The following is a 1,153,433-nucleotide window of genomic DNA, read 5'->3' as shown; positions in this document are numbered from 1 at the left end:
CGTAAAAGAAAACAAAAATGATGAGATAAAGGGAAAAATTAAAGGGAAAGGGAAAGGAAAGGAAAGGAAAAGCAGGGTAGAGGAAGAGAAGGGAAAAAAGTCATGGTTATTATTTGTTTTTCTTTTGTCTGCTTTGCTCTATTTTTTAATTCCCTGCACATATTACCTTTATTATTCTAAAAATATGTAATTTATTTTTAAAACAAAGAAAGGAAAGAAGGAAGGGAAGGAAAAGATAATCAACCACTAGTGAATAATTCCACTTGTTCCTTAACACTCAAGGCCACTTCATTTTTAAGCTTTTCTTAAATGACTCCCAGGCAAGACACCCTGAGGCACTGACAAAACATTCCTCTGTGATGAAACACTTTCTCATTTATTTGAATTATTTTTACAAAGATGTTTCTTCCATTAGACTTCAATTTGTTTGAGGAAGGGATCATGGCTTGGTCATTGCTGTGCACCCACAACTGAGAAAGGGTCTTGAATATCTTAGGGTTTAACAGGTGTGCTGCAGGTAGGCTGGAGGAAGAAGCCATGGCTGTCAAAAAAAGAAAGGAATCAAATAAATAAGTGAATATATATATATATGTATATATATATGAAACAAATTTAATAAATTCTTTGGAAATCTTACATACAGAATATTAAATATTTTTTAAAAAACAGTGCATCAAATGACAAGGATTGTGAAATTAAGATGGCTGATGAAAATTCTTTTAATTGAGGAAAAAAGACCTTGTTTTTCAGTTATGTCTTATGAGAATAGTATAGTCCTTTGCTTAAAGACTTTTAAGAAACATGATTAGTTAAGAAATAGATATTCCATCGTATTAATGAAGAGGTGAATTTTTATCTGTATGGCTTTGCTTTCCATCTTAGGAGGGATGAGAGACAGCCTCATTGAGTCCATCTTTACCAGATGATACTGCTGATGGTGTTGGTGGTGCTGCTGCTGCTGGTGATAATGATAAACAATTACCACAGCCATTTATGAGCTTCTAACAGTGGCAGTGTGACAGAAACTTTGATAGGGATTTGTCTCATGTAATAGTCATCTCAACCCTTGTGAAGCTAGTGTTAGAATTTCCAATGGAAATGGAGTCTTGAGACATGTCCAGTCTCATCCATCTAGCAATTAATGGAGCTAGGATGGAAACCTGTATCTGTCTGATGCAGAGATTATGTTTGTCCAGTTTCTCACACTGTCTACTGAGGGGTGCTCCCCCTTGTATGACTAACCTCCTTCTGTGGACTTTTTTTTTTTTTAACCTAAATGCTACTTTGATTCCCAATTTTCTGTGTCAAGTTACAAACAATTTTTCATTCCTGCAGTCACACTTTTATCTCCTGTCAGCTCTGTTAAAGAGTCATAGCATCAGTATGGTTTTCCACTCCCTAAGCAACTTGTGGATTTCATATTCCCATGAAGCAATTTGTCACACCTTCAGTTTTCTCACGTTTCAATTCAAAAGCAATCCTAGTTCTGCTTTTATTTAATTCTTCTCTTCGTTGAAAATGCCCAGACCATCAGAGCTTTAGTATCCAAACTCCCGTCATTACATCATACCTCTGCTTTGATATAAAAGATATCTCAGAAAAATCAATTACCCTTTTTCAGAACTTCCACAACAAATTTCCTTTTGACTTATGTATCAGAGGGATACTGTAACTGCTGCTTGAGTCACTATGTCCTTGGTACTGTAAATGAAGACTTTCTCCCTTTTTTCCCATTGTATTCCAATGTCAAAGGAGTAAGAAAGAATAGTAAAATGGAAAAGCCTACTAAACCAAGAAAGGTGATGGGTTTGATCTCTGACTTTCTCCTCACCCTAACCCTCCCACAGCCTTTCACTGTGCAGCTTTAGATGAACTACTCAGTTTATCTGAATCCCAGATTCCTCTTCCATGGAGATGATAATGTATGTCCCACCTGCCTCATGAGATAGATTTAAAAAAAAAAAATACTGTGAATTCTATTTTTGAACTAAAATTTCATACAAATGAGTCACTAAACTGAATTCTCTGCTTTAAAAATGATTAAATTTTATACAAAAATGCATGTTTACTTTTCATTGTAATTTGTAATTTGTTTAAGCAGTGTATTTTCTGATTGTCAGAATTCTTTAAACTGAAATCCACTTGGACCAACATTCTAAATCTGTAGGTTTTATCTTTATCCAATTTTTCAAGCAGATGCCAGTTGCATAAGCAGTATCTACAGACATTGCTCAGCAAATTCTTCCTCAGTTTTATAGCCTGGAGTACTTTCCATGTGTCTTACTTATGGTCAATTTTGCAGGAACCATAATGTTAAATTTAGTCTCTAAGAATGTTCATCCCCTCTCCCCCTTTGTATGTCTGTGCTTGAAGAAAACTTGTAACAGTGATATATTGCCCGTATGTTGGAATCTCTTCTGGAAGGAAGGATACAGATAACTTTATTGGAAACAAAGCTTCATTGAGTTCCCTCCCTAAGAGAGAACAGCAATATCCTTTTCCTGAGACAATTGGATACACCCCACTTATAATCCGTCTTCACATAATGTTAGAAAAAGGAAGCTTAACCAAGAAAAATATTGTCAATAAATATTAGACCTACTTATTTTTGGTTGAGACTAATCGTCCTAGACCCTTGAGGTATCTCATGAATTTTACCACATATAATGTATCTTAGAGTTGTCTATAAAAAAGGGGCTAAAGAATGGTGAGTGTTGCATTGTCTTCCATCAGTCCCAAAACTACTGATTCTCTCCTATGATAGGCAAAGATACTTTATTGAACCTACTCTTTGAATCAACAGTTGAATCCAATCTTAAGTCATATTCCATCATACTCTTGATATCCCAGCATCAACTTTCATTGTTATTCTGTTTCTGCCTTTCACTTGTATGTTGGCTCTTCCTTTATCCTTATTTTTAGCATGATAACCCCCTGATGTATTGGTTGAGCTCTTTTTTACTATTTACTTATTGGGAAAGCTTCCCCAAAACTTTGTTTGTTTGAATGTTCATGCCTGTGTGTGTGTGTGTGTGTGTGTTCCTAGAGTGGTGAGGAACACCAGTGGCAAGTAGGTGAGGTATAAAAATTATATAAAATTTCTTTCCAGAGATTTTCCTCTATTTTTTTCTTTATAACAAACTTTTATTGATAACCCTATCTCCATGGACACAGCCATGATTGAAGATGTGGAGTATTACAAGAAGGGTTATTTTCAGTATCATATTATGCAGAGAGTTAGAGAAAACTTTACTCCCAGCTCTTTGGGAGGAAAAAGCACAGGGTAAAGTGCTTTGATGACATCTAGTCAGAGTGTTCTTTAATATTCTTTCATCTTCTGCCATAAACTATTCATAAATACAGTTTTTTATGTATCAGTGAAGTTTCCATGGGAGGCAAGAGTGTATTGATCAAATATTATTTGATCACTTCCTATTACCTGAATAACCAACTTTGGTTTCAAAATATGACGAGCTATACTGGCCAATATATAGTTGCCCAATAAAATTCAGGACACCTCATCAAATTTGAATTTCAGGTAACAAAAATTAATATTTTCAGTATAAATATATACTACCCATATTTGCATGGGATATACTAAAATGTCACTTGTCATTTATCTGAAATTCAAACTTAATTGGGTATTTTGTATTTTTATTTGCTAAATCTGGCAACTCATAATACCTTCACTTGTTCTAATCTTTTTATCTTCAGAATACAAACTGGGGAAACTGAGGCAATTGAGACAATGTAGAAAATAATTTCCAACTCCCATTATTTTATATCTAAATAATTCACAATGGCCTCCTTTTTTGAACGTGTGTGTGTATGTGACATTAGTGTCAATAGGTCATTATATATGGTTTTTTGGCTATTAGTAACAAACAAGCCAAAAAAGAATTTCTTATGAGAATAAAGAGAAATTTAATATAAAGAAACTGAAGTTACTTACAAAGTCAAAAGTATGGCTATAAAAGCAACTTTTAGAAAGAAAAGTTACTAGGACAGCACTGAGAATCTCCAAGTTCTACAATTACTTCTTCAGTTGCTAAGCCCTAACTGCATTCAAACCCTGTGAGTTGTGAGTTGTTTTTCCAGTTGCAAGTTCCTGAGAGTACATAATTGGCCCACTTGGGGTCATATTTCTGTCCCTGTGGACAGTGCAGCAAATCTGTCTGACAGAGAAGAAAGTCAGGGAAGTATGGTGGGCAAATAAGTACAGAACATACCATGACATAGATTAAATGTAAGGGGAAATCCGTTCTCCTCATCTGAAGGGAGCTAGTAGAAGCTAACTCATCTAAACTCATCGCTAATGGAAAATGAAAATAACAACATCCTAACTGTTGTCTCATTCTCAGTATATTTTGGAAGGTTTAACATTTAATGCAGAAGAATAAACATAAGCATTTCATACTCTTAGCAGTTAGACTTGGATGAACAGTGGGGAAACCATTCAGTGGAAATACAAATCTTTTATACCACCCTTATCTAGTAAAGATCATCTGACAATTAAGAGGGGGAAAACATGAATGCAATACAACAAATTCATAAAAACACAAGATTAATTCAAGGATTTACTTTTGTTTTGTTTTTGTTGTTGTTTCTGAATAATTTGCCCTAACATCAGAGCAGAGCACCTTATCTATGGAGCTTAGCTTAACCCTGAAATGGCAGAAGCCTAATCAGTAGACTGACAGGTTATGTGATGGAGGCTCCATGATTACAAGACAACTGTCAGCCAGAGTTGGATTTGAATTGTTCCTGCCTCTTATGTTCTATGAAACTTTGGCTAGTATTTTTGTTCTTTCTGATCCTCAGTTTTTTAATCTGTAAATTGAATACAGTAAAACTGAACTAGAGATTGTAAGAATTAAGAAAGATTATTTTTGTAGAAGATTTTGATGTTTGTAGAAGAGTCTAGCACAGGGCCCTCGCAAAGAGAAAACAAAACAATGAAATGAAACACCAAAGAACTATTATTCAGTGTTTCTACTTCTGTTAATATCCAAACGGCTTCCATCAAGCCAACCTTCCTTCAAATAACAGTAACCTCTGGGCAAAATAAACAATGCCAATTCAGTGAAGGCACTGAAGCACAAACAGAAGCAGGAAGATAATGAAGGAGAGTCGATACTTCAAAAAAGAGAATAGCACTTAATTAGTTTTTCATTTTTATGACTTTTACTACTGACAGCATACCTAAGTCTGCAACCTGCTGGGTGAGCAAAAGTTTACCAGAAAAGCTGAAGATAAATGTCTAGATGGGGCTTCCCTGGTGGCGCAGTGGTTGAGAGTCTGCCTGCCGATGCAGGGGACACAGGTTCGTGCCCCAGTCCGGGAAGATCCCACATGCCGCGGAGCGGCTGGGCCCGTGAGCCATGGCCGCAGAGCCTGCACGTCCGGAACCTGTGCTCCACAGTGGGAGAGGCCACAACAGTGAGAGGCCTGCGTACCGCAAAAAAAAAAAATGTTTAGATGACCCCAAAGGTATGCTTAAAAGAACTAAACTAAAACTTTAACTGTCCCCCTGTTGCAGGAAAGATAAGTTTGTCAGTTTGAGTTAATTCAAATTAATTATCTACTAAAAAATATAAAGCAGTACTCTTCAGAGTCTTCTACAAAATACCATTCACAATGTCCAGAATGCAATTCCAAGTCACTCAACACACAAAGAAATAAAAAACAAACAGAAAAACCCAAAAACCTTTTCAAGAGAAAATAATGTAGACTGAACCTGAGATGATCTAGATGTTAGAATTAGCAGACGAGGATTTTATAGTAACTATTATAACTAGGCTGAAGAAAATAAAGGAAAACTTGTCTATAGTGAGTGAAAAGATAGGAAATCTTTGCCAAAAATATAAATGATAAAAAAGAAGAACTGAACAAATATTCCAGAACTATGCCCATCCTAGATTTTGATTATCAAGTAAATCTTCTTTAAGAAGACTCCCATATGCTCAAATGCCAATAGGAACCAGGTTGGGAATATAAATGAATGACACACTCAGGGTGCACCCTGCTAGGTATTGATTGGGCTTATGGTGAACTAGAAAACACTGTCTCCAAACACTGTCTCAACTGAATACTTGCTGTTTTATTTCAACCAATTTTTGCCTTAAGTAGAGATTGATAAACACTTTCTATAAAGGGCTAGATACTAAATATTACAGGCTTTGTGGGTCATGTGGCATCTATTACAACTACTCAACTCTGCTGTTATACCATAAAAGTAGCCATAGATAATACATAAATGAATGGTTGTGGCTATGTTCCAATAATACTTTATTGACAGAACATGTGGTGGGTCAGATTTGGTCTGTGAGATGTTCTTCAAGAACCTTGTCTTTACATACAGGGTTCAAGTTTGCATGATATTTCAAGGAAAGCTGGGCCACTATATCTGGACTTGTCCTAGAACAGACATGCATATATTTCTGAAGGATAAATAATTGTTTTCAAGTCCACAGAAAGGAGAATGGGATGTCAATCTATGCAAAGGAACAAGGTTATGAAATATTAGAATATATGGACAAGTTGCAAGTATTTTGGTTTAGTTACAGAAGAGAAATTGTGTGGGGTAAAGTTAAAAAAGTCAGATGGGGTTTGATGCAACCAATAGATGACACCCTTCTTTCCCACCTGAAATAGACAACAACTAAGATATTAGAAAACATCTGGTTAGACAACAACAACAATTAAGATGGGCAAAGAATACATTTAGATGAATCCCTACATATCAGCTTTATATATCCAATAAATGCTAGATTGGCAGACTTAAGTTTTAAATTCAGCATTGGGCATTTTAATATTTCTTCCACTTTTATCATCACCCAGACACCCCACCTCACACCACACACACACACACACACACACACACACATTAATCCAGGTTTCCACAGTGTTTGGAATACATAGCAGAAAACTCTGGATCTCTTGCCTCCCACTTGTCAGGAGAAGAGCATAGCTGTAAACCAAATTCCCTGACTTGGTGATTTGGGATTGATTATCTCCACCCAACAGAGAAAGGTGAACCAGTGACTGCACCTACCAACAGGGTGATCCCTTGTCTCCTTAGGGAGGAATAACAGATAGAGCAAGAGTATAGGGATGTTTAGGGAAAATCTTTCTTTCACACTAGAGGAGAGAAAATAAGCATTCCTCACCCCCAACAGCATACAGATTCCACATATAAAATCCCTCAAGTGTATTGGAGAAATTATTCCTTGTTATGTTCAACATAAAAATTATCCTGAGTTTAAGATCAGTTATGTTAAAATGATTTATATTTCTGACTCCTCATAGCAAGGACATCATGACTTTGTTTTAAATCTATTAATGCAATCCATGTTACTAAATATCTATTCAAACTGTATGATAATTAAAAAATTCCATGCAAAAATTCCACCCCATCTAAAATGATTTAAAAGCAAGCAAAATCATCATAAAAGATCTGAGAGTTACTATTCTCTTAGACATCCAGTTAAAGTACCCCAGGGAAGCTTTTAATTTAATGTTTCACATTAAAAACTAGCCTTGAGTTGTTCATTTACCTCTGCGTCCCTGCAAATAAATAAAAAAGTGTGCCATACATCTTAGTCAAATATTCTCCATTACCAAATGGACCCAATACCTCAGCCTTGTTGCTTGTCCCCTGGACTCCAGAAGCATTTGTTACATCTACTCCCACCAGTATGTGATTTAAATTCTGGAGCACTGCAGTTAAGTATACATCATAAATGATTTTTCTTTACTAGATTAAAATTTCATTCTGTCCTTTAACAAATTCTATTAATGAGGCTCCTTCAAACTGCTAAGCTTTCCAAATCCATACCTTCATGTTACCTGATACAAAATAATCAGAAAAGCTAACAGCTCTCCATGGCAAAAATACATTAGAGAAATCATGTCTCTGGCATTTGCAGTAGGCAACAAAGGTGTTTATTATAAAGTGATGTTCTGTTGCACAGAAAGTGTGAGCATAAGTATACTAGTGCCTGTACATATACTTGTCCATTTATTCATTTCATCAAACAATTTTTTGGTGCTTAAAAAGTAACAGAAGATACACATCTGCATGGTGATATAGACATGCAAACAAACAAAAATATAACACAAATGCTAAGCATTAAAATATTACCCAGAAAATAATGATTTTCTAATAATGATATTTTCAGGTAATATTTGTAGGTAGCATTAGAAAATAATGTTCTCTGGAAATAATTGTTTCTTCCATTTATTCAGTTACTTATCAATATTTATTACGCATTTTAAATGTGCCGGGAATGCTGCTAAACTCTTGAGATGAACCAATGATTAAGACATTAAGGATTTTTGCCATCATGAAGCTTATAATCTAACACAGTGGTTCTAATATTTTACTTTTAATCATGCACTGAAAAGCAAGATTGTTTAAATGCTAACACAAACACATGTATATTTATTGATTTATGAAGAATATATATATATATATACTTACATGCTATAATATAAAATACAGTATAAAACATAATCCAAAATGCAATCAGATAAGTGATAAAATTAAATAGTCTTTAAAATATTATTTAATTAACACTATAAAAGTTTTGGTCTCAATAAAATATTAACATAATATGATAAATATATCTATATAGGTAATTATGTAATACCACTTCCACAGTAACATTTTTGGTGAGAACAAATGTGTTTCTATATGTTTAATTACTATTAAGGTATGTTTTATTAATCAAGAAAAATCAATCAATAGTTGATTTAAAACAAGTTTTGGAAATATTTATTAAAATAAAATTATATTTCCTAGGTTCATTCCTTTTTTTTTCCTATCTCTTTTTTGTAACGTGTACCTATATAAGCTTTTAGCAGATAATGCATACTGTTTAGAGGATCAAAATCTGGTAACTGTAAGAGCACTTTTAAACATTTGGCTTTAATTCCCTTTCCTCAGCCTGAATTTCTTTCTAAAAGCATTGGATTTTACACTTAATGTTGAAAATACCACCTTTATTTGAAGAGATCTTGAAATCCTCCAAGGAGGCCCCCAGGATGCCCTATCATGGCCTCTGCAACTCTATAACATTTTATAGGGCTATAATACCCATACCCCAGGGAAAGGGGAGAGGGGTCATGCAATCTAGAACAGAGGAATAACAGAGTCTTTGAGGAAAGCTGTAAAAATGGAAAAGGAGAAGATCTGGGACAAAGTACAGTGCAAAGAGAAAGAATTGTCTGCGATGATGTGGGAAACCAGTCTCCAGATGCTTGAGCTTCATGGTGGAGTTTTGAACTGGGCTCTAAACACACAGGATGGGTTTGGAACAATCCTGGGACCCTGAGATTCTCAAGAAGAAGAACATTTCCCCCTGGAAGCTTTCAGGCAGCTGGTGTCCTGCATGCTGAAATGGTGAAGCAGGTCCTCAGGTTGTACCCCCACCCAAAAGTGGATTTCTGTCCCCAGAAACAAAGCTAAGTCATAATTCCCCCAGTATATCTTCAGCATCCACAGGCTTGCTGAATTGTCCCACCTCTCTGCTCTCATGGCATCTACTACCTCTGCTCTCATTGCCTTAGGTTGCAATTATCTAATTTCCTTCTCCAGACAAATGAAGTCTTTTTTGAGAGCGAGATCTCTGTATAACTGTCACCAATTACAATCCCTAAGCAAGAAGGAATTCTAAAAATAAATATATTTTCACTGATAGTTTGTATTCTGAATGGTTGAACATAAAATATTCTTAGAGACGGTCAACTTTGAGAGTATTACATCAGTTATGACTCTTTTATTCAGAAGTGACCAAAAAACCCAAAAAAACCCCTCACATAGCACTGTTGGCTCACATAGCAGTTAAGCTCAGGTTGAGGAGGTGACTAGGTGCAGGGCTTTCTATCACATCATCAAATCCAGTTTCTTTTCATCTCCCATTTACTATTTTTCAAGTTGGCTCTATTCTCCTTTCATTGTGAAAAGATCACTAGAGAAGTTTCAATCTTACGTTCTGGCAACGGGAAATCTGGAGAAGAAAGACTTCGGGGAGTGCCAACCTGGCACTTGATGAATTTATGTCACGGTTTCCCCCTGAACCAATCACTGTGAGGATCTATAGTTACACCAGTAGGAGAATGAATGCTGATGAGGAAGCCAGAATAATATCCCCATAGGCATAGAAAAGATAGCACCATTTCCAAATGGCATATACCATCAGAGACCTCAAGTTTCTTTGTAATTTTCACAATTCTTTCAACTTTGCAGTTGTGGGTGTTTTTCACTAATGATGTTTTACTGCCAAATTTGGCATATGTTGAACTTCTTTAACAGCCACTCTTAAGGAAAGGAGGGCAACAGAAGTGATTTAAGCCCACTTACACTGAAACTGGATTCTTTATTGCCACACAGCTGACACTGATATATGTTGTAGAATTCCTTTCTGAAATGAATGAATCGTTTTGACAAGTCTTCAATTTAGTGTAATTTTTACAACTCCACTGGATATTATTCCCAGAACCCATTATGTGCACCTATCTGTATCTCTTTTGACAAAATAAAAGAAAAAACCCAAACTACAAAAAAACCCCACTTTTTATCTGTCTCTATCTCAAACTTTATAGACTTAACATTCTGACACCCTTTTATTAACTCCAATCTTAAAATACATCTCAAGCTTTAATAATTCTTCAATATAATCAGTTTTAGCATAGGTATTATAATCCCTTATTCCTGTTAAGTACTTTCATTTTCTTTCTCCCTTCTCAGTTACACATGGTCCATGCAGTGGCTCCTCATGTTAAAATAGCTCTACTCTTTGCTTTCAGCTCACATCGTTTTCATTTTTTTCCATTGACATCTAGGTCTTCATTTATTCACTGTGTCCATCTCTGGGTTCTTATATCTGCAATACTTGCAGATGGCTCTTATAATCATGGTAGGGAAATCATTGTATCTGGTGTCAGATAGACTTGGGTTTTACCTCCCTCTCTGTGACATATTGAACCTTTTTGCTGAACCCTCAATTTCCAAAATATGAGATGAGAATAATGATATATATTAAACAGTAAAAATAGGATCAGTTTTGTTGCAGTAACAAACAATTCCAAAATCCTCAGTGGCTTAAGATAACAAAAGTTAATCACTTGTTCGTATTATATGCCCATCATAGGTTGGCTGGGAATCTGTTCCATGTTGTCTTCATTCTGAAAGTCAGGCTGGTGGAACAGCCTCCATCTAGATTTATTAGAGGGAAATAGAACAAGACAGATAATATGCTTGCTCTTAAAGCTTCAACCCAGAAATGGCAGGTGGCTTTTATGCTTCTATTTCCTTGGCCAAAGCAAAGCACAGAACTAAATGTAGCATTAAGAAGAAAGTGCCCCAATTATGCTTGGGAGAATGATAAGTATTAGGTGAACAACACTGCTGAAGCAACTATCTCTCTTAAAAGTTTTTTTTTTTTTTTCTTAAATATAAATTTAATTTTAACTAAAAGGACTGCCGGGGGCCTCCCTGGTGGCGCAGTGGTTGAGAGTCCGCCTGCCGATGCAGGGGATACGGGTTCGTGCCCCGGTCTGGGAGGATCCCATATGCCGCGGAGCGGCTGGGCCCGTGAGCCATGGCCGCTGGGCCTGCGCGTCCGGAGCCTGTGCTCCGCGGCGGGAGGGGCCACAGCAGTGAGAAGCCCGCATACCGCAAAAAGAAAAAAAAAAAAAAAAAAAAAAAGGACTGCCAAGTGGAGGACACTCAGATTTATGAACCCTTAGAACATATTTTTCTAAGGACCAATTTCCTTTTCTTTGAGATAAGATTAATAATTCTTAGTTTGGTAGTATCAGAAGCCACTTTTGTAGGTTCTGCTTCAAAAATAAATATCAGTTTTTCTTTATCTCTGTCCTCATATCACAGTTATCTGCTGGGGGAGTTTCTACGCTGGCTTTCTAACAGGGCATCCATGTCTGCTCTTGACAACTCCCTTTAATCTATCCTTCATACAGTGGTCAGAGGAACCATTTAGAAAATGCAAACCTGATGACATAATTTTTTGGCTTACAAGCCATTAATGTCTTCTCATTGCTTTGAGAACAAAGTTTAAAATCATTAATTTGGGTTATATAGCTGTGAATAACCTGGGTCCTACTTTTCCCACCAGCATCTCTTGTAGTTACCTGACTGTCCCGCACCGTATGCCACCTGTGCTGGCCTTCCTTTTGTTTCTCAAAGTGGACAAAGTTATTTATACTTCTGAGGCATTAATTTTCCATTCCTTCAGCATGGGGGGCTTTAATCATATCCTTAATCTGGATTACTCCTTACCATCATTTGAGTTTCAGCTGAAAGAGTGTGAATGTACAGAGACCTTCCTTAGTGTTTCATTGCACCCTGAACTTCCCTTCTATAGCACTCATACAACCATGATGACATTTATTTATGTAATCTTGCATGTTTACTCCCTGCCACAGCCCTTACCCCTGTCTTTACGGATACATTTAACTGGTACATTTTGAATCCCCCAGTCACTAATAGAATCCCCAGCATTTATTATGCTCAATAGTTAATTTTTGTCTAAATGAGTGAATTAAAATGAAAGAGCAAATGTAATAGTAAATTTGTAAAGACTTTCTAATGTAAGAGAAAATGTGGAAATATAGGGAAGAACTATAATTATGTGAGAAATAACTATAAGATAAAACAGGTTGTGCTCCACATAAGACTTTTTAAATTCATTTTATTTTCTAAAAGTGTTTGCATCTTTCTAAAGATAGGGGGAAGATAACTAGAGAGCACAGTTTCAGATTTTTCTCATGAATTAAGATGTTGAAATGTTTTTTCAGAAGAAGAAATAGAAGCCTTATTTCCATGAGAGTGTCCTAAATGTAAGAAAGGGTTCATGAAGTTATATTTTTCCTTCCCCAAACAATAGTATATAGTTGACTTATTAAAATTGTTTATTGAGTATCTGCTATGTTCTAGGTGCTAAACGAGGGTCTTCCAAAAGAATGGTAAACAGCATGTGACAAAGTGCAGATGTGATAGAGAGGGCTATGCAGGATTTGGACCCAAGACAGTTTCCCTGTAGCAGGAGAATAGAGTACAGGACTCTCTAACAATCGGTCAGTGAACCACAAGCCTCTTAAGAACATGAAGGAGAATAAAGGGGGCTGGGGGTGTTTCAGAGCTTTGTGAACTGAGTTGCCCTATGTGATTACAAATTGACCTAAATGGGCAACCTACTTGTGCTTTGCATGGTGAGGGTCATCCATACAAGGCTTAAATGCACACCCTTGGATCTAGTAGAGTATTGACTAGATACTCTGATTATTCTGATTGTGACTGACATCCTGGTGAGCTGGCAGCTAGTCTGTGTGCATTCATGCTTTCGTATATTCATTCACTCATTCAACAGATATTTGTTGAGCATCTATCAAATTCCTGATTCTGCCATAGACTTTAGAGATAACCAGTGAATAAAATGTGCTGGTATCTTCCCCTTGTGCAAATTGTAGTGGAGAATGGAAGAGCACATAAGGGTGGAGACTTTGAAGAAGGACATTCCATTGACTGGGACCGGGGGTGGGGTGGGGGGGAGAATGGAGGACTCCAGAAGAGAGAATTCTCTTGGCTAAAATTCTCTTCCTAAAAGTGTTTCAGTGTTTGCACAGAACTCAGAGGACCTTTGTACTCCAGAAGACAGAGGGCCTAGTTTGCTACCTAAGAGTCTTGCAGCTTTGTAGCCAACAAGGAGTTAGTTCCTAAGAGAGGCAGTTCTCTCTTGGAAAGGTACACACAGCAGCAGCAATGTCAAGGATGATTCTTTGATTCTTTTGGTAGGCAGCCAAGGTCATCCAGAAAGAGGAAAAAAATGCCTCTACTTTGCAGAGAATTTGTGTGGCACTCTGGATATTTCCCAGAATGCCAGGGGAGGTCTTTGAGAGGTGGGCCAAACTACTGAAGTGGGAATGACTTAGAGGATTTGCACTGCATTTATTGACATTGTTAGAAATTTGAAGAGACAGTGAGAGAGAGAAAAAAGACATTCACTTGTAATCCCCAGATCTTTAGTCTTTGCATTTATAAATATTTCTTCTAATGTTTTTCAGCATAAAAACATGTTTAACATCGTGATAATTTTGCATTCTGCCTTTTGGGTTTACCATTATACAAAAAGAATTGTTCATGGTTTTCCTGCCTTCACAATTACCATAGTGAATAACTATATTTTTTCTCTTTTGAAGACAAATAGTAATTTATTTGAGTCCTCTACTATTAGGCATTTTAGCCATTTCTATTTTTCATGATTCTAATTAGTCATGCAGAGTAAAAATTTAATGTGCATATTGTATTACTTCTTTTGCAATTATATTTAGTATCCTTTCCAAGAACTTAGTTCATGAGGTCAAGATATTTTTTTATTTTGTAAACCAAATTGCTTGCCAATAAGGTAAGTTATTTTTAATATAGCATCTTCACCAGTTAGATGTTACTTGTTTAAAGTTTGACAATGGAATAGATGTTAAATGGAATTTGATTATTGTTAAAACTTTTATTGTATGGATTAACTAGTGGCTTATGAAATATAATCCATCATCCTCTTAAACTTTTGGAACCTGATGTATCTCAGAGAAATCCCAATTTCTCCTTTTCCTAGAATTACTGATCTGACCAAATGTAACTTTTTTCCCATAGTAGACTGTCTAGCATTTCAACTCTCATTATTTTATCTCTGAGTTTATTTCAACTGTCATTATTTTACCTGAGAGATCAACCCCCTCCCACTCCAAATAAATGGAAGGATATCCAGTGAGGATGAATTCCTGGTATATTTGTCTCTGGATTGGTTTTCTCTTTTGGCACATGATACGTGATTCTTTCACAAATCACAAATCTTTCACAGAATCACAAATACGTGATTCTTTCTCTTTCTCTTCATTTGGCACATTCACTTATACTTGCTCAGCAGATAGTCGTGGTAGAAAGACCCAACTGAGAATTAAATAAGCTATTTCTGTTGTAGGTTTTCCTGCATTGCTGTGTCATATTTGGTAACCTCTTTGAATGTACCTGGATCTCAGTTCATCTAAGAAATTAGATGGTGAGTCTATATGGTTTTAATGTCTTTTTTTTTCTGCTTTGAAAATCTACATTTGCTGATTGTTTTGATTCTGATACATTTTTTTCTGTTTAATACCTTTGAAATGATGGTAAGCTTTCCACAGATGTCAAAAGCCAACACTGAGGAGTAAGGAGTTGATGTTGACAGCACACAAACAAGCTTAGTGTTGTATATGAGATTATTACATTATATAATCATCTGCATGACTGAGGCGAAATGAGGCATTTGAGTAGTGGTGCCCCATGGGGATGAATTTTAATTTGAACTTAATTTTTAAATTGTCACTTAAAATGTTTTTTACCAGATTATATCATGATGCAAGATTGAAGTGACAGTCATTGTGGGAATAGAGCATTTCCAGTCACATGTTGGGCATGTGATGTGAGAAAATAGAGACTGTCAAAACCCTTAGTATAATAGGTCACAGACTTTAAAGCTAAGAGAAGTTGGCTTGAGAAACCTTTGTACCATCAAGATCTAACACTCATACTGCTTTAAAAGCATCCAGCTGACCTTAGAGATAAAATTATTTAATTTTAAATGGCATATAATTCAACCAAAGAAGAGAATAAAATCATAGATTTAGTCACAAGTGAAAAGAGACAAAAACCCTGGATTCTTCCATATTTCTTAAAATGATACTGTTAATGTAAGAGTTTTTGAAGATATAGGAAACAAAAATGCAGTTATCACAAAAAGTGTATCAGCATACACATTAGTTTATAATATAACCAAAAGTGAAAGAGAAAAATTTACAAATAAATGACTGAACTAAAGGAGGTTTAAATATGATACTTAAAAGTCATGGGCAATTTATGAATTAATCCATTTGCAGTTAGTAACAACAATGAAAGTTCATGATCAAAACAGTATTCTTTCTGTTTTTTCAGAAAACTTTTACTTAAAAGAAATATGTGATTCTGTCTCCTCAGGAATTATAACCACATATAATTCCTTCAAATTTAAATTCTTTTAACTTTTCAAGAATCTGAACTTATTTTTTGTTGTTAAATATAATATGCTTCTATATTATTTAAATTCTTGCATTTCATTTCCTTTAAAAAGAATGTTCATCTATTCCCTGAACATACTAAGAGATTAAGAAATTTGGAATTAATCAGGAGACAACCAGTTATAATGTTATCTGGAAGTGATGGTCAATAAGACCAAGGGAAAAGGTAATATAGTGAAAGTTCCTAAATAAAGATGAGTTACTCCCAAGTGAACTTGTCTATAAAAGACCAATGGTAAATGGATTTAATAAAAGAATATCACTGAATTATTTAACGACTTGGAAAGGGAAATCGGGAAGCACGTGGAAAATCTGATAGTCATTATGCTTTCCATCGCACCTCATTTTTCTCTGAAACAGAAAATGTTAAAATGAGTCTAAAAACATCACTCAGTTGTTATTATTATGATTTTCCCAGATTCTCTGATCTTTTGACACTATGCCCAGTGCTCTCACCATGGCTGCCTCAGAAGTTTCTCAGTCTTCTGCCTACCTACAATAGCTTACAGATTTCTTCTCCACTAATTTCTGGGTAATAAACTTAGTCTTCTCTTCATTTGGCTCTTAGTGTGGGAACCCCTCTCCAAGTTTCTCCAAGGAGATTCTCTGTGCTATGGTAATTAGAAAAGTAAATGTGCTAAGTATATTTTTGGCAGCAAAGGACTCTGCCAGGTAAATAAAACAGCCCAGGTGTAAAAGGAAAAAGGGAAGTAGATACTGTAAGAAGCACTGCTGGCTTTGTCTCCCCAGTAAAATTTCAAATCTGTTCCAAACCTTTTCCTATACCTGGACAGTGACACTCAAAGTGCTTTGGAGAATTTAATTGGAACAATCCCATTAAACTGAGAATGGTTCAGAAAAGTCACAAAAAGTAGTAAGTTTAGATGGGAGGAGTGAAAGCATGCCGATGCAACTCAATTACTTAAAAAATATGTTAAAGACTAATTTGATTTTACATTTCCCCACAAGTATGGCTGTTAAGAAATTTAGATTAAGTGTAACTACCCAAAAATGCTAAAATTGGGATTAATATTCAAAATGTAAAATCACAAATTAATGCAAAAAAGCCATAAAAAAGTTAAGATTAGATCAAATATCTTACTGAATATGAAAATGTCTTTAAATGTATCCAGAGAGAAGCATCGCATCTGTTCATCCTATCCTGACCTCCTAGAATCAGGATTTGGTTTTCCACATCTTTTTAACCCTCTGGAGTGGGCACCTACGATATTATGTGCCCAGAGCGCTTCATTTCCTAGGAGCAGCCTCTTCCCCTACCATGCTGGTCCAAGTAGCCCCAACCCTTGGCTCAGAGGTCAGTAAATAAACCAAGTTGAACTAATCAGATACCTTCCTGGGTATTTGGAATGTATAAAAATACCAACTCAGTTTGCCCACACTACTCTGAACCGGGGAACTGTAATCTTGGGAACTTTGTTTGCCATGTCCTATCATGTGGATTGAGTAAGGAGGAAATAAAGGCTTCACTCATCAGTAGATGAGTGAAAAATCACACAGAAGGCATATGTGTAAAATAGTAAAATAGTGAGGAGAAGAGACCTGATGGTGTTTTTGTCTGATGATCCAGGTTTTCCTGAAATTAAACTGTGATCTTATTATTAGGCTATCTGAGACACTTAAGTACCTTTACAGAAAACATTTAAATTTATTTTACAAATATTCTGCATCTTCTATTGAAATTCTAGTCCACCATGGTGGTGAACAGTTCAAAAGCATCGAAATATATAATTTACTCTCTTCCTCATTGCAATTTAATTACATGGTCTAAATAAATACTTCTCTTAAAGGAGTTATGTTGAGTTTCTCTTATCTGAACCCCAAAGAGGACTAATTAGTATATACTGACAGAAAATATATATTCATTTAGTATTTGAAAAAGATTGAAAGAATAAATAAAAACAAGTAAAGTATTAACATGCTGAAACTACATGTTCTGAGTTTTAAAGGAGATAACGAGTACAATTTTTTAAAATAGGAATAGTAAGAAGATTATTTCAGGTAAAAGAAATCCCATCAGAAAGGAGAAGAAGGACTTAGGCTGTGGTGGAAAGAGGCGGTTAAAATGGAGGATAAGATTCAAATGAAAACGTGATGGGATATAAGAATGTCTTTTGGGGTTATGTTCAAGGGGAAAGGGAAAACAAGTATGGTTTAGGGGCTTGAGAGTGATGGAGTCAGAGCTGTACTTTAGGATTATTCTGGAATCTACATCCAAAATGGTAACATGAACAGAGAGTAAATGTGCCAAAAATAGTTAAGATGCCCTTTGAATAGTTCAGTTATAACCTGCTCAGGCTCTGAGCTAGCAACAAGAAATTAGATAAATAAATATCTTTGGAAGAAGCAATCAGAGAAATTTGGTGACAGAGGTGGAGAGAAAGGGAGAGTGTATATTTGTAGAGAATTTCAGGGTCTTATGGACAAGGTGACAGTCCATAAAGAAAATCTCAAAAGTCATAGCAAATGCATTTTTTGAAGAAATGCATGTAATTTGTAAGATCTGTTTTAGACATGTTGAGTTTCAGATGTCAGAGTGAAGGTGACTATTAGGTAGCAGGAACCCATAAATGATGTTTGATAAGAGGCTGTTGAATTATAGATTGATAACTAAAATTCTAATATTGAATAAATTAGAGCCATTAATCACTCCATTCTTTTCCAAGATAATATAAACCTTGTACCTTTTTACAGGATATATAGAAATTCAGAATTCAGAATTATATACATAGATTTCTGAAACTCAGAAATATATACATGTTTCATTTACATTTATTTTTACTGAAATATGATTTGTCAAATCCAAAATTTCCCTCACTGTAACAATGTTATTCATCTCTGAAATGATAAAGAGCCCTAATTCCTATTCTATAGGCGGTATACGTATGCCTTTGGAACGAGGATATTTCTAGAAAGCTCTCTATAAACACTTGAATGAACAAAAGATCAGAAATATAGGAGAGGAGAGGCAGGTAACACATCATGTAACTCAAAGTCTAACATACAGTTGACGTTTAGGAAGTGCTTATTGTTAAATTTATTCTCCCACCAAACTCAGTCTTAGGCTCACCTAGGGCCAGAACAGGACAAGTAAGTGTCCTGATACGTTAATAATTTCATAGCTGAGTTGGAAAACACACATACACACAAGCACATACACACATAAATACTTATTTTCTATTTATAGAACTTTACCTCTTTCAGTATGCTTGTAATTCAGTCACCTTCTTCTTCAATCACCTCTCCCCAGATGTCCTTTGCCCAAGAATACTTAGGAGGAAGACATCATTACAAAATAGGATTACAAAAAAATGAAGATGAAGGCAGAGTTCATATTCCACAATGTATAGCATTTCACTTAAAAAAAACGAAACAACAACAACAGCAAAAATCCCTCTTAGCCACATCTGTCTTCTCTGTATGTCCCTTCTTCCAAGCCACTATGTCCCTCCCCCTGTGTATTGTCTTCCAGGACTTAGCATTCCTTGCTTCTGTTCCTCATTGGGAGATTCCCCACCTCCTCCCATCCTTCTCTCATGCAGGAGTTAGCTCTGTCCCCATTTCTATTGCCAAACTTGCCTGCTTCCACCCACAATTTTAAAAGTCTTCTAGTGTGACATAAACCATTACCCAGAAGATAATGACTTTGCAAAGCAAAGACTCTTTAGCTTCCAAAATCTGCGTTTCTTAAAAATGGGAATTAAAAATGACAAATACCTTTTTTTCTTGACTAATCTTCAGAATATTTTAAGGGACTTATTTTATACACTGAAAGAGATAGAGCCAATTTATTTTTCATCAGTTATATTGGAGTTGTGTATAGAAACCTGAATCAGTTTATGCCATATTTCATATTTATTCCAACAGTGTTTTATTTGTCTTACTAATCTATCCCTCAGTCTCACTCCAGGTTCAGTCAATAGGCAATACCGAATGGCAGAATGTGTGATTGAGAAATCTGTGGTGTCAAATGAAGCCAATGTTGTTCCGAATCCTGAGTTTTTAATAAATGGCATGTGTTTATTTTAATGTACGTATCTTCTAGATCAAGACCAAGCCAACAACTTTATAAAATAGAATAGGATTTATCAAACAGGTAGCAACATATTTCTATACTGACAAACTCTCTTATCAAATTAGGAAAAATATTTCTCACAAAGTGTCAAAGCACAATCTGATCTTAAAAATTGTGTCACAGAAAAGACATAGATGGATTCTTGGAGAATACAGGCTTCTGGCAATTGGCATCTTCCCTTCCTTTCTTCCCTTTTTTCTTATTTCTTTCACGTAAAGGTATTTGCAGAAAATGCAAAGATGTGCTTCCATATACTAATTAGGTCAATAGAGGAGGATGTGAGAATATCACTGTGAGAATATCTGGGCTTTAAGATTAAAAAATATATCTTTGGTTATATAATCATCCTAGGTACTTCATATCTGCAGATGCTGAAGGAAGAAAGAGTCCTTTTTTTAAATTAATTAATTTATTTATTGGCTGCATTGGATCTTCATTGCTGTGCAGGGGCTTTCTCTAGTTGCGACGAGTGGGGCTACTCTTTGTTGCGGTGTGCGGGCTTCTCATTGTGATGGCTTCTCCTTGTGTGGAGCACAAGCTCTAGGCACGTGGGCTCAATAGTTCTGGCTCACGGGCTCTAGAGCATAGGCTCAGTAGTTGTGGCCCACGGGCTTAGTTGCTCCGTGGCATGTGGGATCTTCCCAGACCAGGGCTCGAACCCGTGTCCCCTGCATTGGCAGGCGGATTCTTTTTTTTTTTTTTCTTTTTTTTTGTGGTACGCAGGCCTCTCACTGTTGTGGCCTCTCTCGTTGTGGAGCACAGGCTCCGGATGCGCAAGCTCAGCGGCCATGGCTCACGGGCCCAGCTGCTCCGCAGCATGTGGGATCTTCCCGGACCAGGGCACGAGCCCGTGTACCCTGCATCGGCAGGTGGACTCTCAACCACTGCGCCACCAGGGAAGCCCGGCAGGCGGATTCTTAACCACTGCACCACCAGGGAAGTCCAAGAAAGAGTCCTTTTTATGTGGCATTTTATTCATTCTTTCCTTCAACTCTCATCAGTTAAGGATCTAGTATACGCCAGGTATTGACTAGTCATTGGAGAATAAATTAATTCACAATCTAGTAAGAGAAAGAAATTTTAAAAATCATAAATTAATAATGAGACATCCTAATGGGCACTGTAATGAGGAAGTTCCAGTGTAGGCACCAGGTTCACCCCTAAAGTTTGTGGGGCCTGAAGCAAGAGTACACGTGGAGGCCCATGTACCTTATTATTTAAATATTTAAGATCTAAATCTAAATGTTTAAATATTTAGTAAATCTGGCTAGCAACCATTTAATAAGATATTGAAACTTGACAAGTATATAATCATAACAAAAATAGAATAAATACTTGCCGACTTGCTCATTTTTTGCTCTTTCAATCTTCTCTTCTAATCAGTCAGGAAATTCATAGGACAAAATTCCACTTTTCCTCTTTTTCCTGTGGAGGGGGAGGGGAGGCTCATTTAACCCTGTCCAAGGTTAGCTACTGGACACCTAACAATGCCATCTCCCCTATTCTTGCTGGGTTTCTTCTCCTTGACCATGTCTAAGCCAGGATATATCTGACCATAAGGGCCTTACTCCTGCATGCCTTTTAGGAACCTGATGCATGAAACAGGTTCAGATTTTAAATTCTCATTAGTGGCCCAAGGAGAGGTAATTCATTGACTCTCCATTCTGTGTGAAGCAACCTTCTAAGTATTATCGGTTTAAGCAGGCAACAGAAGCCCTGTGTCATGGAATTTAGCTTCCAGTGGGATTAGAGGAATGTCCATGGGAGCAAGTGGAGGACTCCACATGCAGCGCAATGGGATTTTGGGGTGTCACAAAGCAAGAGGTAGATGATGCTCTAGGACGTGTACCTTCCTGGTGACTCTGACCCTAAATTTGGCTCTGGAATGCAGAATGGCCTAGCTCCCCATAAATACTAGGAATACTGAGTAAAACAAAAGGCTCTGGTGCAGCAGTAATTTCTGTTTCTCTGATTCCATAAGACCCACCACAATAAGACAAAGTTGCCAGCAGCTGAATGATGGCATTAAGCACTCTGCCAACCAGGGGAAGACACACGTAGCTCTGCTGTGTGGGCTCCTGCTCCGTGTAGCAAAAACTGAAATTTAGCCCAATATTAAAATGAATATGTGCACATTACATACAAGAAAACATTAAACAAGCACTACTCTGCTGGGTGTAGGATCTAACCCACATCATCACAAAATGTCACATATATTAGAGCATCCATTTTGCATCTAAACAGGAAGCTGTAGTAAGCTTCACTATATGTGGTATTTATTCCTTTACCTACCCATGCAATGAAAAATTGTATCCCTAATGCAGATTTAAAAACTTAGTAGATTCTTATGAATTTGCAAAGAAAGTTTAAATAATGCCTCATTTTTTTAATTTGCAAAAGGATGTAATAATGCTCACTTCATAGAAACATGATAAGGATTAGAATGAGAAAATGTAGGTTTTATTAGTATTATCATAATTTTCAATATCCCTAAGGGTATTCCAATTTCTTAAAAATATATATGCCCTTAAAATATAACTAACATGTTAACTCTTCACTATATCTCAATATAGTATGTATAATTTAGGTCAGAATGACTTTCACAAGGAACTATCCAGAAGACTTAAACTCATTTTCTATCATATCACAAATGTGTCTCCCATGTACTTATCCTTACATATCTTTTGTGTCACATCCCTGATTCAAAACCAAAACCGAAGAACAAAAATCCACCTTCTGCAGCCCGTTACTTCAATGATATGTAAAGTGATTTAGTGATTTTTGTTAACAAATCCAAGTAGACTCCAGTAAGATGTGTTCGCATTCACATTCCAGCCAGATTTACAACTTTTCAATAAATGCAAAATTTTCTATGGTCTATTTCAATTCTCCAGATGGATTAAAAAATTACTACTGTAAAAAGTGTTATTGAAATATATTTGAAACTCCCTAATGCCATTAATATAATCTAACATACCACAAATAAGAGCTAGGCTCCTTTAATAAAAATATAAGTACTATGGACAGTTACTCTAGCAATAATCCTAGCAAGAAAGATATTTAATTATATTAACAAAGAGTATTCATTTTTCCTGTTCCCCCCTTTTCTAGACAGCATCACCATTTTGTTCACAAAAGTTGTTTGTTTCCTCTCGCCCTGCCTTGGAAATCATTATTATTAACTGCTATAGGTCAGCTTGGCGGGATCCACTCAGCTATTCTTATGCTCTGGTTTCTCTTTCATAGCCTAGAGAACTGACCTTTATTGAATTTTAATTTTAGCTAAAACTTTTAATGCTTTTCATGGCTCAAGAAACGAATTCAGTAAGTGAGCAAGTCAGAACAGCAGTTTTATTGCAGTTTTCTACTTTTCAAAGCCATCAAAGAAAATAAACCACCATCTGGGAGCTATATGATGCTCATTCTGAGTCTGTGTATTCTAACTTGAAAATGTCAGAACCCTTTCTGTCCATTCAGTGTCTTCTGTCAGGGCCCTGAGTGGTCAGCATGTGCCAATGAGGTATTGTGATGCTGAAAAGTGGGGTTTTTTTTACTGAGAAGGATATTATCTTAGATATACAAAGCCCTGTGTGTTTATTTATTTATTTATTTACATTTTGTAATCATGGTTGTTTTCAAACATCATATAAATGTATAAAAGCCAGAGGCTCCATCCAGGGCAAATGCACCATTTTTTTTTTCCTGGGTTTCTACTCCACCACTGTTCCAGAAGGAAAAAAGGCTTCCAGGGTAAGTGATACAGCAGAGGACTTTCTGAGGGGTGTTTGCATGCTTATCCTCAGCTTAGTTTTGCCTAAATACCAGGCCATCCTTGTATAAATGGAATCTGCCAGCAACTGAATGATGCAGGTGCCAGTGAGAATATTCACACCCCCTCCCAAGCACATGCGCAGACTGGCTGGATCTCAAAGCAGAGAATCCTGAAAGGCTAGGTCGAACATTTCATTCACAGCGAAGTTTAAATTCCCACTGTGAGCCCCAAGACTAAGAAAGCAGACAGCTGATAAGTAATAAAGGTAAGATTGCCTCTAAGAAAACTATTTCTGGGCCTGATATTTGAACTGCTGACACTGATGAAGTCCAGGGGGAGAAAAGATTATGTGTGCATCGTCTTTCTAACAAAAGTGTTAGTATTTTAGTGTTTAAATCCTCAGGAAGAAATGACTGCTTTTTTTTTTCAATGTTTCCACACACAAGTTTTTCCACAGGGATTATTTTGACAAAAATCATGTACCATGGTCAAATCTTGAGGAAATCTTCCTTAATATTGTCCTTCTCTTGGAGAGTAGCTATGTGCATCATCACATTAAATACTGAAAGAAGCTTGTTGTCACACCTGTCTCCTTAACTTTAAGAGGCATTTTCTAAACTTAATTATCCACTGAACACTATTTTCCAGGAAAACCTATTAACATTCTATGAAATGTATTCTGGTGCTTGCATTCCAGCGATAAAAGTTCGTGTAGTTTATTAGTTGCAGTGACTAATTCTAGCCCATCCATGTGATTAAAACTGATGCATGCCATTTGGGAGCCAGGGTGGCAACACCTCATGCACAAATCTCCAGTATCTCTCCTTCTTTGCTGCTATGGGGGGCTGATTTTTAGGTATAGGGAAAAAGTAGTTTCCAGTGCCCATTTCTAAAATGTGCCTTCATCTATTCTCAACAGACCCAGTACACATTCATAAAGTCCTATATTAAGGAATCCTCAAGATTGTATTAAAGATTCCTCACCTTAAAGACCCCTCCTGACCATTAAAGTCAACACTTTACTACCTAGATTGGCTCAAATGAGGGAAGCAACAAACACCCCCTCTCTCTTAAATAATTCAGTCACAGGAAGCCTTATTGCAGACATTTTATCTTTCAATAGAATGATACAAGTAGAAATGGAATCCTAAAATACATGTTCTGATTTCTCAGTAGGAAAATTTGCTAAAGCAATTTCTAATTCCCTTATGATTTTACTTACTATAGCCATATTCTAATATACTCTTCCGCAAAAAGATAGAAAAAGCCAAAAATATATTTTATCTATGTTGTAGTTAATAATGATATAAAAAATAAATTACAATTTTATTCCATCTTCCACTATTAAATACTTTAAGTAAATTTGTTCTATATAGAAAATGTAAAAATTTTTAAAAACAATACAGAACACATTAGCTTAGTTTTGCCATGCTACTATCATGACTCAGCTCTTAAGGGAAAAAAAAATCCCTTGCCCCCTATTTTGACAAGAGCAAGTAGAGTGTAGGTGGACACAAAGCGGGGTAGAAAAGACATATAAATAACAATCTTTCAAAATTCTATTCACGAATATTGTTTTTTGTTGTTGCAATTGCACAATGAAATATGAAAGTTCAATTTCCTCTTCATTTCCTTTTAATAAAACTTCTGTTCATTTCATTTTTGAGAGAAGATTGAATCTAAATTACTTTGACTTCTCTTGGCCTAGCTTTGGCAAATGCTACCAGACATGAAAACAGAGGCCTTCTTAAGCATCAGCCATGGAAATAAAGAGGCACAGCCTCCATCGCTGTGTGCAGCTCTGGATCTTCCTCTCCTGCATTAGCAGTGAGTGCCAACTGCAGATTATATTGTAATCCTTGCTCCTTCTCTTAACCAGGCCATTTGCAGAAAGAGAAAATCTACAAAGGTAGCCCTGTTGGGTTTTTTCTTATCCATCCCATAGCAAACTTATTTCCTAATGGTAGGAGAAAATAGGGTCCTTTTTGGTGAGGTAACATTTGAACTTCCATATCATATCAAAAATGTTTTTGACAAACATCCATGTTATGGGTTGAGTTTTGTCCCTCAAAAGTCATATGTTTAAATCCCTATCCTACTACCTCAGAACACGACCTTATTTAGAAATAGGATTGCAAATGTAATTAGTTAAGGCGGTTTCATAATGGGGTAACGTGAGCCCCTAGTCCAATATGATCGGTGTCATTATAAAAGGGGAAATTTGAAGACAGTGACACATACACTAGGAAAGTATTATGTGAAAATTGGAGTTATGCTGTCATAAATTAAGGAGCTACCAGACACTAGGAAAGAGTCTTTGAACAGATCCCTGCCTTGTATTTGCAGAGGGAGCATGGTCCCGCCAACACCTTGATCTTAGACCTCTATACACTAGAACAGTGAGACAAAATAATGTCTATTGTTTAAGCCACTCAGTTTGTGATACTTTGTTACAGCAGCCCTAGCAAACTAAGACAACCCAGAATACCACAAACAACTCATCAACTTTCCATGGTATCTTATTGCCTAAGAAAAACAAAAAAACAAGTTCTTTGGCATGGCTTTGAAAGGGCTCTTGTTACCTGGCCTCTGTGTACTTGTTGAGCCTAGCACTTCTTCCACATGGTTTGACCTTTAAAATATCAATCCTTGTTCTCCTAAAAGTGTTTCCTTCTTCTACCTCAGGCCTTTGAATATAGAATTACCTCTAAAATGGTGGGTAATGTATGTTCTCACCGTCATACAATTTTTTTACTCTATTCCAGCAATGGCATATTCAAGGGAGTGAACTAATGATGGGCTATGTTTTCATAATTAATTAAGGACAATAATAAAAATATGAAGGTATATGCAGTGAAAAAATATTGTAGCGAATGGACTGGAGGTCTCAATAAGATCAAAGAACTTTTAAATGTGGGGTAATAGAATAGTGAGATAGAAAGATGGTTAGAGGAGAGTGCTGTACTTGAACTCAAGATTTTGCAAATGATGCAGTTATTAGTGATGTCTCAGATAAGACCATGAGAATGTGTCCCTGAGGTGGGAAACAGTAGGCTAATATAAGAATGAGTTCAGGGACTGAGATCAGGGTGTTGAATATATAGTTTATGTGGATGCTGAATTTTCTAAGAATAATAAGGAACAGTGGTGAATAGTGTATAGGAATCTAATGGTTATAATCTCTAGTGAATGAGAAGTGACCAAAAAGCTAACGAAGGGGCAGTGAGTAGAACGATCTGATCTTACGTGTTTCAAAGAAACTCAGGTTATAGGGTAGGAAAGCAAATGGTTTAGATTAGCAAAGAAAAACAAGGAGTCCCATAAAGTCCATATGGGAATCATGGGGTGGAAGAAAATGAAATAGGTTCAGACTCCAAATACCACATAAAAACAGACAGAACGAGATTACAAAACCAAAATTGATAGATAAGATTTACAACAAAACCAGGTGACAAAGTATGATCACAAACACTAAAATTCAAGTGAGTGGGGAAAACCAACGGCTACAACACCTGCATGACATCTGGTTTGGGCAAAGGAAGGGGGAACCCAGAGGCAACACTGACCAAAAATAGCCAATAGCTCAAGAGCTGCCAAGTGAAGTGTGGAAGGAAGGAAGGGAAAAAAATACCCAGACACCTCCTCACTAAACAGGAAAGGTACCCCGCACCGAAGCAAAAGCGTTTCAATGCAGTCAAAAGCACAAGCCCTCGACCTGCAACTCCAGCGGATTAGCTGTTCACTGGAGAACAGCACCTGAAACTGGGAGACACTTTGATTTTTGTAATAGTAGGACTTCTGCCTAAGAAAGTTTAAAGGGGCCCAAGGGGTGCGAGCAGTCTATCCCCTGTGAACTTCCAAACCTGACCTCCCAGGCTCCTTGCTTAGAGCCATACACTCATTTTTTATTCAATCTATTCTATTCACACCACAACCTCTCATACATTGTGTGCTCTGCAACATTGCAAAAGACCACCCAGAACCTTGGAACACAATCCTCTTTCTCTATGCTCTTTTTTTTTTCCCTCCCAGATCTATTTTAACTTTGACATTTTCTGTGATTAGATTGATTTGGAAGAGAAAGTTTTGTACACTGGGGAATGGAATTTAAGCAATGCCTCCAAGTTTAATTGTGTTTTGCTTACTAAAAGGAAAACAGACCAAAGCCAGTAAACACTAAGGAAAGAACAAATCACTGTCAAAGGATGCATATCAGATGGGAATCAATTCAGAGCTTATTGCTGGTGTCAAATTATCAATAAGATTTATCCTTAGGGACAGGAGGAGAGCTGATCCACAGTAGGAATAACGAGGGAGAAAGCCCCAAAACATCATGCGTTCTGATTTTTGGGAAAACTTTCAGCAAATGAGATATTCCCCTGGATGGCAGGGATCTTTTAAAACCAACCTTAATGGATGTCCTTGTACTTATACGTACGTCTGTCTATCTATCTGTTTATCTATTAGCAGCCTGGCATGGTAGGAAGGGCACAGACTATGACATAACACAGATTGAGATTTAGAAACTGACTGTAACACTTCCTGGCTTTGGGCAAGTTATTATCGTGAGTCACAGTTTCCTTAACTTAAAATAGCACCAATAGCACATATGGATTGCCATGAGGATCAAATTAGGGAATACAGATAGAGTGCTTTCCTATGTTTCAGCAATCCGTAAATACTAGCTATTAGTAATATTATTAGATAAGCTGTTGTAGTGTACACATTTGTTACAATGCTGGTGTTTTTCAAATCATATTTTATCCTTATGTTCTGACTTGCATGAGGGTCCTCATGGAGAAGATGGGATAAAAGGATAATTAAGATCAAAAATATTTCAGGAAACTTGAGAGCGAGGCCCCTGTGGCTTTGGTCCTTGACCCACCATCACCGGCTTCAGGACTTGGTGCCTGCCTCAGACATTTGCTGTAATTAGTACTGAAAGCATCCCTGGGGGCTTGAAAGGAGGCTTCTTCCCCTGAATCCACATTTCCTGTGTGGCTGGATTCCATGGGTTTAGGCCACTGGCCAAAGAAGGCAGATCTGGAGGGGCACATGCTTTTCTCAGGATGAAGTGAACAGATAGAAAGGAGAGGAAGGGAGTGTCAAAGGATGTCCTAATGAGATCTCTCCTAGTTGTGAGACCTCTGGGCTGACGCATTAGTGTGCAGATCATTTGCCTAATGAGCACGACCACAGTTATAGAAGGACCTTTAAATGTGCTAAGAAATGTGGAAAAATTCTACTGACTGCCTTCCTAAACTGGGTGTGCTGAGAAATAAGATGATCCATTTAAAAATGCAAGTCCTAAAAAAGGCAATGGTAATAAGCACAAATTCTAGCGGACATGTATTATTAATAAACACTGTGGGATCGCACCCTTCATATGTGCCAGTAGGTTTAAGGGAGATAGCTCTTACTCAAAATCCGTGATGGGCAGCAGTCCAACTCAGGTCTAATTGCCTCTTTCTTTGCGCCACCCCCAGAAGTCTAACAATGAGGAGGAGCTTTCTCCTTAATTCATGGGAGCTCAATAAACACTTCCTGGTACTGAGGACTCATATTTTGCTCCCTCCCTCCACCTTCCTCCTGTTTTTCATTTCTTCCTTCGTTTGAATTACATACAACCTGTAGGCAACAAACACATAGTGTGGGTATGACATTCTTACTTTTAGGTAGTGCATGATTGGAAGCATTAAAAAGTACTGAGTAGATCTCTAAAAGCTTGTCCTGATATTGACTAATTTCTTATTAGAATTAGGTATCTTGGCATCTTATTTCTAATTACTTTTTTATTAAACACACACACACCCACACTCCTACACTTTGACCTTTTCCACTCAGCCTCTTTGGGAAAAGGGAAGGCATTTTTCATGGTTCCCCAAGGGCTTACAAGTTTATCAGCAAACCATGCATATTCAATCACACTCCCCTAATGAACTGCTGCTGTTAGTTTAGTTCTCATAAAAACACAAGTGAGGCAATATAGAGAATGGTGATTCCTGAGCCCAGGTCTGTGATACCCCAGGGTGTCTCCAGTTATTTCCAGGTGGGGGTTGAGGGTTTCATGAAATTCTCTGACAAAACTAATTTTAATCCACTTCAATTTGCAAAATTGTAGGCCATGCAGCACTTTGATTAAGAAGGACATTTCAGAAAATCAAGTGAGTCACAGTAGGGTATTGTAAATGGGAAAACAAACAAACAAAAATCTTTGGTATAAAAATTCATAACCAGTTACATTTTTCCTTCTTTTGTCCACATAGCCAGTGGCAGCTCCTACTGTGATCCCAATATTTGGGTAGATGCTAAGGTGTTAAGGAGAAGAAAATAGAGAATCTAATATTTATTAAGACTTTGAAATGTGCATATCATTGTAAGAGAAGTTTTTGCATATTGCATTTCATATCATGCCTACAACATCCTTATGAGGTAGAAACAATATACACTATTTTACAAGGAAACTGAGGGCTTAGAGGCACTAAATAATTAGCCCAAAGTCCAAAACTGGTAAAGCATGGAACTGGAAGCTGAATTTAGATCTCTCTAATTCCAAAGCCTATATTTTTCTTATTAATATGTTTTCATAATTAGGGCATGAGAACACAGAAAGAGGGTATGGTCTGGCTGGGAAGAAAAACCACTTGAGAACTCAAGGATAATTCATTAGACGTAGACAATATAGGAGTGTCAAATTTTATGGTAAAGAAATAAAATCAGGTGAGATATCAATGTGGGCTAGGGGAAGTAAAGGGTTTTATGAACCAGCATGCTTAAGACCCTAAAAAATGGGTGAAATTGGAAGACATGGAGAAGAGCAGAAATAGGATTTTAAGTAAAAAAAGGTAGGAGAATTTAGTTGGATGTGAGAAAGGTCACCGTGATCACAAGAAGATTCGATTGCCCAGAGTGGCCAGTTTGGGTAGGGCAATAGTGGGGAATCCGTTTGGTTAAGCAGTGTATGGCTAGATTCGATGAGAACTGTTACACTCTGGCAGACAGCTGCTCTTTGCCTTATCTAGTTTAAAAAAAAAAAAATTATTAACTACCTACTCTGTGTTAAGCACAGGAGGAGACCAGTCAAGAGCTCCTCACTAGTTGGAAGTTAATTGTCTAGGGACTAGTTCTAACACCATCACATGTTTGTGACTGGACAAATTACTGAGCCTCACTTAATTCAAAATGTCCTCATAACCTGAAATGAAACCATAACACAATACCTGTATGATTGCTAAAACTGACAGATTTCCAGACATTTGAATTCAACTATTTGACAGCTTCACTTAGATGTCTAATTAAACAATTTAAACCTAATATGCCTAAATAGAACTCTTGATTTTACCACTTCATAAGACAAAACAATGTAAGACATAAAACAAAACTTGACTTTTTTTTTTTGCCTTGCACTGCTGTCTTGGCCACATATCTTTGATTTCTTCTTCCAATCTTGACTATTTCTGACCAATTCTCCAAAACATAGCCAAAGTGCTTTTTAAGAAAGTGTTGTCACCATCTAAGTCTTCAGTATCTTTCCATCGCTCTTAAAATGGAATCTAAATCTTGTTTCCTTGGGTTCAAGGCCTTAAACGGTTTTCTCTCAATCTTCAGTGTCATTTCTTCAATATCATTCATCAACAAACTTCTTTTTTCTCTCCATGTTCCAGCCACACTGGCCTTGTCGAAGTCATTCCTGCCATCTCATGGCCTCTGAACCAGTTGTTCTCCCTACCTAAAATGTTCATCTTTATATGTTTAGTACAGTTTTTTGCCTAGAATGTTCTTCTCACTGATCTTTGCATGTTTGTCACTTCCTTACCATTCAGGTATTAACTCAAATGTCAACTCTTCAGAAAAGCCTTAGTGGCACTCATTCTAAAGGGAACACCCAGTTGTGGCCTGTCACATCATTACCTTCTTTTCACTGCATTGTACTTATCATTAAGATTTTTCTTAGATATTTCTCAGATCATTTTTATGTTTCTTTTCTCTCTGACTCCACTATCATGAAGCTTCAAGAGAGCCAAGAGACCTTCCCTCCTTGTTCACTATTTTATCTCTGCACATGGCAGTGTATGTGGCACTTAGGATGGCTCCATAGATATTTGCTGTGTTAATGAAATGGTCAGCCAATGTTTGGCAGGGTTTGACATGAAGAAAGTCACTTTAGTGGGAAAGTGGACATGATATGCAGTCTTATTTGAGTAAGGACTGACTTGAATTTGAGTGGCTATACCAGAAAGCGGGAATGAGGGACAGCTGGAATGGAGCATAAAAGGAGAAACTGAAGAGGAATATCATAGGGAAATTTGAAAACATTTGGTGACTGATTGCTATGAACAGTTTGAAGTATATAAAGCTTTCTGCTTCCTAACCTGAAAGGTCATGTAAAGTATGGAAACCATGAAGTGAAGAGAGTCCTTTGGCAGGAGTATGGGAAGTGATGCCCTTAGAAAGGATGTGGTACATTCAGGGAAAGATATCCAGTAGGCAGTGTATTGACCTAACACGTTAGCAAAACCATGAAACTTCACATACTGATTTTGGCAAATGTGGTAGATAGAACTATTGTTGAGAAATAGTCACCACCTCTCCATTCTGTGTAGGGAATGGACTTCTCTGCCCCTTAATTTTGAGCCCGCTCATGAGCCTTTTTAAGATAATATTAGGATGCAAGGAGTCTTGGAACGTGCTTGAAGGGTAGGGCTTTGTCTCCTGTGTCTCTGCTGTGAGAATCTTAGCTGCTGTTCTGAAAGGAGGTTGAGAGACCCATGAGAAAAATCTGCATTCAACCTGTAGCCCAAAGCCAAGCCCTGATGAGACTAGTCTAGGTCAACTGAACCCCAGCCAGTGTGAGGTCGTGTGAGCAAAAATGTGTTGTAATTATTGTTTTAAGACACTGAGTGGTTTCTGAGTTTTGGAGTAGTTTGGAGTGGTTTGTGACAATTTGTGACTGATAGAGAATTTTCAGAAAAGTCGAATTGAAACTGTTAAAAAAATTAAACTTGCTGAATGAGTGAATATAGAAAATTACAAGTGGATAGGTAGTAAATTATGTTATCCAATGTAACTCCTTCTCTCTCTAATAACATTACTTCAGTTCATTTGCTCATTCATTCAGATATTCAGAAATACATATTGAGTGATATGGTCATTTATGTGCCAGGATTATAGCAGAAAACAAGATAAAATGTATGTTACAACTTTGATATCCAAAGTTCCTACGGAACTTTTCTGCAAACTCTTCCAAAATGTGTAACTATCTCCTCAGACTGTCTTCCATACTCCAGATATATATTTCAAGATGTCAGCATGACCTCTTAGTCCCCAAGGTATATTAAACTCAACATATCCAAATACTAGTTTCTTAACTTTCTCACCTTTCAACCAACAATCTTCTCCTCTTCCTGTCTTTCCCATCTGTAAATCTGTCATCAGTTCACTCAAGCCAGGAAACCTGGAATGATTTCTTCCTTCTTTTCCTCTTCCATTCCCAATCAACCTTCTCCCACCATCACATCTATCTCCTAAATGTCTTTCCGGGCAATGCTTTCTTCTCTATCACATGCCGTCACTACTCTTAGGAAAGTCTTTAATTCCATTACAGTAGTCATTCTTTTGTGAGAAATAAATAATAGAAAAAATATGTAAGGAGCTTATACAGTTTCCAATACAAATATATCATTAGTTTGTCTCTGGCTAGAAAATTTATATTCATCTGCTGAAGGCCGGCAGAAATGCCATCTCTATATTGAGAATGAGTCTAGCAAGGCATTTGAGATGGTGAGTACTCAGGTCTAAGGAAAAGTAGAAATATGTCTCCCAGCAGTTTATCCTATGAGCCAAAAAAAGGGGGGAAGGAAGGAGAGACTCAAACAAAATACTTAGACCTAGACCAGTTCTCATTTCAAACTTTAATGAATAACTCAGAAATTAGAACATTACATTTATTTTTTCTTAATTCCAACCAAATATTTTAAAAAGAATCACCTGACAGACTAGTTTATTTGAAAAGAGAAACACCAGACCTTCAGAACCTCAATTTCCCTTATTAAAATAAATGAGTTTGGCTTTGTTTGTGCTTAATCTTGGCTGGAAATTTACATTACCCAATAAGAAGTTAACAAGCCCCGCAGGGGAAATCAAGTGTCACATTAGAAATTCCACAGGAAATCCACCAATAAATTAGAGCAGGCAAGGCTATATATATGGAGACTTCCTAGCCCTTCTCAAGTCTATTAAAAACCTTTAAGTCCTGCTTTAGACAAAGCATAAAGGAGGGTTGGGATCTCTGTCATTCCTGAGAGGCCCTTCAATTTCTACATACTAATATTTAATCATTGAAAATGTCTATATATCCAAAATTAAGTCATTTAGTCTTGGTATATATAACACATTAATTTTATATAAACTCTTATTCTGACATGAAGTGGTTTACATAAGAGGGAAATAAAATCCTCTGGAGCTGAGTACAGAACATTCCTCTTTTACCCATCCTTTATCAAAAGAGAGTTGTGATGATAGTTTAAAATGGCATTTGGAAAGCAGCTCTTGATGGCATCTTTCCCACCTCTCTGCCAACACACCTATGAAGACACCAACAGAGGTGAGAAATCACTTCTCTGAAAAATGGGCATGACTGTCAATTTTACTACAAGAATTTGAGAGAAATTTCTGTTCTTGAGGTGAATTTACGTCAACTCTGAAGGCAAGAGATGGAAAAAGCATGAGAACTAGCGTATGCTTGTTTCCCCAGAAAGTAAGTAGGACAATAGCTATTTGCTCCCCCCACTCTTTGGTCCTTATTTCACAAGTTTGTATTCTGTAATATATTGATATTGGACTAGCTGTAACCCACCTCAACCCCAACATTGAATGCCAATTTGTCATCATTCGGTTCTGTGTGTATGATTTCCCAAATGCTGATACTTTTAATCTCCCTCTGCCATAGAAATTTTCCTTTTTAACATCCCAGTGTAAAATTCCAAGAAGACAATTGGGCAGGAACTAAAAGAAAATGGCTGGCAATTGCACTCCTGGAGATAGAAACAATTCGTAATTAGTAAAAGCTGTGTCAGGGTCTTGGTGAAAAGAGCTCTTGCAGCAGGTTATCCAGCTGTAATGTCCAGCCCCTTCAACCAGTCAGAGCATTGGAGAACCAGGCACTGGAGACAGGAAATAATCACTTCTTGTACAGCAAAGTTAAACCCTGCAACAGGCAGAGAGTCCCATTGACTTTGAAAGAGAGGCTGACCAGCACCCAAGTGAATAACGAGATCAAAATAAATACACATACTCTGTTTACTGTCAAGGGTCAAAAACAAAAAAAAACGAACAAACATAAAACATTCTGGGGCATCTGCACAGATATACAAGAATGAAGAAAACAGAATGGTATCCTGAAGAACAAATGCGAGGATGAACAGGACTTCCCTTTATAAAATAACTTACTGGAACAAATAGAGTATATCTATTATGTGTACATTTACACTGAGAACAGCAATGGACAGGAATAGGCAGCCTCACTCATATGATTTTAAAATATGATACTTCTTAGCCCCTTGACCATTTTTACAAATGACTTAGAGCATATTAAATTATCCTATGTTTTGTGGCAAGGAATAGAAAATGAGGCTATCTTAATTCTCCATAGTAATGGAAGTTATCTGTACTGAGACTTAGAAGGTCAGAACAAATGTGACCTTGCTTCCTTTCCTAAAATTCTGAAGTTACTGCACAATTGTGTGATTCCCAGGCTTCTACCTTCTTTCCACTAATAATGGTACTTTAATTTTCATCTTCAAAGTTCTCAAATTGGAAACTAAACTACACAGACTTGACTTGGCTGTTACATAAGTAAATCCCTCATTTTGGGCTGGTCCATTAACTTCTCTGTCTCTGTATCCACCATCAACTTTAAAAGGAAGTGATGAGAATTAATCGGTAGTTTTAACCTGTAATCTATGGAATTGAGGGGCTTCTAGGGTTGGATTTGGGAGAGAGGTTGGATTGGGCAGGTCTCCAATCCCCATTCTTGCTTCAAACATGGGACTTTGGTATTCATCTGTTTTACATTGTGGTCGTTTGCATGCGAATGTCTTCAACTAGTCAGAGCTCTCTAGAGAAACAGAAACAAGAGGATATATACATGAAGAGATTTATTACAAGAAATCAGATCACATAATTATGGAACCTAGAAGTCCCACAATCTGCTGTTTACAAACTGGAGACCCAGGAAAGCCAGTGGTGTAATTTGATCCAAGTCTGAAGGCCTGAGAACCAGGAGCACCATGGGCAGGAAATATGGATGTCCTAGCTCAAGCAGTCAGGAAGGAAAAAATTAACTTTTCCTTCCTCCAACTTTTTGTTCCATTCAGGCCCTCAAGGGATTGGATGATGCCCACCCACACTGGGATAGAAAAATGCTTTACTAAATCTATCACTTCAAATGCTAATCTCATTCAGGAAAAAATGACCACGCCATTGACGATATTCAATAGTAAAATATATCAATTCTGAGTCAACTCTTACAGTTTGATTCCTTTCAATATATTCTCCATATTTACAATAAAAGATAGGAATAGTTTGCTGGACCATATCTAACCCACCAGTGTCAAAGATGTAATCCAGATCAAATTCCTAATAGAGCCTTGGTGATGATAAATTAAATTCTTATTCCTTTTTCCTAATTTCAAAGTTTCAAATGTACTAAAATGAGTGTGCTGAAATGAAGAATACTGATAACAAGATTTTTTTGTTGTTTATTTGTTTCTCTTGCTAGTTATGCAGGAAATGTTCCTTGTCTTAGACTTGACAGAATAAAGTATGGAAAATCCACTTCTAATTTTCTGATTTATAAAAATATTTTAATAAGAAGATTAATGGGAAAAATCAACTGTTGAACAATTTTCTCATCTAGTGTTTTATTCAAACCAATGGAATTCAAGGACTTTAGGCTTTTCTATTTTTATCGTAAATTTTACTTTAAGGTCTGTATATAGCTGATTAGGAAATGTAGAGTGTAGTTCAAAAGAAATACAGCAGCAGCAAGGGTCTGTCAAAAGATCTCCTTGAGATGTATTACCTAAAGCTCTATCTAGACCACTCATATATTTTTGGAGGGAAATTGATTTTGTTTTCTCTTCACTGCAGCATTAAATAATTTTATAGCTTGGAAACAATTCCTATGCAAACTCTTCAGTATATATTTAAAGAGAATAGATTTTGCCTCTTACAGAGATATGATGTCACTCACACAACTGTAATACTATATCTTCAATTAAAATAAAAGCCCCTGTTAGCCATTTGGGATGATAAATATATTATAATGGAATTTTATACTGAGAGGTGCTATATAACTAAAATAGAAAGCAAAATAAGAGAATAGACAATACCGTGTGATCAAATTGCATCCATCCATCCATCCATCCATCCATCAAACATTTATTGTTATTATATCTAATCTGTGTCCAGCCTTGTGCTGACTGATGAAGGTACAAACATTAATTCTACATGATTCCTCAAAGAGGTCATGAGATCATAAGTGGGAGTGTGCATGAATAACACGCACTCACAGTATAATACATGATACATAAGTGATGCATAAAAATATACATATGTTGAAGTGTGGATGTCTAGGGCAGTCTGAGCTGGCAAGCAGACTGTAAAGTTACTAAAATTAGAAGCAAAATAGTATTGAATATAAGAAATGGGCTTTGGCTTAAGACAGATCCACATTATAAAATCCCATTTTGGCCACTTGCCAGTTGTGTGACATTGGGCAGATTCTTAACATCTCACAATTTTAGACATGACATATCTGATGTTAAAATGGGGAGAAATTTCCACTCAAAAATTTTATGAGGTTAAAAAGATACAAGAATGATTATGAATTTTGTCAGGATACAGATATTCCTTCCTCTCCTTTATAAATTTACCAGTTGAAGAGGAGGCATGAGTGAGTATAAATGCATCAAGGTGTGAATTAAAGGATGCAAGAGGATCAAGGGTCAGCTGGATGTTCCCTGTACTCAATGAATATGTTTTCTAGGTGCAATTAGCCAACAGAGGGGAGTGGGGTGCAGATCAGAGAAGGGAGCTAGGGCTGAATTTTGCAGGACCTTGGGTACCATGTTGAGCTTTTATATTATGTCTAGTAATCTACTTTAAATATAGTAATAAGATGGCATATACATTATGAAAAAAATTCAAAATTATTTCTATGTACCAAATATTTTCTGAATACCAATATTAAAAATCAATATTCTTTGTATCAGAATATATATCAGATTACTTCCAACTAAATTATTAAATATAAAATTCAAAAAGACATTTTAAATATAAGAAGAAAGCATAGGTAACTAATAAATCATGGAGGGGTAGGATTCTTCTACCCACTAAGCAACAAAATAACAGAAGAAAGGATTGAGAGATTTGACTCCAGAAAACTGAAACATTTTCAAATATTGAAAAACTAAAATTAACTCAAAGACAAATTTAGTTGAAAAATTATAGATCCACATGTATTAATATATCACTAAAGAACTGTTTTCTTTTTTAAAATTGGGCTATAGTTGCTTTACAATGTTCTGTTAGTTTCTGCTGTACAACAAAGTGAATCAGCTGTAGGTATACATATGGTCACCTACTCTATGACAAAGGAGGCAAGAATATACAATGGAGAAAAGACAGCCTCTTCAATAAGTGATGCTGGGAAAACTGGACAACTACATGTAAAAGAATGAAATTGGAACACTTCCTAACACCATACACAAAAAATAAACTCAAAATGGATTAAAGACCTAAATGTAAGACCAGACACTATAAAACTCTTAGAGGAAAACATAGGAAGAACACTCTTTGACATAAATCACAGCAAGATCTTTTTTGACCCACCTCCTAGAGTAATGAAAATAAAAACAAAAATAAAAATGGGACCTAATGAAACTTAAAAGCTTTTGCACAGCAAAGAAAACCATAAACAAGATGAAAAGACAACCCTCAGAATGGGAGAAAATATTTGCAAATGAAGCAACTGACAGGGGATTAATCTCCAAAATATACAAATAGCTCATGCAGCTCAATATCCAAAAACAAATAACACAATCCAAAAATGGGCAGAAAACCTAAATAGACATTTCTCCAAAGAAGACATACAGATGGCTAAGAGGCACATGAAAAGATGCTTAACATCACTAATTATTAGAGAAATGCAGATCAAAACTATAATGAGTTATCACCTCACACCAGTCAGAATGGCCATCATCAAAAAATCTACAAACAATAAATGCTGGAGAGGGTGTGGAGAAAAGGGAACCCTCATGCATTGTTGGTGGGAATATAAATTGATACAGCCACTATGGAGAACAGTATGGAGGTTCCTTAAAATACTAAAAATAGGAACTGTTTTCTTAACCTTTCTAGATTGTGCATATATTCAGCCAGCATTGTGCCTGTCTTCAAATTTGTATTAAATGTAAAAAGGAAGATCACTAATGTCTTTCCTAGTAATTCAAAGTCATGAGGAGCCATTGAGAAACTCTTAGTTTTTTAGACTGAATGATGCCAATGTTTCCATGAAAAAAGGCAAAGAAAGAAATAATCAATGAATTTCTCTGATAATATTTGGTAGGGTAGAGTGATATGTTACATATTTGTCAAAATATATTGCTACAATTTCAGGGTTCTAATTAAAAGCAAGTATTCTACTTACTTTCTTCCTTGGTTAATTTTGAAGCATATCAATGGTGCTTATACAAAAATTTTTTAAAGACGTATTGGAATTAATGATCCAGCATCAACTACCATTTATTGAGCACTGACTTTGTACCTAAAACTGTGTAAAGTTTTGATTTGTATTTTATTCTTTAAATCTTGCAGAAGTCTACAACACTAGTATTTTTATTGGAATGAAAATAAAGAAATTGAAGGTTAGACAGATGGAGTTCAATAAATTGCACTAAATAATGAGCTAAGAGGAATTAGTTGCTGCGTTCTTATCCAAATTCTACATTCTTACATGCATTTATATCCCACATGATTGCTTTTGGAAGACTTAATTTATAACTAAGATTATGAAACAACATAGGAGATGGGATAAAACCAGAGAACCCTCTTTTCAAAGAGAGCCATGACCCTGAATGCGCTGACTCATTATTAAGCAGTGCCTTTACCTTCTGGCTCAAAACAAGTAACTCCATCTCTATGAAGATCTGTATCTCACCTGTATGATTTAACCAGGGGTTGAGAGTCTCAACCTCTGTTGTAAATGAGAATAATCTGGAGAGTCTTACAAAAATATTGGAGGCCTATCTCAGAGATTCAGACTTAAATATGAGGATGAAGCTTAAGCATTGTCATTTTCTTTTTCAAGCTCTTCAGGTAATTAATGTGCAAAGCTGAGAACCAGTGCTCTAGATCCTTGGCTATTTCAACAGCAGTAATTGGGGTTTGTGAGCTATTTTCCACCTTAAAAAAAAAAATCCTACTCCTAATTAAACTTGGCAGTTTAAATACAATAAAATGTTTTTCTTTTTTTTTTTTTTTTTTGGTTAAAACGTTATAAAGTCACTGTGGTTAACTGATGCTGGTAAGGCACTCTGATTGAAAAGTATGTCTCTGATTAATAATCCTAAGAAAACAAATGAGCTACGAATAAATGAAGTTTGTTTGGTAAGCAAACTCAGACCATGGGGTTGATAGAAAAATAATAAAAACAATAATTTGATAATGAAAAACTTGGAAATCACCTCACACAAAATTATAATTTATATCCCAATTATTAGATCCAAGCAGACCAGGGATTTTATTTTTTTGGTTACAAAATTTGCAGAAAATATTATACAAAAATAAAACACATTCATGAAGAGACCCTGTAAATTTGTAACTGTAGAGTTGATAAACTGAAGAACTCTGAGATATTTAGAGCAGATTTCCCAATGCCTCTCTGCATTGCCTTTCACACTCACTCCTGTATATTGGTGGGTATTATTTTAAAAAATTCTGTCTTCAAATAAATTTGACATTCTGAGCTAAAGAAAGATAAATGTTTCTTGGCTCTAGGACTTGTCAGAGATTTTAAGATGTTAATATGTGTGTGACTCTCTAAGAGAAATACGTTTCCCAAGTGTATTACACCATGGGATTTTTTTTTCCTACCACACTGTAGGACAAATAACTATAGATCCCCACATTCTCCTATAGAGCAACAATGATATCAACAAACCCCACAAAATATACCAAGCGTCTATTATATGCCAAGGCTGCATTTGAAATATATCATGACCTGAATCCAGCTTTAATGTGATTTTAACTTCTATATTTCATAACAGAATGAAATGGACTATTAAAAAAAAAGTGGGGGGGGGGACAGGGAATTGACAGATTCCGTTATAGCAGATGATGCTAACACAGCTATTCAAAGTCTGGAAACGACTTAATACAGCACATTAGGCTCTCAATCTTAAGGGGTAGAATAGGATGAATATATCCTTGAAGGTTTAATAGAGGTGTGATAAAGAGAGAGAGAAAGAGAAGGAGGAAAGAAGGAAGGAAGGAAGAGAAAGAGAGGAAGGAAGGAAAGGAGGGAGGGAGAAAGGAAGGAAGGGAGAAAGAAAGGAAGAGAGAAAAAGAGAGGGAAGGAAGGAGAAGAAAGGAAGGAAGGAAAGAGAAGAGAAAGAAAAAAGAGGCAAATACCCATGTTTTCTGGTGGAAATATGGAAGGCAAAATCACTATGACAGGTACAGTTGCCTGTGTGCCAATAATTCACAGTTCTTAAGTTTTGTTTGCACCATTTTAAAAGAATGCCTCAAGATCATTGTATCTGAGGTGACTGTTATCCCCTCTTCTTCTTCATGCTCTTTTGTGGAAAGCAGTGGCAGGAATGAATGTGAAGAGAACAGCAGATTTCAAAACTAAAAGATAAAAGAGATAGCTGATAGGAGATCTGATGACCCTCCTCAAATTCACATAGTAAAATCCTATGATAGTTTTGCCACCAGAGAGCCCAAAGATGGAATTCACCTTAATAGTTATTGATAAAAATTAAACTAACTAGTATGTATATAAATACCTCTAGTAGACCAAGTTTACCCTGTATCTTTCCTTGACCATTGTTTGGCAAGCAAACTTAGATCATTGGGTTGAAAGAAAAATAATAAAAACAGTACTTTCATAATGAAAAACTTGGAAACCACCTCCCACAAAATCACAATTCATGTCCCAACTGAACCCTTGCACCATTTTATGTGAAAGTAACACTGTTCTTTCCATTCTATAGATCATATGAAACCACTTGCTCAGTGTACTCAGCAGGGCTGGAAATGACAGGCCGGTGTTCTGACTCCAAATTCTGGGCATTTTCCTCCATGTCCTATTATGCTTTGTGGGCTTTCCCTCACTTTCCTTATTTTTCTGTGGTCTCAGAGGGCATGACATACATACCATTTATCTGGCCCTCTCTCACATTGCCCCAAAATTTCCCAAAATGTATTCCATAGAGCATTTCTTCTTTAAAGTGTTCAATGAAAAAAGTGATCTGTAATCAAATCCATTTAGGAATTCTTCACAATATATTTATTATTTTGAAAACAACAATGCACATTAGCATATTAAAAGCTGTGAGAAGTCCCACAAGTCTAAGGAGTAAGGGAAGTTGCTTGAGTAAGTTTCCCCCAGTGTTTTCCAAACTTCTGTGACCTCAGGAAGCTTTTTGTACTTATGTCCCCATAGCCATTATTCAAACCCCACACAACCAAGTTTCTCCTTTGGTATTCTACCTCTACATCTAATCATCTTTCACCTACTCTCTGAATAAGATTAGGCACTGAAAAGAGTTGTATATGATTGCAGTTTGGTGTTTGCTGAACACTTCCATTAATCAGTGTGTGGTAGATTATCTCCAAAGAAGACTGCACATAATACAGAAGGCTGTAGGTGCTTGCAGCTTCTGCCATCAAGTGACTGAGTGTTTATCCCTGCCTTATGTAAGTAATAACATGTGGCAGAAATAGCATTGTTTCAGATCTGAGACTAACCCTTATGAGGTCTGGACAGTATCAACTTTTGCTTTCTCATAAAACAACTTGGATCTAAGCTACTGAATAAGGAGGGACCAAAAGATAGCCACATGGAGGAAAATGAGGTCCTCCACCAACGGTCAGAACCAAGGACCCAGTCCAGAATGCTCCAGCCCTATAAGCTCCCAGCTGAATGAACCATATGAGTAACCTGTGCCAACATCACATGGAGAACCACCCAGCCAAATGGCATCATCATAAGAAATAATGAATTGTTGTTTTTAAGCCACTACATTTTTGGGTTGTTCATTATATAGCAATAGGTAAACAAAACACACAGCATCTCACACAACAGGGAAGAATCCAGGGCAGGCCATGCATTTGTAACTTTCTACTGCCTTTCAGTTTAGACTGTACATGGATGAAGGAAAACTACATGCCCTCAGGGTTAAAAATTTCACAGCCATGAGAGGAGATTCCTCTCTCTCCTAAGCTGACACACACAACATTTGGCATATGCTTACTTTTCTGTCATGGTTAAACAATCTCCTGTCTTAACCATAAGTTTTCCTAAATGTACACTCACCAGGATAGATAGCTGCAGCTTCTGCAGGCCCTGTTCTTGTCCCTTGTTCACTTGTCTCTTCCCAGTCAGTCCCCCATTCCTCCTATTAGACATTTCTCTTACTTTCCTGTGAGCTATTTACTACTAAAGAAACCAAAGTGAGAACTGTTCAGCCCATTGCGCACTTAGACAAAAAGAAAGCAATATTTGTTAGTAGTATTCTTGATTTGCCTGTGAAGTCTGAATTGCCCAATATTTTAGGCAAGGTAGATACCCAGCCTGACAGTGGTTTTTGAAAAATAATTTGTTTTAATAGCTGTCTTAGATGAGGGATGCCCAAATTATGAATGTACAAAAGTAGTTTACAGAAAAACCTATTTATGAACTTCAGAAAAAATCTTCTCGTTATTCCTAGGCCCCACAAGAATGGGCACACAGCCAGCATTTAGAAAAATTCTCATTTCTTTATAGTAGACTTGTACTTGTCTTCCCAGCCTAACCCAACCAACAAAATCAGTAAATCTTCAGTCTAAGCCAGAGGTTTGTGGCCTCTTTATCTTCTCTTTTGCCTCTTAACATATATCCAGGGTGTTGTAAAGATAAATTTTGTTGGTATATGGAGTTATAGACAATAAGAGCTGGAAGGAACCATAAAACTACCTACGTCACTCCAAAACTGGCAGAAATGACATATTCTGAAACCTGCTCCACTCTGGAAAATGTTAAATCAAATGTAAAATCAACTAAACTTGAGCCTCCCTGTCCCCCCTTTCCATTCCTAACCGGGTCCCAGATGCCTGTGTAAATAATCCCAATTAGAAATACATTCATCACATAAAAACTCACCAAATGAATGCCTACAGGAAATAACACGCCAATAAATCTTGCAAAATGTCTGCTATTCACCATTCTAGAAGTTATGAGCATATGGAAATGAACATAATGTTTGCAATTAAAAGATTTACTTTACTTCAGGTACAGTAAAAACATGCCTGAACCTTTAAAACGTATTCCAAAACTATGAATAAGGTTCTATAAAAGTTGTAGTATGCTTTATGATACAGAGATTTATCATTTACTTATCAAAAATTATATTATTTCAGTGACTTGCTTCAATATGCTTTGTATGCATACATTACAGAGATGAAATCTCAAATTCTTCCATGTATTTCAAAAAGAACTAGATAATAATATTTTGTTGATGATCATGAAAATGACTTTGCAGTAGCTATTATGAACTGTTAAACTTGGAATATTAATGCCTCCCACTCATGATTATTTTAATGAGGTAATCCATAAATTCTCCATCAGGCTATAATTCCCTTTATAGTACTTATTTATAAGGGTGTGTTTTTACAAAATATTTTTGGACGTTAAATCATTTTCTTCTCCATTGCTTCCAAATAGAGATTTATCTCTTTTAAAAAGTCAGCAAGACAAAGTCAGAAATTTTAACCTCTCAGGGTCTCAGTTCATACACTTGAATTTCTTCCCTGGTGGGGTCAGCACATTTTTTCTTTAAAGAGCCAGATAGTAAATATTTTAGATTGTTTGGGCCATACAGTCTCTATTACAGCCATTCAACTCTGCTTTGTAGAGGTAAAGCAGGCATAAAAAATCAGTAACTAGGGCTTCCCTGGTGGCGCAGTGGTTGAGAGTTCGCCTGCCGATGCAGGGGACTATGGGTTCGTGCCCCGGTCCAGGAGAATCCCACATGCCGCGGAGTGGCTGGGCCCGTGAGCCATGGCCGCTGAGGCTGTGCATCCGGAGCCTGTGCTCTGCAGCGGGAGAGACCACAACGGTGAGAGGACCGTGTACCGCAAAAAAAAAAAAAAAAAAAAAAAATCCGTAACTAAATGGATGAGCTGACTCCCAATAAAAATAGAGCAGGTTGCACTTGGCCCAGGGCCCTTAATTCACTGAGTTCCTTTTTTACAACATCCTATTCAGATAATTTTCCAAGACCTCCTTGGACCCTCTGTTGACCCACTATGTCCTATAAAGCTTTTTTTTTTTTTTTTGGTTTCTATTGATACTTTTTTTTAATACATCTTTATTGGAGTATAATTGCTTCCCAATACCATGTTACTTTCTGTTGCACAACAAAGTGAATCAGCCACTGATTCAAAGTGAATCAAATGTCCCCATATCCCCTCTCTCTTGAGCCTCCCTCCCATCATCCCTATCTCACCCCTCTAGGTCATCGCAAAGCACCCAGCCAATCTCCCTGTGTTATGCTGCTACTTCCCATCAGCCAACAATTTTACATTCGGTAGTGTATATATGTCGATGCTACTCTCACTTTGCCCCAGCTTCACCCTCCCACCCCATGTCATCAAGTCTATTCTCTATGTCTACCTCTTTATTCCTGCCCTGCAACTAAGTTCATCAGTACCATTTTTTTTCTTTAGATTCCATATATATGTGTTAGCATACGGTATTTGTCTTTCTCTTTCTGACTTACTTCACTCTATATGACAGACTCTAGGTCCATCCACCTCACTACAAATAACTCAATTTCGTTTCTTTTTATGGCTGAGTGATACTCCATTGTATATATATGCCACATCTTTTTTATCCATTCATCTGTCAATGGACATTTAGGTTGGTTCCATGTCCTGGCTATTGTAAGTAGTACTTCAGTGAATATTGTGGTGCATGTCTCTTTTTGAATTATGGTTTTCTCAGGGTATATGCCCAGTAGTGGGATTGCTGGGTCATATGGTAGTTTTAGTTTTAGTTTTTTAGGGAACCTCATACTGTTTTCCATAGTGGTTGTATCAATTTACATTCCCACCAACAGTGTAGGAGGGTTCCCTTTTCACCACACCCTCTCCAGCATTTACTGTTTCTAGATTTTTTTGATAATGGCCATTCTGACCAGCATGAGGTGATACCTCATTGTAGTTCTGATTTGCATTTCTCTAATAATTAGTGATGTTGAGCATCTTTTCATGTGCCTCTTGGCCATCTGTATGTCTTCCTTGGTGAAATATCTATTTAGATCTTCCACCCATTTTTTAACTGCATTGTTTGTTTTTTGGATATTGAGCTCCATAAGCTGTTTGTATATTTTGGAGATTAATCCTTTGTCTCTTGTTTCATTTGTAAATATTTTCTCCCATTCTGAGGGTTGTCTTTTTGTCCTGTTTATGTTTTCTTTGCTGTGCAAAAGCTTTTAAGTTTAATTAGGTCCCATTTGTTTATTTTTGTTTTTATTTCTGTTACTGTAGGAGGTGGGTCAAAAAAGATCTTGCTGTGGTTTATGTCAAAGAGAATTTTTCCTATATTTTCCTCTAAAAGTTTTATAGTGTCTGGTCTTACATTTAAGTCTTTAATCCATTTGGATTTTATTTTTGTGTATGATGTTAGGTAGTGTTCTGATTTCATTCTTTTACATGTAGCTGTCTAGTTTTCCCAGCACCACTTATTGAAGAGGCTGTCTTTTCTCCATTGTATGTGTTTGCCTCCTTTGTCGTAAATTAGGTGCCTATATGTGAGTGGGTTTATCTCTGGGCTTTCTATCCTGTACCACTTATCTATATTTCTGTTTTTGTGCCAGTATCATACTGTCTTGATTACTGTAGCTTTGTGGTATAATTTGAATCAGGGAGCCCAATTCCTCCAACTCCTTTTTTTTTTTTTTTCCTCAAGATTGCTTTGGCTATTCGGGGTCTTTTGTGTTTCCATACATATTGTAAGATTTTTTTGTTCTAATTCTGTGAAGAATGCCATTGGTAGTTTGATAGGGATTGCATTGAATCTGTAGATTGCTTTGGGCAGCACAGTCATTTTCACAATACTGATTCTTCCAATCCAAGCACATGGTATATTTCTCCATCTGTTAATGTCATCTTTGATTTCTTTCATCAGTGTTTTATAGTTTTATGGGTACAAATCTTTTGCCTCCTTAGGCAGGTTTATTCCCAGGTATTTTATTCTTTGTGTTGCAGTGGTAAATGGGAGCGTTTCCTTAATTTCTCTTTCTGATTTTTTGTTGTTGGTGTATAGGAATGCCAGAGATTTCTGTGCATTAATTTTGTATTATGCAACCTTACCAAATTCATTGATGAGTTCTAGTAGTTTTCTGGTGGCATCTTTAGGATTTTCTATGTATAGTATCATGTCATCGGCAAATAGTGACAGTTTTACTTCTTCTTTTCCAATTTGTATTCCTTTTATTTCTTTTTGTTCCCTGATTGCCGTGGTTAGAACTTCCAAAACTGTGTTGAATAAGAGTTGCAAGAGTGGACATCCTTGTCTTGTTCCTGATGCTAGTGGAAATGCTTTCAGTTTTTCACCATTGAGTATGATGCTCGCTGTGAGTTTGTCATATATGGCCTTTATTATGTTGAGGTAGGTTCCCTCTATGCCCATTTTCTGGAGAGTGTTTATCATAAATAGGTGTTGAATTTTGTCAAAAGCTTTTTCTGCATCTATTGAGATGATCATATGGTTTTTATTCCTTAATTTGTTAATGTGGTGTATCACATTGATTGATTTGCGTATATTGAAGAATCCTTGCATCCCTGGGATACATCCCACTTGATCATGATGTATGATCCTTTTAATGTGCTGTTGGATTCTATAAACTTCCCTCTTAGGACTGCTTTTGCTGCATCCCGTAGGTTTTGGCTCATCATGTTTTCGCTGTCATTTGTTTCTATATATTTTTTTATTTCTTCTTTGAGTTTTTCCATGATCTCTTGGTTATTTAGTAGCACACTGTTTAGCCTCCATGTATCTGTGTTTTTTACAGTTTTTTTCCTGTAACTGATTTGCAACCTCGTAGCGTTGTGGTTAGAAACGATGCTTGATATGATTTCAATTTTCTTAAATTTTCCGAGGCTTCATTTGTGACTCAAGATGTGATCTATCCTGGAGAATGTTTCATGTGCACTTGAGAAGAAAGTGTATTCTGCCACTTCTGGGTGCAATGTTCTATAAATATCAATTAGATCTATCTGGTCTACTGTGTCTTTTAAAGCTTGTGTTTCCTTATTTATTTTCTGTTTGGATGATCTGTCCATTGGTGTAAGTGGGGTGTTAAAGTCCCCTACTATTATTGTGTTACTGTCAATTTCTTCTTTTATGGTTGTTAGCATTTGCCTTATGTATTGAGGTGCTCCATGATGGGTGCATAAACATTTATAATTGTTATATCTTCTTCTTGGATTGATCCTTTGATCATTATGTAATGTCCCTCCTTATCTCTTGTAACAGTCTTTATTTTAAAGTCTATTTTATCTGATATGAGTATTGCTACTCCAGCTTTCTTTTGATTTCCATTTACATGGAATATCTTTTTCCATCCTTCACTTTCAGTCTGTATGTGTCTCTAGGTCTGAAGTGGGTTTCTTGTAGACAACATATATATGGGTCTTGTTTTTGTATCCATCCAGCCAGTCTGTGTCTTCTTGTTGGGGCATTTAATCCATTTACATTCAAGGTTATTATCTATATGTATGTTCCTATTACCATTTTCTTAATTGTTTTGGGCTATTTTTGTGGGTCTTTTTCTTCTCTTTCCTGCTTAGAGAAGTTTCTTCAGCATTTGTTGTAAAGCTGGTTTGGTGGTGCTGAATTCTCTTAGCTTTTGTTTGTCTGAAAAGCTTTTCACTTCTCCATCAAATCTGAATGAGATACTTGCTGGGTAGAGTAATCTTGGTTGTAGGTTTTTCTCTTTCATCACTTTAAGTATATCCTGCCACTCCCTTCTGGCCTGCAGAGTTTCCACTGAAAAATCAGCTGATAACCTTAGGGGGGGTTCCTTTGTATATTTATTTTTTTCTTCCCTTTCTGCTTTTAATATTTTTTCTTTGTATTTAATTTTTGTTAGTTTGATTAATATGTGTCTTGGTGTGTTTTTCCTAGGGTTTATCCTGTATGGACTCTCTGTGCTTCCTGGACTTAGGTGACTATTTCCTTTCCTATATTAGGGAAGTTTTCCACTATAATCTCTTCAAATATTTTCTCAGACCCTTACTTTTTCTCTTTTTATTCTGGTACCCCTATAATTCGAATGTTGGTGTGTTTAGTGTTGTCCCAGAAGTCTCTGAGATTGTCTTCAATTCTTTCATTCTTTTTTCTTTATTCTGCTCCTCGGCACTTATTTCAACCATTTTGTCTTCCAGCTCACTTATTCATTCTTCTGCATCGTTATTCTGTTATTGATTCCTTTTAGTGTATTTTTCATTTCAGTTATTGTGTTGTTCATCTCTGTTTGTTTGTTCTTTAGTTCTTCTAGATCTTTGTTAAACATTTCTTGTATTTTCTCAATCCGTGCTTCCATTCTATTTCCGAGATTGTGGATCATCTTTAGTATCATTACTCTGAATTCTTTTTTCAGGTAAATTGCCTATTTCCTCTTCATTTATTTGCTCTTGTAGGCTTTTTACCTTGCTCCTTCATCTGTGACATATTTTTTTGCCGTCTCTTTTTTTTTTTTTAATGATTGGGATTGTGTTCCTGTCTTACTGGTTTTTTGGCCTGAGGCTTCCAACACTGAAGTTTGTATGCTATTGGGTAGAGCTGGGTCTTGGTGCTGAAATGAGGAACTCTGTGAGACCTCACTCCGGTGAATATTCCTTGGGGTCTGAGGTTCTCTGTTAGTCCAGTGGTTCGGACTCGGAGCTCCCACTGCAGGAGCTTCTGCCTGACCCCAGGCTTGCGAATCAAGATCCCGCAAGCCACATGGGGCAGTTCACTCTGGGGTTCCTCCCATCTCCTTGGGGGTCGGAGATCCCCACCAGTGGATGGCAAGCACCCTAGTTGTGGGGAGATACTAACTCTGCGTCTTCCCACACCACCGTCTTGACTCCTCCCTAAAGCATGTTTTTAAATTTGAGGATGAATCTGATCTTTACAAAGTAATCTTAATTTATTGAACTAAATACGTATTCAAATTTTTGGAATTACTAAAAAGTTAAAAGCTTCTAGTTTCAGAGGATGCTTCCTCAGGTACCTAAATCCTATCCTTATGTTCTCTTATTCCTTTCCTTCTCTGGGCTCCAGTTCCTCAATTTTTCCATAAATTGTATATGTTTAGCCCCTTTCTCCTTCCTGCCAATTCCCTCTCAACACCATTCACTTGTCAAAGTTCATTTAGTGTAGTACCCAGAATGAAAATTAACATTCCAAGTGTGGGGTGGCCACTGCAGAGGAGAAACATTGTCTCCCCACTTCAAACATCATTTTTCTCGTAGCACCATTCGCAAAGCTATTGTCTGACCAACCATGAGCTGGCCATCCATTATGCTTTTGAGGAATTATTAAAAATGAGAGATTTGGCAGGTGAAAAGAGAAATGCCATGTGAAATGAATAGCACAACAGAAAGACATGTGTTTTTTGCAGTGCAGTCTTGAGAAAGAGGATTAAATTAAACCCTAATGCAATGAGGCCAAAGAAGCATCTCCTGGAGTTTCATTGTAGAAGGAGCTGAGACTAAGAGGAGCTGATGCACCCTTGTCTGTACACTAGCATGATATTTTTATGAGCAAACTAAGGCCATATCTTGTCCATTGGGGTTGTAGGTTTTGTATTGCCCATGAGAAGAATGGAGAAAAAAAAAAGTTCTGAAGAACCTAGGGGCAGGACAGGAATAAAGATGCAGACATAGAGAATGGACTTGAGGACACAGGGAGGGGGAAGGGTAAGCTGGGACGAAGTGAGAGAGTAGCATGGACTTGTAAATACTACCAAATGTAAATAGATAGCTAGTGGGAAGCAGCCGCATAGCACAGGGAGATCAGCTCGGTGCTTTGTGTCCACCTAGGGGGGTGGGATACGGAGGGTAGGAGGGAGACGCAAGAGGGAAGAGATATGGGGATATATGTATATGTATAGTTGATTCACTTTGTTATAAAGCAGAAACTAACACATCATTGTAAAGCAATTATATTCCAATAAAGATGTTACCAAAAAAAAAAAAAGAATGGAGCAATAGCTTGGATGCACATAAGATTTCTCCTCAGCTGTAGTTGGCTGAAGTTAATATTCCTCTGTCTCTAGGGCTAAGATGGGACTATTAGGTTGGAGTTAACAAATACTTGCAATCTTTTTTTTTTTTTTTCTGAAATTGCATGCTTTTCCATCCTGACTTGATGCTCTCCATCTCCTGCTCTCTTTGAGAGCTTCACTCTCAAATGTAAATGCACTGTTCATGGCTGCTGCCTGGCTTCCTTGGCACCAGGGTTAACTGAGGTTTCGGCACAGCAAGAAGACAAGAGCAATGAACAGAGCAGAGGCTAAATGTAGAGTCTCCTACTACCTTCAGATAAACTCTGCAAGGTCAGAGGCTATACGAAAGGATTGCATGATGTAACTTGGGAGTCTTTCTCTTTCTGACACCTTCTGTGCAGTTTAGACCACTATGCTGGCTTAGTACTACAACAGTGATACTTAATTTCACTGCAGCCTTCCCCAGACCCCTGCCTTTTGTTCTGAAAATCTATCCTCATGCTTCTTATTAAAAACCATGAGAGGTTAGTTATTAAAAGTTTAGATATATCATGAGCAAGCAATGAAAGGCTGATCATTATATTTTACTTTTATTTTCAAAAGAATCCTAAGAGTATATAAAACAGTGTCAAACTTACTACTTCTTGTTTATTCTTTTATTATTATTATTTTTATTTTTGCTAGGTCAGTCACTCCTCTGTTAGAACTTTTGTCTATGACTTTGGAAAAAATGAGGAACCTTGCTGAAATAGACATGTGCATGTCATCACTCACATTTTAGTGGTTCTAGGTCTTTGCTTGGATGTGCAAAGTGATGATAACACTGTCTGGTGCCCAGGTCTGCAGCACTGTATTTGCAAGTTGTGGGAAAAGATGACACTTGAGCACATCATACAGTTTCAGACTTCGATAAAATTCCCTTCATTTGCAACAACTGGCTCTTCCTTTATCCTTTTTTTTTTTTTTTTTTTTTTTGCAAAATATTTTTGAGCTCCTACTACATGCCAGGCACTGTTCCAGATGTTAACACTTGGGACACAACAGTGTAAAACTTGCACTTACTTCCATCATATCAATATTGGGAAGGGGTCCAGCACTTATTTTTTCCCACACTAATGTCTCCAGAGTGAAAATATCTATGGAAAGGAGACTTCCAGTGTGGCAAATGCATTGTCACTTCACACATGGGGGTCATTCCTTCTTTTTCCATAACAACTCTTTCTTTAAAAAAAAAATGATAGTGAAGTAATTATGCTATCCAAGTCCTTTGAACCACACAGCATTTCCTAATAAAAGGATGTAACTTCACTCTAGCCATTATTGTGTTTAACTTGGTTTTGACTAATGTGTATTTAGTACATTTAAGTATTTGAGTGTATCTGCTACATACAATTATTTCTAAGTCAACTAAACTATTGTTTCAGTTGTAAAGAAGCATTTTTATTTTGCACATTTGAAAAAAATACAAGTAATTATCTAGCTACCAAAAAAGTCACCTCACTTCTTCAAGGAAAAGAAAGGCAGTGCTCTTTATCAATTTATTAACAAAAGAAATAGAATCAATGATAATTGAGATCCTCCCTTGAAGTTGACTATGTTCGCTGCAGTAAGCAAAGCATCCTTTGATTATGATGAATGGGTTTCACAGCCTTTTCATGATTGTGCATCATACAATCTGTAATGAAGCTGTGAGGTACTCTTTTCTTAGGGAACCATTCTGGAATTTACCCAAGCTTAGCAGGGGCATCATCGGTGTAGATCAATCCACATGTGGCTGTGTGTTTTTATGCTTCTAACAGAAGTCTTTGATAAGCTTGAACACATCATTGTCTTTTCTTTTTAAATGCAGTGGTTCATAACACAAGCTGTGTTTGTCTGTGACCACTTTCTATTTTATGGACTCCACAAACACTGATGGCTGAATACAGTTACAGCTGTCATTCACTCGTTGGGCTGAATACCCACCTACAAGGGACAAATCTTGGCATTTCTAAAACCTGTTACAAGAGATACTAACTCCTTTTATTAATTCTAAAACATTTCACTTGACAGTGGAACAAAGTGAAGGGTTTTTTTATTTGTTCTTGATGTAGTTACAGTACTATTTTTGCCATTTACCAGTTTAATTTTTCAACTATAATAAAACTCATATATATATATATCCAGGATGAAAACATCTATGAAAATTTTTCATGAAACTTCAAATGTGCCAGTTTTTATATACATAAAACTTGGTACTAATGTAGCTTCTTATATTTGCATGAAAGGAACCCAGCTCAAACTGGAATAAAGAAAAAAGTGACTTAATCAACTGACATAATTAAGTAATCCAAATATAAGTATGATTTCAGACTTGGCTGGATCCAGGGGCTCACTCCATGTATTTTGAATAGGTTTTTCTTCATTATTCTACTTTCTCTTTTTTGCTTCTATGTTATTTTCATCATAAGAAAGATTATCTTTATGTATTGTCTACCTCTCTGCCCCCCAGCAGCTGAAGACTGATCTTTAAGTTCAACAGAAAATTTTATCTTCTCTTAAAATTAAAAAAAAAAGAAAGGTTGTCAGGCAGTATTGACTCAGATTGGTTTGGTCCAGGCCATCTCACTATCTCTGAATCAAGCTTTAAGGCTGAGAGATGTGAGACTCTGGTTGACCAAACCCGGTTACATAGTCACCTCCTGGCACTAAAAACAGAGTCAACTTCACTATACCCAGAAAGACTAAAGATGATGTCTCCAGAACCTGAGAGATCTTACTAAAAGGAAGAGGGTTGACAGCTGAGCAGGTAGAAACATCAATATTCTATATAATATTAACCATATGCTTCCCTCTAAGGACTTCCCTACTGCTCAAGTCCCAGTGTCCTCAACGTTCTGCTGCCATCACATCATGATCTGGTAGATGTCAGTGTGTCAGAGTCATATGCAGCTTTACTTCCACATCCCATTTCATTTCAGGTAGCATCTATAGTTTGAGATTGACATTTAAAAACAATGTGTTGCACAGGATCCATTGCAGTCATGGAGTTCTGTCCATTTTATGTCATCTAAGTATATCCACTATAAGCAAACATAGTCTTTACACTTGTATTTCTTCAATGTCTTGTGGACAAGAACCCATAGGTAGTAGCAGAAATGGCATGGGGTTTTGTTGTAGGAGTACTCTCTTTTCAACACATACAGTTCAGGTCAAACTGAATTCAGAGGAAGAATTTGCACACCAAATCATCATATTGGTGCACATCAAAAAAAGTCACAGAAAATGTGGAAGATGGGATTTGACTCTATAATTTAACTCAGGCAACTTCCTTCTACTTAGCTCATTACAAACTCCTCACTAGAGTCACCAAGGTACTAGAAATGCCAGCACAAATTTGTCTTGATATACCTAGTGCTGGTGAGTTGCATGTCTCATATTGCTGCCTTAACTTAATTTATATCTTTAATGATTTGACTTTTAAACAAATCACATGTGTCACCCATTCCCAGAAAGAGCAGCTTCCACTCTTGTTCCATAGGTTGACATGCAAGTATATTCATGTCTCTTGCTTGTGTGAATAGAAAGCTATGGACTGGGAAGTTAAGTATATAACAATCTCCATCAGAAATAGCCAACACCTACCATGGCAACGCAGCAATGTAATCAGAAAGACCAAAATGCCACTTTCTGTTTCTCATGTCTTTCATCCTGCTCTCCTCCATTTCAATTTACCCAAACTGGGCATTCCTTACCTACTTGCACATCAATTTTCTGCTGGGCACTCACAAGCCCAAGACATGCATCCCACTTTACTCTTTCATGGAATTAAAGAATCTCTCCATTGGATGGGACCTTTAAGGATCACCTGGTTCTGTACTTAAGTTACTACTATAATATTCGCAACAAATAATTCATCTATAAGTCTCTGCTTTGTAGAAGGAGAGGTATTTGGAGTGGTTCAAATCATGGGTGTTGGGGGGCGGCTAACATTTAGGGTTCCAATCCTAGCTTTCTAACAGGCATCAGTAATCTTGGTAACTTACTTCCCTCTCTAAGATCCAATTTCATCATGTGGAAATAATTGCACCTACTCCCTGGCGTTCTAGCAGGAAATTTATGAGGTAATGCCTATATAATGAGTGTAACACAAGGTCAGCTATGAGCTCAGTAAATGATAATATCTACAATAAATAATAACATCTATAAACCCATATTTATCTATATGTCTATATTCAATGTAGTTTCATTTAAATACATAATTAATACATGCTCAAAAAGAAAATCTGGATAATATGGAATTAAAGAACAACAACAACAAAAATATTGCACAGAATCTCTCTGATGAGAGCCAAAGTTTGTTAAATTTGTTGCTTTTCCCTCCAAGCTTTTTTCCTCTGAATATTTCTCTTTTACATAGTTGATATCATACTATGTATATACTTTGGAACATATTTTTAATATTGTAATGTAAGTCATTCTCCATGTTATTAAAATGCTATACAGACATCATTTTTAATGGTTGATTAACTCTCCATCATGCACTCTTTCCCCCATTTACTTAACCATGCCCCTGTTTTTGAAGACTGAGGACAAATATTTTTTAAGCTGTATTTGCATTTTGACAGAGGGCTTATTGGAAAGGAAATAGGGTAATATATGCCCGACATGACCAGAAGAAAAGGGATGTGGGAAAAGATACCAAGAATAGTTTTTCTTCTTCTAATTCTTCATTATTCTGACACTAATATTAATACTTATACCACTAATAACATTTATTGAGTGCCCACTATGTGCCAGAAATGCTGCATTATTTAATTCAGTTGTCTCAAAAGACTTGTGAGGTAGCTGCTAATATCTGGTTTTATAGAGAGGAAATGAAGCATAAGAGATGTGAGCATCTTTCAAAATTCAAGTCACTAGTGGTTGAGTCAGGATTTTAATCTAAATCTGACTGCCTACAATGCCCTTTTTCTTTTTTTTTTTTTTTTTTTTTTTTTTTTTTTGCGGTACGCGGGCCTCTCACTGTTGTGGCCTCTCCCGTTGCGGGGCACAGGCTCCGGATGCGCAGGCTCAGCGGCCATGGCTCACGGGCCCAGCCGCTCCGCGGCATATGGGATCCTCCCAGACCGGGGCACGAACCCGTATCCCCTGCATCGGCAGGCGGACTCTCAACCACTGCGCCACCAGGGAGGCCCATACAATGCCCTTTTTCTTTCACAAGGCCAGGTGGCCAGCCCAATCTTGGTCTATCTGAGATTTTCACTTTGGTGTCAAGTAGGATCCCTTGACAACTATAGCAGAGCTAAGATTCTTTGTTAGATTCCAAGAGAACACAATGCAGTTGCTATCAGAAAAAAGAAACCTTTCTTCAAGAAGGAAATACTGCTCTAGGAATTGAACACAAAGTAAGCCTAGATATTCTGTTTGATTCCTTAACATCCTAAATTTGATGCAACATGATCAATCCGATTATGGCAATTCTATTTCATTTGCCAACTATTAATTTAGGGATAGGCAGGGAAATTTCTGCTAGGAAGGAATGGAGGGAAAGGTCAAATTTATGTAAATGTTTCTTCAGGCTGAAGAAAGAGAACAAATGAATAATGATCCTTCTTGCTTTTAACTGTTTTGTCTGGGTATGACACCTGGAGCTGCCACAGTCTCCTTGTTAATCCACTGAGGATGAAAGTAGCATGAAGAATATTAACGTGGAGACACGACACAAACTTGAATCACTAAAGATCTGCCATATTTACCTCTTCCTGGACTTGCCATTATGGAGGATAATGAGTGTCCTTATTGTTCAATCCTATTTTAGGTCAGGTCATCTGTTACTTGCTACTGAAAGCATTCTATCTGACTTCAAGAGGGTCTACAGGGACCTAAGATCTAGCACCAACTCAATCGATCTATCAGTATGTTACCTGTCGGAAGCCATCCTGGAGCCATTGCACCATGACAAAGTCATGTGCAACGGAAGGCGAAACTGCAAGGCAGCGCCGTGCCAGGAAGGTAGACTACAGCTCCGTTGTTATGTTTTATGATAATAAATTTACATACAGGGGCAATTTTGGGGGGATGTTGCTCCACGTGAAAGAAAAATTCCTCTAGGACTGCCCCTTCTGAAACTACCATAGAATGGGAAGTACCCACTAAAGCCCCGGGGAAATGGGTAAAGAATTAAGAGCCTGGAACTAAGGGGATGTTTTTATGAAAAACACCCTCTAGTATGGAGTTATGGCCATGGGCCGGAGTTCCTGATGACATAGGAAATTTATGGTTCTATTATAAAGGAAGATTAATTATAGAAAAGCAAATGACTAGAGCAGAATTGGTTGCCAGGATAGGGAGAAAACACTGTCTCAGTTGAAGGAAACAACGAGAAAGAACATGCAGGTACATTGTAAATATTTTCATAGAACCATTGTAAAAGGTTGCCCATGCAAGAAGAGAAATAGGAACAAGTAGCTCCAACTTTTACAATTGAAATAATCATATAACTGCTTGGCTTGGTTAGTAAGAAACAACCTGTGATTAATGGCAAATTGGGGAAATATTTTAATAGGACATGTAGAAACTAGGGGATATTGTTTTTAAAAAATCTTTATAGAACATTTTGAGGTTTGATTGTGCTAAGATTGTTTGGCCACATACCTGGTAATGTAATCAACTACAATATATAAACCTGTGATTGTAAACAATAGAGGAAGAATGAAGAATAAAGACTTGAGAAAGAGAAACATGCAATGCTGATACTTTAAGAAGTGTAATAGAATTATTTCCTTCGTCGACGCTATCCATCCCTTGGGTATCGCTGGACTCGCTGGAGCTGGTTTCCGGCAGTTACCCTTATTAAGTATATAACATTTTGACCACGCTTCCACACCTATCATCTAAAAAGACTCATAACTCACCTCTGATAGTTTTAGGGCAAATATCATTCAATTTAAATAATGGGAAATCAGAAACAAAAAATTGAGTAACTTGACAAAAAGTAGTTTAAATAAGTGTCTGTATCAGAATTTGAACAAAGATACAATGGCAACAGGACCCATAATCTTCATGGCATATAACAACTCATCTTTGGATGCTTCTTTATGGCAGGCTCAACACTTTCTTGGTCATCATTCCACTTGATCTTTGACACAATCCTCCCACTTGAAAAAAGATTTTTATGTGTTCACTTTTGAGTATACTGTAGTCCAAGAGGGGATGCAAGTTCTTTTCAAGGTCATGCATCAAGGTAAGAGACGTAGGGAAGATTCACCCTTGTGGATAAAAGAAATCTGCTATATAGCAAAATAATATTGTTCACAATGCAGCCTTCCTATTTCAGTCTCTCTCATGTAAAGTTAGGGCCATGTGGCTTGTTCTGGGCAATGGGCTATGAGCAGAATTGGCAAGTGTTATTCTTAGTCCAAGGTAAATAGGAAAGGATGTGAGTCTTTTATGCTTCCTTATCTCTTTCCCTCATTTGCACGGCTGGACGTAAAGAGCACCAAGATTTTGAGGTCACTAGAGGGAAGCAGCCAAGATCCAGCCTGGGTCTTTGAGTTGATGTGGATTAGAGTTACAAACCTCAAATCCTCATAGGACTTAACACGAGTATTAAATTACATTTGATGGGTTAAGTCACTGAAACTTTGGAAGTGTGCATTACTGTAGCACACACATCCTATTCTATTTCAGCTGCTATAAAATTGTCAACGGCTAGCTGGCTTACCCACTACCTAAAAAGAGGGTCGGTTTAACTTTTAAGTACCTAGTAGACCATTTCTGCATATAATACCTTTCTAGTTCTGCTTTAAAATCCTCAGATACAAAATGCTTGTGCTTTTTAAAGCTCCTTCATTCCTTTGGTTTACATAGGTGAATAGTTGCTTTATTTATTATACAGTTGATGGTGGTTATGGAGAATTTTTCTTCACTATGCTTGAGATTTATAGAGCTGGGCTGCCTTTTTATTAGGTAATATATTCAGTTTGGCGTTCTTAGGTGCCTAGAGAATTTGGCATAGATATACTTTTATCATAAAAAAGTCCTCATAATGATTATTATTAGCATGCACTGTTGTTTATCAAGCCTCAGTGCAAAAAAAAGAAAAATCACACGTAATTTTGAGAAGCTAAGTCTTTTGGTCTTTGAGTAGAACAAAGAATGGCATAAATATTTCTGAGTCTTGGTGAATGTACTGATCAAGAAATGCACGAGCTACTAAAATTACAAACATGGCATTGCTGCTGGCATCCTTTAAGGTTTCCCCACTGTATAATGGATTTAACACACCTGAAGTTCCTCCATTGTACCTCCAGGGCACAGCTACAATTTATATGAATTTTGAAACCATCAAATCCCTACCAACTATTCCTGGGAAGAGAAAAGCTCAGTCTCTCACCCCTAACATTGGTAAGCCTGAAGAAACATTGACAATACCTAACTGACACTGCTTGAATGACAGACAAGAAAAAGAGAGGCCGAGAAATAGGAAATGGTTTTCAAAAAGTCACAAAGCAGTTCAGGCCCAGCCAAAGGTGTTTCTGTGTTTATTGTATGTCTTTTTCAAGACCTCAGAATAAGGAACTCCTGGGCCACACCATGTGTCCTTCAACATAAGTCCTGTGGCCATAGTCATCTTGCTCTGCATCTAGGACTTAATAAAACTATAGACCACTAGGCTGGGTGTCATCTCAAGGAATTAACTACTACTACCATCTGTTGAATACCCACTAAGTGCCAGAAACTAAGCTACAGTCCTTTAATTCTCACAAAAACCCCATGAGGTAGGAATCGTCATCTTAAGGATGTTCAGAAAAGTTAAGGGATTTACCACTACACCTAATAAGGGACAAGTCAGGTCCATCCCATTTAGTGCTTCTATGTAACAGTGTTCTCAGGAACAAAGCAAAGAATCCTTATCTCCATTTTACACAAAGGTAGATGTGGCAAAGGAATATTCAACAAATTATTTAAAATATCACATTAAATCAGTGATGGAGCTGGAACCAACTATAACCAAAGTCCCAAGGATCAGAGATTGTTTTTCTCTTACCTAAACTTTCGTTTTCTGTATTGAAGTTAATGTCATATGAAGTTAAGAATGGAATGAATATAGACTGAAAAACTTTTTTTTTCTCTCTTTTCAAACCTTTGTTTTCCCTAGAAAGCTAAGTGTCTATGTAGCATGTGCATTTCATGCCTTAAAATGTATCTGAGAGTATAGTTTCATTTTTTGGAAGGAAAGAGAATAGGTAATTTGACCATAACAGCACTCAGCTGATGCTATGTTGTCATAGTGGAAAGAGGACTATGGCCAAGAGCCAGGCAAGATCCAGACACAAGGACAGATTTAGGAAGATGCTCTGCATCCTCATGCCTCGTGACAAACGTCATGAGCTTCATTACTTCAGGAATGAGGGTGGCTGCCAAAGGCATGGAATTTAGACACTTAAGGGTCTTAGAAATCAGTGAGCCTGCTACCTCATTTTGCAGATGAGAAAGCTGTGGTCCAGAGAGGGGTCGTGGCTCGCCAAAGGCCATACAGCTAGATTTGTCACAAAGTCTAAACCAAAAGGAAGGTTATTATGAATCTCACATCATAGCCAGTCAAATGCCTGGAAACCTGGATATATAATCTGTAAACAAAGTCATGATGACCTGGAGGTAAAGAAAGCTGAGAAGCAGAAAAAAAAAAAGTGTTTGTGATGGTGACTCTAAGCCAAAGGCAAAGGAGGGAAAAGAAATTGCTCTATGTGCAGTTAACATTTATTATTCCCTCCACCATAGAAAAGCATAATCCTGGAGCTAAGGGCAGTGAGGGGGGAAAATGATTACACTGACCCTGTCTTAAAGGGACTCATATTCTATTATGGGAGAGTAGACCTTAGTCACAAAGATTGGAAAAGATGCATTTTGAAAGAGCAGTGCAGATAAATTGGTTTTGAGAGTCAGAGAAGGAACAGATTTCAGAGATGATCAATCATCTTCAGCTTACTTAACTTGAAAGAAATTTGCTCATAATTTGGAGAATCTCACATTGTTAGAGCTCATACAGTGCCTCCAGCTTAAGAATCCTTATGAAAATGTATAGAAAGGCTGGTTAAAATAAAAAAGAAGTAAAGGTGTTATGCCTTCTCTCCTCCACTTCCCTCCAGCCACATCTACTCAGACTGCCCTCGCATGCTCTCTTTGCTTTTAAGCCTGCCTTGTGTGTTCACCATGACTTAATTTCTCATTTATTGATGTTTACTCTATGCTGACCACTGAGGATACCACTAGATGTACATTCCATCAACTACCAGCCTACATGATAAACACATCATGCAATTAACTTTGTTTTTAGGTGGGAAATACAGTGTAGAGACATTAAGATTCTTTGCCAAAAAAGTCACACAGCTAGAAAGCACTGGAGCCTGGATTCTAATCCTGAAACCAAAGCTCTAACCATAATGGAAAAAAATTAACTGGGCTATAATAAAATTAAAAATATATATTCATAAAAGACATCATAAATCTATGTATAGATCTATCCAAACAATAAATATAGATATATCTAAAATAATCATCTATTATCTCTACATCTGTTTACCTGGATGAGGTAGAGAAAGAGAGAGAGAAAGAATTTGTGTCTTAATTTATATTTTTTCCTCCCCATACTGGATACTGATGATATAGGACACTATTCTCACAAAGTTCTGCCATATTAGGCAAGTCAATTACCCTTCCTTGGGCTTCAGGAAAAGCAAAAGCTGATTAAACTGAAGAGGCATGTAATGAATGAAATGAAGTATGCAGATGTCAGCTTCAGAACTTTCTGGTTGCAAATTCCAGGTTCAGTGTATCACTTGTTTGTAGACTAGCTATATCATCTTTCTGTAACTTAGTTTTATCATCTGTAAAATACTTAGCTGATTGTGCAGACATTAAAGGAGATTATGTATTTTAAATGCTCAGTACAGTGCCTAGCACCAGACAGTCAAAATAGACAATAGTGAGGTTTTCGATACTTTGCAAACATGAAAATTTCCAGTTATAGAGAGTAAGAATATTATTAGCTTCCACTTGGCTGTGAATTTAAGAAAGAAGAGAGCGTCTAAGAGTTTTATAGAAGTAAAAGCCTCAGCTACCACCAGTGAAAGAAGAAAACGGGATTTAAAATGTATCAGGAATAATATCCAGTTGCATATGTGCTGGCTGTGCAAATAAACACACATAGGTGAATGAGAAAAAGAAACATAAAAAGCAACTGGTTTAAATTTTGTCTTTGATTCTGACTAGCTTGGAAACCTGAAACTAACTTCTGCTTAGAGTGGCTCTCCCTTTCAATGTTGCTTCTTCAGAGAAGGCTTCCTGAACTCCTTAAATAGATTGCAGGCAGACCTCAGAGATATTGTGGGTACAGTTCCAGACTGCAATTAAAGCAGATATCACAGTAAAGCAAGTCACAAGAATTTTTTGGTTTCCCATTGAATATAAAATTTATGTTTACACTGTACACTATATTGTATATTATAAGTATGCAATAGCATTATGTCTAAAAACAATGTACATATCTTAATTAAAAATACTTCATTGCTAAAAAATGCTAACCATCATTTTGAGCTTTTGCTGGTGGAGGTTTAGAATATAGCAAGACTTACCAGAATGTGACACAGAGACACAAAGTTTGCAAATGCTGTTGAAAAAATGGTGCTGGTAGACTTGCTTGACGCAGGGTTGCCACAAACCTTCAATTTGTAAAAAACGCAATATCTGAGAAGTACAGTAAAGTGAGGTATGCCTGCAGTCCTCTTGTTATGTGGATTTCTAAAACCCCATACTTCTCCTTCATATCATTGGTTTTTTAAGACTCCATGCTTCTCTCTCAGATCATCTGTCATCTTGATTATCATGTGATCATTTCTATCAGCCTCATTACTTGCTGTCTCCACAGCTAAAAGATAAATCCTATGGAAGCAGGAACACATCACTCTTGTTTCCCACCTTCCCTCACTTTGCCTGTGGCAGGACCTGGCACAAGTAACAGATAAAATAATAGGAGAATAAACATGAGTGTGCGAGTGAGGGAAGTGAAAGGGGAGAGGAGACAGAAATGTGGTAGAAAGAAGTGATGCTGGGATTTGATGTACATCTTCTATAACCAAGTTCAGAGCTTTTCCCTTTATTGCACCAGACTCCTTCCTCCCCTCCTCTTTCCTTCCATCTTTTTCACTTTCTTTAAAATATAATTTTAAAGTATAGTTATAAATATATATAATTATAAAATATAATTTAAAATATAATTCAGATCATTATGTGGTTGGATGTTGGACTTGCATTTCAGAAGGTCTAGGGGAGGCTTTTCTTATCTGTGGACTTGACACTTTCACCAACACTATTAAACACGGACAGTGGAGACGCTGACCTTGGGCACTGCAATCATCAGCTCACTTTTAGTGGAGCCCAAATTAGGCACAACTGGGGAATGAAGGTGATTAGTTTGCCAACAGCTGATGTCAGCCAGCTTGATGAGATTAGCACATCTACAACACTGCATCATGAGTGCGTACAGGTGCCTTTAACCAACAGCACTCTGTGTCTAAATCTGCTTCAGTCATGAGTCAGCTTGACCCTCCCCTAGGTTCAGGTGCCAATCTTTTAATTTTTGGTTTCTGGACCAAGCACTCTTTACAGACTATTGAAAATAAAATTACCTTCATCAGTGAGTCTTGCTCAAGGGACATCCTTTTATACCAGCATTTTCTCTGGGTCTTGTTCTTGACATGGACCAGTCTGGATAGTAGACACAATCCTGGTTCAGCCATTACCATTGTTATCAGGGGCCCAGATTCTTCTGGAGGCTTATATTATTACCTGGGACATGGTTGGAAGGAACCTCAGAGACAAAAGTCATCATCCTTCCTCTCCACTTTTTTTTTTTTTTTTTAGAAAAAACACATGACTTTATTATCCCCAGCACAAAGGGCAGGTCTTTGCAAAACAAGGGGGCAAGTTCTGGTGGCAGGGAGGAGGCCCCTGCTTGCCGGCAATGAGCGGGCTCCACAGGACCACAGTGGCCGAGTCCCTGTGCAGGAACATTTTTGAGACATAGTGGTCCTTGTTGACTGGCTTGGACTTCTTCTTGCCCTTGCCACTCTTGGGGACTTCGGTCCACATCTCCTTCACGTTCTACAGCACCATGTTGCAGTGCTTATTGAAGGCTTTCACACGGCCCCGGAGCTTCTTGTTGCGGCAGTTGATGAGCACTTGGGTGTTGTTCTTGACCGACTGGGTGAGCACGGAGAGTGGCCCTGTGTTAAACTCCTCCTCCTCCGCTTCTGCAGCTCCTCTGGTGTCACATCTCACTCTGGGGCTTGTTGAGGAGGCTCAAGTTGGTGATGGTGGTGGCTGCGCTCTCAAGTCACTACCGTCTCCTCCGCGTTGCTTCGACCTTCCGCAGAGAGCCCTCCCCACTTTTTAATAAATGATTGAACTAAGGCCCAGAGAGCAGAAGTAATTTGACTAAGGCTTCACATTATGATACATTGTGACAGTTAGATTTAGATCCAGGTATCCTTGACCTGAGTGCTAAGTACAACTCTGGGGAGATACCAACATTTTTTCTTTCTTTTTTCCTTCTGTCCTTTCTCTCTCTCTCTGTTGCTTTTGTTTTTGTTTTGTTTCGTTTTAATACATTGTAGGTACTGGGACAAACCCAAGTAGCAACGCAGTTTCCATGGCCAAATATCCAGGCCCTCATTATGCATTCCACTGACTCTCCTCCTACCTCTCACTCTTCCATTAAGTCAACAAGAAAGAGAAGAGGCTGCTTCTTCCCTCTTCCTATTTTTACCACCAGATTTAAGCTCAGAGTCTGTAAAATACCCACCCCACCATACCCCCACCACACAAACACATATGTCTTGATTTAGAATAAGACTGGATAACAACTGAATAGCCCACTAAATACATGCACACACAGGATGGAGCCTGTTTAAATCTTATTACCATTCATTTTCATGTAAATTTAGTGATCACTAAGGGCTGCCCCAAAGGCAGTGACTCTGCTCCCCTGGTGCAACTCCCCTCCCCAAACATCTTGGAAAAATAAACAGAAAGAAACAAGATCCACATTTTTCACGTCTGTTAACTTTGCAACATGTGCTAACCAAGTAGGTTACTGTAATAGGAGACTGTTATAATTAAGCCCTTTTCTCCCCATGCCATGCTGGAGTTGAGAGTCTGCTGAGAGCGATAAGAAAGTTCTGTTCTACTGAACGTTTTGACATTGTCTTTTGAAATTTGCAGCTATAGGGTATAAAACCTTTTTTATTTGGGTTGTGGGAGACTGTAAACCGTACAAACAATCACACGTGAACTGGAAATACAATATTAAATGTTGAACAAAGGGTATATTTTCTCCTAATTCCAATGAAGCTGTATATTTTCTAATGGAGTCCCATGATTCAAACATATTTAAATTGGGGGAAAAAAAAAAAAACCTTCAATCTTCCAGTCAGTTATAAAACCATTGTGTGCACAGAAACTTTATAACAGCATGGGAGTTTATAATCCCCCAGCAGGAGGATTAGAAATTTGCAATGAGAGAGGTCCTTAATCTTGCACTTACATAACTGCACATTTCTTAGATTTAAATTGTACAAATCAAAAAAAATGAAGATCATTTTGTTCTTTTCTAAAGGGTACTTGTAGATAAATGATGACTGGTTAGAGCCTATTGAACGTTTGAAACATTTGTAGAATATAATTTATTCATACCAAATACATCAGAAAAGTAACTCTAGTGTTAAATTACAATGTGAAGAAATTAAAAGGCAAAAGTGAGCCGTTGAGTTTAAATGGATGCTCTGAGATTTGTAGAAAATGTCAAAAGAGTTCAAATGTACATAATGTGAAAGTAAATATTTGGGCATACTGTAGGAAGGCTTTATCCTGATGTAAGATAATACAGTTCTTCATGCAATATGTTATAAAGAGAAGACTGTTTAGTCTAGCTCATTTAATTTCCATGTGTTTTATTAATAAACAATTATACCAAAAAGGTATGTTCTTGCTCCCCATCTTCCTCATTCAAGTCTGTCTAGTTCTCCCATAAAGTTCATTCCTGAGTGAGTCAAACCAGCTATAATTTTACTTTTTCTTACTGATTTTTCTTCATTTATCAGAAAATTTGCTGGATCAGTAAAACATCTGTGAGGACTTGAGGGTAGGAGACTAATAATGGTACTTGGTCCATAGGATGTAGAAATAGCTAAGCCCTGTAGTCATCTGGCCATAATGCCTCCCCAACATGTGAGGGGAGATACAGACACAAAGAAGTCAAAGGCAGGCAAAATGTTGCTTTACACATGGCTGGCTTTCGCCTTAAACTTGGGAAGCTGAGCTGGGTTACATGGAGAATTCTTTTGCTATTGTTTGATATTTTAAATGGTACTTTTCTTTAAACTTAACTTGCATCTTGGAACTTACCACTTTAGGAAATCTAAAATAACAATATTAAACTACAAAAAGAACCAAAAAATACTAAAACAAAATGAATGCATAGAGCCAAAGAATAGAATAAAAGACGAGTGTTTAACCCTGAAGGGAATAATGAATATGCCCATAACTCTATCCATGTATTTACCTAATATCCACATTGCCACCTATTAAATGTCCAGGAATCTAAACAGCAGGGTCAGTACACTTCTTCCCTTTAACTGATGCAGAATAAAGATAAGCCGGATATATCCAGGGCTTTGAGGGCAATGTTTTCTTAAACAGGACACCAGACTCTCTAACCATATAGGCCCAAAACAAAAGAAAACCTCGTTATCCACCTATATGGGTGGGTGGAGGCTGAGGGAAGACAAGTGTATGTAGTAAAGCATTAATATTTGAGGAATCTGGGTAGCATGTAACCAGTAAGATTTTTTTCTTCAGTAGTTTGAAATGCATATATCTAATCTAACAAATGACTTATTTACAGTATATAAAGAATGCCTACAAATCAATAAGAAAAAAGCAAAGAATATTTTTAAATGTCAAAACATATGAACAGATACTCAAATTCACTAGTAATCAAAGAAGCAAAGTTAAAACAACAGTGTAATAACACAACACACCCAAAACAATAGGAAAGAAACAGAGAGAGGGAGAGTGGGAGAGAGGTGAAGGGAGGGAGAGAAAGAAGCAAGGAAGGAAGAAAAGGAGGAAAGAGGAAGAAAAATGAATAGATAATAGCAAGTATTGACACAGATTTGGATTAACCAGGAATGTAATATGGTACGATCACTTTGAAAAACTGCTTGGCTGAACTTCTCATACCTTATTACCCTAAAGTTCTACCATTAGCAATTTGACCCTTATGTACTATAAGAATATCCACGTGTTTACCAAAATACATGTACAAAATATGTATTTTCAAAAATGTTCACAGCAACACTACTTTTAATAGTAAAAAGCTGAAAATAATCTAAATGTCCATCTTCAATACAGTAGATAAATAAATTATGCTGTATCCACATAATTGTTAAAAAATATATATTTTTTAAAATATTTATTTATTTATTTGGCTGCACCAGGTCTTTAGTTGTGGCATGCAGAATCTTTAGTTGTGGTATGCAGGATATTTTCTTTTTCTTTTTTTTTTTTTTAGTTGCGGCATGCAGGCTCTTAGTTGTGGCATGAGGGATCTAGTTCCCTGACCAGGGATCAAACCCAGGCTCCCTGCATTGGGAGCATGGAGTCTTAACCACTGGACCACCAGGGAAGTCCCTGTATTACACTATATTTAACTTCAGCTACACAACACAAGATGAATGAATCTTACAAAGATTGAGCAAAAGTGGTTCAAGCACCAAAGAGTAGATACAATATGATGCCATTTATATAAAGTTCAAAAATAAGCAAAGCTAATCTATTTGAAGTCCTAGTAGGGGTTAATATTGATCTTGGACAGAGAGGATATCAATTGAAAGGGGGTAAAAAAGAGGCATTTGTGGAGAGAGGATGCTGAAAATTTTGTTTCTTGATCTTGATGAGCCGGTTGTGCATATTTTATAAAAATTCACTGACCTTTATGATTAGTGCAATTTTCTGCATTATATACTTATATTTCATTGAAATATACCTTAAAATAGAATTAAAGATTGTTACAAAAGCCCTTTTCACCCAGAAGAGTATTTCTTGAATTTAGGTGTTTGGTGGATTATTTTAGAAAAGGAAAAATATTTCTATTTAAAATAAAGATCCAAGGACTCACTCTGTCCAGAAAACCAGTGTGAATAATATTTAGTCCAAGAATATAATATTCTAAGTGTATTAAACCCATTTTCAGGGAATTCCCTTGTGGTCCAGTGGTTAGGATTTGGCACTTTCATTGCCATGGGCCCAAATTCGATCCCTGGTCGGGGAACTAAGACTCCACAAGCCACACGTCGCAGCCAAAAAACAAACAAACAACCACCTGTTTTCAACTGCTGTAACCACAGCAAATGAGAAATTTTATCATCCTAAATTGTAAAATGAATTCTTTATATTACTAATTTTTTTTTTCTTAATCTTATGAATCTCATGGTCCCCAGTTTGAGAAGCACTAAATGTTGCAGTCAGGACAGACTAGGATCTTTCCTTGCTTTCCTATGGAAACTAAAAAAACTCAAGGTGTTAAAATAACAAGTTTTATTTCTCATTCAGAACTCATGTTCATCACAGGTCACCTGACTCTGCTCTATATCCTATTCTAGGACCTGGGTCATTAGAGGAGCCACCAGTGCTGCTGGTTGCTTTGGCAGAGGAAAAGAGAGTGTGTGGTGGATCACATACCACTTTTTAATGTTTTCCTCTGAAGAAGTGATACCCATCAGTACTGCTTACATTTCACTCTCCAAAACAAGTCAAACAGCCATACCTACCACCAGCGAGGGAGGAACCTACAATCCTACCCTTCGCATGGAAGAAAACTGCAGTTGTTGGAGGAACTGCACTGAGTTTTCAATTAGTTCTCACATCTATAAATGTAATCTGAGTACTTTAGCAGTGATGTGATCAATGACACCAGGAACACATCCCAGACACATGTAGGTCAACTGCAATCATTTACTACTAAGGTCCTAGTGCTTGGCAGAGTGCCTGACTTATGGCTTTGCTCCCTGACTATTTGTTGAGTGAATGAAGACAACTGAGTGTATAATCAATTCTGTGCAAAGGCTATAAGTACCAGAAAAAGATACAAAAGAAAAAAAAGAGGTAACCTTTGGAAAAAAGAGGTAACCTGAGAAAGCATTCATCAGAGAGGAAAACATCAGAAAAGCAGGAAGGAGGGTCAAAGACAAGGAAGTGGAGAAGTACCTGATGGGCAAATTCAAATGTCTATAATGACCAAGTATATATAGTAAGTGAGCAAAAAACCTAGAAATAGGACAATAGGGAAGAGTAGGGACTGGGGCAAACAAGAAAATTCCTTCCTCATGTACACATTTCAGCCAATTACTTAGTTCTAACTAATTATTGCCATGCAGAAATATGAACCCACTGTTTCCAGACCTTTCCAGTTTTTTTTAGAGTATTTCCAAAGTTTTAGCTTTTTCAGCAAAATATCCCAATTTGCAAACACCAAATAGGTCAAACAAAACACTTCTACTCATCAGATTTAGACTGTGTGCTGTTGATGTGTAACTATCTCACTGTTGTTACAAATGAAATTTAGGGAATGGTGATTGTGGAAAACAGTGATTACACTGGAACTGAAGGTTGAAATCTGGTTGTGGAGGACTTCATATGAAAAGCCTTAACTATTTTCTTCTGCAATTTACAGAGAGGTTAATAAAATATTTACGTGGCTTGAAAACTTTTGTAAAAATTGATTTTAATTATTCCAAAATTTACCCTGGTTTCAAAAGTTTCCAAGCAGTCACTGTTGCTTCTCTATTGGACAAAGAAAAAGATTGTTTTCTTTTTTTTTTTTTTTTTTGCGGTACATGGGCCTCTCACCGTTGTGGCCCCTCCCGCCGCGGAGCACAGGCTCCGGACGCTCAGGCCCAGCGGCCATGGCTCACGGGCCCAGCCGCTCCGCAGCATGTGGGATCTTCCCGGACTGGGGCACGAACCCGTGTCCCCTGCATCAGCAGGCGGACCCTCAACCACTGCGCCACCAGGGAAGCCCAAGATTGTTTTCTTAGTATTGCTGATTTTGTGGGATAATATTTCAAGGGTATGGACAATAAAAACTGGACTGTGCACAAGTGTTTTGTTGGTGGTGGTTGTTGCTGTTGTTAAAATACTCAAAACTATTTGGCTTTCATCATGATACAACATTTATTGAGCAAATGTAGAGCAAGAAGTTTCAGCCTAAGTTAAGCAGATACAGTTAGGTCAAAATGTTCCCATAACCTAAACATTTCAGAACCAACACTCCCCCCCAAAAAAAACCAGAATGACTCTCATTAAGTATTTAATTTAATTATTCTCCAGTGCTTGGGGCTACTAGTGCCTGAGCACATAGTTCTTCTTAATTTCATCAGCAGGCATTTATGAGTCCCTGCTGAGGGTGGATATGGAAGAAATATAAACTTTAAGGTATTTTTCTTTCTTATTAAGATAAAATGCAAAACAATTCATTGTAATTTTCAGAGTCAAAATAGAGCAGTCTTTTGTAGCTGCTTCTGGGGTGCATTTGTCACCTTCCCCCATTCAACAGAAGAAGGCGTTAGTCCAAATTTCTAAAACTAAAATTCATTTAGGACACATACTTTAATTTGAACACACAGTCAAACATTTCTGGGATATTAACTCCTCGGTTCTAATGAGAGCTCAAATTGACCACTTAAGCCTAAATTTAGAATTCATTTCTGTTGGTTCCGTATTTTCCATCATCTCCACTAACAGTCGAAGATGTTGAAAATGATAGAAAGAAGTCAGCAAGGAGAGAAATCTAATTTTCTGTGCAGGACTCATATAGTCTGAACAGAATAGTGCATTCCTGTCCAATTGCACACATCTGGAGTTTCATTTGACTGGAAAAGCACATCCTGACTATGAATGGAGGGTCCAACCCTAATGTCTCCTTCTCAACTTTTAAGCCTCTCAACAGCCTGCAAGGCACTTAGCCAGGCAAAGGCAAATCCCTTTTCCAGCACAGAATCTGTGGAAATTACACCTGCAGAAAAATTCAGAAAAACCTCACTCTGATAAACAAGGAGGGAGGAGGGATACTAATCACAAATGGCGTGATAGTACCCTGGAGTGATCAGCATTTACTTAATCAACAGTCTACTCACATCCAGATGTTCCACACACATGTTCAGTGTGGTTTAATGAGCATGGATAGATGTGCCCCACAGATAAGAAGATGAGACAGAATAAACCACTGAAGGGCAGTATTTTCCTCAAAAAATCCTGCCTATCCTGTCCTTACAGGGAGTAGAAAAATCAGAAGAATGCTCCTGATATGTGCTTCATTATGTTCTCAGTTCATCTGGGCTCTGAGATCAGACTGAAGTGGATGGAAACCCAGCTTCATCATGCATTATTTTAAGTGACATTGTGTGAATCACTTAACTGTACCTTAATTTCCCCGTCAGTAAAAAGGGATTGTAATAGTGCCTGCTCTGTGTGATAGTGTTTATTAAGTGCATCACATAATACTTGATACAAAATAAGAACTCAGGGCTTCCCTGGTGACGCAGTGGTTGAGAGTCTGCCTGCTGATGCAGGAGACACGGGTTCGTGCCCCGGTCCGGGAGGATCCCACATGCCATGTAGCGGCTGGGCCCGTGAGCCATGGCCGCTGAGCCTGTGCGTCCAGAGCCTGTGCTCTGCAACGGGAAAGGCCACAACAGTGAGAGGCCCGCGTACCGCAAACAAACAAACAAGCAAACAAAATAACTCAATAACTGCTGTCATTATCATTTTTTAATAGTTTTTGGTGGTATTGTTAACATTATTTTTTTTCTATTTCCAGAATAGGGACCGATTCACCATAACTGTGAATTAAACTTGGGGTTTCCCTAAATGTTTATACTTTCCCTCTTTTTGTTCAAATACTAGAGCCTTGTTTATTCCAACTTTCAGATATTTACACAACTAAAGGAGGCCATTCCAGGTCCTTCTGGTTTCTATAGGTTTTAGGACATTGCTTCTGTAAGGTATAAATGTTCATGCACGCGCGCGCACATACACACACTCACACACAGAGCTGTAGAACCATGGCTCTTTTTGTTCCCAGTCATTCATGCATTTATTCCACCAACGCATATTTGTATACAATAGCTCTGTACTATATCTCAAGATTGCCTTGGCTGCAATCTATAGCATCTATAAGAATTAAAATGTTTATATATCTTAGGTGCAGGTTGTGTGTGGGGGTCAAGGGACATTAAGGGGACATAATTTTTTATAAGATTGTTTATCTTTCAGCTGGGGAACTGTGACAAAGCAAAGTTAAGTGAGTGGTATGAAGGCTTTTGAAAGTTTGCCTTCAGGGAAGAACCTCAGGCTTTTCAGCAGGAGCTTTCTGCAAACAGCCACCTTCCCCAAACATCACTCCCTCTAATCATCCCAACACCCTGGCTGTCAGTTCACTACTTTGGCTTTGTGCCAGTGGTCTGGTCCAAGTTTAGCCATGCATCGCCATGTAGCTTGATGATGGGCCACTAGCCTTTCCTCAGTTTACTCCTGCCACACTGATTGGCATCTGGTCTCCTTCCTGAGATTTTGACTGACAACCCATTCCTGAGTGAAGCTTCAAACGTTTCTCTCAAGCAGCATAAGAGCTCACCTCAGCCCCACTTACCTTCATGGGCTGTTTTCTCTTCACACAAGTAACTGCAAGTCAGGGACCACTTTGCCATTATGGGTCTTCAGATCTGTGTGTCTGAAAATCCTCTATTGGACAGCAAGAAGCTCTGATTCCTCCTTCTTCGTTGCCCCTCCTTCCCTCTGTAGATCACCCTAGAACAATTTGGATCTCTAATTAAAGGAATTATGTTATTCCACAGTTACTGGCCTACTGGATGCACTAGCCTCCTCTAGAGCTTACGTCCAGAAGGCTGTTAGCTAAGTTTAGTGTCTCAACATTTAATTGATCAAATTCCATGAATTTTCATTTTCCATAACTCACTTTTATTCAGCGGTGATGCATTTTTTAAAATGTGATGTGATTATCATTTAACAGTTGTTATTCAAACCATTTACAAAGAATTGTTTTCAGTTTTCTTTATCAAACCATGACCCTGCCATATGATCCCTTCCCATCAACTCTCTGAACCTTGATATATCAGGAAGACTTGTTATTGACTACACTCCCCCCAACACATGCATACAACAAGCAGGCAGGGCAGTGCAAAAAACATGGGGCATATGGGCAAACAGGTCTGGGTTCAAATTCTAGTTCAGCTCCTTGTATGTAATAGAAACTGAGGCAAGTCTCATAGCTTCTAGGAGTCTCACATCACTCATCTACAAATCTGGGAGGTTGCCAACATTGCAGAGTTTCACTGAATATTAAATTTATATATAAATACACACACACATACATATATATGCCATTAGATTGTAGTATGTATGTATGGAATCTGATCCCCAGTAAATACCTGATGAAAAGAATAGCTATTGTCATTATTCTTCATTGTGGAAAAGGAAAAGGTGAAATTTCCTTGGGCCAGAGGTAATGTGACCTTAGGTGTAAGGCAGCTCTTCTAGCTGGTGTTAAAAAATTAAAAAAAAAAAAGTAGGTAGATAAGTAAGTAGATAAAATTAATTTTAAAAATTCTTGAGACTGATATATACAAGCTAAACCCATAAAATGCCCACCAACTCCAAGATTTCCTGGGTCTACCATCTGGGATCTTCTGTGCCTACAAAATTGACTTAAATTCCATGCTGTCCCTTGAACCTGAGCATCCAAATCAGAAAGGAATCAGTCCTAGAGCTTGGTTATCTCCCTCTTCTCCCTTCCTTCTATTTATATAGAGTCTTCTAGCTGCAGCACTTGAAAGTACAGTCCCTGAGGATTTTGGTCGGATCTTGTTTGTCGCTGTAATGTTGCTGCCAATCTCCTGCCCCGGCCAGCTCTGTGGGGCTATACCATCAAGGCTCTCACTTAAGTTTACCTCCAGCCCCACCAATGCACTAATGTACTCTATCACTCACCCTCAGCCAGGGGACTAAAAATAGCCTCTGGCTTCAGTTGCTTGTTTTAAAAGGAAAAACAAAATAGAGAGAGTGAGAACAGAAATGATGACAGCTCTCCATTTCATCCTGCTGTACCGAAGACCTTCTCCAAGGGAAATGCAGTTCTTTCAATTATCTCACCTGATCTATATCACCTAGGCTCCACTGAGAGTTTCCACATGTTGGTGGGTAGCCTGGCTTCTGCCAAGCTTCTCCTCTCTCCTACTTGATGTCCTTCTATGCCCCAGAATCTTTTCCTGTCAGATGTGAGAGTCTAATTCACTGCCTTTCAGGGAAGTGGCAAGAGAAGCTTTCTAACAAGAGCTTATTAGAGGGAGCTCTGGTGAGACCATGCAGTTCAGAGAAACACAGTGAATGACGGATTGGGTTTCAAGTTACTTTCTACACATGTTCTGGGGCATCTGTATACTTCAGATTGTGTAACATTCATGGGGACTATCATGTAAAAATCTCATTCAAGGACCTAAGTAACTGTGCCCAAATCCACATTGCACCTTTTTGCTCCACCCCTGCTTCAGCCCTCCATTCCTTATACAATACTGTGTTCTGGCTGTACCAAATTTTCTTGCCTAACTCCCCCAAGTGTTTTTTTAACAATTCTTGAAGTGCCCAGATGTCTTTCCTGCCTTCATTTTTCCACTTGTATAATACATGAAAATCATTCTAAAATAGCATCTACTTCCAAAGTTTTTCCCTGAATTTTGTGCCCCACACAATGCTAAAATTAAAAACACAAACAAAAACCCAAAGCCCTGAATCTGTTCATTTCTTGTGACACACTACCCAATAACATATATTAATACTATGGTAATGATGATGATGAAGATGGTGATATTGATGATAATGATAATTTAGGTGAATGTCTTGTTTCAATATTAAAAGGTGAAATTGTTAGAGAATGAACTGAGTATATCTTAATGTTCCTGCCTCTTCAGCATGCTGAATGGCACATAATGGGAACTCAACAATTTTGGTTGAATTGGATTGAGTAACGCGTAGAGAAAACTCAAACAAAGCAATCTATGTTCTTGATTTAGTGTTTGAAACTTCAGAGTTGTTTTCATTGCAGTGACTTTTCTTTAGACCTTTTCTCCATCTTTCAAAAATAGATTATATCTTTGGAAAGTACCAGGGTAAGGGTAATTGAAGGCTTGCAAATGCAAAAGATATAGGCCTTATATTTTGAACAGTTTCTTTACATCAATTTTCTTGTACTGTTTTATGGCCGGATTTCTTATCTAAGCCAAAGCTAAGAGCATATTAAGCTGAGATTATTCATAGGTATTTTGAATCCCATTTGGCATTCAGGATTCTGATTATTTCTATTCTATCTGTCACACTATTTCTTTCTTTTAGAAAAGTAAAATAAATGTAGCAAGATGTACTCTTAGAATAAAAAAGAAAGACAGTGGAAGTCTACTGATAATAACTGTGGTCGTTAAGATGAGCATTGTGCTACATCATTTGGAACTTCATTGAATTTTGACCCCTAGAAAATTAAAGTACAAGGAAGCAAGGAAAGTGGTTTATTATTCCTCTGTACACGAGAGCATCCCATTTCCAATAGTGAGTGGGATAAAGAAGCCAACTATGATGTCATAGGGAAGTAAAGAAGGAAGAGTGGCTTTGGAAACAGTCATGATATGATCCATAAAGTGTACAGTTTCAATGGTAGGAGAGATGTGCATGTGTAAACCTGCAAAACAAAGCAGTGATTTGTTTTGTTTTGTTTTTTAATATATAAGACTTTACTAAATATACTAAGAAATGCTTTCTGGGGTCTTAGCTCTGATAACTTTTAAACTGATTATGTGTCATTTTGTATTATTGGAATAGACATTTCAGAGGTTTTGGTGGGGGAGGTGGATGTTGTTTGCTTGTTTTGAAGCCTTTGTAAAGGAATACTTATCCCCACCCTTATCTCTCTTCCTCCACCATACTCCTTAAGGGTACCTACTACTGCTGGGGCCCAAATGGTTAAGAACCCACAGACCAGGTGCCATGTTTTGTCATCGTAAAGGAAATAAACTAATACTTAAGCAGCTCAAGCAAAACACACGTGGCACACTCACTTTGGCTTTTTGAACCAAGATTGTGATACAGTCATAACAATGAAATATTATTTTGTATAATATTTGATCTAATCTACTATTTAGTAATGTGACCTGAGATCCACCATGGCACCTCCTGGGTTTCTCAGCCTTTTGGAGCTGTGTCTAAAAGATTTAGACAAATAATTCTCAACCAAGATTGGTTTCCCCATCAAGTGACTTTTGGCAATGCCTGGGAACATTTTTGTCACATCTTGGGGGATGCAATTAGCATCTAGTGGATATTGCCAGGAATGCTGGTTAACATCTTACAATGCATAAGACAGTCCCTTACAACAAAGAATTATCTGATCCAAAATGTCAGCAATGCCCAGGTGGAGAAATCTGATCTAGAGCCCTTCTACTCAAATTCTGGTCCATGGACCAGCAGCATCAGCATCACCAGGAAGCTGAATAGAAGTGTAGTATGTCACCTTGTCCCCAAGATTGAATCAAAACCTTAACATAGACAAGACTCCAAAGGATTCATATGCTCATAGTTTAAGAGGCATTAGGCTAGAGTGGTAGTTCTTCACACTTAAGGGTCACAGAGTCAACTGGGTAGCTCTTAGATAAAAACAAAAATTACCCATACTTGCCACACCCTTGAAAAGCATGATTCATTGGTCTGAGGTGGTACTCCTGGCAGCAGTAGCTTTTAGAAGCTTCTTAGAAAATTTTAATGTTCTACTAAGGTTGAGACTCCCTGGTCTGGTACAGCTCAGAGTGGGGAGAACATGCTTAGAATGTACAGATATCTCGGAATTCTTGGGACAATCTGGTTTGTGTCATTTGTCCTAAAATATTATAGCACCCTTTTTCACTCTCAAATGTGTCCTGAGCTTGGAGTAAGCAACAATTTCTTAAAAACAAACAAAAATGTACTAATCATAAAGGATCAAACAAGATAAATTAGATTTTTTAAAATTAAGAACTTCCGTTTATCAAAAGATACCATTAAGATTGTGAAAAGGCTATCTACAGAGTGGGATAAAGATATTTTCAATGTATATATCCAACAAATAATTTGTGTACACTGCATATATAAAGAACTCCAACAAATCAATAAGAAAGAGACAAGACAACCCACTAGGGCAAAAGACTTGAATGTGTGCTTCATAAAGGAAGCTGTGCAAATGGATAATTGACATAAGAAGACCTGCTCAACTTCATCCACCTTCATGGAAATGCAAATTTAGACCACGATAAGCTATCAATACAAACAAGTTACAATGACTAAAATGATAAAAATTGATGATTCCAAGTATTGCTAGGATGTGGAGCAAGAAGAACCTTCAGCCTTGCTAATGGAAGAATAAATTGATAAAACCACTTCAAAACGTGTTTTTCCAGTTACCTACCAAAGTTCAGCATATGCATATATATGTATATACCCATGATGAATACTCCTACTCTTAGATATATACCCAAAAGAAATAGATACATATGCTCACCAAAATACATGTATTAAATTTCCCATAGTAACACTATTAGTAATAGTCCAAGATTGGAAACTACCCAAATGCCCAGCAGTGGAATGAATAAATAAGTTGTAATATGTTCACAACGATGAAATATACAGCAACAAGCATGGATGATGTTCAACTAAACACAATGATATGGGTGAATCTCTCAAACATAATACTGAGTGAATGCAACTAGACAAAAGAGCACATACTCTATGAGTTCATTTATAAAAATAGGCAAAAGTAATCCATCCACTTACAAGTCCAAGCAGCAGTTACCCTTGAAACAGAGTCTGGGAGAGAGTGAGGGGAATTCTGGTTTGTTGCAATGATTTCTTTCTACCTTTGGGTTGGTGTTGTTATACATGTATTGTGACATTCAATGAATGGTATATTGTGTGCATTCTTGAAAGTGTATACAACAATTGAATTATTTTTTAAAGTGTCCTCTATTGGATGATAATGTTCACAGCCAGCTTAGTGTGATGGAATAGGCTCAGGTCAGCAACGTTGGGCCTGAAGAGCAGTCGTTCAAAGTCTACCCAAGGTGGTAGCACTCCCTCTATTAGTTTCTGTAGGTGCCCAGGGAGAACTGAGATCATTTCACACCGATCCTCTTTAGAATAGCCATTCTCTACTGAAGCTGAACATAAGAATCATCTGGTGAGTTTCTAAAACTCCTGGCAATTCAATCAGTAACTTTTTTTACCTCCCCTGGTAATGACAGTGTGCCCAGGGCTGGGAACCACTATCTTAGCCTCACATCTCTGCAGTCATCCATATGGCTGCTTCAGCACAGTTATTCTGATGGTGCTCATGGGAATTAGATGGATGCCCTCAGTTCCCTTACGACATTCATTCATTTGTTCGCTGTCTCAATAAGCGTGCAATATTTACTAGGTCCTGTGTTAAGTGCTAGGTGCTAGGCCAGGGTCATAAAATTAGATTGTAAGCCTCTGGGAGCAGAGACCAAATCTTTTTAGTTCTGAGTACAATCTCAGTGTCAAGCTCTGGTGCTACACACAATGAGCCTCAGATGAACGCTGGAGAACTTTTAGGGAAATAAGGGTGGGGAAATTATTTTAGGTGAAAGAAGCAACATAGTGAAGGTGGGGAGCCATTTCTTGTCATCAAAGTGAAGTGACCATTTTCTAATTTCAGGGTATCAGGAACCTCAACAATTCTAGAAGTGGAAACTGTAACTCCAATAATAATAATAATAATAATAATAATAATAATAATAACTGTGTCACAAATAACTAGATTTTACCTTTATTTTTCTCTCTCTCATCATTTTATCCTCAGTGCTCAGCACAGTGCCTGACATCCTAGAATTGGTCAGTAAATATTTGTTGAATAAATTAACAATTCAACAAGTGAAAGAAAATATTCTCTCAGGAAAGGAAGGATGAATTAACATTTATTGAATACCAAACACGCTCCGTGCACATGCCAGACACCTCCTGTCCTTAGAGCCGTTTAATAGTCTTGGCACATTGTAAACGGGTGGCATGATTATCCTCCTCTCAAAGCTTAAATAAAATATGAAGCCCAGAGAGTATAAGGAATGTCCCAAGATCACAGGGCTAATTGGCAGCGCCCAGATTCAAATCGCAGGGTTGCGATTTGGCACCCCTGCTCTGGGCATCACACTCCACAGCGCAGCAGGACAGTGATGAGCCTGGGACATGATCCATCCAGGCCCATCTGGCCCCTGCTCTCCTCTGAGGCCAAATACTTTACCTCATGTATCTACCACCACCAAGCCTGCATTCCTCTCATCGCTCCTATTTATAATTCAGCATCAAATTATCTTATTAACAACATGCTGATTAAGTTATGATAGAGGTGCCACTACGGAATCAGAGGTATTTCCATGGAAACTAAGTGGCAACTCCCTCTCCCCAACCCTGCAGTTTTATTTGAGTCTCCTGAGGAAGGAAAGGAAAAGTACAGAATTTTGAGACTAGCCAGTTCTTGTTGAAACATAAACTCCAAAGCTGCCAGGAGAAAAGTGAGTAGAAAACCCTTTGGCGCTGGCTGGATCTTCCCTCCCTCTCCACTTCCTTTCTCCCTCTTTTTTCTCCTCGCCTTTTTCTTCTTCCTTCGCACTCTCTGGGCTCTCCCCTCTCTCATAAGTATTTCCCCTTTGACTGTAAATCCAGAGCATAGCACTGAAACCACAGCCCTCAAAAGTCACTTCCATCTGGCCTGAGAAGTAGTGGGCTCCAGAGTCTTTATGGAAATTTTCAACTTCTAACTAGTTACAGATCTAAATAAAGTCTTTACTTAGAACTGTAGGTTCATCAAGGAACTGTCTGGATTCCTGTGTGCTATATTTTCTTCTTTGCTTAACTTTTTTATTAGTCTAGGTTCTCCAGAGGAACAAAACCAATAAGATAGATGGATAGATAGGTAGATAGATAGAGTTTATATATATATATATATATATATATATATATATATATATATAAACAGGATATATTATTTCTATATCTCTATATCTATATGCATCTGTATCTATCTAGAGAGAGATAAATTTACTAAAAGGAATTGGCTCATGTGATAAAGAAAGCTAATAAGTTCCAAAATCTGTAGTCAGCAAGCTGGAGACCCAGGAGAGCCAATGGTGTAGTTCCAGTCGAAACCCAAGTTTGAAAGAAGGAGAAAACTGTCCTAGCTCAAAGACAGTCATGGAAAGAGAAAGAAGTCTTGCTTATCAGCCTTTTATTCTAGTCAGGTTTTCAAGGGATTGGACGAGCCCCATCCATATTGTGGTGGGCAGTCTGCTTTACTCAGGCTACTGATTCAAATGTTAATTTCACCCAGAAATGCTCTCACAGACATATCCAGAAATAATGTTTAGCCAAATATCTGGGCACCCCATAATCCAATCAAGTTGACACATAAAACTAACCATCACAACTTCCATTTTAGCAATTTAACCATTGTTCCCTTCCATAATCTTATAGCCTGCCTTCTGAGAGTGTGTTCATTGACTTCAACCAGATTTTCCGTTGGTATCTCTCTAAATCTCAGAGTCCAGAGTCCCCACAACCCACCAGTTCTAGACTGTCACTGAGACAGACCTGCAGACCACTTCCATTCCCTTCCAATCTGACTCATTACCGGCTCCAAAGTAGGGAGAGTTCTCCCTTGGTATCTGTTGAACAGTAATTCCCAGAGTGTGTTCAGAACATGATAGTCTTCATGGCAAGTTGGTAGGAACATGATAGGTAAATAGGTGCTGAAGAGATGCATAAATGTGAAATATCTATAAAATAGTTCCAAGTGCAAAATGTTGAGAAGCACCAAGTATCATATCCTTCTCTTAGATTTTTATGATTTACTTTTTATTTTTTATAATGCATATTACAGGGTAAGGGCTCTGAAAGGCATTTATTCATTTCCTCATTGAGTATCTATTGAGTACCAACCATGTGTAAGGCACTGTTGTAAGTGCTGGAAAGATAGTTATGTAAGAAATAGGTCCTGCTCTCAGGAAGCTTGTGTATTGATTGAGGGAAAACAGATAGTAAATAAATAAGTACTATAAAGACAAATAAAATGGGCAAGGAGCTAAATCATTGGGGAACATGCTATTCTATAAAGGGCCATCAGAGAAGCACCTCTGAAAAACTGATATTTGAACAAAACCCTAAATGAAGAGAGGGAGTAATGTGTGGGCATATTATAAAGGAGCCATACAGCCATCCTGAATAGCAGTATTGTTCATAGCTTTAAAAAGTGACAAAAGCTGCGTGGCTAGAGCTTGGTGAGAAGGCAGGTTGGAGAGGAGGCTGGTAACGTAGCAAGAGGCCAGATTATTATCTACTGTTTTACAGGCGATGTAAGGATTGTCGGGACTTATTATGTGACTCAGGAGGTGGTGGGTGGAGGGATCTGAGAAAAAGAGTGACATAACCTGGCTAGCATTTTCAGGGATCAATGAATGTGGCTTACACATTGCAGGGAGGCACGAGGTGAGTTCGGAAGTTACCACACTTGTCCAGATGTGACACAACTGGGCTTTGGGCTAAATGTGCAATAGTGGAGGTGAGGAGAAGTGGGTAGATTCTGAAAGTACTTCATTCTCCAGTGAGAAATTTGATTAATTCCATATAATCAAGGGTCTCTCAAATTTACTTGACCATTGGCCTCTTATCCAGTTGACTCTCCAATTATTTTTTGACTAAACAGTTCAAATACAAATTATAGTTAGTATATTAGTATGTTAGCCTCTGATTAGTAAATATTATACAGTTTATTTTTATGTCTAGTATATTTCAATTTCAGGTTATTCTTTTGTGTTTCCTGCGTGTATACAAGTATCCCTAAGACTGGTAACATAAATCTACCACTAATAGATTTAAGTGGATTTGTTTTTCCCTTTCTGTATGTGAAAATCTATGAGTGTGGTTCCCCCTAATATGGACTAGAGGCTTCCTTGTGAGTGGCTACATTGTTACTTCTGCCCAAAGTAAGGGTCTGTCTGTGTTCCACCTTCAAATTCCTATTCATCCTTCATGGTTCCTTCCTCTGTGAAGCCCTTCATGAACATACATGAACAGGCAGGTGCTCCCTGCTGGGTAACTTCAGGGTGGCCTGAGCCTATGTCCATTTTAGCATTGCTTCCTGACATCAGCGTGCTCTGAATATGTAGACAGACTTACCCGCTGCACTGTGAGCTTTTTTAAAATTTTTTTAAATTTACTTATTTAATTTATTTATTTTTGGCTGCGTTGGGTTTTTGTTGTGTGGGCTTTCTCTAGTTGAGGCGAGCGGGGGCTACTCTTTGTTTTCAGTGAGCTGATTTCTCATTGCAGTGGCTTCTCTTGTTGAGGAGCACAGGCTCTGGGCACGTGGGCTTCAGTAGTTGTGGCATGCGGGCTCAGTAGTTGTGGCTCATGGGCTCTAGAGCACAGACTCAGTAGCTGTGGCACACGGGCTTAGTTGCTCTGCGGCATGTGGGATCTTCCTGGACCAGGCAGGGCTCGAACCTGTGTCCCCTGCATTGACAGGCGGATTCTTAATCACTGCACCACCCCAGGAAGTCCCAGCACTGTGAGCTTCTTGAGGCAGGGATTGTGTGTATCCCTCCCTGTATCTGCAGACCCTCCCACCACGCATGGCACAGAGCAGTTAGGAACAAATGCCTGATGAGTGACTGAAAAGGTTTTATTATTTATTTGTTTAAGAAATAAGAATTTGTTGATTTAAGAAATATTTATTTAGTGCTTTCTAGACTCAAGGGATCTGCTGCTACATGTACACACACATATACATACATTCTTACATTATATATATATACACATATATTTCTATGCATATGTATATATTCATCTATTGAAAGAGATGACCAAGTCAGTAGAGTTTTTCAAGGCATGATGCATACTATAAAAATTACAAGGTGTTGATTGAGCATAGAAAAACTTTAGGCAATGGTAATTCTTTCAATGGAAATTCTCCCGAAAGTAAGCAGGAGGAAAATCTCGAAGGCAGGGAATGTCATATGTTTTCAGAAGATAATTAGTTCAGAATGATTGGAAGTCCTACAGGGGGGATGGTAATAAATAAAAGCAAAGGGGTAGATTAGAGCTTGGACACTATCCAGTGGATACAATGGGTGCTATTGTTGTAGCTTGAAAAAAAAAGTTACTTTGTGAAATGGTTGAATTCAGTTTATTTGGGCTTTCTCCCCAGTTTTTCCTACAGTTGTTATTGAGTCTGAAGTCAACATTTTCTTCAACCAGCACATGGAAAAGTTTCAGAAGATAAATATATTGAACAAAAGGCTCAGGGCACTTAATCAGAGAACATGGAAACCTGGGAACATTATATCTATCTCATAAAGATAATACAAACAAAGGGACTGATGAATTGGTGTGGTGATGTCATTCAGTGGTAGATGGGATTGGACTGATTTAATGCTGGGAAATGTTATTTATGTTCCCAGATTTCTCTCAGTTGGTTTACCTGAAGTTCTTGTGTTATTGTGAGGAAAAAAATTGATACTGGATACAAGTGGCAAAAAAGGCAGCTACAATTTGCGTGAGGATAAATCATAATTATCTTTATCATAATTATCATCAGTATTTCTTTGCTCAGCCAATTAAATATATTTCACATTTTCTTTTTCTCTTTAGACCTAAAATTCAATACAACAATAGCAGTGAGCCTGTGCTTTTAGGGGATATATTAAATATAATAAAAATGATTTATATTCAAGTTAGTATCTAATAGCAGTAGTAAGCTTCTTTTGTCTTATAAGAAATGCCTTTTGTGAATGGTATTTTCAGGTTATATTTCCCTCTTTTTAAGCAGTCCTAAAAAAAAATTCTGCTTTATATGGCCAATAATTTTTGAGGACAGAGTATGTTCTCTTGTTAATGTCTCCTTGAAACATTCATTAAATAATTGAACATCAGAAAAAAGGTTTATCTCCATATGAACTTATACGTGCTAATAATGTTATTGAAAAATAAAGGAGCAAGTATGTTTCTTAAAAAGACTTTTTTTAAAAAGACCAACCATATTTTCTGTTGTTCAGAGTGAATGTAGCCTTGTCAAGGAAAGACGAATGCTTGTGATGGTTTTAAAAATGCCCTAGACTAGGCATTTTGTCTGAATGAAAGCACACAGCATGAACCTGGGATAAATCTCACAGTCTTCCCTGTTAAGTCTCTTTCTCTTTCTTTTGTATTCTCATCCTCTCTCTCTCCCCCTCTCTCCCTCCCTCCCTCCCATCTCCTCCTCCTCCTTTCCTCCTTCTCTCCCACCCCTGTGCCCCAATTTATATTTCAAAACTCTTGCAGTTTTACAACTGCATGGGCCTTGAAATATTTAATACCCTCTGTTTTATAGGAGAAAAATAAGATCTATGGGAAAAGGAAACATCTCAGCCACTACAAACAAGTAATTGATAGAATATAGTTGTCTACCAAGTACCTACTGACCACTTATATATGTATTAAGATAGGAATGTGTATGTATGTTTGTGTGTGTGTACAATGCACACACACACACACACATACACACACACATAGGGTTGGCCAGAAATTTCATTCTGGTTTTTCATATTACGGAAAAACCAAGTCGAGCTTTTTGGCCAACCCTATCTATCTATCTATCTATCTATCTATCTATCTATCTATATTTCACTGATTGAAACACTTGGCAATTTTCCAGTATCTGGGAATTTGGAGAGTGTATTACCCATCCCCTTCCTTTCCTCAATTTCAATAAAGTTAAAGGGTAAGAATTCCCATAAAGCAGTTAGTCAAAGGAAAATGCCTGCGTCAATTTAATCAACATTATTCCACAGACCAAGGGCTTTGAAAGCAGAAAAACATGACATCCAAGTCCAATTCCTTCACTTATCTACCCCTAGATACTCAGTTTTCTGAGCACTAAAATAGTGACATCCAACATGTGGAGTTATTGAGCTGTTTAACGAAATGGACTGTATATTAAAGGACAGTTAATGCACTTATCCTGAGATTCTTAACCTAGAAACAAAAACCCTCCTGGGAGGGGCTTTGGGAGTCCTTAGATGAACTTCAGTCATGCCTAACCCTTTGATAGTCTGAGGATTTTTCTGCATATAAGCATTCTTTTCTTTGGGGAAAAAAATCCCTCACTATTATTAGATTTTCAAAGATGTGTTCCCAATTATTTTAAGAAAACTGACATAAATAGAAGCTGTAATTGCTGGTGTTAATAATAATTATTATAACCACAATAACATTACTAATATTTCACTACAAACAAATAATATTATTATGATTATTAAGACTCAATTCCTTGCATATGAGCCAAAACTGGTGGATGAATTACATTTAAATCATCGGGTGCTTTGCTTTTACCAGGTAGAATGTTCCAATTTCTTCTTATTACATGAGCCCTTGAGGTCTTGTTTCACTCTGATCCACAGAGGAACTCATTTCCCCAGAAAGGCAGGCTAATGAGGTCTGCTTAATTTATAGCTGAGTACATTTATGTGCTCTCTTCGTTAACGGGGATGCCTGTTTAATTCAATAGAATCCTGCATGTGGTACACGTAGAAGACACCAGGACCCTGTCCACTCTACATCCATTTATTACCCTCATGCCTCCAACATACACAAACAAACCATGTTTTACAAACTGCTTAGAGATTTAAGTTGCATTGTACATTCTGTTGTAACAAAAAGGGTGATTTAAAATCATTACGCCTAAAATTTAGGCCTTGGTATGCTTTGAAGTCAAGAGGAACAATTTGTCAGCTGGTTGATCTTTTGCTTCTAAAGCTAGTTAACCGATCAATCTAATGTCAAAGGAGCAGAGACAAATGGGAGACAGGGCTTCCCTGGTGGCGCAGTGGTTGAGAGTCCATCTGCCGATGCAGGGAACACGGGTTCGTGTCCCGGTCCGGGAAGATCCCACATGCCGCGGAGCGGCTGGGCCCATGAGCCATGGCTGCTGAGCCTGCGCGTCCGGAGCCTGTGCTCCGCAGCGGGAGAGGACACAGCAGTGAGAGGCCCGCGTACAGCAAAAAAAAAAAAAAAAAAGGGAGACATTTTAACATGTGGGAAACTACACATGAAGATAAATCCAACATCCTGTTTCATTTCGTCTGCAGTTATCTTTGCAGTAATTGCTTTGGAACACTCATGGTGCTCTTTGCATAAAGGATGTGTTGGAATCTTTAAGTTCTTTAAATTCTTGCATTGAGTCTTGCTTTGTTCCATTTTGGGGTAGAGAAGGCCATAATTTCTCACTTTATTTTTTATTTATTTATGTTTGGCTGCGTTGGGTCTTCCTTGCTGCATGCAGGATTTATCTAGTTGCTGTGAGCGGGGGCTACTCTTCCTTGCGGTGCGCGGGCTTCTCATTGTGATGATCTCTCTTGTTGTGGAGCACGAGCTCTAGGCGCACAGGCTTCATTAGTTGTGGCATGCAGGCTCAGTAGTTGTGGCTCTCGGGCTAACTTGCTCCGCGGCATGTGGGATCTTCCCAGACCAGGGCTCAAACCCATGTCCCCTGCACTGGCAGGCAGATTCTTAACCACTGCACCACCAGGGAAGCCCCCATAATCTCTCACTTTAAATGCACATTTGGCAATGAACAAAGTTGGGATTCTTGATTGGTTGTTTACTGTGTAATTAATTCACACATTTCTGAAATTTCCTGACATGTTTGCAAAGTAAATCTTTGGTGAATTTGTTGTATTCCTTGGTGAATTTGTTTGATTTTTTTAATAGATCTTTATTGGAGTATAATTGCTTCACAATACTGTGTTAGTTTCTGTTGTACACCAAAGTGAATCAGCCATATGCATACACATGTCCCCATATCCCCTCCCTCTTTAGCCTCCCTCCCATCCTTCCTATCCCACCCCTCTAGGTATGCAAAGCACCGGAGCTGATCTCCCTGTGTTATGCTGCTGCTTCCCACTAGCTAACTAAATTGATACAACCACTATGGAAAACAGTATGAAGTTTCCTTAAAAAACTAAAAATAGAACTACCATATGACCAGCAATCCCTCTACTGGGCATATACCCTGAGAAAACCACAATTCAAAAAGAGACATGTACCACATTGTTCATTGCAGCACTATTTCCAATAGCCAGGACATGGAATTTATTTGATTTTTGCTATGAACATAATGGTGAAACTGGATCTAGAGTAACAGCTTCCCCATGAATAGATTTAGTTATACCAGCTGTTCTAGTTACCTACTGCTGCATAAAAAATTACTCCCAAACTAGTTGGCTTAAAACAACAGCCATGTGATTATATTCATAACTTTGTGGATCAGGAATTGAAACTGGGTAGGAACAGCCAAGGTCACTTCCTGGTATTCAGCTAGCAAATGGACCTTAGGGTCCAATACACCTTCACTCGAGGGGCTGGTGCCCTGGGTGGGGTGGAGGAGGGGTTGGGACAGGAAGGCTGGGCTCCTCTGAGACTGTCAACCAGAGCACCTATATGTGGCCTCTCCAGCAGGCAGTATTAGGCAATCAAACTTCTTATTTGGCTGCTCAGGGCTCTTAGGGAGGAGCAGAAAGGTGTCTCCATCCATCTTTAATCTACCACACCAGCACATATCAATTCTTTACAAGCTTCATCAACAAATTGTTTTACTGCCATCACCTCAAGCTTCTATGATATGTGCTAGAATTTTCATCAAGATGGGTGGTGGGGAGAGAGGAACGGTGATTGATTAGATAGCTATTATTCCAAAAGCAATGGCAGGTTGCATTTGCTTAACTCTTAGCAATAATGCTGCTCTAGGAAAATCAATAAGTAAACTTCTTGCCTAAAAAAAGAGATTACAAACTTTCATAGGGGAAATTTATTGTAGTTTTCCTCCCCTTCTTTGGCATCCCCTCCTCCATTTTTAGATTGAGAGATTGCTTTGGAAAATAACTATTTTTTTTTCATGACTCTGTAAACAGAAACTTGTTTTGGTGATTTTTACTGATTTTGAAGGCAATCTTTTTTTTCAAAGTGTTAGTCTCACATTGATTTTTTTAATTTAATTTTTTATTTTATGTTGGAGTATAGTTGATTTACAATGTTGTGTTAGTTTCAGGTGTACCACAAAGTGATTCAGTTTTACATATACATGTATCCATTCTTTTTCAGATTCTTTTCCCATATAGGTTATTACAGAATATTGAGTAGAGTTCCCTGTGCTATACAGTAGGTCCTTGTTGATTATCTATTTTATATGTAGTAGTGTATATATGTTAATCCTAAACTCCTAATTTATCCCTCCCCCCTGACCTTTCCCCTTTGGTAACCATAAATTTGCTTTCAAAGTCTGTGAGTCTGTTTCTGTTTTGTAAATAAGTTCATTTATATCATTTTTTTTAAGTTTCCACATATAAGTGGTATCATATGATATTTGTCTTTCTCTGTCTCACATTCATTTTAGATTTCAAGCCATCGTTTGTCCATCATCCTAGGAGATTGGGATATATTTTACAGAGCACTAGACACAGAACAGCCTCTCCACAAATAAACTCTTAATCCATCAACACTTTATTAAGCATCCGTTAGGCACTCTACACAAATGAGAAAAGCAAGCGAGAACAAATGAAACACAATCTCAAGAATCTTGTTGTTCGTTTTAGTTTACTGATGAATATACAATATATATAATATATAAAAATATATTGCAAAGCAAAGAAAAAAAGAATTTAGTTTTGTTTTTAGAGGAACTTGAATGATTTAAGTTAGAATTGCATTTTCCCAGTTGACTAGCAGGACAGTTTTGGACAGTTCTTATAGCTTCTATTTTCCTGCCTCTGAAGTGAGAGCAACAACTGGTAGAATTGTAGTCTTAAATGATAGTGATGCAAAGCTTTGATTCTCAACCAGTCTTTCATGTGCTTAAAAATCACCTAAAATCTGGTACAAAGGCACTGTGGTCCAAAGAAGGAGGGCCTGTGATTCTGCATTTCTAACAAGCTCCCAGATGAGGCAGATGCCACAGGCCCACAGACCACAGCTTGAATACCGAGGCTGCAGAGCATCTAATATTGATAAATATGAATATGCACTCAGAAATGTTGTTTCCTCGTCTCCACTTCCTTCGTCTCCTTTTAGAAATTTCTACAAGACAGGAATGGATTTTTGTATTTGTCCCCCATCTCCAATTTGTTGAGTACTCAGTTGTATTCCTTATTTAAAATATTATGGCTCCTGCACTTTGTTTAACTCTGCTTGACATTCAGTGATTTGTGATTCTTCTCTTTCCTGAGCATGCTTATAAGAGGACGGCCTTGGGATTGAAACTCTCACTGTCTAGACACAGGGACAGACTTTCTGTGGAAGAACTGTGAATGGCCATTTTATACTCAGTTTTTTTTTCTTTCATCCTTTTTTCCCTTTTTTTCTTTGTTGCTTTGTGTTCATATGCTAATAGAATCAACATCCTCGTTTGCCATTTTAATGTTTCTTAGGAAGCTTTATCTCAGAATTTCCTATAGTTTTTATGATCATTAGCATTAGTCTTCTGGGTGAATCAGAGATTTCCTGTTATAATACCACGAGGTTTCTCAATAGACCCTCCTGGCTCCTCGTTGAGTTTTTTGAACGACTTTATTATAACAAAGTTGACTTGGAGCCAGAAGAGGTAGAACTCCAGTGTGGGGCTTTCGAGTTTTATGGGTTTTTCTCAGAAGTCTAATGCCAGTTTAATGAAGTTTTATAGCTATTAATACTCCACCACTCTTGCTGCAGTAAGAAATATGTAACTAAACAATAACTTGGAATAGGTAAATTGATGATTAAGTTACACTAAAAGATAATGTCTCTGGGTCATAGTTCATAATTTCCAAATGCACATCATTTAGAATGATTGGTAACTTCAGCCTTGTAACTCTTTCAAGGAGAAAGGCTATGAGTTTAAATCACTACAGTAAGCTGACAGTGAGACTCATATTTTCTGAGCTAAAGATATATTTTTACGGCCACACAGTGGGCTCTGTTTATCACTCATCATAAACCATAGGAAACCATTTTTGTTTTAAATTACGTACTCAGGCTTTTGTCATGTAATCTGTATCTTTATTTCCCCTTTCCACTTTTGTTGGTCCATTTTCAACAGCTCCCAATTGTCTTCCATTTCCTGAAAATGGCTCGTATTTTATATTTCAGCTTCTTTAAAGGTATTTCATCCTAGTTGAGGTCACCTTAATATACACCTTAAATTATGATTCCAAAGCCAACTTCAATGCTACTGATACTGAATAATCCTGCTAAAGAGTCCAATTTTAAAATAATGAACAGTCTTATCCTGAAATGCCAGGCATAAGAAACCCAAGAATTTTGCATATCTCTTTAGTACTTTTACTTATTGAATTACATGTCTTCCCTTCCTTTGAGCCACTTACTCACTTATGCTTCATTTTACTGCCTACTCTGGTTCTAGAGTCTGTCCCTTCTTAAAGATCATAAGTCAGTCACTTTTTCCCAGACTACCAACAACCCCAAATTATTTGAAAGTTAAATGACTGTGGAATTTGGGGCTTAATGGTTTTAAAGCCATCTCAATTATGCTTATTAATATGGAAGATCTTGTCAAAATAAATTTCTTCCTTTCTCTCTCTTTCTCTCTCTCTCTCCCCCACCCCCTTCTCCCCATCAGTCAATCTTCCTGCTCACCGAGACCCATATTTTTGTTGCCTGATTTTACACAGTCTGTTCAGGGATACACACTGGGGAGTGAGAGGCCACAGCCCCATAGACAGGGGAGGGAAGGTAATGGGCACAGAAGTCTCTGTGATGAAAAACACTGCACCTTTAATTCATATGCATTTATTAAAATGCACTTTGCAATCTATAAATGGCAAAAAAAAGCAAATAAACATAGTGTTACATCATAATTAAAATGTTTTTTTTTTCCTCATAATTTCTAGGGCAATGAAAGAAAGCTTTGGTTCAGTCTTCTTATATAAGTAAAAAAGGAAAGTGGGCCTATTCTTAAGTATCATAAGAGATAAAAATCTGCATATTTTTCTTCTGAGTGCTCTTGAAAGGTGGGTTTGATTCCTTTTACCTTTGTTTTCTCATTCAGCTCTATCTACCTTTCTGTTGCTCTTATCTGTTTACAGGCTTGTCTTATCTTTCTAAACCTGAACAGTTTAATACCATAGCTATTAGCTACACATTACAGTGGAGCATTAGAACTACAGCTAGTCCAAATTGAGATGTGGACACTGGATTTCAAAGACTTAGTACAAAAAGAACAGGATGCAGAATACATTAATAACACATTAGTTACATGTTGAAATGATACTATTTTGGATATATTGGGTTAACTAAAATATATTAGAATTCACATCATCTCTTTCTTTTTAACTTCCTAGAAATTTTAAAAATTATATATGTGGCTCTCATTTTAAGCTTGCATTTTACTTCTATTGGACAGGGCTATTCTAAATCGTAAGTGCTTCTAAAGCAGGAATTGGATCTTATTCTTTACCAAATAACCAGTGAGTAGATCAGAAGGCACTTAGGGTTATTAAATGACTCAATGGTTATATTGATTAAATTATTATTTATTCCAATTTATACCTCGCTCCTAAATATAGCTACATTCTTCAGATTATAAACGTGTGAAAATCATGTTTTATGTCTTAGCTCAGTTTCTGGTCTCTGGTGTTCTTGAGTGAGTTGCAATTAGGCCAAAAGATTGATTCTGTCTGCCCTAGGGGGTGCCACAAGGGCTGTCTGGGCCCTCAAGTCTATTCCTTTCCATTGCAAGCAACCTCATCAATTTAATCCAGAATATTGTGCAAACATAATTACATCCTCTGTTTATCATAGTACAGAAATGACTGGGAAATACAGTCTATATTTTATATGGTAGAATTGAACTTCTTTATATTTAGAAGAAAGAACTCAAAAATTAATTTAACCATGAACTCTACTACAATCTTTTTTTTTCTTTCTTTTTTAAAACCATTAGAATTGGTGGACATCAGTCTGAGGGTTAATCTCACTTTAGAATGTTATAGACTGAGTATTTCAAATTGGTATTAAGTTTCCTTTCAAACCTCTCTGAATGTGGTAGGTATAAATAGCATTATTTCTCTGGAGTATATTTTCTTTCTGGTTTGATTAAGCACATCCTAGGCCGTGAAGATCCAATTTATTGGGTACTCTGAGACAGTGCAGTGTTAGAACTTTGGGCATAATCCTTATGCCAACCTGAAGTGGTGACTATGATTAGACTTATTTTGCAATAGAGAAAACCAATTCATACAGCTCTTCTGTTATGTTTTGGGACATTGAATCTGAGCCTGTATGTATCCAGTGCCTTTGCCATATTTCATAACTGTGCTTCTTAGGGGAAAACAAGCAAACTAAAAGAATATTAATTGCTGTTATAATTTATTGAGGTACAAATTTGAGTCTGTCTTCCCTGTAGTTTTTCTTCCCTTTTAATTTTCTTGCCTTGGAAATTTTGTAAGACAGAAAACAATTGCTTGAGTCCAAAGTTTAGTCCTAAGTACTGAAAAGAAAATGCTGTGTGTTTTACAGGGAAAGCAGGGAGGAAAGAGAGCAGAGATTACCCAAATCAGAAGGAGGCAGGACTGTTCCCCAACACACAGGGTCCTTGGCTTTCATGGGAGGCTCTTGCCTCATAGTCAATAAGGAGGGAGCAGAATGCTGGATCTAAAAGGAAGTACACTGTTCTTTCAGGCAGGGGAAAGAACATGGATACCATGGCCCGTGGGGTTGTCACCAGTGCTGAGTGTGATATGTGATTTATAACAGGAAATATATATTTGGTCTTTGTTCCCTTTTCTGTCACAGAGTTCCCAAAACCCTTGGAATTTCCTAAGTGATGAGAGCAACAAAGGTGTCTTTTGTTGTATGAGAGAGGTGGCTTTTGGATCCCACCTAAGAAAGAGGATTGGTTGCCAGGAGAACCAACCAAGTGATTAGAAGGTTGGAAATTTCAATCCCACTCCCTGACCTCTGGGGAAGGGAGAGGGAGGTTGAATCACTCCCTAAGGGCTGATGATTTAATCAATCATGCCAGTGTAATGAAGCCTCCTTAGAACCTAAAAGGATTAGGTTCGGAGAGCTTCCAGGTTGGTGAACACTTGGAGATGTGGGGAGAGTGACATGCCCGGAGAGAACATGGAGGCTCCTCGACCCATACCTTGCTCTATACATCCTTCCATCTAGCTGTTCCTGAGTTATATCCTTTTATAGTAAACCAATAATCTAGTAAGTAAAATGTTTCTCTGAGTCCCATGAGCCATTCTAGCCAATTAATCAAACTCAAGGAGGAGGTTATTAGAACCTTCAATCTATAGCCGGTCTGTCAGAAGCACAGGTGACAATTTGGACTTCGGATTGGTATCTAAAGTTGGGGGCGGGGAGGACAGCCTTACAGGACTGAACCCTTAACCTGTGAGATCTGGCACTATGTCCAAGGAGACAGTGTCAGAATTGTTTTGAATTGTAGGGCACCCAGCTGATGTTGGAGAATTGCTTGTTGGTGGGGGAAAACCCTCACACACTGGAATTAATGTCAGAATTATACTGGGATATGGCAGGGCACTAGTAGGATAGAGGTGAGACAGCACTGGCAAAAACACTTCCCTTATCCCATAAAAGCTTTGTGCATCCCCTGTCTCCTTTTGCACAAACTTCAAACCCATCTAGGACGAGTCTCGGAATGCAATGGGGATCACAGTGGGAGCCACATGATGCAAGTGGCTGCTCTTCCACCCAGCAGGCTCCATAGCTTCGTTAACTGTCCCCTCCATTGACATTCTAGCAGAACTCTGCGATTGCTTGCTCTCTCTCTGAAAGAACAGTATTTCCTCTTTGGAAGCAAAGGGATAGAGGGAGGATGGGCTATCCTCAGAGAGAGGAAACACAGTCCTTTTCAAGTCAGCTACATCTCTCTTTGTGCCCTCTGATCTACCCCCAGTGCTTAGCACTGTTTATCAACCTTAATCAACATGAATGACAGAAAACCTGATAATAGACCAGGGCTGGTACTGCTGGTGGGGGTGACCTCTTTTGAAACGTCGGGCCTGAATAAGCTGTATTTACATTTCTTTGGGCTCCAACTTTTCAAAGATTGTCATCTTCCACATAGGAGGGATGAAAGTAAAAGTTATTTTGGTATCCATCCAAAATTACATCTTAGGACAGCATTGCAAACCTTCCCTATGCCTCCTCCAAGCTGAGGACTCCTGTGTCAGGATAAGGAGACACCAGTGAAGCAGCTGTTGTAAGCATCACACACCTTCAGTCTCGGAAATATTAAAATCCATTAAAAAACAAACAAGGACTCAAGGTACGTTTTAATTAGTTCAAAGATGCCACCTTTACTATGCTGTAATATAAACCACAGGTAGGATTCTAGGTCAGAAGAACTGGGTCAGACCCCTGTTCTGTTACTTTTGTGGGTTTCCTTGGGGAAGCCCCCTGATGTCTCTGAGGATATTTCGTGGTGGATATAAAAGAGAAAATGATACTTTGTTTCAGTGAGAATTGAGTGATATAATGGACAAACATATGTCAGCCACAGTACAATTGTAGGGGTTCAGAACAAGCCTCACCAAAGTGTACCACTTTCGCATGAGGATTATTTTGATCTAAAACCAATTGAGACTGTGCTTTCAAGAGAAACTACTGCCCTTCCCTTAACTATCTAGAAGAATTCAAAATGGGGATTTTTCCCAGAAGAGAGTTATTAGCGTAGATAAATTTTATCTAAGTTGTCTCATCTGTATGGCAGGAAAAACATCTAGTTTCCAAATGTCTGCTCCTCTTCTTTTCATCCTGTGAATGACTCTTCTGTTCTTTGGCAGCCCCGGTCCCATTCCTTAGCTCGAGATGGCATACAGACCTCATTTTACCTGTCTCTGACCCTCTCATGTACGTGAGAGTCCCATATGTATGAAATTAAATTCGGTTTTCTCCTGTTAACCTGTCTCACATCTGTTTAATGCTTAGACCAGCCAGAAGAGCCTCAAAGGGCAGAGGAAAGTTTTCTTCCTCCCCAACACAACACTTGGCACGTATTAAGTACTTCAGAAACCTTATTTTCCTCCCATTTCTTTATTTTCTCCTTACCTTAATTAGAACTCTCTCACCAGAAGAAAGAAAAATTATCCTGGAAAAAAGCTAGCGCACTGCAGCATGTTCAGGCCAAAGTATGATTAAGTAATGTGCTCTGGCTGGCTACTGTGATTTAATACTTAGCTTCTCAAAGTGTGCTGCATGGTCCAGCAGCATCAGAGCTTCTTAGATATACAGACTCTCAGGCCTCACTCTAGACCTGCTTAACCAGAATCAGCATTTAAGCAAGACCCCCATGTGATTCCTATGCATATTAGTGTTTACGAAGCGCTGTTTAATGGAAAGAGCACTAATTTAGGAGTCGGGAGATTGGCCTTTTAGTTTACTTTTCTTACAAACAAGTAAGGACTCTAAATTCTGTGGTTTTGTTTCCTCTCCTTTAAAGGGGGTGTGTTTTCATGTGCTGCTGCTGGAAAGGTCAGCTGTGATCTGGAAGAACAAAAGCAAACCCTTGCCTTAAATATGTATTACAAATAATGTGTATATAATGCTTTTTGGAGGTATACGCATTTGGATGAAACTGCAAAAACGAAACCAAACACACACACTGGTAGTGTCAGCAACTGTGTCATCCAAGTGAGATGAGAAAGCAGTAAACCTCTCTCCCTTGCACACTTCCTGTAACATTCATCACTTTGCAGATGTGTTGCTTCTATTTTCCTGCCCAAGAGAAAAGTATTTGCAATTCTGTGGAGCTGCCCTTTATCCAGTGCTGCAAGGACAGGGATGTAGGAGAAAGGGCGTCAAGTTTAGTTGCTGCATACCACACTAGGTCGAATCTGTAATCAAGTCATGTAATTGGGACCTATTTGCAAACACTGCTGCTGTTCAGGGATGGGTGTTATTGTAGAGGACACTTTTGAAAACGGATCCCGGGAGGCCGGACTTTTATCATCTTAGGATTTGAGATGCTATTTTGCTTCTCATCTTTCCTTATTCAATTCACTTTCACTCTTCATACTTTCAGGGGTTTACATTATATATTTCCCTCTGTGGTCAAAATAGCCTCACTCCTCCTAATTTAAAGATGTTTCATCATTAAAAATTGTATTAAACAGTCAACCAGCCTCAGGGAAGACTTAATTTCCACTTTCTGCTGCAGTCAGCATGGTTGAGGTTCACTCTTCCCATAAACTTGGAATCTATTTAAAGCTATTTCCATAAACCTGGAGTCATTTGATACCTTTTCATGCTCTTGCTAACCAACTACCTACCTATTTTTAAGAGCCAATAAAATTGACCTGATTTTGGCTAAAAGAGAGAAACACATTTTAAATTCTGCGGAACCGAGAAATTATAGAAACTGAGTTTATTGGGTGAAAGCAATAAAATTGCAAAGGCAAATATTTAGGAGTGTTAGACTATTGATGTTAGATTTTGAAAGGAACTTGGGGGATGGGTGAGTGTAGCTACTCTGCTCTTCCCCCAAAGTCATCTTCACAGTTGTTTTTAAGCCAAACCCACTTGTGACTAGCATCAGCATTTTTTTCTGAAGGAAAACATATTATTATTACTAATGTTATTTTGCTGTTTATTAAAGTAACATGTACTCAGTAGAGAAAACACCTAAAATCTATGAAGAAGGGAAAAAAGAATCCCTCTTTGATTAGAAGCAACACTCATGTCTCTGACACGTTTCTCTTAGGTATCTAAAAGGTGTCACATTAATGTTGTCCTTCCTGGGTTACCTAAAGGTCTCTTAGGCAGTATAAGCGGTTGGCCTGACCTATTTCCACTCTCAGGAAGGAAGAGTTCTGGTGTTTCTTCTCCCTGTTGACTCTACTCCTGTGGTTGATCCTCGTTACAGAATGGTGTCGGGCCTGTGATGAAGAGGATTCTGTGACAGAGAGAAATGAGGATGGACTTTAGATGAGGTGGTTGGAGAAGTTTACCTTACAGATAGCAAATATTAATTGAGACCTGAAAGATGATATAGCTCCTGAAACGCACTTTTAACAACCATGCCAAGAACACGCCTCTTTAACACTTGCATGGTTAAGCTAAGCAAATGCAGACCTGCACATCCCTCCATTTCCCCTTGAGAAGTGTGCACAGATAGTGGTGGCTCAGAATCACATCCTTCCCTGCAGGAGAGCGGATCTCAACTCTGACTGCCAGGGAGCTTTAAAAGATTGGCAGCTGCTTCTACTCCCTAGTCAATTATATCACAAAACATAAGGTTGGGGAGAGACTGGGCATCAGTATTTTTCAAATCTCTCCAGACAAAGCTAATATGCAAGCAACGTTGAGAAGCACCTCTGCAATGGTCCACCAGCCAGTGGACTTAAGACAGTAAACAACTCAGTGAGTAAAGAGTTATGTATGGAGTAATAGATATGTTGATGGGATTCGTGAGGAGAAAAAGAAAAACAATTTTTAGTCCAACTTTCTGTATTTCATAGAAGATGAAAATAAGGACATGGTAGAGTAAATGAATTTGGCTAAGGTCCTCCAAAATTAGGATCATCTGTATTACTTTATTTGTACTCTTTTCTCTTGAAAATCATTATCATCATCATCATCATCATCTCAAGGCAAAGCCTAAGGCAGGCATTTCCACTTCTAATAGCCAGGAAACAGATCTAGGTTTCTATTTTGGTGAAATTCAAATAGGTGAATTCCTCATCTCATGAGGGTTATGCCCCCAAATGGTTCAATTATACAAATAACATTAGGACAACACTAAAAGAAATAGAAGAAAAAATCCACAATATTACCCACCTAATTCCCTCACTTTGGCATGTGAAGTTTCTATCTTTCCATATTTCATTTGAGCCCTTCACTATATCCATGCACATTTTGCATAGTTGAATTCATAATGTGGGTATAATTTTGTTTTTTATGCCCAAAATACATTATAAATATTTTCAGCCTTGCCACATAGTTTGTCACAACAGTCCTAAGAAACTACTATACCTGTTAAAGGATTTGCACTTTCTCTTGAGTTGCAACAAGCAATCATTGACATGCTTAAAATAAAACAGAACATAGTCATATTGTGAAGATAACTCTGGGTGGAAAGCCAGTGTGGAAATGGAAAGATGAGAGTACTGAGGGCAGAGAGATTTCATTCATTTGTTCCTTTATATATTCATTAATTCATCCAGTCTCCAAATAGTTATCATGTACTGATGAACTATGTACATGGCTCTGTGCATGGTTCTAAGGATAGAGAATGAAATAGACTCTGCACTCGTGAAACTTGGAATTTAGTGAAGAGATTGACAAGAACAGAGAGCAAGTGAATAATCACTATTTGCATGCACTGCAAAGAAGAGGATGGTGAAGGATGGGAGTCGGGTAGGAGCAGGGAGTTGGTGGTTTGATGGAGACATGGAGTTAGAGTCTCTGCTGAAGGAAGGACAGGCATGCAAGATCTCAAGGATGAGGAGAAGGCAGCCTGGCCAGGAAAAGAGAGAACAGCATCCATGGTAGAGGGAACAGCATGTTCAAAGGAGATCTTGCAGCTGGAAAGAAAATAGAAAGAGGACAGAGTGACAAGGCAATGTGAGGGAAGAAGAGCAGCAGGAAATGAGGCTGAAGACCAAGGAGAGCCAGATTATGCTGCAGCTCGTGGGTCTCAACTAAGAGTATGAAACTGATTCTAGATACAATAAGAAGCCAATGGAGCCCAGAAGAATAACTTAGTGCAGTTTGTGTTTTATAGTGATCCTGCTGTCTTCAGGGTACAGAATAAGGAGGAGTCAAAATAGGGTGGTCAGAGAGGATGCTTACACAGTCTTCCAAACAAGAGTTGATGTGGCTTAAAGCTAAGGCAATGGAAGGAGAAATGGAGAGAATTGGCCAGATCCAAGATATATTTTGGAAGCAGAATTAACAGTGCCTTAAGAATGTAAGCCATAGGTCAGGTGAAAGAGGGTAATGGTTAATGGGTCTTGTCAAATGGCTTTTCAATTACACCGAAACCACCACATTTTAAGTATAGATATTTCACAGTAATGTTGCCCTGGTTTCTATTAATATATACAGATTATGCATTTAAAGGCTTTATTATACATTTCTATGATGATCTGAACAGAATGTGTCTGTTAAACCTAAATGTATTTCCTCTCACGTGAATTTTACCTTTTCTTTCTATTTCTGTTGGGGATATGATATTTTTCATCATCAAATTGTGTGAGCTAGTTCTTCATGAGATAGAAAGGTCATACTATGTCAGTTATATTTGGTGTCAGAGTTTTTTTATGGCTTTGTATTTTTAAATTTTCTATCATATTATTTTCCAATACAAGAATATGAAAAATTTGTACAATATTGAATTCATCTCTTCCTTTCTGATTTTCCCTATTGATTTAAAGCTTAGGGTGTTCTTATGCTTCGTAAGATCTAACTAGTTCTATTTTATTTTATTACATATATATGAGCATGTGTGTATACATACATATATTTACAAATCCATTTATTGTTCGTTTTGGCATATGCTATAAAATGTGGGTATAAATTAATTTTTATTTTTTTTGTTTTGTTTTTATTTTTATTTTTATGTTTTTAAAATTTTTTCTTTATTTTTTTTTTTGCTTTATAACAAATTTAATCAGTTATACATGTGCATATGTTAACATATCCCCTCCCTTTTGCGTCTCCCTCCCACCCTCCCTATCCCACCCCTCCAGGCGGTCACAAAGCACCGAGCTGATCTCCCTGTGCTATGCGGCTGCTTCCCACTAGCTATCTACCTTACGTTTGGTAGTGTATATATGTCCATGCCGCTCTTTCGCTTTGTCACAGCTTACCCTTTCCCCTCCCCATATCCTCAAGTCCATTCTCTAGTAGGTCTATGTCTTTATTCCTGTCTTACCCCTATGTTCTTCATGACATTTTTTTTCTTAAATTCCATATATATGTGTCAGCATACAGTATTTGTCTTTCTCTTTCTGACTTACTTCACTCTGTATGACAGACTCTAGGTCCATCCACCTCATTACAAATAGCTCAATTTCGTTTCTTTTTATGGCTGAGTAATATTCCATTGTATATATGTGCCACATCTTCTTTATCCATTCATCCGATGATGGACACTTAGGTTGTTTCCATCTCCGGGCTATTGTAAATAGGGCTGCTATGAACATTTTGGTACATGTCTCTTTTTGAATTATGGTTTTCTCAGGGTATATGCCCAGTAGTGGGATTGCTGGGTCATATGGTAGTTTTATTTGTAGTTTTTTAAGGAACCTCCATACCGTTCTCCATAGTGGCTGTACCAATTCACATTCCCACCAGAAGTGCAAGAGTGATCCCTTTTCTCCACACCCTCTCCAGCATTTATTGTTTCTAGATTTCTTGATGATGGCCATTCTGACTGGTGTGAGATGATATCTCATTGTAGTTTTGATTTGCATTTCTCTAATGAGTAAAGATGTTGAGCATCCTTTCATGTGTTTGTTGGCAGTCTGTATATCTTCTGTGGAGAAATGTCTATTTAGGTCTTCTGCCCATTTTTGGATTGGGTTGTTTGTTTTTTTGCTATTGAGCTGCATGAGCTGCTTATAAATTTTGGAGATTAATCCTTTGTCAGTTGCTTCATTTGCAAATATTTTCTCCCATTCTGAGGGTTGTCTTTTGGTCTTGTTTATGATTTCCTTTGCTGTGCAAAAGCTTTTAAGTTTCATTAGGTCCCATGTGTTTATTTTTGTCTTTATTTCCATTTCTCTAGGAGGTGGGTCAAAAAGGATCTTGCTGTGGTTTATGTCATAGAGTGTTCTGCCTATGTTTTCCTCTAAGAGTTTGATAGTGTCTGGCCTTACATTTAGGTCTTTAATCCATTTTGAGCTTATTTCTGTGTATGGTGTTAGGGAGTGATCTAATCTCATACTTTTACATGTCCCTGTCCAGTTTTCCCAGCACCACTTATTGAAGAGACTGTCCTTTCTCCACTGTACATTCCTGCCTCCTTTATCAAAGATAAGGTGACCATATGTCCGTGTGTTTATCTCTGGGCTTTCTATCCTGTTCCATTGATCTATCTTTCTGTTTTTGTGCCAGTACCATACTGTCTTGATTACTGTAGCTTTGTAGTATAGTCTGAAGTCAGGGAGCCTGATTCCTCCAGCTCCATTTTTCGTTCTCAAGATTGCTTTGGCTATTCGGGGTCTTTTGTGTTTCCATACAAATTGTGAAATTTTTTGTTCTAGTTCTGTGAAAAATGCCAGTGGTAGTTTGATAGGGATTGCATTGAATCTGTAGATTGCTTTGGGTAGTAGAGTCATTTTCACAATGTTGATTCTTCCAATCCAAGAACATGGTACATCTCTCCATCTATTTGTATCATCTTTAATTTCTTTCATCAGTGTCTTATAATTTTCTGCATACAGGTCTTTTGTCTCCTTAGGTAGGTTTATTCCTAGATATTTTATTCTTTTTGTTGCAATGGTAAATGGGAGTGTTTCCTTGATTTCACTTTCAGATTTTTCATCATTAGTATATAGGAATGCCAGAGATTTCTGTGCATTAATTTTGTATCCTGCAACTTTACCAAATTCATTGATTAGCTCTAGTAGTTTTCTGGTAGCATCTTTAGGATTCTCTATGTATAGTATCATGTCATCTGCAAACAGTGACAGCTTTACTTCTTCTTTTCCAATTTGGATTCCTTTTATTTCCTTTTCTTCTCTGATTGCTGTGGCTAAAACTTCCAAAACTATGTTGAATAAGAGTGGTGAGAGTGGGCAACCTTGTCTTGTTCCTGATCTTAGTGGAAATGGTTTCAGTTTTTCACCATTGAGGACGATGCTGGCTGTGGGTTTGTCATATATGGCCTTTATTATGTTGAGGAAATTTCCCTCTATGCCTACTTTCTGCAGGGTTTTTATCATAAATGGGTGTTGAATTTTGTCGAAAGCTTTCTCTGCATCTATTGAGATGATCATATGGTTTTTCTCCTTCAATTTGTTAATATGGTGTATCACGTTGATTGATTTGCGTATAATGAAGAATCCTTGCATTCCTGGAATAAACCCCACTTGATCAAGGTGTATGATCCTTTTAATGTGCTTGTTGGATTCTGTTTGCTAGTATTTTGTTGAGAATTTTTGCATCTATGTTCATCAGTGATAATGGCCTGTAGTTTTCTTTCTTTGTGACATCCTTGTCTGGTTTTGGTATCAAGGTGATGATGGCCTCGTAGAATGAGTTTGGGAGTGTTCCTCCCTCTGCTATATTTTGGAAGAGTTTCAGAAGGATAGGTGTTAGCTGTTCTCTAAATGTTTGATAGAATTCGCCTGTGAAGCCATCTGGTCCTGGGCTTTTGTTTGTTGGAAGATTTTTTATCACAGTTTCAATTTCAGTGCTTGTGATTGGTCTGTTCATATTTTCTATTTCTTCCTGGTTCAGTCTCGGCAGGTTGTGCATTTCTAAGAATTTGTCCATTTCTTCCAGGTTGTCCATTTTATTGGCATAGAGTTGCTTATAGTAATCTCTCATGATCTCTTGTATTTCTGCAGTGTCAGTTGTTACCTCTCCTTTTTCATTTCTAATTCTATTGATTTGAGTCTTCTCCCTTTTTTTCTTGATGAGTCTGGCTAATGGTTTCTCAATTTTGTTTATCTTCTCAAAGAACCAGCTTTTAGTTTTATTGACCTTTGCTATCGTTTCCTTCATTTCTTTTTCATTTATTTCTGATCTGATTTTTATGATTTCTTTCCTTCTGCTAACTTTGGGATGTTTTTGTTCTTCTTTCTCTAATTGCTTTAGGTGCAAGGTTAGGTTGTTTATTCGAGATGTTTCCTGTTTCTTAAGGTGGGATTGTATTGCTATAAACTTCCCTGTTAGAACTGCTTTTGCTGCATCCCATAGGTTTTGGGTCGTCGTGTCTCCATTGTCATTTGTTTCTAGGTATTTTTTAATTTCCTCTTTGATTTCTTCAGTGATCACTTCGTTATTAAGTAGTGTATTGTTTAGCCTCCATGTGTTTGTATTTTTTACAGCTCTTTTCCTGTAATTGATATCTAGTCTCATAGCATTGTGGTCGGAAAAGATACTTGATACAATTTCAATTTTCTTAAATTTACCAAGGCTTGATTTGTGACCCAAGATATGATCTATCCTGGAGAATGTTCCATGAGCACTTGAGAAAAATGTGTATTCTGTTGTTTTTGGATGGAATGTCCTGTAAATATCAATTAAGTCCATCTTGTTTAATGTATCATTTAAAGCTTGTGTTTCCTTATTTATTTTCATTTTGGATGATCTGTCCATTGGTGAAAGTGGGGTGTTAAAGTCCCCTACTATGATTGTGTTACTGTCGATTTCTCCTTTTATGGCTGTTAGTATTTGCCTTATGTATTGAGGTGGTCCTATGTTGGGTGAATAAATATTTACAATTGTTATATCTTCTTCTTGGATTGATCCCTTGATCATTATGTAGTGTCCTTCTTTGTCTCTTCTAGTAGTCTTTATTTTAAAGTCTATTTTGTCTGATATGAGAATTGCTACTCCAGCTTTCTTTTGGTTTCCATTTGCATGGAATATCTTTTTCCATCCCCTTACTTTCAGTCTGTATGTGTCTCTAGGTTTGAAGTGGGTCTCTTGTAGACAGCATATATGTGGGTCTTGTTTTTGTATCCATTCAGCCAATCTGTGTCTTTTGGTGGGAGCATTTAGTCCATTTACATTTAAGGTAATTATCGATATGTATGTTCCTGTTCCCGTTTTCTTAATTGTTTTGGGTTCGTTATTGTAGGTCTTTTACTTCTGTTGTGTTTCTTGCCTAGAGAAGTTCCTTTAGCATTTGTTGTAAAGCTGGTTTGGTGGTGCTGAACTCTCTCAGCTTTTGCTTGTCTGTAAACGTTTTAATTTCTCCATCAAATCTGAATGAGGTCCTTGCTGGGTAGAGTAATCTTGGTTGCAGGTTTTTCTCCTTCATCACTTTAATTATGTCCTGCCACTCCCTTCTGGCTTGTAGAGTTTCTGCTGAGAGATCAGCTGTTATCCTGATGGGGATTCCCTTGTGTGTTATTTGTTGTTTTTGCCTTGCTGCTTTTAATATGATTTCTTTGTGTTTAATTTTTGACAGTTTGATTAATATGTGTCTTGGCGTATTTCTCCTTGGATTTATTTTGTATGGGACTTTCTGTGCCTCCTGGACTTGATTAACTATTTCCTTTCCCATATTAGGGAAGTTTTCAACTATAATCTCTTCAAATATTTTCTCAGTCCCTTTCTTTTTCTCTTCTTCTTCTGGAACCCCTATAATTCGAATGTTGTTGCGTTTAGTGTTGTCCCAGACGTCTCTGAGACTGTCCTCTGTTCTTTTCATTCTTTTTTCTTTATTTTGCTCTGCAGCAGTTATTTCCACTATTTTATCTTCCACCTCACTTATCCGTTCTTCTGCCTCAGTTATTCTGCTATTGATCCCATCTAGAGTATTTTTCATTTCATTTATTGTGTTTTTAATTGATGCTTGATTCATCTTTAGTTCTTCTAGGTCCTTGTTAACTGTTTCTTGCATTTTGTCTATTCTATTTCCAAGATTTTGGATCTGGGAAATAGAATCTTGGATCATCTTTACTATCATTATTCTGAATTCTTTTTTCAGGTAGACTGCCTATTACCTCTTCATTTGTTAGATCTGGTGGGTTTTTATCTTGCTCCTTCTCCTGCTGTGTGTTTTTCTGTCTTCTCATTTTGCTTATGTTACTGTGTTTGGGGTCTCCTTTTTGCAGGCTGCCGGTTCGTAGTTCCTGTTGTTTTTGGTGTCTGTCCCCAATGGCTAAAGTTGGTTTAGTGGGTTGTGTAGGCTTCCTGGTGGAGGGGACTAGTGCTTGTGTTCTGGTGGATGAGGCTGGATCTTGCCTTTCTGGTGGGCAGGTCCACGTCTGGTGGTGTGTTTTGGGGTGTCTGCGGACTTTTTATGATTTTAGGCAGCCTCTCTGCTAATGGGTGGTGTTGTGTTCCTGTCTTGCTAGTTGTTTGGCATAGGGTGTCCAGCACTGTAGCTTGCTGGTCGTTGAGTGAAGCTGGGTGCTGGTGTTGAGATGGAGATCTCTGGAAGATTTTCACCGTTTGATATTATGTGGAGCTGGGAGGTCTCTTGTGGACCAGTGTCCTGAAGTTGGCTCTCCCACCTCAGAGGCACAGCACTGACTCCTGGCTCCTCAATTTGGGATGATTTGTTGTCTATTCATGTATTCCACAGGTGCAGGGTACATCTAGTTGATTGTGGATCTTTAATCCGCTGCTTCTGAGGCTGCTGGGAGAGATTTCCCTTTCTCTTCTTTGTTCTCACAGCTCCCGGGGCTCAGCTTTGGATTTGGCCCCGCCTCTGTGTGTAGGTCGCCGGAGGGCGTCTGTTCTTTGCTCAGACAGGACAGGGTTAAAGGAGCAGCCTCTTCGGGGACTCTGGCTCACTCAGGCCGGGGGGGAGGGAGGGGCACGGATTGCGGGGTGAGCCTGCAGCGGCAGAGGCCGATGTGACGTTGCACCAGCCCGAGGCACGCTGTGCGTTCTCCCAGGGAAGCCGTCCCTGGATGCCGGGACCCCGGCAGTGGCGGGCTGCACAGGCTCCCGGAAGGGCGGTGTGGACAGTGACCTGCGCTCGTACACAGGCCTCTTGGCGGCGGCAGCAGCAGCCCCAGCATCCCACGCCCGTCTCTGGGCTCCGCGCTTTCAGCCGCGACTCGCACCTGTCTGTGGAGTTCCTTTAAGCAGCGCTCTTAATCCCCTCTCCTCGCGCACCAGGAAACCAAGAGGGAAGAAAAAGTCTCTTGCCTCTTCGGCAGCTCCAGAGTTTTCCCGGACACCCTCCCGGCTAGCTGTGGCGCATTAGCCTCCTTCACGCTGAGTTCTCGCCGCCAGCCCCAGTCCTCTCCCTGCGCTCTGACCGAAGCCTGAGCCTCAGCTTCCAGCGCCACCCGCCCCGGCGGGCGAGCAGACAAGCCTCTCTGGCTGGTGAGTGCCGCTCGGCACCGATCCTCTGTGCGGGAATCTCTCCACTTTGCCCTACCCAGGTACGTGGGGGAGTTTCTTGCCTTTTGGGAGGTCTGGGGTCTTCTGCCAGCATTCAGTAGGTGTTCTGTAGGAGTTGTTCCACGTGTAGCTGTATTTCTGGTGTATCTGTGGGGAGGAAGGTGATCTCTGCGTCTTACTCTTCTGCCATCTTCCCCGGAAGTCCCCGAATTTTTATTTTTCAATAGCTAACCAGTTTTCCCTGCATCATTTGTTAAATGGTTATTCTCTACCCTATTACTATGAAATTCCATATATGTTACCAGATGTTTTCCTTGGACTTCTATTCTGTAACTTTGGTCTAGATTCTCATGTTTGTTGAAAGGAGAAGCATACCTTTACTTTTTATTGCTATCAGCAAAGACTTTCTGCTGGAGAATTCTTTATCAAAATAATACTTGATAGACATACTTGTTGACTCTTCCAGGAGAATAAGCCTCTTGTATTTTTGTTATTATTTAGTTAAATGTATAAGTATTTGAAAATTATATGTATTCATCTATTTCATAATTTTTATATTAAAGATTCCAGATTTTAAACTCTGTGGGGACCCACCTGGATTTCTCCCATTGAATCCTCAGCACTCAGCATAGAATACGGCATCTATTAAGGGCTCAAAAATATTTTATGAATGGATAAAGGAATTACTACGTTTTAGTCAGCCACATCTACATCTCAAATTAACCTGGAAAAGCAATTTTTATATTGTTCCATTTTCTCATGCAGAAACGTAGAGTTTTTCTCTTTTATACGAGGCTCCTTTTATATATTATATTCCAAATAGATCACAAATATTTTGTGTTATATTTACTGTAAAAGTATTTTGTTTTCAGTATTGAAAATGGGATTTAACTTTTTGTTTTTATCATCTAACAGATTACTGCTCTTTACAGAAAAGCAATTGATTTTATTTATATTGCAGTCAGCCAATATAATAAGCATTTACTGACTTGAGTGACATTTTACTAAAACCTAAGATAGCTTACATTGTAAAATACACCACTGATTTAATAACAACTTAAAATATAACCACATTAAATAGACACATGATAGTAAGACTCATTTCAATTTCAGATTTTAAAAAAATTGAGACCTAATATTAATGTCATTCAGTAGGTTCTATTTAATTATTTGGACTGTGTGCAAATAATCTATAAGACATGACATCTGTAACGCATGACATTTTCCTTCTTTGTACTATATTTATGCATCGTATTTGTTATTCTCACCAAAATTTCAAAAACTGTGTTAATTAATACATTGTTTTTCTTATTAAGTATGACAGAAATGCTACTTTTTTACTTAGCAAGTATTCATGGTGTCCCCACCATGGAGACACAGCAGGCAACGCATGCTGATGGGCACTGAAAACAGTGCAGGGACGAGGGTCATATTAAGCCACAGCAGTGAGAGCAGAGCTGTCCAGGCTGTTACTTCCGGGTGAATTTAATGGGGGAAATCCCTGTGCCAAACTCCATTAACGTTGAGAAGAGGTTTTTCACCCTAGCTGCACACATGAGTCACCTGGGTTCCTCTCTCAGAGATTCTAGTTTATTTGTTCTGAGAGGGGCCCAGACACAGCTATGTTCCTCGGGCTTCCCAGGTGTTCAGAAATCAAGTCAGAGCTGAGTTCCACATTGCAGGTGGATGCGCTGTGCTGGTGGAGACGTGTAAGGAATACTTGCATCCCAGGGATTCTCAGCGCCTTTAGTGGGCTAGATTACATTTTAAAAGCCAAAGAGAGATAAAAGAATTACTAGAGCACATCTGCTTGTATCTTTTCATAGCCTCACAGTTACAATTTAATATTTAATATTAATTTATTGCAATTTAATATTTTTTGTGCAAGAACGGTAGACTAATTTTGTCTTCCCTACAAGATTCTAAGCACCATATGAGGGAGGGTCCCGTCTGATTTTATTCTACGTCACACCCTAGTAGCTACAGTTTCCCAAACGGAATGGACCGTGGCTTTTCTTTTTTTTTTTTTTAATATCTCACATGACTCTTATTCCACATGTTCAGAAAATGCTGCTTTAAAGGGAATTATTTCGAGGGTTGCCACCCTTTATATTTCCCAAGGTCCTTTCATTTGATGGAGATGTGCAGCTCCTCAAAGATGCAAATAAACAGAAAGAAGAGAAACCACACTAGTCTTAGAAGTTGAGATTTTTCAAGGAGATGATGAATGCAGAATTGGCAGGAGACAATTTCCAACTCCTAAAATAATTGACTACTTCTTCACTTAAACAACGAAAAATCATTTATGATATGCCAGGCACTGTGCTTGGTGCTCGGTATCAAATAAAAATAAACATTTATTGAGGGTTCGTCCCATGTAAGAAATTATGCTAGGTTCTAGAAAAGCATGGGTAAGTGAACAATGCATGGGTTGGTCCTGACCCTCTGGAGTTTGTACACCTTCAAGGAGTTCACATTCTTATGAAAAAGGTGCAATACAGCGTTGGATGCCATTAACCATCCCCGATTCCTTCGATCTCTTCTCCTATCTTTCTTTTTCTTCTTTTAATTCTCTGGCCACTTTTTTGTATTTTTCCAAGCAAGATACTACCCCCTTAAGATGATATCCCCCAGGGCCCTATTTTCTTTTTTTTGTTTCACTTTCTTTCCTTATCCCTTCCTTAATTTTCTCTCCCTAGATATTTGTATTCATTCTTCTGACTTAGCATATATATGCTAATGACACTAAAATTCTTTTATTATATGTTTAATGAATCTTTATAGTTCATAAACTCATGTCAAGCATTTATTGAGTCATCCAATTGCTTATCAATTGGCCTGACACATAGAAGATACTAAATGTTTTGTAAGAAATGAGTTTACTAAATGCTCGTTTACTGAAATGTGCATAATATCAGAATTGTGCTCTAGATAGATGAAGAATGAATCTTCGCCCCAAAGAGTTCACATTCTGAAGAGGGGTGAGGGGATTCAACACAAAATTGGAATAGCTAAGGCAGCTTTAAAGCATAGGTTGTATAGGGAAATAGAGATGAGACTAAAATGCAATGTTGAGAATAGATTATAAAAAGCACTGGAAATTCACCCACTTTAATACTATCTACATCCAGGAACAAGTTAAGAAAATCATTGTTCTTTCCCTATAGTAATTTGGTTTCATTTGGCTAATTGCTTCTGGAGGTGGGTGGGGAGAGTAAAGTACCTGGAATACCCAGACCCTCATTTTCCCTGCCTAGGGTCCCACCAGGTAGAACTTTTTTCTGGAGTCAGAGCGGAGGAGGGGGCTGTCTGCCTAGAAGTGATGAAGCCAGAATCAGGGCCAGCAGACACCTTTTATTTCCAGAGCCTATTTCCCATTGACAGGTCTTGATGGCAGCTCCTTGCTTCAGGGTAAATATATGCTCTTGTTCATTAATACCACTTGCAATGACAACAAATAGTAAATGAATCTTCTCCACAGACAGTACCCCAAACTCCCAAGCATGCAGTCCCCATTAACTCATTGATGCACAACGTGGACTTTTCCCCTCAAGACTGCACACATCGTACATTGCTGCCCAATTACCTCCAAAATCCCTCCTTCAACACCCTCTTCACATGGAGCAAGACAGACCAAGAATGGCTTCCATTCTGTTATAGTTTCCATCACAGACACATGGTGTTTTTTTATCATTATATCATTAGCATAATAGAGGAGGGTGGCTGTTGTCTGGGAAACCAGGAGGGGTGCAGCTCTGCTTGGTTTTTGCTGAGAATTCAGTGCCACATGAATAGACTCCAACTATGTTTTTATCTCAGCTCTTGCTCATGATGGCAAGAATGCAAGTACTAGTAAGTTCTCTTTGCTTTTTCTTCTTCTCCTCTCCTCCTCCCCTTCCCTATCCCTCCTCCTCTTCCTCCCCCTCTAAATTCTTCTTATTATTTTGTTATTACTTCCAAAGCTCTCTCTGAACTCTAAACTTAATAACTTAACTCTTTTATATCTAACCAACATTGATTTCTTTGCCTCCTTAAAGATGATAGATTACACTTTAGGCCAACACAATTTGGATTACCCACCCGATAGTTTCAATAATTTTATCTCAATCAACTCTTATTCTTACTTTAATGGCTTTATTGTTCTAAACAATAATTTTTATAAAATTTCAGGTTTTGTGCTGCTTTATATTGTTTTAATATACATTTAATAAATATACTAAAATTAAAACCTGCTAGTCTAATTCATCTAGTATATACTTTCCTAAATTCATCTTGTAAAAATTCCTCTTCTCACGCTATCTCTTCTTTCACACACTGATGAAGTTGGGAAAATGTCCTTCTTTTATTTAGGGAGTAGAAATTTCAGACTTGTGTAATTCACCCCAGTCACACTGAACCACCTATGGGTCTCTAAATACAAAAGGCTATTTCATTGTATAAGGTTCTTATTTATTCTGTTCCTTCTCCTGTAATACCTGTCCTAACTTTGTACTTTGTAATCTTTCAAACTGGATCTCAGTTAATATCAGAAAGCCATCCAGAGCCTCTAGTTTGATTTAGGGACCCAATCTGTGTTCTCAGAACACCTTGACACCTGTCTATGACAATAATTATTGAATTAATAAATAAATTATTAAATTATTACGTGTAAATACAACTTCGTACAAATCAAAGAGTACCTTAGGAGTCCAGAACTTCCCTAAATTCTCCCTGTGCCCCCAGAGCCTATTGTAGCATCTGGCACAGAGAAGCCACCCAGCAAATACAAACTGAACTCAGTTGTATTTTCTTCCCTATCCTTACAGTGTTTTCCCAGATGTAAACTGCAGGTATCCCCCTTAACAATTCCTAGACTATTTCCAAGTACAACCATCACATCCCCAATAGCATAACTTTTACTGTCTTGCCTTACAATTTTCTTGAGTCTTCAACATTGAACTATTTGGACTTGGATACTTGGAGGATGAATGAATTGAGGAAAGAGATAAAAACCCAAAGTATCCTTTCTTTGGTTGTTGTTTTCCAAACAGATGGCAAATCGGGAAGATTCACTTTCAGTATACTAAGAAATACTTCCTCCTCAGTGAGGACGTAGGTTTTGTAATAGTCACTGTATATTAGTACTTTCAAGAAGAATGAAGCAGTCTCTGTTTCTTCAAAAATTTGCTGGCAGTGAAAGCAAGTGAGAAGCCATGGGGACTAGGGTGATACAGCTATCACCCACAGAGGACCCTCTGGCATGATTTTCTGACATCAGCTGTTTGAGCCAGCAGAGGTCTACACTGGCTCCGATCTTTTTAATATGTGCCCAAAGGTCCAGCCTAAACATATCTCCTCCTCTCTTGCTTGCAACGATGTCCATATAACATAGCTCAGCAAGCGATGCCTTTGCCTTATGCCAAAGGCCTTGAACATGCTACCATTTCTCAGATACATGCTAGCAATGCAGGCACTAGTGCCTGAAGTACCCTTCCCTGCCCCTGCTCACTTTCCTTGTTGGTCCCAAACTCCTTGCTCAACCCAAGAGCAGGAGTCTAACTGTGTGATTATATGCAGGGACGGCAGAGTGAGACAACCTGAATTCAAACCCCAACTTGGCCACTTTTAGCTGTAATTTAACTTCTCTATCCCTCAGTTTCCATATATGTCAAATAGAGTGATAATGCCGAATTCAGAATACTTATTTGAAAATGAAGCTATGTTCATTTATGGACAATGCTCAGTTATTTTTTTTTATCTTTCTATATGTTGGTTACAAAAAAAGATAGAAAATAAAAACACCCAGCATTTATTGTCAGCTACTTTCAGATTTATTGAAGCCTCATTATACTGCAATGAGGTAAGTTTATTATTCTCAGTTCTACAGATGAAGAAAATGAGGCTCAGAGAAGTTAAGAATTTTGCCAAAGTCCACATTGTTAGTAAAAGTCACAAGTCATGATTAAAACCCAGGTGTTTCTGAATCCAAAGCTGGGTTACTTTTATTTATGCATGTCTCTCTTCCAGTTCCTTTGTATGGCCCAGAAGTTATCCATCTGTCTGTTTCTGTAGCAAAACCTTGAGTGTGTGAAGGGCAGGGATCCCCAGATCACCTTCATCTGCTGGGCCTCCCACAGTGCCTGTTACAAGAGAGCAACCCTGAATAATCATTCATAAGTCAGTCAGTCGACAAACTCCTCCCCTTCTCACCCCTCCTCACAAAGCACTGTGGCACTTTCTGTCTTCAGGACCATTCCCCCATACTCTTTCCTGAGACTTCACTTGCAGGAATGCTATTTTCCAGTGAGAAATTGGGAAACAAACAGAACAAAAATTAAGCAAGAATTAAATGTGCTGACCTTTGCTTTAGCTTCCTGTGACCTGCCCCCTTCCAAAGGGAAGAACAGAGATGCCCAACACACAGCTGAATTAGAACTCTGCCTTTGCCACTCACAGCCTGTGTGGTCTTGGAAACCACAGTTTCCTCATCTGTAAAATGGACTATTAATCCCCATTCCAGATTTGTTATGAGCACATGAGAGATTCCAGCCCACAGCAGGCACTCCATGAATATCTATTCCCTTAATGATGCCTTCTCTACCACTTTATCTACAACCGCACAAGGAGGTTCAAGCTGGGCCAATCCTCAATCAAATGAGTGCTCCAAGATTGGACCTGTTCCTCTATATAACAGCCCTTGGGATCCACCCCCCATTTCCCCAGGGTGAAGTTCTCTGTCACATGCCTTCTACAATGTTAAATCCCTTTTTACACCATCCTTTGGTGGGGTCCAGTGATCGTAGCCTAAAAAGACAGACAGACTTAGGGTTACACAACACACCAGTATCTTGCTTTAAAAAAAAGTTCTTGCTGATAAAATTTAACTCATCATATGCCTGGCCCTCCATTAACCCTCTTCAGGTACATGAACTCATTTAATGTTCAAGATGACCAGAGTAGTTGGGATATAATTATCTCTGTTTTATAAATGAGACCATAAAGATTCAGAGAAGTTCAGATTTACGCATTAATGGTACACCTATTTACTGAAGACCTCCCATACAGCCAGGAGTCATGTGACATAAAGGCAACTCAAAGATGGGTTGGGAATAAAGCACCTTACCTGAGTTCACATCCTAGTCATGTGACCCTGAGCAAGTACTTAACCTCTCTGAGCCTCTGTTTTCTCATCTCTAAAGTCGGGATAGAGTTTTTATGAGATGTGAAAGCATGAGATACAGAATGAAAAACATTTAGCAAGTTCTGCCCTATAGTAAGTGCTCAGAATGTGTTTGCTATTACTAATAAATAATAAGAAACAGCCCTGCAGTGGGAGGGTAGGAAACAAACAAATGGTTCATTTCAGTTTCACAATGTAGGAATTAACAAGGGTCAGCCCATGCACAAAGAAAGTGATAATCAATCGCCCCAGGAAGGGGAAGCTCCAGATCGAAGTGACTCCTCAAATAGCAGGCATGCAGATTAGCTGGACTCCTCTCTCAGTGATACATGCGACCTTCAAGAGAGGCATAACTTCCAACACAGCTCAATCAATGACCCCCAATCACTCTTTGCAGAATCAAATGAATATGCAGTCTGTGTCCAAAATTGTCTCCAGTGAAAGTGTAAAAATGTATTAAATAAATCTGTAGTGTTTTCATAAAAGTTCAGAAAACCACTTTCTGAAGAAAATAATTTAAATGTGTGTGAAAGTTAGTGCACTATAGATAATCACAGAGAGCTATCTCCTACTCAAAAGTCCAGGAATGCCTAGCCGTCTGAAAATCTCACCCAACATTATATAAACAGGGAAGACAAGTCTAATCATCAGAAATATCACCTCAGAACTCTGAATTCATCCTTCAGTTGTTTTTCCTCCCAAATAATGTTCTTTGGGGAGTATTTGTAAGAATTATTTCTCCTGAGAAAATATCACTGACTGACATTTCAAAATAATACAGTTTCCAGGTATAAACCATCCTTTGCATTGCCTCCATTTTAACAAGAGAGAGAGAGAGACAAAGGAGGTAGGGAAGGGAGTGATAAGTCGTCTTCAGTTACAAGGAGAAGAGAAGACAAAAAGTTTACTCCTGAAAAATAAAATAAGCCTACTCAGCTACTATTGATAAGAAATATCAAGTGTGGGAATTTTGCAACATATCAGCACTATGCTGAGTGCCCTATGTGTTTTGTTTTTTCATTAACTTCTTACCCTGCGTGAGATAGGTATAATTTTCCCTATTTTTCAGATGTGAAAGCTAGAGCTCATATGTGGGAAGTAACTTGCCCAAGATCACATAGAGAGTAAGAGGCAAAGCCATAAATCAAATTCAAGTCCCTGGATTCTGCAAGTCACATTTTAAATCATTACGGTGTTCCCAACTGACTCAGATTCTCTTGCAATGTATCAGGCTTCAGGGCTGATAAGAACCTACTTGGAAATCCCAGTATGGAAAGGGTGAAGATCCACAGGCTCCTCCTATGATGTAAACCTTGGTTCTATTTAGTGTTTGCAGGAGTTGCAAGTTCTAGTTTGTCTTCCTCACATGTAATGGAAAAGAGGGGAAAGGAGGAGGTAACTTTCAATTTGGTTTGGATAGAATTTTTCTTCTGTCACTGTTGGACAGACAATTGTCAGTGTCCTGGCATGCAAAGTGCTATTCTCTTATTGTCGGAATGTCTTAAGTGTGATTAAACTGTCTTGTCTGTCAAATCATCTTCAGGGAGGTAGCAGGCCATGGTCATCACTGTAGTAAACTTCCAGTCGGAGGACTTGACAGAGAAATATAATAAATAAAAGGGATGATAATTACATCCCAGGGCACTTGGAGGAACAATGCAATCATGTTCTCAAAGACCTTGGTAGAGTGTCTGGCACATAGTAGGAGTTTGTAAATATTCTCTCCTTTTTATCTGTTAAAGCAGGATAATGATTATTATAGGCTTTATTGGAGAAGAGAAATGAAATAGACTGTGCTGCTGAACACTATATTTAATTAAAAAAAAAAACTCTGTTCAGGAAATGAATGGAAAATGTTTCTGCATTTGCAGTAGAGCAGAAAACAAGGCAATTAAGGATATCAAGAATTGACTGTAATCACCAGTCAGAGATGAAGAATTACAACTCCAGCTCCTAAAAGGAAGCGTGAGGGAAAAGTTTGGATTAGAGTTCATACATTTGAGGAGAAGAGAGAAAGAATATGAAAACTGTTCTGTGGTTACTTCAATAGGATAATTGAATATGGGAAAGAGGAAAGAGAAGTTACATAAACTTTCCTGAAACAGACTGTGGAAAAGTTAATGATAATTTCAGGGACTATTTTATCATCAACACTGCTGTCATTGTTGTCAACATCAGTATAAACCATCTATTGAGTTTTTCCCCCAAATATATAAAACTACTCAAATAACAATTAGCATGTACTTACTGTGTGTTAGACACTGCTAACATACCATTCTATTTAATCTTCATAGGACCCATTTAAGGTAAATATTATCCACATGCTATAGATAATAAGATGAGTGTCAGAAATGAGTGCCCATCTTCAAGTACTTACAGTTTAAACATGAAAGGTATAGAGATTACTTGATCTATACTGAGAAACTAATAAGTGCTGGTTATTTCATATGCATTGTCTCATGTGATCATCAAATCAACCCATGACTTAACTGTCATCGTGTTTATTTTGCACATTAGGAAATTGAATTTCACAGAGTTTGAGAAACTTGCCACAATTCACTGTTACAAATGACAGAGGAATCCAATGCCAGTTTGTCTGATTCTGCCAAGGCACTGCATGGAGGAAACCAAGCAAACACCCCATAATCATGTAAAGATACGCTTAGTTTAAGACTGTCAGTCTCAGGGGAAAATCAGTGATTAAAGTCATGCCTAATGGTCCAGTCCTTTTCTTTCAACAAACCCTGAATTTATTCATTTATGGTCATTAGTCGTAGATAGTCCCGGTCAACCTGCCAGGTAAACAGCTAATCATTTTGCATGTGTTATAAGCAAATAAACTTGCCTGTCTGCAAAATGGCAAATGAGACCTGATCAACAGAGAAACAATTGTTCCAGGGTTGCAAACTCCCAGGAGTCTAATGAACAATGGTTTACTGAATGAGCAATTGCAAAACAAAGAGCTTACAGTAGTGTGGTTGCTTTAGAAACACAGAACAATCTATTGCCTTTAATGCTTTTTCAATAAAGAACTTTGGTAGATGTGAGTTGGGCAGCTGAGAAAGCAAGCACACTGGGAATGTTCATGCCTTTGGCACAACTGTCCAGGACACTCCAGCACTCCCTAGGCCTCCTTCACACACCACCTCCAGGACTGCTTGAATCCCAGAACTTCCACTGAACTACTGACCCAGCCAGTGGTAATACCTCCTGTGCCAAGACAAAGGCTTTCTTTGGGAACACTTAAAACACTAAAACACACCTGTACTTTGTGAATGACTGGGACACTCAGGCCATGTATGTCCTTGTTAAAGCAGGAGGCAGTGTGCCTAATGGCCAAAAAAGATGAACTTTGGACTCAGTTAGACCTGGATTTGAATCCAGCCTCTTCCATTTATTAGCTCTATCCTTTTATACAGTGGCTTAACTCTTGCAGCTAAGGCATTTTGTCTATAAAATGGGGAGCAATAATTTCTCACTTTCTCTCAGGATCCTTGCAAGTGTGAACTAAAAATAATGACAAAGCATCAAGCTGGAACACCAAACTGATGACTGCCTGTGAGTGTGTGTGTGTGTCTGACTCTGACATTCAGAAAAGACAAATCAAGTTGAGTAGCTTTGAGTGGGATCTCCCAGCAAGACATGCCCCATTCAGGACCGAGTTTTTGGGCTTTGTAATTTACCTGAACTTTTTACAAGGTGAGGAACTGGGGAAGCAGGATCAACCAAAGAGCAGAGTAAATACAGTTAAACAGCTTTGAACAGATTCAGCTTATGCTCTTGTAAGTAGCTTATTCACTCCAGTTTCAGGAAAACAGGAAGTAATAAGATTAAGGATCCAAAGCTCAAATGAAAACATAATGTCAAACCTAGTCCAAGTAGGATTTGGGTTCAGGAAAGAGACTGAAATACTCCATAAAATTAAAGGAAGATGAATAGGCTTACAATAAGCCTGATGCACATACTCCCTCTGTATTTTGTAAATTCCTAATGGAACACTACATGGAAAATAATAAATTGAGAGGGTCTATTAAGGAAGTCCGATGCTAAGCAGGAAATATGGGCCAGGCATTTTCAGGATATGTAGGCTGAAGAGTCATATGCAGCATTTACCACTAGGAACTTAGCAAAGAGTGGAGAAGTAGCCTGCAAACATTTTGACCACAGTGCACGCAGTAGGGCAAAATAACCCTAACCCTACTTACCCAACTCACCCCTATTTGAAAGATCTTGGTTACAACAAACAGTTGGAGAGAAATACCCCTACATTGCCTATAATTTCTATCATAAGATATATATATATATATATATATATATATATATATATATATATATAGTTGTCTATATTAAGATTTTAAACCATAAGTTAAAGTGATTGAACCTTCAAAGTAACCAATTTGCTTTATCAACCATATGACAAATTATTTAAATAGTAAAAGTTCAGATGTAGTCCATTAGCAATCAAAAATCACTGTATTAGAATATTTGAGGTAACTATATGTATCTGTTTTAGAAATGGGTATAGATAATAATATATTTAAACAGCAGTTCTTACAAATTTTAAAGTCCAGTTAAAAGAATGTTATAAGAATGTTTTACAAATATGCATTCACTCCCTCTAAGGACAATTGAACACAATAAACTTAATTGCTAATGAGGAAATTAAACTTATAGTAATTTGCAGTGAAAAGCAAAAACAGCATATATACCATCACTGATTCAAGGCAAAACTGATGTTACATCAGTGATAAAGCTTTTTTTTTTTTTTTTTTTTTTTTTTGTGGTACGATGGCCTCTCACCATTGTGGCCTCTCCTGTTATGGCCTCTCCCGTTGCATAGCACAGGCTCCGGACACGCAGGCTCAGCAGCCATGGCTCACGGGCCCAGCCGCTCCACGGCATGTGGGATCCTCCCAGACCAGGGCACGAACCCGTGTCCCCCGTATCGGCAGGCGGACTCCCAACCACTGCGCCACCAGGGAAGCCCTGGGATAAAGCTTTTTTGATCAGGTTGTAAAATTCCCAAAATCTGTTTCTGTGTGCACAATGGGAGCTTTTGAACTTGCAAAGAACTGCATGTAAATCAAACTTCTTCAAAAATTACTGAATAGTCCTCAGGAAATTCTAACTTTTATGAGGCATTCCTACTTTTATCAACCATTAATAATACATTGAGTGGGTTACTAGAAAGTAACATTCAATCGTATTTAAAAATTTTTTTTAATAAAATAAAGATCAGTGATTAGCACGTTAGGTGAATGCACTCATAGACTCAAGACTATAAAAATAATTTTAAAAAGATAAATGGCTTCTTCTTATTTAGCATTGATTATCTGCCAGGGGCCTTTCTAAGTGCTTTTATTAACTATCACTTAATCCTTCAAATTTCTCACCAGTATCAATGGAATAGATACTAATATCAACTCATTTAAAGATAAGGAAACTAAGAGATTATGTAGCTTAACCTGGTTGGAAAAGTTCCTGGTTCCAAATCCTGTCTCTTCCACCTATTTTCTGCCCTTCACCAGTCAAACAATTTCTCTGGCCTCTGTTTCCACTTCTGTAAAGTGTATAGGTTTTAAACAAATAATACACGTATAATTGATTATTTAGAGCCAAGTACATAGCAGGTACCGAGTAAATGTTAATCTGAATCTGAAATTGAATTTGGCAAGAAAGAAAAAGAGATATTCATATCCTTTAGTCTGTGGCGTTTATATCTAACTAAATCTAAATACATTTTTCTCATGGGTGTTCCTTGAGACATTTTACATTATGCTTTGCAATATCTTTATTTCTCTAGCAAGCACTTAATATACACATAGACATGTATCTTCTAAAGTATATACTTTAAATGTAAGGAAAGTATTTTTTCTTTTTGGAGACATAAGGAAACTGGATAGAATTCTGTATTGATTCACTTAAAGAAGAAAGTATTGAAAGAATTGAGTATTTAATTTTACATTCACCATGGGATATCCAAGGGAGATATTTATAGATGTCTGCATATGATTTGAATAGTATTAACTGTCACTCTGAAATGTGGATACTGTTCATGATGTTGCCTTGAAAGGAAGGGGCAACATAAAAACCATCTGGAACAGGTTGGCCACTAAGACAGGACCCCAGGTAGGGATATTGGTGAAGGCAATGTAAGTCTAATGTCATTTTCTCATTCTGAAGTTGGCAAAACCCCGTCTTAGCAGTGCACTTAAATATAATCAGACTCGGGGAATGTTTCTCATTAACTAAGCACCAACAACGCTGACAGATAAAAATATTTCATTGTATTAACTAAAAGGGAGAATTATAACTGCCAAGGAGCCTTAAATGCAAGCATTTGGGTCAGTAAATTCTCTGATTATGGTAATTTTTCCAAATAATAGGTGTATTAATTAATATACTTATTCATTCATTCAAGGCACTGACCTATGTACTTGGCATACAATTTTAGCAAAAATAGATATCGTCCTTGGTTCTTGTCTTCCTGAGTAGTGGAAGAGATAAATGTCCCTAAAAAAATACACAAATAATTGCAAAATTGCATCTTTGCAGATGGACAAAAAGTGGTACCTGACATAATACTGTGTGAGCCACACGCTTACACTCAAGCAGGGTAAGTTGACTTACCTGTAAGTTAAGTTGACTTACTTAGCCGTTAGTTGACTTTTCTTCAACTATGAAAGGCTTGTGAACTCATGCCTCCATTTTCATAGAGATAAAAGAAAGTACTCTAGTCAGGCCTCCTCCTACCTGGAAGAGGAACAATACTCCCAATTCTAAAAATATTAAGCCCATATTTCTCTGTTTTCTGCACTGACCCTCCCACTTCTCTTGTCATGCTGCTAATTGAGATGTGAATAAAATCAATTAAGCTAGAGTTGAGAGTTACTCTCCTGCTGCTCCTGCCAGATCAGTGTGTGTTTTTAAGGAGTTTTCTACAGATAACTGAACTCATCCATCAGGTGGTGGTTTTACCAATGTTGGAGATGCCATGCTCTTTTGGCTGTTTTACCACCTGTGTACATCTGTATATGATGGCGAATATGACATCGGGGTGGAGAACCATGACTGATAGCCCTTCAGTTTCCTTTAATTGTGCAGGAAGCATGCTGGTCACAAGGTTTTCCAGGGATTATTTAACAGAAACTTAGAAGCAGGTGTTCACAGTCTGATTCCAAGAACTGTTTGCTGGTATGGAGCACAATACCTGAACAGTCAAGGACAGGAGAACGAACAACACAGGAGAGCCCTCTGGGAAAAGACAGGTAGCTAAAATTCAGTAGAATTTTCAGAAGATAGAACCTGACTTCCTTTTCTAAACTTTTGCCACTGTTGTCTGATCTGAAAAGTAGTTGAAGTAGAATCAAGAATGACAGAGGTTGATGTCCATGAATTTGTTCTCCCGCCAGTTGAAATGTTTACAAAAGCTAACCATAGCTTTGAAGAGGTGGGGGGTAGGGTACATGACTTGTTACCTAGACCACACTCCTAAAGCTATCATTACGGAGCCAGCTGGCACACTTCTTATTTCCATTGTTTTAAAACTATTTTAGACCTCAAAATTAAAGAGACTAAGCAGTTGCTGGCTTTGGGGAAATCAGTTCATAATTTGGAGTCTAGTTGACCATGTGGCATATACAAGAGAGAAAAAAAAAGAAGTTATGTCTTCTTTTTCAAGGATCTAGATACTTGAAAACTATCCCTTGCTGAAATTCATCATGGAAACAGCCATACCATTCTAATTAAGTTTACAATGTCTATTGTTAAAAGGAATAGTTCTTACTGTGTGGAAGAAATTATACCCAGCAATTCTAGCCTATAATTGTCTGCAAAAATAACTCTTTAGTTGACTTAGTAATGATAACATGATTTAAAACATAACGTTGGCACCAGAAAATTTAATGCAGAAGACCAATCTGAGTGTTGAGCTGTAGCATCAGTAAAGCAGCGCATTGAATTTTTTTAAGCTAATTTAAATGAAAACGCTAATATTAAAAGTGGTAGCAGTGCAAATGACATAGGAATTTCTGCAAAATTAGATCACAGTCTTCTTTTGGCCATAAAAACTGTATTATCCTTGACACTACTAAATCAGTCACTGCAAGAAAATTATCTTCACAAATTCAACTAGTACTTCTTGTTTGAACCTGAAGAGTTTGGTCTGTTTTCCTTCTATTTAAGAAACAGAAAGGGTGCTTTTTAACACATTTCTTGTCTGAAGAGGGATGAATTCTTCACAACCAGCTTTGTGACAAAGAATTCATACCATTTGCTTGTAGTATCACCAAAGATATTTAATTTAAAAGGGGAAAAAAAAGTTTGCAAAGTATTGAATTGTGAGATGCAATAACTTTTACAACTTGTCATTTAGCCACTTATTAACATCCAGTCACGACTTATTTAAACATAAGTATATCTTTGTGTTTGTGCAACACAGGTAACCATTTCCTGATACTTCTCTTCATTTTTCAGCAATTTCAGACATCTTTGATGAATACTTTTCATTTAGGATACTGTTTCTCCTGTTCAGTGAGAGTTTATTTATTGAGAACTGGTGTTCCTGGTCTGATTCTTCAGTAGAACAACAGAGGACAATAGAAAACTCTTGCACTGATACAAAAAGAAAATCAAATTCCACAAAACAAATTTAAGGCCATGACACCCTGAACATTGTCTCCCCCGGAGCAAATGTATATGAAAGAGCACAGATTTAGAATTTAGAGGGACCTAAGGTTGAATTCCAGCTACATTACATAGTACTTACGTGAGCTTGGGAAAGCCATGTAACCTCTCTGCCCTGAGTTCCTTATTGATAAAAATGATATAATAGTTTTTGTAGGGATGGTATGAGAATTAACCTAAGTACAGACTATGATGCTTGACCCATAGAAAGCACTTGACGTATTGCATTATTATTATCATTAACATCTTCACCAGTAGTATTTGTACATCCAAATTATATCCATGGAAGTAATAATTATTAAAATATACTGTCTTATTTTCAGTCTTGACTCTTAGAGCATACTGTTTTCTCTGTCTGAAAGACCTTCAGATATTTATTAACTTTGAAGATTTCTTTTAAATATTTAAGAAGTGGTAGATGAGTGAAAATGATTAACAAATAATCTTCACTTATTCCGTCAGACTGATTGATGCCACTGATTGCTGTCACTGCTAGCAACCTTATAAGAACATACAGTACTGGACTTTGACTTGGTGTGGTAACCAGTGGTTGGCTTTTTTTTTTTTTTTTAACCTAACAGAGTTTGAATTCCTTGAGGATAAAGATATAGTCTAATTCGTATTTGTCTACTAGTCTCATGTAACTTGAGTCTGGCATATAGTAGGTGTTCAGGTGTTCAATGTTTGCTAAAGAAGGGACAGTTTCTATGACATTTTATTATTTTTTTAAATAAACAATTTTTTAGAACAATTGTAGGTTCACAGCAAAATTGAGTAGAAAGTGCAGAGAGTTTCCATATAGTCACTTCCCCCACTATCAACATGCAGCATCAGAATGGTATTGCTGTGACTGATGAACCTACACTGACCCATGATGATCCCCCTAAGTCCATAATTTGCATTAGGGATAACTCTTGGTGTAGTACATTCTGTGGGTTTTGACAGATGTATAATGACATGCATCCGCCATTATAATACCATACAGAATAGTTTCACTGTCCCAAATCCTTAGTGCTCCACCTATTTATTACTCCTTCTCCCCTAACCCCTGACATCCACTGATCTTTTTACTGTCTCCATAGGTTTTCCTTTTCCAGACTATAGTTGGAATCATACAACGTGTAACCTTTTCAGATTGGTATAATTCACTTAGTAATATGCATTTAGGATTCCTGGATGTCTTTTCATGGCTTGATAGCCCATTTCTATAAGCACTGAGTAATATTCCATTGTCTAGGTGTGACACAGTTATTTGTCCATTCACTTAGTGAAGGACATCTTGATTACTTCTCAGTTTTGGCAATTAGGAATTAAGCTGCTACATCTGTGTGTACATTTTTGTGTGGATATAAGTTTTGAACTCATTTTGGTAAGTAAATACCAAGGAGGACAACTGCTGGATCATATTGTAAGAGTATGTTTAGGTTTGTAGGAAGTCACCAAACTATCATCTAAAGTGGCTGTACCATTTTGCAATCCCACCAGCAATGAATGAGAGTTCCTGTTGCTCCACAGCCTGTCAGCATTTTGTATTGTCAGTGTTTTGTACTTTTAGCCATTCTAATAGGTGTGTAATGGCATCTAATTGATGTTTTAATTTGAAACTCTCTAATGACATGTAATATTGAGAATATTTTCATATGCTATTCACTATATATATATCTTCTTTGGCGAGGTGTCTCTTCAGTTCCTTTGTCCATTTTCTTACTGTTGCTAATTTTCTTACTGTTAAGTTTTAAGACTTGTTTATTTTGAATATCAGTTCTTTTTCAGATACATCTTTTGCAAGTATTTTTCTAAGTCTGTGGCTTGTCTCATTCTCTTCTCTTGACATTGTTTTTGTAGAGCAGATTTTTTTTCATTTTAATGAAGTCCAGCTTATCAGTTATTCCTTTTATAAACATACCTTGGGTGTTATATCTAAAAAGTCATTTTCATACCCAAAGTCATCTAAATTTTCTCCTGTTATCTTCTAGAAGTTTTATAGTTTTGCATTAAATTTAGGTCAATGATCCATTTTGAGTTAATTTTTGTAAAGGGTGTGTTATGGAGTGAATTGTGTCTTTCCCAAATTTATAGGTTGAAACCCTAACCCTCAAGGTGGCTGTATTTAGATAGAGGGTCTTCAAGGACATAATTAAGGTTAAATGAAGTCATAAGGATGGGGCCCTAATCCAACAGAAATGGTACCCTTATAAGAAAAGATGTGCACTAACAGATAAAAGGCCATATGAAGACACAACAAGAAGGTAGTGCTCAGCAAGCCCAGGAGAGAGGCCTTCAGAGAACTTAAATCTGCCAACACTTTGATCTTGGACTAGCAGCCACCCAGTCTGTGAAATTCAGTTATGACAGCCCAGATGACAAATACAGATTTTAAAGTCTGTGTCTAGATTCATTTTTTTGCATGTGTTCCAGTACCATTTGTTGAAAAGTCCATCTTCTTCATTGTATTGCCTTTGATTCTTTGTCAAAGATCAGATGATTATATTCATGGTCTCTATTTATGGGCTCTCTGTTCTGTTCCAGTGATCTATATATGTGTGTATTCTTTTGTCAATTCCACATTGTCTTGATTACTGTAACTTTACAGTAAGTCTTGAAGTCAAGTAGTGTCAGTCCTCCTTCAATACTGTCTATTCTTTTACCTCCCATATAAGAGGTCTTTTACTTCTTCATATAAACTTTAGAATCAATTCATCAATATCTGCAAAATACCTTGCTAGGACTTTGGTTGAGACTGCATTGAATCTATTGATTAAATTGAGAAGAATTGACATCTTGATGATATTGACTCTTCTTAATGATTATGGAATATCTCATTTATTCAGTTCTCCTTTAATTTCTTTCATCAGAGTTTTGTAGTTTTCCTCACATGGATATTGAGCATATTTTATTAGATTTATTCATAAGCATGTCATTTTTGGGGGGGTGCTAATATAAATGGTTTTGTGTTTTTATTTCAGATTTCACTTGTTCATTGCTGGTATATAGGAAAGCAATTGACTTTTGTATGTTAACCTTGTATCCTACTACCTTGCTATTCTTGCTTGCTAGTTACAGTTTTTTGTTTTGTTTTGTTTTGCTGTGGATTCTTTTGGATTGTCTACGTAGACAATTATGTCTTTTGCCAAGACAGTTTTATTTCTTTTTTCCCAATCTGTATACCTTTTATTTCTTTATCTTGTCACATTAGCTAGGATTTCCAGCAAGATGGTGAAAAGGTGTGCTAAGTGGAGACATCCTTACCTTGTTCCTGACCTTAGCAAGAAAACTTCCGGTTTCCCACCACATTTTAATTTTTATAATGATTTTACATATGAGAATCATACTCTACCATAGAAAAGATTTCAAATTGAGTTCATTGCTAGTGTTTCATGGGCCTATTTTCAGTCATAGATTATACTACATTTTCCTACCTGTCACACACTTAGAAAAAAACACCTTTGTCTTGGTATGGTCTCTTTCCTAACCCAATTAAAATTCATTCCAGAAGCGGGACATGTCATATTATTCTTTACCACTTAGTGTCATAAATTCTTGGCTTTAAGAATTTGATCACTGGGGGCTTCCCTGGTGGCACAGTGGTTGAGAGTCCGCCTGCCGATGCAGGGGACACAAGTTTGTGCTCCCGTCTGGGAGGATCCCACATGCCGCGGAGCGGCTGAGCCCGTGGGCCATGGCCGCTGAGCCTGTGCGTCTGGAGCCTGTGCTCCACAGTGGGAGAGGCCACAACAGTGAGAGGCCCACGTACCACAAAAAAAAAAAAAAAAAAAAAAAAGAATTTGATCACTGTATTTATATTTTATTTAACCTCTCCATTTAGTCCTATTCATTCTTCAAAAAGGAGGATAAAACACACGGTCTAATAATACCCACCCCATTTAATTCTGCCTTTCTTAAAATGGAAAGCAGCACTACATTAAATTGTAAATTTACAACTAAAACTCTGATTTAACATGTCCTTTTGCAGACAAATTGATGATTTGGTTGAACATTAACAAAGCTATTTTAGTGCTACACCTTGGGAAGGAGTACTCTAAGATTAGGGAACAACAAATAAGAGAGAGCAAGATAGAAAAGTTATTTGTATTTAAACCCCAAGGTAGCAAAAATAACCTAAAAATCAGAAATTACTGTTGAGTTCCACACATTACGTTCAACATTTAATCTCAATTTGTTGTATGAAGGTCACCATTTGGAAGCTGCACTTTGTGTTACTTATATTCATAAAGGGATTGATCATGTGTTCTATCTGTGGTAACTAAAAGATTGTGATAAATGTTGCAAGACATTTTATTTTTTTAAAGTAATTAGGGACTTCACTGGTGGCGCAGTGCTTAAGAATCCACCTGCCAATGCAGGGGACATGAGTTCAAGTCCTGGTCCAGGAAGATCCCACATGCCGTGGAGCAACTAAGCCCGTGCACCACAACTCCTGAGCCTGTGCTCTAGAGCCCACGAGCCACAACTGCTGAGTCTGCATGCCACAACTACTGAAGCCCACAGGCCTAGATCCAGTGCTCCGCAACAAGAGAAGCCACCGCAGTGAGAATCCCACGTGCCGCAACTAGAGAAAGCCCACTCACAGCAACGAAGACCCAATGCAGCCAAAAATAAATAAATAAATTAATTAATTGATTTTAAAAAATACTAATAAATAAAGTACAATTAATGATAGTACTATATAGCAACTTGGTTACAATACTGAAAGTCACCCAAAAGATTTCACACTAATACAACTCAGATAAAGATACCACATTAGAAATCTAGAAATGTCTTTCATAACTCTAATTTGGTTGATTATATGAGATAGAGAACGTGTGCAGAAGTTGCAAAATGTGAATATAGTCCCCAATTTTAATTTTAGAAAAAAAAATAGCCTGTAAGAAAATTAGTATGTTTTATTTTATTTTTTATCCCAGTTTTCAAGTATGATTTTAAGCCTTCTTAATTTTTGAAATAATGGTATCTATTTCTCATTTGTGTACATATCAGGAAAACACAAGAAAGTAGGCCCACAGTGGTTAAAAATATTAAAGATATTGTTCATTTGAATGTTTCCTTGTGTTCACTAAACTTTACTAGACAGTGTAACCTTGAGTACTGCCAGCATTAGATTGCTTAGAATTCCAAATCTGATCTTTAAATACACCTCCAGTGTGTGACTGTGTTTACTATGTAATTTTTCTTTTCAAATATGCCATTATTGTAGTCTTCCACCTAAACCCTAAGAATACTGTTATTAACTAGCTTTTAAGTTCCTCAATAAAACAATGTTTAGGATGTACATAAAAACACTGCATTTTTATTAAACAGCCCTAGAGGAATGAGGGGTTATTAACAGTTACATCAACAGTATAGTTCTATGGCTCTTTTCAATTAGCATTAGCTTGCCAACCTCCTTAAGTACTGGCACCATGTCCAAGTATTCTTATTAATAGATTTTTCCCTTTTTACATTTTAACCAATATCATAGAACTCTTTTAAGAACATGTCCTAGATTTTTCAAGCTAAATAACAACCCTCTCCTTTCTCTTCTCTCCCCCTCCCCTTCTCTTCATTCCATCTCTATCTCTCTCTTTACCCTTAAACACCTGTTTTCTAAGGATAAGCCACATGCAGAGAGAAAGAGATATAGATAGGTAGGTAGATAGATAGATAGATTAGATGAAACCACAAAAAAGACATGAACTAGGGCTATGTTAATGGTGACACAGAAAGGGAATAGATTTGAAAACATTTAAATTTAAAGTTTATAGAACTGGATGATTGATTGTCATGGAGGTGAACAAACATGAGAAATAGGTTTGTAATTTAGAAGAATTATCAGTTTCCAAATAAATATGGTTAATTATAGCTAAGTTTTATTTAAAGCTTTGTGTGTGCCATATACTTGCAAAATTCTTTTTCGTATGCTGTTCCATTTAATCCTCGAAACTTTTTAGAGCCAAGGAAACTAAGATCCAGGGACGTTAAGAAACTTGCCAAAGGTCATATCTATAATACGTGCTGAGTGGGGAATTATGGCCAGACATTCTGATGCCAGAGACCATTCTGTTAATGAATACCACCTTTCCTTTTGGTATGCCGATTTTGAGATGCTTATGCTCATCTAGGTGAAGATATCCAGCAATGTATTGGATATTGGATTCTGAAATTCAGGAGGGATGGATTTTGGCATTTGGTAGACTTCCCCGAGGAGCAAGAGCATGTTTAAAGCAGTGTCCACAGATAGAATGCCAGGAGGTACCAACATGTACAGGGAGGGCTGAGGAGAGAGAATACACTAATGAGATAGAGAAAAAACATTCACAGAAGGGGAATAGGAGTCAGAAGATGCAGAGTAACCAATGTCAAGGGTGGTAGATAGTTTCAAGAAATAGAAAATGACCAGCATCAATGCATACATTAGCACAGCATACAGCAGATGAGTCAGTTGTAAGGAAAGAATGTCATGTCCATTGGGTAGACTATTAGATCATTTCAAATCTTCTCTAAGAGCAATTCTAGTAGAGAACTGGGGAAAGATGAGATTGCAGTAGGTGGGGAATAGGTTGGCAGGGAAGAATTGTGGGGTTTTAATGGGCTAAAATTATAAGACTGTCCAACAGATACTTTTACATGTAGTGTTTTCACCATAAGCATTATTATGTTTATACATATTTCTTTTTGCAGTGGAGCCTGTGCCTAGAGTAGCATACAGAAATTTCATGCAGAGATGCCACTAGAAATAACCTAAACTGTGACCTCTAACTTTTTAGCAGTGGGGGCAGATTTTGATGGAACAATATTTTGAAGATTTTTCATGTAAGCCTCAGAAAATGCAAGAGATATATTTAAGTCCACCAAAAGAGGTTCATTTGATAAAGCAAAAATGCCACAATCTTTTAAAATCAGTACTTTTTCTAAAACTGAAAACTTCACACATTTTGCATTTCATTTGCTAACTTTCACAGCAGGCTTCCCAAAATCCAACTTCCTACTGAAGTGTGTTTCCAAGCAATTTTATTTGGAAACTGAGAGCTGTCGTGACCTTTTCATGGGTTTTAACTCTATATCCTAAAAGACTTCAGAGACAACACTTGACAGGTGACCAAACATTCCAGAATAATAGGATTCCTATTTTTAGATAGCATTTCCTGTAACTAAATAATAATAGATTATTCAATCAGTTTTCTTTTGAAAGGCCTTCTGGAGAAGCAGTTTTTACATTTGAGTTTGCATGACATTTACCACTTTGTATGTTCCATTAAATATCATTACACGACGCCTTTTACATCTAGCAATATATGGCTCTAAAACAGAAAACTCCAGTTGTTTCTGGGCTCAGGACTCTGAATCAAGATTCACAAAACTATAGAAAGATAGCACTTTAAGATCAAGTGCTGCAAGGAAACTTAGCCCTTCTCAGAGGTTTGCTGAGGCTCCACTCGGAATGAAACACGTTTAATCAGAGAGGAAAGATTTGAACTGGGAAAACCATTCATCCCTTTCATTCATTTTACTTATTCAAGTTTCCTGCAACCCATTATTTTTAATAAAAAGTCTTGGGGGCCTCCCTGGTGGCGCAGTGGTTGAGAGTCCACCTGCCGATGCAGGGGATACGGGTTCGTGCCCCGGTCTGGGAGGATCCCATATGCCGCGGAGCGGCTGGGCCCGTGAGCCATGGCCGATGGGCCTGCGCATCCGGAGCCTGTGCTCCGCAACGGGAGAGGCCACAACAGTGAGAGGCCCGCATACCGCAAAAAGAAAAAAAAAAAAAAAAAAAAAAAAAAAAAAAAGTCTTGGGGCTTCCGTGGTAGTACAGTGGTAAAGATCTGCCTCCCAATGCGGGGGACATGGGTTCGAGCCCTGGTCTGGGAAGATCTCACATGCCATGGAGCAACTAAGCCCGTGCACCACAACTACTGAGCCTGCGCTCTAGAGCCCGCGTGCTACAACTACTGAAGTCCGTGTGCCTAGAGCCTGTGCTCCGCAACAAGAGAAGCCACCGCAATGAGAAGCCTGCACACCACAATGAAGAGTAGCCCCCACTCGCTGCAACTAGACAAAGCCCATACACAGCAACGAAGACCCAACGCAGCCAAAAATAAATAAATTTTAAAAAAAAAAGGAAAAGGAAAACGTCTTGTTTTATAGGTGGTTAAAAATGTGTGTCTGGATCACTAGCCTCACTTTACAGTTGAAGCAAACCGAGACCTAAAGATGCAAGAGGACTTGCCCAAGGTCACATCATCAATTAGTGGCAGAATGTGTTAATGCAAGTTCTTTGGGCTGCAAGCTAAAGAAACCAAATTTAACTTACCCAAGAAGAAATGAGGACTCATTGGAAGGATACTAGAGTATCCCACAGAATCCAAAGAAAAGTGTAACAGCCAAAACTTAGGTGGGAAGAAACCAGTGTAGCTATAGGAACAGTAGTTGTCAGGGCTTCTCTGCAGAACACGGCTTTAAGGAGACCCTGCTGCCACAGCAGGAGCTGATGTGGTCAACTCCCTCAAAGGAACATCTGCTTGGATGAGCTTGATTGGCAGGTGACTCTGCTTCTGAGTCTAAAGACTATGGGATTAGCAGAGCCATGGCCTCTGACCAAATTCTTGTAAGTCTCATACTCAACTGTGGCTCACACATGGCATGGTGTACACATTGCCTGGTCTTCTACTTACATTCTCTTTGCTGACATTAGCATCACTTGGGGAGATTTTTAAAATACCAATACTTAGGCTCTATCCCTCAGCCATGATTTACTCACTGTGAGCAGGGCTGGGACCTGTTCATTTGTTTGAGATGATGCTGCCTCCAGCAGAAGTTAAGGGGGAAGGAAGGGAGTAATGATCTCCAATGATTGAAAGAGGACAACATCTCTTGACTGACAAGGAGCTTAGAGACCATCCAGACCCTTTATTCCTATACTTGTGCAGGTTGGATTAACCAAGGGAATCTGTTCTAAAATCCAGATTACAGGGCTTCCCTGGTGGCACAGTGGTCGAGAATCTGCCTGCCAATGCAGGGGACACGGGTTCGAGCCCTGGTCTGGGAAGATCCCACATGCCGCGGAGCAACTAGGCTCGTGAGCCACAATTACTGAGCCTGAGCGTCTGGAGCCTGTGCTCCGCAACAAGAGAGGCCCGCGCACCGCGATGAAGAGTGGCCCCCACTTGCCACAACTAGAGAAAGCCCTCGCACAGAAACGAAGACCCAACACAGCCATAAATAAATAAATAAATAAATAAATAAATAATTTAAAATCCAGATTACAAAGCCCCATTCTAAACCCACTGAATGAGTGAATAAGTAAGAGAGGATTCCCCAGAACCTGTATTTTTTTTTTTTTAAACTCTCTTCAGGTGTTTCTCATCTAGACATACCAGCACTGTCACTGTCGTGGCCTCTCCCCCTGCGGAGCACAGGCTCTGGATGCGCAGGCCCAGTGGCCACAGCTCACGGGCCTAGCCACTCTGCGGCATGTGGGATCTTCCCGGACCGGGGCACAAACCCATGTCCCCTGCATCGGCAGGCAGACTCCCAACCACTGCGCCACCAGGGAAGCCCTGGACCTGCAATTCTGAGCACCAGATCATTGACTGTGGTCATTTTAGGCCAGTGGTTCTTAAACTTGAGCATACATCAGCATTACCTGGAGGGCTTGTTAAACTACAGCTTGCTGGGGCCCACCCTAGGGGTTTCTGATTCAGAATATCTGAGTTGGGGTCTGAGAATTTTCATTTCTAGTACGTTCCCTGGTGATGCTGGTGCTGCTGGTCCATGCACCACAGTTTAAGAATCATACCCTTAAGAGATTAGTGCTGATTCTCTCATGGAACCCAGTTGTAAAAGGCTTCTAAAGTCAAATCCATGACAATGATTCTGGAGGTAAGCAATGATAGCTGCTTCAGAGGAGGAAAAAGAAGCAAGGTCAGCAAAAAAGGAAATGACTCATGAATGTTAAAAATACAGTTCTACTGCACAATGTGAGGCATTACTGAACATACAGTCTTCTAATCTCGCGTGTCTTAAATTGACCTAACATGGTTGGGGTTGCTAATACTTGGCATATTTCTTTGAAATGAGTCCTAATACCCCATTCTACATCTTTCCAAGAGATAACCAGTGCTTTTGAGCATTCATCATACGATGTCTTTCCAAATACCTATCTAGAGTTTTTCTCATTATCTGAATGGGCGTTCGTTAAATTATTCTAAATCATCAAGTTAAATTATAAATATGAATTATCATAAATATTTTTTAATTATCCACTTATCAAAATGTTTAGAATGTTGATTGTGTACTGTGCTGAGCACTGATAAAACAAACATGAAAGTGAGAGATTTGGTTTTTAAAGATATATCACCCATATAAATACACACTCAGGTGGTATACACTACAAACCAGATACAAATTGATCAAGACATTGTCTTCCTGTATTCCAGGCCTGGTCACCTCCCCAGAGCGATCATCTAATACCAAGGTCCCAAGCAACATGTTATAGAATTTTCCTTCCAGTTTAAAACCAGTTATATTTTCAATGGCAAATAACCAAGCACTTTTGGCAAAGAGAGCTTTTACATAAAAGTGAAGCTACTAGAGTGACTTTTTTTCCTTTTTATTTTAAATTACATCTACATCTGGGAAAAAATGGCAGGTAAAGTCCTTTCTGAAATTCAATACATGGTTTAATACCTTCATTCGTTAAAATGTCAGCTGCCAAACACCCAGCACAAGCCAACATTGTTTCTAGCGAGTAGGGATCTTGCCAACTTGGAAGATAATGACTCTAAAGGGAGTTCTAAGTATCCAAGAGTGAACAAAGTTCTCCTTTTCTGTAAATTGATGCCTACTAAGGTAAAGGTATAGGAAAAAACAGGATGGGCCTATGTTGTAATTGCGACTTTGACATTGCAAAAATGGACCGTGATTTTCCCGCTTTCCAGGATGATACTTTTTTTTTTTTTTTTTTTTTTTTTTTTTTTTTGCTGTACGCGGGCCTCTCACTGCCGTGGCCCCTCCCGTTGCGGAGCACAGGCTCCGGACACACAGGCTCCGCGGCCATGGCTCGCGGGCCCAGCCGCTCCTGCGGCATGTGGGATCCTCCGGGATAGGGGCACGAACCCGTGTCCCCTGCATCGGCAGGCGGACTCTCAACCACTGCGCCACCAGGGAAGCCCCAGGATGATACTTTTAATGACCTTTTTTTTCCAGGGGCGATGAGTTTAAGTAGTCATACATGAAATTTAATTCTGATATTGTAGTAAAGCTGTCAGCTTTCACCCTCACAACAAACTCATGAAGTAGACAGAAGAGATTGTTGTCTTTTTTGAATGATGAAAAGACTTTGGCTTATCTAGCCAGCATCACAAAGCTGGGAGCCAAGAACCAAACCACAGGTTTCAGATTCTAATTTAGTCTTTTCTCCACCTGCCCCTTCACCTTCACCATTAAAGTTATCAGTAGCTTGTCTTTGCCCATGTGGGCTATATTACAAAATCCTACCAACTGGGTGGCTTATGCACAATAGACATGTATATCTCACAGTTCTGGAGGCTGGAAGTCTGAGATCAGGGATCCAGCCTGGTCTGATGAGCATCCTCTTCTGGGTGGCAGACTTATCATATCTTCACATAGTGGAGGGGGCAAGGGAGTTCTCTGGGGTCTCTTTTATAAGAGCATTATTCTGATTCATGAGGTCTCTGCCCTCATGACCTAAACACATCCCAAATGCCCCACCTCCTAACACCATTACTTTGGGCACTAGGATTTCAACATAAGATTTTGGTGGGGACACAAACATTCAGACCATAGTATGTCCATGTGGGGAAAGTTCAGCTTTGAAATCAGAGAGATGAGATTAAAACAGGACTCCCCCATCAGTGTGAACTTGCCTTCTTTACCTCTCTGAGCCTCAGTCTCCTCACTTTTAAATTTGGATAAAGATACAGACATCACAAGATACTTTTGAACACAGAATAAGATATCTGGCGTTACATTCCTACACACACACACACACACACACACACACACACACACACTCATCACTTACAAAATTGTGAGAGAACAGGGATTTTGCTTTGCTTCCTGTTGCATCTGCCATGTCTAGAAAGGACCTCTTCAATGATGGAAGAGATGAATCTGTAAGACTTACCAAATACCTGAAAACTGGTATTGTTATTTACTTCCTCTTCTACATTTTTGACGTCTACATGCTTAATTGTAGAATTTTCTAAGGACCTGATTTTATAGTCTACTTTGTCTGACAGACACAAAATTCTCTCGCAACCTCAGCAGAAATCAAACTCATGGGATGACTGCACATCCATGGGGGATAGCTTGTATCTGAGACAGGACGTAAATAACAAATTTAGTGTTTGAAAATTGCACATAGGTCTTCTGATTTTATTAACCTAGACAACTTATAATAATTATGATAAACAGACATTGTCATTAAATATAGCAGCCAGTTGATAAGATTAAGCGTAATGCAATACATCTTCCTTTCCACCCAATTCAGTATAATAAATTACCCTTAGGCTTCTAAATGAAGCATTTTATAATTGAGCAAAACAAACCGATTTTTAGGGGTCCTTATTTATATGCAAAACTGACTTTCTGAGAATGGTAAACTTGATTAAAATCTCTCTAAGTGCAAATCACAAATACCTTCTTCTCACAAGCCATAACCATCCTATTAATGTATAATTTATTGCATACAAGGATAGTAAAATTCTAATGTGCTTATGATCCAGATGGAAGAAAGAGTTAAATAGAGAAAACAATAAACCATATAAAATGGGAAGAAAATGGAATTGAAATTTGACAAATATTGTACAAGATAGTATCCCAGCTGGTATAGATGCTATAGGAAAACAGAGATTGGGTTAGAGTATCATAGTGAGATCAATCTCAGGAGAATTTTAAAAGAGGTAAATTTTCATGGAAGTTCTAGATGTAGAGAGGAAAAAATTACTAGTTCAGAAAAAGCATGAACAATATATTAGATGTGGAAAACAACTTTGCAAATGTGGCCCCTATGAGTCTGTTTGCATTACTCAGAATCACAGGTCCCTTTTGGCTCCCACCCAACAACTAAGAGATGATGTCGTAGGTGAGTAGACTTCTTCCCAACTGTATGTCATTTATAAAAAAAGAAACATGCAACTTTTAAACGAAAGGACACATGAGTGACAGGATTAACCTAGGTATCATTAAAAGGCAAGGCCCAGTTTATCTCAATCATGGCCTCTGCAAATAACCACATTTCACATGGCTCTTCTGGGTCCCACTTTAGAAGTGAATCCAGCAGAGATGTTCTCCTGGGAAGAAGACTTAAGGATTCAAAATCCTTGACTTATGGCCTCCAACCAGCCTCTTCATGAGCATACATGTTATACACACATAAAATTAGCTTTATTCCCTATTTAGAAATAGAGACTGCTACGAAGAAGGTTACCTATTTTTTTTTTTTTTTTTTGCGGTACACGGGCCTCTCACTGTTGTGGCCTTTCCCGTTGCGGAGCACAGGCTCTGGACGTGCAGGCTCAGCGGCCATGGCTTACGGGCCCAGCCACTCCGCGGCATATGGGATCTTCCCGGACTGGGGCACGAACCCGTGTCCCCTGCATCGGCAGGCGGACTCTCAACCACTGCGCCACCAGGGAAGCCCAAGGTTACCTATTATTGAGTCAGAGCACATGATACTATTTCTTCTCTAGTAAAGGTAAGCATTGGATAAGGGCCTCCAGATTCGCCCATGCTTGTAGGAAGTTGTTCACATAGTGGAATGGCTTTGAACATTGGTTTGCCTGCATCTAGGCTTGAAACTCTTGTACTCTTCTCAGTATAACATTTACTCATTCACTCAAAATTGCTTACCTGTCACCAATATGTGTGATCTCTGGTGCTTTGTGCTAAGATAATTTTAAGTTATTTTAAGTACTTTAAAATTATGAAATATTTCAATTGTTTACAAAGAACAAAAAAATAATACCCATGGTTTATACAAATATATTTTATTTAAAATATATTTATAGGACATGAACAATGGTGGGACTCTGCCCCGGGGTTGCAGTGATGAGCAAGATGGACACAGCCCCACCCTTAAGACAGATAATTAAAGAAGACAGGCAATAGATTCTTATAAATGACATGATAGCCAAAGCCCAGGATGATGGTACCATATGGCAGAGTGAAGGAAAGCTTCCTGGTGGGTGAAATATATCTTTCCTCTGAACTCAGCATAATAAATCACCCTTAAGTTGCAGAATGAGGCATTTTACAATGGAGCAAAACAAACCAATTTATAGTCTATATTCATAAGGAAAGCAGGGTTTTTGAGGCTTATAACACTGACTTGGAGCTATAAAGATTGCTCCAGGAAGGGGAATGAGGTGTGAAAAGACCAGGTCACTATTCCTCTCACCAGTCAGGTGATGGAGTACGTGCTTAATAATGTTCAGTCTGGACAAGGAGCCCCTGCACAGAGAGGGTGCAATACAAGTACAGGTGCTATCAGCCTAAAGACAGTTGGTTCTTTTCAAATGAAAACATCTTAATAACAGTTCACCTACCGACAAACCCAGAACATGATATTTTGATAATATGTATCAGTTTAACTTTCAGTTCCCAGAGCACTCATTTTTCTGGCTAAGCAGGATTGGTAGACTGACTGCTATGGTTTTGATTGAAAGCAACAGAGAAAAGAGATGCTGATATTACACGCCTCTGAGTACTTTCAGGTTTGGGCAGCTTTCTGCAAAGGGCAGGTTGTGAGGGCGTCAACAGGCAGATGTGGGAGGCAGAGAGAGAACTAGACCTGCAGTCAGGGTGCTAGGATTCAAATTCTTCTTGGCCACGTATTCTATGTGATCTTGCACAGTTACCATTATGGAAGCTCAGTTTCCTCACATGTAAGATGGACACAGAAATATATTGTTTGTCACAGGATTTATAGGACACCAAACAAGGCAAGACCTGTAAAATGTCCATGCTCTAAAAGTAGTACAAAATTTGGGATCATTGGGTACAAGTCAGAGTTCCTGAGGGAGCAGGATTTTCCAAGCTAATTAATTGTCCTGTAAATTCACACTCTAAACAACTGCCAGTTGGGGCCATTCTGCAAATCCCTAACCAGTACTCCTCAAAATTATCAAGGTCATCAAAAACAAGGAAAGTCTGACAAATTGTCACAGCCAACAGGAGGCTAAGGAGACATTTTGACTGAGTGTTATGTGGTATCCTGGATGGGATCCTGGAACACGAAAAGGACATAAGATGAAAAACAAGGAAATCTAAGCACAGACTTTAGTTAATAATAATGTATCAATGTTGGTTAATTCATTTTAGCACATGTACAATGTAAGATATTAATAAAAAGGGACACTGGTTGTGGAGTATATGGGAACTATATTTTCACAGTTTTTCTGTAAAACTATTCTAAAGTTAAGAGTTCATTGCAAATTTTTAAAATGGCATTATGAAAAATTCCCATTCATTGATTTAGCCAACAAAGCAGTATTGGCCAAACACACTGTTCTAGGAACAGGTGATGGAGGGATGAACAAAATGAAGCCCTAGTCCTCCCTCAAAGAGTTTGCACACCAGTGGGGGAAGGGAAACAAATGAAATGTAAATATACTTAAAATTCTATCATGTGGTGATAAGTGCTATGAAAAAAACACAGCATAAGAGTGATGGGGGGGAGAGATTGACAAGGTGGTCAGGACAGGCCTTTTGGGTTCAGCCCTTTTGGTCAGGAAGGACCGATGAGCAGATGAGAATAAATGGGTGGAGAGGGACAGATAGTCATGCAAAAACCTGTGATGAGCGCATGCTATGCAGAGGTAACAATAAGAGCACTGAAACCAGAATAGGCTAGGGGAGATCTAGGAATAGTAAGGAACCCTCTGTCATTGGACAAAAGACAGAAAGGGCCAGAGCATGAGCAGATGAAATCAGCAAGGTAGCCAGCCAGGCACCATATTGTAAAGAGCCTTGTAATCCAAAGTAACTACTCTGGATTTTATTCTAAGTGTGCTGGGAAGCCTTTGGAGGATTTTGTGCAGGAGAGAGAAATGATGATATTTCTCCATTTCTCAATATTTTACTATGAAAAGTGTCAGTCATGCCAAAAAGTTGAATAAATTTTACAGTGACTACACATGTACCCATCACTTAGATTCCAAAATTGTTTTGCTAGAGTTGTTTTAGCATATATCTATCTATCCGTCTATTCATCCATCAACCTATATTATTTTTTAATACACTTCAAATTAAGTTTTAGACATCAGTACAGTTCCTCCCAAACACTTTTAGCATAATATTAACTAAAGTTCAATATTTATTTATGTTTTTTTATATTTGGGATAAAATTTACATATATTGAAATACATAAACATTAAGTGTATCCATTTCATGATCTCTGACAAATGTATACACTTGTGTAATCAAACCCATTTTAAGATATAGAAAGAATATAACATCACCCCAGAAAGTTCTATTCCTCTTCCCAGTCCATCCTCATCCGTACTTTTTCCCCCAGTTTTATTTATGTATAATTGACAAATAAAATTGTAAGATATATAAAGTGTACAACATGATTTGATATACATATACATTATAAAAGGATTCCCTCATCAAGTTAATGAACACGTCACCTCACATATTTACCTGTTCTTTTTTTTTCTTTTTTTTTTGTTAAGAACATTTAATTTCTACTCTCTTAGCAAATTTCAAGTATACAATGTTATTGTCACCATGCCATACATTAGATCCTCAGACCTTATTCATCTTATAACTAAAAAGTCTGTACCATTTTACCAATATATCCTAATTCCCTACCTCCCAACTCCTGGCAACCACTTTTCTACTCTATTTCTATCAGTTATTTTTTTTTATTCTACATATAAGTGATAGCATGTGGTATTTGTCTTTCTCTGGCTCATTTCACTTAGCATAATACCCTCAAGTTTCATCCATGTGGTTGCAAACGATAAGATGTCCTTATTTTTTAAGGCTGAATAATATTTCACATATATTATATATTTCATATATTTCATATATTCACATATATATATATATACACCAAATTTGCTTCATCCATTCATCCATCAACAGACACTTAGACTGTTTCCATACTTTGGCTATTGTGAATAATGCTGCTATGAATGTAGGAGTATAGATATCTCTTTGAGATAATTTTATTTCCTTTGGATATATACCTAGACACATGGGATTGCTGGATTATATGGTAGTTCTCTTTTTTAATTTCTTGAGAACTTCTGTAATGTTTGCTGTAGTGGCTATACCAGTTTACATTCTCACTAACAGTGTATAAGGGTTCTCTTTCCTCTACACCCTAACCAGCATTTGTCATCTCTTGTCTTTTTGTCATCTCTTGTAATCTGGACAGGTGTGAGGTGATAGCTTATTGTGGTTTTGATTTACATTTCCCTGATTAGTAATGTTGAACACCTTTTCATGCACCTGTTAGCCATTTGTATATCTTTTTCTGGAAAATATCTGTTCAGGTCCTTTGCCCATCTTTTAACTGAGTTATTTGGTGAGTTTTTGCTATTGAGTTTCCCCACCCACATTTAGAGGCAACCTGTGATACAGCAATTCTAGTTCTAGGTATTTATCCAAGAGAAATGAAAACATATCCACAAAAATATGTGTTCAGGAGAGCTTATAGCAGCTTTTTTGTTTTTTGTTTTTTTTGGCTGTGCCACATGGCATGAAATATCTTAGTTCCCAGACCATGGATCAAACTGTGCCCCATGCAGTAGAAGCATGGAGTCCTAACTACTGGACCACCAGGGAATTCCCTATAGCAGCTTTTTTTAATTATATATATATATATATATATATATATATATATAGAGAGAGAGAGAGAGAGAGAGAGAGAGAGAGAGAGAGTGAGTTAGTTAGTTAGTTTGTTTTGGCTGAGTTGGGTCTTCGTTGCTGTGCGCGGGCTTTGTCTAGTTGTGGCGAGCGGAGGCTGCTCCTCGTTGCAGTGCTGAGGCTTCTCATTGTGGTGGCTTCTCTTGTTGCGGAGCTCGGGCTCTAGGCACACGGGCTGCAGTAGTTGTGGCTTGAGGGCTTAGTTGCTCCGCGGCATGTGGGATCTTCCCGGATCAGGGCTTGAACCCATGTTCCCTGCATTGGCAGGTGGATTCTTAACCGCTGCACCACCAGGGAAGCCCTATCTATAGCAGCTTTTTTGATCATACTCCAAACTGGAAACATCCAAGTTATCTATCAACAAGTGAATCAATAGAAAAAGAAAGTGGTATATTCATACAGTGAAATGCACACAGCATTAAAAAGCAACAAACTACTAAATTACAGAATAATGTAGATAAATCTTAAACATATTTTACTCAGTAAGATAACTTCAGACACAAAAGCACACTGTGCACACACTGTGCAATTCCATTTAAATGAAGTTCATAAGTGGGAAAAGCTAACCCATAGTAATCCATCAATCTATTGACCTATCTATCATAATTCAACTTTTAAAGGACTCCTTTACTTGCTTTTGACAGAAAGCCTTCATTCCAGATGAATGAAAACAAGAGACAGCTTCCCACTTTTGACCCAACTTCCTTGATCCTAAAGTACAGTACTCAATAATTGTAGACTGAGTGAACTGAGAGTTAAATAAAGTGACTTAGAAACTAAAGCATCCTTCTCTGAATATGGGACTTTCGGGGGTGAGCCTACCCCTCTATCCTTAGGTAGAAATTCTCCAATCTGAAACCCTTGAGGCAGCACCTACACGTGCTCCACCATCTTGTTTTTTCTTTTCTTTCTTTTTCTTCTCAAACCTTTATCCAACACCTTTGTTCATTCACCTGAAACACACATGCTAATTTCAAGACAGCATTTTTTGAGGCATCTTGTTCATTTCTGTCCCAGGCACCAACTAGATTACAATAATTGTATGTCACAGCACTTACTGGGTTCTTACTATACACTGAGACCTTAACCTAGGTGTCAGAGACAGAAGTAAATCATACATTATTACTCCTAGAGAAATTCATATAGGGAGAGGCATAAAAATAATAGTGATAAGGACCTCAGTGGAAGTAGAAACAGAAGATTCTAAACCAGACTGGGGTGGGAGCATGGAGATAATCAGATAAGCTTTCATATATTTAATTTGGGGACCAGCACAAAATGTATTAACATTGGTTTAAAAAAATAGTGTTACTATGTAAGAGTTTGACAAGCAAGCATTCAAGTCCCTTCTGTCACAAGTATCATGAGAACTTAATTAGAATTATCCTTTGTGCATCTAATATACCTAAGAGAAAGATTACATGCTAAATCCGAGCTCAATTAGATCATCCTTTGTTCTTAGGGTAGGTAGAAGAGTTTTATTTTTTTAAAAAAACTCCTCATTTATGTAAACAAAAAAACACATATAGGTTTACCACTGTCAACATTCAATATGCATATATGCATTTTTGTCATGCATATGAGATTATATTCTATAAGGTATTTTGGAATCTACTTTTGAACATAATTAATATCACCTACACTTTTCCAAGCCAGTTAATATATGTCTACACCATCACATGGATTATTATCCATGGCATGAATATAACATGAATTATACAATCAATCCCCTATTGGTGGACATTTAGGTTGTTTCCAGTTTTTCACTTTTATGACATGAATGACCTAATTTTGCCTGAAAATGAGGCTTAGCCAGGTGGTTGTCCCGTGTTACTTTCAGAATTCCATTTAAACAGTTTTCTCCTGTTCCCTTCTAATGGGAGGTTATAAATGGCACTATTTAGTGAACAGAAAGGATTTCTAAAAGCTCAGGTGCTACCTAGCAGCTGATGCTTGCAGGATTTCAGCTCACCTAATGCAAGGCTCGTTATCAAGGCATAGGACTCAGCCTAAGAAGAAGTTGAGGGCAAGAGGGAGGGAAGACACCTGGCTTTGAGTACAGATAACCAGTTATTAGCTCTGTGACCTTGAGTAAGTTATTTAGCCTTTCCAAAGCTTATTTCCACACTTTCCAAAATGAAATATTCTCTATTCTCATGGGGTTGTTGAGGAAATCATGAAATAAGGACTGGGGGTAAGATTAAATTAATTTTCCAAAGCTATTTGTTTATTTATGGCTTTGGCCACATATCCTAATATTCCTGAGGATATCTAACAAATACAAGTAAAACTTTTGACAAACATTAAATTGTTTAATAAACAAAAACCCCTCAAACTATATGACATAATTCTACTGTTAACAGGTTTCATATAGGTATTAAGATTTTTCAAGGGAACTTCACCCACAAAGGCTGTTGTACACAAACAGGAAGTTTTGCTGAGCCTCACTCTTCTCCCAGTGTAGGTATCCAATAAGTTAGGCTTAAATCCAAGTCTTGAAGGAAGGGCCAGACTTTGAGGCAGGGAAGTCTGAGTAAAAACACTGTGCTATGGTGTACCTGAGACAGAGAACTTTCATGTCATCCTTTCTTTCTCTTTTTTGGCATTTGTTATCATGGTGATAAAACCACCTATGCTTAATCAATGATCAAATTGGATCTCCCAAACTATAAGGGCTGCCAGACAGAAACTGAGTCTCTTCTGTTCACCTCCTTAAACTTAGCACCTCACTGAGAAGAATAATAGTCAAATGACCATGTTTGGTGAAGCCTCCTACAACCATGGTGTTCAGAACAGTAAAAAGTTCTAGTTACTGATTAATTCTAGTTTTCTTAGAGCTGGCCTCCCAGGTTGGCAAAATAGTGCTTTAAAATTTAGAAAAAGTGGGCTTCCCTGGTGGCGCAGTGGTTGAGAGTCCGCCTGCCGATGCAGGGGACACGGGTTCGTGCCCCGGTCTGGGAGGATCCCACGTGCCGCGGAGCGGCTAGGCCCGTGAGCCATGGCTGCTGAGCCTGCGCGTCCGGAGCCTGTGCTCTGCAGGGGGAGAGGCCACAACAGTGAGAGGCCCGCCTACCGCAAAAAAAAAAAAAAAAAAAAAAAAAAAAAAATTTAGAAAAAGTATTTCAGACATTATCTCATTTAGTCCTCACGTTGTGCAATGTGTGATCTTGGATTCATTTTACACACTACAATATACAGCCCAGAGTACATACAGCAGCTGGATCTGGTCTCTGGATCGTAGCCTAGCACCACTAGTAACTAACTGTTCACACCATGGATATGGAGGAGTATGATGCAATGATCCTGCAGGGGAGGAAAATTAATTTTCTCAATACTCTTCTAGGTTCTTGGCTGAGAGCCCTCTGTAACAAAAAGATTAAAAGGAGAAAAAAAGCAATTTTAATTACATACATAGTACTTACAGGAGCCCCACAAATATATGAGAGTCAAAATGCAGCCGCATGATTGAGGCTTGAGCTCAGGAAAGGGATAAGGATCTTGGGCTTCAAAGAGGCAATTCTCAGGATGGTAAGAAGAAGAAATGCTTGTAAACAAAGGTTGCCCTGCTTGCAGATAGGTCTCTCAGGTTAAAAAGTGATCTCTGGAAATAGCTCTCTTCCTGACACAAACCCCATTTCTAATGTTAACTTTCCTTACAAAAGGGTAACTTCTACTCTGTTTTTTAGAGCTTCTCCTGTGTCTGCAAGTTTCTCAAAATAATCCTTACACAGAAGAGGCGCATCTTGAGGTGGCATATTCTACCCTTCAATCCTCTGGATTCTAAATGAACAGATAGTCATCAGGGAGCCATACTAAGCAAAGCACTGTCCCAGGCACTGGGAAAGAAGTAGCAGACCAGGCCTAGTTTTTACTTTCACTGGGGAAATGTCCCTCCTCAAGGCTTCCTTAAATTAGGGGCAGTCCTGTCTAGGCCATGTCCTCAGGACTGTCCTTCCTTTCCTTTTGGTGGACACCTAACAAAAAGAGAACATGGGCCAGAGGCACATGACATGGCCTGAAGATAAACACACACACAAACACACACACACACACATGCTCACACACACCCAGGACAATCAAATTTTGCCTTAGGAAATCTAACCTAAAAAATGCAGGAATCAAGTAGCTGTCACAAAGAGCTGACTCTGAAAGACCAAGATCCGGACAGTTGAGGCCACAGGGTGTGAACAGCAGCTGTTTGGGGAGAGAAGCATGGGAGAAAGGAAGCCATTGGGAGGAGATTGGGCGGAAGAAAAGCCCCAAGGGGAAGGTCTACAAATTCCAGCTCCTGAGGTCCCATGAGCAGATTTCACGCCAGAATTAATTGTCCTAGAAGAGAGTCCCTGCACTTTCTGGAACCTGATTGTTCAGCTCTTATCGGGTTCCTTGACACGTGTACTGAACTTAACTCCTCCACCTATTATAAGAAATAATTTGACTGAACTTCAGTGTCTTACAAGCACAATAACCTGCTAAATTATCTACTCGTGTGCTGATTGCAGCATTATTTGTAACATTGTTTGGAAACAATCTGAATGGCCATCATTAGTGGGCTGGTCCTATAAACTCTGGTATTTACTTTCTTTTGAATATAATATAGCAGGAAAAGAAATTGTGGTATGTTCCATATAGTATCTACCATATTTTCTTTTACTGCTATAGTGTCTTGTATTCCATAGGAATTATATGTGTAGTAATATATAAATGTCTGTTATATATGTATTACTGTATAATATACAGATATTTCATTTTGTATATATTTGTGTATAAATATATGCAATTTAATATGTATCATATTCCATAAGAACATAATTATTATAATACATATCTCATAGTATTGTTAAAGAAAACAAAAAGTTTCAGTGCACACATAAAACAAAACTTTACATATATATGTATATATATATATATGTATGGTATATAAATAGATTGGAAGGACACATATTAGGTTGAAAATAGAAGTTACCTTTTGAGACAGGGTTAGAATTATAAAGAAAAGATTGAAGGGAATGAACTGTACATGTATTTCTTTCTTAGTTTCTTTTTATAATTAAAACTGATTTTTAAAACATTTTAAAAGAAAATCAAGTAAGTAAACCACAAGTTTCCTGGTTTATATTTTGTTTCATATCATTTTGTTTTTCCTCCTCCCATCCACACTGCTCAGTGCGTAATGAATAAGGCCATTTTGTCGTGAGTTCTCACCTCACTGTTCTAAAATAAGGGACTAAAAGGAGAATATTAAGTTACTCTGAGGTCTGCATCTGCTAAGGTTTTTTTTTTTTTTAATTTCAACAATATGGACATGGACAAAAATAAAACCTAAAGCTTGAGCATTTGAGTTTTCCATTAAATAAAACCAATTACAGGACACTTTTCAAGCCATTTAACACAATGACCCAGAAGGTGCTTATTTTGTCTTTTAAATATTAAAGTACTTTAAAAAATAGTCTTTTAATAACTCAAAAAATAATGGAGGTATTAAATCCATTTTGTTCTGTACTGTGTATCTTTGTCGTAAGAGTGTGTGTACCAGAGTCCTCTTATGGATGAAAATATGAACATATTTTAGTTAGCAATGGAGAAATCCTCTGGGTCCAGAATGTGCCAATTTAACAGACATTAAATTTAACAATTTAACTATGTTTATACTGGTATATATGCACATGGACATCAGGCTTTTAAAAACTCATCCTATATACATGGGAGAGGAGTTCAGAAATTCAAATAGTTGTGCAAAGAGGCCTCTTTATTTATTTTTTCAGTAGAGTTCGTAACTCATTTATTAAAATAAGCACTGTATATCCCTGTGCACAGTCAAGGAAATTCAAACTTGAGCCTCCCTATGACTTAGCAAGATGATTGATGGTATTCAGGAGAGGAGATGTGAAATCTAGAAGTCAGGGCTGGGGAAAAGACCTACTCCTCCCCAAGAATGGAGTCTGGATAGAGCTATTGAGACATTCAGTGTCTAGCACCCAATATGAGAAAGTCAAGGAAATGTAGCACAGATGTACAACTTGGAAGAAGGAGCTCATCATGAGGACATTGTAGATATCCTGGACCACTCCCAAATTCAACTGTGAAAAATTAGAGTGCGCATTGAGTTGTCCAAGATCAGGGTCCAGACTAGGGCCAGGGAACTAGCAGGAAATAGGTGAAGGGCTGAGGTTCTGGCAAAACAAAAGCAGAAGGCAGGATTTGTCAATGGAATAGGAAGAACTCAGTTGGTGATCCAAGGGTTATATTGACTGGGTCAATGTAGTAGAGAGTAGGAGCCAACATCTTGGGGAGCCACAAGAGTGGTCTAAGCTCACCATTATCTTATCTATCTCAGGTCCATTGGGAAAAAAAGCAAAGAAACAAAAAGCACTGATATTCACTAATGGGATAGAAATTGATCACATACCTCCTGCCCTGATCAGTAATGTTTTAATAACTGGCATGAGACAGTTATTATATATAATATATTATATATTATAGGGCTTGCTTGTGGATCCCAAAGTGGGAACTCAATAGAAAAACTACCTACCAGTTTTGGAGATGTATTTAATATTTCTTGTATAGGTGTAATATCTGCTATTGCCTTAGTACATTTTTATATTCACTGAGAAGGCCCATAGTCTAGTTGGTAATAAAAGTAAAACTCGGGCTTCCCTGGTGGCGCAGTGGTTGAGAGTCTGCCTGCCGATGCAGGGGACACGGGTTCGTGCCCCGGTCTGGGAAGATCCCACATGCCGCGGAGCAACTGGGCCCGTGAGCCAAAATTACTGAGCCTGCGCGTCTGGAGCCTGTGCTCCGCAACAAGAGAGGCCGCGATAGTGAGAGGCACGTGCACCGCGATGAAGAGTGGCCCCCGCTCTCCACAACTAGAGAAAGCCCTCGCACAGAAACGAAGACCCAACACAGCCAAACATAAATAAATAAATAAAGCAAACTGTCAACAAGTAAAAATAAACACTATTATATTTAAAAAAAAAAAAAGTAAAACTCAATCCAATGCTACATCATCATCATCATAGTGATTTTACTCCTCTCCCACCTCAGAGTCCTCCCCAACTTGTAAGATCATAATCACCATTTTGCAGAAACTCCAAGGCGCTAGCTGGCATAATCTCCTACTATTAAAATGAATAACTAAATTCCAGAGCAGTGGAGTGACATGGTCTGGGTCCCATAACCAGTAATGCTAAACCCAGAACTTAAATGCCGACCTCAGGTCCCAAGATAAACTTCCTTCCACTGTACCCCATCAACTTTCTGTGGAATTTCTTCTGTTTACCACCCCCCTCATTCAGTTTAATTATGTTTACACAATGTTAGTAGACTCAGCTCACTGTTGACACCTAATTATTTTTCTAAGGGAGAAAAATGATCACCCAAAACAGAGAATCCACTGACTGAAGCCCCATCAAAGTGATCTGCATCCATTGTGATATCTGCAAAAGCTGCCACAGTATATAAGGTCACCAAAAAATCCAGCTTAGTTCCCCTTGTGGAGATAGGCATGCCCCCAGACAAAGGCCCAGCACTTGTGTCTTGATTTTAAAAGGCACTTAGCAGCAAGCCCCTCGTTGACCTACATGTTTTCATAACTACAGGCTCATACACACTTGAGAGCATTCTTTTTGAGTCACCTCTCTCTATATACTGAATTTTTTTTTACAGCTTCCTGGATACCTAATGAACCTGCTTGGGGACCAGGTGAAATATATTTTTGGAACAGGATCACCCTGTACTTTGCAGGTCATGAATTTCTTTATTATTTGTCATGGCAGGCATTGCTACCCCAAAAGTTATTATCTATTCAATCCCAGTTCTAACCTGCAAGCAGATCTGTCTGAGGAGCCAATTTATTACTGATGTAACAGCACCAGGGAAGATGAGTTTGCTTGTTTAAAGAGATGAGCGGCATTGGCAACGCAATCAGTTTTCACATACTGAAATCCCGTACATGGGATTTTTTTGTAGTTATTAAAAAATCAGGCATAGCAATGTTTCTATCCTTCACTGTGCATTTGCTGGGATTGCACATCCATCATGGCTTGTTCCTCTCTAAATGGGCTTGTCTTTCAGAAATTCGTAGCCTTGAGGGTTTTTGCCAAGCACTAAGTTGTCAGACCAGAAAGATCATGATGCCGTCTATACTTGGCTTTATGTTTTACCATGAATGGCCCATATGATGCTCTTTGCATGTAACTTAGCCTCTCTGGTTATCAGTTTCATGTCATCAGTCAATTCACTCACAAATTTAATTGCATTAGGCATATCCCCAGGGTCTCCAAACTGTGAGAGGGTGTGGGGTACAGGACAGCATTGTGGAATATAGATCACAGTAACGTTGGCAAAAAGTTACACACACACATACACATATACACACACGATTAAGCATACAACTTATTGAGTAAGAGATCTAGATTCTAACCCTGCTTTCTGCTCACTTGCTGAAAGAACTTGGGTAAATCATTTACCTTCCTTGAATCCGTTTTTTTTTTATTTTTTATTTTTATTAGAGTATAGTTGATTTACAATGTTGTGTTACTTTCTGCTGTACAGAAAACTGAATCAGTTATACATATACATATATCCACTCTTTTTTAGATTCTTTTCCCATATAGGTCATTACAGAGTATTGGGTAGAGTTCACTGTGCTATACAGTAGGTCCTTATTACTGAATCTGTTTTGTTTAATCTATAAAATGGAATAATAAAACCTACCTAATAGCAATATTTTAATAATTAAATAAGATAGCACATATAAACCATTAGCACACGTTCCAGCACATAATAGTTCCTATTAGTTAATACTAAATTATTTTTAATTACAGCAATATATATATATATATATATTTTTTTTTTTTTTTTTTTTTTGCGGTACGTGGGCCTCTCACTGTTGTGGCCTCTCCCGTTGCGGAGCACAGGCTCCGGATGCGCAGGCTCAGCGGCCATGGCTCACGGGCCCAGCCGCTCCGCGGCATATGGGATCCTCCCGGACCGGGGCACGAACCCGTATCCCCTGCATCGGCAGGCGGACTCTCAACCACTGCGCCACCAGGGAGGCCCTAATTACAGCAATATTGATGATAAATATTTAAAATGACTTCCTTTGAAAATAGATGATCTAATACTGGACATGAGGAGGGTATAGACACACATGTAATTAGCCATAAAACCAGTCAGTAATAGAGAAAATCTCAATAGAAGGCAAAGAAAATATACTCTGCTGGTGACATCTGGTGAAGGAGATCAAAGAGATGACATGAGAAAGTATAAATTGAGGCAGACTTTGAAGGATGGAGTGTTCAGGGCAAGTGAGAAAAACTGAACTCCAACTAACCTAACCAGAAAGAGAATATGTTGGCTAACAGAACTGGAAGTCTAGGGCCTGGCTTTAGGCACAGTGGGATCCAGTTGCCCAAATGAAGTTTTAAGGGCTCTGACATCTTCGTTCCTGAGTTCTAAATTCCTCTGTGTGTGAGGAAAACCATGGCATACTCAATATCCAAAAGAAAAGAGAGTCTTTCTCTGCCAGAATTCACATAGTAAATCTTAGAGAAGGCTGTGCTTGGGTCAGGTTTCTTCCCTGGACAAATTGCTATGGCAAGAAAGGATAAGTACTCGAATTGGACGGCCTCGGTCATTTTCCTAGCTCCATAGTAAGGATTGGATGCTGTGATTGACAGCTTCACCAGGGACACTTGGAATAATGGCAGAATGGTTTATCAAAGAAAAGTGGGGTTCTTAGAAGAAGAAAAAGGAGGAGGAGGAGGAGGGTATAAGACTAGGAATGCTACATGATAGATTTCTATTATAAAGGATACCATAGGACATGCGCAGATCCAGGGCAAGGAGTAGGTATGAGGGAACATTACAAGGAAAGCTACTGAGGAAGGAAAACTTTACTATAAAGCACAGCCAGTAATTTATCAAATATTCTACTCAGCTTGACAAGCTCATATACCTTCCCTCATTTGATCAAACAATGGTTCAGAAACCTGCCATAGTACTTAATTTTGCTCAATGAGTGAATGCATGAATGGGTAGTTGGCTAAAGGAACATACACACTGTTCACCTTACAAGTGTGTTATTCCCATTTTATTGATAATGAAACTGACTTGGAGATGTTTAGTGGCTTTCTCGAGGCTAGGCAGCTAAGAGTTTAGAGAATTTGGGTTTTGTCTCCATCAGCCCTGGCTCCTAGTTGAGTTTTCTTGCCACCCCCGCCAACCTTTCCCCCATCCCACAACTTTTTCTTCAAACTGTTGCTTTTTCCCAGGCTGACTCACAGAAACCTGAACCCTTGGTCAAATTTCATTTCCAACCTATTTCCAGTGTTCCTCAGTCTCTTTGAACTAAATTACATTTATATCCCAGTAACTCACAGATTTCTAGACACTTTAGAGTTGGAAGGGAAGGGACCTGGAAGCCATCTAGTCCAAAGGACATCACACAGTCAACGGTGCTTAAGTGACCATTTCTGTCAGAGAATGAAGGACGGGAATCCAGGTCCTCTCTTCTGTTTTCAAGTGACTGAGTTACAGCTCTGACTATTCGAGTGATCTCTCCAAACGTGACTCAAACAAATTCTCAACAGGCTCTCCCTTGAACAGAGTTGCAGGAGTTCGGAGAAATAATGAAGGCTCAGCAAGCCTCATACTGGTGCAAAGACTAGAACAGTTCCCCTGGGTACAGAGAAGCTGCCACCCACTAGGATCCAACATATGGAACACCCACATTTAAAAATAACAAGATTGGAGATTGCTGTATTGCTTTTACTGCCCACATCCCAGCCACCTCTTCACATCCCTAAATCCCCTTATCATTTAATAAAGACAGCCACCTGTTTGGCTTAATGAAGTAAGCCAGCTGGGCTGAAGGGGGACAGGAAAACTGCCTGTGTGTGGTCTCTCCCACTCTGCTTTCAGATTATGCTGAAGACGGAAGCAACTATCTTCTCCCTCCCCATCCTCAACACTCAGTTTTAAGGAAATCTTCACATTTTTGCTGCTGGCCAGGAATGTCACGATTCCCCACCTCCAGCTTCCAATGGAGTTTAGGGTAACCTTGTGCTCTGTTAGTGGTAGTGTTTACCCAAGCATTGTATGCCCCGCCCCTCTCATCAAAAACCCCTGGCTGCTTGTTAAACACTCAAACTCCAGAACCCCTGCCAAGCCTACTGAAATACAATCTTGGAACACTCTAAAATATTTTTGAACTCCCTGAGAGATACTTACACAAACTGAAGTGTGAGAACCTCAGCCTCTCATTCTGCTGCAGTTTCATTTTGGATGAGTCCCCTCACATATCAAAACAGGTGGGAAGAAACACTTTGGGAAGCAGAGTGAAAATCAGAGGTGTGTCCAGGGGATAGAGGATATGGAAAGCTCCTTCCATCGACTCTGGTATAAGTCTGGGACCATAAGAGAACTAAAAAGTCAGTGTGGTACAGTCTTGTTCATTAGGGTGAGAGACTCTACAGGGATTTAGGACCAAAGCTCTGCTTGGATGTAATGGACATTGACCTGGAATGCATTTTGCACCATATATTGATCTATGATAACGTTTTTCAATCTGCAGGTCAAAACTCATCGATAGGCATGAAACCAGTTTAGTGGATCATGGCCATGCTAATGAAAAATATGAGAATGTGTTGTGCATTGTAAGAATAAGGTCGTCTTTCAGAAACTTTTGTTGCAGGTGTAGGTGTGGGTGAGTGTGTCCTGGGTTAGATGTTCAATATATTTCTTACCATGGACTGTAGTCAAAAAATGTCTGAGAATCATTGAACTAGGGACCCGAGAGTGCCAGACAATTTGATAAAAGTTTACATGTATTAACTTATTAGGCCCATTATACAGATGGGAATACCAAGGCTGAGATACAGTAGTACAGTCAAGATTCAAAAGTATTTGAACCACAGAGCCCAACTAAAAACAGAGAACCAGGAAGAAAATAATATCTCATTATCATAGGTCCACCTAAGTCCTTATCAACCATCTCCCTTTGCAATTTAAATAGCCTGACCCTCTAACCTTGTACTCTTCCCATTGTGTCCTAACTATATCATCGGTAAGTAGTACTACACTCTAAAAGATCTTAACATCAATTGCTATGCAATGCTGTGCTTTTAATGCTTTTTGACAGGAACTTGTGAGGAGTTGATAAGAGTCTTGTTTGTTTGGCTTTTACTGAAGGTCAGACCAAGATTTACTGTCCTCACGAGAGAACTGGAATTAATATTCAGATCTTCTCTCCAGTATCAAAGGCTCCTTGTTAAGGGCTCTTCCACGGGCCATCAATGGCAGCTTTGTTTACTGCCTGAAGAATCGCTTCAAGAAATTTACCGATACCTACTTAATACATAAGACTCATTGGTGGCAAGTGACAGAAAACTAGTCTTAAACTGGTTTAATCAGAGAGAAGAGCTCTATTTTTTCAAGTAAATTAAGCATAAGGAGGAGGGTTGGATAGGTTCAGGCTGGGATCTAACTGGGCACAAATGATATAATCAAGATGGGATGCCTTTCCCTTGGTGTTTTAGCTCTGGTTCTCTGGTATTGAATCCATGCAAGAAGATGATCTCCCCTATTAGTTACAAGAGAATTATCATCACATCCCATGTTAAGGCATGAGAATCTTTGATTCTCTCTGGGAATCACTGACGTTGGCTGAGTGACTGCTTATTCCTGAATCAATCACATAATCACTGTAACTATGCAACGTGATATGCGGAGTAATGGAACCCCACATAAAGACATTGGAGTGAACCAAGGGTGGATTCCCATCCTCACCTCAAAGGAATGAGCTGAAGTAGTTTCAAAGCTAAATGGATCCTAGGTATAAAAAGTTCAGGCCTTGCGCCATATATGACAAACCCACAGCTGACATCATCCTCAATGGTGAAAAACTGAAACCATTTCCACTAGGATCAGGAACAAGACAAGGCTGCCCACTCTCACCACTCTTATTCAAAATAGTTTTGGAAGTTTTAGCCACAGCAATCAGAGAAGAAAAAGAAATAAAAGGAATCCAAATCGGAAAACAAGAAGTGAAGCTGTCACTGCTTGCAGATGACATGATACTATACATAGAGAATCCTAAAGATGCTACCAGAAAACTACTAGAGCTAATCAATGAATTTGGTAAAATTGCAGGATGCAAAATTAATGCACAGAAATCTCTTGCATTCCTATACACTAATGATGAAAAATCTGAAAGAAAAATTAAGGAAACACTCCCATTTACCATTGCAACAAAAAGAATAAAATATCTAGGAATAAACCTACCTAAGGAGACAAAAGACCTGTATGCAGAAAATAATAAGACACTGATGAAAGGAATTAAAGATGATACAAATAGATGGAAAGATATACCATGTTCTTGGATTGGAAGACTCAACGTTGTGAAAATGACTATACTACCCAAAGCAATCTACAGATTCAATGCAATCCCTATCAAACTACCACTGGCATTTTTCACAGAACTAGAGCAAAAAATTTCACAATTTGTATGGAAACACAAAAGACCCCGAATAGCCAAAGCAATGTTGAGAAAGAAAAACGGAGCTGGAGGAATCAGGCTCCCTGACTTCAGACTATACTACAAAGCTACAGTAATGAAGACAGTATGGTACTGGCACAAAAACAGAAATATAGATCAATGGAACAGGATAGAAAGCCCAGAGATAAATCCACACACATATGGTCACCTTATCTTTGATAAAGGAGGCAAGAATATACAGTGGAGAAAAGACAGTCTCTTCAATAAGTTGTGCTGGGAAAACTGGACAGCTACGTGTAAAAGAATGAAATTAGAACACTTCCTAACACCATACACAAAAATAAACTCAAAATGGATTAAAGACCTAAATGTAAGACCAGACACTATCAAATTCTTAGCGGAAAACATAGGCAGAACACTTTATGACATAAATCACAGCAAGATCCTTTTTGACCTACCTCCTAGAGAAATCAAAATAAAAACAAAAATAAACAAATGGGACCTAATGAAATGTAAAAGCTTTTGCACAGCAAAGGAAACCATAAACAAGATGAAAAGACAACCCTCAGAATGGGGGAAAATATTTGCAAATGAAGCAACTGACAAAGGATTAATTTCAAAAATTTACAAGCAGCTCATGCAACTCAATATCAAAAAAACAAACAACCCAATCCAAAAATGGGCAGAAGACCTAAACAGACATTTCTCCAAAGAAGTTATACAGATTGCCAACAAACCCATGAAAGAATGCTCAACATCATTAATCATTAGAGAAATGCACATCAAAACTACAATGAGGGGCTTCCCTGGTGGCACGGTGGTTGAGACTCAGCCTGCCTATGCAGGGGACACGGGTTCGTGCCCTGGTCCGGGAAGATCCCACATGCCGCGGAGCGGCTAGGCCCGTGAGCCATGGCCACTGAGCCTGCGCGTCTGGAGCCTGTGCTCCGCAACGGGAGAGGCCACAACAGTGAGAGGCCTATGTACTGCAAAAAAAAAAAAAAAAAAACTACAATGAGATATCATCTCAAACCGGTCAGAATGGCCATCATCAAAAAATCTACAAATAATGAATGCTGGAGAGGATGTGGAGAAAAGGGAACACTCTTGCACTGTTGGTAGGAATGTAAATTGATACAGCCACTATGGAGAACAGTATGGAGGTTCCTTAAAAAACTAAAAGTAGAACTACCATATGACCCAGCAATCCCACTACTGGGCATATACCCTGAGAAAACCATAATTCAAAATGAGTCATGTACCAAAATGTTCATTGCAGCTCTATTTACAATAGCCAGGTCATGGAAGCAACCTAAGTGTCCATCAATGGATGAATGGATAAAGAAGATGTGACACATATATACAATGGAATATTACTCAGCCACAAAAAGAAACGAAATTGAGTTATTTGTCGTGAGGTGGATGAGCCTAGAGTCTGTCATACAGAGTGAAGTAAGTCAGAAAGAGAAAAACAAATACCGTACGCTAACACATATATATGGAATCTAAAAAAAAAAAAAAATGGTCATGAAGAACCTAGGGGCAAGACGGGAATAAAGACACAGACCTACTAGAGAATGGACTTGAGGACACGGGGAGGGGGAAGGGTAAGCTGGGACAAAGTGAGAGAGTGGCATGGACATATATACACTACCAAATGTAAAATAGATAGCTAGTGGGAAGCAGCGTCATAGCACAGGGAGATCAGCTCGGTGGTTTGTTACCACCTAGAGGGGTGGGATAGGGAGGGTGGGAGGGAGGGAGACGCAAGAGGGAAGAGATATGGGGACATATGTATATGTATAACTAATTCACTTTGTTATACAGCAGAAACTAACACACCATTGTAAAGCAATTATACTCCAATAAAGATGTTTAAAAAAAAAAAACAAAAAAGGAAACCCCATAACCACTAGCAGCCACTCCCCATCCCCCTTCTACCCCTTGGCAAATACCCATTTACTTTCTGTCAATAAATTTGCTTATTCTGGACGTTTCCTATTAAAAAAAAAAAGGTCAGGCCTTGTGCTAGGAACTCTGGAACAGGAATCCTTGCCCTTAAAGAGCTTACAGTCATGGATTCAATCATTCAGGGATGTGTGTGTGTGTCCAATGTGTACTTTCAGGTGCTGAGCAACATGATAGATCTCTGGAGAAATGGCAAGCATTCTTCATAAGAGAACTTGTAGTCTAACAAGAAAGAAAAATATGTACATCATTAATATCTTTAAGGATGAAGAATGATAAACTATCATTCATTCTACTATTTGAGGGAAGCGTAGAAGGCAGAACATACAAAGTTCAAGCCAAGCCATTAGCCCAGGTAGGATTTAGATATTATGGGAAGACATATCTACATCAATTGAACAAGTTTGGTGAGTGGAGGGGGGAATAGGAGGCTGTGATATTTGGTACATGCAGGTAAGGAAGAAGGAAGACTGGATAAGGGAGGGGCCAGAGTACAGAATGCCAGGTCTTTGGGTTTAGGTTTTGGAATCATTGTGAAGTAAGTCAAGCTTTACAAGAAGGGACACACCAGCTCTGTATTACAGAAGCCATCCTGACAGTAGTGATAATGAGGGTCTTGAGGGGAGAACATTGACAGTAGGGGGTATTATTAATTCATACTAGAGATTATATGAGCATGAATTTAATAGCTGTGACAGATATTAAAAGGGGAAATGCTTAAAAATGTGACAGCAGAGAAAGATGTAATAAGCACCTTGCAATCCTTTAGATCTTTTATGATGTTAAAAGCTTGTCTGACTGGGTCTGAGTGGTATCCTCTCAAGGGGATGGCATTTGGGAATAAACATTTCTTGGTTTATAACCAGTTATCCCAGTTTGCTTGAGATTGATTTCCAGTCATGGAGGAAGGCAGGAGGGAATTTCCAGGCATCACTGAAGAACTGTTATATATGCATGTCAATGCTTTGGATTGGAAAGTTTATGAAATTTAGAGCCACTGAGACCCAAGTTCAATCCTAATTCTTTTGAGCCCGTCATCTAATTTCAGTTTCCTTTCTTGAAAATGGGTTTCATAAAACCAATACCCTCATATTATTGTGAGGTTTGAATGATAAATGTGTAAGCAATTCCCACTCATTAAATATTAGCTCAGGATTATTTAATTCTTTGAGCAATACCAAAATGAGGCATTGAAGTATCTTCATTTTATAATATATAAGGAGACCAGTGAGAGGATAAGAAAAAGAGAATGAGACTTATTCAAAATCTTTGCAGCTAGCAAGTAACAACGCTAGGGTTCAAACCCATGTGGGTCTGTGATAAAGTCTGAGTTCTTTCTGTTGCTCTCTCGTTTGGAGTCCTGACTTCTTAAATTTTATAGTGAAATATTTTACAAATGACTATAAATTGTCACTTAAATATTAACATATGACATCAGTGTTATGGTCAGTGAATTATGTATTCTACATATCTCTTAGGCTGTTCAGTTTTTTTTTTTAACATGACATAGGCATTAGCAATATTACTTGATTACCTTGGTAGATGTATTATTGGAATAGCAAGTCTTTCAGTATATGTCAATTAATATCTTTGTTACACAGATGTTCCAGGATTGAAGAATAAATATACTGATTAATAACTCCCTCAAATCCTGGGATAGAGATGAAAGTATATTATCCACTTGCTGGCCAGCACAATAAATTAGATTAAAGAAGGAATGAGAAGCCATCCCTCCAGGCTTAATGAAATATGGGTTTAGCAGAGGAAGCTGGTTAGAGTTGAGCCTCCTCATACAGACATCTGTCACCAAAAAATGTTTTTGTTTTGTTTTGTCTTATTATTATTATTATTAACCTTGATGGTGACCCAACATTTTTGCTGCTGCCTTTGGGTTCTAAAGATGTAAAACAACAAATATAAAGTAGATGTGATCCCAATGGCTGAACTGTGAGAAGAGAGAGCAAAAGAAGCTGAGCCAAATTATGGATAAGGGTATGAAATAGTTGCAGTCTCTTAGTGCAATAGGGGAGCATGACGAGAACACCTATAACCTGGGGGACAATGGCAGTACATAGCACAACCACTCTCCTGTGAAATAGGAGGTTGGGAGGCTTCCGGCTGGCTTACAAGTGGCTGAAAATTTTCTCTGCAAAGACAGTTCACAGCCACAATTGTAGCTCTACTAGGACTTGAAAGACATTCATGGTGTTGGTGTTAAAAATGCAATCTTTTATCTGCTACAAATATGTATAATAAATGCAGTTTTAAGCATCTCCTATGTATTTCATCTAAAACCCGTTCTTATTTAACAGGGTAATATTATTCCCTCACTAGGTAAAATCCAATCAACAATCCTTTTTGATGGTCCATAAGGCCCTGAGTAATCTGGCCTCAGCCCACTTTTTTCTACTAATGTTGCCCCACTTTCTTGTTCATTTACTCCCCCTCAGCAATACTGACCTCCTTTCACTTCCTTTCACTGCAGGGCCTTTGTACAGGCTGTTCCCTGTGTCTGAAGGTTCCTTTCCCCCATTGTTTGCCTGACTCAAAGACATCTTCCTTAACCATCTTCTCTAGATCACCTTTCTCCCAGCCCCCAGCCCCCACCCCATGGACAATTATTCTCTATCACACAAGCCTGTGCATCTCCTCTGTATAAATATCACTAGGTATGCTTAACTAATCTGTTTGCTTTTAAAACTAGCTAAAATTAACCAATATGTGTCAGCCAATTTCTATGTATTTACAGTTCTCATAAACTTTGATCTTTATCACACTGACATGAAGTAGGTGGCATAATTAACCCCCCTTTCTTAGGTCAAGAAACTGAAATTTACTGAAGTTGGTTTACTTACCAATGCTTCAAAACTAAATAGAGAGTCAGAATTTAGACCCAGAAAGCCTTGATCCAGAGTCCATGCTCTTAATTGCAATCCTTTATGCCTCCCAGCCCTCCCATATCATTTATCTCTCACAATTGAAAATAAAAATTTCAGGGATTATTGTACCCACTTGCATCATTTTATTGTGTGTGTGTTTTTTTTTTTTTTTTATGTTGGCTGTACTGCGTGGCTTGCAGGATCTTAGTTCCCTGACCAGGGATTGAACCCGCGTCCTTGACAGTGAAAGCGCCGAGTCCTAACCACTGGACCACTAGGGAAGTCCCTCATTGTATCCTTATTTAAAACACATACAATGATTCACAAACTTGGCTTTTCCCAATAACTAAGATATAGCTAGCTAGCTATAGATAGATAGATACACACACATATACACATAACTAAATATATGTTTATATAAAATATACCTATATATCAGGCACAGTTCTGTTTACATTAATATTCATAATCTAGAACTCAAAGTTATGTTAAAAAAACAAAAAAAGGAACAAAATTCACTAAGAAGCTACAAATGACTATAAACCCATAAGTAAATGTTCAGCCTTACTATTCATTAATGAAATAAGATACCATTTCCTACTCTCTAATTAGCAAGGATTAAAAATGAATAATATCCACTGTTGGCAGGAGTACAGGGAAGGGACTTTGTCATACGTTGCTGGTGGGAGGGAAAAAAAGGTTTACAGCTTCAGGGCAATACAAATTTGGCAACGTGTATCAAAGGACTGCAAGTTTACCTTGGACTTGGATCCAAAAAAATCCAGTATTAGTTAATTAACTTTAAAAAAAGTAGAGTCAGACTAAGACTTGGGTTGAGAAATTTTCACTAGAGTTGTGTGTGTATATAAGCAAAAATAAAATGATGATTATGTAAATATCCAACTGTGTCAGTCAGCAAACGTTTACTGGGTACCTACTGTGTGCAAGACCCTGGGTGAGGTGCTGGGGATATGATGGTGAATGAGTAGATGAGGGTGTTGTCCTTACATTCTTAGAATGCTGTGCCTCATGGGACTGATTAAGGACATACTGTTAAATCCACACTGGGGGATGTTAATTAAGTACAGTAATAACATAATAATGAGGACATCTGAAAGCATGGTTTTGGAAAATATTTAAATAATGATGATTAAAGACCTGTGAACAAGAATGGTGGCAAAGTTAGATAGCAAATGAGTCTGATTTTGTATAAAGCGGATGGCTTGTAGTGTATATCGATATGTGAACAAATGTGTATAGAAGGAAAACCATAGATTTAAAAAAATCACCAGAATGTTATTGGTGGCTGTTACTAGGAAGTGGAATTAAGAAATGTTTCATTATTTTCCATACAAATATTTTATTGAGGGAAATAATAATATTAATACCAAATGCTCCAGCATAAAAAAGTGGTTACAATTCTGTAATTATGTATGGTGACAGTTGTTAACTAGACTTGTTTCTTCCCTTGCTCATTGGCTGACAACTCATCCCTGTCTGAATGTCACAAAAAGCACCTCTTCCTAAAACCACACCAGAGCCCCACTTCCCAGACACAATGAGGTCATCTCACCTGTCTGCTCCCCAGCATTACAGTATTTATAGTGTCATGTCTCGACTTGAGTCAGTTTATTCTTTTTTAAAAAAAAAAATTATTTATTTTATTTATTTATTTTTGGCTGCGTCGGATCTTCATTGCTGCGGGAGGGCTTTCTCTAGTTGCAGCGACCCGGGGCTACTCTTCATTGTGGTGTGCGGGCTTCCCATTGCGGTGGCTTCTCTTGCTGCGGAGCTTGGGCTTTAGGCACGTGGGCTTCAGTAGTTGTGGCACATGGGCTCTAGAGAGCAGATTTTTAACTTCTGAGTTAATTCTTTGGTACCATTTGATAGATTTTTTTAAGTCTGTGTCTCAGAAAGTCAGTGTTCTAGACTGACTTTCAAACTGCAAAAGAGCAAACTTGATTTTGGAAGAAGTGTGTGTGTGTGTGTGTGTGTGTGTGATTTCATTTGTTTATACCACAGACTTTATTGTCAAGAAATATTCAGCTGGAACCAGGCTTCTTTGTTTATAGACAAGGAAACAGAGGGAGAAGGAATAATATAGAGAATTTACTTTTAATTACAAAACAGTGTTACAGACACTCTACTAGGCACTTTCCATACAGTATTTAAATTCTTGCAGCAATCTCACATGGAATGCATTGTCCTTCCTCATTTTTTGCATAAGAGAAAATCCTGAAAGCTTGGACAGGCTCAGAGGCATGGCCAAGGTTCTGAATTAGCCAATATTAGCTGGATTCAAATTCAGGTCTGAGTCAAAAATCAATGTTGAGAGAGGTGAAGCGAGCTTTGATCTACATGTCCTAACTTACAAGCTTCTTCTGGTCCTGGGCCTCCTTTACATACCTTTGCAGCAGAGAAAAGAGTAGCCTGTGACCCCACTCTCCACCCATCTACTAACAATCCTGTTTGGAGACATCACTTCCATCTGTAACTCATTGTGAAGGCATGTCATTAATGAGACCCTGAGAACAAACGGGAACCGTGCTTCTTCTTTTGGCTCTGCCACAAGCTGCCTAATTGGGATTTATGGGTGCCCGTGATAAGATCTCTGCATAGCAAAACCCTGAGATTTCTCTTGAACTCTTAAATAATGGCCCACCAAAGCCTTAATGACTGAAGTGATAGGTCAAATATACCTCTACATGGCAGATGTCTGTGTGTGTGTGTGTGTGTGTGAGCTCACGCATGCATATGTGTATTAGGGGCAAGAAAGGCAGGTGGTTTACACAAATTAGGCTAATATGAAAGTCTACAGCTTCAAACAATGTCGGCTTTTTATTAATTCAGACCTGAAGTGCATTAAGTTCAGGCTATCCTCCCAGTATCATTGAAGAGCCATTCACAGTGTGCAGAGCTTGGTGGTTTGTTTTCTCTAGGTGCCATCCTCATTCTGATTGCTGAGTCTGATGTATTGCTTTCGGATCCCAGCAAAAATGCCACAATCGCAGTTGAATGCCATCACTCTCTCCTCTCTGGTGAGAATGTTCAATAACAATGATGATAGCTACAACAATGCAGCAGCAACCAACCATCTTTGACTAGTGCTAAATAGGTATGAAAAAGGCTTGTATTAATTAGCTCTAATATCATCCAACCACCCAGTAAGGTAGCTAGAATGACCTCATTTTGTAGCTGAGAGAAGAAATGCTCAGAGTGGGAGTTACTCACCAACACAGTTGGTCAGAGAGCTAATACATGGCAGAGCCAGGATGTGACATGACAGAGTTGTTTTCTATAACAAGTCTTTCACCATTACTTAAAGTTTTTAACCACATGCATTTATTAAGATTTTTTAAAAAATTAGATAGAGACAGAAACATCATGAACTATTAAATGGAGAATCTAGAAGACCACAAAGAAAGAGAAAGCATGTGAGCATGGCCTAGATTGCCAAGGAGAATTTAAGTGGTGGTGTGGGCAATGGTGGAAGTGATGATTGAAGGCAAGAAGGTCCATGACATAAGTAGAAAGGCCTGTGTTGATGAGCTTGTAATTATTATTGACATCCCTCTCCCCAAACCACCCTCCTTGGTCCATGAATGTCACAAAACTCTACCCAGTCACTCAGACCAAAACCACAAGAGTCATGTTTAATTCCTCATTTCCTTTCCAGCCCATATCTAAGCCATCACCACCCACCACTAACACCCTGGCTAGTCCACAATCATTCCTGACCTCTAAGACTACACAGCCTCCTGACTGGTCTCCCCATCTCCATGTCTGCCCTCTTGCCTCACACTCTGCCCTCCACAGGAGTCCAAGGTGAGATTCCTAACAGCTAAACCAGACAAACTTATTCTCCTGCTTAAAAATCCTGCAATATATTTAATGGTATTATATAATTTTTCTTCCTTTTAGGTTTAATAATGACATTAATATTATGCCTAAAAAGGAGTTGTTGTTTTTATAATATTTAAAATAGGATGATTTAGAGATGACATTTTCTTATGCCTGGGATTTGCTTCAAAGTAATCTGGGGATGAAGACAGTGGCTGGAGATATTCATAGATAAGATTGGCCTTGAAAAGCTGGGTGATTAATTACATTAACAACTTAACTTTGAAAGTGTCACAAAAAATGTTAAAAAAAAAGAAAAAAACTACTGATGGATTGCCATTGACACCAGAATTACATAAAGATACCCACCCATAGCCTACAATGTCATGTTTGATCTGACCCTGACTTGCTTCTCATGCCTCTTTATGCTCCTTTCTCCTTATTGTTCACTCTGCTCCAGATCAACTGACCTTTCTGGCCTTTGAAAACGCCAAGCCCTCCCTGTCTCAAAGGGCTTTGAACTTGCTCATCCTTCTGCTTGGGATTTTTTTTCCTTAACCTTGAGGCGGCTGCTCCCTTTCATTATGTCTCAACTCAGTAGAACCTCCAAAGAGATGTCTTTTCTGATCCCTCCAGAAAAGGTATATACTTTACCTCTTGCCTTGCCACCGTATTATCCTGTTTTTTCTTCTACAGCATTTTGAACTGCTAAACTAAAAGTGTTTTTTTACACATTCCTTTTCTTAATGTATCACATTACCATGTAACTCCCTTCAAGGCAGGTACTCTTTTATCCACTCAAATTGTCCAGTATTACGAGACTTCCTGGTGCTTAGTAGTTGTTCAAAACATACTGGTTGAATATTTACATATTGCTTACAGTGATGCTCTAACTTAATATTCCCTGGGGGTTTTATTTATCGTTGTCACAATAAATGGGCAATGCCACTAGTATTTAGGACCGAAGGAGTCAAGGATGTGAAAAGTCTTGCAACGCATGGGGCAATGTCCTGTCCAATGAGGAACTTCCTGCCCCAAATTCCACTGATGCTCCCATTCAAAAAGCCTGGGCTAGAGAAAGGCCATCAGAGGTGGTGATATTGGGGGAAGTTTGACATTGCAGAGAGTAGTATGGAATGAAGGGCTAGAGGAAAACCAGGACTAGACTAGGACAGGCCTAGTATTGGTTGGCCAAAAAGTTCATTTGGATTTTTCGTAAGATGTTACTGAAAACCCAAACGAACTTTTTGGCCAACCCAAATAATTTAAATGTTATTATATTTTTAGAAGTTGTATTAGTTTTCTATTGGAGTAATAACAAATTATCTCAAACTTAGTTGGTTAGAACAACCCACATCTATCATCCCACAGTTCTGTAGGGCAGGAGTCCACGTGGGCTCAGTAGGGTCCTCTACTTAGGGTTTTGCACGGCCAAAACAAGGTGCAGCCTGGGCTGGGTTCTAACCGGAAGGCTCTGGAGAGTGATCTATTTCCAAGCTCCTTCAGGTTATTGGCTGGATCCAATTCTTTGTGGTTGTAGAACTGAGATCCCTGTTTCCTTGGTGCTGTCATCTGGGGGCTTGTCTCTGCTCCTCGATGATGCCAGCCTGTTTTCTCCTTCCTTCCAAGTGACCACCTCCAGCAACAGAGGGTTGAGTCCCTCCCAGACTTTGAGTCACTCTGGTTTCTCCTTCAGGTACAACCCTCTAGCTCCACCTGGTGAAAGTTCTCTGCTTTTAAAGACTTATGTAGTTAGGTTGGGGCCACCGGGCTAATCCAGGTTACCTCACTGTTTTAAAGTCTGTAATCTTAATTATATCAGCAAAGTCCTTTTGTAAGGGAAGTCCAAAGTAACATATTCACAGGTTCCAGAGATTAGGTCATGGACACCTTTGGTACGCCATTCTGCCTACCACAGGAATTATTGAACATTTCTAAAGAGGCAAATTAAATTACCCAAACCTGTTTAAACCAGCATTCCTTTCTCTGTGGCTATTTTTTTTAGCAATAGGCTTCCTTCTCCTTCAGGAACTATGGCAGAGACACCTGCAGGGATTCTTCTGGGAAAGCCATTATAAGCCAGCAGCTACACGTCAGACCAAGTGCTGTGGCCCCAGCTCCAAACAGAAAAAGCAGAGAGGAAGGGAGTGTGCCTTCTTCCACAGATGGTGGGGCTCAGCTGCATCTCCATTTCTTGGAAAATTTATGAGTGGAGCACATGCCAGGGCTTATGGAGAGCTTCTGTCCCAGAAGCAGATGCTGCTGATCCCTACACAGAAGCCACCTCACTCTCCAGCACTCCCAGACATTGCCTGCCAGATGGCCACAGCTGAATCCACAGCTGAATAGATATTTACTGTTGGCACCAAATACACCTCTGTGGGCCTGGTTAAGGACCAGAAGTGGTATGGCAGGGCATCAAATACACAACAGTATAAATGCTTAGGATGTGCCAGGGACTGTGCTAAGCACTTTGCAGATGTTAACCTACACAACATTCTCAGGTGGATGGTGTGATTCTTATACCTATTTTATACAAGGAGAAACCAAGGCTCAGAGAGGTTGGGTAGTATGCCAAAGGTAATAGAATGCATAACCGGCAGAGATGGAATTTAAATGGAGGCAAATAGTATGTGATCACAGTCTATGATCTTAGACACTGCACTAGCTGTATCTGATGTCCACAGCTCTTTAGCCCTCTGCCCCAGACTCCACAGCATCCAACCTCACTTTGCTCCAGCTCAGATATGCCCAAATCCTAGCAGTTTCAATCTGATGAACCACCCTCATTTATAGGTCAGTGGCCCAGAATATTTGCCTCCTGTGGAATAGTGTGTAAAGCTGGGGAGAGGAAAATTGAAGCTAACACCAAAAAGGATAACTGTCACCATAAAAGCTTAGAAAGCTGAAGCCAAGTATAGGAATAACACCAGAAGAGGGGTGAAAAATGGGAGAAAGTGATGTCTGACTCAAGACTCACCTTTGGAATACTGAGTACCCTGTGTGAAGTTACACATGAAGGGCAGATGTCATCATCCTGAACATGTATTGAGTGCTTAATATAGACTAGGAATTAAATTATACCCATTGCACGATGATCTCATTTAATTCTTACACCACCTTTATGAGAAAAGCTATTACCTCTAGTTTATGGATGGAAAACTGAGGCTGAACAATGTCAAGTAACTGTTTCAGATATCATGGCTGATAAAGGCAGTTATGAGATTTGAACCCATGAAGTCTGACATGAAAAGTAGTAGGTTAAGTTCCATGTTTTCAGCCCACCAGAGCAACACCCAGCTCGACCCACCACCAATCCCTCCCATCAGGAAGCTTGCACAAGCCTCTTCAATAGCCTCATCCTCCAGAGGGCAGACAGCAGAAACAAGAAGAAATACAATCCTGCAGCCCGTGGAATGAAAACCACATTCGCGGGAAGATAGATGAAAAGGCAGAGCACTGTGTACCAGATGAAGGAACAAGAAAAAGCCCAGAAAAACAACTAAATGAAGTGGAGATAGGCAACCTGCCAGAAAAAGAATTCAGAATAATGATAGTGAAGATGATCCAGGACCTCGGGAAAAAAATGAAGGCAAGATCTAGAAGATGCAAGAAATGTTTAACAAAGACCTAGAAGAATTAAAGAACAAACAAACAGAGATGAACAATACAATAACTGAAATGAAAAATACACTAGAAGGAATCAGTATCAGAATAACTGAGGCAGAAGAACGGATCAAAGTGACCTGGAAGATAGAATGGTGGAATTCACTGCGCCGTGGAACAGAATAAACAAAAAAGAATGAAAAGAAATGAAGACAGCCTAAGAGACCTCTGGGACAACATTAAACGGAACAACATTCTCATTATAGGGGTCCTAGCAGGAGAAGAGAGAGAGAAAGGACCCGAGAAAATATTTGAAGAGATTATAGTCAAAAACTTCCCTAACATGGGAAAGAAAATAGCCAACCAAGCCAGGAAGTGCAGAGAGTCCCAGGCAGGATAAACCGAAGGAGAAGCATGCTGTGACACATAGTAATCTAATTGACAACAATTAAGGACAAAGAAAAATTATTAAAGGCAACGAGGGGAAAACGGCAAATAACATACAAGAGAACTCCCATGAGATTAACAGCTGATTTCTCAGCAGAAACTCTATAGGCCAGAAGGGAGTGGCACGGTATATTTAAAGTGATGAAAGGGAAGAACCTACAACCAAGGTTACTCTACCCAGCAAGGTCTCATTCAGATTCAGCTGAGAAATCAAAAGCTTTACAGACAAGCAAATGCTAAGAGAATTCAGGACCACCAGGCCAGCTCTACAACAAATGCTAAAGGAACTTCTCTAAGTGGGAAACACATGAGAAGAAAAGGACCTACAAAAACAAACCCAAAACAATTAAGAAAATGGTAATAGGAACAAACATATTGACAATTACCTTAAATGTGAATGGATTAAATGTTCCAACTAAAGGACATAGGCTCGCTGAATGGATACAAAAACAAGAGCCATATATATGCTGTCTACAAGAGACCCACTTCAGACCTAGGGACACATACAGACTGAAAGTGAGGGTATGGAAAAAGATATTCCATGCAAATGAAAATCAAAAGAAAGCTGGAGTAGCAATACTCATATCAGATAGACTTTAAAATAAAGAATATTACAAGAGACAAGGGAGGACATTACATAATGATCAAGGGATCAATCCAAGAAGAAGATATAACAATTACAAGTATATATGTACCCAACATAGGAGCACCTCAATACATAAGGCAACTGCTAACAGCAGTTAGAGGAAATTGACAGTAACACACTAACAGTGGGGGACTTTAACACCTCACTTACACCAATGGACAGATCATCCAAACATAAAATTAATAAGGAAACACAAGCTTTAAATGACACAATAGACCAGATAGATTTAATTGATATTTATAGGACATTCCATCCAAAACAGCAGATTACACTTTCTTCTCAAGTGCACACGGAATATTCTCCAGGATAGATCACATCTTGGGTCACAAATCAAGCTTCAGTAAATTTAAGAAAATTGAAATCATATCAAGCATCTTTTCTGACCACAGCACTATGAGATTAGAAATCAATTACAGGGAAAAAAACGTAAAAAGTACAAATACATGGAGGGTAAACTATACGTTACTAAATAACCAAGAGATCACTGAAGAAATCAACGAGGAAATAAAAAAATACCTAGAGACAAATGACAACAAAACACAACGATCCAAAACCTAAGGGATGCAGCACAAGCAGTGCTGAGAGGGAAGTTTATAGCAATACAATCCAACCTCAAGAAACAATAAACCTCAAATAAACAATCTAACCTTATACCTAAAGGAACTAGAGAAAGAAGAACAAACAAAACCCAAGGTTAGCAGAAGGAAAGAAATCATAAAGATCAGAGCAGAAATAAATGAAATAGAAACAAAGAAAACAATAGCAGAGACCAATAAAACTAAAAGCTGGTTCTTTGAGGAGATAAACAAAATTGATAAACCTTTAGCCAGACTCATCAAGAAAAAGAGGGAGCGCACTCAAATCAATAAAATTAGAAATGAAAAAGGGGAAGTTACAACAGACACCACAGAAATACAAAGCATGCTACAAGGCTACTACAAGCAACTCTATGCCAATAAAATGGACAATCTGGAAGAAATGGACAAATTCTTACAAAGGTATAACCTTCCAAGATTGAAACAGGAAAAAATAGAAAATAGGAACAGACCAATCACAAGCAATGAAATTGAAACTGTGATTAAAATTCTTCCAACAAACAGAAGTCCAGAACCAGATGGCTTCACAGGTGAATTCTATCAAACACTTAGAGAAGAGCTAACACCCATCCTTCTCAAACTCTTCCAAAAAATTGCAGAGGAAGGAACACTCCCAAACTCATTCTATGAGGCCACCATTGCTCTGATACCAAAACCAGACAAAGATACTGCAAAAAGAGAAAATTAGAGAGCAATGTCACTGATGAATATAGATGTAAAAATCCTCAACAAAATACTAGCAAACAGAATCCATCAACACATTAAAAGGATCATACACCAGAATCAACTGGGAATTATCCCAGGGATGCACAGATTCTTTGATATTTGCTAATCAAGCAATGTGATACACCATATTAACAAATTGAAGAAGAAAAACTATATGATCATCTCAAAAGATGCAGAAAAAGCTTTTGGCAAAATTCAACACCCAATTATAATAAATGCTCTCCAGAAAGTGGGCATATAGGGACCCTACCTCAACATAACAAAGGCCATATATGAGAAAGCCACAGCAAACATCATTCTCAATGGTGAAAAACTGAAAACATTTCCTCTAAGATCAGGAACAAGACAAGGATGTCCACTCTCGCCACTGTTATTCAACATAGTTTTGGAAGTCCTAGCCACGACAATCAGAGAAGGAAAAGAAATAAAAGGAATACAAATTAGAAAAGAAGAAGTAAAACAGTGTTTGCAGATGACATGATACTATACATAGAGAATCCTAAAGATGCCACCAGAAAACTACTAGAATTAATTATGAATTTGGTAAAGTTTCAGGATGCAAAATTAATGCACAGAAATCTCTTGCATTCCTGTACACTAACAATGGAAGATCAGAAGGAGAAATTAAGGAAACAATCCCATCCACCATTGCAACAAAAAGAATAAAATACCTAGGAATAAAAGTACCTAATGTGGTAAAAGACCTGTACTCAGAAAACTATAAGACACTAATGAAAGAAATTGAGGATGACACAAACAGATGCAGAGATATACCATGTTCTTGGATTGGAAGAATCAATATTGTGAAAATAATTGTACTACCCAAAGCAATCTACAGATTCAATGCAATCCCTATCAACTTACCAGTGGCATTTTTTACAGAACTAGAAAAAAAAATCTTAAAATTTGTATGGAGACACAAAAGACCCCGAGTATCCAAAGAAATCTTGAGGGGGAAAAAATGGATCTGAAGGAATCAGACTCCCTGCCTTCAGACTATACTACAAAGCTACACTAATCAAGACAATATGCTACTGGCACAAAACAGAGATATAGATCAATGGAACAGGATAGAAAGCCCAGAGGTAAACTCACGCACCTATGGTCAACTAATCTGTGACAGAGGAGGCAAGGATATACAGTGGAGAAAAGACAGTCTTCAATAAGTGGTGCTTGGAAAACTGGACAGCTACACGTAAAATGATGAAATTAGAACACTCCCTAACAGCATACACAAAAGTAAACTCAAAATGGATTAAAGACCTAAATGTAAGAGCAGAGAGTATCAAACTCTTAGAGGAAAACAGGAAGAACACTCTTTGACATAAATCACAGCAAGATCTTTTCTGACCCACCTCCTAGAGTAATGAAAATAAAAGCAAAAATAAACAAATGGGACCTAATGAAACTTAAACGCTTTTACACAGCAAAGGAGACCATAAACAAGACGAAAAACAGCCCTCAGAATGGGAGAAAATATTTTCAAATGAATCAACAGACAAAGATAATCTTTGTCTGTTGATAATCTCCAAAATATATAAACAGCTCATGCAGCTCAGTATTAAAAAAAGAAGCAACCCAATCCAAAAATGGGCAGAAGGCCTAAATAGACACTTCTCCAAAGAAGACATACACATGGCCAAGAGGCACATGAAATGCTGCTCAACATCACTAATAGAGAAATGCACATCAAAACTACAATGGGGTATCACCTCACACTGGTTTGAATGGCCATCATCAGAAAATCTACAAACAACAAATGCTGGAGAGGGTGTTGGAGAAAAGGGAACCCTCTTGCACTGTTGGTGGGAATGTAAATTGATACAGCCACTATGGAGAACAGTATGGAGGGTCCTTAAAAAACTAAAAATAGAACTACCATATGACCCAGCAATCCCACTACTGGGCATATACCCTGAGAAAACCATAATTCAAGAAGAGACATGCACCACAATATTCATTGCAGCACTATTTACAATAGCAAGGACATGGAAGCAACCTAAATGCCCATCAACAGACGAATGGATAAAGACAGTGGTACATATATACAATGGAATATTACTCAGCCATAAAAAGGAACGAAATTGGGTCATTTGTTGAGACGTGGATGGATCTAGAGACTGTCATACAGAGTGAAGTAAGTCAGAAAGAGAAACACAAATATCGTATATTAATGCATATATGTGGAATCTAGAAAAATGGTTCATACAAGGCAGAAATAAAGACACAGATGTAGAGAACAAACGTATGGACACCAAGGGGGGAAAGCAGTGGGGGGTGGGGCGGGTGATGGTGGTGGGATGAATTGGGAGATTGGGATTGACACATATACACTAATGTGTATAAAATAGATAAGTAATAAGAACCCACTGTATAAGTAAATAAAGAAAGAAAGAAACAAATAAATAAAATTAAAAAGAAAAAGTTCCATGTTTTCTGTTCCAACATGTCACAAGACATTTTTAAAGTTAGTTCTTTGGGTGTTGGGTTGACTCAGTCTGTCTTAGCACCACACTGCAACTGGCATAAATCAGGTGAGCATAACCTTCACAGAATTATGCCCACAGTTTGAGAAGTTCTACTTTCTACCAATGCACCAGACATAGGATGCATATCATAAGTGATTATTTAATGAATGAGTTGAATCAAACTGAAAGAGTAAAAGCATGGGAGAGGTATTCTATTGTGGGATTGCCAAATCAGGAAGAGAAAGTCATGGTAAGCATACGGAACATAATCCAGAGGGAAAGGTGAGGTTATATATTGAGATTAAGTTCTTAATCAGATCCAGGATACTATTTGGTGGTACCATGCAGGCATGAAATATGGCTGTAATTTGGATCACTTTTTCCATGTGCTATTAAGTGTATACTGCAGATGCCAGTGTGGTACCAACTCTGGCTGGACCCTATAATCATCATCTCTCAGGTTGGGTCAGGACATGTTCAGGAAGTTAAAAGGAAGAGAAACCTAGTGACTACTCTAATGTGCAGATTACAGAGACACTTCTGACCAGGATACATAACAATTACTGCCAACCGAATGGGAATTTTTAAAAAATCCACCATTTGTATAAGTGGCCAAGGAACATGGGCTTTCTCCTTATATATATATTGGGCACTAAACTTCTACCAAGACTGGCAAATTAAGGTCACGTGTTTAAACTTCCTTATGTGAAAAATGAAGATAATGCACTATCTCCATAGATTGAGATAGTTAAATAAAATACACTTAGAAACATGCCTGACAAGAAGGAAGTAGTACATATATAATTTGAATGAGTTAATAAAGCACAGGTATCTTCAAAAGAACATGATAGGGATGCATTAAAAGTTTATTTTCCTCTCTCCCTTTTCCTTTTCAAGTTATCACCTGTTCTAGTTGCTATGGCTACTTTGTAAAACTAAGGGGCATAAAGCAACCATTTATCATACTCATAGATAAGTGTTTCACAGACTAGGATAGGTCACAGCTGGATAGGTTGTTTCTACTAAACAACCAGAACCTCAAAGTCTAGGGCTGGAATCCTCTAAAGGCTTCATCACATATCTATCTGATATGATATCTATATCACATATGATATCCAGGGCTGTATAATGCCTGTATCACATATGATACCTAGTACTATATAACAGTATTGACTGTGGCTGCGACTTTACATGAAACTATCAAAACGATCAGCCAGAACATCTACACATCGACTCTTCATGTGGCCTGGGCTTCCTCACAGTATGGTGGTTGGGTTCCATGGTCAAGCATCCCGAGAGAAAGATAGGTTGAAGCTGTACTCTGCTGGTGAGAGCAGTCTGTTCTCACTCAGATTCAAGAGAAAAGGAAATTGTCTCAGGCTCCTCATAGGGAATGTCAAGGCTCTATAAGAATATGCAGAACTGCAAATATTGCTATGGCCATTTTTGGAAAACATAATCTACCATGCCCTTTGACATCTACACCCCCATTGAGTATCATCCATCTGATTTATTATAAAAAGGATTTTTAGGAAAAGAACTTTTTTATTGGAGAATAGTTGATTTACAATATTATGTTAGTTTCAGGCATACATACAAAATATTCAGTATTGTTCTCTGTGCTATACAGTAGGTCCTTGTTGGTTATCTGTTTTATATATCGTAATGTGTATATGTTAAATCCCAAACTCCTAATTTATCAGGAAATTTTTTTGCATTAACCTCATGTTGACATTCTAGCACATCTAAATCTTGACAAAATTATGTTCTGAAGTTCTAAAGAGAGTTTGGCTTAGGAATATGTCTTTATTGCTTCCCATTTCAATGTCATATACATGTCCAAGCTTAAAAATTAAAAACTAAAAGCATAGATTTTTATTAAGCAAACACAATAAATCCTCAATGAATCAGTAATGTTTTCACATGATATGCACTTTCTCATTCTCCCATTGTTTGGATATTCACAGCTATATATTTCTTTTTAATTTAAACGTAACATTTAAGGAAAATTTATAACTGGACCTTTCTTTGGTTCAGTTCCCTCATCTGTCAGATGGGAAAGAATGGGATGCATAAACAATTCACAAAGTATACTTATTGGCATTATAGTTTTGATAACATAGAAAGGGTACTATAATCAAGCATTTTAAACAGAGTGGGACGTGATATTTGTTGTAAGATTTCTCAGAGCCTTTAGTATTTTCCTCAAACCCTTTTTTGACCATGGACTTTATTTTGCAAGATCACTTTAAAGGGCCAGAGGTCCCTGGACTATACTTTGAGGAATGCCGAGATGGGCCAATACTTCTTAATTTGTGTTTCCAGGGAACACAGTGTAACAGAGACAAGTAGTCTTTTCCCAGAAAAACAGGAAAAACAAAGAATATGTTACATGTCAGTCTCCTTATTTATTTCTAACCATTTTGGCATCTATTACATGTTCCTCTTCTAAGATATATTTTGAGAAGTCATCTTCCCAGTCTTGCTTTTTAGTAGTAACAATTTACCATTTATTAAGCTCATATCATGGGTTAGTACCAGGTCAAATACTTTGCATGAATGGCTTCATTTAATTCTCTAAATGACCCTAAAATGTCAAACTGTTACTATACCTATTTTCCAGATGATCAAACTGAGACTCAAAATTTAAACAAACTCATCCAAAGTCATAGGTAAGGAGCAGAGGCAGGTTTTAAAACAAGGTCTTGAGAAGTCCAGTGAACTATATTAATACCCAGCAGTCTGGCATTTTTACTTCATAGCCATCTCTATAAAAATAATGAGTGAGCCTTCACATCCACAGATTACTCATTAATTAATTAATGAGTGATTAATCTCATGTTCCAGCTCATCCTCCACACCAATTCCTGACCCATTTTCAACCTTCTCATTGTGGACCTTAAAACTGGATGATGATGGAACTGATGATGTTTGTGCTGCTACTGCTGCTGATAATGTTGAGAGTTTATTCTTTTATTGTTATTTATTTGTTCATATTATTTTATCATTGGCTATAGAACCTGACTTTTGACATTTTTTTCTAGCTTCAGTTATGGCTTTCTTCCTCATCTAAAATTCAAACTCATTCCCTTGTTCTGTGACTTTTGGCAATTCTGGGATAATACCTCATATGATCCATCACAGCCCCAGGATATTTCCTCTCAGTGTTGGTTCTGTACTGTGGTGTCATTGGTGTTCAGATCCAACTTAGCATATGTGCACTGTTTTGGTTCAAGTCCCCATGGGGTGACTGCAGGGTGGTTCCACAAACAGTACCATGGCATCTAGGTACGCTCCCTTGAAAACAAGGTTGAGTGTTGGTGCCAAGTGATGGACTTAACAAGTATTTATTGAGACCTCCTATGGGGTGAATGCTGTGCTGGGGGTACATTGGTGAGCAAGAACAGGACCAGTCTCTGCCCTCATGGAATTGGCCATCCAGTAGGGGAGACAGATACTAGTGCCATATTCATGCAAGTGGATTTATAAAAAGAAACTGAGGTATGTCATCTGAAGTAAAGGAACCAGTCCAGGAGCCAGTAAACCAAACAAACCTAATTTTCTTTAAGGAGTCACAGAAATTGCATTTGAGAGAGTGATCCTGTAGTTGAGATCTGAGGGACAAGTAAGATAAATGAGGTGGAGGTGTGAGATAACCCAAAAGAGGGAGGAGGCAGCATGTGCAAGGACCCATGGGGCAATGAAGCATGGACTTTGAGGTCTGACCTGTACCTCCTTTTGCATTTAGAGCCTTGTAGGCTAAGAAAAGGATTTAATTGTCAGAGCAGTGAGATGCCACTGAAATTCCCAAGCAAGAAACTGAAATTAACTTATTTGCATTTTTCCAAAATCACATTGACTGCAACCACAAGAGAGAACGGGGCGGGGTGGGGGGGCGTCCCGGCTGTATTTAGGGAGACCAGTGAGGAGACTGTAGTCCAACAGGTTGTTGACAGCTGATCTCTAAGGGCTTATTCTGCTCTTAAATTAGATGATTTTATGTTTATACAGCAGAAATTATAGACATTATTGGCCTACATTTATTTGAAACAAATACTAAATTTTATTGAATTTTTATACTATTCTTTAGGCAATATATCTTATTTTAAATTGGACTGCCTACACTGTCAAATTGTCTCTAAAGGTAGGGGACATTTCATTGATTGTGAGTGTTAAAAAAGCAGCCTAGGGGCTTCCCTGTTGGCGCAGTGGCTGAGAGTCCGCCTGCCGATGCAGGGGGCACGGGTTCGTGCCCTGGTCCGGGAAGGATCCCACATGTCGCGGAGCGGCTGGGCCCGTGAGCCGTGGCCGCTGGGCCAGTGCGTCCGGAGCCTGTGCTCCGCAACGGGAGAAGCCACAACACTGAGAGGCCCATGTACCACAAAAAAAAAAAAAAGCAGCCTAACTAATCAATTTTTTTAAATGTCAAACTATCTGGTGTGTGTGTGTGTGTGTGTGTGTGTGTGTGTGTGTGTGTGCGTGTTCTGGTTAATGAAAAGAAATGTCCTTAAGGAGAGATATACAGTTTTGGAGCCAGTGTCATCTACTCCTTCACTGAATAACTATTTATTGAAAGTATTTATTGAGCCCTTACTATATGCTCAAAACTGGTCTATCCCCTAGGATGAAGTAGAATGAAACAAACCAGAACTCTCTCTCTCTAGGTCTCTCTCTCTGCCTCCTTAATTCTGTTTGAAAAAATGCAGGGTTTCTGACTTTTGATTGCAGCCCCACAGCTGTGTGTCTTGAACTAGTCACCTTTCTGACATTGATTTCCCTTCCCTCTAATTCAAGTAGAATATATCGAAGGATTTTAAGAATAATATCTAAGGATTTTCTAAGCATTGAGATAATATATTTCAATCACCTGACACAGTATCTGGCACATATTTTCAAGATCAACCTAAGTTTCCCAAATTAAGATCTACCCATAACGGCTTTTGGCACTCATGTTTGTGTTTGGCAATAATTTTAATGACCTTACCAAAACACTATACCTACCAGTTTAGGATGTTTTATGACTTTAAAAAGTCCCATAGCTGGGAAAATTTCAACTTATGATTCCAAGTTATGATGCAAAATGCCTTAATTTACACCAATATTGGGCACTTTCCCTCACTGTAATCTTAAGGACTATAATCTAAAGTATATGCGTATGAATACATATGCAAACATACAGAGAAATGTGTATATATATATATATATATATATATGTATATACACACATCAGCAGGGTGGGGGACACCTATGATATATGCTGTGGTTTACATTTTGAATGTATTATCAAAGTACTGAAATAATTTCTGAAGTTTTGAAACAGTGGTGCTGCTGGCAGCTTAATTCCCCTTTATCTACTACTTCTGTCCCAGGCTGTGAAAACAACAGCATTGTTCGTGGGTAATTTCCCACTCTTTCCTGCTGCTAACAAAATGGATACTTTCTTTAAGCTAGGAAACACACAGTCTGGCATTGCTCACTTCAATTGGCCATGGATTCCACATGATCAAAGTCACAGCCTGTGGACAAACAGCTCCTATCTCTTTGAAAAAAGACTCAGTGGTCTCTAATTCACAGGCTTATATCTACTGAGGTTTTAATACATTTAATTTCACTAGAGTAGGGGCAGCAAATATAGTATATGCCCAAATATAAGTCGACCTTCTGTTTTCCCACAGTGAAAATCCAAAAAGTTGTCAAGCATCAACCTAAGTTATTGAATTATTAATTAGGTTTAGATTACTTTATCATTCAAATGAAACCTCAAACTCTCCACGTCCTTCTTCAAGATCAGTGTCTGTGTGTCGTTTAACATGGATCTTTAGAGCACATAATTTTCATTTCCATCAGTCATCTAAATGTCAGAGATTTTGAGCTCCTATAGGATGATGTCACTTGCTCCCAGTAACCACTCCTATAGTATGCTTTTGTGTTGCTTGTGCTTTTCCATTCTTCCTATTAGCAAGAATTTCTGACCTCCATAAAGTAACTGCTACTTTATTTCTTTTTTTTTTACATCTTTATTGGAGTATAATTGCTTAACAATGGTGTGTTAGTTTCTGCTTTATAACAAAGTGCATCAGTTATACATATACATATGTTCCCATATCCCCTCCCTCTTGCGTCTCCCTCCCACCCTCCCTATCCCACCCCTCCAGGCAGTCACAAAGCACCGAGTGTCATCTTTAAGAGGCTTGTTTACAATAGCATGTAAGCTTGTAATTGTGAGGAAAGAGCTCCAGGAATAACTGCTAAATTGTGTTAAATTCCCTTGCCTTTTTTTCTAATTTTTAACTGATTCCGCCAGTGACCTCTTTAAGCAATCCAAACTAGTACTGATGAGATCCTTTCCGGCTAGTGTGCAGTACTTTGTTCAAGCTACAGTAATTGAGAAAGTGCTCTATGATGTGAGATGTTTTATTAGGATGCAAATATGAATCCTCCAGTGAGGTGATGGTGATGTTTCTTGAGGGGAAAGAAAGCCTTGCCTCATAAGTAAACACTGTTTTCATTGCATAAATGCCAGTACCCCCCCTCCCCCTTTGCCTTTGAAGAAGAAAAAAAGTTTTTAATGTTTCATGCCATTCTTTTCCTTTGAGGTTGGCCTTTATCTTTCTCAACACTGTTCTATAGACAACTCATTTTGTAAGCCACTCTTAAGACTTACTCTACTGTGTATATTTATCTGTTTAGCATTTACTCTATGGTAAGCACTGGGATAAATGTTTTTCATTTATTTTTCAAATCTTACTATGTAGGTGCTCACAATAAACTATGAAGCAGGTATTTCTGTTCTCTCCATTTTGCAGAAGAGAAAAACTGAGGCTTAGAAAAATTAAGAAACTTGCCAAATATCACACCTAATCAGTGGCAGAGTTGAGCCTCAAATTCAAAATTCTGTGCTTGTATTGAATATAGTATACATAGGCAGTCCTATCACATGTCTACAGAAAAAGTAGTTTTAAACATCACTAGGAAAGAGAAAGATTGTTTAGGAAAGATAGTTAGAAAAGGTGTAATTTAATGACCCCTCGTTTCTGTATTTCAAAAATCAAAGGATGACCCTGCAATTTCACTCCTAGGTATTTAAATAAGAGAAATACAAACATACACTGACACAAAAACTTATACATAAATGCTCATAACAGCTTTATTCATAATAGCCTCAAACTGGAAATCACCCAAATATCTGCAAATATCCACTAATGTGTGAATTATTTAGCAAATTGTGTTACAATTCAACGGAGTACTATTCAGAAATAAAAAGGAGAGAACTACTGAAACATGTAACAGCATAGATGAATCTGAGAAACATATTGAACACAAGAAGCAAAGCACAAGAGTATACAATGAATGATTGATTCCTTTTATATGAAGTTCAAGCATAGGCAAAACTCACCTATAAGAACAGAAACCAGAGCAGTCGTTACCTTGGCTAGAGGTTAGGGTTGACTGCAAAGGGTCCTAAGGGAACCTCTCAGGATGTTCGGAATATTCTATATTTTTTTTGACATCTTCCTAAATTCTTATTTTTTTTAATTGGGGTATAGTTGCTTAAGAATGCTGTGTTAGTTTCTGCTGCCCAACGAAGTGAATCAGATATATGTATACATATATCCCCTCCCTCTTGGACCTCCCTTCCAACCCCGCCCCCCATCCCACCCATCTAGGTCACCACAGAACTCCCTGCACTATACAGAAGGTTCCCACTAGCTGTCTGTTTTACACATGGAAGTGCACATACATCAGTCCCAATCTCCCAGTTCATCCCTCCCCCTGCCTATGTCCACACATCCATTCTCTACATCTGTGTCTCTATTCCAGCCCTGCAAATAGGTTCATCTGTACCATTTTTCTAGATTCCACATATATGCGTTAATATACGATATTTGTTTTTCTCTTTCTGACTTACTATGTATGACAGACTCTAGGTCCATCCACGCCTCTACAAATGACTCAATTTCATTCATTTTTATAGCTAAGTAATAGTCCATTGTATATATGTACCACATCTACTTTGTCCATTCATCTATCAATGGACATTTAAGTTGCTTCCATGTCCTCGCTAGTGTAAATAGTGCTGCAATGAATATTGGGGTGCATGTGTCTTTTTGAACTATGGTTTTCTCAGGGTATATGCCTAGTAGTGGGATTGCTAGCTCATATGGTAGTTCTATTTTTAGTTTTTTAAGGAACCTCCATACTGTTCTCCATAGTGGCTGTATCAATTTACATTCCCACCAACAGTGCAAGAGGGTTCCCTTTTCTCCACACCCTCTCCAGCATTTATTGTTTGTAGATTTTTTGATAATGGCCATTGTGACTGGTGTGAGGTGATACCTCACTGCAGTTTTGATCTGCATTTCTCTAATAACTAGTGATGCTGAACATCTTCTCATGTGCCTCTTGGCCATCTGTATGTCTTCTTTGGAGAAATGTCTATTTAGGTCTTCCACCCGTTTTTTGATTGGTTTGTTTGTTTTTTTGATATTGAGCTGCATGAGCTGTTTGTATATTTTAGAGATTAATCCCTTGTCAGTTGCTTCATTTGCAAATATTTTCTCCCATTCCATTCTGAGAGTTGTCTTTCATCTCATTTATGGTTTCCTTTGCTGTGCAAAAGCTTTTAAGTTTCATTAGGTCCCATTTGTTTATTTTTGCTCACTGTAACACACATTTAAATGAGGACCTTTTATGTAAAATATGTCTCAATAAAATTGATTAAAAATTAAAGAAGGGGATTTATGATTAAAACTAGGAACATTTGGTCATGAAAAAATAAAGACTGGCTAATTTGAGGACAAAAGTGTTGAGAATTGGAAGTCAATTAACAAAGGCAATAATGAAGAAATGAGAGATATTTGACCTTGAAAATAGATGATTCAAGGGAAGAGTTGGACAGCCTTCAAATATTGGTCACAGGGTTATTTGTAAGAGGGAAGAGGTTTGAACAAGCATTAAACATGGCAGGAGATGGAGGTCTTGGTTCACTATGAGGAAACCTTTGTAACAGTTATATTTGTCCAGTGAAATAAGCTGTCCTGTGTGGTGGCAAATTCCAATAGAAGTGCTCAATAGAATTTGGGTAAACAATTATAAACAATGATGTTCAGAGATCCTTAAAATGGATGAAAGGGCAAATTAGAAAACCTTTAAATAAATATCATTCCACCTATAAGATGAAAACCAATTTATTTCCAGGTGTCTGAAAGTCCAGTTCAATTTAATAAGCATATGTGAGCACATCTAATTGAGGGGCAGCTGTCCATGTGCCAACATTTGGAATGGTTCATTAAGTTAAAATGCATGGAAAATTGACCTTAATTCTAAGAAGGCATTTGGGCCTCCTTATAAATGAAATATGTTTATTTCTTTCTCCCCCCTTCTATGAAGTGCTTCATTTCATCACATTTTATGAAGTTCCTATTAAAGGATGAGAAATGTGTTCCAAGTCATGGGAATACACTTATATATACACCAGAACATCAGTGCTAACTTAATTGTGGGGCAGAGGACCACACATATTACAACTACAGCAAGTGTGTACCCAAGGATATCACACACAAATTGCTCTGGAGGGTCAAAGGCCTGCAAGAACCAAGCCATACATATACGCTGCCCATTGGCTATCTCTACCAAGATATAACAGGGGCCCCTCAAAATCAACATGATGAAACCCAACTGAATAGCTGCTCCAGTCAGCCTTCTCTTCTTGGAGATCTTTAAGGATGGCACTAATCTCTGTGATCTATCATAGCCCCTCCTTGCCAAAAAATACTTTGATTGGATTTCATATCCTGGCTGGATCAAGTGCTATTTCAGTCTTTCACTTGAAATTCTGCACTATGATAGCTCTTATATGACAGGCTGAGGCCATGATGTGTGGGTTGCGGAAACTTGCAAGAATGTCACTCTCATTATACATTAGAGGACTGGGAAAATGACCACAGGGTGGGTCCAAAATCAATGGACCCACTGCCTACTGTAAGCCACACTTTGGACAAGACTCCATTTGTTACTCGATCCCAAAGGACCTCACTTTTAAAAGAAGAAGCTGTGAGAGAGATTGGTTCACGATGGTGGAGTAGAAGGACGTGCGCTCACTCCCTCATGCGAGAGCACTGGAATCACAACGAACTGCTGAACAATCGTCGACAGGAAGACACTGGAACTCACCAAAAAAGATACCCCACATCCAGAGACAAAGGAGAAGCCACAATGAGACAGTAGGAGGGGCACAATCACAATAAAATCAAATCCCATAACTGCTGGGTGGGTGACTCACAAACTGGAAAAAACACTTATACCACAGAAGTCCACCCACTGGAGTGAAGGTTCTGAGCCCCACGTCAGTCTTCCCAACCTATGGATCTGGCAACGTGAGGAGGAATTCCTAGGGAATCAGACTTTAAAGTCTAGCAGAATTTGATTGCAGGACTTCGACAGGACTGGGGGAAACAGAGACTCCACTCTTGGAGGGCATACACAAAGTAGTGTGCGCATCAGGACCCAGGGGAAGGAGCAGTGACCCCATAGGAGACTGAACCAGACCTACCTGCTAGTGTTGGACAGTCTTCTGCAGAGACGGGGGGTGCCTGTGGCTCACTGTGAGGACAAGGACACTGGCAGCAGAAGTTCTGGGAAGTACTCCTTGGCATGAGCCCTCTCAGAGTCTGCCATTAGCCCCATCATAGAGCTGCGTAGGCTCCAGTGTTGGGTCGCCTCAGACCAAACAACCAACAGGGAGGGAACCCAGCCCCACACATCAACAGAGAAGTGGATTAAAGTTTTATTGAGCTCTGCCCAGCAGAGCAACACCCAGCTCTACCCACCACGACTCCCTCCTATCAGGAAACTTTCACAAGTCCCTTAGATAGCCTCATCCACCAGAGGGCAGACAGCAGAAACAAGAAAAACTACAATCCTGCAGCCTCTGAAACAAAAACCACTTCACAGAAAGATAGACAAGATGAAAAGGCAGAGGGCTATGTACGAGATGAAGGAATAAGATAAAACCCCAGAAAAACAACTAAATGAAATGGAGATAGGCAACATTCCAGAAAAAAAATACAGAATAATGATAGTGAAGATGATCCAGGATCTCAAAAATAGAATGGATGCAAAGATCGAGAAGATGCAAGAAATGTTTAACAAAGACCTAGAAGAATTAAAGAACAAACACCTAGAAGGATTAAAGAACAAACAAACAGGGATGAACAATACAATAACTGAAATGAAAAATACATTAGGAGTAATCAATAGCAGAATAACAGAGGCAGAAGAAAGGATAAGTGACCTGGAAGACAGAATGGTAGAATTCACTGCTGTGGAACAGAATAAAGAAAAAAGAATGAAAAGAAATGAAGACAGCCTAGGAGACTTCTGGGACAACATTAAATGCAACAACATTCACATTATAGGGATCCCAGAAGGAGAAGACAGAGAGAAATGACCCGAGAAAATATTTGAAGAGATTATAGTCTAAAACTTTCCTAACATGGGAAAGGAAATAGCCACCCAAGTCAAGAAAGAGCAGAGAGTCCCAGGCACGATAAACCCAAGGAGAAACACACTGAGGCATATAGTAATCAAACTGACAAAAATTAAAGACAAAGAAAAATTATTGAAAGCAACAAGGGGAAAACAACAAATAATATACAAGGAAACTCCGGTTAACAGCTTATTCCTCAGCAAAAACTCTACAAGTCACGAGGGAGTGACATGATATACTTAAAGTGATGAAAGGGAAGAACCTACAACCAAGATTACTCTACCAGTCAATGATCTCATTCAGATTTGATGGAGAAATCAAAAGATTTACAGACAAGCAAAAGCTAAGAGATTTCAGCACCACCAAACCAGCTCTACAACAAATACTAAAGGAACTTCTGTAAGTGGGAAACACAAGACAAGAAAAGGACCTACAAAAACAAACCCCAAACAATTAAGAAAATGGTAATAGGAACATACATATCGATAAGTACCTTAAATGTGAATGGATTAAATGCTCCAAGCAAAAGACACAGGCTTGCTGAATGGATACAAAAACAAGATCCATATATATGCTGTCTACAAGAGACCCAGTTCAGACCTAGGGACGCATACAGACTGAAAGTGAGGGGATGGAAAAAGATATTCCATGCAAATGGAAATCAAAAGAAAGCTGGAGTAGCTATACTCATATCAGATAAAATAGACTTTAAAATAAAGAATATTACAAGAGACAAGGGAGGACATTACATAATGATCAAGGGATCAATCCAAGAAGAAGATATAGCAATTATAAATATATATGCACCCAACATAGGAACACCTCAATACATAAGGCAACTGCTAACAGCTATAAAAGAGGAAATCGACAGTAACACAATAATAGTGGGGGACTTTAACACCTCACTTACACCAATGGACAGATCATCCAAACAAAATAAATAAGGAAACACAGCTTTAAATGACACAATAGACCAGATAGATTTAACTGATATTTATAGGATATTCCATCCAAAAACAGCAGATTACACTTTCTTCTCAAGTGTGCATGGAACATTCTCCAGGATAGATCACATCTTTTGTCACAAATCAAGCCTCAGTAAATTTAAGAAAATTGAAATCATATCAAGCATCTTTTCTGACCACAGCACTATGAGATTAGAAATCAATTACAGGGAAGAAAACGTAAAAAGGACAAATACATGGAGGGTAAACTATACATTACTAAATAACCAAGAGATCACTGAAGAAATCAAAGAGGAAATAAAAAAATACCTAGAGACAAATGACAACAAAAACACAATGATCCAAAACCTATGGGATGCAGCACAAGCAGTTCTAAGAGGGAAGTTTATAGCAATACAATTCAACCTCAAGAAACAACAAACATCTCAAATAAACAATCTAACCTTACACCTAAAGGAACTAGAGAAAGAAGAACAAACAAAACCCAAAGTTAGCAGAAGGAAAGAAATCATAAAGATCAGAGCAGAAATAAATGAAATAGAAACAAAGAAAACAATAGCAGAGACCAATAAAACTAAAAGTTGGTTCTTTGAGAAGATAAACAAAACTGATAAACCTTTAGCCAGACTCATCAAGAAAAAGAGGGAGCACACTCAAATCAATAAAATTAGAAATGAAAAAGGAGAGGTTACAACAGATACCTCAGAAATACAAAGCATGCTACAAGACTACTACAAGCAACTCTATGCCAATAAAATGGACAACCTGGAAGAAATGAACAAATTCTTACAAAGGTATAACCTTCCAAGACTGAAACAGGAAAAAATAGAAAATACGAGCAGACTAATCACAAGTAATGAAATTGAAACTGTGATTAAAAATCTCCCAACAAACAGAAGTCCAGGACCAGATGACTTCACAGGTAAATTCTATCAAACATTTAGAGAACAGCTAACACCCATCCTTCTCAAACTCTTCCAAGAAACTGCAGAGGAAGGAACACTCCCAAACTCATTCTATGAGGCCATCATCACCCTGATACCAAAACCAGACAAAGATACTACAAAAAAAGAAAATTACAGACCAACATCACTGATGAATATAGATGCAAAAATCCTCAACAAAATATTAGCAAACAGAATGCAAAAACACATTAAAAGGATCATACACCATGATCAAGTGGGATATATCCCAGGGATTCAAGGATTCTTCAATTTACACAAATTAATCAATGTGATATACCATATTAACAAATTGAAGAAGAAAACTCATATGATCATCTCAATAGATGCAGAAAAAGCTTTTGACAAATTCAACACCCACTTATGGTAAAAACTCTCCAGGAAGTGGCCATAGAGGGAACCTATCTCAACATAATAAAGGCCGTATATGACAAACCCACAGCAAACGTCATTCTCAATGGTGAAAAACTGAAAGCATTTCCTCTAAGATCAGGAACAAGACAAGGATGTCCACTCTCACCACTCTTATTCAACATAGTTTTGGAAGTCCTAGCAACGGCAATCAGAGAAGATAAAGAAATAAAAGGAATTCAGTTTGGAAAAGAACAAGTAAAACTGTCACTGTTTGCAGATGACATGATACTATACATAGAGAATCCTAAAGATGCCACCAGAAAACTACTAGAGCTAATCAATGAATTTGGTAAAGTAGCAGGATACAAAATTAATGCACAGAAATCTCTTGCATTCCTATACACTAATGATGAAAAATCTGAACGAGAAATTAAGGAATCACTCCCAGTTACCATTGCAACAAAAACAATAAAATACCTAGGAATAACCTACCTAGGGAGACAAAAGACATGTACTCAGAAAAGTATAAGACACTGATGAAAGAAATTAAAGATGATACCAGCAGATGGAGCGATACACCATGTTCTTGGATTGGAAGCATCAATATTGTGAAAATGACTATACTACCCAAAGCAGTCTACAAATTCAATGCAATCCCTATGAAATTGCCAATGGCATTTTTTACAGAACTAGAACAAAAAATCTTAAAATTTGTATGGAGACACAAAAGAACCCAAATAGCCAATGCAATCTTGAGGGGAAATAAACAGAGCTGGAGGAATCAGACTCCCTGACTTCAGACTATACTACAAAGCTACAGTAATCAAGACAATATGGTAAAGGCACAAAAACAGAAATACAGATCAGTGGAACAGGAGAGGAAGCCCAGAGATAAACCCACGCACCTATGATCGACTAATACATGACAAAGGAGGCAAGGATATACAGTGGAGAAAAGACAGTCTCTTCAATAAGTGGTGCTGGGAAAATTGGACAGCTACACGTAAAATGATGAAATTAGAACACTCCCTAACACCATAACCAAAAATAAACTCAAAATGGATTAGAGACCTAAATGTAAGACCAGGCACTATAAAACTCTTAGAAGAAAACATAGGAAGAACACTCTTTGACATAAATCACAGCAAGATCTTTTTTGATCCACCTCCTAGAGTAATGGAAATAAAAACAAAAAATAAACAAATGGAACCTAATGAAACTTAAAATCTTTTGCAAAGGAAAAGAAACTACAAATAAGATGAAAAGACAGCCGTCAGAATGGGAGAAAATATTTGCAAACGAATGAACGGACAAAGGATTAATCTCCAAAATATATAAACTGCTCTTGCAGCTCAATATTAAAAAAACAAACAACCCAGTGAAAAAATGGGCAGAAGACCTAAATAGACATTTCTCCAAAGAAGACATACAGATGGCCAAGAAGCACATGAAAAGCTGCTCAACTTCACTAATTATTAGAGAAATACAAATCAAAATGACAATGAGGTATCACCTCACACCAGTTAGAATGGGCATCATCAGAAAATCTACAAACAACAAATGCTGGAGAGGGTGTGGAGAAAAGGGAACCCTCTCGTACTGTTGGTGGGAATGTAAATTGATACAGCTACTATGGAGAACAGTATGGAAGTTCCTTAAAAAACTAAAAATAGAACTACCATATGACCCAGCAATCCCACTACTGGGCATATACCCTGAGAAAACCGTAATTCAAAAAGGTACGTGCACCCCAATGTTCATTGCAGCACTATGTACAATAGCCAGGTCATGGAAGCAACGTAAATGCCCATCAACAGAGAAATGGATAAAGACGGTGTGGTACATATATACAATGGTATATTATTCAGCCATAAAGAGGAATGAAACTGGGTCATTTTTAGAGACATGGATGGATCTAGAGACTGTCATATGGGGTGAAGTATGTCAGAAAGAGAAAAACAAATATAGTATATTAACCCAAGTATGTGAGACCTAGGAAAATGGTACAGATGAACTGGTTTGCAGGGCAGAAATAGAGACACAGATGTAGAGAACAAATGTATGGATACCAAGGGGGGAAAGTGGCGGGTGGGTGGTGGTGGTGGTATGAATTTGGAGATTGGGATTGATATATATACACTAATATGTATAATATGGTTAAGTAATAAAAACCTACTGTATAAAAAAATAAATAAAATTAAATTTAAAAAAAACAACAACATGACACATGAGAAGTCCTCACTAAATGATTGTTATTATTTGTATCTAGAAAAAAAAATAAAAGAAGAAACTATGATGATTCTTTGGTCATAGGTTTCTTTGGAAAGTCTTTAGACCTAGAACCCATTGACTGAAGAAATGACCAGGTCTCCAGAAGCAAGTACCCTGTAAGGTGACAAGTATATACTGTAATAATGTCCCCCAAAGAAGCCAATGAGCATTTACTCAGGTGACAGTAGACTGAGGGAAAGGGACTGCCCAGACATTTCAAGGACAGATGAGCAAAGGCTGTAAATTGATAATGATACTCAGAGATTCAAATAATACCCGCCTCCATCCACTTCATGGAAAGAGATTCCTAATTCATCCCCAGTCTTCAGCACCTCCTTCTGTACTGCTTCTTCTAAAATACAAGGCAAACAAAAATGTGTCTCCTTCATCTGTGTTCAATTCTCAAACCACAATATTGAAATTACTGATATGTGAGTTTTCATACTAAAAGGCAAGTTCCTCATCCCAGGGAGATCAGTTCATTCTTTCCTCATCCTGAACACCCTTCTTGAATGAATCAAATTGTGAAAAACATGACAGTCTCCAGAGAAAGTAGAACTGAAAAAAGGATTTTGAAACAAAAGTCAAGTAAAAATGACTTTAATTCCAACATAATATATTTTAACCAATTTTTACCCAAAATAGCAATATAATACATAGGTTATACTATATTTTTTTAAATGACAGTGCATGATCCTGCTACTCTTGATATAAGACCGTGGATAAGTAACTTAAGTTCTCCATGAAATTGTTTCCTCATCTGCTAAAAAAAAAAAAAAGATGAGGGGGAAGGGTAGACAGACTCAATTACATGAAAGTTCCCTCCCTCCTCCAAAACACACAACTCTATTTCTCTAAGATGTTAAAGGACTTTCTTGTGAAATATTCAAAAATTTGTGAAGTCTCCAAAACAGTGTGATTTTAATGAGTTTTCTTGCACATGGTGTACATCTATATACTTTATTCCCTTATAGTTACATGGTGCAGTGAATTTTGTATTACTTTTGAATGTCTTCACATTTGAAACAACCTCTATGTGAAATCTTGGCTTTTTCAAGTTATCTTGCCATTATGATTCAAAGCAAAGTAATTTTCCTGCCAAGATTTCTCTCTTTGTTATCTCATCTTTTCATCAGAGGCTCCATTCAGTCTGTTATAGAACTGGGGCAGTGCTTAGGGTTACCCCCTTGCATGGAGTATGAAATCATTAGCCATCTTTTCCAACATATTTGCTCACAAAGGCTTGGTATAAAGGTTAAGAATCCATATTGATATTATCACTTGGGTGATCAAAGAAGTAATTACAAAAATGCTCTTGGAAGACAGGCAGCATGATTCAGCCTTGGAAAAGCAATTTATTTGCCTTTTTTATTAAAAAAAAAGCGGATTTGGCATGGGTCCATGATTAATTTAACATTTACTCAACATAGCAATGAAAGGGGGCCTCTTTTATTATACACAAGTTATTACAATCAAGTTGAGAAGTGATTGCATATTTAAACATGTGATTATATCATAGTTCATATGCTGAATGTATGAATTACTAATTAAGAGAACTCTAATGCTTAGGGCGTAGTAAATACACTCCAGTAATATCTTTTTGTTTCAAATCCTTCAGATGACTTGCTTCCCACTAAATCATAAATCCACAAAATCATTTGACTGGAAGGAAGCACTCCAGCAATTTTCAAAGTGTGCTCTCTGGAACTGTAGGGTTCCCTAAGAATGACTCAAGGGGGCCACAGGAAGGAAAAATAAGGCCAAGTAAGTGACGTTTCAAGGCCTTTGACCTGCTTCAACTTAAGTAGTTCCTTTTTATAGAGTTTGAAAGCTAGTTGTGCTACTAAAGGAGCTCTATTTGTTTAATTTAGTTGTCTAAATATAAATTCTTGTGTCACATTCCTTCCACATGGTTATCTCATCTCTGCATGAATCATTCAAGTGATAGGACTCCCTCTACTTTTGAGGCTATCAATGCTATTTTCAGACAGATCTCAGGAGTCTTTTCTGATTTGAACAATGATATGTATCCCTACAGTGTACATTCTGTACTTGAGTGAGTTGTTTGGAGATTCACATTGTGTGTAACAGGTTATGTTCTCTAAGGAATTTGCTTAGAGATGGAGGTTAGTATGCAGGATGTTTTTTAGGGTATGTCCTTGGAATTAACACCTATGGAAGAGTAGGAGAGAATAGGGAAGAGGGAGAAATCAAGGTGTGATGCAGGTACAAAACTCACCTTACAAAGGGCTCTGGAGCTAAGGTGAACAACCTCTTTGATCAAGCAAACTCAGAATCCAATTCTACACATTCTACCCCGACACTTGGTATTATTCCATGCTTGAAGTTTTTTAGGGAATGGTCTTTTGCTTCTCTTATCAGCTTCAGCACATCTAAAGCTGTGCTATGATGCAACTTAACCCCAGTTACAGGTCTAGCGTCAAGGAGGAGATTGAAGAAACATCCTGAAGGACAGTTGTCTTTTGGAGGTGAGGTCTCTGAATTGCCTTCAAGGAAGGAGAATGTGCTATCTTTTAAATAGGGAGAGTTGTGTCACTTTTGCAGGCTCAGATGGTTCAGGGAAATGTGGGAAGTCAAGATTTTCAGATTCTTCAACTTAGATGTCTCCATCTGATTTCTTTTTCCAACCAGGGATCTGACCTGTGCATAGAAGATTTGCCTTATAATTTTTTCAAAGAATTTATATATTTTAGAGCAGTTTTAGTTTCACAGAAAAATTAAGAAGAAGGTACAGAGATTTTCCACATACCTCTTACCCCAAGACATGCATATTTCCTCCCCATCAACATTTCCCACCAGAGTGGTGCATTTGTTACAACTGATGAAGCTATATTGACACATCATTATCACTCTAAGTCCATTGCTTACATTAGGGTTCATCTTGGTACTGTACATTCTATGGGTTTGGAGAAGTGTACAGTGACATGTATCCCTCATTATAGTATTGTACAGAATAATTTCACTGTCTTAAAAATCCTCTGTTCCCTGCCTATTTATCTCTCCTTATCCTTGGCCCCTGGCAACCACTGATCTTTCTACCATCTCCATAGTTTTGCACCAACCAATTAATGAGAGTTCTGTTGCTCCACATCCCTGTCAGCATATAGTATCGACAGTGTTTTATACTACTAGCCATTCTAATAGGTGTGTAGTAGTATCTCTTTGTTTTAATTTTCAATTTCTTAATATATATGATGTGGAGCATTTTTTCATATCTTCTTTGGTGAGGTATCTCTTAAGGGATCTTTGGCCCATTTTTTAATCAGGTTGTTTGTTTTCTTATTGTTGAGTTTTTTGGGTATATTTTGGATAGCGGTCCTTTATCACATGTATCTTCTGCAAAAATATTTTCTCTAATCTGTGTCTTATCTTCTCATTTTCTTGACATTGGCATTTGCAGAGCAGAAAATTTTATTTTAATGAAGTTCAGCTTATCAACTATTTCTTTCAAGGATCATGTATTTAGTATTGTATCTAAAAAAATCAACACCATACCCAAGGTCATCTAGGTTTTCTCTTATCTTCTAGGAGTTTTACCATTTTGTATCTTACATTTAGGTCTATGATTCATTTTGAGTTAATTTTTATGAAGGATGTGAGTTCTGTGTCTAAATTTTTTTTTTTTTTTTTTTTGCATGTGGATGTCCAGTTGTTCCAGCACTGTTGAAAGACTGTCTTTGCTCCATTGGGCTGATTTTAAGTAAACCTGCTGAATAAATCCTGGTCCCCTTTTGTGTTGCCTAGCTCTGCTGTTTTACTACAGCAGATGAAGACCTCTTTGTACATTGCCAAGGATGCCTTCTGGCTTTCACACAGACTTTCAGTTACCCATTGATCACTCTCAGCCTTTGCTGTATTTGTTTAGAAAGAGAAAGGATCCTACCTTCTTCTATTGTCCTTGTAGTTATTATATCCCCCATTTTAATCAAAGGGCCAACACACTGCAGGAGCTAATGCATTCTTTTCTACCAGTATACAATCCCAATTCACCATTTGTAGAAGTTTAACAATTGGTCCATCACTTTGTGCCAGGTGCTATCCGTGTTCTGCTTACTACCAGTAAGTGCTTATTGCCAAACAGGAAGCTAAGGAACTACATCCAAAATACCGCCTTATCAACTGCCATCTCAGACCACTACTGGCACCAGCTTTGCAGGGTTGCTTCTCTGGGAAGCTGATTTTGTGTTCAGGAGTGCTCTTGGCATCAACACCTGTGAAAGGGAGAGGAAGGAAACAGGTTTGGGCAGAGGGAGAAGTCAGTGAATGATTTGTATAAAAGATGAGTAAGAGGGATTTCCAGGATCCTGGATAGCACAAATGAGAGGATGTGGGCACCATTCATTAAGATAACCAATAAAGGAAAAGAAACAAATTACAGAGCAAGATGCTTTCTATTGGAGATGTATTGAGTTGAATGTACCAGCTTTTCCTGCAAGTGAGATATTTTGGAAAGAAGTTAATCAGACAGTTGAAGTTATAGAGCTGAAATTCAGGAGATAGATCAAAGCTGGGCATATAGATATTGGAAGTCAGCTTAGAATGACAATTGAACTACTAAGGAGAGGCTTGGTTATGTCAATATTTAGGTAGAAGGAGAAGTAGCAGGTCACTCATTGAAAATTGACAAGAAGTTGTTGAAGTTTGGAGTGTAGTTGACTCACCTTTTGACCTTTCCAGGTTATTACCAGTAGAGAAAAGATACAAGAAGCCTTCTGGGGATTAACATTATTTTTGTCCCAATAACGCTTAAAACATACTTCTCCTAAGAAAAGTTGGATTTTCATAAAACCCTACCAATGAATGTATCTTGCAAGCTATATTGCCCATGCTCCCATGCTAATGGACTTCAGATTGTATTTGGTCAATGGATAATACTGGTGGAAGATTGAGGGGGTGGGATGAAAGAAAGAAGTAGAATTTTCTTCCTCCTTCTCTATGCTTGGGGGAATTTTAAGATAATGCTGAGTATCCTCAATGGTCTAGCTCATGAGTAGCCCTTTTTCCATGGAGTGAAGCAGCCCTCTCACTGATTCTAGCTCCCACCAAATAGGCACAGCTCCTGGGTTCTATTAACACTTTTCAGCTCTTCATCACTGTGTAACCCACTAAGTCTGTATGTATTAACCTATATTAAATTTTGAATTACCTAGTGTAGTTATCTTAACTTGATGTGATGCTGACTCATATGTTTGAAAAATATATCTGCAAACTAAAGACAAAAATGTAAAGGCCTCCTGCCATCTCTCTGTCTCACACAGTAATCCCCAAATAACAAAGGGGCACATTTTGACTATTTTCCAGCCCTGATCTGACATACGTATCAGTAGAAAAGTGAGAAACTGGGAGAAGGCTGTGGAGAGAACAGGTCTATTTCCCACCTGAAGACTAGGGGCATAAGTTGAGTCAATCATATCTGTGGACAGAGAAAGACACAAACTTTTTTTTTTTTTTTTGACTTTATTTTTTTATACAGCAGGTTCTTATTAGTCATCAATTTTATACACATCAGTGTATACATGTCAATCCCAATCATGCAATTCATCACACCACCACCCCCACTACCCTGCGGCTTTCCCTCCTTGGTGTCCATACATTTGTTCTCTACATCTGTGTCTCAACTTCTGCCCTGCAAACCGGTTCATCAGTACCATTTTTCTGGGTTCCACATACATGCATTAATATATGATATTTGTTTTTCTCTTTCTGACTTACTTCACTCTGTATGACAGTCTCTAGATCCATCCACGTCTCAACAAATGACCCAATTTTGTTCCTTTTTATGGCTGAGTAATATTCCATTGTATATATGTACCACCGTCTTTATCCATTCGTCTGTTGATGGGCATTTAGGTTGCTTCCATGACCTGGCTATTGTAAATACTGCTGCAATGAATATTGAGGTGCATGTGTCTTTTTGAATTATGGTTTTCTCAGGGTATATGCCCAGTAGTGGGATTGCTGGGTGATACGCTAATTCTATTTTTAGTTTTTTAAGGACCCTCCATACTGTTCTCCATAGTGGCTGTATCAATTTACATTCCCACCAGCAGTGCGAGAGGGTTCCCTTTTCTCCACACCCTCTCCAGCATTTGTTGTTTGTAGATTTTCTGATGATGCCCATTCTAACTGGTGTGAGGTGATACCTCATTGTCATTTTGATTTGCATTTCTCTAATAATTAGTGAAGTTGAGCAGCTTTTCATGTGCTTCTTGGCCATCTGTATGTCTTTTTTGGAGAAATGTCTATTTTGGTCTTTGGCCCATTTTTTGATTGGGTTGTTTGTTTTTTTAATATTGAGCTGCATGAGCTTTTTATATATTTTGGAGATTCATCCTTTGTCTGCTAATTTGTTGCAAATATTTTCTCCCATTCTAAGCGTTGTCCTTTCATCTTGTTTATGGTTTCCTTTGCTGTGCAAAAGCTTTGAAGTTTCATTAGGTCCCATTTGTTTATTTTTGTTTTTATTTCCATTACTCTAGGAGGTGGATCAAAAAACATCTTGCTGTGATTTATGCCTAAGAATGTTCTTCTTATGTTTTCCTCTAAGAGTTTTATAGTGCCTGGTCTTACATTTAGGTCTCTAATCCATTTTGAGTTTATTTTTGTGTATGGAGTTAGGGAGTGTTCTAATTTCATTCTTTTACACATAGCTGTCCAGTTTTCCTATCACGCTTATTGAAGAGACTGTCTTTTTTCCATTGAATATCCTTGCCTCCTTTGTCATAGATTAGTTGACCATAGGTGTGTGCCTTTATCGCTGGGCTTTCTATCTTGTTCCATTGATCTATGTTTCTGTCTTTGTTCCAGTACCATATTTTATTGTCTTGATTACTGTAGCTTTGTACTATAGTCTGAAGTCAGGGAGTCTGATTCCTCCAACTCCATTTTTTTCCCTCAAGATTGCTTTGGCTGTTTGGGTTCTTTTGTGTCTCCATACAAATTTTAAGATGTTTTGTTCTAGTTCCATAAAAAATGTCATCAGTAATTTGATAAGGATTGCATTGAATCTGTAGAGTGCTTTGCGTAGTATAATCATTTTCACAATATTGATTCTTCAATCCAAGAACATAGTATATCTCTCCATCTGTTGGTATCATCTTTCATTTCTTTCATCAATGTCTTATACTTTTCTGCATACAGGTCTTTTGTCTCACTAGGTGGGTTTACTCCTAGGTATTTTATTCTTTTTGTTGCAATGGTGAATGGGAGTGTTTCCTTAATTTCTCGTTCAGATTTTTCATCATTAGTGTATAGGAATGCAAGAGATTTCTGTGCATTAATTTTGTATCCTGCTACTTTACCAAATTCATTGATTAGCTCTAGTAGTTTCCTGGTGGCATCTTTAGGATTCTCTATGTATAGTATCATGTCATCTGCAAACAGTGACAGTTTTACTTGTTCTTTTCCAAACTGAATTCCTTTTATTTCTTTATCTTCTCTGATTGCCGTGGCTAGGACTTCCAAAACTATGTTGAATAAGAGTGGTGAGAGTGGACATCCTTGTCTTGTTCCTGACCTTAGAGGAAATGCTTTCAGTTTTTCACCATTGAGAATGACATTTGCTGTGGGTTTGTCATATATGGCCTTTATTATGTTGAGGTAGGTTCCCTCTATGCCCACGTTCTGGAGAGTTTTTATCATAAATTGGTGTTGAATTTTGTCAAATGCTTTTTCTGCATCTATTGAGATGATCATATGGTTTTTCTTCTTTAATTTGTTAATATGGTGTATTACATTGATTGATCTGCGTATATTGAAGAATCCTTGCATCCCTGGGATATATCCCATTTGATCATGGTGAATGATCCTTTTAATGTGTTGTTGGATTCTGTTTGCTAGTATTTTGTTGAGGATTTTTGCATCTATATTCATCAGTGATATTGGTCTGTAATTTTCTTTTTTTGTAGTATCTTTGTCTGGTTTTGGTATCAGGGTGATGATGGCCTCATAGAATGAGTTTGGGAGTGTTCCTTCCTCTGCAATTTTTTGGAAGAGTTTGAGAAGGATGGGTGTTAGCTGTTCTCTAAATGTTTGATAGAATTCACCTGTGAAGTCATCTGGTCCTGTACTTTTGTTTGTTGGAAGATTTTTAATCACAGTTTCAATTTCATGATTGTTCTGTTCATATTTTCTGTTTCTTCCTGGTTCAGTCTTGGAAGGTTATACCTTTCTAAGAATTTGTCCATTTCTTCCAGGTTGTCCATTTTATTGGCATAGAGTTGCTTGTAGTAGTCTCTTAGGATGCTTTGTATTTCTGCAATGTCTGTTTTAACTTCTCCTCTTTCATTTCTAATTTTATTGATTTGAGTCCCTCCTATAAATATCAATTAAATCTATCTGGTCTATTGTGTCATTGAAACCTTCTGTTTCCTTATTAATTTTCTGTATGGATGATCTGTCCATTGGTGTAAGTGAGGTGTTAAAGTCCCCCACTATTATTGTGTTACTGTCGATTTCCCCTTTTATAGCTGTTAGCAGTTGCCTTATGTATTGAGGTGCTCCTATGTTGGGTGCATATATATTTATAATTGTTATATCTTCTTCTTGCTTTGATCCCCTGATCATTATGTAGTGTTCTTCCTTGTCTCTTGTAACATTCTGTATTTTAAAGTCTATTTTACCTGATATGAGTATAGCTACTCCAGCTTTCTTTTGATTTCCATTTGCATGGAATATCTTTGTCCATCCCCTCACTTTCAGTCTGTATGTGTCCCTAGGTCTGAAGTTGGTCTCTTGTATACAGCATACATACGGGTGTTGTTTTTGTATCCATTCAGCCAGTCTGTGTCTTTTGGTTGGAGCATTAAATCCATTTACATTTAAGGTACTTATCGACGTGTCTGTTCCTATTACCATTTTCTTAATTGTTTTGGGTTTGTTATTTTAGGTCTTTTCCTTCTCTTGTGTTTCCTGCCTGGAGAAGTCTTTAGCATTTGTTGTAAAGCTGGTTTGGTGGTGCTGAATTCTCTTAGCTTTTACTTGTCTGTAAATCTTTTGATTTCTCCATCAAAGCTGAATGAGATCCTTGCTGGGTAGAGTAATCTTGGGTGTAGGTTCTTCCCTTTCATCACTTTAAGTATATCATGCCACTTCCTTCTGGCTTGTAGAGTTTCTGCTGAGAAATAAGCTGTTAACCTTATGGGAGTCCCCTTGTATGTTATTTGTCAGTTTTTCCTTGCTGCTTTTAATAATTTTTCTTTGTCTTTAATTTTTCCCAATTTGATTACTATGTGTCTCAGCATGTTTCTCCTTGGGTTTATCCTGCCTGGGACTCGCTGCACTTCCTGTACTTGGGTGGCTATTTCCTTTCCTATGTTAGGGTAGTTTTTGACTATAATCTCTTCAAATATTTTCTCGGGTCCTTTCTCTCTCTCTTCTCCTTCTGGAACCCCTATAATACAAATGTTGTTGCGTTTATTATTGTTCCAGAGGTCCCTTAGGCTCTCTTCATTTCTTTTCATTCTTTTTTCTTTATTCTGTTCCACAGCAGTGAATTCCACCATTCTGTCTTCCAGGTCACTTATCCGTTCTTTTGCCTCAGTTATTGTGCTATTGATTCCTTCTAGTGTAGTTTTCATTTCAGTTATTGTATTGTTCATCTCTGTTTGTTTGTTCTTTAATTCTTCTAGGTCTTTGTTAAACATTTCTTGCATCTTCTCGATCTTTGCCTCCATTCTTTTTCTGAGGTCCTGGATCATCTTCACTATCATTATTCTGAAATCTTTTTCTGGAAGGTTGCCTATCTCCACTTCATTTAGTTTTTTGTCTGGGGTTTTATAGTGTTCCTTCACCTGGTACATTTCTCTCTGCCTTTTCATCTTGTCTCTCTTTCTGTGAATGTGGTTTTTGTTCCACAGGCTGCAGGATTGTAGTTCTTCTTGCTTCTTCTGTCTGCCCTCTGGTGGTCCACAAAATTTTTATAGGCCGAGAAATTACCCTCTGGTAAACAAAATCCAGGGTCTCAGCCATCTCACCAATCACATAAGGCAACCCCAATGTAAGTAGATTAGTGTGAAGGACTAAATCATAGGGAAAAGGGAGCACTTGTATGCTCACTCTCACCACACCATCTTCGAAGTAATAGAGGGGCTAGCACCTTCCCTCTATTGAAAGGTGTGGTCTGGAAAATTAATTCCTTCCCGCAAGTAACCAGGGAGCCAGGGAAACTGGTGTGGTTGAGTTCAAAGAAAAAGTAAACTTCAATAAGAGGGAAAGATCAATAAGATTAAATGTTCCAGAAGCCTCAAATTATGATAGCAATTGAAAATTAGTTATTAGATTCACCAACTAGGAGGGCTTTGATGAGTTTTAATGAGCAGCTTCAGCAATGTAATGGAGGCATTGACCAGACTTCAGTGACTTCGGGTTTGAGTAGTGAGGAAGTGATGCCAATGTGACTGGACAGTTCTTTTAAGAAGTTTAACAGGGAGGGTATACAAGGGTGAACAAACAAATGGAACGAAGAATAGGGTTTTTTTTAATTAAAAATACTTGTATATGTTTATATGCTGATAAGAAAGAACCCACAAGGAGAAAAATATTGAAAATAGAGGAAAAAGAGAATTTATTAATGAAACAAGATCACTCAAGGGCCAAGAGAAAATAGGATGGAAAATATAGTGGATAGATGAATCATGGAAGAAAGAAACTTCTTTCTTGTCTTGAAACGATACAATGAGAAGTAGAGATAAGTATAGATGCCCATAAATTTGTTGAATTCATTTAAATATCTTAATCATTTTCCTTTTAAAATTAATTCAGTACCTATTATTGCTAGTCAAAAATCTTGATTAGTATACACAATCAAAATAAAAAACAAAAAGGCACCATTAATAATGTTTTCTCACTAATTTGACATAATTATAGCCAAAGGACAGATATTCCCAATGTCCTCTGGTGGATGAAGCCATGTCCCGTTATTGCTTCCCTTACCTTTCATGTCTCCATCATTTCTGCCAATGATGGTTGTCCTCTAACAATGTAGAACAAAGAAATTGTTTCATTGGCACATATATTAAACCAGCAGTTTCCATGATATGCATATTATGGAATTACATGAAAAAACGATTTCATGAGATAAACAATATTAAATATTTTACTGCAAAATACATTGCATTTCTTATTATTGATTGTGTCAGGTGCAATGTTCTCCACCACTATCACTGCACTGTAGAAGATTCTTATTAGTGGCAATCACACAGGAAAGGAAGCATGTCTCTGTAGTGAAGTCATGCACATTGTCCCACTTCTATGCGGTCTTTCTATGTGAAAACAATCCCAGTGATGTGAGCAACCCCAGCTGTATTCCACTGGGTCTTAAACTCATTTCTAGGGATGCTGTAAAAGTGCTTACATGCAATGACTCTGGTCATTTGGTCCAGTCTTGTTAACCACCAAATTGGAAGGGATGACCTGAGCATAAGGGTTCTGCACCCATTATCAGAACCCCTTCTCTTCCCTATGCTCTATTTCTAGTATATCAATAAAGCTACTTATTAAATGGAAAACATCCCAAGAAGGATGACACTCTTGGAAACAGCAAACACTGAAGCTGTGACAATGTATTTTCATGCTAACTTCTTCCATCATAAATCTTAGTGAAGATACTGTCATAACTTTATGACTAGTTTGATCTGCTAGTTGGCCACATGGCTTTAAAATATCAATATTGAAAGGCTCCTTTTTATAACATTTCTCAAAAGATGGTCCACAAACTCACTTAAGTTAGAATAACTTAGGTAGTTTATTTTAAAATAAGCCCTTCTCTGGTCTTAAGAGTAATGTTCTCTGGAAATAGAGCCTTGAAATCTGTTGTTTTAGCAAACTCCCCAGGATTATTTTTGTAATTAGTTTATTTATTAGGCTTTAGTAATTTTTTTTTTTTTTTTTTTTTGTGGTACGCGGGCCTCTCACTGTTGTGGCCCCTCCCGTTGCGGAGCACAGGCTCCAGACGTGCAGGGTCAGCGGCCATGGCTCACGGGCCCAGCCGCTCCATGGCATGTGGGATCTTCCCGGACCAGGGCATGAACCCGTGTCCCCTGCATCGGCAGGCAGACTCTCAACCACTGCACCACCAGGGAAGCCCTTTAGTAATTTTTTAATCAGTTTATTTTTTAGGCTTTAGTAGACTAATAAATATTGTCTCAGAAGTTCTGTACTCTGACACCCTCATTTGGTTTTTCAAATTTTATTAAGAAATAAAATATACAGAAAAGATCACAAGTTCATGAATTTTTAAAAAGTGAATACATCTGCATAGCCAGCGTTTATATCAGGAAGCAGTAACAGAACCCCAGAAGGCCCTGTGTACCCCTTTCTAGCCACTACCCCCATAGAAGATAACCACTCTCCTAACTTGTCACATCATCAATTTGTTTCACCTATTTTTGAACTCTATGTAAATGAAATCAAATAATGTGTATTTTGGAGTGACTGGCTTCTTTCACTCAACATTGTTTGGTGAGGTTCATTCACACTATTGTGTTTCACTGTAATTTGTTGCTGATCTTTGCTGTGCAATGTTCTATTGCATGAATATACAATTTAACTATCTTTTCTATTGTACGTAAACATTTGAGTTGGTTTGGGCTAGTCCAAATATTGCTTCTATGAACATTTTCATACATGTCTTTTAGCCCACATATGTACACATTCCTATAAGCCTAGGGATAAAAATTGCTAAATCATAAGCCTTTTTTTTTAGCTTTACAGTTATTTTTGTTGGGTTTTTTTGGTTTCTTTTTTGTTTGTTTGTTTGTTTTGCATTTCTTTCAAAATGATTGCACCAAGTTAAACACCAACCAGTAGGATACAAGTTTCCAGTTGCTCCACATCCTTCACCCCCTCACTTGATGCCATGTGTCTTTTTCATTTTACCCCTTGTTGTTGGGTGTACCAGTATTACATCGTGGTTTTAATTGGATTTCCCTAATGATAGTTAAGCACTGTTGCCTATGTTTATTGGCTATTTTGATGTCCACTTTTTATTTATTTATTTATTTATTTATTTATTTATTTATTTTTGCGGTACGCGGGCCTCTCACTGTTGTGGCCTCTCCCGTTGCGGAGCACAGGCTCCGGACGCGCAGGCTCAGTGGCCATGGCTCATGGGCCTAGCCACTCCGCGGCATGTGGGATATTCCCGGACCGGGGCACGAACCCGTGTCCCCTGCATCGGCAGGCAGACTCTCAACCACTGCGCCACCAGGGAAGCCCTGACGTCCACTTTTATGAAGTGCTTGTTCAAATCTTTTACCCATTTTTAAAATTGGGTCATCATCTGCCTTTTGCTTATGGTAGCAGTGATTTCTAAATTCTGGATTCAAGTCCATTGTTGGATATATGTATTGTTAATATAGTCTCCAATCCTGTGGATTGTTTCTTCAATCTCTAAAGGGTTATTTTTTTAACAAAAATTCCTAATTTTAATGTGGACTAATTTATCACTTATCATTTTCTATGTCTTTTCTAAGAATTATTTGCCTTCCTCAAATTCATGAAGATATACTCCCACATTTTTTTTCCAAAAGCTTTATTGTTTAATTGTTTAGTCTTTTACATTCAGATGGGCTATCTGAATAGAAATGATTTTTTCTTTGGTGTGGTATGCCCTCTATAGATGGATAGATACAAAGATAGATACATAGATAGATAGATAGATAGATAGATAAATATAAAATGAAACCTGAAGAAAGACAAAGATGGCCCCAAGATTTCCCATCTAGTACAAAAGCAGCCAAATATAGTGTTAAAACCCACTTTGCTACCTGCTTCCTTTTATTGGTATGATTATAGTTCTCAGCACTGATTTCTCCAAGCAAAACAGCCTCACCAACTTATGGTTTCATTTAAGGTCTTATTTCCTGACCACTGTTCTGATCTAAACCACCTCCAATTACCCTAGTCTTTAACCTTCTTATCGCATTCAGGGAAAAACAGAGATGTCAAAAGAAGCTCAGTCCCCTAACCCCAGGCCACCTATCTGGTACATGTAGTACCATTTCTCCAACATGACTTTAATTCATGATCCCCAAATACCCTGGTTCCATGCTAGTCGTTGTCATTATTTAATTATCTAGAAGTTCACCATGTGTAAAATGGAGTAGGATGACTACATTGGTTGGCTCCAAATTTCTTTTATTTCTATTAAGGAAAAAAAACAATGATCCCATTACTTTACTTTATGTTCAAAATAGCCAGTCTCTCTGTAATTATGGCAATGTATGACACATTTTCTCCTTAATCTTTCACTGCAAAATAAGAATGTCTGGATATTATTAAAACTTAAGGGCATTCTGTGAAAGCAACTCAAAGTATTTAAATTCTTGCAATCCATAAAAAGCATCTTATCTCCTTACTGCAGTTTGCCAAAGGATTTCCATTTTAAAACACAACTTCAGTCTGACACCTTCATTAAACACACAGATGTGTTGTTTGATGTGTTATTCCCTTCTAAAAAATCCTGGTTTCCAACCAGGCAGGAAAGACAGATTGAGAATGAGACCAAAGAATGAGTTTTATTAACGATTGCTGCCTGTTTTTGTATACATATCTCAGTTCATATCCTGAGAAATTCTTTTTCACTCAATCCATTTCTATTACAGTCCTGCATTGTGTTACCACCTCATTATCTGTCTGAGAGACTGATTCAAAGTGAGGTTTAACATGCTGAGCATTTGGACAGCAAAGAGCAAGATTTTTTTTTTTTTCTAGCAGGAAATTCCTGGGAGGTCTCTGGCCACTTTCTTTTTATCGCTGACAAGTTGGTTTTGATATTTGAGAATGTAGAGATCAATACTGACTTAGCCGTCAAAATGACTTGATAGGAAAAACTCTCTAATACTCTGCCAGGAATAATACCTCACTCATATCTTTGAGACTCATGCTATAAACTTTGCAACAATTCCGAGTACCCCCACAGGGGGTTCCCCTGGAGTAACTTCAAAGGAGTTAAGAAAAGTATTTTTACCTAGTTCTAGACCAGACCCACTCATAACCCTCAAACCTGAGTCTAGACTTCATTGAAGGTAGTATTAGGGATCCATGAGTTACTTCCTTTATTTTAAAAGGGCTGAAGAAGAATAATACTTTTGGGCAATCAGGCTGTACAAGGCGATTAAAATTCTATGTCCCTTTACTCTTGGATAATTTTTATCAAATTATTTTAATTACACTGGATCTCTCACCCAGATCAGAAGCTGTGATTGGAAGATAAGTACTAGAAATTTAAAAAAATAAGGAATGAATTAAATATCACTGAACAAATAGAGTTAGTTTAAAAATGCGTCCTCACATAAATCACAGCAAGATCTTTTTTGATCCACCTACTAGGGTAATGGAAATAAAAACAAAAATAAACAAATGGGACGTAAAAGCTTTTGTGCAGCAAAGGAAACAAGACAAAATGACAACACTCAGAATGGGAGAAAATATTTGCAAATGAAGCAACTGACAAAGGATTAATCTCCAAATTATACAAACAGCTCATGCAGCTCAATATAAAAAAAAAACGAACAACCCAATCAAAAAATGGGTGGAAGACCTAAATAGGCATTTCTCCAAAGAAGACATACAGATGGCCAAGAGGTACATGAAAGGATGTGCAGCATCACTAATCATTAGAGAAATGCAAATCAAAATAACAATGAGGTATCGCCTCACACCAGTTAAAATGGGCATCATCAGAAAATCTACAAATAATAAATGCTGGAGAGGATATGGAGAAAAAGGAACCCTCCTGCACTGTTGGTGGGAATGTAAATTGATACAGCCACTATGGAGAACAGTATGGAAGTTCCTTAAAAAACTAAAAATAGAATTACCATATGACCCAGTAATCCCACTACTGGGCATATACCCTGAGAAAACCATAGTTCAGAAAGACATGTGAACCCCAAAGTTCATTGCAGCAGTATTTACAATAGCCAGGTCATGGAAGCAACCTAAATGCCCATCAACAGATGAATGGATATAGAGGATGTGGTACATATAGAAAATGGAATATTACTCAGTCATAAAAGGGAACGAAATTGGGTCATTTATACAGATGTGGATGGACCTAGAGACTGTCATACAGAGTAAAGTAAGTCAGAAAGAGAAAAACAAATATTGTATATTAACACATATTTGTGGAATCTAGAAAAATGGTACAGATGAACCGGTTTGCAAGGCAGAAATAGAGACACAGATGTAGAGAACAAATGCATGGACACCAAGGGGGGAAAGGGGAGGTGGGATGAATTGGGAGATTGGGACTAACATATATACACTAATATGTATAAAATAGATAACTAATGAGAACCTACTGTATAGCACAGGGAACTCCACTTCACTTCGCTGTATGGTAGAAACTAGCACAACATTGTAAAGCAACTATACACCCCCCCTCAAAAAAAGCCTCAAAAAAAAATGAGTCCTCAGTGTGCTTTTTTGATGGTGGTAGCAGTTACATGTATCTGTGCATTTGTCAAAGCACATTGAGCTGTACATCCAAAAGAGTCCATTTTACTATACATAAATGTAAAAATATATTTTTAAGTGAGTCCTTTCAAAACAAAGCAGGGGTAAGGAATCATTCTCTTAGATGGAAGACAGAGTGTTTTCTTCTAAGGTGACATGGTGGAGAGAGAGAATGTCTTGATTGGGACTCAGGGAGCCAAGGGCCTTGATGGAGAGAGATGCACAGATGCATTAGGGTCACCCCACTGGGGAGATACATTGACCATCATCAGTCCTCGGGGAAGCCAAGAGAGACAGATAAGAAGCCAGGAAGCAGAGGTGGAAACCTGAAGTGTCACAGCTGATCCTTCAAGCAAAGGGGGTAGGGTAGAGGTGGCACAAGACAACAGGGGCACCAAGAACACAGTCAGGTGGAAGCAGGAGACCTAAGATGTAGAACCTAGAGCTAAGCTCATAATGGGAAGCTCGGGCAGATTTTATGTTATTCTATTTTTTTTAACAACTTATTCAAGTCAAGAAGTTTTAGCCCCCGGCTCTCCATTAATAGCAGTATGAACTGGTTCCTTCCCTCTGGACTTCAGTGTTCTCACTCACTGCCAAAATGGTAAGACTGAGATGGGTCATCCTCCTGGTCCTTTCTACCTGAGAATATTATGTGAATGAAAAGTTTAAGTCGGGGTCTCTCTTCTGTAAGCTTTGTCTCATATGTACATGACACACAAATACTGTTAATACAGGCATAAACGTCTCCTTTGTGATAGAAATAATAGCTCTCCACTTGGTTTTTACCCTTTGGCCCCTTTAATTTCTCTCTCTGAATCAAGTATAGAGTGTAGAAAACTAGGTAGGTTTAACACAAATCAGTTGTGATTAGTTCTCAGCCTTTCACCCACGCCATTTTACTTGGTTAATCTTGGAAGTGGTGGATAAGAAGTATGGACTCAGATGGGCTTTAGATATGTTGGACCAAGCTGACTATGCATTTATTAGAATTAGGCAGTAGTGTGGTCAGCTGCACAAACAGATATATGTAGAAACCAACTAACTGAGAAGGAAGGAAGCAATTGGTTGAGCAGCTGCTTCTGTTGATCTTTGTCCCAAGGAACTTTGTATACCAGCTATTTTATTCAATTCTCATAGGTGCTCTTTGGGGTAGGTAGCATCAGTGTGATTGTACAAACAAGGAAGTGGAAGCTCAGAGTCTTGAAGTTATTACTTCAAAATCTCTCTGTGTCCAGTACGACTAATAGAGGGCTCAGGACACATGAGAAGGATGTAGAGGCTCTCCTTGGAAGGCCCATAGGCAGGAGTTGAGTCTAAAGGGTTCAAAACAAGAATCCCAATACTGGTCCTCAAACTTTCATGTTTTTAAGAATCACAGGCGAGCTTGTGAACTATGCAAATTCAAAGGCCTTTCTCAGGATATTTGGGGAAGTAAGAATGGAGTGAAGCCCAGGTTTCTGCATAATTCTAATGTGAGATTTACTGTTTCTGATGAGAATGAAGAGGCCATTCATCCAGGTCACTGGTAATAACTGTGGCTCATTGAAGAAAATGATAAGGTAGTCATTCAAAGTCACAGTGGATGACACCAAGAGAAAACCTTGAGTAAAAAGTTCAGACTGCTACACACCTATCAAAACAGTAAAATCCAAAACACTGATAGCACCAAATACTGGGAGAATGTGCAGCAAAAGGAACTTTCATTCATTGCTGGTGGGGATGCAAAATGGTACAGCGACTTTGGAAGATAGTTTGGCAGTTTCGAATAAAACTAAACATAGCCTCACCATATGATTCAACCATTGTGCTCCCAGGTATTTACTCAAATGAGATGAAAACGTATATCAACACAAAAGGCTGTGTATGAACGTTTACAACTTCCTTCATAAGTTCCAAAATGTAGAAGCAACCAAGATGTCCTTCAATAGGTGAATGGATAAACAAACTGTGGCACAATCTGAAAGCCAATCTGAAAAGGCTACAAACTACTTTATTTCTATTATATGACATTTTGGAAAAGACAAAACTAGGGCAACAGTAAAAAAAAAAAAAAACAGTGATTGCCACGGGCTTTGGGGGAAGGAGGAAATGATGAATACATGGAACACAGAGGATTTTTTAGGGCAGTGAAACTCTTTTCTATGATACTGTAAAAGTAGATACATGTCATTAGATATGTATATACATATATATATATATATATATATATATATATATCTCCAAACCCATAGAATACACAACAAAAAGAGTGAACCCTAATGTAAACTATGAACTTTAGTTAATAATATTGTATCTATATTGGCTCATTGATCCTATGAAATGAACCACATGATGCAAGAGGTTAATAATAAGGAAACTGTGTGGGAGGGTCTGCAGTGGTATACGGGCACTTGCTCTACTTTCCTCTGAATTTTTCTGTAAACTTAAAACTGTACTAAAAAATAAAGTCTATTAATTTAAAATTTTAAAATATGCACATATAAAGATTACAAAGAAAAAAAGTCTCAGGCTTTCTTTGAGCACTCCCTAGGCACACCCTCCTCTTCTAGGGGCCCAGCCCAGGAGTGCTTTTTGATTTTGTTGGAGCAGAAGTGTGTCTCAAAGGATCTCAAACTGTTGAAGCTCTGAGTTCCTCAGGTACCATGGATATGGTTGGCCTGTAGATAGGGTTGCCTCACCCAGGACACTGAGCTTTCTCATTGGTTAGTGGACGTGTGCTAAATGTAATATCTCTCCAGTACCCTCTTGATATTGTGGGATGCTGATAGAGCTGCCTACTATGGAGCTTTTGATGACCCTGGCTGCACATTTGGACCCTCGATCCTGGCCTGGCCAATCATGGTGTTCCATCCTTTCTTTCCTTATGCACAGATATTGGTCCAGGGAGTAGACGTTGACCTAAGCAAGGATAATCCATACAATTATCTTCTGTAAGATTTAATATAGAAAACTGAGAAGAAGAGGGAGAGGAGGAGCAAAAATGGAAGAAAGAAGAGGGGGAAGAGAAAGAGAGGAAATGAGGAGGGAGCTCTTTTTCTGATATGAAAAGCTGAAAGAACATTGAATGCAAGGAGCCACCAGATCCATTTTTCTGTCCATACAGTCTGAAGGAGAATAAAGCTAATAAGAACAGACCGAGGATGCAGAGGAATAGAGAGAGGGAGAAGAGAAAGAAATCAGACAATTGTTATCACTCTGAATTTTTAATTACATTAGCTAATATACCTTTTTTTGTTCTGTTAGTTTCTAGATTTTCTGTCATTTACAGTAATCCTACCAATGCAGTAGATGACACTTAATGCCGTGCGTGCATCATTATCCAAATCATTCCCCTACCTGAGATTTCTGCATGACGGGGTGCCTGATTTCCTTCCAGAATTCTACAATGAGAACACTCACCAGCTTCTGTTTCCAGCAAAGTGGAAGAAACCTGTTCATTATGCCCACTGGGAAGATGTGTGCAGAAGAAATTTTAACACATACAGGTTCAACAAATGAAACAATAATGTTACTATGTACGAAGCGAGTCACAGGGATCATAAGAAAGTCAAAATAGAGAATATTCAGTCAAAACAGTGTCATGAAGTGATAGCCTGGCATAGAAAATAAGCTAGCCTGGTGGTTGGCTGCACATTCAAAGAGGACTTTGTAGGGAGATTATTTGGAGATTGTAGGAATAATTTTATTTTTAAATTGTTACTTTTATGGATAGTGTAATCCCTGTTTCACATATGATAAACTGTAGGCTTAGGAATGGTAAATAACTTGCTTAGCTAATAAGTGGCTAGATCCATAATTTAAATCAGATTTATCTGAATTTTAGCCAGTATATTCTTTACTGTATCATTGCAGAGTAGAGGAAGATAAGTAGGTGGTCAGAAAATGGTATCCCCTGTTTATGGCCCTCAGTCTCATGAGGTAGATAGAATCACCCTGGGCATATTACCTCTTGAACAACTCCTGCTCTTTCCCTCAAGTTGTATCCCCTTCTATATCCATGCCTACAATGAGCTCTTGCATATTCAATAAGGGATTGAAGATACACAAGAAGAAGAGGAACATACAGACTGGCCCTCCTCTGAGGAATGTAAGATCTACTGGGGAAGACAACAGTGAACAAACAATTGCAGTAGGACATAATTGTGCAAGGATGGAAGCACAATCAGGAGGTGGGGAACACAGGTGCAAGTGACTCACGCTTCCTGGGGGCTTCAGGAGAGATTTCACAGAGGAAGTTCTATCTGAGATGGGCCTTGAAGACACATGGAGAAAAGGGGAACTCTTATAGACTTACAGTGTTAAAGATCTTTTTTGGTTAACCTCTCTGTGGTGGGCAACTATTTTTTTGTTTGTCCAACCTACCATCTCTCTCTCTCTCTCTCTCTCTCTCTCTCTCTCTCCCTCTCTCTCACACATTCCTATTTTAATAAAAATTCCCCTTTAGAAAACCATCCCCTTCTTCTTTCAGTCCAGAGGTTTTATTTGTCATTGACCTCTGCCTAGTAAATCAGAGTTAAGACATTGATTCATTTAGAGATTGAGGCCTGACCTACATTTGACCAAGTAAGAATCACACCCATAATTTTTGCATTCATTAGTTATCAGAACATAAGGATTTTCTCAGGGCTTGTTATTTAGGAGGATGTAAGTCTACAGGGGCCATTGCTCATGTGTACCACCACGTGGGGAGGGCTTGCCTGAGAATGAAGTCAATTAGAGCAGATACAGAAGAAAGTGTTTTGATGACGTTTTAAGTACCCATGTCTACCTATGCCTGAAGCCAGTAACACCTCTATATTCCATAGGTAAATTACCCAATAAAATTCAAACTTGAGAGATACTTCACACTAATACAGTAAATGCTACTTAAGTAACATTTGCATATTACCTGGGACCTTCTAGAGGCATCTTTTTATGCATATTAATGGTGGGAATTTTCTACACACAGCAGCCATTCAAAAAGCACTTGTAAATCAACTATACTCCAATAAAAAATTTTTTTAAAGGTACAAAAAGCATTTGTCAATCACATCATCAATCATCAGCTATGCACCTGCTCTGTATGAAATACTACTCTTGGCCTGGGGATATAGATAAATAACAGAGTTCTTCAAGAAGTCCAGTGGTAAAGATAGGCACAAAGCAATCAATTACAATGTGACATGATAAGATAATATGAAGTTTAGTCACAGTTGTTTTTTTTTTTTTAGACAAAAAAAGGAGAGATAATATTTCTGGGGAGGAGAGGGAAAGCTTCCTGGAGGAAACCATATCTCTAACAATGGAAAATGAAGCAAGAGTTCACAAGACAGGAAAATAGTGTTAGAGCTTTCCAAAGACAGAATCAGCTTGTTCTTTAGGCAAGGCATAACTAATAGTGTGTTCAAGGAAGAGCAGGTTTTTCTGTAGTAGAAAAGCAAAGCATGGATGGCGAGATTGGTCTGAAATTCATCTGAGAAGCATACTGAGATTCAATGATAAATGTGTTTAGCTGTACCAATCAATTTTGCCCTGTGAAAAATAGGAGGCCAAAAAAAGAAACCATTTTTTAAAAAGAACCAAATTGCTCAGATTTGAATTTTGGAAGATGCATCTGGTTGTAAGAGGGGATATTTGATATTGTGTGGGGCAGAAATAGAATAGAGATAGGGATGGAAACATGAATGTTACTATAATAGACTAAGAGAGATGGTAGGGCAGATCGAAGGCAGTTGTAGTTAGGATGAGAAGAAGGGGTAAGAGAAGGAAGAAGAGGGATAAGAAAAGACACAATGCTTGATGAACAACTGGGGAGAAGTAATTTTACCTTCTTAACTCTCATTGCAAGTGCAGATCACTGTGCCAGGAAGTAGAGGGGGTCTAGGTGAACTTGACCCAGATACATCCAAGTGGCAGGCATTACTTCTAGAATCACCTACATTTTGGGGATCCTGCATCCATCGCAAGCAGAAGTCTTTCCAGCAAGCACTGGCCAGCTACAGTTCTTTCACTGAAATAACATACCCAGAGCCCATCTAGCAGCCAGACTCCACTGAGGTTTTCAAAATGCAATTAACATCATCCTCAGTCAACGTACACCTGTTACAGGCAAAATACTGGATGAGACTGGCCTCCTAAGCATTTTGGAGTTCTTACAACTATCCAATGAGATGGGCAGTATCATTATCTCCATTTTCCAAATGAGGAAAATAAGGCTTGGAATAAGTGCACATTCTGTTGTTTTTTGTTTTCTTCTGTTTAAATCATCTTGCATGTATACATTAGACTCATTATTTTAAAATCTTGAATATGTTTCCACAGCCTTATATAATATTTGTAACAGGATTATCAGGCTCAAATAATATTCAGTCAAATGGCTGTAACATCATTTATTCTGGAGGTATTTAAGTCATTCCTTTTTTTTTCTGGTATTGTGAATATTGCTATGATAAACATCCTTATTTACAGAAGAATAGATCTCTGGTTATCTTCTGCAATGAATTCCTAGAATTAGATTTACTATCATGAACATTCTTAGTCATAACGTCTTTATCCAAATTTTGGAAAGGGTTTCTAAAAATGATATTGTGGATTATCAGAGTTTTGAAACAAGGTTTGGAGGAAGAGTTGCTTGGTTAATGAAGGAAGAGCTAGTAATACAGTCAATTACATTTCTTACTAATTCAATTGGCCTTTTCTCCCCATCATCACCTAATCATAATGCTGTCTTAGACAAGCAAATTCAAGAAACAGAAAAATCCAAGGCCATAAATCACTTATTACTGATTTATCACTTACTCTTTTTTTCTTATGCAGTGAATCTCTATTTATTTTAATGTATTTTACCTACTGACAATATATGTTTTAACTGTGAATGTTTGATAGATTTGTAAATCATTTTTAGCAAGAAAACCACATAGCAATAGAAACAATCTCAAAATGTTCTCTCCATAGCATAAGCTACTTTCAAAAATGTTATTTCTATTTCTTCATGAATAGATTACATACTTAGAATGAGGTTTATCACAGATTTAAGGGATGAGGATTTGTCTTTAAAATCATTTTCTTAAAAAGTTGAACTAGGGCTTCCCTGGTGGCGCAGTGGTTGAGAGTCCGCCTGCCGATGCAGGGGACACGGGTTCGTGCCCCGGTCCGGGAAGATCCCACATGCCGCGGAGCGGCTGGGCCCGTGAGCCATGGCCGCTGAGCCTGCGTGTCCGGAACCTGTGCTCCGCAAGGGGAGAGACCACAGCAGTGAGAGGCCCACGTACCGCAAAAAAAAAAAAAAAAAAAAAAAAAAAGTTGAACTCACAGAAACAGAGAGTAAAAAAGTGGTTGCCAGGGGTTAGGGGTGGAGGAAATAGAGAGAGGTTGGTAAAAGGGTACATTTCAAATGTAAGAAGAATAAGGTCTGAGTCTGATGTATAGCATGGTGACTTTGTTTATAACACTATATTGTATAATTGACATTTGAAATTTGCTAAAAGGGTGGAGCTTAAATGTTCTCACACACACAAAAAAGTAAATATGTGAGATGATGGATGTGTTAATTTGATGGGGGGAAGTTCTTTCACACTGTGTAAGTATATCAAGTCATCATTTTGTGCACTTTAAATACTTTATAAAATACAATTATAATTGTATTGGTCAACTTGATAAAGCTGGAAAAAATAAAGTAAATCTAAAATATTTTGTCAAAGATATCTATGAGTATATAATGAAGATCTTTAACAGAAGAAAAAAAATTAGTAAAAATGTACAAATTAAATAAATAAATAAAATCCTAGTCTTTAGTTACAATTTCAAATGTCTTTATAGTTAATTGGCATTTTTTCTCATTTCCAAGCTTTTAAATTTATTTTATAATTACTCATCATCAGTTCACCTTGAGTTGTTTTAATAAGGTTTCTATTTGGAATGATTTGAATTTACAGAAAATTTGCAGAGGTAGTACAGACTCTTCATGTCATATCGTTTACCCAGTTACTCTTAATGTTAATTGTGTTTACAACCATTTATCAAAACTAAGAAATTAACATTGATACAATACTCTTAATCAAGCTATACACTTTATTTAGATTTCACCAGTTTTTCCACTGAAGTCTTTTTTCTGTTTCAGAATTCAATTACTATAGAATCCAAATACTACATTGCATTTAGTCTATCTTTTGGTTTGTCAAATTCTTCATTGATCTGACTAGAGTGTTATTATGTTAATTTGAAATGTGGCTGATGAACGCTTATCCTCAGAGTAGAAATTTCTTCTCTTGTCCTGAAATCTACTTCTGCTTGTCTTATTAGTATTATCTTCAATCAATATTCTCTTTTCAGGAATTTTAAAAATCCACTTCTTTTTAAATGGGTTAATTTAGTCAAACCCAGGTTAAATAATCCATAAATCTACTTAACTCAGCCATGCTAAACTTCAGGACTTCACAACACAAGGGCAGTAGAATAATTGCCAATCTTGTTAATTTATGGAATTCTCACTCTTTCACAGGATATGTTGAACATTGTTCAGGACTTGGACCCTCTGAAAGATGGAGAAGCTAATAGCACCAGCTTCAATCAATGTGTGAGTATCAGGAAAAAAAATTTTTCTCACTTTTTGATAAATGGATATAAATTCTATTTAAATACAAGCATACCTTGAAGATATTGCGGGTTCAGTTCCAGACCAGCGCAATAAAACAAATATCACAGTAAAAGGAGGCATATAAGCTCTTTTGGTTTCCCAGTATATATAAAAGTATGTTTACACTATACTGTTATGTTCACACTATGTATAGTGTAAGTGTGCAGTAGCATTTTGTCTAAAAAATCCTAATCATCATCTGAGCAAGTTGTAGTAGGAACATCAAAGATCACTGATCACAAATCACTGTCACAAATACAATAATAATAATGAAAAAATTGAAATGTTGTAAGAACTTCCAGAATGTGACACAGAGAAACGAATTGAGCAAATGCTATTGGAAAAATGGTGCTGATGACAGACTTGCTCAATGCAAGGTTGCCACAAAACTTCAATTTGTAAAAAGCGCAGTATCTGCAACACGCAATAAAGTGAAATGCAATAAAATGAGGTATGCCTGTATATGAATATTAAAATAGGTTTCAGTATTTTCTTCCCATATGGCCATAGATATGCTTGACCCACTTAAGGGATTCTGCCCCCATAGGAGGCTTCCCGGCTTCTGTAGGCTTTAACAATGCTGGGAGGAAGTAATAGTGCCACTGGGGCTGGTGCAGCCCCACCCATAGCCTTCCTTTCTAGACCTCACTGCTCAGGAATGCATCCTTATTAAACCAGGCTCAGAAGCTCAATGTGTCTGCTCTGAGTCACTGAAAACGCTCCTGAAATATGACATCTGCAGTGTTAGGGAGAACAGAACTTTGTTGTGTGGCATTTAAACTTTCAGCAGGATCACAGAATGTCTGTTATTTCAAGTTGGACTTGATTATTTTTTTTTAACCGCCAGACTTTCAGACCATACAATACCAGCTTTCTTCAAATGTAACTCTTAAGTTCCTTTTATGGTAAAGTTTAATACTGTGAACATATGGAAGGTCTGAACGTCTGCCAAATGTTTTAAAAGACAAGGTTATAAATACCCCGGCAACAAGCTTTGTTCCTTAATGTATGGCTCTGTTACTCGGAGTCAATGTGGAAGATAAATCAGAACATAGAGCTGGCTTGGGCATTAACTTGATATTTCTGGCAAGTATTCATAGTATCTCATTCGAGAGAGAGAAAGAGAAGTGTTCTGAGGTAACATTAACAGAATGCAAAAAAAAAAAAAAAGAATTTTATAAAAAGCAGAGAACGGAATTACAGCTTAGCTAAAACATCTAAAATGTGAATACACAGTCCAATTCTCTCACCAGAAAGTTAAAGCATGAAAAGTCATCATAAAGCCCATGGGACTGGAGATTATACTCTTTGCCTCATTCCTCTAGATTTGGAAGAGATACCTCTTAATTTCCTGGGTAATGGATCTCCCCATCCCACCTCAAGCTCAGCTCTTCACTAATCCCTAGGGCAGTATTCTCAAGTGTCCCTCTGCCCAAAGTTGGGCTCGTCCCCGTCTGACTCAGCTCAGGACCCACCATGATCATTTCTCTGATTCTGCTCTTTCCCTAGAAACAGGGATTGGCTGACCTGCCCTTGCTCTCCACAGCTTCTGGCACAGCTGGAGCCATTTGTGGCTGGGCTGACAGTCAAAAGGGACTTCCTCAACATAGGATGCACTGTTTCAAGGCTGGGCCTAACACATCTTTAAGATGAGGCTTCTTGGCTGAATAAACCTCAGCATGGCATAAGGAAGGCTCTTTGCCTGAACTTTTCAGGACACTAGGATAATGTTTACTGACTCATGTCCTCCTCACAGTAAGTGCACTTAGTATCCTGAATGGCTTAATGTAGCTTCCAGTGACTCCAGAAACATCCTGGACTGAGCTCATTTATGTGGCAGGATGTGATTAAGGGCAGAAAGCTATAAAAGATATCAAGAGAACTAAGGCTAAGAACTAAGACTATTTTTTCCTCTTCCTAGATAAGAATTTTTTGTTCTTTTTCACATACCATCTAAACCCGAACTTCCACATCTCTAAAATGGGAATAATAGCAAACCTGACTTACTTAGAGTATTGATGAGACTCATATGACATAGGGCATGAGGAAGCTCATAAGAGCCTGAAAAGTGCTTTTGCTTTTTGTATTAATGAGCTGGGGTTTGCTGGTATAACAAAGAACCTTCAACTCAAAATGGATTACAAACACAGTTTGATCTCTCACACATGATACATGTTGTCTGTGGGTTTCTTGCCACTCTGCTCCACTTGGACACTTTCTGCTTCACTCCAGGATTCAGGGTAACCCCCTATCTGGGAACTGTTTTCGGTAGTGTAGGGGGAAAACAATAGTAGAACCCTATGGTGGTTCTGGAACCTTCTGCTCCAATGTGTCATGTGTCAAATCTCATATTTCATTAGCCAAAGCAAGTCATATTAATAGTCCTGACCTCAGTTGGTGGAAAAGTATACATATCTCATAGGAAAACAAAACAAAACCTGTCAAAGTTCTCTCTTCTCTGCCTTACTTGTAGCCCTTGGACAACTATTATGAAGTAGCCTAGAAAGAAGGAATTCATCTGAAATTAAATAGACAGGGAGGGCATAGAGGATGAAAGATTTTATGGAGACAGTTAGAGGGGGAAAAAAGGCAATAAGGAATGAAAAGCGAAAAAAAAAAGAACAAAACATCATACACAACACTTCTGTCCCAAAATTTGTGAAGGAGATGTTGTAACTCATAGTGCAAGATTAGAGCTGAATTCTTAGTGAAAACCAGGGTTCACACACACTGTCACATCAATGACAGTGTACAACTTACATTAGATTCTGGGTCTTAGAGCCTTGGTTACCTGGCTGTAAAATGAGAAGAATGAAGGCAAGCGCATCTCATAAGTTTCAATGAGATAAATAGATATGAAAGTGTAAGTCATAGAACTATCAGGCAGAAATAAATACTAAAGCAACATTTTGGGGGAGGTTGTCTATTTGGTTTTGCTTACTCTAGCAATAATCATGATAGAAGGACCCAGTAACAATTAATCACTCCCTCCTTCCACCTACCTAGCCATCAGCCACCAAGTCATCCACACACATATCCAACCTATATTTCCCTACATCAACGATTTAGAAAATTTAGGGTTCCATAAAGATAACAAAAGCATTTGCTGAAGATAGCTGGAAAGTCCCATAGTCATATTCATAATTACATACATCTAATTGTGAATAATATTCAGTATATGCACATTTCCATCTGCAGAGTTGATGAGAGGAGGAAAACTCAGAAAACTGGTTGCACAAAGCTTGGAGTGGTCCCTTTCCCTGAATACACTCCCTGCTCGGTATGCCCGAGGCCTTGCTCAGGACTCATGTCTGTTCCCTCTGCCTGGAAAACTCCTCCTCTGTGGGTCAGCACAACCAGCTTCCCACATCCTTCAGATCTCTGCTCGGGAGTTACCTCATTAGAGATGTTTTCTTGACCATTTTATAGAAAATAACAATCCAGCAGCATGAGAGAGAGAGAGAGTCTTCCAAAAGGACAGAGACATTTTGTTGTTGTTGTTCACTGATCTAACTCTTAGTATAAATAGTGTCTGGCACAGAGGAGGCACATATGAAAACACTTTGAATGAAGCCAGTTGTGTTTTGTGCAGTCTCTGGTTCCAGTCAACCCAGATAACCAGCTCACTTAATTAAGACTGAACCTTCAGGATCACCTTAAGCCATACAGTCATTCATCTCTACCTGGTTTGCCTTAACTTACCACTAGGATATTGGGCAGCTATCAAAACTTTCTTTTATAGGCCATTGGGTACATGAAATCACCAAATTTACATCCATAAAAAATGCACTGCAGGAGTGTCCAAGCAATAAACCTGACCAAGGAGGTGAAAGACTTAGATGCTGAGAACTATAAAACATTAATAAAGGAAATTAAAGAAGATTCAAAGAAATGGAAAGATATCCCATGCTCTTGGATTGGAAGAATTATTATTGTTAAAATGGCAATACTACCCAAAGCAATTTACAGATTTAATGCAATCCCTATCAAATTACCCATGACATTTTTCACAAAACTAGAGCAAATAATCCATAAATTTATATGGAACCATAAAAGACCCAGAATTGCCAAAGCAATCCTGAGGGAGGAAAAAAAAATGAAGCAGGAAGCATAACTCTCCCAGACTTCAGACAATACTACAAAGTTACAGTAATCAAAACAGTGTGGTGTTGGTACAAAAATAGACATACGGATCAATGGAACAGAATAGAGAGCCCAGAAATAAATCCACACACCTACGGTCAATTAATCTTTAACAAAGGAGGCAAGAATATAAAATGGGAAAAAGTCTCTTCAGCAGGTGGTGCTGGGAAAGTTGGACAGCTGCATGTAAATCAGTGAAGTTAGAACACACACCATGCACAAAAATAAACTCAAAATGGCTTAAAGACTTAAACATAAGACATGGCACCATAAAACTCCTAAAGAGAGCATAGGCAAAACATTCTCTGACATAAATTGAACAAGGTTTTCTTAGGTCAGTCTCCCGAGGCAATAGAAATAAAAACAAAAATAAACAAATGGGGGGACTTAATCAAACTTACAAGCTTTTGCACAGCAAAGGAAACCATTAAAAAAAAAAAGACAACCTATGGAATGGGAGAAAATATTCGCAAATGATGTGACTGACAAGGGCTTAATCTCCAAAATATGCAAACAGCTCATACAATCAACAACAAGAAAAAACAAGCAACCCAATCAAAAAATGAGCAGAGGATGTTAACAGAAATTTCTCCAAAGAAGACATACAGATGGCCAATAGGCACATGAAAATATTCTCAACACCACTAATTATTAGAGAAATACAAATCAAAACTACAATGAGGTACCACCTCACACTGGTCAGAATGGCCATCGTTAAAAAGTCTACAAATGACAAATGCTGGAGAGGGTGTGGAGAAAAGGGAACTCTCCTACACTGTTGATGGAAATGTAAGTTGATGCAGCCATTATAGAAAACAGTATGGAGGCTCCTCAGAAAACTAAAAATAGAATTACCATATGATCCAGCAATCCCACTCTTGGGTATATACCTGGACAAAACTATAATTCAAAAGATACATGTACCCCTATGTTCATAGCAGCACAATAGCCAAAACATGTAAACAACCTGAATGTCCATTGACAGATGACTGGATAAAGAAGCTGTGCTATACATATACAATAGAATACTACTCAGCCATTAAAAAGAACTAAATAATGCCATTTGCAGCAACATGGATGCAACTAGAGATTATCATACTAAGTGAAGTAAGTCAGAAAGAGAAAGACAAATACCATATGATATCATTTATATGTGGAATCTAAAATATGACACAAATGAACCTATCTACAGAAACAGAAACAGCCTCACAGACATAGAGATCAGACGTGTGGTTGCCAAGGGGGAGGGGAGAAGGAGAGGGATGGACTTACCAGTCTGGGGTTGGCAGGTGCAAACTATTGCATTCAGCATGGATAAACAACAGGTCCTACTGCATAGCACAGGGAACTATATCCAGTCTCCTGGGATAAACCATAATGGAAAAGAATATTTTAAAAAAGAATGTCTCTGTGTGTATAACTGAGTCACTTTGCTGTACAGCAGAGATTGGCACAGCGTTGTAAATCAACTACACTTCAATAAAAAATAAAATAAGATAAAATGCACTGCAATCCCTCCCCAAACATAACTTCTATTTGAATAAAAATTCTAGCATAAGAAAACCAGAGTTTGGGAATATAAAAGTGTAAAAAAATAGAAAATTCAACAAATTTTAGCTTTAAAAGCCTCAGTGGGAGATAAAAAGGGAAAGTGATGTGATATCAGAACTCCATCAGCTGGCACATAAAGCCAGGAATGAATTAATGTTTGAATAGAGAACCATATCCCAAAATGCTTTTTAGTGGATATATTACCTGTGACAACACAAGATACATTTAGGTATATTTAATTGGGGCCAAGGAGAAAGAAGATCTTAAAAGTCTTCAATGAGCATAGGACAGAAGAAAGAAATTTATAGTATAGCATTAAATGTTATTATTAATCCAATGTTTGTAAAATGTATATATAATGTATTTATTTAAATTATTTCACCTCAACTTTGTTTATTTGGTTTTCCTATTATGTTTTAAGTTCTGAGACTTATTCTCTCAGAGTTGTGAAGAGCCTCTTGACTGGGGTGTTACTGCTATAAGTCAAAGTTGCAGGAGCACAGCCCAGCACTCGGGTTTTGCTTACCCATGTGAGCTCAAGTTCTGACAATCTATTGCTTGATATCTGAATGCTTCTGGACAAATCACTTCACCATTCTATGCCTCTGCTTTCTCATCTACAACATGGTGATGACAGTAAATAGTTCTAATGCATGTGATATGAAATAATTAAATGAATTAAACTTGGTTTCTCAGTACCTGACACTGAGTTTGGTATTATTTTTTATTAATAATAGTATTATATAGTAATGCTTTTTCTATTTAAAATCATTGAAGTCTGTATTAATTGGGATTTTTGGTTGTAAGCAATGGAAACAGAAGTTAAGCTTAAACAAGAGAGGTAGTTATTGGCTTCCATAATCGGGGAAGGTTGTAGGTATATAAGAATTGAGTCACAGGAGATGCAAAAATGCTGTCATGCTCATCATGATCTTCATCACTCTCACCATCTTCTCATGTTATTTTCCTCTCCCTCCTTTTCTCTCTCTCCCACTCCTTCTTCTCCCTCTCTCCCCTCCCAATTCCCTTCCTGCATTTCTTTTCTCTCTGTATCTCCACTTCTATTTACCTATCAGTCTGATTCTCTCCTGTTTCAGGTATGGTTTCTTCCTAGAGCTGGGAAAGTGGTTCTTGCTAGCAATGAAACCATATCCTCAAGTTTATAATACAGAAGGAAAAGAAACCCTTGTATCCCCATAGAGGTTCCTAATTTCATGAAAGAAGCTGCCTGAGTCCAATGTTCACCATTTGTATACAACTCTGTGGACAGACAAATGATGTAAGACAACGGGCTTGTGAGAAGGAGCATGCAAGATAATCCCTGGACAAACAAATGGGGTGATCAGGCACAGCTCTCAATGGAACGGGACAGACACAACAACAGAAACCCCCTGAAAGCGCCTACTATATGCAGCTGTCGTTACTACTATGCTCCCTATGACCAATAAGAATGTCTACCCCTAACAATCTTTAATGACTTAGGAGCAGCAACTGTTCACCTGTCCTACACTAATCAATTAATATGAGCCTCCCACCCCAAATCCTCAGATATCTCAGGCTTTGAAGAACCCCAGATTACATTTGTCACCACAAAGTTAGGAAGAGCCTGGGATACAGTTTGTACTGCTCTTTCATTGTCAGCATGACCCCTATAGAGCATTACTCCTTAAGACTAATAGAATATAGAATATCACTTCAGTTTTGATTTTTTTTTTCATTTCCCTCTGCCTTGGCCACCACTGAAATTTCAAAAACTTAACTATTACAATTTTCTATCTACATTAAAAAATTAAATGCAAAGTAAGTTAGGTTAGAGTACAAGTGTTATGGTGAAAATGTTATTTTTAAAATGCATCAGTGGTTCCCACACAGTGGGGCCTTAATAAATGTTTAATAATGGCTATATTAGTTTACTTCCTATAATTGTTTCTGCCATTAAAATGCACTTCTATCTTCTGGAGGAAAATGGCAAGTGAGAAGTGTTAAAACAATATGCCATTAAGATGGTAAAAAGGACATTTTTTTTCTAGCCAGAACAAATAGCTCAGGGATTTGTACTTTTTATTTTCTTATTTAATCACACATAAGTTGTATATGTAGAGACTGAAGGATTCATCCAGGGGCATCCAACACCATTTTATTCCTATCTCTCCTAGTGTTGCGATTTTGGAATAATTCATGAGGAAATCAGTTCACCAAGCACTTTCAGAGTGCCCCCAGTGAACAAATAAAGGTGTCAGGTGATGTGGGCAACACAGAAATGAAAGTGTTGAAAGTTCCTGAGAGTTGGGAAGGAAAGATTTTTGTTGAATGTAAAGCAGGTTATAAAATTTTCTGATGTGATTACTCTGTGTGTGTGTGTGTGTGTGTGTGTGTTGCTTTTATAAAGACTCACATTCATACAACATACATAAACCATGTTTTTAGAGACACACTAGCAAGCATCCATTCAAATTAATTAATGCTCCATTCTAAACTTAATCACTTGGTAAGAACAACAAATTCTTATACAATGTATTAGATAACCCATTAAATTCCTCATTCCAAAATATCGAATGTGTCACTGTACTTTTGTACTAACCTGCATAGACAAGTAGTCAGCTAGCTTCTCTTTTTCTGGTTCCTATTTTTTTAAATAGCAACATAACTGACGTTCTGAAAAACAGTAAGCACTAGGACTTATGAATGACCAAAGAAACAAGGAAAACTGGACAGATCTATCACATCTTATCAAGCATTATTTACTACCACCTATCCTTGCAGGTTTGTTTCTTTCCCCCCACCCCCCACTAATCACAGATGTGTGATGTACCCTTCTGTTTCATTTTATTTTATTGCAATCCCTAGAGTAACGCACTCCTCACTTTACTGGCAATTAAACTTTCTGAGATACTATGCAGAAGATATGAAAACAGGCCTGATCTTCCAATAGGGAAGATCCTTTGTTTGAAATATTTCATGTGTTTGAAGAACCCGAAATAGTTCTTTGTATCTGGTCACATAGATGTATATGTAGATATCTGAGGCAAAAAATGACAGATAGCAGCTGGGGTCAGGGGTTTTCCACACATCATTTCATAATGTTAGCTATAGGTAAACAATGGAAGGTTCTAAGCATTGATCTGATTCAATATGTGTCTTAGAAATATCACTCTGGTGATTAACCAGTGGACAACATGGATTAGATAAGATTGCTTACAGGGTAGAAAGAATGAATGTAGAAAGCTCAGTATAGAGAAATTTTGAAAAAGCCCACACCAGACAGTAGTAGAGAAGACAGGGAATTTGAAATTTATCAAGGAGCAAACACTATTGAACTTATAGGAAAATGGAACATGGGGCTGGAGAATTCAAGCATGCGAAAAAAACAATTAGGTAGAGGGCAGACAGCAGAAGCAAGAAGAACTACAGTCCTACAGCCTGTGGAACAAAAACCACATTCACAGAAAGATAGACAAGACGAAAAGGCAGAGGGCTATGTACGAGATGAAGGAAAAAAGATAAAACCTCAGAAAAACAACTAAATGAAATGGAGATAGGCAACATTACAGAAAAAGAATGCAGAATAATGATACTGAAGATGATGCAGGACCTCAGAAAAAGAATGGAGGCAAAGATCGAGAAGATGTAAGAAATGTTTAACAAAGACCTAGAAGAATTAAAGAACAAACACCTAGAAGAATTAAAGAACTGTTTAAACAAACAGAGATGAACAATACAATAACTGAAATGAAAAATAAACTAGAAGGAATCAATAGCAGAATAACTGAGGCAGAAGAACGGATAAGTGACCTGGAAGACAGACTGGTGGAATTCACTGCCACAGAACAGAATAAAGAAAAAAAGAATGAAAAGAAATGAAGACAGTCTGAGACCTCTGGGACAACACTAAATGTAACAACATTCTCATTATAGGGGTCCCAAAAGGAGAACAGAGAGAGAAAGGACCCAAGAAAATATTTGAAGAGAATATAGTCAAAAACTTCCCTAACATGGGAAAGGAAATAGCCACCCAAGTCCAGGAAGCACAGAGAGTCCCAGGCAGGATGAACACAAGGAGAAACACACCGAGACACATAGTAATCAAATTGACAAAAATCAAAGACAAAGAAAAATTATTGAAAGCAACAAGGGAAAAATGACAACACACAAGGGAACTCCCATAAGGTTAACAGCTTATTTCTCAGCAGAAACTCTACAAGCCAGAAGGGAGTGGCATGATATACTTAAAGTGATGAAAGGGAAGAACCTAAAACCAAGATTACTCTCCCTGGCAAGGATCTCATTCAGATTCCATGGAGAAATCAAAAGCTTTACAGACAAGCAAATGCTAAGAGAATTCAGCACCACCAAACCATCTCTACAACAAATGCTAAAAGAACTTCTCCAAGTGGGAAACACAAGAGAAGTAAAGGACCTACAAAAACAAACCCAAAACAATTAAGAAAATGGTCATAGGAACATACATATCGATAATTACCTTAAACGTGAATGGATTAAACGCTCCAGCCAAAAGACACAGGCTTGCTGAATGGATACAAAAACAAGACCTATATATATGCTGCTACAAGAGACCCAGTTCAGACCTAGGGACACATACAGACTGAAAGTGAGGGGATGGAAAAAGATATTCCATGCAAATGGAAATCAAAAGAAAGCTGGAGTAGCAATACTCATATCAGATAAAATAGACTTTAAAATAAAGAATGCTACAAGAGACCAGGAAGGACACTACATAATGATCAAGGGATCCATCCAAGAAGAAGATATAATAATTATAAATATATATGCACCCAACATAGAAGAACATCAATACATAATACAACTGCTAACAGCTATAGAAAAGGAAATCGACAGTAAAACAATAATAGTGGGGGACTTTAACACCTCACTTACACCAATGGACAGATCATCCATACAGAAAATTAATAAGAAAACAGAAGCTTTAAATGACAGAATAGCCCAGATAGATTTAACTGGTATTTATAGGACATTCCATCCAAAAACAGCAGATTACACTTTCTTCTCAAGTGCTCATGGAGTATTTTGAAGGATCGATCATATCTTGGGTCACAAATCAAGCCTTGGTAAATTTAAGAAAACTGAAATCGTATCACATATCTTTTCTGACCACAATGCTGTGAGATTAGAAATCAATTACAGGGGGAAAAAAAACATAAAAAACACAAACACATGCAGGCTAAACAGTACGTTACCAAATAACCAAGAGATCACTGAGGAAATCAAAGAGAAAATCAAAAAATACCTAGAGACAAATTACAACAGAAACATGATGATCCAAAACCTACGGGATGCAGCAAAAGCAGTTCTAAGAGGGAAGTTTATAGCAATATAAGCCTATGTCAAGAAACAAGAAAAATCTCAAATAAACAATCTAACCTTATACCTAAAGGAACTAGAGAAAGAAGAACAAACAAAACCCAAAGTTAATAGAAGGAAAGCAATCATAAAGATCAGAGCAGAAATAAATGAAATAGAAACAAAACAATAGCAGAAATCAATAAAACTAAAAGGTGGTTCTTTGAGAAGCTAAACACAATTGCTAAACCATTAGACTCATCAAGAAAAATAGGGCTTCCCTGGTGGCGCAGTGGTTGAGAGTCTGCCTGCCAATGCAGGGAACACGGGTTCGTGCCCCGGTCCAGGAGGATCCCACATGCCGCGGAGCGGCTGGGCCCGTGAGCCATGGCCGCTGGGCCTGCGCGTCCAGAGCCTGTGCTCCGCAACGGGAGAGGCCACAACAGTGAGAGGCCCGCGTAACGCCAAAAAAAAAAAAAAAAAGAAAAAGAGAGAGAGGACTCAAATCAATAAAATTAGAAATGAAAAAGAAGAGGTTACAACAGACCACAGAAATACAAAACAGGCTACAAAACTACTACAAGCAACTCAATGCCAATAAAATGGCAACCTGGAAGAAATGGACAAATTCTTAGAAAGGTATAACCTTCCAAGACTGAACCAGGAAGAAATAGAAAATATGAACAGACCAATCACAAGCAATGAAATTGAAACAGTGATTTAAAAATTTCCAGCAAACAAAAGTGCAGGACCAGATGGCTTCACAGGTGAATTCTATCAAACATTTAGAGAAGAGCTAACACCCATCCTTCTCAAACTCTTCCAAAAAATTACAGAGGAAGGAACACTCCCAAACTCATTCTATGAAGCCACCATCACCCTGATACCAAAACCAGACAAAGATACTACAAAAAAAGGAAATTACAGACCAATATCACTGATGAATATAGATGCAAAAATCCTCAACAAAATACTAGCAAACAGAATCCAACAACACATTAAAAGGATCATTCACCATGATCAAGTGGGATGCAAGGATTCTTCAATATATGCAAAACAGTCAGTGTGATACACCATATTCACAAATTGAAGAATAAAAACCACATGATAATCTCAGTAGATACAGAAAAAGCTTTTGACAAAATTCAACATCCATGTATGATAAAAACTCTCCAGAAATTGGACATAGAGGGATCCTACCTCAACATAATAAAGGCCATATATGACACCCACAGCAAATATCATTCTCAATGGTAAAAAGCTGAAAGCATTTCCTCTAGGAGCAGGAACAAAACAAGGATGTCGACTCTCACCACTATTATTCAACATAGATTTGGCAGTCCTAACCACAGCAATCAGAGAAGAAAAAGAAATAAAAGGAATACAAATTCGAAAAGAAGAAGTAAAACTGTGAGTGTTTGCACATGACATGATACTATACATAGAGAATCCCAAAGACGCCACCAAAAAATTACTAGAGCTAATCAATGAATTTGGTAAAATTGCAGGATGCAAAATTAATGCACAGAAATCTCTTGCATTCCTATACACTAATGATGAAAAATCTGAAAGTGAAATTCAGGAAACACTCCCATTTACCATTGCAACAAAAAGAATAAAATACCTAGGAATAAACCTACCTAGCAAGACAAAAACCTGTATGCAGAAAACTATAAGACACTGATGAAAGAAATTAAAGATGATACCAACATGGAGAGATATACCATGTTCTTGGATCGGAAGAATCAACATTGTGAAAATGACTATAGTACCCAAAGTAATCTACAGATTCAATGCAATCCCTATCAAATTACCAGTGGCATTTTTTACAGAACTAGAACAAAAAATCTTAAAATTTGTATGGAGACACAAAAGACCCCAAACAGCCAAAGCAATCTTGAGGGGAAAAAACAGAGCTGGAGGAATCAGACTCCCTGACTTCAGACTATACCACAAAGCTACAGTAATCAAGACAATATGGTACTGGCACAAAAACAGAAATATAGATCAATGGAACAGGCTAGAAAGCCGACAGTTAAACTCACACACCTATGGTCAACTAGTCTATGACAAAGGAGACAAGGATATACAATGGAGAAAAGACAGTCTCTTCAATAAGTGGTGCTGGGAAAACTGGACAGCTACCTGTAAAAGAATGAAATTAGAACACTCCCTAACACCATCCACAAAAATAAAATGGATTAGAGACCTAAATGTAAGACTGGACAGTATAAAACTCTTAGAGGAAAACATAAGAAGAACACTCTTTGACATAAATCACAGCAAGATCTTTTTTGATCCACCTCCTAGAGTAATGGAAATAAATACATAAATAAACAAATGGAACCTAATGAAACTTAAAAGCTTTTGCAAAGGAAAAGAAACTACAAACAAGATGAAAATACAGCCCTCAAAAAGGGAGAAAATATTTGCAAACAAATCAACAGACAAAGGATGAATCTCCAAAATATATAAACTGCTCATGCATCTCAATAGTAAAAAAACAAACAACCCAGTGAAAAAATGGGCCAAAGACCAAAATAGACATTTCTCCAAAGATGACATACAGATGGCCAAGAAGCACATGAAAAGCTGCTCAACTTCTCTAATTATTAGAGAAATGGAAATCAAAATGACAATGAGGTATCACCTCACACCAGTTAGAATGGGCATCATCAGAAAATCTACAAACAACAAATGCTGGAGAGGGTGTGGAGAAAAGGGAACCCTCTCGCACTGTTGGTGGGAATGTAAATTGATAAAGCCACAATGGAGAACAGTATGGAGATTCCTTAAAAAACTAAAAATAGAACTACCATATGACCCAGCAATCCCACTACTGGGCATATACCCTGAGAAAACCATAATTCAAAAAGGCCCATGCACCCCAATGTTCATTGAAGCATTATTTACAATAGCCAGGTCATGGAAGCAACCTAAATGCCCATCGACAGACAATTGGATAAAGACAGTGTGGTATATATATACAATGGAATATTACTCAGCCATAAAGAGGAACGAAATTGGGTCATTGGTAGAGATGTGGATGGATCTAGAGACTGTCCTACAGAGTGAAGTAAGTCAGAAAGAGAAAAACAAATATCATACATTAACGCATATCTATGGAACCTAGAAAAATGGTACAGATGAACTGGTTTGCAGGGCAGAAATAGAGACAGAGGTGTAGAGAACAAACATATGGACACCAAGGGGGGAAAGTCACCAGGGGGTGTGGTGGTGTGATGAATTGGGAGATTGGGATTGATATATATACACTAATATGTATAAAATGGATAACTAATAAGAACCTGCTGTATAAATTAATTAAATTTTTTAAAAATTGATATTACACACACACACAAGAAAAAAAAATTAGGTAGATAGAGTACTTGAATGTCTTGTTTTCCCATCTCTTATCAGGAATTCTTAAATGTGGTGTGATCCCTGAGAAAACATATTCATGTGGAAGTTAAGAGAAGCTCACTGAAACCACAGTGTTCATAGGAAACCAGGCCACCCTCATTCTTATTAATGGCAAAAGATGCGACCTGACCATAGGTTAAAAAAAAGAAAGGAAGGGATGAAGATTCTGCCTTATTGTTCAAGAAATATTTGCTTATTGGCCTAAATAGAACTACCACTTTAGATTGGGGGTTGTGTTAGTTACCTGTATATTACACTTATAGTCAAAAAGCCAGAACTTAATTTTGAACAATAGTTATGATGCTATAGCCAAAACTTTAGGTGGTATAACTGTTATAGTGCTTTCCATGGGTTTACATATTTAATCTTTGCAACAAGTTTTTGAGGTGAATACTATTATTAGCATTACTATTAGGGATAAAACCAACTAATTTCACATAAAAAATGTTGCATCAAAAAAATAGTTGTGAAGGAATAATTTATCATTGTAAACTCAGACTTAGGGTATGACTGAAAATGAGTTTGCTAAACCTTAGGAGATGTGAGAATAGAGGGGAAGAAAGTGAGGAAGGGTGGATGTTAATTTTATTTCTACTTCAAGCTTCCAATTTGAAAATAGTGATTCAAGAATTTGGGACCTTGGGTTTCTGATATGAGAAATTAAGAAATTATGCAAAATACTCTTTAAGATCATTTTTATTTTAACAATCCTATCATTTTTTCTTCCAAATAGCAAGTTGTTTATGGAATCGTTTCTTGTTATTAATATTTATAATAATTGATCAATGATTCTTTAGTTTATAAACACCATATAAAGCATCTGGGAGGACTAAATGCTACATTTAATTGAATAAGTTTTCATGAAGAGCTGTTTTTACATATTATTTAGATCTTATATCTATAATATATGTGATAATTGAAAGCTGGTTGTTTACAAAACCATACAAAGAGCATGGCAAACTCAACAGACAAAAGGGTGAAGACTATAATTTAATGAAATTATATTTGCTAACACAGGCTAGCCATTTGTGAAACTCCGCATATCTATATTAATTTCACACTGCCCTGATTATGTGTAGCACTTTGTTCCACTGAACCAAAATTTAGCCTCAGGATCCTTCTCAACACAAGGCTTTAGTAGCCATTACTAACGAGGTAGAGGTTTGCCACATAAGATGAAACTTCATTTCCATCTAAGGGGTACAATATCTATCCTGTTGAAACTGAAACAAACATGCTTCTATACAGGTGTCTCACTTAGGTACATCTGAAACTGTAAATGTTTCTGCAAACTTTTAAGGAGAACAGCTGCCCCACACTATGAAGAGGTGCTTAGAAAATTGAGTATTTTAGGGTGTGGAGAAAAGGGAACACTCTTGCACTGCTGGTGGGAATGTGAATTGGTACAGCCACTATGGAGAACAGTATGGAGGTTCCTTAAAAAACGAAAAATAGAGCTACCATATGACCCAGCAATCCCACTACTAGGCATATACCCTGAGAAAACCATAATTCAAAAAGAGACATGTACCAAAATGTTCATTGCAGCTCTATTCACAATAGCCCGGAGATGGAAACAACCTAAGTGTCCATCATCGGATGAATGGATAAAGAAGATGTGGCACATATATACAATGGAATATTACTCAGCCATAAAAAGAAACGAAATTGAGCTATTTGTAATGAGGTGGATAGACCTAGAGTCTGTCACACAGAGTGAAGTAAGTCAGAAAGAGAAAGACAAATACCGTATGCTAACACATATATACGGAGTTAAAAAAAAAATGTCATGAAGAACCTAGGGGTAAAACGGGAATAAAGACACAGACCTACTTGAGAATGGACTTGAGGATATGGGGAGGGGGAAGGGTAAGCTGTGACAAAGCGAAAGAGAGGCATGGACATATATACACTACCAAACGTAAGGTAGATAGCTAGTGGGAAGCAGCCGCAGAGCACAGGGAGATCAGCTCGGTGCTTTGTGACCACCTGGAGGGGTGGGATGGGGAGGGTGGGAGGGAGGAAGATGCATGAGGGAAGGGATGTGGGAACAGATGTATATGTATGACTGATTCACTTTGTTATAAAGCAGAAACTAATAAAAAAAAATGGTAGGAGGAAATTTTGGTGATGGATATTTTCACTATCTTGATTGTGGTGGTTGTTTCAAAGGTGCTTACATACATGAAAACTTTTAAATTGCACACGTTAAATATGTGCAGTTTATTGCATGTCAATTATATTATACCTCAATAAGGAATGTTTTTTTAAAAAGCAGTAGTTCTCAGTTTCAACTGGGATCTCAACAATGGGCTATAATCTTGGTTTCCCTAATTCTTCCATTCCCCCAAACTCTTATTTCAAACTATTTTTACTATCCTTAAGCCTCTTATCCTATATTCTTTCTTTCTCTTACTCTCTTTTTCTGGAGATTATCCCTCAAGTTGCCTCTAGTCTCAGCCTTTTATAATCTGTTCTCCACCCCTGGAGCCAAAATAAGCTTTATACAAGAACATTTGAAAAAAAAAAAAAAGAAAATTGAGTATTTTCTTCAATTCTCTCACCACATATAACTCTCTTAAGAGCCTTTGTCCTGACTGTTAAAAGATAAAGACCTGAGAAAACTCTCTGCTGAGAGCATCTCATTCAGAGGCTGAATATCTGTTTACAGGCTGAGGGAATTAATAATAATATTACCTAGGCAGTAAGTGTTAGATTAAAAAAGGAAGCCAGTGTTCGCTTGTGTTAATGGGTCAACAGACAGACTTTAGGACCCACCACCTGGCACATCTGGCCCTACTGCTTCTCACACAGGCCCCATGATGCATTGGAAAGTCAGGAAAAGAAGCATCACACCTTTATTTGTCTCTGAGCTCAAAAGAGGTGGTGTTGGGCCTGAAAAGAGCTTGGAAATTACAGCCAGGTAAATAAGGACTCATAAATTAGTTACAATGTTTGTTACTAGCTCTTGGGGATTATATAGAGGTGCTCCCCAAGCCAGCAAATAAATTAAATGAGCTGGTGTTCTAAGAAGGAAGCTAAACATGCCTCTCTGAAGGGATCATGGTGTCCTGAAGCTCCCTGGACACCATGACTTGATAGTAAAGTTGATAGGAATAACTTATCCAGAGTCGGAACACGTCCATCCAAAAGGTGGGAGGAAGTGGTCTGCCATGGAGACCTAGTAAAGGAGAGTCACAGAAACACATGCTGGCAACGTGTAAAAATGCCCGTGTAAAGGCATCTAGATGAGGGGGAGCCTTAATTGGCGACTGTTTTTTTAAGATAGGAGAGGGGTTGGAATAGCAATTCTAGAATTCAGTGGCCTTCTTCAAATACATTCAGATAACATCTTTCAAGGAAATGGCAATGTCCCTAAATCACTAAACTATCTTTTTTTTAAAGTCCAACCCTTATTTTTCAAAGCAGGAACTTTGAAACTAAAACATCTAATCATGAATAAAAGGCTACGTCTCGAAGAATTGCCCCGACTGGATTGTTCTAGCAGTAAGAACAAATTCTTTTCATCAATACTGTTTTGTAAAAGCCAGCATTTTATGCTGAGGAGGGCAGGAGCACTTTAAATCCCAGGAGAAATTTTTCTGATTTTAATTTTTAATTAAATTGTTTCTTGCCAGCAATAAAGTAGTTTAGGGAAAGGTCATCCACAAAAAACAAAACAAAAAAAAAATCATGATTTTAAGTGGAGCCAAGAGAATGAGAATAGAAAGTGTTTAAAATCTTCTCTAATCTCCCACAATACTTTTAGAGAGTGAGGCAATGTTTAGTTGAAGGGAATCAGCGTTTATCAAGTGCCTACTGTGTCCCAAACTCTGTGCCAGGTGGTTAACTGGCTACTGTCTCAGAACACCCATGAGGTTTGATCCTAACTATCCTGATTTTTCAGGTGAGGGAACTAAATTTGGGTGGCTTTAAGTAATGTGCCCCTGATTGTAGACCTGAACATGGGAAGGTCTAAGACTTAAACCTCAGGTTTCGGAATTCAGTACCCACTTTCTTAGGCATAATCCTTCTCAGTGAAGGCACACACAAAAGAAACTTGAACACAAACACTTATTAATATGCACAGCCAGAATCTGATAGAAAGAAATTCAATTCCCTAAACAATTTCCTATAAAATATAACAATCAGTCCTGCCTCTTTTCTTAAATAGGAAACTACAATCCATTGGATTAATAATATTCTTCTTTTACTGATGCTTGATATATCTTTTTCTCAGTAAATTTATTATGTTTGAGCATGTATGCATATGTGGGTGTATAATGTTTGCTTCTAAAACAAGAGGGCCTGATATTCTTCTTCTTAGATGCCCGTTTAAATTAGCCGCGGGGGAAAATTATAAAGTGATAAATTCATGCATTCATGCATACATTCTTTTAATGTCAATAGTAGTGTGATCAGTTAACAAGGTAACACTGGTAAAATCTTTGTTTTGATGTGAAATAGAATTACATCTCACTATTCTTTTGAAATGCAGAGAAACTTCACATTCCTATGGATGCCATTTTTAGGTTTCTAAGTACGTGGCAGCCAATCATCCATTTATAAAGGAAATTATTTTTTCTCTGGGGCAGAACTTCATTGTACACTAGAAACTTATAAATGAAATTCCAAAAGAAATTAAAACACTTACGGAACTTGGTATGGATCATACTATGATCTATGGATCATCATTTTCTCTACTCTAACAGGGTGCTCTGTGTGAATTGCTCTTATAAGCCAATCAGGATCACACTTATCCTTAGGAAATAAAGAATAGTAGCAATGCCTGTGATGCCTATAGTGCGTTCATATTTCTAAGAGTCCACTGTTTCATTAGTCTTCACAAAAACCCCAGGAACAGTGATAATTTTTCCTCTCCAGAGAAGAAAACAGAGGACCAGAGACTTACACTGACTGCCTAATTTGACTCTGATATTCAGTGGAAGAGCTTTGACTTATGCCATGCTCATCTTCTAAGTCTAGAGCCACAACTTCATACCACAGCTACCCACAAAGAGCTCCAACAGTTTGATCACTTGACCTACTGCTGGACGACATTGCTGTATGTCGCTTATTCATTTAGTGAGCCAACACGTAAGTGCCTGCTGTGTGCCCAGGACAGTGCCGGGCACTGGGAATGCTGTATTTAGCAAGCACTGTCACAATCTGAAGGGGCAGGTGAATATTAAGCAACACGAAGCCTGATTAAAGAAATATGGTCAGGTGAGAAGCTGACCAAAAGTTCGGAGAAGACATGTCTAAGGAATAAATAAATACAATTTAGTGGGAATCTGAAGAATGAATAGGCATTAACCAGACAACGTATATATATACTGTGTATGGATCAGCATGTTCTAGGCCAAAGAGGCAGAAGGAGCAAAGGCTCTGTGATATGAGTAATATGAGCTAAAGATGGAGAAGTAGGTGGGGATCAGACTATAACAGGTCCTCTAAGCCATTAGGATTTACCATATCTCTAAAAAATCAGTGCGACGTGACTAAAGGGTTATAACAGCTTGGGCAGAGAAAGGGTGATGTAACTACATGGTAGACTGGCAACCTCAAGAAGACTCTACCTAGTTGGGATCCTCTGAAGGTAGCAAATGATATCTCCACTTTATTCTCAACTAAAATAAGCAATATCAGATCAAAAAAATCAAACTTTTTTTTTCTAACAAGGGCTTAGTCTCATGTTACAAAAAGGCTGGGTAAGGCTGCAATACTTATTATCAGTCCCCAAATATTCAGGATATAAAAGATTGCATATAATTTCAGGAGTGGAAATAATCTGAGAAAAGCTTGAGTCATAGCCCTTCCCCTTAACTGGCAAGGAAACCAAGGATCAGGGAGTGAGTTATCAGAATTCATGGAGCAAGTGAGAGTCAGGAGCGGGGTTTTCTCTGGCTGCCTTAGCATTTTCCATTTCTAGGGAGATGTGAGCAAATTTCCAGGGGGATTAATCTCCCCTCTTCATTCTGCACTATATGCAACCCAGATGATATGGTACCTTTAGATAGCAAAGAGTAACAGCCCTCAGTTGACTGTCAAATACCCATTTCAGAAGCAGTGGGTAAATTAAATGTAGGAGGCATGTACACATTTATGTATTTTCCATATCAGAAAATGACCTTGTTAACCGTCATCTTCCCATTGAGGCATCTCCCTCAGCACAACATATACTAAATTTATGGATACAAGGTATAAATATAGTCACTAGCCATTCATTCAGCCAGCATGTATTAATCACTGTGTGTACAGCACCATAATTCAATTAAATTCAGTTCACTTTTATAAGTATTTGAAAGGCAGCAAGAGGAAAGAACACCAGATGCAATTTTTTTTTTTTTTTTTTTGTGGTACGCGGGCCTCTCGCTGCTGGGGCCTCTCCCGTTGCGGAGCCCAGGCTCCGGATGCACAGGCTCAGCAGCCATGGCTCATGGGCCTAGCCACTCCGCGGCATGTGGGATCTTCCCAGACCGGGGCACGAACCCGTGTCCCCTGCATCAGCAGGCGGACTCTCAACCACTGCACCACCAGGGAAGCCCCAGATGCAGTTTTGAATCATGGTTTCAGTACTTCCTGAGTGTAATGTTAGGTGAAACATATAACTTCTGCAAGTCTCAGTTTCCTCATCAGGAAAAGGAGGATAATAAATAATGACCTCATTGTGTACGGAAACTAGTAAATGAAGTCATACTGCACCTAGTCCCTGGCACATAGTACCTAATACATGTTTCCTAAGTGCACAGTGACTTAAAAACACTCTGGGATTTTTCACTTTTCTTTTGGTGATTCTCTGTTTCTGCACAGATACTTTGGTATTTCTCTACTTGCAGACCTGCTTAAAACAGAGCCCATCTATTCCTTGGGTGCAGCAAAATGAACCCATTACTATAAAACCGCCTCAAGGATTATGAAGTGGAATTGGAAGGCTGGGCTCTGTTTTGCCCGGTGTTGGAACACCATCCCAAACAGGGAGGAAATACCACTCCTTTCTTGGGCACTGGAAGATTCTTCTAGACCCATTATATTTCCACCATAAAATGAAATTGACTAGAAGCCTTTGCTGAATTCTTTCCTGCCACACTGTGGTTTGGCCCATGAGTGAACTGCTAACTGACCGCTCAGTGCCCTGGACTGTTCTGCGAACCCAGAGCTCAGCTCAGCTGGGGAAGCAGCAATGTCTAATTACATTACTCTTGAGTGCCAAGGACAGAGTGGAAGAATTCATGAACTGCTGGGAGAACCATTTGTGTATCACATTTCTTTGACTATGTAGCTGTTTTCCCTATGTGTCAATTTCTAGTTAGAGTTTGGGATGTGCCTGACCGTGCTCACCTTCAGAATGGGAGAGATGCTCATATTTGAAAACTGCACTTGCCATTTGATCAAATAGACAACCTCTTTATGTGTTTAAATATGAAGAATTCTACTGCATCGTGGTACACACACACACACACACACACACACATATACGTGTGCTGTCTATTTATACTGCACTTTTTAAAATATACAGACGGATATAAATAAAAAGACAAGGGGTTCAGATCAATTGAATTTGGAATTGATCCTAAACTCAATCTCTTGCCAGCTCCATGACTTTGAGCAAGTTACTTCACCTCTCTGAGCAGGGCCAGGATGAAGGTGGTGTCAAAGAGGCACCTAGGGTGTAAAATTTAAGGAGGCACACATGACCCTGAGAATCTACTTAAATTTTGCACCCCAGGAGTCTTGCTTGTCTCACCATCATGCTGACCCTGTCTTAGAGCTTCAGAATCTTAAGAATCAAGACATTTAAAGCACCTACTGCACTGCTCAGCACAGACAGCAAGTAAATGTTGGCCTTTAACCAGAAACCTTCACATATATGGGAGCGAGTGTGCCAGTTGCAGCCAAAACCACATCCAGATGTTACGTGTGTCTCCCTTCCTCGCTGGGGCAGGGTAGGTGTCCATGACCACCCAGGGGTCCACCAGGAAGCAGCTACTGATGACATGGCAGGGATGTCGAGATCCAGATTAAATAGCAACATGTGGGTTTTCTGGAGCAGTCCTGGTAACCCAGTCCACGCACACTCCTCAGGGAGCCACCAAACTAAAGCAAAGGAATACCAGCGTAACATTAGAAATACTTTTCCTGCTCATTTGAGTTAATTTTAGGGAACGAATAAAATACAAATAAAATAAAATAAAACCAACATTCTGCAACAGAGCCACTGTTCATTTCTGAGGTAGTTTTTTCCTCTATAATGCACACTTGTACATACTTTGGGTTGTGTTTCATATAAAGATTTCTTTTTTGTTTCTTACTTAAGATTGTGTCACGACTATTACTCCATGTCATTAAATGTTTTTACACTGTAGTGATTAATGCCTGAAAAGAAGGCCATTTCATAGATGTAGCATGACTAATGAATTTTATGTTGTTGGGTTTTGAACTTAGGTCTGGAATACATAATATTTTGATGAATATCTTGTCCTCATTTATCAGTCCACTTTTGTTTGTATATTAATATTTGTCAATGGAATTACTCATCAAATGTTATGAACATTTTTAAGGCTTCTGATGCATATTGGCAAATGTCTTTCCAAGAAAGTTGTACCAATTTACATTACCCACAGCTGGTGCTACAGTGTGTCACAAGAGGACATTTTCACTGTTCCATGCTTGGCAGTTGAGGGAACAGACCAGGTCTTAAGCTGTTTAACCAGGGACAAACCTTCTCCTGCCTGTGATGGCTCTTCTCCACTCAGCTATCAACCTGTTTTCTTAGCCGCTCTACTTGTGTCCCATCCCCATGGCTATAATCCCCGTGGATCTGACCGAAAAGCAGGGCATTCTTCATAGCTTTGCTTCCCAACTCTTCTGTAAAAGCAAACAACGGTATCAAAGAGTGAGTAGGCTGTGCTGGGCACAAAACAAGGGGAAAAGCCCTGCATAAAATTGGCCTTATGTGCAAAGGTACAGCTGGATAAAAGGACAAAAAGTTTCCAGGAATTAGTTAAATATGTAAACAAACATTCAGCATCTCAAAGAGTGATGAGAAAAATGGCGGAAAGGTTGATCTGAGTCCTTTATTTAAATTACTCTTACTAAGCACAGTGTATTTTACTTTTCAAATTCTTGTTGAAGTCTTATGGGCAAGCGTTATTATTCTCATATTAGATGAGAAAATATGTTTGAAGAAGTTCGGAGAAATTCAATTCCGGCCCCCCCGAGAACAATCAACTAGTGAACCACTAAGCTTGGATTCAAACCAGCCTGACCTCTATGATCATCCTCTTTGTCTCACAATGTACTTTGGCACCAGGCAAACTAATTTGGAGAGTTGGACTTAGCAAGTCAATATTTTTAATCCTTCTGATCTCGACATTGTTTGAAGTGGTTTAGCTGGTCCAACTCTCTCTGGAAACAATAACTGGTAACTCAGTATTTATGCTCTTCCAGGCATTTTTCCAAGAACATTACTTCTAAGAAGTCATTTAAACCTCAAACATCCCCGCAAGGTAGGTACCATTATTAATCTCATCTTACAGTGAGGAGGCAGAGGCCCACAAAGGTTAAGAAATTGGTCTGTAGCTGTGAAGTAATTGCATGCGGTAATTGAGTTTATCACCCAGATCTTCATAATTATGTCCTGCTTCAGAGGTGTTCCTGGCAACACCTTATGTCCCATTGCGGACACAGTGGTGGAATCCACAAGAGCCACATGGACTGCACTGGTAGCATAAAAGCAATAGGTGAAACACCATAGGCCGGTTGTTTTAGACCTTGGACTTATCAAAGGTTATCAAATAAGAATAAAAAGTCAGCTGCCTCTATATCACTTGCAACTAAAATATATTCGAAGTTACTGATCTTGGTCATGCCTTACCATCTTTCCTGTGCTGGATTTCACAAGTCTGACCTTTAGACACATAACACTGCCTGCATCCCCATGCCCTACATCTGGCCCCTATTAGAGTGAGCACATGCTGAACATTAATTGCCTGAATAACTCCAACTGAAGAATGGCAGATGAATTTAAGCAGCGAACCATCCAACAAAGAAATTTTCATTAATATTCACAGACCTTGGAGTTCAGTAGAGCAAAGATTCAAACTGATGTTGGTTTTAATCTGGTGGTGAATACGTTCCTACACTTCTTGGCGGGGTGCGGGGACAGATGGGGACAATTCTTTCATGCAACCAAAATATAGTGATTTCCCATGCTCTGGTGTGGACACAGCCAAGTTCCATCTCCAACATGACCTTCAGATTCAGGTAAAAAGGTTTTAACTCCTTTAAAGACCTGCTGCAACATTTGAGTGGAAAGTAAAAAATATGGTGCTTGTTACAGATATTTTTTCCTTATTGAGCATATAGATGTTTCAATGTCTTTAAGTATTTGGCACCAAATAGCAAAAGAAAAATCCAGGTGATAGATTACATTTTTCCCTTTACATCTACACATTTCTGTGGGGCATATGAAATGGTGTGCTGCAGGGATCTATTTCTGGTTTGAGTGTTTTTCTATTTTCTCCAGCAAACAATCTGGAGCCACACACCACACAATCTCAGGGCTTGATATTATATCTCACGTTGCCATAAAAAAGCTAGGTATATTATTTGGCAGAAAGAATAGAGTTATTTATAGGGTGGGGAAGGGGAGGGACAGTGTTGTTTCTTCATAATATGTAGAAGATCTTTGGAAATATTTGAGAAAAGGAATAGATCATTTGGAAAGAACAAGGCTGAGGAGTCACACTGATCTTCCATTTACTAGCTATGTGATGTTGAGAAAATTGCAAAACCTCTCTGATCTTTGATTGGAGGTCAGAGAGAGCAAAATTCTCTCAATTGCTGTAAGGCCTAATGAGATGGCATTTGTAAAGTCCCTAGCTAGCTTATACTGACACCTCATTTCATAACACTGTTCTAACCTCTTTATATAAATCAGTTCACTTTAGCCACAAAGTAACCCTATGAGATAGGAACTGTCATTTTACAAATGAGGAAACTAACCTCAGAGAGGTCAAGATAGTTGGTTTGTAAATGACAGAACTGGAATTTGATCCCAGGCAACTTTACCTTGAAATCAATGTTTTTAACCAGTATACCGTACCACTTCTAATGTATCATAAATGATTTATAAATGCCTGCCATTTTAGGATTATCTATTGCAGAGTTAGCCAAGTTCTCTAAACAAGTTCCTCACAATCAGAATACTCATAGGTGTAATCCCTAATAGTGGCCCAAGAGGTTTCAGACTTGTGTTCCAAACATTTGATGTACCTCAAGCATGATTCACCTGAACATGAGGGAGAATACAGTATAGAAGTAGAGAACGTGGGCTTTGGAGTCTGGTTGTATTTAGGTCTGAAGCCCATTTTGCCACCTAGTAGATGAGTGGCCCAAGCTAAGCTAAGAGGCTTAGCTTGCTTATCTGCTTGTTATGAGGACTAATTAGTACCATAAAAATAACACCTTTGAAGTTCAACAAATATTACTAATTGTGATGATGGGGTCACAGTAGTGGTTGTAGAGTAGTAGTAATAATTATAGTTGCAATGGTAATCATAGTAGTAGTAGAAAAGTAGGGTATTAAGTTGCAAGGGCCACAATAACAAAGCACCATAGTCTGGGTGGCTTTAACAACAGAAGTTAATTTTCTCACAATGCTGGATACTACAGATGTCTGAGATCAGGTGTTGGAAGGGTTGGTTTCTTCTGAGACCTCTCTCTTTGCCTTGCAGATGGCCTTCTTCTCTTTGTATCTTCACATGGTCTATCCTCTGTATGTATCTGTGTCCTAATCTCTTCATATAAGGACGCCAGTCCTATTGGGTTAGGGTCCACCCATATCACCTCAATTTATTTTAATTACCTCTTTAATGACCTTTTCTCCAAACACAGTCACAATTTGAGGTACTGGAGGTTAGAACTGCAATACAGAAATTCTGGGGGGCACAATTCAGTCCATAATAGCAGGTCTTAACACAAACCAATTTCCTGTGAGTCAAGAATCCTTCAGCATCCTTAATATTATGGAATTTAGGACACTCAACCTCAGAAGTAATTATATAAGTAATGTAAGACATTGGACCTTGGATACTCAACCAAGAGAGCACCACAAAGTGTGTATTTTAATGATGATGAGGATGGTGGGGGGCAATACTGGTATTTGAATGGGTGGGGGTCAGGGATGCAACGCAAGAACTGTCCTGTATAATTAAAAATTATCGTGCATTCTATATGACTTTTGAAAGTCCACCAGGTACTTAGGTAGATTAAAACCTCTTTATAATTATATGTACCTAGATTCAAGTCCATTTTACATATAAACATGTGGTTTTTATCTCATTGCTTTAAAATGAACTGAATTTTTCAGAAATACACCTTCTCTGTAAATTGGGGAAGGTAGATTTTTAAAATCTTACCAAGTCAATTATACTTCAGTTAAAATAAAAATATTACAAAGAGTTATTAGTTACAGAAATACCCCCTACTGGTGTGGTGTTTGTTTGTTTGTTTGTTTGTTTTTTTTTTGGCTGCATTGGGTCTTTGTTGCTGCGTGCGGGCTTTCTCTAGTTGTGGCAAGTGGGGGCTGCTCTTCATTGAGGTGCGCGGGCTTCTCTCATTGTGGTGGCTTCACTTGTTGCAGAGTACAGGCTCTAGGCACACGGGCTTCAGTAGTTGTGGCTCACGAGCTCAGTAGTTGTGACTCTCAGGCTCCAGAGCACAGGCTCAGTAGTTGTAGCACACGGGCTTAGTTGCTCTGCAGCATGTGGGATCTTCCCAGACCAGGGGTCGTACCCATGTCCGCTGCATTGGCAGGTGGATTCTTAACCACTGCGCCACCAGGGAAGTCCCCCTACTGGTGTTTATACTGCCAGTAAAATATATCTGTTTCAGCCTGTATTTTTGGCTGTTCCATTCATGGTGATTTTATGTATGGACATAGGTATCTTACTACTTCATTATATCTTCTTATAATGTCATGTCAGACATTATAACTTAATTATGGGAAATAGTTATTAATATTATCACAGTAGTACTTGTGCATAATAGTTATTACTTTATTGTAATCTATTATCTTTAGTTTCTCTTCTGTATCACGATTAGGGCATTGCACTGATTTTATAAAAAATATGTTTGTAGATAATTTATATTATTTATGAATTTCATTTCAGGATGATAAAGGGAATATTATAAAATATGTGTTATAAAAAGAGGCACTGGATCAATAGGATTTAAAATAACTACTGTCATCAGTGCTTCTGGGATTAGAAAGTCTACAGTGGCTAATGGGTTGAATGTTGGACCCTAGAATTGAATCCAAGGTCACAGAGCAAGAATTAGAATGTTTGTATTGTAGAAATGTTGACTGCATTAGAACTCTGACTCTGAGCAGGGTTTCCCCGCACTAGCTTTTCTGGTAACCCATGAGCACATATAAAGAGCCTTTGGGTTTGGGAAGGAAAACTGAGGTTAACTTGCAAAGTTTGAGTACCCTAATATGTCACTTCTATTGGTGGTTTTGTTTGTTCATAGCCCTAAATTAATTTCTTAAGTTTGTTCATTCAGCTTGGAGCTCTGTGAAGGAAGAAGATAAAACACAGTAATTAGCTTATTGCCCTGCAATTATTGAAAGCCTGTGATGGCAGTCCCTAGAGGTATCTTCCCTTTGTGTAACACTCTAGGAAGAAAATGTTACTTTATACATAGCTTAATTTTGCTTGTTTTATGGCATGCCACATGATTCTGCCACCAAACTGTGAGTTAGGACAGGCAGTGGCACCCTCCCCTTAGCTTTAGATGAGTGAATTGAGTCTCTTAGCTTCACCATGATCACCATGGTTCAGAAAAATGTCTCAGTAAATTTAAGCCATTGATTGACAAAGCAAATTCCATCAAAATCTGCAACGATCCTCCAACACATAGATGATAAAATTCAGATTCTCTAGAATGGCACTTGAGCCCTGTCCTTATGATTCCCCCTTTGATTTAGCCTCATCTCCCATCCCATCTCCTCCAGGTCCAATCCAGCCACACAAACTATAGGAGATGCATTACCCAACATGACCTCCCATCTAAACTGTTTCCAACACTGGGTTTCCTAGACTTCTCGATATTAAATTTACCCTCAATATTACCCTCAATATTAAAGACCCAGCTCAAATGAAAAGCATTCCTATTTCATCACCTTTCTTACCTTTCCCCTCCATATTCCAATGTCTCCCCACCATATCATTTGTTACTTTAGAGTGTCATTAGTGATGAGCCTGTTTCTGTGGACCCCACCCAATCAAGTAGTTTTTCAAACGAAAATAGTTTTCATACTTACCTTGTATTTCTAGAGTTGAGAACAGAGTTTGGGACATTGCAGGTTGGTCCTATTCAGTGACTAGAGTAACTGATGACTACCCACTACAGAGTGTTTTGCCTCTTATATTTTAGAGTAAGGAGAGAGAAGTAATATTGAAGAACTGGGAGCAGTTAATCAGAGTTACTGGTAGAATCCTGTAAAAAGTGGTATTTCCTTAAAAAATATAGGCTGGTAAGTCAACCTGGGTTGGGGTAACAGTTTTTGAGTCTTGGGCAGAAGGCTTGAGTTGAGACTTCTGGTGAGGCCATTGGTCTTTTACCAGTGGCTAGGGTGCTAGAATGGCCCTCCCTCTTCCTGCTGAAGGCAACAAGGCAGCCAGAGCGCCAAGAGGACAGGAACCCTCTAATGCACAGCTGGCAAGAGGAGAAGTTGGTGCAAACTTTCTAGAGAGGAACTTGTACGTCTGTGTGTAGAAAATTTTATTAATAAAGATATTAGCATATTCCTTCTAGAATTACTGATATGAGAAACTACTGAAGAAATTAAATGTTTAAAAGTAGAGACTAATTCTAGTAAATTATGAAATATCTACATGATGAAATATTGTGAAACATTAAACACTTATTCCAAATAATAATAATACCAACTGCACAGCTAGACAATTTTTAAACATTAGCCATTTTCATCCTATTATCAAGTTTAAGATATAGTCCTTGTCATCCCCAGTTTATAGACAGAGAATCTACACTAAAAAAAAAAAAAAATGTAGTCTTGCTTAACATTACGTGATTAGGTAAAGCTGGGATTCAGACCAGATGTGCCAAATGAAAAAGTCCATATTCTTCCCACTTTACTGAATTGCTTGTAATACTTTCAGTGACATGGGAAAGATGTTCAGGCTACAGTGCTACATGACAAAGATGATTATAGATACAGGTGCTACGTTAAGACCATGAAGGAAAAATAGAAGAAAAAAAAAGAGGGAAATAATAAATTTGTGGTTTGGTTACACATCTTTTGTTTTCCTTGTACTTTTGTGTTCTTCCTAGTTGTTCTATAATGAGCAGGCATTACTTACATAATGCAAATATTAAAATAATATAGGACAAGGAAATATTCCCGTTTTATTGTAGATATCAAATAAGATGGCATTCATTTATTTTCAGGCAGATCCTAGTGTACCTACTGAGCAAAACTAGGCAAGAAAGAGCCTTCACTATTGCTTGTTCCCAGCAGGTCCTGCTGCATTTAAAACAGCATCACAGAACTAAATAAAGCAGCGTGGGTCAGGAGGGACAGGGTGGTCAAGGTGACAAATGATCCAATCTGGTTGAGGTAGCAGCAACCAAGAAAAGCCATTAGATTTGGTGATTAGAAGGATATTGGCAGCACATGCCAAAGTCGGTGGGCTATCAGGTCCAGAGCCACACCACAGGGTGTGAAATAAGACAGAGAAATGAGGAAAATGTCAGCAGGTACATACCACTTTCAATCAATGGGTGAGTAATAGCATATCAATTGAAGTGTGCCCAAGTTTATATGAAGGTTGCCCATTGTGATTCAACAATCATTTTGAATTTCTCAACCGCAAATATTCATACACATTTGACAGGAGGTAGAAATTGGTGTCAGTTTTTTCTAAAGAAAGGTCTAAGACTGAGCCATTTTTGGATTGCCATCTTAATACTCTGCTAATATGTGGAATACAGTGAATTTTTTAGTCTTTCAATGACCTCATCTTGAAAATGGGGTTGTCAATGCAATAGGAGACTTGGTGTGGATCAACTACTGATTTAAATCCTTGTTAACTAAACATTCTTGCTCCATGTAGCTTTCTAAGAAAAGAATACTACAGGAAAAGCAATTGCCATTAGCTCAGCCTGCCCTGGGAGAATTTAATGAAAAGAAGGAACCTGGAGAGAAAACAGTACTTTTTAGATACAACCGGATACCTCATTTCCACGGGCTTCCCCATCCTAATTTGTTTAAGCAGGATCCCTTTTTCTCCTGAGCCCAGCAAGGTTTGCCAATCTGCCTTCCTTTCTTTAAGTGTCTGCCTCCAATTTAATGTATTTATTGGCATCCTCAAGTGAGCCTTCAACAGAACTGAGCCATTTAAGGGTTTGCCCTCATCTTATTATAAATTAGTTTTTAATATCTCTCAGTATGCACAACATTCCTCAGCTACCCAAGTTAGAACTCCTTATTAGACTAGGAAGAATTTGTGTTTTAATTAGTTTTACCTCTGGTGTACAAAGCCCACTGAGATTACTACACTTAGTAAAATTTAATTAACTTGACAAAAGATCCTAATTGTTTTCGTACCACTGGTCCTTTGCAGGGCTAAAATTAATGCCCTCCAAATTAAACGGCCACAACAAAGCTTCATTCTGACTGCCCTGTATTGAAAAAAAATGCAAATTATAATTCACAGGAAGTTTTTCTTCGTCAGACACCAGGATTTGGGTGCATAGGCAGAGATTTACAAACCCCTCAGGAAGAGCTGTCCAGGGGCAGGGATGGGAAGAGGGCAGGGATTAGCCCCCTACCCCCAGCACACACACTATCTCTCTCTCAACTTCATTCTTCTGGAAAGCTTTGTGGAAATGAGTTGAGGAACATATTGATTTGTTCAACTCCTCAAAGACCCAAGCAGACATAATATATCATGTGAATTAATAATGAAGGTTTATAAGTAAAAATGCTGAATGAATAAATATTCATTCATTCATTTATCTTTCATTTACTCCTTTAATGTGCATTTCCCAAATACCTTTGGGGTCAGGTGTTCACAATGGAATATCTGATCTTTAAGAACCCTGAGCCTTTGCAAAGTCATTCCCAATGTGCAGCTTTCCTTTTTGTCTGCTCACTCCATCTAATATTCTGTAGCCTTCAAGACCAGCAGCATTTTTGTGCTCACTCCTTTGTGTTCCTGGAGCGTTTTTGTCTTCCTATTCTAGTAATGCTAACTGCATTGGAAAGATATATCCTGACATCATGTGCCCCTGCTGCTGGCTTTTGTTTCTTTGTGGCAAAGTAGGTTTTAACCTGGTCATTCTTGGACCTTGTACAAGAAAATCTTTGTATTTTGGTCTTCTCTTCAGAAGTGGTAATAGCCTCTTGGTGGAAGTTCTGAAGGATTGAATGAGAGCTTCATATAAAAAGAAATGGACGAGGTTTGGCATAGAGCTGATGCTCAGTATTTTATTTTTTTATCTTTTATTTTTATTTTAAGAACCAAGTCAGTTCCCTCAACCCTGATCCTACCAGGCCTAATTTCCATCTCCTTCCACTGGCCACCATGTAGTTTGAGAATGCATAGCCCTTATGATTAAGCCCATCTGACTTATGGTATATTTTTGACCTGAGGCTATCATCATCATCATCAATATTACTATTTATGTAATGAACACAAGACTATGCCTGTTGCAAAAGCTGTATCCATTAAGTATGGCTGAAGTTTTAAAAAGAGTTAACATTGAGTATGGGCTGCAACATTTCAAGAGGTCCTAGTTTCTTTGTTGCAGAATCAGGCTACTCTGCCACATACTGGAATATTGTGGCTATGCCCAGAGCTTTGCTTTATTTGCTCTGTTTCTAACTGACTACCCTTATCAAACTAGTGAGGACTCTGAAAAAGTTTTTTACTTCACCAGTCAGTGTGGTCAACTGCCTAAAAAAGTCTTTCCTCTATTTCTGAAATGTCAGGTTCCTTCTCTTGTGTTTAGTAACAGCCTCCCACTCCAGACATCCCTTTTGAAACATGTTGTTCTTCTGCTTTGGCTGCCAATCACAGTATCCCATCCTCCTGAGTGTGCACATCTGGCCCAGGTCTGGACACTCAGGGTGCCCCATCCCCGTGGCCACAGTGACTACACAATGACGAGTCTGTTACCAGCCTGGATTGCATATAGATGAAGTAAGCTCTCCATTTCCTTCAGGTTCAGAAAACTAAGCTGGTGGAAGCCTGGAGCTGGGTATGCCTGTGTCTCTTTTTTCCAGGATAACTGACTATGGGATGGAGGACAACTTACTGAGAGAATTAAAGCTAAGACATGTAGAAACAGAGAGGAAGAAGGAGAAGAGACCTGGAGGGGAAGAGAGGGAGATGACAATATTCCTGAAGTCACTGGAGACATTTGGCTCCAACCTCAGACTTTCTCATTATGTGAGAAAGTAAATACTCCCCACCCCTCCCTGCCCATCCTCCTCCTTCCCAACCCCTCACCCCTTGCCCTAGGTTAGTTTGAGTCAGATTTCTCTTACTTGCTACTGAAAAATTTTTTTCCATTCCTTTGTACCTTCAACCCCTTTATCATGCCTTCTTTCAAATTCTTTTCTTCAACAAGGACATGACCAGCTCCAAAGATGGTGCTGCGACCAGTGCACAGTTTTAAGGGAATGTAGGTCAAATGCTGAGTGCCCGTGAGAGTGCCGCCCTTCACGCTGCCTCCATGCTGTGTATATCCTGAGCACCCCAGATGGGGTATTGTTTCAGGAGCTTACTCTGTGCTATACATCCTGAGCACACCAGACGGGGTATGGTTTCAGGGGCTTGCTCCGTGCTCGCTGATGAATTCTGATGAGGTCAGCCTTAGAGAATCTCAGCCGCTTTCAGCACCAGGCCTTTACAAATTTGAAGGACAGCCAGAAATAAAAGAAGACTCTTCCAAACCACTGTGCTTCAAACCACACATCAGACTTACAGCTCAGAAAGGGGCTTTTTCCTGCTGAAGCAGATAGACCTTGGCAATTTCCCCTCTGCAATGAAAAATCGAACTTTGGACCACATTTTAAATGAAATGAAGTAATCTTTGTTTTTCAAATACTACATATTTCTAAGGTCAACCATTAGCACAATATTTATGAACTTTGACAAGCACACATTGTTTTTCAAATACTATATATTTTAAGGTCAACCATTAACACAATATTTATGAACTTTGACAAGCACACATTTTAGCACAGGAGGAGAAATGTATATGTGATTGATATCCATAGTTATATATATCTGTATCTATATATATGATTATATATATATAATCATATCTATATCTATATCCATTAGCCATAGCCATAGTCATATCCATTACCTTTATCTCCCTTCTTGCTCTAAATTTCCCAGGGATCCAGATCTATAACATTTATGTTATTATAAAAATAATAAAAATAATAATAATAATAATTGTCCCCAACCGTTTTTAGTCTATCCACAACTACTCTCACTCAACAAAACTTTAATGAGCACCTACTACGTGCTGCTGAAAGGTGCCAGGAAATGAAGATAAGGGAGAAAAGTCGCTGCTCTCAGTTTATACTGAACCTCATCTGCCCACTATTTCGTAGTCACATTTTGCACTTATGCCTTTTCTTCTCTCTTCAATACCTTCTGCTTCCTGATGTGCATTTGTCCATGTTCTTCCCAAACTTTACAATCTATACAGTCATCTCTGATATAGCCAATGTGGAAATGGTTTCTTTTCTAGATTTTCATAATTCATTTGCTGTCTCTCCCTTTGGACTTATAATATATTTGGTCATTCAGTAGTTATTTATGTGCATGTCATCTCTGCAAATCAGAGATTCTATCATACAAGTATAGATATATATTCATACATATGTGTGAATATGCACATAATATACATAAGTGTGTAGGCGTGTGTGTACATCCTAGGTAGCACCGACTATAGTTACTGTGGTTAGTACCGAGTCTGACGCATCGTAGATGGTTAAAGTAATAAAAGAATGTTCAGTGACCATACAAATGACTGACTCAAATTCCCCATTGAGTGTAGAATCCTCCCCACTAAGAAATGCTCTTTAGAGAAAGTGATTCCCTGAGACTGTTGTATTTCCCAACAAAAATGCTGAGGTGTGTTTGCACTGGACAGAATGAATTGCTTCCCTGTGACTCAAGCATCCATTTGAGGGGTGACATTACAAGTTCCTGTAATGACCACCGAAAAGGATGGTATTGATCTCTGAAATTGGCAGGTACATGTCCTGCAGATGGAATATTCATTTAAGAAAATTAAAAGGATCAATACCTCAAAGGTCATCAAGAGAGATGACAGGTTCTAATTTCAACATATGGCCTGCCACAAGCTAATGAAAAGGGAAAGGGCCCATTTGTCACATCTGGGTGATAAATCCTCCATGTGCCTCTTTATTAAACATAAAGTCATGCAAGCTCTCGGCAGCTGTGGCCTGGGCATCCTAATCTGAGAAATGGGGTAAGGTTTACTTTATCAAAAGTACTGTCCAAAGGGAAAGAAGTGAAAGCAACATTTGTTAAAAGCATGAAGCACGTGCCAAGCTTGGCAAAACACACTTTCACAAATGCAATCAAACCTCATACTCCCAAAAGCCTCATGGGGCAAACTATGTCATTTCTGCTTTTCAGGTGGAAAAACTGAAGTCCCCAGGGCTGGCAGGGCTTAGCACACTCTCAGCATCTAATTGATTCTGGGGCCCAGAATCTTAGCGCCAAGCTTTATGGAGTCAAGACTCCTGAGGAGAGCAATTGTCACATGGACTGAATTTCAGAAAGATTATCTTGATCCCTAGCTGGATTTACCACTTTCCTTCTGGCTGACATTTGTTCTCTCAGCCTCGGTTCCCTCATCTATGAAGTGGGAATAAGATGTGTTAGAAAGGTATTTAAACACTGGAGGATTCTTGAAGCTTCTGCACATCACACTTTTAAATGTCAGGGCATTTTATTTATATGTTCAGATAGGGGAATATTTTTACCATAAAGGTGAGGGTAATGCCACATATAGGAGAGAGGGCTTTGAAATTTTTTTAGTTTGTTATTCACCTATCTAATTCATTTATGATTCAGTCCATTAACTTTAACACCAGCACTGGGAATATTACCCTTCCTCCACCTCTTGGAGATAGCAGAATTCATTTTGGATTCTTGGTTTCCCCCAAAATCCATGCTTAGTGTCCCTTCCCTTCCACGCACTATGAAATATACAGGCAAATCCCAGATCTGATCCCTGGGAAGTTTAGAACAAGAAAGAGAGATGGTATAAATATAGATATAGACATAGTTATAGATATAGATATAAATATGAATATTAATCACATACACATTTCTCCCCCATGCTAAATCGTGTGCTTGTCAAAGTTCATAAGGGCACAGAGCTACGTGCCTCCTGCATCAAAACCCTTAAGATTTAGGCAAAAGAAACCAATCTCCCTTGCCAAAGACGTGTTGATGGCACCAACAAATTGTCTGGGGCTGTAGAACATTAAAAAGTTGGCAGACAAGAGATAAGATCCCGGGAGATACTTTGGAGGAAGGGGAGAAGAAGGAAGTAACACATTGGGTCCTTGCTTTGTGGCAGGTGCTGTGCCAAGAATGTCGCACACAGTGCATGGTTGACATGTCCAGACAACATGAGGCAGGCCTATGGTTTTGCAAATGAGGCCACTGAAGCACAGGGGCAGTAAGGTCTTCTCCAAATGCATGCCTGGGAGGATGGGAACCCAGGCTGTCTGACACCACCGATGTGCTTCTTGGGGCTGCAGATTTCTTCTTGGGGAGGGGATGCCCTTGAACTCCAGGACTTGGCCCAAGCAGACTGCACTGGTTTTGTTTTGTTTTGTTTTTTGGCTGCGTTGGGTCTTTGTTGCTGCACGCAGGCTTTTCTCTAGTTGTGGTGAGCAGGGGCTACTCTTCGTTGCGGTGCGCGGGCTTCTCACTGTGGTGGCTTCCCTTGTTGCGGAGCATGTGCTCTAGGCAGGCAGTCTTCAGTAGTTGCAGCACGCGGGCTCAGTAGTTGCGCCACGTGGGCCCTAGAGCATGCAGGCCTCAGTAGTTGCAGCATGCAGGCTCTAGGGTGTGCAGGCTTCAGTAGTTGTGGCACACGGGCTTAGTTGCTCTGTGGCATGTGGGATCTTCTGAGACCAGGGCTCGAACCCATGTCCCCTGCACTGGCAGGCGGATTCTTAACCACTGTGCCACCAGGGAAGTCCTGCACTGGTTTTTAATTCCTTGGAGATTTGGGAAGTGACCAGAGACAATAACCAACCACACTAGGTTCTGCTGAAAAGACAAGAGGTGGGCATGGGGCATAGCCTGAGGTCCTTGGGTGTGCATTTCTGGGCAGAGAGCCTGGAAGGAGGAGGGGTCAGTGAGAGGCTAAGGCAGCCTTACAGCCATCTAGGAAGGGGAAATGGGCTCTGCATCAGGCCTTGCACTATAGCTCCTGCCTCCTGGGGCCAATGCCACAGACAGTGCTCTAGGAGCAGGGCAATGCCTAAAAAAGTCCTTCTCCTCTGACCTCCTCTGTTATTTCTGGATCCTCCACCACTTTTGATCTCTCTGGCTAGACTGGGAAGTCCCTCTCCGATAGCAACCTACGAAGGTTATTGCTCATCTTCCCTTCCCTGTCTTTGCCCTCTGTGTTAGCCCTCCTGCACTTTAAAGATATTAAAATATTGTATGTCACAGCATTTTCTTTAAATAATAAATTTACTGCAGCAAAATTGGAATAGCTTTCGAAGCACATTCTTTGAGATGAACCTTGATGTGATGTATTACAACATTTAAAGCAGGAATTCCATACACAAAGGACTCATTGGGACCTGAAATGATTAGATACATATGAAAAAGAGCAGTAGTGGGAAAGGCAGGCCCCTCTCTGACCTTTGCTTCCCACAGTCAATACTAATCATGTTCTTTTTTAATGACACCCACAGCTCTTGCCTAATGAAAATTTTCCCACTATGAGCTTCTGTCGGGAGAAGAATGCACCAGAATGATGCACGTATCCACATCTGGGTACATACAGGGGTGTATTAGCAAATCTGAAAGAAGGACAGGTCTTCATAATAGCACATGCTTCTTTTCCAAAAGCTGATGGTAGCTGTTCCCAATTTGTGTTTATCTCAAGGGCAGTAAAAATTCTGGCAAGTTGGCATAAAGAATATGATTCTTGGGCACTGGTTTAATAATATGGGGGCAACTTCAGAGACATATTTCTAAACTGCCCTTTTAATTTATTTTAATACATTAGTCAGACATGGGAAGGGAGTGGACATAATTACCACACTTTTTGGGAGATCATACACTGTTTGCCAGCTAACACTTCAAAATAAAGGTGGCCCTCTTGAGCAAATTATGGTCTCTTAATTTTGTGCTATTACATTTTAAGTCACCTTTGAGATTTTGTAATAACCTATAATTGATTGTTTTAGTGAGTTGCATCTTAATTGAAAAGTATAATGTCTAAAAGCTATTTTAATTAGCAGTTATACCAGCATTTTGCTGCTGTAGAACAAAAGAAAATAAAGAAATGAGTAAATAAGTACATAAATGATTTGCCAGCTCTGTCTCAAGGCAGTGTTCTGTTTCAGAACACAGAGCTGTGAACTGGGGATACAAGGGTAGTTATAGAAAGACTAAAATCGGCACCTCTTAAATGACTTAAATTTCAGTCCAGGAAAAAGTAGCTGATTTTTCACCCTAGCCATCATACCCCATTGAATTTCCTTCCGTCACTTACCCAACTGCTGTTTCAAAAATCAGGTCTTCTGGACAAGGCTAGTTTTAGATCTAGAATCATGGATTCTTTACAAAGAATTAAAGGAGTATGCTTCACAAGGGATTTTTCCTATATCATTCAGGGGTGGGGAGCATGAAAACCTACAAAACTAATGCCTCAAAGTGTACTTTTTTCTTAATTTATTTATTTATTTTTGGCTGCATTGGGTCTTCATTGCTGCACACAGACTTTCTCTAGTTGTGGCGAGTGGGGGCTATTCTTTGTTGCGGTGCGCGGACTTCTCATTGCAGTGGCTTCTCTTGTTGTGGAGCATGGTCTCTAGGCACGCAGGCTTCAGTAGTTGTGGCACATGGGTTTAGTTGCTCCGTGGCATGTGGGATCTTCCCAGGCCGGGGCTTGAACCCCTGTCCCCTGCATTGGCAGGCGGAGTCTTAACCACTGCACCACCAGGGAAGTCCCTCAAAGTCTACTTTTAAAAAATCTGATTTCCTTCAATATAGCAATATTGAGTGGTCAAAAGTCACTCAACTCTACATTATAATGTGTGTATTTACTATATGTAAATTATGCTGCAATGTAAAATACACAAGTATTAGGAATATAAAAGCCCAGTTTACCTAGATTCCTGGCCTGCTTGGCTAATTTAATGTGGCATCTACTGATTAAGAGAACCACTCGTTGCTAGTGAGGCAACAAGACTTAAGGTTTTGTGCCACTGCATGTTTACAAAGATGATTATCATACAGTACCTTCTATATTCGTGGCGTGCATTTTTTAATGAACCAAACAAAAATGTTTCAAATTTTTAGAAAAAATGTTAAATCTTTGCAAAGCCAAGGGACATGAAATTGTATAACTTTAAGCCTTGGGGGAACAAAAAAGAAAGAAAGTAAAAAGAGAGAGGGGTGGGAGTATAAGCTGAACCTGTTTATAATATATTTAACTGGCCAATTACACTGTTAGCCCACAATGGCAAATTTCTCTCCAAGTACTGCTTAGCTATTCCTCATTCGTGGCACTAATTTTCTTCCAATTTGCCACTGTTTCACAAAGTTTTGTTAATCATAAGCATTTTTTTTAGAAGATTGAAATGGCAAGTTAATGGTTTACTCTAAAAGAGACAAACACCGGGGGGAATAAACAGCTGCAGCATTAAACATCGATGGAGAAGGTCAATGTAATGAAGGAGCTAGCATGCAGTTAAAAGGAAGGAAGTGCTCTTGGAATGAAATTCTAATGTGGGGAGTTCTCTGATTTGTAAATCTATTGAGGATTGTTTAAACATATTCCCTTTGATCAGTAAAAATCCTGGTGGCCATTTGCATTCCCTCAGAATGTCCCCAAACTGGTATCTGCAAGCTTAGCAAAGTTGGAACACAAATTAAGTCAAGGCAAACCCAGAACATCCATGTGTGTGCTGTTCCTGCAAAATTTTGAACTCAAGAGCAAAAATGGTGTGAACCTTAATAATGGTGAATTGAAAAGATAAAAGAAAGTTAAAAGTGTCTTAGAAGTGGGCAAAAAAGTGTCTTAGAAGGAGAATATATATGTATTTTAGAAGAATTCTAGTCCAGAATTTCCACATTGTCTTCTTTTTTTTCTTTGAAATCTAAAGGATGGAGTGGGATATGAAAGCTGAACACCAATATTTAAGTCTCTGCATTAGAAAGCTTGGCATATCTGAAATAGTTTTAGGGAGAGGGGTGTGTCTGCCACAAAGCATTTGCCACAAAAGGCCTTCCTTGCACTTAACTCTTTTTGTTTATTCCAATTTTAAGTTATCAAGTCTGTCACTGACAGCATCCAATAAAAGACCTCCTCTGGTACATGCTGCATATTTTTGTTCTAAATGACTTATCTTTGCTTAACCCACACAACATTTTCAAACCTTTCTCATTCTTCCCATCATTTGATAGTGTGTGTGTGTGTGTGTGTGTGTGTGTTCTTACTAACAATTTTCTTCTTAAATTTGCTATATTCTGCTATAACCTCTTGCTGCACTTTTGGTCTACGATCCGAATCCCACTGAGTTCCACTGTCATTAGCTGCCCTGGGTAAAAAAAACCCTGCCCTTGTTTTGCTCCTACCTTCACACGTCTCTTTGAAGGGACTTTTCCTGGTTTGTTAATCAGATAATAAATTTGCCCAAATACTAGTTACAATAATGTCCATTCACTTCCTCTTTGGAAATGGGAGATGGATCAAATGAGTGGGTAAGGAAGAGCCTTATCAGACAGCTAGGAAAAGGTTCAGTTGGGCAAGACCAAGACCGCTATAAATGCTGAAACTCGATGACGTGGGGTTCCAGTGACCCACTCATCACAAGTGGGAAGCAAAGGGAAAATGTGGTACCCTTTGCCCCAGAGAGCTGGGACCTCCAGCTCTGTCCTCTGTGTTGGCATAGAAATAGCAAAGCTTATTCTCTGTGATGGGGGGGTAGATGGGAACTCAGGACTATGGATGATTTCTGTTTATTTGTTTTAAGAAGAAACTTCAAAAGTAAAAGATTATCAGATGAGCAAAAGTTTCCTACCAACTACAGACTAGTGAATGAAAAACTTTTATCTGGCATTTTACAGCTGGGAAAACTGAGGAGAGATGCATCTAAATGACTAGGCTTCTACTACACATAACATTGTATATGCACACATCCATTATTAACACAAACAAAACCTTTTCCTTTTGAAAATACACCCTATGCCAGTCCCTGTACTAAGTGCTGGGATAAAGTGATAGAAAGGCATGACCATGGCCCTCATGGAGTTTACAGTTTAGTAGAGGAGACAGTCATTAGAAACTAATATAATGGGGAATTTGGTTTTGTTTTGGCCAGTGTGGGGAAAGGAGTTTATTTTGATTTTCAAATTTAAATAGTTAAATTATTTTTTCTGATTATGGAAAAAACCTGTGCTCATTCATAAACATGGCATCACACCATGCGTGCCGCTCCCCACACTGCTTGTATCACTCAGTAACTCAAAACATGCAGAGCACATCTTCCAACATCAAAATAGGCTTCGTCTATTTTTTTTGAATGGCTGCATGGTACTTCATTGCCTGAATGAACCGTTTCCCCTAGTTTTCAGTTATTTCTCTTTAAATCATAATATTCCTGTTTATATCAGACTTTAAATATGGTTCTTTGTGATTTTGCTACATGCTTTGGAAGCATGTTAGACAAAACGTTTGAGAGCATTTTATAAACAATAAGCACAATGCAAACTGTTATTTTTCTGTTTCTTTTCTATTTCAAGAATAGGTTAGTATTTTGCTTCACATAAACGGTGATCAAATCCTGGTTCTACCAATCAAAAGGGATTTTTGTCTTGTTTTGTTTTTTCTCTCTCTGAAACATAGGCTCCTCATTTTCAAAATAGGGATACCTACACCTCAGGGTCTCCCAAGGACTAAGGGTGTCAATTCAGATAAAATGCTTGGCTCTGTACCTGGAATGTAAAACTGCCAATACATGTTAGGCGTTTTCATTGCTGTCATTGCTCCACTCTGAACTCTCGTTACCTCTATTACAGTTTACTCCTACCTGACCTCTCTGTATCCAGTCAGCCTCTTCGTATTGTAGATAGGCTTGAAGTGCTCATAAGTACCTTGTGTGCACGAATTCAACTAGTCTTCCAACAACCCATGGATGGGTACCATGATCACTGCCACCTTACAGGCAAGGAGGCTCAGAGAAGTTAAGTAAATTGTCTAAGATCATTCTGTCTATAGGTACTTCTCTAGGGTGGTATACAAACTAGGAGAAGGGAAAAGTTATAGTTGACACTGAAGAGATAGGCAAAAGCCATATGATATAAAGCACTTTGTGCATTGCAATATAGAACATGAGTTCAAAGAGCTCAGCTCCACTAAAACAGCAGATAATAAGATCCAAGTAGAAGAAATCATCTCTGAGGGGCCAGCATGTAAGACAGGACTAGTATGGAGTGCCTGAGACTCGTGGCCATGTCACCAAGCCTTGAACTGGCCTGACAACAGTGATAGTATCACTTATTACTTATTAAACATATTATATACAAGTCATTGTTAGGATTGGAGGTAGAGTCAAGATCAAATACCAGGACTGATCAGGACTGCAAAGCTTTCTGAATTATCCCTGCATTAATAGGACCACATTTGTGATTCTATAACAGAAATGTCCAATGTGGTCTATTTGATTAGACATTCCAGCAAGAGAAGAGAAGAAACCAAACTCCTGGTCATTCCTGTTATCCACATTTAAATTCAGAGACGTTTTCCAAAAAAGAGGAAAAATATTTCTCTTCCAAATGCATCCTTTATCTCAGAACTCTTTAAGAAAGACAAATGCTGATGTAATGCAGTCATATGTATCTGAGTAGCTTGATATGTAGTAGAGGAAAGACTATATATTATGACAGACAGCAGCATGTGGAGGAAAATTCCATTGCCGCATGATAACTTCTGCTTCGATAATACATTAAAACTCAATAAGAAATCTCTAAAGAGTGTGGTTTGATGGGTTGGAATAGAGGAAAGCCCAGCATAAATAGCCATTTATGTATGAGATCACACATCAAAGAGCTGTTTTCGCTAAGACTGAAATAGCTAACTAGGAGCCCATCTGACAGCAGGATGGAGTAGACCCTCCATAATGCATGTGTGTGAATAGGGCTGATATCTCAAGGGGACCCTCATAATAATGATGATGATGTAGTTTCCGAGAAGGGTGATACTACTTTATCCTGGAGAAAGCCTGAGTTACAGAAACCCAGTTTTCCCATATCACCCACACTCATTATCATCAAGAAATGCCTTCGTGTTTGATTGCTTTGAAAATGACTGGTTAGTGCTGGAATGAAAATTTTATAAATTATTCTGATTTCTTTTATGATTTATACAAGTTGGCAGAAAAGCATTCCATTAATCTGAAATTGCTTCCTTAAAAGAAGATTCTAAAACAAAACAAAAGGATCATCTTACCCTGGTGTGGAATGATGGACCTTGTAATCCTGTTATTCTTCACCCAGTACTACCTATGCCTGACACTAAAGATCATCTTTGCTGAGACGATCCAAAAAAAAGTTAAAATTCAATTATAAATTCATCCATTCAACAATTTGAATACATCCTCTGTATAACAACTATGCTAAGAGCTGGGGATACAAAGATGATTGAGACCTTGTTTGTACTCTCAGGAAATGGAAAGACATAAATCGACAGTTACAATGCAGTGTGATTAGTTCTATAATGTGTGTGTTTGTGCACATAATCTGATAAGAATGATAAAGTCTATCTTAAAATGCAAAGGATTGGGCTTCCCTGGTGGCGCAGTGGTTGAGAGTCCGCCTGCTGATGCAGGGGACATGGGTTCGTGCCCCGGTCCGGGAAGATCCCACATGCCGCCGAGCGGCTAGGCCCGTGAGCCATGGCTGCTGAGCCTGCGCGTCCGGAGCCTGTGCTCCGCAACGGGAGAGGCCACAACAGTAAGAGGCCCGCGTACCGCAAAAAAAAAAAAAAAAAAAAAAAAAAAAGCAAAGGATAAAAGAAGATAAAGATCACTCAGACTATGGAGTCACTGCAGCTTTGGCTAGAATGAACCAAACTTCAGTAGATCAAGGCAAGGATACTCAATGGAAGCATTTTAGGGCAGATGAAAGCATGGTACATGTCACAAAACAGCTAGCAATTTTGAGAACATTCTTTGCTCTAAAATACCATGCTTCCTGAAAATAGAAAAAGCTTCACAAAAATAGCATCTGCTTCTCAAGTTGTTGTAAAGGTACAAGGAAACACATATAAGACCCAAGCAGAGTGCCTAGTGTATAGTGTATGACCACTATGACTTTCTTCACCTGCTCACCCAGGATCCCTCAACCTATTAGGCCATCTGGCCACATCGTGAAGCTAAGCCCATAAGAGTAGATCTTTATCCAGAGAGAGCTAAGCTCTTTAGTGTCTTCCAACCCCTCTGACATTTTAAATATGTAAAAATCACATTCTACCAGCAAGAATCCCTTTCAACCTTGTAGTTTAGACCTAATTATGTCACCAGCTCACCATGTCCACCACTGAGAATTACTGGGCTTCAAAAACTGCTCTACCTAAACATGTGACTCCTTTCTACTTCTTCTCTATATATGTCAGTTCCATAAGTTCAGTTCCTATGAAATAGCTCACCCCTCTATCAAATTTATAAAACCAATGGACCCTTTAGTTGAAAAAAAATCATCTGTGGTTTTTCGTCTTATGATAGTTATTATCTTAATAATTAATACTAAATCAGTACTTATAGTCTGCTACTAAGTTTTAATTCTGGTTTGACCTCTATAGCTCTGAATCTGAATTAATGAATACCTCATTAATAAAATGGAATTAATAATACCTATTGCTTCCAACAGGTCAATACTGATAAATACCGGTAGATTCTACAATAATTTCAATAGATCCTTGAGACAGGATCTATTGGTATTTATCTAAAAAATCCTGTGCTCAAGCACCGTGTGGCTCCAAATCCAAAATGCTTCCCCAATAACTTGCCTATTCTCTGATTGGTTCCTCCCATAGTATCCTGGGCTGTACAAGGTACTCACGACATCTGCACTTGTATCACATATTCCGGGGAATGATACAGTTTAACAGAGAGAAAGAGAGATAGACAGACTGACAGAAACAGTGAGAAAAAGAGGTAGAAGATAGGGGCACCTGGGGATCTGAAGGTATCCTCACTCTCTACCAGTATACTAAGAATGCTGGCATTTCATTAGAAAAGTTCTTCTCACACTTAAGAACTCTCCAATCATAAAAAGTAGGCAACTTACTTCTCTACTTAGAACAATGCAGCTACTTAAGTTTGCAGTTAACTTTTCTAAACCACTTTAGAAACATGAAGAATTAGGTATCTGATCCCATAGACCTACTTTGGGACTTCATTTGAGGAATGGAAGCAAAAACAGTGTTCTACATTACAGAATAATCGTGTCCCCAATGGGGCCCTTGGTCAAGATTCTGTGAAGAAAACATGTGCCATCATTGTAAGAGATTTGAGCCTAAAATATAGAATATTTATTCTAAAATATTATGGGGAGAAAGCTGGGAAGCGTGAAAAGTGCAGAAGAAACTCCTAGCATCTTAGATTTTGAAGAGCCCTTAAAAGCACATGGCTCCATACCATAACCTTGAATCCTCCATTGTTGTTAAGACAGCTGTCTAACGTTTTCTGAAAACCTTCAAATATAGGAAATCCCATTACCTGCCAAGACAGTGCATTTGATTTGTTTCTGACATTGTTAGAAGTTCTTGCCCCTATTTAGATGAATTTTGCTTCTCCGGTTCCAACCTCACCCAGCATGAGTGTGGCCCCTTTTGATCACGACACATATTCGATAAGACAAAGGGGATATCATCCTCCCTCCCCTAACCCCCAGAGTATTCTCTGAAGTGTGGTGGCTGGGTCTCAACTATTTCTGGGAGTAGAGATTCATTGCAGAGTTGGGGTGGGAGAAGTTGTCAGGAAACAAAGTGAAAAGTATAGTACTTCAACACATCTTAAAGGAAGAGAAAGAGATCCCAGGTCTTTTGCAATTATTTGGATGGAGAAGCAGCTCAAGTTCCTAATATGATTTGACAAACCAGGACTGATGTTACATTGGGGTGATTTTTCCTTACAGGTGAGTAATCATGAGAGGAAATGGGCGTTATTCAGAGAAACCACCGTGCTGATACGGATAATGTTCCTCCAGCAAGCACGTGCACTTAAACTCCTTTCTTTCTGTGCCTTTCTGGTCTTCCACACATAAATGTTTAATTCTCCATTTTGCCATCAATCAGCTCACTGCTCTGGGAAGGGTCTGTGGATAAAATCTGTTGGGTGAGGTCTGCCTAGACCTCCAGATGCACTCAAGGCACCAAGAGCTTCTAAAGAGCTGATGTCAGGATGGGGCCCTTGATTAATGATTCCCTGGGACATTCTGACTCCCCTCCAGGGACAGGAAAGATAAGAGCCTAGACAAGGCTGCCAGAAAGCCCTGCTTCAGAGGAGTAAAGTCAAGGTCAAAAACATTGGCAGGTCTACCGCAAAACCAAGGCCAGAGTTTCCTCTGGGGCAGTGTGTTTTCCTGCAAAGGCCAGAAGAGAGCAAAATGTCATCCTATGGCACTCAGAGGCAAACAACAGACAAGACAGATGGAGTTAAAGGGGAGAGCAGAGACAAGAGCAAAACTCCACAGATAAGTGAGGCAGAAGGCGCCTGGGGATTTGTTCCAGAATGCATGATTCCATTTGTCAGAGGAAGGACTGTTTTGTGTCACCAGCCTTTGGGTCTTCTTACTTGGGGCGGGGGGAGGAGGGGTCATCTGCTCAATGCAGGAACACCTCAAATTCTGGGACTTTTTGATAAATTGCAGCTCTAAGTTTTCAAGAGATGGAAACAATAGTCTCCCTGGTATGTGTCCTCACCAAGGAAGGCCCCTCTAGTCTTTCACTTAAAAAGAACATCTCAGGCCAGGAACAGTGCTATCACAGACAAACTCAAGGCACGATCCACTCCCAGAACAGGAGGAACAAGAATGTTGTCTCCTTGATTTTATCTCCTGAATAGTCACCCCCTGCTGGCTGCACCCCAATCAGAGCCCTTCTCTCCATGCCACCTGAGCCTAGGGATTTGTCCCTCTCAGCTTGGATTATCACAGTGGGCCTCTGTTTGGCTCCATGGCATCTGTCCTAGTATCTTCAAGCTAGTCTCTCAAATCAGTGATCCTCAGAAGTTCGTACAGTGGGGGGGGGGGATGCGAGGGGTGAGGAAGGTTAGCATCCAGTGAGTATTCTTTAAAAGTGAGCCAGGGCCTCCCTGGTGGCGCAGTGGTTGAGAGTCCGCCTGCCGATGCAGGGGATACGGGTTCGTGCCCTGGTCTGGGAGGATCCCATATGCCGCGGAGCGGCTGGGCCCGTGGGCCATGGCCGCTGGGCCTGCGCATCCGGAGCCTGTGCTCCGCAACGGGAGAGGCCACAACAGTGAGAGGCCCGCATACCGCAAAAAAAAAAAAAAAAAAAAAAGTGAGCCAGTTTAGGGCTTCCCTGGTGGCGCAGTGGTTAGGAATCCACCCGTCAATGCAGGGGACACGGGTTTGAGCCCTGGTCCAGGAGGATCCCACATGCTGCGGAGCAGCTAAGCCCGTGCGCCACAACTACTGAGCCTGATCTCTATAGCCTGCGAGCCACAGCTACTGAGCCTGTGTGCTGCAACTACTGAAGCCCATACACCTAGAGCCCATGCTCCGCAACAAGAGAGGCCACCGCAATGAGAAGCCTACGCACGGCAATGAGGAGTGGCCCCCGCTCGCCGCAGCTAGAGAGAACCCGTGTGCAGCAACAAAGACCCAACACAGCCAAAAATAAAAATAAAATAAAATAAATAAATTTATAAAAAAAAATAAGTGAGCCAGTTTAAAAATATATATTTTTGTATGTGTGTGTATACACATATATATGTGCACATGAACACATAGATATGTATAAACAGGTATGTTTAGATTTATAGATATGTGTGTTGATATAGATATATAGAGCATAGTATCTATCTATCTAGCTGCCTAACTATTGCTTGAATGCACCCTGTGACTTTAGACCATTTTTGCCATAATTCTTAGACATCTAGGGAAAAAAAAATGTCCAGATCATAGGATTTCGTAAAGGTCCCCCCTTAGCTATAAATTTCTCTGATATTTTGTCTGTTTGAGATTACATATTTGTCAGAGGGAGAAAAAGCTGACCCTTAACTTTATTGCCAGAGGACTGGAACTCAAAGCAATATCTACACATTCATTCATTCACTCATTCATCATTCAGTAATTATTTATGTACAGATTGGGCACTGCATGAGAAGCTGGAGTTACAAAGATCAAAACAATTTAGTGTCTGCCTGAGAGGCTCAAAGTTTATTGGAAGAGACAGGCAAGTAGAGGGACAGGTTTCAATACAATGGGATAATTTTGGTAGCAGAAAGGTACTCAGAATACTTATTATCCACCCCCCCCAAAAACAGAACATACTATCTTGTGTATGCCATATAAGATACAGAAAAGCAGAGACTGATATTAGGATGTGGTTTTGCTCAAAGAAAACAGGCACTTGACAAATTATAGTAGCAGATAGTTTAAACCAAACAACTAAATGTGTCTTGATCTTGTTTTTGAATAATTCTTTTATTTTTGGCTGAGTGGTCACCATCCCTGCTGACCCTCCCTTAGTGCTAGACAATCTTGTGAAGGTAGCAAAGTTAGCTGCATTTTGAGTGTTCTGAGCTCCCTGATCAAAGACCAAGAGACAGTAAGAAAACTTCTTAAGAAGACACAAGGGGTGATACAAAAGCTTAAGGGAACAAGTGTATAATTTTTTACTGTACCATCGAGCCCCACTGCACAGGAAGGTAGTGAGCGTACTTCTGATACATCCTCTGGGAGAAACGGCACAGACCACAGCCAAGCCATCCTGTGATCCTGCTGCTTCTGGCTTGAGAATAACCCCTGGCTCACGCCCCCATGGGGTGAAAGCGTGGGTGGGGAGGCAGGTGCTATCTCACACATGAGAGGAAGATGCCAGTGAATTCCGCATAGGACTCTAAATCTGCTAGGATTTGGAGAGGAAAGATGGTTAAAAGCCAGATGGAACCAGAATCATGATAAGAAGAAATAGCTGAAACTGAAGGCTTAGTTTCATGATCTATAAATGGTGACTATAATACAGACCTCTTGCCAACCAGGTACAAAGGCAAAATGATGACATTTATAAAGCCCAGCATCACCTACTTGGTAACCCAGCATCCTCTCTGTTAGCATGCTGTCTTATCCTGCCTGTCTTAAATGGTCTTGATGACTTTCTCCCCCATTCACCCTCGATGAGTGATGGAGGCCCAGACTCATTCCTTCTGATGCACCTTGTCTGACCAAAGCAGAAGGCACCCCCATTCTTCCCATCCCAGCCTCTCCTCCCTTAAAAGTGGTAACCAGCTAAGAAAGGAGGAGCCCTGATCCCTGGGGAGTTCTGCAGGAAGCTGAGCCAACACCCAGACAGGAAGCACAGCAGACAAGCTTTCTCTTCCCAGGGGACTGCGGCTTACCAGCAAAAGGGATTCCAAGGCTGGAAATGCAAAGCCACGAATCAGACACTTGGCTACCTCAGGCATCCTCACTGCCTTGCAGTATACTTAGATACTTGTCACTCCTTCCAAAGGTACAACTGAGAGCCTTCTGCTGTTGTTGTCATTATGAATACAGAGTCTGAAGATTCTGGTGGCAACACAGCAATGGAAATGAGAAATTAAGATTTTGAAAAGCAGCATGGTATGGTTAGGAGAAACACAGATACTCTGAACATAAAAGAAAAAAACACATTGTCCAATAAGCCTGTAAATTAGTCTCAGGTTCCCTGCAATCAAATGCATGAAAATTTACAATATATAATTTGACTATTAGTTTGGCAAATATGAATGAATGAATGAATGAATGAATAAGAGACATAATACCCAGTGCCAGTAAGAGTCTTGGAAACTGGAACCCTCATGTACTATATAGGAACAAAACCTAGCACCACCTTACTCATTAATGACATGTTTGAAAATTTTTAAACATGTTCTGTGCCTATCACCCTTAGGAATTTATACTAAATGAATCATTGGATAAATATCCTGAAGAAGAAAGAACTCTGTTTCTTCTTTACTCTCACATTCTACTTCCAGAACATTTCTGACCCTGCTGGTCACTAAATGTGTGCGGGATGCCCCACACCAAGTAATTCTCAGATGTCAGCAGGGTGTCCTACACTTTTACTCAAATTGGACGCTCTCTACCTAGAGGTAGCATCCGATCCCACAGGTCAAGGACTCAGTCCCACAAGACTGACCCCACTGCAGATGCCAGTTGCAAGTCCAGGTTGTAACCTGTGCTTCTGACCCACTGGCTATTAATCCAAGTTTCCCACAACCCCCTTTTAGGGTTTGATAATTTGCTAGCATAGCTCACAGCATTCAGGAAGACAGTTTACTTACTAAGTTATGGGTTCATTATAAAAGGATACAACTCAGGAACAGCCCGAGGATTAGATACATAGGGCAAGGTATGTGGGAAAGGACACAGAGCTCCCATGCTGTCATCTTCCAAACACTTCCACGTGTTCACCAACCTTAAAGCTCTCTGAATCTGTACATAAGGGGCTTACATGGAGGCTTCATTTTGTATTGTACATATGATTTAAGTACCATTGGCCATTGGTGGTTGAATCAGTCTTCAGCCCCTCTCCCCTCGCAGAAGGTCCAGACTGGACTAAAAGTTCCAATCCTTTAATCACCTGGTTGGTTCCCCTGGCAACCAGCTCCCATCCTGTAGTTATCTAGGGGCTTTCCAAAAATCACCTTATTAACATAAACTCAGGTATAGTTGAAGGGGGATTGTTATGAATAACACAAAACACCCATTTCACCTTTCTGGATCTGAAGTTATTTTAGGAACCCAGGACTAAAACCAAATAATAGAACAAAAGATGCTCTATCACTCTAATCACTTATTTACCTGCTACTAAATGACAGAGATTGTACTAAGGAATTTACATGCTTCATCTCATTTGAGCCTCACAACTTCTCCGAGGGCAGATATGATTAAATATTGTTATTATAATTCATATGGAACCATATACAAGCCAGGCAACTTCATTATATTTCCTCACACAATTAAAATTTTTCTAATTAAAAATATCTAGGGACTTCCCTGGTGGTCCAGTGCATAAGACTCCTCACTCCCAATGCAGAGGGCCTGGGTTCAATCCATGGTCGGAAAACTAGATCCCACATGCATGCCGCAACTAAGAGTCCGCATGCCGCAACTCAGAGGTCCGCCTGCCACAACTAAATATCCCACATGCCACAGCTAAGAACCGGTGCAGCGGAAGGAAGGAAGGAAGGAAAGAAAGAAAAAAAGAAAAGAGAGAGAAAGAAAGAGAAAGAAAGAAAGACAGACAGAAAGAAAGAAAAAAAAGAAGGAAAGAAAAAGAAAATCTAGCAAGCAAATAATTAGAAACAATTCAAATGATATCCTGGGATTTTTTATTAATATGGGAAAAACAAAATATACAGGACTTGATAGGAAAGCATACCATTAAAACTTTATACATAGTATAATCTTAACTGTAAAAAATTCATACAAACTCATGCATAAGGAGAGTGGGGAAAAAAATCCAGCAAAAAACTTGTAGTTGTTTCTTTGAGCTGTAAATTAAGGTGGTATTGAGTTTTATGTTCATGTTCCTTTAAAACTTCAATATGAACCTAAATTAATTTTATAATGAGAACATTTTATAACCATAAATCATATACTCAGATAAAATATTAATTTTAAAAGAGTGTAAACACATGTATGTAAATAAATACATTAAATATATAAGTAAACACAGTAGTAAATATTTTCTCTTACTCAATTTTACTGAGGCCTGAGGTAGTCTGGCTTTGTCTCTATGCTTGTTTAGGATAGAAACAGAAAAAAAAAGAAAAAAGGAAAGGAAAGAAATAATGCTGGAATGCTATAAGAGAGCTGATGTTAAAATGCTTTTTTGACATAAGGATCTTAATCTTGTCTCCACATTATAATGACTTGGTGAACTTTAAAGGTAACAGAAGCCTGGTCTTCAACTCCAAGAAATTCTGACTTAATTGTTGGGGTGTTGGACCTAGGAGTCAGTATTTTTTTTTTAAACTTTCCTAGTTGCTTCTGCTGTGTAGCCGTGGCTGAAAATCATTAGACTGTATCCTTTATATTCCAAAGGCTCTTTCCAAAAACTGTGGCAAGCATTTCAGAGTGTTGGTGATGGAAATGCTTCCCCTCACACCCTCCCCCCATACACATATACTCAGTGGCTTGACCTAAGCCTACTTCTAAACTGGACACTATTGTAAATTTTCTTCTATCTTCTCCCTCATTTTTCTTTTCAAGCTTCAGACAATGCTCCAAAGGATATCTTGAGATTAAAAATTTTTTTTATCCTTTATAACATACTCTTTTTTATTTTATTTTATTGAGATATAATTGACACATAACATTGTGTAAGTTTAAGGTGTGCAGTATGTTGATGTGATACATTTATATATTGTAATATGATTAGCACAGTAGCCTTAGCTAGTTAGCTAACATCTCTGTCATGGCATAATTATCATTGCATTTTGTGGTGAAAACATTTAAGATCTAGTCTCTTAGCAACTTTGAAGTATATAATACAGTATTGTTGACCATAATCCCAATGCTCTGCATTATATCTATAGAACTTATTCATCTTCTAATGGTATTTTTATACCCTTTGGTCAACAGCTCCCCAATTCCCCCACCCCCAGCCCCTGGAAACCACCATTCTACTTTCTGTTTCTGCAAGCTTAGCTTTTTTAGATTCCGAATATAAGTGATACAGTATTTGTCTTTCTCTGTCTGACTTATCTCACTTAGCATAGTGTCCTCAAGGTCTATCCATAAATGGCAGGATTTCTGTCTTTCTCATGGTTGAATAATATCCTATTGCATGTGTGTGTGTGTGTGTGTGTATTTCACATCTTCTTTGTTCATTCATCCATTGACAAACATTTAGGTAGTTTCCATACCTTGGCTATTGTGAATAATGCTGTAATAAATTTTGGGTGAAAATAGATTTTTGATATCCTGTTTCTATTACCTTTGGGATTACTGGGTTATGTAGTAATTCTACTTTTAATTTTGGGGGGAACCTCCATACTGTTTTTCATAGTGTGTGAACCGATTTTCATTCCCACCAACAGTGCACAAGTGTTCTCTTTTCTTCACATCCTCGACAACACTACTTATTATCTCATGTATTCTTGATGATAACCATTCTGACAGGTGTGAGGTTATAGCTCATTGGGGTTTTGACTTGCATTTCCTTGATAATTAGTGATGTTGAACATCTTTTCATATTCCTGTTGGCCATTTATATGTCTTCTTTGGAGAAATGTCTATTCAGTTTCTCTGCCCATTTTTTAATCAGATTGTTTGTTTTTTGTTATTGAGTTGTATGAGTTCTTTATATATTTTGGATATTAACCCTTTATCAGACAGATGGTTTGCCACTGAATAACTTCCCTAATATTTATTCTTTGGTTAGTGCTTTCAAAGGGCTTGAATATTTTCATGATTCTGGATGTTTTGTATGTTAATGTCCAAAAGGTTTCTAACAATCTTCATTGCCCCCCACATAGCATAACAATTTGCTAGTTCACCACAAAAGTAAAATGCCAAATTACTCCATTTTTCTGTTTTTGATTATACAGCAGATGAAAACATTCCATCTGTATCCTCATTTCTGATTACAATTTGTTCTTCCTTACTTGAGAATTTTTCTGTACTAATATATATTATAATCTGGAATTGTTTTATTATCAATATGTGTAAATTCAACAGGTATTTTAGATATCATCACCACTGCTGATGATTTTAGCCTTTTTTCCTAAATCTGACTTAAGTTTGTTTGTTTGTTTGTTTTACTTTACTGTAGAGAACATTTTCATTTTATGGGAGATAGAACTGTTGGATTCTTCCTTTAAGATTATATTACTTCAAAATGTATAAGTATTTTCTCATAAAGTGTTGATTTTATTTTCATTGTCTGTCCTTAGATTATATGTAAGTCCTTTATCCATTAGGAATTTATACTAGTATATAAATGCAAAGGATTTATTGAAATTTTCATTCCCTCAAAAATTAGCTAATTTTACAAACATCATTTATAAAATGGTCGCTTCTTTCCAATTATATAATGCTACAATTTTATAAGTCATATGGGTACCTACACATACAGGTTTTCCCTTCTGTCTCATTGATCCATTTGTCTGATTTTGTACAAGCACCATGCTGTGTTATTTTTGCTGCTGTATAAGATAGTTTTATACCCAAAAGAGCTAGCATCTGCTAATTCATTAAGCCATTATTTGACATGTATATGCCCAAATATATTTTATAATAATTTTACTTTGTTGCAGAGAATTTCCTTTTTATGTTTTATTTCAGACTAGATTAAATATGTACATTAACTTATGGACTAAAGACATGTTAAGCAAATGGCTTTTTTGAACACTTAGTGAAATTTCCTAATACTCACAGCCGCCTATTAGGAATCAAAGAAAAAAAGGTGATTACCTTGTGTATCTACTGAGGACATAATTTTGATACTGCTCCTTTTGGACTGAGTTTCTTACCTCCCAGAGGTCTGGGTATGAGTGTTTTGGAGAAAAATCACGAGATTTTCATTTCCACTTTCTGACAGCGACATTAAACAAGCAGGGCAATAGCAAATCAATGACTGGCATTGGATTTAGATTTCACCTGCAAACAAAGCGTGCAGTGCTACACTGAGCTTGGGTGCATAATCATGCCTCATAACAAGAAAAGGGTCGAGGCAATTACGCAAGGCAGTCACGTTGGGGTGCCAGCCTTTTTCCTTGCTCAGTTCAAATATTATTGCTTTTAAATGTCAGCATATCACCATTGTAAGCATGTGTACTTATTAAAACTTCTTCCTGAGACATTTCAGGTGGACACCTTGGAGCATGATACGTATTTAAAATGTTAATCACAACTCCAGGAACAGCGAAGCTTGGGTTGGAGCTGAATTGTCTAGGAGAGAACCAAATTTAATTAAGGTCCTGCCATAGGTGTGCAGTGTTAGGCATGTTCAGTTCTCATGAGCTCTCTATGAGGGCGCATGTTTCTAAATTCCCACTTTACAGGTGATAAAATGAAGTTTCAGACTCTGGGGATCAAAGTGAGCCTTAAAGGACACCCAAGACACTGCCCCATCCATTCCTTGCTCACGGGCGTCTTTGATATCTTGCTAACATTGCAGAGAAGTCTTTCTGAATACACATGTCTGGACACCTCTGAGGATATGAGCTCATGCCTCTTCCTCCAAAGGGAGCTCAGTCCATTCTGGTCTGACCGTTTAAAAGCAAACAAACAAAACAACACTCTTGAGATCTAACTACATCCAGTTTCCTGACCCTTTCTGACCTTAGGCTCTATTTGTGTCTTCTAAAGTCAAGGAGAAAAGTTCTTATCTCTCTGTTCAGATACGACTCAAAGGCATCACAGGGACCAGTCATTCCCACTGAGTGACAAACTCAGCATTTATGAGACAGAGAAACTGGCACCTGTTCTGATATCCTCCCTGTTAGGAACTCAAAGTGCACTGTCTCTTTTTCAAAAGACCACATCCTTCATCCTAAGGGTATTGAGGAAAACTGGTTTCCCCCCAAATGTCAAGGCTTTCACTGAAAAATCCCTGGACCTCACCTTGAGCCCAGGGAAAACTGTGTCCTCAGCATCCATTTCTAAGATCTCTCTCTTCCAGGAACAGATCACCTTTCCTCTTCCTAGAAAGTGGAGGGAAGCCAGAATTTTACATTATTGTTCTTTTCTCCTTTGAAACCTCTCAGGTGATAGCTTTTCAATGTCTTGTTTGATCCACCCTGGAGTCCCTCAGAGAATGTATGGGTGGCTTGTCCCTTGGCCAGTCTTCCTGAAATCTCATTTCTCTTGGCTCTGCTTCAGAGAGGAGCTGGAGGCCAGACCATTCCATGTTATGCCCTCTAATGAGGGCCTAGAGTAACAGCATCAGGGTAGGGGATTTGATGTCAGGAATGATCAACATCCAATCACTGCGAAATTATTTTCTGACTCCAGCTGACCACGCACTTTTCTTTGCAGCTGCAACTTCATTAAATGGAGGAGTGAGTTTCCAGCAAGAAAAGGTCAACATTTCCATTCGGGCATTCAAACATCTCCAAGATGGGTTTGAGGCTTTAGTGTTCTATTGATTCAGCCATCCCCATGCTGAGCACAGAACTTTGCCCAGAATAGATGGGCTGTGTCAATCAAAGCTCACCAGTGGGGCTATTTATTTTCCCTTTGATTCATGGGCCTATCAAATATTGAAGTTGAAGGGGGACTGAGGTAATTCTACTTTAGTATAAATGTGCAAATAGGACTTTACTTTCACAACTGTTATATTACTGAAACTAAAATTCATAAAGAACACTGAGGGCTTCCCTGGTGGCGCAGTGGTTGAGTCCGCCTGCCGATGCAGGGGACATGGGTTCGTGCCCCTATCCTGGAAGATCCCACATGCCGCGGAGCGGCTGGGCCCGCGAGCCATGGCCGCGGAGCCTGTGTGTCCGGAGCCTGTGCTCCGCAATGGGAGAGGCCACAGCAGTGAGAGGCCCGCGTACAGCAAAAAAAAAAAAAAAAAAAAAAAAAAAAAGAACACTGAAATGACAAGGTTTTCTCCTGCATGCATTTAGCAAATATCCACTAAACATAAAATCTCCAAAGTAGGGATCTCTAGAGGAGGCACTAAACCTGTCTAAAAGAAACTATCATAATAGAGTGACATAGAAATATAAAGCACTGTTGATCAGGGAAGAGGCAGTCTTTGATTTGGAATATAACAGAGATTGGTGGCATTTGTACATGCAGAGATGAAGGATGCTCTCCCGATGGAAGGATTTGTAGTAGTTTACCTAAATGATGTTAATAATGATAGCAACTTCTCTAATTTTATACTTTTTGTGTACTTTTATGACATTTAGTTGCATCCTGTAATGTTTTTATTTAAAAAAGCTATTTTCACGTTACACATGTAAGTTTCTTCTCTCAATAATGTAAACTATACGATAGATGATGTTTATCAAATTTTTTATGAACCCTGTATTTTGGGAACTTTTTTTTTTTCAGGTTTTCTCCTTCTAATCTCCCTAAGGTGGGATTTTCACTCTGAGTGGATCACCTCCACTCCCCCCCCACACTCACACTTAAAAGATTCAGTTTTTCTGGTACCTTGGAAATTCTTTGTTCTCCAAGTTTGCCTTTGTCTTTCCATTCCTAGCTAACCCGCTTTAATTTCAAACATATTTAAGTAGCAGTGAATGTATCAAATAAACACTAAAGAAAATGATTCAATCACTTATAATCATATCCCCATACCCAAAGGCTATTTATAAGCTTTCTAATAAAATGCCTGCCCTTTACTTTGTAAGTGTGTTCGGATCTCCAGTATCTTTACATCTCCAGCACCTTGGCTAACTGATTTCATAGGTTTTACGTTTTACTTTTTTTTTTTGTAAAGGAAAGGATCAATTTTTCCCTCTTTAAGCTTTTTATTATTTTTTCCTTTGAACTTTTCTTTATAGATGTCCAGATTCTGACTTTCCTGAACCAGAATTTAATACCTATGTTTAATATAAATTATATATATCATCTCTTGAAAAATGTATGAATAACCATTGACTATATAGGGTGACTGAGAAATTACTAAGTCTACATATGTGTAAGTTCTGTAGCAGGAGGAGAAGAAAAACCCGAGCAGAGTAAGTCATCTTGTCCCTGTTTTGTTGCTGTGTGACATGAGTTAGAATGGACATAGCTCCTTCCACCTTTTGTGTTTGGAAACTGGCCGTGCAGAATGCAATCATGAGCTCATCTTGACTGGTTCCCAAGGTGATGCTTCAATTGTGCTTAGGAGCAGGTCCTCTGATCTTTTCTGCACCTCCTCATTTAGCTGACCTCAGCTCACTCTCTGGCAATGACCCTGAAGAAGTCCCCATTTGCCTGGGAAAAGCTGTGCATTGGATGGTGACTCTATGCATGCCCCCACTCTGTGTTCTTCTACCTTCCTGTCCTCCGGTCCTAGGATAAGCCCCTTCCCTGAAATCCACATAGGGCTGCATAGACATGGCCAGCAAGGTGCATGAAGGTTGTGTTGAAGATCTGATTATAGCAGAAAGAAGTACAGTCTATTCGTCCCCTCCTTTGGACACAGGCCACACTGAGCGCCTCTACAGAAATGAGATTTTCTCACCCTGGTTCTTTCCTACTCAAGATGACTTCCTCCCAGGGCGATTGATAGCTGGAGTCCCCATTCCCTTTAAGAAACACTCTCCCCACCTCTGTCCCTAACACTCCCTACAGGAGACCCCCATGAGACCCTATCACAGTACACAGACACCAGCACATTTCTCAAGATATGAGTTACTCAATCTCTTATATCCCCACATGTGGGATGACCTCAGCCTATACCAGTTCTCTGTAGTCTCTCCTCCACAAAGGCTTCAGAAAATCTTGATACCAGTAGTTTCCTCATCATGACCAAAGAGAAAGCCAACCTTGCACAATAAACTGATTCATTAACTTCATCCTGTCTCTCTCCATAGTTATGTGCAGCTCATCTTTCTTCTTGATTCCATTCTTTTCATATTCCCGTGGACTTTGGACATAGAAATTAAACTCAGCAAACATTTCCTGAGGCCCTTTGATGAACCTGAACTTGAGTCAGCACTGTGGTTAGGACTAATTTTAAGAAGAGCAGTCAGAGGAAAGGTTCTGAAGGAATATCTGCAAGGAGAAAAGTAACCTAGTTTGGCTAGAGTATGTGGGAGGATGTCATGGAGGTAGTATCATAGAAGTTGGCTCTTGAATAAAGGTGATTATCCAAGAACAAGCACCCACTTATTACTCAGGTATATGCCAGGAATATTCTCTATTTGTAAATGATTGATGTGATGATATTTCCTTTCATCTCTTGGGTGATACCCAGCAGCTCATTCCATTATTCTTACCTAGAGACTCTGGCATACATACTCTCTCTGTGTCTTAATATTTATCTTTCTAAGAACTCTCATACACTGCATGGAAATGTAAATTGATGTGGAAGTCTTGCAAAGCAATTTGACATTAATGGATCAAGAGTCTTAAAAATGTTCATACATCACACCACCGGATTCCACATATATGCGTTAATATATGATATTTGTTTTTCTCTTTCTGACTTGCTTCACTCTGTATGACAGTCTCTAGATCCATCCACATCTCTACAAATGACCCAATTTCGTTCCTTTTTATGGATGAGTAATATTCCATTGTATATATGTACCACATCTTCTTTATCCATTAATCTGTCGATGGGCATTTAGGTTGCTTCCATTACCTGGCTATTGTAAATAGTCCTGCAATGAACATTGGGGTGCATGTGTCTTTTTGAATTATGGTTTTCTCTGGGTATATGCCCAGTAGTGGGATTGTAGGTCATATGGTAATTCTATTTTTAGTTTTTTAAGGAACCTCCATACTGTTCTCCATAGTGGCTGTATCAATACATTCCCACCAACAGTGTGAGAGGGTTCCCTTTTCTCCACACTCTCTCCAGCATTTGTTGTATGTAGATTTTCTGATGATGCCCATTCTAACACGTGTGAGGTGATACCTCATTGTAGTTTTGATTTCCATTTCTCTAATAATTAGTGATGTTGAACAGCTTTTCATGTCCCTCTTGGCCATCTGTATTTCTTCTTTGGAGAAATGTCTATTTAGTTCTTCTGCCCATTTTTGGATTGGGTTGTTTGTTTTTTTAATATTGAGCTGCATGAGCTTTTTATATATTTTGGAGATTAATCCTTTGTCCATTGATTCATTTGCAAATATTTTCTCCCATCCTGAGGGTTCTCTTTTCGTCTTGTTTATGGTTTCCTTTGCTGTGCAAAAGCTTTGAAGTTTCGTTAGGTCCCATTTATTTATTTTTGTTTTTATTTCCATTACTCTAGGAGGTGGGTCAAAAAAGATCTTGCTGTGATTTATGTCAAAGAGTGTTCTTCCTATGTTTTCCTCTAAGAGTTTAATAGTGTCCGGTCTTACATTTAGGTCTCTAATCCATTTTGAGTTTATTTTTGTGGATGGTGTTAGGGAGTGTTCTAATTTCACTCTTTTACATGTAGCTGTCCAGTTTTCCCAGCACCACTTATTGAAGAGGCTGTCTTTTCTCCATTGTATATCCTTGCCTCCTTTGTCATAGATTAGTTGACCATAGGTGCGTGGGTTTATCTCTGGGCTTTCTATCCTGTTCCTCTGATCTATATTTCTGTTTTTGTGCCAGTACCATATTGTCTTGATTACTGTAGCTTTGTAGAATAGTCTGAAGTCAGGGAGTCTGATTTCTTCAGCTCCATTTTTTTCCCTCAAGACTGCTTTGGCTATTCAGGGTCTTTTGTGTCTCCATACAAATTTTAAGATTTTTTATTCTAGTTCTGTAACAAATGCCACTGGTAATTTGATAGGGATTGCATTGAATCTGTAGATTGCTTTGGGTAGCATAGTCGTTTTCACAATATTTATTCTTCCAATCCAAGAACATGGTATACAGGCTTCTTTTTTTTAATGTATAATATTTGCAGTCAATTTTTAAAAGGCACCTTTTTATCAAAAAGTTTTTCTTGTCCTTGCCAGGGCAATGCTTTGTGCACACACACAGAGCCCATATGTCTCCATTTGCCTCCCTTCATTATCAGACTCGGGTGCTCATAAATTTCACATTTGAGGCTTCTCAGCCCACACACACAACATCAGACACAGAGGCCAACTTGCTCCCTCCCTGGTCAGGGTCATTTCTATCCAGCCCACCCACAGAGCACAGAGAGTCTGGCTAGTTTAATATACAATAAACATACATCCCTCTGTGACTTGTCTGGTGTTCCTGAACCCTGCATTGTGCTAAAGAGAAAATTCCAACTTGTTTGATGCAAACTTTGGTCTTGATTCAGCTGTTACTCTTATGCCTCTCTCATTTGGCATGAGTTTGGTGTCCCACAAATGTTAATATCAGCTCTTTTTGGAAGGTCTCTACACCTGGCACTGCCAGGCGTCTGTTATCTTAGCAAAGTTTTGCCGCAAGATTTCCATAAACACCTGGACTTCATGTTTAGCAACGCCAGTGCATTCTTCCCACATTGGATGGACTCTTTCTCACATTTTGTGATGACATGCTCATTGTTGCCCCAGGTTTTCCACTGCCTACAGCTGTCATGTACCCCTGATCATCCAGCCTGAGATTTAGTCCAGGTAAGGAAGTGAGACTGCTAGTCGCCTCCTCCACAGTTTGGTCTGCTACTGAAACATGCATAATCTGATGCTGGTCATTGTCTTGTCACTTTCTCTCTACCTTTCCTTTTTCCAGAAGAACTCCAGCATGGGCAATTTTGCTGAGTATAATTAACCAATAAACAGACATGTATTGAGTGTCTGCCACTTGAAAAGTATAGTACCAGCTTCATAGGAAAGTTAGGGAAAGAAAAATGGGCATCCTTACCCTCAGAGATTGAATAGTCTAGTGAGGGAGATAAGACAGGTTTGGTTAGCATCTAAACCTAAGGCATAACAGTTAAGTGATGCAGAGGAAGGAAGGAAGGAAGGGATGAAGGGAGGAAGGAAACTAATATTTATTAAGCCCCTTCCATATGCTAAGCATATACAAATGTGGTACAGAGAAATAAAGTCAATGATTTGAAAGAAGTCAATAAATACTCACAATTGTATTTATTGTCATAGAAAGAACAGAAAGATAAATGAAAACTCAGTGCGTGGGGGGAGGGGTGAATTTGGAGCAGAATTTCAAAAATCCAGGCTTAAGCGATATGTTTGTATAGATAAAATTAAAGTGACAAGGTAAACAAATAGAGATCATGTGTGGACAAAACATCACTCATTCCCTGATTTGGTATATTATACACTTGTTGTGGGAAGAAAATAATTCCAAGACTTCTAAAATGGTGGAGTAAGGAGGTTGGTGGACCCTTTCCCTAGCAAAAAAAAAAAAAAAAAAAATTTAACTGGTGGAAATTATAAAAAATAAAACAAAACAAAAAAGATTACTTAAGGTATCTGGAAATGGTTTCAAGGACATACTCAAATGAAGAAATATGTATTCAAGAAAATTTACTAAATTTCAATATGAAAAGCAAGAGCCTGTGGCATCTGGGCCAGGACCTGCTCCCTTTCCTGCTAGCTCCATGTTACAAACAACTCTACCCTGGGCACTCTACTCTGGACCCAAGAAGAGAGAGGCTCCCCCTTCCCCAGCTCACAGTGTGGGGTTACTGGTCCACCTGGGAGAGGCAGGCTGTTTGCGGGGGTTTTTATCCCCCACCCCTATGTCACAGAGTCTCTATTCTTATTTCAGTCAATAGACTAAAAGTTGTGAGGCTCTTTTCCTTCCATCCATCCCTTACTCCTAGGGGAAGAGAATGCTTCCAGCCCCACCCCTCCATCAACTCCTCCCCATCACCTCCACCCCAGTTCATTCGTAGAGAGGAGGTTCTATTCTGGGAGAGGCAAATTGAGAAGACCATGGACTTCTGCTTCCACACAGTGTCCAATAATGGAGCATTGGTGTCACTCTTGGAAAACTGGGTCCCATCCCCAGTTCTGTGCAGTGCCCAGGGGAAAGGCAGGTCATAAAGACAAGAGCTGCACACTCTGCTTCCTTACCTATGAGTGCTATGGTCTGAATGTTTTTGTTTCCCTCAAATTCATATGTTAAAGTTCTTACCCTCAAAGATGATGGTTTTAGTAGATGGGGCCTTTGAGAGGTACTTAAGTCACGAAGGTATAAAAAGAGGCTCCAGAGAGATGCCTACCCCCTTCCACAATGTGAGAACACAGTGAGAAGGTGCTGGCTGTGAAACAGGAAGATGGTCTTCATCCAACCATGCTGGCACCCAGACCTCAGACTTTCAGCCTCCAGAACCGTGAGAAATAAATGTTGTTGTTGATAAGATAACCAGTCTGTTTTGTTACAGCTGCCCAAAAGGACTAAGACAATAGATGTTGTGGAGAACAAATGAGATCTTGGTGGAGAGCAATTAAGAGGCTGGTAGATCCATTGTAGAAACAAAATGGCAGAGCCAACATAAGTTCAATAGAGAGAACCATGTAAACAGACAGAAAAGAACATAGGCAAAACATTCTCTGACATAAACCGTAGCAGTGTTTTCTTAGGTCAGTCTCCCAAGGCAATAGAAAGAAAAGGAAAAATAAACAAATGGAACTAATCAAGCTTACAAGCTTCTGCACGGCAAAGGAAATCATAAACAACACAAAACAATCTACAGAATAAGGGAAAATATTTGCAAATGATGCGACCGACAAGGGATTAATTTTCAAAATATACAAACAGCTCATACAACTCAATATCAAAAAAAACAACCCAATCAAAAACGATGGGCAGAAGATCTAAATAGATGTTTCTGCAAAGAAGACATATAGATGGCCAACAGGCACATGAAAAGATGCTCAACAGTGCTGATTATTAGAGAAATGCAAATCAAAACTGCAATGAGGTACTACCTCACACCAGTCAGAATGGCCATCATTAAAAAGTCTACATGGGCTTCCCTGGTGGTGCAGTGGTTGAGAGTCCGCCTGCCGATGCAGGGGACACGGGTTCGTGCCCCGGTCCAGGAAGATCCCACGTGCCGCGGAGCGGCTGGGCCCATGAGCCATGGCCGCTGAGCCTGCGCGTCCAGAGCCTGTGCTCTGCAACGGGAGAGGCCACAGCAGTGAGAGGCCCGCGTACCACAAAAAAAAAAAAAAAAAAAAAAAAAGTCTACAAATAAATGCTGGAGAGGGTGTGGAGAAAAGGGAACCCTCCTACACTGTTGGTGAGAATGTATACTGGTGCAGCCACTATGGAGAACGGTATGGAGGTTCCTTAAAAAACTCAGAAAAGGGGCTTCCCTGGTGGTGCAGTGGTTGAGAGTCTGCCTGCCGATGCAGGGGACACGGGTTCGTGCCCCGGTCCAGGAAGATACCACATGCCGCGGAGCGGCTGGGCCCATGAGCCATGGCCACTGAACCTGCATGTCCGGAGCCCGTGCTCCAAAATGGGAGAGGCCACAACAGTGAGAGGCCTGTGTACCGCAAAAAAAAAAAAAAAAAAAACTCAGAAAAGAGTTACCATATGATCCAGCGATCCCACTCCTGGGAATATATACGGAGAAAACTCTTAATTGAAAAAGATACATGCACTGCAGTGCTCATAGCAGCACTATTTACAATAGCCAAGACATGGAAGCAACCTAGGACAGAATCTATTTACCTGTGGTAATCACTTCAATTGTTTGTTTCATCACACATGTTTTTGGACTTCAGACTTCAGCTGTATCCTCTCCCCTGGAACTATTCTGTATTGATAAGGCTCTAAAAATCCTTCTCTGGTCACAGGGTAAAGTCTCCAGCCCTACCAGAAAATTTTATTTTCTTAAATTTAAGTAAAGTAGCAACTAAGAAGTGAGAATTTAGGCACAGATTGGAAAACCTTCCTTTCTGCCCACATCAGGAATGAGCAGGACTGCTTGGGGCAGGTCTGCTAGCCTGAAATGGAAGTGCACAAACAGATGATGGAAATGTACTCATACAGCTGTATGAACAGATGCACTGAACTTTCTGCACCCCCACAAATGCCAGATGGGCCTAAAAGTGATGAATAGGGACATATCAAGAAAATATCCCTTCTCACACTCAAACTGAAGGAGGGCTCCCTAATCACCAGAGGTTGGGCAACAACATATTCAGCTGCCCAATTCCCCTATTCGAGCATTTAAGTGAATTCCTCTCCAAGAAGTGTTGGCCTATCGTTGCTTAGACTACGAAACAGATGGAGTGTAGTTCATAGTTCAATCAGGAATCCAAATTAAAGCCATTGGCTTGTTCTTAATGGGATTAATGGGAGTCGATGAATACATCCTGGCAGCAAGCCCACCCTATGTTAAGTACACATAGGTATGCCAAGTGGCTAGGTCCCCACCTTCTGGGATTTCAGATCTGGACCAGGAAGCCTGCTGGGAGGATGGCACAGGATGAAGATGCTCTTGTTTATTAAGGCCTCAAAGTTTTGTATCCTAATACTTTTTTTTTCCATTTCTTTTATTGAGGTGTAGGTTATATGCAGTAAAATCCACACTTTTAAGAGCAGAGTTCTGCCAGTCTTGACAAATATAGACAGTTACATAACTACCACCATAATTAAGATATAGAAGAAAATTCCCCCACCTCTCTTTGTAGTTGACTTCCCCCCTACCCCCAACTCTTGGCAAACACTGGTCTGCTTACTGTTCCTATAGTTTTCTTTTTGTAAAAGGGTCATATAAATGGAAGCATGCAGTATGCAGCCTTTGAAGCTGGATTCTTTCACTGAGCATAAATGCTTTTGAATCTCATCCATGGTGTTAACTGTATGAATAGTTCATTCTTTTTATTGGATGTACCACAGTTTATCCATTCCCAGTTGTTTTTATTTCACCTGGTTAAATACTTCAGAGTAGGTATGCCTCACTTAATGAAAAATTGCTGAAAGGTTTTCCAAATAGGTTGTAATATTTTGCACACAACCAGAAACGTATGAGAATTCCAGTTGGTCCATGTTCTCGCCAACACTTGGTATTTTTGTTGTTGTTTTTGTTTATTTGTTTTATGTTACCAATTCTGAGAGGTGTCTAGTGGTGGTTTTCATTGTGGCTTCAATTTGCATTTCCTTAATGACTAATATGTTAAACACCTTTTCATGTGTTTATTTGCCATCCATACATCTTCTTTAGTTTTAAAAAAAAGCTAGATTTTCTTAAAATGGGGCTGTGTCAAAATATTCATTGTGACATTGAGAAGTATAGGTGTTTAGACCTATAATACCCACACCCAACCCTAACATTCCTGGGTTTGGTAAGAGTATTTAGAAATTGAAAAAAAAAATGAATGAAGGACCCTTAGATTGTAGATTTAAATCCCCGACAATCAATGTATAAGAAATACCCCTAATCAGTGATTCTATAGTATCTCCTTAAATACCACCAGTAATGGGGAGCTTATTCTTTTCCAAAGCATAAATTCCATAGTCCTTCCTTACACTGAGAATAATTTTTTAAATTATTATTCCCACCCACTATACTACCTGGAGGAAGCCTAACCCCATCCCACAGGATAATCCTTGGGATTATTGTCAGTCCTAAACACATCCAGAAAGGTCTGTTCTCTAGACTACCAGGACTGTACCTTTGGCCTTTATCCTTGTGAAATGGTTTCAAGATCCTTTATCATTTAAATGTCAATTTGTTAGGGCTTTTTGACCACTGGGGTTTTCATATCTAGAAACGATTCTATAGTTGTGATGTGACTAGGGCAGACAGACATCTATTATCTTCCCCTTTATTCTGTTGAACAAATAAAGGAATGTACCTGGAAAATAAAATGATTATTTAGAGAAGGTATTAATGCCATACTGAAAGCTCTGAGCGGGTTGGCTAGGATAATGCCTGCAGTAAACTCTAGTCAGAACTTCTGTCTGCTCAAGATAGCTAACTTGTCCTCCTTCCTCTTGTATCTCTTTTCTCCAAGAAATCTATTTCATATGGTACAACGGAGGCTGTTCTCTTCCTGCCCACTCCTGTGTAACAACATGTCATAAGCATTTACCATGTCACCATGTTACTTAGTCATTTTTGAATCATCACTTTTGATAGCTACATATTAATCTATTGAGAGACTGTGCCATAATTCCTTAGCTCATATCACGTTGCTGGACATTTAATTTGCTTCTGATACCACTGACCACTCTGATGAATATACACATGCATGTATTTTTCCGTATTTGGGTGACATCCCTGGATAGATTCTCAGTAGTAGAATGACTGCTCCTGTGACATTTTGGCTTATGATACAGATTACCAAATTGATATTCCAAAGTAGTATACCAATTTACATTTCTGCCATCAGAACACTAATGTGTTTGCTTCTATGAATTCTTGCCAGGACAAGCATTATAATTTTAGCTGTTTTTATTTGTTTTTATCTTGGTTTCATTGAAATACAGCAGTTTAAATGCTACTTTAGTTTAGTATATATTTGTTTGATTACTAGTCGGTGACGGTATATACATGATTTTTCTGGGGTGTTGCTAGTCAGTGCAGTTACTCTTTTGCAGTCTGTTCATAATCTTTACTCATCTGTCTGTTAGTACTTTATTGACTTATTTGAGCCATCTGGGTGTTAAAGATAGGATCCCTTTACCTGCTGTATTTCACATACGTATTTTCCCATCTCTCTCTTTGCCTTTCTAGTTCAGTTGTCTTTGCTTTAGCTGTTCCCACTGCTTGAAATACCCTTACACCAAATGTCTGTGTGATTAGCTGCTCCTCCCCTTCAGGGCTGTACTCAAATACCAGCTTCTCACCGAGGACTTCTCTGGCCAGACGATATAGAATTTGAGTAACTTCTCCTCCACTTGACAATTCTTTTCCACTTTCTTTATTTTTTTTTCTCCTTACCACTTTTCACTGTACAACTATATATAACTTTAACTTTAATTATAATTATAACTGTATATACTGTATTATCTATTACTGATTTGTCGTGCTTACTGTCTGTCCTCTCCCATCACCAGAATGAAATAGCAGAATACTTTTGCTAAATATTAATCAAAGCTGATTCTTCTTATATTCTCTACCCCACTCTATTCTATTAAAAAAAAAAAAGCTGCCAAAATGTTCTGAGCTTCTAGCCTCAAGGATATTTGACCTGGAGAAAGCAGACATAGCCTGAAGTCAAATAGCTTTTCAAAGTGTTTTGTAAAACATGAAACCCAATGAAGAAATAATAGCAGTGAGAGGGGAGACATTTAAGTTTCCACCTTCACCCTCAACTGAGGCAAAAAGGTGTGATGTCCATCTTACTGGGCTGCCCCACAAGACCCACAAGGTGTCTGCTGAGACTGCACTGAGGTGGAGATTAAAGGTCTTTCCTCCATTTTCCAGAAGGTTCCCGGATTCCAGTGCAACCCTGAATAGGAAATTGAGGGGCAATAAAGGCTGGGGTGCAATTCCTCCAGTTTGGCAGAATGAACATGCCCCTGGAGAGTAAATAGACTTAAAAAGAAAAAGGACAGTGGTGTTCTTTGCAGTACCAATGTTGCTGTCTGAGGTACACAATCTATACAATTTCCCTAGTCAGAGAGCTGTTGGTCACAGCCCGACCCACCTTGAGCTGAACTCATCAAACCAAAGCAACAGAATTTGGTACATACTCCAGGTAGGAGGTTTTGCCCACTGACAGCTGACCTGAGAGGGACTTTTTCATCCAAACGTGGCAGGCTTGACTGGGGACCTGAAGGACATATTTTAATGGGATATAAAGGAAGATAAGCAGCCAGTGGTGATCTCCAAGAAATTGTGTTTGGGGGTTTCTTCTGGCAGAATCAAGGTCATGCCCTGGTCAACATTAATGGCTAGAGGAGTCTCAGACCTATTGCTACTTGTTTTTCAAATCTCCATTTACTTAATGGGGAGTCCTGTGAGTTATGAAATGATTTACTTCAGATGGTTTTGTCACTGTCAGTCACATTCTGCAGCACATGGATCCCCATCCGTTCTATCTTTACTCCACGTGGACAGGGGACTGTTTGCAGGGGGATAGCATTCACTTTGGTTCCACGTACATATGAGGAATGTTTTACCTCATACCTTTCAGATTAGCTCAGAACTGTGTTCTGTAGACCAGAGGCATCAGCATCACTTAGGAACTTGTTAAAAATGTATAATCCCAGGCTCCATTCCAGACCTGCTGAGTCAGTTTTCAACAAGATCCCAAATTGGTTCACATGCACGTTCAATTTTGATATGTGTTGGCCTAGACTAGTCACTGGAGAAGGCTTCTCAGCCCTCAGTGTACATGCATTAGAATCCCAGGGGGGAGGAATTGCCCCTGAGACACTGGCCTTGGCTGCAAAGTACAAGGGAGCTCTGAAAATTCAATTATCAAGGCAAACAAAATTTAATGCAAACTTTTTTTGAAAGTCAGAATTAATGCAAAAAATACATGACGAAGAAAATGTCGACTCTTTAAATAAAGGCAGAATTAGTATTACTAATTTTTCCTTTTTTTTCTGGCTCCAATATTTCTAGATAAGGCACTGCTTAAAAAAATACAGATGTGTTAAGTACCATCTCATTCTGAATCAATCAGTCTGGGATGAGGGCAAGACATTGTTGTGGAGGAAGAAAATTTCCTTTACCCTTCTAGGTTCTTCTGGCTGGTCTGACTTAAATTGACATGAGACAAATTAACAGGAGAAAATCAAACAAAATTTAATAACATGTATATGTGGGAGAGACCCAGGAAAACTGAGTAACTTGCCAAAATGGCTGAAATCCTCAACCTCAAATAGTATCTTTAGCTAAAGACAAAAGAGGATGTTGGGGCTAGTGGTGTGGTCCTTCAGTGGGTAGGACGGCAATTCACATGGAGCTGGAAAACCAAATGTTTGGTAAACAAATGTTTGCTGGGCCCTGCAGAGACAGTGGGGCACACAGAGGAATTTTAACAAACGGACCTTGCTAGGTTCCTCCTGTCTACACACCTGGTTCATACCTTAGTTATCTATGGTGATGGCTCCCTTCTTTTAAGTGGTTAAGAAGAAGGCCAAAGGTTCTTTCTGAGTCTTTTGGGCCTTAAAAATAATCAGCCTAAATTGATTTTTATGCCAACGAGACATATTTGGGGATGGCAAATTTTGCTCCCCTACATTATCAAGAACAGCAACAACAGTAAAGCCACGTGAACATTTTCTTTATTTTTTATTATGGAAAATGTAAAACAAAAGTAGAAAGAAGAGTAGAGTGAGCCCACCTGTATCCATCAGATAGCTTCAGCAGCTACCAACACACGGACCATCTTATTTCACCCATATACCTTACTATACCCCACCTCATCCCCAGTCCCAATTTATATGAAGTAAATTTCAGACATCATAATATATGTATTCTGGTATGTATTGTAAAAAGAAAAAAAAACTCTTTAAAAAAATGAATCACACCAGCAATAACATAATGACAAATTATTATCAAATATTAAATAATATCAAATATCCAATCAGTGTCCCAGTGTCCCAAGTTTTCTTTTTCTTCTTCTTTTTTTTTTCTTTTTAACATTTTGTTTGTTAGAATAAAGATCTAAGTAAGACTGAATAAGGATCCAAGATATTTTTTTTGGTTGCTATATCCCCTAAGTCTTACTTAATCTCTAGGTTTCTCCTCCATTTGAACAGCCCCAGCAGGCACTTGGTCTATTTTGCTATTGTTTTCCCTGGGCAGTGATGAGTGTCCAGCTTATAATTAGGTGTTTAATAAATATTTGCTAATTTAATGAAAACATAAGTGGGGATTCATCCACACTATATAATATTTTTAAGTAATGTAATATAATTTAAGTAAGGGTTAAAAAAAACTTTTTTGATATTGAATACTGCTCTTATGTTAAGTGAAGCATGCAGAACATCAAACTGTGTAAACCCAATATTCTTTTTTTTATTTTCAGTATTTCTGTATCCTGGGGAAGAGGGTTAAGTTTGCTTTTTAAAGATCAGTCTTAAAATTAAAGCCTGCAAAGATGGGAGAAGTTTATGTGGAGTATTGCTTTAAGATTAATGAGACTGAGTCTCAGGTCTCTTTCCTTTTCTTTCCTTCCTACAGTAGGCTGATCACCTTTCTGCGGTTGTGGCAAAAGTCTCTATGAGCCACTGAAAACCTGTTACACTGTCAACATACTGTGGGATAAAATTATTGGTAGGATGACCATATAAGTTATTATCCATAATGGGCCATTTTGGAGAATGAAAGGGGCACTCTTAAAAAAATTGCTCTAGAACCACAAACAAAAACTGGGACTGTCTCAGGGAGAACTAGCATACCCATAAGAAGTACCCTGCCCCTACTTGTTTCTAATAAACAAACAAACAAATGAAAATTTTGGCTATGGGATATTTGGATTTGGGGGACTTAAATCATCTTGCTGGAGAGTTAAAAAAAAAATCCCACACAGTGAGTGGTATCTAGAATATATTCTATTTCATTTGGAGTTTTACCCATAATGCTGAACAATTGAAAGGGAAGGACTATGAATATTAAATGGGTCTAATTTCTAGAACAGAGCAGGCTGCCATTAAATTGTCCATTTGATTTTTGAGCCTGGGAATCACGTTCATGTTGCGTTCATTACAGGTAAGATGTAAGAGCAGGTGTTTAACATTAGCAGAATGACTAGCAACTACTTTAGTTCCTTTTCTACCACCCTGTCTGGGTATAATAATGCATCATAGTTTAAACAAAAATGTATCTCATTAACTAGAAACTCACTTCATAGCAAAGCTTTATACATCCTTGTGGGTCATTAAAATGAGATTTTGAAGCTTTCTTTTTTTAAAAAAATTTTATTTATTTATTTATTTATTTATTTATTTATTTATTTATTTGTGTTTTTGGCTGCATTGGGTATTTGTTGCTGAGAGTGGGTTTTCTCTAGTTGCGGCGAGCGGGGGCTACTCTTTGTTGCAGTGCTCAGGCTTCTCATTGTGGTGGTTTCTCTTGTGTAGCACGGGCTCTAGGCGCATGGGCTTCATTAGTTGCGGCACTCAGGCTCAGTAGTTGTGGCGCACAGGCTTAGTTGCTCCACGGCATGTGGGATCTCCCCAGACTAGGGCTCGAACCCATGTCCCTGCATTGGCATGTGAACTCTTAACGACTGCACCACCAGGGAAGCCCCTTGAAGCTTTCTTTCACTTAAACATTGGGAACCCTCAAAAGGGAGTCCTCAAAAGAGCTCATCTGGCCTCAAAAATGGCCAGATGAGCTCTTTGTGCACTCACGTAGGGCTGTATTCACTTCATCTAGAGTCGCTTCTTTAGCACTGGGGATGCCAAGCTGTTCAGTGCTGTAACTTTTTGGATGCTGGGAAAGCTAGAGGGAAAACCCCAATTAGGGGTTAACAATTGCTGATCAATCACCGCTCTGAGTATCTGAAATGCCTGTATTCAAGGAGTGAATGCAGTTACACTGTCTTCTCTAATCCTCATTTGGTTGACAACATCATTGCTATTAATAATTGGAACTGAAAGAAGAAGTTGAATGAAGTCTCACTCGATTAAAACTATACATTAAAAACCTAGGGTTGATAATGCTTATTGCTATGCATTCATTAGTTCAACAATTATTTACTGAGCTCTTTTATATGTCAGGCACTGTTCTAAATTCTGTGTGTACAAAGATAAACAACACAAAACCACTGTTTTCATGGAATTTTCATCCTGGTGGGATGGGGGACACAAATAATAAACAATACATAGATATCAATTATAATGTCAAGTAGTGCTAATTGCAGTGAAAGAAAAAATGAGATAAGGGGCTTGGAAAGAGACTCAGAGAGAAGGGATATTATTTTACATAATGTGGTCAATGGAGGCCTTTCTGAGGAGGTGACATTTAAGTAGAGCAATGGTGGATATAAGGAGAAAGTCAATGTATCTGGGCAGGATAAAAACACCTGGCAGTAAAAAACTGACTCAATGGCTGGTAACTCTGGAGTTCAGGTTTCTTAGAACTGAGAGTAAGGTCATAAGCAGAAGATCCATATGTTCTTTTCAGATCCTCTTCTTGGTCCTCTGATTCTTGAAGCAAGGTAACAACTTCTAGGACCTCAGTTCTTTTATCCATAAATGGACTGGTTGGACATCATCAGTGTTGCCCAAACTCTCAGGATACCGTTGAATTCAACATCACCCTTCTCCCCCCACCCTCTTCCCAGTCAACATATTTGAATAACTGTTTAAATAATACACATTTATCTTTAAATAGCTCATTTTTTATCTAAACAGATGTATTTTTAAAGGTTTTGGCACCCAATTCCAGTGGAGGGTGGAATTTCCCCACCAACAAGCAATCACTGACACAAACTGGATATCCTACAAGTCAATTCAATTTTGAAACTATTCTGGAGATGGTGTTGTTACCGAACCACAGGTTGAAGGCTCTGGCCTACAAGACTATTGCCCCTCACCCTGACCTATTTCAGATGCCAATCACAAGTTCAAATTGTCACCTGTGCTTCTCACTGATTGGCTATAAATTGGTGGTTCCAACAACCCCTTCCTTGGGTTTGATTAATTTGCTAGAGCAGCTCAGGGAACTCAGAGAAACATTTTACTTACTAGGTAACTGCTTAATTATAAAAGGTTATAACTCAGGAACAACCATATGGAAGAGGTGCATAGGGCAAGGTAAGGGGAAGGGGCATGGAGCTTCTAAGCTCTCCAGGTACACCACTCTCCCCTAATCTAACATATTCACTGACCTGGAAGCTCTCAGAACCCTCTGCTTTTGGGTTTATGGGAGACTTCATTACATAGGTATGGTTGACTAAATCATTGGCAATTAAATCATTGGTGGTTAGATTCAAACTCCAGCCTCTCTCCCCTCCCTGGATGGTCAGCAACCAGCCCCCATATCCTTAGGTGTGTTCAAAAGGTCACCTAATTAACATAACAAAAGATACCTCTCTCTCTCTCTACTTAGGGAATTCTTTTTTTTTTTTTTTTGAAATACATCCTTATTGGAGTATAATTGCTTCACAATGCTGTTTTAGTTTCTGTTGTACAACAAAGTGACTCATCCATATGCATACATATGTCCCCATATCCCCTCCCTCTTGAGCCTCCCTCCCACTCTCCCTATCCCACCCCTCTATGTTGTCTCAAAACACAGTGCTGATCTCCCTGTGCTATGCAGCTGCTTCCCACCAGCTATTTTACATTCGGTCGTGTATGTGTGTCTATGCTACTCTCACTTCGCCCCCGCTTCCCCCTCCCACCCCGTGTCCTCAAGTCCATTCTCTGTCTCTACGTCTGTATTGCTGCCCTGCCACTAGGTTCATCAGTAGCATTTTTTTTTTAGATTCCATATATATATATATATATATATATGGAATATATATATTATATTAGCATGTGTTAGCATGCAGTATTTGTTTTTCTCTTTCTGACTTACTTCACTCTGTATGATAGACTCTAAGATCATCCACCTCACTACAGAGCTCTGTGCCAGAAATGGGAGGGAGACCAAATATATATTTCTTATTATAAGTCACAATGTCACAATTTTAAAAGAAAACGTTGTATTATTGCTATGAGTGGAAAACTCTCCATGGTATGGAAGGTAACTGCACAAATATATACACGGAAAGAAAACCATGCTATTAAATTCTATCTTGACATTTGCCACTGAGGACTTTAGGCTTGAGGTTTTATCTCCTTTTCTAAAATGGGATTTGCAGTGGTTAGACATGCAGCCCCATACTAGGCCTTACCCCATCAGAAGAAGCAATGTAAGTTTTACCAACACCCCTAAAGGGCCAACAATTGTTTATTGAACATCTACAGTACAGCAGGCTCTGGTCTAGGATTGGAGATACATGGAGAAAAATATGAAGTCTTTGTTTCCCAAAAGGCTTACAGTCTAGACAGTAAATAGATTTACTGAAAATAAACAAAGCAATGAAAAGAGAAAAAAAATTAAAAAGTGATACATGTATTCTTGTTAAAGAAAAAATTATTCATGATATCTCTTAAAGACTGTAAGGCACACTTTCTTCAAGTTGGGCTACTATGTGAGGTCTTGTAGTAGGGGAGAGAGATCAAACTCAGTTCCAGTAGGACAAGTGGAGATGTGTATCCAAGGAGCAGGTCAGTGGATAGAACATTACTAAGAGGAAACCTCAAAGGTAAGGGGGATTCTTGGTAGACCAACCCAACAGAATTCTTGCTGAGGACAGGCCATGGTGATTAAGACATGGAGGGTGGAGAATTTTCCCTCAGGAGATTTAGCAAGATTCTTACTCAAACTGGATTCTACAAAGACAAAGAAGGCCAAGTTTGGGCCTAATCCAGCGGCTGGGTCAGAGGAGCCTGATTAAAGTTCAGTCAAAGGAGAGAGTCTTTGTCATTCTGCAAAGAATGACAGAAGGGCAATAGGAAATAGGTGATAGGCAATAGGGAATAGAAGGAAACATTAGATTGGGTGGTTTGGGAAAGGACCAACTAGGGAGGAAGTGGATTCCAATCAGAGGGAGAATTGTGTGTATATTATCACTTTAGTAATATAAAAGAGGACACTATTCTCTCTTTAGTATTGTTAATGCCATGTAAACCTTTTCTTCCAACCACCAGAGATGCAGAAATGCACATTCCAAACTTGGAAAACAATGGACTAGAAGGATCAAGGTTCCTCATAGCCTAGACCTAAAAATCACTATAGTGGACCCTCCACATAGGTGGGTTCTGTGTCCACAGATTCAACCAAAGACGGATGGGAAAAATTGTTTTGTTAATTCCAGAAAGCTCCAAAAAGTAAAAGTTGAATTTGCTGCAGGCCAGCAACTATTTACATAACATTTACATTGCATTTACAACTATTTACATAACATTGACATTGTATTGGGTATTATAAATAATCAGGAGATGATTTTTTTTTCGAATTTTATTTTATTTTTTTATACAGCACATTCTTATTAGTCATCAATTTTACACACATTAGTGTATACATGTCAATCCCAATTGCCCAGTTCATCACACCACCACCACCACCCCCATTGCTTTCCCCACTTGGTGTCCATACATTTGTTCTGTACATCTGTGTCTCAAATTCTGCCCTGCAAAATGGTTCACCTGTACCATTTTTCTAGGTTCAACATATATGCGTTAATATACGATATTTGTTTTTCTCTTTCTGACTTACTTCACTCTGCATGAGTCTCTAGATCCATCCACGTCTCTACAAATGACGCAATTCCGTTCCTTTTTATGGCTGAGTAATATTCCATTGTATATATGTACCACTTCTTTATCCATTCGTCTGACATTGGGCATTTAGGTTGCTTCCATGACCTGGCTATTGTAAATAGTGCTGCAATGAACACTGGGGTGCATGTGTCTTTTTTTTTTTTTTTTTTTTTTTTTGCGGTAGGCGGGCCTCTCACTGTTGTGGCCTCTCCCCTTGCAGAGCACAGGCTCCGGACGCGCAGGCTCAGCAGCCATGGCTCACGGGCCTAGCCGCTCTGCGGCATGTGGGATCTTCCCAGACCGGGGCACGAACCCGTGTCCCCTGCATCGGCAGGCGGACTCTCAACCACTGCGCCACCAGGGAAGCCCGCATGTGTCTTTTTGAATTATTTTTTTGTCAGGGTATATGCCCACTAGTGGGATTCTGGAACATATGGTAATTCTATTTTTAGTTTTTTAAGGAACCTCCATAATGTTCCCCATAGTGGCTGTATCAATTTACATTCCCACCAGCAGTGCGAGAGGGTTTGCTTTTCTCCACACCCTCTCCATCATTTGTTGTTTGTAGATTTTCTGATGATGCCCATTCTTACTGGTGTGATGTGATACCTCATTGTAGTTTTGATTTGCATTTCTCTAGTAATTAGTGATGTTGAGCAGCTTTCCATGTACTTCTTGGCCATCTGTATGTCTTCTTTGGAGAAGTGTCTGTCTAGGGCTTCTGCCCATTTTTGGATTGGGTTGTTTCTTTTTTTAATATTGAGCTACATGAACTGTTTACATATTTTGGAGATTAATCCTTTATCTGTTGATTCATTTGCAAATATTTTCTCCCATACTGAGGGTTCTCTTTTCGTCTTGTTTATGGTTTTCTTTGCTGTGCAAAAGCTTTGAAGTTTCATTAGGTCACATTTGTTTATTTTTGTTTTTATTTCCATTACTCTAGGAGGTGGATCACAAAAGATCTTGCTGTGATTTATGTCAAAGAGTGTTCTTCCTTTGTTTTCCTCTAAGAGTTTTATAGTGTTCAGTCTTACATTTATGTCTCTAAACCATTTTGAGTTTATTTTTGTGTTTGGTGTTAGGGAGTGTTCTAATTTCATTCTTTTACATGTAGCTGTCCAGTTGTACCAGCACCACTTATTGAAGAGACTGTCTTTTCTCCATTGTATATCCTTGCCTCCTTCATCATACTTTATGTAGACGATAGGTGCATGGGTTTATCTCTGGGCTTTCTATCTTGTTCCATTGATCTATATTTCTGTTTCTGTGCCAGTACCATATTGTCTTGATTACTGTAGCTTTGTAGTATAGTCTGAAGTCAGGGAGTCTGACTCCTCCAGTTCCACTTTTTTGGCTATCCGGGGTCTTTTGTGTCTCCATACAAATTTTAAGATTTTTTCTTCTAGTTCTGTAAAAAATGCCTTTGGTAATTTCATAGGTATTGCATTGAATCTGTAGATAGCTTTGGGTAGTATAGTCATTTTCACAATATTGATTCTTCAATCCAAGAACGTGGTATATCTCTCCATCTGCTGGTATTATCTTTAATTTCTTTCATCAGTGTCTTATAGTTTTCTGCATACAGGTCTTTTGGCTCCCTAGGTAGGTGTATTCCTAGGTATTTTATTCTTTTTGTTGCAATGGTAAATGGAAGTGTTTCCTTAATTTCTCTTTCAGATTTTTCATCATTAGTATATAGGAATGCAAGGGATTTCTGTGCATTAATTTTGTATCCTGCTACTTTACCAAATTCATTGATTAGCTCTAGTAGTTATCTGTGGCATCTTTAGGATTCTCTATGTGTAGTATCATGTCATCTGCAAACAGTGACAGTTTTACTTCTTCTTTTCCAATTTGTATTCCTTTTATTTCTTTTACCTCTCTGATTGCCATGGCTAGGACTTCCAAAACTATGTTGAATAAGAGTGGTGAGAGTGGACATCCTTGTCTTGTTCCTGATCTTAGAGGAAATGCTTTCAGTTTTTCACCATTGAGAATGATGTTGGCTGTGGGTTTGTCATATATGGCCTTTATTATGTTGAGGTAGGTTCCCTCTATGCCCACTGTCTGGAGAGTTTTTATCATAAGTGGGTGTTGAATTTGTCAAAAGCTTTTTCTGCATCTATTGAGATGATCATATGAGTTTTCTTCTTCAATTTGTTAATATGGTATATCACATTGATTAATTTGTGTAAATTGAAGAATCCTTGAATCCCTGGGATATATCCCACTTGATCATGGTGTATGATCCTTTTAATGTGTTTTTGCATTCTGTTTGCTAGTATTTTGTTGAGGATTTTTGTATCTATATTTATCAGTGATATTGGTCTGTAATTTTCTTTTTTTGTCGTATCTTTGTCTGGTTTTAGTATCAGGGTCATGGTGGCCTCATAGAATGAGTTTGTGAGTGTTCCTTCCTCTGCAGTTTTTTGGAACAGTCTGAGAAGGATGGGTGTTAACTCTTCTCTAAATGTTTGATAGAATTTACCTGTGAAACCATCTGGTCCTGGACTTTTGTTTGTTGGAAGATTTTTAATCACAGTTTCAATTTCATTACATGTGATTGGTCTGTTCATGTTTTCTATTTCTTCCTGGTTCAGTCTTAGAAAGTTATACGTTTCTAAGGATTTGTCCACTTCTTCCAGGTTGTACATTTTACTGGCATAGAGTCGCTTGTAGTAGTCTCTTAGGATGCTTTGTATTTCTGCGGTGTCTGTTGTAACTTCTCCTTTTACATTTCTAATTTTATTGATTTGAGTCCTCTCCCTCTTCTTCTTGATGAGACTGGCTAAAGCTTTATCAATTTTGTTTATCTTCTCAAAGAACCAGCTTTTAGTTTTATTGATCTTTGCTATTTTTTTCTTTGTTTCTGTTTCATTTATTTCTGCTCTGATCTTTATGATTTCTTTCCTTATGCTAACTTTGGGTTTTGTTGGTTCTCCTTTATCTAGTTCCTTTAGGTGTAAGGTTAGATTGTTTATTTGAGATGTTTCTTGTTTCTTGAGTTAGGCTTGTATAGCTATAAACTTCCCTCTTGGAACTGCTTTTGCTGCATCCCATAGGTTTTGGATTGTCGTGTTTTCATTTTCATTTGTCTCTAGGTATTTTTTTATTTCCTCTTTGATTTCTTCAGTGATCTCTTTGTTATTTAGTAACATATTGTTTAGCCTCCATGTGTTTTTGTTTTTTATGTTTTTTCCCTGTAATTGATTTCTAATATCATAGCATTGTGGTCAGAAAAGATGCTAGATATGATTTCAGTTTTCTTAAATTTACTGAGGCTTGGTTTGTGACCTAAGATGTGATCTGTCCTGGAGCTTGTTCCGTGTGCAGTTGAGACGAAAGTGTAATCTGCTGTTTTCGGATGGAGTGTCCTATAAATATCAGTTAAATCTATCTGGTCTATTCTGTCATTTAAAGCTTGTGTTTCCTTATTAGTTTTCTGTCTGGATGATCTGTCCATTGGTGTAAGTGAGGTGTTAAAGTCACCCACTATTATTGTGTTACTGTTGAGTTCCACTTTTATAGCTGTTAGCAGTTGCCTTATGTATTTAGGTGCTCCTATGTTGGGTGTATATATATTTATAATTGTTATATCTTCTTCTTGGATGGATCCCTTGATCATTATGTAGTGTCCTTCCTGGTCTCTTGTAGCATTCTTTATTTTAAAGTCTATTTTATCTGCTATGAGTATTGCTACTCCAGCTTTCTTTTGATTTCCATTTGCATGGAATATCTTTTTCCATCCCCTCACTTTCAGTCTGTATTGTCCCTAGGTCTGAACTGGGTCTCTTGTAGCAGCATATATATAGGTCTTGTTTTTGTATCCATTCAGCAAGCCTGTGTCTTTTGGCTGGAGCATTTAATCCATTTACGTTTAAGGTAATTATTGATATGTATGTTCCTATGACCATTTTCTTAATTGTTTTGGGTTTGTTTTTATAGGTCCTTTTCTTCTGTGTTTCCCACTTAGAGGAGTTCCTTTAGCATTTGTTGTAGAGATGGTTTGGTGGTGCTGAATTCTCTTAGCTTTTGCTTGTCTGTAAAACTTTTGATTTCTCCATGGAATCTGAATGAGATCCTTGCCAGGTAGAATAATCTTGGTTGTAGTTTTTTCTCTTTCATCACTTTAAGTATATCATGCCACTCCCTTCTGGCTTATAGAGTTTCTGCTGAGAAATCAGCTGTTAACCTTATGGGAGTTCCCTTGTATGTTATTTGTTGGTTTTCCCTTGCTGCTTTCAATAATTTTTCTTTGTCTTTAATTTTTGCCAATTTGATTACTGTGTGTCTCAGCATATTTCTCCTTGTGTTTATCCTGCCTGGGACTTGCTGCACTTCCTGTACTTGGGTGGCTATTTCCTTCCCCATGTTAGGGATGTTTTCTACCAGAATTTCTTCAAATATTTTCTCAGGTCCTTTCTCTCTCTCTTCTACTTCTGGGACCACTATAATGCGAATGTTGTTACATTTAATGTTGTCCCAGAGGTCTCTTAGGCTGTCTTCATTTCTCTTCATTCTTTTTTCTTTATTCTGTTCTGTGGCAGTGAATTCCACCATTCTGTCTTCCAGGTCACTTATCCGTTCTTTTGCCTCAGTTATTGTGCTATTGATTCCTTCTCGTGTAGTTTTCATTTCAGTTATTGTATTGTTCATCACTGTTTGTTTGTTCTTCTAGGTCTTTCTTAAACATTTCTTGCTTCTTCTCGATCTTTGCCTCCATTCTTTTTCCGAGGTCCTGGATCATCTTCACTATCATTATTCTGAAATCTTTTTGTGGAAGGTTGCCTATCTCCACTTCATTTAGTTGTTTTTCTGGGGTTTTTTTTTTTTTTTTTTTTTTTTTTTTTTTGCAGTACGCGGGCCTCTCACTCTTGTGGCCTCTCCCGTTGCGGAGCACAGGCTCCCGAAGCGCAGGCTCAGTGGCCATGGCTCATGGGCCTAGCCGCTCCGCGGCATGTGGGATCTTCCCGGACCAGGGCACGAACCCGTGTCCCCTGCATCGGCAGGCGGACTCTCAACCACTGCGCCACCAGGGAAGCCCCTTTCTGGGGTTTTATCTTATTCCTTCATCTGGTACATAGCCCTCTGCCTTTTCATCTTGTCTATCTTTCTGTGAATGTGGTTTTTGTTTCAGAGGCTGCAGGATTGTAGTTTTTCTTGCTTCTGCTGTCTGCCCTCTGGTGGATGAGGCTATCTAAGGGACTTGTGAAAGTTTCCTGATAGGAGGGACTGGTGGTGGGTAGAGCTGGGTGTTGCTCTGCTGGGCAGAGCTCAATAAAACTTCAATCCACTTTTCTTCTGACGTGTGGGGGGGCTGGGTTCCCTCCCTGTTGGTTGTTTGGTCTGAGGCAGTGCAACACTGGAGCATACCCAGCTCTTTGATGGGGCTAATGGCAGACTCTGGGAGGACTCATGCCAAAGAGTACTTCCCAGAACTTCTGCTGCCAGTGTCCTTGTCCTCACGGTGAGCCACAGCCACCCCCAGCCTCTGCAGGAGACCGTCCAACACTAGCAGGTAGGTCTGGTTCAGTCTCCCCTGGGGTCACTGCTCCTTCCCCTGGGTCCTGATGCACACACTACTATGTGTATGCCCTCCAAGAGTGCAGTCTCTGTTTCCCCCAGTCCTGTCAAAGTCCTGCAGTCAAATCCCGCTAGCCTTCAAAGTCTGATTCTCTCGGAATTCCTCCTCCCGTTGCCGGACCCCCAGGTTGGGAAGCCTGACGTGGGGCACAGAACCTTCACTCCAGTGGGTTGACCTCTGTGGTATAAGTGTTCTCCAGTTTGTGAGTCACCCATCCTGCAGTTATTGGATTTGATTTTACTGTGATTGCACCCCTCCTACCATCTCATTATGGCTTCTCCTTTGTCTTTGGATGTGGGGTATCTTTTTTGGTGAGTTCCAGTGTCTTCCTGTCGATGATTGTTCAGCAGTTAGTTGTGATTCTGGTGTTCTCGCAAGAGGGACTGAGAGCACGTTCTTGTAATCCACCATCTTGAACCAATCCCCCAGGAGATGATTTAAAGTAGACAGGAGGTTGTGCTTACATTATAAGCAAATGCTATGCCATTTTATATAAGGGACTTGAGTACCTGCAGCAAAGTTGAGAGGCATCTGGGAGAACCCCTGGGGCCACAGTCCTTACATGGCAAAATGCAATAGCCATGTCTTCGAAGCAGTTTAAAGCCTGCCCTGAGGCTATTGGATCAAAGTCCTCAAAAGAGAAGCCCAATCTCCCTTGTCTTCACTTTTGGATCTGAAGTTATCTCTTGCAGATGCTAGAAATATCTGGTTTATGGTAGGAAACAGCCCAAATAACAGCAAAAACAACAATAAAATCATTCATTTGTGCTGCAATTATACATTTAATTATTTTCCTATTCTAGGTCCATCTTTCCTAGAGTTCTTGGAGGAATGCCAGACAGAGATTATATATCTCCACTGTATAAAGTCAATGAGACCCACAGACATTAAGTGGACTTTCCAGGGCTAGCAAGTCACATAGATTATCAGATGGCACTTCACTGATCTGCTCAGTGCATCCAGGCCCAATTTGATCTGACTATGTGTTGGGTGAATATCCAGTCATGACAAATCTAAATCCAAAGCATTATAATGGTACTATCAAAACATGGGGGCGGGAAGTGAGGGAAGATACCCAGAGGAATTCTCACATATACATTTCCAGTAGTTTTAAAATGCTATAATACCTAGACCATAAAATGAAGAATTTATTTTCCTTTACCCATTCATCCCTATATTTCTGCCCCAAATATTTACTCAGCACCTATTCTGTGCTACTAATCCAAACAGAAAAAAAGAAAAGGTGGGTGCCTCACTGATCTAGTTTGCTAGGTCACCATCATCAAACTGACCACCTCTTTACTGATTTATAAGAGAAAGTAATTTGAAAATTATGTTTCCAAGCACTACTGTTTCATTCACATCCCAGTTAGTGTTTGGAAAAAAAAGAAGAAAAAAATTACTGTAGCATAAAATAATTTCCAATTTCCTGAGTGCTAAATGAAGTAAAAATTGTGGTTAAATTAAACTCATCAGGATGGTTATTTTAAAAAGACGTATGCTAATGAAATTATATGTCTTCAAATCTAAATATTTTCAGAGTTATGTCTATTAAAAAGGAGTTCCATTTTTTGAACAAATGAGCACAAATATATCAAATATGAAATTCCCCGTATTAAATGTCAGTTTGTGCAGTTCTTGACCAGCTCATCCAAATTCCATGTATCACCTGATACACAGTTTCTACTCAATTAAATATAATTCATAATCATGTGAATTTATTTATTGTCTTCTAATGGAACGTTTAAAACCTATTTTACCTGGATCTTTGCCAATATCATTGCTATCCATTGTAGTCAAACAGGCGAATTTGTTCATCAGGTCATTAGCCTTATTTAAAAAAATTTTTTTTTTTTTTGCTGGTAGGAAACTTAATCAGTTCTCTGCCTGTCCTAAACTATGGTGTGTCAAGCTATGTTCTATTGTTGGCTCAGGACAGAGAGATGAGACAGTGAATTTATTTTGAAGAGGAAAATGTAGGCATAAGGAAATGAAATTCTTCCCTTACATTGCTCTGCAACCTGGGATTGGGAAAAGGATGACACTAACAGTATAATTATTACCTTATTTTAAGGGTTTGCCCTGTTCTAGGAACTGTTAGTGGCTCTAGAAACATGAGCTCATTTATTCTTTACCACCACTGGCCATGTTATTTGCATTGCATGTTTGTGGAAAATGAAGTTCAGAGAGGTCAAGGTACCTGGCCAAAGTCACACAGCTAGTAAGTGTTGGAGCCAGGCTTTACACACAGTGATGCAATGAATGCCACACCCAACAAGGGGTAGTGTATTGCTTTTACTCTTGAGCTGAAGATTTGAGGTTCATGAGGTTTGAGCCTTAGACTAGTGTCGCCTCTGTGAGCCTGTGACAGATGACCATGTGCTGGCGTTCAGCTGATTAAAGTGGCAAGAGCTATAAAATCACATGTAAAAATGTATTAAAACACCTTGAATGAAGAAGGCCCTTTTATGAAGACAGTAGCCTCTGATCATAAAAATCATTAGCTGAGTTAGACGGCAAGATGAAAATTCAGTTCTTACTCCCAGTCTACTGGGGCCTGACAAAGGCTCCAGATTGGCACTTTTCCCCCCACACAATTTTAGTGCAGTGAAGAGGATGGAATATCAAACTTCTCTGTAAAACATATTATAAAGAGCTATGACATGCCTAGTCAGTTTCTTTTATATTTGATTTGCAACATACTATAAAAAGACTGCAAACCCCAGCAAAAAGAATTCACAGTCCTGCCTCAGGTATCACTTTGGACTTGGAAGGCAGGCTAGGCATTCAGAGGTGTGACTAGATCCTGTTGTCCAGCTCTGTGGTGAATGGCAGCTTGAAGGAGCGTCCATCCCAAGTTCTACTGCCAAGCTTGAGCTAAGTCACTGATTATGAGGAATAGTCATCGCTGTTAGCTCTTCAAGTTTAAAGGATAAAACCCTTGACCAAGGTGGGAGAAATGAGATCTATTCCCATCCACCTTTGACAATCACCTCCTGTGTATGAGTTGGAGAGACACTTAACCTCTCTGGTCTAGTAAGGTGGGGATTGTAGCACATACTTTGTCTTCTCATAGGAATGAGATCAGTGTCGTATCTAGTACACGTTCTCCCACACAGTACAGGCTCAAAAAAAGCCTCATTAATTGAAGAAAAGAATTAGTGCATTAATTAATACTCCCTTCTTATTTTTCAAAGCATTTGACATACAAGGATAAGGTTTATGCTTACTAATTATCCTTATTAATAAAACTAAAGTCAGCATTACTCTTCAACACCAGAGGGGCTTACTTTACCATCAAAATACTCCTTTAAAGTTGGGAGAGAGCAGTGAAACCCAGTTAGAAATACAGTCACTCCTGAGACTTCACCACCTGACGACCCGTACTCCACATGCCCGGCCCTACTTCTGTAGTGAGCTAAGTGGCAAATCCATGTTTCTGATCACCTAGTTCCACCTAGCTGCCACACAAGCATCTCTAATTTACAACTCCAACCCAAACTTAATTCAACTTCTTTCCCCCTAAACCACTTTTCCTTTTGGATTTACAATCCCAGATACCAAGAGCACAATCCCCTCAATTTCTCAAGTAAGGAAGCTTAGTATCTCACTGGCATTCTCTAATCAGTCATCAAATCTTGACCAGTCTGCCTTATCAGTGTACCATCATTCATTCAAGTATTTTTAAAAAATATTTATTTATTTTCCTTATTTATTTTGGCTGCATCGGGTCTTAGTTGCAGCATGGGGTATCTTCGTTGAGGCAAGCGGGATCTTTTGTTGTGGCATGTGGGCTTCTCTCCAGTTGTAGCATGCAGCTTTTCTTTCTCTAGTTGTGGCACGCAGGCTCCACAGCTTGTGGGCTCAGTAGTTTGCGACATGCGGGCTCTCTCGTTGAGGCGCATGAGCTCAGTAGTTGTGGTGTGTGGGCTTAGTTGCCCTGTGGCGTGTGGGATCTTAGTTCCCCGACCAGGGATCGAACCCGCGTCCCCTGCATTGGAAGGCAGATTCTTTACCACTGGACCACCAGGGAAGCCCCTTATTCAAGTACTGACTGATATGTTTCAGACAAAATGCAAAGAACTGGGAATACAAGAAGACAAGATCCCTGCCCTCTTGGGGCTTGCATTCTGGTGGGGTGGTCAGACTCACAGATACAGGAAAAGCCAATAAGCAAAATAAGTTTACAGAGTTGTAACTGATACAAAGGAAACCAACAGAGAGTGAGCTACTTTAGATGGAAAAGGGGGCACATTTTGTCTGTATGAGGAACTAAAAGGTGGCCAAGGTGGTTGGATCACAGTGCACGGATAGGAGAATGGAGTAAGATGAAGTTGGAGAGATTTTCAGGGCGCTGATCATGTAAAACAATAAAGTAAGGGAATTGATATATGTTTAAGACTTTGGGAAACCAGTGAAGAGTTTTAAGTTATGGAGTCATGTGGTCTGAGGTGGGAGTTCTTATCCCTCTGGCTTCTTTGTGGAGAAGTTGGGAGCAGGAGATCAGCTAAGAGGCTGTGTTCATCCTTCAGGTCAGAGATGATGATGGGTTAGACCAGGCTGGTGGCAGTGCAGAAACAGCAAAGCCTTGCCTCTTTTCCATCACCAATTTACTGAATTATTTTAGGATACTTCTATCACATGTTGACATTCATAATAACCCTCCTGACATGCCTCTAGGTTTATATGCTCCTAATCTGTCCTCCACACTGCCTGGCAGCTAGATTTGGCCACTCTTCTGCTCAGAGATGCCAACTCACCCCGCATTGTCCTACAGAGGCTCTCAAAAAGAGGTGAAGGCTGTTGCATAATTACCCAGGAGCAATTTCAAATACTATTGACCAGGTGTCACCCTATACACAGGGTTATACTCTCTGGGCAACTTGAATGTGTATTTTTTAATGAGTTCTCCAAGTGATATAGATAATCTGCTCTCTTATTTTCTCCATCATGCCAGGAACAGTGGCGTATAAAATGCAACTTAGCTAAACACAAGATCTGTCCAGAAAGGCCATGATTGGCGTACCTTCCATTCACAGTTAACATCTCACCATATCCTGTTATGTCTTTTGTTTATTTTCTTCCCTCAACTCTGAAGGAGAGGAAATAACCTAATGCATTGTCTGGGTAAGTGGGTGAGCATAGAGGTAAATAGCTGATTACAAGGCAAAAGGATAGATATTTTGGAAAGGGTTGGAAAGCCTGAAACACATCAGGAAGCAAGATTCATTCTGCAAGCTTGAGAAACTAGCACAGGGTCTACAAAATAAGATTTTGATGAGTGAATGAAAGAGTGAATGAATGATGATTGAAACAATACCTACTACTGAAGGACAAGAATAACAAAGCAGAGTCCTTTCTTTAGCTGAATCCATGTCATAAAGCAGTGATTACTTTATACTGAAATAAGGAAGGACCACTTAAACTAAGATTGCTTTTAAGGTAATATGTTCCAAATGAAAAAAGGACTCCACTAGTCGGGAAAGACATTTTATTCCCAAGCTTCTAAGAGGGTTCTACAAACAATAGAGGCTTAAAGTAAAAAAGAGAAGATAAAAAGAAAAACAAGTATTTTTAGCTATTGAAAAGTAGACAGCCTTTTAAAAAAAATTAAACATAAAAAATGTGAAACTGTAGTTGTCAAATCTAATCCAAATACATTCCTAGGAAAAAGGATCATCCACGGTGACAGGCTTACTTACAGCTGTATACTTGTTTAAGTGCTATTCATTTTCTTTTTTTTTTTTAATTAATTTATTTTTGGCTGCGTTGGGTCTTCGTTGCTGCATGTGGGCTTTCTCTAGTTGTGGCGAGCAGGGGCTACTCTTACTTGCGGTGTGCGGGCTTCTCATTGTGGTGGCTTCTCTTGTTGCAGAGCACGGGCTCTAGGCGCGCAGGCTTCAGTAATTGTGGCTCACGGGTTTAGTTGCTCCGCAGCATGTGGGATCTTCCCGGACCAGGGCTTGAACCTGTGTCCCCTGCATTGGCAGGCAGATTCTTAGTCACTGCGCCACCAGAGAAGCCCCAGTGCCATTCATTTTCCTTTTGAGTTATTTCTTCACTTCAAATTCAACTGGAGATCTGTGCAAATCTAGCAAAATATTCTTTGGATTACAAAAAACATATAAAAAAATGAACAAAACCTGCAATTATGGAAGTCTTGAGAGTGTGCAATCCTTCACTGAAATGAAAGATTCCAAAGTGACATTGTCCACAGAATTTATTCCGTTGCAGTGTTCAGACAATTTGATTTAAATGCAAAGGAATATGGAAGTGAGCACTTCATCAAAACATTTCTCTTTGTATGCATTTTGACTGAGTCATAAAAATAGTATATAGCAGGATATCAAGAAATTGCTTGAAACAAACTCCCACAATAAAGTTAAAAAAAAAGAAGGTAATCTAAAAATTATCTGCAATCCAAGAGAAAGCGTGTGCCCTCTGTCTAGGGGAAAGAGGAAAAGCACTTACAGCATAGCATAACCTGTGTGTTCTTTCCCCGAGTATTGCTATGTTTTGACCTTTGGCCCTACGGAGCAGGTGAAGTGTCCTTCACAGGAGTCCCAACCCCCAGGCAGCAAGATGGGACTGCAGGAGACTGCAGGCATACTCACAGATCAAATGGCATTGACCCTCAGAAGCCACCATGGTGCCTGTCCTCATTCTGAGCTTATGGCCCAAAGCATATTTTAAAACAAGGTTTGGAAATGAATTGCTCTTTCTTTGATCAAACTTTAGAATGCCACATTGTTTTAAGAGGAGTTAAAATTATAAAAGGAAAAATAAGCAGTTTCAACTGGCAGAGTCATTATGATAGCCTGGCAAGATCAAAGTAAGGAAAAATAGAATAACATTGGAGGTCTGATCTGATAACTACACGTGGCAAATGTATATTTTTGACTGTTCACCCTGCCAACCGTCAAATGCTCGGTATGGGGCATAAAATCTACATCTTGAACTTCAGAGTTCTGATAGTTTCATTCCCTCATGGACTCGTTTCTCATAACCATCAAATTACTGATACACAAGATAAACGCATATTATATAACAAGTATTGCAAAATCATAGACTGACCTAGATCTTTAGCATCCTTCTTTTATAGAAGATGCGTGTGAAGAGAAGTCAGGAAGCTAACATCGAGAATGTACAAAAAAGCTTTACACAATGCTACAGAATCTTGTCTGAAAAAACATTTGTAAAACATATTTGATTTTAAATAAACAATAAAAGCAGCAGACTACAACAGATCATAAATAGAGTTATTAAAAGATCACAAATATCTTAAATTAGAATTATAAATGGGTCATTAGAAATAATTTTTTTCAATGTTAAGAATCAAACCCAGAATTAAAAAAGAATCTTTTTTTATTTCAAAGGTTGCTTCTTATATTGAAGCTCATATTAAAGCAACAGTACAATGTTCATAAAATATAAGTGTGATGCCGTAACATTTCTTACATGTCAGAATACTGATATTTGTATGTATACTAAAATAAGAACTTTAAAATTGTACAAATAGATACATTAAAAATGACATAGAAATAGGGCGCCTCTCACTGAAACAAGACAGTTATATCTGGCACGTATTAGTTTAAGATGAAAGTAGAAGCAAAAAGATTTACAAGAATCAGCAGTAACAAGATTGATACTCAAGAGACATAATTGTACATTGTATTGTACATACATTGTATGGGTTTAAGCTGGCTGAATATTATATATTTCAAGTTTAAAAATGCACTACATATAGAGTGTCCATAGTTTAAGGCGAAATTACAGCTCAGAACTGTTGTCCTTTCTAATTTTGTGGAAGCTTCTTTGACAAATTTAAAAAAAAAAGAAGAAGAAAAAAAGACTTAGATGTTCATAACACATAAACAATTTCCCTTCATTGTGAGTTCACCATTAGACTTCCCCTTCTCTTAAATATTTTGTATGCCAAGTGGTTTTCCTCTAGCCAAGTTGATAAACTTCAATATTTGCCTTTTTGTGAGAAAAGGTACTTCACAGTATTTACCACTTTGATGTCCTTGCAGTTTTATTAAATGTATCCTCTCTGTAAAACTTTGCTTGTTTTAAATGAGCCTTTCCTTGTTTTAAAAAAATACCTGTTTACATATCTTCTAGATTCTTCAGAACACCAGACACAGTTCTTAAGGCCAAATTTGTATCGTTTTTGTTAAGAGTCGTCATCAAAAGTGTCTTTGGAACCGTACAAGTCCGCTAGTTTCTTAAATCGAGGTCCCCAGTTCTGTAGGTAGTCATAGTCCAAGTCTGAATCTGTAGTGGCCGACTCTAAGGAACTCAGGGACCCAGCCACAGAGCCCCTTCCTTCATAACCATAGATTTGGATGGAGTCATAAGGAGGGGCGGTTGGGTCATTATCCGCCTCCTGTATTCTCGTGTTGATGAAGTCATCCACATCCACACTGTTGGGTGCTGGCCGGAGCCCAGGTCTAGGCATGTACTGATATTCAGGTTTTATGTCTTTGCGAGGGATAAATCCATTGATACCGTCAGGGTTCTGGAGGGTGGCGATATCAAAGGCTTCTGTGTCTTCTTCCCCACCCCCCTCATCATCATAGGTAATGATGTTCTCACGGACATCTTCTTCCTCGAAGACAATGAGTGGTTCTTTCTTTTGCCTTCTCAGTGTCACAAACAACACTACGATGACTACAGGGAAAAAAAAAAAAAAAGAAAGGAAGCATAGGTTAAGCCCAGTCTTCTGGGTTCTTTTCCCAGGGAAACTCTGCTTACCTTAAAGCATGGTGTACACATGCTTCAGAACTGGGACCAGTCTATGAAATGAGAGCTTTACCTGGAATCCCCAAAGATGTGCAAAGTTTCCCTCTACCTGGCTCTTCATCTGCAAAATGCTTCCAGGAAAATATTATATCCAAACAAACTGGCAAGTTGGAACTATTTTGAGTTTTTACAAATGAATCTGACACTATTTAGAAGTCATCTTCAGAAGAATTAGGAAGATTCTAAATATGTCCGTCTGCAGGCTCTTAAAAGTGGGTTATGCCTGTTTCTTTTTGCAAAGGAAGACAGCTGCCTCTCCAAAGTTTACAAATGAGGACATCCAGAGACTTGAGGTCCTAACTTTCTACAGGAGGTGCTGAGCCCCTGCCCAGAGTTCTGAGCTGGGGTCAGCATTGACCTTACTCTACCTTTATAAGAAATCTTATAAGCATGGCTAGACTCTCTTCAGACCACTGTATAGAAGAGGGGTAGCTTATAAAGACCCCCAAGAGACAAATGACAAATTTTCTCTATTTATCTGAACACAGGGAAACAGCGTCAGCTGAAACTCCAGATGAAACCACTGTAACTGTCTCTTCCCTGGGAGAGGGGATTCCACTAAACTCAGGGCATCTAGGATGAATAAGCAGAGTTGCTTATAAGGAAAGCTCTGACACTGTTTCATTCTCTGTCAACTCCCCCACCTCCCCACAATGTTCCATTGGAACACTCACCCACACACTCAGCAAGATTGAAGAAAATGTTTGTGGCTGAATTTGGCAAGTGACTTGAGAGCCCCTCTGGGTCCACCCATCACTCTGAGATGCAGGGATGAGGGTCTGCACTTGACCAGACTGTGAACCGCTTCCAGTGCTCACCAGGCAGTGTCTTTGCCCTGTGCCTTCTTTAACAGCACCTTCACCAGGACCATTCTTTTTCACTTTCTTTGCTTGGCTGACTCTATCTTTCATCGCAGAAATCCTTCCTGATATCCCATTCTGATACCAGACAGGGCTATTGGTGTCCACTCTATGTACCCACCTGGCCATCACCGTGACACGTGTCACACTGTTCACACATCTGCCTCCACCACTAGATTATGAACTTCTCAGAGCTTTTCTGTTTTCTGCTCCCTCTGCTTGGACTATCCATCCATCCCAGCCCCTTTCCCCAGCTGGAAAGCTCTTTCAGCATCTGATAAGTACGTTACATCCTCCAGGAAGTTGTCTCTGACCTTCCCAGTCAATGTCAGGTACTTTCTACTCTTGTGCCCCCACTGCCTTAGGTTCGTGTGTCTATCATGGTGCTCACCATGTGCCTCTGCAATTTATCTGCTCATGCCTATTTTCCTCAATAGACTATGAACTTTTTGATCACTGAGATCTTGTATGATTCTTCTCTTTATCCCCCAGGGCTGAACACAGGGCCTGGTACCCAGAAAATACTCATTAACTATTGGTTGAACTAAACTTGCTGGCTCTTCCCTATGTATCAGGGACACATTAATTCATTCAGTGAAGAACTAACCATCATGGAACAAGTATAAATTTGATGTCAGACATACTTAGATTTGAATCCTGATTTTTTTGTCATACATGAGTTCAGAGACTTTGGGACAACTGATCAAATCTTCCTGAGGCCCGGCACTGGTAGATGTTACCTGCATCAGCACATTCTTGCTATTACAGAGTAAACCACAGATGGGACCATGTGCAGAAGAGGGGCACCTAACTCAGCAGACAAGTGCAGGAAAAGCTGCTCTGGGGTCCCCATGAGCTGATGCATGCACCCAGATATTACATATGACATCTAGAGGTGGAGCCCAGATCCAGCTTCAGCCAGGCCAGTCTTCATCCAGTTCCTTGAGTCCTTCATAGACCGTCTTTGACATCACGATTATTCTTTCTACCTCTAACTCTTCTCATTCCTCTTGTAAGGCACACCATTGTTCATATACTAGGTCTCTGCCTAAATTCCTCTCTTGCAAAATCTCTGATGTTCAACCCCGTCCCCTGCTGATGCCCCCAGATATCTTCTGTTACACAGTCCTGTGATACCCGGCATTTGCTCATCACAACCATCCCCCAACTCGGCTCTAATGCTTGTTAAGTTGCCTGTTCCCCCACCATACCCTAAAATACATGAGCAGGCAGACATCACCTCTTTTTTTGTCTCAAATTGCCTCCACGGTATATAGCCCGAGTCCCAGTAACTTGAGAAATATATGTGTTTCAAGGATGGGCATCTGGTTGAAAGGCCCTTCCTACAGGTAGCCTGGGAGGTCCCTTACCCAGGAGAATGACGATGCAGGCAAGGATGGCGATCAGCGCCCCAGTGCTCAGGCCGGCGTTCAGGATGTAGGCCTCTGCGTTGCAGGACAGCAGTGCCCCGTTCACATCACACCCACAGACCTTGATGGTGAGGGTGTTGGTGCTACTCATGGGAGGGATTCCACCATCACTGATCACAATGGGCAGGAGGTACAAATCCTGCTTCTGCCGACTGAACCCTCCGCGCCGGGCATACACCCCTGCAGTGTTATCTGTTGGAAGAGGGGAGACAAGGCATACTCGCAGAGCAAGACCCGAGCAAGAATCACAGACTTCACATTTTTGCATTCAGCTTGGCTGATCTGAATGTGCTCTTCTCACCACCAAGGCTACAACCAGAATCCTCCCCACTTTTTTTTTTTTTAGCGATACGCGGGCCTCTCACTGTTGTGGCCTCTCCCGTTGTGGAGCACAGGCTCTGGACGTGCAGCCTCAGCGGCCATGGCTCATGGGCCCAGCCGCTCCGCGGCATGTGGGATCTTCCCGGACCGGGGCACGAACCCGCGTCCCCTGCATCAGCAGGCGGACTCCCAACCATTGCGCCACCAGGGAAGCCCCCCACTTGTTCTTTAATCTAGACATCTATAGAAGCCACAGTCGTTTGGCATGACAAGGATCCCTGAGTTTTGCCCCATCTCGAAACGGAACGCAGAAATCAGCTCTTTTTTATTTCATCGATATGAATGCCTTCAGTGGCCAGGTAACCACACCATTTTCTGTTTGGGTGTTGTCCCCTTCCTCAAATACAAGAAAGTATGGGCTTCAATCCCACACTCTATGTTAATATACGATAAAATTAAATATATAGGCGAGTGTGAGAAAAAACACAAAAAACCCTTCTTTTTCATGTTTGTACTTTCCCTACTTCATGACAAGCCTTTGGCCGGTTTTTGTTAGTTTTCTGAGAGATTTCTAATCCACCCTCAAATCTTGCCCAAACTATGAACCCACTTATAAGTCCTAAAGGAAAATATTATCTTTAAAGTGGAAATATTTTATAAACCCAGCAGCAGGTTTACAGTTTCTCTGAAATTCAGCCACCCAGTTAAACATGTCACTCCTGCTTAAAAAGATGACATTTTCTCTGCTGCTCACACAGCACAGCCCACATCTACACGGTGGATCACCAGATAGTTCCCTGATCTAGATTTTACCTTGCCTTCTAGGCTCATGCCCGCCCCTTCCCACACGCCCCAGTTCAGCCTGCTGTGCAGAACTCATGTCTGTTCCCCAGAACACTACACTCTTTGTACTCCTTGGCTTTGACCCTTTGCTTTAATGCCCCCAAAAGCTGTTCCTTTGATCATGACAAGTCAGCTTCTCAAGCCTCAAAACTGAATCCAAAAGTCACTTTCTAGGAGCCGTTTCTAGTCCTCTCCCCTCTTCTCCTTTGTGACCCATCCCACTCTACGTTCCTACAGAAATCAGCCTCCCACTCTTCTGTCATTATTTGGTGGCATAACTACAGTCTCCTAGACTGTGAATGTCTAGACAATAGGGGCTTTTATCTGATTCATCTCAGTCTCTCCAGTGCTGGACACACAGCAGACATTCAATAAATATTTGTTGAACAAATGTCATAACCTTGTTCTGGGAAAAGTTTCACCCAAGTTCCAGATGTTGGTTTTCATGTATTTCCCAATCGTTTGTAACCTATTCCCCCAAATGCTTCCTCATCGTGTTTTCTGCATTATCTCTACCAGCCAAAAAGAATTTTTCCAGGCCATATGCTCTGCGTTTGGAAAACATCGCTATTATAAAACTGTGGAAGTTTTGAATATACTCCATCAAATTACACACACACACACACACACACATCCTCAATATGGCACACATTTTTTTGTGTGAGTAGGAATCATTCACTTATAGCAATAAGAATGTTATGACCAACATGATGGCCTAATAGCCAGCATGCTTTGAATGGATTGACAGGACCATGAATTAGCTCTTGTGGTAGGAAAAATTATCTTAGAATCTAAAAATTGAATTCATATATTTTAGGTTAAAGGAAATGTAATATATTCTGTGTGAGATAAAAAATATATACAAATGGCAGATTCAGTCTCATTTAGGACTGAGCAGATATTCTGAGTATTGCAGAAGGTAAGGTGTGTGTACCTGCTGGCTTTTGGCAAGACTTATTAATGACGGATCCTCTGCCCTTAGCTGCCAATCTCTCAATAAAAACAGGGCAGAACAGCTAGCCCTCATTTCTGTATTTTTGGAAGTTTGTGTGATTGGTATATATTGCTCTTACCACTGGAGGAAAATTATATGTACTATGAAAAATCATGAAAAAATAAAAATAAGCTGGACAAATAGAATGTTAACATTCAGTTTCCTGACTGTTCTTTCCTATTCTAGGCTATAACATTGTTGTATGCTTAACAAATACAAAAAAATTACATATCTACATAACTAATTCAAATGTTATTTTTTCCATCTCATAAATTTCTTTTGAATTCAAGTAACACTTTCACAAATGAAATGTTAAAATATCGGGGCTTCCCTGGTGGCGCAGTGGTTGAGAGTCCGCCTGCTGATGCAGGGGACATGGGTTTGTGCCCCAGTCCGGGAAGATCCCACATGCAGTGGAGCGGCTGGGCCCATGAGCCATGGCCGCTGAGCCTGCGCGGCCGGAGCCTGTGCTCCGCAACAGGAGAGGCCACAACAGTGAGAGGCCCGCGTACCGCAAAAAAAAAAAAAAAAAAAAAAAAAAAAAAAAGTTAAAATATCTACCACATTTTAATGATCTGAAATGTCACAAATGCCATCGTAAATAAAAATGAATATGAAAAATTTACAAAGAAAAGCAAATTAATTGCTCGGTCAAATATACCTCTCTGATACAAATGACATCCCCAAGAGGGCATTCACTTAGTTTATCTATTGGGTCCCACCCTGTTACCCATGGTGTAGTTTGGAGGGAATGTGACCTGAGTGTTTTTATTTTTTTAAACCTGTGGAAGCCATAATTTAAAATCTATTTTTCAATGTGCCATCCATGCAAGACTGTACCTCCGGATCATAGCAGGCTGGCTTACACATGAAGGTAATTGAAAATCAAACACTAATGGAAAACATGTTTCTGAGCAGGACACCAGCCTGCGAATTCAAGATGTTTCACATTCTGAACAGCTGAGTCCTCTCAGACACACTGTAACTACGAAATGAAAGCTCATCAAAGTACCCTGCTGACTGAACCATTTACTGTCTCTGAGTGAATCATCAGTAGAATCTTGAGAACTTTAAAAAAATGTCTTCTAGTCAAACATGTTTCACATATGGATTTTAAGATTAGTTTGAGAGGTGGAAAATAAATGGAGTAAAGGTCTCTTCCTGGGCATATTCTAAATCCATGCTTTAGAATGAGTCACTTGTCCTGTCAGAGCCTCACTTATTCATCGTTTTTTTTTTGTTTTTTTTGGTTTTTGCGGTACACGGGCCTCTCACTGTTGTGGCCTCTCCCGTTGCGGTGCACAGGCTCCGGACGTGCAGGCTCAGCAGCCATGGCTCACAGGCCCAGCCGCTCCGTGGCATGTGGGATCTTCCCAGACCAGGGCACGAACCCGTGTCCCCTGCATCGGCAAGCGGACTCTCAACCACTGCGCCACCAGGGAAGCCCTCACTTATTCATCTTTAAAATGAGGACACTGGTTGTTATTAAGCATGCCTCACAGGGTTGCTATTGGAACCAAATAATATAATAAAAGCCCATGGTTGTCCTCTGGGCTGTGCTTCCAGAGGGCTCAGGAATCATTCTATCAGAAAACCTAGCACCAGTATTGAGATCCTCCAGGGATGGTGAACTGGTGAAGGGTAGATATGGTTAGACAAGAAGCATGTCTAACCAGACTAGTTTGGCACTTAGGTGGTTAGTGTGGTACTTAAGTGGTTGCTGTGGCATGAATGCATAAAATATCCCCCCTCTAGATCTAAGTGGCCCCAGTACCAATGGGGGGATGAGCTTTTCTGGGTTTGAATCTCAGCTCTTCTACGTATCAATTGCCTGACTTTTATTTAGACATGTTAGGTAAAAGTCTTGATTTACTATATTCTCATCCAGAAAACTAATAATTTTTAGGGTTAAATTTGACTCCATTCATAAAGGGACTTAGCATAGTGCCAGGCTGTTGGAGATGCTCAGTAAGTATTAATTCTTTTCTGGAAGCTCTCCTCTTGGTGCAGTAGACTAATGAGGAAGAGAAACATATTGACAGAGAGGCAAGTGAATTCTTGGAAATGTCATCGCAGTTTTGAATGCAGTTGCCTACATAGAAGGGCTCATCCTCCAGAGGTAGGAAGATAGTTCATGCTCTTCAATCCTGGGTGATATATTTCCCATGGTAAGAAACTGTTTTTCAAGCACCTCGGTGTTTCATCTTGACACCCAGTGTTCTCCTCCCTGGCCACAAAGTTGGAAGCAGTTAGCAGTTCCTTTTTCTTACCCCTACTTAGGCAAAAACTTGTAAATGAGGCTATAAATTACTAGTATATGTGGTGTACAAATTGTAGTATTTCTATCAATGGAAAATAAATTCAGGTTTCAAATTTTTATGGCTACAACCTGGACTCCTAATCATATGCTGTTTTTATCTGCACACTTTGTCATTACACTAACAAAATGTAAAAGTTCCTGATAGTGATGTCTCCATGGTACCAGTTTAGAGATGCAAATGTATGGGCTATGATGATGATGTCACCCAAGGGAGGAATATATACAACTGATATTAAAAGGGAAAATTATGATAGGGGAGCAGCCTTTGATACATAGACTGCACAGAGTGCCAACCTTGTATTAGGTAAAAAAAATAATGGGAACAGGGCAAAATGGGCAGTATATGGGCATAGCCCCTGCGTATTAACAACTTGAAAAGAGGAATCACTGAAGCAAAGGATTAGTACTTTCTGCTCTCACCATGATGTCAGGAGAGAGGCTTGGCCTAAGGCGAGAGAATGTTGCCCCAGTAGCTTTCCTAAAGAGCATCTTAAGATGCTCTTCTTACCACTTCTTTTCCTCTGTCCCTCTCTGTTCCAAAGCTAAAAATTCCCCCACTGATCAACTTGATCAGAGGTACTTTAGCCTGTGAAGATAGGTGCTGTCTGCATCAGACTGGAGCCCATCTCCTGAGACTGTTAAAGAAAAAAAGAAGAAAAGATATGGAGAATCTAGGCCAAGCCTTAAGCCTTGCTCTTATTTAATTCACTTCTGACCTAAATCTACCCACTCTACCCTTTCTGCTCAAACCTCAGAGACAAAGTAGATCTATCTACCACATTAAAAGCTTCCACACACTTGAAAACAGTTACGCAGTCACTAGTAGAATAATCATTATTTGATTACTTTCGTCTGGGTCCTCTCTACTTTCCTTAGAAATGTAGCAATAGCTGTATAAGAATAATGAAAAAATATATATATATACATATTATATATATATATATATATAGTGTGTCCCAAAAGTCTCAGTGGAGTTTCAAGTTTAATCATTTCAGAAGTACACATGCTATACAATTACAAAAGACATCATTGAAAAGTCTAATTATTTAGATTTTTTAATACTCATTTAGAGATGTGATTTTTGAAAAATTAATTTCAATTTTTGAAGCCAGTATTCAAGCCACCTTGAATCTGAGGGAGGGACTGTAATAATAGAAATTTCAAATAACATTTTTAAAGTTTGTAGTATTAATTTTCTGATATGAGTAATGCTTAAAGGTGAACTTAACAGCTTGCGTATATATCTTTTCTTGTCTTTCTGAACACTGTATAAGCCGTCTATCTACCCACAGTCACTGCTCATATTTCATATTTCACAGTCTATGGTAACTGTTTGAATGTCTGTCCTCTCCATCAGACAGTAACCTCCCTGAAGGCAAGAACCTTGCTCACTCATCATTGTTCGGTTAGCAGTATTTTGTGTGTTAGAGGAATAAACAGTTGAAGGATGTTTCTTTCACTATATCTCAGCATCCATCTGGCTTTCCCACACAGTCAGATTTTACTGATTAGCTTGCCATCAATTTCCAAACTCCATCGTCTCACACTTTGTACGTTTGAACCCAACTTGATCAGCGCTGCCTCTATCAATATTATGGATCTTGTTCCCGGTAAATATCTTCATCTCTTTGTCTCATTATTCTTTTCTCATTATTTAGGGTGAGTCAGATCCAACTAAGTAACATTTATTGAGCTGCTAATATGTGCAAACCTTATTCCTTGTTACTTCCACCTACCTTATCCCAAAGAATTTTTAAATTATATGCAGAAAGTATAATTACCTTTATTTTATATGAAAAGAAACGGAGAAACAAAGAGGGAAGCAACTGATCACAATAACATGGAAAATACAAACAAAACTAGGAATCAAACTCCTCTAGGTTTCACTATATTTTTCCCAGTGCACAGCAGACCCTAGAATCCTGATATTATTGCATGCCAATTACATTGGTTCTTTTTTTTAACCAAATTTCCCCAGATGGACCCCATCACAGCCTATAGCTAAATCCAGATAGACTCAGGTCCCAGATAAAAGAGCTGCTCTTAGAAACCTAAGATGTTTATGTCAGAGAGACCTACAAAGAATTAAGGGCACTCATTCAACACCTCTCTTCCCATAGCACTTCCAGAAACACACACACACCTTCAGAAACAAACCAACATGCAAGGGGCAAAAAGAAATCTATTATTTTCTCAATATTTTGGAATAAAGGAAATGCTACAATGAGGTAAATTCCATGAGGCTAGCCTTAAAATATTAATGCAAAAAATTGTTTGATCCAAGATTCTGATGGCTGTAATGTTTCCCCTCTAAATCAAGGAGCTACATACTACAGGGGAAGGGGGAGGATCATGATCTTTTACTTAACACCTTTGATACTGAGGGATCGGCAAAATACAAAATGCAACAAATAACACTGTGGAATAATTGCCTATGTGCATGTGTGTATGAGGCATCTAAGTGTGCCCTGTTTGTGGTATCAATAGACTTCATTGTTATAAATTATCACATCCCTTAGAATCAACTCTCCTTCCACTTTTGTTAGAGGACAATTTTCTCCTTGGTGATAGGGAGGGAGAAAGGAATATATTTCTTGGTTTAAGACAAGGAAAACTACCAAGGAATTCAGCGGTATATAAACATTTAGGGTCTTTTAGTGAGTTGAGAAATCCCAAGAGTAGTTAAGTCAGTGACCAGAGGGAACCTTGAAAGAATAATCTGTCTGATCCACCAAGAAGACCTATTTCTCTTTCTCTTGAGTTGAGGAGGGGGTGGATTTCCAGATAAATTGTATTCTGTGTTGGACAATCTGAAGCAATGAATTTCAGGCAGAAAAGAGAACATAATTATTTATACAGTGAAAATGGAAGGGCATTAAAAGCCATCTGCCATTTTGATCTGCCAACAGAGCATCTTCCATATTGAAGCAATTAAGGGGGGGAAAGTTCTACAGAAATCTGTTTGGATATCTTTGAATCATAAAAGTGAAAAACCAGAAGCATATTTAGATGATTTTTGGTGCTGCTCATCAAAAAAAGAACTGTCCTTAGTTTAGACCAAAAAGCGGGGGTGGGGTGGGGGAAAGAGGAAAGAAAGAAAGATGTTTGTCAATTGGTCTAATCAGGGTCAATCTGGCTTGGCTATCTTTCCTTATCCAGCCCCAAGCCTGCTTTCCATACAAACTCTTTTTTTTTTTTTTTTTTTTTTAGCAGTTCAAACTTAACTCTGAATGTATCAGGTATCAGAGCTCATTTGATCTATAACTTGGCCCATATTAGATAATACACTTGCAAAATAAATACATTTGAAAGTCACCTCTTGCTGGATCCAAACCTTACATGTCCAATATAACTTTGTGGAATAATAAATAATGAAAGGATGGATGCATGGATGATGTGGTATTGGCTCCTACAGAACATTCCAACACCAAAAGATGGGTTGTCTTTTTCAGCCTGAAGCTTATCTCATAACATAATCATTTTTCCACAGTAATAACTAATCCCTGAAATGTCTGAAGCACATTACATGTCTTTCCATCTACTCTTTCACTTTAATTCATGCATTCAGTTAACCCACTTTTCTTAAGTTTTGGGGTACTGCCCCCACAGAGCTCATATTCTAATGGGAGACAGACAGGGAAATGTATGCTTAGAATGCAGAGTGATAAGAAAAATACTAGAGGCTAGTGCAGTGTTCCTGGCGCACAGAGGACGTAGCATCCAAATGGGCTGGGGATGTCCAGCAAAGCTTCCCCTAAGAGACTTCATTTATGGTGAGACTTGAAAGAGGTGGTATAGTAGGCAGTGGGGGTACATTATCCACAGAACAAAAGCATGGACATGTGAGAGCATGGCATATTTGGGAAACTAAAGGTGGTTTGAAGTTTCTGGAGCCTACGTTTTAAGGTAGCAAGAGAAAGGAGATAATAGATGCAACGTTTATGGGAGGTGTATCATATCATTTCTTGCTCACTAGGCTATAAAGTTTCAGTTAAATCCACTGGAGACCCATAGAAGAATTTTAAGAAGAAAGACATTATCACTAAGGGCTGAGTTAACGGGGGGCAAGACTAGAGTCAGACAGCCTGTTTGGAGGCCATCATGATAGCTACAGCTCCTCTGCAGGTAGGTCATGAAATAGTCACTATCAAAATTAGCTGTGCTTTCACAATATAACTAACTTTGCTGCATGTGCTTTTGGGAATTTCCGACATCTGGGACTATCTGCTAAAGCCAATATTTAATCTTTAACTCTTGCTCTTTTCTCTATATTTTATCATTGTTTAGAATAAGAGGTTTGGAACTTTAAAATATGAGGTTCAGTATCAGGATATGTCAACTTAATTTATCAAGTCATTAGGTCAAGGGTCAAAATCATACTATCTCTTTGTTAGAATCCAAAACTTGTGATTAAAAACTGAACATCCATTTTTAAAAAATGGAAAGGAAACTTCCTAAAATATACACACACACCATAACACAAATCTTAATTTTAATCTTCTTAATTTTAACCTAACAACCAATATTATGCTTAATGATGAAACTCTAGAAGTAATATCCCCATTAAAGTAACAAGTAAAGCCATTATTATTGCTATTATTTAACATATAAAATGCAAATCTGTGCAATTTGTAAAAGAAACCCAAATATTAAAAAAGAATGAAGCAAATTATTATTTAATTTTTATGTAGCTGTCTCCCTAGAAAACCTAAGAAAATAAGCTTAGAAATTATATCACTTTAGAACAATGTCCAATAATAAATGAACTAACTAAAAGAGCTATAGTTTATGCTAAAAATTGTCACTTAGAAAATATACATAATTTAAAAATCTACCTCATAATAGTATCTAAAATATAAAGTAGCTAGCCATAAACTTAGTAAGAAATGCATAGAACAAAAATGAAGAAAACTATAAAACATTCCTGATGGTAATAAAAAGAGAACTGAATCAGTGGAAAGTCAGATCATGCTTCTTGATAGGAAGAATATTTTTAAATTCTTTGTTGTTAAATTAATCCATAAATTTAAGGTAAACTCAATAAAATTCATGAAGATACTTGTCAGGCACCTGAAAAATAATTCTAAATTATACCTGGAGGAACAAAGAAACCAAAAGCTAAGAAAGAGTAATAAAATGAAAATAATGTAGACAAAACCCTTGTCAGATTTTAACACACATATTATACGTGTGCAACCGTTAAAGAAAAATATGATACTATCATGAGAATAAATAGAATAGGGAGAGTTGATAGTCCAAAAAAAAATCTAATAGTATGTAATGTGGGTGAAAATAAGGATGGCGTTGCAAAGCAATTGGAAATGCCCATTTCTTAAATGATATTTAGGAAATGGCCAACAAAGGGAGCCTGTGTATTTATTTCACATTGGATAAATGATTGAAATGGGAAACATGATATATAAGAAAGAAGATAAGCTAGGTGAATATTGATATCACTTTTCCATGAGGAAAGTCTTGCTAAGAATAATTTTAAGCAGAAAAACTGATACAGAAAGCACAATGTCTATATTTTAGAACATAGCATAATCAGGATTGAAAGGACATTGAAACATTGGAGAAATCTATGCAATAGGTATGATGTCACAAGTTAACAGCATTAAAATACGAAGAGACTTTATAAATCAATTGCAAATTGATGAATATACAATTCAAAAACTGGGTAAAGGACACGAGTAGCCGATTTATAAAGCAAAAAGAAGAATCAGGGAATTCCCTGGTGGTCCAGTGGTTAGGGCTCTGGGCTTTGACTGCAAGGGGCATGGGTTCGATCCCTGGTCAGGGAACTAAAATCCCACATGCCACATGGCTGAAAAAAAGAAAAAAAAAAAAAAGAATTTTGGACTTCCCTGATGGCGCAGTGGTTAAGAATCCGCCTGCAAATGTGGGGGACATGGGTTTAATCCTTGGTCCCGGAAGGTCCCACATGCCACGGAGCAACTAAGCCCATGTGCCACAGCTCCTGAGCTTGTGCTCCAGAGCCCTCGAGCCACAACTACTGAGCCCGTGTGCTGCAACTACTGAAGCCCATGGCCTAGAGCCCATGTTCTGCAACAAGAGAGGCCACTGCAATGAGAAGCCCACGTGCTCCAATGAAGAGTAGCCCCTGCTCGCTGCAACTAGGGAAAGCTCATGCACAGTAATGAAGACCCAACGCAGCCAAAAATAATAAAAATAAATAAATAAATAAATAGAAGCAAAAAATTAAAAAGAGCTTCAATTAAAAAAAGAATCTATACTTATTTAAAAAATTCTAACTTTACTAGTAATGAAAGGAATTGAAAATTTAAAATGTGATATGTGATTATAATTCACTTATCAATTTGTGAATCATTTAAAAAGAATAATAGTATCTAGAGTTGGCTTGAATGTGAGGAAATGGGAGCTTACCTATTTTACTGATGCTATTATAAATTGGTATAATATTTCTGATAGGCAATTTGTCAATTAAGTATTAAAAGCTTCTGATACAGTAATTCCACTCTAGGAATCTATCCTAAAAGAATAATTAGGTATTTGGCAAAGGTGTGTGAAAACAACGTAGTTACACAACAATAGTCAACTGATATCATATACCCTTGTAATGAAGTTAGGAGGATATTTAGGGGAAAAAAATGTTGACATAAGTATACTGATGCTGAAAAATGCATATCATGTATTATTATGTAGGGAAAAAAGCAGACATTATTTTATGGTTGCCTTTTTTTTGCGGTACGCGGGCCTCTCACTGTTGTGGCCTCTCCCGTTGCGGAGCACAGGCTCCAGACGCGCAGGCTCAGAGGCCATGGCTCACAGGCCCAGCCGCTCTGCGGCACGTGGGATCTTCCCGGACTGGGGCACGAACCCGTGTCCCCTGCATTGGCAGGCGGACTCTCAACCACTGTGCCACCAGGGAAGCCCTATGGTTGCCTTTTTTAAAGATCAAAATATATGCCAAGAAAAAGTCTGGAAGGCTATAAAAACTAGCAGTGATTATTTCTGGATAGTATATTATCAAGTTATTTTATTATTTCTAATTTTATTTCTGCTTGTTTGTATTTTATAATTTTCCTACAAGGGATATGTATTAATTATGCAGTAGAATAAACTTATAAAATTCTTTGCAAATATATTTTACAACAATTACTAGGGCTGTGATTAAAATTAAACTTGAAGTACAGTTTGTCCTTTTCTATTCACACTTCCCCTGGAATACTAGATTGATGAATTTATTTTAGAGTTTTTCTCTTCTGAAGATTGTTGTTATTTCATTATGGGGTAAACAAAGATTTTTAAAGAAAATAATTAATTAGAAAAGACACAAGCTCTATATTCATAATATATAAAGTGTTACTACATGAGACAGAACCCTTTAAACACTCAGACATTTTAGTTCAATTCACTTATTGCTAGAGTGACCTTGGGCAAGTCTCTGAATCTTCTGATGTTTCATATTCTTTCCTCATCTATGAAATGGGGATAAAAAGATCCAACATGCCTACCCCCTAGAGCTGTTTAGGAACTAAGTGGAACAATGGCCATTAGCAGGTTTTATAATCCAATGAAGAACTACATAAATGAGATGGGCTATTCTGAGTATTTTTTTCTTTGCACTTTTCTTATTCATTACATGTTCCTTGTGTTTTTTAAAGATGCCATAAGTCTAATATTTGCAAAGTAAATGCATCTCAAAGCCTGGGTGGATCAGCTCTTCATTTCCCCAAACAGCACCACTCTTGATATTATTAGCCCCAGATGGACTCAAATGTTGAAGAGTTATCCAGTGTTCTACTTTCCTGCTGCCTGCTGAGTTGTCTTTGAAGCTTGGACTGTAGAATGGAGTAAGATAAAAATGAAATAAAAGGCTTGTGTATATTAAGATGGCTTCCCCTCTTATATTTTTAAAGAGGCCGAACGCTTATGCTGAGTTTAGGCAAACACAATCCTGATTATTTACGTGGCATAATGGAAGTAAGCACTCAAGGAGAGAGAAATCTGATGCTTTTACTCAGCATGCTGTAAACCATTATCTCATGTTTTCTATGGAAAACAGTCTCAGCTGGGAAATTTGGTAACTCAGTAGGCTATTAATAGGTTGTGGAATGTGATTACTCTTTTTGGATCACTTCAATATGTAATTACTTTTAGGATCTGGTAGAAAGAAACTCTATTAAATGATGATTATAGGACTGTATTTGCTTTAAAGTTCTGTAATAGCTCTAAACATGGGAGTTTTCATTAACTGTTTGCCATAGTTAATAAAGTCATTTTTCTTAAAAAGTAGCAGTTCCCTGCAAAAGTGGTAGCTCCACAAAAGATTAGTTTCTTATAGGAAAGGGCAGGGGAAACAAATTGTGCAGTAGGTTGGCTTCTCCATGGTAATATAATCTCCTTGAAAATATAGATGGTGTTCCCGAAGTACTGTGACAAAGTGAAATATTTATAAGTCCCTAGAGAACAATAGGTCTTAGTATAATGTTTTCAGAGGGTAAACAGCAACTAAATATTATTGCACATATAAAAAGAAGACAAGGTAGGTGATGGAGGCAAAGTTGGCAAAGAAAAGCCTAGAAACACCAGCTGTTTCAGGAGGTGTCCAGCGATAAACAGGGATATTGCCAGGAATACATCCAGCAATTAGACCTCAAATGTAAATTGGGGATTATATGAACACACAGATATAAGGATCATAATGAAAAGCTCAAATCAGTCCAAGAAATAATAATAAAGTATGCCAGGTCATATCCCCCCAAATCCAAGGAGCATGGGGCACAGTGGTTTAGGATGCAACCTCTAGCCTCTGAATGTCCAGGTTTAAAATCTAGGTCTCACTCCCACATGGCTGATTTACTTAATGGCCTGTCCCTCATTTTCCTCATCTTCAAAATGGGAATGATAATAATAATCCTTACCTATGATGCTGTTTAGAAAATTAAATAAAGTATGGGAAGGATCTTGGCACGGTGTTTAGAACATAGTTACTGGTATGTGTAACATAGATAACACTGATAATGGTGATGGTTAAAGTAACATTACTTATTAGATTAATTTAAGATCCTATAAACCCGATCTCAGTCATCAGGAAAGCAATGTATCTATAATCTCGTACATAGCTAGCATGTGTCTAATGAAAACGTGTTCAGAAGGACCACATTTTATTCCTATGTCAAACCATGGCATTTGTCTTCCTGTTTTTACAGACCTGCATTGTCACAGGCTTATAGGAACAGGTGTAGGCCAAAATAGTCTTGCCAGGAGTCAAGAAATTTATATTTTGATCTTGGCTCTGCTATACACTTTGTCAAGGGACTGCATCAGTTTGGGCCTATACTACAACAACAACAAAAAACAACTACTTCGAATAATTCCAAGTCTAGAACCTCCTTGACTAATGAAATGAGAAATAGAAATCGCATCAAAGTTTGCATGTTTACAGTGGAGAAACAATGCTTTATTCATGCGCTTCAGGCAGTAATTCCATAACTACCTTTAGGTATCAAGCTCTGTACCCAACCACGTTGCATTAAAACTATGCTGGAAAGGGAAGGACAGCTGAAAGATTACATTACTTTACAAGGTTGAACTAATCTCTTTTAATGCTTTACTTAATATCAATATTCATAAAGCCATGCTTCCCCCTAAGGATGTATCAACCTCTTAAAAAAAAGATAAATGAAGTTGTTTGTGTATTGACCCTGTAAGCCTCCCCACTTGGTTTTTGCACTGTTTTGTGAATATCAAAGCCAACAACAACAAAAAACGTAAAATAAAATAAGATTCACTTATTCCTATGCACCAAGAGAGCCCATATCTCAAAATAAAGTCGGCATTATTATTTTTTGTTTGTTCTTCAACAGAAAGGCATTATTAAGATTGGGGGAAATACTTGTGCTCTGCAATATAAAAGCCATTTATTTTCCATTTCTACTTCTCTGAATGCACAGGAACCTTGGTACGAACCTCTGTTGTCTCTGACTGTGAAATTTGGATTGTGAATGATTTCAGGGGGTAGACTGAAGATAAATCTTGGTCCATTGGCTGTGTCATCCTTGTCATCTGCACTAATTGTAACAATTGGCTGAAAGAGAAAGGTGGCCCATAAATAAATCATGCTGACATTGGCACATCATTCATTCAAAAATTTCTGGCTGGCTGAGAAACCTGATTTTAATTAGAGAACATAGCTCCAGAGCTAAACCAGGGCTCTGAAGCCTTCTTGGGCAGTGGGAAGTATCTCCAGGTGATGCTCTCAAAACCAAACTCTGTTTCTAAATGCTTATTCATAGCCAAGGCAGAGCAGCGTTACCTGGTTAGAAAGTGGCTTGGTCTGGTCACTCTCACAGATGAAGCCTTCGTAAGGGGCAGCAAACTTGGGAGCATTGTCGTTGACGTCAAGGACCCTAATGGCCACAGGGACTTTGGCTTCCTGATGCCGGTTGTCTGAAAGGAGAGAATTGAGACAGTAAACATGTTCAAGGGAGGAATCCATGTTGGTCCAAGGTTACTCTTGGGAAAAAGTGAGCTCCAGCCACTCATTCAGGCCCTGCAGGGAAAGGCACTGTTGGCACAAAAATCACCTAAAATCCAAAGTATGCCAAATCCAATGTGAGGGGGATGTCCTAGAATAAAGGTCAACATTAGACAAGTAAGAAATAAACCACTTTTCCCTTTCTGTTGAGGTTTAATTCTAAATGCTTATAATGGAGACTGGCCCCCTCAGAGTGTAGTCCACAACAGCAGTTCTCAAAGTGGGATCCCCAGAGGAGCATCAAATAATTTGGGAATTCGTTGGAAGTGAAAATTCTCAAACCCAACCCAAGACCTGAGTTAGAGGCTCTGAGGGTGGGATCCGGAAATCTTTGTTACAACAAGCCTTTCATGATAATCCATTGCGTGATCAAGTTTGCAAACCACCGGTCTACAGGTAAAAAAGAACCCACAATCTTGGCTCTAAGGATTCTGCTGCTCTGGGTTTAAACAAAACTGAGGATAAAGTGGGGAATCTTTCAGCCATGGTTAAGAGTTTCAAGCTGCTACAGGCTATCAGCTCATGTGCCAAGTCTGTACCCAGTTCTGCCAAAGAAAATGAAAACATCTCTATTTGCTTATATGTCTCCCGAGATAGACGACCAAAAATAAATTTTAAAGATTGAAAAATATGTTTAAGACTAAAAAAAAAATTTGTTCTATCTCAGCTGTCTGTTATTTTCCAGAATATATAGAAATTCTCAGGAATAATATTTGGTAAAGTAGAATCAAAACCCTTAGTATAATACTTACGGATTTCTGCTGCAAAAACTGATATGTTGAGCCAGGCAGTTTCTTCTCTATCCAAAGGTTTTGTAGTTTTAATAAAACCATCCTCTGGATTAATAGTGAAAAACCTGTCCAGGTCAGTGTGACGATCGATTGAATACCTAAGCAGAATGCAAATGAGTCAATTAGACCAAGACATTCCAAGCAGCTTAATATTTGAATATTTTCTCCATGCTATATTTAAAGCAACTTTTTCAATGAATTGCTTGAGCTAGGTTTTCTTTTTAATCAAATTTACTTTTCAAACTTCGTACATGAATCTTTTATAGAAATCATTTTGCCACATTGGAATTCTTTATTCAGGACAATGAATGAAAGAGCTGTTTAGCATATTTGATTGAGAAATGGAATAATATGTTGCATATCTGATTGAGAAATGGAATAACATGCTGCATATTTCTTCATATTTACTATAATCACCCACCATCTGAATATTTATGAACCTGCATTTGGGAAGTGGGTTTGCCTTGCTTCCAAACTACTCAGAAAGTCACAAGTGTATGGAACATTTGCCAGATTTTGGCATATGAAATATTAAATAGTCTTAAGTTATCATCAAAGATCATTTACAGTACTAAAAAATCAGTTTTCTCCTTACTTAAAGGAAAATGCTAGATATATTTTGAGTAAATTTATTCAATTTATTTGGTTTTAGGGGTTCTCAGGTAGCTTGGTTCTGAATTCCATTGTGATATATGCAAAGAGGGCTTGGCCATTCATTTGTAGAGCATTCTCCCCACACTTTAATGACCCCAGGCTGAGCCTAACAGCATAGTTGGAAGGTTTCAGCTACTCCTGTCCACTAGAAAATTTGCTTTTTTCTAACAAAAGACAAAATAATTTCCAGAATATTATGGGGCAAGGTGAAGTAGAAGATGGGTCAAGAGGAGTGGTGTAGTAAGGTAAAATAACTTGCCCAGGATAAAGTTCTGGAGACCTGGCTTTAATAAGTGTTGACAGTTGTCCCATGGCATCCATGGGGGATTGGATCCAAGCCACCTGAGGATACCAAAACCCATGGATACTCAAGTCTCATATAAAATGGCATAATATTTGCATATAACTACACATATCCTCCTGTACACTTTATTTTTTTTATTACTATTATTTTTTTGTGGTACGTGGGCCTCTCACTGTTGTGGCCTCTCCCTTTGCAGAGCACAGGCTCCAGACGCGCAGGCTCAGCGGCCATGGCTCACGGGCCTAGCCGCTCCATGGCATGTGGGATCCTCCTGGACCGGGGCACGAACCCGTGTCCTGTGCATTGGCAGGCGGACTCTCCACCACTGCGCCACCAGTGAAGCCCCCTCCTGTACACTTTAGATCATCTATAGATTACTAAAATACTTAATGCAATGTAAAATGCCATGTAAATAGTTGCTGGTGTGCCACAAATTGAAGTTTTGCTTTTTGGAACTTTCTGGACTTTTTTTCCCCCAATATTTTGGACCTGTGGTTGGTTGAATCCATCGACATGGAACCCATCAATGCAGAATGCATGGATACAGAAGGCCAACTGTACATGTGTCTGAAGGCATTCATTGAGGGCCATAAAACCAAAGAATATTAGAGAATATTAGCAAAGACCATGGATGTCACAGAGTTTAATCTCTTCAATTTACAAATGGTGGGATTTGCAAATGGTCTATTATCTCGCTTCTGGGGGAGCCAATATTAGAACCTGGATCTTCCAGTTCTAGATCATGTTCTTTCCAAGGGAGAGGAATTTAGTGCAGAGGAGCACTTTGCAATATAGAAAACATGAGCTCATCCATGATACCGTTGACTTCACAGCTCCCTATGAGAATGGAATGATGAGTCCCCTTCCCAGTGAGGAAAGATCAACTATCCCACACCTCATAAATGTCAGTAGAGGCTCGGTGACTAAACCCTCAGCAGAGCTCTATGTGAAAATAAAGAGAAAATAATAGAATATTTTTTCCCTGCCACTAGGGAGTTTACTATCTAGTTGACATGACCAGACAGGCTCACAGGAAGAAAGATAATTAACAAGTATTATTCTATAGAAGTGAAGCGCATGGATTTTGGTTTTTAAAGCCCTAGGTACAAGTTCATGCTTGGCTACATATACTCTGAGTGATACTGGAAAAGCCACTTAAGTTCTTTGAATTTCAGCTTACTTATCACTTAAACTAGAATATTAATAGTAACCTAACTTTTAGGTTATCTGTGAGAATTACATAAAATGATAGATGTTGAAGATGCATAACCTAGTGCCTCACACATAGTAAACAGAACAACAAATACAGCTGCTCTGATTTTTGTGGTTCTCGCTGCTATTACACACCGTGGATAGATCAGATGTCAGTCTACAGAGTATGACTTTCATACTATAGCCAGTGAAAAATCATGAAAGGCTTTTGATCAGAGGAACAAATAAATGAATTCAGACTATCAGGGTGATGAATAAGATAGGGTGGGCAAGGTGGTCTGAGCTAGTGAGAGTGGAGGAAGGAACAGAGGAAACTTAAGGGGGTGATGTACGGATAGTTTTTAAGGAGTGAGGTGATAAGAGAGTGAGGTATAGAAGCGACAGAGGGAATGGAAGACTATGTGATAAAGACAGAACCAGTAGGACTCAGTTGATATTTGGAGATCTGTGGGAAGCTGGGAGAGTCCTTGAGAGTTTCTAGCCTGAGTGTCACAGAGAGGGAGACATTGGGAAATACAAAGTCAACTTACCAGGAAGGAGAGGTTGAATTTCCACTAGGGCTATGTTGCCACACCAGGAGAGCAAGATTCAACTTTATCAGAGGTTTCACAGAGTCAGGGGTATAGTCGGTCTTTTTTTTTTTTTAAGTATGTCACAAGAAGTATAGGCTCAAAAATATGTTTTTAATGAATGAGCCAGTGAAGGAAAAAGGAAGTGGGTAAGAATGCAGAGCAGACAGCAGAACAAGTACAGAATTAGAATCAGGGAGAAAGATCAGCCTAGAGGCAGAAAATTTAGAGCATTAACTCAATTCAATTAGTAGCATGGACGGAAACTCTATAGATAAGTGGACACAGAGAGAGAGAAAGTCTGAAGTGAAAGGCTGAGTGTCAGGGAGCCCCCAGTGCCTGGACTGGGATCTCAGACTAGTGAAGACACCAGGTATGTCTGAGGCATGAAGAGGTTACTGCCAATGAAGCTAAGAGGAAAGAATATTTCAGGAAGGCAGTGGTAAACGAAAAGGTCTCTAATGCTAGAGTCTGAGAAGAAAGCTGCAAACATTTCAAAGCAGCTAAGAGTTTGGCTGACACTATAAGGCCCTCCTACCCATATGTTTAAGGACACAAATGTCCTTCAAGGTGAAGATAAGCACTCAGGAAAGTAGGTAGTCTGGCTAGGAGACCCACTGAATAAAAACCTTTAAATGTTGTTCTATGAATTGTTTGGCAATTCTAAGAATGAGGACCTGGGGCTTCCCTGGTGGCGCAGTGGTTGAGAATCCGCCTGCCGATGCAGGGGACACGGGTTTGTGCCCCTATCCCGGAAGATCCCACATGCCGCGCAGCGGCTGGGCCCGCGAGCCATGGCCGTGGAGCCTGTGTGTCCGGAGCCTGTGCTCCGCAACGGGAGAGGCCACAGCAGTGAGAGGCCCGCGTACAGCAAAAAAAAAAAAAAAAAAAAAAAAAGAATGAGGACCTGAGTGGGTGAGGGGAGTTGGTTCAAGGGCCATAGTGAGCATCTTTGGATAATTATAGACATGAAAAATAGCTCCATGCACAGAATAGCTTCCACTGAAAATATGACCCAAATAACCAATCACAGATGTGGACCCTTGGAGATAGTGAGGTGCCAAGGTAATGAGCAGCTGTTCCATGTGTTTTTACATCATCACTCTTCTAAAAAGCTGCTAATGCACCTTGATATTCTAGGCTAAATTCACACCATGAACATTTTTGAGTAGTTTAAAGGTGTTACCAAGCTCCTCAGCCGTTACCTGATGTGTCTTCTTGCACAGAGAGCACAGTACTCAAACCTTCCTGGGAAATCTTTCCATCAGTGGCTGCCCAGCGAGAGTAAACTGCTCATAGTGGACTCAAGGCAGCTCTTGACTAAAATCCAGTCTCCAATACTGACTGGTCATGTGACTTTGGGTAATTCACATCATCTCTTTGAGCCTCAGTATTTCCATCTATTGGACCCTAAAGTGATCACAGCCTCAAGGGTGTCTGAGGATTAACTTAAATAACTTAGTGCGGGGTTTTCTGGGGCCAAGAAGATGCTCAAAAAAGGGTAATTTCCTTCCTTTCTCCCCAAAGGGGCAATGTTCATAGACTTAAAGGCAACTGAACAGCATTTACATTTGGGACTTCCTTCTGCTCTGTCAGCATTTTCTTTGGTATAAATAGAAAAACTCCATTGTCCGTGGCAATTATTTTTCATACTCGGATCTATTTACTTTTCTTCCCAGCTTTATTGAAATATGATTGACAATAAAAAAGTCTGTATTTAATGTGAACAATGTGATGTTTTAATATAAGTATACTTTGTGTAATGATTACCGCAGTCAAGCTAATTAACATAGCCACTGCCTCACACAGCAAACCATTTCCTGTATGTGTGTGTGTGTGTGTGTGTGTGTGGTGAGAACACTTAAGATCTACTCTCTTTGCAAATTTCAAGTCTACAATACATTATTATTAACTATAGTTACCATGCTGACCAACATCTCCTCATTTTCCCCACTCCCTAGCCCCTGGCAACCAGTGTTCTACTCTCTGTTTCTGTAAGTCAGACTTTTTTAGATTCCACATATGAGTGATATGCTATATTTGTCTTTCTGAGTCTGGCTTATTTCATTTAGCACAGTATCCTCCAAATTCACATATGTTATCACCAATGGCAGGATTTTCTTTTTTCAGGCTAAATAATAGTCTGTTTTATATATATAATATACACATATATATGTGTGTATATATATATATATATATATATATATATATATATATCTCACTATTTCTTAATCCATTCATCTGTTGACGAACATTTAGATTGTTTCCATATCTTGGCTATTGTGAATAATGCTGCATTGAACACGAGAATGCAGATACCTGTTCAGGATGCAGCCATTATGGAAAGCAGTATAGAGATTCCTTAAAATGTAGATGGAGGCTGGATTTGTTCTGTGGGCTGTAGCTTATTAATCCCTGACCTAGACAGACACATCCCTGGCCCTCTTTGACTGTACCAGGGACAACACAGTGTAAGCTGTCATTGTGATGTATGGTGAGAGCTGTGAGGTGGAAGCTGCATTTGATCCATCTTAGGGTGCCCTGGAAGAATTCCTAGAGGAAGTGACACCTAAGTGGAGGTGGGAAAAATGAGTACCATGTAGCAAGTTGGAAAGGATGAGAGTGAGATCTCCAACCAGAAGGAAGAACACACGAAGGTCAGGAATTAGAAGAGGACAGGAAGTACCCAGTCTAGCTGCAACTGAGAGTCTGATGAGAAGGGAGAGTAAGACAGAAAGCAGGAGAGACCAGCAGGACACAGCAGGAATTGCGGGGGAGGGGCTCGAAGAAGAGCCTTAAGCCAAGTAAGAGAATTGAGACTATTTTGGAGTAGGGGACAATGGGAAACAATTTGATCCATGATTTTTTTTGTCGTTGTTGCTGTTTAACTGAAGTATGATGTGATGTTTAGATGTGCATTTTAAAACAATCAGTCTGGCTACAGGATGATGGAAAGGTAGGTGGGAGATCGGGGGCAGGGGGACCATGAGGAGGCAGAGGAAGGAATCTAGGCAAGAAGGGAATTAGGGGAGTGGCCATGGAAAAATAAACACCTGCTAGAATCCAGGATAGGGCAGGTTTCGGCCAACTTTACATTTCTGGCCTATATGGACATGCCTTGAATCTGTGACTCAAGCCTCCTTCTCAGCCTCTTTCTCATCACCCTCTCATCTTCGTCATCAGTCTCATTGGTCATTAGCTCAGGTTGGGGAGCGGGGGAGGCAGGGTTCTGAATAGCTTTTCTAGCTTTCTTGTCTAAGTCACAAAAGTATATTTGTGATAATAAAAGCATCCTAAATTTGAGGGGCACTTTGTTATCTCTTCAAAGTGCTCAGCAGTTAGATAGATAGACAGAGCTTGCCTTCTGAGCCTCATGTTCACTGTCTGTGTCGCTTTGGTTAAGTCACTTTGCCCTGCAGAGCCCCAATTTCCTCCTAATTTAAGAGATAATAATTCCTAGAAAATAACGTTGAGGGGATAAATTGGATTATATATCCGACACCCCTAGTACAGTAACTGGAGTATAGGAAAGTGTTCAATAAATTAGAATTACTGTTATTATTTCACAATCGTTATTTATACTTCACCACAGTTCTCTGAGATAGGCAAAGCTTAGGGTTACATCACCTAGTATACATTGGGAAATCTGCTCCAGAAATTCTGGAGCTTGAACAAGTCTATCCAAAGAGTTGGTGCAGAGGTGGAGTAGAACTCATGTCTTCTAAGTCTTCATCTTGTTTACATTGAATGATATCTTGGACCCTTTTTGAGACTGAAGGACCTGGTTCCTATAGGGATTTCCTAAAACCTCTTGCCTCTGGAATTCCCCATCCAGGCTTTAAAAATAAATTTCTCTGTACCTTATCGGGCTATTGGCAGCATCAGGGTCTTTGGCATGCACTCTCCCCACCACAGTGCCAGCAGCTGCATTTTCTTGGACTTCATGGATATAACTTGGGGCCAAGAACATGGGGGGCTCATCAGCATCTTCCACTGCAATCTTGACTGTCACGGTGTCTTTGAAAGGCCCGTTGCTGATGAACTTTGGGTCGATGTGCACGTTGGCTGCCTCTACCTTCAAGCTGTATGCTCTTTTGGTTTCAAAATCTACAGGCTGGCAAGAAAGAAGAGAAGATTGACAACCAATTCCTTGAAAGAATAATGGAAAAGAAAAACCTGATTGTTTTATAGGGCACCATGAATAGTTGTTCAAAGAGAGAAGAAAATCAGTGTTTATTCAATATCCAATTAATTACCTGAGCCATTTGGTTAGAAAATCAGACAAATCAATTGCTGAAACTTGGAATGTGCTTAATGGGTAATTCTAGGAGTATGACAGACACAGAAGGACCACATCATTGAAAGTGAACCACATTCCATGAACACACTAAGGCTGCCCAATTCAGTCACTAAAATCATTTAAGGAAAGGAATTAAGACATTACAAAAATAAATGTTATAGCCCATTCTGAAAAGTACTAAGAATCTTGGTAATAAAAATAGTCAATGAATTTCAGGCAAAGAAAAAAGCAATGTCTTGTTAGATGACTGCTCCCCTCCACACATACACACTTCTGGCTTAATCATATTGATAGTCTCATTTTTAAAGTTTCTGACCATGTAACATTTCTCAAAGTCTGGGACCCTTACCAGCAGTGGCCCATACACTGACTTAAGGTGGTTTATGGGTAATTTTGTGTGGGTGGGTTTTTTGAATGACATTATCCTAATTACTGATCCTATTATTCCTTTTCCAATTCTTCCATTCCCAAACACATCAAGGACATCTCGGTATACTGCTAACTTTTAACATTCCTGTTATGCTTCCTGATCTCCCTTTCAAGAGACTGTGAGATAACTCTCTAGCTAGAATGTAATGACATTGTTTTGTTTCGCCTGCATTCATTTTTAGGTTACCTCCTACTTATGGCAAGTGATATAGTACAGTGTGAATACTTCCCTGTTAAAAGAATACATATATGTAAAAAAAGTCCATTCAAAGAAAAACAATTATAAACAATATAGATTTTACACAGACGTGAAAAAATATTAAGAAGCAGCATTTGAATGGCTGTCATTATTAAGAAATTGATGGTAAGCACTCCCTAAATCTGAAGGAGACAAGGTTCTGTGAATCAATCAGTAAAGGGTGAAAAGTAAAATTATAGAAGAGAAACAAGCCTTCCTGCCTAGGAAACAGAACTTCCTAATTAGCACTCTGGATGATACTGAACTCCCAAATGTTTGGAAAGAGTTGGGTCTTTTAAGGCTAGCATCTGCCTACCATGTTGTCATCATCTGCCTGGTATTATTTTGAATGGGCATATAATCATAGGGCTTAGTCCTAACCTAATTCTCCAGCACTCTAAACTGAGAATGATTCCAGTTTCAGGAAGGTTAAACGCATTCAACACCCTTGACACTTTTTCCATCATTTTTCCACCCCCATCTCCCCAGAGTCAGAGAACACTCCCTTTTCCTGAAGCAAAATCTGTCACCAGCTGCTCCGTCATTCCGGACTCAGCAGCATCTTTGTCCTTCACTGGGTTACTGAGCAGCAGAAAAAAATGATATTTAGAGGCTGAAGGTATGAGACTGCTGCAATTCCTCAAAAATCTCTGTGATTGTTAGACAAAATTAAAACGTGAATATGATATTCTGAGACCAGGTAAGAAGAAATTTCCTGATCTCAGGTAGCCTGTTAATTCTCCTAGAACAGAAAGTTTTGAACTTGGTTTAGACATATACCTAAGGACCCAGAGCATTGTTTCCACTGGAAAACCTTGTTGTTGTTGAAGCCAGTATAGTCATGCTGCAGTTTGACTGATACTTTTTGAATCTCAAGTGAAGCTCCCCAGATCTTTGCAGGTGTTTGTCTGGGATGCCCTTTCCTAGTTTGGTGAGATTTTACTGTCTTCTGGTGCTCATCCCAGGCTTGTGAAGTCCTCCCCATCTCCCCCAGACAGATATGTGTGGCCCCTTAGTTGCCCATCTGCAGTCCCACATCCCCCACCCCAGCTAGGTGAGGAGCATCCCAAAGGACTCTACTGAGTCTTGTTGATCTTTGCTGATCTTTGCCTCCCCAATGCCCAGTAATGACCATGCCAAGTGATCACGTGTACCAATCATTGCGACTGAATGGGAAACAGAGTTGATGGATGGACAACATTTAAGCATTTGCCTACAATTTATTCCCTGCCTCCTTCCAAAAGGGATTTAAGGTAGTTTCCCATGTGAACCTTTTTTTTTTTTTTTTTTTTTTTTTTTTGCGGTATGCGGGCCTCTCACTGTTGTGGCCTCTCCTGTTGCGGAGCACAGGCTTTGGACGCTCAGGCTCAGCGGCCATGGCTCACGGGCCCAGCCACTCAGCAGCATGTGGATCCTCCTAGACAGGGGCACGAACCCGCATCCCCTGCATTGGCAGGCAGACTCTCAACCACTGCGCCACAAGGGAGGCCCCCATGTGAACCTTTATATCCATGTTATGAGTAGTTGAAATAAAGCTAAATGAGGCAACATACTACATAAGCCATAAAAATCTCAATACCCCTGAGTTTACTAATCCCACTTCTAAAAATTCTCCCTGGGGGATTAATTCAACAGAAAACCCAAACAAACAATATTCAAAAATGCATGATGGAGCTTCCCTGGTGGCGCAGTGGTTGAGAGTCCGCCTGCCTATGCAGGGGACACGGGTTCGTGCCCCAGTCCGGGAAGATCCCACATGCCGCGGAGCGGCTGGGCCCGTGAGCCATGGCCGCTGAGCCTGCGCGTCCGGAGCCCGTGCTCCGCAATGGGAGAGGCCACAACAGTGAGAGACCTGCATACCGCAAAAAAAAAAAAAAAAAAAAAAAAAAGCATGATGTTTAGATATCATAGAGGGGTTATATTTAATCATAGGAAACATACACACAAAACACCAAATCCAACTGTGAGATTTTATTAAGGAAATAATGGTCCATCAGTAGGATGGGATGTTATGTAGTCATTAAAAATAATTATGTATATTATACAGCAGCATGTAAAATGTTTATGATGTGCCATTAAGTTAACAAATCAGATCACCCTATGACTGCAACTGTTTTAAATGTTACATATCCACATCTATATACATGTGGACAGAGAATATAAAGAAATAATCAGGCATAAAAGTGGCTTTATTAAAATTATTATTTAAAAAATATTTTAAATGCCTTCTAATGCTGCTCTCACACTGCTTTACAGGCAGTTTATTTGTTTGAAAGTAAATACCTCAGAAACTGTGCCGGGATCTCTCAGTGATAAATTGGAGTCCCACTCAGTCAAAGGTGCTGCACGATTGGATTTTCCTCCCCAAGTCTACCAAGCCACCAACAAGTCTCATCTTTATTTTGCTAACCACACAGAGATTGTCTCAATATCCTGAAGGCAGCTTCTCTCTCTCATGCACCATTATAATCCTGACACCTACTGTGTCTGACACAGAGTACTCAAGAAATATTTATTGCTTTCTAAGCTATTCAATAAATGAATGACTCTAGCTCCTAAATAACTCTTGAATTCTTCACCTTTACCTCTTCTGCCTTCTTCAGGTCTTTGTAATTCCTCCCTTGAATTCCAACAAGATTTCTTCAACTGGTCCCACTGTATCCATCTCAGGACCCTCAAGACTCAACTTATTCAAGTTTCTTAACTGTGTCCTATTTCCCTCAACACCAGTCCTTCATGAGCCTATTTTCTCTGACCTTCCTCTCCTTATCTGTCTGGTAATTTCCTATTCATCTATGAAGGCTCAGCTCTAGAACTGCCCCCTGTAAGCAGTCATTCATGACCCATAGTCACAGATCTTATCATACTTTATCACAGTTGCTTCTCAGCTGGGGAGTGATTTTGCTGTACCTCACCCCAGGTATGTTATGCAATGTCTAGAGCTATTTTTAGTATCACAACTGGTGGGGCTGGATGTGTGCTTACTGACATCTAGTGAGGAGAGGCCAGGAATGTTGCTAATCACCATACAATGCACAGCCCTGCCCCTACAGCAAAGAATTCTCTGTCCTGAAATGTTAATAGTGTCAAGGCTGGGAAAAACCCCTCTATGTTAATTGTCTCTTCGCTTTTAACTGTCCTGTTAAATTGTGATCTTCTTGTGACGAGGACTCTGTTTCTTCAGTTTTAGATGTCCAGCCTCTCACAAAGGGTGTGCCTGACAAATAATAATAACTCAATAACTCTTGGTAGAAAAAGGTTGAATGAATTAAGGAATAAGTGAAAAAACTATATTAAAAATATTTTTTAATACAAAAATATTTTCACGGATCTCTCTATATCTTTTTATATTATTAAATCATATATATAATGATTTCTATAAGGATCCATCATTTTACTCTGTTAAATTCACCTCAATATTTTTTTCCTGCTGGACAATTGGAACTTTGTATTATAAGCTTAAGCAAACGTTCTTTTACAAATTAAAGAACATCTTACTCTGTTTTAAACTTAAACGTCAGTGCTTTATAGAAGATTATTCCTTTGCCCGAAAGAAACACATTGAATTGGGGGAAAATGTGCAAATTAATCATATGCAGAGAGCTCACGTGCGATGTGTTAGTTCCATGGGGTGATTTACATATTTCAGATTTTAGAGACACAGTGTGTGTTTATACCCTGAATACATTGAAAACAGGTGACAACCTAAGCATAACCAACTACCCAATTACTTGAACAGCAAAGGATGGGAGGCAGGAATCGCTGATGTCACTGTTCGTATGTCAGTGGCAAGCAGAAGGGATAGAAATGTTAACTAACAAAGCCAGTTGACAGCTCTATGCTACACATAGTCACACAGCTACTTTTCCAGAGGAGAAACCAGAAGTGATTACCCCAGCCCCTTGTGGCTGGTGATTAGGCTTCTGTGGCTACACCATTCATCATCACTAATGTTGACTTTTCCAAGTATCCAGAGTTCACCCCGACTTCCATATTCTTTTATGACAGAGTCACTTCTACTTTCTCTTTGTTTGGGTCCCCTCATATTTCCCCCAAACCTTACAATGCTTCCTTATGTTGTAAAAAGTCGGCTTCCTAGAACACCTCTCTCCCTGCTCTCCTTACTGAAAGATTCCTCCCAGGCATCTCCCTCTACCCCACCCTTGCCTCCTCTCCAGCTACTGGCCTCTTTCTTGATTCTTCAAATTAATTTTTTTATTAGTGTTCCAGGCCAATCTTTTCCATCACACCAAGGAGCTTAATATTCATGTTACAAAACCAAGTTGAAAATGAATACTTGATTAAAACCAAGGTAATCCCATCACATCCAATTCAGATTTAATACTCCATATACTTTGATGATGGAGAAGTATTGATTTCTCAAGTCGTAAATCAGGGGTAAAACCGTTTTAGAATATACTGTAACTGTTTCTTTACCTGAAAGTGAATCAAATCTGGCTCTCTTCTATAACCCCTTTCTGGTCCGTCTATTTGCAAAACGTCTTGAGTGGGAAGATGTTCTAGAATACACTAAGTTTGAATTCCATGTCTTTAAATTGCTAGCTGTGTGATTACAACAGGGTCAAATTATTTAATCTGTCTGAGCCCCAATCTCCTCACAATTAAACTGAGGTATCATTGCTGCCTGGGATAATAACATCTACTTTATATGATTTTTATCATGTAAAATAAATGAATGCTTATAAGAGGCTCAGGCTTTGGCCAATATTTAGAATTGAGTAAATGTTAGATTTTTTTTAAACAAAACAAGAACAAGCAATAATCTCATTTTTGTAGTGAATTAATCTCAGGGACACATTTTTAGCAACAATTTAGCTGACTATGAGGGAAGGCACATTATTATTGCTTCTCAGGTTCAATTTTGAGGGAAAATCAAGCAGAGATTTGGTTTAAGTTTCATAGAAGGCCCAGCAATGTAATGGACCTTGGATGTTTGAGATAAGAAAAGTTCCAAAGAGCCTATATTAACAGACTCAGCTTGGCAGAGCTAAAGAGGGAACTTCATGTATGCTCAGGGCTGTCTCTCCAAAATCTAGATTTATCTAGCTATCTTTCTTTCCATGGGGAAACTGTGCCAAGTCATATAAGAACTAACCAGCAATCTCAGGGCAGGTATTATCACTCCCCCTTTTTTTTCCAGTTTTATTGAGGTATAATTTACATACAGTACTATCTAAGGTGTATAGCATAACAATTTGACTTTCATACATCAGGAAATTACTACCACAATAAGTTTAGTGAACATTCATCATCTCATATAGATACAAAAGAAAAAGAAAAAGCATTTCCTTTTGATGAGCTCTCTAAGGATTCACTCTCTGAACAACTTTCATATATAACATACAGCAGTGTTAATTATATTAATCACAGTGTACATTGCATCCCTAGGACTTATTTATCTTATAACTGGAAGTCTGTGCCTTTTGACCCCCTTCATCCAACTTCCCCTCCCCCCACCCCCCACTTCTGGCAACCACATATCTGATCTCTTTTTCCATGAGTCTATTTTTTTCTTGTTTTTGAAGTATAATTGACCTACAATACCATCTTAGTTCCTGGTGCACAACATAGTGATTTGATATTTCTATATATTTCAAAATGGTAAGTCTAGTTGTCATCTGTCACCATACCAAGATATTACATTACTATTGACTATACTCCCCAAATCATACAAAAACTAACCATCAAACTCAGGCAGGCATCATCGGCCCCTTCTGCCAGCTTCCTCTGGAATACAGTTCTGTTATCTCCCCAAAGCTCAGAGCTCAACTGCTAAGTCAGGTCCGGCCCTCAGTTGTCCATATTCTCCTTTCTTTAGTCTTCAACTCCCTGTTTCCAGCAGCGGTGCCTCGGCAAGGCAGGCCACAGCACTGCCACGTCTGATTCCTCACCCTAACTCACCTTTTTCAGTTTCACCACGCCCTCCTGTGTTTCATAGTCCGTTGTGATTTCAAACAATTCCATCCCATCTCCATCAACAATATTGTATGTGACTAAGCCATTTTCTCCAATGTCTGGGTCTTTAGCCTTCACTCTTCCCACTTCCTCCCCGGGGACAGCTGCTTCTGACACAGACATCTGGTATACGCCTAGAAGAAGAAGACATCTATTTTTATTTTCCCTTTTATTTGGCAGCTGTAAGACTTTAGATTTCATTGAATCTCAATAAATTTCTCAAAGGGTTTGACACTGAACTTTCTATTGACTGAAAACATGAAAGAAGTGAATGGATGGGAGGAAGATCCCACATGGCTTGCTTGTCAAAGAAATGTTTTCTGCAAAGGATGATAAAACTATATCAGGGTCCAGGGTGGTAGGGTGGGGTCACCCGTCACATGTGAGAAAGGAAAACAATGCCCAGTTACATTTCCCATCAGGAACTGATGGAGGGCCATGTATATCTTCACACATTCAAAAAAATCAAAACTTCTTTTTATGTCTTTGGAATAGTCTGTAAGTTAATTCTAAGCCTCACATATGGCACTGCCAGGTGCCCAGAAAAAGAACACCCTTCCCTGTTTATAAGCCTTCCATAGCTCCATATTTATTTTAAAATCAAATGCAAGTTGTATCCTTCATGGTCATGATCCTTCCAGCTGTATATCTGACTTTCTTCTTACTTTACCTCCTTCACCATTTGATTAACTGATACCTTATATGGAAAAGCTTCTCATAGTGTGACATTTCCATTTAGATTTGTTTAATATGTATCAGGAACCTAATATATGCTAGGCACTGTCCTAGCCTTTGGTGACTCAGTAGTAAATGAAAGAGTCAAGATTCTTTCCTCATTCTAAAGAGAAAAAACCCCAAACGTATACATACACTGATATCATTGCTAAGAAGGAGAAAAATAAAGTGCAGTGAGGGACAGAGGATAATGAAAGAGTGTAAGTGTGACTGTGTATAAATGTATGTTGTGAGTGTGTTTGTTCATGTGAGTGTGTGTGAATGTCCCCTGAAAGGACTGGGCCAGACAAATCATGTGAATACCTGGGGATAAAAATTATAAACAAAGCAAACAGCAAACTGCAAAAACCCTGATGTGGGAACACAGTGAATACATACAGAACAGCAAGACCACAAGTGTGACTGCAGCCTTCTGGTAGGAGGTAAGGGTATATAGGGAGGCTGGGGCCCAACTGTGCACAAAGGGCATTGCAGGAGATGGAAAAGACTTCAGGTTTTCTTTAAACTTGGTGGGAAGCCACTGAAAGGTTTTCAGTAGAGAAGTGAGATTTGAGATAATCTTATTTGCATTATCACAATTCAAAAATATTCTCTGCAAAACAACGTAGAGAAGCAAGGGTTGGAAACCTGGCCTCTACCACTTTCAAGCCAAGTGGTCTTGGGCAAGTTACGTAAGCTCTTTAAGCTTTAGTTTCCCCTTATGTGGATTTTATCAGTTCTAATACTCTGTCTACATTTATCTGTTGGGTTGGCCAGAAAGTTTGTTTGGGTTTTTCCATAACATCTTTTAGAAAAACCTGAATGAACTTTTTGGCCAGCCCAATATATTGTTTGGCTGTGAATACTTTCAGTTCAGACCCATATTTAACTTAAACACACCATGCCCTCCATGATAAAGGACAAGTAGGAGGTGGGAGTCTCTGCAGATAATTACCAATTTACATGAAGGTTTAGAAAAACCTACTCCCCAGTTGATTTTCTCTAAGTCTTCGTCAAGTTCATAGCTGTAAAACTGGTATCTTCACAGTAGTGATGTAACTTTACTCTATGACTGTATGTGAACAAGGGCATTAATCACTACCTGCTAATAGTCCTGCATGGCCTTTTCCATCCAGCATACCTGCCAGCTTTAGAGTGGATAACGGAGCATGCAGTTTCTTAGAGTGCTCTATGAGGCTTAAGCTTATTGGGGATGCTGAAACTTGTGGCTGACCAGGCAAGGCAGTCTTCCTCTCTTTGGTGACTTTATGAGAACTGGCTGTTGCCTTGTAATCCTCTATCTCAATGTCTCCCTTGCATAGATTGTTGTCTTTGGATTCCTTTGAGTGACCATGCATGGTGCCTTCCTGGGGCCATACTTGGTGGCCTTCCCTGTTCTCTCATTTATAAAAAGTGCCATCTCTCTGGCAATAAACTCACAGTCTCTACCAGCTACTCTCCTCATTAATGAAGAAGACACTTTCATGGTGAACTCCCCGTGAACTAGCAGCGGCACATCACAACGATCACACTGTACTTATAATGTATACATAACCAGATTTGTGTACAAAATCTGGCTTTGCCATATCCTTCAGGCAAGTTACTGCACCCTTCATGGAACTCAGTTTTATCTGTAAAATGGAGGCTCTCGTAGAGATCTGTAATAGTAGTAACTATTCATTAAAGGATGGTAGTTGTTGTAATTATGATTATTAATAATGACCTTTCAAATCATTTTTTCTTTTATTTCCTGCTGCAAGCCTATCAATTTTGTAGAAGGACCATAATCCCCTAGATAATATTGATAATAATGGCTAACATTTGTTGACAACTTATGCCAGATAACATTGTAAGATTTTACACTAGCTCATTTAGTTCTAACAACATCCTATTAATTGAGCCCTGTGGAAGATTGTATTTTGCAAAAATAGTCCAAACAGTATCTCCAAGCCCACATGCTTTTCTTTCAACGCGACTTTAACAGTCCTTCCCTTGAAAGGTAGGGTCTACAAGAACTCCACTTACATTTGGGCACTCTTATGACTACAGTAGAAATGATGCTATGTGATTTCTGAAGCTAGGTCACAATAGGCAATACAGTTTCTGCTTGGTGTCCCTGGGGCTCTCCTCACTTTTAGAACCTATCCAAGCCACTCCTGTGAGGCTGATATGAAGGGGAACCAACAGCCAACATTAACTTGCCAGCCATGTGACTGAGCCATCTTGGAAGTAGATCTTCCAGCCCCAGACTGTGCCAGTTGATGCTATGGAAACAGAAACAAGCTGCCTCCTTCAGGTTTTGCCCAAATTGCAAACTCATGACAAAAATAAACGATTATAATTATTTTAAGCCACAAGATTTGGGGCAGTTTGTTAGGTAGCAATAGATAACTGATTCAGGTACTATTACATATCCAGGTTAGAAATGAGAACACTGAGACAAAGAAAGGTTAATTAATTACTACATCACATCATGAGCACCTAGCAAAATTGATTTTCTGTTCCCAGGGTTGTAGAACATTTTATGTCTCCACTTTCTCCCACTATCTCTCCTCCACTTAAGTTTTTTGTTGTCATTGCTCCACTTAAGTTCTTTGTTGTCCTCCACTTAAGTTTTTTGTTGTCTTGTTTTTTGCAAGAATGATATAAAGAGCCTCCATTTTTCTAGATTTCTTCTGGAAAGTTGAGTACAGCAGGAATGGGTCAGAGAAGAGTTGGCTGTGGCACCATTGGAAAGTGAAAGCCAAGCCCACCTACTTACTCTGTGGAAACTTTGGTGGGTTGTCATTGACATCAGTCAGTGTGATCGTCACTTTGGTTGTCCCTGAGAGTCCACCCATGTGTCCACCCATGTCCTTGGCCTGGATCACCACGTGGTACTCCTCCTTAGCTTCCCTGTCCATGTTGGGAAGGGCTGTTCTGATGATACCTGGACAGGTGAGCAGGGAACATCACAGATATTCATTGATAACATTATAACAAAAAAGATCTAGGCACAGGGGAAGCAAAGATGAATAGAACAGCACCTTCCCCCATAGAAGAGTCACTCCAACATGTCAATTATCATCAAAAGTAGCCATACCTGGAGCATCATATAGATATATTTTCTAGCAAATTGTCATAATTATTAATATAACATTAAAAGTGTATGTTTTATATGTTGTACTGTAAATGCAAGTAATAACCTCATCCTTCTCAGGTGTGACACTTAAAGATCCTAAAGACTGATATATTTGAGGACGCACTGCATGAACATCAGTAACATAAACCCATGCTTTTGGACTGCCAGCAGAATCTTTTGACTATCTATGCCTGCATGCAATTCTTAGAAACATTTCTATGGTCCATATTAAGTTAAAAGTAGAAGGTGATATATTAAAATGTTAAAATTAATTTCTTTAAGTGTATACCAAATGGGTTAAAAATATATACAATGCTTATACAAACACTTACTGTCTACTGTCTGCTATCAGTGGAAACAATGATATGTTAATAATTGGATTCTACATCATCTCTGGATATTAGCACATTATTGGTGTGGAAACCATGCTCACTTAAATCTTTTGGGAACATAGTCAAGCTTTTCCTGTCTGTAGATACGGTAACATTTATACTGGAAATACAAGAGGGTGCTGTGGAAGCTTTAAGCCCTTATCCTTTTCTGACCCGGACGTTTGTATGTTTCTCAGCAACATCCTTGAACTCACTGAGCCCCGTTTTTCTTGTCTGTTAAATAATTTGGTAGGTTCAAATTGGTGGTTCTTAACTATGAGTCCCTGAGACACGAAAGTTACAACTGGAGTCCTTCCAGCGATTTTTTTTTTTTTGCGGTATGTGGGTCTCTCACTGTTGTGGCCTCTCCCGTTGCGGAGCACAGGCTCCAGACGCACAGGCTCAGCGGCCATGGCTCACGGGCCCAGCCGCTCCGTGGCATGTGGGATCTTCCCGGACCGGGGCACGAACCCATGTCCCCTGCATTGGCAGGCGGACTCTCAACCACTGCGCCACCAGGGAAGCCCCCTTCCAGCGATTTTAACATCTCAAAAATCCATATGAAATCCCACATTTATCCTTGGTTAATCTGAAAATTAATTGGCAAAATTAATTGGTAAATGCCTTTGATGAAATCATAGCAAGTAGCCCCATAAATTGTGATCTGAAGCAAAGAGGCTACAAATAAATGACTACATAGGTACGTGGAAATTATATTCAATAAGTGGGCAAAGTATCTGATTGGCAGGCTATGTACGTACATATAAACATATATATTTGATAAATTTTAACTATAATAGTAAAAGCGGATTGTTTGTAAACATCTTTCAAACACATGGGGGTATATTGTGGAAAAAAGAAATGAGTTTGGGGTATAATATTGTGGACTAGCAGTTTCACAGGACTTTAGTGTTTATTCTTTTTTTTTTCTTTTGCGGTACGCGGGCCTCACACTGTTGTGGCCTCTCCGGTTGCGGAGCACAGGCTCTGGACGCGCAGGCTCAGCGGCCATGGCTCACAGGCCTAGCCGCTCCGCGGCATGTGGGATCTTCACAAACCGGGGCACAAACCCGTGACCCCTGCATCGGCAGGCGGACTCTCAACCACTGCGCCACCACAGAAGCCCAGTGTTTATTCTAATAAAAGGATCCTAGAATCAAATTTGGTACAAATGGAGTGAAACATTTTGGCGTGGGTTTTGGTTGTTTGTGTTTGTTCACTCTTTCCGTTTGCTATTTGTTTTCTGTACGGAATTTGCAGAGCCTCCTTCTTGGATGCTAACGCCCGCTGGGAATCTAAGCACAGTGGAGGAGGTTGGGGATATGCCTCCTCCCAGACACATGTTAGCATCAGTTCCCACCCCCACCATCCCCAGCCCTGGCTTTGAGAGCTGCCAGTTTTCATACCAGTCTTCAAGTCCTGTGGTCTCTTAATTTGGATCCACAGTTGAATTTATGATAAAACATATTTTAGGATAAATTCTTAAGTTTAAGTTGAATTTTAAGATATGATTTTAAGAGAAAAGTTGCATCTAAGATTATATTTATTACTGTGACATGGTGCAATACAGACAGTATCTAATCCTCACAATAGTCTTGTTAGGTGGCCCTTTGTATATTTTAGAAACCTAAGACTCAAATAGGTTTTAGTGAGCAGGCCTGGACTCCTTATTCACAATGTGTCACAAATCACAACTCCATTCCACGGTACCTGTCTGTGCTTCTACTGAAAAGTAGGGTTGTCCTTCCAGGATACTGTACACTAACTTGGCACTGTTTCCATAGGTGGGGTCATCTGCGTCTGAAGCTGTCACCTGGATTACTGACGTTCCTTAAAAGTGAAATACAGTCATTAGCAACAGTCCCTCAGCTTTTCAAATTATATTCTAGTTTGCAAAGTTTTATCTTAAGATTAAAAAGTGAGGAGAGCCCCAAAATTATTCAACATGCTTTCATTTTCCGGGGTTGAGATGCAAAAATAACCTCCTTCCCTCCCTCTCTCCCTTCCTTTCTGTTTAATTCCCATAGCTTAAAAATGAACCTTCTATATTCACAGTGCATCCTGCTATACTTAGTAGTTAAAATAATAATATGAACATTATTGCAAAAACATTCTAAGACCCATGCAACTGGAATGTTCAGTATATCAAATAATTAAATAAAAATCTTCCCAAATAGTATAATAAAGGATAATTAATGATGAATTGCTTTTCATGAAAGGACAGAGTGCAGTCCTCCATCTGTAGCAGAGCAATAAATACATCATTTTATTGTTGCTTTGCATGTAATAAAATGGCTGCTAATACTACATTTTAATTAATTGATGGCTATAAATATTGTACAGAATGTTGTTCCCTACTGGCATGAAAATTGCATCTTCCCATCTCTAACAGGTCTGGTAGTCATATAATAGAAACCAGTAGACATCTGGTGAGATCTAAGGCAAGCATTTGTGGGTCACAGTGGAAGGAAACCAGCGAATTGAAGGAAGATGGGATTCTGTTTTTCCTAGAAAAAAACCTCTGTTCCCTGATGGTCACAAGTATCTGAGGGCATGAAATGCTGGGCTTCAGAATGGGGCAGGGGAGATGCTCAAGGGAGAGAGCTGGTTATTATAGAATTCCTCTGTGCCAGGCATTGTTTGGGGCATGTTCCATGTATTCTGCCCCTCTGCTGGGTGTTTTTACATTCACTGTGCTTGTGAGGTACTTAGTATGACAGGTAGGAAGTTTTGCAACCTATTTTTCAGAGTGGGTTATTGCCAGAGTCAGGAGTCTAACCTCTACCCAGCAAACAACCAAACACAAGTTCTTTCTGAGACAGTTTCAGCAGAGGGGCCAGGTTCTATGTGAAAGGCAAGGGAGTCCATTTACATAGCCTCTGATGACCCTTTAATTTACAAGGCTGTCAGTGATTTTCACATGGCATAAAAATAAATCTCACTTTTTTTTTCTGTAATTCATTATTTCGTACAAATAACTTTTTTCTGAGCTATTCCGACATAACTAGGCACTATTCTAAGTAGTGGAGATTTATAAGGGAGTTAATAAGCTCTATTCTCTACCTTCATGGTAGAGCTAGGGAAAGTATTATTTTTTATGCTTAATTTGCTTCGAGGAATCCACTAAGTTCATTACAACTCTTTGTATTTTACATCTATGTTGTTTAACTCTCATTAGAGTTTACATTATCCTCATTGTATAGATGACAAAACAAAAACTGAGAAAGATGTAAGATGTTGTCTGGGTTGACCTGGCTGGTCAGAGGCACAGCCATGATTCCAACCCAGTACTGTCTGGCAGCAGACTCTACTCTCATAGGCCACGATGCAAAGTCTGATGTTACTCCTTAAGCACCAAGCTTCCCCAAGAGGTGGGATCAATGAAAATTCCCCTAGAGCATCATGTTTGATGGCTGGCCTTTGTCCCCTGGCTCAGCTGCTGACACTGCTGTCCTCTATTTACTGATTTATTTGATGTCTGCTATTTCTCATTAAAGTCCCCAAGTGAATACTGAGAAACTAAAGAATTGGGCAGGGCAAAGGGAAGAGAAGAAGGCAGAAGAGGCTCAGCTGGGTTTTCATAAAGTAGGAGAAGGGTTTGACTTTAGCTGGAGGAGAAGGGGACATTTTTTTTTAGCATCAGAAGTTCTATATGCAGAATGGAAGGAGCTTAGAGTTGTAGAGTTACTTCTGTATCTAACACTCTTGAGCAAACTGATTCCCAATCTTGATGCTTAGTTTTCTCATCTGTAAAATGGCCCTGATGATCCTTACATTCATGGGAACTTTATTATTTTTTTAATTAATTTATTTATTTTTGGTTGCATTGGGTCTTCGTTGCTGTGCGCGGGCTTTCTCTAGTTGCGGCGAGCGGGGACTACTCTTCATTGTGGTGTGCAGGCTTCTCATTGCGGTGGCTTCTCTTGTTGTGGAGCACGGGCTTTAGGCACACGGGCTTCAGTAGCTGTGGCACATGAGCTCAGTAGTTGTGGCTCACGGGCTCTAGAGCACAGGCTCAGTAGTTGTGGTGCACGGGCTTAGTTGCTCTGCGGTATGTGGGATCTTCCCTGACCAGGGCTCAAACCTGTGTCCCCTGCATGGGCAGGCGGATTCTCAACCACTGAGCCACCAGGGAAGTCCTCATGGGAACTTTAAATCTCTGATTCGCATAAGCATACTCACTCCCTGATTAGTACAGCTCTGATCACTGTCTGAAAAACAAATCCTTCTTAATATGAGGCATGCTTCTCAGAAGACCATAACTGCATGCATTCTATAAAGCCAAACAAAGGTTATTGCCAGGAGAAGGTAGCTAGTTGAATAAATCTTTCACAGAATTGTCCTCTAACAATGTGATGTGTCTTTATGCAAGATAAAAGACATAGCTGCTTCTGAATTATTCTAACAGATGATGACATAGTGTCATGGTTAGATATATATTCTGGATTGACTTAATAGCTCAGATGACCTTGAATAAATTCATTAACCTGTTTCTAGCTTGGATTTCCCATCTGCAAAATATGTCAAATAGGACCTACCTCCTTGCAAAGATGAGTCACTGCAAAGATTAAATGCAATACTGCATGTAAATCATTAATTAGCATGGTGCCTACATGGTACAAATACTGCTATTACTTATTGAACACCAGCATGCACTAGTGACCAGATGTATATTATTTCTAATCCTGCATGACTAGTAACTTTTATCCCCATTTTACAGAGGAGAAACTCAGGCTAAGAGAACAGATGCAACTGATTCCCAGTCACAAGGTTAATAAGCACCAGGGCCAGGATGACATGGATTTGATTACGTTTTTCCTACTCTTCCACACCTCCTCATATTTTGTAAGCTTAGAGTTTAAAACCTCAGGGCAATTAAAATATTTGAAACTTCAGCTACATATATGAAATTTTTTTGTTTGTTATTCTGCCATAGAAGATACAGCATAAATTCTACTTCCTGATTTGGGAGAATAGGCACCAGCCTGCCCACCCACAGACACCAGGCCTGCAGGTGGAGTGGGTCTGCCCTCCCCTGCCCTTACGTACCCACATTGGACCTCTCGGGCACATTGGCATGATAGGTCTCGTGTAAGAACTCGGGAGGGTTGTCATTAATGTCCTGGACCTTGACGATGAATTCTGATGGCGGTTCCAGGGGCCGGTTGGTGTCCCTGTCCACCGCCTGAGCCATCAGCGTGTACTGGGCTCTCTCCTCTCGGTCCAATGTCTTGGTAGCATGAATGTTCCCTGATTTGTCATCAATCACAAAAATGGTTCCGGCTCCTTCACCTGAGAGAATGTATTTAATGTTCCCATCACCAGAGTCAATATCGGAATGAAGCTAGGAAAAGAGAAATCGAGATTTGTAATTCCATGACGGATGCACTGGGGAGGTAGAGACACACTTACATGCTGCTGAGACAATACGCTGTTTACACACACACACACACACACACACACACACACACACACACACACACACACTGAGAGGGAGATGTTCTCACCCCATTTTACAAATGAAGAAATGTAATCTTAGAGAAGATAATTGTCTTGGCCAAGGTCACACAGCTGGGGAGCAGTGAAGCCAGGATCCAAACATTTTTAGATTTTAAAATTCATGTTCTCCCTCCCCCTCTCCCATTACATATGCACATATACAAAATATATGTAATATACATTAGTTCAGTTATTTTGAAAGAAATATGCACATACTATAGAAAATAAAAAACCACACATTTGTGCAATAAGTAAATCTTATAAGTTCTGATTCCCATTCCTTCTTTTTCCCTGCTCAGAGACAGCTCTTATGACCAGTTTCTTGTGAATCCTCTAAGACATATTCTATGCATATGCAAGAATATCTCTACAGATACACATGCTTTGGTTTATTTTTACACAATAAAGTGCATAGTGCACATACCACTCTTCACCTCTGCTTTCCTACCACAATAAATTCAGAGGACCCTTCCACACTGGTACATATAAATTGAGCTCATCAATTGTATGGATGTTATTATAATTTCAGTCCTCTTCCAAAGGACACTAAGATTCCAAAGGACACCAGGCTTTTGTTACCTCAAACAAGCCATTGGTCAGACTTTCTGAAAGACCTGCTGTGTGGCACGGGACGTATGAGGAGCTGAGGATGGAACCTGCCTGAACAAGCCCCCATTCCCATCGTAAGCGTGGGGTGAGTGGGGTGGGTTGATATATATGCAGCTCTTACGACTATAGCAAGACTGTATATCCTTGGGATTTTCCCCCCTCTGTTGACAAAGCCCAGAGAAATGATGGAACTTGCCTAAATCCACAGTTGGCAGGGCCAGAAAGTCATCCAGGTCTCCTAACTACCCACCTGTGCCTTCTGCCTTGACTCTGCTCTGTGTGTTGTAACATGGAACTCCCCCACAAAGACCATGTCCAATTTTCCTGTAGCAATAAACTCTTCATTGTACCTTGTTACCCAACCTCAATTTCTGCAGCTATCATCTTGATGAGTTCCTCTGCCCTCATTTTACCCTTTGTGGGAAAAGATAAGTATTACTTTCACCATTCTCATAGGCTTCAAGAGTAACCAAGTGGATTAAAAAGCCCTTGGTTCTACCTACTACGTAAGAAAATCTAGTATAAACTAAAAAGCTTTATTCAAATGACATTCAAATATAATAATGCTTACTACTTATAATTATTATCTTATTATTTATTATCATTCCATTTTAATATTATTAATGTGATTTTAATTATTATTATTATGAAACCAAGACTTAGAAAGCTTGTCCAGAATCACAAGGCAGGATTGAACACATTGCTTTAAAAAATTTTTTGTATTGTTTCAGTTTCCCCCAAAATATCTAACTGATTTACAGTGCCTCAGTGAAACACCAAATATTTCAGCTCAGGGGGGTACCTGTAGGTACAAATTACGTGTTGATTTTAGTCTATAGTGCTTCTCAGGAAAAGAAAAAGAGCATACTTTCCTTCAGAACTTGTTATTCATAACAAGCTATGTGCTGTCATGAAATTATGACTACACATTTCTTATGAATAAGGCAGTTTGCGAGTAATATACAAAGCTCTTTGAATATATGAAGCTACAGAGGATGACCCAAATTGCCCCAGTCTTCATACAAGTTTCCACAGTGAGGGCAGGATCCCTGCCCCCATTCCTCTGGCTCCCCACCTAACCCCCAATAATAGTTTATGTTCATTTGTTTTTCCTGCCTCAGACCTGGCAAAAGTCAGGGGCTCAGCCATCTGAATGTGCAACAAGGAAATCAATGCAACACTTACTTTAATGGGAGTATTTAGACAAGGAATGTTTCTAGGGACCCTCATATATTACATATTAATTCGGCAAGACTCTTGGGAATTAAACGAATTTCATGATCAACCAAATAACTGAAAAACATTTAAATATACTGCTCATTATTTTTATCTTGTTTTCAGAGTTCAAAGTTGGATATAAATTCCTTTTTTCCCCTCTCCAACAAAGATGATCCATACAACCAACAATGATATTTATTAGTTTCCACACAAAAAGCAGTTTGGCAAACCATTCAGTGCTATCAAGGGATCAGTTGCTGAGGTGGACACAGCCAATTCCTAACTCCCAAGACTGATGGCATCCCCTCTGCAGAGCACAGCCTGATGCAGACTGTGCTTCCCGCAGGAAATCTAAAAGTCCATGGTTTGCCAAATTCCACTTTTTGAGAGCATCTTCTATCACTCAACCTTGAATGTCATCAAATCAAAGGTTTTTAGGGAACAAGTCATCTAGTCTAATCCTCCTATTCATGGGGGAACTACAGATCAGCATTGTCTCAAAAGGAAGTTCCATAGGATCCAACCACTTTATTTCTTTTTACCCCCATCCAATCCGACATCAGGCTCATTTTCGTGTGTCTAGATTTTCCATCCTCTTCCATCTGCTGCCTTTTAGGAGGCATGACATCTGCTTGCTCCACAGAGATGCTGAAATGGCCCTCTAGGTCCTGTCTCTTCTGCACTCCCCACCCTAATACACACCCTGCTCCCCACTGAGAAAGTCCCTGTGGCAGATGTTCTATTTTCTCAGAAAAGTTCATGCACAGCTCTCCACGTTGTTCCAGCCACACAGCTCCTGCTGTGTGTGGCTCAAGTCTCTTCTTCCTCTCTGGGCATACAGCCCATCTCCTTGATGGAGGGAATTCTATGTGCCAATTATTTCCCTGTGCTCCATTTCTCAAGGATACTTCTACTTTGGGTGTAATCTTTCCATTTTGGATATAAATGATGAAATTGCTCGAGTACATCTCTTCAAAAAGGCACTTTTCCAACCCTTAACAATATTATTGAGATGCTAATATGAACGTCCTCCAAAGATGCCAATTCCATAAACATGGAATGCTATTCTCAAGTTAAGCAGCAACTAAGATAACTTCATTGGAATCTATGAGGCTCAGAAATGAGCACCCCACAAATCTTCTCTTGTCCCTTTCCCCCTTGGCAGGATAACTTTTACTCATCCTTCAGGTCACAAGTTATTACCACTGTCTCCATGAAACTTCCCTTCATCCCTCCCAAACTTTACCATGCAAATTGAGTTGCTAGTGAATTTCTTCATTATTCTACTCCTTGTTTTAGTTTTTTAATTGCTTAGGTAAGTGTCTCTTTTCCACTAGTCCCTGAACTCTTGGAGACCAAGGACTATTTTACCCTAGTTTACCATTTGCCTCGCTCTGTACCTTCCCATAGCAGGCTTTATGTTCTTATGTGTGTGAACACGTATCTCCTCGCAGTTAAGGTCACTGTTCTCTAAAAGATGGCCGTATGTTTTACCATAATTGATATAGCAGACAGTCAGTTTTTCAAACATATTTTGTGTGTTTGTTTTTGATTTTTAATTTTGGCTGTGCTGTGCGGCTTGCAGGATCTCAGTTCCCCGACCAGGGAGTGAACCCGGGCCTCCTCAGTGCAAGTGCCAAATCCTAACCACTAGACCACCAGGGAACTCCCTCAAACATATTTTGAACTCTCTACCCTTGCACTTTTTGGAGGGGGTACACAGAGAATGCAGGATTTCTCAGTAGTACTAAGACTCTCAAGCTTTCTGAAATGGGTTTTGCCATCCCTAAGCCAAAGTGGATAAAATTCCACCCATTCTTTTGACACATCCATTCATCTTGTCAAATATTCACAGAGGCATCCCCAAAGCTGGACTTTGGTACAGGACCTGGGGATACAAAAATGATGCTGTTCCGGATGGAAAGTAGCTTAGGGTCCAGTGAGGGAGACAGATGAATACGTAGACATGTGTACTACAGAAAGGAAAGCTATGATGAAAGGAGTCCAGAGCATCATAAGAACACAAACAATGCCATCCACGTTTGGGTTTGGATGTGGTAGGGGAAATGCCCCCAGTTGGAGAATGGTTAAATACATAATCATCATTTCTATTCAGTAGACTACTGTGTAACCATTAAAGAACAGAGTTTTGAGGGCATGACATCAAGTGGAAAACTGAAGTGTTCTTAACATGGATAAGTCTATGAACTAAAAAAAAAAAAATGGCTAGAAGGATGTATGAACAATGATTTTGCGGTTTTACTGATGGCCAGACCATTATTATTTTCCCTCCTGTATTTCTGTTTCGACCATACCCTAGTACAGGGATGGTGGAGAGTGAGACGTAAAGGTGGGGTGACAGCAGCCTTACCCTGCCCACGAGCACGGGGTCAGGCCCGGTGTACTCCTCGATCACGAAGAACTGGTTCCAGACCCAGCCTCTCTTGGAGCGCTGCAGCACCTGGCCCTCCTTGCCCTTCTCGTGGTGCCCGTGGAACGAGGGTCGCAGGTGGCTCCTACGCTCCGTGGCGAAGGCCTGGCTATGGCACAGCATGCCCAGGCACACCAGGGCGGCTTGTAAACAGTAGTTCTCCTTCATTTTTGGTTACGTGGTAGGCACAGGAGAATGCGGCTGTCACCCCTTCCAGCGACTGTGCTGCGGCCTGGCCACTGGTGGCCTCCCACGCGTCACGCCGAGCTCTCTCGGACTGGAATGTTTCTCCTCGCTGAGCACATCACGTCAGGGCTGCCCACTTCCCCGGTCGGCCTCTGCAGGCAGAAAGAGAGGTCAGACTCGTCGCAGGCTCCATCCCCACTTCATTTCAATTCCATTCTGTAAACACTGACCCACCTTGGACCCTGTTAGGGCTTTGCTCTGGATACTGAGGATGCAGAAGCCAGTGAGAAATCGTCCCTGCTCTCTGGCCGTTTACCACGCGGTGCGTAAGATAAACACATACACGAAGAAACCCCTCAGGGTCTATATGAGGATAAAACGTGTGCGCTGTGGAATCCAGCTGCCCAGGTCTGAGTGTCACTTTTACCATTTACTAGCTCTGGGTCTGGTTTAAGCCGACACTGAGCTCAGCTTGCTCATTTATGAAATGGGCTCGTGAATCGAACTCACTGCAAGATCTACACAGGGATACACGAGTAATACCCCTAAATCTCTTAGCACAAGGCCTGCTATACAGTAAATGCTTCATATTTATCTGTTATTATTATGATCATAACTGCTTGGGTATGTTTTTGTAATAGGGAAACTTAGGGCATTATGGGCAGCCAGGAGAGGAACACATAATTGATGGGGGTTGAGGATGGAGATGGCAGAGAGTGGGGACTGTTAAGGAGGACTTCCTGGAGGATGGGACGGATGGGCACAGCCATCAGACGAGTTACTGTGATAAGAAGGGAATGGATGGGACGTGCAGGTAGAAGGAACAGCGTGCCCCAAAGCCCAGAGCTGGTCACAAGCACAGCACGTCCCAAGACTGTTCGGCTTACTGGATGGTATAAGAAAGGAGGAAGCCAGCAATGAATCCTTCTAGATATGGGAGGTCGGGGCAGACCCTAAGATGGTCACTGATGGCCACTAAAACATTTGTCAGTGAAATAAGGGGTCAAATTCTCATTGTTGGATCAATATAGTGTCAATTCAGTAAGCAAGATTTGCTCTTCTCCGGTCCAGTGTCCACCCAAGAACCTGAAGATCCTACCTTAACCTGACAGTCTTTCCAAGGATACTTTATAAGCTCTCTCCAACAAGGAAAAGCAAAATAAAACAGCATCCCCACCAGCTGGTCCAAAGGTCTTGTTCCTGGCACCCAGCCATGACTCAGCTACTCATCGATAGTAAAGATGAGCTGCTAACGCCTTTCCATGCCTCTTGTGGTTTCTCACCTACAGTCACTCCAATCTTCTCTCTAGCACTCTGGTTCATATATATATATATATATATATATATATATATATATATATAGCTCACATCTTCTTTATTTATTCCTCTGTTGATGGACATTTAGGTTGCTTCCATGTATTGGCTATTGTAAATAGTGCTGCAGTGAACATTGGGGTGCGTGTATCTTTTCGAATTATGGTTTTCTCGGGATATATGCCCAGTAGTGGGATTGTAGGATCATATGGTAACTCTATTTTTAGTTTTTTAAGGAATTTCCATACTGTTCTCCATAGTGGCTGTACCAGTGAAATTGGTGAGATTCTTGAGTGTTGTAGGAATAAAAACCATCACCTAATTCTTTGCTATATGATTTGGATGAAGTGGTTAGATGGGAGAGGGGGAATAGGAAAGAGAGAGAATGCATCTTGGCAGAGTGGAATGTACCTAGATTTGGAGGTCAGGTAAACGTGAATTGGAACACCACTTCTGTATATTTCAATCAGGGTGGCCTTCGACATGTCAGTCAGGCACTCTTAGCCCCCTCAGTCTCATCTGAACAATAGGGATGACAAGAATTGGTACACACATGCAGGGCTGAAGACAGAGAGGGAACTGGGCACACACTGGATCTCTTCCTCTCTTTCTAGAGCACCATAGTCCAAGCATGCAGCCCTCACTCAGCAGAAGGAAGCACTCTTGCCTTGCAGGTGGAGATGCCCAGAAGACAGGGGTGAGGTGCTTTCTCTAAGAGGGGAATTGAGGAATAAGAGTTACATGAAGGTACCACAGCCATCTGGCCTTAGAGGTCTCAAAAATAAGGGAACTGGTGGCATTCTAATTTGCTGGTGCAGAACCCCTTTTCTTCTGAGGCTCTTTGATTTCATCAACCCAAGCCTTTCTGCTCCTTTGTAATATGGCAAAATGTTATCTGGGGAGGCCACAGATGTGCATTCATTTCAGGTGTCCATCATGGTCCTCAAGACCATTTTATGATGTGTTATGCAAGTCTCTTTTCAGAGAATAGGGAGTTTAGTGTTTGTTGTAGACAGACTCTGGGATATGTAAAAGGCTGTGTGCAAGAAGAGAGAGAAAGATTCAAAAGGCAGTGTCATCACTTAACAGCTTCACCCTGAGACTCAGGCATATCAATACTACAGCAAATGCTGTTTCTTACAAGGCAAACTGACTGCATAGAAAGAGCACAGGGAGGGACCAGAAGGAGTTTGATCCTACACGGAGGCAATGTGAAGCCATAGGAAGATACCTGCATTTAAGTCAAAAAGCCAAAGATATGATTAAGAATCTGCCACTTAGCTGGTACTGGGACCTCCCTCAGCTCCAAGAGGGTGGCTCTGCCTCATTCCCTGTGAAGTGAAGCCATTGGGTGACATTTTCCACAAGTGGTTTCCAGGTTCATGTTCTTGTTTGGAGTTGGGGTGAGATATCTTGGGGGCACTTCTGATTCATACACCAGCTCCTTACTATACTGGTTTCCTCTTAATGGTTGGGATGATATCTTATTCACAATTAGATGGCCAATGCCTGAGCTCAAAGCAGGACACCAATTAAAGCAGAATGTATGATTTGAACCCCATACTTCAAGTTCAAACTTGATATTGCCACCATAGAATCTCAAGAAGAAGAAATAGAAAAGAAAAAGCATATGGTGCAACAAGACCTCTGCCCATTTTATACCATGCCAATTAGTAAGTGTTCATTCACACGGTGATAAATTATTCTTGCATATAAACTGTGAAGTGTATTTGAAAGAAAGGGTTAATTAAAGTTGATATTTCTGGGGCTTCCCTGGTGGCACAGTGGTTGAGAGTCCGCCTGCCGACGCAGGGGACATGGGTTCATGCCCCGGTCCGGGAGGATCCCACATGCCGTGGAGTGGCCGGGCCCGTGAGCCATGGCCGCTGAGCCTGCATGTCCGGAGCCTGTGCTCTGCAACGGGAGAGGCCACAGCAGTGAGAGGCCCGCGAACCGCAAAAAAAAAAAAAAAAGTTGATATTTCTGCACCTCTTTCTTCTGGCTGCCATTTTGCTGTAAAGCACAATTATTTCTGACACTAAACGTGTTGAAACTAGATGACAACTTTCTTTTTCCTTTACAGAAGAAAAATTCTAGCCTAATACTAATGAATTTAAGAGTTTCTACATGACCAATAAACAATAAATTTCACTCTTTGTTAAAAAGGTGAAATTATCTATTTTCTTCTGTTGGAGAGAATAGCAAAATCAACTTGCTTTTAAAAGTAATTCCTTGAAACCGTTATTTATAAGTGCTTATATGGCTGTATGTACTATATAAAGTTATTTTAATGGCTAATCTCAGGTATGTTAAGACGAATTTTAAGACATTATTTTTTAATTCAATTTCAGAATGAAAATTTACTTAGCAAAAGCTTTTTCTAGCTATTGCTCTAAAAACTTTACAAATAGTAACTCATCCATTAATTTCTATAACAAACTTATGAATAGGTACTGTGAATATTCTTATTTTAAAGGATGGAAACTGAGGCCCGGATAGATTAAGCAACTTGTGCAAAGTTATGCTTCAGATAAATCGTAGGGCTGAATCTGAGCCCATGACGTTTGGCTCTAGAGTCTGTGTCCTTAACCAGTGAGCAATACCAGCTATCACCACTTGTTGGTTTCTGAGATTCATAAGGAGACGATATGGACACTGTGATAAAAACAGTAACCTAGATGCCACGTGCAGTAAACCAGTATGAGAACCTAGTATATACTCATAATATGACTATGATGAAAATGTCAATAACCGTAAACATTTGTCCAGTGTTCTTGTCTGCCTAACATTCTTCTAAGTGCTTTCAATGAGTTGAGTCATAAATTTTCACAGTAACTGTACAATGGTGTTACTGTTATCCCCATTTTACAGATAAGTAGTCTGAGGCATAGCAAGATTAAGTAACTTGCTCATAGTTACAGAGCCAGCAAGTGGAGGAGCTGAGATATAAACACTGGATGCTTGGTTCCAAGACCTGCATTGTTATCCCCTATAATCCCATGTGATATTGCCTCTCTAAGAGAAGGCTGAAGATCAAATATGGACACATATCATAAGACATAGCATAATAGTCTAATGATGAAAATAATTTAAGTTTTGGTGGCACTCTGGTGGGGGGTAATACTGTAACTAAAATATTAAACCAAACTAGAAAGAGGAAGATAAAGCATTTTATAGCAATGATCAAAGTGAAGAGGAACAGGAAGTGATTATATCAGTTCATCAACAACACAGTACACCAGGTCCTTGAACAGCACTAGTACACAAAAATAAGCCTTTGCTTTTTATTTTTAAACACCCTGTTTCAGAATTTCGATATGTATAGGTTAAAAAAGATGTGTTCAGAAAGATTATTATTATTATTATTTGGAAATGCTTCTAGAATCTAGAGATCTGGTTGATGTATGCAGTGGTACAGAGTCTGCAGGAATCACTCATGAAAATGAACAGGAGACCGCCCTCCTAAGAAGACCTTCACGTTGTTAACAACTAAGGAAATATATCAGTGTTCTAACTGTTTTTAATGAAGACCCCCAAGGCAGTTCTTGAACAATCCTTCCATTTAAGCACTTTCTAGCAGTATGCCAGAATGTCTAAGCATTGAGGTTCCACTAAAACATACAGGAGGACTTTATTTTATGATGGGAGCATATTGCTTGCAAGGAAATATAAATGTTGTTGAAAGTCACAGGAGTAATAACATGACAGGAAAATGGATTTGCAAAACCACCAGCTCTAAGTGGAAGGCTCGCCCCTCTATCTTGAGAGCAGATAGCCCGTCATAAGCTACTGCGCCTTGAGCATAAAACTCACTGTGCTTGCTTTTGTCTCCGTTAAAGAAAATGACATACGCATGTTTAAGTATATTTGGACTCCTGCTGGAAATTGTTATCGGGTAGAGAAAAAAAGACGAAAACGCTTGGCAAAAATCAAGCAGCTTTGTTTTTTTAGCTTTCTCCTCCCCCACAGAGCTGGAAGGATCAGACAGGCTGACCTGTTCTTTTCATTTCCAGGGAGTTAATTTACAGTAAAAGACAGGTTATCATTACATTAAGAATATTACCGAGCCCACCAGAACTCAAAACCTTATTCTGCAAGTGCAGTGTCCTCTTGTCAGGAGCTCAGGGGCTCGGGTCCCCACTGCAACAAACACAGCTTTGTGACCAATCGGATTCCATTATGCAAATTAATTCAAGCATATTTTATTCCCCGTTCAGATCTCATCACTCAGCACTGAGCTGGTCTCTAGTTTCAAATCAAATCACAGGAATTATGCCATGTCTGTGGAAATCACAGAGAATGGAGAGAGGAAGTATTACAAGAACTACTGAATCACATTTATTCCCCGATTTCTACGCTTGGAGCAAAGCATAAGCTTGCGGTAAGTCACTTCTGCTCAGGTGCAGAATACACAGCAGAGACTGCCAAGCAGGCATTGTATATGTTACTCCACTCTCTGATACCAAATTCAAATGTTAAAGTAGGTAGCAATGGGCTTCCCTGGTGGCGCAGTGGTTGAGAGTCCACCTGCCGATGCAGGGGACACGGGTTCGTGCCCCCCTCCGGGAAGATCCCACATGCCGTGGAGCAGCTGGGCCCGTGAGCCATGGCCGCTGAGCCTGCACGTCCGGAGCCTGTGCTCCGCAACGGGAGAGGCCACAACAGTGAGAGGCCCGCGTACCGCAAAAAAAAAAAAAAAAAATTAGGTAGCAAAGAGGGCTCCTTATCAATGACCATGATGTGCTTTAAGGGCAATTGGAATGTTTAAAACTGTTCCATGTAAGTTTCATTCTCTGCTTCTAGAGAAATAGAGAACCACAGGAGTGTCAGCTTTGGAAGTGAAAAGATCAGTCCCTGCCTGGTGTTGGGAAGGCCTGGGTCCAAATCCTAGTTCCATCACTTATGGGCTATATAAAATTAGGTAATGATAGTTGAAATTATCCTTGACGAGGTGCTTGATTTTTCTAGTACTCGGCAATATACTCACGGCTTGATATACACCATTTAACTGTATTTTCACCACAACTGTATGTAAATATCACCCACAATATTATCTACAAGGAAACTGAGGTTGTGAGTGATTGAGTAAATCACTCAAGGATACACTCTGAAACACTGGCAAGGCTGCAATTCAAATTCAAATTTATGTGACTGCAAAACCCATGCTTCCCCAAACACTAAGAGTCGATGTTCCTGATCTTCAACACAAGGACATGGTTTAGACCATCTCCAAGGATGGTCTAAACTCCATACTGTATTTGACATTGAAAAAAATCTTTGTTAGTTGTGAATTTCATTTAAGTATGTACAATCAGCCTTTATATTCTTAGGCTTTTGTGGCCAAAGAGTATTCTAGAAATCCATCTTAAGTCCCCAGATCCCAAACATATAGAATCATTCACTGATTATTTATTAATCTTTTCAAGTAATTAAATCATCTTCAAATGATAAGATGACTAAACACAATCTATGATATGAAGGACTTATTATTTTTGCTCTACTCAATCCTTAAGATAGTCTTTTTCTCACTGTAATATTTTAAAATGTTAATCATTAAGATGAATAAAATATATCAACACATACAGTTAATAACACTGTCACCAGTATCATCTCGGGCTATGAATACACACCCTATATGAATGTGTGGGAAGAGAGAGATCTTATTTTCCATTTTTCTTCGCATGAGTGAAAGTACCTGAGGGAAGATTAGGGCAAAAACGGTAATGATAAACAGATGCTCAACATAATGTAATGTCACTTGTAGTATCAAAGGCCTGTATGTAAATCTCTCTTTGTCTCAGAGCAGTGAATATCTATAAAGCTTTCTTTATTTCCTGGTTCCTTCATTCAGCAGTAACTTTTCACAGTGCCAGACCTGGGTTGGACCCTGGAGGCTACAATGCCTCTCTGATCTGTAGAATCGACTCAAACAATGGTGAGACAGTTGTCTAAGCAGATAAATGATGGTATGATGTGATAAGTGCAAACAGGACTGGGTAAAAGAACACAGAGGAATCAGTGACCACATCTCTGCAGATGAATTTGTAACATATCACTCCTGCCTTCTGGTACTTGCCTACTCCAGCCCCTTCCAAGCAAATACCTATATTAACAGTCTCCCACATCTGGAGTTTCCACTGTCACCCAGAGCCATGGATGATTGAACCACATATAGTCCAGTGATAACCAAACCATAAACCAACCCCTGATTTTATCAAACTGTGTAACCTCGTTCAAAATGATAACCTGGGTGAATCAGATTCACTGGGGAACTTTAATGAAAGAAAACAGGACCATTTGCCAGTTAGTAAGGGAGCTGAAACAGAAGGTTATGAGGCACCTGGGGGATGGAGTAGCCACAAAGTGACACCTTATGGCCAGTGTTTCAGTGAAATCAAGGTATGAGCAAGTCAGTTAGAAACCAAACAGAAACAGACATGGCCTCTGTCCCTGAGCCACATAAATGGCAGAGTACATGGCCCTGTTATCTGAAGATCTTGGCAATCAAGGACTTCCCTCCAGCTGTTGTCTCCATGGGGCCCAGCCCTACTGATATTCTGTTTCTGAATTTCTATGAGGTTGTTTGCACTGCCCTCCCTATACATCAGATGACAATAAGCCCCTTGTACATGAGCTAACTTGAGTGCTTTCTTTTATCATCAAACAGCAAACCTAGTAAACTATCAATACAATAATCAAGAGGAAAAGTTAGGTGGTTCTCCCCCTGGTCAAGGGTGAAGTACTATAGCTGTGGAGATCCTTTGTTCAGATGTAGAAGATGCCTATTTCTTCTCTAAATTTCCAAGGAATACTGGGCAGTAGGGAGAGGTGTAGAACAAAAGTCAAGACACTTGTGTTGTAGCAAAGGTTCTGCCACTAAACAGTTGTGTAACCTTAGAAAAGACACTCTTCCTTTGGGACTAAGTTTCTCCTTCTATAAAATAGAAGACTGGCAATAGCCTGTTAAGGAGCTGTCTACAGGAGCCTGTGAGTCTGTGCTGGGCTGAGACACAGCAACTTTCCCTGGATGGAGAGAGATGAAAATTCATTTAGAAAGAAGGTCTGGATCCCGCTGCACTGGCAGGGCTGCTCCATGCACAACTCCAGGAGTCCCACTTACATCAGATATAATGTGAATGGGGCTCTCTGGGACTAGGCAATGCAAGACCTGCTAACGTGACAGGTATTAAAACCCAGCATTAGGAATCAGGACTTTCCCTGATGGACAGTGGGAATCCATTAAGTTCTCTGGTCAGGAGATTGATGGAGTCCGAGCTATCAGGGGTATACAGGATAAACCAACATGAGAAATGGCAGTTCCGACAAAATTGTTGAGAGCATGGGCTCAGGAGTCAGATGGGGTTAGAGGATTACAGCTCAAGAGTTACTACTCACTACATGTGTGACTCAACCTCTGTAGGTCTCCACACTGCAATACTGAAAATGTGGAGAACACCAGGACCGGCCTTAACGGGGGAGTTCTAAAATGAAACAAGATGGTGCATGAAGAGAACTCCATGTAGCACTTGACATGGGTTGGCACACAGCAGGTGATAAAAACGATAAATTAGGAGTTTTGTTCCTTCAACAAGAATACATAAATATGTACTATAAGCCCTGGATGCACACATATGGCATATAATACACATACAACATGCAATACGGTGCAAGCCTCACAAAGGTCTCCAGGAGGCTGGCCATTAAGGAGATACAGACACACCGATATTTATAATAGGGATTGCTAAATGCAATGATACTAATATATGAGTCCAGGGAGACTCCTGGAGTCATTGCAGTAGTTCAGGTGAGAGATAGTATGGTTCTGAACTAGAAAAATAAGGCTTCTATGGAGGAAAGAAGGCTTTTCTAGAGATCATGCGACGTGAAGGGCCTTGGGAACTGGACAGATTGAGGACAGAGGAGGAGACTGCAGTCTGGGGGGAGTGAGAAGACAGTGGTGCTGCTCCTGGCCTCAAAAGAAGACGACACTGGTTTGGGGATAAAGAGCGGGAGTTTGGTTTCAAACATATTAAGCTTGTAAAGCCAATGGATTGATGTTCAAGTGGAAAGCTCAGAGTAAGTCAGTTCCCAACTTCTTCCAGTAGTAGGTATTGTCAATGTCAGCATTTGTTTCAAGTTCGGACATTTTGTTGCATTAATCAATCTTAGAATCTCAGAACTGGGGGAAATCCTAGCTTAGATTTTCCACTCTTCGTCCTTCTTCAACAGACAGATGGGAAAACAGATACAGAAATGCTAAGTAACTTGCAAAATAAAAGACAGCATGAACAAAACCTAAAGACCTCACTGTATAGAGCGAAAATATAGGGGCAGGAACAAGTATCAACAGTGAGAGATAATTTTTATAACATCTACCCTGCCCTTTCCCCTCAAAACCTGGATTAAAAGCAGTCCTCCTTTTCAAATGATTTCTATGGAAACGGCCAGTCCAGGTTCAAGAAAGGAACAGACAATCAGAAATAAGGACCTGGGAGCTCTTTAAAGATGATCAGTGGAGAACTGGAAGAGGAAAAGCAATCTACATATTCTCTCTAGAATGTGACATCCTGCAGAGAACCACTTTCCACAAAGTCTGTTTTTTAAAGCATAAACAATAAGAGGACGAGTTATCCCAGGGTGGCCTTAATAACTGACAAGGGCTTGATATGGTTTTTTGAAATAATTACTAAGGCGAGGAGAGAGAATGCCTCCAATCACCACCTCCGAGAGCCTTTAGAATTCTGAGAAGGCCAGCCTGTGACCTCAATCCACTGGGGTCCCCGTGCATCCGTCCAGCTTAATCCACCGCTGAACAGGAGTGAGGAATGGAGAGTCAAGCTGCTTCCAATTATGAGAAGCTTGATTTTTACCCGAGTGTGGGTGGGCTGTTCTGGAGGTCGGACCTCCCCAAACTACGCTATCATGCTAAGAGTAGACTAAACTCTGCCATATTTTAAATGGCTTTTTTTGGGTATCTTTACATACCCCACAGAGAGTCCCTGCCCCTCCTTGTTTTCAGAAACCAGACACCAACAATAGCTTCATAATGATCGCATTGTGGTTTCAAATAATCCAATCTTTGAAGCCCCATTCTTTCTTTTCAAATGCATTAACACGATTTATCAAAAGTAAGGGTTTTTTTGAAAAAAGTTAAGCACAAAAGAAAAGTAATGGGATACAGCAAACTAGTCAAGTGCCTTGTACGTGTGCAGAGCATTTTCTGAAGCATATGCCAAACACTCTCAGACAGACAGGACTTTCAAAGGCAACACTAAGTGTCTTTTGTGGGTCTCAGATGATATGGTTCACTTAATTAGATTTTCTATAATCCCAGGTTAATCCTATTGTGAATTACAGATGTGAGTTCACTTGCTTGGCAAAAACATCTACTGCTACAAATGCATTTCTGGAAAAAATACATACCTTACTTATAATGCATTACCAGAGTCATTATCACAAAGAGACCTACTTCATCCTCTCCCTCTGCCAGGAAGAAGGACCATTTCCATTCGTTTGATCACACTGTCCTTTTAAGCAATTTAATAAGGGCACTTTTAACCCTTCCTTTTCCCTAAGATTTGGAAACATAGCTAATTTCTCACTGAATTCTTTGCCCCTGACTACAGTGATGTATATGCCGACATGGCCTCTGCCCCTCATAGGGCTTAAAATTTAGACTATAGTGTCTCAAGAACTTTTCTGCATATTAGAATTAACCAGGGGGGAGCGAGGTTATTTGAAAAATCCCATTGCCAAGGCCTTACTCTAAACCACTTGAAAGCAAAGAAACCGGGATTCAGTATATTTGAAGTTCCCCGGGTGGTTGCAGTGTACATTCAAGCTGAGAATCACTGATCTAGAGCTATACCCGCCAATATGGTAGCAACCTAGACACATGTAGCTTTTAAAATTTAAATTCATCTAAATTAAATGAAATTTAAAATGTACTTCCTGCACATGCTAGTCCCATTTCAAGTGCTCAATGGTGATTTCAATCATCGAAAAACAACTTCTGTTATTAGTCAGCGTTGGTCTTGGGCACTAAAACATTCTCATCTTAAGCAGAAATGTCTGTTCAGGGAATGAAGGTAGACAAAGAACACTGTTCTAGGCATTCAAAACCTGCCATGAACTCATTGCTTACGGCCAATCACCTAGACCTCAGTTTTCCTATCTGTGAAATAAAGGGCTGGGTAACACAGTGACTCTCCACATGACATTAGCAGAATGCCTGGAAAAATCAAGGGATAGGGCTACAACGGGTGGGGGATGGCTGAACCAATGGGCCCCATACTCCACGGCAAACAGGACACGCAGCTAGACTGGGCAAAATGCTTCCTTGAAAAGCCTTTCAGCCGCATTAGAAAAAATAAAGGAAAAAAGAAACCGCTTCTGAGATCTTGATACCTAACAGACTTGCTGTCTCAATCCAGCAACAGTAAGTTCCTGCTTCAGTGCCTATAATCTCCTGGTTTACGGAGGAGGTCCGGGCTCAGGAAACCGTGGGACCACTGACAACCAACAGCTCACTTCACCTCTGTGGATCTGTTTTCTCTTATGAAAAGAAGGGCAAATGATGCATGACCTCCCTGGCTCCCAAGTTAAGTTGAGGGTCGAATAAGATAATGGTTTGGGAAGCTCTTTGTAAAAGCATAATGTGGGCTACACAGGTGAGGGGATGCATGATGAAATGCTGACAGCAGTGGCAACTTCCATTTCTTTGAGTAATTTTTAAAGTTTTGGCTTTTAACCTTTAGTGGTGTGGATTGTAGATAAATGTAAATGACCTGTTATTGTTACAGAAAGGAGATGTGATTTCACTCGTTTTCTCTGATAAGGTTATAAAATCTGCCAGATGCTGCAAATGTACACGGGCATCCATTTTGTTTGCTCCAGGACCAGAGGGGATTCTGTAGTGGTGACTTGTGAAGACACTGACCTTGCCTAGGGGATGGTGTGTGTGTTGGGGAGAGGGGGATGGCTGATTCCAACAAGGACCCAGACTCGATAGGGATAAAGGCCAGAAGTTTCTCTGCAGAGACTAAGGGTCTTTCAGTTATCCTTGATATGGGATGAGAATGGAGCAATGATAAGGAGTATGGACAAAGCTGCCAAGTACTTGTCACATGAGAGGGTGGGCTCTCCTGACCGGATGAGTTAGGAGAGGCCATCTTGGCAAATCACTCATTCTCCATTCAGCCTCCTTTTGAAACAGCCCAGTCCATGGGGAAGAAGGGGGTGGCATAACTGTTAGTGAGTTATCATCTACAAACTAGGTTTTGTTTTCTTGAGCACCTACTGTGTGGTAGGCACCTTGCTAGGTGCTAGGTGCTTTATATAGGTTCTTTATAGCCTCTCTCCCTCCAGCATCTTTGAGAGTTTTGCATTATTGCCTCCTTTGTCCAGATAAGGAAACAAGGGCCAGAGGAACTTCACTTTCAGAGCATTCGGTTTAGTTGGCACCTGAAATGAAATTTGAAGCCATATATGGCCCATTCGGAAGCTCTTATCTTTCCACCTTTGATGATGAACTTCTCTGTAATTGTCCTCTGAAGGTCTTAATTTTTCCTTCTGGGGATGCTCAGAGCTCAGCAGGATCTTATTTCACATCACAACCACTTAATAAGTATTTGTAGGATTTCTGCAATTGTTAAATGCTACAAACTTAGGTGAAACATATTCTTTGCTCTCAAAAACTCAGGTTACTAGCATTTTTAGAGAGTGCGGATTTCCTCCAAGAGTCTTGCAATTAATTCTCCACTTCAAACAAAACCAGTCCCTTAACATTTCCTTAGAGGAATTGCCCCAACCCTTCCCTAGGTGTTCTCCAGCAGCCGCACTCTTCCAAACAGTCCTTGAAGGAATGAATCACGATTTCCAAACCTCTCTCTCACAACATTTTCCACTTTAGAACAAAATTTTCCTCTATATCCTTCACTGCCTCAGCCTCAAAGAAAGTGCTAATGAGTAATAATATGCAAGTGGTGCAGGGAACTATAGGAAGGCAGCCAGACAATAAATGTCTTCCAACAATAGGAACCAGCCCAACGTGAGATAGCTCTGTGAGATCTCATGAGCTAATCATCATTGAAAAGATTAGGTATGTGCTCATGGAAGGAAGGATTATGCCTTAATGGAGGCAAGTCCCACACATCAACAGTTCATCTGAGGGCATCCAAGGTGAGGCCCAGAAGTATTCTCTGACAGGAAGACCACTGGTTGCTTCAATACCCACACTGCAAAGGAGATTCAATCCTATTTTTAACAGCAAATGGAGAGGAGGTGACAATAACCTTTTTTTTAACAAAATTACGTAAACAAACAAAAAATATAAAACTTTAATCACTGTATAGAGCACCAAGGTGACAAAGTACAATGGGATATTTCCCAGGTACACCATGATGTCTCCCCAGGAGAAGCATGTGCAGCAGGGGATGGGTTCTGCCCTTGCTCTCAAGAATCTTACATCCTTTAATCAAGTACCTCTTTCCAAAAAGATTTTATCAGAAGGGCAGACTTTTGCAATCCATGGTACTGCTGGTAAAGTGGAATGGGCTCTCTAGCATCACCCACTAAGGGGAAGTCCCTTGGACCAGAGTTGCCCCAGTCACACAAGGAGCAGAGGAAGACTGAACAACAAGGTAGTTATTGTATAAGTCATGAACTTTATCATCAAGGACTTACTTAGCCTTCCTGGTAAGACATCCATGACAGAGATGCCCACTCTTGCGTCTCAAGGATGGCTGCCCTCAGGGACATAGAAACATGACTTGGTCTCCTCATTCAGTCTCTTCCTGCTTCTGAATACAACCTCTTCACTGGGTATCCCAGGCTGGGACCCTCTGCATCCCCAAGGTCTAAATTCCCATCCTCCATCTCTTCTATGCATAGACATTTTAAGATCTAAACTCCAGCAACCTAGTAAATCCCACCCAGAACTCACAAGGTCGGGGCGGGTTGGGGAGGGGAGATTCAGAATTTGAAAGCTAGTTGATTTGACAAATATACACATTCAAAAAATACTAACAACCCCAGATTAAGTAGCTCATTAAAATGAACAGTAAAGATGAACATTCAGAGAGGTCAAAATATACTCAGGATGGCATAGCCACTTCACCCAGAAAGGAAATAGGACCTAGATCTGGACACAGATGGGTAGAATTTTGGAATATAGAAGTGGAAGGACAGTACTAAAGCCCCCTTCTTATTCCTCCTCTGAAGCCATGCCCTCCGCATCATGAGTTGATGCCTTGTTTCTTGGGAAACCCACTACCTCATCCTCACCATGACTGCTTCTCTGGTGATAAGCCCAGTTGGACTGCCTAGGACTTTGAGGTTGTACCTAGGCCATGCCAGGTTTTTCTCCCCGGGGTCTGCCCCTGACTCTGGCATTTTTACCTACTTCTCGGGGTCTCCCTTCTATCTGGGCAGAGCAGACAGTACATGATGCTGCCTCCTGCCTGTATCTGCTGTGTAACTCTGGCGATGACTCTTCTTCTCCCTCAGATGTATTCCCTTTGGACCAACCCAGAGCAAGGACTCTGGGATTCTGGGATCTTAATATTTTCTACTGCATTAGAGTTATTCTAGCTACCCGCTCCAACCAAACACACACACGCACACACACAACACACGCCTGTGTCTCACCTTCCTGCCCTTCCCACTCTGCAGCTGAGATGTCCCAACAGGCCCTATGGCAGAGTCTCTGCACCTTGCTGCTGAATCATGTTTTATCCAGCAGGGAGTGAACTGAACCCTCGGCTGCTACAGAAGTTAAATTCTTATTTTATGTCAGTATTTCACCAGCTTGTACACCCTCTTCAACAGATGCCCAGCCTTCAGTTCTTAGGTAACCATTAAGATCTTCCTACAGAAGAGGAAGGATTTAAGTGTTACCCAGGATACATCCTGGGAACAGGATGGAATGGCTTTTCAGATTGTATCCAGATTGAAAAGTGACTCTTAGCATAAGTGAGTATAGAGTATAGGTTTCTTGACATGAGGAGGGGATGGAGATTTCACTTTGAGAACGCTCAGAGCGAAACACCAGTGATATCTAAGCCAAAATCCAAAAAAATCTTCCTGGGGTCATAAGAGAAAGCAAGCAGACATTTTGTTGAACATATTTAAAAGGAGCAGCGTCTCCTTCAAATCATTACAAGTCACAAACTTGGCACTGAGATTGCACTTTGAGCAGGTAGATGAGAAAAGATACATTTTTTTTTTCTGCAAAGAGTAATGAATTGTTATACAGCAGAAACTAACACAACATTGTAAAGCAATTATACTTCAATAAAGATGTTAAAAAAAAAAAAAGAGTAATGAAGACCTTAAGACAAGGAGGTGATTTTTTTTTTTTTTCCGGTGAAGCCATCTTGGAACAAGAGAGCATGATAAAGAGGAGAAATTCAGATTATAGCAGAATAGTGAAAATTCTTTTACTTATAACTGGCTAAAGAATTTTAAGTCAGTTCCTTAGTGAGCATGGAGAATCGGAGTTTATTTTGGAGACAACTAGACATCATGCATACTGGATAAATGGATGGCTTCAGAGTAAACTGTTTGCCCATATTCTGTTGTATGGCTCTGGTAATCCTCAATACAGTTCCTTTTGCCAATGTCCTACACAACAGAAAACAGCAATTTTTTTAGAGAGAACCTGGCGTCAGTGGGCACACACCGGCATTTGCAGTCAGGCTTGTGGTGTGCTGAACTGACAAAACTATGTTGCAATTACCCATGATAAAACTGTTTTAATATGGCTCACTTTTCTTGAGTTGGGTTGTGTGTTGAAGCAACTCTTGCTTTGCTAAGATGGGGCAGATTTCTAGGATCACAAACTTGCCAAAAGCCCTTTGTGTTACAGTAGAAAAATTTCCACTCCCAATCATATGATTTAGGAATGAATACTGGTTTGGGTCTCAGAAAGCCTGCATGTTTCCAACCCTATCATGCCTGATATCAAGCCTATCAAATCATAGCGGGCAGGTCATTAACTTTAGTGGAAAGCAGGGGTGCTAGACTTAGCAAATCAAAGTACAGGACATCCAAATAAATCTGAGTTTCAAAGAAACAGCAGTTATTTTTAGTACAAGTATGTCTTACAAAATTTGGGGGACATATTTATACTAAAACACTTTGTTGTTTATCTGAAATTCAAATTTAACTGGAAGTCCTGTATTTTGTCTGACAAAGTAGAAACATTTGTACAAATAAAGAACCGGACTAGGTAAGCCAATCTTCAAGCTCCAAATTATTTTTATCCTAATTTCCAGAATCATTTTGTTTTCAAATATCTTCTCTGTGAACTCAGAATTCTCTTGCCTATTGCTTCACAGAAGCAACATCACTGGGCAGAAGAGATCACATTTGGGTAAATGTTGACAGTTTGGGAACTTTTAAAATCAGTGTAACTGAGGTCAGAGAAAACCACGGAAGGATTTTAGATTCCCCAGGAGAAGGTAGAACAGGCCACTGGATATTGACAGGTGACCTACAATGTAAAAGGCCTAAGGATGAAAGGATTTTCTATAGTGCTAATTGATTGAGGAATTAGGAATAATGTTCTCTTTCATCCTCTGACTTGACACTGGTTCTGAGAAAATAACCAATACCCAAGTCTGAGAGTCAGGATCATTCATATTAGGAGCATGTACCATGCTGGACTAGCAGGCAACTTCCAAGGTCATTTCAGAAGGCAGCATTCGTGGATCTTTATTCACACACACACACACACACACACACACAAATTAATAAAAATGCATTTGCCAAACGTGCCCTCAGCATGAAGTGGGAACCTGGTGTTAAGCAGAGGGAATAACACGAGGATGTTGTCATGGTCCTCAAGTCACCGAGTGTCTCATGGCGGTGGCGGCAGGCTGGGCAGCAGCCTGGAAAATTGGGAAACAATGTGGAAGGTGCTTTGATGGGGAAATGAGAGAGCTGAGAGAACTCATAGGAGACTCACACAAATGAGGGCACGAGGATGTGGTTGGTCAGAGAAGACTTACTTGATAAGCCAGAATTAAGTCTTAAAATATATGAATGAATCAGATGTTCAGGGTCAGACCAGCGGGAACAAACATCTAAGGCATGGAATTAGATGCTGTGTTCGGGTAACAATGGGAATGTGGGACTGTGAAAGCACAGGAACTGCTCAAGAGGAGGAAGTGGGTGAGGCAGGAAAGGTAGGCACAAGGCAGACCACAAGCAGAAATAATAAATAATAAATATAATACTGATAGCGTTTACTCTTTGGCCAATGCAGGTGAAGGCAATGCTTGGATTCATACCTGTACTGCAGCAAGCAAAGACGGAAAGTCAGCAGCAAGTCAGTTGACCATGCAAAAATAGCCAAATGTCCATCACTGGGGTTCTCCTCTGTCAAAATAAATGGACGTCTGCTTCAATTAGTCATTTTTCATCGTTAGATGTGTTAATACCTTAGAACTCAGAAGCAGCAGAGTGCCTACGACTCAGATTTACGGTGAGTGTGTTACGGCTGTGGGGGAAAAACAAAACCCAAAACCAACCACATCTTTCCCACCTTCAAGGATTGGTGGTTGGGGGAAGGGACAGAGAACAAAGGGAGAGGCAGATACTATATTGTACTGCATGCCTGCAATACTAGACCTTGAGCTAGGAGCATGAATGGTACCTGAACTCCTTACAGTCTTGTGATGTCGGGATAATTATTCCTACTGGACAGATGAAACGGAGAATCAAAGAACTTAAGTTCCCCAAGTTCTGACCCCAGATAAAATGACATAACCTAAATTTGACCCCAGCTACAGGAAATAAGCTCAAATACACGTGCCAAGCATTCTCCAAATCCCTAACAAACTCAGCCAAAGAAAAGTGGCTCTTGGGTATAACAGAGGTGGTGCCTATGCAAAGAAGGAAATTAATTTTATTCTGGTTTCCCCTGATCTGTACTGTATGTACCAAATCAGAGCCCTCTTTGCAAAATTAAGGGGATTAGTTATCTTTCCATTCAGTCAGAGTGGCATTATACTTGCATGCAGACATTCCTAGCTAAGCAGAGGAATATCAAGTTTTTACAAAATCATTCAAGAGGTGAGACCTAACCCTGATTAGCGTTTCAATAAGAAGCCTAAGACTAAATAGAGACTAAGCACAGGATCACAGAGGCAATTAGGCATCTTCTAGACAGCCAAGCTTTTCCTCAGACCAATCGACTTGGAGCAAGTGAGAATTTTTTTTCCTATCACTTTCTTTTCCCCCTGCTGTGAAATGAACTGCCTTAAATAACTGAGGAGGTGACAGCAAGCCCGTCAAAGGAAACGTTTGCCCATTAAGTGAGGCGTAATTAAACAGAGCACAGGCTAATAGCTCTTCCATCTAATAAGCGGTACACTGGTTAAAATCATTCTGTTTGCAGTGTTTGGGCTGGGAGGCCTGTGATGACACCCTACCAGTAAACTAGGGGAAAAAACACACATGGAGACTTTAAGAAATCACGTGCCACCTTGCAAAGCAATGGATGAACTGGAGAAGTGTACATGCAAATGAAGTTAATCAAATATTAATATTTATGTCCGGTTACTCTCTCTTTAGATTTACTCAGAACGATGAAGCTACATTCACTTATCCCTTTAGATGAGGCATTTGGAATTACTGATAAAAGGCTTAGCTGTAGTACTGTGAGAGTCTAGTGACTGAAATTCTCCAAGAGTGCATCATCGATGCTCCATGACAATGGGGGTCATGTGTGTTTTGTTCATCATCTTACTTCCAGTGGGTAGCTTGATATATTGAGCATGTGGGAAGCATTCAATGAATACTTGTTGATTGAATCTGTGGGAAAAGACTTATAGTGGACACATTTGTGTCTAAAGTGGTAATCCTAGAAATGAGCTTGGAGGGTATTATAGCCTGAATTGTGTTTCCCTAAAAGATGCTGAACTCCTAACTCCCAGTACCTGTGAAGGTGACCTTATGTGCAAATAGGGTCTTTGCAGATGATCAAGTTAAGATGATGATGAAGTCATTAGGGTAGACTCTCATCCAATATGACTGTTGTCCTTATTAAAAGGGGACATTTGGTCACTGGGGAACACCATCTATAAGTCAAAAACTGCCTGAGGCCCCCAGAAGCTAGGAGGAAGGCGGGGCACAGACTCTCCCTCACAGCCCTCAAGAAGAAGCCCACTCTGCCAACACCTCAATTTTGGACTTCTGGCCTCCCGAACTGTGAGACAAATTTCTGTTGTTTAAGCCACCCAGTTTGTGGTACCTGGTTACTATGGCAGCCCCAGGACACTGACACAGCAGGAGAAGGGCAGAGTGCAGGCTGAGCAAGGTGGGAAAATAGCCCATTGTGATTGTCAGTTCTTCCCAGTCACCCGCCCCCAGGCCATGAGCCTCCACCCCCCACCCCATGAGCCACGGGCACTGCTGTGGCCAAGAGCATGGGGTTTAAAGCCTACCTCTGCTCTTCCTCATCACATGCCTTCAATTGAAAAGCGGGGGAATGTATAGCACATTTCTCCTTGGGTGGTTGTGAGCATTAAATGAGATAATTCTTGTGAGGTGCTGGACACGGTATGTGGCATGTAGTAAGTGCTCAATAAATACTATTTCTTATCATTGTCAGCATGAAAGCCTCGGCCCCTAGAAGTTAATAGCGTTGAGGTCAATTTTACATTTCTTTGGTTTGTCATCGAATCAGTGTGCACATGGCTGTGTCTGGACTGTCCAAATGGATCTGGCTGGTAATGTACAGTGCTTGGAGTCCAGGTGGGCCCCTCACCATTGGAGGGTTGTGGCCAAGAATTCAGGCTGTTCACACTGGCTTTAATAGGTGGTCTTCTGCTCTATGTCACGCCCCACCCCACTGAGCACACACACAGATTTATCAGTAGGAGGCATTGGAATCTGCAAAGGCCTGGCCATACTGGAACTGACCTTGGAGGCCTGAACAGCAGCAGGGCAAGCCAGGTGCTGGGCTGCCGAGTGAGCATGGCAGTGGCCTCGGTGAGGCTGCTGGGAGCCCAGGTGATAGCGAGGGCTCTAACTCTGACTAGCGTTTCAGTGGGAATCCTCAGGTGAAAGAGAGCACACCTGTCAGTCAGAAGGCAAGGGGGCTGCAGTGAGGAGGTTTCTAGGTCCTCCAGATCACCATACTGTGTAATGTGTCCAGAGCTTGATGATTATTATCTTACTTACCCCTCACAGCAACTCAGTGAGGTAAGAATTACTATCTTTACTTTACAAATTAGGAAAGTGAGGTTCAGAAGTCCTTTGGTAATTCTCGGCAAAGTCACAAAGTACATCAGTGGCTGGTATTCAAACCTGGTGGAATCACAGAGCTGCCCCAGCTAACCATGATGCTCCACTGCCTGCTGGCACTGTCCCTGCTAGAACGTTGCCCTCAGTGGGCAATATTTAAGCCAGATTGAAGACTGCAGTATCAAGTCCATCTGCTGATAGTTTATAGTCACACACTTAAAAAGGGCATAAATGCTTTTTGAATACCAGTAGTACTCATCCTTAATTTTCTGCATTGTTTATGAGATGCCTAGAATGGAGCAATCACAATAATAATTCATACTTTATAGCACTTTGTAATTTACAAAGGACTTTCACACACATTAGCTCATGTTACACATCAGCCAACAAAAGCGAGGGTTATTATTATCCTCGTTTTATTGATGGAGAGTGAAAGAATAAGTCAGACTAATGTTCAGAGATACTAGTGAAGGTGAAGGCTGCTATTTGAGAATAGGGCTTAGGCTGAAAATCCTGCCCCAAGAAAGGAAAAAATTTCCTTGAGGGGGAACAGGGTTTCCAAAATCATCCAGGAGGACACAGCTGATTAACAGCAGCCGATGGTAGGAGGCGCTCACGATCATGGGGTGCTTATTCCATGCTGAATACTGCACCTAGCACTCCACGTGCTTTATTTCATTAATCTGCACACAGCCCTATGGGGTTTTTTTTTTACTACTGTTATCCCCATTTTATAGGTGAAAAATTGAAACTCTGAGAGGTTAAATAACTCACCGAAGGTCACACAACTAATACCACCCCTGACCATCTGATCTTAGAGGTTCTACTTTTAGCAATTTGACTTTAAGGATTGCCCAATTAGTACAGCCTTTCTCATAGAGAAAAAAAATACTCTATAGTACCTGTTTTCTTTTTTCTGCCCCTAGAGCCTCCTGACTTTCACTGCACCTTGCACCAGGTCAGATTCAAGGCTTGATTTGTGTTCGATTCAAGGCTTGGCATCATTCTGCTCAGGACTCTTAGAGGTGCTGGATCTGATACTGCACCTGCTTGGAAGGTGCCTGCTGTGTTCCTCCTCTGTAGGGACTGTGGTTTGCAATTAAAGAGATTAATTTTGTGCCAACACCTGAATCCATGCATCCAAATATCCTGTTGGAGGCAGCTTCCAAGTCACAGAAGACATGCAGACCCATCTCATCAGAGTCACAAGTCACTGCTCACCACAACCCACGTTAAGTGGCAGGACCTCCTCATGGCCTGCAGCCATCTTGTCTCTGGGTGGCTCTGGCGAACTTCCAATATTCTCCCAAGACAGTGCTCTTGCCACTTCTAAAATGGCTCAAAACACAGATCCCCCGAAAGAGTCCCAAAGAGATCATCAGTGAAGATGGTGCCACAGGCAATGAGTGTCCAGCTTCCAATGGGAGGTGAACTCTGAAGGCGAGAGGGATCACTGGGATGCTAGGGTTTCAACTTGTTTGCGAACATCCATCACTCGACTTTGCCTGAAATGACTTGGAAAAAGAGGGATTTGAGATGGGAAGACAGAGGACTGTAAAGGAGACGACAGGGCAGCTGGAGATTTTTTTTGCAAGAACTTGGGTAAAAGAGGAAATGATGAAGTATACCGTGGCCTTGGCTTTCTGTCCACTGGAGAGGGAGAGTGGAGACATTCAGGGGGCTGACCAAGTCACTTCACAGTGGCCTGCCATGTACCAGAGAAATCCAGATCGCCCAGACTGAGGAAGGCTCACTGCTGTAGCTGATAAGCTCCGTTTTGGATTTGAAGTATTAATTCAACTTCCTTCTTCTCGAGTCACTTACCAGCTGTGAGGCATCAGTCAAATTAGTCAATCTTTCTCACACTCTGTTTTCTCATTTGAAAAATGGAGATAAAATGCTCCCCAGCCCAGGCAAAGTGGTGGGAATTAAATGATACAAAGACAGCATCCCTACATGTCTGACACATAGTAGGCTTCTTCCTCTTTTTGCTTTTTTCCTCTCCAGTCCTGGATCCATGAACGATGTATCTTCTAAATAGAAGAATTCAGCCCCCCCACACCTTAATTTTGGAAACCTGAGCTCACATCTTCACTTATCTGGGATCCACACATTACAGAAAGCACCCAGTGCCAGCCTCCTGTCTACGTCATCACATGGCCCAGCCTGAGCCAGAAGCACCTGCAGTTAGAAACCCTGATGAAGGCTCATGGAAAGCAAGAGAAGATGATAGCTGTTTCTATTGTTGTTGTTTTGCAATGGGCTGTTTTCCCTGAGAAGCCAGTAAGCATACCGTAACACCAACCTGCACTTTTTTTGGTTCACCTGTGATAATTTCTTATAGCTCATAGATTTTCAACAGAAGAACTGCTGAACCCCGGGGCCCCAGAGTCAAGCTCCTCCCCCTAACCTCAGTTTACAAATAAGAAAGCTGAAGCTTAGAGAAGAGGCAAAACTTGGTCAGGCTAACTCTGTTGGAGGGAGCATTATTCAGACACAAGTATCTCTGCAGACTGGCTTCCTTACAGGGCTAAGATGAGTGGAAGCCTCCAGCCACGGCCAAACAAGGCCACTGTTCCTGCCAGTGTGCAGAGCTGGGCAATTACAACTGTGGCAATCCCTAGCTGTCTCCTGGAGGTATGCAAGCAAATGTCATTGTTAGTGATTCTAAGGAGGAGAATAAACATTTATTGAGTTATTACTATGTGCTGGGAACCGTGCTAAGTATTTTACATGCGTTGTCTCATTTGATCCTTGCAGCAGTCCTATGAGTACAAACAATGCCCCAGCACAAAGATGTCCATGTATTAATTCCCAGAACCTATAAATGTATTAAACTGTAAGGCAAAGAGGACTTTGTGAATGTGGTTTAATTAAGGGTCTTGAAATGGGCAGATTATTCTGGATTATTCATTCAGGTGGAGTCAGTGTGATCACAGGGTCCTTATAAAAGGGAGGCAGGAGGGACAGAGAGAGAGAATGGATGAGAGAAGCAGAGGATGAGGTGATGAACTTTGAAGGCAGAAGAAGAGGCCATGAGCCGAGGACCCCAGGAGACACCTAGAATGTGAAGAAGACAAGTAATAAGATTCTCCCCTAGGACCTCCAGAAGGAACAGAGCCCTATGGATAACTTGATTTTAGCCCATGGGGCCCATTTTAGGCTGCTGATCTCCACAACTGTAAGATAATAAAGTTGTGTTGTTTTAAAGCCACTAGGTTTGTGGCAGTTTGTTGCAGAAGCAACAGGAAACTAATACGCCCATTTAACAGATGAGAAAGCAGAAGCGTCACGAGGTTAAAGCATTCAGCAGAAGTCACACGTAGCGGTTCACAAAGAAGCTGAGATGATGCACAGAGGGGGACGCCATAGCTCCTTCTCCTCTGTGCTGAGCTACATCGCGCTGGGGAAGGAGAAAGAAAGTACACTTTCACGATTTAAAACATGCAAGTCCTCCTTCCACCCTGGGAGACAGTCAAGACAGTCACTGCTTCCTGCTCCACTAAAAACAAAAACAAAAAAACACGAGCACAAGAGAGAGTTACTGTTCTGTTCAAAGTCACAGTTAGAGGAAGACCTGAAATTCCAACCCAGGTCATTTTGTGTGACGCCACTCCCACCCCATGCACTGTGCTTCTTCTGTATTTTGTGGGACACTTTAGTTGGCACCACCATTCTGCAAAGAGGAGCACCCTGTTCATGGAAACCAGCACATGGCGCCAACAGAGCCCAACGGAGGCCGTGCCTGTTGCCACCTTCACAGGCTAACACTCAGGCCAGCTTGAGGGGAGGCCGGCCCTCCAGGGCAAACCTGCGTGCCTGTGCTGTACAAACCTGGCTATGACCTGTGTTCTGTCATTCACCGAGAACTTCTGTCTACAGGAACCTGAATTTGGAAACACCTGGATGTTTGGAATTGTATAGACTCAGGCATTGCCATCACCACCACCCTGAGCCCTGTTCAGGAAGCCGTCTCTATGTGACAGGCATTGTTCTAAGTACATTAGAGGCAATAGCTCCGTCAACTGTCACAAAATCCCTATAGAGTGGACACTGATTATTGGGCGATTACAATAATCACCCCACTGTTGACCACATTTGACAAATTAGCAAAGAGGAGCACAGAGCAGTCACTTTCCAGCAAGAAACAAGATTAGAGCCTGGCCATTCCCACCCCTGAGTCAGGCCACTAGTCCAGACCCTTCAATGAAGGGAAGAAAGCAAACACTCTGAAATAGGCAGGGATATATTTCAGGAAGTATTAATCTTTTATTATTAATTTTTATTCTTTTAACTTCTTTAAAAGCTAAGAAAACTGTATTGAAATTGGGAAAGAGGATGTCTGCTGCTTGAGAAAGACTCCCATTTCCTAAATCTCCGCTCCTTTTTACTCTACAAAGATCTAATTTTATTTACGCTTCCTGAATGCAGCCAAACAGTGGGGACTGCCGGGATTTGGGCTCTGGCGGGAGATCGCAAACAGAGCTGCTGTTTTGATCTCACTGCTTAGGTTAATGCGTTGCGATTCCTCCACGGGCTGTTTCCCAGGATGCTGTTATTTCACTGTCTGCTGGGGAAGAAAATGTCCCCGTGAAAATAAATGAAATGCAGCAGTATTTACAAATCCTGAGTCAGATTTCCATCCTGTCCAACAGGATGAGAACTTGACCCATTATTTACACTAGTAAGCTGAGAATGACATCAAAAGCTCTCTTATGAACTGCAGGAGAGATAATGATTTAAGTGACTTCAATCTAGTCGTGTACTTTACAACAGAAATGTGTATCTGCTCCTTCTACAGAGGAAAAGAGAAACATCATTGACTTCTATATTTAACGGACAGGACACCCAATTCCAAGCCTTGTTTCTAAATATCCGTGGATTCCACATCTCTATGGTTTCACTTAGAAATTGTGCTTGCCCTGGAGAAATAGGATGCATGTAAAGGTCCAGGGAGAGACAGAGCCCTAAGTGGAGGTGGAAACACCCTGAATGCCTGAAGAAGAGAACTCAGCGTTCTTTATGCAGCCTGGAAAGCAGATGTGATCGCCTTTCTCCCGGTCCTCCTTTTCTCCTAAGACACACCCCACCTCCACAGATGCAGGCACACTCATACTGGTCACTCGTCACAGGGGTGCCCTAAGAACAAATGAGAGAAAAAAGAGGCGAGGGTGCTCTACAGAGGGAAGTCACTGTCATCGTTGTCATTCGTGTTATTGTTGTATTCCAGGGTCTGTTTTCTCTGGGCATCAGGAGCGTGGTACGGGAAGCATCTAAGCGCTGGAGCCAAGAAGGGCTAGAGGTGAAGTCTCAGCCCCACTATTCACTGTGGCTTCATGGGTAAAGCAGGAGCTGATCTGACCCTTCACTTCCTCATCTGTAAAATGGGTATGAGCTTCCTTCCTGTCAATGTCAGTCTGTCCCATCCCTTTTTTCTATTGGAACTAAGCTCAACTCCCTGAACAAGATTTACTCTGAATAAGATTTACTGTAATTTAGCCTTTTAAAAAAATAACAGCTTTCTTGAGATATAATTCACATAAAGTCCACCCTTTTAAAGTGTACAATTCCATGTTTTCAGTAAATCTGCAAAGTTGTACATCAATCCACTGCTATCTAATTCTAGAACATTTCACCAATTCCCCAAATCAAAATCATAGCCATTAGCAGCTACTATATTTAGAGTATAGTTTACTAATCAACATCCTGTTCTTCTTCAAGGTCTAAGAAATCTTCTCCAAAGTCCACATGAATTACTCCTGAACTTACAGTCAGCACCAAAGTGTCAGGCATTTGATGTACACCCCTCTGGGGCTTCCAGATTGACAGCTGAAATCTCCCCAGCCTTCCCAAATAGATGGTATGCTCTTGGAGTGCAAAGGCCGTGTTGCCTGCATTTTCTTTCCCCCAGCACCTCAGCTCAGGGCTGAACACACAAGTTGGCGCTCAAGTAAATGCGTGGCTCCTGACCGACTGGCCAATCACCACTTCTTCCGAAAACCAGCACGTTTGTCATCTGTCTGCTTCTCTGAATGCCAGTGCCTCCACAAGCTGTCATGTTCCATGATTATTCTCCCCAAAGCATGTGCTGTTAATTTTTCATCTTAATGAACTGTCCAGTTGAGTTTAGCAACGGGAATAGTGATAGAGGCACAGTAAAAATGGCTTATGTCCTGCTATCATCAGAAGCCTTCTCCCCACAACAATGGCACATAAGTGGAATAAAATATCTCAATGGCTACAAACATCATTTGTCAAGAATAAAGTGGGGTAAGTGCTATTTCAAAAATTCATACTCACGGGCTTTATAAACATGGATTATTGGAACGTTCCTCCAATTGATATCTGCTCAAGCATTTAAGTGCATGGCTATTATTCTCTGTGTTTGCTTGAGTGAAACCACTTTGGGTACCAAGCTACATGTCATCCCCAATTTTCCAGAGTATTACAGATGCACATTCTTCCCCGGTGGGATTAGGGTCAGGCAAGCCAGAGCAGGCCCGAGAGGCCTGTGTTAATGCGCAGATGCACACGCGGGAAAGCCATGATGCAGCTGTTGGCATCCCCAGAGTGGAGTGCTCCGGGAACCGATGCCACTCCAATCTGAATGGTGGCCCAGGAGGAACTCAGAGCGAGAGCGAGAGCAAGAGAGAGAGAGGGAGGGAGAAAATGAGGAATAGAGAGAGAGGCGTCTGAAAATTCTGAGCAACCCAGCAGCACGGAGGAGCTCACGCTCCAGCCCTCGGCCCCCCACAATTTTCTAAGACAGGCAACCAACCATCATATTCCTGTCGACCCGTAAGAGAAACATTCAAGAATTAGGTATTGGTTTAGTCATTCATTCAAGAAATATTTACTGAGCTACTACTAGTGTGGACCACATTGCTCTGGATGTTGAGAATATAGGGGTGGGCAAGGCAAACCATGTCTCTGAACCTCAAGGGGTTTAGACTCTTATGGGGGAAACAAATAATAAAAAAAGTAAACCATGAAAGGGAATAGACATGATATTCACACATTATGATGACTCCTGTGAAGGATAAGACAGAATGATGAAATACTGAATAACCGAGTGGTGGGTGTGCCTTTACAGGTTGTGACATCAGGAAAGGCCTTAAATAATGGAGAGCCGGGCATGTGAAGGGACCCAGACTGAGGGAACAGAAAGTGCCAAGCCCCTGAGGCTTCTCCATTAGGTAGAAGTATTGTGCCTGGGGTCCACAATACCTTTATGGGCTCACAGGAATGTTTCAGTTTCTTTTAAGGTCAGAAAGAAAATTGACCTTTGAGGGTAAAGATTATATTCATCTTCATACCAAAGCAGCCATAAAATATAACATTTAATTCTTTTAATAGAAAAAGGAGCCCATAAAGGCAAAGATGCCCAGGGCCCATGAAGACATATCAAGACCCCCAAGGAACCAAGGCACTCAGGAGTCAGGAACCCCACCTGGAAGAGAGGATCCTTCTCAGCACCTTCAGACACATGGAGACTGAGAAGGAAAATTGATGCAAGAGGATGGAGTGTTAAGCATCATGAAGCACAGGTACCCTCAGCAGTACGGTATGGATGGAGAGTTAACTGGGAGGGTGGAATAGGGGCTTCAAGAGATGAGAGGGGCTGGGGATGGGATCATGTCAGTCTTAGGAGCCAGGCGGAGGAACCTGCAGTTTATCCTGTGAAAGACCACAAACTTCTGAAGCTTGGAGTTTTAGACTGAAGGAACTTGATACAATTTAGACTGTAGAAAAATCTATCCTGCTGCAGCTCCGTGGAGGAGGACTCGGGAGGAGATCAGGGAGCTGGAGGTGCTCCCGTGAACCTGGTCACCAGCGACCCTGGCCCTTCCCACGTGAGCACAGGCTGCTCCCTGCCACTGTGTGGTCCAGCGCAAACCCTGGACAAGAATGCAACTACACAAGCGACAAAGGCTTTTCCTTTGCCCAAAGCATGATGCAAATGGTTTAGGGGCGTTGAGTAACAATGCTCCTGGGTCCATTTTTCAAGTGGAAATTCTGAAAAGAGATTGGGAATGTTGAGAGGTCCAAAATAGCATCTGTTATGGACAGAAATGTGATACTTAAGGGAACTTGCTAGAAATTCATTTAGAGAGGTTCCTTCTAGCTCTTGCAGGTATGTGGCCAAACTCTTAAACATTTGTTTTCTTTAAAAAAAAAAGTATAAGAACTGTTGCTATGGAAACTAACATCATTTCAAATGGTGCTTAGATTCTAAAATTCAGAGCCCCTTGAAAAGATGAACTCACTGGCCCCTCCACAATTTTTCTAAAGCCTCCAAATGGAGGCATTTGCCAGGTGTCTGGTTGCAGTCTTCTAGATTCTCAGCAGACACAGTTAATTGGTGGCTGATTTTAATGTCTTGTTACCCTTCCTTCTCTGCTCTCTCAAACTGCTTTGAGCTCTGCATGCCCCACAGGGCACAGGGTAATTTGGGTTAGTAGCCTCTGGAGGAAATGCTGAGTCTCTGGCTTGGAACTCACATGGGGCTGGGAGAGCTGATGGGCAATGGCCTGATTTTTTCCTGAATTGTCCTGGGAGCAGCTGAACCTTCCTGATGGGCCCAACTGAAGAAAACAGGTAGACTTAGAAGGGGGTCAGGGGAGCCCCCTTCACTGGCATTATGAGTTCCATGAGAACAGGAACTGCAGTAATCTTAGTCACAGGTGAATGTGTGGATTTAGCACAGTATAAGCAGTCAGTAAATGTGTTTGATATATGAATAAATCAATTACTGAATGGCCAGGAAGTCATTCCCTGGTGATTCCACCTGACCCCTCTCAGGTTCACCTACTTTCTTCAGCCCAGATATGTTTATCACCCCACAGACACTGAGCACCCAGCCTGCAAAGAGCATGCACAGGTCTTGGCACAAAGCATGAAAGAATGTCCCGGTGTCTTTCAGGAATTATTTGATGAGTGAATGAGTGAATGAATGAATACCTGAAAACAATCCTCCTGGGCCCAGAGCACTTGACGGCAAAACCATATCACACTGTCTTCTTGGGTTACTTCCTGCCTGTCACCGTATTCAAAGTCCCTCTCACGTTGAGAACAAACTATTCCTTGCCATGTAATGCACGGAGGAAATGCACAGATAAACGAGCAGTGTTCAAGTGCTTTGATCTTTAAAAGGAGGGAACCCTACACCAGCCTTTGAGATGCCGTGTTGACTCTGACAAGCAGAACAGAAAAGTCACACTATCTACATGGCTGGTTGCCAGAAATGAAGTGAGTAGATTTCAGCGGGACTGTCTGTTCCCATCCTGGACCACTGGGTCCAGAAGGCAAGTGTGCAGAGAGGGTGATCACCTGCTGGAGACTCCCCTACTTGATGAGACAGGGGAAGATCCTTTCCCAAAGATGAGCATCAAGTGGGTAGCAAGTGGCCCAAAGAGGGGCCCCTCCTGCCATCTCCATCCTGGGGGTACATTTGCTGCCTCTGGCATCTTAGGGAAACTGACAAAGAGAGGAACGTATTCTTGATTTCAAGTACATCTTGGTTATCTTGCTAAGTAAGTGCTGGGGAGAGAGAAGAAGCTCACCTAAGTGTCTGGGTAACTGACGTCCAAGCTGTACCTCGATTAGGCATTACGTTCATACAGCTGTTGCATGGAACATGCGGGAAATGATTTAAAAAAATCAGTGACTCAAGATGAAGGGTTTATAAGAATTAATTTTACTATTTTTGCAGCTTTTCTGTAGGTTTGAAATGTTTTAAAATTTAAAGAAAGCTTAAAATCAGAGAACAAGCAACAAAAACAAGGGGGAAAACTTAATAAAGTTTTCTTTTTAAAATCAAGCTATAGAACAGTGTATGTACGAGTGTTTATAGTTGGATACCACCTACGTATACAAACATGGAAGAAGCGAGTACATGGGTGTGTGGTTGTAGCTTCGTAACTGCCTGGAAACTCTCTGGAGGGTCACATAGAAAACTGAAAATAGTAGCTGCCTCCAGGGAAGGAAATTGAGAGACTAGAAGATAGGGATTGAAGGATACTTAATTTTCTGTAGACCTTGTAACTGTCTTACCTATTTATATAAACAAACAAACAAACCACCTAGTCATGAATATTTTGGCTCAAGAACCTCTGCACTTTTCTCTTTGCTTGAAAAATCCTTCCTGATTGTCTCCTGGTAAATTCTGACTCATACATCACATCTAAACCCAAAGGTCACCTCCTCACTGAAGCCTTCCCCGATTTTCTCTATCAGAGTCAGTCCCTCTGTGCTCCTAGGAACCCATGGAGCTGTCTCTAAGAAACTCTAAGCCATGGTTATTTTCTGCTGACCTGGCTGCACCACAAGAAGGGGTGCTCTTTAAAGATATGACTTTGGTACAATTGTTGTGTTGATACATGTGCATCTCGTTCATTGTTGTATTGGCACCTAGTCCAAGGCCTAAAGTAGGAATGGTTCTCAAGAGATGATTGATGATTTTCCTGTCCCCATGGGTTACCTCTCACTCAGTGCCTACATTCAGCAGCACACTGCTACATTAGCCAGCAGCACCTAGGTCTGTCTCCTTTATAACCCACATGGAGATTTATGATATGACCACCAAAAGAATTGTAATATAACCACCATCCAACTTGGTTAAGACCAGAAGGCAAGACACCAAAGAATTGGAAGAGACACACTGGAAGCACTACGGTACCGTACTGGGGCGTGGAGGCCCAGCTCTACACGTCGCTCATCGCTTGGCCCTCAGGAAGTTCCTTCACCTCTCTGAACCTCCGTGTCCTCATCATAAAAGAATCAGGACAACGGCCCATACCAAAGTGTTGGTGACGTCAAACAAGACAATGAACAGAAAGCACGTAGCACAGTGTCTGCACGTGGGCGTTGCATTAAACATCAGCTCTCACTGTCCTGATCAGGAGGGTCTGTGCACTTTGTTCACCATTCCTTAAATAAAGCAAGATTAGAGAACCATGGCTTCGGTTGAAGTTTGTCCTTTAGTATTGATTCTGGCAAAGGTGGGATATTTACATTACCTGGCCCATGAGAGCTTCCTGTATCCCTTAGTTGATTGCATTAGTGACAGTCACACTGTACACACTGGAGATCTGCAATGGAGTCAGCAAGTGAACTGAGTGTTTATGATTCTCAGGGCATCAGCTACAGGCAGATACTTGGCCTCTTTCTCCACAGTGGCCTATATCCCAAAATAGGAAATGTGCCTTCACAGACAGACCCAGCAGGCAGAGGGGGTTAGGAGGCAGGCTGCCGACATTTCACACTGTCAGGGACAATGCAGAGCCTGGTGGCTGCTCCAGCACAGGTGAGCTGCCCCCCCCAAGGGGCTTTTTGGGATTGATTTTTATGCAAATGTTTATGCAAATGAAAGATAATTGGGTGGCCTGTGATGAGCAGCCCCTGCTGATTATCAGTCAGGAGGGTCTCAGTGTGTGTATACTTTTCATGAGTATAACAGCAAATACTTTTCACTTCAAGACATTCGAATCTGTGCCCCAGTGCCCTCCTAAAAGCTCAGTGAGGTAGGAGGGCCAGGAAGCTCTGTCCTGTAGCTACTCAGGTCATTCCTCTCCTGCTCTGAGGTGCCGAAGTAAGAAAAATGTACCAGGAACAGAAGTTCAAGTGGATTTCCCTAGAAGTCAGCCAGAGAGTTGATCCCTAAGTCCAAACCACTTCACAACCATTTGTGAAAAGTCTTTCTCTCTACCTCCCATCCCCCTCTCTTCCGTTCCCACAGGATTCTGAGTGCTTTATACAGAGCTCCTTGACTGTAAGCTCCTTGAAGAAAGGGAAAGAGCCTTTCATCCCTGCCTGTATCCTGGCACATCACAGGCACTTGTTCAAGGAACACTGCCATCCTGAATGGATTGGGGATCAAGAATCTGAGTCCTGAGCCAAAGTTGTAGGTAAGTTTCATTTTGCCCTTCCAAAACCTTATAGTATGATCCAAGTCCTTTCCTGCCTCTAGGCAAAAAAAAAAAAATCCTATGTCTAAAACAGGAAGATTAGCCTGAAAGATCAAAGGACTGTTCCATCTGTACCATGCTGTGTTTTTTTAAGGGTGCTACAAACATTAGAATAGTTTACCTTCCTCTCCTTGGAATAAAAGCTTTGCAGAACTCTTCGAAACAGGCTGTTCTTAATTTCTAAGTGGAAAAAAAAAAAAAAACAACTAAACGATTTCCTAGAAGAGAAATTAAATTGAAGTACTTTCTATTTAACTTCTGACTCTGTTTCATTGATACCTCATTCTAATTGCCCCTATTACCAAGAAAAAAAGGAAATGTCAGCCGCAAGTCCTACTGAAGAATTCAAAGATCGGATGAAATGAAGAGACCCATTTGGCTTGGCAGAAATGAGATGATCATCATTCACAGGCATTTCCAGAGGAGGGATGCGTTTCCTCTGCTGAGCCAGGCTTCAGAGCAAATGAGTGCAAAGTATGCTAATGTGAGAGCAGTCGGCCACATAATTTCCAAGTCATATTGGTACATTTGCAGGAAAGCATGGCTCTGTCTTCACTAAGAGTGTTTTCATTCATTGGTTTATTCCCATGACAAACGTTGACCAGAACATGGGAGAAAGAGTTGGGAGTGCTCCCCAAATTGAAATTTTGTCCCAGAACAAACCTACATTAAAATATGAGTGTAAAACACCTGGAAAGTCACCAAAGATTTACATGCCCATCACAGGGGCTGACCACCTAAGTAAAAATAGCTTGTGTGGGCTGCAGGAAATGTCTTAAGCCTTATGTGGAGGAAATGTTTTTTGTCCATAATGGACCAGATTAATTCTGAGGAAGACCAAAGAAAAGAGTAGTCAAAGATAAAAGCTCTAGCTAAAGTCAGACCTCCAAGGATAAAAACGTCCAAGGATAAAACTATGGCAATATGGCCATAGGCAAGTTACTTATCTTTTCTAAAACCCGGTTGTCTCATTTGTAATATCTTGGATATTTATAGAATCTATCACAGTAAGTTTTTGCAAGGATTAAGGGAGGTGATACCTTTAAAGACCTTATGTGCCTGACATATCGTAAGCACTCAATACCTGTTAGCTGTCAACATTGTGACTTTTCTCTCTGTGGTAACGTCAGGTCCCCTTCTTCATCTTCTATTCAAACTATACTTAAAGTCTCTATTCATACGTTTAGTAAATATTTATTGAGAACCTACTTTGTGCCAGATACAGTGCTTGCAACTGGGAGCCTGGTGGTTCCAAAATAAGGCCAATCCTCAAGAACCTTCAGGTCTAGCTGGGAAGACTGACAACTAAACAGGCAAATACAACCCAATGTGGGAATCACAGTAAATGGTGTAATCTCGATGACTAAAGCCTAGGAGACACCCAAAGCCCAGTCTTCAGGGATCAGAAAGAACTCCTTAGAGATAGTGAGGTCCAAGTGAAGGTATAAAATGAGTAAAACTTAGCTTGTGAAGAGAGGGAGATTACTGGGCTTTGGGGAAATAAGGGTTGTGCCTTATAGTAGATCCTAGAGTGGACGTGTACAGTGAGGGCTGGGTGTGCAGAGAGCAGCTGAGAGTGACTCTGGACAAGAGAACAGGGGCCCCATCAACGAAGGGTCCTAGAAGCCTGAGAAGGAGTTCAGATCTGTAACATCGAAAGTGATTAAGTAGCAAAGTAACATAATTTCTGGATTTAGGGACACTGTTCAGGATATGTATGAAAGATGGATCATGCTGGAGCTGATGGTGGGGAGAAGTAACACTGGAGGCAAAAAGATCTGTTAGGTGGCAACTGTGGCAAAATCTTGGAGAAAGGGGATCTGGCTTGCATTTGGTTGGTGGCAGTGGGGATAGAGAAAAATAAAAATGTTTCAGAGATAGAGAGTAAATCAACAGGAATCAATTGCTATTGGAGTTAGGGGTTGGGAGGCATATGGGAGCCCTCCCATGTTTTGGGTGTGAGTGAATTTTGGTGCTATGGCTGAAATGTGGCACACAGGACAAGGTAAAGCTTTAGAGGAGAAAATCATGACTTGTATTTGGCCCCTGCATTTAAGGCACTTGGTGGACACGCACGTGGAGATGAGCCACCGACACATGGAAGGATGGGTCTAGGACACTAAAGTGTGGAAAGTCATGCTGGTAGAATTAATTCTTAAAAGCAGATAAAGGAGGTAAATACATTCATAGAATCCTAAGACTTAAGGACTGCTAGAGACTCTGGACGCAACCACCCTTGTGTCCCAGAGAAGAGCTCCTTAACCTAGGGGCACACAGACAATGAACAGCAGAGCCAGGTCTTGGAGTTGAAGTCATCCTCCTGGCTTATGATCTAGTGCTCTGTCTTTTGAGATCTAAAAGGTTCAGCTTCCTAGTGATCTCTTTTCCTTGTGGGATGTAAGCCACCTTGTACATATTTAGAGAATTCTTTTCAAAAGAAGAAAAGGGGATAAAAAACAACATGTCAGTTGCCTTAGTCAGTCTATCCAGCCGAGCTCTTGCTAAGGCATTATAACCCCCTTTAGTTCCTTCTTCCTCCTCTGAACCTTCTATAGTCAAAAAAAACCCCAAAACAAAAAACTACCATCATCCTTGTACGGGAACATAATAGGTGCTCCATAGAGATAACCCAATAGCAACAGTGAATAATCACATTCCTCAAAGCCCAGGCCTACTTCCCTGTCAGATTCTACTCTGGATTTGTGAAGGTTCAAACCACAGCAGGTTTATGCGATGGGCCTGGAAGCCATCATTTCCATCTCCACAAATATAGTTACATTTGAAACACTCAGTAACGCTGGTCCATCTTACCTTCTTCACCCATTGGATACTTGCTGCCAATTTCTATAACGCAAAACTCCACCCATCTGATTGGTCATTCAACAAATGGCAACAGGAATGATCGTCAGGAGGCCACTGAGCCGAATATACAGTGATTTCTGCAAAAAGTGAAAGGATCGTTAGTAACCTAGAGGTGACATGAATCAATAAAGTGATACACTACTAGACACTGGGGTACACAGTTGCATAGGACACACTTTTCTCAGACAATAACGGTTCAGGTGTAGAAAGATGTAAACAAATTATCACAATTGTGTGCAAAGTGGGAAAAACTTGTCATGGATTTAGAGGTACCCACAGGATGGTTTGATGAACCATTTGTGCATCTGGAACTTTGATAACAAAGATAAAAGCAGTCATACATCCAACTTCTTATAATACGCTACATACTTTACACGCATCTGCTCTAGCACTAACAACAAACCTGTAGGGGAGACAGGAAGTCTTAGAGCTGGTTGCTGATAGAATCCACATTTTACTGGCGTCCAAAGCAAGTTCCTTCCCTCCTAAAGGGAGAAGCACTGTTCTGGTGCTGTCGAATCCTCATGGAATGACAGACTCAAGGGCAAAGAGTGACAGTGGTGGCAGCTGTGATAGGAGATGTCATCCCCATGCTGGCAAAGCAGAGCACTGGGCTGACAGAGCTGCAATTCTTTGTCAAGACGACGTTCCTCTCCGCCCCCCTCCTGCTCTGCACCACATTCTGGAGTTTCTTTGTGGGGCTGTGTTCTGCCTGGATTCGGGTCTGATTCATCTTCACGTCTCCTGAAGTGTCTAACACGTTTCCTAGCCCAGAGCAGCTGTTCAATGTATATTTGCTGAATGAATGAAGAGAGGAATATGGAGTGTCTGAACAGCTGTCGTCTTCCAAAACCCAGGCACTGAACCAAGGAAGGTGCGGCTGGCATAGCCTCCCTAACACAACAGCATAAAGGAGTTCTTGAATGTCCTTCCTCTCCAGAACTTCTACCTTCTAGGGCCAACTCGGGCTGCATTAAGGGCTTAAATAGCTTCTTACTTTGACTTTATTATCCTTCATTTTTCCTAAATCCACTTTTCCTGCCTCATCTTGGTTCCACCTAACAGCTCCTCACACACAATGCCTTATCCAAAACAAACAAGGACAACAACATGTGAAAAACCCTCTGGTGAAGGGCTGAGGATGCACTGTACATCTACTGAAATCTGTTCATGGCTCCTTGATTTGGTGACTGTATCAAGAACAGGAAAACCGTCCTAATGTGTGCTATTTCCAGGATGTCACAGATAGAGTAGCAGATGCACATGGAGTCATAAAAAGATGCACATGGAGTCACAGGGGGCAGTTCATTCAGCACATAACTGATAAGGAAGGACCCAACTTGCAACCACGTTGTAGCCAGTTTCCAGCAGCCCTCCCCCAATGAATCACACGCCCAGACATTCATGCCCTTATGTGGTCCCCTTCCATGTGACTCCGAGTTGCCCCTGGGTAACCAATGCAACACTGCAAAAGTGATACTATATGATTTCAGAAGCTGAGTCATAAAAACCTGTCTTGTGTTCTTGGAAAGCTTGCTCTGGGAGAAGTCAGCTGCCATGTCTGAAGTCTGAATGCTCTAGACCTCCATGCTGTGAGGAAGCTCCAGCTAGCCATGTGGAGAAGCTGCCATCTCTAGCTGTTCCAGGCATCCAAGGTGAAGAGCCAGATGGTAAGTCAAGGTGTCATCTTGGACATCCAACCCACTCAAACCTTCATGGGACTCCAGCCATCTGACTACACAGCATGACAGCCCAAGTAACAACTGCCCAGATGAGTTCACTCAACTCAACTGTAAGAGGTAATGATAAATAGTTGTTATAAGACACTAAACTTGGGGGTGGTATGCTACCCAGAAATGGATGAATAGGAGACCATAAACAGGGATGGAACGGGCATTTGTTGCAGTCCTTACCAATGTATTCTCTTTAAATGCATATATCCACTCTGGGTATCATGAACTCATCAGGGTATCTCACCCCACCACTCAAAAAGGTCAAACTCTTGCCCGAGGTGTACAGCCCATAACACCCAAGGTGGGATCAGAATCCAGCAGTGCAGATTTCATAGCCTGTGTTTCTTCTCTGGTCTCCAATCAGTTCATGATACAGCATTGTGCTTTTAAAAGTTTACTTCTCAAATCTATAAAAACGAATTGAACTCCCACTTGGCCTTGCATTCTTTACCTCCCTGCAAAATATCTCCTTTAAAACTCCTTTCACCAAAAGCTTGCACTGACAATTAAGAGACTTGGAAGGAAAGCAAAAATAAATGAGTGAATTGTCTATGAATTCTGATCAGTGCAAACATTTGGGAAAGAGGGTCTTTGGGTTCTGTGGACAATGTCTCTAGTATACAATTATACCATCTTTCTTAGAAAAAAATGAACAGAAGAAACCTAAGTTGTTTTTGGCTTTTAACAGAATTGATGGGAAAAAAGAGTTCATTAGGTTTGAGAGGGCTGGGCAGGTATAGTGCAGATGTTCTCTTTCTGCTTTGGTGTTCTTGGCTGGAATGTTCACTTTCCCTCTCCCCCCAGACCTGCCCCACATCTAATGACTACCCTGAGGCCTGGAATCATGTGGTCCCTTTTGAGACAGAAAAATACAACGCAGCCCTGCTGCACCCACTCCTACCCACTCTCAGGGCATCTTCCCTTCATTTCCCAAGGCTTGCGTGCCATCACGGGCCCTCTTCAAGGGCAGGAACCACTGCTCTCTACCAGCCCCTTCCACTGCTGTGCTCGGCTACCCACAGCACTGAACCTCTTAGAGGCGAAGACACTCCATGCCATATATTAGTTCAGAGACTGAGAAATCAGGAAGAGGAACACCATGAAGCCAAGGGTGTAAAGTGGGATGGAGAAAATACTTGGCAAGCATATCAAAATCAAGGAGGAAACTCAGGGACAGATGGGGTTGTGATTGTGGCAAATCTCTTTTGCTGAGCTCTGATTGTATTGAAGACTCAGTACATGCAGAGCCATATCCTTCCCTTTGACCCACGAGTCATGCTGCCATCCCTCTCTCAGGATTTCTCCTCCAAATCAAATACCCTGGCTTATAGCTCTCCATGTGTGGGTCTTCTTCTGGAATGTGGGCTCAGCCCGGCCAGGTGTGTGCCAGGATCATTGTCAACAGCACTCCAGCAACAAAAACACCAACATATAGTGCTGTGGGGGAGGGTAAGGGCTGAAAGTATATGTGAATTAGATTAAAATAGTCCCCACCCCACTTAGTCCATCAGTGCATGCTTCAGGATCCTCAGGCCACTAACTGTGTATATATAGGTATGACACAGGGGTGATGGGTATAAAAGGAAAAGAATTGCCATTGAGTGGAGCAGGGTAGCCCAAGGAGAGAGTGACAGCTCCATTTTACAGGTGAAAAAAACTGAGGCTAAGTGGTAAATATCCAAATTCATAGAGCAAGGAAGCAGCAGACCAAATCACTAAAAAAATCTACTCCTTTCCTGCCAGCTTTAAGAACCCACAACGAGACCTACTTCCCCGGGTAAATTATGCCCGTTTCTCTAGGATGTGATAACATAATTTCTACTTTTTGGTATAACAACACAACAGGGAATTTGAGATATTTTGGTATGGAGCTGAGTAATACAAGCTATGATTAAATACATTACTATTAAACAATAAAATATCAGGTTTTTGAAACTTTTATTGGGCACAGAAGTCAAGCAAAGGCCATATACTTTTCTGTTGGTCTAGAAACACCAAGTTGTTTTGTTGATACTGCTGTGTGTTTTTCTTGCTCCACAGACAGGAGAAGGGGCACAGGCAGTGGAGCCTGGGTTCCCTGCAGATGGGGGCTTCTTCCTTTTATGGGTGTCACATGTGCCTGACATTGTTGAAGGGATGAATAAACCCAATTAAATACTCACCACTGGGTGTTTTTCTTTCCTGTTATCGCCCAAGTTCCAAAACCATATGGTGAAGCATATTTTGTAAGATAAATTTGTAGATTATGATTAAAAAATAAAAATGAGGGAAGAAGCTATTAAGTGTGAGGGGACAGGACTTAAAATCCAGGCTTTGCCTCTTCCAAGCTAATTTGACTTTGGCAAGAACTCTTTGAGCCTCAGTTTCTTCACTATAAAATGGGGCTATTAATAACTCTTTTGTAGGATTATTGTAAAGAATAGTGATAATAAATACAATACCTCACTTAGAGTAGGCACTCAATGATTAGTAGCTGTGATTATGAAAAGGTATAGATTGTGCTTTTTCAGTTGTGCATGATTAAAAAATTAGTTTTACCTTTTATTGTATATTTGCTGTTCACAAAGCCCTATGGTAGATGGATAAGCTTTCATATATTGATTAATAATCATATATTTGCATATATTAATATACATTCACGGAATATATAATTAATATTAATCTATAAGCATTCTTCCACGCCATTCCTTTTCAGATGAGGAAACTGAGTTTTTAAAGAAGTTCAGGGATCCCTCAAAGTACAATGGCTCAGCTTAGACCTCTGCTCCCATAGGACTTTAAGGGGTGCCAGCTGCCCACAGCTCAGGGCTCCCGCAAAATCTCGAAGGCCGGCTACTCACTGCTTGTGCAGGGATGACGCCCAGCGTCTGGCTGTAATTACGGGAAAACATCCATAAAGAGTTCCTGGGTTACAAATGGATTTGACACAGTGGCCCTTTAAATCAAACTCTTAGCATGATTATCTTTCTTTCTCTTTAGTAGTTTTTCTAAGTAAGCCATGCCTTTAGAGGCGCCTAATACAAAGTGACAACCTTTGCCGTTTTCCAAAGCACCGATGGACTGGTGTAGAGAGAGTCCATTGTCACCATGGTAATTACCGCACAATACCTGATGGCCAATGGACAGTCAGGAGGCGCAGGCAGCAGCTGAATCCGGCATTGTCCGGGCCCGATAAAAAGATTAGAAGCCCTGAAAAGCCGGGGAGCGGGATCTCACAGCTCTTTTGCTGGGCCCTGAAAGGCCCATTGTGCTGTCACCATAAATTCTGGGTTCCCCGGGGCACTTGACAACTGAAGCCAGTGACAATAGAATTCTTGTGTCCAACAAAACACTCCTTGTCCAGTGTCAGTCTTATCAGCCGCATTTACAAATGTCTTTCGTTGTACCCAAATAATTCCCTATTAGAAGGGCTATTGGGAGCAGAACTAAATAAATATTCACAGCCTTTGTAATATCTTTGGGAAATGAATAAACAAACAGTCATCTAGCATATGAGCAAACCTCCTGCTACTCTACATTTTATCCCTATTTCTCGCCTAAATGATGGAGTTTCGCTTTCTCCCCTTTAACATATTAACAACTGCAATACTGGGAGCTCCAGTTTTATTTGTCACCCACTACATATCTCCAATATATATAGCCTTGGTGCCTGTACGTGCATTTTTCTTTTAATTAATCTTCCCAGCAGCACTGGGCGGGGCTTGTTTTATTCCGTTCCTACCTCCTAAAAGAGAAGGGAATTAAACCTCAGAGAAGTTAAATAACTTGTCCAAGATAACAAAGCTAATTAGCAGCAGAATGGGAATGCAAATCTAAATTACCCATGCTCCCAAAGATCTGCCTTCCTACTTTGCCGTGATGATTTCTCTACTGAATAATAAAGGAATTCAACATCAGAAAAGGGGGAAAAGCTAAACACATCCACTATAAAAATCATACACACACTTAAGTCTATTTATATTGTTATAGAACCCGGGAACACTTAGAATCGAAGGAAAATAAAAAGTCTTTCTCCAAGAGAGTATATTTTATTTTTGCCCTAAAACAGCAGCACTTTTACTTTTTATTTATTTAGTTTTTTGGTGGGAGGGGGGTAAGGAGGGAGTGGCAAGCAAATAATAATAAATATAACCCAACTTCAGGAGAATTTCTGGGATATCTACTGGGAAATTTGGAAAACTTTCAGAAAGAATTGCTGGAGTAAACAAAGCAAGTAGGGCACACACAATCACATCTGTTCTGGAACAGTATTTACCTCTTCCATAGTTTATTTAGCTTATTTGTCTCCTTGCTGTGAATGAACAAAGAGCTCAACATTTGACAGTAATGCACAGGACAAGACAGAAGCTTCCTTCTGGGTAGGAGCCACCTACTTCTTAGAAGGACAGCAATCTTTACGTAAAGAATTCGAGAATATTTAAACTCTAAATGGTTCCCTACCAGGTCAGGAAATGCCCGCACTGGACGACAGAGCTTACGCATTGCTCGCTCGTCTGTCCTGGCCTCACCTCCTGCCCAGGTGAGCCCGGCAGGCTAAGCACCTCTGCTCCTCCCTGCACGTACTGTTCCCTCAGCTGAATTCCCCTCCCCTTCACGGTTGGTGTAACTGTGGTGGCACTTTACCCTGCTCCCTGTGCTGGACTCGGAGGGCTTCCAGATTCCGTCAGAACTCCATATTCCGTCTTGATTGCTCCCACGGGTAGAGTTCTTTGTTATTATGGCTGTCTGCCCCTTCCAACATTGCATCCAAGGAAGCTTTGAGCTCCTTGAAGACAGAAATCACATCTTATACTCATTTTTGTCTGGCCTGGGTCAACCTGCTAACCCTCTAAAGGGCTTGGCCTATTGGAGAAATAGAGAAATGGTAGAGGTGAACCAGAGAACCACCATAAAACTGTATTTTTAAAATTTTGAAACACTGAAAATCTATTGCCTTTTTATCCACTTGATGTCAAATGTCAGATAAAATTCATAATTTTTCCAAAGGACTATAATAATATACTCACTTGGCCCATATTATTCAGCCTTGATAAAAGTAATATGGAGCTGTCCACTTTGTTTTTTAAAATAGTTAAGATCGGTAAAATAGACTATCATTTTGTAAGCAACTGGCTATTAACAAGACTGGGTAACCAATAGGTACTTCCTGAGTGACTGACAGTAAATCCATGTGTTGGTACATGTACTGAGTTTGAAAAAGTGTGATCAATATTTCTCAAATACCTCTGATGCCAAGTGAAGCATTTAATCATCTTTGAGGACTTAAGGGCATGATTATAGTCACGTACATGTGATGCTAACTCTTTCAGCTCTTCAACACCCCCAGGAGCTGCATGTCATGTAGACACAACTTAATCCAAACAGGTGAGATGATTTCTAACATTTACTGAGAGTTTGCAATGTGCCAGGTCCTGGGCTAAGTCCTTTCCTATAATATATAATTTAATCCTATAACAGTCTGATACATCAGGTACTATGATTATATTTCATAACTAGGAAATTGAGGCACAGAAATGTTGAATAAAGTTGCCCTCATTCACAAAGCCACTAAACAGCAAAGTCAGGACACAGGCAGTTTGAATCTATAGCAATTCATCCAACAGCTACACTCAACTATTTTCTCCAGACATCAATTAGGGCACTAATTTAGGGAAATAGTCCAATAATTAAAAAAAAAAAATCAAGGAATGCATCACTTTACCAGGCCAGAGAGAGACAGAGAGGGAGGGAGAGAGGGAGAGAGGAAGAGAGAGAGAGAGAGAGAGAGAGAGAGAGAGAGAGCAAACATTGATGAAGCACCACCCCCAAATGAAATGATAACAGCAAAGACCTCTGACTATGACCCAAGGCCTGAAACAGTATCTCTAACGTTTCATCAAATCTGAGCAACTTCCATACAACCAAGAAAGCACTTATTTGCAACTGTTGATTTTCACAAAGTCAGGGAAGTATTTACACACACACACACACACACGCGCACACACACTGCAGACTTTCTGCTATGTGCTAGAAATAGTCACGGCCTCCTACTATCTTCTCATAGTAAAAAGAGAAAACTGCACTGGCCATAGCAATGAGACTGATTTATGATATAATAGGAGAGGGTTCTCTCTGAGGCCATTACACTCAGAAAGCAACAGGCTTCTCAAAATTAGGTGGGGCTGTCCTTTTGCAATGTGAAATTAAATTAAGAAGAAGAAAATGTCACTTTGTTATTTATCTCTTCTTAGACACTTACTCTGAAGATACAAGCTGTACAAATTCAAATTGTCTACAAGCTCCACAAGGGCAAGAAGCATGAATGTTTTCTTGCTTAATGTAAATCAGGTGGAGAGAGGCACAAACTAATGCTCCCAAATAGCTTCTGAACAAATGATCCCGTATGAGTCTTTAATACCAAAGTCCCACCTGTGTACAGGTGCCAATGAAGGCCCACACTAGGTGGTAACTTGAAATTTTCTTCAGCAACAAATATGAATTTGGCCATAGAGAGGCTGATGCGAGCCAGCAAGCGAGTCTAGCAGGCGCTCTGCATCCTTATCACACCTCATTAAGTATACTGGATTCATTCAGGTTCAGCAGGGGAAGTGGGCCATTAAAATGTTTCAGCTATAGTTTGCTGCATTTTATTGGTGGAATAGTATTCTCTACTTGTGTGCACCAATTTTGACATTCTTAAAGATCTTGGGAAAAATCACATGCCAATGTCAAGAATCTAATATCCTCGTAGGAAGCTTTATCTAGGCTGTTCCCCCTGGACTCTCCTCCCAGGCAGATGTACACACCCACACACACCTACACACACCCACACCCACACACACCCACACACACACACATACCATCATCCCTTTCTTTCTTTTCATCTTTTAAAAAATTTTTCAAATGATTACAAGTGAAGTCCATTTTTACCAATTTCAATGATAAGAACGGAAAATGAAGAGAAAAATGGCATTGTCCACAGCTGTGTAGAGTTGGGTCATCTTATTAGACTGGGTTTGGATCATTAGTGTGGAAGTGACAGGCAAATGGTCCTATCTGTACTCAAATCAGAGGCTCTGTGAGGTCCTCCACTGCAATATCCACTTATTAAATCTCTGTCTTAAGACTTCAGCCAAGAAAACCAGGCTGAATTTTGAAACAGGTTTTCAAAATTCAGCCTGGGCTGGATATCTGGCTTTGATATCTGGGCTTTGATATCTGTAGCTGTGTGAAACTGTAAGTGTGTAAGTTACACACACACACTATTAACATGTTGATCACTTGTTTCTTAAAATATTTAAACCATATTCCTTATCCAGCAGCTTATACAAAATTTTGACCCTGGGGACTGGGCTGGACTTGATGGTCAGTAAGGTCCTTTCCTATTCTGAGTCTACAAAATTCTGTAATTGAAAGAGTCAGTTCCCCAGCTAAAAGCAGCCCAACTCCTTCCAGCAGAGTTCTGACCACAGTTGGGAAAATAGTGAGCTAGAAGATCTCTAGGATCTTTCCCTCTCTAATAGTCATTATGAGTTTGTGTTTTCATGGGGCAAACCTGGTATCATGATGAAGCCATCTTTAAGAGGACACTGCATGTGCAGGGGATCATGAGGGCAAGCAAAGTCTTCCTTTAGCTCTTGGGGAGGCATGTAAACACAGCCAGGTTTCACAGTCCCTGACAAGATAGTCTGGTCACCTTGCAGAAAGCCGGAAGACCCTGTCCGGGAGCCAAACCAAGTGGGCGTGTCACCCAGCAAGCAGGAAGAGAGCAGGGGGTCCACACTGTGGATTAGACAGATCCTGGCAGGAAGCACAGCCTCTGCTGGGGTGTGAACTCAGAGTCCTGCCTGTTCCCGATATGGGGTTTGACTCCTCACCGGCTGCATGACTTAGGACTGTTTCCTTACCTGTAACACGGGCACTACAACACCCCACAGAGCCCCTGATGGTGAGGACAAATGAGATAATACATGTAAAGTATACTACTGTTTCTGGCACAAATTAATTGTTCACTAAATATTCATCAACATCATCATGATCAAAAATTTATCACTTTTCTGTTATACAGACTCTGTATAAAGACATACAAAAAATAGTGCAATGCCTGACACCATAGGGGCCCAACAAATTACTATTATTATTATTGGCATTAAATGACAATGAATCAGGAAGCAGAGAAGTACCTTTTCAATTACCTTTCAATCCTGATCTCAGCAAAGGGAATGTCTCCATTTGCAGTGATTCCTGAGCAAATCTCTTTTAACAGAAGAGGCAGTCTCAGGCTCAGAGTAGACTCAACTGTATTATAGTTTGCTTTTAATTTTATCTATTTGGGGGTTGCCTTCTATTTATGATAAGAGGTACTAGTTTGCCATCAATGATAATGATATAATGCTCTTTAAAAATATTTAAGGGAAGCAGAATAAGTCAAAAGAAAATATTAAGTAAATAACAGTGTGGGTGGTACCCAGATATTGTGAAGACAAACATGAACGACTGAAGGAGGGGGACGCTGATCCGTCACGCTGCCATTATTTTATGGAAGAGAGACTGAGGCCCCGAGTGGGAAGTGGGTGAGGCGCAGGGCCCACAGAGACCCCGCCCCAGACATCCCACAGTTTCTCTGCAGGATCCTCATCCATACCCAGTGTCAGATCCTATGTGTGAGGGGAATGACCTTGGTTCTCTTCCAAGGGCAGAGACAGAATGACAGGAAGAGACAAATGTCAGTCCCCACCTGGTGGTGGAGGTGAGAGCAGAGTCTAGAAATCTCCAGGAATCTAGGTCTTCCTGGAGAAGAAACTAGGTTGAAAACTCACTGGGTACAGAACCCACCCTGCCTCTCCCTACAATTCATGTCATGCAGTTTAAGCACATCCCATTTTATTCCAAAGGGAAGTTAAGGCTGCCTGCAAAGATGCATATAGCACAGAAAACATATAGTACTGCTTTACATAACTAAAGTGAGAAAAGGAGAGATGACAGAGCATAAAATAATTCGAACCAAGGTTCGCAGGCAGAGCTCGGGCTGAGAAGTCATACACTTGCCAGGGCTGCGTCACACAAAGGGACAGGAAAACACCATCAGGTGCAGGACCACGTGCCCATGAAGGGAGGACTGGTCCTCAGTGAGATCACAGCTACTCCAGATACTGGTGCCAGACAGTCATTTATCCCATTGGTTCTCACACAGATGACCCTGCCTTAGGCAACGAGCAATATCCTGAGAGTAAACATAATGGAACCAGAATTATTTGGCAGTGCCGGCACATGGAGGACACTCAGAGTCTCTAGCAGGTAAGGGAAGGAAGGGGTTGGGGGGGGATGCAGGCAGCATCTTTCTCCCAGGAGGACTTGAGAGCCAGTCCATCCTCCACATGCTGCTACATGCTCACTCTACACCATGAGTCTGCTTGTGCCACTCCTGATTTCAAAGCATCGAATGTCTCCTTGGGTTGGCCTCTTCTGTTTTTAACAACAAGCAAGCCTGTTTTATTCTAGGTCCTGTGCTTACATGGATCATCACATTAATTTGAAAATGGAGAAACATAAAACAGAGAGGCTGAGTTAATGTACCCCAGTCTCCCAGCTTATAAGGCTTCAAACCCAGGCAATCTGACTCCAGGGCTTCCATACTCACCTCACCCTGACCCCCAGGGAAGGCCCTTCATGAGCGAGCTCAGCTGGCCTTCAGCTTCACCTAGGGCAGCTCCTTCCAGGAACTGATCTTTTCTTGCTCAACTTCCCATACGATCTCACTCTTCCCTACCATTGCTCCCGCTTTTGCCTTACACAGAATGCATTTTCATCTTTTCATCTTTATAAACTTCTTGTCCTCCAAGGCCCTAACAAAATGATTACCTTCTGATAATTCACCTTCCTTTCCCAACTTTACACACACAGCTCATCACAGCATCATCCCTACCAACCCTTCAACCTGTCCATCAGTGTTTCTTGAGTATCTACTATGTGCCAGATCCTGCTCAAGACCCTAGAGTACAAACATCACGGCTGCTATTTCTGCAGAGCTTTCATCCAGTGGCAGAGTTAGGACGTGAACAGAAAAATAAACAGCAAACCATTAGTGACGAATGACACAGAAAATTTAAAATGGTTTTAATCTTAGGATCCCTTTAAATCAGCTGTGATGCTCAATCAGTATTTGATGGAATGAGAGGCAATACCTACTGCTTACAATCTTTATCAGCCATTCTGGCCTTAAGTCCTAGGATACCTCATTGTTTTAGGGAATAATTACATTTGTCTGCCATCCCCAATCCCTGTGAGCTTATGAAGAGCGGAAGCTCTGTTGTCTGCGTTAATTTTAGCTCCTATAGCACCCACTGCATGATTATCTGCATTTGCTACAAACCTTAAACACAGAGACACAGACTTGAAGTTTGAGGGACATCACAAATCACGGGATGTAAGGGCAAAATGGAAACTCAGTGGTGATCTAATCCAGTGATTCTATTAATTGTGTTTAGCAGAGACTCGGTAATTCCCAGATACCCCAAAGGCTACTGCAGGCTATGGTGGGTGAGGGCAGTATGGGTGGAGGGTTCTGGGATCCCCACAGCTTCCTCCTTTCTTCTATTTAATTCACACAGGCTCTGTTTTGTCCATTTTATACATAGCAGGGTTGGGAGTAAGATTTTATTCACAAAAATCTGCATGAAATTCACAGAATCAAGAGGGGAAAAATAGAAATAATGAATCCAGGAGTTAAATGACTCCTTGGAATTTTTACAGAACCTCATGCTGAGTGGATGTGCATGTTTAGATAGGGACAGATGTACACAACAACAGACAGATGACTAGACAGAACACATACATGAACAGGTGACATATTACATAGGAAGTGGGGGTGGGCACAAGAGAGTGGAAAGAGGAGGGTATTACAACAGTGATGGGATGTACACTGAAGGGACGGAGAGATCCTTCTAGCCCCACTGTTCCCTCACTAGAACACTGCCTTCTCCACAGCTCTCACCATTCATTCATTCATTCTTTCCTCCACTGATTCAATAATTACATATTGAGTAGTTCTATGTGCCAGTTTCTTTGCAGAGATAAACACATAGAATTGGGGGCCAAGTTAAGGTGAGACAGAAAGGTAGGGGGAGGGAAGGAGGCTGGAAGGAAGGATGGATCTGATAACTGCAAGGTGAGTGGGGGTCCTGACATTCCCTGCCTTCCCTCTCATGCCCGACACACGGGGACAAGTGGCTTCTCCAAGGCAAGCGCAGAGTTACAGAGGAGGCAGGCGGGTGAGAAGAATGAAGAGAGCTCCCAAAATAAGACACGACGAAAGGAAAGGAGAGGAGAGGTGACAGCATGCTTGGATCTATGAGACTCTGACTGTTTTTAGTGGCCTAAGGGCCAGTGACCTCGCCGAATTACGACACAAACAGAATTAATGAAAGCTCTCCCAGCCTTCTCTTCCAAGTCAGCTCGTCACCAGATCCCTTCTGCAGCCACATCCCCTAAAACCCCATAACTTCCTTTAAGGACTAATCCTTACAGGTGGGTTTTTTTGGTTTTTTTTTTTTAAGTTTAATTTTATTTTTTTTCTGCTTTATAACACATTTAATCAGTTATACATATACATATGTTCCCATATCTCTTCCCTCTTGCGTCTCCCTCCCACCGTCCCCATCCCACCCCTCTAGGTGGTCACAAAGCACCGAGCTGATCTCCCTGTGCTCTGCGGCTGCTTCCCACTAGCCATCTACCTTACGTTTGGTAGTGTAGATATGTCCATGTCTCTCTCTCACTTCGTCCCAGCTTACCCTTCCCCCTCCCCATATCCTCAAGTCCATTCTCTAGTAGGTCTGTGTCTTTATTCCTCCTTACAGGTTTTTGACCTGAACGTGAGCAGATGGATTTACTTCAACTGTTTTCTGCCTTTCTGATTGTTTTTCCTGAAGAAGTTTAAAGACCAGGTTAGCTTTCCTAAGTACTTAGCTTTCAATGTTTATTGCTTTGGCTGTTTTGCCTGCCAGTTAAATGCTACCCATTTTCAGAAATGAGGAAAATGCTCCTGGCAATTAGGAAAGATGCTTGCTTTTAAAGGCATCTTAACTATCTGAATTATTAAAAATAGAAAAAGGACCAAAAAACTTCTGGTATTGACCAATTCTAGGCTTCTCTATGCATGTTTCAAGTGTTCTTTTTTTTTCATTAAGGAAACAGAGCATTTGAGCTTTAACAAGCTGATGGATATGGAATAACTGACTTGAAGTACAGGACCTTCTAGGTATTGCAAATCTTTTCTAATCGCCTTTTATTTCACCCAGATTCCCAGTAAGAATTACATCTTTCCATTCACATAAAGCCCAAATTGCCTTCTTGTAATAGGACAGCTTTTAAGTAAGACACAGTATACACCCTGCATGAAATAGCAGTCCTTCCCCAAAGCTGAAATTATGTGAATTGTAAAGCAATGTGGAAGAACATGTTGGGATATTTCAGTGTGGTTCATTATGAAACACAGTCTTTACTCCAATTATGATGATGTAAAAATATTCCTGACTAAGTTGAGTACTGGAAGGGAGGAAAAAAATAAGGACAATTTATGAGTCAGAGTGAATGAACCATGGGTGTTTTTTTTCCTCTCCTCCTCATTTCTTTATAATTTTTAAAAATATTATCTGTCCTAGACATAAATTTGTAATTTTATAGTCTCATCATGCAACTCGAAGTGTCTCTCTCGCAAGGAAGGTATGTGAGCTGGCCACACCCAAAGCGAACTAGTGGTCTAATAACTGAGATCCCTCTATCAATTTCCCGTACAGCCAAAAAAAAAAAAAACCCCAAAAAACAAAAAACAAACAAAAAAACCCTATTCTGTCAAGAGGTACCAAAAGAAGCAGCCAATTTATTCCAAAATAGAAACAGGAAAATAGTTTTTGATACTAAATGACTGAATCATCGAAGTGTCAAATTAAATACCGATACCATCAATTTGATTCTAAAGTACCCTGTGGTATGGAAGAATCCAAGAAGGGAGGTCAGCAACTACCAAAAAGATAGCACAAGAGGATTATCCCTGGAGGCCCCCCTTCATTTCATCCAGTTCATTCATCCAACACACACCTGCTGACCTCCTAGGGTGGACGTGGGGATATGCTGGAGACTGGGGACAAAGGGGTGGACAAAATAGACCTTGCACTTAATGAGCTTGCATCATCATCTAATTTTGGCTGCTCTAACCTCATGCCTGGATAGAATTACCCAGAAGATATCTTGAGATGTGCCTCCTAGCTCGGAATCAATTAGCCAGTAACAAGGAAACGTGCTGTGATCAACACAACTGGCCTGCACATCAGGGGTGCTGAGTTCAAGCTCAGACTCTGACACTGTGTGACCATGGGCAAGCCCCTTTGCTACTCAGTTTCCCCATCTAAGCAATCAGGAGGTGAGTAAGTTGAATGTCTTAGGAAACTTGAAGCTCCATTTATTCTATGAGGCAACAGACTCATTTGTACTTAGGGTTTTCAGAGACTTCAAACTAAACTATAAACAGAGACTTCAAACAATCATGTATTATATATTCGAAAGTTGTGAAGAGAGTAGATCTTAAAAGTTCTCATCACAAGAACAAAAATTTGTAACTGTGTGAGGTGATTGATGTTAATTAAGTGTGGTAATCATTTTGCAATGTATACTTATATCAAATCATTATATTGTACACCTTGGGACTAGTACAATGTTATATGTCAATTATATCTCAGTAAAACTGAGGGGAAAACCCTAAACTAGAAGCAGTAGAACATGGAGAAAACATAGGGCACTCTCCTGCCCACAAAAGCAAACACCTACCCAGTAGAAAAGAAAAGGAAGGAATTCAGGGAGTTGGTGACTGTAATATCCATGGGAAAGTTTTAGAGTATTATAATCCTGAGTTCAAATCCTCTGCCTTATAATTAAATGTGTGACCTGGAGCGAGTGACTCAACTCTGTAACTCTTGTCAGTTTCCTCACGTGAAAAGTGGTGTGTCTCTAATGCCTAACTCACCGGGCCGCTCTGAGCAGGTAAAGAGGTGATACACTCGAGGCACTCGGCACCACTCCAAACACACAGAGGGTGCTCAATAAATTTTACCCAAATTAAAATGATGAGTTAACAGGAATATTATATATTGGAAACTCCCACTAAGACTCCCACTAATCTTGTTCACTTTTCTATCCCCAGCACCTGGCAGAGGTCAGCCTTATAGAAGGTGCTTGGTAAATAAATAAATGTTAACTCTGATTATGTTAACTCATACTGATTGGAAACTCTTATTGACAATTATGTATATATGATTAATTAAAAATGAGAACACAGATTGGTTATTACTTTATAAATGCAGTTTGTTAGGGGAAAGTATCTTTCAAAATACATGATAAAATGGTGTTGAAAAGGTCAGACACCGAGATACACCGACAAAACCAACATCCCATGTGGCTTCTGAGATGAGCAGAGGCAGAAGCCAAAAGGCATGAGTCAGGGACCAGTTGGAAGCATGTGCTGTCCCAGTAACTGTCCCGAATGAGCTCTTCATTCATTGAACAAACAGTTCAAAAGGTCCTTTGAGTAACTCCGTGGTGCCCTTTGGCAGAAGAGAGGCAAACAGAGCTGACACCAAGAGCAGAAAATGCGAGCACCCGGGCTTGAGAGAAAGTGCTCCAAGTGGAAAATGAAAGGAGATGGACGCAGGGAAAACAGCAAGCCCTTTAACTATTCTTCGATACAAAGCAACGGGACTGCTGTCCAAAAGCAAAATCCCAACATAGCAATGGAAAACGCCAGCCTTCATTCAGGCAGCTGCACAACACACACACACACACACACACGCACGCACACACACACACACCTGGATGTACATGCATCCACACACATGAATACATATATGTATCCACATGCAGAAATACACACCCCAAGGAGGTAGAAAGGACTCTAAAATTAAAGAGTCTACTTTGAATCACAGTGAACCAGACGTTATGATCCATTTACTATGATGAGTAAAGGGGGACGTAGTGGCTCCCTGTAAGTAGGTCAGGCACCAATTGGTAGTCAACTCCACAGACCCAGGAAGATTTAATGAGGAGGAGACCAGACAAAGACAGAGATGGGAAGAGTGCCCCAAGTGCATGTCCCCAGGCACCACCATCTGGCAACGGGGCCCAGCCCACGCCAGTTCTCTCACAGCTGGGCCAAAACAAACTTTTGGAAACTCCTAACATAGGATCAGCAGTCCAGGCTGAGCCTTGAGCCTTGGCTCTGGCAGCAGCAACGCCCAAGCCAGAATTAAAAACAAACCCTGAATCATATGGAGGTCAGGACGTGAGTAGCAGGTACAGAAATAGTGCACAGCATACAGAGAGGTATGGAGGGGACAGCTGCAACAGCTGGGCAAGGCATAAATAAAACGGCACTGAGCTTGTGCCCACAAAAGCCAGTTCCCTTTACTGGGATCTCTGTGCCACTACTCCTGTCCCTCATCCAGGCTGGCCAGTGTCGCTGGCACCTTCCCCCCCGGGCTGGCAGATGGAGAGGCCAGGCGCATTAAATCCAGTGCCTACTCACTCCACCACCACGAAGGTCACCGAGCAGCAGCTGGCCACCTAGAGTCTTCCTTGAGAGTCAGGATCCGGTGGTGACAATGCCATCTCCAAGGCACGTTTCCTCCTCGATCTTAGGGCACCTCCTGTGGGGACACCAAAGTCTGCAGGGCCATGAGAGGGTGCAGCCCAGCTTTGTACTGGACAGCCCAGAGAGGCAGCCTCCCAGGACAGCCAGAGGGGCGGCCCCGACCCCTGGCACTGCTGGCAGCCCTGAGAATGAGCCACTGTGGCGAGACACACACCCACTGCTAATGAGTTCCACACAGACACCAGCTGGAGAGGCAAGAGCAGGGGCTGCAGCAGAAGCAAAGACGGGGCGGGGCAGGGTCACATGGGGCCCACTTGGGCTCATGGGTGCTGCCAGCATAGCAAGGAGGACCCTGAAATATTTGTCTTCCCTCCAACTAAAAAGCGTCTTCTCCCCAACCCACTCCTGGCTTAATTAAAAATAAAATGGCAGCCAAAATTTTATGGACATTTTTAAAAGGCAACTACTATCATCTATTACTCTCATTTCATTGTTTTATTAAAGAGCATTTTAACATAAAAAAATGTAAAAAGGGACATTTTCAAAATAAAAAGACACTTGGCAACCTAATACTTGCACACTGAAGGAATAAAAGCGTGCATAAATTTGCTTTAGAACTTTGAATACCATATAAATTCATTTTTCACTATTTTATTTGTAGATTTGTAAAGCAGTAAAGAGACCAGTCTCTGGAGCGAGTTGCCTGGATCTGAATTCGTCCTCCTGTAGTTACTACTAACTGGACAACCTCAGACAAGCTCCCTAACTTCTGTATCCCTTCATCTCCTCATCTCTAAAGTGGAGATAAAAATGGTACCTCCCTCATAGGGTTCTTGTAAAAATTAAGTAAGTTCATTCATGTAACGCACTTAGCATACAGCAAGGCCTCGATAAACGTTACCTACTTACTTTGATCATTTTCATCATCATTAGTATGATCTATGTTCGGCAGTCGAACTGAACTTGGAACTTAAATGTTCAGGTTATAATGGTACATTCTTTGTGTATAATTACAGTTATGGAAAATCCAATAATATAGAGGTATGCAGACCAAAATAGAAACAACTCAATGCAATTTCTCTTGCTGAAAATTTCAGACTATCTAGAGAAAACAAGAAATCAAAACTCCCAGACCTTCTCTAGCCTTTTCTCCTGCCTTCTCCCCCAGGGATCCAGAAAGGAGAATACTGCAGATATTCAGGTACCTTTAAAATTTTTTTTTAATATTAAAAAAATACTACATTAAATAATTGCTCATGTTGATCACTGCATTTTTGGGCACTCAAATTTTAGACCCTGTTGAGTGACTCCCTCACTTCATCGCTGGGAGGTACTGGGCAAGTCACCTGGGGACAGTAGTAGAATGTAGTTCTGCTCCAGCAGGTGTGGGCGAGGGGGCTGAGGCCCTGCATATCTAATAAGAGCCCAGGTGATGGATATGATGCTGCTGAGGCTTGGGTCACTTGGGAAAGGAAGTAAACACCTGAGCTTCATTTTGGTGTGTCTCTTTGATGTCATGGTCATTTTCAGACAACTTGGAAATTCTTTCATTATTCATGGGAACCTCTGTTGTTAAATCTGCTGCTAAGTCCTTGGACCCAGAGGCAGGGAACATTCGTTGTTTTGTTTTGTTCTAAATCAAACAAATAGAATAAAGCAAATACGCATTGACTTCTGGTGACTGCCCTTTGGGGAGTTCATTTAACTTTCTATTTCCCTTGTTCCTCTGCCTGGCTGTGGAAGCAGGGACAGGAATGTCACAAAGGACAGGATGGGGGTGTGCATCAGTTAGCACTGCAAAAACACCCAGGCTCCATAGGGAATAAGTTGCTGATGACAGTAATAAAGCAGCACTAGTTCTACATGTCCGATAATTAACTCTTTCACTGCCCTTCAGTAAAATTCCAGGGAGGAGCAAGAACACAGGTGCTTTGGACTTAGTAACCTGGGGTCCAGGTGATGGTTCCTTCACATATTAGCTGTGTGACCTCAGGCATGTGACTTTACCTCTCTGAACCTTCTTTTTTTAAAATTTGGAATGTGATCCTAATGGTGTCTACCTTATAGGATTGTTGCTGTGAGATAATTCACATAGATTTATGTGCGATGCATGAAAAATAATGTTACTTTTCCTGAAGTCCAAAAAAAGCACCCAAGCGGTTGAACATTAATAAGAAGCTCCCATGGATGTACCCTTGTGAGTAATTTTCACCTCTGTTTCCAAGTCCAACCCTGTCTCAGAATGTGTGTGTTCAAAATAGTATTTTTCTGTATAAGCCTTTCCTAATTGTTATACAGAATAATGCAAAACTTATTATGGTGATATTAAAGCATCTTCCATCCTTGGGTGGAAGAAATGGTTAATATATTTTTTTATTAAAATGCATGTACCTGGAAATATCCTTTTAACACGCCTAAACACACACACACACACACACACACACACACACACTCACGCACAAAGTTTACCGTTCTCCTCCCTCGTATCCCACACTCTCTAGCACAGAGCACTGTGTCCTACACATGGTGGATCCTGGCAAACATGAGCAGACTGATTTCACAGAAGGAAAAGCTTGTGTGTCTGGTGATCTGCTCATCTTTCCACCATTTGGGGGGTGTGTACTGCCAGACTGGTCTGCCAGCCTCACTAGACTAAAAGGATAGAGAAAAGAAGACTGGAAGAAATGGCTGTCAGCCATGCCTTTAATTTTCACCAAGGTCTGGGACAGAATATGAGACAAGCTTGCTTGTCTCTGAATGAGACATAGCAACTCAGGCCGAGGATTATAAGAATCCACATGTGACAGTGGCCGCTCAGCAGCACTGTCCAAAAACCCTTACCCACTCTCCTGTGGGGGGAGGGGAACTCTTCATCAAATCCTACTTATGGGACCATCTGTGCCCCTGCCCATGTAAACAAGCCCCTTGGCTCTCATTCAAGCATTGTTGCAAATTTCCCTCTTCTGGACACTATTGCTCCAGGCTGTGGGCCACTGCAAAGAACCTTTCTTCCTTCAGGGATTTCTCTTTATAAACAGGATTTATGATGATCCTTTGGCAAGGATATTTGAATCACTGGCTTTCACAGTATAGCTAAAAGGGTATTTCAGGAGAATCTACCCCTAACAAGCAATACAGCCCTGCAGATTTATCTCTTTTGATGAAACGGGCACAGCCCGATGCTCCCAGGATACTGTCCCTGGACAAGGTGCTACTGCAAAGCCGGTGTAGACCACATGGCACTGAATGGACCAGCTGTGTCCCAAATATCTGTGTGACCTTGAGGCAGCTGTTTAACCTCTCTGAACAAGCAGTCTCATCTGCAAAATGGACATGATTAGGGGACTGTCACGAAGGTTAAATTGTTGCTGTGAGATAATTCATATATATGTACTTTTGTATGATACACAAACAATAACATTACCTTTCCCAAAGTCCAAAAAAAGCACCCAAGAAGTTGAACATTAATAAGAAGCTCCATGGATATACACTTGTTTGTAATTTTCCCCTGTTGTAGTCAAGCGTCCGGTTTGTGGTGGGGCTCAGTACACAGTACCTAATATTTTTGGTAAGGGAGGTGTGTCGGGAAAGAAGGGGCATTGACTGACTGCCTAGAGCTCTGCCTTTGAGAAAGGCTATGAGTCCCTGATCCCAGGCAGGATGAGACTAGTACTGCTGTGCCTCTGAGAATTTGCCAACAAGCTGCCTTCCCCCCTGGATGTACAGTACTTGCGTTTCAGCTAGAGGAGCACAAATCCTGCCTCACCACTCCAGCAGTTGTTAAGCTCAAATTTCGTTTGTACCAATTCTAGACTATTTTCTTTGATTTATTGCCTACAAACCCCTCTTCCAATTCCTGTATCCCAGCTTGAAAGGCATGGCTGTCTTTGCTGCTGCTTCTCTCTTTTACAGGGTGATGCCGACAGACCGAAAAAGAAAACCCTCCTTCTCTGGGGCTCACTGAACTGCTTTTCCACCTGGAGAAGCCATCAATAACCTCCATCAATGGCTCACAGACTGAAAACAACAGAGGATGGGTGGAGGAAAAAAAAAAAAAGAGAGAGAGAGAGAGAAGAATAGCTCCCTCGGATCCAGCCCATCCTGGGAGAGTGTGGTATTTCTAATCCTGCAGACACTTGGAAAGAGAGCTCTGGTCAACCCCATTTTTTAAGGCGCAACTAAGACTCAAGAGAGTCTAACCAATCTCCAACAGGCATCTAGGGAGAATCAGGAGCATAAATGGGACCCAGACCTGCCTGACTGCACATTCCGTACACTTTCCATAACACCACGTTATTTCTAAGTGGAAAAAAATATCCCATAGGCTCTTATTCCTCAGCAAACACTCTATGCAAAGGTCACGAAGAAGTAAAGCCACTGGCAGGTGTAACTTCTGACTCTACCATTCCAACATATGAACACCTGAAAATCACTTAATCTCTTTAAATGTCAGTTTTCTTATCTGAGGAAAAAATGGGTATAAGCATCTTTATTGATGATTACACAGGGGTAAAATGAGATAATGGAGCAAAGAGCCTGGCACGATACAGAAGCTCATTACATGTGTGTACTTCCTTTCTTGGCTCCAGAAGAAAATGTTTTTTTTTTTTTTACCATAAGGCGCCTGTGGCAGAAAAGTGAAAATTTAATGTAAAGAGGATAATTAATAACAATGAAACTGAAGCTATTGCATAGGTTAATTATACATGTGGTACTCAAATGCAAAAACACAATGGCAACTGAGAAAAGAAAGGAAAAATAAAATTAGTAAATGCTACATCTTACCCACACAGTATCCTAACAAGTTTCTTGCAGTCAAGACAATGAAAAAAGTGAATTATGAGGTACCTTAAAAGGAACTGTACAGGTTTTTACAATCAACACAACAAGCTTAAAGGAGGAAATCCTTTTAAATTAAATATTAAGTCATTAGACAGCTATAGAACTCAGCAATATCAAGCTTCCTAAATATTTGATGGGACAGATAAAACAGCTTTAACATTATATAGTTCACTCTTCTATTCATCTTCAAGACTTTGCTGCACCTTACCTCTTCCTATCAAGGATAAAGCCTACTCTTCTCAAATATTTTCACTTCAATTTATGTTGGCCAGAAATGCATCTGTACGTTCTCTGTGTGCTTAACACCCACGTCCACATCATTCACAGGTATGGAAACACAGAAACATATAGTTCAAGTGTTTCTGAAGCAGAAGGTGGCAATTATGTTGATCCTCTGATTCTCGGAATATAATCACTTGCTTGAGAAACCCCCACCACCAGGAGATGCATTATCATTAAAAGCAAATTATGGCATCGTCTGTTCATTCTTCTGGAAATCTCTTTAATGTCTATCCCTAGATATAGATATATATTCTGACAATATATAAAAGTCAAAGGAATCTCCCCAACACTGAGAGTGAAATCAAGGGAGCTAAATCTGTGATGGTGTTTGTCTACAAGACTTCACAGTTTCTTGCCCTCACTCTGCTGTTTCCGTGTGTAGAAAAACAATTCACAGACCCCTGCTATGGAGTAAATATGAATATATTTATTGAGCTCAAAACCTCCGCCTTCTGCTTGAGATGTGATACATCAGTGTTCCTGGTGGCAGCAGGAGCACTTAATATATCAGTGGGGATAGAATACCTTCAGTATTAGCATCAGCAAAAACACTGCAGTTGTCCCTTGGTATCTGAGGGGGACTGGTTCCAGGAACCCCACCTGTGGATACCAAAATCCATGGATGCTCAAGTCCCTTATATAAAATGGTGCAGATTTTGCATATAATCTACAGACACCCTTCTATATGCTTTAAACCATCTCTAGATTACTTATAATACCTAATATAATGTAAATGCTATGTAAATAGTGGCTGGCATGCAGCAAATTCAAGCTTTGCTTTCTGGAACTTTCTGGAATCTTTTTCCCAAGTATTTTTTATCTGCAGTTGTTTGAATCCATGAATGCAGTGGATACAGAGGGCTAACTGTTCCATATTATGCTGTTACCCTAATAAAGGGATAGAGTCCCCAGAGGAAACCATGGACTCTCCCATTGAAGTACAGTTGTAAAAAATCCCCTGTCACACTGGAAGAAACAGATATTTTCTTCAAGAACTTCCCAGAAACTTTATAGGATGGTGTTATCAGTCTCAAAACGTAAAGAATTCTAATCTAACAGACATTTTGATGAACAAGCCATCAAGCATTTATCAGCTGCTGCTTCCTGCTGTACTTTGCACTAGAGGTCGTGAGGTAGGTAAGCAGTGAATGCTCCTGTGGTGGGATCCTAGAATCAGCCACTCAGAGGGAGTTCAGAGCCTCTTAGCACAGGGGAGAAAACTGAAGGAACAAAGCAAAACTATCAATAATACCATTTGGGGAATCTGTGGCAGAGTCTAAATGAGAAGCCTCTGTGGCAGAAGCCCAGGGCTTCTGACTGCCTAACCACAAGCAAAGTGTTATCCAGCCGCTCTTTGTCTCCAAGCTTAAAAACAATTTCAAAATGAACACCCATATGTGTATAAAAAGTGATATCACCCCATTCCAGCACGCCTGCATTTATTCCTAAACTAGGAGTGGTCTGAGTCATGAGAAGTTACAGAAGTAGCCAGCCTCATGAATTCTGATAAAGCCTTTCACCTGCAGGGGCATGGTGAATTCATTCAGGTAGGCAATATGACTGAGCATGTGCTGTTTTGGTTTTTGTTTAAATCTTGAGAAAGATTATATTTCAAAGTTACAGTAATCAAAATAGTATTACTCTATTTTTGAGTAAATTTAAATTTAGACTTACCCTAACTAGTCACTAACCTTTCTTTTCTTAGTTCTGCGTTTTGTTTTACTTTTTATTTTTTTTTTAACATCTTTATTGGAGTATAAGCATGCTCTGTTTACTAGGTGCTGGGGATACAATGGCATGTACGATAGGTCTCTTCACTGTCTGTACGAAGTCTACAATCTAAGTAGTGATCACTAATAGATAACCAGGAGGAAGGAACAGCTGCTATAGGAAGAGTTGCTCAGGAATAGCCTCTTCAACAGACTTATTGAAGGCTGGGAAGCCTTGAAGGACAGGCAAGAGTTAACGATGGGGAAAAAACAGTATTTTTAAGTATGGTAATTTTTTTCCTACAGTGGTTTTCTTTGAATTTTATCATAGAGAAAACACTGATTTTTTTACCCCCTCCCCAAGATGTTTTCTGAAAAGCATTTGTACATATATTTATATATATGCTTTTACTTTGATTTGTGTTATGAAATTTATCTTACTCTGTGTATGTATGTGTCTTTCCCAATCAGCATTCAGCTGTGAGTCTTCCAGACTCTGTGATTAGGTTTTGATGCTTAAACTCCTTACCATGGCCTGAAAATGGAAAACCTTTTACAGCCTGGCATCTCTTACATCTCCTGATTCAACTGAGCCCTGTGCCTTGCAGAGTGCATGGTCCAGTCACACCAGATCAATTTCATCCCTTCAACATGCCAGGTATGTTTATGCTTCTGTCATTTGCACAACACATGCTCCTGGAGGTCCCAAAATGAACTTCTTTCCCTTTCCCACAGGGTAAATTATGTCTCAGTCTTTAAAATCCATCTCTTTTCTCCAGCTTTCTCTGCCTGACTCATCAAGTGGAATTAACTGATCAATCTCCTAGAAACCTTTCTTTCCTTTGTATAATTCTTGACTCATATTGCATTATGATTATCAATTCAGTTCTTGGTTTTACTTATTGATATTTTTAAATTACCAGATAATGCATACTCAGTGTCAAAATTTTGAGAAATGTATAAATGAGAAAATAAACATTTCTTTCCGCTATTTTCCCCTATTTTTAAACACAATTGAGATCTTTCTTCTACTGCACCTGACCTCACCACTGCTAAACATTCTTCGGGAACCCTCTTTTATTTATTTATTATTATTATTATTTTTGCAGTATGTGGGCCTCTCACTGTTGTGGCCTCTCCCGTTGCGGAGCACAGGCTCCGGACACACAGGCTCAGCGGCCATGGCTCACGGGCCTAGCCGCTCCACAGCATGTGGGATCTTCCCAGACCGGGGCACGAACCTGTGTCCCCTGCATCGGCAGGCGGACCCTCAACCACTGCGCCACCAGGGAAACCCAGGGAACCCTCTTTTAACAGTAGTGTAATTGCCTGTCAGGATGGACAACAGATTATATAACCATTCAACCTCCTACTGTTGGGCTATTCAGTAGTTTTTTTTTTCTTATTATAAGGAACAATGCAGCAAACTTAATTGTGCATTAATCTCTGTCCATATAGCTGTGTATTCTCTTAGGAGGGATGCTTACAAGTAAAACTGCTGGGACAAAAGAGGTGATATTTTAAAGCTCTATGTACATATTGCAGATTATTCTCCAGAAAATATGTTTTAATTAACACACCCACCAGTAGGGTGGAAATGGCTATTACATTCCTCTGTCCCGTCATGGTAGCAACTGCTCCACCCATTTATTTTTGTAAAAGGTGTAAATGCATAGTTGCTTCAATTTCTCTTTCTTTGAATAGCAACACAGTTGAATTTTTCATATGTTTGTGTGTATGTGTGTGTGTGTGTGTGTACAGTCACACATACAATTCTGGGAACTGTATGATTAGGTCTTTCCCCTCTTTTCCATTGGGGTGATGGTATTTTTTTCTTATCCACTTGCAAGAACTCTTTATTCAAATATTAAAATACTTCTTTAGATCATATTAGTTTTGAGTATGTCCCAGATTTGCTCTTTAGTCATAATTTTGCTTATGATTTTTTTAAAAATAAATTTATTTATTTATTTATTATTTATTTTTGGCTGCGTTGGGTCTTTGTTGCTGCGCGCAGGCTTTCTGTAGTTGTGGCGAGCAGGGGCTACTCTTCGTTGCCGTGCACGGGCTTCTCATTGCGGTGGCTTCTCTTGTTGCGGAGCACGGGCTCTAGGAGCACAGGCTTCCGTAGTTGTGGCACACGGGCTCAGTAGTTGTGGCTTGTGGGCTCTAGAGCGCAGGCTCAGTAGCTGTGGCACACGGGCTTAGTTGCTTTGTGGCATGTGGGATCTCTCTGGACCAGGGCTCGAACCCGTGTCCCCTGCATTGGCAGGAGGATTCTTAACCACTGTGCCACCAGGGAAGTCTGCTTATGATATTTTTTTTTTTTTTTTTGAATTTTTATTTTATTTATTGCTGTGTTGGGTCTTCGTTTCTGTGTGAGGGCTTTCTCTAGTTGTGGCAAGCGGGGGCCACTCTTCATCGCGGTGCGCGGGCCTCTCACTGTCACGGCCTCTCTTGTTGCGGAGCACAGGCTCCAGATGCGCAGGCTCAGTAGTTGTGGCTCACGGGGCCAGTTGCTCCGCGGCATGTGGGATCTTCCCAGACCAGGGCTCGAACCCGTGTCCCCTGCATTGGCAGGCAGATTCTCAACCACTGCGCCACCGGGAAGCCCTGCTTATGATATTTTTGATGTACAAAAGTTGGCAGTTTAATTTGTCCATTCTTTACTTTGTGATCTTTTTTTTTTCCTTTATGGTTGTTTCTTCACATGCCTGGCTCCCGGATGTACCATGACCTCTATTAGGACAGGTGTCCTACTTTATTCATATTTGTATCTCCAGCACTTTATGGAATGGCAGGGCCCGGGATATAATCATTCCTCCATAAATCCTTGCCAGATAGAATTGTATTGTATTTTCTTAGTAAAACTCATCTCTCAAATGATTTGCTTTTATATACGAAAATGCACATATATATAATTTTTATATATTGAATATATTTCATATTGGATAATACTGCAAATACGCACCTCTCTGTATTCACTATTCTATTATTTCTCTTAAATACTTAAATTGATCCATCAAACTACATATCCTAAAAATTGATATGAAAATTTAATGGTATTGCAAAGATGAGCCACTCAGTATAATAGTAATGCTAGGATGGGTCACACAAGATAGGTAGGAAGAGTATCTGCTATCGATTGCAATACAATAGAGCCGATCAAAATGGTGGATGACTTTGTCTATCAGAGTAGAATGTTACCTGCTAGATCAAAACCCAGAACATCCCAAAGGGAGCCTGGGCACTTTTTTTTTTTTTTTTTTTTTGTATTCTCCAAACCATAAAGGCATCGTATCACTCAAAAATCTTCACTCTGAATATATTCTGAAATAAAAATTGATTTCAAATAGCTGTATAGTTTACTAATGTGTTCTGAAATCAATTTGTGTTAAAAACATAGATGTGACTTGTAGTGTGAACACAGAATAGGTTCAAGAAAATGTCACACAAAGTCCATGTAGCATTCCCGACAGGGAGGGGAACAAAGAAGAGAGAGGTGCTGATGACCCGCTCTGGTCCACACACCACGCCCAGCACTTGCCCAGTGCTGCTGCTTCTCATTTCAGTGGGAGTTCACCTAACAGTCTCTCCCCTTCCCACTTGGATGAGGTCCCACTCAGAGGTTGTGAACAGGAGATCCCCACCCCCTGGAGGAAACCACAGGGCTGCTTGTCCACCCACATCCTTTTCAAGAAGGTTCACCTTCCTGGGCCATGCCAGCTTAAATTCCTTCTAGTGGCACCCTGACATCTGGCCAGGTTCCCAGCTCCACTGTCTGCCCAGGTGACAGCTAGGAAACTCACCCTTTAACAGGTAATAGCTGTGTAGAAAGGAAGAGGCAGGGACATAGGCCTCACCCAGGGCGCTATGTTGCCAATAGGACTGTGTAGACCAGTGAGCCCCTCATCATAAGAGGGGGAAAAGTTGGTTAGAAAAAAGTGCTAGGCAGTGTCTGAGCACAGGGGAGGAGCATGCAAACCATCCCACCAGACAGTCACAGGAGCCAGACTGCACCTGACACTCCACTTTCCCCCACATCCACACCCAGATCAGGGCTCTGCTTCTTGCCTCAACCTCAATGTGGAATGAAAAGCCCGCTGAATTTCAGGAAAAAGAGGCCCTCTGGGGAGAAAGAATTATTTGATAGTAAACTTCTAGCATCATCTTCTTATATCCATTCCTTTAGTCATTTATTCATCCATCCATTCATTCAAAGCTTAACACCCAGTTAAAGGCAGGATGCACAGTGGATAACAGAATGGATTTTAGCATCAGGGAGGTCTGAGTTTAGTCTAGAGTCAACCCACCATCAGCTTGGAAGTTTTGGACAGGCCACTTCACTGTGGTAAACCTCATTTTCTTCACCTACCACACAGGATAGGGGCACTGCAGGGGGATCAAATGAGAAGGCACACAAGGGGCACATGTAGTAGAGCATGGCCCATAGTAAGTGTTCCTTAAACAGGAGATACTTTTTCAATAGGAAAGCACGCCGTATATTTGTAGTGAATGTGTCTCCCATGAGCACTGTTCCAAGTGACTTGATCCTGAAAAACAGCTCTGTGAGATCTTACTTTTAATATTTTGACAAGTAATATACTGAAGCCCCAAAACTTTGAGTGTCTCGCTTGCATTACCCAGCAGCTACTTTTCAGATTTGGAGTTTGTGTCCAGTTTTGTCTCACTGCCGAGCCTGTGCTTTTTCCAAGGTACCAGGCTGCTTGGTTCAAATCTAGGCAGTGAGATGAAGGAAGAGTGAGTGACAGTCTTTCCTCACTTCCTAGTGAGAGAGGACATGGGAACCAATCACAACCAATGATTATGCCCAGCATGACAAGTTTCATACTGAGCCTGAGCAGCACAGGAGCACTGGCTGACCTTATGAGGTGATTGATGTCAGGGGGTCACACTGGTCCCGACTCATTTGATAAGCTGGGTCTTAAAAGCTGAGAACAGTGTGTCTAAATGGCAAGAATGGTAAAGGCTGGCTGTTGGGTGAAAGGCATTCCAGGAGAATGGAAAACCTGTATCATACCTTTCCCATTCAGACCATACTGGCACCCAAATTGCAGCTGAGGCAGGCTTCTCTTTATACAGATGTTCTCACAAATCAATGGCTAGGGGATGATAGAATTGGCATATCAACATCCTGCAACCCCTTACAAAGGATCTAGGCACTGGCTTCAATGGTGGCTAGCATCACAAAAAGAGAAATTACAGACATTATGTGCCTCCTGGGGGAAGTACACACCACCACCTAGGAAGTAGTCTTAACAATGAATAAAATAAACACAAAAATTGAATCTGAATCTGGTTAGGACTCTCATCCAAGATCCAATTTTCAGAAGATTAAGAGGACTGAAGTAAACTCTACAGCAATGGTTCTCAATTGGAGGCAATTTTAGCCCCAAGGTGCATTTGGCAGTATCTGGAGATGTTTTTGGTTGTCCCAACTGGCAAGGGGATCCTATTGGCATCTAGTGAGTAGAGCCCAGGGATGCTGCTAAACATCCTATAACGCTTAAGACAACCCCCACAAGAAAAATTATCCTGCTCAAAATGTCAGTAATGCTGAGGCTGAGAAACCCTGTATTATAGGATTATTCCATTTCTTCAACGACAGGCAGTGATGGAAGCACTTACAGATTAAAATAAACCGGAAAGGACTATGTAAAGATAAAGAAAAACAGGGAAAATTGAATTATAGTGTCTGGGGATGCTCACATTGGCAATGAGAAGGTGATCACCATACAAGTCAGAAAAGTGGTCACGCTTATGTGGAGGGCATGTCCTGCATGTTTCTCCCTCCTCACAGGGATGGTGGCTTAGAGGTGCTCACCTTGGAACAAGGCAGTTAGCTGTACAATTGTCTTTGTGTTTTCTGTATTATATCTAACAAGAACAGAGTTTAACATTATATTAACAACAAAATAAAAAGCCTTTATTTTCTCACTTCGGCTAGGAGTTGATTAGCTTATAGCTTTAAAAAAAATCACTGATTCATCCAAGTGCATAATTTCTTTTTCCATGTTTCCATAATTTCTTTTTCCATGTTTCCCACAGGTACTTAAAAAGTTATTTCTAACCTTGTCCACCCCTGTTGCTTATTTTTAGAGAATACCAGCTAAAGTCACCCAGAGTGTTAAAGCAGCAAGCGGAATAATTAAGCATAGGTGCCCTGAGGTCAGATAACCTAAACTGTCACTCCGTTCCACCGTAGTCAGTTTACCCAAGCTCTCTGACTTGGGTTCCTTCTCTGTAAAACGAGATAAGTACCTTCTACCTTCCTCATGGGGTTGTTGGGAGTATCAGACAAAGAATTTTGCTCATACTAATAAGCATAATTATCACAAACAATATTATCATAAAGATTATCATAAGCAAAATAAGATATCTAGATTATCTTAAGAATACAGTATATAACTTGATTCTGAAAATAGCTCCTTTTGTAAAATTTAGCTCTTGATTAATTGCACACGTGTCTATTCAGCAAGCACTGAACATGTGCTGAAACCAGTCCTGGAGGCTGGGGATGCAGACAGGTCCAGTCTCTGTCCTCTCATCTTTCATAGGAAGATCTGAGATTCTATTGCTGTGTAGATTTTTTTTATTACTGAAACTCACCACTTTTAGGCACTACAATTACTTCCAATTTAAAATGAGGGAACTAAAGATCAGAAAACTGCAATGCATATCCATGGTTACAGGTCTTCTGACATTCTTTGGGCACTTGCTGATTACCGGGCCCTCAGCAAAGCCCTTTTCACTTGCTGCCTCAAAATCGCCATGTGAAAGAAAGGAACTCTCATTATATCTGTTTCAGATATGAAAAGTAAGGCTGCCAGATAACCTTGAGCGTTCCTAAAAGCTGCACAGCTGGTACATGTCAATACTAAGATTCAGCTGAACCAGCTTCAACTTAGGAGCCTGTCTTCTAATTTAAAACCCAGGGGGTCTTGTCAGACTAGCTGGAGGCTGCTTTTAAGAGACCAAACTATTCCCTTTTCCTGGTAGGGCCGCTATCTGTTTTAAAGGCATCATCTGCCTATGACATTGATTCTAAAACCTCTTCTGGATCTTTAGGTCTGTGAGCTTCTCTAAAAAGAATTGTGGTCTGAAGGAAAGCACTGTCTCATCCATTACCGAAATCAGAAAGGTGAACACCTTGCATAAATGAAGGCATGCAGCTAGCACTGGGAGACTGGTCATCTATACTGTAGACCATTGGTTCTCAAACTTTATAAATCATCAGAAGCACCCTATGACTTCTTCAAACCACTCCAAGTGTTTCTGACTCAGAAAGTCACTGGATGGACCACCTAAATGCATTTCTAACACAACCCCAGGTGATATGGATGCTGCTGGTCCAGGGAGCACATTTTGAAAGTCAAGTCCTGGACTCATGCTCTGTTGGTTCTGGGATATTAGAATGTTTATTCCCCCTTTCTGAGTATCCATGTGCCTCTGTCAAGAAAGCTGTTAAGAAGTAAAGAATGGGGCAGTAGGGGTGGACGCTTTCTGAAAATGGACAAGAGCTAACCCAGCACTTAAACTTTACAGAGCTTCCCCATCACCTGGAGACTTGTTATAAATGGAGCTTCTCAGAACCCACCCCCCATCCGGCTGCACAAGGCTGGGTTTAGGGTCCTAGAAGCTTCCTTTGCAACAGGGTCCCCAGGAACATGGAAGCAGACGGTGTGCAGAACACCTCCTATAAAACCCTTGGAAAACAAAGACGACAAATCCCAGAGCTTGTAAGGAAATAGGTCCTAAGACCCTTTGCTCTGAAGGCCAGGGTTTGGCCTAGAGATTGGACATTGCACAGAACTGAATGCTCTGATGTTCCATAACAGAGAGTAAGAGAAAGTGCATCTAATTTTTGTGTGTGTGTGTGTGTGTGAAAACATCTAAGTCAAATATTCGACTTCAAGACCTTCAGAGTGAATTTTAAATGAGAAAAAAAAATGATGTCATTTGAGAGGAAAGGAAGCTCTAGACCAGCACACCCTGGAATCTTTCAATTGAGAGCAGGCTTCAGAGTCAGGTGTGAATTGGAAATGTCCCAGAAGATAGGTACGGGGTAGTCAGAGCTACTGCATTTTGCACCTGACACAGGATTGCTCCCTCCAGCAATGACAGCAACACGGCCTGAGCAGTTTCAGTGTCTTAATCACTTTCCCTTTCTTTCAGAATCCAGGGAATTTAGTCTAATTCTTCATGCCTTCCCGTAGGAATTATCAAGTGTCAGCTACCATAGAGGCTCTGCAAGTCGCTTTGTATAAAAAATGTTTGCAGCAATTCAGAGGACTGTGTAATTGAGTTAACAAGTTGCAGGAAATGCATTTACATCCTGGACTGGAACCGACGACCTGTCCATGAGAACGTATCGAGCAGCGAGGGCTGGCTTATTAATGCCAATCATTCACCATACACTGCTGTAGTGAGCAGATCCTGAATTCCAGGCTCTTAACACTTTGATTACAGTTGATACAAATGATGGAAATTAAAAACCCCACTGTTGGCTAAATGTCAAAGGGAGGATTTATGTACATTGATTGCATTAGGTGAATTGTTTGTGATGTAACATGTTCCACGTGATGTCTCAAGGCTGATACACGATAACTATGATTGAGAAAGTGAAGTGATAATGGATTTTGCCAATCCTATTTAATTGGGTCCTCCTCCCAGGTAAGGACTATCTTTGGACTATAGCTGAATCTTCTCTAAAATATGCCACATGTGGTCATCCTTTGATATCATCAAGATGCCGCTAAAAGACAACGACTCACTTTAATATTTGAAAATTCCCTTCTCCTGGGGCTTCCCTGGTGGCGCAGTGGTTGAGAGTCCGCCTGCCGATGCAGGGGACACAGGTTTGTGCCCCGGTCCGGGAAGATCCCACATGCCGCAGAGCGGCTAGGCCTGTGAGCCATGGCCACTGAGCCCGCACGTCCGGAGCCTGTGCTCCGCAACTGGAGAGGCCACAACGGTGAGAGGCCTGCGTACCGCAAAAAAAAAAAAAAAAAAAAAAAAATCCCTTCTTCTAATTTTTAACAGTAATTCATTTTCATGGAAGAACATTTTGAAAATGCAGAGGTTTAAAACAAATTCAAGTTGTTTATTTGAATAAATAAATGACTGCAAAAAAATATATATATATATAAAATAAATGACTGCAAAATGAACTACTGATAATCTTATCACCCAATGATAACCATCATTAGTTACCATCTGAGTTTATTACCTTCTAATTATTTTAACCATGCTTTTTAAAATTTATTTTTCAAAGTAGAGATTGTAGTTTGCATGCAATTCTTTTTATGTATCTTCTGATAAAACTATACCACATTTTCCCATATTATTAAAAATATCTTCATAAATCTAACTAATGACTTCTCAAATCTAAGTTGTATGAATGAACTGTTACTATTTAAAGATTTCCTCTAAGGGCTAGTCATTTAGCATGTTTTCACTTTTAACTCCAGTAAAAAAATGTGATGAGCAATTTTTAACAGCTTTATTAAAGTATGATTTATATACCGTAGAAATCACCTGGAAGAACATTTTTTTGTGTGACTCAATCTTTGTGTTTCAGGTGTTTTCTAAGGCTAGATATCCAGAAGTAAAACAATTAAGATGAAGGGTCTGTATATGTTTAATCTCAAGAAAAACTTTGACAAATGCCCTCCGGTATTGATTTATACTGCCATCAGCAAAGTATTAGAGTACTCATCTTATTCCACACTGGTCAGCATGAGTAGTAGTAGAAGTATTTAAGGTCCTGTCACTTGTAATGAAGAAGTCAAGATGTCACCATACAGTTCAAAAATGGAAACTGCATTTAGGAATTTTCATTTTCACTTTCGATGCACTTTGCTTTTGTCCTTCCATCCTGCTTAGTTTTTTTTTTTTTTTTTTTTTTTTTTTTTTTTGCGGTAGGCGGGCCTCTCACTGTTGTGGCCTCTCCCCTTGCGGAGCACAGGCTCCGGACGCACAGGCTCAGCGGCCATGGCTCACGGGCCCAGCTGCTCCGCGGCATGTGGGATCTTCCCAGACCGGGGCATGAACCCGTGTCCCCTGCATCGGCAGGCGGACTCTCAACCACTGCGCCACCAGGGAAGCCCATCCTGCTTAGTTTTAAGGTAACATGGTATTCACATGGGCTTCCCTTATTGAACTTCTCGCTAATAATTAAGGTTGAGTGACAATATGAGTAAGTTGCATGCAAACCAAATAACAGCCTTACCTAAACAAAGAGACATAAGCTCCAACTCTGGGTTCCCAGTCATGAGCTATATTACCCTCTCTAAGGACTTAACCTTATCATTTTCCTTATCACTAGAAAAAGAGTTGAAGTAGAAGATGATCAAACAAAAGTTGCAGTCACTTAACCAGACGACTAATATATCTCCAGGCCACTGTTTGAGACAAGGGGTTTCATTTTTAAGAAGGTATGTTACATTTATTTAATAGATATCTAGGATCAAATTCTTTACAAAAGTCATAGTTTGCTTTCAAAGAAGTGTCTGTCTGGGCATGCCAAACAATTTAATAACACTCTGTGTTTGAAGAATACAAAATGATTTCTAAATATTCTTCTACCCTCTAGTTCCAGTAGCCCTTCTAAAAACTTGTTCTTAAAACTATCAAAGGGGCTTCCCTGGTGGCGCAGTGGTTAAGAATCCACCTGCCAATGCAGGGGACATGGGTTCGAGCCCTGGTCCGGGAATATCCCACACGCCACGGAGCAACTAAGCCCGTGAGCCACAACTACTGAAGCCCATACACCTAGAGCCCGTGCTCCGCAACAAGAGAAGCCACTGCAATGAGAAGCCCGAGCACAGCAACGAAGAGTAGCCCCCGCTAGCCGCAACTAGGGAAAGCTGTGGGCAGCAGCAAAGAACCAATGCAGCCAAAAATAAATAAATAAATTTATATTAGAAAAAACTATCAAAGAATGGCAAAATAACTAATTATGCTTGAACTACTCTCATGACTTATTCCATTCTCTTGAGGCATGCTGTGATTTAAAAATATGAAGGATTTGTAACTGTTAGTTATCAGCACTTCATGTAACTTTTGATTCAAGTAACAAACAGCATTTCAGCTCTATGTATTCATTATGCCACTAAATTGCAAAGGAAAGAAGCCAATTCTAATGAATTGTAACCATAGTTTCTTTTGCGTATTACATATTAGAAGTGGGTAGCACTTTAAATTATGGTACACAAAACAGCATATAATTAATTTTGAATAAAAGATAATGTATTCTTGCTAAATACGAGTTATTTTAAAATCTCTTAATGAAGAACTAAGCATATGCTGTGCTGCACTGTGAAAATGTTTAGCATATGTCATTAGAGCCAACATTTTGCATTTATTATTATATTTATTTTCAATAATAATATATTATTTTAAGTGAACACAAAAAAAATGTAATCACTAGCGTTCCAAATGTGGAAAATATATGCAAATTACAGGAAACTTTTTGGTTCCCCAGAAGTTGTCACTAAATAACTTTTTGATGGCATGGTGCGACTGCAATTTGCAATAGAATGAGAAAAATGGAAAAGACTGTTACTTTTAAATCACAGAACATATGCACAATGAATTTTAAAATTCAGATATGGAGATAAACATTTCTATTCTGAAAATTGACATGTTCTGAGTTTTCATGGAATAGCAATGCTTAAATCTAGACCTTAAGTTCTATCTGATTTAGTATTGGCTCTATTTCTGACATTGTGCTTCTGGTTTTAAAAGGATGTATTCTGAAGGTTCTACACTCTTAGGACGACTGCATTGAACTTCTAACTGAGCATGATCCCTAGTCTTCATTCTGCCTCTAAATACCATGATCATCATTATCACCAATACCTCTACAAACAGCACTACCATCACCACCAAAACAACACTGAATCTTGGGCCATATCCTTCCTAGCCTTCCTCTCCACATCTGTACCATGATGATGCCTAATGACCCTATAAACTAGCCACGTGACCATAGGCAAACCACCCGTCATCTTTAAGCCTTACCGCTCTTAGCTATAAAATGGCTATGCTAAGGTCCTTTTTATTTCTAATAGGTCTGCCCTTTTCCTCAGTTCTTCCTGACTGCCAACAGAAACACACAATAAAACCAGATTTTCTAAACTCACATATGCTTTCTACTCTTGCTTCATTTAAATTTGGAGAGAGGAAAAAATAATGTGGACAGTAGAAATGAATTGTGATATTGCAAAAGCCTAGAATTAAAAACAAAATGTAAAGTTTATTTTTAAATTCAAGGTTCAGCTTCTGTTCCAGAGGAATAATGACTAATTCATCAGAAACAGACTGAACTAGAAGGAACCACTATTTCATTCTTCTCCAAATACCCTAGGTTTGGAGTTACGTTCAAGATGTTTCTTTCTCAAGTACTAATGTGCAGTAATGAAAAATTGAAAAATGATACAATTTTAAAAGGAAACAAAATAATTCATCATACCCTCACTACATAATTGCCACTGGTATTTCAGAATGACTCCTTTCCATGACTCCTTTCCATCTCTGGTGTGTGTATGTAGAAAGTTGAAATCACACTGAACAGATAATTCAGTGGCCTACTTTGCACCTCTTAACATTTGACTCTAAGCATATGTCCGTGTAGTTACATCTTCTTTGTGAATACTTCCAGTGACAATTACAGCCCACCATAAAAATATACCATAATTTATTTAACTGATCTACTCTTGATAGATACTTGAGCATTCTTTTCTTTTTCTTTTTGCTATGATGAATATTTTGTGCATCTGATTTTTTTAACATTTCAAGCTACTTCTTTAGTATTAATTCCCAAAAATGTGAGATGAATATTGTAAAACCTCAGCAGAAATAATATTACTTTAAAATAACTTCAGGGTTTATTTTTTGCACTGAAACACTCATCCTTAGTGTTTTCTGTGAACTGTTTTGATCATACCTCAGCAAACCAGCCCTGGTTACCAATGTCCCTGAGTGTCCCATATCCCTTCCCACCACCACTGTTACAGTGGGAGAGATATTTATTTTTATATACTGCTTCTCTCTCTAGACTAGGCTTTTCTGCAGGAAGTTTCTAGATGAGTAAACATCCTAGCCTCAGTTCTCTGCTTAAAGTCAGGCACATTGTAGGTGCTCAATAAACATTCTCTGAATTGATTAATGCATCTTGAAAATTATTTATGGAGCCCCATCCCTGTCCCAGAGATATAAATGCATCTCTTGCTCAAGATGTAAAGATCTTCTCTATTTATTTTCCTTTATTTATATCCTGGCACATTTCACAAAGAATTTAGTGCAGGAGACCTCTTTGTAAATCAGTTCTGTCATCTAATGCTATTGCTGAGATGAATTTGCAAAGGACAAAGCTATTCTTTCAGATGTCATTTTAACTGTTTAGTTTGCAAGGATGAAGAGGAACATCAAATTATGTCACTTCTTCAGAGACGTCTTCTTGGGTCTCCTTAGCTTGAATGAGCCATTTCAGCTCTTTCTATTACATGACTCTATTTATGTGCTTTATGACAACTACCCCAATCTGAGATGGTCCTATCATGGATGTTCTGCCTCTTCCAACAGAAGTCTCATAGAGGGCAGGGTCTGTCTGGTTCACTCACATAGCTCCATCTTGTAGAACTGTAATTAGTACATGGTATACTCTCAGACCTGGAAAGGTTCTTAGAGGTCACCAAGTTTAGCTCCATTATTTAAAAAGAAAATGTAGGGCCTCCCTGGTGGCGCAGTGGTTGAGAGTCCGCCTGCCGATGCAGGGGATACGGGTTCGTGCCCCGGTCTGGGAGGATCCCATATGCCGCGGAGCGGCTGGGCCCGTGAGCCATGGCCGATGGGCCTGCGCATCCGGAGCCTGTGCTCCGCAACGGGAGAGGCCACAACAGTGAGAGGCCCGCATACCGCAAAAAGAAAAAAAAAAAAAAAAAAAAAAAAAAGAAAATGTAAACAGATGCCCCAAGAGGGAAAGTTAATTGCCCGAGGTATAACTAAAAAATCACAGAATCTGGGTGAGAATCTGGAATTCCTGACTCCCAGGGCAGTGTTCTTCCATAGCTCCTTGGTGATGCTATCTCTAAGCCTGGAGCAGAGGAAAGAGATGCTCACTCACACTGAGTGAAGGGAAATGGAAGTCCTTTGGACCAAAGCAATAGGAATCCCAGATTTCCCTGGTGGCGCAGTGGTTAAGAATCCCCCTGCCAATGCAGGGGACACAGGTTCGGGCCCTGGTCTGGGAAAATCCCACATGCCATGGAGCAACTAAGCCCGTGCGTGCGCCACAACTACTGAAGCCCGCGCTCCTAGAGCCCACGCTCCGCAACAAGAGAAGCCACCACAATGAGAAACCCATGCAATGCAACAAAGAGTAGACTCCACTCACCACAACTAGAGAAAGCCCACATGCAGCAAAAAAGACCCAATGCAGCCAAAAATAAATAAATAAAATAAATAAATAAACAAATAAAAATTTTAAAAAGTGGTAGGAATCCCTTTCCTTGGTGTCTCTGGCACTATCAAATCCCTAAGTATAATTCTCTCTTTATATAGCCATTTGCACATCAACCATAATATAGATGGCAGCTGTCACTATCTTCCAATTATTGGTAGGGACTCCTGGGACACAGAGGAGCTGTGGGACATGGCTACAGCTGTGTGACCAAGCCCAGGCGCCAGGTGGCCATTTACCTGGTCCACAGACACATCTCCCCAGTTCTCTTATAACTCAGCTCAAGTCGTAGGCTCATTGTCCCATTCCTGCACAAAACCATTAACCATGACTCTACAGCAGACACTGTGGTTTCTCCTCATCCTGAGAGGCTTTTCCTTGCAGGAAAATACAGGCATACCTTATTTTCTTGTGTTTGCCGTATTGTGCTTTGCAGATATTGTTTTTTTTTTTTTGCAAATTGAAGGTCTGTGACAACCCTGTGCTGAGCGAGCCTATTGGTGCCATTTTCCCAAAGCATTTGCTCACTTCGTGTCTCTGTGTCACATTTTGGAAATTCTCACAATATTTCAAACTTTTCCATTATTGTTATATTTGTTATGGTGATCTGTGATCAGGGATATTTGATGTGACTATTACAAAAAGATTATGACTTGCTAAAGGCTCAGATGATGATTAGCATTTTTTAGCAATAAATATCTTTAATTAAGGTATGTACATGTTTCTAGACATAATGCTATTGCTCACTTGACTATAGTATAGAGTAGACTACCGTGTAACTTTTACACACACTGGAAAACCAAAAAAATTGTGTGACTTGCTTTTTGCAGTGGTCTGGAACCAAACCTGCACTATCTCCAAGGTATGTCTGTATATAAATAAAAAGAACCCTGTGTTAATGTAGTGATGTAGTGATGTGATATACTAAACAGATTCATTAAACTTCTAGTAATGAGAAAAAAAATCTCTTTTCTCAGGAGTTCATGGGAGGCCAAAGGCTAAAACCCACCTTGGATGCTGTACCTGTTCACTATTTATTTCTGAGACCCAAAGACTTTTAGGAGTCCAGTGACCTACTCATAGACAGGTAAACTCTGGGGCCACAAAGGGAAAAGCCTTGTATGAAGCTAGTAGAGGAGACTAGAGACAGAGATGCCCAGAACTCAGGGCTCTCAGTGGCTCAGAGCCCAATACTCTGAAGAGTGGTATGGTTCTAGAGCAATCAGCTGCTCTGGTTTACCTGGTTATATTCCTCTGTTTCTAGTCCATGTCCTCTTGGCTCCTTCTGGGAGGAAGCTATGGAGCAGTGTGTTAAAGGAACGGGGAGAGGACTGGGGAGATGCTGGACTGAGACAGGATCTTCTAAATTCCATGGAAGTGTCACTACCTAAGAATCTTGATTACTAAGCTGGTCTAGTATGCTTGGGCCCCCACTTGAATTAAGCAACCCTAGAGATATGTGTGTATACATACATATACACACATACATCTATACATATATATACATCTCTCTCTATATATATTGATATATATGTACATCTATACATCTATATGTAAATACATATGTACTATGTGTGCAGTTTTCTGGGCTTATTGTTATACTGTCAAAGGCACTGGTCTCTTTATAAGGCTCTTTGAAAGAAATTCTACTGGCATCAGTGCCAAGAAATGTTTTGTATCACCTGGAAACGAATGCATTTTTCATTTGTGGTGGTTGTCTAACTCTTGGTGTTTCTCCAGCTGCTTAGGTTACTAGGAAATAGTGCTGTACGTCATAAATTATGGTGTGCTTTTCAGTGAAGTTTCTTGCTCGACCTTACAACCTTCCTCTTGCTTCCCCCACCTTAATTTCTTTTTAACTTTATTTTGTTGAAATCATAGTGCAGAGCTGGTATTTATGAAGGCCATTTCAACTTCTCTTAAGAACAGAAACAGCCATAAATAAATGGGCAAGTAAATAAACCATACTGTCTAAGCTCTTCACCTGGCCCACCTCTGGGAATGCAATCACCTTTCTCCTGGCAGCCTGTCCAGAGCTTTAGTTAAACCCTAACACATAGTAATTCCTTATTAAGGCAGAGTTGGTCCTCATGGTCATCCAAGGAGCATATACTCAAAGAATAGACTTCTAGCTAATTAATTTTGCTTTCAGTTATTCAACATTTAAGAGGCCGTTTTATGGTTCTAAATGTGTGCATTACAGCATGGATCAGAACATACTGAAATTACCAATTTAATTATATCCTCCTCCTCCAGACTATTAGCACTTTAAGGGAAGGACTGTGATAGTTTTACCTCAGTGTGTCTAGTACCTAGCACTGTCGCTATTACCTAGTAGATGCTTTGTGTATAAATGGATGCTTGCTAAAATAGCTTCTGTGTGTGTGCATGTGTGTGTGTTTGCATACATACATACACATATCTCTGCATGTATGTATCTATATTGCCTTCCACTGCATAAGCCTCTCTCAAGTCTCAGGCGAATCTCACCAGAACTTACGAGGCAGTGTATTATTCTCTCGTGCAGTTAAGTCACAGACGCACTCACATGGCTCTTACCTAGCACAGCCAGGCTTTGAGTCCAGGCTGGCCTCACTCCTAGCTCTGTCCAGTCTGCTGCATTGCCTCTCAGTGTGACATCATAGTGAGTTTCAAGACAGAATCACAACTAATTGGTTGTATGCAAAGATGTCTCCAAACATCTTTGGAAGAGATGAGCTCTAGATAGCTGGGTATGGCCGACCATATTCTCACACTGTTAAGAGAAATACCATATTTTACATTCCTTCATACTCATTATACCCTTTGATTACTATACTACACCATATAAAATATAGTTTTTAGAAAATGTAGTTACGACATGTGATGGTCAGCTTTATGTGTCAACTTGGCTAGGTTACAGTCTCTAGTTATATAGTCAAATACTAATCGAGGTGTTGCTGCAAAGGTATTTTGTTGATGTAATTAAACTCTAGACTCAATTTTCTTTTTTTTTTTTTTTTTTTTTTCCTGCTGTACGCGGGCCTCTCACTGTTGTGGCCCCCCCTGCCGCGGAGCACAGGCTCCGGACGCGCAGGCCCAGCGGCCATGGCTCACGGGCCCAGCCGCTCCGTGGCATATGGGATCCTCCCGGACCAGGGCATGAACCCGTGTCTCCTGCATCGGCAGGCGGACTCTCAACCACTGCGCCACCAGGGAAGCCCTCAATTTTCTTAAAGAAGATTATCCTAGATAATCTGGGTGGGCTTGATTCAACCAGTTGAAAGGCCTTAAGAAGAGAATGGAAGCTTCTTTAGTGAAGAGGAAATTCCACCTGAGGACTGAAGCACCAGCTCACACCCTACAGCTCCCATCTACCCTTCCTGCCCATCTGCCCTTTGGGTTTCAGACATGCTTCGCCAACCCGCACAATCGCTTAAGCCAATTCCTCTCAATAAATCTCTTAATATATGTATATCCTCTTGATTCCATTTCCCTCATAGAATCCTGGATGAGGCACTATGTGTACATCAATATTTACAAATGGGAAACTACAGAAAATTTCCTACTCAAAAGAAATGGAAGGGGTTATACAATCTCCTGACAGCAGTCAGGGACACATTCTATCTCCCCTGAATGACAGTTGTCTCCTTACCTGCATCCAAAAGTAAAATTTCAAATTTGTTAAGAAAACCTAAGAGACAGTGAATTTAAGGAAGTTGGATTAAGGGGCCACCAGGGTATCTCCACCAGCATGGCATTTATTGGTGATATGCAAGATGGGCAGACAATTGCTATGTTTAATGCCCTCTGAGAAAACAATTCTCTGTTCTTCCACTATTAGTTAATGAAGGCAGAAGTTCAGATTTAATGTAAATGTTTCTTCCTGATATGGACATTTAGTTGCTTTTTTTTAATACTGTCAGAAGTGAAAATCTAATAACTTTCTCCCTCAAAGCAATCCCTCCAGTATGCGTGGGCTGTATTCTTCCAGGCATCATCTCAAAGCTTCTTTTCATTACTCAGAGGAACTATATTCTAATAAATCTATCCATTTCAACCATTTACTTACACGAACTTGTTGTACACATTCATCCACCTCTCAGAAGCCCCAAGAGATGCATACCACTACCCCAATACATCACTGCTAAGACAGACCGTCCCTGGCATAAGGGCAATGAACACCCATGAGCAGACATGGGCATGAACACACATGCCGTGACCAAGAGGCCCAAATTCTGCCCTTGGCAGAGCCCTGACCTCACCTGTGTTGCTGGTCAAGTTCCTTTCCCTCTCTGGGGCTGTCCTTCAACATGAGGGGACCTGACTCTCAGAACAAATGCTGGGATTCCCTGTAATCATTTATGAAAAATGTCAGCCATGACACTGATATCCTGTCCTCCTTTTCTCCCTCCCTCCATTCCTCCCTTCCTTCTTTTTCACTTTTCTTCTTTTTTCTATTTTCCTTCTTCCTTCCTTCTTCTCCTCTACTCATCACTTTGTAGGCCCCCAATAATGGTACATAACATCACAATCATCTTCCTCATCTTCATCAGCTGTACTCCTCAGCTGGGATGGGCAAAGAGAGTGGCTGTCATTCTCAAATGTCAGTCATTTCCTAACACATCACATTGCCATGTTCTACTGATCACACTCATCATTACTGAAAAAATATTTTGTTCATTTGTTTATATTTTATTGGCTTTCCCCTCAAACTAAAATATAAGGTCCATAAGAGTAGAAACTATGTCTGTCTTTTCCACCCTTTTATCTCCAGCCTAACTGATTATCAGTGTATCATGAAAACTTGCTAAATGTATGGATTGATGGATGACGCATTTCTAATCTAATGTATTTTGCTTTGTACTCAGGTAGCCCACACTGCAAGGTCTGAAGCTTGTGTCAACGTTAGCTCACTCATACTTCTAGAAGCCATGATTACCTCTGGGTGTAGGTAAGAATGACTCTATCTTGGCCATCCCCTTTCTATGGATCCCTCTGTTAGACCCAGCTTTGGGGTGGAGACTTGGGAGAGCTGCAGTGGAGCTAAGAAGTGTTAAAGAAGGGGGCTAAGGAAGCTGTGGTTCAAAAGGTGCCAAGACTGACATGTGGCCGTGAACCTGTCTCCTGTGCCTTCCTTGTCTCCCCCTGTCCAGGTCTTACCACAAGCATGTTCACACACGTGTGTACCCACATGGCCCAAGCACCACACTGCATCTTCCTACTGTTCATACTTTATTTGTTCCATTGAAACTCTCTCTAACCTTCACATGAATCTGATTTCCTGGATAAACCTGGCATTGGAAGCAGCTAGGTTCACTGAGTTATCACATCTTCTTGGTTTGCTTTGGACCTTTCTATCTGCAAACTGCTCAGGGCTCATTTAGGATGTAAGTACTTATTTTAAAGGATTGTGTATCATATGTGAATAAACACAACCTTAAGTGAGACAATGTAAGAGAAAGTGTTATAAATTCACCAATACCAGGGGTTAATAGAATTATTATGCTAATATTACTAATGTTTCATCATCGTGGCATCAGCATCATCATCATCATCAGGTGGTTATAGTATTGTAGGAAGAGCCCTGGAAAGGGAGACAAAATTTGTGAAATCTAAATTCTATTTTTTTTTTTTTTTTTGGCTGTGCCACACGGCTTGTGGGATCTTAGTTCCCTGACCAGGGGTTGAACTTGTATCCCCTGCAGTGGAAGTGCGGAGTCCTAACCACTGGACTGCCAGGGAATTCCCTGTGAAATCTAAATTCAAGCTCTGCATCTTGCCAGCTGCATAATGATAAGCATGTTACATAACCTGAGGCTTAAGTTTCTTTGTCTGAAAAATAAGGGTGAAAGTACAGGGTTGTTTTGAGAATAAAATTAGATAACATAATAATGTGTCTTACAGAGCATCTTCCTCACCAATAGTTGTTTAAAATTTTTTTGTTGTATATAAAGCAGGTCTTTGAAAAATTAAGACCTGCTCTATCTACACAGTATCTACTAGCTACAGGTGGCTACTGAGCTCTTAAAATGTGTCTAGTTCCAACTGAGATGTGTTTTACGTGTATAATACACACTAGATTTCAAAGACTTAGTATGAAAGAAAGAATGAGAAATATCACATCAATCATTTTATATTAACTATGCATCATAATATTTTGGATATATTGGCTTAAAATGCATTATTAAAATTGTCACATATTTCGTTTTTACTTTTTTAATTGTACTACTAGAAAAATTTAAATTACATGTGTGGCTCACATTGGTAGCTTGCGTTACATGTCTATTGGACAGCACTGGCTTAGAGAGCTATCATCCTCGTCCTGATATTTCAGTTATAAACATACAGAAGCTCAAAAACAGGATTTAGTGGAGAAAATTGAGTTCTTAACATCCTCAGAGCTATGCAAATATGAGTCATGCTGGGAAAGAGAGCATTATTTATGTCAGTTTTTTAAAAAGTACAGCATGAAACCTTCATAAGCAATGGAAAACTAGCCCTCATCAAATCCAGATGAGAGTTTGGGGTGGAAGAGAGAAACAATAGCTGAGTAAACTTTAGTAGAGGGAACAGAAAGGAACAAATGAATTTGGAGTCCTTGAACTTGGATACAATATCCACAGTGTCACTCGCCATATAACCCAGGGCAAGAGTGTCTAAACTCACTGCATCTCCACTGCCTCTCTGCGGAACAGAAATAACAATACACTTCTCACTCACAGATTATTAGCTAACATTTACTAAGTACTCAGATCTTTGTAGATGCCATTGTCTTCCCAACGGTGCAGATGAGAAAACTGATACAAAAAAATGGATAAGTTATATACACATGGCCACACATGCTGAAAAATGGTCGCAGTGAAATCTCAACCTTCCTAGTCGGAACCTTCTTCACAGTGAGCTTTTAATCATTGCTCTATACTCAGATCAAACTTTCCCTGCTGTCCACAGAACTAGAGATAATGAACTTAAAGCACGTTATCAAGATCATCCAGGAATGGTACACATTTTTAGTGTTGTTATGAAGGCACGACAGAGCATTGAGAGGATATTGAATTTATATCACTCTGTGCTGCATTAGCTCAAAAGAGAAACCCCAAAAGATGAGGAGGAACCCACACTGACTTTGGAAACTCAGAAGTATTAGCAGTGTCCTGGATCCTGCAAAACTTACTGAGTGCTTTGGGGAAATAACATTCAAAAGTTAGCCTATGAAATATGAAGCCAAAAGACTTCTGGCCTCACAGATAATAGACTTAAACTCTGTTTCTAGGGCTTCCTTGGTGGCGCAGTGGTTGGGAGTCCGCCTGTCGATGCAGGGGACACGGGTTCGTGCCCCGGTCCGGGAGGATCCCACATGCCACGGAGCGGCTGGGCCCGTGAGCCATGGCCGCTGAGCCTGCGCATCCGGAACCTGTGCTCCGTGACGGGAGAGGCCACGGCAGTGAGAGGCCCGTGTACCGCAAAAAAAAAAAAAAAAATTCTGTTTCTACGTGTTCGATATACTGAGTGACAGAAGTCTTTCCCAAACTACATTGCATCCCCAGGGTCACCTTTGTAGACACAGCATCAAGTCACAATGTCTTTATTTAAGGTCAAGCATAAATGTCACAGAAATCAAACTATTTACATAAAGGGTTGTTTTGGTTTGTTTTGTCTTGTTTTTGCACAGGGCCCAGCAGGGCACTGGGAATGAGGCCGAAGGGGAGCCACATACGGTGGGAGATGAGGGAATCTTCCTAGCTGGGATGAGCTTCTGCCAGGAGTGGCCCCTAGGAATTCCCCAGGGGGTGTAACCGGGTCCAGCACGCTGGATGACCTCCATCTACACACCCGCCCAACACAAATGTCACCTCACGAAGTAACAGTCACGTTTCAGTAACTAGCCAACCTGGCACCTCTGCAAGAGCCAAGATTATTTCCGACAAACTAATTTCTTAGTTAGTTAGTTTTCTTAAGTTAGTTCGTTGTGTTCAATTTGGTACAAAAATTAAAGTTGTATTAGCACCATTTCTCACATTCAAGAGCATGTGAATGGCATTCTCAATGCTCTCCAGTAGCGAGCCCAACTGAGCCCTGAAAGGAGGTGCAACAAAGCAGGTGAAGTTACTGTTTCTAAAACAGCTCCCTTTTGCATCCAAATCAGCCCTGCATGGGGAGGCATGATCAGTGGGCCAAACCGATATAGTCAATATAACCTTCTCAGAGGAAGAAAACAATCTTCAGAAAAAAATGTTAGTGGAGTCATTTCCCATGCAAATGTAAAAACAGGGGAAACAATACTAGAGATAGTATCAATATTTTCAACATTAAGCAAAGGCAGGCAATCTTTGAGGAGTGATGCTATTTCCATAAATTTAATCAATTGACATTCTTACCCACAAAGCTTGTCTCACTTGCTTTGTTTTTATAACCGTTGATTTAAACGAGTTAGGGAACAGGTTCTGGAGGCTCTTGGCCAGAGCTGAGGACTAAGTTCTGAGTTTCTAAGAGCCTACCACCCATTTGGTTTTCACGGTCCAAATGAAAATCTGAAGTCCAGGAGCTGGGTTAAGAGGAGAATAATACAGGTATTCTCTGGGTCAAGCAGGGTGACTGACTCTTCTTTTTGGACTTTCAGCTGTTCTTCCTGAGGGAGGCAGTTTTCCATTGGAACCTTCTTATTCTACGAAAGAGGAAACAAATCCAGACAAGGGAAGTGAGTTCCCTCTTGTCCCACGGTGAGTTGATTAACAAATTAGGGATGGGGAAATGGATGGATCAAGGGGAATACAGATGGAAATGCTCAAAGAATATGAGAGCAGACAAAGAAATACTAAGCACAGAGACCCTGTGGACTTCATCTCTTTGAACAAGACTTTGCCAGGTTGGTGTTTGCAATTGCGTTTGTTTTTGAGTCCTAGGTTGTAGTGTCAAATCTGTTGCCTCTTGATGTCCTCTTCAAATCCAGTGTAGATGATTTTTTTATCTCTCAGAAACCTGGGTCCTTATTAATATGCATCAGAGCTGCTGCAATGGGACTCTCTTCTCCCACCTTTGCTGCAGAAGTAGAGAGTGCCCACTGAAGGACAAAGACTGGGTTTACATGTCTTCTCTCAACATCCCCTAGAAACACATTTTGAACCCTGGGTGCCAAATAAATGTTCTTCTGTGACACTGTTGATAGCATCTTCCCTTCACCTATGCCAGGGCTGGACAGGAACCAAAGTATCAAGAGAGAACATGGATCATGGAATCACAACTTCTTTTCTGCCTAACACATCTTTTAAAATAGTTAAGTCATATGAGCACATGACAGAAAACAATATTTGGGGTCATCTATAAATCATGCCAGGTGGGGAGAAAGCCAAGAATCCGGCAATTTGGGATGCATTAGAAGGGTCACAGGAAAAGCTTTCTGGTTCTTTCAGGTCCTGAGTTCCAATCCTTTGCAACTGTCTATCAATGTGATATTGGGGTTTATTGGGAAGATGCAAAGAGATAATCTCTGGAAGGCTCAGTAGCAGGCACTCAGTAAGCGCTTGGCAAAGTACCCATTCCCATTCCTTATCGACAATCAGTAGCAAGTCTCATGAACCTATCCTGGAAGCCTCTTAAGTCTGTCTTGCTGTAACAGAGCAGTGAAGAACATAAGTTCTCTCTGTTCAAATCCCTGATTGTCCAATTACCAGAGACATAACACTGGGGAAAATTGTTTAACTACCCTGAGTCTTGGTTTCCATGTTTTATAAATGGGGATAATTATAGCTTCCACCTCATTAAGGTTGTAGTGAGGATGGATTGAGATAATTTATGGAAAGCGCTGAGCTCTGTGTGTGCACATAGTAAATGCTCAGTACACATCAGTGATTGTAATAATGTTGCCCTCTAGTCCCGGCTTCCTGTCAGTTTCCCTGTTTAGAGTCTTTGCCCCTTGGTCAGTTCTTCTCAATGCTGGTCCAGAAATCATTTAATAAAGCATTGAACACATCACTCCCCTGCTCCAAACTCGCAAAGGCTCCCTAGAACCTGGGGAATGAAGTCCAAAGCCCTAAATTTGACATGCAACATACTTCACAGAGAGTACCAAACTCACCACCCTGCATGCCTCCACTATCACCAGCAGGCAAAACAAAGCTGTGCATTTACATCCTGGTGTTTTTGTCTGCATGGCTCCTTCTCCAGAATGCTAAGATGTGATGGTCAGAAGGCACCATGCCAAGTGATTTGTGGAAGAAGATTTGAGAGCCAGACCATTTTAGAGCTGGAAAGGACCCAAAAGGCCACTTTACAGATGAGGAAACTGAGGTTAATTGGCTTGCCCAAGGCCACACAGCTATTTATCAGAACGCCAGGGTTTCACTAGGCTGGCCTGCCTAGAAGGAGGAAACCACAGGGCAGCCTATTAGGGAAAATCTGTCAGCAATTGGCTGCAAACTTGCTGACAGGTTATCTTTCTCCATTCATGAGAAATGAGACAGAAGAAAAGCACCCAATAAGGAAAGAACATGAGACCTGCCTCTGTGTAAGTGAAAACTGGGTCCCTCTCTGGCTTGCAATGCGGGGCACGGCAGGAGGGCACTCATGGGGAGAGAGCAGCTGAAATAATTCCGCAGGATCCATCCCTCACTTCAGAGACATATCCTCTCAGGCTGCATTAGTCTCCTGACTAACGCTCCCAAACGCACTGTGGAGGTTTGCTGAAGTTGAAGATTCTCTGTAAGGTTTGCAGCAGGAACAGTGATGAATAAAACACAAGAATCGCCAATGCATTGCTTTGAAGGCGAGTGTGCCCAGTTCTAACGGCTAAATTGCAATTTTTACTCTAAGATAATAATACTAATAGTGATGCTTCATTTATATAGTGCTTCTTAAGTTCCCTAGAATAATAATAAAAATGAAAACTACACCTTGCACTACAGCTGTGTCTATATATGAAGTATATAGTGGAGTGAGACAGTTCAAGAGCAAGCTCCCTTCGCTATTGGGATATTTTAGGGCAAAGTGTTGTGAATTGGAGTTGTTTGCATAAAGTACGCCGGATTTTCAATTTGGATTTGGAATTTAAACACAGTTTTGCTGCTATTGTCAATGAAATATTTTATAAAACCTTTAAATATGTTGTTAACTATTTAAAACCTTTAAATATGCATGCTTTAAAAAGTTAGACAATGGAAAGATAACTATTGATGTAGCTGCCCAACCAGCCTCACCTATGTTTAGTTGGCCATTCTTGGTCTGTGATCTGGATTTGTGTCCACGGTGACCCGTCAGGGAGTACCACATAGAAGCTGTAATGCATGGCTCCAAGACTTCTGTGCATCTTGGTGACGACTGGGTCAGGTCTGGGCAAGGGGTGCCATCAACCACAAAATCAAAACCATTCAATGGCTTAATTCCCTTGCCCAGCAGACGGGCTAGCAAGTCTCAGAAGCTTTGAAACTCTGAGCTTCCCTGAAAGCTCCACTCTCTGGAAGGATGATGCTGATTCCTTTCAGCAGTGGGTTAGGCTGTCCTGGGATGATAAGGGACCAGCTGCAGAGGGAGCTTTCCTCTGTCTTTCCTTGCTGCCCTAATTTAAGCACTGACAACTTCCACCTGATCATCCAATCCTTGGGCCAGCAAAGAGGCCAGGATGCTGGGAGGGTGTGGGAGCTGTTCCCTCCAGAAGCTGGGATGTGGTGAGGTCATTTGCCCGTTCTTATGAGGGCATCCTTTGTGCTCGTATCAATGCCTAGAGAGCTCCTATGTATTCCATCCTGCCTTCTCCAAGATTTTGGCTCTGAATTCAGAATGCTCCTTTCTATCTGGCTGCCCTTAGATTAGGAATACAATTTGGACTCTTGTCCCTGAATCTGGCCTTAGTTTTCTCTAGATAATATTTTTGGGAATTTTGCACTGGTTCCAGAGCCAGCATCCATGGGCCACTTGACCATACAACCTGCCCTGTTCTTTCCAAGAGACCATTTGCCATTCAGATGCCTAGCAGTTATGCTGTCCGCCATAGCTGCCTATGGAAAAACCACTTCATCTTCTGAGCTCCTGAGCCTATCACTAGGCTTCTGCTTAGGTCCTGACATCCTGCCCAATTCTTGCTCAACCCACATTGGACCATTCAGTGTTTAATAAAGGCTTTCTCTGCTCAGTCCTCACACCTTAACATCTAACTGTCTATCAACATTCTATTAAGCATTTGAGAGGAACTCAAAAGCCAGATACCCCACTCAGTATTGCAGGGGATAAGTTTTCTTACAACAGTCTTGCAAGGATATGCAGGGAAATGAAGCCTTTTGGGTTTCTTAGTTCAAAGCAACAGATACAGACTCTGGGTAACACAGTGCTTGCAGGAAGACTAGAGAAGCAGGGTCAGAAAATGGTCAGGAATGTAGGAGCCTGGGCAGTCAGAACCACAGACCAAACCCTGCCACAGAGCCAGGTGGGTGAGGGCACTGTGGCTGTGCCCGCTGAACGTGGGTAGCGATAGCTTGCGCCACCACCCTGGTTACCCTTGGAAATTGGATGATACAGCAGTCACTGCCACAATGACCAGAGGGAGTTCTTCATGGCCAGTGATTGTGTGTGCATGTGTGTGTGCATGTGTGCACATGCTCACGTGCACAAGCGTTAAGTGTAAGATACTGAATCCAAATTTAAAGCACACTGGGAAGTTGAATCAGCGTTTTAGCTTCCAGGAGAGCTAGGGAAGCAACTCTATGGCCCTTCAAGGCTGTGAAGTAGAAGGAGGGCTTTCTTTCTGTAGAGTCTTATTGTGGGTTAGTCTCCAAACACAGGAAGGGGGTTTGGGTGCTATTCAGTCAAACAGACACACAAAGAAGCAAACAAAATGGCAGTTATGCATTACAAGAGATGAGTAACATGAAGAATATTGTATTCCAGGGTGTGGAATCACTCAAAAGGAGTGTCTTCTGTAGTTTAACAAGATTCTGTCCCTGCTTCTCTTCTGGTTTTTTTTATTGTTGTGTTGTGTTTTGTTTCTAATAAGAAAGGTAGGTGTCTGAGTAAACCAACCTATTGCATGGGGCTAGGAGGGATGACAGATACTCTGGACAATAGACTAAAGGTTTAAATTTTAAAAACATTTTGGAAGACTGGATCAATAGACCCAGACTATAGATATGAAGTATAACAGAGATAATAATAACAGCAACCTCACTCCATGCACTCTTTAAACACTTTTATATATTAATATCATTTAATATCAGAACCATCCTATAAGGTAGATATCATTAACCCAGTGTTACAGTTGAGGACATTGAGAAATAGATATAGTGACTTGCACAGCTGGGAAGCGGCAAGCTTTGAAGCAAGGCAGCCTGACTCCCTAGCACTGCTGAAGATGCCTTATCATGTCTTATGTGCACAGGAACAGGTGGGGAAATGTGACTTAACAGCAGCACATAAGGAAAAACAAATAAACAAGTAAACTGTGGAGCGTAAGTCCTCTGGGTGATGTGGCTGGCAATGAAAGCTAATGTAATGTAGCCTCGGGCTGCAACAAAAGAAGTGTGTGGAAGGGAGTTGATAGTCTAGAGTCTAGCTGCCTCTGGGTTTCTGTCTTCAGTCTTTTCCTCCGAGGAGGGCTGGAGCAAAAATGAATGGGGTGTTCATTCTAGAGATGTTAAGACCAGGGGGAAGGCATCCTGGAAGACAACTTAGATCCTGAATAACTGCAATGGGGAGGAAGAATTATATCTATTCTGCATGACATCAAAGGCTTGTACCAAAGAATACCACCTCTGGGGAAACAGAGTTTGGCTCAACCTAAGGAAGTATTTCTAAAAGTGAAGGTTCCCAATGTCTCAGTGGTTTGCGTCCAGGGGTAATGAGCTCCATATGACTCGTGATGCTCCAGCCATCACCAGCACATGGTAGCCGGGAATGGCATAATGTGTTGGTCTGGGTGGCCTCTAGGGTCCCCTCCTACCATGCAGGAGTGCAACGCTGTTTTTCCTTCCCCAAACCATCCCTGATCACTGAACTGCATGTGGCTTGTCCTTACTGTGGTCCTCTTTGTTTAAACTTCCTTTGCAGCACGGACAGTATAAGCCTTGAGATATTACAGACAGACCTAGTATGTTCTGCACCATTGATATTGTCAGCTCTCTGCGGGAAGGCCCTGTGATTTGACCATTTCATTGTGCCCAGCCCAGGCCTTTCAATAAAGTATGGGACAAAGAAATGAGTTTGAGATGGAGTTCAAACCAAACCCTGCCAGAGGGCCCTGTGAAAGCTTAGGGGTGGCAAGGTGAGGATGCCATTCCTACTCTGTTATCTCTGGAAACTTGGAATGGAGGTATTAGTGGTAGATGTCTTTCAGATAGGACAGAGCTGAAGGGTGAAGTCAAATGGTACATATTGCAAAATAGTATCAAATGGCACTGCATTGGCTGACCATGACTTCCAAATAGTAGATTCATGCAAAGCCCCATAGATGTTACGATTTAACTGCCAAATGATGTTACAGGGTGAATATATATATATATACACACACACACACACACACACACACACACACACACACACACACACATCTATATACTTGAACCAATGATCTGTTTAAATAAGAATCAGACCACAGCTATATAGACTCTAAGGAAAAAATAAAAAGGCTTCTGCTTTTAGATAGTGGTGAACAATCGGGTTAAGAGCCAAGACCCCCACTCCCCAGTTCTTGCTCCCCTCTGCTCCTACATCACCAAGTGACCTCAGGCAAGTCATGGTTCTTCTCTGGGTCCCTGGACCCTGATCTCTAAAAGAAGATTGACTGGAATAGCTGATAGTTCAGTTAATGACTTCAAACATCTGATTCCTGACAGTTCTACTTGGTAAAGTGGGATGTCCAGTCCTTGTTACAGGAAGTAGGAGGTCCAATCACCGTATGGTGGTTAGACTGCAAAAGAGACTCTGATGTAAGATGTCACGTGTTAATGGGGACATTGACAAAATGGAGTGGAAGTAGATGGGAGAGATGAGGACGGTGAGAGGTCTGTGAACTGTATCTCGCCAGATTAGCTGAAGCACTGAATGGCAGGGCACACTGACATAGGGGTTAAGTTCGGTGTCAGATACCCGAGTTTGAATCCCAGCTTTGCCAGTTACCTGCTGTGGAACACTGGGAATGTCTGGGCTTTTTCCTCTGTAAGGTGCTAGCAATAATTTTACCAGCTCATAGGGTCACTGTGGGTAAGTCTCATATTATAGAATGTTCTTAGCACAGTGCCCGAAACTAGCTAAGTGCTCAATAAATACTTTTTATTGGATTTTAACTGTCATTGGATGCCATTTTCAAATATTTGTAGGGCTGTCAGAGAAGGAAAAAGTGACGGGGAGCGGGGGCAAAGTGACTGTTGGGAGAAAGTTACAGCAGAGGGGTATTTTAGCTCCTCATATGAGGGGGCATTCTAATGAGCAGAGGTAATGAATCACCTCTCATGTCATGGGTTTCCAGAGAGGTCGCTAGCATGCTGTCATCAGGACATTTAAGCAGCCGCAGGATTAGTGGCAAGCAGAAAACCTGCTGAGAGGGAGAGTTAGACCATAAGATCTCAGAGGCTCCTTTTATGGTCAAGATTTGGGATCCTATAGGGGCACAGGGTCAAGCCGTCAGCTCAGTTCCCTGTCCAGCTGCTCTTCTCCAGGAAGCTGAGGAGGCCCAGGATTGCCACACGTGTCACACATAGCAGAAGACTGCTGGGCATGTGGAGTCAGACAGGCTCGGACACCCAGCTTTCCTTCCTTCAGCCTGGTGAGCTTGGACAAGTGTCTGGAATCCTCCTGGGGGTCACTTCCCTACTTGTAAGATGGAGCGGACAGTACCCTCCTCATGGGGTGACTGCATAGAATTAAGGAGGTAGTGGGTGCAGCACCTTTCACAGAGTAGCATCTCATAAAGTTGGCTCTCTCCCCTGCCCTTTTCCCAGCAAACACAGGCAGAGCCTTCCTTTCATCGCACCCTGCACTCAGGAGGGAATGCATAGGGCCTGGGGTGGGAACAGATGACACAAGGAGGCCACAGATGGGACACAGCAGGACAATCTGGAAGAACCAGGAGCCTTGGAAAGCCCAGCCTGACTGTGATACTGGGTGTGAAAACAGAGCACCGTCAACAGCTGCGTGGGGGTGAGGGTTCCTGCTATTTTTAACGTGATGCCAAATCCCTGGGCTTTTGCTTGGGCCCGAGGAAGACCGCAGACAGGGCAAGAGCTTCTTCAAGCTGCAGTCTTTCCACGAGTCAGACTGTCACTGCTCACCCTCCTGAAAACCCCAAACTACATTTACCTGAAAATCAAACAGGCATATTCTGGAAATGGCGACAATTTATCAAGAGACTAATTATCATTTAAGCTAGTCTGGAATAGTAATGCATCCCTTTTAAAGGGAAGCAACCCTTGTGAGGAATATCTCAACATCACATGCTTAGCAAGCTTTCCCAGTAAGATATTACTTCAGGGCAACTTTTCCACAGCAACCCATATGTAAAAACAAGCGGGGAGAAAATGCAAAGGTAGGAAGGAGGCAGGCACTTTTCAAAAGCGATACTTATCTCTAAAATCTCGACTGCCTCTTGAATATTTTAAATGGAAGAGGGATGGGTCACTTAAACTTATGAAATGATTTTTTAAAAAAGGCAGGTACTAATAAACAATTCATCACTAATTCGGAGAGGCCTCAAGCCAAAGGGAAAGTTTAGTGAAGGATTTTGGCCTAAAAATTGTGAGGAAGAACTTCTACCTGCCACCATTAGTCTATAAAAGTGAAGCTCAGGTCTCTTTCTGAGAGGACAACAAGGCCCGAGCAGTCACTGCGTGCTTGTTGTGAAGCAGGCATTGCACCCAATCCTTATGTTACCTTACAACAATCCTAGGACGTGGGTATTGTGAGGGGCTCCATTTTCACAGGTGAGGTAGCTGAGTCTCACAGAAGTAAGGTAGCTCATTTTTGGTTAGTACTTTGTAAACAGTGGAGCTGGAATGGAGAAGAATCAAACTGCTGGGCAGGGCTGGAACGAGGGTGAGTCAGGTGGAGCTCTGTCCTTGTGCACAGAATATAAGGGGATGCCAAAAAACTCAGTAATCAAATAATATTTTAAGGAAATATTTAAACAATCAAGATCACTAGAAAAATCCACAATGAGCAAAATATCAACATTTTAAATAAAGACAGGATTGGAACTTCCCTGGCGGTCCAGTGGTTAAGACTCCACACTTCCACTGCAGGGGGTGCGGGTTCGATCCCTGGTCGGGGAACTAAGATCCTGCGTGCCTTGTGGTGTGGCCAATAAATAAATAAATACAGACAGGATCTAACTCTGCACTTGTATGTCTTAGCCTCACTCTCCTCACCCTGATCTTGGCCCTGCCGCTCGGCAATACTGCCTTTAAGTCTGAATAGGTGGTCCAGGCCTGGGGGATGATGGTAATAGGCCGGAGTGTTCGGTATGTGATCATCAGTAACATATACCCAGAGATCATGGTGGGGGTGAATGTACCATAATTAGAGGATATGTCTATCCCTGCCTTCATCCATGCTTGTTCTTACTGAGAATAAAACAGCATCCATGGCAGGGATGCTGCTCTAAATTCTCACTGTTTGATCTCACTGGCGGAGCCTAACAATGGCTGAAAAGGGATCTCTGTGTGTCTTAAACTAAATTCAGGTAGGGGCCTCCACTGCTATGGTTGCTATGTTAGGTGATCATCATGGTGGCCATTTTCTTCAAGAAAAGTGAATGTGGAGAAGTAATCTTAATTTGTGAAATCATGCCAGTGCAGAGGACCGTGTCAGGAGGATTTCCAGAAAATAAGGAGGTTCATGGAGTAAATGAAGGTTTTTCTTCAACTGGAATAACCAGAAAAATTCGAGAAAAAGGCAATGCTTATTCACAATATCCTTTGATGAGTACTCAGTGCCAGATGGCAATAGAATAAGGCTCTGGCCACTGTTTGCTGTGGCCTGTAAGGCTGTGTATGCCAGCTTTCTGGATTCAGCACCTCACATGGTCTAAATGAGTAGAAAGAGAGAGGAAAGGGGAGAGAGACACCAGTCCTTGGCCTGCCATGAGAAACAGCATCATTAGTCTCTCCCACACTCTTTTTTTCCCCCTCCTCTTTCTTCCTTTCCTCTCTTCTTCTCTCTCAGACTCCCATCTCATTTAACATCCTGTGTACTAGGTTCTCTGCCTGAGCAGAAACCCTGACCACAGAGACTCTGAGAACAATGCTTTATCTCTATAAGCATCTTGGAACTCTGTGACTGTCTGACGGCTAATTAAACCAAATAACAGTGAAAATTTCCCTCCAGTTCTAATGAGCGTGCATTATTCACAAGCACTTACAATTTAAAAGTGCCTTCGTTTTAAAAGTTAAATAAACTGTCCAGCGGTAAGTGAGCTTCAGTTTACAAAACACTTTGTCTTACTTTCCACTGAGTTACTTAATACTCCCTCCCATAATCCATTTGCATTGATCCCTCCTTCATCAACTGCCCATGCATTCCAACACACTCAGAGCTGCAAAGAACTCCACTGCTGATTCACCAGGGAGGCAACTGGACTCAGTTAAAAAAAAAAAAAAAAAAAAAGATACAAATAAGAATCTACTTAAGACAGTACTTATTTTTTTTAAATAGAGCTTTCCTCTTAATTATAATATAGCATTAGTTTTTTGTTTCATTCTTGTGAATCTCATAATGACACTATCAAACAGTAACAAATATAAATTTGTGCAGCCTGGAATACACAATTTAATCATAAGCAGTAATTTCCATATCACTGAGGAGGAAAAAAAAGTCAAATGATTAAACTCCAGGGCATGAGGACCAATCTTGAATTAGATTTTACACTCTGCTAAAGTTAGGTTTTGTACAGCAATATCAAGAATGGTTTAAAGGTAGTAGTAAAACATTTACTGTTTTATTAAAACCCCAGGCCCCAAAGTGTTTACCAAAGATCAAAGTGCTATTCTTTTTTGCAAATTAAAAATGTCTTGCAGACGTCTTCAAAAACCTCTTGAAAGAATAGGCAATGATATCACAGCAATCTCACTAATATTTCTCTTCTTCATTCATTCCCTTCCCCTCGGAGTCTGAAATGATGCTTTTTTTGCAGGGAAGAAAAAAAAAAAAAAAAAAAAAGAGCCAGAAAATCCTCCCAGATCACTGACTCAGTGAGAACTGACCTTGTTTCTCATTCAGCCCAGCCCCCATCCATCTCCTGCTCAGACATCTCAAGATTCAGATTTTGCAACTTTCTAGTAAACTCCAAGGTGGGAAGAGAGTGAAGGTAACGGGATCCACCGACTAGAAAGATGTTAATCCTGACAAACTGCTCAAGCAGTAGCCTGAACCACAGCTAGATTGAATTCGGTCTCTCCTGAGAGGTCCAGACAAGGCTGCTGGTAACAAAACCGCTTTTCATGGTGCCCTCAAAAGCAGATGGGCCTCACGCACAAAGTTGGAGAAGGGTGCCATTGCCCTCTAGTGGCCAGAAGTGCAATCTTCCGCGAAGGAGCCCATTTCCAGAGATGCACAAGGCTCTCAATGTCAGCGTAAAATTATAGCAGAAAGATGTTTAATTATACTCCTCGAGTGTCTTCTTTAGTCCTTCTTTGCCCATAGAGGAGGCTGTGGATGGCTATCATCGTAATCCTGATGGAAAAGCTCACTCCTACTGGTGCACCAGAATTTGTCCAACTTTCTCCAGCTTTATTTATTTATTTTTTTTTTACCAGACCTGTTGATGTTTTTCCCCTAGTCCCTTAAATAACACACACGCACATATCTATAAATAGAGAGACAGAGAGAGACCAAAGATATTTACATATTTCAGGGGCAATAACTTTGGACTGGAAAGGCTGACAACTACGATGTTTTGGTAAATCTAGAACAGGGGTTCTTGACAAATCAGGTAACTTTTTATGGAACAAGGACCAATTGCATAAGTGGGAAAAACATCCCAAACATATTTCAATCCCTTAAACCATTGGCTGGTGAATTTACACAACGGTGAGATTTTCTAGGGAAGAAAAAAACTTAGGAATTTATAGTTATTCTGCAAATTTGACAGTTCAAGAAAAAAAGATTTGCTACCTACTTTCAAACTCTATAAACCACTGTCTTATCATTACTATTTAATGATAAGGTATTCCTGTGATCAAAGTGAAAAAAATCAATGTTGAAAATAAACTTAAACGAAATGATCATATGTCTGGAACATCTGCCTACAAAAATGTGTGGAAAACGAAGGCAGACTAAAATCAGATTTGCAGATCTTTAGATGGTTCTGATAATAGCTTTGAATATCACAGATCAAAGTTTACATGAACTGTCAACTTCATAAGTCACAGACATTCACAGGCAAGGTTCTGGGACACACTATGCTCATGGGACTGTAGCTCTGGCATTGTAAATCAAGCCTTGAGGTCAAAGTCATGGCGTTTCCCATATGAGGGTCCCCAAACCAGAATCTTTACAAAGCAGCCATGTAATTCTATTCAAAGTGGAAGAAAAACCATGAATTATGAAGACAAGTGCATTAAAGGAGCATGAAATTGATCTGTATTCCCCCAAATCACAGCATGGCTCTCCAACCCTGCCCCTCCTCTTCACACGAATAAACAAACAAACATACACATCCACAGCCACCACTGCAAAGAGGAAACATGAGTTCTGGGTCGTAAAAAAACAGATGTAACTTTTAAAAAAATTCTCAAATTAACAAAATATTGCATCTTAATTGAAAACAGAATTTAGGTTTCTAGTAATTTTACTGTCTGGTGTTTCGATAAGAATGCTGAACGTAATGAAAGTTCTGAAGTGCTATCAAGATGGTCCAGTGCTTCAATTAGAGCTATTTCAAAAGCCTATTTTTCTAGTAAGCAATAAGCTCAGTTTGAGTAAATCTACATGTCTGGGCCTCAACAGATTATCCTGTCTCAGTCCGTTCAATGCGGCTCTTCATTTTCCCTCCCCCAGGGGTGGGGAGGCTTATTTATTTCTTTTCTGACAATGTAATAAAATGACCAGCTTATACAGACTCTGAAATAACAAGGAAAATAATGGTAATAATAATCATTAATAATAAAGTGCAGCTGCAAGACCTTTTAAATGTATTAATTTGCAGTGTTTCAAAAGCAAGATGTAAAGATAATTCTCACTCAAGGAAAGTTTCCTGGCCCCTCAGATGCCTTTTCCTGGTCTGTACTTGAAAACTACTCACATTCCTTTGTACTAGGCAGGATTTCAGTCTTGCACAGAGGTTTGAATTCTAGGGCCCACTGGCCAACTCTAAAACTTTGAATTAGAGCTCATGACTAAGGAACTTTAGTGATCAGGAGCTTCAGGGTCCCTCTGGCATTGGCCCCGACCCTCTGTCTCTTTGTTTTGCAACTTTGATTCCTTTCTTCTACTGGAAGAAGACCAGGCTCCCTGCAGCTGGGGTTGGGCAGTGATTACTTCTGGGTTCTGATGGTTGCATCTCTGTGTTTGTAGGGAAAATAATTCCAGGATTACTGAAACGAAGGTCAGCCTCTTCTCTTCTCTCTCAGGGTATTAGGCTCTAGCGCTCAGAGCCCAGCGTGGCAAATGCGCTCATGCGATGCTGGCAGATCCTCGCTCCTGAGAACACTTCTACACCTCGGTCCCCGGGAAATCCAGACACCCCGCAAAACCATCGATGTTTGCCGCAAGCCCAAGTGATAAATCGATCCATCCTCTCACCAGGTTAATTATCGTGGCTTCCCTGTGATTAAATCGAAAACTTACTCTGCCTCGTATGAAACTGATAGGAATGATAGGAAGAGGAAAACCGGGAAAGATTGCAGAGCCATCCGAAAAAGATTTCTTTAGAGGGAAACGGGAGGGAAGACTTTATAGGCAGATGTATACCTTCATGCAGCAGGATTTTAGAAACAACCTTCCACCCCACCCCTTAGGGACGACCCATCGTCATGCAGGGATGGCATTATTAAATAATTAAAAGATGCAATTTCTTAATAGCAGTGCTTTGGCCCGTGAAATTCCTGCTGCATTATCAGCAAAAGCAACAGGGCTTTCTTTTTCTAGCATTTCGAAACCTTTCACCCGGGAAAAGGAGGCGTGTGGACACAACCGCCCCCGCCCCCGCCCCCCCCCCCGCCCAGAAAGCAAGGAGCAAGGCCTTGGCAAGAAAGGGATGAAGAAGCGCGACCCGGGGGCCTCCCTGACCCCAATTTCTCTGGGGACTCTTTTCTTCACAGCACCAGGCAGGCCTCCTACAGCTGTACCCGGGTGTAGGGGGAGAGGGGTGCTCTCCTCGCCGGACCCCACATTCTGCGGGGTTCTCGAAGCTCCTCACCCCCGGCTCCCGTTCCGGGGCAAAGATGAGGGAGGGAGGCCGTGCGTGCGGAGCTGGAGAGGCTCGGCGCGTTCCGGGAGGAGGCGCAGGCTGCGGGGAAGGCTTGCTTCGCAAAGTTAACGTTGACCCCGGCAAGCTCCGCCAAGCCCCAGCCAGAGCCGAGCCCGAGTCTGAGCCGCTCACGGGTCACCCCTTGAGCTGGCGGGTGCTGACAAACGGCTCCCCGAGCCCCCGAAGAGACTCCGGCTTGAGGGCTGGCGCGCGCACCGCAGTCGGCAGCCCCAGCCGCAGTCAGCGGACCCAAACCCACGCTATAAAAGTGCGGGGGGAATCGCCGACCCGAGCTGGGTTCCTTCCGTTTTCCGGGGCTTCCCCGGCGGTCTCGCTGGAGGAATTGAGTCCCCGGGAGCGCTCGGCGGGGATGGGGAGGAAGGGGTAGGGACACTGCAGAGCGCGGTCATGTCGTCGCTTTCGCAAAGAGTCGCAGCGCGGGCGGGCGGGCACCGCGCCGGGGGCGACTTTCCCTGGAGACCTGACCGGGGGGCAGTCGGCGCGTCCGGAGCGCAGCTTTGCAGCCTCTAGCTCCAGCCGGGTGCAAAGCCCCTGTCTCGCGGCCTCGGCGCAGACCCCATAAAAGGCCGGAGCTGGGGGAGAGACTGGAGCGCACATCTGGCGCCTCTGCCCCCTAAGCTGCCCGCGCCGCAGCTGGCTCCCTTCTTCCTTTTCGATTTTTAAACAAATCTCTTACCTCCGTCCTCCCCCCGGTTCTGCTTTGCATTAGTGAAACCTTCTCGAGTCAGTCCTCCCCCGTCCCCAAACATTCTCATCCAGAGACACCCCCCACCCCACCCGAAGAAGCCCCATCCAGGCGAGAGGAAGGCACTGGAGGCGCGCCTCACCTGGGGCCCTGGAGGGTGGGCGCGAGGTGCGGGCCGTCGGTCGCTGGCGCAGGGCGAGCGCAGCGGTGTCAGCCCCGGCCCTAGTCCGGGTCCCATTCACAAGTCGGCGGCGGCTGCGAGCAGCCCCCGCGGCATCTGCTCGCGACGCTCCCCTCGTCTGGCGGCGGCCGCGGAATGAGCCGCCGAGCGCGCTGGTGGCAGGAATGAGAAACCGGGGGGAGGTGGCGGGCGGGGTGGGGGGCGGAGGAGGAGGGAGGCCGCCGCTGGGAGGGAAGAAAAGGGCGGGGGGCGGAGAGGAGCGGAGGCCGCTAGTCGCGGCGAGCTGGGCCTCGCAGAGGCTGCGGGGGCCGGCCCGTTCGCGTCCCTCCCCTCAGGGGCCCCCGGGATGTCAGCCCCCGGGATTCGTGGCCGCCCCCTTCCCGCCCTGGGTCGCCGCACTCCGGCTCCCCTAGGGCTCAGACGGAGTCCAGAGGCGACTGAAGTTGGGCTCCAGGGACGCACAGCCAATCAGGGAGGGCGGCACAGGGAGACTGGGGAGGGCTCCGGGGCCCCTCTTTCCTCCTTCGCCCAAATCCGCTCCAGCTGGTCAGGCTGGGCCCTTGGCCCAGGAGGCCTGGGTGGTGGGTAGGGGGAAAGCGTCGGCCAAGTGGGGGAGGCAATCCGGCATCGTGCTTCCTCACCCCATCGCCCCACGTTCCAAAGATCCCTCCACGTCGGTGGCTTCTGCCCTATTCACTCTCCCCATGCCTAGCAAACTCTGCTTGGGGCGCGGGTGGTGAAACCTGGGGGAGGGAGACTTTGGACTTGGGAAGAACCACGTCTCTGTTCTCTCCCAGTTCTCCCTCCCCACCCATCCCCAAAGCCTAGTGTGGGGAAGGCGGGTGCCGGGATCGCTTAGCCAGGGTCGGCCCGGCCCCCGCGCCAGGCAGGTACAGTGGCCCCCGCCCGCACACAGCGTCACTTGTTGCCTCAGGCCCCCTCGCCGCACGCCCGCCCCGGCTCGGTGGAGAGTGCGGTTCGGCGGGAGACCGGGCCTGAGGGCGCAGTGCCTGCATCCTCCTTGGGTGGGCCCCGTAGCCCTCCAGGAGGACTCGTTGGAGGAGGGGGCCCCGGGCCTGCTTCCTGCCCTCGCGCAGTCGCCGGGAGAATAGGCTGGCGGGGCCTGGGCTTCGGAATCACGCCAGGGACTGGGCGGGGCGCTCGTGCTTCGGGAGCGGTGCTGGGACCCGCACATGCCGCCGTCTCTAGGGTGGAGGGGGACGACTGTGACCCGGTGGGGACCCCTGGCCGGAACAAGTTCCTTTGGTGGGAGGCGGCGGACAAAGCAGAGACGGAGGGAAGATGAAGCAGCAAACGGATAATAGGGAAAAGGAATCCCAGGAGGGACGGGGATGAGGACGGAAAAGGAGTGATGGGCCCGCGAAGAAGGGGAAGGAGGAAGCGGAGGGAAAGCCGGGCGAGAGGGGCGGAGAGGAGTGGAGGAATTAACACTAATGAGGTCGAAGAATGAAGAGAAAGCCTCGGAGTGTGCGCGAAGGGGGAAGGGACTGTAGTAGTGGGAGGGGAGTGGGGGCGGCCAAAGCCGGCTCTCGGGCTGCCAGCCCTGGCCGCCGGAGTCCCAGCGGCCCGCAGAACCCTCACGTTTGCACGCGGCACGGGACTGCGCGGAGCTGCGCGCGTGGGCGACGGGCGGGGCGGGGCCATCCGGCTACCACGCCCCCGCCCCTCCGTGCGCCCGCGGGCTTCTCGGCAACTCCGGGATCCCTGAGGCGTCGGCCGCCGCCCCAGTCGGCGTCCTGAGCCAAGCTGCCGCGTCCTTCGCCCTCCGTGTGGCCGTGGCCTTTAAACCGCCGTTTCCTCGGCGGGTGGCGGGGGCGCTGGGTTTCCCGCCGGGAGGTAAAGTGGCCCCCCTCTACTTCCCAAGTGCGGCAAGGAGACAGGCCTCTGGGCGCTAGGTACCCGCCCCCCACCCTCGCCCTACACGTGCCGGTGCGAGGCCCTCGCGAGGCCGAGGAGGCGGAGCGCTTTCCCCGAGAGCGCAGTGAGTGGGACGCGGTGCCTGTCTCTTCTCTCTCCACAGGTTGGTCCCTTCCACACTCTGCCTGCTGCCTTTATCATCCTCTCTGGTCCTGTCTTTTCATCTGCCACTTCTGTCTGCTCTAAGCCCTAAAACTTTGTATGGGCTTAGTATGTCCTACGCCACCGCCCAGGTCCCCGCACTCTAAAGGGGCAGAACATGGTGATGGGGTGCTCTGACCTCAACGGTTCCACTTATAAATGAAGTTACAGAGGAGAGGAGGGAAGAGGGCCCCACTCTCCCTCAGAGATACTCGGAGTTTGCTCTTGTTTGTCTACTAACGCTTGTCTGAATTTTCTCATGCTTTCCACGTAAGTGAAAGTGGAAACAGGAAGGGAACGTGAAGGGCTCATCAGTCTAATTGCAGGTATACAATGATGTCGGGAATTGGTGATGGTTAGGACAGCGCTTGATCCGTGAGAAAAGTTTAATTAATTCCATTTTGGAGACAGGACCAAGGATGAGCCTTGTCACATTTGACCTGACATTATCCGGAATGTGTTCTTTGCTTTTTGGTTCAGAATTCGTTAAGTGACAGCAGTTGTTTTTTGGTGGTGGTCGGGTTTTTTTAGACCATCCCTTCCGTGAATGATAGCATCAGCGGATTTTCAAAAGTATGTTAAAAATTGCTTGGTAGATTTCTACTGACATTGCACATCTGAATCAGATGGAACCCAGTGTATAGCAGCAGTCAATATTCCTTTGCACAACCCAGCAATTTTATTCCTGGGAGTCTACTTAAGACAGCTGGAAACTTATGTCCGCACAGGCACATGTGCCTGAATGTGCATAGCAGCGTTAGTCATTATAGCCAAAAACTGGAAACAGTTAACATGTGCATCAACGGGTGAGTGGATAAACAAAATGTGGTATATCCATATAACGGAATAGTATTCAGCATTAAAAAGAAAAGAAATACTGATGCATGTTACAGTATGAATGACCCTTAAAACATGCTAAAAGCCAGATGCAGAAACCAGATATTTTCTGATTCCATTTATATAAAATATTCAAAAAAGGCAAATTTATAGAGACAGAAAACAGATCAGTGGTTGTCTCGGTATGAATGGGAATTAATGGCAAATGGGCATGAAGGAACTGTGTTGGGAGATGAAAATGTTCGAAAATTGGATAATGATGATGGTTGCACAAATCTGTACATTTATTAAAATTCATTGAATTATAACCAAAAAGAAAGGCAAAAATTTCTTTTACATCTTTATTCCCAGAGTATCTATGACCTACAGCTGAGCCCCAGGGGGAAAACTTTTTGCAAGGCAGTTTTATAGAGAGATCAATGTTAAAAAAAAAAAAAAATAGAGTTCTAGTTCTTATGGAAAGATAACCATACTTCTATTCAGCAAGTTCTATTTTGGCGACTGCTTTGGAGAGTCTTATAAGTGTTAAAGCAAGTTAATTCCCCCCTTTCACTCTTCTAAGTGATTAATTCCTGGGAACTAGAGTTAGGCATTCCAGTTCGTGACATTTTAAACACACCTACACATAGACACAGTACAAAGTGCACATTTCCGAGGGGATTTTTTTTTTATGACTATGTTAGGATCTGTCTTAGAAATCCATATCAAGCACTTGGGTGGAGTACTGTGTGATTACAGTTTGGATTAAAAAAGGAAAAGAAAAAAAAAAAGAACCCACTGACAGTTTAAATTAAAAGATTCAGTTCATCCAGCAGCCAAAAGTTTGGGTGTTTATCTTAACTTGCCTCACCTTTCCTTCACCTTGTTCTTCAAGGGAGGAAGCCAGGGTTCAGGGTTGCTCTGGAGGCAGGATTGAACAGTCCCTTCTGCTTCCTGACTCTTCCAGTTCAGACAGAGATGAGGCTCAAATGGGCCTTTTCTTGTCTTTGTCCTTGTCAGCAAGAGGCTGGTAATTTCCTGTTGGTTCCTTCATCAAAGTTACCAGGCTCTCATCCCTTTGATGCGTCTGTCCTCACACTCTGAAGATAGCCAGGCCCTGCTGAGTCAGTTCCTTGTTTTCACTTAGAAGCCCCAGGCTACCTCAGGCCTTCTCAAAGTTTCCTGTTCTAGAGGCATCCTTTGGTAAATGGTATAAAAAGTGAGGCAGGATCCAAAGAGGGAGATGGTTTTATCACATTGCAGTAGGCCAGCATCATGCCTTCCCTAGGCAGAGGGAGAACACTGAGAAAGATTGAACAGGTATGCCTTTTCTGAACCAGGCATTTCAGATAGAGATTCCCGCAGCTGAGGCCACAGAGATAAGTGGGGAGACCACAGGCCTTTGATCTGAGTCTGATTCCTGGTTCTGCTGCTTACTAGCAAAGACTTTAATCTCTGTGAGATTCAGTTTCCAATTCTGTAAAATGGGGCTTGTTATCTGTGCCTAGATTGTTGCAGGGATTAAATGTGCCCATGTACCTAGAGCAGTAAGCACTGTGCTTAAAGCAGAGCCTCAATAAATGAAAGTTATTAATTACTATTATTAATTATGAGGTCTGATTATTGTCACACCTTAAATCACCTGAGCAAGAAAGGAGTCATGTTACAGCATGAATTATAATAATGATGGAGATTAATCTTATTATAAATGATATTAGTAATAAAACTTCTGGTCAAGAATATTTTAGCAGTTCAAAATTTACTGACACTGGGGCTTCCCTGGTGGCGCAGTGGTTGAGAGTCCGCCTGCCGATGCAGGGGACACGGGTTCGTGCCCCGGTCCGGGAGGGTCCCACATGCCGCGGAGCGGCTGGGTCCGTGAGCCATGGCCACTGAGCCTGCGCGTCCGGAGCCTGTGCTCTGCAACGGGAGAGGCCACAACAGTGAGAGGCCCGCGTACCACACACACACACACAAAATTTACTGACACTGTAAGGCCTGTCATGAGTCATATAGAATTAGATGTGCCAACCTTGGGAGCAGGGGCCCTGGGTTCATGTCCTAGATCTGCAAATTCACTGAATCACCTTGGGTAAGTAATTTTCTTTCTGTGAGCCTCAGTTCCCATGGCTGTAAATGAGAGCTTACTCAACATAAGTTCTGAGGAGGATACTTCCAGAGCTGAAATTCTGGAGTTTTTAAGTCAGACTCTGTTTAATTGAAAACATCTCTTAGATGCATTTCCTCTTTCCACCACTAGGAGCAGTCAGGCAATCATCTCAGGCTAAGCCCTGACTCCAAGAATCCCCCCTCTCTCAAACATAACCCACTTTAACTCTATCTGTAGTGTTTCTCTGTCTTTCCCTCTCACCTAGACTCTAAGTTCCCAAGGGCAGGGATGATACCTTTTTTGGCTTTTGTCTGTATCTCCAGCATTAGAAGTCCAATCAATATATTTGATTAACTGATAATGTTAATTAAGAAATATTTTTATTAAATTAAGGCCAGTATATCAGTCAGATATCACCACAGTAATACTAGGGTATGAATAACCGCAGCACTCAGTGACTTAAAATAACAGTTATTTACTCTCATACATCTGTGGGTTGGCTGGGGCTGGGCTGGGGTAACTCCACCCAGCTTCCTGTATTTCTCATCCTCCTCCTTAGGGCTAGCTTGGGCATATTGTCATGGTGATGGCCACTGCACAAGATGCCAAGCAGAAGTATGCGCGGTGTCTTGAGGTGTAGGCTGAGAACTGGAAACTATCTTTTCTATCTCATTTTGTTGGCCAGAGCACACCATATGGCCAGATTGAAAGTTAAGGGGTGGAGAAATAAAATCTGCTTTCTTAGTGGAAGAAGCTTCAGAAGTTGCATGGCAAAGAGTCTGAATACAGAGATGTGTAAAGAGTTGGAGCCATTAATGCACTCTCCCACAAGCAGAAACAGATTTCCATCATGCCACCATTCTGGGTCATCTTGGGTTGTCAGGTCCCATGGGTTATATCCTATAATCATGAATACAATATTCTACAACATTAGAGGAGACAAGATCAGAAGGCGATTTCAGTGTCTTACCAAATTGTAACCATGTCCTTCCTTTACTTTGAAGTTCCAGTTGTAAAGGAAGAAAGCAAGCAGAAATAATTAATAATATTAATCACCAACTTATATATAAAACTAGAAATTCTCAAAACATTCCTGCAAAGTATGTATTATTATCCTTATTTTACAGATGAGAGAATTGAGACAAGGAAATTATATGCCCTGCTCAATATAAATACAACTGGTAAGTACTGGAACTGGGATTCCAGCCTATGTATGTTTGAGTCACAAGTCATCCCACTAGCTTGCCCTTTCAGTGGAGAAACTCATGCAACAGATTCTAGTCTTGATATGTTTGGGGATGTGTGGGGAAGAGAGAGGAACTTTCCTCTACACCCAAGGCAGAGGGCATCTATCGGATCCCTAGGCACAGTGCCTGCAACACAGTAGGGACACAAAAAAGTTTTCATGAAAGGGTAAAAGGTGAAAGGGTGAAAGGAGGTAAGGGAGAGAGGAAGGGGAAGTCAGCAGAAGTGGAGAAAGTAAGAGAGGAAGAAGGAGGATATAAGCGAAAAGATATAAGGATGTTGATCTATATGGAAAAACCATGCCTTTCCATGATGGGCAGAGATCTGTGGATTTGAGGGTCACTCATCCCTTGCCCCTACTGCTGCTGAGAACAGTTGTCTCTGCATGCCTCCATTCCACAGTGTAGATGCTACAACTTGAGCCAGCCCCTGACTAGCTTGCTGATCTTCCAATCTCTCCCTTGATCACTCAAGCCACACTTATTTTCTTGTTGTTGTTCAAATGCACGTGTACTCCAGATTCAAGACATTTGCATTTATTCTGCCCTCTGCCTGAAGCACCCTGCCCCTATTTCCTGGTCTGCTCCCTCATTTTGCCTATTTAATCAGGATTTACCTGGCTCTCTCACCAGCAGAATCACCCATTCGATGCTCGAATCCCCCATAGTCTACCACTTTCTATCCCTTTAGTCTGCTTTATTCTTGTTTATAACATATATGTACTTGACATCATATTACATATTTTAATTTACATGTTTTTATTGGTCATCTTGCTCCATCAGGCTATAAACTTCAGGAGGGCAAAGCACAGCATCTCTCTCATTCACTCCTGTGTCTCGAGCATCCAGTACTGTGCCAGGCATATGGTAAGCACTCAGTAAATATTTGCAGAATGAATACATGAATAATATATGCATGAAAAATGCTAACTGAATGAATGAATCCCCAAACCAAGAGCAGATGAATCATCTGCTTGAATCTAAATGTGGTGCAAGTGTCCCTTGTTTACCAAGTGAATTTAATGATGCTGGTTATTCACACTACAAAATGATTCTGCATTTTACCAAAGGTTTTATTCGAAAGCTAATTAAAATAGCTACCTTGTTTAGTGCTTTTAAAAATATAATCGAATTTACAAAGTGGTGGTGTGCAGACAGCTTTTCTAGAACATATGAATTTCTTAAAATGAATTACAGGTATGCATAATGACAGTTCTGATTCTGATTTCTGATTCTTGTTTGTTTGTTGTATGGATGAAGAAATTGGTTTAATAAAATGCCTCACAGAGGGCTATTTCAATGTTCGAATGTGCATACATTTACGTTACTTTTTAAACTTGTGAATAGGTGCATTTAAATATGTTTGTGCTCCTGGAGAACCACTGGAAGTATTTTCAAGATTGGTACCGGCTTGCTTTGCAAATAGTCTACAATTTAGACTACAGGATTTGAGAGCTCTGTGTTCCAATTTTCATGAATGTTGAAACATTGACTATCAGTGCTGAGAAGGGAAGGCAGAAATGTTCCTTAGCTGATGGAGAAGGCTTAAAAAAAATCTTTCTTTAGTGTCCTCAGCTTAAGATAGATGAACTTACACAGCATAGACTATTTCAGTGCTTTATCTAGTGGTTGTGTGTTTCCCTTTCCCTATTCAGTTGTCTTTTTGGTGACTAAGAGGTAATAGTGATGTTTCCATAGAGTAAAGGTAGGTCAAAATGGAATGCAGTATTTTACACAGGTGGCCCAAGAGCTTTCTCCTTGGAAACAATATTCCAGAAAAGTCTCTCTATTCTGATTGACAGTCACTTTAGTTCTGGGTCTTAAGCAATGATTGATTCCCCATTGCAAAGAGTATTGTTCTGGGCACAGGGGGAATTAAAGAATCACACTTTTAACAGCTGTTCATTTAATGCCTATGAAGTACTTTAATTTCAATCGTTACAACTATTCTACAGAGCAAGTATTCTTAGGCCCATTTTATAGGTAAGAACAGGGAAGCTCAGAAAATTGGACAGCTTACTCGAATAGTTTGCTAATAAATGAATAATTAAATGTGACTTAATTGCTCAGAGTCTACAAGGGAATATAACTAGGAACTAATTTATATGGGAGAGGTGGTAAGGAGAGGTGAGTGGAGGTCTCCTTAAAGGTATGAATCAAAGCTGAGAATTAAAAGATGCAGACGGGCTAGTTAGGGTAAGTGTAGGGAGAGAATATGAACATTCATGGAAGAAATAGACTACATAAGGGCATTGAGGCAAGATGGAATTTGGAACTTTTGAGGAGCTAAAAAATATCCGTAAGACTGATGCTTAATGAGCTTTGAGGAAACACAGAGACAGATAACCCAGGGCTTTGTAGGACAAGGAAAGAATCGTGAATCATATCTTGAATGCAATGGGCAGTTGTTGAATTTTTTTTTGTCTTAAGCAGAAGTGACCTGATTGTATTTGTTGATGAAGAGCATAGTGGCTTCAAGTGGATGAGAGAAAGAAGGGATGCATGGATCTTTTAAAATTAATGTTTTCATTTTCTTTGGATATATACCCAGGAGTGGAATTGCTAGATCATATGGTAGTCCTACTTTTAATATTTTGAGGAACCTCCATGCTGTTCTCCATAGTGGCTGCACCAATTTACATTCCCAGCAACAGTGCACAGGGGTTCCCTTTTCTCCACATCCTTGCTAATAACACTTACGTCTTATCTTTTTGTTGATAGTCATTCTGACAGATGTGAGGTGATACCTCATTTGCATTTCCCTGATGATTAGTGATGTTGAGGGTCTTTTCTTGTGCACCCCAATGTTCACAGCATTATTATTTACCATAGTCAAGGTATGGAAGCAACCTAAGTGTCCATCAACAGATGAATGAATAAAGAAGATGTGAGATACACACACACACACACACACACACAAAGAGACACACACACACAAAATGGAATCCTGTATCATCATTCACATCATAAACATTGCATTCCTGAAGACCCATAGTGGGAGATACGGGATAGAAGGTCTCAAGAACATGATTCTTAGTAGCTTCTACTTCCTCCTGGCGTTGGGGGTGGGGGCAGAGGATCCTTGGCATTCAGTTGGGCTCCACTGGAACCATGGACCTGAATAAGAGCAGACTCTCAATTCCGGGTGGTGGATAATGTGTTGCTTTGGGCACAGATCTGCCTGGCCAGAGAAGGATGCTTGAGAATCTGGGATTTACACAGCTGTATCAGACTGTCCACAGTGACTGGGCAGTAGGTCTCTCTCTTGGGGATGTCGTCGTTAGAGTGCCAGAGACAAGCATGAGAGATCACATTCAGAACACGTTCATCCTGGTTCTCTATGTGGTTCCTTGGATCGTCAGCAAGGCGAAGCACTTTCTCAGGAAGGCCTTCTATTAACTTGGTCTTGGTAAGCCAGAGGGCCTGCTTTACGCCCTCGAGGCAGCGGCAATGCTGGTGGAAGATGTAGCAGGCCTGGTCCTTGTACAGCGGGTGCTCGTGAAGCGGGGGCAAGTGGCAGAACTTCGGGTGCTTCCAGCCGGGGTCCCAGGGTGGGAAGACTCGCCACGCCAGACCAGGCATAAAGTGTATCTTCCCCACGTAGGTGATGGGCTCCAGTCCAGGAATCTCGTACACCCTGTCTGGGGGAGGAGGCTCGGGCTTCCGTGTGGAGCGCATGCCCCACTCTTACGCCCCACGTCTTGGGGCCCCGCAGCTCCCAAGACCGAGCCACCTAGGGTGAGCAAGTGCTAGCCTTGCTGGCCCCGATGCCAATGCCATACCGATCCGATCTCTTCAAGACCTCCACCAGGACGCTGCCATCTTCCCGCGCGCAAGGCCTGCTGGGAACCCAACCTGCAGTTTCATGAAATCATTTTGGGCACTAGGCTGCTCTCCTTTCCTGTGCCCTCACATACCCTCCTGGGTCAGGAAGACAGTGTCACCTGATGTTTAATTAGTTAAAAAGAGAAATCCCTCAGCTCTGAGCAGACTCTGACTCTGGACAAATACTTTCCTCTCTCTGAGCCACTTCTTGCCTAAAATGAGGAGTTTGGCTGAAAGATTTCTACATTTCTGTTTCCCTCTGAAAGCCCATGGTTACTGATTACCTTCACTCCAGGCACAATTTTTCAAAAGTATGTCCAAAGGACACATTTATATTGATTCTGTGTCAGTCGTAGTCCTGCCCTGAAACACAAGTGGTAGGACCCGGAGGGCATTCCGTTTACCCCAGAGGTCAGTGCGAAGGTCAGCCAGGTCCCCTGATGTTGCCACTCAGGGCCATTTGTCAACAATTCCTTGCTGTTCATGGCCTCCAAAGATTTTTACCTGTCCACTTTCTTACCTAAAGTGTCCATACCATTGCTCATCTTATTTTCTCCTTCTGTGCTCCTATCAGGGGAGGGAGCAGGATTCCATGACACAGACGATGGACTTGGAAATTGAGCTGCCCAAGTTTGAATTCTGGTTATGGCCCTTACTTGCTGTTGGCAGATACTTTGCCTCTGTGATCCTCATTTTCCACATCTAATAACATTGGTACCTCCTTCAGAGAATTGCCGTAAGTTAGAAAGGTGATACATCGTAGTGCCTAGAATATAGTAAATACTCAGTGAAGGTGTTTTTCTTCCCCTCTCCTCCTCACTCATCTCACTCCTACTTCTCATTAGCTTTCATTTCTCAAAATTGAACTAAGGCATCAAACGTTTCAGAAAAATATTTCCTGACCTTTCCCTTCCGACAGTCTTGTCTACAATTTGATTTTGCTACAGTGTATTATTATTATCCCCTATGTATTATTATATTATCCCCAGTGCTTGTCTGTCCCACCACTGTCCCTCTGCAGGAGACATTTAGAGACCAATAATTACTGATACATCATCACTGTCTCTCAAGCATACAGGCATACGGTAGGTGTTCAATAAACGTTTGCTAACGTTTACTGCCAAAGAGGATGTTTAAAGAAGGCATCCTCGAAGAGGGATGATGACCAAAGAGGAGGGGAAAAGAAATCATGTATGTCAGGCCAGCTTCTGTAAAGAGATTTGGTATAGAATATGAAGGGAAAATAGAGGAAAAGCAGAATCCATTAACTGGCCCAAATTACATTAGTAGTTCTCTACTATGTGACATATAATCATCATTTAGTCTTTAGTACAAGCAATTCTTTTATATATATATATTTTTTTTAAATAAATTTATTCATTTATTTATTTTTGGCTGCGTTGGGTCTCCGTTGCTGTGCGCAGGCTTTCTCTAGTTGCAATGAGCGGGGGCTACCCTTCATTGCAGTGCGCAGGCTTCTCACTGAGGTGGCTTCTCTTTGTTGCGGAGCACGGGCTCTAGGTGCGCAGGCTCAGTAGTTGCGGCTCGTGGGCTCAGTAGTTGTGGCACACAGGCTCAGTAGTTGTGGCTCACGGGCTCTAGAGCACAGGCTCAGTAGTTGTGGCACATGGGCTTAGTTGCTCCGTGGCATGTGGGATCTTCCCAGACCAGGGATCGAACCCGTGTCCCCTGCATTGGCAGGCAGATTCTTAACCACTGTGCCACCAGGGAAGTCCCCAGTACAAGCAATTCTTGATTGACTATGAAAGGTTTATCAACAGAAGCAAAATTTATCATGTGTATTTACAGTCTGATTTGCTCTCCTCCTATTGCTTTTCTTATATCTATGGAAGGGGAAAATGCACCCAGACAGTCTATTTTCTTTATGTCAGTTGAGTCACAGAAGCAAACGTTGGAAGATGTGCTATAAAATAATCAATCATCAGATAAAACTGTTTTGGATGTGGCAGATGTATAAAATGAAGTAAGATTATTTTTCCAGCTAAAAGTTTGTGTAGTTACAAAAGATTCTGGTGGAACAAATAGATTTATCCAGATCAACGCTTGTAAGGAGGTATGATTTCAAAGCAGAAAGGCAGCTGAAAATAGCAGCTAGTCCTTTCCAGCCTTTTCCTCCTAACCCTATTTCTCACCCTCATGCCCAGCACCCAGTAATTGCTTTTCCACGATAAACATCTTTTACTTTCCTTTTGTTAACAGCATGACTTCTAGAATACTTATACATTTTATTTGGCCAGTGTCTGTTTTAAATATCATGTCACAAGTGAGCAGCAGTAGTAGCAGCAGCATCCTAAGCAGTTACTAGAAAGGAGGTGCTTTCTCTATATTATTGCTGAGTGTAATTACACTGATTTTGCTGATGAAGAAACTGTAATGCCAGGTGATAAGCTGTATGTCCAGGTTGGTACAGCTTAGACATTGTGGAGCTTGGGTGTCTCCCTAGAGCCTTCTCATTCCAATATGCGCTGGTATTTCTCAGATGTAAACTGACAAGCATTCAGTCTGCTGGGGTGGTAACTTCCTATAAACTGGACATTTAACATCTCATAATGCATCTATATCCTGAAGCCAAATGCATGGAAACCTATTCAACTCTGCCCATGTTCAGATGCCCATAGCATCATCCTCTTTGCATATATTCCTCCCCCTGCTTAAAACAAGTTTGCTCCTTTATGCTCTGGCTAATTCCAATTTATTCTTTGAAAATTCCATGCTCAGGTGTCCTATCCTCCAGAAATATTTTCCTGATACTCCTTGCCCATCTCTCTCCCCTGCTGCCAGTATGAACTTAGTATCCTTCCTTTGTGTTCTGTGCACCCCACCACGTGCCTAATTCCAGAGGTCTTCCTTGTCTTACAGTGGGGTTATGTCTCCATAAACCCATCGTAACTTGAAAATATTGTTAAGTCGAAAATGCGTTTAATAACCTAACCTACAGAACATCATAACTGAGCCTAGCCTACCTTAAATGTGCTCAGAACACTTACATTAGCCTGAAGTTGGGTAAACTCATTTAACACAAAGCTTATTTTATAATAAAGTGTTGAATATCTCATGTAATTTATTGAATACTATGCTGAAAGTGAAAAACAGAACGGTTGTCTGGGTACAGAATGGTTGTAGTGTATTGGTTGTTTACCCTTGTTTTGGGGTGGCTGACCTGGAGCGTCAGGCTCGCTGCCTTGCCCAGCATGAGGGATTATCAGACCATATATCACTAGCCCCAGAAAAGATCAAAATCCAAAATTCCAAGTACAGTTTCTACTGAACATGTATCACTTTTGCACCATTGTGAAGTTGAAACATCCTAAGTCAGGAACAGTGTACAGTACTTGACCCATCATGTAAAAAATTTTTTTTCTCCCAGGGCTCTTATTTCTTTAAGGGCAGAGGCCATATTTTAAACATAATTTAGGGATACATATTCCCAGATATATCAATATCTCTAGAACCTGTCGCAGACCTTGGCAAATAGACCATATTAATGCATGTGAAGACAAAATAAGAATAGGTAGCATTATAGTCATCTGATCCATGTAAGCAGTTTACATGTAGACTCATTTAAATCTCATAACTTGCAGGTGAGATTAAAGCTGTTAACAAGGATCATTTCTAGTGAGAGAGAGAGAGAGGACAAGAAATATGCACACAAATATATGTGTACATACATATACATAAATACACATACACATATACAACTTACCTGTACAAACACACACACATCATAGATCTGGATGTTTTACTTAATCATACACTTGATAAGTTTTCCACACAAAGTTTTCAACACAAAGAGATTGACAACTTATTTAGCCACACTGTTAAACACACAGTGCAGATCACAGGTGGCTCTCTGCCCTCTGTATTCTTCCATAGACGGTGTTAGAGTTTTCAGTCCTGGGTGTCACACTGACAGTCAGGACATTGAAGAGCCTGGCATGTAAGCCACGTGGAGAAATGATCTGAGGCTGTATCGTTTGTAGAAGAGAATGCTCTGGAGGCACATGATCACTTCGTTCAAATATCTAAAGCACTGTCATGAAGAAGAGTGATTGGATTCATCTTGCTTGGCCCTGGGAGGGTACAAAACTGGGACTGATGGATAGAAACTTCAGGGAGGGAGAGAAAATGCTGTTCAGTCTAAGGACAGATATCTGGCCCGAAGGGTCTCTGCCACTAGATCTTGTGCTCCTCAGAACAGAGGCTTTGGTTCACGTCAGGCACAGGAACTCAGACTGGCCGTACCCCTGACAGGTATTATCATATTTCACAGGGGTCTTCTGCTGTGGGTAGGAGAAGATACTACAGGACCACCATGATCTCATCTAAATATAAATTTTAAAGAAATTGTAGAAAGTCTAGTTGGAGTACCATATGCCTCGGAAAGAATTTTATTTCTACTAATGGTAAAACTACTACTACCACCACTACTATGATTACTATTACTATTACTATTTGCAGGGTAGCTACTGTGTAAAAGGTACATATTCCCTCTGCTAGACACTCTGCATGTTGCATGCACTATGTCATTTAACCTGCACAGCAATCCTGAATGGTCCATGCTTTCAACCCCATTTTGCAGTTGTGGGGGACGGAAGCTCTGGGCGGTGAAACTGTCAGCTCCTGGTTGGCCAGATAGTAACGCTCAAGCCCATGTATGTCTCACCACAAAATCAGTTACCTGTCTGTTTTACAGAGAGGGTGGGGGAGAAGAGAAGAGAGGAAAGAAGAGGCGAGGACAGGAAATCAAAGGAGAGGAATAACATATGATAATCCTAGGCTTACATCAGATTTAATTTGGGGAAAAGTGGTACTCTGTTCCTGAAATGTTCTTTCTTGAGCATCTAGGTGTACATTTCTGGTTGTGTAAATTGCAGTTATCAAAGACAGATTGTTGAATTCTTTCTATGATGAATCCACTTAATTCTGTGGCCACTGCATCCTTCATAGGAAGAGCTGCCTCACAATTGCACGAGAACAGGTCAATTTATGTGTATGGCTCACACACATCTTCTCCAAAGGAGAAATCAAAAGGGACCTATGTAGGGTAAGTGGAAGAACTTGAATAGGAATTGGAAAATCAAAGTTGGTGAGAAGATTTGGAGATATTGTCAGTGCATCAAGAATAATAAAATAAAAGATATCTGAAAACAAATGATTGTAAGCAATTTCAATAGAGATAGTCTCCTCCCCCCAAGGGACTTAAAAACCCAAGTTGGAGGAGCTGACTCAGATAATTATGCTAGCCTCAGTGGAATAATTTATGGAAATATATAAGAAGTACACGCACCTTCTTTTTTTTATGCATACGATGTTCTCTTTATGTGTCATACATTCTCCAGCCATCTTTCAGGACCTGCACCCCAACAAAGTCTTTATTCACTTCTCTGATTCATGGTGTTTTCTCTCAAGATCCTGTAGATGTTATCCTCTGCATCACAAAATTAGATTCCGGATCATGTGCTGTCTTGTACTACTGGGTTTTTTTCCCTCTTGAGTCTGTGTTCCTTTCCTGTGCAAGTGGCAAGAGATGCATATAGCAAGTTACAGTATCACTAGGGAAATGCCAGCTGGAGGTCTTAAGCAGCTTTACAGGGTATTCTAACTGTGAAGAATGCACTGAATCTGGACAAAACAGAAGCACGCAATCTCATTGTAAGGCAGGGAAGAAACTTCATTCACCAGTGTTTTTCTTAAGAGGGGGCCCCATATGTGTTTTGAAGAAATAAATAATATGTGGTATGGGTGGTGAGCAGCAAGAAGACACTCAATGTGGCTCCCAAATTGCCTTCTCAAGGACACTATAGCTCCAGGAGAATTTTTTTGCTGTGACTGAGCACCTTGACTGGTGGAGAGATGAAAAATCAGGAGTCAGAGTCTAAATTGTACCAGGCTGCTACATCACACCACTTCAGGTGACACCACTGGCATCAAAGCTAGGAGGCGACTGTGGAGCAGAGGAATGTCTGACGGAGTTTTTTTTCTATGTAGATGCCGTGTTCAGTCCTCATCTTCATTTTCCTGCCAAACACCTTCCGTCAGTTCTGTCATGTTTGGTAATGCTTTTATGACACTGAATTGTTTGGGAGGGGTAGGATATTAAAGAGGAGTTGATATCAGTGAGAAAGCAGCTTATAAACTAAAGGTGGAGGGGACATTTGGATTACACATAACAATGGAATACTAATATCAAGCTTTTAGGGTTTTTAAGAGTATTAAACCAAAAGAAAATGTAAACTATATGGAAATAGTAAATACTCAACATGTGCTTACTATCTTCTTATGGGAAAGCCAACTTATATCCACTAGTCATAAGAAACTAAACACATTAGTGAAGTTGGTAACAATGAAAAGTCTAAGAAGTGAGAGTGTGTGTGTGTGTGCGTGTGTGTGTGTGTGTTGGGAATTGCATGAAAAGACCTGTTATAATTAGATTTTGGGGAGCCTCACAAATGACGGAGGAGAGCACAGGGATGATCCACGTTGTCAGTGCTTCAGACACTGTGCACCACCCCTGCAATAGGATCAGCCCCGTCAAAGGGAGAGGGGTCCACGTGGGCATGTCTGGCCTCTGTTTCACCCCCCAAACATTGCTGGGACACATTGTAAATCTGTCTATCATTTCCTGTTCCTCTCTCTTTTGATAGCCGCACTTTTCTTCAAATATGTTAATATAAGCAGTTCTGCTACAGCCAAATCTTTCTGTTGCCTAAGAGTCATTTACCTCTTTGTGACGATCATACTCATCACTTATTTTATTTTAAGGCTTTTAATCTTGAGCTTGTTGTGTGTGTTGTTGCTACTGTTTTGAGTTCTAGAGACAGGAGACTGGCAATTTATCAAAACCCCAACTATGGGTAACATTCCCAATGTGAAGTGTAAGTTTCTTAGGAAAGGAATCTTGCCTTCCTCACACAGAACAAGGCACAGAAGAGAAGCTCAGTAAACACTCAGATATTCCCTGGGGTCTGCCTGAAGGAAGAATCTATATTCCATTTCACACATTTCTTACTCAAAAACTTTTGCCTTATTCTTAAAGTCTTTTATTGTTAAGTGCATTTTTTTTGTGTTCCAGTAAATTAAAATTTGTAGGAACTTAATCTGTCTCTCTCCAAACACATTTGTAATGCTTGGTATTTTTTATCCTGTTGTTCTCTGGGTGTCACATATCATTATACTACGTAGCATTTCTTAAAGAGAAAACCTACGGAAAGTGTATTTTAAAAAAATCCCTTATTAATATGGCCTATAGCAATTAAAGCTTGAAATTAGAATTAAGGATTGTGCATTTTGATGCAGGCGATCATATAGATACATTAACATTGTGGCAAAGGTTTTTCTTTGCAGGCACAAAGTCGTCATTAGGAAATATAATACTCATTTTTTGCTTGATTAATTATAGCAGAGGCACAACAAAATATATATTGTGTGTTGGAGCATGCACCATTTGCAAAATTATAAGTCATGGATAAGCTGAGGTATGAATTCAAAGCATTCTGTAAGACACAGAGTAAGTATGAAATTTGCTTTTTGAAATACTTTTGGTGAAGAGAATTTACGCACTTAAAACATGAAGAAATACATCTTGAGAACACAATTCAGTCTAAAATAGTCTTAAGTTTTCCTCCCACCTTCTCAAATCTATGGCTTTCGATATGTGTAACTTTGGAGGATATTCTGATAATGATACATAATAAATAATCCATAACACATAGCATATAATATAAATGTAATAATAGCTACTATTTTCTAATAATAGCCAGACTTCAAAAAAATGCCAGACATCAGGCTAAGTGTTCTCCATGGTTATCTGATTTAATCCTCACTGTTCTGCCTAGTAGGTACTGGTGTATTATTATTATTATTATAAAACTTTAATTCGGGCTTCCCTGGTGGTGCAGTAGTTGAGAGTCCGCCTGCCGATGCAGGGGACACGGGTTCGTGCCCCGGTCCGGGAAGATCCCACATGCCACGGAGCAGCTAGGCCCGTGAGCCATGGCCACTGAGCCTGCACGTCCGGAGCCTGTGCTCCGCAACGGGAGAGGCCACAACAGTGAGAGGCCCGCGTACCGCAAAAGACAAAACGAAACAAAACAAAACAAAAACTTTAATTCAATGAGATGCATCTATATTAGCTGTATAACTTCATAAGTTTTGGCAAATATATATATATATTTGTGTATCTGATACTCTAATCAAGAAAGGAATATTTCCATCACCCCAGAAGTAGATGCTGTTTTTATCTCTAATTCCCAGATGAGAAAAAGTGGGCTCAGTAGAGTTATATAATTTGCCCAATAAATAGGCCAGTAATAAATAGCAAAGCTGGTAGCCAAATCCATGCTCTTCCTTATACTGTACTAGAATACCCAAGGCTTAGCTCCAACATATGTGGACTTTCGTGTGTGTGTGTTTCAATCATGGTAGGGTTTGGAGAGGAAGCAGGAAGCTGACATCTAACAGTATTTTTTTTAAAGTGCTAATCATTAGAATATCCTAGCTGTGTAAAGACAGAGATTCATGCTCCATCCTTGATTTAGTAGACTGATGTGTGGGCCTAAAACCTGTATTTTTTTGTGTGCTCCCTACGTGATCCTGATACCATGTATTTATCAGGATAGGCTATGTAATGCTGTGGTAACAAATTAAACATGAAATATCAGAAACATATCACATTAAATTTTATTCTTACTCAACAAATCCACTGCTTGGATGACTCTCTAAAGAAGATGTCCTCTTTTTCATTTTTTCCTTTATTTTTTCGAGCTTTACTGAGATATAATTGATGTATAACAGTGTGTCATTTTAAGGTGTACAACATGTTGATTGATACACTTAGGTTTTGCAATAAGATTATCACCACAGGTTAGCTAACGTCTCCATCATGTCACATAATTAATTTCCATTTCTTTTTTGTGGTGAGAACATTTAAGATCTACTCTCTTAGCAACTTTCAAATACATAATACAGTATTATTAACTCTAATCACCATGCTGTACATTAGATCCTCAGAACTTACTCATCTTTGAACTGGAAGTCTGTTTCCTTTGACCAGCATCTCCCCATTTCCCCCCAGTCTCTGGTAACCACCGTTGCACTTTCTATTTCTACGAGTATGGCTTTTTTAGATTCCAAGAGGATGTAGAAAAAAGGAAACCCTTCTGCACTGTTAGTTGGAATGTAAATTGGTACAGCCACTTTGGAAACGAGTATGGAAGTTCCTCAAAAAATTAATAATAGAGCTACCATATGATCCAGGAATCCCCCTTCTGGGTGTATATCCAAAGGAAATGAAAACAGAATCTTGAAGAGATTTTTGCATGCCCCATGTTAATTGCAGCATTATTTACAATAGCCAAGATACAGCAACAATTTAAGTGTCCATCAGTGGATGGAAGGTTAAAGAAGACGTGGTACACACATACGATGCAATATTATTCAGAAGGTGTCGTCTTTGCAGAAACATCCAAGATACTCCTTCTTTGACTCTGCCATTTATGTTCCTGCAAGAGGCAAAGAGAAGAGCTGAAAGGTCATGCAGTAGTAGTTCTTAAATCTTTGACAAATACCTTGGTGAGAACTCACCCCATGGCCCTCTTGGAAGGGAGCTGAGAAACGAGGAGTGGGACATAGGTTTTGGGAGGAGAGTGAATGTCTTTACCACAGTCAGGTTTTGAGAATCATTTACCTCTAACTTTCTTTCCTTCTCTGGAAGTTTGTGGCTGTGATGTGGTATAGATAGATTTAATCTTCTGTTTTCGTAGGAAGTAATGCCCTTACTGTGACAACTCCACTGTGGCATGGGGTGCTTGTTCTTGTTTTCTCTTCGGCTATTGTGCGCATGAAAAAATGTGAACCTATTGGATTGCTGCTGACAGTCCTGCCACCAGTTCCCTTTGTTACTCTTTAATTCTTTCAAGATAGCATTATTTAAGTTGTTCCTAGCCAGATGGTTTGTATTCCCAGATAGATGCCAACTTAATGCTTGCTGATACTTAGTACGCAAAGGTTTTAAGGTTCTAGCCTCTAGAGGTTATGAGGCAAAGTGAGTCAGACTGCCTCGCTTCTGCTCCAGGCTCCACCGTTTACTAGGTTTGTGAGTTAGGTAAGTGACTTAACCTCTCTGAACCCAATTTCCTCTTGAGTAAAATGGGGTAATTATAATTTCTACCTCATGGGACCGTCATATGTATTAAAAATGATAATCCACGTAAGTGCTTAGCACAGGAGCTGGCATATGGAGAGCAACCAATAAACTTTGTCTACTCTATAATGGGATGTCTTTAAGACCACTGATCTGCCAATATCTAATAAAAAGAAACGCCTGTGCATTGTCTCACCCAGTGAAATGGATTTCGCCATTATTATGCTGAGAGAGAAGCCTTTTCCCATGCCTTAAAATTAATCAATTTCATTTCCCTACCTTTTTGTAAAGCCAGCTTTGACCCTGTCTTTCAACTCTAAATGATGATTTTATGAAAGTTAAAAGGAGATCAGCAAAATGGTACTTTTCTGTCAATGAAAAGTCTATCAGCCAAAAACGGGTTGTGAACAATAACTCACATTTGTCCTGCTCTCTCCTACGTGAAGCTGTGTGTTATCTAACAACAGGAGGATGTTAAATCACCCAATGTAAACTTCCTTTCCCTGGAGTAGCAAGTGAGCTATTTTCAACTTTCTGTTGTGACACCATTTTTTAGGTTGTATCAGCATGCCTATTATCAATTTACCTTTTCACAAGCTGTGTGCATTTACTTCGAGTTTATTGAGATCTCTTCCCCAAGATTGTCTGGGCATTTCTCTGGATGTCCAAGCTGGATTTGTGCTTCAAAATGTGCTTTCTTGCTCAAATATGAATATAATACAGCCTCCACCTACCTAAAAGACTCGTATATTGGCACATAAGTATATAGTAGCACATTCAGCATATATTCCTGGACCTTCTCAAGTAATATCTGTTTAGCTGTGTTTAGCTGATCACTTACAAAACCAATTTGGCCATGAAAAATTTATTTTCACAAAAAGGGGTGTTTCAAAGAATGATGTATTTGGCAGGGTCATGGGCAAGATTGATGATGACTTAAGCTATAGTACTTGGCCTGTTTCTCAGTCTAGAAAGATAATAATAAAGAAGCTATTGCTTGGTCTGATCTGACTTTATAAAACCAGTGGGGACCATAAGCACCTAATTCTAATCTGTTCCACAGGGCTGGGACTAGGGCGAGGAAAGGGAGGCTCTTGTCATGGGTGTCACACCATTTATGAAGGTACCAAAAAGGTCACTAATCCAGATAATATTTTAATGCAGTATTTAAAAAAATAATGCAAAAAATCCATGAGGAACAAAATGACAAATTTTAAATAAAGGCAAGATCAATATTACTAATGTTTTTCTTTTGCTTTTGGTGCTAATATGGCTCTGTACAGTAGTTACTGTTATTGTCTCTACATAAAATTTTGATAGTTTGTCTACCATGGATTTTTTGCATGAATTTTGGTATTTTAAAAGAGTGCATTGAAATACTATGGGCCTTGATTGCTGAGTTTTTTGGAGCCCTTTTGACTTTATGCCCAAGGCAAGTGCCTCATCACCTCACTCCATTACCAGCTCCAATGTTTGATCCCTACCCAGACCACCTGGGGAGGGAAGAGCAAACTCATTTTATCTTGTGCTGAGGTTCTGCACAAAGTCAGCATTAAGAAGGGATGGCACATCCATGTACACAGCAGCATTAATTACAATAGGCAGAAGGTGAAAGAAACCCGCATGTCTATCAACTGATGAATGGATAAGCAGAATGTCATATATACACACAATGGGACATTATTCAGCTTTAAAAAGGAAGGGAATTCTGACACATGCTATAACACGGAGGACACTTGAGCACATTATACTGAGTAAAATAGTCACAAAAAAGACAAATACTGTGTGATTTCACTTCCGTGCAGTATCAAGGGTAGTCAAACTCATAGAAACAGAAGCTAAGAATGGTAATTGTTGGCACTGGGGAGAGAGAAATTGGAAGTTGTTATTTAATGGGTATGGAGTTTCAGTTTTGCAAGATGAAAAAGTTCTGGGGATTGATTGGACAACAGTACTGATCTGTGCACCTAAAAATGGTTAAGATAGTAAATTTAATATTATGTGTATTTTATCACAATTGAACATTTAAACAAAAGAAGAAGAAATGGCAAAGATCAGGGACAGAGAAGCACATCATCAAAAGCAGAACTTGAGAGTGGAGACAAGGAACCATAATGCCAGGAAAGGGGGGAGAGAAAATAGAGCTTGGGCGAGTGGCCTGGGTGAACACTAGCCGCAGAGCTTCTGTCTGCTGTTGGGAACAGGTGCATCAAACAGATGCATCAAAACACATTCACTTCAGGTGTCTTTTCTGGCTCTTCTTCTTTGGCTACTTTCTTGGGGAAAAAGTCTTGAAATATAAGATATCTTTTGATTAGAGATCCTATCTGTTAATGTGCACCTTCGCAGTGCTGATGGACTGGCCAGGATGTGCAGTGCATTTTGGATGCTTTTATAGAATAGCTAAGACTTATTTTCCTAATAACTCTTTCATCTGCAGCATCTAGTTTTTCCATTAGGAAAACTAAAATAGCTTGTGGAATTGCTTTTTGTCCTTGTACAATAACAGACACTGCAGTGAGCTCGTTGCTTTGGGATATATGTAGGGTATGATGTAGATACAATGAGAAAAAAAAATTCTCTTCACTCCACACCCTTTTGGCAGAAGGACCTTTGTTGACATCTCCTTCAAGTTTCCAGGTCAGAGAGCATCTTCCCTTGTGTGAACAGAAAAGAGATAATTTATAACAACATATGCTGAAATAATGGATTGTGATCTCTTTGAGGGCAAATAACATCTATAAATAATTTTAATAACTCACAAAGAACCTTGGCCATACTTAGCATGGCTTTTTGTGTGTGTGTTTTAGTTTGCTTTACATTTTTTTCACCTGGATACTCTAGATGCTTCTTTTTTGTTACTGAAGTGGGGAGCCACGCTAGATGCTTCTTTTATTGTAGGGGTTGGTTGTCAGGTTAGGCTAAAATTAAACTGTGATAATAAATGCCCCCAATCCTAGTGACTCAGAAAATGGAGGTTCTGCTTTCTTGGATGCTGCATGTCCATTGAGGGTCAGCTATAGCTCTGTCCTCTGTCATCTTTAGTCTGGGACTCAGGCTAATAGAGCAGTCTTCCTTTGGTTGTCATTACCTAGAGTACAGCAAGGCGTGATTGACCAAGCTTCTGCTCAGAAGTGACACATTGCTTTGCCCGTGTTTCATTGGCCAGAGCAATTCACATGGCCCTTAGAGTTTAACAGTGTAAGTCTGTGTAATCTTCCTTTAGGGAGGACCCCTGTAGCAACAACAACAACAACAAAAGAATAATCTACAGTTGGTTGAACAAAGGGAAAGAGAGCTAACAACTCTATAATTTTCCAAGAACTTTATATACTGTTCTCATTCAGTTGTCATTCAGTTTTGACCACAGCCCTATCAGTTCCTGCTACTGTTCCTATAGGTGAAGAAGCTGAGTTCAGGTTGACTCAGCAACCTGTCTAAGGTCACAGAGTTAGAATGTGTTAGAGCTGGTGTTCGAATCCACACCCAACTAACTCAAAGGCCATGTTCTTCCCAAGACAACATAGTGATGTCCACACTGGTGTGTGGACAAAGTGAGGCCTAAAACCCTATTGTGAAAACCATTTTTTCAATAATGCAACCCAATATGAATACTCATATTAATTGATTAGGCAGGCGGAAAGCATAGCATGTAAAGATTGGTGGAAAAGGTTAAAGTTCTGGAAGCAGAGTGGTACTAAAAATAGCCAAGTTACTCCATGTCATGCACTTTCCATATGAAAAAGCGTGAGCCTCACTGACCATCAAGGTAAGGGTGATCCAACTCCTTTAAGAAAACTGATTTTAAAAAAATCACTGTATTTCTGGAGCATTGGAAATAGGACTAAGACATGTATTTCTAGAAATGGCTAGGAGTGGAGAATTAATAAGACTAAATACATTAATAATATAAGAAAAGAGTTTACCAAGGCTATACATTCATATCAGCATAAAGTCAAGGCTGGCCAAGGAAATCCAGTATTGGAGTACAAGTAGGTTTAACCCTTCTGGGAGGCTATATAAACAATCTCTTAAAACTCAGAGAATTCATCACCCTCCCACCCATTCTGTTTTCACCCGATCCTAAGGACATTATTTGAAATAGTAAAAAATTATTTGGTAAAAATGCTTATTATCCTGTTAATAAGAAGAGTGAAGTAAAAAATGGAGAGAACCTAAATGTCCAGTAATGGGCAGATGGATAAGTAAAATCTGACTCATCTCTTTGAAGAAAGGTTACCTCACCATTGAAAGACTCATATATGAAAAGTTTAATGTGTGAAAATGGTTTGCTTTTCATGTTAAGTGAAACAATTAGAATATAAAATGGAATGAATATATATACATATATATATATATATATATATATATATATATATATATATATATATATAAGATATCCACTCTATAAGACAAAAGAATAGAAAAACAAACAAGGTATGTGTATAGGTAGGAAAAGATACGAAGGAAATATACACAAATGCTAAATCTAGTCACGTGTGATGTTAGTATTTGTGTATATAGTCTGTATGACCATAGATGATTAGTACATTTATTTGTTTATTCTTCCAGTGGGCATTGATGGAGAGGTTATGACATTGTAGACACAGTTCCACGCGCAGTAGTGAATAAAGTTGACCAAACTGCTGTCTCGTGCTGCTTATATTATAAAGAGGGGAGGATGTATGAGAAAGAAACAAACTTATAGTATGTTAGTTGATCAAACTCCTTTGGAGAAAACGAACTAGAATAAGGGACTAGAGTGCTATTGGGGTTATTTTATATGGGTTGGTCTTAGAAGCCTCATAGAAAAGATGATGTTTGACTAGAGGTCTGAAGGAAGTGGGGCAGCTATCCAGGTAGGTAACTGGAGACAAGCTTTCAGGCAGAGAGAACCCTAGATGCAAAGGCCCTGGAGGTACTTGGAGTCTTCAGGGAGAAAAGGAAGCAAATGTGACTTGAAAGAAGTGAGGGAGTCCATTCTCTACGTCTGCATCTTTATTCCTGTCCTGCCCCTAGGTTCTTCAGAACCTTTTGTTTGTTTGTTTGTTTGTTTAGATTCCATGTATATATGTTAGCAAACAACTCAATTTTGTTGCTTTTTATGGCTGAGTAATAGGAAAAGGGAAGCTGGGGCGAAGTGAGAGAGTGGCATGGACATACATACACTACCAAATGTAAAATAGATAGCTAGTGGGAAGCAGCCGCATAGCACAGGGAGATCAGCTCGGTGCTTTGTGACCACCTAGAGGGGTGGCATAGGGAGGGCGGGAGGGAGGGGATATGGGGATATATGTATATGTATAGCTGATTCACTTTGTTATAAAGCAGAAACTAACTCACCATTGTAAAGCAATTATACTCCAATAAAGATGTAAAATAAATAAATAGATAAAGTTAAGGAATATTACATGATGAAAATATGAAAAAAATTATATAATAAACATAATATTTGAACCCTGCAAAAAAAAAAAAGTGAGGGGGGTAGGTCGTAGGAGAGGAGGTCACGGGGTCGGTTGGTGGCAGGGGAGTCACATCAGCCTTGTAGGCAATTTTCAGGACTCTGGCTTTTTTACTGAAAAAGATAAAAAGCATTTGGAGGATTCTGAGCTTAAAGTGTGGCATGATCGATCTTAAAAGGGTCATTCGGGCTGCTGTGAGGGGAAGAGATTGGGAGCAGCGTAGGCAAAACAGAATCAGGTAAGAAATGAGTAGCTTGGACTCGAAGATCGCAGCAGGGAACATGAAGAATGCTTGGATTTAAAATATTTCAGGGATGGGGCTTCCCTGGTGGCGCAGTGGTTAAGAATCTGCCTGCCAGTGCAGGGGGACATGGGTTCGAGCCCTGGTCCGGGAAGATCCCACATGCCACGGGACAGCTAAGCCTGTGTGCCACAGCTACTGAGCCTGCACTCTAGAGCCCACGAGCCACAACTACTGAAGCCTGTGCACCTAGAGCCCATGCTCCACAATGAGAGAAGCCATGCAATGAGAAGCCTGCACACGGCAACGAAGAGTAGCCCCCGCTCGCCGCAACTAGAGAAAGGCCGCGCATAGCAACGAAGACCCAATGCAGCCAATAAATAAATAAATAAATATTTTTTTTTAAAAAAAGGGGGCTTCCCTGGTGGTGCAGTGGTTGAGAATCTGCCTGCCAATGCAGGGCACACGGGTTCGAGCCCTGGTCTGGGAAGATCCCACATGCCGTGGAGCAGCTGGGCCCGTGAGCCACAATTACTGAGCCTGCGCATCTGGAGCCTGTGCTTCACGACAGTGAGAGAGGCCCATGCACCACGATGAAGAGTGGCCCCCGCTTGCCACAACTAGAGAAAGCCCTCGCACAGAAACGAAGACCCAACACAGCCATAAATAAATAAATAAATAAATTTAAAATATTTCAGGGATGGATCTGTTGGTATTTGCTTATGAATTTGAAGTGGGGTGTGAGGCGAGAAGAGGACTCGGCCCTGACACCCAGGTTTGTGCACTGAGATAAAGACAGATAAAGATAGTAAGATGAAGGTGCCAGTTACCAAGAAAAAGCTGTAGACGGAACCAATTTCAGGGTGGGATGGGAAAAAACGAGGAATTTGGCTTGGGATGGAATAATTTGGAGATGTTTAATCAAATAAGCAGATAAACACATGAGTTCAACATTCAAAGGGTTGAATGAGATAACCTAGGTATTAGGTAGAGCTAGATAAATAAAAGGAGGACTCGGTCCTGGGATTCTTCATTATTTAAAGAAAATGAAGGAAAACACGAAAAAGAAACTGACAAGTGATGACCAGTGATGTAAGAAGAGAACCGAGTGGTGTCCCAGAAGCCAAATTATGTATTTATTTATTTAAAAAATCCTTTATTGAAGTATAGTTGATTTACAATGTTGTGTTAGTTTCAGGTGTACAGCAAAGTGATTCAGTTATACATATACATATATATATATATATATACATATATACATATATATACACATATATATATATATATATTCTTTTTCAGATTCTTTTCCCTTGTAGGTTATTACAAAATGTTGAGTATAGTTCCCTGTGCTATTCAGTAGATCCATGTTGGTTATCTGTTTTATATATAGTAGTATGTATATGTTAATTCCAAACTCCTAATTTATCCCTCCCTCCCCTTTCCCCTTTGGTAACCATAAGTTTGTTCTCTGTGTCTATGGGTCTATTTCTATTTTGTATATATGTTCACTTGTATCTTTTTTTTAGATCCCACATATAACTGGTATCGTATGATATTTGTCTTTCTCTGTCTGACTTAATTTACCTAGTATGATAATCTCTAGGGCCATGCATGTTGCTGATGGCATTATTTTATTCTTTTTTATGGCTGAGTAATATTCCATTGTGTTCCAGTGTGTGTGTGTGTGTGTGTGTGTGTGTGTATCTTCTATCCATTCATCTGTTGATGGACATTTAGGTTGCTTTCATGTGTTGGCTTTTGTAAATAGTGCTGCAGTGAACATTGGGGTACATGTATCTTTTTGAATTACGTTTTTTTCTCTAAAACCAAGTTATGTATTTAAAGATGAAGGGAGTTTATGTCAATTGCTGCTGATGTGATAAGTGAAGTGAGGATTAATAAATGACCATTGTATTAGGTGACAGAAATAATTGACAGGAGTGGTTCCAGGGGCATGGTCACATTAAAAACTTAATTGGAATGGGTACAAGGAAGGGGAAAAGTCAAGACAGTGAAGGTACATCTTGTTCTAGGAGTTCTCTTGTAAAGGGGAACATAGATATTAGGCAGTAGTTTAAGGCGGTTCTGGGATAAAGGGAGAGCTTTTGGTGAAGTGGGAAATATTACAGTGGTTTTGTATGATGACAATGCAGTCAATAGGGGAAACTTGATAATGCAAAAAAGAGAGAAGATAACAGCAAAAGAGGGATCCTTGGTTAGGTCAGAGAGGGCCCAGGGCATGCTGGAGAAATGGGCCTGCAAAGCATGATGAGTTCACTCATCATAACAGGAGCAAAGACACACCTTTGCAGATAATGATAGAGACGTTAGTATATTTGCTGATGGGAGCAGGTGGAACTTCTTTTCTGAAAATAGTTTCTATTTTCTCAGTGAATCAAGAGAAATTATGTTCTTTCCCCAAGTCACATAGCAATAAATCATATAGCTGTCTGCATCCCAGATTCCAAACTGTGTTCTTTCCATGACACCACAATGGTATTACCTCACCTTCTTCAGGGTAAGGAGCTAAAACTTAGCTACATCTTAGACATCCTCATTTAGCATTAATATTCTGAAGAGGGGTCTTTGTTTAATTACCAAAGCTCGTATTGGATCCATTTTTATCAGCCAAAGGCATCCATTGAACTTTTCCACTTATACAATAATAATCCCTTAGCTGATTGCCTACAGTTACCAAAGCTCAAGAATAATAATAATAATAACCTGTTCTCCATAGCCAGATTATGAGGTCAGTATTAGTAGCACCACTTTGCAAATTTGTAAGTTAAGGCTCAGCAGGATTAAGAAACCTTATCATCATTGAACCTTTCACTCCTAGAATGGTTCTTAGGACTCACTAAATATTTGGTGGATGGAAGGAGATCACTTGTCTTGTGAATTTCATTGCTTAGCTGGCTTTCAGTTGAGGTGCAACAAACAGAAAACCCATCTGAAAGTGGCTTAAATGATACTACTGCTCTTTCAAGTCCAAGACAGTTTAATTCCGTGACTCAACATCGTCCCAGTGGGTCAGGTTTCCAACAGCTTCACATTTTGCCACCCTTAATTTAGCTTGTCCAAATAAGGCAGCTGGCATTCTCTAGAGGCTGAACTAAGGGAACATTTCTGTCTTGTGTCTCTTTAAGATCAAAGAAAGCTTTTCCAGAAGCTCTCCCAGAGCCTTACTGTAGATTTATATAGAGTTTGTACCTACATACACCAAATCTTTCAATTAGCAAGGTAAATGAGACCACCACCATATGACCTTAGACCAAGAAAGATTCAGATCATGAAGTTGAGGTGGGCTTAGTCTTCCTGGTGACATTGCCATTTAGAGGATAATAAAGACAAGACCAAGGTGATCAAGGAAGAAGGGAAATGGGATGTCTGCAGGTTGGCAGCCAGCCTTCTCTCATGTCCAAGTGGAAGAGTTGGGATTTGAACCCAGATTTGACTGATTCGACTGTCCAGTTTTCTGTCCTTGAGAAATTACTTATCATTTTTTCCTCTTTTCCTTCTTCTCTTCCTCCTTCACCTCCTTTCTTCTCTGTCTTTTTCTCCTTCTTTGCCTCCTCCTCCTTTTTCTCTCTCATTCCTCTCCTTCTCGCCCCCCCCCGCCCCCAATCCACTTTTGCTCTGAGTATTCCAACAGCCAGTGCTAAATAGGTAACTAAATCCCTCACATAACACCTTAAATTATCCTCTAAATGGCCAGATTCTTTAAAAAAAAAAAAACATGGTCTTGAGCACAGTATAGTTACCTAGCATTAGTCTAAGGTCATCTCTTGGTTTTTTGATCTTGGACATTGCTGGTCTTGGTTGCAAATTATTTTATCAAGTCATTAAAGAGTAGACCTTATACTGATATGATTACATGTGAAACTTAAAATCAGAGTTGCAGAGGTCAAGGAATCAATTACCAACCCTATTATTTATCTGGTAATGATTCTGCATCAGTGAGACAATGAGTGACCTGGTCAAGGTCAGGTCAAGTTTTTTTTTTTTTTTTTTGAAAAACAATTAAAACCTTTTGAATGGGAACCATTCTGTATACATAAACTAAAGGATTTAAATGGTCTCAGGCTCTATCTGATGGGTCCCTCCCTCATCTTGCTGCTTCTCTGACCTCACCTTCTACCACCTGTTCTTGTTGGTGTTTCTTTTACACAGTTCATATAGTCATGCTTCATGGCCTTTGCAATAACTGATCTGGAATTAGTACCACCTCAGTTTGAAGCCTTCCTTGATTACCATTTATATATTAGCTCTCCTGCCTTCTAAATACTTACATTCCCTATTCTACTTTCTGGGTTATTTTTCTCCATAAGGACTTTACAGCACCAGGCACACTATCTATTTATAAAGTTGTATTTGTCTTTCTTCCCCCTCCAGAAAGTAAACTCCAATAGACTGTGGTGTTTTTTTCTATTTTATTCCTTGTTATATCCCAATTACCCAGAACAGTGTCTAGTTTGTGGTAGAAAATCAGTGCTTCAGGAATAAATAAGTAAATTGTAATCCTTATTGTCAAGAAGCTCCCTGTTAATTGGGAAAGGCATACAAACCAGTCAAACAGATGACCAGCCAACTAACTGACCAACCCAGCAGCCATCCAACCATCCACCAAATGGGTCCCACTGCTTGAGACTTAAGAACATCCTGCAAAGCTCGGCTGCCTGAGATCCCTTCCAGCTCCACCAGTTCAGCCTGATGTTTCAGGGAGGATTATTAAACTCTCTAATCCTCAATTTTCCATCAACGAATGGATTATTTTTGAGGAATTAGGTAATCTCTGTAAAATCCTTGACACAGTGCCTGACATAGAATAAGTGCTCAGCACGTGTGCAGTTTTATTATATATAAATATAAAAAAAGAGCTAGGTTCTGTGGGGGCACAGTTGAGCTCTACTTGGGCAGTTCAGGAAAACAGGAGGATATGAACCTAAAACTCAGGTGCTATGTAGAAATGTATGCCTCATTTTTAAAAAAGTGAGAGTATGGTAGGTTTTTAGTCTCTTAAAACTTTTTAGTATAGGGAGACACACAGTTATTCCTTTATGTCTGATCATCAATCCATGTTAAACTTGGAGTGATTGCTATAGGAACAGAATCACTTCCCAGGTGGTAAAGAACTGGCAAGTAGAATACGCCTAAAGAAGCACATTTCGATTTATTTTTTACTAAAATTTTCTTCTTGTTTCACATGCTAGAAGGCAAAAACAGGGAAGTTCAGAATTATAATTCAACATAATATTATGTAATCAAATATAACTGTTACCTTTGTCATCACACATTATGAAGGTGATTTCTGTAATATCAAAATTTCTATACCATTTTAATGTCTTTTTTTGCTTTCAAAGTAGAAGGTATGATGCTTTCTTCTGCTTAGTTGTACATGCATAATATAGAGACTATTAGACCATGATTTGCATGGAGTAGGTGCACAAAGAACATTAGAGTTCAAAACTATAAACTGCCATGGTAATTTGTTTTTGCCAGTAATACACAACTTGTGTCAAGGGAAGAAAAAAGCTCACACATTATTTCACTGAATAACAATTATCTAGGAAATGTTGAGTTGTTATTATTCTGTGTTAGTTCTACTTGCCTTCTTGTTAAATGATGAAAGCTGAATTAAAAGGTGACATTTGGGCTATTTCCTAAAAAAATGTGATTTCTCAGTCTTTAAATACATTTCCTTAGCTTGTGTTTTCACTAGGCAACTTCACTACTTTAATGTTATTTAAAATTAAATGTGTTCTTTAGTTCTTACAATGATTAGCAACTTAATAAGTTTATAAATCATAATTAACTACTACTCTCTGTTCTATTACCCTTTTGAATTGCCTTTTTTTGGACTTTTGTTTTTTTCTTTTCCCATGTAATTTGCCACATGTGTAATTTATTTCAAAGATGGGTAAACCTCATTTTCAAGGGGTGGGGGGTTGGCTTTGCTAGAAATGTGTGACCATATCATGTGTGATACACATGTGAGTGGGTGGGTACATATGCTTGCACACGTGTAAACATACATGTTTGTGTAAATGCTTAATTGACTTACAGGGAGCATCATTTTTTTAAAGATTCTCCTCTACTTTGCTGGGTGCAGTATCTGTAATGTTGATTCCAAAATTCCATCAGGGACTTCTTATTTCTGTACAATAAAAGGAGGTCAAATAAAGTATAATGAATTTTCAAACACTTCAGCAAAGCTTTAAAATGTTGAAAGAGAGAGTCAAAGGCCTCAGTCATTAGGATTCTACTTAGGAAATGTGGGTGAGTATCACTAGAATGCGAACTACAGGGGCCAGAAAGGATCCCTGCCAGTGCCTCTTCATTGTATCACATCACACAGATATTCCCTAGTGGCTTATCTAGAAAGAGCTCTGATTTTAGCAAGAGGGGATGCAGGGGCAAGCGGTTATAATGAACAAGTCATAGGCCTAAGTGTACTAAAATATTTGCAAATCCTTTCTCTTCCTCTGGCAAACTCCACCCTCACAAGCATTCTTGTCTATCTGTATGCCAACTTACACACATGCTTGTCCATGTTGTTCTTACACCTAAGACATTTATATTTTCTTCCTAAACCGCTACCTTTCTCTCTTCTGGTCGTTACAGGTTTCCTTTTTTTTTTTTTCTTTTCATTCTTGTTGAAATCGTTTAAGTTTTATACTGATGCCAAAACAATTTAACAGTGATTTATATTGTACAATATACATAGTTGATCTCAGGCATTCTTTGCAGTTGTCTCATGTTTTCCACAAGTATTGTTTTTCCCTCTGTAAGATGTGAGGACAGATGCTGCTTATGTCTTCTGGCCTTTTCTCCACTCTCAAATGTATGGTGATGAGTTGTTGATACATCTTACGCTCATTTCTTGGTTTATTTTGCAACCTTCTCTGAGGCATGTCAATTGCATGAGACCATCTTCTATAGTGGCTTTTTAATTGATGCCACTATAAATTCACAGGATCTAGCACTTATTTGCCCCTGAATTGCTGAAAGGAACATTCCCCACCTCTGGATATCCAGGCCAGGTTAGCACCTGGAGCAGCTCCATCAGTGTCCACATTCACAGATCAGAATCTTTTAAGAAAATACACTCTGATAACCCTCTTCACTGTCAGGGAACTCCACCAGATTTTACCTTCCACCTTTGTTCTCTGGTCTAGTGTATTTGGTTTCCATCCTAGTAGCTCTACATGTAGATAGTGATCTTCATAGATACTCTTACTAAACTGAGAACTTACTTGAATGTTGTCCCAAACTTTTCTACTCCACATTTACCTTGAGATGCTGGGCCCCTTCTTGTCTACATATCATACAGTGGGTCTATAATTTAAGCCCTGATGATACCAATCATGAACCTGATTCACAATTAAAATTTTATGCAAAGCAGGAGTAATTCAACCTTCTAGACTGGGGGGGACTCTAGATAAATGTTGTTAAATAGATGAAAGGGAAAGAACACAAATCCAACACTTCTCAAGAAAATCCTTTCTTCTGAGGTAGTCAATTATGCTAACACTGATGTCGAGAGTACTGGGTTATAGTACTGCCTCTCTCACAAACCTTAACTGAGAAATACTGAATATGTCTCTTCCTTTCTTTGAGATTTAATTTTCACATTTTTTAAAAAAGGAAATGTGTTGTTGTTCTTGTTGTTATTGTTTTAACATTTCCTAGCTCTTACACTACATGGAGGGCCTGCTGTGTTACATTACTAAGGTGTGGTACAGGAAGGGAAAGAATTTGTTAACGTTTCTACAGTCTACCACACAACAACTCAGGGTTGATGTGAGAGAGTTCGAGAAAATGAGGTATAAAATGCTTAAAAACATAATAGATATTCAGTAAGTTTTATCACACACAGGTATTTAATTTATCTGTATTAATGTATCAAATTAAGAGTCTACATAATACATTCAATATCTATTTTTACTAGATGGATTTTTTAGAATAAATTTATTTATTTATTGGCTGTGTTGGGTATTTGTTGCTGCATGTGGGCTTTCTCTAGTTGCAGCAAGCGGGAGCTACTGTTAGTTCTGGTGCGTGGACTTCTCATTGCAGTGGCTTCTCTTGTTGCAGAGCACAGGCTTTAGGCACACAGGCTTCAGTAGTTGTGGCACTTGGACTCAGTAGTTGTGGCTCGTGGGCTCTAGAGCACAGGCGCAATAGTTGTGGCGCACGGGCTTAGTTGCTCTGCAGCATGTGGGATCTTCCCAGATCAGGGCTCTAACCCATGTCCCCTGCATTGGCAGGCGGATTCTTAACCACTGCGCCACCAGGGAAGTCCCTATATTGATTTTTGGAAAACAATAAAACCTTCCCTCCAGAGGCTGGATAGAGAAGATAACTTCTTGAAGTCTATATTAGTCAGGTAGCTTATATTATGTTATGCTAAGGAAGTGCCCTCAAATCTCAATAGTTTACAACCAAGGATTATTCTCATCCACTTTTACATGACCATCATATGTTGGATGTGGCCTGCAATGTGCCACTTTTATGCCAGAACTCAAGCTGAAAGAAAAGTTTCTGTTGGGAATATTACCAGTCTTATGCCAGAGGGACTATGCATGTTGGGACCACATGATGATGTATAGGTTTCTGCTTAAACATAAACATGTTATTTCCACTCACATTGCATTCATCATGCAAGTCATGTGGCCAAACCAGAAAACACTGAAGCCAAAGTATTTAACCCTTGCCAAGGTAGATACAGTAGATATTTGACAGTTCCATATCGAAGGAAGTAAAACACATGCAGACATCCACTAGATGAAAAGCATTTGGCACAAAATACCAATACACTGGTCCCTAATCTGTCATTGATTTGCTGTGTGATCCTAAACAGTCCACTTAATCTTTCTACAAATGAGGACATTTTAAAATTTAAAGTAGCATACTAGCTTCTTTGCTTACTTTCTGGAATTGATGATAGGAAAAGATCAGGTAATGAAAGTGTCAAAGTGTTTTGCAAATCAAGCAAAACCTAAATAAAATTCCAGTGGGATCCAGGTATCAGATGCCACTGTGTTTATTCATGCTACAGATCAGGGATGGTCTTAGACAGGGAGATCCACTATACTATAGCCTGGCAATATCTGTAACATGGAGCAAGAAAATAAGTGAAGATTTGCTTCATCTTGGAAGAGTTCTAATCTATAGTATTGATTTCAAAGTGATGTCAAAATATTAAAGAGGGTACAATTTTAAATGTAAAGGAATTCTGCTCTTTCATGATCAGTCTTCAGACATGGGTGTGAACTGGACATATTCTAGAAGAGAAATCTGACCTCTAGGTCTGAAATCAAGGCACGTCCACAGGGCCATGCTCCCTCCGAAGGTGCTGGAGAAGGATCCACAGCAGGCCTTTCTCCTAGATTCTGGTAGCTCCCTGACTTGGGGCAGCATTCCAGTCTTTACATGGTGTTTTCTCTGTGTGCATTTCTATCTCTGTGTCTGAAATTTCTCCCTTTTTATAAGGACACCAGTCGTATTGTATTAGTGCCCACCCTAATGAACTCATCTTAACTAATTATATCTACAATGACCCTGTTTCCAGATGAGGTGACATCCTGAGGTACTGAGAATTAGGACCTCAATATATGAATTTCTGGGGACACAATTCAAGCCATAACAAGGCTTAACTTACTATGTGATTTTTAATTAAATCATTTCACTCTTCTGTCCTTCAACACTGGTTTCCTTAACGTGACATCTCTTTGCCAGAAAATGTCTAGAAGTACCCTCTGTTTCAAGTTGCTAAGATTTTGAGATACCAGACTCATAGAGGATAAAACCAACCTAGGTGACCCCCAAGTATTTGACCTGCTGATTTAAGAATCCACAAGAGCTATTGTTTTCTCTCAGGAGCCTCTGACCTACGGGGAGAATCATAAAATAACCAAGTTGAGAGACCCTTTCATGGTCATCTAAAGGAAACCGCCTTCCTTATCAAGTGGTTTTCTTGCCTTTGCATAAGTACTTCCAGTAGCAGGAAACACATTAGCTCTGAGGCTGTATTCTTTATATTGTGATACTTTGGGCTGATCAGACATTCTTTCTAAAGTTGGACCAATTACACTCACACATAGTTTCCAGTTTAATTATTTGTGACTAGACTGAACTAATGTCATCTACTTAGAGCCAGTGTCAGCCCCCTTCCCTGCTGATGATCCTTATTTTTGACACCCTCAGGATAAATATTTGAAGGTACGGTATCCAGGAGAGAAGACAGCTTGGATGTTCCTGGTTCTTTTTCTTTCCGTCTACATTCCAAGTTCCTCAGCTCTGTCTAAACCACACAAAAGCAAAAATAGTGACCCAGCCTATATCAGTATCTGAAGTCATTGAAACAAGAGGAAAGCCACAGTTAGGATATTCTCTCCGGTAAACATAAGCTGTGGTATTTTTGCTGTTTCTATTAAAGTGAAGAGAAAATTACCTTTGCACTACATTGAGGAGGACGTATTAATTATAATATGCTTAGAAACCATTAGTATGTGTGGATTCCTATCAAGTAATTGTTCAAACCCACACATTCACCACAAAAATAAGAAGAAATAGAAAGATTCTTGCTAGAAATTTACATATACACATTTGAAAAGTTCATTTCTAAACTCTGCTATGATTTATTACACCCACATTTTGATCATTTGAATTATGTATTAAACACATACTTTAAAAATACTTGTCATTATAATATGCTTTATACAACAATGTGTTATATTTCTTGCTAGGAATTCATTATTAATATATATTTATAGGACACATTCAAATGTAGCAAGGAATCTAGATGCATTTATTGTTAACATGAAATTAATGAAGCATCTGTGAATGAGATTTTAATTTACTGTTACCTGAAACTTAATACCTTAAAGCCTGATTTATAAATTCATCAAGATGCTAAAAAGTGAGATTTATTTTTTTTAAGGATAGAAGAGAAGGAAAATTAACGTTTCTACTTTTTTCCTAGCACAAATCACAGTTTACTAAAGACTTCAATATGAATATGACATTGCAGTGACCTACAAAATAAAAGCAGTCAGAATCTAGCCTAGGCAACCTACCAGAAAAATTATATATATATATATATATATATATATATATATACACACAATATGAAATCATATATATATACATACACATATGAAATTGACTATGATAGCTGTAAGGCAGCACACAGAGGTGAGACAAGAGAGCTTACCAGAGAATGAAAACACAAAGCACAAAGAATGTTAATTGCAGTATTATTTAAAATAGCATATTATAAAATCTCAATGAATCCTAATGAATCAGAGGATTTATTTGAGCCTAACAACAGCTAAGAACTTCTTAAAATGAAATCAAGAGAGATCAGAAAAAGAAAAAAGTTTTAAAGGGTCCATCTTTAGCTTAAAAGTCCGGGAACAAAGAAGCGTTGCGCATAAGGTCAGTGGAGAACTTGAAAATTCATTCTGATTTCACCAACATATTTAATTCGCTGGGTCTTTGCTTCATAGTCAAGTTGTGAGACTCCACCCTTGGCAATATTTTCTCAGCCCCTAGCTCTGCCTTCTGTTATTTATTTCCCCTTCCACCACATGGAAATGGTGACCTAATAAAAGCCTATTTTATTTCTTATCTGCTATTTCATGGATCTTGCTCTGATAATCATTACTTCCTTTTATTGTAGGAAAAAAATTCTTTTTTTTCTCTTATACTTTAATTCTTTTTTTTTTAACATCTTTATTGGAGTATAATTGCTTTACAGTGCTGTGTTAGTTGCTGCTGTATAACAAAGTGAATCAGCTATATGTATACATATATCCCCATATCCCCTCCCTCTGCGTCTCCCTCCCACCCTCCCTATCCCACCCCTCTAGGGGCAGGACAGGAATAAAGACGCAGAAGTAGAGAATGGACTTGATGCCATGGGGAGGGGGAAGGGTAAGCTGGGACGAAGTGAGAGAGTGGCATGGACATACATGCTCTACCAAATGTAAAATAGATAGCTAGTGGGAAGCAGCTGCATCGCACGGGGAGATCAGCTGTGTGCTTTGTGAAAAATTCTTTTTTAAAAGGCATGCATCTTGAATGACCGTATTTATGTGCTGGCTATTCCATAAATAATAGCAAACTTCCCTTTAGCTGCTCCAGCTCTTCTCAGTGGGTTGGGGACAAGGATGGACTGAATGATTGACAGCCTTCATTGGTGAGCAAGGCTCCTGGTTTGACTCCCTCAGGCCAGAGCTGAACAGCCTAAGCAAAGTGGAGGGTTGATAAATTACTTAAATATTTTTACCCAAGTTACCCTTGAAGCCCCACAACCCTAAACAGGTCTGAGAACAGAGGAAAAATGGTGACATGATTCCAAGGAACTCAAATCAAGTTCATAGTCTTGCTACCCTCTGAAGCAGAGGGTAGGCGATCTCCTTTACGATCTCCTATGGAAAATGCTTGTGGTAACTATCCCGTTACTTGGAATCAAGCCCAGGCTCCACTATGAACCCCCCGTAACCTCTCTTTGCATCTTAGTTCCCTCGCCTGTAAAATGTGAATTTATCCTTTCATTTAAGCACTGCCAAATACATGACAATTGTGGTTGCCCTGCCTCCATGAATGAATGAATATATAAATGTGAATAAACATCAGAGAGATTCAGCAGTTTTTCCCCAGGTCACATACAGAGCAACTGAGCCAGAGTTCCAGCCCATTTTGGGGCGTTTTAGTAACATAAGACCACCTCTCTGGGGATTTGGTCTAAGGGATGTTACATCAAAAGGTTGGAAGTGAAAAGAGGAAGATCTCTGCCTGTCCAGGGCTTTATATTCTCTTCTCTAAATGTTTGCTTTTTCACAATTCCTGGAACAATCCCTATTTTCCACTGTCTGCACACATAGAACTTGTTTACAATTTGTTTGTCCTGGTGCACCCTTAGCTGGCCATCCAGTGACATCTTATCTCTGTTGTCAGTGCTGTTTCCTTGAACTCTTCTGCCAAGGCATTTGATACAGATGGAACAAAAAGGGACAGACAAAATAGGAACAGAACCCCATCTCAAGGATTACCCATGGGAAGAAGATGGAAGTCACCTCAGGTCGCCCTGGAGTTAGATTTTATTCTCCTATAATTTTTATTCCTGTGTAACTAAACACACAAACATGGGCTTGGAACCCAGCTTGAGAAAAGCCATGAATTTCTATACTTTTCCTCACCTCTAGCCGGATATCCTTACCCTGTGAATCAGGTAGGAGTCTCTCTCCCTTTCTACAGCAGGCAATGAATCCCAAAGCAAGAACAACTACCACAAAAATTACCATGACTGTTGTTTCCCCTTATACTCCATTGGCAAGGCTAAAGCGTAAAGCATTCCACATTGCTTAGCGTTAAAATAACTAGAGGGTTGAGAGAGCTTGGATCCTTACTTGGAAATGTCAAATACTTTATCACATCTAGTTAAGAATATATCTCTAATGAATGAAAAACACCTCTAGTTCAGATCTCTGTGAACTTTTTTTTTTTTTTGATCTATCCTACCCATCAAACTTTGTCTCTTTCTGAGTTCCCTACCTCCGTGAGTGACCTCACTCTTTACCCCACACCCAGTACCCTTACTCAGAAATCTGAGGGTCACCTTACCTTTACTGCATCCAACTGCGATTTTGGATCCCAGCATTGCCTCCCCCTCTTTACCATATTGTTTCTCAAAAGGCCTCATGGGGCCAGTTTTAGCCATCTTCAGGCCTTCATGTTGACACCAGAATGGTCTCTTTAACATGTGACCTTGATCATTTTCCTTGCTTGTTTGCAAACCTCCAATGGACAGTTCACCTCCCTGGCCTCATCCTTGCCATTCACCTATTGGTACCCTCTACGCCACAGTCAAGCTCCTGGAAGGGGCCTCTAAGCATAATGCTGCCTTTGCTCAGGCTGGTTCAACTATCGGGTACTTCTTCCCTGCCCTTGTCCACCCAGGAAGCCCTTACTCATCTCTACAACTTCAGCTTGTGTCCTCTTGTGTGGGAGGTGATGTGCGTTTGTTTGTTTAGCACATCAAATAAAGTTGCACATTTGAGAGTCCTCTCGGAGCCCTATTGTGGTACCTCTGTCACTGCACTGAATTTATTTGTGTAGGATTTGGTTTCCTCCATTGTATTGTAATCTTCTTAGGGCAGGAATCACGTCTCTTCTAACTTTGTATCTCCTGTGGCCAACACAAGGTTTGATATTTAGAAAGTACCAAATAAATATTTGTGGAATAAATAAACAGAAGCACAATTCGTTTTCCCAATCTCCTGTCATCTACCTGAGAACAACCCTTTCAGATACCCTAGAAGATTGCTTTCATTGTCTCAGATTTTGCAGTAATTCAGACATCCTGTCTATAACACTTATTAATCATAATAACTTTGAAATAATTTCTCTGTGTACATACTCAGGGTCTCATCCATAACTAAGTGAAATATAGTCTAAAATAATCAATCATTATTTTCTAAACCAAAGACCCTGTAATTAACGAGTCTGTCAATGTGCCAACAACGTGTGGGTCTGGAAATTAATTTTTGTTTGTTAAAGGACCTTAAAGATAATGTAATAGGTGCCTATTGTGAAATGGATTAATAAATTGCTTGTCTCATTTCACTTGTTCTTTTCTATTTAAATTCTGTGGGAAAGTAGGAAAGTCGTGCAGTTTTATTCCTTTAAATATTTGCCATAACGCATACTTTTTTCAAATCCAGAGGAAACATTATTCCTGCCATCATCCTATTTACTTGCATTTGACCGTAAAATGCGTGGAAGGAGGAAATGGACACCTGAACACTTATGTCAGGTAATACAGATGGGTTATTTCATCTAGTTTTCTGTTGAGTTCATTCACTCAACAAATATGTACTGAGTGCCTTCTGTGTGTCACGCACATATTGCTGTTTCTCTTTTGAGGATGATGAAAGCCAAGACCCAGAGAATGGGTCTGAATTGACCCTGGGATTCACAATTAGTAGCTGGCAGCACCAGGATCAGAACGCAGAACTGTCTGACTCCAGGGTCCAAGTCCATTATGTCATACATTTTGGTCCATAAGCATTTGATTCTAAGCCCCTTGATTTACTGTTTGATGTCTTTCTTCCTTTCTTCCTTTCTTTTCTCTTTTCTTTTCTTTCTTTGTTTATGGCTGCGTTGGATTTTCATTGCTGCACGTGGGCTTTCTCTAGTTGTGGCGAGCGGGGGCTACTCTTCGTTGCGGTGTGTGGGCTTCTCGTTGTGGTGGCTTCTCTTGTTGCGGAGCACGGGGTCTAGACACACGGGCTTCAGTAGTTGTGGCACTCGGGCTCAGTAGTTTTGTCTCGTGGGCTCTAGGGTGCAGGCTCAGTAGTTGTGGCACATGGGCTTAGTTGCTCCACGGCATGTGGGATCTTCCAAGACCAGGGATCGAACCCGTGTCCCCTGCATTGGCAGACAGATTCTTAACCATTGTGCCACTAGGGAAATTCCTGTTTGATGTCTTTTATTTGAGGCAGTTGAAGGCAAGTTGAAGAAAAGCCCAAAGAGGCCAATATTCTTATGAAAAGATCTATTTGACACATAACTAAAAGCATTTCTGGGCTGAAACAGGACTTGGTGAGCATCTCTTCCAGCCCTTTAATTTGAAAGATGAATGGACATTCATCTTCAACAGTCCATTCTCTTATTTATTTATCCAACCAGTATTCATAAAACACCTACTATGTGAGAAGCAGTGCTAAAAACTTTTGTTAAAACACGAACAAGACAGATTTGCTCTTCAGCTCTAATGGAAGTCAGAATTTTGCTTAGACTAACAGACTGAGAAGAAGTTAAACAGAAGCTCCCTGAGCTGTTGTAAACGTAGGGCTTATTTGATGACGTTACATTGATGTGTTATGTCGATCATACGTTAGGAGACTATACTTGTCCCAGAAATAACAGAAGAATGAAATGCAGCACCAGTTGGCATTCCATTTAGAAAAGTGGAACAGAGGTAATAAACAGTTTCCCCTCGTTAAGAAATTCACCCTGACTCACCCCCTCTGGATCAGGTGCTTCCTTATACATGCCCATCAGCACCCTATGGAGGCATGCATCCACTCCCTTGTGGAGGTAAAGGGAAATGTTTCTTGTCTCCACTAGACTTCAGCTTTCAAGGTCTGGAACTATGTCTTGCTCATCAGGGCACATCAGGAACATAGTACGTTCCCAGTACTCATTTGTTGACAAAACAGATGAATGAATGAATGAGTAAATGAATGAATGAAAACATTTGACATACATTTTGGAGGGAAGCGAGTTTTCTTTGCCATGTTAAGTTACATAAAGTGAACATTCATGAGAACATCAGCAGAAGCCAGGGATTTTATGCATAGGGTAACAAGAGCTCTAATACAAGAGAGTGGAATGCAGGTAAATGTGAAAAGGAGCAGAGAGGACTGAATAGAAGCACATCAGCAGAATGTGGGCAGCACCGGGAAAAAAGTCCAGAAGAAACTTCAGCTGATACACTGGCCCCATGACAGTGGTTGTTAACAGGGTTGAATAGTTCCCCGATGAATACGGAATTAAAGGTTTATATCAGGAATACAATCAGCAACTCTTATGGGTTGTTTTAAAATATTACACTTGAGACAGTGATACAGTAAGCTGTATGTAGTTCTTATCCCAATAGTTTTTATCTGTTCAATCAATAAATATTTTTAAATTGTTTACTACCTATTAAACACTGATATATAGCAGTTCTTATGACTGATAATTTAAGTCATTTTTGATTAAACATTTTATCACTGTTGCACATACATGTGATTAAAAGAATTTCTTTAGATATTGGTGGAGATGTGTGTTGCCAGGACCCCAGATCACAACGGGAGCCCAGATTGGATAAAACTAGTGAAGTCACCTTGCTTTCGGAATATTACCTTTGGACAAAGCTAATATCTTGTCTGGCTGTGCCAGATGTTACCATTTCTCATTTAATCTGCACATCATTTCTCCCTATGACAGCCAGATTTATCTTCCAAAACTCATTTGCATTTTAAAATCAAGGTTTTATTTCTGATTATAAAAGTGAGATATGTTCACAGTAGAAAATTTTGAAGGTACAGAAAACTTCACAACTAAGAGAAAACCAGTCTTTACATGTTGCTTCTATTTCTAGGATTTTCCTATTTAAAAAAAAATATACACCAAACATCCCAATATAGACCTTATTATCTTTTTATTATTTACCGTATATTTTTACATAGAAACATCATTTTTCAATGGCTTTGTATAATAATGATACTAGGCTGTGCATAATAATGATACTATACTTTTTTAGCACTTCCTACTTAGCTATAAACTAATCCACTGAAATTTACTAATTCTTTAATCCCACAGCCAAGCTATGAAATGGGTCCTTCATTTTTTAAAAAAATATCTTTATTGGAGTATCCTTGTTTTACAATGTTGTGTTAGTTTCTGCTGTACAGCAAAGTGAATCAGCTATATGTATATGTATATCCCCATATCCCCTCCCTCCTGAGCTTCCCTCCCACCCTCCCTATCCCACCCCTCTAGGTGGTCACAAAGCACTGAGCTGATCTCCCTGTGCTATGCAGCAGCCTCCCATTAGCCATCCATTTTACATTTGGTCGTGTATATGTGTCCGTGCTACTCTCTCACTTCGTCCCAGCTTCCCCTTCACCCACTATGTCCTCAAGTTCGTTCTCTATGTCTGCGTCTTTATTCCTGCCCTGCCACTAGGTTCATCAGTACCATTTTTTTTGGCTCATATATGTGCGTTAGCATACGGTATTTGTTTTTGTCTTTCTGACTTACTTCACTCTGTATGACAGACTCTGGGTCCATCCACCTCATTACAAATAACTCAATTTCGTTCCTTTTTATGGCTGAATAATATTCCATTGTATGTATGTGCCACATCTTCTTTATCCATTCATCTGGTCCTTCATTTTCTTTATGAAATTGTCTTCAATTTACAGATAGGAGAATTGAGGCAATCAGAGCATAAATAAGTTTCCCAGGGCCATACAACTTGTAAGGCTATGGAGCCAGAGGAAGACCACAGACAACCTAGCTCAGAGCTTACATCTTAACCACTAGGACCCACTGCCTACTATGTGCAGCGGCGTATGTTACCCTAGCGCTATGTTAACTAGTTTTTTGTAAAGGTACAGTATGGGCATAGTTTTTTAAAAATCACATTATTCTATAACATAGGTAACAAAAATCAGCAGTTTCTTGCCCAAATTTTCCCCAGCCTTATACCTTCTACCCAGAAACAACTGCTCTCAAATCCTTTGGTTGTCTTCACCAAGTATATACCTTCACATTTCTAATTAATATGCCCAAGGTCATATTGGTTTTTTTTTCATTTTTAGATACAATATAATGACTTCCTAGCATGAAGATTCAGTTCTTTTATATCCACTTCCTCTTGTCAAACATTCTGTCTTTCTCTCCCTCTCTTTTTATTTCTAAAAAAAGCTTTATATATTTCTTTCACTTTCTCTCTCGCCATCCATTTATCCATCCATCTATCCATCTATCTATTAATATATTTTTTTTTCCATTTATGTTGAGCTGGTCAGTTTCTCCAGTAATGAATCCTCACATTTCCTGCAATTCTAAGACTGCTTACCAGAATTCCAGGAGCCAGACAAGGAAAGGGTTTGAGGTGGAGTCTCATCTTTCAGTCTGTAACCATTCACTTAATCTCTCTTTTTTGGGTATGTTGTCTCACTTAAACTTTCATCTGTACCTCATGGCCTGGGGCTAGAGTTTCTGGTTCTCTTTCTCTAAGTATTAAGTTCAGTCTTCTACTGAAGTTGGAAGATGGTGGTGACTTGGTCCCACAGCATGGAGAAACTGACCTGAGCATCCTAGCAACCTTATATAAAGACAGTGAAGAAGCCCTCCTGAGTACAGTCTTTTTTTTTTTTAATTTATATTTGGCTTTGTTGGGTCTTCATTGCTGTGCACATGCTTTCTCTAGTTGTGGCAAGCGGGGGCTACTCTTCGTTGCGATGTGCAGGCTTCTCATTGCGGTGGCTTCTCTTGTTGTGGAGCATGGGCTCCAGAACGCAGGCTCAGTAGTTGTGGCACACAAGCTTAGCTGCTCCGTGGCATGTGGGATCTTCCCGGACCAGGGCTCGAACCTGTGTTCCCTGCATTGGCAGGCAGATTCCTAACTGCTGCGCCACCAGGGAAGTCACCTGAGTTCAGTCTTACAGCGCGTTCTGCCTTCGGAGACAACAGGAGTGTCTGATTTCAGAGCTTTCCTCAAAACAAAGTGGCCTGCCTTGTTGATGCTCCTAACTGTGTCCCTTCTACTAAGTCAGTGTTCTCGTTCATGTGCTTCCTATGTTTTCATTCATTTTCTTCTTGGATTTCCTTTTTTGTTCTCCTTGTGCTTTTAGACTTGGGCCCCTTTAGTCTTATAGTGTCATTTTAGTTAGCTCTTAGGAGGGATCAGAGACAAACTAATGTGTTCAGTCCACGAAGTTTAGCAGGAAATTCAGGTAGAGACTCTTGCTCCATTTTACAGATGAGGCGATAAAGGTGTGGAGAGTTTGGAGAATACTTAAGGTATAAAGTGAGTGAACTAATTTGTGAATTAGCTTGTGAGGTAGGTGCTCATCCCAAGGGACTAGCTAACCTGGTTCCCCATTACTGCAGTGTTTTATTCACCTTCCTTAGATCTAACCAACCAGGCTCCAGCCTTTATTTATTAGTCTGCTCTAAACTCTAAGACAGATATATGTGATTTACAAAGCTTCATTCTCCCCCCTCAAATGTGTCCTTAATTTATTTCCTTGAAATCCAAACAAATAAAATTTTGTATATGAGTGATGTAATAGCTTCAGGCCAGAGCTCCCTGTGATCCTGCTACAAATCTTAGGTTGGCTGTTTCCATAAAATGTCTCTGCCCTTACCTCAGAAACACATATATACCATCATTAATCTCTGAACTTATGAGTTGTGTTTTCATCTCAGATTGATGGATAAATTTTGGGGTAAGTATGCATAAAGGAAGTGACCACCTGGGTGACCTTTAGTGGTTTCCTTCTCCCATGGAAATACTTTGCAAAGGTTCCTTCTTACCTATTTTATAGCACAACATTGTTATGTGAACCATAGTGGGTACTTAAAAATAAGTTAATGAGAAAAAAATTGAGGTAATGCTGATTGTCAGAGTTAAAAGGGGTCATATTGATTACTTTGTTTGCATTTATCCATTCCTTGGTAAATCTTTCCTTTTCACCTTTTTTCCCCACAGCATTTTATTATAAAATTTTTCAAACATACAGCAAAGTTGAAAGAATTTTACAGTAAGCATGCACATACCTATCACGTAAATTCTACCATGTACATCTTACTTGTTTTGCAAATCACATATCTGTTCATCTGTCTATCCCTCTATCCATCATTGATCCATCTATTTTTTACACATTTCCAAGTAAATGGTAGATACCTGTACACTTCTTCTAACTACTTCAGTATGCACATTACTAACTAAAGTTAATATTTATTTACAGCATTTTTTCTTTAAATATAATTGTTTATATCCAATGAAATGCAGAAATCTGAATTGTATGTTCATTGAGATTTTACAAATGCATTTCTTTCTTAGTCTTTTATTTTCTCTTGTGGTCCCTGCATTTATCTAATTCAGGAGATGTTTATCAAACACAGCTTTTGTGCCAAACATCAATAATGACACATATTAATATGATGTAGACAAGACAGAGAAGACAGTGGCTAATTCTCACAGTGGAAATCTGGGAGTTAAGCAACAGGGAGTTACAGGGACATTTACCACTGAAGAAACCCATGAACAAAAACACGAAGAATAAAAAAACAGTGTTGGGGGGGTAAAAATCGTTTTTTTTTATAGCTTGAGCCTAGTGAGTGTATGCATGTGTGGCAGGGGTTTGGGTAAGAGACGTAATTTTTTTAAGTCTGAAATTCAAAACTACGAGTATTAAAAATCAGCAATAAATGAGGTGCTTTGTACTATAGCACTGAGCTTAGGAGAAAGCCTGCACCTCCTCATTTGGTCACTCCCGAACCCAAAATGACGATTTGACAACTCAGATTTCAGTCTGTTTTATTTCATTGGTAAACTGCTATAGTTTGGCTTTATTATACGTTTGATGGCTGTCAGACTACAGATTTGCTCCCAAAAAGTCTTAATATAAATATGTTTGGGAAAAACAACCGGGTGATTATTCTAAATGTGAAAAGATCACTATGTTAGATGCTCCATTACTTAAATTGAACTATAAATGAATTTGCTACAAACTGGTGAAAAAGGAGAAATGTGAAGTTGCAAGAAAAGACTTAAAATTGTAAGAAAAAGAAAATAAACTCTTTTTAAGTTTGTGAATTTATTATTTTGGATGTGACAGGGTGCAAACCTCGTCACCATTCATTCATTGACCCAACATGCTGTGCTGATAAATCCCTGAGAGAAGCTGTGTGTGTGTCCCTGAGCAGGGCAACGTTTTCTCAACTATCTGGTTAATTCTCTGACCTCTCTGCCACTGTCCTCTTTCAGGATCTCATTTCAGGCAACACCCTCTACCTGGCCTTCCTGCATCATAACTATCTATGCGACCTGAATGATTGCTAAAATGCAAATCTGTTCATTCATTCATTCATTTAAAAAAATTAATGAGCATTTACCATACACCTTCTGTTCTCAACACGTCTTGCATCTTCTGTGGTAAAGACTACCATGTTATACTACTATGAAATATGTATAAAAGGAAAACAAACTTCTTGAAAGAAGAACCAAGTTTAGGCCATTTTTCTTTAATCTTGAAGTCATAACTCAGTCCTCACACAGAATAGGTGATCTATGAATTTTTCTTACCTTGAGTTCCGTTATTCAGGCAGCGAGTATTAAATTGGTTCAGAGAACAAGATAAATTGTTGAAGGCAGAGATGTCTAGGGGAATTCTTTTGGATCAGGAAGGATGGATGAAATGAGAATGAAGACCAGGAAAATCACAGATGGTGAGAACTGTGCACAGGCAAGAAACAGAGACAGACCTGAGCCTGGTGCATTTGAGATCAGCAAGATTGATTCCCTTTGGCACTGGTGTACTTTATTTTACTTTCTTTCTTTCTTTCCAACCAAAGTTCCAGTTTGAGCTTCATTCCTTCTCTTCTGATATTGCAACAAAAGGAACAGAGGGAGGAATTTAAGATAAACTGGCCAAAGGGGACTCTTTTTCCATCAAATATACCCATCCACTCATCCATAAATCCATCCGTTTTCCACAAATTTCCATCAAATTCCTTACTCATCAAGTCAGCCTTATATGAAGGAACCTGTTCCAAGCAATCCATCCAGAAGAACAATGGAGACCTATCAGAAGGGAGTGAAAATGAAGTCTTCTGGCCAGGAGGTGAATTGAGAATGGGAGAATAAAATTAGCCAGGCAACAAAATATTGGGAGAAAGAGGGCAGGCCAGGCAGTATATGACTCTACTAGTGTCAATGACAGTGAGCCTATTGAGGAATTTGTAGGTAGCTATAACTAGTAACAGATCATTCTCCACGCAGTGAGAAAGACACAAGAATTCCAACCATTCTCTAAGACACCTCTGCCAACACAAAGCCTTCCTACTTCTTCCCCAGGCATTACTGATTTCTGGACACCTGGGAACAGAATGCATCATTATCATGGTCCACCCAGGCCCATTATAGGAATAAAGAGCCTATTGTTCAGCTACTGAGAGTGCCCCTGGCAGGTAGCCCCCAGGCAGTCAGTCCCCTTTGGGAAGTGCCTTGGCTAAAGAGAACTGCCTTGCTCAAACTGGGGGAGCCTATATCCAAAGTCTAGTTGACATAGGGATATAAAGGCTCATCTCTCCACTATAACTGGAGACAACTCTAAAAGGCCATCCAGGTTTCAGCGCTCCTCTTGAAGTCATTTGAATCCCTTTTTGAGACCACACTGCACTTGACTTTTCTGTCTAGCCAATTCTGCTTCTACCCCTATCCTTCCACAGGTATTGATCCCAAGAATATTCCATAATAAAGTTCCTGCAGCATTCATCTTCATCTCAGGGAACCAAGCCTGCAATGGAAATGAAGATAGATAGATGGGTTATCCAGGGAAGTTCAGACAGAGGCAGGTGATCTACTGAGACCCCATAGTCCCAACCTGCTCATGCAGGAAGTGACTCATGGTTCTCTGAGGCCATTATAGTGGAAGCCACACTAGGAAAGAGCTTAACTCATGGCTGATTCACAAGGCATGATTAAGGAGAGGGTTATCTTACCTCATTATTTTATCCAGTGTCTTCAATTTACTGATGAGAAAACTCACGTCCATTGGAAGTCCACTGATCAGGCAGGACAACATATCCTGCCATTCATTTTATGGTCTTTCAATGTATCTTTTCATTTCATGTGGGGTAACTAGGTAGGAGTTACTCCTAGGATGGCAGGAAAAAGGTGGAGTCTGAGAATTGGGTAACGCTAGCGTCTTCATGCTTTCATCTGTAGGGGATTAGCAAAGCCAGTTCTCCCTGTTTGGTGTCTTAGGCTGAGCAATGTAGGAAGTTAGCTGGTTTTTTCCCCACATATTTAAATCTTATTCTGTAACACACACTGTGATCTGCTACCTTTTCATCCATGTATGCTTATATTCGTGCATCCATTCTTCCACTAATCCCTTTGCAACTCATTCCCTACGATGTTACGGAAAAACCCGAATGAACTTTTGGGCCAACCCAATAGCTATGATGGTGGGCAATGGCTTGAATTCACATCAATCTCTTCTTGTTATCACATTATTTCCCGTATGGTTTCCTCCTCACATATGTTCTTAAAAGTCCTTTAGGTTATTTTATACAAGTTGCTAAAAGATATTAAGCAAGATAGAGACTGGACCCAGAGTTTCCAATCCAGAGGTTCTGATACCAGTAAATAAATGGATAAGCCAAAGACATAGATATAAATAAGTAGTTAAAAAGAGGAGGGTTTGATTTTTAAAAATAGTACAGTTTTATATATACAGATGGAGGTAGAGGGTGGGACATATTGTAAGTCATTTTGATTTGGGGATTAAAAATTGTAAACTTAGTTCAGTATCCAGTGGAAGGTGATAATTGTTACTGAAGGTCATGAAAATGTAATGGTGCTGTGAAGTATTAAATAGAGAAGGGAAAGATTGGAGGTGAAAAGTTAACTGAGGAGACTGTCACAGGTGTTTAGGAAAGAAGCCATGGGGAACTGCAGAGATGGTGGAAAGGGGAGAATGAATATTAATGGTTGTTGAAATATTGAATTTAAAGGAGGTAGAATGGTTAAGTGAAAAGACTCTGGATTTTGATGTCTGGAAAATAGAGGTTTATGACATAGGTGCATTACTTTTGTTTTGGTATGAACTTAACATCTAAATCACAGTTTCCTTAAGGGAATCGGTATATATGACCTAATTCATATGGTAAGTACTGGTACCCTGTAACTGGTGACTCTGGTACTGTGATTTGGAGGGAGAGGTGGTAGAACCACCTCCAAGTTTCTCGCTTAGATGATTGGGTTTGTGGAGGTGGCTTTTCCTGAAATGAGGAAACTAAGAAGAAGACCAGTGTCTTAGTGAGCTCAGGCTGCTCTAACAAAATACCATAGCAGTCTTAAACAACAGATGTTTATTTATCACGGTTCCGGAGGCAAGGAAGTTCTAGATCAAGGTGCCTGCAGATTCAGTTCTTGGTGAGGTCCCTCTTCCTGGCTTGAAGGTGGCTGTTTCCTTGTTGTGTCCTTCCTCCCATGGCAGAGAAAGTGAGAGCTCCAGTGTCTCTTCCTTGTCTTAAATGACACTATCCCATCATGGGGACCCCACCTTCATGACCTCATCTAAACGAATTACTTCCCATAGGCCCCACCTCTAAATACCACCACATTGAGGATTATGGCTTCAACATATGAATTTTAGGGGGAGACAAACATTCAGTCCATAACAGTCAGGATTGGGAAATTGCAATTCAGCTTTGGACAAGTTGGTTTGGAGTTGCTTTCACAGCACCCACGTGGAGATGCCAGTTGTTGATTGGATACATGAGTGAATTAGAGAGGCAACATCTGACTAATGAGACAGATTTAGAAGATGCCCCATAGAGATAAAGGAAACCATGAAAATTGACGCGGAGTGTGGGGAGGCAGAATAAAAAGGTATGTGTCCTGGATACGGACTGTCGTGAGACAATAAACATTACCGTTTGGGAAACAGGATGGGAAGTTGCAAGAAAGGAATATAATGAGCCTTTAGGGATACATTAATAGAACAGGCAACACGAATCACAAAGAAACACACAGGTCAGAGAAAGAATATAAAAAGGATGGTGTGTAAGTGCATGTGGGTGTATAGGGGTGTGGGGCTATGTACTGCGTAGCAGAATTGCCAAAAGTGGTCTCATGTGGAACACAAGTCCCATGAATTAGCTCCCTGAATGAAAGCGTATGTGGAAAGATACTTAGGGGATTGTTTCAAGCTCTGACAGATTCTTAGAAGTACATAAGGTAAATCACCTCATTAAAGGCTCTCAGCAATTTGGCAGGAAAGCAAGTTGTTTTGCTCAACATTTTAGAAATGCGTTTGAATAACAGACTCAGCTAACATTTTCCTACTCAGATATCTTTAATCAAATCAGTGTTCTTCAGGACAGAGTTTGGTGAATATTCACCCCATGATCAAATCCCTCCAAAAGACTGAGAAGAGACCAGAGCATTGCCAGGGACCTCAAGGAAAATAATTGGAATGAATCGGTAGGAGGTTCAATGAGATTGTGAGTGATAGAATCAGTGAAAGAGAAGCATGAGAGGCAGATGTAGGTGGGCTCTTCTTTATGGGAGGAAAAAAATGGGGATCATTTGTTGACATACTGTGCTCAAGGAAATGTTTATTTTTTTTTTTACTTTTTATTTTGAAATAATCATCCACTTGCAGGAAGTTTAAAAGAATGTTTGGAAGTTCCCGTGTATCCTTTGCCCAGTTTACCCCAGTGATGACATCTTCTATAACTATGTAAAATATTGATATTAGGAAATTGACACTGGTACAATTCACAAGGCTTATTCAGGTTTGCTAATTTTATGCACTTATTTGTATGCATATATAGTTATGTACAGTTTTGTCACATGTGTTGATTTTATTACCACCACCACAATTAAATCAAGATGTAGAATTTTTCCATCATCACAAGGCTTCTTTTCATTATCCCATTATAGCTACACCCACCAATTCCCCACCCCAGTCGTAAGGCCTGGCAACTATTAACTGTTCTCTGTCTCTCCAATTTGGTTATTTCAAGAATGATATATAAATGGAATTGTACAGCATTTAATGTTTTGAGATTATCTTTTTTCACTCAGCATAATTCCCTTGAGATCCACTGAAGTTGTTACTTATAACAATAGTTCATTTCTTTTTTATTGCTGCATAGTATTTAACAGTATAGATGTGCCACAGGTGGCTTAACGATTCACCTGTTGGAGAACGTTTGGGTTGTTTATAGGTTTTGCCTATTGTGAATAAAGCTTCTGATAACACTCATGTACAGGCTTGTGTGTGAACGTCAGTCTTCATTTCTTTAGGATAAATGCCAGAGTGTGATTGCTGGGTTATATAATAGTTGCAGATTCAGTTTTATAGGAGACTGCCAAACTCTTTTCCAGAGTGGTGGTACTGTTTTACATTTCCACCAGAAATGTATGAGTGGTTCAGTTGCTCTTCATTGTTACCAGTATTTGGTGTTTTCTCTATTTTTTATTTTGTCATTTTGACAGACGTACTGTAATGATATCACAATGTGGCTTTAATTTGCATTTCCCTAATAGCTAATAATTTTGAGCATTTTTTTATGTATTTATTTGCCATCAGTATATCCTCTTTGGTGAAATATCTCTCCATGTCTTTTGAACATTTTCTAATTGAATACTTTCTGTTAGTTTCTTTTTTTCTCTTGAGTTTCAAGAGTTCTCTTTATATTCTAGAAATTAATCCTTTGCCAGATACATGGTTTGCATATATTTTCTCCCAGTCTGTAGCTTGTCTTTTCATCCCCTTATCAGGATCTTTCATAGGGCAAATTTAAAAAATCTTGATGAGGTCCGATTTATTGCATTTTCCTTTTGTGGTTCATAGTTTTAGTGTCAAGTCTAAAGGTGTTTTGTCTAGCCCTAGATTCTGATGATTTTATCCTGTTTTTATTTTTTTCTAGAAGTTTTATAGTTTTACATTTTTTATTTAAGTTTGCAATTTATTTTGAGTTAATTTTTGTACAAGATTTGAGTTGAGTTTTAGGTCAAGATTCCTTTTTTTTTGCCTATGGATGTCCGGTTGCTCCAGTACCATTTTTTGAAAAGGCTATCCTTTTGTGCCTTTGTCAAAAATCAGTTGGGTATATTTATATGTGTCTATATCTAGGTTCTCTATTCTGTTCACGGCTCTGTATCTTTCCCTCTGCCAGTACCACACTGTCTCAACTAATGTAGCTATATGATAACCGTTAACATCAGATAGAGTGACTCCTTCGTTCTTGTTTTTCGGAATTGTTTTACTTGTTCTAAACCCTTTGCTTTTTCATATAAATATTAGAATAAGTTTGTCTATGTCTACAAAGAAATCTTTCTGGGAGTTTGATAGGAATTGCATAGGAGGTACTTAGAGATAAATATGGAGAGAAATTGACCTCTTTGCTTTTAAATATTGTCTTTTGAATGGGGAATTTTCAGCAGTTTTAGAGCAAGGAATTAAAAAGGGGTATGTGTCATATTGAAGTGGCGTCATTGAGGAAAAAGAGAGTTGAGAATCAGGGCTCAGATAGGAGAACGGCTCAACTGCAAACCTCAGACCCCAAAACCAACATAAATTGGGAGAAAGAGAATCCCAGGGAGTTAACTGACCAGCAGTGAGAAAGAGGAAACCACACCTCTGACCTTGAAGCCAGTCCTCTAGATCCAACGGGTGATATAACCGCATCTGGAAGACCACATCCAGTTCTCACCTCCAACCCAGCAAGAAGAGGTGATGAGGATTATGCTGGGGACCCATGTGAACCAGGCTGTGCAATAAAGAAGCAGCATCTCTGAGAGACAGAATGTTACAGAGAAAGAGAGGAAGCAATAGGGAAGCCTCCTAATTGAGGAATAAAAGCTTTGGGTGTGGCCTCAGGAGCTGCTCAGTATCCCTTCTCCTCTAGGATTCTGCCTGAAGCCCTCTCTGATGCAGGAGATTAGAACCGTCTGTCCTTGGGTCTCTCCTGCTGCCTGTCTTTCCTGCCCAAGTTGATCTCCCCCTAATGCTGAGTGATCATGTGTCAGGCATGACCTCTCCTCAATCTTGTAAATATTCTTCCTAACTAATGTTTCCCATCTATACTAACCCAGTCTAGCCCTACACGAGCTGCTGAGTTTGTTGGCTAAATTACTGATACCTGGATAAGAGTGTAGAATACATTCATTCATCAGAGTAACATGCTGAAGAGTTCTGCAGAGACATGACTGAAATAGCAAGATGTGGATCCAACATACAGTAGGCCCTCTGTATCTACGGGTTCTGCATTGGCAGATTCAATCAACTGAGGATCAAAAGTAGTCTAGAAAAAAATTCCAGAAAGTTCCAAAAAGTAAAACTTGAATTTGCCACACAAGGCAGCTATTAACATAGCATTTACATTGTGTTTACATCTGTTTACATAGTATTTACATCCATCGTATTATGTATCGTAAGTAATCTAGAGATGATTTAAAGTCGGAGGATGTGTCTAGGTCATTTGCCATTTTATATAAGGGACTTGAGCATCCGCGGATCCATGGGGGCGTTCCTGGAACCAATCCTCCGAAGATACCGAGGGACAACCTATGTGTTGACTTTCTGGTGGGAACACATACTTCTATTGTTGTATTATTTGTTTTTTCAATTATACCCTGTGCTGTATTGACGTGCAAGTCAAACCCCACCAGGCCCCACTGTAACTTACAGATTGCAGTCTCCTGCTACCTCTCTAATTTTTCCCTGATAGTTTTTTTTTTTTTTTGCGGTACGCGGGCCTCTCACTGTCGTGGCCTCCCCCGTCGCGGAGCACAGGCTCCGGACGCGCACGCCCACCGGCCATGGCTCACGGGCCCAGCCGCTCTGCGGCACGTGGGATCCTCCCGGACCGGGGCACGAACCTGTGTCCCCTGCATCGGCAGGCGGGCTCCCAACCACTGTGCCACCAGGGAAGCCCCCCGATAGGTTTTTAAACTCGATGCCACCAACTGTTTCTCCTCCACCTGATTTTCTGGGTTTCTTATGAGAAGTAAATCACTTGTTTTTAGTGGCACTTAAATGTCTCCATGTATCGAGAAACCTTACTATGAGCAGCCCCTGGTGCACAGGCTCTGCTGAGTCTGGAAAGGAGGCGCTCTGGTATGTGCATCCCAGTTCCAGCACTCCACACCTTTACAACCCTTGTCACTTCAAGTGTCTGAGACTCCATTTCCCCATCTGTAAAGTGCCAACAAGAACACCTCCTTCATGGTATTGGATGGGGTTCAGTGAGATGATGTGATGGGAATATTCTGAAATTAGATAGTGGTGATGGTTGCACAACATTGCGAGTGTTCTGGAAACCACTGCACTGTATATGCTTTAAAATGGTTAAAATGGTGAATTTTATCTCAATAAAGAAGTTTTGTTTGTTTGTTTTTTAAGTGCATAATGCAACATTGTAATACACTTGGAATGTATCCAGTAGATCTCATTTCCTTCTGATCTGGTGAAAAGTTGCAGCTCCTGACAGAAAGCTTGGGGCCTTTTGCTTTAGACCAAATAAAAATCACTTGGAAACAAGTCCTGAAATCCACAAAAAGGACCAGTAGGGAAATAAACAGGAGCAGTGCTGGAAGGACTTTCCACGTCTGCTGATCATCCCAACAGCCAGCCCCCCTCAGCCACTGAGGGTCCAGAGGCATCTTTGGCTTGGATTTCCCCTGGCTTGTGCTCCCTCCCAGCCTCGCCCCTGCCCTAGAGTTCTTCCCGCAAAGAGGGAAGACTATGGCTTTTGGACCTTGGTCTCCAAAGAGCTTCAGAAGCAGCTGGAAGATTTCACGTGGATGGTGATTGTTCACACTTAAACCCATTAAAAAAAAAAAAACACTAAACCTAGGGAGAGGAAGGGTCAGTGAAAAGAAGCATCTTCTCTGGAAGACATCCTACAGCTGTGTGCTGATGCAGCACAGTGCCAAGGTTTGGGAGCTTCCAAAATGTATAGCTGTGGGTAGGAAGGAGAAAAAGCAATTGCCTACCCATATGTCCCCACCCCTTCATGGTGGCCACAACCCAGAAATTAGAGAGGAATTTCCTTAGCATTCAGATTTGTCAAAGGAGCTCCTTTCAAAGGTGGGAAGTTACTAAAGCAAGTCTATGGTTTGGGCATGGAAGCTGGAATTGGATAACACGTTGAGGTTTTTAGGTCGGGAAGGTCTGTGTCTGAGTCATGGTTCTACCACTCACTGAAGACCATGGTCAAATCACATGACCTCTCAAATCCTCAGTATCCCAGTCTCTGAAATGGGGTTTAATAAAGTTTACCTTGATGTTATCTTGAGAAGATGAGAGATTCTGAATATGAAGAAAGTAATAGTGTCTGCCCCATGTCAGACCCACGGCAATGATGGGCTTGCTGACATCATTCAGTCCCCCAGCGTTCAGTCATCTTTTGCCACTTTGCGTCATGTAAATGTTCATAGAACAGCAGACGTATTTCCAGTTGATGTTTATAGGCATTATTAACCAAGACAGAGGGAGGGACACCTGGTATCTGGCAGGAAACCAGATAAAAATACTTGCCATTTAAAGTTTGCAAATAAGCCTCTGTGGGATAATAACAATGATAATAATAATTACGTTGTTGTCAGTAGGAAGGTGGTATTTCACAATACTTGTCATACTGCCCAGAGCTTTCATTTTCAAAGAGAGATGGTCAGAATAGATTTGCCAATAGTGATTATAACGTACTTAAAAATAAGCCAGCTCCTGCCTCAGTGCTTCCATCAACAGCTCCCTAGACTGTATCTCTGCGCTTCACCTTGAAAAGACAGGTGGAATCCAAGGATTAAAACCACAGGCTATAATCACCTTCAGTTCTATCCATCCTAACTTGGGGACGATTGTACAGGCTCAGCATTACTCTGGAAATAAAAATTCCCCCACCACAAAAAGGGGGAATAAGCTGAATTCTGATATTCAGGAATCGTTAAGAAGAACCCTAAATCTTAGAAGAGGTAAAATTGAACAGAGCTAGGGAAGGTAGGTACAAGAACTGCCAGACAGAAAGGTCAGAGAGGCGGGAAGTGGTGAGGAATCATGCCTGGGAGCTCGTGAGCCCACATGAGATCTGTAGGAGTATGATTGTGATAAACCAGTCCTGAAGGGGTGAGTCCTTTTGGAAGGTCTTTACCCCAGACATCGGGGCTCACAGAGTAACACTATGAGCCTGCTACTGGACCCGGAGCATAAAGAGACATGTCCCCTCTCATGTCTCTACCCTCTAACTAGGGCTTAAAGGCATCAGCCAGTTAGGCAATGAGAACAAACACCATGTGCTCAGATGGGGATACAGAGATATATCCCTGGGAATCTGGTACTTCCTTCCAAGGTTAAGTGAAATGAACAATTTAACATATATTCTTCAAGCCCTACGATAAAGTCTAAAATTCAGAAGAACTACCTAAGGCATTAAAATTCCTGGGTTAGATCTTGGCTCTACACTAACAGGGTGATTTTGGGCAAATGGCCTTACCTTCCTGTGTCCTGAATTCCTCATCCGTAATAGGGGGTAATACTGCAACCCCTTAATGATTTTGTGAAGAGTTAATGAATGAATTAATCAATCCAGGCAAATAGCAATGAGGCATTCAATAAATTATATAGACAAAGTGGCTCTCTTCCTATGTAAGTATATAGATGACTCCATTTTTAAAACCACTTCAAAATATTATATTTTATGGAGGGAGCTTGGTCATTTAGCCAGTCTTATATTTATGGATATTGCCATTACTCCCATATTTGTCTTTCCAAACAATACTAAAATAATCATTCTTGTACTCATACCTTTATACCTTTAACAAAATATTTCTGATTAATTCCTTCAAGTGTAGCACACTTAATGTCTGTAATCCATTTGTTCTATAATGGCTCTTTGAGTCTTAGTAGGTGAATGTAATTTGCCTAAGTGGAGCAAGATGTGTTTATGAGCGGAAGGATTGCCTTGAGGAAGAGAATTTTTAGATCCTAGAAGCAATATATGTAGAAGCGTGGAGACCTGCAAGAGTAAAGGAAAGCTTCACCCTGTGTCTGAACCCTGGAATGGAGAATATGAGGCAGGGTTGATGGGCAGGAAGGAGATCAAGAAAGAATCTAAACTTCATCCACTCCCAGGTGCTAATGACTCATAAGCTCTTAAAAAGTTGTGCATTACCAAGTGATAAGGCTTCTATATAGAGCAGCAGCTGTCCACTAGAGAAGGATTTCCCAAGGCATGAAATACGAACCACAGATGCTATTATAGATGATTGTTCATGGTAGTGTGAGCACATGACAATAAATATTACACAGTGTAAATGTATAACTTTTTCAGTAGTCAGTCAGTCCATGCAATGACTTTATTGGTAATTTATCTTTAACATCTATTAAAACTTGCTAACTTCCCTTTAAAAAACAATCATCACCAAAGAGTAGGCATCAGACCGAGAGTCTTCAGGGAGCAACCATTTCTAGGACTATTTTATTTTCATTGTATTTATTTGTACATAACCTTCTGCTTGTGGCAGTTGATATTGGTTTCCCATATATGAGAAAGGCATACTTGTGCTTTTCAAATAGATGAAATGTGTAAGTCAGTTTTAATAATGGAGTTGTGAGAAACACCTAGCTAGATTGGGAGGAGTGTGGGAAATAGACTTTGCTTAATTTCTCCTGCATCAGCCAACCCTGATGATTGCAACTTTGGTTTTGCTGTTAAAATCATTGAGTATAGCCAACTCTATGCCTTGGTCTTATTCAGATGATTCCAAAAATTAAATCAACTTAAAGCACATGTGATTCTTGAGTTGCGGTATGGAGCTCATTACATAAAAGTGGTTTTCCTCAAACCCTCTCTCACCAGTGTACTCCTGACAGCGACCACAGTCTCCAGTGAATTCAGCCTGAGTTCTGGCCGTTTATTTTATTTAATTCATTAATTTATTTTTTTGCTTGCCTTTTTATTTATTTATTTATATTTATATATTTTAACATCTTTATTGGAGTATAATTGCTTTACAATGGTGTGTTAGTTTCTGCTTTATAACAAAGCGAATCAGCTATACACATACATATATCCCCATATCTCTTCCCTCTTGCATCTCCCTCCCTGCCACCCTCCCTATCCCACCCCTCTAGGTGGTCACAAAGCACCGAGTTGATCTCCCTGTGCTATGCGCTGGCCATTTTTTTTTAAAGCCATTGCTGGACTAGGAAGAAATAACTAGAGACATTTTAATCATTGCTGTCCTGTAAATCCAATTTAGGGATTAGTTTACCAGATTCAAAGTGTTTTACCCAGCCTCAATAAAAAGGTTTAAAAATTCAAGTTTATCAGTGCCCTTTGGAACATAAACCCAAGAATAGCCTTATTGCAACTACAGCACACTCCCAGCACAAACATGTGGCAGAGGCTTGAAATTTGGAGATCAAATCCAAAATTTCAGAAGCACATCTTTTTCTGTATTTCAGGAAGGAGAAAGTAAGCCCAGAATTGGCCTGATTTGACTGGTTAATTTTTTTTCTGAATTCCATAAAGGGAACTGCATATTTAGGAATTTTATGCCCCACATAGTATTTATAGGTTATCTATGATGCCTTGAGATTTTGGAGAGTTATAACTCTGTACTAGGCTTTCCAAGATTTTTTTTTTTTTTCTTTTAAGTGCCAAAGAGGCTGAAATCTATCCTGGGAAACTGGTGGGGATTAGATATTTTTTAGGTCACAAGTCAAAAGATTCCTAATACTCAACAGACATTCTATGTCTAGGAATGTTTGTTAATTTGAGACCCTTTCTCTCTCCATGTATATCTTTAATCTCCCAACCAGCTGTCTTCCATAAAAAGATATTTCTGTTTTTAGTTACAAATCTGTTTAGAGATAAAACTCGCTCATAAATACACAACCACATGCAAAGATTTTTTTTTCTGCTGACAGTATAGAAATAACTCCAGATGAAAAATGTTAAGTTTGTTTAGAAATAGAAAATGTATTCTGCTTCCCTCGATGAGGGCCCATGTTTTATAGATGTTCAAGGTCTTTTCATGTCTCTGTGTGAGCCTCTCTTAGAGAGCACAGTCTTCTGTTAGCTTTGTGATTTAGTCCTTCAAGTAGTCAAAATTGTTGGGTGCATTCCTAACTGAGGAATTAACTCCTTGCAAAGGCACGTATTGGTCACCTAAGGAAAAGAAAGCAAGCTAAGAAATAGGTCTGTGAATTGCTACATATGTGCATACTCTTAACTAAAAGACTGATTCAGTGCCCTACTCTTATTTGCTTGTGGATCACTTTCCCTGGGAAGCAGGTGAGATCTTGTATTTTCTTTCTTCTTTTCTTATTACTTTCGAAACCAAGTACTGTGTCTGCCACATAGTATTTGATCAGTGCTCAAATGTGTTGTTTGCTGTTAATTGAATTGTTATAATCTTGTTATATAATAAATTGTGCAGAAAAGAATAGTATTTAGACATCACTTCTTTCTCAGAGACTTACTTAGAGCTGAGGTCTCCATCTTTCCCACATATTCATCACCAGTAAACTTAGTTAAAAAAGAAGTGTTGGGCCTCCCTGGTGGCGCAGTGGTTGAGAGTCCGCCTGCCGATGCAGGGGATACGGGTTCGTGCCCCGGTCCGGGAGGATCCCATGTGCCGTGGAGCGGCTGGGCCCGTGAGCCATGGCCGCTGAGCCTGCGCGTCCGGAGCCTGTGCTCCGCAACGGGAGAGGCCACAACAGTGAGAGGCCCGCGTACCACAAAAAAAAAAAAAAAAAAAAAAGTGTTCCAGTTCTTTCCTGGATTGGCTGTAATTGTCTGAGCAGACCTCTCATAACCACACCCTGCTTTTGTTGAAGCTCGTTCAGTAACAGCTGATACAATTTATTACTACCACACACTGAACAATGTTAAATTGGCTATATTTCATCAACCATGTAAAGCAGCTACTCCCATCTCCATTTTACAGAGGAGAGAGTTGAGACTCAGGGAACTTAAATTACTCAAGTTCATAAGACAGTCTCTAGGTTTATTTGATTCCAAATCATCAGATATTCCTTTACATGAGGCTGCATCCTCTAAACAGAAGGATGGAATGATTAACTTCAAGTGAGCCCTTCTGTATATCAAACTGTATGGTGGTCATTTTACTCACTTTCTCTCATTCTGGTTCACTGAAGTCCGATGAGATCAGTATTAATTACCCCTTTTAGAGTTAAGGAAATGAAGGCTGAGACAACTTATGTAAATTATCTAAGGATATAGAACCTGCTCATGGATGACTGTTGCAGAGAACTCAAATTTTGAGAAATGTTGTCTTTGGTTGGATTTTCAATGAAATAGCCCAGGCCCACTGAGAAGCCACATTTATCTATCTGTTATCTATCTCATGTTATGGAATTATTTCATCAAGCACAAGTTCTCATCCTAGTATTCAAAGATGCAACATGTCCTGAAACATTAACCCTTTTTTAAATATTTACATGTGGAGCTTCATGCTGCAGATTCAAACCACAAACTTCTTTCCAAAAATAGAGCTGCTGCTTGCTGACCAGAAGACCACCTTGGGCACGATAGTGGTTGCAACAGAGATCACTCATTTTCCCTCTATTTCAGTAAAGTTCTGTCTTCCAATCTGCTAATCTTACAAATGGCAAAACCAAAACCTAGAGGGAAAGGCATTTGTTTAGAGCTTTCCTCATGATAACTTCTTTTATCCACCCAGACAGGTTAAGCCAGCAAACTGAAAACCTGCTCTTTCCCCCATTTCTTCTTAAATCCAGTTGATTTTTCCTGAGGATCACCTCCTCAATTTAATAACTATTATTTATCCTCACTGTAATTTCTCTATTTAAGCTGTGTGTGTGTGTGTTCGTGCATGGTTAGGAGGTGGTTAAGATGTTCACATAAGGAAAAGATATATATACTTTATATAAATATATTATATAAATATAATATGTATATTATATAAATATAATATGTATATTATATGTGTGTATATATATATATATATATAATTTAGAAATCTGGATTACTTCAACAGCTTCCCAACTGGTGTTTTGTTACCTTGTGTCTACATTATCTTTCCATCCTTCACAAAGCCTGCCAGAGTGAGACTGACATTTCATAATCACAATCTGATTGCGCCCACACCTCCATGTCTACCCTACATGAGCTGATTTCTTGTGGCTCATGAGAGTAAGAAGAACTCTGGAACAACAGGGGCCCTTTAATGACTCTTCCCAACATCCTTGCCTGTCCTTATTCTCCATCACCACCCCAGGAACCCAAAGGCTACAGCTACACTGAGTTTCCAAATTCTTTCTACATACCCCAGGTTATTTGGTTGTCTCTGCAACTTTGCACATGCCATTCCCTCTCCTTGGATGCCCTTTTATGGGCAGAGTCAGGTCCAAACTATGTCTCCTGATGCCAAGTGAGTGCTGCTTGACTGTGGTACTCCAGGCAATATTAAAAATGGAAAATTCTGTTAAGAAGTGCTCCATATGCTAATCAGAGTTTGGGGGCAGCCCAAGCCCATTTGCCATTTCCCGAGTTAGATGCTGCAAGTGAAAAATGAGCTGACAAACTTAAAACTCTTTGCAGAAACCACTGGGGAGAGATCTGGCAGCTGAGCACACCAGGTTAATACCTGAATTACAAGGTGTTCATGAGCACCCTTGGTTGCAGGACTCAGCTGTGAACAAAAGCCTCTGAGGTGGGCCCCAGGTGCCTTTCCCTGCCACCACCTGGCTGAGAGCAATAGGCAGCCTGATTCTTTCAGGCTCTGTCATCCACTAGGCCCTGGGGAGTCACTTTTTTCTATTTTAGTGTTTTAAAAAAGCATCCACTGCATCTTTCTCAAGGCGTTAGAGGGAACAAGAACAAAGGCTGATAGCCCAGCTCAGCCTGACCTCAAATCTGCTTTGCTTCACAAATGAAAATTCCTGTGACATCACTTTGTGGTGGTATGTCAAGCTTTGGGTTTCTTAAAATAATAGCTGATTAAAATCGTGAGTCATGGAAGACAAAACAAAAACAAACAAACCTAGCATTTATTATACTTCATAAGCTGGACACTTTACATACATTATCTTATCCCTAATCTCTTAAAAACACATTTAACATTTCCAGTTGAGGAAACTGGTGGTTAGAGAAGGTTTACATAATTTACTCCAAGAGATATAGCTGGCCATTGTCGCAGGCAGGATTTGAACTCAGGTTGCTGTGATCCATGCTTCCACTGCACGAATCTTTGTGCCTCCACTGCAGTTTCCTGTAACAGATTTGGAGCCTGAAAGCTTTAGGCTTACAGATCAGGGAGGCCAGAATATGAGTATTAAAATGATCATAGATGTGACCCTGGCTATCCCAGGAGGCCCCGGGCAGCTTGTCTAAGGTTCAGATTCCTCATCTAGATTGGCTTGTAAAGCATAAGGTTTCACTCTTTAATGGAACCCACCCAGACTATCCTTGCCAGGGATTGAAATCTTAAACACACTGGTGATATCCAAGTTTTCAAAGGTTTTGCCGAGAGAAACAATATTCTTGGACTATGGCCTGGAGTATGTAGAATCCACCTATTCCTCTGAGGGCTCTAAGTCAACTCCGGATTAAACCAGAGCATCAGCCATCAGCAGTGTACCTGCAGAATATCACATTGTGTCTACCCCTCAGCACCATGGCGTGCTCTGGAAGTCTTCCCCCAGCCCACGCCGGGCACTGAGCGAGAGGCAGGAGCCAAGACCCTGATTACTGGGTTTGCAGTTGGAATGACATCAATGCATGTTCTGTTGCTTTAGACCAGCAGGTTTGGGTTACATGCAACCCCACCCCAGTGTAAGAATCAGAGAATCAGAGATGGTTGTAATAGTTCCGAACAATTGATTTCCTTGAAACTTATGGGTAACATAGACTGTGAATAGCATTTTTTTTTTTTTTTTTTTTTTTACATTGTGGCTAGAAAGTTAGAGCTAAATGTGAGGTCAACTTTATCAAGTATATGCAGTCTTATGCCACTAAAAGTAAATGGCTTTCCTCTGTCCCAAGTAGTGTGCTAGTGAAACAGTGGGTAATCATCAGTTAAATCCATTTAACCTGCCCTCACTAATCAAGGTCATTTTAAATGTTGCTACAAAAGATTTGCATGTCCTCCAGGCAGCAGGTAGCCTAAACAGTGAGATGATTGCCCAAGTTGTTTTCCAGGAACTTGGAGTCCTCTGTGTCTAGTTGGAGCTGAGCTGGTTAAGACTGGACAGGACCACCAACCCTCTTTCTGAGGCTGCCAGTGTCCACTATGTGACATTTTGATGCCAGAGGCCGAAAACTCCACTCTCAGGTCATGCTAAGCACATCCATTTTTGAATGTGCAGAGGCCTATAGCTTAGTTGCACCAGAGAAGAATGATGATTACCACACCTTTTTCCAGCCACCTTTTCCCACACTCCCCATGCCTCAGACCATGATGCTTCTTTATTCTTTATCCCAGAAATACCCTGAGCCCATTGCCTTTGGGGAGGCAGATCTGAGACTTGTTCTCGCATCTCCTCGCTTGGCTGCCTTGTGAATAAGCCCTCTCTTTGCTGTAAACCTTGGTGTTTTGGCCTGCTGCACATGGGGCTAGAAAAACCTAGTTCAGTAATACCAGGACCTCAGTATAAATCAGTGCACAAAACCAAGCACATCTCCCATTCTCATGGGGCTTGGAGTGTAGAGGAGGAGAAGGACATTAATCCACAGGTCACACTGATGAATGAATAGTTATCGGTTGAGATGAGTATTGTAGAGGAAAGGAATAGGCTTGTGTGGGAGTATAGAAGAAAACCCGATTTAAACGAAGGGCTTCCCTGTGGAAATGACACATGCGTTAACTAGACAAAGAGAGCATTGGAGATGGGGGTGGGCAGGGGTTGGGAGACGAGGTTAGTGGTGAGAGGGAACTGCACGTGTGGGAGAAGGAAGAATGGCTTGCTTAAGAAACTGGGTGAAGGGCATTGTAGTAGGAGCTTAGAGTCTCAGGAGAGAATCTTGCTAAACAGACCTAAAGAAGAAGGGAGAAGCCAGAACTGCATGGCCTTGCAAGTCAGAGGAGATACATTGTCCTGATCCAAAGAGTGCGTGTTGTATTGGAAACCGTAAGAGGACTGGGTCTCAAAGTGTGGTCCCCAGACCCACAGCTTCAGCATCACCTGGAAACTTGTGGGAAAGGCACCTTCTCAGGCTCCACTGCAGACCTGCTGAATGAAAAACTCAGGAAGAGGTGCCCAGCAATCTGGGTTTTTAACAGGCTCTCCAGGAGATTCCTGGGCATACCAAAGCTGGAGGAACACTGCCAGGGCAGAAATGCTAGGCTGGGAACAGGGTGCAGTGAGTCAGTGGGAAGGGGTGGGATCAGCATGATGAAATCAGCATCAGAAGACCATGCAGGCTGATAGTACTGGGGAGACTGGGGAGACCCTGGGAGCCTCGTGGAGTCCTGGGGAGAGAAGATCGTGACATAGACTCATACTTGGCTTCATTCTGTGGGTGTGCCCTTGCTTCTCTTTGTTTCATTGTCTTCACCTACTTCCAATGTATGTTTCTCTTATATATATAGAATTACATTTAAGAATTTTTCTTAATCTGTTTTGGAGCATAGGCAATATATAAAGCACATACTTTTTTTTTTTTTTTTTTTAACTCAGAAAGGGAGGTATGTATTTGGAAGTGAGCCTCTCTCACCTGAGGATACCAGCTCAGCCAGCGGGGTCATTTCAAGGGCAGGCTAGTAAGACAGTGGTCATGTACTGGATTTGCAAAACCTTCTCCTCTTCCCAAATTCAAGCTGCACGGCAATGAAACATACCATGGCCTTTCCAACTAAATTATTAAATAAAAGTAAATGACATGAAACTACAATTTCAAAGATGGATTCTTTCCCAGTTTATTTCTGCTCTGGTTCATTTTAATGCAGGGAGCTTTTCCCTTGATTTTAACCAGAATTCAGGATATAAAATGTTTTGAGTCCAGCATATTTCAGAGAATAAAACAACCAGTGGTGAGGAGGGAGTTAAGAGAGGTTATGTGAAATTTTACTGAGTGTGGTACAGGTGCCGAAGAGGCAGGCTCTTCCGGCTGGTTATGTTGAGGACACCCATCCTACCTACTGATCCCTGAGCCCTGTCTTCAGATTTGTGAATTTGCTGGCTTATGATATGCCTCAGGCCTCTGTCTTTTTAAAATCCCTCCATCCAGTGGCTCTAATGTTGATCTAGGACTGAGAACAACTGTACTAACCAATATCTTGGAAAAGGTGGGACACAGAAATCTCTGAACATACAGTGTAGTTTGAAGTGTAACTTGTTTGCAGAATTATCTATTCAGCCAATGGCCTAGCAAATTTAGCATTACAGAGGCAGTCTTGAACTGGAAATCAAAGCTCTGGTTTTGATACTGAGCTATTAAACTGTTTGCATCAGAATGTCATATGGCATGTCTAGTGCCTCTTTGGGCACCTGGAAATAACTTTATAAAGAATTGGTTGGGGTTTCTCAGTGTGGCTCACCTGTATCTGAGTCATCTAGGGATAGTTCATTGAAGAAGTAAATATCTTGGACCCACCGCATACACACAGAATCAGAATTTTTAGAAATGGAGGCTTCGTGCGTACCCCACAAGTGATTCTCATCCACTTTAAAGTCTTAGCACAATTGCTGCAATCACCTTCTCATTCATTCATTCAGCAATATTTATTCAGTACCCATTGGGTGTCAGGCATTGTACTTGGTGCTGGGCATATAGACACGAATAAGATAGGCTTGGTTCCTGCCCTCACAGATTTTTCGATCTAGTCTTTCGCTGTTTTTCTCTTTCCTTTCCCAATTTCACAGTATGCATGTAGGTACATTTGATTTGCCTGCTTTTCATTAGCTTTACAGTTCTTCATACACTTGTTAGAACCCTTAGGTTTAATGGAGCTTCTGGCATGTTAAAAATGTAATTACATTATTCACCAAATTCAAAGTGATTGGGTCTGTCAAACCCTTATTCACTCACTCTTTCACTTATAATTCACTTATTTTTTCACTTATGTATTAATCCATCCATCAGCACTGACAAAGCCTTCATAATAAGATAATAAGGTAAAAAGTCATATTAATTTGTTTGATTAATTTCCAGTCAATTAAATAAATGAAATCAAGTGTGTCTTCCTCATTGTTAGATTATTACACTGGATCTGTCTGTCTTGAGTTTATATCTCTTGGATCTCATGTTACTTGACACACATCCCAGGGACTAAAATGCAAACCCCAGCATGCCTTTTTATTTTGGTGAGAGTATTGTTATGGGCCCCTGATGGGAACATGCTGCTGAGAGCATCCGCTTCTAGGAAGACACACGGTTTGCCTGCCGTCTTGGGTGTGATTGACTTTCTCCTGCTTAATGATGCTTCCACCGTTCCTGCCGACCGGTACCCTGCCCAGCTCTGCTAAGAGTGTCAATTTCCTTGAAAACAAGGCTCAGGTTTTATTGCCATTTATGTCTCCCGAACTCCTTCAGTTAATGATACCAGTCCTAATGAGGATTAAACGGTCTGACCCTTGGCAGCGGGGACTATCAGAACCTTAATGGTGCTACAGCCATTTCATGCATGTCTTAGTTGCTAATGTTGCCATTTTTGTGTTTGAGATAATTTCACAAAAGTGCAATGTGCAATATGGGAGGCTTTGTACAGTGAGCTTTCCATTGAGAGAGAAAGAGAGCTCAAACATACTTATACTAGGTGTTTCATAGTTCACAGGGAGCTTTTACATCCATGATCTGATTCATAACAGCCAGGGGAGGAAAGTAGAATGAGGTTGGGGGCAGGGGGCAGGGCACGTGTTTCTCAGATAGCATGTGATTCTTGAAGGTCACATGAGAGAGAGAAATGGTAAAGCAGAAAATCCAGTTCACCTGGATCCAGGCACAGTGCTCTTTACAGCCTGGCCATTCTAAGTTTGTGGTCCATGGCTCAGCAGCCCTGGCATCACTTGGGAGCTTGCTGGGAATGGAGAATTTCAAGCTACATTCCAGATCCACTGAATCAGAATCTACATTTTAACTAACAGGATCTGCAGGCCAGTCTTATCTGAGAATGTGAGAAACATTGTGTTTAGCATATAGCACCGTTTCCTACTCTGTGCCCTTGGAATGACCACATGGCTGATATTCATCCTTGAAAACTAGTGAAAAATCCCACGTATATCTATTCCTTAAGAAATACTCTACTGTGTGGAAGGTGTTTTATAAATTGAGACTCTAAATACTTTAAATATACAGTAATAGAGATTGAGTAAATTATGGTACCTCCATACATAATTTTTGCTGCAATTGCAATGATTTAAATAAAAGGTTTTTTATAATGAGGGAAAATGCCTATGTCTAAAATAGTTGAAAAAAAACCCCAGATTATATAAGTACAAACAAAATCAATTTAAATGTATATAAAATAAATAGGAAAACACTCTTTTTTTTTTTTTTTTTTTGGTGGTACGCGGGCCTCTCACTGTTGTGGCCTCTCCCGTTGCGGGGCACAGGCTCCGGACGCTCAGGCTCATCGGCCATGGCTCACGGGTCCAGCCACTCCGCGGCATGTGGGATCCTCCCAGACCGGGGCACGAACCCGCGTCCCCTGCATCGGCAGGCGGACTCTCAACCACTGCGCCACCAGGGAAGCCCAGAAAAACACTCTTGAAGGGAATATATAATGACTTTAATCATTGTTCTCTTTATAAATAACTTTCATTTTAGAACAGTTTTAAATTTACCCAAATTTTGTTAAGATGGTATTGAGTTATATACCCCACACCAAGTTTCCCGTAATGTGCATTGGTATTGTACATTTGTGACAATTCATGAAGCAATATCAATACATTGTTATTAACTAAAATCCGTATTTTATTCAGATTTCCTTATTTTCTTCTTACCTAATGTCTTTTATATGTCCCAGGGTCACTAAGGATACCACATTATGTCTACTTATTGTTTCTCCTTAGGCTCCTCTTGGCTGTGACAGTTTTTCAGGATTTCCTTGTTTTTGATGATCTTAATATCTTTGAGAAGTCCTGTTGAGATGCTTTCAAAAATGTTCCTTAACTGAGAGTTTTCTGATATTTTTCTCATGATTACACTGGTGTTCTATGTTTGGGGGAGGAAGACTGCAGAGGCAAAGTACCATTTTTCTCACATCACATCAAGACCACAAGTTCTCAAGATGACATCACTGTTGGTATTAACTTTGGTCACCTGGCAGAGACCCTGTTCACTAGCTTTTCCTACGATAAAGTTATTTTGTGTGTCCTTCTCTCCAAACTGCAATCTTCTGATGGAAGTCACTGTGCGCAGACTGCAGTTAAGGAGCGGGGAGTTACACTCTACCTGCTTGGGTATGGATTACCTACGTAAAAAAATTTGGAATTCTTTCGTATGGGGAGATTTGTCTGTTTTCCCACATTGATTTATTTATAGGTATCAGTATCACTATGGACTCATTGATGTTTACTTCATACTCAGAATTTTAATCCAATGTTATTTTATTTTGTGGCTCAAACTGTTTCAGCTTAGGTCATTGGGAGCTCTTTCAGTTGACCCCTGTGTCCCTTTGACATACCCGCATTATAGTTATTTATTTTTAGCACTTTCTTACTTTCTAATGCTCCTAGTGCATCTTGAATATTTATTACCCCAGTCCTAGAATAATCCATTTTACCAAGAACCCCTGTTTCCTTTCACTGCAGAATTGTATCAGAAACCAAGATCTGGGGGCTTGGTGCACTCATTGTCACTGGGGTGTCATTGCTTCTAGGCCAGCAGAACAGGGGAAAATATGCATGTTTCCTAAAACTGTGTATATACATGTATCTATACATATTTCTCTGTATAACTACCTGTATCTATATTAAGCTAAGCATGAATTCTCACTGATATCTCCAGCTATAATTCATCACTACATAGATCATTCTGGCCTCTTCCCTTTGCTTCTGTGTAGCCTCCCATCCAACAGTGAGAAACCTGACTGCCATTCGCCATCATTTACTTAACTATTCAATTCACAGGTATAGTGGTATGAGATCAGTCAACCCCTCCCCCATGAAAAATAGCTTTATTGATGAGAGTACAATGCTTATGTACAGGTCCTTTTACCTTTTTCTTATGGGCTACACTCATTTTCAGTTACTTAGGTCTCCCTCTTTTCTCTCCACCCCCTTCAAATGAGGTTATTTCATATATTTGTAAAATGGTCAGATTCTTTTAGCACATTATGCATTTCATTCTAGGATCCCATGAACTCCTGAGTGATATTTTAAAAATTTACATGTGCTACGGTTCACTCTGTGCTGTAAAGTTCTCTTGGTTTTGACAAATACATAGTGTCGTATATCCACCCTTACAATATCACACAGAAGAATTTTACCACTTTAGAAGGTCTCGTTCTTCACCTACTCAGCACTACCCCTTTCACCCACACCCCTGGCGACCACAGATTTTGTATTTTCTCTATGGTATTGCCTTTTACAGAATATTATATAATTGGGCTCATACAGTGTGTAGCCCTTTCAGACTGACTTCTTTCATCTAGCAATATGTATTTAGATTCAACTCTGTATTTTTGTGGCTTGATAGTTCATTTCCTTTTAATGCTGGATAATATTACATCGTATGGATTTACCATAGTTTATTTATCCATTTATCTATTAAGGGACATATTAGTTTTGGGGAAATGGCACACACTCTAGCTCCTACTAATTTATTTTTATATGTGCATGGGCCGTGGTTTCTTGTATCTTTACATGCCTCATAATTTTTTGTTACTGGCTGGACATCTTGAGTAATATAATGTGGCAATTCTAGAATTCAGATACTCCCCCTCCAATAGTTTGTTGTAGCTGCTTTGTTGTGGATGGTGGTGGTTTGTTTTGTGATTTTCTAGACTTTTTATGTGAATTCTGTGTTATTTCTCATGTGGGCACACCGAAGTCTGTGTTCCATTTGCTTACTGGTCAGCTAGTGTTTTGACAGAGTTTCTTTAAACGCCTGGAACCACAGAAAAGAAAAAAAAAGGAAAAGAAAGACAAAGACACATTGGCAGCCTCTGCGTAGGGACTTTGCTGGGGCGCTCCTTCAGTGCTCAGACAGTCCACTTACAGCCCTGCCCCAGCCTCCACTCCCTGCTGTGCAGAGTCTGAAGGTCAGCTAGAGGTGAAAGTTTAGGTCTTCTTGGACTTTTTCTGAGCATGTTTCCAGCCCTGGACATGTGCTTGGCCTTCTCGATTACCTGATATATGAGGACATTTTAAAAAGCCCTTCCTCTCCCATGCGTCTCTTTCCCCAGCCTTTTCCTTCCCAGGAATTTTGGTTTCTGCTCTCCTGCAGCAGCAGACCTTGCATTCCCACTTGCTTTTTAGTCAGAACAAGCCCAGTGCATCCTCCATATCATTGCATCTCATCTAAGGCCACAATTCCTTCTGTGGCCAGAGCTATTCATAGTGCCTTGCCCTATCCTTCCCCATTTTCCAGTTCTGGTAGGAGTTGACAGGTTGGCACATTTATTACGGTACAGACCTTCTCCTGTATCTGTTTTAGTGCAGCATAAGTTATAACAGGAAAATAAACCCTGGGAAGATCATGGAGCAAGTTATCTTTTTTGTTAGTTTAACACTTAGATAAGTCTTAACCCTGTTCAGATGTTTCCCACTTGATGCCAGAAGGAAGCAACATATGCAAATATGTGACATTTTACCTGGTCCTTGAGAGGGGATTGAGACAACCACCACCACCAGCTTTCTGCTGTGCTCCACATTCCACTGCCACCATCCCCTGTCAGCACCTGGTTAACATGTTACCCTACCCTCTGTGTTTCTGTTAATCTCACCACCTCCATTTTAGCTCTGCCTTCTCCACTGTCTGGCAGTGATCCCTGAAGGGAAAGGCCTCAGAGCTCCCGGTCAGGGTCTTGCTGACCTGTCTCTTTCTTGGTTGTATTGTGTTGCCCTGAGTCACTGTTTTAGTGCTGAGGTGCTTTCACCATTTTCCCCCATGTATAGAGCTGCTCCTAGCTAGCTCCCAAGCCACTGTATTCAGAAGTGTTGACATCTTTGCTGGCCCATTTGCCTCTGCCAACATCATCATCAACGCCACTGCCCTTCTCTCCCAAAGATGGTAGTGATGTTTCCATCTCAACCTTTGGAGAAAGATAAAAATGTAGCCCCAAGAGGGACACTCCAGAAATTCCTATCATTCCTTCTCAGTGTCTTGGCTAGTAAAGAGAGCTTGGGAATCTCCATCTTTTTATTTCCACTTGAGGGCATTTATAGTGTCCCCTAACTAGAGTCGGGTCAGGGATAGGGTAAGAAATGAGTCACTTGAGTTTCCTTTTGTGTCCTGGACCGAATCTTTACTCTTTTATTTCCGCCTTGCTTAAGAGTGGGAATTTATTCAACCTCAAGTAGATTCCAGGCAAATGCTCTATTGGTGCTCTTTCCAGGGATCATGCAGCCTTATTTCTTTTAACCTCTTAAAGGCCAGCCCCTAAAAGAAAGGAAGCCATACCTGGCCCATGGGTGTGGCCTCTGAAGACAGGTATAGATTCCTCTACATGGACTAATTATTCCTGAATTGCTGGGTTAGTGCTTATAAAATTGGCTGCAGTTTTTCTGTGATATCTTTTTGTTCACCCTTGCTTTCCAACAACCTGTTCTTCACACAGCAATTACAGTAATCTTTGCAAAATGTCAGATTACGTTGCTCCCCTCCTTAAACCCCTCTACTAGCTTCCCCTTTCACTTCAAGGAAAAGCTAAAGTCTTCGTCACCACCTACAAAGTCCTACGTAATGTTGACCCCATTAACTCTTTGAAATTACCTCTTGCTGCTGTTTTTTTTTTTTAGGATGGTAAAGGGCTTTATTTTTATTTTTAATTAATTTTTATTGGAGTATAGCTGATTTACAATGTTGTGTTGGTTTCTGCTGTACAGCAAAGTGAATCAGTTATACATATACATATATCCACTGTTTTTTAGATTCTTTTCCCATATAGGCCATTACAGTTTATTGAGTAGAGTTCTCTGTGCTCTATAGTAGGCCCTTATTAGTCATCTATTTTGTATATAGTAGTGTGTATATGTCAGTCCCAATCTCCCAGTTTATCCCCCCACCTTCCCCCTTGGTAACCACACCTGCATTGTTTCTTATGTCCACTTCGCTCTTTGTTGCTCTTTGACCACGCTGAGTGTGCCCTTATGTTAGGTTTTTCTTTCATCCAGGAATATCCTTTCTCCATTTGTCTACCTAGCTCATTCCTTCACTTCCTTTAGGTCTTTCTCACATGCTTCCTTAATATAGAAGCCTTCCATTACCAATGTATATAAAATAGTGACTACTACTCTCCCTACCCCCAGCCTAGCACTCTCTTTCCAGATTACCCTGATTTAACATTTTCCACAGCACTGATCATCATCTGATATGTTACATGTTTCTTTCCTTATTGAATGATGAGGTCAAGGAATTGGTCTGTTTTAATCACTGCTTGTTGCTCAGAGCCTGGAATATACTAGGTACTCAATGTTTAATGGGCTTATGAATGAATGGATGAATGCAAGTATATGTGAATTCATGTATGAATGCATGAATGGTTTCCTCCACCTGGCTCAGTACTTGATGGACAGTGCCTCAGTCTTACTCATTTCTGTACCTGCTAACACAGTGAACGCAGCAATGAGTAATGGCTGTTTGCTGAATGTCACATGGTCGCCCAAACACTGTTGGGAAAAAAAAAAGGAGCTACACCTATTGTCTTCCAGCTTAAGGCCTGATGAATAACTTTCTACGTAAAAAAGAAAAAAAAATTGGAGTTATTCAGTACTCATGATGTGCTGAAATGAGAGTGTTAACACTGAAGGTGATGATCAGATGTCAGACGGGGTGTCTCTGGGCTATAAGCCTGGGTATAACCGTTTTGACTCAGGGTGTTACCTCAGCATCGTGGGCTCAAAATCAATGTCAGGGCACTCAAAGGTAAGTGGCTACTTGGGACTGACTTAACACTGGCCAAAATCACAAGAGATCAAAGTAGAATTCAGAGGCCAACATATTAGTTCACAATTATGTATTTGCAGGTTATACCTTGCAAATAATTGAAATATATACATCTGTAATTCCAGGTAATCCACATCAGACTTTTAAATTGTTTCATTGGGAAGTGCAATTAGGGCAAAAAGCAATGAATAATAGTGAGAAATATATTCTTTAGGCACGGAGGTAGCTCTTGGACTCTCCAGAATATGGGTATGTTCTATATTTAGTCTCTCTTTCCTTGGACAGTTCTGTCAACACTGATGAAGTGTCATTCTACCGTTATTCTTCTTGGGTGCAGAAATACCCTCCTCCCTCTCCTTTATTTTTAAAAAATATACTCTCTCAGATTTAATACCACCAGTGGCCAGGCTACAGGATTTTTTTGCATCCTTTCAAACCTTGGCTGAATTTCTAAGCACACCTATTCTTGCCTTTGAATTGGGATAAATCTGGTCCATTAAAAAAACTGCTTCAGTGACTAATCTCATGAGTTTTGTGAGTTGACCTGTCAAAGGACAACGAAGCCTCCTTTTCTGGGTCTCTGATCCTCAACCACACATTGCTTAGTTACCTTGAGTCTTGCCCTGAATCCATATTTCTTATAATGTCTACCAACCAACCCAATTATTTTGCAATTCATGGATAGTTCTAGATGATGTAACCATTTTAATATGCTCATTAACCACCATAATGATTTCAAGATCATGTCCTATGTTCCTGCTCAAAGTCAAACTGTATACTCATGCCCTTTAGAAGTCCACTGCCTATGGTCCTGGTAGATTATGTCCCATACTGGGATCAGGCAAAAATCAACAGATAAAAATAACTTGAATGCTAGACCCAAACAGACCTCACTTTCTTTGGTAAATTACTCTGCCTGGGTAAATCCAGTTTCTTTTGGACCTTTGGTAATAATAGTACATTGTACTTGCATGACACTGAATCAATTTATTGAATTGTTTCCACCTTCCTGATCTTACTTTTCCCCCACAAGGAAAACTGTGACCTATATATGACTAGTGAGAAGCATCATAGTAGGGTAGGAAAAAGAACATTTGAATCAATAAGACCTGGGGGTACACATACTGCATTATCTTTTACTGATTGCATGATCTTGCTCAAGTGAGTTAGACCCTCTAAATCTTCGTTTCCTCAACTTTAGAATGGAGTGCAGACACATCTCCTTCACAGAATGGTTGGAAAGATCAAGTGAGATGATGTTTAATGTACCTGGTCTACTGCCTGGCCCCTAGTGGGTTCCCTGTAGGTGCTATTTTTCTTGTCCCCTGCCCCTATTTAGCGTGGCACTCATATGCAGCTGTGGGTGTCCCCTCTGGGTAGGCATCTGTGATTGCAGAATGACAAAGCATTATGTTTACAATGGAGCCAGCGCTCTAGAGGTCTGGTTGCCTACTTGGCAGACATTCTTCCCAGGACTCAGACCTGACTGCATTCCCACAGACCCCACACGCTTCACGTGTATCTGCCCCACGGCACTCACTGAAGTCTCCGGTCTTCGAGTCACATGCCTACTTCTCTGTTTTCTCATGAAACTGCCTCTCCCCTCACGCCCCCAGACAGGGAAACTGCTTTTCACTTCTCCACAGCCCACAGTGTGATACCTGGAACATAGCAGATATTAATAAAGGGCAATTAAGTGGGACTCAGGCCAGAATTGGGCAGCTGTTTTTGTTTGCCTTCAGACCCAGTCAGTTTTTCAGCCCTCTCTTGCCATTGTCAATTTGTCGATATCTCAGTCTGAGGGGTTTCTGATTCACAACCTACTTCAGAATGCCAGGAACTGTGAGTTATCTCCTTTCATCCTTTTCCCTAACTCTTGGAAGTAGGCATTGTTACTGCCTCCGATTTGCAAGTGAGAAAACAACAGACTGCAAGAGGTGATGTGCCTTATCCCCAGCCAAGTCATTCATGTGTGGTAGAACTGGGATCAAGCCTGGTCAGCCTGACCCCTGTAGGGGAGGAAAAATAATACCCTTCTAGGTTCTCAGCTGAGACACTCTCCCCACCCCCCACCCCCATAATAAAAAGACAGATTAACAGGAGAAAAACAGAGGTTTAATAACATGTATACCTCCTGGATACATGGGAGATGCCCAGGAAAATTGAGCAACACTTCCAAATGGCCCAAGCCATCACCTTAAATACCTTCTTAAGATTAAGACAAAGGAAAGAATTTAGTGGGGATCCAGTTATGGGAAGTTGCCTGGAAAAGCACAGTAAACAAGGGTATGGTTGTTATGCAGATTTGAGTCCCTGTCTTTTCCATTGACAAGAGTTTCTAGAGTTTTAGTCAACCGCCTCTTCCTGGTACAGAGCAGACCTACTCTGATAAATGGAGACCTCCCTTATAAATGTAAATGTCTCTTACAAAAGGGTAACATCTGCTCAGTTTTCAGAGCTTCTCCTGTGTGGACCATTTCTTAAAAATAACCAGTTTAAGATAATCCTTATGCCAAAGAGGCATATTTGGGGGTTGCAAATTCTGCTCCCCTTTACCATACACCTAATGGCCTTTACAGTGGGATATTACCATTGAATAAAGGCTGTCCTTTATTAAGTACCCACTTCATGCCCTACACTGCACTCAGTTACACACATGCATTATCTTATCTGATTCACTTGACTGTAAGGTTCTCTAACAGGTCTAGGACCTTGTGTCTCTCTTGTTCTCTGTTGCATCCCCAGCACCTAAACATTGCCAGACACAGTGTAGCTGCCAATAAGTATGTGTAGAATGAATGAAACATTATGCCACATTTGAGACAGATGCTTTTATTATCTCTGTTTTGCATCTATTAGATGAAAAACTGGAAACTGAGAGAGGTTAGTAACTTACTCATAGTCACATAGTTAGTAAGTAGCAGATCTGGTATTTTAGATGAAGTCTATTTTAGCAAGTACTTCACCTCTGTTATCCTGCCTAAAGAAAGACAGGTAAATATTTATGAGCAAAAATAAAAGTAAACTTAGCATTATCATTCTCCATCAGCTCTGAGTATGGTTACAAATTCTTTAGCAGGCCAAAGAAGTAATGGGCCGAGTCTCTCACCTTTCTTTGTTTGTATATTGCTACTTTCAAAATCCTTAAGCCTGTGACTGTTCATAGGGTAATTCTGAGCATATGACAATTGCCCCTGAGTCAAAAGCTGTATCCCAACAGCTTAAATATAACAATGGTAGGTTCTTTTCAAAGGGTACATTTTCCCTCACAGCTGCCAGCTCTGCTTTCTGTACAAACCTAAAAATAATGATCTTTCCATTATGGAGGCACTAGTATTGTTGCTTTCCCTCTTAGCTTATATTAGTGCTTAAGTTATACACCCCTGACCTCCAGTGGTTTAAACTTGGCCGGGAAACTTTTCCTGAGGCCAAATAGTGGAGTTAGCTCTGAGGCTTCTACTGGAGACTCCTGCAGAGCCTGGGGCAGAGTTACAGTATCCAAATTGTCTCTGATATCATTGTTGGTCAGCTACAAAAGGTTACTGATAGAGCCTTTGTGGTCAACCCCACCACACTTGGCAATGGCAAACCCTTTCCTGTCTCTGTCTGTCCCACTCATTAAAACAAGGCACAAAGTGACCTCTTCTCGCTTGGCAAGGCTACAAAGGAAATCTTTATTCAAATGCTTAAATGGAGGATTTATTTTTAAAGGTGATTTATTTTACCCAGAGCAACCTTGCTCTAGTGCATTCTGATTCTCGGTGGGCTAGTGGGCCACAGTGATCAGGTGAGCAAACCACGCTATAAGGCAGTGGGTTATGGAGTGAGTGGGAGGTGAGGAATGGAAAGTGAAGAAGTGGAAAGGAGTGTGGAATAATAGAGCAGTGGAGAGGAGAGGGAGGAAGCCATAACTTGAAGGGCTGGAGAAAGGTATTTTGGTAATCTAGAAAGTTGTCTCCAAATGATCAGGTCACATAACGCTGAGGTCCTGGGATCTGAGAACTAGTATAGAGTGACAGTGATTTTTTTTTTCCCCCTGCAAAATTATCAGGAAAAATAATTTATTTATTTTTCTTGTCCCCTTCTTTTTTTTTTTTTTCCTTAAACATTTGAACCTGCCATTGCGTATCTACTGGCAGTGTATTATTGTGTTATTACACATTTAGGAAGGAGATGCCAAACATTTTGTCACTGTGGGGCTCACCGGTTTGCACACGGGAATCTTGACTTTGATGGTCAGTGAAGGTCCACTGCACCTAACTCCCTGTCTATGATCATCTCTGGAGGAATTCTTTAATTCAAGACTCATAGAGATGGCAGGATTAGCTGAGGATGATTGAACCACACTGTGGAATGAGAACCAGACACTATATAGCACACTGTTAACTGAAGCATAATTAAATTCAACTCCCTCTTCACCCTGGAATTGCTTAGAACAGAAGTCTGAAGATTGAGTTCCAGATGTTGTCCATCTTCAGAGGATTCCCTCCTGTGTATTCCAGGCAATCCTCCCATGTTAGTTGGAGCTGCAGTGGTTGACTTCTTCAATCAACTTTTTTTAAAGCCCCGTTTAAGAGCTCATTTTAGAACACCTCTTTGTCAGTTACATTGCTAAGGAGTCTTTGTTTCACATGCTCTGCCGAGAGACTGCGGCCATCTAGTTGTCTTGGGAAATGTCTGTTCTCTCTTCTTTTGGTCTTAGGACTTCTTTCTCACATTGGAGAACTCTGGATTCTCTGGTCTCTGGGTTCATCTTCCAGCAGCAGCTCCAAAACTTTGACACAAAGAGTTATTTTGGATCCAAGCTGAAAATATATCTTCCAGTGGACACATGTGTGGACACGTGGCTTTTCTTTCTTTGGGGGGGTGGGAGTGGGGAGGACATTAAACAGTGCAATTTATTCAGCGAACTAGAGAGAAAGTAATTCTTTATTGAGAAACATAATTTGAAAAAGAGTGGCTTAGGGTGACAGGTAATAGACAGATGAAACTTAAGCAGAAAGAACATTGTTTTTTGCTGTGTTCCACAGAAACCAAAGAATCCATGGACATGGCTTTTCTTTTGACATATAAATAACCCGTCCAACTGCGACCTTTCAAGATATTCTTAGATTCCACCATCCATTGTCCCATGAGCTCCTAAAAATTATCCAAATAAATGCACATTAAGGAAACAAATATTATTGTAAAGATTCAGAAACTAGGCTTACTTTAGCGCCTTTTTTTTTCCCCCTTTGCTGAATGCATTGTAGGCTAAGAGGACAATTGTGTCTTTTGCTGGAGTATTCAGTTTATGGGAGGGCATAACTATGGGACTATGACTCGAGGTTCTACAAACACTGCAATGAGTCCCCGATTTTATGACTCTCGAACAACTTTGAGAATCTTAGATTTATATATTTATATTCTATTTATGAGAATTTCAAAATTTGAATTATGTTCCTGGGTGTCCTGTTTACCTATTATAAGACCTTTGTTCTCTCTTAACTCTTTAGTTTCCTAATCTCTACGATGGGAGATACCCTCCCAGTCATTCCAGCCATGGTTCTATAATACAAGCTGCCACATCTATTGTTACCATCACTCCTGTTCTTACTGTTAGCTGCTGTCAGGACTGTTACTACTACTATTGCTGCTGCTCTTTCTACTACTGCAAACACCACTATAGCTACTTCATACTTGCATACATGTTTCATTTACAAAGAGTGTTTCTCTATATTTTCTGGTTTAAACTGCAAATCAGATGCAACCTCTGTCCTGGAGAAGGAGGTGAACTCTTTCTTAAATACAAGAAAGACCCTACATTTTCTTATCAGTAATATGTTTATTCCTCAATCAGCTACCACCTCAAGAAACTTTCCTTTAGCTGAGTCAACCCCTACATTCCTACAGCTTGATTCATCTTGATTAAAAATAAAGTTAATTTGATTCTGTTGGATTTCTGTGTGTCCAACAGTGAGAGGATTGGCTCAGAATTCTTGGCTACCACCACTCTAGCAAAGTACCATATTATTTTAAAACGTTGTTGTTGTTTTACCAAATCCAAATGTTTCGACCTGGAAATTGTTATATTTGAATATTTCCTCTGAGGGACAGATATAATGGATGTTATTTGCTGTCTTGAGTATTAATGGAAATTTTCCAATGAGCCCTCCATTCATCAGAGACAGATGACAGGCTTCATAAGCAAGTTTCCATGTTGTTCTATTTCCCCAAAGTAACCTATGCCTCAGTGTCTTTAAGAAGAAAATGACTCTCATTTCTGTTGAGATCCAGATTTATTGTAAGCAAAAGTCTGTTGTGTATTAGGTGTGTTATTTAAGATCAAATAATCATTTATCACTCTAATGGATTTATTTTTTTATTTCAGCCACAGTAGTTCTGGAAATTATTAAAAAGCATCAATAACAATAATTAAACACATTTTTGGTTTGAAATGAGGATGTGTTTGGCTCATAGAATCTCAGACACATTTAAGGCCCTGTAGCTCCCTAACCTTGGCTCAAAGGAGTACACTTTTCTAAAGTTCAATATCCTTTGTCCCAAAGCAAGATTTTCATAACATTTCTCTGATTTTGGCTCTCTTTCAGTACATAACATTCTCAGTTTTGTGCCAAGGAGTCAGACCACTCCTGAGACAAATAGGAGAGGTACACAATGCAGCTTTCATTCACAATTTTGAGGTCTCAATCTTCAGTGATTTTATTTATCTTCTTGTTGTGGCATAATTAATTCACGAATCTTGTGACTAGTACAACACTGACCCATAAGCACTGAAATACTTTCAGGTAGATGCAGGCATTCCTGATACTCTGGCTCCAAGGATGATGGTGCTTGAATCCCTGTTGTCCTACGGGCTTCACTTCCCCCTGGCCAGCATCAATTGAACAAAACAACTTTTTTGGTTGTATAATTTCCACATAAAATGGAGGAAAGGGAAAAGCAAACTATTCTAAGACAGAAGAGAATGACAGTTATCATAGGTGGTCCTTCCTTTCACCGATCAGGAAATGGAAGAAATTAAAATTATACGAGATCCTGACTTGAAGATCAGTAGGACAAAGAAATACTTGCCTGGGTATATTAGCCTGTGACCTTACCTCAGGGAAGTAGGAACCCACTGTAGTTCCATACCAGTTTTGCTAAATGTATCCTTTTTAGCCTGCCTCCACAAAAACTGCCATGTCACAGGGTCATTGTGAGAGAAGAGAATTGCCGACTGCAGTGGATGTCACATAGAAAATGCTGGAAAAGTGGCTGCTCTCTTGCACAGTTTCCATACTCGGATCTGGGTGGACACTGCCATCACTACAGATGGAAGCAGCACTCCTTTCTTTCCCTTTCGTGAGGGAGGGTGACACAGTTCTGAATGGCATTTGGCCCATGGAGCTTTTAAATTTGTGTTTGAGGGAAGTTATGGCAAGGAGTGTTCGTCGATGGTCCACAGTGGGTTGAGGAGGGGGAGTAGAAAGTGAGAGACGGTACAATGAAAACATCTCGCAGCTGTGAGCAAGCTCTGATGCTGGCAGGCTGTGGAGAGTTTGACAAAGCTTTTCAGAAATGAAACATTTGAACTTTATGTGAACACCTGGAGTTGTCTTTGTTTGATGTGTCCCGGGGAGAAATCTCATACACACTGTTTCTTCACATGTGAGCTGAACACTGTAATCACGTAAGGCTGACACAGCTCTATGGTCTACGCCAGGACTCCACCTCTGAAGATGGAGGGGATAAAGACTGTGATAGGATTATAGGTAGATGTCCCCAAGACCGCACAGAATGCTGATAGCAGATTTCATTTTGAACAGGGAAATGGCAAATCCTCATTCAGAGCTCCTATTCCAGAGTCCTTCTGCTTCGTTCCCTATGAAACAGTCATGTTCTTTCTCAGTAAGACCTTATCCCAGGGCTTCCCTGGTGGCGCAGTGGTTAAGAATCCGCCTGCCAATGCAGGGAACGCAGGTTCGAGCCCTGGTCTGGCAAGATCCCACATGCTGTGGAGCAACTAAGCCTGTGAGCCACAGCTACTGAAACCTGTGTGCCTAGAGCCTGTGCTCTGCAACAAGAGAAGCTACCGCAAAGAGAAGCCCGCGCACCGCAACAAAGAGTAGCTCCCGCTCGCCACAACTAGGGAAAGTCCGCACGCAGCAACGAAGACCCAACGCAGCCAAAAATAAATAAATAAATTTATTTAAAAAAATAAGCCCTTTTATTTAAAAAAATAATAATAATAAGCCCTTATCCTTTCCCTGCCCAGTGAGCACTGCATTCCTGGCCCCCTTTGGTACTTATTTAATGATCACAAGCATCATTCTCTCTCACACAGTTCTCTCTCTTCTTAAAAAAATGCCAGATAAGACTATTGAGGTTCTGGAGTCCCTAATATCTTTAGAGTCAGATATGGAGTGAAAAGCATGTAAAATAGTACAAAACAAACATGCATAATGATAAGGGAATAAAGGAATTGGGAAAGAATTTTCCAAGTAGGAACTCCGTGCACGCGCGCGTGTGTGTGTGACTTACCTGAGTGGTGTCAAGTCAAGGCGTGAACATCAAAGTGACCACATCTAAAATACGATTCTTGGATTTCCCTCCTCAAGCTCCTCAGTTTAGTAAGTGACCCTGAAATCCACCCATTTGCTCTGCCCAGAAATGTGTGAGTCTCTCACCCTTGCATTCCATTTACCAACAAGCCCCCATGAGCTCTGCTTCCCCAAATGTGTCCCATTTTTGTCCATAGCTCCTCACCTCCCTTCTACCACTTTATTCCAAGCCACTACTGTCTCGTGTGGATTGCTACAAAAAGCACCTAACTAGTCTCCCATTCATTCTTGCCTCCCTGCAGTTGATTCTGTATGAAGCAACCAGCTCCTCCCAGAGGCCTTCCTTAACTCCCCTTTATAAAATAGCACCTCATCACTCTCTAGTGCCTTCACTAGCTTTATTTGTTTTCTTAGCCTTTACTGTCACTTGGCACTATTCATTTTTCTACTTCTTTATTATCCCTCACCTCCACTAGAATGAAGGTCCCTTGAAGACAGACTTTATCTTTTGTGTTCAAGATTGTATCCCTGGAGTTTATGATAGTTCTGACACTCAATACTAGGTACTCAGTAAACATTTAACAAGTAAATAAATGAATGGATATGAACATTTTTGTGTGGTCGCCACACAGAGAATTTTAATGTTTTATCATGGTCCAAACATATTTTATGATATATTTGATATTTTAATCTGTGCATTTTAGAAATGATATTAATTATAATCATTAAAAATAAATCTGGCAATAGTATCCTTTTTCTGGTTGGAATGAGAGATTTGCTCTTTAGTTTTTGGTCAAATAGACCCCAGCAGATAAGAGTTTTTGAGGCCACTTGAGCTTCTCTGAGTTATGTTTTTGTTTTTTTTTTTTTCCTGAAAATTGCAGGTCCATGTTGAAACCTGAATCTTTTTACATTTGAAAGGATCAAAATGTTGATAACTTACTAGCTTACAACTAGTATTTCCATGTTTTAAATATGCTATTTTAATATCTTTTTCTTTGTGACTGAGTGAGGAAGAAAAAACACAGGGTACTTGTTAGGAGACAAAGCTCTGAGACCATCTGCTAGAAATAGGGACTGTCTCTCTGTTTTTAAAATTTTTATTATTTTTTTAACTGAAGTTTAGTTGATTTACAATGTTGTGCCAGTCTCTGCTGTACAGCAAAGTGACTCAGTTGTACACGTATGGACATTCTTTTTTTTATATGCTTTTCCATTATGGTTTATCACAGGATATTGAATATTGTTCCCTGTGCTATACAGTAGGACTTTGTTGTTTATCCATCCTACAGATACTAGGTTACATCTGCTAATTCCACACTCCTAGTCCTTTCCTCCCCCACCCACCCAGAACTGTGTCTCCATCTCCCTGGATGCAGCTTTCTCATTAGTAAGTTGGGGACTTTATGGCTGGGGCTTTCAGGAAATATAGGTCTATATTATTTTCATATGTGGTGTTTTAGGAGGAGGGTCTTCCTAATTCTCACCAGTGTCTGTCTCTGAAGGGCCCAGTTCTGCCTGCAGCTTCTCAAACAGACCAACATCAATCAATCACCAGTCACTCAGTCAAAAAAACAAACAAACAGAAAACCATTCCGATGACCAGTTGGTGTCTGGGCTTTCCCCAGTCCATGTCTCTGCTTCTCAGGAAGCACTGAGTGAGGGCACGGGGCTGCAGGTCCATGAAGTTCTCTGCAGCAAGCCAGGAACTTCCAGAGCTGGTATTCAGAACAAGCTTGTTGACTTAAGAGGATTGTCCTGTGTCTTGAGATTCTCACTATCCTCTGCCAGCTGGATGGGTATATGCAACAAGAAACAGGAGAGCAGAGAGACCCAGGAAGAATTTTTACAGTGGGCCTGAAACGGGGGATGAATGAGGTGATGCATGGAAGTGAAGAGGCAAAGGACAGACTGTAGGTTATCTTATATTTAAAGGATGGTAGAAAAAGAGGAGTAAAACAGAGGACCCTGAAATGGGTTGGAAAGAACACTGGAGTTGGAAGGAAAAGACCAAGTAGAGTAAAACTGTCTACTCTGGCCTCCAGACCACTATCACATCTGCTTGGTTTGCTCCACCTGGGCTCAACCTTAACCTCTTGGGCTGTCCCCTGTCTTTTCCTCGGTCACTCCCTTGGTCATGGCACCCATTGACACAGTGACTCATGTTTCAGCCTTGCTGTCCCTTGGGCAAATACTGCTCATGATTCCTAGCACTATACACAAAATCCCAAAGCCATCGTATGCTCTTATAATTATTTCTCAGATAAAATACACCCTCTAAATTGCTGTTTCTCCATGTGTAGTCTGTAGACAGAATCCCCTGGGATGCTTTTTTTTTTTAAACATCTTTATTGGAGTACAGTTGCTTTACAGTGTTATGTTAGTTTATCCCCATATCCCCCCTCTCTTGCGTCTCCCTCCCACCCTCCTTATCCCACCCCTCGAGGTGTTCGCAAAGCACCGAGCTGATCTCCCCGTGCCATGCAGCAGCTTCCCGCTAGCTATCTGTTTTACGTTTGGTAGTGTATGTATGTCCGTGCTACTCTCTCACTTCATCGCAGCTTCCCCTTTCCCCTCCCCGTGTCCTCAAGTCCATTCTCTACGTCTGCGTCTTTATTCCTGTCCTGCCCCTAGGTTCTTCAGAACATTTTTTTTTAGATGCCATATATATGTGTTAGCATACGGTATTTGTTTTTCTCTTTCTGACTTACTTCACTCTGTAGGACAGACTCTAGGTCCATCCACCTCACTACAAATAACTCAATTTCGTTTCTTTTTATGGCTGAGTAATATTCCATTGTATATATATACCACATCTTCTTTATCCATTCATCTGTTGATGGACACTAAGGTTGCTTCCATGTCCTGGCTATTGTAAATAGAGCTGCAATGAACATTGTGGTACATGACTCTTTTTGAATTATGGATTTCTCAGGGTATATGCCGAGCAGTGGGATTGCTGGATCATTTGGTAGTTCTATTTTTAGTTTTTTAAGGAGCCTCCATACTGTTGGCTGTATCAATGTACATTCCCACCAACAGTGCAAGAGGGTTCCCTTTTCTCCACACCCTCTTCAGCATTTATTGTTTGTAGATTTTTTTATGATGACCATTCTGACTGGTGTGAGGTGATACCTCATTGTAGTTTTGATTTGCATTTCATGTGCATCACACATGAAAGTGATGTTGAGCATCCTTTCATGTGTTTGTTGGCAATCTATATATCTTCTTTGGACAAATATCTATTTAGGTCTTCTGCCCATTTTTGGATTGGGCTGTTTGGTTTTTTTGGTATTGAACTACATGAGCTGCTTGTGTATTTTGGAAATTAATCTTTTGTCAGTTGATTCGTTTGCAAATATTTTCTCCCATTCTGAGGGTTGTCTTTTTGTCTTGTTTATGGTTTCCTTTGCTGTGCAAAAGCTTTTAAATTTCATTAGGTCCCATTTATTTATTTTTGCTTTTATTTCCATTTCTCTAGGAGTTGGGTCAAAAAGGATCTTGCTGTGATTTATGTCATAGAGTGTTCTGCCTAAGTTTTCCTCTAAGAGTTTTATACTGTCTGGACTTACATTTAGGTCTTTAACACATTTTGAGTTTATTTTTGTGTATGGTGTTAGGAAGTGTTCTAATTTCATTCTTTTACATGTAGCTGTCCAGTTTTCCCAGCACCACTTATTGAAGAGGCTGTCTTTTTTTTTTTTTTTTTTTTTTTTTGCGGTACGCGGGCCTCTCACTGTTGTGGCCTCTCCTGTTGCGGAGCAGTAGGCTCCGGACGCGCAGGCTCAGTGGCCATGGCTCACGGGCCCAGCCGCTCCGCGGCATATGGGATCCTCCCGGACCGGGGCACGAACCCGTATCCCCTGCATCGGCAGGCGGACTCTCAACCACTGCGCCACCAGGGAGGCCCGAGGCTGTCTTTTCTTCATTGTATACTCTTGCCTCCTGTATCAAAGATAAGGTGACCATATGTGTGTGGGTTTACCTCTGGGCTTTCTATCCTATTCCATTGATCTATATTTCTGTTTTTGTGCCAGTACCATACTGGCTTGATTATTGTAGCTTTGTAGTATAGTCTGAAGTCTGGGAGCCTGATTTCTCCAGCTCCGTTTTTCTTTCTCAAGATTGTTTTGTCTATCCGCAGTCTTTTGTGTTTCCATACAAACTGTAAAATTTTTTGTTCTAGTTCTGTGAAAAAATGCCATTGGTAGTTTGATAGGGATTGCATTGAATCTGTAGATTGCTTGGGGTAGTATATTCATTTTCACAACATTGATTCTTCCAATCCAAGAACATGGTATATCTCTCTATCTGTTTGTGTCATCTTTGATTTCTTTCATCACTGTCTTATACTTTGTTGAGTAAATGACTTTTGTCTCCTTAGGTAGTTTAATTCCTAGGTATTTTATTCTTTTTGTTGCAGTGGTAAATGGGAGTGTTTCCTAATTTCTGTTTCAGATTTTTCATCCTTACAGGTACTCTCTGTATAGGAATGCAAGAGATTTCTGTGCATTAATTTTGTATCCTGCTACTCTTCCAAATTCACTGATTAGCTCTAGTAGTTTTCTGGTAGTATCTTTAGGGTTCTCTATGTATAGTATCATGTCATCTGCAAACAGTGACAGCTTTACTTCTTTTCCCATGTGGATTCCTTTTATTTCTTTTTCTTCTCTGATTGCTGTGGCTAAAACTTCTAAAACTCTGTTGAATAATAGTGGTGAGAGTGGGCAACCTTGTCTTGTTCATGATCATAGAGGAAATGGTTTCAGTTTTTCACCATTAAGAACAATGTTGGCTGTGGGTTTGTCATATATGGCCTTTATTATGTTGAGGTAGGTTCCCTCTATGCCTACTTTGTGGAGATTTTTTAATTATAAATGGGTGTTGAATTTTGTCAAAAGCTTTTTCTGCATCTATTGAGATGATCATATGGTTTTTATCCTTCAATTTGTTAATATGGTGTATCACATTGATTGATATGCATATATTGAAGAATCCTTGCATTCCTGGGATGAACCCCACTTGATCATGGTGTGTGATCCTTTTAACGTGCTGTTGGATTCTGTTTGCTGGTATTTTGTTGAGGATTTTTGCATCTATGTTCATCAGAGATATTGGCCTGTAGTTTTTCTTTTTTTTATAACATCTTTGTCTGGTTTTGGTATCACAATGATATTGGCCTTGTAGAATGAGTTTGGGAGTGTTCCTCCCTCTGCTATATTTTGGAAGAGTTTGAGAAGGATAGGTGTTAGCTCTTCATTAAATGTTTGGTAGAATTCGCCTGTGAAGCCATCTGGTCCTGGGCTTTTGTTTGTTGGAAGATTTTTAATCACAGTTTCGATTTCAGTGCTTGTGATTGGTCTGTTTATATTTTCTATTTCCTCCTGGTTCAGTCTCGGAAGGCTGTGCTTTTCTAAGAATTTGTCCATTTCTTCCAGGTTGTCCATTTTATTGGCATATAGTTTCTTCCAGTAATCTCTCATGATCCTTTGTATTTCTGCAGTGTCTGTTGTTACTTTTCCTTTTTCTTTTCTAATTCTGTTGATCTGAGTCATCTCCCTTTTTTTCTTGATGAGTCTGGCTAATGGTTTATCAATTTTGTTTATCTTCTCAAAGAACCAGCTTTTAGTTTTATTGATCTTTGCTATCGTTTCCTTCATTTCTTTTTCATTGATTTCTGATCTGATCTTTATGATTTCTTTCCTTCTGCTAATGTTGGGTTTTTTGTTTGTTTGCTTTTCTTCCTCTCATTGGTTTAGGTGTAGGGTTAGGTTGTTTATTTGAGATGTTTCTTGTTTCTTGAGGTAAGATTGTATTGCTATAAACTTCCCTCTTATAACTTCTTCTGCTGCATCCCATAGGTTTTGGGTCATCGTGTTTTCATTGTCATTTGTTTCTAGGTATCTTTTGATTTCCTCTTTGATTTCTTCACTGACCTCTTGGTTGTTTAGTAGTGTATTGTTTAACCTCCATGTGTTTGTATTTTTTACAGATTTTTTCCTGTAATTGTTATCTAGTCTCATAGCATTGTGGGCTGAAAAGATACTTGATACGATTTCAATTTTCTTAAATTTACCAAGGATTGCTTTGTGACCCAAGATATGATCTGACCTGGAGAATGTTCCATGAGCACTTGAGAAGAAATTGTATTCTGTTGTTTTTAGATGGTATGTCCTATAAGTATCAAGTAAGTCCATCTTGTTTAATGTGTCATTTAAAGCTTGTGTTTTCTTATTTATTTTCATTTTGGATGATCTGTCCATTGGTGAAAGTGGGGTGTTAAAGTCCCCTACTATGATTGTGTTACCGTTGATTTCCCCTTTTTTTAGGCTGTTAGCATTTGCCTTATGTACTCAGGTGCTCCTATGTTGGGTGCATAAATATTTACAATTCTTATATCTTCTTCTTGGATCGATTCCTTGATCATTATGTAGTTTCCTTCTTTGTCTCTTATAGTAGTCTTTATTTTAAAGTCTATTTTGTCTGATATGAAAATTGCTACTCCAGCTTTCTTTTGATTTCCATTTGCATGGAATATCTTTTTCCATCCCCTCACTTTCAGTCTGTATGTGTCCCTAGGTCTGAAGAGGGTTTCTTGTAGACAGCATATATACAGGTCTCATTTTTGTATCCATTCAGCCAGTCTATATCTTTTGATTGGAGCATTTAATCCATTTCCATTTAAGGTAATTATCAATATGCATGTTCCTATTACCATTTTCTTAATTGTTTTGGGTTTGTTTTTTAGGTCTTTTCCTTCTGTTGTGTTTCCTGCCTAGAGAAGTTTCTTTAGCATTTGTTGTAAAGCTTGTTTTGTGCTGCTGAATTCTCTTAACTGTTACTTGTCTGTAAAGGTTTTAATTTCTCTTTCAAATCTGAATGAGATCCTTGCTGGGTAGAGTACTCTTGGTTGTAGGTTTTTCCCTTTCATCACTTTAAATATGTCCTGACACTCCTTTCTGGCTTGCAGAGTTTCTGCTGAAAAATCAGCTGTTAACCTTATGGGGATTCCCTTGTATGTTATTTGTTGCTTTTCCCTTGCTGCTTTTAGTATTTTTTTCTTTCTATTTAATTTTTGATAGTTTGATTACTATGCGTCTTGGCATGTTTCTCTCTGGGTTTACCCTGTATGGTACTCTCTGTGCTTCCTGGACTTGATTGACTATTTCCTTTCCCATGTTAGGGAATTTTTTGACTATAAACTCTTCAAATATTTTCTCAGACCCTTTCTTTTTCTCTTCTTCTTCTGGGCCCCCTAAAATTCTAATGTTGGTGCCTTTAATGTTGTCCCAGAGGTCTCTGAGACTGTCTTCTATTGTTTTCATTATTTTTTCTTTATTCTGCTCCCTGGCATTTATTTCCCCCATTTTATCTTCCAGCTCACTTATCCGTTCTTCTGCCTTAGTTATTCTGTTATTGATTCCTTCTAGAGTATTTTTAATTCCAATAATTGTGTTGTTCATCACTGTTTGCTCTTTATTTCTTCTAAATCATTGTTAAATGTTTCTTATATTTTCTCCATTCTGTTTCCAAGATTTTGGATCATCTTTATTATCATTACTCTGAATTCTTTTTCAGGTAGGTTGCCTATTTTGTCTTCATTGATTTGGTCTTGTAGGTTTTTACCTTGCTTCTTCATCTGTAACATATTTTTTTGTCGTTTCTTTTTGTTTTTGTTTTTGTTTTTTGATGGGTGGTGCTGTATTCCTGTCTTACTGGTTGTTTGGCCTGAGACGTCCATCACTGGAGTTTGCAGGCAGTTAGATAGTGCGGGGTCTTGGTGCTGAGATGAGGACCTCTGGGAGGCCTCACTCCAATTGATATTCCCTGGGGTCTGAGGTTCTCTGTTAGTCCAGTGGTTTGGACTCAGGGCTCCCACCACGGGAGCTTGGGCCCGACCTCCAGCCTGGGTACCAAGATCCTGCAAGTTTCGTGGCATGGTAAAAAAAAGAAAAAAAAAAAAAAGGAAGAAAGAAAAAAAGAGCAGTACAGTATCACAGAATAAAAAGCAAAATAAAATTAGAAAGATAAAAAATAAAGTAGGAAAAATAAAAGTATAATTGAAACAACTGCAACAAGGTAAAATAAAACCACAGCAGAAAAAATAAAAAATAAAAAGAAAACGGGGGTGGGCAACAAGCCAAGAGGAGAGATCACTAACAAAGTATAAAGAATAAAATAAAATTAGAGAAATAAAAGATTTATTCAGAAAAATAAAAATATGAAAGAGTTAACAACAGTGGCTCAACAAGGTAAAACAGAACCCCAGTCTAAAAGAGGAAAAAAGAAAAGAAAAAAAAAAAGCCTTGGCTATGGGGGAGGAGTTTAGGTGGGGGGTGGCACTTAGGCAGGGGCGGGGTTTAGGGTGGGATGGGACCTAGGCGGATGGGGGGGTGATGTTTGAGTGTGGGGTGGGGCCAGGTTGAACCATGGGGCGGGGCCTCTGCTTAGGACCTGTGTGGAAGGGGAGAGGAAGCACGTAGAAAGGAGGGCCTCTGGATGTGGGGTTCCGGAGTTTGGAGGTAGAGTCCTGAGTGAGGATGTGTGGGTGGGGTTTAGGCCCAGCGCGTTGGAGGGGGTCTCCAAGTGTAGACGTGGGGCCCTGGGTGGGGATGTATTGGTGGGGCTTGGGCTCTGCGGGTCAGGAGGGAGGCTCGGAGGGCAGAGGATTAGGCCTGGGAGCCCAGCAGGGTTCCCGGTACCTAAGTGGGCAGGGAAAGCGCTGGCCACGTTCTCTTCCATTCCTCCACACCCCTCCCCCACTGTCTCCCCGAGGGTCTCCCCTGTTGCCTCTGGGCCCCTAACCATGGGTGGGTCCCGCTGGGTGTAGGAACTCCTTCCCTTCCCCAGCCACCCCTCAGGGGTGCCGTCCTGGGGGTCCAGCCTTTACTTTTGCTCCCCCTTCCCTCCCTCCCACTCCCTCAGGACCTGCGCGGCTGGAGAGGGCCTTGGTGGGCAGAGGGTCAGGCCCGGGATCTCAACAGGTTCCTGGGGGTCCAAGTGGGCAGGGGAAACCTGGCCACGCTCCCTTTTGATCCTCTGCCATCCCAGTGGTTCCCCAGTTTCCCCCTTCAGGTGTGGGATCCCTTCCACTCCCCCAGCTGCCCCTCAGGGATGCCAGTCCCGTCCCGCCTCCAGTTCTCCTCCCCCTCCACTTCCCCTGTGCCCTACCCAGTTGCTGGGGGTTCCTCCCGTCCCCTTAGGTGCCCGTGGTCCCCCACAGGTGCCTGGTAGGTGCCCTAGTTGTGAGGAGACTCGAATTCTGAGTCCTCCTAGTACGCCATCTTGACTCTGCGCCCCCGCCCTGTGCTTTTTAAAATGCAAATTTCTGGGCCCTACCTCAGACCTCCTGAGCCAGAATTTCTTGGGTCAGGTCCTTTCCTGTTTAAGAAGTTCCCCAGGTGATTTTTAGGGCTCTTGTTTACTCCTGCTTCCCAAGCTATGGACATTATCCTGGGTGTCCTTGAAGTTCCTGAGTTGGGGGTTAGAGAAGGAAGAGAGGAAATGACCATTTATCTGTGTGCATGAGGATCACAGGTGATATAATTAGATAAGGAATACTTAAAGGCCTCAGATTCAGTTCATTAATTGAAAGATAATAATCACTACCATGTTTGTGAGCTTCTAAGGCTGGGACTGTGGGAGTGTGCCTGGCACAGCAGGTAGTCAACCGGGCTTTGACCAGTGGAAACTAAACCAAATATGACTTCATCATCTCTTGCAAATATAACTTGGATGCTCTCAATGGTGGAAAAATACGTAAAAGTCAATAAGGCAATTCTTGATAATTTCAAAAAACACCAAATTATGTGGAATGATGATGATGCCACCACCATCAATGACAAGAGTTTAATCTAACGTTTATTGAATGCAAATAGCCAATTTAAAATTTACTATTAATGGGCTTCCCTGGTGGCACAGTGGTTAAGAATCCGCCTGCCAATGCAGGGGACACGGGTTCGAGCCCTGGTCTGGGAAGATCCCACATACCCTGGAGCAACTAAGCCCGTGCGCCAACTACTGAGCCTGTGCTCTAGAGCCCACAAGCCACAACTACTGAGCCTGCAAGCCACAACTACTGAAGCCTACATGCCTAGAGCCTGTGCTCTGCAACAAGAGAAGCCACTGCAATGAGAAGCCTGCACATCACAAATAAGAGTAGCCCCTGCTCGCCACAACTAGAGAAAGCCTGCACACAACAACGAAGACCCAACGTGACGAAAAACAAAATAAATTAAATAAATAGATTAAAAAACAAATAAAATTTACTATTAATATATTTAATCAATAGCTATTTATTGAGTGCCTACTGCATGCCACAAAACGTTCTGACCATTTTGGATAAGCATCAGTCAAAGCAAAGAGCTCTGCCCTCATAAATGTCATATTTTTGGGGATGGTAGAGAAATAAATAAGCCTAGAAACAATAAATAAGTGCATTGTATAGTCCATTAGAAGGTGATAAGTGTCATGGTCAAAACAAAACAAAAAACCTTGAGCTGGGTGAAAGAATCAAATTGAAGGAGGTAGGGTATAATAAATAGGGAAGTAAGTATCTTATTTTCTAGTCACCAAGTGATATAGGTATTATTGTTATTATTCCTACTATCAAAGTAGTGGATTGAGTTTTATACAGGTCTGTGAGTTTTCCCAGGATCATATTCCTAGTAAGTGTTGAAGCTGGATTGAAACTCAGGTAGTCTCATTGCAGAGCCTGGACTTCTGAAAGTTCTAATTTATATATCCCATTGCCAAATGATGTATGTACTGTTTGCATTTAGGATCAGCTGTGGTGGTCTTCCAGGAGCTCTAGGGCAGGAGTTAGTGATTCCAACGTTCATAAGCCCAGGCTTTAATTACCCAGTGGGCACCAGGAGCCCTCAGTCACCTCAGAGTCTTCTGTTCAAATAAGACACATTATTTTAATAAAGAATCAATAACAGAAAGACGATTGCAGATTTTCTTATATGCTGAAATGGGGAGGGGCTCACTGGGGTTATCACACTAGGTTGCCAGACAAGGGGAACGTGAGGAGGGTCACATGTTTATTTTTAGTTTCAATTAATAATTTTTGCTGAGCCATCAAGTTTGGGGAGACTTTCTAAAAACTTGCAGTATAATTACTTTCTAATTGCTGGAGATGAGTAGCCATCTGAGTGCAATATTCCTGTATTTTTTAATTATGAAATTATTGGGCATTGTTTTACATACTCTGAAATTTTTGTTATTACCCAAGAGAAAAAAAATGGTCTTAGGACCGTGGATTGTATGTATGAAAGGAGACCTCAGAGATGGCCTTGTCCAAATTCCTCATTTTAAGGGTGATGAAATTTAGAAGCCCCCAGAAGGAAAGTAACCATACCTGCAGTCCCTCAGACAGTGTCAAAGAAAGAGAGATCACATTTAGAAACTCATAAACTACTAGCACTGGGAATCATATGTTCCTTTCCTCTCATTCTCCAAGTAAGGAAAATGAACCCCAGTGCAAGCTGACTACCTTTCTCATTGGAGTCTCACTCTAACACATTCTCCCTGCAACCCACTGAGTTTCTTTCACGCAAATGTAAGCATGTCATTCACTTAAAACACTTCAGTGATTCTCTGTCTTCAGAATAAAGCTGATTTTGTTTTCATACGCAAGAGCTTCTCCATTATTTGTCCTTACTTTTGCAGATACATCTCTTGAGGCTCTCCTGTTGTACTTATTCTGTTGCCATACACTCTGCTCTCCTCCCTACTCACCTCTACCTTGGCCTGTGTCTTCTCTTTCTGCAGGTTTCATTTCAGGTATCATGTCATCCAGGATGCCCTTTCTGCCCCTCACTTTTTTCTGGGTAGATACCCTTTTTCTGTGCATGCCTCTATCTTTCAGTTATTAGTGTTGCTGATATTCTGTTTATGTCAGTCTTTGCCATCACTGGAAGCCCATTTAGGATAGAGATGGTGATTTTATCAATCTGTGTATATTCATCTTGCACATGGTTAGCCTGCAGTGAACACTTATTGAAAAAATAGAATAAATAAATAGGTAAATGACTTGTGGATTGATAAATGTTATGGATCTCTAATAAGATTTCTAAAAGTGTTTTTCAGGATGAAAGCAAAACAAAAAGTGAAAATAGAATTTTGGCCTCTTACTGAGGTGTCTCAAGAGAAATATATCCTTGTAAACTTTCATAATATAGATATGGAATTATAGATGATTGATAAAGAAAGAAAAACATTTCTCAAAGACACTTTGTTGCTGTTCTGTAAGTCTTAGTTTTACCCTAGGTTAGTCTTAGTTCAGTGGATCCCCACCATTCCACAGAGTTGCGACAGGCTTTATCAAAATATTCCATATTGTATTGTGAATTCTTTATTCATTTCTTTAAGACAGTAATTGAACATATGCTAACTTTGTCAGTATGCTCCAGGGAAAGGTGAACAGATGAATAAAGTTAAAGGAGCTCATAGTCTAGTAAGAGAGATAAGCACACAGAATTATTTCATATCCAAAAATACTATACCTAATGGCCAAATGGATATGCAAAGGACCAGGGGAGTTCAGAAGAGGTAAAAGCTTATTCCTATTTGGGGAATTAGGGAAGACTTTGTGAAAAGGAACCATTTGAGTGGAACCCTACAGAATATTGACAGGAAAGGAGTGTATGGATCATGTTAATAGTAGAAATTTTCAAAGATGTCCTGGAGTTTTCTTCATTCAGGATAATTCCATGCACTCTCCTTGGAGCTAGTCTTATTATTTTACGGTGGAACTATTTGGGCTTGATGACCTCAGGAGTAATAAGGATAAGTATTATTTAACCTGAGTTGTTAGTCTTTCAACAGATTACTTTAGAATCAAGATGGTCACTCGGTGCTAACAAGGTAAATCTGTTTGGGATCACAGGACCCAAAGGGTAATGAGAGTTAATAAAAGCATTGAATTCATTCATTCACACTTCATTCATTCAATAAGTATTTACCAAAGATGTACTTTGTAGCAGGGATATGCTATTTGCTGAGAACTTCAAGTCTAGTGAGGAGTCAGCCATGGTAACAGACAATAATATGGTCATAATGTAATTATTTTTCTAAAAGTATGCTTGACTGTGGGTGTCATAGGAAGCTCCCCAGAGTAGGTGTTAATTGAGCTGATCCTTGAGAGATGAGGAGGAGTTTGCCACATATTCTGGAGCAGAAATAAACAGGGACAGCACATATTAATAGACACAGAAACAGGGAGAACACGGTGTGTTACTGAATTATTTTTTAAAGGTTCAAATGATCTCCTTTATTTGCTTATTGACAATAGCACTTTTCATTTTCTCTTTTGTGGTTGCTTTAGTGTTTATAGCAGTTGTCTTTTACCTTACAAAAGTATTCTACCATTTTCCCTCCCCTGGCCTTTGTCTTTTGGTTGTCATACCTTTCTATATGTTTATAGACCACATAATAATTTTTAAGATTTTGCTTTAAAAAATAAAAAAAATTAAGGAGATTTTTTTAAATACAAAAAATTTTATACTTACTTATATATACACATATATATAAAACCATTTCAGAGGTTATTTGATTCCTTGTGTATGTATATATAAATATGTAAATATATATGTAATTATATATATTTATATATAAAAAACCATTTCAGAAGTTCTTTGATTCCTTGTGTAAATTTCACTTTCCCTCTGATATCACGTTCCTTCTGTTTGAAGGAATTCCTTTAACATTTCATCTAATGCAGATCCACTGTTGATGGATTATTTCAGATCTTTGTTCATCTGAAAAAGGCTTCATTCTGGCTTCATTTTTTGAAAGATACATTCACTGGGTATAGCATTCTTGGTTGACATAGCCCTCCTTCACCCCAAATAATTTAACAATGTTGCTCCAATATCTTCTAGCTTGCACTGTTTGAATGTCATTCTTATCTTGAATCCTCTCTATGTATATGCCCTTTTCTCCCTCTGTGGATGATTTAAGATTTTCTCTTGGGACTTCCCTGGTGGCGCAGTGGTTAAGAATCTGCCTGCCAGTGCAGGGGACACGGGTTCGAAGCCCTGGTCCGGGAAGATCCCACATACCACGGAGCAACTAAGCCCATGCGCCACAACTACTGAGCCTGCACTCTAGAGCCCGCGAGCCACAACTACTGAGCCCACATGCCACAACTACTGAAGTCTGTGTGCCCAGAGCCCATACTTGGCAACAAAAGAAGCCACCACATTGAGAAGCCTGTGCACCACAACACAGAGTAGCCCCCGCTCGCCACAACTACAGAAGGCCTGTGTGCAGCAACAAAGACCCAATGCAGCCAAAAATAAATAAAATAAATTTATTTAAAAAGAAAAAGATTTTCTCTTTAAGCAATTTTTTTTTTTTTTTGGCTGCGTTGGGTCTTCGTTGCTGTGTGTGGGTTTTCTCTAGTTGCGGTGAACAGGGGCTACTCTTCATTGCAGTACGCGGGCTTCTCATTGTAGTGGCTTCTCTTGTTGTGGAGCATGGACTCTAGGCACACGGGCTTCAGTAGTTGTGGCACACGAGCCTAGTTGCTTCGCAGCATGTGGGATCTTCCTGGACCAGGGCTCGAACCCATGTCCCCTGCATTGGCAGGCTGATTCCTAACCACTGCACCACCAGGGAAGCCCTATCTTTAAGCAATTTGATTATAATGGCCTTAGTGTAATCATGATTCTTATACTTGGGGTTTGTTGAGCTTCTTAAATTTGTAGTTTTAAAATATTCATCAAATTTGGAAAAATTTTAGCCATTATTTCTTCAGATATGACCCTCCCCCACTTTTTAGAGACTCCAATTACATGTGTATTATGCCACTTAAAGTAGTACCATGGCTCTGTTTTTTTTTGTTTTTTGTTTTTTCTTTACTCTGTTGTTTCAGTATTTTTTCTCTTTATTTTGTTCTGGATAGTATCTTTTGCTACATCTTCAAGCTCACTAATCTTCTTAAGTATCTAATTGATGTTCATCTCATTCAGTGTATCTTTAATATGGTTTTTAAAATTTTTTCGCCTCTATGAATTCAATTTGGTTCTTCTTTTTATATCTTCCACATCTTTCCTTAACATGTTCATACTCTCCTCTAGCTTCTTGAACATGTGGAATATATCTATCATATCTGTTTTAATGACCTTATCTACTAATTATGTCATCTAGGTCTATTTCTGTTCATTGAGTTTGCTAATCATTTTGGGTGGTACTTTCCTGCTTCTTTGCATGTCTAGTAATATTTATTGGAAGGATGACACTTAATTTTACCTTTTTGGGTGCTGGCTATTTTTGTATTCCTTTAAATATATTTAAGCTTTGTTCTGGGATACAGATAGTTTACTTGAAAACAATTTCATACTTTCAAGACTTGCTTTTTAGCTTTGTTAGGCAGGCTCAGAGCAGTGTTTAGACTAAGGGGCTAATTTTACCGCAATATAGAGGCAATATCCTTTCTATGTACTCTACCTGATGTCACATCTATTCTCAACGTTTTATTTATTTATTTATTTTACTCTGGCTGGTGGGGGCACAAACTATTTCTGGCCCAGTGTGAACTCCAGGGATTTTTCCAAATGTTCCTTTCAGAGGGTACTTTACCCTGCCTCCTGCAGTTTCCTCACTTGCATGCACTGATCAGTACTCAGGTGGAGACTCTAGGAGAACCCTCTGCATGTCTCCAGACCTCTGTGTGCAGCTGTTTCCTCTCCATACATTCATTCCCCTATTTAGTGCTCTTTGGTAAAGCCTGGTGAATCCTGGCTGTCCTGGCCTCCCTGCACTCCTCCACTCAGGGAGGCCAGGGCTCCATTTGAGTTTCCCCTCCATTCACTGTGGCCTGAAAACCCTTCAGGCAGTAAGCTCCAGGCAGTTGTAGGGCTTACATCTTTGTTTTCTTTTTCTCAGAGATCACTTCCCTGAGCTACCTTTTGTCCAGTGTCTGAGAAACATTGTTTGATATATTTTGTCTGGTTAACTGCTAAAAGTAAACTGGAAGTACAGGTTATCCATAGGGTGTTAATTGGAATTCATGTAGTTCAGGATTTCTCACTGGTAAAATGAAAAGGATGGAGGAACAAGAGGTAAGTCTGGATAGTTGAAGAGAAGTTGTACAGCAAAGGCTTTTTTTTTTTTTTTTTTTTTGTGGTACGCGGGCCTCTCACTGTTGTGGTCTCTCCCGTTGCGGAGCACAGGCTCCGGACGCGCAGGCTCAGCAGCCGTGGCTCACGGGCCCAGCCGCTCCGCGGCACGTGGGATCTTCCCGAATCGGGGCATGAACCCGTGTCCCCTGCATCGGCAGGCGGACTGTCAACCGCTGCACCACCAGGGAAGCCCAGAGGCTTTTTTATCATGATGTTAACTAAGATACTTTGATGAGTTGTGAGCATATTCATAATTAAGAAGTATGGTATACTGGTATGGTCGAGGCTAGATTGGCTTTGGGGAAACCAGATATTGTAAATATAAAATAGAGATTCTGGAAATAGACTAGATGAGACTCTATGAGGATATAAGCCTAGACAGTGATGGTAACTAGAGTTGAGTGGACTAATCTAAGAGATCCTTGGATCTCAGCAGTGACAAAACTCAATGCCACAATCCATGTGTTTAGGTAGGGGGTAGCAGTTGGAGTGGAAAAAGATGTTAAGAAGCCATTTAGGTTTAAGCCTTGGGTGAACTGATAGATGTGATGCCAGAGAGCCAAGAGAAGAGGGACCACAGGATAGGGGATACAGATTGTGGAGAAGATGATTAATTCAGTTTGAGGCTTGTTGAGTTGAAGAACCTGTGGAATACTCAAGTGTGTAATATCTATTGGATGCTCATGTATAGAGAGCTAAAAAGAGAGGCATTAATTAGAAACAAAGTTTCAGGATTATTAGCATTAAAGTGTCAGATGAGGCCATACACTGGGTAATACCCCTCACCATGTAGCTCTCAGGAACTATTTCACTGTTCCTTTTCAGTAGCAGTCACTATTGGCTGTTCACCCACAGCTGTTTCTCTACTTCCATTTTTCCTCATTGGCAGAACCTCACTTTTGTTTGAGTGCATCATCTGAGTCCTGTGCTCAGAGGGGCAGGAAACAACTCCAGACCAGGGTGTGGATCTTGTTTGATATAAACTGGTCATGGAGGTCAGTGATGGGCTTAGGCAGAGGAGGGGAGGGGTTAGACAAAACCAGATTCAAATCCCAGCTCTCATACTGACAAGCTGTGTGACTTGTCAAGTTACATAAACTCATTAAGCATCAGAGAACTGATTTGTATGATGGAGTAATAATGATATTATAATTCACGAATTACTCAAAATGATGGGCATTTACTGTGTCTCACACACACTGCTAGATGCTAAAGAGAGTGGAGACAAAGATAGATCCAGTTTTTGCCTTCACTGAATTGATCACTTCTCAATGAATACAGTAAAAAATGTAATGACAATAGAGTGAGAGAAACAAATAAATAAATAGATAAGTTGAGCACAGTTGTCTATTAGAATTTGTTTATTCCAAAGATTTAAGGATCAAACCAATTATGTGTGGACATCTCTAAATGAACTGCCTGGCACACTAATGTTGCTCAATAAATGACCAACACATGTGTTGAGCAGTAATAAATGGTTGAAAGCATCACTGTTGAAGGAAAGGGCATTAGTAATAGTCTCTAACTTTGTGGGATATGCGGGAGTGTTGGTCATCAAGAAATTTGATTGAAGCATTGGATATACATTAACAAACAATTTAGCTGATTTGGCTATAGAGCTTGGCATTGGATCATAGAGACCTTTCAATGACAAGTAAGGAAGTTTTGTGCACCACACACACCTACATTACATACATATATATATATTTATACATATGAAACTTTTGCCACCTTCCCCTTAGCTTGATAACTTTTACAAAGTAGCTTTGATCAGTCTCTAACCAGAAGTGTCATCGGTGAATAATGTCATGAGAGTCATATGAAACATGTCCTGCACAAGTATATCCGGAGCAAAGATAAAGTGTCGACAGGATGATTGAGTTCAGCTTGCAAAATTGATTATTTTACTTCCCAACCGTCTAGGCTTTAATTGAAATGGATAGGTTTGACGGAGCACCCTTGGCCTTGGCCACGGTGTCTAGCAGAGCCTGAAAACTAACACCCTGACTTCTGAGGGCACCAAGCCAAAGGTTTCCATTGGTCAGTCTGCCTCCCCACTCCATCCCGTTGATGAGGGCGGCATCAATGGGAAACCGGCCAGGTCGACACCCTGACGCCTTCCATCCTCTGTGCAGGGAAAGGGAGCTTACATTACCCCAACAGCAGGAAGTGAAATTAGATTTCAGTGCACACGTAAATGTCCAGCCACCCATCAAAATCACCCCTGCCAGGGGAATAAAATATCCTTGCCGGAAAAAAAAGAAAAATCTGGGAATTGTTTCTCTGAGATAATTAACTGGTTCCACTCTGGCTAAATTGGAGTTAGTGGGCGAGGGATCCTGACCTCAAAGTTTGGTGCCACATTTTCCATAAAAAACACCAGGTCAATGATGCAGAATGACCTAAGGAACTGTGTGGTATTTATCAAAGATGCAGAGGTTGAAAAGGCCGATGCTTCCATGGTAAGATATGGGACATGCCCAAGAACCAGAGAGCGAATTGGACAGGTTTCACCTGCTTGAAAAGCCAACTTGGTGACTGCTGTGCAGAATTTTAAGCCAGTGTGCCTTTCCCGTGAGGTTTGTTTGTGCACTTCTTTACGAGTGTCAGCTTGGTTTGGCCTGGTCTTTGAAACAAGCATACATTACTGGCAGGATTAGCCAAATTGCTACACTTGTGTAGTAGACAAAGGAACTCTCCTGTTTTTACTGAAGTCCTATTAGAAGTTTATTGAGGAAGAAATATGCCTTAGGGGAGAATACGTGCATGTGTACATACAACACACATATGAATGATTGCATTCTGATACCGTAAGTATCACAGAATCTCCATTATCATTGTGTATATACTGTATTCTTAGCAACATTAAAAAAACAAATCAAAGGTATGAAGGAGCCTGTTGTTTGGGGACTGATTACTCCTGCCCTTTCTTTAGTCTGTTTTCCGTTGTTAGAGGACCTTCAAGACTGTTAATAGGCGAAAGGTGCCAGTTGCCTTCATCAGCCCTCTACATGCTGTCATGTTTTTTTTTACTATAATGAATGCCTGTGGCCTGATCCCTTCTAATGATTTTGTTTGATTATTGCTTTTCTTCCCTGTGTTCTGGCAGAAAAGCGGTGATTTTTAGTTTTGATCCTCTTGAAATTTTCTCCCTCCAACAATTTAAAGAAAACTCTCTTCCCCAGCATCAAAACAAATTTCTGTGTTGCATCAACAGTAAACATAGGTATGGAAACACTGTTCTCTTGCTCTTTTAATTCTCTTATAATGACTTGGAAAAATCACCAATTAACCCATATGTTTTCTTCTAAAATTCCCACATTCCTGAAGGGACTGAATATTATATTTACTGAAGTCTTATATGCCAGTTTTACATCAATTTTATTTATAGTGGCAAAAACATGGAGATGTGTGTGCAACATAACATCTCCAAATATAGAGCAGTGAGTATATTACAGTGCATGTAATAGATGGAATATTATGTAGCCATTAAAATGATATATATGAAGACTTTCTGATGATGTGGGGAAATGTTTATAATTCTAAAGCTAAATCGATACACAGAACTACATATTTACCAACCCACAATACACACTATATACTTACTGCATATTTGTGTAAACAGAAACATAAAAATCATAACATAAAACAACACTTCATCAAAAGTTTAATAGTGGTTATTTCTAAACTGAGAAATTGTGAGTACTTTTTATTCATATGTTTCAATATTTTTTAAATGGCTATGCATTGAATTTTAAAATGAAAAAAAAACCCAAAGCCATTTAAAAATAAAAAACATGTCTGAAGAAAAAGAATGCTAGGTGGTCCCTTTAGTCATCAAATTCGCTGACCTTTTTTCCTAAACCCCAAGAGTTTATTATTGTTATCCCAGTATCTACTGAAAATGAATCCAGATTCCCTAGATGCTGAAATGACTTGCTAGAATGAAACAGTGTCTTAGTAATGAGGTCAGTTCTGGACCAGGCCACAGACACTGACATCTGCTGTGAATAGTTTGGGATCTTCTGCTTCTGTCATTCAACCAGCTGTTTTATGTTTTGTGACCTGTGGCTCAACAACTTTTGTAAATATCTGCCTCCCTCTCCCTGAGAGATTTTTATTGGAAGCATTAAGAGCCCTACTGATATAGCTTACCTCATGACATTTCCCAAAGTCACAAGGAATATGACATGACATTTTACAGGGTTGTGATTTTGCAAACATTTCTGTAAAACATCATGAAAGTTTCTCATTAAACTAGACCAATTTGACCAGGACAAATGGTGGTTTGGAAGATTTCTTCTTGCATCAAAACTAGGTGCTCCAACTTTCGATTCATTCATTTATTGTTTGCAGATCCTTTGCTAAACCACGGAGGTAGCTCTGCCTCAGAAGCCAAATCCTTCAGATTTCTCATTACCTTTGAGGAAAGACACTTACCTGTGCCAAGACGTACTTCCATTAAAGGAAAAAATAAGGAGAAATATGAAATACTTCAATCTAGAAAGTCCTTTAAAAACTTGAGAATTTGCTGAAAAAATCTAGATTTACTAATAGTGAGGTTATTTGAACTGTAGATGGAGCATTGATGAAATCATGTAAGTTTACAACTAGGCATTTATCAAAGTGTACTGATAGGTATTCACAAACAAAAGTATGTGGTTAACAGCTTTGGGTAACTACTGGATTAAATGAAGATTTACACGTTTATCCACTGCAGGATTTCTCAAAATTCTTGTTATTTATTTTTTATTTTTAAAAATTTTTTTATTGGATTATAATTGATTTACAAGGTTATGTTAGTTTCAGGTGTACAGTAAAGTGATTCAGTTATACATATACATATATTCATTCTTCTTCAGGTTCTTTTCTCATATAGGTTATCACAGAATATTGCCTAGAGTTCCCTGTGTTATATAGTAGGTCCTTGTTGGTTTTCTATCTTATATATAGTAGTGTGTGTATATTAATCCCAAGCTCCTGATTTATCCCTCCCCACCATGTTACCCCTTTGGTAACCATAAGTTTGTTTTTAATATCTGTAAGTCTGTTCTGTTTTGTAAATAAGATCATTTGTACCATTTTAAAAAATTAGATTCTGCACACGATTGACATCATATGATATTTGTCTTTGTCTGACTGACTTACATCACTTAGTATGGTAATCTCTGGGGTCCATCCATGTTGCTGCAAATGTCATTATTTTGTTCTTTTTTATGGCTGAGTAATATTCCATGGTGTATAGGTACCACATCTTCTTTATCCAGTCTTCTGTCGATGGACATTTAGGTTGATTCCATATCTTGGCTATTGTAAATAGTGCTGCAACGAACATTAATTCATAAAAAAAGTTTGGTCTTCCAGGTCTTCTATGGCCTATGATAGCAGTTGATGTTGTCTTCTTGTCTTCCTCCTCCTTTGGAAGCCACTTCTGACTCCTGATCCGTAGCAGTGCAGACATGACCATTCCTGGACAATCACAGATTCGATGCAGTTTCTTCAACAGCAGTTAGTCCAAGGGGTGGGCCTATGAACCATGTCAGCCAATCAGAGCCTTCTCTGGGATTCTATAGAAATGATGAGAGAAAGAAATATCCCCTTCTTCTCACTCCCTCCTTTGCAACCCCTTTCCTTGCTATATGTTTCTCCATAGCATTTACCAGCATCTAGCCTATTATGTTTTGTTGTTTATTTTGTTTATTGTCTGTCTCCCCTCAGTAACATATAAACTTCACGAGGGCAGGAATTTATGTTTCTTCTGTTCACTGGTGTATCCAGTGTGTGACACATGGTATATGCTCAATAAATGTTTGTTGTTGAATCTTAACTAGATCAGGAAGCGTAGCGTGTGTGGTGTTCCTCAAGCTTATTTTGAAATAGAACCCTTTATCTATAAGGCAGTGGAAGGATTAGTTCTCTGTGGAACATATGTTGTGAAAGAAACACTGTGTTTATCACTATCCTAATAAAATATTAATTTAAACATGGGTATTTTTTAAATGAGGAAACTGAGACCCAGAGAGGTTAAGTAATTGACCCAAAATTCCACAGTGCACATGAAGTTGTAGGCATTTGAGCCCTTGGTGCTCCCACATCAATCTGTGCCACCGTGCAGAGAATGCCCACTACCAAATGCCAGGCTCACTGATGAGTCTGCCTCCTCTGGCACATTGTCTCACTGAAACATCAGTGTGATCAGAGGGCTTGGGATGAAATCTCTCTTTTGCTCACAAAGCTGAGGATGTGACTTCTCCAGGGCTGCACAGCCAGGCACCCAGATGGGACTTGGGCTGTTCCCCAGTTTGCATTTCTAGTGAAGAGGAAAGACTGCCACTAACTCCATGTTACCTCTTCATCTTTTGAAAGGCCCCAGTTTCCCTAAAAGGTATAAAATGTTTGCCTAATAAAGCAAAACATGCCCTGAAACTCTCTGTAAAGCAGGTGTTTCATGTTGCACCTTCAGCATCCATTCAGCAGGTATTTGAGTGCCTGTTTTTTGCCAGGTGCTATGTTAGGCACAAGAGATGCAAAACAGAAATGTCACCTGTGTGGAATATGAACTCTAGTTGGAGGAGACAAAGAACAATTACACACACAGGCTCTGATGGTTGTGCTATGTTCTGTAAAGAGGAAAACACAATAGAAGATTTCTAAGGGACTCAATTTTAGATGGACCTCTCTGAGAAGCTTTGCTGCTCTGCCCTTCAAAAACAGGTACATGTTGGATGTCATGCTCTGAAAGACAAAGAGAAGCTTCATTCATACTAACCTAGCCCTTTGGCCTTTTAGAAACCGACATTGCTATTGATTCTAGAGTTGAATTATTTCCTTTTTCCATTGAGTAACTTGGCAGCATCAAAGAGCCCTCCAAAAGGACCTGGCCTTACCACCAAACAGACTTTATGCTGAACTGGACCTCAGATTAGATGGAAAGTGCTGTCTTAGAGGCAGATGCCAAGTGCTTTATGCATGTAATAGCACTGTTCTTCATTATCCATTATTTATCAGCCTGGGGAGATTGGAGGAGAGAGAGCAAGACCCCTTAGCTTAATGTGAGGTCTTTATCTTTCAGCTTTTTGAGTTCAAATATGCCAAGAAAAGCTGCTGAATTGTTGTCAGCAAGCACACAAATCATTGACCAGCCAGCTCTCAGTTTGAAATGCCTGGGACCTCAGAGATGAAGCCATGTGAAAAGTTTCTTAGGGAGTTGGTGTTGGCAGGGAATTTAATTGTAGAGCCATGGGGAAGGGGTGAGTAGTGGGGTTTAGGACATTTTCCCTCTGAATTGTTCTAGTCCTTTTTCCATAAAAACAGCAGTTCCCAACCTTGGCAACACATTGGTATCACTTGGAAAGTTAAAGGAAAATGCTGATGCCTGAATCCCACCCCTAGAGACTGTGATTTATGGGATCCAGTGGGAGGCAGGAGCATGGGGACTTATCAGAGCTTCCCAGGTGATCCTAATGTCCTGTCATACTGAGAACCACCTCTCTCAAGGGAGGCATCATCGTGATGAACAACTTAGGTACAGGGCAAAGGTCAAATATTTTAGCACTGTGTGTCAATGAATTCAGTCAGTCAATGGGCAGATCTTATTTAATCTGTTCTCATGCCACCATTTTGACCATTTTAGACCAAGTGGTCCATTTATCTATATTTAAATCACAGAAATGGTAAGGTTTCCCAGGTTACTTACCTCATAGGTGGATTTTTCTAGGGAAAAATCTAGGGAGGCAGGATGGCTAACCCAGTTTCAGGAGGAGGTGATAGAGCTGCCTCATGTCTAACTTGGGTTTAGCTCTGCAGAACAGAAGCATGGCCAGAGGAACTGGGGCCAGAGGAACTGGGGCCAGAGGAACTGGAGTCGGGGACATGGGAAGAGCAGAAGGACACTGATCTGTGATGACTGTGAAGAAGATGAGAAATCTCCAGTGCAGAAGAAGTTCACAAAAGTTTTCACCAGGAATCTTTTTTCTTTTTCCTACTGTGTGCCCCATACATTTGATGTTGGAAAATTTTTCTTACAAAATGAATGCATTTTCATGTCAAAATATTTCATCAGAAGCCTTTCTGTCTGCTAAGTGGAGTTTCTCTTCAGCAGGATAGAACCACTGATAATTCCAACCCAAGGCAAGAACCTCAACTTTGAGTTTGATCTCCCACAGGTGTTTGCGCGAGTGCATGCTTTCTGCCAAGTCTCTGGGAAAATGGAAGGTGGAGGATGGACTTGTGGATACATTCAGAGACCCCAGGGATTTAGGCCCCCCAGAAGGAGAGCAAGGAGCCAACAGATACGAATCACCAGTAATGGGCCAGGCACTTTGCTGAAAGATAGGTGTCACCATCCTCATTTCACAGGTCAGGAAATTCGGGCTGTGAGAGGTCAAGTTATTGGCTCACCGTCCCAAGGCAGTGAATGGAGCTGAGATTCAAATTGAGTCCTCCATCTCTCTATGCCGCTTCTCCTACATCTCGCCAACCCCTGCGGGAACTTCTGAATTTAGACTTTCATCAGCAAGAGAGAATGCTTCTTGGCCCCAAAGGAAGCCACTTTTATTGAGTCTTGAAGATTTCCTCCATCTGTCTTCCACAATGATAGGCTGAGCTAATAGGCCCAATTAGGAAGCTCCTCCGGCTTCGACCCTGGATGCATTAGAGTATGTTGATCAAGAGAGAAGCTCTGACCTCAGCTAATCTGGAATTTAATACAGCTCCATCACTCACCAGTTGTGCTACCTTAGGCAACCCACTAAGCCCTCAGAGTCTCAGTTTCCATCATCTGTCAGGTGGGGGCAATGACAGTACCAATCACATAAGGATTTCGTGAGGATTGAATGAGATAATCATGTCAGAGACTTAGCACAGCAAGTGGTAAGTGCCCAGTAGATGTTAACAATTACCATTATCACAATCCCCATTAGCCAGGGCCTGTGCCACTTTGCCTTATACCAACAGGCAGGGAAACAGATCACCGACTGCCCCTCTGATCTTCCCTTGATGCTAGGACTCAGCAGCTCGGCCTGAGCAGTGCACCGCATCCACTGCTGTTGCCGCTTCTGCCTTCCTTCTAACTGTGTATTGATCCCATCTCCTTGCATCCCCAGCCTCCATTCATATGGAGGTAATGCAATTGCTTATTTCAGAATGAGAGGGAAGAAAACTGACTCCTTCTCTGTGAAGAATAGCTGAAAACCCCTCAATTTTATACTGTGTTAATCAGGCCTGAAAGAAGTGACAGAAAGCCAATAGCCAGGCTTGGAAATCTGCAAGAAGAACACCCCGGGAAGGCTCATTGGTTTCTTGTGCATTAAGTGAGAGGCAAGTGGGTTCTGGAGAGCTTCAGGAGCTGCCATTTTGATCCCTGCCCAAACCAGAGTGAGGTAGATGGAGGCAGGGGTCCCAGCTCAAACCCCAGGTCTCCACCTCATTGCTAGAGGACAGCTGGCTTATCATAGCCTCAGGTGACTGGAGCCTGTGTCCTGGGGTGGCTTCTCTAGAGCCATGCCTACACACATTCACACCCCCGACTCATACCCCAGCATCAGAATGAGTCTCAGAATGCCATGGTGGTTAAATTCTAATTAGGATACTGGGAGACCAAGTCAAGGTCACAAACATCCACTCTTTTAATTATAGGTTCTGTATAGTAGCAATATCTGCACTGCCCATTCCACGTATAAAGTGCACCCCTATTTAATATCTCATTAGTAGAAACAGCAGTGCTGAGAGAGACATGTCTTTTACTCACATAACTGTCACCCAGTTATTTTTACTTGATTTGATTTATGAAACAGGAATAATAATCACTATTTCACAGGACTGTTGTAAGGATCGAATGGAGACATTTGTAATGTATAGTAGCTATTAAATTATATGTCCGTGGAGTCTGAACCCTGGAAAACCAACCTGCATTGAAATCTCACATTCCAAATAGTGGCAAAATCCAGATTTGAATCCAAGTCTTCAGAGTTCTGCTTTTCCAATCAGAGTTTGAAACGCCTGTTGGGATTTCTCAGAGCTAATTTGTATGTTGTTTCTACAAGGCAGCAGGGACAGGAGGGAAAGAAATGCCTTACAGAATGTCTCAGGGAGATGACGGTCTCAGGAGTCAACATGTCCTGATTTGAATCAGGTTTCATTTGGCACGAGTTGTGTTACCTTGGGCAGCTGAGTTTTATCTGAGCCTCCATTTCCAAGTATATAAAGTGTCACGGTAATATTTGCGTTGTAGGATTTTTGCAAGGTTTAAGTGTGACAGTGTGTATAAAGATACACTTAGCGTTTGGCACGTGTAGAACAACAGTGTGTCCAACTCAACAGTTGGGAGAAATAATGGGAAATGTTAAGTAGGGGGAGGAAGTGGAAAGGTATAGGTGTGAGCTACCCTCAGAGAGAAGAAAGCAATAGCCTGGAGTCATGTTGCTCAGTACAACCAAGTTCAGGTCTTCTTGAGCCCCATTCTCAACTAGAGGTGACAGTGAACGTCAGAAAGCAGGCAGGTTGCTTCCTGGTTGATCCAGGTCACACGGCTACAAGGCGAGTCCTATGGTGATCTGACTCCTCAAGGCAAGGGCAGTCTTAGTGCCATGGGAAGAATTCTGAACCCCAGTCTCATCATTGGTAAGGTAAGGGCAATCTCCACACCTACTGCAAGGGTTGAAGGAGATAATCCGTGTAGAGCAGATCAAGCTGACCTCAGTGCTAGTCTAGCATGTACCGGTAAACATATATTTTTACCTGCTCTGGGTATGTCCTCTGCTTACTGCAGACAGGTCTGCAACAGGCTGTGCTCAGGGAATGCTTGTCCTAGAGAGGAGGCAGACCTGACCGTGTGACTCATGAGGGGTGGTCAGCCAAGGGGCCGTGGAAGCACAAAGAGCGAGAGCCCTTCCCTGGGGGCCTTGTGTAACGTGAGGTCAGTGTTCATTTTCAGAGTATCTAAGAATAGGATGTTGTATTGGACCCAGGTTTGTTTCCAAGCACTGCCATTTAATAACCCTGGGGGTTTCTCCAACTCACTTTCTGTCTGAATATCAGTTTCCTTCTCTGTAAAACGGGTTTATTCACCGTTACTTTTAGGACTTGGGTGAGGATTAAAGGAGATACAATATGCGGAGAGTGGCTAACACACTGAGAACACGAGAGACTTGCCAGTTATGTGTTCATGTTAATATACATTGTTGTCTCCAGATAAAATGCACTGTTCGAGAAGCTATTAAGTTTCCTATCATGGGGCTATTTAAGCAGAGACTAGAGTTAAGTCATAGGGAAGATCCTTAATGATATTTCCCAATCCATTTTAGACTCCATACAATCTGAGAGTCATTGATTTTACCTGGGAAGGGGAACTGCTGCTCCCGCACTCCCAGAAGGGTTAGTTCTCATGTTGGTGAGCAAGGCGTGGTGAGATGAGCAGAGAGTAGAGAGGGGAGATCTCCTGAAGCAGGGCTGAGGACCAGGGATCTTGTGAGTGACTATAGTCCCGTAGAGGAGAATCACACATGCGTTAAAGAGGATGTTCCTTAATGCTCACAGGTATGATTGGGAAGCATCGTTTAGAATCAACAGTTTGAAGCTGGAACAAACCTTTGAGGAAACACAGGAGACTGGATAGGAGGAAAGGGGAGACCGCTTAGGGGTATGACAATAGTCTAGTTGGGATGTCATAGTGGCCTAGAGTGGCAGTGGAAAAAGTAAAAACAATGGGAATGGATTGCTGTTAAGATAAAAAATAATTAATTAGAAATCATCCAGGGCTTGGGTTCATCTGTTGTTTTTATTAGGTATGTAGCCTTGGGCGAGTCACTGTATCTCCTTAAGCCTCAGATTCCTCATTTCAAAAATGGGATTAACAATGATACACGTGTCATGGGGCTGCTGGGAGCCTTAGGAAATAACTCCAAGCTAATTATTTAACAACCAGTAAACATCAACATTTATACTTCTAATTATACCTAACAGACCTAATATAGTATATATACATATATATTTATATATTTATATATCTATAGAAATAGTATTATGCTATATTACTGTATATATATAATACGGTACTATACTGTGGTATACCTAATATACCTAATATAAGTATATCTAATATAATATCATTAGATATAATGCATCAGGGATATAATAGTTGATAGTTTTATTTCTAAAACAGTTTGAACCAGAGAGGTTTGAAGTTACCCCTCAGAGGTGTACGGTCAACCAGACTGTGCACCTAATTGGAAACTCCCAGTCCTAGCAACCAAAACACAGGGGCAAAAGGAATCTCTTGAGGCATCTAGAAAAGGAGATAAAGACATGTACCCTTGACTCATTAGATGTCAAAGAGAATCGGGTTAAGATCTGGAGGAAAGAGAGAGGGTAATTGGTGTGGGATTTAGATCCCCAGAAATCAACTAATAATTGCAACCCTATTGACAGTGGAGGTCACAGGAGTTTTCCCTGATCATCTCTAGTACCCTGAAATGGCAGTGGGGCTGCAGAGGACCCTGTTACCTGGCTGCAGAGTCTTGCATGGAGCAAGCTCATCTGGGCCACAGGAAATCCTTCAGCAATTTCAGAGAGTTCAAGGCTGCGCACCCAGGGGAGCAGGGCTCTCTGAGCATGTGCAGAGCCCCTGCAGGGTCTTACCACTCATCAGTTCTGCGGGTAAAACATATTTAATTGGCTCTTCTCAACTTTTCCATTCACTTTCCCTTAAGATTCAAAGAAGCTCCTGCGTATTTCAAAGAATCATAGGTGTTGAAAGATAAAATATGGCTTAACCTTCCCACTTTACAGAGAATAACATTTTTACAAAGCTTCACAGTTTGCAAACCTCTTGACATATATAACATCTCATTTTTTTCTTATATGGCACGTGTTGTCAGGCAAGAAGGAGAGGAGGGACCTTGAATGATTCTGATGTGTGTCCCCGTTGCAGTGCCACCACTTTCAAGGCGTGTGCCCTCAGGCGAATTAATTCACCACTGCCACCCCCAACCCCGCCCTGACCTCAGCTTCCATATCGCTAGCCTCTGCAGTGGCTGTATGATGGAGAATGAAACAGATGTGCTTTTTCCCCACATGAAGCTTACAGACCCAGGAGGGCAAAAGAGCCATAAATAAACAAATGCATACATATGTACCTATAAATTGTCAGAGTACTAAAAAGATAATAACCAGGTTGCTATGTGGAATGTAAAGGAGAAAGGATTTATACTGTTAAGGTCTCCCAGCATAGAGGGCAATATTAAAACTGAGACTTGAGGAAGGAAACAGAGCCTGCCAGGGAGTGCTGGATGATTCTGGCTGGCTGGTGGGCCTGGGGGAGATGGCCCTCCATGCAGTCGTATCGAACAATCTCTAGCACCCTCCCTGACACGTGGGGCCTGCTGGATAAATGGGGGCTTGAATCTGGAATTTATTTTACAGCTGATCCAACTGAGACTCAGAATCAATTGAGAAAATTGTCCGGGTTTAATAGTTCATAGAGGGGTTGGAGAAAGGGTTCCAACCCAGTTCTTTTAAAGCCAAATCCTACCTTCTTGCCACTAGAGGCAGTTGCCCGGGAAAGTGTCACACAGAGTGACATAGGCAGAGTTGCGAAGGGGCTGGGAGGACTGGGACCCCACCCCAGCTTCATTTTTCCACCTGCTGTCTCCCAGGGATTACCATTCTGCAAGGCAGCTCACCTTCTCAGAGCAGATACAACTCCCCCCGACCCCCTTTAAAATAAAGGCTTCTTTTTATTTCTGCTCTTTGCCTCTTTCAACCTAAACTGAATTTGACTTGACTAAGTCCAGGCTGCCCTGAAGGCCCCTGAGCTGGGTGTGGTTTGGGACCTGTGCAGGTATGTGGGAGAGGAAAGCCGTCCTGTGTGGACTGAGGAGGTCTCCAGGGTGCTGGGCCTGGGGGTCATGGGAATACGGGTTGGGGGGGAGCAGCCACCTAGCAGGTGTCTGGGTGCTGAGCACGGTGCTGACTCAACCAGAAAGAAGTCACTGCTAGAATGAAATATGTGTCTGTGATTCCACGAAGGCACCGTAAACCAAACAACACCCAGTGGTATTATGGAGTCCCTTTAAATTTACAACTTGCTCTCTGTGGAGGGGTCCACCAGGTCAGGATGCAGGAAGGGAAAGAGTGAGGGGTGTGTGTGTGTGTGTGTGTGTGTGTGTGTGTTTTCTGAGAGGGGAGAGACAGTGAGGCATGGTAAAACCATGAGAAACATGAGGAATGAGAGAGGCAGGGGAAGAGAGAAAAAGAAAACTACACAGTGAGCAAGCGATGAAGAGAGAGAAAGAGACTGAAGAAGAAAAAGGTCTGAAACAAAGACAGAAATAGAAACACAGAAAGAGGAGGGTGGAGAGAGTGAGCCAGACATTGTGAGAGATGCAGGCAGAGAGGCAGAGACTGAGAGAGAAAGAACAGATAGATGGGGGACATCCCCTAAAAGTACAGTTAAAGAGAAAATGAGGCAGAGAAAGAATGGGGGAAAGAAAACAGGAGTAAAAAGAAAGAAGGGCAGATAGCACCCCAGAGAGAAGCAGAGAAACAAAGCTAGTAACAGAAACAAAATTACAGGCAGAGATACAGAGACCGAGGCAGAGACAGAGAGACTGGGATGGAAGGAAAGAAGCAGAGGCAGGCAGCGGCAGAGAGGGAGACAGGAGGGGAGACGTGGACAGCAGGGGAGAGAGAGACGAACAGAAAAGTCAGAGACAAAGAGAGGCAGGCAGATGCAGGGAGAGAGAGATACGCACTCAGAGAGACCCCGGATCACCCCTGCAGTGAACGGGGAACCAGGGATGACAGCAGGTGCTCCGGGTGGGCAGCCACTGAGACCCTGCGTTCTCGGGGCTAGGAATAGCCCAATGTGGGTTTGCAGTAACAGGATTCATTTAATGAAAAATCTCCAACTCTTAAATGGTATCTGCTCAAAGGGCCTCTTTTGCTTTCTTGGAAATGGAAGTGGGAGTTACTTAATACTGCTTTTCTGAGAAACAGGTATATATGTCAAAAAACGTCCCTTTCTATTCTCTAAAAGAAAACCCCAAACACTTCCAACCTCAGATGGTGGTTTTTTATTACAACTTGTTACTCTCTGAGTGGACGTGTTCCTAATGTCAGCAGTAATCCTTTTCCCGTTAGATTTTTGGATAACCCTTACCGCCAGGGAAATACAATTTCTTGGTCTGTGAATTGTTTACATCCTCATCAAAATATATCTCTAATGACACCCTGGGAGATGATTTTCGAAAGAACTTTCCAGTTTGCAGAGTTTCAAAAAATCCCCTTCTACACTTTCCACAGTCGGAGGAGGGACAAAATAGCACTGAATCTGCAGTATTTAGCTTACAGCATTTGTGCTTTGTTTAATAGTTGCAATAATATTGACTTTTTAAAAAAATGTATTTGGCTGTGTCAGGTCTTAATTGTAGCACACGGGATCTTCGTTGTGGCGTGCGGGCTCTTAGTTGCAGCATGTGCGATCTAGTTCCCTGACCAGGGATTGAACCCGGGCCCCCTGCATGGGGAGTGGAGTCTTAACCGCTGGTCCACCAGGGAAGTCCCTAATATTGACTGTTTATTGAATTCCGGTGCTGGCTAGGTGCTTTACAAACAGTATCCAATTTAATTCTTCTCATAGCACTGCAGAGGGTATTATCCCCACTTCACAGATAAGGAGACTGAGGTTCAGAAAGGTTAAATAACTTGCTTGAGGCTCTGTCATTAATAATAATAACATCCCTAATTTGTGCAGTGCATTCTACCTCGCATCTGTTGTGCATGAGCTTGCTCCCTAGATCATCTCATGTGCATTTCATAGTAGCCCTTTGTGAGAGCTCTGAGAATTAAGGTAAATTTTCCCAAGACCAATGAACAAATAATTGGCAGATACAGAACGCAAACCATGTCTAACTCCAAAGCCTGTCCCTCAGTCAGGATGGTTATCTCTCTTTGCTCTTGTCAGACATCTCAACATCTCTCAGGCTTGAGCCACTAGGATATTTCCCCACAATATAAGTTCTGTGAGAGCTAGGACCTCTGTTTCCAGTGCAGGTATGGATGTCTGACATTTGGTAGAGGGTCGATAAGCAGGCGCTGAATCACTGAGTCTCAATGAACCCAGCACCTCTCGTGCTTGGCACACGGTCAGTACTTCTTGCCTGTCAGCCCACCATCCTTCAGCAGAATCCCGGTGCTTTGAAGCTCAGTGGTCCTCAGTGTGCTGACGTCTGCAGTATTTTTTTACTGTTCGAGGAAAAGAAAGAATTTCAAAGTCCAGCACATTTGCCCTAAAGATTCAAATCGAGTGCCTTTCTGGAGCAATGGCCAAGACAGGGGCTCTTAGGAAAACCCTCACGTGAGTAACACTTGATTTGAAAAAGTGGCCCTGTGCCTCCTCATCCATTCCTTTGGCCTGCTTAGATTTCAGCATCATTTTTAAGCTTCAGACTGAAAGAAAAGACTTTGATTCATGTTCACCGCTACATAAAGGAGGCAGGGATACAACTGTTGCTTTCATTAGAAGGCTGCTCTGATCAAGCCCGATGTACACCTCGACCTCGTTCTGACTTTAATTTGCAGGGCAAAAGCAAATCTAATTTAGTTACACGGGGCCTTTTGCAAACTGGTACCTAAGAACTTGATGGTGAATGTTGGTTCATATTAAATAAGAACACTGAGCCTATAGGCTCCAGGAGCAGAGTGTGATGAAGTAAACTCCTTGAGCCACGGCTGCTTTCTCCTGAGTCTGATTCTATTTCTACCCTAGCTGGATGCCAGATTCAAGTTGTCCTCTATTTATAATAAAGCATAAGTTCAGCAAGAGATACAGTTATTGATTAATATTTCCACACAATGGTGGTTCTTGGATATATGCCTTCTAGATAAGAGGCCTCTGCAGACAGGCGGCTACAGCTCCCTCCTTTAGCTGTTTTAGCCACATGCGTTATAGCAAACCAGCCAAAGGCTTGGCTTGACCCAGCCAGGAGCTGTCCTTGGCTCTCTGTCTCCCATACATAGCCTGATATGGATGGTGATGAGTCTTTCCCATGTTTCACCTAAGTTTCCTTGGACATCATCCCTTTTTCTCATTTCCCACCACCCTGGCTCTATCATATCTCTTGGAAAATTGACATATGTCTCCTAACTGGTCATCTGTACCTAGAGTCTCCAACACCAGGTCCATGGAGAAGTGGATTCTTCCAGTAACTGAGGCTGCAGGCATCCTATGGTGTGATGCATCAGTAGTAACTACCAGTTATTAGCATTTAATCTGTGCCAGGACCTTTACTTAGTGTGCTGCATATATTACCTCATTTAATAATTACAGAACTCTGTGGGAAGGTGCTTTCATTATCTTGGTTTTACAAATGAGAGAATTAAGCCTTGGAGAGGTTGAGTAAATTGCCTAACATCAATGAAGTAGTACTTGGTAGCCTGAAGATTCAACCTTGGTTAGGTATCCAAGACACTTGACCACTCTCCTGTTGTGCCTCACCATACTTTTGAGTTAAATCAGCCCGGTCTAGAAGCCCAGCTCTAAAAGATATTGACTCTTCCCTGGTGGCGCAGTGGTTGAGAGTCCGCCTGCCGATGCAGGGGATACGGGTTCGTGCCCCGGTCTGGGAGGATCCCATATGCCGCGGAGCGGCTGGGCCCGTGAGCCGTGGCCGCTGGGCCTGCGCGTCCGGAGCCTGTGCTCCGCAACGGGAGAGGCCACAACGGTGAGAGGCCCGCATACCACAAAAAGAAAAAAAAAAAAAAAAAAAAAAAGATATTGACTCTATGACCAGTGCAAACAATATCAGCTTCTGAGCCTCAGTTTTCTAATTTATAAAATGGGCATTATAGTATTTATTTTGGGAATTATTTTCTAGAATTAGATGAGCTAACGGCTGTAAAGCCCATAGCACTGGCTCATGCACATAACATGGCTAAAAATACAGAAATCATTGGAGATACATTACCTCTCTGCTAAAAGGAAGATTTGACTTCAACTTATCAGGTAGAGAAAAGATCATTTCTTAAATATCAATATGCATTACACATTATCATATACATGCAGAAAGGTTCTGTATGGGGGTAAATGCTGCATTCATCAAAGGAAATTGGGATTTAAAGCCACATTTCTTGACTCTTTGCTCTTCTCCCCACAAAATATGACCTTTCTACCTTAAAAAGAAAAATCACCAACAAAAGCAGTCTATGAAAAATATCTCTTTCTACCATCTCTCCAGTCATCCCGTTTATCCTAATGCCTTAGCTCAAATTTTCCTGTCCACTGCCTACAATGCAACGTAACCAGCCCTCTGTGTTCTTAACACCGCATCTGGATGTCGGGGTTTCTTCTGGGCAATTTGAAGATGGCACATGATGATGGAATGTTCAATCACACACTCAACTGCCCTCCTGCAGTGAAATATACCACCCAGTGCTTAACTGTTTCCCTGCTGGTGTTTACTGAGGAAGCATTATTACCTCAGGTACGGAACAAGCAATAGAAGGCAGGCTGCGAAGACTAAGGTTTCCTGATGCCTCAGGGAGCAGTGTGATCAGTTTACTTTTTGATGGGTTGTTTTGTGCATCAATTAACCAGGTCCCTATAAACCGCTTCAACCCAGAGCAATCAGCCAGCTGTTGTAGTGGAAAGAAAAGCGAGGACGATATGGGCTCCTGGCTCCCCTGGATCAGGTCCATCTTCCCCTTCGGAGAACTGGAAATGAGTGCTGGGGGGAAAGGGGAGGGAGGCTCAGATATGAGCCCTGTTGCCTCACAGAATTCCTGGCAAGGGAGTACGATTGCAGCCACCCTGAATGCCACCAGCAGCCAAGAGGCCTTGAGCCTCTTAATTCTGACCTTCTTGGCCTTGCATCTGTTCTCCCAAATCTCCCATCTGTTCACTTGTGAGACCCTCAATCTGTTATTCCTCCCCAAAGGATGACACTCAGCGGTCCCCCTGAAGCTGAGCAGACCATTCTAGCAGAGACTGTGTATGCATGCATTTACTTGTGGTTTATTCATTTGTTCACCCATTCATTTATCTACAGTGAGTGTGTTGTTCTTGTGGGGAAAAGGTCATCACCAGGGATGAAGCCCTCATTAGAGCTCTTAATATTGTAGGCAACCTGTGAACAGTCAGATAACAACCAAATGGGCAAGATTTTTCAGTCATCTCAGGCCCTCTTAAGAACAGATTATCAGGTCAGCATACAGAGGCAGCCAGCCCCCTTCCCAAAGAGATTGGTGAGCCCAAGGGAAAATGAGGAACCAGAACCCCAGTGTGTCATGGGCACTGTCCTTGGTGCTGGGGATGCAGTGATGAACTCATCACATTCCTGTCCTCAAGTAGTTCACCATCCAACCCATGCTGCTCTGTGAACAATGATGTCTGCAGGAAGGAGGAAGAGACTAGATCCTTGTAGACACTCTTCATACATCAGTGCACTTGGCCCTCCCATATCAAATCAACTTTTGAATATGGAAGAGGAGCGAAGTGGTGCGACCCAGAAAAGACAGCATGGAGGGACTGACCCAGAGGCCAAGTATAGATGCATCTCCTCAGAGCAGAAGGTTATTTCCACCAACATGAAAATGACAAAGTAAGGGGTGGGGGGCACCCTGGGCAATGAAATCTTGCAAAATCGGGCTGGGTGAGGAGGACATGGATGTGGAGCACAGGGGCACATCTTGAAACAGGAAAAAGGAAGCCAGATGAGGACTAGATAGAGGAAAATCAGACCTCAGAAAGGAGTGAATTTCCTGTCATTTGATAAGTGTTAACTCTTCTTATCTAAATCTGAATAACGTAGAGAGGAAGTAAGTGGTTTTTTTTTAAATATTTATTTATTTATTTAATTTATTTTTGGCTGCGTTGGGTCTTTGTTGCTGCGCTCAGGCTTTCTCTAGTTGTGGCGAGCGGGGGCTACTCTTCATTGCGGCGTGCAGGCTTCTCACTGTGGTGACTTCTGTTCCGGAGCACGGGCTCTAGGCATGCAGGCTTCAGTAGATGTGGCACATGGGCTCAGTAGTTGTGGCCCGCGGTCTCTAGAGCATAGGCTCAGTAGTTGTGGTGCACGGGCTTAGTTGCTCCGCAGCATGTGGGAGCTTCCAGGACCAGGGCTTGAACCCATGGTCCCTGTGTTGGCAGGCGGATTCTTAACCACTGCACCACCAGGAGAGCCTGAAGTAAGTGTTTTATTGGGGGCTGGATTGGCTTGGAAGTCTGAAGCCATAGAATGAGGGGCAATGATAGGCCTTATTCATGGTGGTCCATGATGCATGGTGACCTCAGGCTCTACCAGTCCATTCCACCGTCCAGGGGCTCCAGGGCAAGGTCTCAGGCATGCATGTAAGGGCAAGTAGCAAGATAGATGGCAGTGTCATAATTGCAGACAATTGGGAATAGGATCCCAGGCAGAAATTTGGCTTTGATATGTAAGGTCAAGATACATAGGGTCTTAGTGAGAGGCTAAGATTTGGACAGGTCTGGATAGGAACAGACTGCTAAGAGGGGAAACAGAGGCAGAAGGCTAGAGATGATGCTGGCTCAGAGGAGCAAGGGTAAAGACAAGGATTTGATACCCAGAGTTTTTCCAAGGCCTTGGAAGGCTGGGGCCCATGGCAGCAAGACATGTGCTGGTGTGGCTGGGACAGTGGGACAATGGGTCTGGTTAGCATTATCTCAAAAGAAGAGCAGATTTGAGGCCTCAGGTCAATATCATCAGTGGTGGCAGTTGAGGGGGCCCAGCAGGGACATGGTAGAAAGCAGGCCAGCATGAGAGACTGCAGTCGTACTTCTCTCGTGTCTCAACGTTGAAGTAAGTGGAAGTCTCGAAGTGGGCAGCAAAGATGACTGTGGGAGAAGGAACAAACACAGGCTTTGACGTCAGTCCGACGTGGGTTTGATTTCCACCTCTCATGATGATGATGATGATGGTAATGATGGTGGTGGTGAGGTCTTTCTCATTGGTTACTGTGAGGGTTAAGTGAGATAATGAATGACAAATCCTTTGAGCGTGATAAGCAGTCAATACATGTCAGCTGTGACTACGAAGAAGACCTGGACTCTTCCCTGTATCAACCACATACCTACCTCTTCACATGGCAGCTGTTGTCGAGCACTTCAGTTCTAAGCCCCAACTTCCTCTAAAATCACCACCACCACCACAATGACAACAATGAAAATGGTAGCTGACACTTACAGAGCGCTTATGAAATGTCAGTCATTCTGAGGGCTCTTAAAAAATATTATCTCATTAAATTCTCAGAAACAGTCCTGTGAGGCAGGTATTATCTCTATTTTATGGGTTTGGAAATCCGAGGAACAGAGAGGTTCATTGACTCATCCCAAGTCACAAATCTAGCTCCTTACCATGTCTGCGGCTTCCTCTGAGAAAGTTTTGTCCTCCAGGCTGTCACTGTTTGAGGCCCCCAGTAGCCCCTCTCTGTGGCCCCAGCAAGCTGCAGGATCCAGTTTGATGGCTCTGCTTTCAGAACGGGGTGGAGGGCATTGTTTGGGAAGAGGCTGCATAAACCTCGCCCTTACAAGCAGCCGGGGCCTCTGCTCTAAAGCCATAACTCTGCTTTCGTCAGGCTGAAGCCTCCGAGTGGTATTAGAGAAGGCACTGCGGATAATTCCTTCCAGGAAAGGGCTCTTTGCTCTGTGATTCATTAAGACTCCCCTCTCAGAGCTGCCTCTTGCTGAGGTGCACAGCAGCTCATTTTCACAGCCAGTGGGAGGATATTTCTTTGTCCTCCAGCCGTAGGGGGTTCCAATGAAGACATTTGATTTCCATTTTCCCCTCTAAGAGGAAGACTCAGAAGCAGAATTCTCATTAAATATTTATTGCCTTCTCCCCACCCCTTCCTCAGTACGTTAGGGCCCAACAAACCTCCTTAATCACAGGGCAATCAAACCCTTAAGAGCTGGAAGTGCTGAGTGGGAAGGAGGGGTGCCAGACATACAGAGGATCAGTGTGGAAGACCAGGAGGTCTCCCCTAGAGTGGGAGGGGGTCACACACTGGCCTAGTGACCACGAGTATGGCTTGGAATCCAGCAGATGGCAAATTTGGGGGAATAGAACAAGCTTGCCCTTCTGTGGCTGGAGCTCACCAACACCACGTTGACGCTTAAACCCATCTCTCCCCGTCCTCTCAAATTGTTCCTCGCAAGTCAAATGCAGATTTTATTCTCTGGTTCTGCTTGATCACATCTCTCGTGGGGTTTTCCAGGTTTCAGTTATTGAGTGTCCCAGACAGTCCGACCAGAGTCTCTCCCATATTAGGTGCTGGGAACTCAATGACCCGTGTACTTCTGCTACATTGTGACTATGACAGAAACAATATCACCAGCCTACATGAATGTTCTGAAGGCTGCTCCCTCCTGGAAGGAATGGGAATGACCACTCTCTCCACCTTGGACATTTTAGCTCTGGACCTTTGAGATCTACACTTTATTTTAGCCTTTTTGGTTGTGATGGTCTGTGTAAAAGCCTGGTCTTTGAATTATTTGATTCCAGCTTCCCAATCAAACCTAAGACCTGGATCCTCTTGACCTCCCACAGTTTCAGGGTACAAACTTCTGCCAGTCAACCTTACTGAATTCCTCCACCATGGCTGTACCTGAAGAGAAATGAGGTGTGAGCCCAACCTGGTCTGTAAAAAGACTGAGTTTTGCTGAGGTAGCTAGAGGCCTAGAGCCGTATCCCCAAGTTGAGGGGGCAGTGCCTAGACCAGGAAGCCCACTCCCTTGATTCAGATCTTCACCATCTCTTATTCTTCCTCAGCTGAGATTGGATCCTAGTCCCCAGTGCCACATCTCTACTTTGAGCCCCTGCCAGGAGTGAACTGGTCTTCACCTACTGCTGACAACTCTCACTCCCCCAGCCTCTCAGGACACATTTTGCCCAGATACTCTGGCATTAGATTGATGAAACTGACTTCCAGGATTATGTTTTAATTTTGGGTAGTGGAGTTTAACATTCTTTTTAGCTCTGAAGATGAATTATTTTAATCTTAACAAAAGCCTGTCAAGAATCTTCATGGTAGATGGAGAAATGGAAAACTCAGAGAGGCTAATGTTTTTACCCACTGAAATCACCAGTCAATACAAACCTGGAAATGGACTCAAGCCTTCTGCAGCCCAGCAAAGGCTTTAAAAATTATTTTATTGATATTTTGTGTTTCTCTTCTACTTCCTGTGTTTTGGTCTCCTATCAACACTTTTGGAAAGAGTGTCTAGGAGAAGCTGTTTCAAGTTGTGAGGGCCATCATCATTACAGTGGCCTTGGTCAGATGGGGATGGAGAGGGCTCAGAGGAAAGAAGAAACCTGGACAACAATCTGTCAGTTGCCCTGGACTCAGGGCTACTAGAGCTCCAGTGATTTAGGAATCACTGGAAAAGCATCACCAGGCAAAGCTACTTTAATGTGAAATAAATAAATTTTGCAGGTCAAATTCTCACCTGTGACATCTCTCATTCTGTGTATGTGTTTTTAAACTAGTCTTGACCATAACTAGGCAAATGAAGGATGCATACCTATAGCAGTTGGTATATAGCACTAACATTTGCAGTCCTGGAATTTGAAGCAGCAGCAACAAGAACAGCAGCAGAGAACATCGCCAAAGGGCCTCTTTAGTGTGGGTCGCACTGGCTGGGAGGCCCTACTGTGTTCCAGTCTGATACATCACACCAGACTAGATGTGTAGGCTGGCAAAAGTCTGCCCCAAAGGGTTGGGTAATGAGAACCTTGGTAGGCTGCTGGGGCCATCCCATTCCAGATGGTGCTCACACAGGCTTAGGGATAAAGGATGGAACAATGGTTATAATCTTTAATGGCTAACTCTTATTTCAAAGGGTTATGATAAGGGGTGATAATACTCTTAAACCAAAACTCTTAAACCAAGAGAAAATAACAGTAAACAGTGTAACTACATCTTAGGAGACCAGTGAAGATTCTCTCTTTACCAAGACGGTTAGACAAAAAGACAGAATCACCCTAGATCTATCACAGGCTCACTGTGCGCCCTTGAGGAACTCACTTTCTTATTTTGGAACCCTTGTCCACCTCTGAATAATGTGGAGACTTTAATAATAGTGTTCTCTCAGCCCTTCCAATTCTAAAATTCTATCAGTTTGTGAGCGTGTAGACTAAACTGTGTTGACAAGTATGGTCAAGTTTTCTGTCCTTGGAGTATCTTCTAAGTTACTCTGAGTTATGCAGCTAGTGAGGTTTTCCAGATTATGCTGAAAATGAAAATTCCCACAGTCAGCAACACTAAGTCAAGACACCAGAAACTGGAAAGCTCCTGAAACTTGAATCATGCTAGAAGCTATTTCGGAAGAGACCCATTTAGTGGTATCCCTGAGGCAGACCTGGGGCTCCCCAGGGACTGACTCCATTCTTAACCATGCTAGCTGCCTGAAAACGCCTGGCTCTTGCCAAAGACGTAAGGAAAATACTGGGCTTCCCTTTGAAACTCTGTCTTCAGGTCAAGATGAGTCCATAAAGGAAGACATTCTGAATTAGCTTCTGAGCAGGTGAAGGAATTTCTATTTTTTATTAAGAAAACTTTCTGATTACAAAAAATGCAAAAAATTCAAAATATTGCATTTCCATTAATTGCAGTATATATAGTACATTTTCTGGGTGCACAGAATCTTCAGTAGTGACCCCTCTGCAGTGTAGATAACAGAAGTAAATTCCCATACAACTATTGATCTTTTTTTAAATAAGTTTATTTATTTTATTTATTTTTATTTTTGGCTGTGTTGAGTCTTCTTAGCTGCGCGCTGGCTTTCTCTGGTTGCGGCGAGTGGGGGCTGCTCTTCGCTGCGGTGTGCGAGCTTCTCACTGCGGTGGCTTCTCTTGTTGTGGAGCATAGACTCTAGGCACGCGGGCTTCAGTAGATGCGGCATGCGGGCTCAGTAGTTGTGGTACATGGGCTTCATTTCTCCCTGGCATGTGGGATCTTCCTGGTCCAGGGATCGAACCCATGTCTCCTGCATTGGCAGGCGGATTCTTTTTTTTAAATTTCTATTTATTTATTGATTGATTGATTGGCTGTGTTGGGTCTTCATTTCTGTGCGACGGCTTTCTCTAGTTGCGGCAAGCGGGGGCCGCTCTTCATCGCGGTGCGCGGGCCTCTCACTGTCGCAGCCTCTCTTGTTGCGGAGCACAGGCTCCAGACGCGCAGGCTCAGCAGTTGTGGCTCACGGGCCCAATTGCTCTGTGGCATGTGGGATCTTCCCAGGCCAGGGCTCGAACCCATGTCCCCTGCACCGGCAGGTAGACTCTCAACCACTGCACCACCAGGGAAGCCTGGCAGGTGGATTCTTAACCACTGAGCCACCAGGGAAGTCCAGCTATGAAGGTATTTTTTTAGATGAGATTAACATTTAAATCAGTAGACCTTTGAGTAAAGCAGATTGCCCTCTGTAATGTGGGTGGGCCTCATCCAATCAGTTGAAGGCTTTAAGAGAAAAGACTGAGGTCCCCTGAGGAAGAGGTAATTCTTCCTCCAGACTACCTTTGATCTTAAGCTGCAATATCAGTTCTTTTCTGGGTCTCCAGCCTGTCAGCCTGCCGTTCAGATTTCAGAATTGCCAGCCCTCACAATCTCGTGAGTCATTTCCTTTACATATGTTTCTTTATCTCACATGTCCAATTAGTTGTTTCTCTGAAAAACCCTAATACATGCCCATACTCCAGGAAGAGGTTTTTCATTTTGTTATTTATTCCTGACCTCTATGACTGTCTCAGACTTCCATACTGCACTCTGTTAAAACACTTTTACCTCCCCGGCATAGCAATAATGCAGGCATTTATATGACTATTGACAAATGCCTTTCTCCTCCACTGGGACATATTTTCAGCTTACCATAGTAGATGCTCACTAAATATTTACCTTGTGAATGAAAGAACCCTGTATGCGTTATGCTGTGTGTCTTGGGGGGAATAAACACTGAGAAACACTGATCTATTCCATGTCTTTTATTTCATGGATGGGGAAATTGAGGTCCATAAACTCAAGAGTGTGCTGAGACTTTATCTATTGGTTTTGCAATTATATCCAATTATTACTTTTGTGAATTTTTTTGAAAAATACACAGTGCCTTAGATAATCAATAGTTGTCAATCTTAACTGCTAAGCAATGTGAAAAATATAATTATCCAAACTCATTCAGAATCACTGTCTTATCTGCATTCTCTCTTCTAGTTAAAAAAAAAAAAGAGTGTGGTCTACAAAGGAAAAGAGAAAATAAGCCTGATTAGTAATTTTTTTCTAGACTCAATCCTTGGAATACATATGAGCTTAAAAATCTATGTGATTGTCTCTTTGTGTTTGAAAAATGAATGCAGAAGTCTATTGCCCACTTACCCATAATATATACTCATTCCTTCACCCAGGCATTAAAACCAGTAATTACAGGATACCTACTATGTGGCAGGTGCTTTACCCGGCACCGAGTGGGAAAGGGCAGAAATCAATTAAGCACTTGTCACCTCCAAGTTGCTTATAATCTCTTGAAAGTGGTAATATGTGTGTGTTAAAGATGACATGTAGCACGTTCCAATTAGGAATCCAAGTTGTGTAGAGAAGAGGAAATTCACTTCTTGCTGGGTGATTTGGAAAGGCATGGTGCAGGAGAAGGGTGTGGAATTAGGCTTTGAAAGATGAGTGGGGTTTTGAAATGCAGATATGGAAGAGGCTATTGTTGAAACACAGAACAGCAACGATAGATAACAAGGACGACAAGAACACTAGATCTGATCAGGTTTTGTTTTATGGCCTGGAGTATAGAGGAATTCTTTCCTTTCCTTATTCGTTCATTTATCCATTCATTCATCCATTCATTCATACAGTATATACCTGTTGAGTGCTCCCTCTGTGCTAGTCACTGAATTAGGTCCTGATCACAGACAGAGGGAATCACAATTTTTATGGTCCCTGCTTCTGGAAGTTTCCAGTCTGGTGGGCAAGGTGGACTTCAGTATTTTACCCTCCTACTTGTACAACTACAGTTTGAGGTGAGGGCTGTGGAGTAACGAAAGAAGCTTTTTGAGGGCAGATGACAAAGGAACTTGATTTGGTGGTCTCCATAGGGGTAGAGGCCCTGAGATGAGAGTTAGCAGGGTAAGGAGTTAATTAAATGGGGAAGGATGGGTGGAAATGTGGAACGATGATTGAACCAGAAGGAAAAGCATATGCAAAGGCCCTGTGGGGAGAGAGGTGATCAAACAATAGCCATTACCTACCTCATTTATCTCAGGGATTTTTTTTTTACATCTTTATTGGAGTATAATTTCTTTATAATAGTGTGTTAGTTTCTGCTTTATAACAGAGTGAATCAGTTATACATATACATATGTTCCCATATCTCTTCCCTCTTGCATCTCCCTCCCTCCCACCCTCCCTATCCCACCCCTCTAGGTGGTCACAAAGCACCGAGCTGATCTCCCTGTGCTATGCGGTTGCTTCCCACTAGCTATCTGTTTTACATTTGGTAGTGTATATATGTCCATGCTATTCTCTCGCTTTGTCACAGCTTATCCTTCCCCCTCCCCATATCCTCAAGTCAGGGATTGTTTTAAAGGCCAGTCTGTCACTTTAGTGCCACCAAAACTGTTTTTTTCCCCAAACAGCAGTGGCTTCCCCAACTGGCTGCAGATTAGAATCCCAGTAAGGGGTGTGTGTGTCCTTTCTAAAGCTACCAACTCATGACTTCTCTCCCAGTGATTCTGATTTAATTGTTCTTAAATGTGACCCAGGTATTGGTATATTTTAAAATCCTCCCAGGGGCTTCCAGTGAGCAGCTGGGCTTGAGAACCACTAGCCACTAGCTGATCAGATCACCCAGTTCTTGAATAGTTTAGCTGCTCAGGATCTTGAAAGTGTAGAGGTTGCCAACAGTCAGTCTTGTTAAAACTTACCAGTTGGATCCTGTTTTGTACTTCCTGACTTACCAGGACTTGGTTATTATTCTGAAGTTAAACCTCCAGAAGTTGGTTCTCAACAAACAAGCAATCATGACAGGATTCACCTCTCTGACCTCCCTAGAAAGAGTGAGTCACTTCCTTTTCTGTTCCCCACAGTGCTTGGAGTATCATTCTAGGCATTTCTGCCTTTTAATTGCACACTCTCTCTCTCTCTCTTTTCACCTTCCCTCCCTCCCCCTTATATGCAGAACTGTCGGCCCTTTAGCAATGAGAGTCTTTCTTGGTCCTTCTCCATCTCCCTCATATCTCTTTCTAGAGCTCAGCACCAATTTCAGCACTTAGTTGATATTCAGTAACTGTTAGAAAGAGAGAGATTTTGTTGAAATCTGGGAATTACTATTTTTCAACACCTAGAGCACATATTCAAAGCAAGCCATTGCTAGACTGGGAGGTGCAGAGTTAGTCAAAGGCAGGCCTGGGCCCACAGTCTGACTCTACCCCTCACTATCTTGGGAAGGGGGGACTTTATCACTACTTACCTGCTTGGAGCCTCAGTCTCCTGTTAAATGGGGACAATCAAACTTAACTTTAGGAGAAACTGGGGGATTTAAAAAGGCTATGTTTGTAAATCACTCTATACAGACCTGGCAGTTAGTAGATCCTATCAAATGGGTAGGGAGAACTATTAATAAAAATAGCCATTACTAAACCCAGGAGGAGCCACACTGATCCAAGTTGTGAATCCCCCCAATTCTAGCCTGGATCTCCCTCCAGGAAACTTAGACTGTCCAGCTCCAGGTTTAGTGTCCCTCCTTCATACACTCTGTGCTTTTGTTTATTCATCTGTCTGCCCTCCTTCCCAGACTGTAAACACTGGAGTGCAGGCACCCTGTCTGTCTTGTTTCCCACTGGGTCCCCAGCTCCAATATAGAGCCTGACCCATCCTAAATACTCAGTCCTAAACTTGCGGCATCACCACCACTCTGACTGATAGAAAGGGGCCTGATGCCCACTTGAAAATCTTCACCCCTGAGATGAATGGTTATTGGTGAGTCACCTGAACCTCAGTTTCCCATGTGGACCTTGTAGAGTTGAGTTGGATCATCTCTGTGGATCCTCCACCTAGCCTCTGAATCAAGGCGATTCAAGAACTATTCTTGCTATACCTGATAACATGGATCAGGCCCACAGAAGAGATGTGAAAGATAAATTATTTCTGGCTCCAGCTACTAGACCAAGGTTTGTTTTTATGAAATTAATTCGAGCTCATCAGTTTATTCCTTTATACATTCATATATTCATTCATGCAGTATTTATTGAGAATCTGCAAGTAATGTTTATTTTACTACATCTTATAAACACGAAGAGGAATACAAGACAGTCCCTGCTCTCCAAAAGGCAGCAGTTTATGGAGGAAGACAGAAACATGAACCTGCAACTTTACTGTAATATAGGGTGTGTTCTGAGATGATATTCCCGAGGGATAATGATTGCCCTCAAGAGAGGAACTAAATTATTCTCATTTGAATGATGGGGGTGTTATGGATCATGGAATATGGAGGACTTCCCAGATAAGGTACCATATTGAATCAATCTTGGAGAATGAATAGATATTCTCAAATTTAAAAAGGAAGGAGAAAGGAAGTGTCAGAAGGAAGCATATCCAATACCCCAGAGCTAAGAAATAGCATGGAGTATTCTGGCACCTACAAATACATTTCTTTGTGGCTGACAACTAGGATGGAGGTATTGTAGGAGTGAGACGTCCTACAGTGAGAGAGTTAGCCAGGGGCCAAATCCAAAAGGGACCCGGCTCCTCCCAATCCTGAGTGATTGGCTTTACAAAGACCAAGCTTCAGCCAGGAAATCAGGAGCCGTTTTGGAAAGGGAAACACAGTTTGCACCCTGGGATCCGTGCCTGTTCTTCCACGATGCGTGAGTTCCAGGGCTGATTCTGGTCTGTGTCCACAGGCTGATTTGGGTGTAGCCTTCTTTGTAACAGATTTTCCCAGCTCCTTATCACAGCTCCTGCTCTTGTTATGGCAACGCTGTGAATGTCTCAGTGGGGTGGGTCATGCCCCTAGATTAGTTATCTCTGCTCCATTTCTCAATGTTGTTTCAGTTGGCTGGAGGGTGCTCTCATCACAGGGAGGAGAGGATGGGAATGCTACTGAGTATCAGCTAACCTTCTTCCCCTCTCACCAAGACGTCAGGAGCAAACATTAACCTGCTTTAAGCTGAGGTCTAAGACTTGTGTTTGATTCCTTGTGATTCTGGATGCCCAGGACGAACCAACTGGCAGTCCATCAGAGCAGACTACAAGGTCACGATGTATAATGCCTGATTATGGGCTTTGAGCCTCATGCAGACCTGGGTTCATATCCTGCCTCTGCCACTTCCTAGCTCTGTGTTTTCGCAAAGTAATTAATTTATTTGGTCTTTAGTTTCCTCATTTGTAAAATGAGGACCATAACACCTACCTTCTAAGCTTATTTTTTAGATTCAACAGTGCAAGCCCTTAAAGCACCTTGACAGTATTCTGACATAGACAAGCACTTAATACACAGCCATCATCATCATCATCATCATCATCATCATCATCATCATCATCATCATCACCACCACCACCATCTAAAATAAAACATGTTAAACCAAGTTGACATTATACAAGTCTGACAGACACAATCACCTCATTCTAGGCTTGGCTCCAAAAAATCACATTGGGACTTTGGACAAGTTACTGGACCTCCCTAGGCCTCAGTTTCTCACCATATACAACAGGGGAGTTGATTTGATGATCTATCTATGAACATATTGAGTTCTGATAACCTGTGGTTTCTTGGATAAGATTGATGCCCACATATACAGTACTCTTTGTATGGATAACCACTCAATGATAGTTCTGTGTAACAACATAGTAGCGATCAATGTTATTATATACCTAGAGGGTTTCAGATTAGATAACAAATGCTTTTTCTTAACTTTCTAAAGCTTTCCCTCTAGCAACTTTTCTCTCGATCTGGCAGAGTGTGTATATGTAGGTTTTCAGCTCTCAGAGCACTTGTCGCACTCAAGGATCCCCATGACCTGTTTAAGGGAGAGAGAGTGCTTCGTTTTCTTTCTCTGTTTTCTCAGCCCCTGTCACATGGCATGGCCCATGGTGATTTATGTGCACATACTTATTAGTCGAATAAATAAAAGAATGAGTGAAGGAGTCAACAAATGAATGAACACACACCTCTGATTGCTCCTAATGTTTACATGGACTCAAGGGATATGCAGATAAAATTTTTCAGGGCACGGTAGGACCTTAGAGACAAAAGGGATTTATAGTCTATTTCTCTTGTGATGCTGGGAATCTTTCTACAGTATTCTAACAATGCTTGTCTATGTCAAGGGATGGAGAACCCAGTGCCTCCCAAGGCAGTGCTTTTCACTTTCAGGCAGCTATGACTGTAAGAGAGTCCTTTCTTCTGTTACTGAGCCTGCATCTGTCTTCTCTGCTGCAATTTGAAGAGGTAACAGGCATATAGACCTCTCATCTATAGGCTATACAATTGGCCATACAGACAAAGCTACTGTGTGTGTGTGTGTGTGTGTGTGTGTGTGTTTAGGGGGAGATGTCATATGATGGGGTCAGCAAGGTCCAAGGAACAGTGTTTGACCTTGTGATGGCATTCAGAGCCAACCAGACCTAGGAAAGTAATTCACGCCAACAAAGTTTACAGGATACCAGTACATAAACTTGATCACAATTTATTCATTTTAACTGTAGAACCCTCTTTTTACATCACCAAAGTACACCTGTGTGCTATTCCAGGCATGTGAGAAGTTAACGTGAACTTCAGAAGGTAGCTTAGTCTGGTGATTCTGAGACCTTGAGAGGTGGATGAGATAACATCTGTCACTTCAGAGGCTGTCTCTTAGGGGATGGAATAAGGAGGGTCCTCCAGGTCAGATTCACTTTCACGAAAGAGATCCACTACATAAGCTGCCCGTAGCTTCCCTTTTCGGCCGTTGGTATAGACCATATTCTGTCTATTGCAGGATATGAGAGTTTTGTATATTCTGTGCAATGTGGAATAAACCAGATCAGCGTTTTCTGCCCCTTTTCATTGTCAGTGATTGAGTTAGGCATCTGTTTCCAGTGATTGAATCACCATGTAGCTAGTATTAAGGTTCTGGATATGCCAACACAGTTATGTCATTCTCAGATACACCCTGGTCATCTTGATAAACTCATGCCTTCCCACATTCCCTTAGCCTCCCATTTCCTGGCTTTTCTTGGGTTGGGCGTGTTTACACATGCACGATATCATTCATTATTTGAGGATTTTATCAGGATAACGGTCAGAGAGAGGGGCAGGAATGATAGGCTGGTTTCCTCAATATTCCTTCTGGTCCCCTTCTCCCTGTTGACTTCATCTAGTGTAGAGAGATTTTCTAGCCTCCACTGGAGCTAGATATGGCCACGTAACACCGCTCTGCCCAGTAAGCTGCAAGTGGAAATCCTTCACGCTCCCTCCTTCTTCTCCCCTGAACTGCATAGACTGATAAGGTCCTGTACCCATTAGTAAATCAAGCCTATAGGATTTGGATCCATGTTGTGAGTTGGAGTGTTCCAGGCTCATTCCTTCTGCCTTTGGGATCCTCTTGGACTCTTAGCTACACCTTAGCCTCCTGAAGGTCTGAGCTCCTGTCTTACCAGCTGCTAAAGTTGTCATGCTGTGTGGCCTGACCCCAAACTCTTGAGAGAGTAACATGGCAACTATTTCTTTTGCATGATTACCAGTGGAAGAGACAGATATATGAACTCACAGGACAGGAAATGTGATGGCTTACCAACTTGACCAAAGCAAATGGAAGGACTCAATAGATAATTTCATTCCAACAAACCAAAGGCAAACCAAAGAGGAGAGTGCCTTTTAATCCTAAAGGCATGAAACTTTTAAGGTAGTTTAAACGGCAGAGTGGTTTAGAGCAGTCTCTGGAGTCAGGTCAATTTAAGTTTGAATATTGGCTCCAGCACCTCCTAGTTGTATTACTCTGGGCTGATTACTTAACCTCTCTCAGCCTTAGTTTCCTCATATGTTAAATGGGGATCATAGAAGAACCTAATTCATAAGGTTGAAAGGGACTCCATAAAACAATACATGTAAAGCACTTGACAAAGCATCTGGTATCTAGTAAAGTGGTTAGTAAATTACAGCTATTATTATGATAACTGAGTTATTAATGATTGTCAAGCTATATTGATTATTAAGATATTGATGTTTATTAAGCTTTAATTTTTTATTTAGTAGAGAAAGGTGAAATTTTATATCTAAAATTGGCAAATAATGGTATCAGTGCCCAATAAGGTTAGACTGGGAAGGTTGATTTATTCATCAGTGGGTCATTGTTACAAAGTCACAGTGGGTAACTTCATCATTATTGTAAGCTTGTTAAACAAGAATGTCAGGGGCTGATTTCTTCTCCACCTCTGGTGCAGAACCCTTAGCTGTGTCCCTTAGGCTAGAGGGACAGCACATGGTTTGGGTAAAGGAGGAAAGGGTAATATTCTAGAAATGCAGTTGTCAGGCCCTTCATTCTCAGAGCTACCCAGGGTCCATGACCATCTAGGTTCCTGGCTGCCCCCACCAAGCTGCCATGCGGCTCTTCCTTTCCTGTTCTCAGTCATAGACAGGATTGAAGATGGCCAGAGCCAGAAGGATCCTTAAAGATCATCTATTCACACTTCCCCTTGTTCCAGATGAGCGAATTGACACCCAGAGAGGAGACATGATAAATAGAGGTTATACATCCAATTGCTAAATTATTATTTTTTACTTTTTATTTCCTGATTTTTTTTCTGCTGCACACTAAATGCTTACCTACTGATGTGACCAATCTCTGCTATCAAATGAGAAAATAGCTCTCCCAATTAGGAGGTGATTAATCTTAAGCCCAACATCCCGATAAAAGAACCAGAACAGTATAGGGAACTGGGTGTCGACACCAAAAATAACTCACACATATGCTATAACAAGAGATCCTGGAGTTCTCCATATGGCATCTCAGTACCAAAGGGGTCAAAAGGTACCTTTGCATGAGGAGAAAATCTATGGCAACAATAAATGTGATCTGTCTCCACTCTAAGAAGGCCAGAGATGTCAGCCAGACATTCTCACAGCATTCATTGTTAGGAAGAAGATGTATCACAGTAAGAACACGGATTTTAGAGTCAGAATGACAAGGGTTTGAATATCTTTTCCTGATTGTGTGAGCTGGATATGTTATCTGAACTTCTTGTGCCTTAATTTTCTCATTTGATAAGTGAGTGTGTAGTTGCAGCTGCTCTCCAAGATAACTTGTTGCTCATAGAATCTGATTCTAGTTTTTGCCTTTTTGTTTTTATTTTAGTTAGTGATCCCTTTTTTTTTGCTTTTTTGACCAGCCATGCCTATTGTGATTTCAAAGGGCAGCCGTGTTCATAAAAAGGGAGGGAATCTGGCCCCAACTTCCTACCCGCATGGCCACAACCTCCTGGGTAGATCCTGGCTCAGTCTGGGTGGGAAGAGGTGTATCTGAGGCCTGGTTTCCATCCCCTTTGTTCCTGAAGAAAATCCAGCTCTCATTTTTTGCATCCCTTGGGCAAGTGTAGAGAAAACTCAGAGGGTGGGGAAAAACCCAAGTTTTTTAATCACAGGTTTCTGAGGCACTGCATCCACATCTACATTTTTCAGTACCAGTGTTTCTTTCAAATTGTCCATTGCATGTTGTTTTCTTCTGTCTCTAGTTCACCTTGAGATCTTCCTATTTCTTCTCAACAACATGGCATGTGATTTTGTAATTATTTGTGGAACATGAAAGGGTCACAGAGTTCAGTACCCAAAACCTAAAATTTTACAGATGAAGCATCCAAGTTATGGAGGCCTGGCTTATCTGAAAACTCACTGTTCAGTTCGTAGCAGAGGCAGGACTTGATCTCTGGGAAGCCTGTTCCCTCCACGCCTAGATGAAGAGATATCTGTTTGGTACATCACTGCTAGAGTAAACCAGGCTTCCTGGGAAGCCACTTGGTGTGACAGAAAAAGGACAGCCTGTGGATTTGTGACTGAGCCATGATTTGTGTTGCAGCTTTGGCGAAATTAACTTATTTGCCCATTGTCTCTATCTGGGCATTATTTAGGGTTAGAGTGAGAGCCAGTAACGTTTCATGGGTCATGATCCTAACATTTATCCAGTGGGGGAGCCCATGAAGGGTTTTAAAGGGAATTGGTCTGTTCTTTCTGCTATGGTGGAAAATGCACTAGAGCAGACAAGGAGAGAAGGTATACAGAGAGATGCTGAACTAATCCACGTGAGAGATAATGGTCTGGACCATAGCAGGCACCCTGGGCATGGATAACAGTAGAGAGGCCTGAATGGGAACAGAGGGAGAAGGATAGTATGGGTTGATGAGCTCCTTCAGGGCTGATCTAACTGAAAAAACTCCCTTTTGTGCCTTAAATTCAAATCTTGGCATAATCTTTGATCTTCCTTCTAATGTATACCAATTCCCATCTATTCCATTGCTAAGCATATCAGTTCTACCTCCACGAAGTTAATAATTTCTTATTGAGTGTCTCTTGTATCAGGTACTCTGTAAGAAGATGAAGTCAAATAAACAAGATTGCATGATGGATTAGATTTGAAGGATGAGGCAGTGTTTGGTTAAAAATGATTCTTCAGTTTCTGGCTTATAAATCAGGATGTTTGTCGGAGAGAATATTGGATGGGAAAACTGGGCCTGGTGATTGAACCTTGAGTTTGGTTTTAGTCGTATTCAGACGTTCAAGGGGAGGTTTCAAGTAGGCACTGATTAGAGCCAACATGACCTCAAATAGGTTCCTTAATATTTCTGAAACTCAGTTTCTCCATCTATAAAATACGTAAACTAATCACACCTCTTGAGACCGCCATTGGACTTAAATGCTCTCACTATAAAAGCATGTATATAGTGACTAGAATCCTGTAAGTTCTCAATCATTGGTAGCTACTGTATTAGTTTGCTAGAGCTGCCATAACAGCATGCCACAGACTGGGTTTAAAAAACAGAAATTTATTTTCTCACGGTCCCGGGGGCTAGGAATCTGAGATTGAGGTGTCGGCAAGTTTAGTTTCTTCTGAGGCCTCTCTTCTTGGCTTGCAGATGACTGCCTTCTCCCTGTCTTCACATGGTCCTTTCTCTGTGTGCACATGCCCATGGTGTCCCTTTTTTGTTTCCAAATATCCAGTTCTTCTAAGGATACTAGTCAGATCGCATTAGGGCATACTCTAATGGCCTCATTTTAACTTGTCTGTCTAAAGGCTTTATCTCCAAATACAGTCACGTTCTGAGGTACTGGGGCTTAGGTCTTCAACATATTAATTTTTGGGGGGTGGGGAGGGAACACAATTCAGCCCATAACAGCTACGTTTCATTATTTTACATTTTATTAAGTCACAGGAATATGAATTTGTGCTCATTTTAGTTTGTCTCCTAAACCTTTAGTCACATCACAGAATTTGTGCTTCTCTAACCAGAGAAGTTTGTGAAACACAATATTATGTGGTCAGGGTGAGATGACATTGAATTCAGAGTTAAAAGGTATTGGGCCTCCCTGGTGGCGCAGTGGTTGAGAGTCCGCCTGCCGATGCAGGGGATGCGGGTTCGTGCCCCGGTCTGGGAGGATCCCATATGCCGCGGAGCAGCTGGGCCCGTGAGCCATAGCCGCTGGGCCTGCGCATCCAGAGCCTGTGCTCCGCAATGGGAGAGGCCACAACAGTGAGAGGCCCGCATACCGCAAAAAGAAAAAAAAAAAAAAAAAAAAAAAAAAAGGTATCACCAGGGAGAAGTCAGCCCCATGCCTCCTGTCATTTCTTCATGTTCCTCCATTTCTCCCTTCTTTGCATTAAGCAATAAGGCTAAATAATTTTGTCATCAGTAGAACCTGCTGTGCCCACCATCTGTTTTATCTTCTTCTAGTTACCGAGATCCTTTTTGCCATTTGGAACACTCTTCTCCCCTATTCTTAGTCTATGTGATTTCTGTGGGTCTGACATCACTGCAGTCTCCTGGAGTTGAGACATGATCCAGTCATGGCCTAAAATGTAGTACATCTCCCTGGATTCAGTATTTCACTCAGGGTTTCTCCCTATAAGTCAAGATGTTGCTAAAACAGAGAAGAGAGACTCTGCCCTCTACAGATTCTGGGCACTTAAACCACAGGCCATCTTGGCTACTTTAGAGAGTTCAGCTGGAAATAGAGCTGACAGGATATCAGAACCAAGAGCTGAGTAGGAAACAACATAATTTGAAGCCCTATCTGAAGCCATATGAAACCCCTTGACTTCCTGGGTATGGGAGTAAATAAATCCCCTTTTTTAGTTGAAAATACTTTGAGTTGTGTGGCAGTCATTTGCAGTAGAAAGATACCTGACTCTAGAGATTGGACTGTAATCTAAGTGTGTTTGACCCAAAGGTTCAAGCTTTCTCAGGTGAACTACAGGTGAAGAGCTAGTGCTTCTGCCTCTAGATGTATATTCTCTTAGGTTAGTCACTTCAGAAACAAACCCTGATGTAAAGTTCTGGTTACAGTCAGTGGTGGGCAACATGTTTGACACAGACTCACAGATGTTTATGTGTCCCTAAGATCTCCTTCTGGATCACCCCTTCCTGGCCACCTGGGTCACTACCACAGTGCACAGGCTCATCAAAGACACCGCTGCCCTCTGGGTCTCACCAGAGCCTGGGAGCTCCTTGGCTCCAAGACCTTGGCTTTGGAAAATTGTACCATCGATAATCTCTGTTGCCCAAAGAAGAGCCCCTTGGAGCTCTGGAAACCTGCTTTGGGTCCCTGGGTGAGACTGGAAAGGGTCAGCCTTGGCTTTCTCATTTTGCTATTGCCAGCCTCTGGTCAATAACTACCCTGGCAGTTAAGTCTAGTCTTACACTGTCTCTCCCAGGGGGTCAATTTAGGATGATTCAGGAAGCACTGTTAGAGGAGAGGGGAAATAAGTCAGGGAAGGGAAGGAATACACTAGTGTTACTCCCCAGTTTGCTGCTGAGAGAAATCAGGATTCATTCTCCCTGGAGAACTTTCAGGTACAATGTAAAAGAGCCTTTTGTGTTATGTTCCTAAGGAGCAAGAAAGTGGGGATGTTTTCCAGCAACTCCTGTCAGCTCTTGGTTTAGGGTTTCTCCCTTGGGTGGTTAATTCCCTGGCACCTCTGGCTTACTAAGCAGGCTCTGGTGGCTGGAGAAAATCTTTGGGCAAAGAGTTGCAGCTGCTTGTAGTTGGAAGCCATCAACATGGAGATGGTGAGTGTTGAGGGGATATAGGCAGGGTATAGGGAGTATTAAAGTTAGAGTCTGGTGGTGACAGTTGCCTTAGGCCTTGGTAGACTTGTGGGATTATTATGGGCATAGAGAGGGAGCGGGGAATCTAAGACATACTAAAAGAACAAGAATGAAGAATAAAAGAATAAGAAAAAAGATGTAGGAACACAAAAGTACCTAATGGGGCTGCTTATAAAGTTGGCTGGTCATAGGAGCTGGGAATCATCATGTAAAAGTGGCCCAAACCACATTGTAAAGGGCACAGCTCAAAAAAAAAAAAAAAAAAAATGCTCAAAACATAGTCTGATTTATACCCAAGGCATAACCACCTTAAAAGAGGTATCATTCTCCACACTGATTTGGAGAAGGTTTTCCTTTGCAAATAGTCAAAGTAAAATCTCCCCAAAATTTGTCCATAAGTTTGGTGTAAAATATATTATGTTTCAATGTAATCGTATGGTGGCAGTTGTAGACTCTGAAGACAGTGATCCTGACCAAATTCACTTCTGTATACATAGAACCTAACTCAATATCTGGTATGCAGACAGTGCTTGAAGAATGTTTGTGAGATAAGGGAAATTTGCATAGATGATTCATAGGACCCACAACTGTATCAAAGCTGTCATTTATGCTGAGAAACTCCTTTAGACCATCAGTATTGTGTCTCTGTCCACTCACCTGGAGAGGGCTAAGAGTGATTCTATGCAGGGCTCATCATTCTCAACTACAAATCTCTTACACCATGAATAATCACACTCAGAGTAGCTTATAGTAGATGCAGATTTTCCGTAGACATGTGATGTCCTAAATGCGGAAAAATTTTAAGGTTGTGATACTGAACAAAACAACAGCAACGACACCTAAGACTTGGAAACAGGTTTCCAAACATTTTATCTCTTGTGATACTCCTTGTCTTGAAGTTCACTTGGTATTAACACAACCAATCCAACATTTTTATGATTAGTGCTTCTTTCACATATCGTCTTTTCATCTTTTTATTTTCAACCTATCTGGGTTTACCAGGCCACACAATTCATAGTTGGTGGGGCTCATATTTGAACCCAGGTGTGTTGGATCCTGAAAGACAGGCCCTTTATTTCCACACCCTTTGTTTTCCGTAACTACCACATGGACTTGTGGGATCACGTCAGGTCATATAGAAGAACGCACCCTTCCAGGGGTGAACTCACCCCCTTCCTGTGCTGTTCATTCCTTTCTTCCCAGATCTGCAGGGTTTAGTACAAGAAGAAGGCCAAACACTGAAGTTGTGTATGTCACTCTTGATAATGAATCAGACCTTCAGATGATGGCTTTTGGTCCATTATTACTTTCTCTAATAATGTCTAATTTATACATTTCTCACAGGGCCTGTAGGTTAATTTACCGGGGGGGGGGAAGTGAGTAAAAACCTATTAGTCTTTTTTTTTTTCTGCCTCAGAAATTATAGAGTTGGATGTTTCTGTGAAGCAACATTAATAATGCATTTATCATTTCAAGCCCTTAACCTCTTAAGTTCTTCAAACAGAATTAAAAGAATCCTGAACTACCAAATAATTGCATTATGCGGCTGAATGGAGAGAGCGAACACCTCTGAAATGACACTAATCTATTTATTCTCCTCTTCCCAGCCTCACCACTCAGAGTGGGGTGGATGCCGTCACTACACTTTGTTTCTGCCTCACAGCTTCTTTGGAACTTCTCACCAGTTAGGTAATGAGGCTTCTTCCCCTAGTGATCTCTAGACTACCAGCCAATTTCCCCTCTCTAAGCAGAAGGCCCTACAAATGAAGTGCAGGCATGGTTAATTGCACAGCTTCCCTTTGTAAACACATCACTCTGGTTTGTTTGTTCTGTTTTTTCCCTCTTTCTGGTAGTTGTTTGGAGGCATGAGGACATAGTCATAGGGCTTATGCTTCAATGTACATCATTTTGTCAGTGACTTCATGGTCCAGCCAAGGCTAGCCTAGGTTAAATGGCTAAAGACTGTCACCTTGGGGTCCTGTCCCACCCACCTTTTAGACCAATGCCAATCAATGCTGAGACTATCCTGTGAAACTGATTGCCACCTTCGAAGGGAATCTGGAAGTAGTCTTGCTGCCCTCAAGTGTGTATCCAGGGCAGGGTAGGAGGGCACCTCAGCCCTCATCCACATCTACTCTTTCACAAACAACTGGATTTTTTTTCCTTGATCTTGGTGACAGCTTCTAATACCAGTCTCCTCTCTCCCTGAATGCAGGTCTGCTGTGTTGGTGCTCCAACTGCTAAGCAGTTACCATGCCCTGACATACCTTCCATCCATCTCACATCCTGGCTAATTGTAGGCACTCTATTTCATTCATTAGAAAATGGAGTAAGTGATTAATAGATACATGCATGAATAGATGCCACCCTGTCCAGATTTCCTACCCAATGATGGCTGTTATACTACTATAACTTCTGATTACTAGCACAGCTCTTCTTGGAGACCCCTCTCAGAGAACAGGGACCTTCCCCACCACCAATATTTCATTTTATTCTGCTGATCACCTTCTAAGGAGTCTGCCTTACCATTGACTCAGTTCTGCCCACCTGCCCTCTCCCCTCCCCCAGCTGCCTACCTGTTTGGTGTCTGAGCCACCAGCTATCAGGATAAATTCTGATGAATCTATTCATGATGCCCAAACCTTTGGGTGGACATTGCTGCTATGTTTGATTAGCAGAGTGAAAGTCTCAGTAACAGCTAAAGTATATTTTTCATCCACAAATGATCCAAAGAATATTGATAAAATATGTACTTTCATATTTCCCATAAATTAACTTTTCAGTCCACACAGATCCACCTAGACATCTATTCCAAACCCCTTTGCATCCTCTGATTTCCCTCCCTCTCCTACTCTCCCGTGGTTAGTCTGGGTCTTATTCTATGTCTGTATCCCAGGGTCCTGACTCACTCTTGAAGGGCCCTTGAAGGGTTAAGTCTTTACAGGAACTTCCGACTAGGGTAGCAATGAGTACACTCATCTTTCTCTTTTTAATGGGGTTGGCCTCTTTGCTTTTATCCTAACAAAGTCTCTGTCACTTGATTTTTCCTCCCCAAAGAGTGTCTCAACACAAAGCTTGGAAGAGGAAGGATGAAGATGTGGGAGAGGGGTCTAGATCATCCTAGTTTGCCTCCTTGAATTCCTCACCAGGTACTTTAAGAAATTTGCTTTGAAAAGTATTCAAGATTCATAATGCTTTCTGTACATTTTTTCTCACCTTTTCTAGGCTGGCTAAAGTGGATATTTGGACAGTTGGGAAGGACACAGGGAGATTCTTAAGATTTTTATGAAATGGATACAAAAGGCCAACTAAAGTTAGACAGTTCATCTCTGGTCCCATAAGAACTGTGTAATTTAAGAACATGAGGATTTCTCCCTTTTCTGGATTTCTTTTTCTTTTTCTCTCTGCCTGTTGCAACAGTGGAGTCCAATATTATCTGTTCAAGTACAGTACTTCCTCTGTGGTAGACTCAAATGCATGCATACACACTTACACACACACACACACACAGAACTCTCCTCTGTTTCAGTCTCTGGAAGAGTGTTTTATGACCACAGAGTTGAGGTTTGTTCCACCCTTGCTAATCCTGATGCTTAAAAAACGGAATGAGAAGTTCAAAAATACATGTCGTTCAGTCCCCAAGATCTTACAATGTGAAAATGAACTTTATTTTAGTTCAGTTTCACCCTGTCCTGGTGCCATGTCATTCTGTTTAACTGAAGGATAGTGAAGGCAGTATATTCCCTTAGGGATTCACTAACAGTTCCTATCATGTTTGTGATCTTGTTCATTCATTACTTCAATTGTCCTTGCCCAGACTCTTTTAAGTATCTTCATTTGACACACAAGGACACCAAGCTTTAGGTACATTTACAGACTAGGTCAAAGACACACGGCTAATAAATAACAAATTAAGAATTTAGAATCCATGATGACTATCTGACCCCAAAGCTAACATGCTTCACTGAGCTTCCTTAGAAAGTACTGTTTTCATTTTCACATTTTGCTGTTTTCGCAGTCTACCTTAATTTTATGTCTTCCTTATGCTTTAAAGAAAATATAGAAAAAATCGAGGGAAGAAGAAAAAAGAAGAAAAAAAAAACAGAGAGAGAGAGAGCGCTTCCCGTAGTGTCAACTTCCAAACCAAACCACATTATTACTCTTAGGATAAATTAGAGCTGCATGATCAGTGCTAAGTGAGACCACTTCCATTAGAAACCCAAGAGCAGTGATTACAGGTGACTGGAGAGCATTCTCATTGGCTGCTGTGTTTGGATTCCTCTTCTGTCTTAATCGTAAAAGATCTGACCATGGAGTGGTTAAATTCTACTCCTAATAGGAGCCGAATACCTCTCATATTGGCATATCTTGTGAAGTGAATTAGCCATCTAATAGCTCACACGATGACATGAAGAGAAGTCAAATGTAGCATTGATTTCCCAGGAGGCTTCCAAGTAGATCAAGTAACACTAAAATAAAATTGTCAAACTAGAAAATGGTTCTCATCAGAATATTTTTTCTCCCCTATAAATAAATGGTGTAGACCAGTTCAAGAACTTCACAGGCTGTGGAAGACACAGCTTCATGTGGTTTCACGAAGTGCTTGTTACCATTTTTTATACTTGTCTGTAATATGAGATCAGTCCTTTGACGACTAGAAATTTGTTGAAGCTTGAGAATTCTCCCCAATCCCTGGCTTTTGCCCTTTCCCTTTGAGAAAGACAAAATAACAGTGATAAAACTGGCTGGCTCCCAGCTTCCTGCAATTCTACTGCCTGGACAATGTTTAAGGAACTTGTCTCAGAACATGCAAGGTTCTTTTTGCTTGACTGCTTACCATCTGGTACAGGGGATTCCCAATCATAACGATATGGGAAGAAGAACAATTGTAGTAATTATTAAGAATACATGCTCCCCATTTCCTATGAGAGAACTAGTGCAAAACATGTGTTAGCCTGGAAAGTACTGCACTTGGAGTAAGAGAGACCAGGCCTTGAATGCTAGCTGTGTGTCTTTGGGTCAGCCACTTCTCCTTCTTGAGCATCAGTATCCTCATCCATATGATGAAGTCACAAATTCTTAGTTTTATTATTAAATATATCGATAAGATTTAAAAGCCAGCATTTATTAAGCATTTACTCGGTGCCGAGAGTGATGTTCAGTACTTTTATGGATATTATCTGATTTAATCGTCACAGAACCTTCTTTTACAGTATGTTTATCCGTCCTTTGTTTTTGTTGTTGTTTTGTTTGCAGATGAAAAACTGAGGCTTAGAGATGTTAAGTCCGTTATCTAAGGCTACTGTGTTATTATGTAGCAGAGCCAAGACTTAAATTCTCATATTCTTGCCCAGAAATTCTTACTTTAAACAATTTTACAATGAGTTTAATGTCATTATTTTATACATGAGTGGGGGAAATTTTAGACAATTTAGGAGAGGTGTAAGAGATTAGCTAGTAAGTGACAGAGTCATGAATTCTGTGAAAACTGAGGCCAACTAGGAGGTCTGACCCATGTGGATCCCTAAAACTAAGTTCTTTCAGTCTCAAAATAATTGCATACCGTCGTGACAGACAGGAGTCTTGTGTCATTAACTGGAATGCTGAGCTTTTTCAATTTGGGAAAGAAGGATCTGCACTCTGAATTTTCTAAGACGGTTGGAACATCTGGTCTAAATGCATGTTGACATCACAAGGAATAAAACCTGAAACACAACAGAAATTATTCCCTTTGCAAAATGCATGCTAGAGGGAGAAATCACAGAGTCACTCCGCCAGATTTCTTAGCAATTCTCACAAGATTGTTCATGTTAATTGCTTGTAGCTGTAGGTTAGTACCGCTAGTTCCTGTGTGGCAGCTAAATACCAAATGGCAGGCCCTTCAGTCACAGAATTACAGACATTAGGGGCTGGAGATGCCCACCAGGTCATTCTGCCTATTCTCCACCCACATGGGCTGTTCTTGAGGACCAGTCTTCATGTCTTTTTGCCTAGTTGAGTTTGAAGTGACTGAGTGATTGGGTTTCCCCAGGGAAGTCATTATAACATTGTAGATTTAACTGTGGGGCAATGTTTTATTTGGTTCAAACTATCATGTTATTTGCTTGGTTACACTCATTAATTCTAGTTCCCCTCTGTAATGCTCGGTCTCTAATCACACATGTTAAGCTCTTGGCCTGTTGTCCCAAGTTCACCATTGATTTTAGGGGTGACCTTGGAACTTTATTTCTCCTCTCTAGTCCTGTCTCCCTTTCCGCAAAGTGGAAGAATTGGAAGGGATGATATCTAAGATCGGTGTTTTTCCCTTTTCTTTTCCTTTCTGTTCTTTCCTTCCTTCTTTCTTTTATTTCTTTTTGTTTGTTCATTTGTGCCCTGTCTCTGCTCTTCCCTACTTCCTGCCTTCCCCTGTAACTATCTTCAAATGATCAAATCCTCATCCTGGGATCCCTTGGTATACAGAAGCTAGCCCTCACCAGCTTGGAAAAGCCAATTTTGCTCATTTCTTCTCAACTCTGTGATCAGTGACATCTCCTTGGTAGCTTGAAATTGGCCATGGTGGGAGTATTTACACTATGGAATTCAGAAAAGGTGACACACTACCCCCAAGGAGAGTCAGTTGTCAAACAATTGCCAGCACGCCACTGATGTGACCACCTTCTAAACAGAGCATTGGCATAAATAACCTTCTCTCCATTAAGGTAACCATGAGGAAAAAAAAAGTCCGACCATCCAGCTTGGAAAGAGCTCAGCTAAACTCAATACTTGGACAAAACTCATATTCAAGGAAGGTGTATGTATGGTGAGGGTGGGATTAGTGGATAGGTTTCCAGCATCTTCTATGTACCAGGAATATGTTTTCTTATGTTTTTTGGGGTAGAGTTGCTTTACAATCGTGTGTTAGTTTCTGCTGTACAACGAAGTGAATCAGCTGTATGTGTACATATACCCCCTCCCTCTTGGACCTCCCCCCACCCCCGTCTAGGTCACCACAGAGCACCAAGTTGAGCTCCCTGTGCTGTACAGCAGCTTCCCACTAGCTGGTTTACACATGGTAGTTAGTGCACATATGTCAGTCTCAGTCTCCCAATAGGAATATGTTTTCTTAAGCAATCCTTGCCACAGCTTTAAAGGAAGGTGTTATCCCCATTTTACATGTAAGGAAACAGCGGCTCAGCAAGATGAAGTAACTTGCCCAAACTCGTGGAAATGTCAGTGGCAAAAGCTCACTGCTCAAAAACATTCTGAAAGGTCGGCACCATTTATGTTTTTGCCCCGTTCAGCAAATGCCACAGGTATAGAATGAAACCAAATAAACCATAGAATGAAACCACTTTGATTTCATACAAAGTCCACCCAGAACCATTCCATGGATACCATAGACACAGATTCAGAGAGGAGTTCAGGTGAGCCACACTGGGATTTTAGAGGCAGTCATTTTACAGATGAATGTAAAGATTAAAAAAAAAAAAAGACATTAACTTGTGTGCTTCACGTTGGAAGTGCTTGAGCCCATATGTCTAGAATGGTCAGTTGATTTTAATATCTTAGAGTATACTGGACTAGTTAAGTTCTCTTAATTGTTTGTGCTTCTAAAAATAATAGAGCAATTTCAGGCAGAGATCTTTCTTGAACTCCTCTGTAGACCTTTCTGTAACTTCTCCACCTGGCCTCAGGCTCAGAGTCACTGTGATTTAATAGAGCTTGAATTCAAGCCCCAGTGTTTAATTCTAAACCACATGGTTTTCATCCATCACGCCAGCCTGCTCTGTACTGATTGGCGAGAAATGAGTGCCATTTTGGATGCAAACTCAGTTAATATCTGTGTCCAAGACACTCGCGGCTGCAGCAGCCTCCTCCATACTGGCATTTTTCAGCACATCTCAGAACGGGACATCCAAATGCTTCCTCCTTTTAACATATTGATGCTTTCCCCACTGCTAATGGAGAACAGAGGTGCTGGCCACAATGGGAGACCTCCAGGCAGAACGTGGACACACTCTTCAAAGGCCAGGAGAAGGGGGGCCTCCGGAACCCAGCTGACTCACAGATGGGGCTCGTTATCCACACCACTTTCCCACATTGAAGGGAGGCCAGCAGAGAGCCACAGAAAATTAGAGACTTGTGCTGGAGAGCCAGATGTAGAGACAACAGGGACATCCTGTCTCCACTGGCTGGGCTGGCGGCTCTGAGTGCTCATTGCTGTGGTGGGCAATGTGGGCTTTTTCCTTCATAGGGTGAAACTCATGTTAAGAAGTACTGTTAAGTCAAAAGTCAGGGGAAGTGGTTGTGAACTGCAGTAATAGCATCGTTTCCTTGAGTCCCACCCGTGCAGGGGTGGAGGGCTACAAAGAAACTAGAGGGATCTAGCAAGGCTTGAAGCTCTACTATGTCTACCACTGGGCTTGGGCACCCATTATCTTATTGATTCCTAGGTACAATATATTGACCTCGGGACTGTTGAACATTTTGCAAACAGAAGCAGCAGCACAGCAGTAGCAGCAATAGCAACAGTAATCCCCTGTAGCTCAGAGAGGTGAAGTGAGTTTGCCAGGGCCACCTGGTAGGGCTTGAGTTTATATAATCTTGACTCTGAACCTTTTCTTCCTTTTTACATTAGTGCTTGCTTCTCAGTATGGTCCCTGGGACCAGCGGTACCAGCATCACCTGAGAATTTTTTACAATTGCAGATCCCCAGGCCTCACTCCAGATGTACTAAATACACAGAGTTGGAGCTTCACAAGCCTTGTAGGGGATTTGGATGCACACTAAAGTTTGAGAACCATGGCCCTAACACCACCATGCTACTGTTTTTTTGAAGGAGCCCCTGATACTGGTCTCTAGAGATTTTGTAGTCTCTTCCATTCCCTTTCAATTAAAGCTCTAGATTTTAGAAACAGAGAAACAACCCTGCAGGAGTCTTCTAGACTAGGCATTGTGAGATTTGGCTGTCTTTAATGAAAATTAATCCTGGTGAAATAATTTTTCGCATGGCTCAGTTTGACTTCCTTTGGTTCAGTGGCTGCAGGTGGTGGGATGCAAAGAGGCAAGGGAGTGGAACCTGACAAAATGCTTTGAGGCAACCGACATCCTGTCTTGGCTTCCTGAGTTCTTTACCCGCTGAGTCGGACTCACATGCTGGCTTCTCAGCAGGCGTCAAGGATGACTGTAGGGCTTGGATCTCAAAGAAACCAAACCACCAATGATCTTTTGTCATCTAAGTGCATGCTCTCCCTCCTGGGCCAGGATCAGTGAACAGGCACATTGACCAATGGTCTGGGTCATTCTTACCACTCTGATGGGCCCAGCTAAAGCCAGGAAGTACACTTCAGATTAGTAACTTATTTACTTTCTTATACCTGTTTCAGCCCTTCATTCAAATCCCAACTCTAAGGAATTCCCCAGCGGTCCAATGGTTAGGACTTGGCGCTTCCACTGTCATGGGTCCGGGTTCCATCCCTGGTTGGGGAACTAAGATCCCGCAAGCCGCGTGGCACAGCTAACGGCCAAAAAATAAATGAATAAATTTAATTTAAAAAAAACCCCAGGGGGCTTCCCTGGTGGCGCAGTGGTTGAGAGTCTGCCTGCTGATGCAGGGGACACGGGTTCGTGCCCCAGTCCGGGAAGATCCCACATGCCGCGGAGCGGTTGGGCCCGTGTGCCATGGCCGCTGAGCCTGCACGTCCGGAGCCTGTGCTCCACAACGGGAGAGGCCACAACAGTGAGAGGCCCGCATACCGCAAAAAAAAAAAAAAAAAAAAAAAAAAACCCAACTCTAAGACATGGAAGCTGGCAGTTTTCATAACCAAACATGGCACATTTATTGTTTAAAAGTTTAAAATCTCTTCCAGAGTGTTGCAAAAACAAAAAAACAAACAAAAAACCCCCATCAAATTAAGAAACTAGAAATTTGAGTTAAAAACAGCTCAGGCAGTCCCAGGATACTAGCTGGTATCCAAGCAATGGCCAGGACCAAGTCCTATGAGAAAATGAAAGTTATGCAATCACTGTACAGGCTGGGCTATAGGGAGATGCTATAGGAAGCTGTGCCATGAGGACAGTGGGGCCTTGTGGGGACAGTCACAAGAGATGAAGTTATTGTTGTGCCATAGGCAAGGTTCCCGGAGTGGTGGTTAAAACAGAGGCTGTGTACTGTTTTCACAAGTTGTCATTTATCTACCAGTGCAACCCATTAGAATTGCAGGGTGAGGATGTTGGGTTGGGATAATGACTCTTTCCCATGTCCCCTGGACTTAGTGCAAGGTAGATAGAAAAATAAATAAAGTGATAACCCTGGCCAGCTTACTATTGTGTTCATTCTGAATTCCATGTTTTAAAAAGATGGTGATAAGCTGGATGTAATCCAGAGATGGAAATTATATCTCATGAGAGACAATGGCAGGACTTGGAGATGTTTTAACTGAGAAATAAACAGCTTAAGAAAGATGGGGTGCAAAATCTCCTATCTTCAAATGCTTCCATCTTAAAGTATTTCTGTCATTATGAAGCATAAGACACATTTTGACCAAGTTTGAGAACGTTTGAAAAGAGATATGGCGAGTCTTTATGGGTTCAGCATCCCAACATGAGGCCTATTTATGTCTTTTGCATATTCCCTTTTAGTAGTCCGGTACATGTGGTTTGCTTCATTGCAACCACATGTACTTCCTTCATTGTAGCTCCAACACTCAATCTGAGGACCAGTGGTGAGAACCGCTGGAAGGCCACGTGTAGCACATTACTAATAAGAGGGTCCATGTGTGTAGCATGTTGCAATTAAGAGGTCCTCACAATCAAAGCCATCTGCCAATGGAGCCAGACACCATGCTGGGGAAGAGCTCTTCTCCCCTGGGGTTATTCAAGCATGAACTGGAAGGGTGTCTTAATAAGGCTGCCAGGGGGCTTTCTAGATCAAGTCTGCAGGTGGTCAGGAGAGCTTTCATGCTCTGTTCCTGTTCTTAAATGTGCACGGGTCTGTGCTTTCAATATATTTCCTTTCTTGATAATTGACTTTGAATCATTATTTCAGAATGTAAATGGCAAGAATGAACAAACATTTTTTTCTGTGCCTACTGTGTGTCCGATCTATGCTTTTGGCCCCTTTACATTAGCTCTCATCAGGGCACACTTTGTTAAGTATGTATCAGTTATCTTTGTACTACAGATGGAAGTACAGTATTAGGACACATTTACTCCTACAAAGTAAAAATAGAACCAGACTGGTCCAAAATGCAAAAGATGAAAAAACTGACGAAAAACTGAACTACAGAAGTCCTAAGCATGGGTGGGAGCTGGTGTGCCTTCAGGGACCTCAGAATCAAGATTGACTAGGTCCTTACACTTCTGTCCCCCATTAAGAGGATTCAGCCCAACTCTCAGGATACCCCCTGAGTGCAAGTTTTTGTGAGAGAGAAACTGATTGGTTTAAGTTCATCCAATGGAATGATTTGCCTTGGGTCAAGTCTAGTGAGCTATGATGAGGGGTGTGCAAAGTGATTCCTGTGAGGTACCTTGTTCTGCGGCATGTGCGAGTTGTGGGTCGTGGCATGGGGGGAGGGCTGGAGTTATCTTAGAAAGGCGTGAGCAGGGGGCAATGGCCAACACCTCTAGGAGAGTGTGACAGTTGCTTAAGATCTCACAGCTATAGATCCCAGAGCCGACAGTCAGATCAAGGTTTGTCTGGATAGAGTCACTGATTTTCCCAACACACGTGATAGTAAAGGATAACGCTGGCTCTGCAAGAAGCTAGTCTCTTGTCCAAGGTCATAAGTTTAGTGGGAAGAAGACAAGAGTGTTGCTCACCATAGATAACGCTGCCCGACTTTGGAACATGCTGGAGAAGGGTCCATCCAGGCATTCATTTCACTTAGTATTAACAGGGTCAGTAGAAACCAGTGGGCAATGATAAGAGGTGTTTTTTTTTGTTTGTTTGTTTGTTTTTTGCGGTACGTGGGCCTCTCACTGTTGTGGCCTCTCCTGTTGCAGGGCACAGGCTCCAGACGCACAGGCTCAGCGGCCATGGCTCACGGGCCCAGCCACTCCACGGCATGTGGGATCTTCCCAGACCGGGGCACGAACCTGTGTCCCCTGCATCAGCAGGCGCACTCCCAACCACTGCGCCACCAGGGAAGCCCAAGAGTTTCATAGTTAGACTGATGTTGGTTCAAGTGCAGAATCTGCCTCTTGCCAACTGTGAGATCTTGGGCACGTGTATTAGTAAATGAACAAAATACTGGTTCTGAGATCTCAAGCCCTGGAGTCTAGGTACCTCAATGTATGAATCTGTAAATGAGGGTATTGACGTATATTCTCTCTCAAAACCCCTGCATGTCTCAGTTTCTGATGATGGCCTAGAGTCGGAATGGGCAAACCACACCCCATGGGTCAAATCCATCTGTTTCTGTAGGTAAACACTTAGTGGAGCACAGCCTCACTCATTCAATTATGTTTCATCCACGGCTGCTTTGGCGTGACAACCGTGGCGCTGAATAGTTGCAACAGAGACTGTATTACCTGCAAAACCTAGAATGTTTCCTACCTGACCCTTTGCAAAACCGGGTTGCCTACCCCTAGCCTAGAGGGAAGGAATTTGTTCTGCCTCCAGCACCCATGCTCTTTTGCCCAGTTCTCACCTTCCTTTGGTATTGTTCGTCTTCAGTTCCTTTTACGAGAACTTAGAGACCAGTCTATGAATATATTCTGCCCAGGATCAGATCCTGGGTCTAGCATTCACTAACCGTGTGAGCTTGGGCATGTTCCATAAATTATCCAAGGTTCGGTTTTCTTCTCTGGAAAATGAGATTGGATAGAATTACCTCTCAGTGTTCTCCTTGGACTTTAATGGGATACTCCATGGAAATTGCTTAGAAAGTGCCCAGTGGATGTTTGTTAGCTACTGTTACAGTGACTGTTATTTTCTTCATTCATTCCTCTGGGCAAATGTCCATCTCCATGTTTCTTCATTTAGGAGTTTGGCTCTTAAGAGCTGGTAGCTCATGGTGCAATCATTGATCTGGTCAACAGCAAATACATCACAGGACAGGAAGTTGTCTGGGAAGTGAGAGGGTTGGCAGAACTTTACTTGTAGCCCACCCCGTCTTTCCATGGTGAAAACCAGCCATGTATTTCACCCTGCCTGAGGCAGGAGCCTGATGGCTAGAAATGCCAAGGAAGACTTGTGGGATGCTTCTATCCATTCTTTTCTCATGACAGTGAGATCCAGACAGCCCACAGAGGTCCAGATTCCTGAGACAGCCCAGCCCAGGCAGGGAGTCAGGTCTCCGAGCTGTGTCCTATTTATGTTAACCAGAAGCAGGCACGCTGGCTGGGCTGCGCAGGCTGCTCAGGAGGGAATACAAATGCCTGAGCCTGGGGCTTGGAGCGTGGTGCTCCACCCAAATCACACATTCCCTCCTCTTCCTCTCCCCCATCACAGGATACTTCAGGCCAAAGACCTATGAGCCTATAGTGCATCCAAACCCAGCATCTCCACCCACTTCCCCAGCCATGGGGTCTAAGTTTCATTACGTATCTCAGGAGGGGTTTTCATTCTTTCTCAGCGAACATCTGGCCTCAGTGACCTCCTAATTAAACTCCCAAACTAATTACCGTCACCTACTCTTTCCACTTATTGTTTATGATCTCCGTGTACCCCTCCACCCTGCCCCCAACACACATGGATCCTTCAGGAATGGCTAGTCTCTCGTAGTTTTCTTTTTCCTTTAATGAATCTTATGTCCTAGCTATGTTTCTTAGTGGAGTTGGAGTTTTGGGACCCTGATTACTACCAGTGTTTCCAATTGCCTACTCTCCCCCTGGCCTTTCTGAAAGGATCCATTGAGAAAGAGGTCATGATTAAAGCCCTTGGAACAGGCAAAGTGTAATTGAAGCAGTGCCTGGCGCCTCTTGGCTTCATCTCCCTCCCCATAAACCACAGCCAAGCACAGCAGGCTGCAGACCCTTTCCTGTGTCTCTGGAGGGAAACGTGAAGTGGGGACTGGGGACATGGGACGTCTAGGGAGGCCAAAAACTGCAGGGTGCTAAGAGGAAACATGCCTGACATGGCGATGAAGATGTTTAAGAAAAGTCACACAGAAAGAATGTCAGAAATGTCGCAAAAAGAGTGATAAATGTGTTTATATTGCATACAGTACAGTACAGGTTCATACGTGCAACTCAGACATGAAAGATTTGTTACGAGTGGGAGAAGGACAGGGGGCTTCTGCTGTGAGATCTGTGTTTAAAGCCAGCTCAACATTTCCTGACTGTATACTCTTGGAGCAGTCGCTTCCTGCTGAGCTCTAGTTTCTTCTAAAGGTCTTCCTTGCAAGACAATGGTGAGAAGTCACAAAGTTGATGTGCACAGAACATCTGGGACAGAGGCTGTGCACAAAGGGTGCTTACTCACTGCAAATGTCTATCTTTTCTCTCAAGTACTCGGAGAAGAAGGATGGAGAGTTGGAGCCTTTCTGTGTAACTTCCTTCGCCATGATCGGCATTGTTACTCCAGCAGCTAACAATATACAGTTTTACAGTGTGTCAAATACACATACAGATGCACGCAGACACGCAGACACACACACACATGCACATTCATGCCCCAACAACTATAAAACATATAAGCTAGGTACTATTATCTTCCTTGGTTGAGGAAACAGTTGCTAAGGTGTGGTTTTTACTAAGGAGGGAATTGGGTCTTGCCTGAAAGCCAGTTTAAGAAATTTAACTTGTTACTCCTTTTGAACTCTAAGTGAACTATGTTGCACATAGAAAGATGCTCATGGCCTGCATTATTTATAGTCCTGATGTGATAAATACAATGAGGGAAATAACCCAAACGTATACCCACAGCTTTATTGGTGTGAATAAATTAGGATATACATGTCTGTACTATTTATCAGTGCTATGCAGACTATGAAATCATTTATGGTTATGGTTACCAAGAGTTTCTGATACGAATATATTCATGATATTACAGCAAGATGCAAAATTATACCCATGCACGAACAAACAGGAACTATGGTAAAAACAACAACAACAACAAAAAAAAACTAGGCAAAAAGAAAAAGACTCGAAAGAAATGCATCACTATGTTAAGAGTTAAACCTCTGGGTTATTTCTTAATGTCTGTCTTTATAAACCTTGACATTTCAGTGTAGTGTAGAGCATTGCTTTAGACTTGGGGTTGAATCTGGGTTCTGATATTCACAGGCTTGGGATCTTGGGTAAGATACTCACTTCTCTAGCTCTGATTTTCCTCTTGTGTAACATAAGTAGAGGAATAATGTCTCCAACACAGGAATGCTGTGAGGGTTGAAACAGAAAATGCATGTAACTCATTCAGTACAGTGCATAGTATTTTAGTTTATTGTGTCTTGTTATTAAAATAAAAAGTAATGTCAGGGAGGCAAAAGCCCAGAACACCCAAAGGGAGTTGGGCTCTATTGACAGAAGGTGGGGTTGAATCCAGACCTGTCTGGTGCTGACTGGGGGTATGGCAGTCGTGGCCTGCCCCTATCTCTTTTCACAAACAAACAGAGCAGCCTGGAGCGAATCTCCACACTGACCATCTGTGTTCATTCAGCACCCTGTTTGCCCTTTTTACCCCACTAGGTTCCATTTTCAGCTTTTCCTCTTTGATGGTGATAACAATCTGGCTGGAGCAAACAAATGTTTTTAAGTGTGAGATTTAGACAACAGGCTCCCCACCTGTGATGGAGAAAACTCCCAGCCAGGTTGAGGAGGAGATCAGTGTGAAGTCACTGACACCTGGACCAAGGAGCTTGGGTTCTGCCCTGTGCTAAGCAAATAGCTAAGCAGCGCCCAGCCCGGAAAATTTGTGTTGGAAATAGGGGCTTTACTGAAGTTCATGTTCTCTTTCCCTCCCTGTCTCTCTCCTTTCTGATCCTTTCTTCAGCCCCAGCTAATCCCAAGAACTCTCGTTACCCATTCCCACAGTACCATGTATTTCTCTAATGCAAAAGGGATCTTATTTCAAAATGCCTGGAATAATATTGGCTTTCCCAACTTGGTGAAAATGTCACCAGGACAAGGGCTTTATCTGACTTATTTGACATTGTATCTCCAGCACAAGGTCTGACATGGTAGTTTAATGTCCAGATGAATAAAATTAGTAAATATACCAGTATGGAAACCCTAACCGAATATAGGAGTCCCTACCAGATAGAGTTTTGAGAGTTACAGGTGATAAAGTGGCAGTGAAAGCAATGCCATTGGATGGGACAAGACTGGCTGAGAGATTTAGCGGCCTATGTGCTCCATATTCTTTCCAGCTTGATAAGAGGTGTGCAGACTCAGGGCCCTGACTCTTCATGATCTTTGCACGTGTATGCCTGTGTGCTGAGAGAGACTTTGAGCTATAATGAGGATGATAGTAGCTCTAACAATGCTCTCATTAAAGCTGCCCGCCCCCCAGCAAGTAATGTGCATTTCTGCAGTGTTCTGTCCAATGTCTGGCATGCAGTATGTGCTCAGTTAATGCTTGCCACTTCTTAAGATATCAGAGCACACAAAGAAGACTTGGAAACTAAAAACTGAAAGCTTCAGAACTTAGTTTAATTCACTTTCTGGTTTGATGACTGACAACTTTGGATGCCTCATATAAATGGAATTGTATCAGGAGCTGGGGGGACAGGGAAATGGGGAGTTGTTTTTCAATGGGTATAAAGTCTCAGTTATGCAAGATGAAAAGGCTCCAGAGATCTGCCACACAACGCTGTGCTTATAGTTAACAACACCATACTGTACGCGTAAAAATTGGCTAAGCTGTTAAGTGGGTAGATCTCATGTTATATGTTATTAATTAAAAGAAAATCCCTTTTTTGTGTGTGTGAGTCAAACCCTGCCACTAAACCAGGTCTTCCCAGTGAGGACCAGATGGCTACCTGGTGTCTTTCGAGAATGCCAGACGACCTCTCAGGACTCTTCCTGGGGGTTACCATCGTCTTTGTGGAGATTAGCCTCACTGCCCTCCACGCCTGGTCTGTCACTAAGAAACCACTCAGCATCTCCAAAGGTGCTCCTGCAACCTCCAGACACAGCTCTGGACTCCAGTCACAGCTATGTAACATGAATGCACATGCCTTTCCTTTGCCCCTATGGCTTTCATTCTCCAGTTTCAAGCTAGGAATGAAGTGGAATTTTTGTGGCGCTGACTCTGGTTTTTCAGAGACTCCTTAGCTTGGCGGTAATACCCTGGGATTCTCTTGGCTGTGTCTGTAATCAGAGTTACACCATCAAGGAAAAAGCAAGTGGAGGGGCTGTCATTTCATATGAAAGAATAGGAAAGTATTGGCTTGTAGCCGAGAAGTGACACGGAGCCCTCTGAAAGGGCAGTGGCTGCTCTGCCCCTCCTTCTCTTCCTCTGCCGAGTTCCCTTTGGGTTTCCCGTAGAAGCAGCCGCTGTCATCCGCGACTCCCCCAGAATCTCTGTCCCCGTCATCATACATCCAGCTCACCTATACTTAGCGCCCTGTGGAGATGCACTAGGCTCCCCTCGAGGTAACCTGGAAGTCAGGGAGGGGTGAGGGGTGGCAATGGTCTGCAGCCACCGAGATCTGTTGCTCTCTGCCTTTAAAGAGCCCTAGCCTGATGGCACAGGAGATTCTTAATGGTTGGTGATCTTGCACATACTAGAGGAGCAGATGAGAGCACACACTAAGCAGCAATGCCTGCGTTGACCACTCCGAACGCCTCACTCTCATTCCGCCCACCCTCCTCTATTTATCTTCCTAACTCATCCTCTTAACCGAACCCACATCTTTCCTGGTTGCCTGTCTCCTGCCACTCTAAAGTTTAAGGCACTGCTTTCTCTCTTGTTTCCTGCTGTATTCCCAGTGCCAGGAACCTCACCCAGTGTATAGCAGCCCCTCAATAAATATTTATTGAATGGATGGACTGGACTTGATGACACTGTGGGTTTGAGATTAAGCAGACCACAGGGACAATTCCGGTGCTAATAACAGAAGGTGATCTGTTCCGGCTCCAACTCCTCCCGTCTAAGAGCCTCAGTTTCCACATCTATACAAGGAGGGTTGTAGATACCCAGACCTCCCAGAAATCTTGTGAAGACTAAGTGGGAGGATGCAGGTGAAAGTGTTCATTAAACAACAATATACCTGCAGCATATGTGAGGCGTGATTTCTTTGGCCCGGTTTTAATGTTTTGATTGCATCTTTGTTTTTTGCTGTAAGTTATTTACAATCCTTTTGAAAGCAGGTAGAATATAGATGATGTAGGTAGAAAAAGAAACTGGATAAGGATAGTTCACAAATGAGCGTGTGGTATTAACAGAAAATTCACAAAAGGAAAAAAATGTACAACTGGTAAAAATACATAAGAACAATGAGAATTAGCCCACTGCAGAATTCTTTTGGCAACATATGGCTTGGAGGTGTTGGGTGGAGTGAAGGGGTGGTGGTCTTGGGTCTGCTCTTCCGCTGGGGTAAGAGCAGAGTTTACTCTAAGCCTTAAGAGTTCCCCAGGTGCCTGAGAGGGTGCCTGAGAGGGACTTGGCTAGGCGGTCTCTGCTGCCTCCTCTTTTGCTCTAAGAGTGGCTTCCTGTCTCTGGGCAGCTTCTCACATTTCCTACAGCATTCACCCTGGGGTCTTTTATTTCTCATTTTAATACTTCAGAAAATTGACAGTAGTTAGATCAAAAAAATTGGAATTTGGATTGAAGTTCTTATAAACTTTCTTTCCATTGGAGATCATATAATGTTTGCGTATGTTGCTTTTGAGAGCTCCTGCTACTTTCTAAGATTGAGGTAGGTAACATCCCATAGGTGTAAACTGTGAAGAGAAATGAGCCAGCGCCTCAAGTTCCCAAATTGCAGCCATGATTCTCCACTGGATGATCCTCGGATTTCCACACCCAGTGGTCAGCTTTCTATTGATTTTTGTCTTCTAAATCAATTGCACCATGGGGCTTTAGAATTGCTCATTAAGGAGGTTGGAAAAGAAGCAAATTTGGTTCAAGTTTTTGTGCTGAAAATTTGCACTCTCTAAATCTGAAGTGCCCAGCACTAGGGTGCTACAGCCCTTACCTCATGCTTTGATGGTTCCATTGCCTATAACCCATGGCAAAGTGGAAAAGATTTAATGAATAGCCTTGTGGTACATGAAATTGATTTCTTTAGCAAATATTAGTTTGGGAACTTCATGTGTGAAACTGACATGCAGTGTCAGTTTATTTTCTTTCTTGCACTGGTATATTCAATTTTAAAACAAAAGTATTTTTGTATTTCCCATTGAAGTTCATGTGATAAAGTTTAGAGCTATCTTTTGCTTATAATGAAACACTTAGAATTAAAAATGCATTCCTTTTTTTTTTTTTTTTCTCGGCTGTGCTGGGTCTTCGTTGCTGAGTGTGGGCTTTCTCTAGTTGCAGCAAGCGGGCTTCTCGTTGCAGTGGCTTCTCGTTGCAGAGCATGGGCTCTAGGCACACGGGCTTCAGTAGTTGCAGCACGTGAACTCAGTAGTTGTGGCTCACGGCTCTAGAGGGCAGGCTCAGTAGTTGTGGCGCATGGGCTTAGTTGCTCCGCGGCATGTGGGATCTTCCCAGACCAAGGCTCGAACCTGTGTCCCCTGCATTGGCAGGCGGGTTCTTAACCACTGTACCACCAGGGAAGTCCTAAAAATGCATTCTTATAAAGGCCCATCTTTTTTTCATTAGACATTTGAATGCATCACACCATTTTATCAGCAATAGTGAGTAGAGGATAGAATAGGGAAGTGACAGAATATCCATTTGGCAGATAAAATAGGCTCCTTCATACATGCGTGTGATTGCATGTGTATGAGTAACATTAAGTAATCATAATACAAGGATAGACACCTTTTGTCATCATAATGGCAAATTAGAAAATAAAATACAGTTTAGAAAAAAGAATTAGCCTACTGATAAGAGATGCTACTTTAAGAATCAAATTGGTGATGATTACACACAAACAAACACACACACACAGAGAAATACACATCCAGGTGGGTAAACGACCCATGAAATGATGATACTCATATGCTCCTGATGGAAATATAAATGTTTTCAAAAAAATTAGCATCAAGTACAAGAGCCTTAAAATGCCCATATTTTTTGATTGACTAATCTAACTGTTTGGAATTTATCCAAAGAGTGAATTACAGGCAGTTACATTGTACAAGACTGTTCAACATGGTGTTGCTTATATTAGACAACTGTTGGTAATATCCTAAATCCCTGACAATAGGGGAAAATTCAATAATGTTTCAATAAAGAATAATGCAGCCAGATTCATCAATGAATTATACTCTAAGAATGTTTAATGTCAGAGGAAAATGCTCTCAATATAACGTCAAGTGGAGAAAAAGAAATAAACTGTACATACATATATGGAATTTCCCAAGTTTGCAAATAAAAGCATATCTGTATACAATTACTATATCAAAAGTATACAAATGTAGAAGTAAAACTGTCAGTACCCATAACACAATGATAAATACTGAATATTTGCAAATTTCATATATATGTGTATATAAGTATATATGTAATTCATTTTTCTATTAATGTTTTTGGGACTTCTTCATGTTGTTCCTAATACTGATTTTTTTTTTTTTTTTTTTTTTTTTTTTGGCGGAACGCGGGCCTCTCTCTGTTGTGGCCTCTCCCGTTGCGGAGCGCAGGCTCCGGACGCGCAGGCTCAGCTGCAGTGGCTCACGGGCCTAGCCACTCCACGGCATGTGGGATCTTCCCGGACCGGGGCACGAACCCATGTCCCCTGCATCGGCAGGTGGACTCTCAACCACTGTGCCACCAGGGAAGCCCCATGATGTACTACTTTTGAAATGGGAAATCATTGTTATTTTTCAAAGGTGGAATTTAATTTAAACTCTAATGTCCAATTTTCATATTATATGCTAGTAAACAGATATACCAGTGATATTATTAAATCAAGAAATATAAATATGAGATTCGTTTTCAATAAATAAAACAATTCTCAACTGGAGGAAGACTTGAAATAACCATCTGAGGCCCCAGTTACACCAGGAGTGAGGCCAGCCGTGTGGGTGCTCTAGTCACGTCGCTCCTGGCCCCTCCTCCCTGAAGCTGTTCTTTTTTCCCATATCCTAGCAGCTTTACTGTCCATCTTCTATCCTTCTGTCTTCCGGTCTCTGTGTCTCTTGCTCTTTTGCTTGCTCTTCCCTCTCTCTTCCTTATAAAAGAAAACTCCCCTTGTTGAGAGAGCAGGGACATCAGGGAAGAATCCCAGGTCAATTTTGAGCTGAAATAACTGACACAATTTGTGCCTTCCTTTTCTATCCCTGTCCTTCCTGGAGAACTGAAACGTCTCCAGAACCCCCTCCACTGAGTCCCCCTCACACCCCTTAATGATTCAGGCACAACTCGGGTCACCATCTTGGCATTCCAGTGACTCACGCTGAGATTCCGGAATTGTTTCTCTTCCACCCAAATGCAAACATTAGAAAGATTCAAAAGTTGCCACGGACTAAGGTCCACGCTAATTGGACAAATTAGACAAGAACGTTAAATACAGAATTCAAACTGCCAAGTACACTGGGATTATACTCCTGTTCTCTATGCACGTGTATTCCACATCTACAAAGGTGGAAAGCAAAGAGGTAAGAATTACAAACAGAGGCATTAGAGAGATGAGACTGTGCATTCCCTTTCTGTTTTTCAGAATTGTATTTGAAGTTGCTCTTATGTGGCTTACATGGTAAAATCATGTCACAAAAAGTGATTCTAAATAAGGAACTGGACTCAGAGAGTTTTAGCAATTTCCCCAAAGGCACACAGGAGGTAAAACACAGAGCTAGGATTCAGATTAAGGCTCGTCTGATTCCACCATCTTTCTAATCCCTACCTCATGGCATTCCTGTGAAATGAGATTACCCATAACAACATTTGGCACAAATTATTTTAAAAATGTTTACTTAGAACCAGAAGATAGTATGTGAATAGGGGTTGGGAGGGTATAAAAGGAGAAAAAAAAAAGAAGGCTATGCAACAGACTGTATGAATTTTGCTAAATTGTGCCTTAGAAATAGTTCAGACTTGGTCATCAGAAAACTTACCTCCCTCTACTTCCTATACTTTCTGTACTTTAATTCAAAGCCACCCAATTAGCCATTCTCTTAAGACTCTGAAAATTGATTTTAGGGCATTTATCTCAGTTGCAATTTTACATTTATTTTTGTACTTATTTAATGCCTGTCTCCTCCAATAGACCAAAAACTCCCTAAGTGCAAAATTGTGTCAGCTTTTCTTTACTCCGTATCCCTCAAGTCTAGAACTGAGTTTGACATATAGAAAATAGAAAATGCTCAATTAATGCTTGTTGGACAAATGGTTGGATGATGACTACATCTGTCCTGATGTTTGAGGTACTTGCTCCAGTGTCTATATTTCTCCCTCTCGGGTGTGCTGAGAGCTGGAGAGCAGCTGTCATCCACCTTCCATCACCCCTTCTACACCCTCAACCTAAGCCTTATGGGAAGCTATCATTCAGTTCCTCGGCAGAAAAGTACAACAAACATCCCCAGTGCTCCTTCTGCACTGAAGCCCCAGGTCTCGGGCAAGAACTGAACCCTTAGAACCAACTCCAGGAGAAATGAGAAGATTTTACAAGCCTGCAGGCTCCGTGCGTGGAGCCCTCACCTATGTATACCTTGCCTTTGCATCATTTAAAAAATTTACTTCTCTTTTCCTTTACACTTAAGCTTCTTGAGTTCAACGTCTCTACATACACATTACTGTGTGCCAGCATGAAGATCCATTCACTCATCTGTTCTTTAATTTATTAATTTCTTCAACAACTTTTATCCAGCATAATTTTCCCAGGCACTGGGGATATAGAGATAACAGTGCCTAGTTTAGTGAAAAAAGCAGAGAAGGGACTTCCCTGGTGGCACAGTGGTTAAGAATCCGCCTGCCAATGCAGGGGACACAGGTTCAAGCCCTGGTCTGGGAAGATCCCACGTGCTGTGGAGCAGCTAAGTCTATGCACCACAACTACTGAGCCTGTGCTCAAGAGCCCGCGAGCCACAACTGCTGAGCCCACGCACCACAACTACTGAAGCCCGTGCGCCTAGAGCCCGTGCTTTGTAACAAGGGAAGCCAGCGCAGTGAGAAGCCCGCACACCACAACGAAGAGTAGCCCCTGCTCACTGCAACTAGAGAAATCCCGGGTGCAGCAACAAAGACCCAACACAGCCAAAACAAACAAACAAATAAATAAATAGATGGCAGAGAAGACTAAAATTCTGTTTCCAAGCCCCAAGAATGAATGCCGTGTCCCTGAAACCCTCCATGATTCATGCTTGAGAAATATGCTAATGGATTAATTAGTAGTGTTTCATGTGAAAAAGCTCATATTTAAGATTAAAAAATTAAATAGAGGTGGTATCAATGATATTTTCCCATTTCAGGTACTTAACTGATATTTATTTTCCATTTACCATCCCTTCCATACAATGCGACTGAGATGCTTTTAAATTTATGTTGCTTTGTTGCTGATAGCATGCTTATTAAGAGGATTAAAGAGTGTGTCTGGTCCATCAGCCAAATATCTATTTCACTTTGATTGTACGGGAACACGGTTGACTACCACAGTCTTGGCCAATTATGGAATAATTAGAATGCTTTGTAATGTATATTTAACAGATTTCCAGGAGTATTTCTCAAATCCCTTGCATAGTTTTATTCATTTTGAACCCCACTCTCCTGTTTTTCCTTTTCTTTCAATATGATTATCTTCAAAAGGAATTAAATCTGGTATTCTCCAGTTCGAGAAATAAGGAAGCGGTTTACAAAGTTCAACTTTATATACTGTGATTCCTTGTAAGAGGAATAGTATAAAAGGAATTGCTTATAATAGGAACCCCAGTGGTCTGGAGCAATTCCTACTAATCACTGATCATGGTGAAAGTGGAATGCCAAAAAGGAAACTGGCTGAGATCTCTAGACAAGGGATATTCTAGACTTGAAAAATTGGGGTGATAGATACTAAATGATTCCATTACACTGAAAGTGATGGGAAGGAGGCAGCTTTGGAGAGAGCTGTTGGTGCATCTAAGTCTCTCTAGCTTCCATGAATGGAAAGGGGAGAAGGGTATTTCCTTCCTTGAAGTCTCCACAGTAGGAGGTCTTGGCAGAACAACTCTGAAAATTTGAGTGCTGTCTCTTGAAATTTTGGTGGCATAGCAGCCTGGTGTCTGACACCTGCCTTGAACACAGCAACAACAGCAATAATAAATGTTTGTTATCTGCTTCAGTAGTGGAGCAAAGATAAGAACTGTGTGTTGAATGGCTTGTGCCCCTAGAGTTGACCCTGCAGATGCAGTATGAGTATTTACCATCATCTAGAAAAGCAATCCTGCTTTCCCACCACACCCTCCATTACCCATACAAGAGAGAGAGAGATCTGGCATGGGATCTTCTGAGGTTGCTTCTAAACAGGGTTTAACAGCTCTCAGCACAGAATCTGGGTATCTCAGGGCTGAGGAGAAGGTCAGTATCCAACCAAAGCAGATGAGCATGGTGTCTGGTATAGGAAACTGGGTGAGAGAGCCCCACTAAAGGAGGCTGAGGGTCTTTGAAGAATCCACAAAATTCTTCTGGAGAAAGTCAGTTTTAAATAGGACATCACATGACATACCACTCTACAAGACCACCAATCAGATAACAACTTGGTTGTGCCCTTTCCCATCATCCCACCCTGGTGAGGCTCAGAATACTCAATGGGCAAATTAAGGGAGAAGGAGTTCAAACACTGGGGGGAAGAGAGAGAAGAGACTGGCCACCTGCTCTCCTGAAACTTTAGTCTTCATGTCTGCACTGGGACCCAGCTGGGGAAGGAGAGAAATCCCAACGTTAAAAAACCATTGAAGTTTGATTATTCCGTGGGACTGGATATTATACGTGCTAACATGAGATTTTGTATGTGTTTGTGTGAATTGAATCGACCTGGTAACTGTTTGCATGGGCTAACACTGTCACGAAAGATTGGGGTGTTTGTCATATTTATCCAGTGTCAGGGAAAGAGGCCACACTAAGGGGGACAGATTTGGAGGGACCATGAGAGACAAAGATGAAGGTCCCCTATGAGTCCTCCTCATTCAGTGTGATGGCTACATATGACACAGAGTCATTAGTGGATTGACAGGGGTAGGAACAGGGCCTAATCTGACCTGAGGGATCAGAGAAATTGTCTTGGAGAAATGTCTGAGGTGAGTGTTGATTGATAAGTGAAAGTTGATAGACTGTTGAGGCCTGATTGTTCTTAATATAGAAGCACCTAGAGCCCAAATGTGCACCTCCTGAGATCACTCAGAAATCTGAGCCTAGGGCTTCCCTGGTGGCGCAGTGGTTGAGAGTCCGCCTGCTGATGCAGGGGACACGGGTTCGTGTCCCAGTCTGGGAAGATCCCACATGCCGCGGAGCGGCTGGGCCCGTGAGCTATGGCCGCTGAGCCTGTGCGTCCGGAGCCTGTGCTCCGCAATGGGAGGGGCCGCGGTGGTGAGAGGCCCGCGTACTGCAAAAAAAAAAAGAAATCTGAGCCTAGAAATTTACACATTTACTTGGACCCTTGATATCCACACTCTTGTCATCTTTGCTTGATTCTCTCCTCTCTTTCTGCCTGAAAACATTTCATATTCTCCACATCATTCAGCCCTCACCCGTTTTCCCAAAAGGGCCAGGGTGGTTCATTCAAGCTATTGAAGGTAATAAACGAGGCCTGCCACACTGCTTTTCTTTAGGACCTGGTGTGAGACCCGGCAGGAATCTGCAGGCATCTAATCTCTCCCAGGTTCACCATTGTTGTCAAATGCTGCTTTCCCCTGCAAAACCCTCTTGGCATTCTGTAATTTCCTGATATTGCAAGGTAACTGATATTGACAGAGCCTGTGAGGATCGCCTTGGGAAAAACACAGCAAAAGACAACACTCAGCTGTCTTTACCTTGCCCCCCCCACTTAGCTATGCAAACCACACCTGGCAGACACATCAGGAATCCATTAAAAGCCTGTGCCCTGGCCTGCCAGTCACTGAAATGGAGCATAGGAAGAATGATAAATACAGCTGCAGTTAATTGAGCACCTACTGTGAGTCGAATCTTTTGATTAAAAGTACTTTGTGTATAGTATCTCTAAATTTCACCCCAAAATGGCAAGGGAGAGGTTATTGCTTCCATTTTGTGGGTGAGGAAAAATGATAGAGAGGGGTTAAGTAGAAATCCTGCTCTCATCAAGTGAGATCTGGAGTAGGATTTCTACTAGGTACTTTCTGGCCCCAGGGCTGGTGCCCATTACTGTTCTTTATGTGGTAGGTGTGTCCATCCTTTAACTTAATTCTCAGAACAGTCTTTCCAGGAGAGCATTTTCTGACTCCTCCAAACAGTACCCTGAACTTGTTTCCTTCCATTGCCCCCAAAACCCTTTGTCCAAATCTTGAAAATGGCACTTACCTTGTTACTGTAAAAATTTATTTATATGCCTATTTTCCCATTAGACTGGAAAGTTCCCAAGTGCCGAGATGGAGCTCTGGCCTTGTATTTTCACTAAATATCTAGGCCTGCTCTGCACACAATAGGACTTCTTAAAGTCATTGAGTGATCAATGCATCGTCATTTATACATAAGAAATAAGGAACTCAGAGAGATGGTACAACAGAGGTCACACAACTAGTCACTTTGGAATCATAATCTAAAATCCTTGTCTCCTGACTTCAAATATACAGGCGCTTCTTACATATTCAAGCTGGAATTAATAATGTTTTTATGTGCCTCTGGAGGTATTATACTAGACTACCAAGGCAGAATCAGAAGGGTGTGTGTGTGTGTGTATGTGTGTGCATGTGTGCATGCATGCACATATGTATAAAAATGCAGAGTAATTTACCATTAACCTGGTAATTCTCCAACTAGCCTCCCTGGTGATCCTAATTCCCATTTCTTTTCTTGAGATAACATTCCACCATGCCACAGCTTTCATTCAACAAATATTTGTTGAGTGCTTTTACCACGTTGCAGGCAGTGTGATAGATGTGGGCGTTACAGAAACACACGTATTTACTAATGTGAATTTCAGTGGTAAGAAGAGTACAGGATGCTTTGAGAATGGATAATAGAAAGCCTTGACCTAGGCTGGTTCTTCAGAGCGAGCGTCCCTGGAGGAGTGAAGGCAGATTGGAGAGCTAAAGGAGAGATGAGATTTATGTCAAGAGGAGACAGATGAGGGGCTAGGGGCCCATGGAATGTTTGAGGAACTAAAGGAGGGCTGACGTCACTGGAACCCAGGGATCAAGAGGACCAGCTGTGTGGCTCCCTGCAGACGTAAACAGTGGCCAGAACACGCAGGACCCTGGGAAGATCACTGTTACTCTGTCCTTTACTCTAAAAGCGCTATAACGGCACTGACATGTTTCAGCTGGAGAGTCATGTGGGCAGTCTCGGATTTCTCTCCTTGTTGTGAGAATGAGTTGGAAGGAGATAAGGATGGATGTTGGGAGGCCAGTTATGAAGTACTGAAGTTGTCAGGGAAGAGATGATGACAACGTGTCTGAATATGCTGTAAATCACCAGAGTCATCTATTTTTTGTCTGTGTAGAAAGGAAAAAGTCCAGTCTTCTGGTGCTGACCATAAATCATTAAAAATTTCTCTCCAAAGAATGTTGCCCCAGTTGTCCTACACCATCCTCCCAAGTGTCCTTTAAAGGTATACAGTGTGGAAAAAATGTATGCTGGGCTTTTTGGGGTCTGTGTTTGTTGAAGGCCTTTTGGATGCTACAAAATTTCTTTCTCCAACAATCTCACATTTCCCTGTCTGTGCACGAGCCTGTCCTCCACAAAGCTAGTGATGACCTGATTTTAGAGAGGCCCACAACTGGTAGTACCCTGAGTGGCCAGTTGACTTAGCTACTGGCTGGAGCCCAGTGGAGACCTAATTCTGCACTTGGTTTGTGCCTCAGATAGAGGGCAAGGCTGCCTTCAACTCCTTTGTCTCCCTGGTTTGTCTTGCCTGCTCTCACAGGCAGAGCTGATGTGCGGGGAGGCTCATGTCCTCCCCCTGCCCCTCCTCCTCCCCCTCCTCCTCCTCCCCCTCCTCCCCTTGCTCCTCCCCCTCCCCTCCTCCTTCTCCTCCTTCTCCTCCTCTTCCTCCTCACCCTCATCCTCCTCCTCCCCCTCCCCCTCCTCTTCCCCTCCTCCTCCTCCCCTCCCCTCCTCCCCTTGCTCCTCCACCTCCCCTCCTCCTTCTCCTCCCCTTCCTCCTCCTCCCCCTCCCCCTCCTCCTCCTCCCCTCCTCCCGTTGCTCCTCCCCCTCCCCCTCCTCCTCCCCCTCCCCTCCCCCTCCTTCTCCTTCTCCCCCTCCTCCCCTTGCTCCTCCACCTCCCCTCCTCCTCCTCTTCCCCTCCTCCTCCTCCTCCCCTTCCTCCTCCCCTCTTCCTCTTCCTCCCCTCCCCCTCCTCCCCTCCCCCTCCTCCTCCTCCCCTCCTCCTCCCCTCCCCTCCTCCTCTCCCTCCTCCCCCTCCTCCCTTCCTCCTCCTCCTCCCACCCCTCATCTACTGTGGTTATGCAGTGGGGGCAGAGGGATTGGAGTGATGATTAAAGCAGTTAACCTTGATCTATTAACACTGAATTGAAGAAAGGGAAAAAAAGAGAGTGGAGCATTCTCTGAGTTCTTTCCTAGCCAGGAGTTGTGCATCACACACGCAAAGATAATGCCAAATTAATGGCTCTGCCAGCCTCTTAAGCCTTTTTATCTTCTCTAAAGAACCAAGATCTAGCAGTAGCTTCCCATACCCTTTTATCCTGTGAGCACTAGAGTCATGCCCTGGGGCTCACCTAGCATACCTCCTTTCATTTTACAGTTGGGAAAATTGATAAACAAAGAACAATGCATTCATTCATTCATCCAAGAATTTGTACAGAGCACCCCCTTTGTATGGTCGGCTTTGTGCTAGGACAGGGAGTCAGAGGAAAATGAGTCAAGTCTTTGCTGTTGAGGAGCTCTCTGCCTGGTAAACAAGGGAATTAACCACAGCCTGGGGAGAGCTCTAACCTTGCAAGGCACTGACAGCTAATAGTGAGGTATGCCAGAGTGGCCTGGCCCCAGGCTCCTACGGAGGCTAAATCAAAAGGGCTATCTCTACTAGAAAGTATTTTTTACAGAAAACATCTAACTTGGTCAGCCTTGGAGTTAAACACAATTTTTTTCTCCTAATCTTGTGTTTTTCAAGGTGGGAGTGTTTCACCCACTATGTTGTTAGGCAGATAAATGCATATTTTAGTGCTTTATATTGGACCCAGGAAAAGATACTGCAACTAGTTAACATATTAAATGTTGGCTACGTACTGGGAAGTACCAGACTCTACCCTCTCATTTCTCGGCTACATGTGATGTCTGATGAGCTATATACTAGCAGGCACAAAGCAACTTAGAACATGCTGTCACAAGAGCTGCACCAATAGCGAGGATTTGGGGTGGCTTAGTGAAAGACAGAACCTTTGCCTCAGTCCTAGAAGAATGGGCACAATGTTGACAGAGGGTTACGTACTGGAGAATGTCCTGACAAGTATGACCCTAGATAAGCTATTTCACCCATTGGACCCTGAGTTTTCTCAACTATAAAGAAAGAAAGGTTAATTAGTAAGATCTACTTGTGTAGTAAGATCTACTTGTGTCATGCTGTGAGTGCTAAATGAAGTATTTAATGCAAACCTAGTCCCTGATGCATAGCAGGAATGAGGATGATGATGCTGGTGGTAGTGGTAGTGGTGGTGGTGATAATCATGATGATGAAGATAAGGATGTTGGTGGTACCGATAGTGATGATGGTGGTGAGGGTGGAGGTGGTGTTGATAATGATGATGATGGTCGTGGTGATGGTGATGAAGATGATCATAGTGGTGGAGGTGGTAATGGTGATGGTGGAGGTAGTGATGATGATGATGACTATGGTGATGATGATGAAGATGATGATGGTGTTGATGATAACAGTGATGATGATGGTGGTGGTGGCGTTGATGAAGAGGAGGATAAGGATATTGATTTTGCTGGTAATGGTGGGATGATAATGGCAATGATGAACTGTACCATTTTCATAGATGCCGTTGATAACCTTCAAACGTGCTTCAGAGTTCTATAGTTACTCTTTTCTTCTTTTCAGGGACTGATGTGCACTGGTTAGAGTGACAACTCACCCAAGGAATTATTCGGTTATCCATGAGGCCCTAAATGATAGAGTAGTTTCTCCCAACTGGCAAATGAGGCTGTGAGCCACTCCTGCCCAGGGGTGCTCCAGCCACCCACAGGTAGAAGACAGACAGCTAACAGGGATTTGACATCCAACACAAGAATTCTCTCTTGTCTTTCAACAGAAAGTTTATTTTCTGTGTGGGAGAGTTTGATGGATATTTCTTATTTTTCTGTTTTCTGTACTAGGCAGTAAACAACACATTCCATTTCATTCTTTACAGTGTTTTATCAATAACAAGATTGCCTCTCTCTGCCTTTCTTGTAAGTGCCTGGATTCAGAGCCCTGTTTATAGCTTCTCTAGTTGGAAGATTCCTTTCAGTCTGAGGAAGAATAGCAGAGGGCCTGAGAGGAAAGGATCTCTGGAGTTTGGATGTTGGCATCCTCATACATTTATAGTGCATCCTTTGGCAAATTTCTTGAATCCTTTGAGTTCCAGGATACCGATCCCATGCTTTTTGTCTTCTTTCCTCTGTCCTCACCCCTTTCCTCTCTCTATTCCAGTCTTTCTCACGTTGACAAGAGTGATTTTAAGTCACCCGAGATGTTTGCAGTGAGCTCCCTTGGGCTGCCTGCTACCCTCTTTGGCTGAGAACAGCTCTGGGATGAAGGGAAAGTTCTGATCCCACATGCTGTTGAGTCCTAGCTGTAGAGCTGCTGCTCAGCTATGTGGAGAGAACAGGAACTTGCAAGAAGCTCTGGGTATGTCGGCAAGATGTGGAAGATGCCATATTGAAGAATTTGTGGAGTTGTTCATAGAAGAGCATGTCTTAAAAATAGCCCACAGCTCCTTCCTGCAGCTGGCCCTCTCCCCTGCGTTCTGATTCTGATGCACTCTGTAATCACACGTGAGTGAAAGCAGGTCTACCTAACCTTGAGATAAAAGCTTTCTTAAAAAAGGAAAGATAGTATTAAAAACTGAGTGCTCTCCAGAAAATGGAAATAGAAGATGAAGTAATAACAGCAATGAAAATAAAAATAACAACTAAGTGGTTGAACACATACTTGGCACCCAGTGTGTCACTAAACTCTTGATATGCTTTATCTCATTTAATCCTTACAAGCACCTCATGGGGTTTGCAGTAGTATTTTTCTAAATTTGCAGATGAGAAAACTGAGTCATCAAGAGGGTAAGACACTCCCCCAAGATGCACAGGTTAGAGATGGCAGAGTCAGGGTTTGCATCTGGCCCCTCTACCTTATGCTTCTTCCCAAAGCACATGCTGATGTTACAATATTTGTTTCCCAGATCTCAGTTAGAATGCTGATAATGTAAAAGTGGCAGGGATGATAAAATGCAGACGAGCACCAGGAGTCCTGGCTGGAAGCTGGAGGGTGTCTTTGCCTAAGAAGCACTCTTGCAATTTGGGCTGGATACTTCTTTGTTATGGAGGGTTTTCCTATGTTGTAGGATCTTTGCAGCATCCCTGGTCTCCACTCACTGTTTGCTAGTAGCACCCCCCCTCCAGTGTGACAACCAAAAATGTCTCTAGACATTGGGGTGCAGATTTGCCCCAGTTGAGAACCACTGTTCCATATATTCTGTCCCTCCAGGCCTTGGTATCAATTGCAGGACTGAGCTAAACATTCTTTAGCTACTGGGTCTTCCTTCACAGTTTGTGTTCCAGTCAGTCTGACCTTTCCTAGTTGCCAACAATCACTCTTTGTCCCTGCTTGATCAACAATAAAATGAAGACAACACTTCATAGAAGTAATGTGAATTTTATAGTATGACCTTCCTTAGAGATGACAATGTCAAATAGTACTTATTAAAGGACTTAGAACATGATGATACTCAACAAATGCTAGTTCACTTCACTTTGCCCATCTCACCTACTGTGATAAAGAAAACAAAATTGAACTTTGCCTTTCTGCCTCCCATGAAAGAATCTAATGACCCACATCACCCTCAAGAATCCATGAAATCTTTAAAAAAGTCAGTTCCCAAATTTGACTATTTTGTGTGTATATGTTAAGTAGACATTTGGGAACATCTGGATAAAGAATGACTTTCCTTAGTTTTTATCCATATGGCTGTGCTTCTCAGATACAACCTAACAATGATTTTAGTTTGATTATGAAAGCAAAATGGACCATGTTTGGACTCAAAATCTTTTGTTTAAAACAGTCCAGTCCAGTCTCAGTCCATCAAGTCTTTTGTTAAAAACAAGACCACAGTGTCATAGATTTACATAACAATGCTTCAGATTTTTATGTGGAGTAGAATTCATTTCACATCCCTGCCACAGACTTTTCATTTTGACTGAAAAAAGCAAATTTTCTGTGTGCATATATGTGTGAATATGTTTATGTATATACGTATATGTGTGTGAGCATTTATATATGTATATGAATGTATATGTGTGTATACACATAACATATATATGTTCATACAAATATATATATGTGTATATATCCATATATATATATATATATATATATTTCCATTAATCAGTGAGAAAAATTATGTGGCTGACATAAAGCCATCTATATCAGAAGAAGTGAAAAAGAAAGTTTAACATATTGGCCAAGCTGCATAGAACACACATACAGAAATGCAGCCCATCTTGGAAGGCAAAAAAAAGGTACTTTCCTGCCTCTAATGGCTTGCTAATAGCCATTATCGGCAACAATGCAAAGGAAAAGAAAATAAAAAGAGACATTTTTATGCACTGCCCATTAAGAGCAGCATACACATAAACTCATGAACTTAGAAAATAAATAAGCAGACTGGTTGCTAAACAAAAGCTTGATTTCATTTCCAGTGCTATCGATGGATAGTTTGTCATTAAAAAGATAGAGCTGTTTAAGCTGTCCCAAGGGAAAGACTTAAAGTGGGATAGAAAAGAATCCAGTGGAGTATGCAGACCTGAGCCAGTTTTAAATAATTGCCATTCCACCGTGAATCCAAAGAGATTGTGCTGAGACACGGCCCATCAGCTGAAGGGAGCAGGTCATTCCTTTGGGATAGGCCACATGCCCAAGTTGCCACACTACAGAGCCCCATGGGGACAACCCTTAGGCAACGATGGAGGAGTCCCTGCCTCCACTTTGTGATAACATGGTGCTTAAAGACCCATCTGTATGTACTCCTTGCTGGTTTGCCATGTGGCCTCATATATCTTTAGAATATTGTCTGTTAATTCTGGAATGGAACTAAAGAGGTCACTAGGTCCAACTGCCTGCCTTAACCTCTCTAAATCAATTTACCTCCATAAGTTACTTTTATTTTTTTTTAAACTTTTATTTAAAAAAATATATATATATATTTTAAATTTATTTTTGGCTGCTTTGGGTGTTCGTTGCTGTGCGTGGGCTTTCTGTAGTTGTGGCGAGCGGGGGCTACTCTTCATTGCGGTGTGCGGGCTTCTCATTGCAGTGGCTTCTCTTGCTGTGGACCACGGGCTCTAGGTGCGTGGGCTTCAGTAGTTGTGGTGCACGGGCTTAGTTGCTTCGCGGCATGTGGGATCTTCCCAGACCAGGGATCGAACTTGTGTCCCCTGCATTGGTAGGCGGATTCTTATAAATTTATTTATTTATTTATTTATTTTTGACTGTGTTGGGTCTTCGTTTCTGTGCGACGGCTTTCTCTAGTTGTGGCGAGCGAGGGCTACTCTTCATCGTGGTGTGCGGGCCTCTCGCTGTCGCGGCCTCTCGTTGCGGAGCACAGGCTCCAAACACGCAGGCTCAGTAGTTGTGGCTCACGGGCCTAGTTGCTCCGTGGCATGTGGGATCTTCCCAGACCAGGGCTCAAACCCATGTGCCCTGCATTGGCAGGCAGATTCTCAACTACTGTGCCACCAGGGAAGCCCCGGCAGGCAGATACTTAACCACTGTGCCACCAGGGAACTCCCCATAACTTACTATTAAATCAGTCCATAAAAGGGTATTAACTTTATTTCTGGGTGCCTTAACGCGTTAAATGACTTACGTACATGGAGTGTATAATAGCGGCCAGCACATAATACATGCTCGATATGTGACCATTTCCATTGTTCCTATATTTACTATTTTTTTTGAAAGGCAGCTGATATAAAGGAAACTTTATTGAGTTCAGAATTAGATAGAATTACATTCACATTATCATTGCATGGTCTTGGTAAGGATTTAGCATCGATGGGCCTTAGTACTCTCATTTATAAAACAAGGCTGATGTTTCTTTGTATATTTCATGACTGTTGTGAGAATTAAGTGAGGAAATACTTGGAAAAGGAGGGGGGCATAGGAAATTCTCAGTGAAAATCAGCTACTATTCTCAACTCTGCTGGTAATATCATTTACATCTCAGTAGATGACAATCATTACAGTTCAATCAGTCACTGAAACTGCAGACATCACTGGGATGGAAGATGAATGGTACTCTTTCCTATTACTTTTGCCTTGTACTGATGTCACATAGTGAGTAATTTTCCTCTTAACTTGGAGCTGACGGTAGAGTTTGAAGGAGAATTAGAGAGGAAAGAGGATGAAGAGGAAGAGATTGGAGATAAAAACCCAAAGTGTAGACTACAGGTGAGAAGGGAAGTCTGAGTAGCATCCATGGTCTCCTGGAAGGGTAAGAAAGAAGGTCCAGGAGGGTTCATTCAAAGCCTCACTTCTATACTGAACATGAACGGTGCTGGGGGCTCTGGGTGAAACAACAGACAAGACTGGCATGGTGCCTGGTTAGGGAGCATAAGGTCTAGTAGTGGAGAAAGTGGCCCTTAGAATACAAGTGGTAGGGAGTAGGATGGGGTAGAGATTCAGAGACAACGGCACTTAACCCAGACCTGAGGCAACAGGGAGGACTTCCTGGAGGAAAATACATCTTGGCACCTCCTAAAGGATTTATAGGACTTTGGAAAAGATGGCAATTGCTTTGCCATTTATGATTTATCTTGCTTAAACTTTCTGAGCTTTGGTCTCTTTTTCTGTAAAATGTGGATAAAATAATATGGACTGTGATTATACACACATATTATAATATATATTATACATATCATATGTATATTATAATAGGTGCTTCATCAATATTTCTTACTCATTCTTTTTTTTTCAGCTAATTCCAGCTTTCATTGCCAAGCTGAGGAGCTTGGGCCAGTTACTCACACACTCTGGTCTTCACTTTGCAAACAGCAGTATCTAAAATCCCATTCTTATGCTCTACAATCTGATGAGCAGAGCCAGACTTCTCTGTGACAGACATCTCTCCCTCTCTCTCTCTCCCCGCCCCACTTTTGCTCACTATTGCTCTTCTGTACCACTCCTTCTCCTGCTATCCAGTCCCTCCTTAAAAGGCCTCAAGTCCTGCTGAGAACCAGAGGGCACATTTTATGCTGGGCGCACACCCATTGGGGACCACTTCCCAGACCTCAGCTTCTCCCTTCATAATTGAAGTGGAGGCTTTGAAATGTTCAGTGGGGCTTTCTCTGAAGTTGCAGCTGACCAGTTTCTCCCGCTGCCTCCCAAACCTTTAATTTGTCTGTAAAATTGTTCAGTTTTCTTATAACCACACAGGGTTTTTCATACTCCTGTGGTTGCAGAAATGGAGCCCAGTAAGCGATGCCTATTTTTACAAGAACTCCCTTGCACAACACTCTGGCTATCTCTGGGAGTGGCTTCAAAGGGAAATATCAATAGATGAGTGATTTCCTTCAAGGGCAGCTGGATACCCAGAGAATTTGAGTTTCACTTTTTATTTCCTTGAGGACTAAGGATATATGCTGCTTGCTCCTAAACAGCCACAGCTGAAGCATGATTCCAAGAAATGCATTTTTCTCTAAGCCAATGTCAAATCCCAACTTTACCCTTGATTAGCTATATAACTTGGGTAACTTCCCTGAATTCCAAGCCTCAGTTTCTTCATTTGTATAATGAGGATTAAAATGTGATTTAAGAGGGCTGATTCGAGAGTGAAAAGTACTTTAGCTACGTTAACCTAGCTCTGGTACAAATGTTGGCACTCCCCTGCCTTCAAGGGGAATACAGTCTAGTTAGAGTTGCTGGAGATGGGGATGGAATTTTGGTGCCGAGATCTCTTCTGTTCTGGATTTATAGACCTAAGGAGCTACACACACACATTAGCAATAATTATGGAGGAGACACAGCGTCACCTCTCTTCTAGCTCATATATTCCTCTCTAGCTCCCAGCTTAGAACTCCTTAGGAAATAGTATTGAAGTCATGGCTATCTTCATCTGCTTTTGGAATCTATAATGGTTGGGCCTGCAGGGTCCTCTTAGCACATCTCTGCATGGGTGAGGTAGGCTGGTCTGGCCCCTCATTCTGGAGACTGCACTGATAATAGATAGATGCCCATTGCTTTTAGCACAGTGTGATCCTGTCCACTAGCGAATCATGGCCCACTGAATGTCAAGCAACTCCATTGTTCTCTCTTGAAAAGGACCTCTAATGTGATGTGGGGAGGGGGGAGGGGCACAGAGGGTTAAAGGTATTGGTCTGTTTGTTTGTTTTTCCCATCACTTGTATGCAGTGCTAAAATATGAGGTGAAGGGCACACGTGTAACACCCCCTCCTCAACCAAGCAGGGGGGACATATATAGATTGAAACAGATAAGTATGAGTGCAACTTGCTATATTCTGTAATCAAAGGTTAGAAGAGGGCTGCATTTTTATCAGCTCAGTCACAGACGCTATAAAGGAGATGAAGAATGAGGAAAAGAAATAGTGAGGCAGCCTTTGGATCAACCACCTCTTAGGGAGATTGCTCTGTGCTCTGCAAATTCATTTCCCTGCTCATGTGTAGGAGTCTATTTTTAGACAGCAGACCTGCAGGCCTTTCTCCATATTCACTTTTCAAAAATTCAATTTGGCTAAGCTTGCCTGAGCACCAACTGTATACAAAGCTATGGTAGGTAGAGTAGGAAAGATAAAAATGCAAAGCTCCCTAACAACCTTATGGCAGTGTGTTAGAAGAAGATAAAGAGCTTTGGAGAAAGACATCTGGGAAAGGGTTTATCTCATCTCTGGTACTTGCAAGCTGAATGTTCTTAGATAAGTCCCCACCCTGCCCCCAGCCTCAGTATCCTCATCTGCAAAATGGGGTTGAGAAAACCTACTTCTCAGGGCTGAGAAGCATCTAGCACACACAAGTTGCTTAGTAAATGTTAGTTTCCTCTTCCTACAGTATCCATAGGACAGCTCAGATACTGGACACCATCCTTAGAGAAATGGGAAATGGAAAATGTGAGGATGATAAACTCCAACATCTGCCTGCTTGGCCTTTTATCTGTACTTGGGGACAGGGTGTTTATTGAGACAAGGTAGATTTGCAGTGATAGATCATTAATAGTTTGTGATACATTCTGGGTGATGGGTATCTTCCCCCCAGACATACAGCGACAGTAGCATTCTCCCTCGGGAAAAAGAACAGCATCAAACCAGAGCAGAGACTCCAAGAGAAAAAAGAACATAAAACTCCAGACCCAAATTGTAGCCCATTTTGTTTTACTTTGGATTCCTAGAGAGTTTCTTCCACCTCCCACCTCACTGACTTTATGAATCTTTTGCCTTGAATTCAGACACTTCTGTTTGGTTGTTCTTGCTGGCATAGATACTACACTGACAAGATTTGCAAAATATCTCCTCTTTCTTGGGTGCTTTATAAGTTTAGAGACTCACTTTACATCACTGTCTACTGCCTTTCCCATGTAACCTGATAAGATATTTGTCTTGAGTCAAGATTGGTTATTTCTTCAGCAGTTCAGGCAGTAGTGATCCCAGGAGACAAAAACACAGTTATGCCATAGAATCAAAACCTTTTAAAGTGAACTAAGGGATTGAAGAGATCATTGATTCCCACTGTCCCTATTTTACAGATGGGTAAAAGATCATGTGTCCTGGTAAAGGTCACACAGGAAATTACAGTTTGGAGAAGGGATAAGAGCACTTGGGTCTGACACTGCATACTCATATTTATTAGGGGATGACTGTTATTCTGATTTTATGAATATGCAAAGGATATATGATTTTTGAGGGCATTGTAGGCAAGAACACATCGCTCTCCCACTCAACACTAACTCTTCTCCACTAGCTCTCTGATCCTTGGAAGATCAGTTGCAGGTATGATGCCTTTCATTCATTCACATTGGCACAGGTGGATGTAGTAGAACTAACACGGCACTTGGAGCCCTGCTGGCTATATTCTTGCTGTCATCTTGGGGAATATACGTAACCTCTTCAAGCTTTGGTTTCTTCACAGGTAAAACATTTAATGACAGTAGTTTTCTCCAATCTAAGAGTTAATTTCACCTCTGTGACTCCTTCAACCAATATTTATAGGATACCCACTAAATGCCTGGCAATACCTATGTGCTGTGCCATATATAAAACAGGCTAAAACATTATCCCTCCATTTCAGGGCTTTGAATCTTAATGCTGGGTCTGTGCTGACCAGCCTCTAGGAGCCTGGTATTGTGTTTTCCAATGAGCTGAGATTCTATGAACATGGTGAAAAAGAGCTTTTCACCCTTGGAGATAGCCCTACTAAAGGGTGATGTGCCCATTGCAAAGTCATGTGCCCAGTGCATTTGAAAAGTCAGATGTCACCAGCAGGCTTTGTAGCAGGTATCAGTAGAAGTGAGTTTACTGGGGAGGCGTGCCTGGTCATATTTTTGCAACTGTTATAATCAAGGCATTCAGGCTACTACCTCCACTGACTTCCCTTCCTCCCACTTTCAAGCATTTGCTCTGTGGTAGGCCTTGATCCAGGCATTATAAGTAAGAGCTACCAAAATGAGCTGGCCTTTACACTCATGAAGTTCATGATCCTAGGGAGGACTGGGGAGGGAGGGACATGGAGAGCATGGATGTTACCTAAAATGTTGATATCTTCAACAACCTGATAGAAGTGGTATCACCCTTTGTAAAGACAGCAATCTAAGGTAGTAGTTTATAAGGGACTCGGCTGTACTTAGATTGTGATGGTTGAGGACATTTCTTATCTATGGAGGTATGTACCTTGATGAGTGAAAAAACGTACTTGCCCAGAAGCCCCTGTCTTGACATAAGCTCTCTTGTAAAAGGTCCAGTCTTAGATAAGAAACACTTCCTGCATGTGTATGTGTGCACGTGTGTGTAGACGTGTGGGTGCGTGTTGTGGAGCATAGACTCATGGAGCATTACCCTTTTCTGTGGGGCATTGTCCTAAGAACACCCCCCCACACACACCTTTATCTGTCAGTCAGCACATTGTGCTCTTTTGTGAGATAATACATCAAATGTTTACCTGGGACAGGTAAATGTTCTTGGGGAAGGATATGTGTTGAGTGGGGAAGACAGTGAAGTTCTTAAGGAGTTTGGTTAAAAGGACCTTTGGTGGTTTTGATGACAGTCATTCTGAAGAGAAAATGGTCCAGCATCTCTTTTGGGGGAACTTGCATCATTGTGAGGGGGCCATTTTATAGACTTTATTGCTAATCTGCATGAGGAAATGGAGATGAATTAGCAAAACAGCAAAAGCTGGGACTCGTGAAAGTTACAAAATTCTTAAAAGATCCTCATTCAACTTTTTTTGGGTTGGTCCCTTTGGTATAAAGCTTTTCCATTTTTCTCTTTTTTCATTATCTTTATGTCCCCATCCTTTACTCAAGGAAGGTCAAATTATGTCATTCTTTGGCAAAAACTATGCTGCTATAATTGTTTAAAAATGCATGATATAGTTAACTTCTCAAAATAGTTCAAAGTTTTGAAAATGAATCATGTTTCAAACAGTCATCAACAGCAGGCCAATTTGCCTGGCATTAAGTGGTTTCCTAGATGCAGAGTTTACCAAATGATTTCACTCTGTTCCATCATTTATTCCTGACAGCATCTAAGAATCACGAAGGAACTGAACATTTCTTGAAGAACTCATAAGGCTAGTGATCATGGTTGTCACTTATCAAGCCCCTTTATGTGCCAGGCGCTCTGTTAAGGCTGTATACATACTACCATACTTGTCTGTCATGGCAACTCTATGCAGTAGGGATTACTATCTCAAGCTTTCTGAATGAGGATAATAAGGCTCTGGAAGGTTGAGTAATGTTCCTAAGGTTACAAAGGTAGTCATTAGCAGAGCTGGAATAAGAACAGAAGTTGCCCTGCCTTTAAAAACCACACTGATGGAAGCAGCAAAGCCCATCTTCCATCTAGTGGCTAGATCTTCCTGATGAAGCAGACAGATGTCACAGGCTCAAGAAGACAGAGCAGCTTTGATGACCTCCTAACTATAATTCAGACAAGTTCTTATCATGTATCAAGGTCTTAAGGGGACATTTTGCTTCTAACACCCTAGTGAGGATAGTACAACTTCAGCCAATTGGCACTATTTTCCGTCATCAAACAATAAAATGTTGAGATAGCAATCAATGCACGTATGAACTCAGTCAACACTGGTTACTGACTGGACTGCACACCTTGGGACAGGTTCAAAGAAGACCAGGAGGAGTGCAGCCACACGAGACACAGAGCGATAGCATAAGAAAGTTGAATGAAATGAGCAACTGCCTGGGTATTTCTGGAAACAGTCACTAGTTCTATGACGTAGGCAAGACACTTTTCTTCTTTGTGCGTCTGTTTGTTTTTCCATAAAAATAGCTATGTGATTTAAGGAGGTCTTTGGAACATACAGATTTTTAGGAGATTATTTGTTTTGCATCTATAGTCTTACATAAGATTTATTCCCCCCACAATTTTTAAATATAAAACCAATTATGTAAGTGTGTGTGTGTGTGTGTGTGTGTAGTTAAATAGAGACTATGAATAAGGAATATTAGAGGATTCTCAAAACTTGGGCTATTTATAATAGTCATGTACTGAGGGCTTAACCCATGGTAATGAATTGACCGTTTTGTATACATTATTTCCACTAAAAATATGATAGAGTAATATCTCCACTGTATAGATGAGCAAACTGAGGTTTTGTGAGGGTAAGTTGCTCAAGGTCACTCCTCTCATAAGCCCAGTTGGTCTGATGCCAGAATGTTCCCTTTCTCACTGGCACACTGACCAGAACTGCCTCTCCCACCTGCCCTGTGGGGCACATTTCTAGGGCTGGTCCACATGGCATGGCACCATCCTTCAGTGATGTGATGTTCCTTCCAGGCTAAAGCCAGACACAGCCTTTGTCCAAGAGTCAAGCCAACTTGCAGCCATTATGAAACTGAGAGACTTGATTAGATGAAGGCACTCTGCTTGGTTAGTCGCTTTAGACAGTAAAGACCTGGAGGAGGTATGACCTTTTCAGAAGATGGGTTGATCAGTCCACCCAAGTTAAGGACCTAAGCTCTGGTTCTTTCTGCTTCCCGTTACTTTGCTAAACTCCCAGCTGACCCACATTACCCTCTGAAGATTCTGATTAAACAGCAGCTTCGTTTGATTCCAGCTATTTTCAGGCTCTGGGCAGCCAGCCTCTGGGTCACTCCGAGGAGACAGCCTTCCATTCCCGGAGGGCCATCATTAAGGAAATGCTCCCACTCTCCACCCCAGAGGGAGGGGCATGCTGGCACCTGTTGGGTCCTAATGCGTGTGAAGCACATCTCAGAGCAACTTAATAAGGCCGGTCGCCTCCCCATCTTACAGAAGAGCAAAGTGAGGATTAGAGGAGACGGTGCTTTCTGCATGAGATTCCGAACCTGCCCTGCTTGCCTCCAAAGCCAGTCTTCTCTTCCCAGCACTGTTCTTTCCTCACTGTTTCCATGTAGCACTCAGGGTCTTTTTGGTGTCTCAAGCCAGTACAGAATAGCTTTCACCTTGCAAGCTGAGCGTAAGCTCTGAAGGGCTCATTTTTGCGTTCTGGGAGGAGTCCTTTCTTGGATCTCAGATGCAGAGTTCAGCTGCAAAGCTGGATCCATGTGCGAGGGAGGCAATAACGCTGCTGGGGAGTGGTGGGGAGTTCACTGGTTAGAGCCAGCTGGCTCAGGGGACCATCTCTCTTCCCTTTTCTGGAGCAAAAGCGATGTTACGTCTGGCCATGCTCGTCTGCTTCGGTGCCCAATTCCGTAGCCATTTCAAGTCTTTCCTCTCCCCAAAATGAGCATTTACTTTCCCATGGATCACTCCTTTGATATTTGTAACCATGTAGCTCCAGCTTAGAAAACAAATCAGTAGTGACATTCTGTTACTATATTTTCAGCTATAGCTCATAATTTGGTGTAAAGCTTGTCATTGTCTAAGAAACATATTCCTTTGCAGGGAACCCATTGGACACCAGAATGAAATTGACTAAATAAAAGCAGTTTCACTGAACAATTTGCAAATATCACTGCTTCTTGCCAAGCCTTTTTGGCAAAACTGTCTTCAGTGACTCTAGAGCTTTTCCAGCCAGAAAGAGATTTGGGTTACCTTATGCTTCCCTCTCTCATTTTTCTGATATAAATACGTTCATTAAAATCACATAAGTCTCAGACAATAGAAATGTCATTCAGGGAAACATTTGCATTTATTTTTCAGGAAACATTATTCAGGTTTTCCTTTTCACAGGGAGGGGAGGGAACTTATTTTAGAGCCCAAAGTAAATAGTATTTGCAAGAGACAGTTCTGCACTGTATATTGAAGGTGTGTGAGTGTGTGTGTCTGTGAATGGGGAAGAAGGCATTACTGGAGCCATGTTTCTCTGTCTCTCATAGAGATTAAAATTGTGGAAAGAATTTCTTTGAGATAGGAAAGAAATATGGCACGAGGGATAATTATGAAGACCTTGACATACACATCAATGGCCATGGATTCTAGTCCAAATCTAACCAACAACTGGTGGCATGATCCTATAAATTAAATATGTATATATGTGTAAAGCATTATTAAGTTAAAAATTGAGTGGAAAATTTTAAAAAAGGGAAAAGGAAAAATGAAAAATAGACTAAAATCATAGCCCACACAGAGCTTAGACATTTCACTTAGTTTTCCTAAGGCTTGGAGTTTTCGATCTATAAAATTGGGTGTAAAAGAAGCAACAACCCAAATTGATACTTATGTGATCATGTGACAGACTGCAAATGAAACTTAAGACAATATGTCATTAGCCTGATTTTCTACCTGACAAAATCAAAGCTCTTCCAGTTAAGCATTCTTTTGAGACATATTTTAGTGGCACTTACTAAGGGAAGATGCCATTATGAATAGAACAATCCTTTCCCTTTCTTCATGAAGCTTATAGTCTAGTGACTAAGATCACACGGCCAAAATGGGAGCACCTGGACTAGATAGCCAGGCCCCCTGGACTGCAGACTAGGCTCTTCCTAGTATCCTGCTGTGTCCAGGACAGTCCCAGTTGACAGCTGATCTTCAAGCATAATTATTAAAAGTCCGTGTGCTAGTTTGGATGATAAATTATATGCTTACACTACCAATGATGCCCAGGGTACCTTCTAAGATATATAGCTGGGCAATATTTTTAGGACACCCAGATGAAACCAGGGCAGGACATCTGCCAGAAAGTTTTAGTCCAGCAGAGGCTTAAAAAATTTTCTGGAATAAACAATTTGCTGACCCAAAGAATTGGAGTGGGAGGTAGAAGTCATAACTTGGAGGCATGAAAGTTTAAGGCTTTTAAAGGGCTCTTAGGAGGCGATCTAAGCCAGCCCCTTTTACAGATGGGAAGTGAGACCCAGAGAGAGGGGACGACTCAGAGAAGGTTCAACTCGACACGAATAAAACAAAAGATCCAGGACAGTAACTAAGTTTTCTGGACTCCAGTCCAGTCTTCTCTCCATCTTCCTCCTGTCTCTATGTGAGTGTGGTCCTCAAAGGGGTGTGATCACATCATAAAGGAAGGAAAGAGAAACCAGAGTAATAAAGGGCAGGAATCTTGCAAGATGGAACTGTTGATATTCAAAGCTGTTTGCAAGGAGAGAAAGACGCAAATTTCCCATTTTCTTTTAAGTTACTTTTAAATTCTTATTCTTTTCCTTTTTCATATGCACAGTAAGATTTTTTGATGGTATAATACATACAAATATGTAATTATATAAATATATAATATATATCAAAACCCTAATTCCACCACTAACAGATAAGCCTGATCAAACTCCCAGGGATATAGCCTTCCAGATGTTATCTATACATACCTGTATTTTTTTTTTTTACTATAATAGGATCAGACTGTTCATACTATCAGTAGTCTGTTTTGTTTTTATTTGTTTTAACCCACTTAACCATATGTCTAACCTTGCTGCTAAAATCCTCTGAGTCTCCCAGAGGTGACTGGAGGAGGACAAAAGCGGCTTTCTTCTCACCCCAGGCCCGGAATGTCCCTTCCCAATCTCCTTCTGATGCCAGGAGTTCCATTAGACAGCAGTGAGTGTGTGTTGCCGAGTGGATTAGCATGTAGATGCCCAGAGAGAGGCATGACTTGGGCCCTTTATCAGTAATTGAAATCGTAGCCCCGGCGAGCTGATTGGATCCTACTCTGCAGGCAGCCAGAGAGGAGGTTTCTGGCAGGACGGAGAAAGGATTGGGGAAGGGGCTCCAGGAGGAAGGTGGGGAAGGAGAGAGCTCTAGACACTGCTCCTCAGGAGGCCGAGCCGGGAGAGGTGAATGAGCTATGGGAAAGACTGAGCTCAGACACTGGAGGAGGTGCAGCCCGATAGAATGGAGATGAGAGCAAACAGAAGACACTTCCGGCCCAAAATGCTACCTTCCAGGCTGAACGCATCCTCCATGTTAAAAATGTAAAATCTCCCTTCCTTCCTTCCTTCCTTCCTTCCTTCCTTCCTTCCTTCCTTCCTCCCTCTCCCTCTCCCTCTCCCTCTCCCTCTCCTACACTCGTACATCTGGGTACCCACTGGGTGCTCTGGCAGTGCCCCACCAGCTCGTCTTACCCCTGGGCTGAGTCCTGCTAAAAATGTTGTTAGAAGGTTATGTGAAAACTCATTCAGTCAGTCAATACTGGTGGTGACAGTGATGGTGGAGAACATGTTTTCTTTTTTTTTTTTTTTTTTTTTTTTTTCTTTTTGCGGTATGCGGGCCTCTCACTGTTGTGGCCTCTCCCGTTGCGGAGCACAGGCTCCGGACGCGCAGGCCCAGAGGCCATGGCTCACGGGCCCAGCCACTCCGCGGCATATGGGATCCTCCCAGACCGGGGCACGAACCCGTATCCCCTGCATCGGCAGGCGGACTCTCAACCACTGCGCCACCAGGGAGGCCCTGAACATGTTTTTGTATGTGTAAAACACAACAGATTTTGCTATTATGAGAAATTGCAATTTCTTCTTCATCTCCCTCTCCCCCTCTCCCCACTCCCTTTTTTTTTTTTTTTTTTTTTTTTTTTGGCCACACTGCTCAGCATGTGGGATCTTAGTTCCCCGACCAGGGATTGAACCCATGCTCCCTGCATTGCAAGTGCAGAGTCTTAACCACTGGACCGGCAGGGAAGTCCCTTGCCTTCCTTTCCTCTTTCCTCTCTTTCATAAGATCATTCCTTTGCCAGTGTTTACTGTAGGGCCTGCCGTCTGCCAGGAGCTTCCCTGCATGCTGGCTTGTGATGATGAGCACAGAAGACTCGGTCTTGTCCCCATGAAGTTGACCACCCAGTGGCAGAGTCAGACTTTTAGCACAGAGATAATTACATAATTAAATCGTGTTATAAGTGTTAAGTGTAAAGGAGGAAAATAAGTGCTCCATAAGAGAGAATAACAGAGCAGGGATGGCCCATTGACCCTGTGATATTTAAAGGAAATCTGAAGAGTGAGTAGGAACCAGGCAGTCAAGGAGACAAGGAAGGGGCTCTCCGGGGTGGGGGGGAGAACAGCATGAACAAAGGCCTGGAGGCTGGGAAATCACTTTGGAAGATCAGAAAGTCTGGTCCTTGTGGCTGGAGTTTCTCCAGCAGTTAGAGGGGTAGCCAGAGCAGAAGGCCCTGTAGGGATCTGTTAGGGACTTTAGATGTTTGTAGAATTTTCTGCAGAAAAGTGTTATTTTCCTATTTATTGTTTTTCAAATTATTCCAGCTGCTCTGTGGAGAATGTTTATTAAATATTTTTTTAAACTATTTTTCTCTCTCTGTCTCTCTTAAAAAAAAAAAAACAACACTCTACAAGCAAGATAAGAAAATAAACACCCATTACGTTTTTTTTGTTGTTTTTTTTTTTTTGTGGTACTCGGGCCTCTCACTGCTGTGGCCTCTCCCGTTGCGGAGCACAGGCTCCGGACGTGCAGGCTCAGCGGCCCAGCCGCTCCGCGGCATGTAGGATCTTCCCGGACCGGGGCACGAACCCACGTCCCCTGCATCGGCAGGCGGACTCTCAACCACTGCGCCACAAGGGAAGCCCCCATTACGTTTTTTTAAAAGACCAGAATGCTGCAGTTATCTCTCTGAGGTTAGAGTGGTCTGTATGCCATGGAAATTTTCTGAAGTTCAAAAAGGGTAAATCCATTCTTAACTAAGCCAAAGATGTGCTTCTGACTAATAATGTCTCATATTTTTGAGTACTTATTTTTCGCCAGGCGTTTTATTAAGAAATGTGTATAGGTATCACTTGTTTTTTCTACTTAAAAAAAATTAAATCCTTATAGCAACTTTATGCAGGAAATGTTGTGACATTTCCCATTTGATGAAGTAGGGTCATAATAGACTCACTCAATCCTCCCAATAAACTGGAATTGGTTCCCTTTGCCTGAAATTGTTGCCAGTGCTGAATTTGCCTTAGAAAGCTGCCCAAGGGGTCTGCTGGCCCTAAAAATCGCACCCACCCTTTAAAATGGCTTAAATCTGGACCCCAGTAGTTTGGGGTACAGGTCAAATTGTGGACCTTGAAAGATAGCTTTTTCTTATGTTTAGAAAAAGTACTTCAGTGTGGGAGGAGAAATTTCTGGGTGTCTAGAAAATCTTATCAGGGTGGGGAAAAAAAACTTTTATCAGCTGCTTCTGTCTGCTGCTGCTTGGACTCTGGTGACAACTGTTGTCTTAAAAAGGGATAATGTCTGTGGGTGATTCTTGCTGACAAGATTGGCGGAGCTGGGTTCTCAACCCTTGAGCTGCAGGGCCCTCCATGGAGCATCTGGTCCAGCCCTTTACCTTCAGGCTGGGGCAAACCTAATCAATCAACCTGCCCATCAATTTTTGGTACCTGTTAAGGTGTTCAGGATCTAGTCATGAGGTAACATTTAAGTTGAAGAAACAATTGGAGAATACTGTAGCATTTGTTAGATTGCAAGCATTCTTTCCAGGCTAAGAAAACAAACCAAAAAAACCTCCAACAATTTATAATTGTAATTTCTATAATAATTTAAAAAACTATGGACTGGCAACGTTGAATTGAAAAGCAACGTAGGAAATTTCAAAAGGACAATTTTTAAGAAATAACTTTTTTATGGTTCCCGCAAGATCTCTCTGTATTCTTTACGTGTGCTAATGCTGATTTGCAGATTAGCTCACTGGATCTCAAGCTGACAGATGGTCATTTCTTTTCAATTCTATAAACTTTTCCCCTTTTTGTACACATTGGGTCTGGTAGACACATTAAACATATCAGTTCTTTGGGTGTTTACTTTTACAGATGACACTTACGTGTATTCAGTTCAATTCAAGAAAATAGGGAAACTATAGATAAGCAAAAACAAACACCTCAAAACCCCAGGTGCCAAATACAACAGATTTTGCTATTATGAGAAATTACAATTTCTTCTTCATCTTCTTTTTAATCTTTTTTTTGGCTCAAATAAAATACTTATCCATAAGTTGAAATTTAGAAGAGTTTAAGAACAAAAGCAGTAATTAGTTTAAAAATGCAAATAAGAATAAATTAAGCTATTGAAAGTATTGATATATTTGTCTTCTAGCTCTAGGCATTGTTTAATGTAAGCAGTAAAATACTAATAAGTAACTTTTAACATATAGCCACTTCTCTTAACATTTTTTAACATAGATGCTGTTCCATGTTATTACACTGTCTTTTTAATATCATTTTCATTACATCATATTGTTTCATCAAGTGGATGAACTCAGGGCTTTTTAACTACTCTCCTATTGCAGGGAATTTAAGTAGTTTCTAAGTTTATGTGTTTATAAATACTTGTATGATGATTATCTTTTTATGGAAAATACATTACACATATATTACTCTCCAAGAGAAGAGCATCAGAAATGGGATTATTGTGAAGAAATGAATGAACATATTTAAATTATAGAAAGAGATTTTCAAATTAATTCACAAGTGGATTTTACTGATTTACAACCTTGTTAAAAGAGTGACTCTTGTAAAACTTCCTAATAAGCACAGGATATTATCATTTTTAAAATACTTCTTATTTTAAAAAGGTAAAAATGATTCACATTTCATTGACTATTTTTGATTATTGTTGAACTTTGCTTTCCATGTGCCTATGTCCTCTTATTTTTAACTATATATTATCTGTTCCTTTCTCTTTCTCATTTGTGGATTAGAGTCCTATTTTCTACATCAGCTTACTTAAGATATTTATGTGCTAAAAATATCAACTCTTTGACTACTATATATATTGAACAGGTTTTTCTAGCCTGGTTCTTGCTTTTATTTATAATATACTTTATTTTTTACAGCAATTTTAGATTTACAGAAAAATTGTGAAGATTGTAGTGTTCCCATATATCCTTAAATAGTTTCTGAACCCAATTCTAGTTTGTGGGGATATGGGTAGGGTTTCCAAGCAATTATCTGATACCAGCTGCATGTCCTACAATTCAACCCAATTGGCTGTGACATTTTCTTAGACTTTCCTTGATCCTGATGATCTTGAGAGTATTGAGAAATACTTGCAGATATTTTCTAAAATGTTGCTCAGTTGGGATTTGCCTAATTTTTTCTCATGATCCAACTAGAGTTATGGGTTTGGGGGAGGAAGAACGTGGAGGTAAAATACCATTTTCATCACATCATATCAAGGGTACATACTGACTAAACTTATCACTGTTGATGTTGATCTTGATCACCTGGTGGAGGTAGTGTTTTCAGGTTTCTCCCCTGTTGAGTTACTACCCTCCAACCCCTTTCCATACTGTATTCTTTGGAAGGATATCACTATTCAGCCCACAATTAAGGGGTGGGGAATTATGCTTTATCCACCTCCCTGAGGGGGAAATATATATGTAACTTGCTTGGAATTTGTATGTATGAGAGGCTTATGTCCTCTTTCTCATCGACTTATTTATTCAGTCATTTATATCAGTATGAACTCATGGATATTTGTTTTATACTTTAGGTTATAATCAGATACCACTTTGTTTATGTTGTTGCTGGGTTTGCTCCAGCTTTGGCCATTGGAAGCTCTTTCAGTTGGCTCATGTATATTTTCAGCATATTTCCATCATAGTGGGTTTTCTTACTTTTTAAATTTGGCTGTCGACCTCTGTACATGCCTATGAATACAGCTGTTGTTATGTGCGTGGAAATTTTGTGTGTGTGTGTTTTAAATTGTCATCTTATTAATGTTGATGATAGTTTAGAAAGAGGAATCATATAAGAAAGCTTGAAACAATAAGACATCAACTTTATTTGATGGGACAAAACCCTTTCCTTGGAATCAGACAGACCAGGCTTTCAAAATCACTATTATTCTTTAATGACCTCAATAAATCATGTGTCCTAAACTCCATGCCTTGTGAAGATCACTCCCCTCCACAGATTGACTCTAGCCTTGACAATACACTTCTTTGGCTAATGAGGTGTAAGCTAACTTGATACAAGAAAGGTTTGATAGGATTAAAGACCTAAATGTAAGGCCATACACTATAAAACTCTTAGAGGAAAACAGGCAGAGAACTCTATGACATAAATCACAGCAAGATCCTTTTTGACCCACCTCCTAGAGAAATGGAAATAAAAACAAAAATAAACAAATGGGACCTAATGAAACTTAAAAGCTTTTGCACAGCAAAGGAAACCATAAACAAGATGAAAAGACAACCCTCAGAATGGGAGAAAATACTTGCAAATGAAGCAACTGACAAAGGATTACTCTCCAAAATATACAGGCAGCTCAATATCAAAAAAACAACAACAACCCAATCTACAAATGGGCAGAACATCTAAATAGACATTTCTCCAAAGAAGATATACAGATTGCCAGCAAAGACATGAAAGGATGCTCAACATCACTAATCATTAGAGAAATGCAAATCAAAATGACAATGTGGTATCACCTCACACCGATCAGAATGGCCATCATCAAAAAATCTACAAACAATAAATGCTGGAGAGGGTGTGGAGAAAAGGGAACCTTCTTGCACTGTTGGTGGGAATGTAAATTGGTACAGCCACTATGGAGAACAGTATGGACGTTCCTTAAAAAACTACAAATAGAACTACCATATGACCCAGCAATCCCACTACTGGGCATATACCCTGAGAAAACCATAATTCAAAAAGAGTCATGTACCACAGTGTTCATTGCAGCTCTATTTACAATAGCCAGCACATGGAAGCAACCTAAGTGTCCATCGACAGATGAATGGATAAAGGAGATGTGGCACATATATACAATGGAATATTACTCAGCCATAAAAATGAAACAAAATTGAGTTATTTGTAGTGAGGTGGATGGACCTAGAGACTGTCATACAGAGTGAAGTAAGTCAGAAAGAGAAAAATACATACTGTATGCTAACACATATATATGGAATCTAAAAAAAAAAAAGTTTCTGAAGAACCTAAGGGCAGGACAGGAATAAAGACGCAGACGTAGAGAATGGACTTGAGGACATGGGGAGGGGGAAGGGTAAGCTGAGACGAAGTGAGCGAGCGGCATGGACATATACACACTACCAAATGTAAAATAGATAGCTAGTGGGAAGCAGCCACATAGCACAGGGAGATCAGCTCAGTGCTTTGTGACCACCTATAGGGGTGGGATAGGGAGGGTGGGAGGGAGACTCAAGATGGAGGGGTTATGGAGATATATGTATACATATAGCTGATTCACTTTGTTCTACAGCAGCAACTAACACAACAATGTAAAGCAATTATACTCCAATAAAGATGTTAAAAAAAAAAAGAAAGGTTTGATAAGCACTTGCACACAAGCTTGCACTCTTGGAATTCTATTACCATTATGTAAGAAACTGGGGCTTTCCTGCTAGAAAGGACCTATGGATGAGACCAACACCCTAGCTGACTGGGCATGTAAATGCAGCCACATTGAAAAACTAGCCTCACTTGGGCCACCTGATGACTGTACACACATACATGACCCGGGGAGAGACTACCAGAGGAACTGCCCAGCTAAGCTCGGCCCAAAATGCAAAACCCTGGGGGGGAAAAGCGCTGTTTATAAGCTATATAATATATTTCAGGTAGTTTGTTATGTTGACAAAGATAGACCCAAGATCTATACCAGAAGTGGGCTTCAACCCATGTGGGTAGTGTATGTTAGTTTTTATTATTTCAGCTTATTGTTTCAATTCCCTGAATTTCTATTATCCATCTACTGGATGGGAAAAGGTCCTGCTCATCAAATTGATCATGACACCAAAAGAGATCGTGCTTATCAAGTATCCCACCCAGGGCTGGAATACAGGACTGGCTCTCACCAAAGCTTCCTCTGCCTCAGCCATTTTACTAGAATATTTCTTCCTTTCTCCAACATGATGGTAGCTAAATAGGGTCCCTTTGCAATAATGAACACTGCAAATTAGGCTCATTTGATCCAGCAGAAAGGGGATCATGAACCAGTACTTCGTCCTTAAGACTTGCAGTCCTGGGGTGTACTACTCAAGTGCTAGTTGGAACATTCTGACATGGCTTTCCAGTTCCATTTATATTTGGACTTACAAAAGCATATGACACCAGATATCAAATGGAAGCCAAACTTAACTTTTCTCCTCATTTCTCAGCACCTGTGCTTTGTAGACTTAATGCCAGAATATAAATATGTGCCTTGGAAACAGGGATCTGTGAGCGTGGCTTAGGGAAATCAGACATTCCAGAAGAGCGCATATGGCTGGGAAATAGGAATAAGAGACTCAGCGCTTTGTCCTTTCTGTTGGAAGACAAGTTATGTGGAAACTTTCTGCATTTAGTTTTGGTTGAATAAGAGCATTTAAGACAGGTTGGATTGATACATTGTCATCATTGATTTACCCCCAAATCTTTTCTCTCTCACACTGTTTAGATGTCACTATATCCAAATTGACTAATTGAATGCAGTTGGCTATGTATCATGACATACTGGGGAAATGGTGTGGTGTTCAAGTTCTGAGCCAATTGCAAAATAATTATTTAAATTATCTGAGTCTCAGTGTTTCTTTGTCTGCCAAGTTGGGGTTAGGCAACTTCATTTCTTAAATTCCATCCAGAGTTTTAACACTTACGTGTGACACACACACATAAAAAGAAACAAATACACCTGTATAAATAACCACACACAAATATATATCCAGGTACACATACAGACACACATACACATGCACCTTTGCACATACAAAAACATGTTCTCCACCATCACCGTTGCCACCAGTAGACTGACTGAATGAGTTTTCACACAACCGTCTAACATCATTTTTAGCAAGACTCAGCCCAGGGGCACCTCCAGAGCACCCAGTGGGTACCCAGATGTAGGAGTGAGGGTGGTGAGCATCAGAGGGAAGCTTGGCGGAGGGGAGTTTGGCATGCATTGGGACCCACATGCCCTTCCATTCTCCCTAAGTAAAAACTGCCACATTTACTCTCAGAAGGGGGTAGTCAAAAAGATCTGGAATTTCTGGGTCCTGGTTCCACCTTTTCCACTGCCTTACTTTGTGACCTTGTGCAAATCACTTTTCTTCCTGGAGCATTAGCTTCTGATCCTTTAAAATGAGAAGATGGAGACTTCCAATTCTAGCCAAGATGGAGTAAACTCACTATGTCCTCTCTCTCCTACTGATGATGACTAAAATCTATAAACTGAACAACTACCTGAAGTCTCCAAAATTAAAACCAGGTTGATTGGGGAGGGAAGTGAGAATCTGAGGAACACCAATATGGCAGTGAGACTCCCCCCCCCCACTTTATCTCTCAGCATTGACATAAGGGCAGAATGGCACATCAGGTGTCGACATGAAAACTCTGAGATAAACTCTGTCTAGTTAGAAGAGGGGCCACAGTGAACCAGAACGTATGGGGTCATTGTGAGCCAGAGAGCCACTTTTTAGTCATCTTGTCCCCCCTTTTTTATTGAGATATTATTGACATATAAGTAAGTTTAAGGTGTATAATGTGATGATTTGATATATATATATATCAAATACATATATAATATATATATATTAGCACCTCCATCCCCTCACATAATTATAATTTTTATTACGGTGACACCATTTAAAATTTACTCTCCTAACTGCTTTCATGTATACAATACTTCTTTTCCTTTTCCCTCTCCTGGTTGTGCCCAGAGGTCAGCTTGTATTGCTGTGTGACGGTGGCAGCAGGGCAGAGATGTGGGCAAGTTTAAGCCCCAAGAGAAAAACCCACGTCTATGGTCACATAACCTGTACTATGAAGGCAATATATTGAGGGGAAGCCACACTGTTGTATTATTTTTCTCTCTATTTTCTTTCTATTTTCTCTCACTGAGGTCAGCCCCAGGTATATGGAAATGGCCAATGGTAGATAAACTGAGAAAAACACTTCTTTCTGGTCAGATGAACAGGAACAGGGCAAAGGGACTCTTGAGAGCTGGGAAGTGTAAGAGAATCCCAAGGAGAAGATAGCTGGAGATGGGTATCTCCTAGTTCTGTGTGTGAGTATCAGAAATCCCGAGCTCACCCCTAGCTGCACATGTGCAGAACAGACCCAAAGAAGCATAGCAAAGGCTTAGAGAGCTGAACTGGAATATGAACCATGACCCGTGTTTGGTGAGGTTTGTATGTTCACCCTAACTTCTGAGTGGTGCATGAATGGAAATAAAGAACATGGCAGAGGCTTTGGAGATTGTACTGATCTTGGCACCTCTGCCCACAGAAGGCAAGGCAAAACTTGTGACCCGTATCTAACCGAGCCTGTTGAAACAATCGAAATAACAGTAATACTCTCCAGAGGGTTGTAACCATCAGAGTCTCACAACATATTTCACCAGTCCAGGGTACAATCCAAAGTAAATGACATGAAAGGAGGCAGGCATTGGCACACTATGGTCCATGAGTAACTCTGCCCCACCACCTGTTTCAGTATAGCTCATAAGGTCAGAAGAGATTTTACATTGATAAACAGTTGGAATAAAACAGATGAATATTTGTAAAATGTAAAATTGTATGTAATTCACACTTGGCTCTCCATACCTAAAGTTTTATTAGAATACAGCTGCACCCATTCATTTCTCTGTGGTCTATAGCAGCTTTCATGCTATGATGTCAGATGAGTCATTGCAACAGAGAGCAGAGGGCTAAACCATAAAGCCTAAAACAATTACCGTCTGTTCCTTACAGAAAAAAATGTGATGACTCCTGCTAATGGAAAAAGCAATCCAAACAAATATCAATTATTGAGATGACCTAGATGTTGCAATTATAAAACAAAGTCTTTAAGGCAGATATTGTAACCATGGTCAACAAGGTAAGGATTAGTTCTCCAAAGAGAAATCAAAACTATAAAAATAAAACCAAATAGAAATTTTGGAACTGAAAAATACAACATCTGAAATACAAAATTCACTAGATGGACTTTGTAGCAGAATGGAAATGACAGAGGAAATGTCAGTGAACTTAAAGATATATCAATAAAATTATCCAAACTGAAGGACATAGAGGAAAAGATTGGAGAGGGGGAATATATATTTTCCTTTTGCAGAAGAAAGGAAAAAGATTGGGTGCAAAAAAAAGTATTTGAAGAAATAATGACTGAAAATATCTCAAATGTGGTGAAACACATAAATTTACAGGTTCAAGAAGCTCAGGAAACTTCAAACAAGTTACAGTCAAATAAAATTATGACCAGACACATTATAATAAAACTCATGAAAACCAAAAATAAAAAGAAGGAGTTGGGGCTTCCCTGGCGGTGCAGTGGTTGAGAGTCCACCTGCTGATGCAGAGGACATGGGTTCGTGCCCCGGTCCGGGAAGATCCCACATGCCACGGAGCGACTGGGCCCGTGAGCCATGGCCGCTGAGCCTGTGCATCCGGAGCCTGTGCTCCGCAACGGGAGAGGCCACAACAGTGAGAGGCCCGCGTACAGCAAAAAAAAAAAAAAAAAAAAAAAAAAAAAAAGGGTTGTTTGTACAAAATAGTTACTAAAACCTCAGTAAAGACTAAATTAAAATGATAAAGAAGGCAGTCACAGAGGGAGAAGTTTGAAACAAACATAGAACTTTATGGTTGTAAGAAACTAAATACTTTGGCACGCTGAATATTGCCTCAAACATGATGTCTTTATCTCAGGAAAATGAAGGCCAGGAAGATTGACTGATTTTACCAAAGTAACTCTCAGGCAAGTGCTCTCAAAAAAAAATGGGAATGAAACCAAAAGGAAGGATGGAAGGAAGGAGTGAGTGAAGGAAAGAAGGGAGAGAGAATATAAAGAAAGAAAGGAAAGAAGAAAAAATAGTAATCTGTGTTGATCACAGATGTTAACAATGACTCTTATTACCATGTTTTTCCTTAGGGGGAAGATGAAAATGGTGATTTTTTTATTAAATGAAGTACTTTTGGAGAAGGCAAGGCTCATTGAAGCATCTCAGTCAGGGTTTGGGGTCATCCAGGTTTCCATCTGGCAGTGGTAGGGATCACAAAGAATGCAGCTAATGCTTAAAAGTGAATGTGGAAAGGAGCCAATAAGATATTTTGCTTACTTGGAGACTTCTGCTGAAGTCATGTTTAAAAGGTCAGGGAAGTGTATATATGTCCATGCCACTCTCTCACTTTGTCACAGCTTACCCTTCCCCCTCCCCATATCCTCAAGTCCATTCTCTAGTAGGTTTGTGTCTTTATTCCCATCTTACCCCTAGGTACTTCATGACCTTTTTTTTTTTTCTTAGATTCCATATATATGTGTTAGCATACGGTAATTTTTTTCTCTTTCTGACTTGCTTCACTCTGTATGCTACCAAACGTAAAATAGACAGCTAGTGGGAAATAGCCGCATAGCACAGGGAGATTAGCTCAGGCTTTGTGACCACCTAGAGGGGTGGGATAGGGAGGGTGGGAGGGAGACGCAAAAGGGAGGAGATATGGGAACATACATATAACTGATTCACTTTGTTATAAAGCAGAAACTAACACACCATTGTAAAGCAATTATACTCCAATAAAGATGTTAAAAAAAAAAAAGGCAGGGAACAGGGGGCAGTGTCTTTTTTACATGAGGACAAAAACCACTGGAAAATCCAACCACAAAAGGTAATGCATTTCTGTGCCAAGAAAATCAGATGAATTGTTTGTTGATATGTATCCAGAAAGAGAAAAGTGAGACAATAGATTTTTGGCTAAACTCATAAATGCTTTGGCAGAGTAGGCACATGGCTTCTCTATGTCTCCCCGCCTCCTCCCCCTCCCCCTCCTCTTCTTTCTCCTCCTCTTTCTTCTCCTTCCCTTCCTCTTCCTCCTTCTCCTTGTCCGTCTTCTTCCCTATGTTTCTCTCAAATATACACAAACACACACCTTAATGAGGATCCAAGGGGTGGGCTTTCATCTTCATACCCATCACCTTGGGAACTCTGACATGCAAAGATGTCCAAAAAGGAATACAGATTTCACAAGGACCTACCAAGTCTTCTTGAAGACATGTTAAAGAAGCTCTTAAAGCTACTATTCAGGACCTAAAACTTTAGGGCATAAGATAATGAACCAAAAAGGGAGCAGAAATTCTGTTTGGAAGAAGAACTCTGAGATCCAGAGATTCACTCTAAGACACAGAATTGAAATCTTGTCAAGGTTCCTGTCTGTATGTCAGAATATAGGGACTCAATTGACTTCCAGTGAAGACCCAGAGTAATTTATCTAAATTTCTTGGGAAAGGTGAGCAAGAAAGCTGAAAGATCACTGTCAGTTGTTGCTGGGACTAACCCCCAATGGTAGTGAGGAAAGGGACTCTTTAGACACAGGCAGATCAACATGAAAAACCATGGGTGCAGCAGGGTGGGCATCAGCAGCCACCAGAGTGGCAACTTCCACCTTGAGTTGTCAGGTGAACACTGAGAGCAAGAATAGAATGACTAGCAGGTAGAGGGTATCTTTAAATTCAGGCAAATAGAGTGCTCCAGGATTCTCAGAATCCTTCCAGGACAACAGATGGGGCTTGGGATCCTTGAGATCACTGAGATTTGTCTTTGAGCAGAGGTGGTACACATGAGCATTTGTAGCCCTGTTATAAACCATAGACATATCCTGGATTTTGCTGTGGTCTAGGAAGGTCAGGACCCTATCTGTGCTATTGTTCCTTGCAAAGAATAACTGAAACAGCATACCATATGGAATGTAAAGATATTTTGAACAAGATCAGCATTTCAGAAAAATTCCTGCAACTTCTGCTGTTTTCCAAGCCTAGGTGGATCTAGTCTAATCTTTCTGCATCTGACATTTTCCTCTGTTCTGTCTTTTTTTGTTTCCAGACCATATATATATAGTTTATATATATATATATATATATATAAACATTGTTTTAAAAAAATGAAATGGATGGTTGACATCAAAAGGAAAGACCCCAGGGGATTTCTTGCAAAGGACAGTAGTGGCCCAAGTATTGTTTTGAAAACTGTTGCTCTGGCCCTTCAGAACACAAATTGGAAGAGGGAGAGGTGGTATAAAACTGATTAAAGTTTGGCAGGAAAAAAACATAGCTGGCAGATAGACACACTTGACTAAAAAGACTTGTTTCTCCAATTTTGTTCAGATCTCTAATTTCGTTTTACCTTATTTACTATTATTATTATTATTATTACTGCAGAGAGCTGATCTGGAAGGACTTGCATGAGTAATAGTTACAGGCACATAACAAGATACTCCTCTAGGTGCCTTCCAGTGAGAAGATCCTATGTAACTGTTCTATTGACAGTGTTTTAAGAGATGTGACTCTGAAGAATAAACAAATCCACAAATTATTAGGCATGATTGCTTGCCGATTAGATGTTAATTCATTCTAAATAGGATGATGAGCTGCAAAGGAAGTTTGCAGAGGCACAATGCCATTTCCTCTGTTTTGTACTCAGTATTGATTAAGGAGGATCTGACTCCATGTCCTAGGAGGGAAGATCCTTTCTGCGCCATTGCAGCAGCCATTGGGAATGAAGTGGCCCCAACTGATAGCTTAAGAAAGAGAAAAGGGTGATTCTAGGGAACCAACTGGTGAATAAGCAACGTTTCCACAGGCTGCAAGACTGGTGATGGGCGGAGGGGAAGCAGGAATCCTGTTTTAAGCCCCAACTCATAAAAATATGAGCATCAGCCGTCCTTTTTGTAAAATAAATGAGGTGCCAGGGCTCACATCTTGATAAATTATGAAATGCCTCTTTCTCTCTTCCTCTCTTCATATACCCCCTCCTATTCTTTATCCCCATTAACTTGTGAACTTGTTTCTGCCAAAGAAATCAGTAGAGATGGTCATGTTAATTTATTTAAGGCCATTCCAGTGAACATTGTGTGTAAGCTCTTAGAGTGTTGGTGGGCTGAACGGGTATGCATAGCTCAAGTAACCTTTGAGAGCCTGGCAAGCATTACCAGCTGGAATTTTTCAGAGGCTTATCTTAATTCATATCAGAAGGTTTCTTTTTTCTTCATTAATAAGTGGAGTTGCAAACTCTTGACTTCTTTCCTTTCAATTTAAACCAACTTACTGAATATTAATTAACGGCTACTTTGTACCAAGGAATTGGTACTAAAAGAGAAGTAAACAAGGTGCATTATGCTCTGAAGAAATATAGTCTAATGCAGAAGACAGACATACAAAGACATTGTCATGCAAAGTGAGAAGTATAGTCCTAGATGAATGTATATGTACAGAAAAGAGAAAAATTAGCTGTATATAGTAATGGAATTACTCAGGGAAGGCTATTTTAAATGCTTAACGTTTGAGCTCATTCTTGAAGAAGGGAATAACATTTATTTGCATTTTGAACAGAGAGGAAGCAACAGTCACATTTGCAAGGCATGAAAGTGGGAAATGTCTGGTGTGTTATAAGAAAATCTAAGTAGTTTGGAATTGGTAGAGCATAAATTTGTGTGTAAGCAAGTAACGAAGTCAGCTCTGAAGAAAGCCAGCAGCCAGCAGGATCTTCTCAAAAACAGAGAAGGAAAAATGGAGTTTGGTGAACTCCACCCTCAGCTGGCAGGAAGGCCAGGAGCTCAGTGCAGCTAATAGTTTCATCTCTGATATTATCAAAGGATAAGGACCAAGATGGGTGAAGATGTTATCAAATTCCAGAACTTCTGTTACTTTCCCATGCATGGTAATCCCTGTTTTGTTTCCTCAAAACAATCATCAGTGAAACCTTTAAAAGAATGTGTATCTTTGAGCTTTTTTTTTTTTTTTTTTTTTTTTCCCCTGAGGGAAGTAAATAAAGGAACTGGGGAGATCCTACACAGGCTGAGGTATAGACTTCCCTGGGGGAGAATGGGTCAAGGTATGCACACACACACACACACACACACACACAAATATATATATATATATATATATATGCAGGCCGGCTATGATGGTGAAACTCATCAGAAGGAAAGAATGGATGTGGTATGTGAAATACCTTTTTGGGTCTGAGAAAGGGCTCAGGCATGTGGGACTGAAGAGGTATTTTCTTTTACATATAAATCAAGCCAAGGTATGCCCCTTTCAGTTTGAAGAAGTCTTCTGCCCCCAGGAGAGGACATGAAGCTAGACCTAACACTCCATCCCAAGGTCTGGAAGCATTAATGGGCATGTGATTCTCCTGGCGATAAACCACATCCTGACTTGGGAATCTTGTCTAAGAATGATGTGGGTCTATCCAACTTGATAGCTGGAGAATCAGCCATTTGGGAAGCAAAGTAAAAATACACAAGTTATTTTTTGAAAGCAAAGTGAATCTCCCAGGGAAAAAAATGGAACACAACACAAAAGCATACACTCAGACTCATTGGATCTTGGGGATGAAATACAGTAGATAGAGAGATCAGACTCTAAATGCTGCTAAGAAATTGAATCCTCTTTAGTATCTCCCTCACAAGTGGAGGCAATTGAGTATTGTAGGTACATATATAGGATGGAGAGTTGGGATGCTTATTTGCAAAACGGGGTAACAGTGTTATCTATCACATGGGGATCAATTTACTGAAAACATTTGCCTTCCCAGATATCTGACATCCAGTAATTTCTCCATATGTATGCTCTCTGAGTAACAGCTGAAGAATGTATGATGGCTAATGGGTTCCCTGTGGGGGTCTGGAGAGTATCAAATTCATGTAATTGGTCCCTATTTATTTAAACTCACAATATTGGAATGAATCATTTGATTTCAGCAAGATATACTGGATGGAGGTGTGGGGTGTTGGATATCTGTTGAATAATGACTGTGTGCTGGGGATGGTAGAAGGAAGTCAAATGGAGATTATTATCTCCTCTTAACATCAGCATTGAGATTTAGGTGTATTACTAGCCTCACAGATGAGGAAACTGAGTTTGATTAATTTCTCTAAGCTCCCCTTGCTACTAACAGGCAAAGGAAAAATCAATGACCAGTGCTGTCGCATGTCAGAAATCATGCACTTTTCAACACATGGTGCTGGGACAACTGGATAGCTATAGGCCAAAACATCAAGTTGGCCCCCCTACTTCATACCATGCATAAAAATCAACTCAAAACAGATCAAAGACTTAAATGTAAGAGCTAAAACTAGAAAAATTTTAGAAAACATAAGAGTAATTCTTTATGACCTTAAGAAAGGGAAAAGGGTGATTCTAGGGTACCCACTGGCTAGGCAATGATTTTTTTTTTTATTGGAGTATAGTTGATTTACAATGTTGTGTTAGTTTCAGATGTACAACAGAGTGATTCATTTATACATTTACATATATTCTTTTTTTTTAGATTCTTTTCTCATTTAGGTTTTCACAGAATATTGAGTAGAGTTCCCTGTGCTATACAGTAGGTCCTTGTTGGTTACCTCTCTTATATTGATATATAGTAGTGTGTATATATTCATCCCAAGCTCCTGATTTATCCCTGCCCCAATGTTTCCCCTTTGGTAACCATAAGTTTGTTTTCTATATCTGTAAGTCTGTTTCTGTTTTGTAAATAAGTTGATTTGTATCATTTTCATTTTTAAAAAATAAGAGTCCACATATGAGTGATATCTTATGATACTTGTCTTTCTCTGTCTGACTTACTTCACTTAGTAGGATAATCTCTAGGTTTGTCCATGTTACTGCAAATGGCATTATTTCATTCTTTTTTATGGCTGAGTAATATTCCATTGTATGTATGTATGTATGTATGTATGTACCACATCTTCTTTATCTATTCCTCTGTTGATGGACATTTAGGTTGGGGCAATAGTTTCTTATGACACTAAAAGCACATGTGACAAAAGAAAAAAATAGATAAATTGGATGACATCAAACTTAAAAATTTTATGCTACCATTAAGTAACTGAAAAGACAGCTATGACCCAATAATAAAAAGAAAACCCACTAAAAAAAATGAGCAAAGGATTTGAATAGATATTTTCCCCAAAAGGTGTATAAGTGACTAATAAGCACATAAAAGATGTTCAGTATTCTTAGTCATTAGGGCAATGCAGATCAAAATTACAGTAGTTCCCCCTTATCCGTGGTTTCACTTTCTGGCTTTCAGTTACTTGTGGTCAACCTTGGTCTGAAAATATTAAACAGAAGATTCTAGAAATAAACAATTCATAAATTTTAAATTGCATGCCATTCTGAGTAGTGTGATGAAATCTCTCACCATCCCACTCCTTCCCTTCCAGGAAGTGAATCATCCCTTTGTCCAGCATGTCTGCTAGTCACTTAGTAGCCATCTTGGTTATCAGATCAACTGTCAAGGTATCTCAGTGCTTGTGTTCAAGTAACCCTTATTTTACTTAATGATGGCCCCAAAGTGCAAGAGTAGTGATGCTGGCAATGCAGATATGCCAAAGAGAAGCTGTAGAGTGCTTCCTTTAAGTGACAAGGTGAAGGTTCTCAGCTTAATAAGGAAAGGAAAAAAAAATCATATGTTGAGTTGCTAAGATATATGGTAAGAAAGAATCTTCTATCCATGCAATTGTGAAGAAAGTGAAAGGAATTCATGCTAGTTTTGCTGTAGCACCTCAAGCTGCAAAAGTTAACGGCCATAGTGCATGATAAATGCTTAGTGAAGATGGAAAAGGCATTAAGTTTATACAGTAAGATATATTTTTAAAATTTATCATCTTTGTTGGAGTATAATTGCTTTACAATGGTGTGTTAGTTTCTGCTTTATAACAAAGTGAATCAGCTATACGTATACATATATCCCCATATCCCCTCCCTCTTGGGTCTCCCTCCCTCCCACCCTCCCTATCCCACCCCTCTAGGTGGTCACAAAGCACCGAGCTGATCTCCCTGTGCTATGTGGCTGCTTCCCACTAGCTATCTATTTTACATTCGTTAGTGTATATAAGTCCATGCCACTCTCTCACTTTGTGCCCGCTTCCCCTTCCCCGTGTCCTCAAGTCCATTCTCTCCGTCTGTGTCTTTATTCCTGCCCTGCCCCTAGGTTCTTCAGACCCTTTTTTTTTCCTTCAGATTCCATATATATGTGTTAGCGTACGGTATTTATTTTTCTCTTTCTGACTTACTTCACTCTGTATGACAGTCTCTAGGTCCATCCACCTCACTATGAATAACTCAATTTCATTTCTTTTTATGGCTGAGTAATATTCCATTGTATATATGTGCCACATCTTCTTTATCCATTCATCTGTCGATGGACACTTAGGTTGCTTCCGTGTCCTGGCTATTGTAAACAGAGCTGCAGTGAACATTGTGGTACATGACTCTTTTTGAATTATGGTTTTCTCAGGGTATATGGCCAGTAGTGGGATTGCTGGGTCGTATGATAGTTCTGTTTTTAGTTTTTTAAGGAACCTCCATACTGTTCTCCATAGTGGCTGTATCAATTTTACAGTAAGATATTTTGAGAGAGAGGGCAAGAGAGAGAGACTCCAAATCCATATAACTTTTATTACAGTATATTGTTACAATTGTTCTATTTTATTAGTAGTTGTTGTTAATCTCTAACTGTGCCTAATTTGTAAATTAAACTTTATCATAGATATGTATGTGTAGGAAAAAACATAGTATATATTGGGTTTGGTAGTATCTGTAGTTTCAGGCATCCACTGGGGGTCTTGGAACTTATCCCCCAAGGATAAAGAGTGTTACTGTACAATGCGATACCGCTTTATACCCACTAGGGTAGCTAAAACCAAAAGGACAGAAAATAACAAGTGTTGGCAAAAACGTGGAGAATTTGGAACCCTTATAACAATTCTGGTGGGAATGTAAAATGGCGGGGTCCCTTTGGGCAATAGTTTGAAAGATCTTCAAAATGTTAAGCATAGAGTTGTCATATGACCCAACAATTCCACTCTTACATATATCCTTAAAAGAACAGAGAACATATATACACAAAAGCACTTAGACACAAATGTATATAGCAGCATTATTCATAATAGCCAAAATGTGGAAACCACCCAAATATTCATCAGTTGATGATTGGATAAGTAAAATGTGGTATACCCATACAAAGGACTATTGTTAAGCAACAAAAATAATGAAGTACTACTACACATTACCACATGGATGAATCTTGAATGCTTTATCCTCAGTAAAAGAACCAGTCACAAAAGACTGTCTATTGTATGATCCCATTTATTTGAAATGTCCAGAATAGGCTAATCAATAGAAACAGAAGGTAAATTAGTGGTTGCCTAGAACTGGGGGTTGAGGGGTGAATGGGGAGTAGACTCCTAACAGGTATAGGGTTTCTTTTCAGAGGATATAAATGCTTTAAAATTAGATTGTGGTTATTCACAGGGTTGACAACCCTGTTAATTTACTAAAAACATTAAATTTTATACTTTAAATGGTTCGTTTATGGCAAGTGAATTATATCTCAATAAAACCGTTTAAAAATATAAATAGAAAGACCAACAGAAAACCCATGCTATCTTACTCTCTGTACACTGTACTCCTGGAGTGAACTCTGGGTTCATACAACCTAGGTCTAATCACAGTGCTACTGCTCACTACCTCTGTGACTTCTGGCAGCTCCTCTCTCTGTAAGCCTCAGTGTTTCTCATCTGTAAAGCATAACAAACAGTGTTCATCTCAGGGGACTGTCATGAGGATTAAATGAGATAATGTATGTAAAATGCTTAGAGAGTGCCTGATATACCTAACTACTTTGTCAGATGTTGCTTTTTTCCCATTCTTCCGTTTTTCAAAAGAGGATCCAGGCTTAGTCATTCCAGCCATTTTCTAATACCTGCCAACAAGGTTCCCACCCAAACAGCAGTCCCTGTGTTTTATGACTTTGTTTATTGTTGATGCTTGGTGTTGGCACATGTGTGACATTCAGTGCAACTGCAGAATATAGTGGGAAGAGCATGGACTTGTTCAAGATAGAAATAGGTTCAAAATCTGATTCTACCATGATATAGCTTATTGGTCAGTCCCTTCAAGCTTCAGTTTTATTTATTGATCAGTGATCAATATTTTTATCTGGAAATGGTGTTATGAGAATTAAATGCCATGAGCCATGATAATATGGAAAACACCAAGTACAGTACTGGGCACTGAATAGACACTCAGCCAATATATGCTCCCTTCTCTTCCCTACCCTTTCTTGTTTTCGGCCTCAATAAAATAAAATGATCTAATAAGAACAAAAATGCACTTGACATGGAGGAGAAAAAACCACCTTGGCTGATGGTTTTCTCTGCCAAAAAGGTCTTACCTAGAGCTTCCTAAATGACCAATTAAGAAGCATTTTTTGAAGGCATACATACATATGTATGCTGTTTTTATTCCCTCTTTCTCCAGTGATCAGGTTAGATGGAAAGAGACAGACTACTTCAATTTCATACAGAGTTTTATGAAAAATTTAAACTTTAACCATTCCTGCTCCCCAAATTGGCATTTATTAAAGTTATGAGGAGAGTTTGCAAGCAGGAACTACATCAAAAATATGCACAGGGCTCTTGGAGAGTTACTTTCTGCAAGTGATGATGTCTTACTGTCAGTCTTTGAAAGAAATATCAAAAAGGTAATGTGAGCTGAAGCTTAAGATTTCTCAGTATGTCCATTTGAGTTACAAAGGATTTTTATGCTCCATTTCAGACATTATTTAAACATTGTTATCCCTGCAAACATGCCACATAGAGATAAGGTTTTGCTCTGAACCACATCGAAATGCAGATTGGTCTAGAAAGTCAGTTTCAAAATGCCTTCTTGGAGGTAACTGTTTATTAAGCCTTGGAGGAATTTCAATTGCAAACTCTTAGTGGAAGGTGAGGGGTGCAGTAAGATTTGTAATATTCTTCTTAATCATGTGATTTGCACAGCACAGGTACAGTTATAATCTAAATAAAGTTCCCAGAGCCATCAGGGCATTATACTGTAGCTGCTTCATTTAATCTAATGGTCCACATTTAGGTAATTTTCATGCATTTTAATCTATTTAATGATCACCTTTCTCAGGTGATTTACAGCAGCTGGATGTCTGGGGCTCTGGTACCTAGGAGCCATGCACTGTACAATAAACCAGGACAAAATACTACTGGAAAATGTATGTTTTGTTTAGATCTGTCCTCATTAAGCACCAGGATAATACTTGCTGAGAACGCCCATCTGCCTCATAAGATTTGTTAATGCACATTCTGTAGGCACCCAAAGAACAGAATTAGTCTAAATAATATAGAATGTATTGAAATATTGGACCCTTTAGTGGACAGATGGACACTTACTTTTAGATTATTTCCCTAGATCACGGTATCCCAGAATGTTCTTTGCAAGAAGATCAAATATAGTAGCGCCCTCACACTATAGGAGATTTAGGGTTAACTTTATTCATTCATTCAAGGCTCTGAGAAGTCCTGCAAAGTGAGGATATATTTTGTTTGCTGTATAATCTAATGCTTCTTAAACTAAGTCAATCTCAGAACTAATCCAACCTTGTAACCCTTTTTTACATCCTGTAAAACATACTTCAGGAAAGAGAACCTTAGCCTATACCCAATATCAGTTTTTCTTTGAAAAAATAAAACATAAATTTGGAGACAGACACATCTGGGCTTCCGTCTGGCACTTGCAAGCATTAAGCTCTCACAACATAAGCTATTTCAGCTCTCAGAGCCTTGCTTTTACCTTTCGAAAAGTGAGGCTAATAACAGCTACCTTGTAGGATTACTGTGAGGTTTAAGTGAGAAAATACATGCAAAATGATCAGAGAAGTATCTAGCACATAGTAGGTTTAAATCCATATTAGCGCCTTTCTTCTCTTCACTCTATTTTGTACAGTCTCTAAGAGGCTGGAAATACAACCATAAATAAGATGGTTCCTACTTATTAGAATCTTAGATTTTTGCAAGTGAAAGGCTGTTCTCTGTTTTAGATGGCCTTCTGAACGGACATTTTGGGAAACCTGTCATGGATCTCTCACCTTAAATGAGCAGTTACTGTATGTCAGATATTGTACTTTGCCGTACCTTGTTTGATCATCATAACAATCCCATGAAGTGAGCATTTTGAATGAGAAAACTAAGTGTAATAGAGGTAACTGACGGTAAAATCACACTGCCAGTGCTGGAGAAGGGGGCAATAAACTCAGTATTATCTCATTTAAAAAACTTGTTATTAGTAACCACCAGGTTCTTAATCTTCTGAGTATGGGGTCAACGACCAGTCATGAGGGGCTTGGAAAGAGAGAAGGAGGGAAAAAGAAAAATATGTAGAAAGATAAATAAAAGGCCTCATAGTGCCAGAATGTGACTGAGACTTGGGCCTGTTGGGCCATATATGACAGCCAAAGAGGCTCTCAGGTGACTCTGTGGTGTCACTGTTTGGCAGAATTCTACAAAATATTGTGAATTTGTCAGAGCCTGGCAAACGTCATGCCTCATTAGGAAATGTAAAGTTCAAAGTAATTAATATACATTAAAATACTATTCTGTTTGCCAAGATTTTGTCTATCAAGTGTATACAGGAAATGGTAGAAATTCCCCTAGACTTCTGTCCCAGTGACTTCAAAGGCTCCTATCATTTCTCTAGGAGTTTGTGGGCTGTAATTCAGACCTCTGTGAAACGCTGTCAGTAAAGGTGAGAGGGTTACAAGAGCTAATTAACTTTTAAGATATTCAAGTTGATGATGAGGAAATCATGCTTTGATGACCAAAGTGTGAAGTTGAAAAGGATTTTGAATAAATAAAAGAAAAGCTTTTGAGGACCTTGAGTTTAAATCATTTTGAAAAGCGTCAAAATAGTTATCTTTGAATATTTAGAGGGCTGTCATGTTAAACAGGCAAGAAAGCCATACTTTGGAACATCTTTATCCATAGCCATAACACTTAGGAAATAATCTGGAAAGTTGGTTTATATAAATACACTATGACTATGTTCATCTTATTTACTTAATCAATTAACATACATTCATTCAACTTATGTCTACCACGTACTTACTAATGCCTGGAACTGGGAAATATAAAGGAGATATAAAGACAGCAGACTTAGGGAATTCCCTGGTGGTCCAGTGGTTAGGACTCTGTGCTTTCACTGCCAGGGCCCGGGTTCGATCCCTGGTCGGGGAACTAAGATCCCACAAGCCGCGTGGTGCAGCCGGAAAAAAAAAAAGACAACGGACTTGGACTTCTGCATGGAGCTCACTGAGAGAAAGAGATGCAGAAGTAATACTAACTCAGTGAAATGAGCTCTAAGAGAAGACCATTTACATTGGGAGCCTAGAGAGTGAAAGGGCTAATTTTTATAGAGGAAGATAATTTGGATTCAAATAAAATTTCCAAAAGGATGTGATGTTCAAGTTACATGTTGGGGAAGGGTAGGATTTTGCCTGGGAGATGGTAGGCAAAGAAAATCCAAAGCAAGAGGAACTTGGAGGGCAAAGCTGAGAAAGTGTGAGGTAGGTTGATGTGCTCCTTGAAGCACAGCCAGCTTGGAATGCTCAAAGCCACCTCTGTTCCTGGTGCGGGCATCGTGTGAGCTGAAACTGATGGGTGAGGAGGAACCTGATCCTCATGGGCTTTGGATGTATCCCATGGGGAACAGAAAGCCACAGAAGGACCTGAGCAAGACAAGAATGAATGCCCATCAAATGGAAGTGACCTCAGCAACACTGTGGTTAGGTAAGCCATCTCATGAGATATAAAGACATCACAAACATATCAGAAAGGGCCCCTCAGGCATCCAGATAGACCTGCAGCCATCCTCACTGTAAACCTGCCCTCTGGGAAAAATGATTTACTTTCCATTCAGTAAGAGACAAAATCCACCATATAAAAACTTTGCATAACATCTGAGATCCTTTAGCAGAGTTTTGAACCACATTGCACAAAATAGCATAGCTTGAGCAAATTTTGAATTGTACTTATTTTACAGGGTGTATTTTGTATTCTCAGAAGTTCAAGATTAAAGAGGCATCAAGGGGCTTCCCTGGTGGCGCAGTGGTTGAGAGTCCACCTGCCGATGCAGGGGACACAGGTTCGTGCCCTGGTCTGGGAAGATCCCACATGCCGGGGAGCGGCTGGGCCCGTGAGCCATGGCCACTGAGCCTGCATGTCTGGAGCCTGTGCTCCGCAACGGGAGGGGCCACAACAGTGAGAGGCCCGCGTACCGCAAAATAAATAAATAAATAAATAAATAAAGAGGCATCAAAGATAATTTAATTTGATCTTTCAGCTGACTCTTGAATCACTTCTATAAAGTTCCCGTCAAAGGTTGATCAGCCTCTGATCTCTGCCCTAAGGAAACTCACTCTCTGCCCTAAGAAAAGTATTAATCAAACCAGTGGGGACACAGGAGGGACTGGGACATGGCAGTGGGCAAGTGTGACCAGGTGGCTAAGTGAGCACTGCACTTGGAGCTGGGGAGACTTGTGAAGATCTCAGCTTATGGGGCAGGGTTGTGTCTACAACAACAATGGGCGTCATATTCTGAGCAGAATCCACATCACTGGGATTCAGATGCAAAAGCTGGAAAGTGAAGAAGTAGGTCTAAGTGGTAGGACTGAGGGGCTGGTTGAATCAAAATATCTGAAGCGCCAGGTGAGAATGGGGGACGGTGACGGCAGAGGATCACAGGTGGAGATTGCGAGCACAGGACTGGCTCAGGACAAAGCTCAGGGAAAAGACCATGAGACTGTGAGATTCATCTGAGCCTGGTTTTATGAATGAGGTCTACAGGGTGAAGGCATAGGGTTTGAAAGAAGCCGGTGAGCCTGGACAGAGCCTGGATGAATCAGAGGCAGGAAGGAGTATTTGGGGTCAGGTGTAGTTTCACTCACAATTCAACATTTGCTGAGTGGCTCCTTATGCAATGCAGTGGGCTAGGTGTCAGCCCTCACCTACAGGGAGCTGACAGTGTTCCTTGTCCGCCAGCAGGTCCATGGCTAGGATTTGGCTACGTGCAGCTTTGGTTTCACTTTAAACCCCAGGGCCAATTCTGCCAGCGTGGACGCCCCTCTAAGTTTCCTGCTGCTGGTGTAATTTTGAATAGGTTGACTCTGTTGGACAAAAATAAGTTTTCTGATAATATGAAGGAGGTGCACGTTAGCAGAGCGTGTATGATGCGGGGGAGGGTAGTTTTCCGTGTGCTGCAAGGAACACGGGGCAAAGAACATCCCTGAACTGACCTTTTTAGGAAATTGCAGAATGAAAAACAAAGGACAGATTTTCAAACTAGATATCCTCTCTGAGGGAACATCCTGAGACATCGCTGTTAGTCATAGGTACATAATTTAAGGGGTTCAAAAGAAGTGTCAGAAAACAATTTTCATGCCAATTTTTCAAACTCAGTATGGAGGGATGAAAAATATAGGAGGCGCTGAGGTCATGAACATGCATATTTTTCAGGCTTAATGTCCCGATATAACAAGTATAAAAATCTGGTAATTGGACAGTTACTTTGTAAAGATACCTGACTGGTTAAATCAATTCGGCAGGTGAAGGTCTGAGAGGCTGGTTTTGAGCATAAACTCATTAAAGAAGATTTTTAAAGGCATATTTAGTACAAGAAAAGCAGATGCTTGTGTTGTGCTTATAGGACAATTTCCTGAAAGAAAACCTCAGAGAAAACCAAGATTGAAGCAAATCAATGTGTATTCTCTCTGTCTCTGTCTCTGTCTCCACATATAAACACATACACACACACTCTGCAGAGAAACACACACTCCACACAGAAACACACACCATCAGGAGAACAACTTCAGCTTTGCTAGGATAACTAGTCATTGAACAACAAGATCCATGATGAGACGCAAAGAAGTAGTATATTTGCAGATAGAAGGAAACTAAAGGGTAATGAATATCCAACCCCAGGTCTCTACTTGGATAACTAGTGAGCACTTCAAACTCAACATGTCTCGGACTTAACTCATGTGTTCTCCTCTTGCAGCTCTTATCACTTCCTGTTTCCCCAGACTTGGTAAATAGCATTAAAGCCATCCACATGTGCAGATCAGAGACCTGGGGATCATCCTTTTTACCTGTTTCCCTCCTCCCCTCTTTACAAATCAATGTCTATGTTCTGTACAGTCCAGTTCCTGAGTAGTTTTCCAAATCTAGTTACCCTTTCACTGCCACCACCCATGTCCAAGGTACTGTTATCACTCATCTGGACCGTCCACCAACCATCACTTACCACACATCCTTCTCTTTCCCACATGAATCCGTATTCTCACGCTATAGCTGCCCAGTGAGACTTTTAAAATGTAAATTTTATCATGTCCCCCATCCTGCCCCATTGCTTAAAAACTGTTAGTAGGTTCTCACTGCTCTTAAGAAAACAACTTAAATCCCTAATGGACCTGCATATTCCTTCCTAAGACCATGACTATTTATCTCTAGATTTATCTGTGCCTTTCTTCCTACCTGCATTTGTATCTGTTCTACACGTAGATCCTTCAATCTGCCTCAGTCCTTTTGTCTTCAAGGCCTTCCCGTATGTCTTTCCCATTACATGGAACTCTCCAATTCATTTCTTAAAACTCAAAGTGATTTCTGTATCACTTAGAACTCAAAGGTATGTCCGCAGGAAGTTTTCCCAGACCCCCTAGACTGAATCAGTCCCCTGCTATAAACCTATTTGATGCCACTTTTATTGTTGTTGTTGAAATTAGTTGTTTAATAACTATGGACCCTGCTCGAACTGTAAGTTCCATTAATGCAAGAAAAGATATGTCCTGTTAACAAATGTATCCTCAGAGCCTGAAGCAGCTCAAACTGGTCCTAAAAAAGCATTTGTAAAATGAATCAATGAATTCTTTGGGTGATCTTTGGCTTTTTGGAATCACGATGGATTGTACTGATCAACCAGATGGATCCAAAGTAAATCTGAAGTTCTGAGCCTGGATCCCCCAAATCAACTTCCCATTTGTAGACAGAGGAAAGGAAACTGAAGATTCTGGCTAACTATAAATGTAACTAAAATGCATTACTCCTGGATGTAGTTGCTAAAGAAGTGATTTTAATCTGGGGCTTTGTAAAGAGAAGTAGATTATCCAGGACAAGAAACATGGCACTTCTGTTCCACTCTGCACTGTGTAGGATATTCCTGAAATAGTCCAATCAGGCCTGAGACTTTACATATTTGAACAGTCCAGACGTGAGAGAAGAGGGTGCTGAGGAGGACTAGAAACCATGGCAACCATGAGGTATTGTCAGAGTTGTTGGGGAAGTACTTGGGGACTCTATTCAAAGATCTGAAGAACTCTCATGTTTGTAATGAAAGTGTCCTACATGGCCTAAAAGAGAGAGAGAGAGACAGGAGTTCTTGGGTGAATTTTGGATGGAGCCAGATGATGGCTCTCTGTAGAGAACAGTTTTGATTAAACATCCTGAACTGTGATATAGGTCCTGCCCCAAATTGAAAGAGCATGCTGGGAGTCCTCATTATCCAGAGGTAGAATGGGCAAACCCGGAAAGTTGCGAGATGTCTGCCGCTTGACTTGGTCCAACATAGACTTGCTGGCCACATGGTGCTGACCGTCAGGGCTTGTTGGGAATTGGCCTTTGGTGATACCAGCTTCCTATTTAATTGGCATTTATTTGAGAAGACACTATGTGCCTGAAATTGTGCTGGGCTTATTCACAAATGCTGACTCATTAGTGCCACACCACAGCTCCATAAAGTAGATAATATACTTTTGTAATCCTGTTTTGCAGGGAATGAAAGTGAAACTTAGCAAAGTAAGGAGACTTCTTCAAAATAGCATAGATGGTAAATGATCCTGTGCAGGTTCTTCTTCTTTTTTAAATTCCACAATCCTATGTTGCTTTTTCAAAGTGACACTTATAGGCCCTTCCAGGGCGCACGTGCTCTACTTCTACCATACTGGACTTGACACAAAACATGGCCAGCACACTTAGAAACCTGACCACAGTGATGATCCCTGGTCACAGCTGAATAGAAAAGACTGAGGTCTTCAAACTGGGTCATTTCTAAAGACCAAATGTAGCTGAGATTGCAGAGAATGAAGTGTAGGGTAGTAATAGAGGCAGAATATTTGTGATATAGGGCAGTTGGCTCTTTCATTTTTTTTTAACAAGTATTCTTTTTTTTTTTAATTAATTAATTTTTGGCTGAGCTGGGTCTTTGTTGCTGTGCGCAGGCTTCTTCTAGTTGCGGCAAGCGGGGGCTACTCTTCGTTGCGGTGCACGGGCTTCTCATTGCAGTGGCTTCTCTTGTTGCGGAGCACGGGCTCTAGGTGCGCGGGCTTCAGTAGTTGTGGCATACGAGCTCAGTAGTTGTGGCGCACAGGCTTAGTTGCTCCGTGGCATGTGGTATCTTCCCGGACCAGGGCTCAAACCTGTGTCCCCTGAATCGGAAGGTGGATTCTTAACCACTGCGCCACCAGGGAAGTCCCCTAATTTAATATTTTATTCATGTTTCTAAGGGGTAAAAGTACCAGACTTGGCAACTAGGGAGGTTATGACTCAAGTCATTGAAGGGGAAACGTGGAGAATCACGATCAAAACTTCATTATGCTCATAATTAGGCTAAAAATAAGAGCATACAGCAGCTGAGGGAAAACATGAGCTGCAGATATTGGATTTCCAGTAGACAAAGTTGAAGAGGAATGAATATATGAAGTCATATTATTGTATGTGAAGACAAGAAAGAAATGGATGGAATTAATAACAGTGCATCTGGAAAAGTAAGGGAGCTCTGCAGTGATAAATAGAAGAAGTAGAAGAAAATAAATGAATAAATAATGCAAAGGATAAATAGCCAATAATGTGAGATACTACAATCCTAAGCTGCCATCAAAGATAACAAAAATACGGGAATGGGTATGTAAAAGATGAAAAAGGCAAGAACAGAATGCATAAGGCAAAAATGAGGATAAGAAATGTCTCTTGGAAACAAAATAAGAAATCTCTAATTAATTGGTGAGAGACAAGTAGCTCATGTCTAAAGTAGAGTGGAAATAGGGTAGCACCAAATGCATTGATTAGACATCCAGAGCAACCTGGGGTCGTGCCATAATATAGTAGAGAAAGAAGGGAGATGTTATAATCTAGGGATTTGTTTTTCTTTCTGCTGGGTGAAGGCCAAATGGTGTGGGAAGAGTGGGGAGGCATAGTTGAAAGGGCATGGATGGAATTAGAGATTATGCTATTGGGGTTAGAATCTTGGCATTATGACGTGGAGATGTGTGTCGTGCCCTTTGTCAATTTTCCTAATCTCCGTAACCTCAGGGTTTCCTTTGTTGAGCCGCAATATTAGTACTCAGAACTGGTGTACTGTTGTGAGCATCAGATATGAAAAATGTGTGCCAGTGGCTTACCAAACAGCTCCCCGCATGACAGCTATTCTGGCTGCAAAGTAGGGTGGTGGAGTGGAAGGAGCCATCACAAAAATGAACTAGAAGAGAAAGGAGGAAATTCACCTTGACTGGACCCTTGCAGTATTCTGGGCGCATACACACATTAATATTTTGATTCCTCACAGTAACATTATGACAGTGACATTAATTTCCCCGAACTTCAGAAGCACAAATGGAGGTGCAGAAAGCTCAAATGAAATGTCTTAGGTCTCTCTGCTACTGATTGGTGAATCTGGAAACCAAGCCCCAATTTCTGAACATGAAAGTCCTGTTCTTTGTATCATATCAGCCAATATCAATTAAATTATATTAACCATCTAAATCTTTCTGGTTCAGATGCCGAAAAGCTATGAGTTTACTCTTACCATTTGGAGTCCTGTATTCTCTCCTTAACTTCAAAGAGATTTGTTTTCACCTCCAACCCATTGAGTAGGGAAAGGACTTTTGGTACCTAAGGTGTCTTAGAGTCCATGAGTTTGAAAAATTACCCCATCTCCAGTTTCTCCATCCCAGTAAACATGCCAGGAGCAGAAGGCCCAAGGAAGACTTACAAAGACTCCAAAAGCCAATGGCAACAAATCAGGAAGGCAAAGGGCCAAAGGCAGAGAGCCCTGAGGGGACTCCTGTGCTCCATCTTTCTATCAGTTCAGCCAGCAGATCTTTAATTTAGTTAGAAACCAGCCCCCATGGATGTGGGCAGCCCATAGAAATGTACTCTCAGCAAGGAAGGTGTCAGGATGGATTCATGAGAGGTATTTCATGCTTCACAAATCACCCCAAATATTTCATATACATTAAAATATCAGTAGACAAAACTGGGGCCATGGCGTATAATTTACCTAGACTTGCGCGGGTTTTTGATATGGAGCAGGGCAGAAGATTTATCTGTGGGCACGTTGAGCTGCGCTTGGAACAAAATGCACTGGCTCTGCATTTGCGCCCGTCAGAGAGGGTAGCCGAACAAGTTGTGTCACGGGGGGGCAGTAAATATGGGCGTAGCACAGAGAAATATCAGCGTCATGTTCACCTCCTGCAGAGCGCATTGGTGAGTTTCTGCCCTCCGGAGGGCGAGACAGCATTGCCCCTGTATGAATGAGTTTACAAGAGGCATAAACAAGGGAGTCCGGCGGCCTAATTTGGAGGGTCCAGTGGGAATGTGCCTCCTTGCAGATAATGAGATTGTATTTGGAGTAGATATGCCACCAAGTGAGAAAGTGAATTTGATAGAAATATCACTGCTATTTACAACCAAAGGAACATTGGTGAAATATGCCGAAAAGAGAATGAATTCATGGCCTGGGACGTTTTTTTACGTTTGGAAAAGCATTTAGTAGGGGACCCTCATCCCGTGGATAAATGTACTGTGAGTTTATAGTAACTCAAACCTCTGAGTTGTTTAGCTAAGGTTGAAAGAGTTTGAAAATTCAGCCTTGAGCTACATTTACTGGCAGAAGAACAGTGTCTTGTATTCACTTTCCACCTTTCTAAGTTCTAGAACTCTCAGAACTTGGCTCTGGTCTCTTTTTCTCAACCAAGGCTGTGCCCCACAGTTGAGGCTACCAGGACACTGGTCTGCCCTCAACTCTACACAGTAATTGTGTCTTGTTCAGCAGTGAGAAGAAGCACTACTTCTGCTAACAGAAAAGCATGCAACCATGCAGAAGTTTAATTTTTTCTTCTTTTTGGCTCTTTGTCTTTCCTGAACACGGGTGTGTGTTTCCTCAGAGACCTCATGTTGGTGAGGAATTCAGAGTTTTTTGACTTGCAGAACACACAGATTCATCTCTACAAATGAACCATAGTTAAAGGAGGTGGAGCAGCCCCGGACTGGAGACAGTGTGCTCCCAGCTCAGTGAATGCTGATCTCCCTGGAATCTAGTGACTTTGCAAACTGTAAGAGCTCAAATATATAGAAACCAGTTTTTTTGTTTTTGTTTTTGTTTTTGCGGTACACGGGCCTCTCACTGTTGTGGCCTCTCCTGTTGCGGAGCACAGGCTCCGGACGCGCAGGCTCAGCGGCCATGGCTCACGGGCCCAGCCGCTCCGCGGCATGTGGGATCCTCCTGGACTGGGGCACGAACCCACCTCCCCTGCATCGGCAAGCGGACCCTCAACCACTGCGCCACCAGGGAAGCCCAGAAACCAGTTCTTTTTTAAGACGGTAGAGAGTAGAGGAAAGAGAATTGGTGGACCAGAAAGGAGAGTAGGGTAGGAAATGCTGATGACGGTCTTGCTGGTTTATAACAATTTCTCAGTGCTTGAAAATGGTCTGTGTTTTTTGAGTTACCAACCTTCCTATGGCTCTTTTATAGGTTGCTTCATTTGAGTCATACAACATTACCTGCCATATCTCCATCTTTAAACTGAGTTTCAGCATTTTAATGATTTCTCAAGGTCCCACCACCTTTAAATAGCAGAATTAAGATATATATGTATGGTTGACTAGCAGTAAGCCCAGAATTCTGAGGCTCAGGACCCGCAAAGAAGTAGATCTCTAGGTAGAGTCACGATCTGTCAGAGAGCCTTGGGAATCAGCCCCTCCCTCTAGGTACCTGACTTCCTCTCTCTTTCCTGATAAGAACCCCAGGTTCCTTTTATGGATGTGGGAAATCAAATGAGATGAATGAGCTGGAGCTGTAGATTGTTATAAAACTATTAAAGAGAAATCAGTCTTAAGTTATCACCTGAGGGGCGAGTAAAAATTGGCCGTCATAGAGGTGGATTTTTAAATAAAGGTTGAACAAAATTACACTCAGATCCCTAAGGATGCTACTAAAGAATCTTTTAAAACGGGGTTACGCAGGCAGGTGACCTTCTTGCCTCACTGCCTGCAAGTTTTATGCCAAGATACCCTGTGTCGAGCAAGGTTTAAAAAAATCTGCATTCCCCCAGTGAATCCACGTGTCCCCTGGGTCTTCTGTTATCTTGCCCAGAGCAAGGCAGTAATCTTGGAAACGAGGCAGTCAGTGCTTCCTTCAAAACTGGGGACTCACCTGAAATTTCAAACCTTGAAAAATTCAGTATCCTTTGGAGAATCTTTTACTTCAGCAAATGTCTGCATACCTAATAGTCTCTAAGCCCCCGTCTCCAATATGTCACCCCTTGCTTAAAAAGCTGCCATGCTTTTGCCCTGGCTTTCATGGTGCCATATCCTATCATCAGCACCACTTCCTGACTCTGTGTTATGTGCTACTGGGCCCCACCATACACTGACGAGTAAAAACTTCCTTAACCATCACCTCCTGTGTTAAGAGTTTCTAAACCCAGTGCAGCACAGATAGGTTTTGGTTTCTTTATGCCCCACGCCCACCTTGCCATCTACTCAACACACAGACTTGTGATTGCCTGCGTCTGGGTTTGTAAGTCTGGGAGAATCTCCAAGGCAGGGACATCCCCCCATGCTTGGAGGAGTGTTTGATCCACTGTAGGGAGGGAGTGTTTATTTAATGAAAGAATGAAAAGTGAATGAAGGGGTGAGTGGAGGGCTCTTTCTAGAAAGGCAGGCGGAAGCTTTTCCCCTCCCCAGGGCACATCTGATTATTCCCGCTCCCCCTGGCTGTCCCTCACATACCTCTCCCAGTTCAGGTCTTCCTGGCCCATCAGGACCCCATCCGTAGTGGGCATCCTCCGTGAGCACATCTCCTCTCATAACTCCTCCTGACAGCTGCATGTCAACGAGTCAAGTTGTGTGGATTGTTTGGTGAGTGGTGGGAAAGAGAATAAGCTTCAGGGAAGATTTGCATTAGGGTGAGGTGGTGTAGACGGATGGAAAAACCTTTCCTTCTTGACCTAATTTTCAGTCATCCTGAACAAGGTGAAAGATGGAACAGAGTGGGAGTTGATGCTGTCAGAAAGGAGATGCAGATTAGTGAGCTTCATCTCCCAGGTGTGGGAATAGGGCTGTGGGTTCCAGCTAACTCTGTGCCAACTGTGTTGTCTGCTGAGGGGCATGGAGAGACAGTCCCATCCACCCATTTCAGAGGGGTGGCCTATTCTCAAGGGTGCTTTTTCTCAAAGCAAGATGTTTAAGATTTACCTGAAATTTACACCCTCAGCAGCAGCAAGAGGCAGCCACAGAGATTAGCCCCTCATCTGCCACTGTCCTCCTGGAGGAAGATATTTCACATCCCGGAGAGTTTACACCAGGTGAAAACCACTTTCCAAAGCAGTCAGCCAGGTGTGCAAAGATGAATAAGACCCACTGCATCACTGTGTCTGTACCTGCCTAAGAAGAACATTGTTTCTAGGCTCTAGGCAGGAGAATTTTGTTCCTAGTCTTGATACCGCATTATATTAGGATGGGGCTTTGTCTAAAGTTCTTTATGACCATGATTCCGTTAAGCCTCCTCACACCCTGTAATAGAGAAAACATCTCACTTCCTTTACAGATGGGCAAAATGAGGCTTAGAGAAACGTGATGCTTCTGCGGAGGAAGCAGGGGGTGGGAGTTGGTAGTGATTCCCTGCGTCCTGATTCCTAGCTTACCTGGCAACCCAAGCTCAGCTTTTCTCTCTGCATCATTTAAAAATCTACACAATCAGCCAAAAGAGTTATATTTTCTTATTACCTTAGCAGCTTCTTCCTAATAAATCTTTTTTCTCAGCACAAGGAATGAATTTAAAGGAATATATTAAATTAAAAAATGGGCTTGCAAAGCAAGACTCTACTTTGACCCTAATATCTCCCTCAGATTCCTTTCTGCACACGTACACCCTTACCAAACACGATTCACCTTCTCTGGAAACAGGATGAGATTGAAGTCATGGCCAAAGGCAGGAACAGAAGCGTGGGCATTACTGGCGCAAATAACAAGCAAGTGGATGATTGCTGTGAGGAATTTCAGGGGCTAGACCACTAATTGCTGATGTTTTCCAAGAGTAGAGGAATCTGATAATTTTTTATACAATTATATTGAGAAATACATTTTGAAAAATGAATTTTTAAAATTGAGGTTGCTGATTTTTTTTTTTGCATCTTTTCCCATTAGAGGGAATAAAAACAATGTTATATTATATAGCCGCATGTCAGATCATCCCCTTGGCTCCACGAGATTTCACACACAGGCTCGCTGGACATCTGAAAAGCAGCTCCGTGAGCAATTTTTAAAATAAATACCTAAATGCCCACATATGATGGGCATACACTGCTTTTCTTAAAACGTGGAATATATTTCTTGCATGAACTTGATCTCAAAGGAATGATATAGAAAAGATGATACGGTAGACTTTTTATAATACTCTCATTTGATTCAAAATCACACCCAATTCAAATAAAAAAATAACTTCTTTTTTCTCCATGATGAGAATACACAGTCACTTTGAGGAATTTGGGGAACTAATGCAAAAAGTAAAGAAAACAAAAAGCACACAGAATCTCACTTCTCAGAAGTAGCTGTTAGTAATTTGGTAAATTCTCTCTTTATGTCTTAACTTCATTTATCATTTTTCCCCACTTATCGAGTATCATAGTGCCCATATAACTTTATATATTTTCTTATATTCCTTTTAAAGACTCCCTGATACTTGTTTCCCATGTTGATCAAAATCTTCATACACATTTTTAATAGCAATTCAATGTTTTATGATATAGCTACCTTTTATTCCCTTATGTTGTGAATTTGGGTTCTTTGAACGCATTTCTTAATGAAAGAAGGATATAAGCAAAGCAAAGTGAGTTTGAATTTGATTTGGAAAAGAGTGTATGAAATTGTAGAATTTTTTAAAACTAAAGACATTTGGAAGCTCAGGTGCCCGACCACCTTGTCTCTATCAGAGATCTGAGAATCCCAATCCAGAGAAAGGAGACTTTTCTAGGGTTACACCATGAATGAGCAGTGGAGGGAGGACTGGAACTTACATTCCAGTGATCTTCTTCCCAGTTCCTTATCCTTCCTATGGAAGGCATTTTCCTTCCAGAAGGATAATGCCCTGGTCCACTCTTTGAGAAGCATTACTTATGGAACCAGCATCTGGGGCCCCACAGGAACTAAAGATGGGACTACATGGTGAGCCAGTATAGGACACATGTTGTTATTTCAGGCTTAAACAAGGTCTTCTGCCAAACCAAATTAGAATGATGCTCTGAGAACACCTGGGATAATGGGCTTCAAAAAGTTTCAGGTGCCAACATCAGAAAGAGTACCAGTGACAGCATGTTCTGAAACTTCCCAGATCTCTCATGCATCATATCTAAATGTCCTCACTGTGATGTTCAAGAAAAGAACATACTTCACAATCTTATAACCTTTGTTCAGTGTTAAGTGGGTAAGGAAAAGAGTTGCTTGATGGAGATAGTTGAGATGGAGGAGTGGCCAGGCACTGGGGGATGCAACAAAACACATCAGTTTCCTCATCTGTAAAATGGGAAGAGTGGTATACCCTTCTCTTAAGTTTATTCAAATATTAAACTGAATTAAATAAAACATTTAGTATGATATTTAGTATTATACATAGGATGCATATGAGTCAGTGTTCTCAAGAGGTTTATTATAAGGAATTGGCTCACACAGTTATGGAGGAGGGCAAGTCCTAAGATCTACAGAGTGAGTCAGCGAACTTGAGATGAAGGATTGCTGATTGTTTTGTTTCAATCTCAGTCTGAAGGCCTGAGATCTAGGAGACCCAATGGTGTAGTTGCCATCCAAAGGCCAGCAGGCTGGAGGTCCAGGAAATGCTGATGTTTCAGTTTGAGTCTCAAGGCAGGAAAAAAGCTGATGTCTCAGTGCAAAGGTAGTCAGACAGGAAGAGTTCTCTCTTCTTCCCAGGAGGGTCAGCCTTTTGTTCTACCCAGGCCTGCAACTGATCAGATGAGGCCCACCCACATTAGGGAGAGCAATCTGCTTTACTCAGTCTACTGATTTAAATGTTCATCTCATTGAACAACATCCTTACAAACATATCCAGATGAATGTTTGACCAAATATCTGGGTACCTCGTGGCCCAGTCAAATTGCCACATAAAATTAACCATCACAATATGGTACCTGAGATAGTCTAAGAATTCTAAAATGGCGAATGTTGATTGTTCTTCTTATTTGTAATAGTTTGGATTATTTTATTTTGCTTCATACTTCCTTTAAGGAAAATACAAACAATTAATAAACAAATTCTGGATGATGATGGAGGGGCATGGCTTTAATAAGACCTTAATTGCAACCTAGAGTCTGGCAAGATTGAGTTTTTCAGGTTGCAACCTTGAAAGCTTAAACATTTTGTTTACTAAAATATCAGACATGAAAAGTTTTGGAGGACTTTCATCATAAGATTCATCTATGAGTCCCCTGTAAAACACACTTTTAAAGGTGTTGGTAGCAACCTCTCTGCATCTCTATTTATAGACATATGACTATACATCTGGGTCTGTACAGATACTCATACACACGTACTCTGAAAGGCTTTTGATAAGTTTGGGATAATTTAACCAACTTTATGAATTTTTTTAAGCTTTTCTCCACGACATGTTGGAAGAGCCAGCGGTTTATACCAAGACCATAATCTAGAGAAAAAATGTTTATTTTTCAGAATAGAAGCCAGGTCGACAGGGCAACTGGGACATTTTACTTGTCAGCAAAATAAATTTATTCTGAATTTATGAATTGATAATAAGCGACCTTCTCATAATGATTAATGGTAATTAACCTTTTAAAGCTCCATCACTTACCTGGCCATCTCTGGCTGACAGCCCTTGGAGACAGGATAGAATGCTGATGGTAGAACAGACCTTTGTTTGGATTCGCAAGGTCCTGTAAGGTAGAGAACACCATTTCAGAGTGGAGATGTCACAAATATGATGCAGCCCCAGAGGATTACAAATAAGAAAAAAATGCACTCATGGGCCATCATGGCTAGATGCTTTCATCCTAAAGGGATCATTGCAGACCAGAGTCAGCCAGCTCTACTGCTTAAAGCTGTGTGACTTTGGTTAAGTCTTTGTACCCATGTAAACCCAACCAGCTTCGTTCATCTGTAAAATATTTATGAACAATGATGATATCAACAATTAGTGTTCTTAATGAAGGGTCCTGTGGGCTAGCATAGGACAAAAGGCAAGCCCCCTTGTCACACAGTCAGCATCATGTAAAGCTGTCTTCCAGGTGAGCACTTCTCACACTTCCTGACACTGCACTGGATCCACGATGCTCTCCACACTTGGCCTGTTGTAGGCCTCACCGCCTCTGATGATGACAATGTGAACCTCAAAAATAGCTGGGAAGTAGTCTCTAGATTGGGGTTTAGCATGCAAGAGCTTTATTAAGGGGTGCCCTTAGAACCAACACATGTGGAAGAGATGGGAGGGAAGCAGGAATCAGAAGAGAGAAAAGAAATGGAAGGCACAGTGACAGACGTGGCTGACCTCAAGTTGAGACCTGGAGCTGAAATGGCCCCAGCAGAGTTGTTTTGAATCAGGGTCAGTGGCCAGTTCTTTATGCCCCTTCAGTGACCAGTCACAGGATGTGAGCTGCCCCAGAAAGGGTCATGACCTTGACCTGAGAGAATCCCTGAAGGGGCTGGCTGAGAGCTGAGGGTTATTTGCAGACAGCACTCCTAGCCACTGTGGCCACCAATCCTTCCCTGAAGGGGGTACTGGGTGGCCCATCACGTTTATTGAGCATTTACTGTATCCCAGACGAACACTGCTGGTGCTGGTATCTGCTTTATCACATTAGACTCTCACCACAACCCTATCAGGTAGACATTAGGATGCACATTTGTCATCATAAAAATGAGCCTCAAAGTCTAAGAACCAGTAAGCTGTGCAACTAGAAACCAAATCGAGTCCTTAACTCTAATGTTAAATTGCATGAGTCCAGGGTTTGCAGTGAACTGAGAGTCAGCTGACACAAACCATCCATTCTTTCTAGTACTGCTCTGATTTTTATTTAGGAACTAGTTCAACTTTCCTCCCTTTCAAATTCCATTTCTTGTAGAATTCCTTTCAGCCCCTGACTCAGCTAGGGGGATATAATCTTGACCTCATCTTTGTTCTCTGAGTATCTGGCTAGCTCTGTGAACTTACAGAAGTTTTACTTACCTGCACTGAACCTTTGTTTTTCTCATCTGTAATATGGGGATGATAATAGCATGCATCACATCAAATTTCTAAGATGAAAAAAAATAAATGCATAGGTATCACACTTACAGGCATGCCTGGTGTATGATACGGACTAAGTGTTTGCTAGTATATTATTTGCATATTCCTCTAATAAAATGCATGTTAGCAGTATCATTGTTTTTGTTCATGTCTGTTGATTCTCTTGTTTGTAAGCATCTGGTTTATAAGGATAAAGTAGTGTGATACTTACCTTAATATACTTAGGTCTTAGCATAATGCCTCATAGCAGTAGGTATCCAATAAAAGGCTGTTAAGGTGAATTATATTTTGACAAAAACTAACCAGGTTTTATCAATTATAAGCCATTAATACCATTCAGATTTGTTCATTTGTCTCCATGCATCACCCTAGTCCAAGTCACCATTTCTTTCCTCTGATTTGAAATCAGACAGATCTGGGATCAAAGTCTGGCTGGCATTTGTTACTTAACTAGTTTAAGCCCCTATTTCTACATTGGTAAAATGGGAACAGATAGAGTGCCTGCTTCATGGAGTTGTAAACAGAATTAAATGAGGTATGCAAATGGAGTAATTAATCCAGGACATGGCACAGAGCAAACCAGCAGATGCTGGTTTCAATAATAGCAATAACAACTACAGCAAGTTCCACCACAATCATTCTTCTTGTTGAATTTAGTCTAGGTTTCTTAGCCTTCTGTGTAGATAAAAGCAGAAGTAGAATGATAGCATACACTATCTGTATGCAGTAGAAAGCACATATACTTTGGAACCCGATTGCCTCAAAACCTCTCTCTTAACCTTTGCACAAGTTAATTAATCTGCTTTAGTCTTGCTTTTTTCATTTGCAAATGGGAACAGTAATAGTCCATATATCCTAGAGTTTTTAGGGTTAAATAGGATAATGCATCTGAAGCATTTCATATAGCTGCTGAGACCCCGTAAGCTCCTATGAAATGTTAGCTCTATGACTCATACTGTTAGCATGCACGTGAAACAACACATGTGAGTATCGCAGAGTCGCTGAGAGCGCGTGGGGAACGCTGGCACACAGTGAACCCCGACAGCCAGCAGAGTCTCCATTGTGGATTCCGCTCCACCCTGGCAAGATGGGAGTCTCCACGGCCCCACGGCCCTCGCAATGCTTAAGAGAATGTTAAATGGCAGGGGAAACACTCTGACAACATCCGTTTTAATGAGACATCACGTTCACTCTGGCTGCTCCGCTCCTAGGTCAAGCTGCCTGTGTTAAAGCAAGAACGCTAATGGACTAGGTGGTCGTGCCTCTCTGTCTGGCTGGGCTGTGGGTTTTTAATGAAGCAAGCAGGCCACACACCCAGGCAGTTTTGGTGTATGCGTGTGTGTGCCAGTGTTTCCGATGACAAACGTTTTTCATCCTAAAAAGAGCGGAGAAAAACGACAGGATATGAAGGTTCAAAATGTCCTCTGGTTTGCATCCATCAGAGAAAAACTGACCGAGACCTTCCCACACATGCAGATGACCCTCACACAGGGCAGAGGAATAAAAACCACACTGCTTTTCCGGGGGGGGGGCTAGCACACCCGCGAAAGCTCTAACGAAGGCCAGCATCAGCTGCTTGACTTCTTACTGATGAACGATTCATACACATCACAGCAGCCCTCACAAACTATTGTGTCCTGCAGCCTCAAAGACAATGCAACAACAGCAAAAAGTCCAGAAGGGGAGAGTTTTTTCAAATCACATCATCTCTACTATTTCTCCTCCCTACTCTAATATCCATGCTCTGGGCTTGATTGAAATTGACTGCAATATTATTTTACAAAAATATTTTAAAATCCTTTGATTTGCTTCTGCTCCCACATGATGGCAAACTCCTACTCAGCCTTCAAAGCCCATCTCAAGAGTCACATTTCCAAGTCAATTCTGCCACCCACCTTCCCAAGAGAGTCAGTCTAACCCTACTCCTTATATTAAACACACTTCCTTTATTGCAGTCATTCCTGAGATCTTATTCCTTTAAATCTCTGGCTCAGACTTAAGTCTTAGAACTTCTTAAGGTTAGACACTCTGTCTTATGTATTTCAGAATCACCAGCTCCCAGCACAGAGCTGCAATGCAGTAGGCACTCAGTAAATGCTCATGGAATTGAAATGACGAATTCTTGAAATAAATAAAGAACATACTTAAAGTGAAGAATTGGAAAGCTAATATATATTAAGTCTATGAAAACCAAAAGCTGATGAAAAAGTGTATTCCCAGAACCTCAAAAACATCATTCAGTATTATTTTTGTCGTTGGTATTTATGAAGAACCCAAATCAAAGGATTAGAAATGCAAGGAGCTGGGGAATATCTTTGGAGGGCTTATCGGTACTCTTTAGGAAGGCAAGCATTTTAAAGAGAAATATTCATCAAAACATAAAATTTATATTGGCAGAATCACAATCTAGGTTATTTTTATAGTCTGTCTTAAAACACAAACTCCTTAAACTCCCTTTCTTTTTGATCATCGTAAATGAAAATTTACTACAGACGTACACACATCAAAATGCAGATGTTACCCACTTTTTATATTTCTCAACTGGCTGCTGCTTTAAAAAAATACCACCTCAGTGTCAGAGGAGAACACATTTCTTTTGTGGAGTAAATGCTTGTTATCAAAGGAAAAAGATATATATTTTAAGCTAAACTCTTTATTCACTGAAATATATTACAATGCTGTTATGTTCCAGATATCAGGCCAATAATAAAGGAAAAGTTTGGATTGTAAGACAGATCTCACACTCACGAACCGTAGTCCATCAAAGGAGAAAGGTGTAATGAGATAATTATTTTAAAATATATTTTTTTCTGCTTAATGTGTGAACAGAGTTACGGTTTTGCAGAAGGTGTGGTGACTGGTTCTCTCTGGAAAGTTAGAAGCAACTTCAGAGAGATGATTCGTAATCTGATTTTTGAGGGGTGAGTGAAAAGATATTTTTCCAGTGGAAGAAAGGCAGCTAGAGCCCATCAGAAGAAGCTAGCAGTGCTTTCAAAAAAGATCTGGGGTTGTGGATGGTATCTGTGGAAAATTCCATTTCGCTAGGGTACCTAATTTATGGTGAAGGATGAAGCAGGTGAGGCTACAAGGCCAGATAGTGTCTTGCTAAGGTTTTAGATTTTTCTTTTATTATTATTCTAAGAACAGTGAGTTTCCATACACAAGTAAGTTCCATGATTCTGTTGCTTCAATATGCATATTGCTTTCATTTTCTTAATGCTTTGCAACAATATTTTTTCATCAGAGCTATGTATCTGAGTCTGAGAAGAAAGCCAGAGATGGAGAAATAAATTTAGACAGATTTGCAACTCTCCAGAAAGCCACAGTTTACAAGAGAGAAGAATAACCAGATAATTATGAAACAGTGTAGACAGTGGTGGGGAAAAAAAAAGTTAGAAGGGGCTAACACGGGCAGGCTTCTCACCAAACCTCAGGGGGAAAGGGCAGGTTCCCAGGTAGATAACGCCGGAGCCCAAAGGACAAGTAGAAGTTTCCTAAAATATTTAGAATAACAGCTAATATATATTTAGTTTTTACTATGTGCCAGGCACTCAGATAAATGCTTTTCAAATATATTTGAGAAAACAAAAGCCATATGAGGTATGTTCTGTTATTATCCTCCTTTAAAAGATGCAGAAACTGGGCTTCCCTGGTGGCGCAGTGGTTGAGAGTCTGCCTGCTGATGCAGGGGACACGGGTTCGTGCCCCGGTCCGGGAAGATCCCACATGCCGTAGAGCGGCTGGGCCCGTGATCCATGGTCGCTGAGCCTGTGCGTCCAGAGCCTGTGCTCCGCATTGGGAGAGGCCGCAACAGTGAGAAGCCTGCGTACCGCAAAAAAAAAAAAAAAGATGCAGAAACTAAGGATCAGAAACTTCAAACAACTTTTTCAAGATCATACAGCTAGGACATGGGAGAGCCATGATTTGGACAAAGATGCCATGTGCTTAAAGTAAAGGCTGGAGGACAGGGAGCTTAAATTGTAAATTTCAGATCAAACTATTAAAACATGAGCTGTGTTGATTTAGAATGATTATAACCTCTTTGAGAAATTTCTGAGGGCCTGTAAGTGCAGCATATTTGCCCAAATTTGTGGATAAGAGCGTCAGCCAAAATAACACTAATCTCCACCCTTGAAAGGGCAGAACCTTTTGTGTGATGGGCATATGAGAAAGGAGTAACGCATGCATCAGAGCACAAACACATCAGTACTTAGACAATCGGGAAGGACCTGTTTTTATATCATTTGACTTTCCTTCTCTCCCCCTCTAATTACTTCATTTCAGCTAAATCACACTGTATTATGATTTAACACCTGGAACAGTCACTTAAGCATTGCTACTTTGCAAGCACCTTGCCAGCGTTCCTGTCTGGACTCATAAGGGAGAACGATGAGGGATCACTTAGGGGTCCAGATAAACCATGTAGATGTGCCCAGTGGTCGGTGTTGTGGCTCAGATCCTGCCCTGGTTAACAGCTACTAATATCCTGTGAGCAAGTTTTGAGGTAGAATAATCACTGAGCGAAGCAGGGAAAAGATGGTACTTTTTAAGGCAAAGAGAAGGTGGCATTGGGTGGGGAGAGGGCAGGAGTATTCTGACTTCTAGCTGTAACTTTACCTATTCTTTTGAAATTCACACCCCCCCCTTCTTTGGCCCTTCTGAAACACTGTAAGCCTACTTCTATACCTAGTTATTTCCAAAGGAAGAGACAAAATGCATTCTGAAGCTACATGATGAAATGCAGAACCCTAATTGTTCCCATGCTTCCTGCAGATTTGAAATCCCAGCCTGTGTTTCATTCCCATGCATTTCTTGTTAACTGCACACATGTGTAAATAATCAAAGGCATCTAGTGGTCAAAGAGCATATTCTCTGTAAAATGCATACCTACTAGGTGGAGGCAGAGCCCTGAGTACAAACACTGACTTGTACTTGCAGAACTACAGACGTTTAGTCCCGGAAAGGATCTTGAAGACTGTCCTCCAGGCCCCTTTATTTGATACATGAGGGGTGTTGGGCCCAGACGGGGGATGTGAGGTGCCCACACATGCAGGATGAAAACATTGGCTTCCAGACCTTAAGCCACTGTTGTTTCAGCTATGTGGCACTGACCTAAAGTAGCTTTGCATTTCATTCTAAGCTGTAGGTCCCCTTACTTCCTCATCAAAGGCATAATCAATCATCATTTGCAAGGCACTCATTTTAAGAAGTAGGAAATGAATTTCCCCAATGTCATTACATTTTAATTTGCCAGGAACTGCTGATTTGGGAAGCGGAACCTCTTAAGAAGAAGGTCACCAAAATGCATCCTGGCATCAACCATGCTTCTCAAACTCAGTGTGAGTCTAGAGCAGTGGTCGGCAAACTTTTTTCTGTAAAAGTCCAGATAGTAAATATCTTAGCTTTGTGATATTTATAATACGGCCGTATTACAGCAACTATACAACTGCTCTTGTAGCAAGAAAGCTGCCGTAGACAATACATAAAGGAATGGGTGTGGCTATGTTCCAATAAAACTATTCATGAACAGTGAAATTTGAATTTTATATACTGTTCACATGACAACAAGATCTTCTTATTTTTTTATTTTTTAAAGCAATTAAAAATATAAAAACTATTCTTAGCTCACAGCTATCCAGAAACAGATGGTGGACTGGATTTGTCCCTTATGCCACAGCTTGCTGATCCCTGGTGCAGAGTAAGATACTTGTAACTCTTTCTCAATATGGTTTGTACTATTAAGAAATATATATTTGGCCATTGAAAAATTCTTTTAAGCACAAGTCCTGTTTTTCATTGTATTCCATGAAAAAATATCTAGATGTTTCCTTATAGAGAAATCTCCAAGATATTTAAAGGTATGGAGTAAATTTATTCTTTCCCTCCTAGATTATAATCTTCTTCAAAAGAGTACTGTGTTTTATGTGTCTTTAAATCAATGGTATATGGCAAACTACCAAGCCCATATAATCAGCATCTCATAAAGGATTCTTTGGGTAGAATAAACCATGCCAATGGCCTCTTTAGGATACTTCAAATTTTCCCTCTCACTGTAGACTTCATGATTCCAAGTTTGGTTTCAGTACTCTTATAAATTTTCTTTCATTGATTCGTTCCTTTAATAAACATCTCATGAGCACTACAAGATGGCATTCAAGGCTCCCTGTGATCTGCTGTGGTGGAGATGAGATTCTGGTCTCATCTCATGATGTGCCTCCATACCCATTCATTCATTTATTCAATGAATATTGAATGAATATTGACAGTCCAGAATGTGCCAGTGGCTGTCCTAGCTCCTGAGAATAAGTAGTGACCAAGCCAGTTAGAATCCCTGTCTTCGTGGAGCTTTCAGCCTGGTGAGGATACTATTCAAAACAATCACAAACAATGAATGACTTACACGTTTAACAAAGGCTGGGAAGGAAGAGAGCAGCGCACTGTGAGCTGAGGTCTGCCGTCTGCTACACTAGACGTCATGTAAGACCCAACACAGCCTTAGACTCCCATGCTGAACCCTCTGCCTGATACAACATACTGCTTCTCACATTCTGGGTGACTCCAGCCTTCGACACTTCAAGGTCCCATGGATGAGCCCTTTCCCTTAAAATTCGTCTACAACTCCAACTTCTCAAGCTGAGTTAGTTGTACTCACTGCAGTGCTCCCCTAGCACACTGCCCTTCTCTGATTGCTGTGTTTAGATTTTGAGCCCTTTGAGTACGGACACACATTGTCAGCCACTGTTCCAGTCGCCCAGCACAGCGTCAGGCTCACCAGAAAAGCGATATTGAACACACGTATGAATAAATGAGTAAGAACGTGCGTACATCATGGTGGCGAGCCAGGTTCACCATGCACGGAGAGTTGCTCACGGGAATGTTTATATTATGCACTAGAAACGGGCCAGTGCTTTTCAGATACTTTCCACCCCTCTTCCTCCACCCACACCCCCAGCACACTCACATCTCAATTTCAAAGCAACATCATTTTCGGTTTCTCCTTTATTCCCGAAAACTGACCATTACAGAGGAAGGTCAAGTTGCTTTGCTCTCAATGTTTTAGTTAAGGACTCTGACATCCCACCCCTTTTTCTTCAGACTGACTCTGCTCAGCAATTCCAGAAGACAAGTCCCCTGTTATGTGAATGGGGGCTAGGAAGGCAGCAACTTGCTGGGGCTCAGCAATCTTCAGAGTCCAACAGAATCAGCCTAAAACATCACTCTCTGTCAAGAGATGACACCATTTAACCCCAATTAACTCACATCTTAATTTCAAGCCTTCTCGTTTACTAACATGAATCAATACTTTATCAATTATGTAACTTCAAACCAATGACATTCCTTGACAGTTTTGGAATTAAAAACAGTATTAAAATTCTGCCAAGTGAGATCACTTGGAGCCAGGCTATGCTCCTGTCAGGAGATGTTGCAGGGTGATCATATTTTGCTTTTTTTTATAAGGTTGAATAAAAATCCCTAGATGGTTTACTGAAAGTGGGAAGAAGACAAAACACATGTCCAGATTCTTCAAGTTGCTCCTTAGGGCTGCTATTTATGAAAATTAGTGAAAAACATTTAAGAGAGGATAAATGAGCAACTAACCCTCCTACCTCTCACTGGGAGATTCCAGCCTAGAGAGAGCATGCAGCATGTTCAGGGTTCCACGGAAAATGGGAGGGTGGGCAATAGTCCTAGGGGGCATGACTTTGAACGTGGATCTAAATCCAGGTCCGTTTCTGTATAACCACCAGCAACTTACCTAGTTTCTAAAAGACTTGTTTCCTCCATCCGTGGAATGGACACGTGCCTCACTACAGTAGAGACCTTGGTGAACGTTACACAAAAAGTACAATAGTGTATGTGGAGTGCTTGGTGCCAGGAGCATAGTAAGTGCTCAGTAAGTATTAGCTAACGTTATTCTCACTTCCACGACCAGATGTTTCAGTGTTTCATGATTCCCAGTCCAGTTTCAGTGTTCTTTTGAATTTTCTCTTATTCATCGTTCATTTGTTCAGTGCATATTTGTTAAGCATCTGCAAGGTGCCTGGAACTGTGTTACATCACAGAGGAGGATGTGAGGAATGGGCGAGACACAGCCTCTCTTTTCATGAAGCCTACAGTACTCCCTAACCCAGCACAGGCAAATACGTCATTTTTCAATACAGACATTCAAACAATCTCAAGCTTTCTCTGATATGAGCAGTTAGTCTACCAAGAATTCTCCTTCTGTGCTTGGCACGTAGTAGTTGCTCAGTAAATGCCAGTTGAATGAATAAATGTCAGTCAAATGTAAAGATGGTTAATGGCAACGAATTTCTCATATTCTCAAACACTGGGGGATGAGTCAGAGGCAGTAGCCCCTTTTTTTACTGTTTTCAAGAGATTGTGTTGTGTATGCATACATGTGCTTTGCAAAGAAAATATCCTGTGGAGATTTTAGCACGTTAGATTCAAATTCTGGGACTAAACTTTATATCCAGTTGTCATGGCAAGTGTAGTATTGAGATAATTAGATACTACCGTTAGGAAGGGCCAATCATTTCTGGAGAGGATTTTGATTGGAGAAAGAGATTCCTGTTGAACTTCAGGTCCCACCCCTCCTGGTCACCCCTCTCAGGAGAGCCATAATCCATCAGCCCCTCTGTATTCGTTTGCTAGCACTGCCATAACAAAATACCACAAACTTCGTGACCTAAACAACAGAAATGTATTGTCTCAGTTCTGGAGGCTTGACGTCCAAAATCAAGGTGTCGGCAGGGTTGGTTCCCTCTAAGGGCTGTGAGGGAAGGATCTGCTCCAGGCCTCTCGCCAGCTTATCGATGGCCATTCTCATGTTCGCATTGATGTTTCCCCTGTATCTGCCCATTGTCTTCCCTCTATTTGTCTCTCTGTCCAAATCCCCTCTATTTACGAGGATACAAGTCAAGTTGGCTAGAGTCCACCCTGATGACCTTATTTTAACTTGATTCCCTCTCGGAAGACCCTGCCTCCAAATAAGGTCACATTCAGAGGTGATGGGAGTTAGGACCTCAGTGTATGCATTTTAGGGGAACATAACTCAGTCCATAACACCTTTTCACGGGCAGGGGACACTGGATCCTACTAGCATGCTGTATGTGACTTCCAAGGCATTAGGAAGCTGTCGTCAGTAGTCCTGTTATGGATAGAAGAAAAAAGTGAGACCCAGGGAAGTGAAGCTACTTGCATCAGGTCAGATCACTAAGAGAGTTGGAACGTCCTCATCGTATATGGTACCCCAAAATGCTAATGCCAATTTTTATCTGACCATGTCCAGATGTTTCATGTTTCTTTTACGATATCAGCAGAATCTCAAGCAGAAGAGTGGCTATTGTGATTTTAGTGCTCACATCCATTAGGGGACGGGCAAAGTCGTCCAGATTCCCCCAATATTAACTGAAAATCAGTTTTGTGGAGTCCTGGCAGGGCCAGCAATAAAAGAGATCCAAAGCCTACTTACCTTCCAGGCAGTGAACCTATATGGCCACCATAGCTATCATTTTCTTGCCTCCTGAAAATGAAATGTTAATTTCCCCACTAAGACCCTCCACAGATTTAGTTTGTAAGGCTAATAACAGTTCACATAAGAACAAGGAGAACGCCATCCTTGCTTTGATGTATGATCACAAAAAAGAACTATCTTTAAAATTCCCTTCAAAAGGGGTGATGTTTATGAATCTACTTTCAGTGGGGATTATTAAGGGATTGTCAAATCCTGGTGTGATTTCAGTGATGCAGAAAAACAACAGCCCCATTCAGTGAGCCGGTGCAAATGCGAGCTCACGCATGGTGCTGCCTCTCCTCCTATAGTACCAGCCCTGGGGCTTGGAGCTGCCCTGGCACCCTGGGCCTCTTAGGGCATCCAGACCATTATTTCCTTCTCTTCTTGCTTATTAATTAATTGATTTGTTTGTCTCTTGTGGTCTTGATTTGAAAAGTGAAGTATACAGTGGGAGACTTTTTTTTTTTTTTTTTTTTTTTTTTTTTGCGGTATGTGGGCCTCTCACTGTTGTGGCCTTTCCCGCTGCGGAGCACAGGCTCCGGACGCGCAGGCCCAACGGCCATGGCTCACGGGCCCAGCCGCTCTGCGGCACGTGGGATCCTCCCAGACCGGGGCACGAACCCGTGTCCCCTGCATCGGCAGGCGGACTCTCAACCACTGCGCCACCAGGGAAGCCCTAGTGGGAGACTTTTGACCAACATTATCAATCACAGCCCTGCCTGGGCCTTGACAACAGAAATACCAAAGATATTGAGTAGCTTGGGGTGTCATTGGTGCTTTATTTTCCAAGTCTATGTAAAATAGGTGACTGGACTTGACTTCCTAATAAAGGCTGCCTTCACAGCAGCTGGGTTTTGTCTGCAGAAAAAGTTGTCAACAATAGAGTTTAGAGCAACATCATTCAAAGGCAGGAGAAGCATAAAATATCTTTGTTTTTATGTGTCCGTTACTGGTTGCTGGATAGATAATGTGTGCTGTTTCATATTGCATCCAAATTTTTTTTTATAAATTTATTTATTTGTTTTTATTTTTGGCTGTGTTGGGTCTTTGTTCTGTGTGCGGGCTTTCTCTAGTTGCAGCGAGTGGTGTGCGGGCTTCTCATTGTTGTGGCTTCTCTTGTTGCCGAGCACGGGCTCTAGAGCGCAGGCTCAGTAGTTGTGGCACACGGGCTTAGTTGCTCCGTGGCATATGGGAATCTTTCCGGGCCAGGGATCGAACCCCTGTCCCCTGCATTGGCAGGCAGATTCCCACCCACTGCACCACCAGGGAAGCCCCTGCATCCAAATTTTAAATTAGGTTTTGTATACCCATTTTGCTAATGAGAAAACCGAGGCTCAGGTGAATTAAGTAATTTTGTCAGATTTGTGCAACTCATTTAGGCTCCAAAGCATAGATTCAAACCCAGATGGGCCTAATCTTTCCTACTCCACTATGATCCCCTCATTATAAGATGTCCATATTAACTTACACATCTGCTCATTCATAGGTCTGGTGACTGGTTACTGCCTTTGTGCTTCTAAAATAATTTACTTTATCCATGATGAAATGGATCAGTTCTATGAAGAACGCCATAACAGATATAGTCCCAGAAGTGTGACTGTTTGTTAGATTTTCCCTCATTTAGGATGAGGTTTAATGTTATTCACTTTAGACTCTTCAAGGAGAAGTTCTGTGAATGTAATCTTCTCTGTGAAGAAAACTTGAAAATCCAGCATCTAGATTCTTATGGCCTTGGCTGGCATTTAGCCTCTGGAGGAGAGCAGTGGAGTGGAAAAAGCACAGGCCTGTGAATAGTGAAACCTGAGCTTTGTGTTCTCCTCCTCCTTTGACCATTTATTTGTATGACCATGGTAACTCACTGAAGTCACAAGATGACATTTGTGAAATGAGTAAAAAGTGGGTGTGCTGTTATTTAAAAGCACATGAGTGAATGCATGGTTGCACTCACCCCTCCCCACATGCTGTATAAGTATGTTTAATTATAAATGCTCAATAATTATTGGGACCCTCTTAAAAATCAGCTTCTGTCCTAGAGCTCTTATAGACTTTAAGTATTAAAATTATTCTTCTTTAATAGATAAGATGATTGAAAGTCACAGAGATTGAAAGAATTTCCATGGTCACACAGTAGTGAAGTTACAAGTTAAACTCCAGAGTGTCTGGAATTCATATTCCTTCTACAATATATATTCCCCCGTCTAGGGTCATCGGAAAGATGTGACCATGATTCATATAAATGCAACTTTAAGCTTGAAGTTGAATCTAAAGGAAGATCAGTAGATGATCCACCCTTTTGATGGGATATCTGAAAAGGACAATTAAATTTCAGAGGTGCTTCTCCAGGCCACAGAAAGATGAAGGCTCTTGGTGTACATGGCCAGGCAAACAGACAGAGGTCTTAGTCTTCCAGAGATTGCCTGATCTTGAAGGTGCCCAAGGAGAGTGGGACAAGCAATCACCAGCTTCATTTACAGCATTTGTTTCCATTCTCATGAGTAGAACAAGATAGTCCATCACCAGCTACCCCACCTGCCTTGAAAATGTGGCTTGTTAACAACCCAGACACCTGCTACACAAATTTTCCAGTTCCCATTTGACTACAGCTCTACTTTTCTGGCAGTGATTTCCTGCAAGGGCGGCTTGATGACTTGATCTAAACAAACAACTGTGACCATAGCCTACCTTTGCTACACAGCCGTGAGTCCACCTTTAAAGGGTGGGTTTTTTTGGCATCTCTTTTAGTTACCATGTTCTATTTCTGTTCCTTTTTAGGTGTATCTTATATTGATAAAACAAAACCAAAGCAAAACACCTCACACCCTTTCTGGAAAGACTAGGGCTCAAATAGTTTGTGAATAAATAAAAGAGGGTTAAAGGTGGAGGGTAGCTCCCATCACCAGATCAGAACCACCCATAGGAGTCTCTTCAAATGTATTTCCATAATTCTAAAATTACCTCTCCCTGTTTTTATGTGTGCTAGTCTTTGCCGGATGCATATGCGTTCCTCATCTCATACTGAAACTGTAATATTTATTTATTTAACAATCATCAATTAAGCACCTACTAAGGGCCAGATAGAGTGGTAAGTGGAAGAGAAGCTCTGCCAACTGTAAATTCATGGGGTGAAAGACAGACATGAAAAATAGGCTAATATTGTGTATTGTAAAGACCACCTCCCCTGGTGGGCGGGACATGTGAATTGCATCTTCATTTCACGTAATTTAATATTTTCTTGTCTTTCTGTCACATTTCACATTTCAGTTCATTCTACAACTTACTCATCTCCCTTAAATACTGTACCAAATATACTTTTCCCCAACCTCTCCCAACCTACTAATTCAAAAGTTGTCAAGGGTTCTCTGTTACCTGTAGAATCAAGAATAGATCTAAGGGTGCCCTGTATGCTCGATGCCCATTCTATACACCAAGGCTTATCTTCCACAATCCCCTCTGTCAACTTTGCCTTCCACACAAGCTTGTTTTATCACTGTCCTCATGCTCATCGGAAAACTCATTCTTACTCATAACCAGCTATGAATCCCTAATCTTCACTTAAGCCCCAGCTCTAGACTCAACTCTCTCCAGATCTTCCCCAACTAACACCATGAAATCTTAGAGTTGTCTAAATCATCTGTGAAAGTTTGAAAGTTTCATTGCCCATCTCTGAGACGATGAATAATATCATCCCCGCTCAATGTTCCGCAAACAGTGATCCCAGTATCTTAAGGAAGGTGCACTCATTGTTGAATTTTTCTTATCTCTAGGAATTTCTTTTTATGAAGCCCCGTTACTTCTCTGGAACAACATTCACACTGCTTCTGCTCTGCCTTTTGGAAGAGAAGGACAATTCTATCATCTTTTCATCTCCTACCCTTCACATGATGGATGGCAGCCATTTTTCTACCATCAGTCATCCTGCTCAGATCTCTCCTTCTCCAACCTGAATATTCAAATGGCTTCACTCCTCCAGGGAAAATGCTGGGCTTTCTCAGTACTGCATTCACATGCAATACCCCAGGGCAGCATAGAAGCTCTGCGCAGTCCTTTTTTTTTTAACATCTTTATTGGAGTATAATTGCTTTACAATGGTGTGTTAGTTTCTGCTTTATAACAAAGTGAATCAGTTATACATATACATATGTTCCCATATCTCCTCCCTCTTGCATCTCCCTCCCACCCTCGCTATCCCACCCCTCTAGGTGGTCACAAAGCACCGAGCTGATCTCCCTGTGCTATGCGGCTGCTTCCCACTAGCTGTCTATTTTACATTTGGTAATGTATATATGTCCATGCCACTCTCTCACTTCATCCCACCTTACCCTTCCCCCTCCCAATGTCTTCAAGTCCATTCTCTACGTCTGCGTCTTTATTCCTGTCCTGCCCTGAGGTTCTTCAGAAACTTTTTTTTTTTTTTAGATTCCATATATATGTGTTAGCATACGGTATTTGTTTTTCTCTTTCTGACTTACTTCACTCTGTATAACAGACTCTAGGTCCATCCACCTCCCTCCAAATAACTCAATTTCGTTTCTTTTTATGGCTGAGTAATATTCCATTGTATATATATGCCACATCTTCTGTATCCACTCATCTGTCGATGGACACTCAGATTGCTTCCATGTTCTGGCTATTGTAAATAGAGCTGCAATGAACACTGTGGTACATGACTCTTTTTGAATTATGGTTTTCTCAGGGTATATGCCCAGTAGTGGGATTGCTGGGTCGTATGGTAATTCTATTTTTAGTTTTTTAAGGAACCTCCATACTGTTCTCCATAGTGGCTGTATCAATTTACATTCCCACCAACAGTACAAGAGGGTCCCCTTTTCTGGGTCCCCTTTTCTCCACATCCTCTCCAGTATTTACTGTTTTTAGATTTTTTTTTTTTTTTTTTTTTTTTTTTTGCGGTATGTGGGCCTCTCACTGTTGTGGCCTCTCCCGTTGTGGAGCACAGGCTCCAGACGCGCAGGCCCAGCGGCCATGGCTCATGGGCCCAGCTGCTCCGCGGCACGTGGGATCTTCCCGGACCGGGGCACGAACCCGTTTCCCCTGCATCGGCAGGCGGACTCTCAACCACTGCGCCACCAGGGAAGCCCCTGTTTTTAGATTTTTTGATGATGGCCATTCTGACTGGTGTGACGTGATACCTCATTGTAGTTTTGATTTGCATTTCTCTAATGATTAGTGATATTGAACATTCTTTCATGTGTTTGTTGGCAGTCTGTATATCTTCTTTGGAGAAATGTCAGTTTAGGTCTTCTGCCCATTTTTGGATTGGGTTGTTGGTTTTTTTGATATTGAGCTGCTTGTAAATTTTGGAGATTAATCCTTTGTCAGTTGCTTCATTTGCAAATATTTTCTCCCATTCTGAGGGTTGTCTTTTGGTCTTGTTTATGGTTTCCTTTGCTGTGCAAAACTTTTAAGTTTCATGAGGTCCCATTTGTTTATTTTTGTTTTTATTTCCATTTCTCTAGGAGGTGGGTCAAAAAGGATCTTGCTGTGATTTATGTCATAGAATGTTCTGCCTATGTTTTCCTCTAAGAGTTTTATAGTGTCTGACCTTACATTTAGGTCTTTAATCCATTTGGAGTTTATTTTTGTGTATGGGCGTGTTCTAATTTCATTCTTCTACATGTAGCTGTCCAGTGTGGTACGGGCACAAAAACAGAAATATAGGTCAATGGAACAGGATAGAAAGCCCAGAGATAAACCTATGCACATATGGTCACCTTATCTCTGATAAAGGAGGCAAGAATATACAATGGAGAAAAGACAGCCTCTTCAGTAAGTGGTGCTGGGAAAACAGCATAGTCCTTTTTTTATTTTTTATTTTTTATTTATTTTTTATTTTTTGCTTTATAACAAATTAAATCAGTTATACATATACATATGTTCCCATATCCCCTCCCTTTTGCATCTCCCTCCCACCCTCCCTATCCCACCCCTCCAGGCGGTCACAAAGCACCGAGCTGATCTCCCTGTGCTATGCGGCTGCTTCCCACTAGCTATCTACCTTACGTTTGGTAGTGTATATATGTCCATGCCGCTCTTTCACTTTGTCACAGCTTACCCTTCCCCCTCCCCATATCCTCAAGTCCATTCTCTAGTAGGTCTGTGTCTTTATTCCTGTCTTACCCCTATGTTCTTCATGCCATTTTTTTTTCTTAAATTCCATATATATATGTCAGCATACAGTATTTGTCTTTCTCTTTCTGACTTACTTCACTCTGTATGACAGACTCTAGGTCCATCCACCTCATTACAAATAGCTCAATTTCATTTCTTTTTATGGCTGAGTAATATTCCATTGTATATATGTGCCACGTCTTCTTTACCCATTCATCCGATGATGGACACTTCGGTTGTTTCCATCTCCGGGCTATTGTAAATAGGGCTGCTATGAACATTTTGGTACATGTCTCTTTTTGAATTATGGTTTTCTCAGGGTATATGCCTAGTAGTGGGATTGCTGGGTCATATGGTAGTTCTATTTGTAGTTTTTTAAGGAACCTCCATACCGTTCTCCATAGTGGCTGTACCAATTCACATTCCCACCAGCAGTGCAAGAGTGTTCCCTTTTTTCCACACCCTCTCCAGCATTTATTGTTTCTAGATTTTTTGATGATGGCCATTCTGACTGGTGTGAGATGATATCTCATTGTAGTTTTGATTTGCATTTCTCTAATGAGTAAAGATGTTGAGCATCCTTTCATGTGTTTGTTGGCAGTCTGTATATCTTCTGTGGAGAAATGTCAATTTAGGTATTCTGCCCATTTTTGGATTGGGTTGTTTGTTTTTTTGTTATTGAGCTGCCTGAGCTGCTTATAAATTTTGGAGATTAATCCTTTGTCAGTTGCTTCATTTGCAAATATTTTCTCCCATTCTGAGGGTTGTCTTTTGGTCTTGTTTATGGTTTCCTTTGTTGTGCAAAAGCTTTTAAGTTTCATTAGGTCCCATGTGTTTATTTTTGTCTTTATTTCCATTTCTCTAGGAGGTGGGTCCAAAAGGATCTTGCTGTGATTTATGTCATAGAGTGTTCTGCCTATGTTTTCCTCTAAGAGTTTGATAGTTTCTGGCCTTACATTTAGGTCTTTAATCCATTTTGAGCTTATTTTTGTGTATGGTGTTAGGGAGTGATCTAATCTCATACTTTTACATGTCCCTATCCAGTTTTCCCAGCACCACTTATTGAAGAGACTGTCCTTTCTCCACTCTACATTCCTGCCTCCTTTATCAAAGATAAGGTGACCATATGTCCGTGGGTTTATCTCTGGGCTTTCTATCCTGTTCCATTGATCTATCTTTCTGTTTTTGTGCCAGTACCATACTGTCTTGATGACTGTAGCTTTGTAGTATAGTCTGAAGTCAGGGAGCCTGATTCCTCCAGCTCCGTTTTTCGTTCTCAAGATTGCTTTGGCTATTCGGGGTCTTTTGTGTTTCCATACAAATTGTGAAATTTTTTGCTCTAGTTCTGTGAAAAATGCCAGTGGTAGTTTGATAGGGATTGCATTGAATCTGTAGATTGCTTTGGGTAGTAGAGTCATTTTCACAATGTTGATCCTTCCAGTCCAAGAACATGGTACCTCTCTCCATCTCTTTGTATCATCTTTAATTTCCTTCATCAGTGTCTTATAATTTTCTGCATACAGGTCTTTTGTCTCCTTAGGTAGGTTTATTCTGAAGTATTTTCTTCTTTTTGTTGCAATGGTAAATGGGAGTGTTTCCTTAATTTCACTTTCAGATTTTTCATCATTAGTATATAGGAATGCCAGAGATTTCTGTGCATTAATTTTGTATCCAGCAACTTTACCAAATTCATTGATTAGCTCTAGTAGTTTTCTGGTAGCATCTTTAGGATTCTCTATGTATAGTATCATGTCATCTGCAAACAGTGACAGCTTTACTTCTTCTTTTCCGATTTGGATTCCTTTTATTTCCTTTTCTTCTCTGATTGCTGTGGCTAAAACTTCCAAAACTAGGTTGAATAAGAGTGGTGAGAGTGGGCAACCTTGTCTTGTTCCTGATCTTAGTGGAAATGGTTTCAGTTTTTCACCATTGAGGACGATGCTGGCTGTGGGTTTGTCATATATGGCCTTTATTATGTTGAGGAAAGTTCCCTCTATGCCTACTTTCTGCAGGGTTTTTATCATAAATGGGTGTTGAATTTTGTCGAAAGCTTTCTCTGCATCTATTGAGATGATCATATGGTTTTTCTCCTTCAATTTGTTAATATGGTGTATCACGTTGATTGATTTGCGTATATTGAAGAATCCTTGCATTCCTGGAATAAACCCCACTTGATCATGGTGTATGATCCTTTTAATGTGCTGTTGGATTCTGTTTGCTAGTATTTTGTTGAGGATTTTTGCATCTATGTTCATCAGTGATATTGGCCTGTAGTTTTCTTTCTTTGTGACATCCTTGTCTGGTTTTGGTATCAAGGTGATGGTGGTCTCGTAGAATGAGTTTGGGAGTGTTCCCCCCTCTGCTATATTTTGGAAGAGTTTGCGAAGGATAGGTGTTAGCTCTTCTCTAAATGCTTGATAGAATTCACCTGTGAAGCCATCTGGTCCTGGGCTTTTGTTTGTTGGAAGATTTTTAATCACAGTTTCAATTTCAGTGCTTGTGATTGGTCTGTTCATATTTTCTGTTTCTTCCTGATTCAGTCTTGGCAGGTTGTGCATTTCTAAGAATGTGTCCATTTCTTCCAGGTTGTCCATTTTATTGGCATAGAGTTGCTTGTAGTAATCTCTCATGATCTTTTGTATTTCTGCAGTGTCAGTTGTTACTTCTCCTTTTTCATTTCTAATTCTATTGATTTGAGTCTTCTCCCTTTTTTTCTTGATGAGTCTGGCTAATGGTTTCTCAATTTTGTTTATCTTCTCAAAGAACCAGCTTTTAGTTTTATTGATCTTTGCTATCGTTTCCTTCATTTCTTTTTCATTTATTTCTGATCTGATTTTTATGATTTCTTTCCTTCTGCTAACTTTGGGATGTTTTTGTTCTTCTTTCTCTAATTGCTTTAGGTGCAAGGTTAGGTTGTTTATTCGAGATGTTTCCTGTTTCTTAAGGTGGGATTGTATTGCTATAAACTTCCCTCTTAGAACTGCTTTTGCTGCATCCCATAGGTTTTGGGTCGTCGTGTCTCCATTGTCATTTGTTTCTAGGTATTTTTTAATTTCCTCTTTGATTTCTTCAGTGATCACTTCGTTATTAAGTAGTGTATTGTTTAGCCTCCATGTGTTTGTATTTTTTACAGCTCTTTTCCTGTAATTGATATCTAGTCTCATAGCATTGTGGTCAGAAAAGGTACTTGATACAATTTCAATTTTCTTAAATCTACCAAGGCTTGATTTGTGACCCAAGATATGATCTATCCTGGAGAATGTTCCATGAGCACTTGAGAAAAATGTGTATTCTGTTGTTTTTGGATGGAATGTCCTATAAATATCAATTAAGTCCATCTTGTTTAATGTATCATTTAAAGCTTGTGTTTCCTTATTTATTTTCATTTTGGATGATCTGTCCATTGGTGAAAGTGGGGTGTTAAAGTCCCCTACTATGATTGTGTTACTGTCGATTTCTCCTTTTATGGCTGTTAGTATTTGCCTTATGTATTGAGGTGCTCCTATGTTGGGTGCATAAATATTTACAATTGTTATATCTTCTTCTTGGATTGATCCCTTGATCATTATGTAGTGTCCTTCTTTGTCTCTTCTAGTAGTCTTTATTTTAAAGTCTATTTTGTCTGATATGAGAATGGCTACTCCAGCTTTCTTTTGGTTTCCATTTGCATGGAATATCTTTTTCCATCCCCTTACTTTCAGTCTGTATGTGTCTCTAGGTCTGAAGTGGGTCTCTTGTAGACAGCATATATATGGGTCTTGTTTTTGTATCCATTCAGCCAATCTGTGTCTTTTGGTGGGAGCATTTAGTCCATTTACATTTAAGGTAATTATCGATATGTATGTTCCTATTCCCATTTTCTTAATTGTTTTGGGTTCGTTATTGTAGGTCTTTTCCTTCTGTTGTGTTTCTTGCCTAGAGAAGTTCCTTTAGCATTTGTTGTAAAGCTGGTTTGGTGGTGCTGAACTCTCTCAGCTTTTGCTTGTCTGTAAACGTTTTAATTTCTCCATCAAATCTGAATGAGATCCTTGCTGGGTAGAGTAATCTTGGTTGCAGGTTTTTCTCTTTCATCACTTTAATTATGTCCTGCCACTCCCTTCTGGCTTGTAGAGTTTCTGCTGAGAGATCAGCTGTTATCCTGATGGGGATTCCCTTGTGTGTTATTTGTTGTTTTTGCCTTGCTGCTTTCAATATGATTTCTTTGTGTTTAATTTTTGACAGTTTGATTAATATGTGTCTTGGCGTATTTCTCCTTGGATTTATTCTGTATGGGACTCTCTGTGCCTCCTGGACTTGATTAACTATGTCCTTTCCCATATTAGGGAAGTTTTCAACTATAATCTCTTCAAATATTTTCTCAGTCCCTTTCTTTTTCTCTTCTTCTTCTGGAACCACTGTAATTCGAATGTTGGTGCATTTAATGTTGTCCCAGAGGTCTCTGGGACTCTCCTCTGTTCTTTTCATTCTTTTTTCTTTATTTTGCTCTGCAGCAGTTATTTCCACTATTTTATCTTCCACCTCACTTATCCGTTCTTCTGCCTCAGTTATTCTGCTATTGATCCCATCTAGAGTATTTTTTATTTCATTTATTGTGTTTTTAATCGATGCTTGATTCATCTTTAGTTCTTCTAGGTCCTTGTTAACTGTTTCTTGCATTTTGTCTATTCTATTTCCAAGATTTTGGATCTGGGAAATAGAATCTTGGATCATCTTTACCATCATTATTCTGAATTCTTTTTCAGGTAGACTGCCTATTACCTCTTCATTTGTTAGGTCTGGTGGGTTTTTATCTTGCTCCTTCTCCTGCTGTGTGTTTTTCTGTCTTCTCATTTTGCTTATGTTACTGTGTTTGGGGTCTCCTTTTTGCAGGCTGCAGGTTCGTAGTTCCCGTTGTTTTTGGTGTCTGTCCCCAGTGGCTAAGGTTGGTTCAGTGGGTTGTGTAGGCTTCCTGGTGGAGGGGACTAGTGCCTGTGTTCTGGTGGATGAGGCTGGATCTTGTCTTTCTGGTGGGCAGGTCCTCGTCTGGTGGTGTGTTTTAGGGTGTCTGTGAACTTATTATGATTTTAGGCAGCCTCTCTGCTAATGGGTGGCGTTGTGTTCCTGTCTTGCTAGTTGTTTGGCATAGGGTGTCCAGCACTGTAGCTTGCTGGTCGTTGAGTGAAGCTGGGTGCTGGTGTTGAGATGGAGATCTCTGGAAGATTTTCGCCGTTTGATATTATGTGGAGCTGGGAGGTCTCTTGTGGACCAGTGTCCTGAAGTTGGCTCTCCCACCTCAGAGGCACAGCACTGACTCCTGGCTCCTCAATTTGGGATGATTTGTTGTCTATTCATGTATTCCACAGATGCAGGGTACATCAAGTTGATTGTGGAGCTTTAATCCGCTGCTTCTGAGGCTGCTGGGAGAGGTTTCCCTTTCTCTTCTTTGTTCTCACAGCTCCTGGGTCTCAGCTTTGGATTTGGCCCCGCCTCTGCGTGTAGGTCGCCGGAGGGCATCTGTTCTTCGCTCAGACAGAACAGGGTTAAAGGAGCAGCCTCTTCGGGGACTCTGGCTCACTCAGGCCGGGCGGGAGGGAGGGGCAGGGAGTGCGGGGCAAGCCTGCAGCGGCAGAGGCCGGCGTGACGTTGCACCAGCCCGAGGCGCACCGTGTGTTCTCCCAGGGAAGCCGCCCCTGGATCCCGGGACCCCGGCAGTGGCGGGCTGCACAGGCTCCCGGAAGGGCGGTGTGAACAGTGACCTGCGCTCGCACACAGGCTTCTTGGCGGCGGCAGCAGCAGCCCCAGCGTCCCACGCCCGTCACTGGGCTCTGCGCTTTCAGTCGTGACTCGCGCCCGTCTGTGGAGCCCCTTTAAGCAGCGCTCTTAATCCCCTCTCTTCGCGCACCAGGAAACCAAGAGGGAAGAGAAAGTCTCTTGCCTCTTTGGCAGCTCCAGAGTTTTCCCGGACTCCCTCCCGGCTAGCTGTGGCACATTAGCCCCCTTCAGGCTGAGTTCTCGCCGCCAGCCCCAGTCCTCTCCCTGCGCTCTGACCGAAGCCCGAGCCTCAGCTTCCAGCGCCGCCCGCCCCGGCGGGCGAGCAGACAAGCCTCTCGGGCTGGTGAGTGCCGTTCGGCACCGATCCTCTGTGCGGGAATCTCTCCGCTTTGCCCTACCCAGGTATGTGGGGAGTTTCTTGCCTTTGGGGAGGTCTGGGGTCTTCTGCCAGCATTCAGTAGGTGTTCTGTAGGAGTTGTTCCACGTGTAGCTGTATTTCTGGTGTATCCGTGGGGAGGAAGGTGATCTCCGCGTCTTACTCTTCCGCCATCTTACCCGGAAGTCTCCAGCATAGTCCTTTTTATAGAAGGTGGTTGGCCTGTCTCTTCTCTTCTTCATTGACTTTGTTATTCAGACTAAGTTCATAATTATTTTTGCAGCAGCTATTTCATTCTGGTGCTCCTGAGACCAAAGTCAATGGGACAACCCACTTTTTCTGCATCGACTGCCACTTAGACAGACCCTCTCCAGCCAGTGCTCAGATAACAGAATTAAACGTGATCTAGATAAGCCCGTGCAGTTCCCACCCCACCATGCTCTGCTTCCACAGAGTAGTTTGCCTGCTTCACTAGAGTTCTAAACATTGAAAATTTCAAAAGCATGAGCAAAAATCACAGGTATTGAGAGTTGGACTGAAATATGTAAATGTCATCTAATTCCAACTGACCGAAGTGTCAGGAGTAAGTTATGTTTTACATGTCAGCCTAATAATCGTTAATAATGATGCTTTGTATTATCCACTGCCTTTCCTCCAGAGACATTGGCAGAGTAAGGTAAATCTAACATCGATATTAAAAAAATAAACCCCTGAATTAACACCAGCCTGATATCCCCCCCCAAACCAGAAGGCATAATAAAAGGCTCTCTGACAGCCTGGAAATGAATGGTTTTGCAAAGCATGAAAATTTGGCCTGGAGGATGACAAGAAAAGTAATATGTCACCTGTGACTAGTTCTAACTCCTACCCTCAGGGTGGGTGTCGCTTTAATTTTGACTTTGGAGAAAACTAGAGAAGTGAAAGGTATAGAAAACACAGTGAAGTTTGGGCAAGGTTTCCACCTGGGAGAAGAGAAGCTGAGAGCAGCAGGTTAGCTGCCTGGACAGAGGAGAAGGGACCCATTGGAAGGGAATTTTGAGAGCCACTCTATGAGGGGTACAAAGCACTGGTGCATCCCTCCCTTCCAAGGGATACTAAGTAAAATAGACATTACTCTCTAGGACTTTGGACATAAAGTAATGATTTCTGGGGAATGTAAACAGTTGCCAAGTCCTACAGATATCAGTGGATTCAGGTTAAGATTGAGGGAAACAGCAGGATTAAGGGAAGAGCTGACGTCTGCATAAGAGGGTTATTAGGCATAAATTAGTATATGTAGGGCTTCCCTGGTGGCGCAGTGGTTGGGAGTCCGCCTGCCGATGCAGGGGACACGGGTTTGTGCCCCTATCCCGGAAGATCCCACATGCCGCGCAGCGGCTGGGCCCGCGAGCCATGGCCGCGGAGCCTGTGTGTCCGGAGCCTGTGCTCCGCAACGGGAGAGGCCACAGCAGTGAGAGGCCCGCGTACAGCAAAAAAAAAAAAAAAAAAAAAAAAGTAAAAAAAAAAAAAAAAATTAGTATATGTAAACACCTCATCTGAAACACTGCAGCAGCTGCCATAAAAGTAATTTATAGATGAGCAATTTTAAGGAGTAATCATGCCTTAAGCACAAGTAACAAAGTTCTCATGGTAAAATTTTAAACATAAACAGCAGACCAAACTGTGAGAAAATAAAGTATAGAACTTAATTATAAGTCTTTCCATCTCTGCAAGTAAACCATGGAGTTATTGGTACAAAAATAATTTAATATATTAGCAGACTGACCAATATTCCTAAAGCCAGGAAATAAAATACAATTTTGTTTTCTCCCTCACTCTCTCTCTCCTACCCCAACTCCCAAATTTGTCTAGCACTTAAGTGTGGAAAGAAATAAAACGTATGATTCCTAAACAGTCTCTGCTCTCAAGGAGCCAGTAGAATCATCAGGGAGACAATGCAGCAACATAAATAACCAAAATCTAAGGAGGAAGGGACCTGATGACACAATGTGAAGATACAGGGCTCTCTAGGGTCATTGGACGGATGATCTCAGCAGGGAGTGGGAATCAGTCAGGAAGATCTTGAAGATACAGAAAGGGCATCCTCGGCTATATAAACATCCACAGCAGAGACATCTGAAAAGAACAGAAGATCGAGCATTGCCAGTCTAGAAGAGAGGGGGGCACGACTGCCACTATTTAATGGCACATTCCATGGTAAATAATGTTGGTGTACTCGTGGTTATCTCTTTGAGTTTTAATCCGCACAGTGATACTATCTGGCAATATTCAATCTGTCATGATAGCAGACTTTTATTAAGCAGTTGCTATATGGTCATCTTTATGCTAAGTACTTTGCACTTTGTGCTAGGCTGATCGTAATGGTGGCGCCAGTTACTGGCCTCCCTGTACCCAGGTCCCTTTCTGTAACTTTCAAACCCCCTTCTCTCTGCCTTTGGCCTTGCTTTGTGGCAGAAGTGATGTTCTCCTAGGTCAGAGCCTAGGCCTCAACGGCCTTTGAATCTCAGTCTCTCTCTCTCTATTCTGTCCATCTACCATGAGAACAAGTCCAGGAGAGCCTGCTGCAGAATAAGACACCAGGTGGAAGAGAACCCAGCTTTCCAGTGAGGACCAGACTAGACTCCTCTTCAGCTGCCTAACTCTCAAACCTATGAAGGGACACAGCCAAGGTCAGCAAAGCTTCCTACCCGTCTTGTAGCTGGTGATGCATAATAATCATGCATAAGTGAGCCTAGCTAAGACAGAACTGCACGGCTAAGCCACAGACTCACGAGCAATAATAAAGCGTTTTTGTTTTAAGCCACTGAGTTTTGTTAGTTTGTTATACAGCAGTAGTTAGCTGATATACATATAGTCTTCACAACAAACTGTGAAAATACTCCTATTCACCCCCATTTTATAGGTAACTGAAGCTTAGAAAAATCACATCATTTGTGCTAAATCCCATATAGTAAGAAAGCATAAGAGTAAGGATTTAAATTCAGACAGCCCTTTTCTAGAGCCAGAGCTCTTAACCACTTTGCTATACTGACTGCCCATTATGGTCCAAATTTTGCAGTTAAATTCGAAATAGGCAAAGTCTGACACAGACTCAAGAGCAAAAGCAAGCTGCGAAGCCAGGCCTGCCTGACTTCAGCCCTGTTGCTGTTTCTGCCACACTAGCCCCTCCCACACAGAAGGATAGCGCTGAGAAATGAATCTCATGGTGAAGGAAGGTTGAGATCGGAACATGCGGGCTTTTGGACACCAGGCCAAAAGAGCTTTACCCGTGTTTTGAGATGTTAAGCAGTTGTACAGTTATTTGAGCAGGGGCAGTACAGGAGCAGGTGTCTCTTTCAGAAAGTTTAAGAGGCAGCAGGGGTGCTTTCCAATAAGCCACAACCCGAGAATGAATTCGGTATTTGTGTTTTCTGCCCAGAAGAATATCTCTCTGCAGAAAGTGGACCTCTCTTTAGCTTAAAAATAAATTCAGGATGAATAAACCTCAAAAACTTCAGGGGCTAGGTCAGAAAGTTCTCTCCCATGCAGAACATAAATGCCAACTTTGTGGAAACTTGAAGTGTCCATATTTTTTAAAAATCATAAAATATGTTGGCAAACTTAACTTCCACAAGGACCCCTACCATGAGGATAATCTTAATCCAGCACAAAAGAAAAATATTGACAGGAATTGAGGCTGGCAAGTTGCTCTCCCCTGTGTTATGTGATATACTGACTCCCCTGATTATGTGACAGTTTGATGGGCATGGTAGAAAAAAAATGCTTCAGAGTATAAATATTAATGCTTAATGATTTGTGTAAACTGGACAGCAAAAACAAAAGTACAGATATAAGTTTTTCACATATTTTGCCTTGTTCACAGTGTATATTATTTACCCCACATGTTTTCCATTTTTACAGCTCGTCTGTGTGACTAGGAACAATATTTCTCAAATCCTGAATTCTCATATAAGTTTTTCTTTTTTGAAACAGAATAGAATTGAAGTTGGTTTGCAAACTGGCATCTCAGGCATTAAAATTGAGCTTTAAAAGTTTCTTCTGTGAGTATTATGTGGTATCAAAAGGAATTCAGTGGCAATATCAAAAAACATCAATGCATTTCCAAAACTATTTTTAAAGACCATTCCAAATGATACAGTCTCCATGGAAGAAAAATGTGTCCAAATTCCCTTCTGGACATCATCTGTAAGTGGGTGGGTACTGGCCTTATTCCACTCTTTGAATTTGACAGCATGGCCCTCAGTGGTGACATGAGAAAAGAAGTTCCTCTGTTCTTTGCTAGAGGTAGAAAAGAAGCTGAGTTCTTGCTCATGCACCCTGCATGCCATGCCCTTCCCTAATGCCACCACTGCTCATACCTATGTCCTTGAGCAGCACTAATGTAATCCTCTGCTGCTTTTTCCCACCAGCTGTATGTTCTTAAGTTGCAACATGTAGCCAAACTGAGAATGGACTTGTGAGTTGATAGCTTACCTGGCTGGTTCTGGTCAGCCCCAGTCAGGTGGGAACGCCTGGCCAGGCTACAGCATTGACCATGCATAGTTAATGGCAAGGGAGGTCTGGGGTGTCATGTTCCACCCTAAGACTCTTCATTCACCTGAACAACAGATATTTCTGGCACACAGACCTGCTGCCAGACCTTGTTCTTGGTGCTGGGGATGCAGCAGTGTGGAATGCAGCAAGACAGACATGGCCCTTGGAGACCATGGGAGAGAGGCAAATAATAACCAGACAACAAATACCAGAACAAGGTGATTTTTGATTGTGATACGTGCTCTGAAAGGAGTAAATATGGTGACACAGTAGAGGGCAACTCTACAGCAGAGGGTATCTATTATAAGGAGATGACACTGGAGTTGAGCTCTGTGTGATGAGGCAAAGCTAGTCATGTGAGGGTGAGCAGACTACCTTCCAGTGAGAAGGAAAAGGAAATGCAAAGGCTGCAAGATGAGAGGGAGCTTGGCATGGTTGAGGAACTGGAGCAGGTGGGAGAAGATGAGGCTGGGAGAGTAGACAGGATCCAGATCACTTAAGCATCTGCCAACGGTAGCAAGGAGTGGTAAGTTTTTTGAAGGTGGCAAACAGAGGTGAAATATGGTCTAATTCATTAAATCTTAAATCCTCACTAAAGGTTAGGGCTTCCCTCCAATCTCTGCTTTGTAGAGGAGTTCCCCATAGAGGGATTCTCTACTTCCTTGCTGGGCTGAAGCCTCATCCTCACCCCAGGGATTCTGCTTCCTGCCTGGGTCCCTACCTGGTTGCACTTCCTTGTCTCTGACCTTGGTGATCATCACTATCTAGGTATCGTGTCTCCATTACCCTCCCTTCAGTTCAAACAAGCTAGACAATCACGCTGGCAAGCCTGAATTCAGTGTGCTATCTCTTTGCACGCTGGTGCTTGAACCACTGTGAGTCAGCCGCAGAGTCCGGATGGGTCTCCATGCTCTTCCCATCTTCACTGACCTGTGCCACACATGTCCTTGCATGTCTTCTGAGGGCTCAACTCATGAGAGATACTCTAATGCTTAGTATCTCCAAATAGAAACAACCGAGAGTAGAAGAGAGATACATTGTATGCTTTGTCTTGTTCTGCTCATGTGAATCTTGATTGTTATAGAGAGACAGGGTTTCCCAATCCTGATTAGAACATTAGTCCTTCCTCCCTCCCTCCCTCCCTCCCCCCTCACTCCCTTCCTTCTGTCGTTTTTCTGTCCTTTCTTCCTTTTCTCCCACCTTTACTCTTTTCATCCTTCCTACCTCACTATCTATAAGAAGGATAGAATCCTTTAAGGGATTTATGAACATGATAATCATAATAATACTGGTAATAATGGTAATATTACTGGTACTAATACTAATAATGATTATGATGATAATAAAATAATCATAGCTGGCATTTATTGAACATTTAAATGTGCCAGGCATTGAACCAAGCCCCTTACATACATATAATCTCATAAATCCTCACAACTCTAATGGGTGGTGTTAATATCTTTATTTTAAAACATGAAGAACTCGAAACCTTTTAAAGGTTAAGGCACTTGTCAAGGTTGCCCAGGAAGGCAAAGGACAGCACTAGCTGGCCCAGATGCAGAGGCTGTGTTCTTCACTGTACTTTTTGTGATGGCTTGTATTGCTAAGCATGACTGAACCCGTATCCCGTACTGAGAACTTTGTAAAGTACGCACATGTAGAGACAAAGCATCTTTAACTCTCATGTGGGACGGGATGGCTGTAATTAAATAAAGGGCTCCTGGATCTAGGCAGACAGGCAGTTCTGATATTGACCTCTCCTTCCTCCTCTTAGAAGTGCTGATAGAAACCCTCAACCACTGTGTTTGGTGGGGAAGGTCTGGCCCACTTGGAAAAAGCCATTGTGTGTGTGTGTGCATGTTTTTTACGTGTATCACTCTGTGTCGTGAGTGCTGAACCACCGCAGATTCCCTGTCCTTCACTCTGAGGTCAGTTTACATCAATAAGGTGGTATCTCCATCAATTTCTGTTTCCCCACAAGATGCTCTACCTACTGCTGGCTGTGCTTCTTTGCATGTTCAAAGGGAGATCTCTGTTTTCTAACCTGAACCCTTCATTTACCCCACACGTTCCCTCCAGTGGTCCTGGTGGTGATGCTGGTGGTGTATGTGTTGGGGAAGGAGGGGTCCATTCATTCTGACCACTATGGCTTAAGGAGGGACATTTTAGGTCCTCTTCTGAGGGATCCTCAAACCAATTTGAGGTTTATGCCAAAAACCAGATTATCCATTAGACAAATACAGCCACCATAATCCTTCTTTCCTCTTCAGCCTCATTAAATACCCCCGTCACCAGGCTCAGCAGTACCCCACGGGCGTGATAATATAATCACCGTATGCCCATTGGCGGGTTGGCTCAGTTGCAGCATTTACTTTCAGAATAAGTACACCTTCGAGATGACTTCTTTATAAAAGAATGTAATTTAAAAGAAAAACCAGAAGGGTTTTGTATTTTAAGTTGTTGATCACCGAAGAAACAGGTCCTGTTATCATTTACTTTCCTCTATCAAATAAGACATCATTGCACAGAGGTATTTATTTGACTAGGCAAAGTACACAAAGAGACATACACACAAAATCATCATGCACAATAGTCTCTAGGAAATTAGAGTCCAGGATGAAATATTATTATGCTTTAGGAAGTCTTTGTAGCCTAGAGAATTGTTTCTAAAGAAGATACCAACACTAAAATAACAGCTAGACACTTGTGTTTGTCCTGTGAGTTGTCACTTTTTAATATATTTTTAATATGGTGATATTGCATGTGTTTGGTCAAATTAGGGTGTATGTTTTTCCATATAAGTGAATTTTCCAGATAATTGGGCCTTAGCATTTACCCCATTGGAAATGGCTTATTTTAAGGTTTTTTTTTAAAGGGAAACAATTATTTAATGTATCAAATACTTCTTTGCTTTTTGAAACAGAAAATACAGAAACCAAGTTAACCTTTCCTTAATGTCACAGACTACCATTATCAGCAGTTGTGGCAGAGAGGAAAAGTACTGTATTTGAAATTATTTGATACTATGCACATGTTTATACTTTGCCACTCTTCACAAAGAATTTGGGGCAGTTTAGAAAATTATATGTAATACAAAAGGAAAAGAGCAAATAATTGAAGGAATCAAGATGAAGGGAAAATAGGAAAGCCAGGGAAAATATCCATGAGAGAGATCCTGTCTTCATGTTCTGGTTCCAAGTGCTGGAGATCCAGCTTTGAGTTACCAGAGGACCAACAAGGAAGTAATTTCTGCATTATAAAATACTGCAGTAGTGAGGAATGGTGGAAATGGCCTTAAAGTCGACCAGAATTAGCTCCTGAGCACTGTCAGGACCCTCTCTGTAGGCTTCTCATCTCTGTTTTTCTATGCACTGGATCCTTATTTTTCTACTGTGTAAAGTGGGAGCGGTGATTTGGCTTATAGGAAAGCATGCATTTCTCTACCAGTTCTGGTGGAAAAATCTTGGAATCGGACTCTGATTGGCCCAGCTTGGGTCACATGAACATACCTGGAGCAATCTCTCTTGCTATGGGGATTTTTATTATGATCAAACCAGTCTCATTCTAGTGCCTATATACTTGGGTGAGTCTGTTATCATATAAGGAAAAGAGATGCTATTCAAACAAAAGCAGTAGTCACTATATAAGCATTCCACACTAAACGTCAGCCAGATTTTCACCTAAGCTTCCCAGTGGCCAAAACAAAGCAGGAAACATGGTTGCTTACGTGATCCTCAATTTCTGTAACACAACAGGAAACAGGGGTTGGGAAGACAGTAGAAAAGAAGAGCCAGTTTTCTGAGGGAAACTCAGTTTTTCCTTGAGTTGATGCCAGAGGTTTCTCTCACTTGGTGGTATCTGAATTAGGGGACCATGGAATACCTGAATTTGAAGTGTAGAATTTTAAGGAGCTCTGGTCCCAAACTTCTGAAGTTAGAATCGCATTTCCTGGGCTGAGCGCGGACACATGACTGTCTGTTTCTCTTTATCTCGCAATCCTACTCAGTCCCACTGGGGTCTGGGCAGTCTGCCTTTGCCAGGATTCAGAACTATTCCTGTTGCAAACAGTAGCAAAAACAAACAAATGAAACATCCCAGATCTCATACCCATAGCAGGGAGTAGAGGTCTGCACCCTCTCAGAGGAGTACTCAGCCATACAAAAGAGGCTCTAAGAATCCAGAGATCTGAGTAACCCCAAGGAAGCCGTGGTCCCCGACTCAGGCTGCTGTTTTTAGACATAGCTAAACAGCTCATATTATTCCAAGTGCAAAGATATTCTTCCAGGTTCATGGTCATGGAGCTGCGGATTGACTTGCATTCTTCTGCCAGGGAAAACATTAAGTGGCCTTTGGGGAAGCTCATATTTGTAGTACATGGAGGGCAGTTTGCCCCTCTATTCCTTGGTGACTTACCTCTTCTCCTGACAATTCCATTCTAAACCACAACCTTGCAGGAAGTACGTGTCACTTCCTGAGTCGGAGATGCTATTCCAAGGCCTGTGGGTAGACTTGCATCCACCTCACCCCTCTGCCTGCCAAAAAGCTCTCTCTTTTGCCAATATTAACACCAATTGCAAAGTTTCCCTACCCGAGACTGTCACTTGCTTATTTCTTTACTTCTGGTCATTTGTGTGATTGTTTTGGAGGACAGGGTTCCTGGTTCTTTGTATTTGGATCCTTCTTTAAACTAGCAAGTGATCTGCTTTATCACCTTCACTGGGCCAAGCAGTACATGGCACCTTTCTAATTGTCTCCTATAGGTTAGAAAGCATATAAGAAGGCTTATTAGAATCACGTAGAAACGTATAAAGTTAGAGCCCACTGAGTTCTAAAGTGTGTGTGTGTGTGTGTGTGTGTTTAAGGGGCTTTTTGAAAGCTATTCTTAGCTATATCAAGCCCTTCTCATTTATATCTAATTTCAGGACTAAATTTTGGTTAACTTACCAGAAGTCTGGCATCTGGGTAAGTGGAACATAGCTGTTCTTAAAGAGACATCAAGTGTCCTAGAAATTACTCGCTCTGAGTCTCTTACAATGACTAGTGGATATGTTTTGGGAGCAGATCAGGGACCCAAATGAGTTGTTCTTGTGTCCATGGTGAAGAGAGCATTGTCACTTCTCTTGTCCAATGTATTATATGCAAAAGAGAGACACACCTGACTTCTCTTTCAGAGGCACGAGTGTGTTCTGGATGGATGTGGAGAGAAGAGCAGCCTTCCCCACACATGACTGCCTAGAGGAGCCGCCAGAGCGCTGGCACGTTCTGAAGAAGGCAGCAGAGAGACGTGACTGGTGGCAGAGGGAGCCCCGCGCCGAGCTGTCCCAGGGGCTCGAGACGGCGTCTCACCAAGCTGCCCTGGAACTTGCCCAGCTTTGCTTCACGTGTTCCAAGCTCATTCTGGTATGTGCATTTACATTTTCTCTGCCTTCCTCGGGGGACATGCTTTAAAGAGAGGGGATTGTGAATTTGAAGTTTCAGAGCTCAGCTTGCTAACGCTCCACTAGAGGAAATCGTGGGGCAGAATGACAGGATCACTCCCTGGGCTTTAAATACAAGAAAACAAGCCTGCCTGCCAGCCCCACTCTCACCCCCAACACCCGCGCGCGCACACTCACACACACAGTGAGACCTAAGACAAATTGCTTAATCCTCCCAGACCTGTTTGTCCACCTGTCAGAAGGAGAAGCATGGTGCTCAGCCTCCAGCCAGCTGGGGGTTACGACGATTAAGGGCAAAATGCCAAACGCGGGGGCTGCTCCATAGTCAGCACTCAATCTTTCTTTCTTTTTTTTAAAATAAGAAGTATAGTTGCATGCCTAGATACTTTAAGGGCCAGCTGTGATGGTCCTGTCTCCATGAACCTCATAATTTCTTCGTCTGGGAGTTGGTGCTCATTCTCCTGGGCTCTCTTGGAGGCTCTCTTGGAAGCTGGTGCTCTGCAGACCCCTGGGGGGGGTACAGCCATGGTTTACTTTGTATTTGTACTGTGTGTGTGTGTGTGTGTGCATCTCTATGTGCACCTGTGCTGCTGCTCGGATTCTTTTCAGTCCTTAAGTTTACTTGTCCCAGACAGGAAATGTGGCTTTCTCTCTCTCTCTCTCTCTCTCTCTCTCTCTCTCTCTCTCTCTCTCTCTCTCTCTCTCTCCCCCTCCCTCCCTCTCTCTCTCTCTCTCTCTCTCTCTCTCTCTCCCTCTCTCTCCCCCCACCACCATGCTGTGTATTCAGGAAGGCTTAATAATTTTGTGACAAGTTTATTTATTTACCACCATGTGAGAGCTATTATTCTGTTCAAGGCTACTTACTAGGTACTTTATACTTGGTGTTGTATTTAATCTCTATAACAGCACTAGGAGATGGGTTTTATTAACTGCATCCTTTTAATGACTATTTATATAGTCAATAAGACTATAATGACTTAGACCCCTACTGAGCAGATAAGGGAACCGAAGCTAGGAGGGATTGAATGACTTGCTTGGTGTCACAAAACTACCAGGTGGTGGATCTGGGACCCAAACCACTTATCTATGATTCTGACTCCGGCTCCCAATTGTAAGTAACCAATGGCACTCAAAGTGCGGCCCCCAGACCAGTAACATCAGCATCACGCAGGAGGTTGTTAGAAATGCAAACCACTGGGCCCAGCCCCAGACCTACTGAATCAGGAACTCTGGGGGTGGGTTCCAACAATCTTTGTCTAACAAGCCTGTCCAGGTGACTTGGATGCTTGCTCAGGTTTGAGAAGCCCTGCCCTGGATGCCATCAAGTCATGCCTGGAAGACAAGGGCCAGGAGAGAGCAATGGTGGGGTGCAGGGGCTCTGGCTCCTGACTGCCTGAGTTCAAAGCTGAGCGCCTCCACTTTCTAACCATGTGCCTCTGGGTACGTTATTCATCGTTCCTGTGCCCCCCTTCCCTCATGAGTAAAGTGGGGATGATGACAGACTTCCAGTCACTGTGAAGTTAAAATATATGGATACATGATACAAGTAATGATACTGATACATGGTACAAGACACTGAACCAATACCTGGCACATAGTAGGGACTTGATAAGTATTATTTGTCATTATTATGATTTAAAGATTTAAGATTACTTTTCTGAAATATTTCTTCACCATCCTGCCCAAAGCCTGAATTATTTTGTTGGTTTGATTTATTTTTTTAGTTGAAGTATAGTTGATTTACAATGTTGTGTTTATTTCTGCCATACAGCAAAGTGATTCAGTTATACATGTATGTACATACTTTTTTATATTCTTTTCCATTATGGTTTATCACAGGATATGGAATATAGTTCCCTGTGCTAAACAGTAGGATCTTTTTGTTTATCCGTTCCATATATAATAGTTTGCATCTGCTAATCCCAAACTCCCAATCCATCCCTCCCCCACCCCCCAATCCCTTGGCAACCACAAGTCTGTTCTCTATACCTGTGAGTCTGTTTCGTAGGTAAGTTCATTTGTGTTATATTTTAGATTCCACATGTAAGTGGTATCATATGGTATTTGTCTTTTTCTTTCTGACTTACTTTACTTAATATGATAATCTCTTGTTCCATCTATGTTGCTGCAAATGGCATTATTTCATTCTTTTTTATGGCTGAGTAATATTCCATTGTATACATGTACCACTTCTTCTTTACCCATTCATCTGTTGATGGACACTTAGGTTGTTTCCATGTCTTGGCTATTGTAAATAGTGCTTCAATGAACATTGGGGTGCATTATCTTTTCGAATTATAGTTTTGTTCGGATATATGCCCAGGAGTGGGATTGCTGGATCATATGGCAACTTGATTTTTACTTTTTTGAGGAACCTTCATACTGTTTTCCATAGTGGCTGCACCAAGCTTTATTTTTTAGTAGAAGGAAAAATCACTTGGGCCTGGCCTTGCTTAGGTTTCTGAATTTCCCTTCTTGTGGTACGTCAGTGTTCTGAGGGTTAACAATAGTCTTCTTCTTCTGAATTATCTACCCTTTCCTGAGAGGTGTGTGCTTTCCCTGAAGAAGGGTCTGCTGCCTGGGTTAGTGTAATATGATCTCAGGAGTAAGACTGGAATCTGTCTGCAAACATGAGTCATGTGGCCTTGGGTATGCTCCTTAACATCTGGAATCTTCCTTTTCCTTATATGTGAAAAGGTTGGAAATTATCTTGGGAGGGGACACTAATATTTATTGAGCACTTGCTATGTCCCAGGCATTATTCTAAGTGCTTTATGTGCATTATCTCATGTGAGCCTTAGTTACCTGCAAGGTAGGTAGTAACATCATCTCCACTTTACAGACCAACTGTCCCAGAGTGCTCACTTCTTGGTAGTCACACAAATAGGATTGGAGTCCGTAAAGTCTGACTCCCAAGACAACATGCTTTTTTTTCTTTTTATTGGAGTGTAGTTGATTCACAATGTTGTGTTAGTTTGTGGTACAACAAAGTGATTCAGGTATACATATATGTGTATATATATTCTTTTTCAGATTCTTTTACATTATAGTTTATTACAAGATATTGAATGTAGCTCCTTGTGCTATATAGTAGCACCTTGTTGTTTATTTTATATATAATAGTTTGTATCTGCTGATCGCAAACTCCTAATTTATCCCTCCCCCCGCTTTCCCCTTTGGTAGCCATAAGTTTGCTTTCTATGTCTGTGAATCTGTTTCTGTTTTGTAAATAAGTTCATTTGTATCATTTTCTTAGATTCCATATTTAAGTGATATCATAAGATATTTGTCTTTCTCTGTCAGACTTACTTCACTTAGTTTGACAGTCTCTGGGTCCATCCATGTTACTGCAAAAGGCATTATTTCATTATTTTTTTTATGGCTGAACAATGTTCCATTTTGTGTGTATATACACACACACATACACAAAAACACACACACATATACACCCCACATTTTCTTTATCCATTCATCTGTCGATGGACATTTAGGTTACTTCTACATCTTGGCTATTGTAAATAGTGCTGCCGTGAACACTGGGGTTCATGCATCTTTTTCAGTTAATTTTCTCCAGATATATGCCCAGGAGAGGGATTGCTGGATCATATGGTAACTCTATTTTTAGTTCTTTAAGGAATTTCCATATTGTTTTCCATAGTGGCTACACCAATTTACATTCCCACAAACAGTGTAAAAGTGTTCCCTTTTCTCCACACCCTCTCCAGCATTTATTATTTGTAGACTTTTTTAAAAAATAAATTTATTTATTTATTTTTGGCTGTTTTGGGTTTTCGTTGCTGCAAGTGAGCTTTCTTTAGTTGCAGCAAGCGGGGGCTACTCTTCGTTGCAGTGCGCGGGCTTTTCATTGTGGTGGCTTCTCTTGTTACAGAGCACAGGCTCTAGGTGTGCGGGCTTCAGTAGTTGTGGCACGTGGGCTTAGTAGTTGTGGCTCACGGGATTAGTTGCTCCGCAGCATGTGGGATCTTCCCAGACCAGGGCTCAAATCCGTGTCCCCTGCACTGGCAGGTGGATTCTTAACCCCTCCGCCACCAGGGAAGCCCATGTAGACTTTCTGATGATGCCAAGCCAACATTCTTAACCACAGCTATCTCAATGAGTTGTTGAGAGAAATAAGTGAAATGATGAATGTTAAACACAAATGGTGCCTGACACATGGAAGTGCTTATTAAATATTAGCTGGAACTAATAATAAGAAGAAGAAGGAGGAGGAGAAGGGGAAGAGAAAGAAGAGGGAGAAGAAGAAATAATACTAATAATATGGATGGAAGGGAAGTTTTTCCATTTGTTGCAGGTGGGATTTAATCTCCTGAGAACCAGGTAGAGAGACCTCTGTCTTGCCCACGAGTTCAGTCAGTACTTAGAAAAGATGCCTTTCTCTCTTCCCCTGCTGGTGCACCATTGGTGTCATTAAGAGACAGTTAACACACATCATCTTTCTTAGCTATTTTTGCCACCTGCCATCTGGAGTGCCTCAGCTCCCTTGGATGTGTTCACACTAAATCAGCAGAAGAAAGCATTAACTAATTTCTCCATTTCAGATCTGCTCATCTGGGTAACAATGACCTTTAAAACTAGTGTCACCCACCTCATAACCATGTGCCATATGTTGGATGTCAGTTAATAAAGCATGTTTAAACTTAGCAGGCTCCGTAATACCTTATGGCTGGCTGGTGATTAATTAGTAACTTCCTTACCAGCATCTTCTGGGCTAAGGCTGACAGGCGTTTTGTTTGCCACTCAGTGTCCATTTGCCTTGGAACCTCTTCAGGCATACTCCGCGGAGACTTCTTTGCAATCCTGAGCTTCCCATCCCATTCACTCTTGGCCGTTGGGGGCAGCACATTTCCTTCTGGAGATACTTACCCCCATACAGAAGAATATAGACTTGACATGAATCCTTGAATGCCAAGTTCTCTTTTACTGCTCATAATAACCTCACAGGACAAGGGTTTCGGTCCCCATTTATGTCCACTTAGCTGCAGAGGAGGGTGAGAATTGAAGACGCTGAGCGATTTTTTCAGTTTATGGAAGAATTTAGATTTGAACCTAGCTCACTGACTCCAAATGCCACGACTTTATTTTCATTTATGTCTTTTTCACTGAAATGCAAAATATTATGTTGGCTCTGTTATGTTTTCCTCATGCTTAGAGAGTCAAGCTCTGCTCTCATTCATGTCTGCATCAGAATGGGAGGCGTTCATTCCCAGTATCTCATCCAGTCTCCTCCCAGTTCTGCCCTCCCTTCCATCACCCTGATGGTCCACACTGGGAGGAATGAGCAGATTCTGACAGTCGTCTTGCCCAGGACCTGTGATTCCTTCTCTGATGACAGTCCGTTCACTACCTCAACCAGTAAGCCATGGGTGGACTCTTCTGGGCCCCCTGTGATTTACCAGAAATCTTAAATAACCCTGTTTTCCTGACCACATAGGAGGAACAAATATTAGCCAGTTTACCCTTTCTGAACCTTCGATTTCTAGGGGCTGTATTTGATCCCCAGGAAAGTAACTTCCATTCCTTGGAAGAGGCATTCTAAAGTGATTACCTGGGAATGAAGGGGACGACTGAGGGAGCCCTCACTTACACCCAGATGCCTCTGGAGCCACACATTCTATAGCTCAGGCGAAGCCAATAGAATCAGAATGGGAGAAGAGCTGGGCAGCATCAGAATCTCCTACAAGTCCTTGTCTTTAACCGTTAGGTTAAGCAGGGTTAGAAGGGAACAACCCAGGACTCTCAGGATCATAAACTGTTTGAGTTCAGTTGTAACACACTGGGGACCTCAGTGTAGCTACTATACAGGTCGAGATAAGAGAGCCAGGGAGGAGCTGGTGATGGTCAGACTAGCCAGGCAATAGAGTACGATGGGCCCAGCAACCCAGGTCACAGTATCCAAGGGGGCAGCAGCCTGGGATGCAATTCCATTATCATTAATGCCCAAAAGATTCTTTTGTCAGGGGGAGTGGCACAGCACCAGACCTAAATTTCTTCTCAGGTTAGAGCACATTGTATGTAGAGACGCAAAGAAGCAGGGAAAATACGGCATGTATCTCTCTGTTCTGAACTTTTCTTGACCACTTGTAAAATAAATTCCATATTGAAATGAACATGAATATAGAAAGAAGCAGTAACAAAAATTGCGTGAATCATTTTTTTAAACAAGAGGCTTCAAAGCACTTTGGTCATTTCAGTGGACTGCTTCAGGAACCACAATGTTGCCCACCTACCGCTACAAACCCACATGAAATTCTGTCCAAAGGCCCTGTAGTTTTTTTGTTGTAGAATTTGTCACAATCTTTACCTAGATTTTTTACCAATCTTTACCTTTACCGATCTTTACCATTCCACCTTTACCTAGTGTGTGGATGTATTTAGTTCATGGTTTGCTTCTTCCACCTAAAATGCAAGCCCTGGGAGAGCAGAGGCCTTGCCCGTCTTATGCATGGGAACACAAAGAGACCATTTAACCTACAACCGCAGCCCGTCCACCCATCCTGGAGTCCAGGTAAAGAGTCTCTGCTGTAGTCAATCTTCTCAACTCTAAACATGACACTGTCATGGCCACTGTGAGCAGCAGAGGTATTGGTGAGCAGGTGTAGGGGCATCAGCCAGTGGATGGTAACAATATAGAAGGTCAGCGAGCATGGTAGGAGCGAGACTCCCATACTGGGTGGACCAGCCTCACCTGCGTGCAGTTCTCAGTCGGCTTCTCTGAGAGTGGGCTTAGAGAGACCAGGTGGGGCAAGGCTTGCTTTAGGGAAGCTCCCTAATAAATGTAGGGAGTACCTGGGGGTAGAAACAGACTGACTAAGCATTAACCAAAGACCTTTCTGGGACTTGATAGGGTGTAGGGGAAGGGCGCCTTGATGGTCAACAGGCCCTGCGTGTTCCACGTTAGACCAGTTCATAAAAGGAAGTGCCCACCTCACTCCTGGTGTGAGCTAGCTTCCTCTTCCTAGGTTCCTATGAAGTATTTAATTAAATCCAATCACATTGAAATGCTGTGTTTGAGATTCCACTTTTCACTTCTTCATTTACTTTCTGGTATATATAAACGCCCTGGATTTTATTTAGTCAGATGTCTAACTAGAAATTGCACTTTTCAGAAAAGATAAAAAATAAATGATCATCTAATTCCCTATTTTCCACAGAGCCACTTAACTTTATAAAGTGCTTGGTACTAATCAATAAAAGTCTTTCATCACACAACCCAATAAGCAAGATCAATTCGAGGGAAATGCTCAAAAAAGAGCAATGGTTGGCACCCAAACCATTTTGTGAGGTCAGAATCACTTTTCCACATGAAGCTGATTCCTACTCATGGCCCAGAGCCATTCCACCTCCTGCTCTCTGATCTCTAGCTTTTAAAATTTGAGTCCACTGGGTCTACTGCTGAGAACACAGGGTCTACTATGATCAGCATCCAGTGAAAACCTAAAACCAGAATCGACACCAGATACATTGTGTTACCAGCTTGAGGCCCAGTTCAAGGGCTGCTTTGCATCCAGGAGAACCTGCAGGCATTGGTTTAGGGAGGAAAGCAGATACAAGGAACGTGTCAAGAGTCAGTCTTTCTGATGATGTTCAGATGGTATTTGGACCCAGAATTTCTGGGCTCGTTCCATAAACCCCCTCCCTTTCCCCCACCCTCTCCAAGGAAGTTGAACACATGGAAAACAGGAACAAAGAAAAGGGGAAGAGCCTTAGTTGTCATTGGGCTTGAGCCCCAAATCTCAGTACAGAAAATGTTAGTGGGCTGGGTTGTAGTGCAGGGTCCATATTAACACTAAAGAGATGCCTTGCCCACCAAGTCCAAACCTAGCTTTTGAATTTTACCATCTTCCATTCAACCACATGGGAAGAAAAGACAGAAGAGTGAGAGAAAAAATCCTGGGTCAGCTTCCCACTCTCACCTCATGGGTTTAAGAGGGAAAAGAGAGAGAGAGAGAGAGAGAGAGAGAGAGAGAGAGAGAGAGATTCATAATACAAGTGCCCCGTACAGCTAACAAATGTAGAATGATCACTTAATTGAAATTTGTTAATTGATGTTAGGAGTCAGCTATTAACCTCTATGAAAATAACTTTTCTGGAATATAGGTGGAACTTAATAAATGCTTGTTCATGTATGTATGTGTGTGAGAGAGAGAGAGAGATGGAGAGAGAGACAGAGGTAATTCACATGGATATTGATATATTCCCCTCATACATTATTCTGAACCTAAATTGGAAACACATCATCACAATCAATTAATAATTCCTTAAAACATGTCTAAAACAAAATTCATTGTTAAATAGGTTTTTTCTTTATTTTCTGTACTATGTTTAAAAGATACTATTTAAGGTTGCAGAATTCTGCTGTAAATAAAAGACCTTATTATCCATGCATATCAGCAAAAATATACATAGGTAGGAAATTGTTACCATGTAAATAGTATCAACAGGTAAAACACAATCCACGGTTTAAAGTTAGATGCCAGTATAATAAAGATCAATATATATTACTTGGAGAAAAAAAGTTAAATGTCTATTCCCATAGAACTCAGAAATGGATTATTGAGAATGGCAATACAAAATACTTCAAAATTATACTAGTTCTTAGGCTCTTTGGAACAGTTTTCTTCTTCAAATGAGGTCTAGAAATCAAAGTAAAAGAAAATCACTCATGTCCAAAGAACTCACTCGCAAAGGCTCTGCTTGTTCAGGAGGATGGGAGAAGCCGCTGGCTTTGGGTTGGGCTTACCTGTGTGAATCCACTCGCCCTTGAGGAGTCCTACCCCTGCTTAGGAGGCCGTGGGCTGTGTTTCAGTGCACCTCTAAGATGATCAAAGTGTCCCTGATTCAAATCTAACACAAGCACCAAAATCAGTTTGCTTTCTCTCTAGAACTTGTGCCTATGAACCAATTAACCAACATTTTTTTGCAAAATTGGTATTTCATAAAGGAGAACTCAGGGAATCCCCCCTGCAAGAAGTCAAAACATTGGGTCCTGTTGCCTCATTAGCATACTTACAACAATAGCAAGGTTGTAAGTTGTTTAATAAGTGCAGACCTTCACCAGCTGTCCCACTTTGACACCAGACGCCAGTCAGAGGTTGCTCTCCTGACAAATGGTTGTGAAGTTGGATCTTCCTGTTTGCAAAGAATGCCTCTGTTTTCTGGGAATGGGGGCTTTGTCCTGTTCTTTGGTGTATCCTCAGCTCCTTCCACATGTCAAATGTTTGTTAAGTGAAAAATAAATGAATGAACAAGTGAATTTCCTTAAATTCAGTTGGAAGGGTGGAAATTATGGAAATGAACAAAAAAGAAAGCATCTCTTTCTCCGAAAGATTTAGGCATTTTCTTTTGAAGAAGTTGGATGACTTGGTTTTGTAACACACAGTTTCCATCATCCACTATAAGGGACTCCAGCTTCACCAGATCTTATTTTGACTTGAAATGTTTCATGACAGGTTTATGGCATTAATTTCCTCCTCTTGGGTGCATGGTCTTTATCTGTGTTTTCTTCAGAGGATAAATCAACTTGCTAGGGCGAGACAGACAGAGTATCCGTTATGTGACTTTAAGAAACAGTCTTCAGCAAACAGACTATGAGGGATTGTGGCCCACTGAGGAGTATCCACTCGGCCAGGTTTTAATGCTAAGAGCCACCAGAACATATAAGTAATCAGCTTTTAAAAATAAAGGAGTTTTAATTAAATGATTTCTCTGAGTCCTATTGCTGACACCGTTGCTTCTATTTCTAATGGATTTTGAGACTTGTTGTTCAGAAGTTAATCCTGTTAATGAGATTCGATTTTCCTTTTGCCTTAATAGTGCACTTTGAAATACTTATGTTGAAGCCCGGGAATATTTGGTGTGTAGGATTGCTGTGGTTCTCTGTGTAATCTTGGCAAGTAGGACTAAGAGACTGACTGGAGAGAGAAGGGAAGAAGTGCAAAGACTGACTCCTCTGCCGTTTAGAAAAGAAAATAGGTCAGTGTTTCTTTCTTTGAATCTAGTTCAATGTTGTTCAACCTGTGATGCATGTATTACGATCAAGGGCCTTTAACCCGAAGGGGGCCAGCCAAGTCCCTTTAAACAATCTGGCTGCTTAATAACTATATAAATGGCTGTACACTTGATGAAAAAGAATAACAATTTCCTGGCATAAAGCAGGCCTGCCTGGTCTCCAGATTTCCTTTTGGCAAAATTTTCCTTAATGAGCTTTAATATTCTTTAATTTCTAAAACTTTTTTTTTTTTTTGCCTACCTTAGAGCTATGAAATCTATGGCTCTTGTAGAGACACCAGAAACAAATTTGTTTTATGCAGTCTTTCATCATAGATATAATAATACTAAGAACCTAGTCTGTGCAAGACAGGGAGGAAAGAGCTTAAAGTCCAACCAAAATTTAATTTGGCTGTTTGAGAAAAGTAAGTGAAAGGAAGGGCATGTCAATTGAGGGCTGCCTTAAATAAAGACAGTGTGATGTCAGAGAGGCAGCGGGATCTGCGGATGTGCTTGTCATGAAGGATGAGTGTTCACCAAGGGGCGTGTTGGGAGAGCAGTTTAAGTTCATACAGAGCAGGAGGGTACGGCTCTTGAGTGCCAGGATAAGAAGGCATGGGCTTTATTCTGTAGACAATGAGAAGCGATGCGTTTTGGTGGGGAGCGGAGTAGGAGAAATGTACTGTCCAGGCTAACGCCTGAAAATTCAGGTGAATATTTTGAATTAGGGAATATTTTCTTACAGTTTAAAAATACTGTTTCCCAACTTTGCAAGCATTATAAAGTCTGATTATTGTCGATGCTCTATTGACCTGAAAACTTTTATTAATAGTTGTAGTTTCATTTTATAAAATTATCATAACTGATGGATTTACAGTTCTGAAGCAGTTACAAAATCTTAATAATGAAGCCATTAATACGTACCTTGGCTTGAGGGTACGGTATTTGTGACAATGGAATATTTGCTCTGAAAGCAGCAATCCCCAAACTAATATATTTATATCTCTATGTAAGTTGCACAGATGTCTCCCCAGTTAACAGCACATCGTGTTGTCTTGACAAAGAGAATTCTTCCAACCATGTTGGTGCTTTCTTCCACTTCGCAGGGGGAAAAAAGATGTTTGAAATATAAAAGAAATTAATTATCAAGATGATCTTGAGAGACTTAAAAAATAATTTAAGAAGGAATTTCAACTTGTAGAGCTCACTGTTCCTGGGGCTTCCCTGCAAGGACTGTGAGGTGTGTGTAGGGGGATTGACAAGACTCACAGCTGTGTTTACATTTAAATGAAAATACAAACATATATGTTTAACGAAGACCATCTACTTATGCCCCTTAAAACCATGTTTTTTCCATAAAAGGAACAAGGAACATCCCACTCTGCCAATCCACTGAAATACCAATTTATTCTTTGTGAAAACAGTACATTGTGCAAGTCTGCGATATTTATTTATTTCATTAATTTTATTTATTTGTTATTTTCCTGGATCGATGTCTATGCTGAGAATCAGCCTCCCGAAGACATAAACAGCCTCGGGTCCTGTTCTATTAATTACTGAAAGTGAAACCTGAAAAAACTTTACGGTTTCTTTTGGCTACATCCTGCTCCTCCTACTGCCAGCATTTCTGTTTCATGAAACTGACACCCAGATGGTCCAGGTGACCTACCCTAAATTATGTACCCAGTGACAGCACTGGGAGTGGGGTGACGTCCTTGACTCCCCACAAGGTGCTCATTTTGACCTGTTTCTGGCATACTCATCTAAGGTACTTACTGGGAGAATGTCAGTAGCACCTGAAAAGGATCTTCTTCAGAAAAAGATCTTACCTGTCCAGTGTATTCCTTCCTGCTCTCAGCCGACCACTGTCCTAGCTTGGGGGATGAGAGCAATTAGTACTGATATCAGAACTAATAATGAAGAAGTCTGGGTGTGTAATTATTTCCCTAACGTGTGCTGCTTTGTTCTAATTATTCAGCCCAGGCGATGTCATAGCATCTGTACTGTTATCTGCATTTTATGTCAGGTGAGACTTGGAGACGTCAAGTTGCTTGTCTAATATCACACAGCTAGTAAGGTTCAGGCAGAGATTTGAACCCCAAGTCATTCTGAAGTCAAAGTTCATCATGATCTTTGCGATACTTGATTTACTTCTCCCGGCCCAAAGAACTGTAGGCAGAACCTGTCTTAACAGACCTGCTGACTACCTATCCCTCTGCACACGTTATCCCTTTTGCTCTAAAGTCCGTGTTGATAAAATGCAGTAACTGATCAGAGTTTAAGGACCACCTCTGAAAACAGAAATACTTATTTCCACTTAGAGCCTCTGGGTCTTCAATTTCAAGTATCAAAGCAAAACTTCTAGGCATTACACGGAGATCTTACTGAAATGACTAATGCTGCAACGTTGGTATAAAGCACTTTGGGAAACTCCCAAAGCTAAATTACATTCCTGAGTCAAAAGCCAAACTTCTCTTCCAGGGCTGCTTAATTGTAGTTGAGCAACTACTTATTTCCAGCCCTTGGGGCCAAGTTCACCAAACCACTTATTTTTCTAAGATGCAAAAATGTTTCCATGCATGTGATTTTTGCAGTTTTGCTTATTTATTCATTCATTTATTTATTTATCTGCCTATTAAAATAAATACAGCTGTGTACAAAACTGAAGAGGTGACTACTTGGATGAGAAAAAGCCGCCTTTCTGAAAGTATCTAGAACTGAGATAGACAGGAGATGTAAATGTGCTTCCTGCTCAGTGTCCTGGGGGAGGCACAGGACAGATAAGGGTTCTGAAGAAAGGAATTTGAATTCTAGCTCAGCTGCTCACCAGCTGGGGTACTGAGTGTCCTCAAACTGAAGCTAGAGATTTGGCAAAAGTTAGTTTCAAAGGAGCAAAGATCAAACGTTGTAGCCATTGTGCATTTAGAAGAGATGCTTAATAGGTATTCCGGGGTAAGTTTTCTTATGAACGTGGGAGCTAATGTGAGTTATGGACAAGCCATGACCAGTGGAGGCAAAACATGGGGAGAAGGAGGGGGGGCTGCCCACTCAGAGTTTTTGCAAGCAGGCTTGTTGCCACTGGCTCTTGTTTCCTTTTGGGCTGTCTTCAAGGCACCGTCAAGTGTTTAAAATTGACTGACAGCCATTTTTTTAGTACTGTTTCCCCCGAGGCTGTAAACTCCACAAGGGCAGTGAGTAAATTGGCTTTGTTCCTTGTCACACCCCAAACATAGTTCTTTGCTTGACACCTGGCAGGGATGTCCTAGAGGTAATGGTTACGGTTATTACTGAAGTTATGACTATTTTCCGTATTCAGATTTCTATAATAAACTCCAATTTTTTTCAGTTTTATTCCACTCTGTCATCTTGGCTCCTGTGTTTGCATTTGTTTGGATCTTGTAGCTGCTTTTTCAGTTTTCACTCATTTTTGTCTCACCGTTCTTAATTTCCACAGGTGCACGAATCTCTTTTCCTATTCTGCACTCAGGTGTCACTCAAGTATCTCAGCCTCATTTTCTTCCATTTTAAAACAGAAATAATACAAAAGTTCTGGGTGACTACAGAAGAAAATGTGTGTAAAGAATCCAGCCCCGTATGCAAGAGATAATTATTTACTATCCTACTGCAAATCTTGTGACCAGTAATGGGCTCAGTACACTGGACTGATGGGGCAAGAGCTGTAGTTATCCTAACCTCAGCCTGGAGAAACGTGGTCATGAGAAATAACCAGCTAAGTCAGGCTTAGTTGTGTAATTTTTCCACATTGTTTATGAAGGTGATTTCCAGAAATAAAGAGTTCTTGTGAAAACAGAGCAGAGTAGAAATCTGTGCATGCTGAAGTCCACATGCTGTACTCAGTTTACAACTGAACAAAAATTTCATTTGCATTTAAGTACAGAAAAATGGTACAGACAGAGCTGAAATTTATTTGACTGAGAAAGATTAAAAGAAAAAAAGAAGATATTCAGACAGAGGCAGGCATAAGCAAGAGCGTGTGTTCCCAGTGGCCATGATGCTGTGTGATTCATAAGGTCAATTTTTACAATTACAAATTTTGCATAGGTCACTCCTTTAGCATGGGAGATAATTCTTTCCAAGACGTGCTCTCTCTTTTACCCGAGCTCTGTGTGGCCTGTCACACTCTTGAGGTACAACATTACAATTCAGCAGTGTAAGAGATTCTAAATTTGACCTAAGCTTTGGCAAAATTAAATGTGCCCTAGCTAACTCCAAATCAATGTCGGTTTTCCATCGCCCCTTTCAGATATTTGCCATTTTAAAGTGGAATGAATGTATGAATGACTGAACTCATTTATATATCATAAAATGGGCTAACCTCACCTACCTAAAGATCTAAACATAATTATAGATAGCCTTAAAAGTACATAACAAAAAGTAAGCTATATAAAGAGGAAGGTATGGAATCAAATTATATGCAATATGCAGACATCAATTCAATGCATAGTTGAATGGCTGAATGTGCTTTCTGTAAAGTAGGATTTAGTCAAGCAATAAAAACTTTTACTCTGCAAAGATTAAACTAATCATATTGCTGAATGAAGGTCTGGCCCAAAAGCTGAAAAGAAAAGAGAGAGATTAAGAAAAACAGGAAGAGATGCTACAGGAAAGAAGAGGGGAGCGTGAGTGTTCATGGGCAGTGGTTCATCAGTTCATTCCTGGTGCTGCCCTCAGAGTGACCTCGCTGGTGTCTGGAGTCATCTTGTAAGGCTCCTGCTCAGTAACCTTCATTATTTTCTTATAACCTAGAGGGAAAGGCCAACCTGGTAACTTGACAGTCAAGACCCTCCCCACTCTGCCCCAGCCTCCTGATCCATGTCTGTAATTCATTCTTTCCCTTGAAAATCCAGGACTCATCCAATCATTCTTGAAACTTGTCTCCTACAGAATTGATCAAGGGGTGTCTGCTCAGCTTTCTCTTCTCATTTGAGTGTCTGTCTTAGCCCGTTATTAACCGTTAGAATCCTACCCGTCCTCTAAGGCTCAGAGCGAGTCCTCTTTAGTCTGAGACCTGTCTTGCCCTGGACCTTGCCAGCTGAAGGACTAGACACTGTGAGCTTCACATATTTGGGGAAGTATAGTGGCTAAAAGTCTGAGCTAAGGAGCCGTCCACATCTTGGTGACTCCTTTCTGGGTGTAGTGACCCTGAGGGTGCTGACTTATCCAGTATAACCTCAGTTAGCACCTCTTGAATATGGGATGATGTTAATCTAAGTCTCACATCATAGTTGTGAAAATTAAAAGAGATACTGTAAATAAAGACGCATGGCAAGTGCTCAGTAAAAGGGCTCATAACTCCTTATCCCACGTTTATGTACTGATCCTGAAGGGAGGCTCTTCGGAATCCAGTGATAATTCGGATAAGCCCATCTGTGCAAGCAAGAAATGCAGAGTTACTGGTTCATAGATCCCTTCTCCAAAATACATTTTGGCAAGTTTTTTCTTTTAGGAGAAATGAGGATTGTATGGGAAGTTTACTGAAAGACAGATTTCTCAAACCCCATTTCCAATGATTGTGTGTATGTAAGCTGGACTAGTGTAAGTCCAGGAATCTGTATTTTTAACAAAAACTCCAGCTGATTCTGATGCAGAAATCTAGGGAACACACTTTGACAAACATGACCTAGTAGAGACGATACTTATTCTAAGATTGGAAATTTGAGCCACCTTATTTAGGATTGTACGACATAGATACTGTTATTATCATACTGAGTCTTTGTATTTGTGTGTGATTGTATTGATGTGTAGTTCATATGAAGCAAAGTGCACAAACCTAAATTTTACATATATATATAAAATGTGTGTGCATATGTCTAACCACCACCCAGATTAAGACATAGAACATGTCCATCAATCCAGAAAGTTTCTTTATGCCTTTTTCCATTAATATCCACCTCATAGGTAACCACTAATTTTTTAAAATAAATTTATTTATTTATTTATTTATTTTTGGCTGGGTTGGCTCTTCATTGCTGCCCGCGGGCTTTCTCTAGTTACGGTGAATGGCGGCCACTCTTCGTTCCGGTGCGCGGGCTTCTCATTGTGGTAGCTTCTGTTGTTGTGGAGCACGGGCTCTAGGTGCATGGGCTTTAGTAGTTGTGGCACGCAGGCTCTAGAGCGCAGGCTCAGTAGTTGTGGTGCACATGCTTTGTTGCATTGCAGCATTTAGGATCTTCCCAGACCACTGTCCCCTGCATTGGCAGGCGGATTCTTAACCACTGCACCACCAGGAAAGTCCCTGTAACTACTATTTTTACCTTTATTTTCAGAGCCTAATTTTTTACCTGTTATTGGACTTCATATAAATGGAATAAAATGATATGTATTCTCAACATTACATTTACGAGATTCATCCATGATGCTATGACATATTTCAAATCTCTCAAACATCCTCTCTCCCTTTTTTCTGATGAAAGTTACCTTCCTTGTCAATATCTGGAATTGCCTGGAGGGACCAAACTTTCTGATTCTTAAACACCATAGCACACAGCTCACATTTTCCAAGCTGACTTACTGAACAGTTTCAAATGTGACCTTTTAAAAATGATGCTGCTTCTGACACAAGCACATGTTTTCCTATCCAGGCCAATATTTTACATTCAATACTGGGAGTAGGCATGGGGGGCGGGGCAGGGATACACGTCCTGGGCACGATCTATACTTAAAAATGACATTTTTCTGAACTTGGAAAATAAACAGCAACCTGCAGAATGAATCAGGGTGGGGAGCGCCATTGATGAAATTGGCAAAAAGGAGCAGCCCATTTTCAACTCATATACCCCTTGAATTACATTAGTAATTTGGTGTGTCATCTGTTATTCAGCCAATTTTATAGAAATTATAGAGATTCATTCCTAATTAAGAATAATCTGATGGTTGGGCTTGACCCACTTAAATTCTTATCTTTATGATATCAATCTTTTATAATGCTTCCAGAAGCCTTGGCAAAGGCTCTAATTTTATAAGTAAAAATTAATTAATTGGGACATTAAATGTGAAAGATGCTTTTATCTTTTCCCTGGTTCATGCCTTCACAACAGAATGCAATAATTAACAGTTTTATTCAAATATATGAAATAATTCCTTGAAGATTTCTAACCACTTTAAGTCCTCCAAGAATCAAATGATATGATGTCAAGATATCAACAGACAAATGAAAGTGGATTTTTTGCAGATATTTTACCGAGAGAGTTCTCCATAGTAATCGCTTCCACTGGGGTAAGGCTAGGTGTTACAAAGTTAACTTGGGACCAAATGGTCCCAAGAAATTCCAATTCCCCAGAAAATTCCAATATAATTTTTTGTTTAAAAAATGTACCCTTTGGGGCTTCCCTGGTGGCGCAGTGGTTGAGAGTCCGCCTGCCGATGCAGGGGACACGGGTTCGTGCCCCGGTCCGGGAAGATCCCACATGCCGCAGAGTGGCTGGGCCCGTGAGCCATGGCCGCTGAGCCTGCGCATCTGGAACCTGTGCTCTGCAGCGGGAGAGGCCACAACAGTGAGAGGCCCGCGTACCACAAAAGAAAAAAAAAAAAAAAGTACCCTTTGTTCAGGATTTTCAAATAATTTTTTTCAGGATTTTCAAAGCTTTTTCTCGAAAACAAATCTTCCTAGCTAAACTCACCTAATTTGACTAATCAGAAAATGAATTATTAACCTGCATCTTGAATTGATTTGAATGCATCAGCATGAAACTAGTGTTGGACGTGCTTATCTATGTTGGTTCCATTGTTCATTTGCCTGTCCCTTCATTCATCACTACTTCCTAGAGTATGGCACATCTGGAAGAGGATAATTAAGAAGACTACACAAACTCCCAGAGGCTAGCTAGGATTTGCCTAGTTCCATGAACTGAGTAACCGCCTCGGAAGAGTGTGGCTTGGCCAGTCTAAAGAGAGGCCTCCAGTGGTGTGCCCCAGCGCTCTGACTTGCCTGAAAGTTTTATTAAAAATTTGGGAGACACTGGAGAGGATGAACTCATCCTTTCAGATGAACTGATTTATTCAGATAACATGAATTGAATAATAACATGAAACTGAGTGGAGAGGAAGAAGCCAACTAGCATGTCTGAGAAGGGTATGGTTGTACTTCTTCACAGATTCTACTCTTTCTCACCAAAGAAAGGGGAAAGGTAGGTTTAGGGTAGTAAAGTAACTTGCTCCAGATCATACAAAAGTGCATATTAGAGCTGACCACCTTCCTAGGTTGGTCTGTAGGCCACAAGTTTTTTGACACATTTCATATTGATAGATGGGGGCCTATCCCCCCCAACCCCCTTGAATCTGGGTCAAGCTTAGTGACCTGTCAGTCCATGGAGTATGGTGGAAGTGATGCTACGCAACTTCCCAGGCTTGGTTAGGAAAGACCCTGCAGCTTCTGTCTGGTTCCTTTGGGACACTCTCTCTTGGAAACCAGCTACCATGCTGTGACTAAGCCAACGAAGCTCGTGGAGAGACACAGGTTGCAGGAAACCAGCACCCCTGGCCCTGACCTGCAGTCCTAGCAGGGCTCTCAGCTAACAGCACCAACTTGCCAGCCATGTGAGCGAGCTGTCCTGAAAGTGGATTCTCCAATCCCTTGTTGAAATGTGCCCCACTGGAGGCACTGATGAACTGTTTCTCCCGTGGCCTGCCCAAATGGCATATTCAGGAACAAAATAAATGATTATTGTTGTTTCAAGCTACTAAGTGTGGATGTGGTTTGTTATGCAGCATAAATAACTGGACACCAACACTGGTGCCCTCTTTGTATGTCCTGTTGCCTCCTAGAAAGGAAATGTCTTAAAGACAAGGTGGTGACAGTTTTGAAGGATGGTTCACAGTGATGGGAGTGCAGGTAAAGGCCTGAGTGTTGAGCATCAATTCCATGAGACTGAGTTCTAGGCAAACAGGGTTTGGGCATTTAACTTGGATTTGTCAGTTGAGCCCACAGTTGTGATGGGTTAAGTGGAGTGACCCAGCTGCTCCAGAGCATTTGTGGTTGAAATCAACTGGAGAACAGGCTCAGCAGAAAGGACATGTGGGTCTTCAAATGCAAAGAGTGCAAACTCATCTTATTCCGACCACAACCAGCAGAGTATGCTCAGTTTGGGGAACCATGGTCAGGAAAACCATTGAAAAAGTTGACTGGTATCCTGCAAAGATCGAATAAATGATGAATGGTCTGCAAATTGGGTCCCATGTGGAAGAGATGATGGTACCGTTAACATCCAGCCAGCCAGAGCCAGTGAAGTATGGATCAAAGGTTAAGAACAAGGACCAAGATCAAGGATGCAGTGACCATGCAAGGAAAGAACATCCACTTTGAAGCCAGGTGGCCTGGCTGATCATCTCAGCTGTGTGGTTTCTGTAGAGTCCTGCACTCCCAGACTCTCAACTCAGTTACAAATTAAAAGGATAATCTCTACCTCCCTCACAGGCTTATAGGCACAATGTTTGGACTATTGAAGATAATTTATATGAAAGCACGGTATGTGGGAGACCCTCAATACTTCTTTGCTGTTAACCTCAGGAATGTGGATTTGGGCTTTATTTTATTTTATTTATTTTTCTTCCCCATATCCTTGTCTTTATTTTTTTTTGCAAAGTTTATTTTTTTAATAGATCTTTATTGGAGTATAACTGCTTCACAATACTGTGTTAGTTTCTGTTGTACACCAAAGTGAATCAGCCATATGCATACATATGTCCCCACATCCCCTCCCTCTTGAGCCTCCCTCCCATTCTCCCTATCCCACCCCTCTATGTCATTGCAAAGCATCAACATGATCTCCCTGTGCTATGCAGCTGCTTCCCACCAACCAGCTAATATTCCATTCTATATATGTGGCACATCTTCTTCATCCATTCATCTGTCAGACATTCAGGTTGTTTCCATGTCCTGGCTATTGTAAATAATGCTGCAGTGAACATTGTGGTGCATGTCTCTTTTTGAATTATGGTTTTCTCAGGGTATATGCCCAGTAGTGGGATTGTTGGGTCATATGGTAGTTCTCTTCTTAGTTTTTTAAGGAAGCTCTTTACTGTTTTCCATAGTGGTTGTATCAATTTACATTCCCACCAACAGTGTAGGAAGGTTCACGTTTCACCACACCCTTTTCCAGCATTTATTGTTCCTAGATTTTTTGATGATGGCCATTCTGACTGGCATGAGGTGATACCTCATTGTAGTTTTGATTTACATTTCTCTAATAATTAGTGATGTTGAGCATCTTTTCATGTGCCTCTTGGCCATCCATATGTTTTTCTTGGGGAAATGTCTATTTAGGTCTTCCACCCATTTTTTAATTGGTTTGTTTGTTTTTTTGATATTGAGCTTCATGAGCTGTTTGTATATTTTGGAGATTAATCTGTTGTCTGTTCTTTCATTTGCAAGTATTTTCTCCCACTCTGAGGGTTGTCTTTTTGTCTTGTTTATGGTTTCCTTTGCTGTGCAAAAGCTTTTAAGTTTAATTAAGTCCCATTTGTTTATTTTTATTTCCATTACTCTAGGAGGGGGGTCAACAAAGATCTTCCTGTGGTTTATGTCAAAGAGTGTTTTTCCTATGTTTTCCTCTAAGAGTTTTATAGTGTCTGGTCTTACATTTATCTCTTTAATCCATTTGGACTTTATTTTTGTGTATGGTATTAGGTAGTGTTCTAATTTCATTCTTTTACATGTACCTGTCCTGTTTTTCCAGCACCACTTATTTAAGAGGCTGTCTTTTCTTCATTGTATGCTCTTGCCTCCTTTGTTGTAAATTAGGTGACAATATGTGTGTGGGTTTTTCTATGGGCATTCTGTCCTGTACCATTGATCTATATTTCTGTTTTTTGTGCCAGTACCATACTGTGTTGATTACTGTAGCTTTGTGGTATAGTGTGAAGTCAGGGAGCCTGATTCCTCCAACTCCGTTTTTCTTTCTCAAATTGCTTTGGTGGTCCTACACCAGCCTCCCAGGCTTCATGCCTGAACAGCCTGTGAGCGACAGCCCTTCTCTCACACCTGACTGGGCCTCTGGGTTGAGGAGGTGCTGCACGAAATGAAATCCGAGGCACAGAGAAATTAACTCCCTGTTCCAAGATCACAGAACTAAGCTGTGAGACTTAAGTTGGTGTCCTTCATGCATCACATCTTCCCCATCGCTTAAGAAGCCATTGAGATACTTGCATATTTAGCTGTCTCCTACCTGCTCTGTGGCTGAAAGGGTCTTGGTGCTCAGGCAGGCTATCAGGCTGGAGCCTCTGAGGTGGGAAAGCCAAGTTCAGGACATTGGACCACCAGAGAACCCCCCTGCCCCACGTAATATCAATCGTCCAGAGCTCTCCCAGAGATCTCCATCTCAGTGCTAAGACCCAGCTCCATCCAATGGCCAGCAAGCTCCAGTGCTGAATGCCCCATGCCAATCAACTAGCAAGACAGGTACACAACCCCACCCATTAGCAGAGAGGTTGCCTAAAATCATAGTAAGGTCACAGACACCCCAAAACAGCACCGGACGCGGCCCTGCCCACCATACAGACAAGATCCAGCCCCACCCACCAGAACACAGGAACCAGTCCCCTCCACCAGGAAGCCTACACAAGCCAGTGAACCAACCTTGCCCACTGGGGGCAGACACCAAAAACAATGAGAACTACGAACGTGCAGCCTGCAAAAAAGAGACCCCAAACACAGTAAGTTAAACAAAATGAGAAGACAGAGAAATATGCAGCAGATGAAGGAGCAAGGTAAAAACCCAGCAGAACAAACAAATGAAGAGGAAATACGCAGTCTACCTGAAAAAGAATTCAGAGTAATGATAGTAAAGGTGACCCAAAATCTTCTAAATAGAATGGAGAAAATACAAGAAACATTTAACAAGGACCTAGAAGAACTAAACAGCAAACAAACAATGATGAACAACATAATAAATGAAATTAAAAATTATCTAGAAGGAATGAATAGCAGAATAACTGAGGCAGAAGAAGGGATAAGTTACCTGGAACATGAAATAGTGGAAATAACTACCGCAGAGCAGAATAAAGAAAAAAGAATGGAAAGAATTGAGGACGGTCTCAGAGACCTCTGGGACAACATTAAATGCACCAACATTCGAATTATAGGGTTCCCAGAAGAAGAAGAGAAAAAGAAAGGGTCTTGGAAAATATTTGAAGAGATTATAGTTGAAAACTTCCCTAACATGGGAAAGGAAATAGTCAATCAAGTCCAGGAAGCGCAGGGAGTCCCACACAAGATAAATCCAAGGAGAAACACGCCAAGACACATATTAATCAAACTGTCAAAAATTAGACACACACAAAAAAATTAGATACAAAGAAAAAATATTAAAAGCAGCAAGGGAAAAGCAACAACTAACATACAAGGGAATCCCCATAAGGTTAACAGCTGATCTTTCAGCAGAAACTCTGCAAGCCAGAAGGTAGTGGCAAGACATATTTAAAGTGTTGAAAGGGAAAAATCTACAACCAAGATTACTCTACCCAGCAAGGATCTCATTCAGATTCGATGGAGAAATTAAAACCTTTACAGACAAGCAAAAGTTAAGAGAATTCAGCACCACCAAACCAGGTTTACAACAAATGCTAAAGGAACTTCTCTAGGCAGGAAACACAAGGGAAGGAAAGACCTACAAAAACAAACCCAAAACAATTAAGAAAATGGTAATCGGAACATACAGATCAATAATTACCTTAAATGAAATGGATTAAGTGCTCCAATCAAAAGATATAGACTGGCTCAATGGATACAAAAACAAGACCTGTATATATGCTGTCTACAAGAGATCCACCTCAGATTTAGGGACACGTAAAGACTGAAAGTGAGGGGATGGAAAAAGATATTCCATGCAAATAGAAATCAAAAGAAAGCTGGAGTAGCAATCCTCATATCAGACAAAACAGACCTTAAAATAAAGACTATTACAAGAGACAAAGAAGGACACTACATAATGATCAAGGGATCGATCCAAGAAGAAGATATAACAATTGTAAATATTTATGCACCCAATATAGGAAAACCTCAATACATAAGGCAAATGCTAACAGCCATAAAAAGGGAAATCAACAGTAACACAATAATAGTAAGGGACTTTAACATCCCACTTTCACCAATGGACAGATCATCCTAAATGAAAATAAATAAGGAAACACAAGCCTTAAATGATACATTAGACAAGATGAACTTAATTGATATTTATAGGACATTCCATCCAAAAACAACAGAATACACTTTCTTCTCAAGTGCTCATGGAACATTCTCCAGGATAGATCATATCTTGGGTCACAAATCAAGCCTTCGTAAATTTATGAAAATTGAAATCATATCAAGTATCTTTTCTGACCACAATGCTAGGAGACTAGATATCAGTTACAGGAAAAACACTGTAAAAAATACAAACATATGGAGGCTACACAATGTGCTACTAAATAACCAAGAGATTACTGAAGAAATCAAAGAAAACCTCAAAAAATACCTAGAAACAAATGACAATGAAAACACGATGACCCAAAACCTATGGGATGCAGCAAAAGAAGTTCTAAGAGGGAAGTTTATAGCAATACAACCCTACGTCAAGAAACAAGAAAAATCTCCAATAAACAACCTAACCCTACATCTAAAGCAACTAGAGAAAGAAGAACAAAAAAAACCCCAAAGCTAGCATGAAGGAAAGAAATCATAAAGATCAGATCAGAAATAAATGAAAAAGAAATGAAGGGAACGATAGCAAAGATGAATAAAACTAAAAGCTGGTTCTTTGAGAAGACAAAGAATTTGATAAACCATTTGCCGGACTCATCAAGAAAAAAAGGGAGAAGACTCAAATCAACAGAATTAGAAATGAAAAAGGAGATGTAACAACTGACATGGCAGAAATACAGAGGATCATGAGAGATTACTGCAAGCAACTATATGACAATAAAATGGACAACCACGAAGAAATGGACAAATTCTTAGAAAAGCACACCTTCCAAGTCTGAACCAGGAAGAAATAGAAAATATGAACATACCAATTACAAGCACTGAAATTGAAACTGATTAAAAATCTTCCAAGAAACAAAAGCCCAGGACCAGATGGCTTCACAGGTGAATTTTATCAAACATTTAGAGAAGAGCTAACAAATATCCTTCTCAAAATCTTCCAAAATATAACAGAGGAAGGAACACTCCCAAATTCATTCTACGAGGCCACCATCACCCTAATACCAAAACCAGACAAAGATGTCAAAAAAAAGAAAACTACAGGCCAATGTCAATGATGAACATAGATGCAAAAATCCTCAACAAATACTAGCAAACAGAATCCAACAACACATTAAAAGGATCATACTCCATGACAAATTGGGGTTTATCCCAGGAATGCAAGGATGCTTCAATATACACAAATCAATCAATGTGATACACCGTATTAACAAATTGAAGGATTAAAACGATATGATGAATTCAATAGATGCAGAATCAGCTTTTAACAAAATTCATCACCCATTTATGATAAAAACTCTCCAGTAAGTAGGCACAGAGGGAACGTACCTCAACATAATAAAGGCCATATATGACAAACCCACAGCCAACATCATTCTCAATGGTGAAAAACTGAAACCATTCCCTCTTAGATCATGAAAAAGACAAGGTTGCCCACTCTCATCACTATTATTCAACATAGTTTTGGAATTTTTAGCCATAGCAACCACAGAAGAAAAAGAAATAAAAGGAATCCAAATGGAAAAAGAAGAAGTAAAACTGTCACTGTTTGCAGATGATATGATACTATACATAGAGAATCTGAAAGATGCTACCAGAAAACTACTAGAGCTAATCAGTGAATTTGGAAAAGTAGCAGGATACAAAGTTAATGCACAGAAATCGCTTGCACTCCTATACACTAACGATGAAAAATCTGAAAGAGAAATTAAGGAAACACTCCCATTTGCCATTGAAACAAAAAGAGTAAAATACCTAGGAATAAACCTACCTAAGGAGACAAAAGACCTGTATGCAGAAAACTATAAGACACTGATGAAAGTAATTAAAGACAATACAGAGAGATGGAGAGATATACCATGTTCTTGGATTGGAAGAATCAACATTGTGAAAATGACTATACTACCCAAAGCAATCAACAGATTCAGTTCAATCCCTATCAAGCTACCAATGGCATTTTTCACCAAACTAGAACAAAAAATTTCATATTTGTATGGTAACACAAAAGACAGTGAATAGCCAAAGCAATCTTGAGAAAGAAAAACAGAGCTGGAAGAATCAGGCTCCCTGACTTCAGCCTATACTACAAACCTACAGTAATCAAAACAGTATGATACTGGCACAAAACTAGAAATATAGATCAGTGGAACAGGATAAACAGCCCAGAGATAAACCCACGCACATATGGTCACCTTATCTTTGACAAAGGAGGCAAGAATATGCAATGGAGAAAAGACAACCTCTTCAACAAGTGGTGCTGGGAAAACTGGACAGCTACATGTAAAAGAGTGAAATTAGAACACTACCTAACACCATACACAAAAATAAACTCCAAATGGATTAAAGAGCTAAATGTAAGACCAGACACTATAAAACTCTTAGAGGAAAACATAGACAGAACACTCTATGACATAAATCACAGCAAGATCCTTTTTGACCCACCTCCTATAGAAATGGAAATAAGAACATAAATAAACATATGGGACCTAATGAAACTTAAAAGCCTTTGCACAGCAAAGGAAACCATAAACAAGATGAAAAGAAAACCCTGAGAATGGGAGAAAATATTTGCAAATGAAGTAACTGACACAGGATTAATCTCCACAATATACAAGCAGCTCATGCGGCTCAATATCAAAAAAAAAAAAAAAAAAAAAACCCAATCCAAAAATGGGAAGAAGACCTAAATAGACATTTCTCCAAAGAAGATATACAGATTGCCAGCAAACACATGAAAGGATGCTCAACATCACTAATCATTAGAGAAATGCAAATCAAAACTACAATGAGGTATCACCCTATACCAGTCAGAATGGCTATCATCAGAAAATCTACAAAGAGTAAATTCTGGAGAGGGTGTGGAGAAAAGGGAACCCTCTTGCACTGTTGGTGGGAATGCAAATTGATTTACATCGGAGCCAGTATGGAAAACAGTTTGGAGATTCCTTAAAAAACTAAAAAATAGAACTACCACATGACCCAGCAATCCCACTACTGGGCATATACCCCAAGAAAACCATAATTCAGAAAGAGACATGTACCACAATGTTCATTGCAGCACTATTTACCATAGCCAGGACATGGAAGCAACATAAGTGTCCATCAACAGATGAATGGATAAAGAAGATGTTGTACATATATACAATGGAATATTACTCAGCCATGAAAAGAAATGAAACTGAGTTTTTTGTAGTAAGTTGGATGGACCTAGAGTCTGTCATACAGAGTGAAGTAATTCAGAAAGAGAATAACAAATACTGTATTCTAACACACATATATATGGAATCTAAAAAAAAAAAAGTTTCTGGTGAACCTAAGGGCAGGACAGGAATAAAGACGCAGACATAGAGAATGGACTTGAGGACACGGGGAGGTGGAAGGGTAAGCTGGGACGAAGTGAAAGAATAGCATTGACATATATACACTACCAAATGTAAAATAGATAGCCAGTGGGAAGCAGCTACATAGCACAGGGAGATCAGCTCAGTGCTTTGTGACCACCTAGAGGAGTGGGATAGGGAGGGGATATGGGGATATATGTGTACATATAGCTGATTCACTTTGTTATACAGCAGAAACTATCACACCATTGTAAAGCAATTAGACTCCAATAAAGATGCTAAAAAAAAAGATTGCTTTGGCTATCCAGGGTATTTATGAATTGTAAAATTTTTTGTTATAATTCTGTGAAGAATGCCATTGGTAGTTTGATAGGGATTGCATTGAATCGATAGATTGCTTTGGGTAGTAGAGTCATTTTTACAATACTGATTCTTCCCATCCAAGAACATGGTACATCTCTCCATCTCTTTGTATCATCTTTAATTACTTTCATCAGTGTCTTATAGTTTTCTGCATACAGGTCTTTTGTCTCCTTAGGCAGGTTTATTCCTAGGTATTTTATTCTTTTTGTTTCAATGTAAATGGGAGTGTCTCCTTAATTTCTCTTTCTGATTTTTTTGTTGTTGGTGTATAGGAATGCCAGAGATATCTGTGCATCAATTTGTATCCTGCAACCTTACCATATTCACTGATTAGTTCTAGTAGTTTTCTGGTGGCATCTTTAGGATTTTCTATGTATAGTATCAAATCATCTGCAAACAGTGACAGTTTTAATTCTTCTTTTCCAATTTGTATTCCTTTTATTTCTTTTTCTCTGCTGATTGCCGTGGCTAGGACTTCCAAAACTATGTTGAATAATAGTGGCAAGAGTGGACATCCTTGTCTTGTTCCTGATCTTAGTGGAGATGCTTTCACTTTTTTCACTATTGAGTATGATGCTTGCTGTGGGTTTGTCATATATGGCCTTTATTATGTTGGGGTAGGTTCCCTCTATGGCCATTTTCTGGACAGTTTTTATCATAAATGGGTGTTAAGTTTTGTCAAAAGCTGTTTCTGCATCTATTGAGATGATCATATGGTTTTTATTCCTTAATTTGTTAATGTGGTGTATCACATTGATTGTTTTGCGTATATTGAAGAATCCTTGCATCCGTGGGATAATTCCCACTTGATCATGGTGTATGATCCTTTTTTTTTTTTTTTTTTTTTTTTTTTTTTGCGGTAGGCGGGCCTCTCACTGCTGTGGCCTCTCCCCCTGCGGAGCACAGGCTCCGGACGCGCAGGCCCAGCGCCATGGCTCACGGGCCCAGCCGCTCCGCGGCATGCGGGATCCTCCCAGACCGGGGCACGAACCCGTGTCCCCTGCATCGGCAGGCGGACTCCCAACCACTGCGCCACCAGGGAAGCCCTGTATGATCCTTTTAATGTGTTGTTGGATTCTGTTTGCTAGTATTTTGTTGAGGATTTTTGTGTCTATGTTCATCAGTGTTATTGGCCTGTAGTTTTCTTTTTCTGTGACATCTTTGTCTGGTTTTGGTATCAGGGTGATGGTGGCCTCGTAGAATGAGTTTGGGAGTGTTCCTTCCTCTGCAATTTTTTGGAAGAGTTTGAAAAGGATAGGTGTTAGCTCTTCTCTAAATATTTGATAGAATTTGCCTGTGAAGCTATCTGGTCCTGGACTTTGGTTTGTTGAAAGATTTTAATTATGGTCTCAATTTCATTACTTGTGATAGGTCTGTTTGTATTTCCTAATTCTTCCTGGTTCAGTATTGGAAAACTGTACCTTTCCCAGAATTTGTCCATTTCTTTGTGGTTGTCCATTTTATTGGCATATGGTTGTTTGTAGTAGTCTCTTATAATCCTTTGTATCTCTGCAGTGTCAGTTGTGATTTCTCCTTTTTCATTTCTAAGTTTATTGATTTACATCCTCTCCCTTTTTTTCTTGATGAGTCTGGCTAAGGGTTTATCAATTTTGTTTGTCTTCTCAAAGAACCAGATTTTAGTTTTATTGATCTTTGCTATTGTTTTCTTCATTTCTATTTCATGTATTTCTGCTCTGATCTTTATGATTTCTTTTCTTCTACTGACTTTGGGTTTTCTTTGTTCTTCTTTCTCTGGTTGCTTTAGGTGTAGTGTTAGATTGTTTGAGATTTTTCTTGTTTATTAAGGTGAGATTGAATTGCTATAAACTTCCCTGACTTTGGGTTTTCTTTGTTCTTCTTTCTCTAGTTGCTTTAGGTGTAGTGTTAGATTGTTTGAGATTTTTCTTGTTTATTAAGGTGAGATTGAATTGCTATAAACTTCCCTGACTTTGGGTTTTCTTTGTTCTTCTTTCTCTAGTTGCTTTAGGTGTAGTGTTAGGATTGCTTGAGATTTTTCTTCTTTATTAAGGTGAGATTGAATTGCTATAAACTTCCCTCTCAGTACTGCTTTTGCTGCGTCCCATAGGTTTTGGGTCGTCATGCATTTTTTGTCATTTGTTTCTACGTATTTTTTTAATTTCTTCTTTGATTCCTTCAGTGATCTCTTGGTTATTTAGTAGCACACTGTTTAGCCTCCATGTATTTGTGGTTTTTACAGGTTTTTTTCTTGTAATTGATTTCCAGTCTCATAACGTTGTGGTCAGAAAAGGTGGTTGATACAATTTCAATTTTATTAAATTTTCCGAGGCTTGTTTTGTGACCCAAGATGTGATCTATCCTGGCAAATGTTCTGTGTGCACTTGAGAAGAAAGTATATTCTGCCACTTCTGGGTGGAGTGTTGTATAAATATCAATTAAATCTATCTGGTCTGTTGTGTCATTTAAAGTTCGTGTTTCCTTATTTATTTTCTGTTTGGATGATCTGACCATTGGTGTAAGTGGGGTGTTAAAGTCCCCTACTATTATTGTGTTACTGTCAATTTCTCCTTTCATGGTTGTTAGCATTTTCCCTATGTATTGAGGTGCTCATAAGTTGGGTGCATAAACATTTATAATTGTTATATCTTCTTCTTGGATTGATCCTTTTATCATTATGTAATGTCCCTCCTTTTTTTTTTTTGTGGTACATGGGCCTCTCACTGTTGTGGCTATGTCCCTCCTTATCTCTTGTAACAGTGTTTATTTTAAACTCTATTTTATCTGGTATGAGTATTGCTACTCCAGCTTTCTTCTGATTTCCACTTGCATGGAATATCTTTTTCCATCCCTTCACTTTCAGTCTGTATGTGTCCCTAGGTCTGAAGTAGGTCTCTTGTAGACAGCATATATGTGGATCGTGTTTTTGTATCTGTTCATAGGCTTTATTTTTTTATTTTTATTATTATTTTTTGTGTGTGTGGTACGTGGGCCTCTCACTGTTGTGGCCTCTCTTGTTGCAGAGCACAGGCTCCGGATGCACAGGCTCAGCGGCCATGGCTCACAGGCCCATCCGCTCTGCGTTATGTGGGATCTTCCCAGACGGGGACACGAACCTGCGTCCCCTGCATCGGCAGGTGGACTCTCAACCACTGCGCCACCAGGGAAGCCCCATAGGCTTTATTTTAAAGGGGTTGTTCGTCATTGAAATGCCTGACCTTGGAAAACAGCGAGCCTCCCATCTTAATGAGTTCTTTCAGGGGCTGGTGATTACTCATGAATGATATTAGGAAGCATTCTGGCATGTGTGGGAGGCTGGCCACAGTGACCTCTAAGTTCCCTTTGACCCCTAAGGGATTGCACTGACAGCTACCCTTTTGCAGCTCCAGTGCTGTCTCTCCTAATTGCCTGTGTATCCTAGAAGCCCAGTATCGCCCAACTCTCACAGCAGTAAGCAAGCATTAACTTTGCTTCAGCAGAGGACAGATCCTCGTGAAGTCAATGGCCAGCGGGCCGTTCATGTTCAGACTTTGAAGTTTTACAGTCAGCTCTGTTCTCTCCTCTCCACCACTAATATAGAGGCTCTTGGTTGAGATTTAAAATATTTTCAGAATTCATGTATGCAGAAAATGTTGTCTATCAGACAAATGCTCGTACATGAAAGGAACTATGAACATTTAATATTCTACACCAATGTGAAACCAGAATTCAAGGGCATTTTGTTCTTTGAATCGGAGATGTTGTCATGCTTCTTCCTCCTTCTTTTACTTTTGTGTCAAGAGTTACTGTTAAACAAGGTGCAGGAGCTAGCTATACAGGGATTTAGTCTGAATTTCCACTTCATTCCTTACTACCTCTGCAACCGTGAGCAAGTCACTTAATGTCTCTGAACTCCATTCTCTATATGCAAAATGGAAGTAATCTGGGGCTGTTGTGAGAATTAAATAAGATAAAATGTGTGCTAGTGTCTGTGGCAGGTAGGAAGTTAATACATACTTGCTTCTTTCCTGCTGGTTGATTTCTTTGGGCTGTTTCCATGAAACTGAGAAGGAAGCATCATTTTTCCCCATCTTTTTCTCTCTCCCGGAGATAGACATCTAAATTGTGCCTGTCAGGAGAAATGGCATTTAGGGGGTTGAATCTTTATAGAAGAGGGAAATACAACTCCCTTCACTTGCATTGTTTTTCGTTCATTTTTATCCTGGATGCTCTGGCTGCCAGTTGCCCATCTGAAGGCACAGTGTCTCTAAACTGCTTGATATTAAAACCCCAATTTTTGGCAGTGGGGGAATAATTTCCTTCTTGGATAAAAAGGTGGCTGTTTGTTTTCCAGCCTCTCTTTTAGTCAGGCACTGCCATGTGCTTCAGAAAGGTATATGAAGACGTGATGTAGAATGATCTGCAGTTAAAGAGCCAACTCAGCTGGGCAATGCCTCCAATTGGCTGTCCTGCCTTTCCTCCTTCTCCCAGCCTGAAACTTGTCCTTGCCGGCTGCAGCGTCAGTGCCAGTGTGGATCATAAAGTGACCCTGAAGATGTGATAGGCAGAGATATAGGATCCTTGGTCTCTGTGGACCCAAAGGAAGGAGCCACCATGATATTTTGGACTCTCCAGTCTCCATACGTCTTTCACTTGGGAGAGAAATAAGGCCCTGTCTTGGGTTAAGCCACTGTTGTTTTTCCCTCTTGGCATGCAGCCAAATCTAATTTTAACCAAGAAACATGGGAAGGAACCCAGGAGAAGACTCTTAGATGGAAAGGTTCCTGATCTACTCTCCCTCTAAGGAGTCAGGCAGCCTTCCTCGTAGGGAGTTATGGAGCGGCGATTGTGGGGCACAGAGACAGATGGGAGCGGGCTGGTGGTATAGTTGTGTGTCACAGAGCAGAGCAAAAAAGACCTGCTCTTAGGAGTGAAACTGTGGGGCTTTATCAGAGGCCTCTTCCTTCCTTCCTGTCTCCTTCCCTTCTTCCCAGCCATCAGTGAACTACACCTGCTATGTGACAGGTACCAGGAGAAGCACCAAGTATCACGATTCTTGATCTCAAGTTAATTTCCAATTGGTGGAGGCAGACAACTCATACTTTCATCAAGAATTGTCACAGGATGTGGAGAGCCCTGTGGATGCCATCAGTGTACAGAGCTGGAGCAGTTAATCTAGCTTGAGCTGAAGAAAGGGAGTCAAAACAGGCTTTGCCGGGAAGGTGTCTTTGCTGGGTGTGGAAGGGTGATGGGCTTTAGCCATGGGAAGAAAGGATCTTCATCCTGAGGTCTGCAGCCCTGCTTGACATTTCCCACACCCCACGGCTGAGTACCATGTCATCACGAATAACTTCTCTCCAGTCCCGATGTTTATCCACATCTGCCACAATTTAAATCTGACTCAAAGGCCACTCAAAATCCCAGCCCCTCAGTCAGTGTTGGATACAAACAACACTTTGGGAAATGGGAAATCTGCGTGTGGTGATTACCAGTTTAATCTCCACAGCCTTGTTATTTGGGAAGCACTCTTCCATGTAACTGGCAAATTAGCTGGAGAATTGCTCCCATTCACCCTGTGATGGGGGGTGCAAATGCTTCGGACATAGTAACCAGACAGAGTCTCCAAGTGCCCTCCCAAGACGGCAGCCCAGCTGTCAGCAGGCAGAGACAGTTTTCACCTCATCGCCAACCAGGCTGGGGCCATGAGGCGTGCAAAAACGGGTTAAGTAGGTAATCAGCTGACATTGCATCAGCTCGTGAGGATGTGATAGATATATTTTTGACTGCTTGCCTGTAGGGAATGAACAGGAGAAACATCACAGGAGGAAAGAGTTGAGGTTGATATTTATTGAGCACCTACTATTTGTCAAATTATCGTTTTAGGCATTTAACCTACCTTGTCTTATTTGATCCTCATGTTCACACTTTAATATAGTTATATAATATATGTATTTGGACCCACATTATATAAATGAGAATGCAACGGAGCCTGAGGGATTAGGAGAGCTTGTCCAGGGTCTCATTAGCAATCGAGGATTCAGGATCCCACTCCAGTCCACACCCCACACTGACCCCTCACACGAGAGCACATTCATACTTAGACTCCAACCGTAACGGACTCTGCGAGGCAGAGACCACACTTTTATGTGTGAAGACAGGGCCGGGTGGAGGCTAATAATGATGGTGGACTGGCTGTGTTTCTCAGTGTTTCTGTATCAGGAGCTGTGGACACTTTTCTCTGGTGGAGAACAGCTACCTGACAAGATATGTTTACCAGAGATGTTTTATATTCCTTTCCCAAAGGGAGAGACGTAGCTTCTGGTCTCTAACTAGGAGAAATAATTATGTGTATTCCCTGTTTGTCCTCTGCCCAATAACGTTTGCCAGGCTGTTTACTAATTACCCCAGAAACAACAGGTTCTCAACAGAAACTAAAAAGAGATCTATTTTCTAGGTACCTTTTCACTCTAACACTCTGGGTTACAGCAGAAAAGAGAAACACACCATATATCCTCAGTTAATGGGCAGTCAAACAGACGACTTGTCAGAGAACAGGAGAAAGGATAAAAACATCCTCTCTGTGCCACAGGAAACCCATAAACCCAAACAAAACTCAGTAGCCTGTCATATGCTCCTGGGTGCTCCCCTGAAGGGATGAACTCACACTCCAGGGCGGACTGTGTTATGAACTTGAAAGCTTTCTTTCCTTTGCCCCCAAATTATCCAGAGGTATTTCATCTCTCTTCCTCAGAATCTTGACAACCCCTTTGGCACCTGGGAAATGGCTGGGTACAGCAGGAAGAACATGGAATTTGAAATCGTTAGACAGGAGATTAGATCTGGCCCTGCCACTTACTACTTGTGTGACTTCAGGCAAGCCATCCTTAGGAGTCTTACAAGACCATTGAGAAGAACAAACAAGAAATATGTATGTGTAAGCATTTTGCAAACTCTCAGGCACTCCATAGCTTAAAAGAAAACAGTAAACATTGGGACAATCATTAGGATATAGAATGTGAAAGTCACAGCAGAATGTTAGTGTTCAGTAGAACCCCACTCCACATTCATCGAGCACCTACTAATTCCCAGGTAAGGCCCAAAGCCTTACCTCCTTCCAGGGAGGTGCTGTTTTGTGTGCCCATTTCACAGATGAAGAGGCTGCCACTCAGATAAGGCGATTTACTTATGGTTGCAGAGCTGGTAAATGTCAACTAGGATTCAGATCTTAGTTGGTCTGACGTTGAGGAGACCCAAGCACCTTTCCAATGTACCACATCAAACATTTTCGTCAAAATTCAAATAGAAACTCAATGTCAATGGACACCAGGGACATGTTATGAAACGAATGTTGCTGGGTGCTACTGGTGGTGCTCAACAGCTGGCTCAGTGCCTGACTGTGGCACTCCACCCAGATGGAGTTTGGGATTGATTGCTCTTGATTTGTCTTTCTCCTGTCTCATTGCTACCCTTTGGAGTGAGGTCACCTCTGCTCATTGGACACTGACAAGGACATTGGACAAGGAAGGACACTTTTGCTTGAATTCTGAACTTTTCTTCTTTCTACATGCTCTGCAAATTGCTGCATTAAAACACTCAGGTTTAAAATGCATTCATTATATTCAAAGATAAAATGAGTACATGTAAACATTGGTGAATTTTGAATCAGGTCTATAGCTTGGTTATTGTTTTTTTTTTATTTTAATGTTATTGGATTATAGTTGATTTACAATGTTGTGTTAGTTTCAGGTGTACAGCAAAGTGATTCAGTTATACATAAACATATATGTATTCTTTTTTAGATTCTTTTCTCATATAGGTTATCCCAGAATATTGAGTAGAGTTCCCTGTGCTATACAGTAGGTCCCATGCTCTACAGTAGTTGGTTATATATCTTAAATGTAGTAGTGTGTGTTTGTTCATCCCAAGCTCCTGATTTATCCTTCCCCACCACGTTTCCCCTTTGGTCACCATGAGTTTGGTTTCGATATTTGTAAGTCTGTTTCTGTTTTGTTAGTAAGTTCATTTGTTTCATTTTTAAAAGTAGGTTTCATATATGAGTGATATCATATGATATTTGTCTTTCTCTGATTTACTTCACTTAGTATGATAATCTCTAGGGCCATCCATGTTGCTGCGAATGGCATGATTTCATTCTTTTTATGGCTTTGTAATATTCCATTGTATATATGTACCATATCTTCTTTATCCATTCTTCTGTCAATGGACATTTAGGTTGCTTCCATGTCTTGGCTACTGTAAGTAGTGCTGCAGTGTACACTGGGGTGCATATATCCTTTCGGATGATGGTTTTCTCTGGCTATATGCCCAGGGGTGGGATTGTTGGATTATATGGTAGCTCTAGTTTTAGTTTTTTAAGGAGCCTCCATACTGTTCTCCATAGTGGTTCTACCAATTTACATTCCCGCCAACAGTGTAAGAAGGTTCCCTTTTCTATGTTGGTAGTTGTATTGTGCTGATACCGATTTCCTGGCTTTGATAATGCACAATGGTTATGTGAGATGCCACCATAGGGGGAACTGGGTGAGGCATACATGGGATCTCTCTGTTCTGTTTTTGAACCTAATGTGTACACGTTTATTTCATGTTACATTTCCCCTCTTAGGACTGATCCCCTTCCCCCTCTTATTATTATCTGAGTGGCCCAGCCCCCTTCACCACTCTCGTAATATCCTGTACTTACCTTGATGTTAGCTCTTAAAGCACTGCTTTGACTTCTTTGATTATCTTGTATGTTCTATCACTAGATTCTGAACTCATGGAAGGCAGGGATATTTCTTTATGTCACTATATCCCAGGTAACTATATACAGTCTGGTCCATAAAGTTTTGCTGAATATATAGAAGAATAGATGAGCAAGCTATAATGAATATAGTTATCTTGCTAGTTAGAAACCATGGATAATTCACCAGGGAGACACTGGGAAATATTGCTGTAGTTTTAGGGGCTGCCGTGTTATGCCCAGGCTCTTCCCAGAGGTCCCTTTCTGCAGGTCATATCAGTTACCTGGTTATGTCAGGTGCAGAATGGGAAGTACAGATGGTAGGAGCTGAAAGTAAGGAAAAAGCCTTTCTAACACACATAGTTCCACCAGAGATTTGTGCAGCAATTTTTGAAGTGAGATAGAAAGGGAAAATTGATGAGTTAAAATATAAAACCAAAGGGGAATATCATGTGAACTCTGGTAGTTTCTGTTATTGCCAAATGAATGTTCCCATTTTCTTGGAAGAGTCATGTGGCACTGGGCATGTCACCAAGGTGTAATTTGATCAGCATTAAGTGATGCTGTAGAGTTTGGGGTCCAGAATGGAATTTTAACAGGAACAATAAAACAGTCATGACGGACCTTTTCTAACTTCAAAAAGTGAAATACTGATCCTGGAGTTGAAAATATGGCTCCTGGCTCATCACTGTACAATCATCTAGGTCCAGAGTGATTAAAATAAGCCCAGACCAGTTGATGAATCCCAGGTACATTCTACACCATATTTTTACTGTTCTTCAGCAATTCTCAGACACCGTTGACTTACCTTTTTTTTTCTTTCACATGTCAACTTCTCTGAAATCAGAATGCTGTCAGTCTGGCAGGCAGGAGTCTTGATGTAATTGCCATTGCCTATTCATATGTATTAAAAGTCGCAGAATGAGGATCCATAGTTTAGGGGGAAATCCCCATTACAATAATGGTTCCCTCTTTCAAGAAATGCTATATCACCAGTGGTCTTGATACGGGAAAGACCAGCTATCAATAACTCTGAATTCGAAAGTGACCCTGAAGATTTTTTACTCTGAATATGAAGAAGCTTTATTAAGACCTTGACCAATTTATTTCACTTTTTAAAATAAATGCACAAGAGTAACATGTGACAAAATCTATGTCTAAGTAAGTCTCAAAGAGCTCTTTCAGTGAGTTTTTAAAAACTCACAGTGATAAGGAATCACTGTGTCATAGTTTAATTGGCAGAAATATTTCTTGTTTAGTATTACATGTAATAATGATACACCTTAAAATTGATAGTTCCTGGATACAATGAAATAAATTGCATCTGGGTACAAGTGTCAGAATTCAAGTTTGTAAAACATTCCCAAATCAATTATGTAAAACCAGTTAGCAAAATGACCTAAAACCCCTTTTTGCAAGCAATTACTGTCAATATCCAATATTTAGAGAGACATTTTTTAAGTTTCATTGCTATTGAAAATAGATATTCAAATGACATATGGTAAAAAAGGAAATTACCCAGTGTACCCAACGTTACATTGAAGATCCCAATAAAAAGTTAATAGTTACCTGGTAAATGCGTCCCTCTTGTCCCCTGACCACATGGATTTACCCCTATGCTGGAAGAAGTAGCATGTGGCTCCATTAACTAGAGTTGGATTTGAACCAGAGTTTTCAGGTTTCAGAGGTGGAAGGGCACCTAAACAGAGTTCTCCATTTTACAGATGAAGCAACTGCCTCAAGGTTGGTTCTCAGGCTTAAATCACTTACAAGGCTGCTTTCAATCTAAGACTGTGCTTACACAACCAGAAACATGAAAAAAATATCTGAACATAAATATTAGCTGGATCATGTATCATCAAATGACCTCAATCCATTTCAACATCCACTGAGTGTCTTCTTGCCATCGGTACCTTGCCTAGAGAATCTCGTGTAAGTGAACAACCACAAACGTTACTGTGCAACTTCACAGATGAGGAAACTGAAGCTGAAAGTTTAGAGGGCTTTGTCCAAGGTCACACAGCTAGTGGGGGAGGTGGGAACCAAATCAAGTTCTGTGAGACCCACAAATTGCTCTCTTTCTGTCATAAGACATTGCCCCAAAGTACAGCCGTGGAGGGAATGGCATTGTGCTCTTCTGAAACTGACACTCTCAGGGAAAAGAACAGATATAAAGGCACATAGTTTAATGCATTTGATCATGTGCTTCAGTGGAGATTTGGGCACTGGGGGTCTATTGACTCCACACCTCTGTTTGTGGCTGGAGTGGTCCCCTCCTTAATCTCCAATCACTTTTCCCATGGCTAACCCCTACTCCTGAATTAAACTTCAGCACAGGCTTTGGTACTTCCAGAAAGATTCTAAGGCTGAGTTCCTGGCTTCTTCCTCTCTACTCCCCTAAGATCCCACGTATCTCTTTATCATTTCATTTATGTCATTGCATATCGGATTATTGAATGGGCCATCAGACGGTGAGCTCCCCAAGGACAGGGAACAGCTTTTTCATCATTAGACCCCCAAATCTAGCGCTGATGCAGGTCTGTTGACTTAATACATGCATCGTATGGACTGCTAAGACTTACTTATCCCTTCTATAAGTAGAGACCCTTTGCTTCTCTAAACAAATGGCCACAGTTGAAATATTTTAAGTGGAGGGGCATATGAGGAAGAAAGCAGAGCAAGGTCCTTTACTAAAAATTGCAAACCTAATTCCCCAAACACATAACAGAAACAAATTCAGGAACAGTCTGTGGAAGGCACTGCAAATCTGCATCTGTGTGTCATGCAGCATAAGGAAAAAGGAAATCAAGATTTGGTAAACCAGTAGAAGTTCTTTTTCTAGAATTGCGTCTATTGTTTGGTCAGTGCCTACACTTTTGTGCATCACTCTCTTAGAGAATGTTTTAGGATGGCAGAGTGGGCACAGGCTGTAGAGACATTAAGGAATGTCTAGGAATTTGTGAATGAATGGATGAGAGTGAGTTCAAGGATCCAGGATCTTCTCATGTTCCTCTCCTGTTTCTTTCCAATTTTCCCCAGTAGCCCAAGATATACTTTAAAAACAAAACCCTCAACATATCACCTCTATTTATTTGAACTTAGGATAAATGCCCCACCAGATAGTACTTACCTGGCCTTGCAGGATTGCCCCCTGCCTTTTGCTCTGGCTCTGGTCCTCTTTTCTCACTGCACACCAGCCACATCAGCTCTCTCCATTCCCTGAACATACCTAGAACCTTTCTGATCCACATTTATCTTCCTAGATCTCTTTACCCTTCTCTCTTCATCTGGTCAACTCCTCTTCCTTCAAATCACTGCTAAATATCACTTCCTCCAGCAAGTCTGATCTGATTACCTAGGCCTAGGTGGCATCCCCTGTTATTTGGTCTTGTTGCATCACATTGTTTTCCACTGGAGCACCTATTACAGTTGAAATTAAATCATTATGTGTGTAATAATTAGTTTGATAACCATCTCCTTCATATGGTAACTCCCCAGGGCAGTGACCACCTGTGTCATTTTCACTCTTCTCTTTTTAGCATATGACATAGTACCATTAATAATCAAAAATATTTGTTGGACAAAAGATAAGGAAGAAGTGAATGAATAAATAATGATTCTTCGGTTTCTGCTTTGGGGATTAAGTGCACCCCATAGAATACGAGATAACTCACGTTCATCATTCTTCCCTTCCCATCCTGCTAACCGTTTCCCCACTCTGCAGCTGCTTCCTCAAAGAATCTCCAACTCTCTCCTCTCTAAATCATGCAAGCCTGCTGTTGGGAACACCCACAGATGCACTCTGCACACACACACAGCTCACTCTGAGTAATCATATTGATTTGGAATTAATGGCCATTCATATACCTCATTGAAGATGCCATCTGGGATGTTATTGCACTTCAGAGGTAGATCATAGTCTGAGAAAATCTGTCAAAATGTAGAAATAACTCATTAAAATGGCCATGGTAGAACCTAGCTGCACTTCATAGGGAAGCTGAGTGTGATGATGCAGGTTTTATTTCCCCTAAGTGAGATGAAGAAGGAGGAACGGCTTTTTCTTTTCCTCTGTTTCCTCTGTTCAAGAGTCGAGAGAAATGGAAAGTTCAAGCATGTGCAGAGATTGGTAATGGACTCCTTTGCTCAGATCCATCTCACTGACAACAAATGCTCCTCAAGATTATCTCTGATCCTGAGGGTATGTGTTTAGGCAGACCTGGGTTTCAATTCTTTCCTGGCTACTTACTGTAGAGTTTGCCTATTTCCCTGGTGTAAATGCCCCCACATGTTCTGTTTCAGGCTACCAACAGTTCAACAACTAGCTCCCAGAATGTCTCAATATGTAGCAATTGAATCTTGCAAGCCAATACAAGCTAGCTTCAACAACTACAAGAAGGACCTGTTAGGGCTTCCCTGGTGGCGCAGTGGTTGAGAGTCGACCTGCCGATGCAGGGGACACGGGTTCGTGCCCCGGTCTGGGAAGATCCCACATGCCGCGGAGCGGCTGGGCCGGTGAGCCATGGACGCTGAGCCTGCGCATCCGGAGCCTGTGCTCTGCAACGGGAGAGGCCACAACAGTGAGAGGCCCGCGTACGGCAAAAAAAAAAAAAAAAAAAAAAAAAAAAAGAAGGACCTGTTAATATCCTAAATCTGCCCTCCTTCAGGGTTGGTGCCAGGCCTTGATTGTGCCTGGAGAAACAGAAAATACAACCTCAGTAGATGCCTGCTTCCTCATCATTCATGTGGAACACCTGGTGGTAGCCCAGGAGCTCCCTGCTTCCGCAGCAGACCTGCCCTCCTTGGGCAGCATACCATTGTCATGCTAGGGAAATCCAGTATTATTCGGAAGGCGCTTTTGAATTGAAAATAACATTTGAAAAAGATTATCCCAGGCAAAGTCATCAACTGCTGTGTACTCATTGAAGTTAAAACAATGCAAGATTGATTGCTTTTGTAGTCTATGCAAATTACAAATGGCATTGGTATTAATCCTCAGTATTTGACTTTGCCTCTGAGTGCTTCACAATTACTGTTTTTAATTCAAGAAGCTGGGCCTTTTCTTTTGTTTTTTTTTTTTACAAAATCAAGTTATATACATATATATTGATATATATACCCTTCTTCAAAAAACAAAAGTGAAGGAAAAAAAATCACACCCGAAGTATACTAAAAATCCTAAATACTTATGCAAAAAAATAAAGACAAAGCACTTCATGAAATGACCTCAGTTCTCTGAGATTTCTGACCTCCCACATGGCACCTATCATAAAATGCCACGCCCTTGGTGGGGCTCTCTCATCTGTGAGGGTTTTACCTCTTTCCCCTACTGAGCTGACTGTAACCTTCATTCACAGCGTGGCGTAGTGGATTTATCACCTTTACACCCACTTTAGAGAATATCATGGATGTTACCATTAATTTACCTAGTTAGCCTTCCATATACACAAACACTCCTTAAGTATGTTAATCTGTATGACCTTGGACACAGATAGGGGTATGAGTGGAACTACTTCTGGAATGGTCTGGTGGGGGTGTCAGTGTTAATATTTTCATGGCACTTGCTGAATACCCAAGCAGTATTCTGAGCATTACATAAATTATCATGGTGTATTATCAGAACATTTTAGGAGGACTTATATTATTTCCCTCGTTAAAAAAAATGCAAAAACAGATACTGAACAGTTAAGAAAACTTTCCCAAAGTGGCACATCTGAAAATGGACAAGGCAAGATTGGAAACTAAGTCCCTCTAGTTGCAAAATCCATTGCTTTCTCTGATGCACCACTCTGCCTTATGAACCCATGCCCCAAGAGCTGCCTGGAAGCTTGTCTCATTTCCTCCATCTATTTCAAGTCAAAAGCAAAGGCACCTTCTGTCTCTACCTTGTCTAAAACTTGAGCTTGAGATGATGTCATGGGATAGTGAAATTAAGTCAGTACAGATTTATCAAATCCTTACTTCATCAGAAATGCCATGCTGGGCGTAGAATCACCGCAGAGTCCTTCCCAGTGGTAGAGCTGACTCCTCTGCAACAGAGAGAAGATTGGGAAGCATGATGAGACGGGACTTGATCACACCCAGACCTGAGCTCCTCCCTTCATCCCTTGCACACTGCTTGGTCTGCTCACATCAGAGCCATCCTGTCCCCTCTCCTCCTTCTCTGCACTCCCCACTCAGTTTCCAAGTCATCTGGAGCCCACCTGTGCCTTCCCTCTAGATCCATCCATAACCACTGTCATTGCCCCAGCACTGGGTTCTAGTATCTGTTGCCTGGACTATTTATTTATTTTTATTTTTATTTTTATTTTTTTTGCGGTACGCGGGCCTCTCACTGTTGTGGCCTCTCCCGTTGCGGAGCACAGGCTCTGGACACGCAGGCTCAGCGACCACGGCTCACAGGCCCAGCCGCTCCGCGGCATGTGGGATCTTCCCGGACCGGGGCACAAACCCATGTTCCCTGCATTGGCACGCGGACTCTCAACCACTGCGCCACCAGGGAGGCCCTGGACTATTTAAAAAACTTTTAAGCTGACTTTCCCCTTTAGGTCATCCTCATCCTACACATACTCCTAGATTCATCTTGTGTTTATGTGTTCAACTTTTATCATGACATTCCACTACTCCAAATAATTTACAGACTTAAAAAATTATGAGAGTAATATTTTCTCCAAGCAAAACCTTACTTAGGAGCCTAGAAAATCAAATCGCTGAGAGCAGGTCATGTTTAGTTTAGACTTTAGAAGTGGGGGGCCTTTGCCCTTTGGATTCCCTTCCTCACGCCCCAGAGCACCTCCAAAGCACCTCCATGGAACACGAGGGCAGTGCCAAGCAGTTTGAGATCACCACCCTGAGGCATAAATCCCAGCTTATTAGCCCAGTGTTCAAGGCCTTCAACCCTTCTGTCTGGCAGGCTTAAGAGCCATCCCATAAGATTCGGAGTCAATACATTCAAGGCACTTAGAGCACTCCCAGCACGTGGTGAGTGCTCAGTAAATGCAGTTTGTCTTACTTGTTTTTTCCAGTCCTTCACCCATTTATGAACCCTAAGCTTCACTTTATGTGAGCTTCTGTGCCCTATTTCTTCAATCCCCATTTGGCTATCCCTAGTCATGCTCTCAGGCTATTTCCTCAGCCTAAAACCTCTTCCCTATCTAATCTCTGTGTGCACCACCAGGTCCCTCTTCCAAGACCCACAGCCTCTTGGATTATCATCCCAGCCAGGAGCCATCTCTCCTACCTCTGAACACTTGTAAAGTTTTACCTGGGCCTCACCTAGAACCCAGTTGCATCGTTAATTGTGTTATTCTCTTCCATCACTGCCACCCCAAAGGGCCTGCTGAATCCAAGCCATTTTTGCCCCTGCCACTGTTTCTAACCACCATAGTACGTTCTCTGTAGATATTGAGTCCTTTGAAATGATGATGTGGTGCCTCCTCTTTGGCATTGCCTACTGTTGAGTTAATCAAGGGTGCCTGTGAAATATCTCAGAATGTTATCAGAATGTTGAAATGTCATGAAAGTTGAACAACTCTCCTTCTCAAAATACTGCTGATTGAATTAACCTGCTTGCATGTCAGCGCCTTTTGTTCCAGGGCATATTTCATTCCTGTTGTAGACATGGAGTTTTCTTCTAGCAGATACCAACCTTCCTGCCCACTGCCCCAGCCAGTGGTCATGACTTGACTGAATGAAGACTCTCAGACAAGGGAAGCCGCCCGTAGCTCTGAGCCTGCTTCCCTGAGACCCCCTACCTCCTCAGCCCTGCATGGGTCCAGGCACTTGCCTCTCTCACCTGGACTCTTGGGTCAGCCTTCTAGGAGCTCCCCTGACTCAGCTCTTCTCTTGTAGGGCATCCTTCATGCCCCATGAGAGGGATTTTATAAAACAGGGATCTGACCACATTCCTTATTTTATCCTTTCCTAAAAGCCATAAATAGCCACATTTCCCGAAATGTGATCCACAGGATATCATCAGAGGACTTGGAGTTCTTGCTAAAATGAGACTCCTGAGCTCTGTCCTTGGACCTAATAAGTCCCAGGAAACTGCATTTTTCAACAGCTTCAAAGGTGATTTCTATGCACATAAACATTTAGACAGCCCAGACCGAAATAAAGGCCAGTTGTCCATTTCAGCATCCCCTGGAAGCAACAACATCTTTCACATCTCTGTATTTGACATGCTGCTGCCTGTGGAACCTCTTCACTTCCCCTGTGTGCATGTTCTTGGCCTATGAAATACTGTTGCTTCCATCCTGCTGTCTCTAGGAAATGTCACCGCTTCTAGAAAACCTCTTAGTTTCCTAGGCGTGTTCAGTTCCCCACACTCAGGGCCTCTTACCCTACCTCCTAAAGCCCTGTTCTGTGAGTAGTGATTTACATGCCTTTCCCTCACCATCACCCGCCTTCAAAAGCTGGACCCATGCATAGATTTAGAGTCAGTGTAATACTGTGTTTATGAGCCACACACATGGTCTGCTTCCTCTTCCTGTGCCTTCCTCACTGAGCGACAGTGGGCACATCACTGCACCTCCTGGGCCTCAGTTTCCTCATCTAAAATGATCACATGACTACCTAACTTCGACTTGTTGGGATTAAATGTGATAATGCACGTGAAGGGCTTAGAGGAGTATCCTATCGGCTACACTTTTGTCATTATTGATATTATCATTATCTATTGTCTTGTTATCTCAAAGGTGAGACAAAACATCTGCCACCGGAGATAAGAAGTAAACTTCTCTCCTTGTAACACTATTGGGATACGCTCTACATCCCTGGTAGAAAAAAAATAAAGTAGCATTAGCTTTCTTTTTTCACCTCTTACCTTGTATAAGATAAATGTCCAGACTTTGCTGGCTTATAAACTGGACAAAATTCCATAGTGGGGCTTCTGTGATTTCCAGTGGTTCTCCTGTGGTGCAGGCAGGACAGTGCCACCGTGGAGGTGGTAGGGCCATTGTGTCTCAACCATGAAATAGGTTGCTCTGTGTTGTCCCACACACACCAGAGACCAGGCTCAGAGGTACAAGACTTTCCTGGACACTCTGAGTAACAGAAGGGAAGAAAGAGCAATGATAATGACCACTTACATTTGTTGAGCATCCTCTAAGTGCTTTATGCAGTCAAGAAACATTTATTAAGCACCTGCTGTGGGCTGGGCACTGTACTATGAGTAATACAAAAAAGTTTATATTAGTGATTAATCAAAAATCCCTGCACTGTGTTTATATTTCCAAAGCATATAAAACTATAGATTATATGGCTGAGTAATATTCCATTATATGTATATATATATATGTATGTATACCACATCGTCTTTGTCCATTACTCAGCCATAAAAAGAATGAAATAATGCCACTTGCAGCAACATGAATGAACCTGGAGATTATCATACTAAGTGAAGTAAGTCAGACAGAGAAAGACATATATCACATGATATCACTTATATGTGGAATCTAAAATAATGGTACAAGCAAACTTATTTACAAAACAGAAATAGATTCACAGACATAGAAAACAAACTCATGGTTCCCAAAGGGGAAGGGGGGGAGGGATACATTTGGAATTTGGGATTAACAGATAGAGTACTATATATAAAACAGATAAACAGCAAGGATTTACTGTATAGCACAGGGAACTATACGCAATATCTTATAATAACTTATAATTGAAACGAATATGGAAAAGAATATGTATGTATAACTGAATCACTTTGCTGTATACCTGAAACACTATAAATCAACTATACTTCAGTAAAAAATTAAAATTAAAAAGCTATAGATTATAACATGATATGTACTATAGCAAGAAGAAATTGAGCATAGTAAGGGAGACTTGCATGTATTACCTCAGTCGCCCATCATCGTATAGGCAGATGCTATTGTTATCCTTATTCTAATACATAAAAAAACGAAGCATGGAGAGGTAAAGTGACTTGCCCACCTTGATCCAATAGCAAAGGATCAAGTCAGAACTTGAATTCAGGCCATCTGACTTCAGAGTCTACACTCTTTTTTTTTTTCTTTATTTATTTTGGGCTATGTTGGGTCTTCATTTCTGTGCGAGGGCTTTCTCTAGTTGCAGGAAGCGGGGGCCACTCTTCATTGCGGTGCGCGGGCCTCTCACTATCGCGGCCTCCCCCGTTGCGGAGCATGGGCTCCAGATGCACAGGCTCAGTAGTTGTGGCTCACGGGCCTAGTCGCTTCACGGCATGTGGGATCTTCCCGGACCGGGGCACAAACCCACGTCCCCTGCATCGGCAGGCGGACCCCCAACCACTGTACCACCAGGGAAGCCCCAGAGTCTACACTCTTAACTACAGTGTGGGCGACAACCAATGGCAGTGGCCCGCCGCCTTACCTCGCCTGTGACAACCATGTGGGGCTAGAACGATGGGACACTCCATCTCCTCCCGTAGATGGTACCCTGAGCACGTCTGCTCTTCAGGGATCCAGGTCTTGAATGCAGTGAGGACCAGAGAAATGAAAACGGTTTTTCTTCCCTCCAGCATAGCTGTCTTTCCTCATGGAGCTTAGAGTCACCTTCAGAGTTAGAAACACATTAGAAAAGAATTGTGCAACCTCAGTACTTTATTTGGTGTTAAATGACATCACATTTTGCATCTCAAAAAATTATATCTATGTTGTATTGTATCAAACCCAGTACATTTGAGTTCCACTGCCTTTGTTTCAATGGAAGGAGGTTAAGCATGTGCCTACATGTCCTCACAGCAGTATTCTACATCTCTAGCAATAGATTCCGAAGAACACTCCTAACTCTAAAGTAAATTGATATATATATATACAATAAAAACATAATTTCTTCCCCCAGAGCTACAGAATGGTCAGCTGCATGGCTTAGTATAACTTGCTGTCTGCCTAAAACACCTGCATTCAAGTGGGTCAAGGTTTGCATTTTCTCCAGGGTCTTTGGGTGGAACTTTGTTTAACGTTTTAGTATCTAAGAAATCCTTGAAGTGATTTCCATGGAAAAAGAGACACTCTTCTACAATGATAAATGCAAATTTAAGCCTGAGAGACAGAAAACAATTTAAGGGTTTCAAATGGCAATTTTCATGTTTCAGAAATCTTAGAGACACTGTCATATACATGACCCTCTGTGATAAGTGCTACAACTAGGATGTCATAGAACTGCTGAGATTGAGAGAATGTAAATGGCTGGTCCCATCCATCAATCCAGGACAGAACAGAGTAAGATCTCCATCAGGGACAAAGGCTCCTCCAGGGAATGCTGTGGAGTGGCCCTGTTGCTATACATCTCTCTCCATGCACACCCTTCTTGCACCCACTTCTCTGTGTTTGCACCTGCTGTTCCCCTCAGAGATGACCGTCCTGCTTCTTTTCCACTTCCCAAAAGCCTATTCCTGTGATCATAGTCACGGGTTCCTACCTCCTCTATGAAGCCCTTCTGTTCCCCTTGAAAGCCTTCCACCTCTGTATCCCCAAGACCTACAGATTGGGAGTGAGTGGTTCTCAAAATTTTAATGTATGTTTTCTCCCTACGACCTTCATAGACACTTGATAGAAGTACTCGTTCACTCCATCCATATTTATTAGCATCTATATTATGCCAGAAACTGTTTTGGATACTATAGATCTATAGAGAAAGAGCTGAGCCAGTTAGGTGGGCTTACTGTTTTCACAGAGCTTTCAATAGAGCAGTAAAGCAGCCATATACTTCCCATCTGCTCCACACACATGTGCATTGTAAGCAATCAATAAATAACTGATGATTGATGGATGTTTCTTCTTACTCAGAAGCTATGACTTTGAGATCCTGTGCTGTGCCAGTCAATGTGCTAGACCCTGAGATTTCTGGGATGAACAAAAAATAAACAGTGCCCATGCTCAGGAAGCTTTGAACCAAGTTACTTTTGTAAAGTTAAGGGTTAAGTCACTCATTTAAAAAATATAGATATAGTTTGTAGAAAGATTTCTAGGCAAGTGCAACTTCTCACCTATAGTTACTTGGCTTCCACACTAACAGAATTGCTTTTACTTTAAAGATTTTATTTAATCCACACAAACGTGTTGTGGTTGGTATAACCCCACAGGTGAACACATTGACATTCAGAGAGGTTAAGTGACTTCAGCCAGTGAGTGAGTCAGAATTCTCATTGCCTGTGGTCGTTCGTTCAGCCTCCTTCCAGGGAGACCGACGATGACGATGTCCATGTCTTTCAGGGAAGCCTGATCTCTGACTGCGGCTAAACCACATTAGAAAAGAATTGTGCAACCTCAGTAGACCTGGGAGAGCTGGGAGTCCCACCTGGGTGTGCTGAGGTCTGCTGAGTCCAAACCCCAAAGACCATCCCCAAACATCTGGGAGTGATTCTCTTACTTTTGAGGATCAGAACGTGTGCCACTGACTTTTACCAAGTCAAATAATATGAAGGTAGAGCTGACACCCTCATGTAGCCTGGTAAATGTTACAGAAGAATAAATGGGTCATAATGTTAGTTATGTCAGGAAGCAGGGTTTTCAGTATAAAAGAAAGAACATGAAGACAAGGCTGAGGAGGTCAAGTAAAGTTAGACTTATGACGTATAAAATAGACATATTTTATCAGTTCTATTCTTTGAAAGGATCTAGAAACATTTGGGGAGTGCTCAGTTTTTCTGTTTAAAATATCTTTATCAATTTGATTTATGTCCAAAGGTTTTAAAATATATATATTGGCTAGGGTAATTTGTCAGAGAATAGATGGAGACAGGATTTCTGTCAATTATAAAATAACTTAGTTACTGTTCACAAAATACTTTAAGTCATGTAGAGGAAACTCTACAACGTAATGGAGGATCCTCAAATTACATCTTCATTTCACAATTACATTAAGATTATACTTCCTAGATCCTGATAGAGTCGTGATAAGGTAACCCAAGTAGTTGGTCTTACAAACAAAAGAGATCTTTCTGTCTCTGGTACAGGAGAATTGCTGTTCCAGTAAAAGATACAAGAGTTCTCCAGGCTCTGCCTCAGCCCCATGAGTAGAGCATCAACAGTAAGTAATCCTTCTATCATTGCTTCAGCCAAAAAAATAGCTAGTGATTAGTTGTGGCTTGGTTTGGTTTTTCCTTGGATTTCAGACTCATTCCTGAGCAGAAGGGTGCATTGTATTTTACGTTAGCAGTATTTCTTGTTTATTCTCATAATTCCATTTAATGAAAAATAAAACTTGGTCCAGATTCTCAGTCTTGTGGCTCTTTGTTGAGAACAACTGGAGTTGAGACACAAATCTATTGCAGTAGTGGGGGAAACCATCAATGTATTTTAAAGTCAGGAGGTGTAGTGGGGAAACAAGCAATGAAGAGTTGCAGACTTAGCCTTGTGTTCCAGCCTCCCTGCTTCTTGTGAGTAAACTTTGGAAAATTATTTAACTGCATGGGGCCTTCGTCTCCTCAGCTATAATCCTCATAGGGTCTTCAGAAAGATTGAAATAAGATCAAGTGTGCAAAGTATTTTGCCTGTGATAGTACCCAATAAAGATTCTTTCTTTCTTTCTCTAGCTTCTGAGCTGTAATATTACAACTTTCTACTAGATTTTTAAACAGAAATTTGTCACACTTTTCTATGTGTATTTGTCTACATACTATAAATCTATCTATCTATATATATTATAGGTAATATGTTTGTAGAGTTCTACTTCACACAGAACTTGTAAGTTTGTCTCTTTCAAATTTATTTTTGTTTTACAATCTACCTCTTTCCCTCCATTTATAACAGTTCAACCTGAGTAATATTCTTCCATAACTCACATGAGCAAAGCTTGGCTGAATCATTGGTTGTCCTCTTTTTCACCTTCTGAGGCTCAGCAAAGTTCTTCCCATAATTAATCCACTGATAGAGTCCTTGACAAAGAGAGACACACCTTCTCAAGCAGAGATGTCTGTGTCCAACCTCAAATCCATATTGACTCCATTTTAAAAATCAGTGATTCCTCACCACGTACTTCTGGACACCAGTGGCATAAAATACACATTAACTTTTATATAAGGATGCCTCAAATATGGACTTCTTTTGATGCAGGTACAGGGAGCTAGGAAACAACTACTGGGAAAAGCCAGTCTAATCTGGAGCAGAGAAATACTCATGGAACCTCTCACCTAACACTACCTTTATGTTTGTATGTCTCTATACCCACCTACTCCACCTTGTAAACTCCTTGGGGTAAGCGGGGGGCAGGGAGAGAGAGAGAGAGGGAAGTTTAATTATAGGATTATGGTTGTGTTGACATCATAGTCTTTTGCTTTTAGAGATAGAAAAGGAGATATTTACAGATGAAATAAATTGGTGTCTGGAACTTGCTTCAAAATTACCCAAGATGAGGAAAGTGGATAGGGTTATAAATGAGGCAGAGATTGCTAAGAGCTAATATACTTTGAAACTAAATGATAGATAAGGTGGGTATTCATTATACTCTTCCTTCTACTTTTATATATGCTTGATCTTTTCCATATTTAAACCACAGTTTTTGTTAAAAAGTAGTCAGAGACTTCATGGCAACGTTTATGAATCTGAGAATGACAGTTCTACTTTTAAACGTCTCAGTGAGAGCCTCTGTGGTTTTCAGGTTGAATTCCAAACCATATAACATGGGACACAAGGCTTTTCACAGTCAGGCCTTAGTATGTACTCACCTTTGCCTGGAATGTCCTTCGTATTTATTTCTGCCTAGGGAAATTCTTTTCCTCTTTCAAGATGCAACACAAATGTAGCCACTTTCTTGACTGTATTTCTGCCCTGAATCAGGCAGAACTCATTATTCTCTCCCCTGTGTTTTCATCACACCCTGTACATTCAATAGTTATTTCTTCATTTAATTTTTTTTTTTTTTTTTTTTTTTTTTTGCGGTACATGGGCCTCTCACTGTTGTGGCCTCTCCCGTCGCAGAGCACAGGCTCCGGACGCGCAGGCTCAGCGGCCATGGCTCACGGGCCCAGCCGCTCCGCGGCATGTGGGATCCTCCCGGACCGGGGCACGAACCCGCGTCCCCTGCACTGGCAGGCGGACTCTCAACCACTGCGCCACCAGGGAAGCCCCATTTAATTATTTTAAAAATTATTTTGTGAGTGCCTAATGTAAGCCAGACACCATGCAGGTACTAGGGATATTGCAGTGACCTAATCCATGCTCTCTTAACCTATAGTCTTGATGGAAGATCGCTTAAACTGTGATGAATGCAATACTGAGAGAGGTACAGGGAGCTAGGAAGCATCTACTGGGAAAAGCCAGTCTAATCTGGAGCAGGGAAATACTCATGGAACCTCTCACCCAACACTGCCTTTATGTTTGTATGTCTCTATACCCACCTATTCCACCTTATAAACTCCTTGGGGTTATCCTAAAATTTCTTAATGATTATGTATACTTTCTTTTCTATTATCTCAATGCAATTTGTCAAAATAACTATTATTATTTTCATTTAGAGATGATAAAGTCAAGGTTGAGAGGTAAATGAACCTAGTAAATGGGAAGACATGGTCTGTCTGCTTGATGCCAGGTTCTGAGCACTGTGTCATGTCCCATGCTGTCCCTGGAGTACGTATTTAAAAATGAGAAATTCCCACCAGGCTGACTGATCCATGTAAATCTTAAGTGGTCAACTTCCATTGAGAAATAAAAACATCCTTGTCCCAAGGGTCATCCTTGTGTTGGCTGGGTAGATGCCCTCTTCCCAGTAGGAAAAGTACTCTAGGACAATCATATTATATCAAATTAATATTAAAAGGCTACAGGAAGACCATGGAGGCCAAATGAAAGGAGATGAATACCTAAGGCACTGGTTCTCAACCAGGGATGATTTTGCCCCCCAGGGGACATTTGGAAATACCTGGAGACATCTGTGGTTATCACAGTTTGGAAGGAGTGTGCTGGTGGTATTTAATGGATAGAGGCTGGGAGGTGCTGCTACACATCCTGCAGGATGTAGGGTGCTACGTAATCCACAAGACAGACCCCACAAAAAAGGGCTGACTCAAAATGTCATAGTGCTGACATTGAGATCCCTGCAGTAGGGTATCAAGCTGACCCTTCCTTCTCCAAGATAACCTATGGTGGAGGCCAATGGTTAGAGCTTCTTTTTCCCCAGTACTTGGGCAAGATTGGACGAGACCAAGTTGCCATTTCCCTTCATTACGTCCATTTAGTGCAGTCATTTGTATCCATCTCCTTTTCGTCAGAAGTAGAGGTTTTAGAGAATAATTTGTATTATTGAAATGAAAATCTAATATCAAAAAATGTGGGTGAGAATCCCACTAGCTGAATATGCTTATTTTATTTTTTTCATGTTCTTGTCCAAGTCTTACAAAAAGGGTGGTATGGAGTATCGGTTAAGAACTCCAGAGCGGAGGCCAGAATGTCTAAGTCTGCTTACCAGCTCTGTCAATTTAGGCAAGTAACTTAATGTCTCCAAGTCAAAGTTTGTGCACCTGTAAATGGGATGCTAACCTAGCGGGGCTGTTATGACGATTCAATAGGATAATCAATGCAAAGTGCTTAACAAAGGGGCTGGCAATGAAGAATACTATTTAAATGATAGCTATTATTTTTCATGTCTGTAATCATAGTATATTTCCCATTAAATAGTCTTCTTATTTATTTTCCATTTAATTGAACATATAAATGCCTATTGTGTTGCTACGCAGTTGTCATATTTAGAATGTTTAGTAATTCATCTAGGCAGTGGGTATGTCACTATTTATTTAACCTGCTCCATGTTGGACAGTAAGACTGCCCCCAACTTTAAACTTTAAAACACACGCACACGCAGACACACACAGATTAACATCTCCGTAGATGCACCTTCTCTGGCATTTTGGATTATTAAACCCAGAAAAGATTTCAAGAATGTTGTTTACCAGATAGGAATGTATTTATACCTATTGACAGCTTGCTTCCAAAAAGAGATTTACAAAAATTTATTACCAGCAGCAATATAAAAGTATGGCCATTCCAATGCATCTTGTGTGTTACTGCTTTCTATAAAAATAAAAGATGCAAAATAATACCTCATGGCTGTTCTACTTAGCACTTTGTTTATTATTCAGGCTAAACCTTTCACATGTTTGTTCTGGGTGTATATCTTCTTGTGTAATGCTCAGTGTTTGTGTCATTTCTTTATGTATCATTAGGATGTTCTTTCTAAATGATTTATGAGCACTCTTTGTATATAAATCTCATTAATACCTTTTTCATTAATTACTGTGGTGCACTGTCTCCCTTTTAAAATCATGGAACAGAGTTTTTTCGCCTCTGATATGTTAAGGACAGTTGTATTTTATTACACTCATGCCTGTGTCCATGTGGAAAGTATTCTAGCTGACTCTTGTTTCTCATTTCTAAAGATTCTCTCACATCATTTCTGATCCTTCAGAGTCAAGCCTTTTCATCTGAGTCCATTCTCCTACACACTTCATCCCCCTGAAATTGCACCAAGAGCCCATGATCAGATCAAACCACCAGCAATAAACCCTCTGCTGAGTGTTAGCTTTCCTCCAGGCATCTGAAATGGTGCTAATGTTCAAGTTCTGAATGTCAACGGACTGTGTACCCTTCACTCTCAGTAGATGCTGAGTTTTATGTGCACCCATTACTTTCTGTTCACTGGCACCAATTCATATAGTGCATCAATTTTCTTTCATTTTTGTTTCTCAACTCCTACGGCAAAGTTTAGCACCGTAAAATATGTGACATGACTCTATGATGAAGCAGCAGTTTCCTGCTGAAACTTCAGAGCAAGAGGCACTTTTTTTTTTCTATTTTAAAGAAAGAAGGCCATTGAGCTACCAGCTGTTCTCCTAAAAAAGATGTGGCAGCCTTATCCATGCAGATATTCTGCAGTTGTTCCCTGGCCATAATGAAAAGGATTTTATTGGATTTTTTTAGGCTCAACTGCATGTGGCTTCCAGGAACCTGACAGGATAATGAGACATGTAACTTTGTAATGGCTAAACTGAGTCTAGGTGCCATACTTATCCATTGTCAAGGTCAATGTCTATATTTCTTGATTCCTTCTACAATTACAGCAAGACATAAAAATATAGAAAATGGTGTTTTTTAAAAGGTTACATGACATTAAAATGTGCTTCATTCTACTGCCAAATACCAGTAGATACCACTTAAAATAAGTGTTGCCCAGATAAAGCAAAGCAAGAATTCACTTGATCTTTCCCTCTCCCCATGCACTACTTTTCAGCAATATTATCCAAGAAGATTTATCAGCGACTTAAATGGAGAAGTATGCTGGGACAGCTTTGATGCTATAGTGAGTTGTTATTCCCCAAATCACTTGATTAGCAAAGACAAATAGAATCATTTCTCCAGATGGCACATAGTAGGAATGGCTGGTTCGCACAGGAAAGGGCATCATTCTGCATTTACACATCCAATACGTGAAATCTTAAGTTACTGCCACCTGGTTTGTAAGCATCTCACAAATGTCAGCCTGTTTTTTCTCCCCAGTTTCCTTAAAACTCACTCCTGCTCTAGAGCTTGGAGTAGAGGAAGGATGGAGAAACGATAGGTGAGGCAGGTTTTCTCCACTGCCTTCCCCCAAAGATTTGAGCGACCAGGGTTTATCACAGAGATATTGAGACAATGAAAGCAACGAGTGGGGAGTAGACAGAGCCAGCGAGAGGCCCTGCAGACGTCATCCAGTACAGGGATCGGAGACTCATCCTTGACTGACTCTTCCCTGCCTCTCCTCCACATTCAGTCACTTACGAAGCCCTGTGATATCTATTTCCTAAAAAATCTCTCTCCAGTGCTCCCCCGCTCCAATGATCTCCTACCAATTTTCAGAAGTTGGCTCGCTGGTTTCCCTTCCTTCTGGCTCCATCTCACCCCTCAAACCCTTCACTCCAGGCACCAGGGTGATGGTTCTAAAAGGCAAATATACACATTTATTTGATAAAGTTCCTTATATTGCAAAGCAGAATTGTTGCTTCATCTTCGGTAGAGAATAAAACTTCCAGTCTTATGCTGACATGGGAGAGAGAAAATTGTCCAGCAGAGTCAGGGAAGCAATCTGGAAATCAAAATGTTTCTCAGGTACACATTCAACAGTGGTCCTCCTCCTTAAAAGTGCCATCTTTGGAAATTCCCTGGTGGTCCAGTGGTTAGGACTCTGCCCTTTTACTGCCAAGGGCCTGGGTTCAGTCTCTGGTCGGAGAAAAAACAAACAAACAAAAAACCAAAAAGCACCATCTTCACCTTTACTTTCAGAGGTGATATCTGTTCCTGATCCACTCGGGGGTTCTGTGGTCTAAACTAGGTTGCTTCTCAACTTTCCCTATTACCAGCTTGATTCATTTTTCTCCGTACTAGTAAGGTAATTATCCATCTGCTTTTGAGCTTCCAAAGTTTTGTAGATGATGTCCCTCTTTCATTCTCTGTTCTTGCTATTTATGCCTTTCAAAGAAACCCTGGGCGGGGGAGAGAAGGATTGGGAGTTTGGGACTAGTAGATACAAACTGCTATATATAAAATAGATGAACAACAAGGTCCTACCGTATAGCACAGGAAACTGTATTGTCCTGTAATAAACTATAAAGGAAATGAAAAAAACAGAAAACAAACAAAAAAAGAAACACTATATTGTTGTTTAAATGGCATTTTGAGAGGGAGAGAAAATATATGTATATCTTCAATCTGCCATCTTTACCTAGAATCCACCTGTAATTTTTTTTTTACGTAAATGCAAGAAACTAGTAAAGTCACCCAGATCCACAAACATATCAAACAGTATTTGTATGAGGAGGTGAAAGGGATATTTTCATAATTTAATTTAAAAATGTGTTGAGTCACACTGTTATACAAAAATGAAATTGCTAGAGATCATATTGCATTTTAATATGGAACTTTAGAGCATGGCCCTAAAAAAGACGATCAGCTTTTGTGCTGCTGAAGCAGTAGAGCACACTAATAAAAATAAAAATAAAACCTACTAAAGGTCACCCTTACTGTGACATCCAGAGTCAAACTGTTCGTGTTCTCTCTGCAGCTTTTGTTTATTATGAAACACACAATTTCATAACAGTTTCATGTCAGGATCATCTTCATAACTATCACTTTTAATCGTTTTGAAATTCCCTATTGGATTGATAGGCCATAACTTACTAATTCATTTCCAATCACATCCCTAGCATAAATAAAACTCTCTGCATATCGTCGAGCTACTGCTGTGGGTGATCTAGCCCAGTTTTGCTATAAGTTCTTCAGCATTTGGCATTATCTTTTTTTTTTTTTTTTTTTTTTTTTTGCATTAAGTGGGCCTCCCACTGTTGTGGCCTCTCCCGTTGCGGAGCACAGGCTTCAGACGTGCAGGCTCAGCGGCCATGGCTCACGGGCCCAGCCGCTCCACGGCATGTGGGATCCTCCCGGACCGGGGCACAAACCCGTGTCCCCTGCATCGGCAGGCGGACTCTCAACCACTGCGCCACCAGGGAAGCCCGGCATTATCATTTTAAAACCATGTTTATTTAATAGTGATGTTTGTTTTAGTTATTGTTTTTTATTAATAACTTTACGTATTTTATTTACAAAGTTTACTTTGAGATCGCATTGTCTATTGTGGGAAGTGTTTAGCTTTTCTCTCCTTTTACCACTTAGTTATTAGTGTTCTAACCACTGGAATGAACTCTTCCTTCACTGGACAGACACCCACAACCTACTGTAGGGACATAAGGGAGGATGAGACCCAACCTTTGCCTTCTTTGAGTTCACAAGCTAGTGGGCGTACAGACGGTAATGAGCTCAGCATGTGATGCCGCCACGAGGAGGACGTGGCTGAGGACACCCTCTGTGCACCTGGGGAACAGTGTGAAGAGAGCAGTCTAGGTAGATGGGGCAGGAGACTCAAAGGCAGGGAGACATATATTTAGAAAATACTAGAAATGGAGATACTGTCTCATCTCCCACTTTCGCTGCAAGCAGCTTTTCTCATTTTTGTCTTTTAAAAGTTATTTAATATTTTTCCATGCATATATGTAATCAGATTGGTTGATCCTATTTTGGGGCTGTTACTATTCGTCTAAGAATGAATCCATCAGGATTTGGGTCATCATGGTTGACTTGTACAAAGACATAATAAAGCTGCTGCAGCTAACACTTCTCCTTAGGGTCAGTTATACAAACCCTATCATTTTCTTTTTAACCATAAGCAATCGATAAAGAAGTATTTGATTAAGACAACACTGCATTAAGGCTGTATTCTCAAAGTGCCTCTCTGAATGGTGCTGGCTGTCATATGTTATAATGGCAAACAGCACTTCTGCTCATTATTCTGAGTAAAGAGTGTAGTCATTTGGCTCTTAATGACAGACACGGGATGGGTCTGCAGAGACTGGATCTGGCTCCATTCCTGATGCAGAAATGCTGTTAATATGCAGGACTTTATAAAATGCTGTGGTCTTTGCTACATCTTCTTGCATTTAGACACAGAGCCACATTTTCTACCACAAGCCCCTGAGGCCTTGATTATTGTTGAAACAATACTTTTTCATTAAAATATATGTGAGTGGGGGCTTCCCTGGTGGCGCAGTGGTTGAGAGTCCGCCTGCCGATGCAGGGGACACGGGTTCGTGCCCCGGTCCGGGAGGATCCCTCATGCCGCAGAGCGGCTGGGCCCGTGAGCCATGGCCACTGAGCCTGCGCGTCCAGAGCCTGTGCTCCGCAACGGGAGAGGCCACAACAGTGAGAGGCCCGCGTACTGCAAAAAAAAAAAATATATATATATATATATATATATATATATATATATATATATATATATATATATATGAGTGAAAGGGATGTCAAGGATATGATTTTTTTTTCTTCTGGAGTTTATAGATTATTTGGGGTGACCATAATACTTTGAAGACTACATTCAGTTACTACTTGCCTGTCTCTTGCTCACCAGGGTGTAAGCTCCTGGACGGCAGAAATTATGTCTTATTCATGCTTTTGTCGATAGTGCCTAGAGTATAATAGAAGCTCAATGAAGATGTATTAACTGGCTGAAAGAAGACATGCGTGAACCGGACATGTGCGTGTTACAGCTCTAGTCCAGCTGCACTGTGTGAGTGGTGGAGAGAGGCGTGAGCATTTGGGGGATGGAGAAAGGATGACCAACTGGACAGGCTGAAAGCAGACTGCTGGCGGAGCCGGCTAGAGGGCTTGGGCTATGAGGAAGCCAGAGGAATGCAGAGCTGGAAAGCAGGGCAATTGAGGCAGCAGAGGGGATGGCAAGACTGCAAGTACAGCCTTAAATCCCAGCAAGAATGACCAGCTCAGATTGGCTGTAACTGCGGGTATGTGGAGGAGAGAGGAGGGGAGTCAGGTAGGAAATGCCTATGTTTGGAAGGGCTATAAATAAAGCTCAGGAGTGTTGGAATTCTCTCAGTAGGCAATGGGCATATCGATTAAATAAACAAACTAACAAATAAATAAAAACAAGGGGCTGGCATCATCAGAGTTACACATTTGAGAGATCATTCTTGTGACACTGTGGAGAGAGAGAAAGAGAGACCTGGAAAAGGGAAGTCAGTCACTAAACTATTGAAATAATATATGTTCAGTGATATATGTGAAGCTGAAATAGGGCAACCTTAGTTGGATCTATAGATTTCATGCATTCATTAGGCAGATAATTAACACATAATTGAGGGCCTACTATGTGTCATGCCTGTGCTATGTGCTGAAAACATAATTCTAAGCAGACACACAGATTCCCTCACCTGCATGAGAACACAGTCACAAACTGCAGTAAAGGCAACAAAATCTGATCCGGCTTAGGAGGCGAAGAAAGGCTTCAGTAAGAACCAGATATCTGACTCCAAACCTGAAGGACAGATGAGCTCTTTAGATAAACAGAGTTGGCAGAGGATGCGGGTAGTGGATGCATTTATCAGGCAGAGGGGAGAGCCCACGCAAAAGCCTTCTCTTAGTGGGAAACACAGGACATTCTGTGAGCTACGCACCAAATGCTGAGTGGATGAAAGTATTGAGTGGAGGAATGCTTGCTAAAGACGAGTTCAGGGACTGAGCAGACCAAGCATGGCCACTCAGGGTGAAGACGTATTGAGTGGTTTCAAGCAAAAAGGATGACACAACCAGATGGTTATTTTGAAAAGATCATCCTCGTTTTTTGCTGAAAAATGGTTAGAAAAGAGTGAGAGAGAGTGTAGGACATCTGCTAGGTGACCACTAAAGACAACAGGTGATGGTTGCTGCACAAACCACATGGTTGTTGGAGAAGTGGAAGAATTCCACTCTTACTTAAGAGGTCAGTGGCCCATGGGAGTTAAAGGTGACTGCTAGGGCCATTAGCTATAATAGGAAATGCCAAAAGAGGACCAGGTTTTGCCAAGTGATGTGGGGAAGACAATGAATTTAATTTTGCACACGGAGATTTTGAGGTGGATTTGAGATACTGGGTAGACAGGCAGGTAAATAAATGGGATTTCAAGGTATGTGTAAATTTTAGTCATTGAGTTAAGGTAACCCAAGTCCCTAAAGCTGTCTCTTCTATGGGAAACTAAGGAGAGCATAAGTGTGTATGTAGTAATGTAGGAGCAGCCTTACCTACGGTCCAGGGTTGCTGGAAGGAGAATGGAAGTCTGTGGAATAAGTGGGGGGCTGCTTCATATTTTTGAGACTCCTACTTCATAGGAAGCTTATATAAGCAGGCTCTTTCCCCCGCTCCAGAGAAGACTGGAAGCTGATGGAGGCGATGCCACATTTCTAAGGCCACACAGAAAAGAGTTCCAGGGTGGCATTTGAATCAAGTCTATACTTTTTCTTCTATATCATATTTAAAACTCTAGTACATAAAATCTTAAGAGACCGGAAATCTTGCTCAGGACTGGAAGTTGATGAGCTTATACTAAGAATTCACCCTAAGTTTAGAATGCATCTGTTTTTCTTTTTAATGGTGTGTTCTCTTGCAGTAGTGTTATGCACTGAATGTTTGTTTCCCTCCCATATCCATATGTCAAAACCCTTTCCCCCAGTGTGATGATGGTATTAGGAGCTGGGGCTTTTGGGAGGTAGTTATAAGTAGATGAGGTCATAAGGATGGAGCCCTCATGAATAAGATTAGTGCCCTTATGAGTGTCATGAGAGAGCCTGTTGCTTCTCTCTCTCCCCACTGCCATGTGAGGACACAACGAGAAGTCAGCAGTCTACAACTCAGAAGAGGACCCTCACCAGAACCTGAGCATAATGGCACCCTGATGTTGTACTTCTAGCCTGCAGAACTGTGAGATATAAATTCCCATTGTTTATAAGCCACCTAATCTGTGGCATTTTGTTACAGCAGCTTGAACTAAGACAGATAGGAAGAATAAAACACTCCTCCCCCAAATGTCCACATCCTAATTCCAGGGAACTCTGAATATGTTACCTTACATGGCCAAAGGAACTTGGCAAATGTGATTAAGAACTTTGAGACCGAAAGATCATTTGGGATTATCCAGGTGGGTTCTATCTAATCCCATGAGTACTTGAGAGTGGAGAACCTTTTCTGGCTGTGGTCAGAGGGAGATGTGACTGTGGAAGAATGGTCAGAGGGATCCAGCATTACTGTCTTTGAAGACACAGGAAGGGAGCTATGAGCCAAACAATGTGAGCAGCTTCCAGAAGCTGAAAAAGTCAAGGAACCAGATTCTCTCCTACAGTTCCAGAAAGGACACTGCCTTGCTATCACCTTGCTTTTAGCCCAGATAGACCTATGTTGAACTTCTAGCCTACGAAATTGTAAGATAAAAAACTTGTGTTAAGTCACCATGTTTGTGATAATACATTTTGTCAGAAGAACGCTACATTTGAAGTTGTATGGTGGGCTTAGTAGGAATCATCTGACTCAGGGTAACCACAGAGTTTGGATCCAGATTTAGGTGGCTGTGTCCAGTGAACAGTAACTCCAGCCCTGCCATGTTACAGCAGCCAGTTACCCTCACAAGAGTCAGGGTTCACTCCTTGGAGCTATTGTACAAATGGCATTTGGTTTCATCTGAATGACCTCGCATCTGGAGCATAAACACTCAAAGCACATACCTTTATGAACAAATCATCAACAAAACAGAATGACCTGTCAATAAGCCGGGTTGAAAAGATTGCACTGAGATCAACAAAGTAATAAAAATGGTTGTGGCTAAGGAGTAGTGGCCAAGTTAAATAGATTGACCATAGATAGACAGACAGATACATAGAAATAATTAATCACAGGTCTTTAGAGAAACCTGGAGATAGAGAGATATATAGTTATATGTAACATTATATATCTCACATAAGAAAATAACAATCAACAGTAGCTGCTTTTGCTTGATTTGGACAAAAAGGAGCTGCTTTGGGCATCATGATTGGAAGGATATTCAAGCTTCATTCCTGGGAAAAATACTAATTGCCAGTAGCCAATCATGAAGTGACTTAGTGTTTAGAAGACAGTGCAGCTAGCTCTTAGCTTATGTATGCATGCATTTTGTTGATGGTGTTCGCTTGCTTGCTTGTTGGTTTTCACTGGTTTGGGGGAGGTGTTCCTTCTGAGGCCACACTCTCTCCTCCCCTTTCTACTTCTCTGGTTCTATCCTGAGCCCTGACTTCAACTCCATCAGTGTCCTCCCATGATCAGTGCAGGAGAAATTGAACTCCAGAGCAGGGCAGTGTCCTCCTGAATCCCACAGGGAATCAATAACAGTATGGAGCTCACTGCTTGTGTTTCCCTAAGGTTCTGTGGTATAGACTTCTGACTTGTAGGGTTTTTTAAAGAAGGGAATGATTAACTGAAAAAACCCTTTCTCTTGATTACACTGATCATTTTTATAGAAATCTGTGTATGTGTCAGGATATTTAAAGACATCTTTCTTGCCAGGGATGAGGATAGGAAGGAAAAAGCCAGCCAAGGAGAAGAGAACCCAGTGGTGGCTCACATATAACAATTTTGTGTAAATAAATAAGGAAAGAAAAACTAAAGCTAAGACCCCAGTAGACAAGTAAAGGACACGAACAAAGCAATTCACAAAAGAGGAATTAGAAATGACTAATAGGCCCATGTGGGGTGGGAGGTGGGTTCCAGCCTCTAATAAAAATTAAAAAGGAGGCAGTTGCAAAGATGAGAGGAAACTTTTCACCCATCGAATTAACACACATTAAAAATTTAATAGACAGGAGAGAAGGGAAAATGACGATTAAAAGAGTTTTGCTTAACTTACTTTTCTGCATTTCTCTAGGGAGTGTTAATTAGCACAACCCTCTTAGAAGCATTTTAGCAATATGTATCACGGGCCTTTAAAGCATTCCTACCTTTTGACCCATCAGTTCTACCTCCAGGATACAAATAAAGATGAAATAATCCTGAATAACACAAGAAGTTCCTGCACACTTTATTGAAATTATGCTTAGAATAATGATACACCGAAAATAACTTTACTTGTCCAAAGAGTTGAAGTTGTAGCTATGAAAAAACGTGTGAAAAATGAATTTGTGTTATTGTTAAATTCAAAATAAAAATGTTTATAATCAAAACTTCACTGAGGGCTTCCCTGGTGGCACAGTGGTTGAGAGTCCACCTGCCGATGCAGGGGACACGGGTTCGTGCCCCGGTCCGGGAAGATCCCACATGCCGTGGAGCAGCTGGGCCAGTGAGCCATGGCCGCTGAACCTGCATGTCCAGAGCCTGTGCTCTGCAGCGGGAGAGGCCACAACAGTGAGAAGCCCGTGTACCACAAAAAAAAAAAAAAAAGAAACTTCATTGAAATATGCATATAAAGAAAGCATCAGAATTATAAAACTGCTTTATAAAACTTGAATAGCATCATGAGTGATTCTTCCTCTTTTTTTCTTTTCCTTTTCCAGATTTTATATAGGCAATACATTTTACTGTAATAATTAGGAGGCAACCTTATATAAAACAAAAATTTGGCATTGATTGTGAAATCATTATATGACACATTACCGATGAAGCCCCAAATAGTCTTCTATATGGCTTCAGCAGCTTGGGGTAAAAGTGAAAGGCATTTCATGGTGCCACCTCAGTCATTCCCTTAGAGGTGACCCTGGACCTAGTATCATTTATAATATAACAGCACCAAGGAGGTCTCTGAAATCCTTCCTGTCCTGGCAGGAGACAAGCAAAGTCATTTTGGAGGAAACCAAATTTATATTGGATGAGAGCAAGTCACAATCATTGCCAAAGTAAATTGTGTTACAGTTGTACCTGATGAAAGTCCTATACTCCAAAAACCAGATTTTGAATGATTGGAAAGAGAAGGAGTTCTCTGCAATTAGCCTATAAACTCTCCTCTGAAGGGATGTTAACTCCCATGTTAACTCCGATTAGAGCATGAACTTTTGCTGTCGGGTCCACCTTTATCATATCCAACATCTGGCATATACTAAGTGCTCAAGAACTACATGCTGAGTAGGAGCCTTCTTGAGTTTTCTCTAGCCTCAGCTTCATAACCAACCCATCCCTTTGGTTTTTTCGTAGAATGCATCTCAGTTCGTCACCTTTTCTCCCTTCCACCTCCCATCCCTCCAGGCCACCACCTCTCTTGTCTGGAGAATTTCAACAGCCTCCTGTCAGCTTTCCCCCCCACCTCACTCTCTTCCTATACATTCTCCACCAATGAGCAAGATTGATGATCTTAAAGCCCAATCATATCAGGTTGTTCTCTTGCTTAATTTCAAAGTTCTCCAACTGCCTCACCTACTCTCATGTTCCTTACTTGCCTGTGTCGACTGCCACCTCCTATACCCTCCCAATTCTCTGCCCATGCCACCTTCCCCCTTATTCACCATGCCACAATGGTTCTTCTTCCAGGTCTCCTAAGTTTCTTCAACAACCAAACTCCTTCCCACGCAAGGCCTGTTCCAGTCTTGTTCCCTCTGCCCAGAGTGCACTTTCTCCCGCTCAGGTTTCAACTTAAATCACCAGTCTTCAAAGACACCTGTCTTGTCCACTGAATTAAAGAAGCCTCCCTTTTCCTTATAGCTCTCACTTTTTCTTGCTTTGTATAGCATTTATGGCAATTTGCAATTACATATAGTTATCCTTTCAGTCTCTTTCTCCCACTCGGATGGCACCCCATGAGAACAGGGACCATCATCAGTCATGTTTACCATTGTATCCCAATGTGTAAGTGCATAGCTCTGCAGAAAAGCAGTTCATGACTGTGTGCTAAATGAATGAATGAGTTCCTAAAGAAAGGTGTGATTGGAAACACAAGATTCCTTGAATGAGTGAGGGGTGGGGTGGACCAATATACAGTTAGGAAGCAGTTAAGAGAAAGGTTCCAATAATAAAAGCAGAACTGAGCTGTAATGGAGCTCCTGTGCAGTTTCACCAATGCTTCTGGAGGAAGTGGATGGCAGGGCATCACTAAGAGGACTGAAAATACTAATGGAAGCTCATGTACCCCTCAACACCTTTTTATAAACTTATATGTAATTCATTCCTGTGAATTCTCTCTCTTTTTAAACTGTATATAAAGAGCTTATACTTCTTATTTTCAGTAATTCTCACCCATTTTTGTTTGGTTGTTGGCATAGTATCCTGAGTTTTAAGAAAACTATCAGACAAACAGCAATCAGAGAGTGAAGCCCGGGTACCCAGAATGAACAGAGCAGCCAAGACCCCCCACTTTACAGACTGAAGCTGAACAGAGCCTATTTACATGTGGGGTGTAACCTCACATGGGCTGGATCTCTTAAGAGATGGGCTGGACCATCTCTTAAGAGAACACAGATGGCAGTGGACAACTTTGAGACTATGCACTGAACATGCCGGGAAAGCAATTATAAAGGGATTTAAGTAGATGGCAGAAATGGAGAGGTTAACTCTCAATCCCTTCTGTGGTATATTAAATGGTAAAATGAAAAAGCTTTGGAACATCAAACTAAACTCATCTGGAAAATTGGTTTTGGAAAGAGATGGGCTTGTGCATTTGGACTCGTGTCAGCTGTGTAAACACCCCATTATCTAGCTGGTTATCTCCGCGGTTCCGTAAACCCCACACAGGCTCGCTGTATCTGCCTGCAGGTCCAGCACACCCTGGAAAAGCCGCCTGTTAGAGATGACCTTCTGGGTGGCCTCAGTGACTGCTGTCTCCATGCTGGAGAACTTTGAAGCTATTTATTTTTGGGTCACAATGACCATTTTGGTAGGAATCCAGCCCTGAGAAGCATGGTTTTCCAAAAGAATGAGTGGTTGGTTGACACCCCTGACTGAAAGGCAGGATGGAAAAAAGATGGTCTGCTGGCTGAATAATCATTTTGTTTTCTATTTAGGTCCCCCGATTATGTTAATTTGGAAACTGTATCTATTAATTGCCCAATTAGACATCTGGTGATCACTCTCTACAGAAATATCCCCAATCATAGTGGCAAGGGCTGGATGTACTATTTTATTGTATCACAAATAAAAATCTAATCTAGATTTAATAAAATCTAATTCCAGCTAATTTAATACCAATTGATTATTATTAATGGGGTGCATTTTGTGGTTTATCAAGAATATAAGAAGGGTATATAATTAACTGGAAATGGCATCTGCAAGGTTATAATTAAATTCTTGGTAACTTTTAACTTTCAACAAATGTTTTACCACTTAATTAACATTTCAGAAGATGATTTATAATATGACTTATTAAACACCAATTGCATTGCACGGAGTGCTGAACCGACTAATAAGTGTAGTGACGAAGCCTCCTATTTACAAAGTGTCTCTCCTTTCATACTATATAAATATCTTGTTGCAGAATAAGTAAGATATCCACATACCCTTTTAGTAAAAATTAATAATCAATTATGGGCTAAAGTGATTGGATTTTTTAAACACTGTGGTCATAGCATGTTATTCATACTTCTTTCATTTTTATTCAGTAGAGACCCGGAGAGTCAGATAGAATAACTAAGAGTAATGGTTTATTTGGTTGACTTTTGTCTGGACTAGAATAACAGGCAAGAGGGCTGGACCAGGGAAGAAGATGGGTGTTTGCATCCCTAGCTCATTGCACATAGTCAGCAACTAGCGAATCATTACTTGCTTCAAAGATAGAGACAGAGCTACTGAGAGGAGCATAGGACTCAAGCGAGGCGTTCTGCCTTTAACCATCCAGCAGACCTCCAACAGTGGTGGAGTTATGATCTCGTTGCATTCCGTGCCGCCTTTGTGCTCCCCTTATGGCATCGACGCTTATTGGAGTATCGTCTCCCACAAATATCTCAATGTGTTCTCGCGCCAAGGCTGCTCCTGCAGGGTTGTCTCATTTGCATCTGAAGGTATCAAAATCTTGCTTAGCAAGTCCCTTCCATCCCAAACATCTTTCAAGATCTGAGCTCAGCACCATTTTAATATGATGCTTCTCGCTTTCCCCGAGGCCTGTTCCGGGAAGGTGAGCTATATTAAACTTGCTGCTGAAATGTTTGGGTTTATTGATTTTTTTTTTTTAAACTTGGCACCAAACGTCCGAAAGGCAGTTTTAAAAAAATCAAAATGGGAAAGAAACAAGAAGGGAAAACATGCACCCAACTGTGGCATTTAGCACTGTCCACCATGGTCAGCGTTTCCAGATGCTTATGCTCCAAGGTGTATCAAAACGAGGACTCTTCCCCTGATGGCTTTTGTACATGGAGGTGGCAATTTTAGGCTGGAGGCAGCACCAGGACAGAGATGTGAGTCCATTGTTTTATATCGTCAATGCTTGGCTGACTCCTAGAAGGTAGAAAACATATTTAGGTGAGACTCCTTGCAAGTAAGGATTCTCTTCTGCCATTAGGTCTGGCAGCCTCTAAAATTTGCCAGCCAGATTCATTATGAGAATCTTGAGGTCTGTAGTATTACCACAAATTCAAAGGCACTCTTCACACAGCTGCCTTTTTTTTGTTTGTTTGTTTTTTGCGGTACACGGGCCTCTCACTGTTGTGGCCTCTCCTGTTGCGGGGCACAGGCTCCGGACACGCAGGCTCAGCGGCCATGGCTCACGGGCCCAGCCGCTCCGCGGCATGTGGGATCCTCCCGGACCAGGGCACGAACCCATATCCCCTGCATCAGCAGGCGGACTCTAGACCACTGCGCCACCAGGGAAGCCCAGCTGCCTTTTGAGGGTTGTAGGATCAAGTTTGCTCATCGATTAGATTTGGTCTTTTTGAGCAGAGTGTAGGAAGCCTTGGGATGGGATGTTTAAACCAGACTAGGGAACAAAATAGTCATCCCAAACTTGACCCTGATAACCATCACTGGAAAGGAGCCTGGGGCCACAGTAGCATCCGTCCATCTATCCATCCATTTATCCATCTGTCCACCCATCCAGCCCTCCCTCCCTCCATCCTTCCCTCCTTACACCCTTCCAGCCATCTTTCCTTCCCTCCATCTGTTCCTTCTTCCTCCCTTCCATCTTTCCATCCATCCATCCATCTTTCCATCCATCCATCCATCCATCCATCCATCCAAAAATTATATATCAGACACTATGCTAACAACCATGGATTAACAAGATGATAGAATTATTTTACGTTGTAACTGGAGAGGCTGGTACCAAACCAAAGTTCACCTGCTTGCCGCTCGAAAGGCCAATACTTGAGAGAGAGGTGTTGGTGGAAAAGGAAATGTTGCTTTATTCAGGAGGCCTGTAACCTGAGAAGATGGTGGACTAATGTCCTAAGACCATCTCCAAGTTGTCAGGAGACAAAGGTTTTAAAGGCAGTGTGAGGGAACGGGCTGCAGGGTACGTGAGCAGCTTGTGCATAATTCTCAGATTGGTTGGCATCAAGGTGAAGTTTATAGCATCACCAATCTTCTGGTTTCAACCAGTCTGGAGTCAGAACTTTATCTGTATCTTTCAGGGAACTGGGATTTTGGTGACTCTGCTATGTGGCTGGTTTATAGTATAAATTGTTACCAGTTTCCCAGACAAACAGCTATTCTTTGTTTCTACATCTTCACATTTCCTAAACATAAATTCTTGAGCAAACCTTTTGAGACTCAGGGAAAGCCTCGAAGACTAAAGCAAAAAGCCTTTTACTTTACAACTTTTTTTTTTGCGGTACATGGGCCTCTCACTGTTGTGGCCTCTCCCGTTGTGGAGCACAGGCTCTGGACGTGCAGACTCAGCGGCCATGGCTCATGGGCTCAGCCACTCCGCGGCACGTGGGATCTTCCTGGACCGGGGCACGAACCCATGTCCACTGCATCGGCAGGCGGACTCTCAACCACTGCGCCACCAGGGAAGCCCAAAATCTTTTACTTTAAATGGCAGGGACATGGGCGCTTGAATGCAGTTTAAGTCCCCCCTTTTCTTTGATACCCCTCAGTCTTGAGGGGAACAGGTGCTAGATAAAAAAGAGAATAACGTTTTGGATAGAGAGTTAATCATAAACTTGACAGAGGAACTCAATTTTAAGGGACTCGGTTTTAATATCATCAAATGTCTCTCCATCTTCCAAATCCATCATGCTCTTCTAGCCTTCATACTTTTGTTCTTGCTATTACTAACCCTGGAATCTCCTTTTCTGCCAGGAAAATTTCTTCTCGTTGTTAAAATCTCAGTTCAAAAGTACCATCGCCTGAGAAATGTTCCCAAATGTCTGATCCTGAATTAAGTGTTTCTGCCTATTTATTCGCTTGCTACTTTATACATATATGTTCACTACTTCTTGTCACATTTTATTTCAGTCTTTAAAAATAACAATAGCAAGAATAATAATGATAACAAATAGGTTGTGTTTGACAAGTACTCACAATGACTAGGCACTTTGCCAAGCACTTCACATGTATTAAACATTTAGTCCTTGTGGTAATCCTCAGAAGAAGCTACTATGATTACCTCTATTTTAAAGGAGAAGCTGAGGCACAGAGAGGTAATTTATGGGTCATTATACCCAGGCACTGAGCTCTCCTTGGTTGGAAGAGATACTATCTACCATGAAGTTAGTCAGTGCCTATCACAGAGGCACAAAATAGATACTAAAAGAATGATGAGATGAATCAGGAAATAAAAGAATAAATTTAACTCAAAAATTCTAGGTTTAGTCCCATCACCACAAAATAGCATAATGTTAACTGTGGTTCCTACTTGACCACTTACATTTGTCATTCAGGTGTGGATTCACTGTGGATTTTGGTGCCATTCAAGAGACTGTCACTGGATGCTAAATATATATCAGGTACCCCAATGTGCATTTTACATAGATTATCTCATTTAAGAACTTACAACACCCTATGAGGTAAGGACACTTGTTATTCCATTTCAAAGGTGCAGAAAAACTGAGGCTTACAGATGTTAAGAAGTTTGCCTAAGGTCACCTAGGTAGGAAGTGTTGAATCTGGTGTTCAGAGCCATGCGAGCTTTCCCCAGAGCCTTCAAACCTCACCTAGCATTGCATGTCTCTGCTAACAGGCACATACAGGAGATAACGCAGAAAATGGGGAGAGAAAGAGGCAGATACAGAGAAAGCAGGAAGGGGCATCATTTCATGAATAGTATAAATGCTTAGGCTGCTCTATCCCTACTTTTCTGTAAGACTTATTGTTTTCAGTAATATCTATTCAGAGTGCCTTGAGATGTTAAGCACTTGGGAAAAAAAGCTGAGAAAGGGCTAAACTCCTGCTTAGTGACTAATTATGTGTAATTTATAATATAAGAATTTGTATTAATGTTTGTTTGAGCTTTTAGGTTCAAAACAATATTCTCAATTGCATAGCCATGGTGGCATGTCGGACTGTGATGCCTCTTTCATCTCTATAGGATGTTTTCTGGTTAGGTTTATGAATAAGTTCGTATATACCACTAGCCTTGGCATTCAAAGTAGCTGTACTACTGCAGTTATTTCTTGTCCTGGAATATCCTACCAGGAGTTCAGCAAAGCTGTGGGTACAGATGGTACGTAATCATTCTGCACTCACTTGTAATTGTTTACCTGCTCCTACCACATCTTGAAATTCCTTTTTCAAAAATCGCAGATGACCCTTTGCTCACCAAAACTAATGGTCTCTTCTCAGCCATCATTTTCCTGGAACTTGCTGAACCATTTGATATTACTCACTCATCACTCTCTTTATAAAGCTCTTTACTGCCTGAGGTTCTATGTTTTGGATACTGGGTACCTTTTAATTTCACCATTTATTTACAATTTCACTATTTGGCTGGCAGAGATCACCAAACTAGAGATTCTCTAGACTTCAGGGTCAATTTTTCTATTGATATCTCAAATAAAAATGGCTCAAACCCTCTTCCTGTGATGTAATGGGAAAACAAGTTTTACCTTTACCCTATAGATTTTGATGATCCATTTGAGAACCCCTATTGCAAGATTATCAGCCACAGAGACAGTGTGCAAAACTCATTTTGAAATAGCTCTACAGAGAAATGAAGCACAATCCGAACTTTCCAAAGTAGGTATGGGACAACTTCACTTCTAATCATCAGACTCTTGTGCCTATGATTTATCTGACTTCTATCTGTTGAGTATGACAAAGTACATTTCAACACACATAGACTTTGGAAACTGAGAAATATGACAGTAAGTGAGAAATGGAAAGAAAATGTGAGTCCTCTTTAACTTGTAAAAAGTCAGCCTTCTTTCAGACACTGTCTGTTGAACAATAGTTAGAGAGGAATGGATGTCTATAACCACAGAAAACACCTATGACTGATATACAATTGTACAAGAGAGTAAGGAAATGAAAATTATGTTTTAGAGAGACCCATTCACTCTTTGGGTTTTCAAGGAATAAACATTGTGCAAGGCAGAGCACACACACGCACACACACACACACATTAATGTTCACAGTGCTCTGCCACAACCACCTGCTGTGATTTTTGCCCTAACGGATACTAAAACACTACTAGAAATATCTGCACTTACCCTTGTGCTGTTCACAAACATTTCTTCAATTGAGACAGCTTTCAGATTCTCCCTTGGGAGTATGGAGGGAGGGCAAAATGGCGCGTCAAGTCTGAACGGAACCTGGGCATTTGCTACACAGCTACACATGGTATCACAAAGTGACGTTCAAGCATCCAGAACTGGGTTAAATTTTTTAAATGAAGAATAGCCAGAAAGGTCTAATAATTGGTGTGTTCCCTGCCAAAAGCAACCAGCAAAAGCCAAATGTAGGCTTTTGTTCCAAGGAGGGCAAGTGAGTAACAGGGAAAGGAAACAAAGCAAGGACTCAGGGGTCACTGGACTGTAGAATGGAGTATGGGCAGGGATAAATAAAATGCACATGTCCAGGACATGCACTTGGATGTGTCCTTGAGGGTCCAAAGTTCCATCATAGTGGCTGCTGAACGAGTGGGATATGGGTGGCTTGGTTTGATTTCAAAGCACAATGTTGGCATGGAAAGGAGTCTTCAGCGAAATACCATATGCATATTTCTCAAAAAAAATATTGAATGAAAGACTGAAATGTCATTGAAAGGTTGTTAGTACCATTTCTCTGTCTATGAGAGGTTAAGTGCTACACTGATATGCTTAGCTCTTTTATACTTTTGTAAGAGGAGGCATTATTGTCAGTCTTTTATATAGTAATTTGTTAAACTAAAAACTAGTTCTCCCACCCCTGCTTTCTTTGTGGATTTTTTAATACTATTTACGTTGACATGAAGCACAGTTTTCCTGTCAGTTGAGCTGGTTGGTATGGCAACATTTAATTTCTTGAAGAAATGTCTGTCAACATCATGATGAAAAAAGTAGCACTGGTACACTGTAACAGTATGAATCATCACCACCTTCAAAAACAACCATGACAAAACATTATCATAATGATAATAATAGTGATAACAACAATAACATCATGTACAACAATTGAAGTAGAGAAAGCTGAGGCTTAGTAGTCACAGCCATCCCAAGACTCAAATTCCCGAGATCTCTTTCTGACTCAATAACTTGGGTAGGAATCCCTTTAAATGACCATTTCTTATCTAGAAAAGGAAGCTAATTGTACATACTGCCTAGGGTTATACACAACTCATAGAGATGGAGGGGGTAAATGTGTTATGAAAAAAAAAAAAAGAAAGAAAAGAAAGAAAAGAAAAATGCCCTGCATATTTTCCAGCACATGGTAGGCTTCTAATACACAATAGTACTACATCTATTTTCATGATCCCAAAGCCAGTTGAGTAACTTTTGAAGAGTTTTAAGGAGAGGAAAATGGCCCTGCAAACTGATGAGCCAGGCTTGTCCAAGTTCTTTTCTCCCACACACAACAGCATTACCCCGGAACCATTTGGATGCATTCCCCATCAACAATAGGGATGGCCACACTAACTCCATGGAGTCTCACTTGAGGAGGTCTTGTTCTGGCCTCACATAGATTCCTCCCTTAACCATCAAAGTAAGCTACTTCTGTAAGTCAAAGCAGAGAGCAAAATGCAATGTCATCCAGAAAGATAATGTCAGAACAACTTTCAAAATAGAGTGGGAGTGAATTTATACACAGTGACATATACAAATTCAGTTCTGATGTGAAAGGCAGTGTGCTAAGAATTTCATACGTAAAATTTTGTTTAATTCTCAGAACAAGCATTGGAGGCAGGGACCTTCAGATCTCCACTTTGCAGGGGAGGAAACAGAGATCTTAGCAGCCATTAAGCCAGTTGTCCAAAGTCATACAGTTACCGAGTAGCTAGCTAAAATTCAAATCCAAAATGGGCTTTCTCCAGCTCACATGCTCAATCTTATATTTATCCTACCCAGAAGAAAGGAAAAACATAAACATATGTTTATAATAAACAGAGATAGGAGAAAAAGCAGGAAGAAAGAGAGAAAGAGACAAAGACTAGAGAGAAGGAAATAAGGGGAAAAAATTTAATACAAACTTAACCTTTTAAAATACGCTAACTCGGGCTTCCCAGGTGGCGCAGTGGTTGGGAGTCCACCTGCCAATGTGGGGGATGCGGGTTCATGCCCCAGTCCGGGAGGATCCCGCGTGCCACGGAGCGGCTGGCCCCTTGGGCCATGGCCACTGAGCCCGCGCGTCCGGAGCCTGTGCTCCGCAATGGAAAAAATAATAATAATAAAATAAAATAAAATACACTAACTCTGGTAAAAGGAGAAGTTACAACAGACACCACAGAAATACAAAGCATCCTAAATGGACAACCTGGAAGAAATGGACAAATTCTTAGAAAGGTATAACTTTCCAAGACTGAACCAGGAAGAAATAGAAAATATGAACAGACCAATCACAAGTAATGTAATTGAAACTGTGATTAAAAATCTTCCAACAAACAAAAGTCCAGGACCAGATGGCTTCACAGGTGAATTCTATCAAACATTTAGAGAAGAGCTAATACCCATCCTCCTCATACTCTTCCAAAAAATTGCAAAGGAAGGAACGCTCCCAAACTCATTCTATGATGCCACCATCACCCTGATACCAAAACCAGACAAAGATACTACCAAAAAAGAAAATTACAGACCAATATCACTGATGAATATAGATGCAAAAATCCTCAACAAAAAACTAGCAAACAGAATCCAACGACACATTAAAAGGATCATACACCATGATCAAGTGGGATATATCCCAGGGATGCAAGGTTTCTTCAATATATGCAAATCAATCAATGTGATACACCATATTAACAAGCTGAAGAATAAAAACCATATGATCATCTCAATAGATGCAGAAAAAGCTTTTGACAAAATTCAACACCCATTTATGATAAAAACTCTCCATAAAGTGGGCAAAGAGGGAAGCTACCTCAACATAATAAAGGTCATATATGACAAACCCACAGCAAACATCATTCTCAATAGTGAAAAACTGAAAGCGTTTCCTCTAAGATCAGGAACAAGACAAGGATGTCCACTCTCGCCACTCTTACTCAACATAGTTTTGGAAGTCCTAGCCATGGCAGTCAGAGAAGAAAAAGAAATAAAAGGAATACAGATTGGAAAAGAAGAAGTAAAACTGTCACTGTTTGCAGATGACATGATGCTATAGATAGAGAATCCTAAAGATACCACCAGAAAACTACTAGAGCTAATCAATGAATTTGGTAAAGTTGCAGGATACAAAATTAATGCACAGAAATCTCTTGCATTCCTGTACACTAATGATGAAAAATCTGAAAGAGAAATTAAGGAAACACTCCCATTTTCCATTGCAGCAAAAAGAATAAAATACCTAGGAATAAACCTACCTAAGGAGACAAAAGACCTGTATGCAGAAAAGTATAAGACACTGATGAAAAAAATTAAAGGTGATACAAACAGATGGAGAGATATACCATGTTCTTGGATTGAAGAATCAATATTGTGAAAATGACTATACTACCCAAAGCAACCTACAGATTCAATGCAATCCCTATCAAATTACCGATGGTGTTTTTTACCAAACTAGAACAAAAAATCTTAAAATTTGTATGGAGACACAAAAGACCCTGAATAGCCAAAGCAGTCTTGAGGGAAAAAAACGGAGTGGAGGAATCACACTCCCTGACTTCAGACTATACTACAAAGCTATAGTAATCAAGCCAGTATGGTACTGGCATAAAAACAGAAATATAGATCAATGGAACAGGATAGAAAGCCCAGAGATAAACCCACACACCTATGGTCAACTAATCTATGACAAAGGAGGCAAGGATATACAGTGGAGAAAAGACAGTCTCTTCAATAAGTGGTGCTGGGAAAACAGGACAGCTACATGTAAAAGAATGAAATTAGAACACTCCCTAACACCATACACAAAAATAAACTCAAAATAGGTTAGAGACCTAAATGTAAGACCGGACACTATAAAACTCGTAGAAGAAAACATAGGAAGAACACTCTTTGACATAAATCACAGCAAGATCTTTTTTGATCCACCTCCTAGAGTAATGGAAATAAAAACAAAAATAAACAAATGGGACCTAATGAAACTTATAAGCTTTTGCAAAGCAAAGGAAACTACAAGCAAGACGAAAAGACAACCCTCAGAATGGGAGAAAATATTTGCAAACGAATCAACGGACAGAGGATTAATCTCCAAAATATATAAACAGCTCATGCAGCTCGATATTAAAAAAAACAAACAACCCAATCAAAAAATGGGCAGAAGACCTGAATAGACTTTTCTCCAAAGAAGACATACAGATGTGCAAGAAGCACATGAAAAGCTGCTCAACATCACTAATTATTAGAGAAATGCAAATCAAAACTACAATGAGGTATCACCTCACACCAGTTAGAATGGGCATCAGCAGAAAATCTACAAACAACAAATGCTGGAGAGAGTGTGGAGAAAAGGGAACCCTCTTGCACTGTTGGTAGGAATGTAAATTGATACAGCCACTATGGAGAACAGTATGGAGGTTCCTTAAAACACTAAAAATAGAATTACCATATGACCCAGCAATCCCACTACTGGGCATATACCCAGAGGAAACCATATACTCAGAGAAAACTATAATTCAAAAAGACACATGCACCCCAATGTGCATTGCAGCACTGTTTACAATAGCCAGGTCATGGAAGCAACCTAAATGTCCATCAACAGACAGATGGTTAAAGAAGATGTGGTACATACATACAATGGAATATTACTCAGCCATAAAAAGGAACGAAATGGGGTCGTTTATAGAGATGTGGATGGATCTAGAGACTGCCATTGAGTAAAGTAAGTCGGAAAGAGAAAAACAAATATTGTATATTAACACATATGTGTGGAACCTAGAAAAATGGTACAGGTGAACCGGTTTGCAGGGCAGAAATTGAGACACAGATGTAGAGAGCAAAGGTATGGACACCACGGGGGGAAAGTGGTGGGGGGTGGTGGTGGTGGTGTGATGAATTGGGAGATTGGGATTGACATATATACACTAATATGTATAAAATGGATAACTAATAAGAACCTGCTGTATAAAAAAATAAAGTAAAATTCAAAAATAAAATAAAATACACGAATTTTTTGTGTGCGATATGCACATATACATGCATATATGCATAAATATACATGCATATATATTCTTATGATCTTATATATTTTTCCAGTTTTATTGAGAAATAATTGACATACATCACTGTATAAGTTTAAAGTGTGCAGCACAATGGTTTGATTTACATATATTGTGAAATGATTACCACAATAGGTTTAGTTAAGCTCCATCATCTCATAAAGACACAATAAAAAGAAAAGAAAAGAATTTTTTTCCTTGTAATGAGAACTCTAGGGATCCACTCTTTCAACAACTTTTCTGTGTTATCTTACAGCAGCGTTAAGTATAGTCATCATGTACATTGCATCCCTAGTACTTTTTATCTTTTAACTGGAAGTTTGTACCTTTTGACCACCTTGCTCCAGTTCCCCCTCTTGCTCCCTGACCCCATGCCTCTGGTAAAAGGAAATCTGATCTCTTTTTCTATGAGTTTGGTATATTTGTTTTGTTTTGTTTTGCTTTTTGATTCCACATATAAGTGAGATCATTCAGTATTTGTCTTTGTCTGACTTGTTTCACTTAGCATAATGCCATGTTGCTGTAAATGGTAGGATTATTTTTTATGGCTGAGTAACATTCCATTGTATATATACACTATAACTTCTTTATCCATTCATTCATTGATGAACACAGGTTGTTTCCATGTCTTGACTATTGTATTATGCTGCTATGAACATGGGTGTGCAGATAATTTTTCGAGTTAGTGTTTCCTTTCCTTTGAATATATTCCCAGAAGTAAAATTTCTCTGTTACATGGTAGTTCTATTTTTAATTTTTTGAAGAACCTCCATATTGTTTTCCATAGTGGCTGTACCAATTTACAATCCCACCAACAGTGCACAAAATTTCCCTTTTCTCCACATCCTCACCAGCGTTTGTTACTTGTGGGCTTTTTGATGATAGCCATTCTGACAGGTGTGAGGTGGTATCTCATTGTGGCTTTAATTTGCACTTCCCTAATGACTAGTGTGGTTGAGCATCTTTTCATGCATCTGTTGGCCATATGACTGTTTTCTTTGGAAAGATGTATATCAAATCCTTTGCCCATTCTTAAATTGGATAATTTTTTTGCTATTGAGTTTGTATGAGTTCTTTACATATTTTGGATATGAATCTATTATCCGATATATGGTTCACAAACATTTTTTCCCATTCCATAGGTTGTCTTTCCACTTTCTGGTAGTTTCTTTGCTGTGCAGAAGCGTTTTAGTTTGATGTAATTCCACTTGTTTATTTTTTGTTTTGTTGCTATGCTTTAGGTGTGATTTCCAAAAAGCATTCCCAAGACCCATGTCAAGGAACTTTTTTCCTATGATTTCTTCTAGAAGTTTCATGGTTTTAGGTCTTAAATTTAAGTCTTTAATCTATTTTGAGATAATTTTTGTGAGTGGTGTAAGATACGGGTTAAGTTTCATTCTCTCAACAAAAATCGTAGTTTGTTTACATGTTTTCTAGAACTTTATTCTCAAAAGAATGGTCTTATTTCTGCAACCTCTTATTCATGCTGGCTTGGCTGGATGTTATTTTTCCCTTCACAGTCTCAGTGGTGAAATGTTGATTTCAGTTTGCATCTATGCTCCCCTTGGTGGATGAAGCCCACGGCCTTAGTGGAATGATTTTCATGCTAGAATTACCCCCAGGAATTCAACAAAATCTGGAATACTGGTAGTTTATTATCACTGAACAACCTTTTCAATCTGATGTGGGCTTTGTCTGTAATTTTTAAATTCTTTATCTCAAGGATTACAAGTCACTCTTTCTCTCTGAGAAAGTCTGAATAAATATAATAGTTTCTTCTCAGACTTCAGTTATTTTATGGATCTTTTTTTAACCACTTGATCCTACCCACCTCTTTGTACCTAGTCATCTAAACTTTTATAATCTGTTGACTTTATTTCACGTTTTTTGCAATAAAATTCTTTTAACATCCAAATGACGTCAATCCTAGCTTTAAAAAGTCAACTTTCCTTTGATACCACTACCACCTCCCCCATCACGTCAAAAGCCGAAGTCTAGCTTTGGTTGAAGTTTCCCCCTTCTCATCTCCAGGTCAGGCATGAACTCAGGTTTCCAGGATCAGCCCAGTTGAACTCCCTGGCCACAGTGATTGGTTCAAGAATGGGCATGGGACTTCCCTGGTTGCGCAGTGGTTGAGAGTCCGCCTGCTGATGCAGGGGACACGGGTTCGTGACCCGGTCTGGGAAGATCCCACATGCCGTGGAGCGGCTGGGCCCGTGAGCCATGGCCGCTGAGCCTGCGCATCCGGAGCCTGTGCTCCGCAATGGGAGAGGCTACAACAGTGAGAGGCCCGTATACCGAAAAAAAAAAAAAAAAGAAAAGAAAAGAATAGGCATGAAACCCTAATCAATCCTAGGAATTTTTTCACACTTTGAGAGGTGAGGTGTCTCTTTCCTTCTGAACTGGAACCTGGAGAGATGCGAGCCCTCAGGTTCTGGCAGCCATTCTGCCACCATGTATCAGGTGAGAATTAATCCAGCATGAAGGAAAGAGATGGAAGATCACCAACTCCCAGTGATAGTGAGCTCCTGGGAATATTGCCTTTGTGTCACATTCCCAGGAATGGCTTCACAGGCATGGAGTCATTGCAATCACACACAGCCCCACAAAGTTGAATGCTTTGAAATCACAGTTTTGAATTATTAATGATTGTATCTTCAAAGTGTGAGTCAAGTCCAGTGGGACAATAGAGCACCAGAAGCAGAGAGTTCATAAGTGGCTCTAAGTCCTGCCACCTCCTTACCTCCCTAGGGCAAGTTCTCAGCTGCTTACTTCCTGTTCCCTATGCCTTGGCCCCACCCCGGTTCCTGATCCCTGGACTCTTTATCTGCTCTGCAATAGCTACTGTCCTCTGCCGTGTTCCATGATGGAGTAGCATGGATGTGGGATGGAGTGGGGGTTTCAATACACCATCACCCTCAGCCCCCAGGAGGGACCTGGATGCAATCAAGGAGAGGGTTGGGTTGGCAGGTGTCCTAAAACATCTTAGAATGGGGCCAAGTGGTAGACATTCTGCCCCAGGCTGGGAGCATCAAAGTGTGTTCAGCAGTCATTCAACTGAGCAGGACCTGACTGGGTCCCCGAGTGGAAGTTGCAATACCTTGGGTGGGGGCTTGGTCAACACTTTTGTCATGGATTGGGACAGTGGTCCCTTAGGAAAGAGAGGTTGATTTTGCCTCCTCCAAAGGGGCCCTACCTTTTTATTTTTCACTGGGTCCTGCATATTGTATAGCTGGACCTGCATGTCATCTGGAGTTTTCAACTAATGTGAGATAATACATTCTCTTTTTTTGTTTAAGATTCTTCAAGTTAGATTTTCTATCAGAGGCCTAATGGACATGCCCATGTTTTCTGCTCAGTCCTGGGCTGGCTGACACATTTCAATCTCTGGTCTTGTATTTGCCTCACCACTCTCTGGACAGCTATTTCTGTCCTCACAGATCACCTGTTGCCTACATCTCACTGCTGCTTTGTGCTACTGAGCTATGCATTCCTCTGAGCCCAAGGAGTGGGGTGTTAGACTCTCCCTTAACCCCCTTAAAACACAGCTGAAACCAGGCTATTTGAAATGAGCTTCAGGACTTTAAGAAAATATAATAAAGACATGTAAAACTCAGAGCTCAGTTGTGGACTCCAGACTCTTTAGGTCCTTCCACTAATCCCCTGGCCTGCCGCCATGTTGCAGGAGCCATATTAGACCCCTTGGTGGATGAAGGTGCTTCAGATGTTCCCCCAACCCCCAAGGAATCTAACCCACATTTTCCCAAGGCCCTTAGAAAAGGGGATCTCCCTGCCAGACCTTCTCAAGAGCAGGAAAGCAAAAGTTTTTAACTAATGGTACTACTGGATTTTAAGTTAAATCTGACCCCATTTGTAGCCACCAAAATTTTAGAAATATAGTAGTAGTTCAGTCACAGGGCACCTCTTACATGACATACCTCTTATGTCATATTTGTAATTTGTAAACATTTCTGTTTCCAACAATTGAATTAAGAGGGAAATTATAGACCAGTCTTACTCAATAACAGATGTAAAAATCCTGCCTAATGTGTTAGCAAAAGGAATTCAAGATTGTTATGACTAAATAGGACTTATTGAAGAATGAAACAGTGGTGAAATATTAGAAAATGTAATGTAAAAACAATTAGATAATCCTCTCAAAAGATACAGGAAAAAATAAATAAAATTTAGCACCAAGTCATAATTAAAAAAAAAAAAAACTTTCAGTAAACTAGCCATGGAAAGGAATGCCCTTAACCTAACAAAAGTTACCTATAAATGAAGATTTAGAAACTTTTCCATTAAACTCAGGATCAAGGTGTGAATCCTCATTATTATATCTTCTATTCAACTCTGTTCTGCAGATCTTGGCCAGCAAGTTAAGGAAGGAGGGAGGGAAGAAAGGAAAGAGGGAAGGAAGGAAAACAACTGTAAGGGAAGAATCAAAAGTGTTCACAAATGATAATTCCTTTGTTGAAAATGTAAGGACATGAATATCTACAGATGACTTATTAGCAATAATGGGAGTGTTTATCAGTATTGTTAGGTAATAGATCAATGTCTGAATACACAAAATATCTTTTTAAGACAACGGTGTCCTGTAACTAGTGACAACCAATTAGGAAATATAATTTTTAAAGAGTCACAGTAGCAAAAAAATATAAAATACTATGAGAAATTTATAAAAACTTACAGAAAAATATAAAACAAGACCTAAATAAAAGGTGAAATATGCCATGTTGATGAATGGGAAGATTTACTGTTTTAAATTTACCAAATTTCCTTAAATGAATCTGATGTGAGTCTACTTATACTAAAATAGATCATTTACTCCATCAAAATCCCAAAGGATTTCTTTTGAGAACTGGATAAGCTTAGCCTAAAATTATTATAGATGAGTAAAGGAGAGAGAAACAAAAAGGTAAAGATTATTCTAACAAATAACAAAATTTAATCTGAATCTGTAATAATGATTTCAGAGGAGTCTTGGTGCAGAGATAGACAAATAGGTCAGTCTTTCTAGGCACGATTATTACATTATTATTACATTATTATCACATTGCTGTAATAAGACAGCCCCCAAACGTGGCCACATATAAATGAGTGCTTGCTGTATTTCACAGGTGACTTTATAATGAGTGGGTAATGGATAGACAGTTTAATAATGATATTGAGTTTGGGGGGATGGAGATTATCATTCATATACAAAATCAAATACATTTAGATACTTGCTTTACATTGGACACACAAAAGTAACTTCCAAATACAGTTAGATCCCACCAGTCTACATGTGAAAAGCACAAGAAGCAATCCAAAAAAATAGTATAGGGGCACATATATGAACTTAAAGTGTAAAAGCATTCATGGGAAGATTTTTCATCCATTTTAAGACTGTGGAAGGAGGATGTGGAAGGTCTTTAGCTGTCTCTCTAGTATTTTATCTCTTTGCAAAAAAAAATAAGAGACATGGCAGACTACTAACAGTTTAATAATGAGGTCAATAGGCATAGCAATATCGGATTTTTATTTTTTGTACTTTTCTCTATGTTGAAATATCCTATAATTTAAGAGAAAAAAGAAGCAATTACTACAATGGATGGGTCAGTTGCCATGTATTCAGTCACTGAATTCACCACTTTAACAGAATAAAGGAGGGGAAAAAAACGTGAACATTTCAATAAATGCACAAAAAGCTTCTGTTGAAGTCCATAAGTATTTGTGATAAGAGGGTAAAACAGCATATTAGGAAAAGAGGTAAACTCTCTAAATATGATAAAGGACATTAAACAACCTACAACTAACATAGTACTCTATTAGTAAATATTTAATGTTTTACCCTCTACACATAGAAGCAAGAGAAATATGCTCACTCTTAACCTCATCTAGTCAATATTGCACTGGAGGCTCTAGTCAGGGAAAAGAAGGCAAGAAAAAGAAATAAAAGACATGCCATTAGAAAAGTAAACTTTATCACTGTTTTTATTCACAGATGACATGATTGGGTACATAGAAAAACCAAAGGACTCAACAAATAAACGACTAGAGCTAAATTAGTGAAATTAGTAAGGTTTCTTGATTCAGGGTCAAAATGTGAAAACAAATTGTGTTCTGGGGACAAGAAATTGGAAAATTCACAATTCCAAATTTTTAAGAGAAATTAAAGGAGTCATAATTAAATGGAGAATATCCATATATAAATATTTATGTAAGTATCCTTATTCAATAAAAATAAATATCCATATTCAAGGATAGAACAACCTGATATTGTCTGCATTCTTGTCCATTTCCAGGCCATCCTCTACATTGTTCAGAATCAAAGCTCTGCAGTGGAGTTGACCTTGGCTTGACATGCCTGGTTTAAAAATCCTGAGCAGTCCCTTTTAGCTGAAGCAGAGGTTACAAGGAGGGCACCTCTAGAGGATGCTGATGAGACTCCTCTCAGATTTTTGCATATCTTTTTGCAATTTCTGGTTGACTTTCTCTTGGATTCCATGTGTTTTGCCCCTGTGGTTGGCTACTGGGGCCTCTTCACCTACTAGCACAGGGAGTTCAAAGTGCCTAGAGATTTCCATTGTGTAGGATGGCCCTAAACTCATGACTAATGGGCATGGGAGTATGAGAGCTAAAAGTTATCAGGTCAGGACAACTGAGACATCACTTGCACTCCAAAACCCCCTGCAGGAGAGCCCAAAGCTCTTGCAGTCACACCCCTGCTTGGTTTCTTCCCCCGGCCTGCTCCGCTTCCTCCACTTCCAAACTGTCTTCTCCTGGGAGCACCTTCTTAATAAACCCATTGCATATGAATCCTCATCTCAGGATTTAGTTCGTGGGACCTGATCTAAGACACACCCTTTCCCGTGGGCCAAATTTCGATTTAAAATATTGTTTGTCATATTTAATTTTCAAACTGAGTAATTTTAAGCTACATTTACGAACCCGATTTGGTTCTTACCACTTCCTTCTGGTTTATTTTAGTCCTGTTTTGTTTACTGACCTTCTTTGCCCTGCCCATGAAGGCATTTGAGTGTTTAACCCCTGACCTATGGGCTGTCCACCAGGGTAGGGTGATTTAGGGCCCTTGACAGTCTCACCTCATTATACATGCCTGGCTTCATGCCCTACCTCTCTGTCTCAGGCACCTTCATTTCCTGCCACCACTTCACAGCCCCCCATCCTTGCCGGCACTTGTTGTTCCTTTACCCATGATTCTTGGTCTGAATGAAAGATTCTCCCCCACTTTATTTTTTTTTAGCAAGCTTTTTTATTATTCTTAATTTTTTATAATTAATATTTTATTGAAGTATAGTTGATTTACATTGTTGTATTAGTTTCTGCTGTAGAGCAAACTGAATCAGTTATACATATACATATGTCCACTCTTTTTTAGATTCTTTTCCCAAATAGGTCATTATAGAGTACTGAGCACAGTTCCCTGTGCTATACAGCAGGTCCTTATTAGTTATTCTCCCCCACTTTAGATCCACCTAGCAAAATCCTATTCATCAAGGCCCTCATCACATGTTCTATCCTATGGGAAATCTGTTTCTCCAGCCCTGCCTGGGCTCCCCTAACACCTTGTACACATGTCTGTGACTTGACATAGCATATCAGAGTGGAATCTGAAGGACATCCGGGATTAACTAACTAGAAGGAGAGAGAGGGTGAAGGCATCTGGGCAGAGGAACAGCATGGGAAAAGACCTAGCGGTGGGCTGGGAGGAGGTGGATGGAGTGGAACACCATGAAGAACTGACTAAAGACCAGCGCTGGGGGCATTAGAAATGGGGAAGGAAGGGGTGGGAGGGGAGAAGGACAGGTGACCAGGAAATGCAGCAGTTTCTAGTCTGGAATTCACGGATGTCAGTTCTATAGAATATTGGTACATTTGTTTCTGGAGAGAGAGTTCATAGTTTTCATCTCATAGATATCTTTACTAAGAGACATAAAGGGAGGGAGGGAGAGAAAAGAGAAAGAGAGAGAGAGAGAGCGAGGAGGGGATAAGAATTTCTGAACTTTTTCCACATGTCAGAACTATGCTTGGGCTCCTACTCCCTCCATCATGAGGTCTACGGCTACCACTGTTCCCATTTTATAGGTAATAGAACTGAGGTTCAGAAGGGTGAAAGCTCTCTGAGGACACACAGCCCATCTGTGTCAGAGCCAAGATGTCAACTGACTTTTAGGATATGCAGGATCATGCTCTTTATTCTGCTGGCTGCTGGACAGGAGAGTGCAGGTGGAGAGATTTCCAGAAGGCTTTTGTGTGACTTCCTGAGGCCAGAACAGTGCAAGCTGCAGGCAGAGGATGGCTGGTCTTGCTTTATTACATGCTCCTCTGCCCAGTTAGTTCATAAAACCGAGGTTGCTTGGGAACCGTGGTCACTGGGGCCAGAACTTGCCTTGACAGCTTCATTTGAAAAAAAAGTTCTTAATACTCAAAAGCCTGAGAACAGAGAAAAAGATCGAAAATTAAAAAGCCATTGGCTCTCTCACGACGCTGTAGCCTTCTTTGACTTAGCTGTTCTTTATAATTATCTACACTCTGTAACTGTGGGTCTCAAAGTGTGGTCTCAGGACCATCATCATCACCTGAGAACTTGTTAAAAATACAAATTCTTGGGCTCCACTCCAACCTACCTAATCAGAAACTCTGGATATGGGGTCCGGAAATCTGTTTTCACAAGCCCTTCAGGTAATTCAAATGCATGTCTAAGTCTGAGAACCACTGACTGAAAGCATACAAAGCCCTCTCAGATTCATCATCACAGTGGTTCTCCCTGGAAACCTTGAATGCATCTTTCTTTCTTGTACCCACTGTGCCTTTAAGGATACTAAGGATACAAAAGGATGCGATTTCCAGAATGTAAATCCAGGTTGGTTGGCTTTGGAGGACAGCCCACTTTCTTTGAGCGTGGTGTATCTCCCACCATGTTCTCATGGGGTCCCTGTGAGACCCCCAAACTCCCAGGAGAAAGAAAAGACAGCTTTGCCACCTCCACTCTGAGCATTCTCATGCTTCATGACAAGCCGTCGGACAAACATCCAAAGTGGATGACTCTCATGACCCTAACTGCTATGGGAAAAGATATTTAGAACAATTCATTTGACTTCGGTTGGAAACCAATTTGGGTGTCCAAGTAGACTTTTGATCTATTAGAGATGTATGTTGCTCCATTAGAAAATTAGGCAGACAGATGAAACAGCCAAGTGTTTTTAAAACAGTAAAGCACCATTTAAAAATTTAAGGATCACCACCGTTTTGATGAGCATCTACTGTCAACATTACTTTCCATGTGTCATTGCATTCAGTCCCCATAACAAGGGTGCAGACTTAGTTTCTTCTTTCTCATTTTATTCAAGGAGAAAAATTAAGTTTCTCATGTAATCATGGTCATGATCACTCTCTTGCTTCAAATCCTTCAGTTAATTTCCATTGATCTACAGCAGTGGTTCTCAACTGTGGTTGCACATTAGAACACCTGGGGAATTTAAAATCCGGATGCCCAGCCCCTACCCCAGACCAATTAAATCAGAATCCCTGGGGGATGGACCTGGTATTTTTTAAAGTCCTCCAGATGGTTCCAGTGCACATCCCAGTTGGAGAATCACACTTCAGTGTCCTTAGTGTGGTCTACAAATGCTTAGGTGCTCTGGCTCCTGCCGACCTGTTGAAAATACATCCTGTTTCTTTTCCCCAGGGCTTAGCATCCTGACCTCTTTCTCTTCCTCAGCTGTATTTCAATGGCTTCCTCACTTCCAAGCCTTTTCATTTGCTGTTCCTCCTGCCAGGATGCTTCTTTTAGCCGCTCTTCATGTGATTCACTCATTAGCACCCTTCAGGTCTCAGCCCAAATGCTTCCTCTTCTAAGAGCACTACTTTGGCCTCTTCATCTAAAATCATGCTCAGTGCCATTCTTACCTACCTCTTTGCTTTATCTCTTTGGAAGCATGTTTTACAGCTCTGATAATATATTTGCTGACTTGTGTGTTGTTGGTCTTGCACCATTTTAATGAAGGATCCAGAGAGTAGAGACCTTACTGTTCTTCTTCACGACCACATCCCCAGTATCTGGAAGGGTGTCTGCTTCGATAAATATTGCTTGAATAAATGAATGAAGGAGAATGAATGAACTCAGAAGGTTTTAAGTGATTAATCCGCAGCCCTATAATTGTAGTTCATATTTGAACTCCACCGTTTTGAGTCCAGGTTCATCCATTTTTCCAGTACAGTCAAACTGACCATTTCTGTTTTCACTCTATTCATACATGTTTAAACCAACAAAGTTAGAAACAACATACTGTTCCTAATAAGGAACCTGGGACTTGGTGACTTGGAGTTTACCTTCTGTGATGTGCAAGGATTAGGCGAGTGGGCAAGGTACAAAACCAGCTGTGTAAATAGCATCACCTCCAGTCAAATTTAAATGAACTCAGTCAATTACGCTTCCAGACCCTAAACCATTTATTTCACCATGCAAGTAATTTCTCTGCACAGGTCTTTCATTAAGAACCAAATGGAAGGGGCCCCTCTAAGGAGAACATGGTGCCTGATATGGTTGTGAGAGACACGTTCTTTAAAAAAATGGAATAATCAAATGGTGGTTCACCTTTCCCAGTCACTTCTCATCGTTATCAATAACGCAGGGCCACACGCTGGGCTGAACTCCAGCCCACAGAGTGCCTTGGAGGAGACACAGAGGGCTAGGTCAGCCCTCTGCCAGCAGAAGCAGTAACACCAATGTTAATAACAAATCACCTGTGTCAACTCTTTGGGGGATAGCTACTGTGTGTGTTGGGGGGTGTTAATATTTTTCTCCCTGTCCATTGTTTCTGAAGTGGAAATGCACTTGCGGATAATATTGCATTGGCTTAACATGCACAATAGAGTCAGCTTTTACTCTATTGCTACCACAGTGAAACAACCGCATCCAGTATTGGTATCAGAGAAAGCAGAGTCTGGGCAGCCATGGCTGAGGGTTGGGTATCAGTCTTCACCCGGCTAGCATTTGATCTTAACGAATGATTGCGGGGCAGGGGGTACATGGCTTTCCATAACTTGCTTTCGGTAGCCATCATTTTCATTGAACCTTGCTGTAATTCCAAGAACAAACAATTCTTGTTTCCATTTGAGAGAAGAGGAGTCTGAAAGAAAGGCCATGCAGCTTGCCTAAGATCCCGGCATTACCGAGAGACAGAGCTGGGACTCAGACCCAGGCAGGGCGCAGTCCACAGCACACTTGGGGAGCTTCCCTGGGTGCTAATAATAATATAATATGATTAGTAATATTTATTATTAATATTAGTGCTTAATAAATGTTAAGTGCAGTTGTCTGTCATTGGGGACAGGGGGGTTGGTTCCAGGACCCCCATGGATACCAAAATCCACAGGTGCTCCCCTATGGAAAATGGCATAGTATTTGGCTATAACCTAAGCACATCTTCCCGTATGCTTTAAATCACCTCAAAATTACTTATAATACCTAATGCAATGCGAATGCTATGTAAGTAGTTGCTGGCACAAGGCAAATTCAAGTTTTGCTTTTGGGAACCTTCTGAAATATTTTTTCCCAAATATTTTCAACCTGCAGTTGGTTGAACCTGTGGATATGGAGGGCTGACAGTATATGCCGGCGCTATAAGTGCATTACACATATAATTTTATTTAAATCTCATAGTAAGTCATTTAATTCTCACCATGATCTTATCATGTAGAAACTATTACTTTCTCTTTACAGATGCACATACTAAGGGTCAGAAAGCTTAGCAGCGTGCCTGTAACGGTCCATACGTGGCAGAGCTACTTTCAGCCTCTTTTTGCTTTTCCCCGGCACTCCACGCAGCCTAGACTAGAGATCACCAGGCTTCTCACAGCAACAGGCACAATGAACCCAGAGGTGTGAAACCCGGTTTGGCTACCATGTCATTGTGTGGCCTTTGGATGAGTCCTGTCTCCCATCCCATGGGCTGCGGGGCCGGCCAATTTCTTCTGTGTCTTGATGCCCACTCTCGTGTGCTTGCCCACTGCACACAAATGAGGACAAGACACAGAAAGCCACCATCTCATAAGCATTTCAAATCAGCCTCTTTCATGTATGAAATCCTATGGTTTAACATTAGCAATGAAAGCAAACCTCTGGACGCGAGTCTCAGGGAGACAAGAGAGGGGGTGCTGCTAGAGGAGGAACAGAGGGTCACCCCTAGTCCTTTTACTGTGGCTCCAGGGAGAGGAGCAAGTGGCTTGTTTCCTCCCCCGTGCACTGCTCACAAGGGGCTTTGGAAAAACAGCAACAGCAAAAAAACAGTCTGGAGCTGAGAACATAATTACATGAACTTGAAAATGAGGTAAAGACCAAATTGAAGCAGTAAGCCTTAGGCATAAATACAAATGGATGACTATCAGCAAATCTCTGCGATAGCAAGCTAAAAAGAAAGTGAGAGGGATCCTCTTGCTACTAAAGTAAAAGCTGAAAAAAAAAACTGTGGGAGTTAGCACGGAGGCAGAATCCAGGGGTGGGGATTCCTCACAGGGCTCAGAATAGAGGCATCCGGGCCTGTGCTGTGTATCATCTCACTGAATTCTCACACATGAGATAGGTGTCGATACCACCCCCATTTTATAGGTGAGCAAATGGACTCAGATGCTAAAATCTTGTCCGGACCATACAGCTAGTCAGTGATACAGCCAGGATTCAGAATCAGGTTGTCCTCATTCCTGAGCTTTTGCTCTTACCCACTGAGATAGACTGTTTGGTCGGGGCAGAGTTTAAGGGCAGCCCTTGTCACTGGCTCTGTCCCCACCCAGGAGAAACCCTCTTCATTCAAGTGATAAGACAATGAATTCAACTCCAGTGGCCAAATCTGTCACCTTGGCCCTCTCTTCCTCGTTTCAGTCCTCATAATACTGCCTTTGCCCAATTCCTTAACCACTTCTGCTAAATCACTGTTCTCTCTGCGTGCGTGATTCTTGTTTCTTCCACTGCACTCAAACTTTTTATTGGTTATTGATCACTTCTTGACTGATAGGTTGATTCTTTAATCTTCAAACCTCTCTAAGGTGTGGAGTGCAGTGCCAGGCTCTGACTAGGGTACAGGGTAAGGGTGTGGAGTGAGGCACGGGCAGCTCCCCCAGGGCATGCACAGCACAGTGAAGATGTATTAGGCAAAGGTAGTCTCCACCCACACTGGAGGGAGTGCAGCTGAGTGAAGGGGGTGCTGAGAGAACACACATAAGGAACCCTAAAGCCCACCCAGATGAGAACAGCAGTTTCCCTAGAAATGATGCTGGAGACAAGAGGCTCTTCAGCCTTGCCCAGGATAGTGTACACACGAGGCCTGTGATGCTCCAACTCTGCCAGGCTTGGAAATCACCAGGGACTGGGGGTAAAACCAGAGCATGGGCTTCATAACCTCTTATGCCATAGATTCTCCTGTGGTGGTCTGGGTGGTGTCAGGTGCTGAAGTCATTAACAAGTTCTCAAAGTGAGTTTATTTCATTCAGGTGGTCTGAGCTGTAGCAGACAATTAATACTTGCTAATAAATACTTGCAAATATACATACATATATGCCAGAGAAATAGACAAATACATGTTTATTAGCAGCACCTTGTGAGCACTAGTTTATACTCCCCTCGTTTATACTTATTGCACGGAGTCTTGCTGGGTGAGATTCCACCTTCTAGGAACCCCTGGAACAGCTGAAATGAAGAATAAACACACTTAGCTCAAAGTTATAGTGAGAGGTTTAATGAACAACAACAACACAAATCAGTATTCACTGTCAGGGAGTGTGACATGAAATGTTTGATTCCAAATCTGAGTTGGTAAAACCCAATCCCCTCCTACCCTACGGTGCTTCATTCCCCTCTCTAGGTGGCCACACAAAGCCAGCATCCACTTCTGCTTTCACACCTCTGATGCTTCACTGGAATCCACAGTCCACACTGAGTCTTAAATGTGACAAGATTAAAAAATTTTTTTTTCTTCATTGAACTTTCATTGCTGCTCCACGTGGATGCTGGCTCTGCCTCCGCAGCTAATTAACCGGTCTCAAATCTCTTGATTTTTGATCTCCAAGATGTCCACATATCACATGGTGGCTGTTGCCTGACTAGTCACTCATCATCCACCAAAACCTTACTTAATTATTCATTCATGCAGTAAGTATTTATTGAGCACCTACTAGGCACCCAGCTCTGTTCCAGGCATTTGTGCCCTGTAATGGAAAAACAGCAGACATAATCTGCCTAGACGGAGCTTGGAAAGACAGCCATTAAAAAAAATAAGCAAATCACACTAGGAAGTGTTTTGAAAGGAAGGTAACAGGGCATGGAAATAGGAAAATAACAGAGGTGATATCTTACACGAGTCTAAGGACGTAGAAAACTGAGGACACAGAATCCCCAAAAAACCCTGAGTCACGAAAGGGCTTGGCATCTTCATGAAGTTGCAGATCAAAGTGAGAGAGCAGTGAGAAAGGAGAGGAATAGTATGAGACTGAGTTGGAAAGGCAGGACGGGCTAGGTGACTGGGTACCCTGTAGCCATGGATGGTGCATTGCAGTTTCACACAGGAAGAGATGGAAAGCCACTGATGGATTTAAGCAGGAAGGTGACATGATTTGATAAGGATTCCTGTTGTATGGCTATAGTGCCACAATTTTTATCCATTCATCAGTTGATAGATATTTGGGTTGTTTCCACCTTTTGGCTATTGTGAATAGCGCTGTTATGAACATTCATAGTCATGTTTTTGTTTGAACACCTATTTTCAGTTTTTTGGGGTGTATACCTAGGAGTGGAATTGCTGGGTCACATATTAATTAAATGTTGAGCTTCTTAAGGGACTGCCAGATTTTCCCACAGTGGCTGTACTGCTTTATGTTCCATCATCCATGTATGAGACTTCTAATTTCTCCACATCCTCTACATGCTACGACAAAGATGAACTTTGAACATGTTATGCTAAGTGAAAAAAAAGTCATGCACAAAAGTCCTGTATTGTATGGTTAAATTGATATGAAATGCACAGAATAGGCAAATCCATAGACACAGAAGGCAGATTAGTGGTTGACAGTAACTGGGGGAGAGGGGGAAATGGGGAGTGACTGCTGGACGCGTGCAAGGTTTCCTTTTGGAGTGATGAATTAGTTGTAAGTTCTAGAATTAGGTAGAGGTGATGGCTGCACAATGATGGGAGTGTACTTAATGCCACTGACGGCTAAAATGGCAAATTTTATATTGTATATCTTTTACTACAATAAGAAAAGGATGCCTAACAATTGCATGGAGAATTAGTTAGGAGGGAGACTGGAGAAGGATGCCTGGAGGTGACGTCAGTAGTCTACCTGAGACAGAATGAGGCTCACAGAGGAGGGAGCCAGCAGAGTCATGCAAAGAGGAACGGAATTCCGTTCAGTGGATGCCTTGCTGGTCCTTCTTAATGCAACCTCTTTTTCCTTTTCCCATCAATTTACTGCTTGTACCCACTGATTCATCCCTAGGTCTCTCCTCCCACTGAGTTCTCTATGGTATCAGAGGCATCCATGTTTTATTACATGTGTTAAATAAATAAAATAAATCAGTAGCATCAGATGGCTAAAGGTTGTGTGTGCAAACCTGCTGAGTGGCTCTCATTACACCTTCCCCCCCATTTTCCTACCTCAGCCAGCTTAGGGTCCTCAGCCACGTGGAAGGAAAAAAAGCCCTGAAATCAATACAGTAGTTAATGGGAAGGCACTGAAGTGTGGCCAGCCCAGAAGCAATCTGCTGACTCGGAAGCATGGGGAAGGCTTCTCCGGCCAGGCTGCTGCCTGCCCGAGCCACGGTGGAAGCCCCAGAAAGACAAAGTGCAGTCATCAATCCCAGGGAAGTGAGACTTGAGCCTACTTCCTGTATCAGCAGGAGGGAGAAAGAGTTGCAATCCTGAGGCTCCGTTTCTGAGGTGGTAATGAGGATCCTTCCAACACTGGATGACAGTCGACCTGAATGCAAGTCAGAAATCACCATTTCCTGTTAGCGGCCTGACTTTAACGTGCTGCAGGGTCAGCATGGGCCAGGCCTTTTGGTGTGACTTTGCAGAGAAGGTGCTCTGATCCCGTTAACATGGGCTCTGCCTCCTCTGACCCTCACACGAATAAGCATGCTGCCATCCACTCGCATGAAGACCGGGTACAAGGCGGAGGGTTCAGAACCACGAAGAATAAACACAGCAGACTTGGGCAAGCATCATTCACTGTACTCTCATCTCAAATAATACTATCCTGCAAGTCAGTTACAGTGGAGCCTGGTGCTGGGCATTGTTACCTGTCATTACTGAAAAGAAGATCATTTTATAGGCATCCGTCAGTAGGAAGCAAAGTAGCAAGGAGCAGACTATGTTCTCTGAAGTCACACAAACCCAAGTTTAGCTCTTGTCTCCATGACTTCCTAATTGAGTGACCTTGGGAAGGTGACTTAGAAACCGAGACCCTCAGCCTTCCTATCTGGAAAATGGACGTAACGATATTGATGTCATAAAGCTACTGGGGAGTATATGGTGTATGTGTGTTAAGACTTAAGATGAGGCCTGGGTGCTGGGAAAGGTCTTCTCCAATAACACAGTGCCTGCAGACAGCAAATGCTCAATACTTTTCAACTCTTTTTATTCCTGGGATCATTGTCTTATGCAAAAGCAGAGAATTCCATTGCTATACTGACCTCCCCCAGGATGAGGGGAGCAAATGCCAACAACTGTCAATAACTAACTTACTTTTTCTTAAGCTTTTTCACATCAGGACCCACTTTCAGCACTGATCAGGAGTCCTGGCTCGAATCGAAGCCATATTTATCCTAGTTCACGGAGGGAGAGTACCCACACCCCCGAGCCCTGGAGAAGGAGCACCACCCAGAGGAGAGAGAAGTGAGGCCCACCCATGGGTACCTGTGGGAGGAGAAAGGAAGGGGATTTGGAGAGAAGCTCAGTGTCCATCACTCTGGGTGCCTCCAGCATTACTCCCTTGAGTTTTGATCCACTGCATAGGTTCCAACCCAAAGGGGAGGGTGCTTTTCCAGGAGACTCTTTCAAAGGACATGCCTAGTGAGGTGTCTTCCCTCCATTCGAGACTCGTTGCTCAAGAGAGCTCTGATTACTGCGGTTAGAGTGATGACTTATGGGTTTGTGTTGGATGGTAGGGGCAGGGCTGGAGGGAGGTTGGAAACCACGTCACTAAGGCCAGGAGTTTAAAGAAAGCTTTGTGGGGCTTCCCTGGTGGCGCAGTGGTTGAGAGTCCGCCTGCCGATGCAGGGGACACGGGTTTGTGCCCCGGTCCGGGAAGATCCCACATGCCGTGGAGCGGCTGGGCCTGTGAGCCATGGCCACTGAGCCTGCGCGTCCGGAGCCTGTGCTCCACAACGGGAGAGGCCACAATGGTGAGAGGCCCGCGTACCGCCAAAAAAAAAAAGAAAAAGAAAAAGAAAGCTTTTATGGCAAGTAAAACCTAAAGGCTGAGACAAGAAATAATATTTATACCAATATGATTCATAATGGACCCAAACTAGAAATATCTAATGTCCATCAGCAGTACAATCATGAGTGTGCTGCATGATTTCATTTATATAAAGTTCAAGAATCAGCCAAACAAGTTGATGGGGATAAATATGAGAATAGTAGTTACCTTGTGAGGGGAGTGACTGGGACAAGGTACAAAAAGGGTGCTGGAATATCCTATTTCTTTTTTTAAAATTGAAGTGTAGTTGATTTACAATGTTGTGTTAGTTTCACGTGTACAGCAAAGTGATTCAGTTATATATATTATGTTCTTTTTCAGATTCTTTTCCCTTATAAGTTACTACAAGATATTGAATATAGTTCCCTGTGCTATGCAGTAGATGCTTGTTGGTTACCTATTTTATATTTTATATTTTATGTGTTAATCCCAGGCTCATAATTTGTCCCTCCGCCCTTTCCGCTTTGGTAACCATAATTTTGTTTTCTATGTCTGTGGGTCTATTTCTGTTTTGCAAATAAGTTCATTTGTATCATTTTTTTTAGATTCCACATATAAGCAATATCATATGATATTTGTCTTTCTCTGTCTGACTTCACTTAGTATGATAATCTCTAGGTCCATCCATGTTGGGTTGCTGGAATGTTCTATTTCTTGATCCAAGTGGTGGTTACACAGGTGTTTTCATTTGGCAGAACTCCTTTGGGCTCTAAACTTATGATCCGTAAGTTTTCTGTATATATGTTATTCTTCCAAAAAAATGGTTCACTTATGTCTAAAGCACTAACTTCCCAAGTCTCCATGAGACACTGAGTAGATTCAGACCATGTGGCTTCAGCAGACACGGGCCATCGTGGCCCAGTACCAGCACTCTCAGAACCACCCACCTAGGGGGCGTCTTCACTGGGCAGCAGCAGGGGGTGCAGCAGCCTCCCAGGTCACAGAAGCCAGGACACTGGGAGACTCTACATGAGTAGATGAATCACTTAGTGGAGCCCGCATGTGTAAACATCCCTAATTTAAAGATTCTCAGGAAATGTTTAGGGAGGGCTCGGAACACCTTGACCTTCCTACAAAGTGAGATTAGTGCACGTAGAAAAATAAACCATATCTAGAAGGTTGCTGTGAGACTGCTCTCCCCCTCAAGTTGGTGGCAGCTAAGAAACATACTTTGAAATGTTTTATGAAGACTTTATCCTGAAATGGTTGTAAGAAATGGTGGATAACAAGTAGTTAAAGAATATTCATTCCCCTTTCCTTCTTACGCCAAGTTGAAGCCGTTGAGAAACAGTAAAATAATCTCCTCAAATTTAATGTAATTGAAGACTCTAAATTTCTGAGCTGTGGATACATCTCAACTTTTGCTTCTGGAAGAAAATTATTTAAATTAAAATGTCCTTCCCTGCTCAAACAATATTAATATAATATTAATGACTATCAAACTGAATGAAAAATTATTCACTCATGACACCTCTATGCCAGTGAGTAAAACTGTTGTCTTTCAGCATCCATCAATGGGCATATGTTAAATTTTTTTTTTTTTTTTTTTTTTTTTTTTTGTGGTATGTGGGCCTCTCACCGTTGTGGCCTCTCCTGTTGCGGAGCACAGGCTCCGGACGCGCAGGCTCCGGACGCGCAGGCTCAGTGGCCATGGCTCACGGGCCTAGCTGCTCCGCGGCATGTGGGATCTTCCCGGACCGGGGCACGAACCCGTGTCCCCTGCATCGGCAGGCGGACTCTCAACCACTGCGCCACCAGGGAAGCCCCGGCATATGTTAAATTTTGTAATCACTCCTACTCCACTGATGTGGAGATTTTTCTAAAACTTTGGTGCTATAAGTATCATTACAGTGAGATGTTTGTACATAGTTGGCTTTTTCCCTCTCTTTTTGGAATATCTCCAGTAAGTAAGTGAAACTAATTCCTATAAATAGAATAACTAGGTATACAGATTTGGACATGCTTAAGGCCTGTGAAAAATGCTTCCTAAATTCTTCCTTTTAAAAATTGTAAATTTCACTTCCAGAGATTATTTTTAGCTTGTTCTTTGATTTTGTTTTATTCATTCGTGTGTGTGTGTGTGTGTTGCAAGGTTATTTGGGGAATGGTCGGAAAAGCTTTGTCCATCATGCCCAGCTCTGGCCTACGTGAGCACTTTGGATTCACAGAGAGAGGCACTTCTGTGGAATGCAAACTTTATGATTTTGAGCTTACCCAAGCTCTTGAAATAGGGACAGCCACATGCAGCACCCTCTCAATATTTCTAAAGCAACTGAAATCAGACTTCATATTCAAATCGTCTCTGGCTGAATTACTTCCAATCTAAAATGGCTTTGAAACTTTTCATATTAATGGATTTGAATATAAAAAAGTAATAAGAGAAATCTATAGACCTATATAATTTTAAAGTTTTATGCATGTGAACCTGGAAATATTAGAAACATAGCTCATGCTGATGAATAATATTCACAATCTAAGAAGATCTCTGATGTGGCCTGGGTGTGGGGAAAACTTGTCCAATAGCACAATGATTTTTTTCAAGGGCACAAGAAGGAGTTTAAGGCAGGGACATACTGCAACAGACAAAAGAAAGGAAGAAGGGATGTTACCATTTAATTTGCCTTATTTGCCTCTGGTAGGGGCTTCAAAAGCCTGTACTCTTCTTCCTACAAATGTCATAATGTCCTCTCCAGATCCTCAATTTTTAATGTTTTTTTCCTCAGAAAGTTTTCAAAATCTTATTAAAATGACACTGACAGTGTAGGAATTTTAAAAGGAAAACAATTGAGTAAAAAGGAAAAAAACCAGATATAGCAATTATAACATATTTCTGTGGTTAAGTATACACCGGGGGCTCTGAGCTCCCTGACATCCAAGATAAAGAAGGAAATGTGGTGCTTTTCATATGACATGAGAAATCCTCCTGATTCTGTTAACTGAGTCAACGAGAAACTTGATTTCTGAGAGAAACTTCTTTTCTGGGCCATTATGCAAGGGCCACAGGATAATATGAAGGTCAACATTATCTACCAAAATTTTACTGCAAATGCCGAAGTTGAATTCATTCTTTAAGCTTTTCACACAACCTTCAATTAAAGTTAGAGGAGTTGGCTGCCATCCAATTCAGCAATGGCAATTGTGTGAGGACTAGGATGATATATTTCAGGTTTGTAGTAAGAGGACCACAAAGACCTCTCTCATGTTCAGGTTTCCAGGGAATGACCATTTAGCTCAGGGTCTATCAGGACAAAGGTTGGGTGTGGGGCTTCCCTGGTGGCGCAGTGGTTGGGAGTCCGTCTGCCGATGCAGGGGACACAGGTTTGTGCCCCGGTCCGGGAGGATCCCACATGCCACGGAGCGGCTGGGCCCCTGAGCCATGGCCGCTGAGCCTGCGCGTCCGGAGCCTGTGCTCCTCAACGGGAGAGGCCACAACAGTGAGAGGCCCGCGTACCGCAAAAAAAAAAAAAAAAAAGGTTGGGTGTGAAAAGGCAAGGTCAGCATGACATTAAGAAATGTGTTTCACAAAACTGATTCAACATCAGAATCGTGTGTGTGTGTGTGTGTGTGTGTTTAATACACTAAAACAGAAACGCTGGGGATACTGCTCAGGAGTGTGTATTTTTCATTTTAAGTTCACTGTCCGGATGAATCAAGTGCAGACAGTTTGAGCCAGCATTTGGAAACAAATGGTTGAGGTGGAACTTCCTGAAGGCTTTCTTTCTCTTCCGGCCTTTGGCAGGAGCCAGGTAGCAAAGGAGAGGAGACTGGGATCCCTGAAGAACATCTACCAGGTAGATGTAGAAGATGAGGGTGAAACCTTCATCTTAAGAGCTGCTTAGGGACCATTATGGTTTGGGAAGAAAGAACGAGAGTCGAGGCCATGAGCTCATGCCGACTTGCCCACTTCTTGTATTCATGGGCCTCAGATACTCCCTGCAAAGCACAGGTGCCCATTAGCGGCATCCTTCTCACATGGCGATGCCTCTCTGCTCTGGCAAATTTTGATAAATGCAATGCCAAGTTGAGCAGTGTGCAACCACCGCAAGCAATATTAATCAAAGAAAGGACTGGTAGATCTCTCGGGTACTTTTGTAGCTGGGGAAAAATAATCGCATGTCTGATTTTTTCAAAAGACCACATTCTTTGGTTCATTTTTTTTTAACCTAACAATCAGGCTGTCTGCAGTCCAATAGATAGACTGGTATAACCAGCTAATGTGTAAAAAGCTGTCCCCTGGAGGCCTATTCCTGATTTGTACTCTCTCCACGTCCCCGAAACACTAAATAAATAAAAGTGGATGGCTTTTAATGAAAACCTTAGCCTCCTCTGTTTAGCTTTTAATTGTGTGACAAACACACACGCACATCACATCCTGAGTTGTTTATTGGAATTACAAACCCTCAGCCTAAATGTCAGGCGATGCCACAGAGAAACGTGAACAGCTCAGTTTATTAATGGCAAGTTCGGAGGTTGGTCCCATCATTCATTGCTCTGGGGACTCCAGCTTGCTGAAGCGCTCAGCTTCCAATACAGATCAGCATGATCCCAACATTGACTTAGAGCAGATTACAAACCCACGGCACAAGAAAAGACTGATGAAACCCCTTTGTAGGCTTCAAATAATTCACATGCAGAAACTTGAAACAAAAGACGCACCTTGACTTGTGTTGGCTTGGATTAAAAGGCTTTACAGGGACTTCCCTGGTGGCACAGTGGTTGAGAATCTGCCTGCCAATGCAGGGGACATGGGTTCAAGCCCTGGTCTGGGAAGATCCCACGTGCCGCGGAGCAACTAGGCCTGTGCGCCACAACTACTGAGCCTGCGTGTCTGGAGCCTGTGCTCTGCAACAAGAGAGGCTGTGACAAATAAATAAATTTTTTTTAAAAAAAGGCTTTTCAGGTTTGCCCGATTTGGATCTGTTCACAATAGATTTGGTAACAATGTCTGAGGCTCCTTTTTCTCATCAGAAAGTAGCCATAATATCATCTGCCTCTGTAGGATTGCTGTGAAGTTTTGGTATCATGTGTTTTAATATCTACTACACACATATAGTATGTTGTCAAAACAATAACAGCTAGTTTAATTGATAGGAAAATATTTTTTAAATGTATAGAGTAGAGTCTAATCTTGAAATGAATAGTTAATTCTTTCAATTTGAGAATTCACCAAAAAATTTATGATCAAGACCACATACAGATAAAGGCCTATGATGTGCATAAAATAATACAATTGAAAGTACAAGTCAGTAAGGACACCTTGTAATGCTGACTCCATATTTCAACTGGTACCACCAGATCAGAACAGATTTGCCTGGATCAAAAGCAGGAGTCACTTTTCCAGTTCCTGTTGTCATGTCATTAAAGTGACAAAATGCCAAAGGAACAGGGAGCTGAGGAGAAGAACAGTGCCAGCAGTCAGCAATGGGCCTTGAAGCATCCTACCCTAATGGTACTATGCTGAACATTATTAGTTTATGATACATTCTTCTCCATGTAAAAACAGCAAAAAAATTGACTGAAAGAAATAACCTTAGGTCAATAAACAACTATAACCCTGTAGGCATCTTAGCACTTATAAATCCCTTAATGTTTTCACCAAGGGGAATGGAATCATTGATACTGGAAAAACAAGCAGCCAAGTAAAAATGGGTATCATCATGTTTTCTTAAGAAATTCTTCAAGGAGCATTCATTCCCGTTGATCTGCTATTTACAGACCCAGAAGCTTTGCTTTATTTGGTTCTAGCCCACATGCCTTATAGATGTTATCTCCCCTTGAGTCCCAAAGGGTGGGAACCCATTTACCATAAGGAAGACAAGATACTTGGCTGATACTAGTAAATTAATAGCAACTACTAAAAATGACTCAGTTAAATGCTTGTCCAATAATGTTTATCAGCTTTCGAATGGAAGCAGTGAAGGGTTTTCTGGGTGCATTTGGGTCCCAAATATACCTTGGTGAGCTGGAGTTGACTTTCCTTTTATTATATCAGGTGGGGAATAGGAAAGTCTTAATTGACAGCACCATACTGTACCATCAAAGAATGGTTAACACAATCAGCTCTCAATAAGTTCTTGCTTCACACCAGAGGCTGAGCCAGAGCCACGCTTGGGGGCCCAAAGACACGTCTGTGAGCTCCCACGTACTGGGAGCATAGTATCTGCCAGCACAGTGCACATACTGCACGCATGTTCCATGTATCACATCATTTCTCTCCCACTTTACAGATGAGAAAACAGATTCAGAGAGATTAAGTGATTTGCCCAAATGCACATGGCCAGTGAGTGGCAAGACCAAGGCCTCAGCTGCATTCTGCCTTCCTCAGCACTGCTGTTGGAACCTAAGTGCCAGTCAGGGAGTGAGAGGTCTTTTCTATTCACCGCTATAACCTCATCATCCAGCACAGGACCTGGTTCAAAGCGTGTGCTCCGTAAATATCTGATGAGGGAAAGATGTCCAGAACAACTGATGATAATTTTTTTTTTTTTCGCTACCCAGGCCTCTCACTGTTGTGGCCTCTCCCATTGCGGAGCACAGGCTCCGGACGCGCAGGCTCAGTGGCCATGGCTCACAGGCCCAGCCGCTCTGCGGCATGTGGGATCCCCCCGGACCGGGGCACGAGCCCGTGTCCCCTGCATCGGCAGGCGGACTCTCAACCACTGCGCCACCAGGGAAGCCCTAACTTAAGTCTTTTTAAGCCATGAGCCATTGGAACCATTGGAACATAAGCCAACTTGAATGCCCCATTTATTTCTTCCCTGAGTTCCTGTCCCTGTGAGCTCACAGCCCACTTACATGCATATATGATGAGGGGAAGGAGAGGTAGACTGTTCATAAATAACCAAGCAATGACATAAGTATGCCACATATCCTCGCTGAAGAAGAACCAAGAGCTGGAGGAGGCAGTGCACGGATCCTAACTCTGATTTACTGAATCAAATAATACTTTTTGGAGGAAGTAATATCTAAGTTGAAACCTGAAGAGCTATATAATTTATAATTATTTTATGTATATTCATGTTGACTTGTTCATATGATCTTCATCCCCAAATAGACCATAAACCCCTTCAAAAAAGGAAACATACTTTTCTAATTTAGTCCTGTATTCCCACTGTTTAATTCCAGAGCATGGGACATATTAAGTATACTCATGAATATTCGTTGAAAAAAGAAATGAGAAACAGTGGACTCTGCTTAATCCCCACCCACACACCCTATACACACTCAAAAAAACTTCAATTCTCTTTAATTTCCTGTTAAGAATTCCCGGGTTAGTGACTGAGGACAGCAGTCGAATGTCCAAAATGCCTTTTTTGGGATGTCCAAGAAAAATTTAAACTTCTGGCGGTGGATTATTCATCCTGGCAGAATTCAGCAAGACAGTCACTGGAGTTTTATTCTTGACTTTACCACTGACCTTTGAAAGGCACTTCAACATACCAATTAGAAACTGCACATTTGCACAACTCAGTAAATTAATAGATGACCTCAGAAAAAAACCACTTTTTTTCCAATTCCAATTGGAATTTTTCCAATTCACTGTCAACTTTTCAATCTAGTAGTGCCCAAATTGCTAAACACTTTCAACAGAAAAACAATGAAAATCCATTTTTCATCATCAGCTGCCTTCTGCTTTCTTCATTTTTTAACCCATGCAAAGTTAATTGCTTCTGAAGAAAGAAAATGGTTTTTGTGTAGCCAGTGGGCTGCTGATTCAGCAGCCCCTTGAATCTGGAGCCACAAGCATTCCTGTGTTTGCTAAACTTGAGGCAGGGGAGGGATGGTGGATTCCACAGACTTTGCATCTGTTTGTAATCTAGCTACAGGTCTAGGGAGTTCTAACCTGAAGTTTGTTTGAGAGTAATTCCTGAAAATATCAGTGGAATAGACTCCTAAGGACAGAGGCTTTCTGAAGACAACAGTTTAAAGTTTGGGAGACCCTATTCTTCTGCATAATGGAGAAGACCAGCAGGAGTTCATATAAAATTTCTCCTAGTTATGGGGAATAGAAAATGACCTCATGGATTTTATTTGGTTTAGCATGTGGTCTAGGTACCTTTTTTAATTACTTACACAAGGATATTAACATTACACCTGCTGGAAGCTTGCTTCCTCCATGGCCTATTTGTAAATACAGAATGTTGAAGATTTATGGTAATTGTAACCTTACAATTATCCTAGTCTTTTGTACAAATCTTGTAACTGTTGCAGCTTACTCAATTCCAATTGCCTTGTGCAAATTGGCCTAATAATGAAAAGCCATACATTTTCATTAGTACAGTTGTTCTGTCTGCTGATGGCTGACATTCTAACTTGATAAACAACAGGATTCTCTAAACTGCTGATTTTGCAGCTCAGAACTCTCCACTGAGAAGAAATGAAATTTGACGTCTGAATATTGCTGGTAAAACTCATCCTCAAAGGTGTTATAAAATTGTGGGCCTATTTTTAAGACCACTGGAAAAGGCTACTTTTTATAAACTTCCTTTCTCTCATTTGTAAATGCACACCATAATGCATTTTAGAGGATCATTCATTCATGTCTTCATTCTTTTGGCAGATATTTGCTGATTGCCTACTTGGTAGCTGGTCCTATACTATGTGTTATGAGGTTGAAATATTATGAGCTTGACATGAATATCCAATATCTGGTGCACAGTATCAATTCAATAAGTGGCAGAGTCTTTTCTCCTTTTTACAAGAGTGTAGGTAATATGGATAATAATGAGATACTAATAACATAATGAGTTTATTATAGTCAACATTTTGGCCAAGGAATTGTCATCTCTCATGGGAAAGACTTAGATTTTAGAGAGTTAGAAACACTCCTCGATACCATCAAGCTCTCTCCCTGACCCACACAGGGATCTCCCCACTGCTCTGCTCATATTTACATGCCTTCAGCAAAAGTAAGCTCAGGACAACCTACAAGACAGATCATTCTGTGAGTAGGCAATTTGAGCAGTTGGATCTTAAAATATGCCTCAAATAATAGTCCACCCATTCTCAGGCTCCTCTCAGATGTAGGAAAAGAAAGCTGCCTCAATTTTCTCTATTTGAAGACAGTTCTTTTTACTCCTAAGCCTTCTCTCAAGCTAATCACCCACTTTTCTTTAACTGTTTGTTTTAAGTTGTTGATGTAGGTTTTAGCTTCTTCTCTCTGTTGTTCACTTACATCTGAATGTCAGTCATTGAGCCTCTTATAAACTGTTTTTATAGATTTGACTCGAAGTGAATGAGAAATAATGTCAACAGAATTTCCTCTGGGCGTCATGCTTATGAACCACTGTGTATTCAACTACTTGGGTCTTCCCAAACAGCCCTACAAGATTCCTGTTTTACAGTTGAGGCAACTGTGATTGGGATAGGGAGGGTGGGAGGGAGACGCAAGAGGGAGGAGATATGGGGATATATGTATATGTATAGCTGATTCACCTTGTTATAAAGCAGAAACTAACACACCATTGTAAAGCAATTATACTCCAATAAAGATGTTAAAAAAATAAATAAGTAAAATAAAAAATAAATAAAAATTTAAAAGGTAACGATTAGCCTATGGTCACACAGATACTAAACGGCCAAGTCAGCATTCAAACCCTGGGCCTCACTCCCCAAAAGTCATTTGATCTTTTCCCTGCTCCACAGATCCCTTGTAACTGAAGTGTTTATGAGTCATTCCTCTCTGCGTTATTTACAGAAAATGTTTCTCTTGTTAACACTGGACCTAAAGAATGAATATACAGGAAAGATTTGTTCAAAGTGGCAGTTCTGTATGACCCCCTGAATGAAACTGTGAAGTGTAAGACAAGGAACCAGACAAAAGAGAATTATGTAGAATCAAGAGGACTTTAGATGATATATGAAGGCATTAATAGAAAAGTGGCTATTCACAGGGTTATGATTGATTATGTATTTAAAATAAACACAGTTGGCTTTCTTTACTTTGGCTCTGAGAGGGGCTTAACTTTAGCACCATAATGGCCCACTGTTGTCTACACGGCAGGTGGCTGGTACATAAATCCCGGCAAGGGGCAGACTGAGGGGCCAATGTATGGATTCAATCTATGAACTTTGCATACCCTGCATTTTTGCAGAGAAACAAACCAGCAGTGTCTGTGTTGCCAAGTCTCTGCCTCAGCTTCATGGGAGAAGCAGTGAGACCCTACCTTTCCTTTAGCTTAAAAATGGAATTGACTAAGTGCAATTAAAAGTTAATTGTGGGACTTCTCTGGTGGCACAGTGGTTAAGAATCCGCCTGCCAATGCAGGGGACACAGGTTCGAGCCCAGGTCCGGGAAGATCCCACATGCCACTGAACAACTAAGCCTGTGCGCCACAACTGCTGAAGCCCGCGTGCCTAGAGCCCATGCTCCGCAACAAGAGAAGCCACCGCAATGAGAAGCTCACGCTCCGCGACGAAGAGTAACCCCCCTCGCTGCAACTAGAGAAAGCCTACATGCAGCAACGAAGACCCAGTGCAGCCAAAAATAAATAAATAAATACATTTATTTAAAAAAAGAAAAGTTAATTGTTGCAATTCCTCATGTGAAACATCTTTCCAGAGTATGGAAGGAGCGTTTTCATGAACTCTGAGGTTACAAAACTGTCCTCTGGGGTTATCAAGCCCACCCCTAATGGGATACTTCAGGAATGTTTACAAGAACTCCAAGACACCATAGTGCCTAGTGGAATATGTTAGGAGATGCAAACTCATTATTTCCACTCTTTTATATTTTACTACACATTTCTTCAGTATGGCAGCTCAGAAGAACATCAAATACTTTCATGATAGCAGTCCCCTCTAATAATTTATATTCACCGGGGTATAGAAAATAGGAGGAACAACCAAAAGAAGAACAGAATCTTCATTGAAAATCCATTCATGTGCCAAAGGCAGATATGTGGGGAATAGAAGGAACTTTTAGAGCTGTAGTTGGCTCTGCAGATCATCTAGTCTACCATATTGATGTAGAGATGAGAAAACCAAAACCCAGATAGGGCCAAGACTTACCCACCACTGAAGAGAAAACTGTTTAGAGCCATCCCTATTCTACTAAACCAACAATCAACTCTTAATTTGATGTCAGAATTATTCCATCACCCTCAGCATCATATGTGTAGGCAGACTCATGCAGTGGTTAAAAATTAGTGTAAATTTCTGATTACACACACACACACATACACACACGCACCTCTAATTGAATTACCAGACATTTGTTCAATTATTGTCAGAAACATAGGCATCTTAACTATGCCGTCATTTTTTTAATCCTCCTGGAAACAAAAATGACAACTAAGAAACACATGATGCAGGGGTTAGCTTATTTTATAGACTTTATAGATGAGAGATACAAAGTTTTGTTTAAAATTGCCATTTTGTTCTGCTAATAACAACTGCAATGATAAGAGAGTTAACATTTACCAGTCTATTACTATGTTCCAGGAATTATGCTTAGACTGTTTCTCAATTATATTTAAATTTTTTAATAACAATAATATTTATTAAATACTATTATTGCACCCATTTTACAGAAAAAAGAAACTGAGGTTTCAAGAGGTTAAGTAGCTTCACTAATGTCACAGATCTGGAAAGTGATAGAGCTGAAATTTTTTTTTTTAACATCTTTATTGGAGTATAATTGCTTTACAATGGTGTGTTAGTTTCTGCTTTATAGCAAAGTGAATCAGTTATACATATACATATGTCCCCATATCTCTTCCTTCTTGCATCTCCCTCCCTCCCACCCTCCCTATGCCGCCCCCCTAGGTGGTCACAAAGTACCGAGCTGATCTCCCTGTACTATGCAGCTGCTTCCCACTATCTATCTACCTTATGTTTGGTAGTGTATATATGTCCATGCCACTCTCTTACTTTGTCCCAGCTTACCCTTCCCCCTCCCCGTAGCCTCAAGTCCATTCTCTAGTAGGTCTGCATGTTTATTCCCGTCTTGCCCCTACGTTCTTCTGGCCATTTTTTTTTCTTTTTCTTTTCTTTTTTTTAGACTCCATATATATGTGTTAGCATATGGTATTTGTTTTTCTCTTTCTGACTTACTTCACTCTGTATGACAGTCTCTAGGTCCATCCACCTCACTACAAATAACTCAGTTTCATTCCTTTTTATGGCTGAGTAATATTCCATTGTATATATGCGCCACATCTTCTTTATCCGTTCATCTGTCGATGGACACTTAGGTTGCTTCTATGTCCTGGCTATCATAAATAGATTAGAGCTGCAGGATCCCTGGGTGCATTTGGGTGGATAAGAGCCAGGAGAGAGCATAGACCTTCCTGTTTACAGAGTTAGAAGTGTTCTCATCCCTCATGCTACCTACCACCCATGGATGTGAAGGAAAACCCTGAAGATACGGAGTCACTGTGGAGACAGGCTGGCTGGAGGCTCATCTCTAGAGTGGAGCGCTCCGAGGGCACCTCCACCTGACATGAAGTGCTGCGTACACATCAATACGCCACCTCCCAGACAGATCAACCAACACACGATGGCCAAAGCCCTCGTTCTTGCAGATCTCAAAAGCCCCTCAGTACGTAGTCTTGTATGACCAGCCCTTGGGACAGACTAAAACACCACAAGCACCTACTTACAGGAAGTCTTTTCTGCAGTTTATGGTTTGGGTTTAGTTTTTAAGAAAAGAATAAGGAACAAGGGCTATTTCCAGATAATCAATGGAATGGCATCCCGGCATCCTGCTATGTTCTGCTTTCATGTTTTAATAAGCTTAACAGTGAACACAACTCAATGTTATTAAAAAAGAAACAGCATATGGCTGTTTCTTCCCAGTCATCCTATAAATGTGCTTCCGTCTGTTGTTTCAAAAGTATTAAAAGCTAATTGTTTTATTTTTCAGTTGAGGTCTGCATGTGTGAGAGTTCGTGTCCATATGTGTCCCCAGCACCATAGCGTTTTCCTGGTGCCATGGCTCTCCCTTGGGTGGCTCTTTTCCATTTGGTGGTGAATGGTGGGAATTCAAGTCCAGCTCTGGTGAGGAGTTGGCAGTCTGAGCTAAAACTCACCCAAAGATGATACTGCCTGGGTTTCTGTCAGCAAAGGGATATGAATAATTGAAAGCAAAGGGAAGCAAAGATGCCGTTTCTGGAACCTGGTTCAGCTGAAGGAGTAGAATGGCTTTGATTTAAGGGGAGAGAAAGCGACACCATAATGAACTCCAGGATTTCATAGGCGGATTTTGCCATTTTATCAAGGGAACGGGCAAAAGCCATGTAACTCAAAGTGCTGATTACCTCACTCCCTGGATTATGCAAGGTAGTAAGTTCTGGGAGCAGGGAGACAAATGGGAACAAGTTTTAGGAGAAAACGACTGGGCTGTTCTCATTTAGAACCATCTCCCTTCCCTCCGTCCTACCCGGCAAAAATGCAAATGGAAGTTGCCTGGAAGTTCTTTCTAGCCAGTGTGCCTCTGGAGGTGGTAAACTCCCCCTGGCCTTCTCCTCACTGACCTCTGCTGCAGCTGGAGCACAGCAGATCCTCTGCCTCCTGCTGCCTCCGTCGGTGACACTCCTGGGAATCAGAATCTGCAAATCCACCGCTAGGAGAGTCGGGAGCCCCCAGATACAAGCCCACCAACCTGAAATTGAATTGTATCTCAGTGAAAAAGCAGCTTAGTAAGAGTCATAGTATTTCATTCCATTGCAGCTCACCAGAAGTTATTCAATAAGGATACCCTCTTCACCAATCATCTGCAGCAAGTCCCTAGCATAGGAGGACAGAGAAAGATGTCTTAGTTTGTGACGTCTGGGCTACTTCTTCTAAGCCAACATTTCTATACTTTATCCTGTTTACCTGGCTGATGTCAGTCTTACCTGTAGGATTATGTGTCCCACAGTGACAGAGCCCAGGACTGGTTTGTTCCTCTCTTTCTTCCCCATGCCAGGTTAAGGACGGGCTTGTGAGAGCTACTCAATCAGTATCTCGTTCATTCATTCATTTGACGAGGCAACTGAGGGTCTACTAGAAGCCAGGCACTGTGCCCTTGGACTACAGCAGTAAACAAAAGAGGTTTGGCTTTTGGACTCACAGAGCTTACAGTGTGAGGGGGAGGCTGGAATTTGCTAATAATTCTGGAGAGCAAGAGAAAGGAAGTAAACAGGCACGTGAGACTAAGGAGAGAGCTGCTTTGGGTCTGGGAGGGAAAGCATTTCTAAAGAGGTGTCATCCCAGTTGGTACTGGGGAGTGAGAAGGACCCAGGTGTACAAAGAGTGAGAGGTGAGCACCCCTGGAACCAAAGAGGCCCTGCTGTGTCAGAACTTGGCACGTTTGGGAAACTCGATGTGTTAGTTGGCCAGGGCCATCGTAGCAAAGTGCTGCAGGCTGGAGACTTCAACAGCAGAAATGTATTTTCTGACAACTCTGGAGGCTGAAAGTCTGAGATCAAGGTGTCAGCAGGGTTGGTTTCTTCTGACACCTCTCTCCTTGGCGTGCACATGGCTGTCTTCTCCCTGTGTCTTCACATGGGCTTTCCTCTAGATCCATCTGTGTCCAAATGTCCTTGTCTCATAAAGATATCAGTCATATTGGATCAGGGCCTGCTCAAAAAAATGACCTCATTTTATCTCAATCACTTCTGTAAAGGCCCTGTTTCCAAATACAGTCCCATTCTAAGATACTGGGGGTTAGGATTTCAACATATGAATTTGTGGGGACACAGTTCAGCCCACAACACTTGGTGAAGGCCATTTGGGTTGGATCTTTCAAAGTGTAAAAGGGCCACTGAAGGTAATAAACCAATGAGTCACAGGGCTGCTGTGCTTTCAAAGCCACTGCTTTGAGAGAAGTGTGGAGAGGAGATCATGGTGTGGCCAAAATAAATGTGAGCAGATGCATTAGGATCTATTGCAGTTGCCCAGGCAAGAGAGGACGGTAGGAGTGAGCTCAGAAGAGAGGAGAGAGCCTCAAGATGGAGCTGGGAAACAGAGCCAGTGTTTGAATGAGTAAAGGAGTGAATCAATGAATGCATGTTAGTGAAATCCAGTGAATGAGTGAATCCAGCCCCTTAATCATTGTGAAAACCCTGGCTGTGCCCTAATGTCAACAGACCTCTCATCTTTCTGCGTCTGTCCCCTGTAGGAGAGAAACTTCTCTACCTAAACTGTCGGCGCATTTGGGTGGCGGCATGTGAATGGGGATAAGCACTGTTCTCCTCTCACCCTGTCACACACCAGGCATTCCGCATGCACTGTGTGAGTGAGAGGAATGCAAGGGCCTACCTTCATCTTGCTGAACTTTACTGGGGACACTGGTATTGGTATTTCTAATTCATCAGCCTTTCTACTTCTCAGAAAACCCCCTGCCTTTGGGAATGTCTTTGCAATGTAAATTGCAAAGCAGTTTTTTTAAAAGAAAGTGGTTTTACTCAGTTGGGTTTGTGACATTAGCCAAGCACATGTTCCACAGTATTTATAACAGGGGTTTTATTCATTCACTTCACATGTGCACACACAGGATGAGGGAGCCATTCCTTGCAAGAGAGGTCCAAATGCTTGATTAATTAGTGCAGTCAGGGGTTCATGCAACTGTTCAATTGCAGCTCTGGATGGGACCTTAGTGGCACCACTCCCCACTCCATCCCGACAAGAATTTCCTTTAGAAAAGTCATGATCGGTACCCCAACTTCTTCTTGTACCCTCCCGGGAACCAGGAGCTCACCACTTTGCAACACCCTCCCTCTTTCCACTGCTAATCCGTTCACACTGTTGGTGTTGATAAAGAAGAAAATGAGGTTATTCTCCCCTTATTTACGTGGCTCTACCTGTCCTTTCCTGTGGTGGCCATTCACTGGTTTGTGGTTCCTTATTCAATAATTCCATTTCCTTTAGTAGCTGCACAGGGCGGATGATTTCACTTCTTCCACCAGCCTGCTTGTGTATCTCTCTGAAGGCCCATTTTGGTCATCGTCTCTCCTAAAATGAGATTCAGGCATTGAACAGAGTGTTCCAGGTGTTTATCGACTGAGAGTCTCTGTCTTGGTTCCTGGAACCGCCACTCGTCCTGATATCTAACACTGCAATATGGGCACATCCTCCAATTTTCCTTTTCCTTCTTGTCAGAGACTGAATATTTGTGTCCTCCTTAAATTTCTCGTGTTGAAGTCCTACCCCTCCCCGCCAGTGTGATGTTACGGAGGTGGGGCCTTTGGGACGTGATTATACGTGAGGGGGGAGCCTTCGTGAATGAGACGGTGCTCTTATAAAAGAGACCCCAGAAAGCTCTCTCGCCCTCATGGGAGGAGACAATGAGAAGTCGGCAGTATGCAACCCAGAAGCAGGTCCCCACTGGAGCACGACCACGCTGGCACCGTGATCTCTGACTTCCCACTTCCACACCTGTAAGAGATAAATGTCTGTTGTTTCAAAGGCACCCAGTCTATGGTACTTTTTATAGCATCCTGAACTAAGACCATCCTCCTTCTCCATGCAAATCACACAACCTTGGGATATTTAGCCCTTAGTTTTCTCTTGGCTTTTTCCTTCCTTAATCTATTTACAACAACCAACTAGCTGTCCATCCTTTTGCCTAAAGAGTATAAAAATCTCCAGTGAAACTATAACACCTGCCTCCAGTCTTCTTCTCTTGCCCTGACATTATAACACTGCCCCGGGGACTGTAAATTGTGGAATCTGTGCTCGCCCTTTCCTTCCTTAAAGCCCTTCAATTAGTGTGTGTGTGAGTGTGTGTGTGGTGTTGTGAGTATGTGTGTGAGTGTGTGTGTGGTATGTGTGTGTGTATGTGTATGTGGTGAGGGGTGTGTGTGTGTGAGTGTGTGTGTGGTGTATGTGTATGTGGTGAGGGGTGTGTGTGGTGTGTGTGTGGTGTGTGTGTGGTGTTGTGTGTGTATGTGGTGAGGGGTGTGTGTGTGGTGTGGTGTGTGGTATGGTGTGTGTGTGTGGTGTGTGTGTGAGTGTGTGTTTGTGGTGTGTGTGGTATGGGGTGTGTGTGTGGTATGTGTGTGTGTGTGGTGTGTGTGTGGTGTGTGTGTGGTGTTGTGTGTGTATGTGGTGAGGGGTGTGTGTGTGGTGTGGTGTGTGGTATGGTGTGTGTGTGTGGTGTGTGTGTGAGTGTGTGTTTGTGGTGTGTGTGGTATGGGGTGTGTGTGTGGTATGTGTGTGTGTGGTGTGTGTGTGTGGTGTGTGTGTGTGGTGTGTGTGTGTGGTGGTGTGTGTGTATGTGTATGTGGTGAGGGGGGTGTGTGGTATGGTGTGTGTGTGGTGTGTGTGGTATGGTGTGGGTGTGTTATATGTGTGTGTGTGTGTGGTGTGTGTGTATGTGTATGTGGTGAGGGGTGTGTGTGTGTGTGAGTGTGTGTGTGGTGTTGTGTGTGTATGTGTATGTGGTGAGGGGTGTGTGTGGTATGGTGTGTGTGTGGTGTGTGTGTGTGAGTGTGTGTGTGGTGTTGTGTGTGTATGTGTATGTGGTGAGGGGTGTGTGTGTGTGGTGGGGGGACAGATTTTCAGTGGCTCTACAACACCTTAAATTTCAAGTTCAGACGTCAAATTCTTGCCCTGCCCTTCATGATGTGTCCATCACCTGACCCCCTAGCTAGCCCTCCGTCCCAGTCCTATCTCCATACAGCAGTTTTGAATTCTGCAGTAATCCTCAACCTCATCAGATTCTTCCACTTAATCTGACTTCCTCTGCCAATAATGACCTTCCCCACTTCTTTTCTGGGGCAGTACTTACTTACCTGTCAAAAATTAGTCTCATCCCTCATGGGGGGTCCCGACTGCCCAAGTCAGGCTAGCATACTATGCTTCTCTCCTGAGGCTTTTTCCTGGTCTTGAAGGACAAACATATCACAGTGGAATGTACTTGTCTGCTGACGTGTGTGTCTCTCCCATTCAACCATGGACCCTAGTTCATTTTTTTTTTTAAGGAATTTTGCCTTTTAAATATTTATTTATTTATTTATTTATTTATTTATGGCTATGTTGCGTCTTCGTTTCTGTACGAGGGCTTTCTCCAGCTGCGGCAAGTGGGGGCCACTCCTCATCGCGGTGCGCGGGCCTTTCACCATCGCGGCCTCTCCCGTTGCGGAGCACAGGCTCCAGACGCGCAGGCTCAGTAATTGTGGCTCACGGGGCCAGCTGCTCTGCGGCATGTGGGATCCTCCCAGACCAGGGCTCGAACCCGTGTCCCCTGCATTGGCAGGCAGATTCTCAACCACTGAGCCAGCCACCAGGGAAGCCCCCCTAGTTCATTTTTATCTTGGTGTCTGGGACCATAACTAGCATGGAGGAGATGTTCAGTGTGTGTTTGTTGAGCTAAACTTTGATCCCCAGGGAATGGGGTTCTGAAGGTTAGGGCTGCTCTGGTGTATTTGGCGAGGCCATATCATGTTTCACGTATTCATTTCCTGAGTGGCACTGGGCATAAGGAATATGTAGTATGCTACTTGAAACCCAAGAGTCACCAGGGCTTGGTCAAAACCCTGCATCTAAGCAGTTATGGTTTACACTGCAGTTGGAACAGCAGATCAAAGACAGTCCAACAATACCTCATCTCAAAAGACTTGGGCGTTCTTCATGGACCAAACACAGCCTCAGCTATAATCACTAGTAACCTCTCATTGCCTCAGCCCAACCCAGAACATATATTAGATTGATTTGCTAACTGTCCTACTCAAGTATTAGGGAAGAAAAGTGTACCCACATTCTAATTAGTAATTTTAAAAAGTAATTTTATACACACTTTTGTGATCAAACAATGCAATATAAAACAGATATTTAAAACTTATCTTAAAACATAGCTACCCTGATAAGCATAATTTAGAAATCTTTAATGAATTCACCTCAATTAGCCTTTAATTAAATAGCTCATTAAAAGCTGATTTGAATACTGCTCATGGAGAAATCCTTGTTCAACTGTTGTGACAGAACAGGAAGTTAATGAAGTTAAAATTAAGTGCAATTTTGGGGGAGCAGCCTGAAAGTCATAAAGCTACAAGAGGAAATAAAATCTCTAAACTTTGCCTGACACCTGAGACTTTTCATCATAACCAGAGGCTTAAGTGAATGGTAGACTTGAGGCCCCGGGCAGGGATCATGTTTTTCTACCCCTTGTTCTCAGCTTGTGGCTTAGGACATTGGAGGTAAAAGGTTAATATTTCATAAATGAACAAATGAATGAATGGACAGTCAAAACAGATCTGCACAGATTCTAAACTCAAGCAAAAGGTAAAATAATTTAAAATAACCTTACATTTATGGAGCACCCACCTACCATGAGTCAAATGTTTTGAGAGAATTTTTTTTAATGTATTTCTCCTAATAGCCCTCATGCTGGGAGCTAAAATATTATTCCTGTTTCTCAGGTGAAAAAACAGGGGAACAAAGTAGTCAACTAACACAGGTAGTAAATATCTGGGCTGAAATTTTAGCTCAGATGGAAGAGAAGAGAACCCCAAATATCTAAAATTCGTCAAGGCCTCATAATAGACTTAACTGAAAAAAATATATTTGGTATCAGCCTTCACCTTCTCATGCCCTCCCACCGCCAACTCCTGAAGAACGTGTCCCCAAGGCTCTGGCTTTTGTTGCCATAGCTCTGTCATTCCTGGGACATCATCTGCCGAGTGTTTATACCAGTGAATGCTGCTCAGGTGCCTCCCTCTGGGCAGCCTGAGTCGGTGTTTAGCGAGGAGACATTGAGGGGCATAAGCAGGCTTTGGAAGGAGCCTCTGGGCTCCCAGCACTGCCAGGGGATAGTGCACCCTCTTGGAAGAGAGGAAAGAAAGACAAAGTTACCATTTTCATCATCTCAATCATTTGGGGATGAATCTGGCAGATTTTAAAGCAGGAAAGCACCTAGGGAATCTATCTGACCTGAAATTCCCAGCACAAAATTGGGTGCTCCTAGACTTATTGATACATGGCTGCCACCCGGGAAGCCTTAGTCAGAGCTGCAGGGCCCGGCTTCCAGGTGTGCAGCTGGACTGAGCTATAGCAGATGCTCAGAGGCATCAAAGCCTTGGGTCCATGGTTTCAGGAGAAGGCCCTGAGGGAGCCCAAGGAAGATGGTGCCGTGTTCTCAGCACAGCAGGAAGCAAGAATCTGCCTGATTGGAGCTAGACCCCTACCCAGGGTACGTACAGCAGGAACCACTGTGGGGAAACCAATGCTCAACCCACAGCAGCTGGTGCTTCCTGCCCAGAGCCACCTCTGGCCAAGATGTAGGCTTGAGCAGAACTGGAGCATCTAAGGATCCCAGGATACAGGGGCTGGGGCCCCAAGGTTTTCTGGCATCACCATAATGGTTACAGTGAGAAGATGGAGAGGCCGTGGTGGGCAGAAACGTGGGACCAATAAGCAGGGATCCATTCCCCCCTCTTGTGAAGCACCGACTGCACACCAGCTATTGGGCCAGCCAGTCTCTTCCACTCGGCCTCCCCACACACACAAGTTATGTCAGGCAGGGACTGGCACTTTTCCTGGTTTTTGTTTGTTTGTTTGTTTGTTTTGTTTTGTTTGCAGTACGTGGGCCTCTCACTGCTGTGGCCTCTCCCGTTGTGGAGCACAGGCTCCGGACACGCAGGCTCAGCGGCCATGGCTCACGGGCCCAGCCACCCTGCAGCATGTGGGATCCTCCCGGACCGGGACACGAACCCGTGTCCCCTGCATCGGCAGGCAGACTCCCAACCACTGCGCCACCAGGGAAGCCCACTTTTCCCGTTTTGTAGAGATTAGTGAGGCTCAGTTAGGACAAGTAGGTCACATTGATAGTGTGTAGCAGAGATGAGGTTCAAACCAGGTCTCTGACTCAATATCCCATGCTGGTTCATATGCAGCCTAAAGAGTGTGGGAAGAAGGCAGATGGCGTCTGTGATCAGCAAGGTCCCCTGAAGGCTCAGGCTGGGACACGGCAGCCTCCGTGCCCTGTGGCCTCCGAACCCTAGTGCTAATGTGGCCATCCGTCCTCTTCTTACCCCAGTGCCCGCCTGGCACCTAGCACCTACTAAGCGCTCAGGAAGTGTGAGCTGCTGAAATAAGGGAATGCAGAGGGCAGGGAATTCCTTGAGGTGTCTTCTGTTTCTTTTATGCAAATGTGTTCTGAACCTCCGTTGGTTAAATCTACTTAATCTACTGCCGATGAATACGTTTTGAAATGTGTAAAACTGTGTACAGGAAGCTCTGTGTATCTGTCCCCTGCCCATTTCTGCAGCCCCACCTCCTGCCAGGTTCTCACTGCCTTTCTGTGTTCCTGCCTCCCCAGCATTTCGCCTCATCCTCGAATGGGCCATGGTCCTTTGCCTTAGCGCCCTCTTGGCATGGGCTCCTCCCCCTGGCTGGATGCTCTTCTCCTTTGTTACACCTTTACTTGCTACTTCCTACTCATCCACCCTCTCTTCATGGAGGCGTCCACAGTAGACTAAGTGCCCACATGTGTCATCCTGTGGGACTATGTGTGATTTCCTTCTTTACAATATCATAATTCTATACATGTACTGAACATCTTCAGCCTCCATGAGGGAAATCTCTGAGGAGAGATGGTGTCTCTTGCTCACCATGGGATCACTGGCAGCTGGTACCTAGTAGATGCTAGATAAGTATGTAATACTAAATGAATGAATGAATGAATGAATGAATAAAATGAATGCATGGTTATTAATATACACATGTGAACAATTCCAAAGTGTAAAATAAACAAACATTTGTGTTCACATCTGTGTAAATAGCTCACTTGTCTGCCCTATCCAGACAGCCCCAGGAGGCTCACTGCATTCCTTTCTTCACTTGCCAGGATGCCTCTAATCTATAGGCCCGGCTGTGCCACATCAGCATTTCTGAGACAGGTAAAGGACTTCTAGGAAGGTTAAGTTAGAACCACAAGTTACATTTCCAGACCAAGGAACCTATGGGACACAGCATCACTAAACTGAAGGTAATGGGTTGTGAATACACGGAAATTTCTTCAGAGGTCCACCAGCGTGCATGAGAAGACTCAGGCTGGGTTTCCATCTCCTTCTGTGTGTAACTAGCATATTCATATTCTCATGAAGCTCTCGGTGCAGTAATACAGTGTGGGTGACAATCAGGCGTTCCCTTGCAGAGGCCACTGAATTTCATCATGCATCCCTCAATCATTTATTCCCCATTCAGTCCTTATTTTCTTATCCATTACCTCCTTCAGTCCTTCAGTTAGACCCTAGAATATAGGATCCATCCATCCTTCCATCCATCTGTACATCCATCCATCCATCATTTGCTTTTTAAGCATCTGTTCTTTGCCTAAGACCACAGTCTTGCCCCACAGTGGGGCAATTCTCAGGCATGGTCCATACAATCTCCCAGAGGCCCCCAGCAGGGCTGAGTGGCCATTATCCATAGCATCAATCTGCTGCTTCACATAACTTTTACTAACCTGCCTCAATTCCTTGTCTCACTTCTCCACTCTCTCACTGCACTCCCTAAAATCACCTCCCAAATAAATAACTTGTACCCAAACCCTTGTCTAAAGGTCTCTTTTGGGAACGACAAAGCAAGACATCATCAAAGAAACAGGTTCATTTCTTCTAGATCACCTACGCTACCTATGATTATGCATGTATTAGAGCCAGTCTTTGCTAACTGTCCACGTCCATCTTTAGCTCCAAGAGAACTGAGACCATCGCAGCTGTTAGCTCTCCATTGACTACCTAGTGTCTGACACGAAGCAGACGCTCAAGGAATCTTTCTTAAATGAATAAAAGGATATACCAGGCTGTGTCCCCAGTGCTAGGAATTAAACTATTTTGACTCAATCCCTGCTCACAGCCTGAGAGAAGCAAAGCGTAGTATTTATAATATACTTTCACTGAAATAAATGTCATTCATTAGCATTAGATGTTAGGAGGTCTTGGGAAAGTGTACTGAACCCAGCTGAAGGATGATCAGTGAAGGCTTCTCAGGGAAGTGATCCCAAAGCCTGATCACCCAGGGGAAGAAGGGCACATACGCCAAGAGTCTGTGGGATTATTGGGAGAGGCAGGATACAAGGATCTTCTCCATGAGCTTGATAGTTAGGAAAGTTAAAGTTATAGCACCCTCTAACTCAGAGGCTCGGACCAGACTTATAATATTGTAAATATTAATCATGGAAATTGAATAGCAAAGGTACGGGCAACAGTGTGAGCACTGAGGTTGAGTGCTCAGATGTGGCTGGTTCTAGAAATTAGGTTGATCTAAAAATCCTCTTGTGGAGGTGCCCTCTCACGTTCGGGAGGTGGTGATTAGTGAGGCAGGGGGCGTGGCCCAGGAAGCTTCCTGTCTACCAAGGCTTTATCAGTCCCCAGGGGCTGGGAGTCATGTTTAGGGAGCACATGCCTCCCCTGCAGAGCCTCTGAGTTCTGAACTCTGCTCCTGTCTTTCAAGCTCTATACCTGCAATTGTCAACAAACTCTGTTTTCATTTGTAAATGTCCTTAACGGTGGGACAGATTTGCAAAATTGTCCGTCAGCCGTCATCACTGAGTGGGACCCAAGTTTGTCTCTTGTATTATGGTGAGGCTGAATGCTGTAACTAACAACCCCAGAACCGCAGTGGCTTAATTTACAAAAAGTGTATTTCTTACTCATGTTACGTGGAGTTGGATGTTTGAAGGATCGTCTTCCTATACTGTGATTCAGAGACCCAGAGCTCTTCAGTCTGGTGGTTCTGCCATCCCCTGGGGTCCCAGAGTCATCCCTGGATGCTCTACACCCTTCCTCCCAGCAGAATGGGGAGAAGCCTCGCAGGTTGCATGGGAGGTTGTACTGGTTGGCCTGGGGAGGTCTCCTGTTTCTCCTGTTCACATACCATCGGTCATAACTCAGTTCCATGCTCCATTGAAATGCATGGGAGCCTGAGAGCAGCTGTGTTCCCAAGCAGGAAAAAATAACAGGATTTTCTGAAGACCTAGACTTCTCTCCCATAATTTTAAGACACATTTGAAAGGATGGGGCCATGAGAAGATAACCAAAGATGACATTCCCTATCACTTAATGAAATGCAGTCTGCCTTTACTTTTCTTGATGAGATCATCTTTTCTGCTTTTCATTTGATATGAAAAGTCTGTTGGACACACTGACCTGGAATTTGACTGACAAAAGTGTGTTAATATTAGGAGTTACTGGAGAATATGTATCCAAAATACCTTTCTCGCTTTAGGAAATATAAGGTCAAAAAATTAAGTGATGTTCAAGGAATGGACTTCCTCTCTGGCAAAAAAGAGGATGTTAGTTCTTAGGAAGAGTTCAGATAAACTGTGTGTGTGTGCGTGTGCATGTGTGTGTTTATTGTATGTGTGCCTATTGTGTGTGTGTGCATCCAAAAGACCTTGGAAGAGGTGATGTCGAGATATAACAAGTGAGAATGTTCCCCAATATCTGTGTCCTAGAAAAGCTCTACTTTAGAATCATAGGAGCTGAAATGATTTTTTCTTTATTAAGAACAGAGTTGAGCCTCCAAGGTCAGCAACCATGTTAGATTGTTATTATAATCATCTCCATTTCAAAGGGAAGTAAACCAAGACTGAGAGATGTTAAGAATTTCCCCCCAAGGTTATACAGCTACTAAGCAGTAGAGGTAGGATTGAAACCCTCCAAATCTGACGTGAGGGCCCATGCTCAACAGTATGGTTTTCTAAGCCTGTTGGAAGTAGTTGCACATTGCAGGAAAAATGCATGCAACTCATTGGTAACCACTGCATACTACTGCCTGAAAATTTGGTGTGAAGTGGAATAAACAAAATCCATAGCCCCCTACCCACTACAACCATGGTTAAAATTTTAGCAAAAATTAGAACAAACAGTATTTATTAATCACCTCACTCCCCATGTCCCACCATCAGAAATCATTCTTGCTAAATGACTAATTCTGTCCAGTCTTTCTTCTTTATACTGTTGAATCACCCTTAGTATCTTCTCTAACCTTGGAGTTAGAGAAGCCAAATAAACCTCAGGGTCAGTCCAGACTGTGCTTTTACTGAGAAGTCTGTTTTCCAATGCAGAATTGCAGTTTTGGAAACTACAGACTCAGGGATGATACTACTTGTAATAGATCCATTTCAGGAAAGGTGGTGTGGCTAGTGACAGCTTCCCAGTGATGTTGCAGTTCTCCAGAAGGGACCAAAATCATGGCAATTGGGTGCTCTAAGTACACTTATTATGTTATTAACATGTGTGCATTGAGTCCAAGTATTGTGACATGTCTCCTTTTCTCTCCTTTTCATCTTACTATGGAATAATAGAAATAATTGAGGAAAATTTAAGTAGAATTCAATAGACACACCCATTCATTCCTCCAATATTAATTGGTGTGTTCTCTGCACAAAGTGCTATAGCAGGTATGAAGGATACAACACAGATAAAGTTGTACCTTATGGTGTGTTTTCTATTTGGAGTCTGGGAAAAGGGCTGTGGGAGTTCAGCCCTTGGTCACCAATGTTATTTGTTCCTCTTAAGTATGGGAGGTCGAAGGAACATCTCAATATCACCAGTTTACTGAGGAGAAAACTGAGACTGTAAAACATTTAGTGACTTACTGATGGTGAGACACAAGTAGAAAGTAGTCAACCCAGAACTCGAACCTATGTTTGTGATGTTTCTAATGTAAACTAGGGCATTGTAAGAAGTTAGAAATTGTCATTTAGATACATTGTACCAAAAATACCACAAGACCCATCCTGCCTAATAACTACTTTCCTAATCTTCGTGAAGCATCATGATGACAGATACCTGTCAAGATATTCTTCTAGTTATAAGCCCAAAACAAGCCCATGTTTTCTCTGCCTCTGAAATTGGGCAGTAAAGAACCTAGCACAGTGCTTGGCACTTGACAAGTGCTCAGTGTATATCATATAATTCTGCACTTGTCACGTTTGAGATGATGATCACATGATTACCAAATTATCTACTTTTCAACTGTGCACCCCCTCAAAAAAATCAGGACTATGCTTATTTTGGTCTCTGAAACATTTCCATAAATTATTGAGGGAAAAAGTATCAGTTTACTAGCAAATAAAATTTTAAATCTTGGCACAAATCTGCTATTATTTCAACATGTTTAAAAAGGTGCCTTTGTCCCTTGTCTCACTCCTAACGATTATTGCCCTTAAGTCTTGGGCTGATGTTTTTTAACAAGGAATGGATTTGAGTTGGGTAGGAGTAGTCACATGGCACGCAAGGTAAGCCTTCAAAGGAGCTTTTCTTCTTGGCCATATCACATGTGTATAAATTACCTTCAGCAGGGAGAGTTTTATTATTAATCATTTGTGCCAATAAACATCTCATTAAATCTAACTTTCACTTATGGAGTATGCAGTTGTCATTATATAAATATTATTTAATTATGTAATGGCTCAACTATTAAGAAATCTGTATTTAACTGATATTCAAACCACACTCATAAAATGCTCTATCCTAGGGACTATTTGAGAATTCCATAATCTTTTGATTAAAGACTGTAGTATTTTACTGATTGTATTTGGTTAAGCCATGTTGTCTTTATAATAAGGTGTGTTGATATTAAAAAATGATTAAACATTTTCAAGAGAAGAGCCACTTCATACTCACCCACCTTTCATCTCCATATTATGAATTATATATTATTCTTTTACTTCTATATCCTTAATACATTTTTCTCTCTCTTTGTAGGCGATTATACAGTGACCCATTCATATAGCTCATGAGACGTCTCTATTTTTTATGAATGTCTGTACGTATGGAGGAAATGAGTACAAAATTTATAACCAGTTGGACCATATAAATTTTTTGTGTGTAGAGGGGTATAGTCATCACACTGAACTGTTCGAATTTAAGAGGAAATTACTTTAGAATAGTATGGGGAGTGATGAATGTTTAAATCTAGAAACTCCCTTTAGCCTAGTACGTGACCAAATTCCACATAAGTCGAGGGTTTGGGAAGGCTCACTGTAACGCTACTTTGATTTATTATATGAGAGATGGCAGGAGACTCAGAGGCCAGAGCATAATGAGTGGGTGTTGGCTGCTAGCTGCTAAGAAGACGGAGAATGGAGATGGAATTGGGCTAAGTCAAGTTTAGGGAACTAACCTATGAAGGATGATGGAGTCCAAAGAGGCATGATACACTCAAATTTGGCCTCAGCTCAATGCATATATCCAAAGTAACCCAACATCAGAATTCTTCAGGGAGCAGTTACACCTGAGATGTGGTTAGTGCCAGAACGGCTTGCAGCCTGCCCCAAAGAGAAGGCAAGAGGAAGAGCCTGCGGCCATCCCAGGAAATGTGGCAGGTAAATGACCCACAATAGAGTGTAAGCTCTGCGAGGCCAGGACCCACACCTTTCTGGTTAGTGGTTATATCCATAGCCTCCAGCATAGAGCCCGGCACACTAGTTTTCTAGTAATACTTGCCAATGTGTGGGTGGAGGGAAGATGCAGCCAGTGTCAGGGCACAGATAGAGTATCAGATTTTGTGAGCTTGGGTTTAGTACATGGTTGGAAACCTGAGCCATACCTCCAAGAAAAAAGCCAGCTATGTGGACTAGTCCTAGAGTAAAAGACAGCATCTTAGGACAAGGGAAGGTATGTGATGCTCAGAGCTCGCTCAAGGAGCAATGGGTACCAATCTTAGGTGGGATATGTGTCTAGTGTTCTCACTGATGCATTCAGTAATCATTTACTGGGCACTAGCTTTGGTCCAAACATCATGTGAAATGTTGGGATGCAGAGATAAAATGTCATGATATCTGCCGTGGGAGAACTTCTTCCCTAGTTGGGAGAAAGGCATTCAAACACCATTATAGGGTGGGCCGGCACAGGGTGGTATGTGCAGAGTCTCGGCACAGCTGCCTCCAGGATGGTGGTCTGGATGTCAGGTCTTTGAGAATAAGTTCTGAGAGCCCAGATTCTTCTCAGTAGCAGGGCTTGAACATTCTAGAAACTCCAAATTACATTTAAGGTGTTGGTTATTTCATTTCAAAAAAACACTTGAACTGGGTCAGGGAAAGGGCTTTACAGATATTAACTCATTTTATCCTCCCAGTAATATTGAGGAATAGGTACTAACATTTCCATTTTACAGATGAGGAAGCAAGAATTCAGCGGTTAAGCCATTTGCTCAAGATCCCACAGATAGTATTTGGGGAATTCTGAATTTGAACTCAGAGAATTTCACTCCAGAATTCATAATCTTACACCTTACACTGTAGTGTACACAGTGATGAGTTCAGAGACAGGTAGATGAGTGTGAGGTGGAGTTGTTGGAGGCGGGTGGGTGGGTGGAGGTGTCTGGGGGTGTCTGGTGGAAGATACGGATGAGTTAAATCCCTCTGTGGAGGAGAAAGGCCAGCCATTTTAGAATGGGACTCCGGTGAAAGTGAAGGCATGAGCATAGAAATCCATTTGTTCCTTCAAGAGCTATTTATTTAGCATCTGCACAGCATGCTGGGCCTTGCACTAGGTGCTGGGCATGCAGTGGTAAGCAAGGGTTGAGGGGGTGAGGCCTCCTTCGCTTGGAGCTCCCAGGCTAATGAAGAATTCAGACAAGCCAGTGGGTGATTCCAACAGCATCCAGTAGGTCAAGTTCAGCATAGTGGGGACACAGAGAATGGGCTCCTGACCTGGTCAAGGGAGGATTTCTAGAAGTGCAGCATGGAGAGAGCAGCGTTGAAAGGATCTAAAATGAAGGTTGAGAAGCACGTTCAGCCATTTAGCAAGGGGAACGGAGGCAAGCTTGGAGGAGTTTCAACTTAAAGAATCCTGAAAGAGGCAGCAATCGAAAAGGATCTCGGGTTCAGAGAGACTAGCTGCTCAGCACGCACGGCTCCTGGGGTTCAGAATGGTGTCCATAAGGCCTCGCCAAGGGCAGAGACTTTGTATCTCAGAGGATAATATTACTGATCACATTTGGTTCTTCAAATCCAACCCAACTTTCCCCTTGTATCATCAATTTAGTAGGTTTAACCAAAGTTAAATACGATGTTTCTGTTCCAGTCTGCTTTGTGAAGTGCTTATGAAAAGACCCTTGATAAATCTCTATAAGAATGAATTATGAACAACAAAAAAAAGGGCTGCAGCATCCATCCTCTGTCCTGCTCCTCCAAGGGGAAAGCTGAGTCCGATTCATATATTCCGCTTCGTCTGGCCTTGTTTTCTTTCGAAGACAAGAGGACAACATAACCTTAAGCTATCTGGTAGAAGTAAAAGATTGATGCAAACTTCACTGTGTAAAATTCGGGTCCTTTTCAGCCAGAAGTGAAAACAATTGAATACTATAAACATGCACGACATACTTGAGAAGAACTTATTTTATTCAAACACTAAGAACCTTCACCCTAGGAGAAACCTCTTTATGTGAAAATAAATAAATGAATATGCACCTCATAAGAAATAGATGTCTCTTCAAATCTTGAAGCCCGAAAGTCTGACTGCCTCATTTTAAAAGTGCAGACACCAATGAAATGACCCAGGACGTGACATAACTCACTTAAGATCACCAAATATGAATATGGGTAAATTCACACCCAGAGAATTTGACTCCAGAACCTTCTTTCAACAACCACAACAATATGTTAAGTCTCGCCTTCCAGACCATGTTGAAAAGTTTGCCAATCATCCTGAGATGCTCCAGAGCACATAGAAGAGAGGAACTGCCAGAACCCTCAATGGCTGAGCCCACCACTGAGGGAGCTGAAAACGCCTCTGATGGGAAGTTGTCCTGAGACCACCTTCTGGGAGTTCATATCTCATTGTCATGCTTATTATAAAAGAACATCGATGTGTCTGATTAAAATGGCTTGAGCAGAGGATGTGGCTGCCAGCCTCCTGGGGGCACCATCAGTCACAGCACCCAGTGCAATCCAGCCCAGCCTGGACCACGGGCATGTGATACCCAGTTCTGGTTCTGTTCACAAATCCACTGAGAAAGCAGAAGGCAGAGGAGAGCTGGCCCAATGACAGCTCATATAACAAAGACCTAACTTGACTTTACCCCAGAAACAAATCTACGGTATAATCCACTATAAAAAAATGGACATAATTATAATGATCATTGTTAAAACTTTAAAGGACAAAACCACAAATAAGCAAAACACTAACATAGTCTCAAAGTGCGTTAAGAAAAGCAGAATATCGGGCTTCCCTGGTGGCGCAGTGGTTGAGAGTCCGCCTGCCGATGCAGGGGACATGGGTTCATGCCCCGGTCCGGGAAGATCCCACATGCTGCGGAGCGGCTGGGCCCGTGAGCCATGGCCGCTGGGACTGCGCGTCCGGAGCCTGTGCTCCGCAACGGCAGAGGCCACAACGGTGAGAGGCCCGCGTACCGCAAAAAAAAAAAAAAAAAAACAGAATATCCAAAGTATGGATATGGAAGGTGAAAACTGCACTTTCCCCAGGATAAACAACGATCACCAGCAGCATTATTGTTACTATTAACAATATTATTATTATTATAATCACCATTTTTTTTTTTTTTTTTTTTTTGCTGTATGCAGACCTCTCACCGCTGCGGCCTCTCCCTTTGTGGACCACAGGCTCCGGACGCACAGGCTCACGGGCCCAGCCGCTCCGCGGCATGTGGGATCCTCCCAGACCAGGGCACAAACCCGTGTCCCCTGCATCAGCAGGCGGACTCTCAACCACTTCGCCACCAGGGAAGCCCTATAATAACCATTTTTTAGTGTCAACTACTCTGCTAAGCATTTCAGGTGGATTAATTCATAATTCATCAATCTCCACAACAACACTATAGGATGGGTTTTTTATCCTTATTTTCCAAAAAAAAAGAAAAGAAAATGAGGCTTAGTTGGTATGCCCAAAGTCACAGGACTAGTAAATATGGAAGTCGGGTGTTCGGAGTTGGTTAATTAGGGACTGACAGGATCCTCTATGACCTGAGCTCTTCCCACCCTTCTGCTCCACCATCCCCAGTGGGTCAGCTTGTCCCCAGATGGCTGCTGCAATCCCGAGCATTTGAAGCAGGCAGAAAGGGGCTTTTCCCTTCCTCCATGTGTCTCTTATGAGAAAGCCTTTCAGTACATCTACCATCATAGCTCATTGACCAGAAGTGGATCCTGAACAAATTATCCCACTGGGGATATACTTTTAAAGCTCCCAGGATGCTTCTCATGTGCAGTCTGGATAGACAACCACTGGTCAAGACTAATTTAGATTCACTGGCTGGGTCTGAGAGGGGTACAGACACCCCTGAGGCACCAGGTGCCAGACACTGACCAACTTGGGTCCCTTTGGCAAAGAAGATGGGGGTGGGTATTAGCACCTCCACACCCCCAGGTCCCCACAGCCAGCATGGGGAGGGGCAGTGATCTCATGGAGGACACACACGTCAAGCTGACTGAGGATTCCTAGTGGCCACCCTGCTCTTGGGGAAGGTCCAGTTTCCATCACAAACCCCCAAGGTCCTGGGTTCTTTGCTGGTAAGGGGGTGATTACAAATGCTTTTGCAAATTATAGGGAGTCCTGTTGTATTGTAGGGAGATTTTTTCGGGTGGCAGGAGAATGATGGCTTTTCCATCCAAGAGGAGGCCCCTGGGCAGAAGGAAGGCTGCATGACCGAGTGGTCCTGCTGCAGAACCCTTTCTAAGACATTCATCGAAGGGAAGTGTCAAAGATAAACATGCAGATTCTTTTAGGGACCAAATTTTAGCCAGGTGTTTTCTCCTCTCCCCGCCTCCCCTCCCCTCCCCTCCCCTCCCCTCTCCTCCCCTCCCCTCCCCTCTCCTCCCTTCCTCACCATCTCCCTTCACCCCTCCCTCTCTCCCTCTTTCTCCCTCTCCTGTTTATAACGGTGAACTTAATCACGATGAACTGAGTCAGGTCTGGTCCTCTTGCCCCGTACTCACACTCCTCTAGGATGACAACCTCCCATGTCACATATTTAATATCTACTATGTTTAATAATAGATATTATTCCGGCCAGGCTATTAGTTTCTCAAAGGCAGGCGCAATCGCCTCTCTCATTTTCCTCAACTTCTCTGGAGGCTAACACGATGCCTGGCCCGTGCAAGGCACTCAGTGTCCAGTTAGCAGTGGACTGTCGGGTCTTCTGTATCACAGCCTTGAAGGGAGAGACAGCCCACCCACCTGGGCTGAGGAAGCGGAAGCCACTGCAGGAGGTGAAGTAGGCACACTTCAGCGATTCAGTGGACCTCGTGAAAACAGGAGCGTGTGAGGTTGAGGGGGCCCCGCCTCTCTGAGGAGGACCATGACGTGTCAGGTGGGGCGGGGGTGCAGCAGAGCGCCTGTGCCCTGCTCACGCCTCTCTGGGACAGTCAGTGGTTCTCAATCGCACATCAGAATCACCTGGAAGACTTGCAAAGACAGATTGTGCCGCTTCCCCATTTGTGACTCACCGGGTCTGGGATGGGGTCTGAGAACATGCCTGTCAAACAAGCTCCCAGGCGAGGCTGACGGTGCTAATCGGGTACTTTGGGAACCACTCTTCCTGACATCTCCCAGAGGAGTTCGCTCCCCATCTCAGGAATTCACAGGCTCTCCTTAGGATTGTTGCGGAGCACCGGGTCAGCCCACATCTCTCTGAAAGGAGGCTGACCCCTTCCACCAGGTCTCTGGGGAGACAGCGCTCAGAGCCAGGCCTTCCTCAGTGGAGCTGGTGAGTGTCATGACTCACGAGGCTGGGGGAAGAGTCTAGAGCAGCGGCCCCTCCTCTGTGAGTTCAGGGCTGCAAGGTGGGGGCCCAGGGGGGCGCTCAGCACTGAAGACGCTCACTTCGGGCTTTCAGGACTCCCACCTCGGGTCCTTGTTCCCACAGTCGCTGACAGTGTCTTTATCCATCAAAGCATTTCACCAGACGCTCAGCTCCCCTTGCATGACCCTCGGACCTCCTCATCTTGGGGCCTCTTGCTCTGTCCTGGGTTTTCCATGTCTGCATTTGAGTTCTCTTTGGCCTGGTCAGAGTTCTCCAATGTGCTTGGCAGTGGGGTATGCATTTGAAAAAAAAGTCAGGGATAATCACAGCCTGCTTGATTTCTGAGGTAAAAATAGATTCTCAGCATTGTGGAGAAACCAGAGGCCAAAAACGTCCAGAGCAACATCAGTTCTCTCTCCAGTGGCAGAAACACCTGGAATTGCTGCTTAATTATCTCAGAAGCAACGGTGCAATTTAGAGGTTTCAGGAATAACGTGAGGGACCTCACGTGTGCTTTTGGCAGCTGCCAATCACCACGGGATCCAGCCCAGAAGCTGAGGGTGCATCAAGTTCATCACTTATGAACCGATGTGACCTTGGGTACGTTCCCTCTCCTCACTGGGCCCCGGTTTCCCATCAGTAATTTGGGGGAAATTGTACTTGGTTTTCAGGGCCAATGTGACAACCCACTGAAAGAGCATTTGTGAAGGGTCCTTCCTTGGGGAAGAAAGAACCGGTTGGAGCTGGAGGAGGAGAGATAGGAGCTCTGCTGTAGTAAAGGATGGACCAGAGGCAGGGACTCAGGAAGGAGGGGTACGTGAGATTTATTGACCTAAGGAAGCAGGAGCCTGGGGAAAGCAGGGACCACTAAGGGAACCGGCAGAGGTTAGAGGAAGACAGGGATGAGAGGCAGCTTGGGTATAGTTTTCTGTTGATACAGTTTTCTGATATAGTTTTCTGTTGTTGATGGGGTGTCACTGGAAGATTTTAAACAAGGACGGACATCAGAGTTGTAATTTAGAAAATGTGGGGAAGATAGGAATGTCCTGGAAGCAACAGAGCCCAGGGATAAGGCTTCGACCAAAAAAAGTCAGAAACAGTGCAGAGGAAGTGGGGATGGAAAGTAGGGACATGTAAGATTTTTTTTTTTTGGAAGACTGGAAAAACAGGCCTATTGCTGATTAGAAATAGCTTTAAATTAGCATTTGCAAATGCAGGCCTCTTTCCCTGCCTCCTTCTCAAGCCACTTGCCCCTGGAGGGGGCTTTAACTCAGACTCGGCCCCCTCTCAGCCAGGCCCCCGCTGTCCCCCTCCTGGCCTGAGTGTTTTGGCCTGTTGTCTCCTTCCAGGTCCTGAGCTAAGAGGTTCACCCCGCCGACCGCAGCCAGGGGAAAGGAACATCCAAATGGGAGGAAACCGCAGAGTTTTCTGTTTTCTTCTGCAAGAGAAAGCAAGGTTATTGTTGGCCCCTTTCAGTACAAATCAGATTTTTTCTTTCTTTCTTTCTCAAAGCCCTGTGTCTGGCAGGCTTCGGGCAGGGGAGCAAAAATTAGAGCTCGCATTTTGAATACCGTTGCATTTTTGCTCGGTGTCAGTTTTGTTTGTCTTCCTCTGCTTGGCTGTCTCCCTTGTCTCAGGATTGTTGACTTCCTTCAGACGCTGCTCTCAAGCCAAAGAAAGTAAAAAACCTTCTTCAAGGATGGGGAGCTTTGGTTGGAGAGAAAGAGAAGGACAGAAGGGAAGCATCCCACAGTCTGGGTCTGGCTGTGGACCAAGCGCTTTCACACACAGCCCCACATTCTCGAATTAACTCTCCGGCTCGGAGATGCTGAGATGCCCCAGGAGGCACAGGGCTGGTGGGGCGAGCCCGGAAGTGAGGCCAGCTTTCCGACCCTGGGGCCGCCTTGTGTCCATGTTCGGCTCCGCCTCGTTTGTGGGTTATGAAGTTTGCTGGTGTCCCTGTAGCAATGGAACCAGGAGTTAGGAGTCCAGGCTTGACCCCGACTGCTGTGGGTTACGGCCCTGCCTGAGCTAAGTTACTGAACCTCCATAAATGTCGGTTTTCCTGATTTGTGAAATGGGCATAATAACAGTGGATTGTTGAGTGGATGTGAGGGTTAAACGAGATGATCCACGTGGAGAGTTTGGGGACTGCCTGGAACATGCATCGTGCTGGCTGAGTGTGTATGTGTGTGAGAGCTGTGTGCGCTTGTGAAAACCACGCCGCCCACTTTTACCCGATGGTCGCCTGATTTGTTAAAGTCCTGCTTGGGCTGTTTGGCGGAAGTTGTAAATTAGTTTTGATTCTTAGAAGATTCTTTTCTTTTCCTCCTTCTATTCTGATGGAATTTTTCCCTTAAGGCAGTTCAGGTTAATGTAACCTGTAAGAATGTGGCAAACAGCAATTGGAAGAATTTTCCTTTTTAATTCCATACATCATTTTGCACATTTTGAGCCAGAGTCATTTGTGGGTACGATGACTCTGGTGACTTTTTTTTTTTTTTCTTCAATGAAACATAACATGGGCGCGCACGCACACACACATACACATACACGTCATCCTGGGTGGCACTGTCTAAACCCCACCTTTTCTCCTTTCCAGTTCTTCCATTTTGAAAGGAAATTCCTCTGCTTGCTTCATGGAAGGTCCTTCAAAAGTTCCCACCCTGGGCTTCCCTGGTGGTGCAGTGGTTGAGAGTCCGCCTGCCGATGCAGGGGATACGGGTTCGTGCCCCGGTCTGGGAGGATCCCACATGCCGCGGAGCGGCTGGGCCCGTGAGCCATGGCCGCTGAGCCTGCGCGTCCGGAGCCTGTGCTCCGCAACGGGAGGGGCCACAACAGTGGGAGGCCCGCGTACCATAAAAAAAAAAAAAAAAAAAAAAAAGTTCCCACCCTGACTAACACTAAATGACAATTAATAGAATAACGATAAATCAACACCATTGAATGTGCACCTGCTATGTTTTGGGGACTTAGCTTGTGTTCTGTCCAATCTTTACAACTGCCATGAAGTTTATACCCATTTTTCAGTTGAGAAAAGTAAGGCACAGAAAGTGAAGGACGAAGGCATTCAGACAAATTAACGAAGCAGGCTGATAAAGGAAGGCATTCCTATCTGGTTTCAGACGTGGTGTTTTATTCTGGTTTATTTTTAATCTTTATACCAAGATGCTTCTCCTTCAGGACAAAAGGGCTGCCTGCCTTGTTCCCTCTGTGTCCCCAGTCTCTGGCACATATTTGCACAATATTTGCAAGTATTTGTTAAATGCTAGCAGAAACGGGCACATGCACACACACACACATAGAGACTGTTATTGTGGTTGTCTTATTTTTTATAAAATATCCCTGGCTCTGGACTCCGGCTTCGGCGCCCATGGTTAGGAGGAGTGGCAGTCACAATGGGATCCAGCCCAGAAGCTGCAGATGCCTCAAGTCTGTCACTTATGAATGATGTGACCTTGGCATGTCACCTCTCCTCCTGGGGCCCTGGGTTCCCTATCAGTAAGTTGGAGGAAGATCTCAGAAGGCACGGAGGGACAGCTTTCTGAGGGATCTGGCACCACGGAGACATTCCAATCCTGCCTGGTTTTTCTCACACCGCAGAGACCACTGAGCATCCTGGGACTGGTCTCCATATTTGAATGTGAACCAATTAATTACTACTGACATAAACAAATGGCTGGCATCTAGTCGCTGGCACCCTAAATCAAATATTCTCAATTTTCCAGGCCTACGGAATAGCATGCATGAAGCACCCACTTTTCTCACCATCCCTCACAGGCACCACGTTAATCCCATGAGCACTCATTGTGCCGGCCGAAGAAACACGTGGATCTGACTCCTGGGGTTTACTTAAGGGCTTCTCGCCCTGACTAATGGTGGTCACGTGAAAACAGTTGACACCAACCCTGGGAAACCCCTTCTGGTCAGGTTAGGCTTCCTGCAGGAGTACAGACTGTGCAGAGGTGGAGAACGCTAGCACAGGAGAGGCTGTATGTGTACATATTGAAAGGAGAATTGCTAGGGGCTCCTTCCTTTACTTGTCTATTGAATGAAGGACTGTTTCTTTCACGGTAGCACTTCCTAATGTTTTCCCTGAAGAACATTGTTTCTGCGGTCTGCTAATAAGGTACATTGGAAAGACAGAGAGAGCGAGTTGGAAGGAGAGAAAAAAGAGTATTCCTTAGTCAAATAATTTTGGGAAATCCGGGAGTAAACAACGTTAGGCTTTTTTTTTAATTGCAGAATTTCTTGGCGTCTTTAAGAGGTTAATGTGCATTATGACTATGCGAAAGGTACACATGGTATCTGCTCTTCTGACGACAGAATGTTTTCCCCCTCTCTGAACATCCCAGGGAACTAGCGTTCTGTACCACACTTTGGGAAAAAGAACTTGCATAGAGGAAGAGAAACTGGATTCTGGGCCTTTAAGCAAGGTTTTCACACAGGTTGAAGTAATTCCAGGTGATTAAAGGCAAGTCAGGAGGTAATCAGTAGGTACTCAGTCTGTAGATAACCTCCTTCTCCACAGCAGCTCCACTCGTGAACTCCCCCCAGCAAGCTGGCATCCTGGGTGCTCCGTACAGGTAGGTCTCTGCCATGCCTTCAGGTGGGCATTCTAGGCTTAGCAGAGCAGACATTTGGGCATCCAGAACAAAACGGAGAAGGGAGCCATAATAATAAAGAGGACGCCACTCAGCTTCCTTTCCTGGTCTTTGCTTGTTGCACCCAGGTAAACGACATGCAGCAAACTCTGGGAGAGGCTTAGAAAAGGGATTTTTATGTGTGTGTGAGTAGAGCTGTTGCCCTGGGGGCATGTGTAAGCCCAAACCTGAAGTGTTTGTATGCCAGAGGGCCACAGTTTGAGAAACGCTTGTGAAGGCCGTATGGAAGCTGGGGTGGCACAGAGCTATTGGCAAGGGATGGCGTCTACTGGGTGGACCACGGCAGCTGACTCAGGTATGACCAGGATGGTCCTCAAGGATTTGGTGGTCTAGGTAATTTCTCTAAGTGGGGTGGTTGGCCATGAGTCCTTACAGGCTTCCCTATATTCATGATTAGTCTCAGTATCTTAATGTGCAGGCTCAATTTTAACTTCAAGCAACTGAAGAAAGTTGACTTTTGGAGGTGAGACCAAATGTAGATTTAAGGGAGCCTGGAGTTGGTGAGGTTCTGAGTCTTGCTTGAGGACGGCACACAGAGGCACCGGCCCCCACCCGGGGGGGCAGGCTCTGTTAGAGGGGCTCTCAGCACTCCCTCCTGAGGCACAGAGATTGGCTCAGAGCTAAGCTGATAAAGAGAAGGTGATAAGAAGGAAGGGCAGGAATTTCAGAAATGCTATTGCTTCACTTTCCAGAAGCTTCCCAAACATCAAACCCTGACCTCAAACTACCCTTGCTCTCTGAAAAAGTGGATGGCGAGTCAGGGAGCTTCACTGACACGGCAGCCCTGGCCTTGCCTCGGCTGTTGGGCTTAACGTTCCAGAGGTTTCTTAAAAAGCATTTGGAGATTTCAGTTTTCTTTCGGTTTTAGGGAAGCGGAGCAGGCATTAGCATTTGTTGAGTGATGACTGTGTATGGGGAAGGCCTGCATTCCCTCTCTGGTTCTCAGAAGTGGCTACACTTGGAATCCCTGGGTTTTTGGTTGATTGTTTGCTTTATAAATGCTGATTCCTGGGGCCCACCCCAGGTAGCTTGATTTGATTGATCTGCAGTGTGGCCTGCGCGTCGGGGTTTGCGAGCCCTCCACCCCGCCCCCCAGGTGCGTCGAATTTGGGGCAAAGTTTGAGAACCGCTGCACCGGAAGCTTCTGTCCCTCATTCCCAGTTACTCACCAATAACCCAACCATGGGGACATTAGTGTCAGTTGAAGAAACAGAGGCTCAAAGAGCTCAGGGCTTTCCCAAGAACACACGGTCACAGAGGCTAGAACACAGGTTCCGAGGCCAGTCTTATATCACACCGAGTCAATAAATGTTGCAAAATCTGACTTGATTGGACAATGAGGCCATCGTGGGCCCGTATGGGGCTTGAAGGAGTTGGCACCTGCTGCAGCCGTAAAGCTCACCCAATGTACCCCTGTCCGGGGCCCATTCCAAAGAGCAGGGAGTTGTACCCTGGGCCAGGAGCTAAGTGACTTGATCCCACAGCTATTAGGCCCACCCAGGAATCAGAATGGGCTAACACCAGGCCAAGTTTATTTTTCTTTTCTGTCAAGTGTGATCGCTGGAGAAGACTGCATGGGAAGTAATGCAGACACACGTGGGCCCTTGAGGGTGTGGGGTTCACAGTCCATCGAGGAGCCAGCCAGGCTTGACACGGCACCCCTCCCGCTGCACTTACTCAGACACGAGGCCGCCTGCATTCCCACTGGTCTTCAGGAGTAGAGAATTGGCTTGGAAGGGAAAACTGTGGCCAGGAAGGAAGCTAGGCCCTTATCTAGATTCAGACCCTTATCTATAAAGTAAGGATTACAATCACTTATAGTTGTGATAATTAAATTATATATAATATGTATAATTATATATGATTATATATGAATACATATTATATATTGTATTAATATATAAATATTCAAATTATACATAAAATATATAAAATCATATATGCTGTTATAGACTAATGTATACTATTACATGAATAAACATTATGTTATGTATCATATCATTTATATGTATATTTGCTCTGTGCACAGCTGCGGCGAAAGAGCACCAGGCTGAGTCAGAGGCTAATCTCTGTTGGTAACTCACTCCATCAGAAGCCGGTTGGAGTGGTTATACAGATTATGGTACATCCGTTGAATGGAGTTCTTTGCAGCTGTTAAAAATGAGATAAATCCATATATCCAAATAAGGAAAGCCGTCCAAGATAGACACTAAGGGCAAAGAGCAATGTGCAGAGCCATGGGAAAGGATAGCCCTTTTCCATAATGAAAAGCATTTACATATAAATATGTACACGTATAAAATGTAAAGCTAAAAACAGACTCTAGCTGTGCATACACACATGCGTGTCCTTGGGGGGATGTGCAAGTTTTCTCGAGAAAATACATTTCTGGAGAAAGTTCGAAAAGAGGGATTTGGCAAAAGGAAAAGGGAAGGAAGATTTTCCATTTTATTTTATGCTTTCTCCTTCTTTCATACTCAACTGAACTGTTTGCACATTTCCTGTGTGTGTGTCTGTGTCTCTGTCTGTGTTTCAGTAACAGAAACAAAAAAAATTTGAGTTAGAACACAAAAGAAAACAAAGCCTGGACAGACTCTGAGCCTCAAGCTTTTTCTCCGTGTTCTGGGCCAGCCCAGCAGACATGATTGTTTTTCCAGCTGGGAATCATTTCATCCTCTTGCCCTAAATGCTGAGCGAGCCCAGACCCAGCAGGAGGCCAACAGAGGCCTGGTCCGAGGCAGGACAGCCACCCGCTTCCATGTCTGGTGTTGTTTTTAAGTACGAGCACACAGGTGGGTGTGTTTGGGGAGTGAGGGGGAGGGGCTGGACAAGCCTCAAGGAGGGAGAGAAACTGACATGCCTAATGAGGGAACCCACGTGGTCTGGCACCAGAGTTCCAAACGTTTTCAAATAAAACCGGAAATAAATTTAATCCAAAGAAAAAGGCTGATATAAATCGATGCACAGAAGCAGGAATCCTCTGGGTGAACAGATACCAACTTTGGGGCTAATTCTTCCCCTCACCTGCTGTGATGTGCTCAAGGGTGACCCCACCCCCCAAATGATGCATTGATACCCTAACCCCCAGAACCTATGAATACAACCTTATTTGGGAATAGGTCTTTGCAAATGTAAGTTAGGATTTCCAGATGAGATCATCCTGGGTTACCTGGATGGGCCCTAAATCCAATGGCAAGTTTTCTTACGAGACATTTCTACGAGACAGAAGGGGAAAGGGCACATAGAAAGGAGGAGGCCATGAGAAAATGGAGACAGAGATTGGAGTGATGCAGCCACAAGCTAAGGAACACGTGGAGCCACCAGAAGCCGAGAGGAACAAGAGAAGATGCTACCCTAGAGCCTTTCCTTGGAGGGAGCTCGTCTCTGCCGACACTTTGATCTCAGACTTCTGGCCTCTAGAACTGAGAGAGAATACATTTCCATTGTTTTAAGCCACCAAGATGTGGTAATTTATTACAGCAGGCCTAGGAAACTAACACACTTGCTGAAGAGACAGGGGTTGCCTTGGATTGACCTTCCAGCCAGGGGCAGACTCTGGGATTTGAAGAGAACAGGCAGGCCTCCCCACCCACCCAGGACGCCCTGCCAAGCCCCCAACACACTCTGTGGGCCCTGATCTCCCTTTTCTAAACTTCTACCAACACTCTCTACAGGCTTATTCTGCTTTATTTTTCTGCACGGAGCCTGTCGTGACCTGTTATTACTCATCTATTCGTATAGTAACTGTCCATCACACCCCCGGGGACGTGAGCTCCGTGAGGGCAGGGCTGACAGCCCAGCTCACCTCTGAATCTACCCCTGGCCCAGTGCTTGGCACGTAAGGGTGCCAAGATGATCTTTTTTTTTTTTGAAATTCATGTATTTGATAGTCTTGATTTGACCTCTTTGAAAATACCCTGTATTTTTTATTAGTTTCTGCTTTATAACAAAGTGAATCAGTTATACGTATACATCTGTTCCCATATCCCTTCCCTCTTACATCTCCCTCCCCCCCACCCTCCCCATCCCACCCCTCCAGATGGTCACAAAGCACCGAGCTGATCTCCCTGTGCTCTGCGGCTGCTTCCCACTATCTATCTACCTTACGTTTGGTAGTGTATATATGTCCATGCCTCTCTCGCGCTTTGTCACAGCTTGCCCTTCCCCCTCCACATATCCTCAAGTCCATCCTCAAGTAGGTCTGTGTCTTTATTCCTGTTTTACCCCTAGGTTCTTCATGACATTTTTTTTCTTAAATTCCATATATATGTGTTAGCATACGGTATTTGTCTTTCTCTTTCTGACTTACTTCACTCTGTATGACAGACTCTAGGTCTAACCACCTCATTACAAATAGCTCAGTTTCGTTTATTTTTATGGCTGAGTAATATTCCATTATATATATGTGCCACATCTTCTTTATCCATTCATCCGATGATGGACACTTAGGTTGTTTCCATCTCCGGGCTATTGTGAATAGAGCTGCAATGAACATTTTGGTACATGTCTCTTTTTGAATTATGGTTTTCTCAGGGTATATGCCTAGTAGTGGGATTGCTGGGTCATATGGTAGTTCTATTTGTAGCTTTTTAAGGAGCCTCCATACTGTTCTCCATAGTGGCTGTACCAATTCACATTCCCACCAGATGATCTTTGAGGAAGGGAGAGAGGAGCACAGAGGAGGGCCCTGAGAGGGATGTGGTGAGACCACACTCACACCCAGCCCCCAGCAGCTTACCGTCTAGGCTGGGAGGGAGGGAGGTGGAGCAGGTGCTGGGACGGCTGTAACACAAGGTCAGAGGGGTTAAGGAGGACATGGTAAGAAGTTGTAAGAAAGGGGCAGATAAAGTCCTAAGGGAGCAGAGATATGCAAGGGATGACCTCTACCAGCGGGGATGGGGACACTCCGTCCCAAGGGGACATCTGACAGGTTTCACGGCTGTGACTGACTGCCCTGAATGGAGGAGAGAAGGCCTGCTGCGCCGCATGGCCCTTGTGAGAGGCAGCGAGGGAAAATGCAGAGGATGGAATAGTTATGAGCAGCAGTGCAGAGTAGGCCCGTGGGACCAGGCCAGTGATGGAGCTGTGTGTGCTGGGGATGAAGAGGCCACGGAGGCTTCCAACCAGGAGCCTGCCCAGGTGACTGTCAGAGGCGCTAGGTGCCCCTGACCCTGGACACCAGCTCCTTAACTTCCAGGAGGTTAGTCTACAATCCTTTCCATCCTTTACAACTTCCCAAAGCTCACAGTTACATTAGAAATTGCAACTATGCATTGAGTCAAGATTGTGCTAAGGAGCTTCCATATGTAAATGTTTAATCCTTTAGACACATTCATACGATAGCATGATTATTCCCTTTTTGTAGATGAGACAGTTGAGTCTCAGAGCTGGTAATTGTGGAAATCAAGACTTAACCCCGAATCTGCTGACTCCTGGTGGCAGGCCCATGCTTTCACCGTGGCCTGTGGCCTTCCTCATTGTGAAGGGTGCCATGATTTCTGGAGTAGCTCACACACAGGACTCTCCTCTGACCTAAAGCAGAGTTTTGGAGAGTTTAGGGCAGAGGTTATTCACCCCATTTTACAGAAGAGAAAGCTAAGAATCCAAGGAGTGGCAGGGTCTTTCCCAGGCTGCTGCAGACCTGGATGACAGGCACCAGTGTTTCATGCTTAAGGTCCTTTGCCTGGGATGCCCTGTATTCAGACTTGTGCCAGTACAAAAATGCAAGATGAGGGCAGTGGAGATGGGGGGGGGTGTCAGGAACTGCAGTGCAATTTGCTGCAGACCCAATGCCTACTGAGCAGGGCTCCTCCCCAGAGCTCAAATCAGTGGGCAGTAAGGCAGCACATCCATCTCCAAAGGGCCTTCCAGGGAAAATTGTACTCCCTGGAAGGAGCTGGCTACATCCATCTTGTAGGACAATATGCTATTTTTGCCAGAGAGCTACAAGGCATAAATATAGATTTCTGAATGTTTTTTATGAGCTGACATGATGGCCTCTGGACACCTCTTCACTAAACCATAAAAAGCCAGACAGCCCTTTCCAGAAACTGCATCCACCTGTGTCCCAGATAGACCTGGGAGCCTGCAGCTATGTGGCAGAAAGGGCCCCACTTTATTGGGGGGAAAAAAAAAGTCCAGTTGTCTTCGAACTGCCTTGGAGATGAATGAAGCAGCCACCTGGGGGCCTTTTCTGTCTCCTGCTGTGACATCTCCTTCCTTGTGCCCTGTAACCAGGTCAGATCTTGGGATGCAGACCAAATCCTGAGCCTTGACCTCAGCCTCCCTCAGCCTCCATCTTCCTTCCCATTTTCCCTGTGCTCCTTTCTACCTCAGGGCCTTTGCACCACTTGGGATGGTCATCTGTCCCTGCCATCTGTGCCTAGACAACCCTTTAGTTCTCAGACCTCCATCAAACCCCCTGCGCCCACCATCTAGGTGAGGCTCCTTTGCCTAGAACCATAGTCACTTGATTTGGGGCATTTACCCCAGTTTGTAAGAGTTTCTGTGATTATTTGATTAGATTCTGTGTTCCCCACTTTACTGTAACCTTCATGAATGGTTGCTTCCATTAATTCCCAGAGCCTAAAAAGATGCCTGGTCCATAGTCATTTCTAAGTAAATAGTTACCGAATATAAAGAGATGTGCCAATGAATGAATTAATAAATAAATAGATTAATAAATGAGTGAGCAAGCAAGCAATGGTTCTCAACCAGGGGAGAGTACCCCCCCCCCAGCCCCGGGATATTTGGCAGTGTTTTGAGACATTTTTGTTAGTCATAACTGGGGAGGGTAGTGGTGGTGCTGTTCGCATCCAGTGGAGAGAGGCCAGGGGCGCTGCTAAACATCCTACACAGAACAGTCCTCCCTTCTCCCAGCAAAGAATCTATCCTGCCCCAAATGTCAACAGTGCTGAAGGTGAGAAACCCTGTGAATTAATTTCCTAGGGCTACTGAACAAAGCACTACAAACTGGGTTGTTTAAAACAACAGAAATTTATTCGAGTACAGTTCTAGAAGCCAGGAGTCCAAAATCAAGGTGTTGGTAGGGTTGGTTCCTCCTGGAGGCCCTGAGGGAAAGTTGATTCCTTGCCTCTCTGCTGGTTTCTGCCGGTTGCTGGCAATCCCTTGGCCCACAGCTACATCTCTCCAATCTCTGCCTCTGTCTTCATACGGCCTTCTTCCCGAGGTGACTCTGTGTGTCTTCTCCCCTTATAAGGACACTAGACACTGGATTTAGGGCCCAACCTAATGACCTCATCTTAATCAATTACAACGGCAAGGACCCTATTTCCCAATAAGGTAACCTTCACAGGTACTGGAGTTAGAATTTGAACATAACTTTGTAGGAGACACTGTTCAACTCACTACACCCTGGTTTAATGGAAAGTTAATTATATTCATACACACCCTCCCCCCAAAAAGAAAGGGGCAAAGAAACCTGCTCTTGGTCCTCTCTTCTCTCACATCCCCGTTGTTGTCCAGGCACTCAGCCAGGTGCCTGGGGGGCTCCTCAGCTTTCCCTCTGCCCAGCCCTCTCAGCCACTGTCAGCCACCTGCACCTTGTCAGTACTTTACCTGAGGAACCCACCTGTGCGTTCAAAATCTTCTCCTTTACTCTGGAGCATCATACTAAGTGGGTGATATGCATTCGATCCTTGTGCCAGATCTATAAGCTAGGTATTCTTATTGCTCCATTGACAGATAAAGAAACCTGAGTTCAGAGGGATAAATAAAGAGCCCAAGCTTACGGAGCTGGTGAATGACAGAACCTGGTCATCCGAGGGGAAAGCCCATGCGTGGCCCCTGTTTTCTGGGGGCTTCTCCACCCCCTTACTGAGCTCCCAGTTCCTCTCCTTTGCTCTTCTGGCAGGAGCTTCACCCTGTGCTCTCATAACTGGAGGGACCTGCCTCCCTCACAGCCCTTTCTCTCGGTGTCGTTCCTGTTTGTTTATATTCCTCTCTCCCCTCTAGACTATAAGGGCTTTCAGGGTGGGTACAATGTTGATTTCATCTCTGGGTTCCCAACCCCGGTACCTACCTGCAGAGCACACACAGCCTGTCGATGGTTAAATAAACGAATGCATTCATGGTTTTAACAGTCTAGTCTAGGGACATTACTTTTGTTTGTACTGGAATTCCCCAGGTTACACTGCAGTGAATACAATACAACCCTCTGGCTCTCTTAGAAGCAGCCATAAGGTGAAATTAAATTTTTTAACAAAGTTTCCATAGTCAGATTAGCTTGGATAACTCTAGGTTAACCAACACTAACCCTACTTCCTTACTGCTGGACTTCACAGAGCCTTAAATATTCTAACATGCTTCGGAATTGCTAAGAAGGTAGATAGTCTTCTGGATATTTCGTATGTTTTTTTAATTAAGATAACTAGTTTTTACTTTTTAATTTATTGAACAGTCCCAATAAATACTAAGCCTATTACAGAGTTAGAATATGCTGGGATGACTCACAGTGCCTCCTGGGTGGAGACTCTCCCACAAAGCTAAGAGGAGGAGGGGGCTTCCGTCTAGAGCTGACTGTGTCATCACCGGTGGGCTGGGATGACTCTTCTCTCACCCTCTGGTCTCCAGTCTGCACCCACCTTCTCCTGTGAACTCTTCATTCTTGTTTTTGGTAGATTTCCCCCACTCTCATCAAAGCCCAAGTTGCCTGAGCTAAAAACGAAAGTGGATGACCTAAATCTTCCTGTACCTCATTCACCTCCACATTATCTTGGGGAAATTATGCCAGTTATCACACCGGGGCTCAGGATTGAACAGCTACAACGTCTGGGCCGACGGTGATGGATGCGACCAATTCAAGGAGTAGGGGGCAGCCCCTCGGGTGGTGAAAGAATCATTTGCTTTGCCAGGAGATGCTCTCCCGTGGCAGACACAAAGTTCGGATCTCCGGTTGGGGTGCTTTCCTAGCATCTTTTTGTAAGAAGGACATTTCTAAGGGGGATTTTTTTTTAAGCATGTATTGGTTAATCTCATTTTCTTATTGTCTTAATATAGAGAAATAGAGAGAAAACACCAAACATATAAAAATGGCCCATAATCCTCCCACCCAGTGATTTCTGTTGACCTTTAAAACCAATCAAAATGAAAGTAATACAATACAGGTAGGTCTAGACAATCCAAAGAGTTCAATAAGTAACAAAGTTAAAGTGACTATCTTCCACCCCCTCCCAGCCCTTTCTAAGCTCAGCCTCTCAACAGCTAATAGAGTTTTGTGGTTCCTTTAGAAATAGTGTACCTGGGAGAGCATAATGGCTTAGAGCAGGGCATCTCACACCTGATGGACGTTGAACTCACCTGGATAGCTTGTTAAATCACAGGTTGCTGGAGCCCATCCTAAGAGATTCTGATGCAACGAGCAGGAGCAGGGAATTTGCATATTTAAAAATTTCTCAGGTGGTGCTGAATCCTAGTTCTACCACTTTCCAGCTGTGTGATTTTCTAACACGATAGCCTGTCTTCATCTTCCTCTTCTGTAAAATGGGGCTAATGATAGTTGTGAGGATTAAGTGAACTAAAATAGTTGAAAGGTTCTGCATATTAAGAACAATGCAACTGTACTGTGATTCATGGAGCAGCCTGTAAATATGTACCAACTACCATAGGGATATTTCTACATATTCTTCAGTATTATGTTTTATTTACAATAGTGATTTTTCATACATTTACATATAGATATATTTAGTCCTTTTGAATTACGCTTTCCATAAAATCGTCGTTTAGATGTACATTCTGGAGGTTACTCTGGATCTCTGTAAGTGACCACACTGGTTTCCAAGTATTAGCTAATATAACTGGTGCAGCAAGGGGCATCCTGTACCTGTCCTGACAGACATTTTGTGAGCATATTCATAGAATAAATTCCTAGAAGGGGAGTTGCTAGACCAAAGTATGTGTGCATTTTACATACTGGTTGTTGGAAAATTTAAATACGTGTTTTTGGGAAGGCTACATTTGTTTCTAAGCCTAGGTCTGATGTAATCTAAGGACAAAGGGGGGTTTCTCTGTGGACTTTGTTGTCTTTATCTTCAAAATGAGGATGAGAAAGCCAACCAACAATATTGACATACAGTACTGAGGTATATGACTCAAATGACCATGGACTGCTTGTTGAGTACAGAGCAAGAAGCTGAGGATCCAGAACTGGTTGAAGCATGCTTTCTGTGCTCAAGGAGCCTTGATCCAGGATCAGCTCCCAAGAACACAGATGCATTGCAGTCCAGCATGAGAGGTGCATCCATAGAGTAATGTGTACATATCCAAGATGGCACCAAAAGGGAGTCAGGTGGGCTGAAGGAATCAGGAAAAGCTTCAAGAGGACAGGGCAGATGTGTCTTGAACAGTGAGTGAGAGTGGACAGGAGGGGAAGGCACTTCAGAAAGGAAAAACAGTATGTGTAAGAGCGTGGAGGCTTCCTAGCCCCTAACACAGCACCTGATGTAAGGCAGGTGCTCAAGGAGTGTTAGCTGAACGCAATCTCAATCCTCGTGGGTTGTGCAACCTACAGAAAACTAGTGCCTTAGGCGCTCTGTGATCCAACTGAAGACCGAGAATTCCTTCAGGTGGGCCTGCTACATCCTGAGTTTGAGATTTCGGGTTCATGAATAGCTTGGTAAATTCCTAATGAATTCACGCAGTCAAGACAAGATCTGCCTTCTTATACTTCTGATCACCACGTTGGAATATAAGTATTGAAATAGCCTTCAGATGGATCCTGGCCTTGCCTGCAACACCTACACCCTGGGTAGAAGTCCCAGGATTCTGAAAGTAGAATGATCATAGCCACTTCCTTCTGCAAAGATTCCATTCCCCAGTGGACATTCCTTTAGCTCCCACTGCCAGCCTAGAAAGTCTGCTGGTCCAGTCAATCAAAACCATGAAAAAACAGCCAACAATATTGACATACAGTACTGAGGTATATGACTCAAATGACCATGGACTGCTTGTTGAGCACAGAGCAAGAAGCTGAGGATCCAGAACAGCCTTTTAGTATAGCACTGTGGGTTTTGCAAAACTTTTTAACCAAATGGTAAAGGAAAAGCAGACATGAATGAAAATTTCAGGGTATATTTGCCCTCAGTAGTTTCAAGGGACAAAGAATGTTCTGGTTCAGGCTGCTCTTCAAATATGTCCAAGGATGAATTAGAAAGCACACATCAGAAAGATGTTTTTCGTTGTTGCAGCCTGCAGATGGTTTCAGACAAGGGTTATCAAGACCACGGTTGGTAAGACAATATGGTCCACTGCCATGGAGTAAAAGAAGCAGGTACAGTCTTCAAGGTGACTGCAAAATATTCCAAAGCCATTATCTCGTTCAAGAGAGGAGGGGGAAGAAGATCTTTGAGGTGCTCTGGTTAATCTGTTCCATCATCAGATCCTGACTGACGACAAACCAGGCCGTTCACCCCTCACCCCTACTCACTTCACCACCATGATTACCAGCCACAGTCCCCTGCCAGAGATCCCTGCTGTTTCCCAAGCATGGGTTTAAAGTCTGAAAGACTGACTTGCATCCAGACAATGCCCCTTTATAGCTACACAACCACAGGAAACTCAGTCACACCCTCAGACCCAGTTTCTGTTTCTGTATCATGGTGATAATGTTGAGAGGATTAAACAGTAACCTTTTTTGAAATGGTCTCAATCATATGGACTTTTGTAAAAATAGTGCCCTAAATGCCACTGAAAAAGAGAATTGCCATCACATATGGATATTCCTTATCCCCCTTTTAGGTTGGATGGCCTCTAAGCTCATCCCTTAACTATGGGTTTCATTGATGATCTCACATGTGTGCTAATGTGCTAATCAGAATTAGGCAGGGAAAATAAGATGACTGAATTAGTTAGGACTTTTTGTGCTTGCCAAGGCTACACCCAACTTGAGCTGACTTAAGGAGAAATGCATGTGGGGATTTATAAATAGTAACGTTTCATGAAATAATGGGATGGAATTGCAACCGAGCCTAGCTAGGGAAGGGCCTGGAAACAAGGACTGGAAGTTAAGTAAACCTGATCATTGGCTCTCTCCACTTACTCTCCCCGCTTCCCTTCATGTGCTTGATTCATTGTTTTCTGTTTGCTTACAGCTTTTCTCTGCTCCCAGTTCCCAGGGAAGAATATGTAGCCCCGAGGATCACAGCTTCACCTGTTAGAGGACCAACCAGAGGCTGAGACCATCAATCCTGCTGCTGGTCCTAGTCTCCGATTCCTAGAAGATAGAATCCGATTCCTCCAGCTTGAGTCTTCCTTGCTCTACTCAACTCTGGGTGGTAAGTAAAGCCCTAGAAGGACTAATGGCTCCTGGGGGCTCCTGTGCATCTTGGATAATCTATAGTATAGGGACAAATGGATGAGTTTCAGGAGACAGTAGAATGTGAGAGGTTTGGAAGGAAGTAGTAGATTAAATGTTGCTCAGTCCCCACTCTCTAGAAAGTGCTGTTGAATATCCAGGTGTGTACATCCAACTTTGGAGAACTATCTGTATTTACATGAGACAGTTGGACGAGATCAATGGTTCTCAGCCTTGGCTTATCATTTGCATGACATGGGGACCTTTTAAAAATCTTAATATCCAAGCAACATTCCCAGCCCAAATAAATCAGAATCTCTATCTGTGGGATCCTGGTAGCAATTCTTTTTAAAGTTCTTTAGATGATTCACTTTTCAGCTAAGGTTCATAACCATTGGACAAGGTCAGTGATTCTCAAATGAATCACCTCAGTCTAGTTAAAATGAAGATTGTGATTTAATTGGTTCAAAGTAGGGCATGGGATTCTGTAGTGCTAACAAGATCCAAGGTATTGTCAATGCTGCTGGTCCATAGATTATACTTTGAGTAGCAAAGTACTGAATTATCCCTGTTGTCCTAATCTAGTCTTGAGATTTTAAGAAAGATTATTTTCTCCAGAAATATTTATTTTCTGCTCTGTACTGGACCTTGTGCTGAATACTGAGGCATAGAAATCTAGTAAATTTCTGCCACAGAGGGGTTTGCCTGTAGTCCACATAGCTGGAGAGAGGCTAGAGAAAATATTCTGTGTACACCACTTTTTCTCAGCTGTGTTTGGAGGTCTGTTTATCAGGGATTTTTGTTTGTTTGTTTTGGTCTGGTTTGTTTTTTAAGAAAACATCCTTATTGAAAAGGCAGCTGGCTTCCCCGACAGGAGAAAAGCTAGCTCAGGACATGGAAGGAAGGGAGGACATGAAATCTAGCAATTTGGGGTAATGTAAGCAAAACATGGGGTGTGTGATAGAGAGAGCAGTTTGGCCCTGAGCAAAAACGACAGGAAAGAAACCATAGCTGGGGAATAAGAAAATGACTATGATGGTGCTAAGTAGGTAGGTAGGTAGATAGATAGATAGGGACTCCATGAAAGGATCTCCTCGTTTTTCAGTGGATTCAATGATTAATGAACCAAACCCACTCTAAGAGATCATGAACATGTTTTAGGACATAACTGGAGTCCCTAATAATAAAAAAGTTGTTCCAATGCTTATGCTCACAATTCATTAAGCTCCTCTATGCCAGAAAGCCAGGAACACCAGGACAAATTATGATTTCTTGTTTTCATGTCATAGAGCATGAGTCTAAATAGTAGAGGAGGCAAAAGGCCATAATAAATGACCTGGTTTTCATTAAAATATTCTCGGAGTGCCTGGTAGGTGCCAGACACTGAATTTGACCAAAATCTCAACATTGCAATTTGAGGATTATTCATATGCCATTATCTTTTGATGACAAGAGCAAGCTGCTTGTCTACCCATGGTCACGTTTACTCCTTCCCGAAACCTGGGATGGAGGAGTCAGGGTGGTGATGTCTTTAGGTTGATGATGATGGCAGTGTTGGTGGTGATGGTGATAGTGGTGGTGATAGTGGTGGGGTTGGGATATATTATTCTCTATTTAAGAAAAATTTTTAAATGGGCTCCAAAGTATTGAAGGACCATATAAAGTCCCACAGCTGGTTAGTAGCCAAGCTGGTGCAAGAACAGAGATTCCCAAATTCCAAACTTGGGTTCTGTCCATTTAACTATGCTGAGTAACTAGAGTATTAGCTAGTTGTTAAAGTTTAGTTTCGGGTTAGCCATCCTAAATACTTAGGGAAAGATGAACTAAAAATACAGGATCTGTAAAATACTCTGGCCTTGTGTATTATGACAGGGAGAGCTTCAAAATGGCAGCTCCTGAAGTTTCAGATTTTTCATTTCTAGTTTGCATTCTTTTCTCCTGGCAAGGAAGGCTGGAACAAGAAGCAGTCATAAAGGAAACGTTTCCCTCTGTCTCACAAATGTATTTCTGTGCCAAAGTTAGCTTCTACCTTTATAACTAATACACATAAAACGAGAATATTTAGACAGGCACTTCACAAAAGTGTGGTTAGCTTAGGAAGTCAGAGGGTTATTAGTGACCCCAAGAAAATACCATGCTTTTCAAACAGCTTCAAGCTCCCCAGCCTTACAGCATCCCATCTGGTTGTACTCCAACCCCACTCCTCACAGCAGCCAGGGTGAGTCTATCCAAAATGGGAATGTGATTGCCTCTTTGTAGGGTTGAAAATTCTCACTGGCTCTCTAGAAGAAAGCTCAGACTCCTTAGCCAAGCACACAATGCCTTTTGTGCCATGGCTCTTGCTGGCCACTCCAGCCTTGTTTCCTTTCCCTCCTTTCAACCTTCTATAATGTGCTTCAGCAAAAGCAAATCACATATAGCTGCAGCCCCCCTTACAGAATGCTTGGCGTGATGCTTCTTGGCCTTTGATTATTGCTGGTTCCACTGCAGGAAGGCTGCCTCTGCCTTCTTCACCCAGCAGATTGTTACTCATCCTTAAGGACTCACCTTATCCAAAGACTTCCTTGACCAGCCGGAGACTAGAGCGGAGGAGTCACCTTATGCTGTATCTGTGAGTTTTTAAAAGCAGTTCATCTGTTGATGGACACTTAGGTTGCTTCTGTATCTTGGCAACTGTAAATAATGCTGCTGTAAACATTGGGGTGCACATATCTTTTCATTAAAAATTAGCATTTTCATTTTTTTCAGATATATACCCAGGAGTGGAATTGCTGGGTCGTATGGTAGTTCTGTTTTGGGGTTTTTGAGAAGCCACCATACTGTTTTCCACAGTGGCTTTACCAATTTATAGTCCCACCAACATTGTACAGGGGTTCCCTTTTCTCCATATCCTCACCAACATTTGTTATTTGTGGTCTTTGATGATAGCCATTCTGAAAGGTGTGAGGTGATATCTCATTGTGGTTTTAATTTGCATTTCTCTGATGATTAACAGTGTTGAGCATCTTTTCGTGTGCCTCTTGGCCATCTGTATGTCTTCTTTGGAAAAATGTCTATTCAGATCTTCTGCCCATTTGTTAATCGGGTGGTCTGCTTTTTGATGTTGAGTTGTATGAGCTATTTATATATTTTGGATATTAACCCCTTATTGTTCATATCATTAGCAAACAAACAAAATCTCAAGCTCCCCAGATATGGACAGTGTCTGGAGCATAGTAAGCATAGCAATTGCTCAATAATTTGTAAAGCTAACTTCATAACTATTTTTCATTCATTTAAAAAATAGACTTTATTTTTAGAAGTTTTAGATTTATCAAAAGATTGAAAATATAGTACAGAAAATTTCCTTATACCCCACACTGTTTTCCCTATTATTAACATCATGCATGAGTTTCATATATTTATTATAATTAATGAACCAATATTTATGCCTTATTATTATTTAAAGTCCATAGCTTATTCAGATTTTCTGAGTTTTCATCTGTTGTCCTTTCTGCTCTGGGATTGCATCTTGGATACCATAGTGCATTCTGTTGTCATGTCTCTGTAGGCTGCTCTTGGCGTGACAGTTTGTCACTTTCCTTGTTTTTGATGACCTTGACAGTTTTGAGGAGTCAAGTATTTTGTAAGATGCCCCTTTATGGGAATTTGATGTTTTTCCCATGACTAGTCTAGAGTTATGGGGTTTTGAGCAGAAAACCACAGAGGCAAAGTGCCATTTCCATCATATCATATGAAGGGTACTTACTATCAATATGATTTATGACAGTGGGTGTTGACCTTGATCACATGACTGGGGTAGTGTTTGTCAGATTTCTCTACTGTAAAATTACTAATAATCGTCCCTCCCTTTTCACAAATTCTTTGGAACAAAGTCACTGAGTATAGACCAGACTTAAGAAGTCTGGCATTATGCTTACCCCCTTCCTTGAGGGCAGAGTATCTACATAATTGTTTGGAATTCTTCTATACAGGATATTTGCCCCTCCTCCCTGAGTTATTAATTTATTTAATCATTTATTTAGATAAGTATGGACTCATGAATATTCATTTTTGACTTTGGGTTTTAATCCAACCCCACATAATTTTGTTGCTTAAATTATTCCAGCTTTGGCTATTGGAATTTCTTTCAGTTGGCTCCTGTAGTCCTTTGACATCCCCCCATTGGGGTGAGCTTTTTAAATTTTTAGACCCTCTCTTACTTTCTGCTCAAGGCTTATTCTGCATATTTCTAGCTCAAGTCCTTGAGCATTTCTCCAAGAAGCTCTGGTTCCTTTTTTTTTTTTTTTTTTTTTTTTGCGGTACGTGGGCCTCTCACTGTCGTGGCCTCTCCCGCTGCGGACCACAGGCTCCGGACGCGCAGGCTCAGCGGCCATGGCTCATGGGCCCAGCCGCTCCGCGGCACGTGGGATCCTCCCAGACCGGGGCACGAACCCGTGTCCCCTGCATCAGCAGGCGGACCCCCAACCACCGCGCCACCAGGGAAGCCCATCTGGTTCCTTTTAATGGAGAATAGTGTTAGAAACCAAGATCTGGGTACTAGCTGTGCTCATGACTACTGGGGTGTTGTCTCTTTTAGGTCTCCTCAGTTAACCGAGCAAAAAAATATGTATTATATAAATGTGTATGCTAACTCATGTATATATGCGTTTATACATATACACTCATGTATATACCCATGTAAATATTTTAATCTGTAACCATCTATAGCTATAGTAAGCTAAATATCAGTTCATATTGATATCTCCAACTTTAAATCATTATCACATGAATTACTCTAGCCTCCACATCTTGCTTATTTGTAAATTTCCACACCAACAGTGAGAAACTTAGTTCCCATCATCTGCCATCCATTTACTTAATTGCTTAGTTCCAGTGTACATGCACAGCAGTATCAGAATTGTTAACCTGTAGCCCTGTGGAAAACCACTTTATCAACCTGCGTACAGTGCTTATGTCATTCTTCTTGCTTTTAATCTTGAAGACTCTACTCATTTCCAAAGTTACTTAGGCCAGCACCTTTTCCTCCCACCCCCTTCAGTGAGGTTGTCTTACACATTTGTAACAGTTAGATTTTCTTGTCACAGTCCTACATTCTTTCCTGGGATCCCCCCGATTTCCTAATGATTTTTTTTTCATGTGCATGCATTATGGTTCCTTCTTTGTGCCGTACAGTTCTATTATTCATTCATTTTTCATCATCTATTTATTCCCCAGTTATTCACTGTTTACAGTACTCCTGTTTCACACAGTCAAAAATAAGTTGAATTAACTGACATTTAGAAAATGTCTCTAAAGGAATTTAAAATAAAACAGAAAGATCAGGATCTAGAGATTCTCAGAGAGGAATGGGGTAGATAACCCTAGCAGAGCTTAACATGAAACAATTACTGCAGTAGAGGTTGGAAGTTAACTCAGAGTCTCTTGGCCACCAAGCAGAGCAGCATCCTAGGACAGGCAGATCCTTTTCTGGCCCTAAACACTAACTGGCAGTTATAAGGGTTCTATAGGAGAATGAAATGGACTAAGATTCACTTTGGATCTGCATGCAGACTGCCAGATAGAAAGTGTTCAGGTTTAAACCCTAAATCTAGAGAAAGTTGCATTTCAAATTCCCCATGGTTGCTTCAGGATTCTCTCCCCAAGAAGTTCACAGGAGCACATGAGATTCGAGGCCACTACTGGAAATGAGCCTTCATCATCACCATCATCATGTAGGACTTTTGAATATTTATGTTACATTTGTCTTTACAAAATACTTCTGTTGTTCTTCCACTTATCATTTTCATGTCCACCTGGGAAGCCTTACCAGATGTATAGTCATTCCCATTTTACAGATTAGCAAGTTGAGGGTCAGAGAGGGCTTGATTTCCTGTTGGCACATAGGATAAGGGACTCCATCCCAGAATCTAGCTTTCTTCCTCCTCCTCCAAAGTGACTCTTGCCATTTCTATCACCCTTGACTACTTTGGGGAGAGAACCCCAAATAAAGCTAATCTGAACTTGAGGCTATGTGTATATAAACTTTCTGATTCCTGGGAGAATCTACATTAGAGGGACTGGGATTTCAATATGGACTTTAAAATTCCCCACAGGTGCGCTAGGCCCAGATACACGTCAAGGAGTGTTCTTTGGCCTGCTTTGGCAAAGAAAGCCAATGTTTCATTTTGTCTTCCCAAGTCATTCTTAGGTACCAGTGTTTTCTCGTATCTAACATCATTTTTAAAATACCCAGAAACTAAGAAGAATAAAAGCTCCTGAACAGTCAGAGCAGGTGGTATTCATTCCACTCCCTCTTTATTTCCACACACTTAGAGCTTTTTCACTCTTATTTTACACAGAATTCAAATGTTCATAATTTCTTGGTATGCAGTCCCACAGCATGTTAGAAACAGGAACTGGGAAGAGAGGAGGGTGGGTAGAAGAATTGGGCTTTAATGATTTAAAGTAGGACATCATCCAGGTACATTTAGTTAAGAAGCAAAGGGTCTCTGTGCAACTCAGTTTCCCCTGATGGCACAGGGTCATTTAAGTGCAGTGGCATAATCTGTGCTCAGGAAGGTGTTTCCAAATTATTTTTTAATGCAAATAATGTCTCGTGTACTCGAAATGGTGGTGATTTTTTTTAATATTTTCATTCAAAATGATTCAAATAAAAGAGATAATCATTTCCATGTTTAAAGTAGGGAAGCCTTACATCTATGGAAAGCAGGTTTACCCAGCATAACTCATTAACTCAATAAACATTTACTGTTTATAAATTGTACGTCAGGAACTGGGGATAGAGAAATAAATAATATCGATCCCTGTCTTCAGGAAGCTCAACATCTAATTTAAGAATCTGTCTCTGGGGATCTGGATTGCTGAGGTTTCTACAGTGTAAAAGGCTGACGATTAAATCCTCGCTATTCACTGAGTCTTCCAGGACTCCTAGAGGGGAGAACCACCACTGAGGTGTCAAGGATTGAAAAGAAGCAACAAGATTCATTATTATGGGAAGAGAGAAGGAATGGAGGCAGGGAGTGAGGGAGGGAATGGGGAAGGGAGGGAGGAAAGAAGGAAGAACCCCGCTATTCTGCTGAATTTGGGCAGATGAAAATAAAAAGTCTTATCCAAAAACTTCCACTTTGTATCCATGTAAACTTAGTCAAATGCTATAAATAAAAGGGTAGTCTTACAGATGCCATCTGTTCCATGATCAGTAACTAAATAATGGAAGTGTTATTATCCCAAGTTTGTATAGGAGACTGAGGCCCCAAGACTCTAACCATCCTGCCCAGGCTTGGAGCTTGAGCAGTCAGGCATGGCTGGGCCTGGATATGAATGAGTCCACGTCTGTTCCATTTGGTGTGAAATCCCAGGCACTCTTCACTATGCAACGTTGTATTCAGTTGAAGGAGGTTGGACTGATCAGAGAAGTGTCTACAATAATATGCCACCAAAAAAAGAAGAGGGAGGAAGGAAGGGAAGGGAAGAGAATAGAAGAGAAGAGAGAAAAGAGAAAAAATATCTTTAGGTTCCCCTTTACAAGAGAGGCTGTGCTCAGTCTTCATCCATCCATGATTGGGTTTTTTAACACGTTCCCATATAACAGGACCACTCTGTCCGTCAGAGTTGTGTGTCAGTCTGTCACATTCCAATTGGGTAACTTGAAGAGAGTTTGGTAAGGAGAATATTTATACAGACACAGCACCATGTGGGAAACCATCAAGACATGTGCAGTGTACAGTAACCCAGGGCTAGTACAGGAGAAAGGGGAGAGGGATTGGGATCTGGAGAAAGCGAGCTGAGAGCAGATGGCCTCCTGACAGAAGCTGTAATCTTCCTCTGAGGGGGTTGAAATCAGCCATGGTTTCAACCCACAGCAAGGGAATCAGGGGACTAAATACTACAACCTCCACCTCATCTCTCCCTCTTTTCAATCTCCTGATGGGTTCTCCACTGGCCAATCCCAGCTGCAGACTGGAGGGTAAGGGACTCCCCTGGTGTAGACCCCAGAGGTCAAACACAGAGCAGAGTGAAAAGGGGAAAGTGCATCTGGAAAGACAAATAAGACATTCCCATCCCAGCCACCCTTATGCATTCAAACATAGCAGCAACTTAATTCAGTATCAAAGGATGCTTCCTTGTTAGGATCCGAAGTAATCTCCTGACCCTTCTTAGCATAGCCCTCCAGGTAGCTAAGAGTAGTTGATTGGAATTGGCCTAGAAGTTGGGATACGTTTGTCATCCTTGTCTTAACCCAAGCCTGGGACCTTGTTCCTTATTCTTTGGTTGGTTTGATCATTTTGATGTAATGTCTTAGAATGTTTTGAAAGGTGATCTTAACCTGTGTTTGCTAGGACCACAGTATAGATAATACTTTGTGGATTTAAGATATCCAGGGAGGGCTTCCCTGGTGGCGCAGTGGTTGAGAGTCCGCCTGCTGATGCAGGGGACACGGGTTCGTGCCCCAGTCCAGGAAGATCCCACATGCCGCGGAGCGGCTGGGCCCGTGAGCCATGGCCACTGAGCCTGCGTGTCCAGAACCTGTGCTCCGCAACAGGAGAGGCCACAACAGTGAGAGGCCCGCGTACCAGAAAAAAAAAAAAAAAAAGATATCCAGGGAGATAGTAATGTTGTCATGAAAGAAGCACTGGGCTTGATTTTAGAAATCTCCATACCTTACAAACTGGGTGACCTTGGACAAGTCAGATGCCTTATCAGAGCCTCAGATCTCACTCATGTAAAAGAGGAATGATGAAGTTACCTCTGAGGATGGTACAATTTTGCCAGTTTAAGGGCACAAAGCAAAAACACAAATATGCTTTGCATCATACACAGGTGGGCAATGATTTTTCAATTTATTTATTATTTTTCAGTAAGGCTGCTTAGTAGTTAAGAAATCAAGCTCTAGGTCAGAAAATAAGGCTATGAACCTTGGCTCTGGAACTTCTTAGCTGAGTGACAAGGAGCAAGTGCCATAATCTTTGCAAACCTCATTTTCCTTATCTATCAAATGAGACTATCTAGAGTACCCATATCTCACAGGCCATCACTTACTGGTTCATGATAAACCTCAGTAAGGATAACCGTGGGTAGTAGTTACTGCTGCATTGTTAGAGATGCAAAGGCTGCCTTCACAGCAGTGGGCAAGTCCATAAGTCATTCATTAACTCAGCAGTACTTATTGTGCCTGTTAGTTTATAAGATGTATGATCTAGCTGTCGATAGACATCGACAGGCAGCTGTGCTTCTCTTGAGACCACAGCCATAAACAGAATTCAACTCCTGAGTGCTGGACATTCCTTTTGAATTTGTTTACCCAGGCTTCAGAGACTTTGACTTTAGTCTCGTGATTTTCTTTCTATGTGATCTCATTGACTCACAAGCCTGGGAGTCAGAGAGGTTGTTACATCTCCTGTTTCTGCTTGCTAACTTGCTGATTGACCCTATATAAACCACTTAGTTTTTCTGGGTCTCATCAAACTAGATAGATAGATAGATAGGTAGGTAGATAGATATAGTTAGATAGATAATATAAAGGTAGATGATAGAAAGATGAATGGATGGATGGATGGATGGATGGATAGGCAGATAGATAGATAGGCAGATAGATCTATAGAGAGATAGGTAGACAGATAGATAGGTGATATAAAGGTAGATAGATGATAGAAAGATGGATGGATGGACAGACAGATAGATAGGATTTACACTAGACAACCCACTCAAATTTTCCATTTCAAAGACTATGACTCCAGCACCATTCTTTGAAAGCAAATCCATTTGCTTCCAGAGTTGCTTCATCATTCTTCATGCATGGAAGTTGATTAACAAACTCAAGAACACACAAACATCAAGGGCCTACTATTTGCCTGACACCAGGTACATGTTTAACAAATTCTGTATATTTTCTGAAACAAAGGGTGTTTTCCATAATCTATTCTCCAAACCCAGCCCATGTATCTGTCTCCAGCAGAATGGAAGCAACTAACATGAATCTGACCTTTGTTAAATTCTGAAATGCACCTAAAGGCGCCGGAATTCCACATTGGACTCACGTTGCTGAGCTTTGATTCATACTCAGTTTCCTAAAATGGGAAGAGAAGATTAGTTGAATGAAAGGCTTTGGTATAAAGAGCAACACATGTGTCTTCTAGGCTAATGTCTGCTCTTTTTCCAGTTATTAGGGTTAATGCCGGCCCAGGAAGGGAACAGCAGGGGCCAGAGTTGTTTTTCCCCCTTAGAACAACAGGGGGAACGTACTGCAGATAAGAGGTGCCCGGTGTTTTGGCTTTTGGAAATGGAAATAGAATTGCTATATATATGTCAGCTTGATCTGGGAAGCCTGATAGTCCTTCCCCCGCCCCCATCTCGTAGTTCTGATTACTGCCAGACTGAGATCTATCTGTCCATTCTGACTGCTCTTTGCAAGAAAGGTTTCATTGTGAGGGAGGGGGGCCGGCCTTATTTTACCAGTAGAAGGCTATTATCTTGCAACAGCTGTTCATAGTTAAGTGCAGCCCATACTTAAAGCCTGAGTGCTGTAGCCTTATTTAGTGCCTGTGGATTTGTGGTGAAGAGTCAGGCTTAACTCTTTCTTCCCCTGTAGTTGATGGCTTCAGTGGGGAACTGGATGGAGGCGGTCTGTGAACAAAGAGGGAGGAGATAGATGAAGGGCTACAGTATACAAGTAGAGCAGTTGTTCCCAAAGATGGTAAATATCAAGTTTTTACTATATACCAGGGATGCATTGAGCACTTTGTATGCAGTATGTATCAGTGAATTTTGACTAGCAGTGCTCTGATGTTGATATGATTCTGTCCATTTCACAGGTGAAGAAATAGAGGCTCAGGCAGTGAATGCCAGGATTCAATCCACATGAATCCACTTACAGAGCCAGAGAGCATAACTCCTACAAGATGCTCTATTTTGCCTCCTGTCAATCCAGAGCATTAACTGAGGATATTCTATGTGTCCCACACTGTGCAGGGCTATCTATTATGGACAGAAAGTCGCCTCCCCAGCGGGCTTTCGGGTTGGCTAGACAGGTGAGCAAATGCAGGTGATACACTGAGAATGGAGAAAAGCAGTGAAAACTACGGAAATTGCTCACCCCGTCTAGGATGGAGAGAGTCGATCAGGACCCAGGAATTTAGGGAAGGGCAGAGTTTACCTTTTTTAAAAAAAGCTAATGTCAAGACGGGAGCACCGCTGCAAAAAATAATAAGAGTGGGTGGGGAGAGAGAGAGAAAAGGAGAGAGGAAGACAGGCTGACTGACTCAGAGAACTCAGGGGCTGTGGGGCATACCCCAGGAGCACCTCAGGCTGCCCGCCAGGAGCTTAGACTTGACTCTCCAGGAAATGGGCAGCAGGGTAGTCAGATCTACATTTTAGAAAGATCCCTTTGGCTGTGGAAGGAAGATGTTTTGGGGGGAGCAAAAGAGAGATGAGAAAAGTTAGGAGATGGGATGAGAATCCAGGAAGAGGAAAATGGCCAGGACGATGGAGGTGGGCAGCTGGGACTGAATTCAAAAGACGTGTCATGGGTAAGAACCAATACACATGGAGTTCAGCTTCGTTGCCTCGCTAAGGACTAAAAAGAGGTTAAATTTTCCAACAGGAAGTTGGAAGGAACATTGCTCAAACCACTAACTCAACCCCAAATGACATACATTCCTGAGGGCTGCAAATGCTAATCAGTGGCGTTGGGGGTGGTGAGGGAGACAGCCTCACACACACACACACTTTTCTCAGCATGTCTGGAATTCTTGTTCTCCCTTTGACTCCAACATCTTTCCTGATGACAAAGAAAACCAAAGATGTTGAAATCCATAGCTGAGCACAAAGAGGGGCAGAGTCGGGGGGCTCTGGGGGAAAGCTGGCCAGCGTGGAACTTTACTCTCCGCCTTGGTACCCAACAATTCACAGTGGGAGTGAGAGTGGCTTGCCAAAGGGCTCCATGTGACTGCGCTAAACTAGAAGAATATGTCAAGTTCAAGATGAAAAGACATCCCTCGCAGCTGAAAGCCGAGCTGGGAGCTAATGGAGCTGGGGAAAGGGGCCTTTTCAAAGAAAAGTGCTTATTTGCAAACTCGTTTCTCCGCAGCAAACGCTCCCAGGACCTCTGGCAAAAGGAATTCCTGGACACAGGCTTTCCTGTTGAGCTGTTAGTGATCTGCGGTTAATTACCTCGCGCCAGGCTCCCTTCCGCAGCCAATCCGTGGAGCGGCTGCAGAGGTCCGGGCTGGAGGTTTTGCCCTCTTAATTCCAATATACAGCAAAGTTAAAGTCTTAGCGCAGCAGAACTGGAAGAAACCTCACTTTCCCTTCTGCTCTAAATACCTAATTTTTGCAGTGGGAGGAGTGGTGGTTCAGACGAAGGATAGAGAAGGGCAAGGCCACTAGGGGAGACCTGGGGTCTGCGGTGGTCCATGAGCCAGGTGTGCCCCTCGTGCTGTGAGGATAGTTTGGGGAGATCCTGACCGTCACCCAGCAAGATCTGCCCTGGTGACGGGAGGCCAAACGAGCTAAGGCCACTTCCAGCACTGCCATCCCAGATTCCCATTGTCTTACATAGAAGTCAGGCACAACAAACCTTTCCTGACAAGGAGGTGCTTCAGTCAGATTAGCCAGGGCTCTCCAAAGATATATAGAGGATTTTCAGGAATTGGCTCATGGAATACGACAGCTGGCAAGTCTGAAATTTATAGGACCGGCTAGAGGTTCAAGTCAGAGGTGATGCTGCAGTCTTGAGTTGGATTCCAAAGGGCAGCAGGCTGACAACTCAAGCAGGGTTTCTAATTGGCAGTCTTCAGAATTTCTTCAACATCAAGAAGCAGTCTTTGCTCTTAATGCCTTCAACTGATTGGATGAGGCCCACTCACATTATGGAGGGTAATCTGCTCTGCCTAAAATCTACTGATTTAAATGTTAACGACATCTAAACAAATACCTTCACAGCAACATATGAACTAGTCTCTGACCAAACAACTGGACACCATAGCCTAGCCAAGTTGGCACATAAAATTAGCCATCACAGAAAGTATTCCAACGGGGTCCAAAATGTGCCGGCAGTCTGTATTATGAGATGCAGGGGATGAGGACCCTGTCAAGGGATGTTTATCCTTCCTTTGCTGACTAGAGTTTAACTCATGACATTTTAGGTCCCTTGCCTCTCCATCCATCTCCTTATCCCTAACCTTTGCATTCTATAGGATTAAAACCTGTGCCTAATCTATACTTACCCATCCCAAAATTTAAATTAAAAGTAAATCAGTAAATCGTGAGAAGACAAGCAGAAGCCAGGACTCTGCTTCTACATTGTGGATCTAGTAACTGGCATGAGCCCTTGGTTGGGGATTGTTGAGGAGTCTAGAACCTCTTTCTTTCTTTCTTTTTTAACATCTTTATTGGAGTATAATTGCTTTACAATGGTGTGTTAGTTTCTGCTCTATAACAAAGTGAATCAGCTATACATATACATATATCCCCATACCCCCTCCCTCTTGCATCTCCCTCCCACCCTCCCTATCCGACCCCTCTAGGTGGTCACAAAGCACTGAGCTGATCTCCCTGTGCTCTGCAGCTGCTTCCCACTAGCTTTCTGTTTTACATTTGGGAGTGTATATATGTCCATGCCACTCTCTCACTTCACCCCAGCTTACCCTTCCCACTCCCTGTGTCCTCAAGTCCATTCTCTACATCTGTGTCTTTATTCCTTTCCTACCCCTATGTTCATCAGAGATTTTTTTTTTTTTAGACCCCATATACGTATGTGTTAGCATACAGTATCTGTTTTTCTCTTTCTGACTTACTTCACTCTGTGTGACAGACTCGAGGTCCATCCACCTCACTACAAATAGCTCAATTTTGTTTCCTTTCGTGGCTGAGTAATATTCCATTGTATATATGCGCCACATCTTCTTTATCCATTGATCTATCAATGGACACTTAGGTTGCTTCCATGTGGTGGCTATTGTAAATAGACCTGCAATGAACATTATGGTACATGATTCTTTTTGAATTATGGTTTTCTCAGGGTATATGCCCAGTAATGGGATTGCTGGATCGTATGGTAGTTCTATTTTTAGTTTTTGGGGTTTTTTTGTTTTTTTTGTTTTTTGTGGTACGCGGGCCTCTCACTGTTGTGGCCTCTCCCGTTGCGGGGCACAGGCTCCAGACGCGCAGGCTCAGCGGCCATGGCTCACAGGCCCAGCCGCTCCGCGGCATGTGGGATCCTCCCGGACTGGGGCACGAACCCACGTCTCCTGCATCGGCAGGCGGACTCTCAACCACTGTGCCACCAGGGAAGCCCTATTTTTAGTTTTTTAAGGAACCTCCATACTGCTCTCCATAGTGGTTGTATCAATTTACATTCCCACCAACAGTGCAAGAGGGTTCTCTTTTCTCCACACCCTTTCCAGCATTTATTGTTTGTAGATATTTTGATGGCCATTCTGACCAGTGTGAGGTGATACCTCATTGTAGATTTGATTTGCATTTCCCTAATGATTAGTGATGTTGAGCATCCTTTCATGTGTTTGTTGGCAATCTGTATATCTTCTTTGGAGAAATGTCTGTTTAGACCTTCTGCCCATTTTTGGATTGGGTTACTTGTTTTTTTTTGATATTGAACTGCATGAGCTGCCTGTATATTTTGGAGATTAATCCTTTGTCAGGTGCTTCGTTTGCAAATATTTTCTCCTATTCTGAGTGTTGTCCTTTCACCTTGTTTATGGTTTCCTTTGCTGTGCAAAAGCTTTTAAGTTTCATTAGGTCCCATTTGTTTATTTTTGTTTTTATTTCGATTTCTCTAGGAGGTGGGTAAAAAAGGATCTTGCTTTGATTATGTTATAGAGTGTTCTGCCTGTGTTTTCCTCTAAGAGTTTTATAGTGTCTGGCCTTACATTTAGGTATTTAATCCATTTTGAGGTTATTTTTGTGTATGGTGTTAGGGAGTGTTCTAAATTCATTATTTTACATGTAGCTGTCCAGTTTTCCCAGCACCATTTATCGAAGAGGCTGTCTTTTCTCCACTGTATATTCTTGCCTCCTTTATCAAAAATAAGGTGACCTTGGGGCTTCCCTGGTGGTGCAGTGGTTGAGAGTCCGCCTGCCGATGCAGGGGACACGGGTTCGTGACCCGGTCTGGGAAGATCCCACATGCCGCGGAGCAGCTGGGCCCGGGAGCCATGGCCGTTGAGCCTGCGCGTCCGGAACCTGTGCTCCACAACGGGAGAGGCCACAACAGTGAGAGGCCCACATACCACAAAAAAAAAAATAAGGTGACCGTATGTGTGTGGGTTTATCTCTGGGCTTTCTATCCTGTTCTGTTGATCTATATTTCTGTTTTTGTGCCATTACCATACTGTCTCGATTACTGTAGCTTTGTAGTATAGTCTGAAGTCTGGGAGCATGATTCCTCCAGCTCCGTTTTTCTTTCTCAAGATTTCTTTGGCTATTCGGGGTCCTTTGTGTTTCCATACTAATTGTGGAATCTTTTGTTGCAGTTCTGTGAAAAATGCCATTGGTAGTTTGATAGGGATTGAATTGAATCTGTAGATTGCTTTGTGTTGTATAGTCTTTTTCACAATATTTATTATTCCACTCCAAGAACATGGTATATCTCTCTATCTGTTTGTATCATCTTTAATTTCTTTCATCAGTGTCCTTTTTTTTTTAAACATCTTTATTGGAGTATAATTGCTTTACAGTGGTGTATTAGCTTCTGCTTTATAACAGTGAATCAGCCATACATATACATATATCCCCATATCTCCTCCCTCCCTCCTACCCTCCCTATCCCACCCCTCTAGGTGGACACAAAGCACCGAGCTGATCTCCCTGTGCTATGCAGCTGCTTCCCACTAGCTTTTTATTTTACATTTGGTAGTGTATATATGTCCATGTCACTCTCTCACTTCATCCCAGCTTACCCTTCCCATTCCCTGAGTCCTCAAGTCCATTCTCTACATCTGCGTCTTTATTCCTATCCTGCCCCTGGGTTCATCAGACCTTTTTTTTTTTTTTTTAGATTCCATATATATGTGTTAGCACATGGTATTTGTTTTTCTGTGTCTGACTTACTTCACTCTGTATGACAGTCTCTAGGTGCATCCATCTCACTACAAATAACTCAGTTTTGTTTCTTTTTATGGCTGAGTAATATTCCATCATATATATACGTGCCACATCTTCTTTATCCATTCATCTGTCGATAGACACTTAGGTTGCTTCCATGTGCTGGTTATTGTAAATAGAGCTGCAATGAACATTGTGGTACATGACTCTTTTTGAATTATGGTTTTCTCAGGGTATATGCCCAGTAGTGGGATTGCTAGGTCATATGGTAGTTCCAGTTTTTAGTTTTTTAAGAAACCTCCATACTGTTCTCCATAGTGGCTGTATCAATTTACATTCCCACCAACAGTGCAAGAGAGTTCCCTTTTCTCCACACGTTCTCCAGCATTTATTGTTTGTAGATTTTTTGATGATGGCCATTCTGACCAGTGTGAGGTGATACCTTGTTGTAGTTTTGATTTGCATTTCTCCAGTGATTAACGATGCTGAGCGTCGTGTTTGTTGGCAATCTGTATATCTTTGGAGAAATGTCTGTTTAGATCTTCTGCCCATTTATGGATTGGGTTGTTTGTTTTTTTGATACTGAGCTGCATGAGCTGCCTGTATATTTTGGAGATTAATCCTTTGTCAGTTGCTTCGTTTGCAAATATTTTCTCCCATTCTGAGGGTTGTCCTTTCGTCTTATTTATGGTTTTCTTTGCTGTGCAAAGGCTTTTAAGTTTCATTAGGACCCATTTGTTTATTTTTGTTTTTATTTCCATTTCTCTAGGAGGTGGGTCAAAAAGGATCTTGCTGTGATTTATGTCATAGAGTGTTCTGCCTATGTTTTCCTCTGAGAGTTTTATAGTGTCTGGCCTTACATTTAGGTCTTTAACCCATTTTGAGTTTATTTTTGTGTATGGTGTTAAGGAGTGTTCTAAATACATTATTTTACATATAGCTGTCCAGTTTTCCCAGCACCACTTGTTGAAGAGGCTGTCTTTTCTCCATTGAATATTCTTGCCTCCTTTATCAAAAATAAGGTGACCATATGTGCATGGCTTTATCTCTGGACTGTCTATCCTGCTCCTTTGATCTATATTTCTGTTTTTGTGCCAGTACCATACTTTCTCGATTACTGGTCTTTGTATTATAGTCTGAAGTCCGGGAGCCTGATTCCTCCAGCTCTGTTTTTCTTTCTCAAGATTGCTTTGGCTATTCAGGGTCTTTTGTTTTTCCATACTAATTGTGATTTTTTTTGTTCTAGTTCTGTGAAAAATGCCATTGGTAGTTTGATAGGGATTGCATTGAATCTGTAGATTGCTTTAGGTTGTATAGTCATTTTCAAATGTTGATTCTTCCACTCCAAGAACATGATATATCTCTCCATCTGTTTGTATCATCTTTAATTTCTTTTGTCAGTGTCTTATAGTTAGAAACTCTTTATTTTGCTAATGTTGTTGTTGCTTTTTATGTTTTTTCTCTGTTTTTTTTTTAACCAAGAGACAACAAAAGGGGAGAAAAGGTCTGTGGAGACACAAATTCAAAACAATGATCAGAACATTAGAACTAAAATGTTACTATATCTTATTCTAAAAAAGACTGTAATATTGTCTCAAATTTTTTCACACTGGTTTTGGCATGGGGGTCAACTCACATAAGGGGTGGGGCAGTCTACCCTTTGGGTTGGGTTAAAGGTCCATACTTGGGTTTTCCAGACCTCTAGTGAGTATGTTCTGACAGGCCCCACTTTTTTTCTACGAAAGGGTCATATTTGTAAAGACAGGTGGAAGGTCATGGTGTAGGCTCTTGGTAAAGGGTATGTCCTAAGACCTTTGAAAATTCATGTTCATATTCATGACTACCCCAGTTGCATATGATTTACCCCCACAGAGTTCAGTAAATCACGGCTAATAAATGGAAGTTGGTGACCCCCACTAGATCTTTAATAAGAATCACTCGTTACATGATGAGAAGTAAAAACAAACCCACTTGAGTTGTGGGTATCGGTAGGTAGGTTAGGAACACTCAGGTTGAGAGGGTCATGCGATTACGCCAGTGTCACAGTACATATCCATGCACAGGCCCCAGAGAAATGGCATATTATAGACCCTTGAGGCCTCAGAAGTATGGTCAAACTCTAACTTCCCTCTGTCAATGCCAATGCACAGTTTTTCTTAGATGCCTTCTGACACCCATGCCCACTGGCCAAGCCTGCCCTCAAATCTGTGCATCTCCTTGGTAGCACCCCTTGCCATTGTGGTGAATGAACTGTTTATTTATTTGATGTCTTTCTCCTCTGTTGGATGGTGAATTCTGTAAGGGAAAGGTCTGAGTCTAGTGTAATGATTGACATGGAGCTGAGTAAGCAAGTGCTCAATGAACATTCATTAAGTGAATGAATCAACCAACCAGTCACCAAGATGCTACCTTTCTCCAGTATGACTGCACAGGCCTTTTCATTCACATGGTTGTGTCTACTTCCAGTTACCATAGATATGAATAAAACCTTAGTTTTCCCCGTCCTTTTCCTTTCTTCTTTTGAGGTATATACATTGATAAATTGCTCCGTACTTTGAGGAATATTTAGAGGCTGCCACATACATGAGACTATTTTCTACCACCATCGTTCCCCATGAGATTAATTTCTAGAGAATAATTATCAGTGTATGTATGTATGGTTGTCAGCTACCCATCTTTTATCTTCCTTTCCTATAAAATAGTCCCTTCAGAGCTTGAAGAAAATTGTGTTTCTTCCACATTACTTTGGCCTTTCAAAATGAAGCTTTCTGGGAGCATGTTTAAGTGGAAGACATTGCTCAAACCTTCTCATTTCCTCTTTGTCGATGTGTCATCCTAGTCTCCAGTCAATTCCCACCGTTTGTACAATGAAAGAAATTGAGACGTGGTATCTAGGGATCAGGTGCTGAGGAAGGTGCTGAGAACACATGGAGAACCAGACACAGTCTCAGCCTCCATGAGTTTACACTTGTTCAAAGATAAACTGAGGCATATTAAAAATTTTGAGTTTATCTGAGCAAAAATCGATTGCAATCAGGCCACACCAAACCAGAAGTAGTTAGAAGCACTCTGCCAACAGGAATAGGAGGAAGGACTTGTATAGAGAAAGTGTGGAAGCAAAAGAAGGAAAGTATTGTATTTGATTGGCTGTAGCTGAAAGCCTACTTGTCTGTGATTGGTTGTCCTTAGTGTTTCAGTTTCCTAGCTTTGAGGTGTTCACAGCGTGAGATTTTGGTGTGCTTTACATAGGCTGCCACAGGTTAGAGACGTATCAGTCTAATGGCCTCCTTGTTTAATTAATTTAACACCCTGGATTGAGGAAGGTAGGCATTAAGCAAGTATGTTAAATGTAATGAAAGTTAACAAAGAGAATTTCAAAAATGTGATGGAAGCATAAATCAAAGAACGTAGTTGAGTCTAGTGTGTCAGGACAGGCCAGCTGGAGAATGTGACATTGAAGCTGAGAATTAAAGGAACAGGAAGGAGGTAGCCATGTGGACAGAACTGGGCTGGGGATACGGTTACAGGCTGAGGGAAGAGTAGTTAAAAAACCCATCACTGAGAAAGAACATACTATGTTCAAGAAAATAAAGGAAGCCAGAACACTGGCAGAAGAAACAGCTCTCCCAACACAACATGCAAACTATTTTGTGCCCCTCCACCTTCTTCACTCCTGCTGTTCCCTTGGTCTTGAATGCTGTTCCCCTTCTCAATCTAGTGCATACTTGGTTCAGTATTTACCTATGTTCTGAAAGTTGGTCCAACATCTCCCTGATGGAATTACTTCTTCCCCCACAACTCTTTATACAAATTTCTACCATGGAGCTCATCTATTTGCAATTTTGCTGTATCACTTATGTCTTATCACCACATGATGATGGCCTCAGTACATCTTATTTCCCAGACTTACACAGTGGCCAGTGCAGAGAGAAACTCAATGCTTTTCCCAAAATGAGCTGAATTAAATTGTTCGATTCAGCAACGTCCAGAGGGGAGAATACCCCAGAAAGCTTCCAGCCCACAATCCCACCTATAATGGAACACTTTCTTCAGTATTTCTGACTGATAACAAGGCTTTACAGCTAATTATTATCCCCAAGAAGGTCCATAGAGGGCAATGAGTGTAAGCTTCTGAGTTCGGAAATATCTATAAAAGAACATATTGGGAGAAAGATTTAACTTCAGTAAGAAGATTAATAGTCGGAGCTTTAAAATCATTAAGATGTGAGGGAGGAATGGGGTTTGAATAAACAAAGCCATGTCTAATGAAACCTTTTTTTTATATCAAAGGCACATTACAAGCAGTGGGACTGACATTGGATTTATAAACTTCAGAGTGTCATGGATATTGGGAGCAGGAAAACCTGTCCCAGAAAGATGAGGCCACAAAAATTAGGTCAGCACTGAAGATCCGAACATTCTACAAGTTGCTCTAAATGGGGGTCCTCGGTTCAGTAACAGTTCTCTGGTTGTTCCTCGGATCCAGCTTGCACGTCCTCAGCTGTTCTGGTCTCTGGGACCCTCCGCTCTTTTCTTGGTAGGCAGTCGATCCCGTCAGTCTCTTCTGCAGTTGAGTTTGTCTTTGGGCTTATCATCCCAGCATGTAACAGGTGCTCAAAGGCAAAGGCATATGTAGGATAATAATAACAATAACAGCAACAACAATAATAATGCATTATTTTTAAAATAGTCTCTTCACCTCTGTAAACTGCCCTCTCTCCCTTTGTAAAATGCAGGTCCTGATGTTCATCCTTAGGGCATAGGGTGTCATCAGGAAACAGGCCTGAAACTATAGTGTGTACACGTAAAGGATCATTGGAAACAGAGGTATCGTGTTGTGGTAGAAAAGTATCAATTTTTCCTTAGGTGAACTGGAGCAAACCTGACTTTATTATATGCATTCATTTTTTCAATCATTTGTTCATCCCTTCATCCACAAATGTTTATTCCATGACTTAGCTTAGAAAACTCACTAACCATCGTTAATAATGCGCCATATTGGCTCCCTACCACCAATCATTCCATACAGAGTTGCCAAGGTGAGAACATTTGATTGCAAGTCAAGGCATATAGTCTTTTGGTTTAGGGCTTGCATTTGAAATCACGGTTTGTTTGCTGTTTTCATAGCACATAGCATGAAGGGATTTTCTCTTCCATTTGGCTGCCCTGCGGCATCTTGTTGTATCTCAGTGTCCACAACTCAGGAATGCTGTTGTCTATTTTTTCATGGTGCCCCCAGAGCCACCCAGTAGGAATTTTTGCTTTGACAAATCATTTATATTTTACCTTATATCTTACAAAATATACCTTTCCAATTGCCAGTATGCTGTCAAGAGTGTTTGTGAAATGTGGTAACAGTAAGTCATAAATGCAATTTTATTTATATGGACACTGTCTTAAGCCTTGAGCATATGATCCCAAGCAAAGATGGTCTAGCACCTGCCCTCTTGCAGCTTAAAATCGACAAGGGAAGACAAAGTGTTTTGTGAGAAATCATAGGAAAGTGTGATGAGTGTTAAAATAGGGGAAGAATAGAGGAACATGCAAACATATAGCAGAGACCTAACTCAATTTAGGGGTCAGTGACATTTATATAAATATTTATGAGTGTGTAATTTTTAGCAATTCAAAGGCAGATATGGGCTTATGCAAGGAAGCAGTGGGGACTGGGGAAAGAGTACTCTAGTTATAACAACAAGTTGGCATTTTAAATCTGGCTCCTAAGCATGAAGGTTAATACCAGATGCTAAGGTTCACATTGTATCTCTATAACTTACTGTGTGACTCTGGGCAAGTTATGTAACCTTATGGTGCTTCAGTTTCCACATTTGTAAATGTTAAAATACAATGCCCGATCTTGTAGTATTATTTTGATACTCTGATAAGTTCACACATAACAAACTCTTAGGAGAGTGTATAGCTCGTAGCAAAAGCTATGCAAATGATAGCAATTACGATCATGAGTATAGTCATGATTATTACTGCTGTCATTATTGTTTGCTATGTAATTTCAAAAGAGGCAAATAAACACCCAGAGCCTCAAGTTCCTCATACATAAAACAGTAATACAAGTACCTTCATTGCAGGGGGATTATTAACTGAAATGATCAATGCAAAGTATGTGTATCTTCTAGGCATCCTATAGGTGTTCAGTTGATACCACCTGGTGTTCATAACAATAGCCCAAACCTCACGGAATGCCTTGGTCTTGAGCTTGGCCCTGGCTGCTGTTTATAGGCTATTTTCATGTGTACATACTGACAGGTCTTCCTCCTCTGGGTTTGCCTGAGATAACAAAGCTCGTGTAGAGGTCAAGTCAGCTGTACCACCTTCACCCAGACATAAAGATGGGCCACCCTTCATAAGTCTTCCTTGCTTGTTAGTGACCCTGGCACTACCTGATGACTACACGTTTCCTTTATAAGTTTTTTAATGATGGTGCTTCTGACGTCCCTGACCCTGGACAGTTTTCCTTGTCTCTTGCCCTGTGTGTCACATTCAGTGGGGGAAAGGGCGGCAAGGAAGAGGAGGTAGATACAACTAGGAAACCCTTGTGCCAACACCTGTCAAAGAGAGATGCAGTGATCTTTCAGTGGCTCCCCTTGGGCTCTCCTCAATGCAAATATGGGAGGCAGAAGACTGGGCTGCTCTCTGCAGAAAGAATCCATCACCCAGCCATTTTCCCAGGCCCCATTAAAATGCTGACACCATTAATCTGCACTACTTTACTTCTCATTATGCAGAAATGTGCTCTTGATCAAAAGTCCCCTCGTGTAGCAGCCTGATTCATCACCAGTAGCTGTGGGCCACACACCAGAAATTCATAATCAACTGACATGATCCACCCAAGTCATTCCCAGGATTTGAACAACTCAGAACATGTCCGTCATTGGGAAGAGGCTGCCACACAGGATGCAATATGCAAATAGGCCTGATAGTTAATACATCAGATTTAACAGGTTTAAATTAAGGAATGGACTGCTGTCCCCCTTTTATGTATAGTTGACCCTTGAACAACATGGGTTTGAACTGCATGGGTCCACTTATATGTGGATTTTTTTCAATAAATACATATATGTAATATAAATGTATTTCTCTTCTTTATGATTTTCTTAACATTTTTTCTCTAGCTTACTTCACTGTAAGAATATAGTATGTAACAGATATAACTTACAAAATATGTGTTAATCGACTGCTTATATTATTATAAGGCTTCCAGTCAACAGCAGGCTATTAGTGGTTAAGGTTGGGGGGAGTCAAAAGTTATATGCAGATTTTCAATTACAAGGGGGTCAGCACCCCTAACATCCACGTTGTTCAAGGGTCAACTGTATTCAGGTCAGCTATTTTCAGAGAACTCGTCTACATTGACCCCACATGGGAACTAACCAGCCTGGGATTTGGAGACAAAGGGGACCTAGGCTAGGGAGACACAGCATCAGTGACACAAAGCCACTTGTAAAAGACAGAGACATTTCTACTACTCCAGGCTTTCGTGCTTCTGAGTTCAGTGCCCTTTCTCCAACACCCAGGTTTGCCAAGGGTGTGTGATCTTGGTCCAATCACTTGCATCCCATCCTCACTTCCTTTTTCTATCTCTGTCTCACCAAGGAGCGACCTGGGTTAAGTAAAACACTACAAGTGTGTGACTGTGTTAAGATTCTGTGTCTGTTCTCTGGACAATAACCCCTAGGTTGACTACCAAATTTGGGGTAAGAAATGGGGTCCTAATCAAGCTTGTTAATAAAACTAATAGCTACCTGATTCCCTCTGAGATGATTAGGTACCAAATACTGTGTGTGTGCTTTGCAAGCATCATAGCAGTTATTTGTACAAACTGCCATAAACTCATAGGGTTGTTATGGAAATTTTAAAAAATTAATACATATAAAATGCTTAAAATATAGAAAGCACTCAATAAATGATATCCATTAGCATTATGATCTTTGCTAAACATTACATATATAGGGTTTTTTGCCTCTGTTTGAACATCTGACAAGAGAGTCACTTCCTCCTGGAGGCCTCTATCCCAGTTCTAAACACTTCTGGCCATTGGGTTGATCTGCCATAACTTGGGCTAGGATCTGAATCTTCTCATTTCCAAACCACTGTTTCTACATTCGCCCCCTACATAGAACAAGTCCAATTCTTTCTATTAGGAGAAATCCCTGGAATAATTTAAAGAGATTAATCCTAATCTTGTCAAGTCTTCTATTTTCTAAGCTAAAAAAAAGTCATTCTTTTAGTTGGCTCTTGTCAACTTGACTTGAACTTCACTTCCTAACTTATTTAAAACTGAGAAATTTCCTCATCTCTGTACTCACACTGAGTAACAGTGGTGAACCAGCCAAACAACTTCTCCAATAAAGCAAGAGAGGGAATAGGCAATAATCAGACTCCCAGGTACTTTCCTCAAAGATTAAACAGATGCTATCGTTTTGCCATATTTGCTTCAATTTTCTTTTAAATAATAAATAATACAGTAATGGCTTCACCTCCCTCCCCCTCTCCAGAGGGGAAGTCAATATCTGGAAGTTGATATGTAACTTTTTCATGCATGTATTTATATGTGGATGTTTCCACAAATAATATGTGGTACTGTTGCAAGCATTTAAATTTTAAATAAATGCTTCCATACTGTGCATATCATTTCATGTCTTACTGTCTGCATCCATGTTATATTTGTGTTGATTTATCTATGTTGATATACACATTAATTCATTTTAATTGTTTAGCAATTCACTGAGTGAGTTAACTGTACTTTATTTACTCAATACTATTATAAAGGCCACTTACCTGTAGGTTAATTAGGTTAATTCCAATGTTTTAAAAATTTTATTGGAGTATAGTTGATTTAAATGTTGTGTTAGCTTACAGCAAAGTGATTCAGTTATACATACATACATACAAATACACACACACACACACACACACACACACATTCTTTTTTCAGATTCTTTTCCCATTTCCCATTTAGGTTAATACAGAATGTTGAGTAGAGTTCCCTGTGCTATACAGTAGGTCCTTGTTGGTTATCTATTTTATAAATAGTAGGATGTGTCTGTTAATCCCAAGCTCCTAATTTACCACTTGCCCTGACATTTCCCCTTTGGTAACCATAAATTTGTTTTCAAAATCTGTGAGTCTGTTTCTATTTTGTAAATAAGTTCACTTATATCATGTTTTAAATTAGATTTCATGTATGAGTGATATCACGATATTTGTATTTCTGTGTCTGACTTACGGCACTTAGTATGATAATCTCTAGCTCCATCCATGTTGCTGCAAAGGGCATTATTTCGTTCTTTTTTATGGCTGGGTAACATTCCATTGTATATATATACCACGTCTTCTTATCCATTCCTCTGTTGATGGACATTTAGGTTGCTTCCATGTCTGGGCTCTTGTAAATAGTGCTGCAGTGAACATTGGGGTGCACGTATCTTTTGGAAGTATGGTTTTCTCTGGATATATGCCCAGGAGTGGGATTGCTGGATCATATGGTAGTTCTATTTTTAGTTTTGTAGGAACCTCCATACTATTCTCCATAGTGGTTGTACCAATTTACATTCCCATGCAACAATGTAAGATGGTTCCCTTTTCTCCACATCTCCTCCAACATTCACTGTTTGTAGACTTTTTGGTGATGGCCATTCTAACCAGTGTAAGGTGATACATCATTGCAGTTTTGTTTTGCATTTCTCTGATGATTAGTGATGTTGAGCATCTTTTCATGTGCTTTTTGGCCTGCTGTATGTCTCCTTTGGAGAAATGTCTATTTAGATATTCTGCCCATTTTTTGATTGGGCTGTTTGTTTTTTTGACATAGAGCTACATGAGCTGTTTGTATATTATGGAGATTAAGCCCTTGTCAGTTGCTTCATTTGAAAATATTATTCCAATTTTTTTGAAATTAAGGTTTTATCTACATATGCATGCACATATATACATATATACATACATTCTCTTCTCCATATATGTGTGTGGAAACATGTAGGCACACATATACACAAGGAGACATTGTATATATGTATGTTTCATATAAATCTGTAAGTGAAATGGTTGTGTCACAGAATACACACATCTACAGCATTATTGGACATTGACAAATTGTTCTCCCAAATCACTATGCTAATTTATTATCACCATCAATATATGAAATTACATACTTGATCTCAAAGGAAATTAATAAAATGAAAAAGCAGAGATTATAAAAGAAACAAAATTGAGTTATTTGTAGTGAGGTGGCTGGACCTAGAGTCTGTCATACAGAGTGAAGTAAGTCAGAAAGAGAAAAACAAATACTGTATGCTAACACATATATATGGAATCTAAAAAAAAAAAATGGTTCTGATGAACCTAGGGGCAGGACAGGAATAAAGATGCAGATGTAGAGAGTGGACTTGAGGACACAGGGAGGGGAAAGGGTAAGCTGGGATGAAGTGAGAGAGTGTCATGGACATATATACACTACCAAACGTAAAATAGATAGCTAGTGGGAAGCAGCCACATAGCACAGGGAGATCAGCTCGGTGCTTTGTGACCATTTAGAGGGATGAGATAGGGAGGGTGGGAGGGAGGGAGGAGATATGGGGATATATGTATATGTATGGCTGATTCACTCTGTTATAAAGCAGAAACTAACACACCATTGTAGAGCAACTATACTCCAATAAAGATGTTAAAAAAAAGAAGAAATTATAAAATTCACATTCCTTAATCAAAATCCAATAAAATTAGAAATAGTTACCAAAAATAAGCAAAATCAAAATTACTTGAAAATTAAGAAAAATACTCCCAAATAATTGAATTATAAACCTAGAAAGCAGTGAAGAGGTAAATACTCACATACCAAAACCTATGGAAGTTAAAAAAAAAAAACTGTACTCAGCAACAACATATTTTGCAATAAGCTTTATTTTCACTCTATGAGAGAGTGTGCAGAAAATAGCTATTCAACTTCTTGGAACAATAGTATTGTAAAAATATATATAAATCAAAAATGCCCCCAATTTTCTCCTTATAATTGAACAATCATGTCCTTCCTAACTTTCAGAGAATTAGGAGAGTTAACAGAATAATGCATAATTGAGCACTAGTCACTAAGAATATAAGGTTCACAAGGGGAAAAACTAGCCCAACAGTCTCAACAATATTATAGTCTCCCATCTTGGGAGGGTAGAAATGCTTTACATTTATTGTGTATATGTTGTTACCAGAAATGGTATTTATTTAACTATAATTTAATGAAATAACTAGCAAAACAGACTAGAGGCACAGCAAGATTATGACTAATGCAGATTCTTGCAAAGCAACAATTACATTAATAATAATTACTAATAGATAGCTTGAGTGTTAAGTAATTGCTACTGATGTCATTAACTTTGAAAAAAGACTTGATGTTGGGGCTTCTCTGGTGGCACAGTGGTTGAGAATCTGCCTACTGATGCAGGGGACACGGGTCGAGCCCTGGTCTGGGAGGATCCCACATGCCGGGGAGCAACTGGGCCTGTGAGCCACGAGCCACAACTACTGAGCCTGTGCGTCTGGAGCCTGTGCTCCGCAACAAGAGAGGCCGTGATAGTGAGAGGCCCGCGCACTGCGATGAAGTGTGGCCCCCGCTTGCCACAACTAGAGAAAGCCCTCGCACAGAAACGAAGACCCAACACAGCAAAAATAAATTAATTAATTAATAAAAAGAAAAGACTTGATGTTCACATGAAAGGAGACAACTCTGTTTTACTTGGGTTGATGAAAATGCTAAGTCAACAGTCTAGGCTAAGCAGAAAAGAGAAAAACTGGAAAAAAAGAGATGTTTGCTAATTTCTTTAACATCATTTAGGGATGGAGTTAGATATTAAACTTGAAGATAGTGTTAGAAAAAAGACAGCAATACTTTTACTGAATGTTGTTCCATTCCCCAAATTTCCATAATTCTCAAAATTTTTTTGCAAAAACTGTACTCGGGAAAATGTATAGCTACAAACTAAATTCATAAATTAAATGCATTCATTTCAGAATTTAAAAATAAGAAAAAACTAAGAAATGTAATAACCTTAATCAGAAGAAAGAAACAAAAAAGAATTTGATAAAGTCTGTCATTAATAAAAGTTTAAAAGTAGCAATGAAACCCAACAACTGTTTCCTTGGAAAGACCAATAAAATAGACAAATCAGGAGTTTTGTTAGAGAGAGAGAAATGTGCAAGATTATGAGAAAGAAGACATGATTGCAAAAAGAAAGGAGATTAAAAGAATTAAGGAGAAATCATACCTACAACTTTATGGAATCAATTGGAAAACGTAGAAGAAATGTATAATTTCCTAGAAAGATTGACTCAAGAAGGGAAAAAATAGAATACTGTATTACCCTAGATAATATTAGAAATGTAATTTTAAATTTATCACTGAAAAAGGTAACAAGACAGACTAGTTCAAAGTTGACTTTCATCCATCATTTATAATACACAATCAAATGTTGTATAAGTTCAGATCATAGGAAAAAAAATAGAAAACTAGCCAATTTAATAGGCAGCCAGCAAAATACCAAAACCTAATGAAGATAGTATAAAAATGCAGAGAACTTTCACTTATGAATATGTAAGCACAAGTATTAAATGTTAACAAGTTGAACCAGTAATATACCAAAGACTAAGACCTGTGAGAAGCAGCAAAGGTGGCAAAGATTCATTTCAATCCACAGGAAAAGAGTGGATTATTTCAAAATGGTTTTGGCACAACTGGCTATCCATCTGAAAAAAACCAATGTCCAAGACCATTTACAAGAATATTTACATACATTAAAGTCTTAAATGTAAAAATAAAATCCTACATAAAAATGAAGAAATATGCATACGATATATAGGGATAGGGGACACTGTAGATCAAATCTGAGAACCCAGAAACTTTCAAAGAAAATATGGATACATTAACTCAAGTCAAAATTGAAAGAAAATTTTATAACACAATATAGTACACACAAAGTTAATATGAAAATAGTACTTCCCAAATGTCTTTGCATTGCATATGACCCTGGTTTTATAATATTTAAAGCAACCTTACATACTGACAAAGAAAAGAAACTTCACAGGAAAAATGGCAAGGTTATGAATAAACACACACAGGAAAGCAAATCAAAATGGATCACAAGGATTTAAATATGTCCAAATTCAGAGTTAGAGGCATGAAAATTAACAGTCAAATAAAAATTTACACTTGTGACTGGTAATTTTTTAAATTTATTGAAGCATGGTTGATTTACAATGTTGTGTTAATTTCTACTGTGCAGCAAAGTGATTCAGTTATATATACATATACATTCTTTTTCATATTCTTTTCTATTATGGTTTATCACAGGATATTGAATATAGTTCTTTGTGCTACACAGTAGGACTTTGTTCTTTATCCATTCCATATATAATAGTTTGCATCTGCTAATCCCAAACTACCAATCCATCCCTCCTACACACCCCCTCCCTCTTGGCAACCACAAGTCTGTTCTCTATATCTATGAGTCTGTTTCTGTTTCATAGATAAGTTCATTTGTGTCATATTTTAGATTCCACATGTAAGTGACATCATATGGTTTTTGTCTTTCACTTTCTGATTTACTTCACTTTGTATGATAATCCCTAGGTCTATCCATGTTGCTGCAAATGACATTATTTCATTCTTCTTTATGGCTGAGTAGTATTCCATTGTGTGTGTGTGTGTGTGTGTGTGTATGCATACACACAAACACACCACATTTTCTTTATCCATTCGTCTGTTGATGGACATTTAGGTTGTTTACATGTCTTGACTATTGTGAGTAGTGCTGCTCTAAACATAGGGGTGCATGTATTTTTTTGAATTATAGTTTTGTCCAGATATATGGCCAGGAGTGGGATTGCGGGATCATATGGCAACTCTATTTTTAGTTTTTTGAGGAACCCCTATGCTGTTTTGCAAGGTTGCTGCACCAATTTACATTCCCACCAACAGTGTAGGAGGGTTCCCTTTTCTCCACACCCTCTCCAGCATTTGTTATTTGAAGATTTTTTAATGATGTCCATTATGATCAGTGTGAGGTGGACCTCATTGTAATTTTGATCTGCATTTCTCTAATAATTAGTGATATTGAGCATCTTTTCATGTGCCTGTTGGCCATCTATATGTCGTCTTTGGAGAAATGTCTACTTAGGTCTTCTGCCCATTTTTCGATTGGGTTGTTTTTGTTTTGTTGTTGTTGAGTTGTATGAGTCATTTGTATATTTTGGACATTAAGCCCTTGTCAGTCGCATCATTTGCAAATATTTTCTCCCATTCTGTAGGTTGTCTTTTTGTTTTGTTTATGTTTTCCTTTGCTGTGCAAAAGCTTGTAAGTTTAATTAGGTCCTATTTGTTTATTTTTGCTTTTATTTCTATTGCTTTGGGAGACTGACCTAAGAAAATATTGGTATGATTTATGTCAGAGAATGTTTTGCCTGTGTTCTCTTCTAGGAGTTTTATGGTGTCCTGTCTTATATTTGTCTTTAAGCCATTTTGAGTTTATTTATTTATTTTTTTTTTGGTGGTACGCGAGCCTCTCACTGTTGTGGCCTCTCCCGCTGCAGAGCACAGGCTCTGGACGCGCAGGCTCAGCCGCTCCGCGGCATGTGGGATCTTCCCGGACCGAGGCACGAACCCGTGTCCCCTCCCTCGGCAGGCGGACTCTCAGCCACTGCGCCACCAGGGAAGCCCTGAGTTTATTTTTGTGTATGGTGTGAGGGTGTGTTCTAGCTTCATTGATTTGCATGTGGCTGTCCAACTTTCCCAACAACACTCATTAAAGAGATTGTCTTTTTTCCATTGTATATTCTTGCCTCCTTTGTCAAAGATTAATTGACAGTAGGTATGTGGGTTTATTTCTGGGCTTTCTTCTGTTCATTGATCCATATGTCTGTTTTTGTGCCAATACCATACTGTTTTGATTACTGCAGCTTTGTAGTATTGTCTGAAGACTGGGAGGGCTATGCCTCCTGTTTTGTTCTTTTTCCTCAGGATTGCTCTGGCAATTCTGGGTCATTTTTTTTTAATTTTATTGAAATATAGTTGATTTACAATGTTGTGTTAATTTCTGCTGTACAGCAAAGTCTGTATGTATATTACAGACTAACATCTCTTATGAATACAGATGCAAAAATCCTCAGCAAAATACTAGCACACCACACCTAGCAACATATATAAAGAATTATACATCAAGGCCGAGTGAGATTTATCCAGAAAAGGCAAATTTGATATAACATCCAAAAATCAGTTAATGCAATACATTATATAAATAGAATAAAGGATAAAAACCATATGATCATCTCAATAGATGCAGGAAGAGCATTTGACAAAATCAACACTCTTTCATGATTTTAAAAAAAAGTCAACAAACTAGGAATAGAAGATAATTTCCTTAACCTGTTAAAGGATGCCTATGAAAAACCCACAGCTAAAACTTAGTGGAGAAAAGCAGGATGCTTTCTCCCCTAAAATGAGAAAGAAGACAAGGATGACTGCCTTCATCACTTCTATTCAACATCATACCAGATATTCTAGGCAGGCCGTGTAGATAAGAAAAAGAAATAAAAAGCATTCAGATTGGATAGGAAAGTAAAACTGTATTTGAAGGCAACAGGATCTTATACTTAGAAGATCCTGAGGAATTCACTTAATATTAAAACCTATTAGAAATGATAAATGAGTTTAACAAGGTTCCAGGATACAAGAGAATATACTAAAGATTAATTGTATTTCTATACACTAGGAATGAAATATCTGAAAATGAAATTAAGAGCTTAATAATAAAACACCCAATTTTAAAAATTGGGCAAAGGGTATGAATATGTATTTCTCCAAAGAAGATACACAGATGGTCAATAATCACATGAAAAGTATTCCTGTCATTAGCCATTGGGGAAATACAAATCAAAACCACAATAAGATACCACTTCATACCCAGTAGGATAGTTATAATGGAACAGATAATAGCAAGTGTTGACAAAGATGTGAAGAAATGGGAACTCTTATACAATGTCAGTGGGAATGTAAAATGATGCAGCCACTTTAGAAAATAGTTTGGCAGTCCCTTAAACATTTAAACATAGAGTTGTCATGTGAGCCAGTGACTCCACTACTAGGTAGATACATAAATACATATATCCAGACAAAAGTTTGTACATGAATGTTCAGAGCAGCATTGTTCGCAAAGCCAAAAAGTGGAAACAACTCAAATGTTGAACAGAAAATGAATGGATGAATAAAACGTGCATTACTCATATGATAAAAAGCAATAAAAAGGAATGAAGTTCTGATACATGCTATAATCTGGATAAACCTTGAAAACATTATACCAAGTGTAAAGTCAGAAAAGACCACATATTGTATGATTCCATTTATATGAAATGTCCGGAATAGCTGAATCCATAGGGACAAGAAGTAGATTAATGGTTGTCCTAGATTTGGAGATAACAGAGAGAGACTGCTAATGGGTATGGGGTTTCTTTTCTGGGGTGATAAATATGTTCTGTAATTAAGACTGTGGTGATGGTTGCACAATTTCATTCTAATAGCTCTTGAATTGTGCACTTTAAATGGGTGAACTATATTATATGTAAATTATATCTAAATAAACCCTTTTTTTTAATTTAAAAAAAAAAGGGATAATGGATTGAAAGTTCAAAGATGAATAAGACTGGCCCACATTTGGGGCCTGGTATTATGAAAAGGTTTCTTTTCACCTGTGAGACTCCAGGCTCTTTTCCTGTTCCAGTGTTCATTTTTAAATGAAATAAAGGCAAACCTTTTATTCTTCCATGGAAATTTGTATTACAGGTAAATCACCATTCTGCTCTAGAATATAGGGAACTATCTCAGAAATGGTATGCCTATCCCCAAAACAGCCGAAAAGCATGTTTTGAAATTTTAGAAATAATTAAGTTAATGGAAAGACCTATTTATAACATCAACAACCTTTATACCAAGATGAGAAAATTAATTGTAAAGTGATTTGACAGGGCTGGATCAATGAAATAATTTTAAAACTATATAGATATATATTGGATTGACCAAAAAGTTCATTTGGGATTTTCCATAACATCTTACAGAATATATATATATATATAAGACATATATATATTCACTATATATATTCAGTATTAATTACCTTCTTTATATAGCAAACTACAAACTTTTATCTTGGAATGTGCTAGTTACAAAAATGAATGTTAACTGAGTGACTTCCTTCATAGAGCTCAACTTTGAATGTGATTTTTTTTCTTTAGTATTCATTTGGGAATGAATTGTTGACTTAGATTTAACGCATATAGACCTTTTCTAGAAGTGTTCTAGGAAATTAACTAATAATCCAGTATGACACACTGAAAAAGAAAAAAAGCACGTATCAGGGCTGATTCACAAGTAAGATCCTTCTGGAGCACCTGATGGTCGATATGTAGTCACCTGGAGTCTTTGCAGCCACCACAAAACTTGTGGTTACCATCTTCTGACCTTTTTAAATGAGCCCCACAGGCCAGCTCCAGATTACACTGGGATCTCATAAAAGACCACTACAGTGTCTTGCTTTTGAAGTTTCTCCACACCATCTCCTATCAGCATGATCCTCTTCCCCAGCTTTTCTAAGTTAAATGTCCCTATTCCAGTGCCATGCCTTAGCCTCTTGGCCTCATTTTGATTTGAGACTCCAGACCCCATCCATCCATTTCTACCATTATATGATATACCTGGAAACTGTCAATGAATGATATCTACACCCCAGAACCTCCACCTTTCTCAGTGGATGGAGGTAATGAGTCAGTAGTATTAAGCACAAAGTATAAATTGAGACTGACATACGTGCTTTATATAGATTAACTTTCAATCTTCATGGCCATTCTCTTCCTTGGGATTTCAGTGGAAATGCTCTAAATGTTGTAGAACCTTGCATACAATTACTCAACTAATATAGGCAGAATTCGAGTACTTCACTCCTGCACCACTGTTTCTCTCAGCCTGGACAAAGAAGGCCTATAAGATCACCTGTAAGGTCACACACAGATTCTCTGGCCCCAGCCCAGACCAACTGAATCAGATCAGGTGAATGGGAGGGTAGTATCCAGAACTTTAGTACTTCACAATATCCACTGGTGATTCTGATACACACCAATTTAAACAACACTGCATTATTCTTCCTTGAGCATTTAGTACAGCATTTCAGCAATTTCCTAAAAAGATTCAAATCCCTTAATGGCCAAAATGCACATTGCCAGCATCATATGCACAATGGATGGGGGAAGATGTTCTTATACTTCTCTTTCCAATCCTTATTTGTTATTTGTTCATGGTACATTATGTACCAGAAAATCCAAAAGGAAAAAAAAAATCTAGCAACAAATTACTCAGTGTGTCTGCAGCACCACTTGACTAAGAGGATGAGCTCGAAAATCTAATTTTTGCTAACCATTATTCAAACATACATAGAGGACCCTCACCACAACAACTCGAATGGCTAAGCTGCAGGCTTCTTCTAGATCCACTAAACCCTCTTGCTGATGAATTGAAGTTGGGTTTACAATCCTGGTCCTTGTGCTCCTATTTTAGACACAAAGATCCATAGGCATGGAGAGATGTTGATAGTCTTCACACTCTTGAGAACAAGGCTCCTCAAAATGGGAAGGGGTTGTTGTTTTGTTGTTGAGTTGTACAAGTTCTTTATATGTTCAATATTTTGGATATTAACTCCTTATGGGATATACGATTTGCAGATATCTCCTCTGATTCAGTAGGTTGTCTTTTCGTTCTGTTGATGGTTTCCTTTGCTGTGCAGAAGCATTTAGTTTGATGTAGACCCATTTGTTTATTTTTGCTTTTGTTGCCCTTGCCTGAGGAGATGTATCCAGAAAGATATTGCTAAGATCAATGTCAAAAAGCCTACAGCCTATGTTTTCTTCTAGTTTTATGGTTTCAGGTCTTACATTCAAGTCTTTTTTTTTTTTTTTTTTTGCGGTACGCAGGCCTCTCACTGTTGTGGCCTCTCCCGTTGTGGAGCACAGGCTCCGGATGCGTAGGCTCAGCGGCCATGGCTCACGGGCCCAGGCGCTCTGGGGCACGTGGGATCTTCCCGGACCGGGGCACGAACCCGTGTCCCCTGCATCGGCAGGTGGACTCTCAACCACTGCACCACCAGGGAAGCCCCATTCAAGTCTTTAATCCATTTTGAGTTGATTTTTTTTGTGTATGATGTGAGATAGTGGTATAGTTTCATTCTTTTCCCTGTGGTGGCAACAGTTGGAAACTAAATTTTTGGTGATGAGCATGTTGTACACACAGAAGTTGAAATATGATGTTGTACACATAAAACATATGTTATAAACCAGTGTTACCTCAATTAAAAATTAATTTTAAAAAGAAAATTAAAAGGAGGCATGTACACAAAAAATGGGAAGGGGGAAAAGTTTTATTGGGTGCTTGGTAGAAAGGGCATATTTAGGATTTAGCTCATTATTTGTATGTACTGTCCCCAAATTTAATCTTCACCAACACCCAGCACAATGCCTTGCTAATGGTAAGTTTCTTCATAAATATTTGCCAGGCGAATGAGTCAAGATACTAATCGGTCTTGTGTGAATATCAGAAGTAGAAGAGACCTTTGAGAGACTTGATTCAAACATCTCCATCTCCTTTTACAGTTGAGGAAACATGATCACTGGTCAGAACTCAACTCCTTTCCCCAAAAGGATGAGGTCACTCCCATTTCTTTCTCCACATTTCAGAGCACTTAGCTGAGGGTGTTTTCCCATCCGAGTTAAGGTCTCTATGAGTCTCTGACCTTTTATATATTTCTCAGTTGTAATATTGTTTCCACACATCACTGTGGCTTCAGGAAGTGCTGTTTCTCCTCTCACCCTTTCCTTGATACTGATAACTGCCATATTCCTGAGAAAGAAAAATTAAAAGCACACTTATTGAGAGAACCAAAGAAAGAGAGCAAAAGGAGATAGAGCTCACTGAAAGACAAGTGGAGAGAAGAGAAAGGTGCAGAAGATAATTTCAAGAAAAAAAAACACATTGAGCTAAAAGTGTGAAGCCTTAGAACACCCCCTCTCAGGGTAGAGTTTCATTCTCACTGATATGACAAAGATTTTCCCAGCAGAAGAAGTTTAGCACATTATATAAATACCCCAATATACATATGCAGTGGTAGTAATAATTAGTTTTCTCCCCCTTTCATCTCCACTGTTTCTGCCTACACATGCTTCCTATTTTGAGCTTTGGTGTAACAAATGCATCTTTCAAACGGGAAACCCACGCCTTGTTTGCACAAACACAGGTCTCTTTATCGCCCCATGCAGTCCTTCCATCTCGTGGAACTGAACAATGAGGCATTTTCTTCTCTCCCCGGCCCCAGAGCTCTGACAAAATTCATTTAATTTCCATGGAAAATGTAATCTGCAGATAATAGTAGATCACTCACGGCAATATCATTTCACTCTCCCAGATCACCCGTTGTTGTGCTAATTGTGGGATAATGTAATAGACAGCTAAGGCTTGCAGATGGAATTAGACGGGGTATTTTGTTTTTGCGATGCTAAGAACAAGGATATAAGAGAGTGTCAGCAAATGCCATAGACCTTATCCCCCTTTTGTAAAATGACTCAAGCAACAAAGGGAAGTCTCCTCGTGTACAGGGCATCTTCGATATTCTTGGTGTCACCTGCAAAATCCACAGGATTTTGGTGTTTCACTGGGCATCTTTGGACCACTTCAATGCTCCACCTTACCTGATGAAGTGAGTTCTTCAGAAGCTGAGAGTAGCCAAATAATGGCTTTGGGAGGTAATAATCACCCACCAATCCATCATTCTTGCTTTGAAATATTTTTAAAATATCGATCACCTCTAAGATTCTTCCTTCTAAGAGAAGCAGAGGCCCTTTCTGTGTAGAATGACTTTCCTCAGTGAAGAAGCCTACACTTGCCCATGCATGCTTACGTTCTTTGTCTCCCTTTTTTTTTTCATTGATTATAATTGACATGTAACATTCTCTTGTTTTTGAGTTGGCAAAGTCAGGAACTATCATGGAATCATGAAAAGTGGGCCCAAAGATGACTAAGCTCAACACTCATTTATTTCATGACTTTTTTCTTCTAACAAAGATCATTCATGGTCATTGTACATTATTTGAAAGGGTGAAGAAAGCAGGAACAAGCCTATCCTCCAGCGAATCCCTACGTGCAGACAATAAAGGTGAAGGAAATTATTCTCCTCGAAGGAACAGAGAAGGGGTGGGAGGGTGTGTTTACAATGAGATTTGGGAAGCGGATACTTGAAAAGTGTGTGTGTGCGTGTGTGTGTCCCTCAGCCATCTGCATCACTGATGCGCTGTGTCTGACCCACACGTGCTGCCCGCTGTATGATGCAGAGGCAAGACAGCTCAGGCACAGCCCCCCAGCTCCTCTCCTGCCAAAAAAACAGACAGGCCTGCTGGGTCGGCTCGAAGCTTGGCCAGTTCCAGCCAGGGCTTGAGGCCAGGTTGTCAGGCTCTGATGAGGCAAAGAGCTGGCCCGTTCCCTGCCCTCATTCCCCAGCCTGGGTTTGGTATGTGAGGATGGAAAATATCCCCACAACCTGGGGAAAGAGAGGGAAAGATGGAGAAGTTCAGAGATCCTAGGAGACAGGACAAGAGAGAGTGAGCCCCAGGAAGAAAGAGAACCAACTGGAGAGGGCAGACGGAGCTAAGAAAAAGGCAGAGAAGGAGAAAAACAGGGTGATGGGAGGGAGAGGGGCACAGGGAGAGAGGAGCAAGACAGGGAGAGAGGACGAAGGGCACACAGGGAGGGGGGTGACGAGAAAAGAAACACATGCAAGGAGGATTGAAAGAGACAGAGAGACCCAGAGCGAGACAGAAAGTAGAAACCAACAGGAGTGCTGTGAGGCTCTGAGGAGAGAGGCGCCTGTAAAACAGACCGAGCCTGAGGCTGGAGGTGAGTGTGTGCATGAGGCTGTCTGCGTGTGTGATGGATGGAGGTGTAGGAGAGTACACATGTGCATGTGATGGATGCATGTGCAGATGTGTGGAAGGGGCCTTGGACAGGCACAGGATTTGAAAGCTTTCTCTAACTTACGCCATGCCCTCTGCCGCATCTACCCCTAAATACCTCAAGCACCTCTGTAAGTTTCAAAAAGATCTTTTATCTTCATTCTTCCTCTCTTCCTTAAAAACCATTAGTTTTTCCGCCATTCCAGTCATTTTCTCAGCAGCTCAGTGACTCTCTGGTTTATAACTCTGCACGCTGAGACGTAGCAGGGGGTCATTCTGAAGGGGAGTCCTGTAGGCCTGAAAGCGGTGTGAGAGGAGCGAGCTCGGGTCCATCGCAGGGGTCAGACTCAGCTTCCACGGGGCACTGAGGGCTATGTTGGATTTCTAGCTCTAAGGTCACTGATAGAGGAAGGGTCAGTCCTGAACAGTCAGATGGGTTAGGGTTAGTTATATCCACGCACATATGGACTCAGAATATGTTCCCCATCCTGGAGGACAGCCTCTGGTCCACGAGCAGAGTATAGCAGCACTAGGATGGAGGGACACTGGATCCTGGGCACAGAGACCAGGAGAAAATTCTAGGAGTCGATTTGGGGTGGGGAAGCGTGCTGAATAGATAGTTATGCGTATGGGCAAGGCAGCCTAGGGACATAGGGCTCTGAGAATGAAGGCAAGTGTGGGAGATCCAGGATGGAAAAATGGGGCTCCCCAGCAGACGTAGCTGGGCTTCTCCACCCCAGCTCACTGTGGGTGACTTCATTCAAAGTTTCACAAGACAGAGCTGGAGCCCCCTGCCTGTGAAAGTCATCTCGAGCCCTGGACAATGGTGGACCCAGTTGTGAGGAATGGAGAGAATATAGTCCAGTGTGGTCCCTGGCCTGTACATAGGAGACAAAGGCAAACACACACATACATGCATATACACACATTCACATGCATAAAGGCACATGCGCGCTCTCTCTCTCTCTCTCTCTCACACACACACACACACACACACACACACTTCTCTAAGGAATGATTAACTTTACATCCTTGATGCTCAAAGTGTGCTCCATGGCCCAGCAGCATCAGCATCACCTGTGTGCTTGTTACAAATTCAGACTCTCAGACCTCATCACAAACATACAGATCAGGATCTGTGCTTTAGCAAGAGCACATTAAAGTCTGAGAAGCGATACTCCACATGACGGGGGACCAGGGAAGGCTTCTCAGAGGTGTAATAATATCATGAGTTGGGCATTACTTTCTTTGTCTTGTAAGTAAGGGGGATGAAGTTTGAAAGGTTCTGTATTAGTAGCCCAAGGTGGCATAGCTATTAAGTGACAAAGGCTGGTCTCAAACTCAGGTGTAAGGACTCAAGATTAAACTTGGTAAGCCAAGACTACCACTTACTCACAGCTACTATGTGCTAAGCCCAGACCTGAGCACTTGATTATATCTATTAACTACCTGGATTCGCACAGCAACCAGATAAGATATATTTTCTCCAGTCCACAGAGAAAGAAACAATAGTCTCAGGGAGGTCAGTATTTTTTCCCAATGCCACACAGCTGGCAGGAAGCAGAGCTGGGATTCAAATCCACAACTGTCTCACCCCTGACCCTAGGCTTTATTTTTTTATTCTGCTCTATATTGCCCAGCGGTTGGCCACTATACCTTTCTGCTTCATTTTCTAAAGATGTAAAATCTGTTCTAGTCTCAACTACCATCCTGTCCCCCTTTTGGTCACAGTCAGCCTATAGGAGCCAGGCCTGTACCCACAAGGCAAGATCACTGAAGCCACATGTTGAGGGCAGGTAGCAGACAGATCTGGGCACGTGTGATCAATAGCACTGGAGATAAGGGCTCCTGATCAGCCCAGCATTTGGAACCCAATGGTGGGGTCAGAACTAGAAATGTGTGTTCTTTATGCCTGAGACACACGGATAATGCCTTCCCATGGCCACAGGCTGGATCCCCTGGAGCTGCCAGCCTGGGAAAAGTTCAAGGAAATCAGGTTCCCAGAATGTCTCCAGGTTTCCTGGTAGCAAAATGTCTGGAGGACAGTCTGCTCGACTGTTTCTCTAATTATAACAAGATGTTTCTCAAGTCCCAGCCCCCTCCCTGCTCAGTGCCCTTCCCCCCACCCCAAACGTGTGCAAACTCCAGGTAGCATTTCCCGTCCTTACAAGCTCTTGCCTCAGATGCAGGCAGCGAAGAGTCGCTGCCCTTCTTTCTGATCTGCAAAGAGCTGACAAAAAGAATGCAGGTGACTTCTCAAGACTTTGTTATCTGAGTTCCAAACTCCCCTAGCCTGTGTGTGAGTGCATCTGCCTGCAGGAAGGAGTGTCCCAAAATGCAAACCACGTGTGCCTAGATCCAGAAAGCTTGTTGTATTATGCCATTAAATAAAGGCTAGCAAAGCCCCCAAGTCAAATCAAATTTCAGAGGTGACTCTGAAAATATCCATGGATCATCACATCTCCCTCAGGGACACAACCATTCAGAAGTCTCTGAGTCTCAATTCTGATTTTCTGAACTGACTGAGTCATTCCTCTCCTGGGTTCAGCTTGCCCTCAGGCAGGCTGGAGGCCCAGGGAGGGCTCTGCACAGGTGGTGCTGCTGAGTGGAGCAGGTTCCTGATAAGGCAGGTGTCAGCCCAGGGAGAAGACATCATTAATGATTGTTTGTGAAGGAGGAGAGGCTGCGCGCAGGGTGAGCCGGGAAGGGAGACGGCCGTCCGCCTGAGGGGCTGGTGGTAGGGATGTAAGATCCTTGTGCCCCAGCGCGGCTGGTAGGGATTCAGCAAGCAGGGGCACGTCGCTTCTGTCCCTGTGTTGGAGAGCAACAACTCAGGACAACAAGCCATCCTGCTACGAGGTTCAGGATCACCTACAGGTACAGAAATATTTAAGGAAAGCGGGGCCTGTTTGGCTGCACTCACTGTTAAAGTACAATGAGGCAGGCTTGATGATTGCGGGAAAGTTACCCCGGGAATGAAAACACGGCTTTCAGCTCTACAAATGCTTTTGAGATTAGAGGAGCCTCTTGGTGGCTGTGACTTTAAGTGGAGATTGTTCCCTTGAGACAAATCAGCCTCAAATTTTCGAGAGCTCAGGGGCATAAGGAAGGAAATTGTTCCAGCAGGGAGGGTTTTATCAAAGAGCCTGGGGTAGAGTCAGAAGTGGAGAAAGGCACTGAATAGTCAGTGGGGTGGGCTGCTGGAAGCCCTACGTCGGAGAGAGGGCTGAGGGTTCTCTGGGGCCAAGCCAAAAGTCACCCCTTCCCAAGGTGAGGGCTTCTCAGGGGACTGTAGGCAGAAAAGGACAAGCATGGAACTTCAAATGGAGACTCCTGGCCCAGAGAACCAGGATTGTCCCCGCTTCTCCCTTAACCAGTCTTATCCCAGAAGGATAAACATTGTTTTGGTTTTTAGTTTTTCTAACTGAATTATTTACATACAAGAGATTTTTGAAAAGGTGCAGCTGATTGAGTTTTGCAAATCTATTACTCCTGTAGCCACCATCCCAATTAAAATACAGAATATTTCCATCACCCCAAAATGGTTCCCCCTGCCCCTTAAAATGGTTCCCCCTGCCCTTTCAGCCAATACTCACCCCACCTCCCTTGCAGGGGCAAACACCATCTTGATTTCTGTCATCACAGGTGAGTTTTGCTTGCCCTAGAGCTTCATATAAATGGAATCATACAATATTATTTTATGTCTGGCTTCTTTCACCCAAAAGAATGTTTTCAAGATTTGTCTCTGCTGTTGTGTGCAGTAAAAATTGGTTCCATTTTATTGCTGAATAGTATTCCATTATAAGAATATATTACAGTTTATCCATTTACCTGTAGATGGACATTGGGGTTGATAACAGTTTTGTCTATTACAAGTAAAGCTATGAACATTCTTGCACAGTTGTTTGTGGAAATATGCATTCATTTCACTTGGATAAATAAGACTGAGATTTCTGAGTCATAGGGTAGCTGGATTTTTATTTTTATAAGCATCTTCCAAATTATTTCTCAACATAGTTGAACCATTTTACATTCCCATCAAGTTCCAGGATATTCTGCATCCTTACCAACCCTTGGTATTGTCAGTCTTTCTAATTTTAGCCATTCTGATGTCTGTCAGAATGATATCTGTCAGAGTGATATCATGGTGGTTTTGATTTGCACTTCCCTAATGACTAATTGTGTGGTACATCTTCTCATATGCTTATAGGCTAGGTGCATATCTTATTTTGCAAGTCATTTGTCCATTTCCTTATTGGGTTATTTTATTATTGAACTGCATGAATTCTTTGTATATTCTGGATAAAATTTCTATGCAAATATATTTCCCAGTCTGATTTTTTTTTCAAGAGCAGATTTTAATTTTTCTAAATTTTAATATGTTTTTCTTTTTGTGATTAGTACTGAATCCTATCTAAGAAATTTTCATCTACTTTAAGGCATGAAGATATTCTTTTATGTTTCTTCTAGAAGTTATCTAGTTTTAGCTTTATGCTTAGGTATACGATCCATCTCCTATTAACTTCTGTGAAAGGTATGAGGTAAGGATTGAAATTCCCTGGTTTTTTCCATACAAGCATCTTGTTGATCCAACACTGTTTCTTTTTTTGTTTTTTTGTAAGCATTGTTAGAAACATCTTCCAATACTATTTCTTGAAGACTTACCTCTCCCCATTGAGTTGCCTTGACATCTATAGATATGAGTTTATTTATAGACTCTCCATTTTGTTCCAATCGATTGATTTGTCTACCCTTACAATACAACCACACAATCTTCATTATTGAAATTTTTTGTTAAGTCTTAAAAAGTCCTCTATCTTCTTTATCAAGATAATTTGGCTATTATAGAGCCTTTGCATTTACATAAAAATTTTAGACTCCCCTTATCAATTAGTACAAATAGGCTTGCTAGAATTTTAATTAGAAAGACATTAATTTTTTTAACATCTTTATTGGAGTATAATTGTTTTACAATGGTGTGTTAGTTTCTGCTGTATAACAAAGTGAATCAGCTATACATATACATATATCCCCATATCTCCTCCCTCTTGCATCTCCCTCGCACCCTCCCTATCCCATCCCTCTAGGTAGATAAAAAGCATCAAGCTGATCTCCCTGTGCTATGTATCTGCTTCCCACTTGCTATCTATTTTACATTTGGTAGTGTATAGATGTCCATGCCACTTTGTCACTTAGTCCCAGCTTACCCTTCCCCCTCCCCATGTCATCAAGTCCATTCTCTACATCTGCATCTTTATTCCTGTCCTGCCCCTAGGTTCTTCAGAACCTTTTTTTTTTTAGATGCCATATATATATGTTAGCATACAGTATTTGTTTCTCTCTTTTTGATTTACTTCACTCTGTATGACAGTCTCTAGGTCCATCCACCTCACTACAAATAACTCAATTTTGTTTCTTTTTCTGGCTGAGTAATATTCCATTGTGTATATGTGCCACATCTCCTTTATCCATTCATCTGCTGATGGACACATAGGTTGCTTCCATCTCCTGGCTATTGTAAATAGAGCTGCAATGAACATTGTGGCATGTGACTCTTTTTGAATTATGGTTTTCTCAGGGTATATGCCCAGTAGTGGGATTGCTGGGTCGTGTGGTAGTTCTATTTGTAGTTTTTTAAGGAGCCTCCATACTGCTCTCCATAGTGGCTGTATCAATTTACATTCCCACCAACAGTGCAAGAGGGTTCCCTTTTCTCCACACCCTCTCCATCATTTATTGTTTGTAGATTTTTTGATGATGGCCATTCTGACTGGTGTGAGGTGATACCTCATTGTAGTTTTGATTTGCATTTCTCTAATAATTAGTGATGTTGAGCATTCTTTCATGTGTTTCTTGGCAATCTGTATATCTTCTTTGGAGAAATGTCTGTTTAGGTCTTCTGCCCATTTTTGGATTTGGTTGTTTTTGTTTTTGTTTTTTTTCTTTGATATTGAGCTGCATGAGCTGCTTGTATATTTTGGAGATTAATCCTTTTGTCAGTTGCTTCATTTGCAAATATTTTCCCCCATTCTGAGGGTTGTCCTTTCGTCTTGTTTATCATTTTCTTTGCTGTGCAAAGGCTTTTAAGTTTCATTAGGACCCATTTGTTTATTTTTGTTTTTATTTCCATTTCTCTAGGAGGTGGGTCAAAAAGGATCTTGTGATTTATGCCATAGAGTGTTCTGCCTATGTTTTCCTCTAAGAGTTTTATAGTGTCTGGCCTTACATTTAGGTCTTTAATCCATTTTGAGTTTATTTTTGTGTATGGTGTTAGGGAGTCTTCTAATTTCATTCTTTCACATGTAGCTGTCCAGTTTTCCCAGCACCACTTATTGAAGAGTCTGAGAAAGACATTAATGTTTAAAGAACAATTTGGGGGAAAAAAGACATCTTAACAATATTGAATCTTCCAATCCATGAACATGGTGAATCTTTTATTTAGGTCTTTTTAATTTTTTCTCAACTGTGCTTTGTAGTTTTCACATAAAGTCCTGGCTTACATTATTTTAAAAAGTGTATCCTCAAATATTTTCTTCATGTTTGTTAATGTTGTAGATGGTATTACTTTATATTTCATTTTCTAATCAGTATATTAGTTATCAACTGCTGTATAGTAAACCACTCAACAAGGCTCAAAATAACAGTAATCATTTATTAGCCCTCATAGTCTCTATTGGTCAGAAATTTGGAGTCAGTTAGATGGGAAGTTTCAACTCAGGGTCTCTCCTAAGTTTACAGTAAAAAGTAAAATAGGGCTGTGGTGATCTTAAGACTTGACCAGAACTAGATGATCCCATCACAAATAAGCTCACTCATATGGTTGCCGATTTGATGCTGATCACTTTCCATATGTGAGACTCCCCATGGGGTTGCTTGACTATCTGCACATTAGGGTAGCTGGCTTCCTCTACAGTAAGTGATCCAAAAGACCAAGACAAAAGGTGCAATGCCTTTGGTGACCTAGCCTCAGAAATCACACATTGTTACTTTTGCCTTTATTCTATTGGTCACTTAAGGCAGCCCTGATTCAGTGTCTGTGGAGACTAGACAGGGAATAAAATAGTGGGAGGCAAGGGTCACTGAGGACCATTTTAGAGAATAGATACCAATCTAGTCTATAGAAATAGAACGATTTCTATATGTTGATTTGTGTTCTGTGACCTTGCTAAGTTGACATTAATTTTAGTAAGTTTTTTAGATGCCTTAGGATTTTCTATGTAAACAATTATGTCATCTGTGAATAAAGATATTCTTTCTCTTTAATGCATGCCTTCTACTTTCCTTGCTTTAGTGCACTGGCTAAAATATGGAGCACAATGTTGAACAGAAGTGTTATGAATAGAAATCCCTGTCTTGTCCCCAGTCTTAGGTAGAACACATCCAGTATTTCACCTAAAGTACAGTGTTGGCTATAGGTTTATCATGGATGTTCTTTATTAGCTTGAAAAAGTTTCTTTCTATTGCTAGATTGCTGAGAGGTCTTTTTCCACCCTCATGGGAATTGAATTTTGTTCAATGCTTTTTCTGCATCTATTAAGGCAATCATAGTTTTTCTTCTTTATTTTGCTAATGTGGTAAATTATATTGATTTAGCATGCCCAGATCAGTCAATCTTGCATACCTGGAATAAATCCCAGTGATTCATTACCCCTTTTATATATTTCTGGATTAATTTTTCTAGCATACTTTTAAGGATTTTTGCATTTATAATCATGAGGGATATTGGACTATAATAATTTTATTTACTAATATGTTTGTCAAGTTTTGGTATCAGAGTAATGTTGACCTTATGAAACAAGTCAGATGTGTCCCCTAATCCTCTGTTTTCCTAAAGAGTCTGTGTGAGATTAGTGATATTTCTTCCTAAAATATTTTGTAGAATTTATGAGTGACTATATGGGTCTGGAATTTTTTTTGTCAGTACATTCTTTTCCTAATTTGATTTCTTTAAAACATATATTACTGTTCAAATTTTTTCTTGCATTTGCTTTGGTATGTTGTCACTACCAAGAAATTTGCCATTTTATTTCAGTTGAAAAATAAATTGACACGAAGTTGCTAGTTTTGTAATATTTATGGGATCTGTTGTTATTTCTCTTTAATCATTCTATTAGCATGAAATTGTCAATTCTGTAATATTTGTAGGGTATCTAATCATGCAGAAAAGAGTTAACACAGCAGGTCCGACTGCTATTATTTGAAAGAAATGATTTCAAGATTGGCCCTTGGGTGGCATTTGGAACTTAGATTTGGGGAGGGTCCTCACTGTCCTTATCTGATAAGAGGAGCACACTGTACCTAAACTGTACGAACAATATGGTTTGTGCTAAATATGTACTTTCCTTCTGGAATTTTGTTATATGCTGAACAGAGGCTGCATACATGACCAGCCTCCCCCCCCATCCATGGACACCGAGTCTCTAATAATCTCATTAGACATTTCACATATGTTGTCATAAGTCATTTTGGGGAACCTAAGCATGTCTTATGTGATTTCACTGAGAGCAGACTCTTGAAAGCTTACACCTGGTTTCCTCTAAGCTTCACTCCGTGAACCTTTTCCCTTTGTTGATTCTGTTTCGTATTCTTTTGCTGTTAAAAAAAAAAAAAAATTCTTAGCCATGAGTACGTCTATATGCTGAGTCTTTAAGTCCTCCTGGCAAACCTGGATAGCCTGGGGACCACCAATACAGTAGTTACTTCTCCTCTATAATACCAATATTAGTCATTTATATTTTCTCCTTTTGTCCTTAGTTGGTCTGGGAATCCTTTTAGAGAACAAACTTTGGCCTTGTAGACTTGATGGCTCAACGTTGGTCTGTTTTCTATGTCATGATTTCTAACCTCATCTTCATTATTTCCTGATTTTTACTTTGCGATTAATTTGTACTTCTATTTGGTTCATACAGTGGAAGCTTAGATCACTGATTTTTAAGCCTATCTCCTATTCTCATATAAGCACTTAAAACTTACACATTCATTTCTAAGTATTTCTTTAGTTCCTGCCCACAAATTTTGATATGTTGTGCTTTCATTACAACTTATTTCAAAATATTTTTAACCCCACCTTGTGATTTCTACTAATTTCCAAATATTTTAGAATTTTCCAGATATGTTACTGTTATTGATTTCAAATGATATTCTACTCTTGGCAAAGAATATACTCTGTATGATTCCAACCAGTGGATGATTATTGAGACTTCTTTTGAGGGCCAGCATATGGTCTATCTTTATGAATACACCATATGCTCTATATTTTTGCTTTCAACTCATCCACGTGTTTATACTTAAAGTATATCTCCTAAAAACAACATGTACTTGGTTCTTCCTTTATGTCTGGTATGACAATCTCTTCCTTTATTTTTTTTAAAAATAAATTTATTTATGTATTTATTTTTGGCTGCTTTGGGTCTTCGTTGCTGTGCCTGGGCTTTCTCTAGTTGCAGCGAGGGGGGGCTACTCTTCATTGCAGTGCGAGGGCTTCTCATTGTGGTGGCTTCTCTTGTTGCGGAGCATGGGCTCTAGGTGCAGAGGCTTCAGTAGTAGTGGCACGTGGGCTCTAGAGCGCAGGCTCAGTAGTTGTGGTACACAGGTTTAGTTGCTCCGTGGCATGTGGGATCTTCCCAGACCAGGGCTCGAACCCGTGTCCCCTGCATTGGCAGGTGGATTCTTAACCACTGTGCCACCAGGGAAGCCCTCTTCCTTTAAATTGGAATGTGTAGTTTATTTGCATTTGATGTAAATATCAATATAGTTTGGATTAGTTATGCCAGCATGCTATTTATTGTTTATTTGTACTCTCAGTTTTTGTTCTTTGTTCCTCCTTTGCTATCTTCTTTTGGGCTAATCAAGCTTTTGAAATTGTTTTAACCTGTCTCCTTTATTGGCATTTTCATTCTTATTTAGTTTTTTAAATTGTTATTCTGATAACAATATGCATCCTTAGCTTATTTAAACCTAATTTGAATTAACTTTATATCATTTCACATATAATGTTAAAGAGTCTAAAATACTATGTTCCCACCCTGTCTTAGTGCTGTCATCACATATTTTACCACTACTTTGTTATCAGCCTGACCTTTGTTATTAATTTTGCTCTAAAGAGTTCATTACACAGTAGAAAATTTGAGAAAAGAAAATATCGCTTTTCATATCTACTCTTTGTAGTGCTCTTCCTTCCTTCCTTCCTTCCTTCCGATTTATGGTTCATTTGATATTATTCACATTCAACCTGAATAACTTCCTATAGCATTTCTTGTAGTGTGAGTCAATATATTTTCTCAGCTTTCATTTACCTGAAAAAATGTCTTTATTTTTTCCTTCATTTTTAAAAAGATACTTTCACACTTGGTAGAGCAATCTATGTAATAGTCCCTCGCTACACATCACCCCCTGACACTTTAAGATGTCATTCCTTTATCTTCTGGTCTCCATGCTTTTTCTGTCTGTCTTTTTAAATAATAAATCTGCTGTCATTCTTCTCTGGGTTCTCCTGTATACGTCTCCCCACCTTCCATTCCCCCAAGCTTGTAAGGTTTTTTGCTTACCATGTTTGATAGCAGTTTAACTGTAATGGGCCCAGGCGTGATTTCCTTTGTATTTGTTCTGCCTGAGGTTTTCTGGCTTTATTGGATCTGTGGGTTGATGATTTTGCTCAAACTTTGAAAAAGTTTGGACAACATTTTTTCCAATATACACTTTTTTCCCCCTAATTCTCACTTTCCTCTCTTCTTGGACACAGTTACAGGTTGTTTTTTGTTTGTTTGTTTTTTGGGGTTTTTTTTCCAATTTTTCTTTTTCTTTCCTCTGTTCTTAGTCTGGATAATTACTATTAATGTATCTTTAAATTTATAAATACTTTCTTTTGTTGGATCCAATCTTCTGTTGATCCCATCCAATGATTCTTCTTTTAAATTTTAGCTATTGTATTTGTCTATTTTATTTATTTATTTTTTTGTGATACATGGGTCTCTCTCTGCCGTGGCCTCTCCCGTTGCGGAGCACAGGCTCTGGACGCGCAGGCTCATGCCTGCGCGGCCCAGCCGCTCTGTGGCATGTGGGATCCTCCCCGACCGGGGCACGAACTCATGTCCCCTGCATTGGCAGGCGGACTCTCAACCACTGTGCCACCAGGGAAGCCCCTGTATTTGTCTATTTAAGATCTCTATTTGATTCCTTTCTTTTTTAAGTTTTTATATCTCTTCTGAAATTATCCATTTCTTTATTATCATTATCTCTAACATTTTCTTTTTTTCTAACATTTTCATATTGGTTATTTTTTAATGAAGTGCAAATGCTCCCCCCCCCCGTTTTATTGAGATATAATTGACAAGGTAACCTTGTGTCAGTTTAAGGTGTATAATACCTTGATTTGATACATTTACTAATTGTAAAATGATTACCACCATAGTATTAGCTACCCACCTCTATCGGTCACATAGTTACTGTTTCTTTTTTATACTGAGAAAATTTAAGATCTACTTTCTTGGCAAAATTCAAGTATATGATACAGTATTATTAGCTATACTCACCATGCTCTACATTAGATCCCCAAACTTGTTAATCTTAGAACTTGAAGTTTGTATCCTTTGAGCAGTATCTTCCCATTATACCCAATGCCGAACATCTGAGAACCACCACTCTACTCTCTGTTTCCCTGAGTTTGTCTTTTTTAGATACCACATATAAGTGATATCATTCAGTATTTTTGTCTTTCTCTCTCTGACTTATCCACTTAGGAGAATGCTCTCAAGATCACCCAAGTGGTTGCAAACTCCAAGATTTCTTTCTTTCTTGTGGCTGAATAATATTCCTCTCTGTATATGTTTAAATAATCACATAATTTTTTATCCATCCATCGGTTGTGAACACAGGTTGTTTCCATGTCTTGGCTATTGTGAGTAATGCTGCAGTGAAAATGGAAGTGCAGATATCTCTAGAAGATGCTGATTTAATTTCTTTGGGCATATACTCAGAAATGGGATAGCTGGATTATATGGTAGTAATGTTAAATTTTTTTTTTTTTGAGGAACTTCCATGTTGTTTTCCACACTGGCTGTACCAATTACATTCCTACCAACAGTGCACAGGAGTTCCCTTTTCCCCACACCGGCACCAACAGTTACCTCTTACCTGTTTGTTTGTTTGTTTGTGTATTTATTTATTGCTGTGTTAGGTCTTTGTTGCTGAGCATGGGCTTTCTCTAGTTGCAGTGAGCGGGGGCTACTCTTCGTTGTGGTATGCGGGCTTCTCATTTTGGTGGCTTCTCTTGTTGCAGAGCATGGGCTCTAGGTGCACAGGTTTCAGTAGTTGTGGCTCACGGGCTCTAGAGCGCAGGCTCAGTAGTTGTGGCGCACGGGCTTAGTTGCTCCGTGGCTTGTGGAATCTTCCCGGACCAGGGCTCAAATCCATGTCCCCTGAATTGGCAGGTGGATTCTTTTTTTTTTGGCTCTGTTGGGTCTTTGTTGCTGCACACGGGCTTCCTCTAGTTCTGGAGAGCGGGGACTTCTCTTAATTCTGGTGCGTGGGCTTCTCACTGAGGTGGCATCTCTTGTGGAGCACGGGCTCTAGGCCTGCAGGCTTCAGTAGTTGTGGCTCGTGGGCTCTAGAGTGCAGGCTCAGTAGTTGTGGCACATGGGCTTAGTTGCTCTGTGGCATGTGGGATCTTCCCGGACCAGGGCTCAAACCTGTGTCCCCTGCATTAACCACTGCACCACCAGGGAAGTCTCCCTCTTGTCTTTTTGATGATAGCCATTCTAACTGGTGTGAGGTGACATCTCATTGTGGTTTAGATTTGCATTTCCCTGATAATTTATAATGTTGAGCACCATTTCGTGTTCCTGTGGGCCATATGTATGACTTCTTTTGAAGACTGTCTATTAAGTTCCTCCCATTTTTTAATCATCTATTAGGTTTTTATTTGCTATTGAGTTGTATTGAGATATTTATATATTTTTGATATTAACCTCTTATCAGATATATGATTTGCAAATATTTTCTCTCATTCCTTAGGTTTTTACATTTTGTTTTTCTTTTGCTGTGCAGAAGCTTTTTAGTTTGATGTAGTCCCTCTTATTTATTTTTGCTTTTGTTGCTTGTGCTTTTGTTATTACATCCAGAAAATCACTGCTGAGACCAATGTCAAGGAGCTTTTTTCCTATTTTATTTATAATTGTTTTATGGATTCAGATCTTAAATTTAAGTCTTTAATTCATTTCAATTTCAGTTTTGTCAGTGTGTAAGACAGAGGTCTGGTTTCATTATTCTTCATGTTACACACTTTTCCAGTCACCATTTATTGAAGGTATTTTCCTTTCCTCATTGAGTATTCTTGGCACTTTTGTCAAATATTAGTTGCCCATATATGTGGGAGTTTATTTCTAGGCTCTAAATTCTGTTTCATGGGTCTATTTTTCTATTTTTATGTCAGTACCATACTCTTTTGAATACTGTATCTTTATAGTATAGCTTGAAATAAGAAAATGTGATGCTTCTAGCTTTGTTCTTTCTCAAGATTGCTTTGGCTATTTGAGGTCCTTTCTTGCTCCATAAGAATGTCAGCATGGATTTTTTTCTATTTCTGTGACAAATGCCATTGGAATTTTGATAGGAATTACACTGAATCTATAAATGACTTTGGGTAATATGGACATTTTTAACAATATCCTTCCAATCCATGAACATGGGGTATCTTTCCATTTGTTTGTCTTCAATTTCTTTTCTCAAAGTCTTGTAGTTTTTAGTGAACAGATCTTTCACCTCCTTGGTTAAGTTTATTTCAAAGTATTTTATTGCTTTTAATGCTATTGTGAACAAGATTGTTTTTGTTCTTTTTCATATGTTTTGCTGTTAGCATACAAAACTGAAAGTTTTCTGTATGTTGATTTTGTATCCTGCATTCTTACTGAATTCATTGGTTAGTTATGTTTTTTGGTCAAAAATATATGTGTATATATATATATATGTATATATAATATCATCTGCAAACAAAGACAATTCTACCTCCTCTTCCTTTCCTATTCTGATGCCTTTTATTTCTTTTTCTTGCCTAATTGCTCTGGCTAGGATTTCCAGTACTATGTTGAATAAGAATGGTGAAAGTGGGCACCCTTGTCTTGTTCCTGCTCTTAGAAAAAATTTTTCAAACTTTCACCATTGAGAATGATGTTGGCTTTGGGTTGTCATATATGGTCTTTATTTTGTTGAGGTATGTTCCTTCTATACCCAATATGTTGAGCATTTTTATCATGAAAGGATGTTGTACCCTGTCAAATGCTTTTTCTGCATCTATCGAGGTGATCATGATTTTTGTCTTTCATTCTGTTAATGTGCTGTATCACATTTGCTGATTTGCATAAATTGAACCATCCTTGCATCCTAGAGATAAATCCCACTTGATCATAGTGAATAATGCTTTTTAACATGCTGTTGAATTCAGTTTGCTAATATTTTGTTGAGACCTTTTTGCATCAATATTCATTAGGAATACTTGTCTGTAGTTTTCTTTTCTTGTATCCTTATCTGGCTTTGGTATCAGGGTGAGGCTAGCTTCATAAAATGAGTTTAGGAGTGTTCTCTCCTCTTGAATTTTTGTAGGGGTTAGTGGATGACATTAATTTTTCTTTAAATGTTTTATAGAATTTACCAGTGAATCAATCTGATCCTGGGCTTTTCTGTTTGGGGAGGTTTTTGATTGCTGATACTATCTTCTTCCTTAATATTTGCCTGTTCAGATTTCCTATTACTTCATGATTCATTCTTGGTAGGTTGTATGTTTCTAGGAATGTATCTATTCTAGGTTGTCTAGTTTATTGGCATATAATAGTTCATAGTAGTCTCTCATGATCTTTTGTATTTCTGTAGTAACAGTTGTAATGTCTCCTTTCTCCTTTCTCATTTTATTTTTTCAGTCCTCTCTCTTTTTTTCCTAAGTTAGTCTAGCTAAAAGTTTGTCAATTTTGTTTATCTTTTTCAAAAACCATCAATCACACAGCTGCAAAAGCCTGGGCTGGTTGTGAGCATAGCTCCTGGGCTCTGGTGGAGAGGGAGGACCCAAGTGGCTGATGCTTTACATTTGCACTGCCACAAAGACCTTGGATGGCTACCAGTGTGGGTGCAAGCCCTAGCAGGTTGTGGGGGTATGAAGGGAGCAGGGAAGGACTGAGGCATAATTGATGTTAGTGAACATAAATACCTGTAGGGCAGCTGGCAAGATGTGCACAGCCAGCCCATGACTTGGTCTATGGTGGGAGCTGCCAAATTTGTCTGCAGGGAAGGTCTCCCTGAACCACAGTCACTCCCACTGTGTGTTTGCTAATAATAGCCTCTGCTCTTCTTTCTTTTTCCCTATCCAGCTCTCTTTGCTTACCTAGGCAGGATAAAACTGAACTAGACCTTCACACTGTGCTGGGAAAGGCTAAAGAAGCTAGTCACTTACCCCTCTCTTCCTTTCCTGGTGGGAGGAACTTTTACTAGCTGGGAAGTTCTTTCTTGGAGCTGAACAATGCCAGCTTGGGTCATGAGATGAGGCAGGCAAAATGAAGCTGCCTTCTTTTTCTTTTTGTGCATTTATCTTCAGATATTTTGTCCCATGGTGTTCCTAAAATGTCCTAAGTGGAATCTAAAGGCCTCCTGGAGCTGTGTTTGTTCGTGGGTAGCTGTCTTGTCATTGAATTTTGTGGGAGGACAGGGAAGCTGGGATTTCTTACATTGCCATTTCCCTGAATTGCCTTGGTTATTTTTAAGTGATTGCCTGCTAATTCCAGCTTCTGAACATTTCAGATCTACTTTTATTGACTGTTTTCTCCATGACTAAGAGTTACATTGTCCTGTTCTTTCACACATCTAGTAATTTTTTAAATTGTATGTTGGGCATCATTATTAGGTTGTACAGACTCTGAATTGTGTTAGCTCATTTGGAGCACTGTTGCTTTTCTGTTCTAGCAGTTGAGTAGTTATTCACAGATCACCTTGATACTGCAGCAGCTCAGTTTTAGACTTTGTCAGGGTGGTGCTATGTTGGCTTTGCCCTTAGTCCTAAAGTCTCTTAGTTCTCAGAGTCTTTACTTCTAAGTTACAGCCTCTCTTCAACTTCTATGCAAAGCAAAAGATATTTACCAAGCCCCTCTCATGTAGAGGGATTCTAACTCCATGCTCTTATACCTCTTTGGTGGGCAGCAGATTAAATCTCTGCTTAGCTCTCTTATCCTTCAGCTGTTAATATTGCCTCTGGGCTCCACAGAGCCTCATTCCAGCATTCATAGTTAAGTATTTAGGCTAAGGTTAGAGAGGAATTCATATGTGGGTTTTTGGAGCTTCTCTTCTGTGGTTTTGTTCTCAGAATCTTCCTCCTCAATGTCCCAGGATCTCTGGAAAGAAATCCTAGGGTCTCTTTTGTTTCAAGGATCAAATCTTTGCTGGCTTATGTCTACTTTGGGGCACTCTTTGATTCCTCTAATTTTTTTTCCTTTTCTTATGTTGTATCCATATTTTTTGGTTTTTTTCTGGAATGATTAGTTCAATGCAAGCTTCACTGATATCTACATTGGAATGTCTTGAGTAATCTTTATTCGTTTGTTTGACAAGTGTTTGTTGAACCCCTACATGTGCCTTGTACTAGGTTAGACGTTGGAGATAAAATGGTAAAACTAAAAACATAAAGGGAGTGAAAGAATAAAAAAAGGTTATCATTTCCATCTTCGTGAAACCTACAGTCTAATAAAAGAGACACAAGGAAATAACCAAGTAAATGTAAAATGAGAGCATGTGGTTATGAGAGCCTATAATAGAGCAATTTGAACTGATCAAGGAGAATCCAGGAATATGTCCCTGGGGAAGTAATAATGGAGCTGCCATCTAAATCTGCTGCTGTCATGTGGTTACAGAAGATGAGTCCCCTTTACTTGCTGAGACCATGGCCACCACCTTGAAATCAGTTGAGCAGTAAACCATGCACTGCTGTGTCAGACCCAGCAAAGGAATCCAGTGATATGTTGGATACCATGGTGCAAGGCTGTATCCTGGATATAAGCTGTTTGGGAAAGCATCCTCTACGATAGAACCTGGACCAGGAGAGCTGTGATTGGAGTTGGGAGGAAGAAAGGGGGTACCACCAAACACATCACTCCATGCAGGGACATGTGTGAAAGTAAATGGCCACTTCTAGCACTTTTAAATAATTGTGAATAGATTTAAATGATATAGATGGGATAGAATCTGAGAACTGCTTTTTCTGCTGAATTATAAAAAGAAACAGGAGAAGAAGAAAAAAATTTTCCTTTATAGATTAAAACTTCTGTTGGCAACAGCAGAACTGTGAGACATGCAGGATTTTGTTTCCGCAGTGGAACCCCATGAGTCCACCAGCAGGGGTTCATGTTGAGATCACCTGGGGAGTGGGAGACAGGAGGCCATGGGGTGAGGCTTGGGGAGCAGGAAGTGAGCACTTCCCCCCGCAAACCTTGGAAAGGTGAGGGCACTTGTTCACTCCTTCAGTCTTGTCATGGCAACTGCTTAATGCTCTTCTATGAAGATTTATTCTGAGTCCTGTCAGCCTTATGGTAACGTTTTCTCAACTTACTTTATAATTATTGCATAATTATACATGGGTGACACAGATACTTAGTCCCTCTTTTTCTTTCTGTGCAGTGGTAGATATTCTGCTTGAAATTCCTGGTCTGATTAGCCAACCCTGGAAGTAACTTGCCTTTTGTAAATCTTCCTAGTCTAGTGGGAACATGAAAACTATCTATAAGAAGGCATTCATTCTTTTAGTATCAATTATATTTTAGTTAACAGAGGTTCTTATTCCATGAAGAATATTTAAGAAAACAGAATAGTAGGGAGTAAAACATAAAATATGCATAGCCTATTACCTAAAGCTCACTGCTGCTAACATCCAAGGTTAAGTGCTTAGTACCTGTTAACAGAAGCATCTGGACAGATATCAGGACTGACTGTGGGTCCCAGCGTGGCTGGGTAAATAAGGCAAGAAAAGATGAGGTGGAGAGGTTTGTTGTGGTCAGATCGCATATAGCCTTTTAAGGCACATGAAAGATTTTAGAACTTGTTCTTAAATGAAAAGCCATTGAAGATTTTTAAACAAGGAATATTCTATAATCATATTCACATCTTAAAAATTGCTCTGACTGCACTGTAGAGAATGCAGCTGAATGTGGTAAGGGTGCACGGGGAGAGGCTGTCAGGAGGCTGCTGATGCCATCCTGATGATAGTCAGCAATGGCTAGAAGGAAGATGGTAGTTACAGACAAGGAGAGAAGTTCACAGGCTCAGGAGATATTTAGGAAGAGCAACTGAATGTGCATGGTGATTGATTGGACACGGGATTTGTTCCAGGCTTTTCTTTCTTACATATAGGTTTCTCCTTAAGTTAATAGTATTATCTTCAGTACACAAATACTATACCCTGATTATTTTTACTTTACCTTATTATTATATGCTGTTACTGAATGCCGTGTGATAATTCATTGAGCTTATGCGCCATCACTTAATCCCCTGCTCCCCACTGTGTACGCTGAGGTTGTTCTCTGGGTTTCGCTAATGCATGTAATTTTGTGATTGATATCTTTGGGCATAAAGGACTTTCTTTATATCTGATTATTTATTAAGAATAAATTCCCACCAAAGGATTCATCGGGCTAAGATATATGATCATATTACGATTCGTATGGCCATAATTACATCATTTCTTTGGGGAAACCCTCTCATGTCAGGTTGATTACATTGAAGATCCTTTCATCATGGAATGGATAGTGGTTTGTCTTCTCTGCAGTAGATACAATTTCTAGATATAGATTTGTCTTTCTTGCCCACAATGTACTGTCAGAACCACCATCCATGGACTAACAGAACATTTTATTTGCTGTCATGGAAGAGTACACAACATTGCTTATGAACACAGAACTCATTTTATAGCAAAAGAGCTTACACTCATGGAATTCAGTGGTCTATGTGTCCCATTCTCCCCAAAGCATCCAGTATTCTAGAATGTTGGAATGGTGTACTGAAGAGTCAGTTATAGTTGTCTAATAGGAAACAACACCCCAAAAGCTTGGGGATATATCTTAAAATATGTGGTATATGCTTTCAATAAGCAACTGATATACAATTATTTCTCCCACAGCCAGAATATATGTGTCTGAGAATCAAAAGTGGGAACAACTCCTCTCATTATTATACCCATTCACAGAATATTTGCTCCCTGTCCCCTTTGAGCTCTTCTGATTTGAAAGTTTTAGTCCCCAGTGGAGAAATATTTCTGCGAGGGGACACAGCGTTCCACTGAATCAGCAGTCTCGATGGCCATCTGCCCATTTCAGGCTTGTTCCAGCACTAAACCAACAGAGGGAAAAGTTACTGTACTGTCCTAACTACATGTTAGTTCCTGATCATCAAAAGGAAATGTGAGTTGCTGCTACATAATGGGTCAGAAAGCACTATGTCTAGAACCTTGAGGATTCTCTTGGACATGTTTTAGTATCCCCGTGTGCAATACTAGAAGCTAAAAGAAAACTGCAGCAACCAAAAAAGGTGAAACAACTAAGGATTTAGACCACACAGGAATGAAGATTGGGTTATCCACCTGCTAAAGAATGATGATTAGTGTAGATAACCGATAAGGGGAAAGTTGTCAACAGCAACCATGGCCTTATGACCAGCTACAGAAATAAAGATGAGCGTGCATACAACACACACAGCTTTTTAAAAAATTTTATTGGGCCCTCCCTGGTGGCGCAGAGGTTGAAAGTCCACCTGCCGATGCAGGGGACACGGGTTTGTGCCCCGGTCCGGGAAGATCCCACATGCCGCGGAGCGGCTGGGCCCGTGAGCCATGGCCGCTGAGCCTGCGCGTCCAGAGCCTGTGCTCCACAACGGGAGAGGCCGCAGCAGTGAGAGGCCCGCGTACTGGAAAAAAAAAAAAAAATTTTATTGAGGTATAGTTGATTTACAATGTTATGTTAATTTCTACTGTATAGCACGGTGATTCAGTTATACATGTATATACGTTCTTTTTCATATTCTTTTCCATTATGGTTTATCACAGGATATTGAATATAGTTCCCTGTGCTATACAGTAGGACTCTGTTCTTTATCCATTCCATATGTAAAAGTTTGCATTTGCTAATCCCAAACTCCCAATCCATCATGCCCCACCCCCACTCCCCGGGCAACCACAAGTCTATTCTCTGTGTCCATGATTCTGTTTCTGTTTTGTGGATAGGTTTATTTGTGTCATATTTTAGATTCCATGCATAAGTGATATCATATGGTGTTTGTCTTTCTCTTTTTGACTTCACTTAGTATGATAATCTCTATATCCACTCAAATGGCATTATTTCATTTTTTATGAATGAGTACTATTCCATTGTATATGTGTACCACATCTTCTTTATCCATTCATCTGTCAGTGTACATTTAGGTTGTTTCCATGTCTTGGCTATTGTAAATAGTGCTGCTATGAACATAGAGGTACATGTATCTTTCTGAATTATAGTTTTGTCCGGATATATACCCAGGAATGGGATTGCAGGATCATATGGCAACTCTATTTTTAGTTTTTTAGGAATCTCCATACTGTTCTCCATAGTGGCTGCACCAATTTATATTCCCACCAGCAGTGTAGGAGGGTTCCCTTTTCTCCAAACCCTCTCCAGCATTTGTTATTTGTAGAGTTTTTAATGATGGCCATTCTGACTGGACATACTCCCTTTTATTCTTTTTCATTTATCCTCCTCCTTTCTGCTTATTTTATATAAGACAAATTGGCAGTGGTCGAGAGCATAAGTGGTATCCAGTACAGTTGTTATATATATTTTTAAATGTTCTTAAATGGTTTCATGTGTACCAGGGCAAAATGAACGAAATGGAAAATTTTAGGTAGTATGTGGGCAGAACCTAAGGAGATACACTGCATCCTTGAAGGACTGGCGTAGACAGAAGGAGATGCTTGTCCTTAATGACCTATGGATTTCAGATTAACATAAGAAAGAAGTTGTTAATAGCACTACATGGGAAGGAAATGGCCCTGTTGTCAATGTAATAAGTTCCCTGTCACTGGGAGCCTAAATGATACTTGCATTAAATGCAAGATTGTGAAACCAAATAGGGTATTATTGTTGTTGTTTTACATTTAAGAAAAATAATTGTGGGAGAGTTGATGCACCTTGCCTATCAGCACACAGCTAACAGTCCATCTAATACCATTTTGCTGGTAACCCAACAGGATCATGAAGAAAGTTATTGGATTTTTTTTCTCCTTCTCTCTGAGAGTTTTGGCTCTTCTTGGGAGCCAAAGAGATCTCTCTGGATATCAGGCAGCTTATGTGGGCCTTACTTTAATATGTATTCAAAATGCATTATTAACTGAATAGTTAAACCAATTATTTACCCCCTTAATCTCTAAAAATTTATAGCAAACTGGCATATCATTAACACAACCCAAAGTCAATTACTGTCAGTATATTTGTGATGCTCCCGTTAACTTACCACTGTCAGCCCCACACAGCATCTCACACTCACCCACTCACTCACACTCCAGCTATTTTTCATAAGTATGTGTGTTTGATCTTTAGAAGTGTCTCATTGTGCCTACTGATATAATTTTTAAAGTGGGAGCTGGCTACATTGTTTAGATACTAAGGTGTTTTTGTACAAACCAGTGTTTTTTTCTTCCACTTTTATTGAGATATAATTGACGTACAGCACTGTGTAAGTTCAAGATGTATAGCATAATGACCTGATTTATATATAATGCATAATGATTCAAACAATAAGTTTAGTTAATATCCTCATCTCATATAGACAGAAAAAAAGCAATTTTACCCTTGTGATAAGAACTTGAAGGATCTACCCTCTTGGCAAACTTCAAGTATACCACCAGCAGTGTAAACCAAAGTCACAAAGTAGCACACTGTATCTCCAGTACTTATTATTCATAAGAATAATGAATTTTGTTGAAGTTTGTGCCTTTTGAGTAACTTCATCCAATTCCCCTACCCCTACCCCTTGCCCCTAGTAACAACAAGTCTGATCTCTTTTTCAGTGAGTTTGTTTTTGGGTGGGCTTTTTGTTTGTTTGGGTTTAAATTCCACATATAAGTGAGATTAGTATTTTTCTTTCTCTCTCTGACTTAATTAACTTAGCATGATGCCCTCAGTGTTCATCTGTGTTGTTCCAAGTGACAGAATTTCCTTTCTTTAATTGCCAAATAGTGTTTTATTTTATTTATTTTTTCAAATAGTATTTTATTGTGGGCGTATATATGTGTATGTGAGTGTGTGTATACATATGTATACACAAACACATATGTGTATAGCACATGTATGTATACACCCTTCATTTTATCCATTTGTCCATCATTGAGCACTCAGGTTGTTTCCATGTCTTGATTATTGTAAAAACGCTGCAGTGAACATGGGGTGCAGATGACTCTTCAACACAGTGATTTCATTTCCTATCGATATATACCCAGAAGTGACATTGCTAGATCACATGGTAGTTTGCTTTTTAATTTTGGAGAAACCTCCATATTAGTTTCCACAGTGACGGTAGCAGTTTACGTTCCCACCAGTAGTGCACAAGGATTTTCTTTTCTTCATATCCTTGCCAGCATGTTAGCTCTTGTTTTTCTGATGACAGCCATTCTAACAGGTATGAGGTGATGTCTCCTTGTAGTTTTTACATGCATTTCCCTCATAATTAGTGACGCAGAGCACCTTTTCAGGTACCTCTTAGCCATTTGAATATCTTCTTTGGAAAAACATCTATTCAAGTCGGTTGCCTGTTTTTAATTCGATTATTTAATTTTTGCTATTGAGTTCTGTGACTTGTTAATATATTTTGGTTATTAATCCTTTATCAAATGTGTGATTTGCAGATGCTTTTTCCCATTCCACAAGTTGTCTTATTTTGTTGATCATTTATTTTGCTGTATAGAAGCTATTTAGTTTGATGTAGTTCCACTTATTTTTTATTTTGCTGCTTATGCTTTAGCTATCATATACAAAAATTCATTGCCAAGATCCATCCCAAAGACCTTTTTTTCTATGTTTCTTCTAGGAGTTTTATGGTTCCAGGTCTTACATTTAAGTCTTTAATCCATTTCAAGTTGATTTTTGTGAGTAATGTAAGATGGGTCTAGTTTCATTCTTTTACATGTCAGTGTCCATTTCCCAGCACCATTTATTGAAGAGACTGTCTTTTATCCATTGAATGTTCTTGGCTCCCTGGTCAATATTAGTTGACCATACATATATGTGGAGTTTTTTTCTGGTCTCTCAGTTCTGTTCCATTAGTCTATGTGTCTGTTTTTATGCCAGTATCATAAAATACTATCTTATGGTTTTAGATATAATACTGTTATATTTTATTAAATTACTATTTAGATTACTGTTTAGAGTACTATATCTTTATAATATAGCTTGAAATCAGGAAATGTGATTCCTCCAGCTTTGTTCATCTTTCTCAAGATTGCTCTGGCTATTCAGGGTCTTTTGTGATTCCATATATATTTTAGAATCCTTTTCTACTTTGGTTAAAAAAAAAAAGTGCCATTGGAAACTTGATAGGGATTGCATTGAATCCATAGATACCTTTGGGTAAAATGAGTATTTTAACAATATATTATTTCAATCCTGAATACAGGATGTCTTTCCTTTTGTGTGTGTCATCTTCAGTTGCTTTCATCAGAGTCTTGTAGTTTTCAGTTAAGGAAATCTTTCACCTCCTTGCTAAAAATTTATTCCTAAGTATTATATTGCTTTTGATACTACTGTAAATGGGATCATTTTCTTTACTCATCTTTCAGAACATTAATTGTTTGTGTAGAGAAAAGCTACTTTTTATCCTGAAAAATAAATGAATTTGATCTAACAGACTAGATATAACAGATTTTTATGATGAAATCTTGAGGATTTTCTTTATATAAAATCAAGTCATCTGCAAATAGAGACACTTTTACTCTTCTTTCCAATTCTGTTGCCTTTTCTTTCTCTTTTTGCCTGATTGCTCTGGCTGTGACTTCCAGTATTATGTTAAGTAGGATTGGTGAGAGTGGGCACCCTTTTCTTTGTCATGACCTTATTGGAAAATTTTCAGCCTTTCACCACTGAGTACATTATCTGTGCGCTTGTTGTACATTGCCTTTGTTATATTGAGGTATGTTCCTTCTATACCTAATTTAAGAGTTTTTATCATAAATGGATGTTGAATTTTGTCAAATGCTTTTTCTGTATCTATTAAGTGATCATATGATTTTCATCTTTCATTCTGTTAATATGATGTGTCACATAATTGTTTTGAACCATCTTTGCATTCCAGGGATAAATCTTGCTTCATCATAGTATACAATCCTTTCAATGTGCTGCTAAATTTCGGTGCTAGTATTTTGTTGATAATTTTTGCATGTATATATATATCAGGGATATTGGCCTGTAGTTTTCTTTTCTAGTAGTGTCCTTTTCTGGCTTTTGGTTGAGGGTAATGTTCACCTCAGAATATGAATTTGGGAGTGTTCTTCCTCTTTGATTTTTTTGGAGGAGCTTGGGAGGATTAGCATTAATTTTTCTTTAAATGTTTGGTAAAATTTACCAGTGATGCCATCTCTGTTCTGGGCTTTTCTTCCTTGGGAGATTTTTTATTACTGATTCAGTATCCTTATTAGCAATTGATCTGTTCAGATTTTCTATTTCTCCCTGACTCAGTCTTGGTAGGCTGCATGTTTCTAAGAATCTGTGTCTTATAAGTTGTCCATTTTGATGGCATATAGCTGTTCATAGGAGCCTCTTATGATCCTTTGTATTTCTGTGGTATCAGTTGTATCTTCCTCTTTCATTTACAATTTTGTTGACTTGGGGCCTCTCTTTTCCTTGTAAGTCTAGCTGAAGGTTTGTCAATTTTGTTTATTTTTCCTAAAAATGAACTCTTAGTTTTATTTAATCTTCTCTATTGTTTTCCTGTTCTTTATTTCATTTATTTCATCTCTAATCTTTGTTATTTTTCTTTCCGCTAACTTTGAGCTTACTTTGTTCTTCTTTTTCTAGTTCCTTGAGGTGTAAAGTTAGGATGTTTGTATGATATCTAATTACTTGGCATATGTGTTTATAGCTATAAACATCTCTCTTAGAACTGTTTTTCTGCATCTTCTAAGTTTTGTTGTGTTTCCAATTTCATTTGTCTCAAGATGCTTTTTTATCCCCCCTTTAATTTCTTCTTTGATCCATTCACTGCTCATGTGTGGTGTTTAGTTTCTGTGTATTCATGAATTTCTAGTTTTTCTCCTGTTATTGATTTCTAGTTTCATACCATGTGGTCAGAGAAGATACTTGGTATGATTTTAATACTTTAATTTGCTAAGACTTGTTTTGTTTTCTAACATATGCTCCATCATAGAAAATGTTCCATTTATGCTTGAGAAGACTATATTCTGCTGTTGTTGGGTAGAACAGTCTGTATGTGTCTGTTAGGTCCACTTGATCTATAGTGTTGTTCAGATCTGTTTCCTTATTGATTCTCTGTCCAGATAATGTACCCATTGTTGAGAATGGAGTATTAAGGTCTCCAATTATTGTTGTTTTGCTGTATATGTCACCTTTTCTGGTTTTGTTTATATATTTTGGTGCTCCGATGTGGGGTGCATAGATATTTACAACTGATTTATATTCTGGTTGAATTGCCCTCTTTATCATTATTTAATGATCTTCTTTCTCTCTTTTTACCATTTTTAACTTAAATTCTATTTTGTCTTATATAGTTATAACTACCCCTGCTTTTTATCGGTTACTATACTTACTTGAAATATTTTGTTTTATCTTATCGCTCTCAGTCTATGTGTGTCTTTAAAGCTAAATTGAGTCTCTTGCAGATGTATTGCTGAATCTGGATTTTTTAATCCATTCAGCCATTCTGTGTCTTTTGATTGAAGAATTGTCCATTTACATTTCAAGTAATTATTTATCAATAAGGACTTACTACTGCATTTTGTTAACTGTTTTCTGACTGTTTTGTAGGCCCACTGTTTATTCTGATCCTTCTGTCTTCTTTGTGTGATTTAATGTCTTATGGTATCAGTATGATTTGACATCTTTATTATGTTCTTTATCATGTTCTTGTGCATAGTTACTACTGAGTTATCTCTTGTGGTTACCATGAGGCTTATATAAAATATCTTATAATTAGAACATCCTATTTTTAACACCCTTTTTAAAATGATAACAACTTGATATAATTTCTAAACTTTATACTTTTACTTTTTTCCCCCTCACGTATTAGGTTATTGATATTAGTTTACATATTTTTATCTTATGTATCCAGTAGCAGATTATTATATTAATGCTTTTTTAACTTGTTTTTTAACTTTTTAACTAGAGCTGTAATTTAATTACACAGCAACATTACCATATTACAGAATCTAACTTTGATTACATATTTATCATTATCAGTGAGTTTGATGTAACCATCATATGTTTTTTATGATGTTAATTAGCATCCTGAAAATTAGCTTTCTTCCACTGAAAGAAGGGAGGCCTAGTGGTAATAAACTTCCTTAGTTTTGTTTGTTCAGGAAAGTCATTACCTCACCTTCATTTCAGAAGTACAGCTTTGCTGGGTATAGAATACTTGGTTGACAGTTTTTCCGCTTTCAATGTTTTAAATATATCATCCTATTCTCTCCTGGCATGCCTAGTTTCTGTTGAGAACTCTGCCTAATGTCTTAATGGGTTTCCTTGTATGTAACCTATCCCTTTTTGCCTGCTGCTTTAAAAAAATTTTTTTTTGTCTTTGACCTTTAAAATTTTAATTAAAATGTGTCTCAGTGTAGCTCTGTTCAGGTTTAACCTATGTAGAATCCTTTGGGCCTCATGGATGTGGATGTCCATTTCTCTCTCTGGGTTTGGGAAGTTTTTAGCCATTATTGCTTTAAATATACTTTCTGTCCCTTTTTCTTTCTCTTCCCCTTTTGGGATTTCTGTAATATGGATATTTTTTCTGTTGATGTTGTCCCATATGTTCAGTAGGCTTTTTTAAAATTCTTTTTAAAATTATTTTTGCTTTTTGTTTCTCTGACTGGATAACTTCAAATGTCCGTCTTCTAGTTGAATGATAGGGTCAAGACTCCTGTTCAGAAGTGAGAGAGTGGCATGGACATATATACACTACCAAAAGTAAAATAGATAGCTAGTGGGAAGCAGATACATAGCACAGGGAGATCAGCTCGGTGCTTTGTGTCCACCTAGATGGGTGGGATAGGGAGGGTGGGAGGGAGACACAAGAGGGAGGAGATATGGGGATATATGTATATGTATAGCTGATTCACTTTGTTATACATCGGAGACTAACACACCATTGTAGAGCAATTATACTCCAATAAAGATGTTAAAAAAAAAAAACAACTCCTGTTCAAACTGTATTGACTATTCAGTTCAACCATTTGTATTCTTCAGCTCTAGGATTTTCATTTTGGGGAAAGGTGGGTTCTATTTCTTTCAACTCCTCTTTTTTTCATGCATTGTTTTCCTAGTTTGGTTGAGTTGTCTTTGTGTTCTTGAAGTTAACTAAATTTCTTTAAGAGGATTATTCTGAAGTCTTTGTCTGACAGTTCATAAATCTCCATTTCTTTAGGGTTATTGCAGCTATTAGTTTCCTCTGGTGGTGTCTTGTTAACCTGGTATTTTATGATCTTTGATTCCTTACATTGGCATCTCTGCATTTGAGTAAGTGGTCTCCTCTTGCAGACTTTACAGATTCACTTTAGCAGAGACAGTCCTTCACCAGTAAACTCACTTGGATTTCTAGACGTGTTGGGTGATAACATCCTTGGGCAGGTGGAGCTTGCTATCAGGGTCTGTTTCAGTGCAAGGCCACTACCCCAGTTCTGAGGTGGTAGGGTATTGTCACTGGCTGAGAACGGTTGGATCAGTTGGATAGGACTGCTGGCTTTGTTCCCTGCAAAAGCAAGGCTATAGGGTGGACTCCATGGTTGCCTGGGTTCTCTGGTCAGGCTTTGAGATGGTCAGGATTGGGTACTATACTCAGCAGTAGGTGGGGCTATGAATTAGCTTCCATGCCCTGTTGGGACAGCAGAAAGGTCCCAAGCCCTACAGAGCTCATAGGTTTAGGGACCCAAAACCAAGCCAGACTGTGCACTGAATAACCTGGTTAGATGGGGCCACTGGTTTTGCTGTGCAGGTGGAGAAAGCCATTGGCTATGCTCTGTGTTCAAGCACACTGCAAGCAACGCTATATGATGGGCCCTAAAGCTTCCCATGCATTCTAGTTATGTTCCCTGTTTGGGTGGGCCAAAGGCTGTATTCAGCCATAAGCAGGGCTATGAATCAGTGTCCCTGCCCAGGCCAGGCTCCAAGGCTGACAAGGCATCTATTTGGGTGTCAAATTAGGTAGAACTACGTACCAGTTCCCTAGCCTGATTGGCCACCATCTTAGCTCTGCAGATAGGTAGGGCCACCCACCTGGCTCTACTCAAGTGCCACTGTAATCTGAGTTTCAGGATGAGCTATAAAGATCCCCAGGGGCTCTGGTGAGATTCCTCTTTTGGCCAGGGTGAAAGCTATATTAAATAGTGGGAGTAGCTATGAATTAGCTTCTGTGCCGGCTAGGGCTGCTGAACAGGCCCCCAAGGCTGGCAAGGCTCTTTGTTTGGGGGGTCAAATCAGACAGAAATGTGTGCTAAGCCCTCTGGACAGACAGGGCCACTGTCTTGGTTCTGCAGACACTGAGTCACAGGCCAGGCTGTCTATTCAAGTGCTGCTGTAGTTGAGGCTGCAGGGTAGGCTACCAAGCTCCCTAGGAGCTCTGATGAGGTTTTCTGGTTGGTAGACTTGGAGGCTGTGTTCAGCAGTGGGTGGGGATATGGATTACCTACGCTGTTGCAGGTCGGGAGCTGCAGAGCTGACCCCAAGGTTGGTAAGACTCTAGTTTGGGGAGTGAATCAGGCAGAACTACGTACCAAGATCTCAGGCCCGATTGGGTTACTAGCTGGTTCTGCACGTGGGCGGACCTGCTGGCTGAGCTCACAGCTGAAGTGTTGCTGAGCCTAACGGTTCCCCAGGTCAGACTTCCTGGTCAGGTGGGCTCAGGAGCTACACTCAGCAGTGGGCAGGACTAGGAATTAACTCCGCAGTCTGGGTAGAGCAGCAGAACCTGCTCCAAGGCTGGCAATGCTTTGTGTTTGGGGCCTTGACTCAAGCCAAGCTGCACCCCAAGTTCCCTGGCCAAATAAGGCCACTGGCTTTGATCTACAGATGGTCAGTACTGCTGGCCAAGCTCTTACCTCCAGTGTTGCTGGGCTAAGTAGCTTCTTGGTTGCTCCAGCCAGGTTTCCTGGTTGGCACCGGCTAGGAGCTATACACAGCAGTGGACAAGGCTATGACTTAGCTCCCCTGCGCAGGCAGAGAGGCAGACCAGGCTCCAGAGATGGCAAGACTCTTTTTCTGAAGTGCCAAGTCAGGCAGACGAGTGCCCCCACCAAATTCCCTGATCAGACTGTACCACCGTCTTGGCTCTGCAGATGAGCACAGCCACTGGTTGGGACTTCTCCTTGGGCACCAGCAATAGGAATTCAGTCTGTCAAGATCCAAATGCTGGTTCCTGCAAGACTCTCCCCTCTTCTCCATCACAATCCAGTGGTCAAGTCCTGCAGATTCCCCCACCATCCCCATGGGGCAGGACCCTAGTGGGCCTCCCCAGAAGCAACTCACAATGTTGGGGGAGCAGGATGTCTACCAGGGCCCTCATTTTCCCCCTGGAGAAACTATGGGATCAGGGAAGTTCTCTTACCCTTCTAATGCAATCTGGCTCGGTGTCTGTGGTGCAGGGGATATACTTCTGCCTCACCCGTGTTCTAGGGTTTTCCCAGTGGTGCCTTTTTCATAAATAGTTGTTAGTTGTTGTTCTTGTGAGGGGGAGCAAAGTCAGGAATGACCTGTGTCGCCACCTTGGTTACATCACTCCTCCCACACCAATGTTTCTAGTTCTCTTATCTATCCAAAGACATGGAAGGATTATACTGCCCTGTACCTCTGAAGTTCACCATAGCCATGGGACTCGCTTTATCTAATGAAATGTGACTATGAATTATCTGAGTCACCCTGAAGCCCGGTATACTGAGATGTTGATGTCGTAAGATGGTAGCATCTCCATCAGGTTGGATCCTTGTGGGACTGCAGAGAACAGAGCCCCCCTCTCAAACTCAACTGGACGTGCAGCTTGCACAAGAAACAATCCTTTGTTGTGTTAAGCCACTGAGAAGCAGGATTTGCATGTTAACGCAGCAGAACCTAATCTATCCTTAAGGATACACACGCCTGCCAAGCCCTATATTAGAGATTGAATCTGCAAAAATCCCTGTGAGATAGACATGATTATTTCCATTTCATAAGTGAGAAAACTGAGGTTCAGTCACTAACATGCCCTAAATCACACAGTGACTTAGAGTTGAAGGGGTTGAAAGAGACAGTGATGTGTGTTTCTGAGGAAGATAAGGCTTTGGGTTTGACACTGGACGGAGTCATGGTTTCTCCAAAGGAAAACCTTTTCATAGGCTTTGGTCCCTTTCCTTAACAGCCTTAATCTTTAGAAAGATAGGACATCTCCAAGATTGAGTTCTCAGCTGAGGTCGAAGGAGAATGAGGACGGTGGAGGCAGAGGGCCGTGAAGGAATTGTCTTTTAAAATAAGAAACTCTACATACAAAAGAAAGGTTTTCTCTGGAAAGCGAGGCCCACAGAAGGCTGCACATATATCCCAGTGGACTGCAGCTGTCTGAAACAATAGCTGTTTGAATTGTAGGTGATAAAACAGCATCATAGTAGGGGATGAGGTCATGTGGATAAGTGTGCAACAGGAGAAAATAAAAGACAAAGGAAAAGGAAGGAATTCAAGGTATCAATTCTGGTGAATTAGGTGTGGAAAAGCCACATCATACTATTGTAGCTTACAACCAAGGTGTTCCTGCACATCATCTAAATCGTCCAATGCAAAACCCATGGAGGAATGACAATTTTTTTTATTGTAGTAAGTTTATAAGCTTTCGAAATGACTGGCCTATTAAAACCGTTTCCTTACTTGACCTGCTGTGATCGACCCAAGATGATGGAAGTGCTTGCTTCTATACATAGAAAGCAAGAAAGGGAAGATGTCCAAGGTCATCTTCTTAAAATGTCCCATCTCTAAAAGCAAACCAACAAACCAGTTATCACTTTACCTGGAATGTTCTCCAACAGATGATGGAGACGTATGGTCCCTAAACACAATCACCATCTAAAAGTGAACTATATAAACTTGTTGTTTTATGCATTAGAAAAACATTAACATTTTAAAGGAGGCAAAATGACGTGCTGGGGCTCAAAGCTTGAGGTGGGGCAGCACAGGGAAGCCCTCTGCTCCCCCCTGACCTGCAGATACTCATTGCAATGGTCTTGTCTGATGTGCAACATTCAGGTACTCAGATGCCCTCTTTTTCTCTTTCCTTAACTTCCTTGATCTGCATGCTGACCATTGTCTTTTACTTCACTGCAACAGCCCCCAAACTGGTCTTCCTGCCTCTAGTCTCCCCCTTGCAATCCCGCCTCCAATAGATGACTGAATGACTTTTCAAAATAATAATTAGATCCCATCAGTAGTGCCCTGCTTTTAAGGTCTTCCATGGTTCCTATAACCCTCAAGTGAAGTCAAAACACCTCTTAGCTGAGAAGGCCCTTCCCAATCAGGCATCTCTCTACCTATTTTTGTCTTATTCCCTAGAATGTGCTCATAAACACCCTTCGCTTCAGCTCTGTGGACCCACGTGGAGTTTCCTTGTTCTGTATTCTCACTCACCCTTTGTTTCCTTCCAAACTCCTATTTATGCTTCAAAATCCAAACTAGGCATTTCTTTCTCCAAGAAGCCTCCCTAGATATACGCCCCCCGCCTTAGCTTTTTTGAGGTGCATTTGATACTTTGTTTCAATCCTTTCTTTTTTTTTTTTTTTTTTTTGTGGTACGCGGGCCTCTCACTGTTGTGGCCTCTCCTGTTGCGGAGCACAGGCTCCGGACGCGCAGGCTCAGCGGCCATGGCTCACGGGCCCAGCCGCTCCACGGCATGTGGGATCTTCCCGGACCGGGGCACAAACCCCTGTCCCCTGCATCGGCAGGAGGACTCCCAACCACTGCGCCACCATGGAAGCCCCAATCCTTTCTTGATTTGACCTTCACCACCAATAAATTTCGAAGTCACTGAGATCAGGGAAATCAGTCTCATTCATTTTTTATCATGAGACATACTATATGCCAATCATGTCAATATAGGAAGGGAGGGAGGGAGGAGAAAAGGGAGGAAGGAAAGAACAAAAAGGGGAAGAAAAAAGAAAAAATGCACCAACTCCCATGTCCCCTTTCTCTTGGTCCAGTCTTTTCTCCCATTTTATGGCTGTTTTGGCAATATCTATAAATAAAATGTGACCATGTAGGTATTTTGATAGTTAGTAAAAATTATATTCCTATATCATTTTCTTCTAGTTCAAGAAGAATAGTTAATATAGAAGTAATAGAATTTCTACAGTGAGGAGTTCTTGCAGAAGTATGGCAGTTACAAAACCTGGTGTTTGAGGTTGGGCACTGAAACAAGATAACCATAAAAAGATGACCGTAAGGTAGTTTGTTATAGAGTTATACAATCTTTAAATGGCATCCATGGGTACTATCTTACCTGGTATTCAGAAATACTCAGAATGCTTGCTAGGCAGATATTACTGTTTCCATCCTACAGAAGAGGAAGTGGGAGAGACGACGTGAGTCTTCAAGGTCACCTTGCAAGTCATTGGCAGAGCAGGAGACTGTATGCAAACCTCTGAACTTCACATCATTAAACTCCACTTTCCACACACCCTGCTGAGTCACTTGGCTTTAAATAAAAAGGCAAGGATATTTCCTTGCTTTAACTGCTGCCCTGGGTTTGACTGCCCTTTGTTTGGGGTTTTATATTCAGCTTTCTATGCAAGTTGTTACAACTCAGCACTTAACCCACTAATTTTCTCCAAGGGAAAGAATAACAATCGTTTCCTTGGGCTTATACTCTTTTTCCTAAGATCTCAAAATTACTATTTCCCAAAGATTTTCCCTGAAGTTTAGAGGGTATAAAACAAGAATGTATAAAAGAGAAGAAAAAAAAAAAAAGCCATTGGTCCTATGAAGCCAAGGACTCTTTATAACCGAAAACCAATTTCAAATGAAGATTTGATCCCTAACTTAAATTTATGGAGGAATTTTTGCATTCGTATGGGGAATTTATGCTAAAATATTTATTTCTTTAGGTGTCCCCTGGCCCTTTTTTCTTTCATTTGTTCAGTCAGTCTTAGTGAACATTAAGCTCCCCCCACTGCACCAGGCATTTGTTATACTTAAGGACTTTTTTGTTATTTCTAAGCTTAAAATCCCAGATCTGGGGAGCATCTTAAATCTAGTGGAATCTCTCTTCCCTCTTCTTTGTGAATTTCATTCTCGAATTTTCTCTACATTTCCATGCCAGGAGACTCTTCTGCCCAGGTTAGAATTGCTCTGCTGATGAGAATCTCATTACTTCTAGAGCTTCCTTAAGTTCAATAGGTTGCTACTTCCACTTGGTCAGTTTTCGAAGTAGACAATTCTCTCACCCTCAGGGAGGGACAGAAACACAGAGAAGCCAACTCATTAGGAGACTTTGTACAGCTTCCCTACGATATTGCACTGGACTAGCAGACTCCAGCCTGTTTTAAGACAAAAGAGACCCAACTGTAATTAAATAGTCACAGAAATTCCTTGTGGGTTTCTGCCTTTGCACATTCAGAAGGACACTAATTAGGTGGGGAGCCCTTGTATGCGAGCTCCCCAGGCACGGAGCGGGGCTGCTTGGGGGGGATTCTTCTCTGACCAGCAGTAGTGTTCGGACCCCTCATTGACTCTCTAAACTGTGTTTGCCCCATGAATAAAGCCCTAACGGTGGGGGCCGGCAGACCGCCTGCCTTTCTCCATCCAGGGGACTCTGCTGTCCCTCAGTGTGGGCTGCTGAGCATGAATGATCCCTTTGTCTTCATCTCAAATGTTTTGGCAGTGCTTCTGAAAACAGTGGTGAATGAGAATCCACATGGTTCTAATTGTTTTCTCTGGGATCAGACCGATTTTCTTAGGGCATCGACTGCCACCACACACACACACACTCTCTCTCTCACTCTCTCTCTCTCTCTCTCTCTCTCTCTCTCTCTCTCTCTCTCTCTCTCTCTCTCTGACTGCTTTGGGATCAACACTGTCCTTAGACTTCCAGCTAATACTGCGAACTGTGAATTTTTTTTAGAGAAGTACTGACATACACACAATTTTTTTTCAGGGAGGATACCTTCTCTACCCAAGTTTAGTTATCAGCCAGGTGAAAACAACACGGTGTGATTTCCCTTCCAATTAAAAGGTACACTGAGCCAAGACAAGCAACCTGTTTATATCAAGGAAGCTACAAAAACCTTCAGAAGAGGGTTGCCATTTTTTTTCTTTTTTTTTACATCTTTATTGGGGTATAATTGCTTTACAATGGTGTGTTAGTTTCTGCTTTATAACAAAGTGAATCAGTTATACATATACATATGTTCCCCATATCTCTTCCCTCTTGCGTCTCCCTCCCTCCCTCCCTCCCTATCCCACCCCTCTAGGTGGTCACAAAGCACCAAGCTGATCTCCCTGTGCTATGTGGCTGCTTCCCACTAGCTATCTATTTTACGTTTGGTAGTGTATATATATATGTCCATGTCACTCTCTCGCTTTGTCACAGCTTACCCTTCCCCCTCCCCATATCCTCAAGTCCATTCTCTAGAAGGTCTGTGTCTTTATTCCCATCTTGCCCCTAGGTTCTTCATGACATTTTTTTTTCTTAAATTCCATATATATATGTTAGCATACAGTATTTGTCTTTCTCTTTCTGACTTACTTCACTCTGTATGACAGACTCTAGGTCCATCCACCTCATTACAAATAGCTCAATTTCGTTTCTTTTTATGGCTGAGTAATATTCCACTGTATATATGTGCCACATCTTCTTTATCCATTCATCCGATGATGGACACTTAGGTTATTTCCATCTCCTGGCTATTGTAAATAGAGCTGCAATGAACATTTTGGTACATGACTCTTTTTGAATTATGGTTTTCTCAGGGTATATGCCCAGCAGTGGGATTTCTTGAATGAAGGAACAAATGAGTAACAACAACTGAATGTAGAAGAAAGGAAGGGGAGAGGGTGGAGGAAAGTGTTCATCCCAGAACTGTGCTGATACGCCTGGATGTTTATCTGGCCCCTGTCACTGGGTCAGGGTATCTCAGCTACTGACATTTGAGGCTGGGTAATTCTTTGTGCTACGTGCTGTTCTGTGCATCTCTGCCTCTACCTACGAGATGCCAGTAGGAACCCCACACCCCCAGTTGTGACAATCCAATATGTCTCAGATCTTGTCAAATGTCCACTGGGTGGGAGGGCTGAGAAGCACAGAAATCATCCCCGGTTGAAAAATCACTGAATGAGACGAATCAAAAGGATAAGAGTTGCAGAAACGTCAAATGAGAGTGGGCTCTAGAGTTGGCAGCTGGGTAAGAATCCCAGCTTTGTCAATTCCTAACTCTTGCGCGTCCTCCCTGAGCCTACCTTATAAAGTCATGAGGATTAAATGAGAAACTACACATAAGGTGCTTAGCACAACGTCAGGTACACAGTGAACACACAATAAATATGGACTGGTATCAATATCATCCTCTTGATTATTTCTGCCATTCATAGGATGACAGACCTCTTTGCCCGAGAGTACGATGCTCTATGGCTGCATCTGCTGGGCTCATTTAGAGCTGTTCATGTCAACCGTCAATTCTGGAGTTTCCCGCCTTCCTGTTTCAGACTTAGGAACAGCAGGGAGTGAGGACTCTGGTATCACTCATGACCCCTTGGCTGCCCTCCTGGGGTCTGCATAAGCCAAGGGCTGAGAAAGAAAGATATTTCCCACAGAAGAGATGGCTGCTGACATTTTAACAAGCACACGTGGCAGGGCTTCGGACCAGCCAGGGTCATAGGTCAGATTCCTGGTTCTCACAGTTTCCTTCCTCTAAAAGGAAAAGCCCCATGGTGCTAACGGGATACCTTCAGCCTCTGGTTACAGCCTGAGAAGGATGAGGTGTCCAGCAGCCTGGTTGCTACAAAGATCCCCACACGTCACACAGATGCTCCCACCAACAGCCCCAGCCTCAGCGTGGCCCAAACTCTGCTCCCCAGACCCGCCTCCTCTCCAGCCCTCAGCTCCTCTGTCACCTTTCTATGCGCTTCTCACCATCCTCACCTTGTGTTCTAGGAAGTCTCTCTGCTGCTTCCAAGACTGGAGATTTGCAGCAGCCTCCTCACCATCCCCCACCTCCAGGGTATCCTCCAAACCACCAACCAGTATGCAACTATGATCGTCACCCCATCCTTAAAAATCTTCCATGGCTCTGCATTTACTTTGGACTGAAGTCCTCAGCTTGAAATATAAGCTCCTGAACGTCCTTGCCCTTGCCCACCTCCCCTCATCTTTCAAGAAGTATCCACCCTCGCCATCCCCACTCACCGTCTGCTCCCTGGGCAAACAACGCCATGCGAGTCCCTGAAAATGTCCTACTCCTTTTCAGAACTGGTTCATCCTCTCAGCCCTATATACAGAATGCTTAGGGCCAGTGATGTCAAGAGCCTGCAAAAGTGTTTGAGGTCTGGAAGATATAGATGTATTAGATTATATATATGAAAAGAAAACAAATCAAAATGAATAAACATTAAATTAAAATAAACATCCACAAAACAATACATTGTAACTAGTCAAATGTAACTCAACTTACACAATTCTGTATAAATATAACAGATGAAATTACATAAATAATCTTTTGCCAAAAGTGAAAATTGAAAGTACAATGTGAGCTATGTGGGTGTATTTATGTTTGATAAAAATGAGGTGGGGCTCCCATCATCAGAAGAGACATGAATGTGAAAAGGTGTAAAAACGTCTCTTTGAACCCTAGATCTTTGCATGTATTCTCTTTTTTCCCCAGGATTATTGAGATATAACTGACAAGCAAGGTGGTATAAGTTGAAGGTGTACAGCAAAATGACTTGACATGTACATATTGTGAAATGATTACCAGAGTAAGTTTAGTTAACGTTCATCACTTTATATAGTTACAAATTTTTCTCCTTGTGATGAGAACTTTTAGGATTTACTCTTAATAACTTTCAAATACACCATACAGCATTGTTAATTATATTCATCATATTGTACATTACATCACCAGCATTTATAAATGGAAGTTTGCATGTTCTGAATACCTTCACCCAATTCCCCCTGCCTCTGGAAACTACAAATCTGATCTCATTCTATTAATTTGAGATTTTTTTTTAGATTCTACACATGAGATGATACAGTATTTGTCTTTCTCTGACTTATATCACTCAGCATAATGCCCTGAAGGTCCAACCATGTTGTCACAAATGGCAAGATTTCCTTCTTTTCTGGAAATAAATATGTATTTTTATGTACGTACTATTTATGGAAAGAAATAGTATTTTGTTGTACGTACATATGTGTGTATGTATGTATATCTACATATGCTCACACATCTCATATACTTTATCCACTCATCTGTGGGTTGACACTTAAGATGTTTCCAAGCCTTGGCTATTGTAAATAATGCTGCAATGAACATAGAAGTGCAGATATCTTTGACATAGTTATTTCATTTTCTTTGGACGTATCCCAGAAGTGGGATTGCTAGGTCATACAGCATTTCTATTTTTAATATTTTGAAGAACCTCATACAGTTTTCCATGGAGGCATCGCCAATTCACATCCCCACCTGCAGTGCACAAGGGTTCCCTTTTCTCCACAACCTTACCAGCATTTGTTTCTCCACAACCTTACCAGCATTTGTTATCTCTTGTATTTTTGATGGCAGCCATTCTAATAGGCATGAAGTGATGTCTCATTGTGGTTCTGATTCACATTTCCCTAATGATTAGTGATGTTGAGCACCTTTTAATGTATCTGTTAGCCATTTGAATATTTTCGTTGGAAAAATGTTTCCATTGTTAAATTGGATTGTTTGGGTATGGTTTTTTTTTTTTTTTTGCTATTGAGTTTTTTGAGTTTCATATCTATTTTGGACACTAACCTGTTATCAGGTATATTATTTCCAAATATTTTCTCCTTTTCTTTAGGTTGCCTTTTCATCTTGTTGATCATTTCTTTTGCTGTGCAGGAGCTTTTTATTTCCATGTAACCCAACTTGTTTTTTATTTTGCTGCTTGCACTTTAGGTATCATATGCTAAAATCACTGGCAGGATCCATGTCAATAAGCTTTTCCCCTATATTTTCTTCTAGCAGTTTTATGGTTTTATGTCTTACATTTAAGTCTTTAATCCATTCTGAGTTAATTTTTGTGAGCAGTGGAAGATAGGGGTCTAGTTTCATTCTTCTACATGAGAATATCCAATTTTTTCCCAGTACTGTTTATTGAAGAGACTGCCTTTTCTCCATTGAGTAATTAGTAGTCAAATAGTAATTAACTGTATGTGCATGGGTTTATTTCTAGGTTCTTGATTCTGTTCCATTGGTCTAAGTGTCTATTTTTTATGCCAGTACCATTCCGTTTTGATAGCTTTATAAGGTAGCATGAAATCGGAAAGTGTGATGCCTCTAGCATTGACTTCTTCTAATGATTGATGTGGCTATGTGGGGTCTTTTATGGATCCATATTTTTTCTACTTCTGTAAAAATTGCCATCAGAACATTGATAGGATTTGCACTGAATCAAAAGAGGGCTTTGAATAGTGTGGATATCTAAACAATATTAATTTTTCCAGTCTATAAACACACAATATCACTTATTTGTGTTAACTTCAATTTCTTTCATCAGTGTCTTGTAGTTTTCATTGTAGAGATATTTCACCTCCTTAAATGTATCCCTAAGTATTTTATTGTTTTAGATGCTATTGTGAATGGGATTGTTTTCTTTATTCCTCTTTTGGGTAATTCGTTGTTAATGTATAGAAATGCTACTGACTTCTGTAAATTGATTGTGAATCCTGCAACTTGATTTTGTTGATTAGATCTAATGGAGTTTTGGTAGTCTTTTCTGTATGGTAGGATTTTCTATATATAAAATCAAGTATCTGCAAATAGAGACAATTTACTTCTTCCTTCTCAATTCTATGCCTTTCTTCCTTCCTTCCCTCCCTTTCTTCCCTTCCTTCCCTTCCTTCCTTTGACTGATTGCTCTGGCTAGGACATCCACTACTATGGTGAATAGGAGTGGTGATAGTAGGCACCTTTGTCTTGTTTCTGATCTTAGAGGAAAAGTTTTCCACCTTTCACCACTGAGTATGATGTTAGCTATGGGCTTGTCATATATAACCTTTACTACATTGAAGAACATTCCTTCTATACCTAATTTGTTGAAAGTTTTCATCATAAAAGGTTGTTGTATTTTGTCAAAATCTTTTTATGAGTCTATTTAGGTGATCATGTGATTTTTATCTTTTATTCTATTAATGTGATGTAACACATATTCATTAACACATATTCATTTGAGTATGTCGAACTACCCTCGTATCTCAGGTTTGAATCCCACTTGATCATGGTATATGATCCTTTTAAATGTGCTGCTGAATTTGGTTTGCTAGTATTTTGTTGAATTTTTGCATCTATGTTCATCAGAGATATTGGTCTGTAGTTTTCTTGTAGTGTCCTCATCTAGCTTTAGTATCAGGGTAATACTGGCCTTGTAAACTAAGTTGGGGAGTGTTCCTTTGTCTTTAACTTTTTGGAAGATTTTGAGAAGGACTGGTATTAATTCTTCTTTAAATGTTTAGTAAAATTCATCAGTGAAGCCACCTAGCCCTGGGCTTTTATTTGTTAACAGTAGTTTTTGTTTGTTTGCTTTGTTTTGTTTTTTGTTACGGATCCAATCTCCTTACTAGTAATTGGTCTGTTTAGACTTGCTGTTATTTCTGATTCAGTCTTGGTAGGCTCTAATTTCTAGGAATGTATCTAGCTTTTCTAGGTTGTCCAGTAGGTTGACATACATATGTTCATAGTAGCCTCTTATGATCCTTTGTATTTCTGAGGTATCAGTTGTAATGTCTCCTCTTTCATTTAGTAAATTTTGGTTCTCTCCCCTTTTTCCTCATAAGTCTTTCTAAAGGTTTGCCAATTTTGTATATCTTTTCAAGGAACCAACTCTTAGTTTTTTAAATCTTTTCTATTCCTTTCCTGTTCTCTAGTTTATTTCTGTTCTAATCTTTATTATTCCCTTCCTTCTGCTAACTTTGGGCTCACTTTGTTCTTTTTCTAGTTCTTTGAGGTATAAAGTTAGGTTGTTTATTTGATATCTTTCTATTTAGTTCATATATGCATTTATAAATGCATATAAATGTCTCTTTATAAATGTCTCTTAGAACAATTATTTATGCATCCCATGGGTTTTGATTTTTTTCCATTTTTGCTTCTCTTAAGATACTTTTTAATTTCCCTTTTATTTTAATGTTTGATCCATAGGTTGTTCAGGAAGAGTGATGTTTAATTTACATGTATTTGTAAATTTTCCAATTTTCCTCCTGTTACTCCTGTTAACAATCCTCCTGTTACTGATTTCTAGTTTCATATCATTATGGTCAGAGAAGACACTCAGCATGATTTCTGTATTATTCAATTTGCTAAGACTTGTCTTGTTGTCTAACATATGATCTATCCTAGAAAATGTTTTCTGTAGGTTTGAGAAAAATGTGTATTCTTCTGATGTTAGATAGAATGTTTTTTATGTGTCTGTTAGAACCACTTTGTCTCTCGTATTGTTCAAATCTGTTTCCTTATTGATTCTGTCTGGATGATGTGTCCATTATTGAGAGTTGAGTATTAACATCCACAACTATTATTGTTTGTTCTTTTAGTTTTGTTAGTATAGCTTGATATATTTTGGTGCTCCAATGTTGGGTTCATAAATATTTATAATTACTATATCTTCTTGATGGTTTGACCCCTTTATCATTATATAATGACCTGCTTTGCATTTTTTTAAACATTATTAGCTTAAAGGCTATTTTGTCTGATATAAGCATAGCTACTCCTGCTTTTTTGGTTGTTGTTACCATTTGCTTGACATACCTTTTTTGACTCCTTCACTTTCAGTCTAGGTATGTGTTTGAAGCTAGAGAAAGTCTCTTGTAGACAACATATTTTTGCATCTTGTTTTTAATTCATTCAGTCATTCTGTGTCTTTTGATTGGAGATTTTAATCCAGTTATATTTAAAGTAATTATTGATACATAAGGACTTACTACTGCCATTTTGTTAAATATTTTCTGTTTTTAGTTCCTTTATTCCCTTTTACCCTGCTGTTGTCTTTTGTAATTTGATGACTTTTTTTGTATTTGGTATGCTTTGATTTCTTTATCATGATCTTTTGTGCAACTACTACAGGCTTTTACTTTGTGGTTACCATGAGGCTTACATATAATATCTTAAATTTTAACACCTTATTTTAAACTGATAACAACTTAACTTCAATAGCACTTCTAAACTTTACATTTTTACTTCCCCCCTCCCATTTTAGTTGACTGATATTACAATTTACATACTTTATATTGTATATCCAATAATTATTGTACTCCTGGCTATATTTAATATATTTGTTTTTTCACTTTTAAAGTAGAGCTGTAAGTGATTTACATACCACTATTTCCATATTAGAGAATCTGATTTGACTATATATTTACCATTACCAGTGAGTTTGACACTACCTTCAGATATATTTTTTTATAATGTTAATGAGCATCTTTTTACTTGCACTCAAAGAACTCCCTTTAGCATGTCTTTTATGGCCAGTATGACTATGATGAACTCCTTCAGGTTTTGTTTGTTAGAGAAAATTGTTATCTGTCTTATTTCTGAAGGACAGCTTTGATGGGTATATAATTCTTGGTTGACTTTTTTTCTTTCAATATTTTGATTATATCATCCCATTCTCTCCTAGCCTGAAAAGTTCCTGTTGAGAAATCTGCTGATAATCTTACAGGGTTTCCTTGTATGTAACTTGTTTCATTTCACTTGCTGCTTTCAAAATTATTTTTTTTACTTTGACTTTTGACAGTTTACCTCTAATGTGCAGTGCTACCCTATTCACGTTTAACCTATTCGGGGTCCTTTGGGCCTCATAGATCTGGATGTCTGTTTTTCTCCACAAGTTTGGGAAATTTTCAGATTTGCTTTAAGTATACTATGTCTCTTTCTCTTTCTCTTCTCCTTCTGGGATTCCCACGATGCATTTATTGTTTCTTTTGATGTTTTCCCATAAGTCTTATAGGCTTTCTTCAGTCTTTTTTATCCTTTTTCTTTTATGCTTCTCTGACTGGATAATTTCAAATGTTCTATCTTCTAGATCACTGATTATTTCTTCTCCATGATTGAGTCTACTGTTGAAGCTCTCTCATGAATTCTTCAGTTCATCCTTTGTATTCTTCATCTCTAGGATTTATGTTTGGGGTTTTTTTTATGCTTTATATCTCTTTGTTGAACTTCTTGTTTTGTTCATGCATTGTTTTCCCAATTTCTTTTTGTTGTCTGTCTGGTGTTCTTGTAGTCCTTAAACGTCTTTAAGAGGATTATTCTGAAATTTGTGTCTAAAAGTTCATAGATATTCATTTATTTAGGGTCAATTATTGGAGCTTTATTGGTTTCCTTTGGTGGTGTCTTGTTAACCTACCTGATTTTTCGTGATCCTTGATTCTTTACATTGGTATCTGTGCATTTGAGTAAGTTGTCCCCTCTTCCAGACTTTGCATTTTCACTTTGGCAGAGACAGTTCTTTATAGTCAGCTTAGCTTGGTGTTCTGGACATGTCAGCTGGTAGCATCCATAGGTAGTGGGGCTTGCTATCTGGGTCTACTTGGGGGCAAGGCCACTTCCCAAGCTCTAAAGTTGGGTGGGGGCGTGCTACTGGCCGAGAGCATTTGGATAAGACTGTTGGCTTGGTTCCCTGAACTAGTGCAGCTGTAGGATAGGCTCTGCAGTGGCCTAGATTCTCTGGTCAGGCTTTCTAGATGGTCAGAACTGGATACTATACTCAGCAGTAGGTAGGGCTATGAATTAGCTTCCCTGCCCAGGTGGAGTAACAGAACAGGCACCAAGATTGGCACAGCTGGTTGTTAAATAACCCATGTAAGGCAGGACTGCACAGTGAATTCTTCAGTCAGAAGGTGCCACTGGCTTTACTCTGCAGACAGGGAGAGGCACTGGCTGTGCTCTCTGTTCAAGTGCTGCTGTATGGAGAGCCATAGGATGGGCTACACAGCTGCCCATGTGCTCTGGTTAGGTTCCCTGGTCAAGCGGGCTGAAGGCTATTTTTAGCAGTGTCAGGCTTTCAATTAGTTTTCCAACCTGTGCAGGACCACCATACAGCCCCAAGGCTGTAGGGTCCTTGTTTGGGACCAAATTAGGCAGAACTATGCACCATGTTTCCTGGCCTGACAGGCTCCTGCCCTGACTATGCAGATAGGCAAGACCACTAGTTGGATTCCACTGTAATCAGGGTTACAGGATGAGCTACAGATTCCCAGTAACTCTGGTTAAGCTTTCTGGTTATGCAGGCTGGAGGATGTATTCAACAGTGGGTAAGGCTGTAAATTAGATTCCCTGCCCAGGTGGGGCCATAGAATAGACCCCAAGGCTGGCAAGGCTCTTTGTTTGGAGACCAAATCAGGCAGGACTGTGTACCAAGTCCAGATGGGGCCACTGCCCTGGCTCTATAGATGGGCAGAGCCACTGGCCATACTCTCCACTAAAGTGCTGCTGGGCTAAGCAGCTTTCCATGTGCTCTGCTCAGGCTTCCTGGTCAGGTTGGAATGGGAGCTACACTTAGCAGTAGGAGAAGCTATGAATCAGCTTCCCTGCTCAAGGAGAGTGGCTGAACTGGCTTCAAGGCCAACATAGCTTCTTATTTGGGTTCTTGAATCAGGCAGACCAACTCCCGGATGAATTCCCTGCTCAAACTGGGCCACCATTGGCTCTGCAGATGAGCAGTGCCTCTGGGATATACATGGCTACTGTCTCAGTAGGCACTTGGTTTGCCAAGATCAAGCACTGGTTGCTATAAGCCTCATTCTCCTCCATCACTACCTGATCCCCAGTGTTCAAGTTTCACACATTCCCTCATAATCCATATGAAGTGAGATGCGAGTGGGCCTCCTGAGAAGCATCCCACAATGCTGGGGGAGCCGGATGTCCACCTTGGGCTCTTTCACCACTAGAGGAACTGTAGGTTTGGGGTGGGGTGCCCTCTTGGTGTGGTGCTACACCAGTCTGGAGGAGGGGCAAGGCCCTCAAAGTGTAGCTGTGCTTCTCACCCTTCTAACGTGGCCCATCTCATTCTCTGTGTTACAGGTCACACTTCAGCCTCACCTCCATGTTCTAGGATTTTTACAGTACTCTCTTGTCCATAGATAGTGGTCAGTTGGTCTTCTCATAGATTTACTAAAGTTCAGAACAACCTATGTCACCATCTTAATGATGTCACTCTGCATCTGTTCTTCAGAACATGCTCTCTAGTCTGTCTATTTGGAACGTTGTTCCTTTTTCTTCAAGGCTCAACTTAGATGGTGTCTCATCTGGGAAGCTACCCTGAGGTCTCTCACAGCCAGCTTTCCCTTGGGGCTTCCCGTGTTCTCTCTCAGAACTTCTCATATTCTCTGTGAGTCTGTGTCTCTCACCAGACTGTAGGGTGGAGCGGGGTTAATGAGGAAGAGGGGGGTTTCATGTATTTTGTTCATGTTTAAGCAGTCCCCTAGTGCCTGGAACTTACTGTACCATGACAGTAATGACAACAATGATAGTTATCTAGGTGCACTCAACTGGTAGACCCAGAACCCTGAGTTCTGCTCTTTCTTCTGTCTCTGTGGACACATGAGGACACCCTATGCTCTAAGTATGGGTCACATCACAACCGGTAGCCATTAGCTGGACAGGTTGATCATCCTCATCAGTATGACAGGGTTTCTCTCTCCAGACGACGTGGTAATAAATGAAACAGGCCTGTCTCAGATCCTGTTCCTCTAGATCACTAGTACCTCCAGGACCTGGCATGGCCCCTCTGCTTGAAGTAAGATCCTGAGGGGATTTCTCAGGCTTTGAACAAGGGACCAGCTACGCTGGGGCTGTGGTGGCAATGAATGGCTTTTGTGGCTGAGGAAATGTGGAAGGTGAAATTCTGAGCAATCCAGGCATTGTGGCTGCAGTCCCTAAGGATATGGTAGAAATGTCACAAGACACTGTTTCTTTTTCCCCTTTCAGGGGTTGGGATGGGAGGGAAGGGAGTCAGAAGAGCCACGGTCTTGGTTCATGAAACAGATGCTTTGTGTTTTGTTTGTGGGGTTTTTTTGTTTGTTTTTTAATCATTGCTGAGAAAAACTGGGAAAAACAAGAAGTACCCTTGGGTGCTTAGAAAAGAAGTGGCTTTTGGTATGAATTGGGCTTGGGTTTGAATCCCAGCTCTGCCACTTACAGTCTATGTGATTGGGGGAAGATTATATAACTCCAACAAGCCTTGATTTCTTCCTTTGTGAACTGGGCATAACACATACCTTGAGTATTTGGTGTGAGTTCTGGAGTTTATGTCTTCATGGTTCGTGTTCAGTGATGGTGCTGTTGTAGATTTTACGTGCTGGGTAAGACTGATCCCGGCTCCACCACCATACCCCTCATTCCTTCACTTAAAATGGATTTTCCATATTTAGGAACAAAATCATAAAAGAGAAAAAGGCTTTCCTGAGGAATCCTGCTTTCAAGGACTCTACTTTAAAGCAAGCCATGGCAATGAACCATGCTGCAAATGTTGGGATTTGATTTCATTCTGAGTCTTCCTCCAGTTGACTGAAGACAACAATGACTCATGTGAGAGAGTCTCCCAGAGACATTAGAGAAAGCTCTGAAGTGGGAGTTTGGACATCTGAGCTAATGCCTTGGGGAAGAAGTAGCCACAATGAGTCTGTACGGTTTCTGGGAATAACACTGACAAAGTGCTTTGCAAACACACAAAGTTACTTTCACAGATGTGGCACTTCTTTTATGCACTGGGAGGTATACCAGTTGTATTGGCCTATGCTACTTCACTTTATCTTTTCAGTGTCTCTTAAAGGAGTATCTTCACCTATAATTATCATGATTGATACAAGGAGTTTTCACTTCACAGAGGTGAAGTGAAAAGTTACAGCCAGTAAGTGACTAAATGAGGATTTGAACCCCCAGATCTGTCTGATTCCAAATCTGTACCACTGGGTAGAGTTCCCTGGACCTTAGGAATGGAGTTATCAGATATAACAAAAATATATGATACCCAGTTAAATTTGCATTCCATATAAACCACCAATTTTTTTAGTATAAGCATATCCAAAATATTTTAGTATAAGTGTATCCCAGTATTACTTATACTTAAAAATATTTGTTATTTATGTTAAATGCAATAGCTGGGCATCTTGTATCTTATTTGGCAACCCTCCTTAAGAGGCTCATGTCACATGAGCAGGTGAGAAGTGGTGTATCAGAGCCTTTCCCTAGGCTTGTAAGGTTGTTCTGAAGGGTACCCTTCAGAAATAGTAAACACTGTCTCCCATAACAGAAGTTCTAAGAATTTTATAAAAATATAGTGGAAGAAAATCTCCAGAGGTGAGTTAGGATGTGTTTTCTAGACAAATGTGATACGGGTCTAGATACTCCAAAGGTGTGCAGAGCAAGAATTCCAAATCACAATTGACATATACAATGGGCAGAACACTTGGCTGGGTAAGCTCAGGATCACCCAGCAGCTCTCACTCTGAACTTCTGTAGGTCTAACTTGGAAGCCATGGCAAGGACCTGACCTGGAAGCCAATACTTACTGAAACCCACCATTGGCCCTTCATCTACAGCATCTCATTTAGAATCATGGCAGTGCTTTGAGGTGTGATAACCCCATTTACTGACTGATATACTGAGAAAGAGGAGTCAAAGCCACAGCTCATGAGTGGTAGAGCTGAATTTAATGTAGATCTGTCTGAACCCTACACCAGCATCATGCTGTATAGTTCATGGGAAGTCAGGTGGGCTACAACCCAGTGACTGAGATATTTGTTGAGTAGTCCCATGTAACAGAGCTCAAACTGTTCTTTTTATAGTCATGCTACCTGAATGTTCTCCTATCAGTTCATCTGTACCTATCTTGACTCATCCTTCAAGGCCTATCTCAAATCCTGTGTCTTTCATGAGCCATGCTGATGTTTTCAATGGGATGTGGCCGCTCCTTTGCACCCCAAAGTTTTCCCTGGCTTGGTTTCCAATGGCCTACAGATTTGGCCTCTAACTGTAGGAACTGGACACTTCCTTGTACTCTACAAGTGGTCTTCCGCAACTACTAGAGAAGACACATAGCATAGTGGTTAAGAATACAGAGTATGGAGTTCCACTACTGGGAACCACTTATCAGCTGTCAGGCCTTGGACAAATTGCATAACGTCTCCATGCCTCAGTCACCTCAACTTTACAATAGAAGATGATAATAAAAATACCTACCTCAAGGGGTTGTCATGAGGACCAAATGAGTTGATGTGCATAAATCACTTAGAACAATGCCTGGCATATAGTAAGTGTTCAATAGATATTATGTTATTACTGTTACTACTGTGATATCTATCATGATTGGAACTTTTAGTAGATGCCAGGCCCAGAGTGGAGCAGCACATGTGCATCATGTCATTTTATTCTCACAACCACCTTACAGGCAGGTACAATTCTCATTCGGCTAGTAAATCACGGAGTGAGGAGGCAAACCCTGGCTGACCATGGAGCCTATACTTTCATTTCCAATCCTTTTACTCTTATATGTTTTCTCTTTCTTATAGCTTCTTGGAGGTACTTCAGCATGATAGTTGACTTAAACTACATTATTCTATTAACTAACCCATGAAGAGATATAAACATTGTCCACCTTCACAGAATTGAATGCTACCAAATCAAAACCATCTTTGTGTGTATGTGCAAGTAGAAGAATGTGTGTGGCAGGGGTTAGATGAGGCCATTTAAGTGTGGGTGTAAGAGTTAGGCCGATCTAGCTTTCAATCTGTGAGCTGCCTTTCATGTACAATGACAGGACCGCTCCAGGCCTCAGATTTCTCCTTGGGTCATGAGGGTATCAGTATAAATTAATTAGTTTTGGGAGCATCGTATATATTCAAATACCTTATCTGCCCTTTATTCCTTGATACAATAATTTTTAAGTTAGCACTTTACTAACCTCAAGCTGGGATGGAATAGGGGGCAAAATCAAAGAAAGTCTTCACAGTGTGGATCATGCAAAATAATACCCATTAATACCCAAGTCTCTCAGAACACATTGTACCAAGCAAATCATTTATCTTGAGCAAACCATTCTTCACCTGATTGTGTAATCATCAGAGCCGTCTACCTCCATCCCTAGCCTACAAAAGACCCTAGACAGTCAACTTTGCCAATAGAAAGGAGTCTTTTCTAAAAGCCCCGAGCAGGATTTGTCTCAGTCGTAGGTGAACAAATGAAATGAAACCCTCCAGTCTGAGACCCACATTGGTAGCTTCAGAAAGATACCTAATCTTCACAGACCAGCAAAGAGATCAAAGTTTATGAAAAATTTCATGTGGCATTAAAAGACACCACATGAGAGATAGCATCCATCTTGGGAAATATCCAGGGGTACCATGTCTTCACTGTTTGGCCATGGGCAAGTTTCTCAAATTCTCTGAACCCCAGCTTCTACATCTATGAATTTGTGAAAATCATCCTGCTCAGAATTGAGATAGGTACAAAATGAAGTCACAGATATCAAAGTGCCAGATATGACTGCTTTCTACCAATCATGTTATTTTGTTAGGGAACCTATTTTCCCAAGTATCAATCTTACCCCTTCATAGCACACATCTTTCTGATTTGGGGAAGTAAGGATTCTTTTATCAATCTGGTAATTTCTGTGGCCATTGAAATTCAAAGACTCTCATCCTTTGCTATGTAATGGCATTGATTGGCTGGATTTTCCCTTCTCACCCACTCATAGTTCAGTTACCTGAGTGAAAAGACGAAGATAAGCTATAAAAATATGATTGCATTGCTGTTGCAACTTCCCAGACTCAGATGGTTACAACCTGATGCAGGACATTCCAATTTTAACTATCTACTGCTGTTTTTATTTCACAAAGCCACTTAAAACATCCTGTACTGCTTTTATATATACATCACTACTTTTATGGCTTTTGTGTCATAATGAAAGGCAGTTTGTTGGAAGCTGAGGGGTTTTTTTTTTCCAGCAAAAGAATAGCCAACTTGGAGTAAGACATTTCTGTCTAGTTTCTCTGCCTTCTACCTCTGTGCCATGTAATAAGTCCACGTTCCTCCAGGCTGCCAGATTATTCTCCCCAAAAAGCTATTTATAAGGCATTACCCTGCTCAGCCTTTAAAGGCTCCCCATTACATTGATTGGAAGGCCCTGTGTCCTTAGCGTGGCTTTTAAAGATGTCTATTGTCTGGCCTCATAACTCACCCACGTAAAACAAAACACCTAGATTGCTCTTCGCCTTTTTCAGTACTCATGATTTCATACATAATGTGCCTTCTCCACCATTTCTGGGAAGCCCTTCTGCCTTGCTTCTTTTTTTTTTTTTTTCTATTTTTTAAAAATTGAAGTATAGTTGATTTACAATGTTGTGTTTAATTTCTGTTGCACAGCAAAGTGAATTAGTTATACACATATATATAAATTATTTTTTTAATATTCTTTTCCATTATGGTTTATCCCAGGAGATTGGACATAGTTGCCTGTGCTCTACAGTAGGACCTTGTTGTTTATCCATTCTAAATGTAATAGTTTGCATCTACTAACCCCAAACTCCCAACCCATCACTCCCCCACCCCCAACCATGGCAACCACAGGTCTGTCCTCTATGTCTGTGAGTCTGTTTCTGTTTTGTAGATAGGTTCATTTGTGCCATACTTTAGATTCCATGTATAAGTGATCTCATATGGTATTGGTCATTCTCTTTCTGACTTAACTTCACTTAGTATGATAATCTCTAGTTGCATCTGTGTCACTGCAAATGGCATTATTTCATTATTTTTATGGCTGAGTAATATTCCATTGTATATATGTACCACATCTTCTTTATCCATTCATCTGTTGATGGATATTTAGGTTGTTTCCATGTCTTGGTTATTGTGAATATGAATATAGGAGTATATATCATTTTGAATTATACTTTTGTTTGAGTATATGTCCAAGAGTGGGATTGCTGGATCATATGGCAGTTCTGTTTTTAGTTTTCTGAGGAAGCTCCATACTGTTCTCCATAGTGGCTCTATCAATTTACATTCCCACCAACAGTGTAGGAGGGTTCCCTTTTCTCCACATCCTCTCCAGCATTTGTTATTTGTAGACTTTTTAATGATGGCCATTTTGATTGGTGTGAGGTGATACCTCATTGTGGTTTTGATTTGCATTTCTCTAATAATCAGCAATGATGAGCATCTTTTCGTGTGTGTATTGCCCATCTGTATGTCTTTTTGGAGAAATGTCTATTAAGGTCTTCTGCCCAGTTTTCGATTGGGTTGTTTATTCGTTGTTAAGTTGTATGAGCTATTTGTATATTTTGTAGATTAAGCACTTGTCGGTCACATTATTTGCAAATATTTTCTCCCGTTCTGTAGGTTGTCTTTTCACTTTGTTTATGGTTTCCTTTGCTGTGCAAAGCTTGTAAGTTTGACTAGGTCCCCTTTGTTTATTTTTATTTTATTGCCTTGGGAGACTGACCAAAGAAAACACTGGTACAATTTATGTCAAAATGTTTTGCCTATGATCTCTTCTAGGAGTTTTATGGTGTCATGTCTTATGTTTAAGTCGCCTGTGAAGCCATCTGGTCTTTGACTTTTGTTTGTAGGGAGTTTTTAAATTACAGATTCTATTGCACTTCTAGTGATCAGTCTGTTCAAGTTATCTATTTTCTTCTTGATTCAGTCTTGGTGGGCTGTATGTTTCTAGAAAGTTGTCCATTTCTTCTAGGTTGTCAAATTTGTTGGCATATAATTATTCATAGTTTTCTCTTTTGATTTTTTTGTATTTCTGTGGTATTGGTTGAGATTTCTCCTTTTTCGTTTCTTATTTTGTTTATTTGGGTTCTCTCTCTTTTCTTCTCAGTGAGCCTGGCCAGAGGTTTATCAATTTTGTTTACCCCTTCAAGGAACCAGCTATTGGTTTTATTGATTTTTACTATTGTTTTTAAAATCTCTACTTATCTCCTCCCTGACCTTTATTATCTCCTTCCTTCTGCTGACTTTAGGGTTTTTTTGTTCTTATTTTTATAATTCTAGGTGGTATGTTAGGTTATTTATTTGAGATTTTTCTTGTTTTTTGTGGAAGTCCTGTATCACTATGAACTTTCCGCTAAGAACTGCTTTTGCTGCATCCCATAGATTTTGTATGATTGTGTTCTCACTGTCATTTGTCTCAAGGTATTTATTTAATTTCCTTTTTGATTTCCTTGTTGACCCATTGTTTTTTTATATAGCAGGTTGTTTAGTCTCCCTGTGATTTTTTCTCATTTCTTTTCCTGTGGTTGATTTCTAGTTTCATGCTGTTGTAGTCAGAGAAGATGCTTGAAATAATTTCTACTCTTAAATTTGTTGCAGTTAGTTTTGTGCCCTAGCATATGGTCAATCCTAGAGAATGTTCCATGTGCACTGGAAAAGAATGTGTATTCTGTTTTTGGTGGGGGGGTGGGGTGGTTGCATGTAATGTCCTGAAAATATCAATTTAGTCTAACTGTTCTATTGTATCATTTAGGATCTCTGTTGCCTTACTGATTTTCTGTCTAGAAGATCTGTCCATTGATGGGAGTGGGGTGTTAAAGTCTCCTACTATTATTGTATTCCCATCAATTTGTCCCTTTATGTCTGTTAGTATTTGTTTTATGTATGCAGGTGCTCCTATATTAGAAGCATATGTATTGGAGTGTAAAATCCTCTTCTTGCACTGATCCTTTACCATTATGTAGTGTCCTTCTTTATCTTTCTTTGTGGCCTTTGTTTTAAAGTCTATTTTGTCTGTTATGAGTATTGCAACTCCTGCTTTCTTGTCATTTCCATTTGCATGAAATATCTTTTTCCATCCCCTCACTTTCAATCTATGTGTGTCCTTTGCCTTAAGGTCAGTAGCTTGTAGGTAATATACTGTAGGCTCTTGTTTTTTTTCCAGTCTGCCACTCTGTCTTTTGATTGTAGCACTCAATCCATTGACATTTAAGGTAATTATTGATACATTGTATTTATTGTCATTTTAAACCTTGTTTTCCAGTTGATTCTGTTTCTTCTTCCTTTCTTTTTCCTTTTGTGGTTTGATGATTTTATTTTATGCTTGTGTTCTCTTTTTGGTTTTTGTGAATCTATTGTATGTTTTTGATTTGTGGTTGCCCGGTTTTTCAAGTATGTTAACCCTTTCCTGTATCTGCTTGCTTTAGACTAATAGGCATATAGGCTCAAATGCATTCTAAAAAAAAGAATCTACATTTTTTACCCTCCTTCCCCATACTTTATGATTTTGATGTCCTTTTTTACATCTTCATGTTTATCCTTTTGCTATTCCTTGTGTACATCATTGCTTTCACAGTTTTCTTTTTGATCTGTATACTGGCTAATTTAAGTGATTTACTTTCCAATTGTGATTTCCTCCTTCCTATATCTTCTTCTTTTCTATTTAGAGAAGACCTTTCAGTGTTTCTTTTAGGGTGGGTTTAGTATTGTTGTATTCTTTTAGTTTTTGCTTGTCTGAAATTCTTTATCATCTAGAATAGGAGGAGAAAGAATTTTGCTGGGTAGAGCATTCTACGTCACGGATTTTTCCCTTTCAAGATTTTGAATATATTTTTGCCACTCCCTCTGGCCTGCGGCATTTCTGTAGAGAAATCAGCTAATAGCCTTATGGCAGTTCCCTTAAGGGAAAGTGAAAAGAGTAATTAACTCTTTTTTTTCCCTCTTGCTGCCCTTAGAATCCTCTCTTTAACTTCTGCCATTTTTATTATAATATGTCTTGGTGTAGGTCTGTTTGGGTTCATCTCGTTTGGGACCTTCTGTGCTTCCTGTATCTGGATATCTGTTTCCTTCTTTAGGTTTGGGAAGTTTTCAGCCATAATTTCTTCAAATACATTTTCATTCCCCTTTTCTTTCTTCTCCTTCTGGAATCCCCGTAGATTGGCATGCTTTATATTATCCCATAGGTCTGTTATATTGCTTTCATTTTTTTCATTTGGTTTTCTGTCCACTGTTTTGATTGGGTAATTTCCATTATTCTATCTTCCAGATCACTTATTCTTTCTTCTGCATTATTCCTTCTGCTATTCATTGCCTTTAGCTCAGCTTTCATCTAGGCAAATGAATTGCCTAATTTTTCTTGGCTCCTGCTTATAGTTTCTAGTTCCTTTTTACACTAATCTGCATTCCTGGCAATAGCCTTTATTAACTCCTTCAGTATTTTCATTACCTCCTTTTCGAACTCGGTGTCTGTTAGACTGAAGAGGTCTGTTTCATTGTTTGTTCTTTCAGGGGAATTCTCTTGGTCTTTCAACTGGGGGTGGTTCCTCTGCTTCTTCATTTTGCTTATATATTTCTCTTACACTGTGAGTTTAGGAGAAGCAATTATCTATTGTAGTCTTGGAGGACTATTTATATGTGGGAGCATCCCTGCATAACTTGTGTGGATTTAATATTTTTTGGTTTGGATGCTTGCCATCTCTTTACTCAGTGTGTGCTTACCATTATCCCCTTGATAGGGGGTGTGCAGGTATGCGGCCCAGGTGCATTCCCGGGAAGGCAGGGGCAGTGGTTGGTGCCCAGGCATGGGACCCTTGTAGGTGGTGGGCTGTGCATGCTTCCGAGGAGATGGGGACAGTGGTTGGTGCCCAGTTGTGGGACCCTTGGAGGCAGCAGGAGTCTTTGCCTGCCTCTGGAGTCTTAGATGGCAGCAGTGGCTCACACCTGCCCTTGGAGTGCAAGTAGGCAGTACCCTGTCACCTGAGACCGCATGCCTGGATAAAGAAGCTCCTATGGTGGTCCTGCCCCTCTCCTCGCATTCCCCAAACAATGGCACCTTGCCTCTCTGGTGGGCCCTGGCTTCTTCCCAGACTCCCTTGGTTGTGGTGCGCCACACCCTAGCCCCCTCAAGCTGTCTCCATGCAGCCAACCCCAGTCCTCTCCCTGGGTCTGACCTCTGAAGCCTGAGCCTCAGCACCCAGCCCCTGCCTGCCCCAGCAGGGGAGCACCTCAGGCTGGGGAGTGCCAGGCAGTGGCACGGACTGTCTGTGCAGGTTTCTCTCTGCTTTGCCCTCTGCAAACTGGTTGCTGCCCTCTCCTCCAAGTCTTTGAAGCTCCTCCTCTGTCCTGGCTGATCTCCCCGCCAGTGAGGGGACTTCCCAGGGTGCGGAAGCCTTTCCTCTTTCATAGCTCCCTCCCAAGGGCGCAGGGCCTGTCCTGATTCCTTTCTTTCTTTCTTTTTTTGCCTTTTTTCTTTTGTCCTACCCAGCTATGTGGAGATTTTCTTGCCCTTTTGAAAGTCTGAGGTCTTCTGCCAGTGTTCAGTAGATGTTCTGTGAGAATCTCATTTCACATGTAGATGTATTTTTGATGTTTTTGTGGGAGAAGGTAAGCTCCACATTCCTACTCTTCTGCCATCTTGATCCGATCCCTCCTTGCTTCTCTCCATCAGTTGAATTCTTATCAATAAAAACCTAGCTCTCTATCCAGCTTTTCCATGAATTCCTCCCTGGGATTTCTCCCTCTCCTAAGCAGAACTTACCGTTCCCTCTTTTCTTTCAACACAATCATATTCTGCCCAGTCATGTGGCTTTGGTTGTTGCCTTGTGTTATCACTTGTGTGATTCTCCAAATCGAGATCCAAAGTTCCCTTAGATTAGGAAACAGGTGTTACATCTTTAGCCTGCACTATGCCTGTACTGCACATTGTGTAATGATACATTAGAAAAGGGAAAGACTCTAGGAGGAAACTCAGCAGATGCCTCCTTTTACAGAGATTAAGTGACTTGGCCCTGGTCACATGGAGGTTTATAGGAGATCACTTGAAGCCCACTACGGTGTACTTTTCAGGAATGGGGAAGAGAGGGATGGATAGATGGATAAAGATGCATGTATGCATTGTAAGTAGGTATCTGTCAAACTCTTGATTCAAGGGTGTGGGGAAAACCTGATAATAGAGAAATGACAACTAATGTGTCTAGTTGATAGAGATGGAAGTTCCTCTCTAGTTCCACCAGACTCACAAAAGGTAACCCCCCGAGACCTTGGCACAGCAGCCAACAGGTCCTGGGGGGAAAGACATTAGGTTTCTGGGCAACATTAAAACTGGTTGTTCTAACGGTACATTTTAAATCAAAGACCTGGCCTCCCCTACTGTGTCCTCCTCCCCAGTCAGAGCTCTCCCTCGCACTTCAGGGTCTTTGTCATTCAAATCCCAAACCCACTTCACTAAGGCAACTGACTCCAAGGACTGATATATGATTAGTGCTTTATATTATAATGTGTCCACCATAGTGGACTATGTTTATACCACTGTGACATCTTAGAAAATTGCCTATCAGGGCATCTCTCACATGGACAGATCACCTGACAGGCGACTATCCAGACTCTGATAATAAGCATCTAGTGACAGAATTGATAACCAGCCCAGGAAGTCCTTATACTTTTCAGACAATTCTGACTCCTATAAAGTCCCTTGTTGAATAAGTTTAATCACTTTGTTCAGCTTGTCAACAAACAGTTGTTAATATTGGATGGCGTGGTTGACACAATGTGACACATGGAGATTATGGCACAGACATGGCCCCTTGTCTTAAGGCACGTTCGGTCTAGGTAAAATCTCTTTTTCTGTAATCCCCCCCTCCCATTAATTCTTGGATCAAACAGAACATTTTGATTATCATTGAATAACCAGCCCTAGAGGAATGTGAAAAACAAATCTTTCCTTCCTTACGAGCATCTCTCCTCCTAATTCACCATCTCAGTGGCCTCCAGTTCTTGATAATATGCCATTACCTGATTTTCTCTACATTCCTGGTCACACCGTCTTTGACCGCCTCTCACTCTTGGGAGCATGAGAGTTACAAACAAAAGAGCCATGTATGTGATTTCAGCCCTTGATACTGATAGAAACTCTAGCCCAACAGTCCCTTATTATAGACCATAAAGTAGGTTAGGTGAATTCAGACCAAAGACAGATCAATAATCCCCAGCACTGGAACATCAAAGTCATCACTAACCTAGAAACCATGAAATCTCACTTTCATAGTAGGTGGCTATCCATCTCCAAGATAGCCTGTTGCGAGAGGACTAACTTCAGGTGTTAATGACCTAAATATCTAAGGTCCCCCAAATGCATCCTCAGCATGGGTTTCACGGATGCTCACCTGGCCTGGCCTGTTCAAAAAATTCCAACCATGCCCAATGATGTCCCAGATATAGTAGAACCTTCTGGAGGGGATCTCATTTTGGTCCAAATACAGGTTCTTCCTTAACCACATACCTCAAGTGATGGTGTTCCTGTAATAGGTGACTATAACTTTTCCTCTCACTGTTGTGGCCTCTCCCGTTGCGGAGCACAGGCTCCGGACGCACAGGCTCAGCGGCCATGGCTCATGGGCTCAGCCGCTCCGCGGCATGTGGTATCTTCCCCGACCGGGGCACAAACCCGTGTCCCCTGCATCGGCAGGCGGACTCTCAACCACTGCACCACCAGGGAAGCCTGACTATAACTTTTAATGAGAAAATATAATACGTGTTAACCTCACATTCATCTTCCTGCCTTCTGCACATGTAATACATAAATGGTGCTTTACAGGAGATTAAAATAAGACAAAGGCTGGAGCAAAGTGTGTGTGAGCTTACCTATTATCAGTATTAGGAGTCAGAATGATTCATATATCCAACAGATTCTACCGTATCTGGCTCTGAGCTTGGTTATGTAGTACCAAGATGAATAAGGTGCATTCTGTCAGATATGATCTAGTAAGAGTGTTAAGGTAGTTTTCTGCTTCATCCCCCACCCCCATGTTTAAGAAAATCCATGGTATTTTATTTTGATGTTGGCACCAGTGAGGAAATATCTAGGAATATCAGGGACCTCACCTTGGGGTTTCTCATGCCGATGCTTTTGTCACCATCATATTGGCCCCTAGAAGTCCTATGATATCACCAGTGTGGATACTGGCTTCTTTTCATGTGGTACCAATAAAACACAGATGAATCATTAAGGTGAAATTTTATTAAAGGTTCGTAATTAACAAGAAGGAAGTCGTTGCATTAGAACTTGAGCTCTGCAGTCAGATCTGAGATGTGAATTTTGGCTTGGTCAGCTTTTATTTCTGTGATCTTAGACACATCATTTAGCTTTTCTGTATCAAACCATCTTCATATTAAAATTAAGGATTGTAGTACTGACCACAATGGGCTGTTGTAAGGGTTTCCTGAGAGCAATAGAAGATGCCAGGTACCAAAAGAATTGGCTACAATTAAACACAGGACAGCAGTAATCTGGCTTACATGGAAGGTCTGCTCTCCAGATTTCCCCATAATTGTTAGTCTACTTTTATACTGTAGGTAACAACCAAGCACCAAACTTTCAAGAACATACCTCAAAATCTAGACCCAAAAAAGAATGACACCCTTGCCCTTATCATCTCTTAAAATGCAAACTTTATTTGCTTCACATTTTCTCTCCAAAGTATTAAACATATGGTACTTCATCTGTCTCCATAAAATTTTAAAGCAGATACAGATGTTCTTCTCTACTAAGTGTTGAATTTAGAGTCAGAAGACCTGGTTGTGAATTCTGCCTCATCCACTTATTAACAGTGGGATCTGAATCAGCTGGCTTCCTGTCTCTGAGCCTTGGTGTCCCTATCTGCAAAGGAGTAACAATGATGTGATGATGGTGGCAGTGATGGTAAGACAAGGATGCCTCACAAACTTGTTAGTTAGATAAACTATTGTGTGATAATGGTTGCAATGTTTAAATTGTAAAGTCCCCATTTGTCTTATTATTTATGATCAGGGGGACCAAAGCTCATGGCTGGCATAGAGAAGAGGCTCAAGGTCACCCGTAGTCAGACTGTGCCCATGAATGTCAAATTGGGACACTCCCAATGGAATGACTGCCTGTACAACCTCTGGAGTTTGTTAACCTTTGGCCCAAATCTGGTTCACCTTCAAGATGAAGTTTCCATTTGCCCCCTGGACCCAGTCCGAGATGCCATCAACTACAGTGTTACTCCACACTGGCTCTCTGAGGATACAACAGTGAGTAAGACAGTGGCAGGGCCCTCACGGCTTATAGCTTATTACAGTCTAATAGAAGTAGAATGACCTTAAGAGAAGTAGAATGACCTTAATGATAGTCTAGTTTTAAGGCTTCCTTAAAATCACGAGGCTGCTGAGACTTACAGTGACCACATAGCTTGTCACATCTCATCCAGGGAAAGGGGAAAGGTAGAATGTGAGCTCAGATTTTCCAGATCCCCAGGCTAATGCTGAGTCTCATGTAACTCTGACATAAATAAGTCATGCCACTAATTCTTTTCTATTTCAAATAGGATTGCCCTGTGACTTCATAAGATAGTTTGCTTAGAGTATTAGGCATTAAAGAATAAATCCACCTTCTTCATTCCTACTTTGGTAGAATACCCATGGGCAAGAGGAGGTCCAGCATCTTCACATCTGGATGGTTTTATTGCGATGGACAGACATCCCTCTGCAAAAGGATGGTATTTAAGCTTTTAACTTAATTAACACCCTATCTTAATTAAGGCATCTTTGGCTAGCTGAAGTAAATTGGGGGATTTACTGAAAAGCTCCTAGGGTGTCTTGTGAAACTGATGCAACAGCTGAACTTGACAAAGGAGATAACCAAAGAGGCTCTGGGGATTCCTTAGTAGAAGCTGAAGGCCATAAAAGTGGCCTCTAGAGGTGTGCTGTCCAATACAATAGACACTAGCTATTAAATGTAAATTCAAGTAAAATTAAAGACTCAGTTCCTCAGTCACAGTAGCCACAATTTCAGTTGCTTGATATCCACATGTGGCTACTGTATTGGACAGTGCAAGCTATAGGACATTTCCATCACTGAGAAAGTTCTACAGCAGGGCACTGCTCTAGACTGATGCATTCAAGTGGCTCATGCCTAAGACTCCCAGACTCGGTATCACCTTATTTCAATTTTCTGATTTTCTGGAGAGAGAACTTAGCCAGGTTTACACCGTGTCTACCAATGAACTATGACCGGGGAGGACAGGGTCATTTAATACAGACCTTGCCTGGCTCTGGCTGGCTGCCTCCACTGGGGTGGGGCCTGTAAGAGATCCTTCCCAAAAAAGGGTATGGTCATGTCACCTCCTAGACTCTCCAAACCTGGTCTTTTTTTTTTTTTAAAAGGAAGTGTAGTTGATTTACCATGTTGTGTTACTTACTGCTGTACTGCAAAGTGATTCAGTTATACATATATATGTTCTTTTATCATATTCTTTTCCATTATGGCTTATCATAAGATATTGAATATAGTTCCCTGTGCTATATACAGTAGGACCTTGCTGTTTATCCATCCTATATATAATAGCTTACATCTGCTAACCCTGGCATCCCACTCCATCCCTCCCCCAACCCCCTTCCCCTTGGCAACCACTAGTCTGTTTTCTATGTCTGTGATTCTGTTTCATAGATAGGTTCATTTGTGTCATATTTTAGATTCCACATGTAAGTGATATCATATGGTATTTGTCTTTCTCTTTCTGACTTCACTTAGTATGATAATCTCTAGGTCCATCCATGTTGTTGCAAATGGCATTATTTCATTCTTTTCTATGGCTGAGAAGTATTTCATTGTATATATATATGCCATCTTTTTTCTTTATGACTTTTCATCATTAAAAAAAATTGGAGTATAGTTGATTTACAATGTTGTGTTCGTTTCAGGTGTTCAACAAAGTGATTCAGTTTATATATATATATATATATATATATATATATACATTTATATATATATATATACACACACACACACACACACACATTTCAGATTCTTTTCCCTTACAGATTATTACAAAATATTGAGCATAGTTCCCTGTGCTATACAGTAGGTCCCTGTTGGTTATCTATTTTATATATAGTAGTGAGGGTTTTTTTTTTTAATAGATCTTTACTGGAGTATAACTGCTTCACAATACTATGTTAGTTTCTGTTGTACAGCAAAGTGAATCAGCTATATGTATACATATATCCCCACATCACCTCCCTCTTGAGCTGCCCTCACACCCTCCCTATCCTACCCCTCTAGGTCATCGCAAAACACTGAGCTGATCTCCCTGTGCTATACGGCTGCTTCCCACTAGCTAACTATTTTACATTTGGTAGCGTATATATGTCGATGCTAGTCTCACTTCACCCCAGCTTCCCCCTCCCCGCCACTGTGTCCTCAAGTCCATTCTCTAAGTCTACGTCTTTATCCTGCCCTGCCACTAGGTTAATCAGTACCATTTTTTTAATTCCGTATATATGCATTACCAAATGGTATTTGTTTTTCCTTCTGACTTACTTCACTCTGTCTGACAGACTCTAGGTCCATCCATCTCACTACAAATAATTTCGTTTCTTCTTATGGCTAATATTCCATTGTATATATGTGCCACATCTTCTTTATCCATTCATCTGTCAGTGGACATTTAGGTTGCTTCCATGTCCTGGCTATTGTAAATAGTGCTGCAGTGAACATTTGGGTACGTGTCTCTTTTCGAATTATGGTTTTTCAGGGTATATGCCCAGTAGTGGGATTGCTGGGTTGTATGGTACTTCTATTTTTAGTTTTTTGAGGAACCTCCATACTGTTCTCCATAGTGGCTGTGTCAATTTACATTCCCACCAACAGTGCAGGAGGGTTCCCTTTTCACCACACCCTTTCCAGCATTTACTGTTTGTAGATTTTTTGATGATGGCCATTCTGACTGGTGTGAGGTGATACAGCATTGTAGTTTTGACTTGTATTTCTCTAATAATTAGTGATGTTGAGCATCTTTTCATGTGCCTCTTGGCCATCTGTATGTCTTCATTGGTAAAATGTTTATTTAGGTCTTCTGCCCATTTTTAATTGGATTTGATTTTTTGATATTGAGCTTCATGAGCTGTCTGTATATTTTGGAGATTAATCCTTTTGTCCATTGTTTCATTTGCAAATATTTTCTCCCATTCTGAGGGTTGTCTTTTTGTCTTGTTTATGGTTTCCTTTGCTGTGCAAAAGCTTTTAAGTTTAACTAGGTCCCATTTGATTATTTTTGTTTTTATTTTCATTACTTCAGGAGGTGGGTCAAAAAAGATCTTGCTGTGGTTTATGTCAAAGAGTGTCTTTCCTATGAGTTCTTCTAAGAGTTTTATAGTGTTTGGCCTTAGATTTAGGTCTTTAATCCATCTGGAGTTTATTTTTGGGTATAGTGGTAGGGAGTGTTCTAATTTCATTCTTTTACATGTAGCTGTCCAGTTTTCCCAGAACCACTTATTGAAGAGGCTGTCTTTTCCCCATTGTATATTCTTGCCTCCTTTGTCATAAATTAGGTGACCATATGTGTGTGGGTTTATCTCTGGGTATTCTATCCTGTTCCATTGATCTATATTGCTGTTTTTGTGCCAGTACCATACTGTCTTGATTACTGTAGCTTTTTGGTACAGTTTGAAGCTGGGGAGCCTGATTCCTCCAGCTCCATTTTTCTTTGTCAAGACTCCTTTGGCTATTCGGGGTCTTTTGTGTTTCCATACAAATTGTAAAATTCTTTTGTTCTAATTCTGTGAAGAATGCCATTGGTAGTTTGATAGGGATTGCATTGAATCTGTAGATTGCTTTGGGTAGTATAGTCATTTTCACAATATTGATTCTTCCAAGAACATGGTATTTTTATCCATCTGTTTATGTCATCTTTTATCTCTTTCATCAGTGTTTTATAGTTTTCTGAGTACAAGTCTTTTGCCTCCTTAGGGAGGTTTATTCCTAGGTATTTCATTCTTTTTGTTGCAATGGTAAATGGGATTGTTTCTTTAATTTCTCTTTCTGATTTTTCATTGTTACTGTATAGGAATGCCAGAGATTTCTGTGCATTAATTTTGTATCCTGCAGCCTTACCAAATTCATTGATTAGTTCTTGTAGTTTTCTGGTGGCATCTTTAGGATTCTCTATGTATAGTATCATGTCATATGTAAACAGTGACAGTTTTACTTCTTCTTTTCCAATTTGGATTCCTTTTTACTCCTTCTCTGATTGTCATGGCTAGGACTTCCAAAACTATGTTGAATAAGGGTAGCGAGAGTAGACATTCTTATCTTTTTCCTGATCTTAGTGGAAATGCTATCAGTTTTTCACCACTGAGTATGATGTTTGCTGTGGGTTTGTTATATATGGCCTTTATCATGTTGAGGTAGGTTCCCTCTACCCATTTTCTGGACAGTTTGGTTTTTTTTTGTGTGTGTGGTACACGGGCCTCTCACTGTTGTGGCCTCTCCCGTTGCAGAGCACAGGCTCCGCAGCCATGGCTCACGGGCCCAGCTGCTCCGTGGCATGTGGGATCTTCCTGGACTGGGGCACAAACCCATGTCCCCTGCGTTGGCAGGCAGACTCTCAACCACTGCGCCACCTGGGAAGCCCTGGACAGTTTTTATCATAAATGGGTGTTGAATTTTGTCAAAAGCTTTTTCTGCATCTATTGAGATGATCATATGGTTTTTATTTCTTACTTTGTTAATATGGTGTATCACATTGATTTGCGTATATTGAAGAATCCCTGCATCCCTGAGATAAATCCCACTTCATGGTGTATGATCCTTTTAATATGTCGTTGGATTCTGTTTGCTAGTATTTTGTTCAGCATTTTTGCATCTATATTCATCAGTGATATTGGCCTATAATTTTCTTTTTTTGTGTTATCTTTTTCTGGTTTGGGTGTTAGGTTGATGGTGGCTTCGTAGAATGGATTTGGGAGTGTTTCTCCCTCTGCAATTTTTTGGAAGAGTTTGAGATGGGTGTTAGCTCTCCTCAAAATGTTTGATAGAATTCGCCTGTGAAGCCATCTGGTCCTGGACTTTTGTTTGTTGGAAGATTTTTAATTACAGTTTCAATTTCATTACTTGTGATAGGTCTGTTTATATTTTCTAAATCTTCTGGTTCAGTCTTGTAAAATTGTACCTTTCCAAGAATTTGTCCATTTCTTTGTGCTTGTCCGTTTTATTGGCATAGAGTTGTTTGAAGTAGTCTCTTATAACTTTGTATTTCTGCAGTGTCAGTTGTGATTTCTCCTTTTTCATTTCTAATTCTATTGATTTGAATCTTCTCCGTTTTTTTCTTGATGAGTCTGGCTAATGGTTTATCAATTTTGTTTATCTTCTCAAAGAACCAGCTTTTAGTTTTATTGATCTTTGCTATTGTTTTCTTTGTTTCTATTTCATTTATTTCTGCTCTGATCTTTATGATTTCTTTCCTTCTGCTGACTTTGGGTTTTCTTTGTTCTTCTTTCCCTAGTTGCCTTTAGGCGTAGGGATAGATTGTTTTTTTGAGATTTTTCTTGTTTCTTGAGGTGAGATTGTATTGTTATGAACTTCCCTCTTAGAACTGCTTTTGCTGTGTCCCATAGGTTTTGGGCCATTGGGTTTTCATTGTCATTTGTTGTTATGTCTTCTTTGATTTCTTCAATGATCTCTTGGTTATTTAGTAGTGCACTGTTTAGCCTCCATGTATTTGTGCTTTTTACAGTTTTTTTTTTCCTGTAATTGATTTCCAGTGTCATAGTGTTGTGGTCAGAAAAGATGCTTGATACAATTTCAATTTTCGTAAATTTTCCTTGGCTTGATTTGTGACCCAAGATGTGATCTGTCCTGGAGAATGTTCTGTGTGCACTTGAGAAGAAAGTGTACTCTGCCACTTTCGGGTGGAATGGTCAATTAATATCAATGAAATCTATCTGGTCTATTGTGTCATTTAAAGCTTGTGTTTCCTTATTTATTTTCTCTTTGGATGATCTGTCCATTGCTGTGAGTGGGGTGTTAAAGTCCCCTACTATTATTGTGTTACTGTTGATTTCTCCTTTCATGGTTATTAGCATTTGCCTCATGTATTGAGGTGGTCCTATGTTGGGTGCATAAACATTTATAATTGTTATATCTTCTTCTTGGATGATCCCTTGATCATCATGTAGTGTCCTTCTTTGTCTCTTGTAATAGTCTTTATTTTAAAGTCTATTTTATCTGATATGAGTATTGCTATTCCAGAATATTGCTATTCTTTTGATTTCCATTTGCATGGAATATCTTTTTCCATTCCTTCACCTTCAGTCTGTATGTGTCCCTCGGTCTGAAGTGGGTCTCTTGGAGACAGCATATATATGAGTCTTGTTTTTGTATCCATTCAGCCAGTCTGTGTCTTTTGGTTGGGGCATTTAATCCATTTACATTCAAGGTTATTATTAATATGTATGTTCCTGTTACCATTTTCTTAATTGTTCTGGGTTTGTTTTTGTGGGTCTTTTTCTTCTCTTGTGTTTCCTGCCTAGCAAAGTTTCTTTAGCATTTATTGTAAAGCTGGTTTGATGGTGCTGAATTCTCTTAGCTTTTGCTTGTCTGAAAAGCTTTTGATTCCTCCATCAAGTCTGAATGAGATTCTCACTGGGTAGAGTAATCTTGGCTGTAGGTTTTTCTCTTTCATCATTTTAAGTATATCCTGCCACTCCCTTCTGGCCTGCAGAGTTTCTGCTGAAAAATCAGCTGATAACCTTATAGGGATTCCTTTATATGTTTTATTTTGTTTTTCCCTTGCTGCTTTTAATATTTTTTCTTTGAATTTAATTTTTGTTAGTTTTATTAATATGTGCCTTGGTGTGTTTCTCCTAGCGTTTATCCTGTACGGGACTCTTTGTGCTTCCTGGACTTGAGTGACTATTTCCTTTCCCATGTCAGGGAAGTTTTCCACTATAATCTCTTCAAATATTTTCTTGGGTCCTTTCTCTCTTCTCCTTCTGGGACCCCTGTAATTCGAATGTTGGTGCATTTAGTGTTGTCCCAGAGGTGTCTGAGATTGTCTTCAATTCTTTTTTCTGCTCCTTGGCAGTTATTTCCCCCATTTTGTCTTCCAGCTCATTCATTCTTCTGCCTCAGTTATTCTGTTATTGATTCCTTCTGGTGTATTTTTCATTTCAGTTATTGTGTTGTTCATCTTTGTTTGTTCTTTAGTTCTTCTAGATCTCTGTTAAACATTTCTTGTATTTCCTCAATCCAGGCCTCCATTCTACTTCTGAGAGTCTGGATCATCTTTACTGTCATTACTCTGAGTTCTTTTTTCAGGTAGATTGCCTATTTCCTCTTCATTTATTGGGTCTTGTAGGATTTTACCTTGTTCCTTCATCTGTGACATATTTTTTTGCCATCTCATTTTTTTTTTTTTTTGGATGAGTGGGATTGTATTCCTGTCTTACTGGTTGTTTGGCCTGAGGCTTCCAACAGTGGAGTTTGTAGGCTGTTGGGTAGAGCTGGGTCTTGGTGCTGAGATGAGGACCTGTAGGAGACCTCACTCAGATGAATATTCCCTGGGGTCTGAGGGTCTCTGTTAGTCCAGTGGTTTGGACTCAGAGCTCTCACTGCAAGAGCTTCTGCCTGACCCCCAGCTTGTGAACCAAGATCCTGCAAGCTGTGCAGGGGGTGTGTGTGTGTGGGAGAAAGTGGAAAAGGCCTTGGCTGTGGAGGGCAGGGCCTATGCTTAGGACCCAGAGGGCTGGAAAATGCCCTGGGGGTGTGGGAGTGTGGCTTATAGAACAGAAGGGTCCCAGGTGTGTCTCAGACGGTGGGGGCCCCCACCTGGGAGCCCAGCAGGCCTGAGTGGGTGGGGCCAATGCCCCTGCTCCTCTCCTGCTCTTCAGATCCTGGAGTGCCCCTCCCACCTGCCTCTACTGTTCTCCCCCAGCCTCCCTCCTATGCCCCCAGGACCCATGTGGCCTGGAGAGGGCTTTGTAGGGCAGGGGACTGGCCTGAGAGCTCAGTAGGGTTCCCAGGCTCAAGTGGGCGGGGCCAACACCCTCACCACCTCTTCTTTATCCATCCATCTATCTGTTGATGGACATTTAGGTTGTTTCCATGTCTTGGCTATTGTCAATAGTGCTGCTGTGAACACAGAGGAACATGTATCTTTTTGAATTAGCATTTTGTCTGGATATATGCCCAGGAATGGAATTGCTGGATCATATGGTAATTCTGTTTTTAGTCAAACGTGGTATCTTAACACTATTCTGCATAATGCCTCCCAGAACTTCCTGTTCATCCCTATAGCATCTTGAGATGATGAAATGGAGAATCTGGGAGTTAGATTCAGGGTAACAACCCACTTCCTGCGTCTTGTTTGTTACATTCATAATGCCTTCTTTCACATTCCTCTTTTAAAAATCTAATTTATTAGGAACAGTATTTATATTCATGTTCTTGTTCACTTTAAAGAGCATTCTTGAAAACATCCTAATAAACATCAACCTTTAAGAAGTCCCACTGGGCATGTTAATAGGAACAAAAGACAAAACAAGACACCACCTGTTTGTCTCTTCATCTCAAGGTATATAACCCAATGTATATGATGGGGCTGTGTACACCAAAGGGATGATTTATTTTAAATCTAGCAAACCCTCTGAATGCATGATGCATTTTTTAGAACACAAGTTCAGAGGAACAACAGAAAAGCCAGAAATGTTTCATTTTTCTATGAAAAGCATCTGCACTAATAACAAACTGAATGCACAAAACTAATTATTGGAGTCATTTTCAATTAACCTGGCCAGCTAATGTAATCCCTGGAACATTTGTTTATCCATAGGAGTTTTATCTTCAAGATGAAATCATCATTGGTTTTTGTACTCATTGGATCTGTATGGATTGAGCATCATCAAATCCTTGTATTGAGCGGATGTGTTTGCAGATCTAGGTCGGTAAGTGGGCTGAGGGATTTAGTTTCCCCCACTGCTTACAGTTTCTCCTTGAGTTTGTCTCCCCATCGACTTCCTTTTTTAGGTCTCCCACAGAACCCTCAGGTCTTGTGTCTTATGGTGTCTGAACTCTATGCATACCCTGGCTCTGAGCTGCAGTGTGTCACCTGTCCGCACACCCAGTGGTGTTCTGAGGATGCACACACCTGAAAACTGTCCAAGGTGGCAGTTCTCAGCCTTGACTGCAGATTAGAATTGCCTGAGGAGCTTTTAAAAAGACCCAGTATAGCTGTACTCCAGACCAATTAAATCAGAACATCTAAGGGAGGGACCAGCATCAGTGATTTTTACAGCTTCCCAGGTAACTGCAGAGATGCTGCTGACCACTTACTTGAGTGGCAGGTAGGTGGTCAGCAGCATGAGTGCCACCTGGGTTTGTTAGAAATGCAGGTTCTCTGACACCTCCCCCAACCCAGACCTACTGAACAAGAACCTGCATTCTACTAAGGTATCCTAGGTCTGTTCAGGTGCATATTCAAGATCAATAAAGAAGCACTGCCCCCACTAGTAGCTCTCAAGCTGGAGCATGCATCAGAAGCCCCTGTTACAATGTAGAGTGCTGGGTCCCCACTCTGATCCTAGGTCTAGGGTGAGGCTGTGCATGTCTGACAATGATGTAATACAGGTGATGCTCCTACCACGCAGGAACCATCTAAGGCATACTTTACCCCCAGTTCATTTATTCTCCCAATATTTGGGAGGAGCACATTAAGATTCTGAGGCACAGGGGCTACTGTAGTGAATAAGGAGTTAAATTCTAGAGGAAGTCCAGACAATAAATAAGCAGACAAACAACTAAATTACTGAAAAATTGCAGATCATGTTAAGTCTTTACGGAAAAAATAAAGTGGTCAGGTAAGGCCTCTCTGAAGGACTGCCATTTGAGCAAAGACCTGATGGATGAAGGTCTGAAAAGCACAACCAAGAAAAGAACAGGAGAGGGCTTCCCTGGTGGCACAGTGGTTGAGAGTCTGCCTGCTGATGCAGGGGACACGGGTTCATGCCCCAGTGGGAAGATCCCACATGCCACGGAGCGGCTGGGCCCGTGAGCCATGGCCGCCGATCCTGCGCTCCGCAATGGGAGAGGCCACAACAGTGAGAGGCCCGCGTACTGCACAAAAAAAAAAAAGAACAGGAGAAACTGGGTTCTAGGCAGAAGGAAATATAAATGCCCTGACTGAAGGTAGGCTTCGTAAACTCCAACTAGGATGGGAGGGCCCAGGGAAAGAGGTTCCTCCTCCACCTCCAGAGCCACAGCCTACTGGCTGAATGATTTGGGGAATCCTACCTTTCCTTTTGTGGCCTATTTATTCATCAAGCCTCCCTCGTAGCATTCTTTAGAAGATTAAAATTTTATCAAGAATTTAATTCACACTCTAGTCACACAGAATTTACACTTGCCTGCTGGCATCAGGTCTCCAAGGGGGAAAGAAAACAGAACTTTCCAACAGCAGTGGGTGAGCCATCCATCTCTACTGTACCTTGTAATAGAGACATATGAAGGATGCAGTGATTTCACTGCCATCAGGAAACCCTGAGAGGCAGGAGGAAATAGAGAAGGCTGCACAGGTATGAATTACGGGCTGGGAGTGATGCCATCAAGATGGTACCATGGGGAGTTCCTGATTTTATTCCCCCTCACAGAACAACAACTATTCCTGGACAAGACACCACTGAGAAAATCCTAGAATACAGGGCTGAGACAGACCACACAAGAAGGGTAAGACGAGCAGCTACACACTGACCATATTGCCCCTCCCCAGGCTGGCACATTACCACCCCAGGAGGGCGCCTCCAGTGAGAGAAGGCCCAGGGTGGACATCCAGCTGCCCCAGCAATGTGGGTAACTTCTTGGGAGTCCCCATTCAGAATCAGATTGTGATGGAGAAGAGGGGAGGGGTCTGAACAACCAACAAATACTTGGATCTTGGCCAACTGAGTTCTTACCTGCAGTGCCCAAGTAGAAGTCTTAACCAGTAGCTTCACTCATCTGCTGAGCTGAGGTGGTGGGAACTCAATGGGGTACAGGTCTGCCTGATTTGGGGCCTCAGATGAAAAGCTCAAGCTGAGCCTGGCCCCTATACCCCTAAGCAGGGGTGCGAACTCATGGCCCTGCTCAACCAGGAAGCCTCAGCACCTGGAAAATGACTTAGCATAGCAGCACCTGAGCAGGGAGCCTGGCCAGTGGTGCTGCCCATCTGGGGTCACTGGCTGGTCTCTGCGAACAGTTTGATTGGCAGGACTGCCTCCTTAGTCCCCAAATGAGTCTTATCAGCCTTGGGGCCTTTTCTGGGGCTCCCCTGCCCCCCTGTGCAGAGAAACTAAGCTGTAGCCCTGCCCACTGCTGCATACAGCCTCTAACCAAAACTCTAACCAGTGTTCCTGGGAATCTTGGTAGCATACCCTGTAGCCCTGATTACAGTGGTATTTGAACAGAGAACATGACCAGCGGCTTTGTGTCTGCAGAGTCAAGATGGTGACCCATCTTCTCCAGGGAGCTTAGCATACAGGTCTGTCTTATTTGATTCCCAAACAAAGCCCTTGCTGGGCCAGGGGCCTATTCTGCAGCTTGACTGGGCAGGGAAGCTAATGTACAGCCCCACCCAGCAAGGAACCCTAACCAGAGTTCCCAGGAATCTGTGTAGCCCATCTTGCACCTCCAGTTACACTGCCACCAAGAACCTGGTCGGTGGTCCTACCCATCTGCAGAACTGGGACAGTGACTACTGAGGCTAGGGAATTTGGTACCAAGTTCTGCCTAATTTGACCTCCAAATAAGAGCCTTGCCAGCCTTAGAGCCTACAAAGGGCCCTGTCTGGGCAGAAAAACTAATTTGCAGGAACTCACTTCTGACTACAGCCTGCCAACCAGGGGACCTAAACAGAGCACATAGGAAGCTGTGGAGCCCATTTTACAGTCTTGCTTACAGTGACAGTGAGCAGAAAGCAAATCCCAGGGTTATCCCCCTCTGCAGCACAAAATGGTGGCCCTGTCAGGCAAGGAAATTCAGTACATAGTCTTGCCTAGTTCAATTCCCTAAACAATGAGTCATCCAGACCTTGATGCCTTTTTCTGCTGCCCCATCAGGACAGGGATGCTAATTCATAGCCTTCTCTACTGCTGAGTATAATATATACCCAGTCCCAATTAGAAAGCCTGACCAGAGAACCCAGGAAATAGCTGAGCCCATCATACAGTCTCATTTGGGCAGGGAGCAAAATCAAGAGTGGCAACACCTCAGAGCTTGGGCAAAAGCCTTGCCTAAATAGACCCTGACAGCAAGCCCCACCTGCCAAGGACGTTACAGACTGACATGCAGAAAACCAATTAAGTGGTCTGGTAAAGTCTGGAAGAGGAGACTACTTACTCAAGCATGTAGATACCGGCATAAGAAATCAAGGATCATAAAAAATGGTAAATATGACACCACCAAAAGAAACTAATAAAGCTCTTATAACTGACTGTAAGAAATGGAGACCTATAAACTGTCAGACAAAGAATTTGGAATAATCCTCTTTAAAAAATTTAGTGAACTACAAGCACACAAAGACAACTAAATGAAATTAGGAAAACAATTCATGAACAAAAGTTCAACCAACAAATCCCAAAGGAAAAATACATTGAGTAAACTACAGTAGAATTCAATAGAGAGCTTGAACCGTAGATTCATCCATGCAGAAGATTCAGTGATCTAGAAGATGGAGCATTTGGAATTACCCAGTCAGAGGAGCAAGAAAAAAGAATGAAAAAGGGTGAAGAAAGCCTACAGGATAAATGGGACAAAATTAAAAGAAAAAACATCCATGTTATGGGAATCCCAGAAGGAGAAGAAAAAAGGAAAGTATATTTAAAGCAACAATGGTTGGAAATTTCTCAAACCTGGAGAGAGAAATGGACATCCAGATCCATGAGACCTAAAGGATCCAAAATAGGTTGAACCCCAATAGGACTACACTGGGACACCTAATTAAATTGTCAAATACAAAGAATTTTGAAAGCAGCAACGGAAGAGAGGGAAGTTACATAAATGGGAACCTCCATAAGACTATAGGTGCATTTTTCAATAGCAGCGTTCAGGCCAGGAGAGGGTGGGACAATACATTAAAAACACTGAAAGGAAAACACTGTTAACCAAGAATTATTCAAAAATGAAAGATAATAACTTTCTTGAACAAACAAAAGGTAAGCGAGTTCATCACCTCTGGACCTGCCTTACAAGAAATGCTAAGGGGAGTTCTAGTGGAAGTAAAAGAACACTAATTAACATCATATAAACATAAGGTATGTCATAAAACTTACTGGTAATGGTAAATTTATAATCACAGATTTTTCAATATGGTAATGGGGGGATGTTTCATTTACAACTCTAGTTTAAAAACTAAAAACAAATGTAGTAAAAATAACCATACCTATAATAACCTGTTATGGCTGTGAAATATTAAAAATGTGTAAATTGTAACATTAAAATAGGATGTTCTAATTTTAAGATACTTTATGTAAGCCTCATGGTAACCACAAGGATAAAAACTGTAGTTATTACCCAAAAGAGCATAATAATCAGGTTAAAGCATACTAATACCAAAAGGCTTCAAAACACACATGCAAAAGAACAGGATAAGCAGCAAGGAACAGTGCATCTACAAGCCAGTCAGAAAACAATTATGGCAATAGTAAGTCCTTACCTATCAATAATTACTTTAAAAGTAAATGAATTAAATTGTCTAATCAAAAGATATAGCATGGCTGAATGCATTAAAAAAATTAAGATCCAACAATATGCTGCCTACAAGACTCACTTTAGCTCTAAAGATAGATATGCATAGAGAGTAAAGGAATGAAAAAAAAAAGATATTTCAAGCAAATGGTAATAAAAAGCAAGGAGTAGCTCTACTTATAATAGGTACAATAAACTTTAAAAATATTAAAAGAGACAAAGACATTATATAATGATAAGAGGCATCAGTCCTTCAAGAAGATCTAACAATTATAATATTTACAATTACCCTATATCAGAGCACCTCAATATATAAACTGAAAACAGAACTAAAAGGAGAAATAAACAGCAATACAATAATAGTTGGGGACTTTAATATCCCACGCTCAATAGTGGATAGATTATCCAGAGAATCAGTAAGGAAACAGTGGATTTGAACAACATTATAGACTAGATGGACTTACACAAAACATTTTATTCAACAGCAGAATACACATTCAAGTGCATATGGAGTGTTTTCTAGGATAGATGGTATATTAGGCAACAAAAGCCTTTGAAACTTTAAGAAGATAGAAATCATGCTGAGTATCTCTGACCAAAATGGCATGAACCTAAAAATCAATAACAGTAGAGAACTGGATAACTCTTGAACACAGAAATCAAACAACTCTCTCCTGAACGACCAAAATGGATCAAAGAAAAAATTAAATAGAAAAGTACCTTGAGACAAATGAAACTGGAAACACAACATACCAAAACTTATGGGATACAGCAAATCCAGTTCTAAGAGGGAAGTTCATAATAATAAAGGCCTACATTAAGAAACAGAAAGATATCAAATAAGCAAGCTAACTATGCTTCAAGGAACTAGAAAAAGTAAAATAAACCCAAGTTAGCAGAAAGAAGGAAATAATATTAGAGCAGAAACAGAGGACAGGAAAACAATACAAAAGATTTAAAAAAATAAGGTAGTTCTTTGAAAAGATAAATAGACAAGCCTTTAACTAGACTAATAAAGGAAAAAAGGAGACGTTACATCTGGTACTACAGAAATACAAAGCATCCTAAGAGGCTACTATGAACAACTATATACCAACAAACTGGACATCCTAGAACAAATGGAAAAATTCTTAGAAATATATTACCTACCAACACCAAATTAGGAGGAAACAGAATATCTGGACAGATCAATTACTAGTAAGGATATTGAATCCCATGCTCTTGGATTGGAATAATTAATGTTATTAAAATGGCCATACTACCCAAAACAATCTACAGATTTAATGCAATCCCCATCAAATTACCCATGACATTTTTCACAGAACTAGAATAATCCTAAAATTTATATGGAACCATAAAAGACCCAGAATTGCCAACGCAATCCTGAGGAAAAAGAATAAAGCAGGACGCATAACCTCCCAGCCTTCAGACAATACTACCAAGCTACAGTAATCAAAATATCATGGTATTGGCACAAAAACAGACATACAGATCAATGGAATAGAAGAGAGAGCACAGAAATAAATCCACACACCTATGGACAACTAATCTTGGACAAAGGAGGCAAGAATATAAAATGAGAAAAAGACAGTCTCTTCAGCAGGTGGTGCTGGGAAAGTTGGACAGTTGCATGTAAATCAGTGATGTTAGAACACACCCTCCCACCATACACAAAAACTCAAAATGACTTAAAAACTTAAATATAAGACACGATACCATAAAACTCCTAGAAGAGAACACAGGCAAAACATTCTTTGACACTGACGTCTTCTTAGGTCAATCTACCCAGGAAATAGAAATAAACACAAAAATAAACAAATGGGACCTAATCAAACTTATAAGCTTGTGCACAGAAAACACAACCATAAACAAAATGAAAAGACAACCTATGGACTGGGAGAAATTATTTGCAAATGATGTGACCAACAAGAGATTTATTTCCAAAATATACAAACAGCTCATACAAAACAAAAAAACCCAGAACAACCCAATCAAAAAATGGGCACAAGACCTGAATAGACATTTCTCCAAAGAAGACATACAGTTGGCCAAAAGGCACATGAAAAGATGCTCAACATTGTTAATTATTAGAGAAATTCAAATCAAAACTACAATGAGGGGCCTCCCTGGTGGCGCAGTGGTTGAGAGTCCGCCTGCGGATGCAGGGGATACGGGTTCGTGCCCCGGTCTGGGAGGATCCCATATGCCGCGGAGCGGCTGGGCCCGTGAGCCATGGCCGCTGGGCCCGCGCGTCCGGAGCCTGTGCTCCGCAACGGGAGAGGCCACAACAGTGAGAGGCCCGCATACCACAAAAAGAAAAAAAAAAAAAAAAAAAAAAAAAAACTACAATGAGGTACCACCTCACACCAGTCAGAATGGCCTTCATTAAAAAGTCTACAAATAAGAAATGCTGGAGAGGGTGTGGAGAAAAGGGTGTCACACACATGACCAGGAGAAAGCAGTTTGAGCAGTGTGGGTTGGGATGGTGGCAGGGATGTATACTCTCAAACTGAACTAACCTTTGGCCAAATACATGGATCTGACTGCTTAGTACAGACTTGGATCTGCTGAGATGATAATTTGGGCCTGAGACCACAGTGCTTTAATAATGCTGTTAGATTCTTACAAGGTTGGGACAGTGGCCTGTGCCCTGTGAGTACTTAGTATATGAATTGATGAATTATGAAAAATATTAAAATTGCCCTATAATATTAAGAACAGTTAAACAGTGTAGGTTCCACCTACACTGTTGGTAGGAATGTAAATTGGTGCAGCCACTATAGAGAACAGTATGGAAGTTCCTCAAAAAACTAAAAAGAGTTGCCATATGATCCAGCAATCCCCCTCCTGGGACAAAACTATAATTTGAAAAGATACATGCACCTCTGTGTTCACAGCAGTCCTATTTACAATAGCCAAGACATGGAAACAACCTAAATGTCCAAGACATGGAAACAACCTAAATGTCCATCGACAGATGAATGGATAAAGAAGATGTGGTATATACATACATACAATGGAATACTACTCAGTCATAAAAAAGAATGAAATAACGTCCTTTGCAGCTACATGGATGGACCTAGAGATTATCATACTAAGTGAAGTAAGTCTGAAAGAGAGAGAAAGACAAATACCATATGATATCACTTATATGTAGAATCTAAAATATGGCACAAATGAACGTATCTATGAAACAGAAACAGACTCACAGACATAGAGAACAGACTTGTGGTTCCAAGGTGGAGGAGGGGTAGAGGAGGGCTGGATTGGGAGTTTGGGACTAGCAGCTGCAAACTATTGTATATAGAGTGGATAAACAACAAGGTCCTACTGTATAGCACTGGGAACTATATTCAATATCCTGTATATGAAGAATATATATACTCACACATACACACATATATATATACACATACATTTATATGTATGTATAACTGAAAAAAATAAACTAGTAAGGATATTGAATTAGTAATTAAAAAAATTTTTCCAACAAAGAAAAGCCTAGGACCAGATGGCTTCACTGGTGAATTTTATCAAACATTTAAAAAAGAATTAATTCCAAACCTTCTACTCTTCAAAAAAATCAAATAAGAGGGAATAGTCCCAAACTCATTTTACAAGGCCAACATTACCTTGATACTAAAGCCAGAAAAGATACAAGAAAACTGTAGGTTGATATCCTTCATGAATATACATATAAAAATGCTCAATAAAATACTAGCAAACCAAATTCAACAGCACATTTAAAGGATCACTCACCATCATCAAGTGAGATTTACCCCTAGAATGCAAGGCTGATTCAGCATATGTAAATTAGTTACATCACACAAATAGAATGAAAGCAAAAAATTATGTGATCATCTCAATAGATATAGAAAAATTTGGATTTGACAAAATTCAACATCCATTCATGATAAAACTCTTAATAAATTGGGCATAGAAGGAATACACCTCAACATAATAAAAGCCATATATGACAGGTCCACAGTTAACATCATACTCAATGGTGAAAGGTTGAAAATTTTTCCTCTAGCATCAGGAACAAGACAAGGGTGCCCACTCTCACCACTCCTATTCACCATAGTACTGGAGGTCCTAGCCAGAGCAATTAAGAAAGCAAAACAAACAAAAAGTAAAGGCATCAGAATTGGAAAGAAAGAAGTAAAATTGTCTCTGTTTGCAGATGACATGACTTTATATATAGAAAACCCTAAACATTCCACCAAAATATTACTAGATCTAATCAACATCAGTAAAGTTGCAGGATACAAAATTAACATGCAAAAATTATTAGTTTCTATTCATTGACAAAAAATTATCTGAAAAATTAATTTTTCTCATTTACAATTCTATCTAAAACAATAAAATACTTGGGAATACATTTAACCGAGGAGGTGAAAGATCTCTACACTGAAAAGTACAAAACATTGATGAAAGAAATTGAAGAAAACACAAATAAATGGAAAGGTGTCCTGTGTTCATGGATTAGAAGGATTAATATTGTTAAAATGTTCAAACTACCCACAGGCATCTGTAGAAGCAACACAATCCCTATCAAGATTCCAATGGCATTTTTTACAGAAGTAGAAAAAACAATCCTAAAATATATGGAACCACCAAAGACCCCAAATAGCCAAAGCAAGTCTGAGAAAGAAGAAGAAAGTAGGAGGCATCACACTTTCTGATTTTAAACTGCATTATAAAGCTATAGTAATTGAAACAGTACAGTACAGGCATTAAAACAAACACACAGAACATTGGAACAGAATTGAGAACCCAGAAATAAACCCAAGCATATATGGTCAACTAAAATTGACCAGGGACCCAAGAACACTCAATGGAGAAATTGAAGAATGCTTGAATAAATGGTGCTGGGAAAAAAGCACCTATAAAAAAAAAAATGAAGCTATACTCCTATCTTCTACCCTTCACAAAAAATCAACTCAAAATGAATTAAAGACTTAAACGAAGACCTGAAACCATAAAACTAGAAGAAAAGATAGGAAAAAAGCTCCTTGAGATGGGTCTTAGCAATGATTTTTTTCAGATATTTAAAAATAAACAAGTGGGATTACATCAAACTACAAAGCTTCCACACAACAAAAGAATCAACAAAATGAAAAACAACTACAGAATGGGAAGAAATATTTGCAAATCATATATCTGATAAGGAGTTAATATCCAAAGTATATTTAAAAACTCATACAACTCTGTAGCAAAAAATAATTCAGTTAAAAAATGGGCAGGTAGTTCCCTGGTGGCGCAGTGGTTAAGAATCTGCCTACCAATGCAGGGGACATGGGTTCGAGCCCTGCTCCGGGAAGATCCCACATGCCGTGGATCAACTGAGCCCATGTGCCACAACTACTGAGCCTGTGCTCTACAGCCCACAAGCCACAACCACTGAAGCCCACGTGCCTAGAGCCCATGCTCCACAACAAGAGAAGCCACCACACCACAATGAAGAGTAGCCTCCACTCGCTGCAACTAGAGAAAGCCCATGTGCAGCAATGAAGACCCAATGCAGCCAAAAGTAATAAATTAATTATTTTTTTTAATGGGCAAAGGACCTGAATAGACATTTTTCCAAAGAAGATAGTTGATTCAGATGGCTAACAGGTACATGAAATGGTGCTTTGCATCACTAGTCACTGGGGAAATGCAAATCGTAGCCGCATTAGATATCTTCTCACATCTGTTAGAATGGCTCTTATGAAAAAGACGAGAACAAATGCTGGCAAGGATATGGAGAAAAGGGAATCCTAGTATACTGTTAGTGGGAATGTAAACTGGTAAAGCCACTATGGAAAACAGTATGGCGGTTCCACCAAAATTTAAAAACAGAACTACCAAAAGACCCAGCAATCTCAGTTCTTGGTGTATTTCCAAAGGAAATGAAAACACATGTTGAAGAGATATCTCCACCCCCCATGTTTACTATAGCATTATTTATAAGCGCCAAGACATGGAAACAACCTAAGTGTTCATTGATGGATGAATGGATAAAGAAATTGTGATATACTATCTTTAGATAAGTACTATATATACATATAAAATATAGATATACAATGAAATATTATTCAACCATTAAAAAAGGAAATCCTGCCATTTGCGACAACATGAATGGACCTTGAGAGCATTACGCTAAGGAGAATTAGGAAGACAATACTGTATGATCTCACATTTGGAATCTTAAAGAAAAATTCATAGATATCTACAAAACAGAAATAAAGATGTAGAAAACAAACTTATGGTTACCGGGGGTAGGGGGTGGGGGATAAATTGGGATTGACATATACACACTACTATATGGAAAATAGATAACTAATAAGGACCTACTGTATAGCACAGGGAACTCTACTCAGTACTCTGTAATGGCCTATATCGGAAAAGCATCTAAAAAAGAGTGGATGTACGTATATGTATAACTGATTCACTTTGCTGCACACCTGAAACTAACACAACATTGTAAATCAACTATATTCCAATAAAATTTTAAAAAGAAAAGAAAAATTCATAGAAAAAGAGATCAGATTTGTGGTTGCCAGAGATGGGGCGGGCGGTGGGGGGCATTGGATGAAGGTGGTCAAAGGTACAAACTTCCAGTTATGAGACACATAAGTACGGGGGACGTAACGTACAATGTGTTTACTCTAATGAACACTGCTGGATGGTATATTTGGAAGTTGCTAAGAGAGTACATCCTAAGAGTTCTCATCACAAGGGAAGAAACATTCTTTTTGTGTGTGTGCATGTCTATATGAGATGATGGATGTTAACTTATTGCGGTAATCGCTTCACAGTATATCTAAGTCAGGTCCGTATGCTGCACACCTTCAACTTACACAGTGCTGTATGTCAATTATATCTCAATAACTGGAAAAATTGTGGAATGCACAACTGGGAGCTAGCACAAAGACTAAAGCAGTCCAGGAAGGATACCATTAGAGGTGGGGTTTCAAGGAGGCATTATAGGGGGAGTAGGGCTGGAATAAGAGGCCCTATATAAATATATATGAATGAACCATATAATTTTATCTATTTGTTTTATTGAAGAGCTACATGCATAAAGTCTGAAGATGATACTACCAAACAAACTTTAAACACCTTGTCTTCAGTTTACAGGCCTCATTAGGTCTGCAAAATACCTTCATTCCCTATTTCCCTCCCTGACTTCCCTTCTGGGAAGCACAGAGCCACAATTAATACCCACGTAGAGAAAACATATTTGCATACGTTGTATATGTAATGATTTGCCTCTTTCATCCACAGCCTTAATATTATATAATAATAACATTTTAAAAATTACCCAAAGTGGGAACTTCTTGACCTTGGGTTCAAGCAGATCTAGATTTGAAAGTTCCAGCAATTTTTAGCTTTGAAGGAATAAGTAAGTCTTAAGGTCACTGAACATCTATTTCTTCATATAAAATGGAAAAAATTTAAGTCACTATTTACTGAGGTTGTTGTATTGTTCTAGAAAAAGCAGTATACAGAAGCAAAAGGGTTAGTTCCTGGTATGTGGTAGGTGCTCCGTAAGTGCCATTTCCCTTTACTCCTGTATTATGCGAGTTGCCATCTCTCTTTTCTGCCCTGGTCTGAACAACACAGAGTTGTCCTATGTTTGATCAGAAAATATTCCCATATGCTTAGGCCTAACTGATGTTCCACCTCCAGCTCCCTTCCACCATCCCAACCCTAGTTAAATGCTGCATAAATGATCCCCAGCTCACACACTTTTTCCCCCCTGACTTCCCCCTAGGTAAATAACAGATGCCATTGTCTTCTGTTAGGCTCATTAGAGATGTTTAATCACCCGAGCCTCTATGGTTGCACAGCCATAAAGGAGATAGCCTTACCAGGGTGTGGGGGATGCCAGAGCTTCACTTTTGTGAGTCCTAAAATTGATGAGGGAGTTGGCGGTGCCTCTGAGTCCCACAGCCTAATGTCAGGGGAATTCCCCTTCCTGATTTGGATGTTCAGTTACTTATTATATTTGAAATGTCAAAGAGTTTTTCACAACTGTACTTCTCCTCCTTTAACCCTCTCTGATGCCAAAAGAGACCTCTCTGGTCAACAGCTGTTCATAAGGGACGAATGAAAAGAGATGCATTTAGAATGTTCCTTTAACAGCCTAAGAGAAAAGCAAGGCAGCCTTGAAGCTGGGATTGTTTGGAACCCTGGCCAGTTAGCCCAGTGCATAGGAATGAGGGTTATTTCGGTCCAATTCTATGAGGATTTCTGAGTACGTGGAGTCCACCACCACCCATGCCCAAGCTCCATCTCCAGCTCCCAAGCTGACCAAGTTGACCTCACAGGTAGAAGCCAGTGCACATTCAGGTGACTCTGTGACAACAAGGGCACAGACACCAAATTGACACCCAGGTGCTGCTCTTCATGAAGTCTGAAGACTTTGAAGCATCTGTATCTGGCTTTCGTGGTGTCTACTTCTGAGCATCTGTTCATGGGTCTATTTCAGGGACATGTCTACGGATTCCTGGTGCACCCGGTAGTTAACATTCATGTCTGGCTTCTCTGGGTGCCAGACATAATCTTCTCCTCACTCTCCTCTGTGTCCTAATACAGCGGATGCTTTTGGCGCCCAGAGTAACGTCCCTTTGACCTGCATCTGATTTCAGCCACAGCTGTGGTTGACAGCTCAATTCACCCTGAGAGCTCCCCAGCTTAGTTAATGCACAGGGCAAGGGGTCCTGGCTGATGGGTAAGAATAGCCCATCACAGCCCCAGCATCTTAGAACAACTTGGTTCATTCTCTCCCTCCTTCGCTCTTTTCCCTCCCCCCATATATAGATAAGAAGATATGTCATAGATACAGAGATCTGAAAGTGGGGTTCATGGGTGAGCACCATCATAAGCTTTACCTGAGAGACTGAGAGAAATGCAGGATCTCTGGTAGGTCCCATCTCAAACTACTGTACCCTACTCTGCATTTAAAAAAGATCTTCAGATTATTCTAATGAACACTAAAATTCGAGAAGTACTAGTCTGGATTGTTTTATGCATAGGAAAAAAAAATGTCTGACCCAAAGAAACTCATCAGCTCTGTGTCTGCTTACAGATAATGATGGCAGCTCTAATATGAAATAGAGTAGACAAGACCCTTTTTTTTTAATTAAAGGGGAAAACTGCCTCATGCTGTTCCCATGTTATATTTCATTGTCAAACATCAAGGATTATTCACTTAATTAACCTGGAAAACAGTTCCTTTAGATTACTGAATGAAGGTTAATTCTGGTGCTTAAACACCAGCAGTGCCAGAAAGAATAATTTCCTGAAAGCCTTCTATTGCCACACAAAGGAAGTCATTCTTGAAAAAAATAACAGCCCTAATATAATCGCTTTTCATTTGCACTCATGCAGGAAGTTGCCAAATGTTTGCACTCACCCATTCTATCAAAAAAGTTGCTTTCTTGCCATAATTAAAATATACGATGGCTGCTCCACTGGCCATGTCATGACAGTGGCCCAGGTATTGAGAATTTCTCAGCTAAACCTCCCTGTTATGAGTAGAGCTTAGGCTGTTGAAGCTGGGATAGGCTTTATGCATGAATCTGGACCAACTCCCTTATTTTATAGGACACACCATGTGCACAAGTAGGCGTGAGCTCACACATGGGGGCTTTGAGGAATTGTCATAGCTGGAATTCTATTATAGACCCCTCAACTCTGAACACAAGGCTCTCCCTATGTCTTTTCAATGTATGAGCATTTTTTTCATCAAAAGAAAGATTGGAAGTTGAGAAAAAATAGTTCATTCTAGCTGTATCTATATTTACCTACCTATCCCCTATTCCCTCCCTCCTTCACCTCCTTTTCTTTCATCTACCTACCTACCGACCTTATCAGCAACTGTTTAAAACTAAATAACATTAATTTGAGCAAACTCAGAGACACCCAGCATGGAACATATCTATCCCTATACTTTTTCATGTAAATTCTGTCAGTGGTAGCTGATGTTGGGCTCTGCACATCATGGCATTAAGAAGCATTCATTCCTTTGTGGTTGGGCTAGTTTTGCTCCTTTGGGTCACCTATAATCATATTCTAAAGACAGCTGGCTGGGCATAATTTAGTAGCTTTACTCTGTAAATGGCCACTATTTCTGAATCCTGAGTGATTTCTGGTTCCTGCCCATATTTCCTTTGGGCTCAGCAAGGGGAGAATTTCTAGTTCAGTCTTCAGAGGCCCCAGGAAGCACCCTGTCTGCTTCTGGAGTTGGCATACTCCAGCTCTTGTAAATAATCGGGGTTTTTTGTTGTTTTTTTTTTTCTGAGACAGAAACCTACCTCTTGCTGTTCACCAAGCTACAAGGGGAAAAGGAATGCCTAGAATCACACACAGGCAGACCCCACAAATTAAAGGAATGAAGTCACATCTTTTCATACAAGTGACACTTCCTTATATCAGCCCAAATGCTCATTTTTTCTTACATCACATGCATCACCCAATTTGACCATCATCATCACAACCCTATAAGATGGGCAGGTCCTACACCTTTAGTTCCATTTTACAGAAAAACAAAAGCTTGAGGCTCAGAGAGAAAGACTTGTTGCTCATGAGGTCACCTCCTCGGTTCTAAGAAGCCCTGGTCTGAATGTCCCCATGGCTAGGAAAATGCCTGGCCTCAAGAGGCACATCAAACCTCTCTCACCCCTCATTACACATTATTCTGGGCCAGCTTTGCTAAAGAAATTGAATGGTGTACAAATGCAAAGGGGCCTGGAAGGCATGCCTTCAGGAAACGGTGTTTCTTTGGATGTAGACACCATGTACGGCTCACGCTTACTTATAGCGCTAAACTTTATCTTCTTGGCCGTGGGTTTCCTCTCTCACCTTTTTTTTTTTTTAACATCTTTATTGGAGTATAATTGCTTTACAATGGTGTGTTAGTTTCTGCTTTATAACAAAGTGAATGAGCTATACATATACATATGAAAAAACCAAACAACCCAATCCAAAAATTGGCAGAAGACCTAAATAGACATTTCTCCAAAGAAGATATACAGATGGCCAACAAACACATGAAAAGATGCTCAACATCACTAATCATTAGAGAAATGCAAATCAAAACTACAATGAAGTATCACCTCACACCGGTCAGAATGGGCATCATCAGAAAATCTACAAACAACAAATGCTGGAGAGGGTGTGGAGAAAAGGGAACCCTCTTGCACTGTTGGTGGGAATGTAAATTGATACAGCCACTATGGAGAACAGTATGGAGGTTCCTTAAAAAACTAAAAATAGAACTACCATATGACCCAGCAATCCCTCTCTCACCTTTTAAACTCTCACACATGAAGCCTGCTTGACCACTAATACATTGTGAGGGCTTCCAAGTAAGTCCCCACAAATAGAAGCTGCTCTTTAATTATTCAGAAATATGACAACACGTATCATCAGTCCCCAGGTCTAAGTCACCCTGGTTTCCCAGCAGCAGTTCAGGCATTCTGAACTGCCTGTCCACAGCCACTTGGACAAGAATAATAGCAGATGCTCAGGCTTCCTCAGCAACTGACCCAGGGATAAACCCACCCCTTGGGGATCTGTCCCCTGGCTGTTGCCTGCCAGGACAACAAGGGTTTTCAATCGGTGCTATGAGGCCAGGAAGCCACCCTCCCCCAATACATACACAATCACATTCACACACTCATGCTCATAATGTAAATCAATCTAAGAAGCAGACTAAGAATGAAAGATCCGTAAGCTACCATTCATACTACTATTATTTTTGTCTTTTTAGGCAAACCTGTTTGCTCCATTGCTTTCAACCAATTACTGTAATTTTCATAGTGATGGTTAGATACCCTATGCATCTCCTTACTATATCCTTCTTTATCCATTCCCTTTGTTCTGAGCACTTAGTTTCTGCTAAGCCCTGTACTGGAGTGTTAGGGACAAGCATCACCAGCCCCTTCACTGAAAGACAAACCACACCAACACTATATGAGACACTACAAAGAGTAGCTGGGGGTGGTCCAGCTTTCTGTAGGCTGGGCACCATGCCAAGCCCATCCATCATTCACATGCATCATCTAATCGAGGCCATGCCCTAACCTATGACAGAGGATCTGCTGTCATTCTGTTTGTTTCACAGATGAGGAAACTGAGGCCTGGTGATGCTTATGGACTTTGCTCAGGCATAGCTAGAGTGGCTGCTATGGTCTGAATGTTTGTGTCCCTGTAAAATTCCTGTGTTGAAATCCTAATGCCCAATGTGATGGTATTAGAAGGTGAGGCCTTTGGGAGGTGCTTAGGTCATGAGGGTGGAGCCCACATGAATGGGATTAGTGCTCTTATAAAAGCAGCTCCAGAGAGAATCCTAGTCCCATCTACCATATGAATACACAGCGGAAGCCATGAGTTATAAACCAGGAAGAGGGCCCTCATCAGAAGGCAACCATGCTGGCACCTTGATCTTGGACTTCTCAGCCTCCAGAACTGTAAGCAAGAAATTTCTGTTGTTTATAAGCCACCCAGTCAGTGGTATTTTGTTACAGTAGTCAGGACAGACTAAGACAGTGGCCCATGCTCTGGCCATCCCAACATCCCACTATAGAGATATACACATTTTTAGATGGAGTTTTATAGGACACAGAAGAGGGCCCCAAACTGAGATGGACAGAGGTGAAGCAGAGCCTGGGTAGGCTCTCCCTAAAAGGTGACCCCTGAGGTCAGTGCTGAAAATGAGCAGGAATTATTCAAGGAACGGATGGTGGAAACAGCACCCCAGCAGGGAGAGTAGCACAGCATGGGCACAGACATGGCACCATAGAGCAGCGATGTCTTCAGGATGCTCACCGTGGCTGGAGGAGAGTGGATGCAGAGGGAAGGGGAGTGAGAAAAGGCAGAACAGTCTCGGGACAGGATGTGCTCAGCCATAGAGAGCAGTGCTGTGCTGGGGGTGGGGGCAGAGTCCCACAGGAGAGAATCATGGGGCCACTTCTGGTATCCTGATGTAATGTGACCCTACCTCCCTGCCATGCTCACAGCACAGATCCTGAGCAGGCAGTCCTGGAGGGCTGGAGACCCAAGCAGAGCCACACGGGCCCAGGAAAGACAACCAGATGGCACAGTTGGGGTGCAGGGCATAGTTTCAAGGGGAACTACCCAGGGTGGGAGGATATCTTTTGTTCCAATTTTAAAGGAGCTATAAGGGCTCAGAAAGAACAATCGTGGGGGCACGTGGACCAAGAGATAGAGACTTCCCTGCAGCATCAGACTGCCCTGTGGCTGGGTGGGCATGGGGGCGTGGATGACCAGCAGAAGGTGCTGAGCAGGAGGACCCTACCACCTGCCCCTGCAGTCATGGGAGGGGCCTGCACCTCTTGGGCCTCAGCCCCCAGCCCACTCTCAGGCTGGGGGAGATGTGTAGCCCTCCTTTTCCGGTCAGTAAAAGACAGGAGTGCACTCGTCCTTCACAGCCCAAAAACTGCACACTGATGCTTCTGTAAATGGAAGCTCTTTGCACAGTGTGTGTGTGATGCGCTCTAAGTGAGCGTGGAAGAGTGAGCTGACAGTTTTGGGTCACAGTCGCCATCCCCGGGGGTAGGTGCAGGCAGTGTGACATGGGAAGGCTGAAGAGGAGGTGGGAGAATGGGGCGCGGGGTGTGTGTGTGTCTCACGCCACCAGGATGAAGGCCAGATCGTTCCCTCCCGGATGCGGGGAAGATGGCGACAGGAGAGTGGGACAACGATAGGACAGAAGGGACCCCGGCCTCCTCTTCTCCACCAGGAACGCTTTGGGAAAGTGAGCGAGGATGCTGACGTGCAGCTGAGGGTGGACCTGCCGGGGTTCCGAAGGAAATGAGATAAAATTACAAATTGAGACACAGAAAAGAGGAGAAGAATGAGGACTGGGATCAGAGGCATAGCGGCAGCTGAGTCACCCTGAGCCTTTCTGATGGAAATACAGTTGGTCCAGGAAGTGGGGATGTGGAGCCTACAGAGTCCACCTGCCATGAGTCACTTAGTGGGTCATTTCCTCCAGGCAAGAGTCCAGAGCACCTGGAGTGAGCTTCCTCCTCCTACTACTGGGGGCCCCCCACACTCATGCCTTCTCTGTTGAACCCTCCAGCTCCACTGGGCAACCTGGAGCCCAGAAGTAGGCTCTGACAATACAAAACTTTGCCAACCCCAGCTCCCCCAGGAGGGCAGGACGATACCCTGCACCCCGATACTCTAGGTTCTGTGCTGGTCCAGACTCAGAGGGTAAAGGGACCATGATGGGGCAATAATGCCAATGTGTGCCTGAAGCCATGCTGATGCCGACCCAACCCCCCTGATGCTGAGCCTACCCTGTGTGTGGATGCTGGTTTAGAGGTAGCCAATCTCCCCCTGGGACAGCGGGACTTATTCCTACCTGGGACCCCAACCTGACACCCAATTATACCATTAGATGGGCTCCCCAGGTCTTGCTCCCAACTCAGCCTCCCTCACCTGCCAGCCTCTGTGGAGGCTCCCGCAGGCCTCCTAATGATGCACAGGTGTGGGTCCAAATCGGTTCCACCTCCCTGCTTTGGCTGCCACTGCTATCACGTGGCATGTCATCCTCCCTTCCAGGTTGTGTCACTCATAGACCTTCTGGGTCCTCATCCTCATCACTGTTAGAACCGTTGATCTGACACTGCCAAGAGAGGTCAGATTCACTTATTTATGTGAGCAATTTTCGAGATCACCTCCACCTTGCACATCGGGGATTCTCCCCATAGGTCAGGTCATGAGACACAGGGACCATGGCTTTACAGCTGCGAAGCTTGGTGAGGAGAGCGGGAGCTAACAGGAGGGAGGCCGAATAGGACAGTGGTAAGCACCCCCCTTCAGAGTGAGGCATGCTTGCTGGAATTCTGCCTCTAACGTGGACAGCTGTGAGTCTTGAACAGTTCTCTTAGGGATGAGAACAACTTCTTGAGAGCTATTTAAATAAGTTCTTATCAGGATACAGGGTGACCTACCGTGCACGCAGCCTGACTGAGCACTGTGTAGAGTTGACTACCCCTTGGTCCTTGGGTCATCCCTGGGAACTAGGGATTATTCCCATTTTACAGATGGGGGGAGTTGGGCTCAGAGAGAGGAGATGTGAACAAGATCCCATGATGACTCAATACTGAAGCCAGTATTCAGACCTTGGTCTGGACATCTCCAAAGCCTACGTTTCTTTCCCCACCACACACAGCTTTCCTTTTTGTCTCTCGTGACCATATTAGGAGGAAACGTCAGGAATAATTCCTGAATCTTGAGCTTGAGAAAGCTTGAGAAAGTGAGGCCAAGAAGTGCAGCAAATATAGTACACATGACAGATCTGGTGGGAAGATAAAAAATGTCAAGTTTTGAAACCATGAATTATTTTCCTTCTGTTTCCTCAAATCAGAACAAGCCCATCTGCATGTGGTTTTCCTAAGGCAATATGCTGAGAACAAGGTTCGTCCAGGTCTGTCCCACTTCCTTAAGCCTCCCATGACACTATCTGAATATGCACAGAAAGCACAAGGGTTAGAAAAATGGTGACTGCCTTGTAGTAGATTTCATATAAGCCCAGGCAAGACCTTGAATCCTATTCCTAAATACCCAGCCTGGCTGCAGATACCTCTCCTTAAATTTCTTTTCTTATTAATTGTTAAATGATAAGAAAACATGCCTTCATTCCTCAATCAGAAAAATTGAGCTTGTTAAGAAATTCCCCAGGACAACATGTTCTAAATTTCTTACTAAGGTGTGCATGACTGATATTAGGGAGACGAAGAAGATGCAGGTTCAGCAGTTTATATACATTTTCCCATTCATCTTTATACTAACCATGCAGGGTCTGTGCTGTTATCATTGCTCCCATCTTACAGACGAGGCTCAACCTGATGGAATATGTTTTTGTAATCAGTGACTACTAAAATCCAAAGAGCATTCATCTGGGCAAACACAGACACATAAGTGGAAGAGCTAGAGTTTGAACTAAGGCAGTTGAACTCCAGAGCCTGCAAATACTGGAGCAATGATAGACTCCCTAGAGAAAATGTGATCCACTGTTCCCATTTCATAGATATAGAATGTGAGTCCCAGACACAAAGACGTGCCTTGAAAGTGTTTACATAATACGTTAGAGTCTTTGTTCTTGTCTGCTTAGGCTCTTATTTACTCACACTTCCAATGACACATCTTTTCTTAAGTGCCCTGAGAACTAACTACCTGAAGTGAACACCTTTAGTTATTCTGCCTAGATCCTCTTTTCCAGGTGGGGGCACCCATCTCCCAAGTGCTGTGAATGCTGGTTGCTAATGGCTCACGGCTGCAACCCTCTCAGGTGAATTGCCCTTGACTGATGGGAGCCACATGACCACAGCGGACTGAGAGGTGATTCCCAGGCTGTGCCCCCCACAGGGGCATTGCACAGCCAATGAATGACTGATGTGAGAGAGTACATAAGCCCAGGCCCCTTTATGATGGGACCATAACTCTCCAGAGCTCCTCGTGAGATCAGGCTAAAAACAGGTCTCCAGCTAAAAACAAAACATTCTTTCTTAGCTTATTTTCCTTTGCCCTATTTTTACTTCTCTCAGTTTCCTTTTCCTTAATACATTCCTTCAATAAGTCACTTGCACAAGAAGCATCCCTGCCTCAGGCTCTGCTGCTAGGGAACCCATCCTAAGACACTGTCTAAGGAAGAAGTGGGGACATTGCACAGGCAAGTCACTGAGAGTGGACACTGAAGTCTTTGCCTCGAAATTGTGCTCTGGATATTGTACTACAATGTGTTATAGGGTCTCAAAGTAAGACCTCCATGTTGTTTAAACTCAGAGGGGCCTTAAAGACATCTGGTCAAGCCTTTCATTTCAGAGATGGGATGGCCAACACCCAGTGAGGAGAAGCAACGTACCCAGCTCACACAGACTTGGAACTCAGATCAATTCCCACAAATAATAGTATAGTCAGACCAAAGGCAAGCCACATTCCTATTCTACTATGGAATGTATATCACCAGCTCCAGTGGAGCTGGGAGAACTTCTCTGTGGTGGAAGAAGGTGGGGTTGGTGCTCAGAGGTTTGACGAGATCTGATCTGGCTATTCTCTCTCTTTTTAAAAAAAAAAAAATTTATTTATTTGGCTGCAATGGGCCTCCGTTGCTGCGCGCGGGCTTTCTCTAGTTGTGGCGAGTGGGGGCTACTCTTTGTTGTGGTGCCCGGGCTTCTCACTGTGGTGGCTTCTCATGTTGAGGAGCACAGGCTCTAGGTACGTGGGCTCAGTAGTTGTGGCACGGGCTCTAGGCATGTGGGCTTTAGTAGTTGCGGCACGCAGGCTCAGCAGCTGTGGCTCATGGACTCTAGAGCACAGGCTCAGTAGTTGTGGCGCACAGGCTTAGTTGCTCCGCGGCATGTGGGAGCCTCCTGAACCAGGGACCGAACCCATGTCCCCTGCATTGGCAGGCGGATTCTTAACCACTGCACCACCAGGGAAATCCCTGGCTATTCTCTTGTCTATAAACCATTGTTCATAGAATGAAAGCCATGCTCCTTGGCCCAACATTTAGGTACAGTAAGTCCCCTAAGTATGAACAAGTTCTGTTCCAAGAGTGCAACTGTAAGTCCAATTTGTTCCTAAGTCCAACAAAGTTAGCCTAGGTACCCAACTGACACAATCAGCTATATAGTACTGTACTGTAATAGGTTTATAATACTTTTCACACAAATACATAAAAAATAAATGCAAATAAATGAAGAAAACATTTTTAATCTTACAGTACAGTACCTTGAAAAGTACAGTAGTACCACCTACATTCACCGCTGCTTTTATGCTTGCTTCTAGACATCCTGGGCTTGAAATAAAGATACTGTACTACTGTACTCTATGCAGTTCTGTACAGTAAAGAACACAAAAGCACAACCACTTGTAGAGGATGCACACACGTGACAATGTACATCAGACACATGAACTAACTTACATGATTGGACATGCAAACGCCCGTCTGCATCTTTGAAAGTTTGCAGCTTGAAGGTCTGTATGTAGGTGGCTTACTGTACTTTCACACAGCAATGCCCTTGAGCCTTTGTGCTTGATATCCCATGCTCCCCAAGACACTCTGAGTTACATGTGCCCCTCATCTTTCCCTAAGCCCAAGCATGTTGTGCTATTGCTGTTCCATACTAGAATATATGTAGAATTACAAGATAAAACACAAATGCCCAGTAAAATATGAATTTCAGTTAAACAACAAATATGTTCTGGGATAAGTATATCCCAGATACTGCATGGGACATACTTATACAAAAAAAGTATCTATCTAATCTGGCATATCGTTTACTCCTTTTGCCTGAAATCCTCTGCCCTACAGAGTCTTGGGAGGGGGGGAACCTCCTCATCCTCCAAAACCAGATCAAAGTGAACTTTTTATGGACAGCTTTCTCTAATTTCAGAAATAGTCACTCTCTCCTCAGGGGCACAGTGCCCTGGGTTCTGCTCAGTTAGAGTACCACTGTTAGTGGTATAATATGTTATCAGGAATGGCTTCAATGCTGGGATCACCAGGAACCACATGGAAAGGAGGGGTCTGTACTTTCCTTCACACATTTATTCATGCACATGTTCATTCATTCCATAACATGTACTCATCACCTTCTCCATGTCCAGCACATGCAGGGTTCACACATCAGTAAATAAGACAGTTATATTGTCTGGCATAGTAGGGCTTACAGCCCCATGGATCAGGAAGGAATTGGAAAATAAATGAATAATTGACTTTAAGTTATGATCAGTCCTACAGAGGAACAAACTAGGCACTTCAATAAGGACACGGGCATTCATCCCAGGGTCACAAGGATGGTTCAACATATGCAAATCAATCAATGTGATATACCACATCAACAAAAGATAAAAATGACATGATCATCTCAATAGATGTAGAAAAAGCATTTGATAAAATTCAACATCCATTTATGATAAAAACACAAAAGTGGGTAGAGGGAACATATCTCAACATAATAAAAGCTATTTATGACAAACCCACAGCCAATGTAATACTCAACAGTGTAAAGATGAAAGCCTTCCCACTAAAATCTGGAACAAGACAAGGATGCCCACTCTCACCACTTCTCCTCAACATAGTACTGGAAGTCCTAGCCACAGCATTCAGACAAGAAAAGGTACCCAAATTGGAAGGAAAGAGGTAAAATTGTTACTATATGCAGATTATATAGAAAACCCTAAGGACTCCACACAAAAACTACTAGAACTGATAAATGAATTCAGCAAGGTAGCAGGATACAAGATTAATGTACAGAAATCAGTTGCATTTCTTTACACTAACAAAGACATATCAGAAAAGGAATGTAAACAATCCCTTTTTAAAAAATCTTTATTGGAGTATAATTGCTTCACAATGCTGTTTTAGTTTCTGTTGTACAACAAAGTGACTCATCCATATGCATACATATGTCCCCATATCCCCTCCCTCTTGAGCCTCCCTGCCACCCTCCCTATCCCACCCCTCTAGGTCATCGCAAAGCACCAAGCTGATCTCCCGGTGCTATGCAGCTGCTTCCCACCAGCTATTTTACATTCGGTCGTGTATGTGTGTCCATGCTACTCTCACTTCGCCCCCGCTTCCCCCTCCCACCCCGTGTCCTCAAGTCCATTCTCTGTCTCTACGTCTGTATTGCTGCCCTGCCACTAGGTTCCTCAGTAGCATTTTTTTTTTAGATTCCATACATATGTGTTAGCATACGGTATTTGTTTTTCTCTTTCTGACTTACTTCACTCTGTATGACAGGCTCTAGGTCCATCCACTTCACTGCAAACAACTCAATTTCGTTTCTTCTTATGGCTGAGTAATATTCCATTGTATACATGTGCCACATCTTCCTTATCCATTCATCTGTTGATGGACATTTAGGTTGGTTCCATGTCCTGGCTATTGTAAATACTGCTGCAATGAACATTGTGGTACATGTCTCTTTTTGAATTATGGTTTTCTCAGGGTATATGCCCAGTAGTGGGATTTCCAGGTCATATGGTAGTTCTATTTTTAGTTTTTTGAGGAACCTCCATACTCTTTTCCATAGTGGTTGTATCAACTTACCTTCCCACCAACAGCGCAGGAGGGTTCCCTTTTCACCACCCCCTTTCCAGCATTTATTGTTTCTAGATTTTTTGTTAATGGCCATTCTGACTGGTGTGAGGTGATACCTCATTGTAGTTTTGATCTGCATTTCTCTGTTGAGCATCTTTTCATGTGCCTCTTGGCCATCTGTATGTCTTCTTTGGTGAAAAGTCTATTTCGGTCTTCTGCCCATTTTTGGATTGGATTGTTTGTTTTTTTGATACTGAACTCCATGAGCTGTCTGTATATTTCGGAGATTAATCCTTTGTTGTTTCATTTGCAAATATTTTCCCCCATTCTGAGGGTTGTCTTTTTGTCTTGTTTATGGATTCCTTTGCTGTGCAAAAGCTTTTAAGTTTAATTAAGCCCCATTTATTTATTTTTGTTTTTATTTTCATTACTTTAGGAGGTGGGTCAAAAAAGGTCTTGCTGTGGTTTATGTCAAAGAGTGTTTTTCCTATGTTTTCCTCTAAGAGTTTTATAGTGTCTGGTCTTACATTTAGGTCTTTAATCCATGTGGAGTTTATTTTTGTATATGGTATTAGGTAGTGTTCTAATTTCGTTCTTTTACATGTAGCTGTCCAGTTTTCCCAGCACCACTTATTAAAGAGGCTGTCTTTTCTCCATTGTATGTTCTTGCCTCCTTTGTCGTAAATGAGGTGACCATATGTGCGTAGGTTTATCTCTGGGAATTCTATCCTGTACCATTGATCTATATTTCTGTTTTTGTGCCAGTACCATACTGTCTTGATTACTGTAGCTTTGTAGTATAGTTTGAAGTCAGGGAGCCTGATTCCTCCAATTCCGTTGTTCTTTCTCAGGATCGTTTGGCTATTTGGGGTCTTTTGTGTTTCCATACAAACTGTAAAATTTTTTGTTCTAATTCTGTGAAGAATGCCATTGGTAGTTTAATAGGGATTGCACTGAATCTGTAAATTGCTTTGCGTAGTATAGTCATTTTCAAAATATTGATTCTTCCAATCCAAGAACATAGTGTATTTCTCCATCTGGTTTTGTCATCTTTGATTTTCCTTCATCAGTGTTTTATGGTTTTTTGAGTTCAAGTCTTTCGCCTCCTTAGGGAGGTTTATTCCTAGGTATTTTATTCTTTTTGTTGCAATGGTAAATGGGAGTGTTTCCTTAATTTGTCTTTCTTATTTTTCGTTGTTGGTGTATAGGAATGCCAGAGACTTCTGTGCATTAATTTTGTATCCTGCAACCTTACCAATTTCATTGATTAGTTCTAGTAGTTTTCTGGTGGCATCTTTAGGATTTTCTACATATAGTATCATGTCATCTGCAAACGGTGACAGTTTTATTTCTTCTTTTCCAATTTGTATTTCTTTTTCTTCTGTGATTGCTGTGGCTAGGACTTCCAAAACTATGTTGAATAAGAGTGGCAAGAGTGGACATCCTTGTCTTTTTCTTGATCTTACTGGAAATGCTTTCAGTTTTTCACCATTGAGTATGATGCTTGCTGTGGGTTTGTCATATATGGCCTTTATTATGTTGAGGTAGGTTCCCTCTATGCCCATTTTCTGGAGATGGATGGGTGTTCTCATCAAAAAAATTTAGGAATAAACCTCACCAAGGAGGTGAAAGACTTACATGCAGAGAACTACAAAACATTAATAAGGGAAACTGAAGATGATTCAAAGAAATGTAAAGATATCCCATGCTCTTGGATTGGAAGTATTAATAGTGTTGAAATGGCCATACTACCCAAAACAATCTACAGATTTAATGCAATCCCTATCAAATTACCCATGACATTTTTTATAGAACTAAAGCAAATAATCCTAAAATTTATATGGAACCATAAAAGACCCAGAATTGCCAAAGCAATCCTGAGGGGAAAAAAAAAAACCCAAGGCAGGGCACATAACCCTCCCAGACTTCAGACAATACTACAAAGCTACAGTAATCAAAACAGCATGGTATTGGCACAAAAACAGACAAACGGATCAATGGAACAGAATACAGTGCCCAGAAATAAACCTACACACCTATGGACCATTAATCTTCAACAAAAGGGGCAAGAATATACAATGGGGAAAAGACAATCTCTTTAGCAAGTGGTATTGGACAACTGCATGTAAATCAATGCAGTTAGAACACACACTCACACCATGCCAAAAATAAAGTCAAAATGGCTTAAAGACTTAAATATAAGACAAGACACCATAAAACTCCTAGAAGAGAACATAGGCAAAACATTCTCTGACATAAATCATACCAATGTTTTCTTAGGTCTGACTCCAAAGGCAATAGAAATAAAAGCAAAAATAAACAAATGGGACTTATTTGACCCTTGCTTTCCCTATCTGTAACAGGACCTTTGGACTTCCATCTGACACTTTTCCATCCAGGAAGAATGGTGTCCCACTGTTTACACGCCCCCACTGTAAAGAAAGTTATCAGAGAGGTATTTTAAATTCTCAGAACCCCCATCCTCACTGGAAGGGGCTTTGCTCTAAAGAAGAGCTGAAATATAACTTAGCAAACTTTACCAAGTAGTATTTTGGCTTTTAAATTAAATATCAGCACTGGATTTCCACTGGGAATCTGGCCCAGGCTTCTGGAAAGCAAGATCTGATCAACAACACAGGTCAGACCCCCAGGATGGGGCACAAGAGAAACTACCTTCAGGACGTGGGGGGATGGCTTTGCATCATCCTAAAGGAGAAAGTGATGGAGGAAAGAATGATGCTGTCCACACTCCCTTCCCTACAGTCTACCCTCTTCATCCAGGGAAGACCCAGCACTGAGGATCTTACAGGCATCTTCTGTTGAGGACCTAACCCATAGGCACCAAGATATTAACTCCCAAAGCTGGGGGAGGAAAAGAAGGAAGGGGTTGATGGAATCTCCTTTCCTGCCTTTTTCTTCTGGGCTGGGAGTTTTTGAACCTCAAATAAAGTCCGTATGCCTTATCTCAGGACGTAGGGTCTCCAAAATCTCCCCTAATATATTTAAAGTTTGAAAGCCTATCGCTCCTCTTCTCTTTCCCAGCCCACCCCACCCCCAACACACCTTACACTGCAATCAAACCTAAATACCCTTTGCTCAAAAACTCTCTCCCCATTGTTATTTTCAGCTCCCAAATGTCAAAATTCTTAGCACCCATCCTAGGCCTCAAGGTCTTCTGGCCCACCCTACTCTTCCTCTGCACTAGTGGGAAGGTCCATACCCTGCCCTGAGCACCCGCTGCCCTGCATCTGGACCTTTCTCACATCCTGGTTGTCGTCTACCACATGCTAAGGTCAATTACACCCCACCATAGCGATCAGCTTCTTTAAGAGCCAGGAATACCAGTTCTCCCTCTTTGAATGCCCCGCAGGGTCAACCTCCATTATTGGAAGAAGGAGAGAAAAGAGGCAGAGAGCAATACTAACTAGCATCTCATCTCATTTTTATTTTTATTTATTTGTTTATATAAATTTATTTATTGGGCTTCCCTGGTGGCGCAGTGGTTGGGGGCCTGCCTGCCGATGCAGGGGACGTGGGTTCGTGCCCCGGTCCGGGAGGATCCCGCGTGCCGCGGAGCAGCTGGGCCCGTGAGCCATGGCCGCTGAGCCTGCGCGTCCGGAGCCTGTGCTCCACGGCGAGAGGCCACAGCAGTGAGAGGCCCGCGTACCGCAAAAAAAAAAAAAATAAATAAAAATTATTTATTGGCTGCATTGGGTCTTCATTTCCGCACACAGGCTTTCTCTAGTTGTGGTGAGCGGGGGCTACTCTTTGTTGCAGTGTACGGGCTTTTCATTGCGGTGGCTTCTCTTGTTGCAGAGCACCGGCTCTAGGCACGTGGGCTCTAGAGCGCAGGCTCAGTAGTTGTGGCTCACAGGCTTAGTTGCTCCATGGCATGTGGGATCTTCCCAGACCAGGGCTCGAACCCATGTCCCCTGCATTGGCTTGTGGATTCTTAACCACTGCGCCACCAGGGAAGTCCCTCATCTCATTTTTACAACAACCCTGCATGATAATTCTACTATCCACAATTTTCAGATGAGAAAACCAAGGCTCACAGAGGTTAAGCAAAAACCCCAATCCCCTAAGTCCTAAGCATCCAAGCCCATCTAATTCTAATACTGGTGTCTCCCCAGCCCCCATTCAAGGCCACCCAAACAAAGCTACTTTGCTTTTTAAGACTATCTGCCTCCCTTTCCCATCTGTTACAGACTCTTCTCCTGCACTTACTGCAAAGATCATTTGTACCACATCTCACAGCTCTCCCCCAGCCCTTCCCTGAAATCTGGCGTTTAATGGGAGTGAGCTAGCTAAGCCTCCTGCAAACACTGCAGGACTGTAGGGACTGTTTGGTTTCCAAGGGACCAGCTTGGACCAGAAGCACCAGAGTGTCGTACATCTGCCACAAGAGCGATGAGACATTTTGGTCTTCACTTGTTTGCAGATCTCATCTGGAACATTTCTCAGAGAAAGCAAATGTTATAGTCACCAGCAAAAAAAAAAAAAAAAAATCATTTTACCCCGCTCTGCTGGTCAGAAGTGGTTACCGAGAGCAAGAAGTCTCCTTCTAGTTGACTACTGCCAAAAAATAAAGTCTCCTTTGCAAAGGCTGAGAGACCTTTTGTGATCAGGCCCCTGGTCTCTTCTCCCTGCTGTTCCAGTCCACCCACAGCTGGGCTCTGACCACACAGAGGGCTGAGACTGCCCCCATCCCAGGACCCTAACATCAAATTAAGGCTACACTCCTGGTGTTGTCTTTCCTCTACCTAGAATCTATTCCTGTCTATGTTTCCTTGTGAGCTTCTTCTCAACCTCTAAAATGTATCTCACCAACAACCCTCTCCTGCACCTTCTCTGAATCCCTGTGACTTTGTTAGCAGAATGAATCACTTTCAAAAGTGATGAGAACACAGCACCTTGTACAAGCCTCTAACCGTCATTCATACAACAGCTATATATGCATCACCTGCTTTGTACCAGGCACTGTGCCCAGCCCTGGGGATACAGCAATGGATCAAAGAAATTAAACCCCTTTCTTCATGGGATTTACGATTGCCTCACCATATGAGGCACCTCCAGTGCACTGTCTGTGTCTCCAGCAAAGAACACTTAATTCCCATCTTTATTTCTCCAGGACAAAGCATGGCGCCCAGCACTTGGTAAACATTCAACCATTGTCTTTATGTTCAACTGGGGAAGACACATGTCATGACTAACGCTCACCAGGAAGTCCGGATGCCTGGCTCTGCCCCCAAACAACCTGCATGATCTGAGACCAAAACAAGTTCCCATTCTCAGAAAAAATTACCTTGCTGAAATTGAGAGCCAGGGAGGAGATGCCCTCAGGGGTTACTCAGGGCAATATGCTTCAAATCAACTACATAATCCACAGTGTGTTTTTCATAGGAGAGAAAAATAAAATAAAAAGCTCTGGGCAGATCCTAACTGAATTTGGAGTCAGAATTACCAGGAAGTCTCAAGATCTTAGTCAGTTCCTTCTGATCCTAAGCCCAGGGCCTGCTGGCAACCTGATAGCCCATCTTCAAATCAATCCCATTGATGTTGCTCTGAAACAAAGCCACTTCCCAACAGACCACAGCTCAGAGGTGCTTTTTGGGGTTTCCTGCCATCCTGTGTGGCAGATACAGACACAGGTCTGTATCTCTGTGCAGAGACAGAGGGTGTATGAGGCATGTCCAGAAGGTTTGACCCTTTCTGTGTTAATAGTGTGACAGCGACCTTTCTTCCTGACACAAAATAGTTCTACACGTGGTGTGAAGGAGAACTTGAAACCTCACCAATCTATCCTCCAGATGCAGACAGTTTATCTCACAAAATAGGGGAGACAAAGGCATTTTGGTGGATTTTATGAACAGAATAGGGAAAACCCCTTAGGTTCTTTTTTCATCACCTAGAAATGTCAGTCATTGGGACCTAAAGATGGTTAATGACCAGAGGAATAGAACCATTTCATCACTATGTCTTAGGTCTTTGTATGGAAAGCCTCCTTTCAAGGTTGAAAAGAGGAACAATGTCCAAGTGGGAGGAGTGATTGGACCTCCCAGCGTGAAACCCATCCCCTGATAATCACCCTCAAGAGACTTCTCACCACCTCCTGCTGCCAAGTCTACACTGGTCTCTGGGGGCGCTGCTTCCCCAGTAAACTTGCTAGCCCCAGTATGGGCACAGGACCCTGCCCTTAATTCTTTGTGCCACAACTGAAACAAGAGGTGGAACCTCCAACTCAGATTGATTAAAGACCTAGGAAAAACAAAAGGGAAATCAACTCAGAGGATCGTGTAAAAGTTGAAAATCAAATCACTTGACTTAGCAGGTTTGACTTGATCTCTGGACTCTGGGGCATCTCCATTCTAGCAGTGGGTTGGACTCCATGAAATCACACCACCCAGGAGCCCGCAGCCTGAGGTTTGTCCTCTCGGCATTCCAGGCACAAGAGAATGAGCCTCAGAAAAAAAGGCAAGAAAGTGTTCCCCTGTGCTGTCAAAGTCTTGCTTAGCAAGATCCAGTTTTCTAAGGAACAGAATCTCCTGCTGGGGGCCTGCCTCCTGTAGAAGGGACCTCAGTCCTACTTTATGGCCTCAGGGTTAATCAGGTGAAAATTTAGCCCAATAAGGCCAACATCCTCCTTCCTGACAAGTGATAGATTTGTGTGGTTTCAGAAGAGTTGGAGTTTGCTGTTTGTACATCCAACTGCTTGTTGGACGTTTCTTCCAGCTCCTCAAAGGCAACTCAGAATCACCTTCCTCCTGGACCCCCAGACTGCCCCTCCTCTCACATCCCCCATTTCAGACCAGCACCAGACACCCCGTAGGCAAACATATAAGCTCTCTGCATTCTTTCCCTCAACCTTTCCACGCCCCCTCTTCACCAAGCCCTGGTGACATTATCCTGACAAGTCCCAGCGGTCCTTACTGTCCACCTCCACAGTTTTGTCCTCTTTCAGACCACTGTCTCCTCTTCCCCGAATTGCTGGAACATCCTCCTAACTGGTCCTCTTTACCCTGGATCCCTCCTTTACCAAGCACATGGCTCTTGGGATATAGTTCCCTGAAAACAGCTCAAGTCTTATTATTCCTCTGCCTCAAAACCTCCAGAAGCTTCCCATTGCCATAAAAACAAGGATTTTATTCTCAAGTGTTTTACCAAGTGTTCCAGAGGCTAAGTATAATACAAAAAGAGATTTTCTGAAAAATACATCTGGGAAACTAGATTAATACACTCGAAAAATGTGTTTAAATGCAGGACTTCTCAGTGCTTTTGATAAGATATTGATAAGTAAATTGATAAGTGTATTGAAGTTCCATGGGTGTAATATATTGGGCAAATTCCAAAAATTATTTTATCAACAAGTATTTTAGCAGTATTCTGTGGTACTGTATTTAAAAATTCTTGTGTGTAATATGAAGCACAAAGCCTATATTCTGGCATTTAATGTACTGTGTAATTTAACTCCATTTTTGTTTCTTCAATTTCATCCATGAACAATGCTTAGCTTATTGGGTTGTTTTGTTCTTTCTTTCTTTCTTTTTTTTGACATCTTTATTGGAGTATAATTGCTTTACAATGGTGTGTTAGTTTCTGCTTTATAACAAAGTGAATCAGTCATACATATACATATGTTCCCATATCTCTTCCCTCTTGCATCTCCCTCCCTCCCACCCTCCCTATCCCACCCCTCTAGGTGGTCACAAAGCACCGAGCTGATCTCCCTGTGCTATGCGGCTGCTTCCCACTAGCTATCTATTTTACGTTTGGTAGTGTATATATATATGTCCATGCCACTCTCTCGCTTTGTCACAGCTTACCCTTCCCCCTCCCCATATCCTCAAGTCCATTCTCTAGTAGGTCTGTGTCTTTATTCCCATCTTACCCCTAGGTTCTTCATGACCTTTTTTGGGGGCGGGGGGTTTAATTATAAAATAAATGCATGGTTTTTTAATGAAGTTAAATAAGAAACTTTTTAAAGAATTTAAAATTTATTTTTCTTCAAACTAGTGCCTTAAGATAACAAAACGATACCATTTTTATCATTCTATTTCTCTCTTTTGCTATGCTTATAGACACAGAGACAAAGACATACAGCCTTCCTTATTCTTTTTCTTCCTTCTTTTTTCTTTTCACTAAAATAATCGTAATATTTCATACATTATTCTGCAGCTTTTTACGTCATTGACAGTTTTCCTGGACATCTTTCCAGATTAATGCACATTGATCTTTATCATTCACTGAAGTAGCTTCGTGATCCACTACAGTACAAATGCACCAAAACACCACAGTTTCTTCAATCATTCCCCTATTAATGGATTGCTAGCATTCTAGTTGTTTCCAGGGTATTTATTTTTATTTTTTGTTTAACACATGTAATGCTACTACAATAAAAATTCATAATTAAATACTTTCATTTTATTTCTGAAGGATTAGTGTCCTAAAAGTTGACCAAACTCATTTTTTTTTTTTACCAAAAAATCCTATTATTCACTTTTAGTAGCTCTTGGGTGTGATGAAAACCTACTGAAATGGTCAAGGGGAGATTCTAAACCCCTGGCTGGTGCCCATTATTCTAAATGCCAGATAAAATGACCTTCTGCCCTTTTGAAGTCAACTCTTAGGATGCCTTTCTGGACACAGTGGGCAGATGGTCAGCCTCCTGGTTCATCACAGGACACTGGTCCCCAACCACCTCCTTCCTGCCTTTACTCATGCTCCACGATGATCCCTCCTGGGCTGGGTCTCAGTGACGCCTTCATTTAGAGAAGAACCGAAAGGCATCGACCATATGACCACAGCCGGAGATGATGCACAGGAGCGCATGACTCAGAGTCTGCTGTGCCCGCAGAGTCCACGAGAAGGACTCAGGAGGGAGCAGAGCTACCACGGGGACGGGGGTTGCTCCCAACCCCTAGAGAGGCTGTGCGTTGCACACGTGGACTCTGCCCAGAAACTGAATTCCAGTGGACCCCGTGCGGGGGAGTCAGTTCTGGGAGACATCAACCTTCCTTCCTCTCCTCCTCACCATCTCTCCCCTTTGAAACCCATCCTGCTGACCAAGCTGCAAGTGATCCTACAAGTTTCTCACACATTTTGTTCTCTTGGCCTCAGTTTCATCAACCATAAAATGGGAATCATAGTAACATCTCATAAGGATGTGAAGATTTAATAAGTATAATTTATTTCCTTTCAAATCAGTGCCCAGATGTAGACAGATATAGATATAGATATTATACATATAAAGTGCTTAAAACAGTGGCCCATAGCAATCTCCCAGGAAGCCTTAGCTCTTACTATTATTGGCTACATGCTCATCACCAGGCCAGGTCTCCCTGGAATGCTCCAGCCCGAGACGCCATGGACCACTCTTTGTTCCCTACCCCTGCACCTTTGCCCACGTCCCTGCCTCCCCTCAGACTGACCCGCCCCCAGTCCAATGCCTGCTTGCCCAAGTCCTTCTCCTCTTCAAAAGCTCACTTCACATGGTGCCCCCATTACAGAGCCTTCCAGGATTCTCATCTATTCTCCAACACGCCCAAAGCTTCCACTCTCCCATCTTGTTTTATAACAGCTCTCCTCCCTGGTCCAGTCATTTTCTGCCTTGCATTACAGTCACGCACGCCCTTGACCTTCTCTCACGTGGATGGCAAGTTCCTTGACAGCATGGTTGAAATCCTTCCCTTCCCTTTGCCGGCTGCCACAGTGACGGACGCACAGTGATGCTAAACACATACTGGCCAAGTGAATGTTGTCAGCTTAGAAACCCTTTGCAGTGACAATGTCTCTGCCCATCTTTGAATTCCATCCCATTGTTGCATAAAAATGGAGGTGTCCTCTCAATGGGTAGAAGGACGGGTAGGCCCACTGCACACCGGGGTCCACTGCAGGGCCTTGGGGAAGGCATGAGACGTCATGAGACGTGTGGAGCTCTGGCTGGGTAACGGCGTGGAGGCAGGGACTGATCATGAGGGCTCAGGGGGCATCTGACGCTAGAGCCCTCCTATGGGCACGTGTCCACACACCTCACCCATTCGTCATCACCTGTACCAGGGCCCAAATTTTACTTTGAAATGCAGTGTCTGACCCAACTGAAATGGAATACAGGGAAGGTCGAATCCTATTAAGTCATCAGACCATAAAGCAGAAAGGTATGAAGTTGACAGATTGCTTCTCCCAGAGGCAGCAGCTGTGAGACACTCAGCAAGGCTGGGCTCTGACCCAGGAAAGGGCCAACAGATGGCCACTCCTTCTTCCCAGAGCCTGGTCTCAAGGTGCAACATCCTTTCCCAGTCGAGGGGGCTTAAGTATTTAATGCGTAAGTGTTTAGCACAGTTCCTTGTATTTTATTCAAATAGAACCTGGGTGTACCAGGTCAGGTCAGCCTACCGGATAGTAAGTCCACGGTAACTCCTTAAAAAAGGATTTCTGCTGGTTGTGCACCAAGCTACAATTGCACAAGTCCCACCATCCTGCCCTTTCCCTCCCAGATAGTCCTGGGAGGAGCTGAGGGTGTCAGTCATATGTTCCTGGGTTCTCGTGGCTCTGCTGGAGTATACACTCCTTTTCTATGCTCTGTCAGCCACCAAGGTGACTGTGTCCAGGAGGGGGGAGGTTAAGGAGGGAGGAAAATAGTGCGTACATTTTATCTACATTATCCCCCAGAATTCTCCCTACAACCATGTAATGTCGGTATTATGGCCCCCATTGTAAAAATGAACAAAGAGAGGCCCAGCGAGGGTAGTTACTTATCCAAGGTCAAGCAGGTCAATCAGCTAGTAAAAAGTTAAGTTGGATACAAGGTTGAATCTTCCTGATTAAAGATAACTTTTAGTCCATCACACAACACACTTTTCTTGCTTCCTCCAAAGCCCCTCCTCTAGTCCACAACTGCCTTCCTGAAATAGAAAAAGCAGCAACCTCCCTCTAAAAAGTGTGCTTTACTTGTTCTTAAGTTTCCGTTCCATTCTAGGACCTTTCAATGAACTTTACAACTTTCTAGAAACACCCTGCCAAGAGTTTTGTAAACAAAGCTATGCTGCTGGTCTCTGGCCTCAGTATTTCTCCAGGGCACCTGCCCATTTGATCCAGATAGTTCTTGCTCTTAGACTCACTGCTATGCTGATGCCCAGCCCCTACCCACCTCAGCTCTTAAACATGGCTCCCAGTTCTCAATTCAGACCCCTTGGTCTGATGGGCTATTAGGAAAAAAGCTTTATCCTCTGAACTGCAACTGTTCTTGCTCAAATAGAATTTTGAAATGGGACTCATAGACCGTAGGTAAGGGACACTTTTTCCTTCTACTTAAGCATGCTAGTGAACCTCTGTAAGTCTCAGTTTCCTCACCTGTCAAAGGGATAGTAATTGTTCCTCTTTCCTTGGACATAAAATGTCAGTCCTGTCCTATGCATATAAAGTGCTCAGCATAGTAACTAGCACAGAATGAAAGCTCAGTAGACGTTAGCCCCATCCTCCTCCTCATCAGCCACTCTGCCACTGGGGTTCAGATCTTTCTAGGGAGTCTATATTCCTCATGCAAAGGCTCTCATGGCAACCCATCCCGCTAGCTCTCCAAACACTGGAATCCATTGGGTTGGGAAACTTTTTTTTTTTTTTCTCAAATAACGTAAGGACAGAATTAGGGCCCCCACTCTACTGACCGGGTCCCTCCCTTTCTGCTTCCTCAGCTGCAGTTAGTTAGAACCATTGGCAACTGCATCCATCCTTAACATCCATCCTCATTAACTGGTTATTTGAATAGATTGTTTAACTCTACCCAGGAGATTCCAAATCCTGACTTCTTTCAGGAGCATATTTTAATTTTCAAAGCATAAACTTAATAATAAAGAATAGTATTATAAATATTACAAATAAATCCAAAGCAGATCCCAGAATTACAATGGAAGTATTTGCATAGTGCCATGGAAGCACAGGGGAGGGTGAGCGCCGTTCTCTCTGAAAGAAGACTAACCTGATGCCATTCTACTCTTGGAACATGCCTCCCTCCTTCAAGTTGTGGCTCAAACTTCAGCTCCTTCGGGAAGCCATTCCAATGAACAATTTAAAATTTCAGGAAAATACAGCAAATTCCAAGGACTGAAAACAGGGTTACTGGGTTCCATCTAAACTTCCTCTTGACAGGTTGGGGAATACAGTTTGATCTGGGAAGTAACTAGATTTGGAATCTGCTGAGCCACACAAAAATAGGTGTTTCCCAGAAGTTCTCTTGAGCATGAGGAAGAGGAGGAATCTAGGAAACTCTTCCACCCTTTTGGCTGAAGCTTCTCAACATTTGGGAGGTTCTTACCCCAATCAATGGTCTTGGGAATTTCCAAGCAGACCACACTGTGATGCACCCCTCCTTCCACTGTAGGTCTTTTCATTTTGTATGTGGAGGGTGGGGAGTGGGTTTTTTTTTTCTGGGGAAAGCTCTAAAAAAGGCTTGTCAATTGTAATCTGTTGAGTCAATTATCACATTCAACTAATGATTAGGTACAAGAATAATTAGCAACCATTTCACCCAAGGGGCTGCTTTTCTTCAGAGAGCAACAAGAGGCTTCTTAATTTTCCTAAACGTTTTGCTATTAGTGCTTCATTTAATGCCAGAAGGCATCAAGAACAATCCCATTCCCCTTCTCACCTACACCATTCCCATGACCGCACAGGCACGAGAATTCAGTGACAGAGATGGGGGAAGGCACTGATCTTTGCTTAGTCAAACCTTCAACTTTCCTAGTTGGATTTAGGAAGACGTGATTATTTTCATTCATTGTTCTCTCTACCGAATGTAAAAGGAGAGAGCCAGGACTCATGCCAGAGTTCCAGCTTTTCACACGATGGATCTAAACACTATTGCCTCTTATGGGCAAGTCTGGTTCTGTAGTACAAACTCTGGTTATGAATGAACGATGACCCCTTCCCCCAGTAAGACAGTGACTCCAAGATTTGCATATCCAACCAAAATCTGCATCCTGAGAACCAGTCATCACTGAACACCCCAGTGCACCAAGGCGTAAGTTCATCATCTCCCTCCCCATATCTTCTTCCTTCTGTGTTCCCATACTGGTGAAGAGGCCACCCAGCCTTGCACTTCAGAAACCCGTGCACCATCTTGCAATTCTCCTCCCCCTCATCTCCAAGTCTTACTGAGTCTATCTTCTTATAATCAGTAATACCACCTTTTCTCCACCCCAACCTTTATGACACGGTTCAGCTCCTTATCACTTCATGCATGAATTCCTTGAATATCTCCTGCATGTGCCCCACCCCCAAGCTTGACCTGCCTCCTAAACTTTCCCTACTGCCCTAGGAATCTTTCTCCAATGTAAATCTCATTAATTCACTACATTCTTTACCTTATTGCTCATTTCCCTTCAGGATCGATTTCAAGTTTCTTATACTTCCTGAAGAGCCTCCATCATCTGTATATGGTCCTCCTACTGGCCCCTGCCCTAAATGCAATCTATAATCTGTGGAAATATTTACATCCCTTCATCATGAACATTCTTTTATTACTGTGATTTAGTGTCCCTGTGGCAAATGGCATAGAGAATGATTGGGTTTTATCTCTCAATCTGAGAGTCACTGTCTTTTAGCAAGTGACATTAACTCATTCATAGAATTGGACATAAGTGTCCAAGTATATATGAGTAATTACAATACTGTGAATGAGTTAATTCATTCTCTGTTTGCTGCTCTTTCTGGTTATTTCCTTATTCTTTGTTTCTTCTCTGACTTCTCTTGAATTGACTGAGGTTCTTCTGCCCTGCTTCCCCGACCTGAATAGTTAGTGGCTTAGGGATTGTACTCTAGGTCTATTTTTATAATTGTTACTTTATACTTTTGATAAAACATACTTGAACATGGATTATTCAGGACAATTTTAGGGACAATCAGCATGTATATTCTCCCTATAACAAGAGTCTCAGCATGCTTTAAATTCCATCTGCCCCTTTTTGCAGCACAAGCATGTTGCATTTGGAATCAGCTGAAGTATTTTAGTTAGAAAATTAATTTTTTTAAACATCAAAATAAGGTTTTTCCTGGTTTATTTGTTCACAATTGTGCCTTTTATCCTACTTCTTCTTCTTGGATTTCCCCCTGCCTCCCTGGCTCATAATTCTTTTCAAGGGATCTGCACATGGCAAATTTTCTAAATCTTTGCATATTAGAAAATCTGTGGATTTTACCCTTAAGCTTGAATAAACTTGATTGGATATAGCAATCCAGATTCAAAGTTAATTGTCTCCCTGACGTTTGAAAATATTGCTCCATTATCTGCTGTATCAATAGCTGCTGCTGAGAAGTCTGGTGTCAACCTGACTCACATCCCTTTTTAGGTAATCAGCCCACCCAGCCCACTGTACCTCACTCCAGAAGCTTTTGGAATTTTCTTTAGTGACCTAAAATTTCACCATATATGGATTTTCTTATATGGATTTAATTTTTCATTTATTTATTCTGCTTGACATCTAAGATTTGCCTAAGAACTTATTAGATTTTTTTTTTTTTTTGCGTTACGCAGGCCTCTCACTGTTGTGGCCCCTCCCGTTGCAGAGCACAGGCTCCGGACGCGCAGGCCCAGCGGCCATGGCTCACGGGCCCAGCCGCTCCGCGGCATGTGGGATCTTCCCGGACTGGGGCACGAACCCGCATCCCCTGCATCGGCAGGCGGACTCTCAACCACTACGCCACCAGGGAAGCCCTAGATTCTTAAATCCTATGAAATCACCTTCTATTATGTGTTTGACATACTGCTGGGTACATTCTGCTCTTCAACTCATGTGCTGCTGTTTCTTCTTTCAACAATGTACTTTTTAATATCTTGCATCTCTAGTTATTCTGTCTGGGATTATTAAGAGCTGCCAAATTGAGTTCTAAAAAGTGTTCTTATTAAGTGGAAAAATCATGCTAAAATGAGTTGTTATCTGGATTGAATAGCTTAGAAACAAATGTGCCCAATTTCATAAATCTAGTTTTCACTCTAGAAGTTTGTGACAGACCTGAGAAATTCAGGATTTTAAATCCTCAGATGGAGCAAGAGAAGGCAAGGAAAGCATAGCTCTGGACAAATAACTGGCCACATACTTCTGTGGTGGTCTTCCAAAGACCAATCACACCCTTGAAATCAAGGTACCTCTGGTGGTAGTGAAACTGCAGGACCCTGTGGGGCTCCTGGGCACAAAAGCCTTTCTATGTCCCCCCATTTCTTAATTGTAGGGAATAGGCTCCAGCCTCCATGACCTTCCCTGAGTTCCAAAGGGCAGGTTCAAACAGTTGCTAATCAGGGAAGGAAGGGACTCCACGACAAGTGAGGAGCAGTCAAAAAACAACAGTGCAGCCTTGGGGCAGGATCCTGGTTCCACCTCAAGGGATACACATAACAATATCTTTGCGCTCTTCTGCAGAACTAAAACCCGCAAGAAATGGAAGAGGTTAACTACTTGATGAAGCATTCTTCCTTCCAGAGAAAAAGTCACAGTTTGATAACCTTGAGAACCTCAGAAGCTCATCAGGAGGCCACCTGAGGCCAGATTAAAGGAATGCAGGCCCTGCACACACCCCGATCCTTATTAGCAACTCCACCCTTGAACCATTGCTATAAAAGCCCTCACCAAATCTCCCCAGGGTGGGACACACAGTTTTGAGGGGCACAAGCCCTCTGTGTCCCTGTTTGCCTGGCAAAGCAATAAAACTATTCTTTTCTACTTCACCCAGAACTCGTCTCCAAGATTTGATTTGGTACTGGCGCACAGAGGCAGTTTGAGCATCAGTAGGTGTACAAAAGTAAATGACTTAAACACACCCTAACAAAACAAAAACGACAGTGTCCCCATGGCATCTTTAATGCATCCACACCATATCCACTTAAGTTGAATTAGTGCTTCCCAGTGCCACGTGATGCATATGAGCCAGGGAGAGCACAAATCCGTCTTCGCTTTTGGTATTCTGTGACCCTGGGGATTTATATTCTCAACTAAACTGTTTTATTGGCCTAGTGTATGCATTTAATATCTAGTTTCATACTGAAAACATGTAGACGGTGAATGACTTTGAGCTCCTTGAAAAAGCCATGAGCTCCAAATCACAAAGGCCGTGTGTTAGAAGATGTTGTTATTAACTCCCCAGACATCCTTCAGAGCGTCAAAAGCAGCTTCCCAAGGAGCAGGGAGTCTAATATGGGTACAGATTCCCCAGATCTTGACATTCAATTTCAGGGTTTTAATTTACTCCAGACTCACACGTCCTGTGTCCCATGAAAGACAATAGTCAGCTGCAAGATCTCATCACCACACTCCCCCCAAACTGTCTGAAACTCTGGGGACTCCAAGGGAAAGATGGAGAGATTTTTGTCAGATCATCAGCACCCTATTTTCAGAGGTCCTCCACAAGGCGGAAGTGGAAATACTTACCTGAGTCTGTGATCAAGTCCCTGAGCTATCAAAGACATGCATCTGGAAAGTTTATTACAACTACTGAGCCTGCACTCTAGAGCCGGTGAGCCACAACTACTGAGCCCGCGTGCTGCAACTACCGAAGCCCGTGCACCTAGAGCCCGTGCTCCGTAACAAGAGAAGCCACCACAATGACAAGCCTGTGCACTGCAATGAAGTGTAGCCCCCGCTCGCAGCAACGAAGACCCAACACAGCCAAAAATAAATAAATAAATAAATAAATTTTTTTAAAAAGAGAACAAAGTTTTCTTGGAATGCTGCTTTTGATAATAGACTGTGTGAATTTGTTTACATTTAAGTGATTTATATTTGTTTTTAAAATCTTCTGTTACTTTATTAAAGTAAATAAATATTTCACAATGAAAAAAAAAAATCCACCTGTTATAGTCCTGGCCTTCATAACCCTTTCTGGTCAAGGCATTACCTGTACCCTGATGAAACAGGAAAAGGTATAAACAAAGCCCCATGCTAGTTTTCTAACATAAAAGAAAGAGAAGGGAACTGATTAATTTAGTAAATCTGTTTACCACTTGGCTTCTCTCTGTCTCTGTCTCTCTCTCTCTCTCTCTCTCTCTCTCACACACACACACACACACACAATTATAGATATAGAGACAGTCACAGACACAGATATGGATGTTCATTTTCCCCTGAATATAATCCTTTGAGGTAGATGGATTATCTCATTATTGGATGTGCAAACGGAGGCACAGAGAAATAAAACCCCCTCAGGTAAGTGATAATGTATTCTCTGTTGTTATTTTTCCCAGTTGCTACTCAGGAACTAGATCTGTTTCATTCATCCCAGGATCCTCCTGCCTGCAGAGAGTTTGGAACATAGTGGGTGGTCAGTGAAATCTGAACCCGTCTCTAAAGCCTGTCATTCTTCGTCCTAACTTGTATTACTGCCACATCAACACCAGCTCATTTACTCAGTGAAATTTCACTGACTACCTCCTATGTGCCACACCCTCTGTTAGGCAGAGTGATACAGGAATGAATGAAACAGAAAGAGTCTCTGACCATCTAATGGGATAAATTACAAGAATTCATTATTGAGTGCTAAAAAAAAAAAAAAATGGAAAAGGTTCCTGCAAAGGAGATGACCTTCAGAAGTGGGACAGGAGTGGGTGGGTGATATCCCACCTTACATTAGACATCAGGGCTAGGGAAATCCTATCTCTCAGGAGGTCATCATGACCTTTTGTCATATCCACACACCTCAAACCACATGGTCAAGATCTGTTGCCTTTGGAGCACACACAAACCAAACACTGCATTTCCTAGAATCTGGCATTGCCAGATTTAGCAAATTAAAACACGGGATTCCCAGTTAAGTTTGATTTTCAGAGAAGCAATGACTTTTTACTATAAGTATATCTCAAATATTATATGGGATATACTTACACTAAAATATTTTTGTTTATCTGAAATTCAGAATTAACTAGGTGTCTTATACTTTCTCTCTCAAACTTACTAGAGAATCATTCAATCATTTTAAAGGTAAATGGAATAAAATGTAGAAATAGAGGTTGGAGACCTAAATTTGACTGGGTGTTAATTACATATTTTAATTACTGAGAAGAGTTAACTTTCAAAGAAGAAAGCAATGTCTGCATAAACTCTTTATCTGTCAGGATTAATGCAGCCAATGAAGACAACAGGGCACCAAGCCTTGTACACAACAAACACTCCATGTCAACTGTGGTTGCTTATTTTCATTATTGCTGGGGGTGTGCTCATTAATCCATTATGCTAAAATCAAATGAACCTTATTATTTTCCAGGCACTGTATGTACACGATCTCTCTCAATCCTTCCAGCACCCTTATGAGAAAAATATTATCATCCTGAGTTTACAGATGAGGAAACTGAGGCTGAGTGGTGAGAGAATCTGTGTTTTAACCTAATTCACCCCTCATTCCAAGTACTGTGGCTTCTCCATCATAATAAGTGCAAGCATGGGGTGTTTGGGTTTCAATTGAAAACCTTACCATAAAGGAAAGGAAAATGAATTCAAGAGAGATAATTCTAATTAAGCAGTGCTAAATATATCTAGCGTATTTTTGCAGTAAGATTCTCTTTGCTGTATGTGGTTACTTGTGACAGGTCACCCACCTATCTTCTTTGCAGGCATAAATAACTCCAAGCATTTGCAAGGAGGTGTGGAAAGCTGCAGAAAGAGCAAAGGAACTTTGGTATAGAAATGCCACATTTGCTAGAATAAACAGGAGCCAGAAACAGCAATGGATTGCAGGCCTTAGACTCCGCCCTATTGACCCAAGACAAAGAGGGGATGGGACGGAGGGAATGAACCCAATACCGCTGCCCTTAGGTGTAGTGAGTAGGTACCACTGCGAGGTGGAAAGGGACTCAAGTTGTCTGGGACACTCCTTAAGCTCCTTGCCCTCCAGTATAATGTTGGTCCATCAGCTAAACATTAAGGGTGACAAAGCCTGTGAAGTCCTGGGTTGTTCATCCAGTAACCGAAAGTCCCCAGACAGGGAGAAGGTGTTGCACACAGTGAGGGACAGAGTCGCAACAGCCTGCAAAGCTCTTCTTCTGGGTAAGTGTGGGTAATAAAAAATAACAACAAAACTGACATCCCCAGTGTATAATTTCCAGAGCTCCCTGTAGTGTAAGTATGATAGTCATAATTAATGCTCATTTTGCAGCTGAGGTCCCAGAAGACCTGAGAGGTTGGTTAAGCTATTCTCCCAGTTTCAGAGCACACCGCAGGGGAGCTGGAAACAGAAGGCGGGTCCAGAGCGCGCACCAGAGGTGCTGGATCTCATGCTATTAAAGGCGTCTCATCCATCTGACTGTCCATGTTTTCTACCTTCTCTTTCATTGCTAGAGATGAACCTATCTGAGGCCAATTTCCCCACGTGCACAAAAGCCCATGCTCCTTTTCCCACCCAAAGACATCATTCCAAATATTAAGTCCTCCAATCGTGCCTTTGCTCCTTGATCATCCTCATCCACATGCTGCCTATGTACAACCATACATGCACATACACACATAGATACATACACATGAACAGAGAGGTCTTCTCTCTCCCCATCTCACTCCAGTGCTGCCCCATTTCTCTATTCCTTTAACATAAAAAAGGATGGATTGCTAAGTGGATATACAATTGGATAAACAGACATGAGAAGGCAAATCTATTAAAAGGTTAAGGATAGAATCTAGGTGGGGGAGCATATGGGTATTTACTGTACTCTTCTTTCAACCTTTCTGCATATTTGAAAATTTTCAAAGTAAAATATGGGGGAGGGGGAAACTGTCTCTATTTTCTTTCAACTCCTTTCCTCCTATTATCTTCTGAAACCACCCCAGTAAGACTTTCACCACCACTATCCACCAGTTCCTACCAAAGTCACCCATGACCTTCACATTGCTGAATGCAGTGGTCACTCCCCAACCCTCTTACTTGACCTGCTGGCAGTGTTTGACTCTCTCCTTCTTCTACCACTTTCTCCCCACCCCCACTCAGTTTCTGGGATGTCACTATTTTCCTTATAGGTCATTGGCTTCTCCTTCTTAGTCTCTTTAGCTGTTTTTTTCCCTCACCTTCCCAACAGCTCAACAGTAGTGAGCCTTAGGACTTATTCCTTAGACTTCTATTCATACTCCTATGCTGAGTTCACCCAGTCTCATGGCTCTAAGTGATATCTTTGTAGATGACTTCCAAATATATGTCTTTAACCCAGACCTTGCTTCTGAACTCTGGACTCCTATGTCCAGCTGCCTATTCTATATCTGCCTATTCTATATCTGTATCATCCCAATCTTAAAACGTCCAAAGTCAAACTCCTGGTTTTATACGAGCACTCCCAGTCTCATCCAAATCTGCTTATCACCCTGTGAACAAGCCCAACTTAGCCACCTGGAGGACGAGAGGCCATGTAGAACCAAGGCATTCTGTCAACTGCCAGACATCTGAGTGAGGCCATCCCAGATCAGCAAGTCACCAGCCAAGAAACCAGCCATGGTAGATGTATGTCTGGTCTCAGGAGAGATGAGCTGGGTCAGCCAAGCCAACTCACAGAATTATGAGACCAATAAAAGGCTGTTTTTTTAAGCCATTAAGACTTGGGATGGTTTGTTCTTGATGCAAAATTCCAGAATACCTAAATTATTCTAGAAAGTACGTGTAATTTTAAGCAGAAAGAGTCACTCTTGAAGAAAATTACCTAATTCTTTAAATGCATGAATTGGGAGCTGGTCTTGTCTTCTGCCCTTATTTTCTTGAATAGGGTCCCTTAAACTGCCCCAATTTTCTCACCTTGGAAAGTTTTCATGGTAGGACAGCTTCTTTCAACTATCTTTGAGATTCTTGGGTGGAGCCTTATGCATGCTTCCTCTAGGATGTGAAGACACCTGAGTTGATACACTACCTTCTCAGTGAACCTGCCGACAGGTCTATACAGAGGTGTCCTCTGTTTTTTAGTTTAACGCCACGTGATAGTCCCTGGATTTTAAAGCTGATTAGTATGGTCTACATGGCAAACACTCCTCCATTTTGTACTGATTAACTTTTGAGATCGAATCGAAACATGCTGAATTATTAAAAAATTAATTTTTGACTCTGGACTGAATGCCAATCTGTTTTCAAAATTTATTATATTTCTAAAATTTTCCCTTAAATTTTATTAGGAAGCCATTGAGGTGTACCAATTTTGCCCTTGATCTGTTAGAGTGGTCCAAGGACTTCACAACCACATAGGCCCCAAATCTGACCCAGAGCAGTTACATTTGACTTAACAAAATATTGCTAATGAATCAGCAGCCTGAGTGGATTGCTGGAGGAAAATAAAGATATTGAAGGGCCTACTAAACCCTAAAGATAACTACTTCCACACCTTTTCTTCTTCTCATTTGCTTGGCTCCCTTCTATATTCGATCATATGTAGGGATCTAGGCCCATAGACCCCCTGCCTGAACCCCTCCCACCTAGCCTCATTTACATGATTCCCATCTGTGCCCTCACACCTCACTTTCTGACATCTGATTAGCTCGTAATGTATGGCATCGCCATTATGAGTTTATCAGCCTTCTGCCCTACTAGACTGATATTCCTTGAGGTCAAGCACTAAGTCTTATTTATATCTGCATGTCTTATACCCAGCACAGGATTTGACATAATGCTGGTGCTCCAAATAGGGCTGTTGATCAAATGAAATAAATAGCCTCATGTCTCCTTATCAAGTATAAATCTCCCCCAAGAAGCTTCAGGACTGATGACAACTGTACAAGTGTTTGTTACCACCATCATCATCATCATCATCATCATCATCATCATCATCACTCACTTCATTTCGATAGCTGTGCTTCCTGGATTTCATTTGTTTCCCCAATCTTTATTATCTCGGAAGCAGTGGGAGGCTGGGGAGAAATCCAGGCCTCCTGGCTCAGAGTCAGTTAATCCTTCTTCACAAACATTATTACTGTTAGTCTGATGGAAACCCAGAGAGGTCATCAAAGCAAAAGTGGCAGAGAGAAGTCTAGAATAGCACATCAGAGCCACTGCCCCCACGAATGAGTGGGAAGATCGCTACCATCCAGAAAACAATAACTCTGCCCTATCCTTGTGCTCGTCGCTCTGTTTCACCTCTTTAAAAAAAAAAAAAAAAACTCGCCCCCCAGACTTTAGTTTTTCAAGCAGTTTTAAGTTCATGGCAAAATTAGAGGAAGGTACAAGAGATTTCCACATATCCCCTGGCCCCATACACACCTAGCCTCCCCCCATTATCAACATCCCCACCAGAGTGGTACATTTGTTACAACTGATGAACCTACATTGACACGTCATTATCACCCAAAGTCCATAATTCACATCAGGGTTTACTCTTGGTGTTGTACATTCTATGGGTTTAAACTATGTTGAATGATATGTATTCATCATTGTAGAATCAGAGAGAGTAGTTTCGCTGCCCTAAAACTGCTCTGCACTTCGCCTACTCATCTCCCTCCCCAGCCCCTGGCAACCACTCATCTTCTTCCTGTCTCCATAGTTTTGCCTTTTCCAGAATGTCATATAGTTGAAATCATACAGTATGTAGCCTTTTCAGATTTGCTTCTTTCATTTAATAACATGCATTTAAGTTTCCTCCATTCCTATTCATGGCTTATTAGCTCATTTCTTTTTAGTACTGGATAATATGCCATCGACTGGATCTACCACAGATTAGTTATCTATACATACTGAAGGACATCTTGGTTGCTTCCAAGTTTTGGCAATTATGAATAAAGCTGCTATAAACATCCGTGTGCAGGGCTCTGTGTAGATAAAATTTCTTTACTCCTTTGGATAAATATCAAGGAGTGTAACTGCTGGATCATATAAGAGTATGTGTAGCTTTGTAAGAAACTGCCAAACTGTCTTCCAAAGTGGCTGTACCGATTTGCATGTTTCACCTCTTTTTAATTCTTACATTTCACCTCTTTTTAATTCTTACAACAACACTATGAGATCAGGAATAGTTTTACAGATGAGAAAATGGAGCTGCAGTGAATTTTCTACGCAAGGCAGTGAAGATGTGACTCACTACTCACCACCCTTCAAATCAACTTGCCGTCCTAGATGTTCTACCGATGTTCCTACATAGCTTTAAAACATTGCCCACAGCCCTATCTCCAGGTGAAATAGAAGATCTATGACCACCATTAACATGGTCAACTTTACTGGAGGCTGGGTAAAGAGGAGAATGCTGTTAGGAAAAACAAACAAACAGAAAACTACGCCTCTTGAGGACCGAACGGCCCTTTAAGTCGGAAGGAGGACTTAAGCAAGCATGCTTTGTGAATATGAAACTGTCCTTATCCAAAGTGTCTGAGCCCTGGAAAGTTTAAATATGTGTGTGTGAATCTCCCAGCCCACGCGTTTTGTAGGCATTCTGAGAGCTTGGAGGATTTTGGAGCAGGATACCTCAGAGGTGTTGCATGGGGCACCCAAATAGCGCATAGAACACACTTAAACTAAAAAATGTCCTTTACCTGAAATTCAAATTTAACTGGGTGTCTTGTTTTTGTTTTTTACTATATCTGGCAACCTTACAAAGGTCTCATTTTGACAGTGAGGAACTGGTCCTCCAGTGTCATTGACCAGAACTGTGACCCATGTATCCACCCTTAGCAAGGGGGGTAGAACTTCCATGCATGACTTGAATCACTGTGGATAATCTCTCTGAGCCTCCTGAAGCACAGGGTCATGGGTATAAAGTAGGGCTTGTGAGCCACAGGGACGGGAGATGGGATCTAGAAAGGCAACCATCAGGGTCAGCCCATGACCATCACTGTTCCATGGTTCCATGGCTCACACCCTCTTTTCCAGTCCCAGCCAAGCACACAAGTTCTTAGGATTTAGGCTGAAGCACCTATAGAAGGACTTGGATACATGAAGCGAGGAAACATCTAGTCTGCTTTATTCTTTACTTATTTTCGGCACGTCCTTCAGTAGCCACTTCCTGTCCCTCACTTCCTTCAAGACAATGCCTCAGAGGTCATGCTGTAGAAAGTGAGTTGCCCTGCCTTGCTGAGTGATGGCTCCAGCTCTGCATCATGTGTACCTTTGGGCAAGAAGCCTCCTCTTCCCAGGCCTCCGTCTACTCCCTTGTGAGAGGGGAGTGTTACTCTAAAGTAGGAAAGTCCCTCCTCCCTCTGTCTTTTAGCGTAGCAGTCGCCTTCTGGCCCCTCCCACCTACACCAGCTTTGGCGTCTCTTAATAGTCACTCTTTCTTTCATTCTTTTCTTTCTTCTCCTTCTTCAGAGTTCTAAGAAGTGTCAGCTATATCCTGGGCACTATTCGCCAGGTGCTGCTGATAAAAGATAAATAAAATGTGTTCCCCACAGCCATCCCTGAGCTCACAGTGCAAGAGAAGAGATAGACATGCACACAGCTAAGTGCCGTTCAAGGTGGGAGTGCCACTGCAGTGATAAAGGAAGTATTAGAGGATGCCAGAGGACGGAGGGAGCAAGCACCCCTGTGTAAGGGAATCTGGGAAGAGTTTAGAGATGAACTGGGTCTGGAAAGGTAAGTAGGGCTTTACCATTCAGGTGAGGCGCCTGGTGAGCTCAGGGAGCAGTTAGAGCTTCATTTGGATGAGAGAAGTTTCCATGATAATGGCTGATGATGAAAAGAGGGGGAGGGACTGCTTCCACAGCAATGGGGATAAAAGAGCAGAACGAATCCATCAGCTGAGGCAAGCATCTAGAAGACAATTATTCCTAATGCATCAATTCTTAAAATGCCTTTCCTGGCACCATTAATTCACTTTAGGTGATATTGAAGCCTCTGAGAAAAATAGGGCTGCCAGCCATGCATCTCCTAGTGATGTGATGCAAGATCCTGGAGCAGTACTTAAATGCAATGAGAATGTGGCATCTGCCTCATTTGTAACATGGATCCCAGCAGAGTGGACATGTTCCACAAGGAGTTCCTGCCTTTCCATCTCGTGGTGTTTTATCACGTCCTCAACATAAATGAGGCGCCTGGAAGGATAAGTGGTGGCTTTCAGGTTGAAAATCAGTGTCTATTCCTTTTAGAGGGAAGCTGATATCTCCGTTTTTAAGGGTGACATGCCATTACAGAGATGCACTGAAAGGTGAAAATTCGAGCACACTCTTGAACATTCTAAGTGGCACACGAGCTAGAAAGGAGCTCTCATTAGTTGTAATGGCTCTTCTACCTTGCAATGCGGGAGAAGGACACACACTGAGAGAAAATATAACAACACGTGTTGGGTGAATAAACACACTCGCAAAGAAATCGAACAGACTGGGTTTCATTCAGTTTCAAAATGGCGCCGCCCTGTGCATCTCTGGAAAAAGGGAGCCGAGCCAAAATGTAGAGCCATGTGTAGACGGAGCTCGGATTTGTTAGACGTCTCCTTTCAAAAATGGCCATGGCCAAAATGCTGGTGTATAAGCTAAAATAGCAATTACTGATGAACACTTCAACAGCCCAGGATTAAGAGGTTTAGTCTGGTGACTTTTATACACCTCAGATGATAATATTATTACAATGATTCTCTCTTTTTTTTTTTTTTTGCGTTACGCGGGCCTCTCACTTCTGTGGCCTCTCCCATTGCGGAGCACAGGCTCCGGACGCACAGGCTCAGCGGCCATGGCTCACCGGCCCAGCCGCTCCGCGGCACGTGGGATCTTCCCGGACCGGGGCACGAACCCGCGTCCCCTGCATCGGCAGGCGGGCTCTCAACCACTGCGCCACCAGGGAAGCCCTGATTCTCTTATTAACAGGAAGAAGTTGATGACTAAGCAGGTTGCTATGAAACGGGTCCAGGAATTTACAGTTTAGTGAATGCATAGTTTTGTAGGGGGAGAAAATGAAGAAACTGGTAAGAAGAAAAATTAAAACAGTAGAAGATAATAATTTTTAGTAAGTCAGTAACTCTAAAATAATGTCTGGGTGTGTAACATACATTTTTGTTGTGTTGGTATTTGAGAGGGAGCAAATATTTGATCCTTAGCTTTTGCTATTCTGAGTATAATTGGATATATGTACTCTTTGGAAAGTAAAGAAAGGAGATATGAAAAAAAAATGGCCATGGCACTGGGCAAGAGCATTGGGAGGGCAGTCGGATTTTCAGCAAGGGCCGTTTCGCTATCTTTATCATCATCCTATAACCATGGGCAGTATCTGGGAATGACATTCACCGAGCTTGAGTGATCTAAGAGTCTTCCTTGCAAAAGCCTCCCCAAATGAATGGACATTATAATCTCCACTTTGAGATAAGGACACAGAGAGATGGCTAAACATCATCTAGAGAGTGATAGTACCACAGTAAATCCAGGTTTTCATGAAACCAAATGGAACATCTTTCTGCTGAAGCCCAGAGAAAGTAAATGATTTGCTCAAGTTCACTAGACCCTGAAGGGGGTTGGAATTTGAACCAAGAACCTCATTTTTCTCGCTAAATTCAGATTAGGCCCTTTCAATATGCTGAGAATAGCTTCCTCTCTCCAACCTCTTGACCCACTTTAAACTTTGTCAACTTTCCTTCAACAACCAACGTCTCTGGTATTGCTGCTCTGTCTGAAAGGGAGTAACTTGATAACCTTTAAAAGCTTTCTTTAGAGGGGGAAAAAAAACAACAACCCAGCTATACTCCTGCTGTGATCCTCAAGGCTCTACCTGCCTCTGAGCTGGCTTCCTCGGCCTCCCTTGTACCTTGGGCTTTGGTAACAAACTCTCTTTGAGGGCAGGGTGAGAAATGGTAATTCAGCCACTCACAGGGGCGACAGAAGGCAAGCCTGTAAGGTTTCCAGACAGCCAGCAGGCACAGGCCACGTTTTCAATGGATAAGAACAAAAGAGTCAAGAGTCATTTTCCCCATGTGGCCCTTACGTGAGCCTGCATGAGACAGAAAGGGAGGAGGACAGGGCGAGAGAAGGGGAGATAGAAGGAGAGATTATACCAGGAGCAGGGAATCATCAGTTTAGGCTTTTTCAAAATAAATTTAACTTTTGGGCAGAATCTTGGTTTCCAAGTAGGCTTACAGAATCTCCATTTTTCTCATTTCAAAGCTTCCTATTGCATCCAGCACTTCTACAAATATTTCTTTGTAGAAAAGCAGCAGTGTAAGAACAAAGAGGCACCATAAAATAGAAATTGGGACACAACACATTCTCTTCCAAACAGCAATATATCAAAGGCGTGGTTCTGACCCAAGGAGGGGAAGAATTCCCAAGGTGAGGTGTGGTTTGAGTTCTTCCTGACCACCTGCATGCCACAAGCTGAGAAAATATAAAAACACAGTACAGTCTCCAACACTCTGTATGTACAAGGAAGAACTGGCCAAAACTACAAGAGTCATCCCCGTGGATGGGTGGGATGTCAGGACCCAGTGGCCCAAAGCTCTGACCTCATTTTGCCATTTCCCTGCAGGTAACTCAGTTTGCTACCCACTGACCTCATTACAACACACTCTGGGGCATGTTGTCCTGCTTCCCACCTAAGACCTGAGTCTGGGCTTCCGTATTTTCCTTTGTTTCCTTTAGCATAATTAAAGGAGAAGATTTTACTGAAGTCTAAGGGAGAAAGGATTGAAAATAAACTCAGTGAACATAAAGGCCATAAAGATGGGTGTAGTTGGGGGGAGGGGGAATCTACTTTTCAATCTTCATGCTTCTTTCCTGTAAAACTCCTTTAAGCTATAAGAGTCATATTTAGACACAAAAGAAGACCTCAAACCAACTTCCAACTTGAAGCTCATCAGTTAAACCCTGGGTGCAGAGGACATGGGGAGGGGGAAGGGTAAGCTGGGATGAAGTGAGAGAGCGGCATGGATATACATACACTACCAAACGTAAGGTAGATAGCTAGTGGGAAGCAGCTGCAGAGCACAGGGAGATCAGCTCAGTGCTTTGTGACCACCTAGAGGGGTGGGATAGGGAGGGTGGGAGAGAGACGCAAGAGGGAGGAGATATGGGGATGTATGTATATGTATAGCTGATTCACTTTGTTATACAGTAGAAACTAACACATCATTGTAAAGCAATTATACTCCAACAAAGATGTTAAATAAAAAAAAAAAAGAAAACCTGGGTGCATGGAGTATTATTCAACCTTAAAAAAGAAGGAAATTCTGACACATGCTACAACACAGATGAAACTGGAGAGCATTATGCTAAGTAAAATAAGCCATTCATAAAAAGACAAAACTGCATGATTCCACTTACAGGAGCTACCTGGAGTAATCAAATTCACAGACACAGAAAGTACAATGGTGGTTACCACGGGCTAGGGAAAAGGGGAAATGGGGTAGTTATTTAACGGGTAGAAAGTTTCAGTTTTGCAAGATGAGAAGACTTCTGGAGAAGAATGGTGGTGATGGTTGCACAGCAATGTGAATGTACTTATACCACTGAACGTTACACTCAAAAATGGTTAAGATAGTAAATTTTATGTTATATGTATTTTACTACAGTAAATTTTTTTTTAAACCTGGGTTACAGCTAACATCATACTCAAAGGTAAAAAGATGAAAGTTTTTCTTCTAAGGTCAGGAACAAGACAAGGATGCCCACTCTTGCCACTTTTATTCAATATAATATTGGAAGTCCCAGCCAGAGAAATTGGGCAAGAAAAAGAAATAAAAGTCACCCAAATTGGAAGAAAAGTAAAACTATCACTATTTGCAGATGACACAATATTATATACAGAAAACCCTAAATACTCCACCAAAAGGTGTTAGAACTAACAAACAAATTCAGTAAAGTTGTAGGATATAAAACAAACATAAAAATCTGTGGCATTTCTATTCACTAACAACAAACTATCAGAAAGAGAATTGAAGAAAACAATCCCATTTACAATTGCATCAAAAAGAATACAATACCTAGGAATAAATTTAACCAAATAGGTGAAAGACCTGTATGTACAATGAAAACTATATAACATTGATGAAACAAATTGAAGACAACACAAATAAATGGAAAGATATTCCACGCCCCTGGATTGGAAATATTACTATTGTTAAAATGTCCAGGACTTCCCTGGTGGCGCAGTGGTTAAGAATCTGCCTGCTAATGCAGGGGACATGGGTTTGAGCCCTGGTCTCAGAAGATCCCACATGCCACGGAGCCACTAAGCCCATACACCACAACTACTGAGCCTGCTCTCTAGAGCCCACGAGCCACAACTACCGAGCCCGTCGCCCCAACTACTGAAGTCTGTGCACCTAGAGCCCGTGCTCCACAACAAGAGAAGCCACCGCGATGAGAAGCCCGCACACCACAACGAAGAGTAGCTCCTGCTCGCTGCAACTAGAGAAAGCCCGCGTGCAGCAACGAAGACCCAACGCAGCCAAAAAATAAATTAATTTAAAAAAATGTCCATATGACCCAAAGCAATCTACAAAGTCCCATTAAAATTCCAATGGCATTTTTCATAGAAATAAACAATCTTAAAATTTATATGGCATCACAAAAGACGCCAAATAAGCCAAAGCAATGTTGAGAAAAAAGTACAAAGCTGGAGGCATTCCTCTCTCTTATTTCAAATTATATTACAAAGCTATTAAAATCAGAACGGTATGGTATTGGCATAGAAAACTGACACATAGATCAATGGAACAGAACAGAGAACCCAAAAATAAACCCAGGCATGTATAGTCAACTAATTTATGACAAAGGTGCAGGCTAGAAAGTGGGCAAATAAAACTACATGGTGGGCAAATAAAACTATGTGGCTATGAGTTTCTAATTGAATTCTGCTTCCTATCTAAATGGAATTAAAAGGCTCTTGTTTTGCCTACATTCACAACAACTCATTTAATTCTCATATTAGTCTATCTTTCTGAAACACCCACCCTGGCAGTCCCCAATCCTGGCTCATCAGAAGCATCACTCCGGCTCCCCTACAGCCACACATCAACATGAAGTTCCGAGTAGAGCTGAGGAGAAAGAGATTTTGGTGTCATAAGTGTGTAGGTAGATAGTGGAAGAAGCCCGTAGGCTTCCAGAGGTTGTTCCAGCAAAAGACAGACCAGAGGAATGAGGACGAAAACTTGAAGACCATCAACACCCAAAGGAATGGGCAGAGAAGTAGAAGGACCAGAAGAGGGACAGGTCACCAGATTCACAGGAGAAAGGGGCTGGGAGGAGAAACTCATAGTCAACAGCATCTAACATAGGATAAGAAGTGGTCAGTCATTAGGATGTGACACTTAGGGGGTCCCCTGGTATTTTTAGAAAACTGTTTCCATACAGTTGGGTGGTAAATGTGATAGTGACACAAGAATAGATTACGATGGGGCAAATAAATGCAGATAGTTCTTTTAAGATGATTGTCTGGGAAGTGAATGAGGCAAGGAGAGACGTCTCAAAGGGAGGTAGGTGGATGCAAGGCTGTGAGGTTGCAAAGGTGCTATCTGTTGTTGAACGTGGGCTGGAGTTGAGTACTTTTGTAGGTTGTGGTCAGAGTGATTTGGAGAGAGGGGGAGAGAGAGAGATTGAGATTCAAGATGCAAGAAGCAGAAGGGTGGCCAGAGGAGGGAAGATCCTAGGTTGTGATAGATGGGAGCCAGAACCAGACAAGAGGGCATGCCCTACATGGGAGGAAATCCCTTTTACAAAGGAAACGCAGACCAGGCTCAATGCCTCCTCTTCCACGGAGCCCCCATGCAGACCCAGCTTACCTGATGCCAGTCCCTGTCCTCACCGTGGCAAGGCCTGATGCAGAGCACCTTTTTCTAGCCAACGGGATGGAGACGCTGTGTCCCACAAGGCTCAGCAATGGACTCTGTGCGGAACCCTGAGGGCGGAGCCAGCTCCGCGTGGGCATGGCCAGCAGGGGCTCTGCCCAGGGATGGCTGCTGCTCTCTGATTCTCTGTCTTTGCCTCCCTCCTTCCCACTTAACCCCCATCCTCTGATGTCTTGTGCATTTCTCTTCCAGAGGACAGAGACCCTGGGGCGTTCTGTAATGTGCTGGGAAAATCCAGAGCCCTTTGTGAAAAGGCAGCCCGAGCCTTTCTTCTTCACCACGGGAGACCTGAGCAGTGCTCAGCCAGGCGGTGGGAAGGGCTGGCTCACCTTCCTCCTTCCCTCCCCTCCCCTGTCCCCCAACCAGCATTTTTCTGGAAGCACGAATGGTGCCTCAGTCCATGCGGTGCCACGAAGTGAGGCCCACTCCCCTGAAGAAGCCAGCCGTCACCTGCTTCGCAGGAGACGGGAGAAATGGAACACTTAGCAGAGAGCCGGAGGGTGGGGGCATCCTGTCTGCCGGCTGCCGCCCTGCCCACCCCTCTCCACCGCCCCACTCAGGGGCTGATGGACCCAACTGAGAGGCTCAGCCCAGCCCACGGAAGAAGGGCAGGCCCCCCAGCTGGGGCTGACTTGCCCACTTGTCCTCTCTCTGCAGGTGGGCTTCACTCCCTGCAGGGGGGTGCAGACCCCAGGCCTCCTCCTGAGAACTAGGCTTCTGCCTCATTCCAAAGGCAGCCCCACCCCGTGTCGCAGGCTGAGTCTTGGGATAACCACCTCCCTAGAGATAAAGCTGTCGCTACCGTCACCTTGACCGTCCCCGCTGTGGGACATGCACTCTGCTCCCAGGCGCCAGTCTCGTTCATGAGTCCCCACTCCAGCGCCTCAGTTCCAAGGCACAGACTGCAGTCGCCTCCCTCATTCGCCCTGCCACCGCCAGGACACCTGGAGGAGACCTCCTGGCGCTGAGCCCTCACCTGAGCCCCGCCACCCTTGCCTCACTGACCAGCCTTTCTCATTCCACAGTGGCCTCAGTTTCCTCCACTGTCAAATGGGCACAATGACAGCACCCACTTTACAGGGTGGTGGGAGGCTTCGGTGAGATGGAGAGGTAGAGTGTGCCTCTGACGCCCGCGCCTGACCACTGCCCATGTCTTGCTCTGGTCTTTGAAAGCACCTCTGGCAGCCTCTGCTCCTAGCCGGCGGTTCCTACCTCAATCTCGGCGTGCACCATGTACCCCCAAGAAGGTGCCCAGCTGGGAAACAGGCAGACCAGCATGGATTCAAATCCAGACAGACCCAAGTTTGAATCTAGACTCCAGTACAATCTGTGTGACTGACAGTGACATCATTAGCCCCCTAGAGCTTCAGCTTGTTCATCTATAAAGCCTCCCTAGTGGGTATGATGGGATAATGAAGTGAGGTGACGTAGGAACCCACCTGGCATCCGTAGGCATTGAAGTCTGCACTCCTGGCCGCCATCCTCTCTTTGGAAGAAGCAGACAGGCCACCCGGGCTTTGAGCCAGGCCACCTCAGGATTCCCCTGGAAAAGCTCTGGAGCCTCGCCCTGGAGGGAACTGTGATGCTGGTAGCACATGCGGTCGCCTCCTCCACGGGCCTTGGGACACGTTTGATGTAATCAACAACTGCCCATGTCTGTTGGCTGAATCCCGGCACGCAGGCTTGCATCCGACGAGACTGCTTATGTTCCTCCAAATTAAAGGGGAGCCTGGGGAGAGAGTGACTTGTCAGGATATGGGGTCAAGAACGGCCCTCCTGGGCTTCCCTGGTGGCGCCGTGGTTGAGAGTCCGCCTGCCGATGCAGGGGACACGGGTTCGTGCCCCAGTCCGGGAGGATCCCACATGCTGCGGAGTGGCTGGGTCTGTGAGCCATGGCCACTGAGCCTGCGCGTCCGGAGCCTGTGCTCCACAACGGGAGAGGCCACGGCAATGAGAGGCCCGCGTACCACAAAAAAAAAAAGAACGGCCCTCCTGTTCTCCTACGATGGTTATTTACAACTGTGTGCTTCTCCCTGGCCGGGTGTTAGCTGCTAACAGCATCCTTCTCAAGAAGGACTGGAAGGCGTATGAACGGGGCCCCGCCAGCGTCTCTGCACCAAGCCGGCTCAGGAGGGCCTGGGACGAGGTCTGGGGAGGTATTGAGGAGCAAGGGCTCTGGGATCACACTGCCAGGGCCAGGTTCCCAGCTTACTAGTTTGGGACTCTAGGAAAGTAACTCTACCTTTTTGAGCCCCCGTTTCCAAATCTGTCAAGTGGGCATTACAACATCGCCAGAGAGTGCAATGTGGCAAAGTGCATGGCAAGGTGCTGATGTGCTGTAAGTGCTGCCATCGTGATTAGCTGGAGTTGAATGATCAGTACATGAGCTCTGGGTATTCTGTTAATGCAAAGGAAGGGAAAGCAGCGGTGGCGTAAAGCACGTACTATGTGCTTTTGTATTTAATCCTCAGAACAAGCCAAGGAAGTGGGTGCATTATTCCCATTCTAAGGGAGAAGAAAGCCTCAGAGGTTAAGTGACAGACTGAAATCGTTATCAATAGCAAGAGATGTTCAGCCACATGTGCCTGCCTCCTGGGTACCCTGTGATGCCAGGAGGCCTCGGGGGCTGCGGGGAGATTAGCAATTCACAGGTGGGCTGGGCTGCTGTCTGGACAATGTTCAGAGGAAGAGAGACGACATGAGAAAATGGGGCTGACTCTCTGAGGAGGACAACATCCCTCCGGGACACACCCTGAGGCCTCAGGAGCAGGCATGCAGGGCACTGCCCATGGCTGGTCCCCCACCCCGAGAGCAAAGGCGCTTCCTCTGGCCTTTCGGCACCAGACCAAGGGAAGGGAAGGCATCCAGAGGTGAAGTAGACACAGCTAGGTCTGCTGTAACCACCCCGATCAAAGCAGCCCACAGCCTCCAGCCCGGATACCCTCCAGAGTCACGCTGGGTCCCCAGCCCTTCCTGCATGGGCTCCCTCTGCTTGGAACCCTTCTGCATGCTTTTGGGCTGGAATGCCTGTCTCTGTATAAAAAGCCCTTCCCTGGGGATCCATCCAGGAACGACCAGTGTGAGTGAGAGACTCTGTCCTGAGCCCCCATAGCATCCTGCATTCTGCCTGTCCTGGAACTCTGCTACCCCCGTACCCTGTGCAATTGGCCACCTCCACCCAGACTATATGCTCCGAGAGGACGAGGTCTGTGTCTGTCTCACTGCCCTACGGCATGTAGTTCAAACTCCATCACACAGAGTGGGGTACGCTAACACAGTTGCTAATGATATCATTGCTGAGTGAGACGCCGTAGGTGAAATTCTGTGTACACAGCACAGTGATGTACACATGGGCAAGGGGAGACGCTCCATGTGGGTTAGGTACAGTCTTTACAGTGAAACAGGTTCTAGGCTGGTGGTGGAAGTGCTTCTCCATCAATTCACTCATGTGTTCATTCATTCAGCATGTGTCCTTTTGGTGTCAGGTGAAACTGTACGTAGAAGACCCAAACGTTGGTAAGACATAAAGGTTGGCAGCACTGGGCGTAAAAAGGCATGAATGCCACAGCGCATGGCAGGTGCTGTGCTGGAGGTCAAAGGCAGGGAGTGCATGATTCTACCTGGGACCAGCAGAAAAGGCTAATCTGGCAAACAAGGAGAAGGCAGGACCCGCTGGGCCGCGGGGAATCATGGCGGACATGGGACAGAGGCGCAGCTAGTGGGGTTCAAAGTATTTCAGTCCAGAATGAGGGAGCATTGGGACATTTTATAAAATCCCCAAGAGCACTGCCATGCCAACCAGAGAGGGAGGGGAACGGGGACTCAAGTCTTCAGCCCCGGTCCTATTTCCTTCTCGGGTGGGCGTCTAGGCTGGGCTGCATGGCAACCTCTGCCTAACAGTTAAGTCCTGAGTCCTGGTGAGTGTCAGTGCCATGGACAAATGCTGAGACAGTCTGAGCTGCCGCTCTCAGTGTCCAGATGTGGCTGGAACATGACAAATTAGAGACCCTGGTTGGAAGGAGGTTGCTTTAGGGGACTCCTTCCAGGCTGTGACTGTCTTCATCAAACCATCTCCCCCTAAAAGGCTTTTCCTCCTCCCTCAGGTATGATTAGAAAAATCACGAGGCTTTAAGCTAAAAATACGAATGCTTTATGTCCCTCCACAGGGGGAGAAAAATAAGACAAGAGAATCTATGAAAGTAACAAGGAATTTCATCCTTCAGTGGAATCCAGAATGGATATTTTAGACTCAGCCATCCAAAAACATTGTGTAATAGCATATTCTTGTAGTGCAGAATGGATTCCACAGAACAAGCCACAAATCTGCATTTGGCCCAGCAAGGCGCAGGGGTGAGGGGCAGGGGTGTCTCTATGAGCATTTAACAATCTAAGTGATGACTGGCATCCTCTGTGCCCAGGTAAACAGATCGCACAGTCAAGGGCCAATCAACCAAACAGCATCGTCTGCTGGGATGTGCAGAGGGGAGAGCCCAGGCAGCTCGAGTCTCCTGGGGAGGGGCTCTTGAACCGAAGGAACCCCGATCTCATCCACCCCTTGCCTGTGACCTGTCTTGGATCCTAGCGGATGCAGGGCTTGTAAGGTGCTGAGTGATTTGGCCCCAACTTCTGCACGTGCATTATCTCTACCACCCCCTTCCATTCTCACCCTCAACTCAGGGCTGAAGGGGACAAGGCTGTCTGTCCCTCTAGCTGTCCTCCCTCCATCCTCTGCAAGCCCTGGGATTCTGTGCTTGCAAGTCTCCTCGCCTGGTTGAGCCATTCCCCAGGCCTTCAGCTTCCAGCTTAAGCATCACACCCTCTGGAAGGCCCCCTGATGGAGATTAGCTGCCTCGTCTGCAGTGACTTGTTGATTTGAGGCAGTGAATGCCAAGCCTGCCATACGCTCAGCCATCTCTCTCCCAGCCCCACCCGCGCCCGGGCTTCCTCCTCGTCTTGCTGCATTAACCAAGCTACACACACACACACACACACACACACACACACACACACACACACACGTGCACACGCACACGCTCTCTGCCAAACCTATGAGTTCCCCATTCCCGGAGCCAAGGTCCTTCCCACATCTAAGTCTCCATCTGTGCAGTAATTCAGGGAACTTCCCATCTTTGTCAAATTGAATTAAAAACTCAGAACCTCCTCCTCATCCTTCAATCATGAGCTCAAACGTCACCTCCCTGAAGCCCCTCCTAACCAGAATCCACAAAACTGCCCTCTCACATTTGTGCCCCTCCACCCCCGGTGCCCCTACATCCCCTCCACCTCCCAGCAGTGGTCTGTCCACATGGGTGTCCCAGTCAGCCGAGTTCAGACCGTAACACCTGGTTCTAAGCCACCTTTAACATCCCTGGTTTCTGCACTGCTCCTGACACACAGGAACCTATGTCACTCCAACACCAGGAACAGGGAAACTAAAGGGGCTTCCTTCCCTCGTTTTATGAGCTTGTAACCTGGGGCCCACGAGGAAGGGGCTTGCAAAGACTGAGGGTCTCAGAGGCTCACACCCACTCCTCCGCTCAATTCAGGAGCACGTGTCTGAGATCACCAACTAGGGAGGCACATTCTGCCCCAGGAAGACTGTGCGCTGTCCATTCTGGGTTTGGGAAAAGAAGGTAACAGTGTGTTTAATAAAAGCCAGCATTACAGGTTGGGGTTATACAGAAAAAGCCAGCAGTGTGGAGGATTCGCGGTATAGCTACTCAGCCCCACGCTACACATTTTACATCCCTTCTCTCCTTTATCCTCAAAACAACCTGATGAGCTAAGTTCAACTACCCCAGCTTTACCGAAGAGAAAATCAAGACAGCGAGTATCAGAGTATCTGCCTGGCTGGTCACGCAGATATTAAGTGGTCAACCTGCTTTTCAGGGTTCAAGCTCCAGTGACCTGGGTCCAGAACCGCAGCTCAGAACTGCCGTGCGAGCCCCACCTCTCTGCATTTGGATTTCTTCAGCACATATTTGGAGTCTGGCTGGCGCTCGGAGAGACTGAACAGCTTGCACACATTTAGATCAACTTGTCAACGGCAGGCTTGCTCAAAACAGATCTTCCCCATCCGTCCTGCCCTGACTCGGGAGGCTGACAGAGTGGTTATTGGATTTCCAAAGGTGTGTTTCATTAGAAAAATATATTCTTTTGATTATCCTCTGTCTTCCCAAAGTCACAAAGGCTGAAAATCAAGTTGCCCAGCAGAACTCCATTCATCACGGAGATAAACATCAGCTGTCTACTCCCCCTACCGCCACCTTCAAAGAGCACACGTCATCTGGAGGTAGGACAAGACGACCTGGCCAGGGACTGGGGAGGCCTGGGTTTGAATCCAAGCTCTGCTGCTACCCTTGGGCAAGTGTGACCTTGGGCAAGTCACTTCTCCTCTCTTGGTTTTTGTTTCTCCATCTGTACAGCAAGTCTGGCCTTTCTAAACTATGAAATGACTGAATGAATGAACTGATGAATTAATGAATGACGTGATATACCCACCATCTTCCTGCTCTGAGATACTATGACTCTGACGCATTGATCTAGGGAACAGCCCAGCTTGGTTACTAGCCAGACCAGAACGCAGGCACGCAGACATGGAACCAGCATTATACATGTAGTCTCTTTACTTGAGAAGACTTAAAGCAACAAGGCTTTAAGCTAGACCCCAAGCAGGATGAGAGGTTTGTGAAGGTTGGGCCTCTCCTTTTCTGCTCACACTTGAACCCAGCTGCCACTCACAGGCTGCCAGCATGGGGCGAGGGGCTGCCCAGGGCTGGGGGCAGCTGAGTTGAACACAAGCTGACCCCTCAAGGTCGCTCCAAGCTCCAGCTTCCCTGATTCAGTATAGTCGCTGTGAATAATACATCTGGTCTCTGACACCGTGCATGATAAACTGACCTGGTACAAAGTCCTATTAAGATAAATCACATTTAAGTTTAGGAAATTATATGTTTGAATCCTGTAATTTAATGTCACTGTGATGCAGGAGAGGAAGGCGAGGGAACTCAATTAGAGGCTAATTAGCCCATGTGACTCAGCAGCGCTGGGTTGCCTCCCGCCTCTGCTGAAGACAGTCAAGCATGGTAACTCCAGCCCTTGTGCCTGTTTTCCCACCTGTAAAATGGGGACAGTCCTAGTGAAAGAGAGGAACTGTGGCCTTGAATCAAAGAGAGAAGGAAGGGCTCCAAGGAAAGGCCTGAGGGTCCCCAGTTAGGCACCGCCAACCCCCCAGCCCAGCACCTTCTTTCTTCCCTGACCCTGGTGGCTCCTCCTGGGGTCCCGGGTAGGCTTCAGAGAGTCTGTAAACTCTGCACCACGGGATGTAAAATCTGTGTGGGGGTCAAGTTTGCAGGGACCGTGGGTCTCTCAGAGCTTCCATCAGACCTTCAGAAGGTGGCACCACAAACCGCCACGCCTCTCCATCCTTTGCTTCAGCATCGGCTACTCTAAAAACCTCTCCCTCTCTAACCAACACCCAGCTCCCTGCTGCGACCCATCTTGGCTGCAGTCACCATCCTACCTTCTCGCTCTGTCCTGCCACTACTCCCATCGCCCCCTCCCACTCCGACCGACACTGCTTGTTCCAGCGTCACCGCTGGTCTCCTAGGAGCCACCTCCATCAGCCTTCATCCATCTTGACATCTCTCCAGCATTGGCCACTCTTTGCCACTTCACCGAATCCCTATCCCCTTTTGGCGTCTGTGAACCCAGACACAGTCCTTCCAGAATCATTGCCAGACAAGCTTCTCTTGTATTTCTCCTGGGCTCCAGCCTCTTCCCTTCTCCCCTCACGCAGCGTGGTCTCCCTGGCCAGCCCTTCCAGCACCTCCAGGTTGAGGGGGCCCAGGTTAATGCCCACATAGAGATCTTCTTGAAGGTTCAGACCCATCTATCCAACTACCTCCTGGATCCCACGGAGACCCCTGGCATTCAGCATTCAAGAACAAACTCATTCATTTCACATCCATCTCATGTAGCTGAGATCACTACAAACTCGGCGGCTACAAGCAGAAGATGTCCTCCTAAACTTCATATCTCTTTTATCCCCAATATTCTGTTGGACATCAACAGATGTCCTTTGAGGGGAGGCATATTCCATCAGGGGAATCATGAGGGTTAAGGATCCCATGAAGAGGCTAATGCATTGAGGGAGGCTCTGTAATGGATGGAATGGAGGTTCCAGAATGCGCGGGGTGGAAGTAAGTAGGTGGGAGAGGATGGGTGGAGGCTGAGCGGGGGTGTGGAGGCCATAAGGAAGGAGGTGAGTGCGCTCGGTCCAAGAAGACATGTCCTTGACATGGAGACGGTGATGGGTAGGGTCAAGGGAAGAGTGGGATTTGGGGAAAGGATATGGATGAGATGAGCTGACATCTATGTTCCAAATGGAACACGGGTGCAAGTTTTCTGTAGCGCTGCCACAAATGTGCTGCCCCCCACCCCCTGCTTCCTGCCAGAGTGTGAGTCCACCTTGTCTTACGAAAGCTCAGTAGGTGAGCTAGTGAGAGGGTGAGAAGAAAGATCTTAGCAAGGGATGCAGGCCTATAACGGCAACCAAGCTCTATAAGATGGAAGTGGAATGAAGCAGCATGGGAGTCCTGGGGGCCCGAGACCAGCACGAAAGGAGCGGCAGAAACAGAACACGGGTGCCTGGTCTCCAGTAATTACTATCAAAGAAGGATTTCCTTTACGACTGCTTTGACCGAATGATGATGGTGACTGTGACGACTCTGATAGAAATAATAAAAGAGCCTCTCTTTCTGCAGCACTTACTAAGTCTTAGCATAGTCTTAAGCTTTAATAGCTTCAGAGATAGAAACGCTATAAATATACAAAAAACTCATTTGAAAGTTGGTCTACATTTCTTTTGCATTTATTCACTTTGGTGAATTTTTTAAAATAAGTCTTTAAATTTCCTTTTTTTTCTTCCCAGCTCCTCTGGCTCAACACAGCGAATATTGACGGAAACAAAAATTTAAATTAAAAATGTATAAATTCACAAAACTAAACACTTAAAGAATGGAAAAGCTTCAACTTTCAAATAATTCATTTGGTAGGTTTACAGCATGTATGCTTCTGATGTTATTAAAGCTTAAAATTGCACTAAAGCTTTTGGGACACTTTGTATTTAAAAGGCATCATCTTATCCAGTTCTCACGACAATACCCCAAAGGTAGGTACTGTGACCACCCCCATTTTAGAGACAAAAAAACTGAGGGTCAGTGAGGTTAAGAGACTTGCCTGAGGTTACTCAGGGAGAAATTCTGGAACAGAGGCTACCGCCCCTCGTGATCAAAATGAAATTCCAACTCAGGAGAGTTTTGGGAAAGATGTCCCCCAGCTCAGGCAATGGCCTCTCTCAGAGGACCTGTCAAGCAGGTTGCCTTGTAAAATAGCAAGGAGTCATTTCAGCAGACCACGGCATGGAGAGAATGCAAACCAAGGAAAAGCAGAGAGTGGGCCTGAGAGATGATCTCAGGAGGAGCGCTCTAGGGCATAACGGGAATCAGCCTTGGGCTGGGCTGGGCTGGGCGGGGACAAGCTGAGGTGTTTCAGGGCTGTTTACACTGACTGCACGGGGCTCCTCAGTCCATCCTGACTGGGGGTGTGTGGACCAGATGGGGAAGGACTAAGAAACCCAAAGGGCGAGGTGAGAGTTGTAGGAGGGGAAATGGATGAGAAACATGGGGCCTGGTGACATGCACACCCTGCGTGGCTGCTCAAATATTAATCCACAGTATATGTTAGTGGCACAGACACCAGTGAGCACGAGAAGGAACGTGAAGGGCTTCGGGTACCCTGATAACGGTGTTGTCACTCCAGATCCTCATGGCCTCATCCTGAGCAGGAGCTTCAGCAAAACCCTAAGCAAATAATCAAGGTGCCGGATGCCGGCTTCCGTATGTGAGCCAGCGGCTCCCTTACAATCGCATTGCATCTGCATCCCCTAAAGCAACAGACCCCATAGACCACAGCTCAGAGCCTACTGGGAAAGGGTCAGGGTTAGGGGCTGCTCAAAAAATTAGCCCCTGCCTGCCCTTGTGCACGTGATGGAACATCTGAAATTCAGTTCTGACATCTGTGAAGTGGGAGGACGTTAGGTTTGGGGTGAACATTAGCGACACGGCGTGTGATAGGATCTGCGTGGGCCCAGGCACGCAGTACGTGCGGAGACCAGCTCTGGACCCTTATGTTCCCAGGGCTCACCTGTTCCCAGCTCTTCCTCATTGGGGCTGCTTGGGGTTGGGGCTCCGAGAAGAGTAGCGAGTCACCCACTGTCACACAGCTTGTTGTAGAAGGACGGGCCCTCAGCTCCCCCAGCTGCTGGGTGCTGACTTCTCCCAGGAGGGCCAGCCAGCCCTGGGGGAGCTGAGTAAACTTGGGTCACTCCTGTGCCATCTGGAGAGACCACCCCTCAGCTTCTAAAGATGAGAAGGAATGAAATGCCTTAGACCCATGGTAGAGAGAGACTCTGAACATGGATGTGAACAGAAATAGGACTTAGGGGCTGCCTCTGAAAGCCACGGGGCCTGCTTGTTCCTGAGGGGGACACAAGACAGCCAACACATCCACGGTCAAGGGGAGGAAGAGAGACCTCATGCACTGGACACAGGCAGCCTGCTTGAGAGCATCCATCTACGATGCCTTCATCCTTCAAGGAGACAGAATGGGCTCAGAAAGCACAAGTGCAGGGCCCAGGGTCTCTCAGCTCCTCAGCGGCCACAGTGAGATGAGCAAGCCCAGAATCCAATGCTCCTGACTCCAAAGGCCCCATCCGTGCCCCACGGGGCCACCTCTCCAAGGCTCAGGTCAGGTCAGGGAGAGTAAAAGACCCTAATCTGGGTCACCTGCAGGCTGTTCACGTTCCAACCTTCCTGCCAGGACAAAGTGAGCGGGGGGCACCCCTGGGAGGAAAGGGATGGCAGCAGGCTCGGGGAGGACACCCTATGTGGGGACGTGACGCGGGGAAGGGCGGGCCTACGCTTGAGTCCTGGCTCCCCCTTCAGCTTCAGTGTTCCCAAGCAGAAGATGGGAGCTACAGGAGTAATACCTGTCTACCGCACAGGATGTTAAGGATCAAAATGCAAAAATGCCTCCGACGTGGCAAACACTATATAGATGTTGTCTGCCTCTTCCCCTCCCTTATGCAACTACAGAATCATTCTTCCAAACGGACCTCCATATCCCCCTCTTCTCACAAGCTGCTGGCCTCCGTTTATACATCAGAAAATCTGAGGCTGTGAAGCTGCCTTCCAGGCAGGGCTGCTGCAGACAGCTGCACAGGCTGTGCACTGTACAAATCCAGGGGGCGCCACAGGTAAGGAGCACCCCTGGAGCTGAGCAGAGCTGTGATCTTTCATACAAAGGGGTACTGTGAGAATTTCATTTGTTAGATCAGTTTGCAAAACGCCCAAAACTGAGATTAGCCATCATCACAATAGTTATCAAAAGAAGTCTCACAATTACCCTCTCTCCACTGATCCTCTACTGGCAGAGTCTAAGCATTTGTAGTACTTACTCTCTACCTCACTGTACAATCAGCAATACCAATGACAAACACACACACAAATTATTTAAACTCGGGTGTTAATCACGACCCCGAAGATTGCTCTATCTCATAACGTAGTATTTTCCAAACTTGAATGTGTATGTGAATCATTTGGAAAATGGTGTGAAAATGCAGATTCTAAGTGTGCGGAGGAGGTTTAGGAGGAGGAGGAGAAAGGAGAGGAGGGAGGTGCTGAGACTCTGCCTTCTGACCATCTCCCCAGACCTTGTTACGGTGAGGCGGATGCTGCCGTTCCGCTTTGCGGAGTGAATTTGTTAACTCCCGCACCACCGCGCCTCGGCCTGAGGGATGTACTTTATTTTCCTCTTGATTTGTTGAGGACCAGCTAGAAACCATGGGTCCGGAAACTGAGGCCCACAGGCCAAACCTAGCCCGCCGCCTCTGTTTGTAAATGCAATTTTATCCACTCCCATGTACTTACATATTACCCGGGGCTGTATTTATTTATGTATTTATGTCTTGTCTCTGGCTGTATTTATAACATGGTGGCGCTTATTTATTCACATACTGTCCACAGGCCTCTCTGCACAATGGCAGCAGCCCTGAGCAGTTGTGACAGAGGCCGTAAGGCCTGCAAAGCTGAAAATACGTACTCTCCGGTCCTTTAAGAGAAAGCTTTCTGACCACCGAGTGAGACGACCAAGCCGTTAAAGGGAGACAAACCTGCACTGGGTGGGTGCAGGGGCCAGAGTGAGAGAGACAGGAGGGAGGAATGCTGAATTTAAAATCAAACACACTCCATTACACTGTGTTTTTGGCCCCAGGGCCCGGCGAGCCCACTTGTTTCAGAGGAGAGTTAGTTACTGTCAGTCCTTCTCCACAGCATGATGGCAGATGGGGTCTCCTCAGGTTTCCCTGTTGGTGGAGAAACCGGATACACCCCGGGAAGCCGTGGCGAGTCCATCCTGGCCTCCATCACAGAGGCCTAATGGAATTGGCAGAAGCCGACCTGTATGCAGGGGAATGTGATCTGTTTATTGTGGTCCAAGGTGTTCTAGGAAACCCAGCTGGCCCCGGTTGTGTCCGGAGGCACGGCCAGCCACCCCTCAGAAAGCCAATTCATCCTGACACTAAGCCACAAAGCAAAGGATCCACTGTCGAGGGGCTGGCTATAAATAACCCTTTGGGGTGATTTCAGCATTTGTTCAGGAAACATGTATTTTATGGTTCTGTAGACTCTCCAAGCCGGGCTGCTCTGATCCCTCAAGTGAGTCACAAAAATCTCTCAACCAGAGTTCTGACCAGGTGACTCCAGCTTCTGTTTGAACACTTCTGGTGATGGGGAGCTCACTACCACACACGCACGTGCCTGTGTAACTACTTGCAAGGAAGATACTCAGTGAATAGAGATCACACTTGCTTCCACATGACTCCCATCCACTCTCTGAGTGCTGTGTTCCAGAGCCAGAGAGAAAGTGTCACCCGTGTCACCATCACAGAGCTTCAAACCTCTTCTTGGAGGTGAACTTGGGTGGATACACTGCTTGACCCCTTGGAGCCTCCATTCCCTCACATTTGCACGAGGAAGGTCCCGAATGAACACGTAGAATGTGTGTGAGGGTCAGTTTAGCAGCACTTGTCCAGCTGTCCACAGTATCACATGGGAAGCTCACACCAAGTATGTGGAGTGGAAATCAGTTATTCTCATTCTACGAATAAGGAAACTGATGCTCAGAAAGGTAAGTGACTCAGCTGGGGAGGGTTTCAAATCCAAGCACGCCTGATGCAGACTTGATGCTCTGTGGGTCTTCTCACCTCCCTGGAACGTAGGGGACCAATTTGGGGAGAAGGAAACCCTCAAGCCTACCAATTCCAGATTTGAGGGCTCCAAAATAAGCCCATGAAGGTTTGAAATGAATCAGGTCAATGAAAACCTCTGTTTAGAAAAAGGCAATGTTTTATCAACTTCAACAGGAAATCTGACTTCCGTCCTTGTCACCACTTTATCATTTCTTCCCAGCTGCTACCGAGATCCCAGCTTCAGAGATGGTTAAATGTTTGTCACATTTAATACTATCATCCCCATTTTTCAAGTACGGGAAGCTGACTGATGCTTGTAATGCTGGGATTAAAACTCAACTGCCTTATACCCTGAGAAAACCATAATTCAAAGAGTCATGTACCACAATGTTCACTGCAGCTCTATTTACAATAGCCAGGACATGGAATCAACCTAAGTGTCCACTGACAGATGAATGGATAAAGAAGATGTGGCACATATATACAATGGAATATTACTCAGCCATAAAAAGAAACAAAATTGAGTTATTTGTAGTGAGGTGGATGGACCTAGAGTCTGTCATACAGAGTGAAGTAAGTCAGAAAGGGAAAAACTAATACCATATGCTAACACATATATATGGCATCTAAAAAAAAATGGTTCTGATGAACCTGAGGGCAGGACAGGAATAAAGATGCAGACGTAGAGAATGGACCTGAGGACATGGGGAGGGGGAAGGGTAAACTGGGACAAAGTGAGAGAGTGGCATGGACATATATTATATATATACACTACCAAATGTAAAATAGACAGCTAGTGGGAAGCAGCCGCATAGCACAGGGAGATCAGCTCAGTGCTTTGTGACCACCTAGAGGGGTGGGATAGGGAGGGTGGGAGGGAGACACAAGAGGGAGGGGATGTATGTATACATATAGCAGTTTCACTTTGTTATACAACAGAAACTAACACAACATTGTAAAGCAATTATACTCCAATAAAGATGTTAAAAAATAAAAAATTAAAAAAAAAACTCAGCTGCTTATGCAACTGTGTGTGCAGGGCCAACGTACACACTGCTGCCCAGACGTTTGTCATGGGCGTGGCATAGGATGGGGTCTTCTCTGACATGCAGGACCGACGCTGGGCAGCCAGAGACAGGGGCCGGCGGGGTGCCAAGTCCTTCTCTGCACCCTGTCCCTAACCTCCCCGCTTCTGTCTAGCTTTTCCCACCACGCCTGCCTCTTTGGAGGCATCCGTCTCTCTCACCTGCATGACTTCAACCCCGTCCTCCACGCCCGTGTCACTGGCTCCCTCTGCAAACTTTTCCCCACGTTCCCCACACGGCCACCAGAGTGACCCTCCTCAACTACAAATCAGATCGTGTCACATCCCTGCTCAGAATCCTTCAGTGCCTTCCTGTTGTCCCCAGGGTAAATCCCTCACTCCAGGACACGTCCCAGCGAGGTCTGCTCTGCTTGACCTCTGCCCGCTCAGAAGCCTGGTCCCTGACTGCGGCCCCTGCAGCCTCGGGTCCAGCCTCTGCGGGCTCGCTTCCAATCACCCCCACTGGGTCAGGCTCTCACCTCTGCACTCTGCCTGCTCTGCCTGGAACCCACTTTCCAGCTCTCCAAGATGGCAGATTCCAGATGGCCACGGACGCCTTGGCCCGTCTCCATCAACAAGGGGCGGCCGTCATCCTCTCCCCTTGAACCTGGGCAGGCTCCGTGGCTGCCTTGAGCAGCGGGGCTCGGGGAGGGAACGCCCTGCCAGCTTGTGGCCCCAAACCTTAAGAGACTGGCAGCTGCCACCACGTCTCTGTTGGACCTCTGTGTGGCCTGCAAGAAAGCTGCCTGCCTGCCTGCTGGAGAGGCCAGCCGCCAACTGCCCCCTCCAGGCCCCGGGCGTGAGAGGGAAGCCCTCTTGGATCCACCAGACCACACTAGCCTCCAGCTGAATACTGTCAAAGGACCTCAATTAACGCCACAGGGGGCAGAAGAATTCCCCAAATGAGCCCTATCCAAACTCCTGACTCACAGAATCGTGAGATACAGCAAAAGGGTGGCTGTCTTAACCACTAAGTTTTGGGGCAGCTAGTTACACAGTAACAGAGAACCCCACACCCTCCCTCCCCTCTGCTGACTGACAGGCACGCACCCGCTCCTCGGGAAGCCTTTTCTGACGACACAAGGCCGTCTCAGGTGCCTCTGCTCCGTGTTCCCACAGAAATCCACACCTCGCCCACCTGAACGGGCCCAGCTTCTCTCCCAGTGCCTTAAAGGTCATACAGAGTGAAGTCAGTCAGAAAGAGAAAAACAAATACCGTACACTAACACATATATATGGAATCCAAGAAAAAAAAAAAAAGGTCGTGAAGAACCTAGGGGCAGGAAGGGAATAAAGACGCAGACCTACTAGAGAATGGACTTGAGGATATGGGGAGAGGGAAGTGTAAGCTGGGACAAAGTGAGAGAGTGGCACGGACATATACACACTGCCAAATGTAAAACAGCTAGTGGGAAGCAGCCACATAGCACAGGGAGGTCAGCTCAGTGCTCTGTGACTGCCTAGAGGGGTGGGATAGGGAGGGTGGGAGGGAGACTCAAGAGGGAGGAGATATGGGGATATATGTATATGTATAACTGATTCACTTTGTTGTAAAGCAGAAACCAACACACCATTGTAAAGCAATTATACTCCAATAAAGATGCTTAAAGAAAACAAAAAAAAAGGTCTCCAGAGGCAAGGATCCCGTGTCTGTCTGCCTCAGCCCTGTGCCTCTAACAGGGAGCACAGTCGTTGTCCAGTAAATATGAATGAGGAATGCAACACCAGGATTTCTTTTTTTTTTTTTTTTTTGTGCGGTATGCGGGCCTCTCACTGTTGTGGCCTCTCCCGTTGTGGAGCAGAGGCTCCGGACCCGCAGGCCCAGCGGCCATAGTTCAAGGGCCCAGCCACTCCGTGGCATGTGGGATCTTCCCGGACCGGGGCACGAACCCGCATCCCCTGCATCGGCAGGCGGACCCTCAACCACTGCACCACCAGGGAAGCCCCCGCAACACCAGGATTTCTAAGGGGTTCCTGATTAGGGGTGAGAAGTGAGCTAAGGACACAACCAAATTCTTAAAGCCAGCAAGCAGGCTTAAATGACTCTCCATAAGGCTAGGAAGGAACTGATGTATAAATTATGTCCAGCCAAGGAGGCTGGGCATACAGATATTCCAACACGTAACTATTAAACATCTCTAAACATTTCCATCTGTGATAAGCGATTCCTAACAATATTACTTGATAAGACAGGTGACAACTCCCCCGCCGCCAACACCCCCTCCAGACACTTGCACTCACCTGAACACTGGACTGGTTTATTTGTCCATTCATTCCTCCATGCATTCATTTGTTCAAGAAGCATCTATCAAGCATCTCCTGCGTACCCGATGCTTTGCCAGTTGCTGGAGATTTAAAGCTAAAAAACCACGAGGTCACCAGGGCCATGACGGCCAGACCTGGAGCACCTCAAACAGACTCAGTGCTGATCAGGGAAGGCTGCTCCCTTGCAGGGGACTTGGGATGAGTTCTTGAGGAAGGAGCCCCAGGTAGAGAACTCCCTGCATGCCTCGCTCCTGAGTTATCAAGAAACCGATTCCTCGTGGCTGATAATCATGAGATTAAAAGCAGCTGAGGACCGGGGCTAAAAAAGGGAGGTATCCTCAGCAGTGGGGCAGGAGCAGATGCTTCTCAGAAGAGAGAAATCAAACAGACAATGCCCAAGGCTTTCAGTGATGGAGGAAGGCTGAGACCTGTTAAAGAGAAAAAAAAGGAAAGCTTGAGGCAAAACCCAGAGTTAAAGCTTAATTAAGAAAGCAGGCATTTTAGGTTCACACAAATAAGCAAACAATCCCCTCAGCCCCTCCTGATCATCACCAAGTAATTGCTTAAAGCTGTGGTTTGCTCTACTTGGACGATCCTTAAATACAAGTTGATAAAAGTCATGGGCATACGAGTGGAGAAGACGCCCCTTGACACCTCACTTTTTAGCTTGACCTCGGCCGTGTGCGACCCGGGCAGGTCACCTCTCCCCGGTGGCGCCTCTGTTTCCCTCTCCACCCCAAACACCAGGGTGTGGGGGATGAAGCCAAATGGATCCTGCGTCTCCTCTTGTCCCGGAGTGTGTGACCTACTTTGATATCTGGCACAAACTCACTTTGAGTGAAATCCACTCGGGTTCACGCCTTACCTCCATCACTTATGACCTGTATGACCTTGGGCACAGCAGGTTAGCACTTGGGACTTTGTTTTTTCTCACCTTCAGATTGGAGTTTTTAGTGCCAACCCCCTACTTCTGTGAGAATTAGGGAAACCAAGGTCCAAAGCCTCAGGACGCAGGGAAGTTCATCTTATTTCTCCACAGGAGAGCTGCGGCTGTCTCTCACAGGGCACTGCCCAGCCAGTCACCACCAACAACTCCAGAAGGCCGAGTGGTGCACTCATGCACAGGATGCCGGCAGCGGCATCACCAGCAGTTTGTACTTGCTCTCCCGCTGCGTGGAACAGTGCTCCTTCTCCCCGGAGGAGGAGCTCTCGCTTGACTAATAATCCCTCCTTACTCTCCAGGCCATGACTTGGGAGCCCCTTCCTCCTGGGTGCTACCCCAGAGCCCCAGGTTCAGGGCTGATTCTCTTGCTACCATCAGACCCTCCAGGACGTATACAATTACCCGCCTCTTTGTCCCCCACCCCATCCCTCCCTCTACTCCCAGGACTGGAAGCTCTGTGAGGGCAGGGACCGAACCTGTTTCCTTCACTGCTGGGTCTCCCAGACGTTGTCTGGCACTTCGTAGCAACGCCATGACTGTTATCTGAGTCAGTTTTTTGAGTCATTCCAACCCTGCTCCTGCATGGCCACTAGCTAACTGCCTCATCTTAGGGAAAACAAAACACATCTTCCTAGTTTCACCTGTGAAATGTGCTCAGGAGTAACTAGTATATTACTAGTTACTCACCAGAAGACACCATCAATTGCAGGACACCTGTTTTCTTATATACCACTAAGAAAGAAAGAAGACTTCCAAAAACCTTTGACCCAATGTTTTTTATCTCTTGGAATTTTCATTTCATAATTTGTTTAAAATCTCTTTGAGATTTAATTGGCATAGATTTTATCCCATGTCACTCTTGGGCACACATAAAAAGGAAAACTGATAAATGAATAAAATTGGTTGAAGTATTCCGAAACGTTCTTCATATTCAGAGTCACTTTGCCATCTAAAATCATCAGATAGGTAACTTTTCCCGGCCCTCCGGGTCATCAAGATGATTGGTGATGCAGCATTTCTTACAAGAATCCTTAAAAGAGCCAAAAGTCGTGTTTGCTGAGTGTTTAATCTGGCTTTGCAGCAACGTAGCACTGGTCTATTGTTGATGTCTGTGCCCCAGATATTGCTAAATAGTTCTGATTGGTCAATTCTGCATCCCTTTCTCCACAATTGTTTGATTCCTGGGGTCTAAAAGAATGCTCCTAGAATGCTTCGAGGATTTTCATCCAAGCTGCCGACACCCATTCTGTGGGTTTTGATGCTTGTACAAACACAGCCAATGACAAGTACATCACGATGCTACAGGACCAACAGCAATTATAGGATGACATCAGTGATAAGGCACAGCCCAATTTCCAGACATTAATGAATGAAAAAATATGCCTCTTGATATTGATGAATTACAGTACCTCGTGGGGGCTGCCCTTAGAATGAAAGCATGACTTTTTTGAAAAGCCTCTCACATAGGGCCTTGCACATGGTGGGAACTAACATCATGTTTCTTTCTTTCTCTCTTTCTTTTTTGCCAGCCTGGAGATGTTACCTCTGATTGTAAGTCTCCTGACTATGATGAGTGGTTGATGGAAGGGAAGGGAGGTTTCAACACACAGAATGAGCATCTGATGGGAAATAGGGAAAAGGTGAGAGGCAATATAGGACACTGGGTTTCTAAACCGACATGTACAGTGACCATATCATTTATCATCCAAGCCAGGACACTTCTGAGAGTAAAAAAGGTAGCTCTCAACAATTTCACTGGGCCCATAATCAAAAACAGAGGCTGGCCCAGAAGATCCTGGGTGTATGACAACCTACCATATCTCATCTTCCATCCAGAAAGTCAGGCTGAAATCAGATGCAAAATTCACTCTGCTTGGAGTGCCTTTTTGTCCAAAATGAGAAAGGCCATGAGATCACTGATGGGCATGCAGGTACTTTTGGTGCCCATCCCAAGAAAGCTTAACCATAAATTCCAAAACTGGCTAAAATACGAAGCCGCTGTATTGTGGGAGAGGCTCCCCTGCCCCAGCTGTTATTTATGGTGCAGAGAAAAAGGAACTGCAATGATGATGGATCTGCTTTTATCGGATAAAAATGGGAGGGACGGTGAAAGATCATGGTGAGATATCGTGCAGAATTTCAGGAGGACGCTTTAAAAACGTGTTTTAGAGGAAATGAATTTTTAACTGGCTAGAATATATCCATTTACAGTCGGAACATGCATATATTTATGACTGTTTTTAGCCCTCAAAATAGTAACTCAGGACAGAATAACAAACAGTCTCTTAATAGCCCTAATTTATCAGACTCCGCTGTTTAAGAAGAATAAATAAAAAGAAATAGAAATGTGAGAGAGAGAGAGAAAGTAGGAATCCGAAATACTGGAAATGGTGCCGCCCCAAAGATTACTCCATGTCTGTCTTCTTAGGAAAATGAATCTTAGAGAGATCTTAGCTCAAAGAAAGCCAAGAGTGGCTTTAAAAGCACCCAAGGTTGGGTGCTGATGGGGGTGATGCAACGTGGGGCTGAGGAAAGCAACTTGGCCATGTTACTCCATCTCCCTTTTGTGAATGAAGACCTTTGCCTTCACGTCTTTGAACGTATTTCCTTGAGGACTCCAATTCTCAATCTCCTAATTGTTTTCTTCACTCTCCTGTCTCTTTCCTTGCCTGGTCTTTTCTGTGGGCTGCAACCAATTTATATCTGCAACATCACTTTGATCACCACCTCCCTCTGGGATGCCAAGATGCCACACAGTGGAAAGTACACAGAAGTTGGAGACAGACAGACCTGGGTTCAAATAACATTTCTGATGCTTTGTGCTGTGTGACCTGTGGCAAGTTACTGGACCTCTCTGAGTCTCTGTTTACCTCTCCATGAAATGAGATTAACACAGAATCACCAATCCCTTCTTTGCATAACTTTGCTTTGTCACTAGAATTGTCTTCTTCATCCATTCACGGCTCACAGTGCACAGCAGAGATTGGCACAACGTTGTAAACCATCTATACGTCAATAAAAAAAAGGATAAAAACCCAACATGGCTCAGAGTGTTCAACTCACTACGATTTCAACCTAAGGAAAAACCTTATTTGCCACATAAATATTAGTTCCCTTAACATATAAAGATTCCTAAGATATTAATAAGAAAAGCATAGATTCCTAAGATATTAATAAGAAAAGGCAAAACAATCATAATTGTAGTGAGAATCATAAGAAAGGACATGAGCAGGAAATTGGCAAAAGAAGAAATAAAAATGACCAACCCCAAATGACTATTTAAAAAGAGAAAATCATCCAAACTGGTAATGAAAGAAATAGAAATTAAAACAATGCCTGTGAACTTTTAAAAGTTCAAAAAGAATAATAGTAAGTGCAGAAAACTGTTGCTCATGGAGCCGTAAAGTTGGTAAAACTTTTCGGGATGGCAATTTCGAATATGTATCCAAAGTCTTAAATATCTGGCAACACTTTGGCTTTTAAATTTCATTCAAGAAATTTATCTCAAGGACAGTGTTTTTTTTTAAAGTTCACAAAGACTTAATATATAATGATGTTGATCATGTTATTTAAATTATAGAAAATGTGAAAACATTCTAAATGTCCGACAACAAAAGATGGGTAATGTTAAGTAAAATAAAATGAAGTTCATTGCAGACATTTAAAATTATGCTTTTGAGAAAATTTAATAACAGGCAAATGTGCATAAAACAATTACTAGATGCAAATAGACAGTAGTTATCTCTAGATAGTGGGATTATGAATGACTGTGCTCTGCATATTTCTGGATTTTGAAATTTTCATTTTAAAGGAAGGAAGGAGGAAAGGACAGAAGAGGGAAGGAGGAAAGAGTGGACACTGGCAAGAGACAAATTCGTTTCTACGATGTCCTCTACTGGATGGCAATGCAAGTACTAGAACGAGTCAGGGAAGAGGAGGTGGAATTGGAGGAGGTTTGCCGCTGATGTGCCGTGTGAGGTTTTGCTTTTCCCTTCACCTTGCTGCACCGCGGTTTTCTCCCCTGTCAGATGAGGACAAAAGTTGCCAGCCCAGCTTACGTGTTGGGTTGCTGTGAGGATCAGAAGGGGCGCCATGTGTGAAAGCCCTCACAGAACTGCAAAGTGCTCTACAAGTCCTGGAAAGTGCATTGCCTTCGTTAGTGCGATCATTCTCTCTTGCTCCATTACCCTTTGCTGGAGAGTTGCTTGTCAGGCGATGAAGCGCACTCGGCATTTCCACATATGCAAAGTGAAGTGCATGGGGCTACCCAGGTCTATTTCAACAGATCTGCCATTGAGACATCACCAAGCAGGCACCAGAGACCTCTGTGACTGCGGGTGGGAGCGCACACGGACCTAAGAGAACAAACTTGGCATTGGGCGACCAGGCTTGGAGTTAAACTTGTCCACTGTAAGCTGTGTGGACTCAGACAACCTGTTCCACCTGCCTGCGTGCCATTCATTCATCTGTGAAATGGCAATAGTAACACCAGTCCTAATTCTATCACATGATCATTTGGGAAGATGCATCCAAAGCATGTGTGTGATTCTTGATGACCACCAACATTGGATACAACATTGAGAGTGCTGTGTGTTCTTGGCCATATAGTTATATTGCGTGTAAAATACAAGCCCTACAGGATGGGGTTCCTCTTGAACTAACAAGCAATATTTGAAAGAGGCTGCATGAGCACATTTTGCAGAATCACTGATTTTCAACAATAATAAGTATTATTATAATAAAACAAGTTTTTGTTAAGACTTCTCAAAGGCCTTAATATGCTTTTGTATATGTGAATCTCCAAGAGTAGTTCAATTTCCCAAAGACCTTGGACCATGGAACCCTGTTTTTATGAAGCATCTGCCTCATGTTCCTTAGCACAAACCTGGTAAATGTTGACCTGAAACAAAACCAAGCCAAGGGCCCCGGCTGGGTTCTAACCTTGTTTCTCCAATGCATTGCTCTCCTGAGCCCTTTTATCCTGAACCAAAGATGTAGCATCTAGTTTTCTTAAAGGAAATATCACTCTTACCCATTTAGGCATATTAGTGCCAACATGTCTTACACACTCACCCATCACCTTCCTATTAATTATTAGTTTTTAATTAATCCTTCTATCTATCCATCTATCCATCTGTCCATGCATATGTTTATTCCTATTTAACAGACTGAAAAACCAAGGATCAAGAAGATGAAGTAATTTGCTTCAGGGTAAATAGAGCTTAGGTTCAAATCTAGATATGTCTGGTTCCAGGGTCTGCTATCTTTTCATTGGATCACAGTGCCCCACCTCCCCACCGCCCCTGCCAGGCCCCAGACACCAGAGAGTCAGGAAGTCAAATACAGAACTAGGAGAGAAGGAAGCCACAGCCAGACTGTGATGCAGGAGCAGCTGTGAGCCCTGGAGTGGTAGGGAGCTAGCGAGGGCCAGACTGGAGAGAGACTGAAGCTCCCTCCATCCTGCAGGTGTGGGCTAGGCCTGAGAAACAGGCTCATCCGGATGCTGTACTGGGGCCCTCACCGAGCTCACTTTTCTTCTCAATCGTGATGATAATACCTGTTGGTCAGAAGGCTCTGAGAATTCAGTGAGCTCATGTGTATAAAGGCCTTGGTGAAGCTCTTGTCCAAGGGCTCGGTAAAGGGTACCATGCCCCATTTCATCCCAAGTCCATATGGCCTGGTCACATACCAGTTTCCACTGGTGGAGTTATCACTTACTGGATACCCACCCTAGGTCAAGGGCGTTTTATGGACAAAACCCAAGTTCCTCCCCCGGAAGAGACCACAAACTATTTGACCTCATTCACATCTCTGCTTTTCTTGGCAGGGAGGACTTGAGGTATCAAGAGACTTCTTTACAAGCTCTGGAAAATCAGCTGAAACATCCAAGGCTTGTCTGTATTTGATGAAAAGATTGTCAGAGAGCAAATTCATGAACTCTGAGAACACCAAGTTCTAAGAGATTATCCTACTGCTATGATTAATAATAGTAATAACAGCAGCAGCAACCTTGACCAAAGTCACGTTATACATTTCCTAATGTTATCTTTCCTCAGCGGTGATTTCTGTTAACCGAAACTGAATAAGTAGCCTTTCTCGTCCCTGAAAGACCCTGTATTTTCCTTTTCTCTTTTTGTTCATTAAAAGCAAAAGAAGAAGAAAGTGTTTCTTGTTAAAGATTGTCCCGTGATGCAAAGGGCACTGGATACAAGGATTGTGTTTTAGTCGAGAACACAGAGAGCAGAAAAGCTTGACTAATTATGTTCCTAATTACTTGAAGCATCTTCCATTTGACAATATAATTATGCCAGAGTGAGTTGTCTCAGTTACTGAGGGGAAGGAAAGAAGCCCCCTCCCCACGACCCTTCCCCTTGCTGTTATTTAGGCTGGATTTAAAAAACTTTTTGTCGGACTTCCCTGGTGGCGCAGTGGTTAAGAATCCACCTGCCAATGTAGGGGACATGGGTTCAAGCCCTGGTCCGGGAAGATCCCACATGCCGCAGAGCAACTAAGCCCGTGCACCACAACTACTAAGCTTGAGCTCTAGAGCCCGCAAGCCACAACTACTGAGCCCACGCGCTGCAACTACTGAAGCCCACATGCCTAGAGCCCATGCTCCGCAACAAGAGAAGCCATCACAGTGAGAAGCCCATGCAAAGCAACAAAGAGTAGCCCCCGCTCGCCGCAACTAGAGAAAGCCCGCACGCAGCAACAAAGACCCAACGCAGCCAAAAAATAAATTAATTATTTTTTTAAATAAATAAAAAACTTTTTCTCAACTCAGAGGTTATTTACCAAAAAATGAAGCCCCACTCCTCTCTCCTAAGCCATGACAGGCTATGTAGAGTCTGGTTAGTTTTTCCTCCAACAGCAGGATTTCCATAAATAAATAAGGTTTGCTCAAAGGAAACAGACCTTTCAGGGACTATCCACCTACTCTATTGTCCTCCGTTAAGGTTCAGTTCTCAGCAGGGTGTGACCTCCAGCAGAATCTTTAAGAATATTCCAGAAGAATCAAAAATGAGAAGGCAAATAATAGTTCTTTCTTGTAGTCAGGTTCTAAACACACCAGAATTGAAGTGGACATCAGTTCTGAGATGCCTCCAGTTAAAAAGGTTGGTAGATGCAAGCCAGGTGCAGGGGCAAAGAGACTGGCTAAAGGGAGCAGAATGAGACACAGAGGGATGAGCAATTGTTAATGAAATCCTTGCACCGAGTGACTTGTCAAGTTGATGGTGAAGCAGCCCTGACTTCTTCCCTCATCCTCTTGGAACCACAGTTTCCTAAATGGTAAAATAGCTGGTTGGGTGATCTTGTGTGGTCTACAGACCAGCTGCATCAGCATCACCTGGGGGTTTGTTGGAACTGCAGAATCTCAGGCCTCTCCCCAGACTTACTGCATTTCAGAAAGATCACCCAGGTAATTCATGTCCACATTAAAGTTTAAGAAGCTCTGGAATAGCATACATTTCTGACATACTTCCTTTCACCCTTTCTTAAAAGACAATCTCAAATTAACACATTCCCCCAGGCCCTTCCTTTCATACATCTCTAGAAAGCCTTCTGACAGACCAAGTCACCGGCAGGTATGGAAAATACTTTTCATATCTGATTGATTAGTACTACCTACCTGGAGTGCTGTTTGGGTAAAGGATAATTAGGCAGCATCAAAACCCAGCAGGAAAGAACTCTGTGATCAATTAGTGACGTCTGCCATGGGCACAGGCTGGGGATTACAGGTGTGCTCAATTAGATCTCGAAGGGTTTGCTTCTTAAAAGAGGACTTGGAGGCAAGGGGTGGGTTATGGGCGAAGGCCCTGGGCACTAACCAACCTGGATTCCTGGGACTCCATTCTTGGTTTCAGACCTCAGATGAAGGTTTTGGACTCAGATCACAAAGGACCTTACTACCCTGATGTTCTTCAATCCTACCACCTTTGATCACATGCATATACAGTTATCATACCCGCTCGTGTTCTCACGAAAGCAGGTTTTCTTCCTATGTCACAACAACCCCAGCTTCCCTTAAACCAGAGCCCTCGTCTTAAATAATAGTCTGGCAGTGGAAAGGGGAAGCCGCCAAGCACACTGGCCTGAAGCAGAGCCCAGCCCTCTACCTCTGCTAGGCATCTGTTTCCAATGAAGCTAAGGAAATTCCTGACCCCACTCCTGCATTCTCTGAGTGCTGCCCTGCCCTCGCCTCCACAGCAGCCTCTCCCCTCTGTGGGCTCTAAGCTAAGCCAAAACTCCCCACGGGCTCTCGGGGGCCAGGAAGCAGAACAAGGCCTGGTGCCCTGACTCCCCTGGCAGTAGTGAGCTGCCAGCTTTGATTCCCAGAGGCTGCCTAAAGGTGCCTATGAGGAAAATCCACCTTCATAAGGTGTTTGAAGTCTGCCTTCGACATGGCTGTGTATTAGGAGAATTCTAAACTGAACCCTCAGTGATGTGCCTTTTCTAGAGATACTTGCCCACGTGTATCCAGAAATTACCTGCTACTACCCGACACTGCAAAACAAAAGCTGAAAGTGCACCTAGGAAGTCATACGTGAAAGGCAGTGGTTCTCAAATGGGGAAGATTTTACCCCTCTGGGCGCATTTGGCAATGTCGGGTGACATTTGGGGTTGTCACAAATGGAGGGGACAGTGTTACTGGCCAGGGATGCTGCTAAACATCCTATCATGCACAGGGAGCCCTGCACAACAAAGAATTATCCAGACCAAGATGTCAATAGGTTGACCCAGCCCCCAGGTTTATAGGTTGGAAAACTGCTGTCCACACAGGAATCCAGACCTGCTCCAGTGAGCTGGCAGTAAGGCTAAGCTAGGTGCTCCAGCCCCATATCTACCCAGCTGCACAGTCAGGGAAGATGGAAGAAGAAGACTGGTCCTGAGGATGGCCCCGCCCAGGCTTGTAGAGAGAAGCTGAAGAGAAGGAATGGAACATGGGAATGAGGAGCTTTAAGGTACAGTCACCAGGCCCAACAGCGAGACACAACTCAGTGGCTGTCCTGGATCATTCAGGTTAACAACACCTTCCTGCTTACTGGTAATTAGAAAGGGGAGTGGAAAGAGAGGAAACACATGGAGGGAGGGAACTGAGGAGACTACATTCCCCATATACATACTATGAGCCACAAAGAAACCCAAACAGCAGGTAATTTGTTTTTGTTGTTGTTACTGTTATTTGCAGTTTTTCCTCTAGAAAGTGGTTCTTTGGACACTGTTTTGAGATTCATCCAAGTATATCACTGGCTAGTCTCGGGGAGTAAGTACCACCATCATTCAGTGCCTCTGATTTACAACCTCCATCATGAATCAGACAAGTGGAGAGCTGGCCCACACCCATGATCCAGATTTAGGTCTGAAGTTCTGGGTCAGAGCAACTTCTTTGCCATCTTGTTTCCAAGTTATTCTAATTACCCTGATGTTGTGACATCGGTGCCTTCAGAAGTAGATGAAGCAGATGGAAACACTGACATGAGCCTCTGCCCCCTGGTCTCCATCTGGTTAAGAACATCCATAGTCACTGTGTCCAACCCAACCAACTACCCCGGGTCATCCAAGGAGATCCTTTTACGACAACTACCCCACCATCTTACACACATACACAGACGTGTTTGAAATGTCCATTTCCAAATGGCCCAAAGTGATGTTAAAGGTGGGGCTCATTCTGGAGGGTCTTTACAAAGCCTGTAGCCTCACAATCTCTCTGATGGCTCTGCCAACTGGCCCTCACCATTGTCATTCCTGCAGCATATCCAGAAGCCAGTCCCACTTTAAAAAATCAACATATTTTCTGATTTTAAAAGCAATCCACATACATTGCAGAATACATATGCAAAAGAAAATAAATGTCACCCGAAATAGCCCCAGCAAGAAATGACCACTGTTAAGTAGTAGTGCATATCCTTCTACATTTTTTCAATATGTGTGTGTACCTGCAGCTATATCTACCCCTACAGAGCATACACAAATACACATAACTATTTGAATTTAGTCTCGTTGCCTAAAAACTTTCATCACCTGCTGTTTCCTCAAACTATATGTCATGGTTCTTTCCCTGCCATTATGTCCTTTTCTGCATCATCACTGCATGGCATTCCATCATCTCAATCTACCCTAATTCAATGAATTCATACCTTACAATTAGATGATATTTTTCTTCTTCTACTGCTGTAAATAACACTGTAATGAACATACTTACAAAACACCTTTGAGTGCATCTGTAGCTCCCTAGGGTGAATTCCTTACAGAGAAACTGCTGGGACAAAATCTATGTACCATTTTTATGACTTTTGAGGCACACATTCAAACTGTGAGATCAAACTTTTGAAAATATTAGGAACCCCCTTCAAACATGCAGGTGTATAAATCCCCACATTGGAAAAATTAGTGGAATGACTCTTTTGTCCAATATTTGGGAAGTTAAGATCTAATTCTAGTCCTAAAAACATTACAGCTCACTCCTCATTGGTTCTACTACTTGCAATTCAGTAACTGACCACTAGTGGCCACTCTTTGGCTTTGAAGGATGAGGGCAAGACTTAACAGGAGTCACAGGGGTATCCAATACTGTAAACCCACCAATATTATAGCAAATACTATTCACAACTCTGTTTCTCCCATCAGAAACAGAGATCCTCAAGGGAAGGTGCCACATATATTTAATCTCAGAAAACCTAAAGATAAGCACAGTGTCTGCCACAGAGTACACATTTATTTTATGGTTCATAAGTCACCTTCAACATCTAAACATAAGCCTTAATAAAATTTACATAGTAAAGGTGCAACTAAGGCCCCAGTGAATTTTGCTTAATCAAAAAGGTGACGCCATCTCCAGTGTGAATCTTAGTGCCAGTCCAGGAATAAGTGCATTTTTTTCCATTCTCCCAGAGAGAGGAATATGTTTAAATGAAGATATTTCTTAGAAGAGAATGATAATTTTAAATACGGGAAAAATAAGAAAATAAAAAGAAGGTGGTTTATGGTATTTTGGGGTAACCAGCCAAAGGATGACATTTCTTTCCTGGTTTTCAGTGCATCTTTCTGGGAACAGATTAGGCTATAAATGGAAATAAGAGTGTGCATCATTCCAGGTCCTAGAAAACAGACGGTGAGAGGCAAGTTGGTTCCTTTCAAAAACAGAGGGTCTGACTTTGAACTGCTTGATGGTGAATGAACCAACCTTCCCTGCAATGTCTGGCTAAGGCTTCTGTCTACACTGAGTGCCAAGGACATTTAAATGTGTGATATTTGATTTGCTGGGTGCAAAGCTCAGATGGGGCCTGGAAAATCCATCTGTACTCTCATAGCTTTTCAAAGGGAAACAAGGTTATTAACATTTATGTAGGCTTTAATATCATGGATCAGGCACCAGGAGTATAAGAACTCACCCAATGGTATGGATCCCATGATAAGCTCTCAAAAGAGTAGAGAGGATGGTGAATTTTGGCCAGGCCTGGAAGACACATTAGGATCATACTCTTTAAGATGGAGAAAGTAAGCCCCACAGAAGGAAAATAACTCACCCAAGATCACCCAGCTAGCTAGAATCCTACCTAAATCAAACAAATAAACAAAACTTCCTGGTCTGTTAACTTGCAGATTAATTACTCCGTGTCCCTCTTCTCAATTCTGTTTTGGTCTTCTGTCTCGTGTTTCATTTCATGGAAACATAAAAACTGGTGATAAATAAAAGCATTCATGCCTGACTAAGCATCGTTCTCTACAGGCTGAGTGACATGACAAGGGGTCTGAAAAGACCACTGATATTTGAGGTCTGGTGGACAGTATTCCAAATGGTGGAATGTCATAATGGCAAGGGATACCTTTTGGGTCAAGGATACAAGGAATTTCAACTGTAGGTAGGATTTTGATTAAGGATATCTCCAAACCTTCTCCTCCCCTCCAGCCCTGGGGCAATACCCTTACTTAGACCTTCACATATTTTACATGTATGACTCCAATAGACAGCTGTCAAACAGAAAAACAGAAACCACCCTAAGTATTTAAACAGGAGGAACTGAATACAGGAATGTGGTTATACCAGTGTTAGAAGAGCTGAGAACCCAAATAGGTGAGGTAAAGTAGAGAATCTAAGAAGCTGCTGTCTTAGATTTCAGGGGCAGAGGGGTGAGGGGACATTACTGGAATCCAGGGTCTGGAATCATGTGGGGAAAGTTGAAACCATGGCAGGCCTGTTTAGCAAAGAGATAGGGTGAGGGAGAGGGTAAGAGGGAGAGAGGAATAAAAGAAGATATAGTATCCTGGCTGCCTCCTGAAGCTAGAAAGCAGAGACAAGGAGAAAGGTAAGGGATGAGTCTAACTGTCAACAGCTCCCAACCTAAATTTTGATCCAACTCCTAATTTATTTCATTGCCTCTTATCTCTCCCTTGCAGAATCTGTCCTGAGTGATCTAACATACAGGTCTGACACTGTCATCTCCTGCTTTACATTCTTCTTGGGCTTCTCCTGCATTTTGGGGAAATGACCCTCACCTCTAGCCTAACATACAAGGTTCCTCTCCATCTGGATGAATGTAAGGCTGACCAAAGCTACTGAAGTTTTTACTCTGGAGCGGCAAATCCATTGGGCTTCAGGAAGGAGGTGGCCTGTTGTGAGCTGCATCAGGCTGGCAAGTGAGGATGAAGGCCGTGAACGGAGGCCCTTCCAAGTGGAGGAGGATGATCCTGAACCGAGAGGGAGAGCACACAAGGTGGGGGCCCAGGGAAGGCTAGTGCTGGGCTTCAAACCAAAGTCCCCCTGGTTCCAAAGCCCACCAGTGAGAAAAGAGATGAGTTGGGTCTTTGTAAGAGAAAATTCCTTCTTCACCCCATGTGAATCTCCCATGTGAATGGGTCAAGAATGTGGGAGACATTCCAGGCATGTGAAAGATAATAGTTTGAGGATAAAGATGAAAGTACAACTTAGGCCAAAGAACTAGGCCCTTGAATGCCCTCCCAATGAGCACAGATTTCACTCAGCGGGCAGGTGATGTAAGCCCAGCTGGGGGACAGAAAGCCCACTCTCACCCCACTGTGTAGCATGGCCTGGCCGGGGAGGAAGCTGGAAGGAGGAGCCTCCTGTGGTGTTGGCTGCTGCCCCCTGCCCAGTGGATGGAGTGGGGGGCCTCTGCAGCCCCGACGCAGGCCCATACCCCTTGCACCAAGAGCTGTACCTCGTGTTCTTCCAAGGCAGAGAAGTCAATAAACTCATTTTCTCACAGAAAGAGGATGTCTTTGGGAAGGCCCTGGGGAGTTTGTCTGCAGAGCTGAATTTCTGTTGAAGGCTCCTGAGTAGGCAAAAATAGGGAAGGAGGGGCGAGCATGAGGAGGAACCGAAAGAGCTGCCATCTGTTTGCTGAGAACTTGACTTCACCAGGACTTTTAGGTGCATGATCTCATGCGATGCTTGCAACAGCCTTGTGAGGGGGAGACTGTGAGGGCAGGGGTAGGACCTGGAAGGGGTCAGGGAGGTCGTCTGATCTCTAATACGACAGAGAATTATCAAGTGACTCTGGGTGCCGGGCATCCAGCCAGGTGCTGGGGACCCAGCAATGGACGTGACATCATCCCTTTCCCCAAAGATCCTTCAGTCTTGTGTTGGAACATGACACGTTGAGAGGCCTTTAGAGCCCTTTTCCGGTGCATTAACCTCCATTCACGTTTCTGCCTGATCACCTCTGGGAACCAAGAATGGTCACCTCTCAAGAAATTTACCAAACATCCGTAAGTATATGACACACATTTCTTTTCCATCTGCATTAGCTTTCAAACACCTGGATGCATCTTAAAATTGATACAGGAATGGAATGTAGTTGATTTTTTCCTTAAAAAATGTATACATATGTATGTATGTAGTGTTATTGAATCAATGGTGTGGATCGACAGCGTCTTCAATCTGAGGAAGCATGGAAAATGTTTATAATCGAGACGTTATTACCTCTCATTTGAGAGGCACAATGTAGAGTGTTTGGGGTGGGGGGAGGTAATGGGGGATACAACTTACACCCCTCCTCTCTGGTGATGCATGCGCATTTCATAAACATGATTTTAACTACTGTCCCATGTGAGTCAATTAATGTCACCACGAAAAACAAGCAAAAAAGGAAATCTGCTCCTTAATGTTACTTCACATGGAAATGCAGCTCTTGGAGGAGGACGAGTGTGGATCCGTTCAAGCTCCAGTCTCTGACCAGTGGCTCAGTCAAGATGGGAATTTGGATGCACATGAGGAACTGGGTTGATAGCGTTCTTGACAAGGGAGCAACATGGAGCATCACAAAACATCCTGTCTTTCCGTCTGTTAAGCCACAATCACATGCGAAAACATTTCAACTTATTTGTGGACCCCAAACTCAATTCCATGTGACTTACAAATTCCCCAAACTTCCTAGAGTCTGAAGATTGAGAATAATATATATAGGTTTAAAAAGGATTCAGAATGCATTCCAGTTCCCCTCTGGAGTGGTCCTAAATTCAGTGCAGTGGAAGGAAATGTAGGTGAGACACCTTGGGTGCATTTGCAAAAGGTTACACACAGGGCTGGATGTGTGTCTGGAAATGAGGTGGCTTCAGAAACACACCGGGTCCATCAGAAAGCGGGGTCACCCAGGCCAGGGGAGCAGGAGACACATGAGCTGAGCAGGAGCATTACAGGCTCCTTCTCTCCTCTTCTAAATGGGATACGAGATGATGTGATTAAAAAATAAATCTCCTCAGCTCTGGGGATCTCCAGGGAACATTTGTTTTGATGAGATTTCAGCCCTGATTTTCAAGAAAAAGGAGGTGCCAACTATTTGTACAAGCTCTTCAAACAGCATGATCTCTGGCCCTTAGGAGATTTATCTTTTATTTATACAGAGTATTTTTAAAAGCCTGTTACTGTAACAAAGAAATAACTGAAAGGCTTCATGTAAAAGGCAACACAAACATGTTTTTAGAGGCTGCATTTAAAGAAAATATGTGCATGATATTATAAAACAACTAAGTTGAAGGATAGGTAGAAAATTTCAGTCATTCACTTAAACCCACTTTTAATTTGGCACTTGTAGGCCCAGGGGAGGTGAATCTGAACACAAGACATTGTCCCTGAGGAATGAACGATCTGGAGGAGGAAACTGATTTGTAAAAATACTAATTTCAGCTTTGAGAGACACAAGGTAGAATAAAGAAGCCACAACACAGAGCAAAAAGAGTAACTACTTCCCTGATGGAATCAGTTAAGGTTTTCCTGAGGAGCTGGCTTATGTTTTGTCTAGAAAAAGTACATCCTCTTAACCTAGCATCTATGCTAATGTATTAGTTATCTGTAGCTATATGACAAATGACCGTAACATTTAGTGGCATATAATAAAAATAAACATTTAGTATTTCACATAGTTTCTGTATGGCAGGGATTTGGGTACTTCTTTGCTGATTCATTCATTCAGGAACTCTGATGATGTTATATTCAAGATTGGTTCAGAGCTACAGTTCTCTGAAGGCTGACTGAGACTGGAGGATTTGCTTCCAAGGCAGCTCACTCGCATGGCTGGCTAGTTGGTGCTGGTGGGAGCCTCAGTTCCCTACTATGGGGACCTCTCCACGAGGCTGCTTGAGTGTCCTCACAACATGGCAGCTGGCTTCCCCAGAGCTAGTGATCCCAGGAAGAGCTAAGCACAAACTGCTATGTCTTTTGGGATTTGGCCTCCTCAAAAGGCATTCTTTATCCTATCCATAATATCCCATTGACTACACAAATCAGCTCTATTCAGTGTGGGAGGGAATTACATGAGGGTCTGACTGCCAAGAGGTAAGAAGCATCGGGAACCACCTTGGAAACTGGCTACCACAACTAGTGATGCTGCCTGAGGTGGCAGTGGTTTGTTATCCTATTTGGTCTGTAGTGACTGGGGTAAGAGTAATGGGGGAAATTTATTCAGCGCATAGCAACATCAGACTTGTGAACCACATAAGTCTCGGTTCAAATCTGGGCCCATCTGGCTTCTCTGCTGGTGGGGAGATGATAAAAGCTGGAAAAGCCACATTAGATGCAGGATGGAAGCCATATGTTGAAACAAGCCAGCCACACCCAGCAGTCCTGGGTCACCCTCCTGTGGATTATTATGGGAGAAAAAAGTAAACTTCTACCGTATTTAAGACATTGTGTTTTAGGGTCTCTTTGTTGTAAGAGCTTCACCTGTACCCTGATATATTTAGTTGGTACAAAAAAGTTTAACCTCTGAATCTAACGTTCCTCATCTGTAAAGTAGGGATAGAAAAACAAACCTCACATTTTTCTTGTGAAGAAAAATGAAATAAGGAACGAAAGTATTTGTCCAGTGTCTGGCCCAGAATTCACACACTCATCTTTGTCACTCTTGTCCTGTTTGAATTTATGATCAGTGTCAACATACTGGAGGCAAAAGAAATATTCAGCGAATTCAGCAAATGTGCGTATCCATCCACCAACAGTGTCACTCCCAGGGAATTTAAAACAATTTGCTTTCGGAACTTGTGGGATTTAAATAAACACGGCACTGGTTTCACAAAAAGATCTTTCAGTGACTGGTTTGGGGCCAAGATCTGCCATAAACATCTTGTCCTCTCGAGTCCTCAGTATCCAACTCTGGAAAATGCAAGAGAGAGAAAAAAGAGAGGGAATGAAGGAGGGAGGGAAGAGAGAAAGGGACAAGATCAATGTTTCTCAAATCCCCAAAGTTCCAGAAAGCAACCACAGCACATAGTTCTGCTGTTTCCCGAGTTACAGCATCGGCTCTGAATAGCATTTTGCTGAGGCAAGTGTTCTATTCTATAAACAAGCTTACAAACCACAAGATGGACAAGATGATCCACAAGGCACCGTCTGGTTCTGTGAATGTTTCCTAAGACACTTCATCTCCAGTGATAACTCCTGCTTCAAATCAAAGAAACCCCCTACTTCTTCCACTCTTAGGGGCGTGCCGTTTGTCCCAAAGGAACTTGACAAAAGACAGACACAAGTCCACAGAGGACTTCCTTAGCTGTGGCTAAATCTCTGCAACTCAGCCAGTCTGAGCCATGCCATCTAGTGAACAAACTGGGCAGTGAAGCATCCTCCAAAGATGGGCTAAGAATTCTCCTTCCAGTTGCAATGGCCACTTAAATACAGAATTAAAATGAGGAAATGAATGATCCTGCTGAAATCTCAGCTCTAGCCAATGCCCTGGCCCTGAAATAATCAAAACTGTCATTTTATTTTCTCCTCTCTTAAAGTGACTACTTTTAATTTCCCTTCTTAAGTTTCTCTGGCCAACTCATCCAATTTTCCATCAAAATTACCCACAGAATTAATTTGTATGCATTGGCACAAAAGAATGGGCTGATAGGATGGGCCACATCCAAGTGAAAAGAAAAAAACAAAAAATGCCCCCCACCCCCCAAAGGAATACGGTAGACGGAAGAGTGGGGTGACTGGTGTGATGGCCAGAAAGTACTGCCCACCGAATTCTTGCCTTCCCTCCTGAGGCTTAGTGTCTCTCACCCACAGCCGCAGAAGCTTTTCCTCACAGGACCAAAGTCTGATGCCAACAGTTCTGTGTCCCCTGGACCCTCCTCTGCAGGTAGAATCTGAGTTATGAATGAGCACCTGGGACAGCTTTGGCTGGATCAGGAAGTCCCAGAGGGCATGTTGACAAGAAGAAGGGAGACATAAAAAATAAAGTCGAGCCTGATGATGCCAAGTCAGTAATGACAATAAGTGTATGGTCACACATCTCTTTGGTTAATTATTTATTATTGGGCATTCTGCTTGAGGAGGGGGAGAGAGGGATGAAGGCAAGATGGTCAGGGCCCAGTAGGTTAAGGCTAGGCTTCAAGGCAGAGTCCCCGGTTGGTTCTAATGATTTCTAGATTTACAGATAGTAGGTGAATGACCTTGGGCCAATGACAACTTCTTTAAGCCTCAATTTCTTCATCTGTGAAACAGACCTTACACCACTCTCCTCAGTGTGGTTATGAGGATACATTATCATCAGCCTCTTTTAATCCTTTTTGGAACAGTGTGAGGTATTAAGAAACAAGATGACTGAGGCCAGGGGCTTGGGTTGCATTAACTGTATAATAAGTGCTGGTCTCCTTGCCCCTGGGGCTGAGCTATCCACCCTGTGAAATCTTTCTCTCACTGCCTCTCTGGGCCCGATCAGGAGTCAGGAAACAGCTGAGAAAAGCATCAGGGAGCTGGTGAGTCCCGGTCACGGCAGCATCAATAACCCTGTTACAGTGACACAAGATATCAGCCCACTCTGGGCTCTGATGCCCAAAGGTGCCCCACAAGGTCTCGACGCATAGACACTCAGATGCTCGGAGATTTCATCAGAAATTGCTGTTTTTTGTAAACTTGATCTTTGTTTAGTTTTGCATCTATTTAATAAGTGCTCCCATTCAGTCAGAAAGCAATTATTTTGCATTTACTCTGGCAGGCATTGGGCAAGGAGTGTGAGAAAGAGAGAAGCACCAGTCATTTGCATCACACCCTCCAAAGGCTTGCAGCCTACCGGAGAAGACACGACCATAAAAGCAAAGTCCTGGGACTTCCCTGGTGGTCCAGTGGTAAAGAATTCACCTTACAATGCAGGGGACTCGGGTTCAATCCCTGGACAGGGAACTGAGCCCACGCAGCACAACTACTGAGCCGGCGAGCCTCAACGAGAGAGCCCACGCACCCTGGAGCCCACGTGCCACAACTAGAGAGAAGCCCGTGCACTGCCACGAAGATCCCACATGCTTCAACGAAGATCCCGCATGCCACAACAAAGACCCGATGCAGCCAAATAAATTAATTAATTAATTAATTTTTTAAAAAGCCAAGTCCTCTTACAATGGCTTATAAGTGAGAACAGAGCAGAGGTGGGGATACTTCTACCTGCAACAACAGGGAAGGCTTTCCAGGGAGCAAGCCCTCTGATGAACTGGCGGGGGGAAGGGGGGAGGGCGGATGGGAACATCTCCCAGCCAGAGGGCACAGAGTTTGCAAAGAAAGGGAAGGAGAGCTTGCCCAGCCCACTTGGGGAAGAGCTACGATATCAGAGTGGCTGGAATCAACTTTGCGAGAAGAGAGTTTGTGGTGAACAAGGTCAGGAAGGTAGTAAGTTGGGGGTGAATGAAGGCCGTTGGGAGCCAGGATCAGTAGGAGAATCCAGGTGAGCTGGTACCTTTCACAGCTTCCAGGCAGAGAAGGCTGTGTGCTCTGCTTGGAGGTTTAGTTTGAACAATGCTCTGCATACGCTGTCTGCAAATGACCGCTGGGCTGGGTGCACAGCGGACGCTCAGTAAATGTCTCAGGCAGTCAGATGAAGAGTCCATGGAATCATAGGAAATCTTTGTCAACTAATTTGCACAAACTTACACGAATATGTTGATGTGCTTTAGCTGAGCGACACACAAAACAAAAATGGGAGTTCCTGGGACATTTTCTCATGCTGTACAAAAAAATTACCTGAAAGCTTATTTTCAGAGAAACCAAATATGGGACCCAGGGGTCTGCATTTCCAGGTCTTAGAGAATGACGGAAACTTGAGGATTTGTAGCCCTCTCCCTGACTCCTGCGGGTCACAGGCGCCCGGACCCCAGGCCCAGTGCTGGAGGGAGGGTTACCCTTCGCGGCCAGCTGCAGACATCCGTCCCAGGCAAGAGGCCGAGCTGTTGCCTAGATTCTGTCCATTTTCTACCATGTTAGGAAATTTATCTTGAGAAAGCACATTCCTTCTGAGTTCACCCCATAATTAGCATTTTGTACAAAAAAAAAAAACCCCTCGGAGCTGAAATTTCTTCTCCTGCCTCCGCCTAACTCAAGTCCAGTTGGTTTTCATTTATTTCACTGTATACTTTGGAATCGGAGCCCTTCACTTTCCCACTTAACTCCCACCACCTGGGGGATGTTATTTTGTGGGGGGCAGGGACTCTGGCTCGTCCCCTGCACCCACCTCTTTCTCCTCGTGGCCTCCCTCTCCACAGAGGGAGAGAGAGAGGGAGAGGGAGCGGGCCTGGACCCTTCCTGCATTCAGGGTAGTGACTGCCTTCAGCCAGAAACTGCAAACCCGGAGCCAGCAGGGGCATGGTTCCCTGAAGCGACCCCCTGTGCTTGGATCACATATTGGGGGGAGGCTAATCAAGATGGGATGTGTGACTTCAAAACAGCTGGGAAGCATTACAGGTCAAAAGTTGAAATCAAGTTAAGAGCCATCGGAATGCACAAGCCCCGTTGTTTCCAATCTGTCTCCCCCTCTAGTCTGCACCATGCTCCTTGTGGACAAGACGTCTCAGGCAGGGCTGGTGTTGACACAGGGGCCCAGGAAGGTACATTCGTGAAGTCAGGGCTGCAGAGGCTGTCTGAGGCTGCAGAGGCTGTCTGAGCTTATTTCTTGGCAAAATAAAGAAGGGGTCAACCCCAGGGGAATATATAAACGAGGGACATGTAGAGTCAGAATACGAAAGCTGAAAAGATGAATCATTCAAACCCTTCATTGCAAGTGTGAAAACAGGCCCAGAGAGGCGAACGTATTTAAATCACGTCACACGCCTGTCCAAAACCCAGTGGCTTATGCCTGCCATTAAGATGAAGTGAAATTTCTCTGGCCTATGAGGCCTTTGGTGATCTGGTTCCCCCTGCTGCTCTGTTTGCTGGGGTTACACCCCACTTTTTCCACCATCCTCCTGGCATCTTAGCATCTTCTCCACTCTGGAGATTCATGAAGTCCTTTCCCACTTCTGAGTTTGAGGACTCGTTATTTCTCCTTTCTAGAAGAGGTATTTTCCCCTCAGTTCCTCTCAGCCAGTAGGTAAAACACTACTTCCTCAGCCTGGCCTCTAATGAAACTGTCCGGAGTCCCTCCCTAGGAGCCCTCTCTCTTGTAAATTAGCGCAGGTCCTTCCTCACCCCCGCTCCATCATCTCCTCCATTTGTTCCTTGGTTACAATTGCCCCTCGCATTCCAGCAGTAGAAGCTGCTGAGGATGGAAACTGTCTGTATTCTGTTTTGCTGTTATAGCCTGGTGTCCAACACATGACAATTGTTCAATAAGTATTTGATTAACAGGTGAATCAATCAACCAGTTAGACAATCAATGAATTCAATGATAGCCTCTTATTGTCTCAGGGATTAAACACTGGGATGTGTGGAGATTAAAGATGGCCAGAAATTACTTGGGGAGGGGGCCTACGTCCCTCCTCTAGAGTCTAGGTGGATCCTGCAATGTTTTAGTTAATAGAAAAATGTCAGAAGTGGCCTGTGCCACTTTCTCAGCTTTAAGACACTGACAGCTTCCACCTGCAACTGTCTCTGGGAGCCCTGAGGGGCTACCCTGAGATGACCACCAACCTAGAGAGACCACATCAAGTTGCTTCCGTCACTAGCCCCAGCAAAGCCCCCTGCCCAGCCATCCCTGACAAGTTACCAAGTAAGTGGAAGAAGTCACTTTGGACCCCCATCTCCCAAACATCTCAGCCACCAACTGAATCTCACCAAGTGACCTCAGCCAATATCACGAGGAGCAGAAGAAACACCCAGCAGAGCCCTGCCCGAATTCCGTGACTGTAATTGATGGGGATTGGTTTCAGCTGCTAAATTTCAGCTTGTTATGCAACAACAGATAACGACCACAGGGCTCTATAGCCAGATGGTTTGGATTCAAATCCTAGTCCCACCATTTCTTTATTATCTGGGTGACCTCCTACCTGTCAATCTTCCTTAAGCATCAATAGCAGGATCATCTGCAAAAGGGGCACGGTGGGATTCCCCACCCTAAGAGTTGTTAGGAGATTAAATGAAATCCATGTCAAGAGCTTAGCAAGGTGCCTAGCTAGTGATGCCACATGATCAGTAGGCTTTTAGCTAACATTATCCGTATGCTCTTTGACATATCCTTCCAGCTAAGTAGAGCTCTTCTTTCATATATGAGTCAGGAGAGAAGAGATTCCATGCACTCAGATCACACCATTCACTTGCCATTAATTCATCTATAGGTCCCATCACCAAAGGAAAAAGTCCAAAACTCATTATGGTTTGCAAAACTCTTGCCCTGCCTATACTCAGAGCACCGTCCCGGCCCCTCCTTCTCTCAAATCCTGTTCTTAGCCCTACCTGCCCACCCACACACTCCCAACAGCCACAGGAAGGAAATGGATAAATATTCCCACAGTGAATTCTTCTGAGTAGAAGGATTATAGGCTTATTTGCTTCCTTCCTTGTGATTTATCTTTGTATTTTCTAAACCTTCTACAGCAGACACTTTATTTTCATAAAATATAATAAAGCTTACAAACAACAGGAAGTGACGATTTCTTCTACTTGAAGACAAAGATGCTATTTTACTTCTCTGTCTTCCTCATAGGATCCACCTGAATGTCTCTTGTATTGTTGAATAAATGAATGAATGAGCTAAGAGGGGTGCAAGGTTCATTGTATATACATGGGCAGAGTAGCCTCAGTTTATACACTAAATATATTTGTAAAAATATAAACTTTAAAAGTTCTTTTTTTTTGATTATCAGTTTTTGCTGTTTTGGTTTTTGTGTTTTTTTTAAAGATACTTATGGTGAAGCCTTTTTTTCTTAAATGAAAAAACCCTTTGGTGAAGTGACTAATCACTCTGCAATTCATTTTTTGGAAACCAGAAAGCCAGAGTTTCTTAACATGAGTTTCTCCTTCTGCATCTATGTTTATAAACTAATGACAGGCCCTTAAACATTCACTTAGCAATGAGAAAGTTCCAAGACAGTGCACTATATTCTGCTTAGGAGAATTCAGTTTAACCATATATATATAAACGGTGCATATCCCAACAGAGATGAGGTCCCCGGGAACAGTAAACTCCAGAGTACAGATTTGTAGCCACAAACAAGTCTTCTCTTGGGGCAGCACGTGAGCTGACTGGATGTGGCACAGCCTTGGGGGCCCTGCCCAGGCACAGTGGATAAGCTTCTACAAGTCCTTTCCTTCCCCTGTGTTTCTTTCTGCTGCCTAGCTTGCTGGATTCAGAGACCTTGCATCTCCAATCCTTTCACAAATTTTTTGAATAGGTTACTAGTTCATGTGCTGGAGTTCTGTGCTCTTGTCAACTCACCAGCTCAGTGTAATAACCCAAATCAGTCCAGCCTGTGTGACATGAATTCAATGAACATGGAAAGTGCCTCCAAGTTCTTCACGCCTCCAACGCAGACACAGGCTCTCCCTGAGCTCCCGTTTTGGATTCCTTTTGCGTTAGCAGTAAAGCCAACCGCTTCGAACATGCTAGTGCTCCCACCTTCCCCCTTCTCGTCTGTATTACCTCAGGAGAGTTTTGACTCTAAGTCAGTCCAACAGCCTTCTTCTTTTGGTCATTTCTCATCACTTAGATCTATAAATATTAATTACAAGCCTCATATTTTAAAACCCCTTTGAGCATACTAACTATGTAGCCACATACATCAATCCTAAACTAATCTTAGTGGTTCATGATACTTTTGCAAGTTCCAGAACTTTCTATTTTAGCTCCCGAGCTTCACTGTTTTTGCTACCAAAGTTATTTAATACTTTTTCAATCTACTAGGCCTTCTTTAGATAAAAGGAACAGAAAGGGAAGGGTGGAGCAAGGGAGGGAGGGAGAGAAAGAAGTGGGGAGAAGAAAAGGAGGGAAGAGGAGGAGGGGGTTAAGAGAAAGGAGAAATGAAGGAAACACAGGTGAGAGGGATAAACACTGTGGCGACCTGAAGATCAGGGACCTACTTCTGATTCTCTAACTGGCCCTGGGAGTCCTGAGCAAGTCACTTAGCTTCTCTGGGGTTGGCTTGGTTTAGAAGCTGGCTCTAGCATTTTCTTACTGGCAAATTATCCTCCTACCGTAAGATCTAGAGTTTTCACTCTTTGTTACCAGATCACCCTTCTAAAAGGATCCCAAGGTAGCACAGAGGTACCTCTTTTCTAAGTACTCACCTGAGCAGGTCAAGGAATCCAAGATTACTGACCAAGAGGGGTCCCCAACCCCTGCTTGAAGATTCACTGGAGGACACAGGCTCGGTGGGTGGGTATTTCTACACACGGCCTGTATTCAGGTCAATTAGCTTTCAGAGTGCATATGAAAACCTAGTTATATGAAAACCACTCAGCTACCCTAGGAATACCTGGGGAAATCCTAATAGCATTGATTGCTTTGCAGCAGCTATCTTAAGAAGGATCGGGGCAGGGGGTTGGGGAAGTGGGAAGTCAGAGTAACGGAGAGCAGAGTCAGACTGGCCGGGGCTCGAATACCGGCCCCTGCAACGTGTTCAACAGTACACCAGGCGCCTCACCTCCCAGAGGTGCATTTCCCCCACCTGTACAGTAGAGGAGCTTCTACGTGCTTCATCTGGTTGTTATCCAGAACAAAAGAGACACTGCTTCAATGCACACCACTCGACACCTGACTCATAGTTAGCGTTCAATAAATGTGAGCTTTTATTATTACCATATTTCCTCTATGCTGAGACACCATCGATCGGAAGTCAAAGCATCAATTTAATAACTTCTCGGCGGGGGGGGCAGAAACAATATATTAAACACATGTTCCCATTTTAAGACATCACAATTTCAACGATATTAAAAGGTGAAAAGAAATGTGTCTTAAAAATCAATGAATTATGGTCTTATTACTGTCACATTTGGGAACCATTTTAAGTCACTGGCTTGTTTACTTGCCTTTTTCCTGTTTTGTCTGGCTTACCCCAGGAGGACACATAAGTTCCATGAGAATAAAGAGATAGTTGTTCATCACTGAGCTCCCAGTGCCTAGGACAGGGGGCAAATAAATATTTGTTTGATAAGATGGTTCTGTGTCATCTTTTCTTTTTAATAAATTTATTTGTTTGTTTGTTGGCTGCATTGGTTCTTTGTTGTTGCGCACGGGTTTTCTCTACTTGCAGCGAGCGGGGGCTGCTCTTCATTGCGGTGCACAGGCTTCTCATTGCGGTGGCTTCTCTTGTTGCGGAGCATGGCCCCTAGGCGTACAGGCTTCTAAAGCTCGGGCTCAGTAGTTGTGGCGCACAGGCTTAGTTGCTCCACAGCATGTGGGATCTTCCCAGACCAGGGCTCAAACCCGTGTCCCCTGCATTGGCAGGTGGATTCTTAACCACTGTGCCACCAGGGAAGCCCCTCTGTGTCATCTTAATATGAGGGAATCACTGATTAAAACCCCACTAATGTTGCCATTGGTTCGTATAATGAAATTTTACGTCTTTCTCAATCCATTCAACTTAGTTCCTTACCAGACTTGGAAGAGAGGTTTGTTTGTTTGAATGTGTATTTGTTGAGAATTGGTATTTTCCTTGAACTATACACACAAGAAATGAGGATGAAAGCAGATAACAACTGCAGAGCATCTACCGTAACCCCTGACACAGAGGTAACAGTCATAAATCACACTTGAAATTGAATGCAAAGCAAGGGTGGGGTACAGGTCCTAGTCGGCTTAAAAAAATATGCTGTCAATGTGCATGTCCTTAGGATCTGTAGATATGCATCAGACATTAATAAATATCTATTTATGGAATCAACTAAAATTTCTCCTTTCAACTTACAAACCAAAAATATAAATATTAACATAATCTCCCCAGTGCCAATGACTTTTACCTGCCCATGTATAAACCAAACATTCATTCATTCAATCAGCAAGTATTTACTGAGGGCCTACAATGCGCTGGGCGTGTGCCATGCGCTGGGCGTGTGCCAGGTGCTGGGGGTAAGAAGAAGGCTAGGATGGCCTGGAGGACAGGGAAGATGAGTGAGGAAAACTCCTGTATATACAGATCATTGCTCCATCTCAGGTACAAACAGGCACTGGCTCACGGCGGTGGAGCCCCAAGGTAGGGAGCCGGAATGCTTTCAAAGAAGAGAGAGTGTTACCCCCAAGAAAAATGACTGGTGGGGGGAATCTCTGATTCTCCATCACTCCAGCCCTTTCAGAAGATTTCCTATAGCATTAACCAAATCCCAGGCCAGGGGATCTGTCAGACTCCAAGTGATGATCTAGGGTCTTGTTGAAAATGAATTGGCTTCTTGTGAGAGGAGTGCAAATTTTACTTATTCGCTTGCCTTGCAGGGGAGGGGGGAGGTAATCACACAAATAAAAGTGACTTTTAACTTATCATGAAATAGTAATTTTCAAATAATGAACATAAACAAGTAATTGGGTCCCCTTACTGCAATCATGAGGAATGTGTTTGACAACAGCCTGTGCCAGGGTGCCCTCTTCCTTAATGAGGATGAGGAAGGTTCATTAGAGGGGTAAGGAAGCAGCCTCTTTATGTGAACAAGGACTCAAGAGGAACTGAGCAGTAGAGAAAGCTGTGAGCCTAGCTCTCAGGCCCAGCACTCAATAGGTCACAGCTGGACTGACCAGATGGACAACATGAGGAGTCCCAGGATGTCAGACTCGGCTTCACAGAGACGGGGGCAGGAAGTGTTGTTGGAACAGGATGGCCCTGGGCTGGTCTTCAACCATAAGAAGAAATTCAATATTAGCAGGAAGTGAGGAATGTCTTAACAGGCTGAGCGAGCACTGGAGCAGCCAAGGGGCTAATCCAATATGGCGCCAGTATACAGAGAGGAAGTTGGTGATGAAGAGGGAAGTGTGGGCAGCAGCTCATTCAAGATGGATCCCCATTATACAAGGAGCTCGGAGTTGTGTTGCTTCATTTTGCTTCAGTTGGCATTGAGGATACAAGTTCTGAGCAGGAAAGTGATACTATCGGATGTGTGTTTCAGGAAGATAATTCTGGTGGTGCTGAAGTTCAGCTGGGAGAGATGAGAAACACAGGAATGGAAAACAGTTACTGCAATAGTTCAGGTAACGGATGGCAGGGTCAGAGCTCATACACGGAGGAGCTGGATGGATGAGGCTTGGAGATCAATTAGCTGAAAAGGAAGAGGGTGAGGAAAAACACCCTGCCTGCTACATTATTAGAATGAAGATGGTTAACCTCTTATGTTCTCCTAAAGGAATATACTGGAACACTTACAGCAGCACTCTCCCTAATGGCCACATGGAAGTTACCCAACGTCCATACAGGTATGAGAGAAAAGCTTTCCAACAGAATGGTCAACATGGGTGAACTGCACAAACCAGACCCTCCATACACCCACCAAAAAACTCAACCAACCAACCACTAAACAACAACAAAAACAAAACAGAGTGTATACTGTATGATCCCATTTATGATAAGCTCAAAATCCGGCAAAATGAACTTACGGTGTCAGAAATTATGAGTTAACACTTTGGTGGCGGTTCATACCAGGTCATGATCCTGGGAACATGGGCACCCGTAGGGTGAGTTCTGGGGTTCCAGTTCCAAGTTCTGGTGACTTAGGTGTGTTCACCGTGTGAAAAATCCATCTAGCTGTATACACATGATCTATGTGTACTTTCACACAAATATATTATACTCAGAAATTACAAAAAATAAAAGTATCCTTATTTGCAGTGCCTGCTGTACAACATTAAAGCAATGTCAATAATCACAGCAACAACAACGATGCCTTCCACTCAGGGCAGCTTAATCCTATGTGCTAGAACTGGTAGGTGCTGGCTGACAGCCCTTTGTGAGATCAATTTTAACTCCCATTTTACAGATAAGAACGCGGAGGCTCTGAGATGTTAAGTAACACCTAAAGCCACCACATTCTTTAGAAACAGAGGGGGCATTGGAACCCAAGAAGCCCTACACTGGGCTGCCTCATGATTCTACAAGAGTGTTTCAAGAAATTTGGCTGTGATTTTTCTACGTTAGGCATTGACTCTGCTATGTCTATATGACCCTACTTTTCCACTATAAGCCGGATCTGTCACCCATGTATTTCCAGACATTTGGGTTATCGATGTACTATTTTAGCACTCCTCAATGTGCTTATTCCATCCACAATCTGAGACCTCTCCCACACACATCTTCCTTATGAAATTTTCAATCAAACAAATGAATTCAACCCAGCAAAGCAAACACATTTTGGACAGAACACTTGTCTTTTTTAATCAGTTTTTGTGTTTCCTATATAAACCTGCAGCCCAGAGGTACTATTTCTGAAAGCTTTTTGTAATGGAAGATTTTACCTAACTGCTGTTTAGTACTGTCGTTACTATCCTTGTTATTAATAATAATGATTTATAGGAGAGGGTGAGGAGACACCGCTATTTAGAGAGTAGGAACACCAAACCTGATTTGATACTTAAGTCAGCAAAGGTAATAAAGAGTAGACGCCAGGGGAGAAATTAAAACAGACGGCTCTGTCTTGGGTCGACATTATCTTCAGGGACCAAGAAGCAGGTAATATGAAGAACAGGTTCAGCACAAATGGACCTCAAGGACAAACATTTCCTCCACGAGGACACAGCAAGAGATGCGGTCTGCTGAAATTCACAGAGCCTCGCCAAAGGCTGGGACACCTTGACAAATTAACTTCCGACATGGAGACACACCAGGAGAGTTTCCAGAGCGGTTCAATAAACAAGATGGCACGTGACCTTTGCAGGACTGCTGAGAGTTAGGCAGGGGTGGCATAGCTTCACACCTCCACGCCTGTCATACTGGAGAAGCAAAGCATCACATGACCACATCACAGAACACCACCCTGACGACTCTACCCTGTCAACGGGCTAGAGCCAGCCAGCAAGGGATCTCAGGAGCCATCTTGTCAGCAGTTCACAGACATAACTGACTAAAACAGCCACTTGGGAATCTTGTTAAGGATCCAAATTCCTGGATCCTTAACAAGGATCCTAGCCCCATCTTAGACCTGGAGGGAAACCAGGAACTTCTATTTAACAAACAAAACTTCCTAAGGAAATAATTATAGAAATAAAAGAAGAACTCAGGTCTTCAGAATGATAGACTCACTGACAGCGCTGCAGAAGATGAACAAACAGAAAACCCTTCCCTAGCATCCTACTGAGCATCCAGACTAGCAAAGATGAAGAGAAAATCCTGAAAGCTTAAACAGTAGAAAGGTGTTATCTTCAATGGGACGGTAATCAGATTCGCATCAGTCCTTGCCTTTTGAGGGAAAATGCATTTCAATTATACACTCAGACCACACACATATAAGGACACGAACGTTTCTGCAGAGAATGGTTTCTGCAAAACAGCAATAAAATTGAGAATATACTTCAGCGAAATGAAAAAGAAATCCAAGGAAAATAGAAAAGGGGTCCAGGAGATCCAGGGAAGAATGGAAACAAAACCCAGAGACAAATAAAATGAAATTGCAGGATGGCAAGTGTGCAGCAAAAAACAATCAGTCCAGGGCTTCCCTGGCGGTGCAGTGGTTAAGAGTCCGCCTGTCGATGCAGGGGACACGGGTTCGTGCCCCGGTCCGGGAAGATCCCACGTGCCGCGGAGCGGCTGGGCCCGTGAGCCATGGCCGCGGAGCCTGCGCGTCCGGAGCCTGTGCTCCGCAGCGGGAGAGGCCACAACAGTGAGAGGCCCGCGTACCGCCAAAAAAAAAAAAAAAAAAAGCAATCAGTCCAGATGGGAACAGGAAGTCGACAGGTGCCAGAAATAACATATTCAAGAGGGGAGTTGACTCTATCATCTCATCTGTATGATGAAGAAGCTGCAACCCCTTAATAGGAAAACGAGGGCATAGATTTTTCTCTCACAAAAAACTAAAGGAACCCCCCGGAAAAACAAAAGCATATATATGAAAGGCATGGGCTAACAATGAAAAACTAAAATGCGGCCTATTTTTGAGGAATTCATTGGACATAAGAAAGAAAGTTGTTTTGTTTTCCCCATAGTCCTTCAAGTGATGTGAGTTTAGGGCACAGCCTTGCATTCCCTTCTCTGAGTCCAGCCAGCCCACGTGACTGTGGTCAGTGACGTGGACACTGAGAGGTCACAGAACATACTGGCTCTGAGCAAGGGCTCTGAGGTCATGGACAGAGCTCACACTGCATCTGCTGCTTGCTCTGTGTCCTTGGAAAATTTACTTAACCTCTCTAGGCCTCAGTTCTCTCCTTTCTAAAATGTCACCGACCTCAGAGGACTGTTACAGAGATTACATGAGCTAATATATAATGTATTTAGAATGGTTATTGACATAATAAGCATGCAAACAGTAGAGGTCATCACTGTTATTGTTACAATATTAAAATATAGAAAGGATAGTTGATTTTTGATGTAAAGGCTGTTATTAAAATCAGCCTCTTACCAAAACATAGAAGACTAAGCCAGAATTAAATATCATAAACTAAATGTAAAAATCAAGAAGGGAAAATAAAGATACAGCTGACAAAGCAGGGAGGAAGGAAGGAGATGCCGCAGAAAGAGGAAGGGGGTTGTTAATTCCTTCATCGAAGATGGAAGTAACCAGAGCCTGTACAAGATAAATAGATTAAGCAATAAACAGTTTTGAGCATAAGTATATAACTTAAAATATGTAAATAATTTTTCATTAAAATTGTTTAATTTCTCAGTTATACTTACATAAGTATATTTTATCTACAAATTATCTATAATATTTATAATATATAAATATACAGAGAAATAGTATTGAATGTATCTACACATTATATGTAATTATACTAAATAATCAACCCATTCATTTAAATGTAATTTAAAATAAGAAAACAAACAGTAAAAATGATATTTCTAAATACCAAAAAGCAGGTGGTGGAGAGGGAAGGAGAAGGGAGAGGTAACAACCTCTGACCTTGGCATAGTGCTTATTCCATGCCAGGCACTGTTCTAAGGGCTCTGCATATATTATCTCATTTAATCCTCTAACAACCCTAAAAGTTCAATATTATTATGCTTCTGCTGATGACCATTTTACAGATGAGGAATTTGAGGCAGAGAGAGACCGAATATCTCCCCAGGCCACTCGACTAGTGAAAGACCAGTGATCTTAGCCACTGCCTTCTGCAACCTCTAACAGTGCTCAGCTTTCAGAGCGGGGAAGTGGTCCTAGTGGTTTACAGGTAGGATTTAGTGTTAGGGTGGCAAACGCCAAAGGAAAAATTAACAACTGTAGTGGGATGAACGGTGTCCCACAAAAATTTGATGTCTACCCAGAACCTCAGAATGGGACCTTATTTGGAAATAGGGTCTTTGCAGATGTAATTAGTTAAGATGAGGTCACACTGGATTATAGTAGGTCCTAAATCCAAGGACTGGTGTCCTCCTAAGAAGAGGAAAAGAAAACACAAACAGGGAAGAAGCCCAGGTGACAACAGAGGCAGAGACTAGAATGATACTGCTACAAATCAAGGAACAGGGATTGCTGGGAGCCACCAGAAGCTAGGAAAGGGCAAGGAAGAACTCTTCCCTAGAGCCTTAGTAGGAGTGTGGCCCTGCCAACACCTTGATTTCATACTCCCAGCCTCCAGAACTATGAAAGAATAAATTTCTGTTGTTTCATGCCACCCACTGCGTGATAAGTTGTTATGTCAGCCTTAGGAGATTGATGCAACAACTAACCAAAAACTTCCAAGAGAAACGGTTAAAATGAGTGGAGAAAAGGAGAATTTGACCTTATACTTTACAGCTTTCTGTACCTTTTGCTTTAAAAAATAAAACGAAATAAAACTATCAGGTGTTACTCTTTGCGGTTGCGGTAGGCAGGCTCTAAGGTGGACCCCCTTATCCTGCCTCCTGGTGTTCACACCATTCTGTAACCCCCTCTTTCCTCTTCTTGAGCGCGAGCGGGACCTATGATGTGTTTCTAACCAATAGAACACAGCACATCCAGGTGACAGGATGCCTCCTCCATGATTATATTATAGAAGACAGTAATACGGTCTTGTTAGACTCTCTCCCTTGTTGGCTTTGATGAAGCAGGTGGTCACGTTGGGGAAGCCCACATGGCAAGGAACAGAGACACATCTATGGCCAACAACTATCTGGGACCTGAGGGTGGTCTCAACCCACAGCCAGCACGAAACTGGGGCTCCTAGCCCAACAGGCTAAAAAGAACTGAATTCTGCCGACCATGTGGGCTTGGAAACATATCCCTCCCCAGTCCAACCTCAGATGAGACCACTGCCCCATCCACCACCTTGATTGTTGCCTTGTGAGACACTGAAGCAGAGGACTCAGCCAAGTTGCACACAACCCCTGACCCACAGAGACTGATAGGATAAACGTAATAAAGACACGGGAGTTTCAGCCACTAGATTTGTGATAATATTGTTATGCATCGATAGGTAACTAACATGCTCCTGTAATTAATAATAGTAATCATAATGATACTTGGAGGTTTTTTCAATCAGCAATAGTTTGCTACAATTAAAAATAAATTTAAGACAACAAATAACTCTGATGATCTGTCAGGTTTGGGAAAAACTCCCTTATTAAACACGTAAGGAAACCAAAGCACAGAGAAGTGGAGTGGCAGGGACAGGTCCAGAGAGGAGAAACAATGTGCACACACGTTCACACAAATCATCTGTAAACTGAAATGTCCCTCAAGACACACATCCCCAAGATGGAGATGGCTCTCCATCTTCCATCTCCTTGCTGCCTGCACAGTGACAACTGGAATTAAAAAAAAAAAAATAAAAGTAGTAAAGAGCAAGATAATTGTTCAAATCAAGGGCAAAGATTCAGTTTTGTCTTAGGTTATATTCATGGCAAGTGCTATTCCTGACATTACCCCAGCTCCTGGGAGGGTAGATGTGTTAAACAGGCACTTATTAGACAATTTTTTTGACAGCTGCTGCCTTTGCAATTATTGTAGTATATTTTTTTTTCTTCTGAATAGCTCCAGATTTGTTTTTGTCTGAGCTGAGGTCGAAAATTGAGAAATAACGGATCTGACGATAATTGATTTTATTAGGAATATGAATGTATTACACACGTCGTATATTAAAAACTCATAGCTTTTATATTGGCCTCACACGCTGTATACTACTTTTATGGGTCCCGAGTCTCCAATGCTCCCCCTTCTGTACTGTTCCCATCCACTTTACGTTCCTCATTCCCTGTCATGCGGAGGAAATAAATGGTTAAAAATCTAAGTGCTCATCAGACACAGAGTTCATAAAGGAAAGTGTGCAGGCTTTCATAATTTAAGATATTGCTATGAGCTGGTGTTGCCAAAAATGATGCACTTATTGAACCATAAACACAAGCAATTAAGGTGAGATGTTGATTACTGTGAAGAGAAACCCCCAGTAATATAGAGAAACAAAGGCTGCAGAGGGAGTCTAATTTGCATAAATATCTCTGGAATCCTGGGAGATCCAAGGAGAGCTGCAGGAGACCCTTTTGCAAAAGGATCCTGGTTTCTCCTGGGAGGAATCCTGAGAAAGCCGCTGCACAGGGAATTCTACACAGGGAATCACAACCACCAGGCACAGAGCAGAGACAAAGGCTGACTGTTTCTTTACAGCACAGTCAGGAAGAAAAGCAGTCCCTCTGAGATAGGAGGAAGGCCTAAGACACGTGGCAAACCACAGCCGGAATGAAATGCTGTTGAATTTTACCTAGCACAGCCTCGCTCCAGGCCAACAGTGAAGAACTCATTGGAGAAAGCTGGGAACTCAGAGAAAGAGGAGGAGACCCCCTGCTGCTATCTTGAATGGCTGGACCCTCCCAGGTTAGCCAGAAAAGCTGCTCTGATTTGAAGGGCTGAGCAGATAAAGCCCGGATCAACAGCTGGCAGAGTGCTGGCTGATGCCCGTCTGCAGAAGGGGCTAGAACCACAGAAGCGAGAATGTATCTTAGTTGCCGCAGAGGAGGGCACGATGTAGGGATGGTTGGAAACAGAACTAGGTGACAGGTCTGCACAAATGCTTAGCAAGAGCTGATCCCCTACGCCACCCGGCCCTAAGCCCTCAACCACCCCTGCAGCCAGAGGTGCAGGAACAAGTAACGACACAATAGAAATCTCTGAACGCTGATTGTGTTATCATCTCTTTCTGGAGTAGAAAGGCGACCCTGATTATGGAGAACTGTACCTGAAAATTCCCAGGAGCGCGGCACATGGGAGATACCCCACAACTGTTCATGGGAGAAAGAAAGAGAAAACAAGGGATGGACAGATGAACAGATGGAGTGAACGGAATGAGTGAAGGTGTCACTGAGACACCACGTAAGGCCAGGACTGATGTCCTGAGTTTCCTTGAGGAGGCGGAGTAGTGGAAAGAGCACGCCAGGCAGAGCGCCCTGAGACACGGTCAGCCCGGAGCAGGGGGAAGGCAGGCGAGGAAAGAGAGATGAGCGGCCAGCCAGCCACATGATGCTGGCTAACTAGGTCCTTCGCCTTCTGCCTGGAGAAACTGCGCAGGCACGCATTACAGCCTGCCGATCAGCCTCTGCAAGCAGTGATTGGCTTCTGTGAACCCAGCACCTTCAAGAAGACTGACATTTGGGCAGACAGGTCCAAATGTCACCAGCCAAAGGACAGAGTGCTTTGCAGCCTGGCCGGGGCCACTCAAGACAGGTGAGGTGACCCTCAGACCAATACAATCACCCTGAGCAGTGGTCTGAAATTCACTGCCTGCAGCCAGTTCATTTACGCAGGAGGCATCTCTGTGCTGGAATAGATGCCTCTTACCAGGGTGTGGGAAGCCAGGGAAAGGAAACCAATGTGGAGAGATCACCTATTTTGGGCCAGGCTCTGTACTAAGGGCATAACACCAGCCTGTCGAACAGTCAGCAAAACGCTAAGTCAGGGTTATTAGCTCTCTTTTAAAAGAATGCAGGTTCAGATAAATAAGTGGTCTTTTAAAATTCACATGGATGATAAGAGATAGAACCAGGATCAAATCTGGATTTCCTGAGCCACGGAAGTCTTGTTCTTCCTTCTGGTCTACACTTTGGACACTGACTCCAAGAGATGCAGAGCTATACAAGGCAAAATATTTTCCAAGGCAAAGAGGCAGAGAGGGAGGAATTTTTAAAGTGTTTCTTCGAACACTGCTGTTGCTATTCTGCAACTGAAGGAGAAATAATTCCTGAGGCAGACGGAGAATAAGATGCTCCACAGGGGTAGCAAGCAGACAAGGAAGTGTCCTTTGTGCACTGGGCTTTGTATTCGTCCAGAATTCCACGGTACATAAGATGGAGGCTGGGAGCAGAGTTGAGTCATGGTTGCTGGCAGGATTAGGGTCAGGGCGGACGCTAAAGCAGGGGGTCCCCAACCAGGCTGCACAGCAGGAGGTGCGCGACGAGGGGAGCGAGCGAAGCTTCATCTACCGTTCCTCATGGCTCCCCATTGCTCACATTACTGTAAAGGACCACCAGGAAGGTAAAGTAAGTGAAGTACAGGAGCCTGGAAAACTTCGATACACTGTGCCAAGTGAGGTGAAAAAGGCAAGGGACGCAGAGGTCCAGGATTCATTCAACAAACATTGCTGAGTGTTGTATCTGCTGCCCTCAACCTCATGGCTAAAAAAGCTCAGGGGAGGAAGTCTTGTCTACATAGCAGCTGGAATCAAGGAGGAGGACAGGCACGGGGGAGGACATGGGCAAGGTCACAAGATGATACTCTCTCTAGGGAAATGCAGCTTCCAAGACCAAGTCTGTAGGATTGTGTGATTTAATTCATTTATTCAATAAATATTTATTGAGTGGCTCCCGTGGGACAGACAATTATAGGCGTAGATCAGCGAACAAAAGAGATAATAAAGTCTCTGATCTCCTTATGCTTGTGTGCTTGGGTAATGTATCGTGTCTATGCCCGGTCTCAGCACATTTATCTTCCACATGTCTATCAAAATAGTCCTGTGGTCTCCCTCCTCAGGGAAGTGGATGGCAGGGATTGAGGGTCAGGTTTTTATACATAGGCAGCCCTAGATTTGAATCCTGGGGGCTTCCCTGGTGGCTCAGTGGTTGAGAATCTGCCTGCTAATGCAGGGGACATGGGTTCGTGCCCCGGTCCGGGAAGATCCCACATGCCGCGGAGTGGCTGGGCCCGTGAGCCGTGGCCGCTGAGCCCGCGCGTCCGGACCCTGTGCTCCGCAACGGGAGAGGCCACAACAGTGAGAGGCCTGCGTACCACAAAATAAATAAATAAATTTAAAAAAATAAAAAATAAGGCATTTCTCTGGTCAAAAACAACAAATGAGACCCTTTACCGGGACTGTGATCATGTAGTCCAGGAAGAAATGCTTTTGAGAGATTTCTGGGAAGTTCTTATCTCAAGATCATGCCTGCTGACGAGACATTAGGGTTGAGACAAAGGGAAACACTCAGCATGGCCCAGTTTCTGATCTGGGCTACTGGGTACAGAAGAGTGTTACCTATAAAGACTCAACAGGGGCAGAGCAGAGTTACAAGCTGCAGCAGATATGTTACGTGTGATGCGTCTGGTGTGCAGGCAGGTGGTGAGAGTGACAAGGAGTTAATGTAAGACTGCATCCTTTATTGGAGAAGCCTGGGCAGATCAAGATGCGGGGGTTATTGGGATGTAGGTGGTACCTCTTACCAAGAGAGGAAATGAGGTGGTTGGAGGAGAGGTAAGAGAGTGAGAGGAGGGAACGGGGGGTAAAGGACCAGGGACACTGCTGTTTAAAAGTGGACGAGGAGGGGTCCCTGGTGGTGCAGTGGTTAAGAATCCACCTGCCAATGCAGGGGACATGGGTTTGAGCCCCGGTCTGGAAAAAGCCCACATGCCATGGAGCAACTAAGCCCGTGCGCCACAACTACTGAGACTGCGAACCACAACTACTGAGCCCGTGAGCCACAACTACTGAGACTGTGCTCTAGAGCCCGCGAGCCACAACTACTGAAGCCCACGTGCCTAGAGCCCGTGCTCCTCAACAAGAGAAGCCCACACATTGCAACAGAGTAGCCCCCGCTCGCCACAACTAGGCAAAGCCCACGCACAGCAACAAAGACCCAACACAGCCAAAAAACAAAAAAGTGGACGAGGAGGTGAAGTCAACGAAGTGAATACAGAAGAGGCAGGCAGAGCCAGAGGCTAAGAAACTCTGCAACTGAACTGTGAACAAGCGTTGGCATCAGGACCAAGGATGGAGACAGCTGGCCAAGTCCTCTCCCTTCACTCATAACAGGTAGGATGGGCACACCAAGAGCTCCCTGGGATGTACCCTTCTCCAAGGACTGCAGAGAGCTGCCTTTGCAAATTACAAGAGCAGCCATAACATTTGCCTGAAAAATGTAACACTGGAGGAGCCCCACACCCAAAAAAGCAGAGTATCAGGGCAGCAGTGACCAAGAGTGTACCTCAGATGGGCTGCTCTGAAGATGAAGAGTGTTCATTTGGTTTCCTGGGACTTTCTGGATGATTCCTCCTTCCCTTCGTCTGGGAGGTGGAAATGCTTTAGAAAGGAATCTTCCCGGGTTATAAATTCTCTCAGTTCCTTCTTTTTTTTAAAATTTATTTATTTTGGGCTGCATTGGGTCTTTGCTGTGGTGTGTGGGCTTCTCATTGCGGTGGCTTCTCTTGTTGTGGACAACGGGCTCTAGGCATGCAGGCTTCTGTAATTGTGGCACGTGGGTTCAGTAGTTGTGGCTCGCGGGCTCTAGAGCGCCAGCTCAGTAGTTGTGGCACACGGGCTTAGTTGCCCCGGACCCGGGCTCGAACCCACGTCCCCTGCCTTGGCAGGCGGATTCTTAACCACTGGGCCACCAGGGAAGCTCTCTCGGTTCCTTCTCAACCAGTGAGGCACGATTGATGGTTGACACAGGAGGTTGACACAGAAGCAACTGGGAATATCATTATTTGCCTTGTATTTATCTGCATTTGTGTTAATGGCTTTGTTCTTGGTCAGAGCAGCTACTAAACTAGGGGAAGTATTTATTGCACTTAAAGTTTTCCTGTGATGAATTATGTGGGAGTCACAGAATAGCCAATGCACAGAATATGTAGAAAGCATTTCCCCTTGGTTTTTCTTGTCTGCTTCTGATCCCAATAGCAGAGGCCTCCTGCAAACTTGGGGCTAAACCAACTCAATAATATTTCATATTCTGCTTTGTCATCTGATTGATTTAATGCTTCTTGTGGTCAGACTTTGCAGAGAAAAAGAACACAAACAATTTCTCTCTCTGGCATGCTCTCTGTTTCTTGATCTTTTTTTTTTTTTTTTTGATGGGCAATTTCATAAAATCACAGGGCTGGGAAGGACCTTTGTGTGCATTCCTTCCCAGCTCCGTACTGTACAGAAGCACTTGGGAGAAAAAAGAGATGGAAAGGAGTAACTTCTTGGAGATCTTTCACAGGTCAGGCTGCGGGCTCAGATGCCTCATTTGCATTATCCTATTTAACCTTCATAAAACTCTATTGCCCCCATGGTGAAGACGAATACATTGAGGCTTGGAGATTTAGGCCACAGATTGGCCAACTACTGCCTGTGGCCCAAATTGAGCTCACTTTCTGTTTATGTAAATAATGTTTTCTTGGACGGCAACCATACTCATTTATCACCTTATGTATCATCTACAGCTGCTCTCAAGCCACAATGGCAGAGCACAGGGGCTGCAGTGAAGACCATCCAGCCCACAGAGCCCAAAATATTTACTATCTGGCCCTTTACAGAAAGAGTTTGCTAACTACTGGTTTATTAGTTAAATTGCCCTAGTCACAGGTAGTCTGTGACAAGGCACGTAGTACAGATCCCGTTCTCAGTCCAAACCCTCTTTCTCCCATGTTACTGCTATGCCTGTTCACGATATCTACCACATGGAGGACAAACCAATTCAGGTGGCCTCTCTATGTGACGTACTCCAAAAAAGTACCCACCCACCTACTTACACACCAGTAAGGTTTCCTGCAGCAAATTACAGGAAGCAGCAAGGAGATATCTGCATGGAAGTATTTGCAAAATAGGAATTTAGGCTCTTTCTCACCCTTCACCCCACAGTGGGTTTCCTTTTCTGTTTTGCAGAAAGGAAATCAGAATGGATATTAGCTTAATGTCATTCCATAAAGATTTTAATATTCTTAATAACTCCCTTTAGTAGAAAAGTCTTCCTGGCAAAGGTAGAATTTGATGTGTTTTTCATGTCACTGGTTATATAATGGAAAGGAAAATGGTTTTGTGAGATGAGGAGATTTACCCAAGATTTCACAGTTAGCAAGTGGTAGAGACAGGATTTGAACTCAGGTCTGCACACAAAGTCCACTGTCTTTCCCATGTAGCACTTCTTGAATGAGGCCAGCAGATAAAGAAGTAACTTTCAGAATTGGTCCCCAAAGTAGTGTCCAAGTTTTCTCAGGGTTAGCTTTTCTTAGAGGTGAAGTAAACTTGAGCGAACAGATACCAATGAAAGGCAGATATTCCTGATCCTGATGGGAGTTAAGAATCTGAAGATGAGAGAAAAAGAAGGTGGGGCAGATAGAGGATGTGAAGAGAGAGGGCTTGAGGGGAACTGAAATGGACAGAAAAAAACTCTGAGTGCAGGCTCCCTGCACTGGGAGACTGTGGGGACCAGTCAGAGCTAAGAGACCCAAGAGAGACGAAATGTCATCTGTCCATGGAGCTCAAGTCTACAAGGCATCAGAAGGGTGACACATCTGACCCTGGGGATTTGATCTGAAGTGTGATTTCCACAGAAGCAGAGGGTCTGATTAATCAGAGAATTTTAGGACATCAGGCAAAGAATGGGAGTTATGGGTCATCTGGTCTGATCTTTCATCTGATCCTGACCCCTCTCTTCAATGCCCACCACCAGGGATGCCCAGACCCTACTTGATCATGTCCAGTGACAGAAAACCTAGTTCCTACAGCACCAGGCAGCTCAAGCAAGACAAGTGATTTCCCTGTGACTGGCACCAATTAATCCCAATTCTCCCTGCAGGAGACAATCAGGACAAACATAACTATTCTTTCACAAAAAATTTCTTAAAAGACACAAAGACAGCTTTGTGTATTTTACGACTTTTAGGACCTTTACAACCGTCCTCTCCAAGTTAAACATAAAAATCACTATTTGTAGACGCCTTCTGTGTATGACCAGATCACCAGGAACTTTATTTCTTATATTCCTAAGAGGTTTTCATTCCTACCCCCACTTCACAGGAGAGAAAACTGAGGCTCAGAGAATATAAGTTCCCCATGGTAACAACAACATGCAGGGGTGGCGAGGGGCAGTGGAGGACAAGAGCCAGATTTCCAACATAAGTCATTCTTTGAATCCCATGCAGAGTTCCTGACACCAGGATTTTGAATTCCCTCAGCAATATGGTAACTTTATTCTGGACTTTAAAAAGTAGAAAAGAATAAGTGGGAATGTTTTTATTTGTTTTTTCATTATATCGACATGGAAGAGAAAAAGTAAATCAGGTTGAGTCAGAGCTATATAAGAAAGACAACTGACCAGTGAAGAGTATCTTCTTATAAAATTCCTTAGGTTGTTTCTGATGTTTAAAATAAAAATCCGTGGTGCATGTCTCTGTAAATTTAGGAAAGAAATTCACCAGTTTCCCAGGAACAGTCAATAAAATCATATTTCCTTATACTCATCCAACAGCGGTAATATATATTTGGTAATGGAATAAACTTCCTCTCCTTGTTATTTTAAAATCAATAACATCTTTAAAATGTATTTTCATGATAATCCCCTCTAAGAAAAAGTATCAGAAGAGACAGTTTCATGGACTATAACTTTAAAGACAATGAGGTTAATCAAGCTGGATACATTTTCAAAAATGGCCATGAGCTCTCAAGCCTCCAGCGTCACAAAACAGAAATCAACTATAAAATTTTTGTTTGAAGTGGCACCATAAAGGCCAATGCCAGTTACCATTTCCAGCTCTTCTTCCTTCAATTCTCATGCCCAACACTATTTCAAATTAGGAACTGGACTTCTGTGGGCACCTTAATGAAGCTATAACTCCTGTGAGTCCTTTATCTGGGACAACTCCCTTGTGTTACAGATGAAACATCCACGGCCTCATGAGCTGAATGTCTGACTTCCAAATGCCCAGGGCACTCACTGTCTGACATAGGCTTACTGTTTGAATATTTTAAAGACAAGGGGATTAGACACTTAAAAATAACAGATTCTGCTTTGCATGAAAATATGTTTCCATCTTAATAATGTAAAAGAATAGCTTGTTATCATGGTGCATCCAAAGAAAAAACAAATTACACATGCAAATGTTTTTATGGCTAATTAATTCAACTCTGAAGATAAAATTGGGACAGTACAGAATTTCAAGCAGATTCCTAATAAGTTCTGGAATCTAACAGTTTTTAACTAAGATACCAGACCATCTATTTCCAGGAGATAAAGCTTCTTGCAGACCCTTATGTTGGTGCCTGATTTATTCCAGGTTTGCAAAGAGCCTTAATAGGCTGATTCGTTATTTGTCCCATCACTTGTACTATGTAAAAAGTTCAGGGTCAAAATTTAGACTGAATAGGTGAAAGTTCTAGTTAACTTGCACAAATTAAAATACCTCCCAGGAAAACAGACTTCATCTACCGCAGTGATATAAAGGTGACATTATAAAACCTATGCCAGTTACACAATTAAACCAGTCTTTGAATATGAAGGCACAACTCCATTTAAATTAGTGGAAAGTACTTGGACTTGGAGTCACACAGATCTGGATTTGAATAATGAACCTGCCAGCTATTTGCTATGTAAGAGGGAAAAATAGTTAAAAGCCCTAATACATACTCATTTTTTTCAGCTGTAAATTAGGATTTAAAATGTCCATCTTTAAGGGTTTTTGTTGTTGTTGTTTGTTTTCCTTTTGAGGAGAATTAGAACCAAAAATGTATTTGTGTTGGAGGAAAGAAACAAAAACAAACTTTACAACCCCAGCTGCCTTTTATGTATGTTGGTTCCTAATAAAAGAATCCTTTTATTCTGCCACAAGAGAAAGAGGCCTTGAAAATCATAAAAATCTAGAGGAAGGCTTTGGACTTCCACAAGGCATGGATAGAAAAGGTGATTAAGCTTGTCTCATCCGGAATTCAGGAATCCAAAGAAAGACTCTAGATTACACAGTAAAGAAGCTATCTCAGAGCTTGTATACTCAAGAATGTATTTCTTTCCCATCTAAAGGCATCGTTTCTGTGCTATAATGCCCCAGTTTTCTAGAAGGAGTATCAAGAAATTCGTATCTTGTTACAGGAGCATCGAATTCCTTCAGCTCAGAAGCAGAAAGAGAGAATTTTTATTACACACCTGATGGTGGCTCCAGACAAGTGGCCGGAGGTCTAGAAAAAAAGAGTATACAAAAGGCACATAAAGTGTGTGCACACAGAATCACCATACCCTAACCTCTGGCTGGGAAAGATGTCACTGGTCTATGACAGAACTGCCTGGGACTCCAGACCTCCACATGGCTAAGGAACTGAAGTTGGCCTGAAGGATTAAACACATTTCCCATTATTCATGTATTCCAATAAAAGGGGACTTTTTGGTGTCTCTGACCAGGATCACCTCTCTGAATGTCCCTGTCAGTCAGGACAGAAAAATACTGAGGGTCACTGGCTGTGAGGCTTGGCATCAGATGGACTCGTTCAGATCACAGAAATCAGGGTTTTAATTTGTAGTCAGGGGAGACAAAGACCACCTGAACTGGTGTCCCAGAAAAGAGCTGAGAGCAAGGCAAAGGGGCAACAGAACCAAATAATGGTCAGGTCAAAGAAGAACCAGTGGGGCACAGACAGAGAGCTGAAACAGGGCACTGAGCCTAGAGAGTGCCAGGCAGGGGCACCAGGCCAGGACATTGGACTCCCAGCATTTCCCATGTCTTGAGGGACTTAGACCAGGAAGCAGGGTTGAGAGGAAGATACCCAGAGCAGAAGTAAGGGGAAGATGTGAGTCTAAAAAACTGCTAAGGGGCCACAGGCATGGCAGCCAGGACTGGAAGCTTGACCCAAGGATGAGGACTCATGGGACTCCTGCAATGCTGCCACCCCAAATAGTCTTCATCTCCAAGGAATGCCTTAAATCTTGTACCAATGTCTGGGAAAAGCCCAAGGGCAGGCAAAAGCCATTCTTCCAAGTCAAGGTAGCAGAGGTCATTTTGATCTTCCTGATGGTGTGAATGAACCCCAAATCCCCTCAAACCATGCTGAATGGATCCAACATGATCACAAAGTCCACACTGTCTCTTCTCTAAAATACCACACCAACATCTCTTCCCTTAAATGCTTCTGAATTACTGCCACTGACATTGATTTCTCTGAGCATCAGTCTTCTCATCTATCAGCTGGTGAGAATTTTGTTTGTTTGTTTGTTTGCAGTGCACGGGCCTCTCACTGTTGTGGCCCCTCCCGTTGTGGAGCACAGGACGCGCAGGCTCAGCAGCCATGGCTCATGGGCCCAGCCGCTCTGCGGCATGTGGGATCTTCCCAGACCAGGGCACGACGAACCCGTGTCCCTGCATCGGCAGGCGGACTCTCAACCACTGCGCCACCAGGTAAGCCCGAGAATAATATTTAGATGGTGGCAAGTCTTAAGACAGAATTTCAGTAGGAACTAGGGAACTATCCAAGCTCTCTGGCTAAGCAACTCTGAATTCAAGAGTTATGTCTGTCTCATTATTTTGGCTCCTATTTCATGATTTCTGAAATTCAACTCTGAAACAGCCCTATCTAGAAAACAAGGGACTTCCCTGGTGGGGCAGTGGTTAAGAATCCACCTGCCAATGCAGGGGACATGAATTCGAGCCCTGGTCCAGGAAGACCCCACATGCTGCGGAGCAACTAAGCCCGTGCGCCACAACTACTGAGCCTGCGCTCGAGAGCCCACGAGCCACAACTACTGAGCCTGCGTGCCCCAACTACCAAAGCCCGTGCGCCTAGAGCCCATGCTCCACAAAAAGAGAAGCCACGACAATGAGAAGCCCATGCACCACAATGAAGAGTAGCCCCCTGCTCGCTGCAACTAGAGAAAGAAAGCCCACACGCAGCAACAAAGACCCAACACAGCCAAAAGTAAATAAATAAACCAGATAAATAAATAAATAAATAGATAGAAAACAAGGCCACCCATGGATGACCTGAATCCCCTCTTGGTTAGAGCCTTTTGCCTCCATCTTTAACTAGTGAAGGAGTAGGGTTTATGCAATCATGTGTCATTTGGGCAGCACACTGCTTAACTTGGGCAAAGACCCAAATGGCATCAGGACTGCTAGGAGTTCAGAGAAACCCACACTCATGTGGAAATTGTTCAGGATTCATAAGTACAAGGAAAAAAAAACAATTTATTTTGCTTTGCTAACAGCACTCTGATACCACATGTGTGGGGATTTTCCCACACCAACCAATTCTCCAGTTCTCCAGACTCTGACTGGGTGTCCTATAGTTCATATGACCCTAACTACCTAGAGTCAGTACAGACCCCAAAAGTTAGGGGCTCAGTCACATAAGACTCCCCCACCAACTTCAGATGCCAATAGCAGTAGTGGGTCCCAGCTCACCACACTTCTCTCCCACTTGGCTACTCAGCAGCTCCTATAACCCCCTCCTCGGATTCAGGAATTTGCTGTAACAGCTCACAGAACTCAGGGAAATACTTACTTATGTTTACCAGTTTATTATAACAGATATGATAAAAGATCCAGGTGAACAGTCAGAATGAAAGATACATAGGGTGAAGTCTGGAAGGGTCAAGGGTGCAGGAGCTTCTGTCCCCGTGGAGCTGGGGTGCACTACCTTCCAAGCACGTGAATGTCATCACCAACCTAGAAGCTCTCCAAATCCCCTATTTCAGGGATTTTTATGGAAGCTTTATTGCCTTGGTGTGATTCATCATTAACTCAATCTCCAGCTTCTCTCTCCTTCCCAGAGGATGATGGGGGCCGGGGCTGCAAGTTTCAAGCTTCTCATCATGGCTTGGTCTTCCTGGTGATCAACCCCCATCCTGAAGCCCATCAAAATTCGCCTCATTAGAACAAAATATGCTCCTATCACCCAGGAAATTCCAAGAGATTTAGGAACCAGGGTCAAAGACCAAATATTAGAATAAAAGATGCTCCTAACAATCCTATAACTCAGGAAATTACAGGGGTTTCGAGAGCTCTGTGTCAGAAACCTGGGACAGAGATCAAATATATATATTTCTTATTACGTCACAAGAGGTGATCACTATGCAATCCCTATGAAATTACCAATGGCATTTTTCACAAAACTAGAACAAAAAATTTTTAAATGTGTATGGAAACACAAAAGACCCCGAACAGCCAAAGCAATTCTGAGAAAGAAAAACAGAGCTGGAGGAGTCAGACTCCCTGGTTTCAGACTATACTACAAAGCTACAGTCATCAAAACAGTATGGTACTGGCACAAAATAGAAATATAGACCAATGGAACAGGATAGAAAGCCCAGAAGCAAACCCACACACCTATGGTCAATTAATCTATGACAAATTAGGCAAGAATATACAATGAAGAAAAGTCAGTCTCTTCAATAACCTGTGCTGTGAAAACTGTACAGCTGCATGTAAAAGAACGAAATTAGAACATTCTCTAACACCATACACAAAAATAAACCCAAAATGGATCAAAGACCTAAATGTAATGCTGGACTCTATAAAACTCTTAGAGGAAAACATACGCAGAACACTCTTGACATAAATCACAGGAATATGTTTCTTGGTCCACCTCCTACAGTAATGAAAATAAAAACAAAAATAAACCAATGGGACCTAATTAAACTTAAAAGCTTCTTCACAGCAAAGGAAACCATAAAAAAGATGAAAAGACAACCCTCAGAATGGGAGAAAATATTTGCAAATGAAGCAAAAGACAAGGGATTAATCTCCAAAATATACAAACAGCTCATGCAGCTCAATATAAAAAAAAACACAAACAATCCAATCAAAAAATGGGTGTAAGATCTAAATATACATTTCTCCAAAGAATACATACAGGTGGCCAAAAAGCACATGAAAAGATGCTCAACATCACTATCAGAGAAATGCAAATCAAAACTACAATGAGGTATCACCTCACACCGGTCAGAATGGCCATCATCAAAAGGTCTACAAACAATAAATGCAGGAGAGGGTGTGGAGAAAAGGGAACCCTCCTATACTGTTGGTGGGAATATAAATTGATAAAACCACTATGGGGAATAGTATGGAAGTTCCTTAAAAAACTAAAAATAGAGCTACCATATGATCCAGCAATCCCACTCCTGGGCATACATCTGGAGAAAACCATAATTCAAAAAGATACATGCACCCCAATGTTTATTGCAGTACTATTTACAATAGCCAAGACATGGAAGCAACCTAAAGGTCCATCAACAGAGGAATGGATAAAGAAGAAGTGGTACATATATACAATGAGATATTACTCAGCCATAAAAAAGAACGAAATAATGCCCTTTGCAGCAACATGGATGGACCTAGAGATTATCACACTAAGTGAATTAAGTCAGAGAGACAAATATCATGATATCACTCATACACAGAATCTAATTAAAAATGATATAAGTGAACTTATTTACAAAAGAGAAACAGACTCACAGATTTCAAGAACAAACTTATGGTTACCAAAGGGGAAATGTGGAGGGGAAGGGATAAATCAGGAGCTTCGGATGAACATACACACACTACTATATATAAGATATATAACCAACTACTGTTGGTTAGAGCATAGGACCTACTGTATAGCACAGGGAACTCTACTCAGTAATCTGGGATAACGTATATGAGAAAAGAAGCTGAAAAAGAATGAGTATATGTATATCTGAATCACTTTGCTGTACACCTGAAACTAACACAACACTGTAAATCAACTATAATCCAATAAAATTTTAAAAACAAACAAAGAAATCACACACACACACACACACACACACACACACACACGGTGATTGTTGTAAGGCACAGTTATTGTGGAAGGACCCTGAGGAAAATTTTTGAATCCTCATCCTCCTCACTCTTCACCTGTCAAGACAGATGGGTCTTTATGGTAATATTAATAACAGCTAACGTTTATTGAGTGTTTACTATATGGCAGGTATGGTTAAATGTACTAAGTGAATTGTCTCCTTCTCCTTATAAGAACCCTATTATCCTCATTTTAGTGATAAGGCAACGGAGTGATGTGGGTAAAGTAACTTGCCCAAGGTCGCCCCACTATAAAGTGGTAAAGCCAGTATTTGAATTCAGGTGGTGATTCCAGAGCCCTAGCTTTTTTTTTTTTGCGGTACACGGGCCTCTCACTGTTGTGGCCTCTCCCGCTGCGGAGCACAGGCTCCAGACGCGCAGGCTCAGCGGCCATGGCTCACGGGCCCAGCCGCTCCACGGCATGCGGGATCTTCCCGGACTGGGGCACGAACCCGTGTCCCCTGCATCGGCAGGCGGACTCTCAACCACTGTGCCACCAGGGAAGCCCCAGAGCCCTAGCTTTAAGTCTCTGTGTATACTGCATTCAGAGTTAGGGAAGGTGAATGATTGGGGAAGAGATTTTCAGTGGAGGAGGAGAGGGTTGATTTCTATAAACACTGATCACAATGTTCTCCTTGAGGCTGAGACTTAGGCACCTTAATGCCAGGGGCAGCATAAATGAATAGACTTGACTATACTATACGAGAGTCAGGCCTGTCATCGTCTCTGTAATGACTCCAGCTCCTAAAGGGGAGTTTAGAGGAGAGGGGAAAACAAAAGACCAGAACACTGACCATCTCCCTGAGCCTTTCTGGGGCAGAGCCAGGTCCTGCCCCATCTAATCCTGTAATTGCATTGATCTTCAAATTCCCAAAGCCTCACCCATGCAGGAATGTGGTGGGGCAGACAAGCACATCATCCTTGCTTTTTAATTCCTTTTTTCATCTTCTTATCACAAGTTCTTTGGTAATTTTCCGATTTCAAAGGAAATACTTGGAAGGATATCTGAGAACTGGATGCGTTGTTTTACACCAAATGCTTTCAACATGAGAATCCGCCCAACTGTACCTAATAAAAATACCCTTCCTGAGCTGGTACCAGGAGGTTTCATTAAAATAGCAGTTGATAGCAGAGCTGATTTGGCACCAAGCAAGAAAAAATCATAGGCATATCAGGCCTTTGGAATTCAAGAGCGCAGCTGAATCTGAGCCCTTGTTAGTGGTCCTAGGACCTTATTCTGAGTCTTGCCCCATGGGACACTGAGGAATGTATTATGCCAAACAGTGTTGAACTGTCAACTTGAGAATAGTATTAGAGGTCTTTTCTCTCTCCATCCGGAAGCCATCATTGCCACAAGGGAATTGGAAGGAGGAAGGAATTATTCCCAGCTGGTAGAAGCATGGAAGGCTTCCTGGAGGAAGTGGCATCTAAACTGGGCTTTGATTGTGAGTGAGACCTGGGCATCAAGGATGGAAGAGGGCATACTTGGAGGGGTAATTAGCACAAGTTAAGAGGATGCGAGACCAGGGCTGTGGGTGAGCAAGGGACCTACAGGGAATACTTACAAGTTCAGGCTGCCCCAGGTTAAAGGGCTGTGGAGGGCATGAGGGCAAAAATGGTCAAACCATTGTCATTGGCTTCTGCTATTTGGATATAAGTTTACTCATTAACCCAATGCATATGCTGAGGTCCCTTCCAGCTCTGATCATTCTTAATTCTAACTCCATCATTTTGATACAGCTGAAACCTTGGGTATTTGTAAGGATGAGGGGGGCACTGAGAGCCATGAGCTGAAACCATGACAAGCAAAAGCCTCCTTAAATCACTCTAATTTGTGTTTCTCTAGTCTAATTCCAATCCTTTGCACACGGTGTTTCCCTGACTGACGTCCTCTCGGCTTTCTCTACTCAACGTGGTTGGAGAGAAAGAGACTCAGCTCAGATATCGCCTCTTCTGTGTCTAAAGGTTGTCCTCTTCCTGGCCACCAGGCAGCCCTGAGCTCCAGGTTTCCTCTTCCGCTTTCCCATGACACTCTGTCCACCCCTTCAGCCCTGGCCACACTGCGCTGAGTTTATGTGTGTCAGTAACAACAGCGATGGTAACTGCGGATACCGTTTTCAGAGCTCTCAGGGCCAGCGGGTTTTCCCTGCAACATTCCATCACTTCCTCAGATAGCCTGGAATTCATTACCAACAGGACCTTATCCTAGAGTGAAGAGCGTGGGCCCTGAAGCCAGGCTGCCGGGGTTTGCATCCTGGTTCTGCCACTAGCCAGCTGGGTGAATCTGGGTAAGTTACCAGCCGCCCTGTGCCACAGTTTTTCTCATCTGAAATATGGGGACACCAGTAACACCCATCTCACAAGTGTTATTAAAATTGCCATAAACTATCTGAGAAAACGGAGGCCCCCGAGGCTGTGGTGGAGGTTCAGTGAGTTGATGATACATATAACACACTTAGTGCTTGGCACAGAGGCGGTGTTCCACGCAGGCATGTTTATTTTATTATGTTTACGTTTGAACTCAGAGTTTCCTATGTCTCGCAACTGTGTCGAATACAGGAGCAGATTTTCCCAAGGTTCCGCCCAGCTCTAGCATTTTCCAGTCCCAGCTGTCACTCAACGGCCTGAGGGGAGGGCAGGGCAGAACCCTTGGGAAGGCCCTGTTATCCCAGCACATCAGGGCAGCCCCCAGCCCAGGGGCAGAGCCGCCACGTCTGTGCTGGATACCCAGCACACAGACGTTTCAGGTTAAAGCCTGTGTGACTTAGAGAGCTATGGAAAAAGCGTCCTTCAAAAGATTTTACTTTTTTTATTTCCAGGACATGAATTAGGTCTTTAAAAAAACAGAAGAAAAAAGAAAAGAAAAGTAACTGATCTGTTTTGTGCTAGAGCTGTCCAAACACTTAATCCAGCCGCTCTCATTGTCTGGGATCAAAGCGCCTTCCCCACACGCCGGCTTTGTTCTACTTCGAGCAGAGGAACGGGCTGAAAGGAGAGCTCCTCCAGGCTTCCTGCCCCTCCCTCCCCCTGAACTGGGGGAGAACAAAGAGATTTACAAGGCGAGGATCCCAACTACAAGGTGCTAATGACCAGAATCACATGCACGCAGGTCTGTACGAGTGTTCCCAAGTCAGAAAGCTTCCGGGAGGGGGAGGCGCTGTTGGGAGGGACCCAGCAGAGCCAGGAACTCAGAGCACAGGCTGGATTTGCCTCTTGGAACGCAGCACACTCCCAGGCAAAAGTGCGTCTCATCCAGGAAGAATGCCCGACCCCTGGGGTTGCTCACAGGGCTCTCGGCCCTCTAGGCATCAGGAGGCTCCACCCGGCCCAGGTCCCCTCTTGCACAGCACCTAGAAGTTACTGTTTAGTCTGTGCAGACAGTGGGCAAAGGGTTTGCTCAGAATGACAGAGCACGGGGCTCTGGAAGGAGACCTGTTTAGCATGAATCAGAACCACCTCCAGGGCTTGTTGAAATATAGATCGCTGGGCCCCAGGCTCAGAGTTTCTGATTCAGTAAGTCTGGGTAGAGCTTGCGAATTTGCATTTTAACAAGGTCCCAGATGCTGCTGGTTCAGGGACCATCCTTGGAGAGCCTCTGCCCTGTACAAATTACTCTTACAAAAATCATGCAGGGGGCTTCCCTGGTGGCACAGGGGTTGAGAGTCCGCCTGCCGATGCAGGGGGCGCGGGTTCGTGCCCCGGTCTGGGAGGATCCCACATGCCGCAGAGCAGCTGGGCCCGTGAGCCATGGCCGCTGAGCCTGCACGTCCGGAGCCTGTGCCCCGCAATGGGAGAGGCCACGACAGTGAGAGGCCCGCGTACCGCAAAAAAAAAAAAAAAAAAAAATCATGCAGGGCCTGTTATGGTCTCTCATCTCAGCTTCTGGTTGTTTTTCCCCAAGGAGCAGGAGACCCCATGGAGCTGAGTGAGCGGTCACTGCCTAGGTTGGGCCTCTCTTCTCCCCGGTGCATGCCACACGGTCGGGTCAGGGTGGAAACCTCGCATCCTGCTCTAAAACCCTTGGTGTAAATCACCGAGATACACAGGATAATGTTGTGAAAAGCGGAGGGGCAGCACTGTGGCAGGGCAGAGGGAGAGGACGTTGCTCAAGCAGACTCTCTGGGTCCTGGAAACCCACGTAGTAGCCGGGTGACTGGGGCCAAGTTACTGCAACACCGTGAGGCTCTGTCTCCTTCCTGGAGAATGAGGCATGTGATAGACGGCTCCTTGCTGAGTTGTTAGAGATTCTAGAACCCAAGTATCTATCACCTCAGATCGGGCTCTGTGATAATGTGAGTTTAAAAGCCAACCTAACCTATGTAACCTGCCTCTCTACCTTAAACTCTGTCCTTTCTGTGAGCTTAGTTTTTGCCCACAACCCGTGGTGGTGGAAGGGATGCTTTGAACCCCAGAGAGCAAAATAGATGCCTTCCTGCCTGAAGTCCCAACAGAAACATGGACACCAGTACATTTGTATCCCATTACCTGCCCCGCCCCCAGTGGCAGGGGCACATGGCATCTCTGTTGAACTTGGCCACGCCCGGGATTCTGACATTCCGGGTCCAGCCTGTCCTGCCAGGGAAGCTCCTGTTTCCGGGGAAAGACTCTTGCTGGGGAAACGGTCTCATCACTTGGGCAGGTAAGAACTGAGGCTGCTGGGATTTCAGAGGGATTCTTGCAAGACAGCCTCAGGAAGGAGATGTTAGCTCACACTGGCAGAACAAATGGATTCCCAAATATTTTCCATTTGAAACAGAAGAACTAAAAGTAAAATGTGGTGACTTTCCTCATCTAGTGAACATCCATAAAAGAGCCATCAGGCCTGACTCCCCCAGGACTCTGCTCAGGGGAAGCCTCGAAAAGGAAGAACATCAGCTTGTGTTTGCTACAAGCACTTTTTGTCCACAGGCTGAGCGTCTGAACCTCTTGGTGAGCAAGTTAAGACCTACTGTGTGGTCTCGAAAGAATCAACTCAATGACCAGATACCTCCAGTGTCACAGAGCTGAAGCATCTGTGAGGGGCAAGGTGGCTCCTGGGCTGCCAGCTGGGCTCAAGTCCCCATAACCTTGAGCCAGGCACACACAGCAGACCGGGGCCCTGCTGCTCAGAGATGCACCGCCTAAATGAGCTCCAGAGACCGGCGCAAGCCGTGGCTATCAGCTCGGACACCAGAGATGGGCATGAAACACTAACGCTGCTACAGCCACCAAGAAGCCTGTGTGCAAGCACAGATCACTAGTCACACATCCCCTGCCCCAGGAGCCTGTGCAGCCTGCCACTACCAGGGTCCTGAGATCCAGGGACAACTTCACTGGGAGAAGCGATGGCGCGCCTCAGGCTGTTGCAACGTCATGCCAGCCTCTGCAGCACAGGCTCGCCCTGCATTCCAACTGTGACTACCGTACCCCTCCCCCCCCCCCCCCCCCCGCCTGAGAGAGCAGGAGAGCCCTATTCAGCTGCTGCTTTAACCCCCTCCTCTCTGGGCAGAAACAGATGCCTGAGGGCGACCTACACACAGAGGCAGGGCAAAAACCAAAGCTGAAACCCAGGAGCTGTGCGAACAAAGAAGAGAAAGGGAAATCTCTCCCAGCAGCCTGAGGAGCAGCAGATTAAATCCCCACAATCAACTTGATGCACCCTGCATCTCTCTAATACCTGTATAGACAACGAATGTTCCCAAAATTGAGGCGGTGGACTTTGGGAGCAACTGTAGACTTGGGGTTTGCTGTCAACAAGTGATATGTTTCTGATTTTTATGTTTATCTTAGTTTAGTTTTTAGTGCTTGTTATCATTGGTAGATTTATTGGTTTGGTTGCTTTCTTCTTTGTATTTGTTTATTCTATTCTATTCTATGCTATGCTATGCTATGCTATGCTATGCTATTCTATTCTATTCTATTCTACTCTATTTTATTCCTTTTCTTGTGAGCCGTGTGGCTGACAGGGTCTTGGTGCTCTGGCCAGGTGTCAGGCCTGAGCCTCTGATGTGGGAGCACCAAGCCCAAGACAGTGGACCACCAGAGACCTCCCGTCCCCACTTAATATCAATTGGCGAGCGCTATCCCAGAGATCTCCGTCTCAACACTAAGACCCAGCTCTACCCAACGGCCAGCAAGCTCCAGTGCTGGATGCCCCATGTCAAACAACTAGCAAGACAGGAACACAACCCCACCCATTAGCAGAGAGGCTGCCTAAAATCATACTAATTTCACAGACACCCCAAAACACACCACCGGATGTGGCCCTGCCCACCAGAAAGATAAGATCCAGTTCCACTCACCAGAACACAGGCACCAGTCCCCTCCACCAGGAAGGCTACACAAGCCACTAAACCAACATCACCCACTGGGGGCAGACAACACCAAAAACAATGGTAACTATGAACCTCCAGCCTGCGAAAAGGAGACCCCAAACACAGTAAGTTAAACAAAGTAAGAAGACAGAGAAATATGCAACAGTTGAAGGAGCAAGGTAAAAACCCACCAGACCAACAAATGAAGAGGAAACAGGCAGTCTACTTGAAAAATAATTCAGAGTAATGACAGTAAAGATGATCCAAAATCTTGGAAATAGAATGGAGAAAATACAAGAAACTTTTAACAAGGAACTAGAAGAACTAAAGAACAAACAAAGAATGATGAACAACACAATAAATGAAATTAAAAATTCTCTAGAAGAAATCAATTGCAGAATAACTAAGGCAGAAGAAGGGATAAGTGACCTGGAAGATGAAACAGTGGAAATAACTGCTGCAGAGCAGAATAAGGAAAAAAGAATGAAAAGAACTGAGGACAGTCTCACAGACCTCTGGGACAACATTAAATGCACCAACATTCGAATTATAGGGGTCCCATTAAAAGAAGAGGAAAAGAAAGGGTCTGAGAAAATATGTGAAGAGATTATAGTTGAAAACTTCCCTAACATGGGAAAGGAAATAGTCAATCAAGTCCAGGAAGAGCAGAGAATCCCATACAGGATAAATCCAAGGAGAAACATGCCAAGATACATATTAATCAAACTATCAAAACTTAAATACAAACTAAAAATATTAAAAGCAGCAAGAGAAAAGCAACAAATAACACACAAGGGAATCCCCATAAGGTTAAGAGCGGATCTTTCAGCAGAAACTCTGCAAGCCAGAGTGAGTGGCAGGACATATTTAAAGTGATGAAAGGGAAAAACCTACAACCAAGATTACTCTACCCAGTAAGGATCTCATTCAGATTCTATAGAGAAATTAAAATCTTTACAGACAAGCAAAAGTTAAAAGAATTCAGCACCACCAAACCAGCTTTACAACAAATGCTAAAGTAACTTCTCCAGACAGGAAATACAAAAGAAGGAAAAGACCTACAAAAACAAACCCAAAACAATTAAGAAAATGGTAATAGGAATATATATATATCGATAATTACGTTAAACGTAAATGGATAAAATGCTCCAACCAAAAGACATAGACTGGCTGAATGGATACAGAACAAGGCCCGTATATATGCTATCTAGAAGAGACCCACTTCAGACCTAGGGACACATACAGACTGAAAGTGAGAGTATGGAAAAAGTTATTCCATGCAAATGGAAATCAAAAGAAAGCTGGAGTAGCAATTCTCATATCAGACAAAATAGACTTTAAAATAAAGACTATTACGAGACAAAGAAGGACACTACATAATGATCAAGGGATCAATCAGAAGAATGTATAACAACTGTAAATATTTATGCACCCAACATCAGAGCACCTCAATACATAAGGCAAATATTAACAGCCATAAAATGGAAAATCGACAGTAACCCAACAATAGTAGGGGACCTTAACACTCCACTTTCACCAATGGACAGATCATCCTAAATGAAAATGAATAAGGAAACACAAGCTTGAAATGAGGCATTAGACAAGATGGACTTAACTGATATTTATAGGACATTCCATCCAAAAAAACCTGATATTTATAGGACATTCCATCCAAAAACAACAGAATACACTTTCTTCTCAAGTGCTCATGGAACATTCTCCAGTATAGATCATATCTTGGGTCACAAATCAAGCCTTGGTAAATTTAAGAAAATTGATAACATATCAAGTAACTTTTCCAACCACAGCACTATGAGACTAGATATCAATTACAGGAGAAAAACTGTAAAAAATACAAACCCATGGAAGCTAAACAATACACTACTAAACAACCGAGAGATCACTGAAGAAATCAAAGGGGAGCTCAAAAAATACCTAGAAACAAATGACAATGAACACATGACAACCCAAAACCTATGGGATACAGCAAAAGCAGTCCCAAAGGGGAAGTTTAGAGCAATATAATCCTACCTCAAGAAACAAGATACCTCTCAAATAAACAACTTAATCTTACACCTAAAGGAATTAGAGAAAGAAGAACAAACCGCCCCCCAAAGTAAGCAGAAGGAAAGAAATGATAAAGATAGATCAGAAATAAATGACAAAGAAATGAAGGAAATGATAGTTAAGATCAATAAAACTAAAAGCTGATTCTTTGAGGAGATAAACAAAACTGATAAACCATTAGCCAGACTCGAGAAAAAAACGGAGAAGACTCAAATCAACAGAATTATAAATGAAAAAGGAGAAGTAACAACTGACACTGCAGAAATAAAAAAGGATCATGAGAGATTACTACAAGCAGCTATATGCCAATAAAATGGACAACCTGGAAAAAATGCACAAATTCTTAGAAAAGCACAGCCAAGACTGAATCAGGAAGAAACAGAAAATATGAACAGACCAATCACAAGCACTAAAGTTGAAACTGTGATTAAAAATCTTCCAACAAACAAAATCCCAGGACCAGATAGCTTCACAGGTGAATTCTATCAAACATTTAGAGAAGAGCTAACACCTACCCTTTGCAAACTCTTCCAAAATATAGCAGAGGAAGGAAAACTCCCAAACTCATTCTGCGAGGCCACCATCATCCTGATACCAAAACCAGACAAAGATGTCACAAAGAAAGAAAACTACAGGCCAATATCACTGATGAACACAGATGCAAAAATCCTCAACAAAAGACTAGCAAACAGACTCTAACAGCACATTAAAAGGATCATACACCATGATCATGTGGGGTTTATACCAGGAATGCAAGGATTCTTCAATATATGCAAATCAATCAATGTGATACACCATATTAACAAACTGAAAGATAAAAACCATATGATCATCTCAATAGATGCAGAAAAATCTTCTGACAAAATTCAACACCCGCTTATGATAAACACTCTAGAGAAAGTAGGCATAGAGGGAACCTACCTCAACATAATAAAGTCCATATATGACAAACCCACAGCTAACATCGTTCTCAATGGTGAAAAACTGAAACCATTTCCTCTAAGATCAGGAACAAGAAAAGGTTGCCCACTCTCACCACTCTTATTCAACATAGTTTTGGAAGTTTTAGCCAAGAAAATCAGAGTAGAAAAAGCAATAAAAGGAATCCAAATAGGAAAAGAAGAAGAAAACTGTCACTGTTTGCAGATGACATGGTACTATACATAGAGAATCCTAAAGATGCTACCAGAAAACTACTAGAGCTAATCAATGAATTTGGTAAAGTAGCAGAATACAAAGTTAATGCACAGAAATCTCTTGCACTCATATACACTAATGATGAAAAATCTGAAAGAGAAATTAAGGAAACACTCCCATTTACCATTGCAACAAAAAAAATAAACTACCTAGGAATAAACCCAGCTAAGGAGACAAAAGACCTGTATGCAGAAAACTTAATACACTGATGAAAGAAATTAAAGACGATACAAACAGATGGAGAAATACACCATGTTCTTGGATTGGAAGAATCAACATTGTGAAAATGAATACACTACCCAAAGCAACAGATTCAATGCAATCCCTATCAAACTACCAATGGCATTTTTCACAGAACTAGAACAAAAAATTTCACAATGTGTATGGAAACACACAAGACCCCAAATAACCAAAGCAATCTTGAGAAAGAAAAACGGAGCTGGAGGAATCAGGCTCCTGGACTTCAGACTATACTACAAAGCTACAGTAATCAAGACAGTATGGTACTGGCACAAAAACAGTAATATAGATCAATGGAACAGGATAGAAAGACCAGACCTAAACCCACACACATATGGTCACCTTACTTTTGATAAAGGAGGCAAGAATATACAATGGAGAAAAGACAGCCTCTTCAATAAGTGCTGCTGGGAAAACTGGACAGCTACATGTAAAAGAATAAAATTAGAATACTCCCTAACACCATACACAAAAATAAACTCAAAATGGATTAAAGACCTAAATGTAAGGCCAGACACTATAAAACTCTTAGAGGAAAACACAGGCAGAACCCTGTATGACATAAATCACAGCAAGATCCTTTTTGACCCATCTCCTAGAGAAATCGAAATAAAAATAAACAAATGGGACCTAATGAAACTTAAAAGCTTTTGTAAAGCAAAGGAAACCATAAACAAGGCGAAAAGACAACCCTCAGAATGGGAGAAAATATTTGCAAACGAAGCAACAGACAAAGGAATAATCTCCAAAATATACAAGCAGCTCATGCAGCTCAATATTAAAAAAACAAACAACCTAACCCAAAAATGGGCAGAAAACCTAAACAGACATTTCTCCAAAGAAGATATACAGATTGCCAACAAACACATGAAAGAATGCTCAACATCACTAATCATTAGAGAAATGCAAATCAAAACCACAATGAGGTATCACCTCACACCAGTCAGAATGGCCATCATCAAAAAATCAACAAACAATAAATGCTGGAGAGGCTAGGGAGAAAAGGGAACTCTCCTGCACTGCTGGTGGGAATGTAAATTGGTACAGCCACTATAGAGAACAGTATGGAGGTTCCTTAAAAAACTAAAAATAGAACTACCACATGACCCAGCAATCCCACTACTGGGCATATACCCTGAGAAAACCATAATTCAAAAAGAGTCATGTACCACAATGTTCACTGCAGCACTATTTACAATACCCAGGACATGGAAGCAAACTAAGTGTCCAACAACAGATGAATGGATAAAGAAGATGTGGCACATATATACAATGGAATATCACTCAGCCATAAAAAGAAACGAAATTGAGTTATTTGTAGTGAGGTGGATGGACCTAGAGTCTGTCAAACAGAGTGAAGTAAGTCAGAAAGAGAAAAAGAAATACCATATGCTAACACATATATATGGAATTAAAAAAAAAAACAAAAACGGTTCTGATGAACCTAGGGCCAGGACAGGAATAAAGATGCAGACGCAGAGAATGGACTTGAGGACATGGGGAGGGGGAAGGGTAAGCTGGGACTAAGTGAGATCGTAGCATTGGCATATATACACTACCAAATGTAAAACAGATAGCTAGTGGGAAGCTGCTACATTGCACGGGGAGATTAGCTCAGTGCCTTGTGACCACCTAGAGGGGTGGGGTAGGGAGGGTGGGAGGGAGGCGCAAGAGGGAGGGGATGTGGGGATATATGTCTATGTATAGCTGACTCACTTTGTCATACAGCAGAAACTAACCCAACATTGTAAAGCAATTATAGTCCAATAAAATGTTAAAAAAAAAAGAAGAAGAAGAATCCCAAGCTACATCCTAGAGCGTTTGAATCAGAATCTCTTAAGGATTAAAAAATCCAGGCTCCAGAATTTTTTTAACTCTTCAGGTTGTACCAATGTAGAGTCGAGAGTGAGAACCACTGGCTTAGCCCAACTCAGGGAGAGGGGAAGGGGCAGAGATGGCTTCCCAGAAGCCCAGAATCTGAGCTTGGTCTAGATGGCAATGCAAGTTCTAGCAATGAAACACAAGTGTGTGGCTAGGTAGAGAATTTGCTCTCAAACATGGTCACACCATGAAATCACCTGAAAATCTGTAGTGAATGCAGCCTCCTGGTACCACCCTCTGAGATGGCCTGAGTGCCAGGATAATGAAAAGTTCCCCAAGTATGCAACCAAAGTGGGAAGCAACTGCCATGGGCAGAAGGGCATGAACTCATCAGGGTGATTGAATATGACAGAAGTCAACTTTGGTAATGTCAACAAAGAAGGAATTTACTGGAAGATGTGAATCAGCTCACAGTTGTTGGGAAGGCTGGAGAGAGGGCTGAAACAGTGGGCAGGGATGAGGTAGGCGGGTCCACAGAAGCCACAGACCAACCACGTCCCAGAGTCTGGTGGGAAGGTCTCTGGTCTACCACAAACACTACTGACCCACCAACACTGGATGCTGGCACACTGGCCACCAGGCACCAAGGACCCTGCAATTGGTTCTAAACTGTCACCTTGTTCTTTGTCACTCATCCCAGATGCAACATCCCACACTGGAGCCTCTGGGTGACCCTGCTCAGGCCACTTCCTAACAGTCAAGATACCGACTGACTGTTAAGTGAAGAGAACCACCTGCCTCCTTGGGGTTCCCAAAGTAGAAAGCAAAGCTCTGCCTGCCACCCACCTGTCTCAGGGTCCCTCTACATTAGCATGGGCATTCTGATGCTGGGAAGCCAAAAATGACCTATGTCTATTGGGAGTGTAAATTATCAGGTCAGATCATGGGCAAGGAACTCCAAATCTTCAGTGTAACGGTGAGTAGGTGGATAGGGACAGGAAGGGGAAGGTCCAAGTACAGAAGACTGGAACCGGACATGAGGCAGTCTGGGTCCTTCTGCATCATGGAGCAGCAGGTGAGAAAGGCAGGGGTTACACATTCCAGAAGAGGTCAGAGGAGCTTTCACTAGCTGCTTCCCTCTTCCCCTCGCCCTTTATCATCATGGCTGCCATTTACTGAGCACTTACTATGGGTGGGCCCAGGGCCAGTGCAGAGCGCCATCTCTCCCTTTAGTGGGCTTTTAAACATTTTCCTTGTAATGTTTACCACTTCTACCATACTACTTAATTCACTCACCTACCTTGTGTATTATCCCTTTCCCTTCACCACTAAAATGTAAACTGCAAGAGTGTAGGGATTTTTGTCCATTTTTGCTCAAGCTCTCTTCCCAGGCAGATGAGAGGACCTGGCACATAGTAGGTGTTTGATAAGTCCCTGTAGAGTGAACAGATTTCTCATCTGGGCAGATGGAGATGCTGTCTGCTGTATATATGACTAGTGTGGACATCAGGAAAGGGAAGATCCAGAATTCAAAGTCATGCCCGTTGGGATTCAGAGCCCATGACTTTTGCCTTCCCAAAAGGCTGTGGGTTGGAAGAGAGAGAGTTTCCTTAAGGAAGATGCATAAGGCATAAGATAAAGAGTCAGAGGTGAGAGAACAAATCAGTAAGTCTAGTTTAGACAAAAAGTCCCTAGGGCTGGAAACAGGTTCAGGGTTGAGGGAGCTAGGGCAGGCCTAGAATCCGTGGGGTGAGGGATGAGAATAGGGGTGGGGACGGCAGAAAGGGGGCAGGGCCTCGGGCAACTGCCTGCAACCCACCCTCATGGACCAGGTGGAGGGGGCTGCCTGGAAGTATTCAAGACATGACAGACAAGAGCTCTATGGCCTTGGCCATGACACTGAATCACAGACTATAAGTTCTGATGAGCTTTTTTTTTTTTTTTTTTTTTGGTACGCAGGCCTCTCACTGTTGGGGCCTCTCCCATTGTGGAGCACAGGCTCCGGACGCACAGGCCCAGCGGCCATGGCTCACGGGCCCAGCCACTCTGCGGCATGTGGGATCTTCCTGAACCGGGGCATGAACCCGTGTCCCCTGCATCGGCAGGTGGACTCTGAGCCACTGTGCCACCAGGGAAGCCCCCTGATGAGCTTTTAATTTACATTCCTATTTTAAACTACAGGGATTTTTACATTTTCTGAATAAGGGTAACAATAACTTCACAGGCCTTTGGTGAGAATCAAATGGAATTCTGTGTGTGAATTATTTATATTAATATTATATTAATTACATATTTTATATACAAGTTTTATATATTAAACTAATTATGTAAAATTATATTGATTCTATGGAGTCAAGTTTTCTGTCTGTTATAGACTCTATGACACATATAAAGGTCATTCTGTTATGAGGGAGCACATAACAGCCCTCTGCCATAGCTCTTATTGTGCCCATTTTACAGATGAGAAAACTGACTTTTAGAAAGGTAGAGGACCTTGTGTAAGGTCACATAGCTGACAGACAGTTGAGCCGGGACAGAACCTATGCAGTCTGACTTGAGAGTCTGTCCCCCAACCGCCTCTTGCCACTGCAGTGAATGTGTGTGTAGGGTCACTACAAGGTCATTATAGGTTCCTTGGAAGCTGACAGTGTGGATCACTGTCCCTGTCTGGTGTGTCTTCAGCCAGTACCATGTCATCCCCAGGCTTCAGCTACTGAGACCCGTGTCGTCCCAATTCAGGAGACATTATTGGGAGCCACGGCTCAGCACTGAGGCTAATTGCCTCCAAATCAGTATGTTCCACTATGAGATCAGCCAACAAGCCGCAGGCAGCCAGGTGGCTGTGAGGACATGCTCAGCCCATTTCCAATGCCTGTGATGTAAGGGGGACACAGTTCAGATGGAACCCCAGGGCCTGCTCTAAGCCCAAGTCTTGTCCACTGAAGCTGACGTTTTCTGGTGAAGCCTTACTGGCAGCCTGTTACTGACACTTAGGAGCAGTTTAAATACCGTGGGTTCCTTGGAGAGAGAAACTCAGAACATGCCCAGCCATGTCTTAGTCCAGTTTTCTACATTCATCCATGTAGTAAACACTTATCGAGCATCTACTACTCTGTACTGTACTGATTCCTGGGGTTGGAAGAATGAAGATGGTAGCTCCCCCTCCACGCCTTCTGAAACCTCAGAGTCCAGCATGAAAGAGACGTGCCAAAAGGGACGCAGTCCATTCTGGACATGAGGACCTGGTGCTGGGCCCGGAGAAGAGGTGGTTAAATTGGCCTGGAGGGACTGAGAAGGGTTCGCGGAAACACTGATGGTTCTATGGAACCGCTAAGATCTGCCAAGCAGAGAGGGGCCCTATCGAGTAGAGGGAGCAGGTTATGTATACAAAGACTTAACAGTACTAATGAACAAGCACATCCACGGGGCTAGAACACTGGGGATATGGAGAGGATGGGTGGGATGTTGGACTTGCCATCCTAAAGGCGAGAGACAGAACTACAGTTGCAGGCACAGCCCTGTTGGGATGGAGATTCTATGTCAAGCGACTCCAGCAAAATTTCAGATGGGCTGAGTCTCTAACCTTCCTTCCCTGGCTTGCCTCAAACTCTTTAACCTGAACTCTAAAATGTGTCACGGCAATGCTCCCATGTTAATGATCCAACGTCAAGTCATCTCATTCATATGCAAACGCTCTGACACAGACGCTATATGAAATGAATTCAGATGGAATACGCCAATATCCTTTTTTTTTTAAATCCTTCCAGAGAGTTATGATGTTGCTACATAAGTTAATGAGAGGAATGGAAGAGCAAACGCCGCTCCCGAAACCTGTCAGTAGTGTAACTATTTAGATGGGTATTAAAGCCAGACACTGTCATATAATTTGAGGGTATGGTTGAAGACATCTTAAGAATATTTTGTTTCTGACAATTGAATCATAATTTTAATAGACATCTCCAAAAAGAGAAGTGGTGGTAGCAGCCATGTAACGTTTATTTAGGAGCTGGTGAAGATCTTCGATTCAAAGTGCTGGCTGAAATGACAGTACCCGGCTCTTAGAATGTCAGCCCTGACAAAGGGCTTGCATTTTATTATAACGGTAAGTGCCAAAAAAAATATCAGCTTGCTGCCCGGCACTATGCAAAGTGCTATACATTAACTTTCTATTTAATCCTCACTGTAGCTTTGTGAGGTAACAACTTTTATCACCCTCATTTTATGGATGGGTAAACAGAGGCACAGAGACAGCAAGTAACTTGCCCAAGGTCACACAGCTCATGAGTGGAGGAGTCAAGATTCCAACCTGGTTTGAGTCTCACCTACTGGCCTATTCTCCCTGTGGGCAATGAATTCTACTGCTTTATTCTTTTTTAAAATTTTTATTGGAGTATAGTTGCTTTATCCCTGTGGGCAATGAATTCTACTGCTTTATTCTTTTTTTAAATTTTTCTTGGAGTGTAGTTGCTTTACAATGTTGTGTTAGTTTCTACTGTACAGCACAGTGAATCAGCTATACGTATGCAGATGTTTCCCCTTTTTTGGATTTCGTTCCCATTTAGGGCACCACAGAGCACTGAGTAGAGTTGCCTGATCTATACAGTAGGTTCTCGTTAGTTATCTATTTTTTAAATTTAATCTTATTTATTTATTATTTTTGGTTGTGTTGGGTCTTCGCTGCTGTGCGTAGGCCCCCTCTAGATGGCAGTGAGCGGGGCTACTCTTCATTGTGGTGCGCGGGCCTCTCATTGCAGTGGCTTCTCTTGTTGCGGAGCATGGGCTCTAGGCACATGGGCTTTAGTAGTTGTGGCACATGGGCTCAGTAGTTGTGGCTCACGGGCTCTAGAGCGCAGGCTCAGTAGTTGTGATGCACGGGCTTAACCACTCCGCGGCATGTGGGATCTTCCCAGACCACGGCTTGAACCTGTGTCCCCTGCATTGGCAGGCGGATTCTCAACCACTGCGCCACCAGGGAAGCCCTACTGCTTTATTCTTAAAAGTGAGGAGAGGATGGCCAGCCCAGGGAAGCAGTGACCTGGCCAAACTTCTTGTAGACACCTTGGAATCAAACTATTTTCCTTTAACTGCTCCCCCCCACCCCTGCCAAGATGAGCTTTTCATTAAATCTGGCAAAGAGGTGGTATGATTTGTGAAAGGAGTAGAATTTTTAGAGAAACTAAAAACTGTATTAGAATCCTGGTTTTAGCATTTGTCAGATCTGCTGCCTCAGGCAAATGTCTAAACCTTCTCAGCCACGGTTTGATCACGTGGACAATTGGGAGACTCTTACCTACCTTCCAGGGTTGTCACTGGAGCGACTTGAGGTCCTAAATTAAAGTTCATGTAAAAAGTCTCACTTCTGCCATTGCCCTGAAGTCCTACCCAATGGTTCCCCTGAGCTTCTGGGCAGGTGAGGCAGCCGGTGTTTAGAGCAAAGGCTCCATGACCATCTCAAAAAGTGGAGGCCACTGGACTGTAAAGGAAATAACCCAAGTGCCCATCCCCAGTGGAATGGACAGGTAATTTGTGGTATATTCACCTGATGGAATGGTACACAGCAAGGAGAATAAACAATCTACAACTACACACAACAACGTTGATGGTTCTCATAAATGTAGGGTCCAGTGAAAAAAGCCAGACAGAAGAGTACATATGTATGATTTCACTTATATAAAGTACATAAGCAGCCTATGGAGGTCACCCTGGGGAGTTGGTGACTAAAAGGGACAATGAGGAGGGGGTTTCTAGGGAGCTGCCAGTGACTTGTTTATCTGGGTGCTAATGACATAGATTTGTTAATTCTGCAAAACTGTGACAGGCTATATACTGACAATACATGTACTTTTCTATATACTCCAACCTTAACTTTTTTAAGGACTCCAGGGGTTTAGTTCTCCTCTCATAAAAACAGTCTTTGGTCCCACAAAGCCAAAAGAGGCGGGAGACACACCCCACCTGGGAAGAGGGAGCCCACCCTGTCCAGCCCATGAAGAAGGACAAGGGACTCATCCACACTCCTTCTGAGAGAGTTCTGATGGCAGACGTGCAAGAAGCCTGTCTTGGGAAGGAGGGAGTGCACGTGGGGAGAGCCTGGGAGAGAAGGAAAGAACTAAAAGACAGGCCGGTGCCCTGAGACCACCACCTCAACAGCGTCTGTTTCTGCTGAGGGAGCTACCATCTTGCGTGCAACCACTATGCACTGATTGCTACAAAGCATCATCTAGGCATCATTTTCTTTGGTCTCCCAGGAGTCTTCTAAGATAGGTTTTATTGTTCCTCCTTACAGATGGTGGAAACAAGGCTGTGAGCAAATAAGTTGCTTGTCTAAATGGAGCCAGGAAACAGCCAATCTGGCATCTGAATCAGTCTATCCGATTGCAAGAATTGCTCTTTGACCAAGGCCCTGTTCCTCGTCTTCATGCAAAGATCATTCTACCTCCTTCCTAATCCTGGGCCAGAGTTGGACAGTTATGATGGCATGTGGGTGAAAGTGAACCAAAGAGCTTTAACCTCAGCCTGGCTGGGTTTTAATTATGAGACCTCTTGTTAGATCCTAACAAGGTAGAGAAACCAAAAGACTGACTCAAAGGACAGGAGCCATTCCAAGCATCCTCTGACAGCAGCGTTTCTCAGTGAATTAATGAATGGAAGAACCGACAGTCACTGTGCAGTGGCTATGGAGTTGACCCATTGCATCACGTCCTCCGAATAAATGGGGAAACAGATTTTTGACCTGCACTGTGCATACAGATGAGAAAGTGAAGCCGAGAGCGGGTGGAATGACTGGCTGAAGAATGCCCAGCCAGGGACTGGCAGTGCCAGAAACAGCCGGGCCTATTAATACACACTTGAAAAACTTCTGCCAGGATGTCAACACCCCAGCCCACTGTTTAGACAGCAAATCCTCAAAACCATGTTAAAGAGAAGCTGCTCTTTACTTAATGAAGCCCAATGATCCTTTAAAAATAGTGCTGCTATTTATTTATTTCTGGAGCGCAGAGCAGCGGAGCAGAATATTTTAATGCCATGTTCTGAGGAAGATGCAGGCTCAGACCAGTGATGCAACTGGCAGAACTTGAGGATACAGTTCCCTGTGCTGTTCGGACAAATTCTCCCTCTGCTGGCTTCTTTGAGGTCTCTCAGTGGCATGCCATCCCTGTCTGAGACCGAGGAGGTGCTCACAGGGTCTGTTTCTTGATTTGGAGTCTGCGAATCATGGTTAAAAGGAGATAGCCATCGCCCAGTCCCAGGCAAATCTCAATCATCCTCGGCCACTCAATCAATTAATTCTGACACTAAGCCGAGGCAGGGTGTCTCCGATGGATACTTCCTCCTCTAAAGTTCTAAATGGTACCCCATGGCCGGCACTCGATTAGGGGCCATAGAGAGAAAGAAGAAAAGCAAGAATATGCCTCCTCTTATTCCTCATTCTTTGGGGAGAGAGTATTTCACAGGCCTAAAGCAGAAATAACAAGGGGACGTATATAAGACAAAGGGAATCTCTGTAGGATCCATTGGAGACTATCTGAAACGCCCCTTCCTTCCGCATGACGCTGACCCTCCCCAAGTGTGAAACAATTCCTCCTGGTGCCAGAAGGTAATGAGCCAGGAATGTGAATACCACACAGATGACAACTTTATTTTGTACTGTTTTCCATTCTCATTCCACTGCTGATTCATTTGTCCCATTTTTTTGCCCTCTTCTTATGCTCTTTGTGCAATTAAAAAAAAAAAAAACATGTTGTCACTGACTTTGAATTTGCACCGTAAGCCCAAATCCTCCCTCCATCACTGCTGGAGATGGTCTCCACCGCCAGAGTCAACTCTTTCAGATGACAACGGCTCTCTCTCCTGACCCTTATGCTTTCTTTCTTTCTCTGGGGTCTGCTGTGCTTTCCCAAAGCTGCCTTGTCAGTGTCCCTATCAGCCCCCATGTTCAGACACAAGCTGAAATCATTGAAAATACTAGCTTCCCTTCTCCAAAGAGTCCAGCCCCTGCTTCTCTCCCAATGAACACAAACTGCAAGGCTCAGGGCTCCCCCTTTGTCAGTTAGGATCAAACCTCACTCTCTGCTAACCCAAAGAAAGGAAAAGGCAGCCAGTCATGCTACGAGGCTGTAAAAGAGCTTCCTCTAATCCTCCCAAAGCACTCGGGAGAAGGCTTTCAGCCAAGTCAGGGTCATTTAATGTATTCTGCTGTGGAAAAGATATTAAAAATGATTAAGTTCATTAGAAAAGAAAGAAAAGAAACCTTGTCTAAAGCAATGACCTGTACCTGGCAGCTGTGTTAAAACAAGTACCTTTCCCTGGAAATCTCGATAAAGGTATGTGGAAAGGCAAGACCCACCCACACCAGGGAGTGGGTCTTCCTGCCCAGCAAACCAGCAGAAGTGCCTCAAAGATCAGAAGCAAACAGCACTGTAGTCTCAGTGATGAAGAAGAACCAAAGTGGATGACACAGTCTCTGTCCTCAAATATCTTCCAGTCTGGACAGAGAGATGAGAAAATATAGAGAAAAGAATAGTACCTGATGGGCACACAGTAGACACAATAAAAGGATCCCTGGAGGGAGGGCTTCTGTGCTAAACCTTGGAGGAGGAGCTGAATTTGGAGGGGCAGAGAGGATTTTCCAGGTAGAGAAGAATATTTTGAGCAAATGCAGGAAGTTTACAGAAAGGGCAATGCAAGTTTGGCCCCATGGGAGAGTGAGTGAAACAGATTGAGTCCTTAAGAGCTTAGACATGAACCAATGAGCTGTGAGGTTGTTCCAGCATCAGTGTGAGTTTACTTTTACCTGAAAGAGGATGAGCAAGATCACCTCTTAACGGGCTCAGGATTCCCAGAGCTCAGAATCCTCAAGTTTCTATCACGCCTCTAGGGTGAATGGCATTGCCCAGATGAAACCTCTGAGTCGTATTTGGCCACTACTAGCAGTCTACTAGTGCCAGCACTACAACTACCACTTACACCAAGATAACTACCATTCGTTCAACACCTAATACCTTGCGGACAGGGGCTTTACATAGCTTATAGTTAAGATCCTCATAACGGCTCTAGAGATAAGAATGACTTCCGTGGTAGAGTCTTGGAAATTGACTTCCCAAGAGACTCATGTCCAGACCTGCGCACAAGTAGGATGCCCCCCGCTATGCCAGACCTTGGAGCCCAGTAGCACCCACCCAACTAGGCCATCCTTCCACTCCAATCAAAAACAAAGACTTTTCACAGCATCGCCCACATGTGTACTCTTCTCTGATGACTCAGAATGCCCTTGGAAGCCAAACCAGGGAAAGTCACCATGTGGTGAAATACTCCCAACTCTACTGGCAATATTCACTCGCTCCTAACCTTCACTGTGAAAAACTCCTTGAGGCCTTTACAAGTAATATATCCCCTTACAGCAGACTTTGAGAAATGCAACTCTTTCCCAACACCTAAGACCCTTAGGAGCACATAGAGAATTCCCATCATCGACTACGCTTTGTAGCAAGCATAAAATGTAACGCGGCGCATCCAATGTCTGAGATTTTCCTTCTTGAGAAGACCCCGTAATGCAACTCTTAGTTTGTACCTTTACGTTTCCTTTAAATAAAGAAAGGGAATTAAGGTTGCATCATAAACTCCATGCCCTTCAGCTCAGTCTTCTTTTATTTTTTATTTTATTTTTTTTGTGGTACGTGGGCCTCTCACTGTTGTGGCCTCTCCTGTTGTGGAGCACAGGCTCCGGACGTGCAGGCTCAGCGGCCATGGCTCACGGGCCCAGCCGCTCCATGGCACGTGGGATCTTCCCGGACCAGGGCACGAACCCGTGTCCCCTGCATCGGCAGGCGGACTCTCAACCACTGCGCCACCAGGGAAGACCCCAGCTCAGTCGTTCTAATGACCATTTACAGATGAAGAAACAGAAGTTAAGAGAGGAAATAAATGTTCCTTGAGTGAGGTCAGAAGGCTAGTGAGGAAAGAAGCTGGGATTTGAACCCAGGTCTACCTCTATTAGATATATTTCTCTATTAGATATACAGTTGACCCTTGAACAATGTGGGAGTTAGGGGTGCCAACCCTCTGCACAGTCAAAAATCTGCATATAAGTTTATAGTCAGCCCTTCGTATCCGTGGTTCCACATCCACAGATTCAATCAACAGCGGGTCGTGTAGTACTATATTCGATATATCCTAGCAATGGGTCTATAACCCATGGCTCTCTCCTCTTGAGCTATTCACTCCTGCTCATGATGGGTTGAGGTGTGAGGGGGCGAGAGAATCACTGGGGTGTTTTTCAAAACACCCATGTCTTAGCCCCACCTCGGTTCTGCCTTCTTGAAAAGTTGCAGTGATCCACTATCAGACCACATGGGGTAAGTGTATATTACGAAAAGTTTCAGAGATGATTCTGATAATGTGATTCCTCACACTGGCAGTTGAAAACCTGTGCACTAGACCACATCGTCTCCTAGGAGTAGGAATTCCTGACTGGAATGCACAGATGGACATTTAAGAATTCCATGAGCTCCCTGAAAAACACCAAGTGCTCTGGGCATGTACCACACGCATTATTCTATAATTTTCACCAGATTCTTAAACTAGTCCCTGACTCAAACTTAGAAAGTACTCCTCTGGAGAAAATGTGGAATTTTTCCACATTCCTAAAGCAGGAATGTTAATTCTATCCTTTCCAGCTTCAACAGGCCCTGGACACGTGTAATTTTAAGCCATTATTCAGAGTACTCACTCGGCTTGCATTTAAGGGAATGGTTTCCCCAGTTTAATGTAATATTGCTATTGACAAATAGATCACTCTTAGCGTCATCGAACTTGCCAGCTTTTATATCCACCAAGGTAAAAAATGTTCTTCAGATTTTGTCTTTTCATTCTCTCAATGGGCTTTAATAGATTTCTGTCTGGGATCAAAAGGCTGGCTGAATACAGGCCGTGCATAAAGTTTTGTGGGTTAAGATGATCACTAACTGCTTGAGCTCACTCTTAGCCTCATGATTTGTAGTAGAGAGTTTGCTTCTATCAGACACAGTTGCCCCACTGGGATCACCCTGTGTGCGTGGAATGGTCAAGCAAACACAAGACCCTCGCAGGAAACCTGGCTGGGTTTTTTTGAGCACTGGTCTTGGCATTTGTCACCCTGATAGGGTGCTTTGCTATTGGTTTGGCCTGGTTAAACCATTGTGGTAGGAATTTTTGTTTAAATATTTGTGGGCAATCCTATTGCTGTTTTAATTGCTTCCTTATATTCTCTGTTGGTGTGTTTCTTTTTCACCAGTGGTTATAGCTATACCTCTACTCTATCTCTTTCCTTCTCTGCAGTGTCCATCACCATGTTCATTGATCCAAACACTTACTGAGCACCTGTGATGTGCCCAGAAGACTGCTAGGCACTGAAGAATGAAAGTGAGATGGGACATATGGTCTCTGTGTTCACGGAGCAACTCGCAGCCCAGTGGGGGAGACAGAGACCTGGATCAACACAGCGTGGTAAGAGTTTCCGGAGAGTTAGGTTGTCCAAAGGAAGCAACATTGAGTCTTGAAGGTCCAGTAGACATTAGGCGGGTGAATGGGGAGCGGGTGGAGGAGAGGCTAGCCAGGCAGAGGAGGTGGGACACACGGAGATGGGCAACAACAGGTGTGTCACTGGCCACGCCCAGCCCATTTCACAGTGGCCAGAATAGAGATGGTTTGCAGATCACGCCAGCATCACCATCCCTCTTTAAAAAATGTAAACAGTCTCCAAGAGGTTAGTTGGCTTGCCAAGAAGCAAAGCTGCTATTATGGGCTAAATGTTTTGTGCCCTTCCAGATTCGTGTGTTGAAGCCCTAACTCCCCCTTCCCACACGCCGTGCATTGGTTCTTTTTAATGGGGCCTTTGGGAAGTAATTAGGCTTACATAAGGTCATGAGGGTGGGACCCTCATGAAGGAATTAGTGTCCTTTTAAGAAGAGAAAGACAGGGCTTCCCTGGTGGCGCAGTGGTTGAGAGTCCGCCTGCCGATGCAGGGGACACGGGTTCGTGCCCCGGTCTGGGAAGATCCCACATGCCGCAGAGCGGCTAGGCCCGTGAGCCATGGCCGCTGAGCCTGTGCGTCCGGAGCCTGTGCTCCGCAAGGGGAGAGGCCACAACAGTGAGAGGCCCGCCTACCGCAAAAAAAAAAAAAAAAAAAAAAAAAAAGAAGAGAAAGACAGCTTAAGACAAGCTCAGGTCACAGCCATGGAAAGTATGGACTTTGAATCCTGACTCTTGATTGTCTAGAGACTGATAATTGAGGTGAAATGACCATTTCTTGCTTAACGTATTAAATTTTCAACAAAATAAGGCAGCTTCTTTTGGAAAATCCAGGATGACCAATGGTAGAGAATGATATGTGACAGGAGCTTTAAACTCCATATTTTATACCTAGGGTGAATTCCTTACAACTCTCCAGGCATTTCCCCTAGGAGGGCTAAGAACCTCCACCCCTTAAAAAGCTTGGGGTAGGGCTGGGGGAGATGGGCAGAAGAGGAGGGATTCCATAAGGAACCTATATGGGAGATACTCCCACCCCAAATGCCTCCTAGAGTGCCCATCAGAGTTTAACTCCTCCAGCTGAAAACCTATTCAACTTTTAAATTTTGGTTATCACAGCATTTTCCAAAGATTTTGATCTCAGATCTGCCTCTAAAATATATCTTCTGTGTTACCGCTGTTGTTTCTGGTTTTATTGTTTTTGTTACTTTGATCGTAACACTATTTAACATCCCAAGGATCCCAATTTAGGAAAACTGCACGAGACCAGTAGAGAGACCTACAGACACATATTCACCGGCCCAAAATTAAAAGAAGGTAGCATGTCAACAGCTGCTATCCTTCTGTGACGCATTTCCATTCATTTTCATTTTTATGCTCTTCTGAATTTCTAAGGCTTTGAATTTAAATATTTTCCTTTCATAGTTCAGGGGAAGTTATTTCTTGGTCTGGAACCAAATAAATAACTATTTATGTTACTCGAGGACACTTCCTACTGCTGTGCCAGTTGTAGAAACTGAAATTATTTATTTTTACAAAGATTTGGGAGCAGTTTTGAGTAGTTTGAAGATGCTGAGAAATGGAAATGCAGGATATGTAGATATTCTTTTTTTTTTTTTTCTTCCTGTATCAGTGGTGCTCAAAGTATGGCTCCTGGACCAGCAGTGTCACCTGGGAATTTTGAGACACAAAACTTCCCCCAACACATCCGCACACATCTCTACTGAATCAGAAACTCCAGATGGGGAGTGTTTTCACAACAACAACAACAAAAATGCCCAGGAGTTTGAGCATTGCTTATACTAGGCTTAGAGCGTCACAGGTGGGCTCTCAGTTTTGGAGGCGGCATGATGATCCTGACTTCCCCTTTCCAGCCACCTCCCCCATCAGTGTATTCCCTGGGTAAGCAGAGGAGGGGAAGCAGCCATCTCCTAAGCTGATTCTGCCAGGTGTCTGTGAGGGGTAATGTCGCCTCATTGTCTCAATCAGCCTTCAGCTGTCCCTGCTTTCATTAGTCAAACTGCACCAATCAGCAAGTGGGTCCAACAGCTGTAGAGCAGCAGGTGCAGGGATGAGGAACTTCCCTAACTGGGGTCAATCCTACCCCCCCACACCCAGCCCACCCACCAACCCTCATGGCGGAGCCCAGCCCTGCAGATGCATTTATACAGCATGAGGTGGGCCCTTCTGCCCCCTGATTTCATCGAGGCCTCTGCACGGTGCCCGTACTCACACACTAGCAGCTGGGAGATCTCAGCTGGGATGCAACCCAGAGACCATCCCTCCTGAGCCCCGCTTTTTACAAGAAAGAATCTGAGGTCCACAGAAGGGAAGAATAGGGCGTACCAACACTAGAATTCAGAATTCCTGTCCCTCAATTCAAAGCCATTTGCAGCACCCCCTAATGGGAGCTGAATATTCTTAGGAAATAAATACATGTAGCAATGAATCAATCACCACCTTGTTAGTGTGACAGATATAATGTAATGAGTAGATATCTATCATGCATCATTCAGCATTTCAAATAAGGCTACCATAGAGGACAGATTGCAAATGACACAAAACAGCCCTGAATTATGCTCTTTTCCAGGGCTGTTGTAAGGATCCCTGTCTGCCCTTTGCTTAAATCATAGCAATCAGGAACCATTTTACCCCTGGTCCTTTCAGTTGCTGCCAATTCATGATCGAAGCAGTGGGAGGTGCTGGGAAAAGACAACCGGCTTCCAGCAGTCCCAGACCTACCGCTCACTAACCAGTGTGACCTTGAACGTGTCACTTAAAATGCCTGGCCTCAGTCTCCCCTTCCTTGAACCACAGGGGTTAGTTAATAATCTTCAAGGGACTTCCTACTGACAGTAACGCACGCTTAATTCCTACTTCCAGTTTGCCTACTTGGGGCAAAGAGAGATGCTTCCTGCAAGCCCACTGAGACAGGCCAGCCTCTGTGTGCTCAGACCTCCTTGTCCCCTCCACCCATCAGCACCCCCCATCACAGGGCTTGATCCCATGGAGGCTCTTGGGAGTCAGAAGTCCCGACTAATTTGCCTGACTGCCCAGCCAGCCTTGGTGGGCTCGTTTGGCATTCCGGCAACATTTGGCTCTGGCTCGGGGAGAAATTGTCCCTGCCCCTCTGAAGCACGCTGAAGCACCCCTCTCCATCCAGAGAACGTTGGAGACACCTGCCATTTACGGCCCTAAGAAGAGCTGGTCCCCACTCGGGCAGCCGGAGTCAGTCTTAAATTACCTAAACAGCCTGAGTGTGGGGTCTGAGCTCCATTTGTTTACAAAATAGGCACTTTCAAAGGCCCTTTACTAGGGCCTGGCAATTCCCAGGTCCCCTGCTATAGGCTGATGCATAATGCATAAGATGCTGGGAAATGTGTATTCATGAGGGCGGCTTGGCTTTTGTCAAAAAGAACTGTGAAATATTATGATGGAACAATTTTCATTTCTGCCACATTGTTTTTATAGTGCATTCATGACTGGGGATTGAGGGCTTTGCGAGTTTTGTCTGGTGCAGATGTTGCAGTGCCGAGAGCTGCTTCAGACGCCTTATTTTCCAACTTTGTTGCTGACAATTACATGAGGTGGGGGGCGGGGAGGGCAGCTCTCACAGGGAGACAAAGGATATATGTCCTCAAGTGATCTTGCCCTGAATGCATTCAGGAGGGTGGGAGGGAGGAGGGTGGGAGGGAGGAGGGAGGAGAGAGGGAGGAGGGAGGAGAGAGGGAGGAGGGAGAGAGAGAGGGAGGAGGGAGAGAGAGAGGGAGGAGGGAGAGAGGGAGGGAGAGAGAGAGGGAGGGAGGGAGGGAGGGAAGGAAGGAAGGAGGGAAGGAAGGGAGGGAGGGAGGAAAGGAAAAGGGATACTGATGCATGGAGATGACTCTTGACGCCAGGGCTCGGGCTGCCCTCCTTGAGGGAGCCATTATCTGCATTTTACATCTGAGGAAGTGAAGGCCCAGCAAGATTGAGGCGCTTGTCTGAAATCACATAACCAATGGATGGTGAGGCCTGGGTTTGAACCCACATCAAATGCCCAAGCTTACGGTCTCCTCCAGCTCCAGGAGAACTGAAGCCGAGGAGGAGCATCCTCCATCTGCAATGCATCTGAGAGGCCTGGGGGTGAGAGGCGCACATGCGGCCACCGGGTGAGGAGAACACTGAGGCCCCCATCCCGGGAAAGAAGGGCTGGGAGCTCGACCCTGAGCTGGCTGCCAGGCACCCATGTGTCTGTCAGGAGGTGGAGGAACCTTCTGAGACTCCACCGCTCCTACCTTCTGGTGCCTGTGTTCTAGCTCAAGTCTGGGGACTGCAAACCCCAGCGTGTCTCATCCTGCCACTGGGCTGCCTCCTTCCTAGTCCAGAAAACGCTGAGGCCCTTCAAGCCCCTCAGCCAGGAGGCACTGCGTTCCCAGAGGCAGGCATGGGGGTATAATTTTCCCTTGGCTTGCAAAGCTCAGGGAATATCCCCAGGGCTTGCAAAGCTCTAGGCAAGGTCAGAGCACAGGCTCCCTCACCTGCTTCAAATGCACCCAGCCTGACAGAAAGGCCAGGCTGCAGGCAAACTCTGAGACACAAGGTGGAAGAAGAATCCATCCCGGGACAATCAGCGGAGCAAAGCAAGAAAGAGAGACAGGAGTGGCCAGGGCCTCATGGCTGGAGAAAGACGTGAGTATGCACAACACAGGGGTCTCCTAAGGCCAGCAAGTATTCCGAGCCCTGAGTGGCTGGACGCAGAGCAGGGCAAAGCAAGGAGCAGAACAGGGAATGGAGGGGCGGCACAGGCACAGGTGGGTCCCCCTCACAGGCTGGGACAGAGGCACAGCCTCGAAGCCCAAACTGCAGGGAGAAAAGCAGGGCTTTCGGCTTCAGGGAGCCCGGGAGCAGGAGGTCCCCGAGGACCCACCGCTCCTCCTTATGGAGGCGACCCAAGTGGGTCTGCATAGGGGGGCAGAACTCGCCACCCCAAAACATCGCTTTGGCGTGTGGATTATTTTGAGCTGAAAACAATCAGGGCCCGAAAGACTTAGGAAGAAACTTTGTCCATCCCCCTAACTGACTAAAAGAATTTAGCTAGAGGGCCTGTTCCCAGAATAGCGCTATCAGCAGAGACATCTGCTGAGAATATGGGCTTCGCATTATGCGGGGAACTCAGCAGGGGGCCTGGAGATCAGAGTCCTCTCTGTGTCCCAGTGTCTCTGCAGGGCCCAGCAAACATTTATTTACCAAACATTTGCTTTTCCATCTCCATGTGAGTTACTTTCCTTCCCTTTGAAGTCCCAAAGCACTGCCCCCAACATCCTCTTTTGTCTTTAACTGGAAGTGGTATTTAAGGTGAGGGCTCCAGCCATTTTGGCGAGTTAATTTTCCTGGCTCTCTCCCACGTATGTATGTTATCAAGCTTTTGCTTGATGTTCTCCTGTTAATGTGTCTCACATCAACTTAATTCTTAGATCAGCCAGAAGAACCCAGACGGGTAGAGGACAATGTTTTCCTCCCCAGCTTTTCAAAGTCTGGGGAAGAAACAGACACATGTGGAGACAGTGATGTGTCTCCTGAGAAGTTATCAGGCTGGGAGTACATGAGGATCTCCAGACACATTCAGATCCACTATTCTTTTCCACGCTGAAGTCATCGTTATTCCAGAAATCTTGTCCACAGGGCGATTAGCTGGGGACTTCCGGTGCTCAACCACCAGGGTTAGGTGGTGATCTCCTGGCAAATGCAGCCCCACGCACCTCTCTGCCCATTTCTAAAACAGAGCGAACTCTTTCTCGCTTGAGGGTCTTTGCACTGACTGTTCCCTCTGTCTCCAATACCCTCCACCTACCTCCAGAGCCGGTACCTCCTCAGCCTTCAGATCTCGGGCTATCTAGCCGGTTCTCTCATCCCAGTGTTCCCCATCAGAGCGTGCTGTTTGGGTTCGCCGCTGCTGTGGTGATTGTTACTGTCTTGTTGTCTGTCTCCAGCTGTGATATGAAGTCGTGAGAGCAGGGATCAGGCTGTGATCTGTTCACCCTTCTTTCCCCGGGACCCAGCATCATGCTTAGGACGTGGTCAGAGCTCAGTAAATGTTGAGAATGAATGAATCAGTTCACAGAGTGTTATGCAAGAACATGAATAAGCCGTAGCAAAAGGGCTGAAAATCCAACAATTTGCTCTCATGCCACACAGGGCACTTCTGCCTATTTGGATAAGCAAACCAGGCAAGGGGCAATTTCCAAAGCACAAGAAAACAGATCAAAGCTCACCACCACCAAGTCCAAGAGGTGGCCCTGAACCTTCTCCCCCTTGGCAGTCAGACAGAGTCTTGTCAAGGATTGGAACCAATGTGGTTTCAAAACCCCACGCTCCCAGGTACAAGTTTTGTAACCATTAGCCTCTGTTTTCCTACATCAGCACAAAGGAGAGTGAAGTCATCTGCTGAGATTGCCATGAGGATGGAGTTAGAGCAGTGTCCTCACCCCCACTGCTCCAAGGAACGTTTGGCAAAAGTCTGAAGACATTTCTGGTTGTCACGACTGAGGTAGAGTCCAGGGATGCTGTCAAACATCCTAAAGTTCACAAGACATCCTCCACAACAAAGAATTACTCAGCCCAAAATGTCAACAGTGTTGAGGGCCAGGAACACTGCATCAGAGATAATGCAGTTGCACAGGAAGCCTTCGAATCCGTCCCTCTCTGTGACCAGATGCACCTGCAGGCAACTAACTGCAAAGGTCTGATCAGCCTCGTCTGAATACTCCCTGACCGCGCCTCCAACCAGCCTCTGCCCACACCAGTGTCTCACCAGGAATCCCTGTTGTCTTAGTCTGTTTGGGCTGCTATAACAGAACACCATAGACTGGGTGGCTGAAGCCACAAACACTTACTTCTCACAGTTCTGGAGGCTGGGATGTCCAAGATCAAGGTGCCAGCAGATTCAGTGTCTGGTGAGAGCCCACTCCCTGGTACACAGAGGGCCATCTTTTCACTATGTTCTCATACACTGGAAACGGCAAGGGAGCTCTCTGGGCTCTCCTTTACAAGGACACTAATCCCATTCATGAGGGCTCCACCCTCATGGCCTCATCACCTCCCAAAGGTCTCCCCTCCAAATCCTGCCATATTGGGGATTAGGTTTCACTATTTGAATTTGGGGAGGATACAAACATTTGGTCTACAGCACCCATCTTCCGATTGTTATTAAGATCCTTCTTTCACACCTGAATTCAAATCTCACTACAGAGGAGCCTCCACCTGTTTTCTGTGCTGTTAGCCTTGTTTGTCCTACTGCACTGAATGTCTTCAGCGGCACACATGACAGCCTGCCCGCCACTGAGGCTTTCTCCTCCCTCTAGCCATCCTTAGGCTTTAGCACCAGGTGTTGCCTCCTAAGGAGAGAACTTGACTCATGAAAAAGGAGAGGGCTTCTTAGGCTAGCAAATCCAAAGTCCTAATTGTACGGTTTCTTCCTGACTGTCTGGCTTTTCTCATCTGCAAAATGGGCACCACTGAATCCATGTGTCAGGCTCTCCCCAAACAATGAGACACTGTTTGCGACATGTTGCTTACAGCAGGCAATAAAATGCCACTATTTCACAGGAAGAGCTCAGTAGAGCCTGATCAGCTGAATGTTAAATCCAACCCTCTCTCCTGAGCAGAGTAAGGTTTTTGTTTTCTAATTCCTTGAGAGCCAAGCATCTTGTCAGGTAGGGGAGGACAGTATCAGGCTTCAAGGTGTGTATCTGGAAGAGGTCATTTTCTTCCTGAGATATCTTACTCTTTCATCTCTCTCCCTATACAAAGTCAAAGGGCTTCTCCTTTCAAAACCTGGCAGAGGTTTTGTGGCGTGAATTCCCCACCTTTCCTGGTCTGATCACACCTCCTGAGTGCGAGCCTGCCACCTGGGAGAAACCCCAGGCACCTGGGGAAACTGCCATTGCCAGCTCTGCACTCCACTTATAGCCTGTTTATGAGAGCGAGGAGGGTCTACAATAGTCATTTGAACAAAGAAATTCACAGCTCTGGACTCCCAGTTGTAATTTCCAGGGCATCCAGTGATTCCAGAAGGAGAATGTCAAAGGGGCTGACGGCTCAGAGCGTGGGGAGGAAACATTCACCTCCAGCCACTGTGGCAAGTCCGTCAGGGTCAGGGGCATAGATCCCAGCCCCCCCGGGGATCTCCCAGGACCTCCTTCATCTAATTCACAGGCCACTGTTTTATGAAGTTCGTGCAGAAACATTGAGCGAGGGGGAAATGTGCTGGCGGATGAGGAGTAGAGGGTATACCCATTTTATGTGCTGGGAGGACCACCCAGGATGTCTCAGACGGGTCCTACTTCTCTAGAGTTCTAGTCTTGATGGGGGTAAGGAAGGGTGGCATTCTATCCCTGAACAAACCCAGCACAAACACATGTCGCAAAGCAGGCTTCACGTGCCCCATGCTATTACACTGTTGGGTTCCACAAGGTCCCCAGTCCTTTCCCTCCACTTCTGCTAAAGTCTCTCCATTAATTCTTGCACCAGAAGCCATGGGACCAAGCAGAAGACACCATGAGAACTTCAGCAGCTTACCCTAAAGATCTTGCTACTATGTGCAGCTGTCCCAAGATAGGGGACCACGTCCGGAGGCAGCCAGGGTCCCATCCCTGGAAACATCAAGCAGAGGAGATCTAAGAACCTAGGAGGGGACAGCAGAGGGCTATAGCAGAGACTAATCCACAGACACGGCAATGGCTCTCTGCGGAGGCCAGCTGACAGCAGCAGCTGAAGAATATTTTATTTCAGTGACTCAAGAGTTTCATCACTGCTGAGAGGCTGGTCACAGCTAAGGCGCATCAGGCCTAATCTGTGAAACATCATCCAGAAAGCAGCAGACAAAAAACAGACACAAGGCTGATTGATATCAAGGACGGCACGAGACCCCAGAGGCTGGGCTCTACCAGGCAGTCTGCTCTCGCCCCCTCCTGCCCCCACTGTCCCTGTCTGTGACATGGGGAGAACAGCCTCTGCCTTGCTTTTCTATTGTGAAGATCAGAGTTAGAGGAGCATTCAGAAAAGGTGAGCTAAACCCTTAAGCATTGAAGGAACTAAGGAATTATGCTTAGAGGATGAACATTTCTCTAGAGGAGGACGCAGAAGTACTGCTTCTTCTGGAAGCTTCCCTGATCCTCCCTGACCTGGTCAATTCCTGCCATTAGCTCTCAGAGTACCAGGTCGTTCTCCTTCCACTTACCGCGGTTGTCATCCCATATCTCTCCATCTGATTCTTTAGTTTGTGTTTGTCTCACACGCTTGATTGTAAACACAGAGCAGGCAGGAGCCGGGTCTCTCTGTGTTTGCTGTTGCTGTTCGTTCTTACCATGGCCTCCTGGTGCAGGCCCTGATAGACGTCAAACGCCTGAACAAATGAATAACCACAAACTCCACGGTGTTGGAAATAAACTGCAGCAAACTGCCCCCAATCATTCCCGATCTGTCATTACAAAGGTGTCCGCAGGCTTGATAACCAACAGTGCGCCTCTCTTAGAGACCATTATCTCTCCTGAAATTTAGCAGGTTAATGAAGGTGGCTGGTATTTATTCTATTTCTTGGGGCTATGGAATCTTCCCTTATCTGCAAACGACTTAAAAATATTGTGCAGGCATCCTGAAACGTTAAGCAACTTTACTAGGTTTGCTCTTAAAGAGGGAAAGGGAAAAAAACAAAAGAGCTGGTTTTGCATGTAGTTTCAGCAACCACATTTATAAAAGCAAAGCCTGAAGCTGGAACTTTGGGGTGAGTTTTCAAAGAAATGTGAGTACTGTAAGTTAAATACTACTTTGTGCCGGTGGCACAATGCATGGTGATTATCAATCCTTAAGTATGTGGAAATCTAGAGATCTGGGGCCCTTTAATTAAGAGTCCAGTGGTTTCCAGCAAGTATGTGCACGGCTGCTATTACATTCAGGGGTACACTGTACTCTGCGCTCTCCTGTCATTTCTTAAGAACAATTCCATTTTCTCCAAACTTTTTGAGCAAAAAAAGGTCACAGAACGGTACTTTTTTTTCTTTCTTTTCTGTGTTCCTTGTCCCAGGTGAAATTCCCCCTCTTTCTGCAGTGAGCTTTGGATAATGGCCTCATTAACTGGGTTACATTCCCATTTGGCAGAGGAACAGGTGGGCAGCACAGAGGTAATGGCTCTCGGATGAGAGAGCCACAAGAAGTGAATTGTTTAAAGGCCCCAGATGATTAAACATTACTCTCTCTGTAGTTCATATTTTAGAGTAAACAGCATTTACCCTAGACTGCATTTTTCTTCGTCTCGGAAACTCGTCTGCCTCTGCCGGCTGTGTGTCAGGTCCTGTTTCTCCCCGATGAAATTTCATCCCTCCAGGAACTGTTTGCTAGAAGCTGCTGCTCTCTGGCCAAATGGAAAACGCCTGCACTTTCTGCTTCTCGTGGTGCCTCAAAGCCTCATTTCCAAACACGATACCCTCTTCCTGATAGCCTGCTGCACTCCACTGCCTCTCTCTCCACACTAATTCAGAGGTTATAGCTCCTTCGCTTTATAACATTTACCAAGGGTGCGGACGAGATGGCCTCCCACTTTAAATGGGTTTCCAATTTTCAGAGGCCATTATTCAGTTCCCCGCTCCGATGTCCTCGTCCTTGTCGCTTTTGAGTGTCGGTTACAGTGGAGTAACGGAGCACCTGTACGAAACCAAGCCTCCCGAAACTGGATGTTTGGGAACTGCTGAAATCCCAGCATCTCAACTGGGAGTTTTGGCATTTGGGGACTAATTGTGTTGCTGAAATGTGGCCCGATCCGAAAACCGTAACCAGAAACAATGAAGAATATTTGTGTTTGTGTGTGTGTGTGTGTGTCTGCAATAACATAGGCACTCATGACCTGAAAAAAGGTGTTTTTATTGAGACAAAAGGAGCAAATTGTGTTTTGGGGGCTCCTCCGAAAAATACAAGGTGGTGTGTCATAAATTTGGACCAAGTTCAAGTTCCATACAATTAGGGGCGGCCCCTGAAATCCAGCCCAAGTGGAACATGAAACTGCAATAAGGTGTATTCCTGCAATCTGTTCTACTCGAGGCAAGAGTCTTGACCCTTACACTCAGGTGATGGTGCTTCCACCAGGTCTCTATCTACACTGAGAGGGGATCCCTATCTCTAGCCCCTTCCTCAAGATGACGAATGGATTTTTTGAATATGCTGAAGTTCACACGCTGGAAGGAGAACTTGATTCACGTGACTCCACAGACTGAAATGAACAGACCACATAGAAAGCGCGCTGGGCTGGGAGCCTGGACTGCGCTCCTCACGGTGAGGTCAGAATCAGCGGTGCCAGCAGTACCTGGGACTTGATAGAAATGCAGAACCTCGGGCCCCAGCCCAGACTTACTGAATCAGAATCTGTGTTTTAACAAGAACCCCATTTGAAAAGCGCTGCCCTAAAGCATGTCTGTTCATCTACAACCCATGTAGGGGAGGTTGCCGTTCATTTTTTTTTTTTAATTGAAGTTGTGTTAGTTTCAACTGTACTGCAAAGTGATTCAGTTACGCATATATACATATATACTCTTTTTCAGATTCTTTTCCATTACAGGTTATTACAAGATATTGAGTACAGTTCCCTGTGCTATATATTTTAATAGTATTGTGTATATGTTAATCCCAAACTCCTAATTTCTCCCCCCTCCCCAACCCACTGCTATTCCCTTTGGTAACCATAAGTTTGTTTTCCATGTCTATGAGTCTATTTGTTTTGTAAATAAATTCATTTGTATCATTTTTTCAGATGTCACATATAAGTGATATCATATGATATTTGTCTTTGTCTGCCTTACTTCACTTAGTGTGATAATCTCTAGGTCCATCCATGTTGTTGCAAATGACATTATTTCATTCTTTTTCGTGGCTGAGTAATAGTCCATTGTGTATAGATACCACATCTTTTTTATCCATTCCTCTGTCGATGGACACTTAGGTTTCTTTCACATCTTGGCTATTGTAAATAGTGCAATGATCATTTGGCCCAGATCACCAGCTTTTAGAATGTGGGCTCCAAGAGGAAAATGCATCTTTAGCCCCTCTCTAGTAGACCCTCAATAAATATGCTTTGAAAGAGTAAACGGGTGCCCCCGCGATGCTTGTTCCCCATGGTCTATATGCACCAGACTGTCTACTTCTGGCTACAGGAATCATGTTCCTAACTCTTCAAGTTTGCTTATTAGTTGAGAACTTGTTCTAAGCCCAACCTGTGAGGTCCCGATATTTACAGTCTACCCTCAGGATCGTGCAGCAACTATGGCTACAACATGAGCCCTGGGGTAAACTTCCACTTTTACCTCATCATTGTTAAACCCTATTTACTAACACGAGTCACTTCGTGTTTGCTATCAAAAGCCCAGAGCAGAGGTAGGGTAGGTAACACTAAACTTCCCTTCACAGAGCCACGACCCAGCCTGTGTAACACTATTAAACTTCCCCTTTCCATCATTAGCTACAAACTTGGCTGTGGTCACTTTGTCCAAATATCAGTCATAAAAGAACATAAAATAGACTCTCCTGCTTTCTCATTCACACTTTTTGATGTGGAACGAAAATGTCTCTTTCTCACCAGAGTTGGCTTCATTGCAGGCTATCAGGCTATCGTGAAACAAAACAAAATAAAAATACACACATCCCCGGCCCCACCCACACCTGTCTCAAGATATTGGAAGGGAGAATAACAGTTTGAAGTGAGGAGAATATTTAAGGCAAATATAATGTTGGTTTCATCTTTGTTAATTTCATGCAAGGGGTACATATAAATCTCAAAAAAAGGATACCCATTATTTTTAGCTCAATCTTTTTGAATGTACCACACAGAGGGTGAGAGGGCCTCTTTAACCCTCTCTCCACATCTGAAGTTTGCCCCCTGCCCCTACGCTGGGCAACTACAAGGGTTTGCTCAGCACAGACTGGCACAGCCAAGGCCAGCTCCGCCCACCCTGCAGGCCCACGTCCTGTGCCCCGACGGCTCTCACACAGGATGGCATCCCCCACACGCTGTCCCCTCCCAAATACAACTGCTCGTTTCCCATCACCCTCATTCACATTCCCTCAGAGTGTTTCTGTACTTTCCCATTTGCCCCTGACTAGGAGACATGGTGACCTAATTGAAAAAGTATGGATTTTGGAGTTAGAAGCCAGTGGTTTAAAATCCCTGCCCTGTCTCCTGGTTGTCAAATGATGTTGGGTAACTCGTTTATCATCGTTATATCTCCATTTCATCCTCCGTAGAATGCAAGTAATAGTATAAACCACATTGGGCTGCTCTGCCCGTGACAAACAGGAGCCCATATAAGGTCCATAGGATAATGGTTAGTGCATAGTGACTGCACCCATCCTCCCCACCAGGCCCTGGTATTCAGGCTCCTGAGGAGTCTTTGTACACCAGGCCTGCCTAGCCAGGGGGATGAGAGGCTTACAGAAGCCCACCTCACCTCATAGGTCAGATGAGACCCAACTCTTTCTCAGTCCTTTATCTTTCCAACTGTCATAGAAAAGGTACAACAAGCCATCTTGAAAGCCAGTGAGTGGAATTCTAAAGTCTAGGAGGGGAAATGCATTATAGAGAATAGAGACACCAATTTTCCAACCAGATGAAGCAAGCTAGACCTCTGACAAGCTGTGTGGCCTCAGGCAACTGACTTGAGCTTTCTGAGCTTCTGATTCCTCATCTCTAGAATGGGGATAATCATGGCTCCTTGCAGAGATTGCAGTGAGATTAAGTAAACGTGTTAAAATATTAAAAACAGCAGATCCATAACTGGGGATAAATAACTGAGCGTCTGTCCTGTCTCTTGCCTTTTCATTAAAGGTCAGGGAGCATCGACACAGAGGAGGCTGCCATCGTAACCTGCTCCTCAGGCAGTGACAGACACTCCTGAGCCATCAGCCCAGGAGTGATGACTTGAGCTATTCATTAGCATAAGTATTTCACAATAATGTCATTTTAATGCTCCCCAAAGAGCACCTGGTTTCTATCCCAGAGATTGGACCCTCCCCGGCATAAATCATCAGGAAGCACTTCCCATGTGTCTTAAATGAAGGAGAGCCATTCCCACCAATAAGGCAAATATTAAACAAATCCAAACAAACAAACAGACAAAGCTCAGAAACACCCCCACACCGTGACTTTAAGAGTTGATCAACTGCAGATCAGAACCTTTAATTTCTCCTCGGCTCTGGGTTGATGACAGGAGCTGAGTTCCCACTCCTTTAGAGGTGATTACTTCGGTGAAAAACAAAGGCTCTCTTCATCAGACCTTGGCCAATAAACACCCACAAACCTGAGACTCTCTCCCAGAGAAATATCCAGATCATGAACAATGCCACCACACCACTAGATGACCCCATATAACAGGGCTGTACAGTGACCATTGCCCCACCCCATGGCCAAGTTGCGGTGAGCAGAACATGATTCTGTTTCCCTGAGTAGGTCATGAGTTAGTCAAGGGTACAAGACACGCTTTGTCCATTCCAGGATCCAGGCCCAGCCTAGGTACTTGATATAAATTGCCTGAATTAATTTCCTCAGGCAAACAAGGGGTGGTCAAGGCCCACTCTGCCTCTCCCACAGGCCTGGCATTCACCTTGCAGGTTCCTCTGCTGACCATCATGTGAAGGTTACAAACCTGTAATTCTACCAGACCCAGCTAATGACCACCTTCTTTTGAGTCCTCCTCTGGTGTTTTGCAGAAAAACAAGATAATTTATAACAATAATAACCCACACTTCCTCCAGTCCCACCTCGAACTTTCCCTGCATCACAAGCATGGCCCATTTTATATGACAGCATCTGTACTCTCAATTGATGACAATGGAAACACTGTCGTCGTGCAAGACAGGGAGAGGATGGGGGACGTGGAGATACCATGTCCTCTGGAGTCAGACCAGATTTGAATCGTGGTTCTGCCAGGTAACAGCTGAATGGCCTTTAGCAAGTGATTTAACTTCTCCATAAAATGCTACAATACTATCTATCTCACAGGTTCTTCATTCATTTAGTCTATGAATATTACGGAGTGCCTTATTTGCCAGTCACTGAGGTAGGCACTGTTTTGTTCAACTGAGCAGTGAACAAAACAGACACATCCCCTGATCGGATTCGAGTGGGCTTTAGAGAGGTAACCTCTTTGAAAACTGCTAGTCCTTGGAAGCAATTCGACAAGCATGCATTTGTTTCATGTGTAATGCCCAGGACCCTGCCTCAGCATAGCACTTGCTTCATAAATAATGAGACTAAATTAAGTCACTGCTGCTAAAGTAGCCAGAGCCAGATCCAGCATACTTTAAGCAACATGATTTCTCTTCTAGTTAAGTGTAATTCAGTTCAACAGTCATGTCATGTCACGTCATGGTGCCTTCCCAGGGCCACACTTAGCTCTAGGTTTGGAAAATACCAAGGAGAATGGGTCATATTCTGCTAGGGTGGAGAGAGTGATAGGTAAACAAAGAAATATAATTACTATGTAATATGCACATAAAAGACAAATGTGCAAGGCTATACAGAGGAAGGAGTGAACTGTGGAGCTGGGGGCAGTGGGCCCCCCGAAGCAGTCGCACCGAAGCAGGTGTAGGAGGGGCAAGAGCCTTGTTAGTTGTCATCCATCGTCACCCTGCTCATTTGATACATTACTTGCTGAGTAACTGTGTGCGCACAGCTCCATGCTGGATTCTGAAGCTCAGGTGCAATGACAGAAGCTCTGCCCCAAAGACCGTCTGCACAGGGTAAGCAGGTCTGCCCCAGAGATGCTGCTGAGGAGCTCGTGGTGCTCAGAGATGGATGTGCCTGGAATTGGGGGGCAGGGGGGAGGGTGTTTCAGAAGAGGAGCGTGTGGACCTTAAAGGGACAGTGACACTGGAGCACAGTGAGAAGGGAGCCATGCTGTCGTGGGGGTCACATTTCCTGCTTGTCCTTGCCTGGACTTTTCCTCTGGGGCACGACTTCTTCAAGCATGAACCATCACCTCTATGGAAGAATAGAACCATATGGAAGGGGAAACTGCCACTGAGAACAGCTATTTTGGGTCTCAAAATGTAAGGCATGACATGCTGCATGGCCTTCAGAAGAAGGGCGTGGCTACCTACTGGACAGATCGCAGGTGCCAGACAGGCTGCTCCGGAGTTGCAGGGTCGCAGGCTCCGTGGTAGGGTGGCAGCCCCCAAGCCTTCCCCAGCAGACAGAAGCTATGGAAAGCGCTGGCGTGGACCCAGCAAGCATGGGGGATGAAGGTGGTGGTTTCTGGCCCACCCTTCTTGACCAGAGACCATAATTACCAGCTGCCTGACAACAGCCAATGGGCAGTGTTGAGCTAAGCAAAGCAAGTGACCTGGGCCCAGGCTGAAGTCCTGTTGTCTTTCTTTCTCTGCTTGTCAGAGGCCTCTCTGCTTGTAGAAGCTGCATCTTTCAACAGAGGGGGCAGGAGACAGGCAGAAGGGGGTGATGGATTAAGGACCAGAACTGAAAAACGAAACACTGAAGAGGCCTAACCTTCCCCCAGAGTCTCTATATCTTTTTACCTCCATCCCCTTATCGCTCTCTGTCATCACTAATAAAACCTTGACGACAATATCAACCAAAGCCTCAGAATCGGAGGCTCTGCGAACATCTGTCCAGCAGGAGAGAAGCAGATAAAGCCAGGCCTGTGAGATACTCTCTGATGCCAGGCCCTGGGCAGACTGCACCCACAGGAGAAGGGGCGAGGGCTGGAGTGACCTGAAGAAGGCCTGAGGCTGTGGTAAAGAAAGAAGCACATCTCCATGCTTCTCCCCACAATGCATCATTGCCCCACCAGTCTCTTTAAATGTTTTCGGTTGATCTCCACACTTGAACAATTTGCCCTTGGTAACGTGAAGGGAAGTGACTTGATAATCATGACGAGCTGAAACGTGTCGCCCCAAATTCATGTATATTGAAGCCCTAATCCCCAGTACCTTGGCCTTGAAAGAGGTCATTAAATCAAAATAAAGTCTCTCTGGTGGGCCCTAATCCAATATGGCTGGTATCCTCATAAGAAGAGGACACAGAAGAGGCATCAGGGATGCACAGCTACAGAGAAAAGGCCATGTGAGGAGCAGCAAGAAGGTGGCCACCTGCAAACCAAAGAGAGAGGCCTCAGAAGCCACCCACCTGCCAACACCTTGATCCCGTACTTCCAGTCTCCAGAACCGTGAGAAAATAAATGTCTGTTGTTTAAGCCACCCAGTCTGTGACGGCAGCCCTAGCAGACTAACGCAATGGTCCACGGTTCTAGCTGAGATAATGCACGTGACCCAGGGCACGCTCAGATGGACAAGGCGGGTACCGAGCTGGAAACCGCCAAGCCCGCAGCAGCACACCAACACACAAAGAAAGACATATGACATGTCACTCACCCACATCTATGGTTGACATAATGGAATACTCAGACCTTCCAAAGGTCCAGTCCTCCCTTTTAAAGGAAGCAAACCATTTTCAATTGCTTTGGGGGGTGGGGGAGTGAGGAGCTTGTCTTTATAAAGTGTCACAATTTGTCATTTTAATGGTTTGGTTTAAAAAAAAAGTTTAACTCATAAAATATTTGCTCAATTTGACCAAAGTAGTCAAATTGGCAGGTTTGAAAGCCCTGTTTCCATTTGGGGCAATGCTGTTATACGTCTAAGCCAGAAAGTTTGCCCTTCGGGGCACAGGGGAGCCCCATAAAAATGACACAGATGCATCGTCACGTTTCCTATCATTGAGCTCAGCTGTCTCTGAGAGCTTGGGACATGTATGACATCTGTGGTACTACTAGGACAATTCCCCACATCCCTCTGTAACCTGATGCCTTTGTCATACTGAAGAGTTCCAGCCAGGAGGAAAGGCATGAATTGAAGGCACATGGTTTCCACTCCTTCAGGGAGGAAACACATTTGATGGCTTCCTGCATCTCTGTCAAATCAACAGGCATGTATCGGCAGCCAGCTGAGTGCAGGGCGTTAAGGTGGTTGTAGAAAAATATAGAAATTCGAAGAAACTAATATCCCACTGGCAACATTGTTATGACTCAGACAAAGGAAGGATGTGGGGCAAGAGCGACCATTCCTTGGAAGCAATCCTATGATACAGTGTGCCCTGCATAACTACAACCCCTTACTACTCCGTAATGATGAGTTTACGGCTTCTCAATTTAGCCTACAACACTTCGGCCTTTATTTCCTGCCTACTTGTTGCTAGGGAGTTAATTCTGATGGGCAATACTGGGCATTAAATACAGGCACGCACACCTACCTAAGCTAATTTTCCCTGCAGTGGCTGTGGTCTCAGTTATTTTCACCAACCCTCCTTCCAATCTTCTCTTCAATTGCCACAAAGCACAGGGTTGAGTACTTGACATTTCCTTTGAGTTAAGACTGCAAGTTAAGTGGACATTTTCCCTTCGATAGATGGTTATTCCACGCCTCCCCACAGCTATTCATGCCAGAGAATGTGGATTTCACCTGTTCCTTTCATACACACAAGTCTGCTTGAAATTTGCCAGCAGGTCCTCAATAAAGAAATAGCCCTGATTGCTTATTAAAAGCAGGAGAGAAAGCAATTAAAATACAAAAGGCAGAGCAAAGCTTAACACTTGGAAGTTGAAAGTTGAGCAAGCATTGTTGAAGGTGGGGAAGCAGTTCTGGAGGGTGTGGGAAGAGAATCAAGTACCCTAGTCAGCGATTCGCGGATGCAAACAGATGCATAGAGAGGAAAGGGAGAGGGAGCAGCAGTGGGAACCGTGGCGGGCCTGGTGCTCAGCATTCTTTTTCCATTTAATTTTATTTATATCCATCTAAACTCACTTAATTCACTGAAATGAGCTAGATGTGAAATATTACTTCTTTTTAAATTTTTCCCCCTTTCTTCTCTTCAAAGCTCATATACAACAGATGGGGCAAACTTCAAAAGCGTGTAAGCTGTGCAGTAGAACAAAAGCCCCCTCTACTTAGAAGGACCACTGCTGGTTTGATGTTCAACTACGGCCACCTTGAACTTCTTAATCTCTGAACAAGGGACCCTGCATCTCCATTTTGCACGGGGCCCGGCAAATTATGTAGCCAGTCCTGCTCCTAGAGTAAATGACTGTCCAACCCAGGTTGTCCTTTACAAACTCTTTGCCAGAACCCTAGATGTGACCAACCAACTTCTCCTGCCCCCAGCCCCTCCCAGCCCCACTCAGCTCTTCTCCGGTCTGTGGGACAGACCTTCTGCGGGTATTACTTGCCAACAGGATCAGGGTTAACTTGAAAGAGGGTCCAGGATTTATGGCAAATTCACGTAAGAATTTCTGGATGACAATTCCTGGGAGCATTTTCGGTTGGCCTGAAGTATTTGCGGGGAAGTGATTCTCTCTTCAAATTGTTCTGTTCCTGGGTAAGTAGCAGAGAACCACTATCACCATAGAACAATTGTCCCAGGCAACGAAAATTCATCCTAGGTGTTAATTAGCTCAATATTTATCTCATCTAATATGCAGATTAAGACACTGTGGTCTCATTAGCATCATCTGTGTTTCCTTAAGCAAAACTAAATCTCTTGCCAATGCAAGAAAAGGAGAAAAAAACAAACAGTATTTCTCTTTGAAGCTAATGAGGGTGTGATGTGTCTCCTTCTTTGTTAGGAGGTAGCAAGTTAGGGAAAACACATTTGAGATATGCCAAGTGTGGCTTGACCTCATCTATCAGAGGCAAGAACACGGACTTGACTGGTTAGTAGGCTTTCTGCAGCTCGCTTGTCCAGAGGACCGGGGCCCAAGGAGACGGTGGGTGTCTGCAACGAACCCCAGACGAGTAGATGAACAAAGTATGGAGATGCAGCCTTCAAGAGCCCACTCAGCAGACAGACGTGGCATCACCTCAATGATAAGAGAGGGAGGAAATAAATTTACTTAATGCCATATATCTTAAAAATAAATTGGAAAAGAACAGAGATTTCAGCTCAAAATATCTTCTCCTTCCAGCTTCCCATTTTAAGATTTTAGAGTTTATAGAAACAATAATCAAACCATCAACAAATACCCACATTGTACCCCAAAAGTCAGGTTTTATGGGCTGGTGACACAACAATGCTACAGAGCAAGGACTTGAGGAATAACTCGACTGTTCTGGGTCTCCAGCAGGCTGCTGTGAATTCTGCACCCGTGAGCTCTAATCTTCACAATAACTCTGCAAGGCATCCTTTCTCCTTTTTACAGATGATGCCACTGTAGTTCAGGGTGGTGAGGTCACTTGTCCAAGGTCTTGCAGCTAAAACCTGGCCCAGGTGGAATGAAAAAATAAAAGGAACATGACAGCCCATGGGGAACACAGCCTAATTAGTGAGGTGTCCTAGGCGTGGTGGTAGGAGGTTGAAAGGATGTGTGACCCTGTCATCCTGAATGCTAACGTCGTGTGGATCTCCGGAATTCTTAGGCCACAAGCCCAGGGTAGCTCCTCCTTGCTGTCCCCCCTTTCCCAATTGTGACTAGTTATTCCAAACCTGTTTTGTGAACACAGTCTGCTTTCTGGGGCAGCAGACAGACCCGTCTGCATTCCAGCACCTTCTGGGAACTGAAAACTGGAAACCGCTCCCCAGGCAGACAGAGGCTGATTTCCATATGTAGCAAACCGTGTCCAGAGTCACAGCCGTGGTGCAAGGGGAACTCCCGGCTGAAGCCCACCAGGGGCAGGCAGGGGAAGTCAAGAGGAGCTGCCCCCCGCTCCCAGGGGAAACCCGAGAAAGAGGCCTTGACCTCCCTGGGACCCATGGCCCACAGATGACAGGTCCCATGCTGTGAACTGGGCGTTCGCCCTGAAGCCTAGCAGCTGGGCAGAAGGGACGGCACGTGGACGTGGCAAGGCCATGAGGGAGCACTTGAAAGCACTGCTGTCACCACCAACGCCTCCATAACCAACAAGGGACACAGGGGCCATCAGACAGCTGCATGGACAGATGCTCCAAGTCTCTGGAGACACGTCTACTCTCTACTGGAACCTGCGGAGGATGCTTCTAACCTGTCCAAGCACTTTCCCTTCCATCAGTGACTAGGAGGCCCCAAAACAGGCAGAAAAGGATGTCCCACTTGACAGACAGGAATATTAAGGCTCCCAGAGGCAAAGTGGTCTGCTCGATCAGACCAAGGCAGCCTGGGAGAAGAAGCTGTTTCCAGGCTGTCTCCTCTATTCCAGCTCCCGTGCGGGGGTGACCCCCTGGTTTTCTCCTAGGGTTGTCATAGTGTCCATCTGAAGTAGGGACTGTTGTAGGGATGGAGAAACTGAGAGTGAGCAGATCCCGGAAAGGGAGAAGGAAATGAGTACTTGCTGAGCGCCTGGTGCTGGGGATGACGGACGGGTAACAAGACCATTAAAATAGGTGCAGGTGATAGAGAGGGTGTGCCATGTGCAGAAAGACCCTGGAGGACAGGGTGGGTGGCTCCTCCTCCTTACTAGGAAAAAGTGAGAAGAAAGAAAAGCAGACAAGGAACTTCCTGTGAAAGCCACACCCTCCACCTCCCGCCCCAGGGCAAGAGTTTCAGGGAGCAGACAACAGAGCCGAAAGCAGAATGGGAGCCTGCGCAGAGCCGTCAGAGGTGGATCCAGAAGCTCCGGCCCAGGGCCTGGGTGCCCGGGAAGGGAAGGAAAGGAAGCAAGCCACACCAGAGGAGGGTGAACAGAATGGGCTCGGAAGCTTAATGTCCCATGGAGTCTCACTGTCTTTATGCTGCTGTCCCTACACCTCATGACTGATAACGTATTTTGGATTGGTTTTCTTTTTTCGATCAATCAACCTTTTAACATAAACTTGTTTTCAGAGTGGTTATCTAGGGTTTCTTTAAATGATGTAATGGAATATACATTAGGTATATGCAAGATATTAAAAAAAAATCATAAAACCCATCCTCATGGTCCGACCACTGGGCCTGAGAAGTACTGTTACTAAAGTGCTGAGACCTTCTGAGTGTTCCTCTCTCCTTCCATCTCTGCCTTCTCCCTGACAGAAGTGAGTCCCATCCTGACTCGTGCATTCATAAACCGCCAGACTGCTTGTCGACATACAAGATATACATACATCACCGATATACAAACATCAATATGCATATATATATGTATCCCTTGGAGGTGTATAGTTCAGTTTTTATTGTTTATGTACTTTAAAAAAATGACATCATACCATGCATGGCCTCGTGCATCCCATTTTTTGGTACGATATGCTGTATTTTTCAGATAGTCTCAACAATGCCAAAAAATAGGGAATTTCACCTAGCAATGGATTCTGTGCAACTAATTTTAATGAGAGTTTGTGGGGAAAAAAATTGTATTGCAGCAGATGCTGTAGATCCTATTGATTCATCTAATCCTGCCCCCATTTTACAGACAGACATCAAGCCTGGAGGGATTAAGGAATTTTGTCTCAGTTGCCATTGGGAGCCAAGATGTGCCCCCAGGGCTGCCTAGCGCCCCCTGGAGGCGGTATATTGCAGAACCCTGGGAAGGGCTATCTGCAGGCAGAGTATGGGAATGGTGCCCTCCCTCCCGGTCTGTGTGATGTGGAGGCCCTGCCAAAGCTCCTGCTTTTACCTCTTTGTTTTGCACCCAGAATGGGGCTGATATTCAAACCTCTGCCAAGACTGCGTGCCTGCTTTTTAAGAAATTTGACACTGCTGGTGTACTGCCTGAGCCTTGTTTTATTTCCTGTTATCCAATTTGTGACAGTGAGCCTACTAAACATTCCTTTCAACTCACATGTCCTCCCCGTGCAATATCATCCTGGAAAAATCACATTTTGCATTACTGAGAAAGCACCTCGCCTGCTCGATTGTCCCCAGCACCAGGAAGAAACGTAATCACTGAGTGATGACAGTTTGGAAGAGGATGATGACAAACTCTAAATGACATTTCAGCTGTTAACCAGAGCTCCTTTGCTGCCATATTAGTCTGAACAGGAGTTAAAATGCTGCAAGAGTGAGGGAAGTGAGGAAGGGAATTGTGTTCATAGATACTGATAACACACCAGGTACTGACAGGTATGCTTTCCACATGTATTACCATGTTCAAGTGTCATGGCAGTCCTGAGAGGTAGCAATTTCTTAATCCCCATTTTACCGCTGAGCAAACGAGGCTCTGAGAACTTAAGTGCTGTGCCACACAGCAGGCCAGTGTGTCGACCTGCAATTCAAAGGATTTTCTTCTGACCTGAGCTCCTCGCTCTTTCAGTATTACAACTTGATGACTTATGCCTGCTTGAAGGCAAAACTCATTAAGCATCTTTTGAGTGTGCCATTTGCAGATGCTCAAAGAATTCTGAGCCTGGGGACTTCCCAATAGAGCAAATAACCCTATCTCCAAAACGTGGAAAGGGCTTCATTTCACAACTTTCTCCCATTATATGGATGAGAAAAATGAGGACCAAATCCCAAAGTGGTGAAGAGTCTTTCAGAAGCCACATTCTTCAAAGGCTTCACCTTCTGGGATACATTCACTGACTGCCCCAGAGGAGCTTATGATTGCATCTCTATTGCTGCATCAACATTGCATGCTGATCAAAAAAATAAAATAAAATGTTTAAGTAAACTTTTTTATCCTTCAATAACTTTAGATTTACTAAAAAGTTGCAACAGTAATGGGGGGATTTCCAATATGCCCTTCATCCAGCTTCCCCTAAGGTTGACATCTTCCATAACTGTCACCACTGTCAATGCTAAGAAATTAACATTGGTACAATATTATTAGCTAAACTACAGGCCTCACTTGGATATCAACAGTTTTTTTTCTAATGTCTTTCTATTCCAGGATCCAATCCAGGATTTCAGATGGTAATTTAATTATTTATAAATCTTTCAGCCTTGAAAACATGTCCAATGTCAGCCCACTCAGGAGGACATGAGAGTTCTCAGAAGGTAAGGACCCCTGGAAACGTAGCTCTTTATGTCCAGTCACTAGATATGTACTTGCTAAACGTGCTAAGCGAAACAGACTTAGGAGAGATCTGTTATATTGCTGTTATAGTGCAAAGACCTCAAAAATGGCACCAGAACCAAATTATGAATGCAAATATACAGATAGAGATCTAGGCATGGGTAATGCACACCCACACATATGTATACAAAAACACATACGTATAGAAACATTCACCATGACAAAGGAAGCCTTTCAATCAGTTGAGAAATGTTGGACAGTTCAATAAATGGTGTGAAAACAAGTGCCTATTCATGTGACATACGGAACTAAGCAGATTCCTACCCAGCTCCTTACCTAACATCAGTCATAAAAATAGGTTCCAGAATTATTAAAGCATCACACACTGAACAAGTAAAAATGTCAAATAATTAGAAAAAAAAAACCCACAGAGAAATATATTTCTAATATTGAGGTTAAGTCAGGCTTTCTAAACACAAATCCTGTAAAGGGAACCAACAAAACACTGGATTACAAGAAATATTTTCAAAATTTATAACAGAGAAAATATTCATGATGAGAAAAAAAGATTAAAGATGGGGACATATTAAAATGTCTACAAATCAATAGGTAAAAGATTAAATAAACAAGCCAACAGAAAATGACCTAAGGATTTGAATTGGCAATTCCCAGAAACAGAAGTATAAACCGACAACACACATCAAAGAGTATTCGCCTTCACTGGTAATCAGGAAGCAAAAATGCAAGCAACATAAGATGCCATTTTCACCCAAAGTGTTACCACTGGTTGAGTAAATGTGTATCAATCTGGACCTTGGGTGACGGTAAGGGGAACCAGGCCTCACGTGAGCTGACCCGTTGGAAGGAGTATCAGTGAGAGCAGACTTACCCAAGGGTTTTGTCATCAGCCAGCAAATGCTCGTCCCACATCTGTGGATAACAATTGCTGCATTTGCAGTTCCAACCTGGACCTAGGTGGCATGTACTAGGAAGCACACACCTGAGAGCTGGGCAAGACCCAGAACTGCAGTCTCAAGCCACTGCTCTAGGGCATACAGTAGAGGTAGGAACTTGACCTTTCTCTGGGGCAGCCAGGTTGGTCCAGGAGGAACATAGGAAATATGATTCCTGGTGAATGCTGTGTCCCTATGTCCAGGTGCTGTGTCCCAGTGTCCCTGGCCTACCCTCACCCCACTACCATCCCCACCCCAAGATCAGAGCCCCCCAAGTCCGCTCATGAAAATGTAAGGCAGAGGGGCAGGAGATTCGCAGCTGCAAGAATAGCTGAGGACGCTGCTAGCAATTTACAATCAGGCCTTAGAGCCCCATCTGAGAAGAGCCTTGATCCTGCCCTCCTCTGGGCCGGATGCCAGGTTCTACCCTCTCAGGCAGTGACCCTTTCTGGAAGGATCACCTGCAGTTGCTCCCCCTGTCCCACTCCCTTCACTATGAGGCTTTATTTAGAGCCTTAATACCAAGAGGCCCTGACACGACACCCACCACGAGCAATATTTTGCATGTTCCTTGTGAATCACTGTTGCTGCCCCAGAGAAAGGCCAAACATTGCAGGCTCCCTCGGGGCTGCATCTGCATGACTTAAGAGACCAAGAGTGCTTTCCCTGGGGAGGAGAAGGGCTGGGCCTCCTCCTGGCCAGAGACCCTGATCAGTAATACACCTGAAGATCTGCTGACGAGAAGCTGTGAGAGTCTTCCCACTTGGCAAGGCAATTTGTTCTGGAGTCTGAAGATTGCGGAGGGGATGTATAAAGGGAGAGTGAGGCCCTTAAAAACATTCTTGAGGAAGAAGCTCAAAAACCCTCCAATCCAGACTTAGTAGCCTGCCAAACAGACCCATGGCCAGGGCTCCCACTAGTAAAAGTGCATGGCCCTCTGAATGACATTAGCTTAAACTAGCCAGTAAGGCTGGAGGCTGAAGGTTCAAACCGAAAAGTTAAGGCCAGTGAGTGGTGGGAGAAATCTACCTGCCAGAAAGCTGTATTTTATTCCTGACACTGTTTAGAATTTCTGGCATAAGGTGATAAGAGAAAGTTGACTGATTTTTATCGAACTCTCTGCCAACAAAGTACTCCCTTATTATCTACACCTAGGACGGACCTTCCCCACTGCCTGGCCCTTGGTATGCCTAAAAAATGACTGATGAGTGACTTAATGTATGGGAAAAGACTTCCAAAGGTCTAGCTATCAAATTGTGTTTAGTTACGCATTTAATGGCTCATTCTCACGTGGAATTGAGACCACGGTCTGCGTTCTGCAACCATACGGGTCAGAGACACGGAAGTTGACTTGGACCCTCCCTCCTCAGCCCCCCATCTGAGCAGACCCTCCCTTGCTTTCACCTCTCAGGTGCCTTCCCCACCTCCGATGACAGTCTCAGTGCCGCTCCACTGACCAGGCATCCCCTGGACCAGGGCATTGTCTCCTGCCTGGTTCTCATCCATTCCCTGGGGGCCTTCTCATCTGTCCTCTGCACTGCAGAGGGGGTTCTTTTCTGAATGTGCATTTATTTGTGCCATTCCCCAGATTTGGCCTTTGACCCCTGCCCACCACCGAGGCTGGATTCACTCCCTTCCCTCCAAATCCCCCCTGGTCCCGGGCTGCTCTACAGCTGGGCTCCAGATGTGCTGTTTCACACCTCCACCCCCTTCAGCTAAGCTTTTCCACTGAAAAGGAAGCCATGCCTCTTGGCTCCTTCCTGTTAAGCCTGCCTCATCCTTCAAAATCCACCTCAGCTGTCCCTTCCATAGAAGGCCCTCCTAAGCTTGCCTCACCCGGAAGTTAGCTTTATCAGCACCACTACCTCGGTGAGCTCTTTACACAATTGTCCCCAACTAGGTGTCTTAATACCTTTGGATTCAATGTCTAGATGGTTCCTGGCCTCTAGTTCATGCTCAGGAAAAGATGAAAATGTAAATCAATGAACGTAAGGTGTGGGGATCTCTAATGCCTGCAGGCCACTCAGAGTGTTGGGGTTTCAAAGCTGTTCGTCAGTGATGGTTTCATGGAAGGCGGGGAGTGGGCTCTGGGGCCTGGGCTCTTGGCCGTGACAATGCAACCTGGTCCTCTCCAGAATGTGAAAGAGCTGGGATTGCCCCCCTCATAGGACCTTTGGGCGGACTGAGCAGGGGAGCCGGATAAAGCACCAGGCACAGAGCCTGGCCCCCAGGACAAGTTCAGCTGAGGCCCAAACTTACATGCCATGGAAAAGTGGGTGCTGCTAGGAAGAGTGGGCTGAAGCGGCACCACCCACCCTCAAAGTCCAGAAATGACCTCTCCTATGCAGCAAAAGCAAAAAACTAGCCAGGCAGCTTGGTGTATTTCTGCTGCTAAACCTTATAGCCTTCATGATCAGATTCTGCTGGAGACACTTGCCACTCCACAGCCAGACCAGGCAGGCCCCACCTCACATGAGCACCTGAGCTGAACCTCAGGCCTCTGTGGGGAGCCACATCTGCTAGGAGCCCAGGTCCTGCTCTTGAGGCTGGGGTTCAAGTCAAAACCCTGCCATTGACTTCCCCTATCACACTGGGTGAGGCACTCTCATTCCCCCTTTGCAATTTCCTCATCTGTTAAAAAAAAAAAAAAAAAAGTGTGGGCCAGTAAGATTCCCCCTGTTCCTCCCAGAAGTGAGGACTTTTGGAGGTCACTTCTCCCTCCTCTCCACCATAGGGTCCCCACCTGCCCACTCTCATTCCCCCTTTGCAATTTCCTCATCTGTTAAAAAAAAAAAAAAAGTGTGGGCCAGTAAGATTCCCCGTTCCCCCCAGAAGTGAGGACTTTTGGAGGTCACTTCTCCCTCCTCTCCACCATAGGGTCCCCACCTGCCCACACAGACTCCAGAGACACTAGTGGAAGGAGAGGGTTGGATGGGCAGGGGCAGGAGGGAGCATGCATTTTCCAAAATGAGTGGAATGCAGTTTCATGGGAGGTTTACAGGACTTCTCAGAGCCTTTAATAAGCAAATACATACTGTAAGCACACTGATTGTGAATCATCAATTATAAGACATGGAACCACCATATCCCACTCTTATCTGAGCATGCAGCCTGTTATTCCCTCTAGAGGAAGCTCTCCTAGGACCAAGGGTTATGCAGAAAACACTTTCAGAAACCCCAGGAGGGTAGAAACCACTGCCAAATTGGAGCCAAATCCTGGCTCATCTTTTATCTATATGAATTTGGGTGCATTGAGTCTTAGTTTAATTGGATGAAATGGTAATGTTAATCATATCTAATAGGTATCATATTCTTCTTGCCTTATTTTCTATGTTTTCCAAACTTTCTATAATAAGTATTTTAATAACTACTTCTTAAATTTATGAATAACATATTTAGGATGTTAAGTACAAATTCAACGCCTTCCCTAACCCTCTAGCTCCAGTTCTCAAAAGTAATTCAATACTTGTTTTGCATAACCTTTTAGAACTTCCATGTAAACATTTTAAAATGGAAAACAAAACATGATGCTTTGCTTTCAAACCAGGGCTTCGATGATCTCCAGCTCTGGTGTTTGCTCTAAAGACCATGAGGCAGCTCTGCATGTGGATGAGCCCATCACATAGCTTGACATGATGGGCACCCCATAAACACCACTTCAAAGCAAACTCCTGCTTTTGGGTTGGATTGCCCACTCAGGGGGCCCTGTGCCGGTTTGCTTTCAGAGTTGATGACTTCCAGAAGCCGCTGCCCTGTGCAAATTCAGGAAGCAATGGATACCTTCCTAGCTCTAGCCTTTGGAGCCTCTGAAAGCAAACAACTGTGGGAGAGATGTGGGTCCGTCCGCTCCAAGGGGCCACAAGACTCCAGAGCAGTGCCTTTGTCTGCCTGGGGCCAAACCACTTTGCTGCCAGTGATGACAAGAGAAATCTCTGGCCAGGAGCGTGGGGGTCAGAGCAGGAAGGAGAAGGAGGGATGGAAGGGGTCTCCACACCACCACAGGCCAAAGCTCCCTCTCTCCTCTCCATCGAGCTCTCTCCCAACCCTTCACCGGCCAAGCTCGGAAAAACTCCTCATGGATTTTTACCGTGGTCAAATCACTCATTTACAAAACATGCTGCTGCAGATGGGCAAGTCCCCACGAACTCATGCCAGGGACTCTTTAGGGCAGACCCTGCTGCTTGGCATAATAAGTCCTTATTACCGTAGCACTAAGGGGTGTCCACTTGCCAGGTGCCTGCTTTTAATGAACTTTGCCATCCAAAACTGGCCAAGAGGACACAAGTCACATTTTACCAGTCAATGGGAATTGATTACTTCTCGAAAGCCATGCCTCAGCTTGCAGGAAACACATACAAACACATCCAATATTTGGGGGTTAGTTTGACTTCTTGGAGGAAAAGGAGTTCTTGGCAACCGGAGACAATGATGGATCAGCCTTTACAAAATCCCCAGGACGCTGGAAAGAAATGGGGTTTCTGGAGGGAGCCTGGGCGATGAGGGAAGCTTTGGCAGCCTCGGAGTTTGGATCATGCCCAGAACGCCGTCATTTTTTCTTTCTTTCTTTTTAAATTCCTCTACCCTTCCGTCCGTTCATAAATCAGAACTCAACGACACTGACTAAGAACTGACGATCCCAGGTTTGGTACCAGGCTCTGGGATGTCAGAGATGGCCCCTGTCCACTGAGGGGACCAGGCTGTCAAGCAGTAACACATGGCTCTCCTGGCGGAATCGGGGAGGGGGGCTATAGGAACTCAGAGGAGGGAGGGCCGCGGCTGGGCTGAATCTTGAAGGATGAAGGTGTGTTCTCCTGGGGAACAAGGGATGGGGGGAAACATTCTCCTTGACCTGAAGCCTTCACAGCGGCTGTTCTTTCCACCGGGATAATTTCCAAACCCCGTCACATACACCCACCCCTTTTCCAGGAAAATCTAATACATCCTTCAGTCTCAGCTTGCGAGAGTATCATTCAGGGCAGGCTTCCCTAAACCTCACTGACCTCGTTGGGTGCCCCACCCCCACCCCCAGGGCCCACAGAGTCTTGCAATTCCCCAGGCAGAGCCCTCACCACCTGGCACCGTCGGTTCTCATTTGCTGTCTGATTTTGCGCATACATGAGCCCTGTGATGAGAGGGGCCATGCCTAGCTTGTTCCCCAAGGTATAGGCGTTACGACAGCACCTAGCACAACACCGGGCACACAGTAGGTGCTCAATAAATGCTTATTTGACTGTGGAGTCTGTGAACGATCTTAGACCGGAGAGGTAAAGGGCTGCCCCTGGAATACAACAGGGAGATGGCTGGGGACATGGGGGTGGCATCTATTGAGGACCCACTATGCAGACGGCCCTCTCCCTGAGCCCTCAAGTCCACTGGGAGAGTGGTGGGCAAGGGCAGTGGAGTCTCTGGAGGGGGAGCCTGCAGACAGAGGGGAGCCGGGCCGGCCCAGGCAGAGGGCAGAGCCAGGGGTGAGCCCTCACGTCTTGGTTCGCTGCCCCCGAAGCCCCCTCTACTCTCCAGAGTGCCAGGCCCCCAATTGGGGTGAAGAGGGCACTTCATCAACATCTCCAGGCTGAGGGGACCTCATAGAGGGAGGAGCTGGGGGACAAGCCCAGAGGGGGAGGCTCTCCATCAGGGGCCAGGCCTGGGCCTTCAGGAAGAAGCCACCCAGGACCTAGAGACCCAGGGTGAGATGGGGCTGAGCTAGGGAGGGTGCTGGGCTGTGTGTGGAGCCAGCCGAGCTCTGCAAAGGAAGAAACAGAGAGGGCAGGGGTCAGGGATGGCAGCAGAGAGAGGAAGACCGAGATCCAAGGCAGAGAAAGACACAGGAAGAGACGAGAAAAGAGGGTGGCGCAGATGGGAAAGGAAATGAATGGAGAGGCGGAAAGCGAACAAAGAAACTCAAAAGCAAATGGAGTCATAAGGGACAAATGAACCAAAGGAAAAAACGTCAGAGAGGGTCAGACATAGATGAGGAGAGAAACAAAGGCAGGGGAAAGTGGCCAGCGGTCACCACGGCTGGTCTGAGAAAGGCAAGCAGTGCCCAGAGCTCCTGCAGCACAGGGCCCAGCCCTCCCCGGGGGCCTTGACCGCGGGGTCCTCTGGTTCCAATCCGGGCCACGAACAGCTGCCTGTCTACTGAACTGAGCACCACTCAAGTCCTTAGACGGCAGAGCCTTTGGAGTCCATGTCATGTGTGTTGGGAGGCAGGAAGAAGAAGGAGGGGTGTGGGAAGGACAGGAAGGACTCCAGGGCTCTGGGCTTCAGACAACAGCCCCCCAGATGGCTGCTGAGGGTGGGCGGCCGGGCCCCTCGGCTCCCTCTTGCCTGGTCTTGAATGTCGAGTAGCCTGATACTGGCTCTTCACATTAGGGTGGGCCCCCATCCCTGAGCCAAAGCCAGCACATGGCCTGTACCACTCAGACCTTTCCATGGGGCCTGAGGAACGCAGCCCAGGGGCTCTCTGACCCCAGTCCTGGCTGGGAGACCAAGGCCAGGTTCCTTCCCTTTTCTGAGCCTCTGTTTCCTCACCTATTCAATGCAAGGCTAAGTCATCACCCAACAAATTGTGTTTAATCCTGAGAACGGTAACAATGATGCGCTTTCCCTGTGCTGTTCTTGTCCTTATAGCCCCAGCTCGTCCCTCCTGCCAGGCAACCTGACCCTCCCACGGTCAGCTGGCAGAACGCCCGCGTCTGTGGTCTTCCCTAAAGAGAGCTCAGCACTGTCCCAAATACGACGGCTAGTCTTACTTATTTTTCATCTTCTAAATTACACTTCCCCTGAGTCAGGGAAAGCCTGCCATTACCCTATTTAACCTATAGATATCTATATGGTTTTCTCCAGAGCCTGCCGAAAGAGCCCTGTTCCAAGTAACCTACAATTCTTTCTTAAAGAGCAGCAGCATGAGGTAATAGACACGTGAAGTTGGAAGGGGCCTTGGAGATCTTCTCATCCAACCAGAAAATTCTGTAGCCCATGACACCAGCCCCAGAGAGGCCAGGTCTCAACATACAAAGTCACCCGAGTCAACAGAGGCATTGGGACTTGAACTTAATTTACCCTATTCCCAAGCCAGGGCTCTTTGCTCAAAACCCTGCTCTCATGCATTTGTTTGTTGATTAATTTATTAAGCAGGGTTTGGTCTTGCAATGCACATCTATTTGTTTTGACTTCCCAGGGACCCTTCCCTTTCCTGGTGCCAGCAGTCTGTACCTATTGAATAACTATCCCTGCTCCTGTGGTCCTGGGGGAATAGGCACCCATACTGCCCACCCCCATTCCAGAACACTAGGACAGGAGGTAGAGGGAGTCGATACTTAGGCATGTACTATCCCATCTCCCACATGGGATCTGTCGGGGGAAATGTGACCCAGGCGTGCCAACCAGCCTTCCTGGAGATTCATATGCAGATCGCAGTGGGGGAAAGATTCCTCCATTCCACTGCAGCCTGCCCCTGCAGAATGGTAAGCTGTGAGGACGTGATTCTACTTGAGGGTTGCCATCTTTCCTCTTCCTAACCACAGGGAGAAAGCCTGCCTGCAGAAAGAAGCCAGCACACAGAGATCAACAGGGCCAAGAGATCAGAAGAGAGGCTGAGTCATAGCAGCATCCTCAGAGCTGTGGATCTAGCTGATCCCCCAGGGAGCCCCATCTTCTAAAGAAGAGAGCCACCCCAAATCACAGGTGGTAAAAGACATAAACATACAAATAAACCCTACCTTTCATGCTGATGCTCATATTATCTCATTTAACCCACGAAATAATTCCACTCAGCGAATATCATTAAGCCCATTTGATGGTGAATTGATGAAGGCTTTGAGAGGTAAAATGTCTTGCCCTATATCCTAAGTCATATGCCCAAAACAGAAGCTCACCTCAGCTTCAAAGCCAGAACGTTTCCCAATTGTCTACACTGGCTTTTCTGTGATAGAGAGAAGCCCAGGAGGGTGTGGGACACCAAAGACTAAAACCTTTGCCCGCCCAGGGCTGGAGGGAAGAAACGAAGAGGTGCCCTCATGAGGAATATGAATAGTGGATTGTGTCTTGAGGAAACTCCAAGTGGACGTGGCCTGAGAAGAGGGAGGAGGATTCCTTCAAACCGCAGGCCTACAGGTGGTACCTGACAGACACATCCTGTTTCAGTGTTTCTGCTCCAAACCCCAGAGAGGCCCCTCCGTGTTCAGAGAGTGGTCATGATAAAAACTCTGCACAAGTTTCTTTTCAAAGAGATTCCTCTCCCCTCTCTCTTCACCCCTACCCCTCACCTTCTCTTTCTCTCTGCTCAACTCCTGCCAGAGGCACTGTAAGTTTAGAGTCTGAGTTCCTGGGTGATCTGAGGTGACAGGAAAACTCAGGCAGCCATCCCATCTGTATTCTGGAGAGCCTAGCTGCAGCATTACTTAAAAGGCATTCCACAACCTTTTGCTGCCGCTTTCTTTAAAGGCTTGAGCAATTTTGATATTTTGGTTCAGTGTCACTATAGAAAAGCTTTACAATTCTAGCTCAGGAATTAGAAGATATATTTGTAATAAGAATTGCTAACCACTGTCAGCTGGCAGGCCCGTGTCCATGCATGAAAATGATGCCGTTAGATTTCACAACGGAGGGCAAAACATAAAGATCGTGTATCATATAAGAGACAGAAGCGAAAAAAAAACCCACTCCACCCTTGGGGGATTTCAGGTGGTCAGGGTGGTGAGGCTCCATGTGCGCATTTAGCCCCTAGATAAGGTGGAAAGCTCAGTACTACTCGTCTTTGCAAATACTACTATTTTTCCCTTTATTTTATCTAACTGCTTTCTCCTATAATGTTGATGAATCGTGCAATTGCATTTTAATGACGTGATGGTGAGGCTGAGAGATAGTGAGGGGGAAGATAAAGATCTAAGGGAGACAGGAGGGGTCCCTGAGCACACAGGTCCCCATGGGTCCACAGCGTGGCAGGGACACCCAGCCTGTCCCTGCCCTGAAAGCTGGGCCACCCACGTGACTGAGCGTGACAGTGTCAGGGCCTCAGAAGCAGGCAGGCTGGGGTTGGGCTCCTGCTCTGTCATTTCCAGGCCTGCAGCTTTTGGCAGATTGCTGATATTTTCATTTCTGGTAGAATCCATTTCCTTCCAAAGGGAGAATGCATGACTGCACATCTGCCATGTTCTAGATGCTGGGGAGATCCTAGTGAAGGGAAGGGGCCAACATCCCTGTGCTCCTGACGCTTGGCTCTAACAGGATGATGGCAGGGATAACCCAATAGCACTGGCCTGTGAGGATCACACAGGGTAACGCAGCCAAAGGGTCAGGCACACGGTAGGTGCTGGATCAATGCCTCTTTCTTCCACTCTTTATTCCCATTTATTTATCACGTCAGTCAAGAGAGGAACTTATCTTTAGCAGCAGCTTCTAGGTAAGGAAGAGAGTGAGGATCAGAGGCTGCGAGGACGTATCAGAGACAGAAAGCTTACAGGGCACAGATTCGAGCTCAAGTCTGTCTGACTCAGAAATGCACTGACTCTCCCTGTCATCAGCTCTTGTTAAATCAAAGACAGTTGCCAGGGTCTGAGTTCCAGAAACGTGGCCTTTTCTCATCATAATTAGAAACATGGAGGTGACAACAAGAAAGGTGTTGGAGGCTCCCTGACCCCACCCTGTAGAGTGCAGGGAAGGAGGAGACAGGTGTGTAGACGGAGACTAGAGCTCGGGGAGTGAGTGGTGTGGACCAGACTGGAGCCTTCGGCAGGGACGGGATGAGGGGTACTGGGCAGCGGCACAAGGCCAGGCCTCTACTTGTCCCAGCCTGCTCCGTCCTCAGGCCCTGCACCTGTCACCTCAGGCTGGTCATCGATACTTGTGTCTCCTTCCAACACTGCCTTTGTGTCTTACGAGTGGGTCCCCTGGGCTACCTTAACTCCAATTCACCTTATAAACGATACTCTATTTGAAAAGAAATCATTTCTGGTTTAGGATTAAGGATATGGATTTAGGGGCTCATCATAAAAAAGAAAATAAACCCATAAAATGAAACACATAACTCTTGAAAGACCTTTTATGGTTTGCAGAGTGTTTTTCTCATAGTTTCTCATGTGATACTCTTGAAAAGATCCCTTCAAATCTGTATGTACACATGAGGTAAAAAGAGACACCCCGAAAAGTAATTTACCTAATCTCTCACAGCTGTCTTTTGGCAGGTGTGACATTTAAGCCCAAATGTCTTGACATAAAATCCAGAAGGTACCCCACCACAAAGGATCTCTCAATCAACGAAGCAGGAGGGTGTTAAAATTGACTGGACGCCAGCCAGGAGTATTTCACCTGCAGCCACATTAAGGTCTCACAATGAACTTGCAATGCAGTGTTTCTCAGAGTGTGGTCCTCAGGGCACCCACATGGCACCACCCCCCTCCTCCCTGGAAGCTTGTTGGAATGTAAGCATCAGGGCCCATCCCAGACTTACTGACTCAGCATCTCCAGGGACAAGCCTGGGAATATACATCTTATTTAAGAAGCTTCCCAGGGATTCTCATTCGGGAACCACTACAGTAAGATAGATATTTATTGTCCCTGGTTATAGATGAGAAACATGAGGACCATGGAGAATCAGTATCTTATCCAGCTTATGTAGTGTTAGATGGTGGATTCAGTCTCAATCTTTAGGATCTCAAAGCCCAGGGCTTACCAATAGACTCATTCATTCAATGAGCATCTATGAAGCACCTACTAAGGGCCAGGCACTGTTCTAGATTACCCTGGCACACAAAGATATAGCCTATCCACTTCTTTGTTTTAATGGGTACCTGATGAGATAAATAAGCTTAAAAGTTGGAGCTGGGGCAGAAGGAAGGGTTTAAGGGCTCAAAATTGTTGTCTCTGGAACTGTTTATAGAAGCAGTGATAGATATTGGGCATCCTGGGACTTCCCTGGTGGTCCAGTGGTTAGGACTCCACACTCCCGATGCAGGGGGCCTGGGTTCGATCCCTGGTCAGGGAACTAGATCCCGCATACCGCAACGAAAAAAAAATATCCCACGTGCCACAACTGGGACCCAGCGCAGCCAAATAAATAAATAAATTAATTAATTAATTGATAAATATTTTTTAAAAAAGATATTGGGTGCCCTAAGATAATACATTAAGCTCTATTATCTTATTTAATCTGCCAACAATCTATGAGGAGGTATTATTATTATTATTATTATCATCATCATCATCGTCCCCAGTTCAGAGTTGGGGACACTGACAGCAGGAAAGCTAAGTGAATTGTCTAAGTAATTAGAAGGCAGAGCCAAGCTGTCTGATTTCAGAGCACACACTATTGAGGCCATCACTGGAAAAGTCCTTGGTCTCCATTTGAGCTCATGAAATAACTGACTCCAAATACCACACTCATGGGCTTAGGCTCTACGGGAAGTGTATGTGGCTCCCTAATGGTTTCCCATAAAAGAGACAACGTTAATACCCATAACCTAATACAACCACGTAATAATCATTATAACAGCAATCAACATCACCAGAACACATTAATGAATTACTGATGACTTTCCATCACCTTAAAGAAAAACACATTTGAGCAGCCAATCCCACGAGAAAACAAGAGACACATCATGATGAACCAGCTAATCTATGGTAGATGTGTTCATGTGCTTGAGGGAAGCATCACGCACTGAGTGTTCAGATTTCTATCAAGGAGGGTGCGAGTCAACCACTCAAGGACTTGGCTGGCAGCTGAGAGTTCCAGGGATGAGCACAAGACATGGATTTAGAGGACTAGCGATGCCCATTCTTCCTCCTAACCCATCCCTTCCTTCTTTACTTCTGTTCATCCTTTTTCTTTTATCAGTGAGGGTCCACTCTAAAGACAGAACCCAACCCAGTTATTTGAACAAGAGAACTTAGTATAAAGAACTGTTCAGTTGATAAAAAGTTAAAGTTGATAACTAGGTACTTGCAAGGGTAAAAAGAGAACCATAGGGCATCATAGTTCAACCAACTGTAGGAGTAGCTACCACTTGCTAGGGCTGAGAACACAGAGAGAAGAGGTTGGTATTAGGAAGCTCTGGGGGAGAGGTCTCACAGAGTCAGGACTCAGATCTCTGCGGAAGTGATGCCCGCTGGTGGGGGCAGGTATCTCAAGGGCTTGTGATGGGCTGATTCTGAAATGATGAAAAAACTGCCAAGTGTGATAAGCTGCTGCTCCAGAAGGGTGAAGAAAAGCCAGGAAACTGATGGGACGCCCCTAGGAAGAACCATGAGGAAGGATGAGAGCCTCTATGTTTTCTTCCCCCCGAATTATTTCCACATTAAGTGCTACCTCTGTCTCTGAAAAATGAATGGATTTGGGGCATCAGAGAACATTCGAGATTCTGGGTTTCCCGACACTGCACACTGTGCCAGGACTCAAACCACAAACACAATATTGTTTGAACACATCTGAGCATCCGCTTTAGGCTGGTGCATCCTTTATCTCATTTAATTTGCCTAAAAGCCCCTGGCAACCAGATATTATTATTCCCACTGTAGAGCAGGCAAACTCCCACCCATGGAGGCTAAGGAGATGCTCCAAAGGCATCCAGCTCATCAAACCCAGGCCTGAAAACTTGCAAACAGCACCATCCTGAGAGCTCCACCCCAACTTCCCACATTTATCCTGCTGGTACCCATCATCTAGCTGCTATCATGGAACTATTACTGCATGCCATGCCCTGTGTGTGGGAGATACCCACAGAACACAAAGGAAACAGGACATAGCATGGCACACACACACACACACAAACCAATTCCAGGAAGAGCCTGTGACAGCTTTCAAGCCACACCCTTGTTGCATGCACCACGACAAAATGCCCTGAAGCATCCTCCATGGTGATGTGGGCTTAAGAGAAGCTCTAGGAAAGAAGTCCTGTCTTGTCAAAGGCATTTGGGAAATGCTGCTAACTCATCCCCTCTTGGAGGGACACCATGCAGGGTGTCACAGCAAAGGCACTGAGAGGAAAAACTGGCCTGCAGTGAGAAAAGGTAATGAATTTGGTTCAACCAAGTGTTTTGCAAACTTATGTCATGAGTCTTGTTTGCCCACAACAGTTATCAGTATTCCATGGATGGTGTTTTGTGTCACACACTTGGGAATGCAGCTCTGAGGAAGGGAAGGTTGCAAGGAACACTGCTGTACTTGCCTGGAGGAGGCACAGGCCACAGCCTCCGAGCTCAGAGGCATGGAGGTGGGGGACTGCCCATGATGCAAGAGATCGAGAAGGTTCAGGGAGGTACCTGCAGCTGAGGAAAGCCAACATCAGGGGTGCAATTAGGAAAGCAGGGACAAGGAGATGGGGACACATTATCCCAGATTAGCAGCTTTTTAACCCAATGCCCTCTGAAATGCTTACTGTGCCGTGTCTTAAAATCTCTTCTTGTGCAATGTGTATAACAAAGAATGAATATGCAGAACATATAAAAAATAATCACTCAGGGACTTCCCTGGTGGTGCAGTGGTTAATAATCCGCCTGCCAATGCAGGGGACATGGGTTCCAGCCCTGGTCCAGGGAGATCCCACATGCTGCAGAGCAACTGCTGCAGTCACAACTACTGATCCTGCGCTCTAGAGCCCTTGAGCCACAACTACTGAGCCCGTGTGCCACAACTACTGAGCCCACATGCCTAGAATCCATGCTCCACAACGAGAAGCCACTGCAATGAGAAGCCCGTGCGCCGCAACAAAGAGTAGCCCCCGTTTGCCGCAACTAGAGAAAAGCCCACACGCAGCAATGGAGACCCAGTGCAGCCAAAAAAATAAAATTAAAAATATTCATACAATCAATAAGAAAGAGGTGACAATCCAATACAGAAGCAGGCACAAGAAAGGAAGAAGCAAATCTCAAAAGGAAAAAAAACGCAGCAAACATAAGAAAATATACTCCTCTGGACAGTAATCAGTGGAATGCAAATTAAAACAATATATGTTTGTTTGTTTCCATCTGATTGGCAAAAAAAAGATTTGACTCTACTGAATGCTGGTAATGTAAAATGCTCCAGCCACTTTGGAGGGCAACCTGGCCTTTTCTGTTAAAATTTAAAATATGCATGCCATCTCTGTCTCAACAATTATTATGGTAACATAAATGCCCAATGAGACCTGATCTGTTCACAGCAGGACTGTTTGTGATAGCCCCAAATCTGAAACAACTGAAGGCCCTACACTGTGGACTGCCCACATAGCAATTAAAATGAATAAGCCACACACTAACAGTATATGCGGTAGAAAGGTAACAGATTACTATGTATAAGATTAAAACATGTGTTTATACACGCACACTGATAATGATATAAAAACCTGAGAAGGAAACACCTTAATCTGATGCTCACGGTTGCCTCTGGGGATGGGGGTGACCTTGGGGTAAAAGGTCAAGGGAGACTCAAGCTTTATCTGTGGTGTTTGAAGTTTTGCAATGAGAATGTTTGTATGTTGCTTACACACTTACTTTTTAAAGAAAAGCAATCTCATGTGAAGTGATACACATGAAACAGAGACAGACATCTCTTCCAGTTGACACAGAGCAAAGAGAATAGAAATACCTGTCAATGAAGGGAATGACTTTTCTCTTTCCACTACAGCTATCGATCCATTTAGCACTAACAGCTTCTGCATGTGGGCAGGAAATAGCTTTCCTGGATCCCCTACTGTATCCTGGGCTCAGTAACAAGCACTTTGCAAGCTCATATATTTTCCACCAAAACCTATGGGGTCAACATTGTTAGGCTCCAGAGATGAGGAAAGTATCCCAGAGCTCGCTTTTGACAAAGACTGGACCGAAATTCACATGTGCCTGAACACACACCACAAGGCGTGACGGGTAATGGTATGTGTCAACCTGTCAGGGCTAAGGGATTCCCAGGAAGCTGGCAAAACATTACTTCTGGGTGTGTCTGTGAGGGTGTTTCCAAAAGAGATTAACATTGGAAACTGCAGATTATCTTCACAGATGTGGGTGAGCATCATCCAATCCATTGAGAGCCTGAATAGAACAAAAAGGTGGAAGAAGGGAGAACTTGTTCTCTTTGGTGAGCTGGGACATCCACCTTCTCCTGCCCTTGGACATCGGCGCTCCTGGTTCTCAGGCCTTTGGACTCAAATTGAATTATACTACCAGCTTCCCTGTTTGTCCAGCTTGCAGACGGCAGATTGTGGAACTTCTCAGCCTCCATAATCAAATAGGCCAATCCCTAAAATAAATCTCTTCTTACATATCTATATCCATATCTATATCTATCTATATCCTATCAGTTCTGTTTCTTGAACCTAATACACAGAGTCTTTCCAAAAACCACAACCCTCATATTATTGGGCTATAAATACATATGCTCATGTATATTTATCTACAGTCTATGTATCATCTATCTCTATAAATAGTTGGGTTTATACCAGTGGTTCTCAATTAGGGATGATTTTGCCCCCACCCCCACCCCAGGGGACATTCAGCAGTGCCTGGGGACAGTTTTGACCATCACAGCTGAGGGGAGAGGGTTGCTACTGGCATCTAGTGGGTAGAGGCTGGGGATGCTGCAAAACATGCTCCAATGCACAAAGAATCCGCCAGCCCAAAACATTAAAAGTGCGGAGGCTGAGAAACCTTGGTTTCTACCTATGAGAATGGTTTGAAAGCACACAGCCTCAGGAAGGTCTGGCAAGGTCAGCATGAAATGCCCAACTTACATCTCTAAACCCAGATGTGGCTACTTCCCAAAGCCAGATGATACTTGGCAATGAAAAATTATTGCTCACCGCCCTTTGGACAAAAGCCAGTCAAGTTCTCTGTAGCTTTTTGAGAAACCAAATGGGAGGGTGGCAGGGTCCAACCCAGTCAAAGATAATGCAGCTGAACCTGAGTTAAAAGGTTAAGGAATAGGTGAGAATAGTCTCTGATTTTTCTCGCCCGGAAAAAAATCTTACAGAAAAACTAACCCATTAGATAGACCAGGAAAGTGCAAAGAATATTAATCAGTAAACAGAAATACCCCACATTGTGTTTGGATTCTATTCTTTCATATCAGATAGCATTGTCACTTAAGAAGTGTTTGGATAAATAGTCTTTCTGAGTATTTATCAACTCTCCCTTCAGTATGAATTCTTCCCATTTTCTGTCTTCTTAAGTCTATTTCCAATAGTGAAAAGGTGCCAGCGATAATTAAAACCTAATTCTATCCCTGCATTCATTAAAAAAAACAAAACAAACAGAATATGATCTCCTGGAAAGCCCTCAGAAATAACCAAGTCTCCACATCTGCCCAGAATAACAGTGATTTCAAAAGGATAAGGTTTGGAGAAGAAATACCCAGAAACGCAGTGAAATTAATTGCTGTTTTTCAAGAAGCAGCTCTAAAATGCAGTAATTAATTGACCTCCTATTAGAGACAGTTTCTCCATAGTTAATAACCACTCTTCCCAGACATGAAAAGACAGATTACTTTCATTTGAAAACAGTTTCTACTAAAATCGAATGATGGAAGACATCACCGCATTTTCTGGTACGAGCACCATAACCAGATGGGGTCTCATGAGTTGCTGTTACTCTTTTAGTCCAGTGAGGGGAACATGCTATCAGTGGTCCTGCAGAGTATGCTTCTGTGTTTTCCTGAGTCTGAGACATCTGTATGCCCATGGATTGGTGTGTTATCTGGAGGGAGCTTTCTTTTTTATTTTTTTAATTTTTTTGCGGTACGCGGCCTCTCCCGTTGTGGAGCACAGGCTCCAGACGCGCAGGCTCAGCGGCCATGGCTCACGGGCCCAGCCGCTCCGCAGCATGTGGGATCCTCCCGGACCAGGGCACGAACCCGTGTCCCCTGCATCGGCAGGTGGACTCTCAACCACTGCGCCACCAGAGAGGCCCAGGAGAGAGCTTTCTGTTAGGAGAGGCTGTCTTGTCCCACGCGAGGCAGCACGGGGTCGGAGTCATCTGTCTAATGGGCAGAGCAGGAGAGGGGACTCAGCTCCCACTCCTTCCCTCACACACTGATGCTCCTGCGATGGACGCATGCCACGATGCAGGGAAACAGCAGGTGGGTCAAAGTTGTAGGGTTTCTCCTGACTTCCACGCACCCCCTCCAAGTCCACTCCTCTCTCCTGCCCTTGTCCTTGAGGGCTCACCTGTTGGGACTGCATCAGGGGATTCACTTGCCTTCTGGCATGTCTTTGGATGTGGCCAGTGGGGCGCCCTCACAAAAAACTCAGGAGCGGGAGAGTAAGATTGAGGTGCTTCTGCCTTAGACACCCTCCCTGCAGAGCTTCCTCCAGCTGGCCACGTCCTGCTCCTGGCATAGCACCCCTCTCCCCTCTCCTCCAAGGGTGCAATTTGAGTGTGCCATCCATTTCCTGCCCGGGCCAGACTGCTATGCCCATGGCCCTCTCAGCCTGATCTTCCCTGGGGCATTCGCTTTGTCTTAGCCTTCCAGTGCCTTGCAAGCAATTTCACTTCATGAGTCTTTCTTTCCACACCCAAACTGCACTCAGGACTGAGACACTATCTAAGGTCTGCCCCAGCCCCCAGGACTGAGAAGGAGAACCGGAAACTGGAAGAAAATGAAGCTAGAACGTAGCCACTATTGCTAGTTTGAGGGGTGACGGTATGGAGAAGACCAATGTGGATATGAAGCAGACTGAGAAAAATGTGCATAAAGAGTGAGAGTTATTTGTTGAAGGGTTTCCATGTCTTTCTCCAGAATGGGGAGTTGAACTCATAGTTTTCCAAACTCCCTCCTCATTTAAAGTCCTAACTCCAGGTGTCATACTCCTTGAATCAGGATTCATGGCTCGGGAGTTAGGTTGACTTTCCATTCCTCACAGTCTCCAGAGAGAAAAATTCACTAGTTCTGTTTGTTTGTCTGTCTGTTTCGTTTTATTTTCTCTTTAGTCTTTGGCTTGGGCAGGACAGTAGAAGTTCCTTCTCTCTTACTTAGGGGGGATGCCGACTCATGGTGGATGCTTAGATCCAAACTTCTCTCTCTCGAGAAAAGTGACCCTCACCTCTCTTCTTTTTCTCCTCTTCCGCCTCCTCTTTTTCCTCCTTCTTCTCCTTCTCCTCCTTCTTTATTTTGCAAATAAAGTCAAGGATACCAGCCCAGTGATAGCACCTAGTAAACCACTAAACAAAAGAGCTAAAATACACGGTTCCCAGAACAACAACTTCGGCCCTTCCTGCTACCTAGTGGTTCAGGCTGTTTTATTTAAAATTTAGAATCCCCATTTATTTCAATGGGAACTACCAAAATTGCCCACAGAGGGATCTTCTAGTCCTTGGGGTGTCGGAGAGCAAGTGATTAATTGATTGTCCCACAAGCAGATTCCCAGCCCACCCCGTGCAGCTTTAGAGAGCAAGATGGCAGAAATGTAAGTTGGGGAGTCCTCCACATTAAAAGAGTCAACTCTATTCAATGCTCTGCGGTGACCTAAATGGGAAGGGAATCTAAAAGAGAGTGGATAAGTGGATATATGTGTATGTTTAACTGATTCACTTTGCTGTACAGTAGAAACTAACACAGCATTGTAAAGCAACTATATTCTAATAATAATTAATAAAAATATAAAATAAGGGCTTCCCTGGTGGCGCAGTGGTTGAGAGTCCGCCTGCCGATGCAGGGGACACGGGTTCGTGCCCCGGTCTGGGAAGATCCCACATGCCGCAGAGCGGCTAGGCCCGTGAGCCATGGCTGCTGAGCCTGCGCATCCGGAGCCTGTGCTCTGCAAGGGGAGAGGCCACAACAGTGAGAGGCCCGCCTACCGCAAAAAAAAAAAAAATATATATATATATATATATAAAATAAAAAGAGTCAAGCAGCCTGGCTGGAGGGAATGGTCCCAGTGCAGTAACTGACACTTCCTATGCAGAGGCTATCCTACTTCTCCTTCCACTGGGACCACATAAACTACATTTCAAGGCTGAAGAGAGGCGTGGTCCCTCAGCAGCTCTGAAGCTGCGTTCAGCTCTAGGAAAGGAAGCTTGGAAGAAAGTACAAGCCCAGGCTTTCCTTGAATTCGAGAATAGCTGGGGCTGGGAATAGAGGGCTCATCCCAGCTCCCAGGAATCTTAAAGAAATGTTCTCTGTTAATCCTCATCTCTAATCCTTCCAACTGTTCCTACAATTGAGATAACAGTTCCTAGGTCTGTTGAAACAACAGACACCGCATCTTTGTGAACTATTCAAGAAGAAACCCAATGGCCTTATTCTACAGATACCTCCAAGGCAGTTGTACAAACGTGTGCTTCAATCAATACTCATTAAGATGATTTTATATACAAAACACCTAAATAACTAAATCAGTCTGCTATGTAGAATGAAAGTGAATAAGGACAGAAGAACCAGAAAAAAAAACCCACTGAGGAGTTAAAATAATGATCATAATGCCTCTGAACTGACTCTCAAAGAAGAATTCTTCATGGCCTCAGGCAGCACCATTTTAAAAATTTGTCTATTTGCAATTATTTTTTCACATACTTCTAATAAAATTGGTTAGTTGCTTTTCTACCGCACAGTTGATTAGAAGACATGTACATCTAAAGAGTAAAGCTTGGAGGGGATGGAAGAGAGGCAAATCTCACTCAGAATGAAATTATGGGCATTGGGGGTCTAGTGAGAGGGTGATGAAGAAGAGAAATGCTAAGAGTGACTCAAGAACTGTGCAGCAGGCCGGGGTACTTTTGCTTAGAAGGAGAAGTTTACATAGTCTACGTAGGCCCAGAAGCTTCTAAAAGAATCATTTGATTAGAGCAGAGTGAAAAATTGGAAATTAAAAGGAGAATCCTAACTTACCAAAAAGTAAAATTAAAATATGTTCCAAATCTCCTAGTGGGAACATATGGCAGATTACAACGTGTCTTCTCTTATTTTCAGTCCACATCTTTGATTCCAGGTATGTCACTGATTCCACTGTGATGTCAGTTGTTTTCTGTTGCCTCCAAGGCAAATTTAAAATTCCACCATGACGCTTTGAGATTTCTTATGCTCTGTTCTTCTCCCAAGGGACTCTCTTTGCCCCTCTGCATTCATCTTAATCTCTTGCTTCTCATGTACCACCTTGATTCTATTTCACAGAGGCTGTTTCTAGGACTTGCCTTGGACTTCTTATATTTTAAACTTATCTTAGAAAATAGAACTTTTAGAGATACCCTTTTTCTTTGAGTCTCCAGAGCAAAGCTTCCTTTCTCTTAAGCAAAGCCCGCCAGGGTAGTGATTTTTAAAAATTATTTGTTTATTTTGCTCATCCCAAATTGGGAGGAATACAACTAAACCTATGCTTTTTAGGAGCCAGAGTCAACAGCGTCATAGTCACCACCCAGGTTCCCTGGAATACTGGTCACAGCCATTCATTCATTGGGGTCAGGTTTAATTTTGTCCTGCTCCAACACGTGGGTTCCCTGCCATTAGTTATGCTACTTTTTCTCATGCAAATAAATAATCCAGAATGAAACATTTCTCCTGCCACCACTTTTATTTCTGCATCTCCCCGGGTTACTATTTCCATGTCTTTAAAAGCAAGTAGTAGTACAGAAGTTAATGGAAGCCCGAGCATTGAGCAGGGTTCTAGAACGTCCACGTTTATAATAAATTTTCCACAATGTTTGTGGATGGCCTCCTACCATTCTCATCAGTGAAACTCCTGGGACTTCAAGTGAAGGTTAGACAGCGAGGGTGAGTCTCAAAGCTCTGTATTTGTGTGTGTGTGTGTGTGTGCATGTAAGAGAGAGTACATGCATATGTATGTGCATTGAAATACGTATGTGAGAGAGAGAACTTGATAGATTCAGACTTTTCTCTAGATTATTTGAACTGTAGGGCCTGTTTGGTTTTGAGACTGTGCTTAGAAGTCTATAAAATCTATTACATAAACTCAGAGCATATAGTCCTACAGTCCTCTCTTAAATTTATGTTGTTTTGCTAGTTTGTCTTTTTGCATTGTCAAAGGTATTTTAGTAGAAAGGTATATCAAATCTATATAGTCTGTGGCATTGCTTAGAAATACATATTCATATTTTGTCTATGCTGTGGAAGAATTTATAAGTCACAGAAATTATCTGATCTTCAATAGTTTGAGAGAACCCATCAGTGAAATTGCCTGCCACATTAAAACAGTATGCTTTCATTTTCTTCTGTGCTTACTCGTCTATGCGATTAATTAGTGGGACTTTTTTTTCTGGAGCCTATTTCAGTTATTTCTATTTCTTTCCTAAATAATTGATTTTATCAATAATTTTATCATTGTGTTTACCTCAAGTTGTGCACTATAATTGTATTCTCTTATTTTTAAACATTCTCTGTATTTGCAATTATCCAGTATCTCTTTAATTTTCCTTAAGGGTGAATGGTGATTCCTTTTCTTCTTTTTTTCTTTAATAAGATTACCAGAAGTTGATCTAGTTGATCTATTTTATTTACTCTCGATATTCTATGACACAGGGGGCACAGGTTGGGGGAGAAGGGTTGGACACCATTTCCTGCAATGATTTATTTCTTCTATTTATAATTATTTTCTATTTCAATTTATTTTTGTTCTTATTTTCCTCATCTGCATTTACCTAGTCTCCCTAGGTTAGTTTTGGGTTCTCAGTCTAACATTTTAAAGAGACTGATTAGCTTACTTTTCTTACTTCCTATGAAATAAGGAATTGATTTACTATGTGAATTTGCCTTGGAGTAAAGCTTTAGCAGTATAACATGTGTTTATGATGGCATATTCTTACCTTTATTTTCTAAGTAATTAGCAATTGACTTCCTATTATTCATCAACCCAAAATTATTTAGAGAGAAATTTTAATGTTCGTTATTATTTGTTTCTTTTTATTTTTGATTTGTATTTATCTGGCGTTAAATTTGGAGAGTTGATCTTACAAAACATCTGCTTTAAGGAATTTACTGTGCTTACTGTTGTGGCTCGGAATAAGATATAATTTTATAAATCTTCGGTGAAACATTTTAATATATGAACAGTCTTATTATTTTAATTTGTCTATGTACTTAGTTATTTTAGTCTGTTTTATCTGCCTTGAGGAAGAGAGGTGTGTTTTACTGTCTGCCTAAAGCAACATGTTTCCGTAGATTTCCCATTTTATTTCTAACGTTTTTAGTTTTATATATCTTGACGCTATGTCATTCGGCAAATAAATTTTCATGACTATTTTATCTTTACCGTGGACTGTAAAATGACACTCTTTTTCTCCTTTAATATTATTTGGCCTGGAATAAAGTTTGTTGGAAACTAAGGTTGTCAGTAGTATATTTTGCAACCAATATTTTTCAACTTCTTTGGCTTTTAGTTTAATGTAGCCTTGAATGGGATTCTACTGTTGAACATAATAGGAGAAATCTGGCCTTCTCAATTGTTGGAAAATATTGTTAATCATACGGAATCTTTTAAAATGATCTAAAAATGCTGACAGACACCTTTCATCGGCAGCCCGCGCACCCCTCTCCGTGTGGTTTCCTCTGGGAAGCAAAGCTGTGAACTGTCAGCCCTTCATTTCACTCCTGGCTACTGGGTGGAATGTCTTGGTTAAGCAAGCATGCCTCTAGGCTATAGAGTCAGCTCAGAACTCTGCGAACATAGGTAAAATGAGAGGTAAATAAGATGTTACTACTAGGTAAAACCTCAGAGTTTACAATAATACTATTATCTGTTGGGGACCTCTCCACGTATTTTTTTTCCCTCTGCCATCTTCTCCCGTACTCTCAACGGGACAGTGGAGCCATAATAGCATTGTGTTGGTATGGGGATAAAATATGAGAAACTCATATTACAGATTTTAGATAGCATCTTCTGTCCAAGGCAGGTTAAGACAAGGGCTTTGCCCGTCTACAAGGCCATGGGAGATATCAAGAGTCAAGTCACTATATGACTCCTACATGGCAAGTTACTATTATGTCCCCATTACTATCTACCAAGAGATCTGCTCCAAGCACTTTGTATGTACTTAAAAGGACTGTGCCTCAGTTTTCTTATCTGTAAAAAGAGGATTAAATGAGGTAATGAGATGCATATGAAGAGTCTGCTTCCTTATTGACTGACTTGGCCATCTTGTTTTATATCAACTTTCATACTGTTACCATTACCTCTCTTAACTTTATTTATTTATTTATGGCTACATTTTGCTTGTTTTTCCCCAGTAGTTTGGAAGGAACTCACCCTTTTAAAACTTTTGCTTTGGTTGACTTTTATAGATTTGGATCATAATTTTCTCTGACCTGTAAGATTTAATATCAACCCTCACCCTCTTGTAAGATGAGCAATTGAAACAGTTTATTTTTCACGTCCCCTTTATAAATTCATTTTCCATTATATTAGTACTGTATAACTGAGAACTATACTTTTGAGAATTATACTGGTATTTACATTCAGGTTGAAAGGATATTTCCAGCTTTTGACTTTATATTGTTTTCTTTTCTCACAGTCACACTTAATGCCATGGTTTTCCCATTCTTGAGTCACAAATTTCAAGTCAGTTTCTCTGTTGTGTACAGATTGTATTCAAGCTCTTTTTCCCTCAAATAAGATTTTATTGGTAACATATTTTGGAAGTTTTTCAATTTCAATATGCTTTTTGTTTTGTTTTGTGTTAGTGTAGGTTTTTTTTTGAAGTTTTGGGTTTTGTTTTTGTTTTTTTGTTTGTTTTTGTTATTGTTTTTGCCTTCACCTATAAATGGCCATTTAGTTGGTTAGAACACTCTTGGGTCACACGCTTTTCTCTGAAAACACTGTACAAGTTGTTCCATTTTCTGGCATTTACTCTGCCCTTCTAGGTATAGATCTTTTTTTCATTACCTCTTTTTACAATACAGTGGCGATTTTTGATCTCCATATTTAGATCCTTTCAGCTTCAGAAAATTGTATCTAATTATCCCCTTGATGATTGTTTTCTTTCAATTGCTCACTTTTCATCTTTAGAAATATCTAAAACGCATGTGTGCTATATCCATTCTCTGTCTCTCCATCCTTCTCTCATCTTTTGCTTTGTATTCCTCTGACATGTATTGGCTGTTCAATAGACAGTCTTGAAGGAAAGAAAACGAAGGAGGGGAGGGAGGGAGGGAGGGAGGGAAGGGAGGATCCAGTTTGGAGACATGTTTTCAAGTTTATCCTACTCAGCTTGGATCTGACTTTCTCATCATTTCTGTCTTCACTGTGGGTAGTTACTGGTTCACCTCCCTACAGCTGAGTGTTAGCTTCCTTGGAACTTATTCTTATATCACTCACTCCGTTGTTCTCATATCAGTCTGTATTGTAGTTGTTTCCAAAAAGGCTTCCAAAGAGTGTTTTGGGGTCCCAACTTCCTGTATTTCACTAAACATTCCATATGTTTTGCTCCGCACCCAACGTATATACATAGCAGCTTATTTTCAAGGTGATGTTATCTCTTTCTTTGTTCTGCACTATTTCCCAACCACCCCCTTTGACTTATATTTTTTTATAAAAGTTCTTGAGTGATGCCACATGGAATTGCTAGTCTGTAACAGGTGTTCTTCCATTCAGGTATGGAGGGACCAAGGTGAGATCATCCCCTAGTCCATCTGTTTGGTTCTCTGACACTTTAAACCAATGATTCAATAAAACACAGGAATCACCTTTATTGCATGCATTGCTACCAAGGCTTTCCTGTCTTTGCCCCAGTACAGCCCTTTCCCTGTAGGGGTGACGGCCCCTCAGATATAAGGGAACTCTCTCTGTCCTCACTGATTGCTTTCATTTATTTATTATTTATTATGTCTGTAAGTAGATATTGGTGGGACTAAACAAGATGTAAGCGAGTCAACTGTCCCTGTCAAGAACAAGTGCTTTAAATAAATGACTAACTACTTTCACGATTGGTATAAATCCTGGGTCTCTGAGCCAGGCAGAGATAGCGTGACACTGTGAGTGTGTGTGCACATATGTGTGTCTATGTGTCTGTATGTATTGGATGAAATAGAAAATAAATTTTACCCTACATACTTCCATGCATGCAAAATATAGTACTGTAATCTATTGTTTTTCTTTTTCTCCACTTTTAATTTAGCATCTGTTAATCCTAGAATATATTTATTCTGATAGAAAATTAACCTGGACTGTTAGCTCCCTGAGGACAGGGACTATGTACTTGGTTCACCAGTGAATCCGATGGCCAAGCCCATATAAGATGTTGACTGAATAAACAAGTGATTAAATAAAGGTTGGGATGAACCAGACCCACATATTTTTTAATATCATGGACAAAAATCTCCACTTCTTTCTACTTATTCTATTTATTTTAGTTTACAAATATGTTGCTCAAATTTTTAAATTAGAAAGTTATTCCTACCAGCATCCAGCAAATGGTAATGATTTTAATGGAAATTTTTGGTTATTCCTCTTTATGAATTGCAATATTTCCATTTCGCATGTGTGATGATAAAAGTTAAAATTCACAGAATTATCTCACATGATATCAAGAAGTTTGGTATGCACATTAAAAAAGTAGCAAGACTAGGACTTCGCCGGTGGTCCAGTGGTTAAGACTCCGTGATTCCAATGCAGGGGGCGCGGGTTTGATCCCTGGTCAGGGGAAATAGGATCCCACATGCCATGTGGTGTGGCCAAAAAAACAAAAAGTAGAAGACTATTACGGTTTTAAAAAAAAAAAAACAACTTTTTCTTTTTCATCAGAGTCATTAAAGGACATTTGGAAAACAAGGGAAGAAAATATTCCCATAATCCCAAGACTGAAGTGGTGTCACTAGTAACATCTCGATATGTTTCCTTCATATCGAGGTGTTGTTCAATGTGGAGCCTCATGCCTGTGGGTGTGAAGTGACCCACCAGCCTAACTCTAGTGGGAGGGTCGAATTGTGGTATTTAGGAAGAGGCATGGAATCTATAGCCCTGCAGCTGAGACGTTCCCTTTATCATTCTTTCCCATTTTAAAAAATAATTGCTGCTACCAAAAACCCTCCACAGCTCTACACCCCACGGCAATCAAAGGGAAATCACATGAGGGGGCAGAAATCAGAGGAAGCTGCGTACAACAGATCGGAGATGTGGCTGCACGTGGCAGGGCACAGAGGAGAGCAGAACCCTTCAAACATGGTTTTACAACAACTTTGTTATTCACATTCTACCAACTTAACAGATTCTAGTAACAGAAACTTGACAATTCTGCAACTCACAATTACGGGCCTGACCCATGGAAATGTTACCTTAGGGCAAAACTATTATGTGTCCAGAAGGGTGTGAGGAGAGAACTTGGCTGGCAAAAATAAGCCATCTGGGGCTTCCCTGGTGGCACAGTGGTTGAGAGTCCGCCTGCCGATGCAGGGGATACGGGTTCGTGCCCCGGTCTGGGAGGATCCCACATGCCGTGGAGCGGCTGGGCCTGTGAGCCGTGGCCGCTGAGCCTGCGTGTCCGGAGCCTGTGCTCCGCAATGGAAGGGGCCACGGCAGTGGGAGGCCCGCGTATCATAAAAATAAATAAATAAATAAATAAATAAATAATAAGCCATCTGAGCAAAAAGATAATTCTCCTAGTAAATACAGGCTAGACCTTCTACTGTGTGTTACTAATAAGAAGTTGCAGCTTTTTATTAAGGCACTGCTCTGCAATATTCAAAGGTTATCTGAATTATGGGCATGCCAGCCATCTAGAAATCTCTACAAAGTTTTCATTTCAGATTGGGTTCAACCATGCTAACCCATCTGTTGAGTGCCATTGTTAAATCCTAAATTAGATCCCACCCTTCACCCTCAGATTCCATACAACCTGTACTATTAATTCTAGAAATCCAAGTCAGGCCCAAACCTATGGGATACAGGTTTAAGATTCTGACACCCAGTGTAGACAGAGCAGATTCAACACCTGCCACTCGCTTCACAGAAAAGGGCTCTTTCCAAGGCCTTCCTGTGTGAGTGTGTGCCAAGTTCTACGTATTTTTAGACATATTAGTGGTGTTTACTTTTTGTTGTTAAACCTTTCAATATGTATTATATGGCATTTTGCTTCTTTCTGTTCACTTAACATATGATCAAATAGCTCCATTTATTAAATGGGCTTCAAAGCCATCGTTTTAAGTACTGCAAGATTCCCCATGCAATGTACACACCATCATCTATTTCCTCCACCTTTGGAGATCTAAACTGAAGAAGTTGCTTTGTATAATCCCCATGTGAAATACTCTCTGGAAAGGTTTAATGATTCATGTTAAGGGTTTAGACTTTTTGATACTGCATGAAGACAGATATCATCCATTGAAAAAAAACAAATGTACCATTCAGAATTCTGTTTTATGTTGCTATTTTTTTTAGCACAACCAACCAACTCTCTATTCTTCTGTTTACATAAAATAGCTACTTATAGAGTATAGCGATTACATAAGCAGCTACCTCATATAAAGATGCCAGGGGATCGGGTACCACCTCAGAAAGGGGTCTGAAGTCATAAAAGGGACGGCCCCAGCCACACACACTTCTCCTGTGGTTAGTTATTGTGTATTTTAATTCCTGACTCATGTCAAGACGTTTTCTGAGAGGACCCAGTCCTGGAAGCTGGATGCAAGAATTGAAGATATTTGGGAACGAAGAGAGAGGCTCTAACCAGAGACTGCTAGGTCTCCTCTTTTCAAAACAACAAGAAATGATGACTCTCCTCCATCATATATAATTTAGCTCTGAGGTTTGGCAATTTCTGAGTAAGATGAATAAAAAATTAGATGTGCAGTCATGTGAAATACCTTTGGTTAAGCTGCCCTGAGAATGACTGAATTCAAGACACAAGTGTGTGGGGGGAAGGGTGAGGGTAAGACACATGCATCTAATATGCAGTACATACAGATAGTTCTCCCCTACTCCAGACAGGGGAGGGTGGGTCAGCAGGGGGCGGCATCTTCCCTGAGGGGGAAGAGTATTTTATTACAGACACTGTTTAAAAGGGCAATTATGTTATTACTTTAAAATTTTCTATCCACAACACACACCCCTACTACCTGCACTCAGGACAGACCACTCCCATTTACCCAATCTTGGTGTGCCACTGGCTTTCAAATACAGTACCTTATTATCCTTAGGAAACAAAATCAGCTAGATTAGTTATTAACCCCATTTCAAGGAGAGGAAGCTGAGAGTCTGAATTTAAACAACTTGCCCTTGGTCATACAGCTAATAAGAGGTCACGCCAGGATTTGAACTCAGAACATGCTGATTCAAAAGCCTACCTTCTCTAAAATATGCTGACTGCACAGGGGTGATGGCTAGAGCTTTTATTCAGCGATAAAGAAGAAGCAAGAAGCGTGAGAGGGGAGAGAAAGAGAGAGCGCTACAGAGTGACTGCTTTTATAGTTTTTGGCCTAAGATCTCTCCCTTCTTACCTCATCATATTGTTTTTTTCTGGTTACCATCTGTTGTGGGCTGAACTGCATCCCTCCAAAATTCATATATTGCGGTCCTAACCTTAAGTATCTCAGGATGTGACTGTATTCAGACACAGGGTCTTTAAAGAGGTCATTAAATTAAAATGAGGTCATTATGGTGGGCCCATTCCAGTACGACGGGTGTCCTTGTAAAAAGCGGAAATTTTGACACGGACAAGTCACTAACACAGAGGGAAGCCCATGCGAAGACACAGGCCACATCTATAAGCCAAGGAGAGAGGTCTCAGAAGAAACTGACCCTGCTGACACCATGCTCTTGCACTTCCGGCCTCCAGAACCTTGAGAAAATAAATGTCTGTTGTTTAAGCCACCCAGTCTGCAGTATTTTGTTATGGCAGCCCTAGCAGACTAATATACCATCATCAGACTTACATGGAGGCTGCACTTTGGGGGCCGGAGGGGCGGAGCGGGGCGGTGTGCCCCCTGCTGAGACCCCACAAAGCCACTCTCTCAGTGTGATCCATTAGCTGGGTTCATTCAGCTCCACAGGAACTGGTTTACAGGATCAAGCCAGGACACACATATGTGTACCCAAGGGAGCGATGGGGTTGGCTTCAAACTGACATTCCTATAAGGGTGCTACCCCACCTTTCCCTTTTGTCAAACAGATATTTCCCAGAAAGTTGTATCAAATGTGCACCGGCTGCCGCTGGCAGAGATGACCCCCATTTGGTAGCTACTGAATCAGGGCCTTAACCAAACACGAAATGACAGAACTATTTCCAGAGGAGGATTAATTGAGCCAACTCAAGGCAAACACAACGTATTTTGGCATTGCTTTTGACAGACGGAAATAAAACAAACATTAGCAAATGGATTGTAGCTAACAATATGCAAAATTAAAGAAGGTACCTTTTTAACTTTGCCTGGGATCCCACTGGCTTTTCTTAAAAAATCTGCAGAAAGAAAAAGGCAGAATTGTTAATCTCATTACACAACCAGTTAGCACATGCAAACAAGGGGAATTAAAAGCCTTTGCATTCAGGGGAGGAAACAGATATTTGACACATATATTTATTAAGGAGACTGGACTGGAAAATAGTACTGCTGTATTAATCAGAAATGGTGTAGAAAATACTTAAATAATACAACAGAATGTGCACAGACAGCATAAGCTGCTTACAAATGGAAGCCTAAGGTCTAAGTATTTTTACTTGAAGATTAAATTTTCAATTAATTTTTTTCAGCTTGTTGCCATCTCTTCCAAGCATCACTGTTAACTGCTATAAAACAACGTCTCTTCCTGTTTGAATTCTGGACATGGAGGCCAGAAGCTGTCAGCCATCTAATGGGCCTCGGAGTATCAGGGCAGAAATCAAAACCACTGGGTAGAAGATGAACCAGTATATCAGGGTGGAGAAGCCAACTGATCAGTTAAAAAACCCTTTCTTCATTTGCTCAGTTTTTCAAAAGTTACATTTATAAGCTCTAGCGTGTCACAGAAGAGGGCAAATAGAAGCTTTCTATTATTGGGAATTTCCAAATATCCCAACCTCAGGGGGTCTGTGGCAGACCAGGGTCTATATGCACACTAACTCAGTGCATCAGCGGAGAAGGGACCATTTGCATCCTTCTTCTTTAGAATGGAACAGTATACATGTCCCTGGCTGCAAATGAGCTCATCCACTTCTGGCGGGTTCACTGGTGCTGGAGCGCTCTCTTCTAGTTAACACTCCCATTGTCTGGGATGATGGGAAACAGGATTTAGAAAGGAAGTGTATGCTTAAGACTTGGGGTCGGAAATAGGGTTACACCTTGAGTCGAGGACAGGATTAGAATGAAGGTGTGGGGTGTAGATACGTTCACATATGTTTGGGCTTGAGAGTCAGATTTAAATTTGAGGATGATTTTAAACTGAGAATAAAGGAGAATAATGGCACTGCAGATCAAATGGGTAGCATTATGTTTAAGTTAAAATAGTCCATTGTGAGAAAGCTAACATGGATGTGTTAAAATAAGGCAAATCTAATTTTATAACCCAGGTCCATCACTTAATACTTATGTAATCTTGTATAAGTCGCCTAAATTCTCAGCCTCAATATTTTCATCTGTAAAATGAGAAGAGTGTTTATGTTGTACCTTCTTGAAAGAAACAGTAAAAAAATAATGGATAGATGATAGATGAGATCGATTTTGTTCCCCTCGTCCAAGGGGACATCTGGCATTGCTTGGAGACATTTTTGATGGCCACAACACGACGTGGGCAAGGAGAGCTACCAAAATCTAGTGACCAGAGGTTCAATATTCTGCTACACACCCTACAAGCACAGGACATGCCCCTAAGAATCATCCAGCCCAAAATGTCAATGGTGCTGATACTGAAAAACCCTGGATTTGATATAGGTAGGCAGATGATGAAAGATAGGTAAACAGCTAATGAAGAAATTGATTTTGGAGATTTATAGGTCATAAATCTATAGATAAATCAATTGATAGATAGACGAGAGATATTCTGACATGGGAGATGCTCAGCATTCAACAAATGGAAGGGACTTTTGATCAAATCTGAAGACTGGATTAACACCATGAGGGTTAGGATAAAACGGTGGATGTGGCTAAAGGTGAAACAATATATAAGCAATGAAATTGTGTCAGCCATCACGCTAAGTGTTTTGTATTCTTATCGCATTTGAGATAGGGGTTCGCCCAATTCTATGACTAGGGTTACTGTTAGAACTATGGATCAAGTAAGGGTTGGGATCAGGGCTGGAGCTGGGGAACAGCCCACTGGCAGACCCTTCCCAAGGAACAGCCAAAGCTCACTCATTATTTTGGAAACATGCAGACAGCCGGGCAAGCATCAAGCATCCTAATCTGAGTCAACTACAGTTCAAGGAGACGAGAGAGGCAGAACATACACAGGTATGTGATATGACATGCACAGGTATGTGATGATGGGACATACACAGGTCAGGCTGAGGTGACATACACAGGTCAGGCTGGCCCACCCACAACGGATAGAAACTGCAGCACACTGATGACCCAGTTCTACACCAGTCTTTGTATCCAAGTCCATGAGGAAGGAGACGGAGTCAGCCGGAGGGATCTGGGTTTCACGCAAAGGGAGAAAGCTACAACGTTCCAATACTAAATCTGCTTTGAGAATAGGCAGTGGTTTGTTCCACACGTATTAAGAGAGTAGGAAGCTTATGAGGTTCAAGCCAATGAACTCTGCCAGTATGTGCTCTACTTTGCCCGCAGGAGTGGCAGGCAGCTCCGGAACCTGGAAGAGGGCCTTTGAGGGGTCCTGGGAGCACTGGCCACCTGTAGGCACATCTTACCCTCAGGAAGGCGGTCAGCATAACCGCACCAAAGTTTCAAGAAGACAGATATGGAATGTCACCATACAGAAGAATGAAGACACCTAAAATACTGCACAGTGGCCTGGCTGGGGAAAGACTGCTCGAACAGAACGGTAACTGTCTGAATGGAACGTGGCAAAGGGGAGAAGAGAGGAACAGACTTGACAATGACTCACCTGCAACATCCAGGCGGAGGGTCACTGGATCTGAGACACATTAGCAAACTGGTCCATAAACAGCATCACCAGTAAGTGGGTGGTTTGGTTCACAGGCCACCTGAGCGGCTGTTGTGAAACATCCTTGACACCATCCGTCACCCAGTGTTCTTATCCAGGCACACCCAGAAAGTGGGTTCCTGGTTATTCAGCGCAGGAAGTCGAAGCCCTGGTGGGGCAACATGAGCCTCCTTGTTCCTGGGAAGATCCGTTTCTTCATATAAATTATAGACTGCAAATTGGTTTGAACATGTCTCTTGAATCTTATTTCCGGGGCAACTCCCCATGGGCTCGATTTCCTCCCACGTTCTGCCAAAAAGTCTTGGTGAAAAAGGAGACGTCAAAGTCTGAACCACACCGACTTTGCTGTTATACTCCTGATGGGCTTCTAAAAAAAAACAAACCCAACTTTAGTGAAGTAAAATCTATATATCATAATGTTTACTCATTTTAAGTGTGCAATTCAATGATTTATTTTCTAAGTAACTTACATAGGGTGCAACCACGACTACAATTCCATTTTAGAACTTTTCTATCAGCTCAAGAAGATACTTGTGCTCATTTGTAATTAATCCCCCTTTCCACCTCCTAGCCCCAGGCAACCACTGATTGGCTTTCTGTCTCTACAGATTTGCCTTTTCTGCGCATTTCATATAAAGGGAATGATCTATTATGCAGTCTTCTGTATTTGGCAGCTTTCAACGAGCATAATGTTTTTGCAGATCCGTCCAGGCTGTAGCATGTATCAGTACTGTATTCCTTGTTATGACTAAATAATATTCCCTTGTGTGGGCATTCCATATTTCGTTTACCTGTTCATCTGCTGAAGGACACTCGTGCTGTTTCCACTTTTCGGCAATCACGAACGGTACTGCTGTGAACTTTGGTATAAGCTTTTGTGGAGCAGGGTTTTCATCTCTCTTGGGTAGGTACCTGGGAGTGGATTTGCTGGGTCACTTGGTAAGTTTATGTTTTCCCCGGTGGTGTCTTGAGCAGCCAGTGACCCAGCCTCCTCCTTGGCATTGTGCAGGGTAACAATGGGAGTGCCTGAGAACTTACCAACTAGGTGTGCATAGCATTCATTCCCTAGGAGACTCCCCGTTAAGACTTGTAAAACTCTACCTACCTTTAAATTGAGGGTGGACTCATAGTAGCCATCTGAGGGTGTGATTTCAATACGATGATTCTCTAAAATACAAAAGACAATGAAAGCATCTTGAAGACTTGACATCACGTAAGATGATAATGTCATATTGCTGCCATCATTAGCATTATTCCCTTGTCATCTGCAATTTGAAAGGACGGGGTTTTAAGCTCTGTGTGGTAGGATCAGGAAGCAGCTAAGATCTAACGCAAAGAGCCCTTCCTTGACTCTGACGTTTGATCTCATCACTTCCTCTCCCAGTGATGGGAACTTCCTTACAGTGATTTGCCCTTCCAAGCTTTACTTGCTTCACTTTAAAAAACAGGGCCACCAACCTCATCTCTCAGAGTTTCCACAGGATTAAACAAATTGCCAGCACATTCAATTCAACAGTCCCATGGGGCTGTTTGGTGGTTAAATTACTTGACTCTAACTTTAACCTAGACAGGTTGTGTATCTCAAAGAAAACCTCAAAGAACTAAAATATGTTGCAAGATGGGCTGCCTAAGGTTCTGAGACCAATCCCCCAACACCCACTGGGTGTCCTACAACTTAATTCGGACACCATCTACTTGGAAACAGTATCAGTCCTACAAGACTGCCCCCACCCCTTTCAGATGACAGTCATAAGCCCAAGTTGTCATCTGTTCTTCTGACTGACCAGCTATAGACAGGAGGTTCCAATGACCGCCCCCTCCTAGGGTTTGGTTAATATGCTACAGCAGCTCACAGAACTCAGAGAGACATTTACTTACTAGATTACAGGTTTATTATAGAAAGACAGAACTCAGGAACAGGCAGATGGAAGAGATGTATAGGGCAAGATACGTGGGAAGGGCACATAGCTTCCACGCCCTCTCCAGCCTGCCTCCCTCCCCGAATCTCCACCTGTTCACCACCCAGAAACTCTCCAAACCCATCCTTTTGTTTTATATAGAAGCTTCATTACACAGGCATGACTGAGTACATCACTGGCCGCAGGTGATTGACGTCAATCTCCAGCCCCTTTCCCCTCCCGGGAGATCAGGGGGCAAGACTGGAAGTTGCAACCCTCCAATCGTATGGTTGGCTCCCCCAGCAACCAGCTTTGGGCTGCCAATGATCTCCCCCCAGCTTTAGGGGATTTATGGAAGTCACCTCATTAACAAAACCTAGGTGTGGTTGAAAGGGAATTGTTCTGAATAACAAGATACCCATTTCACCTTTATGACTCTGCAGCCATTTCAAGAACAAAGGACAAGAGACCAAATATTATAACAAAAGATGCTCCCACTGTTCCTCCAAGGGTTTGGGGAGCTTTGAGCCAGAAACAGAACAAACACCGAAAATATATTTCTTATTATAAATCACAATATCACACTGCTTCATTTTATTCATTTATTCATTTGATTTCTCTAGGGGATTTATCTGTACAGGATTTTGGTATCTCTCTTTTAAATAGAAATAAACAAAAATAATAGCACAACACATTGATAAGGCCTTTTTGAAATATGCATTTATATCAATGAGATCATTCAGACGATTAAAACCTGTGGCTCTCAAGCCTGGTTGCTCCTTAGAATCTCCTGGAGAGTATTCAGTAATACGCAATGCCTGGGCAGCTGAGAGAGGTTACAGGACTTGCCCAAATCATCCATCTAAGTTGTGATGCCACTGGGATTTGAAACCCAGGTCTCTAGATTCAGTCCAGTACTCCATTTCCTACACCACATTTTCTAGAAAGAAAATTGAACTAGAGTTTAACTAAAATTAACTTAAGTGGATGCATGTCCTGGAGTGGAGAAAGGAAAATGTGAGTCCTTGGCAAAAATATACGGAGGACTGGCAATAACACACTCACCCAGAACAAGTCCACAGGAGGGGCTCATCTCACCCGGCCCAGTGTATGCCGAAACCAGGGCCTGGTTTGTTATAAAACTGCTTACTGTGAAGAAGTTCAGAGAGAAGTGGAGATTCTAAAGGGATAGATAAATCTATAAGCAAGACTACTGAGTTGGTAAAACTCCCAGCTCAGCAGTTCAGAGCCAAACACAGAAAGCCTTTGTGGGCAGGTGGGTACCTTTATTATAGTAATCAGCTCTGGGCCCAAGAAGCAATGAGGTCATCAGGGTTCCTGGGATGCTCTGAGGGAAGTGAGTAAAGAAACATGTAATCAGGTGACACCCGGGGTGGGGGCTACCAACTTAGGGCCTCTCTGCACCCAAGGCCCGAGTAAGTTTCAGCCAACTTGGGAATCATCATGGATTGGTGGTGGACATGCTGAACTGAAAGGAATACACTTGAAGAACGAGAAAACTCACAAGTACAGAATGGGAGTTCAAGATCATCAAGACAAGCCCCTTGTTTTACAGGTTAAAGAAAATGAAGACCAGAGAGGGGCAGTGACTTGCTTCAAGGCCACAGAGCTAAGTAGATGGCAGGTCCAAGCCTCCCTGCCTGGTGGTTCTTCCACCATTAAAAACCAAACATGAGGGCCTCCCTGGTGGCGCAGTGGTTGAGAGTCCGCCTGCCGATGCAGGGGATACGGGTTCGTGCCCCAGTCCGGGAGGATCCCATATGCCGCGGAGCGGCTGGGCCCATGAGCCATGGCCGCTGGGCCTGCGCATCCGGAGCCTGTGCTCCGCAACGGGAGAGGCCACAACAGTGAGAGGCCCGTGTACCGCAAAAAAACAAAACAAAACAAAACATGAAAACATGGGCAAAACACAGACAAGCCCCAGTGATCATCAGGGAGAAGAGATTTGGGGGGCACCCCTGTATGCACTGTCACTCTCTTCTGCCCCTCCACTCCCTCCTCCAGCCCCCTCCACTCTGCCTAAGGAGGGAGCTGCCACTTTGGTTTCCACTCTGTGTTACAGGGATCAAGAGAGCACTATCGAAAGCTGGTTTTGACTCTGCCTTTGCTGTGTGTCTTGGGGTTAGTCACTTCACCGCTCTGGGCCTTGGGTTCTCCTTAAGTAAAATGGTGTGTGTGAAAAGACAGTTCTAATGATACCCATTATGCCTGGTCTACACTCTAAACCAGATTAGGAAACTACAACTGATTCTGGCCCACCATCTCTTTTTGTAAATAAAGTTTTATTGGACCACAACCACATCCAATCATTAATGGATTCTCTATGGATGCTTTTGTGCTATAATGGCAGAGTTGAGTAGATGCAGCAGAGACCACTGCCTGGTCCGCCATGCTGAAAATATTAACTAGCTGGTCCTCTACAAAAAAAAATGTGCTGATCCCTAAAAAACAAACACTCTGCCTACTACCTGTGACATACCCATGTACATATATACACACACATCTACCATATATTTATATATTGTCCAGATAATTTTTCTGCTTATGTGTTTGCTTTTAGAAGGAAATATTTCAAGCATATAGCTAAATATGAAAACAAATGCAGATGATCATCATACACTCCGAGTTTTTTTTCTATTTTTTAAAAATTTATTTATTATTTATTTTTGGCTGCATTGGGTCTGTTGCTGCGTGTGGGCTTTCTCTAGTTGCGGCAAGCAGGGGCTACTCTTCATTGCAGTGCGCGGGCTTCTCACTGCAGCGGCTTCTCTTGTTGCGGAGCATGAGCTCTAGGCACATGGGCTTCAGTAGTTGCGGCATGTGGGCTCTAGAGCGCAGGCTCAGTAGTTGTGGCGCACAGGCTTAGCTGCTCCGCGGCATGTGGGATCTTCCCAGACCAGGGATCAAACCCATGTCCCCTGTATTGACAGGCAGATTCTTAACCACTGTGCCACCAGGGAAGTCCCCACCCCTAGTTTTAATTGATGTTAATATTCAGTTAGATTTTTATGTTTTCAAAATACTGTATCATAGTAATCTATACTTATAAGTAATCTTGAGTTCTTTTAGAAGAAGGAAGAAAAGACATACTCACATGTACCTCGAGCTAAATAACCTGAAGAGTTTAGCACTGTTGTAACATGATTACTGTCATTCTATTTTTGGTTTTTCAGATGGGTAAAAGGGTCTCCCTTATGAGATCCATGGTCTAAATTACAAGGCACACATTTTACCAGAGATTAAGGAATGAGTTTTTTGAGTTTTTTCAATCAAACAAACAGTTTAATATTAAAGTAAAATGGTATCTGGCAACTGATCCACTTTGCTGTACAGCAGAAACTAATACAACATTGTAAAGCAACTATACCCCAGTAAAGTAAAATGGTAATTTTAGTTAGGACATTTAACCATAGCTATCTTTCTTTCTTTTTTTAAAAATAAATTTATTTATTTATTTATTTTTGGCTGTGTTGGGTCTTCGTTTCTGTGCGAGGGCTTTCTCTAGTTGTGGCGAGCGGGGGCCACTCTTCATCATGGTGCGCGGGCCTCTCACTGTCGTGGCCTCTCTTGCTGTGGAGCACAGGCTCCAGATGCACAGGCTCAGTAGTTGTGGCTCATGGGCCCAATTGCTCCGTGTCATGTGGGATCTTCCCAGACCAGGGCTCGAACCCGTGTCCCCTGCATTGGCAGGCAGATTCTCAACCACTGCGCCACCACGGAAGCCCCAAACCATGGCTATCTTAACTAGCAGTTCTTGATGTACTGCTTAAATGCTAATATAAATAGGGCAAGACTTAAAGAAAATAAAGCTTGAGATTGAATTGAATGCCTGTTTCTATCCATGCTTATCCCTAATCCACTTGATGAAATCTTAGTCATAGGAATCAGTCTTAAGAGGAATGTCCTTTTATAATCACTATTTCTTTTGTTAGAAAAAGCAAAACCTTTGAGACTTCTCTGGACGCCAAGGTTTACACAACTTCATTTGAAGTCAAAGTCCCTATAGCCATTTGGTTCCCTAGTGACCTGGTCCCAGCTCACATATAACCAAGGATAGACATTTGTTTCATCTTCTTTAGACATGACAGAGATGGAAAGGGAAGTTTCTGCCTCTCTCATCTGACTTCATCAGCATCATTGTTTGCCTTCCATAACCTTGTAACATTTTTTCACTGTATTCGTTATTTGTCCTTTTGAGGCTCTTTCACGGTGTGTGTGTGTGTGTGTGTGTGTGTGTGTATGCGCGTGTGCACGCATGCACATGAGTAGTACCTTCATTCTAATCCTCTTTCAATCCCTCCAATCAATAACAGGGCTCTATATGAGAGATCATAAACTAGCACTGAGGGCTCACCTTTGAAAAATCTCCCTGACCAATATCCCTCTGATACAGAGCTTAAAGATGTACCAGGGGGGAAAGTGGGGGAGGGAGAAATTAGGAGATTGGGACTGACATATACACACTACTATATATAAAATAGGTAACTAATAAGTACCTACTGTATAGCACAGGGAACTCTACTCAATACTCTGTAATGGCCTATATGGGAAAAGAATCTAAAAAAGAGTGGATATATGTATATGTATAACTGATTCACTTTGTTGTATAGCAGAAACTAACACAACACTGTAAATCAACTATACTCTAATAAAAATTAATTTTAAAAATATACAGTGAAATTCAAATGAGCACTTCATATAATTAAGCCTGCTATAGAAGTACATATTTCTTCAAATCTGTAGACCAGAATAACATGAAATAAATTTAACATCTTTCACATGCAGAACCACCAACCAAAAACAAAAGATGTTTCTGATAAAGCCAGACATTTTTTTCTTAAATTTTAGACCCGAAAGTCTGCTAGATTAGCACAGAGTTAGTTATACAGTCGTTAAAATAAGCTCCTGAGACAGAAATATTCATTAGTTTTACGACAGCTAGCTCAGTTTGCGCTAATGACACCACAAGGCGAGGGGGGCGGGGCATGGTCAAAATCTAATGTTTCTGCCCATCTTCCCAATTCCACTCTGCGGCACGCTTGTCTCACGGGTGTTCTTCCTCTCTCCAGACTGAAGGGCACGATGTTTTTAAGCTTTGGGATTTAATGTCTCTGCTTCAACCTTCAGAAGAGCTCTCCCTAAACCCAGAGACAGAGCTCCAACCACTGTGAAGCCGTCCCAACCTCCCAAGCTGGGAGCCAAGAGTGTGCTTGACACAGAACCCAAGAGGACCTGGGAATGGTTAATAATGGAAGATTCTCAAATATATCACATGTATCTATTACTAGGAAGATTAATAATGATAATAATGCCCTTTCTCAGTGCAAGACTTTTCTCTCTTGATACTTAACCTACCCCCGTGGATGAGGGTAAGCTATGCCCCTTAATGAGGAACTATTATGACACCTATAATTAAAATGACTTTTCTCCAGAGTGCTCAAGGAAAATTACACTTTTTTCCCCTAACAATTATAAAAACAAAATAACTACAGCAAATTTGAAAAAGGTAATGTCCCTCCCAATTCTACCCCCTCAAAAAGGCATAAAGGGATGGCTTCAATGCAGAACTGTCATACTTGGGAGGCACAAGGACACCTGGAAAACTTACTCAAAATGCAGGTTCCCAGGCCCAATTCATAATAAACTCTGCTACTTGAGATTTGGGGTCAGGCTCAGGATCGTACCTTTTAATAAAACTCCAGGCAGTTTGGATACTGGTAGTCAGGAGGCTACGCTTTGAGAAGCATTGCCACGTGTTCAATACTAGTCTTTTTTTCTTATGTAATATATATCTCCCAATCTTCCAATGTTATGTTCTAGCTTCTTGTTATCCAGCACATATTTATTTACACTACATTTGTTTTTCAGCCTGGTGAAATTTAAGAGATCAGAATTTAAATCCCCAAGCC

The 1,153,433-nt window shown here is 41.4% G+C and overlaps 1 protein-coding gene, 2 long non-coding RNA genes and 2 pseudogenes across 11 annotated transcripts; 1 reads left to right on the top strand and 4 right to left on the bottom strand.

The window, feature by feature from the left end:
- Positions 1–64,222: 64,222 nt before the first annotated feature.
- LOC308605716 (small nuclear ribonucleoprotein Sm D2-like) lies at positions 64,223–73,323 on the bottom strand (annotated as a pseudogene). The gene is made up of 2 exons: positions 73,266–73,323; positions 64,223–64,879 (listed from the first exon to the last, which is right to left on the bottom strand). The product of its transcript is annotated as a small nuclear ribonucleoprotein Sm D2-like (transcript).
- A 227,671-nt stretch (positions 73,324–300,994) lies between these two features.
- On the bottom strand, positions 300,995–445,797 carry CDH11 (cadherin 11). Of its 2 annotated transcripts, XM_081217522.1 has the most exons (13): positions 445,637–445,797; positions 383,708–383,835; positions 348,120–348,517; positions 343,472–343,766; positions 340,133–340,252; positions 337,692–337,859; positions 334,163–334,350; positions 327,134–327,387; positions 320,496–320,632; positions 319,522–319,655; positions 319,176–319,293; positions 304,681–304,932; positions 300,995–302,318 (listed from the first exon to the last, which is right to left on the bottom strand). In XM_081217522.1, the coding sequence occupies exons 3-13, from the start codon at positions 348,345–348,347 to the stop codon at positions 301,822–301,824; spliced, it is 2,391 nt and encodes a 796-aa protein (XP_081073648.1). In that variant the 5' UTR covers positions 348,348–348,517; positions 383,708–383,835; positions 445,637–445,797; the 3' UTR covers positions 300,995–301,821. The 2 variants fall into 2 exon arrangements, with proteins under 2 accessions (XP_081073648.1, XP_081073649.1); XM_081217523.1 differs by lacking the exons at positions 383,708–383,835; positions 445,637–445,797 and adding an exon at positions 350,233–350,257.
- Positions 445,798–447,344: 1,547 nt separating this feature from the next.
- LOC308605650 lies at positions 447,345–988,408 on the top strand. 6 transcript variants are annotated; one of them, XR_014013724.1, is made up of 10 exons: positions 447,345–447,716; positions 451,808–451,861; positions 452,708–452,791; positions 697,689–697,917; positions 746,501–746,574; positions 840,402–840,567; positions 945,699–945,810; positions 947,256–947,436; positions 947,512–947,587; positions 985,183–988,408. It is a non-coding gene; the product is annotated as an uncharacterized lncRNA (long non-coding RNA). The 6 variants fall into 6 exon arrangements; XR_014013725.1 differs by having other exon boundaries at positions 840,385–840,567; positions 945,699–945,806; XR_014013726.1 differs by having other exon boundaries at positions 840,385–840,567.
- LOC308606512 (large ribosomal subunit protein mL37-like) lies at positions 454,164–455,704 on the bottom strand (annotated as a pseudogene). Its single transcript has 2 exons — positions 454,861–455,704; positions 454,164–454,244 (listed from the first exon to the last, which is right to left on the bottom strand). The product of its transcript is annotated as a large ribosomal subunit protein mL37-like (transcript).
- A 13,582-nt stretch (positions 988,409–1,001,990) lies between the features above and the next one.
- On the bottom strand, positions 1,001,991–1,094,880 carry LOC308606074. Its single transcript, XR_014013770.1, has 3 exons — positions 1,094,624–1,094,880; positions 1,017,975–1,018,426; positions 1,001,991–1,003,069 (listed from the first exon to the last, which is right to left on the bottom strand). It is a non-coding gene; the product is annotated as an uncharacterized lncRNA (long non-coding RNA).
- Between the last annotated feature and the right edge of the window lie 58,553 nt (positions 1,094,881–1,153,433).

This window comes from Mesoplodon bidens (genome assembly GCF_964165515.1).
Source record: "Mesoplodon bidens genome assembly, chromosome: 18".
In the NCBI taxonomy this organism is placed as follows: domain Eukaryota; kingdom Metazoa; phylum Chordata; class Mammalia; order Artiodactyla; family Ziphiidae; genus Mesoplodon; species Mesoplodon bidens.
The sequence above is the reverse complement of the archived record's forward strand: the minus strand, read 5'-3'. Positions and strand labels throughout refer to the sequence as shown.

Bases quoted from the DNA above. Each gene is read 5' to 3' on its own strand.
- CDH11 (XM_081217522.1), bottom strand. From the start codon at position 348,347: ATGAAGGAGAACTACTGTTTACAAGCCGCCCTGGTGTGCCTGGGCATG. The intron at 334,351-337,691 runs GTAAGTAGGTGG...TTCTTCTTCTAG, and splicing joins CCCACCAAAGTTTCCACAGA to GCGTATACCAGATGTCTGTG. The intron at 319,656-320,495 runs GTAAGTATTATA...CTCTCCTTTCAG, and splicing joins AGTTTTTGCAGCAGAAATCC to ACAACCGGCATCAGGAAGCC.